We start from the raw sequence: 904,787 nt of genomic DNA on the forward strand, positions 1-904,787 counted from the left end.
ACGTGCGGGGATGCGGAAGAGTCGAGCCGCCGGATCGCTCCGTCTAGATGGGGCTTTAGGTGCCCATACATCTAGTAATTTTGGCGGCCAGTCGACCAAGAGATAGATCTCTTTCGAGATCGAATCTAATTGGAGAGAGATCTGTTGGCTGCTATAAACCACTAGCTGATTCCCGATCGATTTCATAGTGAAATCATTTGGCAATCGCCCTCGTGACGCTGCCTCGTCGCCACCGGCCGCTGTTCATTAAACTTGCAAGAAGTGCGCAAGTAGCATAAAGGCTTGTACAATTTCCCATCAGATGAACTGTTCCAATCGATCATTTCTGGCCTGCCCGATCTGCTCATGATCGATAAAGGGATCAATTTTGTGCAGTAATGAGCTGAAAATCTATTCCTTTATTTATCTGCAGCAGATCAGGCATGTCCAAAATTAATCAAATCAAACCATGGATCTGCCAGGAAGTTGCATTGTTTGTTTCAGGCATAACACGCCTTACCCTAGCAACTCTGGTGTTACCTAGGTAACACAAGTTGCGCTAATTGCGCACCGATTAAAGCTGTTTTAACCACTTCTGTGGTTTGCTACAGTATATCTATGTCGGGCAGGACTTCAGTTCCTGCACAGCAACGTAGATAATCATCAATGGCTGCGGATGGCAGTCAAATCAAATCAAAGATAGCTTTATTGGCATGACCAAGATTCATTACAGGTATTGCCAAAGCAAGGGGAAATAGGGGACATGGGAGGGGGTGGGGTAGGGGCTCGCTTCCAAGCGAGTTCTCGCCACCTACCGTTAGTGGGGAGATAAATGAAGGGGAACGCAGTTCCCCTTCATTAATCTAAATCCCTGTGTCAATGATCGCTGGCATCAATGAAATGCCTGCATTATTGTATCTTCTGGAGTAACACACATTACTTCCTGTTTAGCCACTTATAGTACATTAATAGGAAATAATGCGCAAGGACATCTTGTGGCCAAATAGTAAAATTACACCTACATTCATTTATTTTAATAAAAAGACCCACACTTACATTCAAATTTAACTCCTTCCCTCTCCCATAGTTACCTAAATAAATTATAAGCATATAATAAAAAATGACAAATAAAAAAAGTACATTAATAGTAACCTTAGGGATTGGATTTTTTTAATATGTATGTCAAAAGGGTATATTAATGTTATTCATGAAACTATGGGCTTGTAATTATTGATGGACCCAAAATTGACAAATTGCACCTTTATTTCCAAATAAAATATTGGCACTATACATTATACTAGGGAAATATTTTAACCATTTTAATAACCGAGAAAAATGGCAAATAAAATATGTGGGTTTTAATTATAATAGCATGTATTATTTTAAAAATATAATGCCCGAAAACTGAGAAGTAATGCATTTTTTGAATTTTTTTCTTATTTTTCACGTTAAAATGCATTTAGAATAAAATAATTCTTAGCAAAATGTACCACCCGAAGAAAGCCTATTTGGTGGCGAAAAAAATGAGATATAGATAATTTTGTTGAAGTATTAATAAAGTTATAGGCGAATGGATGGAAGGAAGTGCAGAAGGGGAAAAACCTCTTAGTAGTGAAGTGCTTAAATGGCAAAAATTCTAAAAACAAAACAAAACACTGTCATGTGTTTACTAAACTTACCTCTATAGTCTTATTGCTTGGCATCAGGGTTGTAACAATAGGGGCTGCAAGGGATGCACCCGCGGGGGGCCCCGCCCACGGCCGTTTCTTGGGTGCAGGAGGGGGGAACATTGGCCACACACAGCGGCGGGAGGGGGTCCATTCACCTCCTCGGGCTTCCCCGGCCGTCAGCGCTTCCACCTCCAGCATAAACGGGTCAGCAGCATGAAGCGGGAATGGAATGAGGACATACTTCCGCGTTCCATGCGGCAGTGGTTCTACTCTGTAAGCACCTTACGCTACTTCCCATTTATCAGGAAGAGGCGTCTGGCACTTACAGAGAAGAACCTCCGCCCCATGGAACGCAGAAGAGGTATGTCCATATTCCATGCCTGCTTGATGGTGCCGTCAATGCTGGAGGGGGAAGCAATGACGGGGGAGCCCGAGGTGAGGAAGGGGGGGAGTGGGAACCCCTCCGTTGTGTGTGGCCATTGCTCCCCCTCATGCGCTGCACTCCTGGCTACCTATACTAGGGTCACCTATACCTAGCTATATTGATGGCACCTATATCTGGCTATACTGGGGGCACCTATACCTGTCTATACTGGGAGCACCTATATCTGTCCAAAGTTTTGCAGGGGGGGTCCCAGTGATCTCTAGTTACGACCCTGCTTGGCATGGTACTTGTCTTTAGCTATCGCCTGCTGCTCTCTACCACTACTTGTCATTTACTGCTCTCTGCCACTAGCCATCAACCGAACCTACCTGCCACTTAACACTAGCCATCATCCCCCACTACCTACCTCTAGTTGTCACCTGCTACTTGTCATTAGCCATCACCTGATGCTATTTTCCACTAGCTGTTTCCAACTGCTACCTGCCACAAACTGTCACCTGTACTTGTCACTAGCCATCATCCACCACTACCTGCCTGTAGCTGTCACCTGATACTTGTCATTAGCTATGATCCACCACTATTTACCACTAGCTGTCACCCACTACTTTTCTGCCACCCACTACTTTTCTGTCACCGGCTACTTACATCCAACCCTACCAGCCATTAGCTATCATTGGCTGCTACCTGCCACTAAAGCTGTCACCCTTACCTGCCTGCCATTAGTTGTCACCCACTACCTGTCACTAATTGCTGCCTCACTACCTGTCTCTATTTGTTACCTGCCATTATTTGTCCCTGCTACTTGTAACTGTTCATTGCCTGCCCCCTGGCACTGCCCATCACTCTCTGTCTACCAGTGTCCATCACCCACTATATGCCACTGCTTGCTATCCACTGACTATCACTAGCCATCAACCTCTAACTGACACTTCTTGTCACCCACTATCTTCTACAAATTTCACCCAATATCTGTCACTTGTCATGTTCTATCATTACCAAAATATTGTGGTATTTAGGGGAAACATGCTGTGTAATATTTTCATTAGAGGACACTGGAAAACTAATCCTGTTATTGGGGGGACACCTGCTGCAAAATTGTGCTATTGGGGGGAGACTAAACACCATGGAGGCCTTCCCTAAATAGCATACGCCTGTGTTCATTACCTGGGGATCTTTACAGGGCTAACACATACTCTATGCTCATTAACTGCTAAAAAAATATAAATAAATATGTACAGTACAACTTTGGATGACTTAATGTGATTAGAATGACCTTGGGTTGAAAGTCGAGTTTAGCAGAAATAACCAACAATAATATATTACCATTTGATTCTGCGCTGGAATCACTGCCGGCTCCGTGGCAACTCTTGACATGTTCATGCTGTATATGTTTACTTGTATTAGTTTACTTGACATGCTTCCTCTTTCTCCCTGAAGCTTGCCGTAATGAGCTTGGAAAGCCACAGGTACAAACACATGAAGATGGTCAGCCCAAGTGATAGCGGAGGAATTTATTCTTTTCAGCAGTAAGATAGCCGTATAGACATCTTACAATATGTATGGAAAACTTCAGTTAGGACACAAACAGGAGTATACCTAGGATTCAAGAGATGCCAGAACCAGACTTGATACACAGCGCCACAAGCATAGCCGCTAGTACCTTTGCCTTGTAGCACTTAAAGAGAGCCTGAGGTGGGCACATAAAATAAAAAAAAAAGGGAGGGGTTGGGCGGATCAGGTAGCTGCCATCCCCGCCAATTCTCCAATGCTCCATTGGCCTGCATCAGCTTACTTACTTTCACTTTTGTGACCTCTGGGTTAAGACGCTGGAGGGAGAGATTCTCTCTCAGCGCACACGGACACGGGGTGCGGCCAGGGAGAGACATCTGCCCAACGGCAGCTGTGGAAAGCCTGCAAGAATGCCTATGGTAAGGATTAGATTATGAGCTCTTCTGAAAGGCAATAAATAAAGAACTTGGACAGCCAAAATTTATTAAAAAATACAATTTAAAAGCATAGTAAGCAGGAATCTCTGATAACAATACGGCTTAATTATTGGACACACTAACATTTCACGCAACACGCTTTGAAGGTTTTCTAGATGATTGGCCACACCACAGGACATTTTATGAACTTTCTGACGTTCTCTCTGTTAACTCCCAGTTGCACCCCTTCTAGTTTGGCATCCACCCTTGGCATTCTGGAGAAACAGTCCTTACTAAGGTTGCTAATGACCTCCTAGTTGCAAAATTCAAAGGCAGATTTTTTGTACGAATACTCCTTGAACTTATTCATCCTCTGCTTCTTCAGACTGTCTTGACACTGGAGATCAAGGCCCTAGCACATTCCTGAATCCAGCCCTACCTGTCTGGACATTCCTTCATTAATGTCTCCTAGTCCACTATTAGCTCAAGTACCACGCCTGCTGTCTGTTTGAGTACCACAAGGCTCCATCCTAGGACCTTACCTCTTCTCCATTTACACTCCTGTCCTGGGACAAATAAGGTCTTTTGGTTTTCAATATCACCTCTATGCTGATGGTACCCTACTCTATTTTCAGCCCCCAACCTCTCCACACTATTATCTCAAGTCCCTGATTGTCTGTGTGCTGTATCTTCATGCATGTCATCCCATTTCCTTAAAGTTAACATGAACAAAACAGAGATTGTGATATTTCCACCTTCTCTCTCTGTTCCACCTACCATAGTCACCATCCGTGCAGAAAACACCCGAATAACCTCAACTCCTAAAGCTCACACACACAGGAGACAAACAAAATGTTTGTACATGCTCTAATCATATATCCTGTCTTGACTACTGTAACACCCTACTCTGTGGTCTACCAAAAAGCAAACTTGTACCTCTCCAGTCTCTAATGCACTCTGCTGCCCATCTCATCCACCTCTTCTCCCGCTCCTCTGAGGTGTCCCCTCTCTGCCAATCTCTCCAACTACCCAAAGGATCCAGTTTAAACTCCTCACGCTATAATGCAAAGTTCTACACCAGTTATTACCTCCATAAAGTTCCTCATTAATCTCCAGATACCATGCCGCCCAGAACCTTCACTCCTCCCAGTAGACCCATTGTCCTCTAGCTTGGTCACCTCCTCTCACTCTCACATCCAGGACTTCTCACGAGTGGCCCCTCTCCTTTGGACCTCTCTCCCACAGCCTGTTCGTCATGCTCCGAGCTCGGTAACCTTTAAACGTACTCTCAAAACACACCTTTCCAGACAAGCCTATAATTTGCTGTAGGTCGCAATGGAGTCTCACTGTTTCATCCTGTATCTCCTTCTGTGTCTCCTTCCCTATTGTTTCCATCCTACTACCCTCTAGATTTTAAGCTCGCAAGGGCAGGGACCTCCTCTTATTGTTTCTGATTGCTGTCATTTTTCATAAGAACATATACCAATTTTGGTGATATCTTAAACCACACCCATTGACTTACATTACTTTCACCTGCTGCTGCATCGCCACAGAAGTAATTTGAGCACTACCATACAGTGCCATGTGTATAACATAGCTGAAGCCCAAAGTTACGTAAAGAATGGATGTGTAGTGTTAGGCTAATGGTTCACAAGTGTTAGGAGTACATAGAAGCCTAAGACCTCTTTCAGGTAGAAGCCAAGGCCTGCGCACATGTCGGGCAGTTCAGTGTCCTGTCAGCCGCCCACGAGCGTCATTTGGGCGCAATTAAAATAACAGGGTTTGTAACACCACGCATGTCAGCACTTGACAAGCCGTGGTATTCCTATGCGACAGAGAACAGCGACAGGTTACCTGGCGCCATTTTTACATGTATGCTTTCAATGTATAGTCAGATTAGCCCACATTTGTGCATATAAAGTCTTGGTTATGTGATCACAGACAGCTTATTACTGAATGAAAAGATATAGCAGAGCTCAGTCAGCATGCTAAGTGGGCGGGGCTGTGTACCAACTCATTGGCTCAAAAATTGCTCAACTAAGACATGAGTCTTCCAGCACAGGAAATACATGACTAAAAAACAAATTAACAATGTATCCATTTATTTGGAAACCTTCACAAAACTGATTTAAATCTAAAAATGTGCTTTAGAATTCCTTGAGAGATTTTTTGTTACATTTAAACAATATATATAAAAATATAATATATCTCTTGAATTAAAAGAGAAAAATATTCCAGTGACACAAAGGACTTGATTGAAGCCTGGAACCCACTAGAGCGCTTTTTGTGCGTTTAGGGAGCACTTTAAATTGCTAGCGATGTCCCTAAACGCTCTACCAATCTAACTAAATGTAACAAATTCCAAAGAAGCGATTGCAATTAGCAAAATCGCAATCACAGAACATTCAGCACTTTGGAAGCGTTTGTGCTTCAATGTAGAGTATTGAAGCGCTGGCAAATCGCTCATCAATCGCTACCCATATCGATTCGTGTGCGATTTTTAAATGACTACAAACTAAAAAAAAACTGTAATAATTTGAAAGGACCAACCAGAATTAAAATCGCTAATCGCAAATCGCTATCACAATCGCTGGCAAAAAGCTTACACTTTTTAAAATCGCTCCCAAAATCGCTGGAAACACTCATGAAAATCGCTTACAAAATGCTACTTAAAAACGCAAGTGATTGCGCTAGCGATTTGCGATTTGTAGTGGGTTCCAGGCCTTACTAATGTTATCCTGAGATGGAGATAATTGGAGAACACGTGATCCAATAAACATGGACTAAGGCCTTGTTCACATTATAGGCGTTTTTGTTAAATTTTAAATCAGGGCGATTTTAAAAATCGCCCTGAAAGAGCTTGTGCAATGACTATGAGAGAGTTCATATCAGAGCGGTTCATTGCGATCCGCTTTGAAAAGCGGTGCTTGAGCCATTTTTGAGGCGATTTGCCTCAATGGAAGGTTTAGGAAAAACACAAAACGCTCACAAAATCGCTTTGGCAATCGATTGCGTGAGCGTTTAAAAAAAAAATACATTGTTTTATTGTTTCTCGATTTTTTTCCGGATCAATAGACGGAAGCGCTCTGCCAAAGCGCTTACAAAAACACCTACAAAAACGAGCGATCGCGCAGAAAATCCCCGGAAACGCTATAGAAAAAAAAGACCACCACGGACGGACACGCTAGCCGAATGCAATGTGAACAAGGCCTAAATAATTAGAAATGGTCCGATGTCTCTGACATTATTGTCAGATCAGAGAAGATTAGCTGCATGCTTGTTTCTGGTGTTATTCAGATACTACTGCAGAGAAATAGACCAGCAGGGCTGCCAGGCAACTGGTATTGATTAAAAGGAAATAAATATGGCAGCCTACGTATACCTCTTACTTCAGTTCCCCTTTAAGCCTAGTACACACTTTAAATTATGATTGGCCAATTTTGCAACCTCTATGTCGTATGAGGGTTTATTTACACTTTATGCTCAAAGTATTCGATATCTATTGACCCTTCATACTACATAGAGGTGGTAAAATTGGTCAGTGATAGGCCAATCATAATTGAAAGTGTGCACCAGGCTTTATTCAGACACTGCTGCAGCCAAATAGACCGGCAGACTGCCAGGCAACTGGAATTGTTTAAAAGGAAATAAATAGGGCAGCCTCCATATTCTTCTCAGTTCTGTTGTTCAGCAACCAAACATTCCACTTTGATGTTGTATGAGGACCAATAGATTTTGAATACTTTGGACAGATTGGGAGATTGGGTAGGTAAGCTTTCATACTCCATGGAAGAGGTGAAATCGTTCAATCAAGATTGGATGTGTGTACCAGACTCTAGTGACAGCTTGTTTTAGTGTTCATCAACACTTTCCCAGCATTTTCTATAGCTGCTCCCCTCACTCTACTTACCTGGGGCTTCCTCCAGCCCCTTGCAGCCGCCATGTCCCTTGCAGCATCTCCACTCGCAGCAGCCTGGGGTCCCCGCCAGTGCAGAGGCTGACCTCGAGGTCGTCCGTACTGCTCCTGCGCGAGCGCTGCTGTCAATCAAGTCCACATTGTCCGCAATGCGCCTTCGCAGTACACTGCAAACAACATGGACTTGATTGACAGTGGCACTTGAGTCGCGCAGGAGCAGTAGAGGAGGTCAGCCTCTGCAGTGGTGGGGACCCCGGGCCTGCGGCTGCGAGTGGAGATGCTGCAAGGGACATGTCGACTGCAAGGAGCTGGAAAAAAAAACCCTGGGTAAGTAGAGCGGGGGAGCAGTATTTGGGTAACTCCTTTAAATAATCACAAGTAATAACCTTTAAATCGTACCAGAGCTGATTAAAAATCAAAGTGTTATACTTACCTGGGGCTTCCTCCAGCCCCATCTGCGTGGATTACTCCCAGTATCGGACTGGGAGTTGGAAAAACGGAGGAAATCCACCTGCTGGAAAGCAGCAGTAACCCTGTGTTATTACTTCCAATATAAACCTGTAGCAAGTCTTCACTGTGAGCAGCAACACCTGATTACTGTTGCTCGGCCAGCAAGTGGATTTCCTCAGCTTTTCCAGCTCCCAGTCCTACACTGATTGCTCCCACGTCGCTGTGATCAGCCTTCTCCTGCACCGGTACCGGGTCTGGTAACTTTCTCCAGTCGCGGCCAGTCTGACACAAAGGAAGTGCGCGCTTTACGTATCTCTCCAGCAGCCGCTGGAGAGATACGTAGAGGACGCACTTCTCTTGCGCAGACTGGCTGCGACTGGAGGAAGTTACCAGACCCGGTACAGGAGAAGGCCGGGGACGGCGGCATGGGAGCGATCCATGCGGATAGGGCTGGAGGAAGCCCCAGGTATGTATAACACTTATTTTTAATCAGCCCTGTTTTCCTTTAACAATGCATTCTTACTATGGGTACAAGCATGCACCTACAACCACTCATTACCCTCCAAGCAACCCCCCACTATAGTCCAATAAGACCCAGGAAAGGGTTTACCAACGAATGGCAGACAATGACCTGGTTTGTAGGATCGTTTGTACTGTCCCACGTTTTCCTCTGTTGTCCAGCCCAAGAGAACCATATAAAATAAGAGCGATTGTAACAAGTGTGTCAGAGCATGTTGCTTCCTTAAAGAGAGCCCGAGGTGGGCACATAAAAAAAAAAATGCTACCTGATCCGGGGGGCTGGGCAGATCAGGTAGCTGCCAATACCGTCGCTCTCCGTCGCTCCTGTGGGCTGTACTAGTCCACGTTCACTTTTGTGACCTCTTGGTCACGACGTTGGAAGGAGTAGCTCTAGAAAGCCTGCAGGAACGCCCCTAGTGGGCGTTTTGAGCAGGGAATCCCTCTCCTCTATTTACCCTCCGAGATAGCGACAAATATTGTCGCTAATTTCAGGGGGCTATAGCGCAGCGGTGGGGGTGGCAGAGAGCTGTGGTGGGGGGACACAGAGGCATGTAATGAGGCAGAGAACATGCCTCTGAGTCCCATCTGCCCTCAAGGAACTGCCTCGGGTTCTCTTTAAGGTGACCATTTTGCAGTCCGATTGACCAAACTGATTCAATGATTTTATCGAATCGGATGAAAATCGGTGCAGCAACATGTCCCCCCCGATCGATTATTTGATCGGTTTCAGGGCAAAATCAGTCAAATGCTTCAATAACAGACAACGGATAACAGTCATGCACGATGGACTCCCTGCTGCTGTCCCACCAAATGTAAAATGTCTGCCCCGGGGCCCATGTTGCATAAATTCTCACCTGTCCCACTGGCTCGTTTCCAGGCGTCACACATGCGCCCCATGATACACAAGCCACATGGTACAGAACTTGGGGTAACGAGGGTGACAGTGGAGTACACTGGGAGTTGCGCCAGTGGGACTTGCAGGACATTTTGCATTTGGGTGGTTGGTCAGGCAAGAGGCAGAGACGGTGTCATTAGGCAGACTCCAGATACATTCCATGCTGAAATCTCTTGGGAATGTGTCTGCAGCATCGGCAACAGATCTAACTCTGATCAGATTCCACCAGAGAGAGATCTGTCTCATGATCGACCTTTAGCTCTAGCTTGCCAGATGGCTATCTGCTCCCGATGTCTTCAAGCTCCGAAATGAGGATACTCTCCTCCATATTGCTGTCGTCTGCTCCAGGCTGTGTGCAGCTAAAGTCCTGGAAGCCCGGGCTTTTAAGCTGACGCTTTTTCCTTTGAAACAGGTGCCATCCAAGTACTGAAAAGGCTAATATGATAAAGGTCACTGTGACGGCGACTGGTATGGTAGCGTGACTTGTCCCTGGAAGCAAAGAAACTGTGTTACAACCGAGAAGACAATGGCAACGTTGTACAAATTCGTAGTCTTTTGTGAACGCATCTGCAAGGCTGAGTTAGAGCTGGTCCACACTAGGTCCGGAAACGTATCCGTGGCTGCGTTTTTCAAACCTGATGAAAAACGGAGTCCCGGATACTAATGTTTAAAATAGCAGCCAGCCTCACCCAAGTAAAAAACGGATCCGTCTGCGTTTGCGGGGACCCGTTTTGAAAACCTGAACGGAAGGTCCGGATCTGCTGCATTTTCACGCAACGGATCAGGACCACGGATACACGCAGGGGTAGTGAAAGCAATGAGAAAACGCATCTCCAGCTCCACAGGCAAAAAACGGATGTGAAAACGGATAGCCTGAGCTTTATGATTGGCCCAAAAAATCCTCCCACTCCTTCCTAATGATAGAGACGTTTTCTGTCAGGGAAAAACCTGAACGGAAACTGATACAAAACTGATGCAAAACTGATGCACTTTCATCAGTTTGCAGTACGGTGGGTACTTCCCCTGATCCGGACTGCAGGGTCCGTCCTGCAACCGGGTCTAGTGTGGACCCAGCCTTAGATGGGGAGCAAAAAGTGACCTCGATGTTGTATACACACTCTGGACAAATATCAAATAAATATAAAATGCTAACTGGAGCAAAAAAATAAGTACAAACACAAGATGTTCATATGAACAAACCTCTAACAATAAAAGTTACAGCTTATGTAACAATGAAAGAAAAACAACTTTATCCACCTTGACAACCTTGTAAACGTTTGCAATACATTCATACAATAAAGACTGACTACAAATCTAGTGACATGATCAGAATTCTTCTGTTCTTACAAAGGAACTTTATTGAATGTAACTTAAAGAGATTACAAGAAAAAAGAACAGGAGAACCTTCAACTGAGAGAAACTTGTTTTAAGATCAAAGAATAAAATGGAGCAGGCACTGAGCATTTGTGTTTTGGGAAAAATCTGAACTCATAATGGCAACAGCCACTTCCTTGGTTGTTCTATGCATGTGCAGTAGCAATTGTTACTTACTGGGCAAGTGCAGAATGCACAGGACCACGGGATGGAGAAGGTACGCAGCAAGGGGCAGTGCATGCAGCATTCGGTGGGGGGCACTGGGGAATGGTGCAGAGCGGAATGACGGCACAGAACTAGGAGGACTTAAAGTGCACCCGAGGCAATATATGTGACATGATGAGATAAACATGTATATATGTACAGTACAAAACATTAATAACCAGGCTGTTTTACTTTATATTTTGCTGCCTGAAATAGTTAATTTTTAACATGAAGAATCCATAGCACCACGTCAATGATGTATAGCTCTTTATTTGTTAAAATAACATAACAGCGACAGACGTTGTTTCGGACAAGGTCCTTCCTCAAGCTGTTCAAGGCTCTCTCTGAAGTGTATTACAAACGCCTTTAAATAGACAAGACAAGACAAGACAAATAACATTTATATTGCGCTTTTCTCCTTGCGGACTCAAAGCGCCAGAGCAGAGCAGCAGCCACTAGGGCGCGCTCTATTGGCAGTAGCAGTGTAAGGGAGACTTGCCAAAGGTCTCCTACTGAATTAGTGCTGGCTTACTGAACAGGCAGAGCCGAGATTCGAACCCTGGTCTCCTGTGTCAGAGGCAGAGCCCTTAACCATTACACCACCAGCCAACTGCTAAATAGTGACCACAAGTACAAAATAACCAATCAGGATGCAGAGAGGACACGGAGGACCTGACGGAGAACTACAGAAAGCCACGTATGTTCTGCCTCCTATGACATAAAATCCAACTGACCAATTAGAGTGTCATAAAAATTCAAAATCCCCCTTACCTCTTAACTCCAACTGTCCAGTAAGAGAGGGCCTGATGGGGAATTGAAGTTCCTACCCATATGGGGCACGCGAACAGCTAGTCATGTGACGTACGCGTTGACGTATGTGTAAAAGCGTCTGTGAATGCGTAAAAACCTACACGTTGGCGTATGCGTAAATCTTCCACACATGCATAAAAACGTACGCATAATTCCCGCGATGAAGGCGTCACATGAAAACTACATAGCCATACGCATAAAAGGTGCATGCAAATATAACGCATAAAAGCATAATTGGATGCGTAAAAATACAAATAGGAACACCGATCGATCGACAGATAAAGATCCATACTTAATTTTTAGGCATGGAAGCTTCTGTCTTGTTGGTACCTTGTCAGGAATACGGTAAGACAAGACAAGACACAGATGATTTATATTGTGCTTTTCTCCCCGTGGACTCAAAGTGCCAGAGCTGCTGCCACTAGAACGCGCTCTACAGGCAGTAGCAGTGTTAGGGAGTCTTGCCCAAGGTCTCCTCACTGAATAGGTGCAGGCTCACTGATAAGCTAATTACTGCCAAAAAAAGTTTTCTTGGCAGAATACATCTTCTGAGGACAGGGGAGAGGTAGGACAAGGTCAATAGTTCAAGTATTTTCACTCTGGGACACTTAATAAACTGCTACTGATAAGAGACAGTAAAACATTCAACCTACTTTGTGAATGTTTAAATATAAAATAAATCCATGGAATACTTAAAAAAGTCATTTTTAGGCGTAGGAGGATAAATATAATTGTTTACCTCATCAGTTTATTTTCGATCTAGGTAAGTGGCTACTTTCAATTTCACTTAAAATTTCCTTTAAAGGCACACTATGTGCAATTGCATGGGCAGTCACAACCCAAGGCTGTGTCCCAAGCACTGCGGTTGCCTGGAAGCGCCAACTGCCCCCCAGGGGAAGCACAGCAAACTGCAGCCAGTTTTCTAAAACTGGTGGAGTGAAACCATGGCATCAGTAAGCTATTAATGAATATAGATCGCTCCCTTTGAATAGATCAAAATTCCCATTTTCCTGCCCATGTAATAGGCAGCCCAGATCAGTAAGTAAAGTCTAAACATCAGTTTTGCACCTTTATGCTGGGAATACGAGGGCTCGATTCTGAGCCATTTAGGTGGCTCGATAGATAATTTCACATCCGATCTCCAGCCCGATCGTTTCGCCGCTCGATTCTGCACGGAGGACAATGGGAAAACATAAGAAAAACGAGCGGAAGATAAGAGAATCACCTGCAGAATCGAGCGGGCAAAAACGATCGGGCACGGAATCGAGTGGCAAAATCAAGTTGTGTATGCCCAGCATTAGAGGAATATTTCAACTTACGTGATTCTGTCGCTGTGACGTTGTCTTCTACATTTCTTATATCTGTGGAGGCAGAAATGTATTTCTTAAAGCAGTATAAAACTCTGACATAATATTCAATAAAAACATGTTTTCCTACTTTTTATATGCCATACAGTTATCATATTTGCTTTTGTGCATAAGTATTATTATTCATTTAGAAATTACAAGTTCCTAAAGTACATTTTTTTACTCTGAGGGCTGACTGCATTTTATTCATAACTGTTTTTTTCCATCTTGAAATATAAGCAGAAATGCTTTCTGACTGTCTGTCTGTGTTCAGGAGAGTCTGCAGTATCAGAGAAGTGTTTGTTTACATTCCTTACTTGATACAATTAAATACTTGATAACATTATCTCCAGTTCAGATGCATCTAGCTTTCCCAGCAGGGATCTTTTAAGTCCTGTGTTTAACCCTTTGAATGCTGTTCTAGTAAAAAAAAAAAAAATGGCGGTAGTATATAATATGCTGTAAATAATGTTTTAGAGCAAAGAACAAATGCTCGGTTTCATTCCGCTTTCATTAAGATATTATAAGAAAATACAACATACACAGGCAGACACTTTTTTGTTCCAGAATATGTATCCTTAGTACTGAGGGATGAAGGACTTTTAAGGCTTTTTAAAGGGGCTCTGTGTACTGTTTAAATAAACAAAAACCGCCTCTTACCTGTGGCTTCTATCGGCCCCCTGCAGCTGAAATGTCCCGCGCAATCCTCCTCCGATCCTCCGTTTGCAATGCTAGTGTAAAAGGGGCTTAGGGGATACTTGAGTCATAATGAAAGATCGATCTGCTTGTCATAGCAGGCCATAATTGTCTGATGTATGGCTAGCTTAAAGGATACACGAGATGTAATGATAGTTTCCCCTTTTACTTACCTGGGGCTTCTTCCAGCCCCCTTGTAGTCTTGTAGGTCCCTCACTGTCCTCTCGGTCCCCTTCCTTGATACGCTGTGCAGGCTGGTAAAGTCTGTGACTTAGCTAAGTCGCGCACTTCTGCGCATGTGCTGACCCATCGGCGCCACCTTGATCACACCCCCTTAAAGTGGACCCAAATTAAAAAATACAAGATTTCAGAAATAATTTTTTTTTCTTAATTATAATAATAATAAATAGCAGCCTTTTTTCAGCTGCATGATGACACATATAAAATATTTTAAATTTATTGGAGGAACCCCTCCCTTCCTTTCATATTGCTGGGACAGAATCCGGCAGACCGGTGGAGGAAATAAAAAAACAAAAACTAACACAGGCTGCTACTGATGATGTCACGGGGAGGTGATCTCAGCTTGTGTGAGATTTCACATAGACGACGCCCCTGTGAGGGAGGGTAGCTGATGACAAATACACCCATGATCTAAAACCTTCTACTAAGCTCAGAAGTAATGGCTGCCACCTGTACAACCCTAGTTATGAAAAGAGAAGAGTGAAAAGCATGCACTGAAATGCTCATAGGCTTGAAGGAGTGTTTATTTATCTTTGCACGTGTCACTGTCAGAGTGGTGCAACTAAATATTTTGTATTAAAAAAAATTTGGTTTTGGTCAGTTTTAATTGGGAGTGTTCTTGATGTGAGCAGTTTGTTATCAGTTATAACCGTGCAGGCAAAATGCAATCGAGGAGGCGCACTGCTGGGTCAGCACATGCGCAGAAGTGCGAGACTTAGCTTAGTCGCGGACTTTATCTGCATGCACAGCGGATGAAGGAAGGGGACAAGGAGGACCTACAAGACTACGGGGGCTGGGAAAGGCCCCAGGTAAGTAAAAGGGGACACTTTTATTACAACTCGGGTATCCTTTAAGCTAGCCATGCATAAGCTGATTATGGCTTAATATGTCAAGCAGATTGATCCCTATCTGATTGAAATTCAATCAGATATTCATCGATACCCACGCTCTATGGCAAACTCAATTTTGATAGAGTTCAGCAGAAATCTTTTGAGCAGCAATTGAACTGCAAGTTTGCTGCTCAATTAAATGCAATACTATTGGCCAATGCCCCCACCAGTCCTGCCCCACCCAGCTTGCAAGAACAGTTTCCAACATGTCCGATCAGACTTAAATCAATAAAGTGTCCAAAAACACAATCAATGTATTTAAATAGCATGGAAATCAATCAGAGAAAATTATATGTGTATGGCCAGTCTGCCATAGTTAGGTTTTGAGTCAAGTTGGGATTAGTTTAGGGTTATGAGTATAACTTGTACCCTCTGCTGACCGTATGTGTCAGATGCAAGTTATAGTGGTCAAGGGTAATCTGTCACCCCAAATGATCCACGTCCTTATATCTAGAGCAGACTTAGCAGTGAGTCCTTTCCTGCTGTTCCCTACACTTGTGCTGATTGTCATTCACTAGTTGTTGCAAGCTGCACATGGCGGAGGTTTGTAGGAAACTTTATCAACTCCTTCACGGATGGTGGGAACATCTGTATTACGCATCTGAACTACTGACCACTATTATTCCATCTACTGGTTGTTTTGACTGAAGCTTAGAACACACATTGAATATCTGTCAACCGCAACCTGTCTGTGACCTGTCCCTATCTTGCCAGTGTGTGTGAGTCCTGGCCAGTCACTCCTGCTACCCTCTACTGCCGGCCAGTTAGTCCTGTTACTCTCTCCTGCAAGCCAGTCAGTCCTGCTACCCTCCCCTGCCATTCAGTCAATCCAGTTGCCCTCTACTGCAGTCCAGTTAGTCCTGTTACTCTCTCCTGCTAGCCAGTCAGTCCTGTTACCCTCTCCTGCCGGCCAGTCAGTCCTGTTACCCACTGCTGCTGGTCAGTCAGTCCAGTTGCCCTCTACTGCAGGCCAGTTAGTCCTGTTGCTCTCTCCTGCTAGCCAGTCAGTCCTGTTACCCTCTCCTGCCGGCCAGTCAGTCCTGTTACCCACTGCTGCTGGTCAGTCAGTCCAGTTGCCCTCTACTGCAGGCCAGTTAGTCCTGTTACTCTCTCCTGCTGGCCAATCAGTCCTGTTACCCTCTATTGCCTGCCAGTAAGCACTGTTACCCTCTCCTGCCAGCTAGTCAGCCTTGTTACCCTCTCCTGCCAGCCAGTTAGTCCTGTTACCCTCTCTTGCCTGCCAGTCAGGTGGAGAAAGCTCTGGGGGTTCCAATCTCCTGGCTACACACAGTTAAGCAGCCTACTAGGGTAGTGGTCCAACACCCCTTTCAGGATGCTCTGGTGAAGCCCAGTAGCCACTTAGATTATCTGCCCCCCTTAGATCAACAGTGCCCTGATAGATACACCTTCAGAATGATCTCTCTTAGTTACAGAAGGAAATAAGAGGCAATAAACAATACAGAGAAGCCACTCTACCCTCCTTCCTTTCTCTGTTCCTAGTGAGTAGTGTTGGGCGAACATCTAGATGTTCGGGTTCGGGCCGAACAGGCCGAACATGGCCGCGATGTTCGGGTGTTCGACCCGAACTCCGAACATAATGGAAGTCAATGGGGACCCGAACTTTTGTGGTTTGTAAAGCCTCCTTACATGCTACATACCCCAAATTTACAGGGTATGTGCACCTTGGGAGTGGGTACAAGAGGAAAAAAAAATTAGCAAAAAGAGCTTATAGTTTTTGAGAAAATCGATTTTAAAGTTTCAAAGGGAAAACTGTCTTTTAAATGCGGGAAATGTCTGTTTTCTTTGCACAGGTAACATGTTTTTTGTCGGCATGCAGTCATAAATGTAATACATATAAGAGGTTCCAGGAAAAGGGACCGGTAACGCTAACCCAGCAGCAGCACACGTGATGGAACAGGAGGAGGGTGGCGCAGGAGGAGGAGAAGGCCACGCTTTGTGAGACACAACAACCCAGGCCTTGCATGAGGGCAAGAAGCGTGCGGATAGCATGCTTTGTACCGCCATGCAGTCATAAATGTAATAAAGATAAGTGGTTCAATAAACAGGGACCACGCGGCAACGCTAACCCAGCAGCAGCAGACGTGATGGAACAGGAGCAGGCGCAGGAGGAGAAGGCCACGCTTTGTGAGACACAACAACCCAGGCCTTGCATGAGGGCAAGAAGCGTGCGGATAGCATGCTTTGTACCGCCATGCAGTCATAAATGTAATAAAGATAAGTGGTTCAATAAACAGGGACCACGCGGCAACGCTAACCCAGCAGCAGCAGACGTGATGGAACAGGAGCAGGCGCAGGAGGAGAAGGCCACGCTTTGTGAGACACAACAACCCAGGCCTTGCATGAGGGCAAGAAGCGTGCGGATAGCATGCTTTGTACCGCCATGCAGTCATAAATGTAATAAAGATAAGTGGTTCAATAAACAGGGACCACGCGGCAACGCTAACCCAGCAGCAGCAGACGTGATGGAACAGGAGCAGGCGCAGGAGGAGAAGGCCACGCTTTGTGAGACACAACAACCCAGGCCTTGCATGAGGGCAAGAAGCGTGCGGATAGCATGCTTTGTACCGCCATGCAGTCATAAATGTAATAAAGATAAGTGGTTCAATAAACAGGGACCACGCGGCAACGCTAACCCAGCAGCAGCAGACGTGATGGAACAGGAGCAGGCGCAGGAGGAGAAGGCCACGCTTTGTGAGACACAACAACCCAGGCCTTGCATGAGGGCAAGAAGCGTGCGGATAGCATGCTTTGTACCGCCATGCAGTCATAAATGTAATAAAGATAAGTGGTTCAATAAACAGGGACCACGCGGCAACGCTAACCCAGCAGCAGCAGACGTGATGGAACAGGAGCAGGCGCAGGAGGAGAAGGCCACGCTTTGTGAGACACAACAACCCAGGCCTTGCATGAGGGCAAGAAGCGTGCGGATAGCATGCTTTGTACCGCCATGCAGTCATAAATGTAATAAAGATAAGTGGTTCAATAAACAGGGACCACGCGGCAACGCTAACCCAGCAGCAGCAGACGTGATGGAACAGGAGCAGGCGCAGGAGGAGAAGGCCACGCTTTGTGAGACACAACAACCCAGGCCTTGCATGAGGGCAAGAAGCGTGCGGATAGCATGCTTTGTACCGCCATGCAGTCATAAATGTAATAAAGATAAGTGGTTCAATAAACAGGGACCACGCGGCAACGCTAACCCAGCAGCAGCAGACGTGATGGAACAGGAGCAGGCGCAGGAGGAGAAGGCCACGCTTTGTGAGACACAACAACCCAGGCCTTGCATGAGGGCAAGAAGCGTGCGGATAGCATGCTTTGTACCGCCATGCAGTCATAAATGTAATAAAGATAAGTGGTTCAATAAACAGGGACCACGCGGCAACGCTAACCCAGCAGCAGCAGACGTGATGGAACAGGAGCAGGCGCAGGAGGAGAAGGCCACGCTTTGTGAGACACAACAACCCAGGCCTTGCAAGAGGGCAAGAAGCGTGCGGATAGCATGCTTTGTACCGCCATGCAGTCATAAATGTAATAAAGATAAGTGGTTCAATAAACAGGGACCACGCGGCAACGCTAACCCAGCAGCAGCAGACGTGATGGAACAAGAGCAGGCGCAGGAGGAGAAGGCCACGCTTTGTGAGACACAACAACCCAGGCCTTGCATGAGGGCAAGAAGCGTGCGGATAGCATGCTTTGTACCGCCATGCAGTCATAAATGTAATAAAGATAAGTGGTTCAATAAACAGGGACCACGCGGCAACGCTAACCCAGCAGCAGCAGACGTGATGGAACAGGAGCAGGCGCAGGAGGAGAAGGCCACGCTTTGTGAGACACAACAACCCAGGCCTTGCATGAGGGCAAGAAGCGTGCGGATAGCATGCTTTGTACCGACATGCAGTCATAAATGTAATAAAGATAAGTGGTTCAATAAACAGGGACCACGCGGCAACGCTAACCCAGCAGCAGCAGACGTGATGGAACAGGAGCAGGCGCAGGAGGAGAAGGCCACGCTTTGTGAGACACAACAACCCAGGCCTTGCATGTGGACAAAAAGCGTGCGGATATAGCAGCAATGCTTTTTGCCGCCATGCAGTCATAAATGTAATACAGATGAGAGGTTCAATAAACAGGGACCGGAAACGCTACACCATCCCAGATGTTCATTGGTCATGTTACTTGGTTGGGGTCCTGGAGTGTTGCGTAGTCGTTTCCAATCCAGGATTGATTCATTTTAATTTGAGTCAGACGGTCTGCATTTTCTGTAGAGAGGCGGATACGCCGATCTGTGACGATGCCTCCGGCAGCACTGAAACAGCGTTCCGACATAACGCTGGCTGCCGGGCAAGCCAGCACCTCTATTGCGTACATTGCCAGTTCGTGCCAGGTGTCTAGCTTCGATACCCAATAGTTGAAGGGTGCAGATGGATGGTTCGACACAGCTACGCCATCTGACATGTAGTCCTTGACCATCTTCTCCAGGCGATCGGTGTTGGAGGTGGATCTGCACGCTTGCTGTTCAGTGGGCTGCGGCTGCATGGGTGTCAGAAAATTTTCCCACTCCAAGGACACTGCCGATACCATTCCCTTTTGGGTACTAGCTGCGGCTTGCGTTGTTTGCTGCCCTCCTGGTCGTCCTGGGTTTGCGGAAGTCAGTCTGTCTGCGTACAACTGGCTAGAGGAGGGGGAGGATGTCAATCTCCTCTCTAAAGTCTCCACAAGGGCCTGCTGGTATTCTTCCATTTTGACCTGTCTGACTCTTTCTTCAAGCAGTTTTGGAACATTGTGTTTGTACCGTGGATCCAGAAGGGTATAAACCCAGTAATTGGTGTTGTCCAGAATGCGCACAATGCGTGGGTCACGTTCAATGCAGTCTAGCATGAATTGAGCCATGTGTGCCAGAGTCCTACCAGAATCCTCATCATCCTCTTGTGAGCGTTGTGATAGTTGTTGTGATGCATCATAGTCGTCACCTTCCTCCTGGTCTGCTTCTGCTGACCATTCGCGTTGAATTGTGGAAGTCCAACGTGCACCGCTCTGGCCCTCGTCAGTGGTGGCATGAAATTCCTGCTCCAACTCCAGCTGTTCCTCCTCCTCTTCTTCGTCATAGCTGCTGGGGCCAGCGTTCCCTGAGGCGGATGGCCTGATGTTGGTACCATCACGCTGATCGTTTTCTCCTTCAGATTCCCCCAGTTGCATCATGACAGCTGTTTCCTTGATTTTTAACATCGACCTCTTCAGTAAACACAGCAGTGGTATGGTAATGCTGACTGAAGAGTTGTCACTGCTCACAAGCAACGTGGATTGCTCAAAATTTTGGAGGACTTGGCAGAGGTCCAACATGTTGGCCCAATCGGATCCACAGAAGCTTGGCAGCTGGCCGGATGCGCCTCGGTACTGCGCCGTCATGTACTGGACCACTGCACTCTTCTGCTCGCAAAAGCGGGCTAGCATGTGCAGCGTAGAATTCCAGCGCGTAGGGACATCACACAGCAAGCGATGGTGGGGGAGATTGAAGCGCTCCTGCATCTTGGCGAGTGCCCCCGAAGCAGTACTGGAATTTCTACAATGTTTGGACACTCGACGCACCTTCAACAGCAGATCGGGCACGCCTGGGTATGTCCTCAGGAACCGCTGAACTACTAGGTTCATCACGTGCGCCAGGCAAGGGATGTGTGTCAGCTTAGCCAACCTTAAAGCGCGAATGAGATTACTCCCATTATCACACACAACCATGCCCGGTTTCAGGTCCAGCGGTGCCAGCCACAAATCCGTCTGTTCCTTTATTCCCCTCCAAATTTCCTCCCCTGTGTGCTGCTTATCCCCAAGGCAGATTAGCTTCAGCAACGCTTGCTGACGCATGCCAACAGCTGTGCTGCACTGCTTCCACGATCCTACTGCTGCTGGGTTAGCGTTTCCGGATGAGGTACAGCTTTGAGATGCGTTGGAGGAGAAGGAGTCAGAGAGGTAGGTGCTGCTGTTATCCAGTGGGAGGGACGGCGGTGCAGCTGTTTGTGGCGTGGGCAACACCCGTGCCGTAGCAGGTGAGGAATCGCTGCCAGGCTCCACAAGGTTCACCCAGTGCGCGGTAAGGGAGATGTATCGACCCTGGCCGAACGCACTCGTCCAGGTGTCAGTGGTGAGGTGAACCTTGCAGGCAACGGCATTCTTCAAGCTTCGGGTTATTTTGCTGACCACTTGCTCATGCAACTCAGGCACTGCAGAGCGTGCAAAGTGGTAGCGGCTGGGAACCACGTAACGTGGGATGGCCACTGACATCATGCCCTTGAAGCTGTTTGTCTCCACCAATCGATATGGCAGCATTTCGCAGGCCAGAAGCTTGGCTATGCTGGCTGTTACTGCCACGGCCCGGGGGTCATTTGCTGGCAATTTCCTCTTGCGCTCAAACATCTCCGACACAGACAACTGAACCGTAGCGCTGCACACGGAAGGGCTGTTGGTTGTTGTGTTTGATGAACACTGGGAGACCTCAAGAGCACTACTCCGGAAAGTGACAGTGTCAGCGTCGTCTGATGTTTGTGAATGTTGTGAACCACGCAATGGCTGGGCTACTGCTGCTGCTGAGGCGGGTCTGGTGAACCCAAGGGAGGCAGTGTTGTTTCTGGTACCCTGTCCTGACGCGTTTGCCCAAAGAGTGGGATGTTTGGATAGCATGTGACGGCTCATGCTGGTGGTGGAGAGGTTGTTAATATTTTTCCCCCTGCTCAGGCGGGTCTTGCACACCTTGCAAATCGCCATGGTAACATCCTCAGTGCAGTCTTCAAAGAAAGCCCAGACTTTGGAGCACCTGCCTCCTTGCTGGCGATTTCTGTTTGCTCCTCTTTTGCCTCTCACTTGAACTTCCACGCTTGTGGTGCCTGAAATTGCGCGCCGCCTACCTTGTGGCACAAGGCGAACTCGTGCAGCAGTGTGTTCTTCAACAGACTCATCTGTGCTGCTGCTACGACGGCGATGTTCTCGTTCACAAACAAAATCTGGGTCTCTGTCCACATTGTCCATACCCTCCTCTTCCATCTCCTCAAACTCGTCATATGTCATTGTGGGCCACCGCCGTGGAGTAGAGCTCCCCACAACAACCTCTGCGCAGCACACTCCAACGTCGTCTTCCAGATCTTGTCGGCCGACCTCCTGCAATTGCAACCCCTCCTGCCCAAATTGCTCTGGGATTTGGGTTTCCGAGTCCTCTTCGGACTCGCCTTGTATTTCAGTGCGCGGTGCATTTCCCACAGTTAACGGTTGTGAATCCAGGCACAACATTTCTGGCTGTTCCTCCATTGACCTTTGAAAGGTGGAAGTTTGTTGGGCTGGGAATAGCTCCTGCGAATACCCCATTGTGTCCTGAGGTAATTCATCGGACTGGTTATCTGGCAGTTGTGTGCGTGGTGTCGCTGCCGGTTGTGTCAGCTTTGTGCCCACTGGCTCCTTGTAACTGGCTGAGGACTCGGACCTCGTGCGTGATGTGCTGGTGCTGCTTAACCCACTGCTGGACGCTTGAGAGGTCATCCAAGTAATTATCTGGTCCTGTTCTTTTGGATTTGTGAGGGTTGTTGTCCTGGACAACATGGGCGGTATTGAGTGGGTTTTCTTGGGTGCTCCCCTGTGGCCTGTACGTGAACCGTCAGGGGAAACACCTCTTCCCTTGCCCCTCCCTCTTTCACCGGATTTCTTCCTCATTTCACTTATCCTTACAGTACACGCTGACTGGCAGCAGTACAGTGGCAGTACAGAAATGCTATACAGTACCACTATTCCCAGCAGCGACACAGAGCACAATGCTATACAGTGACGGGTGAGCGGTGTACCACTATTCCCAGCAGCGACACAGAGCACAATGCTATACAGTGACGGGTGAGCGGTGTACCACTATTCCCAGCAGCGACACAGAGCACAATGCTATACAGTGACGGGTGAGCGGTGTACCACTATTCCCAGCAGCGACACAGAGCACAATGCTATACAGTGGCGAACAAGCGGTGTACCACTATTCCCAGCAGACACAGAACAGTACACAGAATGCTATATAGTGTGGCTGAACGAGCGGTGTACCACTATTCCCAGCAGACACAGAACAGTACACAGAATGCTATATAGTGTGGCTGAACGAGCGGTGTACTACTGTTCCCAGCAGACACAGAACAGTACACAGAATGCTATATAGTGTGGCTGAACGAGCGGTGTACCACTATTTCCAGCAGACACAGAACAGTACACAGAATGCTATATAGTGTGGCTGAACGAGCGGTGTACCACTATTCCCAGCAGACACAGAACAGTACACAGAATGCTATATAGTGTGGCTGAACGAGCGGTGTACTACTGTTCCCAGCAGACACAGAACAGTACACAGAATGCTATATAGTGTGGCTGAACGAGCGGTGTACCACTATTCCCAGCAGACACAGAACAGTACACAGAATGCTATATAGTGTGGCTGAACGAGCGGTGTACTACTGTTCCCAGCAGACACAGAACAGTACACAGAATGCTATATAGTGTGGCTGAACGAGCGGTGTACTACTGTTCCCAGCAGACACAGAACAGTACACAGAATGCTATATAGTGTGGCTGAACGAGCGGTGTACCACTGTTCCCAGCAGACACAGAACAGTACACAGAATGCTATATAGTGTGGCTGAACGAGCGGTGTACCACTATTCCCAGCAGACACAGAACAGTACACAGAATGCTATATAGTGTGGCTGAACGAGCGGTGTACCACTTATTCCCAGCAGACACAGAACAGTACACAGAATGCTATATAGTGTGGCTGAACGAGCGGTGTACCACTGTTCCCAGCAGACACAGAACAGTACACAGAATGCTATATAGTGTGGCTGAACGAGCGGTGTACTACTGTTCCCAGCAGACACAGAACAGTACACAGAATGCTATATAGTGTGGCTGAACGAGCGGTGTACTACTGTTCCCAGCAGACACAGAACAGTACACAGAATGCTATATAGTGTGGCTGAACGAGCGGTGTACTACTGTTCCCAGCAGACACAGAACAGTACACAGAATGCTATATAGTGTGGCTGAACGAGCGGTGTACTACTGTTCCCAGCAGACACAGAACAGTACACAGAATGCTATATAGTGTGGCTGAACGAGCGGTGTACTACTGTTCCCAGCAGACACAGAACAGTACACAGAATGCTATATAGTGTGGCTGAACGAGCGGTGTACTACTGTTCCCAGCAGACACAGAACAGTACACAGAATGCTATATAGTGTGGCTGAACGAGCGGTGTACTACTGTTCCCAGCAGTGACACACAATGACTGGGGGGGACCCTGGCTAGCGTGGCTGGAGCGCGAACTACCCTGCCTGCCTACCCAAAGCTAAACCCACAGACAAATGGCGGAGATATGACGTGGTTCGGGTATTTATTTACCCGAACCACGTGACAGTTCGGCCAATCAGAGCGCGTTCGGGTCCGAACCACGTGACCCGTTCGGCCAATCACAGCGCTAGCCGAACGTTCGGGGAACGTTCGGCCATGCGCTCTTAGTTCGGCCATATGGCCGAACGGTTTGGCCGAGCACCGTCAGGTGTTCGGCCGAACTCGAACATCACCCGAACAGGGTGATGTTCTGCAGAACCCGAACAGTGGCGAACACTGTTCGCCCAACACTACTAGTGAGTACCGCAGTAGCTACTATGTCTGTGGCCAAACAAAGTGCATCTGTAACAAACTCTTATTCCCAGCTTGGCTTGACATTTAATATGACCGGTGTGAAGATCCTGAGGAAGGAAAACTCATGATAGACGTGGGAAATGTTTAGGAGTGAAATGGCTTTTTACTCACTTGCTGATCTCTTACATATGACTCCTCTTCTGTCATTGCATGTTGTAGGCAGCCAGGTACTGTCAGTCAACAGCTGCACACACTGTTTACCAATCATAGACTCACGATAGGCTACCTCATCATTCCAGTTAGAATAATGCAGTGGAGTACCATCTGACCACCACGCCTCTGTGCCATCTAGACCAAGAACAGGTTAAACTAACATGTTATACTTAAAGGCAACACATCATATTTTTTTTTTTTTGCTCATGCTGGATGATGTCACATGGGGACTACTGAACGTGAAGCTGGAGAGGTTGTTTGCACATAGGAGAGGATGTTTTCAGTACACTGATTCTCATCCAGGCAAGGCCTGATACTTTTTCTGCCCGTAGGCTCACTTTCTTGTTGCTCCATATCCATGTGCAACTCTCCCCCCCCCTCCTCCTCCTGCTTTCCAGATGGAAGCAGCAGCAGCCCAAGGCCCGGGCCTTTGTAGCCTTACCAAAAATGTTGGCCCTGCACCTTGGACAGCAAGGAATTAGTGCATGCTGCTGTGCTAGGTTTCCTCTAGTCTAGGTGCTCATATTTCCTCCCATATCCCCAAAAACATATGTTAATTCGCTTCCTTGCAAAATTGACCAGAGCATGGGAAAGATTATGAGCAGTTGCTATATGCAGAGAGGGATAAGGACGGATTAATTTTCTCTATAATGCGCTACATATATTGTGAACTGATACATATTGGAGTACAATAAAGGACATAATAAAATACTTCAATCTGTCTCAAAAGACAATCTTGGGTCAAGCCTACTACTTGAATATTGGCACTCCATCTAACCAGGCCTATTTCAAGGCTTATCCTATACTATCCTTGTCCCGCTATTATCTGATGCACTGCTTTCAAAGGAACCCGAGGTGAGAGATATGGAGGCTGACATGCTTATTTCCTTTTAAATAATGCACATTGCCTGGCTGTCTTGCTGATCGTCTGCCTCTAATACTTTAAAGGGAATATCCAGGCTCAATAAAAAGAAAAGATCTCCAGCCCATGGCAGCCGACATGTCGTAGGCCGCAGCTCTGCTCTCAGCCGTTGGCTCCCAGTCCCCACCGATGCAGAGGTCAACCTCGTGAGGTCGTCCTCTACTGCTCCTGCGCGAGTACCGCTGTCAATCAAGTCAGTCATGTCCATGTTGCCCGGTGTCTACTGCACAGTACACTCAATGCGCAGTAGAGGACAACTTCGCAAGGTCGACCTCTGCATCGGTGGGGACCCCGGGCTGAGAGCAGAGCTGTGACATGGGACATGTTGGCTGCTAGGGGCTGGAGGAAGCCCCGGGTAAGTAGATCTTTTTTTTTTTTTAATTGAGCCTGGACATTCCCTTTAAGCCATAGTTTCCCAACCCTGCCCTCAAGGCCCACCAACAGTACATGTTTGCTGGAAACCACAAACATTCACAGGTGAGGTAATTAGTGTCTCAGCAGAGCAACTACAGTACTTTTGTGGATTTCCACAAAACATGCACTGTAGGTGGGCCTTGAGGACAGGATTGGGAAACACTACTTTAAGCCATAGACCCTGAACAAGGATGCAGATCAGATGTTTCTGAGAAATCTGACAAGATAAACTGCATGCTTGTTCCAGGTTCATGATTTAGACCCTACTGACCAGAAAGATCAGCAGCACTGCCAGGCAACTATTATTATTTAAAAGGAAATAAATATGGTAGCTCCCATAGGTCTCACACCTCAGGGTTTTTTTTTAAATGAGGTAGGCATAGAAACACTACACATTAATATCTGCTCCCTCGCCTGGTTGTCAGCCACACATTGGCACCATGTGACCAAGTCAAGATAATTATGACTTCTGCATGAGGAAGGGAAGGTGGGCCTGTAGTTTAAAAATGTGAGGATCCCTGCTATAGACCATCAGGCTGTGCCCTGTCTGTGTGCCTGACTGCCTTCTATGCCCATACCTCACAACTTTTTGCGTTAAGAAAGAGGAACACTTTAAGCTGCCACACCTCTGGCCATGCCCGGCCACACCCCTAATGACGATTATCACAAAGAACTGATAAGCAAAATGTATCATTCAAACCACACTGGCTTTTCTAACAACTTTTATTTTATTTCATAATACCATTTAAAAGTAAGAAATAATTTAAAGAGGCTCTGTAACCAGGGATTGGATTTTATCCCAATCAGTAGCTGATACCCTGTTTGAGAAATCGTTACCTTTTCTCAAATAGATCATCAGAGAGGTCTGTATGGCTGATATTGTGGTGAAACCCCTCCCACAGTGTGATGTCAGCACCTAGGTCCTTGGTGCATTGTGGGAAATAACGCCTGTTTCCAACTGCCAAGCAACTAGTATCTCCCTCTGTCTGCCAGTAGTAAAGATGATTATGTGCATGCTAATTGTGGATCAAAAAATATAAACAAATTACATGACGAATATCAATAATTTCTTAAACTCTCTTCTATTTTTTAACTTCTCACTTTGCAATCTTTTGATTTATTTTTTCCCCTTTTTGTTACATTTTCTCTTTAAAGGATGAGAATAAAGTTAAGAGTCAATGTCAAACATTTTTTTACTAGAAAAATACATATATTTACACAGATCTGTACATCAGTCCTGAAAGAGAGACAAATGAGGAAGAAAGAGGGGCAGAGGGACATGGTTCCCAAAGAGGGACTGTCCCTCCAAAAAAGGGACAATTGCGAGCTATGCCATGGATAAGATTATATTTACTTACCATTACTAAAAGTGATTTTGTTTAACCAGATTCCTTGTTGGTCTACGGACAAAGAACTCAAAAGACTTCTTAGAAATGTATCCTCCTCTTCCTGAAGTATGGTCAGGACTGTGGCACCTACATATCAAACACAGCCATGAAACACAAAGGCTTACGTTTTTACAGCTGGTTATCAATTTCCTGCTTTCCATGTATCTAATCGCACCACAAAATACACTTATCTAGAAGAAATGTTAAGCAGATACAGCTGACTCCTACAGTGTAACATGCTGTATCTACAGAACATAATCCCACCGAGGTTGAGGGACAATGTAAAAATAGTTACATGAGCTCAGGCATGAAATGCTGCCATATAGCCTTCTGAAGTTTGATGGTGGATCGTTGATAAGGGCTGTAGATGGCAGAACAATAACCCCATAATCACATGGCAACAATTAACAAAGGGTCACTAAATATATCTGCAGCTCTGCTTTATGTAAAAGAGGTTTCTCCAGTATCCACGAGTTCAAGAGATGATCATAGTAAAATACACTAGAGTGATGTGCATAAAGTGCTTGAGACTCATACACACATATGAGGCATGTCGTGGCACCTGAACCCTCAGGGGACATTGTAGGGCTGATAAGTATGCGGGAGGAAGGGAGAGTGACTTCACGTGGCTGCTGGGACTAGTAGGCCATTGTCCAATAAAGTTCTGCAGACAAAGAGGAAAAAGAGGTAGAGATCGGCACTGCAGGAGTCCATTTATTCAGTGTGGGGTACAACACATATGAAGCACATCACAGTGAAAATCATTGAACGTACCAGTGCTGGAAGCGGTGTGGGTGGCGGTGGGTGCTCTTAGAGCCTCCACAGAAGTGCACAACCGCGCAAAACGGCCGTAAGGCTATCAGTGCCCAGCCCACCGCCACCCACACCGCTTCCAGCACTGGTACGTTCAATGATTTTCACTGTGATGCGCTTCATATGTGTTGTACTCCACACTGAATAAATGGACTCCTGCAGTGCCGACCTCTTTTTCCTCTTTGTCTGCAGTATAACCTATTGCCAAGATCAGAGCACGCAGTATAACCATAGAGAGCGAAGCCAAGTGGGTCCTGCCAGCTCCTTGCTCACACTCAGTGTAGACGCGCTGTAGTGCAAACCATACCCCTGTTGCACACTTCCAATAAAGTTCTGCCCTGTCATCTGATCTCCTGCATTTGACCTTTGGTCCCATTCCTGCACTTTGATTGGCTCTTGGGTGTTTCATTTATTTCCTCAGCTTCGGATCCTACACCTTACACCAGAGGTGTCAAATTCAAATAGAAAGTGGGCCGAAAGTAAACACTAGAAACAAGATGTGGGCCAACCACAATGTCTAGTGACCGCCTCCCATATAAAGTACCATGATGTGTGTCTAATGCCTCCTCCCTCCTTTCCATATACAGTTCCCCGGTGTTTAGTGGTTCTCTCTCCCCTATACAGTTCCCTGGTGTCGAATGTCTCCTCCCTTCCCTATACAGTTCCCTGGTATTCAGTGGTCTTCTAGTGGGAGGGGATCACTAGACACCAGGGAACTGTGAAGGGGAGGGAGTACCTTTCTGTCTTGGAATTTGCTATATATTTGTTCATCATGTTGCATTTGTCACTGTACTATGTTGTAACGATCGGTGTAACACAGAGAGGGTCTGATTACCGGTGAACTGCAGTATCACCGAGAATACAGAATATACCCGATTATTGGTGATCTGCAGTATCACCGATAATCAGATATATCTACTAACCTCTGGACACCTGATGAACAAGTGAGTGTTTAGATGCAACAGTATACTTTGAGTACTTCTCCAGAAGTATGTTCCTTCCTCTGGCCTAGACTCTCCAGGGGGGAGGAGCTAGGCTGAGGGGAGGAAGGACAGAGCGAGAGTGACACCCGTGGGCAGGGGCGTAACTAGGCCCCACCGGGCCCCCCTGCAAAATTTCAGAGCGGGCCCCCCCCCCCTTCTCTCCCTGGGGCCCGCTCGGGGCCGTGGTGTGGGAGCTGGAGGGGTGGCAGCATGAGGGGAAAGCCTTGGCCACAGTCGGCGGGGAGAGGGGAAGTTCCCCCCTCTCCCTCACCTCGGGGCTCTCCCCTCTGCGCTTCCCTCCAGCTAACGTTATACTGTGGGCAGCGGGCAGCGGCGGGCAGATACATACCTTCCTTGCGTTCCACCGCATAATCTTCGCTCTGGCGTCTGGCGTCACGTCCGGAAGTGACGTCACTTCCGGAAGTGACGTCATAGGCCAGAGCGAAGATTATGCGGTGGAACGCAAGGAAGGTATGTATCTGCCCGCCGCCGCCTGCTGCCCGCTGCCCACAGTATAACGTTAGCTGGAGGGAAGCGCAGAGGGGACAGCCCCGAGGTGAGGGAGAGGGGGGAACTTCCCCTCTCCCCGCCGACTGTGGCCAAGGCTTTCCCCTCATGTTGCCACCCCTCCAGCTCCCACACCACGGCCCGAGCGGGCCCCAGGGGGGGGGGGGGCGGGCCCCCCCCCGCAGGCGCAGGTGCTGCAGGGCCTATCGGTACGCCAGTGCCCGTGGGAGAGGGTGTCACTAACAGGTCTGTGAACTGCCTCTAACAGTAAGGCCAGTTCTCAGGGGTCGGCAAGCCAGGTCGTTAACACACAGACAGATAAGGTACAGATTCAGGAGGCAGATACGGAATCCAATAAACAGACAGGGTTTGGCAACGGAGTATCAGCATAGCACAGTACAGAATCAGGAGGCCAATACAGAGTCCAGGAACGAGCAGAGATTGGCAACTGGGTAACAGAAATAGCGAGGTACAGAATCAGAGTTCAGAGGAATGGTCAGACAGGCAGAAGGTCATAACAAATAATACAGTTCAATTCCTATTGCTAAGGTGTGAGCTCCTTGATGTCAACACCTTTGGAAACTATGCTAGAACACAGATACAGACAAGGTCTGAGTGCTACCACGTAGTGATCGCAACGGCAGACAACCAGAGAATGACCAGCACCCAGTATATATAGCAAAACGCTCTCCGGCGCCTCCCCTAAGTGCTGGACCAATGGCAGGTGGCCGCCTGGTCAGCTGACCCTTTTCTGGCTGTCATATAAGCTCTGCCTCTCAGCGCGCGCGTGCGTCCTTCTGAACCTGTGTGGACTAGCAGTCCCAGCCACACCAGACATGTCTTGCAATGTGACCACTGATTCAGGCGCGGGGACCGCCGCCCGCTCTCTAAGCAAGCGGCGGTTTCCCCGCGTCCAGCCGAAATGCCATCTCCTTTGCCATGCGTAGAATCCGCCGCATCCAACGCGGACTCTACCGCTCTGCCCATGCGGCATGCGGCGGTTTCTTCGCGTTGTGCCGCCATGTTAGACGCGGAAACAGCCGCCTCACTCTGAGCCCTTGCGGCGGCTTTTGCGCGTTTCCTCACATATGTGTACTAATTCTGTATTAAGTACCATTGTCTATAATTTGTGTACACCATTGTCTATATTATTATGTAGCCCATGTTTGTTCTTACTCTGTACAGCACTACGCAGGGCCGCCTTCAGGGCATCACACGGGGGACTGCTGTATGGGGCCTGAGTGAATCTGGGGCCCGGAAACACTGCCACACATGGGCTGCCCATTATGGGATGAGAGGCGCTGGGAGGCTCATCCAGGAGTTACCTTAGTTAGTTAGCGAATAAAGTAAACCTAAATGAGGGGGGCCCAGTAGTTTTTCCCACTATGGGACCCCAAGATTTCTGATGGCTGCTTTGGCGCTACGGAATATGTTAGCACTTTATGAATCAATAATAATAAAAAGAGTGTCCTGTTCAACCAGGGGCTTGTCTGTAGCTGAAGCTCATGGGGAAGATTGGGGAATAGGATACGGAGGGAAGTTGGTGATCACCTGGAATCCTTACACTTAGCAAATAGTAGTAGTATGAAGCTCACCCTGTTGTTGGCAAATTCCTTCAGCAGTGTTGTAATCGGTATTGTTAAAAACAGATTCTAAAGTGTAGCAAACATCCTGGAACTGGAACCAGTCTTCTGGACAGTCATTGATCTTTTCTGTGGTTTTATTTTCTGAAAATCAGATGTAACAATATAAGACATCATAAGCAGCTTATCAAAGCTCTATTTAAGCCTCCAATGCATATACTAGTACATTTGCATTCATTAGCAATACATATTAGTAAGCACATTGCACGTTTGTCCCATCGTTACCCACATGGGATAGTCATGGAGGGGACACAAGTCAATCTCTCCCCGTCAGCACAGATTAACTCTTTGTGGACAGCACTACAGCTAAGCAGAGACTCATATGGATATTATTCTGCAGTGCTGGGTCGGGTGGCTGTGTGCTCCCTAGCTTGGGAAGATCAGCTCCCTAGCTAAGGAACTTGTGTGGTGCATACCCACAAACTGCTAGTGGTGCCCATAAGGATCGGGCTTGATCATTAAAGTACCCCTGAATTGGGAGGGGGGAGGGAATTAAATAAAGCCCATGGTGGGCTAAATTATCTCCTTCATAGACTCCTGACACTACTTGTAATCTTTGGGGTCCGCCCCCCATTCCCCATCGCTGGTACTCTAAGGCCTTAAAGGATACCCGAAGTGACAAGTGACATGATGAGATAGGCATGTCTATGTACAGTGCCTAGCACACAAATAACTATGCTGTGTTCCTTTTTTTTCTGTCTGAAAGAGTTAAATATCAGGTATATCAAGTAATATCAGGTATGTAAGTGGCTGACTCAGTCCTGACAGGAAGTGACTACAGTGTGACCCTCACTGATAAGAAAGTCCTTTTTTTACCTCTTTCTTGCTCTCAGAAGCTATTTTCTGCTAGGAAAGTGTTTTATAGTTGGAATTTCTTATCAGTGAGGGTCACACTGTAGTCACTTCCTGTCTGAGTCAGCCACTTACATACCTGATATTTAACTTTTCCAGGCAGAGAAAGAAAAAATTGAACACAGCATAGTTATTTGTGTGCTAGGCACTGTACATACACATGTCTATCTCATCATGTCACATGTCACTTCGGGTATCCTTTAATTCATTGAATGTGAGGGTGTGATTGTTAAACAGAAGAGCAGCTTCTATGCACGCCTTATATAGGCATGTACTGTTTTTATAGTGTGGGGGTGGGACAATGGAGCAATAAATGATGCAGTGGCTTCTGGGGGCAGCGTTAGGAGGGGAACAATGCACTCATTTGTTGGTGTCGCTTATGCCTAGTACACACGATGAGTTTTTCAGGCAGATTTCCTGCCATATCGATTATTTCCAATATGTCTGATCTCATTTCTGATCAATTTTCCGACTGATTTTCCATAGCAGTGAGCGGAAAATCATTCGGACATTAGATGAGACATGTTGGAAATAATCGATCTGCCAGGAAATCTGCCAAAACATCTCATTGTGTGTAATAGTCATTAGACATCCAGCCTGACTTCCAGAGGCGTAACTAGAGGGGAGCAGTCCCTGTGACTGTAGGGGGGTCCAGAGCTGCAAGGGGGGCCCCAACTACTACTTCACGCCCGCTGATAAATGGGTCCATCATTCAGATCAGGTGTTTTTGTGGCTACACTTGTTATGGGTGTGAAGATCATGATGGCCACACCTGTTCTATGACCCCTATGAGATGGGTTCCCAGGCTGTGAGCGTCACAAGGGGTTGGCAAGTGGAAGGATGTAAACATTGGGAAGCCCATCAAAGTTTTGCTGGGTGGCCCCATGATTCATAGTAACGCCCCTTTTAAGACCCCAACTCACGCACTAGATTCTTAGCACCTGTTAACTGATTTTTTTGAAGAACAATGCAGGTGTATTTTACATGCATTTTAGCCTCCAGACACACACCGTTTACCTAACCATAACCCTACATTGGACACCTAGAATACGGGGTGGAGCCAGAAGCTGCAATAGAAAACAAAAAATAATCTTTAAATGTTCCACTGAACTACAGCAGGTCCTGGAATTCAGTGAAACCACCTAGCATAAGTCCAGTCACACCCCTCCTGTTTCCTTCCACGTATCTGTACTCCTAATCATGTATGTACCCTTTCCACTAGTTTTTATCATATCAATCTACACTACAGGGTGATTTCCCAGTGTGAACCTAAAAAAAAACCTAAAAGAAAACAGTTGAACTTACCCGGGGCTACTACCAGCCCCCTGCAGCCATCCTGTGCCCAGTGGCACGTGCCCCTGATCTATTCTGGGGTGCCCCGGATATCCCCCAGGCAGAGTAAAGGCACCACAGCACCCAGCATGGCACTACACAGTATCCGGCATGCCCCACAGAGGCACCACAGCACCCAGCATGGCACTACACAGTACCCAGCATGCCCCACAGAGGCACCACAGCACCCAGCATGGCACTACACAGTACCCAGCATTCCCCACAGAGGCACCACAGCACCCAGCATGGCACCACAGCACCCAGCATGAAATTACAGCATCCAGCGGGCCCCATACCCCTATTGCTGTGTGCTGTAGTGCCATGCCGGGTGCTATGGTGCCTGTATGTGGGCATATTGAGTGCTGTGATGCCTTTATGGGAGTATGCAGGGAGCTGTTCTACTATGAGGGCATACTGGGAGTTGTGATGCCTCAATGGGAGGTCCGTGGGAGCATGGGAAGGTCTCCACTAGAAGGTCAGGCTATGCTATGGTGAGACTGGCAGCAGGTCAGCTCGCCCAGCAGAAAGCCAGACCAGCCAGCACAGAAACCAGGTAACTCTGCCTAGTTATGTTTAAGTGACACTGCCTATTTATGTGATACAGTATTTTACGTTTCTGTTTTTTGTATTAATGGAGACATCATCCAACATTTTGCTGTGCAGACCTACTCAGGCCGCTGTTAAGTTAATGTAAATTTGACTCCACCCATGACCACACCCACATTCCGGTGCATGGCCACACCCATTTTTTGGTTGGAGTGCCCAAAAGTGCCCCTGATCTCTTAAGATCCTAGCAACGCCCCTGTGAGGTTTCAAGACTTGCGTTGCCACCTAATAGTAGACCATCTTTTTACTGCAGTACACATTTAAAGAACTACATATGATCTCCGGTGTTAGCCAAACAACCCACTGGATACATAAGGCCAGGTATCTACAGCCTTGAAATGCTGCCAGTATAGATTTATCCCCTTGTAGGTGGAGTCAATACAATAGTGGGTGGTAACTAACATAAAACCTGAGACAAACGTCTATACCTGTGCTGAGAAGGCATACGGCCCCCTGTAGCTGTGCATTACATTCCAGAGTTCCCCAGTATCCATTGGTATTAATGTAGGCGCACAGCCCATCTTGTGATGGCGGCCCTTCTGCCCACCATGTAAACCGAGGCATAGAACCATCAGCCCATCTTCCCTGTTGATACAGAGATTTCATATGAAAAGTAATCTACAGTTATATATAGCTTTATGATTGCAAGTGTATAAAATTGTATTGGGGTTGATTCACTATAAAGCCTTATCAGAGTTAACATGCCTTACCAGAGTTAGCACACCTTATCAGAGTAGCATAGCATCAGAGCCGGGACAAGGTCCTCCAGCACCTAAGGCTGAGACACCAAAGTGCGCCCCTCCATTCCTCCCACCTCAGCTGTCACACACTGATTGCTATTAGACTAAGAGGGCAACAGGGCCCACAACCTCCCCAACACATTAATATCTAGTTATCTGGCTTGCAGTCACTGCTATGTATCCACTTTTCTTATTTCTTTCTGCTTCAAACACAATTAGGAATGACAGCTGAATTAATTGTGCGCCCCCTCCTACACTGCGCCCTGAGGCTGGAGCCTCTCCAGTCTATGCCTCGGCCCGGCCCTGCATAGCATTATCCCTGCACTTTGATTGGCCCAATAGGCTGCCTGTCCCATGGCAGGAAACTTGACAGGCAGCCTATTGGGCCAATCAACGTGCGGGGATAATGTCCTTTAAAGTGATTGGACCCGCAGGGGTTCAAGGCAGGACGAGTGGAGCTCTTGTCATTTCCAATTAGCAGGCATAAGTTCGTAGAGTTCGCTGATAAGGCATGTTAACTCTGATAAGGCATGGTAACTCAGATAAGAAACACTATTTGTAATAGTGAATCAATAATAATAATAATAATAATAATAACCCCATTATAGATCAACTTTAAAGTGAATCTGGGGATATAGCACTAGCATATCAACAGGAAATAAAATTAACTACAAATCACTGCCCCCTCCCCCCCCCCCCCCCGCTAAACTTTGGATGGGGCCCCCTCCTCCTCGCTTTCTGAACAGGTAAACTGAGAAAAAAAGTTATTCAATTGGCTAGTGCACACTTGAATGTGTTTTCCTCATGCAGATAAAAACAGACAGCAGTGAAGCACTGCATGCATTTTCTCTATCAATTACATTAGCTTCTGTGATGAAACGTGCATGTTTTCACACATACAAACACACTTGGTGTGCAGAAAACGCATACAGAAAACCGACAAACGAGTGTGCTCCCAGCACTACTTATTACACTCACTCTGTCCATCTCTGATGGAGCAGAACTGGCTCTGCAGACTTCTCCAGCATCACTACAGTACAGAGAACTTGGGGAGGGGTAGAGGGGTTGGGGGCAGGGCGCTGTAGCACACAAGAGCCTACTGCAGCACACTGAATAGGGACTGTCTACAAATCTTTGTCTACACAACTTTGTATGGTTCCTTATCAATGACTGAGCAGATGCAGTCATTAGAACAATTGTGGGAGAGCAGAAAGCTTTTTCTCTCCGTGCCCAGACTCCTCAAGCATCACTACAATACACAGCACTTCGGGAGGTAGAACACTGTTGCACACAAGACCCTGCTGAACACTGAATAGGGAATGTCTACAAATCTTTGTCTGCAAAACTTTGTATGATTTCTTATCAGTGGCTGAGCAGATGCAGTCCTAATTGAGGAAAATGTACCATAAAGAAGCTGGAAAAAGTACTCTCAAAATGATTCCTGCTTGTGGGTGGCTAAAGGAAACCTGTAATGAGTTTAAAAAAAAAGAGAGTTTCTGCCAGCCCCCTGCAGCCATCCTGTGCGTTCACTTTCACTGGCATGCAAGTCGACGTTCACTACACTTGCGCGGCCCTAGCGGCTCACATCTCATTCACTCTCCAGTCGCCAGGAGTGTCTTGTGCCTGTGCAGGATGCTCCCAGCGACAGGAGTGCAAACGAGGACGCGTGCTGCCAGGGCTATGAAGGCGCAGTGGCCAGCGACAGGGTCAATTCCGGGGACCGGAGGATCGTTCCAGGATGGCACGGGTACAGGTCGGTGGCAGGGGGTTGGCAGAAGCTCAAGGTAAGTGAAACTCTTTTTTAACTCGTTACAGGTTTCCTATAAACGGCATTTTATTGAAAAGTTGTGAAAATATCACTTTGGAGAAAAAGTGAATTGAATAAGGGGCTTAGAACTGGAAAGTATCGTTGTTAGAAGAAAATGGTGAGCTTCTGAGAGGGACTGACGGTGAGGTAAGTATGTAATATTAATTTGCGGGTACATCATAATTTTACTTGGTTCAGGTTCCCTTGAAACGGTTATGGGAATTTATGCAGAAGCAGAGGCGTATCTAGAGGGGTGAAGGCATGGCTTGTGCCATGGGTGCCACAGCACCATGGGGCGCCATGCCTGCCCCTGTGCAGTGCCCCCATGCCTCAGATCAGATTAATTGTTATCTAGGGAACATGGCTACTTAATTTATGTATGGAGGGCTCACTTAGCTTAGTGTTAGAAAAGAGGACAGAGAAGAAATAAGAAGAGATATTTCCCAAAAAGTAACTTTAGCAATATCGTAAGCCAAAAACACAGGAAACCATAACACATGTACATGAGAAAGGATGCTTTAGAGGGGAAGGGGGCTCTGACTGGGGAAGGGGGGGGGGGCACAATTTCAGTGTTTGCCATAGGCTCTATATTACCAGATACGCTTCTGCAGCAGAAGAGAAACAGGAACTTGTTACTCATCTGTGACATTACTCATCTGTGATATGAATGTATCCCACACAATATGAATAGTGACTTACAGATTCTGAATGGAATCCGATCCAGTGGGGATAACCGAGGCGATGAACAATGATGGTTAGGAAGGCTTGGTGATACTCATTATGGATTGTGACCAGATCTCCTCCATATTGCTTGCAGGCAACGTAGGACTCCTCCCAGCTCATGTTACCAGATAGAAATTTGTAAGACTTATTCCCATAGGGCACGATGTCTGGTACCGGGAACATGTCAGATGCATTCACAGAACGTGACGTATCTACAATTCAATGATTGAAGAAAAAAATCTGAATAAAACACAATCTCACTTACCAACCTTTATTGAACATAGAAGCTTAGTATAAGCAGGGCCGGTTCTAGACTTTATGCCACCTGAGTTACTTTGACCCCAGTATCTCTGAAGGGGGTAGCAGCCAGGACATGAGAGCAGTGGGCACAGCAGTGGGGAGGGGACCCCCCTCCCTCCCACCGTCTGCGCTTCCCCTCCAGCTATTTGCCCGGGATTACCGTCCAGTGTCAGTAAGAGAAGAGCAAAGGCAATTACTCACCTCCTTTCGGTCCAGGCTGCGTTCCACCACCGCATCACTTCCTGCAATTCTGCCCCCTGATGTACCCAGGTGAGGGAGGCGTGGTCTGACCCCCACCTCCCCCCCCCCCCCCCCGTCGCTGAGCCCGCTAGTCCTACGTCCTGGCTGCTACATCCTCCAGCCCGGCGCGCCCACCCCTCACACATGGCTAGGCAGGTGCCGCCCCCCACTTCCGCCGCCTGAGGAACCTGCCTCACTTAGCCTTAGGGGCGGCCCAGCCCTGAGTATAGGCCTCTTTTACATTGTACACTGAAAAAAACGATGCATTTTTATTTTCCACAGGAGTGCATTGTGCATTGTGAAAAAGCCTACAGTAAAAACACCCATAATGTGAATTGGCACTAAGGCCATGTTCAAAATGGTGCCTTGCAGTGCGGCATAAAGGCTGCTTTGTAATGTGGTTTACAGCGTTGCAATGCACCACCTATGCTTAATTTTACAATAATTATTTTTAAATGATTTAGTCAGTGTTAGCCCATTGTAAAATCTTTCCTCTCCCTGATTTACATTCTGAAATGTATCACATGGCGACATCTATACTGCTGATAGGTGATCTCTGTGGAAGGAGATGCTGCTTTTTTGGCAATTGGAAACAGCTGTTATTTCCCACAATGCAACAAGGCTCTAACTGTGTGAGGAACTAGAACCAAGGATTGAACTTCATCCAATGCCGATACCCCCTTTCCCATGACAAAACTTTATCTTTTATCAAACGGATTATCAGGGGGCTCTGTATGGCTGAAATTGTGGTGAAACCCCTCCCACAGTGTTATGTCAGCTCCTAGGTACTGACATGTGGGAGCCTTGTTGCATTGTGCGAAATAACTGGATAAAGAAAGTGAAAAAGCAAGAAGAAGTAAGTGTAGTAGTAGTAGAAGACAAAAACACTGGAGATCCGGGAGCCCAATTTGGTGCAATACGTTAATATGTACGGAAGAAATTTCATACAAACAGTAGGTATTATACTCACAAGAGTAGGTTGCTGAAAGAGGCAACCACTCATTTTTGCAGGTGGGGAAATACCGTCCCCACTCGGCCTTTTATTCTTTTTTTGGTCGCTGCTCCTAAAAAGGCAGATCCGTCAGAGATTTTCTAACGTTGATCTACCCCTAAAATCAAGGGGTGCTAACTGTTTTTTGTATACGGTAGGAGGCGCCCGGTAAGGAAATTATAAATAGTTCTATTTGGTAGGTACAACATTAGGTAGAAAAAAATGGTGTGATCCTACCTTCTAGATGTCCCTTGCGGGAAAAATACAGATCGAGATGTATACGTATATAGTCAGGTTTTATTTGGGGCACAGACAACGAGTTTCACGGTCAAAACCGTTTCCTCAGGTCAATTGAAGTGCCTATATTCCAGACTTGCCTGGAGTCCGAGCGCAAGGGACATCTAGAAGGTAGGATCACACCATTTTTTTCTACCTAATGTTGTACCTACCAAATAGAACTATTTATAATTTCCTTTCCGGGCGCCTCATACCGTATCCAAAAAAAAGAAGAAGTAAGTAGCATTCAGAAAGTCAAGTACAGGGAAAGATAGGGAATGTTGCCATTTTGATTTAAGAGGTGGGATAACTGGCCTGATGCTGCTTTCTAATCTTATCTTGTGAGTAACAACAGATCTTGGATAAACTGCACACAGACACCATGCTTTGGTTTCCCTCAGGAACACACACTGTTCTGTTCTCTTTCTTTCTTTTTTACGCTGCTTTATAAAAAAAACTTTATTTAACATATCTTGGTTAACAGACAACATTGTCACACGAGTCAGACTGTAGTTCAGTGGATAAGCTGTATGAGGGCATATGGATCCTCTGCCTGCACTGGTTATGGACCAGCTAACAGACAGACTTTCATTCAACACAACTAAGGACAGGTGAATTTATGAAACCTTACCTTGTTTTTTATCACATATAATCCCATAGCCTTGATGATCACAGTTCTCAAGATGCCATCTACCTGCAGGAAAAGACGTACGATCACCGGCTATGGCAGCACATCGGAGGTCCTGGAAGCTTGCTGAGCTCTAGAAAACATAAATCATTATGCTGTGCAACAGTTTGAGCCAAGCTCCAGCAAAATGTTTCCATTTAAATCAAAATTGTGAGATTAAAAAAATTAAAAAGTTAGATACTTAGAAGAAGTAGAAGCAGACCTCTGGATAGTCCAGAGACTTCCCATGTCCTCTTCCAGCCAATCGCTGCTGCTTGTTTGTGACAGTGCTCCCTTCAGGTATGAGAGCGGCCATACTTCGCTTAAAGGACATGTGACATGATGAGATAGGCATGTGTACGTACAGTGCCTAGCACACAAATAACTATGCTGCGTTCCTTTTTTTCTTTCTCTACCTGAACGAGTTAAAAATCAGGTATGTAAGTGACAGTTTCAGTCTGGGTCTTAAACGGGTCGGACTATAACGCAACCCTCATTGATAAGGAATTGCAGCCATACAACACTTGTCTGGCAGTAAATGGCAACTGAGAGTAGGGAAGAGATAAAAAATGATCAATTGTTCACAGATTTTAGCTCTGGCATACATCAATGAATGTGTCATTGAGAAGAGGCCATGAAACAGTACAAACTTAAAAAGTAGATTTAAATATAAAATAAAACTGTGGGATACCTTAAAAAGTCAGTTTTAGAAAAAGGAGGATAGATGCAATTGTTTATTTCATTAGTTAATTTTCACCTCGGATGTCCTTTAAAAAAAATCCCTCTGGGGGATACTTACCTCGGGATGGGGAAGCCTCAGGGTCCCAATGAGACTTCCCCTTCCCCTGTAGCTGCAGGGAACCCAGCGCTGTCTCCCCCCGAATACAAGCCTGACAAGCTGTGATATTTTTACCTCTTCGGAGCATCCAGCGCAGGTGCAGTAGCGACTCTTTGTTCGGGTAAGGCGGAAATAGCCAAACCCAATTGTATCCTCTCTACTGCGCAGGCGCAAAGGACTCGCACCTGCGCAGTAGATCGGATCTAATCGGGTTCGGCTATTTCCGACTTACCCAAACAGAAAGCTGCTTGTGCACCTGCGCAGGATCGTGGTAGGTAAATATTTACCTGACTGCGAATCGGGGGCTGCAGCGCTGGACTGCTGGGACACCGGCGGTCGGGGGATACCTCGTTAGGACCCAGAAGCTTCTCCCTCCCAAGGTAAGTATCCCCCAGAGGTTTTTTTTTAATACAGATTTTCTTTAATGGGCAAACACTGACAAATTAATTTATAAACAAATATTGTAAAAACACAAACAATTTTATTCTTTATGTTATTTTCACTACAGTTCCTCTTGAACCACTTGTGACTTTATCACTACTTACCACACCTAAATGAACAGTACAGCGGGAGTGTTGTGTATGTATTTTTTATTTCACTTTGTGAATGACCACTGGCATCTCACTGGTGCCGGTGATCATTCATCACATGCACTTTGATCAGCTTTGGGAACACATGTTCCCATTGACCGATCAGTTTTCTAACAGTGGTGATGGGGGCACGTATGAGAGTACGCATGTGAAAGCGATTGCGGGGCAGAGAACATATAGATACGACCCCTAGAGCTAAGATGAAGTCTCAAGGGGGGTAGATATACTGTCATAATTGCAGCAACTGGTTAAAAGAAAATCAATATGGCAGCCTCCATATGCCCTCACCTCAGGTTGCCTTTAACCACATAAGAACCGGGCTAATTTTCTGTGATCTGTGCTGGGTGGGCACAGACCACATTGCAGGCAGGGCGATTAGACTTCCTCCCTTTTTCCCCTCTAGGGGGATGTCCTGCTGGGGGGGTCTGATCGCCGCCGCTCTGTTGTGCCTTGCGGGGGGAGGGGGGGGGGGCTCCTCAAAGCCCCCCTCCACAGCTATATTCCACCTCCCTCTCTTTCCCTCCCTCCCCTTCTCCATATCGGCGGTACAGGACAGCGATCCGTCCTGTACCGCCTTAGATAGGCTCCAGCCTATCAGATGCCAGCGATCCCCGGCCAATCAGAGGCCGGGGATCGCCGATCTCCTTTACGGCGCTGCTGCACAGCAGCGCCGTACAATGTAAACACCAGGGATTTCTTCCCCGTGTGTTTACATTTAGCCTGCGAGCCGCGATCGGAGGCTCTCAGGCTGTCACGGAGACACCCTTCGTGAACTGACAGGAAACGGCCGCTCGAACAAGCGGCTTTTCCACAGAAACCCACTTATGACCAGCCGCCACCTATCGGCGTTAGGCGGTCGTTAAGTGGTTAAAGATCTTTAGAGATGTCTTAGCAGACCATGCACAATGTGTTATTACAAAGTTCAAAAAATCATAAAAACTAAGATAGGTTTTATTTTTATTTTTATTTATGACATCTATTTCCAACTTTACAGACACCACTGGGTGAGCTTACATGGTTTGCTGTAACTGGAAACCAGTTTGTGAATCCTTGTGGACTGCCATATTCCCATAGCTCATAACTGTCTCTGTCGTTTCCAATCCAAAAGCTCTTTTGCTGCCCAAACAGCTGCATAAGTATGAATGCTAAGAAGAAGAACAAAACAAGCATCAAACCAGCCTAAGGAATGACTGTTTATATTGTCACACACACCAACCAATAAGATTACAGGTACCAACACATAACAGTGAAATAGGATGAATCAGCAATAAAGACAGTAGATGGACAATAGAGATATTTTAATTTTACAACCTTCAATAAATAAACTAAGTAGCAACTGCTTGGCAACTGCCAATCAGGGGCGTAACTGTTCACACCCTTTCCCTCGCCTATCCCACAGCTAAGAAATAGAACATTATTAGGAAAGAAAAGAGTCTCATATTGATTCCAGTACAGGAGGAGATAAGAAACTTCAGTTGTTATCTACGCAAAAGAGCTTCTCTGAGCTCTCTGACTAATTTAGTCAGAGAGCCATGCTATTTTCTGAAGCACTTATCTCAACCTGTCTCTCACTCTTTTGTTTAAGGTTTTTCTGCCAGGAAGTTCAAAGGATCATTAGATCTGCTCTGTTTCATCATTTAAAATACAGAGTGGAATTTGTGAACTGCAAATATTAGAGAATAATGCAATGTTGTAGAAACACAGCTATATAACTGATAATAAAAATATGAGACTCTTTTCTTTGCTACTAATGTTCTATAAATTATCCGTATTACACATACAATTCATTTTCTCATCAGTTTTTTTTCACTTCAGTGTCACTTTAACTGCTTTGAAATGGAGGACATTAGAGCAAATTCCAGGTATCAGGCCAAATAAATACAGATGTGGAAACGCAAATCATAAATAGGCTAAAATAGCCACAAAACCTTACACTGTATGACATGTTATATAATTCTTGGAAAACTGTACCTGCAGAGACTAATCTAATATGCTGTACAGTATTCACGACTTGCACTCCCAGGTCAATCAACTATCAAGTCCATTGCACCAGTACTATGATTAAAGTGGATCCGAGGTGAATTTTTACTCATTGCATAATTGTGTTCCTTTCCTATTGTTTATAGGGCATTCCTCAAGCCAAATACTTTTTTGTTTTTGTTTTAATACTCTAATTCCCTATAAACTAAATAAACCACGCCCACAGGTTTTCAGAGAACCTTGGCAGTAGCAAGGGCTCATGGGAGCTCAGTCTGGGCAGGAGGAGGAGGAGGAGGTGTTACTAGCCATTAATTTCAGAGGCAGAGGGGAGGAGGGGGATTAGGTTTTTTTCACAGGCTTAGTGATCAAGATACAGATAAGCCTGCCTCTGTGTAATGTTTACAAACCTGTCATTGTATGTCATTTCCTGTGATACAATGACATGTTTGTCGTTTACAAACCTGTCATTGTATCACAGGAAGAAATATTCTTATTCTATTAAAGCTGTTTGCATTGCAGCTAGATTTGCTGTGTAAACTATCAAAACTTTAGATAAGATATTAGACAAGTTACTTGTTATAGTTAGTTTTTCATCTCGGATCCGCTTTAAAACATATACTGTATACGAATGTTTTGTACATTTTTGGTAGTTGACCACATTCCTAAACCTGGGTTCCTTCGTCTAAAAAAAGGGAGGTTATGTGGATTCATAAACTGGGGTCTTGGCACCCTGGGCAGGTATGTCCACTAACACTAGCTCTCAATAAATTTCCCTCAGCTCTTATATTGTAAGATTGATGTTGCACAGTTGCGTCAAACTTTGGTGGTTTTTTTATGTACATCTCAATACCCCACCTCTTGTTTCCTCCCCATTCCTTTATATTACAAGCTCTCAAGGGCAGAGCTCTCCACCCTTTTGTATCTTGGATTATGTTATTAATTTGGATCATCATGTTACATTTGTCACAGTAATTACTATGTCTACCAATTCTGTATTTTGTACCATTGTCTTTGTGCATACCACTGTCTGTATTACGTTGGCGTTTTATAAACAATAAGCTTATATATTAATAATAAGCTTAATAAGAAATCATTTCTACATAAAGTAAATCTGTAGCGAAAATAAACTAATGAGATAATGATTTATATGTGTTGTACAGATAACAAATAGAACATTAGTAGCTAAGAAAAAAGTAGTATATTGTTTTCTAGTACAGGAATAGTTAAAACAATTGAGTTGTTATCTATGAAAAACAGGTTCACTGAGCTATTCAGCCAACTTGGCCGAACTCAGGCCTGTCTTCTGAAGCACTGAAACAGCCAAGAGTGGAAGACAGCTTGAGATAAGGTTTTACTGCAGGAGAGTTCAAAAGACATTAACTCCACTCTATTTTACAGCGTAAAATACAGAGTGTAGTTTCTAAATTGCAAATATGACAGAATGATGCAGTGTTATAAATAAATCTATATAACTATAAATAAAAATGAGACTCCTTTCTCTGCTACTAATGTTCAACTAATTATCCATACTACCATACAATTCATTATCTATCAAGTTTATTTTCGCTTCAGTGTCACTTTCACAGAATTACCCACCTTGCTCTATTTCATTTGAAATGATTGCCAGGCGGCCCCCCTGTCCCTTACAATAGTTATCAGCTGAATGCCAATCCAACTGCTGTCCATCTTCCCCTCTGTAGACATGGAAACACTGTTGACCAAAAAAGATGTTAACATCCTAGCAAGAAGGTAACAATTCAGAGAAGTCTGTCTTGAAGCCCATGTACACAAATTCCCTTTCGTCCCCCTCCACTTTACATTCACACCTAACATATAGAAAGAAGGCATCTACAATTCCCCAAACCCCTCTAACTCACCTACAGTGATCTTCAGTTTGATAGGAAATATATGGTGGTCCAGGTAACAGGAAGTCCCTTCACAATGGGAGTCTAGCTACGTGAAACACATTGGCCTCAATTCACTAAGCTTATCTCCTGTCTTTAATAATGTTTCTAGAGTTATCACCATGGTGATGAGGCATGTCGTATTCAGGAAACATTTTACCTCAGGCAAACCTAAAGTTAACTCTTCAATCCTTAAAATAACTCCATGATTCTAAAGTTAAAGACAGGCTGTTAATTAACTGCGTGTGAAAATAACTACAGAGGAGGTAACTTAACTACAGAGGAGGTAACATAACTACAGAGGAGGTAACATAACTACCGGGCTAGCAAAAAAGGGCGCACAGGGATAGTGGACAAAAAGGGCGCCGCCATAGACTGCAATGCAAAATATCGGCTATTCGGCGCCCGACAGGAAAAAAGGGCGCCCGAGAAATAGCGTTTTACAGGGATCGTGTTAACAAAAGGCTCCGTTTACAGGATAAAGTTTATAACAAATATCATTTACAAGTTCGTTTTGACTTTGTATTATACTTATTTTTTCGTTTGTAAATTTCGCTTATATGAGTTTTAACTAGTTTTTTCGTTTTAAAATTACGCTTACAGACCTATTACAACTAAAATTTCGTTTAAACTTCTTTTTGCATTTAAAATTCGTTTTCATATGTATAATGCTTAAATAACGTTTCTCAACCTGATTGTATTAGAAATACATCACTTTTGGTATTAACTTTGTTTTTACATTTATAATGCGTTGATTATAGTTACTAAAATATCGCTTTAAATATTACTGTTAATTTAAGATTTCTAATGCATAAGTGATTTTAAGGTTATCTATTGTATTGTATGTGTATATATATTATATATACCTTTTTCTACTTCTAATATTATTAATGTATACGTGATTTTAAGGCTACCTATTCCATGACAAATATATAAATTATTTTATTCATGTTATTTGGAGTGAAGTATTTTAAGGATTAAATATATTATTGTTTATATGTGTTTAGCATGTTTGTGCGGTGGGGATGGTTAGGTTTAGGCATTACTAGGGGGTCTAGGGGTTAGGGATAGGTACAGGGAGGGTTAGGTATAGTTACAGTGCAATATACACACCAACAGGGGGGTGGTTAGTTTTAGGCACCACCAGGGGGGTCTTAGATTTAGGCACCACCAGGGGGGTCTTAGGTTTAGGCACCAATAGGGGGGTCTTAGGTTTAGGCACCACCAGGGGGGTCTTAGGTTTAGGCACCAACAGGGGGGTCTTAGGTTTAGGCACCAACAGGGGGGGTCTTAGGTTTAGGCACCACCAGGGGGGTCTTAGGTTTAGGCACCACCAGGGGGGTCTTAGGTTTAGGCACCACCAGGGGGGGTCTTAGGTTTAAGCACCAACAGGGGGGTCTTAGGTTTAGGCACCACCAGGGGGGTCTAGGGGTTAGGGATAGGTACAGGGAGGGTTAGGTATACTTACAGTGCAATATACACCACCAGGGGGGTGGTTAGGCTTAGGCACCACCAGGGTGGTGGTTAGTTTTAGGCACCACCAGGGGAGTTTTAGGTTTAGGCACCACCAGGGGGGTCTAGGGGTTAGGGATAGGTACAGGGAGGGCTCTGTGTGAGAGTAAGGTTAGGTATAGTTATAGTACAATATATGTCATATATACAATTTATTAAATTATGTGTATTTACACAAAAGGGGGGTCTAGGTGAGAGGGATAGGGATAAGGAGATATATCTGTGACCTTAAAGTTAGGTATAATTGTAGTAAAATACCTGTAAAACCTACCATTCTAATACTATGCTTAATACACGTGTAAATAGCGTTTTTTTTCTATAGACGCTATTTGACGTTCTATTTCAGAATTCGTTTACTGTTATAGACGGTATTTTGCCATTTCATTTCCGTTTATTTCACCTATTTAGCACTAAATTATCGTTTATAACATATTAAACGAAAATATGGTTTTGCATTCAAACGTACAATTTCGGCTACACCCCGCGCCCTTTTTTCCACGCGCCCTTTTTTGATAGACACACATAACTACAGAGGAGGTAACTTATGGAATGAAGGGATAAGATAACTCTCTCACTATGCCGTGGTAAGTTTTCTCTTGCCTTATTATCTCTAGCATGATCTTAGTGAATTGAGGCCACTGTCTACAGTATAACAGTTTTTTACAATAAAGACTCCTTTTTCCCATCTATGTGAGTCTTCATTAGAGGTAAGATACCTCTTTTTATATATTGCTATAGAACTAAGTTCCATCCACCCCACTATATACATTGGTCACCTCCCCAACTGCCTTACCCAGTCGATAGGAAATATAAACTTCATCTGAGCAAAGAACCCTGCTCTTCTCTGCACCCTACTGGCTTCCTGCTGTGATAACACCCCAGTTTCTCAGACCAAACCATAGGGAACTCCCATAGGGAACAATGTGAAAAAGCTGGAGTGATAGGCAGGGGCATAGCAATAGGGGGCGCAGAGGCTGCGACCGTATAGGGGCCCTTGGGCCAGAGGGGCCCTCCCTCATTTACAGTATTAGCTTCCTACTGGCCCTGTGCTCATAATAATCACATATGCTTTGAATAGTGGTTAATTTGCATATATTCAGCATCTCGAGCTCACTCCAACCTGAATTATCGCAAATTCTTTCTGTTTTAGGAAAGCAAACTTTTGCTTTGAATAGTGGTAATCATTAACAAACTGCTCCCCATCCCCTTCTTGCACCCCTGACACTGTAATTGCCATTGGCAGGTTTTAGTGTGCTGTACCAATTGTTATGTATAGAGTGCTTGGGGGGCACCAATGTAAAACTTTCAGCTCCTTAGTTACATCACTGGTGATAGGCTATCCCCATTTCCTTCCACATCCCCTGCACTGCTCCTCATAATGTTCTACATCCCAAACACCACCCACCACAGGGCACCACTAAGTCTAGAGTTATACTTTTTCCTCCCCTAGGCCAACTTTCACGTCCAGCTTCTTGTGTGAACTGACTCTTGGGCATGTATGGGGACTAAAGGATACCAGAGCTCAAATCTTTTTGAGAAACGGGGGGGGGGAGCAGGGATATACTGCCCAGCCAGCACCTGCACAGTAAGTCCCTACCTGGCCGACCAGAAAGGATCCGAGGGGCTTTTAGGTGAGTAATGGGGGATAAGAGGAGAACAGGGGGAGCTGTAGGCATCAGCACAGGTAACAGTATATGCCCGCTTCCCCCATTTTTTAAAAAGTTTTGAGCTCTGGTATTCTTTAATGTCTCACCTCGTGCAGTCCCCATACATGCCCAAGAGTCCGTTCACACGAGAAGCTTTTCATGGCGATCAAGTAACAGTAACGTGGTGCATACACAGACTTTCCGAGAGGTTGCTCATTGAAAATACCAGATAGGTATTAAATAGCCTTCCGCAGCCATTAATTTAGCTTTAAAAAAAAGGGAAAAAGTGACCACACCCACAGTTTAGCCTAACCCACAACACACTTTCAAAATGTGCTTCTGACTCTCTCCTCCTCCCATCCATCCAAAAGTTTGGGTGTCCAGGTTTTTTAAGCCTTTTGTCCATGAGAAATTAGAAATTAAACCATTTGAAAGGGGAGATCAAAAGCACTGGCATCAGATGCAGCTGAGGAATGGCACAGGACCTAAACCGGATTTGTAGCTGCAAGCGCGGACTCTCAGAAAGGCAGAACTCGTGTCAAAATGTGAAGGCGAGAGAGGAGGCACTGCTCCTGCTGAGGTTAGCTTCAATCAATGGTTAGCACAGACATGTACATGTAGTGGGGACAACAGCCTGACAGCTGTTTCGCATAAACGACGCTTCTTCAGAGGCTAAGTGTGCTCTTAGCCTCTGAAGAAGCGTTGTTTACGTGAAACAGATGTCACCCTGTCACCCCCACTGCATGTATATGTCTGTGCTAAGCGTTGATTAAAGTGGGATTGTCACTTTAAAAATCACATTTCAATAGCAACTGGCCTGAGTGTATGAAGTTATAAAGATGCTAATCCTGCATTAAAAACTTTTTCTGTTGTTATGGTTTGGAGTTATCACATACTTTAGGAGCACTGGCCCTTTAATAGTCAGTGCCAAACAGTTGCATGCTGGGGGTTCTTTTTATCGATAATATATTCCTCCTCTTCTACTTATTTTCCTGCCTAGCTGCCTATTTGAAACACGATCCTCTGCTCACCTATGTTTACAAGCAAGGCTGAGGTGACTCAGCGATTGGAGGAGAAAAGGAAAAAATGCTAAGGGCAGAAATGACATCAGGTTTTAGCCTCAAACTGTGGGCAAAAAATCAAAACGTGGACAGTACAATACATGTGTTATGTAAGTAGATCAAGTATTTATCTACTTATATATGTGTTTTTTCCCCTGGCATAGTATGGCTAACCCTACTGCTTGAAAGTTAACCTAAGCAGGAGCGGTGCCTCTTCTCTCTGCTTCACATTTTGAAATTAGAAATTAGGTTGGCAACCCTGGTAAGAAAATGGCCCCCTGAAGCACTGCTTTATCTTGGGATGCAGTTTGGTGAAGCCACTTACTGATGGCCTTTGGAAGGTGGCTGAGTCAAGAAGAACCAATTAGGGGCGTAACTAGAAATCACTGGACCCCCCTGCAAAACTTTATATGCCCCCCCCCCCACACACACACACGCACACACACACACACTTTCTGCACAGGTAAACTGAGAACCAATGTTATTCAGTTGGCGAGGGCACACTTGAATGTGTTTTCCCCATGCAGATAGAAACAGATAGCAGTGAAGCACTGCCCACATTTTTAGCAACGCTGTACACAAGACCCTGCTGACCACTGAATAGGAACTGTCTACAAATCTTTGAGTGATTCCTTATCAGGGGCTGAGCAGATGCAGTCATTAGAACAATTGTGCAGAGAGTAAAATGTTTTTTCTCTTCTTGCCCTTAGTTGTTAGTCTCTCAGGACGGGGCCCCCTGTGGCTTCTGGGCCCCCCTGCAGCTGCATCCCTTGCAGGGTCTATTGTTACGCCCCTGCCTCCAATGAGTATGAAAAAGTATTTACCGCTTATATTAACCTTATATCCGTAGAATAGCCAGTCTGCAGGGCAGGTTCCATGCGTCCGCTCGTCATCCTCCTCACGTGATTTAGGTATTTCTATCTTGAGTAACCTACTTGTTTTACAAATACCCCAATTCTTATCCGTACAGTTTGAATAACCCCAGCGCCCTGGAAGAAACAAAACAACACAATGCATTATCTGTAAATCCCAACCACCCTCCTCCTTCTTGATGTATCCAGCGAGTGCTGGAACACTTAATGGCATATTAAATATTTCATGAGCACTTGCTACAGAGAGAGACAGATAATTCCAGTTGTCCGGACAAGCAAGGGTGAAATAATAATTACATTTCTCAATTTTGTGTGTAAGGAAAATGTTGCCCTGGCTGTTTTATGAAAAGCCTTTTAACGGGAAGCGTTTATTCCCGTATTAGCAGAAATATTATTTATAGGAAGTGTTTAGTTTAGACCTCTGCATGAACCAGGATTTGTAGACAGTGGTTCAGGGCCTACATAGTCATGACTTATGAGCAAATCATGTTAGATTTATGGATCCAATGCTTACCACATCTGGTCCATCTCCTTAGTGAAGTAGACATAGGGTGCCCACTCTATAAACTCAATCTCCTAAGGCACTTTATTGACCTGAGGAAGCGGGCAAAGACCTGTGAAACGCATTTTTTTAAAAAACATTGGGCTTGAATAAACCTTACTTGATCTAAACCCTTCTTGCCTGGGTTGGTTCATCTGGAGAGGTAAGATACCTCATATACTTTATTTTATCATATTTCACTCTGAGAAATACATATTTTGGGTGCCTCCATCCCTCTACATTCCTTAATGAAGTGGTTAAGAAGCCATTCACAAACACTAAACAAAGCTAACTCTTACAGCACACTTGAACTGACCCCCAAAGTGCTAAACTAAACATTGGAATGAGTGTATTATGGCATCCTGATTAGGGACATTTTTAGGCATAGACAGACAAGGCACATGCCTGGTGTTTCAGCTACTTGAAGGGGCACTAAGGAGCTACCGTATTCTTAGCAGAATGGGCTTTACGGAATTCTTATAAACAACTGCTAGTCCCATTAAGACAGGGATGAATGGTAATTTCAACACCTAAATGGATACTGCTGATTACATAACAAAAGTTGCCTAAACGGCACAACAATGAATGGCAGGTACTGTTCATGAGCTAATTAAGCTGTAATTGTTTTGATTTAGTCGTTTTTATTGTTTCAACTCTTCTGGATTTTCAGGACAATATCCCAACCTATAATGAACAAGGCTTTGCACAAACAGTGTGGACACATACCTATCTTAACATGTATAGGAAGTATTTGTTATGTGGGTTGAGTGGGTTTAAGCAAGTAAGGTGTATCTGGCCTAGTAATAATGTATATATCTTTTACAGAGTTGTTTTGAGAAACAATATTTTTTATGTAATATATCAATATGTCATTGCTGTCTGCAAAGTCAATTAATGTAGGCTACAGACTTCCTATTCCTGAATTTAGGAAGGGGAGGAAGGGGGATGGGTGGATAGGGGATAACAGATGCCTTGTGCAAACCCCCAGTTTCACCAGGGTTCCCCTGCGTTGCTCTTCCTCCCAGTTCATGGCTTCAGTTTGAGCCAATCAAACATTAGGATGAGCATCAACAAATTGGCTGTGGTGGAAATTTTTGGCTGATTGGTCACTCGGTTTTCCAATCCCCCCCAAACCATAGCACAGTACAATTCAAAACACGAAAAGCAAATGCACACTCCCAACTAGCACATTCCTGCTTTATATCTGATCAGCAGACACCTGTCGGCCAATCAGGTACAATGGTATACACCCTTTGTCTGCTGTATCAAACCTAGCAGGAATTGCATAAATTGCATACATTTAGCAGCATTCAGGTGGGAGGCTTCGGTCGGACGTAATCGTAGATTATGTCACTCAGCAGGGACACCGCGTGTAGGTAACCGCCCACTTGGTCGCCTCCCTAACCACTCACCTATCAACCGCATCCTGGAAGCTGCAAAAAGAGAAACCACAAACACTGGTTCACACGACAGTCAGGGGTCCCGGAATCTGCCACAGACCGGGACCCCTAAACTACCATGCGATATCCAGAGGGAGATACAGGTGAGCCCTGGACCTCTCATCACCAGGGGAATCACCCGTACTGCCTCTGAACTCAATGCTGTTTGCAAAACACGAAAAGCAAATTTTCGTGGTGAGAGGTCCAGGGCTCACCTGCATCTCCCTCTGGGTATCGCATGGTAGTTTAGGGGTCCCGATCTGTGGCAGATTCCGGACCCCTCATAGTACAATTCACTCATGTAAGATCAACATGCATGACTGTCAATGTCCACATGATTAGCAAGAAGTTTTAAATCAGGATGATACCATTTATTGGCTAATTAAAAATGAATAAAAATAAGCAAGCTTTCAGCCTTGCGGACTTCGTCGGGCTTATATCCTGTTAGTTTGCAAGCTGGTGGTACAGACAGCTTTATACATGCAACATCAAAAGGGAAAACAGATTTTTTTTTCAAGCATAAATACATCTCATTAAAGGTGGCCATACACTGGTCGATGTGCCATTAGATCGACCAGCTGACAGATCCTTATCTGATCGAATCTGATCAGATAGGGATCGTATGGCTGCCTTTACTGCAAACAAATTGTGAATCGATTTCAGCCTGAAACCGATCACAATCTGTTCAGCTGCTCCTGCCGCCTGTCCCCCCCCCCCCCCCCCCCCCGTATACATTACCTGAGGCTGGCTCCCGGGCGTCTTCTCCGCACTGCACCGCACCGCTGTTCTTGCTCCATCCCGGCGCTTCCTGTGTTACTCCGTGAACAGGAAGTTCAAATAGAGCGCCCTCTATTTCAACTTCCTGGTCACCGGAGTGACACAGGAAGTATAAGCGTACACTGGGACATGCGGAAATGCGGTGCAGCGAGGAGAAGAGGACCCCGGAGCCAGCTTCAGGTAATGTATACATGCTCGGATCGGGCCCGAATCGTACGCCGCAAGCGACGCGCTCCTACCGCCGGGCGATCGAGGGTAATTTCCCGCACGGCGCGATCGACGGACCGATCCGATTTCGGGAGGAAATCGGATCGGCGGGTGCGTTTAGCGCAAGCGATTGGCAGCAGATCCGATCCCAGGATCGGATCTGCTGTCGAAACGGCCGTGAATCGAGCCAGTGTATGGCCTGCTTTAGGTGCCTTAATTCAAACAGACCATCTAAATGGGGTTAGAGGTTGTTAAGATAAGGATCCTTGTTTACTCCATGCTCCTGGAGTAAACCTGGGATTAGGATTGACCCAGAGGTATCGTAAATTCTTAGTTCATAAATTCAGCTACAATGGCTGAGAAAGTTCAAATATCATCAGCCTCATACCAATATAAAAAGTTGTTGTCCTTATTCAAACCGTTCTGCACAGCTTTGAACCAATTTATAAATTTTCTTTTTGCTATTAATCGATCATTTGACGTTTTGAAGCCACCCTTCAGGGCAGTGACACGAAGATCATCCATACTGTGTCCGTTGGACCGAAAGTGTGTAGCAACTGGGAGTCCAGATTTGGTATCATTAATAGTGTGCCTGTGTCCATTCATACGTTTGTGCAGAGTTTGTCCAGCTTCTCCCACGTACATAACATTGGGGCATTTAGCACACATGATCAGATATACCAGATTGGTGAAACCACAGGAAAATGTACCTTGCACTCTGTACTCCTGTTGTGAACCTGGTACACGATGAGTGTCACCTCTAAGGATCCAGCTTGACTGTTAGGGTGACACTGCAGACAATAATCACTATACCAACATGGTAGTCAGGTGTACCTGGTTGGCAAGTACTGTCTCTATGGAGACGGGGTTGTGAACAATGGAGCAGCTTCTGGTGGGCAGGGTGAGCGCTCACTGGTGCACATCAGAAAGTGGCCTAAAAGTGGGCTTCCAGATTCCACAATTTTCCCCCATATAATCATCCCCACCTCTCCCTGGGCACCAGAAGTGGGAATGAGCCACTTGTGCATAATTTTACACCTGCACTGCTTCTGTAACTATTTCTGTGGAGCAGGAAAGGTCTACAGCAGCATCGTTTGGGACTAGCTCAAGTCATACAAAACAGTGCAATAGTTTGCCTTTTCTGTATGGAACATGCCTGCTTCCAGGTACGTTTTTAGGGTCAGGTGGGGTGGGTGTCCGTCACAAATCAGGAGGGAGGAACAGCAGGCACACACAGCTGCTGTCTCCATCACTGCTCACTTTACTTCCTGATTAGCGGAAGAAGAGTGAGCGGTGTTGGGAGACAGAAAAGAACGACGGCACGCGCAGCTCCATCATCCATAGAAACTAGAAGAGGACTGCTGCGCTAATTTCTGAAGAGGGAAGCGCTGAAGGGGACCCAAGGTGCAGGAGGAAGTCAGACCCCTCCTCTCCGAGGCTGTGTGCCTGCTGCTCCCCCCCTGCACTATAATCCCGGAGACACCTATTCCTGGATACCTATACTGGCGGCACCTATACTGGCGGCACCTATACCTGGCTACCTATATTGGGGGCACCTATAGCAGGCTATCTCTACTTGGGGCACCTACACCTGCCTACCTATACTGGGGGGGGGGGGGCTACATCTGGCTACCTAATACATCTCTGGCTAACACCAATACTGGGGGCTGAAGATGCAGTATTTGCAAATAGTGTACTTGAGTGGGGGAGGGTGTAAATATAGCCTAGACACTGCCCTACCTGCTACTCAGATTTCTGCATTAGTACTTAAACCTGATAGTTTAGAGCCAAGTTCTTTATGGATATTCGATTTCTATGGATTGGGAAGGAGGACTGATGGGGCGGAAGAGTGGGCAGAGTGAGTAGGAGAACAATGCCATCAGCCTGTGCTCGATCAAAACGATCCACCAATCAGATCTCTCGGCAACACATGGGTGGGGATTGGGGACCACTGTACACTCCCTAGCGTGTGCACAAACATTTAGCCAAGGAAACTCAGCGTGTAGTCCAATGACTTAGTAAATTAAGCTCTAAAATATCTGTGGAATCTCCCATTGCTGATTTTTGCTTTCTTACGTTCCATTAAATCAGATCTCCACCTTTGTAAAGGTGCCCATCGACTATGCAACCTTGTGCAAGAAAATGGCTTCTGAGAGCAGGAAAGAGATAAAAAGAGTCAATAGTTCATAGATTTTAGCTGTAGCATACTTCAATAGATGTGTCATTGAGCAGAGACCATAGAACAGTAAAAAGCTAAAAAGTTACTGTGGGATACCTAAAAAGGGTCATTTTTAGGAGAAGGAGTATAGATAAGACTGTTTATCTCATCAGTTTATTTTACACACACACACTGTAGTACTGACCTGTGTCAGACATGATATAGGCGCATTGTAGTTCTTTTACCGATGGGATGCTGAGCTCTTTCTCTTTATCCCATTTACTATATACAACAGGGGATCCATCCCTCCATCTAGAAATAAAAAAAACAGAAACATCTACTATTAATATTGTTAAGCATTTATATGGCACTGACAACCAATTTCTGTACTCAATATTGGATTATACTTTGTGTGGACCATAGACCTAAACCCCCTTAGTGACCAGACCGTTTATTACAATTCGGCACTCTGCAGCTTTAACCGTGTGCTGCGCGGCCATACAACTTAGCACAGAAATGAATCTGCCCTCCTTTAGTCTGTGTTTCTTGCCACCAACAGAGTTTTCTGTTGGTGGCATCTGATTGCTGCTGCGAATGTGTTTTTTATTTTTTTTTTAATTGAAAAAAAAGAGTCTTTTTTAATTCTAGTTCTCCCTCCCTCCTTCCTCCCTTAAATTGGCCCTGGGCAGCAATCGATACTTCCCCATCCTCTTATATTAGGCATCAGCCCATGAGAGGGATCTGATAGTGAGCTGCTCGGAGGGACAGCTAAGTGTCCCTTGTACAGTGCCGGACTAGATCGCAGCGCTGTACAGATGTAAATAAAGGGGATTTTTTTTATGTTAATATCCAGCCAGCTATCGCGGGGTGGCAAGCTGATGACAGAGCTCTGCTCCGTATCTCTGCAGGAAACAATCGCGCATGCGCACGCACGTTCCCTGGTAATCCCCGCCCACCACTTTTGACGCCATTTGGGGCTGCGACCCTCCCGCCACCGATCGGCGTTAGGCGGTCGGGAGGGGGCTAAAGGGTGTTATTCATGGGTACATGTTATGACGGCGCCGCTAAACTCCCAACACATTGGGCTTGATTCACAAAGCCGTGCTAACTGTTAGCACGCTGGTGAAAAGCCCATTATCACGCCTAAACTCAGTTTAGGCGTGATAAAATAAACTTGCATGCACAGGACTTTTTTTTCCCTCAAAGCGGTGCTAACCTACTTAGTGCAATGCTTATCACGTCCAAAAGTCTTTAGGCATGCTAACTAGGTTAGCACCACTTTGTGAATCAAGCCCATTAAATACTATCCCCCCTCCGAGTTGTAGCAACTCGGGGGGAGATGTAATTCTGGGTCTGGCAACCACCGGAGCCCCGGATTACCGTTACGCTTTAATTAACTGCTTTGGTTATTCATGGCTGGCTCCATACTCATTTAACGTATTTAATGTAAACCACTTAACCCCTTAGAATGCTGTTTTCAAATAGCACAGAAATCTCCAGTTACACCATGAAGTTTTCCAATTCAGTTTCCCTGTATGTTAAAGCACAACTGTAGGGAGAGGGATATGGAGGCTGCCACATTTATTTCATTTTAAACAATACAAGTTGCCTGATTATCCTGCTGATCCACTGCCTCTAATTTTAGCCACTGACCCTGAACAAGCATGCAGCAGATCAAGTGTTTCTGACAGTATTGTCAGATTTGACAAGATTAGTTGCATTCTTGTTTCTGGTGTGATTCAGACACTACTGCAGCCAAATAGACCAGCAGGGCTGCCGGGCAGCTAGTATTGTTTAAGAGTAAATAAATATGGCAGCCTCCATATTCTTCTCACTACAGTTGTCCTTTAAAGCAAACCTGCAAGGAAAAAAATAAATAAATACAAGTTTGATATTTACCTCAGTAGAGGAAAGTATCTGGATAGTCCAAAGGCTTCACTTGTCCTCCTCAACCCACTACTCCTGGCTGGGAGCCTCTTCCTCTGTATGCCGCACTCCCACCTGTTTAACCACTTGAGGACCCACCCTTTACCCCCCCCTTAAGGACCAGCGCTGTTTGTTGGGATCTGTGCTGGGTGGGCTCTGCAGCCCCCAGCACAGATCAGCTGGCACACAGAGCGATCAGATCGCCCCCCTTTTGTCCCCCCTATGGGGATGATGTGCAGGGGGGGTCTGATCGCTCCTCCTGTCTGGCATGTTGCGGGGGGGGGCACCTCAAAGCCCCCCTCCGCTGCGAAATTCCCCCCTCCCTCTCCTATCTGCTCATCCCCGGTGATCGGGGCTGCACAGGACGCTATCCGTCCTGTGCAGCCAGTGACAGGCTGTCCCCTGTCACATGGCGGCGATCCCCGGCCGCTGATTGGCCGGGGATCGCCGATCTGCCTTACGGCGCTGCTGCGCAGCAGCGCCGTACAATGTAAACAAAGCGGATTATTTCCGCTTGTGTTTACATTTAGCCTGCGAGCCGCGATCGGCGGCCCGCAGGCTATTCACGGAGCCCCCCGCCGTGAATTGACAGGAAGCAACCGCTCGCGCGAGCGGCTGCTTCCTGATTAATCAGCCTGCAGCTGGCGACGCAGTACTGCGTCGCTGGTCCTGCAGCTGCCACTTTGCCGACGCGCGGTATGAGTGCGCGGTCGGCAAGTGGTTAATGAGAGTGGTCGTACTGCGCATGTGAAAGTATGATCCGCAGCTACACCATAGCTCCCAACTGTCCCTCTTTGGGAACCAAATAACTGCGCATGCACAGACCCTCATTGGGAACCAAATAACTCGGTCAGGACTTGATTTACCATAAGGCATTGTAGGCACGAGTCTACAGGCGCCTGATGATGGAAAGGCAGCTCACTCCCTTCCCTGAGCCTCCCTCCTTCCCTATGCAGAGTCCCAAGCAGAGTGTAAATGAAAGGCTACTCACCCGGCTATTTCACTGACCAGATCTCCCTTCAGTCAATCTAGCTACTTAATCCTGAGGTTCTTCTAGCCACCTAACACTTGGGGGCACCTCTAGCTACTTAATATTGAGGGTACTTCTGGCTACCTAATACTAAGTAACACCTGCAGCTACCTATGATGGGCAAGGGAAGTAAGAGAGAAATGACAGCTTGGTGAGAATTTGTAGGTTCATGGGGGGATGAAGTCTAGGGTGCCAGGACATCTGTGCCTATAGGCTCCAGTGGTGTAAATCCGGGCCTGAACTCTGTCCCTCGTTCTCTCATTTGTCCCTCTTTCAGGACTCATGTACAGATCTATGTAAACATATGTATTTTTCTACAGAAAAAATGTGTTTAATTGACCCTGAACTCTATTCCCATAATATAAATTGACATATTTCTTATTTTCAAATCTTAAAATGAAGGGAAACTAATGCTGATAAAAAGGACCAGTGTTGTTTGAATGATAAAAATACATCTTTCACGTCTGAATTCTTTGTGATATGCATGACGAGGGCTGTGGTTAGAGGTGTCGCAGGGGCGTGTCTTAAAGAGAACCTGAGACGGGGATAATGGCAATATTTATACTTACCTGGGGTTTCCTCCAGGCCCATGAGGTCTGTGAGCTCCCTCGCTGTCCTCTCTGGCGGCTTAATTCAATTGTAACAGTGACAGGGAGCGTTCTGCACCTGTGCAGTAGTACTGTGCAGGCGCAGAACGCTTGCTGGTGTGGAAGACCGGCGGGGGTGCGCGTGCAGCCGGGCATGTGCAGAAGCCAACGGCTAGCCGCGACTGGCCAGAGTACCGGGAGCTATTACAATTGAACAGATAGCAGCAGATCAGAGCCGCCAGAGAGGAGGGCGAGAGACTACATGGACCTCATGGGGCTGGAGGAAGTCCCAGGTAAGTATAAATACAGGCTAATCTTTTATCTCTGGTACAATTTAAAGTGAACCCAAGGCGGTTAAAAAATAAAAGTTACTGTAGATACTTACCTAGGATAATCTAGAGGTTTCCCGCTTGCCCCCACCATTGCTGCGCACGGATCTTCTGAAAATATCAAACAGCCTGTGGCCGCGCTCTTAACTGTGTACGAATGCAGCCGTTCTCGCACAGGCTCAGTACGGCTACACTTGTGCATGAAGAGGACTGTGGTTGTGAGCTGTCAGAGGGTCCTGTGCAGCATTGGTATCTCAAGGGGGACATGGGAGGAAAGCCTCTGGAGGATCCCTCTTCTTAGGTAAGTATCAAAATTTGTATACTTTAAAAACTCCTCGAGTTCACTTTAAATATGAGCAAGTTTGTGATGATGTATTAAAAAATAAATATATTTCCATACCTTTTTAATCCATTAAATGAGTCTTGAAAGACAAGACCGATCCACCATTTAGCCTCCTTTTCTGACAGCTGCAACCACAGAACAACAATTTCAATGAAAGTATGTTCAGAGTACTATATATATAATGTTCAGACAGGAAGAGGCAGGCTTGCCGTGATGTTCCCTCCTATCACCCTCCCATTCCCTCTTCTTCCCCACCTCATTCAATCCCATTAAGGGCGGGTGATAGAAGGGAGCAAGCCTGCCTCTTCCTTTCTGAATATTTGACTTTGGCTAAAAGGCAACATTTTTGGGGAGCGATTATGGAGACCAAGGGGAATAAGGAAAGGAATGGACAATCCAAAGATTGTGGATCCAGCATGAACATACCTCTGTGCTTACCTTAGGTGGCTCTGGGGTCAGGTGTGGATCAGGTGTGCTTTAAAGCAAAAAACCACCCGAGGCCATAAGCAATTCATTTTTCCTCTTGTGTTTTCTCTTGGGTGATATTTTTTCATCTTCTACTTAGAATAACTTTTCAGCACCTTGCAATTGAAAAGTACCAAAAAGTAGGTGGAAAGGTACTTTAAAAACTATTTTAAGTCTTTTTTGCTTGCCGGTAATTTAAAAGGCATTTTATGGACAAGTTTGAAAATATCACTTAGGAGAAAACTGAGGAGAAAAAGTGAATTGTATTTGGGCCCTGGTGGGGTAAATCACTTGCTAGAGAAGCTCTTACGGCTGCTTCAGGGTTTCTCCCGTTTTTTGTTTTGCACAGTTTTCTGGAATTTAGGGGGGGGGGGGGGCACATGGCTGCTGCATTTGGGATTCAGAAGGATCATGGTGACAGTACCTGGGACTCTGGTGTAACGTGATGGTAGCACTTTGGATTCATGGGGGATATGGTGAAAATGCCAGGGACTTGGGTGCCGCATGGTGGTAACACTTTGGATTCATAGGGATATGGTGGCAGTGCCAGTACTTAGGTGTGACATGGTGGTAATGCTTTGGATTCATGGGAATATGGTGGCATTGCCAGGGACTTGGGTGCAACATGGTGGTAACACCCTGGATTCATAGGAATATGGTGGCATTGCCAGGGACTTGGGTGCAACATGGTGGTAACACCCTGGATTCATGGGAATATGGTGGCATTGCTAGGGACTTGGGTGCAACATGGTGGTAACACCCTGGATTCATGGGAATATGGTGGCATTGCCAGGGACTTGGGTGCAACATGGTGCTAACACCTTGGATTCATGATGGGAATATGGTGGCAATGCCAGGGACTTGGGTGGTGGTAACACCTTTTCATTCATGGGGATATGGTGGCAATGCCAGGACCTTGGGTGGGGCATAGTGGTAACATCTTAGATTCATGCAGGATATGGTGGCAGTGCCAGGGACTTGGGTGCAAGATGGGTAACACCTTGGATTCATGGGGATATGGTGGTTGTGCCAGGGACTTAGGTGAGACATGGTGGTAACACCTTAGATTCATGGGGGATATCGTGGCATTTCTGTGGACTTAGCAGATCGGGTGTTTTTTGGCAGTGGGGGTACATGCAGGTAGGGTCAAAACATGGCTGTAAAACTTTTTTTTTTTTTAATTACATTTATTTTCTACTCTCCTTCAACTCATGTGCATTCCCTGTGTTCAGCTTTGTCCATATTACCTATTCAGTTCAAAACTTTTCATATACAACAGGAGATATTGGCAGCTCTTCCAAATGCAGGCTGCACCCGAGTTGACAAGCTGCATAGATGTGAAGAGCCCAAAACACGGGCAGATTACACAACTTGCATTCAAAGAGATTGGGCTTGATTCACAAAAGGGTGCTAGCTTAGTTAGCATGCCTAAAAGCCCCTTAGCTTGCCTAAAGCCCTTTAGGACGTGCAAAGTTTAGCGCGACTAAACCGTTGCACCGGGTGCCCCTAAAACATTGCACAACCCGAAACGGCGCACTGTGTGACGTTTCGGGCGCACCCGGTGCGATGTTTTAGAGGCACCCGGTGCGATGTTTTAGAGGCACCCAATGCGACGTTTCGCGCGCATTGCTAAACTTTGCGTGTGATCAATAAAAGCTTTGGGCGTGCTAACTGCTTAGCAGCATAGTTAACACGCCCAAAGCTTTTAGGCGTGCTAACTGAGTTAGCACCCTTTTGTGAATCGAGCCCATTGAGTGCCCCAATAGTGCAATATGTCGATTCAAAAATATGATAAATCAATATATGAGGAGATATAGTACCACTATGATGGCAGTTGGGGAAATTAGACCCGACCCAACTTGGGTTAAAAGATGTCGCTCTCCATAGAAATGGAAAAATGGTGTAACACACCTCCACCAAGACCATACCCGTCTGGACTATTCTAAAGCTCCCTGTACAGCCTGATGAAGCGGGATATCATCCGTGAAACGCGTTGCATAGCTCTGTAGTTTCCTTGAATACAATTACCTTTTCAGTGAAAATTGACCCTTAGGTTTACTTGTGGGAGGTAAGTCCACTACTACCTCCCATTCTTAAACAGTTTTTAACTATTTTATTCTTACCTGGCGCCTCTGTTTAAACATTTTTTTCAATTCCATGTCAAGGCAATGAATGTCATACAAGAGTTTTTTTGTTCACAGCTTCTTTTAATTCATGGGACAAATATGTGAATAGAAAGTAAATTATGAAATGTTTACATGACACAGTTAAGCTACATACACACACTAGATTAAACTCGTGCAGGGTGGTCGATAAAGACCATCTCAGTCATGGATCTAGCAAGCATCTAGTGTGTGTACACAGCTTCTAGTGTGTGTACAGATGACCGAGCAGCCCCTGATCTCATTGTTTCCCCACTTCACCGTGCACAAATCATTGTTGCTCCACCGCCCTCCATAGCAACAGACACATCGCTAGCCCTCAGGCTATTAATGCATCAGCTTAGCACTGGATTTGTGGATGACAGTCCTTGTATGTGCCTGAGATCAACATAAAGGGTATATTTGTACTTACCTGGGGCTTCCTCCAGGCCCATAAGGTCTGTCCTCTTCTGCGCAAGAGCAGTCTGTGCAGATGCAGGGGGTGCGCATGCACAGAAGAGCGCAGCTGGCCCGATTACCAGGGCCGATTAGAAGATAACGGAATGGCCGAAGAGGACAGCGACGGAGCTCACGGACCTTGTGGGGCTGGAGAAAGGCCAAGGTAAGTATAAATATACCTTTTATGTTGATCTCAGGTTCTCTTTTAATACCAGGAGTGGCCACGGAAGACTGTATTCAAAAAATATTCATACATTTTACCTTTCTGATTCTGCTGTGGATGAATTCTTGCTCAGCCTCAGAGTGTATGGAGGTGAGGCTACCTCTAATCCAAAAAGCACACAGTCCTTCAGTAAAAACATAATCATCTTGTCTTTCAGAGAAATGGTAATTGTAGCCTTGAAAGAAAACAAATGGACTCTCTGCAGCAAAGAATTCAAACAAAAATATAAAAAGAAAAGGAATATATTTCGTTTTTTTATTTCCAAATGTAAAAGAATTACAACAAGTTTCATTGGATCACTACGTAATAGGAATGACATTTGTAAGCTATCCATGTCTATATTCACAGTGAAAGCTGCAATGCGTTCCCTGTAAAAACAGAAACGCACTGGAATGAAAACGTTGCATACAGTGAAGCATACAGAATGAAAACTATGCTTCACTGCCTCTGTTGATGCAACTGTTATGCAGTAGCGCACTGCATGTTGTGTGTTGGGCTACTGTAGTGTAGTACTTTTCAACTCAATTATTCTCTGCACCTAAATCTAGCCATATGTGTATCAATTCTTTCAGCCATACTTGGTTAAAATCTGGTGTCCCCACCATGCCCAGTCATTTAACATTCAACCTGAAGTCGATGTTGCTAAGTCTCTGTCAAACGGGCGAGGGAAGAAGTGACCAAGTACTTGCCTTATGGGCACGGGCATAACCATAGCCTCCGCGACCCCTGCAGGTGGGCCTTGGGGGCCCCTCCTCCTTCCATCCGCAGTAATAAAATAACGGTGGAAAAAAATAATTACCCCTAATGAAGAGCAAGAATTTTTGAATCAGGATGCTACCATTTATTGGCTAACTTACAAGAAAAGGAAAACCTTCTTCAGAGTCGATTCATCTATGCTGACAAGATGTTAGAAGTAGAACAGACAGCGTCCATACGCAGGACCGGATTTAGGCCAAGGCCACCTAGGCCATGGCCTAGGGCACCACAGGAGGAAGGGCACCAAAGCAGCAGGCTAAACTGGTGCAGCATTGGCAAGCTTGCAAATGCTGCAATGCAGGGAGATCAGGCGAACGCCTGAACGCAGTACTCTCCTGCTAGCTGCCTGTGCAGCAGCCACCTTGCTCTCTGTGCACATTTGCATTGTGGCCGGTGGCTATGGACTTGGGCAGCATTGGAGGAAGGGAAGAGGAAGTTTCTGCACTGGAGACGAGCGGAGAAATGAGTGACACTGATGGCTGCTGCGGTTTGAAGGCAAGCTGGCTACCTATACTGAAGGTGGGAAAAGGAGGAATTAAGGGAGTCATCTGGCTACCTACAGTATAGTGGAGGGAAATGGGGGAGGAGTCATCTGGCTAGCTATACTGGGGGGGTCATCAGGTTACCTATACTAAAGGGAAGGGGGGAGGAGTCATCTCGCTACCTATGCTGAAGGGAGGTGGGTGGTGACAGTGGCCTAGGGCGGTAAAGAGTACAAATCCGTCCCTGTATATACGATGGGCATTAAAAGGAGTCATAGCAAGACCCCTGGTATTCTGCACGGGCAGGGATCGCCACATGCCGGATACAAGTGCTTGCAGGTTTTCTTGAAATAGCATTAAAAGCACCCACCTCAATCCCTACCCCCACACCCCCTGAAACAGCAGGAAATACTCACCAATTGCCCAGATGCCATCTTATCTGCATCCTGCGGCTCCCGTGGATTTCCGGCCTCCTCAGTGTACGGCTCCCGGTATTTCACCTGACCCGCATCGGGAGCCACATGTGGATGCTGGAAAGCTGCTGGGAGGTGCAGGATAAGTTGAAGACGGCACCTGAATGTTCGGTGAGTATTTCTTGCTCTCCGACTATCCCCGCCTCCCATCTTCCAAAAGCTCAGCCCCGTCATCCCACTCAGGCATGTCGGTTAGTTGAGACTTCCGGTTGCCTGAGTTCCGGTTAACAAATGCTGTACATTACAGTATTTTGTAAACATAAATAAATGTCATTATATGCCCTAAGGAGGGTATGCCAGCTAATGCCAACTAATTTATGCCAGCTAGGGATGCCAGCTAATTTCTGACAAATACTGTAGATAAAGGTCCGTAATCCACCACGCAATTTTACCAACGATTTTTATGATGACCTGCAATGTTTCTGAGACACAATCGAGTATTTCCGTGATCTTGTGACGTGGGTACAAGCGCACGGTCATGCAAACAACGTTTAGTGACGCATGCCAATAATGACCATCACAGCGGATCAGATCTTTAAGATCCCTGACAACTCCTCACAAAGTACCGCTATCGATTGACTTCCCGTTCATGGCTGTCATGTAACGTCGCGTGACGTCTCGCATGACGTCATGTATGATCCTCCCCATAGGGAAGACCGGAGGCAGCGCCGATCGCTGGAACCAGACTGGGTAATGTATAAGCGGCTGGATTGGGGCGATTGGGGGTGCTGGCCATGTATACTAGCTAGTCTAGTGCTAGCTAAACCCTTTGCAGCCATGCAATTTATTAGATTTTTAAGGGGGATTCTGATGCTGCAAAACCTGTGCTGTAGTTCTAAGTGCTGTAACTCTTGGTAGGTTAAACTCAGTGGCGTAACAATAGGGCCTGCAGCCTCTGCCCCTGCGGGGGGACCGGGCCTCCCTCAGGGCCCGCTTGGGGCCGTTTTGTGGGGCTGGAGGGGACACAGCATGAGAGGAAAGCCATGCTCCACTTCAGCAGGGAGGGGGTACAGTCCCCCCCTCCCTCACCTCGGGCTCTCCCCTCTGCGCTCCCCTCCAGCATTGAATAGTTTGTGTATGCAGGCGGCGGGCAGCAGCAGATACATACCTTCCGTCCGTTCCAGCGTGGACGTTTCTCCCTCTAGTGTCTGACGCAACTTCCTGTATAAACAGAAAGTCGCATCAGAGGCTAAGGAGAGGAACATCCACGCTGGAGTGCACGGAAGGTATGTATCTGCCGCTGCCCGCCGCTGCATACACAAACTATTCAATGCTGAAGGGGAGCGCAGAGGGGAAAGCCCGAGGTGAGGGAGGGGGAACCGTCACCCCTCCCCGCCGAAGTGCAGCATGGCTTTCCCCTCATGCTGCAACCCCATCCAGCCCCCCAAAACGCCCCAAGCGGGCCCCGAGGGGGGGAGGGGCGCTTAGTATTTCTGCAGGGGGGCCCGGTGGGACCTTGTTACGCCCCTGCTCTATTTAATCTGATGGGTGTACTCAGCTGAATAGAATAGACTGTGTAGGTATGGCTCTTATACTACATGGAAGGGGGTAAAGTTGGTCTGTGCGCTTTCATTTTCCAAAGACTTTTATCTCAAGTGTGTACCTAGCTTAGGTTAGCCATTAAATGGTATCATCCGATTCAAAACTTCTTGCTTTTACTAATGTCTAAGGGCACACATTGGCACTTTCTGGGAAACGGATCTGTGAAAACGGATCTGATTTCCATTCGAACGGATCAGTTTCTGTTCCATTTCCATTCCGTTGATTCAGTTTCATTTCCCCATATATCCCCCCAAGATTCCCATCACCACAGTAGATTTTTGCTGCCTAAAATGGTCAGTTTTTTAGCCGATTAAAGGATCAGTTTCACATTGCCTCCGATGCAGTGATTCATCGTCCGTTTCCGTTCTGCTTGGCTCAGCAAACTTGCGGTCCGTTCAACGGAACATGCAGAACGGCTCCGTTCGAAAGGACCAAGGTGAATGGATCCATAGGTTAACGTTGAATCCGTTCGCATCCGTTACCTTACGATCCACATCTGAACTTTTTTTACTGTAAATGTGAGCTGGGCCAAACACGGCACAATACTCTACTGCTTGGCTAATGAAAACCCAGCAGTTAAAACCCTCAAAAGGGCCTGACTACAGATGAGCATTAATCTAAGTAAACTAAAACTTGTTATTGCGGCCTATAGAAAGATAATGTAAACATTTGGGAAATAGTGATCACAACATGATAACGTTTGATCTGGTGACTGATAGGCCACGGGGCAGCGGGACCACTAAAACTATGAATTTTAGAAAAGCAAAGTTCAATCAAATCAGGCAGGCACTAAGTTTGGTGAACTGGGATAATATACTACAAGGGGAGGACACTGAAGGGAAATGGCAAGCTTTTAAACGTATTCTCAATCAATATTGTAATATGTATATCCCATATGGAAACAAAATGTCTAGGAATAAAAAAAGGCCTCTATGGATGAATAGAAAGGTTAAAGATAAAATGAAGAGGAAAAAGAATGCCTATAAGGTCCTAAAACAGGAGGGGACCGAGGCTGCACTAAGCAATTATAAGGAGTGCAATAAAAATTGTAAAAAAGAAATTAGGCTGGCAAAGATCGAAGCTGAAAATCAAATCGCTAGGGATATCAAATCTAACCCAAAAAAGTTTTACAAGTACATCAACTCTAAAAAAAGAAAGGTTGACTGTATAGGACTCCTAAAGGATGAGGGTGGGAACTCAATGGTGGATGACCAAGGTAAGGCAGAGTTATTAAATGCTTTCTTTGCTTCTGTCTTTACAAAGGAAACAGCACTGTTGCAAATTACAGAGGCGGAAGAGTCTCAATCTTCTAACTGTAATATTAAATACTTAACGCAGGAAGAAGTAAAGGCAAGACTAAATAAATTAAAAATAGACAAGGCACCTGGCCCGGATGGCATGCATCCTCGGGTCCTAAGGGAATTAAGTTCAGTTATAGATAAACCCCTTTATCTTATCTTTTGTGACTCTCTTGCAACTGGCAGAGTCCCAGTGGATTGGCGTACAGCCCACGTTTTCCCATTATTTAAGAAGGGCAAAAAATCAGATCCAGGAAATTATAGACCTGTAAGCTTAACATCAGTTGTATGCAAACTATTTGAGGGGTTACTAAGAGATACTATACATGACTTCATAGTAGAAAATAATCTTATTTCTCAGCGTCAACATGGGTTTACTAAAGACAGGTCCTGTTTGACTAACATGCTCAGCTTTTATGAGGTAGTGAATGCTAATATGGATATTGGGAATGCTGTAGATGTGATATACTTAGACTTTGCTAAGGCATTCGACACTGTTCCCCACAAAAGTCTGGTGCAAAAGATGAGGATGCAAGGACTGGGGAAGAGTCTGTGTGCTTGGATAGGGAACTGGCTAATGGACAGAAAACAAAGAGTTGTGGTCAATGGATCATACTCAAAATGGGAGACTGTTAGCAGTGGGGTCCCACAGGGGTCTGTACTGGGTCCAGTGCTCTTCAATTTATTTATTAATGACCTAGTGGATACAGTAGTGAGCAATGTTGCTATTTTTGCAGATGATACAAAATTGTGCAGAATCATCAACTCTAAGGAAGATAGTGTTATATTGCAACAGGATCTGGATAGGATGGCTATATGGGCACATACATGGCAGATGAAATTCAATGTTGACAAATGTAAAGTCATGCATTTTGGTCGTACCAATGGTCTAACACCATACAAAATAAATGGGATACAGTTGGGGACATCAAACTTGGAGAAGGACTTAGGAGTACTCATCGACAACAAGTTAAATAATCGTACTCAATGCCAAGCCGCTGCAGCTAAAGCTAACAAAATTTTGGGATGCATTAAAAGGGAAATAAAAACTCGAGATGCTAGCATAATATTGCCCCTGTTTAACTCTCTAGTAAGGCCACATCTGGAATATGGAATTCAGTTCTGGGCACCACATTACAAAAAAGATATTGCAGTTTTAGAGCAGGTGCAGAGACGAGCAACAAAATTGATACGTGGGATGGAAGGTCTCACTTACCAAGAAAGGTTAGATAAACTGGGTTTATTTAGTCTAGAGAAAAGACGCCTTAGAGGAGATCTAATTAACATGTATAAATACATCAGAGGGCAATATAATAGCTTGGCGGATGAGCTTTTTGTCCCTAGGCCTTCTCAAAGGACTAGAGGACATGATCTGCGCATGGAGGAAAAACGTTTTAGCCATTTATTTAGGAAAGGGTTCTTTACAGTAAGAGTGATTAAGATGTGGAATGCATTGCCACAGGAAGTCGTTATGGCAAACTCTATACCTGCATTTAAAGGGGGCTTAGATGCTTTCCTTGCGTTGAATGACATCCATGGCTACAATTACTAGGTAATGCCAATGATGTTAATCCAGGGATTTTATGATCAACAGGGATATGTGAGGGAGCAGGCTGGAGTTGTACTTTGTACTGGTTGAACTCGATGGACGTATGTCTTTTTTCAACCAAAGTAACTATGTAACTATGTAACATTTGGTGTATTGTTGCGCTTATAAGCCATACCTGTATGCCAGTCCGGGGAGGCCGGTTCGACCCCTGAAGAATATAAAAATAATTATGTTAGAGTACCTGTCCCAACTTTTAAAATCAGAAATAAACAAGGGTAAACTTTTAGCAAATCATCCCTATAAAATGTAAACATTTTAACAAATTGAATGGCACAGACACACCTGCTTGCGTTTAGTAGCTTTGAAAGTTTTATGGTTGCCAACGACCCCTCACACCCAGGCTCCCGTTTCTTCAGTCGCCAGTCGGCTCCCATCAGGTTGGAGGTTTCAGGCTATCTCCACCAGGACCTCAAGGCATGGGAACACTTTTTTCCCATCTACTGTCAAACTCTTGAACTCTCTCCACACCCTCCAGTGTCCATAGCAAGTATTATCAGCTCACTATTTGCAGTTTATTGCACTTTATTGTGCCAGTATCCACAGAAAGTCCAACAATTGTTGGGCATTTGGTTTCACACACCTTGACAAAGGGGGACCCTGTGAGGCCCCCAAAACAATTATACTGCCTATACCACTTTATAAAGTACTAACGAACCCTGACGTTGTGCCCACTCTACTCTTGGACTTTCTCCAGTTTCCATAGCTAAGTACACTGCTCAAAAAAAAATAAAGTGAACACTTAAACAACACAATGTAACTCCAAGTCAATTACACTTCTTTTAAATCAAACTGTCTACTTAGGCAGCAACACTGATTAAAGTCATTGGGAATCGCTGTAAAACAAACAAAAGTCAGATACTTACCTAAGGAGAGGGAAGGCTCTGGGTCCTAATGAGCCGTTCCTCTCCTCTCCCGGTGCCCTCCGTGCAGCTCAGGATCCTCCGTTCAAATCCCCAGCTGCAGGGGACTACTGAAGTCTTCGGGAGCCGAGTCCTTCCGAAGACAGGTGGTTCCATACTGCGCACACGCAATTACGTGATAGAGGGCACTTGCGCGTGCGTAATATGGAGCAGCCCGTCTTCGGCACTTGGGCTCCCGAAGACTTCCGAAGCCTTCCAGCGGAGATAGCAGCATTTGACCAAATTGGTCAAATGCTGCTATGGGGGATCCTGAGCTGGAATGAGAGAGAGAGATTTTTGAGTGTTATCACGGAAAATTCCGCTGAAATAATAAAATTTCCGCGGAATTCCGTTTGAGAGGTTTAACAATTCTGTTCCGACTACCTGGCTACCTATACTGGGGGAAAGCCACTGCTGACAGATTAAGTGTATTTTGGGGAACTGCTGCCAGATTATGTGTATGTTTGGGAAACCACTGCTGGCAGATTACGTGTATTTTGGGGAACCGCTGCCAGATTGTGTATGTTTGGGGAACCACTGCTACCAGATTATGTGTATTTTGGGGATCCGCTGCCAGATTGTGTATGTTGGGGAAACCACTGCTGCCAGATTACGTGTATTTTGGTCGATACATGTATTTTAGGTGATCCGCTGGCAGATTATGCATATTTTGGGGAACTGCTTCCAGATTATGTGTATTTTGGGGGAACTGCTGCTGCCAGATTATGTCTATTTTGGGGGAACCACTGCCATATTATCTGCATTTTGGAGGAACCCCTGCCAGATTACGTGTATTTTTGGTGAAATGCTGTCAGATTACATCTATTTTGGTGGATACACTACAGCAGAGCTCAAACTTCCCCGGCAGACCTTTTACGCCACTGCTAAGGTCATGTATATTTGGCCACACCCATGACCATGCCCACATTCTGCTGCATGACCACGCCCATTTTTCGGCAGGTTTCTGGGGTGAGCCCGCTCACCTCTTTTCCCAGGACTAGACCCCTGTGCGCTCCTCCCTCCAGATATTAGCCAGTGTGTCAGCGGCGGGGGGCTGGGAATGGATGACTCACCTCTTCCTTCCGCGTTCCAGGCGTCGGAACGCTGCGTTCCACAGTTCTTCTCCTTCTTCAGCACTGCCCACTGTACTTGTGTAGGTACAGTGGGAGGTGTTGAAGAAGGAGAAGACATGTAGAATGCTGCGGGAAGGGATTAATTGTATAATTGTTTTTTTTTTTACTATTAAAAATGTGTGGTGTGTGTAATTTATCGTTTCGCCACTAGAACGTGTTAGAAACACTATCCTGGTTTACGAGGTGTAAAATGTATTTTTACTTTCCTTTGCACCTGTTACTACGAATGGACATGGCCCCTGATCAGGGTCATGTCCATTCATTCCAGGCAATTAGATTGGTTCAGGGAACACTTGTTACCCTTCCCCAATCGCCAACACGGTCATGCCCAGTGCCAACAGGAACGAGCGGCAGGTGAGCACGCGTATATGTGTCCAGTTAGACTTGAGCGGTGTCTATTTGGAAGACTATAGTCATCCATATAGACTGAAGTGGTTGAACAATACCAGTTGTTTGGCAGTTCAGCTGATTTTTCTGATCAGTAGGGTCTAAATCGCACACCTGAAACAAACATGCCCCTAATCTTGTCAGATTTATCACAGACATCTGATCTGCATGTTCAGGTTCTACGGCTTATGGCAATGTCTACGCTTTATGGCAATGTGCATTACTTAAAGAGACTCTGAAGCGAGAATAAATCTCGCTTCAGAGCTCATAGTTAGCAGGGGCATGTGTGCCCCTGCTAAACCGCCGCAATAGCGCCGCTAAACGGGGGTCCCTTGACCCCCAAACCCCCCACTGCGACACTTGGTCGCAGACTTGGTCGCTCCTGGAGGCAGGGCTAACGGCTGCAGCCCTGCCTCCAGTCGCGTCTGTCAGCGGCGCATCGCCACCTCTCCCCGCCCCTTTCAGTGAAGGAAGACTGAGAGGGGCGGGGGAGAGGCGGAGATACGCGCTGATAGACGCGTGTGGGGCAGGGCTGCGGCGGTTAGCCCTGCCCCAACCAGGAAGCACTCCCCCGCATTACGGAGGGGATTTGGGGGATCAGGGACCCCCGTTAAGCCGCGGGATAGCGGCGGTTTAGCAGGGGCACACGTGCCCCTGCTATCTATGAGGTCTGAAGCGAGATTTATTCTCGATTCAGACTCTCTTTAAGAGGAAATAAACAAGTCAGCTTCCATATCGCTCTCACCTCTGGTTCCTTATAAAAGGGAGTCTGAAGCCATAATAAAAATAAAAATAATAATAATAATTATAATTAAAAAAGCCAGATACTCGCCTAAGGAGAGGTCCTATAGAGCCTTCCCATTGTTCCTGTGTTGCTCTGCCTCTGCGCGGAGGCTGCTTGAGATTTGTTTTAAATATCTGAGAGTGGGTGACACCAGGCTACTTAATTATCTGGGGCACACTGACTAATTGTTCTTTGGGGGAGGAAGGGACCACTCTAGCATTGTACTAAGGGCATAATAGAATATAATTAATAACATTAACCATGCATAAAACCACAGAAACAGTGTCTGTGTGCTCTTCCTATCTGTCTTCCAAATGTGGAGACTGTAATGTCCTGGCTTGTGACACATGTATATGGAACAGGAAGAGGTATAAAAGTTTCCTAATAAGATTGGATACTGAAACAGTTTTCAAACCCATCCTCTCTATACAGACCCATGAGAGCAACAGGAAGTGAGTGAAATTATCCTGGCTGTGATGCAAAACAACAACAAAAACCTAGCAGGCTGAAAACGCATTACCACACATCGAACGGTATTTTAAGTGTTAATTTACTAAAGAAGTGAGAGTGTTGTCTTATCACTTTAGTCCTTAAAGAGGAACTCCAGTGAAAATAATGTAATAAGAAAGTGCTTCATTTTTACAATAATTAGGTATAAATCATTAGTCAGTGTTTGCCCATTGTAAAATCTTTCCTCTCCCTGATTTACATTCTGACATTTACCACATGGTGACATTTTTACTGCTAGCAGGTGAAGTCACTGGAAGGAGATGCTACTTGCTTTTTTGCCAGTTGGACCCAGCTGTAAACAGCTGTTATTTCCCACAATGCAATGAGGTTCACAGACAGGAAGCTGTCAGGACCATGGTCCTGACATCACACTGAGAGAGGGATTTCACCACAATATCAGCCATACAGCGCCTCCTGATGATTCGTTTGTGAAAAGGAAAAGATTTCTCATGGGAAAGGGGGTATCAGCTACTGATTGGGATGAAGTTCAATTCTTGGTCACGGTTTCTCTTTAAAGTGTACCAGAGCTGTTGTAAATGGAAGATATGATACTCACCTGCTGCTTCCTCCAGCAGCATAAACACGTCCCACGTAATCTTCCCGCGATCTGCTGTTCAGCCACGATCAGCCCCAGCAACATGCTCAGTTGGGTCCAGTCTGGGTCTTCTGCGCATGTGTGGATCGCGCATGCGCAGAAGACCTAGACTGGACCTGACGGAGCATGCTACCAGAGCTGATCGCGGCTGAACAGCAAACCGCAGGAGGACAGCGTGGGACTCAGACGTGTTTATGCTGCTGGAGGAAGAAGCATACACATGCAGTGTATAGGGAGGAGAGGAGCACAAGCAAGCAGGATGTAACTCCACCCCTCCTGCTACCTTCTCCTTCAGGACGATTACAGCTAGCCTGTAGACAGCCAGGGTAAGAGAGAGAGAGAGGCTGTGGCTGCGTATGTGTGGCTGGATCTGCGTGTGTGTGTGTGTCTTTGTGTGTGAATTTCTGTGTGTCTGTGTGTGTATAGAACGCTGATAAAACGCTGATAAAAAACTAGCATTTTTGCCTGGTTAGAGTAGGACTCACCAGATTGGGGACACTTTGGCGCAGTTGGTGAGCTTAAACGCGTTAAAGCGTAACCAAGAGCCCCTGTCACTGCTTTCCTGTTGTGTGCTGCAGCCCCTCTGTATTTATATATTTCTTATGGAGACTGGGGATCTACAGGCTGCGTGCATGCTTTGCATAGTATTGCATATAATTTGGTTTGTGCTGCTCATCCCTTGGTATTTATTTATAATTTTCCCCTGTGTGCGTGCATAACCACGCCCACCTCTAGCACAGTTAAGCATATAAATGAGCGGAGCTCATAGTTCAATCAGTAGCTAGTAGAAGGTGAGGTGTTTTTAATTTCCTTTCTCCCATTTAGTTGACCATTGGGCTTTTGGCATGGTTCCCACTAGAATGCTGATAACAACTATCATTTTTGCCTGGTTAGAGTAGGACTCAACAGATTGGGGACACTTTGCGCAACCAAAGCGCAACCAAGAGCCCCTGTCACTTTCCTGTTGTGTGCTGCAGAACCTCTGTGTATATGTGTATATATATATATATATATATATATATATATATATATATATATATATATATATATATATATATATACATACATACACAGAGAGAGAGAGAGAGAGATGAGCTTAGTGAATTGTGGCCAGTGTCTATTATAGCTAATCACAGAAAGTTTTGTGGTTTAGTTAGGTTTTAAATCAACGTTATAACTTGTGACCACTAGAGGGTGCCTCTGCTTCTCTTCTGCTTCTCCATCGAAAGCAATGGACCAATTACCAAAATGAACAATGAATATGAGTGGAAAAATCGGTACACCTTTCTGAAGTGTCTAGCCACATCCATTTGCCTAGAATGTAATTGCTGGATGTAGAAAGGTGGAAAGACAAAAAACAAACAAACAAAAGCCTTTGGCAGAGTTCTCCTTTCCCTAGTGTATTCTACATGATTGTGTGCTCCTTTCCTATGACAGCCTCTTACTTGTATTACCGGGCCTACCTAACCAGCTCATAACTGCATGATCATGCATTTTGTACCGTTTGCCTTGTATAACTTTATCCTATGTTTATAACCTTGTTACATCTATCATCCTTTTTATCATTGTATGCATTCATTGTCCAGTGCTGCGTAATATGTTGGCCAGGGCCGTTTTTTGGGCAGTGCGTGTAATGCGAACGCCCTGGGCGCAGCCCAGCAAGTAGAAGAAGGGGGGGGGGCGCAGGCAGAAGGACATAACCGCTAGGGAGCTGGTGACTCGCGGTGCAACCAAATGGAATTAGAAAAAAAGATTACCAGCGCGATCACCTTCCTTGGCTCCTGCTGGGCTGCCTGCGTCCGACATCAAGTCATCATCACGTCACCACCAGGTGATGACACCTGATGTCCTGTAGCGGTACTGCAGGCTGTCAGTGCGCGGCATCCATGGAGAAGTCGGCTTTCCAGGCTCTCTTCGTCTTTGTGTTTTCCTGGCCCCTGCTTCCTCCTGGATGAGCGGCTGGTCACTAGTAAGCAGGTAGATCTACTTGTGACCTGTGTGAGTGTCCCTAAAGAGTAAGGGTTCAAATGTACACAGGGATGGGAGGGGGTGCAATTTTTACACCCTCGCCTTGAGTGCAATTTAGCCCAGAAACTGCCCTGATGTTGGCACTTTATAAATACAATAAGTACTGTAATACAATAAATAATAATAATGTGGCTGGTGGGCCCCAAGACCCTGCCTAGGTTGCCTGGTGGATGATCCTGCTCTGCACATAAGAAACCTTATGACGTAAGGTTATTAATAATGAACTCAACATTTCAGTCTAGCTACATATGTTTTCCAGACGTGGGAGATGATTCAGACCATATTTACTTGTGTCTGTGGCAATTTACATGTTGGCGGATGTCACACCCCTTTGCAGAATCTGTGGAGTTCATCTGCAGATTCACACATTTGCCTCTAGAGAAGCCAGGAGCACAATTAACTTACTGACCTGAAAGTAGGGATATTTTTCTTTCTCAAAAGTTTATATTTCCATTAAATCAAGTTCTGTCCCTCATATTGCAGCACAAAAAACAACAACCAACCTTTTGGAAGCTTGCACACCCAGTCTAGCGTTGCATCACAGTGAAATGGAACAAAGGTCTTATTTGCACCAAGCGCAGCACAGTTTTTGGTGACATCACTAGCAAATATTTCTGGCTGAAATGAAGATACAACCTGCAATAGGAGAACAGTAATATTACAATCTACACATGGCTAGGCAAAATTCTGATACAAAAATCAAACATTTCAAGTATTGCAGCTTTGACTTAAAGAGTAACTGTTAGCCCCCAAAATGAAATTTAAATCTCTATTGCAATGTTTTATTTAGTATTTAAGTGAGCCAAAAAGCCAATGCAGAACTTAAAAATCAATCTAATTTTTTTACTATGTAGCCTTTTGCCCAAGCTCCGGACGCAAAGGTGCATATCAGATACTGATGAGCATGCAGAGCATGCCTATGTCTGCCCGACCCCCCTCTCTCCCCCCAGGACCAGGTGCCGATATATTCTCACATCAAACAGCTGACCGCTCTGACACGGAGAGAGAGCGGGAGCACTTCCAGTGCCGCCACCGCAGAGCAGCCGCCGCCGAGTCACATGTGAGAGAATCACATGTGAGAGAGATGCACGGCGGCGGCTGCTCTGCGGTGGGAAGTGCTCCCGCTCTCTCTCCGTGTCCGAGCGGTCAGCTGTTTGATGTGAGAATATATCGGCACCTGGTCCTGGGGGGGAGAGGGGGGTCGGGGAGACATAGGCATGCTCTGCATGCTCATCAGTATCTGATATGCACCTTTGCGTCCGGAGCTTGGGCAAAAGGCTACATAGTAAAAAAATTAGATTGATTTTTAAGTTCTGCATTGGCTTTTTGGCTCACTTAAATACTAAATAAAACATTGCAATAGATATTTAAATTTCATTTTGGGGGCTAACAGTTACTCTTTAAAGCGGAACTGAAAATTCACTAAAAACAAAAAGTTTCACTTACCTGGCTTCTGCCAGCCCCATGCAGCTGTCCTGTGCCCTCGCCGGTCCTCAATGATCCTCCGGTCCCCCGCCGTGGTGCAGTTTCATTACCGGCAACTTGTAAGTCGATGGCAGCTGCACCTGCGCAGCCCTGCCCACGCTTATCCTTCTTTGTGTTCCCGTCCTGCAGGACGCTATTGCGGATGTGAATGTGAAGAAGGATATGCCTTACAAGTCGGTGGCAACTAAACTGCCCCACGGCGGGAGAATGGAGGATCGTTGAGGACCGGCGCAGCATAGGACGACTACAGGGGGCTGGCAGAAGCCCCAGGTAAGTGAAACTCTTTGTTCTTCAGTTCCACTTTAAGTAACACCTGAAGAGGGAGGAATATAGAGACTGCCATATTTATTCTTGTTACATTCAGGGATGGATTTCTGTAAAGGCCACAAAAGCCCAGGCCTTGGGTGGATACAGCTCAAGGGGGCACCTGGACATGAAAGATAACCGGATAGCGGCAAGAGTGACACTACATAGGTAAACACAGCCCTGTTGCGTGTCAACAGCGCAGCTGTGATTTATGGGGGACAGCAGAGCGCAGGGGGAACTTAGGGGGGGATTGAGATAGCAACAGAGGCTGGGCAGTATAGGCAGACCCAGCCTCTGTGTGCAGATATCATTCTTAGAACCCCACCTCGGGTTCTCTTTAAGTGAATTCTATATAGTAAATGAAGAGAATTCTGTTCCTGGTGGGAACCATGTCTTTTGCCCAGAGTTTAGGCTAAATCCTGATATCATTTCTGCCCTTCACTTTTTTTTTCTTTTCTCCTCCAATCGCTGAGTCACCTCAGCCTTGCTTGTAAACACAAGTGAGCAGGGGATCATGTTTCAGATAAGAAGCCAGGCAGGGAAATAAATGGAAGAGGAGGAATATACTGTACTATAGATAAAAAGAACCCCCAGCATGCAACCGTTTGGCACTGACTATTAAAGGGCCAGTGCTCCTTGAGTATGTGATAACGCCAAATCATAACAGCATAAAAAGTTTTGAAAGTTTTGAATGGAGGATTAGCATCTTTATCCCTTAATACACTCAGACCAGTTGCTGTTGAAATTTGATTTTTATGGTGACAATCCCGCTTTAAGGTTTTCCTCCCATTGTTCCTTATGGGACAGAGGCATAGCCTGGGGGAAAATTTAAAGTGGTGCAATGAAGAGCACTGAGGTTTGCTTAGAGCATGTACCATTCATTGAAGAGAGAGGGGTGACGGGGTAGCAAACAAGAAACTGGCATCTGGCAGGACCAGTATAAAGGAGTAGTGTTGTTTGAAGCCTGGTTTTCTTATCCAAAAACCTGGATAATGCCATGTACAGCATTTCAGCACCATAACAATCTGAGAGAGTCATGGAGTTGCATTCCATGCATTCATACGACTCCGATTCCTTCTCCTACTAAGCTAGGAGGAAGAATCGGAATCACCTGAAGCACGAAGTGGAACGCAACTCTCTCCGTTTGTAATGGTGCTGAACTGCTGTGCATGGCATTATCCGGGTTTCTGAATAAGAAAACCAGGATTCAAACAAAAACACTAAATATGAGCAAAATGGACTCATTTGCCACTTCTTTTTTTAGCGATCCGCTGCGTGGGAAAGAGGGGTCACTAAATGATGTACAGGTCAGGTAGTCCCCAATTTACAAACACCCAATTTACCAACAACCCACTGATACAAAAAGCCTGACATTTTTAAATTTGATTCTATGGGAACAAGTCAAAAACATTTTTTAGAGACCTTGTAGTTTTTGAGAACATCAGTTAAAAAAAATTTGAACAGGGGGCCAGAGGTGAGACAGTGGGGGTGGGGTTATGGGAGGTTTCACGGAAGGGGACAACCTACAGTCCCTACCTCATTTGTTAACCAGGAACTACCTGTAATTGGACAGCTGTACACATGCTAGATTCTCTGAGGACAATCTCTTTGGCCATGGTTCCTCTAACATGTACACAAGACTTTAGAGCATGATATGCATTGGTGGAGTTGGTATAGAGAGATAGGTTTTGTTGTGCCTGTAGACCCCACAGATACAATTCTGGCGTTTTTTTCAGGTGTATGCAGCTAAACATGTAATTGTTGATTTCACTTACTGGAGTCCCATCTGACCATGTCCATGCACCTTCAGAGGCTGGATTCCTGTTATTGTATCCAATCCAGAATAGTCTGTGATGTTCTCTGTAACAGAGAAAAAGAGGACTTTCATAAGTATGGGGCCCCACCACCTACCCAGACCAATCAAAATGGGAATCCAGCCCAACAGAAATATTCCACCTGGAGTTCTGCAAACACCTTCTCCATGTCCATCTGAGTACCTCAAACAATGCCTGCCGAGCTGAGCTGGGGAGATTCCCATTACTGCTTGAGATACAGAGTGTTGTCCTTCTGGGCCCACCTACAGAGCAGCAGCCCTGACTCACCCCATTACAAAGCCATGCTGCACAATGAAGGCCAAGAAAAGCCATGTGCACTGAAAGTAGTGGTCAGCTCTGAGAGTCCAAAGAAATCCCGCTACACGAGATGGTGGGATGTATCAAAACGACCTTTATTTGTAATCCAACAATGTTGCAATAAAAGCTCACCAGTGGTCAGCTCTATACTCCCTCCAACCCCCGATCCACAGGTCATAACAAAAATCCAGATAAAAAACACCACAGCCAAGAGCAAAGAGGACTATGTGGAAAAATGGAGGCGTGAAATAAAACAGTCACAAAAGCTAACCATATACCAGTCCCTACAGGGAGAATATAAAATGGACCCATACCTGGAAAAGCTCCAAAACTCTCAAGAGCGGAAAATCCTGAGTGTCTACAGATTGAGTGCTCACAACCTCGAAATAGATGAAAAAAAGTACAGAGGCGCCAGCAGAATAAAAATAGTAGTACAAATTAAAACCAATTAAAATGTGGGTGGCGAGGGTGGACTCGTCTCCCCAACAAATAAAACAACCACTGTGTATGTTGCAATACATTTAATCAAATATAATTATAAATAGTACTCCAAAAAAACAGACTGCAACGCGTTTCGCAGGTTTTAAGCCCGCTTCCTCAGGCAAAAGTACAAAACAGGAGTAACTGAAACATAAACATAAAAAAAAACATAAAAAAATACATATAACAATTTTCCCGAAATCACAAATAAATAAATAGATCCAGAAAAATTCATCAAAAATGTATCAAAAAAATCATCAAAAAACAGCTGCACAGTCTAAAGTATGTCAGTCATAGGTGCTGCAGAATAACTTGAAAAAGCTTAAAAACATCTTCTAAACCAGTAAATACCCAATAATGTAGGGTCAAGATTGCTTATAAAATAAGAGCTCCATAAAAATATTCCACAACATAGATCAACCATAAACCTTTCACAATTGTAGTTTTTAGTACATAATAGCTTCTCACAATATTCATATATAGGTATAAACCTTCCCCATTTCTATAACAAAAAATTATAATAATAAATAAATACATAAACTATGGCAGATGAGTAACAAAACAATAGCTAAATAGATTAATAAATAGATAGATAGCAGCCTGCGGGCAGCAAGCATCATACCAAACCGCAGGCTGCATAAGACTATACGCAGTATAAGAATAGAGCAGGCCAATCAGGTGAGTATAACTTCATCTACTTCCTATACAATGTATCTGTCAATAATAGACTATTGGGGGCTCTCGATTGTCTTTCTTCTTTTTACAACCTCGAAATAGTCTGGGAGATACAGACAGACGTAAAAACCCAGGGAGGAGAGACTATGCCAACACTGTAAGCAGAAGACCCTTGAGAACAAAAGCCACTTCCTGCTGCACTGCCCCAAATATACTGCAACCAGGGACACTTACTTTAAGAAATTGTTGGAAGTATTCCCAGACTTTCTCACATTAGAAGATGAGAGAAAAACATATATCCTACTAGGAGAAGAGGAATCCACAGTGACAATCGCCTCACACTATGTCACAGCATGCCACAGACTGAGGGGAGCATAACGGAACTGTAAACCTAAAAATTTCCAGATACTGCTTAGCCATTGTCCCCCTACCCCACCCCCCGTCCATGTCCCCCTTTTCCCCTTGCTTTGGCAATAACTGTAATGAATCTTGGTCATGCCAATAAAGCTATCTTTGACTTTGAATAATGAATGCAGATTTTAAACTGAGTAACCAAGCAGCTCGGGTGACCCAAACCACTAGGAATGTATAGGGGGCTAAAAAAGACCGAAAAGCCCCTACTAAAAAGCAATGCTTGGTGTGATTTGCCTTCTTAAAGAGAGTCTGAAGCGAGAATAAATCTCGCTTCAGACCTCATAGATAGCAGGGGCATGTGTGCCCCTGCTAAAACGCCGATATCCCGCGGCTTAACGGGAGTCCCTTCACCCCCAAATCCCCTCCGTTCAGCCGGAGCGCTTCCGCATTGGGGCAGGGCAAACTGCCGCACCCCTGCCTCATGCGGGTCTATCAGACGCGTACCTCCGCCTCTCCCCCGCCCCTCTCAGTCTTCCTTCACTGAGAGGGGCGGGGGAGAGGCGGCGATGCGCGTCTGATAGACGCGACTAGAGGCAGGGCTGCAGCCATTAGCCCTGCCTCCAGGAAGAAAAAAATTCACGACTAAGTCTACGACCAAGTTTTGCGGGGGGGGGGGGGGGAGTTTGGGGGTGAAGGGACCCCCGTTTAGCCGCGGGATAGTGGCGTTTTAGCAGGGGCACGCATGCCCCTGCTAACTATGAGCTCTGAAGCGAGATTTATTCTCGCTTCAGAGTCTCTTTAAAACAGAAGGAAACTTGCAATAATTCAGCTTTAAGTGAAAATTTGTGGTTACCCACAATGCACCACTACTGAATATGCAAATTATCTCTTTATGTCCCTGTAAGCCAGGCTAGCATCCAGAACTATTGGTGTATAGCAAACCTATAGCTTTAGGCTATAGGGCAGGCTGACTGAAAGGGTTGCTCCTCCATACAACACCTGCCCTGTTCATCCATACACAGGCTTAAATCATAGCTCCCAATGGACAGTCCCTCTTTGGGAACCCTGTCCCTCTGTCCCTCTTTCCTCCTCATTTGCCCCTCTTTATAGACTTTGTCCCTCTTTCTATGTAAATATATATATTTCTCTACTAAAAAATGTGTTTGCTTGACTCTAAACTTTATTCCCATCCTTTAAATTGATAAATTACTAATTTTAAAATGTTAATATGAAGGAAAATGAACCAGGATAGAAAGGACCAGTGTGGTTCGAATTATAAAACAACATATTTTTCTTTTGAAATCTTTATGGTATGCGCAACTAGGGGTTTGCCGGGGGCGTGTTTCGGGTGTGGCAGGGGCGTTGCTTAAGTGTCCCTCTTTCTCATCTCAAAAAGTTGGGAGGTATGTTAAATGTCTGCACACTTGCAGGTGCCAGTTGTATCAGAGTGAATGGTGAGGTCCACCACAGACTCCCATTCTGATCAGCATACTGACCACAGAGGAGGTGAGTGTGGTTAGGCTGTGCTGGGCAGTGCTTGTCTCTGCTGTGCAAAGGTTTCCAACCTCAACTGCACTAATTCAAAATGTGGCCTCCAAACCTTCCCTCACCATTACACCCAAGGCTGGTGCCTCTCTCTCCCCTGCCTCGGCCCACTCTACTCCTATGTCCTAGCTGTCCCTCTCCAGCCTGGCTGCCCCTACATCTTATCGGAATTCTCCATCCTGGCTTCTCCCAACAGTAGGTGGCCTGCATGTCACTTAGGTACCTGACAGTTACCATTCTGTAATAAGGGACTGAGTATAAATGTTCTTCAGAGGTGGATGCGGTGTGGTTTTTGCATGGTGGGGATGTCAGTCATTGTAGGATTTTTGTAGGTGCGTACCCATTAAATGTGCTTTTTAGCAGGTCCATAACAAATTTCTCTTCATGTAAATGAGAAAAGCTGACAAGGTGGGCACCAAAGTCCTGGCACATGTTCTCCGCCTCCTGCCACGCCCTCTTCTTCTGCATCCACTCCTCATGGAAGATCTGCAGAGAAAAACACACTCTCCAACTTGACATGAAAACCTCCATTTACTCGAAGCACCAAAATCAGCACTCTTAAAAGGACACCCGAGGCGAAAATAAACTAATGAAATAAACAATTGTATCTATCTTTCTTCTCCTAAAAATGACTTTTTAAGATATTTCACAGTTTTATTTTATGTTTAAATTTCACTTTTTTTATTGTTTTTGCTCAATGACACCTTCATTGGAGTATGCCAGAGCTAAAATCTATAAACTATTGACCCTTTTTATCTCTTTCCTGCTCTCAGAAGCCATTTTCTGCTAAGAAAATGTTTTATAATTGGAATTTCTTATCAGTGAGGGTCACACTGTAGTCACTTCCTGTCTGTCAGGACTGAGTCAGCCACTTACATACCTGATATTTAAAGGGAACCTAAATTGAGAAGGATGTGGATTTTTCCTTTTAAAATAATACCAGTTACCTGACTCTCCTGCTGATCCTGTGTATCTCATACTTTTAGCCACAGCCCCTGAACAAGCATGAAGATCAGGTGCTCTGACTGAAGTCAGATTGGATTAGCTGCATGCTTGTTTCAGGTGTGTGATTCAGCTACTATTGAAATCAAAGTAATCAGCTGGACTGACAAGCAACTGGTATTGTTTAAAAAGGAAACATCAATATCCCTCTCAGTTAAGGTTCCCTTTAACTCTTTCAGGCAGAGAAATAAAAAAAGGAACAGTTATAGTTATTAGTGTGCTAGGCACTGTGCATACACATGTCTATCTCATCTTGTCACATGCCACCTTTAAGCTATGTACTCACCTTGCGATGCAGGGAGATGGATCCAGCGACATCTCCCTGAGGACGAGCGCTCCCCATCCATCTTCTGCCTGGTGAGTATGCGTGACGTCACGTAACGTTACACAATGGGCGCAAATTAGACTTCAAGCGATCGGGGTACTTTGTACAGGAGTCGTTGGGGATTTTAAAGATCCGATCTGCCGTGACGGTCGTAATCGCCGCATGATAAGGGACGTTTGTGTGATCGTGCACCTGTGTCCATGTTGCGAGATTGTCGAAATGACCACTCATTGCTTAAAAAGAAAATCCTCAGTCGTCGGGAAAATCATCGAAAAAATCGCGAGGTGGTTATTGTTTTGGCCTTTTTTGTTTTGGCTATTTTATCATTAGTAAAGGGGGTCACGTGATTGCTGATAATCAATTCCTCACGTGATCAGATCAAGGTGAAGACAGTTTCAAAGAAAACTAGACCAAAAGTGGAGTAGTTGCCAAAGCAACCAATCTGGTTTCAGCTGTTGAACACCAAGAAGTAGGCAGCGCTCCTAGGCTGCAAGTGAAATAAGTCCCCCAGGGACTTATACAGCCTCCCAGGGACCTGGAATGCAAATCAGATGCAAACTATGCACTAACCCCTGATTTAAATCAACTGTTGAATGAAAGCAGGGTTGTGATTGGTTGTTCTGGGCATATGCTGTGCTTTTGCTTATGCTGAGTCTGACACACTGATCTGATGCTCTTGTGCATTTATTTGTAGGGATGGTCGGAAATGCCAATTTCTGATTCTGGGGAAATTCCGATTTCCTCTAATGCCGATTTCCTCCAATGCCGATTTCCGAGTAGACTTTTTTTGCATTCTCTGATTGGCCAAATACTTCAGAGATGACTCAGAAGTATTGGACCAATCAGAGAATGCAGAATTGTACCACGGTAATTGGAATAACAAGAACATTTTAGGCCAATCACAAGACGCAGGAATACTTGGTACTTATCAATCATGTACAGCAGCCCCTTTTCTTTCATGAACTGCTCCCTTGAGCATCAGTTTCCCTTTTTCATGTGTTCCTCACCAATTTTCTTGCGATTGGTCTGAAATTACAGTGGTAATCCAATATTTGTGGAAAGATTTTGCATTCTCTGGTTGGCCCAATGCTTTTGAGTTCACTGATGGGGCTAAAATTACAGAGTTGTGGTAAATTTCAGCGGAAATTCGATTGATGATCGGAAATGCTGATTTATGACCATTAGGCCTCTTTCACAGTGCGACGTTGCTGTTTGATGTGACGTTAAATTCGCGCCGCAAACTTACAATGCAACACGCCCAAAAAGTCGCACCGCAGCATTACTAACGCATACAGCACATACAGTACTAAATACAGGCAGAGAAAAGTATGCTTCCAAATCATTACTGAGCATGTGCAAACAGTCCACCGCAGCTAATAACGCATATAACGCACAGCATGCAGCACTTTATAATATTGCTACACGTTACACACAAACGCAACGTATGCACTGTGAATGTCGCATAGACTTCCTATTGCTGTGCGTTAGTCTGCATTGAAACATTTTCTAAGGTGCCTAAATGTGAAAGAGGCCTAAATGTGAAATTTCAAATCCAAATGAGCATCCCTATTCATCTGGAATATAATCTATCACTGTGACCTTAACCTCTTGCTGACCGCACCACGCCCATTGGTGTGAACGCGGCGGCAGCCCCAGGACCGCTCCACGCCCATTGGCGTGAACGGCTTGCTCCACTCCGCCTTCAATCTCCCAGCGGCGATTGCCGCTCGGGAGACTGTTAGACTGTCTAATTACTTTGTACAGCGCTGCGATTTGCAGCAGCGCTGTACTGGGGACAGCCGTGTGACGCGGCTGTCCCCTCCAGAGTGTCGGCGGTAATCCGCTGTTATAGGCTGAAGCCTATGACAGCCGATTACAGTGATCGGCTAGCGGGGGGAGGGAGGTTTTAGTGAAAAAAAAAATATAAAGAAATGTATTTAAAATTAAATAAAATAAATATTTGTAAAAAATAAATAAATAAATAAACACACGTCGGATTGTGAGTGGGATCAGACCACCAACAGGAAGCTCTGGTGGTGGGGAGAAAAGGGGGGGAAATCAGCTTGACCTTAAAGCTGCAGTAGCCCAATTCACAAAAAATGGCCTGGTCACTAGGGAACACCATGGTCCTCAAGTGGTTAGAGAGAACCTGAGATTACTAATAAAATAAAAATCATATATACCTGGGGCTTGCTCCAGCCCCCTTTGGTCTGATCCGTCTCTCACCCCCATCCTCCGCCCTCAACATCCTCCATTATGGCTCTCAGTAACTTCGGGAGTTAGGGCTTATTGCGCATGTACAGCCCGACCATGCGAGCGCCCCTCCAAAGAGGGACAGTAGGGAGCTATGGCCATGTGCTCCGGGCACCCGGCAACTTTACCATTATTTTGTGACTATACCCTAATATGTTTACAAGATCTGATAATTTTTTTTAAATATGCCAGTTATCTTTCTGCGCAATTGTCCAGAATCAATTGAGGGTTTATCCATCAAAATGGTAATTGCATATTCAAATACATTTTTACTCAAGTGGGAAGGAGGAGGTGCTTATGGTGAGATTGAATCGACAAATACATCACTCATTACTACTGATTGGTTTGGGGGGGAACGATACTATGAACCATCCATCTGGATTGGCGCTAAATGATTGTTTTAGATAAAAATATTTGTCATAATTTGGGTAGCTGTGTGCATTTACCTTATAGCAGTATGGAAGATGCAGCTCTAATTCCCAACCTGGAGGACAGTTTAGTTTGGGTTCTTCAGTGGGTGGATTCCATTCATCATCTTCTGCAGCTGTGGTCAGTGGCTTCTTACATAGGGACATTGCGTTGAATCTCTTGCAGTCCTTCACTTCCCAGCGCCCGAGAGACAGTCTGGACACAGCAACACACCCTCCATGCTCACCTAGGCAAGTTTCAAAACATACAAAACTCAAGGAATGTAACCTCCTATTGTTGCCTGACATGATGGTAATACTCACAAGATCTGGCTCCTTTGGCTCTTTCCGTGCATGCCCATGTCACCTGCCACAGTTTAGTTGCATGTTGCGTTACACCCAGTGTGGGCTATTACGCAAGCATGGTGTAAGGGATTAGGTGCCAAAGCTCCATTCAAGCCTCATGAAAGGCCCTCTTCTGCCTTAACAAGTGCTGTTCATCTGACAACTAGTTGGTTGCCTGATTATACCCATGCATTTCACTAGCTCTGTTTTATCTTGTACTTCCATTCTGACCTGGCTTGCTTGACTACTCTTGATCTGTATCCTGGTTCGTCCTCGGCCTATAACTCTGACTACACTTATTGCTGCCTGGCCTGAACGGGACTTTATCTGGAATTCACATATTTACCTTCAGTCCTTGAAATCAGATTGTCCTCGCTCTTGCCTCTCTGCTGCCTGCCGTGACCATCTGCCTGAATACTGACTTTGCTGCCTGCATAGGACTTTGCCTGGATATTGACTCCTGCTCTACAGGATCTTCCTTGCTGGGGTGTCACTGTTCTCTTAACGACTAGTTGGGGTTATCCCAGGTGTGACCTGGTGGGCAATTGGCTGCAAAGTCCATTGTCCCTTGTAGAGCATTCTGGTAAAAACTTGTGGTCACTTAGAACCCACACCTGGGCAACGCTCCGTCCTAATAGTGGAAGGTTCAACAGCCACCACACCGGTGTAACAACCATGTTACAGCTTGCTAGTTCCATGGAAGGGACATCACTACAAATCATGAGGTCCTCCAGAGAAGCTTTGATGAGACCCCACCAGCATTTACACTTCTTGTCCTCTACCCCCTTGATTACTATCCATAATCAAGGGGTCCATCTGCCAGAGGCCATAAAACAAGTATGGCCATCAAGATCTCCTACATGTAGTAAGTGTGGCCGCAACAAAGCTTAATCAAGAGTATGGACACCTGTTTTTGAAGGTGAAGGGGAGTAAGTAGTTAGAATCCCCTACAGTCCTGGGTCAATCTGCAGTTGTAGAGACTACCCCCCCCTCCCCCCCCCATAGTTACACATCTGACCAGGAACTATTCATACCAGCCTGTAGCAATCAGAAGGAGCATCACTGCACTTACTGGGCTGCTCCGTATTCCAGTTTGTGAAGATCAGCATGTGGGGGTCTTTTGCCCAGGTGTATTCTCCCATGCCGTCTAGGTCTTGCAAGGCAATCCAAAAGTGTAAATCTAGTGGAAATATCCTTGTGGCCATCCAGCTGTTAATGAAAGCTTGTTCAAACCTGCGGGAAGAACATTATTTTGATGTCACAAAACACTTAAAGAGGAACTGTAACTGAGGGTTGAACTTCATCCCAATCAGTAGCTGATACCATCTTTCCCATGAGAAATACATAAGGTGCGTACACACGCCGTACTTCTTCAAACTACGGGTCCGTCAGACCCTCCCGCGGTGCAGTCGTTGTGCCGACAGTTGTACATGAGTACAACTTGTTGCATTGTGGGAAATAACAGCTGTTTCCAACTGCCAAAAAAGCAGCATCTCCTTCCACAGAGATCCCCTGCCAGCAGTAAATATGTAGCCATGTGATACATTTCAGAATGTAAATCAGGGAGAGGAAAGAATTTACAATGGGCATTGTCACGGACGATTGCGGGGACGCAGGCGCGTCCTGGAACCGCCCGTGAAGAAAAGAACGATCGCACTCGATTCCTGCATCAGGTGCGCCTCAGATCAATAGAACCAAGATTTGACGTGTAGTATCCCTCTGCTTAAAACAGCTGGGGAATCTGTCTTAGCTGAGTGAAAGCCTGGGGGAGGTGTTAATTAGCTTGGACATATTCCCTGTGGAAGGCCCAATTTCCCTTTTGGCTCTGGGAACCAGGTGACACTTAGCTGATCTCACGGAGATGTTAATTAACCAAAGGATGCCTAGGTGCAGCCAAGCAGGCTACGAATCCACGGGAGGTCTGGACACTCTGCTCTCTGCTAAAGATCAAAGGAAAGTCAGCTGTTAGCAGCTAGAACATCCTGGCATAATCCATAACTTCCCAGATCTGTAATATTTCTGGGGTTCCTGAGATGGCCGCTTCACCAAACATGGGGGAAGTGTAGCATGAGCCCCGGTGCTGGTTCTGAGGAAGTTTCAGAACCTTCGGAGGTAAGGACTGCCAGCTAGGCAGTTTCAAAATGCCCTGATGATACCACAGGGGTCCCACCCCTCATGTCTGGTATCAGGGCGCTGGGTAAATCGAGACAGACCTGAAAATGTTAATAAATCTGCCCTGACCTGTACGGTTCTGTGAGTTAGAGCCCATATATGGGTAGATATGATTTCTAGCCCCAGGATAAGGGGAGGGCTCATCTCATCTTTGAAGGGGGTGTATGGCTCCCCGCCCTCACTCCCTCCTACTGAAGCAGGGGCATAAGAATGGCTGAGGACCCAAACTCAGTGTCCTCCACACTGAACCATCTTGCACTCATCAGATGCCAGCTTGAGGATATGCTGGCATCCACCTGGTCTGAACTCTGAACTCTGGACTTTGAAACCAAGAACTTTATGATTCTTCCCACAATAAGGACATCTTTCCAGGAACTAAGTATTTTTCTCCCTTCTTTTATTTTTCATACTGGCTATTACTGTTTTAACCTCTTGAGGACCATGGTGGTAAACCCCCCTAGTGACCAGCCTAATTTTACATTAATTGGCCACTGCAGCTTTAAGGCCAAGCTGCAGGGCCGTATACCTCTGCACACAAGTGATCTCCCCCCCCTTTTCTCCCCACCAACAGAGCTCTCTGTTGGTGAGGTCTGATCGCCCCCCCCTGTGTTTATTTTTTTTTATATAAATATTTGTTTGTTTTTTTTTTAAATATTTTTGGACATTTTCTTTTTTTTTTTTTTTTTTTCTAAATCCCCTCCCTCCCCCCAGCCGGCCAATCACGGCGATCGGCTGTCATAGGCTTCTGCCTATGAGAGCCGATCGCTCTCTTGTCCCCCATGGGGACAGCCGTGTCACACGGCTGTCCCCAGTGCAGCGCTGCTGCTGATCGCAGCGCTGCACATGTAAATACACGGCGGTTTCGCCGTGTAACAGTCTCCCGAGCGGCAATCGCCGCTCGGAGACTGAAGGCGGAGCTCGGCTCCGCCCACCAAGCGGGAGATGCGCGCGCATCGTGCGCGCGATCTCCCGTAAACTGCTGCCCCAGGACTTTACGCCAATTGGCGTTAGCTGGTCCTGGGGCTGCCGCCGCGGCCACGCCTACTGGCGTGACGCGGGCGGCAAGCGGTTAATAATTGTTGATTTTCATAATTGTCTGTATATATTAATTATTTATATTGCGTGAATAAACGACTTTCCCCAAGTCATTCACTGTTTCGCTACCCTGCTTATCAGCACACACAGAACTGATCCCGGGTCTCTGAAGATACGCTACTGTTTGTTTGTTGTTGGCTAGGCAGAATATCGTGTGTTTAACCGTTTTATTCGCAGGATTAGTCAGTCAGTTAGTGGGCCCCACGGTCCCATAGTAACCGCGGTGGTGGCAGTTTACTCTGAACCAGTAGGTGACGTTGTAATTACCCGTGTCTCACAGGCTCCCTTCTGAGTTGTCTGCGGCTAATTCTTAACGGTTCCTGCGCATTGACTGCGACCAGAGTTCGCACGATCTGTGCGCTGGCACCGTTTAGAAGGCTAAGGGCGGTCAGCCACTGAGGGCTCCTGTGACAGGCATCCACTGACTAAATCATTTATAAATAACGATTGTAAAAATTAAGGATTTTTTCATTACATTATTTTCACAGCATTTCACCTCTTTATGTGACAAACGTACTTAAAAGTGAACCCAAAGTGAAAATAAACTGATGAGATAAATAATTGTATTTATCCTCCTACTCCTAAAAAATACCTTTTTTAGATATCCCATGGTTTTATGTTATACTGTATGCTTTACTTTCACTTTTGTCAATGACCACCTGGGAACACATTGAAGCCGGTGATCATTCATCACAGGCACTTAGATCAGTGATTAGGAACTGTGTTTCCATTCACTGATCTATGTACCAACCGGTGGCAACGAGAACGCACCCGGGAGCGCGCTGTGGGTGATTAAGGCAGGAGACTTATATCTACCCCCTGCTCATTGTACATTATTCTGTATTGGAATGGCTTCCCTTTTGATTGCAGCTGGACAGCAAGATTATTTGTAGAATGTTTACCTGCTTGTTATAGTCATGAGAGGACAGTAGGAACTATTTGCTGCTTCTTCATAAGTTTCCTTTTCTGGATCAATTCCATAACAGTAATTCCCGTACCTCTCAAAGGTCTGCAATACAAGTTACATCAATTAATCTCTCACGGCAAAATACTGGGAGACAAGGACAATCTTTTGAATGGCAAGCTGTGTTTCATCCAGAGAAGAAACAGAGACCAGCTGAGATTATCAGTTGCTCTCCTCTGCCTGTAGGTGGAAAATATGAAATATTCCTAGATAATATTTCATATTAACACAAACTTTGAAACAGGCTGTTAGAACTGAACAATGGAAAAAATACTATGGTTTACCAGCATTCATAAAATTTACATAGCTTTGTCATACAAATCACAGAACACATAGCCTAAGCTATGCTTTGCAATAAGCTGTGTCAATAAAATGTGCAATCACATGATTATTGTTTAACCATTTCACCCCCATGAGGTTGTTATCCTAATGGATCAATTTTCACCCATCAATGCTCCTTCCTTTTATTTGCCAATAACGTTATTACTACTTATTACAACACAATGATCTATACCTTCGGTTTTTCCCACCATTTAGGCTTTCTTTGGGTAGTATATTTTGCTAAGAATTATTTCATTCTAAATGCATTTTAATGGGACTAATAAGAAAAAAATTGAAAAAAATATCATTATTTCTCAGTTTTCAGCCATTATACTTTTAAAATAATACATGCTACCATAATTAAAACCCACATATTTTATTTGCCCATTTGTCCTGGTTATTACACCATTTAACTTATGTCCCTATCACAATGTATGGCTACAATATACGATTTGGAAATATAGGTGTAACTTTTCTAGGTTTATTTTGTGTGCCCCCTATGTAGTAAAATAACAGTGATATACCATCATAAAATACATATTAAAAAAGCTGATGTATTATAAGTGTATGTGTTTAATTTTACTTTGTCACACTGCAAACACTATCCTCACTTTTACAGGAAGTGTTCACTTTTATTTTGTACTACTTCCTTTTGTTATGAATGGACACGACCTCTGATCAGGGTCATGTCCATTCATTTCAGGTACTGCGATTGGTTAGGGGAACGTTTGTTCCCTTTCCCTCCAATGGGTTTTAATGCAATGGCATTAACTGTAAAAATGTAAAAGAAATTACCTATCTAGCGTACCTATCGTGTTATTTTTAGAGTTCACTGTCAGATTTAGGACAATAAAAGCTAAGAATATTTCTGCTGGTTTCCATCTTTACTGTTCCTCTGTGATGCCAAAAGTGACATCACTTCCGCCCTTTTCTTTTTTTCTTGTTGAACCCAGCTCAGTCTAAATTTTCCCTCCCTATTACCACTGCTTACTGACTGCTTAGGGCTGGTGCACACCAAAACCCGCTAGCAGATCCGCAAAATGCTAGCAGATTTTTAAACGCTTTTTTTTATTTTTATGAGGCGTTTTGCTAGCGTTTTGCGGATTGCTGCTGCGGTTTTCAGTATAGTAGATTTCATATATTGTTACAGTAAAGCTGTTACTGAACAGCTTCTGTAACAAAAACGCCTGCAAAACCGCTCTGAAGTGCAGTTTTTCAGAGCGGTTTGCGTTTTTCCTATACTTAACATTGAGGCAGAAACGCATCCGAAATCCAAAAAATGCCTCACCCAGGCATTTTTCGTTTCTGCAAAACGCCTGCCGCTCTGGTGTGCACCACCCCATTGAGATACATTGACCAAGCAGATCCGCAGCCGCAAGCGGATCTGAAAACGCCCAAAAAGCCGCTCGGTGTGCACCAGCCCATACTGTCCCTCCCACAGCAAACATGGGGAAGGATGCGGGTCATAGTGGCATAGTGTCCTTATGTTATCTGAATTAGGAAGCTTTCCGTTACTTGCATGCTTGTTACTGTAGCTATTGAAAAAACTTCCCACAAACCTGTTTGGACTGCACAGTTCCTGCAGTTAGGCACAGGAAACCAGACCAGGTAAAAAGAAAAGAAAATGGGGACATACAGGAACCTATTTTAGAAAAAAGGGTTATACATATATTTACACATATTTTTGGTGCACTGCACTTACCATTTTTGCAATTGTTGGGCGGGATATTACAGTCCCTTTAAATAGGCTCTGCCATCACACAGTCCTAGTGCTTGGTCAAAACCTTTCAAGGAATACCGACCGTGTTGATGTTTTAGGTCAATTATACAAATCTGTATAGAGTAATGTATTTCTCAGAAAAATAAAATAATACATTTGTATTGTGCTAAACTTTTTCTACAGCCTCTTAATTATTGCATGTTATAAAATTATAAAAGGTGAAACTCAAAAAATTTAAATATTTTGCAAAAGTCTATTTATTTCTGTAATTCAACTTAAAAGCTGAAAGTAATATATGCAATAGGGACCCTTTGCTGGTGTTTTGGATTAATTAGCTGATTAGACAAGGGCTCTGGGGGAGAGGGGGGAGGATTGGCCGCTCCTCCAGAGCCCTCCTTTGCACCCTGAGCTATACCAGCCCACATGGTCAAAGCTCCATGCAGCCGGGGCTCCACATTCTGGCTATCCCAGTCTACATGGGGGACAAGGGGTTAAAGAGGCTTGGGAAGGGGGACCCCACATCATTTTTTTTTATTATTTCCCACACTCTAGACAAAAAAATGTTAATGGTCAAAAAATAGGTAATGTTTCCAGGGATCCCTATACAGCTATATTATAGCTGTATAGCCCTGGCCGAAGCGTTGCCAAATTTTCCATGGCCTTCCAGGTGGTCAGTAAGCACTATGCACTGACCACCTGGAAACCCTGTAATGAAATTCATTGCTCTTTCTTTTGATACATGTAAATTTACATTACCGATAGATTGATACATTATCTGTAATTTCACCGCGTTTAGGCCCCGTTCACACTGCACGCGTTTCCAGCCGCGTTTTGGAAACGCGTGCAGGTGGCCGACACGCACGACATCAGACATTGCATAGAGTGCAATGTCTGATGTTCACACTGCATGCGTTCCGGACCTGTGCGGTCCGGGAACGCATGCTGCACGCATTTTTTGTAAAAACGCGTGGCTGTCCCCTTCACTTTTCAGTGATGGGATCAGCCACGCAACGCACACAAACGCGGATGGCGTGCGTTCGTACGCGTTGCGTTCCGCGTGCGTGCCCGTCCGCGTTTGTGATGTGAACGGGGCTAGATATATACTTTTGGTACTTATCCATCCGGCAGGTGGCGCTGTTGTTGCTAATTCCAATCATAATTACTTCACGTAACAAAACTGTGAATGTAAACGGCGCAGGTGGCGCTAATTGCATTCCTAGTTAAGGTAACAATATGTATATTAAAAAAGTGAGATAATTAAATGACAAATAAGCTGGCGGCAATGTAACAGATCAAGCCGCCGGCTTCGTGTCTCGCTCAACTCCCCCCTTGCCCTCTCTCGTATAGAGCCCTGGGGGGGGACTTTTTAAATATACATATTGTTACCTTAACTAGGAATGCAATTAGCGCCACCTGCACCGTTTACATTCACAGTTTTGTTACGTGAAGTAATTATGATTGGAATTAGCAACAACAGCGCCACCTGCCGGATGCGCCCGGCTAACGGATAAGTACCATACTTTTTTCCTATCGTAACTTTAAAATTGATTTTCTCCAAAACTACAGGGTCTTTTTGAAAATGTTTTTTCCTCTTTCTCCCACTGTTCTATTTATACCCTGTAAATCTGGCGTTTCTAGAACATACGGGGCCTTTGCTATTATCCACTATTAACTGCTATTAAGTCAGAAGCCATTGACTTTAATATTAAATGCGAACGCAAACTTTTGCCATAAAAGCTCTCATTTAATGCAAATGGCAAACAGGTTCGGGCCATCACTAGTGGAGGTATGTCAGAAATGGAAGATGTATCATGTGTCCAAAATGTGATGTTTGGAAGCGTCCGCTTCCTTTTCTTAAGGTGCCCATACACTCGTCAGATTGGCAGCAGATAGATAAGAAATGCATCTGATGATCTATCTGATGCGTTTTTAGAACATTTTTTACCAGGATAGAATTCCAATAGATTTCAGTTTGAAATCTATTGAAATTCGATCTGATGGCATTTTTTTGCCATCAGATTTCCATTAAGGCCAATGCAAACTGATAAGCAATCTCATCAGATCGACCTAAATTTTCCACCCTGCTAGTTCGATGGAAATCCATCGAAATCGATCGAAATCGGCCGTCGATCGGTCGATTGGCCAACCGATTTGCAATCGATTGATCGATCGGGATCGATCGGTCGGCCAGAAAATCGGCTGAGTGTATGGGCTGCTTTAGACGGTTGAGAGGTATGCAATGTTAGTGATTGTACAGTACAGACTGGGTGTGTGCTGGTTGAACTGAATAGCAAGGATTTTGGTGAAGGTATACAGTTATCACGTGTGTACTTTACCTATACAATAGGCTATTTGTTACACTTCTGCTTTGCGTTAGGTAGACTTATATTGTACCTAGCCTTCCTTTTATTACCACCCAGAAAAAGTAACAATCTGTGTAATCTCCTATTTCCGTTCTTTCCACATAGGAATTCATAAGGAACAGCAGCGCAGAGGCAACTAAACTGGGAAACAGCCACATGCAAAATTCCATACATTTTTTGGGTCAGAAGCTAAACATAAACAGTCGTCTCCAACCATGTCTTACAGCTTGGGCAGTTGCACTCAGTATACTTTGTGTAATAAATGATGGCTTTAAAGGGAACCTAAACTGAGAAGGATATGGGTTTTTCCTTTTAAGATAATACCAGTTGCCTGACTCTTCTGCTGCTCCTGTGCCTCTAATACTTTTAGCCACAGCCCCTGAACAAGCATGCAGATCAGGAGCTCTGACTGAAGTCAGATGGGATTAGCTGCATGCTTGTTTCAGGTGTGTGATTCAGCCACTACTGCAGCCAAGGTCGGACTGACAATTCATAGGGGGCCCCAGGGCAATAGGAGATTATGGGGCCCTGTACCAGTGTGCCCAACTTTCATGTCATTTTTTTACAGACTAAGATATAATAATTTACTGACAACAGATATTGTATACTGATAAAAACCCCAACGAAAAATAGGTGTGATCACGCAACAGAATGTGGGCGTGGTCATGAGTGGGGCAAAGTATGCATGAACTTACCAGTGGTGTAAAAGGTCTGCCAGGGAAGTTTGAACGCTGCCATAGTGTTTCCCCCCAAAATACATGTGATCTGACAGCATTTAACCAAAAATCCATGCAATTTGGCAGAGGTTCCTCCAAAATACAGATAATATGGCAGTCGTTCCCCCAAAATAGACGTAATCTGGCAGCAGCAGTTCCCCCAAATACATATAATTTGGCAGCGGTTTCCCAAAATATGCGTTATCTGGCAGCGGATCACCCAAAATTAAATACATGTAATCTGGCAGCAGTGGTTCCCCCAAAATACACATAATCTGGAAGCAGCAGTTCCCCCAACAAACACAATCTGGCACCGGTTCCCCAGTAGTGATGGCCCGAACGGTTCAACTGCGAACCGATTTGCGCGAATATCAGTGGTTCACGTTAGTGGTGAACCGCGAACTTTATGCGAGTACGACCCGCCCCCTATACTACATCATTAGGCTCAACTTTGACCCTCTACATTACAGTCAGCAGACACAGGGCAGCCAATCCGGCTACACTCCCTCCTGGAGCCCCCCCACCCCCCTATATAAGGCAGCTGCGTTGGCCATTATTTCACTCGGTCTGGCTGCAGTAGTGAGAGAAGGGAGAGGAACCTGCTGTAGACATAGGGAAAGCTTAGTTAGGCTGTTAGGCTTGTTAGCTTGCTCCTTGTTGATACTTATTGCTAAGAAGCACCCCAAAACAGCTTTTTTGAGAGCTAATGTTCTTTTGATGTGTTTTTTTTGTGTGGCCCACTGACATTGCATATACAGCCGTGTCAGTCGCAGCTGGCCCTTGGTAATTGCTATACTGTGCAAGGCCCAGCACATTTAGTGACTACCTTTTCACTGCACCTGTGTGGGACAGCTGCATATTTGTAATACCAGTCCCTGCATACCTGTTCATGTTTACTGCACCTGAGTGACAGCACACAGCATGCAGTGTTATATATACCAGTCACTGCATACCTGTTCACGGTACCTGTGTGTGACAGCTGCACATTTGTAATACTAGTCACTGCATACCTGTTTAGTGCACCTTGTGACAGCACGCAGTTGTATATTCTATACCAGTCACTGCATACCTGTTCACAGTACCTGTGTGTGTGTGAAAGCTGCACATTTGTAATACCAGTCACTGCATACTTGTTCACGGTACCTGTGTGTGTGACAGCTGCTCATTGTATTGATACCAGTCACTGCATACCTGTTCACTGCACCTGTGGGACTGCACATTGTATTAGTCAAGTCAGTGCATACCTTTCACTTCATCCCCCCCAATATGGGCAAAACAGGCAGAGGCAGAGCCAGAGGCAGGCCACCTTGCAGGTCTGCTCGAGGTCGTGCTGTCATGATTTTGTGCGGCCCTGGACCAAAGTACAGTGTTCAGAAGGCATGTGCCATCAACCCCCAAAATTGTCAGGACATAGTTTAATATTTAACACAGAACACCTCATCTTCCTCAGCTTCCGCATGGAACCGTGACATATCTTCCTCCTCCTGCTCTGATTCTGGCACCCCACTTAACACTCAGTTGGCCACCACCACCAAGTGCCATCATCCCAGGGTCCAGCGGTGTGGACATTTTTTTGTGTGTCTGCCTCAGATGAGAACAATGCCATCTGTACTCTCTGCCGCCAAAAATTTAGCCGTGGAAAGACCAAGACAACTTCCTTACGAAGGCATATAATGACAAACACAAACTGCAATGGGATGACCACCTGAGGAAAAGCAGCACACAAAAGCAAAGCCACACAACGCAGTGGAAGATACCAGGCCGCAATTATTTCTCAAAAAAGGTGATACCCAAACTGTACTGTGATGTTGAAAGGCAAGTGGTGTCATCTCTGGCACACAGTGTTAGGTCAAGGGTCCATCTGACCGCGTGGTCTGCAAAGCACAGTCAGGCCTGCCCAAAGACTAAGTCAGTCCCCACACAGCATCTCTGCCTGCACACCGTGTGACTGTCTGCCCCAAGACTAAGTCGGTCCCCAGTCCCCACACAGCATCTCTGCAGGCCGCTTGACTGCCTTCTCCGCCACCACCAACAGGGTCCAGGACTCCAGGTGGATTCCTGAATTTTTAAGTCAGCTGCTAGCAGCGGCTGCTATAATAATTTTTCTGATGTGTGTACATGCCTGCCTAATTTTTCTGGCTGCACTGCGACTGCAACAACAAAACAAAAGGCATGTACATGTATCAATTCCCCTTTGTGATCGTTACCTTGCCGCGGTGAAGGGGCTTGCGTATCACAATGAAGCAATGACCGCTGGTTATATGAAAGTGTTGGGGAACACACCCAAGATAATAAGGCCATTGCTTCATTGTGGACAGACCAAATTTGATCAGCTGGACAGTCACTGTTCTATCATTGAGCTACCACTGCCCGGCGACCATATGGGCTTGAAAACCGCCATGGCCTGCACTCTCGCCATGGTGCGCACCAGTCCAGCATGGCCATCACTACACAAACAGCTGTGTGCGGTGCGTTACACAGTGAGTTTGGTGTGTCAGTGTGAAGCAGTACTCTAATTACACTACCGGATTGATGTATACACATGCAAGATGTTTTAAAGCACTTTATGCCTCCAATTTAGCATTGCAATGTGATTTATGCCCTTAAAACGCTGCTGTGCGTCAAATCTAGATTTTTCCCGGGGACTTTTGACGTGTATCCCACTCCGCCATGCACCCCTCCAGGTGTTAGACCCCCTTGAAACATCTTTTCCATCACTTTTGTGGCCAGCATAAATGTTTGTAGTTTTCAAAGTTCGCCTCCCCATTGAAGTCTGTTGCGGTTCGAAAAGTTTGCAGGTTCGCCAACTTTTGCGGAAGTTCATGTTCGAGGTTTGCAAACCCGAAATCGGAGGTTCGAGCCATCTCTATTCCCCAGTATATGTAGCCAGGTGTGTCCCAGTATATGTAGCCTGGTCTATAGGTGCCCCCAGTATATGCAGCCAGGTGAATAGATGAACCCCAGTATATGTAGTCAGGTGTATAGGTGTCCCCAGTATATGCAGCCAGGTGTATAGATGTCCTCAGTATATGTAGTCAGGTGTATAGGTTACATAGTTACATAGTTATTTTGGTTGAAAAAAAGACATACGTCCATCGAGTTCAACCAGAGAAAAAAGTACAACACCAGCCTGTTCCCTCACATGTCCCTGTTGATCCAGAGGAAGGCAAAAAAAACCTTACCAGGCATGGTCCAATTAGCCCCAAAAGGGAAAAAAATCCTTCCCGACTCCAGATGGCAATCAGATAACATCCCTGGATCAACATCATTGGGCATTACCTAGTAATTGTAGCCATGGATGTCTTTCAATGCAAGGAAAGCATCTAAGCCCCCTTTAACCTCCCTGGCGGTTTATTTATTTTGCCAGGGAGGCTAAAATGGGGTTTTTTTTAAATTAAAAAAAAAATATTTCATGCAGCCAACTGTAAGTTGGCTGCATGAAAGCCCACTAGAGGGCGCTCCGGAAGCGTACTTTCGATCGCCTCCGGCAATCGAAAGTAACAAGATAGGCCGCAATGAGCGGCCTATCTTGTTTCGCTTTCCTCGTCGCCATGGCGACGAGCGGAGTGACGTCATGGACGTCAGTCGACGTTCTGACGTCAGAGCCGCCCGATCCAGCCCCTAGCGTCGGCCGGAACTGTTTGTTCCGGCTGCGCTGGGCTCGGGCGGCTGGGGGGACCCTCTTTCGCCGCTGCACGCAGCACACGCGGCTGGCAAAGTGCCGGCTGCATGTGCTGCTTTTTTCAGAATGCAAATCGGCCCAGCAGGGCCTGAGCGGCGACCTCCGGCGGCATACCCCGAGCTCAGCTCGGGATTACCGCCAAGGAGGTTAAATGCAGGTATAGAGTTTGCCATAACTACTCCCTGTGGCAATGCATTCCACATCTTAATCACTTTTACTATAAAGAAATAAATAAATAAATAAATGGCTAAAACGTTTTTCCTCCATGCGCAGATCATGTCCTCTAGTCCTCTGAGAAGGCCTAGGGACAAAAAGCTCATCCGCCAAGCTATTATATGGTGTCCCCAGTATATGCCACCAGGTGTATAGGTGTCCCCCAGTATAGCCAGATCTATAGGTGTCCCCAGTATATGTAGCCAGCTGTATAGGTATTGCCAGTATATGTAGTCAGGTGTATAGGTGTCCCCAGTATATGCAGCCAGATGTATAGGTGTCCCCAGTATAGCTAGCCAGGTCTATAGGAGTCCCCAGTATATGCAGCCAGGTCTATAGGTGTCCCCAGCAGTGTTGCCAACTCATCCCTTTAATTACTGACACATCTAATTTATACAGGTTCTGGGGCTATTTGCTCATAACCAGTGCCTTAACTGCATCTACTTAGCCACAAAACCTGTATAATTCATATGTGTCAGTAAGTGTGTCTTGCCTACCACCCCTCACAATTGCTCTAAACCCACAGCCGAACTCTGGTCCCCTACCTCTCGTGTCCCTACCTCTCCCTCTAGATTGTAAGCCTTTGGGCAGGGTCCTCACTCCTTTTGTGTCCTACCTGATCATGCACCTCTATTACTGTGCACCCATGCTATGCATTTGAGTGAACCTAACTTGCCTAACTCCATGCTCCCATCCAGTGACTGACTAAGCATTACCTTGTACTCATACTGTGCTGTGTGATCTGGTTTTCTTGTATTCCTGTATTGTCATATTGCTGTTTGTCACCCCTAAATATTGTCTGTAACCTAAATTAATGTCCAGCGCTGCGTAATATGTTGGCGCTTTATAAATACAACAAATAAATAAATAAATAAATAATTAAAGGGATGAGTTGGCAGCACTGGTCCCCAAGAAGGGAGGCAGCCAGTGAAAAGGAGGGATGGGCACGCGGCGGGGAAGGGAGGATGTCTCCCCTCCCCCCCCCCCTTTCCTCACCTTGGGGCCCCCCTTCCTGGCTCTTACCTTCGGAATGTTTAAGTGTTCGACGCAGCGGCTGACAGCAGGTGGGGACTTACCGCTGTTCTTCCAGCTGCCGGAGGGAGCTCTGCTCTGTGCGCCGCTAGTCTGGTTTTGAGTAGACCAGACTAGCGGCACACAGACCAGAGCTCCCTCCGACGTCTGTAACAGCGGTAAGTCCCCGCCCACTGTCAGTTGCTGTACTGACACTTAAACATCCTGGAGGGGAGTGTTACAGATTGCCCAGCAAGCTCATGGGGTCCCAGAACTCCTAGGGTGAGAAATGGTGGCTGCACATATTATTGGGGAGAGAAACAACATCTGCACTCTGCGAGTGGTGACAATTATATTACTCTAAACCAGTGATGGCTAACCTTGGCACTCCAGCTGTGGTGGAACTACAAGTCCCATGAGTCATTACAATACTCTAAGCATAACTCGGGGAGGCAGTGGCATGATGGGATTTGTAGTTTTGTCATAGCTGGAGTGCCAAGGTTAGCCATCGCTGCTCTAAACCCATCTTGAAATACATATATAAAAGGGTTTTTGGTCATCTTGGCTCCTCAAACGCAATGTCTTCATTGGCTACACCTTTTTATGAAAGTTTTGTACCTGATTTTATATTTCTGCAAAACTATATCATGTGACTTAACATTTGGATGTACAGTAGACTCTCGTTACAGGAAACTCTAATAAAGTAAACCTCAATATCTCGACCTTGATATAGTACTCAGTCCTCAGGTCCCAGCAAATGCTTCTGTATAAATATAAAATGTAAGGCCAATTCTGATATAGTAAACTTCCGATATAGTAAACTACTTTTCCTGGTCTCTTGGAGTTTACTATAAATGGGTTCACTGTATCTACTGTATATTGTATTAAAATATGGTTCCATTTTATTGTATTGTATTTTGCAATAGCTACTTTTTTAACAACGTATGTATGTACTGTATGTACCGTATATGTATAATATTGCACTTTACTACGTATATACTGTACAGTATATACAGTATATGTGTATATATATTACCTGGGGGCTAGACTAGTTAAAGCGCCTCAACAGGAAATAGTTCTCCGACCACAGCACCCTCTACAGCAAGAAGCTATGTGATTGGTTAAATTGTGTGGGCGTAGTTTATTACAACCTATCTGAATCCTGAGTGCTCGAGAGGGTGCTGTCCACTTAAATCACATTAGCGGAATCTCCCTATGAGGTTTCCTGATGGGTCCCCTAGGTTAGACTAGTGCCAAAATTTGCCTAAATATGAATACATTCCGTAGCTTTTGCTTGTGTTTTGCTAAATAAGTACCTTGTCACATGACTCTTCAGCTGTTTCGGATGTCTTGTCCTGTCCAGGCTTCTTACAAATGGAGGACATGTTGGTGCTGCATGGCTCTAATCTCCACTTTCCATCCTAGATAATAAGCAGAGAGTCACATGGGTAAAGGTCAGATTTACAAAAAGACTATTTCACAACACAATACAAGATAGCACAGAATATAGCAGCAGACATTGACAATGAGCAGATGCTTAACATACCCCCACCCTCGTGTACATCAGTTGCAAGAGCAGTGGTGTAGCAATGTGGTGGTATGCAGAGGCAGGGCCGACATCAGAAATTTTCGGGCTCCTCACACATCCTTAAGCCTGGTCCCCCCTCCTCCCTAGGCCCACCCACTGGTTGCTGTGCCCGCCCACTAGCTACCCTGTGTCTGTGCGCGAAGTGCGCTGTGGCGAAAAATGTGCATGGCTCCGACACTGAAGAAAGAGGCATGCACAGTATGATGTGGCAAAAAGTGGGAGTGACCATGGCATGTTGTGGATGGAACCAAATACTAGCAAAAACAGGAAGTCCACGGTTAACAAATGAGATAGGGACTTGTAGGTCCGTTCTTATCCTTTATCCATTCTCTTTTGTCCCCCTCTTTTCTTCCTGGTGCCCCCAGTATAGGTATCCAGGCATAGGTGCCCCCAGTATAGTATAGTAGCGGGCTCACTCATCTGCTCCCCACGTTCAAGTGCTGATGTCACTCTTCTCTCATTGCTGGAACGCGGTGTGCTGGTTAGTGAGCCACAGGCCCGCAGCCAGCACATGCGGCCCTTCCAGTGCTTTTTGGGGGCCCTAAAAAGCCCTGGGCCCCTCATTGCAGTGTCAGTTGTCCCCCCCTGATGGCTGCCCTGAGGTTTAGACATCACGTGGGCCCCTGGAGGATAAGAGGGCTTACCTAGTAGTTGATCATGCAGGGGACTGTACTGTACTTCTGTGTCTATTTGGCTTCTGTTGTGTTGTTTAGTGAAGGTGGAGGGCTTGCTATGGGGGAGGGCAAGGGGGGACATATGTCCCTGTGTGCAGCAATGTGAGGGTGCTCAGCCCAATCTCTGCACCCCCACGTGCATGAGAGGCAGCTCGCTGGCTGCCTGAAGTGTCCCCTCACTCTGCAAAGGAGTACAGAAGCGTTAACAGCAGCAGAAAAAGTGGGGCACATCTGATTACACCTTCATGTGCTTTCAATTTGACCGTAATCGAAATTACAAATCGAATCGCAGTTTTGACTTGGATTCGATTACAAGTTCCGAATTGCGCGTTGTATCCATAATTATGACTTGAAATTAAGCCCCCCTACGTGTTAGAGACACCAAATTTGCAGGGTATGTTAAGGAGGACAGGGGGGAAACAAGGGGAAAAAAATAGCTGAAAGCTTGAGCTGAATAACAGTACATACACAGCGTACAGGAGAGCTACGCTGTGTGTGGGCTTGTAGTAATTGCACTCGGAATGATAGTGTACTAATTACACTATCGTTTCAAGCTCAGTTACTACAAGCCCACACACAGCGTAGCTCTCCTGCGCATTGTGTACTATAAGACCCTGTTCACATGGCACGCGTTCCCATCTGCGTTTTGGGAACGTGTTCGGGAGGCAGACACGCACGACATCAGACAGCGCATAGTCTGCACTGTCTGATGTTCACACTGCATGCGTTCCGGACCAGTGCGGTCCGGGAACGCATGCTGCATGCATTTTTTGCAGAAACGCGCGTCTGACCCATTTACTTCAATGAATGGGATCAGCCACGCAACGCATACAAATACGGATGGCGTGCATTCGTATGCGTTGCGTTCAGGATGGCAACAATTAGAGGACGGCAAGAGGCGGTGCCCCTCCCCAAATGTCCCCCTCCTCAAATGCACCCTCTCCACCTTCCTAGATGCATGGCGCCGCTTCACTCACCGGCTCTCAGCATTCCAGCAATGGTATCTCCATCCACCCCATCCAGCATTCTGTATCCATGGCTACAGCAGTGCCTCATGTGGCCTGTTATCAGAGGCGTAGTTAAGCACCTATGGACCCTGGTGCAAGTTTTACATGGGGCCCCCCAAGCACTCTTTATATGACAATTGATACGGCACACCAAAACCTGCCAAGGACAACCACAGTGTCAGAGGTGCAAGCAGTGGATGGGTAACAGTTTGTTAATGATTACCACTATTTAAAGCATCTATACAAGTGGTTATTACCCGCACAGGATAAATAGAGAGCTAATACTGTGGTCTCTGGCCCAAGGGCCTCGATGCGGTTGCAACCTCTGCACCTCTTATTGCTAAGCCCCTGCCTGTTATGTGCTGCCGGGTCACATGAGACACTGCTATAATCAGAGAGGAGGCAGGACTACACGTGTGGCTGGTGATCCCATCACTAATTTGCTGAGAACAGGTGAGTGATACAATGCCGGTGCAGCAAATACCTGGCCTTCTTTGGGATCTGATGCTGCAGGCCAGTAGGGAGGAGGTGTTGACCTGACAGTAGCAGAGGGAGGTAAGCGCAGTGCCAGTTCCTGCAGTGCACAGCCCTCTGTTTTCAAAGTGTTCCTGAGCCCAAGTACAGTTTAGTTTGCACCAGGTGTATTTCTTGACCTCAACACTACACAATTTTCTGCTACCTGCAAGCTATGACAGACATATTGTACAAAACAGAGTCATGGCCACAGGCTGAAGTGCCAGAGATCTAGTGAGAAGGCTAGACAGATCTGATGGGGCAAAAAAAAAATAAAAAAAAAAATAAAAAAGATTACAGCGTGGACTTAACTGAATTAAAGTTAAACCGAACTCTTGCACAGGACAGAAGGAAAATATAGAAAAATGCACCCTGTATATATTTAGAGAGACGAGCCTGTCTAATAACCCCTCATCTGTGACTAATTACCACTGTAATTTGATCTTTCAGCTGTGTCAGCTGGCTGCCTCGGCAGAGCATCTAATTTATAAACACAGGATGTTAACCCTATTTCTGCTTCCATGAAAGCAGAAAGTAGACACACTGCAGATTTATTGCAGGATTTGTACTAGTTGTAATAAAGAAATGTTTTTCATTAAATGTTATGCTGTTGTCTGTCTTTTAGAGCAGAGAGAAAGTTCTGAGTTCAGGTCTGCTGTAATGAGCTTTATCCATTATGTAATCAGTTCACTAGTCATTTGACCAGGAACGGCTGAAAACACACACACAAGAGAGCTCTTACCGCTGCTTGTGCTGACACACACTGGACACTAAGGCTTAGGTCAATGGTGGGTTCATGTCTCGACCAGCTCGTGAAGGTCACATCTGAGCCATCTGACCACTGGAACATAACTGGACCTTTATCTCTGCTGCTCATTCCAATCCAGGCCTCACTTATGTTCTCTACAGCAGTCCAGGACAGAATAGGGAACAACAATTGTAACTGATATCATTGCAATCTTACTTCAAAAGTTATCAACTACAACCCTTAAGGGGCCCATCAGAGGCGTCCCAGCCACCAGGCAAGGACAAACGGTGGCCTGGAGTGCCGGGTGGGGGAGGGGCGCCGCCACGGGGGGAAGTGCCCACCTTCCCCCGCCAGACTGTGCGACCCCTGTGGTGAACTGGCTGCGGCGTCTAATAGACGCCGCGCCAGTTCATCCCTGCAGCCCGCAACGCACTGCTCCACCCTGCATAGTCTTCCGGCAGGCAGAGCAGGGCTATGGGAAGATGGCGTCCAAAGCCCTGTACTGGAGACTATTTGTGTCTCCAGTACAGGGCTTCGGGCGCCATCTTCCCGTAGCCCTGCTCTGCCTGTCAGCGCGGGACTTTCGGAGGCTGGATGCGCCGCTACAGTAAGATCATTGGGGGAGCTGCACCCAGGGAGAGGAGTCTTCTGCAGGTGAGTAAATGCTTTTCTTTATACAGGTAATTATACATTTTTTAGTGAAACGCTGCCCTCATTAGGATAATTTTCTGGAGAACACTGGCCACATACGATTATTTTCTGGTGAACGCTGGCCACATACGATTATTTTCTGGTGAACGCTGGCCACATACGATTATTTTCTGGTGAACGCTGGCCACATACGATTATTTTCTGGTGAACGCTGGCCACATTAAGATTATTTCCTAGTGAACGCTGGCCACATTATGATTATTTTCTGGTGAACGCTGGCCACATTACGATTATTTCCTAGTGATTGCTGGCCACATTATGATTATTTTCTGGTGAACGCTGGCCACATTACGATTTTTTCCTAGTGAACGCTGGCCACATTATGATTATTTTCTGGTGAACGCTGGCCACATTACAATTATTTTCTGGTGAACGCTGGCCACATTACGATTATTTTCTGGTGACCGCTGGTCACATTACGATTATTTTCTGGTGAATGCTGGCCACATTACGATTATTTACTAGTGAACGCTGGCCACATTACGATTATTTCCTAGTGAACGCTGGCCACATTACGATTATTTTCTGGTGAACGCTGGCCACATTACGATTATTTCCTAGTGAATGCTAGCCACATTACTATTATTTCCTAGTGAACGCTGGCCACATTACGGTTATTTCCTAGTGAACGCTGGCCACATTACGATTATTTTCTGGTGAACGCTGGCCACATTATGATTATTTTCTGGTGAATGCTGGCCACATTACGATTATTTTATGGTGAACGCTGCCCACATTACGATTATTTTATGGCAAATCATTGCTGCATTATGATTATTTTCTGGTGAAAGATTGCCGCATTACTTTTATCTTATGGTGAAACATTGCTGCGTTGCGATTATTTTCATCAGGAGGCATAGGGGGGCGCCACAGGTTTTCTTGCCTGGAGTGGCAAAATGGCTAGAGACTCTCCTAAGGCCCATACACTGGTTGTTTTTAGCCATCGATCGACAGCCGATTCGACCGCCCCGATCGAATCGGCCAGCAATCAATGCAGCAGAAAGCATGATCAACCAGCTGATCGATCGATTTCAATTTGCTCGATCGGTCCGGATGGTAAGTCTAGGTGGAGCTGTTGCTGGCAGCCGATAGATGGCCCATAGAGTTGCATTGGATTGAATGGTGCAATAATGCATTTCGATTTTTGATTTTCAATAGATTTTATTCTGAAATCTATTCAAAATATGTTCCTAGTGTGTGTATGTGTGTGTATGTGTGTATGTCTTTTTTTTTTTCCATAAAAAATTTTATTTGGGTAATATTTTGGTGTGGGAAATAAACAGTTAATTTTTAATGTTATTATATGTGTAAATTGTAATGTAAAAAATATGTAGATGTAGTTTTACTATTTGTCCACAAGATGGCCACCTTCAGGTTTTTTTTCTTCCCCTTGTGCTTCTCGCTACAAGGGGGATGCGGAAATTTTGACGTGCAGAAAGACTGAAGCCTCTTGTAAGCGCGCTTCGGTTTTTCTGCTGGGGACACGGATCGGTGATCGGGAACCATGTTCCCGTTCACTGATCCCAGGGCTACTGGGGGACAACACGGGGGCGCCCGCAATCGCGCACGGGAGTGCGCCGAAACACGGCACTGCAGCAGAGCAGCCGCCCAGACGTGAGCTTCACGTCCAGGCGGCAGAAATGGTTAAAATCGCCGGCGCTAAAAAAAAAAAAAACGCAAAACACTCTAGATGTGAACGAGCCCTGAGGCCCTGTTCACAGTGGTCAGTTGCCTTGCAGAATTATGTCCTTTTCACAGTTCTGCGTTGTACTTCGTTGATCACGCTATTCTAACTTGCTACATGCAGGCTTTGTTTTAAAGGACAACTGTAGCGGGAGGTATGTAGAGGCTGCCATATGTACAGTATTTCCTTTTAAGCAATACCAGTTGACTGGCTGTCCTGCAGATCCTCTGCCTCTAATACTTTTAGCTGTAGAACCTGAACAAGCATGCAGCAGATCAGGTGTTTCTGACGTTATTGTCAAATCTGACAAGATGGACTGCATGCTTGTTTCTGGTGTTATTAAAATATTACTGCAGCCAAATAGATCAGCAGGGCTGCCAGGCAACTGGTATTGTTTAAGAGGAAATTTAATATGGCAGCCTCCATATTCTTCTCACTACAGTTGTCCTTTAAAGTCTATGTCCAGTCTCCATTGCAGTTCACAGTCATTATGACACATTATAACGTGTGTGTTATGCAACTGACCACTGTGAACCTAGCCTGAAAGTTCCCCCCAAAAATTGCTTGGGTCTATAAACCGAGACGTTTATAATATATCCTACACCATTACAGTTTCTGAAAAATTAATCAGAATTTTCCACCACAGCCAATCGAAAATATATATTATTATTATTATTTATATAGCGCCGACATCTTCCGCAGCGCTGTACAGAGTATATTGTCTTGTCACTTTGAGGGGCTCACAATCTAATCCCTACCATAGTCCTATGTCTATGCATGTATAGTGTAGTGTATGTATCGTAGTCTAGGGCCAATTTAGGGGGAAGCCAATTAACTTATCTGTATGTTATTTGGATATGGGGGGAAACCGGAGCACCCGGAGGAAACCCACACAGACACGGGGAGAACATACAAACTCCTTGCAGATGTTGACCTGGCTGGGATTTGAACCGGGGACCAGCATTGGAAGGCAAGAGCGCTAACCACTACGCCACCATGCTGCGTCTGTTATATATAAAAAAAAAAAATAGGAAATTTGATAATATTTCTAGATTGAAAAAATGTAAACAATTAATTATTCTACACAACAATTCTTTTTATCAATAAAATGGTAAAATTGAATGTTTTTTTGTATCATGTGTGGCCACCTTTAGATACATTTATTAGATGTTCTGATTGTAAACACGGTGTATATGAACCCACCTTGGTGCAGAAGATGCAGCAGCACCTCAGTATGTGCCAATGAGTGGACCTGTATTAATTCCCCTCCATTGGCCCTGCAGGCATTGGAAGCTTGAGTCCAGTTCAGCTGCTCTCTGTTGAGTTTATAGCAATGGCGGTTGAATGGATACCAAGTTTCTTCACAGACTATTGGGTAGTATTTCCAGTTTTCTTTCATAACAGTGGGGAAAACATGTTATTAATGTCATGTTAATTCAGGACAAATCTAAGCATAATTATTTTTAAGGTTGCATTCATACCACGCGTAACTCAATGCACATTAGAGCCTATATGCAATTAACTTTTTCTCCTGAGTTTTCTACTAAGAAATTTTTTTCAAACTTGTCAGTAAAAGAGCATTAAAAAGAGGAACTCCAGTGAAAATAATGTAATAAAAAAAGTGCTTCATTTTTACCATAATTATGTATAAATGATTTAGTCAGTGTTTGCTCATTGTAAAATCTTTCCTCTCCCAGATTCACATTCTGACATGTATTACATGGTGACATTGTTACTGTGGGCATGTTATGTAGCTGTTTCTAGCTGTTCTGGCTGTTAGACAGCTCTAAACAGCCATTTCCTGTCTGTGAACATTGTTACATTGTGGCAGTTTGCCAGGAGTACCGTGGTATTCAGAGCCTCTAGTGGGAGTGGTTTCAGCACAAAATCAGTCACACAGCGCCCCCTGATGGTCTGTTTGTGAAAATCATTCTATTTCTCATGTAAAAGGGGGTATCAGCTACTGATTGGGATAAAGTTCAATTCTTGGTTGGAGTTTCTCTTTAAATCACCAGCAAGCAAGAAAATACTTGATGAAATAATGTAAAGCTCTGATACTTACCCGGGGCTTCCTCCCGCCCCATAAACTCGTCTAAGTCCCGCGCCGTCCTCCTGCAGTCTGCCGTTCAGCCGCGGTGAGCCCCGGTAACAGGCTCAGTGACGTCAGTCCGGGACTACTGCGCATCCGCGGGAGGTCTGCATGTGTGCGCAGTAGACCCAGACCCGCATCAACATAGCCTGTTACCGGTACTCAAATCAAATCAAAGATAGCTTTATTGGCATGACCAAGATTCATTACAGATATTGCCAAAGCAAGGGGAAAAGGGGGACATGGAAGGGGGTGGGGTAGGGGGACAAGGGCTAAGCAGTCTGTGGTACTCACCGGCCGCGGCTGAACGGCAGACTGTGGGAGGACGGTGTGGGATTTACATTAGTTCATCTCTGAGTCTCTTTAAAATTTGATAGTACTTTGACACCCATTTTTTGGGGGGGTTATTTTTCAGTTGCAAAGTACTAAAAAGTTATTATAAATAGAAGATGAAAAAATTATCTCCTAGGAGAAAACTCAGGACAAACATTCATTGCATTTGGGTCTAAGGCCCTTATTCCGTTCAGTTTTTCTCTCAGGTGAAATTCTCCCACCTTCTCAATAAAATGCATTTTACCGTAAGTCACAGGCAACCAAGGAAATACCCAGAATAATAAAGGGCCTTATTCAATTCACTTTTCTCCTAAGTTTACGCCTATGAGATCATTTTAATCTTCAGTTTAAAATAACTTACCAAAACGTAGGTGAACAAGTAATATCAACATTATTCGGAGTATTTTCTTGCTTGCCGGCAGCTTAAAAGTGCTGAAAGGTTATTTTAAAAAGTAGATGAAAAATTGATTTCTAGGACAATGTTTCTCAAACCTGTCCTTGTGACTCCTAACAGTGCATGTTTTGCAGGCAACCGCTCTTATGCACAGGTAGGGTATTTAGTCTCATCTAAGTGCATTCCATGTAGCTGTGACACTAATTACCCCACCTGTGCATAGAAGAGGTTGCCAGCAAAACATGCACTGTTGGGGAGTCACGAGGTTTGAGAAAAACTATCCTAGGAGAAAGCTTAGGAGAAAAAGTGCATTGATTTAGGCCCATAATGTGTGTTGTAACATGCGCATGGGCCCTTATGCAATTCACTTTTTCTTTTGCGTTTTTTTCCTAGGTGATGTTTTCACACTTTGTCATAAAATGCCCTCTACGCCACCAGCAAGCAATAAAATACTCGAAATAATGTTAATAGAACTTTCTAATCTACTTTTTGGTGTGGGGAAATCCTTGTCCCCCACCCCGGTGGTATCTTCCTGTGGTCGCACTCTATAGATAATGCGATTATGCGAATACGTGAAATTTCTTCCTCCCAACAGAGATGAGATCACAGAGGGATGTTACATATGTCATAAACATTTCACGGACTTTGAAATCAACTGGTAACAAATAAAAAATGATAATGTTTGTAATATTGTAGATATCATCATGTTTTTATAGATTTTTTTTTTTAAACCTGTTAATACTTGAGTTTGTGACCATTAATGGTAATTAGACACATGAAATGATTGTAGAACGAGATATATTTTAATACAATTATAAGTTGATGACTTGTACCACCAGTCTTAGCTAGGAGAGTCATTGACTTCTGCTTGCCCTACACTTGTATGGGGAGAGCATTGGTACACACTAACAAATCACTTTTACAGCACATCTAATGTGAGTAAAAAGAAAAAAGTTAGATACATAACTCAGTAGTTGGAAGACTTCACAGAAGACTTACAGCCCACTATTCCGAGCTCTCAGCCATTGATGAGCACATCTGGACTGGCCATGCGCAATTAAAGTGAACCAAGCACCATTTTTAGCACCCAGTGCATCTTAATAGCTCATTAAAAATGCATGCTGGACTTCCGGTTCCGGCGCCCGCGAGGTGGATGTAGGAGGCTAGAGCTCCGAGAAGCCGCGCTCCACAGAGGCCGTTTTTGCAGCACAGAGCCCGCTGACACAGCCTGCGACACCAGCGGACACCCAGGTGACCCCCCACATACCCCCAAAATCACGTATGGAGCGATACTTAACGCGCTCCGAGAGGAAGAATCGCGGGGAACAGGGCGCGGAAACATCCAAGATGGCGGGCGGTAAGACTAGCAAAAAGCTTGCTAAAGCTGCAGGGGACACAGACTCTCAGTCCCAATACCAGAGCTCGGAGGCAGACTCAGGAGACGAATCCGTAGGAGACACTGGGCACAGACCACAGCTGCACATTGACTACAGGCGTCTGGCTGAAGAGGTGGGCAGAGCTTTGATGCCGGACATACAGGCCACGATCCAGGATACTATCAAGAAATCTCTGCAGGGCATCAAGCAGGAACTGCAGCAGCACAATAAGAGACTTAGAGAAGCAGAACAACGTGTCAGTAATTGCGAAGATGACCTGGCCAAAGCTAAAGATCGGATTGACTCTCTAGAAAAAGACAACTCTATCTCACATGCCAGAATAGAGGATCTGGAGAATCGATCTCGGCGGAAAAACATTAGGCTCGTAGGCCTCTCAGAAGACATCCCAGCTAGTCAGTTGATGGAGATTTGCTCCAAGGATCTCCCAGCTGTCCTGGGCATTGAATCCCCTTTAAAAGTCGAGAGAGCACACAGAGTGGGCCCGCTGAAAGCCAAAAAGAACCGTACTCTACCTAGAATGGTTATGATACGTTATCTTGATTTCGCGGACAAGGCCAGGTTAATGACAGCCTACAGAGCACAAGACCACACGCTGGAATTGCATAATTCATCTGTACGACTCTTCAACGACTACTCAGCAGAAATATCCAAGAGGAGACAAGCTTATGTTCCCATCTGCAATACTTTGGCAAGCAGAGGATTCAAATTTATGCTGCTGTATCCGGCTACACTTCGCATCACAGATGCAGAGGGCAACCAGACTAACTTTTTCTCACCAAAGGAAGCACAACAATTTATCCAATCAGCTACATGTCCGGCCGGATCTTCGCCAGCCTCGCGCCGAGTGTCTTCCCCTCATGTTGCGGGAGATGACGATACCTGAGTCTGCTATACCAAGCATTTGATATAAGGCTTTTGCTCCCTTTTTTTCTCAAATTTATGGCCTGTGTGGGAGCTGGCTATGTCGGAGTTTTGAAGGAGGAGATGAGCCACCTCAGGGGAAGAAGTGAAGTCCCATCACGGGAAATGTGTTGGTTTGTTTCCCTAATCTGGTTATTGTTATTACTTGCTTTACAATTAGCTTTCCCTGGTTTAAAGGGGAATTTTCTTAAGGGAAAAGGGTCTGTGGGTGGGAACGAGTCACTTTGGGGTAAAGGAAAATTGATATTTGATAATTATATCTCTATTTTTGGTTTTGTGTCTTGCTCATTCTGCCATAGAGGTCCTGTCACAATATGCGAATAGTATCATGGAATGTAAAGGGACTTCAATCTCCAGGAAAGCGCTCTAGAATTTTGAACCATCTTAAGAAATTGAGTCCTGATATTTGCTTTTTACAGGAGACGCACTTGGAACAACATCAGTTCAATTATATGAAGAAAAAATGGGTAGGACAAGTATACGGAGCTTCGGCCTATCACAAAAAGGCGGGAGCTTTAATCCTGATTCACAAACGTTTGCAATCAGAAGTACAAGCATATGAGGCTGACCAATACGGCAGATGGGTATCTATTACACTGACCCTGGCGGGTGATTCATTTGTCCTGTGGAATGTTTATGCTCCCAATGAAAATCAGAGCTTCTTTGACAGTTTACTCTCCAAGCTCTCTAAAGTTGCTTCCTCGAATCTTGTAGTGGGAGGAGATATGAACTCTGTGGTAGACGTGATTGAAGACAGATCCAGTAGGGGGGGCCAGACCAAAGCACATGACAAAAGACTCTCAGTCCTATTAGAAGCCACCAATCTTATAGACTCCTGGAGATTTCTAAATCCATCTCTCCAAGAGTATACCTATTACTCACACAGACACAAAACTCATTCTCGCATAGACCTTTTAATGATTAGAGCAAACCTCTTAACAAGATTGCAAACTGCAACTATTGAGGACATGGTTATATCGGACCACGCGCCCATTACCTTAGACCTACTAGATATGACCCCACGCGGAACTGATATAATCTGGAAGTTTCCAGCCAAATTGTATCAGGATGAAAATTTTACTAGTATGATGAAAAGCTGGTGGCTTGAATTCACGGGGGACAACTCTCAACACATTGATGATCCCCTTTTATTTTGGGAAACATCAAAAGTGGTGATTAGAGGTAAAATTATCTCCTACCTGAAAGCTAAAAGGACTGAAACAAACAAACAATATACAAATGCAGTAAAGATGGTTAGAGACGCATATAAAATTTATAGAGCTGATCCTTCAGAGAACAACCGTAGAGCTTGGATCAAGAGTAAACTCAATGGAGACACATGGTTCAGAGTAAGGGAAGAACTGAATATGCCTTATAATAACCTTTATTTCTATAAACATGGAGACAAAATAGGCAGATTATTAGCTTCTTTAGCTAAAAATAATTTTTACCAACAGGAAACCTACAATAGTTAAAGATAAACAGGGGACCTTGACACACCACCCATCTAAGGTATGTGAACGTTTTGCTGAGTACTACAGGGAGCTATATTCCTCACAGTCTACGTCACGTACAGATCTAAATGCTTTCTTAGACCGTCTTAGTTTTAAAATTTTAAAACAAGAGGAGTGTGAAGCTTTAAATGAGGATGTCACTCTGCCAGAAGTCAATGCAGCCATTACTTCACTAGCTTTAGGTAAAGCCCCAGGCCCTGATGGTCTCTCGTCCGAATACTTTAAAATACTAAAATCTGACATATCCCCGACCCTAGTTCGAGTCTATAATAAAATTCTCCAAACAGGGAAGTACCCATCTACAGGTCATCTAGCCCACATCAAGCTCATACCAAAAGAGGGCAGGGATCCTCACCAGGTTGGTTCTTTTCGTCCCATATCATTAATTGATCTTGATGTTAAACTCCTTTCTAAAATATTGGCAAACAGATTAGCAGTGATCATGCCACGACTGATACACCCAAATCAAGTTGGGTTCACCAAGGGTAGAGCAGCAGTGGCAAATATTCGCAGATTAATTACGGTAATGGAGCAGATCAGGGCCTATCCGACAACACATCGATCAGCTGCTCTCCTGAGTATTGATGCCGAAAAGGCGTTTGATCAGGTGGAGTGGGATTGGCTCTTCGGGGTACTCACACGCCAAGGCTTCCAGGGGCAATTTATCAACGCAATCAAAGCCATGTATGCAAACCCAAGGGCTCAAATCTCTTTGCCAGGATTTCTATCTAGGCCAATAGACTTGAAAAGAGGAACAAGACAGGGGTGCCCCTTGTCGCCCCTTCTTTTTAACTTAGCGTTAGAACCTCTGGCAGTGTTACTTAGAAAACGGCTTGGTGGTATCCACATTGGGGAAGTAAAAGTCCAGCAGGCGCTATTTGCAGACGATATTTTGCTGTTCTTATCTGACCCACTTACTCAGGTCCCTATAGTACTACACACAATTGAAGAAGTGGGTAAATTTTCAGGTTTTACAATAAACAAATTAAAAAGTGAGCTTTTGCCTCTATCGTCAAGGGCGGATAGCGCTTCTTGGGCTTCCCTGGGAGTTAAATTGACGACTACTACTATAAAATACCTGGGAATTACCTTTTCTAGAGACCCCTCCCAACTGTACAATTTGAACTTCACACCTTTAATAAGAAGCATAAAAGCTCAAATAGAGAAATGGCAAAATTTACCTCTGGGCTTTGCTGGTAGAGTTGCATTGATCAAAATGGTATCTATGGGGAGGCTTCTGTATCCTTTACAGACAGTCCCCCTCCTCTTAAAACATAGGGATGTATCGCTGCTTAACTCACTTTGGTCCAAATTCATTTGGCGTGCACGAAAACCTAGAGTATCAAGGTCTAAATTGGCTCTTCCAAAAATATTGGGAGGTCTTAAGCTTCCTTCCATTAGAGAATATAATTTGGCGTCCCTCTTGCGGCATGTCCATGACTGGGTTACAGGAAATGAAGCCTACTCAAATACGAAGCTGGAAAGTGAGCAAGCACTCCCATGGTCACTCAGTGGCCTTTTACATGCACAATATAAAAACTTGCCCCCACGCCTGAACCAAAACGCCGTTTTCAGAGACACGATCGCAACATGGAAGGCAGTTCGGAAAAAATGTTCACTGCCATTTAAAATATCTAAATACCTCCCACTTTGGGGCAACCCCAACTTTCCTGTTAGTACTCAGCAGAAAGATTTTGCGCGTTGGGAGGAAAGGGGCTTAAAAAACTTGGGCAACATGTTCGATATCCAGAATGGGAAATGGCTATCCTTTCGAGACCTAAGGGAGAAATTTGGGTTACCCCCAAGTGACTTTCTGCCCTATGCTCAAGTACGCTCTATGGTTTCACATAACCTTTGCTCACCAAACATTATTATGACTCCCACAAAATTTGACACAATCTTGAAACCTGGGAGCTCTGCTCGCACATTGGCAGAATTTTACCAAGTCCTCAGGGATTTAGATAGTAAAACTATTGCTGACAAAGCCATGAGTAAATGGGAAGATATACTCCAGGAAGACGATGTGGGGGGAAAAATTTTAGAAGGAAACATGGTTGTTAGAAGGGTTATCAAAGATGAAAAACGGAGATCGTCCCACCTCCTATTTATACATAGAGGCAAATTTGCTTTTAACATTAAATATAAAAATCCTCCTACTCACTATAATCCTTGGTGCCCTAAGTGCAAACTAAGAGACGCAGATCTTTTTCATTGCATGTGGGAATATCCTAGCATTCAGAATTTTTAGGACAAAGTCATCAGGTATGCTAACAAGATATGTAAGAAAAGAATATTGAAATCTAATCTTTTGTTATTGTTTAACTACTTAAGTCCTGCCTCTGGTGAACCCTTGGTTGCCCCCTCAGCCTTATACCATATTATTTTAATAGCGGCACGCCGAGCTATACTATGTAAATGGCTTGACTCAACTCCTCCAGATATCAAGTTAATACAACAGGAACTCTCTTATATCTTCTCAATGGAACGATTAAATACCCTTCAGGCAAAAGAACAACGAACAAAGTCATTTTTTAAAACCTGGAAGAACTTTATTCTTCATCAGTTTACACCACAACAGATTGAGGCTCTTATGAGAGACTTTATGTACACTTCTTGGTATTGCTTGGAGGACATTGGAGAAACTCTAGGTGCTTTGAAAGTACCTACTAGACGCTAAATTCCCAACTTAATCGGATATAGAATACGGGAGAATTACCCTAAAAAGTGACTCGTGGAGGGTGGGACGAGGGGGGAGGAATTTCGGGGGGGGGGGGGGGGGTAATAAGGGGTTAAAGGGAGGTTGAAAACAGAAAATTGTATAGTTTGTCTCATCTGTATCTTGCTAATATTGCTAAATGTTGTTTTCTATATTCCACTATGAGCAAACTCAATAAAAAAGTTTTTTAAAAAAAAAATGCATGCTGACAATGTGGTTCATTAATTGTAAAAAAAATAAATTGTACCTTTTCTTTTACATGTAACAGTTTAGCAGAGGCTTTTATTACCCTACTTCCGAGGCCTGCCCAACTGCAGAAAATTCAGGCAGAAAAGAACTGATGTAATTATTTTATTGCACACATTAGCAGAAAGCAAACCAAAGCTTCCTTCAGCAGGGAGGTGGGGAGATTGACACTGTGCTTTAAAGAGTTTAGAGAAGTCACAGTCTTCACACCTGCTATCTTCACACCTGCCTCTGGATAAATAAATGCAGCAAGTAGGGGAGGGGTGACATGGCAGTCCATGTAGTTATTAGAAACCAGAAGAAACTGCAGGAACCAGAAAAAAACTGCAGGAACAAAAAGTGGTGCTTGGTTCTCTTTAACAGCTTGAGGACCACAAGCTTACACCACCCTAGTGATCAGGCCATTTTTTACAATTCAACACACTGCCATGTGCAGCCATACAACTTAGCACAAAAATGTATCTTGCCCCCTTTTCTTGCCACTAACAGAGCTTTCTGTTAGTGGCATCTGATTACTGCTCCAATGTTTTTTTTTTTTAATTATTATTAATTTAAATGTTCTTTTTTTAAAAAATAAAAATGTCATTTTTTTTCTTCCCCCTCCCGAGAGCCAATCAGTGTGATCTGCATCAGCCTATGAGAGCGATCACTTATTGAGCCACTCGAGGGGACAGCTCAGTGACAGAGCTGTCCCCTGAACAGCGCTGCAGGAGATCGCAGGGATGTACTGTACATGCAAATAATGACTCTTTTTTTCTCTTTTACAGCCTGTCAGCCGTGATAGCGGCTGGCAGACTGAACACGGAGCTCTGCTCCGTGTCTCGGCAGGGACCTATTGCGCATGCCCAGTAGATTGAAGCCACTGATGCACAGATTTTTTTTGCACCGTGCATAAGCGCTGTGTTCTGTTGGGCATGTTCAGGCCTTACTTGCACTTGCACATGACCAGTCCAAATGAGCTCATCCATAGCCAACAACCAGAAGAAGTTTGATGACTCACACAAGTCAAACAGATATAGGGGGACCCTGTGCTGGGTGGAGGGATGTAGGAGGATTTGGGAGGCCTCTGGACAATTCAGAAGCTTCCCACTACTGAGGTATCTAACTTTTCTTCCCTCACTTAAGGCACCTAGTTAGGATCTCTTGCAGCACAAACTCACAAAGCATCAGGCCGTCATCCTCACAAAGGCCTCAATTCACTAAAGGGTGCTAAGTGTTAGCACGTCAGTGAAAAGTCACTTAGGACGCGAAAATGGCTGCTTCATGCGCTAATATGTACGCAAGCGTTTGTGCACGCAAAGGTTAGCGCTGCGTGGTGCGCGCAAAACGTTGCACCGTTCGCACGCAAAACAGCCTGAAAAGCTATTTTACACGTGAACGGTGCGACGTTTCGAGCGCACCGGTGCAACATTTTGGGGCGCACCAACTTAACGCACGATCAGTAACAGCTTTGGTCGTGCAAACTACTTAGCATTCTAGTTTGCACGTCCATGCTAGCTGTGTTAGAACCTTTTGTGAATCGAGCCCAAAGAGTTAAGTCTACCCCCCCCCCCCCCACACACACACACACACCTTCTTGCAGTCAGAACAGCATGGTGCCGGCAGCAGCCTTGCCAACAGTGGCCTGTAGCCAGATTTGTACAACTGGATTCTCAGCTGTAAAAGGCTTGTTCAATGTGGTAATTCACATTCTCTGATTACTACTTTGATGAAATACTGAGATCTGTGCTTAGTCTGGGATTTCAAATTAAAATGCTGGCAAACAGCAATATCCAGTTGCAAGGTGTGAACCATTTACCTGCCAGAGAATTTGTAATTCTGTTAATCCAATTCACACCCCTGACATACTGCACACCCAAAACCTGACTTCACCTGATGTTACCTGCATCAGATTACTGTTCAATTCATGCTAGAAAAAAAGAAACTCCTTGACAAAGAATGACAAAATCATTCAATTCCATTTCAAATTTTATAGACTGACAAAATAAATGCCCACCCAAGTTTCATGTTTTGAACGTTCTGATAGGATCAAATCCAGGGCTGGATTTATTGTAAGGCACTGTAGTCACATGTCTACAGGCGCCTGATGATGAAAAGGTGGCTCACTCTCCTCCCTGAGCGCCTCCCTCCCTCCTTCCCTATGCAGAGTCCTGATGAGAGTGTAAATGGGAGGTTACTTACTCTCCCCTTCTCTATGCATTCCACTGGCGAGAGCTCCCGTTAGTCAGGGGCACCTCTAGCTACTTAATCCTGAGGTTCTTCTAGCTACCTAATACCTGGGGGCACCTCTAGCTACTTAATCCTGAGGTTCTTCTAGCTACCTAATACCTGGGGGCACCTCTAGCTACTTAATCCTGAGGTTCTTCTAGCTACCTAATACTTGGGGGCACCTCTAGCTGCTTAATATTGAGGGTACTTCTGGCTATCTAATGCTAAGGGGCACCTGTAGTTACCTATGACGGGCAAGGGAAGTAAGGGAGAAGTGATAGCTGGGACAGCCAGCAGACTTCTGGTGTGGTTTGGTGGGGGTTTGTAGGTCCATGGAGGGTGAAGTCTAAGGTAGCAGGACATCTTTGTCTATAGGCTCCTGTGAGGTAAATCTGGGCCTTATCAAATCCATATGCCTCCAGGTTCCTTTTTCGATCCTTGGTTAACATTTGTGTTTAGTCACTATTGCTAAAACCAACAAATTCTATAGGCCCAGTTTCTTCAATTTTGGCAAATTGTGTTAATATTTCTTCCTGTAAGGTTCTTTTCTGTGTTGCTACTCTCCACATTCAATAAAGAATCATTCAACAAGAGAAAGACAGCAAAGCGTGCTTTATTAACTCACCGAAGCTGTCAAACTGTCGTGGTGTGAGACGTTTTTTACAAGCATATGGCTTGCTGATCTCACATCTACTCGTAGACCAAGTATGATTTGCTCGTATGTTATAGAATCCACACTGCTGCTCCCCAATGGGGTAGAGGTTCCAAACTATAAATTCAGAAAAGAAAAAAGATAGAAAAGTAAAAATCTTTATCGCTACAAAGGCCAATATTTATACACAAATCATTATAGTGCCCTTGAATACAAAAAAGAAAATATAACTGGAGCCTGCTTATATACTTTTTTTTTTTAGTTAGGCCTATTTCTACCATTGACTTTAAAGAGAACCCGGGACTGCTTTAAAAAAAAAAAAAACACAAACAAAAAAAACACATACTACCTGCTCCACGTCGCCTCCCGGATGCCTCTGTGACGCTCCACGTCACGCTGCGTGGCCCCGTTCACCGGCAGACGAGTCTAAGATGGCCACAACCCAGAAGTACTTCCTGGGTCATGACTTAGCTGCCGGTTGGAGGAGGCGGGGAACTGAGGTGAGGAGGCGGGGGAGCGATACGGGGGAGGCAATGCGGGGGAGGCGGGGGAGCTCTTGATTGATGGCTGGCATGTAAATAGGAGCCTAGCAACAAGGAGATTGTTGCTAGCCTGTTGCTATTTTAAAGGGGGCACAGCAGAGCCTGGGGGGATTGGCGGCGGCAGCAGATGGACACAGAGGCATGTCATTGGGCAGAGAACATGTCTCTGTGTCCTATAATCTATAATGTAAAGCCACCTTGGGTACTCTTTAAATCAACCAGAAATTACACTTATCCGGCATCAGCCAATCCCCGTTGGTGCTGGATAATGGGGGTTTATCAGTATTGAGCTTCAGTTTATAGCTGATCTATGCTTTTTGCCTGTCACATACTATTGTATTCCACAGGCACATATGTATACTGCTACTCACTGATATATTACATTACTGACTGTAGGTTGCCAGACAGATCTGCCTCAACATTCTTCCAAATGTTTTAGGCCTCTTGCGCACTGCAAATTGCAAATCCGATTCCCATTTGTGATTCTGATTTTCCTTGGATGCTATCAACAAAAGAAGAAAAATGCAGAACCCCCCCCCCCCCCCCCCCCCCCCCCGCAGAATGCAGTACCGATTAAAAATTGCACATTGGAATTGCATGTAAAATTGCATCAAATCGGAGTTGCATGTAGTGTACAAGAGGCCTAACTTAAGTTGAAGAGAAATCGAGAGCCCAATATGGTGTAGTATGTCAAAATTGATTGGATAAATGAAACAGTGAGATGGTAATACTCACAAACACGGGTTACCACCTAGGTAACCACTCATTAGGCAGGTGAGGAGATTAGACCTCACCTGCCTAATGAAGTGGGCTGTTGCCTGAAGAAGTGGGCTGTGCCCACGAAACGCGTTGCATCTTTGGGGTATTTTCAATAAATGTGTATATCTATATATTTACAGTCCTTGGTGTCTGCTTTAACGGAGGCGAGTCCACCACTTCCTCCCAGCAATTTTTTAAAAATTTTATGTACTTTTATCCTTCTGGCGCCTCTGTTCACCTACCAATATATAAGAGACCTAACGTAGATAAAATAAAAAGAGACAAGTCTGATGCTGGGAATACTCGATACGTTTTTTCAGGCAGATTTCTGATCGATTTTCTGATCTATTTCCATTCACTTCTATGAGAAAATCGATCAGAAAAACGATAGGGGACCTGTCTGAAATTATCTCTCGAGCCATCTGTCTGCCAAAATAACTCATGGTGTGTTCCCAGCATTAGAACAGTGACAGTGGAAGGTAGCAAGATGCAGTCTGTACTGTAGGCAAAGAAACACTTCCTCAAAGCTTTGCCAAAAGTAGTGTTGCTGCTGAAACAGGGACATGCCAAAGGACACGTTTTTGTGGCTCGAGGAGCTCATACAGCCACAGAAGGTATATACCAGGCTTTCTCAACCAGGGTTCCTTTAGTACTCTGCAGGGGTTCCTTGGCATTTCCCCCCTTTGTGGGGAAAGTATAATAGAGCACATAACTTTGGGTAGGAGTAACCACCTGCAACAATTGCAGCTTATGTTGAGTTGGTTGTGGTCTCAGAACCAGAGGTAGAATAAGACAGTGGCAGACCTTTGTTGCCATTACTAGGTCATGAAAGCACCAGTGGTGATGATAACTGAGGGAAGGGAACAGTAAGATGGAAAACAGGGATAGAACCCAAAAAGTGAGGGAGAGTTGTAAGATGGAGAAGGAAGAGGGGGAGGTAAAGGTGGTGATGAGGAAAAGAAGAGAGGACATGGGGGTGGAGAAAGGAAGAGAAGGAGGGAGAGAGAAGAGGAGAAGGGGAAAGAGAGGTGAAGGAAGGGAAGGAGAGAGGGATGAATGAAGGGAGGAGGAGAGGGGTGAAGGAAGGGGGGAGGAAGGGAAGGGGAGAGGGGTGAAGGAAGGGGGGAGGAAGGGAAGGGGAGGGGGGTGAAGGAAGGGAAAGGGAGAGAGGTGAAGGAAAGGAAGGAAAGAGGGTGGAGGAAGGGAATGGGAGAGGGGTGGAGGAAGGGAAGGCGAGAGGGGTGAAGCAAGGTAAGGGGAGAGGGGTGAAGGAAGGGAAAGAGAGAAAGGGGAAGAGAAGGGGATAGAGGGAAGGGTGGAGGGGGATGGGGACGCTGAAGGGAAGGGGAAGGGACAGGAACATGAGGAGAAAGGGGCAGCAGGGGAGAAATGGGAAAGGAAGGGAAAAAGATTGAGAATGAACAGAGAATGAATCATACCTGACTGAATTACATCTCTTGCTTTTGAACGCCAGAGGGGTCCAATCACTGAAAATATAAAAAAAAAAAAAGAAAAAAAACCCAAAAGTTAATTAAATGAAAGTCAGGACAGACCCTTAAATGTATACTGTATATTAGCATATGACCCCACCCTCCCAGTGATGTTTAGTTATGCAGCCTTCTTGTGAGAGAACGCGGAAAAGCCGCTGCGTGTGTTACTGAGGAGGCGGCTGATTCCGCGTCCAATGTGGCAGTTTGCACGCGGAAGCGTGCAGAACGCGGAAAAGCCGCCGCATGCAACAACAGTAAGGCGGCTGGTTCCGCGTCCAGCGCGGCGGTTTGCATGCGGCAGCGTGTGTCTGGTGTGGCTGAGTCTGTTAGTGCACACAGGCTTAGGAATACACGCGAGCGCGCTGAGAGGCAGAATTCTTATGCTGGGCAGGAAGAGTCAGCTGATCACGCCGATCAGCTGACTCCAGAGCAGGATACTATTGGTTGAGCAATTAGGGGTGGTGCTGGAGAGCACTACTCCATATATAGTTACTGCTGGCCAGTTGCAAGTTGTCTGCCGTTGCGAACACTACGTGGAAGCACTCAGACCTTAGTCAGATCCTACAGTGTGTTTGAACCAGGAGGACCTGGGAATTCACACTGAGCCAGATTACTTGAACTGTTATTCTGTTTATACTCCAGACTAGTTCCAGGGTGCTGAGACCACGGACCTCGCACCCAGACTAGGGAATTGTATTATCATTTGTATTGCTCCAGACTAGTTCCAGGGTGCTGAGACCACGGACCTCGCACCCAGACTAGGGAACTGTATTATCATTTGTGTTATACTCCAGACTAGTTCCAGGGTGCTGAGACCACGGACCTCGCGCCCAGACTAGGGAACTGTATTATCATTTGTGTTATACTCCAGACTAGTTCCAGGGTGCTGAGACCACGGACCTCGCACCCAGACTAGGCATTGTTTGATATCTGTTATGACTTATTGCTTTTCTGACCATTCCTCTGTCTTTCGATTCGGTACCTCGCATATCTGATATTCCGTTGCCAGACCCTGCTTGCCTTGGATACCGAATCAGCCTTCTGTCTTTGTACTTTATCTGTCAGTGTGTTACCGACCAGGCGTGCCCGACCTTGAGAGCTATCTCCCCTCTTAAGAGATAGTCTCCAGATCAGAGAGTGACATCCACCTTCAGGTGTCACTCACTCTATGGCCCTTCCTGTCTCCAGCCTGACTCCACCCCTTGGAGAGTCTCAGGCTGCTGGAAGGTTCCTGTGCTCTCAGAGCAGTGTTCCTTTACTGCCTATATCATCTGCCCAGCAGGTGCATTACTCAAAGTACTACTGTTACACCAAACACTTTCATATCCTTAGGTGTCCAGAGGTTAGTAATATATCTGTATTATCGGTGATTCTGCAGATCATCAATAATCAGGTATATATCTGCATTCTTGGTGATACTGCAGATCACCAATAATCAGATTCTCTCTGTGTGCTGACACCAATCGTTACACTTCTCTCCCCAGTGCACTCTGGGAGACAAAGTGTTGTTTCTATCACTTTGGAACACACAACATTCCACAGTGATGCTCTTTCTCCTGGTAAAGATGTTGCCAGCTGTGATACATTTTAAGAATTGAAATCAGGGTAAGGACAGATTTTGTAATAGGCAAATACTGACTAAATAGTTTATAAATTAACAATGTAAAAAAGAATAAGTCATTTTAATAAGTTATATTCAGTAAAGTTTCTCTTTAAATTTTAATAACTTCTTAGACTCCCTTTGTAGTAGGACTCTGTGTACATTCCCCCCACAAATAGACGGGTGTATTCTGTCCAATGCCTGAAACCTCACATTGGTTTCACTTTATGTTGTGATGTTGATATTATTATTATTTTGTTGTTGTTATTAACCACTTCGGGACCGGCCGCCTAACCCCCCTTAAGGACCAGGGCATTTTGCGGTGGAGGGGGGTGCACGCGTTTGGGGGGGGGTCGGGCGGCCGGATCCCGTCTGTGGTGTGCTGGGCTGTGTGTCCCCCATGGAGGCAGGTGTCCCCCCTGTAGCTGGAAGCAATCCCTCACCTTCCAGGCTCCAGCAATGAGCCGCAGAAGCCACCTCTTCTCCAGCCGGCATCTCCGCTCCAAATGACGCTCAGGTCGGGTCGCGGCTTGATGACGTCATCAAGCCGGGACCCGGCGCTGACGTCAGACGGAGCGGAGATGCCGGCCAGAGCAGAGGGGGGGCGAGCCGATCGTCGCTGGAACAGCAGGGAGGTGAGTGGATCCTCTTCTTTTCCCCCCTGCCGCTGCTGCTGTCAAAGTGATCACTACGATCCGACGGCGATCGTAGTGATCACGTGATCAGCAGCCATACGCGATGGCTGCTGATCACTCGGGGGAGATGCCAGCTGTCATATGACAGCTTAAACTCCCCCTTCGGGTGCGCACGATCACGTCGGGAGCGGTTCTTTAGCGCGGACGTTGAATGAACGTCCGGTCAAAAGGGTACCACCACCTGCCGGACGTTGATTCAACCTACGGCGGTCCCCAATAGGTTAAAGACTTTATGTTTAATACATTTTTAGGTTTTAAGCAGAACTTAAAAAAACAAAAAAATTAAGAATTTCACTTACCTGGTGCTTCTCCCAGCCCCCTGCAGCCGACCTTTGCCTACGCAGCCACTCACTGATGCTATCGCCCCCCCCCCCCCCCCCCCTTCGGCTTACTTTCACTTTGCACAGTTCCAGTGCACATGGCTGCGAGTGTCCTCATTTATGCTCCCGTAGTAAAGATTTTCTCAAACTGCACCTGTGCAGGATGCTCCTGGCTACAGGAAAGAATACTAGGATATGTGTGGCCAGGGCGCAGTGGGGGTTCACTTAGAAGTCGGCTTCCACTGCGTGAAGAAAAGTGAGCGTGGCGGGGAAACGGAGGATCAGTCCAGGACATCGGAAGCACAGGTCAGCTGCAGGGGGCTGGCAGAAGCCCCAGGTAAGTGAAACTTTTTTTTTTTTGTTTATTTCAGTTCCGCTTTAACACATTTAACAGAAAACATAATAAAAATAAATTAAAAAGAGAAAAATAAATTCACATTGACAAAGCATAAAACATGTACAGCATGTGCAAGTTATGTACAACATTTACATCAATTATTTTATTTAAAGGGGCACTAGGGTGAAAAATTGTAAAATTTAAAATAGGGCAAACCATAGACAAATAAGAAGTACATTTTTCCAGAGTAAAATGAGCCATAAATTACTTTTCTCCTATGTTGCTGTTACTTACAGTAGGTAGTAGAAATCTGACAGAAGCGACAGGTTTTGGACTAGTCCATCTCTTCATAGGGGATTCTCAGCAAGGCTTTTATTGTTTATAAAGATCTTCCTTAAAAAGGATTATAACAATGATGCTGGTCAGCTTCCCTGCTCGTTAAACAGTTTTTTGGCAGTTGGACAGAGCAACTGCCATTCACTATGTGCTTTTGAAAATAAATAAATCCCTGAGAATCCCCCCATGAAGAGATGGACTAGCCCAAACCTGTCGCTTCTGTCAGATTTCTACTACCTACTGTAAGTGACCGCAACATAGGAGAAAAGTAATTTATGGCTCATTTTACTCTGGAAAAAACGTACTTCTTATTTGTATGTGTTTGCTCATATTTTAAATGTAAAAATTTTTCGCCATAGTGCCCCTTTAAAAGTACATTTAAGTATCATATACAGTGCTTAACAAAGATGCCTGAACAACAACACGGACTATTGAGCATCGAAGCCAATAGTTTCAGAAACAACGGCACTTTTCATCCATCCAACAGAAAGCAAAATATTAAGGGGCAATGTGGTGGTTGTTTTTGGCATGGGTATTTGGGTAAGCAATGTGATAGGGCGAGTGTTCGGGAAGTGCCAGTAACTGTCAGTAGATGACTAGTAGAGCAAGTGTGTGGCAAGTAATCAGTAAGTGGCACTGGGTGGCAATGGGTACTGGGGACGTTCGGTTAAGCAGGGAGACTTTGGCAAGCAGAAAGAGTGATATAGTGAGTGGTGCAAGTGTTTGACAAGCAGTTGCAAGCACTCCATTAGGCGTATTGGTAGGTAGGTTAGTATTATGCGTGTCCGTAAGAAAATTTGTGTTAAGCATAGTGGTAGGTGGTTTGGTGTTTGGGGGGAGGATAGAAGGGTACTGTCAGAAACGAGAAACGGTTGCTACCCATAGCAGAATATAGGTTAGGTTGGGAGTCTTGGGAGAAGCAGATATTACCATATGAGTCTTGCCTCCTGATACTTGGCACCAATTCAATATGTATACAAAAAGTATGAAAACAAAATATACACTGTACCTGACGCTGAGTTGACAAAGGCAAAGGGTTCACCATCAGACCACTGCCAACCAGCCATTGGGTCCAGCTGATTGAGGCCAATCCAGAATGAATATTTACTAGCATTTGGGTTCTCTGCATGTAAACAGAAATGATCAAACATTGAAATATATGCAAATACTAGTCCTGTAATTTCCCTGTAAATAGTCTCAGAATCAAAACTGATAGTTGCCGGCTGGGATGGTTGGCATACTGGCAAGCACTGTTACCATACTATGCCAGCCTGTATATTATGGACAAATACAGCTGTATATTACTAATCAGAACTAGAGTACACAGTGTTCCAAATTATTATGTAATTTGTTTTTAAGTATCATAAAGATTAGATATTTTGTTTTTCAATTAATCTCATTGATGGTATTGTGTCTCAGGGTTCTTTTGATCACCGAAAGAAATGTTTGTTGGACACCTGTGATAATTTGCCTGGTGAGCCCATTTAAAGGAAAAACTACTAAAGAAGGACATTCCACATTATTAAGTAGACCACCACATAGGAAAGAAAAAGGACATCTCTGCTGCCAAAAAGCATGAACTAGTTGAACGCTTTGGACAAGGTATAAAAACCTTAGATATTTTACCAAAACTACACCTGAGATAATTAGGCCACGACTGACGTGACTTAGTGTGGCACTGGCCACACACCATACCATTTTTTAAATATCTGTTCAATTTAAGAATTGCAATCAATTTTTTCTGACTGATTGTAACATTTCAAAAATATGACCAATGTACCACACACCTATGTTCAATTTTTCCTCAATTATGATACAAATGATTGGAAACTCTGAGAAAATTGCTAGGGTGTGTATATTAATATATTGACAATCCAACACACACCATACAATCTTTAGTAGAAATTGAAGAGAAGTACCTGGCATTCCGTATCGATTTAAATAGAAAAAAAAATTGGGAAATCCGATCGGATGAAAAAAAAAGCTTTAAATTTTTTCCAAGAGATACGATCACTTTTATTGAATTACTGTAAAATCGGATCATTTCATTGTATCGTGTGTGGCCACCTTAAGCCTGTTACCGGGGCTGATCACAGCAGAACGGTAGATGCGGGAGGATGGCGAGGGACTCAGATGTGCTTAAGGGGCTGGAGGAAGCCCCGAGTAAGTATTGAGTCATGCTTTTATTGCAGCTCTGGATAACTTTAAGCATGATTATCGTACTAAAAGATGTAGCTGAATCAGAGCACACATGGGGTTCATGCAGATAAATGCAAAATGAGAAAGGTTTATGCAAGACAAATAAGTCAGATTAAGAGAACAGCTGCTAAAATGCCATTGCAAAGCAGCAAACAGGCATTTGAAGCTGCTGGTGCCTCTGGAGTCCTGTGAACATCAAGGTGCAGAATCCTCTGGAGGATTGCAATTATGCATAAAACTTCTATTCAGCCAATGCTCACAAGCAAAAATGGCTGCAGTGGGCCGAGAAATTAATGAACACTAATTTTAACCACTTAAGGACCAGCAAGTTTTCTCATCATCGGTGCTGCGTGGGCTCTACAGCCCGCAGCACCGATCAGGATTCTGGCCAGGCGATCAGACTTCCCCCCCTTTTTTCCCCACTAGGGGGATGTCCTGCTGGGGGGGTCTGATCGTCGCCGGCTATTACGGAGTAGCGGGGGGGCTCCTCAAAGCCCCCCTCTGCAGCCATTTCCGCCCTCCCTCTGCTCACCTCCCTCTTCTTCTTCATCTGTAATGCGCAGGACGGAAGTCCGTCCTGCGCATCCTAGGATAGGCTTTAGCCTATCATATGCCGGCGATCCCCGGCCAAACAGAGGCCGGGGATCGCCGATCTCCTTTACGGCGCTGCGCAGCAGCAGCGCCGTATGATGTAAACAGCGGGGATTTCTTCCCCGCGTGTTTACATTTCGCCCGTGAGCCGCGATCGGCGGCTCTCCGACTGTTCACGGAGACAGCCTCCGTGAACTGGCGTTTCCATGCTATACCACTAACGACCCGCCGACGCCTATCGGCGTTAGGCGGTCGTTAAGTGGTTAAACAGTCTTGTTTACTGATGAACGCCGTGCAACCCTGTATGGTCCAGATGGATAAAGTGGTGGATAGTTCATGGACGGCCAACATGTCCCAACAAGGCTACAAGGTCAGAAAAGAGGTGGCGGAGCAATGTTTTGAGCTGGAATCATGGAGAGAGAGCTAATGGGCTCCTTTAGAGTCCTTGAAGGTGTCAAATATCATCTGAAAAACTCAATAAAATTTGTCTATAAAAAAAAAAGAGAAAGAAAGAAAAAAAAGAAAATGACCTCTGGAAAGTATGTGGAGTTTCTGACTGACCTCTTGCTTCCATAGTACAAAAAGAATAACCATTTTTTTCATAATTTTTGCAAATTACAGAGGCAGAAGAGTCTCAATCTTCTAACTGTAATATTAAATACTTAACGCAGGAAGAAGTAAAGGCAAGACTAAATAAATTAAAAATAGACAAGGCACCTGGCCCGGATGGCATGCATCCTCGGGTCCTAAGAGAATTAAGTTCAGTTATAGCTAAGCCCCTTTATCTTATCTTTTGTGACTCTCTTGCAACTAGCAGAGTCCCAGTGGATTGGCGTACAGCCCACGTTTTCCCATTATTTAACCAGCTGAGCGGTCTGGACGAGCTCAGCTCGTCCAGTACCGCCGGAGCCTGCCGCTCAGGCCCTGCTGGGCCGATTTGGCTCAAGTAAAAAGCAGCACACGCAGCCGGCACTTTGCCAGCCGCGTGTGCTGCCTGATCGCCGCCGTTCTGCGGCGATCCGCCGCGAGCAGCGGCGATCCGCCGCGAGCAGCGGCGAAAGAGGGTCCCCCCAGCCGCCTGAGCCCAGCGTAGCCGGAACAAAAAGTTCCGGCCAGCGCTAAGGGCTGGATCGGAGGCGGCTGACGTCAGGACGTCGGCTGACGTCCATGACGTCACTCCGCTCGTCGCTATGGCGAAGAGGGAAGCAAAACAAGGAAGGCCGCTCATTGCGGCCTTCCTTGTTTATTCTGGGCGCCGGAGGCGATCGGAAGAACGCCTCCGGAGCGCCCTCTAGTGGGCTTTCATGCAGCCAACTTTCAGTTGGCTGCATGAAATAGTTTTTTTTTAATTAAAAAAAACCCTCCCGCAGCCTCCCTGGCGATCTTATCAGAACGCCAGGGTGGTTAAGAAGGGCAAAAAATCTGATCCAGGAAATTATAGACCTGTAAGCTTAACATCAGTTGTATGCAAACTATTTGAGGGGTTATTAAGAGATACTATACATGACTTCATAGTAGAAAATAATCTTATTTCTCAGCATCAACATGGGTTTACTAAAGACAGGTCCTGTTTGACTAACATGCTCAGCTTTTATGAGGTAGTGAATGCTAATATGGATATTGGGAATGCTGTAGATGTGATATACTTGGACTTTGCAAAGGCCTTTCGACACGGTTCCCCACAGAAGTCTGGTGCAAAAGTTGAGGATGCAAGGACTGGGGAAGAGTTTGTGTGCATGGATAGGGAACTGGCTAATGGACAGAAAACAAAGAGTTGTGGTCAATGGATCGTACTCAAAATGGGAGACTGTTAGCAGTGGGGTCCCACAGGGGTCTGTACTGGGTCCAGTGCTCTTCAATTTATTAATTAATGACCTAGTAGATGCAGTAGTGAGCAATGTTGCTATTTTTGCAGATGATACAAAATTGTGCAGAATTATCAACTCTCAGGAAGATAGTGTCATATTGCAACAGGATCTGGATAGGATGGCTATATGGGCACATACATGGCAGATGAAATTCAATGTTGACAAATGTAAAGTCATGCATTTTGGTCGTACCAATGGTCTAGCACCATACAAAATAAATGGGATACAGTTGGGAACATCAAACTTGGAGAAGGACTTAGGAGTACTCATCGACAACAAGTTAAATAATCATACTCAATGCCAAGCCGCTGCAGCTAAAGCGAACAAAATTTTGGGATGCATTAAAAGGGAAATAAAAACTCGAGATGCTAGCATAATATTGCCCCTGTTTAACTCTCTAGTAAGGCCACATCTGGAATATGGAATTCAGTTCTGGGCACCACATTACAAAAAAGATATTGCAGTTTTAGAGCAGGTACAGAGACGAGCTACAAAATTGATACGTGGGATGGAAGGTCTCACTTACCAAGAAAGGTTAGATAAACTGGGTTTATTTAGTCCAGAGAAAAGACGCCTTAGAGGAGATCTAATTAACATGTATAAATACATCAGAGGGCAATATAATAGCTTGGCGGATGAGCTTTTTGTCCCTAGGCCTTCTCAAAGGACTAGAGGACATGAGATGCGCATGGAGGAAAAACGTTTTAGCCATTTATTTAGGAAAGGGTTCTTTACAGTAAGAGTGATTAAGATGTGGAATGCATTGCCACAGGAAGTCGTTATGGCAAACTCTATACCTGCATTTAAAGCAGGGGCGCCTTTACCGGCTGTCACTACAAGCGGGTGCCTGAGGCGGCATGAAGAGAGGGAGGCGCCGGGCACGCTGCTGCGGAGGGTGGTTTGACTGTGTGCGGCTGATTGCCGCTATTAAAATCAGCTGCTTGTCGGCGGCGATCGTGGTTTATTTACACCACGTGGTCGTGGTGCTCTGCCGCTTATATGCACGCCCCCCTCCCCACCCGCCCAGGCCCAGCCAATAGAGTAGCTGGAAAGTCTCGGTGGATAGTCCCGCCCACTCCACCTCCTCCAAATCGCCTTGCCCGCCCACCACCCCTCTCCCTAGCAGCAGCCGCAGTTTGTTTACTGTGTGTGTGTGTGCGATGCCACCTCTAACTCCGCCCCCTGCCTGAAGGCAGCGTGACTCTCCTGGCTGGCGCCGCATGGATGGGAGGACAGGAAGATTGCACGGCTACTGTGTCTGTGCCCCCTGCTGAGCCCCCCCTTGGCCGGCCCGGCCTTGCATGTGTACTGCTCTCTCTCTCCCCCTCCCGGACCCCCCAAACAAGTGGCTGCATTAGGAGTGCTGTGCTGAGGCAGCTTAAGGTAAGCCCATGCCCATAGTAGGCTAAAGTTGTGATCACTTCTTGCTGCTGCATTAATAAAAAAAAAAAAGTGGACCTGAACTCTTGCACAGGACAGAAGGAAAACTTGGAGAGATGCACCCTGTATGTATTTAGATTTAGCCTGTTTCATGCCCCCTCATTTATTACTAATCGCAAGTTGTAATTTGACCCTCCCTGTGTCACCTGACTGCCATGCCATGGCAGATAAGCTCATTAGAAAGCACAGGATGTTAACAATATGTATGCTTCCATGAAAGCAGGAAGTAGAAAAAGTGATGATTTATTTTAAGATTTGTATCAGCTGTAACAAAGAAATGTTTTTTTTAAAGTGTACCAGAGACGAGCAGCGTCTTTGGTACAATACTTACAGTAGGCTTCCTTAAACACGTTAGGGCTGCTCGTCCTTTGCCATTTCCCTGGGTGACTCCAGTCACCCATAATTGTCCCCGAAAGCCTGGCCGAGTTGCGCTCAGTCACACATGTGCGGCCCTTCCAGGTGCGCTCCTGTCCCTGGGCGGGATCGGTGCTTGCGCAGTACAAGTACAGGGACGGGAGCACGCCTGGCCGAGCCACACATGCACGATGGAGTGCAGCCAGGCTTTCGGGGACAACTGCAGGTGACAGGAGTCACCCAGTGAGATGGCGAGGGACGAGCAGCCCTAACAGAGCTTAAAGGAGTTATCCGGCCAAAAAAAAGAAAATAAACGCTACTTACCGGGGGCTTCCTCCAGCCCCAAGCTCCCAGCATTCCCTCGCCGCAGCTCTGTCCCGGTCCCCAGCGATGACGTCAGGCCGGCCTCCAGGTTGGCCTGTACTGCACCTGCGCGAGCGGCGCTGTCAATCACTGCCACGTGGAGCGGACTGCGCAGGCACAGAACTACTGCGCCGTCCGCTCCGGCCCACGTGGCGGTGATTGACAGCGACGTTTGCGCAGGCGAGCGGCTGCGGGCAGAGCTGCGGCGAGGGACATGCTGGGCGCTTGGGGCTGGAGGAAGCCCCCGGTAAGTAGCGTTTATTTTCTTATTTTTGCCCGGATAACTCCTTTAAGGAATCCCCAGGTAAGTATGGAACTTGGGACGCTTCTCATCTCAGGTTCAATGTAAAAATTATTATGCTGTTGCCTATCTTTAAGAGCAGAGAGGACATTCTGAGTTCAGGTCCACTTTAAAGTGTACCAGAGATCACGGTTTATAAAGTTTTTTTTTTTTACTTACCCTGGGTTTCCTCCACCCCCATAAGCACGGTTCTTCCCTCGCCATCCTCCCGCAGTCCTCTGTTTTAGCGATAATCAGCTCCGGCATTTGGCTCAGTGATGTCTGCCGGGGTCTTCTGCGCATACACAGAAGGTCAGCACTGATTACCGCTGAACAGAGGGCAATGGGAGGATGACGAGGGATTCATCCATGCTTATGGGGCTGGAGGAAGCCCCAGGTAAGTAAAAAATGTTGTAATTCGTGATCTCTGGGGTCACTTTAAAGGAGAACTGTAGTGAGAGGTATATAGAGGCTGCCATATTACGGTAATTTCCTTTTAAGCAATACCAGTTGCCTGGTTATCCTGCTGATCATCTACGTCTAATACTTTTTGCCCTAGACCCTGAACAAGCATGCAGCAAATCAGGTGTTTCTGACATTTTTGTCAGATCTGACACGATTAGCTGCATGCTTGTTTCTGGTGTGATTTTGCAGGCAGATAGCTTAGCAGGGCTGCCAGGTAACTGGTGTTGCTTAAACAGAAATCAATATGGCAGCCTCCATATACCTCTCACTACAGTTCTCCTTTAAATGCTATTGTAAACAAACAGTCCCAGGATGTGTGATGCTGGGAATACACAATAAGATTTTTCAGATTTACTGTCCGATCGATTTCCATTCACTTCTATGAGAAATCGATCAAAAAAACGATTGAAAATATAGTATAATATTGTGTGTGTGTGTGTGTGTGTGTGTGTGTGTGTGTGTGGGGGGGGGGGGGGTGTTTCATGTGGCTGAAGACTGGGGGGGGGGGGGGCGCCACAGGTTTTCTCGCCTGGAGTGACAAAATGGCTAGAGGCGCCCCTGATTTAAAGGGGGCTTAGATGCTTTCCTTGCGTTGAAAGACATCCATGGCTACAATTACTAGCTTATGCCTAATGATGTTGATCCAGGGATTTTATCTGATTGCCATCTGGAGTCAGGAAGGAATTTTTCCCTTTTGGGGCTAATTGGACCATGCCTTGTGGGGTTTTTTTCGCCTTCCTCTGGATCAACAGGGGTATGTGGGGGACGGGCTGGAGATGTACTTTGTACTGGTTGAACTCGATGGACGTATGTCTTTTTTCAACCAAAATAACTATGTAACTATGTAACTATGATAAAATCATCTTCATGAATGACAACATACCATCTCATGCTGCAAGGAATACCTACTGTATGCATCATTGGCTGCTATCAGCATAAAAGGAGAGAAACTCATGGCAGAAAAATAATTTATAGCTGATTTTACTCTGGGAAAAATGCACTTCTTGTATGTATTTTAAATGTTCTTTTTTGTGTGGTTCTTTAACATGTTACTTGACCTCTTAAAGAGACACTGAAGCGGAAAAAAATGATGATATTATGATTTGTATGTGTAGCACAGCTAAGAAATAAAACATTAAGATCAGATACATCAGTCTAATTGTTTCCAGTACAGGAAGAGTTGAGAAACTCCAGTTGTTATCTCTATGCAAACAAGTCATTAAGCTCTCCGACTAAGTTAGTCGTGGAGAGGGCTGTTATCTGACTTTTATTATCTCAACTGTAAGTGAACTGTTTACTTTTTCTCTGCTAGAGGAGAGGTCATTACTTCACAGACTGCTCTGAAAGAATCATTTTGAATGCTGAGTGTTGTGTAATCTGCACATATTATAGAATAATGCAATGTTAGAAAAAACACTATATACCTGAACATAAAAGTATGAGAATATTTTCTTTGCTGCTAATCTTCTAGAAATTATTCATAGTACACAACCAATTCATTATATCATTTTTTTTTTTCGCTTCAGTGTCTCTTTAAAATGTTTTTAAATGAAATAGCGTTTGATCTCACAAAAAATGCTGCAAATTCAAAACATTTACCATTTTAGGTTCTTTACGGCCTATAAAATGCTTTGAAACGCTGTTGTTTGTAATAATTTGGAACAGTGCAGTTTATTTTTGAAAAACATACCGTTATCATTGGGAGGTTTGTTCAGTAACATTCAAATTATGCTCTTATGGTTTATGACTCCAAACATTATGCTGACTGCCACATTATGCTGACTGCTACTTGCATCGACTATTTATGAAAATTAGAGAAAAATATCATTTGTATAATCATTTGAAAGGCAGTGTAGAAAAATCAGTACTGTAATCTTCTACCAAAACCCATCTTAGCCACAGGAAGTAAGGAGAAATCTGCGAAGAGGTTTTGCAGCAAAATATCATTGTGGCATGAAGTTCAGCTCTATCTGTGTATAGAAAAACTTACCATTATGTAACAACAGTTAGGGTTGGGTATACATAAAGAGGAAATAGGGTTAGGCAATAGTAATGACAGTTAGAAATTGATAGGTGGTTAAAGTGAACCTAAGCCAAGTAAAATTTTTTAAAATAAACACAATGGACATGCAAATTAATATTACATACATCAGTTACTCTCAGAAGCTGACCGTTTTCTTCTTACGATTCCTTCTATTTCTGACAAGATTTTGTCAGAACTTAAATATATCAGATGCTGTCAGTTATATATCAATTGCTTTCAGTTATAACTGAAAGATCAACTGATGAGCAAGGTAATGTCCATGTGTCCTTATGGCTCAAGTGGGTGATGTTACAGTTTAACAGTGTGCTGACCAGGAAGCTGTTATGGTGTAATGGCCATTTTCAAAATGGAGGATGGAGAATTTAATTGATCAAAGTGAACAAACAGGATGCGGGAGAAGAGAAAGAGATTGAGGAGTAGATTACACGGTAGGTATGTATGATGTGTGTATGTTTATTTTGCCTTTTAATTTTCAGTTCATGTTTGCTTTAAAGAGACTCTTTGGGATCGGTTAAAAAGGGCGCCTGTAAAAAAAGGGCGCCTGGTGGAGCCTATATTTATATAAATTCGGCTAAAGCGAGGGCGCCTAGTGTAGCCCATGTAACATCGGTTATAAAATACATCACGGTATAGCCAATTGATGTGCACACCGGTTATAACGGGATCTGTCACTTTTCTTACACAGGGGATCCCTTTTATATAACCCATATATTTTTACCTATATCTGTTCACTTCGGTTTTGAAAGGGATCCTAATTCCTTGTCTAGCCCATGTTAATCAAAATCATTTATGAAACGGATCCTTCATTTTGGTTATAAAAGGGATCCCAAAAGGGATCCCTTTGTTGTACTCCTTTTTTTTTTTTACTGCGGCTATAAAAGGCCAAATGTTTAGCCCATATTTGTTCTCTTCAATTATGAACGTGATCCTTCTTTTGTTGCCCATGTGAGATAACTTCGGCTAGAAGGAGGACGACAGGTTTAGCCGATATGTTGTACCTTCAGCTATGAAAGTGAACCGATTTCTAGCCAATAAAGGCTACAAAATTTCACTTTTTATAGTGTAAGGTAAGATATATAGGCTACACAAGGAGCCCTATTACACGCCATATCCATACATGGGCAACACTAAAACCCCATTTCTGTAGCCGAAATTAATAGATATGGGCTACAAAAAAGGATCACTTTTATAAGCGAAGGTACTGTATAGGCTAAACCAGCATAGCCGCCTTTATCACATATTGGCTATATAACTGGATCCCTTTTATAACCGAAGATAATATGTATGGGCAAAACCATGTGCCCTGTTTAATAAACGAAGTACAAATATATGGGCTAACAAAACTGATCCCTTTTTTAACTAGTTAAGACAAATGGGCTATCCGGGGGCGTTTCTAGCCCATATTATATGGGCTACATTACATGCCCTCCATATAGCCGATGTTATGATAACTATAAAAACTCGGGCGCCCTTTTCAACACCTATTTGCCGATATTTTCTAATTTAACATTGAGGTCTATGGAGGCGCCCTTTTCATACAGGCATGCCGGGCGCCCTTTTGAAATAGACCCGACTCTTTAACAAAATTGTCAGCCTTATTTCTCCTATAAGTTCATATACCTGTTCTAATGTGCTCTGGCTTACTGCAGCCTTTTCTAGTTGCACTGTCTCTGTAATATATCTTATCTTCTTTTCTTTGTCAAGCTTTGTGGACCCAGAGAGGAAGGAGCTGCCTCTGCTGTGATGGGGACAAATTATGCACGGCCCCTCCAGGTTCACTCCTGTGTGCTTTCTTTATCTCTCACTCACAGACAGGTCCTTGCTCTGAGTCTCAGCGTGTCTGTGAGGCTGTGAGAGGAGGGAGCTTCCTGTCACATGCTGACAATTTGTTACCCAGACACAAGTGCAGAGTCCAGACTCCTGGCTCAGCTCTGTTTATAAGAAACCTCTGTGTTTATAAAGGAGTCTAAGGTTTCTTGTCATGCTTCAGTGGCACAGAGCCGCAGAGGCAGAAAGTAAAACTTTTTCTAAACTTGTACATAACATCTGAAGGCTGCATTCACTGTGTAATAATAAAAACTTGTCATGCAAACATAAGGCAGTATACATCCTGTTTCTTCTGTTTCGGCAGCCATTTTTATTGTTTACAAAACAGTTTATAAAACTGTTATTTTATCGCCAATATTGTGGCAGAGAGCAGTGAAAATGTCACAGAGGGGGCTAGGAGATGTCCCCGAACAGGCTGATATGTTTATTTATATAACATTTCTTCAATACAGATTCTCTTTAAGGGAAGGTTAGTGTTATCAGTAAGACTTTGAAGGTTAGGTGCCAAAACCAAGGGATAAGGATAGGTGATGATAAGACTGGGTATCAAACTGGGAATGGATTAAGGTGGAAAAAAAGGGGGAATATTATGCATTGATAGGACGGTTAGAGTTAGGTGATGGTAATGAGGATAAGAGACTCTGAAATCTCCCTAAAATGAGGTTTTTATTTTAAAAACATCATTTACATTATAGTCCGACTTAAAACGCCGCAGAACCGCGGCTGAAATCTCCATGACTTTCTTGGACGTGGATTTTGCTGCCGCCTCTATGCGTGTCAATCAATGCGTATCTCCGCCTCTCCCCCGCCCCTCTCAGTGAAGGAAGACTGAGAGAGGCGGGGGAGAGGCGGCGATCGGTGCGGATTGACGCGCATAGAGGCAGAGCTGCGCTGCCTCTATGCGGAAGTTGCCTCCGTGTACCCCCGTGAGTTTGGGGTGATCGAGGGGGTTTTCAGCCGCGGTTCTGCTGTGTTTTAGGTCGGACTATAATGTTAATGAGGTTTTTAAACTAAAAACCTCATTATAGAGAGACTTCAGAGTCTCTTTAAGAAATTGCTAAGGGTGGTTGCGATGAATGGTAAGGGAGGTGAGATTCCTCAACAAAAATGTGAAGGTTTAGGTTAGGTGGTAAAAAGGAGATGGAAGGTTAGTCCATGATAAGAGTTAGGTGTCAGAGAGGTGAACGGTTTTGGTTGGGCCAGAATAAGGCGGGTTAGATGATGATAAAGGTTGAATGCCGAAGAGGAGGACAGTTAAGTCTGGGCCACAATAAGGAGGGTTATTGTTAAGCAATCCTACAAAGGGCTAATGGCTAGGGTAGAAGCTGAAAATGACCAACACAGGGAAAGAGAGATAAAGTATATTGAAACCCGCTCCTAAAACCCCATCCACCAAAAGGAGACGTATGTGGGTAAATATCTCTCATAGAAACACAAATAACAACAACACCAATTAAAAACTGTCCAAAACTAATAAAGAAAAAAGATTAGCTGGGATTCCACTTTAAAGAAAAGTAAGAAAAATATGATGTATTCCATCTTAATTCCATATTAATCAAAATGGCAGTTGCTTGGCTTCCATGCTGATCCTTTGGCTTCAATAATACTTTATTGGATTATTTTTTTTTATATATTTTGCCCAATCCAATTCACTTTCTCTCCTAAAGGTGGCATACACGTATAGATTTACAGCAGTTTCGACCATCAGATAGATTTCTGTCAGATGTCTGTCAAGTCTAATCTGACAGCAATCTGTCTGATGTGTGCCACACCCTAGGAACAGATTTCCAATAGATTTCAGAATGAAATCTATTGGAAGTCTATCTAAATGCATTATTGGACCATTAGATCCAATGCAACTCGATCTGCTACCACCAGCAGATCGACCTAGATTTTTCATCCTGTCAGATAGATCAAATCCATTGAAATCGATCGCAAATCGATCGATCGTTAGATTTTAAAGAATTGATTTCTGATTGATCGATTCTATAGAATCGATCGATCGCTGAACTCGACCAGTGTATGGGCCCCTTAAAGAGGAGCTGTTAGGTATAAGGTCTCAGAGAAAATAAACACATATATCAGTAGCTAAATATTGGCTGCACTTACATTACATATGCATTTCACTGTCCACGTTTGGATTTCACAGAATTTGTATATAGTATATGCAGAGAATGATGCTCCTGACAGCCCATGGCAGGTTCCATGTTTGTGAAGCCAAATGTGTCGTCATGTCCTGCCTGCTTCCTGATCACAGAGGAGCTCGTACAGAATAACACAGTGTGCAGTGAATATTAATGAGCCATGTGGCTAGGAACAATAGCGGACTCCTGCAGTGTACTCTGCCCCGAGATTTATCTGTGCTGTGGCTGGACTGAGTTAGAAGCTGCTGAAACTTGATCCCGTCTTCTCCTTAGCAGCCGAGGGGAGGGCCCCAGAATGCTTTGCAGTATGGAATGCGGCTTGCGTCCTCCTTAGGAGCTTAGCTTTGCTGATAAGCACACATCAAATGTAAGAGAGATTTTTATCTTTAGTAATGCCTTTTTGGCTTCTGTCTAAACTGTTTAACACAGGAGAATAGAGGTTTAAATTAGCTTCTGCAGCCTGACAGTTACTCTTTAAGAGGCAAAGGATCTATGCAATGGCCAGCGAAGTAGCATATTTATAAAACAAAGCCAAGATTGGCACCTTGTATATATTCCTCAACTCAGGTGAGGATTCCTGTAACGTTCAATGAGAAGCAGCTCGCTGAAAGGATTTGTCTACTTACGGGCAATGTACTTGTATTCCTCCAAGTTTGTGATGCTCAGCAGATCTCCACCTTGAGCCTGACAAGAGCTCCGGGCTTGACTCCAAGGGAGGAGGGCGTTCCAGTTGAATTGGTAGCAAGCTTTTGTGACCTGGTTCTTTTCCCATAGTGCATTGCAACCAACATCTAATGGCAAAGCAGATCCTTGCTGATTATCACAAAAATCACAAGCATTAGTGAGACAGAAAGTATTTAAAAAGCTAAGTTCAACCAAAAGCAATTTTTTTTAGTTATGGGCAGATATTAAAACATTGATTTACCTAAAGGTTTTTCTTTAAAGATGGGCATTCTTATGAAATTCACATTTGTAATTGTTTAAAGCGGGATTGTCAGCCACACAATCAAATTCCATTTACCCACTGCTCTGTGTTTATTATGCAGCCTACAACCTGACCCTGCATTGCAAGCATTCCAATCTAATCATAAATGTTTCTGCTGTAATAAATCTTATCTCAGTCAGCTTGGCTCTATTTGGTACATTGCTGACGAGAAGGAAGCTTGTCATCTCCCCTCCCACATTCCCACTTCTCACTGATTGGCTGAGGGCAGTTAAATGTCACACGAGGCTGAGAAAGGAAAGGCTGCTGAAATCTGATCTGTGCTGTGCTCACATGTGTTTAAAGCAAGCTAGCTATGACAGTGCAGTTTCCAGGAGAAAAAAAAGAGTAAGGAAGGAAATTACATCAGGATTGGCTTCAGTCAAAAGAAGTAAAAATGGAAAATGCCAGGAACAGGTTTCTCTTTCTTTACAATATAAAATTCACTGAATTCAAAACATGGACAGTACATTACATATGTTATGTAAGTAGAACAAGTATTTATCTACTTATACATGTGTTATTGTTTTTTTCCTGGGATAGTGTGGCTGTCCCTGCTTCTTTAACCATTTCAGCCCGCAGGGATTTTTCACCTTATGCATCAGAGCAATTTTCACCTCCCATTCATTCGCTAATAACTTTATCACTACTTATCACAATTTATTGATCTTCATCTTGTTTTTTCCGCCACTAATTAGGCTTTCTTTGAGTGGTACATTTTGCTAAGAATTATTTTTTTTATAAATGCATTTTAACAGGATTAATAAGAAAAAAATGGAAAAAAATCATTATTTCTCAGTTTTCGTCCATTACAGCTTTAAAATAATCCACGCTACCATAATTAAAACCTATGTATTTTATTTGCCCATTTGTCTCGGTTATGACACCATTCACAATTGTCCCTATCACAATGTATGGCACCAATATTTTATTTGGAAATAAAGGTGCATTTTTTCCATTTTGCGACCATCACTATTTACAAGCTTATAATTTAAAAAACGTTCGTAGTATATCCCCTTCAAATGCATATTTAAAAAGGTCAGACCCTTAGGTAACTATTTATGTCTTTTTTTTTTAATTGTAATTTTTTTTTTCCATTAAAAATTTTACTTGGGTAATATTTTGGTGTGGGAAATAAACAGTTAATTTTTAATGTTATTATATGTGTAAATTGTAATGTAAAAAATATATAGATGTAGTTTTACTATTTGGCCACAAGATGCCCACCTTGAATTTTTTTCCCCCTCCTTGTGCTTCTCACTAACCGGAAGTACAAAGGGGATGCGGAAATTTTTCCGGGCAGAAAGACTGAAGCCTCTAGTTAGAGTGCTTCGGTTTTTCTGCTGGGGAGACGGATCGGTGATCAGGAACTATGTTCCCGTTCACTGATCCCAGGGCTACAGGGGGACACCACGGGGGCGCACCCGCGATCGAGGGCGGCAGAAATAGTTAAAGGAATACCGAGGTGACATGTGACATGATGATATAGACATGTGTATGTACAGTGCCATGCACACAATTAACTATGCTGTGTTCCTTTTCTTCTTTCTCTGTCTGAAAGAGTTAAACATCAGGTATGCAAGTGAAGGTTTCTGTCCAGTTGGTACTTGGTCGGACTATAGCTTTACCCTCACTGATAAGGAATTACAGCCATAAAACACTTTTAAAATTGCAATTTCTTAATAACAATGACTCATGTGTCTATGCCATGAGTTCATTAGTAAATAACAAATATCGAATAAGACAAATTTAATCAGTTCAATCAAAGCAAGAACTCTATCAATCCTGAGTTGAGTGTGTCTCGTAGTGTAGTATAGGTAGCAAATTCTCTCAGTACATTTATACGCATGTTATGTTCAGGATCAGGTCGGACACTAGTCCATTTTCTGAATTATTAAATCTATTAACTGAATATGACCATGTGATTTTGCAAGGACTTTGTAGGAATCAGTGTGAATGAAATTGTGCTTATCCTTCCCATACTTTGTTAGAAGTTTCTGTTGTGGAGTATGCACCATATATGAGTTCCTCCAAGCTGATTTTGTTAACTTTTATGCTGGGCATACACGGGTCGTTCCGGCGGCCGATTAGCTGCCGGATTGACCCACGCTGCATCCCCGCTCGGATCGATTCCCGCTCGTCCCTGCCGGCGCTTCTTATCACCCGCTCGATTCGCCGCTATTGTCCGCCTGCGGGGATCGAGCGCGGAATCCCATCAGGCTCGATTGATAATCCTCCCCTCGACGCCGTGTATGCCCAGCATTAGAGAGCCAACCCTGATTTGTAGGTTATCTTTGTGGGTTATTTGTGGGACTTATCTGAAAAAGGAAACTTTTTATTTGCATGCTGAGATAAGCTTGTTACTGTAGCTAAAAAAACAAAACAAAAAAAAAAAAACCTTCTCACAATACCGCTGGCACTGACTGCAGTTAGGCAAAGTTATCCAAACTAGGTAAAAATAAAATGGGGATGTATAGGGACCTATTTTAGAAAAAAGTGGGGTTTACATATATTTTTAGGGCACTATTTTCTTAGACTTTTTGGATGTTACAGCCCCCTTTAATCAGTGATGTGTAGTTGTAATGAAACAGCAACTTGAAGCCACACATTGCTGATAAGTATTATGGCCCGTCCTCATTTTCTATTTTTTCTTCCTTGAGAAAGAGGTACTTGTGGGACTCTGAAACACTGGATCTTTACAAAAACATCTGAAATGTATATTAAAAGACAATTAGTTAACACATTCTTGCAATGCCTTATATAAGGTCACATCTGGAAAGCAGCTTATTCTGTGCTTACCGTAAGAAGTATGACAAAGAACCCTCCTTAGTTTTATAATCTGCATATCTTTATTTCATATACTATCAAATCTCAAGATCAGGTTTTACGGAACAATCCCAGTTATGTAAATATAAAAGAAAACTCACACCCACACTCTTTGTAGCCCTAGCTTAGGTTTATGTATTTTTAATGTATTGTGTGAAACGTATCATAATCTGCAATGCACAGAGTTTTGCACATGAGCCATGAAGTGTTCATTAGTTTAATCAGGAGCGGCTCTAGCCATTTTGTCACTCCAGGCGAGAAAACCTGTGCGGGGAGGGGGGACAGAAGGTAGGGACAAAGTGGGGCAGGAGTTGGCACAATGGGGTCAGATTGAGGAAAGGGAGACAGAGGAAGGCACAGCGGACAGAGGTGACACATGGGGACTGAAGAGGCACATGGAGACAGAAGGAGACAGAAAGGGAGACAGAAGGAGGCACAGGGAGACAGAAGGAGGCAGAGGGGGACAAAAAGAGCCACAGAGAAACAGAATAAGGCACAAAGGGGCACATAAGGAGGCACAGGGGGACAGAGGAAGGCTCAGGGGACAGAGATGGCACATGGGGACTGAAGAGGCACATGGAGACAGAAGGAGGCACAAAGGGAGACAGAAGGAGGCACAGGAGGAAAGAAGGAGGCAGAGTGAGACTGAAGGAGGAACAGGGGGGCAGAAGTAGCACAAAAGGACAAATAAAGGCAAAAGGGACATAAAGAGGCACAGGGGGATAGAAGGAGGCACAAAGGGGAACAGAAGGAGGCAGAGGTGGCACATGGAGAAAGAAGGAGGCACAAAGGGAGAGAGAAGGACAAACAGTGTCAGACATGGCACAAGGGACTGAAGAAGGCACGAGGAGACAGGAGGCACAAAAGGGACAGAAGGAGGCGCAAAGAGGGAAAGAAGGATTCACAAGGCACAGAGGTGGCAGCTGCCTGCAACTTACGCTAAGTAGATGCAGCAGAAGCAAGTAATAGAACACCCACGGGGGTGGGGCTTAGTCCAGGGGCAGGGCTTGATTTTGGGGCGGGGCTTAATCCAGCAACACGGCGCCCCCCCAAGACCAATGGCATTCCAGGCAATGGCCTGTACTGCCTATGCCTAGAGGTGCCCCTGTGTTTAATCAACTGGCTGCTTGGGTTTGCACTCAGCAGCAGTCTATGTACTGTCTACACTCCTCCACCTGCTAGCATCCTACTCAATAGGCAAGTGTCTATGTGTCTCTCCGTGTGTCAGTGCTTTTTAGCGCGCGCATGTGCAGGGACAAGACGCAGAGACACTGCCGAGAGCCGGAGGAGGACGGAGGAGGACAGGGCCAGAAGGGGCAGTCGTGTGTGCGAGCGGTAGGCGGGTGTGCGCGGGTGGATTACTGGCAGACCTACCCCGTTTTTAGATATAGGAATTGTATGCACATGCAGTTATTGATTGCAATATAAAGCACCGGCACCTTATGGAATCATGACTATATATATATATATATATATATATATATATATATATATATATATATATATATATATATATATATATATATATATAAAAATCACTCATCTTTTACTAGTACCTATGGTCATACACTTATGAGGGCTATTATAGCCTTCTCTTGCGCACTCGCGCATGCGCAGTACGGAGCAGCCTGTCTTCGGGAGAACTCAGGCTCCTGAAGATTGCCGAAGCCTCCCGCGGTGGAAGTGAACAGTCTTCAGGCCATCGGTCAGACAGAGACTACTAACGGGGGAGCCAGCGCAGGAACGACGGGACCAGGAGAGGAGAGTCTATAGGACCCAGAGCCTTCACTCTGCTTAGGTAAGTTTTGTTTTATCACTTCAGACTCACTTTAAAGCACACCTGAACTCAGAACTGCTTCTCTGCTTTAAAAGATAAGCAACAGCATACTAACCTTTAAAGAAAAACATTTCTGTGTTACAGCTGATCCAAATCCTGCAATAAATCTGCAGTGTGTCTACTTCCTGCTTTCATGGAAGCAGACATTTTAACATCCAGTGCTTTCAAGTGAGCAGTCAGATAACACAGCTGAGGGATCAAATAACAACTTGTGATTAGGCACAGATGAGGGAGAATCAGACAGGCTAAACTCTCTAAATACATACAGGGTGCATTTCTCTATGTTTTCCTTCTGTCCTGTGCAAGAGTTCAGCTCCACTTTCAATCTGTGAGATGTATGTGAAAAGATATCATATATACATATTGCTTACCAGCACTGGGGCAATAACCCCATCTTCCGTCCCGGGCATATGACAAGGTGGTGGCACACCAGGGTATTCCATCAGACCTTCCATCTTTAGTACATTTATGGTACAAGGTGTTGTTGAATTTAAATGGAAATACACATGGCCATCCCTTACCATTCCCCCCAATGGTATAGATTTCTGAAAGACAAATAAAACTTATGTTAACAGAGACGATATTTTTTTTTCATACACAGCTTTTCCAATAGGACAAATCATGGAAGTGCAGATAGTTGGTTTGGTCATGTAATCGAGCTCTAAGGGTCTGGTTGGCTGGTTGTGATCACATGATCACTTGTCACTGCAGTTTCCTGTGTTAGCCTATGCAGGAAGACAGAGGCGTATCTACAGAGGTGCAGGAATGGCATGTGCCATGGGGTCACTGCTCCATAGCGTCTTTGACCTATATAGATTATATAGATTTTAGTTTTTATCCGGGGGGAATCCTTCTGCCTGGTCACATTATTTGGTGGGACAAGCTGCTTGTTATTTGGGGTATATAGCATGACTTATTGCCACACTTCATTCTTACAGTGTTAGTTATAGGCACTGCTCTCCCTAGCTATGCCTCTGGAGGCATAAAAGAAAAAGGTCATGGAATGGTACGTGGGAATCAACAACTCATTCCTCTGAATTAATACACTACTCAAACACTGGCATTTAAAGGGAAGGTCCAAGCAAAATAAAAAAAATCAGTTTCACTTACCTGGGGCTTCTACCAGCCCCATGCAGCCATCCTGTGCCCTTGTAGTCACTCACTGCTGCTCCAGTCCCCCGCTGGCAGCTTGCCGAGGTTGGCGGGCCACATTGCGTGCATTCCCGATAGTGCAGGAACATTAACACATACATTTTTACGCGTTACTGGTTTAATACGTAAATTTTTACGCATTGCACCAGTAACGCATAAAAATGTATGTGTTAATGTTCCTGCACTAGCAGGAATGCGTAAAAATTTACGCAATGCGGCCCGCCGACCTCCGAGGTCGGCAAGCTGCCAGAGGGGGACTGGAGAAGCAGTGAGTGACTACGAGGGCACAGGATGGCTGCATGGGGCTGGTAGAAGCAGCCCCAGGTAAGTAAAACTCATTTTTCTATTTTGCTTGGACCTTCCCTTTAACAGGCTGTGGCTTATTATTTAAGGTAACTCATACAGTTTTAAGTACTGTCCTAATTAGTACAAACCAACATAACGGTTAACTATGTAGTTCATTCAGTTTCTGCTGAATAACCATGACCTCAAATAACAACCATGACAACAGTTGCCTTGTTGATGGGCAAGTGCCTCCGTACTGTGGATCCAGCAGCTGAGGTAAACCCCGCTGTATAGCTAAGTACTTACCTTGCAATGCAGGGAGATGGATCCAACGATGTCTCCCTGACGACAAACGGTCTGCCGATTCATCTTCTGGCTGTCAGGTATGTGTGATGTTACCCGACGGGTGAGACGAGACTTCAAGCGATCGCGGTACTTTTCGTGGGAGTCGTTGGGGTTAAAGATCCGATCCACACTGACGGACGCTAAGCGGCATTCGAGTGATCATGTGCCTGTACCCACGTTCTGAGAGTAGGTAAACGATCAAACGGAAAATCGTAGGAAGAATCGCGAGGTGGGTACCCATGACCTCTATGGGCAGCATGGTGGTGTAGTGGTTAGCTCTCTCACCTCTCAGCATTGGGTCCCCGGTTCGAATCCCAGCCAGGGTGAATTCTGCAAGGAGTTTGTATGTTCTCCCCATGTCTGCGTGGGTTTCCTCTGGTTTCCTCCCACATCCCAAAAAACATACAGATAAGTTAATTGCCTTCCCCCTAATTTGGCCCTAGACTACAATCCAGTGGCATAGCTATGGAGCTATGGGCCCCGATGCAAGTTTTACTTTGGGGCCCCCCAAGCACTCTATACATCACAATTGATACGGCGCACCCAAACCGGCCAATGGCAACTACAGTGTCAGAGGTGCAAGAAGAGGATGAGGAACAGTTTGTTAATGATTACCACTATTCAAATCATCTATAGAAGTTATTATTATGAGCACAGGACCAATAGAGAGCTAATACTGTGGTTAAGGGGTGGGCTTCTCGGGGCCCCTCTAGCCCAAGGGACCCAAAGCGGTCGCAACCTCTGCACCCCCTTTTGCTACGCCCCTTCTACAATCCATACACTACACGGTATAGACATATGACTATGGTAGGAATTAAATTGTGAGCTCTGAGGGACAGTTAGTGACAATGGGCTTGATTCACTAACACAAATAGCGCAAGTAACCTGCTGTTACTCGTACTACTTAACCCTGTGCACCTTAAAGAGACTCCGTAACAAAAATTGCATCCAGTTTTTTATCATCCTACAAGTTCCAAAAGCTATTCTAATGTGTTCTGGCTTACTGTAGCACGTTCTACTATCACCATCTCTGTAATAAATCAACTTATCTCTCTCTTGTCAGACTTGTCAGCCTGTGTCTGGAAGGCTGCCAAGTTCTTCAGTGTTGTGGTTCTGTGATGCATCTCCCCCCTCCTGGCCCCTCTCTGCACACTGCCTGTGTGTTATTTAGATTATGGCAGGTTCTCTTTGCTCTATTATCTTTTACAATCTGGATAAATCCTCCTCTGAGCTGGCTGGGCTTTCACATACTGAGGAATTACATACAGGCAGAGCTGTCTGCACTCTGCAGGAAGAAACAGCCTGACACTTCAGTGGAAGATAGCTGCAGGGGGAAAGAAACACACAAATGATCTCTTGAGATTCAAAAGGAAGGGTGTATACAGCCTGCTTGTGTATGGATGTATTTTCTATGTGTGGACATACTGTACATCAACCTACTTCCTGTTTTGGTGGCCATTTTCTTTGTTTATAAACAAACTTTTTAAAACTGTTTTTAACCACTTTTAATGTGGCGAGGAGCGGCGAAATTGTGACAGAGGGTAATAGGAGATGTCCCCTAACGCACTGGTATGTTTACTTTTGTGCGATTTTAACAATACAGATTCTCTTTAATGCACGCTATGCGCGCTATTGGCAGCGCTATTGGCCCGTGGTCAGATGAGCGTCGCTATGCCCAGCATTTGCGAGCGCCTGTAGCTAATGCTGGCTATTACCCACTACTGAGCACACCGAACATCCCGCCCTGGACGCCTTCGGGTCCAGTAACTGTAAAGGAAGTGATCCTGGGCTGGCACTCTGGCGCAATAGACTGCCTGTCAAGTGATGCCCACCACTGACCCCCCCCCCCCCCCCCCCCAAAAAAAAACTGCAAAGTTTTTGGCAGCATAGCAACTCACCTGCTTCATTAGTCCATCTTTATCCTCACAGGGGCACCTCTTCTCAGTGACCCGACACATATTATTATGTAATGACATGCGCCAGGTCACTGAGAAGATGGGGCCAATGAGGGTGAGAATGGGGGAGCATGGACTAATGGAGGAGCGGGCCAACCAGGAAAGGTAAGTTGCTTTGCTACCAAATACTTTGCAGTACAAGTCAGGAGACCTGAAGGACTCAGGGAGGGGCCTTCAGCACTCCGGAGCCCTGAGGCAATTGCCCAGGTTGCTCCTCTGGTAGAGCTTTCCCTGAGTGAATATGCTATTCATGGCCTCTGCTTGCCATTCCTTGCAAGGCTGACCCCATTCAATTACACTACATGCACAGACAGGGCCGGCGCTTCCATAAAGGCAAGGGGGACAATTGCCCCTAGGCCCCCAAACGCGGCCAGGCCTCCTGTGCTGCCGGACCCCGAAACTCCCCCTTAACTCTGACATGCTCCCCCGGCTACTGCACAATAACAGCATTAGTTTCTCACCTGTCTTGATGGCTGGCCTGCTGTTTTGGTGGTTTCAGGCTTCCCATTTTCATATCTCTCTGCCTGCCTCGTGACCGGCGCACGTCATGATGCAACATGCGCCAGATCACAAGAGGCAGACAGCAGGAAGAAGATGGGAGCAGTGCCGCCAGGACAGGTGAGATACCAATGCTGTAGTAGTGCAGGGGCCCTGTGGAGCACATTAGGGTTAAGGTAGGGGATGGGGAGGCGGCAGCTGGCTTGGGGGCCCTGGGGGCTGAGTTTGCCGGGGGGGGGGGGGGGGGAGCAGGTTACTTTTGCCCTGGGGCCCCATCGGGGGTTGAACCGGCCCTGTGCTTGGAGCAGCACTGCACTGCTCTGACAAATGTATACTGCTTAAAAACACACGATTGGTTTGCACGATGACCAGGGGCCCCGGACCTCTCTCACTGGCCGGGGCCCCAAGGCCAACATGCGATACCTGGAGGGGAGTGCAGGTGGGCCTGGACCTCTCACACCCAGGCTCTGGACCTCTCACATCCAGAAAACCCACCAACACTGCCTCCATACTGAATGCTAAATTCAACACACACAAGCAATAGAGCACAGCAGTACATGCATCCAGCTACATTTAAGTGGTCAGCAGGTGCTCCTCAGCCAATCAGGATGCACTGTCATACACCCTTTACCTGCCATGCCACATCTAGCAGCCATTAGCATTCAAGTGGGAGGCTTCAGTTGGACGCCATCGCAAGATTGCGTCGCTAGCAGGACCGCCCCGTGCAGGCATCCCTCCCACAGGGGTCCCTCCCTAACCGCTCACCTGTCCACCATGTCCTAGAGCTGAAAGAAAACGTTTAAAAACACACGATTGGTTAGCACGATGACCAGGGGCCCCGGACCTCTCTCACTGGCCGGGGCCCCAAGGCCAACATGCGATACCTGGAGGGGAGTGCAGGTGGGCCTGGACCTCTCACACCCAGGCTCTGGACCTCTCACATCCAGAAAACCCACCAACACTGCCTCCATACTGAATGCTAAATTCAACACACACAAGCAATAGAACACAGCAGTACATGTATATTGCTATGAGTTAACAAATGGCATAACAGCGCAGTATTTGGTAAGCCCAAGCCAGGCTGAAATCCACATTACCCACTCTATATACAGTATGTTGCAGGCACAACACAGGGGTCCATAGCGAATTCACTATTTCTCCTGAGTTTTCTCCTAGGGGATAATTTTTCAACTTCCTTTAAAAATAACTTTCTAGCACTCTGCAATTGAAAAAGTACCAAAAAGTAGGTGAAAATGTACTAACAAAATTATTTTAAGCTTTTCTTGCTTGCTTGTGTTTTAACCGCTTTCAGATGACGCTAATTGAAATGTACGCCCTGTTTGGAAGCTGTTATCCCTGCCAGGGCGTAGATTTCACTCACTGCCGCCATGTGCTCTCGCCACTACCGCTGATCACACCACTCTGTCCCTCGCCGCAGCACACTTGCCCAGCTGTTGGTATGACGGCAGAGCTCTGTGAGACAGTCAGGAGGCAATTTCATTGGCTCCTGACCATGTGATCACTGTGAGCCAATCTCATTGGCTCACATTTATTCACAGGGTCAGGAATCAACTCAATTGGCTCCTGACCGGCTCTCACAACAACGCCGTCATAACGGAGGCAGATTGAGTGGACTGGGGTGACGCGTGAGCGGCGTGTTCGGCGGTAGCAGCGGTTCCATGCGGCGTGATGTCGGCGAGCCCTGGTTTTTAGTACCAGCGGTCTCTGATCCTTAAGGGGCCAGAACCGCTGGTACTGAAGTGGTTCAAAGGCATTTTATTGACAAAGTGTGAAAACATCACCTAGGAGAAAAGTGGATTGCATATGGACCACATTGTGTGCTTTTCCGTACATAACGTGTGTTGCATAAGCTAAATGTTACATGCACTATCATTGCGTGCAAAGTTTAATGTAGTTTCGTACATCCAGTCCCATGTGTGTTGGGCTTCTTTGGACAGCATTACATAGTGCAAAGTAACCCTAAGACTGGAAAACACGAGAAAATAAACTACTCAATGCATAATTCTGTTAGCTGCACTCACTGTTTGTAGCACAAGTCACAGAAAGGAAGGGAAGTAAGAATCCGACTAGGATCAGAAAGCCAGCCATGCTGATCATCGATTTGTGGTCACCGAACTCCAGATCATGACCCACAGCAATCCCAGCTCTGCCTTCTCATATGTAAGCAGAGGATTCTGTCTCTCACAGGGGGAGGAATGGGGAGGGAACAGCCTATGGGGCTGGTTTAGGATTTCCAAAGTCAAAGTAGGTTTAGGACAGGAGGCTGAACTTCGTTCACAGAATCACGTTGGCTGTAGAACGATAATGTTTTCTTTGCTTCTTAGAATAATATGTCGCAACCCTACTGTACATAATAGCCAGGACTCAATATTCACTTGCATAAAATGGACATATTACACAATGCTCTACAGTGTGCGTATAGCCACTCACATCTCTGAAAAATTCCTCAACGTAATCTGATAAAACTTCGAACATATCAGCAGAAACAAGAAAAAAAGAATGGAGATTTTGCAGTACAATAGGACTAGGGCAACATTCATAGCTTCAAAGCATGTGAATGCCAGCACACAATGCAGTAAAAACACTTTATTAACCATTTAAGCCCGCAGGGATTTTTAACCTTATGCATCAGAGCAATTTTCACCTCCCATTTATTCGCTAATAACTTTATCATTACTTTTCACAATTTATTGATCTATATCTTGTTTTTTCCGCCACTAACAAGGCTTTCTTTGGGTGTTACATTTTGCTAAGAATTATTTTTTTATAAATGCATTTTAACAGGATTAATAAGAAAACAATGGAAAAAATTCATGATTTCTCAGTTTTCGGCCATTATAGCTTTAGGGCTTGTTTCCACTGTTGCGACGCGATTTCGGCCGCATTCCGACGCTTGTAAAAACGCATGCGGATGCGTTTCCACATGCGTTTTTACCCGCGATTTCGCCTGCGATTTCGCATGGCAGGGTGCCATGCGAAATTAACCATGACACTGCCAGGGCTAAATAAAATTGAAAAAGGTGCGAAATCGCACGCGAAATCGCGGGTAAAAACGCATGTAACAAACGCATGCGTTTTTACTATTAAATACATTAGCGGCGATTCGCACGGATTCCCGACGCAGGCGAAATCGTTGGCTCTTTTGTGCGTTTTTTTCACGCTGAAAAAAACGCACCTCAACAACGCTACAGTGGAAACAGGCCCATCCACTTGTATTACATGTGCGGATCTGCATGCGTTGGACGCATGCAGATTCGCGATAGTGGAAACGAGCCCTAAAAATAATCCACGCCACCATAATTAAAACCTATGTATTTTATTTGCAAACTTGTCTCGGTTATGACACCATTTACATTTTGTCCCTATCACAATGTATGGCGCCAATATTTTATTTGGAAATAAAGGTGCATTTTTCCGTTTCGCGTCCATCACTATTTACAAGCTTCTCATTCAAAAAATGTTCGTAGTATACCGCCTTCAAATGCATATTTAAAAAGTTCAGACCCTTAGGTAACTATTCATGTCTTTTTTTTTTTTTTTTTTTGTAATTTTTATTTTTTTTCCATTAAAAATTTTATTTGGGTAACATTTTGGTGTGGGAAATAAACAGTTAATTTTAAGTTGAAAATCTTATGATACATAGGTCAGGCACTTTTTGGTTTACAAAAGATGAGAAAAGAGTTTTATGACATCTTCAGCCTAGAAGTATAGGCTCAGACAAGTTTCCCTACAAGGCTGGAGAATTATAAGTAGGGATGCTCATTCGGATTCCGCGGAAATGCAATTTCCGAAATTCCGATCGGAAATTGCATTTTCGCATCGGAATGCGGAAATCGGTAATGCAAGTGCGTTAGGCGGATTTCCGCCTGAAATCGTGGAAATTTCCGCCGGAAATCGCATAAATTTTGCCCGACTTTAACATCGAATTTTTAAAAAACTATAAAGTCTTTTTGAAAACTTTTTTTTGCATCTTGTTCAGAAGATTCAGTTTAATAAACCCTGAAAATTTGATGTTTCTAGGACTTAAGGGGGTTTTGCTATTAACCGCTAAATTCGGCAGATTTTTACTGTGATGTAATGCAGAAAATCTGCATCTGCCTATTTTCTGCATTTACATTACATTAAAAATCCGCCGACTTTAGCGGTTAATAGCAAATCACCCATAAGTCCTAGAAACATCAAATTTTCAGGGTTTATTAAACTGAATCTTCTGAACAGGATGCAAAAAAAGGTTTTCAAATAGATTTTATAGTTTTTGAGAAAATCGATGTTAAAGTCGGGCCGAATTTCCGCGATTTCCGGCGGAAATTCCGCATTGGAATGCGGAAATTGGTAGTGGAAAGCGGAATCGGTATTTAGCAATGGCGGAATGCGGTATTACCGCGGAATCGGAAATTGGCATTTCCGACCATCCCTAATTATAAGTCCATTCAGGAAGAGCCTATTACCGAACATTTTTTAATCCTGGTTCTCATTGATAATATATAAAAAAAGACAATGATATATGACCTAAGCATGATCGAATGCTGGTTATATAGAGAAAGGGAAGAATGAGAATATTTTAAAGAGCTGAGATAAGGTCCATTAGTATGTCTCTATATAGAGGAAAAATATAGAGAAAAAGATAGGAGTGAAAGAAGAGAATCAGAATGTGGGGGGAAGGGGTCACCATGCTCAGAGTCCTATTTAAAAAGTAGGAAAAATTCACTATTTAGAGAGTGGAATAGGCAAGGAGCCTTGAACATTAGTTTGTTTTGATATAATCAGGGTGTCTCGACAGTTCTAGAATACTGAGACTGCTTTATAGTTGAAAAAGAGGATCAAGGGGGTAGATGGTCTAAGGTGTATTGAGACCAAGGATCCCAGGTTTTTTGGAATTTATGTTCTGTATTTCTCAAGGAAGCTGTCATTTGCTACATGGATTTAGTCTAGTTTATTTTATTGATTATCTCAGAAGTAGAAGTAGTAGGAGGAGCTATTATTTTCCAAGATGAGGCTGGTGGCCGTCAAAATATGTGTAATCAGATGGGATTTAGAAGAATTGATCCCCTTGACTGGCTTGCCTAATAGCATAGTCAATAGGTCTAGAGGAATCGAGACACCTGTTATCAAAGAAATCATTGTCTGAATATCTGTCCACATAGGTAATAAAAGGGGGCAATACCAGAATAAGTGTTCCAGAGATCGTTTGTGACCACAACCACTCCAACAAGTATCTGGAGCATTGGGGTAAATTTTGGAGAGTACCTCTGGTGTTAAATACCATCGGAAGATTATTTTGTAAATGCGTTCCTTAATTTGGGTGCATATAGAGGAATGTTTTGCATTATCCCATATTTTTTCCCAGTCTTCAATACTTATATTCATAGAGAGAGCAGAGTTCCATTTGGTCATATATGGGTGGGATGGTATTAATGTGCATGATTTAGTGTGGAGAAGGGAATAAATCTGAGAGATAAGTCCTTTTTAATGGCCTTTATGAGCACATAGTCTTTCAAATGTGGTACAAGAAGGTAAAGGTGTGGTCTTGTCTATATGCCTGTGTAGGAAGTGAGAAATCTGATATTACTCCATAAGGATTTGCGGAGTAAAATCAATTTTCTCTTCTAAGGTTGATCTGGTGATGAGTTTACCTGTTTTCGGGAATATCTTTATAAAGAGTAAAAGCCTTGCTGAGAATCCCCTATTAACCCTCCTGGCGGTTAATTTTTTTTGCCAAAATGGCAAAAATCCTTTTTTTTTTTTTTTTTAAATTTTGTGTTTCATGTAAAGCTACCAGAGTGGTAGCTACATGAAACACCACTAGAGGGCGCATGTGTCCCTCTAGTGCGATCGTCGCCGGCATCAATAGCAAACAGGGGAACGCGTATATAACGCGCTCCCCTGTTTGGCTTCTCCTGTCGCCATGGCGACGATCGGAATGACGTCATGGACGTCAGCCGACGTCCTGACGTCAGACACCTCCGATCCAGCCCATAGCGCTGCCCGGAACTCATTGGTCCGGGCAGCGCAGGGCTCTGGCCGGGGGGGCCTCTTGCGCCGCTGCGTACGGGCGATTGCCGCAGAGCGGCGGCGATCAAGCTGTACGCGCGGCTAGCAAAGTGCTAGCTGCGCGTACAGCATTTTAAATGGAGCAAATCGCTCCACCAGGGGCTGAGATATCTTCCTGCGCGGCATAGCCCGAGCTCAGCTCGGGCTTACCGCCAGGAAGGTTAAGAGATGGACTAGTCCAAAACATTTCACTTCTGTCAGATTTCTACTGCCTACTGTAAGTGACAGCATTAGGCTGCTTTCACAGTTAGACGTTACAGTCGCACGTTAGTGCAGCCTGTAACGCAGCCCACCGCACAGCAATGAAAAATCAATGGGCTGTTCACAGTGCCCACGTTGCGTTACATTGTAACGCAGAAGGCAAAAACAAAGTGCTGCATGCTGTGCGTTATAAGCGGCTAAGCCCCGTTAGACTGTTCGTGTTCGCACATGCTCCGTGATGTTGAAGGAGGAGGTCTCCCCTCCTCCTCCTTGGCCAGGCACAGGGCTAATTAATATTCACTGCACGGTGTGACGTGCAGTGTTTACTTCCTAGAGCGCCACTCTGTGCGGCGATTGGCTGGCGGGACCACGTGATGCCGCATGCGTCCAAGAGTACTTATCACGGCATCACAGGACGCATGAAGAGTCGCATAACGCGGCTCGATCTGATGTCCAGCTTCAACCCCACTATGCGTTGCGTTAGGTGCACGTTATGCGACCTTAGCGTAGCACCTAACGCAACGTCTTAGTGGGAAAGAAGCCTAATAGGAGAAAAGTAATTTTCAGACAAGCTTATAACATTCTATAGCCCTTATTTACTTATCTGTTCACAATGTAATCAGAGGCAAAGGGTCACCGCCTCATCCATCCTCCACCCCCTTACCTAGTGTGTCCCCCACTACCCTTTAGATTGTAAGCTGTACATTTTTTTTTAGTTATATCTATGTTCCCCTTGTCATCTTATTGTACTTTGTAAAGCGCTGCGGAATATGTTGGCGCTATATAAAGAAACAAAAATTAATCATTTATGGCTCATTTTACTCTGGAAAAAATGTACGTTTGCACATATTGTAAATTGTACTGCTTTTCGCTGTAATGCCCCTTTAATTAAATAAAAAAGAGGGCTTGGGGCAGACAGTGCCATGCTGCCGCCCCCTTTCATACTGAGGCTCAGGTTACAATGGAGTCGGAGAATAGCACCCCCAAGTAGTACAGATACGCTGTACTGCTGTTGCAGTGTCCACAACGCTCAGGGATGGGTGAGTATAATTCTATTGGATGAGTGGAAGCTCATTCGCTATCCAGAAAAATTGTGTAGAAAAATCATTTTTATTTTACGGAACCGCAACAGACAAAGCCTGAACACCGTGAAAATGGACACGTGTGAATGGGCATACAGGATTCATTCTGCATGTCCATTTGTCCACCGCTGTCCACTCTGGGAAACGGCCCAGCCGAGGACCTAATTTGAACAGAACAAAAGTGTTGTTACTGTGGAATTCACAGTCTTTGCAATTATTATTTTGGAAATAAAGATTTTTGTCATAAAAGATTTAATGCTCTATGTGAGCCAACTGTTATTATTTCCCACTTCCTTTCTTTGCTCTTGTTGTTTGCATTGTTATCTGTGTCTGTCTACCTAAGAGGCGCACAATCTAATGTCCCTAGCTAGTACCACATAGGGGTATAACCACAAATCACTGGACTCCTCTTCCCTGGAAGAAAGTATGATGAGGCACCCCTCTGTTCACATGCCTTTCCTCTGTGGGAACCCCCAACTGCCAGGGAGCTTATCTTACAGGGGGAGTACGTATTGCACTGCTTGAGTTATGCGTAGAGTTGCACTTGCCACCTCAACCCTTTAAATACCGGCACATATGAATTATTATTTTTTGTTTTATTTAATTATACAGGTTCTGGGTCTTCTCACACATAATCAGTGCCTAAACTGCATCTAACTAGCCACAAGGCATGTATAATTCATATGTGCCAGTATTTAAAGGGATGAGGTGGAAACCATGGTTGGGCGCAGGGTGGAGCCACTAGTTAAATATATTGGTAATTTACATTACAGATATTTTACTATGCATTCTCACCTGAACTCTCCTAGTGCCTCAAACGTTTGATCATTTACCTCATGGATAAAATATTATTTTTAATTCACTAAGGTGTTATAGATTTTTTGAACCTTTTATCGATAAAACATTCGATAAATATATAACACCTCAGTGAATTCAAAATTAGATTTTACCCATGAGGTAAATTATCAAACGTTTGATAAAGTGTTTGATAAAGCTTAGTGAACTGAGGCCAATGTGTTTTGTAGAATAATTACTGCTTGATCAGGCAAGGCCGCCTTCAGGGCATTACAGGTGGAACTGCAGTATGGGGCCCAAAGGAGTCTGGGGCCCAGCGAACAATGCCATGCACATGGGCCCCAGCTGCAAGCCTGTCACAGAATGTACAGACTGCGAGTTAGTGTGGTTGTGTTCGGCTTGGCATTGGATATTGCATTGCTATTTTCTATGATTTTGCCATGCTTGTGCTTTGCCATTCCCATTTTAGTGAATGAGAAAGTAGCTGTGTGGCTGAAGGCTCATCTGTCTCTGAAAGGCACCTGATTAGTTATTTGAAGATACTTTTTGCTCATACCTCAAACCATTAGTGTACAGATAAACATTTTAAAGTGGACCTGAACTTGTACAGGACAGAAGGAAAACAGAGAAATGCACCCTGTATGTATTTAGAGAGTTTAGCCTAATTCCCCCTCATCTTTCACTAACTCACAACTGTAATTTGATCTATTAGCTGCCTCTACAGAGCAGCTAATCTGTAAACACAGGATGTTAACCCTATGGGCCTGATTCACAAAGTGGTGCAAAGTGTTTGCATGTCTGTGAAAATCCCTTTATTTAGGCGTGATAAAATGAAACTCGCGCAAAATTCCCACGCGAAAAGTTTTTACGCACGGTGCGGTGCGCGCAATGCGCCCATTAAACCCTATGGGTGCTGCACGCGGAATTGTGCGATTGTGCGCGCAAAACTTTGCGCGTGATAAAGAGCACAAAGCGGTGCTAACTCAGCGGTGCAAAGGTTATCACGCCTAAAGTCTTTTAGGCGTGATAACTGAGTTATCACCGCTTTGTGAATCAGGCCCTATGTCTCCTTCCATGAAAGCAGGAAGTAGACACACCGCAGATTTATTTCAGGATTTGCATCAGCAGTAACAACTAAATATTTTTTCTTTAAAGGTTATTATGCTGTTGCTTATCTTTTAAACAACAGAGGAAGTTCAGGTCCACTTTAAAGGAAACACCAGTGTAGACCGTCATTTTTCAATGCTGACCAGATAGACTTTTGGAAAGTACCCGAAAGCTTGGTTTTGCTGCCACCTAGCGGTAAATGTTGTTAATGCCTTTCTTTTTTTTTAAAGGACACCAGAAGTGAAGGGCATACGGAGGCTACATATTTATTTCCATTTAAACAATGCACATTAGAATTATGCTTTGATTGATTTACCTGTAAACTCGGAAAAGTTTTCATTCTTTAAATGGCTTTTTTTTGGTATGAACTAAAATCTTCTTGAAGTGCAGCAAATGTAGGATACTTCTCTGTATCCTTCAGTCTGCATTTTGCTCTTCGCTGACTATCGCAGCACAAGTCATCTTATTGGATTACTCACAGATTTACGCCTATCGCAATTGCGCTGCTTTCAGCATTTTCCTGGCAATTGTATTGAGCCTCTTATTCACTAGAATGAAAATATATCAAAACACAATCGCAGAAAAATAGCAACGCAAAATCGCGAACGTAATTTCTTGGCGACTGTGATTGCAATTTGCGGTTCCAAGTGAGAATGGGGCCTAATACTTTTAGTTATAGATCCTGAACAAGCATGCAGACCAGATGTCTAACTGGATTAGCCTCATGCGTCAGGCTGGTGATTCAGACACTACTGATGCATTGAAGATCAGCAGGATGCCAGGTAACGTGTATTATTTGGCCACTTCAGTACCAGCGGTCTCTGCCCCCTTAAGGACCAGAGACGACTGGTACAAGAAACGGCAGAATAACGAGGAATCGCCGCTCGTACCTGCCGCAATCGCCGTCCACGCCTCAGCCACCCACGCTGCCTTCTCTATGATGATAGAGTTCCTGTGAGCCGGTCAGGAGCTGCTTTTATTGATCGTGTGATCACTGTAAGCCCATGGGAGTTGCTTACATTGATAGACAGGGTCAGGAGCCAATGAAATCGGCTGCTGACCGGCTCACAGGGCTCTGCCGTTACAGAGAGGGCAGAGCAAGTGAGCTGCGGCAGGGAGACAGCGGCGAGATCATCGGGAGAGATGAAAGTGGTGAGAATGTGCGGCATCGGTGTATTGAAATCCACGCCTTGGCAGCCAGATAGCCATCAAAACAGGGTGTAGATTTGAATTAGCGGCGCAGTCCCTAACTAGTTAAAAGGAAATACATCTGGCAGCCTCCATATCCCTCTCACTTTAAAGTGCACCTGAAGTGAGAGGAATATGGAGCATGCCATCTTCATTCTCTAGTAAATAATGCCATGTACAGTCCCCTCTTCCATGTGCAGCCCCCGTTTTCAGAAAGCCCCATCTTCCATGTCAACACAGGAAACACAGTTACTCTCCTCCATCTGCTTCTCTTTGTTTGCGTCCCACTCTTTTCACCTGCAGCGTCCTCTTCCATATGCAACCACCTGGCTTGTAAGATGGATCAGTGAATAATGGCGCACAGCGCCTATGCATAAAAATGGTGCCGCATTAAAAAGATACGCTTATCGCTATTTATCGTTAGTACTGCATAATAATGGCACACAGGGGGAAAAAAAAAGAAAAACGGCACACACTAACGTTATTTATCAATAATGCCGTTCATATGCCAAACAGCAGACGTTATTGTGCACAGTAACGTTATTTATCAATAGTGCCCTACATAAGCCAAACTGCAGAAGTTATTTAACTGCAAAACAGTGAATGGATTTAATATAACACTTTCAAGGTTAGGGTTAGGAACCACTAGGGGGGTGGTTAGGGTTAGGCACCACTGGGGGTGGTTAGGGTTAGGCACCACCAGGGGGGTGGTTAGGGTTAGGCACCACCAGGGGGTGGTTAGGGTTAGGCACTACCAGGGGGGTGGTTAGGGTTAGGCACCACCAGGAGGGTGGTTAGGCACCACCAGGGGGGTGGTTAAGGTTAGGCACCACTAGGGGGGTGGTTATGGTTAGGCACCACCAAGGGAGTGGTTAGGTTTAGGCACCACCAGGAGGGTGGTTAGGGTTAGGCACCACCAGGGAGGTGGTTAGGGTTAGGCACCACCAGGAGGGTGGTTAGGGTTAGGCCCCACCAGGGGGGTGGTTAGGGTTAGGCACCACCAGTGGGCGGTTAGGGTTAGGCACCACCAGGGGGGTGGTTAGGGTTAGGCACCACCAGGGGGGTGGTTAGGGTTAGGCACCACCAGGGGGGTGGTTAGGGTTAGGCACCACCAGGGGGGGGGTTAGGGATAGATACAGAGAGGGTTCTGTGTGCTAACGCTAAATAACAATAAGGCTTTAATGTTAAATAGCGATAAGGCTTTAACGTTAAATAGCGATAAGCATCAAATGGATTAGCGGCAACACCGTGCGCCATTATTCGCAGGTGCCATTTTCAGATGGATCCCTTGTAAGTATCCACATGGAAGATAATGATCACAGGAAAGCTTGCGTTTAGGGCTGCAGCCCAATGCAGCGAAGTGATTCATTGGGCTGCAGCCCTAAACGCAAGCTTACATGGAAGCAGAACATAGCCCTGTCCACTGACATGTTTTGCTTGCCCCTTGTGAGCTTCGTCAGGGGTTGATGCAAAGAGTGTGGGAAACGTGATTGAGTGCATCTTAATAAGATTTTCCCTTATTTTAAGTCCTACTTTGTGAATGACAGGAATATCAGCTACTGTCAATACATTCAAAGCATGAGTAAAAGACAATAGTACTTCAAGTTTATTTTATTGCAGTTCAATTGTTCAAAGTACAGAATACAGAAACATTTCAAAAAATCCACATTTTGACCTCAAATCAGGACCAGCCTGGGGCCAAAACATTTTATACAAAAGCACAAATGTGTATCAAATACTTCAATAACAAAACATTTCATAACAGTTCTCCATTGAGGAAAAATATACAGCGTAACTTACAGTAGTCAGATTGTTTGTACAGTCCTGTCTATGCCACACACCAGTGTCAAGATAGAGAGCTTCAAGAAAACATGGATTGTACAGCATTCACCCACATCACAGAAATCCCGTCTGATCACTCTCATACCATTCAGCACGTACCTTTCTACATTGTGTTAGCAGGGAAAGGACACTGACATAACAGATACCTCTGCGTAACATATTATTACTGAGTACCAGTTCCAGCCAACAATTGTGGTGTATAGAAAAGAGTCACAGCCTTTGTTTTTCTTCTTTTTTGAGGGGGGGGGGGGGGGGGTGGATGGGGTAGAATTTATTTCATTTACGGTCTTAAAGCAGCAGGGACAGCCATGCCATACTATTCCAGGAAAGAAACACATACTGTATATAAGTAGATAAATGCTTGTTCTACATACATAAAATATGTTTTGTACTGTTCACATTTTGATTTCAGTGACTCTTATATAGTAAACAAAGAGAAAACCGTTCCAGACATTTTTCATCTTAGTTTATACTGATAACGGGAGTCCTAAACGTTCAACATGGTTAAGGATTTACTGTGTGACAGTCATCAGTACAAGAATAAAGCAGTGAAGCCAGGCAGTAATATAGACAGCCCCAGTGTGGGTCCTTTCAGCCTGACGCAGAGCTGGAGTGCACAGACCTGTAAAAAGATCATGTAATCCAGGAACAGGCAAATATCTGTTCCAGGAGGGAAAATGACAATGTGACAATAGAGATTCAGATTATTATATTACAAGTGCCTATTTGCAAATAACTATTGTCAAAGATCTCCAATCATTTAATGCCATGATATGGTGAAAGTACACAGGTCTCTTGCTTAACACCGTGCTGGAATTGCACACATTCCTGCCTCAGCTATCATTACAGAGATACTTTTAAGTTTTGTACAGCACGGTAATTGGACATGATGCCCACAAAGTCTATGGAAGACAGTTGGGGCCTACAAAAGTATAAGTGAGACAGCCGGTGCGCACAGAAGTCTACGGGAAACAGTTGATGCTCACAGAACTCTATGGGAGACAGTCGGTGCCCACAGAAGTGTATGGGATACAGTCGGTGTCCACAGAAGTCTATGAAAGACAATTGGTGTCCACAGAAGTCTATGGGAGACAGTTAGTTCCCACAGAAGTCTATGTTAGAATGTTGGTTCCCACAGAGGGCCATGGGAGATAGTTGGTACCCTCAAAAATCTGTAGGAAGTATTAATGCTTGTGGAAGTCTAGGGTAAATAGCTCGTGGGAGGTAGGTAATGTCCATAAAAAGTCTAGGAGAAAACATTTACACCTATAAAAGTCTATGGGACTGGGAGGTAATCTCTGCCCAGAGAACTCTATGGGAGATAGTAGTGTTCAGTAGATGTCTATGGAGCTGTGGAGCTAGTAAAAGACAAAGATAAACACTTTTATAGCGCTTTTCTCCTGGCGGACTCAAAGCGCCAGAGCTGCAGCCACTAGGGCATGCTCTCTAGGCAGTAGCAATGTTAGGGAGACTTGCCTAAGGTCTCCTGCTGAATAGGTGCTAGCTTACTGAACAGGCAGAGCCCAGATTCGAACCCTGGTCTCCTATGTCAGAGGCAGAGCACTTAACCATTACACTATCCAGCCACCTGGATATGTGGAACTGTGTGGAGCTAGGATATACCCATAGAACTCTGTAAAAGATATGGAACTGATAGAAGTCTATGTAAGATATTAGGTGCCCATGAATGTCTATAAGAGATAATTAGTACTCAGAGAAGCCTTTTAGACCTCTGTAGATGTATGGTATTCAAGACCTGCGCTAGCGCACATGAGAATGCAGATACTGCTCCAGTTAGGCCCAGAACCAACAGTTAAAGCAGAAGACAAGCAGTAGCTGCTAAGCTCAGAGATCATAGATTTGTGGGTAGTGAATACAGATGATGAATTTCTTTTACTTGAGCTCTCCTATAGGGGAAAGCATGTAAGATAAAACAGGAAGCGGAAGAGACACATGACAAGCCAGCTCCAATTAAATGACGCTTACATGGGAGGGCCGGAATCGGCTTGTAATGTCCTTGGCTGGAGTGCAGGGCTTACTTTTTATTTTTTTAAGGTTAATAAGGGTTTACAGAACTTTGTATAAATATGTAATAAGTAAAAAAAAAAACCATTGTTTTGGCACAGTGAAGCCAACAGCGTAAAAATAATGTCACAGAGCATAGCCTCTGTTTTTCCAGAAAATCAGTTCTGGTGGTCTCTCTACTGAGTTCCGAGGAGGCTGGGGACCCACAAACTGGCCACATCAGTAAAGATCTTAATGAAATGTCCTTAAACCATCAATTTTAAATTTTCACACGATCAAGTTTTAAAATAATCTATTCAGTGTCACTGGATCTAAATTGTCCCGCTCTCCCAATTTGATAAAACTATATAGTTGATCTTAAAATACTGTGACAAATTGATCGCTCTTAGGTACACCTGAACTGTGAGGGAAATGGAAGCTGCCATATTTACTTCCTGTTAAACAATACCAATTGCCTGGCAGCCCTGCTGATGTATTTGGCCGTAGGAGTGTCTGAACCACAAATCCGAAACACGAATTTGGCTAATCTAGTCAGACTTCATTCCGGAACAGCTGATCTGCATGCTTGTTCTTGGCTAAAAGAATTAGAGGCAGAGGATCAGCAGGATAGCCAGGCAATCTGCATTGTTTAAAAGGAAATAAATATGTCCACCGCCCTATCCTTCCCAGTTCAGGTGTGCTTTAAAGGGGAACTGAAGTAAGAGATATACGGAGGCTGCCATATTTATTTCCTTTTAATCAATACCAGTTGCCTGACCGCCCTGCTGGTCCTCTGCCTCTAATACTATTAGCCTTAGCCCCTGAACAAGCATGCAGCAGATCAGGTGTTTCAGACTTTAAAGTCAGATCTGACAAGACTAGCTGCATGCTTGTTTCTGGTGTTATTCAGATACTACTGCAGAGAAATAGACCAGCATGGCTGCCAGGCAACTGGTATTGATGAAAAGGAAATAAATATGGCAGCCTCCGTATACCTCTTACTTCAGTTTCCCTTTAACCCGTTGTCTTGGTTTTTGCACACATGCAATCCTTTTACTAGATCTATAGCACCGCTGAGCAACTGAAATGTGTGTGGCTAGTATGCTACTTCTGAAAGGGCCCCAATCACGGAAGAACTATGTCTGTATTTAGACATCCAGTTTTCAGCCTTAAATTGAGTCATACAAGATCATAGTGAAAATTGCTAAACAAAAAGTGAAATGGACGTACAATTGCAATACTGAACACACACCTGTAGTGAGAGCTTTTAGGGACAAATAAAAAACCATCTGGATATACAGAAATCTGTAGCTAGATAAACCCCTGGAGGGGGGGGGGGGGGGGGGCAGTTAGCGATCCACAGTCATTTCAGAAAGGACATAGGCATGCTGCCCTCTGTCAAGAAGATACTGCAAAAAAAAGGTCAAACAAGAATGGAGGGAGGGAGGGAGGCGGGACCAGAGGAGCACCCTGTGCATAAAAGCATCAAAAGAGAGAGTCACAAATGTGTCAGATAACTCTCACCACCTTTGGTGGCTGAAGCTGAAATACTACAAGGTCAGCAAATGCGCTGGGTTATTTAAAAGAGTCATATCAGATCATAGTAGTGAGGATAGCTAGAAGGTAGGTGAAATGGATGTACACACACCTGTAGTGAGAACTTTTGGTACAGATCAAGAACTACCTGGATATACAAGACAAGACAGCATTTATATTGCGCTTTTCTTCTGGTGGACTCAAAGCTCTTGAGCTGCCACTAGGAGGCGATCTATAGGCAGTAGCAGTGTTAGAGAGTCACTCTAGCCAAAGATATCCTTACTGTGCTGGCATACTGAACAGGCAGAGCCGGGGTTCCAACATTTCAACATACATTGACAAAAATAGCATACATTTAAAGTGATATTCTCCTTTTTAGTAGAATCAGTGTCCCCTTGTCCGCTCGCTTCGCTAGTTGGGCTGCAGGCTCGGTCCTCGCTTCGCTCGGACAACTTTTTATTCTAACTCTATATCAACTTGGATAGTGGACATTGCACACCAGGACCCAAGCTGCTAACTCGGGTTGCATAGTTAGTGCTGTGATGGGCATTATGGGGTTCATTTAACCACCTGTGCGTTACGGACGAGCTCAGCTCGTCCAGTAACGCCGTGGTGGATTGCTCAGCTGCTAGCTGCGTGTTTTCCCGATCGCCACCGATCCGCCGCTACCCGCCGCGAAAGAGGCCCCCCCCCCAGCAGACCCCTTGCGCAGCCTGGTCAATCACAGTCAGGCTGCGCTATGGGGTGGATCGGGACTCCCCCTGACGTATGACGTCAGTCATACGTCAGGGGGAGTCCCGATCCCCCTGACGTCAGTCCGACCGTCGCTATGGCGACGGGGGAAGCCCTACAGGAAATCCCGTTCAGAACTGGATTTCCTCATGAGTATTAACGTCGGCGGCTATCGGAAGGGTGGGAGGGGGAGTGCAGGGAGGGGGGAATCATCTAGCTAACGCTAGGCAAGCTACATGAAAAAAAAATTAGGTAAAAAAAAACCTCCCCCGCGCCGTGCGTAATCAAAACGCCAGGGAGGTTAAGACCTACATGACTTTGCACATGCTCAGTAGCATTTGTATGCTATGTTGTCGGGTATGCTGAAATGTTGGATCACCTATGTCAGAGGCAGAGCCCTTAACCAGTACACTTATCTAGTATGTAAAAAAAAAAATTGTACTACAGGCACTATGATCTGATCTGACACAAGTGAGCGTAGCAAACTAATGACACACAAGGGTTCTTTTCCGTTAGCCGGGCGCAACCTCTAGGTGGCGATAGAACTCCAGCAGAGTTACATCTTTCCCTACTATCCATGGCGTCCTGGAGGGGGAATAGTAATTATCGCCACCTAGAGGATGCGCCCGGCTTACGGATAAGTACCCACACAAGTTTTAATGGGATCCATTCTCACCAGGTTGCTTTGAGAGTTAATGCCAGTGCTGATCCAAGTCTAATGCTAGGATTAGGAACAAAATAACATCACAATTAAAACATCTAAAAGCATAATACAAAAACTTACATTCCAAATCCATTCAGCAGCATTGATTCTAAAGGCAAGGCTTGCAGCCACTTGGGAGGTACTCTGCGGTCCACACCTCATAATCACCATCAGCTCCAGCCAAAAGTTTTATTTCACAGCAGAGCACCCACGTGAATCCTCTATAAAGTCATTAGATTATGGATGCCCGATGTGTTTGGATTGGACACAGAATGTGAGTATGCACAGTTTTCACCCCTCTTTTTCTGATGGCCAGCAATCAGCTGTATTGTATTTTTTTGGGCTGATTGCTATTGTAATTCTGAGGACTCCTTCAACCCTCTCAGTGCCCAATCCATGAGAATGAATTAGAAACCTCAGACCAGCTGAGCGTGCTTAATTATATATTCAATCCGGGGATACATGTAGCTGTTTTGTCATTTTGTCAGGCTAACTACCACCTAATGCCCTGTATCTGATTGGCAAATAAAAGAATTGTTCAACAGGATCCAGCTGGTGACCCGTTTCAAGTAATGTTCTGAGGGAAGGCATTTAACTAGGGCAGTCCCCAGAGTCCAAGATAGTTATTTTCCACAAGTGGTTGCTATGTGACCTAATGTTATGAGGGGGTACGGTGAGCATAGAGGGACAAACACAAAATGCCCCTCTACCTTATTGCATTAGTTTCTATACAGTCAGTAGGTAAATCCAGAAATAAAAAGAAAAAAGAAGGGAACACCGAGAGCCCAATATAGTGTAGTATGTACAATAATGGGTAATGAGAGGTATATAAATGAATATACTCACAAGTCAGGGTTACAGTATAGGTAACCACTGTGTAGGCAGGTGAGGAGATTAGACCTGTCCTCACTCAGGATTAAGATGTCGCTTTCTGTAGATAGGGAGAAGAAAAGGGGAATTCAACCCCTCCACCAGGGGGGATGCTGATAATGTAAGACATAATACCATCAATTTTTAATACAAACAAGTTTATTTATATACTCCAATAAACAGTGCAAGGCGTTTCGCAGGTAATTCCCGCTTCTTCAGGCAATAACAAATAGGAGTACACACAGTACAGGCTCAAGGTCACGATAACGACCTGCGAAACGCCTTGCACTGTTTATTGGAGTATATAAATAAACTTGTTTGTATTAAAATTGATGGTATTATGTCTACTTCGGGGAGAGGAGTCCACCACAGCCTCCCGAGGAATTTTAAAGCTTTTAATACATTTTATTCTTTTGACGCCTCTGTTCTCCTTACAGATCCAGAAATAGTTCAGGCAGATGGACTAGAGATGGCTAACCTTGGCACTCCAAGTCCCATGAGGCATTGCAATACTCTGACAGCTCTAAGCATAACTCGGGGAGGCAGAGGCATGATGGGATTTGTAGTTTTGTCACAGCTGCAGTGCCAAGGTTAGCCATCACTGAGTCTACACTGTAAAAGCAATGCAGATTGTACAGTACAGTATTGTCAGAAGGTTATGTGCACATTGCTGATTGTGCTGCATCTACACATTGTGCAGTATTGTCACTGCTGGGCATGCCCTGTGTGTGCCATCACATACAAAAGCGCGAGAATATAGTCATAATCCCCTCACTTGAATGAAAATATCTTGATGAAACTAGGTACCTATCAGCATCCTTTCAGCCACAGGAGGGCGCAAGGAAAATAGAATGTCTGTTCATTGTGATGAATGGTGGGAAGGTTTCTCTGTATCCATAACTTTGCCTTCTTAGCACAAAAAATTGTTGCAATAATTCAGCTGTAAACGACACCTGAAGTGAGAGGGATATGGAGGCTTACATATTTAATTCCTTTTAAACAACGTAGATCGCCTGGCTGTCCAGCTGATCCCCTTGTTTTTAGTATCTTTAGCCACAGATCCTGAACAAGCATGCAGATCAGATGTTTCTGACACCAATCTCATTAGCTGCATGCTTGTTTCTGGTGTGATTCAGACACTACTGCAGCCAAAGAGATCAGAAAGACTGCCAGGCAACCAGTATTGTTTAAAAGGAAACACACAGGGGCGTAGCAATAGGGGTTGCAGAGGTTGCGACCGCATAGGGGCCCTTTGGCCAGGGGGGCCTGAGGGGCCCTCCCTCAACTGCAGTATTAGCTCTCTATTGGTCCTGTGCTCATAATAATCACTTCTATAGATACTTTTAATAGTGGTAATCATTAACAAACTGCTCCCCATCCCCTTCTTGCACCTCTGACACTGTAGTTGCCATTGGCAGGTTTTTGTGCACCATATCAATTGTTATTTATAGAGTGCTTGGGGACCCCATTATAAAACTTGGGGCCCACAGCTCCTGAGCTATGCCACAGGAAACACATATGGTAGCCTCCATAGCCCTCTCAGTTCCAGTGTCCTTTAAGTGAGCAACTACGGTTTCCCATGATGCATCAGTCTCAAATATGCCCCTAAAAGTCAGGCACACATCCAAAACTGCTGAATTCTTGCAAATACCATCTCTTTTTGAGCTGCCAGGGTATATCAAGGATCCTCAGCAGCATCGGCCATCACCACAGGTTTATTTCATGAAGAACTGGGTCATCACTGCTGAACCTTCGGCCCCCTCTGTCCCCCCCCCCCCCCCTCATGTCTCCTTAGGGATAGTATATCCAAGACAAGACTAGAGGTGCTTAGAGTTCTTTAAATAAGAGCAGTCTACAGATTGATGATGTCACCACAGATGAGGGGTGCAACATCAAAAAATGATGTGGTAGTGCACATCTCATAAAGCCATGTGTCCGCACATGTACGTCAATGCATATCCAGTAAATCTGGAGGAGGGGTTTATGTTGTGACTACATCACATCTTTCTTAGCTACACAAACATAGGGGGTGTATCCGAGACCAGACTAAAGGTGCTTAGAGTTCTTTAAACAAGAGTAGTCTACAGATTGATGATGTCACCACGGATGAGGGGCTCAAACACAAAACTATGCACTCATTCTAGCCGTAAAGGCTTTCTTTTAACAATGCAGCTGACATTTGGGCTTTTGCAAGGGGTAATAATATTCCTGCCTGGGGTTTTGGTGACCCAAAAATATACCAGAAACGTGATGTAAACACAATCCAAATGCCAGTGCGCATATACTGTACATGATGTCACAGTATGGATAATGAACTTGGAGGGCCCTTTAAGTAATTTGCTATAGGCCCGGATCTATTCAGTAGTGCTTTGTTCGCCAGTATGCCAAGAAGCATGGACAGTGCCTTGGCCTGGAGCTGTGATCAGATGAATGCCAGTGTCATAATGCTTTTAGTACCACTAATGAACTCACAGCTCAGGCCCATGAACCACACAGAGAACGCCAGGAACCTGGAATGCATTCATCCTCTATACTACTGTATAGTGGCCTGGGTTAGGCCATCACGCTGCACCACCTCTTCTTATTCCTTGCTCGTAAGTGACATTCTTAAATGTGCTGATCGTGTCTTTATACAACGGGTTTGTATCCTGGAAAAAAAAACAAGATTCTCGGTAAGTGACAGGTATATGAAGGCTGTCATAGTTATTTCCTTCTAACCATTTCCCCACTAAGGGGGGAACATTTGTAAGAATTTGTGATTTGTAAAGCTCTTGCTAATGCAATGCTATGGGGGATTTTTATAAAATCACATCGCTCAAGTGGGATCCCACCCATAGCATTACATCAGCAAGAGCTTTTCAAATCACAAGTGCTTAGCAAAAGCTTAGTGCTGCTAGTGGGTTCCAGGCCTTATTCCAAGCACCGAAAGATCACAACATATGCTTTTTTTGTAAATTGGGTGCAAATGTTTGCATTTTGCATACTTGAGAATCTTTATGCCCAATTTGGACACAAACTAGTGTGGCACGTGAAAAAATGCAGCGCACTGTCAGTTTTTTCCCCACAGCAAAATGAAAACAAAAATTTGCACATAATGGATTAGCATGCAAATTTTCATTATGGAAAAACGCTGTATAAATAGAAACTAAACCAACTTTTCAACTTCTTTATATTGATTTTCCTTCTTCACTTTTCTAGAAATATAGACCTTTATTTCCTATAGCCAGCCATAATTTCCATCATATCCGTCCGTCACATACCTGTGGCCATTTGGCCTTCAGCCTTTCTGCTTCAAACTTGGCGACTTCTTTGCGATCGTGAAATGACACCAGCAGTTTCCATATACACAGCAGCACAATACCGATTAATACAATGGTGATAGACACGCCTAAGAGGATCATTGGAATATTTGGAGGTTGAGGGCAATCTGCAGATTGAAGTAAAAGAAGAATAAGCTATAATGCCTGGTACACACCAAGCTAATACAGTGGTTGAGAGAGGGCCCCTATTGGGCCATCCCCTATTGCTACGCCACTGATGCATGTCTGCAGACATGCATCAAATATATGCAGTACTGTTGCTGAACTATTTAAAGGGAACCAGAGACGAAGCACCCTTGTGTATTTTACCATATATATCAGTAAGAACATTAGAGAAAACACTTACCATGCTCTATGTTTCATCCTCACTGCTAAAAGTGTCTGTTATCAGCTGTGATAAGAATCCCGTACTGAGCATTCAATCTGGTTTGGCTGGGAATGATTATTGCTGAGTCATTATAGCAGAGCCACAAGGGGGCAGGTTTGGGCTTGAAAAGACACCACAGAAGACAGACTCAGCTATAATCTTTCCGTAGCAAAGCTAGACTGAGCAGCCTGAGTGCTCAGTCGGGGATTCTTATCAGAGGTGATAACAGTCAGATTAAACAGAGAACAATGAAACAAAGAGCAGATTAGGTGTTTACTGTCATGTTCCCACTGATTTATAAGGTAAAATACAAGAGGGTGCTTCATCTCTAGTTCTCTTTAAACTAAGCAGTGGTGTAGCTAAGGAGCTATGGGCCCTGGTGCAAGTTTTACATTGGGCCCACCCCAAGCACTCAATACATAACAATTGATATGGTGGACCAAAACCTGCCAAGGACAATCACAGAGTCAGAGTAACAAGAAAGGAATGGGGAACAGTTTGTTAATGATTACTACTATTCAAAGCATCTATAGAAGTGATCATTACCAACACAAGGCCAATAAAGAGTTAATACTGTGGTTTGAGGAAGGGCCCCTCTGGCCAGAGTGCGGTTGCAATCTGCACCCCCATTGCTACCAGGGGCGTAACCATAGACCCTGCAAGGGATGCAGCTGCAGGGGATGCCAGAAACCCCAGGGGGCCTCGTGGGGGGAGAAGTTTATTTTCCCTGTCCTGAGAGACTGACAACTAAGGGCATGGGGAGAAAAAGCTTTCTGCTCTCTGCACAATTGTTCTAATGAATGCATCTGCTCAGCCACTAATAACGAATCATACAAAGTTTTGTAGACAAAGATTTGTAGACAGTCCCTATTCTGTGTGCAGCATGATCTTGTATAAAGTGCCCAGCCCCCAACCTCTCTACCCCTCCACCAAGTGCTCTGTACTGTAGTGATGCTGGAGAAAGAAAAGCTTCAAAGCGAGGGGGGGAGGGGGCCCCATCCAAAGTTTTGCAGGGAAGGCTAAGTGATTTCTAGTTATGCCCCTGATTGCTACGCCATTAAAGCTAAGTAATTTAACAGGTAGAATTTTTTTTGTTGGAATGGAAAAATATATACTATATAATATTACTAAATATTATTGATGCATAGCACTACTAATGCTTATTTTTTTTCTTTGCAAACATACAACCTACTGCTTGCTATGGAGGGGAAAAGGGGCAGCGTCTTGAATATGAAGGCTTGATTCTAGAATATCTTTTTTCTTATAGATATGTAATCAGAATGTTTATATGCGATGTGAAGTGACTCATTATCAGTCTGGGGGTAACGTGAAGAACACTGGATTTTTGTGAAATCGCTGCTTACAACAGGGTCTTGACTTGAGTGATTTTCTGAACTGAGCTACACCAAGGTGTGTACCCACGACGTGTTTTTTACAAGAATTGAACTTCATCCCAATCAGTAGCCGATACCCCCTTTACCATGAGAAATCTATGCATTTTCACAAACGGATCATCGGGGCTCTGTATGGCTGATATTGTGGTGAAACCCACAGGTAACTGTGACGACCATGGTCCTGGCAATTTCCTGACTGTGAACCTCGTTGTATTGTGGGAAATAACTGTTTACAGCTGTTTCCAACTGCCAAAAAAGCAAGCAGCATCTCCTCCCACTGACATCACCTGCCAGCAGTAAAAATGTCACCATGTGATAAATGTCAGAATGTAAATGGGGAGAGGAAAGATTTTACAATGGGCAAACACTGACTAAACCATTTATAAATAATTTTTATTTGTAAAGTGCTTCTGCATGATTTAATACCACTTATTGAGAATTTTCAGCCATATTGGCTCTGTATGAATTGTATGTAGTGCTTATCTACCTCACTTGTTTTAACATTTATAAATAATTATTGTAAAAATGAAGCACTTTTTCTAATTACATTATTTTCAGTGGAGTTCCTCTGTCCGCTAAATTCAATAGACTTTAGTGGAAATTTACTGCAATAGTTTTTGCGATCGTTCATGTCATTTGCGCAATTGTGAAAGATTGATTAGGGATTGATAGCCAGTTGCTGCAGAATACCAAATTCATCTTCACGTGGGTAGCTAGCTTTATATGTTGAAGAATAAATCACTGATCTGGCAGTTATCGACCACTAGGTGTCGCTTTGAGCTAAGCATTGGTTCTTGCAGCCACAAGCCATATGTAAAATGTTACCCAACTACTCATTTCAGTAAAAAAAACAAAAAACGATTCTGAGAGGTTCTTTTAAAACCACCTACAGTTTTAAAGACTCCCTCTCCCTCGTACTAAATTAAATAATATTAAAATGAATGTGTAACCACTTCCTGCAAAAACTGACATTTTAAAAGGTTTCCGAGCAAAACACGTTTTGATCTGTTTTTCAGGGCAGAGTATTGGAATGCAACCGCAGGTGCCGCAGGGGGCATACACGTGTGCACAACTACATGTGTGTGGCCATCTATGCCTTTCTTTCTATCTTTCTGCCATCTATGGGCGGTTGGGAAGTAGTTAAAATGTAAGAAAAAAAATCCGAAATAACCTAATTTTCTTGGTATCAGCTACTGTTCCCTAGTGCCCCTTTCCATGGGTTCAGCGTAAGGAGTGCTGCATTCTGGGAGGGGAATATGAGGCAGAACAGCCGCTCACCACCCCTGCCAATTAGGATACAGAGCTGTTGTGTTCTGTAAACACTGATGCCAAAACTGGAGCAATTTAAAAGTTTCAGCAGTTCTGTAAACATCAAGCCATGCTTTGCTTTGTATACAGTACACAAAGACTGACAGCAGGGTTGGGCCGAGGCAGAGGCGAGAGAGGCTCCAGCCTCAGGGCGCAGTGTAGGAGGGGGCACACAACTCACTCAGCCAGCTATCATTCCCCTATTGTGTATGAAGCAGAGAGAAATAAAAAAAGGAATACATGGCAGGGACTGCAAGCCAGATAACTAGAGATTAAGGTGGGATGGATGGAGGGGGGCACTTTGGTGTCTCAGCTTTGGGTGCTGGAGGACCTTGTCACAGCTCTGACTGACAGGAACAGGAAACAACACCAGAACAGCAGAAAGATCCCATGCAATCAAGCTGTATCACAGCAGAATCATAGAATATTACAGTGCCATCTACAGGCCAGTAGTATGAGCACCACAAGAGCCATGAATGGCTGAGCTGCCACACAAACTGGCTCCCCAAAGTATGCCAATGGCAGTCTGAGGTTGAGGTCACATTATGGGCTTGATTCACTAAACCGTGATAACTGATATCACGGTCGTGCTAGCGTTTTGCACGCATTATAACGCGCATGATTTTTGCGTGCAAGCGTGAACTGTCACGCGATTGCGCATGAAAATCGTTACGTGCGTTATAACGTGCACAAAACGCTAGCGCAACCGTGATATCAGTTATCACGGTTTAGTGAATCAAGCCCTATGTGCGTTGCTGTGCTGCATGTGAACACACTACACTTGTATGGGCATATTCCCAACCCTGCATTGTAATGGACTATGCTATCCTAATGCACTTTCTATAGTGCGTTTCTGTTTAAATGTGTCCAACTCAGCAGAGTTCGATTGGTCCATTTCAAGCTGCATATATTTGCATAATTCTGTAAGAACTTGAAACAATTTGCATCTCATTGACCATCCCTATTCTCCATCTTTAGCAAATCTGGCCTAATCTAACCCTAACCCTAAGACCCCCTAGGTGGTACCTAACCCTAAGACTCCCCAGGTGGTGCATAACCCTAAGACCCCCCCTAAGGCTTCCCTGGTGGTGCCTAACCCTAAGACCCCCCTAGTTGGTTCCTAACCCTAAGGCTCCCCAGGTGGTGCCTAACCCAGGACTCCCCTGGTGGTGCCTAACCCTGAGACCCCCCAGGTGGTGCCAAACCCTAAGACCCCCCAGGTGGTGCCTAACCCTAAGACTCCCCCCCCCCCCGCTTCTGATGCCTAATCCTAACCATCGAATCAAACATCTCAGCTATAAAAGGGTGCCTTTTTGTAGCAGAATCAAAAACCTTGTAGCCTAAAACCTTGGAGCTGAATAAAAAATATGGGCTACAAAGGGATGCCCTACTGTAGCCGAAAACCTTGTAGCCTAATAAAAATATGGGCTACAAAGGGGTGCCTTTTTGTAACCCGAAAACCTTGTTGCCGAATAAAAAATATGGGCTACAAAGGGGTGGCCAACTGTAGCAGAAAACCTTGTAGCCCCCCCAAAAATATGGGCTACAAAAGGGCGCCTGCTTGTAGCCTATTTCAAAACTCGGGCGCCTTTTTCACCACCTTGTAGCCCATATTTGCAGAAATAACACCGATGTCTATGGAGGCGCCCTTTTCATACAGACAGCTCTGGAGCCCTTTTCAACGGATCCCGGTTAGAGCCATTAGACACCAGGGAAATTTATAAGCGAGGAAGGTGGCCAGTAGAGATTAAGGTTGGCCTGCGACTTGGTCCCAGTGTTCAATTTCGGCCCACTTTATATTTGAGTTTGACACCCCTGGCCTAGTGTGAAAGGGGCCTTAAAGACATTGACAACTAGAACTACCAGATTCTCTGTAGTGTGCCTGCAGGAACCCAAAAAAACATTCCCTGTGAAAAGCTATGCAAAATGCAATTTTGCCTTATTAAAACAGAAAGCATTGTACACTCCACTTCCACAATGAGCAAAAATTGCGACCTATAAATTGCCAAAATGTATCCATGTGTAAGATAAGGAATCCCTGTATCGGTTTCAGCCACACAGAGCTAATATTTCATACAGTTATGACAGTTTGTGCATTTAGCGGACATCCTCAGAATCCATGCGGCATCTGAAATATGGAGAATCCCCAGAGTCCCACAATCATCCTATAACAAGGAATGGCGATTCAGCAAGTTCTCGCCATTGCTGTGTTTGCACAACATTCCTCCGGCTGGGGGGAGATCTCATTGTAGTCCTGGAGAAATGGATGGGCGGCCTGCTATGGGACACCTTAGCTCGGAGACAGCTGGGGAAACGCTGACAGATGAACAGACTGATGATTGCTCATGAGTGTCCACGTCAGACAATACCGGAGGAGGAGGATGGAGGTTTACAAAAATACATCAGAAAATACTTCCCCAGAGACAAGCCGCCATCCTGTCCATGAATGTATTAACTAATCATGTAATGGCGAGCTGCAGGAGACAGGTCCTCCTCACCTCTGATGGTCGAGAGGTGGAAATAAAATTGCCCCAGGCAAATCAACAGAGGGCATCAGAGGACACAATTATAAATCTATGCTGTTCTGTCACTATGGTGGCCTTATTACTGGATGAGCACCACAGCTGCTGAAATATGCTGAACCTGGAGGCATAAAACGCCGCTGTTATGTGGTTACTTATTAAGTTATGTTATATCACAAATACAGTCAGGCTGTAATAGCTGGTTTACAAATGCTTGTGAACAAGTAGAGTAAGAGCCTTTTCACACTTGCTTAAAAAAGTACTCATTCTGGACTTTTGTAAGCTCCGCTTAGGGCAGAATGTGGATGCCAATTTTGAAAATAGGATCCGTCTCCACTTTTGCAAAAAAAAAAACCCAGATCCGCTAAGATCAGCTAAGCATAACGCAGAGTTTGAACTTTGTACATTTTCTCGGACTGGATGGCAAAATGTATGCAATGAAAGCCTATGAGAATGGACAGTGTCTGTTCTCACTAGGCTAGTCGCCAAGTCCGATTCGCCCATTTCGACCACAGCCTGACATAATATTTATGTGTCCTGCTGCCAATCACTACAGCTCGGCCACTGTACACAGCCCGGTAAGCCATCGAAATCTCCACTGGGCTGTAAAAGACCAATCTGAATCCTCAGCAACAGAGAATTCTCATTGGTCCATGGAGGACCAATGAAAATTCTCCCTGTTGCTAGGGAGAATTTGTCTATTGTCTCCTATCTAATCCTTCCGGCCTCCGAGCTGTGTACTGACAGACCGAGCTGCGTTGGGACACGTAGGTGGCGATGCAAAACATGTAATTGAAGTGGATGGGTGGATGCAGAGCGGATGGTGAAATTGCTGCAAGCGGATGCAAAACGGACAGAACCTGTCCACCTAGCAGATGCGCTTACCGTGTCCATTTTGCATCCAATCTAGTGTGAACTGGCTCTTAGTGGTATGGACTAGTGTTGGTGTTCAAATTCAGCATAGCCGATTAGAAGCACCCGAATACTCAGCACAGAACTAGCAGACTGGGTCAGGAGGAGTTCACTGGCTTGTGAGTCATGTTGGGTTTAACTCGACTTTGATACTTCCTCAGCTCTGCCGAATTCAAACACCAACAATAGAAAAGACACACAAGTTGACCAGCCATGTCTGAATTCTACTGGAAGCGAGTTTGTATTGAACTGCGGATGTTCCAAATGCGGCTCTGCTTGAGGACTGTGAACCTGGTAGTGGTAGGAGTGCAATCTGTTTGCATATTTCATTGTGTGCACATTGTGGTCTGTGAACACTAGCCCAATCATGGAGGCCCCGGTGAAATGTTGATGGACTATTGGACTATTGGAGACCCTTCTCCTGTGGTGATCCCTGCCTTTATGCAATTTAGTTAGTGAGTTGTGCAATTTCTGTAACACGCAATGGACATGCACCTCTTGCGTTGCATGTTACTCAAGCAAAGTAAAGTAGTGCATGTACAGGTGAAATTCAAAAAATTAGATTATTGTGCAAAAATTTATTTATTTCAGTGATTCAATTTAAAAGGTGAAACTAATACATGAAATAGACTCATTACATGCAAAGTGAGATATTTCAAGCCTTTGTTATAATTCTGATGATTATGTCTTAGGCCTAGTGCACACCAGAGCGGTTCGGCTGCAGTTTGCGATCCGCTTGCGGGTGCGGATCTGCTAGGGTAATGTATTTCAATGGGCTGGTGCACACCAGAGCGGGAGGCGTTTTGCAGAAACGCATACTCCCGGGCTGCTGCAGAATTTGGATTGCGGATGCGTTTCTGCCTCAATGTTAAGTATAGGAAAAACGCAAACCGCTCTGAAAAACGGCACTTCAGAGCGGTTTGCCAGGCGTTTTTGTTACAGTAGCTGTTCAGTAACAGCTTTACTGTAACAATACATGAAATCTACTATACCAAAACCGCTACACAAAACCGCAAAACGCTAGCTGAAACGCTGCAGAAAAAGAAGAAAAAGCGTTTCAAAATCTGCTAGCATTTTGCGGATCTGCTAGCGGTTTTTAGTGTGCACCGGGCCTTATAGCTTATGAAAACCCCGAAATCAAAATCTCGGGAAATTAGAATATTACAAGAAATCAATAAAACAAATATTTTAAAGTGAAAAATGACAAAGAAAAAAACTAACTGAAAACTGACCTTTGAAAAATATAAACATGCATATGTACTCAGTACTTGGTTTGGGCCCCTTTTGCATCAATTACTACCTCAAAGCATCATGGTATGGATGCTTCAATAGTGGCCTTTAGCTCTTCTGCATTGTTTGGTCTCATGCCTCTCATCGGTCTCTTGGCAATGCCCCATAGATTCTCTATTGGGTTCAGGTCAGGAAAGTTTGCTGGCCAATCAAGCACAGTAATACCATAGTTGTTGAACTAGGTTTTGGTACTTTGGGCAGGTGCCAAGTCCTGCTGGAAAATTTAAGTCAGCATCTCCATAAAGCTTGAATGCGGAAGGAAGCATGAAGTGCTTCAAAATCTCCTGGTAGACGGCTGCTTTGACTCTGGACTTAGTGAAGCGCAGTGGACCAACTCCAGCAGATGACATGGCTCCCCAAATCAATAGACTGCAGAAACTTTGCTCTCAACAGAAAAGAGGACTTTGGACCACTGAACAACAGACCAGTTATTTTTTTCTTTAGACTGGGTAAGATGCTTCTGACACTGTTTGTTTTCCAGGATCGGCTTGACAAGAGCTATACGACATTTGAACCCCATGTCCAGGATTCATCTGTGTGTGGTGGCTCTTGATGCCCCAGCCCCAGTCCACTTCCTGTGAAAGTCCACAACACTTTTCCTGACAATCTTCTCCAGGCTGTGGTCATCCCTGCTGCTTGTGCACCTCTTTCTTCCACACTTTTCCCTCCCACATAACTTTCTATTAATGTGCTTTGATACAGCACTTTGGGAACATCCAACTCCTTTTACAATTACCTTTTGAGGCTTTCCCTCTTCATGGAGGTTGTCAATGCTGGTTTTCTGCACAACTATCAGGTCAGCAGTCTTTCCCATAATTGGGATTCCTACTGAACCAGACTGAGAGCCAAATTAAAGGCTCAGGAACCCTTTGCAGGTGTTTTGGATTAATTAGCTGGTCAGTCTGTGACACTTTGAGTCTAGAATATTGAACATTTTCACAATATTCTAATGGTCTGAGATTTTGATTTGGGTATTTTCATAAGCTGTAAGCCATAATCATCAAAATTATAACAAATAAAGGCTTGAAATATCTTGCTTTACATGTAATGAGTATATATAATTAATACATACATATATATATATATATATATATATATATATATATATATATATATATATATATATATATATATATATATATATATATATATATATATATATATATATATATATATGTATATATATATTAGTTTCACCCTTTAAGTTGTATTACATAAATAAATTAACTTTTGCATGATATTCTAATGTTTTTAATTTCACCGGTACCATCTTTCCCCGAAAATAAGACACTGTCTTATATTCTTTTTTCCCTCAAAACTTGTCCTAGGTCTTATTTTCGGGGAGGTCTTAAATATATTTGCCTCTTGTGCTCCCCGATACCCCCACGTCCACTTTACCTTCTGCTGACCCCCTCCTCCAGAAAGTCGCACTGCCCACCAACATACCTCTACTGCAGATCAGCGATGTAAACTGCTGATTACCCCACCGCCGATTCTGGCCCCATTCTGCCCTGCCTGCCGGCATAACTTTAAAACCGCAGATCATCGGTAAAGTGTGGGGAAAAGAGCTTGTTACACTGTACTAGCGCTTCCGTGTACAGGAAGTAAGCAGAGATGTCACTTCCTGTACATGGAAGCGTTGTTACAGTGTAACTAGCTTTCGTAACCACACTTTACTGCTGATCTGCGGTTTGAAAATAATTCCAGCAGGCAGGGCAGAACGGGGCCAGAAGCGGCGGTGGGGGAATCAGCAGTTTACATCGCTGATCTGCAGTAGAGGTACCCGTATGTTGGCGGGCAGTGCGGCTTTCTGGAGGGGTCGGCAGGAGGTACAGTGGGAGCGGGCCAAACTGGTGGGGGGACTTTCAGACGGACGGGACGTCCTCAGCCACTAGGCTTATTTTAAGAGTAGGTCTTATATTTCGAGCAAGCTCGAAATATGTACTAGGCCTTACTCTAGGAGGATGTCCTACTTTAGAGGAAACACGGTATATAGGGCTTGATTCACTAAACCGTGATATCTTTTTATAAGCTGTGATATTTGAGTTATTACACCTTATCAAAGTTAACCTGCCTTATCAGAGTAGCATAGTGAGCCCTACGAACCCGCAGGGGCTCAGGGCAGGACGAGTGCCATTGCCAATTAGCAGGCATTAGTTTGTAGCACTCGCTGTGCTACTCTGATAAGGCGTGTTAACTTTGATAAGGTGTGATATCTTTGATAAAGTGTGATATCGTTTCATAAGGTGTGATCTTTGATAAGGTGTGATATTTGAGTTATAACGGTTTAATTACGGTTTAGTGAATCAAGCCCATAGCGCGTTACACAATTTGCGTAACTTGCTACGCACATTTTGTACATGCTGGTAATCTTAACGCGCACTATCTGCACACGTTAAGATTAATATTCTTTAGTGAATCCTCCCTAAAGTGAGATTTTCTCTCTTTGTAGAATCAGGTCCAGTATTCAGAATTTCTTTGAACTTTTTTTTTTTTTTTTGTTATACATATACTATCACTATAGTTTGTACTCTTTCTTGTTCTAGTTTTAAAAATAACAAACATACTGTAACAATAAATGATCATGCAGAAATATATTCTACGCTGCATTCTTCAGAACGTAGGAGGAACCAACCTCCATGCCATTAGATTTTTGCTAGATATTCATTCAATGTTTCATTCCCTGCTCCATATTTTGCTGCTTTGCATATGCCTGATAATAGCTATTGCTTATAAAAACACATTTCTGCGCCCAATGTCAGCGGCAAACGAGATAAGATATATGCGCTAAATGGCCGCATTGTGTTCGCCAGCCATTTTGTCAGGCAGGTCCCATTTGTCACATTTTTCCACGGCTCACATTATAATCTCTGACAGACAATATTAAATGCCTACCGTTTTGGTGCAGGTTATAAATGACTTTCTTTCCCCGCTCGTCCGTCGCCATCCAAAACGTAATAGCACATTCATTTTCACCTTGCATGCTACAGAAAATAGATTTATCCTCGGAGAAATCTGAAGGGATGAGAAGAGAAAGAGACAGCTGAAATGAAATGGATGACATCAAAACAACGGCCCTGATGGATTGTCATGTCAGTCCGAGCTCACCAACGGTTAAGATGGAAGCCGGCAGAGAAAATTGCCAGAGAAAGTTCAATATTTCTTTGTTTTTCTCAGCCTGGGTTGCAGGAAGATACCTGCGTCTGGCTTTGATTATTCTTGTCTAAGTACATTCCGTGCTTGTCAGTCAGGGCTGTTCATCTGAAGCACAAAATGGCCGCTCTTCAGCAAACCTTAACAATGGCACTCGGACTGTGCCAGAGGAACCTAATAGGCTTATTTGAGCTAAGAGGAAACAGAATGTTCTCTATTACTTCCAGTTACCTGAAGACTCTGGGGTAGCAGAAGACATTCTTCTATTATGGGATAGTGATACCCCAAGGCGGCGTTTTCCCATGCTTGGCTTCTTATAAGTTGTCACAACAGTTGGAGTCAGTTAAGTAAAGAAAACAAGCCATGTCGACTTGGTGTAATCTATCCCGCTTGTAGATAGAACAGGAGAAGTTATTTATGGTTGAGGGCTTTTTAGTGGTGATTTGCTCTGTGCTTAGTGGCAGCTCTATGGAGGATCCTGTACATCGCTATACATATACCCAATAAATAGATATTAATCTTAAAGTGGACCTGAAACTCTTGCACAACATGACAGAAGAAAAACATAGAGAAATGCACCAGTGACTAATTACCCCTGTAATTTGATCTCTTTAGCTGTGTCCGCTCAGGACTCTCCTCTGCCATGGCAGAGCTGCTAATTTGTAGACACAGGATGTTAACCCTATGTCTGCATCCGTGAAAGCAGGAAGTAAACACACTGCAGATTTATTGCAGGATTTGTATCAGCTATAACAAAGAAATGTTTTTTTTTAACCACTTCACCTTAAAGGGTTTTTCCCCTTAAAAAATCAGAGCAATTTTCACCTGTCAGCACTCCTTACATTCATTCGCCTATAACTTTATTACTACTTATCACAACAAAACAATTTATATCTTGTTTTTTTCACCACCAATTAAGCTTTCTTTGAGGGGTATCGGGGTTTCCAACCCGGACAGATACAGTGGTGTGAAAAACTATTTGCCCCCTTCCTAATTTCTTATTCTTTTGCATGTTTGTCACACATAAATGTTTCTGCTCATCATTAGTCAGAGATAACATAATTGAACACAAAATGCAGTTTTAAATGATGGTTTTTATTATTTAGTGAGGAAAAAAACCTCAAAACCTACATGGCCCTGTGTGAAAAAGTGATTGCCCCCCTTGTTAAAAAATAACTTAACTGTGGTTTATCACACCTGAGTTCAATTTCTGTAGTCACCCCCAGGCCTGATTACTGCCACACCTGTTTCAATCAAGAAATAACTTAAATAGGAGCTATCTGACACAGAGAAGTAGACTAAAAGCACCTCAAAAGCTAGACATCATGCCAAGATCCAAAGAAATTCAGGAACAAATGAGAACAAAAGTACTGTAATTGAGATCTATCAGTCTGGTAAAGGTTATAAAGCCATTTCTAAAGCTTTGGGACTCCAGCGAACCACAGTGAGAGCCATTATCCACAAATGGCAAAAACATGGAACAGTGATGAACCTTCCCAGGAGTAGCTGGCCGACCAAAATTACCCCAAGAGTGCAGAGAAAACTCATCCGAGAGGCCACAAAAGACCCCAGGACAACATCTAAAGAACTGCAGGCCTCACTTGCCTCAATTAAGGTCAGTGTTCACAACTCCACCATAAGAAAGAGACTGGGCAAAAACGGCCTGCATGGCAGATATCCAAGGCGCAAACCACTTTTAAGCAAAAACAACATTAAGGCTTGTCTCAATTTTGCTAAAAAAACATCTCAATGATTGCCAAGACTTGTGGGAAAATACCTTGTGGACCGCCGAGACAAAAGTTGAACTTTTTGGAAGGTGCGTGTCCTGTAAATCTGTCGTAGAAATAACACAGCATTTCAGCAAAAGAACATCATACCAACAGTAAAATATGGTGGTGGTAGTGTGATGGTCTGGGGTTGTTTTGCTGCTTCAGGACCTGGAAGGCTTGCTGTGATAGATGGAACCATGAATTCTACTGTCTACCAAAAAATCCTGAAGGAGAATGTCCGGCCATCTGTTCGTCAACTCAAGCTGAAGCGATCTTGGGTGCTGCAGCAGGACAATTACCCAAAAGACACCAGCAAATCCACCTCTGAATGGCTGAAGAAAAACAAAATGAAGACTTTGGAGTGGCCTAGTCAAAGCCCTGACCTGAATCCTATTGAGATGTTGTGGCATGACCTTAAAAAGGCAGTTCATGCTAGAAAACCCTCAAATAAAGCTGAATTACAACAATTCTGCAAAGATGAGTGGGCCAAAATTCCTCCAGAGCGCTGTAAAAGACTTGTTGCAAGTTATCGCAAACGCTTGATTGCAGTTATTGCTGCTAAGGGTGGCCCAACCAGTTATTAGGTTCAGGGGGCAATTTCTTTTTCACACAGGGCCATGTAGGTTTTGAGTTTTTTTTCTCACTAAATAATTAAAACCATTATTTAAAACTGCATTTTGTGTTCAATTATGTTATCTTTAACTAATGGTTAACGTTTTTTTATGAGCAGAAACATTTAAGTGTGACAAACATGCAAAAGAATAAGAAATCAGGAAAGGGGCAAATAGTTTTTCACACCACTGTATGCAACATCTTCTCCAACTGGCGTGCAGCGGGAGGAGCCGGAGGGATATTTATTTCCAGCCACCACCCGCAAGTAAGCCACGCCCCGATGAAGACCGGAAGTACCGGTTGAAACTAGTTGGCTTGTCTGCGTCCTGCCGCTTACCGGACCTGCCACCAGTCCTTCTCCATGACTCCCAATGATCAGATCGGGGTATGGCTGGGTGTTAAAGGAGAGCAAGCCTGCCCGAACGCATAACCCACAAGCCTTAGGGCTTGATTCACAAAGCCGTGCTAACTGTTTAGCACGGGTGTGCTAAACAGTTAGCACGCAAAGTGCCGTTCGTGGACTTTTGCGCGCGCAAATTGCTGCGATTCGCGCGATCGCGGACTTTTGCGAGCGCAATTTGCATCGCGGCAACTTGCGCGCGCAAAGGTCTGCGGTCGCGCGAATCGCGGCAATTTACGCGCGCAAAAGCCCCGCGAACGGCACTTCACGTGCTAACTGTTTAGCACACCGGTGCTAAACAGTTAGCACTGTTTTGTGAATCAAGTCCTTAGAGAGAAGCTGCAGTGCGGGTGTACGATCTCTACAGATGGTGGGCGTGCAGGGGTGAACAGTGCCTCTGCGCTCGGAAACCTGGAGGTGATCAGAACAGCTAATGCAGCCGGTGGAGTGGGGTTGTCGTGTGGAACGGGGACCGCAAATCCTAGCCATTGGGAGTTTGCAGAGAAGAGTCTAAGTGTGTAGACCACACAGGGGCCCCTGTTGTGAGCATATGTGGGGAGTGAAATCCATCGTCTCCAGGAACTTTGAGGACTATGGAGTCGTGAGTATATTAAAAGCCCTATAACTGTATTATTAGGCAACAGGGACTGCTTTGCATGTGCTTTGCCATATCATCACTCTGTTACCTAAAAGCCCTTTTTGCATGTTGCGGGACTTATTGCAATGTATGATACTGACGACAATCCTTCATCGCTTGACTATCATCATAATCCTGTTTGGGAGAATATGAATTTTTGATGGCCCTCCTTTTTGTGCTCCCTAGGTTGGCTAGTGTGTGTGTGTGACATACAACGTGGTGAGTCTGGTGAGCGCCCTGACGCAGGTGTGTACAACAGCGCTGTTGGTTTTAATGTGCCTTGTACACCATTTTATGCTTTGATAGGTCACAAACAATTAATAAATGTATTACCTTTTTCACGGCAACCGGGTCACAGTTTATTGATTGTTATACAATTGTGGAGGTTGGGTTGAAAATACCTAGTGGAATTTGGGAATTTATATGATTGTCTGTCCCCTCCCCTTTCCCTTAAGCCCTCTATGTAAGGGGTACTTTTTAGTCAGAATTATTTTTTTCTAAAAGTGTTTTAACAGAAAAAATAAGAAAAAAATCATTTCTCAGTTTTTGGCCATTATAGTTTTAAAATAATGCATGCTAACGTAATTAAAACCCACCCATTATATTTGCCCATTTGTCCCGGTTATTGCAACGTTTACCATTTTTCCCTAGTATAATGTATAGCACCAATATTTTATTTGGAAATACAGGTGCACTTCTAATTACAAGCCCATCATTTATAAAGTAATGGTAATATACCCTCTTTACATACATATTAAAAAAGTTCAGTCCCTAAGGTAACTATTTATGTTTTTTTTTTTTATTTATACTTTTTTTCAAAAAAAATTTGGGTAACTGTAGGGGAGTGTGGAAGGTCAGGGTTAATTTAAAACGTAAAAAGGGATCTTTTATTGAAAAAAAAAATGTAGATGTACAATCTGGCCACAAGACGTCCTCAGTGGTGACTTCAGTATGTGTACTATTAGTACGCAAACCGGAAGGACTGCGTGGATGGTCTTTGTGATCTGATAGATGGCAGCGTTCATTCACACGGGGACTTAGATCAATGAATGGGAATTGAGTTACGATTCTTTGATCTAGCAGCTACCGATCGGTGGTAGCGAGCGTGGGGGGCGAGTGGGAACGCACAGCGAGGAAAGACGTAGTAGCTACGTCCCTACACATAGTTATGGCATTTTGCAGAGACAAACTTACTCGTCCTGGGGGAGGGGAAGTGGTTAAAGGTTATATATATTTTTTTTATTACAATTTTCTTTTTTCTGGTTGGACTTGATGGGCAGATGTCTTTTTTTCAACCAAACTAACTATGTAACTGTATATTATGCTGTTGTGTTGAGCACAGATGAAGTTCTAAGTTCAGGTCTGCGTTAAGCAGTCATTGGGAGTCTTTAAAGCAAACCTGAAATAAAGTCAAAATACATACAAACGTCATACTTACCTCTGTGTAGTCTGCTCATCAATCTCCTTCACCTCTCCTGCATCCTGTTTGTCCACCGTGATCATTGGAATTCTCTGTCCCCCATTTTGAAAATGGCCATTATTACAACAGCTTCCTGGTAAGTTAAACTGTAATATCACCCACTTGAGCCATAGGGAAACATGGACTTTACCTTGCTCATCAGTTGTCCTTTCAGTTATAACTTTCAGAAATGGAAGAAATTGCAGGTTAATCGGGTGCTGACCCAAAAGCTGAAATGGAGGACGGAGAATTCACAATCGATCACAGTAAACAAACAGTATGCAAGGGAGGAGAAATAAATTGATAAGCAGACTACGTGGGAGGTAACTACGATGTGTGTATGTTTATTTTGAATTCATTTTTCAGTTTGCTGTAAGTTAAAATGGGACTTTAGGCAGTTAATGTTAGTTTCCTACCTGGCCTTTTAGTAAGGTAAAGTCTGTGTGTGTGTGTGTGTGTGTGTAGGGAGGGGAGGAGGGGCTCCAAGGAATTGGCTGTCAGATGCCTGGACAGCCACCAGGCCCTAGGCACCAGCCTAACTTGCCTGGTAGGTGATGCAGCGCTGCCTTCAGCAGCTTCTATTTCTTATTAGTCTCTCTGTAGACATTATCGTGAAACTGGTAATAGCAGGAATGAAAGAACTCTCACAGAAAACTATCCCAAAAGTTTATTACAGTATCAATGTACAAACCTTGATCTGTGGTGACAGCGACATCCATTAGGTTACAAGTCTCTAAACAAGCTGCCGCTTTCTTTTCCTCCTCCGAAAACAGGTAACATTCAACACACGGCCTGCAAAAAAACAACACAAAAAGCATAAGTCACCCAAAACCAGGGGTGCTACTAGTGTTTTTGTGGCCCAAAGCTGCACGTAATTTGTGCCCCCCCTCATGAGAGGCCCCTTCTCCCATTATAATAGGAAGCCGGATGTGCCCCTCCCTCAAATATAAAGTCATCCAGTATAGGTAGTAAACACAAAAAGTTGAAGGAGCACCCCCTGGACTGGTTGGCGTGCCCAGACTCCTACTCCTGTCCCCCCAGGAGTACACTCCATTGCACCAAAGAATGAGTTAGCATCACCCAAGTAGTTTTATAGCTCTTTTATGGTGTAGACTGCAATAACAGACTGCTGTTTCAAGCACTTGGCCCTTTCTCAAATTTTAGTTTAGTTGAATCAGTTCCCCATCAGGTCCGTCTCTTAGCCCCACCCACTGTGTGTCTGATTGGTTGACACCCAGTGGGGCATGTATTTAAGAAGTGCACGTGTGTTTGTTCTTTGTATCATGGCTATTGCAATTTGAGAAAGGGCCAAGTGCTCGAAACATCAGTCTGTCATTGCAGCCTACACCATAAAAGAGCTATAAAACTACTTGGGTGGTGCCGACTCATTCTTTGATGCAATCCAGTATAGGTAGGTAGCCAAAGGTGCACCACTTCCAAGTATAGGTAGACATTCCCATATAGGGAGCCACAGGCCCAGATTTACACGACAAGAGCCTATAGGCACAGATGTCTTGGCACCCTAGACTTCACCCTCCATGAACTTAACCAGTGCTATCCTTGAGTAGCAAGAGTTGCCGCCAAGTTTTAGGAAGCTAGAGGTGCCCCTGACTGAAGGGAGATCTGGTCAGTGGAATGCAGAGACCCTGGGCAGTAACCTCTCATTTACTCTCTGCTCAGGCCACCGCATAGGGAAGGAGGGAGGGAGGCACTTGGGGAGAGGAGTAAGCCGCCTTTCCATCATGAGGCGCTTGTAGACGCATGCCTACAGTGCCTTAAGGTAAATCCGGCTCCCTGGGTAGCCAAGGTGTTCCCCCAATATGGGTTACCACCCCCTATATAGGTAGTCAAAGGTGGCCCCCCATAGGGCATTGGTGTCAGTGGAGGTATATAGTGTCCTTCTGGCTCCCCATACCCAACACTTACACACCTGCAGATTGTCAGCGACCCAAAAAGAGGAGAGCAGAGTATAGTAACCGTGCGGCACACTTCAAATGCAGGAAAAGAGCAATGATCTCCCTTCTGCATCTGAAGTGCACTCCATGGTCACTGCTCCACTCTCCCCTCTGTTCACAATAGCCTCAATTCACTAAGCAGTTTAGACTAGTCTACTGATGTTTTTTAGTCTACTCATGGTTTGGTGTAATATCTTAGACCTGTTTTTAGACCTGGTCTAAAACATTCGGTAATTAGGTCGGTAAAACAGGGGAAATGATCAAAAGATGCAATTCACAAACGAGTAGCTATGACTGACAGAAATCAGCTGATCTAATCTCTGTCAGGAAAAGTGGGCGTGGCTACTCCTTGTTTGCCTTTGTGAATTGCATCTTTTGATCATTTCCCCTGCTTTACCGACCTAATTAACAAATGTTTTAGACCCAGGGCCGGCACTACCATAGAGGCAAAAGGGGCAATTGCCCCAGGGCACCAAGGTGTCTCCCCCCCAACTTAACTGTTGCTCCCCAGGGACCCTGCAGATTCTTCAGCAGAACCATGGGGTGTCAGCCCATGGCTTAGAAGTCCTGGGAGAAATTTGACTGCAACAAAGGGTCCCTACTGCCGCTTTTTGGTTGGGGGTATCTACTGGGGGGTAGCTTGGTTATTTTGGCCTGGGGCCCCACTGTTACTAGAACCGGCCCTGTTTAGACCAGGTCTAAAAATAGGTCTAAAACATTACACCAAACCATCAGTAGACTAAAAACCATAAGTAGACTAGTCTAAACTGCTTAGTGAATTGAGGCCAATTGTCGCTGATCTGAGGTCTATGTGTGAGTGACGGGTTGGCAGTCCCAGACAGGGCAGTCTGGCTGCATGGGATGCCCCTGCTGTGGGTGAGGCCCCAAGCGACTGCTTGGATTGCCTGGGCCTTGCTGCACCTCTGCCCAAAACAACTACAGGTGATCAAGCAATGCTCATTTCAAAGAGTCCATTCTTCTGCAGCAGACTCTGCAGACCATACGTCACTGTTGTGAAGATCAGCTGTGGAGAGCTTGTGGAGCCTTTACGGTTCCGCATATTTGTGACAGTCCTGCAGGCTGGATTAGTCAGGCAGACGTGTCTGATAAATATGTGGCTCTTTAGTTATCGCACCTGAATGTGATGCATAATCATTTTTCAGCTATCAGGGGGTTTGATGTTCCAGACACCTGACCTTGCCCCTGTGATTGCCCAAGGGCCCAAAATTCATCAGAATTCTATTCAAAGTATTACGCTGAAAAGGGATCTCGTAAATGAGATGAGGCTGGAGAAATAAATGATGTGCTTCATCTCCAGGACTTACTTTTGATAATGCAGTTTTGGCTTCCAAACAAGGGTGTAATTATAATAGATGAAGCCCCTAGCAATATCATTATACGGCCGTCCAATTTCCAGCTTAAAGGTTATCCCACTACCAAGACCAGAAATGTCATTCGGTTATAACTGTAACTATGAAGCAGGTCAAGGGAATTGGAAATTCTGGTGAGCGGATCTCAGTGAGGAGTGTGATTTAATATTGAATGCACAACAGGTTTTGCTTAAGTGATATTACGGAGCGGGTTAGCCGGAGGGTAACAGAGAGGGTGGGTGGGGAGGCTATGGTGTCAGGCACTGGGCAGGAGCAAGTTAAGTGGTGTTAAGCATCAAGAAGGGGTAGGTTAGTGTTAGACATCAGGAAGTTGTAGGTTAGATGTCAGGATTGGGATGCTCAACAATAACCTACTCGCACCTGATGCTTAGCACAACCCCATCATTCTCCTGCTGGTGCCTAATATTAACCTACCCCTTTCTGACACCTTACACTAACTACCTTCTCCTGATTCCTAATACTACCACACCACTTTCTGATAACTAAATACTAACCTACCGGACCTCCTCCTGATTCCCAATACTAACCTATCCCTTACACCAACTACCTCCTCCTTATTCCTAATACTAGCCTACCCTTTTCTAACATCTTTCACTAACTACCTCCTCCTGATTCCTAACACTACCATACCCCTTTCTGTCAACTAATACTAACCTACTAACCTCCTTCTGATTCCTTATACTAACCTACCCCTTTCTAACACCTTACACTAACTTCTTCCTCCTGATACCTAATATACCTACCCCTTTCCGACAACTAATACTAACCTACCGTTCATCCTCCTGATTCCTAATTTTGAACCTGTTCAGCCGGATAGGACAGAGGAGTCGGACTCCTCAGTCGAGAGCATCAGTTCGGCGGTGTCTGTGGAATCAGGGGTTCTCACTAATACCTCTAAAAAATATAATATCAGACCTCGACCCAATGCAGAAAGAGAGAAAGATAAAAAGAAACAGGCTAAGCTCAAGAAAAATCCCAAACCAACCGGGGAACCCATAGGAGCATGTGGGGGTTCCCCCGATTGCGATCCTGTGGGGGAGCGGGATGGGTGGCACCCTCGTCCTGCTCATCCTCGGCGGTTTTAGAGAAGGGGGACTGATCGATGGTGGCGATTCTGCTGTGGCCGTGCCTGCTGCTCATAATGTATCCTGGCAGGTGATTAACTTGACGAAGGATGAAATTTCTCCGTCCATGTTATCTTTACTTGCTAAGGGACTTGGGTTTTGTCCTACCCATGATTTTGACATTTTTGAGCTAATTACCGATTTGCATATTTTTGGACGCAAACTCCTTATGCAGCTGTTCCATCAGGATACTCCTGCGGGGAGCATGAAATCTATACCCCAGATGGTACTATCTGACCAAGATAGACAGGCCCTGAATACTAACCTACCCCTTTCCGACAACTAATACTAACCTACCGTTCATCCTCCTGATTCCTAATACTAACCTACCCCTTTCTGACACCTAACACTAACCTACCTCCTCCTGGAGCCTTTTGACAATTAATACTAACCTACCCCTTCCTGACACCTATTAGTAACCCCCACCTATCCCTTCCTAAAGCCTGATACTAAGATACTCTCACCCAGCACATGAAACTAACCTATCCTTTTCTGACACTTCAGTAACTTACTCCTTTCTGTTGCCTAACACAGCCCCCCCTGGGTCTTTGACACTAACCTACTCCCTCCAAATGCCTCAAGTCAACTACCTACTGATTCCCAATACTAACCTACCCCTTTCTGATGCCTAATATGACGTTACTCTTCCTGACCTCTTAGACAAACTTTCCGTCAGTCAAATATCTAAACCTTAACCGGACCCCACCCTCACACAAACACCACTCATGAATACCAGCAATAGCCCCGATCTAAGATGCACAGTATCTATATCAACCTTCTTTTGTGGCGACCAAAAGACTCGTTTTGTGCTACAACCTGTGCTGGGTTCATTGTGAAGTAGTTTTCACAGAATAGCATGATTCAATAGCTTTATAACACCATCTTACCTCTGAAAGTCGCAGGGATCACCACAGGTGGGACACTTCTCACAGGTATTGCCAGAGACCCCTGGGCCAATGCAGACACACTTGCCGCACTCACATTTTCCTCTTCCGCTACACAGGATTCCGGTTTCCGAGATACAGGGGTCTATGCTTGTTGTACAATTACAGTACTGGCCAGTCCATCCGCTGTGGCAGGCACACTCGCCACATTCACAGTCTCCATGGCCTGCAGACACATCACAACACAAAACATCAGTGTCTATGAACCAGAGATGCTCTAAAGCTATAATAAACCTACCTTTTCCTTCACCAACGTAAAAACGTTCTGGACTGCATATACCTCCTGGGTGCTACTATATAATGGTCTTGATGTACTATGCCAAGTGCAAGAAAATTGGAGCAGTTACCCAATATTATTTTTTATTCAACAACTGAAATCTGGTTGATCTCAGCAACTGCCCCACTCTTGCTCTGATTTCTGTGCTCTAGTGTTCATAAATCAACCCCATTACCCACAGTCTGCGCTGAGAGATTTGTAGATACTCCCAAGTCACCTATTCTGAAGTCCACCCCTTATTCATCCTTCTACTCTCCATGCCACTTCTCCTGACTCCCACCTATACTCCCATCCTCCTCTAGCCTCCTACCCTGCTGAGTCCTCTCTTCTGACTTCCACCTACCCAAACAACATAAAATATCTAAAAACTGTTTAAAAGGTAAGAAAACGTATCTTTTCTCCCTATATACTAACCGATGTACTTCAACCGCACACAGTGAGATTAAGCGAAACTGCAACTGGTGTAAGGACAACATGCTCGTCCTAAATGCTGCAAAGACTGTCAAGTTGGTCATGGACTTCAGAAAGCGCCCTCCTCCACTCAACCCAGTCTTTATCGATGGCACGGAGGTCAGCAGAGTATCAAGTGTTCGGTTCTTGGGCACTACCATCACCAATGACTTGAGATGGAGTTAAAACACCACCAAATGCCAGAAGAAGGCACAGCAACGGCTGTTCTTCCTAAGACAACTAAGGAAGTTTGGCATGCCACAGGAGCTATTGTCAAGCTTCTACACTGCCACCATCGAGTCTATCCTGTGCTCCTCTATCATCGTCTGGTATGGAGGCGCCACCACAAGTGACAAGTACAGACTACAGAGTAATCAATGCCGCAGAAAGAATCTTCGGTTCACCCCTGCCGCCACTGGACCTCCTGCACGCATCCAGGCTGAGGACAAGGGCTAACAGGATCACGCAAGACCCTCACCATCCTGGCAGCCGCTTCTTCAACCGCATGCGCTCAGACCACCGCTACAGAGCTATTTCCACCAAAACCTCCAGACACAGGAACACCTTCTTCCCCCAAGCAGAGCACCTTCTGAACTCGAGCCCTGCACACAGCAGGCTTGCCACCCTGGATTAGATAGCCATATGCACTTACTCTGTGGCTGTTCTTCATTCGATCCTAGGACTAATTAACTTTTGAGCTATTTAGCTGGTTCAGCCGCTACGCACCTACTCTATGTCTGTTCTTCATTGCACGTGCACCTGCACTACTATGTTTCAAAGCCTATGTCAATGTATGTATGTATGTGTAATGCACCACCTTGTTTTATGCTGTACTTGCACTATGCCGATGTGTACCACAAACAATTCCGAACGTGGCAACCGCCGCACTTGGCGAAATAAATTTGATTCTGATCATGAATAAACACGTTTCAAGGATATGAACCTGCTTTCTTGGGCGCACTGAGCCATGCTACTCTGACCTCAAGACACTGTTCATTGCCCTGAAGAAATGGGTTCATACCCGTAAAATGCATTTCCTGGTGTGTTTTTCAATACAATCACTAAGGAATGGTTGATAAGCGACATCTGTACGCTAACAGAAAAAAAGAGGCCTGAGATGATCTCATGGTAGTCAACTTTTTTTACAGCCATCAATACAGTATTTTTATGGTATAAGTTCACATATTATCTAATGTAATATGATATTTTAAAGGTTTACATTTAAAGTGGCACTGAAACGAAAAAAAAAAACGTATGATATAATGAATTAGTGGTGTAATATGGATAATTAATAGAACATTAGTAGCAAAGAAAATAATGTCATATTCTTATCATTCTCTAATAATTGCAGTTTCCGTGCTACATTCAGCATTTTAAATTATTTCACAGAGCAGGCTACTGACCCTTTGAACTTTTCTCTGCAGAAAAAAAACATAAACAAAGAAGAAACAATGAGAGACAGTTGAGATAAGTGCTTCAAAAGACAGTGCTGTCCACAACTTTCTAAAGTCGCAGAGCTCAAAGTAGCTCTTTTGCATAGATAACAACTGAAGTTTCTTAATTCTTCTTGTACTGGAAACAATAGGAGACTCATATCTGTGCTAATAATGTTTTATTTATTAGCAGTACTACACATAGAAATCATTATATCATACGTTTATTTTCACTTCAAATTCCTTTGCCGTTTTTACCTCCACATGTAAGTCCTCTGTGGCGAACGCAAGAAAAATCATCACATTCACAGCGAGGTCCATAGATCCGTCCATATGGGGATGGATGGCAGACACACTGTCCACAGAAGCACTCTCCTCTCCCGCCACAAGTGTCCAGCTCTCTGCAGGAGCTGCTGTTCAGGGAGGCCTCGTCACATTCACAGCGAGCTCCCAGGAATCCTGGCTTACACACACACACCCCACACTCCAGTGCGCCATTTCCCTGGCTACACTCAGGGCTTTCCTCTTCAGCTTCATCCTTGCAAGAGCAAGAGCACTCCGACTGAATCTCAATCTCCAGGCTGTCCTGAAGTCCCACGGGCTTTATTACAATGTGCCGTGTCTGTTTGTGGCAAGACGTGGAGTTTATAGTCACACTAAAGGAAACCTGAAAAACAGACCAGAACTTTACTTGCAGTCCATGCAGACAAAGCGCAGATTAGGAGCAAACCTAGTAAGTTCACAAAAGAAGCAAAAACTGCTTAGCTTGCCTTGCCTGCACATTTTTAGGATGGATAGCAGAATCCCAGATCCAGACCATATCCAGTTCAGAAATACACGGATTCAGACTAAAAGAGTGCAGGCAGCAAACCCTCCCCCCCCCCCCAAACAACTAGTACAACACCTGTACTATCCAGGGACAGATTTCTGAAAAGGCCACAAAGGCCCGGGCTCTGGGCAGCTGTTGACTGAACATGGAAAATGAGCCTACTGATGCAAAAGGGAGGGTGTAAATGGGGAGCAATATATATGGAAAAGGAGAGATGCTACTCAAGGGAGCTGTTCATTAAGGAGACGGTCTGGTGTGTATGTAAATTACACACAGAATGGGGGGGGGGGCACTTGGAATGGGAGGGGCACATGGATAGGGAGCAGAAGAAATTTGGTCTGGCTTGAATAAAGTATGAATCTGGCTATGGTGTCATTTCCTACCCCAGACAAACAAGGAGTGTGTTTCTTAATTCCCCCCTCTAAACATAATGGAGGGTGGCTGCAGCAGAAGAGCCGGGCCGAGGCAGAGGCGAAAGAGGCTCCAGCCTCAGGGCGCAGTGTAGCAGGGGGCACACAACTCACTCAGCTATCATTTCCCTATTGTATTGGAAGCAGAGAGAAATAAGAAAAGGGTATACATGTCAGTGACTGCAAGCCAGATAACTAGAGATGAAGGTGTTGGGGGCCCTGGGGCCCCCCTGGGTGGAAGGGATGGGGGGGGGGCGCACTTTGGTGTCTCAGCCTAGGGTGCTGGAGGACCTTGTCCCAGCTCTGAGCAGAACACAAATACCTTATCTATCGCAAAATTAGATACTTACCTCTTTCTGCTCTGATGTCCCCCGTCGCTGAGCAAGGCCCCCCGGAACATCAGCAACAATGCATTGTTGCTAATCATATCAGGGCCGTGCAGCTCTTCTTCCTGCGGCGTGGCCGCGCAATAGCCGACTGAGCCCGCATGCACAGTAAGCCAGAGCTGCAGGCTTGCACGGCTACTTCCTGGCCACGCTTCAGGAAGAAGAGCTGCACGGCATGTAGGGAGGGGCAGCGCTCAGCAACGGGGGACAACAGAGTACTAGCGAGGGAAGCCTCAATAGGATCCTGAGGTAAGTATCTGATTTTGATCAGCTCGTATCACTTTAACCCCCCTAACCTGCCAAGTTAGCAGCACAACTGTTGTTTTTGCCTAAAAGTCTATGTAATAAATGACTAAAAACAGATCTCTATTAATATAACTTCAGCTGGCAAGTAAACAAGTGATATAAATAGGTGTGTGTATACATGTGCACGTGTAATTATAGGTATACACATGCATCATATCTGTGTACTCACTCTGTCCCCGACTTTGATTTGCTGGCAGCGTTTGCTGTTTGGAATGGCGGTTTTGTTGTTGCAGAACGCGGTGAACAGGAGGTTAAGTCCTTCAGTGTCTCCCGATACCTCCAGCTCAATTTCCGACCTCAGCTCCTGCACACAGAGACGTGATTCAGCAATATCTCTCCAACACTCCAACATTAACATTTTGCCTAGTTTCTGCCAAGAGCTGAGCGATTTCTTACGGCCCCTTGTGAATGCTGCACATGAGTCACCGCTGCCTTAATAATCACTACTCCGGTGGCATAGCTGAGAAAAATGAGATCTTTATGTATTGTCCACATGTGTATGGTGGTAAAAATATGGCCACAGGTAGAGGGACAATACAGTCGTTTTATTTTAAACGTATTTGTTTTATTTATTTATTGTGTTTTAATGATTGCGCTTAAAGGACACCTGAGGTAAAAGGGATATGGAGGTTGTCATATGCATTTCCTTTTAAACAATGCAAATTAGCTGGCTGATCCTCTTCCTCCAATACTTTAAAGGATACCCGAAGTGACATGTGACATGATGAGATAGACATGTGTATGTACAGTGCCTAGCACACAAATAACTATGCTGTGTTCCTTTTTTTCTTTCTCTGCCTGAAAGAGTTAAATATCAGGTATGTAAGTGGCTGACTCAGTCCTGACTCACACAGGAAGTGACTACAGTGTGACCCTCACTGATAAGAAATTCTAACTATAAAACATTTTCCTAGCAGAAAATAGCTTCTGAGAGCAAGAAATAGATAAAAAGGGGAATTTCTTATCAGTGAGGGTCACACTGTAGTCACTTCCTGTCTTAGTCAGGACTGAGTCAGCCACTTACATACCTGATATTTAACTCTTTCAGGCAGAGGGTAAAAAAAATAAACACAGCATAGTTATTTGTGTGCTAGGCACTGTACATACACATGTTTATCTTATCATGTCACATGTCACTTCGGGTATCCTTTAAAGGCCCATACACACGCTCAACCAAACCGCCTGACTGTGGCCTGATTTTGGTCTGTTGGACGACAATCATGTTTGTGTAGGTGTAGCAAATGACAAGACAAGTGACTGATAATGGGCGGTTTTCTGAACTATCTGGCGGATCAACTCGCATAACTGTTGGCTGATATTGTGCAGTTGGCCACGTGTATACAACGTCATTTGAACAATGTACTTGATTTAAATGTGGCTATGTCGTGTAATCCGTAGTTTCACTTGTGCGCACGTTATGTAAATTAGTTGGTCATTCAGTTGGTTGGTCGTGTTTTTCTTTTTCTGCTTGAAAGAGTTAAACATCAGGTATGCAAGTGACAGTTTCTGTCCAGGTCGAACCATGGCATGACCCTTACTGATAAATAATTACAGCCATAAAACACTTTCGTGCCAGTAAATGGCTTCAGAGAGCAGGGGAGAGATAAAAATGGTCAATAGTTCATCGATTTGAACTCTGGCATACTTCAATGAAAGTGTCACTGGAAACTTAAACTAGATTTAAATATAAAATAAAACTGTGGGATATTTAAAAAAGTCATTTTAGGAGAAATAGGATAGACACAGTTGGTTATCATATCAGTTTATTTTTACCTCGGATGTCCTTTAAGCAATAGACCCAGAGCAAGCAAGCAGATCAGATGTTTGACTTAAAGTGAACCCAAAGTGAGAGGGATATGGAGGCAGCCATATTTATTTCTCTTTCAACAATACCAGTTGCCTGGCAGTTCTGCTGATCTTCTGGCATTAGTAGTGTCACAACCCTAAAACAAGCATGTGGCCAATCCAGTCAGTCTTCAGTAGGAGCACCTAATCTGCATGCTTGTTCAGGATCAAGTAGATAGAGAGACGGGCAGCTTGCATAAAAGAAAAATACAAATATGGAAGCCTCCATATCACTTTCACCTCAGGTTCCCTTTAATGCTGACTGGTTTAGCTGCATGCTTATTTCTGGTGGGTGATTCAGACACTTTCGAAGCCAAAGAGATCAGGCAACTGATATTGTTTAAAAGGAAATAAATACTCTACAGGTAGGGACTGTAGGTTCATTCTAAACCTTTATCTGTTCTTAAATCGGAACATTGTGCCATCTCTGTCCCCTGTACCTCCTCTGTGCCCCCCTGTGCCTCCAGTGTCCCCCTCTGTGTCACCTCTGTACAGAAGCGGAAGACTGATTCGGTATCCAGGTGCAGGCAAGGTTGGCAACAGATAGTCAGATGGGCGGAAGTACCAAATCAGAGGACAGGAGAGTAGTCAGGAAGCCAAAGGTCATAACAGATAACAACAATATCTCTCAATCTTAGTCTTAGGTGTGAGGTCCTTGGTCTCAACACCTGGGAACTAGACTAACAGATAAACAGTAGCAAGCAATAGTACTTTAAAGCTATCAATAGAATCTGGCTCCAGCTGGTTCTAACACACTGTGGGATCTGACTCAGGTCTGTGCGCTCACACGTAAATGTTCGCAACAGCAGACAACTTGCAAGTTACAAGCAAGTCCTATTTATACTAACAGCGCTCCACAGCGCCGCCCCAGACACTCAGCCAATCCGGAGCATAGCTGGAGTCAGCTGATCGGCATGATCAGCTGACTCCCCGTCTAGCAGCATAAAGGTCCTGTCGCCTGGCGCGCGCGCGCGTAGTTCTCCATCTGTGTGCACTAGAGCAGCCGCCAGCTGGGACGCGGAGATAGCCACCATGCCGCTTGCCCATGCGGTGGCATCTCCGCTATCCATTACACCACAAGTCCAAATTGAAAAAAAAACATTTTTGACTTGTTTCCATGGAAACACAGAATCCATGCCGTTCGTAAGTCAGGGACTACCTGTATACTGTTGGACAGCGGTGTAGCTACAAATCCATTAACCTCAGTGCACATTTTACGCTGTGCCCCTGCTAACAGTTAGTCTATTAATGGTTGCCACCACCATAGTCTGTTAATGGTTACCACAATTCAAAGTAGATATTGAAGTGATCGTTAGCACTGCAGCTCCAATAAAGAGCTAATGCAGTGACAAGAGGGGGACCTGGAGGCAACCTCAGCATCACCTATTGCAGTGCTCACCATTGTTTTTGAATGGTCTGATGTACCCCCCCCCTTCCCCAGCCTAGCCCTGCACAGAGGAATCTGGATCCCCACACATACCACAGAACTTATAACATACTGTTTGTGGATAAAATATTTGCGGGGAAAGAATCTCAGACAAGCTGCGGCTTGTAAACCCAGAAAATCACTGACAGTACAAGGCCCGAGGACATTCACTGCAGCAGAGAATTTCCTAGTATTTATGGTATCTCACCCAGGCTCGCTGTGCTGGAGAATTATGCGCGCCGAGGAGGAATCATCAGTTCCACTGCTTTATTTTTTCTGCACACATAACTCTCTAAGGAAGCAAATCAAAACAGCAAGCTGCGGAAATAACTTTTCCTAACATCCCCAAACATAGATCAGATTTCTACTCTGGGGCAGATAATGCAATAAAACGTTACTTATTGCATGTACGTTGTCAAGCCTACAGTATGTGGACATCTTATTTGTACAACGGGTATATTTTGGCTCCAGCAATTAATCGGTGTTAACATTAAAGGGGAACACCGGCCCAAATTTGGTAATTCAAACATGGACAGGTTGAAGAAAGTTTAGTACACCTGTCAGATTCGAGGCATGTAATTTGGGCGCATCATGCGCCACCATTGGCCGTAATGTGAATTATGGCTGTAGCAGCGCTAATATATTAATTTGGGAGCTGTCAAGAGACACAGAGCCCAAATTACTGTAAAAACAGCATAATTCGGTCGCCAGCAGTAGCTGGCAGCCGTATTACGTTTTAACTCCCGACTCCACGGTGGTCTGGAGGGGGAATAATAATTACTTCCACAAGGACATCTCTAGGAGCAGGGTGAGACTTTTTCAGCTTAACCCTGCGCCCAAATTTCCCGGCGCGTTAATTAGATACATGCATCAGATTGGTGTCTGGGCTACAGCTAAGATGATTGCACCTCATTTCCTTTCTTAGTGGAAGAGTCATAGATCGACGACAGGAAGTAATGTAAATTCTCTCCTGTATGCAGTACTGAGACCAAAATTCGAACCTCTATTTACTCAAAGCGGTTAATTTGGGCGCCAGAGGCATAAGGGTAGTTCGGGTGGGATGGAGGTTAGATTTTTTTAAGGGGTGGGGGGGGGGGGGGTTAGTTAAGGTTAGGCATAGGTTTGGGGGGGGGGGGTCCTTTAGGGTTAGGCATAGGTTAGATTGTCGTTTAGGGTTAGAGATGGTAGTTCTGGAGGATGGAGGCGATGCACACCATAAAATCGTAGTCCATGTAGTTCCTGGGTGCTCAAAGCAAAAGGTTACTGGATGAACCCGTACAATGAAAAGGAAGAAGATTAGAACTCTAGATATGTATATCAAAATGTGTTTATTGCTGCACATTCAATTTTCCAACATTTCGAGGCAACTAGTGACTCTTTGTCAAAGTAAACAATGCCAAAACGTGCACACTGGAGGGAATCTCCGCGATGTGCACACTCAGGTGGCAGATTCCCTCCAGCATGCACATGTTTTAGGCATTGCTTACCTTTACAACTAATAGCAGAATATCAGTTATTTTACCAATATTCACCTAAAGAGGAACTTTAACCAAGGATTGAGCTTCATCCCAATCAGTAGTATTTCCCATTAGAAATATTTACCTATTTTAGAATAGCTCATCAGAGAGATCTGTATGTCTGATATTGTCACTATCTGCAAGGAGTTTGTATGTTCTCTCCGTGTCTGCGTGGGTTTCCTCCGGGCACTCCGGTTTCCTCCCACATTCCAAAAACATACAGATAAGTTAATTGGCTCCCACTAAAATTGGCCCTAGACTACAGTACTTACACTACATAATATAGACATATGGCAATGGTAGGGATTAGATTGTGAGCTCCTTTGAGGGTGTGATGATCGCTGCTGCAGCAGCTGTTGCTGGAAGTAGTAGTGCTGCAGCTCAGGCAGTTCTGATCTATTTCCATGCAAGCTGCATAGCTTTGTCTGTCTTTCCCTGCTGTCAGCTTGTGACTGATTATCATTCACCTGTGTGGGAATCTGCATGTCTGCTCCCATTGGATGACCTCAGTATAAAGATCTGCTTCCTGCAGGGTTTCCTTGGGTTTTCATAGCTTCAGTTTAAGCATGTCTTGCTGTCGCTTCAGCCCCTGATCGTGTTTCTTGTTCTAAAGATACTTTGCTGGTTTTGCATCATATATTGGTTCATTGCCAATATATATGCATACCAGCACGTTTATTATTTTCCTTGTATTCGTGTTACGTTGATACATCAGTGTCGCTGATATATACGTACACGAACTGTTTATTTCCTGTGTTCAGTTAGTCAGCCTTCCAGCACGTTTTGGTAGTTTGCGCGTACCGTGAGCACCCGTGCTGAGCTAGTTATCCTGTTCCTGGTCCTGTTTGTGGATTGCGTTCATCTCTGTGAAGAGATAACGAATCCTTCTGAATCCTGTTCTGTTACTGTTTGTGGATTGCGTTCATCTCTGCGAAGAGATAACGAATCCTTCTGAATCCTGTTCTGTTACCGTTTGTGGATTGCGTTCATCTCTGCGAAGAGATAGCGAATCCTTCTGAGTCCTGTTCCCTGTATTACTCCAGTCCTAGTCAGCGTTCCTGCTTATGTCATATATCGGTTCATTGCCGATATATACATATGTTAGTCAGACGTTACAAATAGTTTCATTGATAGCTGTAATTGTAATACGCTAGGAAAACATACTTATTGTATATTTGTCTGTGTTACGTTCATCTATCTTGATCCTGCTGTTTCCTGACTGTCCTGTCCTGTCTTTGTGAGGCACGCCATCGCCGCAGCGCATTGGCTGCCTCATTCCAGTCTGTCTGGTTTTGGACGCTTGCTGTCGCTAAGTAGCCGCTAGCTAGCAAGCGTTCATTCTGTCTACCTGTCCTGATCTCCTCAGTTCTGGTTTGTGCGCTCAGCGCTACTTTGCGCTGAGACGTTATAACGAAAGCATTGTTTGTGGCTGTCAGATCTGCACCGGCTCTGTGCGCCACAATCTCCTATTGGAGTCAGTCTTCCCCTCCACTATACTAGGGATAGCCTGTTTCCTGGTGCTAGTGTGTGTACCTCCTCCACGTCAGCTCATGCGTTGCATGCTGACTGTGGAGAATACACCACCAAGCCTCACATTATGAAAACCCCATTACCAATCCCCATTGTGGGGGGGATTCCCAGAAAGTATGACACAGTTAATTATGGTTCCTGTTCCTTTAAGAAATTTGAAGAACTTAACCCTGAAACAGAAAATGAGTTTTTCTCTGAATGTGCCAGGTTCCTGGCCAATCCCGATCTCCAAGCGACTCCTGTTTCAACCTGGGCACTCCAGCTAGTTTATATTTTGTTTAAAGGGCAATTGCTTCAGTGGGCATGTGATGTTCTCAATCATTCCGATTTGAATGAGAGACCGCTGGAATTTCTAGCGTTTGTGATCCATAACTGGTTGCGCATAGATCCATTGCCTTTTCCTCTAAATGAACTCCTGGCAGCAGGCCAATCAGCTGCTCCTTCAATTGTTTGCAAAAATGATCAGCAAGCAGAGAGTGTTCCTGATAATTTTCCTGCAGCCTTGAATAAATCACCAAAAACAGCAGGGAAAACAGCAGGGTCTAAGGCAAAACGCAAACGTTCTAAGAAACGTGTCCGATCTGCAGAGTCGTTATCCTTAGCGACTGAGACCTATAATGAGATTCTGCCATTAACAGATAATGAAATGCAATTGTCTTTCAGGGGAGTTAAATGGACTTATGAAACTATTAATGAACTTTCCTCCCTGGCTAGGGAAAATAAAGATTTTTGTTTAAAAGAATTATCTGAGTATGATTATGAGGAGATATTACAGAGTATTGAACAAATCAACTTATTTGTGAAGCAAGGAAAGTTTGCATACACTACAGTTCAACACTTGCTACAGGTATTAGAGATTCTTAAGAATAAGGAATCTGCCAATCACCTGCTAATTAACCCAATATATGTCCCTGCCACAATCATATCTGCAAACTGTGATCTGCCTGTTAACTATTTCACATTCCTGGACGTGAAACTCACGTCCAGGAAGCCATGTGCGCTCCTGCGCGTCCACGCGGCCGATCGCGCGCGTGCACGCGCGCGATCGGCCGGCGGTTTGTTAGCCAGTGAATCAGTGAATCGGGCAACGGTGCCCGATCACTGATTCCTCTCCCCCGCAGAAAAAGCGACAGCTTCTCTCGGAAGCTACGCTTTTTCTGCTTCCTATGTCGCTCTAAGCGTACGTGGTACGCTTAGAGTGACGTCACTGTAAACAACTCATGGCTGCCATCTTGTGGCCAAAAAGTAAACTACATCTAAATGTTAAATAAAAATAAAAATACACATATATTTACAAAAAAAATACAATTTCAATCCCACCCTCCCAAAAATACCCACATAAAATGTTTAATTAAAAAAAAAAAAAAACATTACAATTAAAAAAAAAAAAAAACACAAATATTTACCTAAGGGTCTAAACTTTTTAAATATCTATGTAAAGATGAAATATTTCTTTTTTTTTTTTATTATAAGCTTGTAAATAGTGATGAATGCAAAACGGAAAAAATGCACTTTTATTTCCAAATAAAATATTGTCGCCATACATTGTGATAGGGACATAATTTAAATGGTGTAATAAACGGGACAAATGGGCATATACAATACGTGGGTTTTAATTATGGAGGCATGTATTATTTTAAAACTATAATTGCCGAAAAGTGAGAAATAATGATTTGTTTCCGTTTTCTTCTTATTCTTCCTTTTAAAATGCATTTACAGTAAAGTGGCTCTTAGTAAAATGTACCCCCCAAAGAAAGCCTAATTGGTGGCGGAAAAAACAAGATATAGATCAGTTCATTGTGATAAGTAGTAATAAAGTTATAGGCTAATGAATGGGAGGTGAACATTGTTCGGATGCATGAAGCGAAAAACGACTGAATGCGAACTGGTTAAGTATGCTTGGAATCCTCCATTTGAAAAAGGAGAGATGGAAGCTCTGGTCAATGAATGGAAGAATGATTCAAGTTCATTTTGTCAATTTTACAGTGCAAAAAGTGAATTAGTATTGAATGCATGCATTAAGTCTGCCTATAACCTAATAAAAACTGGTGTGTGTGGGTATGACTTTGTGGCTCCATTGATCGATGTGTGGAAAATGATTTTGGATGATTTTTATGCGATTCAATCAGTTGATACCAGGGAAGACACACTGTCAATTGGAGACTGTCCCACTTCTCCAGTTACTGAGTCCCTGCCATGTCTTGTGAATGTTCCTGTAACTCCACCCTGTACCATGGATAACTCAGTGTTACTTCCCAGTAAAACAGAAGCCACTGATACTTTAACTTTGCCCTGCACAAATTTCTCAGCAGAGAATCCAGAGGTCCTGCTGACTTCTGAGTCCAGCCTAGCCAGTACTCATGAGTCTTTGTTCAGTGAAACAGACACCAGAAAAATCTTGCCTGTCTCTGCAAACACTTCTGCAGAAATTACCCGTGTTAATAAAGTTCAACTCCTGTCTGATCCAGCAGATGCCAATAGATGCACTACATCAGTTTCCGAGTCCCAGCAATCCTGTCCAGAAACCTCAGAACCCCAGCATCTGAATTTTCCAATTTTACAATTGAATGGTGATTCAGATGCGCAAACATTGTGTCTTGATTTTCCTGTTTCTACACCTCGCTCTAGTTTCGTGAATAGCTCAGAGCATCTGCTCTGTGAACCTGAAATCGCAGAATTATTACCTTGTTCAGAAAATGTTCCAATAAATTTGCCCTGTACCATGAATTGTGCAGTAGATCTCTCCAATGAAACTCAGGTCACAGAATCATTATGCTGTCCAGCAGGTGCTTCCATGGTTTTGCCCTGCAATATGGACTGTTCAGTGATCCTGTCCAGTGATCCTGTCCAGTGAAGCTGTGGTCGCAGAGTCTTATGCTTCACCCAGTACTTTGGATATTTCAAACCCTCTAGCAGAGGAGTCTGAGGCACTGCTTACCTCAGTTGGTGTTGCAGTAATATTCACTTGTCTAGCAGCTGTTTTGGAATTACAGTCTGCTCTAATAAAACTTGGTGAATTTCTGCCCAGCAAAGCAGAAGCCATTGAAATATTGTCCTCGTCAGCAATTGTGTTAGATACCTTGCCCTGTACACAGTCTGATTTAACCAATGTTGTTGAGTCCCTCTCCAGTGTTGTAACAGCCGAGGAACTCCAGCCCTGTCCTCTGAATGTTTCAGAAGTCTTGCCCTGTAACATGGATAATTCTGATTCTCTGGTCAAAATAATAGAAATCTCAGAATTTCAGTCCGGTCTGATGAGTGTTCCTGAAACCCAGCCCTGTATCCTGAAAGATTCTGGTTCTCTGGCCGCTGTGGCAGAGGTTCCAGAGTCCCCTTCCTGTCCAGGGAATTCCTCAGTTTTGCCTAGTCCAGTGGGGGCTGCTGCAATACTGACTTGTTCTGCAGCGCCTCATGAGCTCCAATCCAGTGTATTAAATGAGTCTCTGTCCAGTCCAGAGGTAGTTGTGGAGTCCCTATCTGGTTCAGTGCATACATCAGAAGATTTGTCCTGTCTTGTTAGTGCCCCTGAATCTGATTTGTTACTGACTTTGCTGGAATCAGCGACATCTAAGTCTGATCCAGCATTCTCGTGTAAAAGTCCAGTAGTTGCGAAGTTTAGTCATGATGATTTTTTTTGGCCAGTCCTGGTTTTGGTCCTGTCTTGGCTGACCCTGAGGCTCACAGTTCCTTGACATGCCCAGAGGTTTCTCTTGTGCCGGTGTGCCCAGATGTTCTTTGTGTGCCAGAATGCCCAAGTGTGTCTAAGGTGTTAGCGTGCTCTGATGCTTCCTTAGTGGGAACACGTTCTGATGTTGCCAGTCTGCCTGCATGCCCAGAGATGGTTCTGGTCCCTGAAAGCCCTGATATTGATGTTTGTCCTTGTGGCCCTGACTCGGGAATTGCCCTAGGTTCCATAGGGGTTCTTGATAGTTCTCCATGTGAGCCTAAGGGGCATTCTGACCTATGGGGATCTCTTTGGAGCTTCAAGGTGTTCTGGGAGGTCTCTGAGAAAACTTGTCCTGGTGCCTTGGACTGGTTCAACAGTGGGTTTTGTGTTGGTAAAGACAGTACCGGTGGGCATTGCAAAGGCTTTGGCGTTTCTGAACGGTTCCTGGAAGGCGGTGGGTATCGCTCAGGGAATTTCGGAGGGCTTTCTTCTGGAAATCATGGTTCTGATGGGTGTCACATTGGGGCTTGTAGTACTGATGGGCATGGTTCTGTAGGTTCTGGTTCTGATGGGTCCAGTCTTGTGGGGACTGATTCCGGAATTCGGTCTTGCCGGGCTGTCCCGGTCATCATGAATTATCAGTCAGACTGTTTTGTTGGGAATTTCAGTTTTGAAAAGCGTCTGGAATCCACTTTTAAGGGCGGGGGTACTGTGATGATCGCTGCTGCAGCAGCTGTTGCTGGAAGTAGTAGTGTTGCAGCTCAGGCAGTTCTGATCTATTTCCATGCAAGCTGCATAGCTTTGTCTGTCTTTCCCTGCTGTCAGCTTGTGACTGATTATCATTCACCTGTGTGGGACTCTGCATGTCTGCTCCCATTGGATGACCTCAGTATAAAGATCTGCTTCCTGCAGGGTTTCCTTGGGTTTTCATAGCTTCAGTTTAAGCATGTCTTGCTGTCGCTTCAGCCCCCGATCGTGTTTCTTGTTCTAAAGATACTTTGCTGGTTTTGCATCATATATTGGTTCATTGCCAATATATATGCATACCAGCACGTTTATTATTTTCCTTGTATTCGTGTTACGTTGATACATCAGTGTCGCTGATATATACGTACACGAACTGTTTATTTCCTGTGTTCAGTTAGTCAGCCTTCCAGCACGTTTTGGTAGTTTGCGCGTACCGTGAGCACCCGTGCTGAGCTAGTTATCCTGTTCCTGGTCCTGTTTGTGGATTGCGTTCATCTCTGCGAAGAGATAACGAATCCTTCTGAATCCTGTTCTGTTACTGTTTGTGGATTGCGTTCATCTCTGCGAAGAGATAACGAATCCTTCTGAGTCCTGTTCCCTGTATTACTCCAGTCCTAGTCAGCGTTCCTGCTTATGTCATATATCGGTTCATTGCCGATATATACATATGTTAGTCAGACGTTACAAATAGTTTCATTGATAGCTGTAATTGTAATACGCTAGGAAAACATACTTATTGTATATTTGTCTGTGTTACGTTCATCTATCTTGATCCTGCTGTTTCCTGACTGTCCTGTCTTTGTGAGGCACGCCATCGCCGCAGCGCATTGGCTGCCTCATTCCAGTCTGTCTGGTTTTGGACGCTTGCTGTCGCTAAGTAGCCGCTAGCTAGCAAGCGTTCATTCTGTCTACCTGTCCTGATCTCCTCAGTTCTGGTTTGTGCGCTCAGCGCTACTTTGCGCTGAGACGTTATAACGAAAGCATTGTTTGTGGCTGTCAGATCTGCACCGGCTCTGTGCGCCACAATCTCCTATTGGAGTCAGTCTTCCCCTCCACTATACTAGGGATAGCCTGTTTCCTGGTGCTAGTGTGTGTACCTCCTCCACGTCAGCTCATGCGTTGCATGCTGACTGTGGAGAATACACCACCAAGCCTCACAGAGGGACAGTTAGTGACAAGATATATATATATACACTGTACAGCGCTGCGTAATATGTCAGCGCTATATAAATACTAAATAATAATAATAATAATAATAATTGTGGTGAAACCCCTCCTACAGTGTGATGTCATGACCATGGTCCTGACAGTTTGCTGTTTGCGAACCACGTTGAATTGTGGCAAATAAGGGCTTATTCCAACTGAAAAGCAACCAGTATCTCCCTCTGTGTATAGATCTCTCAGTAATTACGAACATTCTGTACAGATCAACTGGCAGGACTACAGATGTCGCCGCCTGTAATACATTTTAGAATGTAAATCAGGGAGAGGAAATATTTTACAATGGGAAAAAACTGACTAAAGTGCATACACCATTTCAAGCAGAAGAGGAAAAAAAGAATAAGGGAGGAAATAACATCAGGATTGGCTTCAGTCAGAGGTAGTTAAGAGGGAAAATGCCTGGAACAGCTTTCTCTTTATTAACTATATAAACGTCACTGAAATAAAAACAAGGACAGTACAATACATCTGTTATGTAAATAGAACAAGTATTTATCTACTTACATATGTGTTTTTTTGTCCTGGCATAGTATTGCTGTCCCTTCTGCTTTATAACTCAAATCCAATGGCGGTTCATATCGCTCCAAAGAGGAGACCACCTTCAGCTTTATGGTTGTTGGGTGTGGTCTTTCTGTGTCCACAAACTATTGGCTATATAGTTTATGTACTTGTATGTAGGTAAGGTTTCAGGCCTGTTGGTATTGATTCACTCAAATATGAGAATCAGCAGTGTTTTGTTTTTTCCATCACAAAGTGCAATCTAGCAATAAAGCCTTTGTGGTTTTTGGTTGAGTCAAAGCGAAAGAGCCAAGCTGTGACTCGCACCTTGGGAGAATGATTCATCACTGATCACTCCACAAATATTTTGAAACAAGTTTGTTCCATTTTTAATGGACTTGCAATGGTGACACATCGGATTGCTTATTATAGTGTAGAAAACAATGTTCAGCATTAGGGATAAAATCTCTGAAAATCTCTCCAAGCAACAAGATTCTTTTGTTGAAGATGAAGGGATTGGATGAGCACAAGATGAATGCACAGACAGGTGAGGGAGACAGGTGCGCTGGCTGTGCCTCCAGAGTGGAAAAGCTGTGCACAACTCAAACCACAAGGTGTAGAAAGAATCCAGGCACCAACCAGGAAAGTCCAGCAAAAGTCACCTTTAATGCATCCTCATCCAATATGATTGCATAATGTATGGCCTGACAGCGGGGCCATATTTCTGGAAAGACCACCAAGGCCCGGGCTTTGGGCAGCAGCTGGCCAAGGGCCGGCTGGGCATGGAAGAGGGATTGCTGAATATGGAAGAAGAGGCTGCAAATGGAATACAAAGGTTGCAAATAAGGTGCAACACGTGGAAATGCTGCCCAAAGGGATCTGTATAGAACTGAAGGAGGCTGCTGTACATGAATGTTAGACATGGAAGAGGGGGCTGCACAAGAAAAAGAAGGGGGTGCTGCACATGGAAGGGAAGCTGCAAGAACGTAGGCCCAGGGGTGTAAAAAGTATACAGTACATCTGGCCTTGCCTGACAGCCATTTCACAGGTTAATTCCACTTCATCAGTGGCATAAACATCAAGATTCTTTTGTAGTCTTTCCTGCAGATTCAGTGGGGGTCAGTAAAACTGAGGGCAGAATGTAGTACTGGAATTGTTTGTTAGTGGAGCTGCTATCAGTCAAGAGACTCGTTGACCCCAACTGGTCCCCTTTCATCACCATTGCCTAGCATTAACTCATTCCTTGTCCTTGGTAACTTCTACCCTGCTTCCCTCTGTCAGAGGCCCTATCCCAGACCTGGCACTTAATCTTCATCCTTTCACTGATACAACGCAAATAATATATACTGGTTGAACTTGATGGACGTATGTCTTTTTTCAACCAAAATAACTATGTAACTATGTAATATGGCTGATGCAATGCAGAACTCATGGAGAAGCATGTGCTCAGTTTATCAGCTGATACATTCAGAAGGTACTGATTTGCTGGTCACAATTAGGTCACTTCTTTTTCCCATGTTGGTTTAAAGAGGAACTGTAACCAAGGATTGAACTTCATCCCAATCAGTAGCTGATTTCACCTTTCCCATGAGAAATATTTCCCTTTTTTTCTAATAGAGCATGGGGGGAGGTGGGGTGGGGTTGATATTGTGGTGAAACCCCTCCCACAGCATGATGTCAGGACCTAGGTACTGACAGTTTCCTGTTGGGAGCATTGTTGCATTGTGGGAAATATTGGCTCTTTCCAACTGCCAAGCAAGCAGTATCTCCCTCTGTGCATATGTATAGCTATAAAACAAACAAAAACATTTTAGCCCATCGTATTGTTAGGGGATGTGGTTATAGATAATGGCAGTTGGTGCTGTCTGTGTTTTTCTTGTCTGCCAGTCGTAAAAATGATGACATGCAGGCTGATTGTGGATCAAACAATATGAACAAATTACATGGCGAATATCAATCATTTCTTGATCTCTCTTCTATTTTTTAACTTCTCATTTTGCAATGTATTGATTTTTTTCCCCCTATTCGCTAAAGTTCCTATTTAAACTTTCCTGGACCGACGCAGTACGAATCTACATCCAGCAGGTGGTGCTGTGGCCCTGACTGGACGAAGACTCTGCGTCACACATTGACCGGCCGCGCGTCCCCGCCATTACCGCTGATCTCGCTACTCTGTCCCCACCGTAATTTGCTCGCCCTGCCGTCTCTCTGATGGCATAGCTCTGTGAACAGGTCAGGAGCCGTTTTCATTGGCTCCTGGCTCTGTCATCACTGTAAGCCAATCCCATTGGTTGACAGGGTCACAAGCCAATGAAAGCGACTCCTGACCGGCGCACAGCGATCTGACGTCATAGAAACAGCAGAGAGAGGAGCCTGCGTTGGGGACAGAACAGCGTGAGCGGCGGATTTTTGCGGCGATTTCTTCGGGAAGCGGCGTTTTACTGTACCAGCAGCCTCTGGTGGTCCTTAAGGTGGCAAGAGGCTGCTGGTACCGAAGTGGTTAAGCAGGAAGTCATTACATAAAATCAGAGCCTAACAACCCAATCACCCGATCAAATCGGTCACATGCTCCTCTAGGATTTTCTGCTATACACAAGCAACTTCATTCCATAATCACATGGAACAAGCACACAGTCACTGGCGCCAAAGTGAAGTCAAAGCTTCTGATCTCCGCATACGTATTTTAGACTAGTGATCCAAATAGTATTGCAGGGAGGGTGTCAGCAGAACAGCTGGGCAGGTGCAATTTTTCAAAATAGAGTTGGTAATGTGTCCTTCCATTTTCCTCTTAAAGGACCACTATCGCAAAAAAATTAAAAATTCAAAATACATGGAAACGAATACAAAATATTCCAGAGTAAAATGAGTGATAAACTACATTTCTCCTATGTTGCTGTCACTTACAGTAGTTAGAAGAAATCTGATGGAACTGACTGGTTTTTTACTAGTCCATCTCCTCATGGGGGATTCTCAGTATTTCATTTATTCTTTACAAATCACTCCATGTAAAAAAATCTAAACAAGGATGCAGCCCCCCCCAATCTGTTTCCACACTATTCTGGCATTTGAACTGAGCAATCACTAAGTGCTTTTAAAAATAAAGAAAGCTCTGCGAATCCCCCAAGAAGAGATGGGCTAGTTCAAAACCTGACAGTTCTGTCAGATTTCTACTACCTACTGTAAGTGACAGCAACATAGGAGAAAAGTAATTTATAGCACATTTTACTCTGGAAGAAACACACTTCTTATTTGTATACGTTTACATGTATTTGAATGTACTTTTTATTTACGTGTTTTCATGCATTTTCTTTTTTGTGATAGTGGTCCTATCGCGAATCCTGGTCCTCCAAGATTTTCTGCTATACACAAGCAACTTAATTCCATAACACATGGAACAAGCACACAGTCACTGGCATCAAAGTGAAGTCAGAGCATCTTAACTTCATCTATGCGTTTTAGATTAGCGGTCCAAAGCGTATTACAGGGAGGATGTCAGCAAAACAGCTGGGCAGGTATCATTTTTCAAAATAAGAGTTGATAATGTGTCCTTCCATGTTCCTCTTAATTCATTTTTTTTAACCGACTGTTGTGAAAATAAGGATAAATTTGCTGGTAGCATCGCGTTTCATACACGCCCTATCACGCAGGCCTATGGCTGAGCAGTTCTCCTAATTTAATGAACTTTTCACAGCAAACCCCTGTGACTTTGCATACACTGCCACAGAGCACTGAGCCCCCGCTAATATTCCGCCTCGCGCTCTTCCGAGGCATCTTCTCTTCCCTGGCAAAATTGAATTTCGCCTCTCCCCGGCTTCATACTGACTTAACAGCATTATAATAGTCTTAGTCATGGGCAGCTTTATTTTGTAAGTCTGGGCCATTAAGCAGCTGCTGCAGATAAAATAGTGTGTCATATTATACAACCATTAATGTCAAATGTGATTACACAGGCAAGATAGGGAAGAGGATAGGGATGGGGCCTAATGTAGGCCTCCGAAGCAGAGGGCCTGAGTTCATTACCAACGCCACATGATTAAACATATCTATATTGGTTTTGCCACTGTAGCACTTAAATAGAGGAGCGATTTGTATCATCATGATCCCCATGAAACCAAATAGGCCACTAATGGAGTTTTTAACTGTTGGTAGCCATGGCGATGAGCAGAGAGATGCTCAGAAGAGGCGAGAGTGAAGTAGGTTCCGTTCTTGCCTACATAAGGCACAGTTATTGCTTAATGTTGCCTTGTCTGCTTTGAAGAATATGCTGAGATTACATTTATGTTTTGTAAATGCTGCAAGATGGGAAGATGATGAAGATGACAGATTTTCAACAAATTGATATCCCGGGAGAAAAGCATCCAAAATTGCTAAGGCAGGTGAGTCAGTTTAATCTAGATGCTGGAAAGCTGCTATATCCTTATTAACCAATAACCAGTTGTTATGATTGGTGGCTTCAGGGCCGTCTTCAGGGCATGACAGGTGGGATTGCAGAATGGGGCCCAAGTGAGTCTGGGGCCCAGAAAACAATGCCACAAACATGGGCCCCAGCTGCAAGTCTATCACAGAATGTACAGACCATCAGTGAGTGTGCCTGTGTTCATATCGACTGGCCAATTTTGCATTGTGATTTTGCTATGCTTGTGCTTTGCCATTCTCGTTTCAGTGAATGAGAATCACATCGCAATCGCTGAGAAAATGTTGAATGACCAAATTGCAAGCGCTTCTCAAGCACTGCAGTGAGTTTAAACCCATAAGATTACATGTGTCACATCGCTTTGCTGATCGCCAGCGACCACCTTAAATATAAGGGCTTCACCTTAAAGGGAACCAGAGACGAACGCATTTTAAAAATGAAAGAAAAATGTTATACATACCTGGGGCTTCCTCCAGCCCCATAAGCCAGGATAGCTCCCACGCTGCCATCCTCCGATGCCTCTATCGCCCGTACCGGGTCCCGTCACTTCCGCCGGATGCGGCCAGTTGTACGCATGCGCAGGGCCTCCCTCCGGCTCTGTATGCATGTGCCTGCGCAGTACGGAGGGAGCGCACTGCGCTTGCGTCGACTGGCTCGACTGGCCGAAATGACGGGACCTGGTACCGGCGGACAGAGGCAGCGGAGAAAGGCGGCGTGGGAGCGATCCAGGCTGATGGGGCTGGCGGAGGCCCCAAGTATGTATAAATATGTTATTTTATTGTCTCTGGTTCTCTTTAAATACAGGGTGGGAGGGGAGTGAGGTGGGCCCAGTTGGTTTTCCCAGTATGGGCCCCAAAAATTTCTGATGGCAGCCCTGGGTTTGCACACCCTGCAGCCATGCACTGCGCATGTGCACTTCGCTAGGACTGTAACCACGTAGAGGGTGACTGGATTTTATCATGGACTCAACTGTGGGAGGATGGTGCGACCCGGGGAGGATGGCAAGGGAACTCAAGGCCTACAGGGTGATGGAGGAAGCCCCAGGTAAGTATAATTGCTTATACTTCATTTTTCTCATGTTTCTTTCATGGTGCCCACTAGCGATACAATTTTCAGTGAAGGATCGCCCAAGACATCAGATTGGCAGCAAAAAAAACCTCGTAGATGTCCCAAATTGACAGCGCATGATTCTAAAGGTGATCATTTGGTGACAATTTAGTCGAATAGAAAAAGGTTTATATAATCAGTTATGATAGATATGAATAACAGATTGGTAAATTGATGGTGAAATAATTGATGCACTATGACGTCATTTCCAGTCACATTTATTTGATCGCTTGGGGCGATTCTTTTTTTTCCAACAAAAAGGAATATATTGAAGCACATCAGAAAATCTATATGTACATTTCAGAGTAAATGTTTTATAATAGTTAAAGGCATGATATGAAAGGCATGAATTAAAGGCATGATATTAAAGCCATTGTTACCCGATCAAAAAAACAAAAGTCAGATACTCACCTAAGGAGAGGAAGGCTCTGGTCCTAATGAGCCTTCCCTCTCCTCTCCCGGTGCCCTCCGTGCTGCGCTGGAACGGGGAGTTCCAATTCCCCGCCGCAGGGGACTTTGGAAGTCTTCGGGAGTACTCGGGCACACGCGTGAGCACATACTGCGCTCACGCATATGAGCACATACTGCGCACGCGTGAGTGTGTCATAGTGGGCGCTCTGGCATGCGCAGTATGGAGCGGCCCGTCTTCGGGAGCCTGAGTGCTCCTAAAGGCTTGCAAAACCTCCCTTCGGCGGCGGAAGTGGCAGTACTTGACCAAACTGGTCGAATGCTGCTACGGGGGATTCTGAGCGGGATCGGGCACCGGGAAAGGAGAGGGAAGTCTCATTAGGACTCAGAGCCTTCCCTCTCCTTAGGGGAGTATCTGACTTTTGTTTTTTACATTGGGTAACATTGACTTGCAATCCGCCACTCCGGCTCACGTGTCGGTGATTGACAGCGCCGCTCATGCAGGCGCAGTACAGGCCGACCTGGGGGTTGGCCTTTACGTCATTGCCGGGGACCGGGACAGAGCTGCGGGGAACGGCTGAAGGGAGAGCAGCGGCGAGGGACATGCTGGGGGCTTGGGGCTGAAGGAAGCCCCCGGTAAGTAGCACTTCTTTTATGTATATTGACTGATGACTCCTTTAATGGTGGCCATACAACAATCAATATTTTACTCTGATGCAGGGGTGTAACAACAAGTCCTTCCCTCCCGCAAAACTTTGAATGGGCCCCCACTGTTCATACCCTTTTCCTTGCCAACCCCTACTGACCCTCACTGCCTGGGGGCCCATTTCACAAGGGTCATAAACAAGTGTGGTAATCATGATCTTCACATCCATAACAAGTGTAGCCAGAAAATCACCTGATCTGAAGGATGGACCGCTTTATTGGAGAAACGTAAGGTTAATACCAAGGTTTACCAATCAAAAGGCTGCATGACTTTGTGCTGAATCAAGCGGTACAAGATTAGTGGTAATAGTACAATCTATTCTTGTTCATACTTTGCATAAATGTGGTAGTACATTGATCTTTACTACTCGATCAATCAGCAGACCCAAACTTTCGGTCCGTTCGCTGGAACGTGCTGAACAGTGAATGGGGATGGATCCATTGGTTAAAATTGAATCTGTTTACATCCGTTCCCGTCCATTCCGTTATAGTCCTCTAAACCTTCCGTTTTTTTAGGCCAATATAAAATGGGCCTAAGCTGCATATTGTGCAGTATTTCATAAAACCGAAATAGAAATTCACTTTAACTGAACTGACATCTGTTTACATGAATCTGACTGGTTGCTGGGACTGTTTTGCATATGCAATGCATGTTTTTATAACGCTTTATTAGGAAATGCATCTCTGACTGTATGTAGGGAAGCCTTTATAATGTTACTAAGTTTGTATAAAAGAGCACTTGGTACCCCACATAAATATGCATTCTAAATATTGACCTTCCTCTTAGCACCTCCTGTTTTCTCTGCGATTTTATCAGAATGTGAAGGTAAACAAGCAATCCCATAGGGCCCAGGAGTCAGTAACATGAAAGGCTGAGAGTCTGCCTAGTATGAACATTCTGGCACACCCCCCTGTGACAAACACACCACTCTTTCATTTGGGAATGTATTTGGGAACGTGCGCTTCACTTACAACTTCAACTTGAGAACCAGCTCTGGGCAACAACTTGAATAAATAGCTGCCAGTGGAGGCAGAATAATGTCAGGACTCTGGATTCATACATTAGAAGATGGATGGGGCTAAATACAGGGATATTCTTGAGCAAAACCTGTCAGTCCACCAGTGATTTGAGGCTGAGATGGAGGTTCACCTTTCAGCAGGACAATTACCCAAAGCCCACTGCTAAAGCAACACTCGAGTGTTTTAAGGGGAAACATTTATAAGGAAACCTGATGATTAAAATAACAAAAAAAAATTATATATACCTGGGGCTTCCTTCAGCCCCTTCAGGCTGATCGGTCCCTTGCCATCATCCTACGCTGCCTGGATCTTCTGCTAGTAGGCGGCACAGTGCCAGTTGGGGCTTACTGCGCATGCACGGCCAAGCTGTGCACGCACCGTTGTGCTCCTGTTTCCGGAAGAGTCCTGCGCAGTACTACGACGGGGGGGGGGGGGGGGTTTCCAAGTGGCCAGAATGCACCTGCGCCGACTGACAGAATTACCGGGCCACGTAGCAGCAGAAGAACAAGGCAGCAGTGGAAGGCGGGGAGGGAGTGATCAGCCTGAAGGGGGCTGGAGGAAGCCCCAGGTATGTATATGTGCATATATATATATATATATATATATTTAATTATTTAGTATTTATATAGCGCCGACATATTACGCAGCGCTGTACAGAGTATATATATATTGTCTTGTCACTAACTTTCCCTCAAAGGAGCTCACAATCTAATCCCTACCATTGCCATATGTCTATATTATGTAGTGTAAGTACTGTAGTATATATATATATATATATATATATATATTTGTATTTTATTTTTTTTAAGTGTTTAAAAATAAAAAAAACACTTGAGTGTTGCTTTAGCAGTATGGGTAATTGGGCAGGGCTCTCCCCCCCTTTTGTGTTTTGGAATTCATTATACATTTTATTCATCGTGTTACTTTTATTACTGTCATTACCAATTCTGTATTTTGTATTGTTTCTGTAATTTGTCACCAATTCTGTGTTTTGTATCGTTTTGTATTTTGTCACCAATTATTTATTTTGTACATTGGTGTACACCATTGTCTATATTATTATGTACCCCAGGTTCGTTTCTTACTCTGTATAGCACCACGGAATAGGTTTGCGCTTTATAAATCAATAATAATAATTGCCCTGCTGGAAAGTGAACCTCTATCTCAGTCTCAAATCACTGGCAGACTGACACAGGTTAGAACAGTAAATGTAACAAGAGGAAAGGAGTGCCATATTTATAAAAATAAATACAAATGCCTTACATTGTATGCGGTTAGGATCAGCTGCAGTACATTTCTGGAGTCGTCGTGTAGCAGGCCGACCGTGGCTCCTGGTATCAGCTTGGTGTAATCCTGCAATACATAATGAGGAAGATGTGTTAGGGCCCGTTCTCACTTGTAAGCGCAAACGCTAGCGAATCGATTAGCGGAATGGGTTATCAATGATTACCACTGCTGTACTGTATTCAAAGCACATAGAGCAGCCTTTCTCAACCTTTTCACTCTGGAGGAACCCTGCAAATACTTTTTGGATCTCAAGGAACCCCTGCAAGTAATTTTCGGACCCCTGAATTTAATTTGCAGGTGGCATGGTCTTTAAAACACTTAACGACCGCCTAACGCCGATAGGCGTCAGCAGGTCTTAAGTGGTATTACCATGTCAGTTCACGGAGGGTTCCTCCGTGAACAGACTGCGAGCCGCCGATCGCGGCTCGCACGATAAATGTAAACATGCGGGGAACAAATCCCCACTGTTTACATCATACGGCGCTGCTGCACAGCAGCGCCGTAAAGCAGATCGGCCGTAAAGCAGATCGGCGATCCCCGGCCTCTGATTGGCCGGGGATCGCCGGCATCTGATAGGCTGAAGCCTATCCTAGGAGGCGCAGGACAGATATCCGTCCTGCGAGGGAGGTAAGGAGAGGGAGGGCGGAAATCGCTGCAGAGGGGGGCTTTGAGGAGCCCCCCCGCAAAACGCAGATAGCCGGCGGCGATCAGACCCCCCCAGCAGGACATCCCCCTAGTGGGGAAAAAAGGGGGGAAGTCTGGTCGCCCTGCTGCAAAGTGATCTGTGCTGTGGGCTGGAGAGCCCACGCAGCACAGATCACAGCAAAATCCCCTGGTTCTTAAAGAGAGTCTGAAGCGAGAATAAATCCTGCGGCTTAACGGGAGTCCCTGATCCCCCAAATCCCCTCCGTAATGCGGGGGAGCGCTTCCTGGTTGGGGCAGGGCTAACCGCCGCAGCCCTGCCCCACGCGCGTCTGCCAGCGCGTATCTCCGCCTCTCCCCCGCCCCTCTCAGTCTTCCTTCACTGAGAGGGGTGGGGGAGAGGCGGCGATGCACTGCTGATAGACGTGACTGGAGGCAGGGCTGCAGCCGTTAGCCCTGCCTCCAGGAGCGACCAAGTCTGCGACCAAGTGTTGCAGTGGGGGGTTTGGGGGCGTTTTGGGGGCGCTTCAGAGTCTCTTTAAGTGGTTAAAAGCTGGTGTGGCCATTTATGTCCTATTACAGTGTCCTTCATTATAATGTCCCTTTAATTACTATGTTCATTACTATTCTGACCGCCAATTATAGTGTGCCCCCTGCTATAGTGTGCTCTCTATCATACTTCCCTCAACACCCACGGTGGGGAAAAATGCCAAAGTACCCAAGGAACGCTGGAGTTCCAGGGGTTCCAGTGAACGCTGGTTCAGAAACCCTGACATAGAGTGATGGTGATCAATACCACTGCAGCCCCAATAAAGAGCTAATGCAGAGACTGGAGGGGGCCCCATCTAGGTCCCATGTAGGCCTCTCACACCAGAGACCCTGGTACAGTTTCACCCTTTTCATACCGTATTGCTACATCACTTTGCCTTCTTACTGCTATCTGAATATTTACAAGTACATTCTGTTTGGGAAGGTAAAAGTTAACTTGCAATAGCTCTTCCAATAGAGAGACTTTTAAATTCTTTAGGCCCTCTAATAAAAAATCCTAATGGTTTTGTTTCTTCATAACTTAGGATCTGTTCACATCTAAAACCGCAAAACGCCGGCGGTTGCGGGAGTGATTTTCCCACGATTAACGCAGAAAAATCACTGGACACTGCGGCGGTTTTGGAGCAATCGCGATCATGAAATCCTTTCAAAGCTTGGTTTTGCCTCTCCTCAAGCTATCCACTGAGACCCTGCTGGACCCGTTTTCAGTTTGCGTATAGAGCAAACAGGTCTACTGACAACGCCATAAACATCTGCCTGGAGCTCGTAAATGAACACCTAGATCCTTCTACTCGACTTTAGCTCGGCGTTTAACACCATCAGCCACCAAATACTTCAAGAGAATCTTGCTGCCCTTGGGGTCCACCCTAACAGATCCCAAGCCGTCAAGCTGGATACTATCATCTCTCAACCAAGGACCACCAACACAGGGGCCCCTCAAGGATGTGTACTGTTGCCGTTCCTATTATCCCTATACACTAACAATTGCAGGTCCACTGCGAACTCCGTCAAAGTCATCAAGTTTGCTGACGACACCACCATTGTTGGCCTCATCTCTGGGAATGATGAGCAGGAGTATCGCCACCAGGTTGACAGAATTTGCCACTGGTGTAGGGAGAACGGGCTAGTCCTCAACACTGCAAAAACGGTTAAGATGATTGTTGACTTTAGGAAACACGCTACCACTCCACCCCCGATCAGCTTTGATGGCACTGTAGTTGAGAATGTTCCCTGTGCACGCCTCCTCGGCACAACAATCTCTAAGGACCTGACTTGGAAAGCCAACACAACCTCAACCCAATAAAAAGCCCAGCAGAGGCTATTTTTCCTACGCCAACTAAAGAAGTTCGGTATGGCCCGCGAGCTTCTGACGAGCTTCTACACTGCTACAATTGAATCTGTCCTCTGCTCCTCCATCCTGGTCTGGTATGCTGGCTCCTCCACCAGCGACAGACACAAACTGCAGAGGGTCATCAGATCAGCGGAGAGAATCATCGGGAAACTACTCCCCTCTCTAGATCAAATCTTCAACTCTAGACTGCGCTCCAGAGCTCAAAAAAATCGCTAATGATCCATCCCACCCACCAGGCTTTCGCTTCTTCAGTAGACTTCCCTTAGGCTGGAGATTCCGATCCATCTACACCAGGACCACAAGGCACAGGAACAGTTTCTTCCCCTCAGCCGTAAACTATCTGAACTCTTAGAACTCTCTTCATTCTCCCAGTGGTGACTGGTAGCACCTAGTTTGACTGCACGGCTGCACACTACACGTATACGTGTTCAAATGTGTCTAATTGCTGTAAATGTATCCTTTATATTGTCTTGCTGCTTACATGTATTTGCATTGTATGTCCTGTTCTTTTTTTTTCACACTAGCCCTGTACTTGCCATACCCAATTCCGGGCACGGCCCAGTTGTGCTTGGCGAAATAAAATATACTGATTCTGATTAGCGGTGCTATGCATGCTAATCGCTATCACTAATTGCGAATCGCCGGCAAACCGCTGCATGCAACACGTTTGCGGTTAACTTTAACCGCAGACGCAGCAGTGAGAACACTGCCATCTGTTACATGTTGTAGCGTTTTTTTTTTTTAAAAAAACGCTAGCGGTTTGCCTTGAGCTGGGAATTGCGCGATTCCCGCTCAAGTGAGAACGGGCCTTAAAAGTAAAACTAAAATTTCAGTAACTACTCTTAGTGGACAAAGGGATATGGAGGCTGCCGCTGCCATATTTACTGTATTTCCTTTTAAGCAATGCCAGTTGTCTGGCTAGCCCGCCGAACCTCTGCCTCTAAAGGTGCATACACACATCAGACCATAGTCTTTGGAAAATGAAAGATCACAGACCAATTTTACCCCCTTCCATGTAGTATGAAAGCCATACCTACACTGTCTATTCTATGGAGCTGAACTCCCCATCAGATAAAAATCTTTGCAAGATGCTGTACACAAAGATGCTGTACACATTCAAAAGATCAGTATCTGCAAAAGATCAGTATCTGCAAAAGATCTGTTCCTGCAAAATGCATTCATAGTCTATGAGATCTGCAGATCCTCATACACACCTTGTTTAACTGACATTCATCTGCAGATCAGACAATCATCTGCAGATCTGAAGATCCCTCCTGGTGGATCTGATCTGCAGATGAAGGTCTGTTAAACAAGGTGTGTATGAGGATCTGCAGATATAGACTATGAATGCATTTTGGAGGAACAGATCTTTTGTAGATAATGATCTTTTGAATGTGTGCAGCATCTTTGTGTGCAGCATCTTGCAAAGATTTCTATCTGATGGGGAGTTCAGCTCCATAGAATAGACTGTGTAGGTATGGCTCTCATACTACATGGAAGGGGGTAAAATTGGTCTGTGATCTTTCATTTTCCAAAGACTATGGTCTGATGTGTGTATGCACCCTAATACTTTTAGCCATAGACCCTGAACAAGCATGCAGCAGATCAGGTGTTCTGACATTATTGTCAGATCTGACAAGATTAGCTGCATGCTTGTTTCTGGTGTGATTCAGACACTACTGCAGCCAAATAGACCAGCAGGGCTGCCAGGCAACTGGTATTGTTTAAAAGGAAATAAATATGGCAGCCTTCATATTCTCATGTCATTTGTTTTTTAAGTACATAAAAGAACATTCAAAGGCATTCTCAAGAATGAGTGTAAAAATGTTTACTTTCCCCACAGAGAGCGGTACAGACTTGCTTATCTCTATCTAATCCTTCTGCTGAATAGACACATCACCCTGGCAAAAGCTGAGTCACTTCAGCAGAAAAAGAGGGGGGCAGAGTGGAGACACAAGCAGAGAAATTCTTGCCGGCAATGATTACATTTGCCGATTAACTGAATATAAGCAAGCCTGTACTGCTCTCTGCAGTGAAAATAAATGTTTTTACACACAGGGAATGCTTTCAAATGCACTTTTATGTACCTAAGAGTAGTTACTGAAGTGTTATTTTCCAGAGTATATTCCCACTTTATCCGGTTACTTTGTAACATACACCTCTGTGTAACAGGTAAGAGTACTGCTAGTTTTTTATTACCACTAACCTGATTACTGACTTTCTGCCAGCATTCTCGGAATACCATCCCAGACAGAACTATGACCCTTCCCCTGGAACTCTGCCTCAGGCCATTCTACCTGAGTAAGAAAATACTGTACTGACATTTCTGGCTGTTTCAGTGCTTGGCATGTGCTGTGCCTGGCTGTGTTGTGATAGCTGAGGTAACAGAGTTTTGACATTCAAATATCAGATTTTCTGTGTTTTGTGCTGAGGAAACCAATTATTCCACATTCCATTTATTTCCATTGATCAGAATCTCCAAAGGTAAATAACACAATTGAAAACTAGACCTTTTTTTGTATATTCTGGAAGCTCTTTCACCAGTTTTTATAACATATCATTTCAAATATTGCCCTCTGCCTGCTCATTTATTAGTATTAAAACAGCAGGTAGGTTTAAGTGAACCCAGGGTGAAAAAAAACAACCTATGAAACTATGAGGGCTCGTTTCCACTAGTGCGGTGCGGAATCGCCTGCATTCCACCGCGGACGAAATCGCATGCGGGTGCGATTCCGCATGCGTTTTTGCCGCGATTTCGCATGCAATTCCGCATAGGTAAGGTATATGCGAATTTTACCATGCCTGTGTAAATTAACATTAATACCTATGCGAAATCGCATGCGATTTCGCAGCAAAAAACGCATGGTCACCCCGCATGCGATTTCCCTATTAGATACATTAGCGGCGATTCGCACACATTCCTTCTGCACGCGAAATCTGACGGCTCTGCCGTGCAGATTTCTGCGCACCAAAAACCGCTCCCGCGGCCGCACAAGTGGAAACGGCCCCATCCACTTGCATTGCCTATGCGAATCCGCATGCAGTGCCCGCATGCGGATTCGCTATAGTGGAAACGAGCCCTGAGTAGAATGAATGTTTTATTGCCTCAGCTCAATGGCAGTCTTTTAAGCATCCCAGAGTAGAAATACATGAGCTATTGACCTTTTTCTATCTCTCCCCTGCCTTAAGGGGCCCATACACTGGCTGACTTCAGCCTTTTCGATCGATTGGAAATCAATTGCCGATCGATTGATTTGCGGCCGATTTCGATCGATTTGATCTGACAGGATGGAAGATCTAGGTCGATCTGCTGCTGGCAGCAGATCGATGGCCCATAGAGTTGCATTGGATCTAATGGTGCAGTAACACCTTTAGATCAATTTTCAATAGATTTGCAATAGATTTCATCCTGAAATCTATTGGAAATCTGTTCCTAGTATGTGGCACACATCAGATTTGACCTGACAGGCATCTGACAGAAATCTATCTGATGGTCGAATCTGCTGCAAATCTATCAGTGTATGGCCACCTATAAGAAGTTGTACTCTGCTAGAAAAACTTTTATGGCTGTAATTTGCTTATCAGTGATGTTTTACTATATTCCCAACAAGGTACTGACTGACTTGAATGCCTGAAAACCAACTCTTTCAGGCAGAAAAAGAAAAAAAAGAAAAAAAAACAGCCTGGTTACTTATATGTTCTGTACTGTACATACACATGTTTACCTCATCATGTCACATGTCACCTCGGGTACACTTTAATACATCTCAGACTTTAGTTTATGCATAAAAATGTGAAATTATCTTGACAAGAACCTGGATCACTTGATCCTTGGCTGCCTATTTCTGAAGAGAAAGCTGCAGCTCTGGGGCAGGCATCTACACAAACATGGATATAAACCAGGATAAAGCCTTCTACACATAATAGATGGTTATTGGCTGGGTCAATCGGTCTGGGAAACCTTTGTTGAGAATCTAGTGTGTGTACAGCGGCCCCCAAACTCCCTCCATGCACCAGTGACAATCAGCTTGGTGGGGCATGTGCAGGCGAGGCCATTGTTCTCCTACTCACCCTGTGCCACTCTGCTATATGCCACACCAAAGGGCCGTTTTTTCCATAAGGCACTGTAGGCTCATGCATACAGACACCTGATGATGGAAAGGTGGCTCACTCCCCTCCCCTAGCACCTCTCTCCTCCCCTATGAAGAGTCCCGAGCAGAGCGTAAATAAGATTACCCGTCATTCGACTGATGAGATTTCCCTTCAGCCTGCGGCATCTATAACTACCTAATACTTGGGGGCAACTCTAGCTGGTTAACATTGAGGGTACCTCTGGCTACCAAATGTTAAAGGGCACCTGTGGCTACCTACACGGGGCAGGGGAAGTAGGGGAGAGGTGACAGCTGGGCCAGACACATGAGGTGAGGCGGGGTTTATAGGTTCATGAAAGGTGAAGTTTAGGGTGCCAGACCATATGTGCCTATAGGCTCCTGTGATGTAAATCCGTGCCTGCTACACCATCAGCTCTCCACCCTCCTACACAACAACTAATGTAGAGCGTTGGGCCTCGACCTGTTGTCTGAGGGATCAAGTCCAGATCTCAGCAGGCAACAGAATCTGAACGTGAGTTTTCCCACCTTGAGACCCACACCGTGATCAAGTGCTATCAAGTGCAAGGGCAGCACGGTGGCGTAGTGGTTAGCTCTCTCGCCTTGCAGCACTGGGTCCCTGGTTCGAATCCCAGCCAGGGCACTATCTGCAAAGAGTTTGTATGTTCTCTCCGTGTCTGCGTGGGTTTCCTCCGGGCACTCCGGTTTCCTCCCACATTCCAAAAACATACGGATAAGTTAATTGGCTCCCCCTAAAAAAAAAAATTGGCCCTAGACTACAGTACTTACACTACATAATATAGACATATGGCAATGGTAGGGATTAGATTGTGAGCTCCTTTGAGGGACAGTTAGTGACAAGATATATATATACACTGTACAGCGCTGCGTAATATGTCGGCGCTATATAAATACCAAATAATAATAATAATAACGTGAGTTTTCCCACCTTGAGACCCACACCGTGATCAAGTGCTAGGGCATGCGCAGAAGATGCCGACCCATCGGGGGTCGGCGATACTTCAAAGGCTGCCAGAGGAACCTGGAAGAAGACCACATCTGCGGCAAGGGACACAAGTGACCTCTAGGAGCTTGAAGAAGCCCGAGGTAAAGCTAGAATTTATTAATCCCCTCCGATATCCTTTAAAGTAAACCTGAGATGGCAGATAAAAGAAGTTTTATACATACCCGGGGCTTCCTCCAGCCCCCTTTACGCTTATCTTACCCTCGCCGTCCTCCTCTGCTGCCTCGTTACTCCACAATCTGGCCTGGTAACTTTGGGAATCAGGGTTTACTGCTCATGCGCGGCCTGGCTGCATGCCCCCATTCGCACTCCGGTCGCTGGGATAATTCTGGGCCTAGGCAGTACTACTGCTCAGGCGCAGAAGATTCTTGGCCGTGGGAACGCAACGGGGGAGCACACGTAGCCGTACTGCACTGACTGGCTCCAACTGGCTGAATTACCACTGGCCAGATTGGCCATATTGAAGAAGATTCAGGCGGCGGAGGAAGATGGCGAGGGATGGATGATACGAAGGGGGCTAGAGGAAGCCCCTGGAATGTATAAAACGTATTTTATCCGCCATCTCAGGTTTACTTTAAACGTTTATTTTGTTAAAAGACTACTGCCAAAACCAAGATGTTTTACAGACAGTCTTCGGCAAGAACCTCTCAAGTGGCAAATGGGATTCTGAAGGATGCGAAGACAATACAAAATATTTTTTGTGTCTTTTGTCAGGCGTACGACACATCAGGCATTTACCGTATTTTTCCTGATTACGGCTTCATGTGCTTAAAAATAAATTGAACATGACATTTCATGTTTGGATCACATCTGCTTTGTGACTCCCCATCCATAAGTCATTCAATGAACATTAGCAGACAGGCTGCAGGATCTTTGTATTATATTTGTTCTGCACAGAAGAAAGCTTGGTTTTTTATTTTCTAAAGTAGATATGATGGATATATATATAAAAAAAAAGAAAGAGTTTAAAAGGTCAAGATTGAAGAAGCCAGTATTTCATTTGCCACTGTAGCACTTAAAGGCCATATAAACTCAAAACGGAACAAAGCAAATATTCAAAGCACTCACGTTGATTAGTGTATAGAATAAGTATTACCTTTGGAACTGAACTTTTCAATTTGAAAAAACCCATTGTGTAGCTCTGCTTGCCTGCAGCTGGGCACCTTGCCACAAGGACCTCTCCATCCACCTGATGCAAGAGCTTAGAGGTAATATGTCACTATTCCCTCACGTTTATTACAAAAGGAAGTGTTGCGCTGAGTTATAAACTTTTATTAGTATCAAACCTTATTTGGATTATTATATGGAACTTATTCCTCTAAATTACCAGCCATCAGCAGGGTCCTCCTCCTTGTGTCTCCTACCTGTTCACGCACCTCCATTACCGTACACCCATCCTATGGATCTGAGTGAACTCTTGCCTAATCTCCATGCTCCCATCCAGTGACTGAATAAGCATTACCTGGTACTCATACTGTGCTGCGTGATCTGGTCTTTCTTGTATTCCTGTATTGTCTTATTGCTGTATGTCCTCCCTAAATATTGTCTGTAACCTTAACTAATGTACAACGCTGCATAATATGTTGGTGCTTTATAAATACAATAAATAATAAATACATTTGGATGATATCTGCTGGATAACAAGTAGTATTCCCCTTTAAAAAAAACTAACAACAAAATCTAAACAAGCATCTGAATGGTGTGGGAATGGAACAGGCTGAATCCGATGGCGGTCGTGGAAGTGGCACAGACTACATGCTAGCTAGACACTAGGGTAGAATGAGCTGTATTCTTCTATCTCTCTTTGTTGGCTCTGTATCTAGGCACAGGCCATCCAGACAAAGATCTGGGCACCAACAAGCATACAGGGAGCAACACTGCATGCTCTGTATGCACAGTATATTCTTGCCTTTTAGTGTATTTCTGCATTATAGTCTCTACTCTTGTAGAGACTAAATGCGCTAAACCCGACCTGCAACCTGCTTTCTGGTATCTGAATCTGGTACCCGACCCGATGCAGGCCTCTAGCCTGTGCAGTAGAGCGGACCCATTCGGGCTCGGCTATTTCGGCTCTGGATCCCATAGAGCCTTCCTAGTCATCTCTCAGTGCCCTCGGTCCACTGCTGTCCCCTGTGAAAGTTATTCAACCAACTGTTTAATTACAGCTTCGGGAGTCCTTGTGAAGGCTTGAGAATTATTTGCATTGAGTTCTTCAAGACAAGCGGGTCCGTAAGGCCATTGCGCGAAGGCGCTCTCATTTATGTGTAGTACAAATGTACACATCTTCAGAAGCCTTCCGAACACTCATGAAGGCGCGGTCTTTCACTTTTTTTTAGGTTTGCTTTATATTTGCTTTAAAGGATTTGCAAAGGTGAAAAAATAAACGTAGCTTTACTTACATGAGTCTTCTTCCAGCCCCTAGTAGTCTCCCTGTTCCCTCACTGCAGCGAATGTGCCCACGTCATTGGGAGCATACCGCGTCTGCTACAGTGATGTGGACGCGTTTGCAAGGTGCTCGCATGCTCAGAAGTTGCTGACCCTTCAGAGTCTGCCAGCGGTACCCAGGAGAAGACCAGAACTGCGGTGAAGGACCAGGTAGACTTCTAGGGGCTGGAAGGAGCCCCAGGTAAGTAGTTACATTTATTTTTTTCACCTTGCAACCCATTTAAAGGGATGCAGGTACTCTCTCAAGGCCTGTACCCAATATGCAATTTTCTGACAATCTGCAATTTTTTGAGAGATGAGTGATCGTTTCCATGATCTCACGCAGTTGGTGCAGGCACAAACATGAGAACGAGGTGCGGCGACAACGACCATCATGGTGGATCAAATCTTTAAGATCCCTGAAGACTCCCGTGTAAAGTGCCATGATCGCTTGAACTCTCGTTAGTGCCCATCGTGTACCGGCAGGAAAATGGATTGGGAAATGCTCGTAGCCGCGGGGCGTCGCTGGGGTCCATCTTCCTGCCTCGTGAGGTGAATATTCAGGTTCAGTCCTGTGGGACTGGAACAGAGATCCTCTGTCACGCAGACAAGCTACTTCACATATTGAAGGTCTACTTCTACAATTTTCTTTTGTCTTTTGTGGCAAACTACTGTGTGAGTCATGCAAAATGTAAAATACAGTCATGATACAAGGCTTGCCTACACCTAGAAACAGCAGTGGTTGAATAATGTGTCTTCAGCTTTCCTTCTTTTGTCTTGTATGGAGCACAAAGATCACAAAGAGAGGAAATATAGTTCATTATGCACTGATTTCAGTTTAAACCTATTTTCCTTGTCTGAGGAAAAATATCATTAATCAAAGGGTAATTGAATTCCACATATTAAATCACTGTGGAGGCTGGACTCAGCAGAGCAGCACACACACCAATATCTCCAGCTACCTTTGGAAGAAATAACCCAGACAAAAAAAAATTGCTAAGTTATGTTACCGGTAATTTATAAATGTATCCTCTATAGTGACAGCTATGGCTTTGATGAATGGAAGCTATCATCCCCTCAAAGATGAAAATGTTCTGTGTTATCAGACAAGTCTAGTACATTTCTGCAGATTTACAGTAATTCTGCTGTTTGCTCATTTATGCGAAGGCTGAAATGTTTTCATCTGCTGTAGAGTGGAGATGGTTCCACGGTGTACATGAAAAAAAGGCACCTCGAAAAAAGGGCGCGGGGGATTGCTGCTAGTAGAATATCGCTAACATTAGCGATATGCTACTGCTGAATTCCGATAGTAAAGTATCCATAATGTTTACCAATATTTTACTACTTTCACACAGAACCCTCCCTCTACTGATGCCTAACCCTAATACCGCCCTGGTGGTGTCTAATCCTAAGACGTCCCCTGGTTTTGCCTAACCCTAAGACACCTCCTGGTGGTGCCTAACCCGAAGATTCCCGGTGGTGGTTCCTAGCCCTAAGACCCCCCCAATGGTGCCTAACCCTAAGGCTTCCCTGGTGGTGCCAAACCCTAAGAACCTCCCTGGTGGTGCTTAACCCTAACCCCATCCAAAGTGCCACCTAACCCCCTTCTAAACATTAAATCCCCCTCAGCCACAAAGCAAAGAAGGTACATTTCGGCACGTGATTAGTGGCAAAATCGGGCATCCCTGGGTGCTAAAATTTGCCTCCTTTGCTGCATATCGCGGGCAATTATAAAAGCCATAATTTCACCGCCGTGCACTTAAAATTCCATTCTTTGCCGCAGATTGCAGCTCTTATAATAGGCATCTATGGCTGTGCCGTTTTTTCCATAGGGGCTCCTGCGCCATTTTTTCTGGATTCGGGTGTCACAAACTTTTGGTCCCTAAGCAAAGTACACACACAATAGATGACACTCTACCAAGGCAGCCATTAAAGAGTACCCAAATCTTGGTTCCTAAGAAGATTCCTCTGAATCCTATAGAGGCTTCTCACACCATTCTCCAGTCCCCCAATTGCCAAGCCCAGACAAACTGAAGATTAATGACAAGGGCTTGTTGGATTGAAGATCAGGGTCGCGCCCCTCTTCAGGCACAAGTGCGGCCATACTTTTGCCTGTGTGAGTATGGAAGCGCCTGCACAGCCGTATGACCCGGGTGTAAGTATGGAAGTGCCTGCGCAGCCGTAGGACCCGGGTGTGAGTATGGAAGCGCCTGCGCAGCCGTATGACCCGGGTGTGAGTATGGAAGTGCCTGCGCAGCCGTATGACCCGGGTGTGAGTATGGAAGCGCCTGCGCAGCCGTATGACCCGGGCGTGAGTATGGCAGCGCCTGCGCAGCCGTATGACCCGGGCGTGAGTATGGCAGCGCCTGCGCAGCCGTATGACCCGGGCGTGAGTATGGCAGCGCCTGCGCAGCCGTATGAGTGGATCTGTGCTACTGCACAGACATGATCAAGGCTTTACTCCCTATTGCCCAATAGGGCACTGATGTTATTGATGGGTGTTGGGTAGTGATGAACGAACATCCATGGACCATTTGTAAATGTTCAGGAACCAAACATTTGGGGCGGACCCCATTGACTTGTAATAATAAAAGATCATGTCTTACCTGATAGAGAGGAACTTGAAGTTTGGTAACAGCGAAAATCAGAAGAATATTATTCTCCACTAGCTTCTCGATCAGCTGACCCAGTGTTGGATATTCCTAAAAAAAAAAAGACACCACAGCTTATTGTGCATCCTGGTGTCAACTTATAACTCACCTACTGTCTGTAAACACAGGAGCCTAAACTCCGCATATGAGGGGGAGCACAGGAGAGGGGGGACCTGAGGAGACAGAGGAAGGAAAGAATTTGGTTCCCCCCTCCACACGTCCCTTGTGCTGCCAGTTTGGCCAGGCCCCATACGGGAGTAGGGAAGGGGTAGATGATACATTCTCGTGGCTTGTGCCTCTCAACAAGCCTTGGCCCAGTAACTGCTGACCAGCGCAGGGAGTCATGTAAATATTTAGGAAGGGCATAACACCTCTTAGCTGCTTGAGGACCACAGGCTTGCGCCCCCCCCCCACAGCACACTGCAGCTTTAACAATGTGCTGCATGGCCATACAACTTAGCACACAAATGAATCTGCCCTCCTTTTCTTGCCACCAACAGAGCTTTTTGTTGGTGGCATCTGATTTCTGCTGCCATTTTTTTAATAAAAAGGTTCATTTTTTTTATTATTTATCCCTCCCTCCTCCCCAAAACCCAATCCCTACAATCGCCTCTCATAGGCATGAGCCTATGAGATAGATCACTTTGTGAGCCTCTCCTGGGGTCAACTCAGTGACAGAGCTGTCCCCCGTACAGCGCTGCACTAGATTTCAGCACTGTACAAGTTATTCTGGCGTTTGTTTGTTTTTTTATAGCTTGCAGCTTCGATCGTGGCTAGCTCAGTGGGGATGTGTGATCCCTGCTAATGTCTGCCCCCAGGACTTGACGCCAATCGGCGTTAGGCGGCCCTGGAGAGCCACTCTGCGGCCGCCGATCGGCGTTAGGCGGTTGCAGAGTGGTTAAATTGCATCAGAGATGGACTGCAGCGGACCTGAACTCAGAACTTCCTCTCTGCTCTAAAAGATACGCCACAGCATAATAACCTTTAAAGGAAAACATATCTTTGGTACTGCTGATACAAATCTGCAGTGTGTCCACTTCCTGCTTTCATGAAAGCAAACATATTGTTAACATCCTTCGCTTTCAAATGAGCTTATTTGCCTTATCTGCTGTGGCAGTCAGATGACAAAGGGGAGAGATCAAATTACAACATGTGATTAGACACAAATGAGGGGGGATTAGACAGGCTAAACTCTCTAAATACATACAGGGTGCATTCCTCTATGTTTTCCTTCTGTCCTGTGGAAGAGTTCAGGTCCACTTTAAGATGTAATGGAGTCCGTGTGATCCTTTTGGTGAGCTGAAGTGAAGAGAGGTCAAAGGAGGTGGCAGGAGGGTCCCTTGACACCCACTAGGCCCCAAGCACTTGCCTAGGTTGCCTGGTGGATGATCCTGCTCTGAATTGCTTTCACGGCACCCATGTCTGTACAGTCCGGATATATCCGGGGCTAGCATCGTAATAGCACACTAGTGCTTTTCTTCCAAACATTGGATTGTTTTATTCTGGGCACAATGTTTGGTCATTCACCAGGGTTTGTAGCCTACCATTTGGCTTGTAGTTTACAACAGTGCTGGCAGCACATTATCAGGATTCTCAATACAATCTGACTGGCAATTATAGCTGTCTTGGTAATGTATAAAGATGGTAAAGTTATGCCTGTAGAACATCAGTGTGAGAGTTCTCATTACCCTGAGTCGGGATTTATTGTTTACATTATACACAATTTGAATGAAGTTCCTGGAGCTGCACAATCTTGGTGTAGTCATTCTCTTTACTTCTATCTGATCACACTATGAATGATATGAAGGGGATGGCAGGTACCTGGACAGTTGACATGTAGTATTCGTTATTGCTGTCCAGATGGCACAGACTGTCATTGGGTATTACAATCCCGGCCAGCTTGCTGTCCATGCCGTAGTGAGAGTCAGCGTCTGTCACAAACACTAGCAGATGTAGAGACCCGTTCCGCCATCCAATTCTGTCCTGGAATTTTCAAGAACAGACCTTTGCTTAATTCTGTACAATATATCAAGAAGAGGACAACTAGAGATTTTTTTTTTCTTATAGATTTCACCAGTGTCGGGCTGGGAGCTGGAAAAGCTGAGGAAATCCACTTGCTGGCCAAGCAGCAGTAATCAGGTATTGCTGCTCACAGTGAAGACTTGCTGAAGGTTTCTATTGGGAGTGATAACACAGGGTTACTGCTGTTTGGCCAGCAAGTGGCTTTCCTCAGTTTTTCCGCCTACCAGTCCGACACTGGAGTTCACTGCATTTATACATTTATGGTAACCCTCTGTGACATGGGCAGGACACAGCACAAAATAAACCCATTGCGGGCAACATGTCAGCACAAAATAAACGCATTGCGGGCAAACATGACTGCACAAAATAAACACATTGCAGGCAAACATGTCAGTACAAAATAAACGCATTGCGGGCAAACATGTCAGTACAAAATAAACGCATTGCGGGCAACATGTCAGCACACAATAAACGCACTGCGGGCAAACATGTCAGCACAAAATAAACGCAATGGGGGCAAACATGTCAGCACAAAATAAACGCAATGGGGGCAAACATGTCAGCACAAAAACGCAATGGGGGCAAACATGTCAGCACAAAAACGCAATGGTGGCAAACATGTCAGCACAAAAACGCAATGGGGGCAAACATGTCAGCACAAAAACGCAATGGGGGCAAACATGTCAGCACAAAAACGCAATGGGGGCACATTTCACCTGGGAAAAAAAAGCATGTACTCACCTGACAGAAGTCCTCTCACACAGCCGGCCTCTGGTGTGTGTGCAGCTCCTCCGGACGATCCTCCTTCAATCTCCCACTCTCCTCTCACAGGCAGAGCGGGGCTACGGCAAGATGGCGTCCGGAGGCGGAGCCCTGTACTGAAGACACAAATAGTCTCCAGTACAGGGCTCCGCCTCCGGACGCCATCTTCCCGTAGCCCCGCTCTGCCTGTGCCTGCCGGAGCACAATGCAGGCTGCTGGAGCGGGGCTGCGGGGAATGAACTGGCACAGCGTCTATGAGACGCTGCGGCTAGTTCATGTATGGTGACCAGAGTCCCGAGGCCGGGACGTCCCGCTGCTGAAAGCGGGACGTTTCCCGGGACCTCATGCAGCCTGGGACAGCGCCCCCCGAAGGCGGGACGCGTCCCGGGTAAAGCAGGACATATGGTCACCGTAGCAAAATGCAAGCAGATTTTGAAACGCTTTTTCTTATTTTTCTGTAGCGTTTCACCTAGCATTTTGCGGTTTTGTGAAGCGTTTTTGGTGTAGTAGATTTCATATATTTTTACAGTAAAGCTGTTACTGAACAGCTTCTGTAACAAAAACGCCTGCAAAACCGCTCTGAACTGCCGTTTTTCAGAGTGGTTTGCGTTTTTCCTATACTTTACATTGGAGGCAGAAACGCCTCCGCAATCCAAAAATTGCCTCACCCCGGGAGTATGCGTTTCAGCAAAACGCCTCCCGTTCTGGTGTGACCCACCCCATTGAGATACATTGACCAAGCGTATCCGCAGCCGCAAGCGGCTGCAGAAACGCTCAAAAAGCCGCTCGGTGTGAACCACCCCATTGAGATACATTGACCAAGCGTATCCGCGGCTGCAGAAACGCTCAAAAAGCCGCTCAGTGTGCACCAGCCCGAAAAGTGAATAGCACATGGGCACTACTGCGGTCGCACACTCTGCATCTCCTATTGCTATGCAACAGGTTCTCAGCATCTAGAGTCTGCAATGAGATAGCTTTGTAATGTATATATAAAACAGACAACCCCCAAAATAAACATTTGGTATTCTTACTTTGGTATATAGATATAATTATTGAAGATCTGGATATACAAGCCTAATATTCTATAGAGAGGACACACATTCCCCCAGCATGCCTCCTGCACTTTCTGTGGCAGGTGGAACTAATGTACCTGCTTGTTGTTGGGGAACTCTTCTTAGTTGCACTGTCCCTGTTAGAGAGAAAAGCTGTCATTTCATTACAGGTATGATTTCTCTATTTCTGAGTTTTAGCCTGTAAATTGTACTTGTTACTCCTCTCCCTGATATCTCCTATGGTAGAGTGAGAGCAGTGCAGTCACAGAACAGCTCCCATAATACACATGGCAGTGCTGTTAGGAGAATACATGTGCAGACATGATGAGCACATGCATACTATGCTGATTGTTGTTATCTGGGTTAAGGCTGCAATGGATTTGCATAGCTGGTATTTTTGAGTGATATAATGTTTTATGTATGATTTTACTTAGTCCCACTCTCACTGTCATAGTTATAAGCCGCAATCTACATTTCATGATAGATTGTTTGACCCTAAAGGGACTCTGAGCAGTGCCATAAAAATGAAATTTGGACTTACCTGGGGCCTCCTCCATTCCCCCAGCATCCTTTGCTCCCACTGATGTTGCGTGTGTGCCCACCAGGCCCGTCATTATGCCGGTTGCCGTAAGCATCCTGCGCATGCGCGGTTTCGTTTTTAGAGAACCACGCAGGACGCTTACGGTGACCGGCCTGATGGCGCGCATGTGCGACTTCAGCCAAAGTTGCCAAATTAACACGGAAAGGAGCAAGAGGATGCCAGGGGACCTCGCAGGCTACGGGTGGCTAGAAGATGCCTGAGGTAAGTTCAGATTTTATTTTTATGGTACTGTTCACGGTCCCTTTATAGGACAACTGAAGGGAAGAGAATATGGAGGCTGCCATATTTACTTCCTTTTAACCACCCTGGAGTTCTATTAAGATCGCCAGGGCGGCTGCGGGAGGGTTTTTTTTAAATTAAAAAAAAACTATTTCATGCAGCCAACTGAAAGTTGGCTGCATGAAAGCCCACTAGATGGCGCTCCGGAGGCGTTCTTCTGATCGCCTCCGGCGGCCAAAAGTAACACGGAAGGCCGCAATGAGCGGCCTTCCGTGTTTTGCTTACTTCGTCGCCATGGCGACGAGCGGAGTGACGTCATGGACGTCAGCCGACGTCCTGACGTCAGCCGCCTCCGATCCAGCCCTTAGCGCTGGCCGGAACTATTTGTTCCGGCTGCGCAGGGCTCAGGCGGCTGGGGGGACCCTCTTTCGCCGCTGCTCGCGGCGGATCGCCGCAGAGCGGCGGCGATCAGGCAGCACACGCGGCTGGCAAAGTGCCGGCTGCGTGTGCTGCTTTTTATTTCGTAAAAATCGGCCCAGCAGGGCCTGAGCGGCAGCCATCGGCGGGGATGGACGAGCTGAGCTCGTCCATACCGCTAAGATGGTTAAATAATACCAGTTGCTTTGCCATCCTGCTGATCTATTTGACTGCACTAGTGTCTGAATCACACAACTGAAACAAGCAAGCAGTTAATCTTGCTACATTTGACAATAATGTCAGAAACACCTGATATGCTGCATGCTTGTTCAGGGTCTACGGCTAGAAGTATTAGAGGGCAGAGGACCAGGACTGCCAGGCAACTGGCATTGCTTTAAAAGGAAATAAATATGGCTGACTCCGTATTCCTCTCACTTCAGTTGTTTTGTAATAAACACCCGGCCTCTGCCCACCCCTGTCACACTATGGAGGTTATTGTGTCACAGCTTACTTTGCAGACAGCTGCTTGCATGATTGCATCAAATCCTCCTTCTGGAGTGTCGATATTTCCTGATATTCTCTGTTTCTTCACGCTCTCATTAAAATCGGTGGTATTGTGGGTGAGGGGCAAAACGTGCTTGTATCCAAAGGCTGGCAAACAGTTAACAGATATTGAACTGTAAATTAAAAAAAAAAATTAATAGCATTTTAAGTGTACATGTAACACAAATTAAGGAAACTTAGATACTTGTACTCTGTAAACCTGTGTATAATCCAGAGGCTTCCCCTGTCTCCCCTTCAAGCCAGAGATGGATTAAAGAGAACCTGAGGTGGTTCTTAGGAGGGCAGATGAGACACAAAGGCTTGTTCTCTGCCTCCTGACATGATCTGTGTCCCCCACACCGCTGCTCTCTGTCCCTTACCCCCCCCCCCCCCCCCCCCCGACATTATTTGTCACCATCTCGGAGGTAAACACAGGGAGAGGCATTCATTGTTCAAAACGTTCCTACAGGGTTTCCAGAGCTGCCGTTGGGCAGCTCTCTCTCCCTGGCCACGCCCCCTGCTCCCCTACCTCCCTGCACGCTGGAAATAAGTCTCTCTTTCCAGCGTCTTGACCCAGAGGTCCCAAAAGTGAAAGTGGGCCATTGCGGCCCACAGGAGCGGTGGTTTTTCCACTACCTGATCCGCTCAACCCCCCACATCAGGTAGCCTACTTTTTTTTTTTTTTTATGAGCCCACCTCTCTTTAACCACTTTGTCCTCCTTGCACGCGCACTCCCGGCCGCGGATTCGTTAGCCCAGGAATCAATGAATCGGGCTATGGTGCCTGATCACTGATTCCTCTCCCCCGCAGAAAAAGCGACAGCTTCTCTCGGAAGCTTCGCTTTTTCTGACTCCTATGTCCCTCTAAGGCTCAACACACACCATACAATCTTGGTTGTTCAATCTTACCACTTTCATGCTGTATAAGAGTTTATCCAATCAATCATTCAAGGTAGTTTCAATCTGTTGGCCCTTATACTACATAGATTTGGTAAATCTGTACAACCAAGATTGTATGGTGTGTGTTGAGCTTAAGCGTACGCTTAGAGTGACGTCATGCCATCTTGTGGCCAAAAAATAAAACTACATCTAAAAGTAAAAAAAAATTACAATACACAAATATTTCCCCAAATCAAACACTATTTACATCCCACCCTCCCAAAAATACCCACATAAAATCTTTAATAAAAAAAACAAAAAAAATTACAATAAAAAAAAAACCACAAATATTTACCTAAGGGTCTAAACTTTTTAAATATCTATGTAAAGATGAAATATTTCTATCTGTATACAGTGGAGGAAATAATTATTTGACCCCTCACTGATTTTGTAAGTTTGTCCAATGACAAAGAAATGAAAAGTCTCAGAACAGTATCATTTCAATGGTAGGTTTATTTTAACAGTGGCAGATAGCACATCTAAAGGAAAATCGAAAAAATAACCTTAAATAAAAGATAGCAACTGATTTGCATTTCATTGAGTGAAATAAGTTTTTGAACCCCTACCAACCACTAAGGCCCGGTTCACACTTGCGGTTGTTTGCCAAACGGACCGGATGACCTGACCGGATCCGGACCGGATCCGGATCGGAACCGTACGGTTCTGATCCGGATCCGATCCGGATCCGGTCAGGTTGCATCAGGTGTTCATCAGGATGCGATCCGGATCCGTTTGGCAAAAGTAACGTAAAAACAAAAAAAAAGTTGGGGTCTGGGAGGTCAGCAGAAGGGGGACCTGTGGAATCAGGCCCTCTGCTGTTTAGCACTCACCTCCACCTGCGACATGCTGCCAACATCTCCGGATCCGGATCCAGCTGTGCTGCTCCACTCCAAAATGCTTGCCCACGTGTCCCCATCCAATATCGCCGCAACAATCCGCATAGGAAGTGGGGTAGAACATCCGGATTTCTCAGCCAGTGTGTTGTGCGCTCTCCGGTTCCCATTGGTTTGTATTGGCCGGATGGTGCAGTCCGGCTCCGCCCCGGATACGGCTGCCGGAGGAGCCGGATCAAAAAATAGCGCATGTTGGAACGGAGGCCGGAGTCCGGATCCGGCCCGGATCCGGTCCGGCTCCGGTCCGGCAGAACGGACGCATGTGAACGGACGCATAGGCTTTCATTGCTATGCCGTGCGTCCGTTCCGTCCGTTCTGCAAGCGGTGCGGCTCCGGCACGGCGATTCCGGACGGCCACCGCTAATGTGAACCGGGCCTAAGAGTTCTGGCTCCCACAGAGTGGTTAGACACTTCTACTCAATTAGTCACCCTCATGAAGGACACCTGTCTTAACTAGTCACCTGTATAAAAGACACCTGTCCACAGAATCAATCAATCAAGCAGACTCCAAACTCTCCAACATGGGAAAGACCAAAGAGCTGTCCAAGGATGTCAGAGACAAAATTGTAGACCTGCACAAGGCTGGAATGGGCTACAAAACCATTAGCAAGAAGCTGGGAGGGAAGGTGACAACTGTTGGTGTGATTGTTCGAAAATGGAAGGAGCACAAAATGACCATCAATCGACCTCACTCTGGGGCTCCACGCAAGATCTCACCTCGTGGGGTGTCAATGGTTCTGAGAAAGGTGAAAAAGCATCCTAGAACTACACGGGAGGAGTTAGTGAATGACCTCAAATTAGCAGGAACCACAGTCACCAAGAAAACCATTGGAAACACATTACACCGCAATGGATTAAAATCCTGCAGGGCTCGCAAGGTCCCCCTGCTCAAGAAGGCACATGTGCAGGCCTGTCTGAAGTTTGCCAATGAACACCTGAATGATTCTGTGAGTGACTGGGAGAAGGTGCTGTGGTCTGATGAGACCAAAATAGAGCTCTTTGGCATTAACTCAACTCGCTGTGTTTGGAGGAAGAAAAATGCTGCCTATGACCCCCAAAACGCCGTCCCCACCGTCAAGCATGGGGGTGGAAACATTTTGCTTTGGAGGTGTTTTTCTGCTAAGGGCACAGGACAACTTAATCGCATTAACGGGAAAATAGACGGAGCCATGTATCGTTAAATCCTGAACGACAACCTCCTTCCCTCTGCCAGGAAACTGAAAATGGGTCGTGGATGGGTGTTCCAGCATGACAATGACCCAAAACATACAGCAAAGGCAACAAAGGAGTGGCTCAAGAAGAAGCACATTAACCACCCTGGCGTTCTGATTAAATCGCCAGGGTGGCTGCGGGAGGGTTTTTTTTAAATAAAAAAAAAACTATTTCATGCAGCCAACTGAAAGTTGGCTGCATGAAAGCCCACTAGAGGGCGCTCCGGAGGCGATCTTCCGATCGCCTCCGGCGCCCAGAATAAACAAGGAAGGCCGCAATGAGCGGCCTTCCTTGTTTCGCTTATATCGTCGCCATAGCGACGAGCGGAGTGACGTCATCGACGTCAGCCGACGTCCTGACGTCAGCCGCCTCCGATCCAGCCCTTAGCGCTGGCCGGAACTTTTTGTTACGGCTACGCTGGGCTCAGGCGGCTAGGGGGACCCTCTTTCGCCGCTGCTCGCGGCGAATCGCCGCAGAGCGGCGGCGATCAGGCAGCACACGCGGCTGGCAAAGTGCCGGCTGCGTGTGCTGCTTTTTATTTCGTTAAAATCGGCCCAGCAGGGCCTGAGCGGCAGCCGCTGGCGGTGTTGGACGAGCTGAGCTCGTCCAGACCGCTCAGCTGGTTGTCATGGAGTGGCCTAGTCAGTCTCCGGACCTTAATCCAATAGAAAACCTATGGAGGGAGCTCAGGCTCAGAGTTGCACAGAGACCGCCTCGAAACCTTAGGGATTTAGAGATGATCTGCAAAGAGGAGTGGACCAACATTCCTCCTAAAATGTGTGCAAACTTGGTCATCAATTACAAGAAACGTTTGACCTCTGTGCTTGCAAACAAGGGTTTTTCCACTAAGTATTAAGTCTTTTATTGTTAGAGGGTTCAAAAACTTATTTCACTCAATGAAATGCAAATCAGTTGCTATCTTTTATTTAAGGTTATTTTTTTTGATTTTCCTTTTGATGTACTATCTGCCACTGTTAAAATAAACCTACCATTGAAATGATACTGTTCTGAGACTTTTTATTTCTTTGTCATTGGACAAACTTACAAAATCAGTGAGGGGTCAAATAATTATTTCCTCCACTGTATGTTATGGCCGGAACCCGAAGTGTGGCCACTTCGCGTTTCTAACATTGGCCGCTGCGCTGCGGCCACTTCGCACATTGGCCGGCCAGAACGCAAAGTGGCCACACTTCGGGCTCTGGTCGTAAAACACTCTCTCTCGCTCTCGCTCTCTCTCTCTTTTTATAAGCTTGTAAATAGTGATGAATGCAAAACGGAAAAAATGCTCTTTTATTTCCAAATAAAATATTGTCGCCATACATTGTGATAGGGACATAATTTAAATGGTGAAATAACTGTGACGAATGGGCAAATACAATACGTGGGTTTTAATTATGGAGGCATGTATTATTTTAAAACTATAATGGCTGAAAACTGAGAAATAATGAATTTTTTCAGTTTTTTTCTTATTCTTACTGTTAAAATGCATTTACAGTAAGGTAGCTCTTAGCAAAATGTACCCCCCAAAGAAAGCCTAATTGGTGGTGGAAAAAACAAGATATAGATCAGTTAATTGTGATAATTAGTGATAAAGTTATAGGCTAATGAATGGGAGGTGAACATTGCTCGGATGCATAAAGTGAAAACGACTGAGGGATTAAGTGGTTAAAGGACTTACGAGATCAAATTAGGCAAAAAAGTTAATTACCTACTTCGCCTTTTAAGGCATGGAGGACGCCGTCCGCGGCCGCCGTGACGATCCGCCGGGTCCCCCCGCTCATTAGCCCCTCGGGCCGGCTCCCGTTCTCACGGCCCGGGTCGGGCTCTCATGCCTCTCCTAAAATGGCCGCTTGCTCTGGCCGCAGCTGCGCAGTCCGCATAGCCGCGAGTGCGGCTGCGCAGCTCTAGGGCCAACCCCCCCCCCCCGATCCACGCTATGTAGCGTGGATCGGGGGGGTTGGCCCTAGAGCTGCGCAGCCGCGGGGGGACCCGGCAGATCGGCACGGATATAAATATAGCAGCCTCCGTATACCTCTTACTTCAGTCCCCCTTTAAAGAGACTCTGCAGCGAGATTAAATGAATGATTTTACATTGTATTAATGTTAAAGGGGAACTGAAGTAAGAGGTATACGGAGGCTGCCATATTTATTTCCTTTTAATCAATACCAGTTGCCCGGCAGCCCTGCTGGTCTATTTCTCTGCAGTAGTAGCTGAATAACTGCAGAAACAAGCATGCAGCTAGTCTTGTCAGATCTGACTAAGTCTGAAACACCTGATCTGCTGCATGCTTGTTTAGGGGCTATGGCTAATCGTATTAGAGGCAGAGGATCTGCAGGGCTGCCAGGCAACTGGTATTGCTTAAAAGGAAATAAACATGGCAGCCTCCTTATACCTCTTACTTCAGTTCCCTTTTAAGATGTATTGGGTCTCTAGGCAAGGTAGTATATTTGGGACCTCCTTGTGGTCTTTTTGGTAAGCTGAAGTAGTGGAGGTCAGAGAAGGTGGCTGGTGGGCCCCTTGACACCCACTAGGCCCCAGGCACCTCTCTGCCTCAAGCTCACCGTTCCAGTGCTGGGAGTCTCTGAACCTATTTCATAAGGGCTTGTTGAGCAGGTTTGCGGGCCTGCGCTCCCATCCATGTACAAGTGCAGCCACACTGGGTAGAGGTAACGCCTCTTCAGTTTTCCTATTTGTCAGTGGGACCATCCATCACACTTATTACAATCCGCATGCGTTTGTCAAAATTGCGATTTTGCGTTTGTTGCAAGTTTACTGTATTTTTTTCCTGCATTTGTGATTTTTCCTAATATTTCAAATAGCAGGTCTGGTTTTTTTTTTCTCCTCAGTGTGCAAGTCAATGGTAATGCAGAGAAATTGTTAGATGCACTCTCATGGGAATTAGCTTCATTGGCATGCAGTCCAAAAATCTCAATCCCCCAAATAAAACCTGTGCAGAATTTGCCTGGTACTCACTTTCATTTATGATTGGCCAATCACTGTCCAATTTAACTACCTCCATCTGCTCATAGTATTCAATAAACTGTAGCAAGAGGGATATGGAGGCTGCCATATGTATTTCTTTCTAAGCAATACCAGTTGCCTGGCTGTCCTGCTGATCCCCTGCCTCTAATGCTTTTAGTCATAGACCCTGAACAGGCATGCAGCAGATCAGGTGTTTCTGATATTCTGATATTACTTTCAAATCTGACAAATTAGTTGCATGCTTGTTTCTGGTGTAATTCAGACACTACTGCAGCCAAATAAATCAGCAGGGCTGCCTGGCAACTGGTATTGTTTAAAAGGAAATAAATATGGCAGCCTCCATATTCTTCACACTTCAGTTGTCCTTCAACCCCCATACTACAATGAGATGGTACATTTGGTCAGTGATTGGCCAATCAAACTTGAAGGTGTGTACCCAGCTTAAAGGATACCAGAGCTGAAACCTATTATAAAAAAGGGGGGAGCGGGAATGTATAGGAAGCAGTCCTCATGCCCACAGCTCCCCCGTCCTCCTCCATCCTTCTCTGTTCTCACCTAAATGCCCCCTGCAGCCTCAGGTTTGCGAGTTAAGCAGAAGTGCGTAGGCTCTGACCCCGCTGCATGCATCCTTGATCCCACGGCCGGGAGCACGCTTTGCATGCAGTCATGACTACTTTGTGCACTGAAAATCAGAATCGTGGTGCGCTGCAATCTTAATTTACAGTTTGTGCTGAGCATGGACTTCACTGCAATTTAAAGGTGTGATTGGCGTGTGCGATTGTGTTTCCTGTCCTAAAAAAATTGCATTTTAGTAAGGGGGCTTTTAGGACCATTCTGGTTCACCATGAGCTTGCTGGTTAGTCTGTACCGTCCTAAAAAGAAATGCTGTGGCAACGTGTTCAAATGGGAGCTTGCATTGGAAATTGCACAGGACTGCGCTTGCTATGTTATTTGCTTGCGCTCGCATTGATTTAACTTAATCGCAAATGCAGGCAAAATGTTTGCCATGTGATCAAAATTTTGACTTCATCACTCTGTACATCATGGTGCCCTTATCAGCTGCAACCCACATGCACTTTGAAAATCGTATTGAGGCGCATGCAGTGTGGGAGGGCCCTTAGGCAGTGATCACACTCCTCCATGCAAACTCCACATTTTTCCACACATCCAATTCTGTGTTTTGCAATTTTTCCGGTTATGTTCTTTGATTTTTTTTTCCCCTGTACGATTTTGTATTTTCGTGCACATTTTGTATGCAATTTTTTTTGGATTGTGATTTTTTTCCCCCCATGCATATTAAAGATGATTTGCATGAGAGTCTATCTTATTAACTTTTTAAATGGGATGCATTTTTTTGTGTGTAACAAATATGTTTTTTCAGAGTTTCCATTGACCTGCATTACATGCAAATTGCATATCGGACATGGAAAAAAACATCACTGCCGCACGGTTTAAAAAGCTGAAAAATTGTGAAACACATTTAAAACAACCAAAAATGTGATGCAATTGAAATACAGTAGATGTGCAAGTTCCCGCACGATGCATGGAAATACATGTGAACAGCCGCTAAAATCCTCTAAAAGTAATAAACCCACTCCAAATAAAGCAAACAGAATACCCAAGCAGCTTGGGGTGACCAAACAACAACGCTCAGTGTAGTGCACCTTCTTTAAAATGTATTTGCGATAATTGAGCTTACCCACAATGCATCACTACTGAATATGCAAATGATCTCTTTATGCCCCTGAAGCAAAAACAAACGGTGTACAGTAGGCCTATAGCTTGTAACATTGACAGAGCCACATCAACCTAACAGTGCAGATATACTGTTTCAGTGATTTTGTCTTCATAAGCACATAGCAGGGATAGATATGGCTCTATGGCAGGCATGGGCAAACTCGGCCCTCCAGCTGTTACGGAACTTCAAGTCCCACAATGCATTTGCCTTTGAGTCATGACTGTGGCTGTCAGACTCCTGCAATGCATTGTGGGACTTGTAGTTCCTTAACAGCTGGAGGGACAAGTTTGCCCATGCCTGCTCTATGGGATAGAGCTTGGACCAGAACGACAGAGTACCCAAGCAGCTCAGGGTAACCCAAAACTACATTCAAATTTTAATTTATTGTGGTTTTGTAGCGAATGAATCTCTCCGTCACGGTGGGATAAATGAGTTATATCATTCTGGCACTGGACCCAATCTTTGTTGTATGGCTGATGTCACAGTTCTGTAGTCACTGCTGAGTAACGCATTATCCTTTGGACCGATTACAATGAATTCCAGTCAGCACTTAGAGGAAACCTCTGACTAAAGCTGAGTAAGCTATTTACTGGCAAGGGTTCTCTATTTCTTCTGGAACAGTTTTAATAAACGGTGAAACTGGCTTTTCTACGAATGTGCCGAAGCCAAGCCGAAAGTTGCTGGTCAGCCTGGCCATCTCTTTGGATAGAGTGGAGCCCAACATCTGGATGGTCTTCAGGTCATTTTCCATGGAGCCTGAGAGGTCCATCAAGTAATACAGATCTACGGGATAATCCTCACTTTGGCGCACATCTACTTGGAATGTAACCTCGTTTCCTAAAAGAAAAGGTGGAGGGGTCACATGTAAAGATATTTTACAGACAGAAACAAGAAGAACCACCACAAAGGAGGAGAGGCGCCCAAAAGGATAACATTTTTAAAATGTTAAAATAGAAGAAGAATGAAGTTATAGTACAAGGCAAAACGTTTAATAGCACAAGGCAACGCGTTTCATTAGCACAAACGTCTCACTTCATCAGGCCAACAATGTGTGCCAGGTGTATTGCAAAAGCATGTATCGGGCACTCCTTGGCATCACCAGGGGTACTTTGTGAGTACCACAGCCTCTAAATTATCTTTCCCTGTACCGTCCGTAAACTTACTACACTATCCGGGCTCCTGGTGTCGGCTTTTTTGCTTTTCTTTTTTTTTTTTTTTTTCCCCCAGCAAGGTCTGCCTTATCCATTAGCTAGTCACAAGGAAAATAAGTTTCCAGTACTCCTGGTGATGCCATGGGGCAGCTGTATACCCGCTAGATTCCCGGCAGAATAACCGCCTCAACTGAAGATCAGTGTGAGAGTGTGTGAGTGTGAGAGTGTGAGAGTGTGTGAGTGTGAGAGTGTGAGAGTGTGAGAGTGTGAGAGTGTGAGAGTGTGAGAGTGTGAGAGTGTGAGAGTGTGAGAGTGTGAGAGTGTGAGAGTGTGAGAGTGTGAGAGTGTGAGAGTGTGAGAGTGTGAGAGTGTGAGAGTGTGAGAGTGTGAGAGTGTGAGAGTGTGAGAGTGTGAGAGTGTGAGAGTGTGAGAGTGTGAGAGTGTGCACAAGGCTATAGTCAAGTTCTGATCCAAATATGGTGATTTACGGGGCTCAGTAGAGCTGGATCATGTCAACTGGGTGTTGCAATGGACAGGTGTCTAATAGATGCCTGTGCTAATTTTCAGTACTTGGACGCACAGGCATTCATTAGGGGCGCCCGAAGTGGCTAGTAGCGATCGGCTGCTACATAGCATTTAATGCTTGTAGACGATTGTAGATGGCTACAACTATCAGTGTTTGAACATTGGATTTTAGATTAGTTTTAGGCACTTACTGGAGGGGTAAAGAATAGAAGGAAAACCTAGAGAAATGCACCCTGTATGTATTTAGAGCATTTTTAGCCTGTCTATTTCCCCCTCATCTGTGACTAATCCAGGGCTGTGGAGTCGGAGTCGTGGAGTCGGGCAATTTTGGGTGCCTGGAGTCGGGAAAAAATGCACCGACTCCGACTCCTAATGAATTTGTAACTGTAATTAAAATTGAAAATATGATAAAATGTTCTATTTCTCAGATAATAGTCATTAAAAATAATGTATATATACAGTATATATACAGTAATAGCTGTGCTTAGTCCACAAAAATGAAATAAACCAATCAAAATTAGTTACTTGTGCTGCTTCAATAAAGCAGTCGCCGTATTTTTAAGGTCAGATATACACATCTGATTGTGACTGTATATATGATGTGTACACAAGAATCTGTTATATATACTAAATAACATCTATGCTGTAAGAATAAAGCCTGATGTGTAGCCGTGTCACTAATAGAGATGGTCAATGAGATGCAAATAATTCTGCATTGATGCTGATTTATGCAAATGTATGCACCCCCTTTGCTGATGAAATCAAATAATTTGATATGTTGTTAAAATTTGGTTTGGTGACTACAAATTAAAGGGTACCTGAGACGGATGAAAAGTAAAGTTTTATACATACCTGGGGCTTCCTCCAGCCCCCTTCAGGCTAATCAGTCCCTCGCTGTCCTCCACCACCCGGATCTTCTGCTATGAGTCCTGGTAATTCAGCCAGTCAGCGCTGTCCGGCCGCATGCCGCTCCCACAGCCAGGAACATTCTGCACCTGCGCAATAGTGTATGCATGTGCACTACGCCCGACTGGCTCAAGTACCTGGACTCATAGCAGAAGATCCAGGTGGTGGAGGAGGACAACGAGGGACTGATTATCCTGAAGGCGGCTGGAGGAAGCCCCAGGTATGTATAAAACTTTAATTTCATCTGTCTCAGGTTTACTTTGTTACACAGTAGTACTATACTCTACATATGCACTCCCCACAGAGCTGCAGAGAATCCACTGAGAATGCTGTGCACATTGAACATAGAGGTGTTGTCTGTTTACAATCTCCTCATTCCCCTGCAGAGTACCTGCACATCATTCTTACATGTACCCACACTTACATTGCCTAGGGCCTGATAGATGTTCTTTGTTCCGGTTTGTACCTTTTACAAGTACTCTTACCAAGGACTAGTTTTAGTCTAAAGGGAATAAATATAGTAGTCTACATATCCTTCTCACTTCAGTTGTCTTGTAAAATTCCTAAGCGTTGGCAGTTAAGAGACGAATTTCATGTTACATACTTTTAATCAACAAAATTGTAATATGCAAATTAGAGGAGTCGGAGTCGAGGAGTCGGAGTCGGTGGAATCCTAAACTGTCGGAGTCGGTGGATTTTTGGACCGACTCCACAGCCCTGGACTAATCACCACTGTAATTTGATCTCTCAGCGATGTCAGCTCAGGAATCTTCTCTGCCACGGCAGAGCAGCTAATTTGTAAGCACAGGATGTTAACAATATGTCTGCTTCTATGAAAGTAGGAAGTAGACACATTGCAGATTTATTGCAGAATTTGTATCAGCTGTAACAAAGAAATGTTATTCTGTAAAGGTCATTATGCTGTTGTGTATCTTTTAGAGCAGAGAGGAAGTTCTGAGTTCAGGTCTGCTATAAGGTTAGGTATTAGGTGCTGGTGGAGGGAAGTTAAGTTTCGGCACTTAGAGGAAGGGTTAGGGTTAGGCATTAGGTAGGGGGTCATCTATTTAGGCACTGACTGGGGAAGTTAGGGTAAGGCATGGGGGAGGGGGAGGGTTTGGCAATTAGAGAGGAGGGTTAAGGTTAGAATAGGGGGCAGGTAGTGCATAGTAACATATTGGTAATTGAAATTACCAATGTTTTACTATTAGCAGCACCACCCAGCGCCCAACTAATGCGTCGGTGTTGCAATGCGTACTGCAATAGAGGACCATTTGTGACAGTACTGGCTAGATTTATACTTTGTGTGCCCCCAGGCCAAGTATGTTGTGGCTCTCCTTTCTTGTGCAGCAGCACCCCTCCCATTCCATGTGCAGCCCCTCTTCCATGTGTGCGATCCATGTACAGCAGCTCCCTCCCATTCCATGTGCAGCCCCTCTTCCATGTGTGCCATCCATGTACAGCAGCCCCCTCCCATTCCATGTGCAGCCCCTCTTCCATGTGTGCCATCCATGTACAGCAGCCCCTCCCATTCCATGTACAGCCCCCTCTTCCATGTGTGCCATCCATGTACAGCAGCCCCCTCCCATTCCATGTGCAGCCCCTCTTCCATGTGTGCCATCCATGTACAGCAGCCCCCTCCCATTCCATGTGCAGCCCCTCTTCCATGTGTGCCATCCATGTACAGCAGCCCCTCCCATTCCATGTACAGCCCCCTCTTCCATGTGTGCCATCCATGTACAGCAGCCCCCTCCCATTCCATGTGCAGCCCCTCTTCCATGTGTGCCATCCATGTACAGCAGCCCCCTCCCATTCCATGTGCAGCCCCTCTTCCATGTGTGCCATCCATGTACAGCAGCCCCTCCCATTCCATGTACAGCCCCCTCTTCCATGTGTGCCATCCATGTACAGCAGCCCCCTCCCATTCCATGTGCAGCCCCTCTTCCATGTGTAACATCCATGTACAGCAGCCCCCTCCCATTCCATGTGCAGCCCCTCTTTCATGTGTGCCATCCATGTACAGCAGCCCCCTCCCATTCCATGTGCAGCCCCACTTCCATGTGTAACATCCATGTACAGCAACCCCTTTCTTTCATGAAATGCTCCCTTGAGCATCAGTTTCCTTTTTCATGTGTTGCTCTCCATTTTCACCCTCCTTTTTTATATGTAGTAACCCCTCCTTCATGTCCAGCCACCCCTTGGTCTGCAGCCGGCCAAGGCCCATGCCTTTTTGGCCTTTCCAGAAATCTGGTTTTGGACAGTAGCAATATTGTTACTATCCGCATCCCCTGGCACCCAAATGAACAGATTCCTGTTGAATATGTAGCTGTGGAGAAGCATCTGTGTGAACTTGGCCTTAGTTAAAGGGGCACTATGGCTAAATTCTTCATTTTAAGTCCCTGTAACATAAAGATTTGTATGTGTAGCAATGTTAATGATAAGTATTGTGGCTGATGAAAAGTATTTTTTACACTGATAGTACATATATATAGCTAAGGAGTCACGTCGGGAAGATTTCCCTATCTGACGCCAATTCAGCATAAACCATGGTGTGGTAGGAGGCATTGTAACTGCTCTTAATGTTGCCGTTATCTCCCCCCCCCCCCCCCCCCCCCGGGTCCGCTCAGATAGGTTTATCCCAACTTGTAACTGCCGAATTCTGACTCGAGCTCTTTGCAGGCTGCAGCCGCTGTACAGCGCAGGACAGCGCTGTACGGCTCTATAGGTCCACGCTGCTCGCTAAGGACCCCTGATTTAAAGCTGGCACAGCTACGGACACCTATTGTTGTCCGTTGCTGTGGTAACCAGCTTCAAATCAGGGGTCCTTAGCGAGCAGCGTGGACCTATAGAGCCACTGAGAGCATTGAGAGCAGTTACAATGCCTCCTATCACACCATGGTTTATGCTGAATCGGCGTCAGATAGGTAAATCTTCCCGACGTGACTCCTTAGCTATATATATGTACTATCAGTGTAATAAATCCTTTCCATCAGCCACAATACTTATCATTAACATTGCTACACATACAAATCTTTATGTTAAAGGGACTTAAAATGAAGAATTTAGCCATAGTGCCCCTTTAACCAAACTGCACACTCTAAGGGCTCTTTTCCACTATGAAATGCGATCGCGATCGCAATCGCGTTTCAATTTCCACTATGCGATTGCGATTGCGATTGAGCTACTATACTCATTATAGTACAGCTCAATCGCATACAAAACGCGGCAGAACGACGATTGCGCTTTGACCAAAATCGCATTGCAATCGGATCGCACTAATGGAAATTACTGCTGCAGTTTCCATTAGTTTCATGTACCTTGCGATTTGCGATTAGAATCAAATCGCAGGCTAGTGGAAAAAGGCCCTAAGTGCTGGTGCACACCAAGAGCGCTTCTGAGCGCTTTAATAACACCAGCACTTTGAAAAGTGCTTGGCTAATGTATTTGAATGGGATGGAGCACACCAGAGCGATGAGCTTTTTTTTACCAAACGCAAACGTGGGTCCTGCAGCATTTACAGCTGATTTTTGAGGTGATTCAGCCTCAATGTTAGGAAAGTGGAAAGTCGCTCTGAAAATCACTAGATCAGAGCGATTTTGCAAGCGTTTTTGTTACAGAAGCTGTTCAGTTAAAGCTCTACTGTAACAAAAATAAAAAATACTACACCAAAATGCTCCAAAAATCGCTAGGCATGATCAGAAAATCGCTAGGCACATGCGTAGAATCACTCTGAAAAACCACGTCAAAAAGCGCTGAGCGTTTGCGATTACGCTATGTCTTTTTGGTGTGTGCTGTGTCAGAAACCGGCCCCACGGCACGCCTGCAGAAACGGTTCCTGACTGGGGGTTTTGACCAGATCGAGAGGGAAAGCAGCCTTATTCAGCTAACACAAGGCTCTCACCCCTCAAAAACACTTCTCACTGCCACCACTAGCTGCTGCTAGACACGTCAACAATACCCACTCTGCTGTCGAGTGGCCTGCACTCAGTCCAGCATTTTCGTATTTGGGTCAGCTGCACGCTTAGGCCCAAATACGGGAACGCCACACACACAATACAATCACACAGTAGCAAGGCACAATCAGGCACTAAACTTGTAACGCAAATTACAGTGCAGTCTCTCCAAGACTATGAGTTTTTGGTAGTACATCAGAAGTCAAGCTTATTAAATGAATATTTAATATTCCATAAAAAAAGTGGAACAGTGCAGAAAGGTAAATATACAAAAAATGTACAAAAACAAAGTAAAAATTACAAAGACACACAACAAGACAGTTTGCTCAAAAATAAAAACGTGAATAAAACGTTACCAGCATGAAGGTCTGAAAGTTGTTTGCGAGGAGCACGCAGTTTCTGGTTGGACCAGGGCAGTTCTAGCGTCATTGCTATCTCCAGGGAACTACGAGGTTTGAGTGTTCTATGCTGGCTCCTATAGGCCGATTGGTAGCCGGGGGCACTTAATGTTCAGTCCCAAAACTAATGCAATTTCCCCCAAATTGACATCACCGTCTGCAGAGCCCCCTGTCACAGCTGGGTTTGCTGTGACATGCAAATTTCAAAGGTTTCCTGTCCCACTTTTGAACTTTGCAGAATCAGTCAGTCCGATTGTATATTGAGAATAACAGCTGTTTAAATGCATACAAAGTTCAAAGCAATGCAACACCTTTTCAGCAGATTCAGGATAAAAGAGTGGGTCGTTAACTACCGTATTTTTCGGACTATAAGACGCTCCTGACCATAAGACGCACTTAGGTTTACAGGACAAAAACCAGGGGAAAAATATATACTAAACCTGGTGCATCCATGGTAAAGGGGCATCTTGTGGATTATGCTGCCTTTGAACCTCATGCCCCCTTGTACCCTTTGTGTCTCCCTGTTTCCTCCTCTGTCCCACTTGTGTACTCCTGTGTCCCCAGACCACCATGTGTCCACCTTTGTTTTCCTTGTATCCCCTTCTATGTCCCTTTGTGTCCTCCTCAATGCACCTTTGTGCCCCCTTGTGTCCTCCTCAATGCCCCTTTGTGTCCCCCTGTGTCCTCAACTGCATGGGCACAGTACAGGGAGTCCCCAACATTGTGGCGGGTTGAAGGTTCATATTGGCAGGCGTTCACAAGTGAGGAACTCCCTGCATTTGGACTTTAAGATGCAGTGACTTTTCCCCCCACTTTTGGGGGAGAAAAAGTGAGTCTTATAGTCCAAAAAATACAGTAATTACCTGTTACCTTGCTGGAGGCCGCAGTGTCCAGAGGAAACTGAAGGCAAATGTACTTTACACTGCCATACAGACAATCAAATTAGCAGCTTACTTCAGCCAGGTGACCAATTATACCCCAAAGCCAGCTGCCCGACTGGCCTCTTAACATACATACACATCTGAAATAGTACACAGCAGACATAAAAAGGAAAAATATGGCCTCTGTATTATATGCAATATCACAAATGGCTGCTTTATTATGACACGCTGGTCCTACCATATTGCACTGAAGACTGGAACTTACCCGGTCTAAGCTTAAGCACCATCTTCTGCGGGGAGATCTGTGTTATGTCTGAGCTGTGTGACTGGGCACCTTCTGTAAGAGGCTTCCTCATTACCGTCTCTACTTTGGATGCAGGAAATTCAATGTTCTTTAGCGGGCAGCCCTTTGACCTGAGAGCCGTGGGGGTGTCACATCGTGCAGCGATGCCTAGGAAATCTGTGAAGTTCTGAAAATAGACAAAACGCCAATAAACAAATAAGAAAATGTGTGTACTTGGGGATTGAGGTGGTCATGTGATCAGAGATCGCACTGTTTGGTCTCTGGGCACTGAGGCTGTGAGATCCTTTTCCACCATGAAAGGCAATTGCCACACAATCGCATTTATTTGTATTTTCCACTACCACGATTCCGCCACGATTCGTTGGGTATATGGAGTGATTGTGTTTGCGATTTGTGCTGGGAGAATAAAAAAAAAAAAACAAGCTGGAAAAATATTTTTGCCAAATTTCAGAAAAATTGTATAGCGGTGCGATTGCAATATGGTTTTCCTTTGCTGCAATACAAAATATAGGAGCTCAATTGGATGAAAAATGCAGCAGGAAGGCAATTGCAGTCGGGTAGAATTTGTGTCACAAACGGATCGCACTAATGGAATCGTTTGCCGCGATTTCCAATAGTTTTACTGTACCTAGTGTTTTGCAATCTGCAAGTGATCGGATTTGTAAAGCACTGGTAGTGGAAAGGGGACCAAAAGTGATGGGCGGGCCCTGAGGAATGCACAGGCACAGCTCGCTACTTTTGAAAGTTTAATTCTCCCAGCTTGTATGTGTTTAGAAGTTCAAAGCCAAACGATGCCCAAAACTCAACAAGGCAGACTCTCATATAAGCCCTTTTGATTAGTGTAAACTATAAACATCATCAGCGGTGCACCTATCTACATAAGCTTCAGACAAAATGCCTGGCCATTTTCCTGGTGGCAAAATGGGGCCTAAGGCCCTCTTCCACTTGCGGTGATTGCGGTGCTGAATCAAAAATCGCTAGCGATTTTTAAATCGCTGGGGTTTGCTAAATAACATAGGAATCGCAGTAGGTAATTTCCACTACTGCGAATCGATTTTTGCTAAAGCGCGATCGCGGCTCGGATCGATTTTTACCGCAATTTTGCTATGCAATGTATTGCATATCAAAATCACCGAAAAAAATGAGCAACTTGCTGAATCGCAAACGCGACTGCAAGTGGAAAAGGGCCCTAAGGGCCCATTCACACTAGAAGCTATTTTCTGAGCATTTTGCGATTGATTAGAGGTTTTTAAAATCGCTCCCATTCACTTTCATTGAAATCGCTGTAAAATTGCTGAATACATGCTGCGATTTTGTAATCACGTCCGTAAACATTTTTTGCGATTTTAATGAGTGAATGGGAGCGATTTAAAAAAAAATGCTAATCGCAAAACGCTCAGAAAAGGGCTTCTAGTGTGAATGGACCCTGAAGGTCCATACACACATCCAATTTTTATCTGCAAATGACAGGCCAATTTTAGCACCTCCATGTAGTATGAGGATTTACCTACACAATCTGTTCATAGTATTCAAAACATGTTGGCCCTCATAGTACATGAAAGTGGCCTTCCACCTGCAGATTAAAATAGGATGTGTGTATGGAGCCTTACAATTACTCATCACCTACTTTCTTTGAACCGCAAGTCCTGATACTCGGGACACAGAGTTTTTACTGAAGTGCAGGGCTGCTGGGAAATGTCATCTAGCATTTACTGTTTTTCCTACTTTTAGTGTCACATGGTCACATAAGCTGAACGCAGATAAATTGAGCTGTACTGGAACTTGACAAGCATGTTTATATTCAATTATATAAAATAAAAATCTAAAATAAATGTGTTTCAAAGGTTCACAAATAAAGAAATATAATAATTACGTAAAGCTGTGTATGTATACCATTAGCAAGAAAAACAGCCAAAGTTTGCTTTAGGCCTCCTACACAGTAATGCTGCGTACACACTGGCGACTATGGTCGTTTGAAACAGCTCATTAACGATCGTTCCGCCGACAATCGGGGAAAGTACTTTACCCAACGATCATTAACACGAACGACATCGGGAAGATGGAAATATCCAACCTGACGGATCATATCTACCGACAATCGTTACAAAACTATAGTGTGTACAGACATCGGCCGAGAACGATCGTTACAAGGGCCAATGCGCCTGCGTTGAATTCTGCCCAGCTTCAGTACTTCCTTTGTAGCGTGGCCGTAAAGATTGTTTCATTACTCATTTCAATTAAACTTTGTTTTCAAGTTAACAATCATATATTTGTATCTATTGTAACTCCATGTCAGTGTTTTTTTTTTTTTTTATTTTATACAAATATGTACGCAACATTTCCTTCTGATCGTTCTTTTCTGCGAGAACTATCGTTAAAATGTGTATGATGATCGCTGCATCCCATCGTTGCATACCAATCTTTCCAATATCGTTCGTCTGGTAACTATCGTTCTTTGCAAACGATAGTTATTGCAAATGTGTACGAAGCATTAGGCTCAACACACACCATACAATCTAGGTTGTACAATCTTACCACTTTCATGTAGTATAAGAGCTTATCCAATCAATCATTCAAGGTATTTTCAATCTGTTGGCCCTTATACTACATAGATTTGGTAAATCTGTATAACCAAGATTGTATGGTGTGTGTTGAGCTTAAGACGTTGCGTTTGGTGCGACGTTAAGGTAGCATAACGTGCCCCCAATGCAACGCATTGAAAGACTATAACTTGGACGTTATTTAGCCCTGCGTTTGGTGCGCCGTTTTCGTCGCACGGTGATAGAACGAAAATGCCGCATGCGTAAAAAAAAACCCCAAAACATTACCGAGCTTGTGCAAACAGTCCAACGCAGCTAAAAACGTGTATAACGCATAGCATGCAGCACTTTCATTTAACGTGCAGCGTTAGACACCAACGCAACTTCTGCACTGTGAACAGCCCATTGATTTTTCATTGCTGTAAGTTATTGTGCGTTACATGTTGTTGTAACGTGCGACTTTAACGTCGCACTGTGAAAGAGCCCTTAAGCTTTTCATTGAATTTGCCTTTCTAGTTCCTTTGTTAAGTTTAGCAACCCCAGGCACATAAAAATAATGTTATACTTTACTTTCCATCATCTTTGTACACTAAGGCCCCTCACAGTAGGATGTTGCGTTGTGATGCGACGTTAAAGTCGCAATGCAAAGTACAACGCAATGCCCCCAAAAAGTCGCACCGCAATACTAAGTCTGTGCGACATTCACAGTGCACACGTTGCGTTTGTGTGTAACGTGTAGCGTTATTAGAAAGTGCTGCATGCTGTGCGTTATACACGTTGTTAGCTGCGTTGGACTGTTTGCACATGCTCAGTAATGACTTGGAAGCATACTTTTCATTGCCTGTATGCTCTACTGTATGCGACGATAACGGGGCATTAAGTTGCGTTGTCACTTATTTGGGGTGTTGTAATTTGCGTTGCGACTTTAACGTTGCATCAAAATGCACAGTCTTACTGTGAAAGAGGCCTAAAGGTAGCCATACATCAAACGATTCTGATTCAATCAACAGTGATCAACTTTATTGGGGAATCGACTTAGTATGGTTGATCGAATGTCGATCCACTACAAGTTATATTCTGTGCGATTCACCTTCACAAATCGATCTGACCAATGTTGTGTCGCCATGCTCTGAATGCAAAAATTGATTCTCTCATTTCTGTCTGCTGACTGCCTTGGAAGTGCAGCTAATTTGTAAACACAGGATGTTAACCCTGTGTCTGCTTCCATGAAAGCAGGAAGTAGACACACTGCAGAATTAGTGCAGTATTTGTATCAATTGTAAGGCTATGCGAAAATTCGCATTGCATGGAAACAGCCCCATTCACCACCATTAGTTGCAAAATCAATGCGAATTTTCTGAGAGAAAAATCTGACACAAAACGCACAAGTGGAAACCTAGCCCTGTATAGGCAATGCGAATTTTCGCGTTACTTGCCCGAAAATTCGCATTAGATCCATGGTTACAGGAAGTTGTCAGCAGTCATGACTAAGCTGTTACTAGGCAGATTATGCGTATTTAACTAATGCGACTTTGCGAGTACGAAAATTAGTATAAAACGCGTACAAATTTACATGCGAATTTTCCCCAATCAGAAAAATCTTTTACGATTTTTTGCTGGCGAAAATGTCACGCCACAGTGGAAACGTAGCCTAACAAAGAGAGGTTATTATTCTGTTGCTTATCTTTTAGAGCAGAGAGGAAATTCTTAGTTCAGGTCCGCTTTAACCAAATGACCCCTGAGGACAATTCAACCAATAAACGACGTCTGACAGCAACATGGCGTGCTTCAATTCAACAATGGCAAAACAATGGTCAAGTGTTAGAATCGTTAGCAGAAGTCAGAATTGAGGATCTGGGAGTACATAGCTGGCCACACACCAGGGCTTTGTCTGGAGCGATCGTTTATCATCGTCTGATTCCTGTGTTTCATGCAACTTCAATTATTGTCCAAACAAATTTGGCAGGATAGATCGCTCTACATTGGGCTCTCTTCAAAAACTTTCTCACAAATGACTTATTGATCACCTAATTCATAAAAATAACCTTTCAGCACATTTACAAGCAAAATAATCCCTCAAAGTAAAGTTGTTCCTGATTAGCTTCATTTCAATATTACTTTTCTTACCTTAATTAGATCTCTATATATAATAGAGTAAGGCCCCCTTTTACACTTAATCAGTTGCTCTCAGTTATAACTGAAAGAAAAACTGATTTTCAAAGTAATGCCCATGTTTTCCTATGGCACCTTTCACACTTAACGCGTTTAACTGAAATATTTTTCCCAATGCATTGCTATGGAAAAAACGCGTACCAACGCACACTAACGCATACCAACTGATTAAAGTGGTCTAACACCCAGCATTTCAACTTTGCTTTAAAGAGAATCTGTATTGTTAAAATCGCTCAAAAGTAAACATACCAGTGCGTTAGGGGACATCTCCTATTACCCTCTGTCACAATTTCGCCGCTCCTCGCCGCATTAAAAGTGGTTAAAAACAGTTTTAAAAAGTTTGTTTGTAAACAAACAAAATGGCCACCAAAACAGGAAGTAGGTTGATGTACAGTATGTCCACACATAGAAAATACATCCATACATAAGCAGGCTGTATACAGCATTCCTTTTTAATCTCAAGAGATCATTTGTGTGTTTCTTTCCCCCATGCACTGAAGTTTCAGGCTGCTCTTTTCTTCCTGCAAACAGCTTTGCCCTTGTTTGTAATTCCTCAGTATGTGAAAGCCCAGCCAGCTCAGAGGACGATTTATCCAGCTGATTAGAGCAGCTTCTCTCTTCTCTGTTATCTAAATAACACACAGGCAGTGTGCATAGAGGGGCCAGGAAGAGTGAGTTCATAGCAGAACCACAACACTGAAGAACTTGGCAGCCTTCCAGACACAGGCCGACAAGTCTGACAGGGGAAGATACATAAGATACATTGATTTATTACAGAGACTGTGATAGCAGAAAGTGCTGCAGTAAGCCAGAACACATTAGAATAGCTTTTGGAACATGTAGGATGATAAAAAACAGGATGCAATTTTTGTTACGGAGTCTCTTTAAAAGATTGCTTACAGCTTATAAACTATTATGCCAGATTTTTTTTTTAGCAGAAATTCACTGAATGGATTAAACATGACATTTTAGTGCTGCATTTAGCTAGAAATCCTCCTCCGTGCTTGCTTGTTTAGTTACAAATGTATCTATCTACAATGTAACAAACAAACACTGCTCTGAGAGAACAAAGAGGGCTTCCCCGGCAGGCTTTTCAAAGGTCTATTTGTATTCCAAATAAAGATACATTTGTAACTAAAAGATAAGAACGGATGCGGATTCCTAGTTGAATCCAACACTAAAATGTCATGTTTAACCCATTCAGTGAATTTCTGCTTAAAAAAAAATCTGGCATAATAGTTTGTAAGCTGTAAGCAATCTTTTAAAGCAAAGTTGTAATGCTGGGTGTTAAACCGCTTTAAGTGTAAAAGGGCCCGAAGTGCCTTAACTTTCAAGCAAGAAGAAGTAGCGCCCTGCCCCCAGGGCCGGTCCAAGCAAGAAGAAGGAGCCGGTCCAAGCAAGAAGAAGAAGTAGCGCCCTGCCCGTAGGGGCGGTCCTACACTTTCTGCCGAGCTGGAGGGGGTAGCGGGCAGGAAGGGGGTATATTGGGCACAGCGGCGGGGAGGGGGGTCGGACCCCTCCCTCACCTTGGTCCCCCATCTGCGCTCCCCCTCTAGCTGAAGTTCAGCAGCAGCCGCCGCTATTAGTAAGAGGCAGTGGGCGGGGATGACTCACCTCTTCCGCGTTCCAGCGTGCGTTCCACTGTCGTCACTTCCTGCAATGCCGTCCACTTACAATACAGTGGGCGGCATTGCAGGAAGTGACGACAGTGGAACGCGGAAGAGGTGAGTAATAGCGGCGGCTGCTGCTGAACTTAAGCTAGAGGGGGAGCGCAGATGGGGGACCCGGGTGAGGGGGGGGGGGGGTCCGACCCCCTCCCCACCACTGTGCCCAATACCCCCTTCCTGCCCGCTACCCCCTCCAGCTCGGCGTGCGCTACGCGGCGGGTCGGCTAGTTATATTATATTTTTGCTCTTTGAGAACATAACAAAGTAACATAGATAAGGTGAAAACAGGTGAAAAAGCTTTGTGACTCATGCCCATTGGCCATAAAATGAAATGAAGATAAGTTCACACATTGTTAATGTTTCAGTCACACAGGTTGAGGGCCGTTTCACACTTGTGTGGTGCTGTCTCTTATGACGCACTACACACTGGAGTCGATTCATCAAACTTTGTTGTTAAAAACAACTTGCGTGCGCTACGCGCGGTCGTGCGGCGTAGAGTGCGTTTCTTGGTTACGCGCATTGTTTCCTAGGTTACGCCCCCACCTTTCACTGCCGCTTACTGCTAATCCCGTCTTTTATCACAGCACCCTTATTAACCGATTCGAGAATGAAGAACCAGGAAATCACATTGGCATATGGGTCGGCTGTCAGCACCTTCTGCACGCTGCAGAATTATACAAAGCAGATTAATCAGTTACCTCAGGAATGTTTCACTGCAGTGACCCCCCCCCCCCCCCCGTCCTTTCCCGGAGTCTTAACTAATGAAGGAAAATGTGAAAATGCTTTACATGATACAAGAAGGGAGAGGAGTCAGCAGAAATAAGATGCTATTAGTGTATTGCTGTTTATCCCTGTGTATTAAGCACTTTACTATCAGAATTGTTTGCATTTTGGGGCCCTTGTCAGAGCAGTATAGTCCACAAAGCAACCTAGGCAGGTGCCCGGGGCATAGTGGGTGTCAAGGAGCCCAACTGCCATGTTCTTTGTAACCGCTCATATTACCATAAGGGGAGCCATAGCTACTGCCTTGCCTTGGGCCTCATTCCTCGTTAGTCCATCTCTGCACTTGATCTATAATTCCTTTAGAGGAATTCTTTCCCGGAGCAGGTTGTTTCTGCACGCGGCTCTCAGTGCCATGCGCCGAAACCGGTGCAGCTATAGCAATAATGCAACAGTGCGCGGAGCATGTTGGGGTAATTCGAGGTCCGGTGATCGCTGGACTCCAAATGACTCCTCCCTCGGAGTTGCGGTGATTCGGAGGGGGGATAGCGTTTAACGCCGCCATGGATTTGAGCGGCAGCAAGATGTGCCGTCATCTGGCTCAGCCTATGCCCTGCTCAAGGGCGATGTACATATATATACGTATGCTTCCTTCCTCCCATTCTATGGAAAAAAGTAGTCCGCAGCACCAAGTCTTGTATTAAAGCGGATCCGAGATGAAAAACTAACTATAAAAAGTAACTTGTCTATATATCTTATCTAAAGTTTAGATGGTTTACACAGCAAATCTAGCTGCTAACATTTTTAATAGAATATGATTATTTATTCCTGCGATACAATGACAGCGGCCATGTTGTTTGTAAATATTACACAGAGGCAGGCTTATCTGTATCTTGAGCCATCAGCCTAATCCCCCCCTTCCTCCTCCTCCCTCCTCCCCTCTGCCTCTGAAATCAATGGCTAGTAACACCTCCCCCTCCTCCTGCCCAGACTGAGCTCCCATGAGCCCTTGCTACTGCCTTGGCTCTCTGAAAACCTGTGGGCGTGGCTTTTTTAGTTTATAGGGAATTCGAGTATTAAAACAAAAACAAAAAAGTATTTGGCTTGAGGAATGCCTTATAAACAATAGGAAAGGAACACAATTATGCAATGTGTAAAAGTTCACCTCGGATCCACTTTTTAAAGCTCTTTTATTGGTATCAAGGTTAATAAGTAGCCATGTGCAGCGACAGACGCTGTTTCGGACAGATTTGTCCTTTTTCGTTCCCTGTTTGGAGAGAGCCTATACAGCTTGAAAAAGGACAAGTCTGTCCGAAACAGCGCCTGTCGCTGCACATGGCTACTTTTTAACCTTGATACCAATAAAAGAACTTTAATACAAGACTTGGTGCGGCAGGCTACTTCTTTGAATACTGTTGACACCGAGGATCACAGGATCTACTCTGCTTAGCACACGTCTTCTCCCCATTGGGTGCTGGTCCACCTCACTTCTCTATTATATGGAGACACCTAGCTTTAGAAACCAAAACACCCCACAGTTAGGAAGGTGTGCTGTACTAAAAAGATGGATAACCCAGAGGCAAAACGTGTTTTCTTTTTTAAATGTGATGAACAGTAAGCAGTAAAGTCCTTTATCTATAGGTACACAGGGTATTGCAGTTTCCTCGTTATGTGAGAAGGATCCCTGCTCCAGAGACTCATCAAACATGCTTTGGAATATTGAGCAGTGCTTCACTCTGAGGGTAGGAACACACTAGACAGAAACACTAGCGTAGCGGGAAACGTTAGCATTAACACACATAATGGAAGTCAATGGACGCATTAAAAAAAGCACATGTTCGAGTTATGCAATGTGCGTTTTTAAAAATGCTGGACTTGCTGCATATTTTTCAAAAACATATCTGAAACGCTCCTAATGTATGTCAATGGTGATGCAGATGTATAGCATTTTTAGTGCTTCTTATATGTATTTCCGCTTCCTGTTGACTTCCTAGTGATTAGCATAAAATGCATAGAAAAAACGCATACAAGCGCACAAAACGCATATGCAATTTTTATGTACGCTGGAGTTCCCTTCTATCCACTCTGCAGTACCACCGGCGGTACTGCAGAGTGCATAGACGGAAACTCCAGCACGTGGAACCATATGGAGGGGAGTCTGTGCGCACTGCTTTTATACCTCCCCGCTTCGCTGAGTATTAGTGCGGGGAGAAGAGGAGATGCAGGGCGAGGGGGGATGCCGAAGCCTGTGGGACACCAAGATGGCCCCTGCCATGGACAGAATTCTGTCCATTTCACACTATAAAATACACAGCAATCAAAACGTGTACAGGGCAATACATCTCTAAAGCAAGTACAGCAAGTAAGTAACTGCTTAAATATGTGTTTTTTTCTCTGGCATAGTATGGCTAATAGTTGTTATTTTAACCACACTTAATTTTTCTATATCGTATACGAATGCTTTGAAGTAAACTTAACTATTGCCTAATGCACACAAGGCAAAGCAGTTTTCACTAGCACAAGCTGGAACCACAGGGTGGCAGCACATAACCCACATATTGCCCTTAACTTCTAGGGATAGTCTGAGATATGCAAATCATTCTGAGTTGATGCAGGATTATGTAAATATGCGCAGTTTAAAAAAGGACAAATCAAATCCAGTCAAGGTGGAATTTGATTGGTCCATTTTCAAGCTGCATAAATTTGCATAATCCTGCAACTTTTCAAATTATTTGCATCTCATTAACCACCCTTACTAACTCCCCCCAGGAGCCTAATGCTGCATACACACTTGAGATAAAAGTCTTTGGAAAAGGCAAGATCACAGACCAATTTTACCCCATTCCATGTAGTATGAGAGCCATACTCTACACAGTCTATTCTATGGAGCTGCACTCCCCATCAGATAAAATCTTTGCAAGATGCTGCACACAAAGATGCCCGTACACATTCAAAAGATCATTATCTGCAAAAGATCTCTTCCTGCAATAGATCCATTCCTGCAAAATGCATTCATAGTCTATGAGATCTGCAGATCCTCATACACACCTTGTTTAACAGACTTCATCTGCATATCTGGCAATCATCTGCAGATCTGAAAATCCATCCTGGTGGATTTGATCTGCAGATGATCTGCAGATGATTGCCTGTTAAACAAGGTGTGTATGATGATCTGCAGATCTCATAGACTATGAATGCATTTTGCAGGAATGGATCTATTGCAGGAAGAGATCTTTTGCAGATAATGATCTTTTGAATGTGTACGGGCATCTTTGTGTGCAGCATCTTGCAAAGATTTTATCTGATGGGGAGTGCAGCTCCATAGAATAGACTGTGTAGGTATGGCTCTCATACTACATGGAAGGGGGTAAAATTGGTCTGTGATCTTGCCTTTTCCAAAGACTTTTATCTCAAGTGTGTATGCAGCATTAGGGTAGGAACACACTAGGCAGAATCGCATGCATTTTCTACTATTTGCTATGGAAAACGCATATGTGATTCTGCCTGGTGTGTTCCTACCCTCAGCAATACTAAGGAATTATCACTAAGGAAGGGACAGCTGGCTGGATTACCTTTTGGGAACACCAAGCGCAGTGTGGTCCTAATTTCAGGCAGTCTTCACAAGTCATTGTACTTCCCAGAGAACAAGCGCCTGCAAGCAAGAGAGATGATGACATAGAGATCTGGATCAGTAATGTGAAATGTAATGCTAAGTACACGTGATGCAACTTCCTGTCCCATCCACGGGTTATCTGACAGGAAGTTGCATTGTGTGTACATGACCAAACTGCTGCTCCTGATCGATAACTGAATCAATTTTCCAATGATAACCTCCCAAAATCGATCCAGTTATTGACTAGGAGATGATTAGACATATTAGAAATAATCGGTTAGTTCCTGTCAATCGGATGGGAAGTTGCATCGTGTGTACCCAGCGTACAGGGGGCCACTAATGGTCCAATTTCCAAATGATTCCCAGTGACTTTTTGAAAATGATCAGTCGTGTCCACTAACAGGAAGGGAACACAAACCCATCCATGGATCGGAATGGGTACATGTTTCCTTCCTGTTAGTGAACACGATAAATCGCATTTATTGGATCAGCAGGTCGATCCTTTGGGAAATTGGACCATTAGTGGTCACCACAAGGTTACACTGCAAGAAAGATAAAGATTAGAAAAATGATGTTGACCACAACTAAAGCTAGGTGTACACATTGCAATATTTACACGACTGAGCAAAGAATCAATATTTCCTCCATGAGAAATTATACTCTAATACTTTTAGCCATAAACCCTGAACAAGCATGCAGATCAGATGTCTGTGACAAATCTGACAAGATTAGCTGCATGCTGGTTACAGGTTTGTGATTCAGACACACACATTTTGGCAGCCAGAAAGATCAGGACTGCCAGGCAACTGGTATTGTTTAAAAGGAAATCAATATGGCAGCCCCCATGTACCTCTCCCTTCAGGCTCTTTTTAAATACATTGATTTGCTAAAAATTTCCGCAGTTGCACCACACAGCTTTATTTCCCTGTGTAGTTATAGAGGTGACTTTCACCTGCCTTCTTCCCAAACAAGCTGTGCCGGTGCTGCTACCGGGAACAATACATTCACTTTGCAAGCTAAATGATTTTATTTCCTCTTCGAGTTCTAAAGAAAAACCCCAAAGCAAATAGAAAACCTCATGTAGTATGGAGAGTGGTGAGTTTCCCTGTGAACATGACCTGATCCTTGTTTTCCCTGTATGGCACAGTAACACAACACCTCTTCTGTTCTTTTGCCAGCATACTCACCACAAAAATGCTGCCTGCTCATAGGTTTGTGCTAATAAAATTTACAATGTAAACACTCAACCTTTCAACACAAATATATAAGTTCAAACCACTCTGGCGCCCCGTGCCAATTCCATGACCACATGTAATCCTGGGAAAACATGACAGGGTTCACTTGTTGTTCATGTTACACACAGGTTATTCTGGGAAAGAGGAGGAGAGAAGCATTCTGGGTGATTGGGGCTACTGAATATGTAGCAGTTTCAATGATTCTGCACAACTGAAACCAATATTCCCTATGTCGGATGTAAGTTTGTCATCTGCTTTGTTTGCAGATACTCAATAAAAATGCTCCTTCATTTGTTGTCCTAAAGCCCCAGTCCACACATAACTCTGTGTACACTGTGTGTTAGCTTACTTAGCAGTGTGCAGGGCCGAGGCATAGGCTGGAGAGGCTCCAGCCTCAGGGCGCAGTGTAGGAAGGGGGCGCACAATTCATTCAGCTGTCATTCCTAATTGTGTATGAAGCAGAAAGAAATAAGAAAAGGGGATACATAGCAGTGACTGCAAGCCAGATAACTAGATATTAAGGTGTTGGGGAGGTTGTAGGACCTGTGGCCCTCTTAGTCTAATAGCAATCAGTGTGTGACGGCTGGGGTGGAGGGATGGAGGGGCGCACTTTGGTGTCTCAGCCTTGGGTGCTGGAGGACCTTGTCCCTGCTCTGGCAGTGTGCAAATGGGCTGTGTCACATAATGCTTGTGTTACAACAGGGCCTATTTAAAAATCTGTCTATTTGTACCGATACAATTTTGCTTGAGGAGCTGGCAGTAAACTGAGGGTGGAGCTACCACTGCTTGGCTTTGCATCATCCTGGTTAGTGGGTGGAGTAAAGACAGGACAGCAAACTGAGGGTGGAGCTACCACTGCTTGGCTTGCATCATCCTGGTAAGTGGGTGGAGTAAAGACAGACCGGGTAGAGTAGACCGTGTCCAGCAGGTCTGATGGCTGCAGTCTGCATTTATTTTTGACCTGTGCCCAGATCTCTCATCATCACACCACTGGTGCAGAAAGCAGAAGAGAAATATGTGAACAATCTTGTCTCACAACCATGTGAAACAAAGGGAAGGAGCTTGCAGGAAGAAGGAAGAAGCTTTGTTCACATCTAAAATCGAAATCGCTGACGCCAGCGATTTTTGATTTTATTGCACATTTTTTCCCCTTCCCGGCGCTACGATTTTGTACAAACTGCTTTGTAAGCGATTTCGTTTTTTACCCGGAAATGAATAAATACAATGTATTTATTCATAAAAGCTTGAATGCAATCGCCGGATAAAGCATTTTGGGAGCGTTTAGCGGTTTTCCTATACCTTCCATTGTAGCAAAATCGCCCCAAAAATGGTACATGCAGCGCTTCACTGAGCGGATGAAATGCGCTGATATGAACTACCCCATGAGGAGTCATTGCACTAGCGATTTCAGGGCATTTTTAAAAATCGCCGGTGCTCAAAAAAAAAAAGAAAAACCCCCTAGGTGTGAACAAGCGCTTACACAGACCGCTGTGCTGGTGTACTGTGTTGAACAGTGATGTAGGTGTACAGGCTCTTTTTGTTGTTGAAGTTCTAAAGTGAAATCTGCTGAGGGTTTTTATTTATTTATTTATTTTTCGGGGTGGGCTGAAATATATAATGCAATATACTCATAAGGCTGGAGGTGCCCAAGTGTAAAAATATATATAAACTTCTAATAGTTAAAATCAGATTGAGAGGTAATCTCTTACCTCTCCTGACGACAAAAACACCAGTAGTGCTGGAAAAGTATTTATTCAAAACACAACGCGTTTCATGGATACAAGCCCGCTTCCTCAGGACAATACACAGAGCATTGCAGCAAGGTGAATAGGATATGGACACCTCTGATCAGGTCAGAGGCACCCATATCCTATTCACCTTGCTGCGTTGGGCTCCTGTTCTCTGTGTTTACCTAGGATTTCTGGAGTGCAAGGATCACCAAAACCATCCAATAATAGAATATAACTGCATTAGAATGAGGGGATAATTCTGTGTGTTCAGTGATGTGGTATTTGTGGCTATCTACGAGTAAATGCACTAAAAATATGCCTTCAAAATTAAGTTGCAAAAATGTTTTGTTTTTTGAAAAAAAGCAAGAACACCTGCGGCATTGTATCACAGGTGCTCCTCACTGCTGACACCCCACTGCCTCCTTGCACCAATCTTATACATGGCATTCAGAAATCTCCCACCCCCCAATTTGTATATGGTTCCTCAAGTCTCTATAACACAGGGGGCAGGTCTAATTGGCATACCTGCAGCAATGAATTAACTAATAGATTTTAAAATAGAAAATTGATTTTAAAATAGGAAGGTTTTAAGGTTCACTTTAAAGCATACTTGAACTAAAAAAATAAATAAAAATAAATAAGTAAAACTAGGCTGATACTTACTGAAGAGAGCCTTTCGATAGTCCAGAGGCTGTATTGATCTTATACCCCAGGGCTGTCCAAAAATGTTCCTTATACCCCACCAAATTGTCAGAGATATTTCTGGTGGTCACGCTCCCGTCTGTGTACGAGTGTGGCCGTGCTAAGCCTGGCTGAGTGCGTCCCGTAAAATGAGGCCAGTTGCATATAGCTTTCACAAGCGTCTTTTTTTTTTTTTTCTACTGGGCCTGCATAGACTGTACTTACATAGGCACAAGCTTTTACAGGGGCACCCTGTACTTACACATGCACTAGCCGCAAGGCAAAATTAACCTGGACCCCCTAGCCTATTTACTCCTCAGGGCCCCTGAGCTAGCTTGCATCCCCCCACCCTTAAATCTCCCCCCTTTACTGTCGTGCTCAAGGTCCCTGCACCACTTTTGTCAGTAGAGCAACTCACATGTCTCAGTGCGCTGCTCCAGTCCGTGCGCTCTCGTCTTCATCCTCACAGGAGAGCCTTTTCTCTGTGACCCAGTGCATGTTATTACATAATGACATGCGGCAGGTCATGAAGAAGAGGCAAGCAGCACTGATGAATACTATGAGCGCGGACGGAGCAGCATGCCGGGACAGGTAAACTGCTATGCTGACAAAACTTTGCAGGAGCCCCAGGAAGCACAAGTCAGGGGGAGACCTGGAGGGGGGAGGGCAGCAGCACTTGGGGGGGAGGGGGACCCTAAGGTAATTGCCCTCTTTGCCTTTTTGGTGGCGTCGGCCCCGGCAGCAGCGGTGGAGAACAAAAAGACACTGAAGCGGAAAAAAATTAGTTGGTTGTGTAGTATGGATAATTACTAGAATATTAGAAGTAAAGAAAATATTCTTATATTTTTATTTTTAGTTATATGATGTTTTTTATAGCATTGCATCATTCTCGAATACTTGCAGTTTACACACTATTCAGCATTCTAAATGATTTCACAGAGCAGCCCAGTGAACTATTGACCTGTCCTGTGCAGAAGAAAAAACAATGCATTGCCTGACAGTCGAGATAACAAGCTTCAGAAGACAGAACTCTCTGTGACTTTGAAAGTCGTGGAGCTCATTGGCTTTTTTGCATAGATAACAACTGGAGTTTCTTAACGCTTCCTGTACTGGAAACAATATTAAACTGATGTCTCTGCTCCTAATGTTTTATTTCTTAGCTATACTACACATATAAATCATTATATCATCATTATTTTTTTTTTTTTGCTTCATTGTCTCTTTAAGAAGGATTTGGGTTTACTTAGGTAAGTATCTGATCGTTACTGTGAGAAAACGCGGAAAAGCCGCCGCGTGTACTCAGAACAAGGCGGCTGATTCCGCGTCCTACGTGGCGGTCTGCACGCGTAGGCCTACATCCAGTAGTATGGCCGAACGCGGAGAAACCGCCGCATGCCTTGATAGCGGTGCGGCGGATTCCGCGTCCAGCGCGGCGGGTGCTTTGCAACACATGTCTGGTGTGGCTGGGACTGATAGTCCACACAGGTTCAAAAGGACGCGCGCTGAGAGGCAGAGCTTTTATGACAGCCAGAAGGGAGTCAGCTGACCAAGCCGGTCAGCTGACAATTCCACCACTTCCCATTGGTCCAGCACTTAGGGGAGGCGCTGGAGAGCGCCTTGCTATATATACTGGGTGCTGGTCATTCTCTGGTTGTCTGCCGTTGCGATCACTACGTGGTAGCACTCAGACCCGTTTGTCAGAATCTGTGTTATTCTCTAGACTAGTTCCAGGGTGTTGATGATTACGGAGCTCACACCCAAGACTAGGAATACTGTGTATTATCTGTGTTATCATTCAGACTAGTTCCAGGGTGTTGATGATCAAGGAGCTCACACCTATAGACTAGACATTGTTGATTATTTGTTATGACCTTCTGCTTTCCTGACCTCTCCTCTGATTTCTGATTTGGTACTTCGCTATATCTGTTACTCCGTTGCCAAACCTTGCTTGCCTTAGGATTCCGAGTCTGTCTCCTTCCTCTGTACCTAATCTGTCTGTCGCCGACCTGACTTGTCCGACCTCGAGAACTATCTCCCCTGTTTAGAGATAGTTCACAGATCTGTCAGTGACACTCCACCATTGGTGTCACTCACACTCTGGTCCTTCCCACTCTCAGCCTGACTCCTCCCCTTGGGGAGCCTCAGGCTTTTGGAAGGAGCCTGTTCTTTGGGCAGTATCTCTACTGCCTAGCACCCTCTATACGGGTGCTCTCCTCAAAGTATTACTGTTGCACCAAACACTCATATTACTCAGGTGTCCAGAGGTTAGAGATATATCTGATTATCGGTGATACTGCAGATCATCAATAATCAGGTATATATCTGTATTCTCGGTGATACTGCAGATCATCGATAATCAGATCCTCTCTGTGTTACACCGATCGTTACAGTTACAGGTTTGCTTTAAGGAACAAAAAAAGTTTAAAATACAATTTAGCAGTACTCGGAACAATATTGTGTTTGGATATGTATTTGAAAAATGGTTCAGGTGCTTATCGCAACTGTAGATATTTAAGATAATACTCCAGGGAGAGGTATGAAAAGCACACAACTGACTTCCTCTTTATTGAAATCCATTGTAAAGAGCCACTCCTCTGCATGAAATGACTGATTGCCTACATACCCGCAGAAAGCATAACACAGAGATAGTTCAGGCTTTGCACAAGAACGGAAATTCCTACATACAGAGGCCCATATGCAATTCACCTTTTCTCATAAGTTTTCTCCTAAGTGATATTTTCACACCTTATCAAAAAAATGCCCTTTAAGCCGCCAGCAAGCAAGAAAATACTGAGAATTATTTTGACAGTACTTTATAACCTACTTTTTAATACTTTATCAATTGTAGAGTGCTAAACAGTTATTTTAAACATAGGATGAAAAATTGTCTCCTAGGAGAAAACTTAGAAGAAAAAGTGAATTGAATAAGGGCCAGTATCCCATAATAGTGAGTACATCTCTCACATTTCTGTCAGTTTTGCATTCTATCTTTTCATGGGACAACACTGAAAAGATGACTCTTTGATACAATGTAAAGTAGTCGGTGTACAGCTTGTATAACAGCATTGGCGTAACAAAGGAGTTTGGGGCTCCAGTGCGAGTTTCACATGGGGCCCCACCATTGTATTGCTATGGAGCCCCAAAACCTACTAAGCACAGCTGCAGTGCCCGAGAGGTGTAATCAGACTGTTTGTTAAGGATTACTACTATTCAGTACACATACAGTGGCGCTCATTACCAGCAAAGCACCCATGGAAAGCTGGATGAAGAAGGGCCCCTAGTAGGACCTCTGGTCCAGGGGCACCGGTGCGGTTGCAACCTCTGCATCCTGGGGGCATAACTAGAAACCACCGCACCCCCTTGCAAAAATTTGGATGCAACCCCCCCTCCCCGGACCCACTCAGGGCTGTTTTGGGGGCCTGGAAGGGTCACAGCTTGAGAAGAGAGCTTGGCCACACATCAGCGGGGAGGGGGGACAGTCTTCCCCCCCCCCCTCACCTTGGGCTCTCCCCTCAGCACTCTCCTCCAGCATCTATCAGTGGCAGCAGAGTGGGCAGGAACACATGCCTCCATCCACCGCGGAGGTCCGATCTCTAAGTGCCTTATGCTACTTCCTGTGTAAACAGGAAGTAGCGTCAGACACTTAGAGAGAGGAACCTTCGGTGGTGGAACGCATGAAGGTATGTGTTCCTGCCCGCTGCCTGCTGTTGCCGATATGTGTGCCCATGCTCTCTCCTCATGCTGCGACCTCTCCGCCCCCCAAAACGGCCCTGAGGAGGCCCTAGAGGGCCCCCCCCACGAGTGCAGGGGCTGCAGCCCCTTTTGTTACGCAAATAGAAAAGTTCACAACGCTCAACCCCCACAATTCAAACCTGTAGGTGCAGGATCAGGAAAGCCAAAATGTCCACAGGTGTACACAGAAGGATCCGCAAACCAATACTGGTAGAAAAACGCTGATGTTCTTTATTCATTCAAAAAATTTCCACATGGCAATGGTAATAAAATCACAAGGTTCAACTGACGCGTGCCGGGCTTACAATCTGCCCTTAGTCATAGTCTATGACTAAGGGCAGATTGTAAGCCCGACACGCGTCAGTTGAACCTTGTGATTTTAATACCATTGCCATGTGGAAATGTTTTGAATGAATAAAGAACATCAGCGTTTTTCTACCAGTATTGGTTTGCGGATCCTTCTGTGTACACCCTTTTGTTACGCCACTGTCTGCATCCCCTATTGCTACGCCACTGAATAACAATGAACATTTGCTGTCCCGTCAAAATAACTCAGCACACAGCCATGAATGTCTAAACCACTGGCAACAAAAGTACACCCCTAAGTGAAGAATGTGAACATTTTGCTCAATTATCCCGAGGGTCATGTTACTCATTAGTGTTACAAGGTATTGGTTGTGGATGGAGAGGAGGTGTCTTAAATTTGGTTTTATCACTCTCACATTCTTCCATACTGGTCACTGGAACTTCAACATGAGTATGATGGCTGGCAGCATTGATTTGGGGTCAACTTGTCAGTGCTCTGACAATACGCTGCACATGGCATCAAACTGGTCTGCATGGCTGTGGTTCCAAAAGAAAGCTTCTAAAGATGATGCAAAAGAATGTCCAAAAACGGCTTGCTAAAGACAAGCAGACTAAGCACATGGATAACTGGAACCATGTGCTTTGATCTGAGGAGAACCAAATAAACTTATTTGGTTAAGATGGTGTTACGTGTTTGTGGTGGCAACCAGGTAAGGAGTACAAAGTATTGCCTACAGTGAAGCATGGTGGTGGGAGTGTCATGGTTTGGGGCTGCATAAGTGCTGCCAGCACTGGGAAAGTACAGTTCATTGCGGAAACTATGAATGACAACATGTACTGTGACATACTGACGCAGAGCATGATCCCTTCCCTTGGCCTACAGAGCAGTAATACAATATATATATATATATATATATATATATATATATATATATATATATATATATATTATAGCAACATAATAATAATCCCAAACACACCTCCAAGATGACCTCTGCCTTGCTAAAGAAACTGAGGGTTAAGGTGCTGGCCAAGCATGTCTCCAGACCTAAACCCTATTGGGGATCTGTGGGGCATCCTCAAAGGTGGAGGAGTGCAAGGTTTCTTAGATCCTCCAGCTTCATCATGTAGAAGAGGAAGAGGACTCCGGTGGCAACATGTGAAGCTCTAGTGAACTCCATGCCCAAGAGAGTTAAGGCAGTGTTAGAAAATAATGGTGGACACACAAAATATTTTGGACACAATTTTGACGTTCTTCATTAGGGGTGTACTCACTTTTGTTGCCCGTGGTTTAGACATTAATGGCTGTTAGTTGAGTTATTATTTTGATGGGACAGCAAATTTATACAAGCTGTAGGCTGATTACTTGGCATTGTGTCAAAGGGGTGTGTGCAATAAACTGAGTTAAGGCTCTTTCGCACTGACGGATGCGCGCTTAACTGCTTGTCAGCTGCTCCTGCATCTGTGCAGGGAGCTTGCAGCCGGCTGTAGGCATCTAGCACTTACCACAATCACTACATCTGAGCGAGCAGCAGCCGGCTCTGGACATGTGTTTTTTCACCGGGCAGTAACCACACTGCGTGTGAACCGGTGACACCCTTCTCGTTACGAAAGCTCCCATTTGTTTGCGTTATTTTGCAACCGGGAATGACATTTTTAACACACTGTTTAGTCGTTCATCTGAAAGTGCCTTTAAGCAGGAGTAGGTGTGATTACCGGGGTCCAGACTTCATGATGATTAGAGCAAAATGTATTGCACTCTGTTGTACTCATCGCGTGGTAAGACTTTATACACATAATTCTGCTTAAAGCCAATGTAACCCATCAGCTAAAAAAAAGAAACCAGATACTTACCTGAGGAGACAGAAGGCTCTAGGTCCTAATAAACCCTCCCTCTTCTCTCCGGTGCTGCGCTGTCCCTGGGAGCAGTATTTGACAAAATTTTGTCAAATACTGCTCCTTCCGCCGGCGAAGGTGACTACAGAAAGTCTTCGGGAGTATTCGGGCTCCTGAAGACTTTCTGGCTGCTCCACACTGCGCACGCGCGAGTAGTGTGCGCAGTATGGAGCCGCCTGTCTTAGGGAGGATTCGGCTCCCGAAGACTTCCGAAGCCCCCCGCGGCGGGTGATTTGAACGGGGGAACCAGTGCAGCACCGCGAGCAGAGGAGAGGGAGGGCTCATCAGGACCTAGAGCCTTCCCTCTCCTTAGGTAAGTATCTGGTTTCTGTTTTTAGCTGACGGGTTACATTGGCTTTAACTGAGTTTATTACATAAACACCTCTAAGGGGCTGGATAGTCTAATGGTTGAGGGCCCTTTCACACTGGCGCTGCATTTTACTGCAGCCCACCACTAGAACAATGTCATGTTGGTGGGATGTTCATGTCTATGGGGCACAGACTGTGCACATGATCGCTTCGGCCACAGGAAGTGAGCGTCACTTCCTGCTGGGCCAGCTGCCAGACGGGAATTACCACGTACTAACGTGGTAATCCGCGAAGGCTGTTTTTGCCGGTGCGGTGTGGCCCCAAGGCCGCACTGCTATCGACAATCCACAGTGTGAAACCAGCCTAAGAGCTCTGCCTCCGACATGGGAGACCAGGGTTTAAGTCTCTGCTATTCCTATTCAGTAAGGAGTCATTGGGCAAGACACCCTAACACTGCTACTGCCTATAGAACGTGCTTAGTGGCTGCAGCTCAAGCGCTTTGAAGTCCGCCAGGAGAAAAGCGCAATAAAAATGTTATTTGACTTGTGTTATATCGCCAGTGTTGTACCATGAAAAGAGGTGAACTCCCTTTTGTGAGATAGTGTACATACATTTTATGGTGTGTGGGCCACCTTTAAAGAGACTCCGTAACAAAAATTGCATCCTGTTTTTTATCATCCTACAAGTTCAAAAAGCTATTCTAATGTGTTCTGGCTTACTGCAGCACGTTCTACTATCACCATCTCTGTAATAAATCAACTTATCTCTCTCTTGTCAGACTTGTCAGCCTGTGTCTGGAAGGCTGCCAAGTTCTTCAGTGTTGTGGTTCTGCTATGAACTCCCCCTTCCAGGCCCCTGTATGCACACTGCATGTGTGTTATTTAGGATTAGAGCAGCTTCTCTCTTCTCTCTTATCTTTTACAAGCTGGATAAATCGTCCTCTGAGCTGGCTGGGCTTTCACATACTGAAGAATTACAGACAAGGGCAAAGCTGTTTGCAGGAAGAAACAAGCAGCCTGAAACTTCAGTGCATGAGAACAGGGGGAAAGAAACACACAAATAATCTCTTGAGATACAAAAGGAAGGGTGTATACAGCCTGCTTGTGTATGAATGTATTTTCTATGTGTGGACATACTGTACATCAACCTACTTCCTGTTTTGGTGGCCATTTTGTTTGTTTATAAACAAACTTTTTAAAACTGTTTTTAACCAATTTGAATGCGGCGAGGAGCGGCGAAATTGTGTCAGAGGGTAATAGGAGATGTCCCCTAACGCACTGGTATGTTTACTTTTGTGCGATTTTAACAATACAGATTCTCTTTAAGCCAAATATACACGTGGTTTAAAGCCATGGTAAAATCACAAACAAAATGTATGGAGGGGCTGGAAGTTTTTTTTTTTTTTTAACAACTAATAACGGTTTCAGTTTGGGCTCAGCCACAGTATACGCGCTTTTCTGAGCGCTTTGTGTTGATCAGCGCTTTGAGCGCTTTTCAAGCAAGAGTCTAGTATACAGTGCAGGAGTGTATTGATGTGTATGCACGTTTATACTGTTCACAGCATGTTTTGTATGGACGGATATATCTGTCAATACTGTTAGGGAGGGTAAAAATCACCCCCATTCACTTTCATTAAAATCGCGGTACAAATCACCACGATTGCGTACGCGAAAAATCGCAACGATTTTTTTCTGAGATTTTAATGAAAGTGAATGGGAGCGATTGTTAAAAAGCGCTAATCATAAGCGCTCAGAAAAGCGATTGTATTGTAGCTGAGCCCTTACTGAAGACTGCCATATGGGGGTCAGGAAATGTTTCCTCTCTAAAATGCAGGAAAGGAGGATGAATAGACATTTTGAAAATGAAAAAACACAGAGACAACAGGAGCCCCAATAGTGTAACATTTAAAATCGGTCAAGATAGTAGTGTAAGGAAAGGTGAAACTCACAAAGGAGGTTGCAAGAGGGGCACCCAGCCACTAGAAGCAGGTGGAGAATGAGATGTATAATCCGACTCCACTCCAGTGTCCAGGAAAGCTGGATGCAGTCTCAGGCCTAGTGCACACCAGAGCGGTTCGGCAGCGTTTTTCGATCCGCTTGCGGCCGCTAGGGTAATGTATTTCAATGGGCTGGTGCACACCAGAGCGGGAGGCATTTTGCAGAAACGCATACTCCCGGGCTGCTGCAGATTTTGGATTGCGGAGGCGTTTCTGCCTCCAATGTAAAGTATAGGAAAAAACGCAAACCGCTCTGAAAAACGGCAGTTCAGAGCGGGTTGCAGGCGTTTTTGTTACAGAAGCTGTTCAGTAACAGCTTTTACTGTAACAATATCTGAAATCTACTACACCAAAAACACTTCACAGAACCGCAAAATGCTAGGTGAAACGCTACAGAAAAATAAGAAAAAGTGTTTCAAAATCTGCTAGCATTTTGCGGATCTGCTAGCGGTTTTTGGTGTGCACCAGGCCTCATTCCTCATGTAAAAACTACCACAGGTCCTGATGGTGGCAGAGCCCCAAAGGGCCTGGGAACACTCCTCCAAGGGAGGGTGAACAAGCACAAGAGGGAGGAGAAGTGGCGCTCATGGGTTAAAGCCAATTAAATGATAGAATATGAGGTGGCTTACCTAAATACAGACAAAATTCATATAGTAAATAAACTTTATTATGCACTGGCAATGCGTTTTGTGGGTCTGTGCCCACTTCCTCAGGCCAAGTACATACCGAAGGGTTCTTGTAGCCTAGAATAAGACAAGACAAGACTAATAACATTTATATTGCGCTTTTCTCCTGGCGGACTCAAAGCGCCAGAGCAGCAGCCACTAGGGCGCGCTCTATAGGCAGTAGCAGTGTTAGGGAGACTTGCCAAAGGTCTCCTACTGAATAGGTGCTAGAGCACCATAATAAAGTCCATTATTATATGAATGTTGTCTTCCTTCAAGTAAGTCACCTCATATTTTTCTCATTTAATTGGTTTTGAAGGGAATCTGAAGTGAAAATAAACTTATAATATAATGATTTGTATGTGTATTACATCTAAGAAATAAAATATTAGCAGCAGAGATACGAGTCTGATGTTGTTTCCAGTAAAGAAAGAGTTAAGAAACTCCAGTTTTCTATGCAAAAGAGCCACTGAACTCCACGACTTCCAAAGTCACAGAGAGCTCTGTCTTCTGAAGCTTATTATCTCAAGTGTCTGTCACTGTATTTTGTTTTTTTCTGCAGAGGACAGTTCAAAAGTTCACTAGCCTGCTCTGTGAAATCATTTAGAATGCTGAGTAGTGTGTAAACTGCAAATATTAGAGAATGATGCAATGTTATTAAATAAATAATGTAACAAAAAAACCCTATATAACTGAAAATAAAAATATGAGAATAATTTCTTTGCTACTAATGTTCTAGTAATTATCCATACTACACAACCAGATCATTATATCATTTTTTTCCCCTTCAGTGTCACTTTAAGTAAATGTTATTATACCCTTGGGTGCCTCGTCTCCTCCCTCTTGTCCTCTAAATTGTAAAACTGACTACAACATCCCACATCATCCCACAAGGTTTTGTTTTGGCTGCATCTGCATCTAAATAAATAGAGATGAGTAATGAGGATGAACGCGATGGACGTTTAATTTTTTAACCTTTGCAGCTATGTGATCAAGATTAGCTTATGTACCCATGTATGGCTGACATCACTGGGCTCACCTCCTGTCATCCCCTCTAGTGTGTGAAGTGAGAGGGACATGGAGGGTGCCATAGTTATTTTCTTTTAAAGCGGACCTGAACTCCAAACTTCCTCTCTGCTCTAAAAGATACGCAAAAACATACTAACTACTTCCTGTTTTCATGGAAGCAGACATAGGGTTAACATCCTGTGTTTACAAATTAGCTGCTCTGCCAAGGCAGCAAGCTGACAAAGCTGATAGATCAAATTACACTGGTGATTAGTCACAGATGAGGATGAATTAGGCTAAACTCTCTAAATAGATACAGGATGAATTTCTCTATGTGTTCCTTTTGCCCTGTGTAAGAGTTCAGGTCCACTTTAAAAACAATACAGATTGCCTGGATGTCCACTGATTCTCTACCAATAATCTTTTAGCCATACACCCTGAACAAGCATGTAGATCAGGTGTTTCTGACTGAAGTCAGACTGGATTAGCTGCATGCTTGTTTCGGGTTTGTGATTCAGACACTACTGCAGCCAAATACATCAGCAGGACTGCCAGGCAACTGGTAAATAAATATGGCAGCCACCTCCCCCTTACTATAGATAAGGGCCTGTTTCCACTACACGCAGATTGGATGCAGAAAAACTGACTCCAATGAATGCCTATGGGAAAATCTGCATCAGAAAAATTGCGTTTAGTAGAAACAGGCCCATAGGCATTCATTGGTGTCAGTTTTTCTGCATCCATTCTGCGTATAGTGGAAACAGGCCCTTAGGTTAAACGTTTGCAGATAACTGTAAGAATTGTGTGTGTGGGGGGGGGGGGGGGGGGGAGAGGGGGCTTGGGTACGACACTTGAACAGTGCTGCACCCAAATCACCATTATCTGAGCACATGGCAATCAACCACCAAATTTGATCAGTACAGGATTTCAGTTGCGCAGTACATCACTAGCTATCAACCACTGGCCCCAACCACCCATGTGGACTGCCCCATTCAGTTACATATACAGCACCTGAATGCTGAATGACAGTTGGACCGTATGGGATCAGAAAAATTCAACAGCTCCTTTTATACTCAAAATGTGGAGGGGGGTGTAATGAAAGCAGAACTCTTATCAGTTGCTCGGTAAATTCCTATGGAAGCACCAACCCTACCTATATGAACTTAAACTGCATCCTTAACACCCAACGGGTCCAATGATGCCCCCTTGACAACGAGCGTTCAGGGATTCCTTTTCCTGCTCGCAATGTCACACAACGTTACACGACAGCATAGGACGGGCGCAAATGGGAAGTAAAGTGATTGCGGACCTTTGCGCTGAGTTGTCTGGGGTCTTAAAGATCCGATCTGCCATGAGGGTTGTCATTGGCGCGTAGCTAAACATCGTTTGCATGATTGTGTGCCTTTACCCACGTAGTGAGATCATGGAAACGACCGATTGTCTCTCAAAAAATTGACAGTGGTCGTAAATATCGTTGGGAAAATAGTGTGGTGGGTACGGGCCTTTAGCGGTACACTATCAAAATCTGAATGGATCTTAGAATCAGCGGGTCCTAGCGCACAGACAGCACAGATCCAAGAAACAGGGAATGCTGTTTACTAGAGTGGGCACTGTGGTGCTTTATACATGAATCAAATCACCCGTATAACAATGCTCTGACAATGACCACAACGCTTCCACATAATCATTAACCTTACCTTGCACTTGATTTTTCCCATGAAGAAACAAAGCCAAGAGACAGATCAATTCAATCCCCATTCGTTTCTACTTCTGGCTGGAAAATAAGAAAATGGAAAAAACAAAACAAAAAGTGTTCAGTGATCTCGTGCCCTGAATAGATCTGGTGGGATCTCGACGTGTGACCTGGTCACATAGATTTCTAGAATTCCTTGCGTATTGGCAGTAACAGGAAGGAAGAATGTTGTATAGTTCACACTACGTCAGGTTCAATGAGCAGAATGTGAGCTTGTAAGGAATGAGACAGTCAAGCAGGTAGAAACACCTATCCCTGTAACCCCACCCACTTCCTTGTTGCTGCAGGTATCCTTCCCTAAGGAAGCCAAGAGAGGGGAAGGCCCCATGTGACAGTTCTGTGGTGACTGCTATCTACCTGGCTGCTGGCATTCTCTCCGCACAGCTCAAGTTTCAATCACAGCAGGCTGCACTACACATCATCTCATCCCTTCAAATCCCTGTCGGAATGTCATCTTATATTTTTTTTTGACATGGTGTCTGATTCCTCTATTTTAATTCATGCTTGAACAATGACATGGCTGATCGGAGCAGATCATAAAGTGTTTACGCACTTCTACCTCAGTGTGACTAGAATAACACAAGACAGCTCTGTTCAGCACTGTGGTGCACATGCATAACTGGCTTTCTTTCTTTGCATATTACGCCTATTGTTTACATTGCAGCAATGGGTAATCGGCAGCAATCTTTTCATAGCAAAGACAAAATATCCATAGTACCCACACTGCTCCGCAATTCTATACCTGACAGCTAGTGCTAAGAGAGGGTGTGACATTGTAGTGTAACATATCCGTTTAAAGTGAGTGTAAACCCCCCCCCCCCAAAAAAAAGTTAGATACTTACCTATGGACAGGGTAGGCTCTGGATCCTATTCAGTGTTCCCCCAACCCTGTCCTCAAGGCCCACTAACAGAGCATGTTTTGTGGAAATCCACAGAGGTAGGTAATTGGCTCTGCTGAGACACTAATTACCTCACCTGTGCATGTTTGTGGTTTCCTGCAAAACTTACTGTTGGTGGGCCTTGAGGACAGGGTTGGGGAACTCTGCTGCTGTCTGAGCGCTAACACCAAGTATTCGCAACAGCAAAGTTGCGAGTGATACAGCTAGGCTTATGAAGCAGAGGAGACCCTTCTGGCACGCCCCCTCCTATCAACCAATGAGGAGCGGCGAGCGTCTCCTCTGACGTCGACCGGCCGGTCAGCTGACGCGCCTCCTCCCCGCATAAAGGTCCTGTCTGTGCGCGCACGCACGCGACAAGGCAACCCTATGTGCAACTGACAGTTCCGTCCTCGGCGTGCTAGACGCCCGGGGCACGGATAGATTGCTAGGCAGAGAGCTGGAGGCAGCTGCGGTGGTAGCGCTGTTCACCGCGGCTGCCTCTCCAGCGTTTGTTACACAGTTCTGTCAGAATTCTACTACCTCAGGAGGGGCTTGTCAAAAAGGTTAAGCTGAAGCTGCAAGCTCAGGTCTGGTCAATACAAATGCAAGATACAAAGTAAAGACAGAATAGGCTGCGCTTAGGCATCGGGCCCACTAGAGCACTTACTGGAGGTTTTTTTGCTTTCAAGGAATCGCTGGCCTTGCCAATGTAAGCCTATGGCAGTAATTCCACAGGAGCAATTGTGATTTTCCATAATCGCAGTGCCTGCAACAGTTTCTGAGCAATTTCGTTCAGTAAATGCAGGGTTAAAGATTGCATTCCCTGAAATCACTCTGGAAAATGCAAGAATCAAACATGTTTGTTATTGCAATTTTCAGTTTCTAATAGGTCACAACCGTTATGTCATTTCATCAGAGACATGGTAATGAGTATAAGATTACAATGATTGGGACAGTGTAACGATTGGTGTCAGCAAACAGATGTCTGATTATTGGTGATCTGCAGTATCACTAATAATCCAGACACTATACCTGATTATGTAGTGATCTGCAGAATCACCAATAATACAAGTATAGCAACACACAGAAGGTATACAATGTATAGTGCTTGGTGCAACAGTAGTACTTGATAGATTAGCTATACCTCACCAGAGGAGCTGGTGGGTACTATCAGTACAGAGGTCCTCACCAGAGATCAGGGCTCTGTGGTGGGGAGGCGAGGTCAGACAGGCAAGGTTGGCAACAGACAGGTTGTAACGGTACAGAATCAGAAAGCAATAGGAAGGTGGTTATACAGGCTAAGTTGGCAACAGGATCAGATGGGCAGAAGTACAGAGACAGTAAACGAGAGAGAGGTCAGAAGCAAGCCAGAGTCATGCACAGATATCAATAAAGAGTAATGCAAACAGTAATATTCCTATCTAGTGTGAAATCCCCGGTTTCCTCCCAGGTCAAAGCACACCGGATCTATCTAAGGTCTGAGCGCTATCACGTAGTATTCGCAACAGCAGACAGGTTGTGAGTGAATCCGAGAGGCTTAAGAAGTAGAGGAGACCCAATTGGCACGCCCACTCCTTTGAGCCAATGAGGAGCGGCGAACGTCTCCTCTGACGTCAGCCGACCATCTGGTCAGCTGACGCGCCTCCTCCCCGCATAAAGGTTCTATCTGTGCGCGCGCGCACGTGACAATGCAACCCTATGTGCGGCTGACAAACCCGTCCTCGGCGTGCTAGACGCCGGAGGCACGGGTGACATGCTAGGCAGAGGAATGGAGGCAGCTGCGGAGGACGCCAGACTGCCCGCAGCTGCTTTCTCCATGTTTCTTACAGACAGCTTTTACCCTTGGTGCACACATAAATCTGTATATTTCCGGTCCAGTCCTGTCCTGTCACTTTTGCAGATAATGGATTCTCTCTAAATTGGCCTTAAAGAGAAACCATGACCAAGAATTGAACTTCATTCCAATCGGTAGCTGATATCCCCTTTTACATGAGCAATGTTTTCCTTTTCACAAACCGATCATCAGGGGGCTCTGTATGGCTGATATTGTGGTAAAAACCATCCCACAAAAAAATGTGAGGACCATGGACCAGTTTCCTGCCTGTGAACCTCGTTGCATTGTGCGAAAGAACAGCTGTTTTACTGTTTACAGCTTTTTCCAACTGCCAAAAAAGCATGCAGCATCTCCTGTCACTGACATCACCTGCCAGCAGTAAAAATGTCACCATGTGATAAATGTCAGAATGTAAATCAGGGAGAGGAGCGAACTTACAATGGGCAAACACTGACTAATTTATACATAATTATTGTAAAAATTACGCACTTTTTTATTACATTATGTTCACTGGAGTTCCTCTTTAAGTTGGCCACACACCATATGTTTTTTTTTGTTTTTTTTTAAATATCTTTTCAATTCAAGAATTGCAATCAATTTTTCTGAAGGATTGTTTTGCCATTTCAAAAATTTGACCAATGTACCACACACACACACAGGGCCGGGCCGAGGCATAGGCTGGAGGGGCTCCAGCCTCAGGGCGCAGTGTAGGAGGGGGCGCACAATTCATTCAGCTGTCATTCCTAATTGTGTTTGAAGCAGAAAGAAATAAGAAAAGGGGATACATGGCAGTGACTGCAGGCCAGATAACTAGATATTAAGGTGTTGGGGAGGTTGTGGGCCCTGTGGTGCTTCTTAGACTAATAGCAATCAGTGTGTGACGGCTGGGGTGGGAGGGATGGGAGGGCGCACATTGGTGTCTCAGCCTCGGGTGCTGGAGGACCTTGTCCCGGCTCTGCACACACACACGTTTATTATTTCCTCCAATTATGAAAAAAAAATGACTGAAAACTCAGAAAAAAATAGCTTGAGTCTGTGCATTAAAAATTGTCAGTCTTCCCTACTCCATTCTATTTTCATATAAATTGATCAGAGAAATCCAACACTCCCGATCTTCTTTTATTGCATAAAAACTGAAAATTTGATCAGATTTCTCAAACGAATGAAATAAAAGCATTTTTCTGTACAACCGATTGTTTTTATCGAATTGCCGTAAAATGTGATCATTTTATTGTATGGCTCGTGGCCACCATACATACACAATACATGCATAGACATATGACTATGGTAGAGATTAGATTGTTAGCCCCTCTGAGGGACAGTTAAGTGACAAGACTATATACTCTGTACAGCGCTGTGGAAGATGTCGGCATTATATAAATACTATCCAGAATGGTAAAATAAAAATCGTTTTGGCTGGAGCGCTACTTTAATAAGCTGAAATATTCTCATTTGATCCTTGTGAGATGGTGTCGTTTCCAGAACTCCCACATTATATAAGTAGTGCAGCTAATACTTGGCCGTGATCTCAGATACAGTGCCCATTAGCACATATGTCAACTGATAACTCTGAACTAGCTGGAGAATAAAGAGCCTGACAGCGTGGAACACTACAGGCTGATCTTAAAGATACAGAGATGAAAAGCTAATGGGTTTCCTGAATGCAGAGCAAAAGGTTACCTTTCACTGACTGCTTCAATGCAACATTCCTAAAAGGCTCCACAACGAGCTCTACAAACAGGCCGCCTGAGAGGAGAAGATGAATGTAAAACATACATATGCCAAATAAGCCCCAAGATGCCCTGTGGTCAATAATGTCATTATAACCTGCTACCGTCCATAACCATTACGTATTCATAATCTTTTTGGCACTTTAAAGAAAACGAAATGACAGTTACTAAATGACCAACTAGCGGTACTAGACGTTCATGCCACCCTCCGCACATGGATCACGGACCTTATCACAAACAGGTCACAAGTTGTTAAGCTGGGCGTCCTCTCCTCCAGACCAAGAGTTACCAACACTAGAGCCTCACAAGGCTGCATCTTGTCATCGATCCTGTTCTCTCTCTACATAGATAATTGCACATCCACAGAGGGCTTTGTCAAAATCATCAAATTTGCAGATGACACCACCATTGTGGACCTTGTAAGTAAGAACGATGAGCAGGCCTACCGTCAGGAGTTAGACAGAACCTGCCACTGGTGTAGAGAGAACAAGCTGGTCCTGAACACAACCGAAACTGTTGAGATGGTTATTGACTTCAAGAAGCATGTCGCTAACCCACGCCATATCAAATGCACTGAAGTCAAAGAATTTTCCGCGTCTGTCTTCAGGGTAAGGCCATCTCGGATGACCTGAGCTGGAGGGCCAATACCATCTCAACCCAAAAGAAGGCCCAGCAAAGGCTTTTCTTCCTCCACCAACTCAAGAAATTTGGCATGGCACAGGAACTTTTAAAATCCTTCTACTCCACAACCATTGAATCCGTCCCTGTTCATCCATCCTGGTCTGTTATGCTGGCTCCTCCGCTAGCGATGAATACAAAATCCAAAGGGTCATCAGATCAGCGGAAAGGATAATTAGGAAACCCCTTCCCCCATTTGACCTTATTTATGATACCAGATTGAATCATAGTAATGGGGCCAAATGACTCAAAAGGGTCATCAGATCAGTGGAAAGAATAATCGGGAAACCCCTTCCCCACTAGACCTTATTTATGATACCAGACAGCGGGCCAGAGCCAACGACCCCTCGGATCGAGGACATTGTTTCTTTAGGCAGCTCCTATCAGACTAGAGGTTCCAGGCCATCCCTACCAGGACTTCAAGGCACAGGAACACTTTTTTCCCCTCTTTGCAGTAAAACTCTTGAACCTGCTCCATGTGTCCCTCTTGCCCCAGGAATCCATATTCTCCTTACCCCCCTTAGGGCACAGCTACTGCTGTTGCACCTTATGCTGCCTTTATGAATTTTTGTTTTCGCACTATAACACTGTCATCGATTAAACCCTATTGTTACCTGTCTGTCCTCAAATGTGCTGCTGCTGTAACTTTTTGTTTTTGTCTTATGCTCTTTTGTCGCACAATAAGATGCACAAAATGAGGCTCAAGGCAGTGAATTTCCTACTCAATGTTTTACAGCATTGATAAAACAATGGAAAATTGATTGATAGGGCCTTAAAATGGCCAGTAACCTTACAATCCTAATTTTACAGTCTTTCATGTAGTATGAGAGCATCCTTAAAGGGAACCCAAGTCGAGAGTTATACAGAGGCTGGCATATTTATTTCCTTTTAAACAATGTAAGTTGCCTGGCTGTCCCCCTGATCCTGTGTCTCTATTACTTTAGCCATAGACCATGAACAAGCATGCAGCAGATCAGGTACTCTGACTGAGGGCCCGTTCAGACTACAAAATGCGGACCGCAACGCATGCGGACCACAACGCGTACGAACGCACGCATGTCCGCGTTCGTATGCGTTGCGTGGCTGATCCCATCACTGAAAAGTGAATGGGACAGCCGCGCGTTTTTGTAAAATCTGCGTGCAGCATGCGTTCCCGGACCGCATAGGTCCGGAACGCATGCTGTGTGAACATCAGACATTGCACTCTATGCAATGTCTGATGTCGTGCGTTTTGGCCACCTGCACGCGTTTCCAAAACGCGGCTGGAAACGCGTGCAGTGTGAACGGGCCCTAAAGTCTGACTGGATTAGCTACATGTTTGTATGTGTGGGATTCATACACTACTGATACCAGAAGATCAACACCACTGCTAGGCAACAGGTGCAATTTAACAACCTGTTCAGAGTGTTCACAATATGTTTGTCCTTATTCTACATGGATGTGGTGGGATTACAAAATCAAAATTGTATGATTTAAGTAGCTAGATTTTGTTTCTTAATAGATTTTTGCTAGATTCAATTTAGCCCAAGCCCAATTTCACCACCCTGGATTTTATGCACGGTCAGTAAAAATGAATAAAGGACTAGAGGCCATTACTTACTCACACAATTTTTATATTTGATGACCTTAATATATTTGATGACCCAGAGATCTGTGCATAGAGTATAGAGCAGCTAGCAGAGTGGGCGTTTCTTCCTTTGCATAGAGCTATTAACTGACCACACCCACCTCATCCCTCTGCAGCCTCCTGTGGTACACAGGGAGTTGGTGTTTAAAGCATATCCGAGATGAAAAACTAGCTATAACAAGTAACTTGTCTATATATCTTACCTAAAGTTTAGATAGTTTACACAGCAAATCTAGCTGCAAACAGCTTCAATAGAATATGATTATTTCTTCCTGTGATACAGTGACAACAGCCATGTTGTTTGTAAACATTACACAGAGGCAAGCTTATCTGCATCTTCAGCACTCAGCCTGTGGAAAAAACCTAATCTCCTCCCTCCTCCCCTCTGCCTCTGAAATCTCTGGCTAGTAATACCTCCCCCTCCTCCTGCCCAGACTGAGCTCCCATGAGCCCTTGCTACTGTCTGCCACATATCTTGCTTCTTCATTGCTGCTAGCACTTTGCACCTTTTTTCTATACATGGCAGGATTTGTATACTCTGGTGGCCTTCTTTCTTGCAATATTGCACTTTACTACGTATATACTGTACAGTGTGTATATATATATATATATATATATATATGTGTATGTATATATATATATATATATATATATATATATATATATTATTTCACTAATGCGACCACCAGTTCCTATTTATTCTAACTTTATACACATGTTTTTCATCTGCGTTTCTGCTGCTAGCACCAATACACTTTCCTTGTGCTTTTTTGACTTGGTTCACACCATGCTGCACTTTTATTTTTACATTTTCAACTGCAATTAGTGTTTTTATATGTGATTATCGTTTATTGTTTCAATGTTTTCACTGTTGTGCTTACATTTTTTTAATATATGTACAAAATAGTTTTTGGAGGTGCCTTGGATTTTTTGACCTAGTGCATTTCACCTTATCCAAATCACTATCATGTATAATTTTACTGATTATATACATGGATTCTGCCTGTCATCTCTTGGTGACTTTTTAACTGTTTTTAATCTTTATTTTAAATTATTGTCCAGTAAAGATTGAACTATTTATACTGATTATTTTTTTTACCAGTCTGTTGCTGCCTATAGGGTTTTCTTTTGTTTTTTGTTCATGCTCTGGTGGTAATCTATTACCCTTAGCACATTCTGTGCCGGGTATTATAATAGACTAGTAGACCTAAGCCCGTTAACATTAGCTCTAGGCCTCCCTCACAACCCCCCCTCCCGCCGATGTGACCGCCGCTGCATTTCAGTGCGCATGCATGCGCCCACACACGCCCTCGTCCCCCTCCTGCTCTAACGGCCGCCCATGTGCCACGCATGCGCAGTATGAAAAAGCATGGACACGGGTTTTATTAGGTAGGATATTTACTAATTCATTTACATATGTATGACATGGTGCTGGCCCAAATCCATTTGTTGCATATCTGAGATTGGAGATTTAGGAAAATGGAGTTTGGACAGGTAATACACAGTCAAGCAATGTTAATGTTTGATAGTTTATGGGGCGGTCCACTTTAACCTGGTTCTGCTTGGCCTTATGTGCGCACAGCAGCATGCACACTTTCTGTTTGTGTTCCAGTTGCCCTTGGTCATGGTCACTTCCGAGTTCAGCATTGTTTTCGTGATAGATTTCCGCTTCCGGTTTTCGACACTTTGGTACGTTTCCTTGGTTACTGTTATTGTTGAATTCCAAATGTTTGAAGTCAGATATAGGAATATTGCAGTCTGCAGTAAGCCATGGGCCATGCAGAACGGGAGGTCTCTTGTTGCTCACATGGGTTAGAGCCTGATAGGTGGAGGATGTTTTTTTTTTTTTTTTCTTTTAAATACAAGCCACTAATAGATGAGGGTGTGGCCAGTAACGGCCTTTTCCTGTCAGTTCCCTATCAGGTCCTCTGCTTTGCATACTGCGTGGTGATTGGTGGTAAAGCTTTTGTGTGCGCTTCCTAAAGGCTGTTTGCTACATTTAACATTGTACTGCATGGTGTGAACAAGAGCCAAAGAGGCTCGAAACGGCGGGCAATTAACACTCTGCAGCAATTTTAATGTTACATGATTGCTGATGAACTTTGATCAGTAAAGTGGATGTGTAAAAGAGCTGTGCTGGATTACACTGGATTTATTGTTATTTTACTGTATACATATATGTGGGTGCATCAAGCCTTGTATTTATCCCCCCATTCCCAAATGTTTCTCCTTAAAGGACACCTGAAGGGAGGGATATGGAGGCTGCAATATTTATTTCTTTTTTCCTTAAAAACCATTCCAGTTGCCTGGCCTCTTTGGCTGCAGTAGAATCTGGATCACACACCTGACACAACAAACAACATTTGTAAAGCGCTTTTCTCCCGTTGGACTCAAAGCGCATAAGCATGGCTCAGACCAATAATTAGTTGATTGGTAAATGGTGGTACAGAGGAAAAATTCTATAAGTCCGGAAATACCAGGCTAAACAGGTGGCTTTTCAGTCTGGATTTGAATAACTCCAGGGAAGGCGCTGTCTTTACTGGGTATGGTAGGGAGTTCCAAAGGTTAGGGGCAGCATGACAGAAAGCTCTGTCTTCAAGGGATTTGAGGTGCACTCTGGGAGTGACCGAGTTTATGGAACCTGCTGATCTGAGGTTGTGAGAGGTGTGGTGCAGCTTCAGTAAGTCCTTCATGTATCCAGGGCCCAAATTGTGCAGTGACTTGAATGTCAGCAGTCCAATCTTGAAGAGTATTCTCCATTTTACTGGAAGTAAGTGCAGTGAGCGAAGGATTGGTGTAATAGGACAGTGGCAAGGCTGGTTTGTTAGCAATCTGGCAGCAGCATTCTGCACTAATTGCAGGCAGTGCAGGTCCTTGTTTGGGAGGCCTGCATAAAGGCCATTGCAGTAGTCCAGCCGTGATGTGAGGAAGGCGTGAACTAGCGTTGGAAGATCAGATTAATTAATTTTTGCGATGTTCTTTAGATTAAAGTAGGAAGATTTGACTACGCCCGAAATGTGGTTTCTGAAACTCAATTCGCCATCGATTAGCACACCAAGGCTGCACACAAGGTCGGAGCAGTTTGTCTGAATTCCCAATCCTGATTGGCGTTGATTTAGGATAGAGCTGTTTTGATGGCGAGCGCTGGCTTTGGACAACACAACATGCATGGCTTTGGACACAAGCATGCAGCGCTCAACTGAAGTGCGACTAGATTAAAGGGAGTCTGAAGCCTAATTAAAAAATAAAAACAGATTAGGAGAGGGAAGGCTCTGGGTCCTATAGAGCATTTCCATTCCTCTTACGGTCTGCCTGTTCCAGAGCTGGAAATTTTCAAATCCCCCGCCACAGGAGGCTTCGGAAGTTTTCGGGAGCCCGAGGGCTCCCAAAGATAGGGACAGCTCCGTACTGCGAACCTATCAAAATGTGTGCATACGGAGCAGCCCGTCTTCGGGAGAAACCGGCTTCCTAAGCTTTCTGCATTGCGCTGGAATGCGGGGTCTAGGATAGGGAACGGGAAGGCTCTATACACCCTTCCCTGTCCTTAGGCGAGTATCTGTTTTTTTGTTTTGTTTTTTTTTTTGCTTCAGACTCACTTTAAATCAGACTTTAGTCATAAATACCTGATCTGCATGCTTGTTCAAGGTCTATGGCTACAAGTATTAGAGGCTAAAGATCAGCAGGACAGCCATGCAAATGGTATTGTTCAAAACAGGGCTGTCCAACTGTGACCCAGGGGCTGGATGTTGTTCCCGGGCTGCACTCACTTGCCTGGATTATTTTTGGTGTCAGGCCCCCTGCTATGGCAGGCCCACCTTTTATTTGCGCTTGGCACCACCCCTTGAAGCCAGGATAATGATGGTCTGTCCCCGGTGCTAGCCACACACCCTGCCCATGAAGTTGGACAGCACTGATTTAAAAGATAATAAATATGGCAGCCTCATACCTCTCTCAGTTCAGGTGTCCTTTAAGGTTAGGGCTAGGCTGGAGAAATTAAAGTTTGGGTTAAAGTGGATTTAAATGAAAAATACATTTCAGAAATAAAATCTATTCTCTAACGTATAATAATAAATAGCAGCCTTTTTCAGCTGCATGATGACAAAAATATAAAATATTTTACATTGATTGGAGGAACCCCTCCCTTCCATATTGCCGGGACAGAATCCGTCAGAATGGTGGAGGAGATAAAGAAACAAAAACACAACACAGGCTGCTACTGCTGATGTCACAGTGGAGGTGATCTCAGCTTGTGTGAGATTTCACATAGAGGACACCCCTGTGAGGGAGGGTAGCTGATGACAAACACACCCATGATCTAAAACCTACTAAGCTCAGAAGTAATGGCTGCCACCTGTATAACCCTAGTTATGAAAAGAGAAGGGTGAATAGCATGCACTGAAATGCTCATGAAGGAGTGTTTATTTATCTTTGTATGTGTCAGAGTGGTGCAACTAAATATTTTGAATTAAAAAAATGTTTGGTTTGGGTCCCTTCACCCTTAATATGGATATCTGAATAATTGCTCTGCTTTATCTCACTTTCCACCTGTTTCTGTAAAACTTTCTTCAATAGCATTCCCACACTTACATCCAGCCTGTGTGCGCTGTTTGCGGTGTTCTCGCTGTGTCATGTCGGAATACATTATGCACAGATTAGCAAGGCTTTCTGCAGATCTCATACTTTTTGCTGTCTGTCATCATCACATTGTAGTCGATATGTATAGATTGCATATCTCACAGTGGTGGTGGATACAAGCCAAATGAGGAGATCTACACTGTAGATAAAGCATGGGCCTCACAGAGAGGGGATATTGTTTATAACATGGAAGTGATTGACTGATGGGAAAGTTTGCAAGTCGAGTCAATGTTCATAGCATTATTCTAATCCTTTGTCTAATGTGCCATGGTTCACCTAGAAAACTTGTAGCTTACTTCCCCAAGGATACATACCTGTGTGAGTCAGTCTGTGGAACTCTGCAAGGAATTTGATGGACTGGTTACAAATATCTTTTGGAGAATGTTATAATTCACTCTACTAAAACTACAGACAGAGAGCGTTTTGTTTATAAAGCGAGGGGAAAGAAGTATTTGATCCCTGGGTATTTTGTTTGTTTGCCTTCTGACAAAGAAATGACCATTTATGGTAGCTTTGGAAGAATAACAACAAAGAGACCGTCAAAAACCCGGCGTGCCCAAGCCGTAGCTTGATGTTCATTGTAATGAGTGAAATACGTGTTTGATGCCCTATCAAAAGATGTCTTAGTACTTGTTTCTTGTTGTTGGCCACCAGGTTTGCTCACATCTCAGGAGGGATTTTGGCCCACTTCTCTTTGCAAATCCTCTCCACGTCAGTAAAGTTTCAAGGCTGATGTTTGACAAACTTGAACCTTCAGCTTCCTCCACAGATTTTCTGTTGGATCAATGTCTGGAGACTGGCTAGGCCACTCCGGTCTTTGATGAAGGCCACTCCTTTGTTGCCTTGGCCGTATGTTTTGAATCACTGTCATGATAGTATACTTATCCATGACCTATTTTCAATGCGCTGGCTGAGGGAAGGAGGTGCTCACCGAAGACTTGCCGGTACATGGCCCCGTCCATTGTCCCTTTTGATGCGAGGGTAACAAGTGCTATGCAACTAGTGTAACGTGTTACCCTAGCAAAGCTTACATTACTTAGGCAGTGTTCTCCCCGGGCTCTTTTAGCTGGGCGCCTCAACTGGCTAATTTTGCTGAGCACTTGGCTGTCATCAGCTCACCTCCTCATCCTCCTCCTATACTGTAAGCAGAGTTGTGCCAGCCCTGCATTCCTCCATAGCTCCCTATCCGGATACCTTTTCATGGCACCTGGCTGGAAAAGGTTTCTGTGGAGAACACTGTTAGGTAATGTGGGTCACACTAATTACGCAAAGCATGCTATGCTATCAACGTAAAAGTGCCGTGGAATGCCTACACATGGCAATCATATCACAGGCTGGTGAATGAGGGCCCAAGTCCATATCACACGTCCTATCATTTCAGGTGTACGTTACATTTGACATCGTACAGAATACCTTTTAAGCTCATTTTTAACCCTTTTGCAGCCAATTTTATTTAAAGGCTAGCAAGTGCTCCAGGCCAATTTATTTTAGCACATTTTTTATTTCTTGTTACATTTCCCTGCTTCTAATTAGTACTACTGTAATGTGTATTTATGGCCTCTTGTCACTAGGGGGCAGTGTGAGACAATAAGAGGACTTCTGCTTTCAGTTTCTATATTGTCTGCTAGTAGAGAGAGAGATCAAAGCATCCCAAGAATTTACAGCACGGCGAGTTCGGCTCACTGAGGTCAAAAGCAGAGCACTTATCTCAAACAAGATAACTCTATTGAAGTTGCTTATGGGTTAAATTGGTAAATTTTTTTTAGATATTGTCCCTAAAGCTATCTGTACACTATTTAGCAGACTTCTGATCTTGCAAGCAATCAACCCCTTACTGATTTGGATCATAAATCGATTGGACAGTATTGAATTTTTTACTGCCTAGAAACGTTCAAAGCCTATCAAATGTCAGCACAAATGTTGGTTATACGTCTGCCATTGCTATCTTTGTATTGAACAATAATTAAGAATCGTTGAGCTTTGGTTAGTATTTTCAATGAAGTGAATTGACTAAGGTCCTAGTGCACATTTTTGCTCATTTTAATCACGATAGTCTGATCTACTGTCCTACAAGTGATAAATAATTGCTAGGTGATTATTATGTTGGGGAAAATTGGGCTATAAGGGGAAACGGCAGGCGACAGGGCCTCCCTCTATACAAACTGCGGCTAACAAATAGTAGGTAGGAAATTACAACTGCAATTATCATGGCCACCTTCGAGGCGCCCAAACTTGCGGCAGCCAATATTTTATGTATATACTGGCAAAGGCGGCGTCACGGCGTGGATATCAGTGGGTTTACGATGAAGTGGAGGGACAGTTAGGGTTAGACGTCGATGGCAGTCAGGGTTAGGTTTCAGTGGGGGGTCCAATAAGGGTTAGACGTGGCTTAAGGGCAGGAAGTGAACAGCTGAACGTGAAGGAGGAGACGTCCTCTTATTGAGTCTTTTAGTCTGTAGGTGTTTTTATATTGTTGTTAAGCCGTATGACCGTAGCCGGACAGGTGTCTGGACAGTGGGGTGCGCTCTGTCAGTGCTGTGTTAGCTGTCTGTTGACTGCAAGGCAGCCAGTCTGCCAGTTGAGTGCAATTCCTGCAGGTGGTGGATGCACTTGTACTGGGGTGCTATCCCTAACAAGCATGGTGTTTAGACCCCGGGCCCTGGTGGTGGTATTGTCAAGTCGCTAACAGCCTGCACTATCATTTGCCTTTTTCTTTTATCGTGAGGATACAGCTGAATTAAAGGGAACCAGAGAGAAACGGTAATAAAAAATAGAACAAGCTTTTATACATACCTGGGGCTTCTTCCAGCCCCATAAGCCTGGATCGCTCCCACGCCGCCATCCTCCGCTTCCTGTATCGGCGGTACCGGGTCCCGTCACTTCCGGCGAACGCGGCCAATTGTCCGCATCACAGGGGCTCCCTCCATAACCGTACGCATGAGGCTGCGCAGTAGGCAGCCTCATGCGTACGTATACGGAGGGAGCCCCGTGTGATGCGGACAATTGGCTGCGTCTGCCGGCCGAGTGGCCGACTCGCGGCAATGACGGGACCCGGTACCGGCGGATCCAGGCAGCAGAGGACGGCGGCGTGGGAGTGATCAGTGCGTATGGGGCTGGAGGAAGCCCCAGGTATGTATAAAAACTTCCCCCCAACATCTCTGGTTCCCTTTAAGAGCATTTAGATACAGTGAACGAGCAGCTAACGTTTCCAGCAGGATGACACTGGGATCAAAATAGCAGATGCCCATCAGGGCCTGCTAAGTGCGAACATTTAGTTGTTGATATTTAGGAAATGCACTTTTGATTTACTTTTTTACGTTTGTAGTGTTCATATGTGACACCTGTAAGTGCAGCAAGCCTACCTGATTTCTATTGTAGTTAACCAGTTTCTTAGTGGGAGTGTTTTTACAGATAACGTGTTTTAAATTCGGGTTAGGCATCAGTGGGGGAGTTTCGTTAGGGATTGAATTCAGAGGGTCTTCCATTTTAGTTTGGCATCGGTAGAGGGAACAGTGTTAGGTTTACTCATTCATTAGTCCTGTGTCTCCCACTGGAACAAAGTTCCTCAACAAATGTATACCACCGATTTCTGTCCTGGGTGATTTTTTTTTTTCTATCTCAGTCCATGATGTCTCTGCCTTATTTATTTCTTCCTCCACACTTCTTCTCCAAGTTGTCTTTGGTCTTCCTCTTTTTCTGCTGCCTTGAAGATTCCATTTTAAGGCTTCTTTCTCAATTGATTTGTCCTTGTGAAGAGTATGGCCAACTCCACTTTCTGTGGTTGATCTGAAAGTCCACTTGTGCTTGGGTTCTTTCCCACAACTCTTTATTTGAAATTACATTTGGCCACCAGATGTTTAGTATTCTTCGAAGGCAGTGCTTTACAAAGGTTTGGTGGCTTTTTGTTACCACTGCTGTCACTTTCCATGTCTCACGTCCATACAGAAGGACTGTCTTCACGTTACTCTGGAATATTCTCAGTTTGTTTTTGTGGAAATATCATGGGATCTCCAAATTTAATACAGTTGTCCAAAGGCTGCGTTCGCCTTCTTCATTCAGCTTTTAACATCAGCACCTGCACCACCATCCTTTGTCATCAGGCTGCCCAGATACTGAAACTCAGTCACAGTATCTATATGTTTTCTATACACCTGAAATGCATAATGATAATGACTTCTAATAAGTCAGATACGTTTTTTCATCTAAACTTGGGATACGAAGTACATGGTTTTCAGCTGTGAGAACGTATCTGTCTCATTTAAGCTTTTCCAGTAAGTTATTCCTCTGAAGAAAGCCTAAATAATGGACTGTCTTCACGTTACTCTGGAATATTCTCAGTTTGTTTTTGTGGAAATATGGGATCTCCAAATTTGATACAGTTGTACAAAGGCTGCGATCGCCTTCTTCATTCAGCTTTTAACCTGCCTGGCGTCGTTTTTTTTGTGCATATTTTTTTGTTTGATCATGTATCTAGCCTAGCACTCGCTACATGATTCCCCCTCCCTGCGGCATTCCTCCCACCCCTCCGATCGCCGCCGGCGCAAAAACCTGTCCAGAAATCCCGTTCTGAATGGGATTTCCTTCAGGGCTTCCCCCGTCGCCATGGCGATGAACTGAGTGACGTCATCGATGTCGTGACGTCGCAGGGAGTCCCGATCCACCCCTCAGCGCTGCCTGGCACTGATTGGCCAGGCAGTGCATGGGGTCTCGGGGGAGCCCTGTATCGCGGCGGGTAGCGGCGGATCGGTGGCGATCGGGTAGGACACGCAGCAAGCAAAGTGCTTGCTGCGTGGTTTTTTTTTAAATTATTCAAATCAGCCCAGCGGGGCCTGAGCGGTGACCGCCGGCGTCTCTGGGCGAGCTCAGCTCTTCCAGAACGCTAGGGAGGTTAACATCAGCACATACATCACCATCCTTTGTCATCAGCCTGCCCAGATACTGAAACTCAGTCACAGTATCTATATGTTTTCTATACACCTGAAACTTTCATTTAGGATCTACGTTGCTTTGTAAAGTACCCTGAGCACTCATTAGAAATGAAATATTTACTTACCTGGGGCTTCCTCCAGCCAACCGTAGGCCGCAAGGTCCCCTGGTGTCCTCCCGGCTCCTCTCCCGGTCCCAGCTGGCGGCTCTGTTGAACCGCACATGCGCAGGACTCTTACCCATAGCTGGCTGGTGTGAGGATGCAAATTGAGGAAGCGGGAAACAGGCCTGACAACTTAAGGCAGAAGTCGCCCCGTAACTGAGCCGCCAGCCGGGACCAGGAGAGGAGCCAGGAGGACAGTAGGGGACCTTGCAGCCTACGGTGGGCTGGAGGGAGCCCCAGGTAAGTGAATATTTCATTTTTAACGAATGCTCAGGATCCCTTTAATCGCATCTCTTTAGCTAGGGGATTGTGGGCCAATCGCCCACATCCCCGAAAATAAACGATTACAGAAACCCCAACAAAGAAAAGAAACAGGATAGTTAGGTTTAGTGTTAGTAAAATATTGGTGAATTTTGCAAATATTTTACAATCAGAATTACCACAATTGCAATATTGGTAATTTTGCAGATTTTCTACTGTCGGCTGTTTCTGGAATGCATTTTGTATGGACGCCATTAGACTATGGCTGTCGTAGGGACATTACACTGCCAGTTCCTTTAAGGACAGTGAAGGACATTAATTATTCAGTGCTGCAGAAAATGTCAGAGCTATATAAATGCATAATGATAATGACTTATAATAAGTCCGATACGTTTTTTCATCTAAACTTGGGATACGAAGTACATGGTTTTCAGCTGTGAGAACGTATCTGTCTCATTTAAGCTTTTCCAGTAAGTTATTCCTCTGAAGAAAGCCTAAATAAGGGCTTAGCTAACATCTGAAACATCAATTGCTTGCATGTACCAGCCTGTTGGGCCTTTTTCCTTCCTCCTTTTTTCTGTCTCCACACAGCTTGTTATTGAAGTAGAATCTAGGCACACTGCAATCTCCATAAAAATGATTGCCAACAATTTATATAACAGAATTACTACACCTTTGGAATGTACTGCAGCATGAGCCTCAGACACTGAGGACATAGTAGAATGTGGCAGCTGGGCGGTTAGGGGGCACCACTCTTACCAAGCAGTGCAAGAGTCCTAGATTCCAATCTCAGCCAGGCCAGAATCTGCATGGAGTTTGTATGTGTTCCTTGTGTTTTAGAAAAAGGGTAGGAAATTATGCAATTCAATAGTGGTGATCTGGCTGTTATTTACCGAGGCTGGATTTCTGTAAAGACCACGCAGGCCGTGAACTAGAGGAGATGGACATGGAAGATACAAATGTATGAGGATGGCTGCAAATGAAGAGGGGTTCTGGAACATGAAAAGGGTCTGTACACAGGGGAGGGAGTTACTTTAAATCAAAATGGGACTGCTGCTGCTGTACATGCAAATGGGGGTTCAATACACATTAAAGGAAGACATTATATGGGGAAGGGGAGGTGCACATGTAAGAGGGAGGCTGCTCTATAGAGAAAAGGGATATTGAGAGGAGAGAGGCCGCTGTGCACAGAAGAGGGAGGCCGCTGTGCACAGAAGAGGGAGGCCGCTGTGCACAGAAGAGGGAGGCCGCTGTACACAGAAGAGGGAGGCCGCTGTACACAGAAGAGGGAGGCCGCTGTACACAGAAGAGGGAGGCCGCTGTACACAGAAGAGGGAGGCCGCTGTACACAGAAGAGGGAGGCCCACCTATATAGGAGTGGGAGGCTGCTGTACATAAGAGGAAGGTTTCTGCACATATAAGGGGAGGCTACTGTATGCTGTACATAGGAGAGAGGTTGATGTACACAAGGGAGAGGTTGCTGTACATTAGAGTGGTTGCTGTGCAGAAGAGAGAGGTTGCTGTACATAGGAGAGAGGTTGCTGTACACAAGGGAGAGGTTGCTGTACATTAGAGTGGTTGCTGTGCAGAAGAGAGAGGTTGCTGTACATAGGAGAGAGGTTGCTGTACACAAGGGAGAGGTTGCTGTACATTAGAGTGGTTGCTGTACATAGGAGAGATGTTGCTGTACATAGGAGAGAGGTTGCTGTACATTAGAGTGGTTGCTGTGCAGAAGAGAGAGGTTGCTGTACATAGGAGAGAGGTTGCTGTACACAAGGGAGAGGTTGCTGTACACAAGGGAGAGGTTGCTGTACACAAGGGAGAGGTTGCTGTACACAAGGGAGAGGTTGCTGTACATAGGTGAGAGGTTGCTGTACATTAGAGTGGTTGCTGTGCAGAAGAAAGAGGTTGCTGTGCATAGGAGAGATGTGGCTGTACATAGGAGAGAGGTTGCTGTACATTAGAGTGGTTGCTGTGCAGAAGAAAGAGTTTGCTGTGCATAGGAGAGATGTGGCTGTACATAGGAGAGAGGTTGCTGTACATTAGAGTGGTTGCTGTGCAGAAGAGAGAGGTTGCTGTACATAGGAGAGAGGTTGCTGTACACAAGGGAGAGGTTGCTGTACATTAGAGTGGTTGCTGTGCAGAAGAGAGAGGTTGCTGTACACAAGAGAGAGGTTGCTGTACACAAGAGAGGTTGTTGTACACAAGAGAGAGGCTGCTGTGCATAGAAAAGAAGAAGGAAATTGTTGGACATTGAAGAGGTTGCTATTTATAGAAAATGAAGATGCTCTATGCAGAGGAGGAAAGATAGTATATGTAGAGGTGGAGGAATGCAGCACATGGAATGTAGATGCAGTGCAAGACCTGGGGGTAAAAAAGTATAAATCCTACTTTAGTTAAAGAGGAACTTTACTAAAATATACTAGTAGGGGGAAAAAATAAATCAATACATTGCGAAGTGAGACGTTAGAAAATAGAAGAGATCAGGAAATGATTGATGCTCGCCGTGTAATTCGTTCATGTTGTTTGATCCACAATCAGCGGGCATGTCATCATCTTTACTACTGGCAGGCAAGAAAAAAAAAGTAGACAGCACCAACTGCCATTATTTATAACCACGCCCACTAACATTGCAATAGGCTAAAAGGCAGTTTTTGATATAAATGTATGCACAGAGGAAGATTATGGTTGCTTGGAAGTTGGAAACAGCTGTTATTTCCCACAATACAACAAGGTTCACAGAAAGGAAACCGTCATGACCATGTTCATGACATCACACTGTGGGAGGGGTTTCACCACAAGATCAGCCACACACCTTCCCCGATTATCTATTTTAGAAAAAGTGAAGATTTCTCATGGGAAAGGGGGTATCAGCCACTGACTGGGATGAAGGTCAATCCTGGGTTAAAGTTCCTCTTTACGTTATCTGAAAAAAAGAATCAGCTGTGAGTAGGGATGTTCAATGAGTTGCAAATAATCTTGAGTTGAAACAGGATGATGCAAATTTGGTATGCAAATTTATGCAGCTTGAAAATAGACCAACTGGATTTGATTGGTTCATTTTCAAGCTGCATACATTTGCATAATGCCTCATCACCTCAAAACTATTTGCATTCCATTGACCATCCCTATTTCTGCGCACCACTGGATGGAGCGGTTTGGGGGCATAGAGCTGAGCTTTGTGATATGTTGCTCACTGTTCACTGTAAGCAGCACGTCACCTCAATTCCCCATTGTTTGGTCATTATTTGTTAAAGGGAACCTAAACTGAGAGGGATATGGATGTTTCCTTTTAAACAATACCAGTTGCCTGACTCTACTGCTGATCAATTTGCTGCAGTAGTATCTGGATCTCGCACCTGAAACAAGCATGCAGCTAATCCTGTCTGACTTTAGTCAGAGCACCTGATCTGCATGTCTGTTCAGGGGCTGTGGCTAAAAGCATTGGAAACACAGGATCAGCAGGAGAGTCAGGCAACTGGTATTATTTTAATATGAAAAATGCATATCCTTCTCAGTTTAGGTTCCCTTTAAGCAGTTATCTGAGAACTATTGATTTAGGTATCATTTGGGCGCCACCATAGACCTCAATGCAAGTTTGCTGGTTGGCAGTGCCAGGAGCTTGGTTTGGGCATCAGCATTCATCTACAGTGCACATTTACAGTGAATGAGTTGGTTTGTGTGGCTAATAAGTAACCAATAAGTGAAGGCGCTTGGCTGTAGAATAACCGAAGACCCATTTTATCGATTGCAACAGACAGCTGTTAGTCGACTATACATGAACTGAATACTGGCACCCAAACCTTGCACTTGGTAAAGAAAAACGATGGAAGGTGAGTATTGGTTAAGATTAGAGGTTAGGCATACTTTTAGGTTGTAGTGTGAGTAGTTTGCGTCATATAAATTTAGTAGTTTGCATAATGCAAATTACGCTTTGGGTTCAGTAGTTTATTTAAAGAGACTCCGTAACAAAAATTGCATCCTATTTTTTATCATCCTACAAGTTCCAAAAGCTATTCTAATGTGTTCTGGCTGACTGCAGCACTTTCTGCTATCACAGTCTCTGTAATAAATCAATGTATCTTTCCCCTGTCAGACTTGTCAGCCTGTGTCTGGAAGGCTGCCAAGTTCTTCAGTGTTGTGGTTCTGCTATGAACTCCCCCTTCCAGGCCCCTCTATGCACACTGCCTGTGTATTATTTAGATTAGGGCAGCTTCTCTCTTCTCTTTTACAAGCTGGATAAATCGTCCTCTGAGCTGGCTGGGCTTTCACATACTGAAGAATTACAGACAAGGGCAAAGCTGTTTGCAGGAAGAAATGAGCAGCCTGAAACTTCAGTGCATGAGAACAGGGGGAAAGAAACACACAAATGATCTCTTGAGATTCAAAAGGAAGGCTGTATACAGCCTGCTTGTGTATGGATGTATTTTCTATGTGTGGACATACTGTACATCAACCTACTTCCTGTTTTGGTGGCCATTTTGTTTGTTTATAAACAAACTTTTTAAAACTGTTTTTAACCACTTTTAATGTGGCGGGGAGCGGCGAAATTGTGTCAGAGGGTAATAGGAGATGTACCCTAACGCACTGGTATGTTTACTTTTGTGCGATTTTAACAATACAGATTCTCTTTAAAGGGATACTGTAGGGGGGTCGGGGGAAAATGAGCTGAACTTACCCGGGGCTTCTAATGGTCCCCCGCAGACATCCTGTGTTGGCGCAGCCACTCCCCGATGCTCCGGCCCCGCCTCCGGTTCACTTCTGGAATTTCTGACTTTAAAGTCAGAAAACCACTCCGCCTGCGTTGCCGTGTCCTCGATCCCGCTGATGGCACCAGGAGCATACTGCGCAGACACAGACCATACTGGGCTTCTGCTATACACTCCTGGTGACATCGGCGGGAGCGAGGACACGGCAACGCAGGCGCAGTGGTTTTCTGACTTTAAAGTCAGAAATTCAAGAAGTGAACTGGAGGCGGGGCCGGAGCATCGGTGAGTGGCTGCACCAACACAGGATGTCTGTGGGGGACCATTAAAAGCCCCGGGTAAGTTCAGCTCATTTTCCCCCGACCCCCCTACAGTATCCCTTTAAGGCTGCTTTTACATTAAGACGTTACAGGCGCACGTTAGTGCAGCCTGTTACGCAGCCCACCGCACAGTAATGAAAATTCAATGGGCTGTTCACAGTGCCCACGTTGCATTACATTGTAACGCAGCACGTCCGTTGAAAGTGCTGCATGCTGTGCGTTATGCGCGGCTAAGCCGCGTTAGACTGTGCGCACATGCTCAGTAGTGTTGGAGGAGGAGGTCTTCCCTCCTCCTCCTCGGCCAGGCACATGGCTAATTAATATTCACTGCACGGTGTGACGTGCAGTGTTTACTTCCTGGAGCGGCCGCTCTGTGCTGTGATTGGCCGGCGGGACCACGTGATGCCGCATGCGTCCAAGAGTACGCATCACGGCATCACGGACCACAGAGTGAGCTGCACAACGCGGCTCACTCTGACGTCCACATCCAGGAGCACCAGGCGTTGCGTTAGGGGCACGTTATGCGACCATAACATCCCCTAAAACGCAACGTCCTGGTGTGTAAGTAGCCTAAAGGACTACTAAAATTTAAAATATATACGTGTAAAATGTACATTTCTCCCAGAGTAAAGTGCGCTATAAATTACGTTTTTCCTATGTTGCTGTCACTTACAGTAGAGAGTAAAAAGCTGACAGATATGACAGGTTTTGGACTAGTCCGTTTACTAGTGGTAGATATGCCCTTTTTTCTAGGCACCTTTATTCCATGTACATCTTATGCTGGTCCCTGCACAGTATCCTATAAAATCCCAAATTAAAACACAAAGGGCTCGATTCAGTAAACGGTGCTAACCCAGTTAGCACGCCTAAACACTTTGGGCGTGTTAACTAGGGTGCTAACTAGGTTAGCACCGTTTTCCAAATCAGTCCGCGCACAAAGTCCCGCGCGCAAAACTTTGCATGCGCAAAGTTCGGTGCGTGCCAAGCGTCGCATCGCGATGGCCCTATAACGTCGCATTGGATGCGACTTTAGCGTTGCATGCATGTGAATTTAACGTCGCATGGGTGCGACGTTAAGGTTGCATACAATGCAACGTTATAGGGCCATTAGGTGCGACATTTTCGCCGCACCGTGATGCGCCGTTTCACGCGCACCGGACTTTGCGCGTGATGCGTTTCGCATGCGTTTTAATGCGCAAACAGTTGGTTTAGGCGTGCTAAGTAGGCGTGCTAACACTTAGCACCGTTTACTGAATCGAGCCAAAAGTTTTATTGCTATTTACCCTTTACTAAGGCTTTGGGCTAAATCCTGTGCAAAAAGAAGTATGTTGTACTTTATGTTGGTCTACCTGACAAATTTTAAATTTTTTTTTAGAAAATATCAATCGATTCCTTAAAAACTTTGTTTCAGATTTTTGACTGGTATGGATCGATTACATATGATCTTTCCTTTCAATCTGAATGATCTTATCGAAAATATAATAGTTTGCTAAAATTTTTACCATTAATGAGCACCTTTAGGGACCTATGTGAAATAAAGGTGCCAGGCAATTTGTGCATTCTTCTCACCCCCCACCAGGCGCAAGGCTTAAAGAGAAACTGTGACCAAGGATTGAACTTCATCCCAATCAGTAGCTGACACCCCCTTTTACTTGAGAAATCTATTCCTTTTCACGAACGGATCATCAGGGGGCTCTGTATGGCTGATATTGTGGTGAAACCCCTCCCACAAGAAACTCTGAGGACCATGGTACCCCTGGCAGTACCTGTGAACCTTGTTGCATTGTGGGAAATAGCTGTTTACAGCTGTTTCCAACTGCCAAAAAAGCAAGCAGCAGCTGCATCACCTGCCAGCAGTAAAAATGTCACCATGTGATAAATGTCAGAATGTAAATCAGGGATTTAAAAGATTTTACAATGGGCAAACACTGACTAAATCATTTATACATAATTCTTGTAAAAAATGAAGCACTTTTTTATTACATTATTTTCACTGGAGTTCCTCTTTGAAGGACCAAGTACTTAAAGGACCACTATGGTGAAAAAAAGTAGGCAGGTAAACATCTGACATGGGGGATTCTCAGAGTTTTCTTTGACTTCAACAGCATTTCCTGAACAGCAGTTTATCTGCCAAAATAGTAAGATACCAGCCAGCCTCCCTACTCACTTGCACACTATTTTGTCAGTTAGACTTTGCAACTGCTGTTCAGGAAATGCTGTTGAAAACAAAGAAAACCCTGAGAATTTCCCATGAGGAGATTGACTGACCCAAAACCTGTCAGTTCTGTCAGATTTTAACTGCCTACTTTTTCGTGATAGTGGTCATTTGAGGTAATATTACCAGTAACCATAAATTATATTAACAATATTAAAGAGACACTGAAGCGAAAAAAAAAATGATGATATAATGATTTGTATGTGTAGTACAGCTAAGAAATAAAACATTAGGAGCAGAAACATACGTCTAATATTGTTTCCAGTACAGGAGGCATTAAGAAACTCCAGTTGTTATCTATCTGGAAGAGAGCCATTGAGCTCCATGACTTTCAAAGTCACAGAGAGCTCTGTCTTCTGAAGCTTATTATCTCAACTGTCAGTCAGTGTATTTTCTTTTTCTCTCCAGAGGACAGGTCAAAAGTTCACAGGGCTGCTCTGTAAAATCATTTAGCATGCTGAGTAGTGTGTAAACTGCAAATATTAGAGAATGATGCAATGTTATAAAAAACAAAAACAAAAAAACTGAAAATAAAAATGAGTATATTTATTTGCTACTAATGTTCTAGTAATTATCCGTACTACACAACCAATTCATTATATGATAATTTTTTTTTTTTTTGCTTCAGTGTCTCTTTAACAAAACAAAAAAATGATATTAGCAGATGACTTGGGTGACTAGGAAATGCTGTTGAGAACAAAGAAAATCCTGAGAATCCCCCATGAGGAGATGGACTGACCCAAAACCTGTCGGTTCTGTCAGATTTGAACTGCCTACTTTTTTCATGATAGTGGTCATTTGAGGTAATATTACAGTAACCATAAATGGTATTAAATTACCTAAAAAAGGTTGCTATTAATTAACCACTGCAGGACCATAAACTTACACCCCCTAGTGACCAGGCTATTTTTTACAATTTTGTGCTCTGCAGCTTTACAAGCTTGCTGCTGAGCTATACGTCTGAGCACACAAATTAAATCCCCCCCCCCCCCCTTTTTCTGCCCACCGCTGCTGTCATGTTTGTTTATTTATTTTTTTAATGTGTGTATTTTTTTATTTCTTTTTCCTCCCCCAGTCAATGACTGCGATCCGCTGTCATAGGCATTAGCCTATGAGAGCCAATCGCTCCTGAGCCACTTTACAGTGCAGTGCTGTCGTAGATCGCCGTCTAACAGTCTCCTAGTGGAGATCCTAGCGTAGATGCGTACCCGATCTCCTGCAAAACCCCGCCCCAGGACTTGACGCCTTTCGGCATTAGGCGGTCCACCCTCCCGACGCTGATCGGCGTTAGGCGGCCCAAATCGTAGTTTACTGCAGGAGCCCAAATTTCCTATTTCCCCTTCATGCCAAGAGCTGTTGTGTGTAGATAATCAATGGTTGTTAAAAGTTTTGAGGCCAAGTGGAAGGGGGAATCCCCGTTTCCATCAGTAGCATTGCTGAGAAATGAAAAAGTGACATATCTGGGCATTTTTGTATCAATGGCTATAGCGGTATCCAGGGGTGTAGCAATAGCCATAGCAGCCATAGCAACTGCTATCGGGCCCTGGAGCAGAGGGGACCCAGGTACTTTCTTGTGTTCCTTAACCCTCTTACTCTCTCAGGCCTAGTGCACACCGGAGCGTTTCCGCTGCGGTTTGCGATCCGCTTGCGGGTGCGGATCCGCTAGGGTAATGTATTTCAATGGGCTGGTGCACACCAGAGTGGGAGGCGTTTTGCAGAAACGCATACTCCCGGGCTGCTGCAGATTTTGGATTGCGGACACGTTTCTGCCTCAATGTTAAGTATAGGAAAACCGCAAACCGCTCTAAAAAACGGCACTTCAGAGCGGTTTGCCAGGCGTGTTTTGTTACAGTAGCTGTTCAGTAACAGCTTTACTGTAACAATACATGAAATCTACTACACCAAAACCGCTAGACAAAACCGCAAAACGCTAGCTGAAATGCTACAGAAAAATAAGAAAAAGCGTTTCAAAATCTGCTAGCATTTTGCGGATCTGCTAGCGGTTTTTGGTGTGCACCAGGCCTCAGTGCCCATGGACTATATACAGTGTAGATTGCAGTACAATCCCGGCCATGGAAGCGCACCAGGGGAGCCTGCGCAGTACACTCCCGGCCATGGAAGCGCACCAGGGGAGCCTGCGCAATGCAATCCCGGCCATGGAAGCGCACCAGGGGAGCCTGCGCAGTACACTCCCGGCCATGGAAGCGCACCAGGGGAGCCTGCGCAATACAATCCCGGCCATGGAAGCGCACCAGGGGAGCCTGCGCAATACAATCCCGGCCATGGAAGCGCACCAGGGGAGCCTGCGCAATACACTCCCGGCCATGGAAGTGCTCCAGGGGAGCCTGCGCAGTACACTCCCGGCCATGGAAGCGCACCAGGGGAGCCTGCGCAATACAATCCCGGCCATGGAAGCGCACCAGGGGAGCCTGCGCAGTACACTCCCGGCCATGGAAGCGCACCAGGGGAGCCTGCGCAATACAATCCCGGCCATGGAAGCGCACCAGGGGAGCCTGCGCAATACAATCCCGGCCATGGAAGCGCACCAGGGGAGCCTGCGCAATACACTCCCGGCCATGGAAGTGCTCCAGGGGAGCCTGCGCAGTACACTCCCGGCCATGGAAGCGCACCAGGGGAGCCTGCGCAATACAATCCCGGCCATGGAAGCGCACCAGGGGAGCCTGCGCAATACACTCCCGGCCATGGAAGTGCTCCAGGGGAGCCTGCGCAGTACACTCCCGGCCATGGAAGCGCACCAGGGGAGCCTGCGCAGTACACTCCCGGCCATGGAAGCGCACCAGGGGAGCCTGCGCAGTACACTCCTGGCCATGGAAGCGCACCAGGGGAGCCTGCGCAATACAATCCCGGCCATGGAAGCGCACCAGGGGAGCCTGCGCAATACACTCCCGGCCATGGAAGCGCACCAGGGGAGCCTGCGCAATACACTCCCGGCCATGGAAGTGCTCCAGGGGAGCCTGCGCAGACTGGAGGACATTTTCATGAAGTTTCATTGGAAGGGGCATCCAGTATGAATAACACACCAGAGAGAAGCAGCCTGGTGGGTGTGCATTGGAGGCATCACATTACTGCACAGGTTGCTGTAACACAATGTGGTAAATGTTTTGCAGGACTGGGATTGGCTTACAGAAGTGTTGGTGTTCCTGGCAGCCCTCGTGGACAAAGAAGAGACTCAGGACCACAATGTCATTGTAAAGGAGAATTTCATTGCTTTGGAAACCTATCCTGTATGTTTCTCTGTACATAAAACACCAGCCCTCTCATGTTTCTCCTCTAAGCTGTGTATTCTCAGTAACACGCCCACCTGACAAATCTGAAATTGTAACCTTGGACAGAAAGCGGGAAATGCAGAGTGCAATGATGCATTACATCTGGGGAAAATACAGTAGCAGAGCTCATTCATCCTCAAGGCAACCTAGGGAGTTGCCTAGGGCCTGTTCCATGTCAAGAGGTGGGAATGCCATCTCTTTTAAAGTGGACGTGAACTCAGAACTTCCTCTTAGCTCTAAAAGATAAGCACCAGCATAATAACCTCTAAAGAAAAATATTTCTTTGTGAAAAATCCTGTAGTAAGTCTGCAGTGTGTCTACTTCCTACTTTCATGGAAGCAGACTTAGAGTTAACATCCTGTGTTTATAAATTAGCTGCTCTGCTGTGGCAGTCAGCTGGCACAGGGGAGAGATTAACCCCCTTGCCGTTCCAATTCTGTCGGCAAGGGGGCGGCGCAGCACTTTTTATTTATTTATTTTTTTATTCATGTAGCTAGCCTAGCGCTAGCTACATGATAGCCACTGACAAGCGGCATCCTCCTACCTACTTCGATCGCCGCCGGCGATCTTTGCAAGCAGGAAATCACGTTCAGAACGGGATTTCCTGCTCAGCGGGATGATGTCTCCGACGTCAGGACATCAGAGGGAATCCCGATCCACCCCTCAGCGCTGCCTGGCACTGATTGGCCAGGCTGCGCAAGGGGTCTGGAGGGGGTGGGGGGGCGGCGGCGGCGATCGGGATATGCACGAAGCTAGCAAAGTGCAGGTCCACTTTAATGTATATGGCAACATATCTTTTCTTTAGTATTTTGAAAAAGCAATGTAATAATTTAAACCTTGCGTAAAAACGTGTAGCACTATATTAACTCTTTCTGGTAATAATGTGTCCTGAGCCTTTTCTCCCAGTTTGCCGTGTTGGGAGGTATGTAAACACTGCGAGTGAAGTGAACTGATCTCCTGAGCTTCCCTGTTGGTCAGCAAAGCCATCGGTCACATTAAAGAACCAATGGGGAGGCTTACAAAGGGAGACCCTTGCTCTTGACACTGGTAGTAACCAAGGTACTTCTGAGTGGAGATGGCCAATGTGATGCTACTGTAATAACATCAAATATTTGCAGTTCGGAATTAGGCCCATTTTAAATAATCAACTACTGCACTTGATTAATCCAACTGCAAGATGCATACAAATTAATCACTTGGTCCTGCAGATTTTACCGCAGGTACCATGGGACAGTGTAATCTCATCTTATGCTCCCTTACTTTGCTTCAGAGGTGCCTTTAAAGTGTACCCAATGCGGATTAAGATAAAAAAGTGAGATGCGTACCTAAGAAGAGGGAAGCTTATGGATCCTCCAGAGACTTTCCACATTCTCCTGGAGTCCACCGTTGCTGCGCGCGGACCCCAAGAACATATACAAATAGAGCTTGTTGGATATTTTCTCATGGCTGTGCTGCATCTATGTAAAAAGAGCGCCGGGGATATTTGGGTGCCAGGAAAGAGCCGATCATAGACTATAGGTACATTTACTATTTTACAGTGGTCATTTTTGATAGTAAAATATCGGCAAATGTTACCGATATTTTACTACTGTACGGCTAAACCTAACTCTACTCTCCCACAGAGTCCTCCCCCTGATATTCCCCCATCGTTACAAACCCCCTTCCTGTTGCCTAATAATAACTGACACCCCCTCTCCCCCTCTCTCTTCCACGTGCCCTCCTTCCTGACACCTAACTTAAAGCGGAATATAACCCTGCATTTCAACTTTGCTCTAAAACATTATTTACAGCATATTATATGCAACCAGCATTTTTTTTTTACTAGACCAGCATTGGAAGGGTTACACAGGGCTTTAAAGTTCCTGGAGATTTCTGCAGAAGCTGACATAGATACATTTTGTTTACATAAATGTATCTAAGTGTTGAATGTGACTCACTCTCTCTGACTGAGAAGGAGCTTGGAGGACAGCCAAAGAGTGTGTAACATTTCTTAATAGATACATTCAACTAAATAGAATGTATCTATCTGAACTTCTGCATATCTCTCCACGGAACTTTAAACCTCTGTGTTTAACCCTTCCAATGCTGGTCTAGTAAAAAAAAAAAATGCTTTTTGCATACAATATGCTGTAAATAATATTTTAGAGCAAAGTTGAAATGCAGGGTTATATTCCGCTTTAAGCCACCCCCTACCCGCTGCAATAAAAAGTAAATATCGGTACCTGTTGCATACAAATATCGGTGACAGAAGGAATCTTCTGATAAATAGCTGGCAACAGAGCCGCCCGTAGAAACTGCGGCTACAAATAGCGGGCGTAAACTATTGCCTTTGGTGCTCAATGCTAGAGCTCAAACTTCCGTGGCTATCCGGGGCCTAAATTTCAGGTTTGTGGCTATGGTCACCGCCATGTATTATTGTGGCCGTACTGCACTTCATGAGTATGGCTGTCCCTGCACAGTACGCCGATTCTGCTGGTACATTAGCGGCTTCAAGCTACTGTGCAGATGTGGCAGTATGGTCACACTTGTGCATGAAGGGGAGCGTGATCGTTATCATAAAGAGGGTCCCGGGCAGCAGCAGTGGTGTCCAGGAGGATGTGGGAAGCCTCCAGAAGAACCAGAGGCATCCTTTTTCTTAGGCAAGAATCTATTTTTTTTTTTATTTTTTTTTTTAATCTGCCTCTGATTCTCTTTTAACTTGGTAAGAGGTTGGAAATAAAAAAAAGACTCACCCTGTTAATTGCTGCGTCTTCTTCATTGTTGAAGGGACAGAGTCTAGCTCTTTTGAGATCTTCATCCCAGTCACAGAAAAATCCATTTTGGCTGCATTAGGTACCCAGAAGCTTGTGCCAGGCAGACTATCCCAACTATAGTGCCTGCAGGCACAATGACTCAATCATAGTTTTTACTCCACGTCAGGTTTACTTTGGGAAATATGAGCGTTCTCGGGCAAAAAGACACAGGGACGGACATGCAATGACTGCTTTTCAGACAGATCTCGCAGACTTTGCTAGAAATTAGATTTTGGAGCAGACGCGATTGTTTGCATTAGCCTAAAGCTGCAGACATTTCCGCTTCTGCTGGCAGTATATGGCAGACAGACCGTCAGAGAGACTTCTGATATGGCAAATGCAAAGTGCCAGGAGCAGCAGCCCAATACCACCAATCACACATCATTCAGTGTTATTACCACTTCAGCCTTCAATGTTTTTTCACCTTATAAATCTGAGCTTTCTTTAGTTGGTACATTTTGCTAAGAATTATTTTTTTCTAAACTCATTTTAACGGGAATATTAAGAAAAAAATGGAAAAAAAAGAATTATTCCTCAGTTTTGACCATTATAGCTTTAAAATAATACATGCTACCATAATCAAAACCCACGTATTTTATTTATCCATTTGTTCCGGTTATTACACCATTTAAATGACGTCCCTATCACAATGTATGGCGCCAATATTTTATTTGGAAATACAGGTTCATTTTTTCAGTTTTCTGTCCATCACTATTTACAAGCTTATCATTTAAAAAATAATAGTAATATACCCTCTTGACATGCACATTAAAGTTCAGACCCTTAGTTCAGGTGTACTTAAACCATTTAAGCCTTTTGGACATAGCTGCTACATCCAAAAGGCTGCTGCCACTCTGCTGCTGATCTAAGTCCCCGTCAGGAAGACACACACACTCACATATATACACACACACACACACACACACACATACACAGGTATATACAAATAGACACACAATTACATTTAAAATTAACTGTTTACCTCCCACACTCTCCAAACAGTACCCAAATAAAAATTTGAATAAAAAAAATGTACAATAAAAAAAAAAGTTACATAGTTACTATGTAACTTTTTTTTTTATTGTACATTTTTTTTATTCAAATTTTTATTTGGGTAGTGTTTGGAGAGTGTGGGAGGTAAACTGTTAATTTTAAATGTAATTGTGTGTCTATTTGTATATACCTGTGTATGTGTGTGTGTGTGTGTGTGTGTGTATATATGTGTGTGTGTGTGTATATATGTGTGTGTGTGTGTGTGTCTTCCTGACGGGGACTTAGATCAGCAGCAGAGTGGCAGCAGCCTTTTGGATGTAGCAGCTATGTCCAAAAGGCTTAAATGGTTTAAGTACACCTGAACTAAGGGATGTGGAGGCTGCTATACTTATTTCCCTACAAACAATACCAGTTCCTTGGCATCCAGCTGGTATCTTTGGCTGCGGTAACCCCACCGAGTGCCAGGCAGCGCTGATTGGACAGGCAGTTTACAAAGTGCCATAAACCAGATCAATCAAGCACAATTTTCCTTTACCTCTCTGACTACCCTAAACTGATGAAAGAGGAACTCTGAGGTTCCTGTTTTTTAATCTCTAAGCCAAATTTAATTTTTGGCAGACTATAGACACAGAAGTTCTCCAAACTACAGGGTGGGCCATTTATATGGATACACCTTAATAAAATGGGAATGGTTGGTGATATTGACTTCCTGTTTGTGGCACATTAGTGTATGTGAGGGTGGAAACTTTTCAAGATGGTTGGTGACCATGGTGACCATTTTGAAGTCAGCCATTTTAAATCCAACTTTTTGTTTTTTCAATAGGAAGAGGGTCATGTGACACATTAAAATTATTAGGAATTTCTCAAGAAAAACAATGGTGTGCTTGGTTTTAACGTAACTTTATTCTTTCATCAGTTATTTACAAGTTTCTCTTTGTTTACAGCCATTGACATGTGGCCGAGATTAACACGTGAGGAGCCGATAAAAATTGTGTTGATGACTGGTGAATGCAGTAACCGGGTCATTGCAGCAGATTTCAATGCAATGATCAGTATAACAGCACGCACACCTTAATTAGATTAGGTCTAGAGTCCACAGCTGTTTGTTTGGTGGCGGCAGCCGGTACCAGCCTCAAAGATCTACGTGGAACAGCCCTCCAGTGGCCAACACAAACGGGGGAGAGTCCGAACTCATGCTTTTGAAAACGTCAGGAAATTGTAAGTGCAATATGTTTTAGCAATAACGTTTTTACATACAGTATCACGCTATGTTGAGCATCTCCTTATCCACATAACTTTGACTAGCAGAGAATAATCCTAAAGGAGGATCCCAGTGATAAAACCCTGCAGAAGCAGTTAAGATCGTGGTGGTCGGGGGTGGCCAGGGAATAACCCCAAGGCGTGTATAGACCAATCTGTTGGTCCCCCTAGAGGGTGAGTCACATTCCTACTGGGCGGGGTGGAGGTTAAAATCGTTAAATACCTGGAGTTTGTATAAGGAGGATTGTCATCTCAAGGAAAGGACTGTGTTGCGCTTAGGTGTCTTTTTACAGTAACAGATTTCAATGCAAGACACCCTACGAGACCACCCATCTCCCATGCTACAGTTAGCAAACTGCTTGCTAAGTTTCATGAGACTGGTTCAGTGTTGTATTTGCCAAAATGTGGATGCATGAAATCTGTCACTAATGAAGAAACATCAGTGGCTGTCCTAGCTTCATTCAGCAAGAGCCCACAGCGTAGCACTCGCTGCATGTCACTGGAGAGTGGCATTAGTCGAACATCCCTTCGGCGGATATTAGCTACTCACAAATGGCACCCTTACAAACTCCAGCTGCTGCAGTATCTCAACGAGGATGGCCCAGATCGGCGCTCTGAATTTGCAGAATGAGCAAAACAAAAATTGGAACAGGACCCTCAGTTTACGCAGAAGATTTTGTTCAGTGATGAGGCAAACTTTTATGTAAATGGTGAAGTTAACAAACAAAACACCGCTATTGGTCTGACACTAACCCACATAGTATAGATCCCTCCAAGACTGTTGGAACAACAAAAATGATGATATGATGAGGTATATAGGGTACCATTCTTTTAAAAAAACTGATGGTATGGTGTGGTATATGGGGTACCATTCTTCATCAATGGAAACCTCAAGGCCACTGGATATGCGAAATTGATACATGATGATGTGTTTCTCGCTTTATGCACTGAAGCTGGCACTTTCCCTAAGTTTTTCCAGCAAGATGGTGCACCACCACATTATGGGTGTCCGGTCCGAACATTCATAGATGAACAGTTTCCTGGAAAGTGGATTGGTCATCGAGGGACAGTTGAATGGCCCAAAGGTCTCCCGATCTAACCCCCTTAGACTTTTATCGTTGGGGTAATCTGAGGGCAATTTTCTATGCTGTGAAGTTACGAGATGTGCAGCACCTGAAACTACGGATACTGGAAGCCTGTGCTAGCATTTCTCCTGCGGTGTTGCTATCAGTGTGTGAAGAGTGGGAGAAGAGGGTTGCATTGACAAGCCAACACAATGGGCAGCACATTGAACACGTTTTATAAGTGGTCAGAAACTTGTAAATAACTCATGAAAGAATAAAGTTATGTTAAAACCAAGCACACCATTGTTTTTCTTGTGAAATGCCAAAGAAGTTTGATGTGTCACATGACCCTCTTCCTATTGAAAAAACAAAAGTTGAATTCAGAATGGCCGACTTCAAAATGGCCACCATGGTCCCCACCCATCTTGAAAGTTTCCCCCCTCACATATACTAATGTGCCACAAACAGGAAGTTAATATCACCAACCATTCCCATTTTATTAAGGTGTATCTATATAAATGGCCCACTGTAACGATCGGTGTAAAACAGAGAGAATCTGATTATTGGTGATCTGCAGTATCACCAAAAATCCAGATATATACCTGATTATTGATGATCTGCAGTATCACGGATAATCAGATATATTACTAACCTCTGGACACCTGAGAGATATGAGTGTTTGGTGCAACAGTAATACTTTGAGAACAATACCAGGATGACAGGTACAAGGCAGTAAGGAATACTGCTGGAGTAAGTACCTTTCAGCAGCCTAAGACTCTCCCGCAGGGAGGAGTCAGACTGGGAGAGGGAAGGACCAGTACGTGAGTGACACCAATAGAAGGATGCCACTGACTGATCTGTGAACTATCTCTTAACTGGGGAGATAGTTCTCAAGGTCGGACAAGCCAGGTTGGCAACACACGCACATACAAAGTACAAAGAAAGGAGGCTGATTTGGTAATCCTAAAGCAAGCAGGGTTTGGCAACAGAGTATCAGATATAGCGAAGTACCAAATCAGTGAACAGAAGAATGGTCAGGAAAGCAGGAAGTCATAACAGATAATAAACAATGCCTAGTCTTGGGTGTGAGCTCCGTGATCATCAACACCCTGGAACTAGTCTGAAGTATAACAGAATGGTAACACAAGTCCCTAATCTGGGGTGTGAGGTCCTTGATCATTAACACCTTGGAACTAGTCTGAGGTATAACAGAATGATAACACAGATTCCTAATCTTGGGTGTGAGGTCCTTGATCATCAACACCCTGGAACTAGTCTGAAGTATAACAGAATAATAACACAGATTCTGACAATAAGGTCTTAATGCTTTCACGTAGTGATCGCAACGGCAGACAACCAGCGAATGACCAGCACCCAGTATATATAGCCCAGCGCTCTCCAGCGCCTCCCCTAAGTGCTGGACCAATGGGAACTGGTACAATTGTCAGCTGACCGGCTTGGTCAGCTGACTCCCTTCTGGCTGTCATAAAAGTTATGCGCGTCCTTCTGAACCTGTGTGGACTATCAGTCCCAGTCACACCAGACATGTCTTGCGTACCACCCGCCGCGCTGGACGCGGAACCAGCCGCACCGCTATCAGGGCATGCGGCGGTTTCTCCGCGTTCAACCATACTGGCAGATGTAGGCCTACGCGTGCAATCCGCCGCGTTGGACGCGGAATCAGCCGCCTTGCTCTGAGCGCACGCGGCGGCTTTTCCGCATTTTCTCACAGTACCCCAACGAATAGTGGACTCCGGGCAACTCCTACCCGGTTTCTCAGGATATAGGGCATGGAACTCCCTCTTCAATTCATCCGCATGCATGCGGCAATCAGGTACCCATGTTCTTTCCTCAATGCCATAACCCTTCCAGTGAACCAAATACTGTACCGAGTTCTGTACAATACGTGAGTCTAAAATCTTTTCCACTTCATACTCAGGTTGGTCGTCCACCATCACAGGGGGAGGAGGAGTGGAATCTACCTGCACTGCTGGCTTAAGCAGGGATACATGGAATGACCTCACCCCCCGCATACTGGCAGGAAGATCAATGGCATAAGTAACATTGTTGATTTTCCTGGTTACAGGGAAAGGACCCACGAATCTGGGTCCTAGCTTGGGTGAAGGCTGTTTTAGGACCAAATGACGAGTGGACACCCAGACCAAGTCTCCTGGCCGAAACTTCCACTCTATGGAACGTTTCTTGTCAGCTTGTCCTTTCTGACTCTGAAAAGCCTTCTCTAGATTCTTTACTATTCCCCAAATGTTTTTAAATGACTTTTGCCAATCCTCCAGAGCTGGAAATGGAGTAGAAGCCACTGGCAATGGGGAGAACCTAGGCAACCTTCCTGTTACCACCTGAAATGGAGAGAATTCAGAAGAAGAGCTTTTCAAATTATTGTGTGCAAATTCCGCAAACGGCAAGAACTTGACCGAATCAGTCTGTGCATCCGCCACATAACACCTTAAAAACTGTTCCAGAGATTGATTAATTATCTCGGTCTGACCATTGGTCTGTGGGTGGTAGCCCGACGAAAACGAAAGTTCCATGCCCAACTGATGACAGAATGCCCTCCAAAATTTAGAAACAAATTGGACTCCCTGATCTGACACTATATTCTCCGGAATACCGTGTAGCCGGAAGATATGCAGGATGAAAAGATCGGCCAACTCCTGGGCCGAGGGGAGTCCTTTCAGGGGCACGAAATGGGCCATTTTACTGAATCTGTCGACTACCACCCAAATGACCGACATGCCCTCAGACTTCGGGAGTTCGCCCACAAAATCCATGGACAAATAGGTCCAGGGTTCATTCGGGGTGGGTAAAGGCTGCAATGTTCCCACAGGTGCCAGACGGGAGGATTTACTTCTTGCACATACTGCACATTCTCTCACATACTCCTTGCAGTCAGTTGCCAATGAAGGCCACCATGCACACCTAGCAACAAGATCCTGTGTTCTGGTGGCACCAGGATGTCCAGCATTTTTGTGGGAGTGGAACATCTGCAAAATCTGGAGGCGGAATGGCAACGGTACAAACATGACCCCTTCAGGCTTTCCCTCAGGGACATCCTGCTGGAAAGGACTTAAAGTTTCGGTGAATACTTTGGGATGTCTTCTTTCCAAAATGGGGTCATTTGGGGGGTATTTATACTATCCTGTAATTTTAGCCCCTCATGAAACATGACAGGGGGTCAGAAAAGTCAGAGATGCTTGAAAGTGGGAAAGTGGTAAAATTCACTTTTTGCACCATAGTTTGTAAACGCTATAACTTTTACCCAAACCAATAAATATAGGCTGAATGGGGTTTTTTTTAATCAAAAACATGTTTGTCCACATTTTTCGTGCTGCATGTATACAGAAATTTTACTTTATTTGAAAAATGTCAGCACAGAAAGTTAAAAAAATCATTTTTTTGACAAAATTCGTGTCTTTTTTGATGAATATAATAAAAAGTAAAACTCGCAGCAGCAATCAAATAGCACCAAAAGAAAGCTGTATTAGTGACAAGAAAAGGAGCTTAGGAGTTTATTGTTTCCAGGCTACAGCAGCATACGGTGAACAGGATGGGATCTGTAAAAAATTATCCGTGTCAGTTTGACTCTATGTAGGTATTAACCATCCTGGCGTTCTATTAAGATCGCCAGGGCGGCTGCGGGAGGGTTGTTTTTTTATAAAAAAAAATCTAAACTGAAAGTTGGCTGCATGAAAGCCCACTAGAGGGCGCTCCTGCCGCATATTTCTGATCGCCTCCGGCGATCAGAAGTAACAAGAAGGGCCGCGGTGAGCGGCCCTCCTTGTTTTGCTTTTCTTGTCGCCATGGCGACGAGCGGAGTAACGTCATGGACGTCAGCCGACGTCCTGACGTCAGCCGCCTCCGATCCAGCCCTTAGCGCTGGCCGGAACTGATTGGTCTGGCTGCGCAGGGCTCGGGCGGCTGGGGGGACCCTCTTTCGCCGCTGCTCGCGGCAGATCGCCGCAGAGCGGCAGCGATCAGGTAGCACACGCGGCTGGCAAAGTGCCAGCTGCGTGAGCTGCTTTATATTTGGCGAAAATCAGGCCCAGCAGGGCCTGAGCGGCACCCTCCGGTGGTAATGGATGAGCTGAGCTCGTCCATATCGCTCAGGAGGTTAAGTAAACCAAGGGTCTTATCTATTTGCCATAAATACTTCACAATCCTTGTAATATCCCTTGTAATTAATGTGTCTGGATGACACTTATATTTGCAAAAAAAAAAAAATCTGTCTCCTTCTGATTTTATATCATAACATTAACAGTCAACAGGAACAGAGACTGAAGCTGATTACAAGCTGAAAAGCTTATTGTTTTTCTTTTAAATTAGCCAATAAACTAGAGCTTGTATTTTACAAGCTCCAGCAATACTGAGCTACTAAGATAAGGAATCGCACACACCAGGGGCGTAGCAATAGGGGTTGCAGAGGTAGCGACCGCATCGGGGACCTTGGGCCAGAGGGGCTCCGAAGGGCCCTCCCCCAACTACAGTATTAGCTCTCTATTGGTCCTGTGCCCATAATAATGACTTCTATAGATACTTTGAATACTGGTAATCCTTAAGAAACTGTTTCCCATGCTTTTCTTGCACCTCTGACACTGTAGTTGCCATTGGCAGGTTTTGGTGCACCGTATCAATTGTTATGTATAGAGTGCTTGGGGGGGCCCCATTGTCAAACTTGCACCGGGGCCCACAGCTCCTTAGCTACGCCACTGGCACACACCGTGTTTCTCTCCCTCCTACATCTTCCCCCTCCCCTTTCTTGGAGAGTTGTGAGACACAGGCTGGAGGCTGGAATTGTCTGTGATCTGTCCACACAGGAGCAGTTTGCTAGCAAGTAAGGATTAAATCATGCCAGCAAACTAGCTAAGTACATCTGTAGGTAACTTCTCTTCAATAACAGCACCATCATTTGGGTAATCTGCTCTGCTCAAAAGCCTCTGATTTCTGTTTGTGATGTTTACATTTAGTTCCTATCATTGCTGAACTAGTCGACCTTAATTTTATCACCCAAATGGGCCCCACCAGCCAGCCATTGTGCCCCCCCCCCCCCCAAAAAAAAAGAATAATTTGAAGCTGGAGCCACCACTGCATGTGTTATGCGGGAGAAAAGGGGAGGGATCTCAGGTCGGTGTGTCTGGGGTACGAAATAGGTTGGAAGTCGCTGTGGTGGAATCTGTGAATTTTGTTTGCGGACAAAAACAAAATGAGCAAGTTGAAATGTCTGCTTATTCCTCTTGCAATGCATAGAGGTGAACTGAGTGTATTGCATTTTTTTTTAAAGTGTTTTTTTAAAGTGTTGTTTAAAGAGGAACTTTAACCCAGGACTGAACTTCTTCCCAATCAGTAGCTGATACCCCCCTTTCCCACAAGAAATCTTTATCTTCCCTTGAATAGATTATCCGGAGAGTCTGTATGGCTATTGTTTTGAGACCCCTCCCACAGTGTGATGTCATGACCATGGTCCTGACAGTTTGCTGCTGGGGTGTAGCAATAGCCATAGCAACTACTATGGGGCTCTGGGGTATAGGGTCCTAAATAGTAATTGATTTGTTAACTATTAATTTTCCCAAGTTTCTCCACCCTTTGACTTTACCTTGGCGCCCTTAGACTATTTTCAGTGTAAACACATAGAAGTGCACATTGCCCAATCAACTTATATCCCATAGGGCAGGGGCAGGTGGCATTGCTCAAGAGTGCCTACTCCTGATTGCCTCATCAAAATTCTGCTATGGGGTCCCATAATCTCTAGTTATGCCTCTAGTTTGCTATCTATGAACCTTGTTGCATTGTCTTTTTCTAACTGCCAAGCAAGCAATAGAAGTGCATAGAACGCTCAGTAATGAACATTCCGTACAGATCACCTGTCAGAACTAAAGATGTCACCACCAGTGATACATTTCAGAAGGTAAATCAGGGAGAGGAAAGATTTTACAATGGGCAAACAATGACTAAATAATCTATAAATGAATATTGTAAAAAAAAGTAATCATTTTTATGCATAGTTATTTTCACTACAGTTCCCCTTTAAGAGCCTGGATCCTAACACTAGTAGCGAGGCTGAGCTGGGATCTCCCCCCAGGAGCTCGCTGTCATGCTTAGTCAGTGCATCAAACCACAGACCTCTTTCTGGCAAAAATGACCCAGAATGTGACACAGTCGTGTGAATAAACATGGAAATTGTATTTTTAGCTTATTACAAGATTGAATCAGCAGATCCTACTTCAACCAAGATGAGCTATTACTGCACAGTTCCAAAATAAGACGGCTACGTATTCTATTTAATTTCCTGGATCAGCATAAGTCATAAGTAGGGAAACTGTCACTGCTTTGTGGGTGTTCAATAGAAAACTGAATGTGCTGCTCTGACATATACATTGCATGCTTTAAAGGACACCCGAGGTAAAAATAAACTAAACTGATGAAATAAACAATTGTATCTAGCCTCCTTCTCCTAAAAATGACAGATTTATTTTATATTTAAATCTATGTTTTACTGTTTTATTGTTTTTGCTCAATGACACATTCGTTAAAGTATGCCAGAGCTAAAATCTATGAACTATTGACCCTTTTTTATCTTTTTTCCTGCTCTCAGAAGCCATTTTCTGTTAGGAAAGTGTTTTATAGTTGTAATTTCTTATCAGTGAGGGTCACACTGTAGTCTAACTCAGTCCTGACTCAGACAGGAACTGCCACTAACATACCTGATATTTAACTTTAAAAGGAACACGGCATAGTTATGTGTGCTAGGCACTGTACATACACATGTCGCTCTCATCATGTCACATGTCACCTCAGGTATCCTTTAAAGTGACAGTGTATACCTACATATGTCCAAAGTGTAGTGTGTGGAATTGGGAATGTTGACTCGATAACACATGAAACATTGGCTTACCTCTAATGAGAAGGGGGTAGGTCAAATAAAATGAAATTTTAATCGAAACCAGACACTTTAATGATAACGAATTTTACGGATCGCAGTCCACTTCCTCAGATCAAATATGAAAAGTGTCTTGCTACTCACATTTTCCAAGCAGGGAGCGCCTCTATGAGCTTTAAAAATACTAGTATTAAGACACTTTTTATTATTTGATCTGAGGAAGGGGACTGCGATATGCGAAACACGCCATCATTCAAGTGTCTGGTTTCTATTAAAACGTATCGTTTTATTTGGGTTACCGCCTTCTTATCAGAGGTAATCCAATTTTTATGTTTTATCCAGTTGACATTTCCACTTCCACACAATACATCTTGGGGCACCTCCTCCCTCCCACTGATACCCAATACCAGTCCCTTCAGCTCGGGGTCCTGACTGTGTATGTTGGTTCCTTGGAACCCTAACACCGTTTTCCTGGAGTGTGACCTACATTGTCGAAGATTAAAGGACCCGAGTGAGGCTGGGCTTTCCTCACCAGCTGTTACACTGTGTTAGCTGGTCTTTGCATTTTTGAGTGTTTCATACCCTCGATCTACTACATCATCAGGGGCTCCTGGTGTCCCTTTCTTTTTTTGTCTCCTTTGAAGGGTCCTTAGACTTCATTGGTACCACACCCTCTATGCCTAAAGTCGAATTACATTCACAAGATCCCCTACTCCAATAGATTGCCGTACCATAAAAAGTCTATAAATAATTATTTGCTAGATGGGTTACTGAAAAGGTGTGTTGCACTTTGCTCAGTTACATGCTGCAGTACCACACAGCTTCCCCCATTGTCTTTTAAACACTAATTGCAATTTATAAGGATGCAGAAATACAGCAGGAGTTTTTTTTCAGGATTCAGTGTGACTGTAAACAGAAAACAGTTTTCTGAATGAATCTGATATAATACATTCATTGCAATGGCAGTCCCGCCCTGCTGTATTCTATGCTAAGGGAACTGTGATGTTTACACAGCTGACATTACTTTGGCACAAAAATAAGTATGATACCTATATGGACTATAAAGAGTAGGGAAGCAAGCTGATATTGAGTACTTTGATAAAATATAATTCCACTTTGGAAGAATTGAGTCCTGTCCACTAGAAAAATAAAGCATTGTATGTTGTTTTTAAAGTAAAACTGAATAAAAAAAAGTCACATGCTCACCTATGGAGAAGGAAGTCTCTGGATCCTGTAGAGCCACCCCAGTCTTCTGACAAAGTCCTTGTTCCAGCATTGTCAACCCGTTGCATGTATTTGACCAACTGATCAATACGCCTTCGGGAATCCTCGGAAGCCTTCGGAATCACATTCCTGAGTGCTTTCCGTAGACGGGCCGCTCAGTACTGTGCATGCACAAGCACGCACTTGCTTATGCGCAGTATGGAGCTGCCCATCTTCGGAACCACTCGAAGACACGAGTGTTTCTGAAGACTTTTTAAGGGCTCCTAGAGTTGGCAAATTTGAACAGTGGACAGCGCTGGAACATTGAGAGAGGACTGGGAAGGTTCTATGAGATCCAGAGCCTTCCCTCTCCATAGGCAAGTATCTAACTTTGGGTTCAGCATAGGATGATGGTACTTATCGTGGCCTGTTCTGAGTGGAACCTTGTGAGGCCTCTTCTGAGTAATAGGGGGTGCAACCTAATGGAAGGGGTGTCATTGACTACTTGGAGGGGAGATGATGCCTAATAAGTATCACTAGATTCTTGGAGCTGCTTAAGAAAGGTCATAACAGCATTTCTGTAGTTGTTTTAGTCCAGGGGGGCCGTTACCCCCCCAAAAGTTTGAGAACCACTGGTCTAGACCATCTTTCTGTAGAGCAACAATTAATTTTGATCAGTTGCAGACTGACACATGTGAACGGCTCCTATATATTAAATATAAGCCGTCCACTGTCAGTTTTACGACGAGCGGAGAACAGACAAAAAAATGTCCGTTCTCAGCTCAAATGGGAAGTCAGCCTTAAGCCCACAGAGGGCTACAAGATTACCTAATCTGAAAATTCCTCATGCTGACAATAAGCTTGTCCTTAACTCAGTGAAAACCATAGAACGGACCATCTACTTCAGAGCGATGCAAGTATATAGCTATAGGCCTCACCCACTGTAGCTGAAGGAATGTTAAAAGCCTTTCTCTCCACAATGTCTTTTTGATGGCCCATTTCATTCCATGAAAGCATTTAGTCTGTCCCCTCTAATCTCCTTTGTGTACATGCGCTGCGGTCATTGTCATGACCTTTTTTTCCCCTCCTCATTGTTGAACGACTGGAGAGACAATCGATAAATCTGACCACGACACTAGAAGTGTTGAATGTGAGAAATGACTGTAACAAGCCATCAGTCTCCCAAAACACTTCAGGGAATAGACAGCCCAGCTCATGAATAAGTATATGGCTAAGGAGCTAGTCTACCTGTCTGAGCCTCATTTATAACTGTGGCCTCCCAGCATCCTCTGCACCTCTGTGTGTCTCTGTCAGAGGCTCTGATCACGCCAGGATTAGCACCTTTCTGTCTTATTTTTGCAGTTTCTGTTCTTTTGGCTCCGTAATGTGAAGAGATTTAAAGCAGTAGGATCAGCCATACTATGCCGGGGAAAAAAAAACACATATATAAGTAGATAAATACTTGATCTACTTACATAACACATGTATTATACTGTCCACGTTTTGATTTCAGTGAATGTTATATAGTAAATTACGAGAATTCTGTTCCTGGGGGGGCCATGTCTTTTGCCCACAGTTACGGCTAACTCGTGATGTCATTTCTGCCCTTTACTTTTTTTCTTGTCTCCTCCAATCGCTGAGTCGCCTCAGCCTTGCTTGTAAACACAAGTGAGTAGGGGATTACCGTAGGTTTCAGATAAGAAGCTGGCAGGGAAATAAAGGGAAGAGGAGGAATAGATTATAGATAAAAAGAACCCCCAGCATGCAATTCTTTGGCACAACTACTAAAGGGCCAGTGTTCCTTAAGTATGTGATAACTCCAAATCATAACGATAACTCCAAATCATAACAGCAGAAAAACTTTTGAACGTTTTGAATGCAGGATTAGCATCTTTATCACTTAATACACTCAGACCAGTTGCTGTTGAAATTTGATTTTTATGGTGACGATACCGCTTTAAGAAACAGCTGGGCAATTTATACACAACACTGGGGTTAATACACAGAGGATATAAGAGATGTTTAGCATTCTTACTGATGGATTTGGTTTAAAGGATACCTAAGGTGACATGTGGCATGATGAGACAGACATGTGTATGTATAGAGCCAACCCTACAAATAGCTATGCTGTGGTTCTTTTTTTTTTTTTTCTCTCTGCCTGAAAGAGTTAGACATCAGGTATGCAAGTGACAGTTTCTGTCTAAGTCAGAACTGCGTTGGCCTATAGCGTTACCCTCACTGCTAAGATAGATTACAACTATATAACACTTTCCTAGCAGAAAATAGCTTCTGAGAGCAGGAAAGACATAAAAAGGGTCAATCGTTCAAAGATTTTAGCTCTGGAGTACTTTACTGAATGTGTCATTTAGCAGAGACAATGAAACAGCAGAAACCCTAACTATGGGATACTGAAAAAAAAAAGGTCCTTTCTAGGAGACGGAGGCTAGATACAATCGTTCCTCATCAGTTTATCTTCACCTGGTGTTTCCTTTAAAGTGAATGGTTTCCCAATAAGCTTGCACTGTGCATACAGCAGACTCCTGCCCATGCTGCATTGAATGCAAATTTATATGTTTGGATGATATCTTACAGGGCCAGAATTAAGCTGCCCATACACCAGACGATGATGGGCAGATCGACCATGAGACAGATCTCTCTCTGACAAAATCTGATTAGAGAGAGATCTGTTGGCTGCCCGTACACTGCAGGCCGATTCCTGATCGCTTTCAGCATAAAATGGGAATCAGCTGAGTCTGCTGCTGCCCCATAACTGTATAAATGTGCCCCGTGTGTATATTTACACATTAGCTGTGCTATGTCGCCCACTGCATGGTGCCCACCCGGCTTTGGAATCCCGCTGCTCAGTTAGCACTATACACACCACTGGCATTTAGCACGGGGCAGTGTTATAGCACTAATGGAGCAGCGGGATACCAAAAACAGATGGGCGCAGAGTGCTCACGGCGCCGGGAAGCCCCAGGTAAGTTCAGTATTCCACTTTTGAGGTCTGTTTAGGGCTCCTTTGAAGTAAATTCAAATGACCCTAAGGGGAAAAAAACTAGATACTTACCGAAGAAGAGGGAAGCCTTTGTATCCTCCAGATGCTTCCCATGTCCAGATGTTTCCCATGTCTTCCTGGAGAAAACCCCAGCTGCATGAACCCTTCTGATAACTACGATTGCGTTCCACTTCATTCACCGCCATGTCTCTGCAGTAGAACAGAGCTGCTTGTGCGCAAGCAGCTCTGGATTATTGCGCGGCATGGCTGTACTCATGCAGGCATAGTACGGCGACGCTCGTGCATGAAGAGGAGCGTGATTGCCATCGTCGGATTTCTTTTAGGGGTCCGTATGTAGCAATGTTGAGGGGCAGGAGGACGTAGGAAACCTCTGCAGGCTCCAGAGGCATCGCTCTTCTTAGGCAAGTATCTACTTTTTTTTTATTATTATTATTTTTGCCATGGGTATATTTTAAAGGATGAAATCTACCTTTAGGAGCCATTCACACTTCTCACTGAGAATTCTGGATGCATGCATTTGTTTTTGTGATATTTCGGGTTCCTAGAAACTTTCTTGCATGTTTTTGCAACGTTTGTATGCAGGTTTTTGTTTTGTGTGTGTATATGTATAGGTTACGGCCAGAACCCGAGGTTCAAAACTAAAAGTGGCCGTCTATACTGTGGCCAATGTCAGAAATGAATTGAATCCTGGCAGCTCTGTGCTCCTATGCTTTGCTCCTCCCCCTGCCCCCTCCTATTTACCTCTGGCAGCCGGACACGCACGCGCACGCACACGCACACACACACACACACACGTGGTTGCTGCAGGGAAGCACCGCGGGAACGCTGCAGACGCTGCTTCTGCTAGCACCAGCTCTGCACGAATCCCTGCAGTGACGAACTAATGTGTGCATGTGTGTGTGTCCGGCTGCCAGAGGTAAATAGAAGGGGCCAGGGGGAGGAGCCAAGGACAGGAGCACAGAGGCGCCAAGATTCAATTAATTTCTGACATTGACCGCAGTAAGACAGCCCCTTCTAGTTTTCACCGGCCAGAACACGAAGTGACCTGACGCTTCGGGTTGTTGCCATAACACCTCTCTCTCTCTCCTGCCCCCCCCCCTTTTCCAGTGGCTTGCAAAAGTATTCGGCCCCCTTGAAGTTTTCCACATTTTGTCACATTACTGCCACAAACATGAATCAATTTTATTGGAATTCCACGTGAAAGACCAATACAAAGTGGTGTACACGTGAGAGGTGGAACGAAAATCATACATGATTCCAAAAATTTTTTCCAAATAAATAACTGCAAAGTGGGGTGTGCGTAATTATTCAGCCCCCTTTGGTCTGAGTGCAGTCAGTTGCCCATGGACATTGCCTGATGAGTGCTAATGACTAAATGGAGTGCACCTGTGTGTAATCTAATGTCAGTACAAATACAGCTGCTCTGTGATGGCCTCAGAGGTTGTCTAAGAGAATCTTAGGAGCAACAACACCATGAGGTCCAAATAACACTCCAGACAGGTCAGGGATAAAGTTATTGAGAAATTTAAAGCAGGCTAAGGCTACAAAAATATTTCCAAAGCCTTGAACATCCTACGGAGCACTGTTCAAGTGATCATTCAGAAATGGAAGGAGTATGGCACAACTGTAAACCTACCAAGACAAGGCTGGCCACCTAAACTTACAGGCCGAACAAGGAGAGCGCTGATCAAAAAGAGGCCCATGGTGGCTCTGGACGAGCTGCAGAGATCTACAGCTCAGGTGGGGGAATCTGTCCATAGGACAACTATTAGTCGTGCACTGCACAAAGTTGGCCGTTATGGAAGAGTGGCAAGAAGAAAGCCACTGTTAACAAAAAAGCATAAGAAGTCCCGTTTTCAGTTTGCCACAAGTCATGTGGGGGACACAGCAAACATGTGAAAGAAGGTGCTCTGGTCAGATGAGACCAAAATAGAACGTTTTGGCCAAAATGCAAAAAGCTATGTGTGGCGGAAACCTAACACTGCACATCACTCAGAATGCACCATCTCCACTGTCAAATATGGTGGTGGCAGCATCATGCTCTGGGGGTGCTTCTCTTCAGCAGGGACAGGGAAGCTGGTCAGACTTGATGGGAAGATGGATGGCGCCAAATACAGGGCAATCTTGGAAGAAAACCTCTTGGAGTTTGCAAAAGACTTAAGACTGGGGCGGAGGTTCACCTTCCATCAGGACAACAACCCTAAACATAAAGCCAGGGCAACAATGGAATGGTTTAAAACAAAACATATCCATGTGTTAGAATGGCCCAGTCAAAGTCCAGATCTAAATCCAATCGAGAATCGGTGGCAAGATCTGAAAACTGCTGTTCACAAACGCTGTCCATCTAATCTGACTGAGCTGGAACTGTTTTGCAAAGAAGAATGGGCAAGGATTTTAGTCTCTAGATGTGCAAAGCTGGTAGAGACATACCCTAAAAGACTGGCAGCTGTAATTGCAGCAAAAGGTGGTTCTACAAAGTATTGACTCAGGGGGCCGAATAATTACGCACACCCCACTTTGCAGTTATTTTTTTTAAATGTTTGGAATAATGTATGATTTTCATTCCACTTCCAATGTGTACACTACTTTGTATTGGTCTGTCACGTGGAATTCCAATAAAATTGATTCATGTTTGTGGCAGTAATGTGACAAAATGTGGAAAACTTCAAGGGGGCCGAATACTTTTGCAAGCCACTGTATATATATCTATATATATTTCTGGTGCTGGCGATTTGTACGGTGATTGCAAAGAAACTATTTAATGTATAGTCCTAACCTGATACAGAACGTTCCTGGAATCCCATAGTGTAGTCTTGATTTTATTTAAAGATTAAAATCTATGTTTAAAGTTTTGACTATCTCAGATATCTGAGGGTAGCTATTTTAAACATTTAAATGTGTAAGTGTGTAAGATGTACATTCGACCCAGTGTAAAAAGCACTACTGATTATATTTTTCCTGTGTAGAAGTCAGTCTCTTAGTCACTAGTAGATCCGGTAGTACAGTAGAATCCATTTATAGTAAACTCCAAAGGACCAGGTAAAGTAGTTCACTATATCAGAAACTGTCATACTCAACTTAATTCAGTCAGTAATTGAGTCATTTTTTTATGTTCTATGCTGTAGCACAGACAGCATCTAAGCTACATCAGAATGCACAGTGTTCAGTATGCAGGGATTTGCATGCAATAATCATGCAACAGCTTGCACAGGAGGCATATGTCTCACCAGTTATTGCAGGAACAGTAGTTATAGTGTGCTACTATGTCCACATTTCTGTACAGCCTGTAGCATTGCAGCCATGCACAAGCAAGTCACAGATGACAGGCAGTTCCCTCAGTAATGAGGTTATACAGGAAGCATAGGTCTCACTGGCTGGTGCTTTTGAGGTAATCCACGCAGGCCCAGAGTAGTGAGCAGATAGCGAGCCAGCTACAAATAGCTGCCAGTCTGCCCACCACGGCTCATGGGTCTCTGACAAATGCGCCTGCCCACTTCCCACTATAGATCAATACAGATAACTGCAGGGGCCAAAACAAAACAGGTTTACTATAATAGAAGTTCTATTATATCTAGGTTTACTATACCAGGTGTTACTCCCATATACTGCATATATAAGTGCCAGTTATCTGGAGCTCAGGCAACCGGAAGACTCAACTAATCGGCATGCCTGAGGGGATAACGGGGACTGTTTTTGTTGTGCTTTTTTTTTGGGGGGGGGGGGGGTCCGGCCATAACATACTCCAGCGATGTCCTGTAGCTCTTTGTTGGCTACTAGTGGCTTTTGGCGTCTATGCATTGTTCCCAGCATGTCACATGACCCTGGGAGTCATACACGGTGGACGTCACAAAGCCGATAGGAGCTACAGGAAGTCGCCGGAGGCTCGTTGAGTATTCCATCCTGCACAGGGGAGAAGGGGAGGTTTGTGCTTTATCAGCCACTTGTTCCAGTAATTGACAAGCACATGTATCCGGCATCAGGCGATAAGGACTTTACTGGACTTATATTAGTGCTTGGCCAGGACCTGGATATTTAGTTTACTATACCGGAATGTTTACTATATCAGAATTTACTATAACAAGATTATACTGTAAAAAAAACAACATATCTCTATTCTTTTCTTTTAGCATTCTGAAATCTTCAAAAAAAACTTCCCAGAGTTCTCCTTTAAATGAAGCGGAAGCGCGCTTGGAGCCGTGCGTCTGCTGAGGTACGCAAGCAATAATCAATTCAGCTCTGAAACAGCAGGATTAATGTGAATGTTGGACACATGAATCACTGTCTACCTTGGTACGATAGTGAGTGGGTGTGTGCCAGTTGTTCTGCATGTGTTTGTTTTATTCAGACTGCTGCCTCGCAGACGCTTCTTATTTATACAGGATATCTTGGCTCTGCTTGTGCATTCTGTCTATTTCCTCCGAACGAGACGAGACGTCACACTCCATGTTTGTGCCACGGCTCAATCATCCAGTGATAGGATGGATTCCTTTGTGACGTTACTGAGTAAATAAACAGTGCTTGAGAGACGCAGCTAGTCAGGAGTGTTACTCTTCTGAGAATTAAGGTGCCCACACATTGGCTACCAATCGACCCTGATGGAAATCGGGGCTGCCAAGTGCATACCCAATTTAAGATGCAACCAATATCAGTCAGAGCATGTTGATCGGACATGCTGCAAGGTGTTGTGCCGTCGTGGTCAATCGGGTGCTCGGCGGTAATGGCGAGCGATGTCAGGACAAGTGACGAAACCCCCGACACTGCCCCCCCCCCCCCCTAATATCCCAGTGCCGTATACATTACCTGTCCATGTCTACCGCTGGCTCCGTCATCCATCCATACACAAGCGTGGTTGCCAACGTACACGTTGGCGCGTGTGACGTCACACCCGCCCACGTTACTCCGGCAACCAGCCAACAGGTCTCTCTCTAATCAGATTCGATTAGAGTGAGATTTGTCTCTCGGTCTGATCTGCCGATCATTGCTAGATGTATGGCTACCGTTACATCTGGGGCTATATATAATAAACACTCATATGGGGACATGCTAACTGCTGTGACATTCACAGGCATTGGGGCTGATTTATCAAAAATGGGAGAAAGTAGAGCAGTTTTTACGAGCAGCCAATCGGGTATCAGCTGCTAAGTGAAGTGAGGTTTCTTTGGCATCTGTCTTGATAAATCCGCCACTGTCAGATTGTACTGCAGAAAATCCATTGACAGAGAGAGAAGCTTTGCCATCTGATTTTGAAGTGGGTGCTGCGGTAGAATGGAGCTTAAAGGGAATCTGAAGTGAAAATAAACTTATTATATAATGTGTAGTTCAGCTAAGAAATAAAACATTAGCTTTTAGATTTGAGTCTAATATTGTTTCCAGTACAGGAAGAGTTAAGAAACTCCACTTGTTATCTATGCAATAAAGCTTCACTGAACTCTACGACTTTCAAAGTAGCAGAGAGCTCTGTCTTCTGAAGCTTACCATATCAATGGTCTGTCACTGTATTTTGTTTTTTCTGCAGAGGAAAGTTCAAAAGGTCATTAGCCTGCTCTGTGAAATCATTTAGAATGCTGTGTAGTGTGGAAACTGCAAATATTAGAGAATGATGCAATGTTATTACAAAAAAAACTATATAACTAAAAATAAAAATATGAGACTATTTTCTTTGCTACTAATGTTCTATTAGTTATCCGTACTACACAACCAATTCATTATATCATACGTTTTTTTGTGGTTCAGATTCAGAATTCAGTTGTGGATATATTCCTATTGGAGTTCATGAGAGCTGTGAGAATCTAGAGAGACTTTTAGTACAAATCAATCCTATTTGTAAATCAAAGAATAATAATAATAATAATGCACCTCCTTTGCGCTATCAATGCTGCTTCTCTTTTGCGTTCACAAAATGATTCCCTGCCATTGCTATGGAGCCTAATGCCCCAGGTGATGGCTGCAGTGATAAGTAGCAAATACCTGACAATGCAGCTTTTTAGACACTCATTTTGCATTAGAAAATGTGTATAAATGATACCATGGGGTTAGGGTCAAAGAGAAACTTTAACCCAGGATTGAATTTCATCCCTATCAGTAGCTGATACCCCCTTTCCCATGAGGAATCTTTACCTTTTCTCAAATAGATCATCGGGGGGGGGGGGGGGGGGGGGGCTCTGTGTGGCTGGTATTGTGGTGAAACCCCTCCCACCAGTGGCGTAGCTAGGGATCATGGGGCCCCATAGCAAAACTTTCATGGGGCCCTCTAATGTAGGCACTCTTTAGCTATGCCACCTGCCCCTACCCTATGGATATGAGTTCATTGGCAATTTACATTCTCGTGCAATCTATATTGCATATAGTCCATGAGCTCTAAGGGGGTGGAGCAAAAAAGAAAGTTAATGGTGAATACATTAAGTACCACCTGGGCCCCCTATGCTCCAGGGCCCCATAGCAGATGCTATGGCTGCTATGGCTATTGCTACGCCCCTGCCTCCCACAGTGTGATGTCATGACCATGGTCCCGACATTTTGCTGTCTGTAAACCTCATTGCATTGTGGGAAATAGCGACTTTTTCCAACTGCCAAGCAAGCAATATCTCCCTCTGTGCATAGAACTCTCAGTAACGAACATTCCGCACTGATCACCTGACAGAAGATGTCACCACCAGTGATACATTTCAGAATATAAATCAGGGAGAGGAAAGATTTTACAATGGGCAAACCCCGAATAAATAATCTATAAATCAATATTGTAAAAAAAAAGAAGAAGCAATTTTATACATTGTCATTTTTACTACAGTTCATCTTTAAAGGAGTCATCAAGCAATATTACCTTCCCCCCCGATCTACTTACCTGGGGCTTCCTCCAACCCCTTGCAGCTGACGTGTCCCACGCCGCAGCTCCGCCCTCAGCTGCTGGCCCAGGGTCCCTGCACGGTTCAGAGGGCGACCCCGAGGTCGTCCTCTACTGTGCCTGCGCCAGCGCCGCTGTCAATCAAGTCCACGTTGTGCACAGTGTACTGCACAGGCGCAGTAGTTCTGGGTCTGCACAGTACAGTCCGGACAACGTGAACTTGACTGACAGCGGCGCTGGTGCAGTAGAGGACACCTGGCGAGACACCGTGCCGGGCCATCGGCTAAGAGCAGAGCTGCAGCGTGGGACATGTCAGCTGCAAGGGGCTGGAGGAAGCCACAGGTAAGTAGATCGGGTATGTAATATTGCTTGATAACTCCTTTAAGCGTTGGGAAGGAATTGACATTAAAAGAGCAGAATAGGGATAACTATTAGGGAGTAATTACATTACGGAGGACTCAGCAGCAATACTGAAGGGGATCAGGAGGACTCTGAGGGACCAGATAGACTGCAGGGGGCTGGGAGAATACCCAGGAAAGTAATTCGCTAATCTTTTCCCTCACCTCAGGTATCCTTTAAGGCCCTTGACTGCTTACAGAATTATGCTTTAAGAGACACACCCTTACTTTTCTTTAGTCTTTGAATCAGGTCTAATCTGCTTTATTTTATATAAGAGTTCCAGGGTGCAGTGTTTGGGTAGTCCCGGGACAGTCCTATATTAAATAACTAGCACTGTTTGGTGGCACTGGTCAAAGTTCAGCACAGATGATAAACAAGCAGAGGAATATGAGTCTGCGCTGAGTATACAGAACACTGAGACAGGTGAGGACAGGGAATTGTATGAAATCATGAGTCACAGGGAAGAGACGGGAGCGGAGGAGTCATTACATCACAGGCTAGTAGCTGATTATGAGTCTATATTACAGAAGCCAGTTAGGGCCAGGCCAGCAGTGTGGAGGCGGAGATGAGTACAGTTTGCACGCCTTTCCCTGTTACAGTCCAGTGCGGGGGCTGCCACACATACGCTAAAAAGGGGCGCTGGGAAAAAAGGGTGCAGGGTTTTAAACGATAAACATGGATAACGTTTAAAAATATAATGTACTATATTTCGTTTAAAAATAATGTTTTATAAAGTTATAAATCATTAAATAATGTGCATGAAATCGGCGATTGTGAAAACGTTAATGTTCCGTTTTTAAAAAGTGAAATGTATAATAACGTTTAAAAAAAATTTGTAAGTAACCCTCCATGTACCTACCCCTAACCCCTAGACCCCCGTATTGGTGCCTAAACCTAAGACCCCCCTGGTGGTGTCTAAACCTAAGACCCCCCTGGTGGTGCCTAAACCTAAGACCCCCCCTGGTGGTGCCTAAACCTAAGACCCCCCTGGTGGTGCCTAAACCTAAGACCCCCCCTGGTGGTGCCTAAACCTAAGACCCCCCTGGTGGTGCCTAAACCTAAGACCCCCCTGGTGGTGCCTAAACCTAAGACCCCCCTGGTGGTGCCTAAACCTAAGACCTCCCTGGTGGTGCCTAAACCTAAGACCCCCTGGTGGTGCCTAAACCTAAGACCCCCCTGGTGGTGCCTAAACCTAAGACCCTCCTTAGTGATCACTGTATTGTGTGTAGAATAATGTTTTAGAAACTGTAAGGGATAAAATATATTACAATTTACGTTACGTACTGATCGCTTTATTTTGTGAATAATAATGTTTTACAAACAGTAAGGGATAACATTTAAAATAATGTTTTATTAAAATAGGAAACGTAAATCATCACAAGCAACTCTTCGGGCGCCGTTGGAAAACATTATTATTCTCGGGCGCCCTTTTTTCCTGTTCGGCGCCCAGTAAACGATATTTATTATGGGAGTAAATGGCGGCGCCCGATTTGTCCACTAGCCTCCTGCGCCCTTTTTTACTGTTACCGGCTGCCACTGCCTCGCTAATACAGGACATGCCAATAGTGCAGGGTTTACAACGTCTGTCGTTCATGATTACTGACCTGTAAAATGTTATCAGCACAACTCAATGCTATGAACTCTCAGGAAAGACGCACCTTCACTGAGATCAATAGAAAACCGCACAAAACTTGCATCCCTAGAATGCCTGAAGAAATATTATTGAACTAGACCTTAGGCCTATAAAGCTGAATACTCCCCACCCGATGGCTCCAGTGACGTCCCCTTGATGACGAGCGTATGGCGCTTCCTCTTCCTGCACGACGGGCGTGAACGGGATGTCAATCGACCGCGGTACTTTGCACACGGTTGTCGGGGATTTTAAAGATCCGATCTCCTGGGCGGTCGATTGCATGAACGGGAAGCATCAGTGGTGCCAATAGACAACAAACAATCAATGTCTAGATTGTTCCATTTTCTGGAACGATCCTGCTGTTTGAATCAAATTGTATTATATAAGTGACAAGACGATATACACTGTAGAGCGATGTGGAAGATGCCGGTGCTATGTGAATACTAAATAATAATAATATTTTTGGTCCCTGTTTATATGCCTGAACGATTGTTTCCGATTGATCGCCGATCGCATCAGCTGGTTGATCATTCCGGAGATTGTACTATTAACAGGCATCTTTAGTGTCCTCATCCAGAAGCAGATATTCTTTGTGGCCAGTTACTGCCTGCTGCGGGCCCAAACTTATTGGCCACTAATTCTGAATCTACCTGAATAATAAAAAAGATAGCTTATGTCGATGGTTCCTGTGATTGTAACAACCACAGGCTCATCTAAAAGACAAAAGGAGACAAGGAGCCCAATGGTGCAGAATCGTGTAAGATTCAGAAAAGCAAATTGCTAAGGATGCATAAACTCACAAAGGTAGGTTGCAAATCCTTGTAACCACCGTCAGAGCAGCCGGGAAATCAACCATCCCCGCTCGGCTTTTCAGGTCTGTAATAGGAACTAGTCGTTCACACTCCGAATGTTCTTTAGAACAAACTAAAACTCGATCACCTTTAAAGAGGTGTGACACGACACTTAAAACAGGGGTGGAGGTGCCCAGTGCATAAAAGATAGGCCAATAAGCTGTTAATCTTTTAAACAGAGAGTTAATATTACCTCTTTAGAAGAATTTGGACCAGTTTATTGAAAAAAAGCTTTTATTTGAGCACATAAAATTGACAACACGTTTCGAGGGTGCCTGCCCACTTCCTCAGGTCAGTGAAAAAACAAGTGCCTTAAAGAGACACTGAAGCGAAAAAAAAATATATGATATAATGAATTGGTTGTGTACTGTGAATAATTACTAGAAGATTAGCAGCAAAGAAAATATTCTCATATTTTTATTTTCAGGTATATGGTGTTTTTTTCTAACATTGCATCATTCTATAATATGTGCAGATTACACAACACTCAGCATTCAAAATGATTCTTTCAGAACAGTCTGTGAACTAATGACCTCTCCTCTGGCAGAGAAAAAGTAAACAGTTGAGATAATAAAAGTCAGAAGACAGCCCTCTCCACGACTTTTGAAAGTCGTAGAAATTAATGGCTTTTTTGCATAGAAATAACAACTGGAGTTTCTTAACTCTTCCTGTACTGGAAACAATTAGACTGATGTATCTGATCTTAATGTTTTATTTCTTAGCTGTACTACACATATAAATCATAATATCATAATTTTTTTTTTGCTTCAGTGTCTCTTTAACTGCTATGGCTGTGTATCAAGCGTGAGCGCTTCTATCAGATATTGTTTATAGAAATGTAAACTTTCTTTTTTTTCAGTAGCTGTGACTCATTAGCTTAACGCCTCATTTTTCTGTATAAGCAAATTTTTTTCTTTTTCTAACTCAAATGTGGTTTGTGACAGTATTTGTGATGAATTCCTGAACGATGTAAAAGCTAACCTGAGGCACAATAAGCATACATGACTTATCTCAGGTGTGCATCATGTACAGTCTGCGCAGGGTTTGTAAACAGCTTGTAAACCGGCCAGTAGTGACTATTGGAAAAGGCTGCACTTTGCACAGCTGTAAAAGGGGATTATAAACTTCCGGTGGTGGTTCAATATGTGGAAATTGATCTGTCTACCATCGATCTGTCACAAGAAATACCACAGAGAGGAATTGAACATGCATGAAGGAGGGATGGCAAAAACAAACAGCTCAAAAGATCCTAACCTAGAATATATGTACTGTTACGTCCCCAGAGCAGGGTCCAGCAAGGCTCCCACAGACATACAATCACTCCCTGATCCAACCACAGAAGATCAGATATGGCCATATCTAGAGTGAGGGCTGGTTCAAACCTGGTGCGATTGCGTTGCACATGCAGATTGCTGGGAAATGGCAAAGCACTGGTGTAGTGTCACCCTCAGACGGTGTTCCCACAGCAGTGTTGCGATTCAGTTAAAGTCGCAAACATGCTGCATGTAGCAATATTTTGGAGCTTCAGTTAATGTGCAAAAACGCACATCCATTAAAAAAAAGTGTCAGCGCTGCGTAACATGTTGGCGCTTTATAAATACAATAAATAAATAAATAAATAAATAAATAAAAAAGTGCTTTAAAAATTTAAAAATTTAAAAATTACTTTAGAAAATTGCTAACCTAAGAACCATGGTCCTGACAGTCTGCTGTCTATGAACCTTGTTGCATTGTGGGAAATAACAGCTTTTTCCATCTGCCACACAATCAATACCTGCCTCTGTGCATAGAGCTCTCAGCAACTAACATTCCGTACAGATCACCTGGCAGACCTAAAGAAGACCAGTGATACATTTCAGAATGTAAATCGGGGAGAGGATAGATTTTACATTTAAATTCTCACACGCAAAACGCAAGCATTATTGTTCATAAAATTCATTGCACCGGTGTATATTTTTCTGTAAACCTGTCTTGATAAATCAGCCCCACTTTATTTGTTTGGAGGACGTTTATGGCAAAAAAAAAAGAACACAATCCAAGGAGAAATAGGTACAATAGTAAAAAAGGACGGCATTTCTTATTTTAGCATACAGTATCAGCAGGGGGGATATAGTACATTTTGTACTCCAAAAACAGGGGGAAGGCGGGTACATCTGGCTCTCTGAAGGGGGGACATTTGGCTATCTATATAGGGAAGGGTACAATGGTTAATTTGCATATATTCAGCAGTGTTACTCTGGGAGACATTTCAAGCTCACTCCAACCTGAATTATCGCAAATTCTTTCTGTTTTAGGAAAGCAAACTTTTGTTTTTTTTTAAATAGGGAAGGGGGCACATTTTGTTATCTTAATGAGGGATGGAGGTACATTTGGCTATCTATAGTGGGGCACACTGGCTATCTGAATGGGACAATGGGGCACATTTAAACAGCAATTGTGCATTTGGCTTCACGCATGGCCACATTGATGATGCATGGCCACGTACTGCAGCACTATCGGGGGTGGGGGAGGCGAAAACTCTAGCTATGCCTCTGCTCGTCTGTGATGTTTGTTCTTTCTAAACCAACATATGAGCATTTGAAAATGATTGTGTCAGCAACTTTTTCTAACCTTTCTCTGCTAAGTAACCTTACACTAAACATCTCCCCAGCCTTTTTGCCACGTTCTTTCCTAGCGTGGCTTCCAGTATGCAGTGCTTTACTAATCTCCCATCAGCTGTTTTGGCACGTTTAGTATTTACCCACTCAGACAGCATCAGCTGTTCTCAAGTCCTTATTCTTCCACCTAAGAACATACCCCCCAACTTGTTCAGATGAGAAAGGGGGACACTTCATCTGCCACAATTCCAGCCATGCCCATCTGTACACCTCTAGTCACACATAATGTACCACAACATTTCTTAGGTAAAAAATGAATTTTCACAGTTCAAAACACACTGGACATTTCCATCTTCACTAATTTTCCTCTTTGTTAGCATTTGAAATGAAGTAATAATATCAGTATAGTGTAGGGACATAAAGTTTAGCATTATAGAAACACATTTTTAAAAGAAAAATATGCATATCTTACTAATATTATCTTATATTATCTAATATTATCTTACTAATTGTAGCCCCTTACACACTCCAATGAGTTCTGGATTACCATGAGCTTGTTGGTTAGTCTGTACCTCTGTGTTACAAGCCCTACTTTATAGAGCCAAATTAATCCATGCCATGCACTAATGAGGATCAAACAATCCGAAACAGTCTGTATGCATGTTGGATTATTCTGGCTCTGTACAAATTAACAAACTGATACATCATTGCATTCCAGCGGTTCTGGAGGTGTGTTTAGCTTCTAAGGGTAGCAATGGTTAATTTGCATATAATCAGAAGTGATTCACTGGGAGACATCTCAAGCTCACTCCAATCTGAATTATCGCAAATTCTTTCTGTTTTAAGAAAGCAAACTTTTGTTTTTCTTACTAATATTATGAATGTGAAAGTTTGGATGTTTGTTACTCAATCAAGCAACAATGGCTGAACGGATCTGAATGAAATTTGGTACACACATAGAATGTTACCTAGTATAACCTATAGCAGTGATGGCTAACCTTGGCACTCCAGCTGTGACAATACTACAAATCCCATCATGCCTCTGCCTCCCCGAGTTATGCTTAGAGCTGTCAGAGTATTGCAATGCCTCATGGGACTTGTAGTTCCGCCACAGCTGGAGTGCCAAGGTTAGCCATCACTGACCTATAGGATACTTTTTATCCCCATAACCAAAAAGTGGGCGGAGACAAATACAAATTTCACTGGGAATATGTAAACTGCAGCCATTCTTTCACTGTTAATTGGTAGGGTTCTCAAACTTTGCACAGTTGGTCACTGGGTGACTAGGATTATTATTCAGAAACGTGGGTGGAGCCTACAAAAGCCAATCAAAATTCACCTATTGATTTTTAAGAGGAATATTTAATTGCTGCCATTCTTACACTGTTAATGGCACAAGCCTCAAACCTAGTTCAGTTAGTCCCTTGGCGACTGGGGTTCAAATTCAAAAAAGGGGGTGGAGAAAAAGCCAATCCGATTTGTTTCATTCCAATACAAATTATTGATGCCAAAGACTGCAAAGCTCACAAACTAGGTCATTGAGTAATTGTGTGTTAAGGTTAGAAAAAGTGGACAGAGCCAACACCAGCCAAATACATACCCGGGTAACGCCAGAACTGTGCTAGCTTTTGTAGATGTTCTTTAGCAAAGTCCAGTCTAGCCTTTCTATTCTTGAGGCTTATGAGTGGCTTGCAGTGCATTGGATTTACTTTCATGCGGAATTCTTTTTATGGTAGACTTGGATATCAGTAAGCCTTGGTTGGCTGTTGTAAAGGGGTTTCTCTCCACCATGGAAATGATTTTGCAATCATCCACCACTGTTGTCTTTAGTGGACATTCAGGTCTTTTTGCATTGCTGCGCTCACTAGTGGTTGCTTTCTTTCTCAGGCTGTACCAAACTGTAGATTTTGCCACTCGTAATATTGTAGCAATTTCTCAGATGGGTTTTTCTGTTTTCGCAGCTTAAAGGGACACTTAAGTCAAACAAAAAAAAATGAGTTTTACTCACCTAGGGCTTCCAATAGCCCCCTGCAGCTGTCCGGTGCCCTCGCCATCTCCCCCCGATCCTCCTGGCCCCACCAGCAGCCACTTCCTGTTTCGGTGACAGGAGCTGACAGGCTGGGGACGCGAGTGATTCTTCGCGTTCCTGGCCACAATAGCGCCATCTATGCTGCTATAGCATATATCATATACCATATAGCAGCATAGAGGGTGCTAATGTGTCTGGGAACGCGAAGAATCACTCGCGTCCCCAGCCTGTCAGCTCCTGTCACCGAAACAGGAAGTGGCTGCCGGCGGGGCCAGGAGGATCAGAGGGAGACGGCGAGGGCACCGGACAGCTGCAGGGGGCTATTGGAAGCCCTAGGTGAGTAAAACTCATTTTTTTTGTTTGACTTAAGTGTCCCTTTAAGGATGTCTTCTTTCACCTGCATGGATAGGTCCTTTGACCACATGTTGTCTGTTCACAGCAAAATCTTCCACATGCAAGCACCACACCTCACATCAACCCCAGGCCTTTTATCTGCTTAATTGATAATGATATAACAACGGACTTGCCTACAACTGCCCATGAAATAGCCTTTGAGTCAATTGTCCAAGTACTTTTGATCCCCTGAAATTAAGGGATTGTGTTATAAAAATGCTTTAGTTGTCTCAAAAATTTTCTGTAATCGTTTTGTTCCCATTGAATTAAAGTGGACCTGAACTCTTGCACTGGACAGAAGGAAAACAGAGAGAAATACACCCTGTATGTATTTAGAGAGTTTAGCCTGTCTAATTCCCCCTCATCTTTGTCTAATCACAAATTTGTGTCCAAGCACAATTTGTTATTTGATCTCTACCCTGTGTCACCTGCCTGCCACGGCAGAGAACAACATATTGTTAGCTTCCATGAAAACAGGAAGTAGACAAACTGCAGATGTATTGCAGGATTTGTATCAGCTGTAACAAAGTTACAAGTTGCCTTCTGCTCTGTGCTTTTTTCCAGGAACCAGACATTTCTCAGGACCTGTAGCTGTTAACTTAAGCTAGCCACTAACGGTCCAATTTCTAGCGAAAAATCGTTCGAGCGATCAGAAATTCTGATCGGACGAAAAATCGTTCACTACACCATCAACTAACCAATCATTGTTTCCTATCTATCACGACCACCAAGAAAATCCAAATTTTCGTTCGACGAAAAAAATTCATTCGGGCGACATTTTTTTCACTCGTTCATAATCGATTGTGTCCACCAATGGAGATTATTTACAACCAATCCGATCAGAATTTCTGATCGCTCAAATGATTTTTCGCTAGAAATTGGACCGTTAGTGGCCAGCTTTAGGTTAGAGGATGCAGATTGTATGTGTTCTCATCAGCATCCATACTTACTACACTTTGCTGATAATCTGGTGTAAGGGCCCATTCACACTTGCTGATTGCAAAACACTAGCGATTTTGCTAGCGTTTTGCTCTGGCGTTTTTTGAGGATTAACGCCCAAAAAAAAATCACCATTCACACCTGGCGATTTTTTACCAATCGCATTTTGCGCTTCTATAGCACTAAAACGTGATCGCCGGGAAATCGCCTGAAAATGGTGCAGGCCACACGTTTGCGTTTAGCTTTTTTGGGCGATTTGCGGCGATTAGCGCAAATTGGCCAAATGAGAACGGGCCCATAGAGTCTTATTACCCTAGCGCTTTGAGAAGCGCTAGCGTTTTGCCGAAATCGCCGCTCAAGTGTGAATGGGCCCTAATAGCAGTCCGTGGGCCTGATTCACAAAGCGGTGCAAACTTTTTCGCGGACTTTTGCGCGCGCAATTTGCCGCGATTCGCGCGATCGCGGACTTTTGCGCGCGCAATTGAACGTGCAGAAGTCCGCGATCGCGCGAATCGCGGCAAATTGCGCGTGCAAAAGTCAGCAAAAAAGTTTGCACCGCTTTGTGAATCAGGCCCCGAGTAGTATTTCTGAGCATGTTTAAATAGCCGATGGGATAACACAGTGATTACATCATGATCCCACTTTAGATTGAGTTGGGCTAATACTGCTGAAATCAGTTTGGAGAGCTCCTATCTGCAGCTGTTCCATCTGTGTTATTTTAGATAATTCTGTGTCCAATTTGTTCAGGTTCACAAGGTTATTTATTGCTGAAGGCACACCAAGTGCAAATGCATAACAGCATCTGTGATTTTAATTTTAGTTTTTTTTGTGAACCCTTTTTGTTCAAAGCTAATAATAAGCATCAAATAATGATCATTATTACTATTGGGCCCGGGCCACACTAGGAGCGCTACTGCTGTGATATCCAGTGATCGGCAAAGCACTACAGCAGTGGAACTTTAGTGGGGGATTCCACTAAGCTAACCGCCTGGGTTTACAATCGGGGGCATAACAGCATTTATACTTGAAGAAAGTATTTTATTTATTTATTGTATTTATAAAGCGCCAACATATTACACAGCGCTAGACGTTAGTATAGGTTGCAGACAATATTTAGGGGTGACATACAGCAATAAGACAATACAGGAATACACGCAGCACAGTATGAGTACAAGGTAATGCTCAGTCACTGAATGGGAGCATGGAGATTAGGCAAGTCGAGTTCACTCAAATCCACAGAATGGGTGTACGGTAATGGAGGTGTGTAAACATGTAGGAGACATGAGGAGGAGGGCCCTGCCCGAAGGCTTGCAATCTAGAGGGGGAGGTAGGGGACCAGAGTTCAGCTGCAGGTTTAGAGCACTAGTGAGGGGTGGTAGGCTAGAGTGAAAAGGTGAGTTTTTGAGGGCCTTCTTGAAGATGTTGAGCATTGAGGCGCGATGCGTTGCTTCCATCGTATCGCAACACTGAGAACTAGATTCATATGTTTCCGCTAACAGGGTCATATGCATATTGTCGTCCCCCTGCATGCTGCTCTCACGCCCTTCACCGCCCCTCGCCCAGTGACATACTCCCTGCTGGACAGAGAGTACATCACTGGGATATCCGGCTTCCCCATCACATTTGCGTTGCTCCGCGGCCAACTTATATGAAATTTCCGCATCGCCCATTGATTTCCATACATTCTGTTGCCACGGAAGTCCGAAGGTAACGTGCTATTGACTTTGCGGCTGTTTGGCGGAGTTTCAGAAACTTCTGATGCGCCAGGGTTAGTGTGCTGGGCCCCATACAATTTATTTGCTGTTATGTTACCCTGCGTGCAGGAAGGGTAATGCAATGCAAAGAAGGTGGCCAAGTGTAAAGCGGGCATCAATGGATACGTTAGGCAGTCCCTCATATTACTTAGAAGTTTAATCCAGGTTGTGTTTATCAAGGTTATATTTATTGATAGGCACCTTACATACATCACTCCGCTTGGCAGCCGATTGACCAGTTGATTGAATAATTATTATCGAACCGGATGAAAATCGGTGCCACCAAGAGTATGCCCGATCGACGAAGCAACCAGTTTCAGACCAAAAGTGGTTTCATGTATTAACCTCCCTGGCGGTATGGAGGGTTTTTTGAACCTTTTTTTTTTTATTCCTTGCATGTAGCTAGCTACATGCTTCCCCCCCCCCCCCCCCCTCCCTGCGGCGTCCCCCCGTACAGTCTGATCTCCGCCGGCGCGTATGCCCATCCAGAAATCCCGTTCTGAACGGGATTTCCTTGAGGGCTTCCCCCGTCGCCATGGCGACGAACTGAGTGACGTCATCGACGTGACGTCACAGGGAGTCCCGATCCACCCCATAGCGCAGCCTGGCGGTGATTGGCCAGGCTGCGCAAGGGGTAGGCGGGGGCCATGTATCGCGGCGGGTAGCGGCAGATCGGCGGCGATCGAACCCAACACGTGTTTGAAAAAAAAATTATACAAATTGGCCCAGCAGGGCCTGAGAAATCCTCCATGGCGGCACGGGGTTACCGCTAAGGAGGTTAAAGAGAACCCGAGGTGTGTTTAAAGAATGTTATCTGCATACAGAGGCTGGATCTGCCTATACAGCCCAGCCTCTGTTGCTATCCCAAACCCCACTAAGGTCCCCCTGCACTCTGCAATCCCTCATAAGTCACAGCCGTGCTGTGAGGCTGTGTTTACATCTGTAGTGTCAGTCTCAGCTGCTCCCCCGCCTCCTGCATAGCTCCGGTCCCTGCCCCCCTCCCTTCCCTCCAATCAGCAGGAAGGGAAGGGATGCAGGCGGGGACTGGAGTTCTGCAGGAGGCGGGGAGAGCAGCAGACTGACACTATAGAGATAAACACAGCCAGCTCTGACAAGCTGTTTGTCAGCAGCGTGGCTGTGATTTATGAGGGATTGCAGAGTGCAGGGGGACCTTAGGGGGGTTTGGGATAGCAACAGAGACTGGACTGTATAGGCAGATCCAGCCTCTGTATGCAGATAATATTCTTCAAACCCACCTCGGGTTCTCTTTAAGCTGACATGCTGATAAATCTCAGACCGGTGATCAGTTTCAGACATAAAAATATATTTGAACCAGGGGCGTATCTAGACTTAACAGCCCCTCCCCTCTGCAAAAATTGTAGCATGGGGCCCTGGTACCCGAACCCCATATAGGTCATGTGATCGGAAGGCAGCGAATGGCAGCAGAGAGTGTTCTGGTGTTAAGCAGCATTTGGAATCTGGAAAGAATTACACCCCCCCCCCCCCCCTTGCACACGTTTTTTGTAAATAAATGGAGGTGTTTTTTTTTGCTAATTGGCTGCACTAGCGGTTGGGCAGAGGGAGGAGGAGGGGCCCCAACAGCCTCTTGCCCCCCCTGCGATGGCAGAGGTTGCAGGGGTGATTGCTACTCCCATGATTTGGACATTCTGATCACTAAGCTTATTGGTTGATTTTAGGCTGATGCCTGGAGATGGACTCTAAATATATTAATATATATTATATATATTAACATAATAAGAGAAGTGGAATGTATCTGGGAAATCTTCAGAGTTCCTCTTTAACCAGAATCCAACCAATGAACCTAACCTGTCCCAACCTTCCCAATAACCCCTTATGAGGAGAAGATGTGTCTATAAGGTGAACACTACCGTTCTCTGGCCTGTACCAGGATTCTCTAGCTCTGAGAACAACTGCTGCTTCAGTGAGGTGGCTGATCTCATCTTCAGCTTGACAGCTCTACTGAGAACTCCATTCAGAATTTGGATTATGCATTACTGCTGTCTGTACGCCCACCCCTGGTTTCACAGTCTACTCCCATGCCCTGAATTCCTAATAACATTCTCATCCTCTTAAATCTTCTTAATGAGAGTGGGCGAGCGTGAGCAGCAGAGGCACACCATACCACTCCATCCTCTTCTTCAGACTCCATGTACCAGCAAAACAAACTTCTCCTATAATACCTCACACACCAGTGCTTTGATATACAGCCAGTATTACCTATTACTCATAGGCAGGTGCCTGTCTGAGCCTACCAACAGTTTCACTCATAGGCTATACTAAGTTTTGAATTTATTAGATTCTGGATTGGTCAAGAAGGATGTATTTACTGTACTTCCATAATTATACATTTGATAGTTGTGAATAAATGAGCTAGTTGTGGCAAATACACCTTTGTTAATCAATCCAGAGCCTAGCGATAGTATGGAGTAAATCTAGGTACACAGTTTTGGAAAAGGCGGCTGTAAAAGCGGTCCCAAACTCTTGCACAGCACACAATAGAAAGTCTTTATTCCACATAATAGATGCTTAAGAAACCCACTGCTCTGTGTTCTGTGTTTGTTTAGCCAGATCAAAGTGTCTATATAAATAGTGATAGTTCTTATCAGTAGCTGTGAATAGACTGCAGGAGCTCTGCTGAAGCAGGTCTTTCTCTACAGTAAACACTGAAGCTTAACACTTTCAGTGCTCCCTGCGAAGTTAAACCAAGTTAAAACTTAAGAGGTGTTTTTTTTTCAGGATTTCCATAAATTGTAATGAAGAATTGTTTTCAATAAAGTTTATCATGATGTGACTTATTTTTTTAGAATCAAGGGGAAATTCTGAGTTTAGTTTAACTGTAAGGACCCAAGAATCTAGCTTGCGTAACGGAGTGTACCGACGTCTCCTAAATATACGGTACTCAGAATCTTTAGTGTCAAGGGTGTCCAATCGACCCCCACTTCCAACTTGCTCGAAGCCTGTCTATTATGTGTCTCATTTCACCCCTCCTTCTCCCTTCATAGCAACATAATTTAGGCTAATGACACGTCTGTACAGCACTCTGCGCATCTGTACAACACTGTACACAGGGGTACAGCACTTGGCCCTGAACTGTTTTCCGAGTGCTTGAATCCTAGTCCCTGTGAGGAACTAAATGAAAGTGTCTACCAGGGCTACACAAATAAAGAAACAGTGAACAATGGAGCAGAATTATTAAAGCAAATCTCAACCAAACTTGATCATGTCATGTTCGACTTATCTAAATAATACCATTAAACTGAAGAACATTGACTTCTAACTTTGCTGGATGAAGCTGCAGGACGTCTCTGTTTTATGGGGGCTGCCATCTTGCTTTCTGCAATTTCTGAAAGTTATATTTCCTGCATAACTCAGGATTCTAAATAACACTTATTGCTTGCTTCAGACACTGAAGACAGTATTGTCACTACCTCTAAGCTCCCCTGAGATGGAAAGTGTTTACGCTGGCTAGACCATAGATGTCAAACTCTGGCCTGCAGAGCCATCAAACTTGACCCAATATTGGTTTTCCCACTTTGCATTATGTTTGGCCCACTCTAGACCACCAGGCAAGCTATATTGAAGGGCATCCCCTAGATCAGTGGTTCTCAACATTTTATTTGGTATGTACCCCTTTTAAAACCCTGTACTCACCAAGTATTACAGAGCATAGTAAACATCACAAGTACCACTTGACAAATAAATATTTAATCGTTGTACATGATAATTGGATCTAAACAATTTCCAAGCATTACTATTGCATTTAATTAGCTAAAACACTCATTTGGTGTCGTTTAACTTTCCTGGCGGTAACCCCGAACGTAGTTCGAGGTAAGTCGCGCAGGAGGTTTTCTCAGGCCCTGCTCGGCCGATTTTCTTAAAATTTTTTTTTGCTGGACGCAGCTAGCACTTTGCTAGCTGCGCCAGCACACCGATCGCCGCCGCCCTGCGCCCGATCGCCGCTATCCGTCGTGGCGCGCGCCCCCCCCCCCCCCAGACCCCATGCGCTGTCTGGCCAATCATTGCCAGGCAGCGCCGAGGGGTGGATTGGGACTCCCAATGACGTCACAACGTCGGTGACGTCGTCCCGCCCCGTCGCCATGGCGACGGGGGAAGCCCTCCAGGAAATCCCGTTCTTTTAAATCGCTACATGATTTAAAAAAAACAAAACAAGTAAAAACCTGCTGCGCTGCCTCCTGGCGGAATTTTTCATACCGCCAGGAGGGTTAAATAAGATTTATCATTTTCTAAAACTCAAAAATTATATCGAGCCCGAGTACCCCCTGGAACCATCAGAAGTAACCCTTGGGGTACGTGTACCACACATTGAGAACCTAGACCCTAGATCACCATGGAAGCTTTATGGGGTGGGGGGGGGAACCATACACCAGAGGACTGTATAAGGTAAGGAAGACCACTAAACACCAGGGAACTGTATACAGGAGGGATGGGGGGCCAGTAGACACCAGGGAACTGTATAGAGGGGAGGAGGGAGGCCACTAGACACCAGGGAACGCTATAGGGGAGGAGACCACAAGACACCAGGGAACTTTATAAAGGAGGGATTTGGCCAATAGAAATTGAATTTGGCCCATGACTTGGTCCCTGCGTTCAATTTCCTTCCACTTTGTATTTGAGTTTGACACCCCAGGGCTAGACAGTCACAGTACTGTGACACAGCACTGTTGACATCCACATCTCTTTATTATAGACGAGATGACACTGACAAAAGTCATGAGGCTTGATTCACTAAAGCGTGCTAAATGTTAGCACGCCAGTGAAAAGCCACTTAGCATGTGCAAACTGGCTTTGCGCTGATGTGCAAAGAAAAGCTTGGAAAAATGGTCCTTACACTTTAAGGTGGCCAATGCTATCCAATGGCTGTGGCACACTAGGTAAGGCGATAAAGCACATTTGCTTCCTCTTGTAGTGCAATGAAGGTTATGCAAGACCTGTTTAATTGAGATGATGTCCATTATATCCATCTTGGTCACCTCACTCTCGCATCCAGGACTTCTCACTAGTGTCACCTCTCTTGTGGAACTCTCTACCACAATCTGTCATGCTCTGAGCCTGGAAATTTTCAAACCTACCCTCAGGCCTTGTTCACATTAGGTTCCATTTGTGTGTCCGTCCACGTTGAGTTTTTTTGCTTTTTTTTGAGGTGTCTTTTTTTTGGGGGATTTCCGACGCTTGGGTGGGCTATTCGTTTTCTGTGCTTAGCGGTTTTCTAAGCATTTTTTCCGAGCGGTTTTGTAATTCACTCCCTGACGCAAGTCAGGAAGTGAACTCTGACCTGGAAAATAATAAATGCAATGTATTTATTCTTAAAAACGCAATCGCCTTAATGCGCGTTTTTGTACGTGTCCGCCGATTTTCCTATACCTTCCATTTAGGCAGAATCGCCCTGAAAATGGAACACGCACAGTTTCCTTGCCGCTCCACGCACGACCCGCGCTGATATGAACCTTCTCATAGACATTCATGGGCCACGTGGGGGGGGGGGGGCGTTTTGGAAAACCGCAGGCAGACGAAATAAAACCCGAAAACGCCTGCAGTGTGAACAAACCCTCAAGACACACCTTTTCAGACAAGCATATATTTAGCTATAGCTAGAATTTAAAGCTTACTGTCTCATTTGCTTAACCCCTTTGTCTTCTCCCCCAGTATTTCAACCCCATCACCCTCTAGATTGTGAGCTTGCAAGGGCAGGGACCTCCCCGTTTTGTTTCCTGTTTGTGTGCAATTTATCAAATGAACATCTATCAGTATTGGTAATATTCAAACTACACATCAATTGTATGTATCGGTACCTGTGTCACTGCTTCTTCTTATGGTACAGAATGTTGAACGGCTCATGTATCTTTTCTCTGCATTGTTGTATGTTTTACACGTTGTACAGAAATATGGAATATATTGGCGCTCTATAAATAATAATGAGGTACAGAGAAGAGTGCAGTATAATGAGGTGTGAGGCTTAGACAGAATAAGATTGAAGCAGCCAATTTAGGGGTATCTGTGCGCCTGGTAATTTTGGTGTTGCGTAGCCTGCAATGTTAATGGCAGCTATAGTAGCACCCAGAGTACAGTTTGGGTGCCTAAGGCACCGTAACGCAAGGCAGACATTGGCTCAGGGACACTTTATCGGCGAGGATTGCGGCACAGATATCTGGGGTGGTAGTAGGTTTGTGTTTGGTGTAGGTACAGGGTAAGTTAGTGTGACAGTTTGGGTGCCTAAGGCACCGTAACGCAAGGCAGACATTGGCTCAGGGACACTTTATCGGCGAGGATTGCGGCACAGATATCTGGGGTGGTAGTAGGTTTGTGTTTGGTGTAGGTACAGGGTAAGTTAGTGTGAGGGTTAAGTAAAGTGATAGTAGATTATTGGTAAAATTACCAATATCAGTATTAGTCATTGCACAACCGATATTCTACTAGCTTCTTCACCCCATGGCCGAATTAGCCCTCCGCCATTTTTCACCATACGCAAGTAAGATATTGAGGTAGTAAAAGGCATGACGATTGAAAAGGTCTGAAACAGACGAAGTTATTAACAAATACAGTAGAAGGAGCTGAACAGTATTGTAGGCTAGCAGTGAAAGTGTCCCTAGGCCACACAGATAAAAATGTCAGTGGTTTAAGTCTTAAGATGGTCTCCAACATGATCACACGTAAGTCCAGCATTTGGTCCCTGGGACAACTTGCATTGCCAACAAGCAAAGGTACTTTCTCTCCACAGCTTCATAAGTTGTGACTTCACAATCAACCTAGCCTCACGGCTAAGGGTATAAAAAGAGTACCTGTATTATTGTATAATAATCTGGCACATCAAGATAAATTATGTGACCACGAAATTCTGCTTGTTAAGATCCTCGTAAAGTAACATGTCGATTGTGAATGTATCAGTGAGCTATGCAGCGGTTTCTTTAATTACTACTGGATAGCGTTCTGGTAAGGCTGTTACCTTTGATGTGGGATTTAAACCTTTGACAAGGTTTGAATCCTGGTTCAAGCCAGTATGTAAAACAGTAAGGAGTCTTTGGGCAAGGCTGGTCCTGGTTGCCCGTGGAGCCCGCCTTAAGTGGATGCAGCTCTGGCACTTTGAATCCACCTGGAGAAAAGCGCAATATAAATGTCCTGTGTCTTGTCTAAAGGAGGGATCACAATTGCACCTGTGGAAATCGCAGTCCATTCCCTGCAAGCATTTTACCACACAATTGTATGTTTTGGGCCATGTTTGAGTGCATATGTTTGCATATGTTTCTTTACAATAGCCATCGATTTCAAGGAGAAAACGCATGCATTGTGCGAGAGAATCGTGCAGGTTGTATTTTTTTTTAAAGTTTATGCGGAATTGCAGATGTCTCCAGAAATTAGTCTCTGTCATTACATGCGGTTCAGCATGCATTTTTGGTATGCTGAAAAATGCTGCAGTTTTTCTCAAGCGTGACCCCTTCCTTAATGTTTGAGAACCATATTAGCCTTTAGCAACCAATTTATTTAGAATAGGGGTGTCAGACTCAAATACAAAGTGGGCCGACATTGAACACTGGGACCAAGTCGCGGGCCAACTTCAATGTCTAGTGGCCACCTCCCTCCCTTATAAATTTCCCTGGTGTCTAATAGCCCCCTCCCCTTTACAGTTCCCTGGTGTCTAGAGGCTCACCTATACAGTTCCCTGGTGTATAGTGCCCCCCCCCCTTCCCCTGTTCAGATCCCTGGTGTCAAGTGACCCTATTTCACTCCTCTATACACTTCACTGGTTTCTAGTGGCCCTTCTCCCTCCCTATAAAGTTCTTTGATGCCTCCTCCTTCCCCTATTCAGTTCCCTAGAGACTGGTGATCCTCGCTGCCCTATACAGTTCCCTGGTGTCTTGAAGCCCCCCTATACAGTTCCCTGGGGTCTAGTTCTTCCCCCCTCTCTCCACATATGGTTTTACTGGTGATCTAGGGCTTCACCATACAGCTTCCCTGGTAGTCTAGAGTGGGCCAAACATGATGTGAAGTGGATAAACCACTTGGGAGCCAAATTTGATCACTCTGAGGGCCAGATTTGGCCCCCGGGACGGAGTTTGACATGTATGATTTAGAGGCTTGCAAGTGCACCAGGCCAGTTTATTTTGGCACATTTTTTATTTCTTATTTGTTACATTTCCCTGCTTCTAATTAGTACTGCTGTAATGTGTATTTAAGGCCACTTGTCACTAGGGGGCAGTGTGAGACAATAACAAAGGACTTCTGCTTTCAGTTTCTATATTTTCTGCTAGTAAAGAGAGATGAAAGCATTCCAAGAATTTACAGCACAACAAATTCTGCCCACTGAAGTCAAAAGCAGTCAAAAGAGATACCTCTATTGAAGTCTCTAATAGGTTAATGGTTCAGATTTGATCCATCAGGCTTTATTCTTATACAGAGCCTATTTTCCAGGTCACATTATTGTAAACCTTTTATCCTATCTTTTCATGGGGCAACACAGAAGATATGAAACTTTGATAAAATGTAGTAGTCAGTGTACAGCTTGTATAACAGTGTAAATTTGCTGTCCCATCAAAATGACTCGGCCATTAATGTTCAAACCTCTGGCAACAGAATTGAGTACACCCCTAAATGAAGCATGTCAAAATTCTGCTCAATGAGACATTTTCCCTCCCTGGGGTCAAGTTACACATTAGTATTACAAGGTTTCAGGAGTGAATGGGGATCAAGGTTGCTAATTTTGAGGTTATCGCTCTCACACTCTATTATACTGGTCACTGGAATTCACCATGGCACCTTATGGCAGAGAACGCTCTGAGGATCTCAAAATAAATAATTGTTGCTCTACATAAAGATGACCTAGGCCAGGGGTGGCCAAAGTTTTTAGGCTAAGGGCCATATAGCCGTTGTTGAGTGCTAGGAGGCTGAACTAGTGAAATGAAACACAATTTTAGCTTATTGCGGTTAGGTACACTATGCCTGTGACATTTTGGGGGTCTCCGGAAATCGCTTGACGGGCCGGATTTGGCAGCCAGGCCGGACTTTGGACATGCCTGACCTAGGTTATAAGAAGATTGCTAACACCCAGAAACTGAGCAGCAGCAGCTGGTCAAGACCACACAACTGTTTAACAGGACCGATTCCACTCAGAACAGGCTTCACCATGGTGGACCAAAGAAAGCTTGTTTTGGCTAGGCTTGTACAGCTGGATAGCGTACTGATGAATGGTGCTGCCTTTGATGTAGGGTTTGAGCTATTGACCAGAGTTGAAATTCTGTCTCAAGTCAGTACGTACAAAGGAGTCTTTGGGCAAGGCTAAGTCGTGCCTAAGTGGCTGCAGCCCTGAAACGCTTTGAGTCAGCCAGGAGAAAAGCACAATATAAACGTTATGTGTCTAGTCTTGTCTATGTTAGCAGTCTGACTCCTAATACCTTATAGGAAGATTTTATAAAACCCCATAGGAAGTCTAAATAATACACAGGCCCGAATTGACCTCACTGGAGCCTATAGGCACAAATGTCCTAGCACCCTAGACTTCACCCTCCATGAACCTACAAACCCCGCTGAACCACACCACAAGTATGCTGGCTGTCCAGCTGTCCCTTCTTCCTTACTTCCCTTGTCCTTAATAAGTAGCTACAGGTGTCCCTTAGCATTACGTAGCCAGAGGTACCCTCAGTATTAAGTAGTTAGTGTTACTTCCAAATGAAGGGAGATCTCGTCAGTGGAATGCAAAGAGCTAGGTGAGTAACCTCTCATTTATGCTTTTGCATAGGGAAGGAGGGAGGTGCTCAGCGATGGGCGTGATCCGCCTTTCCATCATCAGGCGCCTGTAAGCACAAGCCTAAAGTGCCTTATGGTAAATACATTTAAATCACTAGATTAAGTACCTCTACAGAGTCATTTCCAGTCTTGTGTCCTCGTCTCCCTCTTTCTTTCCGTATCTCCCTTCGTACATCGTCGGTGTGAGCAGCAGACAACGACTGTATGATGCTCTTGTGACGTTAATAAGCACTCCAGTAAATGCTGCTTCACATGTAACAGTGGCTCAGGTTTCTAGGCTCACTGTTGATAAACATATAAATGTCGGAGGATAATTTTTAGCGTAGGTGCTCAGGAAGATGATTAACAACAGGTGCATGTTTCAGCGAATAGCTGACTTTATTCCTGGATGACTTCGCTGAGGCTGACTTGCAGCAGCTGTTTTCCTGCTAACCTCTCTAATCCCTGGATGACATTTTTACACAATTCAAAGATTTATATTTACAGTGAGCTTGCTACTTCATATACTTTATCTGATATTATGTATCGTTCCTTATTGTCTGTTTATATAGCACTGACATCTTCCATAGCTCTTTAGTCTTGTCACTGTTTTAATTACTGATTTAATCTCTGCTCCTAAAAATGAACTTCCTTTCACTAAATGACTGCTAGCAGATACTGTTAGTGTATGTCTCTTCATAAAGTTTTGTTTCAATCAGTTGGTGGTCAACCTCTTGAACTCTCGCCACACACTCCCCCCTACCAGTGCCCCCCCCCCCCCTCCCCTAAGACTGCGTCCCCGGCTGTTCCTTTATGGACAAACCATCTAGAAGGCTAAAACTGATTTATCTATCATGTCACCGTCTCTCACACTGATGCTGCATGCTGCATGATGTATATTGTTTTTTTGTGTGTTTTGCTTGCTTGTAAACTGCATGTTGGGTGCTCTATCTATCTATCTATCTATCTATCTATCTGCCTGTCTATCTATCTATTTCTCTACTGAGCTATATATTGTGCCAACCCCAAATTCCAGGCAGGACACAGTCATGCATGGCAAAATAAACTAGTTCTCATTCTAAACTTACTAATAGCAGGCAGCAGCTTAAAGGACAGATGCAAGCTGAAAATAAAAACAAAAATCTACTTACCTGGGGCTTCCTCCAGTCCCTGGCAGCCGTCCTGTGACCTCGCCACAGCTCCGCTCCCAGGTGGTGGCCAGGGGGTCCCCTCCGGTGCAGATGCCGACCTCGCCTGGAGGTGCGGCATCAGAGCTGGGGCGAGGGCACAGGACGGCTGCCAGTAATTGTTTTTTAATTACCTTGGACCTTCCTTTTAAAGAGGAATTATAATAGAGGATTGCATTTTGTTCCAATCAGTAGCTTATACCCTCTTTCCCATGAGAAAACTTCACCTTTGCATCATCAGGGCAGAATGGCTGATATTGTGGTGAAACCCCTCCCACAGTGTGATGTCATGACCAAGGTCCTGACAGTTTGCTGTCTGTGAATCTCGTTGCATTGTGGGAAATAACACCTTTTACCAACTGCCAAGCAAGCAGTATCTCCCTCTGTGCATAGAAGGAACATTTCGTACAGATCACCTGGCAGAACTAAAGATGTCACCACAAGTGAAGTAGTAGTGGAAGACAAAAAACACAGGGGTCCGGGAGCCCAATCTGGTGTAGCACGTTAATATATACGAAATAAGTTTTGCAAAAGTAGTAGGTATTATACTCACAAGAGTAGGTTGCTGAGAGAGGCAACCACTCGTTTTCACTGGTGGGGAAATACCGTCCCCACTCGGCCTTTAATCCTCTCTTGGTCGCTCTCCAAAAAGGCAGATCCGTCAGAGATTTTCCGACGGTGATCTTCCCCTAAGGTTTAAGGGGTACTAAACGTTTTGAGGTACTGTAGGAGGCACCCAGTAGGAAAAGTGGAATTTATGTGGTTCTAAATGATAGGTACAACATTATAAGAAAAAAATGGTGTGATCCTACCTTCTGGATGTCCCCTGCGGGAAATATATAGATCAAGACGTGTACTTGTATAATCGAATTTTATTTGGGGCACAGACAACGCGTTTCACGGTCAAAACCGCTTCCTCAGGTCAATTCAAGTGCCTTAAAAGTTAAAAATAACATACAGCGCTCAGGCACAGTTGTATATATAAAAAACAGCATATGGAACATATAATGCATAAAATATAATAATAGCATATAAAAACATATAAAAACAGAAAGATAGCATAAAAAATTGTCTTAGAAACATGAATATGGCGTATATTCAGTACGAACTAAGCTAATAGGTACGGACTGAATTATGTGTATATATGTTAGGTATACGTATCTGGCGTATATTCAGTTCGAACTAAGCTAATAGGTACGGGCTGAATTATGTGTATATCTGTTAGGTAATAAGTGAATCTATGTAATTACTATATTAGCATCTAGTCTGTATGTACATGGAACCATTATGTTTCTAGGGAGAGAGGGCTTCTAATATCTTTAACTTAATGATAGATGTATGGACCGTAAAGATGCATCTATAAAAACATATCCTGGGTAAGGGCTGCCATAAGTCATACTAGTAGTTAGTTCTGCTATAGCAGTAGGACTAGGGATACTAGCTTTGTACAAAGTGGTATATATTATATGATATCATATGAGGGAAGGGGGGGGGGGGGGCATTGAGTATCCTCAAGTCTAATAGCAATGTTTTACACATGAAAAATAGTAAATACGGAACATAGAGTATAACATACGGCACTCTGGTACAGTTGATATAGGGAACACATGGGGCACAGCATATATAGCATAACATACATGAAGTTCGTGAGTTATAGTAATTGCATACGATAAAAGGCGCAGGTATAGCCCATAGAGTGGATTAAAAACATAAATATAGCGTATATTAGGTACAACTAAGGTGTATATATGTCTGTGTAGCTATAAATAGATCGCTGTACAGAAACAGAAGTTGTTAAAAGTTCACTATGTGGGAATCTGACAGGTCCGTGTACCTGTGCATAATAACTCTATATCTCCAGGCGAGGGTTCCAATGCTTTTGGGAAAGTGATAAGGATATGAGCCTTGTAAGTATGTCTGGAGAGATACGCCTTGTATTAGGATCAGGAAAAGAGCGTTAGAGCTATGCGGCGTGATATGCTTGGTACTGTAAAATGCCGCGTGGTAAAAGGATAAGGAGTGTAATCGGATAAGTTATGGGCGGTAGGAGGAGTGTGTGTTATAAGAGTAAAAGGGACCTACCTATATTCCCAAGTGGTCTGGAGTCCGGGGGAATCTCTCTTAAATCATCCCTCCAGTCCCTACATCAAATTCACCCTCATCCCCAACCTCATCCCCTTCCCCCCCCCCCCCCCCCCCTCCCACAATATACCCGGCTGACATTACCGTTAGCTAATAAGAAACAATATATGGCTCGTCAAAATATTCTATTCTTAATCCCTATAACACACTACCTAGATAATATGGCTATACCTTGCTGTACCCTATACCAAGCCCCCTCAATTAGACTTGAGGATACTCAATGTCCCCCCCCCCCCCCCTTTCCCTCATATGATATCATATAATATATACCACTTTGTACAAAGCTAGTATCCCTAGTCTTACTGCTATAGCAGAACTAACTACTATTATGACTTATGACAGCCCTTACCCAGGATATGTTTTTATAGATGCATCTTTACGGTCCATACATCTATCATTAAGTTAAAGATATTAGAAGCCCTCTCTCCCTAGAAACATAATGGTTTCATGTACATACAGACTAGATGCTAATATAGTAATTACATAGATTCACTTATTACCTAACATATATACACATAATTCAGTCCGTACCTATTAGCTTAGTTCGTACTGAATATACGCCATAATTATGTTTCTAAGACAATTTTTTATGCTATCTATCTGTTTTCATATGTTTTTATATGCTATTATTATATTTTATGCAATATATGTTCCATATGCTGTTTTTTATATATACAACTGTGCCTGAGCACTGTATGTTATTTTTAACTTTTAAGGCACTTGAATTGACCTGAGGAGGCGGTTTTGACCGTGAAACGCGTTGTCTGTGCCCCAAATAAAATTAGATTATACAAGTACACGTCTTGATCTATATATTTCGCGCAGGGGACATCCAGAAGGTAGGATCACACCATTTTTTTCTTATAATGTTGTACCTACCATTTAGAACCACATAAATTCCACTCACCACAAGTGATACATTTCAGAATGTAAATCAGGGAGAGGAAATATATTACGATGGGCAAACGCTGATTAAACAATCTATACATTAATATTGTAAATAATAAGCAATTTTATTCATTATGTTATTTTCATTACGGTGCCACTTTAAGTTGTTATTCGCTATAAAGGCAATTTTACTCATTTTTATGGCACCTAAAATGATTTAAAAAAAACCTCTAGCTGGACTATTGATCACGTCATTATGTTAAATAGTGCTTACTAGAGGCAAAATAACTGGGGTAACCACAGGGGGCACCAGCCTGTAGAAGGCCCCCAACCTCTTAAAGTGAACCTGAGATGTTAATATAGTGTGTATTTATACTTACCTGGGGCTTCCTCCAGCCCCATGAGGACCATGGCCTCCCTCGCCGTCCTTTTTCGCCCCCCTCCGTTCTTGAGCTATGCCTCCCGGTAATCTGGCCGGCCACGCACTTCTGCGCATGCGTGGCTAGTCTGCACGCGCTCCCCACCCCCCGTCGTGCTCCCGTGCCTGGAAGCATTCTGCGTCTGCACATTAGTACAGTGCAGGCACAGAACGCTCCCGGGGATGGGAGTGCGGCGTGCATGGCCAAGGTGTGCATGAAGACCATGACTGGCGGCGACTGGCCGGATTACCAGGAGTCATAACACCAGAACGGAGGGGCCGAAGAGGACGGCAAGGGAGGCCACGGTCCTCATGGGGCTGGAGGAAGCCCCGGTAAGTATAAATAAGGCCCAGCATGGCATCTCGGGTACACTTTAAGGTGGCCATACACTGGCAGGTCGCCACCAAAATTTCATCTACCGTACATATAGATCCCACTCTGATTTGAAATCTAATCATAGGGGGATCGATTACTGTCACAGCTTGATATCTATTAAAAATCTATTTAGCCGCCACCATGCAGTACCGGCTGCCAGACCACAGGTCTCTGCCCCTCCCCCTCTAAAATGTGCACCCCGGGCAGAGTGAGGGCAGTAGAATGCACTCACCTGTCTGCTAGCGCACCCCTCCTGTGTCCTGTCTCCATCTCTCTTGCATCCCCCCATCTCTCTCTTTAGTGAGGAAGTCAGTACCAGTGGAGGAAACAGGATTCAGAAAATACCTGGCAGAAAATAAGGGAAATCTTTCCCCTTCATTATGCATTATCCAAGTTCCACATGAGTTTACTAAAAAGCACCTGACCACATCAGACAGGACTGCATGGGGCCAGGAACTTTCCCACATGAGTAGTTAGGATGAGTCACTGCACTGCACTCAGTGGGGTCAGCAGGAAACTCCCACTTGTATATCACAGCTTTCACTGACTGGCAGCCTCCCTGATACTGACACAATGACACAGCTGAGAACCTCATCACTACATCACTACACATGGATCGCAGTCATTACCGCATAGCTTCTGCTTCACTGTTCCCAGACCTCTGTACTCCACCTGCACCAAGTTGTGATCAGAGCAATGTCACAGTTCTTTATGTCAATGAGTTAGAAAAAAATATCTCCTTATATGTACAGATGTAACTATAAATATAGCAATGCAAATGGATACGTGGATTCTGCAGCAATGCACGTAAGGGCTTCCTCTGGGCACTCTGGTTTCCTCCCACATACCAAAAACATACAGATAAGCTAATTGGCTTCCTCCTAAATTGGCCGTAGACTGTGATACATGCACTACACGCAGGGGCGGCGCCAGGGGGGTGCAAGGGGGTGCTCGAGCACCCCCTAGAATTGTCCAAGCACCCCCAAAGCACCCCCTGGAGTGAACTGACTTCAGGCGTCTAAAAGACGCCAAGTCAGTTCACACAGCGGCAGCACGGAGCAGCAGGCAGGGCTACGGTAAGATGGCCGCCCGGAGCCCTGTTCTGCAGACTTCGAGTCTGCAGTGCATGGCTTCGGGCGGCCATTTTCCCGTAGCCCTGCTCTCTGCAATGCATGCAGGCAGGAAGTCTCGTCGTGACGTCGGGAAGGAAGAGGATCGCGGGCGCTGCGCGCCACAATGAGGTCGGGACTCGGGACAGGAGGTCGGGAAAGAAGGTCTTCTGGCTGTAGGTGAGTAAATGGGTTTTTCTTTTCTTTTTCAGGTGATGCTGATTGTGCATATTGGGGTCATATCTGCTACGGATTGTGCATATTGGGGTCATATCTGCTACGGATTGTGCATATTGGGGTCATATCTGCTACGGATTGTGCATATTGGGGTCATATCTGCTACGGATTGTGCATATTGGGGTCATATCTGCTACCGATTGTGCATATTGGGGTCATTTCTGCTACCGATTGTGCATATTGGGGTCATTTCTGCTACCGATTGTGCATATTGGGGTCATTTCTGCTACCGATTGTGCATATTGGGGTCATTTCTGCTACGGATTGTGCATATTGGGGTCATATCTGCTACGGATTGTGCATATTGGGGTCATATCTGCTACGGATTGTGCATATTGGGGTCATATCTGCTACGGATTGTGCATATTGGGGTCATATCTGCTACCGATTGTGCATATTGGGGTCATATCTGCTACCGATTGTGCATATTGGGGTCATATCTGCTACCGATTGTGCATATTGGGGTCATATCTGCTACCGATTGTGCATATTGGGGTCATATCTGCTACCGATTGTGCATATTGGGGTCATATCTGCTACCGATTGTGCATATTGGGGTCATATCTGCTACCGATTGTGCATATTGGGGTCATATCTGCTACCGATTGTGCATATTGGGGTCATATCTGCTACCGATTGTGCATATTGGGGTCATATCTGCTACCGATTGTGCATATTGGGGTCATATCTGCTACCGATTGTGCATATTGGGGCCATATCTGATAATGATTGTGCATATTGGGGCCATATCTGCCACCGATTGTGCATATTGGGGTCATATCTGCCACCGATTGTGCATATTGGGGCCATATCTGCCACCGATTGTGCATATTGGGGCCATATCTGCCACCGATTGTGCATATTGGGGCCATATCTGCCACCGATTGTGCATATTGGGACCATATCTGCCACCGATTGTGCATATTGGGACCATATCTGCCACCGATTGTGCATATTGGGACCATATCTGCCACCGATTGTGCATATTGGGACCATATCTGCCACCGATTGTGCATATTGGGACCATATCTGCCACCGATTGTGCATATTGGGACCATATCTGCCACCGATTGTGCATATTGGGACCATATCTGCCACCGATTGTGCATATTGGGACCATATCTGCCACCGATTGTGCATATTGGGACCATATCTGCCACCGATTGTGCATATTGGGACCATATCTGCCACCGATTGTGCATATTGGGACCATATCTGCCACCGATTGTGCATATTGGGACCATATCTGCCACCGATTGTGCATATTGGGACCATATCTGCCACCGATTGTGCATATTGGGACCATATCTGCCACCGATTGTGCATATTGGGACCATATCTGCCACCGATTGTGCATATTGGGACCATATCTGCCACCGATTGTGCATATTGGGACCATATCTGCCACCGATTGTGCATATTGGGACCATATCTGCCACCGATTGTGCATATTGGGACCATATCTGCCACCGATTGTGCATATTGGGACCATATCTGCCACCGATTGTGCATATTGGGACCATATCTGCCACCGATTGTGCATATTGGGACCATATCTGCCACCGATTGTGCATATTGGGACCATATCTGCCACCGATTGTGCATATTGGGACCATATCTGCCACCGATTGTGCATATTGGGACCATATCTGCCACCGATTGTGCATATTGGGACCATATCTGCTACCGATTGTGCATATTGGGGTCATATCTGCTACCGATTGTGCATATTGGGGTCATATCTGATAACGATTGTGCATATTGGGGTCATTGGACGTGTTTTTTGTTAAAATCTGCTCACATTACGTGTATTTTCTTGAGAAAACCTGCACAATTATGTGAATTTTCTGGGAAAAGGGTCACCAAAACTTGGGCCCTCTGTCTTTGCGTTGCACTTTTAAAGGGAACCCGAGGTGAGAATAATATTGAGGCTGCCATATTTATCTCCCTTTAAGCAATACCAGTTACCTGGCTGCCGTGCTGGTCCTCTGCCTCTTATTCTTTCAACCATAGACCCTGAACAAGCATGCAGCAGGTCAGGGGTTTCTGACAATATTGTCAGAACTGACAAGATTAGCTGCATGGCTTGTTTCTGGTGTAATTCAGTTCACTACTACAGCCAAATAGATCAGCAGGGCTGCCAGGCAACTAGTATTGTTTAAAAGGAAATAAATATGGCAGCCACCATATCACTCTCACCCTGGGTTCACTTTAAATTTCAGTTAGCCCCGCCCTCATCCGGTCATGACCACGCCCATTTTTGCGCCGCGGCGCGCTCTGCGCGCCGCAGGTTTTAGCCACACCCATTTTTTGCCGCGGCGCGCAAAGCACGCCGCAGGTCGTCAGCTCCCCTGGGAATTGGTCCAGCACCTGCATAGCACCCCCTAAAAAAATTTCCTGGAGCCGCCACTGACTACACGATACATAGACCTAAGACTACGGTAGGGATTAGATTGTGAGCCCCTCTGAGGGACAGTTAGTGACAAGTGACAATGTACTCTGTACAGCGCTGCATAATATGTCGGCGCTATATAAATACTAAAATAATAAAATAAGATGTGGCAGTGGTGGTATAGGTAGTGTGGTTGTAGTGTGACTTGAGCTGTGGTGGTGACATGATTGGTGTTGAGGCAAGGGTGTGATTTGATATGTGGTGAGCGCTAGACTGGAGGTGTGATGGAGGCATGAGTGGGGGTGTGGTGAAGTAGAGACTGGAGTTGTGATGAAGCTGAGATTGGAGGTGTGATGGAGGCATGTCTGGAGGTATGATGAAGTTGAGACTGGTGTGATGAAGGCATGAGTAGTGGTGTACTGGAGGCATGAGTGGAGGTGTGGTGGGAGCATGAGTGGAGGTTTGGTAAAGTTGAGACTGGAGATGTGACAGAGGCATATGTGGAGGTGTGGTGAATTTGAGACTGGAGGTGCGATAGATGCATGTGTGGAAGGTGTGATGGAGACATGAGTGGAGGTGTGGTGAAGGTGAGACTGGAGGTGTGGTGAAGGTGAGACTGGAGGTGTGGTGGAGGCATGAGTGGAGGTGTGGTGAAGGTGAGACTGGAGGTGTGGTGGAGGCATGAGTGGAGGTGTGGTGAAGGTGAGACTGGAGGTGTGGTGGAGGCATGAGTGGAGGAGCGGTGAAGTTGAGACTTAAGGTATGACAGAGGCATATGTGGAGATGTGGTGAAGTTGAGACTGGAGGTATCAGTAGAGGTGTAGTGAAGGTAAGACGGGAGGTGTGATGGAGGCATGAGTTGTAGATGTGATGGAGGCATGAGTGGGGGTGTGGTGAAGTTAAGGCTGGAGGTGTGATGGAGGCATGAGCGTCAGGTGTGGGGGGTGGGGGGGATAAAGCAGAGACTGGAGATGTGCATATTTGGTTGTGTGGTGGGGGCATGAGTGGAGATGTGGTAAAGTTGAGAGTTGCGATGCATATTAAAGTTATCAATTTTTTCATTTCAGTTAGCTGAAATGTATGGTAGCATTTCAGGCAGGTATAAGAGTTTATCATGCTAGCTGTCATATCCCCATGGTTTTCGTTTCTACTAGGTAGACGGTGATTCTGTATTGTCTTTTTATGTCTCTCAGCTCAGCTGCCCTATGGTTTCCCTGGTCCACAAAGAAAGATATATCTTGTGTTTATCCTTTCTACTACTGGCAGTTACATTTCATAAAGTATGCCTCACTGTGACTACAGCACACATAAATGGGCACATAACCTTCATGTGGTTCTCAATGTAAGAAGCATAACAACGCATAAAGCAGCAGCACTTGCACAGACAAGGGCCAGGAGTAGGAGTTGCCATCAATCAGGAAAGAAACTCTTGAAGTTCTGGTGACTCCGCAGAGATCCTCCACCATGAAAGCACACATGGGAAGAGTGGGCATTATCTCCCGCCACTTGTTACATGATGAGTAACTGAACACCTGCTGTGGCTGGACAGTCGATGATGGGAGAGACCATTACGTATCCACCATGAGTGATTTACAAGCAGCAGTAATGACATGCTTCTCAGGGGTTGTAGTCATACCACAGCCGGGCATAGTACGGCATTGTGTACACCTACGACTCAGCAAACCCTTTGTAGATGATTCCGACAGTAACACAAGATGGCTAAGCATTGCTTACATCTAAACTCAGTGGCCGCATAGTGTAAACCCAATGAAATGTAAAGGAAGAACTCTTTCTGTGAACGAAATGCTTACAGAGCAGCCACAAACATGCATTTGTAATGATTGGACTCTGTGTTTCGAAAGCAGGAAGGTTAGACTTAAAGAGTGAGTCAGCTGCATATACATGTTATGGGTTACAACAGTACTGTGTGGAAGGCTGAGCAATGCACCCGTAGAAGAAAACACAAGACAACAGGAGCCCAAATGGCGCAGTACATCACAAAGTACCGTATAGAAAAATGAAAATTAGGCAAAATGAATACAAAAGGAGGTTGCCTAGGGAGCAACCAACCACTGGAAGCAGGTGGAGATGCACAATCCCGGCTCCACTCGGGTCCCCAGAGAGGGTGGTGATGGTCGCACTCTTGAAAAACAGCAGTAAGATTCTGACATGTGGCATTAGCCACGTGATGACCAGACTTAGCCCTCACAAGGAGGGAAACAAGCAAAAGGGCACTCCTGGCTTTTCAAACCCTTTGGCACTTTATTTGGCCTGAGGAAGTGGGCAGAAACCCACAAAACTCGTTGCCTGTGCATATTAAAAATTCATTATATATAGGAATTTGTCATTATTGAGGTAAACCACCTCCCCCTTTTACCCTTGTATTTGTATTTGTTTTATACACTCCTGGGCTCCTCTTACCCCCTTTGTGTTGGATTACAGCAGTGACACTTATGCTACTGACGTTACCCTGCTTCATGTATAAAATATGAGGTTGCTAAGACTATGGAGTATAGTGATGAAGCAACATTAAAATTGGTGTATGCAGACAGCGCATAGTAGCTTTATTGCTATTTATGCCAGTTAAATAGCATGAGTAGCACAAATAGGGCAACCTCCGTTACCTAGGTAATGTGTTTTGCTAGACTAACGTGCGTTGCACTAGTAGTATATGTGTGCTAGATTAGCAACATGCATCGTACCTAAGTAACACAGGTTGTGCTAATTGCACAAGATCCCTCATACATAGGATTATGATGTTAAAGTACAACTGAAGTGAAATATTAAACATAAATTGGTGATTAATTTAGTTTGTAAGTCTCAAGGGCCGAGGCGTGCGTGTCTCCCTTGGCAGTGCACCGTGATCAGCTATGGCTGTACATATCGGCACAGTGCCAGTCCTCGCAGTGTCGCCCTAATGACCTTTAAAGAGACTCCGTAACAAAAATTGCATCCTGTTTTTTATCATCCTACAAGTTCAAAAAGCTATTCTAATGTGATCTGGCTTACTGCAGCACTTTATACTATCACTGTCTCTGTAATAAATCAATGTATCTTTCCCCTGTCAGGGCTCGTTCCCACTGTTGCGACGCGATTTCGGCCGCATTCCGACGCTTGTAAAAACGCATGCGGATGAGTTTCCGCATGCGTTTTTACCCGCGATTTCGCATGCGATTTCGCATGGCAGGGTGCCATGCGAAATTAACCATGACACTGCCAGGGCTAAATAAAATTTAAAAAGGTGCGAAATCGCACGCGAAATCGCGGGTAAAAACGCATGTAACAAACGCATGCGTTTTTACTATTAAATACATTAGCGGCGATTCGCACGGATTCCCGACGCAGGCGAAATCGTTGGCTCTTTTGTGCGTTTTTTTCACGCTGAAAAAAACGCACCTCAACAACGCTACAGTGGAAACAGGCCCATCCACTTGCATTACATGTGCGGATCTGCATGCGTTGGACGCATGCAGATTCGCGATAGTGGGAACGAGCCCTCAGACTTGTCAGCCTGTGTCTGGAAGGCTGCCAAGTTCTTCAGTGTTGTGGTTCTACTATGAACTCCCCCTTCCAGGCCCCTCTATGCACACTGCCTGTGTGTTATTTAGGATTAGAGCAGCTTCTCTCTTCTCTCTTATCTTTTGCAAGCTGGATAAATCGTCCTCTGAGCTGGCTGGGCTTTCACATACTGAAGAATTACAGACAAGGGCAAAGCTGTTTGCAGGAAGAAACGAGCAGCCTGAAACTTCAGTGCATGAGAACAGGGGGAAAGAAACACACAAATGATCTCTTGAGATTCAAAAGGAAGGGTGTATACAGCCTGCTTGTGTATGGATGTATTTTCTATGTGTGGACATACTGTACATCAACCTACTTCCTGTTTTGGTGGCCATTTTGTTTGTTTATAAACAAACTTTTTAAAACTGTTTTTAACCACTTTTAATGCGGCGAGGAGCGGCGAAATTGTGTCAGAGGGTAATAGGAGATGTCCCCTAACGCACTGGTATGTTTACTTTTGTGCGATTTTAACAATACAGATTCTCTTTAACTACTGAAGTACCAGCGGTATCTGCCCCCTTGAGGATCAGAGACCGATGGTACCAGAAACGGCAGAACACCAACGAATTGCCATAGACGCCCATCACAACCGCCATCCACACCACATGCCGGGAACCTCAGCCACCCACTCTGCCGTCTCTATGACTGCAGAGTTTCTATGAGCCGGTCAGGAGCTGCTTTCATTGGCTCCTGACCGTGTCTATCAATGTAAGCCAATGGGAGTTGCTTACGCTGATAGGCAAGGTCAGGAGCCAATGAAATCGGCTCCTGACCTGCTCACAGGGTCATAGAGACGGCAGAGCGAGTGAGCTGCGGTGGGCAGACAACGGTAGGTCGTTGGTTCTTGACGCAAGCGGCGAGAACACGTGGCGTCGGTGTATTGAAATCTACGCCATGCCAGCCAGATCAGCATCAAAACAGGGCATAGATTTCAATTAGCTTTTTTTTTGTAATACAAATGTCAGACAATGGATTTAGAGGTCCATGCCTGATAAACTACAGTTTGTGTCTTTTGCCTGGTACACACCATGCAATTTCATGTCAGATTTTGCGTCGACAATTTCTGACTAATCCGATCTGATTTCTGATCGATTCTCTATCACTTCTGTACAAAATTGATTAGAAAAACTATTGGAAATCCGATCAGGACCTGTCGGAAATTATTGGTTCAACCCAAAAATGAACAGGAAATAGCTTGGTGTTGTACAGGCATTACACTTAGGCATTGTTCTGCATCATTGTTTGCAGAATAGATAAATAACAATATAAATGTAATACAAGCTACTTTATACTATGAAAAGATAAAGAAAAGCAAGAGTGGAATAAAGCAGAGGAAGAGGTCAGGGGTTGGTAAATGCTTTGGAGCCACCAGTATCAGTGACTGAGCAAGTGTATGAGGTTGTACATCTTGTAGCTTGGCTCTGTGGTGTACTGGAAAGCCTATTACCTGTGGTGAGAGAAGTGTGACACATTACTTTTGTAAAGATTGCAGTGAACTTGAGGTGCCCAGATCAGACGATGTACCAACCAAGAGACAGCTCTCCCTCTGACCAAATCTGATTGGAGAGAGATCTGTCAGCTGCCCATACACCACAGGCCGATTCTCGATCGATTTCTGCATGAAATATCTTGGGAATCGGCCTTGTGACGTCGCATCCGCCGCCCCTGTGCTGTCCATCCCAGTGTAAAATGCCACACACGCCCACGTATACGCCGGCAACCATGTGGGATGTGTGTATGTGGGCAGATCACGTAGCCAGCAGCGTACACTGACAGGTAAAGTATACTGCACGGGTTCCGTTGTGTTCATCGTTCATCCCGATATCACACGCCGTTATCGCCGTGCACGCAATCGAGCATGTCAGCCCTACAACTTGCAATATGTCCGAAATTGGTCGCATCGTCAATCGGCCACGCCCTTGGCGGCACGGATTTTCATTCGATTATAATAATGGAATCAGATGGTCGTTCGGCTGCCGTCTGGTGTATGGCCACACTCTCCTGTTATCTGGGCTGAGGATTGATTTGTTGACAGACTGACAGCTGTGATACTATAACAGAGCTACTTATTTACTCATTCTGTGGAAGGGTTAGCACTGTCATGTTACTGGACGATATGAACTGTATGACTCCTAATAACTTCATATAGAAAGCAGTGACGCTGTAGAGACTTAGGGCAATTTACTACAGGCGATATAATGTGAACCAGAGCGGACTCCAAGCATTCAGTCAATTCAGGGGATATGAGTGACTGTATTTGATTGGATATTCCAAGTAAGTACAGGACCATGGGGCAGATTCACTAAACTTAGTAACATTGCTTTGCCCGATTCCCCCCGCCCCCACCACACACACACACACACACACACACACACACACACACACACACACACACCTAAATCTCCTTGCATTCTGGGAGACCAGAGATCTTTTGTACTGGCTTTAGAACTCTCAGTAAACAAACATTCTGCAGAGATCACCTGCCGGTACTACACATGTTGCCACCTGTGATAAATGTCAAACAGTTACGGTAATCAGGGAGAAGAAAGAAAGGAAAACGCTGACTAAATAATTTATCAATGAATATTGTAAAAAAAAAACTATTTTTTAATTGTTATTTTGACTACAGTTCCTCTTAAAGCATTGGTAATAATAATAATATAATAAAAAAATTATGCAACTAATAACAATTCCTGTACTATTATGACGAAGACTAATAACATACTACTACTAGAGTACTAAATCAGATGTTTACTTTATCAGAATTGGTAATACACTATATAATTATACAGACGCATTGGCTGGGACCTGGGGATAAAGTTTACTATAATGAGATTCTACTGTATTAATAATAATAATGATATTACTACTACTACTGTAATACGAATAATAACAATACTAATATAAATAGCAATGCAATTACAACTACTGTATATTCCTGCGTATAAGACTACTTTTTAACCCTTCAAAATCTTCTGAAAAGTTGGGGGTCGTCTTATACGCCGGGTGTCATTTATGCCGGGCGATACGCTCTATCCTGTTACCACCTCTCAGATCTCCCTGCTAAGGGGACGCAATCTATTCTTCCATACCGCTCTAATAAACAGGTAGACAAGGAGAGCTCAGCTGACCAGTCTACTTAAGGAGAGTTGACCAATGCAACAAGTCAATTGACTATACACTGTTATATACTGGGTAACACATACAGTACAGCACCAGTATCTGTTCATACACAGCACCAGTACAGGATTTTTAAATTTTTATTTTAATTTGGTGTGCATTGGAAGAGGGGTAGTCTTATACGGCGAGTATATCCCAAACTCTATATTTTAACTGGAAAAGTTGGGGGGTCGTCTTATACGCCCAGTCGTCTTATACGCCGGAATATACGGTACTAATTCCACTTGTATTGCTAATACTAGTGCAATGAATAATAATAACAAAAAGCAATTATATTGCTATTCCTTATACTGCTAATAGTAAGCAACACTTTTCTCCTACTAAGTGTAACAGGGATGTTACTGCTGCCATGATTACAGCTACTTCAAATAATAATAACAATAATGCTCCTACTAACAATAATAGTATTGCTCCTACTAATACCAACAATAATAGCAATGGTACCACAACTGCTACTAAAATACTATTACATCTACTTTTCTTCCACTTCTATTATATCTAATGCAAATTATAATAAAAATAATGATTGTTATTGAAGTAGTACTAGCACTAATAATTATGATTACTAACCAAAAATATAACAATAACTACAGCCGATCCCCAACTTACAAACAGCTTACATTTCGGAAGTAAGTTGTGTATGTTTGTAAGTAGAAACGTGTTCTATAACGATGAAACATGGATAAATGTCTTACTTTCGGACAACTCTGCATTTGGACATATAGTTAAAATTATGTTTTTTTCTGTAGTTTTCAACATGCTTTTAACTTGTTTTAAACTACTTACAACAGTTTCTAGAATACTGTCACGTGTAACAACAAAAATATGTAATAACAACAACTTCGTATGTATGATAAATTGTAGTGTGAGTGGTTTGTAAGTGGGGACTGTCTGTACTCTTATTGCAGTACTATTATGGGGCGTCCCCTACTCACAAACAGGTTTTGTTCCGGGAGGCTGTAAGATGAATTTATTCGATAGTTGAGTCCTGTGTTAGGCCTCGTTCTCATCTGCTGCGCTGAAAAACGTGTGAAAGCGCGTGGTAAAAAAACGCATGCGCTTGTGCGTGCTTTAGTTCGCGTTTCTGTGCGTTGCGCTGCGCTTCTTTAAAACACGTTTTTCTTACTGTAGCAGAAGCAGTTGTTTATAAAGCTTTGTTTTTGTATGTAAATGTATTTTTTTCTTCAATTAGGGGTAAAAAAACGCATGCGCTTTTATGCGCTTGTACGCGCTTCTGTGCGCTAAAAAAGCGCACCCATTCACTTGCATTGATGTGCGCTTTACAGCTCAGCGCACAGGAATGCATGCAACACTACGTTTTTGTAACGCTGCTCAGCGCAGCGCATAGATGTGAACCAGCTACAGTTAGTTACAGGGGAAAATCAATACCTTGCTGATCGCACAGGGCAGTGCGCTGTGGAAAGCGCACAGAAACAGCCCTGATGTGAACGAGGCCTTAAACATGGTGAAACGCGGATAAATGTTTTTCTTTTGGACATATACGGTAGTATAAAATGTGTTTTTTTGTTGTTTTCAATCTGCTTTTAATGTGCTTTAAACTACCCATAACAGTGTATACAATACTGTAAGATTTAGAAGAAAAATATGTAATACAAAAAAAAAATATTGAAATGTTGTAACTTGAGTTACAACTTAAGTAGAGAACTGCCAGTATGACTGCTACTGCTACTGCTACTACTACTACTACTACTACTACCCTCTTCAAAATGACATGCTCAGGAAACAAAACAAAAAAAAATATTATTGGGTGTGTTAAATTTTTTAAAAAAGTAATTATTAATACGATTAAAACACGGTTTACTTTTAAGCTAACTTTTCATATCATATCACAAGATTTTGTTCTGAAATAGTAACTGGGTTTCACAAAATAACTTGAGGTAAAAATAAAAATTATTTTAGCCCATAACAGCCAGTTACATTCTGTCTGTCATTTGCTGCGCTCAGTTGCAGAAGTCTCTTCTGCATTCTGATTGGCTGCAGCCTTCCCCTCACAGCTATCCCGCCACCACAACAGGCACACCAGGGAAAGTCACAGCAGCCAGCTTACCTCTCAGCTTCCTCTATCAGAAAAGGCTCCAATTCTGCAGCAAATCCATTCTGAACGTCTCCTTTCGCTGCCTAATCATTTATCCGACCTTGATGCGGGCAGATTAATCACGGTCAGCTACTAAGAGTCGAGATAAAAAGCAGATTAATTTTAATTCACTTGTGAGTGACTCTGTGATAAAGCCCATCATTTTAGTCGTACGGGGATGGATCAAGTACAAGTGAATCAGAGAGTGCCTGCTGCATGGGGCCAAATGCTCAGTTAAAATTAGACTAGAAAATGTGTGCTAACCACAACCTGACAAATGGCAAAGTTATGTCAAAGTATGTCTTATTCTGAGGTTGTGTGTAACAGTCTCCTTTGAGCCCCGCTATCTCCCTCCCCCACTTTTAGGGAGGAGAAGGGCCTGGCTTGACAGTGATGGGTCAGGCACAGCCATAGAGGGTCCATCCATGCAACAATGTGTTAAAGGATCACTATTTTTTAAAACATTGAACAATTTTAAATACATGTGTATGAGAAGTGCACTTCTACCAGAGTTCTACAAGTAACTGATAGCGCATTCTACAATGCGCTATAAGTTACTTTTCTCCTATGTTACTGTCACTTACAGCAGGCAGTAACAATCTGATAGACCTGATAGGTTTTGGAGGAAGCAGGAAATTTGGGCACCTGCAGCAAATAGAGTTTTTGGGCGCCCCATAGGCGATAATGAAAAATATTGGCTATTGGGCGCCAAAAGCAGAAATTTGGATGCCCAAAAAATAGTGGGCGCTGACCCAGTTAAACTGAAATTTTTTGTTTTGAGAATTATTGGATTGAAAATTATTGTTTTAAAATCCATTTTGAGAATTATCATTTTGTAAATTATTGATTTTAATTTTTTTATAGAAATGTATTGTTTTTTGAATTTGTTATTTGTGGCAAAGGAAGGGAGTTAGGGTTAGGGGTCAGGAAGGGGGGTTCTTAGGGTTAGGCGTCAGAAGGGGGGGGGGGGGTTAGGGTTCCGCATCAAGAAGGGGGGGGGGATTGAAGTCAGGCATCAGGAAAGGTGGATTTAGGGTTAGATTCCAGGAAGAAGGGGGTTTTAGGGTTAGGCGTCAGGAAGGGGGTTTTAGGGTTAGGCGTCAGGAAGGGGGTTTTAGGGTTAGGCATCTGAAGGAGGAGGGTTCTGTGTAAGAGTAGGATTAGGTTTAGCTGTAGTAAAATATTGGTAATATTTACCAATGTTTTACTATCGTCATTTCCTTTCTAAATATTTGTCCGTGTTCATTTGGCACGCAGTATACAACGGTATTTATCTTTACGCTTATTTCAGCTATATCCCATGCCCTTCTAATACTGTTATTTTACCATATTTATTAATCTAACGGAGATGCACATGAAATAAAAACATTGTTCTATATATTATTTTGAAAATTTGGCTTTACCCCGCACCTTTTTAACACAGTTATTTTAACATATTTACAGTATTATTCTAATGGAGATAAAGTAAGATATAGAAACAATAGAAAACATTGTTTTCATTGCCCTTTTTTCCTTGCGCCCTTATTTAACCACCCTGGCGTTCTATTAAGATCGCCAGGGCAGCTGCGGGAGGGTTTTTTTTAAATAAAAAAAAAACTATTTCATGCAGCCAACTGAAAGTTGGCTGCATGAAAGCCCACTAGAGGGCGCTCCGGAGGCGTTCTTCTGATCGCCTCCGGCGCCCAGAATAAACAAGGAAGGCCGCAATGAGCGGCCTTCCTTGTTTTGCTTACATCGTCGCGATAGCGATGAGAGGAGTGACGTCATGGACGTCAGCCGACATCCTGACGTCAGCCGCCTCCGATCCAGCCCTTAGCGCTGGCCGGAACTTTTTGTTCCGGCTACGCTGGGCTCAGGCGGCTGGGGGGACCCTCTTTCGCCGCTGCTCGCGGCGGATCGCCGCAGAGCGGCGGCGATCAGGCAGCACACGCGGCTGGCAAAGTGCCGGCTGCGTGTGCTGCTTTTTATTTCACTAAAATCGGCCCAGCAGGGCCTGAGCGGCGACCTCCGGCGGTGATGGACAAGCTGAGCTCGTCCATACCGCCCGGCTGGTTAACGTGCATGGTTTTGGAATAGTCCATCTTCTCATAGGAGATTCTCAGTATCTCCTTTATTACAAAAGCAATCCCTGGAAAGGATCTATACAAAGATGCCAGTCATCCTCCCTACTTGTTTGCACACTACAGCACAGTCCCCAGTATCTGGAGGAATCTGGGGTGTCAGCTGGTACACATCAGGTCATGTGACACTCCGGCTTCCATACACAGATGCCAGAAGCCGCTTAGAGCCCGCGGGGAGATAGAGGGAGGCTGCTACGCATCTCTGAAGCCATTGTATATTCCTGCCTGCCAGCACCCACAGAGAGCTCCCCAAAAGAGGTCCCCGTTAGCTCTCAGGCATGCTGGTTAGTTGAGACTTCCGGTTGCCTGATTTCTGGATAACGAGGGCTGTATTTTGGCAGTTGGACCGAGCAGCTGGCGTTCAGTTAGTGCTTTTGAAAATAAAGAAAACCCTTAAAGAGAACCCGAGGTGGGTTTGAAGAATATTATCTGCATACAGAGGCTGGATCTGCCTATACAGCCCAGCCTCTGTTGCTATCCCAAACCCCCCTAAGGTCCCCCTGCACTCTGCAATCCCTCATAAATCACAGCCATGCTGCTGACAAACAGCTTGTCAGAGCTGGCTGTGTTTATCTCTATAGTGTCAGTCTGCTGCTCTCCCCGCCTCCTGCAGAACTCCAGTCCCCGCCTGCATCCCTTTCCTCCATGCTGATTGGAGGGAAGGGACAGGGGCAGGGACCGGAGCTATGCAGGAGGTGGGGGAGCAGCTGAGACTGACACTACAGATGTAAACACAGCCTCACAGCATGGCTGTGATTTATGAGGGATTGCAGAGTGCAGGGGGACCTTAGTGGGGTTTGGGATAGCAACAGAGGCTGGGCTGTATAGGCAGATCCAGCCTCTGTATGCAGATAACATTCTTTAAACACACCTCGGGTTCTCTTTAAAACACCCCATGAGGAGATGGACTAGTCCAAAACCTGCAAGATCTGTCAGAGTTTTACAGGTTTTTATAAGTGACAGCGACATAGGAAAAAATAAATTACAGCGGGTTTTACTCTACAGTAGAACGAATGTACAATTAACCGGTTCAGCACCGCAGTGTCGAAAACCTCATGCATCCGAGCAACGTTCACCTCCCATTCATTCGCCAATAACTTTATTGCTACTTATCACAATTAATTGATCTATATCTTGTTTTTTTCGCCACTAATTAGGCTTTCTTTGGGTAGTACATTTTGCTAAGAATAATTTTTTTCTAAATCCATTTTAACAGGAAGCTTAAGAAAGAAATGAAAAAAATTCATTATTTCTCAGTTTTTGGCCATTATAGTTTGAAATCAATATATGCTACTGTAATTAAGACTCATGTATTTTATTTGCCCATCTGTCCCGGTTATTACACTGTTTAAATGATGTCCCTATCACAATTTATAGTGCCGATATTTTATTTAGAAATAAAGGTGCATTTTTTCAATTTGCGTCCATCACTATTTATAAGCTTATAATTTTAAATAATATAATAACATACTCTCTTGACATGCATATTTAAAAAGTTCAGAACCTTGGGTTACTATTTATGTTGTGTTTTTTTTTTATTGTATTTTTTTATTTATTTATTTTTTTAATAAAAAATGTATGTGGGTAATTTTTGGTGTGGGAGGGAAACTGCTAATTTTAAATGTAAAATAATAGAATTGTTTAATTAAAAATGTATGTGGGTGCACCATGTGGCGGCAGCAGCAGTGCCTATCTGAACGAGTAAGCTCGTCCAGATAGGCCGAACTGGTTAATAAATGTGCATACACATGCATTTTAAATGTAAACATTTTTCAAGATAGTGGCCCTTTAAAGGGTCAATGACCTTAGACCATCGCTGGGGGCGGGGAATGTGAGGGACTCTGAAGACAGCGAATAGAATCTGGACACTCAGGAGGAGGCAATCTAACCCACCTTGGGCTTCATTCAATTCCTCCACCCGATTTGCGTGTAAAGGGGCCCATACACTGGTCGATTTCAGCCATCCATCAATCAATTCGATAGAATAATAATATAAAATGGATACTTTCAAATCAGCCAATCGATTGATTTGCGATCGATTTCGATCGATTTGATCTATCTGACAGGATGGAAAATCTAGGTCGATCTGCTGCTGGCAGCAGATCGATGGCCCATAGAGTTGCATTGGATCTAAAGGTGGCCATACACTGGCCCGATTCGCCGCCGTTTCGACAGCAGATTCGATCACTGGGATCGAATCTGCTGCCAATCGTTCGCGCTACACGCCGAATTTCGATCCTTTTTGTCCGATCCCGTCGATCGCTCCGTGCGGAAAATTTGCGTCGATCGTCCGCGGGTAGGGAGCGCGTCGCTAGCGGCGTTCGAGTACCCGACGACCGACGCAATAGAGCCGCATACATTACCTGCTCCACCGGCACGTCTACGCCCGGTCACCGCTGCTCCGTGTCCGCGCTGGTCTCCGGCATGCTTCAGTTCCTCCTGCCCGGCAGGAAGTTTAAACAGTAGAGGGCGCTCTACTGTTTAAACTTCCTGCCGGGCAGGAAGCATGCCAGGGCCGGAGACCAGAGCGGAGACGGAGCAGCGGTGACCTGGGGACTGGAGTCGCGCCGGCGGAGCAGGTAATGTATGCGGGCGGGGGGAGCGGCAGCAGCACCACCACCACCACAACAGATTGTGAACGGTTTCAGGCTGAAATCGGTTCACAATCTGTTTGCAGTAAAGGTAGCCATACGATCCCTCTCTGATCAGATTCGATCAGATAGGGGTCTGTCAGTTGGTCAAATCTGATGGCAAATCGACCAGTGTATGGCTACCTTAATGGTGCAATAATGCATTTAGATCCATTCATTCTGAAATCTATTGGAAATCTGTGCCTAGTGTGTGGCACACAGATACATTCCTGTCAGATTCGACTTGACAGGCATCTGACAGAAATCTATCTGTCAAATCTGCTGCAAATCTATAAGTGTATTGCCACTTTAAGATTACATTAGCATCCACTCAAACTTATAATCACCTCACTGATCATCTGCATTTCACACCCAATTACTATTCCCCACTGCTGCCACCTAGTGGAAGAAATCATTATAATTGCATTAATGAACTGTTAGAAGCACAACTGCAGGTTAAACATTTATATTGGTTTGGGATATTGGACAAGGAGGTTGGAACCTCTTTTGGGTTTTTATTGCTGTCAGTATTCCCAGCTGAAAGAATTTTTTTCATGTTTTGTCCTGAAAGGATATGTTTTCAACAGGGATAAAAACAGCAACAGATAAATACTGTCTTTAGTCAGTTGCCATGAGTTGAATTGCATTGTACAGCAACTCACTGTTGTTGTCTTAGGCATGGGACACACTTGACTGTTTTCGTGTGTGTTTTCTGCACAGAAAAACTGAGAATTCATGTTAATCAATGGGCTTGTTCACTTAATGTGTTTTTCGTGCACAGAAAAACAAAAACTGACATTTTGCAGGATAATTCTGCACATTTTGTCAGTTTTCTCTATCAATTACATTAGCTGCCTTGAGAAAACGCACACATTTTCTTGCATAGAAACACACTTGGTGTGCGGAAAATTAATGCAGAAAAATGTGTGCAGAAGTGCTATAATGTTAAAATGAACGTCTATGGACTTTCATGTTACCATATTTACCGCACACTATATGTGGAACATGCAGGCTGGCATTGCTGATCTCCTGATGATGATGCCAGTTGGGCAGATTATGGATCTCCGCCCTGAGCAATGTCCTTGAGATCCCTGCATTCCTACACAGCTTAGCAGGAAAGCACCTATTTCCTAATCCTCATAGCCATAGAGGAACCCAGCCATGGAGCCAAATTCCAGTGTGATTAGGCTGGCCTGAAATCTGCCATTTGTGTGAGGGCAGTCATGCACGAAATAATACAAATGAACAGTTTATCTGGAGGATTTGTTCAATAGATCAAATCAGCACCAATCAAACAGAGAGCATCAAATCACTATACTTCTTACTGATCACTGGAAAGGCTTGTACACACGTTCAACAACCTGCACGGCCAACCCGACAACATGACCGACCACATGATCAAGCGATTACACGACTTGTATATTCCACGCACCAACCAACTGAACCACCAACTCATATCTGTCGAACAGTCGTGTGAGTTGAAACGCTGGTTTGATCGGGTAACTGTTATCAGTCGCATCGTCTAGTTGTTTGCTATGCGTATGCACACCCCACTATAGTCTAACAAAGCAAGTTTGGAAAATAGATGGGCGTTATAGTTGCACGTGTGTACGAGCCTTGAAGTGTACCTGAGGCGACGCGACCCAATGAGATAAACAAGTATGTATAGTACAGAACATTAATAACCAGGCTGTTTTACTTGTTTTATTTTGTTGCCTGAAAGAGTTAATTTCTAGGCATGGAAGTGACAGCTTCTGTCTTGTCAGTAGCTTGTCGGGAATATAGTAAACATCACTGATAAGCTAATTATAGCCATAAAAGTTTTCCTGGCAGAATACAACTTCTGAGAGCAGAGGGAGATACAAAAAGGTGAATAGTTCATGTATTTATTTACGAACACTTAATAGGCTGCCACTGATTAGTGACAGTAAAATATTCAATCTACTTTGTAAATGTTTAAATCTATATAAAAAAATGAGTAGGAGGATAAATATAATTATTTATCTCATCAGTTTTTTTCACCTCGGGTTCACTTTAAATCCTGTTAAAATTTGGCCCGAGGCAACATGTGACATGAGATAAACATGTGTATGTACAGTGCAAAACATTCATAACCAGGCTGTTTTACTTGCTTTATTTTGCTGCCTGAAAGAGTTAATTTTTAGGCAGTAGGAGGATAAATACAATTGTTTATTTTCACCTGGGGTTCACTTTGTCGCATTATTTGATATGTACAGATACCATCTATTTTATACACTGTTTGTATCATTTAGTGCACGGTCGCCCTAATTATCCTAATGTAGGATCAGCTTTGTTTTATGATTTTTTTCTATTCAAGTGCTCAGAGGCAAAGCACTCCATGCATTCTCTATGCTTACAGTTGGCAGTTTTTTGTAAAAGTATCAGTTCTTCAGCAATTGATATTCCACTTTGACCTATGCGACGCAAACAATAAAACATGTTCTTATGTAAGCTTGCAGCCTGCTGTGCCTGTCTGAAAGGGCCCATCAGTGCCAATACCCTTTCCCAATCAGTTCATATAATTTCCCAATCAGTATGTTGGTCAATAAATGCTATGAAAAACCAAAGGTTTGCCTCGTTAAAAATGGTAAGAAGGCAAACTTTTTTTGTTTTCCATAACATTTAGTAACAGGGCTTTTTGGTCCATTGTAGCCCCTTACACACCCCTAAGTGTTCTGGTTCATCCTGACCTTGCTGGGTAGTCTTTGGGCCATATTCTATTCCAGGTAATAAGTAGCTTGCAGATGCGAGTTACTTGTCACCTTGCCATCGCACAAGGATTACCGAAAAATCCTATTGCTGATTTCCTTTGCGCAATGGCCGTTCATTAGGGAGCATTTCTCAGGCGAAAGCCTGAGCGATGCTCCCATGTTATGAGCAATGGGGAGCAAGGTTTTACGCTGTGGTGCTGTCCTTCAGAGATATGCGCACACCCACCGAGCAGCCGCCGCTGCATCTTGGGGCCTCCTTTAAAGAGGAACTCCAGCCTAAACAAACATACTGTCATTAAGTTACATTAGTTATGTTAATTGAAAAACAGATAGGTAATATAATCTCTTACCCGCACTGTTTTAAAAGAACAGGCAACTGTTTGTGATTTCATGAGGGCAGCCATTTTTTTTTTTTGGTTGAAAGGAGGTGACAGGGAGCATGAGACACAGTTCCAACTGTCCTGTGTCCTGAGCACCTCTCCCAGCTGCTAGGCAACGTGAATAACAACATCATGCTCTGCACAGCATCAGGGAAAAAAAGCCCAGGCTTCTTTTCTTTGATGGGTGGAGCTTAGCTAAAAATGCAGCTAAAAATGATGCTTTGGTAAGAAAAACAAAGTTCTGATGCTGTGAAACTGTTAAAGAAACACCAAGCCTTTTCAGTTCTGCTAAGTAGATTTTTAGTCCGGAGGTTCACTTTAATCGGACCACTGCACATCTCTGAAGTCCCCCACGTAGCTGTGCCGCCACCCCAGAGCGATATACATACCGCCGCTATTCACCCGCCGCCTCTTGCTACGATTGCCGTCGGTGTAATTACAGTGTAGGAGTCACTGTAATTACTATGCAATGGAGCACCACAAAGCATCTTGGAAGGTCCCACCGGGGCTCCCCATTGATCCAATGTCTGAGCCAATGAAATGGTTCAGAAATTAAGAATTTCAGCAATAGGGTATGACCCTTCCTCAGTGAACTAAAAGTAGACATTCTTCTGGAATTCCCTCGCTTTCTCTAATATCCATCGAATGTTAGCAATATGGCCTCTTGTGCCGCTCCCTCCTTATAAAACCAGCTTGCACACGTGGCAGTTCTCGCTCCGTATTCTGCTGTAGTCTGTCTGTAGCATTGTAAGCATTACCTTGCTAGAATGCGAGATAAGTGCAGCTGTCCGATAATTTGAGCTCGATATCGCACTGCTCCACGCATTTTCGGCAAAATGCAACGCTGACTTATTTACTGTAATGAATGCGCATGTGTTGTATTCTGATTGCATGGCCATCTGCATTAGCTCAAGTTAACGAGGTCTTGGAGAGTCTTGCCCAAGGACTCATTAGGGCTCAGACACTATAGGTGCTTTTGTGAGCTCTTTTTAGCCATCAGCGTTTTCTGAAAGCTTTTTAAAAAACGCTCCCATTCACTTACATTAGAACCGTGGTGAAATTGCATGAATTTACAGCAATAGTGATTTTCCCCCAATTTTATTGTAAGTCAATGGGAGTGTTTTTTAAAAAGCTCTCAGAGCCCTTACTGAATAGGTGCTGGCTTCAGTACCGGCAGTGCAGTAAAAAACAAAAACGAGAATATTGCAGGATATCAACCTTTAAAGAGACACTGAAGGGAGAATAAATCTCGCTTCTTGTCTCATAGTCAGCAGGGGCATGTGTGCCCCTGCTAAAACGCCGCCATCCCGCGGCTAAACGAGGGTCCCTGACCTGAGATTTATTCTCGCTTCAGACTCTCTTTAAAGATCACTCTGTCTCAACTATCAAAATTCAATAAACAATCCAAAAGCTATAGGGTGCCTGAGTATACCAAAATATCACAAATTTTATTAATGCCTAATATATTATTAAATACATCAATGATTACGAATGAACTCGTAATCATTGATGTATTTAATAATATATTAGGCATTAATACAATTTGTGATATTTTGGTATACTCAGGCTCTCTATAGCTTTTGGACCGGCAGTGTAGTGCCTGACTTGGGCACCCTTATAGCACTAGCAGGGCACACACGGGTAATTTGGGGTTCTGATGATCACCAGATCCTGAATTACTTCTCCTCCGAGTTGCGAAGAATAGTGTTTTACGCCGCTGGGAATTTAAGCGGCAGCAGGGTGAGCTGTCATTCGTCTCACCAGTGCCCAACTCACCAGTGGCATACATATACATATGCGGATTCAAGCCTGGTCTCCTGTGTCAGAGGCGGTGCCCTTAACCTGTACACTATCCAGCCACTACTGTACCAAATTGTACAATCTTTACTTTAGGATTGCTATGGGGCCCAAACCACTGTAAGTAAAAATGTCTTCTGTATTGTCTTTGCTGTGATCTTGTCTCAAACATAGAAATGTAATGTGTACAGCACTCCAAGTGCGTGGGATATAGCTGGGATTATGGCTCACTGTACCCTTCTCCTATACTTCAGCAAGATATGTAGAATACAATATCATATGACAATCATGCAACTCATGTTAGATTAAGCACAGTCCAAGATTCCCTTTTCCACACAATCTACTTTAGAGTCCAGCATATAGTTCCCCCAAATCCCAGATTTGCAGTTAGCACACAGTTCCACAGTTAGTAGTTATACTCTCACCGATGTCCAGTGGCTGATAGCAAGATATCAGCATTCACGCTCAGCACAAATACAGGCATCAGGCATCAGCTCTTCTCATCAGCTTCATTCTATATGGGCTCAAACAACACAAGAAAGACACATAGCGTAATCCAGTTACGGCACTACTACTAAGTGACACCCTCTAACAGTGAGCACCTCTGTGCCAACACACACCGCCACCACAGAACTTCAGAACGCTCACCAGATTCAAAGGCTGACTGTTTCCAGATCAGCAAACTCGTTTGGGTGTCATTCAGATGCCGCCTTCCGGACTTTAACTTTCCTCCTGCTTTCTCCTTCCTTAAAAACTCAAAACAAATGCCTCCATAGCATAACTCCGATTTTATTAAAACATATAAAATGATAAAAGTTGCACTCACAAGTGTAAAAGGATCATGCGCATATCAAAGTATAAAGGTATAAAACTCGGCCGCTCTCTCCCATCTGCGTCTCTGCTACCGCCGTTCCTGAGGCCACGCAGATGGGAGAGAGCGGCCGAGTTTTATACCTTTATACTTTGATATGCGCATGATCCTTTTACACTTGTGAGTGCAACTTTTATCATTTTATATGTTTTAATAAAATCGGAGTTATGCTATGGAGGCATTTGTTTTGAGTTTTTAAGGAAGGAGAAAGCAGGAGGAAAGTTAAAGTCCGGAAGGCGGCATCTGAATGACACCCAAACGTGTTTGCTGATCTGGAAACAGTCAGCCTTTGAATCTGGTGAGCGTTCTGAAGTTCTGTGGTGGCGGTGTGTGTTGGCACAGAGGTGCTCACTGTTAGAGGGTGTCACTTAGTAGTAGTGCCGTAACTGGATTACGCTATGTGTCTTTCTTGTGTTGTTTGAGCCCATATAGAATGAAGCTGATGAGAAGAGCTGATGCCTGATGCCTGTATTTGTGCTGAGCGTGAATGCTGATATCTTGCTATCAGCCACTGGACATCGGTGAGAGTATAACTACTAACTGTGGAACTGTGTGCTAACTGCAAATCTGGGATTTGGGGGAACTATATGCTGGACTCTAAAGTAGATTGTGTGGAAAAGGGAATCTTGGACTGTGCTTAATCTAACATGAGTTGCATGATTGTCATATGATATTGTATTCTACATATCTTGCTGAAGTATAGGAGAAGGGTACAGTGAGCCATAATCCCAGCTATATCCCACGCACTTGGAGCGCTGTACACATTACATTTCTAATTCTTTAGGGAGGTGATACCCCCATTGTGTGCTGCGATCAATTGCGGTGGGCGTAGGTCATATAATTCATTCCTGAATTCTGCCAATTTTTTGTGAGGAGCGCCCGTACCACATAAAATAAATATTGTCTCAAACATAACTGGTTCCCTTTACATTCTTCTCCGATGTACTCTGACAGCAGAACCTGCCACAATGATCCTATTGTGCTTCCACTGACAGCTATAATGTCATATTGTGCTTTGATGTGTGGCCCATCGGAGACCTATACATAAATTCACACCGGGAGATTTCCCCAGTCATGAGAGGTATTCCGCTTACATTTGTTCAGCTGTTCTCGTGATTGTGTTTATTTGAAGTCTTCCGATAGCTGGTATGTCTGATATGAGAGTACATTTTCAGTTAATCTCCGCTTAGAACAGCGCCGCTGAACATGCCGCGTCAGATAAACTGCAGACCGTCTATCCTGCATTCAAATGTTACTGCCAAAAATAAGGAGCTGTTCCTCTGCTTGTTTTCCTTTGTAAAATAAAAGGTAGGGTTGTAACTGCAAATATTGGGTTTTATTCACTAAGAACAATTTCATCAGTAGGCCTTAATTGCGCGCTACGCATGCTAGTGGCTGCATAGCGCGCCTGTGACAGGAGTGCCCGCTAGGCTGCTGTATTGCAGTAGAGCGAGTGCTAGTAACTTTACGCCCGCTCCACTCCTCCCGCCCTGAGACCGTTCGGGTCCAGTCACATCAACCACTTAAGTACCAGCGATCTCTGACCCCCTTAAGGACCAGAGACCGCTGGTACAAGAAACGGTGGAATAACAACGAATCTCCGCACATACCCACCGCAATCGCCGTCCACGCCACACATCGGGAACCTCAGCCACCCACTCTGCCGTCTCTATGACGGCAGAGTTCCTGTGAGCCGGTCATGAAATCGGCTCCTGACCCACTCATACAGCTCGCGGCATCGGTGTATTGAAATCTACACCTTGGTAGCCAGATAGCCATCAAAACAGAGCGTAGATTTCAATTAGCGCGGTCCTTAAGTAGTTAAAGGAAGTGATCCCCACACTTTGATTGGCCCAATAGGCTGCATGTCACTTGTCACAGCAATACAGCAGCATAGCGTGTGCTCATGTCACTGGGGTTGATTACGCGTGCTACGCAGCAACAATTAAGGCACCCTGATAAAATAGCACGAGTAACAGGAGGTTACTCACGCTCTTTCTCTTAGTGAATCAACCTCATTGGGTCTAATCAGTGAAAATTGTTTAATGGGTGTGAAAGGGGGCCCCTGTAATGGAAGGTGAGTAGTAGGTGTAATAATATAGCAGCCATTTGTGATATTGTACATAATCCAGAAGCCATGTTTTTCATTTTTCTGTCTGCTGTGTACTATTTCAGTGTATGTGTATGTATGTTAAGAAGCCAGTCGGGCAGCTGGCTTCGGGGTATAATTGGTCACCTGGCTAAAGGAAGCTGCTAATTTGATTTTCTGTATGGCAGTGTAAAGTACATTTGCATTCACTTTCCTCTGGACGCTGCGGCCTCAAGCAAGGAAACAGTTAAATAGATAATGATCCACTCCTTTGTCCTGCTGTCACTTCTTGAAAGGTGCTGCATTGCTTTGAAGTCTATACATGTAAACAGCTACCTGATGTTCTCAATATACAATCGGACTGACTGAGTCTGCAAAGTTTAAAGGTGAGCAGGAAAGTTTTGCAATTTGCATATCATAGCAAGTAAGGATTGTACAAAGGTCTCTGCGAATGGTGATGTCGCAATCTGGGGATATTGGATTATTTCTGGAATTGCACATTAAAGGGAACCAGAGACGAAGCACCCTTGCGTGTTTTACTATATATATCAGTAAGAACATTAGAGAAAACACTTACCATGCTCTCTGTTCCATCCTCACTGCTAAAAGTGTCTGTTATCAGCTGTGATAAGAATCCCAGACTGAGCATTCAGTCTGGCTTTGCAGGGAATAATTATAGCTGAGTCATTATAGCAGAGCCACAAGGGGGTAGGCTTGGGCTTGAAAAGACACCAGAGAAGACAGTCTCAGCTATAATCTTTCTGTAGCAAAGTTAGACTGAGTGCTCAGTCGGGGATTCTTATCAGAGGTGGTAACAGTCAGATTAAACAGAGAACAATGAAACAAAGAGCAGATTAGGTGTTTACTGTCATGTCCCCACTGATTTATAAGGTAAAATACAAGAGGGTGCTTCATCGCTGGTTCTCTTTAAGTGCCCCGGGCTTCAAATCGGCCTATAAGAGCCAGCATAGAACACTCAAAACTGGTACTTCCCCAGGAGCTAGCAACACGTTAGAAGTGCCCCGGCTACTGGTCGGAACTGCGGGCTCCTCGCAAACAATGCTCAGATCTGTATGCTGGTAACATTTTATTCCTATTTTTATTTTGTTTATGAGCAAACTGTCTTGTTGTGTGTCTTTGTATTTTTACTTTGTTTTTGTAAATCTTTTGTATATATTTCTTTCTGCACTATTCCACTTTTTTTCTGGGATATTAAATATTTATTTAATAAGTTTGACTTCTGATGTACTAACGAAGCACGTGTCCTAGAGAGACACTGCAGTGTAATTTGCGTTACAAGTTCAGTGCCCGATTGTACTGCTTGGATTTTGCCTAGCTACTGTGTGATTGCATTGTGTGTGTGGCGTTCTCGTACTGGCGTAAAGCGCAAAGCTGACCCAAATACGAAAACGCCGGACTGAGTGCAGGCCACTCGACAGCTGAGTGGGAATTGTTGGAGTGTCTAGCAGCAGCTAGTGGTGGCAGTGAGAAGTGTTTTTGAGGGGTGACAGCCCCTTGTGTTAGCTTGAATAAGGCTGCTTCCCCTCACGATCTGGTCAAACCCCCAGTCGGGAACCGTTTCTGCAGGCGTGCCGTGGGGCCGGTTCCTGACAGTAGGGACCCCACATACCCGAACCCTCTCTGTTGGTTGACCCTGTCACATGCTAGGAAACAGGGCTCCTGTAATCGATAGTATTAGGGGCCCCACACACCCTTCCCCATCTCTGCCGTGAAAGGGAGCCCCTATAGTGGAGGGTGAGTAGTTGGGACCCCACAGCCCGGCGTCACCCTACGGCTGCTCCACTAGTAGTTTTGTCTCTGATCATGGCTTTTGGTTCAAGTTACAGTAAAGTTAGAGTAAAAAAAAAATGTTGTCCTTTACAGTTTAAATTGGAATTTTTAAACAGGATCATGTTTGGGTCAAACAGGATCATGTTTGGGTCAAACTTCAAAGATCTCATCCTGTCAGTTTCTGAGGGATGTGGTAGAAAATCAAGTCCACTGAAAACATCCTGCAACTTACAGGACTTAAAAGGAACCCGAGGTGAGAGACACATGGAAGCTGCCATATTGATTTCATTTTAACGTCCTGAGCGGTATGGACGAGCTCAGCTCGTCCATCACCGCCGGAGGGTGCCGCTCAGGCCCTGCTGGGCCGATTGTCACCAAATAAAAAGCAGCACACGCAGCTGGCACTTTGCCAGCCGCGTGTGCTACCTGATCGCCGCCGCTCTGCGGCGATCCGCCACGAGCAGTGGCGAAAGAGGGTCCCCCCAGCCGCCCGAGCTCTGCGCAGCCGGACCAATCAGTTCCGGCCAGCGCTAAGGGCTGGATCGGAGGCGGCTGACGTCAGGACGTCGGCTGACGTCCATGACGTCACTCCGCTCGTCACCATGGCGACGAGAAAAGCAAAACAAGGAGGGCCGCTCATTGCGGCCCTTCTTGTTACTTCTGATCACCGGAGGCGATCAGAAATATGCAGCATGAGCGCCCTCTAGTGGGCTTTCATGCAGCCAACTTTTAGTTGGCTGCATGAAATAGATTTTTTTTTTTTTATAAAAAAAAAAACCCTCCCGCAGCCGCCCTGGCGATCTTAATAGAACGCCGGGGAGGTTAAACAACACCAGTTGCCTGGCTGCCGTTGATCTCAGCTCTTTCTGATCAGTAGTATCTGAATCACACACCTGAAACGAGCATGCAGCCAGTCAGATCTGACCTGCATGCTTGTTCAGTGTCTATTGATAAAAGTATTAGAGGCAAGGGATGAGCAGGCAATCTGCATTGTTTAAAATTAAATAAATGTCAGCCTCCTTATCCCTCCCAGTTCAGGTTTGCTTTAAACAGGGGCGGTTCTTCTATGAAGCAACATGAATTACGTGCTTCAGGTTGGCAACAATTAGAGGGCGGCAAGAGGCGCCCCCCCCCCCCCCCCCCCAAATGTCCCCCTCCTCACACTCCCCATCTCCCCCTCCCCAAATGTGCGGCGCTGCTTCACTCACCTGCTCTCAGTGTTACAGCAACGGGATCTCCATCCACCTGTCCAGCGTTACGTGACTCCTCATGTGACCTGTTACGTGCTGCCGGTCACATGAGGAGCCGCTGTAGTCAGAGAAGAAGAAGGACTTCATGTGTGGCTGGTGATCCCATCGCTAATCTGCTGAGAGCGGATGAGTGACGTGGTGCTGGTGCAGCACATATCTGGGGATTAGAACCAGTATGGAGGAAATGCTGTTGTGAAGGAAGCAGAGAGAGGTAAGCGTAGTGCCAGTGCCTGCAATGCACAGCCCAATGTGTCTCTCCTCCCTGGTCCAGCTTTGCACAGACACGTGTGTGTGTGTGTGTGTGTGTGTGTGTGTGTGGGGGGGGGGGGGTCCTCACAATGTATTGCTTCAGTGCCATAAAAGTCTAGAACTAGCCCTAGTTTTAAAGTATCTGCTACTAAAGTCGGGATGCAGACACAACACCTTCAGAGGTCTTGTGGGGTCCATGCTTCTACAGGTCAGTAATTTGGCTGTTTTGGTAGTACAAGGGGGACCTACACAAAACTAGGCAGATGGTTTCATTGTTTAGGTTGACCACTGTCAGTGTTTAAAGTGAACCTGAGATCAGCTATTTGGGCATATTTATACTTACCTGAGACCTCCTCCAGCCCCATGAGGTGTATTCGCTCCGTCACCGTCCTCACTGTCCGTCGGTTGTGCTGGAATCAGCCCCGGTAATCAGACCGGTCGCGCTTTTCTGCACATTTGCGGCCCGGCCGCATGTCTGCCTCCTACCATGCTCCTGTCTCAGGGTGCATTCTGTGCCTGCGCAAGAATGGGAGCTCGCTGGGGGCGTGTACCGGGGCTGATTCCAGGACAACCGAGCTGGTAGCAAGGACGGTGAAGGAGTGTTAGCACTTCACGGGTCTAGAGGAAGTCTCAGGTAAGTATAAATATGCTAGTGTCCTGATCTCAGGTACACTTTGATAACAAGTAAAAAGTATTGTCCACACAATACGCAGGTTTGGTGAAGGAAACTGTGCAATTTTCCCCAGAACAATTCTTTCTGTACCGGAAGAATGTATTTAGCCCAGAGAACATGTGTACAGGGATCTTGATGCATAAGAAAAACACAGCCAGGGGATACCCCTAATGACATGTACTCTTCTGGTCTGGACAGGCCTGGGCTTCCTAGTAACACTAGTAGGAACACCTGTCATGCCTCTGATTCATGTTTTCTCTACACAAGAGCCTTGTAAAGCCCTGAGTGTCTGAAAACTGCTATTATTGCAGCGTTGGTTCTGAATGCCAAAACATGCTGCCTCTGAGAATTCCTTCACCTCCAGCAGAATAAATCACAGCACAGTCTGTGAGTCCGGTGATTCATTACTCCCAACTCTTTCACAATTGCTGTTGTCCTCCAACTTTCTTCTGCCTATTATCTTCTCCACCTACCCCTCCCAGGCAGTAATTATTCCTCATGTTTCTTTCGCCCCCTTGTGGTAAAAGCAAGAAGTTTTGAATCAGGATGATCACACTTATTGGATAACTTTAGAGAACAAAAAGTAAGCTCTCGGCTAATACGCCTACTTCAGACTTTAATCCTGTACATTAACAAGATGTTTAAACACACAGCTTATATACATTGGACATTTGGGCAAGAACATTCTTTTGCAGATATAAATAAATAAATAAATAAATGTCATTAGATGCCTTAATTGCCACTCCAGGAGGACCTCACAGGGATATTGTTCCGTACTCTCTCCCTCCTCAGATTTGTATTGCAAACCTATTGTATGTATGTAGAGTGGGATTCTGTATCCTTAAGTTGGACATCCATCAGGTGACTTGGCAGCCGATCAACCATCTGATTCAACTATTATAATCGGATGAAAATCGGTGCTGCCAAGTGAGTGCCCGGCCGACAATGCAACCGATTTCGGGCCAAATCTGTTTGCATTAATCAGTCGGAGACGTGCTGCAAGATGTAGGCTCGACTTGCTCGATCGTGTGCGCAGCGGTAACGGCAAGTGATGCCGGGACCAGTGACGAAACCCCCTCCGCTATCCCACCAGTGTGTAATGTGCTCCCACAGTGCACTATACATTACCTGTCGGACTATTGCTTGTCCTAAGTTGGCCCTGGGCGCACTCCTTGCTCCATACACGCACCCCATGTGGTTGCCGGAGTAACGGGGGCGTGTGTGACATCACACACGCACCTGCGTGTACATTGGCAACCACCTGGGGTGCGTATATGGAGCAAGGAGTGCCTCCGGGGCCAACTTAGGACAAGCAACAGTCCGACAGGTAATGTATAGTGCACTGGGGGACCGGTAATGTATATAGTACTAGGGGGACCAGGAGGGGGGGGGTCTTATTACACATTAGGGGGAGCCGGCACACAAGGACATAAGGCACAAGCATAAAATTGATCAGGAATCAGCCTGCAGTGTATGAGCAGCCGACAGCTCTTTCTCTAATTAGATTAGAGAGAGATTTGTCTTTTGGTCTAATCTGTCCATCATTGCTTGATGTATGTATGGGCACCTCTAGCCCTTGTGGTACAAAGTTCTCCTTTTAGCATGTAGTCAAGAAAAAGAAGTTGCTGTCCAGCTGTGCATGTTTCTTCAGGTCTTTTCTCAGTTCCAGGAATGTGCGGTACATTGTGGTATCTTTCAGAATAGTAGAAGCAGTAGAGTGAAAGCTTTTACTGATGCTAACACAGTACAACACTCTACTGCTTCCTCGTGTGGTAAGAAAGACTTCTTCGGGAAAATATCAGGCAAAACCTATAAGCTCTATTTAAACCTCAGCATACATCCCCAACTGTCCCACTTTTGGGGCAATCTGCATATTTTTGTAACCAATTACCTCTGCCTTTCTTTGTACCCAATTGTCCATCTGTAGAGTATTATTTTGGTGACCATTGTGGGTATCTGTAGAGATTAAAAACTGACTTTTGCTTGTGAATTCTTTATGGTCCTTATAAAATGTCATGGAGGGTTTATTTTTTGTGTACATTTTTTTTTTTTTTGCATTTAAAGGTAGTGTTGGTGTTCAAATTCAGTACAATGAATCTGAATACTCCTGCCAATCAAACTGGAAGAGGAAATATCTAAGTAGCGTGAAGCACAACGTGATATGCAGGGCAGTGACCCTTTCCTGATCCTGTCCACTCATTCGGGTGCTGAACCGAGGCAGGCGAGAGTATTCAGGTCTTCACAAATTTGGAATAGTGAATTCAAACACACACTATCGGAAGGGTTTCTCTTTACCATCTCAAAAGCTTTTGAGGTTTATATTGTCCTTTGAAGCATGATTAGCTGCACACCTTTATTTTGACTTTGTGAAGTCCCATTCCACAGATATTGCCACATGGGAAGTGGGAATATTTGAGAAAAGGGGGTTTACACAAAATTAAGGGGCAGTTGGATAGTGTATTGGTAAAGAGTCACATATTCCTCTCAGTTAAGGTTCCCTTTAAAGTACTAGCCCCAATTACATACAGATGCATCTCTCTGCTACAGCTAGGCAATGTGTATGGTTGCTAAGACTTTAGGAGAAGGGACAATGGTGTGACTCGCATTGGAGCAGCTGTACACATGATAGATTACTGAACGAGGCAACCCTGCACAGATGCCTTGGCCAAGTTCAGTCTAGCTTGTGCACAAGGCCTTAAAGGGCAACTGAAGTGAGAAGACTATGGAGGCTGCCATGTTTATTTCCTTTTAAACAATACCAGTTGCCTGGCAACCCTGCTGGTCTGTTTGGCTGCAAAAGTGTCTGGATAACACCAGAAACATGCATGCAGTTAATCTTGTCCGATCTGACAATGTCAGAAATGCCTGATCTGCTCCATGCTTGTTCAGGGTCTATGGCTGAAAGTATTAGAGGCAGAGGATCAGCAGGAGAGCCAGGCAACTGGTATTGCTGAAAAGGAAATAAACATGGCAGCCTCCCTATAGCTCTCTCTTCAGTTGTCCTTTAAAGAGACTCTGTAACAAAATTTTAAGCCTTAGTTCTTCTATCCTATAAGTTCCTATGCCTGTTCTAATGTGCTCTGGCTTACTGCAGCCTTTCCTAATTGCACAGTGGCTGTGTTATCTCTGTTATATGATCTAATCTTCTCTCTTCTGTCGGCAGAGGCTGGAATGTGTGGAATGTGCAGGGCTGCTTGTGATTGGATAGAAGCGATACACACCCTCTGCAGGCCCCCTGCACATTCTGTATGACTCACACACTCTGCTTATGTGAGCCTATCACAAGCTGGTTAGTTTGTTTGTAAACACTGCCTAAAACTGTTAATTACAAGCCAGGATTGCAGCAGAGAGTGGCAGAAACAGCACAGAGGGGCACAGGAGAACATAATGAATAGAATGGTATGCTTTTTTAAACAGAAAGCCTCTGTGGAGGACACTTAGGGAAGGATCACACTTGTATGTGCCAGAATCGCAGATGATACCTCGTAAGCATTTTGCTGAACAATTGTGCGTTTTGCACAGCGTTTCACTTTTTTTTTTTACAGTAGCCATTGCTTTCAATGAAAATCCACATGCGGTGTGTGGGAAAGTAGTGCAGGTTGCGTTTTCTTTTTTAAAACACTGTAAACGCATATGCCCCTGGAAAACGCAGCCCCACCATAGGCTATCATTACATAGGATTCCGCATGTGGTTTTAATATGGGGCAAAACGTGTAGGTTTTGCTCAAGTGTGACTACTGCCTAAATGATTTGAAGCATTTTGCTGCTACGTAACTTTGTAAAACCTATAAAAAAATATAATCATTCTGATCAGTGCTTGTTCTGCTAAGAATTAGTGTAAAAATTTAATCTGTTTTTTTCATCTTTTATTTTAGATGTACTGCATTGTGGCTGTGTGAGTGCTTGTCCAAACCACATGGGTATGCAGAATCTACATGCATGGATCTTCTTTGGAATTAAGGTAAAGGCACCAGTGTACAGCCCACTTGCATGTCTTACTAGAAAGCAGGCATGGGCTTTCCAGTAGAGTGCTACTCAAATTCAAATGAAGTCTATGGACTTCACATGTCAATGTGGGATGCAGGGGTTAACTTACCCAGAAGTCTCTGGGACGTCTACGTTTCATTATGCGTTATAGGCGTAATGAAAGCCATGTTGCAAGACTCACTATCGCGCTTGCTCCTTCCGGCTTGAAAGAGGATGTGTGGTATTGAGTCTTGGAACGCGGCTTTCATTACGCCTATGTGTGTAAGGAAATGCACACATCACAAAGACTTCTGGGTAAGTTAACCCTCCCGCGGTCACATGTGAAGTCATTAAACTTCATTTGAATTAAAAATTTGAGTAGTACTATACTTGAAAGTCCATGTCTGCTGGAAAGGCAAAACATGAGATAAATGCTATACGCACCTGGGGTTTCATTGCTGTGCTCGAGGCCGCCGCTTTTCCCTCTGGGTTGTGGTCTTCTGGGCATGTATGGGTGGGCCACACGCCTCTCATGATCATGGTCCCATGGTAGGGAATTCTTTGCACAGTTTGTCTTTAGAAACTGCATCACGAAGGCAAGCAGCCCACCCATGCATGCATAGAAGACTACAACCTAGCCATGGGTTGCAATCTTTCAGAGGGGACAGCGGTGGCCTTTGACGCTGGAACGGTTAGACTAATAGGGGCGGGAAGATGCCAATGGTAAATAAAGCATTTATCTCCTGTATCCTTTGAATGATGCTCCTTGTTCATCAGCTGCAACATCTACCTATACTCTCCAAGTCTTCGGCTTGGTTCACACTTGTGAGGGGACTGTTCGGTTCAGAGTAAATAGTTCTGTATCAGCTTCCTTTTTCTCATCCCGCTCACGCCCGGAGCAGGTAGGTTTCTGTCATAGACATCTATGGAAACTGCATCCGTAATCTGGAAAAATGCAGCAGGTCGGGACTTTGCGTTTACTACACGTCTGTCACTGTGCTGCAGAAAACATACCAAATGGGTACATTTTTTTGTTTGTTAACCAAGTGGAAACTGAGTCTGAGCTCCCCTTGATATCACATAGTGGAAATAATTTGAATCTAAATAGGCAGGAGTAGAGTGTAACTGGGCATGTTCTAAAACTGTGTTCAACATTCTCTTACCGTTGGGTGATCATTTGTGCTCCATTTTGTTACAGTAAGGGGTGTTGCACTCTCACTTTAACAGTAAATCAATAAGGTATGATATAATGAAGAGCAATATGAAAGACAATAGCTCTTAGCAGATCTGCTGTACATTCAACCAGTTGCTTGCTAGACTTGACCTGTCTGCTTGTTCCTGTCTAGGCTCAGGCCCCGTTCACACTGCACGCGTTCTCATCCGCGTTTCGGGAACGCGTGCAGGAGGCCGACACGCACGGCCTTAGACAGTGCATAGACTGCACTGTCTGATGTTCACACTGCACGCATTTTTTCCAGAAACATGATCAGCAACGCATACAAACGCGGATGGTGTGCGTCCATGTGCGTTGTGATCACACGGCTGTCCGCGTTTGCTAATGTATACAAGGCCTAAAGGTAGAAAGCCATACCCACATGAAAATGACACTTATGATCACCTAGAGAACAGAGGGTGTGGATCACTGATCCTTTTTATGTGAACCTGTTGCATGCTGAATTGTGGTCAGAGAACACAATCTTATTTGATTGGCAAACTATTTCTCACATTTTATAGTGTTTGTTAAAGAGAACCCAAGGTGGGGTTCTAAGAATATTTGCACACAGAGGCTGGGTCTGCCTATACTGCCCAGCCTCTGTTGCTAACCCAATCCCCCCCAAGTTCCCCCTGCGCTCTGCTGTCCCCCATAAATAGCAGCTGCGCTGTCGACACGCAGCGGGCTGTGTTCACCTTTTGTACTGTCACTCTCAGCATAGCTCCGGTCCCCACCCGCGTCCCTTCCCTCCAATCAGCGGGGAGGGAAGGGGCGGGGACCGGAGCAATGCAGGAGGTGCGGCGAGTGTGACAGTACATAGGTAAACACAACACGCTGCGTGTCAACAGCGCGGCTGTGATTTATGGGGGACAGCAGAGCGCAGGAGGAACTCATGGGGGATTGAGATAGCATCAGAGGCTGGGCAGTATAAATAGACCCAGCCTCTGTATGCGGATAGCATATTTAGAACCCCACCTCGGGTCCTCTTTAAAGTGTACCAGAGCTCAAAATATTGAAAAGAGGTATGTGTAAAGAGTGGTAGTATCAGAGTCCTTTTAACCTGCTGGGCGGTCTGGACGAGCTCAACTCGTCCAGTACCGCCGGAGCCTGCCGCTCAGGCCCTGCTGGGCTGATTTGGCTCAAATAAAAAGCAGCACACGCAGCCGGCACTTTGCCAGCTGCGTGTGCTGCCTGATCGCCACCGCTCTGCGGCGAGGGTCCCCCCAGCCGCCTGAGCCCAGCGTAGCCGGAACAAAAAGTTCCGGCCAGCGCTAAGCGCTGGATCGGAGGCGGCTGACGTCAGCTGACGTCGATGACGTCACTCCGCTCGTCGCTATGGCGACGATGTAAGCAAAACAAGGAAGGCTGCTCATTGCGGCCTTCCTGGTTTATTCTGGGCGCCGGAGGCGATCGGAAGAACGCCTCCGGAGCGCCCTCTAGTGGGCTTTCATGCAGCCAACTTTCAGTTGGCTGCATGAAAGTTTTTTTTTTTTATTAAAAAAAAAACCCTCCCGCAGCCTCCCTGGCGATCTTAATAGAACGCCAGGCAGGTTAAGGTGAGACTTCTCTTACTCCAGAAAACATTTGTATACACAATAATCTTCTCAACTAGATTTAATCTTTAAAGGGACACTTAAGTCAAACAAAAAAAATGAGTTTTACTCACCTAGGGCTTCCAATAGCCCCCTGCAGCTGTCCGGTGCCCTCGCCGTCTCCCTCCGATCCTCCTGGCCCCGCCAGCAGCCACTTCCTGTTTCGGTGACGGGAGCCGACGCGAGTGATTCTTCGCGTTCCCAGACACATTGGAACCCTCTATGCTGCTATATGGTATATGATATATGCTATAGCAGCATAGATGGCGCGATTGTGGCCAGGAACGCGAAGAATAAACAATACAAATTGTCTGTCTATCCTGCTGATCCTCTTTCTCTAATTACAGATAAGCAAGAGCATCCTGGAGGTGAGAGTGGGATATGTGGGGTTAACTCACCTGTGCGTTCCACCAGCATACACTTCAGCATCCAGAGTCGGGAGTTCCACCTCTCACCATCTGCAGGATGCCATCGCTCATCCCTACCTCTAATTCATTTAGCCATAGAACCTGAACAAGCATGCAGATCAGATGTTTCTGACAAAACTTAACTGGATTAGCTTGTTTCAGGTGTGTGATCCAGACACTCTGATGCTGATTGATAAGCAGAATTACCAGGCTACTGGCATTGGTTAAAAAAAACATAAACAGGGCAGCCTCCATATACCACTTCAGGTGCCCTTTAATAGCACAACTGCATGAAGTGTAAACTAAAAACCTCCTGAAAGCTATATCTATTATTGTAACTTATCTCCTCCTCCCCCCCCCCCACCCCCACTCAGGGAAGGCCAAATCTCAGCAGCCAGGAAGCCAAGGCTACTTAAAGCCGAGATGGAACACTAACTATAACAAGTGACTTGTCTATACATCTTATCTAAAGTTTCGATAGTTTACGCAGCAAAACTAGCTGAAAATAGCTTTAATAGAATATGATTATTTCTTCCAGTGATACGACAGCAGCCATGTTGTTTGTAAACATTACACAGCACTCAGCCTCTGAAAAAAACCTAATCCTCCTCCTCCTCCTCCTCTGAAATCTCTGGCTAGTAATACCTCCCCCTCCTCTTGCCCAGACTGAGCTCCCATGAGCCCTTGCTACTGCCAAGGCTCTCTGAAAACCTGTGGGCGAGGCTTCTTCAATTTATAGGGAATTAGAGTATTAACCACTTCACCACTGAGGGGTTTTACCCCTTGAGCACCAGAGCAATTTTCACCTTTCAGTGCTCCTTCCATTCATTCGTCTATAACTTTATCATTACTTATCACAATGAAATTAACTAAATCTTGTTTTTTTCACCACCAATTAGGTGGGACATTATGCCAAGAATTTTATTCTAAATGTGTTTGAAATAATTTTTTCCCTATTTTTCCATTAAGTTTTCGGCTTTCATAGTTTTTAAATAATGCATGCTACTGTAATTAAAACCCATGAAATTTATTTGCCCATTTGTCCCAGTTATAAAACCGTTTAAATTCTGTCCTTATCACAATGTTTGGTGCCAATATTTTATTTGGAAATAAAGGTGCATTTTTTTCAGTTTTGCGTCCATCCCTAATTACAAGCCAATAGTTTATAAAGTAACAGTGTTATACCCTCTTGACATAAATATTTAAAAAGTTCAGTCCCTAAGGTAACTATGTATTTTTTTTTTACTTGTATGTTTTGTTTTGTTTTTTAATTACAAAAAAAAAAAAATTGGGGAGTGTGGGAGGTAATTAATTTTTAATGTATAACTAATGTATTTGTATATGAAAAATGCTTTAGGGTGTAGTTTTACTTGCAGGTCACATAAACAGTGAGTTTGTTTTATGTGACCTGCAAGCGTACAGGAAGTTCAGGGAGGCTGGGCAACTTTTTTTCACAATGATCATGCTGCTTTTCGTAGAAGCAGCTGATCATTGCGGGGGGCTTAGATCAGCGCCACACCCAACACACCCTACCACCACACCCAACCCACCCTCCCCCCCCACCACCACCTTCCGAGTGCATCAGATTTGCTTGTGCTCTGATTGGATTCGATCATGCTGTAATTGTATTTGATTGTCCCGTGATTGTTTGATTGCCTCTGAGACCCCACTTCCCACCAACCCTAATACCTCTCAAATACTCCCTTTTGCTAGGTAGGTGCTCTTTTTTTCTGGGTAATCTCGGAGGAAAACCCCATAAATTTAGCAATCCACAATGGCAAGAAGGGGGATTTCCGATGAAGAGGTATACAGATACATGGACCAGTCGGATGAAAGCTTTTGGGAAGACTCATCCGACGAATCATCCGGGTCTGAATTTGAACCTGTGGAAAGCAGTGGTTCTCTGACCGAAAGTGATGACGAGGCTTTGGTCCTCGGCTAGAGCCAGGCGTACCAGACCCCATGTCGTTAGACCGCAGGTGGCGCAGGATCCGCCTCAAGGGCAACAGGGTGGTGCTAGCGCTGATGAGAGTTTTCTTGGTGAGGCAGGCACCAGCAGCGCAGCATCTCCTAGACTTAGTACCAGTACTTCCGTAGACCCTGGTGAAGTGGTGAGCACCAGCATGGAAGTTGAAACTGGTACGGTGGCACGTGCAGTAGTACCCCTGTCGCAGCCACCAAGAAGACGACGGGCCCGTAGTACCCATAGACTCCCAGAGGTGCTGGCACATCCAGATTGGCAATCCCCTGATTAGGCCGCACCCATAGTGCCCCCTTTCACCGCCCAGTCTGGAGTCCAGGTGGCGACAGCTCATCTAGGAACGGCCCTAGACTTTTTGCAGCTGTTAACCACAATTAAGTCCAAGAGAACCTGGGTGATGGAGACCAACCGTAAAGCCACACAATTCATCACCGAGCACCCGGAGAGCAGCTATGCCCAGCCTTTCCGGTGGAAACCAGTCCAAGTTTCCGACATAAAAATCTTTTTGGCCCTTGTCCTTCACTTGGGACTAATGAAACAGGATGTATTGCGGTCGTATTGGTCTACGAACCCAGTACATCATGTTCCCTTGTACCCTGCTGCCATGTCCAGGACACGATTTGAGTCCATCCTGCGCTTCGACGACAAAACCTGTCATAAAAAGGGCCACCCTGCTTATGACCGGCTCCACAAAATTCGACCCCTCAGACCACCTGTCATCAACATTTGCAGATGCTTAGATCCCTGAACAGAACATCTGCGTAGACGAGTCCCTCTTACGCTTTACCGGGCGCCTTGGCATCAAACAGTACATCCCAAGCAAGTGCGCCCGGTATGGGGTGAAACTGTATAAGCTCTGTGAAAGGGCCACAGGCTATACATGTCGTTTTAGGGTCTATGAGGGAAAAGACTCAAAATTGGAGCCGGTCGGATGCCCTGACTACCTGGGGAGCAGTGGAAAGGTTGTGTGGGACTTGGTGTCACCCTTGTTCCAGAAGGGGTACCATCTTTATGTGGACAACTATTACACAAGTGTGGCCCTCTTTCAGCACTTAAAGTTAGAAGGAATCCGATGCTGTGGCACTGCGCGGCCTAGTTGCCAGGGCTTCCCCTAACGGCTCGTTACCACCAGACTTGAACGGGGGCAGAGGGCTGCCTTGCGTACTGAAGACCTGCTCGCGGTGAAATGGAGGGACAAGAGGGACGTTTACTTTCTGTCCACCATTCACACAAACACTACAGTCCAAATTCAACGGGCAACTTAGGTCATTGAAAAGCCCCTTGTCGTCCACGAATATAATGTCAACATGGGAGGGGTGGACTTCAATGACCAGAGGTTAGCGCCCTATTTAGTTTCCCGGAAAACAAGATGCTGGTATAAGAAAGTGTCTTTATCTGATTCAATTGGCAGTTTACAACAGATTTGTTCTCTACAGTAAGGCTGGGAGAACTGGATCTTTCCTCCAATTTCAGGAACAGATCATTCTGGACACCCTGTATCCAGGAGGTGCCAGCCCCCCCCCCCCCCCCCCCCCCCCCAAAAAAAATGCCCACATAAAATGTTTAATTAAAAAAAAAAAAAAAAAAAAAACACAAATATTTATCTAAGGGTCTAAACTTTTTAAATATCTATGTAAAGATGCAATATTTCTCTCTATTTTTTTTATAAGCTTGTAAATAGTGATGAATGCAAAAACGGGAAAAATGCTCTTTTATTTCCAAATAAAATATTGTCGCGATACATTGTGATAGGGACATAATTTAGACGGTGAAATAACCGTGACAAATGGGCAATTACAATACGTGGGTTTTAATTATGGAGGCATGTATTATTTTAAAACTATAATGGCCGAAAACTGACAAATAATGAATTTTTTCTTTTTTTTCTTCTTACTGTTAAAATGCATTTACAGTAAGGTAGCTCTTAGCAAAATATACCCCCCAAAGAAAGCCTAATTGGTGGTGGAAAAAACAAGATATAGATCAGTTCATTGTGATAAGTAGTGATAAAGTTATAGGCTAATGAATGGGAGGTGAACATTGCTCGGATGCATAAAGTGAAAACGACAGAGCTTAAGTGGTTAAAGAGAAGCCGTGACCCAAGAATTGAACTTCATCCCAATCAGTAGCTGCTACTCCCTTTCACATGAGAAATATTTTCCTTTTCACATACGAATCATCATGGCTGATATTGTGGCGAAACCCATCCCACAGTGTGATGTCAGGACCATGGTCATGACAGTTTCCTCTCTGTGAACCTCATTGCATTGTGGGAAATAACAGCTGTTTACAGCTGGGTCCAACTGTCAAACAAGCAAGCAGCATCTCCTTCCACTGACATCACCTGCCAGCAGTAAAAATGTCACCATGTGGTAAATGTCAGAATGTAAATCAGGGAGAGGAAACATTTTAATGGAAAAATACTGACTAAATCATTAATACATACCGTATTTTCCACCGTATAAGATGCTCCAGAATATAAGACGCACCCAGGTTTAGAGGGCAAAAACCAGGGAAAAAAATATATAAAAAACTTAACCTGGTCTGTCCATATTCCAGGAGCGTCGTCTTGTAGAGGTTCTTGCCCAATGATTATGTCCCCTATGTGTCCCTTCTGATCTACGGTAATTGGGTCACCCCCTGTGTCTCTCACTCCCCTGTGTATGCTGTGCTGCCCCACATGTTCTTCTTGCCCCTCCATGTATACTGCTACTGCTTCTTAACCTCCTTAGCGGTAACCCCGTGCTGGGCCGATCTGCATAATTTTTTTTCTTTCTTTATACACGCAATGTTACTCACAATCGCCGCCGCCCCGCGCCGATTCGCCGCATGAGAGGATGCACCCCCCCCAGACCCGTGCGCTGCCTGGCCAATCAGTGCCAGGCAGCGCTGAGGGGTGGATTGGGACTCCCTCTGACGTCACGACGTCGAGCCCTCATGGATATCCCGTTCAGAACGGGATTTCCGGGTGGGCATATGCGCCGGCGGCGATCGGCGCATACGGGGGGACGCCGCAGGGAGGGGGGAAGCATGTAGCTAGCGCTAGGCTAGCTACATGCAAAAAACCCTGCCGCGGGAATCATACCGCCAGGGAGGTTAATATATACTGCACTGCCTAACCCCCGCCCCCCCGTGAATGCTGTGCTGCCCCGTATGCCCACATGTTTCTCTGACGCCCCATAGGGATATAGTATCAGCAGTAGCTCCCTCAATGTATTCAGCGGCGCCCCCCATGCCCGCATGTTTCTCTGCCCCCCCCTGTATAAGGATAAATTATCGGCAGAAGCAGCTCACCTCCTTCAAAGTTCCCGCAGTGACAGCTGACCTCTTGTGTCCTGCGTGGCTCCCCGTAGTAAAAACGTCTGCTGTTCGCGTCATCAGCAGAAACTTTCACTACAAGGAGCCACGCAGGACACAAGAGGTCAGCTGTCACTGCGGGAACTTTGAAGGAGGTGAGCTGCTTCTCCGATACTTTATCCTTATACAGGGGAGGCAGCGCAGCATTCACGCGGGGAGGGGGCAGTGCCGAATACATTGATGGGACTACTGCTGACACTTAATCCTTATGGAAGGGGGCAGAGAAACATGCGGGCATATGGAGCAGCACAGCATTCACGTGGGGAGGGAGCAGCGCAGTATACATAAAGGAACATACAGGCAGGCATCCCGGGGGGGGGGGCGCAGCATACACAGGGTCAATGCAGGGAATCCCAGATGTTCCGGCAGGTCGGCGGTTCCAATCCGCAGGCGTTTGTTAGTCGGGGATTCCCTGTATTCGTAGTATAAGACGCAGGGACTTTTTCTACCCATTTTTTGGGGAGATAAAGTGCGTCTTATACGATGGAAAATACGGTAATTATTGTAAAAATGAAGCACTTTTATTTATTACATTTTCACTGGAGTTCCCCTTTAAAAACTTTGCAGGTGATAACTTTTGAAGGACATAAATGTTTTCAGAAGCTATAAATTATGTTTGTTCTTATTGCATTGAAACTTTCCCATGACTTTTTTTTTTTAAACTAAAAGACATCATCATAAAAAAAAAACAGACACCATTTTTCTTTTGTATCTTTTTTTATTCAAAAGTTTTCAAAAGAAACAAAACAGGAAAAAAAAGCTAACAATCTAATCAAATTTACAGTTCAAAAATTGTATTTTGGCGTTTAACAATAACTACAGAGTTGTCTTGAACCGGACAAATAAGTTACCACTGGCAAGTTTTGTGGCACTAGTAAAACAAAAATAAAAAATTAACTCTCTTGATCATATAGATATCTCTATGAAAATCTTTTTTTTTTCAATCTGTACAAAAGGTCTTTCTTCATAAATTAATTTTATTTTTTATAATTTAATGGCTGTCTACTATGTGATGTTTAATTGATTACTTTTATGTACAGAGGTTATGTTTTTACGCTCCAAATCTTACCTAGACACAAAGTATGGCACATTGTTCAGACAGCGGCAGCTGTTATTTTTTAATCCCCCTGTATGAAACGATATGAATTTACCACTCCAACGTAAATGACTATGGAAATTTCAATAATAGTTCTCAAGTCAAAATAAATTTATTAGACAAGGACTGAGCTGCATGTCTGAACGTTGCTGTCTTTACTGCTGAAGAGTCCGTTTTAACATCTAGAATAATGAAAAACGCACCTCAAGCAGTAAAGATATTCAAAATGGAACTTGCCATGACAGCTATTAAAAAGGAACCTGTCACAAAGCTAAGGGGTTGGGGCATTCAGATCACTGGAGTATGCTAGTTTTGGTGAAGAAAAAAACAACAACTTTCAAACATCAGTCAAGATTAATGAACCTATCCTGAATAGGGATGGTCATGTCTGGGGGGAATTCATGGAGAAGCATGTGATTGATCAGTTTGGTCAGGTGATAGATATGCAAGTCTCTGATTTGCTAGTCATGATCATCACTTAAAAGCAGACCACAGCAAATCAGAGCTTTGCAAATCTATCAGCTGATCAATCGTATCACCTGCTTCTCCATGAATTCTCCTAGACATGACCATCACTAGTCCTGAATCTCACTTTACTTTCAGGAGTCATGCAATGGCTACCACTAGTGGGGCTTTGGAACCTTGGCTGTAACAGGTTATCGCTGTCCTAAAAAGTTCCCTTTACTGAAAGCAATTATACTCCAGGGAGCTTTGAACCAATTTATACCACAACTTTTTTTTTATTTTATTCCTCTGCAAAAAATAAAATCAAGAAAAAAAAAAACAACTTCTTATGAATATGTATTTTCATACTAAAATCTAAACTCAGAGCAGCAATTACTTTTGAAACTATGAAATCTCACCGCTGTCTAAGATCAAATACATGCAAATTATTACTAAATACTTAAACTATAAAAAAAAATATGAAAAAATGAAATAAAAAGTAATTGCTTAGCCCTAGCGCCAGCTAGGAGGGTTTGGTCAGAGGAAACAGGCAATGCCAGCAACCTGTCTTGTTAAAAAAAGGAAATAAACGTTTTTTGAGGTAGATAACTGATCACACTGCTGACCAGGCGGCGAGTACACAGTTTTGGAAGACAACAAAATTCTTTTCTCTTACATATGCAGTTAGAATAAAACAGCCATAATATAAGCAGTGATCAATCTAATGTGTTAATAAAAAATATATATTATATATAAAAGGAAACAAAATGCTGTATTTGACCAATCAGGAATTTCATAGTTTCAAAAAGGTGTTTTTATTTTATTTTTTTTTCTTTACAATTAATACTTGTAGTGATGATGTGAAGTGTGGCACTGCTTGGATCCAAGTCTTCCTTCATGCTTTTTGATATTGTGTCCATACATTTACTAAAACTATTTAAAAAAAATGCAAATGTACAAAAAAAGGCACGTTCTCCTAACCGCAAACTGGTCCGGCAAAAAATAAAGAGTACAGAAAAAAAAAATCACGCTGAGAATAATCTGGAAGATTGGTTACTGGCTCTTTGTTCTTTGGTAAAGTTACCTTTAAAAAGTGCCAAGTCATTTTTTTATTTCTATTATTTTCACCTAATAGAGAGCGAGTACCCAATGTACTGACAATCCACTTATGTCTCAGCTTATTTCTTTAAAGTCCTTTAGCTTTTTGCCATGTTGCTGTAACAGCACTTATTCGTTTGCAAGGTTTGAGCACAATCAACTATCTAAAGCACTATCATTTATTGTAGAAAGAAACAACCAAAAGGAAAAAAACAAACAAAAACCAAAAAAACACATTCATTGACAATTTCCCTATCCCAATTCCTATATTCTACATACACTAAAACATCAATTTAAAAAAAAAACAAAACAAAAAACCAAGAAAAGCAAAAAAGTTTTTACATTGCATCTTACAGCAGATTCCTAAAATCGCTTAGACTACCAGAGCAAATTGTTGGCATAAGGCCTTACAAACAACTGATTCTATTAAAACATCCCACAACCTCCCCCCCACCCCCCTTCCCCTCAGAAAATGTGTTTCAATTCACACAAAACATTTTCCCCGACTCCCCTCCCTCCCAACAATTTTTTCACTACCATACACATTACGTGAGGAAAAAAAAAAGTTCATTAAAACATTTACTACACATTAAAAAGCCAGATTTTCAGCAAATTTTATAACTACCTTTTAAAAGCCCTATGCTGCTGTTTTACAAGGCAAAGTTGACCAAGATGAGTTGGCCAAAGCAATCTACATTTTTTTTTCTAGTAATTGCGTGGAGGAAAAAAAAGCTACAGCATTAAAAGTTTTTTTAAGGCAAATTGGAATTCATTGGAAAAAGATAAGACACTTCACGCTATGAAAAAAAAAAAAAAAAATTACAAGGAGTCAGAAAAACGGACAACAACACTGCACTACAGCAACACTCACACTGCAAGCACAGAGGCATCACAAAAAGATGCCTTCTTGTTGGAACCAATTAGAACATTGAGGGGCCAGCATCATTTATTTTGCATTAAGTTGCTTTGCTGGCCAATAAAATGGTTCAATTTCAGAGAAGAAAAAGCGCAAAAATAAAAATAAAATCCCAAGTCCTTAAAAGGTTAACAACGGAAGTCTCATACAAAACAAAAACAACCCAAAAAAATTAAAGCAGAAAGTAAATAACACAAAAATTGTCATGCACATGTCCTCATACAAATAGCCACCTGTGCATATCCAGAGAAAAACCTGTAGTCTGTCTTTTTTTGTGTTAAATTACTTGATAAAAATTTCCATAATAAAATAAACCTGTTCAGGGGAACAGACACTAGATGAATTGAAGGTTTTTATGCACCTCATAGAACTTATAGCAAAAATAGTTTGAGTTGATTTTGTTATAAATAATGATTTTTTTTTTGTTTTTTTTCCCAAGAACCTGTGCAAAACTGTCAATTCATAAAGCACGATTGTTCAGAAAAATGCATGATTGTTTAAGCATCTGAACCACTTTTCCCCCAATCAAGGTCATCACTCCACCTGTAAAAGAAACAGAAAAATAAGATAAATTATACCTTTTTATACTTTACATATCTCATTACGATAAGAAACATTTTGTAAAATGTTAAAATAAAATAATAAAATCAACCCATATTTTTACCTGTCAAAAAGAGAAACAAGAGTGACTGAGAAATGATTTGTTTCCCTGTTTTCATTAAACATACCCGGAAATTGAAACCTATATAGCTTTTATTTCATAGAACATGACTATTTGAAAACAAAAAAGGTCAAGATTAAAAATTTAGTAATTTAATGTCAGGAGTTTGGTGCATTTGTCATAGTATGTGTTGTAAAATAATTAATGACAGTGGAAAAGAATTTTGTTTTTTTAATTGGATTGTGCAAAATACAAGACAATACATAACATTGATCTCGCCCTTTTTTTCCTGGCGGACTCAAACCAGAGCTGCAGCCACTAAGCCATGCTCTATAGATAATAGCAGTGTTAGGAAGTCTTGCCCAATGTCTCCTTACTGAATAGGTGGCGGCTTTCTTAACCAGTACACTATCCAGCCATATAGAGATATAATATCTGCTACTGAATGTGCTGAATATGCTATACTGTGCTGCTCAGAAAATAAAGTAAAGCAGCAATACCATATCTGAGTGGGACAATATATTTTGGGTACTTGTTCGTGGTCTAGGGTGAGGGGGGCTGCGAAGAATTGCAGCATTGTGCAGCATAGTGAAAATGCATCTAATGATCGTCTATGGTGCCGCCGCATTTTCAGAAGACCTCTGCAATTTCACATTGTTCCAAAAAGTTACAGGTATTTGTGATTATTCAGGCTGGAGCGAGCGTATGGTGTCTCCCACAATGCATCACTGTGGAATATGCGGTCACGTGACTACAAACACTTCCTCCTTCCGGGTTGAAGGAGGAAGGGTTTGTAGTCACGTGACACGGCTTGGAACGCAACGTGTGAGGTGCCGCGGGAAGGATGAAAGAAGACGCCTGCTGGGTACGTTTAACCCCCCCCTTTACACACCCGCTCAGCTGCAGTAACTAGGAGAATGATATCCGCATGAAAGCCATTCGGATTTCATCCGTTTATAATCCGTTGCTTATCCCTGGATTTTACATCAGTGACTGATTACATTATTTTATTGTCCACTATCTGTATAGAAAGGCACACCGCAATGGAAACAGCGCTATCGGGACATCAGAGCGGAGACGACACTGCACTATATGGTGACGGCCTGCAGAGGACCTTGGATGGGGAAGCATTGCTTTCGGCACTTCAGAGAGTTTTCTGTTTTTAATGGGTTTGTATATTCATTCTCAATGGATTAATTTCAACATAAATAATTGCCGATACAAATTTGGTCTAAAAACGTAATGCAACTTTACTGTTTTGAGCTTGGTACATTGTTCTTAATGTTGGATCAAACCACAAAAATAAAAGATCAATACAAAAATACATTTTGGAAGATAAAAAAAAAATTATTGGTACAGAGCATTTGGTCTTTAAAATATCTCAGAATCTTAATTGTCCCATCATTGATTCCTTTTCCTGATCTCCTGTAAGATTTCAAGAAGATGGGTATCTACTTGAAATCCGTAGAAAAAAACGGAGTTAGGAGACTAGCATGTAGACATGCACGTTACAACGACTATGAACAGAATGACGCACTGGTATTCTGAATGTCTATTTCATCTGACATTGTGAATCTATACTATCACTAGGTGGCACTGCAGCTGAAGTTCTCCCATTCACAATAGTCATCAGAAGTGTGTAAGCTCAACGGTGAGGATGAACTAAAGGTGTGCAGTGAAAGAAAACGGACTTAAGGTGACCATACACTGGTCGATGTGCCATTAGATCGACCAGCTGACAGATCCCTATCTGATCGAATCTGATCAGAGAGGGATCGTATGGCCACCTTTACTGCAAACAGATTGTGAATCGATTTCAGCCTGAAACCGATTCACCATCTGCTGAGCTGTTCTGCCGCCTGTCGTCCCCCCCCCCCCCCCCCCGTATACATTACCTGAGGCTGGCTCCCGGGCGTCTTCTCCGCGCTGCACCGCACCGCTGTTCTTGCTCCATCCCGGCGCTTCCTGTGTTACTCCGTGACCAGGAAGTTCAAATAGAGCGCCCTCTATTTCAACTTCCTGGTCACCGGAGTGACACAGGAAGTATAGCGTACACTGGGACATGCGGAAATGCGGTGCAGCGAGGAGAAGAGGACCCCGGAGCCAGCTTCAGGTAATGTATACATGCGTCGCATTGGGCCCGAATCGTACGCCGCAAGCGACGCGCTCCTACCGCCGGGCGATCGAGGGTAATTTCCCGCACGGCGCGATCGACGGACCGATCCGATTTCGGGAGGGAATCGGATCAGCGGGTGCGTTTAGCGCAAGCGATTGGCAGCAGATTCGATCCCAGGATCGAATCTGCTGTCGAAACGGACGGGAATCGGCCCAGTGTATGGGGGCCTTTAAACATACTACAGAATACTGAGCAGAAAAGCGGATGAATTTTAAAATTCCCTGCAAACTAGGGATATGGAATGAAGCCACTGACTTCACTACTCTTTGTCCTAAACAAATCCTATTATCCCCTAAAGAAAACCACAAAAAGTAGCAAAAATAAATTGTGAAAATGCATTATTGCGGACCAAACACAGCCTGTGAAAACTTTTATTTTAAAAAGCTGTATGGTGTAATTGTATATATTTAAAGAGAATCTGTATTGTTAAAATCGCACAAAAGTAAACATACCAGTGCGTTAGGGGACATCTCCTATTCCCCTCTGTCACAATTTCGCCGCTCCCCGCCGCATTAAAAGTGGTTAAAAACAGTTTTAAAAAGTCTGTTTATAAACAAACAAAATGGCCACCAAAACAGGAAGTAGGTTGATGTACAGTATGTCCACACATAGAAAATACATCCATACACAAGCAGGCTGTATACAGCCTTCCTTTTGAATCTCAAGAGATCATTTGTGTGTTTCTTTCCCCCCTGAGGGGGGAGTGCATAGCAGAACCACAACACTGAAGAACTTGGCAGCCTTCCAGACACAGGCTGATAAGTCTGACAAGGGAAAGATACATTGATTTATTACAGAGACTGTGATAGTACAAAGTGCTGCAGTAAGCCAGAACACATTAGAATAGCTTTTGGAACTTGTAGGATGATAAAAAACAGGATGCAATTTTTGTTACGGAGTCTCTTTAAAAAATGTCAATGCTTTCAATGATGCATACGCAAAACGCAAGTCCGATTGAAGTTTTCTGGCCCCAAATTTATTCTGGGCCCTCAGGGAAACAGCATTCCCATCACACAGAAACTGCCTTCAATATGCCACTATTCAAACAAGGTTTGAAAGTAACAGCTGACCTCAGGTTGGATGCTACTGGCAGATTTGTCAAGTACAAGTTCGGAGTGTGTCTTCAAGAATCCTGAAAAATGAATGTTGTAAACTTCAGCAGCGGAGAGACTTTCAAGCTGTTCTTGTTCAGGGGAAGCGGCTGTGTTTAATGAGTGTGTACACAGCATTTCCATTGCAACAAAATCTGCCTGTCCCATGGAATGCACTGATCAGGCCAGAGGCATCCCAGCAATGCTAAATCCCTGTTTGAACTCACCTGTCCTGTCTTCACCTCACTGACAGCTAGCACAAAACAAACATAACTTATGCTGGGCTGGCACACACTACTGCTCGTGTCGGGTAGGGATAAACGTTCCAATTTGGGTTTGAATGAGGCGTTTGGTAGCTCACCCTTGTTACCGGCTTTGGCCGATGGGCTCCATGTTGCATTCCAGCTCGATACTTCCTCCTCCTGACTGTGAAGGGGGAATGCAATGTGGAGAACAGCAGCCAGAGGTGGCAGCAAGGCGGAGTTAAGCCAAATAGAAGAGAAGCAAAGTAGACCTCTACATAGAGTCAGTTACAGAGAAGTGATTTCCACCATAAAATTAACTTCAATGGACAGGAAAAACCTCTACAATGATCTTACAATAGGCCACATAGCAGCAGTCCTAAATCTATCATTCTTTGTTCCCCACTGACTCCTGCTGATACCAAGTGGTATATGTGAATGATTTATATTTAAAAATTCATATTTACCTACTTAGAGAGAAAAAAATGAACACAAAACATCTCCTTACCTTTAGAGTTACTTGTTTTGTTGATAGGTGTATGGAGAATGTTCATTAGACGTCTCTACTGTCACTTGCTGTTGACCACTGGGTTCCTGGAAATGAATACGCAGAGTGCTTTAGGTAAAAGATATATGAATGTCCAGTTTGAGTTAGGATATTTAGTTAAGAATAACTACATGTTGGAGCCACTTTTACATGCTTGACATTCCAGGTGCTTAGGATGGCATTTCATTTAGAGATGCTGAGGCTGAACTGTAGGCGGCTGGAGTTTACCTCTTGCAGGACACCACTTAAGATTAATGTGAACCTGCGTCAAACATGAAGCAGTGTCTATTGTATGCAGCCTTCTCACCCTCTCTACAACATTCATAGGTCCAAATGCAGACTGTGCTTCCCTATAGTGACTGTAGCCACACCCACTGCCTGCCCACCTGACCATACATCAGCCTCTGCATTGGAGCAAATGACCAAATCGGTAGGAGCATGGCTACATGGCCAGCCCATTTCCAGCAGAGACTGCTACACAGTGAAGGGAGTAGCTAAATTCATTACCTGTAATATTATAATGAGACCTAAAGTTAGGGGAAAGGACCAGTAAAAGCTTTCTCCAGACTTGGCAGTAGCCTGCTGATCTTCTGCCTCAAACACTTTTACCTAGACTTTAAACAAACATGCAGATCAGAGGTTTGTTAAATCGTGGAGAAAAAAGCAGAGGGAGAGTATCCAACAATAACTGATGTGGTGTCCTACCTTTTAGGGTTCCTGTTCTAGATCTATAAATCAGGATTCGGATAAAAAGTTCAAAAATATTTATTCGTGCACTCGACAACGTGTTTCACGGTAAAAACCGCTTCCTCTGGTCAGTAACGTGCCTAACACCAGGGTAGCAGCCCTAACACTGCTACTGCCTATAGAGCGCGTCCTAGTGGCTGCAGCTCTGGCGCTTTGAGTCAGCCAGGCGAAAAGCGCAATATAAATCTTTGTGTTTGTTTGTTTTGTGCAACAAGCACCACAGCATGGGTGTTCTGGGTGCAAAAGCTGCAATTTTTTCTTTAGTGGGCTCTGTGACTGACACAGGTTAACTTTAACCAGTTGAGGACCACAGGCTTACACCCTCCCCTAGTGACCAGGCTTTTCTTTTTACAATTCAGTGTTCTGCAGCTGTAAGAGTGTGCTGCACGGCCATACAACTTAGGAGCCAAATGAATCTGCCCCCCTTTTCTGTCCACCAACAGAGATTTCTGTTGGTGGGCTCTGATCGCTGCTGCAGTCTATTTTTTTTTTGATTAATTTATTTGTTTTTATTTTGAATGAAAATGTTTTTTTTTTTAATTTTCCCTCCTGCCCTCCCCCCGGAGAGCCAATCAGGGCGATCCTCTCTTATAGACATCAGCCTATGAGAAGTGATCACGTAGCGAGCCACTCCAGTGGACAGCCAAGTGACAGGGCTGTCCCCAATACAGTGCTGCAGTAGATCGCAGCGCTGTACAAGCAAAACACACGGCCATTTCTGTTCCTTTACAGTCTGCCAGGAAGGTCCGCGTGGGTTGTGCAGGAGATAGCAGAGCTCCGTCACTCAAGCGGGGATGCAGTTTGCGCACGCGATTCCCACTAATCTCCTCTCCCAGGACTTGACCCCAATTGTCATTAGGCGGTCCTAGGGGAGCCACCTTATGGCCGCTTAACTCCAATTGGCGGTCGCAAGGTTAAATGGTCGTAAGGTGGTTAAAGGACACCTGAACTGAGAGGAATGTGGAGGCTGCCATATTTATTTCCTTTTAAACTATACCAGTTGCCTGGCAGTCCTGCCGATAACTTTGGCTGCAGTAGTATCTCTGATCACACACCTGAAGCATGTGGATAATCCAGTCAGACTTCAGCCAGAAACATCTGATCTACAAACGGCACCCGGAAACAGGACTACCCTGGTGTTAGGCACGTTACTTACCTGAGGAAGCGGTTTTTACCGTGAAACGCATTGTCGAGTGCACGAATAAATATTTCTAAACCTTTTATCCGAAATTGATTTATTGATCTAGAACAGGAACCCTAAAAGGTAGGACACCACATCAGTTATTGTTGGATACTGCCTTTTGGAGATTTCTGTACACTTAACATTAGAAACTGGCGCCTCCAGTTCTTACAGTACTTAGCGTTTACCCCTTAGTTTTAGGAGAGGATTGGTTTTAAAGGGTTTTCCCGTGAACCACAGAATCCTTTTTTTGGAGCAGCAACCAGCATCATACCATACATAGCCGAGTGGGGACGGTAATTCCCCACAAGCGCTGACGATTGGTTGCATCACCCAGAAACCCTTGTTTGTGAGTAAACTTCTTGCCTTTTATATACGGTCTTGGTGACCTAACCAAACATCTGATCTGCATGTTTGTTTAAAGTCTAGGTAAAACTATTTGAGGCAGAAGATCAGCAGGGCAGCCAGTAAATGTGCATTTTTTTTTTAAATAAGGAAATAAATACGGCAGCCTCCATATCCCTCTTACTTCAGGTATCCTTTAAATGAAATTCAACCTAAAATTAAAAATTGACACCCACTTTACCCTACGACCACCGATGGGCGTAATCGTGGCGGCAGCCCCAGGACCGCCTAACGCCAATTAGCGCCAAGTCATGAGGCGGGTTTTGCAGGAGATCGCACGAGCATCTCCGCTTGAATGATTGGTGGGCATAAAAGAAGGAGTCGGGTTAAGCCGTGGTCCTTAAGTGGTTAACTCAAGCCGAGATTCAAACCCAGGTCTATCTATGTCAGAGGGAGAGCCTTTAACCAGTACACTAACCAGCAATATAAACAAAACATTATGGTATTCTAATGCTTTCCCCACGGGGCATTCATCTATAGGAGGATGGAGACCACAATATGAAAACCTTCCTCCATTGATAAAACACACACTGAGCCATATATATGTGCTGCTCTTCCTGTCCATGCTGGAGAGACTTACCTACTACAGGAGAGCAAGACTGCACTGTCTGCGGTTTCCATTCATGAGCTGCGACTCACTTTTGAATCGCAGCGCATTGTTGCCCGCATTTAGGGGCGATTGCGAAGCTCCGCCCTGGGTAGTGGCGCACAACGCAAAGCAGAGTGGCTCTGAGTTGCAGTGGAAATGAGCCCTTAATGTCAGGAATTCATCTTTAAACCCCATAGCTGCTTTCTGCAGTGCTTCAGGAAGGAACAATGAGCCTCCTGCTCTAGTATTCACAAGAGGCTGGGTGCACTGCCTTCACTCCAATACGCCGAATTGATTCTGACATGTGTACTGACCTCCACCGAGACGGCCGCTGTTTGGACGTGTGTGTACTGCGGTATATACGCTCCTTGCATAGCTGTTGTGGCAGGCATATACTGGAAGAGAACACAAGAAGGAAAATGTTAACAAAAACTCTGAAGTGGTACCTGTGACACCCACAGAGGGTGCAGGGCAATGGCTGAACATTAAACTATAAAAATTACAACCATACAGTGTCACAGAATGAAGCATTCAACAAGCATAACATCTGTAATCTGGGTTTTAAAATACTTTTTGCTCCTTGGAAGCTGAAAAGCAGAACACATTTTAAACACTGTCTCTATCCAACTGACCAACTCCCCTATAAAACTCACCTGGAGAGGGGCCAATTACTTCAATTATGTCTTTAGGAGCAATAGTATTCTCTTTATTTTATTCAGGGCTGTGGAGTTGGTACAGAAATAATCGACTCCAACTCTGCCTCCTCAATAAATGAAACTACCGACTCCAAGTCAGACTCCAGCCACCCAAAATTGCTCCTGCTCCAACACCTTATGCTGGGCAAAGACGGCGCGATAATGCGCCGGTATTAAACCAGCGGCTCGATGCCGACGCGTCCCCTTCCTTATCTGCGCTTTGTTTTTGCCGATTGTCCGCCCGCGGGGATCGAGCTGGTAATCGATCCACGCGGTGATCGGACACGTCAGAAATGATCAATCGAGCCATCAGTGGCTCGACTGATAAGGAGCAGTCGAGCCATGTATGCCCAGCATTATGCGTCCCTGTTCGTACGCGCGGGCGTGTGGATCCATTCCCACTCGTCCCCACGGGCACTTCTCAGCGCTTCGTTTTTGCCTATTGTCCGCCCGCGGGGATCGAGCCGGGAATCGATCCCCGCGATGATTGGACACGTCGGATATTATCAATCGAGCCATCAGCGGCTCGATCAATAACAAGGAAACTGACCGTGTATGCCCAGCATGACGCTAATACTTACCAGGGCTGTGGATTTGGTACAAAAATCATCAGACTCCTTAGTTTATGAAATCACCAACTCTGACTCCAACTCAGATTCCATGTCCTCTTATGATTTAAAAAAATACCCGCCTCGGGTTCTCCTTAAGCTACTATGGGGCAAGAGTGTCTTAAAGTGTACCCAAAGCGGTTTCTAAATCTAAAAAAGGGACATAGGCATGTTTCCCATCTGCAGGACATGCCTCTGTGTGCCCTGCCCTCCGCAATTTGCAGACATTCAGATGACAGCAAACTAACAGGGAAGGGGAGTCCCTCTGCAGGATAGGAGCTCCTACAGAGGGGGAAGCAACTTTCATAGGCAGGGTGTGGAGGAGAACAATGGAGCTGGCTGCAGAGGATCAGGGAACAAGGAGAGTAACAGACAACGCACAGAGGCATGTGGATCCAGCATGAACCACCTCTATGCTTTGCTTAGGTAGTTTTTCCTCAAGTCAGGTAAGCTTTAAAATCAGAGGGGATTTAGATTATTAAAAAAATAAATAAAAAGCTTGTTTAGACAGGTTCTCTTTCACTGCAGGTTTGTCAGAAGGCTTTTCTGTGACCCTGCCTGACACCAGCATCTATTAGTCAATAAATCTCTGGAATGGATACTGTAGCTGCAGGTTTTTTTTCTGCTGCATTAACAGGTAATTTCACATTTCTATGCAGAAGCATAAATGACAGACAGAGGTTACGCAAGACGACTTATGAATAAAGATCGCATGGTAAAGACATCAGTAAATTCTGTATCACATGATGGAGATATGAAAACTCATCCTCAGGAGCACATGGGGCCCAGTTGTATTGGCTGATAACTTCCTGTACCAACAGTTATGATTTAGTGGCCGACTACAGTAATGGTTCCTCGGTTGTGACCGGGTAACCAGAATGGGTTTGGTGTGAGTTAATTAGATGAGTCATCACCAACAGTGGGGGAAACCCATTATATGTTTAGGTGTGGCATTAATCTAGCACTGTGCCACTCCTTGCTTGTGTCAGGGTGTTAAACCTTTTAGCTACTGACAGGCCATAAATACGGGAAACAGGAAATCGTTTATCACTAAAAGATCATCTCTTTTACTGAAGCAGCCCGAAATACAGAAATTTTAACACTCTCTAAATCATCACGCTTTCAGGTTGAATGGAGGATTGAAAAAAAAAAAAAAAAAAAACTTCTGCCCCATTTAAGGGGTCCTATATGCTCCCCATTCTTGCACTAGCCAAGCTTACAGTGACTAAATATTCACTCCACCCCTAATAATATAGAAGGAAGGGAAAATAAAAAGAGATAAAGGTGTTCTCTCCCTTCCTCCCTTCCTCCCTCCCTGTGTGCCAGCTGTGTATATATATAGGGTCCCCTATTGTATAAAACACAAAAAAATTAAGCCGACAGCTCAGAATCCTCCATTTCAGTCTCTAGTAACGCCCCACTTAAAGCAGATCTGAACTCAAAACATCCTCTCTGCTCTAAAAGATACATAACAGCATAATAACCTTTTAATAAAAAACATTTCTTTGTTACAGCTGATACAAATCCTACAATAAATCTGCAGTGTTTCTACTTCCTGATTCATGGAAGCAAACATATTGTTAACAGCCAGTGCTTTGAAATGTGCTCCTCTACCGTGGCAGTCATGTGACACAGTAAGAGATCAAATTACAATTTGTGATCACCGTATATACTTGAGCATAAGCCGACCTGAGTATAGGCCGACCCCCCAACTTATACCCTAAAAAAAGAGGGAAAAATTATTGACCCGGGTATAAGCCGAGGTATATCTAGTAGCCAGGTGTAGATGTCTGGAGTATAGGTTGCCAGCCATAGGTGCTCTAGTATAGGTGGCCAGGTGTAGATGTCTGCAATATAGGTAGCCAGCCATAGGTGCTCCAGTATAAGTGGCCAGGTGTAGATGTCTGCAGTATAGGTAGCCAGCCATAGGTGCTCCAGTATAGATGGCCAGGAGTAGATGTAGGCAGTATAGGTAGCCAGCCATAGGTGCTCCAGTATAGGTGGCCAGGAGTAGATGTAGGCAGTATAGGTAGCCAGCCATAGGTGCTCCAGTATAGGTGGCCAGGAGTAGATGTAGGCAGTATAGGTAGCCAGCCATAGGTGCTCTAGTATAAGTAGCCAGGTGTAGATGTCTGCAGTAAAGGTAGCCAGCCATAGGTAAGGTGTAGATGTCTGCAGTATAGGTAGCCAGCCATAGGTGATCCAACATAGGTGGCCAGGTGTAGATGTTTCTAATATAGGTAGTCAGCCATAGGTGTGCCCCTTTCCCCATAGGCAGTGTTCCCACCTTACTCCCCTTGCATGCTAAAAGATTAGATAGAAGGAGAGGGGATCAGTGGGACTCAGCCGCAGGCCGACTCTTCCCACTTGTCGGGTCCCCTCTCCACGCCTGAAATAAGAGCAGTGGCGGCGGCAGCTGGGTGTCTCACCTTCCGGGCGGCTCCAGGCAAAGATCAACTGTCTCTGGGCTCCTCCGTGTACATCGTGGCTAACAGGAAGTAGTAATCACACTTGATCTTTGCCTGGAGCCGCCCTGAAGGTGAGACACCCAGCTGCCGCCGCTGCTCTTATTTCTGGCATGGAGAGGGGACCAGACAAGAGGGAAGAGTCGGCCCGCAGCTGAGTCCCTCTGTTCCGATAATCCCCACTCCTATCTAATCTTTCAGCCTGCGGGGAGGGGAGTAGGAGAGAGAGGAGGAGGGGTGCGCATTGCCTGCAGGGGAAATGGGGGCGAACTGCCTGCGGGGGAGGTATGCCTGGCCACCTATACTCTCTCGAGTATAAGCCGAGACCCCCACTTTGGGACCACTTTTTGGGTCCCAAAAACTCGGCTTATACTCGAGTATATACGGTAAACACAAATGAAGAGGAATTGGAAAGCTAATCTCTCTAAATACATACATGGCGCATTTCTCTAGGTTTTCCTCTACAAGAATGTAGATCCATTTTAACCACAGCTCAAGCCACGTGATAATTCCTCACACACTTTACAGTGGTTATCATTTGCATTATTTGTGAATTAACATCCGGTCTTCAAGTTTAGGATTCAGTCATTGGCCTCAATTCACTAAACTTATCTCCTGTCTTTAATAACTCTTCTAGAGTTGTTACCATGGTGATAAGGCATGTAGTATTCAGGAAACATTTTACCTCAGGCAAGCCTAAATTTAACTCTTCTGTCTTTAAATTAACTCTCATATCCTTAAAATAACTCCAGAGTTAAAGACAGGCTGTTAATTAGCTGCATGTGAAATTAACTACAGAGGAGGTAAATTAACTACAGAGGAGGTAAATTAACTACAGGAGAGGTAACTTAAGGAATGAAGAGGTAAAGATAACTCTCTCACGTGTGGAGGTAAGTTTTCTCTTGCCTTATTATCTCTAGCATGATCTTAGTGAATTGAGGCCTATATGATTTATCACCTGGGTGAGAACAGTAAAAATAGCTCAGAATTGTTATTAAAGACAAGAGATACGTTTAGTGAATTGTGGCCAATGACACCTTGGCGGTGGGATACTCTTTGGGGATAGAAGAAATATTTTTATTTATAGGGAGGGAGTCCCTGAGAAGATGGCTGGGCCCAGTATAATTCCTGACCATCTGTTTAAAAGAAAAAAAAAGTGTAAAAAGCCCATAAAACCATAGAGACAGGGCTATTAAGTCGTGGCTGAATAAATTCTGAAGCTCAAATGCTGCTGTAGGGCCGGTCTAATTTTGGAATTTACGAGGAATTCAATCAGCCTCCCATTATCTGACTTCCTCCCCTGAATGTTCATCAGAGACGTGACACATGCAGGCACGGTACGTCCTCTTCTCTCATGCACTGCAGGCCAAGTTATTTCGGAAAGGGTGAACTCAGATCTCATAGTCACATGCATCCCACCTCTCCGAAAATAAGCCGCCAATCCTGCTACAGCCATATCTGTGTTTGTGAAGGCTTTCTAGTGAGGCGGTGATACACTGTGCTGTAATGGAGCTAATTACACAAGATATACAATGTGTTTTTAGGCAATTACCCAACAAACATCACAGCAATTCAGCTACAAACTGTCAGAATGAAGAAGCCACTTACTGTGCCGCTGCTGCTTAATGACAGGTGACTCATCTGCTGGGTCAAAGGGCTGATCATCGATGCAGGCTGTAGTGACATGGTATGGTCCATGGAGGGAGTTAAGACAGCCCCCTAGATAAGACAACAACAAGTGAATGAACTCACTGCCAAGTCCTACGCACTCACCAAAAGTCTATTACTGTGTATTTATATAGGACATATTCTGCAGCACTTCACAGCGTATGTAGTCGTGTTCCTAACTGTCCCTATATATAGTTTTTTTTATCACATTGCATCATAGTTATTTTGGTTGAAAAAAGACATACGTGCATCGAGTTCATTCTCTAATATTTGCAGTTTACACATTACTCAGCAGTCTAAATGTTTTTACAGAGCAGGCAAGTGAACTATTGACCTGTCCTCTGGGAAAAAAAATAGAATACAGTGACTGACAGTTGAGATAAGCTTCAGAAGACAGAGCTCTCTGCGAAGTCGTGGAGCTCAATGGCTTTTCTGCATAGATAACAACTGGAGTTTCTTAACTCTTCCTGTACTGGAAACAATATTAGACTCCTATCTCTGCTGCTAATATTTTATTTCTTAGCTGTACTACACATACAAATCATATAAAAAATGTTTTCGCTTCATTGTCTCTTTAACCTTTTGCCGACCGTGTCACGCCGCTGGGCGTGGCCGCGGCGGCAGCCCCAGGACCGCCTAACGCCAATTGGTGTAAAGTCCTGGGGCTCTGTTTTGCAGGAGATCCTGCTTGGGGGGCGGAGTTCCGCCCCGCCTTCAGTCTCCGAGCGGCTATTGCTGCTCGGGAGACTGTTAGACGGCGTGATCGCCGTCTATTTAGAGTGTGCAGCGCAGCGATCAGTAGCAGCGCTGCACTGCCCCTTGGGGGACAAGAGAGCGATCAGCTGTCATAGGCAGAAGCCTATGACAGCCGATCGCCGTAATTGGCTGGCTGTGGGGAGGGAGGGGGTTTAAAGAAACAGTTTGTTTTTTTAAAAAGCAGGAACAATAATATTTATTATTAAAAAAATAAACATGGGGGAGCGATCAGACCCCACCAACAGAGAGCTCTGTTGGTGGGGAGAAAAGGGGGGGGGGGGGAGATCACTTCTGTGCTGTGTTGTGCGGCCCTGCAGCTTGGCCTTAAAGCTGCAGTGGCCAATTCAATTTTACTCAAAATGGCCTGGTCACTAGGGGGGTTTAGCCCTGCAGTCCTCAAGAGGTTAAGTGTGGCAAAGCACAAGCCTTTTTTGCATTTTAATGTTATTAAATTTTATCTTGCCATTTTCAATTTGCAGCCAGACAATTTGCACATGCGTCAGTGAGCTCAAACTGCCCTTTGCAGTCTTAGCAACAATACTCACCATACCGTACTGCAAAACTAGGGGCAGATGGATAAATTATGGCCAACATACCAGGCCAAACTATGATTCTCTGACAAAATAGATTCCAACATCACACTGCAGGCTCAATCTTAAAGGACAACTAAAGTGAGAGGAATATGGAAGCTGCCATATTTATTTCCTTTTAAACAATACCAGTTGCCTAGCTATCCTGCTGATCCTCTGCCTTTTAGCCATAGACCATGGACATGCAGCAGATCAGGTGTTTCAGACATTGTCAGTTCTGACCAGATTAGCTGCATGCTTGCTTCTGGTGTGATTCAAACACTACCACAGCCAAATAGATCAGCAGGACAGCCAGGCAACTGGTAATGTTTAACAGAAAATAAATATGGCAGCCTCCATATTCTTCTCACTTCAGATGTCCATTAAGATATTTCAGCAGAAATAGGATTGGTCGACCTTCAAACTATGTTCCGCTCGATGCAGAAAAGTCATCGATCCCTAGTGTCTTCTCCTACACCTAATATAGCGAGGACATTTTCCAGCATATCTAATCTCACTTGCAGTCAATACATTGCCCAAACCAATCGGAAGGGAATCGATCAGATATTTTGGCTTCAACAAACGCCCGTCAGATTTAATCAAATAAGCCAGAAAAATTCCTCTTTAAGGGTTGGAGTCCCTTTAAGAACTCACTCAGCAGTGCAGGATTTTCATTAGGAGAGAGCTAAGCCAGTAAATGTATTCAGAAATAGCTTTGCCATGATCTCATCCTATAGGCTGCTGCACATGCTTGTGTAGAGAGTAGTAATGAATATTAAAGCTGTGGCATATTGAGATCAGTTCTCAGAATTGTTGCAGGGGATATTACACAACACATAATGCAAAAGCTCTTTCAACATCCGCTGCTAATTCCTTCATCTAACTACTATGATATCAACTTTATCTTGCCGTGGAAATACTGTGCGGTTACAGCAGCATCCTGTGGTTGGCTCTGAACAAAGCTTAAATAGTGGGGTTTCCATTCAAAACACAGCCCCTCAAAAGCTTTGGGTTCTTGTGTGTTGCAACATCCAAGGCGACCCCTTTCTAAACCTTCAGTATTTAACCCCTGGTCTCCATAGTAAAGTGTAAGGGTTCGTTCGCACTATGAGCGTTTGCGTGTTTTTTTAAGCACTGGCGATTTTAGAAATCGCCCCAAAAGCGATTGTGCAACGATTCCCTATGAGAGTGTTCACATGTAAGTGTTTCAATTTCATTGAAATCGCAAACGCTACATATTCCATTTTCTGACCGTTTTTGCTCAATGGAAGGTATAAGGAAATCGTAAAGCACTTGAAAAAGCTCTTTGTATAGCGATTTCCCAAGCGCTTTTAAAGTGAACCTAAAGCCTAGGGAAAAAAAATGAGATTAACTGACCTGGGGCTTCCCTCAGCCCCCTGCAGCCGATCGGTGCCCTCGCAGCCCCGCTCTGACGCTCCAGGACCCGCCGGCGTACACTTCTGGTTTGGCCGTCACCGGCCGACAGGCATGGGAACGCGAGTGATTGTTCGCATTCTCAGCCTGTATATCGCCCCCTATGCTGCTATTGCGGCCAGGAGGCCGCAATAGGGGGCGATATAAAGGCTGGGAACGCAAACAATCACTCGCGTTCCCATGCCTGTCGGCCGGTGACGGCCAAACCGGAAGTCGTCGCCGGCGGGTCCAGAAGCATCGGACCGGAGCTGCGAGGGCACCGATCGGCTGCAGGGGGCTGAGGGAAGCCCCAGGTGAGTTAATCTCATTTTTTTCCCCAGGCTTTAGGTTCACTTTAAGAATAAATACATTGGCCTTGATTCACTAAGACAAATAGCATGCCTTATCAAACTTAGCACACCTTATCAAAGTTAACACACTTTATCAAAATAGCACAGCAAACTTATGCCTGCTAATTGGCAATGACAAGAGTTCCACTTGTCCTGTCCTAAGCCCCTGCGGGTTCGAGGCGCTCTCTATGCTACTCTGATAAGGCGTGTTAACTTTGATAAGGCATGTTATATGTCTTCGTGAATCAAGACCATTGTATTTATTCTTTTCCGGGTCAAAGAGTTCAGAACCACTCATTTCTGAGGTCAAAGCTCAGGGAAAAGCGCTTTTAAAAAGCTCAATAAATCACTCAGTGCTTGCAATAGTGCTGAGTATTTATAATGTGAACAAAGCCTAACAGGATGCGGTGACACAAAGCACCCAACATGGCAACACTGCGCTGTCCTGATGCAAGAGCTCATTTATAAGAAGTGTAGCGACACCACTCTTCCTGGCAGTGCTCCCACTGAGAACCCATTATTCCTGGGATACCAAAGTCACAATACACAGAGCCCAACGTGGACAGTTCACTTGGGAGTTTAGTAGAAGTAGTAATGCCACACCCCCCGGTTGTGCTCACTGCTAGCACTTGCTTCCCAGGGCCTATGTAGAGTACTAGCACAGCAAAGCGCTCTCAAATTCAAATCTTCAGCCGGTGTGGAGTCCGATTGTGCTGCCTGTAAATGAGTGCTGCTGCACAAGCGCATCTTTACATAGGTCTACATTTTAAACAAACCAAACTGTACAGAGCATGTATATAAAATATGTAAGCAGCAAAAGGAAAAAAAACAGGGATGTATTTCAATGGATACATTTTTTTGGTGTGGCTTCAAATGAGCCATTTATAGGCCTGTTCAGAGCTAAAGATGTGATTGGGAAGACAGCCAGAGGAGCATGGTGTTCTCACAGACTTCCTGCTTGCAGGAAACTGACGAAAGCACATCTTGTGGTCACTGTGTGAAATAAAAAGCTATTGTGAAATATAAGAAATTACTACCGTCAATTTACTGAGGGAAATTCCTTAAAATGGAACTATAGTTAATATAAAATGTCCCCCTCTGCTCTTGGCTATACCATAGGAACTTCTATAAACAACGATACACTAGATATTTATCAGAAAGGTTAATAGACTGTTTCTCACTTTGTTCAGAAAGTTATCAGCTATATATAGTGAAGGCCGAAATTGTTGGTACCCCAAAAATGTTTCCAGCAAATCAAGTATTTCTCACAGAAAACCATGCAGGAACATGTTTTGCTATACACAGGTTTATTCTCTTTGTGTGTACTGGACAAAAACAAACAAAGAAAAGCAAACTGGACATGTCACACAAAACTCCAAGAATGGGATAGACAAAATTATTGGCACCTTTTCAAAATTGTGGATAAATAAGATTGCTTCAAGCATGTGATGCTCCGGAAGGTTGATAAGCAGCTTCCCCCATGGTCTTGTGATCAGGTGCATACGCACATCCAATTTTGATTGGTGATTAATTGGCCAATTTTACCACCTACATGTAGTATGATGGCTGATCTACATGATCTGTTTATTAGTATTCAAACACTGTTTGTCCTTATACCACATGGGAGTGATACATTTCAAGTGTGTGTGCACCCTTATTGCAATTGGTAAGGAAGATCAGAGAGGGTTTTTATGTGCAGGATTCATTGTGAGTTTAAGCAGAGGACAGAACGATTTCCTCAGTGGTAAGTACTCTGAATGATTTTAATATAATAAACACATTGCAATAGGACTTCTCAGCCCTGCTGAATTCTATGCCTGGGGACTTGTGATTTTCACACAGCTGACATTACTTTGGGACAAAAGCAGGTAGGATAACTATATGGGCAATAAAGAATAGGGGAATATGTTTTTACTGAATGTTCTGTCAGAGTGCAATTCCATTTTTAAAGAAAACAAAAATACGTGAGCCCATTCTATAAAAAATCAGACCTCCAACCTTATTTGGATTGATTGAATCAGTTTCTGATCAGGGAGCAATCGAAATGTGAGGAGAAATTGATTAGGTCTTAAAGTGAACCTCCGGACTAAAAATCGACTCAGCAGCACTGAAAAGGCTTTGTGTTTATTTAACAGTTTCACAGCATCAGAACTTTGTTTCTCTTATACAAGTCTGATTTTTAGCTGCACAGAAGAAAACTGCCCGGGCTTTTTTCCCCTGATGCTGTGCAAAGCATGATGGGATTTCTGATTTTGTTGTTCTCGTTCTGCTGTTTTGGTGCAATTTTTCTTTTTGACATTTTGAATTTGACAATTGAAGCCTAGCGTGTGCAGCTGGGAGGGGTGATCAGGACACAGGATAGTAGGAACTGTGTCTCCTGCTCCTTGTCACCTCCTTTCAACCAAAAAGATGGCTGCCCCCATGACTAAGATGGCAGCTCCCATGAATCACAAACATTTGCCTGTTCTTTTAAAACAGGGTGGGTAAGAGATTATATTACCTATCTATTCTAATTAACATAACTAATGTAACTTGATGACAGTATGTTTGTTTAGGCTGAAGTTCCCCTTTAAATAAGAACTGGGACTGGACTAATGGAGAAGACATTATTCTAACTGCCATGAGTTTAGTAGGAGAAGCAGATCTTTTAGCCCTAGGATTTTGCCTGACAAGTGAAATCCGGGAGCAAAGTTGCTCACCTCTAATAGAAAAATGAGGGATATCTGAACGACTTACAAAATGGCTGCCTTAGCTGTGTGTCAATGGAACTGCAATTATAATGTTCTACCCGTGTAGAAAGCGGCTGTCCCAGGCCGTTCAGCCCTAGTGAGCTGGGAGAACAGATGTGAGAGGGAAAGGGGCCCAAGGCTAAATGATTAAATAGGATGGCAGTGTGTGTTTACTCAGGGAAATGTGTTAACAGAGTATTACAAAAGAAAGCACTGGTATAAATAGCACTGCCTGGGCCCGGTAAACAATGGCCTCATTTACAATATGCTTCACAGTCAGTGGAGCGTTCTGCACACTGCTCCAGGTTTCCTTCTGAAAAACGTGAAATCTAAAGAGTGCAATACTTAAAGGGAATATGTAATGGGATTTTTGTATAAATGTTTTGTTTCATTTATTGTAAAATAAATATGGATTCTTTTTAATAGCAATACATGGCATAGTGCAATTAAAGGTTTCACATTTTTCTCAACACCACCTGCTGGCTTATACAATAACATTTGTAATGCGCTTTTCTCTCATAGGACTCAAAGTGCATGGATATGTCTCAGATCAATACAGGGTTACAGACTGGACTGTGTTACAGAGAAAGTCAGGTGTTCATATATTCCAGACTTAGGTGGCTTTTCATTTTGGACTTTCAGGGATAGAGATATCCTGATTGGGTGTGGCAGGGAGTTCCAGAGTGTAGGGGCAGCATGACAGAAGGCTCTCTCTCTAAAAGTTTGAGGTGGACTCTGGGGGTGACTAAGTTATTAGACCCTTCTGATCTAAGATTGTGGGGGGAGAAGAAGAGGGTTATGCAGTTGCAACATGCCCTTCAGGTATCCAGGGCCCAGATTGAGCAAGGATATGAATGTCAAAAATCCAATCTTAAACAAAATGTAGCAGTTTATCAGGAGCAGATTGGCGTTATGTGGCAATGGTGGGGTTGGTTTGTTACCAGCCTTGCAACTGATAAGGTTTTGCCTACAGAAAACAGTCTTTATTATTTATATAGCGCTGATATTTCCCGCAGCACTTTACAGAGTATATATTCTTGCCACTAGCAAAGGGGCTCACAATCTAATCCCTCCCATATTCATATGTCTTTCATAGTCTAGGGTCACTATTAGGGGGGGGGCAATTAACTTATCTCTAAGTTTGTGGGAGGAAACCGGAATGTCTGGAGGAAACCCATACAGACACTGGAAGAACATACAAACTCTGCACAGATAGTGCCCTGGCTGGGATTCCAAATGGACCCCACGCTGCAAGGCGAAAGTGCTATCCACTATGACACAGCACCATCTGCTCTTGCCTTCACTATGTAACTGTGTTTCAAAGCTTATGCGAACTGTCAATTGCAACTCCATCAAGAATCCAACTCCATAAATAGTCAAACTGTGACTGCCCTTTCCTCACTCACTAAGCTGTCCAACTGTCATTAGGCTGCTTCTCAATAATCCTGACACCAATAACACATGACCGAGTGGGGCCTTTAAAGGAAACCTGAGACAAAGGGACTAGAAGTATTGATACTTTCCTGGGGCTTTTTCCAGCCCTCATCAGGCCATGGGTTATCTTGCTAGGCCATGGGGTTATCTTGCTGTCCCACGGGTCGCTCAAATCAACCCCTAGCCATCCCAGTAGCTTGGCTCAGTCACGCATGCATAGCCCGGCCAGCGGACGATTCAAACAGCCTGGGGAGACGGAGAGGCAGCCCGTGGTATGAAGGCACTGGAGGAAGCCCCAGGTATGTATCAATTCTTTTAGTCCCTTCGTATCAGGTACACTTTAAGAATAGTCAGATGGGTATAACCCTGCAAGATGGATTGCTGAAGGAGAGGCCATCAACTTCAGGCCAAACGTACTCATACTAGATTCCCATCCTGCACAAATAGGACAAAACAGAATGTATTTTGATGGAAACAAATCAACACAAATACTTGATTTGTACAAATAGTTATGAGCTGCGTGCCAACTGGCTTCTTTGCAACTGTGTAGTTCATTATTATGGCCAGTAGGTGTCAATGCTGTTTACATGGAAGGTTACTTACAGCGTGCTGCATGATGTAGGGCTGAGGCTGCATCCAGGATGGACTTGGCACCTGTAAGAGTGTAAATGGGTGTATTGTAAGAATCTTTGCAGAATTTTTTATGCCAATACATTGTAACTCTTGAAATCTGCTAAATACAAATCAGCATGATTCAGCCAAAAATGTACTTGTCACACCTGTAAACACAATAGCTGGTTGCACACGCTGCACAGTAACACGCTGCGCCGCTTACAGCCCTGGCTGTAAACTAAAACAGGAGGGCTAAGTCCTAAGCAGTGATGATCTCCGGAATGCTAACGGATGAAATCTGAATGACCGATTCGGATTTCATCCTTCTAATTAATGCACCTGAGTGTGTGCGCAGAGGGGTGGGGCATGGGGGTTAAATTTACCCAGCGGGTGTCTTCTTTCATTTGTCCCACGGCGCCTCCCATGCTGCATTCCAAGCCGTGTCACATGAATATAAACACTTTCTCCTTCAACCCGGAAGGAACAAGTGTTTGTAGTCACGTGACCGCGTGGGAGGCGCCGTGGGACAGATGAAAGAACACACCTGCTGCGTTTCACCAGTGGCGTTTTATTTGGCAACAACTGACGCAGAGTGTTGGCAGAAAAAGCTGGAGGACAAACACTAGAAGTCTGGCATGTATGCTGCAGACCTCTAGTGTTTGAACTCCAGTTTTTGTCATATGACACGGGGAGAGAAGACACAGGTCCCCTGTGTGGCATAGAGAATAGCCACCAGACACTGGAGGAGGTGCCCGGCTGGACAGGTGAGAGCTCTGCTGCCAACAATCAGGGAGAGCACAAATGGGGGAGACACGGGCAGGCAGTGGCACCACAGATTTTTTTAATCGATTTCATCCTGAAATCGACTGAAAATCTGTACAGTGTGTGGGGGCAGCTAATGGATCCCTTTCTGATCACATTTTATCAGAGGGATTTATCTGAGGGTTGATCTGGTGGTTGTACAGAGATCAAACGGGTGGTGCCTGAATCAATCCTTTGTGATCACTTTGGCTGTTGGCTTATTATTTCCACAGAAACCCCTAATCTATGTCCAGCAGCACACAAGCAATGGGCAGTTTGGTTGCTGCAATTTTTGGGCTAATGTAAAATAATTTAAAACCTTGTTTAGGTCTTCCAAAATCGAATGTCTGTACCCAGCTTTACCACCTCCCCCTAAGCACTGTAGCAAGTGTTATGTGCAGAGTCAGTGAATAAAAATTGGGAGCAACAGAAAAAGAAGGCCGAGCCATGGCCCTGATTAACGAGGGAGACAGACGCCTGGCAGGCAGGGGAAGCTGCACACCATTTTCATACGGCTTTGGCAGCCTTGTGTGCTGCGCTCTTCCAGGCAGCATGGAAAATACATTAGTACTTATAAAAATGGAGGAGTTGGAGTATTTAGGTACTGACTGCACAGACCTGGGTTACAGAGTATGGGGGGGGGGGGGGGGGGGGGGGGGGGGGGGGGGGGGGGGGGAAGCTTAAGCTTCATACAGGAAGTGGTTAAAGCTCGACTCCATCCAAAATTCTTACTGCTGTCAGCTTAAACTGGGGATAAATTCACTGACTTTCGATTCAAAAGACAGGAAGTGAGAGGAAATGTACAAAACGGTCAGGAACTACAACAAGCAGTTTCTTTTCCGTCGCCGAAAAGATTTATAAGCTCTGTGGGGGTTTACACGGCTATAGGCACTTCCATTGATAAATTTCACTTTGTTCCTGTCCATCTCATGCATTTATTAAAAAAAAAAAAACAGGAAGTGAAAGACATTTTCCCAGCAGGCTCAAAGACAGCAACAGACAGACTCCTCAGACGCACTGCAGAGCGCTTTTTGCTCAGTCATTGCTCCCATTGACTTGTATTAAAATCAAGGACAAAATTACAGTAATCAAAATTTTTAAAAAAAATTGCAATTGCAGCAATTTTGTGTGGCATATCCGGGCTCTTTGTCTTCCTGGAACGTCTGTACATTATACGCCCCCCCCCCCCCCCCCCCCCCCCCCCCCCCCCCCCCCCCAAGTTCAGGCATTTTAAACAGTGTTTCAGGCTAATTTGGGTTAATTGGGTGGAGGAGCTCCTGTGATCAGCTTCCTCATTCTGCCACAGCAAGCTCCGCCCACAACTGCAGAGATTTTGACTCTATTATACAAGTCAATTGGAGTGTGTGTTTGTTTTTTTAACACAAATGCAAAGGCAGCGATGACAGATCAAAAAGTGCTCTGCAGTTTGTCTCAGTCACACCAAAAGAATCACACACTACAACCACCATAGAGGATGCCCCACACCACAATCGCCGCAGAGCCCCTTCTGCCCAAACGCTGAGTGCGCATCACTGCCTCCCAAAGCCTGCGCACACAAACCACAACCACCAAACTAAGCCACTCCCCACAGTAAGCCACCGCCCACATTCTGTGCATCCTTTCCTATACTGGATAGTGTAATGGCTAAGGGCTCTGCCTCTGACACAGGAGACCAGGGTTCGAAACTCGGCTCTGTCTGTTCAGTAAACCAGCACCTATTCAGCAGGAGACCTTGGGCAATACTCCCTAACACTGCTACTGCCTTTAGAGCGCTCCCTAGTGGCTGCAGCTCTGGCGCTTTGAGTCCACCAGGAGAAAAGCGCGATATAAATGTTCTGTGTTTGTCTGTTCTGTGTTTATGCAGGATTCTCAAAGGTTTCTTGTACATAAAACAAAAGAGTTTTAAGTGAAATTTGACAGCATTGTGCAGTTTGTAAGTGTGCCTCTCCCCTTTCCAAAAAACAGAATGCGCTGCTCGGCAGAGAGGTGGGGCCTTGTCTGTAGTTTCTAAAACTGCAAAAAGTTGCAAATCTTTATAGACCTTCCCAAAAAGTTTTGTATTGGAAAAACAACCAAAATTTCCTTTGCACATGACCTACTAATATAATGCCAGTGATGACATGGTGTATTTAAAATTGAAGGTTTTGTACCGCACAGGTCACCCAGACGTGAGGCAACGTGTTTCTGGCACCTGCAAACTTCTGCATATTTTTTCTTTGACAGAAAGAAATATGCATTTTGTGCAGCACCGTCAGTGTTTAAGAGGAAGTGTCACGGAAATCTTAAAATTTAAAACAGACAAATAAATACATTTCTCCCAGAGTTAAATGAGCCATATATTACTTTTCTCCTACGTTGTCACTTACAGTGGGTAGTAGAAATCTGACAGAAGTGACAGGTTTTGGGCTAGTCCATCTCTTCATGGGGGATTCTCAGCATAGCCTTTATTCTTTATAAAGACATTCCCTAAAAATGATTAATAAAAAGATGCTGACCAGCCTCCATGCTCATCGTACACTATTTTGGCAGTTGGAAGGAGCAACTGCCATTCACTAAGTGCTTTTAAAAATAAAGAAAGCCATGAAAACCCCCTATGAGAAGATGGGCTAGTCCTAAATCAGTCGGTAATGTCAGATTTCTACTACTTACTGTAAGTGAGCAACATAGGCGAAGAGTAATTTATGGCTCATTTTACTCTGGGAGAAATGTACTTCTTGTCCGTATGTGTTTTAAATTTTAAGGTTTTCGTGACAGTTCCTCTTTATGGAACTCACTCCAGGACAGTGCGGAGTAACCCAACCTGAGCCGCAGGCATCAACCAACTCTCGTGCATAAGGCATATCACTAAACTATGGGACGATACTACTGACCACATCAGTGTCCGAAAAATACATACTACTGGTGGTCTGTGGCCACTTTCTGGACCCACTTCAGATTTTCGTTCCAGCATGCCCAAAATACTATGGAAGTTTTTAATTTTAAGCCAAAATTGCCATTTTCCTCAGGCAAGACTTTTAGATGGGGACTGACCACATCATTCCCAGGCCAAACGTCTGTGGTGAGGCGCGGTACCCGGTACCTGCACTACCGCCAAGCTCACATGATGACAAGCTGCCGCCCTTATGAGGGGCTGGTTATATCACTGAGCAGCAGCGTTTAACTATGGCCAATGATGATAAAAGCCTAAAGTGAACCAGAGGTGAGAAACGGATGAGATAAACAATTGTATCTATCCTCCTACTCCTAAAAATTACCCTTTTTTAGCTATGCCATGGTCCAATTTTATGATTAAAACACTTACACACATAAATGTAAAGTTTTATTCTCTCTGCTCAATGGCAATCTATCAAGTGTCCCTGAGCAAAAATACATGAACTATTGACTTTTTTTATCATTCCCCTGCCCTCAGAAGCTATTCTGTGCTGGAGTTTTGTGGCTTTAATTCCTTAACAGTGAGGGTTAGACAAGAGAGAAACAGTCACTTGCATGCCTGAATGTCAGCTCTTTCAGGCAGATAATCAGCAGAAGCGGCCAACTGGGCATCTGATACAAACGCCACTGCTCTGCATCAATCGCTATGGTGTGTGGCATCAACATAATTCTGTATCCCTAAAGACCATAGAATCATTTCATGACGATTTTCTCCACATACTGTTTGGTTTCCTGTAAAATTAGATCGTAAAAATCGAATGGTCGCATTTGTGGAAAATATTGCACCGTCAATGGGCACTTTTAGGAAAAAGTGATCTTTCTAGCTGACTAAATGCGAGTAGAAATATGCCATTGTTTATGCCAAAAACAAGTGGATATGTCTAGAAAACCACCCACTCGCCCCTTTATACATGTTTCTATCTTATCCCTCCATGCCTGGCTTCAATGTACCTTTGCTGTGAAATTGCTGTTTTACATATTCGGTGTGAGATTCCGTACTGACTCTTGACTGATTGCTTTATTTCCCACAATGCAAAGATGTTCACAGACAGCAAACTGTCAGGGCTATGGCCCTGACATCACACTGTGGGAGGGGTTTCACCTCAATATGAGCCCCACAGACACACAGGATCATCTATTTGATAAAAGGTAAAGATTTCTTGTGCAAAAGGGGGTATCAGCTACAGACTGCAATGAACTTCAATCCTGGGTTATAGTTCCTGTTTAAACATGAGATTTATAAAACCTGCAGGACAGACAGCAGGTTTACAGATATGAGTGATAATTACATAGGTGACACATTTATGCTTCAAAAATGAAACCCAGACGCAGGACTGTCCACCATAAATACTAATAAATGGGTACTTCAGTTCAAGTGAAAAATAAAGTTCAACAATCCTCCTTACTGCGAATTAGAGTGCTGTGTACTCACCTGGTACGTTGAGACAGGAGATGCGATATAAGGGGTGATCGATGTCTGGGTGATCATCCGGTTTGTGGCAATGCTATATGGTGGATAGAACCTACAAAACGAAAAAAGAATCCTATCAGAATGCTGGTATACTATGTGGGTATTTCTAACACACAGGTGATGGGGGCCATTATATGGTCTGTATTGGTCCACCAGGCATAGGAAGCCTATTTAGCCTTAGAATGAGAACGCAGGCTGGGTTCACACTCGCTGGGTCATGCCATGGAGAGAGACAGTAGATCCGGTGTGTAATCAGCTGTGACCACCCCATTCATTCTCACCACTCCATTGATGTGTCATAATAGACATCATAGAGAGCATGCTATTTACGACATGTCCAACTTTCATTTGTGGTCCGGAAAGGTCAAGCAGGACTTTGCATTTCCTGACCCCAATCGACACACCAGAACAGTTCCTATACTGTACATGGGATTCTTTGACATGTGAATTGTGGGAAACTAAGTTTCCCTCTAGTGTCAACCTGGCCTAAGTGATTGATGTGTTTGTGTACTTAAGAGTGTTTCTAATGACTTACAATGATGCTCTGATCAATTATGCAATATATGTGTTTTACTGATTTTGGCACTTTTTTTTTTTTTTTTTTTTACAAATTCTCTTGTTAGTATTTTAAAAAAAAGTCAAAGAGCCCCAGGTGGGTACTTACCTCTCAAGAGGGGGGAAGCTCACAGAGTGGCAGTAATATTTACAATAGCTGCTGCGCTGTACTGTGCAGGCGCATATGGCTCGCGCCTGTGCAGTTGAGTGGATCTAAAGGCCTCCCCCTCCTGAGGCAAGTACCCCCCAGGGGCATTTTTTTTGTTACAGATTCACTTTGAGTATATATATAAATGCTTTTCAAAGTTAAGGTTTGCATACACGACTTTTTTTTCAATAGATAAGACATTAACCTCCTTGTGACAGCCTTTTTTTTATTAATTTGCACTCTGTGATCACAGGTTTAGGATTCCTAAACTCAGCTTTCATTACCTGTGGTTCAAGTGAGAGATCAGGCAGGAGCCTGTGTAGTTCAATCTATGCTTAGGCCTACACAGCCCCAAGCATGGAGTACATTTAACAACGCAAGGTCCCAAAGGTTAAGGTTCAATTAAAACACTGACTCAAATGGAAACCCATTATATGCTGCAATTGAGCCTTGACTGAACAATGGTCGGAGAGTGCAGGGTGCCATGGGTGGAGAGATATGTCAGTGAGGCATAATTCTGGGTACACACCATGCAATTTCCTGCCTGATCGACGGGTGACGTACTCGATCGATAAAGCGATCGATTTTCCAAACATAACTGCAAAATCGATCACTTTATTGATCGGGAGTCGATCGGACTGTCGGAAATCGCCTGATTCCCACCCGTTGAGCGGGAAATTGCAAAGTGTGTACCCAGCATAAGACTTGTATAGCCGGCCTACCTATAGTCAACATTGATGTCTCAAATTCAGGGAAAACTCTACAAGATAGTGGCCCCCTGTGTTGGCGAGATCCATGTATTGCTTGCCTATTTGGGTTCAGACAAAGAGTTGTGTCTGAACACTACCATTTGTAGGTGTCGTACAGGTTAACCAACTCCATCACAGCTTCCATGCAGAGGTTCCTCGAGATATCGGTTTTTCCCATGAACCATAGTTCAGATCATAAACAGCTGGCCCCAACGTACGCTTCAGGACAAAACAAACATGGAATGAAAAGATCAGAGTTGGGAAAATCACCTTCTGACATACCCATTTTGAATAGCAGCAGCAGGGTCATAGGTCAACGTCATTCCAGCCTGCAGAAAGGAGAAAACCTAAATCAGATCCATGCTGTAATAAAGAATTTGGTGCTGCATCAGTCTGTCACTGAGAGGAAGAGATACATCCTATATTTTCCCTACGGTTTGCTCCCAATCCCCACCTAAAACAATGAAGGGTTACTCACACCCCCAAAACAATGAAAGGACACTAACACCGTATGACCAGATTCAGTCAGGTTACAGGGAGGAGGTTACTGCAGATTGTAACAAAGTTTGTATCCCATTAAAACTCCAGATTTGTGGAAGAAAAATAAGATTTGGGGGTACGCAGCAAAATATAAAATGGAGATTTAGGACTGTGAATAAATCAATTGCAATCGGATTGTATGGTCTTTGTACAATTTGACCAGCAGTACAGTACTTTGTGGGCCAACATTATGGATAGAATTTGAATAGACTGTTTACAAAGGCATCTGACATTTCCATGCCAAGCAAGTCATGTGCGTTCCCCTGGTTTTGCCATGCCTTGCCTCCCTTAAAGGGGTTCTTTTGCGAAAAAAGTAGGCAGTTAAAAAATTTGACAGATGACAGGTTTTGGGCCAGTCCATCTTTTTAAGGGGGATTCTCAGGGCTTTCTTTGTTTTCAACAGCATTTCCCGAACAGTAGTTTAACTGCCAAAATAGCAAGATACCAGCCGGCCTCCCTAATCACTTGCACACTATTATGTCAGTTAGATTTTGCAACTGTTGTTCGGGAAATGCTGTTGAAAACAAAGAAAGCCCTGAGAATCCCCCTTAAAAAGATGGACTGGCCCAAAACCTTTCATCTGTCACATTTTTTAACTGCCTACTTTTTTTCGCGAAAGAACCCCTTTAAAGTGAACCGAGCATCATTTTTAACACCCAGGGCAGCTCTATAGCAAATTACAAATGCATTCTAAAAATGTGGTTTATTATTAAAAAAAAAAAAAACTCAATTTACCTCATTTTTTACATCTAAGGGTTAAAATAGCCACTTTGTCCGTCCGCAAAGGACCTGAGTTCACTTAGCAGGAGATGGTGGAACACAGATAAGAAATCACCTCATTAGACTTAACTGACCACAAACAAACCCCCATTGTACTTCAAACAGAAAACATCAGTTACAGTTGAAGAATTTCACACCTAGCCTGGACAATGCTAGTTGTAAAACAGCAGGGGTTGAGCTTCTGAACAATGGCAGCCCTTGCAGCTATTTGAAGCCAGGAGCTGCTTAGTTAACTTTAAACCTGTCTAACCTCTCCCTGGTGCTACAAACTAACTACCACTGCAAAAAAACAAAAACAACCTAGCATGACCCAACTATTCTCTTCAGTGTTTGCCTATTGTGAAATCTTTTCTCACCCTGATTTACATTCTGAAATTTATCACAGGTGGCAACTCCTTTTGTCCTGCCAGATGATCCCTGTGGAATGTTAATTTACTGAGAGTTCTAAGCAGGCTTTGCAGTTGGAAACCATCATTATTTCCCACAATGCAACAAGGTGCTACAGCACTAAACTGTCAGGGCCACAGCCTGGACATCATATTGTTGGGGGGGGGGGGGGGGGGGGTTCACCACAATATTAGCCATACTGATGTCCATGATAATCTATTCGAAAGAAGGTAATGAATGGGATGAAGTTCCTCTTTGACTGCCCCACTCCCTTTTTTTGAATGCCTAGAAGAAACCTAACTAGTCTTGTCCAAAAATGCAGCTCTGGGCCAAAATGATACCGTGCCAAGAGGACACAGCAGAGTGTGTACTATCAGTGCAGCCACTCTGCTTTTCCTCACTGTACTGGAACATCCCATTCACTTTAATAGAATGGTCCTGGTGCCAAAAACAGCAGGAAGATCTCAGCGACAAAAGCTGCTTTGTTTATGAAGGTCCTCGTACTAAACCGCTGTAGTAAGATAGCAGAAAACAATGTGTGTGGCGAGCTTTGGCCAAGCAGCATGGCTGGGCAGAGTTCAGTGATTACTAGGTGAGCACTGGCAGGATAGGCTGCACACAGGAGGGCACAGCTCCTCACACACCCAATGCAGTGGCTGCTCCAAGCCAGCTGTGTGACTCATGTTTTTCAAGAGAAACATTCACGCACCCGCCCTGAAATTGTATGGAAAGACTTACAAGTCTCACCTCGCCCTCTCTCGGCCAGGCTCTTCCATTCTGGACGTATTTGTTCTGGGTCTGCCTCTTCTTCTGACCTCCATCGGCAAACTTGCACAGCAGCGCTTCTGTGGGAGCTGCAGAAACAAGCAAATCACTTTCATTCAACAAACGCAGGTTTACTATTCAAGGGGTTAGTGCAATAAACGTCAATGTGCTTCAACTTAAAATGAGGCTCAGGTCAATGCAGGGTCCAGTCACATTTTAAAGGACCTGATCCCACACTCTGTTGGGCCCAATAGGCTGTCCGTCAATTCAGCAGCATAGCGTGCGCTGAGTGCGCCCCCCCCCCCATTGCGCACGCTATGCTGCCAATAGCGCACGTAGCGTGCAAGGACACTGATTTAAGGCGGCGGATTCACTAGCAGGCGCTATGTTTAGTGAATCAAGTCCTTGTTCTTTTTCCAAAAATGCAACAAAATCACATGGGATTTGCATACAGTATGCGGGAAGCGGGAACTTGCTGTGTGATTTTAATATACATAAAATTGCATTTTGTGCGGCCCATAGATTTACATTCTATACAATTTTATGTGTGTTTTCCGCTAAAGCAGCAATGGAATATCAGTAACCATACTTCACTTTTTATTGGACTAACAGGCTGCGTAAATCAATGGGTGCCTCAGAAAAGCGGAGAAGTCTGCAGAGTTGTACCTATAGCATTGATTGTGAATAATAGCAGTCATCACAGTCCCCAGCCTATTCTGTAAGCCGTGAGTCAGCGAGGTGAAGCCCCGCCCATATTGTTACAGCCAGACACCAGAGTGCTTCTCATCTCTGTAATTACTACAATCATAGTACGTATATCTGTCATTCAGCTTACATTTATGCACAATATATCGCAGATTACAGGATCCCTCTTAAATTACAGGTGATTTGTTCAGTTGCACTGCCCAGCTATGACAGAGACCTGAGCAAATTGACAGATAAATGGCTAATAAAATACAGCTACACCGGCGTACTCATCCTAAGCGGTAATAGATCATTCATAATGTGTCGAGGTGTGTCAGCATAACGCCACAGCATTGTCTCCAATACAGCACCTCTCAGAGCCAATGGCCCACAAAGCCTTCCCAGACAGTTAGGGCCCAGTCACACTGGGGCGATTTGCAGGAGATTACCCCCAATTGCCAGTGATCACTAGCGCTTTTAAAAAAAGCTAGTGTAATTAAAAATATATGGCAGTGACTCCACTGCCTCGCTGGCGATTTGCAGCAATATGCAAACACAGTGCATGCATCGTTTTTTCATGATTTTAGAGCAATCGCAATTGAAAGGCTAACAAAATGCAAATCGTGATTATTCAAAAATCGCGAAAATGTCCAATAATAATCGAGTTTTTGCTAGCGATTTGTGATCCCTGCATCTCAATCCCCCCCCATCATATTTAAACTCCCCCACACACCATAACTTCAATACTTTCATAACTAGGGGTAATCTTTCAGAGCCACTCCAAGCTGGCATGGCCCCTGCAGTGCCTTAAAGAGTAACTGTCAGACTGCAGAAGCTAATTTAAACCTCTATTCTCCTGTGTTAAACAGTTTAGACGGAAGCCAAAAAGGCAATAGTGAAGATAAAAATCTCTCTTTCATTTGATGTGTGCTTATCAGCTCTTAAGAGGACGCAAGCCGCAAACCATACTGCAAAGCATTCTGGGGCCCTCCCCTCGGCTGCTAATGAGAAGTTACAGGGTCAAGTAACAATAGCATGTAACTCAGTCCAGCGCACAGCACTGATAAATCTCCCGGCAGAGTACACTGCAGGAGTCCGCTATTGTTCCTAGCCACGTGGCTAATTAATATTCACTGCAAACTAGTGTTATTCAGTACGAGCTTTTCTGTGATCAGGAAGCAGGGAGGACATGACGACACATTTGGCTTCATAGGAGACAGACAAACATGGAGCCTGCCATGAGCTGTCAGGAGCATCATTCTCTGCATATACTATATAAAAATTCTGTGAAATCCAAACGTGGACAGTGAAATGCATATGTAATGTAAGTACAGCCTATATTTAGCTACTGATATATGTGTTTATTTTCTCTGAGACCTTATACCTAACAGCTCCTCTTTAAAGGGAAGGTCCAAGCAAAAAAAAAAAATGAGTTTCACTTACCTGGGGCTTCTACCAGCCCCATGTAGCCATCCTGTGCCCTCGTAGTCACTCACTGCTGCTCCAGTCCCCTGCTGGCAGCTTTCTGACCTCGGAGGTCAGGGCCGCATTGCGTACATTTTTACGCATTCCAGCTAGTGCAGGAACAAAAATGTATGCGTTGCACCACTAACGCGTAAAAATGTATGTGTTAATGTTCCTGCACTAGCGGGAATGTGTAAAAATGTACGCAATGCGGCCCTGACCTCCGAGGTCAGAAAGCTGCCAGCGGGGGACTGGAGCAGCAGTGAGTGACTATGAGGGCACAGGATGGCTACATGGGGCTGGTAGAAGCCCCAGGTAAGTGAAACTCATTTTTTTTTTTTGCTTGGACCTTCCCTTTAAAGAGGAGTGTGGAGCACAAAGCCAATCACTTCCTCTATGGGAATGGGGTGGGGCTATGCACTCCACTTGCCTACCCTACCGTGTAATCCTATGGAAGGGAGTGCGGCCATAGTGCGCGTGATGCCACATAGAGGGAGTTACTGTGGGACATGGCGTGTGGGAAAAGGTGAGGCTGGGCGATCCTTAAGGTAGCCATACACTGGTCGATTTGCCATCAGATTCGACCAACAGACAATCCCTCTCTGATCGAATCTGATCAGAGAGGGATCGTATGGCTACCTTTACTGCAAACAGATTGTGAACCGATTTCAGCCTGAAACCGTTCACAATCTGTAGTGGTGGTGCTGCCGCCGCTCTCCCCCACCCCCGCATTCATTACTTGTTCTGGCCAGCGCGAGTCCCCTGGTCCCGCTGTCTTCTTCTCCGCTCTGGTCTGGTCTCCGGCATGCTTCACTTCTTCCTGCCCGGCAGGAAGTTTAAACAGTAGAGGGCAGTAGAGCGCCCTCTACTGTTTAAACTTCCTGCCGGGCAGGAAGAAGTGAAGCATGCTGGAGACCAGACCAGAGCGGAGAAGACAGAAGTGACAGTGGGGACTCGCGCCAGCCGGAACAGGTAATGTATACCCGCTGCATTGCGCCGGTCGTCGGGCATTCGAAGACCGCTATCGAGGCACTCCTGACCCGCCGGCGACCGAGAAAAATCTTCCGCATGGATGGGTCGACGGGAATCAATGGGAACGATCAATTTCGGACGGAAATCGATCGTCCTGTCAGCGGTGTACGCTGCGATTTCACAGCCGTTTCGATCACTGTGATCAAAACGGCTGTATATCGGCGGGAAAATCGTTAAGTGTATGGGCCCCTTTAAAGTGAACCCAAGGTGAGAGTGATATAGAGGCTGGCATAGACTCTGAACAAGCATGCAGATTCTGACACAAATCGGACTGGATTAGCTGCATGCTTGTTTCGGGTGTGAATCAGACACTACAGCAGCCAAAGAGATCAGCAGGACTGCCAGGCAGCTGGTATTGTTTAAAAGTAAATAAATATGGCAGCCTCCACATACCACATTTCAGGTTCCCTTTAAATTAAACCCCAAGGCCAAGGCCATACAGTGCAGTCGGCTATATTTCTGAGGGTTACAGCAGCAGAACAGAGCGGACCAGGATGAAGCTGAGTGACTGGAAGAAGCCCCCCAAAATCAGAACTTGTTCCCCTGGTTTACATACAGTTGAGGACCCCTGTGGTGGAACCTGACAAATTGTTTTGGGAAACCCTGGTATGTATTCGCATAAAAAAAAAACAAAAAAACAGAATTTGCAATAAGGGGGGAAAAAAAAAAAAAAAACATTCCTACAATCAAATAATATTCCCAGGAATTAAAAAAAAAAAAATAGGTTCACTGTGCCAGCTCCCTCCTGGAAGGTGCTATGGGAAAAGTCGATGCAATGCTGCACTCTGCCTTCTATAGACACCAGCCAGCCAATACGGTAACTGCCATATATGGTGCAGCCCCAAAGTATAGAGCCTTTATATTTCTGACTATTATCAGGATGAGATCTATGGAACACAATATTGCCTGTAATTTCCGTAGTTTAGCTTTAAAGGGAACCTTAACAGAGGGCTATGGATGTTTCCTGTTAAACAATACTAGTTGCCTGGCAGTCCAGCTGATCTCTGTGGCTGCAATAGTGGCTGAATCACACCCTGAAACAAGTATGCAGCTAATCCAGTCTGACTTCAGTCAGAGCACCTGATCTGCATGCTTGTTCAGGGGCTGTGGCTAAAAGTATTAAGGTCCGTACACACGCCGGACTTTAGGCAACGACGGGTCCGTCGTTGCCTCCCGCTGGGTGGGCGTGCCAGCGACAGTCCGGCGTGTGTACGCTCTGTCGTCAGACTGATACGGCTGTTTCTGAGCGATCCGCCGGGCGGATCGCTCAGAAACAGCCGTATCAGTCTGACGACAGAGCGTACACACGCCGGACTGTCGCTGGCACGCCCACCCAGCGGGAGGCAACGACGGACCCGTCGTTGCCTAAAGTCCGGCGTGTGTACGGACCTTTAGAGACACAGGATCAGCAGGCGATTCAGGCAACTGGTATTATTTTAAAAGGAAAAATCCATATCCTTCTCAGTTTAGGTTCCCTTTAAGAGCTTCTGAAAAGGCCTCCTCCATAAAAACGATAGCCATAAAATGAAGTCCGATCCACATGAAACATCGGAGCAGCATCTAATCCCGCGGCCTCACTAGCCACACTGCTGATGAGTTTGTCAAGCAGACGGCCGTCCTCTTTGGAGCTAATTTAAAGCTTGCGGGCCTGTGTTGTGTGGTCCCTGTTTTCCAATCTTTAGCTGACATGCCTGCTATCAGCAGAGCAATCTTGAAGCGCTCCCAGTATACCTGCTGCGTATTGTGCCAGGAAAGCACAGAGCGTCTCGGCAAAACTAATTATTCCATTTTATTCAGTCTCTGCTCCGTCTGTGAGTCCACAGTGGCCTCGAGCAAACTCATCTCGCAACAAAAGCCTCCAGTATGGAAGGCAGCCTCCTGTCTCAGATACGGCAGGGCAATTACATTGTCATCACTTCCTTCATCTATTGCTCGCTTTACCTTATATTCTAGCTTTTAAGTTTGATGGATTATTATTTTTTAGTTTTTTTTGTTTTTGGATTAATAGGTTTAAAGTGGACTTTAACTCTTGCACAGGACAGATGGAAAACCTAGATAATGCATCCTATATGTATTTAGAGAGTTTAGCCTGTCTAAATCCCCCTCCTCTGACTAATCGCAAGTTGTAATTTGAGCTCTCCCTGTCACATGACTGCCATGACAGATAAGCCCATTTGAAAGCACAGGATGCTTAAAGGGATACTGTAGGGGGGTCGGGGGAAAATGAGTTGAACTTACCCAGGGCTTCTAATGGTCCCCCGCAGACATCCTGTGTTGGCGCAGCCACTCACCGATGCTCCGGCCCCGCCTCCAGTTCACTTCTGGAATTTCTGACTTTAACGTCAGAAAACCACTGCGCCTGCGTTGCCGTGTCCTCGATCCCGCTGATGTCACCAGGAGTGTACTGCGCAGACACAGACCATACTGGGCCTGCGCTGTGCACTCTTGGTGACATCAGCAGGATCGAGGACACGGCAACGCAGGCGCAGTGGTTTTCTGACGTTAAAGTCAGAAATTCCAGAAGTGAACTGGAGGCGGGGCCGGAGCATCGGTGAGTGGCTGCGCCAACACAGGATGTCTGCGGGGGACCATTAGAAGCCCCGGGTAAGTTCAACTCATTTTCCCCCTGACCCCCCTACAGTATCCCTTTAAGTGGACCTGAACTCTTGCACAGGACAGAAGGAAAACAGATGTATGCACGCTGTATTTAGAGAGGGTTTAGCCTGGTTAATTCCCCCTCATTTATCACAAGTTGTAATTTGATATCTCCTGTCTCACATGACTGCCATGGCAGAGATGGCAGATAAGCTAATTTGAAAGCACAGGCTGTTAACATGTCTACTTCCATGAATCTGGAAGTAGCAGCAGTGCAGATTTATTGCAGGATTTTTATCAGCTGTAACACAAATGTTTTTTGATTAAAGGTAATTATGCTGTTGCGTATCTTTTAAACCAGAGAGGACGTTCTCAGTACAGGTCTGCTTTTACAATATGTCTGCTTCCATGAATCACGAAGTAGCAACGGTGCAGATTTACTTTAGGATTTGTATCAGCTGTAGCAAAGATGTTTTTAAGGTTATTATGCTGTTGTGTATCTTTTAGAGCAGAGATGACGTTCTGAATTCAGGTCCGCTTTAAAAGTATTCTTTATGTACTGGTGTTATAAACTTTGAAAACATTTTCTTGAAAGGATTTGCTTTAGTCTGTGCTCACTCTGCCATACTAAAAAAACACCCCAATATTGCTCTGATCGATATCTGAAGGTAAAACCAGCTGATGGGTAATACATTATAGCAGATCTAAACTCAGAACATCCTCTCTGCTGTAAAAGATACGCAACAGCATAATAACCTTTAAAGAAAAACATTTCTTTGTTACAGCTGATACAAAGCCTGCAATAAATCTGCAGTGTCTCTTCTTCCTGCTGTCATGGAAGCAGACATAGGGTTAACATTCTGTGTTTACAAATTAGCTGCTCTGTCGTAGCAGTCAGCTGACACAGCTGAAAGATCAAACTAAACTTGTGATTTGTCACAAATGAGGGGGAATTAGACAGGCTAAACTCTCTAAATACATACAGGGTGCATTTCTCTCCGTTTTCCTTCTGTCCTGTGCAAGAGTTCGGGTCCACTGTAAAGGTGTGTACCAGGCTGAAGTGTGAGCTATATAGCTGCAGCATGACACGGTCCTCATCATAGAAAGGCCTAAATAACCTGGACTTCATTAAAAAGCCAATTGTATGCTTGCAATCATTTAAACATGAATATCCTTTATCAGCGTGACTGGTAAAACCAATAGTGATTATATCAGCCCTAGATCAGTAACATAATGCCTGGTATCCTTCCTGGAAAGCCATAAATCACCACGGCACATGCTATAATTACAGGCGGCCCTGCCGCTCTATCTAGGAGAGGGAATTGCATATAATTACACTCATTTCTAAATCGCTCACCCTGTGACTCACACACCTGAGACATACATATTGCTAATATCACATCACCGGCATTATGAGAAGTTACAGGGATTTCACATCTTTATTAAGCGCTCCTGACAGAGTGTTGGGAAACTGCAACTGCAAAGCTACTTATTTATTCTTAGTGGGATTGTCAGCCACAAAATCCAATTCCATTTACACAGTGCTCGGTGTTTCTTATGTAGTCTAAATGCAGTCTGCATTGCAAGCATTGAATTATAATCATAAATGTTTCTGATGTAACGAATCTTAGGTCAGTCAGCCTGGCTCTATTTTGGTACGTTGTAAGGGAGAAGGAAGCGTGTTATCTCCCCTACCACCAGGGATGCTAAAATTCGTGAGATACCCGGATAGTTGCTATCCAGATATCTCCCAGTAAACCTGGGCGGGGGGGGGGGGGGGGGAGGCTTCGATCCGTCCCTCGGCGCCTCCCACGATGCGGTTCACGCAGTAGTCACGTGATGCGCGTGGACCGCGCCGAGGGACAGACCAAAGAAGACGTCAGACAAGTACGCTTGACCACCTCCCCCAGCCCGCACAGGTTTACTGGGAGATATCTGGATAGCAAATATTGGGTATCTCCCGAATCCAAATTTGAGCATCCCTGCCTACCACATATCTGCTCCTCAATGATTGACTGAGGGCAGTTCAGTGTGAAAGGAGGCTGAGAAGAACAAACAAACATCATCCATCTACAGAACCTGATAAAATAGATCTATGATGTGCCCACGTGTTTACAAAGAATGCTAGATATGACAGTGCAGTTTCTAGGAGGGAGGGGAAAAAAAAGTGTAAGGGGGGAAATGACACCAGTATTGGCTTCAGTCATAGGCAGTAAAATGAAAATGCCTGGAACAGTTTTCTATTTATTTACTATATAAAATTCACTGAAATCAAAATCAAAACTTGGGACAATACAATACATATCATACGTAGAACAAGTATTTATCTACTTATATATTTGCATTTTTCCTGGGATAGTATGGCTGTCCCTGCTGCTTTAAAGTAGAAGATAAGAGTGATATGGAGGCTGCCATTTATCTTCTTTTAAACAATACCAGTTACTCGGCTGTCCTGCTGACGTTTACGGCTGCAGTAGAGTCTGAATCACACACTTGAAACAAGCATGTGGCTAATCTTGTCAAATTTTTGTCATAAACAACTGATCTGCATGTTTGTTCATGGTCTATGGCTAAAAGTATCAAAAGCAAATGATAAGCAGGACAGCCAGGCAACTGGTATTGCTTAAAATGGAAAAAAAAAGGCAGCCTCCATATCCCTCTCACTTTAGGATCTCTTTAAAGCACACCTGGCCTAGAAGGGACATGGAGGCTGACATGTTTAAATTTCCTTTTAAAGAGACTAACTAGATTTTCAGCCTTATTTCTCCTATCCTATACCTGTTCTAATGTGGTCTGTCTTACTGCAGCCTTTCCTAGTTGCACAGTGGCTGTGTTATCTCTGTTATATCATTTAATCTTCTTTCCTCTGTTGGCTTTGTCAGGCTCAGGTACTCAGGCAGGAATGTGCTGGTCTGCTTGTGATAGGATAGAAGCTATACACACCCTCTCCACGCCCCCTCCAGGCTCTGTGTGAGTCACAGACTGAGCTCCTCTCAGCCTATCACAATCTGGTTAGCAGCCATGTCTTTTGTTTGTAAACACTGCCTAAAACTGGCAATTTCAAGCCAGGATTGCAGCAGGGAGTGGCAGAAACAGCACAGAGGGGCCCAGGAGAACATAATAAATAGAATGGTATGCTTTTTATTGTAAGAATTGTACAGTACAGATTCTCTTTAAACAATGGAGATCTCCTTGGCTGTCCGGCTGATCCTCTGATACCTTTAGCCATAGACTTGAACAAGCATGCAGATCAGCTATTTCTGACAATTTGACAAGATTAGCTGCATGCTTGTTTCAGGTATGTGATTCAAACCCTACTGATCAGAAGGACTTCCAGGAAACAAATATTTAAAAGAAAATATAGCATTATTATAATTTAGTAATTATATAGCGCCAACATCTTCTGCAGCGCTGTACAGAGTATATTGTCTTGTCACATGACTGTCCATTAGAGGCGCTCACAGTCTAATCCCTACCAGTGTTTTATGTGTATATATGCATCATGTAGTGTATGTATCTAGGGCCAGGGCCAATATAGTGTATGCATCAAGGGCCAGTTCGGGGAAGCCAATTAACTTAACTGTATGTTTTTGTGAGGAGGATACCGGAGTGCCTGGAGGAAACCCATGCAGACACAGGGAATACATACAAAATCTGTGTAGATAGTGCCCTGGCTGGTATTTGAACCAGGGACCCAGCGCTGCAAGGCGAGAGTGCTAACCACTATGCCACAACCCTCTCAGTTCAGGTGTACTGTAAGGTGGACCTGAAGTGAGAGATCTCCCTAATGGTGGCCACTAATGATCCAATCTTTTTCATCCAATCTTACCAAATCTATGTAGTAGAAGAGTAAACTGATGGAATATATTAATTGGATACTTCTGGCAGTTACCTTATATTAGATAGAAATGATAAGATTGGATGAAAAAGATTGGACCATTAGTGGCCACCATAAGAAGAGGGAAGGAAGATCTAATTACTCTAACTCCTAGAGATGCGACAATTATTCCGCCCATGTTTATCCACCCAAAACTGAAATATATGCTCTGAATTGAACACATGTGCCATTTAAAAGGGTCTTCCAACCTCAGGCCGTTTAATGACAATCCACTCCCTCAGTAGGCAATTACAGCACGGAGGGGTTGCTCTGAATACCTCTTACTTTGGGATTCCTTGTCAAATAGATGGGCAGAACACATGGTCCTTCTGCATCTCTGGAGAGCCAGATGGAAGGTCAGCTCACCAAGGGGAGGCGGAGCTAAACCCAGTAATACTGTACAAAGGACAGGACCTCAGTGTGGCCAGTCAGAAGTCACCATTCAGTTTTATGTGGTTAAAGACATAAGAATAGATACAATCCGGGTTCTGTAGCTTTATGCTGGTCACCATCACTTGTGTAACCTGTAACTGAACACACAGGACTTCAAAGCAGAATAACGGGAATGACAGAGTTCCTGCAGATAGTCTGCATTCTAAGAATTCAGACAGGCCTCAGAACATGTCCCTGTTCACCTGCATGACTTCTGACCAGCTAATCATAGCACAAGACGCCTATGTGGGGAGAGAAGGGAGGGATATACTTTGCAAGGTTGTTTGCAGAGTGGTCCTGTTTTAGCAATATAGTGTGTTATTTTTTTTCTTTCCCTTGCCCTCTGTTAAATGCAGGTTAAATAGCATAACAAACTATAGTTTAAATTGGCCTGGCAGCACCTGTCAAGGAATAAATGTTGGTTCATACTGATCAGCTTACAGCAGCTGGAAGAATACCACTAGAGGGTGCTCATGTTAAACATTCTCGTTGCTATTGAATAACAAGCACTGTGTCACTCAAAATGAGCAGCCATCCTGGTGACCTCCAGTGGTAAGTAGAAGTAGATCCTGTTCAGAATACTGTGAGGTCAGCGCTCTGTCAGCAAGTATCAGCACACTGGTTTTCAGGGTCCTGAGACCCCAGAACCATCTTCACCCTTCCCAACACTAACCTTTCAGTTCTGAACCTTTATATCTCCTGGTTTCCCATGTCTGAATTTAATCAAAATACCTTCCTTACCAGATGCCAGCCCTTAACTGTTCTTCCTAACCCATGCTGACCTTTATCATCATCCTATGACTACAACAGTGCCCCACAATAAGTGCAGGAGGTGCTGAAAATGTCCTCTTCACAGCTGCTGCATAGCTTGTTTAAAGGACAATTGCCTTGCTGTCCTGTTTAGCCGCTGCCTCTAAGGCCCGGTTCACATTAGCGTTCGCTATCCGGATTTTCCGGATCTGATCCGGACCGCATACTGTACAAACGGAACGTACGTTCCGCATAGCAATGCAAAGGCTATGCGGACGTTCACATACGTACGTTCCGTACAGTACGGAGCCGGACCGAATCCGGACTCCAGACTCTTTTCCAACATGCGCTATTTTTTGTGTCCGGATCTCCAGCCCACGCATCCTGACCGGAGCCTGACCTGAGCCTGACAGCACCATCAGGAACACAGAAACCAATGGGGAACGGAAGGCACAGAACACACTGCCTACAAAAACCTGACGTTCTACCCCACTTCCTATGCGTATCCAAGCGGCCATTTCGGATGGGGACACATGGGCCAAGCATGTTTGGAGTGGAGCAGCAGTGACAGACGTGCTGGAGCTGTTTGGCAGAATGTCGGAGGTGGAGGTGAGGCCTACAGCGGAGGAACCTGATTCTACAGGTGCACCAGGTGCACCTTCTGCTGACCCCAACATTTTTTTATTTATATTTAACTATTTTTTGCGCACGGATCCGGATGGCAGCCTGATGCATGCCTGATACAAACGGACCGGATCCTGATCGGAACCGTACGGTTCTGATCAGGATCAGGTCAGGATCCGATCAGGATCCGGTCCGTTTACTTGCCAAAACGCAAGTGTGAACGGGGCCTAATACGTTTGCTATAGACCCTGAACAAGCATGCCGATCGGATGTGTGGCTTGATTTGCCACCTGATTGCTTCATGTGAGTGATTCAGACACTACTGATGTATGAAAGATCAGGATGCCACACAATTGGTATTATTTAAAAGGAAATAAATATGGTAGCCTCCATATCCCTCTCAGGTCAGTTGTCCTTTAAAGTGTTTGCCAGAAGAGTTAAATTAGAACCATGTAAAAAGGTAAAAACATGGCAATAAATGCACCTAACCCAAACATTTTTATATGTTTTTATAAAGACTATACAGTAGAATCTCATTATAGAAAACTCTGAGTAAACCTCTGGATATAGTAAATTCAGTCCTCAGGTCCCAGAAAATGTTTCTGTATAAATATACAATGTATGACAAATTCTGATATAGTAAACTACTTTTCCTGGTTCCTTGGAGGTTACTGTAACGGGATTCTACTGTATTGCATATTACTCCCATGTGATTTAATTTAATTTAATCGGCAAGTGCTGTTATAGCATCATCCAATAGAGAAAGCAAACCAGACATAAAATTGGCCATACATCATACAATCTTGTACAACTTCCCTGTAGTACTGTATTAGTAACAATCTTACAACTTCCCTGTAGCGATGTATTAGTAACAATCTTACAACTTCCCTGTAGCGATGTATTAGTAACAATCTTACAACTTCCCTGTAGTACTGTATTAGTAACAATCTTACAACTTCCCTGTAGTGCTGTATTAGGGCCGGTTCACACGGACGGCAGGCGGCGTTGGGGCGGCCAGGAAGTCGTGTCGTCCTGTGACGTCCTGTTCGCTGGCGGCAGTACTGAGATCGTCGCGTTCAGCGTTTCTCCTCCCCGCAGGGGGACATGAAGCCGCGTCGGCTAGCCGTCCCTGGACGTCGCATGCGGCTTCTAGGGACGGCCGAAACGACGCGTTAAATCGGGATTGGAACGCCGCGCTTATGCTATCGACGGTAACCGCGCAATGCTAAGCCATTCACTTGAATGGGAGCGTTTAGCCGATGGGTCCCGAACGCTTGGCGGTAGACGCCGCCTGCCGTCCGTGTGAACCGGCCCTTAGTGACAATCTTACAACTTCCCTGTAGTGCTGTATTAGTGACAATCTTACAACTTCCCTGTAGTGCTGTATTAGTAACAATCTTACAACTTCCCTGTAGTACTGTATTAGTGACAATCTTACAACTTCCCTGTAGTACTGTATTAGTGACAATCTTACAACTTCCCTGTAGTGCTGTATTAGTGACAATCTTACAACTTCCCTGTAGTGCTGTATTAGTAACAATCTTACAACTTCCCTGTAGTACTGTATTAGTAACAATCTTACAACTTCCCTGTAGTGCTGTATTAGTAACAATCTTACAACTTCCCTGTAGTACTGTATTAGTAACAATCTTACAACTTCCCTGTAGTGCTGTATTAGTAACAATCTTACAACTTCCCTGTAGTGCTGTATTAGTAACAATCTTACAACTTCCCTGTAGTGCTGTATTGGTAACAATCTTACAACTTTCCTGTAGTACTGTATTGGTAACAATCTTACAACTTCCCTGTAGCACTAGTTGCAGTCTTGCCTGTAGCATTAGGTCCCAAAAAAAGAACATCAGTCTGTTAAACTTATACTACATGCATAAGGTAAAACAGGACAAGATCAAATAAACAAGTTTCTATGATGTACACAGGCACCTGCAGAAATAGAGCTAACAAAGAAGAACTCTAGCCACCCACATGGGCTTCTCAGTGCCCAATAATAAAACTGTATTTTGGACATCAAAGGATAAATGCAATAGTAAGGGTCTGAAAGCCGCTTCTCAACTTTGTCCAAATAGCAATAAGAGACGGCACACCACTGGCTGCAACAATTTTGCTGCATTAGATGAACAAGTACATTATAGCCTCAATTCACTAAGCTTTACCAAACGCTTTATCAAACGTTTGAGAATTTACCTCATGGGTAAAATCTAATTTTGGGTTCACTAAGATGTTATAGATTTATCGAATGTTTTATTGATAAAACTATTAATAAATCTATAACACCTTAGTGAATTCAAAATTAGATTTTACCCATGAGGTAAATTCTCAAACATTCGATAAAGTGTTTCATAAAGCTTAGTGAATTGAGGCCTATATGTTACGAATATTACATTCTTCTTCAGGTGTTAAAAGGTGTTTTAACACCTGAAGAAGAATGTAATATTCATAACATACAGTGTACTTGTTCATCTAATACAGCAAAATCATTGCAGCCAGTGGTGTGCCGTCTCTTAATGCTATTTGGACATTCATCTGTAGCCGTTGGGGCAATCCGGCCGAGACAAGGCACCGGCAAGCACACAGGTCTTATTAAGACCAGTTACAAGACCAGTTACACTTGTTCCCTGTGCAACAGTTGATGCGACCTCTCAACTTTGTGGCTCCTCCTTCGGTGCCAACCAAAAGGACTTCGAGAACATCCATCAGGCCTGATCAATGTGGCCACGCCTACCTACTGATACATGCCCCATAGCATTTATACAGCATGTAATAAAGCAAACACAGGAACCAGTGCACTGGAATTTCCCTCACTGAGGTGACATCATCATCAGTTTTCTCAGAATTGAATCTGCTGCTAGAATCCTGCAAGGCAATTCCACCATAGAGTTCCCTGGAAATAATTACTAGTTGGACATAAATAAGTGGACCAACCTGAAACTCCAGGAAGTGTCTTTATAAACTTTCCATTAAAGTGATTGATCACTGCTTCACATTTCTCTGTTGATTCCATTCTGTAAGATAAGAAATGGCAATATGAGTAAGATGTCTTAATTGGAAAGCTAAAGTATATCTTAAAGAGAACCTGAGGTGTGTTTAAAGAATGTTATCTGCATACAGAGGCTGGATCTGCCTATACAGCCCAGCCTCTGTTGCTATCCCAAACCCCACTAAGGTCTACCTGCACTCTGCAATCCCTCATAAATCACAGCCGTGCTGTGAGGCTGTGTTTACATCTGTAGTGTCAGTCTCAGCTGCTCCCCCGCCTCCTGCATAGCTCCGGTCCCTGCCCCCATCCCTTCCCTCCAATCAGCAGGGAGGGAAGGGATGCAGGCAGGGACTGGAGTTCTGCAGGAGGCGGGGAGAGCAGCAGACTGACACTATAGAGATAAACACAGCCAGCTCTGACAAGCTGTTTGTCACCAGCGTGGCTGTGATTTATGAGGGATTGCAGAGTGCAGGGGGACCTTAGGGGGGTTTGGGATAGCAACAGAGGCTGGGCTGTATAGGCAGATCCAGCCTCTGTATGCAGATAATATTCTTCAAACCCACCTCGGGTTCTCTTTAAGAAAGTATATACACTGTCTTTATTAGGGACTCTGTCTTTTCCTGTCATGGCAGCGTAGACAGGAGGGGAGGGTCAAAGAGATTGCCTGCTTTTTTTTAACTGAGCACACCGCTAGGTTGGGGGGAGCACCATTACTTACCTACAGGGTGATGCTCCTCTGGTCCCCTGTCTGTTTGGGATGCCCCATCTTCCCTTCAGACAGCTGCAGCGACCAGAGTTTAAATCTCCAGTCAGTGTTTTGAGCATGTGCCGCAATGCATACCAGGCGGTGTAGCCCAAGGATGCGAGTACAGAGAATGTACTCACATCCACGGACTACATTGCTTGGCATGCACTGTGGCACACGTGCACACTCAGAACTGCAAGGAGATATAAACTGCGGTCTGAAAAAGAGATGGTGCATCCTGAACAGACAGGGAACCAGAAGAGCAGCACGTAGGCAAGTAATGGTACTCCCCTCAACCCTTCCCCAATGACACAGTCAGTTTAGACCACCACCTTATGAGGTGGTTCATTAAAAAAATAAAAAGTTACATTGGTGCTTGGTTCCCTTTAAACTAAATGTGGGATCTCTCTTTCTTGTTTAGAACTTATCAGCTGATGGTAATAAGCGCTAGATATGAAGTAATCATATGTAACTATCAGCTGTGGAAAATTAAGCTGAAGGTGTGACAGGTCAATAAGCGCCCGCCTCAATATTTCCCCAGTAACCTACTCTGAGTGTGCATTGGAAGCGTGTACATGCAGCAAAGTACACGCTGGAAGCATTCCAAAACTATAGTTACATCTCCTGACTGCGCCAACAGTACAGATCCTTTCCTGCAGCTTTATGCTCCTCCCGAAAGCTTTGGGGCGTCCCCATGCTCACATGACCGAGAGCCACAAGTCTGTTTGAACCTGCAAGGATCACTGCTGCTAGAGACAGGGGACCACACAAGTCAAATCTTCACTCACAGATAGGCCAGTCCTTTTCTTCACTCACAGATTAGCCAATCCCACAACCTTTAGCACACATTTTTTTGTTCTAGATATCTTGGCTTATCTATCTAGTGTATTGTGCTTGTGTATATTTGCACAGATTTGCGAAAACCTCAGATTGATCTACCTTGCGAATCCGACGCCACGGCTGGTACCGTTGGAATCACGGAGTATCCTGGTAGAGATCACTTGGCCATATGGCTTCAGCATAGTTTCAAGCTCTTGTTCATCCATAGACAGCGGCAAGTTGGATATATACAGGTTTGTTGGGTCTTGCTCTTGTTGCTAAAATGAAAAATAAATCATATTCAGAATACCAGTGCTTGCACTAAACAAATACAACAAGGATAATAGAGAACTAACATCAATTTTACATTAACTGATACAGTACAATCTCAGGTATAGTAAACAACTGGGTATAGTAAACCACCTCTACAGGTCACGGCCAATCTCCATTATAAGTCTATGGTAGCAACCCCTGGTATAGTAAACTCAGATATAATAAAACGTTGAGTATAGTAAACTTGTATTTTGGCCCCTAAGTGACGCTGACTCCAAATATAGTGAAAAGTGGGCAGCGCATATGTCATGTGACAATCTGAAACCAATCATCTCAGCTGCTCTCTTCAGAATCAGAATCGTTTATTTCGCCAAGCATGATTGGTCATGCCCGGAATTATTTTTGGCACATACATATAGCTCGGGAGAAGGACATATAAAGGGGACATATTATAAAGAAATGGATCGATGTCAGCAACAGCAGAAGCAATCAATTGCATTACATTACATTATATAACATTCTAGTCCGTTAATTGACCCCGAGATGACCAGCGGTTAATCTTGTGGGCTGGGTGGTTCGGTCGACTGATCGGCCGTGGCCCGGCTTGTTCCACCGTTCATTAGGGCTTGCCCTGATGGAAGGTGAGCAGATGCCCGAATGGGGTGCAATTACTTATGCAGTCCACCCCGTACTCATCAGGGGTTTCCGAGTTTTTATTTGCTTGTTGGATTGAGCTTCTCCAGGCCCTGGGATATACATCTGCATAGTTTTTACACCATGCAGTTTGTCAGACAATTTGCCACAGAGATAATTCCACACAGTACATGGAAAACCATAGCTGTCTATAACAAGGATGCACATTTGGTGAACCACATTCCTTAGGGCTGCATAGTGAGGCCACAATAATCCCAGACAGGACAAATCGCAGCACACGTCCTGCAACAGGGAAAACTTCCTGCTCACACTTGAGCCAATCATGCACTCTCAGTCCAAAATGCAGCCAATAATCATGCAGTCCAACCCATGCTAAGTCCCGCCCATGGAGGTATCCGAGGCGCTCTGCATTTGTCTATGCAGCCTGTCTGTGATGTGTTAGGGCATGCTGGACCATGTAGTCCCCCAAATGTGAAATATACACCCCAACTCCCCCCCCCCCCCCCCCAAAAAAAAAAACCCTTGAAGGCAGCTTTGCTTAGCAACTACCAGCCAGCTCTGTGCACATAATGGACATAGGGCATGTTTTAGTGAGTGCTCAGTGCTATAGTATACTTTATGTTATTGAAAATCACAATTTCTGATATAGTAAACCTCTGATATAGGTAGTATGCCACTTTTCCTAGTCCCTTGGAATTTACTATAAAGGAAGTCTACTGTATCAGTTTATCAAGAAGCAAACACACCCACAGAACCTGAAATAAACCCCTAGTCCTTTTCAGGCCATTTGGATGCAAGTTTCTTTTTATCTGCAGGAGCCTTATTTAAAAAGTACCCCCATGTATTTTTGTAAGTAATGGCATCCATATAGTTCCTGCATGTAACGCCGGCAAATTAACTAGTGAACACAACTGTTCACTGGTAAATGAGAATTAGCGTTTAACCCCATTGGAAAAAACAGCTGGGGTTTTTTGTTTTGTTTTTGTTTTACCTGAAACTTGGAGCTCTGTGGCCACCTCCACCTGTGTTGCAGTGGCTCACCCCCAGCCTGGCTACCATGGCCTGGTAGGTCGCTACCAAGCTAGGGGTGGGGGTGGCCACAGAGCTTCAGACTTCTTGATGAGGCTTCTGGTTTGCAACAGGGAGTGAGGTTTAACACTAATGGCCAGTTCCCAGTGAATGGGTGAGTTATTCACCAGGTCAATCATCAACGTTGCATTCAGGAACTAAAAGTAAGTAAGGTACGGTAAATACACTGGATGTACTCTCTAATAGGGAGTGTAGCCTATGAGTCCTCCTGTATCACTACCACCTATAAACATACAGGCGGGTGTTGTGCATGTACCGGCTTGCTCACAGCATGCATAGGGAATATGGGTTTGGTTAGATCAATGGTTTGCTGATATTGTTAGTTTGCTTCCTCCCATCAGCCAAAGCACAGTACAGGCTTCTTGGTAAGACGCTAACCAGTGTATCCATATGATGATCATGGAAGATCCTTTTGAGCGACATGCATTTTGCATACATGTGTAGGTACATTATGGTCTGAGATCATGATCAATGAAATCTCCCCACCGTCATTGTTCTCAAGTAACTTCTATGGGTAGCTGTTGTGTAGGAATCTTACACAAGCATGAAACTTTAGTCGGCTCAAACAGCTATTAGCCGGCATCTGCAGGGTGAACAGTTGTTTGTACAGCCTGACATATGACCAATCTTGGACCGTACACTCCACCTGCCAGCATGTATTCTTTCAAGCTAAAGAACGGGAGAGCATCACATAACCATGACAACCCGCTGACAGTGTATGAGAAATTCCATTCACCAATGCATTGGCAGACCGCCAGTTACAGTATATAAGCTGAAACAGGGCCAACTGGCACTCTACCAGCAGGCATTAGTCTGCAGAATCTATGGTCTAGTCTGCAGATGATAGACTGGCCCTCATTCTGACCAACCATCTGCAGACTTGGGGGGGGGGGGGCGTACATGTGCACAATTTGCCAGGATCAAACTCAAGCCTGCAGGTAACACTGTGGTGTCCCAATGCAGTACAGACGTATATCGCTAGCAGGGTGGAGGGACGATGAAGGCAGGAACTAACAGAGCAGCTTCTGCAGGCAGGGTGAGGTTGGGAACAAAATATTCTATTACCAATCATTGCTTAATGATCCAGCAAGATTTTCTAACTTTTTCCTCGTTGCCTTAGTCACCCCAGGAACTTTTAGCTAATCAAATTCAAGCTTTATCAACCCTTTACCAGCCAATTTATTTAGAGGCTTGCAAGTGCTTCAGGCCAATTCATTTTAGTACATTTTTTTAAATTTGTATTTGTTACATTTCCTTGCATCTAATTAGAACTTCTGTAATGTGTATTTATGGTCACTTGTCACTAGGGGGCAGTGTGAGACAACAGTGGACCTCTGCTTTCAGTTTCTATATTTTCTGCTAGCAGAGAGACATCAAAGCATTCCAAAAAATTCCAAAATACACAATGGCCCATATGCAATTCATTTTATCTCTTAAGTTTTCGCCTAGGAAATAATTTGTCATCTTTTTAAAATACCTTTCCAGCACTTTTCAACTGAAAAAGTACAAAAAAGTGGGTGAAAAAGTACGATCACGAATATTATTAGTATTTTCTTGTCTTCTGGTGGCTTCAAACGCATTTTATCGACAAGCAGAAAAATATCACCTTCGGAGAAAACAGGAGATAAAGTTAATTGCATATGGGCCAATGAGTTCTGCCTACTGAGGTGAAAAGCAGTGCACTTTAAGGGCCAGTGCACACCAAAAAGCGCTAGCGTAAAAGCAAACGCTTAGCACTTTTTGAAGTGATTTTTTAAAGGAGATTCTAGGCATGTGCCTAGCGATTTTTTAAGCATGCCTAGAGATTTATTTATTTTTGTAGAGTTTTGGTGTAGCGTTTTTATATTTTATTACAGTAGAGTTGTAACTGAACAGCTTCTGTAACAAAAACGCTTAGAAAATCGCTCTGAGCTAGCGGTTTTCAGAGCAATTTTCCACTTTCCTATTGAGGCTGCTCAGTGGCAGTATATTAAGTGTCCCTAAATGAAAATACATGAACTATTGACCTCTTACTATCTCCTCCTGCTCTCAGAAGTTGTATTCTGCCAGGAAACCGTTAATGGCTGTAATTAGCTTATCAGCGATGTTTACTAAATTCCTGACAAGACAGAAGCTTTCCCTTTCATGCATAAAAATTAACTCTTCCAGGCAGCAAAATACAACAAGTAAGAGTCTGGTTAATAATATGTTTTGCACTGTACATACACATTGTATCTCACGTCGCTTGGGTACCCTTTAAGGGGAGAAAAAAAAAGTAACGTCTTGTTGCCGATTCAGTTTCCACATTCCTCATTCTCCCTCTAAACTACTTTGAAGTTCTAAACTGCCTAAACGTCGCAAGGATGCATTTCAAAGTCCGGGCTTTGAGGCGGTGCCAGTGTGGGAGCCACAGAAACACGGCGGAGCGAGAGCTTCTCACTTCAGAGGAAAACAGGAGAGGATTTAACGCAGCTGTCTCACTACTGGGGACATCATGTACTGTTACACTTCCCCTAACCACACCCTTTTTTCCTATACTAAAAATGCCTGGCTAGAGTGTTAATGAGAAACTGGCAGATTTGAGCGGATTTGGATTTGAAGGTATAAAAGTTAGAGGAACTCTGCAATAAGTACAAAAACAAAACGGATAAAACCATAAAAATGCTGTAGAATGATGGAGGCGCCAAAAATGATAAAAGATTTTAATTGCATCGACTTTCCTCCTTTCAAACGGTTATGAAATCTTTCATTATTTTTGGCACCGCTGACACAGCTCACTTGAGCAGAACCCCAGTCACAATTTTATTGGATCAGGTGGTTTCAGCGACACAACCAGCAGGTTTCTCATAAACGACTGCGTTACATTTCGGGAACTGAGCATCCAGCTGGTCATTTGGGTGCCCGGTGCGGGTAGTAGCCGATAGGCAACTACACAGAATTTAATGGTTGTAGCCCTATTGTTTGCGCGCCTAGGGCCCGTTCACACCTAAAACCGCATAACGCCTAGCGATTACCGCTAGTGTTTTGCGGGTGTGGTTTTTGTGCGCTTAATGCAGAAAAATCACTGGACGCTGTAGCGGTTTGGGAGCGATCGCGATTAGCGGTTCTATAAATGCTAATCGCGATCGCTCCAGAATCGCCGTCAAACCGCTGCATGTAACACGTTTGCGGTTAACGCAAGCAAGAACACTGCCATAGTGTTACATGTGCTAGCAGTTTTTAAAAACCACTAGTGGTTTGCCTTGAGTGGCAATCGCACAATTCCCGCTCAAGTGTGAATGGACCCATAAAGTTAGACACTAAATCAAGAGAGTTAAGCAGTGTTCTCCCCAGGCTCTTTTAGCCGGGTGCTCCACCCAGCTACTTCTGGGGCGCACCCCGCTGTCCTCAGCTCGCCTCTTCATCCTCCTCCTATGCTATAAGCAGAGTTGCACCCGCCCTGCATTCCCCCGCTTGCACACCACCAGGCTACTTTTTCAGGGTACATATTTTGGCGCCGCTCAGTTCTGCGCGGGGAGAGACGAATGATGGCTTTCCCCACTGTCACTAAACTCCGAGGCGGCGTTACAATACTATTCCCCCTCCGAGTTGTCGCAACTCGGAGGGAGATGTAACTCGGGGTCTGGCAGCCGCCAGAGCCCCAGATTACCGCTACACGGGGTGCGCATCATAGCATTGCTGCTATGACGGCGCCCGGCTCTCAGAGCCGTGAGCCGAAATGAACTGATCCGACTTTCTCATGCCACCCAATTGCAAAAAAAAAAAAAAAAATCTGGGGAGAACACTGGTTAAGGTTACAATAGGTGCCAGATAAGGTGGCCACACACCATACAATTTTTTTAAATATCTGTTCAATTTAAGAATTGCAATACATTTTTCTGACTGATTGTAACATTTCAAAAATATGACCAATGTACCACACACCTATGTTCAATCTTTTCCTCAATTATGCTAATAATGATTGGAAACTCAGAGAAAATTGCTAGGTTGTGTATATTAATAAATTAACAATCCAATACACACCATACAGTCTTTAGTAGAGATTGAAGAAAAATATCTGGCATTCCGGATCGATTTAAATCGGAAAAAAAAGGGAAATCCGATCAGATTTTTCAGCCGAATGAAAAAAAAGCTTTCGATTTTTTCGAGAGATCCGATTGTTTTTATCGAATTACTGTAAAATCAGATCATTTTATTGTATCGTGTGTGGCCACCTATAGGCTGATATTTTACAATTATCGGCTTATCCTGGCGCTCAACCGATGTGGTGCTGCTGTAACTAGTACTCTTAATTTTATTGCTTTCATAGTTAGCAAATCTGGGGCCACAGGGGCGTGTGTTAAAGCCATGGTGGTTTCAGGAAAAGGAAATAAAGAGAAAATACCTAAAACGGAGACAGACAGCTATAAAAACCTCTTATTACCTTGTTTCTATACTATCCAAGACTAAAATACTTTTCTTAATATCTAAATATAAGCTACTGTATATGGCTCGACATAAACCCATGAAAGGAGCCCAATGACGGTAGCATACATTGTACATTTGCATCCAGTTAATGCAGATATGGCTGTGACCCTGCCTGAGACACTTTACTGAGGAGTCTAAACATTACAGGTGCTTTATGTATAAATCTCAGCAACGTTGACACATTGGTGACAGAGGCCTTCACTGCACATGACCATCGCTGACAGGGAGCAGCACATTCTAATGAAATACTATCGTGGTCTCCATGACGACAGGAATTCTGTTTGATGACTTCATACAGGCAAGATTGCTGAGGTGAGGACATTTCTCCACTGTCGATCTTGTCAAACATTCCCTGCATCACTCAGGCTGCTGCACGCATGGGAGCTCAAGGGATTTCCCACAGAGTTCGTAAAAATATATTTATGTGAATTGGCTTGAACACTGCCCCCTTCCCCCCTTCATCCTCTAATGGGCATGAGATAAATGGGCCTCAAGCCATAGAACGGGACTTTGGCCCCAGGGTTGCTTTGCGGCTCCAGTCATCACAGAACTGGACTTTTTCTGATTTGTGTGGACATTGTTATTCTTGTGTATTTATAGAGCGCTCATACCTTTCTCAACTCCTTACAGATATCATGGTCAGGCCACTAACAGTTCCTCCGAGGGGCTCACTACATAATCCTTACTATAGTAATAGTCTAGTGCAGAGATCCCCAATCCTGTTCTCAAGACCCACCAACAGTACATGTTTTGCAGAAAACCACAAACATGCACAGGTGGGGTAATTAGTGTCTCAGCAGAGCTGATTAACTACCTCAATCACTGTTGGTGGTACTTGAGGATAGGGTTGGGGAACACTGGTCTAGTGCCTCCTACATTGTCCAAGGCTTTGTGTTTGCCAACTTGCATCCGGAAACGATGCATATTCCATGCAGATATGTATAGTCTCTTGGCCTAGGCTTGAGATTTGAACCAGGGACCCTAGTGCTATAAGATGAGAATGTGATCCACCACAAATATGATGGCACCTCTCCTCTGCACACTATGGTAACTGAGCCCTTCTTAAAGGGGCACAATGGCTAATAATCAGGGCTGTGGAGTCGGTCCAAAAATCCACCGACTCCGACTCCTCAGTTTAGGATTCCACCGACTCCGACTCCACGACTCCTCTAATTTGCATATTACAATTTTGTTGATTAAAAGTATGTAACATGAAATTCGTCTCTTAACTGCCAACGCTTAGGAATTTTACAAGACAACTGAAGTGAGAAGGATATGTAGACTACTATATTTATTCCCTTTAGACTAAAACTAGTCCTTGGTAAGAGTACTTGTAAAAGGTACAAACCGGAACAAAGAACATCTATCAGGCCCTAGGCAGTGTAAGTGTGGGTACATGTAAGAATGATGTGCAGGTACTCTGCAGGGGAATGAGGAGATTGTAAACAGACAACACCTCTGTGTTCAATGTGCACAGCATTCTCAGTGGATTCCCTGCAGCTCTGTGGGGAGTGCATATGTAAAGTATAGTACTACTGTAACAAAGTAAACCTGAGACAGATGAAATTAAAGTTTTATACATACCTGGGGCTTTATACATACCAGAATGTTCCTGGCTGTGGGAGCGGCATGCGGCTGGACAGCGCTGACTGGCTGAATTACCAGGACTCATAGCAGAAGATGCGGGTGGTGGAGGACAGTGAGGGACTGATTAGCCTGAAGGGGGCTGGAGGAAGCCCCAGGTATGTATAAAACTTTACTTTTCATCCGTCTCAGTTACCCTTTAATTTGTAGTCACCAAACCAAATTTTAATAACATATCAAATTATTTGATTTCATCAGCAAAGGGAGTGCATACATTTGCATAAATCAGCATCAATGCAGAATTATTTCCATCTCGTTGACCATCTCTATTAGTGACACAGCTACACATCAGGCTTTATTCTTACAGCATAGATGTTATTTAATATATATAAGAGATTCCTGTGTACACATCATATATACAGTCACAATCAGATATGTATATCTGACCTTAAAAATACGGGGACTGCTTTATTGAAGCAGCACAAGTAACTAATTTTGATTGGTTTATTTCATTTTTGTGGACTAAGCACAGCTATTACTGTATATATACATTATTTTTAATGACTATTATCTGAGAAATAGAACATTTTATCATATTTTCTATTTTAATTACAGTTACAAATTCATTAGGAGTCGGAGTCGGTGCATTTTTTCCCGACTCCGACTCCAGGCACCCAAAATTGCCCGACTCCACGACTCCGACTCCACGACTCCGACTCCACAGCCCTGCTAATAATTGTAAGATGTAAAATATGTGCAAACAAACAAGTACATTTTTTCCCGAGAAAACGTAGCCATAAATTACTTCTCTCGTATGTTGCTGCCACTTACAGTAGGTAGTAGAAATCTGACAGAAGCGACAGGTTTTGGACAAGTCCATCTGTTCATGGGAGGAGGGGGGGGGCACTAAGTGAATGGCAGTTGCTCTGTCCAACTGCCAAAAAACTGTAGTGAGCAGGGAGGCTGGCCAGCATCATTGTTTAAATCCTTTTTAGGGAATATCTTTATAAAGAATAAAGCCTTGCTGAGAACCCCCCATGAAGAGATGGACTTTACCAAAACCTGTCGCTTCTGTCAGATTTCTACTACCTACTGCAGGTGACAGCAACATAGGAGAAAAGTAATTTATGGCTCATTTTACTCTTGAAAAAAAACACTTATTTGTCTATGTTTGCACAGATTTTAAATTTAACAATTTTTCACTATAATGCCCCTTTAAGCCAGGCTGTGTACAGCTTCTGATTGGTCACTGGTAGCAAGGCAAACTATATATAGGGATCCACACAAAAAAATGGTGGGTAAGGGGTTGCTGTACATAAAATGACAGTTGCTACTGCATACGGATAATAAAGTAAACCGGAACTGAAAAATAGTCAAAATAAGCATACAGACGGCATTTTCCACTGTGATTGTTGGAATTTTCCATCCTTTTTAAGAATGGCAGTGACCCCATAACAGCTTCTAGATCAGCACTCCATTAACCAGTAATATTTTAGCCATAGGGAAACATGGACATTACCTTGCACATCAGTTTTCCTTTCAGTTATAACAGACAGCAAACGATATAGTGAAAAATGGCCCTAAAGGTGGCCATTATCTATAGGATTCTTCAGACGATTGATTCTGTAATTCAATCATAATATTGATCTAGTTTTCGATTTATTCCATTAATCTGATCCAGTTAGCTTGGTGTTAATGGGACAGATTGATTGTCTAAAGAATAAGCAGAACTCATTTTTCTGCCAGTTGCTCAGGGCCAATGCACTATTTTCTTCTTCAGTCTAAATTTTACAAGACCGATCTTCTTCTAACATTAAAGTTATAATTACCTGTGGGGTCTTTTTTCTCCAATTCACTCCCCGAGCCCTATGCCCGCTGCCTTTTGGCACATAGCTCCGCCCACTTGTAGAGAAGTGCCACTGTGCCTTCTCTATCCGAGATAGACAAAGTGCCACAGCATTTCTCTGCAAGTGGACGGAGCTGCGTGCCAGAAGCCGGACACTGGGGGCTTGGAGGAAAAAAAAACCTGCAGGTAATGATAACTTAATGTTAGAAGTGGATCTATAGAATGTAAAATTTAGACAGAATTTCCTCTTTAAAGGGAACCAGAGCTGAAAATATAAAGAATTTATACATACCTGGGGCTTCCTCCAGCCCCATACGGGCTGATCGATCCCACGCCGCCAGCCTCCTCTGCCCGCAGCTACGAGAACTGGCTCCACGCTGATCCGTCAGTCGGAGCCAGTCTAAGCGTAGCAGAGGTGCGCTCTTTGCGTATCTCTGCAGGAGTGTATGGAGAGATACGTAGAGGGCGCACTTCTCCTGCGTAGGCCGGCTCCGATGACGTCAGCGACGGGAGCCGGTTCTCGTAGATGCGGGCAGTGGTGGATGGCGGCGTGGGATTGATCAGTGCGTATGGGGCTGGAGGAAGGCCCAGGTATGTATAACTTCTTTTTTATTTTTTCAGCTAGGGTACATCTCTGGTACTCTTTAATCAGTTCCAGTAACTCAAGGAATTTCAGATGTTCTCACAATTACATCTGGAGAAAGAAGAAGAATATTGTAAATGCAGGAAAACTGGGTGGTGCGCCCCCTGCTGGCACAGGTAATGGATGCCAATAAGTTTATAGGCAATAGTTCATAATTTATTTGCTCAATTAAAAGGCAAATAAAAACCTGGCAGACTTGCTAACCTTTCCCCACTCTCCAAAAAAAAAAAAAAAAATTTATCTCCCGTGACATAGTTGGGAAGATTTCCATTCATTTCCTGTACTGAGGTCTGTCACTGGCACAGGAAGTCCAGGGAAATCTTTCCAAGTGCAACATGGACAGCACAGAAAGTGCAATGAAATACAGGCAGAGGCTCTAACCCACCCTCCTTCCAAAGTTTAGGCTAAATTTCCAGTTTGACAATCCCTTTCCTCGTAAATTCCCATGACACGTATGTAACAAGACCTTCAAGGGCCCCGCGCAGAAGACCCAACGAGGATGAGAGTTTAAATAAAAGAGGAAAAAACTCTGTCATCTGAAAGAAATTAGTAAAACCTCCCTGTGCGTGTGGAACGGTTCCTAAAACGCAGAGGAACGAAGGGGAGGGGAGAGGGACTTGGCAGAACTGCACAACATCTGTTTTCTCTTGCTTTGAATAGGGTATCGCCGCTGCTGGTCACGTGACCAGCCCAGCTCCCAGGGCGGATGATCCCCGGGCCGATAGGGGAGAGATTACAGATGAGTCTGCTGATCTCACAGAGGGAAAACAGGCTCTGGGCTTCTCATCTGCGTGCCAGCGGTATTCTGCATGGGAAAAATAACGAGGTCTCCGGGAGCAGAGGAAAAACTTGGCAGCCCACACCGCAGTGACGGTAAATGGCAAATTGCTCAAACAGCAAAGCTCTTTCACACCTGTCACTGGGCTCCAAAGCAAGAGACTTTCCAGCCCTTGCGAACATGATCTACTGAGAGGGAACCTACGGCGTTATTTTATCTATGTTTTAGGGCTGTCACAAAATATTATACAGTAGATATACACACACATTTTTAGCTCCCAGGGCATCTCAATAGCACATTAAAAATACATGCCAACAATATCGCTCACTATTAAAAGGAACTTCAATTTTACCTCTTTTTTTACATTTAAAAGTTTAGCAGAGACCTTTACTTCCGAGACCTGCCCGACCCACAGAACTTTCAGGCAGATAAGGACTGATGTAATTATTTTATTGAACACATTAGCAGAAAGCAAACAGAAGCTTTCATCAGCATCAGAAAGTACACTAAAGGCGAGTACACACACACTACGGCCGCCAACGACGGGTCCGTCAGACCCTCCCGCTGGGCGGACTTTCAGGCGACAGTAGCGCGTGTGTACGCACTGTCGGCGGACTGATAAGGCCTGTTTCTGAACGATCCGCCTGGCGGATCGCTCAGAAACAGCTTTATCAGTCCGCCGACAGATTGTACACACGCTGTACTGTCTGCTGAAAACCCACCCCGCGGGAGGTGCCGACAGACCAGTAGTCTGCTTCAGTATGACAGGTGTACGAGCATTAAGCTTCAAAGAGTTTAGCGAAGCCCCAGATGCAGTTTTCACAGCTTCCTCTGGATAAATAATGGGCAGTTAGTATGAGAGGGAGAGATACAGATTGTGTAGCTATTAGAAACCAAGACAAACCGATAAAAAAAAAAAAAGTGTCGCTTGGTTGTCTTTAAGGGCTCTGCCTCTGACACAGGAGACCAGGGTTCGAATCTTGTCTTTTCCTGTTCCGTAAGCTAGCATCGCTTCAGTAAGGAGACCTCGGGCAAGACACTGCTACTGCCTAAAGAGCATGCCCTAGTGGCTGCAGCTCAAGTGCTTTTAGTCCGGACGGAGAAAAGCGCAATATAAATGTTCTGTGTCTTGTCTATATCTTAAAGCATTTCTTGCTAATATAACTTCTCTTATATGATGGGAAAAGGGTGGAGGCGGAGCTAGGGTGCCCATACATTACATCATTTTCTGCATCGATATCCGCCGTTTTGATCATACTGATCGGATCTGGCAGATATCAATGCTGTTGGAATCAATTTTTGGCTGAAACTGGTCAAAAGGATCGGCTAGGCACGCTGTAAAATCTTGGTCGCAAGGACTTGTTTGGGTATGACTCAAGGACAATTGATAAGGTTAGTGGTAAGACAATGCCAGGGGCTTCAACATGAGTGATTATGAGAGGATTGTTAATTGCCCTGTAAGCCCAACTAAACACAAATTTGAACAAAGCAAACGCTAATAGAGATCAAGAATAAGCTATGGCTCTGTTCCCAGTGCTCAGTTGTGTAGCAGAATCATTCTGCACGTCAATATACTGCCCATACAATTCTATGGGGCTGTTCACAGTACTGATTTGTAACTGATTGCCTCCTAACTCGCTGCATGCCTGCATTGAATTAAAGTCAATGTCCAGTCTCCATTGCAGTTCACACACATCTATTGCGTTATGCGAATCCAGCCACAGTACATTAAAAACACAGTACAGAAGCACGAGTCAAATGTGCTTCACCTGCAATACAGCTAGATCTATACAGGTAGTTGAGACAAAGCGTTGGCACTGCAGATCGAATGAAGGTTGGGTCACGGCAGTGCTGCAGGAGGGAATTTACAAAGCACAGGCACTTGGGGGGGGGGGGGGGGGGGGGGCTGGCAGGGGTTGTCATTGCTAAGCTGATTTCTGATAAATTTCATGCTGAAATCTATCAGAAATTGTTCTGCAGTCTATGGACAACAGATCCCTCTCTGATCAAATTAGATCAGAGAGAGAGAGACCTGTCTCATGGTCGATCTGCCCATATATCACCTGATGTATGGCCACATTTACTGTAATCCCTGCTCCACAATAAAAATTGTGTCCACATGAGGAGTCTAGATATACTCATCTAACAGGAAACAACATGTTCCAGAGGGCCTATGTAAGGACTGTAACTCCAGTCCTGGAGGGCCATAGCCATGCCAGTGTTTAGGATGGACAGAGCACTGGAGAAATGTGTTCTACTTTATAAACCACACCTTTCCCGATTCATTCCCATCAAGTAATTTGCGCTGCGCCAAAAATGTGTAATGACTTCGGCCCTTGAGGACTGGAGTTGGACATCCCGCCTATGGATAGTTGCACAGCTGCAGCAAGCATAGCTACACAAAGGATATTTCAGTTTAAAAAAGTCCTTTTCTAAGGGTAACACCTTTCATTTACATTAAACATGACTGCTTTGTGAATTAGCCTTTTTCAATTTTGGATTTATTTTGGCTTTGAATCCCCCATAAGCCCATTGGGGAAAGGAGGTGGTTCTTTAGAACCATTCTAACTCCATAGTATTTCCAACGGGTGAGGTCACAAATTTCTCACACTGTCCAGACAAATCAGATCTCCAAAAGCCATGAGCCCAAATTATGACCAGAATCAACCATCTTGTGGAACCTTACGGGCCCGCTGAGTGGTAGGTCACTAAAAGTATCTCTACACAGTGGTGGGGCTTGCACAAACAAGTGATCCTGAGAGCTATGCCAGCGGTAGCCTAGCTGCTGTTAGGGTCTTTCTAGCCGGACAGGTGAAAGGTGATGTTCCAAACTAAATAAGATACCAGAGTCCTCAAAGTCTGGGGGTTGGCCAATAGGCTAAGAACCTGTTCCCGTAAAACCTAATTGTTAAGAAACCTTCAGAGAAGCCTTGGGGGGCAGGAAACTGAAGGAAGCCAATGTTTAAAGTCAGACTGTAATGCCATAGGAGGAGATATGCTAGGTCAATGCCACAAATGACAGCAGGAAGAACAGTGACGTCTCTTGTGTACAGATGAATAGGCCATGTGTTGGACTCAAACATGATGTCATTCACTCTGGAGCCAAGACCTGGGCTGACTACTGTCCAGTCCAGATACAGACACACAGCACAGCCCTCTCTCCAGGGTCACAGGAGGAGAAAAGTCTATTGCTGATCACCTTAGGTGGTCTATTCCCTCAGACTTTCCAGAGACAGACATCAGCGAGGGTTCAGCTGAGCTGTGATCTCTTACAAATCACTCTATAATGTGCTCATTTGTTGCTCTGAAATAATAGGGATTTTTCCACTTGAAAGGTGCTGTGCAGAAACAAGTTTTTTCTCCTCTCCTTTTTGGACGCTTTATCAGACAATTACTTTGAAGCTACGTGCTTTGAAGCTACAGACAGATATATAATGAGAAGCAGCTCTGTGCGTGTGCATCTGTTGCCGGAGCTGGGCACCACCGGCACCCATTCTCACACTGGTATCTCAAGCTAAAAAGACCTGTTTTTCCAGATAAGACAACTGGAATTTCTATGCAATTAAAGCCCCTTCTCCAAACAAATGGAAAAAAAAAACACCATTTTCTGTGGTGAGAAGACTACTTGCCAACCCAGACATTCTGGCCCTTTCCCCAGTACCCCTCAGATTTCTGTGGGACCTCACATCTCTCAGTAAGTTGGTAACCACCCTGTCAATCAAACCGGCTCTTGGAATTGGCAGCCATTTTGGATGTGGGTGACAAAATCGTCCCTGATGAACTGGAGTCAAAAGAGTAGAGGGGTCCCTAAGAAATAAAGGGGAGACAGAAGCCTAGTGGACAACTAAAAGTAAAAGGCTCGATTCCCACCTGCTCTCTTCAGTCTAATAGCAATCAGTGTGTTACAGTTGGGGTGGGAGGGATGGAGGAGCACACTTTGGTGTCTCAGCCTTGGGTGCTGGAGGACCTTGTCCCGGGCTCTGGATCCCGCGGATCCGTTGCACATGACAAGCGTGCACGGCTCCTATATGTGAAATAACACTACGTGGCAATAATCTACCACCGCTCCTGTCCTGTCCCCCTTACAATCAGATTTAAGTTTGATAAAATGCACAAAGCCAATTAAAAGCGACTCCATCGGATATGTTGGAACAACATATGTCTGGCAGATTTAGGCACAAATAGATCAGAAAAAATAGATGTGTTCAGCCAGCTTAAGAATTCATACAAGTTAGAAATGCTAACTGTAAAACTCTCTTTCCTTGAATGAACGTGCCAAGCAAGAGTTATTACACCAAAGTGCCATACAGGATCAGTGTTCTCCCCAGGCTCTTTTAGCCGGGTGCTACACCCAGCTAATTTTGATGAGCACCCGGCTGTCATCGGCTCACCTCCTCATCCTCCTACGCTGTAAGCAGAGTTGTGCCAGCCCTGCATTCCCCCACCCAGATACTTTTTCAAGCCACCCGGCTGGAAAAAAATTCTGGGGAGAACACTGAGGATGTTGCAGTTCTGAAGAGTCAAAAGTGTGGCTTCTTCCTGTAACTTTATTTGCAGTACTCCAGCAGTGCACCCCGACTGAGTCAGCCATGCGGCTTCATAATTCTCTGGGGATGAGAGACTGCACAGCTAATTAACTCCTGACTCATTTTCTGAAGAAATAAAATGAAGCAACTTTTTCTTCTTCTAGAAATTCATTAAGGGAATGATGTCACAGGCTGCAGCACATCCACAACAACAGAGATGAACAGTACAAAGGCAGACAGCAGATCCCACAGCGTCAGTTCAGACATTTCATATGAATTCTGCTCCAGTTTGCAATAAAGACCCATTCACACTTGCATTCTAATACACTACACAGGGGCAGATTTACTAAAACCAGCGCAAGGAAAACTTAAGCAGATCCCTGGATCAAGGATTCTGATTGGTTAATCTTAATGTGCCCATTAACAGTACAATATTTTCCTCAAATGCGATCATGCAATCAGATTTGCAGGATTGTAAGTTAGGCCCGCTTCACACAAGCGATTGCAGGTTTTTTTTTTTTCGGTAACAGGAATTTATGTTTGTAACTTAAAACGGGATTGTCACCATGACAATCAAATTTCAACAGCAACTGGTCTGAGTATATTAATAGTCATTGTTATTCAGTTGCATGCTGGGGAGGGGGTTATTTTTATCTATAATATATCCCTCCTCTTCCCTTTATTTCCCTGCCTAGCTGAAACATGATCCTCTGCTCACTTGTGTTTACAAGCAAGGCTGAGGTGACTCAGCGATTGGAGGAGAAAAGAAAAAAAAAAGTTAAGGGAAGAAATGACATCAGGATTTAGCCTCAAACTGTGGGCAAAATACATGGTTCCCATTAGGAACTAAATTCTCTTCATTTACTTTATAAAATTCACTGAAATCAAAAAGGTGGACAGTACAATAGATGTGTTATGCAAGTCGATTAAGTATTTGTCTACTTGTGTGTGTTTTTGTCCTTGGCATAGTATGGCTAATCCTCCTGCTTTAAAGAGAACCTGAAGTGAGAAGGATATGGAGGCTGCTATATGTATTTCCTTGTAAACAATACCAGTTGCCTGGCAGTCCTGCTGATCTTCTCCCTCTAAAAATTTTAGTCATAGACCCTGAACAAGCATGCAGCAGATCAAGCATTTCTGACTGGACTGACTGCATGCTTGTTTCAGGTATGTGATTCAGACATTACTGCAACCAAAGTGATCAGTAGGGCTGACAGGCAACTGGCATTGTTTAAAAGTAAATAAATATGGCAGGCTCTGTATACCTCTCACTTCAGGTTCCCTTTAATCGCTAGGAGAAATTTAGAATGCGTTGCACTTCCTGTTCCCTGCAAGCCAATCACAAAGACAGAAAGCTTGTTTCAGCATAGAGTAACATTTCCAATCAAAATTCTATTAGCATTATGCGGTGGAAGAAGGAAGCAGAGGTAGAGAACACTGGGACACTCCATATATTTTAAACATGGCAGCCCTGCAGCTATGCAGCAGAAAGCACATTTTTCCCCAGACTCTCTCTATATGGCAGCTCCTACTAAATCACATTTGAATATAAAACATCAGAGAAATACACATCGAGCGTCTCCCATATGTTTTTTGGCAGCAGAGAAACACAGAGATGAGCAAAGCAGCGATAGATCACACAGAGCTACACATGGGGGTGACAGAGATCCTTCCTGGCTTGCAGCGTGCTATGCAGATGGACAGCTTGGCACATGTCTTCCTGCCCCCAGCCGACACACACCACAACCTCAGCCTGCTTCCCTAGCGGGGCCTAGGCTGCCGTCCAGCACGCCAGCTCCTGATTTATAATGCCCAGGTGGAGGGTGTAAATCTCTGGGACGGTGTAGGCTTTAATATGCTCAATGCAAAAGCTCACATCTGCCCAGATTCCTGTTTATGTTTATAGATGTCTAAGCCTCAGCTTCCAGTGTTTTACATATGGCTCCTCTCTTTCACGGGCCTGGCCCATCTCCAAGGATGCATCTAATGCGCAGTTAACAGTTTGAGACCCATCCGAGGATTCAGCCGTGCAGGCGGCAAACTCAGATCAAAGCGCTGAGAGATATGAAACCATTGTGCTGATATTTTCCCAGCGAGTGTGAGAAGGAGGTGGATGGAGGACGCTCCTTTCATGGCATTGATTTAGGTGTGTAGTGAAGATGGCTGCGCACGTCGGGGTAAGATAAAGATCAAAGTAAAGGTGGCCATACAGGGGTCAATTCTTTTTCTGAATTTGATCAAAATCAGCCTTAAAAAGGGAACTGTAGTGAAAATAATGCAAAGAATAAAATTGGTCATATTTTTTACAATATTCAGTGATAAATTAGTCAGCCATTGATCACTGTAAAATCTTGAAATTTATCACAGGTGGCAACATGATTTTTAGTTCTGTCAGGTGAAGCTCTGCTGAATGTTTCTTTACTGAGAAATCCAATACCTAGTTTCCCCTAGAATGCTCTAGGAGGAGAATTCTCTATAGCTAAATAGCGTTGGCATACCAATATACAGCAATATATAGGTATAGGAAGTGTTCCTGATACTAAACTAGGAAAAATGCCATAAAAGTGGATATCTTTAATAATTTACTGCATCCGACTATATGTTACTACAGTGCCCCTTTAAGTGAGCAGGATATGGAGGTTGACAGATTTATTTAAATTTTCGACAATGCAAATGAGCTGTCCTGCTGATCCTCTGAATTGAATACTTTTAGCCATAGACACTGAACAAGCATGCAGATCAGGTGCTCTGACAAAAATCTGACAAGATTAGCTTCATGCTCGTTTCAGGTGTGTGATTCAGACACTACTGAAGCCAGAAAGATCAGCAGTGCTGCCAGGCAACTAATATTGTTTAAAAGGAATAAATATCACAGCCTCCATATGCCTCTTACATCAGGTTCTCTTTAAATGTACCGTATTTTTCGGACTATAAGATGCTCCTGACCATAAGACGCACCTAGGTTTAGAGGACAAAAACCAGGGGGAAAAGTATATATACTAAACCTGGTGCATCCATGGTGAAGGGGCACCTTGTGGATTATGCTCCCCTTTGTACCTCTTGTGTCCTCCTCTATGCCCCTCTGTGTCCCCCTGTGTCCTCCGTTTGTCTCCCTGTGTCCTCCTCTGCATGGGCGCAGTACAGGGAGTCCCCGACATTGCATTCGATTGGAGGTTCGTACTGGCAGACGTTCACAAGTCAGGAACTCCCTGCATTTAGACTATAAGATGCAGTGACTTTTCCCCCCCACTTTTGGGGGAGAAAAAGCGAGTCTTATAGTCCAAAAAATACAGTATTTATTGGTAACTGATGAACTTCTGATCAATCCAATGTATGAACTATAACCAGTGGTAACCAGTGGGAAGTTTCCATTTATTGTACAATCAGTCCATTGCTTTGTGCTGCATTGAGCAGACCAATACTAGCAGATTAGCAGTGTAACTGATTTTTGATCAACGCCGATCCATTCTAGATGCTTTGTGACTGTTCCTTCCTCATGCAATATCTACTGCAAAGTACCCTCCTCTTGCTACATGGAGGTCGCCACTATGAGATGCAAATAATTTCAAGTTGATGCAGGATCATACAAATTTTGTATGCAAATTTATGCAGCTTGAAAAAGGGAACAAATTTTACCTCAGGAGGATTTGATTGGTCCATTTTCAAGCTGCATACATTTGCATACAAAATTTCCATAATGCTGAATCAACTTAAAATTATTTGCATATCATTCACCATCCCTAGTCTCTGCTAACCTATTTGAGGCCTGGAACCCACTACAAAGCAATATCGCTAATCGGAATCGCTAGCGGTTTTAATGAGCGTTTTGTAAGCAATTTCATGAGCGTTTTCTGGCGATTTTGATATCGATTTTAAAAGTGTAAGCTTTTTGCCAGCGATTGTGTAGCGATTTGCAATTAGCGTTTTTAATGCCGATTGGTCCTTTCAATTGATTTAATTTTTTTTACAGTGTACAGTAATTTTAAAAAGTTAGCAAATCGCTCTGTAAAGGAATTCATGAGCGATTACGCCAGCGTTTATATACTTTACATTTCAGAAACGCTAATGCAAAACGCTGACGCTCAAACATGCTGCATGTCCTGCGTTTGTGATTTTGGTAATCGCAAACGCTTCAGTGGAATTTGGCCCATCCATTAACATTGGCTGAGCATTTAGGGAAATTTCTAGTGTTTTGAAAACCTCTCAACGCTCATAAAAAAAAAAAAAAAAAAAAAAAAAAAAATTGTGGATTCCAGCCCTGATATAGATCAGGAGCTGCAATTTCAAATTTTAACTTCAGCCCCACCTGCACATCGAACTGGGTACTGCAACTTGAAGCGAATCTGTAAACAAAAATACAGGCTGTTCGTCGCCTATAAACTAGATCAGTGATGGCTAACCTTGGCACTCCAGCTGTGGTAAAACTACAAGTCCCATGAGGCATTGCAATACTGTCAGCTCTAAGCATAACTCGAGGAGGCAGAGGCATGATGGGATTTGTAGTTTTGTCACAGCTGGAGTGCCAAGGTTAGCCATCACTGCACTAGATCATATAATATTCAGAGTAAAGTTTGGAGAAACTGTGCTATGGATTACAAGTTCCATTGATGCTGTTTCTAGATGAATGCAAACCAAACAATTATATTGTGATCAAAAACAAGTTTTCCTTTTAAAACACGCACCAGGAAAATTCCATCTCACCCCACTAGGGATGGTCAATGAGATAAACACGGTCTATATATTTTTTTCAGGGGGGGGGGGGGGGGGGGAAGACTATTCCATGCCATGCGCATGAAGCTTTGTTTTTCTTTCCTGTAGTCATTGATGGAAAATACTGTCCTGTTTACACTTAATGTGGTAACACTTCATCAGCATCAAGACACAATGAAACACATGGGAACAGCGGGAACTGCATCCCCTGACTCCTCCCAGCCAGGAGAGATGTCAGCCGTTATTGACAGGTACCTTTGCCATCTGTGCTTGGACTCCAGTAGCCTTCAGCGCGGAGACGGCTTTCTGAGCAGCTGCCGGGCTGTCAAAGTCTACAAATCCATAACCTGCAGATCATAAACATGACAATTTATACACTTATCAAAAGGAGGCGGCTTCTCTGAACAGACTACAAAAACAATGCCAACAGGTTTGCTCAGTGAACAGGAGAAATCATGAAGGGGGGGAGGGGGGGGGGGGGGAGGATGAGGAGTTCGGTGGGTGGAGGGGTAAGCGATTAGCGGTGAGGAGAGAGCACAATAGGGAGAAATAAGGTACTACATATATAAAATCCATTATCTGAAATAAGACAAGAAACAAAATATAAACAGAGCAAAAGCAAACTGAGGATCTCAAAGGAAGAACTGTGGAGAACAGAGAAGATATTGGGGCTGTGAAGTCAGTACAAAAATCATCTGACTACTTTATGAAACCACTGACTGAATGACTCCAGGTACCCAAAACTGCGCCGACTCCTCGAGGTATAGAGCACAATCACCTGCAAAATAAACCTGGTGGCTACGTAGCTGGCACCCTTGCCTTGTAGCACTAGAGTTATCAGATCACACACTATCTGCATGGTATTTACATATTCTACTGAGGTTTTTGTTAATGGTGTCTTATGAAAGCCCCAAAAAAAAAAAAAACATACTTGCAGGGTAAGGGCCCATTCACCTTATACAACTTTTGCCTTCATGCATCACTCTTGAAGGACAACTGAAGAGAGGGATATACTGTAGAGGCTAACATTTATTTCCATCACATGGACTGCCTTCTGTGCTACTAAAACTGCTGGATTTTCAAAGAAGAAAAAAGGCCCGTTTCCACTTGTGCGGTGGGAAACGCAGTGGAAAAAAATTGCATGCAGATGCTAATTTTGCATGCGGTTGTATGCGAATTTTCATGCGAATTTGCATACGATTTCGCATGGATGACTATGCGAATTTAACCATGGCAGTGCCTGTGTACTTTTCCATTGTTTTTATGCAAAATCGTATACAAATTCGCATGAAAATTCGCATACCAAAAGCGCAAATACATTGTATGCGAATCGCATAGCGGTATGCGAAATCTGATGGCTCTGCCGTGCAGATTTTTTCTGCACAGAAAAACGCTCAGAAATCCTGACAAGTGGAAACAGCACCATCCACTTGTATTGTCTATGCGAATCTGCATGCAGGAAACTCATGCAGATTCGCTCTAGTGGAAACGGGCCCTCAGTAAAAAAAAAAAAAAGTTCTCTATCCTAACTGTGAATCTGCTTTAAAACCATAGCCATATGATGCAAATAATCCAGTGCCAGCCCCTCCTACAGCTGTTGCTACTGACAATGACAGATCACATAAGAAACAGGATGAGGGTGATGAGCCCGATGCACATTATGCACCAGAATTTGAGGAAAGTATTCCTACTCTCCAACCCAACCAGCTTATTCCTGACAATTGGGAAACTAAGCAGGATGAGGAGTGGGCAAGTAGCCCCATACACACGCTCAACAGCGGTCTTTTATGCAGCATAATTGTCAAACAAGTTTTGTTGTGAAACAAGTTGAACCAAAAAAAAAAAAAAAAGTTGCTTTCTATTGTTCACACAACTGATAAGACTGATAAGCCATCAACCCAACTGCTGGATTGACTGCTTACCTGCAAACAGATTTTGAACCAATTTCACTATGCAACCGATTCACAATCTGTGGAGCCCCCCCCCCCCCCCCCCCTGCATAATTACCTGATCCGGCCGGTGCGAGTCCCCCGGTCTCCGCTGTCTTCTTCTCCGCTCTGGGCGCCGGCTTCACTTTACTTTCTGTCCGGGGAAGTTTAAACAGTAGAGGGAGAAGTGAAGCCTGCCGGAGGCCAGCGGAGAAGGAACAGCGGGGACAGCGGGGATACGTCAAGGCCGGATCAGGTAATGTATTGTCGCTAGCGTCGGTCGTCGGACATTTGAATGCCGCTATCGTCGCACTCCCGACCTGCCGGCGATCGAGCGACATCTTCCGCGCGGACACATCGATGGGAACGATCGATTTCGGACGGTTTGCGCAACAATTTCACAGCAGATTCGATCACAGTGATCGAATCTGCTGTAGATCGGCGGGAAATAGTATAAGTGTATGGGCCCCTTAAGGTGGCCACACAACACGCAATCTGACGGTACAATTTTTATACAAGCTTACCAACATCCATGTAGTACACTGTAACAGCAATAGATAACTTTGACTTGGATATATTTTTCAGTTAGTCTCTTATACTACACATGAAAGTGGTAAAATTGGTAATTGATTGTACAGCCAGATTGCATGGTGTGGGGCTACCTTCAACAGTTCTTTGAACAATAGCAAGCAACTTTTCTTGGGTTGTTCAACTTGTTTCACAACAAAAGTTGTTTGATAATTGTGCTGCATAAAAGACCACTGTTGAGTGTGTGTATGGGGCTTACTGATCTACATTTGAGCAGTATCAGTATTGGAATAAGTTATCAAGGTTGGTGCAACCCCAACACGATTGGCTACTACTGCTGGTTTCTGCAACGGGCAACAACTAACAGTCAAAAACACATGTCTATTAAATGAGGATTCAGGTGCACTATGGGTAACTGTGTATATTGTTGCAATATCAGCTGGATAGTGTACTGGTAAGGCCTTTGATGTAGGATTTGAGCCTTTGACCAGGGTTCGAATGCTGGCTTAAGCTGGTTAACAGCTTACAGGTGCCGCTGATTGAAATAGACGCCCTGTTTTGATCCTCTAATACCTGCCAGGGTGTATATTTCACCTCACACCCCCGCCATGCATTCTTGCCACTCTGCCTGCTGCAGCTCACTCACCCTCCCGTCTCTATGACGGCAGAGCCTTGTGAGCTGGTCAGGAGCAGATTTCATTGGCTCCTGGCCCTGTCATCAATGTAAGCAACTCCCATTGGCTTACAGTGATCACACGATCAGGAGCCAATGAAAGCGGCTCCTGACTGCTAGATTCTCAGCTGAGAGTACAGTATGTTCAAGTCTTTATAAATCTAAATCTGTTATTTCAGTTTTGGGACTTCATGAAGGGTAAAACCTTACTGTCCCTATAACCAGTTATTTGAAGGAAAACTACAGGATGTGTTAAATGAAAGGATCTTATAGAATCTACTTGCTGTTGTAGCTTAGGCATGTCCTGCTGTGTATTCAAATGAACTTTCAGAAAGTGTTTCACATCTCTTGCCTAGTCAATAAAAAACAGATTCTTTAGGAGCGAAGGCAGCTACTTTATATTCTTTAAAGTGGGATGAAACTCCATCTTAACAGAAAAAATAAAAATCATGCAATAAGAATTTATTTAGCTTCCCTATCATGTCATTTTTAGTGCTCACTGTCAGATTTAAGAAAAATGTGATGTGATAAAAGAAAATTATGTTTCTGCTGGTTTCCATCTTTACGGTTTTCTCTGTGATGCCAAAGTGATATCACTGCTGCCCTTATGTTAACCTGTATAACAGCCTCACATCATTGTGAAAACTCTTCAAAGGGAAGAGTAGGATTCAATTACCTTCTGGTCTTAAAGGAGTCATTAGCCAAAAATAAATCCCCCCAGCTCTATTTACCCGGGGCTTTCTCCAGCCCCTTGCAGCTGACATGTCCCACACCGACCGCTCCGCACGCAGCCACCGGCCCGGGTTCCCCAGCGGTGCAGAGACCGACCACCTCTAGTGCGCCCACTTGAGCGCCGCTGTCAATCCACGTTGTCTGCAATGTATTGCCCCTGCACAGTACACTGTGGACAACATGAGCTTGATTGACAGCGGCGATCGCGCAGGCACAGTAGAGATGACCTTGAGGTCGCCCTCTGCACTGGCAGGGAATCCGGGCCAAAGGCTGAGAGCGGAGCTCTCATGGATGTCGCCCATTGGGATCGGGACCCCATCCCCTTGGGCAACATCGCTGGGCTGGCATGCACAGACTCATGTCAGCTGTGTAGCTGGTGACGCCTTCTGTTGATATGCAGGGGAGCAGAGGGATGACGGAGTGGCGCTTGCGTGACGTAACATGGCGGGCTGGGTAACAGCGTGGACAATAGGATCGCTCGTCGCTGGGGGCGAGTAGACACGCTGGATGGATTGCTTGCGTGTCGAGAGTCACGAGCCTCAATATACAAGTTTGATTATTGGCTGAAAGTCATTATCGGTCGCCTCAGCCAACTATATTGAAGTGTATGTATGAAGCTCTAGCCTCCTTGGCGGTACCCCAGAGTCAGGCTTAGGCTAAAAGAAAAAAAGTTGCTGGAAATGATAATCCCGGGGAGGAGAGTCTGTGCAGGGTTGCTGCAGATCTCTTTGCAGTATGTGTTTTTCCTGCTTTTAGGGTCTAAAAGCACATACAAAAAAAAAAATTGTACAGCTTTTAGACTCTAAAATCAGGAAAGAATCATACCACCAGGGAGGCTAGTGTCCTTATCTTATCTGAAATGGGAAGTTTGTCATTTGCAGTTTGATATAAGCTTGTTACTGTAGCTGAAAAAAAAATCCTGTTTCTCTTTAAGGAACCTGTGATTGATAATATGCTGTGGAGTACAAATGACCAAATTATCTATTTTGGGTGGACAGGCCTAGAAAATGTCAGGGAATCCTAAATAGCCACCCACTCAAATGGTTAAAACCCCCTCAGAATGGAAGAGTGCCAGTGTACTAATTCGGAGCACTAACAACCATAATGAGGGCCTACGTATGTGACGAAGTGATGCCACCACGGAGGCACTGTCAGGAATAATTGCAGGATCCGTGCTGACATGGTCAATTAAAGTCAGAGAGCCAATTACTTGCCCGCTCCAAGGACAGCAGCCAGCTTTGTATGGCTGGATGGAGCTGCATCCGGCTCTGAGTATACAAGCCTCAGTCATCCATCTCTGGGCTGGAGAGGATTCTAATTACATATAAAATTTATTGTAGAGGGAAGAGGCAGAAGCAGAGGTGGCAGCTGTCCCTCTGCACAGGCCTGGCTACAGCCAGCTGCATATGTGCAAGAGTCCTCAATGCTCCTTATGCACAGAGCTGCAGTCAGTATATCATCTGCTGCATAAATTAACTAAGTTCAACGCTGCAACGTATTTCATTAGGAGAAAACACAGCATAAATCTAATTAGAGGGCAACCCTGGCCAAAGAGGAAGAGTAGGGTGGGGCTCTGCCTCCTGCTGGGTTCTCAATGCTTCTGAGAGGGGGGGGGTGTGTGTGTGTGTGTGTGTGTGTGTGTGTGTGTGTGTGTGTGTGTGTGTGTGTGTGTGTGTGTGTGTGTGTGTGTGTGTGTGTGTGTGTGTGTGTGTGTGTGTGTGTGTGTGTGTGTGTGTGTGTGTGTGTGTGTGTGTGTGTGTGTGTGTGTGTGTTCCAACAGTAGGAAAGCAGGTCACACGACTGCTACAAACACTAGAGGCCGAGTCCAACGTGATGGAAGACATGAAGACCCAGTGCAGTGTGCTAAAGCCCGTACCACCAAACACCTCGGAACATGCTATGGGGGGCACTAGACACTAGCCAACATGCTATGGGAGAGGAAGGGGGGCACTAGACACCAGAAAACGCAGTATGGGGGGCACTACACATCAGAAAACAGTATGGGGGCGCTAGACACCAGAAAACGCAGTATGGGGAGGTAGAAGGGAAGGGGGGCACTAGACACCAGAAAACAGTATGGGGGGGCACTAGACACCAGAAACCAGTATGGGGGGCACTACACATCAGAAAACAGTATGGGGGGCGCTAGACACCAGAAAACGCAGTATGGGGAGGTAGAAGGGAAGGGGGGCACTAGACACCAGAAAACAGTATGGGGGGGCACTAGACACCAGAAAACAGTATGGGGGGCACTACACATCAGAAAACACAGTATGGGGGGCGCTAGACACCAGAAAACACTGTATGGGGGAGGGCACTAGACACTAGAAAACACGGTATATGGGGGGGGGGGGGGGCACTAGACACTAGAAAACACGGTATGGGGGGGGGGCGCACTAGACACCAGAAAACACGGTATGGGGGGCACTAGACACCAGAAAACACGGTATGGGGGGGCACTAGACACCAGAAAACACGGTATGGGGGGGCACTAGACACCAGAAAACCCAGTATGGGAAAAGGAGGGTGGTCAATACACATCAGGTCAGGGTACAGATGGAAACCACTAGACATCAGGTAATGTGCAGATTGTGACCAAGATTTTGCTCTGGGGGGGTATTTTAAGAGTGGGGAAAAACCCTCTGTTTATACTCAAGTATGTATGGTAAACCTTTTAGTCCTGCCAGCATAATAGTGTATTTATTTTACTAGATTTTATATCAGCTGTCTAAAATACACTGAATCCAATCTATCTTCAGCTATTGGACCCTGATCCTGTTTCAAATACCTTTTCTACCAGTAGGTTTTCACATCTCATCTACAAAATACTTTTGCCAGCAATTAATAAGATGCATCAAACCTTGGCAAATTTGAGACAATAGATTGAGTACTTCTTTGTTGGCTGGCAGGGTAAGGTGCGAAAACATGCAGAATAAAAGTGAACTGAATGAAAGCCCTTGTGTGTCTGTGCTCCATGCCATCAAATATAATGTATGCATGGCCTTAGAAATTAGCAGGTTCTAGAAATCGATAGGGTTTGGCGCTCTCCAGCGCTTTACTAATCACCGGCGCTCAGCAAAGCGATGCTGCTAATGTATCCCTATGGGATCATTCTCACTGCAGCATTTGGGACTCGCATAAATCACAAACGTGCTGCATGCAGCGCTTTGGGGGCGATTGCGATGCGATTCTGTTTAACGGGAATCACAATGCAAATTGCGTTAAAATCGCGACCGGCGTTAAAGAGTTAATCAGAGATGGTCAATGAGTAAATAATTCTGGCCAGCATGTAGATTTAAAGTAAACTGTATGCAATTTGGAACTGTGCCCATCAGAATATGCAAGAAGTACATTTGGCCAGGGCTGTGGAGTCTGTACAAAAATATATAAGTTCCTAGAGATGTTGCGCTCCACCCACAGATAATACTTTTCCACCTGAATTTAATACCGGTTCGCCACACCGAAAAAATCAATAGTTAAGTCACAAGAGGTGCAGGCGCTACTGCGGTCTCCCGGGGTGTTGTTGTCACACAGTTCCCTCTCCTCACTTCCTCCGTGAGATATCCAGAAAGTGCACAGCAGCCCTCGGGTCGTTTTTACATAAAGGGAAAAAAGCAAACAACACAGCACATAGGGTAATAACGTCTGGTAATGAGATTTAAAACCTCCACCTGCCCCACATCACACCGGTGTCGCACACTCCAATGCCAATGTATATAGATTGCGCTCACCAGATAATGTGGCTGCTCGGTCACAAACAGCACAAAAGCGCTTGTTGTAAATAGCCACTCGATCATGAGACTCCTTAATCTTGCTTCAAACACCCTGTAGTCCTCCACTCAATGGAACCTCCGGGCATGATGAGAGAAAACACACAATAGTGCAATATCTTTACACTTTCTATGGCACCTCCACCTCACCCTGGTGCAGCACCCTGTGCAGTAACTAAAATGCGCTCACCAGATGCCTTGGCTGCTCAATCACAAACAGCAAAATAAGCCCAGCAGTTTGCAGGTGAAATCCTGTTCCTCCAACTGTAGCTTCCTTAAAAACTAAACAGAACCTTCCATTGCGCAGTACTACTTTAATATACGTAAAAAAATTCCAAGAATTGCACTCACATTTTCCATAAAATTGAAAGGCATATATAGATAAAACTCCAGCGTCCTGGATCAAAACAGCATGCTCTCCTTGGTGTGCCGACCTCTAGCCCCGCCCAACGCGTTTCGTCCGAAGACTCATCAGGAGCTGAACAAAAATAATCCAACTCAAACTCTGACTCCTAAGTTGATGAAACCACCAACTCCAGGTACCCAAAATGATTCATATTCCTCAACTCCACAGCCCTTCCAGGGCCATAAAGTGGGTACAAAAATCATTCAACTAGGACTTCCCTGTTTATGAAACCACCGACTCCGACTCCAGGTACCCAAAAATTGCTCTAACTCTCCGACTCCACAGCCCTGCATTCGACTTTACAAATTCTTAACGTCATACAATCTGCATCTGATTGAACATATCTGGTGTGTATTACTGAATTCCCTTGTGAAAAGACCAGGGCTTAACGAGACTTACTTTTCCAACCACCAGAGAAGACAAGGATCCTAATCAAAAGATTTTATTTTTAGGGGAGAGAAACCAGGTTCCACACTGGAACCAAACACGTGTTTAGCAAATATTTCTAATGCAAAACTTCACTGACCTAGGAAGCTCATGCTTAATAGTGGGGGTTAGAGTGGAAAATTCTTATACTGCGCAAACCTTACCCAGGAAGTGGAAGCTGTGCTAACAAATGAAAGCAACACCGCGTGTGAAGCTGCCAGCCAGCATGCACGGTAACCACTTCCTGAGTCTGTGGAATTTTGCCAGTTTAAAAAACATCAGCGCTTCATGGTCGTGGCATTACATATGAGCCAGAGGATGACAGGTCCACTTCAGGGGATGGCCAATTTGAATTTCCAGACAGGGGTTAGTTGATGACCTCTGTTGCTCTTTTATACTTATGATCCACAAATAAAATTTTAGTCAGCGTTCTGTCGTTATAAGAGGCTAAAGGAACAACAGACAAAAGCCAAAGCTGGCAAGAGCCAAGACAGCAGCAGTTTGCATCCACTCAGCCTAGTGTGGAAATTATCGATTGCAGCGTAATGTAGGAAAAGCTGAGTGCTTTCTGTTTCCTGTAATGAGACCCTCGCCAGGACTTGACATTAAGAAGCTAGAACAGACATTTCAAGTAGTCATTTAAAAGATGGTGAAACCTAAAATAGAGTCCCTTTGCGTAAAGGGGTTAATAACATGATTTACGTACCCACATTTATGAGCAGAATGACTGACAGGCATGGGGTGGGGTGGGGTTATGTTGGCAGCAGGGTCATCAATCCATACCTATACCTTAAAGTAAACCTGAACTGGAAAATAAAACTTTACAGATACACGCGTCATGCTTGCCTCCATCAGTCTAGTCTTCAAAGTCTTTTCCCTCTACATCAGGGGTGTACAAACCTTTTAGGCTAAGGGCCATATTGTTGTTCTTGAGAGTGCTAGGGGGCTGAACTAGCGAAATTAAACACAATTTTTGCTGATTGCAGATAATTAAACTATGCCTCTGACATTTTGACAAATAAAACATTTTCGCGGGAAATGACCTATAAACTGTGCAGTTAGCACAGTGGCAGCTGCTAAACAGTGGCTGTTACAGCTGCTGGCATAGTGGCAGCTGCTAATCAGTGGCTGTTACTGCTGCTGGCATAGTGGCAGCTGCTAATCAGTGGCTGGTACTGCTGCTGGCATAGTGACAGCTGCTAATCAGTGGCTGTTACTGCTGCTGGCACAGTGGCAGCTGCTAATCAGTGGCTGTTAATGCTGCTGGCATAGCGACTGCCAGCAATGGGCTCACAAGTAATTACCTACTCATTCATGATTCAAATGAGGCTTAATTGCCTCAGCTGGGTGCATGGGAGATGTGGGGGTTACTTACCCAAAATTCCGCCGGCTTCTACAAGTCCCAAACGTCCTGCATGCCTATGGAAGGCGTTGCAAGACTCACTACAGCGCACGGTAGTAAGTCTTCAACACGTCCCATAGGCCGCATGCAAAATGTTTGGGACGGCAAAATAATCCCATGCACACAGCTGAGGCAATTAAGCCTCATTTGAATCACTAATTAGAGTAGGTAACTACTCGTGAGCCCTTCACTGGTTATTGCTGCTGTCACAGTGTCGGCTGCTAATCAGTGTCTGTAATTGCTGCTGTCATAGTGGCGGCTGCTGATCAATGGCTGTTGCTGCTGGCATAGTGGTGGCTGCTAATCAGTGGCTGTAATCAGTGGTTGTTACTGCTGATGGTATATTAGCAGCTGCTAATCAGGGACTGTTACTGCTGCTGGCACAGTGGCAGCTGCTAATCAGTGGCTGTTACTGCTGCTGGCACAGTGGCAGCTGCTAATCAGTGGCTGTTACTGCTGCTGGCACAGTGGCAGCTGCTAATCAGTGGCTGTTACTGCTAAAGTGGTGGCTGATAACCTACAAGCAAACAAAGGGAAAGGCTGAGCAGCGACACAAAGTGGCCCCAGCATGCAGCACCGCAGCTACGGCCTATGGAATTAACAACTGTGGAAAGCTTAGGTGGCTACCAGAAAAGGCTCAGTGGGCCACATTTGAGATGGCAAACTTTTGTGTTTGATTTTTCAAATCATAGATAAAAGGGAGATATGAAAATCGAATGCAATAATTGGCATAAGTTGGAGGATACTTTTAATCAGATTCGGATTGAAATTCCCCTGAAGAGATGGAGCTTGCAAAATCCTGTTAGTCATTTCCCTCCCAGCAGAACAGCATTGCTGGGGGAGGCTTGGTGGCTTTGCAGTGACCCTCTGAACAGTCCTTTGCTGCTTACTCATGGGTGAGTGGTGAAATCAGCATCATATGACTGGATTCCTTCCCTGCTCCAGTGATGCCATCTCCCCGTTTAAACTAGCGGGAGAGAATTCTACTGACACAAATAGCAGGAAACCAGACGCCTTAGTATGAAGGACTCCTGCATCCCACCAGTGTCACTCTGGTAACAGCAACTCTAAACACTGGAGCAGATTACGGCGTGGGCTTCAAGTGATGACCGGCCTGGAGGGGGAGGCATTGACTGGGTCAGGAATGACAAAGATTTTTCTGGTAATTAAAGGGACAGAAAATACCCAACAAAAAATAAAAGCCATGAAGAGACCAAAGTATAATTAAGAAGTGCTTAAACTGCCCCCCTTCTAATTAGTCCAGCCAATTTACACAACTTGTAATCCTTTCAGATGATTAATGCTGCTAAACAGCAACAGTGACCGGGGAGAAAATATCGGTCTTAATGGGAGAAGAGCTTACAGTCCGAGATTTGTGGCTGCACAGTACTGATTGGGTAAAATAGTAACACACCTGAACTGTGCTGAAAGCTTAAAATAAGAATAGTGGGGTGAAAGAACACTTTCCCGATACCCTCCTAATGCTGCTTGTTTTTGGGGCCTCTCCGTTCCTAGTTCCAAGACCCCTTCCCCCCACACCCTGCCGGGTGTTCAATAAGTGGTGAACAAGCAATTCTGAACCATGCATGCCCTGTGAAAGAAAGTGCTCATCCACATCTTTGTTCTTTTACTGAGTATGAGTGGTTCCGAACTCACACATGCCCAGGTCAGATATGCTAGTGCATGGCCATGGGCAAATCCTCTGGATTATTTGACTGACAGGTTAGTTGAAAAGGACAGGGGAACAGGAGGACACCACACAACAAGCAGGACAGTGCTAGTTTAAGCTTACAATGCTACCCTGAGGAAAAATAATTCGCCCCCACACACATCAGGCACCCCCCCCCCCAACTCGCCTGTCCTAGCGCGCTGCTCCAGTCTGTGCGCTCTCATCTCCTCGCAGGGGTGCCTCAGTGACCTGGGGCATGTTATTAAGTAAGGACATGCGATGGGTCATGGAGAAGACGCAGCTAGTTGGGATGGAGACAGGGAGCACGAACAGAGAAGCGCACCAAGGCATGTGCGCTGGTATGCTGACAAAACTTTGCAGGGTCCCTGGGGCAATCGCCCCTTTTGCTTTGCCTCTATGGTATCGCCGCCCCTGCAGCAGCAGCAGGTCATCTACCCCCTCATTGGCTTCATTCGCAATGTTTTTTTTTCACTCAGGGGTACTTATCGGCCTGATTTAGCAAAGTTCTCCGGGATATGACAACAGCTGAGAAGAGTTTGCTATGAGCTTGCAAACCTTCTCAACCCTCAGTGTGGCCACAGCATACCATAGTGAGGATTGCCAGAGTATTGGCGAAATAGTGGTTTTATAGCTGCAGCCATCTAAGAACTCTGTGGTAATGTGGTCACTACTCGATTATTTCAACAGATTAAACATAAATCAAGTAATGAAAGTCTATTGAAACTATATTTTAGATAGATATTAAAAATAGCGAGGACAATGGACAGATTCTCTCAAGTTGTTATTGCTCGCTGTCTCCTTGTCCTGACAGAGACGAAAAAACTCAAATAACCAATTAAACTTTTACCTATTTGTTTTCGTGCCAAGAGTTAGAACCCCCTCTAAGTGAAATACAGTATATTGGCCAGCTAACTTTGGGCTTCTTCTAGCCCCCTAAAGTCTTCCTGGTCCCTTGCTGTCATGTTGTGCTACTTATTTTGTGCTACTCCATTCTGTTGCTGCCCCCCTCCGAAAGCCCTATCTTGCGATTTATCTTGTGATATTATCTTGCCTTGAGTGAAAGGGGCTTAAGAAATCTTCCTCGGTTTGCATCTCAATCAGTTAAGGTGCGTACACGCACTACTAAAGAGAACGACGGGTCCGTCAGACCCTCCCGCTGGGCGGTCGTTCTCCCGACAGTAGTGCGTATATACAGTTTATCTGCAGATTGTTCAGAAACAGCCTCATCAGTCTGCAGACTGTACACACGCACTACTGTCGGGAGAACGACCGCCCAGCGGGAGGGTCTGACGGACCCGTCGTGCTCTTTAGTAGTGTGTGTACGCACCTTAACTGATAGAGATGCAAACCGAAGAAGATTTCTTAAGCCCCTCGTTCATTTTCTTGATCAAAATGAGATTCTTATCAGCTTTTATTTGATTTGATCGTTTTGGTCAAATAAACAGGAAAATCAAGCATTTGTATTGTGCCATGTATGAGAACCATTAGAAAGTACTAGAAGCCGGCCTGTGTACATGTATAGCGTGCGGGAGGAAGATTTTGGCCCATGTTAGATAAGGATATTATCCAGCCTCCTAGTCTTGCTGCAGGTACAAGTTTTATTAGCATCAATCTGCAGCTGGCTTGGCGGTTCTCCCGCTATACCTATAAATGCAGCAATTTCTTCTCAGCTCGGCATTTCTGCATCACCTGGTAAAGCCTTTAGACAAACACCTGGTGCCCCATTTATTTTTATTGCGGGGATATGTTGTCTTTACAAGCACTGTTTGTTTTGTTGCTTCTATGATGCAACTCCTAATTTCATTTGCCTTTCCAGAAATTTGTCAATTTTGAAAGAACCTTAAAAGGGAACTGAATGTGGGACATATACAGAGGATGTCTTATTGCCTTAAAGAGAACCCGATCAGCGGGAGGGAAGGGACGCGGGCGGGTAGTGCCGATACAGAGGAGGCGGGGGAGCGGCGTTAACAGACACCGCATAGGTAAACATTGTGCTGGAGACACGCTGCGTGTCGCTAGCACGGCGGAGGGGACAGCAGATCGCAGGGGGGTCCTGGGGGCACACCATAGGGCAACAGAGGCTGGTGATAGTGTGCACAACCAGCCTCTGTGCCCCACTAATATAATTAAATCCCACCTCGGGTTCTCTTTAAGATCAAAACATGCCGTTGTGTGGGTGTGCAATTTAACCCTTTCGGGACCGGCCGCCTAACCCCCCCTTAAAGAGAAACTCCGACCAAGAATTGAACTTTATCCCAATCAGTTGCTGATACCCCCTTTTACATGATAAATCTATTCCTTTTCACTAACAGACCATCAGGGGGCGCTGTATGGCTGATATTGTGGTGAAACCCCTCCCACAAGAAACTGAGGACCGTGGTACTCCTGGCAGTTTCCTGTCTGTGAACTTTGTTGCATTGTGGGAAATAGCTGTTTACAGCTGTTTCCAACTGCCAAAAAAGCATGCAGCAGCTACATCACCTGCCAACAGTAAAAATGTCACCATGTAATAAATGGCAGAATGTAAATCAGGGATTTAAAAGATTTTACAATGGGAAAACACTGACTAAATAATTTATACATAATTATTAAAAAAAAAAAGTGCTTCATTTTTACAATACATTATTTTCACTGGAGTTCCTCTTTAAGGACCAGGCGTTTTTGCTGCAGGGGGGGGGGGGGGGCGTTTGGGGGTCAGGCAGCCAGATCCCCCCTGTGGTGTGCTGGGCTGTGTCTCCCCCCCCCCCCCCCCCTTTAGCCAGATGTCCTCCCTGCACACAGCAGCCATCACTCACCTTCCAGGCTCCAGCGATGAGCCGCAGCGGATCCCTCTGCTCCGGCCGGCACCTCTTCTCCTACTGCCGCTCAGTTCCGGGTTGCGGCATGATGAAGTCATCAAGCCGGGACCCGGCGCTAACGTCAGAAGGAGCAGAGATGCCAGAACGGAGGGGGGCGCCGATCGTCGTGGGAATGGTAGGAAAGAGAGTGGATCCTCTTATTTCCCCCCTGCCGCCGCAGCTGTCAAATTGATCACTACGATCCGCCGGTGATCGTAGTGTTTACATGATCAGCAGCCATACGCGATGGCTGCTGATCACTGAGGGGAGATGTCAGCTGTCATATGATAGCTTTATCTCCCCTCTCCGGTGCACACAATCACGTCGGGACGGTTTGTTAGCGCGGACGTTGAATCAACGTCCAGTCAGGACGGCAGCACCACCTGCTGGATGTAGATTCAACCTACGTCGGTCCCCAAAAGATTACCGTATATACTCGCATACAAGCCGAATTTTTGACCCCCAAAAAGGGGGTCAAAAGTTGGGGGGGGTCGGCTTGTATGCGAGTCTTCCCTGGTGGTCCGTGGCCCCCGCTACCCCCTCCCGCCGCCGCTATTACCTGCAGCGGCTTCCTCTTCCCCGGCGCTTCCTCTTCTCCGCTCTGCGCTCTCATGCCCGTATGAAGAGATCACAGCAGCGCACTCGGCGCTGCTGCTGTGATGATGCAGGGGGCAGGAAAGAGCGCGGCTCCCTGTAGCGCGATCTGTATCGCCGTTACCAGGGGAACCGCTCTTTCCTGCCCCCTGCATCGTCACAGCAGCAGCGCCGAGCGCGCTGCTGTGATCTCTTCAATTCATACGGGCATGAGAGCGCAGAGCGGGGAAGAGGAAACGCCGGGGAAGAAGAAGCCGCTGCAGGTAATAGCAGCGGCGGCGGCGGGAGGGGGGGCGAGCAGGGCACTATACTGGCCACTACCTACTATACTAGCTATACCGGGGCACTACCTACCTAAACTGGGCACTATACTAGCTAAACTGGGCACTTTACTAGCTATACTGGGGCACTACCTACCTATACTGGGGCACTACCTACCTATACTGGGGCACTATACTAGCTAAACTGGGCACTTTACTAGCTAAACTGGGCACTTTACTAGCTATACTGGGGCACTATACTAGCTATACTGGGGCACTATACTAGCTATACTGGGGCACTACCTACCTATACTGGGGCACTATACTAGCTATACTGGGAACTATACTAGCTAAACTGGGCACTATACTAGCTATACTGGGGCACTATACTAGCTATACTGGGGCACTATACTAGCTATACTGGGCACTATACTAGCTATACTGGGGCACTACCTACCTAAACTGGGCACTATACTGGCTAAACTGGGCACTATACTAGCTATACTGGGGCACTATACTAGCTATACTGGGGCACTATACTAGCTATACTGGGGCACTACCTACCTATACTGGGCACTATACTGGCTAAACTGGGCACTATACTAGCTATACTGGGGCACTACCTACCCTTACTGGGCACTATACTAGCTATACTGGGACACACTGGGGGGGATCACGCGGCCAGCATTTCCTACCCCCGGCTTATATGGGGGTCAATCATTTTTCCCTGTTTTTTCATGGAAAAGTTGGGGGGGGTCGGCCTATATGCGAGTATATACGGTAACCAAATCCACTCATATTATTGCTGTGCATTCATATAGTGCTAAAATCTTCCACAGCGCTTTAAAGAATCAATACTCATGCTAATAATTCTCCCTCAGAGGAGATCATAATCTAATCCCTACCACAATAATACTCTAGTGTCCTTATCACAGCCTAATGCTGGGAATACACAGCTCGATTCTCCCGCTTGATTCCGCAGGCGATTCTCTTATCTTTTTCCATTGTGTTCAAGGTGGAATTCAGCGGCGGAACGATCAGCCGGAGATCGGACATGTCGGAAATTATCTATCGAGCAATCTAAATGGCTCAAAAACAAAGCATAAAGCCTGGTATACACCTTACAATTTCCTGTCAGATAGATGGGTCGAATAGATAATTTCCGGCAGGAATCACGGAAGTGTACATCGATTTTACTGCACTAATCGGGGTAGAATCACCCATGCATACTCTACCGCTAAGTGCTAGTGTTTTGCACTTTTTAAGTGTGAAGTCTGAAGCCTCTTAACTGGTCTATAGGCATTTGGGATGTGGGAGGGAACAGATGTGCACAATTTCAACAGAACAATGCAATTATAAGATAACAAGCATAGGACCCCCCCATTAAAAATAAATAAAAATAATAATAATTATAAATGAATAAAAAAAAAATTAAAAAAAAAAAAAAAAAATCGCACCTAATGAGGACCAGTCAGTAGATTAATACAGGCTGTCAAATATAATGGGCTTTTGTGTGCAGAATAATGAAAAAGAAAAGTGGAAACAAGATCTGAGGGTATAGAAGGGTATAGATGAAAATAGATCATGGCTAATGACACTTACCTTTACATTTGTTTGTGGTTTTATCCAAGATAGCTTTTGTGGAAACAATTTTGCCATATCTAGAAAAAGGAAACAAAAAAATAATCCAGGTTAACGTTCGGAATAACTAATTTACAGGGAATATAAAGCAATTTATTATTTTAATTTGTTGCGTTAGGGCCCGTTTCCACTAGCGTAAATTCGCATGCATTGTCTGCATGCAGATTCACATAACCAATGCAAGTCAAAGGACCCGTTTCCACTAGCAAAAAATTCTGTGCGCTGAGCTGTGCAGAAAAAATCCGCACAGTGGAGCCATCAGAATCTGCACACCGCGATCTTAGTGTGCAAATTGCATTTAATGTAATTAATAGAAAAGAAAAAAAAAAAAAAAAAAAAAAAAAAAAAAAAAAAAAAAAAAATCGCATGAGTTTTCGCCATGTGAATTTTGCAAGCGAATTAGTGTACCTTTTCGCGTTAAATTGATGTAAAAGCACACAGGCACTGACATGGTTAAAATTCACACACAAATGCGTACGAATTTGCATCCACATGCAAATTCGTTCATGCGTTTTCTGCAATGGAATCGCACCGCACTAGTAGAAAACTAGCCTTAATTTTATTTATTTATTTATCTGGTCATACTGGAAAGCTTTATGGAACGTACTCATTGGATTTTTGGTAGATCAAGTAAACGCCATTTTCCAGATATTGATCATTCACCTGTTCTAGCACCTTGCACCATTCAGCAGAAATCTTGTCCAGTATCGATCTAACCTTGCAGCTGTAAGCTTTTTGCTACTCTATTCACTACAAGGCTTTGCACGACCTTGCCTGTGTGCTGCCTGCAAGCCCGCAAAGGATATGCCAGGATTGATCAAGGAAAGAGTCATTTCCAGTCTATAGATGATTGATATTTCAAACACTACAATAGTTTTATTAGATTTATCATTAAAGGTTTGTACTGAATCAAACACCTATCACTGATAAAAAGCTATTAGTGTATGGGCAGTGTTCTCCCCAGGCTGTTGTAGCTGGGTGCTCCACCTGGATAATTTTGGGGAACACCCGGCAGTCATCTGCTCCCCTCCTCATCCTTCTCCCATGCAGCAAGTAGAGTTGCACCAGACCTACATTACCCTGCTGTGCACTACCCGGCTACTTTTTCTTCTCCCCATCATTTTTTTCCAGCCGGGGGTGAACACTGATGGGTAACTTCATGTTCCTGCGTATGAGGTTTGAACGGTCATCCAAGGGATGAAGTCCTGATCCATTAGTCCTGTACGCAAGCTACAGTAATCAAGTCCGCTCAGGTGACAATCTAGCATTTGCACAAATGTGCCCCAAGGTCACTTAACCTCCCTGACGGAAGGTTAATTTCCTACACCCAGGCATGTCACCCAGCAGGGTTCAGGGCTCAATTCCTTGAGTGACTTCGCAGGGCCAAGGCTGTACTGCTGCTATGTGGGGAGGAGAGGAAGACCACCAGAGTGGCACATGTTGCGTCTCAGGACGGGTGGGTTGAGTAGGGTTAACAATGCTCTTTGGTCAGTGGTCGTCCGAGTCAGTCCTCCGGGCTGATCACTGGCGGAGGCATCGGGGGGGAGCTTTACACACACCGGACTCTCAGTTATCAACCGCCTCAGCTGAGTTTCATCTATCATGTGTACACAGCATTAAAGAGTTAAAGCGGATCCGAGATGAAAAACTATAACAAGTAACTTGTCTATATATCTTATCAAAAGTTTAGACAGCAAATCTATCTGCAAACAGCTTTAATAGAATATGATGATTCTTTCTTCCTGTGATACAATGACAGCCGCCATGTTGTTTGTAAACATTACACAGAGGCAGGCTTATCTGTATCTTGAGCCATCAACCTAATCCCCTCTCCTCCTCTCTCCTGCCCTCTGCATCTGAAATCAATGGCTAGTAACACCACCTCCTTCTCCTGCCCAGACTGAGCTCCCATGAGCCCTTGCTACTGTCTGACAGTGCCTTTGCTCTCTAAAAACCTGTGGGTGTGGCTTGTTTACTTTATAGGGAATTAGAGTATTAAAACAAAATCAAAAAAGTATTTGGCTTGAGGAATGCCCTATAAACAATAGGAAAGGAACACAATTATGCAATGAGTAAAAGTTCATCTCGGATCCACTTTAAGTGTGGTTTTACTGCACCATAGTAAAGATAGGCTATCTCTATAAGGTTATCTATAATAATAAGTTAACAAGTGTTGAGTTTGCTTTTGGATCGTAACTGCAACAGTAAATTGGGACTTTTTTGACAACAAAATTTTACAAGTTCCACCAGCAGGTGGAGCAAAAACTTTTACTTTTAAAGAGACTCTGTAACAAATTGTTTATCTTTATTTCTTCTATGCTATAAGTTCCTATGCCTTTTCTAATGTGGTCTGGCTTACTGCAGCTTTTCCTAATTGCACAGTAGCTGTGTTATCTCTGTTATATGATCTAATCTTCTCTCTATAGTCGGCACAGTCAGGCTGAGGCAGTCAGACTGGAATGTGCAGGGCTGCTTGTGATTAGCTAGAAGCTGTACACACCCCCTGCAGGCTCTGTGTGACTAACACACTCTGCTTAGCTGAGCCTATTAGAAGCTGGTTAGTTTGTTTGTAAACACTGCCTAAAACTGGCAATTACAAGCCAGGTTTGCAGCAGAGAATGGCAGAAACAGCACAGAGGGGACCAGGAGCACATAATGAATAGAATGGTATGCTTTTTATTGTAAGAATTTCAGAGTACAGATTCTCTTTAAGATTTCATATATTCCCTGGAGGCCCAGCACAGTTTTGGCAGACATTGATTTAAACGTCTGCAGGTCAGTATGCCAAAAGCAATTATTAGAAAACCATCTGCACACTAAATTATCACCTTCACCAGCTTCATTGAGAAAGCAATGTTTATTAGGTGTTGAAAGGAATGACCTGTAACTCCGAGAACACCTCTGCAGGAGGAGTAAAGATGGCCATACAAGTAACAATTTTTTTTCACGGATATCTGGCTGATTAGATCATTCGATCAAATCTGGTAGAAATCATGGTTGCAAACAGTTTGCTCAGGACAAAATATTTCAGTCGTTAAGCAGCTGATCGGAAACACTTCCCTAGCGGCGTTCGGTTTGATGACCAACTAAACTACTCTCATCTGTCTCTCTTTCGGGTCTCTTCTCTCCCCATTGGCTATTGCTCCGGTCTTCACTGTCGCGTCCCCAGGCATCTGTGCGACTTAATTCAGAGGCCAAATACTAGAGGCCTATAATGGTCACAGTGCCCCTAGTGTATGCCCTCTGCATTACATTACACGTGCGCCCCGGGGATCGGCAGTGATAGAGAAGCAGACAGGTGAGTGTCCACTACACCACATGACTTCTGGTTGGGTGGGTGGGATGTGGGGGTTAGGGGGACTGGGTGACCTGACAGGTGCACACATATTTTCAGAGATGTCATTCTGAAAAAGATTGCAAACCTGTGTGTAGTGTGTGGAGGGAATGGAGCAGATAGATCCCCCTCTGATCAGATAATCTATTAGCCTTATCGACCAGTGTATGCCCATCTCAACAACACAGATAAATATTGTGGGGCATTTGATATCAGCAAACCTCCTCCGTGTGTCTTAGTTCTATGAGAGGCAAGGAAAGAAACGTGAACAAAGAAGTAATAATTATACATTACGGCGGCAGCGGCCTTGTCGTTTCGTCACTCGTTTGCAAATCAGCCGCCATACCGCCGTGCACCCGACCAATCAACTTCGGCCCGACATCTTGCAGATTGCGCGATCGACCGTGTGGCCAATTTCCGTCCCAAAATTGGTTGCTTTGTCGGTCGGGCATGCACTTGGCAGCACCAATTTCATCCAATTCAATTATAATAATCGAATTGGATGGTTGATTGTTCGGGTGATGTATGGCCACCTGTAGACTTCTCTGTTCATCTGTAAGATAAACAAGTAAAACAATAGCTCCAGTATATACAGAGACTGCAGAACATCTGTGCGCCAGACAGCAGTGCTAACAATGTGTAGTTTAATCAGTACTTCATTTGTATTCAGAACACGAAGGCCCATATAAAGCCTCACACACTCCAGCAGCCATAGCGATTCTTACTTGAACAGGTGGATTCTGGGTAAACTCTCTGGGAGGCTGAGTGGTCACATGATGGATCAGTCTCTTCCTGTGCATTCAGGAAGTGTGCTTCTGAATCACATGCTGCCAAGACAGGACTCCAGTCATCCAATGGATAAGGATAAGCACCAACCGATGCAGTGTTATGTCACATGGGTGACTGAGCCACTAGGAATCTGGTTGTAGCAAATATTAGCTGCAACTAGTCTTCTAGCACTAGAAACTAGTCACTGGCGCTAGCAACTAGTTACTATGGTTAAAAAGTAGTTTCTAATGACTCCGTTTACACATACAAAGCTGATTTATTAATATAAGTGCAAGGAAAACTGGAGCAAAAGTCAAGCAGACCAACCAACAAGATTTAACGTTTAATGTACTTGTGGAACTTTCAGCAACACAAGCACAAAACTGCACACAGGGACAGATTTATCTCAGCTGATGCAAGAACAAGAAAACAAAAAGGAAAATAGGAGCCAATGTCAAGATCAATTTTGATTGGTCGCTCTATGCAAGTGCTGGATTTCTGCACTTGCACTACATGTTCCAACCAGCACTAGTTTTGTTAAATCGTTCTCATATTTATCACATAGTATTATTTAGTATTTATATAGGCACAAACATCTTCCCCAGGACTCTTAGGGCTCTTTCACATTAGGGCAGATTTTCTGCGTTTCAACGCAAAGGATAAAGTTTGCGTTACCCAAGGTGAAATGAAAGTCCATAGACTTTCATTTTAGCTTTCACATATAACGCAGCCTTTTTGTGCGTTGCGTTCCACTGCACCCAGGCGCAGTTTTTTGGCCAACGCTAGCTTTATGCGTTACAATGTTAGTCAATGTAAAACGCACACTATGCGCGTTTTTAATCCGTTAACGCAGGCAATCAGTCCCAGAATGCAACAGAGGAACAATGTAGAAAGTTGACAACTAAAAGAAAAAAAAATTACCTGCGTTTTTCTATGTGCAGTAACGGATTGAAAACGGATTAAAAACGCACACTCACTGCAGTGCAACGCATATCAAAACGCAGTAAAAGGCATACAACAAAACGTATGCTTTGAGCGTTCTCCAACGCAAGCTCTGATGTAAAAGAGCCCTTACAGAGAATATAGAGTCTTGTCACTAACTGTCCCTCAAAGGAGCTCACAATCTAATAGTCATATCTCTGTTATAGTCTAGGCCCAATTTTAGGAAAGGTAGGGAGCCAATTAACAACTGATCTGTAGGTTTCTGGGAAGTGGGAGGAAACTTGCGCAGACACGGTATGAAAACATCCAGTGGGCAGGAGACACTAGGGTCACGTGACGAAGGGGTTTTTCAGCGCTCTGTCATCTTGTTTAAAATGTTTTTCCATGTGCAATTTTTTAGATTTGGCCTAAATACATTGAAATTAGAAATGCACGACGTGTGAAAAAACAAACAAACAAAAAAAACAAAACAAAAAAACAAAAAACAAAACAGTATGTGCTCTAAAATGCAAAAATAAAAAAAACAGACGAACCAAACGGGACGAATACAAAACATATGCGATGCTTGAGCGTCCCATTAACTTCAATGGGCAATACAGCGGCGCATACTGCAAAATGTGCACAAATCCAGTAAGTATGCTTCCTGCTTTAGGGCTCGTTTCCACTATCGCGAATCTGCATGCGTCCAACGCATGCAGATCCGCACATGTAATACAAGTGGATGGGCCTGTTTCCACTGTAGCGTTGTTGAGGTGCGTTTTTTTCAGCGTGAAAAAAACGCACAAAAGAGCCAACGATTTCGCCTGCGTCGGGAATCCGTGCGAATCGCCGCTAATGTATTTAATAGTAAAAACGCATGCGTTTGTTACATGCGTTTTTACCCGCGATTTCGCGTGCGATTTCGCACCTTTTTCAATTTTATTTAGCCCTGGCAGTGTCATGGTTAATTTCGCATGGCACCCGCCATGCGAAATCGCAGGCGAAATCGCGGGTAAAAACGCATGTGGAAACGCATCCGCATGCGTTTTTACAAGCGTCGGAATGCGGCCGAAATCGCGTCGCAACAGTGGGAACGAGCCCTTAAGGGTTCTCTTGCGTGTTTCAAGGTTTGGAGCACAGCAGACAAGGGTGCCCGTGAACCCCCCCTTTCCCTCGACGATCTATTCAAGAAAAGGTAAAGATTTCTCATGGGAAAAGGGGCAACAGCTACTGATTGGGATGAAATTCAATCCTTGGTTACACTTCCTCTTTATGCCCGGTGCACACATCTAATTTTGCTTGGGCAATCGCTGGCCAATTTTACCACCTCCATGTAGCAGGAGTGCCGATTTTGAATACTATGAACAGATTGTTTGGTAAGCTCTCATACTACATGGAAGTGGTAAAATCGGCCAATCATAATTGTATGTGTGTATGCATCCTTAACCCTGTGCAGAGGTCATCAACAAACAAATTATAGGACTATGCGCTCATCATCGCTGATATTTATCCTGTAAACAGCCGTAAGGCAGCAATTTCTATGTTGGCCTACGCTCACCAGCAGCCAAAATGAGGGGTCTCCCCTTCTCCCTTGGATTTTCCATGTAAGTTATAAGGAATGTAGCGAGAGGCGTGACACTCCCACGCTTGGCTCGGTGACGGCTTTTGGCGGAGCAGAGAGAGGCACAGCAGCGGAAGATCTCATTGCTGGAGTCCCTGAGAGATACAATTTGGATTGGAATGAGTCAACACACTGGCATCCACTCACGACCAAAATATCCCAACTGGGTGGAATAAGCCTTCACACTATGTACCCTATGCCTTCAAGCATATGAAAGGAGCCAAGCAGAGGCCTCAGAAAGCTGTCTTCCAGGTCATGAACTGGTTAAATATCTGAGTGAGGCCTCGGTTTCCATTTCCTCCAAGTACTCCTCCTCGGTGAGATATGAGTGTGTGGGGAGGCCCGGCCCTGCATTCCACGGCACATCGCCCAACCCACGTCCTCTGGCTCTCCCTGTATCCCATCACTGACAGGAACATGGCTTGTACGCTGTTGTGTATGCATGTCCGCACTCATGACAACCCCGAGAAGCCAATCGTGATTAATGCAGCCATGGAGTACAACGGCCCAGAGGGAAGCCGATATTGCTGTTTACAATGTCTTGCAATAAAGGAGAGCGGAGACCGGCCCACGCTACCAGGACACACATGACATTCCTGCCAATTTCACAGGCGTCAGGAGGAGGGGAAAATGAACGTTTTGTTGATGAACTGTAATGACTGTAGATAACGTACGGCTATTTATTTTTACCTTATCTACAATCTTTGTATGTGGGAATACAAGTCTTTCTATAAATAATCCTGTAACCGCCTTTGTCTCGAGGACGCAAAGTTTAAAGGAAGTTCATTAAAAGAAGTGCGCAGGTAGCAGCTGAAACAGGATGCTGCACACATGGCAACACATTACAAGAATTTAAAGAGAAACGGTAGGGAAAATAGCCACATCCAGAAATCTGGATCCAGAAAAACTGATGCAGAACCGATGCAGTGGTTAGCATGCTCGCCTTGCAGCGCTGGGTCCCCGGTTCAAATCCCAGCCAGGGCACTATCTGTAAGGAGTTTGTATGTTCTCCCCGTGTCTGTGTGGGCTTCCTCAAGACACTCCTGTTTCCTCCAACATCCCCAAAACATACAGATAAGTTAATTGGCTTCCCCCTAAATTGGCCCTAGACTACGATACATACACTACATCATACATGCTTACATAGACATGTGACTATGGTAGGGATTAGATTGTGAGCCCCTCTGAGGGACAGTTAAGTGACAAGATAATATACTCTGTACAGCGCTGCGTAATATGTTGGCGATATATAAATACTAAACAATAATAATAATAATATTAATACTAATAATAGTGCAGAACTAGTGGAAACAGGCCCATAATGAACAAAACTGCGTATTTGGTACAATGTTAATTTATATATTATTTACGGTGGTCAGTGTTTGCCAAATTTTTCCTCTCCCTGATTTGAGTTCTGAAATGTATCCCTGGTGGTGACATCAGTAGTTCTGCCAGGTGATCTGTATGAAATGTTCATTACTGAGAATTCTATGCACAGAGGGAGATATTGTTTGCTTGGCAGTTGAAAAAAAGTCGTCATTTAATGCATCGAGGTTCACAGACCACAAACTGCCAGGACCATGGTCACACTGTGAAAGGGGTTTCAGCACAATATAACCCATACATACTTTCCTGATGATCTGTTTGAGAAAAGGTAAACCTTTCTGGTGGGAAAAGGGGTATCAGCCACTGAATGAAGTGCAGTCCAATCCTTGGTTAAAGTTCATCTGTAAAGGAACCAGCAAGTAAACTTGGGCAACCATTTTGGAGCATATGCTGTTACACAGTGCTTGCTTACTTGTCTTTATTGGAAAGTGAGTGTTACCCAAAACATATGAAACTTCAAAAGGTAACAGGAGTGGGGCTTTGGGGATCAGCCCCTATTACCACATGCCACGGCACATAGGCAGATTTTTGGAAGATGGGAAGTGATTTCTAGTGCGTTTGAATGTTAATGCTCTATGCATTGTGTGCATGCGTTTCTGTGTTTCTTCTCAATCACGCACTGAAATAGATTCGGAGTAGGGGAGACACAATATAATATGTTGCTCAGCTGCAACCTGGTGGTCCACCTGGGATGCGCGCCAGCAACGCAGGGTCCTTGGAGCCTGCACAAAATACATGCTGCATTTCACTGAGCTCAGATGTAACCTTACTGTTTATTAACCCTTTAGCAGCCAGTTTATTTAGAGGCTTGCAAGTGCAGCAGGCCAATTTATTTTAGCACTTTTTAAAAAAAAAATTCTTATTCATTACATTTCCCTGCTTCTAATTAGTACTGCTGTAATGTGTATTTATGGCCATGTGTCACTAGGGGGCACTGTGAGAAAATAACAGAGGACTTCTGCTTTCAGTTTCTATATTTTCTGCTAGTAGAGAGATCAAAGTATTCCAAGAATTTACAGCACAACGAGTTCTGCCGATTGAAGTCAAAAGCAATGCACTCATCTCAAATGAGAACGGTATTGAAGTTGATGATGGGTTAAGGCAGCCTTTCTACCCTGGAGGAACCCTGCAAATAAGTTTTTGATCTCAAGGAACCCCTGCAAACAATGTTTTGATCTCGAGGAACCCCTGCATTTACTTTGGAGGGCGCATGGTCTTTAAAAGTATGTGTGGCTGTTTATTTCACTACCCCCATTACACTGCCACTCACTATACTGTCTCCTGACCTCCCAGTTTAGTGCTTCTTGTTACAGTACCACCTATTATAGTGTGCTTTATAAAACTTCCCCCACGATGGGGTAAAATTCCAAGGAACCCCTGCAGAGTACTCAAGGAACCCTGGGGTTCCAGGGAACCCTGGTTGAGAAAGCCTGGGTTAAGGCAATACAGGCTTAATGTGAAGTACAAGATCAAAAGTTATAACATTCCCTATCAGTATAGCATAAGGGTAAGTCTAACTGCCAAAATAGCATGCAAGTGAATAGGGAGGCTGGTATCTTGCTAATTTGGCAAACAAAGAAAACCCTGAGAATCCTCCATGAGGAGATGGACCGGTCCAAAACCTGTTGGTTCTGTCAGATTTGAATTGCTTACTTTTTTCACTGTACAGCCCCCCAAGCACAACATCTAAACAGACCCCTCCAACATCAATAGCTTATAAACCACACTTGCTTACATCTAACTTGATAACCTCTGTTTTATGTCTGCAGAGGGATAGTGCTCCAAAAGTCCCATGTTTGGGCAAGTCTATCTGGACAACCTCTTCTGTAATAAGCTGTTTTGCGGCAAGACAATATCTAGTGGATTGCTCTACTATAAGCAGATTTGAGATCTGGAGGTATCCATTTACAAGCAATTACATTAGTGCGGCAAACAAAAACGTGCCTTGGGAAATTTTTTGTTGAAAATGCTTACTGGCCACATCGTGTGGGGCGCTCAACATAATGTTAGGGGTCATCGTAACACCTAATTGCTAACAGTTGTTTCGCACAGCTAGGAGAACCCGCCAAAAGTTATAAACTTTATCCCAGTGCCAAAACATGTGGTAACATGTCCCTAATCAAGTCCTACATTGGAGCTCAGCTCATTTTACTGTCCGCTCCACTTGCGCCTGCGCCAAACTTAGCCATGTGGTTTCACTGCAGGTAATCTCTGATTAATTAGTCTATTATATGCTCAGCTCATACTGTGTAAGTTTCAAAATCACTCGCTTTAAAGCAGTGTACCTGGGACAAATAGACTTTTTTTTAAACACACACCTGGGGCTTCTTCCAGCCCCCTGTAGTCCATCTACTCCCTTGCCCGTCATCCTGCTTCCCTCAGTCGTGCTGCTGCCAGCCCCATTAAAGAGTACCAGAACTGAAAGCAAGAGGAAAAACCAGGGCTGTGGAGTTGGAGCAATTTTTGGGTACCCGGAGCCGGAGCGTTCATAAACGGAGTTGTCAAATGATTTTTGTACCAGCTCCACAGCCCTGGAAAAAACATTGTGTGCGCATGTGGAGAACATTCCTGACTGCACAATCTAGGAGGTGCACAGCTGGGCCAGCACTTGCACAACTCACCACCTGGAAGCTGCTGCAGGGGGGCATTTAGTTAAAGGAAAAGGACGTTTTTTCCTACTGCTATAGACACTTATCCCTTAAGTCATATTAAATATTGTCTGTAACCTAAACTAATGTCCAGCGCTGCGTAATATGTTGGCGCTTTATAAATACAATAAATAAATAAGTCAGATGAGTCACGGACTATCACGCACATGCAGTCCCAGGCACCACCCAATTGTGCTCCGGTGGCCTGGACCGTTCTGTGCAGTTCATTGAGTCTGTAGCTGAACTTGCGCAGAACGCGATGGAGGAGGCGTGCAGACCATAACAGCACATGCGCAGTGGCCTGCAACCCAACTGGATCACAGAACTTCAAGGCGGCACAACTGAGGGGACCAGATGGACATCCAGGGTGCAGACAGATTACAAGGCACTGGAGAAAGCCCCAAGTAAGTAAAGAACCTTTTCTCCAAATCGTCTCAGTGTAAGCAAACATAACAGTAGTCCCTGCTGAGAGGAGATTCAGGAGATGATCACCTGAGCAACCAATGGAAACCAAAGAGGCTCTCTATTTAGCTGTCTGCATTATCTGGCTGTTCAGACTAAAAAAGGGAGAATACAGCCAAGTAACATCCCAGCCTGAAGCTCTGGATATCTCCGCCCAACACTGGTGTAGGAATTCCTGACCACATACTTTAAATGTGATCAAGGAGATTAAACACAAATATAAACCACTCAGCCTCAGATTGTCTACATAGGACTGAGAGGACAAAGGTGTCTAGAGTAGTACTTTAACTCTACTAAGCTTGCTTTAGACAACTGTAAAAGGATAAGCAGGAATGCAGAGTCCTGACTGCCCAGTGTGTAGCTTGCCAGGCAGAGCAGCTGGCTCTCTGGAATGCCAGGCACACCTGCCTTCTGTTTCCGGGCCAAAAGCACTGATGGCAGATTTAGGGTCTCAGGAAACGGCCACCTCTTCCTTCCTACAGTAACATGACTATCATGAGACAGAAATTCAGAATTGGGAGGCAAAAAATGTGTTGACGTCAAACCAACGAACATGAATTCAGGTAAAGCCAACACTTCGACATTTGATGTCGGCAGATCTGTTTTCACATTCAGGACTTGATCCTGGGCGACAGAGCGGTACCAAAGCTGTACAGACTGTACAGATGTACCCAATATGGCGGATAGCTAAAGAACCCATATGACCAGTGGAGACCTGTACTAAGCTAAGACTTTCACCCAATGGGCCCAAAAACAGCAAATTAAAACAATGTTTGGTAGTGTGGGATGTTGTGTGTGCGACTCACTAAAAACATTTTCTTCACTGACTTGGTTACAGGGCTACTGAATGGGAAATGTGCCTATGGGGGACATGGACAGCAATGCATATCTCACAAGGGATCATTCAGTTCCACAATGCAGCCAATACAAATCACGAACATTCACAACTGAAGTTACATTTCTCTCAATAACTACAAAGGTGATCTGCTTTTTGTTTTATTTATTGCGGTGATCAAAGCTTCAATCATCTACCCTTAATTAGCCTAATACAGGAATCAACCGCTCCATTCACTTCAACGGATGTCAAGATTGTAAGTGCTAATCTAGAGAGATATAATGCTCACCGTTGCTTTATAGGTATAGCAATCATTATTTAAGGACATCCGAGGTGAAAAACTGATGAGAAAAATAATTGTATCCGTCCTCCTAAACATGACTTTTTAAGATCTCCCACAGTTTTATTTTATATTTAAATCTAGTTTTTACATTCTTACTGTTACATGGTCTCTGTTCAATAACCCCTTCATTGAAGTATGCCAGAGCTCAAATCTATGAACTATTGACCCTTTTTATCTCTTTTCTGCTCTCAGAAGCCATTTACTGACAGGAAAGTGTTTTATGGCTGTAATTACTTATCAGGAAGGGTTATGCTATAGTCTGACCCGGTCCCGACAGACTGTCACTTGCATACTTTATGTTTAACTCTTTCAGTCAGAGAAAGAAAAAAAAAGGAACACAGCCTAGTTATGTGTGCTAGGCACTGTACATACACATGACACCTTGGCTGTCCTTTAAAGACTGGATCCACACTTGCCTTCAAGTTTTCCGTGTCAGTTTTTCTTTACGAGTTGTCTGCCAATGCTACATTGCTGTCAATGTTTTTTTGCATGTGAAAACTGAATTCTAGTGTGAATTAGCCCACATTGGTTCTTGTCATTTTTCTGTGCATTTTCTGCACAGGAAAAACCTGAGTGTGGACAAGCCCCTTTTTGCCAATCATCCAAAAATGCTGCCCACGGAAACAGGTGGACCTCAAGCTGTGGAGAACGCCCTGGTCTCCCTTATCCTATGTAGTGCCTCTAATCAATGTAAAGGTTTTCAAGTGACGTCATATAATCAAGCTCTTACTGCCTATTGGATTAATGGACCCTCTGCAGAAAGAAAAATATAAATCAACCAAATTTCAGACCATAGTAGAGCCCTGATTCACAGTCACTGCTGTCTGTTAGGCCTGGTGCACACCAAAAACCGCTAGCAGATCCGTAAAATGCTAGCAGATTTTGAAACTTTTTCTTATTTTTCTGTAGCGTTTCAGCTAGCATTTTGCGGTTTTGTGAAGCGTTTTTTGGTGTAGTAGATTTCATGTATTGTTACAGTAAAGCTTTTACTGAACAGCTACTGTAACAAAAAACGCCTGCAAAACCGCTCTGAACTGCCGTTTTTCAGAGCGGTTTGCGTTTTTCCTATACTTAACATTGAGGCAGAAATGCATTCGCAATCCAAAATCTGCAGCAGCCCGGGAGTATGAGTTTCTGCAAAACGCCTCCCGCTCTGGTGTGCACCAGCCCATTGAAATACATTACCCTAGCGGATCCGCACCCGAAAGCGGATCGCAAACCGCAGCAGAACCGCTCTGGTGTGCACTAGGCCTTAAAGTGTATTATACTTTGACCCCTCCATCCAACCATTAGCATGGCTGCCTCTGCCCACATTGTGTAATTCCTCCCTGTCCACCAGCTACTGGCAGCATGAAGAGAAGTGATGTAATAATATGGGCGGAGTCAGCTACTGATTCTGTGTCAAGTTCATGTGGCCATGCTGCTGGTCTTCACTGCATGGAAACGGACACAAGGTGGCAGACAGAATTCACTAGGAACAATCAGTATTCAAGTTACTTTTCTCCTACCACAAGGTCTTTTTAATGGATTGATTGAAATTTCGTGGCTGTAGAGCCTTCATATTGTCTACCGAGATATATATAGGCCCTCACAAAAGTGGTCATCGCTTAGGTCCACTAAGTTTTATAAATATGGTAATCAGCTCACTGCCACTTTGATAAATAAGTCCCACAGTTTTTTTTACAGAGCCTCATTTTGGTATTTACAGGAAAAGGCACAGGGTGGCCGCCCCACAGGCCGTGTGCAGCACATGTTTTCGCAGCTGCCCTGAGCCAGCAGTGTGAGGTGCCTCTGGCAAAACACAGCCTGTGAGAGTGAAGTGTCACTCCCAATTCCACTTTGGGCAGGAGAGGTAATGTACTTGTTTACTAAACACTTATGTGCAAATGATGCTGTGCTAGAGATCACATGGCAGCTCTGCCTGTTTACAGTGCCTTTATATTCTGGGACAGGGAAGAGAATGCACTAGTGAGAGACATCACACAATGACAAGGGTAACAGAAGGAGACACGACACACTGGAACTGTCTGCATCAGGCCTGGCAAACCAACAGCCTGTCAATCCCTGTAACTACAAATCCCAGCATGCCATGCAATGTCCGATATACAGGATGTTAGCCAACTACCCTATAATCTAAAAGTTGGCCATACATTAGTCTATTTTCTTTGTCGATATCCAGACCAGTTGATCATTTGCTCAAATCTGCTAGAGATCAATGCCGCAAACGACTGCGGATGGGCAAATCGACTACCTGCCTAAGGCCCCATAGAATTTCAGTTCTTTATCCGATCAGAGAGATATCCATCTGTTGCCCCAATGACCAGTGTATGGCCAGCCTTAAAGGGAGGGTTCACGGAAAATAAAAATACTAATCCACTTACCTGGGGCTTCCTCCAGCCCGTGCCCTCGACGCCACTTCGGAGGCTCCCAGTCTTCTCTACCTGCGCAGTAAAGCCTGGAGGACGTCCGATGACGTCAGCGCAACCGCGTGAGACGCACGTTGGAGCGCACAAGACCTCGACCTGGAAGCCAGCCTAGCCAGGTGGGTTGAGCCACCGGAGAAGACTGGGAGCCTCCGGAGCGGCGTCGAGAGCACGTCCTGCCTGCCACGGGCTGGAGGAAGCCCCAGGTAAGTGGATTAGTATTTTTATCTCTCTCCGTTGGATGCTTCCTTTAGGGTGCCCAAACACTGAGCCGATTAGTGGCCGATCGATCGCACATCGATTGACCAATCGATCGATTTGCGGCCGATTTCAATCGATCTGACATGCTGGGAAATCTAGGTCGATCTGTTGAGATTGCTTATTTTGCATTGGACCTAATGGAAATCTGATGGCAAAAAAAATGCCATCAGATCGATTTTCAATAGATTTCATACTGAAATCTATTGGAAATCTGTTCCTAGTTAAAAATGTTCCTAAACACATCAGATAGATCAGAAATCTGATCTATCTGCTGCTAATCTAACGAGTGTATGGCCACCTTTATCAGAACAGAACTGACATGGCCCTCTGCAGCACTGGAGCGGGAAGGGGGGACTATGCACAGGACCCTGTTGCTGTACTTTGCCATAGGGTCATAGGTTAGTCATTTTATGTGATGCGGTGGGATGTAGCAAGGGCATCATATCCTCACTGCAATGCAAAAATTAGATAAACTGGCCTAAAAGGGCTCATTCACACATCAGGTGGTGTAGAGCACAACGCCCTACACTGCCCCTCACCAGGGATGCCCAAAGCTCACACTAATGGCGCAGTGCTGTCATCAAAAATTCATCCAGAAACATTCTATCATGATGGCCCATTTAAAAAAATGGGTCTGACCACACCACAAACTAGTACAGATTGTAAATGCTCCTCAAGCTACACAGCAAAGAAGAAAAAAATATTTGCTGCGAAGGATGATGGAGATACGACCTCCAAGATGCAGCCTCTCAAACAATGACTCACTGTATAGCATCTAGTCACAGACATCTGAGGACAACCAGGCAAGCAGGTATGAAGCATCTTCTCCAAAGCAGAAATTAAACTCGTTCATCCAACCTGTTCTACTCACTCGTTACACATCCAGCACATTAATGTAGAGCTATGAAAGCAAACACCCTTATGACTATCCTAAGGGCAATGATGTTTGGCAACAGCAGCTAATGAATGATCTTTATTCTACTGTCATGTTAGTGGGAACCACCCAATAGATCTCCCACAAGTCATCTGCCTCCCTCGTAAATGCTGACTTATTGGTTAGGCTGGGTGCTTTGCAATTAACGTGAGCCATGAAAACACTGGCTTGAACCGTTCATGTGCTCATATTAGTTATCACTGGCATAACAGCTTAAGCCAGCCACACATGGGACAAATATGGCCCGATGATAAAACGATCAATTCTGGCTGATTGGTGAAGAAATTATCGATTCATCACACTTGCATTGTCAATGTCAACCACATCCCTGTAAAAACCTTTAAGGACATCTAGGGCTTGATTCACAAAGCCGTGCTAACTGTTAGCACGCTGGTGAAAAGCCCATTATCACGCCTAAACTCAGTTTAGGCGTGATAAAATAAAGTCGCGCGCAAAGCCATTAAACCCTATGCGACGTTTCGCACGCACCGGACTTTGCACGCACAAAACTTTGCGCTTTTCCTTCAAAGTGGTGCTAACCTACTTAGTGCAATGCTTATCCCGCCCAAAAGTCTTTAGGCGTGCTAACTAGGTTAGCACCGCTTTGTGAATCAAGCCCCTAGAGTTTAAGGTCCAACTCCAAGCAAAGTATAAAAAATTAACCGTGGGGAGGAGACCATATATTTTGCTGTCACGGAGTGTCCGTCTGGTCGGTGGTTCCCCTCTTCTACCTCAATACTGATGTCAATCCAAGATAGGCGTTCGTGAGTCTCCCGTTTCTGCACCCCTCACAGGGTAGCTGCTCTATCCGTCAAGGTTGTTCTCACTACACTCCCACAGTGCATGTATCAGGATAGGGTAGGATACGACTGCCATCTTGGAGGTGGCAGCCTGCAAATGTTCTCTCAAGAACTAGCACTGCTGAAGCAGAAGAGGGGTCCCACATAAAGAGGATGACCATCAGACTTCTTAAAGCGGAACTTTACCTCTCTTTCCAACGAGAAATCTTTCTCGAATAGATCAGGGACATCTGTATGGCTGATATTGTGGTGAAACCCCTCCCACAGTGTGACATCATGACCAAGGTCCTGACAGTATGCTCTCTGTGAGGTTCGTTTTATTGTGGGAAATCGCTTTTTCCAACTGCCAAGCAAGCCGTATCTCCCTCTGTGCATAGAACTCTCCGTAACTAACATTCCGTACAGATCACCTGGCAGAACTAAAGATGTCACCACCAGTGATACATTTCACAATGTAAATCAGGGTGAGGTAAGATTTTACAATGGGCAGACACTGACTAATCTATAAATGAATATTGTAAAAATAATCAATTTTATTCATTGTCCTATTCACTACAGTTCCTCTTTAAAACCCCGTTTCCAGTAGATGCAGGAAATAAGTCTACCCCTTTCACATTTGGATGTACAGCAATGCTATGCCTATGTTTCATTTCCATTACGGTATATGCAAACAAGTTCTCACTTAACACATGCATATTTCCATATTTAATACATTGGCGCTACTGTGGAAATGGTTTGCATCTTCGTGTGCCAACGCTCAGTGTATCCAGAATGCCGCACACAGACGACACAAATGGAAACGGTCCTTGACTAGGCAAGTATGTATTTTCCCCACCACATTACTTTGTATTGTGAGCCCACATTACTACTATAGTACACACATTACTATACCAGATATAGGGCCCTTTTCCACGGTCTATGCTTCAATCCAATCATCATAACACACATTTTGCCAATCTCAAGGTCACCGCGATTAACAGTTGGCGTCCCCCTTTCCACCGTACGCTTCAGCTTTTGGCCAAGCGTAAACGCTCTGCATGTGGATTTTTTTTTCCTCCATTGCAGTTAGCCTGTTATTTTTTCAATACTCAATGCAAATTACTGCTAAAAACAGATTAGTTTTTAAATGGTGAAAATCACGAGAGCAGCACATTTGGGATGCTGCTGATCACGATTTTCAGTGGAAAATTGGGGTTTTAAAAGGGGGTGGAGCCAGCAGCAGGGTGGCGACTTGTGAAATAGAGAAGTTTGATCTATGTATAAATAGATAGAGAATATATATATCACAGCAAATGAGTTACAGGTAGGACTTGGGCTTTACAGAAAATGTAATTTGAAGAGGCAGCCGTGGAAAAATACAGCCAAGATTCCACATTTGTCCTGATCAGCGCACGAGAATGTTTTTTTAACTCTAGTTTTTCCCAGAACAGGAAACCGGCTGAGGCCTTCGCAGTGGTAAGTGGGATGAGTAATCAGATGGATGTGCGCTCCCTTCCTCGCGCTGGACGGGTGGGGGAGACACACAGGAACACAAATGAGAAGCAGGAGATGGAAATTAGAACCACCAAAGATGACTCAGTACTTTTCACAATCACAGTACAAACATTTTGATAAAATCTACAGATGTGCAGATTCTTAAAGGGGGGCTCCACTTCTAGAATTCTAAACACTTCCCTATGGAGGTTTCCAACATATTAATGACTGATCACATCCAAGGTAGCCAGAGCCACTAAGTTATAGACAAAAGACTACGATAGGGATTGCATTGTGAGCTTCTCAGAGGGAGAGGTAGTGACATGACGATGGACACCATAAAGAACTGCGGCAGATTCAATGCTATATAAATGTACAATGATAATACAATAGAATTCCATTCTACTGGATACACATATACATCTGTACCATTGAGCAAAATAAGAAAAGCAATGTACTACCACTAGGGGCAGTGTGGTTCAATAAAGTTGGGTCACAGACGGTGAACTTGGGCCTCGCTCTCCCACTATACCCGTTGCTGTGTGCAATAAAGCAACATTTACAGTGTGAGATAAGCAAGGACATTAAAAGTGCAAAGATTGTACTGTCTAACGTCCTCACTGTGGCACGGCGTTGCGATAACGCATTGCTCCATACATTTTTGTAAAAACACAAAAAACAAAACCAAGGGAACAGCACTGCAACAGAGGGCAATGCAGATGCCATGTGCAGCATTGTGAACGAAGCCTTAAAGCGGATCGGAGATGAAAAACTAACTATAGCAAGTAACTTGTCTATATATCTTATCTAAAGTTTAGATGTTTACACAGCAAATCTAGCTGCAAACCGGTTCAACAGTTTATGATTACTTCTTCCTGTGATACAATGACAGCAGCCATGTTCTGCTTGTCACATTTACACAGGCAAGCTTGCCTGCATCTCCACCCCTCAGCCTGTGAAAATTTAACTTCCCTCTCCTCCTCCCCTCTGCCTCTAAAATCTCTGGCTAGTAACCTCCTCCTCCTGCCCAGACTGAGCTCCCATAAGCCTTTACTACATGGGTCTGAGAGTGCCAAGGCACTGAAGAAGCTGTAGACAAGGCTGGTTTAGTTTATAGGGAATTGGGAGTATTAAAATAAATTTAAAAAATAAATAAATAAAAAGTATTTGGCTTGAGGAATGCCCTATAAACTATATGAAAGGAACACAATTATGCAATGAGTAAAAGTTTATCTCGGATCGACTTTAAGGCGCCCATACATCTAACAATGTATGGGCAGGTCAACCATGAAACAGAATTTTAGAGAGATTTTTTGCTTGCCCATACACCAGACCGATTTCCGATTGATTTCAGCATGAAATCTATCATGAATCAGCCTAGAGACACCACCTGCCTGTAACAATGTAAAAATGTCCCATTCCAAACCCTTTGGTGCCCATGTTCTAAGGATTGTCACTGTCCCACTGGAGTACCTCTTGATGCCCTCCGCCGTCACCCCCATTACTGCGAGTGATGTACCATGTGGTGCATGCACTGTCTGGTGCAACGTGGTACAAGCACTTTCTTGTAACAGGGGATGCTAGGGAAGGACACTGGGAGTTGCTCCAGCAGGACAGATGAGCCATTTACAGTGCACGGGCATTACGGGGCACATTTTAGGCTTTAAGGGACAGTGGCCAGGAGACTCGCACCCGATCACTACGTGATCGAGATTTACCCAGCATGTCTGATCGATAAATTCAAAACATTTTTTCCTAAAATCGATCGAAAAAAATCAAACAGACATGTTATGGAACAGATTTTCAGCCGACTTAATAAAATGATCAAATAGGATGGTCAATCGGGTCCCAAAATCGCTGGATATACAGTATGGCCACCTTTACAGACATCAAATATCACATACTTTGGAAAGATTCCGAATCACTGAGACAAAGAAAACTGAAGCACAAGTCAAGCAGTGAACAGGCCGCTGTATGTCCAGCCTACTACCAGCACAGCACCGTCAGCACTGCATCTGCATACTGGTGAAGGGACATTTATCTGGTTTACTCCCCCGACTGTTTAACTATCGATCCATAGAAGCCATGCTACCGCCACTAATCAGCTTCCAGATGTCATTTCTACACTCCACATTTCAAAATAAAATCCAGATTCTCACTGCCTGCTAAAGATAACCAGCTGATATTATCCCAGGGCTGTGGAGTCTGAGTCGAGGAGTCGGAGCAATTTTGGTTAGCTGGAGTCGGAGGTTTCATAAACTGAGGAGTGGGAGTTGGGGGTCGGATGATTTTTTGTACCGACTCCACAGCCCTGTATTTTACAAGCAGGCTTCTATTCTTATATTGGGTGCCTTATGTGTCAGAGTCAGCCAGAGAGGCAGGTGAAGAGTTAAAGGAGATAAGCCATTATTAAGGGCTGGGCTGCATCGCTCCAGTGCCGATGAGGGTTTTGTGCACTAATTAATGTATGAAAAGTGCATTCAAATTATTTTAATTGGTCATAATGGTGCCTTTCACACAAATGCCCTTTAAAAATGTTAATGTTTCTCAAAGTATCATTAATGCACTAATGCTCATCAATATTACAATAGGTGCAAAGAAAGCTGCTGTGAAAGAGAAACCCTAGTTTGGTTTTAATGTAATGGGGGGAAAAAAAGGAAAATATCTCAGATATCCATTATGCTTGGAACTGACTGAGGGTTTAGTAAGTCGTCAGAGCAAAAACTATCCCCCAAACCTATAGACCATTTATATCAGGGGTGTCAAAACTCAGATACAAGGTGGGCCAAAATTGAACACTGGGACTTAGTCGCGGGCCAACCTCAATATTTATTGGTTACCTTTATCCCTTATCATAGTTCCTAGGTGTCTAATGCCCTCTTTAACTTCTATACAGTTACCGGTTGTCTAGTGGTCCTTCCTCGCCTAAACATTTCCGTAATTTTTAGTGCTTTCCCCCTACCTCCCCCATATGTCTTCCCTGGCTTTCTAGGGCTGCACCTCCAAAATGGTTTCCCTGTTGGTCTAAAGTGGGCCAAACAATGCAAAGTGGGGAACGCACTTGGGGGGCAAATTTAATGGCTCTAAGGGCCAGATTTGGCCCGCGGGCCAGAGTTTGACATGCACGATTTATACTCACACACAGACCCAGATAAACCCACACCATGACTTTTGGATTAAAGAAATAGCCCAATGCATATACAATGAATGCATATCTACCTCTCCTCGCTCCAGGACCCACGTCACCCCAGCAGCTTATAAACTGGCCACAAGAGCTCCAAGCACCCTGTCATGTTATCGCATGAGTCTGGAGCTCTAGTGGCCAGTTCAGAAGTTGCCTGCAAGTTGGAGCGAGAAGAGGTAGATCTGAATGCTGCCCCATGCTCCGTCAGCTATGCATAAAGAGACATTGCTGTATATCACCCACAGATAAGCTGGTTTATCCAAACTGATATACAGTATTTTTCTTACATACTTTGAGAGGTGAGCAGACATAAGACAGTAGCAATAACACTAGTCTGCCCATGTATTTTCCCCATTCAAAGGGTATATATAAAGTAGCACTTTACTACTTCACAGCCTGGGCATAAGAAAGGCATTAAACCCCTTCTCTCTGTCTGCACAGCCACAAACACGAACCCTTCTCTGCCTGCACAGCCACAAACACGAACCCTTCTCTGCCTGCACAGCCACAAACATGAGCCCTTCTCTGCCTGCACAGCCACAAACATGATCCCTTCTCTGCCTGCACAGCCACAAACATGAACCCTTCTGTCTGCACAGCCACAAACGCGAGCCCTTCTCTTCCTGCACAGCCACAAACATGAACCCTTCTGTCTGCACAGCCACAAACGCGAGCCCTTCTCTGCCTGCACAGCCACAAACACGAACCCCTGTTCTGCCTGCACAGCCACAAACCCGAACCCCTGTTCTGCCTGCACTGCCTCAAACATGAACTTCACTGCCTGTACATCCACAAACATGAACCCTTCTCTGTGATCTGTACAGAATGTTCGTTACTGAGAGTTCTATGCACAGAGTGAGAGGTTACTTGCTTGGCAGTTGTAAAAAGATGTTATTTCCCACAATGCAACAAGGTTCACAGACAGCAAACTCACTGTAGGAGGGTTTTCATCACAATATCAGCAATACAGAGCCCTCCTGGTGATCTATTTGAGAAAAGGTAAAAAAAAAAAAAAAAAAAAAAAAAAAAAAAAAAAAAACTTTATGGGAAAGGGGGCATCAGCTACTGATCTGAATGAAGTTCAATCCTTGTTAAAGTTCCTCCAAGTCCGAGCAATTCGGTAAAAATCTTTATCTTGACAGCATCTCAAAACATTTCAGCTGTAATAAGGCAATCATTCCTTTATGTCCCGGAGAGAAAGCCAAACCCCCATCTAGAGCTGCTGTTTCACATTGGGACCTATGTTCTAATAAAGTTTTCTGGTTCCACGGTCCACCCCAAGGAATGGTGTGGTTTTAAGAGGCTTTTAAGAGACTGACAAATACTGGTCTCTGAAGGAGGTGTTCCGCTCTTACTCATTAGAGACCAACCACCGACTCTCCAGATACTAAGCTCCCATCATGCTTTGCAGTCTAGCAACAGCAATCCTGATGCCAGAAGTCTAGTCATTTGGGCTATGTTAGGACCTGGTCACAGTTTAGACATTGAGAAAACCTTGATGAAATTATTGGAAACTTTATAACTCATTTCCCCTCCACCCCCACACAAAAAATACCCAACGCTAATTATGCTGACAATATCAGATGCACATTTTATCAAGTTTCGTTTCCGCTTAGGCCCGGACTTTAAATCCTGCCAGATTCTTGCAAAATTCACTTTTTCCTCGTGAATAAACCACAGGAGTTTTCTACCACCCCCAGCTACTCTGCAATGCAGGAAGCCAATGGTTTCTGAGCGCTCCGTGAACTCATTGTGCTAAAATTAACAGTGTTGACAATCTAAGGGAGCCTTCAGCCACCACACCCATAAAACTGCACAGCGGTGCCAAGCCAGAGACTGTGCAAGGCTACAGAAGGGTGTCAGAGCTCCCACTGTCAGCGCAACCCTCTACGGACACAAGCGTATTGTTTCCCAACTGAAATGCTTCTTCATGCACAATATCCTCCATTAGGAAACATTGCTGTCATTCTTGCATGTAAGCTCCGCTGGGAGGAGGAAGGGCAGTGCAGCCGCTCTGTCTCTCATGTGCAGACAGTAAACACATTTACTCCCTCGCTCTAGTGGCGTCCAAACAGCAACGGCACATCTGAGAATGTGAGCAGCTCGCTAAACAGAACATGAAATGTGCAATAATGGAAATGCCACCTGCTCTGTGGCAATTAGGGAAGGGGGGGGGGGGGGGGGAGAGAAGAAACTCTTTTAAATACAGAGGTTTCCAATAGGAAAGGTGGTGAGGGAGGATTTAGAAGGACTCAGAAAACCACACAATCACTTTGTAGACACTATTAGCTGTGTAGACTGGAGGAATAGGAAACATCTCCAACCAGCAAGGCCATCAAAGGGCAGCCAGATAGGCTGGCACTCTTGCACAGGACAGAAGGAAAACAGAGAAATGCACCCTGTATGCATTTATAGAGAGTTTAGCCTGTCTAATTCCCCCTCATTTGTGTCTAATCACCAATTGTAATTTGATCTCCCCCCTGTGTCACATGACTGCAACAGCAGATAAGCCCATTTGAAAGAAACAATATGTCTGCTTCCATGAATCAGGAAGTAGAAACTGCAGATTTTTGGATTTAGTATCAGCTGTACCAAAGAAATGTTTTTTGTTTGAGGGCTTGTTTCCACTGTTGCGACGCGATTTCGGCCGCATTCCGACGCTTGTAAAAACGCATGCGGATGCGTTTCCACATGCGTTTTTACCCGCGATTTCGCATGCGATTTCGCATGGCAGGGTGCCATGCGAAATTAACCATGACACTGCCAGGGCTAAATAAAATTGAAAAAGGTGCGAAATCGCACGCGAAATCGCGGGTAAAAACGCATGTAACAAACGCATGCGTTTTTACTATTAAATACATTAGCGGCGATTCGCACGGATTCCCGACGCAGGCGAAATCGTTGGCTCTTTTGTGCGTTTTTTTCACGCTGAAAAAAACGCACCTCAACAACGCTACAGTGGAAACAGGCCCATCCACTTGTATTACATGTGCGGATCTGCATGCGTTGGACGCATGCAGATTCGCGATAGTGGAAACGAGCCCTAAGGGTTATTATGCTGTTGTGTATCTTTTATAGCAGAGAGGAGTTCTGAGTTCAGGTCCACTTGAACGGATCTCACATGCTGGGGGACTCCAGTTTAGGGGTTATTTTACCAACACGTTATGCATAATCTAATCATTCATTTTGCATTATCTTCGAAATACAATTAATAAACTATGTTAAAGTAATATTAAAGCGAACATGAAAAAAAGTTAGATGCCAATTGAGAAGGAAGGCTCTGGATCTCATAGAGCCTTCCCAGTCCTCTCTCCGTACCCTCATTCCAGCGCCGTCTTCCAGTGAAAGGTTACACCTTTTGGAGCCCTCAGAAGGTTTCGGAAGCAAGGGAGCCAATTCTTAATGTTTTGGAGGTGTGGGAGGAAATCCGAGTGCCCGGAGGAAACCCACACAAACATGGAGAGAACATACAAATTCTGAGGAGACAGTGCCCTGGCCTTAATTTAAATAGGGGATCCTAGCAATGGATGGAAGGCCAGAGTGCTAACCTACTAGAGAGTTCGGTCTTTAAATACTAAGTAACAAAAACTCATGTTTCTGGTTATAAAAATGAAATTTAAAATAAAAGTATATACTGGATACCAATAACATGGTGGACAACCTATTATGGAAATTAAAAGCCAATTTGACCCATTTTGAAGCCAAAACATAATTTTTAGCGACTAGTTTATTAGTGACAAACAAGAGAAACAAAAAAAGCCAGCTATAAGCTACATACCCACAGGCAGATGCGGCTATATGGATTTGGGATTTTCACTGACGAACGATCATTTGCTCGATCCATCTGGCCGAATCAGTAAGCCTTGTTTGAAGTATCGGAAATGACTGCTCACGTTAATACTTTCCACAATCGCAGCAAAACCCGCACAAGTCAACGAGGGTCATTCCTCAATGACAATCAGAAATGTTGGACGTTCAAAAACAAACGATCGCTGCAGGTGGCGTGATTTATTAAAAATAGTTTAACAAATGTTATTTAAATGTTGCATGATATTGCAAAAAAAAAATTGTTCTGCAAAATCACCCATGAATGCTCACACTGACGGCCCAAATGTCTGGCCCTGGTTTATGCTGTAAGATTAGCTCGTCTTGGAAAGCATGTCTGTTCCTTCACTTTCAGCATGACTTTGAGAAAGAGCTTGATAACTGCTACCAGCCAGCCAGGGAAAGGCGACATCCCACCACCGTGCTAAAAAATAAGCGAAAAGGACATTCTGCAGCTGGTGACAGCAGATAAATTAGCCATTTAATTTTCTTTAACTGGATCACGGTGAAAGGGCTGCAGCGCATTGCCGGAGCCAGGGTTCTTTGTCAATCAAACACAACACTGCAGAATAGGCCTATTCAAGCCTTGAGTGTGTATTTAGTGAGCCACTGAAGTGTACACATTGAACACACTGAATGGTTTCAATGACACAAATGTGTCAGCCAGGAGGACAATGAGCAACAAAAGAGGCTCAATGCCCCGAAACGCGGACAACAAACTGTACATTGGCCCATCTATACAAGGCTTTGTACGGAGGGGCCTGCGGATTGTACCGCTAAAGCCCCACATTGTACAAGTTGTAATCTACACTGGCACTGCCAGCGCCGAGAGGATCGGGCTTAACACTGAGAGCCAAGATGGTTATCCAGGTACTTATAAGAGGTCTATTGACTCTAGATGATAAGCTGGCCTCAATGTCCGACTCCAAGCACAATCAAACATAACGTTCGACAGCATAGTAGGCACAGCACACCAATGGTTAACTTTCTCCTGTCAAGAAAGGTTTGCTCAGCTAAACACCCAGTTAAAAAAAATCTGAGCCTTTGACCAAAAATAGCTCAGCATTAAAGGGGACCCAAACGCTGAACATTCTCTCTGTTCTAAATGATAAGCAACAGCATAATAAACTTTACAGAAAATTTCTGTTACAGTTGATACAAATCCTGCTATAAATCTGCAGTGTGTCTACTTTCTGCATTCAAAGAAGCAGACACAGGGTTAAAATAGTTTACAAATTGCCACACACTAGGAACAGATTTCCAATAGATTTCTGAACGAAATCTATTGGAAATCGATCTCAATGCATTATTGGACCATTAGATCCAATGCAACTCTTTGGGCCATCGATCTGCTGCCAGCAGATTGACCTAGATTTTCCATCCTGTCAGATCAAATTGATCGAAGTCTGTCGCAAATCGATCGATTTTATAAAATAGATTTCTGATCGATCGATTCCATAGAATCAATCAATCAATCAATGGCTGAAATTGACCAGTGTATGTGCCCCTTAAGGCACACACCTGAAACAAGCACACAGGCAGCTTATCTTGTCAGATTTGTCAGACATTTTATCAGCACTCTTGTTCAGGGTCTATGGCTTAAATTATTGGAGGCAGAGGATCAGGACAGACGGGCAATGTGCATCATTTAAAGGACAACTGACCTGAAAGGTATTTGGAAGCTGCCATATTTATTTCCTTTAAAACACCAGTTGCCTGGTATTCTGCTAAAATTGTTCAAATCGTCGATCGGGCATGCTTTTGACGGTAGATTTCCATAATAATCGAATCAGTTGGTCGATCGACCAGCCAAGTCACCTGACATATGGCCACCTTAACAGCCACTGTCTGCCAGTGTGTGCCTGTGTTTACACGTTACAGTGGATGGATAGTGTACGGTGCTGCAAGAAGATCCAATCAGTCAATCCTTAAAGAAATTAACCCTGACTGTTTACTGGATGGAGCAATGTTGAAGATGAAGCTGAAATACACGTAATGAGAAGGCAGGACTCATTGGATAAGACCCTGATGCTGGGAAAGATGGAGGGCAAACAGAGAAGAGGACGGCAGAAAATGAGATGGCTATATAGTTTAGTGGAAGCAACAAACATGGAAAAGCTTTGAGAGGCAGTAGAGGATAGAGGGGCCTGGCATGCTGTGGGCCATGGGGTCGCAAAAAGTCTGACCTGACTGAATAGCGATTCAGTAAGGAGACCCTGGGCAAGACTCACTATCACTGCAACTGCCTATAGGAGTGCATCCTAGTGGCTGCAGTTCTGGCGCTTAGAACCCACCAGGAAAAAAGTGTAATATAAATGTTCTCTATCTTGTCTATAATGTACTTTAGAAGGCTGAGTGAATTTAAGCTATGAATACACCCTACAATAATGGCCCAATATGGGTGGGCGATCGATCTTCCCCCAGACAGAAATTGATCAGTTAGTGATGGATTCCTTTCACACTGCACACTTTGTAATCTATCGCGCATCGACTGGACCGTTAGCACCATGCTGATCAATGCTGTGCGACCATCAATCCTCCGCTACTCCTCCCCTGAATGCTCACATGGAGATTTTACAACATGTCCGGCCTTCAATCAGTAAACTGAAAGTGAATTGATTGGATACATTCAGGGACAATAGAAGGGGGTACATTTGATCACGGTGAACAGATCAGATGGGATCATCATCAATACATGTATGATTAGCACTAGTTTCTGTACACAAAACGGAAGTTTATGTTCAAACTCCACTGCAAAACTGCATGCGTTTTTACATGCGAGTCAAATAGCCGAGTAGAAGGAATGACGACTTTTTTTGCAGATTCTTTCTTGAAACGACCACTATAACAAAACTATTTTAAACATTTAAAAATACTTGTGTACAAATACTTCTATAAGCATGTTTCTCCCAGAAAAAAAATACACTATAAATTAGGGCTAGTTCACACTAGGGTGATTCTTCAGCGCTTTGCTGATCGCTGGCGACCACCAATGCGCTGCTACTAATTTATCCCTATGGATACATCCAATCACCAAGTATACTAGCACTCCGTTTTTGCCAGAAATCACACGCTTTTATGGAGCCATTATAGCCACAAGGTAGCCGACAATTGTTTTGGGGGCCTCGCAGGGTCCCCCCTTTATCCACACGCCTTGATAGAGGGGGACCCTGCGAGGAACCCCAAACAATTGTTGGCTACCTTGTGGATATAATGGCTCCATAAAAGAGTGTGCTGGTATACTTGATGATTGATTACTTGTGAGGCATGCCTACGCCATAATACCAAGCACCCTACCTTGAAGAAGACGGTGTGCCCACTCACAATCTTCAAAAGTGACTATGGATACATCCACACTGCAGCTGTTGCGATTAATCGCAGACGCGTTGCATGCAGCATTTTGGGGGCGATTGCACAGCGATTCTTATTCTATTGAATAGGAATCACAAGAGCAAATTGCTATGAATTGCGAGATTTTGCTCGCAAATCGCAATCGCGGAGCTGAACATGATCGTGGGCAAAGCACCGAGTGTGAACCGGCCCTTACTCTTCTCCCACGTTGCTGTCACTTACAGTAGTTAGTCCTCCGGTTCAAATCCCAGGCAGGGCACTATCTGCACAGAGTTGGTATGTTCTCTCCGTGTCTGTGTGAGTTTCCTCCGGGTGCTCCGGTTTCCTCCCACATCCCAAAAACAGATGAGTTAATTGGCTTCCCCTAAATTGGCCCTAGACTACGATACATGCACTACACAATACAGTCAGACATAGGACTCTGGTAGGGATTAGATTGTGAGCCCCTCTGAGGGACTAGAAAATATATCCTGTACAGCGCTGTGTAAGAGCTCAGCAATATAAAAATACTAAATAATAATAATAATAATAATAATAATAATAATAATAATAATAATAATAATAATAATAATAAAGGGGCATGCCCACTGCAGCCACTGCCCTCCTACCTGTAAGCTGTGAACAAAGATGACAATTTTCATATGTGACATTTAATATTTTTCTGAACAAAAAAATATAAACTTTTGGACACTAAAACAAAAAAAACAAACAAAAAAAAATCACTATAAAGTCACTTAAAGTAAAAATCTGCTATGGATGAGTTGTTAGAGTCTGATCTCAGCCTTAAAGCGGACCTGAACTCAGAACTTCCCCTCTGCTCTAAAAGAGAAGCAACCGCATAATAACATTTAAAGAAAAAACATCCGTTACAGCTGATACACATCCTGCAATAAATCTGCAGTGTGTCTACTTCCTGCTTTCATGGAAGCAGACATAGGGTTAACATCCTGTGTTAATCACAGATGAGGGGGGAATTAGACTGGCTTAACTCTCTAAATACATACAGGGTGCATTTCCCTAGGTTTTCCTTCTGTCCTGTACAAGAGTTCAGGTCCACTGTAAGCGTATGACCAGCTTAACTCTTTATCTTCACACAAAACAGCCTTTTCTGTTTTTAATATAGACTCCTGTTTCTTTGTTAGATCAGATTAGCCTAATTAGAGATCTTGAGCCCTGGGTTATTTCTGTTCCCCGACTCCCTGGCAGCAGGGTTGCAGCCTGGGCTGTGAATCATCCAGGGGAAAATGTAATTTATTAGAAGCCTGCCATTGCCTTGCAAGATATGTACATAAAGTAATCCAGCTTCCTACAGAGGAGCCTCCTCCAATAACACAGACTCAGGTATGTTGCCTGTGCTGCATTTCAAGGTGAACATCCAACCTGGGTACCAATGAACTGTTTACTCAAGTGCTGGAGCCAAAGGCAAAGCAAGATAGAAAATGAGGATTATTAGACCGTGTTTTGCAACGACAGAGCGGCCTCTGAAACCAGAAAACATTGGTGGGACGGACTTTGACTCTTTGGCGAACTAGCCCAGACACAAACCGACAGATGAAAGCTGACCTCCGCTAGAAAATATTATTTCACCTTTCATATCCAGCTGTGGACTGTATTACAAAAAGAGCAGAAAAGCAGAGCTGGAACTGTTTAAATAGTAGATTCCCATGAGCCTGGAGACTGATTGTTTTTTCAGGGCTGTGGAGTTGGTACAAAAATCCACCGACTCAAACTCCTCAGTTTAGGATTCCATCGACTCCGACTCCTCTAATTTGCATATTACAATCTTGCTGATTGAAAGTATGTAATATAAAATGCATCTCAACTGCCAACACTTTTTAAAAATTTTAAAAGACAACTGAAGTGAGAGGGACATGGAGGCTGCCATATTTATTCCAGTTACCTAGCTATTTGGCTGATCTTCTGCCTCTAATATATTTAGTCATAGACTAAAACTAGTCCTTGGTAAGAGTACTTGTAGAAGATACAGACAGGAACAAAGAACATCTATCAGGCCCTAGGCAATGTAACTGTGGGCACATGTAAGGCCCGGTTCACATTAGCGGTGGCCGTCCGGAATCGCCGTGCCGGAGCCGGACCGCTTGCAGAACGGACGGAACGGACGCACGGCAATAGCAATGAAAGCCTATGCGTCCGTTCACATGCGTCCGTTCTGCCGGACCGGAGCCGGACCGGATCCGGACCGGATCCGGACTCCGGCGTCCGTTCCAACATGCGCTATTTTTTGGTCCGGCTCCTCCGGCAGCCGTATCCGGGGCGGAGCCGGACTGCACCATCCGGCCAATACAAAGTAATGAGAACCGGAGAGCGCACAACACACTGGCTACAAAAACCGGACGTTCTACCCCACTTCCTATGCATTTTGGATGGGGACCACATGGAGTTCACAGAGTGGAGCAGCAGCGATTTCATGCTGGAGCTCTAGGCAGCAACATGTCTGATATAAGTCTGATAACGAGGAGGCGAACAACAGAGAATTCCCAGGTATACGAAAAATGCCTGGATCCATGGTCCCAACTGCAGTCTCTGTATCCACGGATGGTCTCCACACGTCCACCTGTCTCCAACAATGACCCCAGACCCTTCTGCTGACCTCCCAGACCCCAGGTATTTACAGGTTGTTATCTCCTTAAGAAACCGGATCCGGACCGCAACCGTGTTCACACCGCACGGAAACCGGATGCAAACGGACCGGATCCGGACCGGATCCGGATAGGAACCGTACGGATCAGGTCCGGTCCGGATACGGTGCGGTCCGGACATCCGGTGCGGTTTTGACAAAACCGCAAGTGTGAACGGGGCCTAAGAGTGATGTGCAGGTACTCTGCAGGAGAATGAGGGGATTCCAGGTTTATGGGTGATAGAGGACATCTCTATGTTCAATGTGCACAACATTCTCAGTGGATTCCCTGCAGCTCTGGAGAGTGCATATGTAGAGTATAGTACTACTGTGTAACAAAGTAAACCTGAGACAGATGAAATTAAAGTTGTATACATACCTGGGGCTTCCTCCAGCCCCCTTCAGGTTAATCAGTCTCTCGCTGTCCTCCTCTGCCACCTGGATCTTCTGCTACGAGTCCAGGTACTTGAGCCAGTCGGGCGTAGTGCGCATGCACACACTCCGCCGCCGGGAGCGTACTACACCTGCGCAGCACTATAGTGCAGGTGCAGAACGCTCCTGGCTGTGGAAGCGGCACGTGGACGGACTGCACTGACTGGCTGAATTACTGGGACTCATAGCAGAAAATCCAGGTGGTGGACAGCGAGCGACTGATTAGCCTGAAGGGGGCTGGAGGAAGCCCCAGGTATGTATAAAACTTTTCTTTTCATCTGCCTCAGATACCCTTTAATTCGTAGCCACCAAACCAAATTATAAAAACATATCAAATTATTTGATTTCATGAGCAAAGAGAGTGCGTAAATCAGCATCAATGCAGATTTGCATCTCATTGACCATCTCTATTAGTGACGATTACACATCAGGCTTTATTCTTACAGCATAGAGGTTATTAAGTATATACAAAAGATTCCTGTGTACACATCATATATACAGTCACCATCAGATATGTATATCTGACTTTAAAAATACGGGGACTGCAGCACAAGTAACAATTTTTTTATTGGTTTATTTCATTTTTGTATATATAAATAATTTATGATGACTATTATCTGAGAAATAGAACATTTTATCATATTGTCTATTTTAATTACAGTTTAAATTCTTTAGGAGTCGGAGCATTTTTTCCTGACTCGGACTCCAGGTACCAAAAATTGCTTCGACTCCGACTCCACATTCCTGCATTTTTGAAGGGCTGATAAGGACCTACGCTTGGTTCCAGACACGCCCCTTGTAGGCTTGCAAAGCTTAAAGGGAACCAAGCACCACCTTTTTTGTCCTGGTTTCTAAAAGCTATAGGAGCCGCTATGTTCACCCCCCTCCCCTTCTAGCTGCCCATTAAATATCCAGGTGAAGGTGTGAAGATAGCATCTGTGACTTCTGTAAACTCTAAAGTACAGTGTCCAATCTACCCAACCCACTGATGAAAGCTTATTGCTTGCTCTGTGCAAATGTGCATAATAAAATAATGACATCAGTCCTTATCTGCCTGAAACTTCAGTGGTCCAGCAGGCCACAAAAGTAGGAGGAAATAGCATAATAAAGGCCTCTGATAAACTTTTAAATATATATATATTTTTTTATTAATGAGCCACATTGTTGGCATGCAAATTAAATGTGCTATTGAGATGCCCTGGGGGCTTAAAATAGTGCTTTGTTCACTATTAACCCCCGTATACAAGTTTTCAGTGAATGTAATTACAAATATTAGAATGACATTGCAGGGAATGAGTAATGTTGTACACACAGGATGCTTGGCTATAGCCAAGCACTGTGTACTGTGAATGGGATGGGAACAAGAGGTGTGGCGAATGTAAGTGCCTTATGACAGCTGGTTAAGAACAAACACCTTTGTCATTTACAGATTAGTGGTTCAGTGGGGCGGATTGCTAAATGACTTTGGGGGAAAAGCGGTTGAAACACCACTGGATGAATTTAGGTCCTCTTAAAGGTTGACAAAAGAACATATCTAAGGGCCGGTTCACACGGCCGACTATCTGGCGTGGGTCTCGGTCAACTGCTTTTCCAGAAAAGCATTTGATGGCTTTCTACAGCGATCAGCTTTTTTTCTCCCACGTAGGGTGTTAGAGTCACGGTGGTTAAGCGACCTTGGAAGCTGCATGTTGCTTCCGAAATTGGCTGAAACGTCGGGAGAACATCGAGAAAAGAACGCAGCGTTCGCGCAATGATTAAAGTACAGAATAAGCGCTGCCATTCACTTGAATGGGCAGCATTTCATCGACTAGCGACTAAGATGGCGCAAAACAACCCACAATGGCCGTGTGAACTGGCCCTAAAGCTCCAACAGCTTCTCTACGATATATCATGCCAAGAAAATTAGTGGAGAAAATGAACATCATGTCCCCTCCTCCCTTCCCTGGGAACAAATTCATAAATTAGAGGTATATTAATTTCCCAGCACAGTCACCAAAGAGGCACCGTTAGATAATAGATTTTTCTCCCTCTTTCAGGGTTTTAAACAAATGGGTTCTTCTCATAATAAAATCAATATTTTTCACTTTAAATAATGCAACAAAAGCTCTTGATCGTCCACTAAAGACACAGAGTTGTAAATAATAGATGAGGACAAGAAATAACCGGAGACGGGGAGAGATAGTCGGGGTGCTCAGCTTGCCATCAAAGTAGCGGAGCTTGTGGGGGCAGCTTGTGTACAGAGCCGTTCCGGCAGATACAACAGAATTAATTGTCCCCAAAGAAACATCACAAAATGTCACTGAATATCACGCTGGTAATTTAGGATCTCTAATCCCAACAATATTTAGTCATGCCAGCTCCCTCGATGCCAGACAGAAGAGAGGAGGCAGTAAATTAAAGCAAACAATGCCACTGATGGGATGAGCTGGCTGCAGCCAATGACGTTCCAATTACTGGCTTTCTAATTATGTGGCGTTAAAGGGAAAGTCTACATCTTCGAGAAAAAAAAAATAAAAATGATAAAAATCAATTTTCCGGTTTATTCAAACAAAATGATCAAATACAGAAGAAACAGAAACAAATCTTTTTTCAATTTAAAAAAAAACAAAAAAAAAACTAAAGTCTAATCAGATCAAAATCTTATATTAAAAAAAATAAAATACAAAATAAGATATTGATGGCCACCTTAAAGTAGAGCATAACTATGTAAGCATGAACTTCCAGTGGGTGGGGTGAAGGTTCGTAAAGAAGCTCAATTAATTCCCCACTTAAAGTGAACCTAAAGGCCCATACACACGTCGGATTTTTCTGAACGCCGGGTCGTTTGAACGTCCCGTCGTTCAGTCGTCCGCACGCCAAATCGGGCGTGTGTGCAGACTGTCGTTTGGAAAAATCCGACGTGTGTATGGGCCTTTAGAAGAAGAAAGCCTTGAATCGCTGCACGCCCTGGATCTGGAAGATCCAGGCCGTTCAGCGGTTTATGCATGAGCGCGACTCACATGAGCACAGGCACATCTGCGCAGTAGCAGTGCGGCCTGGATATGAAAGCAGTCAATCTCTTGTGGAATTTCTTTCAGGGATCCACGAGCGGCAATGGTGGTCTGGAGGATGGTGTGGGAAGCCTCTGTAGGATTCCTTCTTCGGGTACATTTTAGTTTCAAAAGTTTTTATTGAGTACAAAACAAATGTCAGAGATTTCCAAAGAGTTCCCCCCATGGGGGTTTTTCAGTTATGACTTACAACATGTAAGAGAATATCAGAGTCCTCTCAGTGTGTTCGTATGCACTTACCCAAAGGCAAAGCTTTTTGTGCTTTAACCTCCCTGGCGGTATGATTATTTCCAGATTCTTTTTCCAAAAGCGGTGCAATTTTTTCACAAGCTTTCAGACCCTAAAAATCATACAGCTTGATAGATCTGCAGCAGCCCTGCACATTCCACACCTCTGATGGATCCAACTCGGGATTACTGCTCAGAGCTGCGGATTTCCATCCCGAGCCTGACTCGGGGTTACCAGGAACTCCAGTAAAAATAATGTAATAAAAAAATGTTTTACAACAATTCTGTATAAATTATTTAGTCAGTGTTTGCCCAATGTAAAATCTTTGCTCTCCCTGATTTTCTCTCTGACATTTATCACATGGTGACATTTTTACTGCTGGCAGGTGATGTCAGTAGAAGGGGATGCTGCTTGCTTTTTTTTGACATTGTAAACAGTTATTTCCCACAATCCAAAAAGGCCCCCACAGTGTGATGTCAGAACCATGGTCCCGACATCACACTGTGGGGAGCGGGTTCACCACAATATAAGCCATACAGAGCCCCCTGATGATCAGTTTGCGAAAAGCGTATTCCTCATGGAGGGGGGGGGGTATCAGCTACTGATTGGGATGAAGTTCAATATTTGGTTAGGTTTTCTCTTTAACCCCCTTGCCCTTCCAATTGTGTCGGCAAGGGGGCGGCGCAGCACTTTAAAAAAAAAAAAGAATTAAATTCATGTAGCTAGCCTAGCGACAAGCGGCATCCCCCTACCTAAACTGATCGCCGCCGGCGCTCTCTGAAAGCAGGAAATCCCGTTTTGAATGGGATTTCCTGCTGGGCTTCCGCCATGGCCGTCGGGACGTCAGAGGAAATCCCGATCCACCCCTCAGCGCTGCCTGGCACTGATTGGCCAGGCTGCGCAAGGGGTCTGGAAGGGGGGGGGGGGGGGCGGGTAGCGGCGATCGAAATATGCACGCAGTTAGCAAAGAGCTAGCGGGATAACCAGCAAGGCGGTTAAAGGAAAAACAAGAGAAAACAGGGTGAAAATAAACTTATGAGATAAACAATTGTATCTATTCTCCTCCTAAAAATGACTTAAGACATCTCACTTTGTTTTATTTTGTTTTTAAAGGGACGGTTCAGGGAGAAGATTAAAAAAATAAAAATAAATTTCCACTTACCTGGGGCTTCCTCCAGCCCATGGCAGGCAGGAGGTGCCCTCGCTGCCGCTCCGCAGGCTCCCGGTGGTCTCCGGTGCCCGACCCGACCAGGCCGGCTGCCAGGTCGGGCTCTTCTGCGCTCTATTTCCTGGCACTTCTGCGTCCCACGCCGGCGCGCTGACGTCATCGGACGTCCGCCGGGCTGTACTGCGCATGTGCAGAACTACTGCGCCTGCGCAGTACAGCCCGGCGGACGTCCGATGACGTCAGCGCGCCGGCGTGGGACGCAGAAGTGCCAGGAAATGGAGCGCAGAAGAGCCCGACCTGGCAGCCGGCCTGGCCAGGTCGGGTTGGGCACCGGAGACCACCGGGAGCCTGCGGAGCGGCGGCAAGGGCACCTCCTGCCTGCCACGGGCTGGAGGAAGCCCCAGGTAAGTGGAAATTTATTTTTATTTTTTTAATCCCCTCCCTGAACCTTCCCTTTAAAGCAACTTTTTAAGCTTTGACTGTTTTATTGTCTATGCTCAATGACACACGCATTGAAGGATGCCAGAGCTAAAATCTATGAACTATTAAACCTTTTTATCACTTTCCTGCTCTCAGAAGCAAATTTCTGCCAGGAAAGTGTTTTGTGGCTGTAAGGGACAGTTTCTCCTAGTGTGAAAATTGGGCCAAATCCGCAGTTTCCCTGCAGGCAAATTGTGCGGGGAAACTCTGCCATAGGGGATAATGCAGCAGCCATCCACATCGCTTGCCATAGCAATTCGAACGTAATTGCAGCATTTTTTGCACAAGTGTCAGGGAATCCCATAGTCCGGTCCTGATGCAGATTTTTTTAACTCTTTCAGGCAGAGAAAAAAGGAACATCGCAGAGTTAGTTGTGTGCTTGGAACCGTACATACACATGTCTATCTCATCATGTTACCTTGTGTATCCTTAAACATGTGGTATCTATATTCAATAAGCAATTTCAGTGGTTTTCCACGATTGCGTATAGTTTATGGAAATGTTAACATCTTTTGCCAGGCCCAGATACTACATGCTGGTGACAGCCTAGAACGCACTTGTGCATGCTGGCACACTGACATGAATGGAGAGTTCCCATGAGAGCCTTGCAGTCATTTCACTCTCCTCCCCCTCCACATTTCCAGTCATTACGCTATGTGTCAAGAACCCAAGGCTGACAGAGCAGATCATTTACAGTCAGCACTGTGCTGGTAGAAAGTGTCATCATTCACAAGGTTGTGTGCAACTAAAGTACATCCTCTTCTGGAGAAGGAGAGGATTCACTCCACCCTCATCAAAGTGGCTCCGCCTCATGCCCTCCTCCCACAAAGATCTCATGAGCAAAAACAACTCGGCTCTGCTCAATGGACATGCCGCAGCTTTTCTTTCAGAAATACAACAGAGACATTGGTTGGAAACAACTATGAGTGAGACAGACAACTTTTTAGCTCCTGGAATGGCAACACTATTACATATATATTTTACATTAGATTAATGAATACTTTCTGAAGCAGGATTTTTGCTTTCACCCAGAGTTCTGTTTAACCAGTTCAGCCTATCTGGAGGAGTATTCTCGTCCAGATACGCGCAGCTAAAGTCTATCTGAACACGTATCCGCATCCAGTCTTGAAGCGGCAGGTTAGGGAAGCACGGCTTTCCCGTACCAATCACAGTACGTGTAATGAATGGACATGACCCCATTCAGGGGCCATGTACATTCATAATAAAGCTCATGAATGAAAATTAAAAAGAAAAAAAAAATATAATCAATCCATTCCAAAGACCCCACCCCAGTTACCAAGCAGATGTTTAAAAGAAAATCCATAAACTGTTTCCTTAGGGACTGAAGGTGGCCACTAACGATACGATTTCTAGCGAAAAAATTCTGAAATTCTGATCGGAAGTGAAATTGTTCACTACATCAACGAACCAATCTTTGCTTCCTATCTATCACAACCAACAAGAAAATCCAAATTTTACTTAGACGAAAATTCAATCGGACGATTGTTTATATATCGTTCATAATCGATTGTGCCTATCAACAGAGATTATTTACAACCAATCCGATCAGAATATCTGATCGCTCAAACGATTTTTCGCTAGTAACGAACACGTCGGATTTGCGGTACAATTGCTTCAGTGGAAAAAGAAGCACGATTGCAGTTTCTCAGTGGGAAATATAGCCCAAAGAGACAACCTCCAGAGTCACAAAGACGAGGGGCAGAACATTTATATCATGCTTTTCTCCTAGTGGACTGAAAGAGTCAGAGCTGCAGCCTCTAGGGGAGCGGTAGTAGGCAGTAGCACTTGTTTTAGGAAGTCTTGCCCAAGGACTCCTAATGAATAAGTGCAAGCTTACTGAACAGGAAGAGCCAAGATTCGAACCCTGTGTCAGAGGCAGAGCTATTACACTATCCAGCCAGAGCCCTACTCTCCGATCTGCCAATATGATCAATACCTGCCCATTAGGACGCAAAGCCCCAATTATTACTCCCGGCACAGCTTGTGCCCATATGAAGTAATTGTTCGCTTCCACCCCGCCGCCTTCCCTGTGCAGCGCACTTCCAGGACGCAGATCATAACTCGGACATGAATATTACAGCAACCTCCTCCATATTTCATCTGCCATTGAGCTATAATTCCTGCAACACGTGTACATTATGATGTATACGGCGCAGCTCGCTTAAATCCAATGTATTATTCAGATGTCTCAGTGTGGAGCAGACATGGACTTAGACAGCGAACATTACCGCAGAGAGAGACCTCTGCCTGGAATATAGTGAAATCCAATAACCAGGCAAGACTTTTGTTGCATTATGAAGATTCAATGTTCCATCCTGCAACAAGCCTGATGGTCTGCAGGGGTAATTATATCTCTAATTGTATTACTTTACTTTCAACCAGCAGCTGTCCTATTTTAATCCAATTAAAACGTCTATCTCCTACCCACTGCAGCTATAAGGCAGCATCATGCAAAACATAAGCTAGAGCAAAGTAATGGGCCTGAAACGCTCTCCTGCGACATCTGTACTTCTGCTAGAGATAAGCAGAACAACAACACTGAAAATACAACTCCAAATCTAACAGCACCACCAGCAAAAGCAGAACTAGCAAAATGGTAAAATCATCATCAGCCTTTTCTAAAAATGCCTGAAATGTGAACTGCTTCTTAAGGTGGCCATACACTGGTCGATTTGCCATCAGATTCGACCAACAGATAGATCCCTCTCTGATCAGAGAGGGATTGTACGGCCACCTTTACTGCAAACAGATTGTGAATAGATTTCAGCCTGAAACCGATCACAATCTGTGGAGCTGCCGCCCCGCCCCCCCTGCATACATTACCTGCTCTGGCCGGCGCGAGTCCCCTGGTCCGCTGTCTTCTCCGCTCCGGCTACTGAACTTCCTGTCCAGGGGAGGTTTAAACAGTAGAGGGCGCTCTACTGTTTAAACTTCCTGCTGGGACAGGAAGTTCTGTGTAGCTCTGGAGCCCGAAGCGGAGAAGAAGATCAGGGGACTCGCGCCGGCTGGAGCAGGTAATGTATTACCGCTGTATTGCGTCGGTCGTCGGGCATTCGAACGCCGCCAAGGACGCACTCCCGACCCACCGGCGACGAGAAAAATCTTCCGCATGGATGGGTCGACGGGAACGATCGATTTCGGACGGAATTTAATCAGATCGTGAATAGAATCATAATCAAATCGCACAAAGAATCGTATCGTGTAGATTGGGCTTTAGTATTCAGGAAGCCCAGCCGCCAGACCCTGGATTGTAGGGAAGGAGTGTGGGCCATTTTATGTCACCTCTGGACCATTCCACGGAGTTTCAAATAACTCATTGGCTTGTATGAGTGCCTATGTATGATACAGACAACCTCTGTCACTCTACCCTCTGTGGGCTTCAGGACTGGGCCCTGGACAAACCCTTGGCTGCTTTATTCATTAGTGTGCTACCTCCTTGTTCTATATTAACCATCGCGGTCTGTGAAACTTGTTGCATTGTGGGAAATAATGGCCTCAATTCACTAAGATCATGCTGGAGATAATAAGGCAAGAGAAAACTTACCACCACACAGTGAGAGAGTTATCTTATCTCTTCATTCACTCGCAGTTAATGAACAGCCTGTCTTTAACTCTGGAGTTATTTTAAGGATTGAAGAGTTAAAGACAGAAGTTAACTTTAGGTTTGCCTGAGGTAAAAGGTTTCCTGAATACTACATGCCTTATCACCATGGTAATCACTCTAGAAACGTTATTAAAGACAGGAGATAAGCTTAGTGAATTGAGGCCAATGTCTTTTTCCAACTGCCAAGCTAGCAATAGCTCCCTGTGTATAGAAATCTTAGTAAACTAACATTCCGTACAGATCAGATGGCAGAACTAAAGATGCCACCATCAGTGATAAATTTCAGAACGTAAATCAGGTTCAGGAAAGTTATACAATTGGCAAACACTGACCAAATAATCTATAAATGAAAATTGTAAAAAATAAGCAATGTTATCCATTGTTATTTTCACTACAGTTCCTCTAAGACTTTGATGAATGCTGAAGACTATACCTGAAGAGCGGCCGGTCTATACCAGAGCAGAAGATTGACAAGCGGTTTTAGCCTGAACAAAAGCACAATAAAGTATAGCGGGATTGTGGTGAGGGAGGGTGGGGTGTGCGGGTCAGAGCTGGCTTTTTATTCAGCTGAGCAAACAGGCAATGAATAGGGGAGCTTTGCAATAACACCAGATCAGACAAGTACTAAACGACTCGCGTTCAGTGTCAGGTCACCAACACTGGCCCGACTTTTTAATAAACTCTCCTCCGGCTTCCTCTGCAGAAACCCTGCCTGACTGAGCAAATATGGCAAAAGCATTAAGACGCTCGCCGCATTGTAACCCGCGTAATTATGAAGCCCGGAGAGCGATCTTCCAGGGTAACTTTTGTTTCCCGGCAGAGAAAGCCGATTTCCCGCAGCAAGTGCTATAAAAGCGGAATTCATTATGGATCGGAATCCCTGAATGCCCATTCCCTGGGTGTAGGAGGAAAAGAAAAAGCTAGCAGAATTTTAATTATGTTCAGTAATAAAAAAAAAAAAAAAAAAAAAAAAAAAAGAACTCCAACCAAAACGTAGAGAACTTTCTCATCTTCTAACAACGTTCACGATTTATGCCTTATCAGGGCAAAGCCGGAGTCAGAAGACATTGGCCTCTGCTAAACTCTACTGCTCCCAATGCAGCCGCCAAAACAAAACTGGCTGTGTCGGGAATGAATCCATGTTTCTGGCCTTGGTTGCAGGCTGAGAGACTGATTGGATTAGCTTGCCTGTTAGTATGACGGGCAGAGTAAGCCACTCCCACAAAAACTTCTGAAAAACTTAGATACGGCTGAGCTTATTGCTGACTTTAAAGTGAAACTGAACTCTTCCACAAGACAGAAGGAAAAACAGAGAAATGAATCCTCAAAGTATTTAGAGAGTTAAAGTGGACCCAAACTAAAAACACAAGATTTCAGAAATAAAATCTATTATTCTAAATTATAATAATAAATAGCATCGTTTTTTCAGCTGCATGATGACAAATATAAAATATTTTACATTTATTGGAGAAACCCCTCCCTTACTTTCATATTGCCGGCAAATAACCCAGCAAACTGGTGGAGTAGATGGTGTCCAGCAAAGGAGGAATTGCTAATGGCTGCCACCTGTATAACCCTAGTTATGCAAAGAGGAGGGTGAAAAGCATGCACTGAAATGCACATAGGCTTGAAGGAGTGTTTATTTATCTTTGTATGTGTCAGAGTGGTGCAACTAAATATTTTGAATTAAAAAAAAAAGTTTGGTTTGGGTCCGCTTTAAAGGGGAACTGAAGAGAGAGGTATATGGAGGCTGTCCTGTTTATTTCCTTTTAATCAATACCAGTTGCCTGGCAGCCCTGCTGGTCTATTTCTCTGCAGTAGTATCTGATTAAAACCAGAAACAAGCATGCAGCTAGTCTTGTCAGATCAGACTTATAAGTCTGAACCACTGAAACACCTGATCTGCTGCATGCTTGTTCAGGGGCTATGGCTAATAGTATTAGAGGCAGATGATCAGCAGGGCTGCCAGGCAACTGGTATTGTCTAAAAGGAAACAGCCTCCATATACCTCTCTCTTCAGTTCCCCTTTAAGCCTGTCTAATGCCCCCTCATCTGTGTCTAATCACAACTTGTAATATGATCCCTGCCCTGTCATCAAGGCAGATAAGCTAATATGAAAGCACAGGACGTTAACAATATGTCTGCTTATGAAACCAGGAAGTAGACACACTGCAAACGTATTGCAGGATTTGTATTAGCTGTAACAAAAATGTTTTTCTTTAGAGGTCATTATGCTGTTGCGGATCTTTTAGAGCAGATAGGAAGTTCTGAGTTCAGGTCCGCTTTAACTGAATGCTGTTCTGCTATGATTATTTTTGTGTAAGTAGATTGTATGGTGTAAATCTTTTAGAACAAAGGGTAAATGCTGATGTACATAAAAAACTAAAGGCCTCAACGATTTTCGGTTTTTAAACTGAAATCGTGATCAGCGGCATGACGATCCTGAGATCGTCAAAGCCGCGTTTTTTCCCGTGGCGCCGCCTGTACCTGCTCTGCTCCGGATAGTGCTGCTCCAGTAGTTCCGTCCCCCCCTGCTGTATTGCGCGGAGAGCCGCTGTGAAGCGGCGCTGAGCGTTGCCCAGCAACGATGGCCACCAGGAAGTGACGTGGTGTCACTTCCTGTTACAGGCCCGGCGCAGAGGATCAGCAGGAAATAAGTATGGCAACCTTCATATCTCTCACGCATCATTTAAAATTTAAAGGGAACCTGATGCGTGAGAGATATGAAGGTTGCCATACTTATTTCCTTTTAACGAATACCAGTTGCCTGTCTCTACCCTGCTGATCCTCTGCTGTATGCTTATTCAGGGTCTATGGTTAAAGTATTAGAAGCAGATTAGGCGTTTTGACATTTTTGACAAATCTGACAAGATTAGCTGCATGCTTTCATATCCCTCTTACCTCTGGTTCCCTTTACGGGGACAGAGCAGTGTGTGGTACTAGGGAGGTTAAAGGGAACCTGAGGGGAGAGGGATTGGAGGCTGACCTGTTTCTTTCCTTTTAAATAATGCATATTCCCTGGCTGGCCTGCTGATCCTCTGCCTCTAATACTTTTAGCCTTAGACCCTGAAGAAGCATGCAGATCAAATGTCTATGACAAATATGACAAGATTAGCTGCATGCTTGTGATTTAGACCCTGCTGTCCAGAAAGATCAACAGGACTGCCAGGCAACTGGTATTGTTTAAAAGGAAATAAATATGGCAGCTTCCATAGTTTTATCACCTCAGGGTTCCTTTTAATGGTCAGCTACATCCAGAGGATGATGTCAAATAGGGATGGTAAGTAAGATGCAAATAGTTCTACCGTGCATGCAAATTTAAACTGGGTCCTTTGGGTAATATAAGTTTAAAATAACAAATGCTGGCGTAATACAGTTCTAGGTGAAGAACCATTGGAAGAGGAAAATGGAATTTCCTTTAGGACCAATGCCAAAAAGCTCCTTAAAAACCAGACAATGAATGAAGCCCAGCCTAGGCCAGCACCACCGCCCGGCTATCCGCCATTTCCTAAGTAATCATAGCTCTAGGGACAGGTGAGAAAAACGCACTTTATGAACTTGGGATTTGTAAAATGGGAAGTGAAACAATGAGAAGTCAAATAAAGGAAAGCATCAGTGATTTTCACAGTTTCAGTTCTGTGATCTCCTTTAGCTACAGATCACACAGACAGTCAGGACAAAGCAGCTGTTAGCAGGAAACTGTATTCAACAATGCACACAACAAAGCACCGCTGTCTCTGAACAACACAACGGCCCTCATTGAGAAGCATCAAACATCTCAGATAAAAGGTGCCTGGAGAGATTAGATGCCCCCTGAAGGATAACCAGGATTCTGACAGGTTGAGGCAACAAATGAACAGTTAACCTTGTATGAAGTTATCCACAGACATGAAAGATCGATAGTTATTAGAATGAACAATCGCTCTCGGGTGATAAGCTGACCCGCCAAGATGGATTCTAATGGCCCATACACACCAGCTACAAATGTAGCTGGCGGTCAACAGTTCGGCGACAGCCCGTCGCCAGGTCCCTCCGCATACACACTGCGGAAGAGGGATTAGGCATGCGACGGAAGCTGTCGCTGACGTCCTCCCCCCCCCCCCCCCCCCCCCCCCCCGCCGGAAACACAGTGCACTGAACTGCAGGTTGCTGTCGCTAGTCCGCATACCCACGCGGGCTAGCGACAGTTGCGGTGACAACTGTCGCCAGGCGATTGACCGCTCCAATCGCCTGGCGACAGCAGCAACGAGCGACGGTTCAGGGCGTGCGCACCATACTCACGGGCGACCTGTCGCCGCAACACGCGCGTGCCACGTGGTTGCGGCGACAATTGTAGCCCGTGAGTATGGGCCATAACAGCAGAGCGTCATCTTTACATATCCCGGCAATCCGCCTGCTGGTGAATGGAGGAATTACATATATAGTGTTGTCGGCACACCAGCGGCCATGATTGGCTTAGACAGGATCAGTAGGCCCAGTTCCAGAAAATATGGCTTCACAGTACCTATGGGTTGAGTTGCATACAAAGAACGTCACCCAGCGGGTTGGGGACCCAATACCTCGGTAGATTATGCAAAATTCTGTAGAGATGCATTAGTAGCATGTTGCTATGGAGGAAGGTTGACGGAGTGGCACACAATGCGTCAGGGAGAGAGAAGGAACAATGCCCTCGGCTGAGTTCATATGCCCCAGCGGATCAGCCACTGGTTCATCGAGAGAGGACGGGGGCCCACACTATAATAAATATATATATGCTAGACTCTCACACCCAAGGCGATCCTGAGCGACTTCTGCTGAGAACCACTGCACATGTGTACACAGCTTAAAGAGACACTGAAGTAGAAAAAAAAAATATATCATGAATTGGTTGTGTAGTAGGGGTAATTACTAGAACTTTGGTAGCAAAAAAAATATTCTCATTTTTATTTTCAGTTACACAGCTTTTTTTTTTTTTTTTTTTTTTTTTTATAACATTCCATCATTCTCTAATACTTGCAGTTTACACATTAATCAGCATTCTAAAAGTTTTTGCAGAACAGGCAGTGAACTTTTGACCTGTCCTGAACTGTTTTATGTAAAAGAAAAACACAATATAGCTGAGATAACCTAATCAGAAGTCAGAGCTCTCTAGGACATTCAAAGTTGCAGAGCTCAATGGCTATTTGCATAGATAACAACTGGAGTTTCTTAACTCTTCCTGTACTGGAAACCATATTAGACTTATGCCTCTGCCCCTAATGCTTTATTTCTTAGCTGTACTACACAACCAATTCATCATCATTTTTTTTCACTTCAGTGTCTCTTTAAGTGTGATGGCGGTAGGCCGGCTGTGCTTACCAACACGCCATTGGCAGAATCTATCACATACATGATCACCTTGAAGGCAAATTGAGGATTACAACTCCAGCCACCATCACATGACTGTATAACCATAAATCAGGCTGGCACCTCTCCAGTCTCTACTGAACTATGTTGCCCGCCTGCTCCACCTCTCTGCCCACTCCTATGACGCAGACCCTTTTCTGCCAATCTCTCCATTGGCTATCTATTACCCAGTTAGGACCCAGTTTAAATTCATAACCCTATTATACAAAGCTCTACATAGGTGGTTACCTCCTTACATTTACTCATTAATCTCCACATCCCACCAAAAACCTACACTCCTCACAGGAGACCCTTTTGTCCTCTAGCTTGATAACCTCCTCTCACTCCTGCATCCAGGACTTCTCACAAGCATCATCTCTGCTTTAGAACACTCTCCCCCAGCCTATCCGTCATGCTTCCAGCCTGGATACCTTCACTTTCAGCAACATGCACCAATTTGTAACATTGATGTGTGTAAAAAGCGTAGAGAAGCGGACACTGTGAATGAGGCCTTAAAAACGTGCTCTCAGAACACACTTGTTCATACAAGCCTATTTGCTATAGGCAGTATTGGAAACTCGCTGCCTCATCAGCTACCCCCTAATGTCTCCAAACCACTACCCTCCAGATTGTAAGCTTGCAAGGGACCTCCACCTAGTGTTTCTTATTCTGCTGTAATAGTCATATGAACACTGGTACCAGTATTGGTAATGTCCCAACCCACTCATCAATATTGTTGGAATTTGTATTGCTGGATGACCTGATCGCACAGTTTTGTACTATGTACAGCGCCATGGAAGATGTTGGAGCTAAAATTAATAAAATATATGTAGAAACACCACATTTTAAATTTGGGGTGTCCATTAGGTCCATTTAAATGTTCAACTGAACGGATCCAAAGGACCCCACAAACAAGAAATGAAGTCTGTCATTTCTGAGTGACATGCAGACAGTGAGGCTGTGCTGCTGCAGCAAATAAAACATTGGAGTTTAAAGAGGAGCTGTTAGGTATAAGGTCTCAGAGAAAATAAACACATATATCAGTAGCTAAAGATTGGCTGTACTTACATTACATATGCATTTCACTGTCCACGTTTGTATATAGTATATGCAGAGATTGATGCTCCTGACAGCTCATGGCAGGTTCCATGTTCGTCTGTCTCCTATGAAGCCAAATGTGTCGTCATGTCCTCCCTGCTTCCTGATCACAGAAAAGCTCGTACTGAATAACACTAGTGTGCAGTGAATATTAATTAGCCACGTGGCTAGGAACAATAGCGGACTCCTGCAGTGTACTCTGCCCGGAGATTCATCAGTGCTGTGCGCTGGACTGAGTTACAAGCTGCTGAAACTTGATCATGTAACTTCTCCTTAGCAGCCGAGGGGAGGGCCCCAGAATGCTTTGCAGTATGGTATGCGGCTTGCGTCCTCTTAAGAGCTTGGGTCTAACAGCTTTGCTGATAAGCACACATCAAATGAAAGAGAGATTTTTATCTTCACTATTGCGATTTTTGGCTTCCGTCTAAACTGTTTAACACAGGAGAATAGAGGTTTAAATTAGCTTCTGCAGCCTGACAGTTACTCTTTAAAGGAAACCCAAGGTGAGAGTGATATGGAGGCTGCCATATTTACTTCCTTTTAAACAATAACAGTTGCCTGGCAGTGCTCCTGATCCTGGGTCTAATACTTTTAGCCATAGACCGTGGAACAAGCATACAGCAGATCAGGTACTCTGGTTTTACTGGATTAGCCATATGCTTTTTCCAGGGTTTTGACTCAGACAATACTTATGCCAGAAGATTAACAGGGCTGCCAGGCAACTGGCATTGCTTACAAGGAAATAAATATGGCAGCTTATATATACCTCTCACCTCGAGTTCCCTTCAAAAACTTTCCCAATGAGGGCTGACTGGTCAAGACAGGCAACTTGGGTAAATGTGGAGGAGTTATCCAGAGCCACCAATCAGAATTCTTTATTTCATTTCGCAGCTGACAATGCCTGATTGGTAGCACTGGGCAAGTGCGCTATTTTTGCTCCAAGTCTCCCCTGCAAATGTCATAAGAGGGATAGAAACATGGAGGCGTCACCTAAGCCTTCCCACGATGATCAGGAGATGTGAAATTCAGTGGGTGATGTTGAGGTGAAACCTTGGAAAGTAGCATAACCAAGGCATGAATCAGTAATGTCACTGTACGTCTCTCCTTCCTACCATGCTGACCGAACCAGAAATAGGAAAAAAAAGAGGTGACTCACATCTAATCTTATATAGTGACGTAGGCCAGGAAAATACTGACTGTTATGGAATATGGCCAAATAAAACTCTATATCCAGTTCAGAGAAAATGCACAAAGCCACCTCGCAGAATTCTTCATATGACTCATCAGAACTTCCTGATAACGTCTTACGGACAATCGATGCATATTAGCATAAGAACTGGGCTGCTCTGTGCTTTATCTGTTTCCAATTAGCTGCAGTCATACTGACTGAATCAGTTTCCACTGAGTGTCAGGAATTTATAGAACAGCGACAAATCTTCCGAGATAACAAAAGCAGGCTTAAAGCAAACCTGTCACAAGTCAAATCCAGCAGAAGTGGTAAAACAGAGTAAAAAGAAAGAACAAAACAAAAAAAAAACGCTATTACTGTTATGCAGGTTTTACCTCACAGAGCTGTCAGTATGGTTGCTGGGAGAGGCCCCTTCAGGACACCATTTCACCCCCCACAGCTCAGGACCGCAGAATCGCCAGGGCTTATTCCAGTGGCTGTGCAGCAGCCTGCAGTGCATTATGGGAGGGGATCATGATACCACAAATCCTCCCTCACACTATAGGGCAGCACAGTGGTGTAGTGGTTAGCAATATTGCCTTGCACCGCTGGGGCGAGTACCAGCCAGGGCACTATCTGCACAGTTTGTATGTTCTCCCCGTGTCTGTGTGGGTTTCTTCTGGACAATCCGGTTTCCTCCCACATCCCAAAAATATACAGTTAAGTTAATTACCCTAGACTATGATACATACACTACACAATACATACATAGACTTACGACTAGGGTAGGGATTAGATTGTGAGGCCCTCTGAGGGACAGTTTAAGTTACAATATAGAGCATATTGCTTTGTCATTTAAACTGCAGAAGAGGTCAGCCCTATAAAAATACTTAATAATAATATACTATAAGAAAGGGCCATGGCTGCAACTGCCACCCTTGCTCTTAAAGGGAAGGCCAAAATGGCTGTATGGTAACTGTCGCACTTATAGAGGACCTTGCAATACAGCAAAGAGGATTGTAGTGGGTGGTGAAACTAGCCTGACAATCAGCCAGGCTAAACTCCTGAAAACTGAGAGGTAAGCATGACAGTCTGCTTGAACAGATAGTGGTAAGTATAGGAAATATCTTTATTATTTTTGGAAGTGAATTGGGGGGATCCTATCAAACTATTGGGATTGGTTTGATACAGCATACTGGATGGATAAAAGACAAAATCAGATTACGGTCACCTGATTGAGTCTAAATATAACTTAATTGCTCCTTTCACAAGTGCAACATATCCGAAAAGTTGCATTGCGCGGTACCTTTGTGCTGTGACCACACAGTACAATGAACGTTTGCCTCACTGAAACTGTAAACACATTGGGCTTGATTCAGTAAGCAGTGCTAACTGTTAGCACGCTTCTAAAAAGGCCATTATCACGCCTAAACTCAGTTTGGGCGTGTTAAACTCAGATCGCGAGCAAAGACACGCGCGCAAAACTTTGTGCACGCACAGCGCGGTGTGCGCGAAGTGCCCATTCACATCTACGTGATGTTTCGCGCGCAGCAGACTTAACGCGCGCAAAGATTTGCTGCGCGGGACTTTGCACGCGATCTGATTTTAGAAACGGTGCCAACCTACTTAGCACCCTGGTTAACACATCAAGCCCATTATATGCTTTGCGTTACCCAGACGGAACCCACCGCATCGCAATCAGCGTGAAAGTCCCATAGGAATAGCATTTCATCCTATTATGATGCTATGATATGTTATTGTATTTATAAAGCGCCAACATATTACGCAGCGCTGGTATTACCAGTTGTGACATAATGCAATTAACACACTGTGAAGAAGACTTATTAGTACAGATAAAAAGGATTCAATACTTATACTAGTGATTTAAAGTACATCTATACACCATGAAGAGCATTAGGAAACACATTCTACAGACAGAATTAGCTTAGTTAATCATGGCTGCACATGCTATGTGAATGTTGTACAATAGATTATTATTTAGCATTTTGCACTCTCACACTTGTTTCTTTGCACCCCTGACAAATCCTCCTTTTAAGAGGGAAAAACGTTGTTTTAGGGTGGCTTGTAAATAAGACGTTCTTCAGCTCACCAGTATACGGGAAGTATTTAATAATAAAGAGTTACATTAATGCTGCGTACACACTGGCGACTATGGTCTTTTGAAACAGCTAATTAACGATCGTTCCGCTGACAATCGGGGAAAAAAAAAAAAGCTTTACCCAACGATCCTTAACACGAACGACAAAAGAACGACATCGGGAAGATGGAAATATCCAACCTGACGGATCGTATAAACCGACAATCGTTACAAAACTATAGTGTGTACAGACATCGGCCGAGAACGATCGTCACAAGGGCCAATGCACCTGCGTTGAATTCTGCCCAGCTTCAGTACTTCCTTTGTAGCGCGGCCGTAAAGATTGTTACATTGCTCATTTCAATTAAACTTTGTTTTCAAGTTAACAATCATATATTTATATCTATTGTAACTTCATGTCAGTGGGTTTTTTTCATGTCCAGTGCGGTATATACATGCAAGATCTGATGGTGAAAACCTAACCGTAAACAAAATATCCATATACACGAAGGAATCGAAAGTATTTAAATCCCGATTCACTAACTTGCGTTAAGATTGCCCTAAGCATGTGGCATACAGCATTTCCACAATTACTACCAGTGATGAGCTAAAATGCCCACATTGTTTTTTTGCATTTGTTTTCGCATAAAATGTTCAACTTAATTTTGAGCAAAAAAGTCACCGAAAATAATTTGCGGTTTTTCTTGCTTTTCACAAATTAGCGCCGTAAAAATATTGGTTTTTTGTTGTAAAAAATCTTTTGTCACGCTTTTGCAGTAAAATGTTGATTTTCCATACACATTTTTGCAAAAATTTTCACAAAATCAAAAATGGCATTTTTGATGCGAACATGACTTTGGCAAGAAATCGCAAAAAACACTAGTACTACGCTACTGATGGGGTAGCACACGTTGAGTAGTTATTGTGACCCGTGCTTGCATTACTTAGGCAATGCGGGTCAGGATAATTACTCAATGCACACTAAACGGTCAGCAAATTAACTGCGGGTTATTAAATTGGGGCCATAATGTGTGCAACTGTACAAATTTAGTGTACTTCACCAGAGCGGTCCTTCTAAAGAATTGCACAGGGAAAACGTAACAGCATTTTTCTTTGACTCGGCCAATAGGTAAAGCCACATGGCTTTGTTCCTTGTAGCAGTTTAAGCTTCCTACTGTGCAACATGGTTACAAATATGCCACCGGCAACACTGTAAGAATGTTAATCATTACCGCAAAGCTCCATTAAAAGTCTAAATGGTAAAGCGGTCATACTCACGGTTGGCACAGCTTGACTAGGTCCTGGTCCGTGGTGTTTGGAAGGAGTCCTCGGATATACAGGTTCGTTTTGCTTAACTGATCCCAGCCAGAACTGCTACTGCTGCTACTGCTGTTGTTGTTGGTTGTGCTGGGGCTTGGAGGCGCCATGGGGTGAGCAGGCACGATAGGTTGCTGAAACATCAAAAGAAAGAAATAAACCAATAAATATTAACGTCTTTTACGACTGCTGTATATCATGCACAGCAGCTTGCAACACTCATTCTATTCTGCCTTCCAATAAACTATACATTTTATAAAATGTCATCTGTGATGTAGGAGACCAAGGTTCGATTCCTGGCAGAAGCCAGAGTACCTATTCAGTAAGGAGTCCTTGGGCAAAAGTCGCTAGTGCTCCAGGGTGGCCTAGTGAGCGCCCTTAGTGGCTGCAACTTTCTAGTGCTTTACAAACATTAACATTAAACAATTCAATTTAATCTGCAGTCAGTCTGAAAAGCTGACCTGTCTCAAGAGTTCTTTCGGCGTCACTACTGTATTTAGCGTGACGTAAGGTCCGGTGTTAAGCTGGCCATACACTTATAGATTTCCACCCAATGTTCCAAGATGATCGATGTCTTCCTGAATAGAACTGATTCAGAAGGAATCGATTCCTACCATACACTGCATAACAATTCCCAAAAGATTCCAGCAGGGAATCTATCAAAAGTCAATCGACCTGCAGAGTCAATTAGGTGCAAAGCTATAGGCCATCGATCTGTCCATGCTCCTGCCCCGCCCGCAGATTGTTTTATATTTTACATCCTGTCCGATCCACACCTTAATTTTTTTTTTTTTTGTATTTAAACTTTTTATTTTCCAAATAAGTGTCAATACAAGCAATTCCAACATTGCACAATAAAATCAACATGCATAAAATTACATACCCCTTATAAGGGAAGCATATAACGTTACATGAAATGAGATCTAAGTTGCTACAGTTAAGCCGTTGGAATGGTGTCTCATGGTCTAGCGATTATTTGTATGATAATATGGGGTATGACTAGTATCATGAGGGTTGGATATTGCATCTCACTTGTGGAGGGGGGGATTTCCCCAACCATCCACACCATTGTAGAGTATAAAGAAGGAGTAGAGACAGCAGAAAAGGAAAGAAAAAAAAAAAAAAAAAAAAAAAAAAAAAAGAGGAAAAAGGAGAAAGGAGGTAAACGAGTAGAGAAAAGGTGGTTGCCAGCCCAAGTAACATCTGATTCCATCATTATAGACAAAGCGATTAATTACAGAACAATAGAATTCCATATCTTATCAAATATATGCATCTTATCTTGCAATACTGCTGTTAAATGCTCCATTTTATAGACGTATTTCACTCTGTTGCGGACTTCCAAGATAGAAGGCCCAAGTGGGTCTTTCCAATGTCTTAATTCTTTTTTTTAGTTAAAATTGATTACAAATTGATCAATGTGACATTTTCGGGAATCAATTCCAGGCAGATGAACCAAATCTGCAATGAATCGAAAGAGAAAAGGAATGTGTATAAGCAGAGTTTGTCCTTAAGCAGATATGCCGACAACTAACTAACAAACGATGATTCAGGTAATACCTTTAATGACTAACATGGCTTATTACAATAAACTATGTACAATTCGTCTTTAACAGTATTACCTGAATGAACATTTGTTGGTTAGATGCCGGCGTATCTGCTGTAATCAGAGCAGCCGAACTGTCATGCTAGTAACATGAACTTGAATAACAAATGTAGGTCACAGAATTCTGGCTTCATTAGCTGTATGCCGGTTTTAGGGCTGGTTCACACGGGCGTCTGCTGAGCTTTTGCTTGGCATTGCGTTCAAACGCCAGCGTTTAAAAGCTAGCTTTTGAAAAGCGTTCAAGGCTAGCAGTTCTGGTCTCTGCTATTGTTTCCTCGCGTTTACTGCCTCTGAAAGCAGCATGTTGCTTTTGAGACTAGACGCAACACTGGGATCTACTGCCAGGCTTTCATGAAAGCCTGCAAAAGCCAGCTGTAAACGCTTCCATTCACTTGCATGGGATGGCAGTAGATCCCAAAAAACGCTGCGTCTGAAACACTGCGTTAAACGCCACAAAAACGCCCATCTGAACCAGCCCTTAGTTCATGGCTGTTAACTAAACTGAAGCAACAGGATGAACATACCACAGTCAGAAAACTATCAAAACCAATTAAAGGACACCTGAAGTGAGAGACATATGGAGGCTGCCATATTTATTTCCTTTTAAGCAATACCAGTTGCCTGGCAGTCCTGCTGATCTCTTAGGCTGCAGTAATGTCTAAAGAACACCAGAAACAAGAATGAAGCTAGTCTTGTCAGATCTGACAATGTCAGAAACACCTGATCTGCTGCATGCTTGTTCAGGGGCTATGGCTAATAGCATTAGCAGCAGAGGATCAGCAGGGCAGCCGGTACGTTTTAAAAGGAAATAAATATGGCAGCCTTTATATTCTTCTCACTTCAGCTGTCCTTTAAGATAGTGGGAAGGGTACGACTGGCACCAGCTGGCAGGTGGCCGACGAGGGCAGTCTCCCCATTTCTAGGATACTGCAAGTAGGGCTATGATGGCATTAACATTTAAGCAAGTTTTAAGCCTGGTACACACATCCAATAGAGATTAGCCAATCTGTATTGGATTTGTAAACCAGGCTTTACACTGAAACGAATGAGAGGACCCACGAATGTTTTGGGTTTAAAGAGGAAATTTTACCAAGTAGTGTGCTTCATCCCAATCAGTAGCCAATACCCTCTTTCCCATGAAAAATCTATCCCTTTACTCAAACAGATCAGCGGGCTCTATGTGGCTGATATTGTAGTGAAACCCCTCCCACAGTGCGATTTCAGCACCTAGGTCCTTGCAGTTTACGGTCTGCGGGCCTTGTTGCTATGTGGAAATAACAGCTGTTTCCAACTGCCAAAAAAGCAGCATCTCCTTCCACAGAGATCACCTGCCAGCAGTAAAGATGTCCCCATGTGACACATTTCAGAATGTAAATTAGGGAGAGGAAAGATTATATGGTACTTATTATACCATCTGGAAAGTTTGGCAGCTTTTTGTTAAAGTTCTGTTAGCTTTCCCGGAAGATCTGACCATTTTTGGAAAGCTGAAAGTCCCAGCTTTCTGTTGCACTGGGACCCGAGTTGATATTATGCCCTGTACCCAAGTTTTGTGGGTTTTGAATGAGGGGTGTTCCCTGTACTTGGCTGCAGAAAGTGCAATACAGAAGTATTCAGCTTTTCAAAAATGGTTGGATTTGGCTAGTGAATCAAGCAGAACAAAAAGCTGCCAAACTTTCCAGGTGTGATAACACAAGTACAGATTTTTCAATGGGCAAACACTGACTAAACCATTTATAAATAATTATTGTAAAAAATAAACTCTTTCATTGCATTATTTTCACTGCAGTTCCTCTTTAAGCCCAGACAGAGCTCCTCAAAGGGAAGGTCCGAGCACCTGAATAATAAAAAATCCACTTACCTGGGGCTTCCTCCAGCCCCTTTCAGCCATCCTGTGCCTTCGCCGCAGCTCCAGATTCCCTCTGGTGCAGATGCCAACCTCGCAAGGTTGGTATGTTTGCGCTTCACCATGTGGCTCACTGAGTGGCACTAATGTCATCCGGGCTGTACTGCGCAGGAATATTGCGCCTGCGCAGTACAGTCCGGATGACGTCAGCGTGACTCAGAGGGGCTCTCGCAGACGCAGTGGACATCTTGCACCGGAGGGGACGCTGGGCCACTGGCGGGGAGCGGAGCTGCAGCGAGGGCACAGGACGGCTGGCAGGGGCTGGATGAAGCCCCTGGTAAGTGGAGTTTTTTTTTTTCTGTGCTCAGCTGTGTCCTTTAAGGGCTTATTTCCAAAAGGATATTACGGCACGTCACGTGCATTTTTTCATATGCAAATTTTCACGTGTCTAACGTAATTGACAGTCATTACATGGGAAACAGATGCATGGTGTGAAAGTGCAGCAAGCTGTCATTTATCTTCTTTTGGGGGAGGGAGAGAGATAATCAGAATGGACTATAAAACGTATTCAATGTAAACTATTCCACAGGAATTGCATTCAGAGCTGATGCGAATTTTCACAATGCGAATTGCCTTCAGTGGAGATGGGCCCTTCATCTGTAGAGACCCCTTGCTCCTAACAAATACCCGCTGTGCCCTGGATTGTGCCGGCTGGCTCCCACAATCTGCATTCATTAGCATACCCCAACTTGCACAGTTCCATAATAATGTGGTAACATCACCGGCAGCCACATGTACAGGCAGATTACCCTGAAATCTAGCCGTGTAGCAGTCTGCTGCCTGACACACTCATTAATCACTTCACAATAGAGTCAAATTCACCAAAAATGGTCACGCCAGTTACACATTGACTTACATATCCCAATGACTGAGCACCGTCTTCAGACTATTGCTAATTAGCCTCTATCTATAGATCTATAGCGGCTGCACAATCTTATGGGTCACGTGGCCAGTTTACAGAAAGCGAGCCTCCGTGACTCATCCATCACTTTTAGCATGGTGGGTACAGAAAATGACATGTGATCGGCAATACAACACTGCACACATCGAGTCATTATCGGCCTCTCTATTAAGGCTATGGCCTTTGCACAGCTAAATGCGGCGTGCGGTCATCATCAAGGCTTCCCAATACTGAAGCAACTGTGTAATGGTAATATAGGAAGGATAGAGAGGATCAGAAAGCGCTCGGGTCTGTACCGCTTTATCCCAGCTTCCTGGTTAAGGGCTCACCAGGGCTCAAATCTCGGCTTTTTATGCTCAGTAAGGAGACCTTGGGCAAGACTTAACAATGCTACTGCCTACTGAGCAATTAATACATATTGAGCATGTGGGCCTCTAGGACATGGGTGGGCAAACTAAGGTCCACATGGCCCTTTCATCCAATGCAGATACGGACGGCGTCTCCTTCCCCCCAAGAGGAGAACTGGCTGGCGGCATCTAATAGACGCCGTGCCAGTTCACCGGCCACAGCCAACAGCTCACCTCCAGCTTGCGGGAGTCCGTGGGTTCTGGCAGGCAGAGCAGGGCTATGGGAAAATGGCGTCCAAAGCCCTGCACTGAAGACTGTTTGTGTCTCCTGTGCAGGCCTTCGGGCCACATTTTGTAATAGACAAAAAATAGTAGAACTAAAACTCCAAATATTTACTGGATTTTTATTTTTTTTATGTAGGGGAGGACTATAAATATACTTTTCATAGGTTGCTATATAATTAAATACACCTTCCCCCTAAAAAAAAAAAAAAAAAAAAAAAAAAAAAACACAACTTCCAAAGAATATGCTAACTTACGGAAGACAGACATTTACCGCATGCTTATCACTGAAATACCGCACTTTTTACCACATTTTTTACCGCCTGTTTGGAAATGCCAAAAAATTTCAGAATTGCAAAGAAAGAGGAAAATACCGCATGAGGTATTTTACAGACAAAAAAAAAAAAAAAAATATTTACCACACATAGCAACCAGAATTGGGGCCATTATGTTATTTTCACTACAGTTCCTCTTTAGGAGCAAAATGTTCCTGGGAATGAAAAAGAAACCGCGTGCCGTGTGACCGAGCGTTCTGCGTAAGTCGCATCTTTGGCCGCAAGTATTTTTCTCCTTGTTAAGAACGAGGCCTTTAGGAAGCTGCTCCCCCCGGTCACATGGAATTCATTGGAGAGGATTCATTCAATACACTCAATTGTCACACTCTATAAGCAGAACACGCAGAAACAAGAGGCTCTTCAGAGCCAGGGGCCATCCAGACCAGCTGACAATTAAGATGATCCAAACACATTATGCTTTACTGGAGGCTCTCAATGGCAAGGCTCTTCAAGCCGAAATCAATTTCCTTTTACAGTTTCCCCCCATGCCAGAACTCAAGCAGCAGGAGAACCGCCGGAGAGAAAGAGAATGGATCATACTTCGCAAACAAGGTTAGAAAAGTCATCAAATTCAAAACGGTTACATCTGACATATAGCCAATAACGGCCTGTCGCTTCTTTCCGAGACGCCGCAGAACAGGAAGATACAATTACACGCCAGATATAAAGAGTTCTTATCAATTACCTAAATGGTGTACGGAGGAAGGGAGATTTATTGGGACGGCATGGAGGGCATTGAACCCTTCCAATCTAAGATGGAAAACATATTTTTCAGATCCATTTACTACAGGCCAAACGTACTAAAATGAAGGAGCCGCACACATGGGAGTGGTGGGGAGGGGAATGTGCAGGGTGCGAATACTGGAGCATCCCTGCTGTGAGGTGCATGAACCCCCACTACCAGCAACTCCACTCTCACCAGCCATTCCTCTCCTAAAACGAAGGTCACATTCAGGTAGCTTACTTTCCAGTATAAAATAAGAGAGTCTGTCATGTCTTGAGGCCGTACACACGACAAATTGGGACCTGATCCCCTGAGCAACATCGCTAGACCGATGCTATACCGACACCACATTCTGTTGCCATGTGGGGAGGTGGTGGGACGATGGAGGAGAGCATACGTGACATCAGGCAGTGAGCACAAAGGTATTGGCCTGGCAAATCGCTTGCCGAGCTGCGGTCGGGGGCCTCCATAAATACATCATTACCAGTAACTATTCTCAGTTACATTAAAGAACATCTGAAAGCATTCCCACACAATCTCTGTGCACAAAGAGTTTAGAAGCTTTCTCATCTCTTGTCATCAGCAAAGGCAAATGTAATCATCAGTGTCTTCAATCTCCACCCTCCCTCTGCTGAATGGACACATTGCTCTGGCAACAGCTGAGTCATTTCAGCAGAGGGAGGGCGCAGAGAGAATATAAATGCCTCAGAGAGCTTCAGATGGCATTGCCAATGACCAGAGATAAGAAAGATTTTCCTGCTTTCTGCAGTAAAAATAAAAGGTTATACACACAGGGAATGTGTGGGAATGCTTCCAAATGTTATTTTAAGTAACTAAGAGTACTTACTGAAGTTTTAGTTTTGGATGTATATTCCAACTTTAAAGGCACCTCATGAATTTCTGTCCTAAGAATTGCATTCACATACCTTCAGAATACTAATCACTTTACTAAGCTAGCATAAATGAAATAAGAGCATTAGAATAACGCCCCAGCGTGTGTGCGCCTCTGTCGGCCAGGCAAGCAGGAGGGGAGTGATTGTGTTCAGCTATCAGCTCGTGGTGCCAGTCACAATTAATGGGAAGCACAGCGCCACAGAATTCTACAGTCAGCCTCTTGTCAGGCCTCTCCAGTAAGGAGCGCAAGCTGAGAGAAGTCTCCTCGGCAAAGACTGGAGGGGATTACCAACAGAACAAGATGAGCCCCACAGGGTGACAGCGCTGCCTGTGGCACTTCCATTTTTAGGAGAAGCTCTTCACGGGTAATGTAGCTCAGTCAAGCTATTACTGGAAGCTTTGCTAAGGAACTTGCTGAGCCGCGATCTGCCAACATCCACGCCATCATATCTTGTGAAGTACTTTTATGCTGTTTCCCTCTAATCCGCTGCAGAGAGAATACAAAAAAAATTATACAAAAGGCCTGAGCATTGTTCTGTCTATGCTACAAAGCTGAAATCTAATCTGGGGGGGCATATACGTTAAAGGACACCTAAACTGAGAGGGAAATGGAGGCTGCCATATTTATTACTTTATTTAGTCCTTTTAAACAATATCAGTTGCGTCTGAATCACACACCTGAAACAAGCAAGCGTCTAATCCAGTCAGAAAAACGTAATCTGCATGCTAGTTCAGGGTGTATGGCTAAAAGTATTGCAGGCAGATGATCAGCAGAATAGCCAGGCAATGTGCACTGTTTAAAAGTAAATAAAATAGCAGCCTCCATATCCCTCTCACTTCAGGTGTCCTTTAAGGTAGTCATCCACAGGCTGATCCTGATACGACCAGGGATATATCTGGGTAAACTGGTCATACCCATTTGATTTTTAATCGATATTATACGACCAACGTTGTGGATCAAACTTTAGAGTAATTTTATACTTTAATTTTTAATGTTTAAATTAATTTCAATTTACAATCAGATATTTTGTCTGATCAAATGTCCTTGTGCAAATAAAAAGTTGTACAGTGTATGAACAGCTTTAGTAGTTATCGTTTCTACCACCTAGTTAACTCAATCTGAATTGTATTGCAGCAAAAAAATCTCAGAATGGGGAGTTGATCTCACACATCAGATTCTGATCTAACTGGTCAGCGGGATTTCGGCAGTCAGTGGGCACGACCGATCAATTCTGATTATACCGCTGATAAGAGACTATCAATCATACAGCGGTTGTATCAATAATGAACACCATGGCCAGGGATTAAACTTCATCCGAATCATGATACCCCCTTTGCCATGAGAAATCTTTTCCTTTTCTCAAACAGATCATCAGGGGGCTCTGTATGGCTGATATTGTGTTGAAACTCCTCCCACAGTGTGATGTCAGGACCATGGTGCTGACCTCACACTGGAAGCCTTGTTGTATTGTGGGAAATAACAGCAGTTTCCAACTGCCAAAAAAGCAAGCAGCAGCTACTTCCACAGAGATCACCTGCCAGCAGTAAAAATGTCACCATATGATAAATGTCAGAATGTAAATCAGAGAGAGGAATGATTTTACAATGGTAAAAACACTGACTAAATATTTTATACATAATTATTGTAAAAATTAAGCACTTTTGTTCATTACGCTATTTTCACTGGAGTTCCTCTTTAAGGCCACCTTATTATGGGCAACAGAGCATGCATTTGACACTTCTGGGCAGGTGGGTCAGAAGCTACCAATCAACATTTTTGGACTCAAAACAGGCGATTTCTTTAACCACTTAAGTACCAGCGGTCTCTGCCCCCTAAAAGACCAGAGACCGCTGGTACAATGATGGAATACCGAGGAATCGCCGCATATACCCGCCGCAACTACCATACGCCGGGATCCTCAGGACATCCACTCTGTCGAGTCATGTGATCTGTCTATCAATGTAAGCCTATGGGAGTTGCTTACATTGATTGACACGGCTAGGAGCCAATGAAATCGGCTCCTGACCCGCTCACAGGGCTCTGCCGTCATAAAGACAGGCAGAGCAAGTGAGCTGCAACGGGACACGGTGGGGATTAAGCGTTGAGATCGGCGGCAGCGGCGAATACGGCGGATGCACGCTGCAGCGGTGATTGCAATCTACGCTCTGCCAGCCAGGTAACCACCTAAACAGGGCGTAGATTTCAATCACCGTGGTACTTAAGTAGTTAATGAAGGTTAGGAGTTCCTTAAAAAGGAACCAGAGGTGTGAGACCTGTATAAGCTGCCATATTTAGTTCCTATTAAACAATACCAGTCGCCTGGCAGGGATTAGGCCTAAGGAGACGGAGCAATTTTGGGTACCTGGAGTCGAAGTCGGTTTCATAAACTGAGGAGTTGGAGTCGGATGATTTTTGTATCGACTCCACAGCCATGAGCAGTGACGCTGACCTTTCTTTCTGGTCAGTGGGATCTAAATCACACATCTGAAACAAGCAGGCAGCTAATCTTGTCAGATTTGTCAGACATTTGACCTGCATGCATGTTCAGGGTCTGTGGCTTAAAGTATTAGAGGCCGAGGATCAACAGGACAGCCGGGCAATGTGTATTATTTAAAAGTACACAAACAGGTCAGTGCCACATCTAATTCCCAAGAAACAAGATAGTATAGATAGGTAAAGGACGCGAGTATCATGTCAGTTTGTACTTCGATAGCTATAGGTACTGCTTAATGAAGGACAGGATCAAGTAAGTGTATGCGTAAACCTCACAGACAGCAAGCAGTAGAATAACTGCTAACCATGCTTACTGATGTCACGATTTAGGCCATAACACCACAACAGCAGTACAGCTCCGACTTGCTCATGCCCATATAAAGTTAACTGCAGCAAATGACTTCTAAATAATCACTGTTTTCATAGTGCAACGTGTTCTAGTATGTGGTGGGTGTACACAAGACTGCCAAGTTTAAAGTACAGCGATCGAGCAACGGTAACATAAAAACAGGCTGATTACAGAATATAGGTATTACTGCAATACTGTACGGGCTGGCTCACTCTGAGCCCAAATTGTGAGGCCATCGCAAACGCGATTTTGCGGCACAAAATGTGTTTTGACGCGATTTGAGAATCCCATTCAATAGAACAAGAAACAATGCGATCACCCTCAAAATGCTGCATGCAGCACGTTTGCAATTTACTCTAATCACAAATGCAGCAGTGAGAATGATCCCATAGGGATACATTTGTCACAGCGCTTTGCTAATTGCTGGTGAACAGCACCAGACTTCCATGTGATTACATGCAACTAAAATGTTTGATTTTCCATGTGCCAAGTGTCCATCTAGAGCCTATCAGGAGGTAAGGGGTATACACTTTAAAAACCTGGGCTGTGGAGTTGGAATCTGAGTAATTCTTGAGTACCCGGAGTCAGAGGTTTCATAAACTGTGGAGTCAGATGATTTTTGTACCCACTCCATAGCCTTGCAAGAGCTGTGAAGTTGGGAGTCGCAGCAATCTTTGGGTACCTGGAGTCAGTGGTTCCATAAACTTAGGAGTCGGAAGAAGATTTTTGTACCGACTCCACAGCCCTGGTAAAAACTCTGCTGCACAGTGACAAAGTACTGCCACAATGAAGGAAGCAAAAAAAAGTTCTAAAGGTAGTCATACATCTAGTGATTTTGATTCCATCGACAAACAGATTGACTTTATTGGCTGATTTACTTCAGTGTGGTTAAACAAAAGTCGACTAGTGGCGAACACACTACAAGCCAGATCATAGGAGATTCTCCTTCACAGTCAATCTTTACCTCCATGCTCTGAAACCAACAAAAATGATTTGTAGATTGAAATCCTGTGAATGCTAGCCGATTCCTGTATGATTGACTGGTATCTTCCATCCTACTCGATCGATGTTTATCCTCGATTGATTCTCTCTCGATTCGATAAAATGATCAAAGTGAATGGTCGACCGTACAGCAAAATTGATGGATGTATGGCCACCCTAAAGAATAACTGAAGTGAGAGGGATATAGAGGCTGCCATATTTATTTTCTTTTAAGCAAAACCAGTTGCCTGACTGTCCTGCTGATCCGCTGCCTCTAATACTTTGAACCATAGACAATGAACAAGTATGCAGCAGATCAGGCCTTTCTGATATTATTGTCAAATCTGACAATATAAGCTGCATGCTTGTTCAGCTGCTATTCAGACATTATTGCAGCCAAAGAGATCAGCAGGCCTGCCAGGCAACTGGCAAGGTTTAAAAGGAAATATGGCAGCCTCCATATTCTTCTCACTTCAGTTGTCCTTTAAAGAGACTCTGTAACATTCAAAAGATCCCCTGGGGGGTACTCACCTCGGGTGGGGGAAGCCTCCGGATCCTAATGAGGCTTCCCACGCCGTCCTCTGTCCCACGGGGGTCTCTCCGCAGCCCTCCGAACAGCCGGCGACTGTGCCGACTGTCATTTCAATATTTACCTTTCCTGGCTCCAGCGGGGGCGCTGTGGCGGCTTTCCATTCCGAACTACACGGAAATACCCGATCTCATTCGGGTCCGCTCTACTGCGCAGGCGCAGGAAACTTGCGCCTGCGCAGTAGAGCGGACCCGACGGCGATCGGGTATTTCCGTGTAGTTCGGAGCCTGCGCAGGAGCCAGGAAGGTAAATATTGACGTTACCGGTGCCCGGACTCCACGGAGGGCTGCAGCGAGACCCCTGACGGATGGAGGACGGCGTGGGAAGCCTCATTAGGATCCGGAGGCTTCCCCCACCCGAGGTGAGTACCCCCCAGGGGATCTTTTTATGTTACAGTTCCTCTTTAAGTATGAACTTATCTGTGTCTGATCAGCCAATAAGGGCCCGTTCACACTGCACGCGTTTCCAGCCGCGTTTTGGAAACGCGTGCAGGTGGCCGATACGCACGACATCAGACATAGAGTGCAATGTCTGATGTTCACACTGCATGCGTTCCGGACCTGTGCGGTCCGGGAACGCATGCTGCACGCAGATTTTGCTAAAACGCGTGGCTGTCCCATTCACTTTTCAGTGATGGGATCAGCCACGCAACGCACACAAACGCGGATGGCCATGCGTTCGTACGCGTTGCGGTCCGCACGCATGGCCATCCGCATTTGTGATCTGAACGGGCCCTAAAGGGATGCGTTCAATTTGTGCGGCCTATTTTGGTGCCAGCACAGGGTTTGGCTACATTGTTTATATCTTGACTTTGCTGCGTTTTTATTCACCCTGAACTCATGTCCAATGATAAAGAGCTCTTTCAGGAAGTCTTGGGAGGTTTGATCCAGGTAACAGTTAAAACATTAACTGTGTATACTGAGATACTGTGAAGAAGTTCAAAAACCAAAAAAAGTCATTTAATTTGGGCAAACTTAAAATTTAAAGAGGAACGGTGGTGAAAACAACAATGAATAAAATTACTTTTATATTAATTTATATATGGATTTTTTATTTACTGTGTGCCCATTGCAAAATCTTTCCTCACCCCAATTCACAGGGTGACATCTTCAGTCCTTAAAGGTAATCTCTCTGCATAGAACTCTCAGCTAACGAATATTCCACACACAGGGAAATGCTGCTTGGTTGGTGGTTGGAAAGAGCAGTTATTTCCCATAATGCAACAAGGTTCACAGACAGCAAACAGTGAGGACCATGGTCATGACATCACCCTGTGGGAGGGGTTCAACCACAATATCAGCCATACAGATCCCCCTGATGATCCATTACAGGAAAGGTAAAGATTTCTCGTGGGAAAGGGGGTATCAGCTGCTGATTGGGATGAAGTTCAATCGTGGGTTAAAGTTCTTCTGTAAGAATCTGTTGTGGTTTTACTGAGTGGGCAGAAGGCATAACAGTAGAGAAGCAGGATTGGCAACACAGTTGCGGAACACATGAAACCCTTAATAACTGAAACGTATAAAAGAAATCCACCCCAGTGTTGCCTATATGACAAGTGAATTGCATACAAGACTGATTATCCCATCATCTCATCCTGCATAATGCAAGGGCTTGCTCCAATGTATATGGTATCCATTCTTCAGAAACGCCCATTCCCCAGAGTCCTGGGGACAGGAATGAGACAGGTTGATGCAGAAGAGATAGCGGATGACAGATGACATGTTACTCGACAAAGAGCGCAGCTCCGAATGAAGGAATAGGGGGAAAACATCTTGATCGACATTCGTTATAAACACTAGAGATCTCCGGTATCTGGAGGTGACAGCTAGATTAATCAGCCTGTGTCACAGCGTTCTTCTATGGAATGCTATCATGGCAACCTTTCATACATTTTCCCAATACAATGCAGTAACTGAGATACAGAACTGGGCACAAACACAAAGCACCCTGGGATCAATGTATTAATGGGTGAATTGTCTAAAGGTGAGCATTTATATCTAGCAGCAGATTGACTAAGAGACAGACGCTCTCTGACAGAGATGCCCATATATGCTGCCCATACACCACAGATTCACAATAGACTTTAGCATGAGCACTCTTGGGAATTGGCCTTGTGATGCCGCACCTGCCAACTGGCTGCCTCTGCCACCACCCCCCCCCCCCCCCCATATTGTAATCTCACCTTCTCAAGCTGCAGTGACTCCCAGTCTTGTCCGCTGTTCCCCAGGTGCCACTGTCAAACACGCACCACCAATGCAAAAACACGTACCTGGTGGCACTCAGGCAAAGCAGCAGATGAAACCGGGGAGTACCACAGCTGGAGCAGGTGCAATTTACAATGCACAGGTACCGGAGGGGTGAGGCACATTTAAATTTGGGGGAACAGCGACCAATATTGCATAATATTACTCCACACACTCAATCGACCACAGCAGGCCAAGATTTTCCAGCATGCTCGATTGATTCATTCGAACACAGAACACCTATAGACGTCGGCAGCAGTTGAAGGGTTACTCCTAATATTGATGACAATTCTAAAATTAATAGATTAAACAGGAATAGGGTTAAACTCCTAACATCAACCATTATGAAACCATTCATTCCATTATAGTGTGCTGTAAGACTAGCAGAACGTATAAACGTGATCAAATGCACTTTTTTTCTGCCAAAAAAAAATGTTCTAAAGAAAATTCTTTTTAAGTACTAAAGCAAATTCTTCAGCACATAGTTTTTATGTAAGGTAAAACAAACATCTACTGTTCTAAGCGAAAACAATCATTGGTAAATCACTGGGAAAAAGGAGGCCCCCAAAAAATGTAGGCGAGGGGAATGTGGAATAAGTATATAAAAATGGCTGCCCTCTATAAAGAAGTGGGTAACCCAGATGAACAAATTATTAGTAACCAGATACTTGATCGATAACACATTTCGCGGATCGCAGTCCGCTTCCTCAGATCAGTATAAAAAAAGTGTCTTAAAACCAGTGTTTTTCAAGCAGGGCGTGCTACATAGGCACATTACTTTAATTGACAACAACCAAAGCAATTTTCAAGGCAATGTCCGGTCTTCCACTTTACCATGTTCCCAAATCTGTAGAAATCTGCAAAACTTCCACCTTCCAGAAACCATCTTAGAAAATGTCCCACTTAGTAATAGCAGGTTCCTTCTGTACCCTGCAGTGCCTCCTCATTCATGGCTAGACTACAGCTTGTAAGGAAATGAAGGGGAATTAGTGCACAGTGACTCACTTCACTCAAGAATTGCATGAGTCATTCTTTTGTTAATAACGGCTTGATTTTGTGTATAAAAAGTGGCTTTTATCAACATTTACCCATTGGTGATTAGTGATCTGGCCTTGCAGTCCTAAGCTGCCCAGTCATATACTTCTAGAGGAGGGCCTATAATTAAGCTGCTCGGAAATTTGGGTGCGGGGTAAAGCCGATAAATGGCTCACCCTGCTCCTGCAAAAGTGCCAGTGGCATTAATCATTATTCCCTCTCCAGGTCGCTGTGGATAGTAGGGAAAGATGTAATTCCACTGCCAGCCATTGCTGGCGGCCGAATAACACTGGTTTTATAGTAATTGGTGCTCCGTCTTTTGACAATGGTCCAATTACTGCCGGAGCGCAGCTTTAGCCATAAATCCCATTATGGCCTATAGCGGTGCCAAAATCTCCGGCGCTGTTTTTGCATGATTCGTTCCGGAGGGTCTGGATGTTTTCCCCCTGCTTGGGGGCTCCCTCTGGGTGGTCCTGCTGGGGATGGCCAAAGTGATGCTAATAAAGGTGGCCATCCAACTACCGATTCTGCGGGCCGATCACCCAGAAGACCATCAGCAAAGCTCTGCTAATAAATCCCTATGGGATCATTCTCACTACAGCGTTTGCAATTTTGTATAAATCAAAAAACGTACTGCGTGCAGCGCTATGGTGGGGGGGCATTGTGTTGTGATTCTCGTTCTGTTAAACGGGAATCAAAATGCAAATCAGAGGAAAATCATGAAGAAAAATCGCGCTTCACAATTTGCGTTCCGAGCGTGAACCGACCGTACCATATTTTTTGGCACAGGTCAAATCAACTGATGGGAGTGAATCAGGAAAGGTGTGGCTCATCAAACAGAACATTTCTCCATTTCCCTGTCCAGGGTAAACACTGGCATGGCTATGGCTATGGCCCCCTGAGGATTTGGACACCTGTGTAATAAACCTGTAGTAAACCTGTGTAATAAATGAAGGCAAGCTCACGCCATCGAAATTACATTTTTGCTTAATTTATTCAGTAATCCTATAATAATGCTAACATTTTTATAGCGCTTTTCTCCTGTTAGACTCAAAGCGGTCAAGAGCTGCAGCCACTAAGGGCACTCAAGGGGCCATGCTGCAGTGTTAGGGAGTCTTGTCCAAGGACCTCTTATTGAATAGGAACTGACCCCAGCCAGGATTCGCAGCCTGGTCTCCCTCATCAAAGGCAAAGCCCTTTTGCTGGGTACACACACGTTACTTTTTCTCGTGCGATTTTGCAACTCGATTGTTTTTTCGGCACGATTCCACACTCGATTCTGCGCTCGATTCTCTTATCTTCATTTGTTTTTCTTATCTTTTTACATTCAGCGCTATGAGAAATCGGGAGTGGAAACGATCAGGAGCAATATCGGACATGACAGATTTTATCTATCTGATCCATCTATTGCACGGAAAATCGTACTGTGTGCACCCAGCATTAATCAGTACACTTTCTAGCCAATCTGTAGTGAGTGGCTTATCCAACCAGTGGGGGGCCTGCAAACCATGCAGTTTAGGACTTCGGCAGCAGAGATGTTCAGTTACACGCCAAGAATTCCAGCCTGCACCCAGATTTCATGCAAATTGTACACACAGCATGGAATTGGGCAAATAAAAAAGGAAAAGGAAGTGCATCTGATTGGCTCAATTCCAAGCCGAATACAATTTGCATGCAAGCCTATTTAGCAGTCTGTCACTGACGGATATGGATTTTTCCTTTTAAAATAATACCCGTTCCCTGATTCTCCTGCTGATCATGTGTCTCTAATCTTTTTAGCCACAGCCCCTCAACAAGCCTGCAGATCAGGTGCTCTGACTGAAGTCAGACTGGATTAGCTGCATGCTTGTTTCAGGGTGTGATTCAGCCAAAGAGATCAGCAGAATGCCAGGCAACTGGTATTGTTTAGGAAACATCCACATCCCTCTCAGTTTTGGATCCTTTTAAAGGGTACCTGAAACAAAAGGGCTATGGAGGCTGCCATATTTATTCCCTTTTAAGCAATATCAATTGCCTGGCTATCCTGCTAATCCTCTACCTCTAAGGGCTCGTTCCCACTATCGCGAATCTACATGCGTCCAACGCATGCAGATCCGCACATGTAATGCAAGTGGATGGGCCTGTTTCCACTGTAGCGTTGTTGAGGTGCGTTTTTTTCAGCGTGAAAAAAACGCACAAAAGAGCCAACGATTTCGCCTGCGTCGGGAATCCGTGCGAATCGCCGCTAATGTATTTAATAGTAAAAACGCATGCGTTTGTTACATGCGTTTTTACCCGCGATTTCGCGTGCGATTTCGCACCTTTTTCAATTTTATTTAGCCCTGGCAGTGTCATGGTTAATTTCGCATGGCACCCTGCCATGCGAAATCGCATGCGAAATCGCGGGTAAAAACGCATGCGGAAACTCATCCGCATGCGTTTTTACAAGCGTCGGAATGCGGCCGAAATCGCGTCGCAACAGTGGGAACGAGCCCTAATACATTTAGCCATAAACACTAAATCAGCATGCAGCAGATCAGGTGTTTCTGACATTGTCAGATCTGAAAGATTAGCTTCATGCTTGGTTCTGGCATTATTCAGACAGTACTACATCCTAATAGACCAGAAGGACTGCCAGGCAACTGGTAAAAGGAAACAAATATGGCAGCCTCCATATATTTCTTAGTTCAGTTCTTTAAATAGGAAAATAACGTAATGAAATGAAAATTACTTTAGTTTTTTTACAATATTTATTTATAAATTACGGTATTTAGTCAGCATTTGTCCGCTATACATACTTCTTTAGTCCTGTCAGGTGCAGCTCTGAGGAAAGTTTTTTTACAATATTTATTTATAAATTACGGTATTTAGTCAGCATTTGTCCGATATACATACTTTTTTAGTCCTGTCAGGTGCAGATCTGAGGAATGTTTATTAAGGCCTGGGACCCACTACAAAGCATTATCACAATCACTAGCAATTTGTGGTAGCACGTTGGGAGCGATTTTCCTGCTCCTATACGATACATTACAATGGAAATGCTCCCAAAATGCTGAATGTTCTGCGATTGTGATTTGCCTAACATTCTAGTGGGTTCAAGCCTTAACTGAGAGTTCAAAAGCCAGTACAAAATATACCTGGTCTCCCAGAATGCACTGGTAGGATAATTCCACACAGCTAAACAGCATAGGCATCAATGGGAGGGCGGGGTTACACACATCAATATGCAGTAATATCGATCTATAGGCAGGAAAATTACCATAAATGTGGGTATCCTGAATAATTTAATGCATTCTACTATATGTTACTAAAGTGCCTCTTAAAGTAAATGGGCTGCTATACTGTCCATTCTCAGTCCAGCCGTTTAGCCCACACAAATGCTTGATGCGGCCTTCGAAGGCTCTTGATTAATTCCCTCTTCAGAAAAGCTGTGGGGTGAGCAGGATTACGATCCCATTGATGTGTGGCCCAGCCTTCCTGGACGCTGTTTAGCTTTCACATTTACAATGGACAAAGGACAAATGACAACTTGTTTAAAAAGGTCCGCAAAGATCAATGGGGAGATCAAACGTTAAGCTGGCAAAGAATCAATTAGGACTGACGACAAAAAACGGAAAAAATGCATTTCAACGACATGTTATCGTCCTGTCTCTGCTGCCAGGCAAAAGGCTGACAGAGAGAGCTATTAAACACTGCTTGTTTATTTACAGAGGTAAAAAAAAATAAACCTTCAATAGAATCTAACAATGAAGCAAAAATACAGGTACTGCTTGCCAGTCTTTTTGTTTGTTTGTGTCTTTTGGGATCAGGTTTGTGGTAAATAATATTTACAGAGATTTGACACATTTTCTCCTCAGAGTTGCTTTTAATGGATATGTTTAAAGAAAACTTAACAAGTGAAGATTTATTGCAGTAAATACTTCCTAAACTTTTCACAAGCTAAAGATAAGCAATTACTCTCAGGAGAAATCTATTCTTCCTCGATCACTATCTGTCTGTATAGCAGTTTTACTCGTTTTGTTTGCTATATATTTGCGGGTATTATGCTGGGTACACAATGCAATTTCCCACCCGATCGACGGGAAGCAATCGATTTCCGACACGTCCGATCGGCTCTCGATTGATAAAGTGCTCGATTTTGCACACTTGAAAATCAATCGCTTTACTGATCAGGTGCACTTTGGACATGTACACACAATGCAACTTCCCATTCGATCACCCATCGATCAGGCGGGAAATAGTAACGTGTGTAACTCAGCATTGGTCTGAAAACTTTTCTGCTGATAAAAGGTTAAACTAATAATAATAATAATAATAATAATAATAATAATAATAATAATAATAATAATAATAATAATAGGCATAGGTTACAAAATGTTGTTCCTGTGCAATTCCCAATATTCTTCTGCATGGCTTTTTATCCAGTACTTCCTTATATGCATCTCCAAGACTTATCAAGAGCTGCTTCCATTCGCTAGAACTTCCTTGCTTGTCCCATTAGGCTTGCCCTTACCCAAGTTAAACTGTAGTTCAAATGATTAGCCATACCATAAAAACTTCTATAAGGGCTTGTTCACACTAAGGGCGTTTGCAGATTTATTTTTTTTGCTTGCTTTTGTTTTTTTTTAGATGTCAGGGATTTTGAAAATCACTCTAAAAGCGCTTGTGCAAGGATTCCCTGTGAGTGTTCCCATCTGAGCAGTTTGATTACAATCCGCTCACCAAAGCGCTGCCTGTACCATTTTCTGGGCGATTTGCCTTAATGGAAGCTATAGGGAAATCACAAAACGATTAAGAGTGCTTTGTATAGCGATTTCCCCAGCGCTTTCATGAATAAATACATTGGCCTCAATTCACTAAACTTAACTCCTGTCTTTAATAACTCTTCTGAGCTGTTTTACAGTTATCACAATTATATCACCATGGTGATAACTGTAAAACAGCTCAGAAGAGTTATTAAAGACAGGAGTTAAGCTTAGTGAATTGAGGCCATTGTATTGACATTAGGAAATGAAAAAAAACAGATTCGCTTAGAAAAGCGCTTTATACAAAAAAATAAATAAATAAATTTGTAATGCGAAAGGTAAGCGTCGGGAGGCGCTAAAAAAAAAAAAAAAAAACGCAAAACGCTGGCATTAGCAATTGCGATTTATGATGTGAACAAGGCCTAAGGGCTGATTCACACTACAAGAGCTTTTTAAGCACGAGAGCTGTTACAAGCTCTTGCTAAGGCAATGCTATGGGGGATTTTTGCTAAATCACATTGCTCCAGTGTGAACACACACAGGACAACATTAGCAAGAACTTTTAAAATGGGCGGACCGGTCGATAGTGCGTCGTTCAGATGCAAATCTAATACTTCTTTTTAACTGAGATCTTCCACCAGAAGAGAGTGAGAGTCGATCGATTTTGGATGGAGACTGCAAGCGATAGTGTCGATCGATTTTGGATGGAGACTATCATCGAGCAATCATGCTGGGGAGAAGCACTGAAAGACATAAAAATAATTCAAAAGACAAGCCTAATCAGTCAACGCTGGCGTTCATTAAAAAAAAAAAAAAAAAAAAACAGCGAGATGCTGAGCAGAAGCCTGTGTGAAGCAGCCCTTCCAGTTCCATTTCTGCTATTTTCTGTATTTTTGCACCTTGTAAATTGTAAGCTTGATTGGACTAAGACCAGCACTGCGCAATATGAAGTAATAAATAGAATAGGATCAGTATGTTCAGGAGTAGCATTAGGCACTGAAGTGGTCTTGAGCCGAGTCTGGCTGAAAGTATTGGAGGTGGAGGATCAGCAGGACTGCCAAGAAATTAGCATGGATTACATAAATATATAGTAGTGAGTAAATGAGTCACCGTACCCGTAACTACGCACCTTTATTTTCAGCTGGGCAAATAGTACAGTGGTTAGCGTTAGAAGTGTAGTGGAATGTCCTGATAGCTGTTACCACTTCATCAGAGCGCCAGTTACTAATATGAAATAAATATGGCAAGATCCATATCCCTCTCACTACTGGGTCACTTTAATATAGCAGCAAATACCACATAGACACTGAAGCTCAGAAACATACAAGGTTTGTAAAGAGTGGCACAGTGGATAGCACTCTTGCCTTGCAGCGCAGGGTCCCAGGTTCAAATCCCAGCCAGGGCACTATCTGCACATTTTGTATGTTCTCCCAGTTTCTGCATGGCTTACCTCCCACATCCCAAAACATACAGATATAGTAAGTTAATTGGCTTCCCCTAATTGGCCATAGACTGCAATGGGCATATGACTATGGTATGGATTAGATTGTAAGCACCTCTGAGGGACAGGTAAGGTGCGTACACAGCCACTACTAAATGCAACGACGGGTCCGCCGGACCCTTCCGCTGGGCGGTCTTTAGCCGACAGTATGCGTGTGTGTGTACGTGCTGTCGGCGGACTGATTAAGATCTGCTGTAATCACAACTCGCGCTAATTCTGTATTCTATAGAATAAAATTTTATTAAAATATAATGTATAAAATTCCAAAATTCCACTATCCACACTCCACAGTCATACACACCACAACCACTCAATATTGTTATAGGGCCCTTTAAATCAGCAGTGCTCTAATTGCCAACTAACTATAATAAGTTCGATAGGAATCACTTATCAATGCACAGAAGGGATCCAATTTGTGCTTAAACTTGTGAATAGATAGTTCTTATGTTTATAGATAACACATTTATTATGCAGAAGCGCTCATATCTGTGCATGAAGGGGATCCAATTTAACATACAAGGAATCGTTGTACTGGATACTGAGTGATTACTAACAGAGCTCCTATATAAGAGACCTGAACCCTGTCACTCGGAGACAACATAAGTAGGATCTATTTGTAATTTTCTTCAATGAAAACGGGACAATTTAAATTGGATACACAACAATATTGAGTGGTTGTGGTGTGTATGAGCGTGGAGTGTGGATTGTGGAATTTTGGAATTTTATGCATTATATTTTAATAAAATGTATTCTATAGAATACAGAATTAGCGCGAGTTGTGATTACATTATATTTTGTAGTATTATATTGAGAGAGGGTTGAAGGTATCCCTCTGCAACACGCAGCTTGTGTAGGGTTACTTACCAGCGCCATATAAATTGTATGATTAAGGTCTGAGTCGATGGTTTCATCAACTGAGGAGTTGGATGATTTTTGTACCGACTCCACAGCCCTGCGGAAGATGTCAGCGCTATACAAATACTAAATAATAATTTAAAAAATAATAATGTTACCCTCAGTTTTGAAGGATATACTACAGCAGAATCTCGATCTAGTTAACCTTTGGATATTATAAACTCAGTCCTCAGGTCCCAGCAAATACTAAATATACAACGTATGACCAATTCTGATAAAGTAAACTACTTTTCCTGGTCCCTTGCAGTTTACTATAAAGGGATTCTACTGTATTTGTAGCTTGGCTGAAGGATAAGAGATAGGCCAGGAGACGTATGCGGGGCGGAGGACACTGTCACACAATACACAGCACTGTACACAACGAGGAAACGCTCAGCTCTACAACAAACACCAGTTGTTGCCCACAATACAGGGAGACATTATACAGCTTGCCGCCCACACAATCTCTTCTCTCAGTCTTCCTCTCCCATGCAGGATGGAGGAGCCACAATCCACCCAGACATGTCCTTCCTGCTGCATATACAGAAATGACGGCCTTCAGCCCCACCCGCTTCTGCCTTATCTGCCTTTGCCAACATCTGATAGGATCTCTGAACCACATTAATGTCCACTGAGAATTCAGGCCATTAGGGCTCTTTCACATTAGAGCTTATTTGCCTCGTTTTTAACAGAGATGGGCTCACGAGTAGGTAGCTACTCGAATGCGTGATTAAAATGCGGCTTAATTGCCTCAGGTGGGTGCATGGGAGACAGGGGGTTAATTACCCAAAAGTCTGCCGGCTTCTATGTATCACACGTCTCGAACGCGTCCAATGGGGTGCGTTCCACGACTCACTACCGCACACTTTCGTTCTTCCGGGTTGAAGGAGGAAGCACATGGTAGTGAGTCGTGGAACGCATCCCATTGGCGGTTTCTCGTCGGCAGAATTATAACTACCGCTGCTAATCAGCGTTGCACCGCAACATCCCGACGACACGCCGCAGGCCATTAAACGTGTGCAGGAGATCGGATCCTGCAAGTGTTTCCTGATGTGAAAGAAGCCTTATTGTTCTCTGTACTCTAGACATGATCCGATTTATGGCAAATACTGCTAGGTATACACCATACAATTTTCTGTTATATTTACCCGCCAGATCGATTTTTTCCAACATGTCTGATCTTAATTTTTGATCGATTTCCATAGAAGCCTGTCAAGAGTCCGTTTGAACCAGCCCTAAGCGTCAGTGACGTGCAAATATGCTTTAAAAAAAATAAGAGACATCAGAGCAGTCATAGTGTTTTATATTCATTTTTTACTGTGTTTAAAGTGGACCTGAACTCAGAACTTCCTCTCAGCTCTAGAAGATAAGCAACAGCATAAAAACCTTTAAAGAAAAACATTTCTTTGTTACAGCTTACAGAACTCCTGCAATAAATCTACAGTTTGTCTACTACCTAGTTTTATATAAGTAGAGAAAGGGTTAACATCCTATGTTTACATATTCGCTGCATCTGCCGAGGACTGACAAATTTCTGTGCTGACAGCTGAAAGATCAAATTACACTTGTGATGACTTACAGATGAGGGAGAATTAGGACAGGCTCTTCTCTCTAAAAACACACAGGGTGCAAGTTATCTCTTTTCCTTGTGTCATGTGCAAGAGTCCAGGGCCACTTTAACCACTTAAGGACCACAGGGTTTTTTTAATCATCGGTGCTGCGCGGGCTCTCCAGCCCACAGCACTGATCAGGTAAAAGGCAGGGCAATCAGACATCCCCCCCCCTTTTTTTCCCCACTAGGGGGGATGTCCTGCAGGGGGGGGGGTCTGATCGCCGCCGGCTGCCTGTGATTAGCGGGGGGGGGGGGGGCTCCTCAAAACCCCCCTCCGCAGCGATATTGTGCACTCCCTCCCCTTACCTCTCTCTCCCTTCCCCTATGTGAGGCGCAGGACGGATATCCGTCCTGCGCTGGATAGGCTTCAACCTATCAAATGACGGCGATCCCCGGCCAATCAGAGGCCGGGGATCGCCGATCTCCCTTACGGCGCTGCTGCGCAGCAGCGCCGTATTGATGTAAACAGCGGGTATTTCTTCCCCGTGTGTTTACATTATGCGTGCGAGCTGCAATCGGCGGCTTGCACACTGTTCACGGAGACACCCTCCGTGAACTGGCATGGAAAGGCCGCTCGAACGAGTAGCCGTTTCCATGCAAAACGATCTATCGGCGTTAGCTGGTCATTAAGTGGTTTTTAATGTTATAGAGGAAAAACAAAATTGATGACTACTGTAGGGGAGTAGGGAGGAAAAAAAGCGCTGAACTTACCCGGGGCTTCCAATGGTCCCCCGCAGATGTCCTGTGCCCGAATAGCCATTCACCGATGCTCCGGTCCCCACCTCTGGTTCATTTCTGGAATTTACGACTTTAAAGTCGAAAAACAACAACTACTCCAGTGCCGCCGTATCCTCGCTCCCACTGACGTCTCCAGGAGCGCACTGCGCCGAACACAGTGAATCCAGCGCAGGAGACTTGGTCACACACGGAGTAACTTTGGCGCCGTCAGAAGACAGAGCTGAATTCACTTTTAAAACAGTATAATTCGGCCTCCAGCAATTGCTGAAAGCCAAATTATTTCATTCCCCACCATCTATGGCGGGCCTGGAGGGGGAATAGTATTCAACACGGCCAGGACTTGTGCAGCAGCAGGATCAGCCATACTGGACCTGCGCAATACACTCCTGGTAACGTCAAGGGGAGCGTGGCCAGGCAGGCGCAATGGTTATAAGACTTTAAAAACGCACATTCTGGAAGTGAACCGGAGGCGGGGCCGGAGCATCGGTGAGTGGCTGCGGAGCACAGGATGTCTGCAGGGGACCATTAGAAGCCCCAGATAAGTTCAACTCTCTTTTTTCTCCCTACAGTAGTCCTTTAAATAGTTTATATTCTTTAATTTTTTGATTTGGGTGTCCCCTGTTTACAGTGTTATTCTTGTTGCTGAAGTTTGGCTTTATACGGGTCTGTGTACTCGCCATCAGATCTGGCTTCCTCCTCTAACAAATTTCGGGGTGGGAGAAGATTTCCCAAACATGAAGCTCTATGCTTTCATTCCCTCTAATCTCGCCATGCACTCGTCATTTTCCATGTTTGTCGTCAATCAACACTCCTAATCTGCTCTCTGTGCTCTGGTACCGGCTCTGGACTCAGACGACAGCCATATTTTACAATAACAAAAAAAATAAAGAACGCGACCGGAGGTCTGCCGCCAGTTTCCCAGAGTGGTGCACGCTGGCAGAGATTAGGACGAGCTACAAAACACGATTACGAAGGAACATTTGCGTTTGGAGTCTAGATGAGACAGCTTAAAGGTTTGCAGAACATATCTGACAAATTCAGGCCCGTTATTTTACCTGCATCCCGCTTATCACACTCGCGGCATCAACCAGGATGAGGGACATTCTGTTCAGACGCATTAAAGTATTTATGCTTTTATAAATCAGAGCTGAACAAATTACTACAGAATTGAAGAATCCGCTTCTCCAGTACAGAAGCCAGCAGGAACTTTAAGGGTCCAATTCCACTGACAACAATGAAATAATGCAGTGATATTCCGGTAGATATATTCTTATCTCTTTAAAGGAAACCTGAGACAAGAAGCGTCTCAGCTTCCATACTTACCTGGGACTTCCTTAAAGAGAACCCGAGGTGTGTTTGAAGAATGTTATCTGCACACAGAGGCTGGATCTGCCTATACAGCCCAGCCTCTGTTGCTATCCCAAACCCCACTAAGGTCCCCCTGCACTCTGCAATCCCTCATAAATCACAGCCATGCTGTGAGGCTGTGTTTACATCTGTAGTGTCAGTCTCAGCTGCTCCCCCGCCTCCTGCATAGCTCCGGTCCCTGCCCCCGTCCCTTCCCTCCAATCAGCAGGGAGGGAAGGGATGCAGGCGAGGACTGGAGTTCTACAGGAGGCGGGGAGAGCAGCAGACTGACACTATAGAGATAAACACAGCCAGCTCTGACAAGCTGTTTGTCAGCAGCGTGACTGTGATTTATGAGGGATTGCAGAGTGCAGGGGGACCTTAGGGGGGTTTGGGATAGCAACAGAGGCTGGGCTGTATAGGCAGATCCAGCCTCTGTATGCAGATAACATTCTTCAAACCCACCTCGGGTTCTCTTTAAGCCCCTTTAAGGGGCTTCTCGTCACACTTTAAGGAGCTATGAAGTAGTGCCGGTTTCTCTACTCTTTGCCTACCTCATCTACACTTTAAAGAGAAACTCCGACCAAGAATTGAACTTTATCCTAATCAGTAGCCGATACCCACTTTTACATGAGAAATCTATTCCTTTTCACAAACAGACCATCAGGGGGCGCTGTATGGCTGATATTGTGGTGAAACCCCTCCCACAAGAAACTCGTACGTACTCCTGGCAGTTTCCTGTCTGTGAACCTTGTTGCATTGTGGGAAATAGCTGTTTACAGCGGTTTCCAACTGCCAAAAAAAGCATGCAGCAGCTACATCACCTGCCAACAGTAAAAATGTCACCATGTAATAAATGTCAGAATGTAAATCAGGGATTTAAAAGATTTTACAATGGGCAAACACTGACTAAATCATTTATACATAATTATTGTAAAAATGAAGCATTTTTTTATTACATTATTTTCACTGGAGTTCCTCTTTACGGAGCCATTGATTCATTTTAAAGGGAACTCGAGGTGAGAGGGAGTTGAGGCTGACATGTTTATTTCATATTAAATAATGCACATTACCTGGCTGTCCTGCTGATTCTCTGCCTTTAATACTTCGGCTTTAATACTGTTGGTTCTTCCTACATTGTTCAACTACCTGTAAAACTTTCCCCAAAAAACGAAAACCCCTTTCCAGTGGCCAAATCTTAACCTCTCCCACTATCATTAACCCTTTCCTGGCACCCAAGCTTAGCTTCCCTATTTTGGGTCGACCCCTTTCTGCTGCCTAACCAAAAACTTCCACTCTAAGGGCCCTTGTACACTGTGTATTGCAGAGCGCATGCATTATAATGTGTGTAAACTGCAATGGAGACTTTAATACTGCATGCAGCGAGTTAGAATAACGGGATCCGTTACATAGCAGTAATGTGTACAGCCCCATAGAACTGTATGGGCAGTGAGTTGACATGCAGAATTATTCTACAATGGATGTAGTGTGCAAGGGCTGCTATAGAATTATGGCTATCGGGGCTGTGTAGTCAGAGTTGGTGCAATTTTGGGTACCAGGAGTTGGGAAATTTAATAAACTGAGGAGTCTGAGTCAGATTATTTTTGTACCAAATACACAACACTAGTAAGAATTAGGAGTCGGAGTCGAGGAGTCGGAGTCATTTTGGGAACCTGGAGTCAGTGGTTTCATAAACTGAGGAGTCGGAGTTGGATTTTGTACCGACTCCACAGCCCTGACGGCTATAGCGGCGCTCAGTGACTATACTGGGTGCTGGAGCTCAAACTAGTGCACAAATTACGTCCCCTGACAACTCAGAAGGTTGCAACAACTCTGAGGGGGAATAGTATTTAACAAGGCCCAGAGTATCAGCGGGAGCAGGGCGAGCAGTTTTTCGGCTTCACTCTGCACCCGAATTTGCCCGCAGCCATTTAAAATGTACGCCAGGAAGGATGCTTTGCTTACCTGGAACCAAACTAAAGCTATGCACTGGGGAGGGAGGACAAGTGACAGGTGGTACCCCTAAAGGTGGCCATACACTGGTCAATTTGCCATGAGATCGACCAGCAGATAGATCCCTCCCTGATCGAATCTGATCAGAGAGGGATCGTATGGCTGCCTTTACTGCAAACAGATGGTGAATCTATTTCATGCTGAAATCGATTCACAATCTGTGAAGCTGCTGCCGCCGCCACCCCCCACCCGTACAATACCTGCTCCGCTGGCGCATGTCCCCGCTGCTCCTTCTCCGCTGGGTTCCCGGCAGGCTTCACTACTTCCTGTCTGGGGAAGTTTAAACAGTAGAGGGCGCTCTACTTTTTAAACTTCCTGTCGGGACAGGAAGAAGTGAAGCCTGCCGGAACCCAGCGGAGAAGGAGCAGCAGTGACACGCGCCGGTGAAGCAGGTAATGTATTGCCGCTAGCGTTGGTCGGACATTCAAACGCCGATGTCGATGTACTCCCGATTCGCGGGCGACCAAGCGACATCTTCCGCATAGACGGATCGACAGGAACTATCGATTTCGGACGGAAATTGATCGTTCGGTCAGCATTTGCACAACGATTTCACAGCAGATTCGATCGCAGTGATCGAATCTGCTGCATATCGGCAGAAAAATTGTTAAGTGTATGGGCCCCTTTACACAACCTCCTTCGATTCTGACGCTCGATTCTGCACCAGATTCTCTTATCGTCCTCTGGTTTTTCATATCTTTTTTCCAATTCACTTCTATGATGAATTAAGCGGCAAAACGATCGACCGGGATCGGACATGTTGGATATTATCTACTCATCTTATCAGCTCAGAATCAAGCCGTGAATTCTCAGCCATGGAGGGACACCTGTACACAAGCTAGATTCTCAGCCAAAAAGGCCCCCGAATTGCCACCATGGCAGAGTTCAGTCTGACATGTGTAGCGAGTTATTAGTAGGTACAGACACACCCTCTGGAGAGGTCTGTGTAATCAACTAGATGCAACCGGGAGATGAAATAATCGCAAACCTGACTATCCTGCAAGAGATTAAAACTGTATGCAGTATGCACACAAAACGGTCCCCTTGCGGACCATGTCCCCATCCCTACGGGTGATAATCTATGGACTTTTTTGTACGCAACTTTGTGTGAGGTGACGTTTGATTAACTGGGCTGCCTGTTTAATTTATATACTTTCCCATAATCCTGTGTAGAGCCCACAGTTCTTTCCTAAATGCTAACATATATTCCAATACGCCACACTGTCAAAGATCAGCATCCTGCATATTCGTAAGCACAGCGAGCATAAAATGGCTGCCGCTCACGCAACCCTCCTCATGGCACATAAATCAGAGGCAGAACAAGGCCCAGGATGAACGAGATCTCCCTCAGACGCAGCATCTGCTCCCCTGGTAGGCTCCTGTGTGTTGGTGTCGCTGTAATTGTTGCTGGCTGTTTGTCATTGGGTGAGGACACAGATGGCTTTTCTGGCTGACAGAATATCCGGGATATTAATTCCCGGCTATTTCATCATTTTCCAGGGAAATAAAAATGTCACATTTCAAAGAGAGCAATAAAATATCTCTTTCAATACTCTCCAACTACCCTTTCCTGATGTTAGGAAACCCGTTTGATGTACGGTGCCAAACGTTACGTGACTAAGCAAATAGAGGAATCCACGGAGGCCTGTCTGTAAAGAAGGCTGTCTGCAGTATCTTAGATGTCCCTAAAGCGACAGGTCTGTATGCACTGAAGCACTGGCCTTGCATTCTTTCATTTTGCCCCACTCGGCTATTTTTTTATGCCATTAGGCTGAAAAAAATCTCTGGGGAGAACACTATCTATGGTCAGCTCTTCTGCCGGATCCATACAGGTGAAAGTAAAACCCAAATCTGTACGCTTTTAATTTTTTTAATCTGGCTTAAAATTATATTCTACTTAACCGCCACCCCGCTTAAACCCTCTAATGGTACATACGATTGTGCAACTTAATGCACGACCAACAGCATAAATTGACGAACCGTACAACTTGTTTGCACAACCGATACATACACACGCACTTACCAACTAAACAACTAACTCAAATACTATGCACACACCATATCTGCACTTAAAAAACAACAAGTCATTCACACGACATCTACACACGTGGCCAACTGGCAGGAGAGTTGGTCACTTGATCTGCCGGTTATATCGGCCAAACCGCCACTTATCAATTGCTCATCTAGTCGTTTGCCACGAGTACACACCCAACCTATCGTCCAGACTAGTTTGGATGATAGTTGGGTAGAAAAGTTGCGCGTATGTAGATCCCCAACATCCCAGGTCCTTCACTGTGGTATCCTACGTGCTCATCCTGTGCTACGTCCATAGCTGATGAGCTCCGGATCCAATTCGGATAAAAGCCGAATGAGTTTCATTTGGATTTCATCCTGTAATTAGTGCAGCTGATCATGTGTGTGCGCAGGAAAGGGAGGGGTTAAACTTACCCAGCAGCCTTCTTTAACCTGTCCCACGCTGCGTTCCAAGCCGTGGTCATGTGACTGCAAACACCTTCCTGGTCGAAAGACGATGTGTAGAAGTCACGTGGCGCAGCTTGAAACGCGGCATGGGACGGATTAAAGAAAAAGGCTGCTGGGTAAGTTTAACCCCCCCCACACACACACATCCGCTCAGCTGCACTAATTAGAGGATGAAATCCAAATAAAACTCATTCAGATCTCATCCGAATTTGATCCGGAGCTCATCACTGGCTACGTCATTCATCATCCGTCCGCCAGGCTTCACATTCAGCAGTACTCAATGGCTGCCTAGTCTTGATTATATTTATGTCAGCCAGGTAAGTGTGGAAGTGCCACTGTGAAGGACAACAGTGGGGAGGGCCCAGACATGATAAAAAGGGGGTGGGTTTGAGGCGTCTTGTTACATTTTCCTTTTAAAAAAAAAGGGGGATCAGAAACAGCAGCCTCCGTAATTCACTAATGTGCGCAGTCAATGAATTAAATATTAAAGGGCATGCGTTCTCCATTTCAAAAATCTCTCCAAAAGTGGCTTTTGCTGCCAGAGTAAAGAGCATATGTAAATAGAGTGGGAAGACAGTCGACAACATCGTCTGTTTCCAGCCCACATCACACTACTAAGAGCTGAACTGTGAGACTCATTAGAGAGACGGGGAGGCGGGAGAGCGCCGATGGGCGGATTCACAGCAGCATATCGCTATTCTGCCACTTAAAAGGACTGATCTGAGGAGCTGAAACTTTACTCCACAAATGTCTTTTCACAGTTCAACTCGGCTTTCGTGTTGTTATGTGGGCGTTTCAAGAATGTCCTGCTAGCATGGTGATGAAGTGGGTAGCATTACAGCCTTTCAGGGATACAGTCCCAGGTCTGGGTATCACACTATCTACATGAAATTCTTATCTCAGTTCTGTATTTGTATGCTGTGACTGCTTTCCTGAACTCCAGCTTTCTTCTAAATCCAAAAGACACACAAGTAGAAGTTACCTGGCTCCTCCGAAAACTGGCATTAAAATAACAGTATGGACAGGTGTCTATATTCAGGACTGGATATAGAGGAACTCTAACCCAGAATTCAACATCCCAATCAGTAGCAGATACCCCCTTTCCCATGAGAAATCTTTATATTTTCCCAAATAAATCAGGGGGCTCTGTATGGCTGATATTGAGGTGAAACCCCTCCTACAGTGTGATGTCATGACCATGGGTCCTGACAGTTTACTTTCTGTGAACCTCATTGCATTGTGGGAAGTAATTACTGTTTCCAACTGCAAAGAAACCAGTATCTCTCTCTGTGCCTATGTAGATCGATTAAAACCTTCTTGCCTTGTTAGTGGCCGTTGCTATAGATAATGGCAGTTAGCGCTGTCTAGTTTATTTCATGTCTGCCAGTAGTAAAGATGATCACATGCAGGCACATTGTTGATCAGACATCATGAACAAATTACACTGCGCATATCATTTCTTGATCTCTCTTCTATTTTTTAACTTCTCACTTTGCAAATTAACGACTATTTTTTTCGGTAAAGTACCTCTTTAAAGTAGACATTAACCGTACAATCTCCCATACAATCGACTCTGATCAATCGGACTGGTGCCATTAGTGAGGACAATTGACGAATGATTCTGTCAATCCAAAATTGAGAACGATTCTTTTATTTTGATTGGATTGCTCATCACATTCCCCTACATTGGTTGGCCCAAACAATCGCTTATGATCAAAGGCGGTTAATCGTTCTGGAACCTGGATCGTTAATGGGCACCTTTAGGAAACGGATAACGTCATGACTACTTATATACACTGTAGAGTGGTGGGGAACAATTCACCCTTATATAAATACAGAACTTCACAGAATCCCTCCTATAAAAGGCGATACAATTTACCAAATGATCATTTACAAACAATTATTCATATAAGCGATTAGAAATAATTGTTTGGGAACACTAATGGACAAAACTCTCCTAACCAATCGATCAGATTGACAGGATCGATCCAAAAAGCAAATAGATTTCATGAATCTGATCAGATTGAATGTATATTTTTTCTCCATTACTGGTCCTAAACAATCATTTCCAATCATACATACTAAGGATTGTTCATAAACGATGGTTCGGCAAATAGTATCATTAGTAACCACTAAGGATCCTCCCATTTCCTAGGATCATCATTGTGTCGGTAACTGTCAGCAATAAGTGACAATTGCCATATTTATAAAATGCGATCACTATTATCGCCACCTTTTAAATCCTTTTAATGGTGGAGATCGTGATTGGCTTCAGCAGAACAAATTTAATTGGCTTTTGCTGTTGGCATGTTAAAGATTAGGCTTTTGGCGGTGCATTGGTTAAAATGAAACAGTGAATGGAAGGAGGTGATTGCCAAAGTTCCAAAAAGAAAAAAAAAAAAAAAAAAAGTTTCATCTTGCCAAGTTAGGAAACAATAGTCAACCTTTTAGCCAAAACCCTGCACTGGATTCATATGTCCTAGTAGGAACAGGGCAACACTGTGGTGTAGTGGTTAGCATTGCAGCGCTGGGTCCCCGGTTCAAATCCAAGCCAGGGCACTATCTGCATGGCGTTTTGTATGTTCCCCGTGTCTGTGTGGTATTCCTCTGGATGCTCCGGTTTCCTCCCACATCCCCAAAACATGCAGATAAGTTAATTGGCTTCAGCCTAAATTGGCCCTAGACTATGATGCATACACTACATGATACATAAACAGGGACAACAAAGGATAATTTGCATATTCAGCAGTGATGCATTGTGGGAGACGTCATATGCTCACTCCAACCTGAATAATTGCAAATACCTTCTGTTTTAAGAAGGCGACCTTTTGTTTTGGATAGCATTGTAGTAAGAGGGCTTTTTGGTCCATTGTAGCCCCTTACACACTCCTACAAGTTCTGGTTCACCATGAGCTTGCTGGGTAGTCTGTAACTATGACTAAGGTAGGGATTAGATTGTGAGCCCCTCTGAGGGACAGTTAAGTGACAAGACAACATAAATACTACTACTAATACAAATAATAATAAGAATAACAGCCCATCTGCTTTTCAGTAGAGACAGAATCAGATTGGACGCTATAGGATCCTACTTTAGACGGTTTAATGTATATAAGTAGCCATAGCGGGAGAGATCTTTGCAGACCAGCGTCTCTGCGCAGCACACAGTAGTGATCTGAGGCAGGCATCAGCAATTTATTTCCATTCAGAGTACAGAAGTTCAGGAAGTTCATCCTATAATTCTGCACACAGTGGGCGGCGGGACACCGAGGAAGAGTGTGCAGTACAAGCACTGGATGGTCAGCAGAACACAGCACAGCATGAGGCTCTTTATCCCTCTGCTCAGCAAAGCTGCCAATGGACAAGCCAGGATGCCTTTCCCCTTGTAAGATTTCACAATCCGGAGCCCAAAGACTCCCCCAACAGAGTGTTGGAATCAATTTCCTACTAATGATCTATTGCTGCACCATGGAATTTCAGCAATGGAGAGTGGAGATAAGAGGCCCTGTAGGGCTCTCCTACTCCAGACAGGATGAAGCACTGCCAGTTGGTTATAGATTAATGATTTTATGGCATTTGAAAGCGGACATGAACTCAGAACTTCCGATCTGCTCTAAAAGATAAGCAACAACAGAATAGACTTTAAACAAAAAAAAAATTTCTTTGTTACAGCTATAACAAATCTTGCAATAAATCTGCAGTTTGTCTACTTCCTGCTTTCATGGAAGCAGACATAGGGTTAATATCACGTGTTTACAAATTAGCTCTCTGCCGAGGCAGCCAGCTGGCACAGCTGAGTGATCAAACAACAACTAGTGCTTAGTCACAGATGAGGGAGACAGACAGGCTAAACTAAGTACATACAGGGTGCATTTCTCTGCGTTTTTCCTTCTGTCTTGCGCAAGCGTTCAGGTCCACTATAAAGTGGACCTGAACTGGGTCTGCTGACTGCTACGGCAGATAAGCTCATTTGAAAGCATAGGATGTTAACAATATGTCTGCCTCCATGAAATCAGAAAAACTGGAGATTTATTGCAGGATTTGTATCAGCTGTAACAAAGAAATGGGTTTTGTTTAAAGGTTAATATGCTGTTGTGTATCTTTTAGAGCAGAGAGGATGTTCCGAGTTCAGGTCCACTTTAAAGAGAACACACACTTAATAGACCTATTGTTGCTTAATGTATATCTTGTTTCCAAACTTCAATAAAGTTATCTAAAAATAAGTTTTGTAAAATACTACAGGATTTGTTCAAAATAAAAGTTAAAAAAAAAACACCATCTTTCCTATACAGTGTTCTCCCAAGGCTCTTTTAGCCGGGTGCTCCTCCCGGCTAGTTTTGGTGAGCACCCAGCTGTCATCAGCTCACCTCCTCCTCTGCTGTAAGCAGAATTATGCAGAGAAGCACCAGCCCTGCATTCTCTCATCTCGCCCCACTTGGCTACTTTTTCATATCACCCGGCTGAAAAACAATTCTGGGGAGAACACTTCTATATAAGCTGCAATTTCTTAAAATGACTAACTGCTCAGCTTCTGCTTTCTGGATGAAAAGGAACTTAAGGTGAGGGAAACATGTCATGCTTCCTTTTTAGGATTTCACACACTTCCAGGTATTCTCCCAGATAGGGGCAAAGAACCACAAAAAAAGGTTTATAATCCCCTTTCTACACCATTTAAAAAAATAATAAGAAAAAGCACTCTTACTTGAAGTTAATAAAGAGAGTGCCTCCAGGCATGAAGGAGGTTCTGGATGCTAGTATGGTTGAGGTGACCCAGTTGGGAAACCTCACAGGGAATAGTTCTCCATTCCAAACACCCGCTGCAACTTGAAGCGTTCTAAATGGCCGAATAGCGTGGTCAGTTAATTACTACCTATTGGAAACCTAAAAGATATCGAGGGTGTAGTCATTGGAGAACTGCTAAAACAGCAACCAATCAGATTAGCGGAATTTCCTCAAGAGGTTTCATCTCAACCATACCAGTGCCTAGTTCTGAACTTTCAATGAGAAAATCCAACATGCTTTTTAGACTAGTTACTCAGCTGCACCCTGCACTAAATATCTGTAAAAAAAAGAAAAAAATTACATAACACAAAGAAAAAAGTAGGGTTTTACATGATTTAACTTAACCCTAAAATAAACCTGAGCATTAACACAGTGTGTAATGACTGTGTAAGCAGATTACCTTCAATGAAACCAGCATGATATATACTGTATTAGGCTAGGTTCCCAGTGCGACATTGCAGACATTAAAGTCACAACGCAGCATTACAACAGCGCAAAAATAAGGTGGTAATGCACATGAATGCTGTGTTACCGTCGCATACAGGAAATGAAAAGTATGCTTTCCTGTACCTGGTAATGTGTGCGATAAGAGGTAGCGCACAACAGCAGTGTGTTACCATGACACTACACGTTACAATGCGATGCTAACGTGTCATTGTCAACGTCTCATAGGTTTATCACTGCAGTGCGGTAAGCTGCGTTATAAGACTTTATAATGCAGCTCTGCAACGTCCTACTGTGAACGCAGCCTCACTGGTGTTTCCCGACATATACAGTACCCAGAAGAAGCGCTACTACTGCTGCAAGGAATGTCGGGAGGAAGTCTCCCAAGGTCCGGAGGAAGTTCCTCCCTTGTGACCTCTCAAGCCCGATGAATGGCTTCACTGACTAACAATGAAGCTCAGCTCAGTTTAAGTAGACTTTAATATGTAGCCAGTAGCTATAAGAGATTGCCAGTGAGATGCAGTACGGCCGAGTTGTTACACGGCGGGAAGCGCGGCCAAAATAACACATCTGGGGGTAGGAGCGGAAAAGTAAGGCATGGGAATCTCAAGGATATCCAGCTGTTTCTCTCTTCGTAATCGTCAGTTTTTTAGGTCACAATCTGCCTCGGGTACACTTTCAGCTACTTTCACACATACCGCATTGCATAGCTGCGCAGCATGCTCCCCTCTCGCTTTGGCCAGCAGTCTCAATGAGACATGGCACACTACCTGTGGTGCAACACGATGGATGTGCTAATGATGGCGCTCGGCCGATGCAAGCAAAGTATTGCTGCATGGTACGAGCATGGGCGTCTATGGCACTGCCACAATTGTTGCAGAAGCAGTGTGACACATGCGTCAAACGGGGGAAACCAGTGACGGACTTTCTGTCAAGCAGGGAGGCCGTCACTGTTTGGGGGTGGCGTCATTCATATCACCCTGGCGGTGCACTCTGCCACAAGGTAATATGAAAGGGGCACTAGCGTGGTGTAATCATCCTGCCCCGGTCTGATTCCAGACCGCACTAATTGAAATCTACAACCTGTTTGGGAACGCTTATGCCTAGTACACACCATACAATTTTCTGTTAGACATTAGAACGAGTATGGGCAGATTCGACCAAGAGAAATTTGTCTCGAATCAAATCTCCCCATACACTACAGGCAGATTCCCGTCCGATTTCAGCATAAAATCATCAGGGAATTGGCTGAGCCGCCGCTGTCCCCAAAATGTAGAAATGTATGTAATGTAGTGCATTTATAATTACCTGTCCTGTACCAGCTTCCGCACAGTGTCCATCCATCTCGCCGGGTAACAGCCGCATACACGCTAGTGGCGCATAGCGTCGACGCCTTTGTGACGTCAGAGCGCCGCTGGCGTGTATGCGGTACCCGAAGATGGACGGAAACCGTGTGGAGGCTGACACCGGACAGGTAATGTATAAATGCACTACACACTGTATACATTTATACGTTGCAGCGGCGGAGGTTTCATTGCAAATCGGCCGGCGTACCGCCGCGCACCCGACCAACCAACCTCAGCCCGAAATTTTCCAACATGGGCAATCGACTGTGCGGCCAATTTCTGTCCCGAAATTAGTCGCTTTGACGGTCGGGCATGCACTTAGCAGCACCAATTTTCATCCAATTAAATTATAATAATTGAATTGGATGGTCACCTAGTGTATGGCCCCTTTTAGGTTTTCTGTTATGCTGGGAATACACGGTATGTTTTTGAGCCATTAAGATGGCTTGATTGATAATTTCCGACATGTCCGATATCCCGCCCGATCGATTCTGCGCTCAATTTCCCATAGGGAACAATGGGGAAAGATAAGGAAAACGAATGGCAGATAAGAGAATCAGGCGGGGAATCGATCCCTGTGTAACGCACTGTGTAATCCCAGCATTAAGGTAGCCATACAGTGGTCGATTTGCAATCAGATTCGACCAACAGATAGATCCCTCTCTGATCAAATCTGATCAGAGAGGGATCGTATGGCTACCTTTACTGCAAACAGATTGTGAACCGATTTCAGCCTGAAATCGTTCACAATCTGTTGTGGTGGTGGTGCTGCCGCCTCCCCCCCCCCCCGCCCGCATACATGCATACATGCATACATACATACATACATACATACATACATACATACATACATACATACATACATACATACATACATACATACATACATACCCTGCTCCGCCGGCAGGACTGCTCCCAGTCACCGCTGCTTCGTCTCCACTCTGGTCTCCAGGTCCGGCATGCTTTACTTCTTCCTGCCCGGCAGGAAGTTTAAACAGTAGAGTGCCCTCTACTGTTTAAACTTCCTGCCGGGCAGGAGGAACTGAAGCATGCCGGAGACCAGAGCGGAGACGGAGCAGCGGAGACCGGGAGCAGTCGCTCCGGCGGAGCATGTAATGTATTGCCGCTCTAAGGCGGTCGTCGGGCACTCGAACACCGCTAGCGACGCTCTTCCTACCCGCAGGCGATTGACGGTAATTTTCCGCACGGAGCGATCGACTGGATCGGACGAAATGGATCAAAATTCGGCGTGTAGCGCGAATGACTGGCAGCAGATTCGATTCCAGTGATTGAATCTGCTGTCGAAACAGCGGCAAATCGGGCCAGTGTATGGCCAGCTTTAGATTATTTTCTGTAGAGAATGGTCATTATCTTTGGTGCATTGTCTTCTGGTTATCTCCTGCTGAGTAGAACAATGCTTAATTGCTGGGCAGATAGATGGTTAGATAGATAATTTCCAACATGTTGGAAATTAGCTTTGTGGCAGGTAAATCTAATGCTGGGCATACACGTTGAGTTTTATATTATCAATCGAGTCGTTGATGGCTCGATTGATAATATTCAACCTTTCCGATACTGCGCTCGATACCGATGGGGAGAACAATGGGAAGAAACGAGCGGCTGATTAACAGCGCTCGCGGGAATCGATCCACGCGCACGAGCGGTGACGCGCTGGCTCGATACCGGCGCAAAAACTCACTGTGTATGCCCAGCATAACAGAAAATCTAATGCTGGGAATACACGGGTCGATCCAGCGGCCGATTAGTCGCCGGATCGACCCCAGCAGCGTCCGCGCGGATCGATTGCCGCTTGTCCCCGCCGCCACTTCCTTATCAGCGCTCGATTCCCTGCCATTGTGTGCCGGCGGGGATCAAGCGTGCGGGAGTCGAGCGGCTTGATCGGGCCAGCTGAATATTATCAGCTGGCCAGATCAGCTGGTCGATACACGGTACAGAAACGTACCGTGTATCCCCAGCATAATGCTGGGAATACACCATACAATTTTCTGTTAGATTCTTCTGTTAAGGTAGCCATACACTGGTCGATTTGCCATCAGATTCGACCAGACAGACAGATCCCTATCTGATCGAATCTGATCAGAGAGGGATCGTATGGCTACCTTTACTGCAAACAGATTGTGAACCGATTTCAGCCTGAAACCGATCACAATCTGTTGTGGTGGTGCTGCCGCCGCTCCCCCCGCCCGCATACATTACCTGCTCCGCTGGTGCGACTGCCCCCGGTCACCGCTCTTCTTCTCCGTCTCCGCTCTGGTCTGCTCTGGTCTCCTCCGGCATGCTTCCCTTCTTCCTGTCTGGGGGAAGTTTAAACAGTAGAGCGCCCTCTACTGTTTAAACTTCCTGCCGGGACAGGAAGAAGGGAAGCATGCCGGAGGAGACCAGACCAGAGCCGAAACGGAGAAGAGCGGAGACCCGGGAGTCGCGCCGGCGGAGCAGGTAATGTATGTGGCTCTATTGCGTCGGTCGTCGGGCACTCGAACGCCGCTAGCGATGCGCTCTTTACCCGCGGGCGGACGGTTATTTTCCGCACGGCGCGATCGACGGGATCGGATGGAATGGATCGAAATTCGGCGTGTAGCGTGAACGATTGGCAGCAGATTCGATCCCAGTGATCGAATCTGCTGTCGAAATGGGCGCAAATCGGGCCAGTGTATGGCTACCTTTAGAATGCATAATTAGATTATTTTCCGTAGAGAATGGTCATTATCTCTGGTGCATTGTCTTCTGTTTATTTCCTGCTGAGTAGAACACTGCCTAATTGCTCGGCAGATAGATGGTAAGATAGATAAATTTCCAACGTGTTGAACTTTATCTATCTGGCAGGTAAATCTAAGAAAATTGTATGTTGTATTCCCAGCATAATAGAAAATTGTATGGTGTGTACCTAGCATTATCCTTGCCAGGCCATAGATTTCAATTAGCTCCCGCGCCACTAAAAGCCCGCTTGCCCTGCTGTCGATATGACCGCAGAGCTATGTGAGCCGGTCAGGAACCGATTTCATTGGCTCCTGACTCCATAAATCACAGTGAGCCAATCTCATTGGCACAGATTGATCACAGGGTCAGGAGCAAATGAAATAGTCTTCTGACCAGCTCACAGAGCTCTGCTGTCATATCGACTGCATCAAAAAAACATTGTGTTCCTCCTTACCCAGTCCATCAGAAGCTGCTCCATTGCATGTCATGCCAACGTCCCTCTGTCCCCCTGCATAGACAAAGTACACTTTGCTCGCCCACAGCTGCTTCTGTTTGAGCCCAAAACTCTTACCCTGACAATAGGATCCTGATCACTGCAGACATTGTACATGTATATACATCTAAAGGGGCCCATACACCTAACGATTTTCCTTCCGATATACGGCCGATTCGATCACAGTGATCGAATCGGCTGTGAAATCGCCACGCACACCGCTGACAGAACGATCGATTTCCGTCCGAAATCGTTCCCGTCGATCCGTCCGTGCGGAAGATTTTTCTCGATAGCCGGCGGGTCGGGAGTGCGTCGATAGCGGTGTTCGAATGCCCGACGACCGACGCAATACAGTGGGTATACATTACCTGTTCCGGCCGGCGCGAGTCCCCAGGTCCTTACTGTCTTCTTCTCCACTCTGGTCTGGTCTCTGGCATGCTTCACTTCTTCCTGCCCGGCAGGAAGTTTAAACAGTAGAGGGCGCTCTATCGTTTAAACTTCCTGCTGGGCAGGAAGAAGTGAAGCATGCCGGAGACCAGACCAGAGCGGAGAAGACGACAGCAGAGACCAGGGGACTTGCGCCGGCGGAGCAGGTAATGTATGCGGGCGCGGGGGGTGGGGAGCGGCGGCAGCACCACCACCACCACAGATTGTGAACGGTTTCAGGCTGAAATCGGTTCACAATCTGTTTGCAGTAAGGCAGCCATACGATCCCTCTCTGATCAGATTCGATCAGAGAGGGATCTACCTGTTGGTCGAATCTGATGGCAAATCGACCAGTGTATGGCTACCTTTAGCAGGAGCTGAGAGTAAACATGCAGACTTCACTGTGGGTAACCTTCTGTGCAAGCATCACCATATGCTTTGTTTATATTGCCCATGTTTACTACAGGATCAAGGGCCTGACTAAGTAATTCAGAGGGGAGTTGTACTGTGCTTTTTCCTGCTGCTGTGCTGAACCTCTCTTCTGAATAAGATCCACCCAACATATTCACAGCAGGGCAGCGGATTACGCAAGCAGTGTCAGAAATAGTCTGGGTGACGAGCAAAGCCCTGGAAAGGAATGTGGCTGTCACCTGTGATGTACACAGACACATACACGCGTTGTTAGGCATTGTAAGCACGCTGTGATGTCAGCTGGCCCTGTACAATAAAAGGTGAACGGCTATGAACCCGGCACAGGGATTATCTGTAATGACTAACGAATGGTGATCGTTAAACGACAGATTAAAGCAAGAAACAATGAGCGCTGATTAGCTGTAATCGCAGCTGGACAGGTTTACACTGACAATACACTCTGAGTGTAACAGCAACAATTAAACCAGTTTTGCTTATTGATAAGGCAGTGCAGATCTTGCTTTTTAAAACTTGATAACCCAACAGTGCTTCCTATTGTTCACATGAAGGGGGACTACACAGAAGCTCCATTTTTGCACACCGGCTGCTCTATGCTCTGCTGCTGCCTTTCTCAGCACACTTAGGGGCCTATTCATTAAGGATGCCATCCGACTGATTGTGTGATGATGCCATTATTTCTGCAGCTAAAAGTACTTTTTAATAGAAAACAAAAGCAAAACATTTTAATGTCTAAAAAGTGCAGAGTATAGAGAGCACCAGGCTCTGTGTTTTGAGCTACTATTTGGATTCAGTCATTCTGCAATTTAGGGGGCAGGCACAGGCTAGAACTCTCTGAGAAGAATGCAGCCTATAAGAGTGACATCTCTTTAAAATAACTTTTCAGAATTTTACAATTGAAGAAGAAGTACCCAAAAGTTGGTCCAAATGTACTTTATATACTCGAGCAACAGTCTAGAAATGTAGGTAGAAATGTTGGTCTGACTAACTAAGAAGGAATGGGCGGAGAAAAACATGGGAGCGATCCCTGCAGATGGGGCTGGAAGAAGCCCCAGGTATGTATAAAATTTTAACATCTATTTGTCTCAGAGTCACTTTAAGGGATAGAAGGGGTTAATGGCATAAACTGTGCTGGGTAGACTTACTTATACTTGAGTCAATAAAAAATTCCAGCTTAAAGTGGATCCGAGATTAAAAACTAGCTATAACAAGTAACTTGTCTATATATCTTATCTAAAGTTTAGATGCAAACAGCTTCAACAGTATATGATTATTTATTTATGTGATACAATGAGAGCGGCCATGTTCTGTTTGTCACATGACATATAGGCAAGCTGATCTGTATTTCCAGCCCTCAGCCTGTGAAAACTTCACTCCCCTCTCCTCTGCCTCTGAAATCTCTGACTAATAACCTCCTCCTCCTGCCCAGACTGAGCTCCCATAACCCCTTGCTTAATGGGTAAGAGTGCCAAGGCACTCTGAAGAAGCCGTGGGCAAGGCTTGTTTAGTTTATAGGTATTTAGAGTACTGTATTAACAAAAAAACAAAAAATAAAAAAAATAAAAAAAAAAAATAAAACAGTATTTGGCTTGAGGAATGCCCTATAAACTATATGAAAGGAACACAATTATGCAAGGAGTAAAAGTTTATCTCGAATGCACTTTGAGAGTCGAATATTGGCGTCATCCTATACACAAGGTCGACTTGTATTAGAGAATATGCAGTACTACCAAAATTATTTTGAGTATTTTCTTGCTTGCTGGTGGTTTAAAAATCATTTTATGACAAGGTGTGAAAATATCACCAGGGAGAAAACTCAGGAGAAAGTGAATTGCATAAGGTCCAATGTATGCCATCTAACAGCAGAATATTTTTTATAAAGTTCAAGCTTGTAGGATCCCATATTGTTCAACGCTCTCCAGTAAAATAACCCCCATGTAAAATACCAGGGTTGTGGAGTCGGAGCAATTTTTGGAGCGGATGATTTTGTACCAACTCTACAGCACTAGTAAGTATTAGAATGCATACTAGAGAAGAGCGAAAGGTGTGTGCTTCTGACCAGTTTCACCTGACTTATATACTGGCTGCCTCAAGTCTAATGACTAATTTATACTGACTCTCTAATTTAAATGGCAAAGCGTTTGCATACTGCATTCGCCTACCAGATTATGCAGGATCTAAGGCTACCTCCCTGCCATTCCTGCAGGAGTTGGCCCACGCAAATACTTGCATCTCAACAGGGGTGCCGCGTGTAGGCATCCTTGTGCCCCCAAGAAATGAGGGGAAGCGCAAACACACCCACAAAGCAACCATTCACTCTTCTGAAGTATGCATTCTAGTAAGTAAGGAGTTGGAGTCGAGGGCCATTTTGGGTACCTAGAGTTTGAGGTTTCATAAACTGAGGAGTTTGAGTCAGATGATTTTTGTACAGACTCCACAGCCCTGTACATCACAGGCCAGCGCTCTCAATCTTCCTATTGGTTTTCCCAAATGGCTGGCCATCAGGCCTGTTAAAACGCCATCTTGGCCCGATGGGTAACAGGGTTGGTATTATTTCAGGTCTGCTTTTCGGGGCTTGCCTTCATCTCGTTTCTACCTGTTGTACAGTCATTCAGGATGCCATTCCTGAGCTCAGAAACACTCTGCTGGCAAATCCCAAAAAGGTCACCCAGAGGACTTGGCAACCGGACAATGCAGATTCCACAGAAGAGCAGACCACATCCTGCTCTGCAAATGAAAAAGCAAGCTGTATTCCGAGATAAAGCCAGAGAGGGGCGGGACTGTCCCTTTAAACAAGGGTGCAATATAAAAACTAGTGAGCCCAGTGTGAATCATTCCAATTCATACGATTACCATCACATGCCTGCCAATCTCGTTTCTCTATCAGAACCAGACACTCTCCAGAAAGAGCCAGATATCCTCAAAAGATAAAAGACCTAGCTGTATAAAGACGCCACAGAAACTGAAGACCAGTCAAATAAAGAAGGCAGCTCTGCATAGGTTAAATGCTGGGGATACACTTTTTTTCCGTTTTTTGAGGCAGATAGATGGTTAAATAATTTCCGACATGTCCGATGTTCCTTTCGATCGTTTGGCTGATTGATTCCTGATAGAAGTGAACAGAAAAAGATAAGAAAAACGAGCAGAAGATGAGAGAACCGAGCGGCAAAAATGATTGAGCGGAGAATCGAGCGGCAGAAACGAACAGTGTATGCCCAGCACAAGTCCCCGAAGCAACTCGGTGAACACTGATTAGGCCATTATTTAGGTATATAGTGCAGAAAAACTTTGGTAATGATGCCTAGGGCAAGTTTAGAGGATAGATACGAAGAGACAAAAAAAAATAAAAACTACTTACCCGGAGCTTCCTCCAGCCCCTGGCAACCAATATGTCCCTCGCCGCAGCTCTGCTTCCCGATGGCGGCCTGGAGTCCCCTCCGTTGCAGATGCCGACCAGCGTCTATTGCGCATGCGCGAGTGGCTACTGCACCGGCACAGAACACTCCCGAGCATGTGAGTGCGATCATGAGCGTTGCTGGAGCAGAAGATGCTGACCTGGTGAGGTTGGCATCTGCAACAGAGGGGACCCCAGGCCAGCGGCTGTAAGCGGAGCTGCGGCAAGGGACATCATGGTAGACTCCGACCGCACACATTTACCAGTCTGTATATACAGTTGTGCATAGGTAGATCATTTTGACTTGTTAATTTTCAAAGTAGCTCAGAAGCCGAAAAAGTGTGGGCACCTCCGATGTAGAGCAAGCATGATGGTCAGGCCAGAGACAGAAAAGAAAAAAAAAAAAAAGGGGGGGGGGGCTAGATGAGATCTGCGGTCCCCAGCAAATAAAAAACACTATATGATGTTACTGGCAAAACAAAAAAGAAAATAGTAACCATAGTCATACAAAAGAAAATCAAAGCTTAAGCACAAGCGTGTGGGGATAAAAGGAACCGATGACATCACCACACAAAGCACTACGCAGAGCCATTAATTACATCACTGGACTCGCCACGAATCACCCAAATACGCAATTAGCATCGATGGCTGAGTCGTTGCAGACCTGTTTTATTTTCGCACCTTGGCTGTGACATATTTACCGCTACAGTCTAGGAGGGCGTGGGTGGGAAGTCAGTCTCTCTGAAAAAAAAACGTCTGCGTGTTTTGCCAACTTGTTCATAGTGTAACAATTATCTAATCAGCATGGGGGGGGGGGGGGGTGTTGCTTCTCCCGAACCATTTCTCTTTCTGCAGGAACCTGTTTGCACAAAAGCTGAGCAGGAAGGAAGCTGGGAATTTCCAGGGCTCTTCAAGACTTCTGACAATTTAGAATGAAACCCTGTGAAGTACAGAACTTGCCTGCTGAAGCAGGACTGAGGAGGTACTCAAGGACAGAACCTTCTGCCATCAGCTGAAGAGATTTCCTACTGCAGCAGATACCATAACATACCCTGTTCTGTACACCTGAAGAACACCGCATGTCACAGACTTTCACAACATGCTCTATCAGTTTTTGACAACAAAATTTATAAAGGAAAAACACCTTTTGAAGATGCTAATAATTCTGAATTCAGGCAAGTTCTATGCTAATTTTAAGCAGCTTGCAAGGGAACCAAACACACAGGAGCAGCTTCATTTCATCTGGCTGTTTACAATCATAGCTTTAGCATAAAACTTGCATCAACTGGACAGTTGCAAATACCTACTATCTTATATTACGGATAAACTCCAGTCTTAACTGAGGTGGGCTAATAAAAAGATTTGATACTTGCCCGGGGCTTCCTCCAGCCCCATGAGTAGCCATGCGCCCCTCACCGTCCTCCCGAGTGCTTCCGCTCTCCTGGCATCTGTCCCAGTAATCAGGCTCATTCGCGCCAGTCAGCTTTTTTACACATATGAAGAAGAGTCGACTGGCACAACTGCGCCTGGTTACCAGGAACGATACCAGGAGAACGGAAGGCACTCAGGAGGACAGCGAGGAATGCATCACTGCTCATGGTGCTGAAGGAAAGCCCCGGGTAAGGCCCCGTTCAGACTGCAGAACACGGACCGCAACGCATGCGGACCGCAGCGCGTACGAACGCACGCCATCCGCGTTCGTATGCGTTGCGTGGCTGATCCCATCACTGTAAAGTGAATGGGACAGCCACGCGTTTTTACAAAAAATGCGTGCAGCATGCGTTCCCGGACCGCACGGGTCCGGAACGCATGCAGTGTGAACATCAGACATTGCACTGCATGCAATGTCTGATGTCGTGCGTGTCGGCCACCTGCACGCGTTTCCAGAACGCGGCTGGAAACGCGTGCAGTGTGAACGGGGCCTTAGTATCAAATCTTTTTTATTAGCCCCCCTAAGGTTTACTTTAAAGTTCATACACACACACGGTAACTGTCTACTCTGCAGACTGAGACCCAATTCCTAAGGCGAGAGTTTTGGCCAAGTGTTGACATGTCGCTGGGCAACCACCGAACTTGAAGTGCTGCTTCTATGAAGAGGGGAGGAGAGACAGGGTGGCTTCCGATGCACGGAGAAAGGAGGGAACAACGCACTTATTCTGTTTAAAGATACAGTGTGGAGATTTAAATAGCGTCCAGGGGCAGCTGTACAAACGTTAGATTTTCAGCTGTAAGCATGTAGCAATGGAAAACCGTTCTGTGCACGGTTATAGTAGGACTCACCAAATGGGGGCCACTTTGACGTAATCGGTTGGCTTAAGCGCATTTACTAATGCTGTAAAACGCAACCAAGAGCCTCTGTTCCATTTTTCAGTTGTGTGCTGCAGCCCTTTGTTACATATTTATATACCTTTATTTTATAATTTTTTTGTAAAATGTATGGTTGGAGATACTGGTGACTATACCAGGCTGTGCTGCGATCCCATAACACTTTATATGCTGGTCTGTAGTAGGGTCACCGGGGAAGTCCAGCGAGTGCATTGCAGTTCAGCACTGATGGATTCCACGTGTGTATGTGAACCATGTGATGGTCAACATCAATATATAAAGTACTGCACCATGTTATGTTCCTTTCAGAGGTTCTGAGGATTTGAATAACGGAACGTGTGTGTGTGTGTGTGTGTGTGTGTGTGTGTGTGTGTGTGTGTGTGTGTGTGTGTGTGTGTGTGTGTGTGTGTGTGTGTGTGTGTGTGTGTGTGTGTGTGTGTGTGTGTGTGTGTGTGTGTGTGTGTGTGTGTGTGTACACACACACACACACACACACGTGTGTGCGTGTGTATATATCTATATATACACGCGTGTGTGCGTGTACGTGTACGTGTGTGTACGTGCGTGTACGTGCGTGTACGTGTGTACGTGTGTACGTGCGTGTACGTGTGTGTGTACGTGCGTGTGTGCGTACGTGCGCGTACGTGTGTGTGTACGTGTGTGTGTGTGTACGTGTGTGTGTGTACGTGTGTGTGTGTACGTGTGTGTGTGTACGTGTGTGTGTGTACGTGTGTGTGTGTACGTGTGTGTGTGTGTGTACGTGTGTGTGTGTACGTGTGTGTGTGTACGTGTGTGTGTGTACGTGTGTGTGTGCGTGTACGTGTGTGTGTTTACGTGTGTGTGTGCGTGTGCGTGTGTACGTGTGTGTGTACGTGTGTGTGTACGTGTGTGTGTACGTGTGTGTGTACGTGTGTGTACGTGTGTACGTGTGTGTACGTGTGTGTACGTGTGTGTACGTGTGTGTACGTGTGTGTACGTGTGTGTGTACGTGTGTGTGTACGTGTGTGTGTACGTGTGTGTGTGTACGTGTGTGTGTGTACGTGTGTGTGTGTACGTGTGTGTGTGTACGTGTGTGTGTGTACGTGTGTGTGTGTACGTGTGTGTGTGTACGTGTGTGTGTGTACGTGTGTGTGTGTACGTGTGTGTGTGTACGTGTGTGTGTGTACGTGTGTGTGTGTACGTGTGTGTGTGTACGTGTGTACACGTGTGTGTACGTGTGTGTACGTGTGTGTACACGTGTGTACGTGTACACGTGTGTACGTGTGTACGTGTGTGTACGTGTATGTACGTGTACACGTGTGTACGTGTGTACGTGTGTACATTTTTTTACATATATATACACACATGCACACAATTCCATACATATGCATGCAGCCATAAATCTGCCTTCTAAAGCAGGCTGGATGCATTTTTGTATCATGAAGGACAAAGAGGCCCTTTTACCTCAGAGAGGAAGCAGGAGGCCCCGCCTCAGTGCAATGCGAGGTATGTCGCATGCTATCTGCCCCTCCGCCTCATGAATCATTGTCATCTAAACTTTGTTTGAAATATTTACTGGGAACGGTTCTGCGATTCCAGCGTGCATCTGAAAATCTGGAGAAAGATGAGATTCTAAGAAAATGATTATCTTGCAAGGCGTATTAGAGGAGAGAGAGAGTGGGGGTGAAAAAAAGAGAAACAGAAAGAGACTTGTTTTCCGGGAAGGCCAGCATATGAGAACATTTTGCTGCGCTCCTGTGGGAATTCTCCCAGCAATTCTCTGTACACTGCAGGTCTTCTTGACCGGAACGACTTCCATGAGCTGAACTAGGTGGGAAGGCCAGCTGCTTTGAAGAAAGATCTCAAACATCTGTTCAGCAATTACACAACTCAAGATGGAGCAGGGCTGTGCAGCAAGAGGAGACTTTGGCTAGATTTTTAGGCTCTTCAGACAGAGTGAGGCCCAATTTACAAAAACAGGGAGAACGATTGAGCTGTTGCCTACAATCAATCAGGCTTCATCTTTCTGTTCCTAAAACCAAAATGAAAAATCCACTGGCAGAAGCTCGTTTTGTTTTTTATAGTTTTCTGAACGGTCACACTCATAGGTTTATAAGAACAATATGGAAAAGTTTATCTCCAGACACTGAAAACAGAGAGAATTTATCTTGGTCAGCATGAAATTTGATAACCTATTATTGTTATTATTACGAATAGTTTTCACTGTAGCCTAAAGGTGCCCATACATTACCTGACTTTCCTGTATGATCGACCATTCCATTACATTTATTGGATTGGGGACAATAGATTATGTTCCATTCTGCTCGAATTAATGGAAATTGGCCGATATCTGGTCGAATTGACAATTTTACTCTGACAGGATTGAACTGGCTAACAATTAACTAGAGAATTCAGTTCAAACTGGAGTGGTCCTTTAAATGGCGAGCACAGTTGTGGTGTGTAGTGATGCTCCTGTGCTGGCTGCTTCTCCTATTGGCCAGTCCCTGTGACAGTACAATGGAAAAATCATGACCAGTAGCAGGGCTGTGGAGTTGGAGCCGAGGAGTCAGAGCAATTTTGAGTACCTGGAGTCGGTGATTTCATAAACTTAAGAGTCGGAGTCTGAGTAACTATTTTATACCAAATCCACAGCCCTGGTTAGTTTTAGAATAAGGAGCCGGAGTCGAGAAGTCTGAGCCATTTTGGGTACCTGGAGTCGGAGTTGGAGTCGGTGGTTTCATAAATTGAGTAGTCTGAGTCGGATGATTTTTGTACCGACTCAACAGCCCTGACCAGTAGACCAACAATATGGTAAGCGAATATTCTGCCTTCTCTGTAAACCTCTGTACACAGGTCTGACTGCTGCCACCCGAAACTAACCACAAATGGGTCGGCCAAGAATATTTATAAAAAAAAAAAAAGACCCAACAACAGTAAAAGATATACTGATTTTTGTCAATATAGACCAATCTGTCCGTGGATCAGCTCAGACGATAACCAGTGTTAGACATTCAGACTATGTAATGACAAATGATTGTTCCAATCGAAGTATTCACAAATAGCAAATTTCACAGTTTTGGGTCTTAATTTTCCCGCTTTTGCTAACGATCCGAACAGCAGACTAACGTCATGCCAGCATTTGCTCACCGCTAACCATCGTGGATCATTCATTTTATAGTGACTGAGTTTGAGCGCGCCAAAAATGGGCACCCATTGTAAGTTGTTGGAGAGGAGACCGGTTATTAGGTGCAGAGGGAGGGGGAGGGTTAGGTCACAGTGAAATATCAGCAAATATTGCCGATATTATTACACTATATCAGGTTGTAGAATATTACTACCTTATTAATACTACCGCAGTTACATTGTAAATTATTGTTTTTTGTTTTTTTTCCCCCCTATTTAGATGTATGCCCTCTGCAGCCTCCACATGCTTAGCAGTTGCCCCCTGAAAGGGTACTAGAACTATTTTTTGTGAGAAGATCCAATGCAGCTCGAGTGACGTGCCTCAATCACACCATTCAAATTAGGATAGACGCATTGAATTATTATTATTGATTTATAAAGCGCCAACATATTCCGTGGCGCTGTACAAAGTAAGAAACAAACATGGGGTACATAATACAGACAATGGTGTACACCAATACACAAGATACATAATTAATGACAAAATACAAAGAATGATACAAAATACAAATTATAGAATTGGTAATGACAGTGATAAAATTAACATGATGAATAAAATGTATAAATGATTACCAAGACACAAAAGGGGGAGAGGGCCCTGCCCTTGCGAGCTTACAATCTAAAGGGAATGGGGGGGGGGGGGAGAAATAGGAGGAGGGGTAGTATGCAGCAAATATATAGAGGCTTGTTTAGGATACCAAGTAGGAGTGCAGTTTGGTCTTAGTACAAAGGGAAGTGGCCTTAGGTAGAGCATATGCTTGTCGGAACAAGTGTGTTTGTAGAGAGCGTTTAAAGGTAACAAAGGTTGGCGAGTGACGGATGTGTTGTGGGAGGGCATTCCAGAGGAGGGGTGAAGCACGTGCGAAGTCTTGTAAACGTGAATGTGAGGAGTTGATTCTAGAGGAGGACAACAGAAGATCATGTGCCGATCTGAGATTGCGATTGGGTTTGTATCTGGAGATTAGTGAGGATATGTACCGGGGAGAGAGATTGTGGAGAGCTTTGTAGGTTAGGGTTAGGAGTTTGAACTGAATCCTCTGGTTAATTTGTAGCCAGTGAAGAGCTTGACAAAGAGGATCGGCAAAGGTAGATCGAGAAGAAAGATGAGACGAGCAGCTGAGTTCAGTACTGACTGGAGCGGGGCCAGATTGTTAGACGGTAGTCCACAAAGTAGTACGTTCAGACAAGAAATTATGAGAGCATGTATTAACATTTTAGTTGTGTCTTGAGTGAGAAAGGGACGGATGCTAGATAGGTTTTTGAGTTGGAGATGGCAGGAGCTGGTTATGGAGCGAACATGAGGAATAAAAGAGAGAGATGAGTCGAATATCACCCCCAAGCACCGAGCTTTGGGAACTGAAGTTATGGTAGTGTTATTAACATTTATTGTTACTTCAGGCAGGGAGGTGGACAGAGACGGTGGAAAAATTATTAGTTCTGTTTTACTCATATTAAGTTTTAGGAAGCGAGAGGACATGGAGGATATAGCAGACAAGCAGTCAGGAACATGTTTAAGGAGGGAGTTAAGGTCTGGGCAGAGAGGTACAGTTGTGTATCGTCTGCATAGAGGTGGTATTGAAACCCGAATGAGTTGATTAAATCACCAAGACCATGCATGTAGATGGAAAAGAGGAGGGGACCAAGGACAGAGCCTTGGGAAACCCCGACAGACAAAGCATGAGGATAAGAGATCTGATCTGAGTAGGAGACTGAAGGACCTTCCAGAGAGGTAGGAAGATAACCATGTGAGAGCAAGGCTCTTTATTCCGACATTTGAAAGTATTTGTAGGAGTAAGGTGTGGTCGACAGTATCAAATGCTGACAGGTCAAGAAGGATGAGTATGGAAAATTGACCTTTGGATTTAGCTGTAAGAAGGTCATTGGCCACTTTGGTTAGGGCTGTTTCCGTGGAGTGGTTAGAGCGAAAGCCAGACTGGAACTGATCAAGTAGGGATTTAGCAGATTAATAATGGCTTAATTCTGCATGTATATGGCATTCAAGTAGTTTGGATGCAAATGGGAGAAGTGACACTGGGCGGTAGTTGGCAAGTGTGGTAGGATCTAGAGAAGGTTTTTAAGTAGTGGTGTCACAACAGCTTTTTTGAGTGGGGACGGAAAGATGCCAGTAGAGAGGGACAGGTTAAACAGCGTTGTTAGTGCAGGCAAGAGAGATGAGGATAGCTGCGGAATGAAAAGGGAGGGAATAGGATCCAAAGAACAGGTGGTTAGATTAGCTTTGGCAATTATAGAGGAAAGAGAGTGTTCAGAGAGTGGAGAGAAGGCAGTTAGAAAACAGTCAATGAGAGGTGTGGAGGTGGGATTTGAGGGCTGCATGGAGAATTCACTTCTGATTTTGTCAATTTTATCAGTGAAGTATGTTGCAAATTCTTCAGCTGATAAGCAAGATGAAGGAGGAGGAGGAAGGGGATGGAGAACGGAGTTGAAGGTGCTGAACAAGCGTTTTTGATTGTGCAAATGGGCGGATATTAGGGAAGAAAAATAGGACTTTTTTGCCACAGAGAGTGCGTTTCTGAAGTTGTTCAAGGCAATTTTATATAAGATGAAGTCCTCACTTGAGTTGCTTTTCCTCCAGCGCCGTTCAGCTGCTCTTTTTCAAGAGGAACTCCAGTGAAAATAATGTAATAAAAAAGTGCTTCATTTTTACAATAATTATGTATAAATGATTTAGTCAGTGTTTGGCCATTGTAAAATCTTTCCTCTCCCCGATTTACATTCTGACATTTATTACATGGTGACATTTTTACTGTGGGCAGGTTATGTAGCTGCTGCTAGCTGTCTGTGAACCTTGTTACATTGTAACAAACTGCCAAAAATACCGGTACTCAGAGCTTCTTGTGGGAGGGGTTTCAGCACAAAAATCAGTCACACAGCACCCCCTGATGGTCTGTTTGTGAAAAGCATTATATTTCTCATGTAAAAGGGAGTATCAGCTACTGATTGGGATAAAGTTCAATTCTTGGTTGGAGTTTCTCTTTAACTGTTTAGTGGTTTTGGTCATCCAGGGTTGGCGACAGACACGGTGAGGGCGGGCATTGACGAGGGGGGTTAAGTCATCCATGACTTTTGTAATGGAGCTTTTGTAGTGTATAGCAGCCGAGTCTGGGTCAGTGAAGGATTGTGTGAGGAGAGGTGCCAGGGCATCAGGACCGTTTGAATGTCTAGATTGCGATACTTTCTTCGAGTATGTGGGCGTGCTTGTGCCAGGGTGGTAGGAAAAGAGGAGGAGAGAGAGAAGCTAAGTAGGTTATGGTCAGAGAGTGGTAGTGGATCATTAGTAAAGTCAGTGACAGAGCAGAGACGAGTGAATACAAGGTCAAGCGTATGGCCATCAGTGTGGGTTGAGGTAGAGGACCACTGAGACAAGCCATAGGAGGAAGTGAGTGATAGAAGTTTTTTGGAGACAGTGTTATTGGTGTCAATAGGAATGTTAAAATCACCCATGATGATGGTAGGGATGTCAGAGGATAGGAACTGGAGTAGCCAGGCAGAGAAATGATCCAAGAAAACAGAAGCAGGGCCTGGAGGGCGGTAAATAACTGCAACTTGGAGGTTCAAGGGAGAGTATAGTCAGACTGCATAGACTTCAAAGGATGGCAGGGAGAGAGAGGGAATAGGAGTGAGAGGCTTGAAGGAGCATTTATCTGAGGAGGAGAATGCCCACACCACCACCATGCTTATTCACACCTTTAGGAGTGTGGCTGAAGTGGAAACCTCCATAGGATTGGGCGGCAGGTGAGACTGTGTCAGAAGGGGTCAGCCAGGTTTCAGTGATCCCAAAGAATGTGAAAGCATTGGAAATGTATAAGTTAAAACACTTTAAAAAAGGATCTCCCCCAAGCAAAAAGGGAATCCTTGTCACGTCAGCTGTCGTTCTCACAGAAAAGGAGCAGTCATGTATAAAAGACACTTCTGAGGATTCTGCTCCACTGCAATTACATGAAGGATTATAGAGGAAGCACAAATGTCACTGTAGTGGTCCTTTAATAATATGATACATACAGTGTTCTTTCATTCTCACGCAGACAAGTATAATGTAAGAATAAAGAATCCCCTCTGTGCAGCCCAATCACTCAGGCAGCTCCTCTGCTTTTACCTCACCGAGAAACAATCACTTTACCGCTGGGAAAACTAGCACCACAGTGTAATCTATGGGACTCGAGTACAGCAAATACATTGGTAATGGTTTCAGTGTTAGAGCTACCAAGCAGATGAAACCTGTTGCCAGCAGCGGTTTAGAGACAGATAATGCCTCCTAAATAGGCTTTTTAATTTGATGCGTTCATGACTTCCTAAAGGTAGCCATACACTGGTCGATTTGCCATTAGATCGACCAGCTGACAGATCCCTATCTGATCGAATCTGATCAGAGAGGGATCGTATGGCTGCCTTTACTGCAAACAGATTGTGAATCGATTTCAGCCTGAAACCAATCACAATCTGTGGAGCCGCCGCTGCTGCCTGTCCCCCCCCCCCTCCCCCGCGCATACATTACCTGACGCTGGCTCCCGGGCATCTTCTCCGCATCTTCTCCACGCTGCACCCGCTCCATACCGGCGCTTCCTGTGTCACTCCGTGACCAGGAAGTTCAAATAGAGCGCCCTCTATTTGAACTTCCTGGTCACTGCAGTGACAGGAAGCGCCGGTATGGAGCGGGTGCAGCGTGGAGAAGATGCGGAGAAGATGCGGAGAAGACGCCCGGGAGCCAGCGTCAGCTAATGTATACCTGATCGGATCGGCCGCCGCTAGCGACACGCTCCCTACCCGCGGGCGATTGAGGGTAATTTCCCGCACGGCACGATCGACGGGCCAATCCGATTTCGGGAGGAAATCGGATCGGCGGGTGCGTTTAGCGCGAACGATTGGCAGCAGATTCGATCCCAGGATCGAATCTGCTGTCGAAACGGCCGCGAATCGGGCCAGTGTATGGCCACCTTAACACTGCTACTGCCTAGTGGCTGCCTTGCAAGTGCTCAGAGTCTGACAAGAGAAAAGTGCTATACAAATAAAGGAATTATTATTCAGTGGTTTTTAGCATTTCACACTGAATCTCTGCCCAGCCAGATGCATTATGAGTTTTGAACATTGGATGAGCGGTGGTACAAAACATGAGCTGGGACTGGCGGTGAGTCAGGCCAGCCACTCATGTAAAAGAGCCCTAACTTTCCTGAGGTCTCTGTGAGCTGCACTGCGCGTTACTGGCTGCTCCCATCAGCAAGTCTAAAGCCCAATCTACACGATACGATTCTTTGTACGATCCGATTACGATTCTATTTGCGATCCGATTTAATCAGACATGTCCGATTGGGATTCGATTTGATTCGATTCAGTTCGATTTGCCATTGTTTTACAATCGAAATTAAATCGAATTCTGATCAGACGTGCCGGATTTAATCAGATCGCAAATAGAATCGTAATCGGATCGTACAAAGAATCGTATCGTGTAGATTGGGCTTTAGGTTCCAATCTCAGCTCGGGCACTATCTGCGTGGAGTTTGTATGTTATTTGCCATGCTTGGGCAGCACGGTGGCGTAGTGGTTACCTCTCTTGCCTTCCAGTGCTGGAGCCCAGGTTCGAGCCTCAGCCAGGGCACGATCTGTACGGAGTTTTTAAGTTCTTCCTGTGTCTGCATGGGTTTCCTTCAGGCACTCTGGTTTCCTCCCACATCCCAAAAACAGACAGATAAGTTAATTGGCTTTTACCTAAAATAGCCTACAAATGTTTTCTTGCAAAATTAACGTAGGCCGAAGAGGTTGCAGTAGGTTGGCACTACAGTGTGAACACATGCATATGGAGAACATGCACTAGTGGATTTAAACGTGCCTTTTCCTAAGCAAACTCCATCAGCGTTCTCTAGTCAACAGACAATGGATGCAGACGAGTAGCGAAGAGAAAGGCTGGCACTGTTGCAGATGCTCAAATTATTGTTGCAAAAATATTCACAGGTGCAAACTTCAAATGGTACGTAAAAAAAAAAAAAAAAAAAATTGGTGCACATACCAGAAGTGAGAGGAGGCGTGGTGGGTGCTGGGTACAGGATGCATCCTGTACCCAGCACCCACCACCATCGCGGAGCAGTGCTTTTCAGCGCTGCTAGACTTGGGCGCCTTCATAGACTTCAATAGGAATCACTGCTATTGAAGCGCTCAGTGAGTAACGCCGGCTCAGACGGAGCCGATGTTGCCTAAAAATATAATAATTCGGCCTCCAGCAATCGCTGGAAGCCGAATTATTTCATTGCCCCACTATCCAAGTCGGCCTGGAGGGGGAATAGTAATTAAATCGGCCCGGACTTGTGCAGAAGCAGAATCAGCTATATACTGCTGTATCCTGCGCCCAAGTCTACCGGCGCCGATTTCAAATGTACTCCCATCACCGTGCAATTTTTTTTTTTATACATAGCATTTGAAGTTTGCACCTGTGAATATTTTTGCAACAATAAATTGTGCAAATTCTGCAATAAAGTCTGCAAATTTTAATTAACTTCAACTGTAAAAAAAAAAAAAAAAATACACACACTACAATTCAAAGACTAAGCCAGCGGTTCTCAAACTTATTTGGTTGAGTAGACGAAGTAGCTCAGGAGGAGCACCACCCAAAGTGAAATCGGTGTGCCCCGGTCTGCGTCCCAGTGTCCCTTGGGACGTTCAAACACCAGACTTCTCCACAGATACCGGCACCACTCAAGTGAATCAGTATTCAAGCTCTTTTATTGCATATAGCAAAGTGGCAACACAATATTGTGTTGCCACTTTGCTATATGCAATAAAAGAGCTTGAATACTGATTCACTTGAGTGGTGCCGGTCTCTGTGGAGAAGACTTATTTGGTTGAGGGCACCTTTGATGGCTTTGAATTTTTTTCAAAGCACCCCTTGGCGAAAACAACCACTCTACAAGTAGCTAGTGAAGCTTATTAGGCAGCACCATTATTATTATTATTATTATTATTATTATTAATTGTATTTATAAGGCGCCAACATATTATGCAGCGCTGCACAATAGATAAATGGGTTAACATACAGGTAGAACATACGGAAACTAACAAAACAAGATCATGCAAATGATTTGATAACAATACAGTGTCATAGGTCAAGATAGAGACTGATCGAGTCTACAAGAAGGGTGGTTGCGAGTAAGATTGCATAATCAAGCTGGAAACATTAGGGAGGAGGGCCCGGCCAGAGGCTTACAATCTAAAGGGTGGGGTGGAGACAATAGGTGCGTCTTTTGAGAGGGGGTCTAACAGAACATATTATGATGCTGGTGTAGGGGGGTATGCGAGCGTGAAGAGGTGAGTCTTGAGAGCTTGTTTGAAGGTATTAAAGGTGGGGGCGAGTCTGACGGCTGGTGAGAGAGAGAGTTCCAGAGAGTAGGGGCAGCCCTGGTGAAGTCACCATCTAAGAAGTCAATGACTGGCAACCCCCTCCAAAGAGTCAGTGACCCCCACATTAAGCATCGTTACTCCCATCACACAGCACTCCTCTCCAAATAATCAGTGACCGCGCCCCCTCCCCCCCATTAGTCAGCATCCCCCACATTGGTTAGTCAGTGAGGCAGCATTCCCCCCTGAATGAAAATGACAAAGATAAAGGGTCAGTCTTGTACAGCACACAGAAATTCACCCACATGGGCACTGCAGTTAGCCACATCCCCTTTAACTATGCAGCATCCATTGCAGATTGTTAGTGACCCCGTTAGCTGGACAAACATTTCCTTACTAAGCCGCATTGATTTGTCACTCCACCCAGATTCCTCTGATGTCCAAATTCAACCATGGCTGCCTGGAGTAAAAGTTAACTGGCCACATTTTATATCAATGTGTGGTTGCATTACAGGATGGCATTGCAAAAAGGATGGGGATGAATGCTTCGGCACCCCTGGGAGGTGCTTGAGGCGCACTAGGGTGCTTCGGCACCCAGTTTGAAAACCCCTGGACTAAACGATAAATACATAGACATATGACTGTGGTAGGGATTAGTTTGTGAGCTACTCTGAGTGTGACAAGATAACATACTCAGCAAATCGCTGCGGAAGACATCGGCACTATAATAATAATAATAATAATAATAATAATAATATCATTAATAGGAACATTAGACTAGGACTACCGTAAGCATTAGATTGTGAGCTCTGATGATTTATAAGGCACTTTGGAAAATGCCAGCGCTATACATGTGAAAAAACAGTGCAAAAGGGACAGAGGGAATAGAAAGACACAGGGAAAGACCAGGGACAATAAAGAGATCAGAAAGAGGTATAGAAAGACAAGGTTACAAAAGGTGAAAGTACAAGTGTTCGAGTTGTAAGTACTGCGAGTCTTGAGACATTCAGCTTGCAGGAAGAAGCTCTTCTTTTCCAGTACAGATCCCTGCAGCACCACAACCATCCCCCTAAAAGCTCTTATCGGTTTAACACATGTCGTGCTCCTACCCCTGGAGTATTTCCTGCACCCTGCCTTTTAAATGTTATGGTTTCAGTGTTACAAATCATTTTTACTCTCTGCTGCCCCCCGGTTACCATAGAAACAGAACACTGGATAGGGCACTGGGGAGGCATCAGTTTAACTTTGCGAGAATTTAATATTTCAAACGCACAAAGATTAACAAATTATGGCTGGACAGGACTCGTGCTATGTTCTGCTCATTCACAATCTGGGAGGGGGGACACTTAAAGGGAACCTGATGCGAGAAGTATATGGAGGCTGCCATGTTTATTTCCTCTTAAACAACACCAGTTGGCTGGCAGTTCTGTTGATCTGTGCATGCGCAGTTCCTTTCTTGGAGAATCGCACATGCGCAGAACACTCACAGCGACAGGTGCGCGGATGGGCTGCACATGCGCTTTGGGGGAGCACTGGGCAGGCGGGAGCTCTAGATAAGTTCATCTGGCATTTTTTGTCCTCTGCTCAGGACCACTATGGCAAAAAAAGTAAGCACTTAAAATCTGACTGAACCCACAGGTTTTGGAATAGTCCATCTCCTGGTGGGGGATGCTATTTGTTTTTAAACACATTTCCTGAACGGCAGTAGCTAAATTGAACTGTCAAATTAGTGTGCAAGCGAGTAGGGAGGATGGCTGGTATCTTACTATTTTGGCAGTTAAACTGTCGTTCACACATGCTTTTGAAAAGAAAGAACACCATGAGAATCCACCAAAAGGAGATAAACCAGTCCGAAACCAGTCAGTTTTGTCATATTTTAACTGCTTACTTTTTTCACCACAGAGGTCATTTACCCAGGACTTGGGATTTTAACGTTTCACATCTTTCGAACCACCAAAATTGGCAGCCTAGAGAGCCAGTGTCGTTTCACACTACCAGAGATCCAGCCAGAGCGGGCAGCCTATCTGATGTGCTGTACCCACTTAGTTCACTGAGGTCTGTGGGGCAGAAGCGTGCGATTTAGGGGATAAATGGCAATGCATTCACAAGTCGTGCAGGTCAGGAATGTTCGATCCGGTACTGCAACAAACGTGGATATGGTGAAAAGTGGCTTTGTAAACGGGCGCATAGGAAAGCAGGGGTCCATTCTAAAGGTTTGATGGTTAGCGACGGTACAATCCAGTCTCATAGAGGGCCAATACCAATGAACCATCGTTAGGCTCATTTAATTCTGATTGGATTTATTCTTTATCAGATCACTGGCCAGAATCAAAACTGCAGCATGGTGGATCTAAGGCCGCTTCCCACTTGGTGCGAGAAGTCACACTGCTCTTTATAGCAGCGGTGTGACCAAATCAGTGAGACATACCTTATATTGAAAATATGCCTCACTTCAGGGGTATACGCGCAAGTTCACTTACCTGGGGCTTCTACCAGCCCCATGCAGCCATCCTGTGCCCTCGTAATCACTGCTGCTCTGGTCCCCCTCCATCAGCTAGTTTCGTTTTTTGCCGACCGCATTGCGTACATTTTTATGCATTCCCGCTGGTGCAGGAACATTAACACACATTTTTACACGTTAGTGGTTTAACCCGTAAAAATGTACGCATTGAACCACTAACGCTTAAACCGTATGTGTTAATATTCCTGCACCAGCGGAAATGCGTTGAATTATATAAAGATTAAGATATAAAGATAGTTCCCATCCCCAGTGTTTTCCCCAGGCTCTTTTAGCCGGGTGCTCCACCCGGCTAGTTTTTGTGACCACCCGGCTGTCACGGCTCACCTCCTCCTATGCAGTAAGCAGAGTTACTCACAGAAGCACCGGCCCTGCATTCTCTTTCGCCCCACCCGGCTACTTTTTCATGCCACCAGGCTGGAAAAAAAAAATTCTGGGGAGAACACTGCATCCCCATTGACTTTCACAGTAATTTGCTGCTATTGTATAAACCATCTTTGATTTCCAATGGGGCTTGTCAATTCGGCCAGATGGATAGAGTAACGATCATTTGTCGGCAGAGATCCCTGATCCTTCTGGCCGTGGGTACATAGCTTTAATTCTCCAATCAGTATCTCCATTAACAGTATTAATGGCTCAGTGGGTGGCCAAATATAAAGTCCAAATCCGGAATACACAAACCAGAAAAATAGAGCAACAGATTGTCCCAGGTGTGCACACTACAGTAAGCACTCCATCAGAAGGAAGCAGCGCAATGGGCCCCATGTGCAGTGCAGGGGGTGACAACCGCCTGGATTTGGCTTTGAATTGCGGCGTGTAAATAACTAATACAACAGTTTTATGCACACGTTTCTAGACAAAAACCTGCTAAAATTCCTCACGTGGGGAACGCCCGGATAATCTTCCCCAGAGCCAGTTTATCAGTCTATAAAGAGATAATCCCACACACAAACCAGGAAAAGGCACAATATTAGCATGTGTAAAAAAAAAAAAAAAAAAACACTGTACTGTCAGGTAAACCCAGCCCCATGGGCGCAGGAACACTGTCATGCCGGGTACACACTACGTAACTATCCCTCAGATTGATGGTTGAATGGATAATCTCCAAAAGGTCAGATCTGATTTCCGATCGATTTTCAAGCACTTTAAACAATCAAAAAAAGTGATAAGAAATCAGATTGGGCCTGTCGGAAATTATCAATTCAACTGTCAATCTGACGGGAAATATTGTGTGTACCAGGCATAAATCACCAGATGAGGACTCCGGTGGCAGAACCAAAATTAAATCTTAAATCCAGAGTGAGCTGAATACCACTAGATGACCAGTGTACTGAAGATTCAATGCAGAGACTGGACCAAAAAGAAAAAAAAAAAAAAATAAAAAAAATAAAAATAAAAAATCTCTGGTAGTTCTAGGAGTGCCTAAGAAAAAAAGAAAGAAAAAAAAATCTGCTACACCTTCTTCCTTCCTTTGCATCCATGGTAGGAAGTCCAGCATGGAAGCCAACGAAAAATAGCTCCTCCCATTTTCAACCATACAGCTATGCTGTTCCCCACCCACCTCTTAAAGAACTTAAGTGAGAAGAATATGGAGGCTGCCTTATCTATTTCCTTATAATACAAGTTGCCTAGCAGTACTGCTGATCTACTTGGCTGCAGTAGTGTCTGAATCACACCAGAAACAAGCATGCCACTAATCTTGTCCGATTTGACAAAAATGTCAGAAACACCTGATCTGCCGCATGCTTGTTCAGGGCCTATGGCTAAAAGTATTAGAGGCAGAGGATCAGCAGGATAGCCAGACAACCGGCAGCCTCCATATTCCACTTGTTACAGTTGTCCAGCGGACCAGAACTTCCACTCTAAAATATAAGCATCAGCATAATAACCTTTAAAAGAAAAAAAAACATTTGTTACAATATTTCTTTGTTACAAATCCAGCAATATAACTGCATATGTGTCTACTTCCCGCTTTTATGGAAGCAGGCATAGGGTTAACATCCTAGGTTTACAAATTAGCTGCTCTGGCAAGGCAGCCAGCTGACACAGCTGAGAGATCAAATTACACTGGTGATTAGTGTCAGATGAGGGAGAATTAGACGGGCTAAACTCAATACACAGGGTGCATTTCTCTATATTTTAATTCTGTACTGAACAAGAGTTCTGGTCCACTTTAAAGGACCCCAGAAGCTGGTCTGAAAGCCCTCACTGTGTTAGCCCCACCCTACAGGAGCAGCACCTAAACAAAACACACCACAGATCAAGAAAACACACAAGCCACTAGAGGCTGTTAGCAGAGTGACAACATTTGAAAAACATGAGAGAAGAACGTGCTGGCCCCACATTTTAAAAGTATGGTGTCTTTTCCCTCGGTTTCTAAAGGCTTCAGAGACCACTAATTGGATTTGGTGTAAATCGCAGAGCTATGCATTATTTAAGTGCTACATTCCAGAGATGGACACAGCTGCATTCTATGTAGGGGAGAGGAAGTCAATGTTTACTGGCAGAAAAGAGCTTTCACAGGCCCTCCCTGCTGAGACAGGATTAGAGACTGAATATTTTATCTATTAACGAATGTCATCCTAGCTACAGTGCTTGCCTCATTTACAGCTGGGACTGTGAATAGGGGGCGTGGTGGGAGAACACTACTTTCTGTCTCACCCTACATGCAACTGGCTGATACACAACCACACCTATCCGGGCAGCTCACAGGATGGGTCGTATAAGGGCCAGGGACTCCATGCACAAGTGTCATCAGCAATTAACCTGCTTCAGAAAAATAAGACCAAGGACTACGTATACACAGACACACAAAATCATTACTCAATGTCTGGTGTAGAAATGCATCAGCATGATATTAACATCTTACTGACAATCCCTAAAGCTACAAACTCACAGGAGGATTGATTGTGGAATCCGCGGCAACGAAAGAGCGTTTCCGGATGCATCTTCCGCAGTTGCATACCGTGGGAAGAAAGAAAAAAACGGACGCAAAGGAGACTTTGAACGGTTGCGGTAATTAGCGCAGGAGTCTATGGGGATCTGTGCTATAGTCCGTGATGGGATCTCTCATGATGGTCACAATCACTGCACATCGCTAAACAAAGTTATAGGATTTCACAAAAACAATCATCGCAAAAATCGTGTTGCGGGTACTTTGAGATTTGTAAAATGTAAACAATGGGAACAAAGAGAGGTTTCTGGATTACTGGACAGAACTGCTAAGAGGGGAATCAGTACAGTCAGGCATCAGCAATGCCTTCTTCCAAAATATCTCATTGACACCCAACAGGGAATGGGGCCGATCCCTTGTGTGGCATTGCAGGGCCGAGGCTGTGTGCAGTTGGGGGGGGGGGATGGGGGGGCGTTAGCTGAGCAGTAGAAAGGAGCAGGTAGCTGCTTTACACATGCTGGATTCTCGGCCGAGGCGGTTGTTATTGGCTGCATCTGCAGAGTGTCATCTAGTGTGTGTACGGAACAGTGAAAATAATGTAATTAAAAAAAGTGCTTAATTTTTACAATAATTCTGTATAAATGATTTAGTCAGTGTTTTGCATTGTAAAATCTTTCTTCTCTATGATTTACATTCTGACATTTATCACATGGTGACATTTTTACTGCCGACAGGTGATGACAGTGGAAGGAGATGCCGCTTGCTTTTTTGGCAGATGGAACGAGCTGTAAACAGCTGTTATTTACCACAATGCAATGAGGTTCACAGACACATGCGACAACGATCGTTCGTTAACGATGAACAAACTTAATTGACGAAAGAACGACCTAAGTAAAGTTAGTTTTAAAAGGTGTGTAACGATCACATCGTTCGAGCGAACGTTACATCACGTAAAAGCAACTATTGTGCCTGCGCATGAAAATGAAAAGTTCCATGGAGAAATAGTGAAATGCGCATGTCAAGCCTAGTACGAACGACCGTTTCCAACGATGTACTACTTTTGCAAACGATCGTAGTTGGGAAAAATCCGCCAAGCTAGATCGTTCATTTTATAACGATCTAGCTCGTCCGCCGTTAGACTTAATGGTCGTTGGCTGCTTTTTTTTTTTTAACGATCGTCGTTAGAAACGATCGGGGAACGATCGTTTCAAACGACTATAGTTGCATGTGTGTACGCACCTTTAGGACCATGGTCCTGACATCACACTGTGGGAGGGGTTTCACCACAATATCAGCCACACAGACCTCCCGATGATCCGTTTGTGAAAAGGAATAGATTTCTCATGTAAAAGGGGGTATCAGCTACTGATTGGGATGAAGTTCAATTCTTGGTTGGAGTTTCTCTTTAAAGCACACCTGAAATAAGAAGGTTATAAAGGCGGACATATTTATTTCATTTTAAACAATAGAAATTGCCTAGCTGTCCTACTGATCCTCTGCCTCCAATGCTAGGTACACACGATACAATTTTCTGGCAGATTTACCTGCGAGATCGACTATTTACAACAGGTCCAGCCTGATTTCCGATCGATTTACCCTAGAATTGAACAGAAACTCGATCAGAAATCATATCGGACCTGTTGGAAATAGTCGATCTGGCAGGTAAATCTGCCAGAAAATTGTATCGTGTGTACCTAGCATAATGCTTTTAGCCATAGCCCCTGAACAAGCATGCAAATCAGTCGCTCTGACTGAAGTCTGACTGGATTAGGTGCTTGCTTGTTTCAGGTGTGTGATTCAGACACTACTGCAGACAAAGATAGCAGGGCTGCCAGGTAACTAGTATGGTTTACATGTTTATATTCCAATCAGGCTGATGAGTCAGTCACAGGAGATCTCTAAAAAAAGGATGGAAAAAGTGAACTCCTTTAACTTTGAAAAACATTTTTTTTTTAACCAAAACTATTTTATGCATAATGAACTAAAAAAATAACAATGTTCCATGAAATGAACAGAAAACTCCACTTTGCCTGCATGGAGACAATAATAATGAAAGGAAGCTTTTAATTTACTGTGAAGAAACATTTGCACAGAAGCTGAACTTTGCTTTGCTTTTTTGGAGTAAAAAAAAGAGCGCTATCAGTAAAGAAGGCAGGAAATCCTGAAGAATGGATCGGACTTGAGGGCTCGGAAACTCCTCGATAATGAAGAGCATTCCAGGAAAGGATTAAGGCCGTTCCCATCGCAATCTGCTCTGAAGCTGAAGGGCCAAAATCCCGGACACACAGGGAAAGACACACAAAGCCGGTGCCCCGATAAAAGGGACGCTCCATCCCAGAATGAAGAATACGGAAAACCTTTACAAGATAAAAGAAATGTGCCCTGGACATGTAACTATCAGACCCATTTATTAACGAGAATCGATGGTCTTTTTCCTTTTCCCCCCCTTCTGGTTTTCTTAAAATATATGTAATTGGGCAAGCTTAAATGTAAATAATCAGATCAATGTGCGTTAATCTTTTTAAGAACTGGTTTCTATTTATAGTGATGCAAGCAGATAGGAGCGTGAGGGCAGCCATATTTTTTTCCTGAAAGCACGACGATTATCTTTATAGTTCTGCTAGTGTACATTTAAGTCTATTTTATGAAAGCAGACAACTAGTTAAACTGCAGGACAAATGCCATGTTATGACAGCGTGAGACTGATAGGAATAGCAGTGAGAAAGGCGTAATATCCCATACATTACAGTGCAGAGCAGCGGCGCGTGTAAAAATGGAAGCTACACCACCTAAAGATCCGTTTGCGAGGAGGTTCCTGTAGGTAATGAGAAAAATTCTCCTAATAGGATCATTTCCACTGACCCAGGGAGAGGAAGACATTTAGTCAAAGTCTTTAGTGCCCGTTTAATTAATCAATCTGTCAGGTGTGACTCGGAATACTGGATCCGCATGATAGTTCTGGGTCAGTGACAAAAAGCATTAAAGAGAATCTGTATTGTTAAAATCGCACAAAAGTAAACATACCAGTGCGTTAGGGGACATCTCCTATTACCCTCTGTCACAATTTCACCGCTCCCCGCCGCATTAAAAGTGGTTAAAAACAGTTTTAAAAAGTTTGTTTATAAACAAACAAAATGGCCACCAAAACAGGAAGTAGGTTGATGTACAGCATGTCCACACATAGAAAATACATCCATACACAAGCAGGCTGTATACAGCCTTACTTCTGAATCTCAAGAGATCACTTGTGTGTGTTTACCTTCTGTCCCCAGCTTCTCTCATGCACTGAACATTACAGGCTTCCTGCAGACAGCTCTGCCTATGTTGTTAATTCCTCAGTATGTGACAGACCAGCTCCTTTCACAGCCTCCAGAGAAGGATTTTTATCCAGCTCTCTTCTATCACTGATAAGATAGCAGAGAAGCTGCTGGCTTATGTAAATAAAACACACACTGGAGTGTGCATAGAGGAACAGACCAGCACGGAAGAACTTGGCAGCCTTCCAGACACAGGCCGACAAGTCTGACAGGGGAAAGATACATTGATTTATTACAGAGATGGTTATAGTAGAAAGAGCTGCAGCAAGCCAGATCACATTAGAATAGGTTTAGGAACTTGTAGGATGGTAGAAAAAACGTTGTAATTTTTGTTACAGAGTCACTTTAAGGCTCGTACACACGATAACGACCGCCTCAGCCGATCAAGGGTTTGTACTGCAGCCCACAACCGCCGATCTGCAATCAATCCGCCCAGCAGATCAACTCGATCCCACCACTCTCCCACATGACCCCTGCGATGTCACCCAAGGGGATCGGGTACCGATAGTCGACATCCATCACAGGTGTGCATGCACCTTTAGTATAACATGATCACCACAATAATACTGCTAGTATTTCTGCCCATTTCCACACTCAAACGTACAATTGGGCAAAAATTGTGGTTCCCCACCTTACCCGCAGGCGACATCCCAGGGTCGGGATAGGCCTTTTTTTCCATGATTGACCCATGATATTGGTTGTAACATCAATCGTGGGTAGAATGCGGGACGATCAGTGCAGCTTGAGGTTCTGCACATGAGAGGCTGTCACTTCCAATGATTAGCTTTATAGTCAGTCACATGACTAGAGAGAGGGGGGAGGTCAAATGAACAACAAGGGAGAATGGATATGGGCTTTATTTTCTTTTCACTACAGTTTCTCCGAAATGTTAGATTCCTGCTAGCAGTCTACACGTTTAACAATTCTGCTGCAGTATATAATGGCTTTACATGGTTAAATAAAACAACAATGTTCTGTAGCCATGTCCCTCAATGATCTGTACATGAAGTAGTCACAAGAGACGCAGTTACCCAGAGCCCTCTCTGCTATTCCCAGGCCACTGCGGAGGGCAATCCTGTCACTTAACTCCCAGAATGATGAAACGCATTCACTAGGCCTTAAATTAGACAGCTCTAATTACTATAGCTCTGCCATACTTTAAGTAAGCTAAACTATAATTAAGCGGTCACTGTGCTTTTTTGTGTGTTTAAATAAAGCTTCAGCACCATAAAAAAAATGTACAGTTTTTACATGTACTTTAAAAAGGTGCAATTTTAGACCCGGGTGATTTGCAGATTTGTGGGTACTACAAGTTCCAGCATGACGTGCTCGTCTATCCATAGATCTACAGTGCTGCCCATAATTATTCATACCCCCTGCCAAAGTTACTTTTATTCAACCAGCAAGTAATTTTTTGACGGGAAATGACATGTGTCTCCCAAAAGATAATAAGACGATGTACATGAGGCATTGTGGGGGAAAAACAAAAACATTTTATTTACATTTGATCAAAAAGTGTCCAGTCAATCATTATTCATTCCCTTCACAAACTGTCACAGTCTGGGGGAAAATCCAAAGTTCTATACCATTCCAAATAGTCCAAGCTGTTCTAAAGCATCCTAATTACTCTAATTGGGCACAGCTGTTTTAATTAACTCAACAGGCTTATGTTCCTCTCTTATTTTTTATTGCCAAGGTAAACAAACAAGTGCTTTATGTGCAGTCAGACTGCAGCTGCTGTAAACCAACTAGGAGCGGTTATTCTTGTTTATTTTTTTATGTATATAGTGCCAACATTTGTAGTGCTGTAGATAGAACACACAAAACAATAGTGGGGAGAATCGATACATAAACTGTTCAACACACTGTATAAGCAGGACAATCAGGGACACAACTACCGATACATACAATTGATGTGTAGTTCAAAAACATCACCAAAACTGATAGATGTTCATTTGATAAAATACATAGAATCAGGGAACACTAGAGGGAGGTCCTTGCCCAGGGTTCTGTAGTCAGAGTCAAGCAGTCGCAGTAATTTCTTGCCACCTGGAGTCAGGGCTGTAGAGTCGGTACAAAAATCCACCGACTCAGTCTCCTCAGTTTAGGTTTCCACTGACTCCGACTCCTCTAATTTGCATATTACAATCTTGTTGATTGAAAGTATGTAACATGAAATTCGTCTCTTAACTGCCAATGCTTAGGAATTTTAAAAAGACAACTGAAGTGAGAAGGATAAGGAGACTGCCATATTTATTCCCTTTAGTCATAGACTAAAACTAGTCCTTGGTAAGAGTACTTGTAAAAGGTACAGACCGGAACAAAAAACATCTATCAGGCCCTAGGCAATGTAACTGTGGGTACATGTAAGAGTGATGTGCAGGTACTCTGCAGGGGAATGAGGCTATTCTTCCTCTATTACACATTCTTCATGCACAATCTAAACCAAGTTTATGGGAGATAGACAACACCTCTGTGTTCAATGTGCACAACATTCTCAGTGGATTCCCTGCAGCTCTGTAGAGAGTGCATATGTAGAGTATAGTACTACTGTGTAACAAAGTAAACCTGAGACAGATGAAATTAAAGATTTATACATACATGGGGCTTCCTCCAGCCCCCCTTCAGGCTAATCAGTCCCTCGCTGTCCTCCTCCACCACCTGGATCTTCTGCTATGAGTCCAGGTACTTGAGCCAGTCTTGCTTAGTTTGCATGCACACACTCCGCCGCCGGGAGCGTACTACACCTGCGCAGTACTATTGCGTAGGTGCAGAATGCTCCTGGCTGTAGGAGCGGCACGCGGCCGGACTGTGCTGACTGACTGAATTACCGGGACTCATAGCAGAAGATCCGGGTGGTGGAGGACAGCGAGGGACTGATTGGCCTGAAGGAGGCTGGAGGAAGCCCAAGGTATATATAAAAAAAAAATTCTCTTTTCATCCTACTCAGGCACCCTTTAATTCATAGTCACCAAACCAAATTTTAACAACATATTAAATGATTTGATTTCATGAGCAAAGAGTGCATACATTTGCATAAATCAGCATCAATGCAGAATTATTTCCATCTCATTGACCATCTCTATTAGTGACACGGCTACACATCAGTCTTTATTCTTACAGCATAGATGTTATTTAGCATATATGTTACGGCCAGAACCCGTAGTGTGGCCACTTCGGGTTCTGGCCGGCCAATGTGCGAAGTGGCCGCAGCGCAGCGGCCAATGTTAGAAATGTTATGTTTAAGCCGTCTCGCTGCGGCCTAATTTATGACAACCTTGCTTAATTTAATGAAGTATAGCCGGCGGCAATGTAATAGATGAAGCCGCCGACTTTCGCACTACCTCTCTCCTCCCCCCCCCCCCCCCCCTCTCCTCTCCCCGCCTCCCATACAATAAGTAGCAGCCGGCGGGGACATGCAGCCGGAGAGTCGTTCGTCGCAGCAGGGCAGCAGAGCGGGGAGGCTGCAGACATTGCTTCTGCCAGCACCCGCTCTGCAGGAACGGCAGGATTCTCTGCCGCGACGAACGACTCTCGGGACAGGCGTGTCCCCGCCGGCTGATACGTATTGTATGGGAGGCGGGGAGAGGAGGGAGGTGGGGGGGGGGAAATCGGGGAGAGGCAGTGCTAAAGCCGGCGGCTTTTTCTATTACATTGCCGCCGGCTATATTTAATTAAATTAAGCAAGTTGTAATAAATTTGGCCGCAGCGAGACGACGTAAACATTACATTTCTAACATTGGCCGCTGCGCTGCGGCCACTTCGCACATTGGCCGGCCAGAACCCGAAGTGGCCACACTTCGGGTTCTGGCCGTAACATATATAAGAGATTCCTGTGTACACATCATATATACTGTATAGTCACAATCAGATATGTATATCTGACTTTAAAAATACGGGGACTGCTTTATTGAAGCAGCACAGAGGTGCCGAGTGTTGTTTGTTTTGCTAGATGCTGTAACTCCTTTTTCCTATTGCCTGAGGAAGCGGGCACTGACCCGTGAAACGGGTTGCTTTGTTTTATCTAGAGTTCGTTAATAAATACACTGAATGTACAGTCGTGTCGTGTCTGCTTGGAGGTGGTAAGTCCACCACTGCCTCCTCTAATTACCAAATTTTTGGCTTTTAAGCTCATTTAAAACCCCTTTTATCCTTTTGGCGCCTCTGTTCTCTCCTATATAAAGTAACTTATTTTGATTGGTTTAATTCATTTTTGTGGACTAAGTGCTATTACTGTATATATACACATTTTTTTATGATGACTTATCTGAGAAATAGAACATTTTATCATATTTTCTATTTTAATTACAGTTTAAATTCATTAGGAGTCGGAGTCTGCTTTTTTTCCCCGACTCTAGTCACCCAAATTTGCTCCGACTCCACAGCCCTGCCTGGAGTTAGTGGTTTCATAAACTGAGGAGTCGGAGTCTGATGATTTTTGTACCGACTCCACAGAAGTGTCCCTGCAAACTTTCAATCTAGAGGGCCATAAAATATCTCTGTATGGACTGCATTTAAAATACCAGGACAGTTTTTCCAGCCGGGTGGGGTGAGAGGAGAGAATGCAGGGCCGGTGTACAGGGCGCTGTCTGCTTACAGCATAGAAGAAGGTGAGCTGATAACAGCCGGGTGCTCACCAAAACCAGCCGGGTGGAGCACCCGGCTAAAAGAGCCTGGGGAGAAGATCTAGGTTTTTAACCCTGAAAATGAAATTACCGTATATTCCGGCATATGAGACGACTGGGTGTATAAGACGAGCCCAAACTTTTCCTGTTAAAATCTCAATTTTGTGATATACTCGCTGTATAAAAGACTACCCCTCTTGACCGTTGGACATTTGTATACTGTACTGTATGTACTGGTGCTATACTGTATAAACAGTTACAGATACTGATGCTGTACTATGTGTGGTACCCAGTATACATCAACCAGTCAAACACGGCAAGCGATGTACCTTACCGGTGATTGGCTGGTTGTTGTATACAAAGCCTGCTTGGATCAGTCAGCTATCCCTGTCTCCAAGACTACTTGTACAGCACCGCCCTTGCTGCTTTCATGCGGTCGTTGCATATGGCGGGGATGCAGCCGTGGAAGTTTTTGTGCTCTCCTCACCATATGCCATTTTATTATCTCAACTGAAATTGAACTGTTTACTTTTCCTCTGCTAGAGGAGAGGTCATTACTTCACAGACTGCTCTTAAAGACTCATTTTGAATGCTGAGTGCTGTGTAATCTGCACATATTATAGAATGATGCAATGTTAGAAAAAACACTATATACCTGAAAATAAAAGTATGAGAATATTTTCTTTGCTGCTAATCTTCTAGTAATTATTCATAGTACACAACCAATTCATTATATCATATTTTTTTTCGCTTCAGTGTCTCTTTAAGGTGACCATACACTCGTTAGATTAGCAGCAGATAGATTTCTGATCATCTGATGTGTTTAGGAACATTTTTTACTAGGAACAGATTTCCAATAGATTTCAGTATGAAATCTATTGAAAATTGATCTGATGGCATTTTTTTGCCATCAGATTTCCATTAGGTCCAATGCAAAACGATAAGTAATCTCAACAGATCGACCTAGATTTTCCAGCATGTCAGATCGATTGAAATCGGCCGCATATCGATTGAAATCGGCTCAGTGTATGGGCACCTTTAGCTTAAATGAACTGACAGAAGACACTTCCATACTTCCTGCTGTATTAAAAAGATAAGCAGGTCCTACCAGGCAGAGTTTGTTGTTCCTTGAGATTGCTTTTGGATTGGTCAGTCAAGTTATTGACTTCCACAGTCATTTCTTCAACTACTTTGTAGGCATTAGTCAGATTGTTGACTACCACCAGATAGTGGGTATAAATTAAATGTAATTTACCTTTTTAAGGGCTCGTTTCCACCATTGTGGTGCGGAATCGCCTAGATTCCACCGCTGATCAAATCCCATGCGGATGCGATTCCCCATGCGTTTCTGCAGCGAATTTGCATAGGTGAGGGTATATGCGATTTTAACCATGTCACTGCCTGTGTGAATTTACATTGGTACCTATGCAAATTCGCGGCAAAAACCGCATGGGGAAACCGCATGTGATTTCCCTATTAAATACATTGCATGCGCTTCGCATGCATTCCACTCGCAGGCGAATTCTGCGGCTCTTTTGTGCGTTTTTTCAGCGCTGAAAAAAAACGCACCTCAACAACGCTACAGTGGAAACAGGCCCATCCACTTGCATTACATGTGCGAATCCGCATGCGTTGGACGCATGCGGATTCGCGATAGTGGAAACGAGCCCTAAAACCAGAAGGTATTTACAATAATTCAGCTTTAAGCGACCAACTGTGGTTCCCCACGATGCCTCACTCCTGAATATGCAAATCATCTCTTTATGCACCTGAAGCCAGGCTTAAGGCCCATACACACGCCTGACTGCAGGCAACGACTGGTCCGTCGCCACCTCCCGCCGGACTGTCGCTGGAACGCCCACCCAGCGGGAGGTGACGACTGACCTGGCGTTGCCTGCAGTCAGGCGTGTGTACGGTCCTTTATGCTGGGAATACACGGTTCGTTTTTGAGCCATTTAGATGGCTCAATAGATCATTTCCGACATGTTCAATCTCCGGCCCGATCGTTTTGCCGCTCGATTCCGCATTGAACACAATGGAGAAAGATAAGAAAAACGAGCGGAAGATAAGAGAATGGCCTACGGAATCGATCGAGCAGCAAAATCGAGCCGTGTATTCCCAGCATTACACCCAGAACCGCTGGTGTATAGTAGTGGGCCTGTAGCTTATACATTTTACAGAGCCACATCAACCCAACATGCAGACAGCCTGTTTTGGACTTTCTGGTCCTCCCAGTCCTACAACACTGAAATCTCCTTTAAAGCTGGCCATAAACTTAGAATGCCACCAGATATGCCACTGCCAAAATAATTTGCTTCCTCTCTGATCAATCAATTCCTATTATACAAAGCACATCAATTTTCAATAGATTCTAGCAGGAAATCCACTGAGAATTGATTAAACCACTATGGGTCTATAGACCGCTGCTATAAAAACTTTGCATGCAAGACTGACTCTCTTGCATCTCACCGACTATCTGTACCGGTGGCCCGGAACAAAAGAAGCAGCCATCATGTGATCACCATTTCATGAAAAAAAAAAAAAAAAAAAAAAAAAAAAAAAAGGGAGGGATACTTAACCACTTCAGGGCCACAGGCTTAACCCAGCCCCCCACCCCCCTCCCCCCTCAACACCAGGCCACTTTTCACAAAAATGGACACTGCAGCTTTAAGGGCTCGCTGCAGGACCACACAACTCAGCACACAAGTTATACCCTCCCTTTTCTCCCCACCAAGAGCGCTCTCTGTTGGTGGGGTCTGTTCGTCTCCAGATGTTTATTTTTGTATAAATATTTTTAAATAAATTCTTATTCTTTTGAAATTCTTTTTTAACCTCTCCCTCCCAGTCAGCCTATCAGCACGATCGGGTTTAATTATGAGTTATCCACTACGGTACAGACACCACGATTCCAGTCAAAGTTCCCCTTTCAAACAATATCCCTATTTTCACTCAGGACATTGCTCTGTACCAGGCGGGATACACAGAGGCAATCTAATGCTAGGATAACGTTTTTGAGGCTTGATTATTCCGCCCGATCGATTTCCCGCTCAATTTTGTGCCCGATTCTCTTATCTTTTCCAATTGTTCCCCATACAAAATCGAGTGCAGAAACGATCGGGCGCGAGATCGGACATGTTGGAAATTATCTATCGAGCCATCTAAATGGCTCAAAATCCAACCGTGTATTCCCAGCATAAGAAGCCAGCGACGCAGTGGTGCACTAGAGAGGAGAGAGAGCCAAGATTGGCCACTCTGCACAGACAGAACATGGATCCAAACAGAAGGCAACTGGATACAGATGTCTGGTTGACTGTCCGCCTCTAGTACAGCTAAGTGCTGCCTGAGCCAGCTGACAAAAGAGAGCTTTCAGATCAATTCCGCTGGTGCCATGTCAGGAGGAGGCCCTGGCATGTATTTCAGCCTCTGCACTCTGAATGAATGAAGGAGGGAAGGAAAAAAAATGTGTGCTGCCTATTCACAATGTAGTCTACTTCCCTGTATGTAAAGGAGAGGACAAAATCTTATCTGCATACAACAGACAAGCACGAAAACTCACATCCGCACATTGCAACTCAAGAGCTATCTCTCAGTCAGTGAGAGGCCTCACCCTCAGTTAATTTTTTTTTGCATTTGAATGCCTAGCTCCCTGCGGTGCGCTGACAACAAACAACAAATGAACACACAGACACGAAAAGGTGAACCTCTTAATTAGGAGTTACAGGTGGAGTAAAATATTGCAGTACACCCTCGCTAACAATTTGGCCTTTACAGTGCAGAGAGGCAGGGTGTGTTTCATACAATGCAGTTTTATGGGTTTCCTTTGTTGAGCTGAATAAAACAAGCAAAATATCCTACAACGCAGCAGGAATATAAGATAGATAGATAGATAGATAGTGCAGTTTACTTCACCTTAACCAACAAGAACTACAACAATTTCATTTTGGTGACAGAGACGGCAAAAAATGGGATGTTTTATAACCCCCACCCCCCTTTTTTTTTTTCTTTTTTGTACAATTAATAAATCCAAAACAAGATTGATGGCAATAATAAACAAACGTGTTTTTTTTTTTTTTTATTACTTCTGCAAGCTTGCTAAACCTATTATGACGTTAGCAGCAATATTCTTGCTTTGTCAAGTAAGCATCTTAGCAATTCCCTAAGCAAGCAGTAAATGCTTGCCTCCCGTCTATAGGAGAGTATGGAGATGGTTAATGGCATTCTGTCCAAGAATGACTGACTATCGAACATGGAAAAAAAATGCAATAAAATCGCAACTGGATAAACCGATCGTGTAAAATAAATAAATGTTTTGGTCAGAATTTTATTGCGGCTTATGGAAATCAATACAGTTCTTGGACACAAATAAGATGGATAAATTAATTGATTTTGTATTCCAGCTGCGTGACAAGGTCTAGAGAGCTAGTAAGTGTCACCCATGTCATAACATAAATTACATAAGCCAGCGACCGGACCCCCAATGCCTGTAGTGAGCCACAAGGTCACAGCACCAGTTGCCCTGCATGTATAACCATATAGCCAGGACTTCATGTGCAATACATCATCCCTGCTCTCCTACATACAGGATATCAGATCACGTGCACACGCCAGCCTTTATCTATACAGCATGGATATTCACTTCCTATTGATCCAGACTAATTCCATACAGTCAGGTCATCGGATTACAAGGGGCTCCCAGCAGCTGCATTCATCCAGGAGACACCAACATACAGACGGAATAGACCATTACAGATCTCCAGCCTTAAAACAGAACAAACGCAGTTGAAGTATGCGGCGATACATTCCTGGCTTCTCGTATAATTCTCATATATCAACACCTATACATTGCCGCTGCGCCCCCTAAGGCCCCCCCTCGCCACACATCTTTTCTTCTTACGAGCTCTCAGATGTTCCTGGACTCTAAAAGCATCTATCGGTCTCTGTGATCATACTAGCTGTGAGATCACATCCGTACAACCAAAGCATAAGATCTCAGTGTTCTGTGGCTCAAAGCATGTCCATTATCACAGTGAAAGCAAAAGGCACCCTATCAGCTGTGTGCAAACGGTGCAATACACCCAAAATGCATCCAGAAGGCACGGGATCCAAGATATGCAGCTCGAACAGTAGATTCACCAGTACCCGCACAATCACTGTATCCTGCAGCCTGGACAGGAGATCAATCACCACAGAGGCATCTGTGTTCACCCAATGCCTACCTATGACGCCACAGCGCAAGATCCAAGACACAAAAACATCATCTATACTCACACGATACACTGAATGATACATCCATTTAGTCACACGATTTGTACAGGGCTACTCCTGTGCTACTGGGACAGTGAGCCTTATGTTCAATTACATGAGAGATAGACACATTTACAAATGAAATGAGCTGATACTGCTATGTCATGGCAGCACAGACATTAGACAGAGGTTTGGGCAAACCCAATTAATCCACTGCACTAAATTGAAAAAAAAAAAAAAAAAACTTTTGTAAATGCTAAAGCAAGATGTCTACCAAGAACTTGGACAGACTTTTTCTTCACATGAATGAAATAAATCTACAGAATGCCAGCCAATGACAAATGACTACTCCCCATTGCACAAACACCACAGTGATACTTAGGTAGCTACAAAGATGACATGGACTATATAGATGGTGAATAAATCTGCTCAACTGAAAAAAAAAAAAAAACCCATGTCGAAGGCACGTGATTTTCATGTCTGAATGACCCTTTAATGCCTGGTACACATCATGCAATATCCCATAAGTTCAACAGATCGAATTGAAAATGTATGACAGGTCTGGTCAGAATTCCGATCACTTCTGTACAAAATCGATCTGAACTTTTGGAAAATTATTGCTTCCACCCGTCAATCTGATGGGAAATTGCATGGTGGGTACTAGGCAAGACCTCTGCCCACAGGTTATTAGGTCATATCTGTGCAAACAGAAAAGCTGAAGCAATCATAACACTGTTCTCACTTCACATCTGGGTATTCTGGACACCAGATCCTAAAGAGAGTCCAATATACACAGTATGCATATAAGACCCATAAAATCCATCCATGCCTGGAGAGGGTATCCCAGACTAGATATGTGGACTACTTGCCACCTATTCAGAACTCTCAAGATCACATCCATCCAGCCCAGACTGATCCTGTAAGAATCCTCTGATCCTATGGAGGACTATTGAAGTCTGGTCTGCATAGACTCCTGTGCTCAGACATGAATATCAAAATGGCATCTAAGCAGCCTAGACAGTGGATCCCATCAAATCCCACCATCTCTTTGAAGGGCTTCCATTTCATAATGTACTCTGCAAATCACATCTGTATAGCCTGGACAGTAGGTCCCATCAGAAATATCCATTTCTCTTATAGGTCAAATACATCTGGGCCACTAAAGAACTCACAAAATAACTACTGCGCAACCTATGGAGCACCCAACAGATCACACCACTGCGTGCTATAAAAAGGACCCTCAGAAGACATCTGTACAGCCCAGACAGTAGATCCCTGTGCTGGAAAAACTACACTTTCCTAAAGGACGCTCAAAACGATGACTAGGATATCAAACCAGAAACCATACCTGATCTCTACACCACTATAGGGCTCTCATCAAAAACTACCTCTGGGCAGTCCAAAAAGTAAACCCCATCAGAACAACTGAAGGGCACTCTCTATAGGACTTTTAAAAAAAACTGTGCAGACAGAAAATCTCAAACAGATCCCTCTATAGGATGCATGCCTCTGTGTCTCTCAAAATGGCATTTATGCAACCTAGACAGATCGAAATTCCTTATGTCCTTCCAGATATCCCATCACTCAGCACACATACAGAACTCCCAAGAGAACATCTGTGCTACCCAGACTGCAGATCCCACCAGATCTGTGGCTCTAGATCACTCCACATAAAGATGACATTTGCAGCAGCTCAAACAGAAGACCCCAGCAGAAACCTCAGTGCTTCCATAGGGCACAACCCATACAGCACTATACAGCCCCACTAGCAGACCGCAGTAGATTCCTGCAATCCCCCACAGAACACATCTCAGTGTCCCCCCATATATCTCAAGGCGGCCACTAACGACAATTACGACACGACACTAATGATACAATTCAGCAATCGTTTATTTCCAACCAATAGTATGATTGATAATGATCCTTCACATCCACTAATGGACAAAAATCCCCTAATATGATCAGATTGAAAGGATCGATACAAAAATTGGATAAACTCCATTAATCAGATTGGTTATCATCCATGATGGCTGGTACACACCATGCAATTTCCTGTCAGATCATCAGGTCCATTCTATTATTTCTGACAGGAATCAATCAAGTTAACAATAGATCATCACTTCTGCACAAAATCAATCGGAAACCTGATCAGACCTGTCAGAAATTATCGATTTGATCAATCAGTCTTATGTGAAATTGCATAGTATGAGTGGTCTCGAACAATCAATCAATCATACAAATCATCGGAGACAAATCATCATTTGGAGAATTGTATTGTTAGTGGCCACCTTTAGATCACAGATCTGTCCCTGGTATAGGACTTTCAGCGTAACTACAGAGCAGCCCAGTCTGTAGATCCCCCCCCCCCCCCCCCCCGCACCGATCACATCCCCCCATTGCCCCCCTCCGGGTCCCTCGGCCGACCTCTCACCTGCTTCCTGTACGGGGTTCTCACAGGGTTGCTGCTACTCGGAAAAATCATTCCTGTTCCCGTCCGTGTGCGCCCGTCTCCCGCGTCCCCCAGCTCCGCCAATACAGGCAACTTTCTGCGTAAGTTTCCCCGAGTCCGGCCGGCGCCGCTCCTCTCCCCCTCCTCAGGCTTCGGCTGCAGCGCTAGTTCTCCGGCTGTGTAACCTCCTCCCGTCCCCCGCCTGGCGCTCCGATCAGTCAGCCGCCACTGCCATCCCAGTCAGCGCTCACCGCTCTGCCGGAGCCTTCCCCGCACAGCCCAGCCCACCTACCACCGACCGCACCACTGCACGCCGGCGGGGGGAGCCAGAGCGTCCGGACACTTCAACCTACGCGTAACGCCGCTTACGCCGACCAGATAACGGGATGGCGGAGGTGACAGGACGCCCGTCTGTGTCAGGGGGTACGGAGACACTCCCAGGCCCAGTCGCGCACAGTGGGAATGGCGCTGTCCGCCGCGCACACCCCTGCGACAGGAATGGTACGCTCCGGCAGGCATACCATACATTCCACAGTGCAGCCATCACCTCCTTCCTGCACTCAGGCGGCTGCTGTACAGGGTGGCATGAGCCGGGTACTGGCTGCACTCCCCAGGCTCCTCACATGAGTCTGGAGACAGAGCACTGCTGCTGCTGGGTTAACTGCTCAGTTGCTTTCAACTAAAAATACTTTTTTCAGTTTTGTTTTTTTTTTCATTTTAAAACATACAAAATTGGAATTCAGTACTAGGCATTTGAATGGAAAGAGTAGAAAGAATGTAATGTGTATGCACAGACATTAGCATTTGCCAATGGAACCGGCTGTACGGTTCCGTGGTCCGTTCCGCTGAGCGGACGAAAAAATGCTGCAGGACCCAATTTTACGGACCGTTTCACTCAGCGTAACAAACTGTTTTGAAGCACATAGGAACCAATGAAAACGGATGTTTTACAGCACACTGGCTGTAAACGGGCCGTTTTCACCGGATTCAGCTGGCCTGATCCGTATGTCCGGTTCCGTAAAAAAAAACTATTGTGAACCGGGCCTAATACACATAGTTGTGAGGCAGAATTTAATAGGACAAAGTTGACCCAAAAAAGTTCTCTACTTCAATCTATAGTAATGAGCAACTTCCAAAAAGTTTCCTTGGGCCACATCTTACAAAACTTTACGCTCCCTCCATTGTGTTGCACCGCGGTTCACTTACCTGCTGCAAGGGCCATGCAAGCCTATAGAGACTTGCAGAGTCAGCGCATGATCCTTGTCTACCACACAGATTATGCAGTAATGCAAGTCAATGGGCGATGCAGTAAGTGCACAACTGGAGTTCAACACAGTGTGCATGTGCAGACTGACGGAAATCCCAGGGATGTACTTCCTGCCCAGCAGGGAGTACTTCACTAGCTGGGGGGGCGGGCCTATTGCCATTATCTATAAACACACCCACTATAAATGTGATAGGCTAAAAGGTTATATATATATATATATATATATATATATATATATATATATATATATATATATTTAAACCCAGCACCCTTTCTCCGCATTGCTGAGTAGCGCAGCAGAACAGGGTGATATCTACCTTCTCAAGCGTTGCATCGGATTTCTTCTGTTCTTCTTGCCAGCTGCATACCTCCAGCAGCCAATCACATGACATGAATTCAGAATCGGAGGTATGCAGCATAGAGCATGTGACTGTCAGGAAGATCAGAGAAGCAGCACTGGAGCAGGTAAATATTAAACTGCACCACTGCACTACTCTGCAGGAAGGGGAGGTGCAGACTTCCATATCCCCCAGGTGCAGCCCCTCCCCCCCCCCCCCCCCCACACACACACACAGTTCCTATAGTTGTGCCACGTAGTTTGAGACTGATACATTTTACATCTTAAAGCAGTAGGATTAGCCATACTATGCCAGGGAAAAAAACATATACAAGTAGATACTGTACTTGATCTACTTACATAACACATGTATTGTACTGTCCACGTTTTGACTTCAGTGAATGTTATATAGTAAATTAAGAGAATTCTGTTCCTGTTTCGGAACCATGTCTTTTGCCCACAGTTTGAGGCTAAATCCTGATGTCATTTCTGCCCTTAACTTTTTTAGTTTTCTCCTCCAATCAGTGAGTCACCTCAGCCTTGCTTGTAAACACAAGTGAGCAGAGGATCATGCTTCATATAGGCAGCTAGGCAGGGAAACAAAGGGAAGAGGAGGAATATATTATAAATAAAAAGAACCCCCAGCGTGCAACTGTTTGGCACTGACTACTAACGTGCCAGTGCTCCTTAACCACTTTACCCCCAGCGGTACGGATATCTCCGGCCCTTTTTCCATCCTTTCACCCCCAGGGACGGAGATATCCGTACCTCCCGCGCTCCTGCCGCTGCCCGCGCTCCCGCTCGCTTGTGCACGCGCTCCCACTCTCGTGCACGTCGCCGCCCGCTTGCCCGGAGATCAATAAACGGGAAAAACCATTCCCGTTCATTGATCTAAGCCCCCGCAATGATCAGCTGCTTCTATGAGAAGCAGCGATCATTGTGAAAAAGAAAACAGTTTCCCAGCCTCATAATACTTCCTGCAAGCGTACTACCTGTACGCTTGCAGGTCGCATAAACAAAAAGTTAATGTGGCCATCTTGTGGCCAAATAGTAAAACTACACCCTAAAGCATTTTTCATACACAAATACAATAGTTTAAGGCCTCTTGCACACTGCAAGCAATTCAGATTCAGATTCCGCTTCTGTTTTTACTTCCGATTCAGATTTGCAGTTTGCTCCCTGCACACTGCAAATCTGAATCTGAATCGGAGGTAAAAACTGATTAAAAAGCGGAATCTGAATCGGAATTTCTTGCAGTGTGCAAGAGGCCTTAGGCTGGTTTCACAGTGGGACATTGCGTTTTAGGGGACGTTATGGTCGCATAACGTGCCCCTAACGCAACGCCTGGTGGTGTTGGAGCAGGACGCTACCAAGAGCCGCGTTACAAGCAGCTCTTGGTGCGCTTGCTCTGTCGGAGGCACTGCGGAGACCATGTGAGCGGAGCTCTCCGCATCACGTGGTCCCGCCAGCCAATTCGCGGCCGCTCCAGGATGTAAGCACTGCAAGTGCAGTGAATAATAAGTAGCCATGTGCCTGGCTATGTAGCGGCCTCTCCCCGCCTCCACTCCGCCCATAAATTGAAAAAGAAAAACCCTACTGAGCAATGTGCAAACCGTCTAACGCGGCTTAGCCGCGTGTAAAGTACTGCATGCAGTACGTTATACAATAATAATACAATACAATAACATTTCTATAGCGTTTTTCTCCCATAGGACTCAAAGCGATTAGGCTCTCTCAGATTCAGTAATTGGTAGTAGGATGAAGTATTCACACAACAAAAGTTATAATTCTGCAAATGACAAACTGAACAGGTGGGTTTTCAGTCTGGATTTAAACACGGCCAGGGATGGAGCTGTCCTGATCTGTTGAGGTAGGGAGTTCCAAAACGTAGGGGCAGCATGACAGAAGGCTCTGGGACCAAAAGTTTCCAAGTGGACTCTGGGTATGACTAGATTATTAGAACCTGTGGATCTGAGAATGCGGGGATTACTACGCAGCTGCAATTTATCTTTCATGTATCCAGGGCCCAGATTATTCAGGGATTTAAATGTCAGTAGGCCGATCTTGAATAGGACCCTCCATTCTATAGGTAGCCAGTGAAGGGAGTGCAGGACTGGCGTTATGTGGCAGTGACGGGGTTGGTTGGTTAGCAGTCTGGCAGCAGTATTCTGTATCAGCTGTAGGCGGTACAAGACCTTTTTTGGAAGGCCAGTGTAGAGAGCATTACAGTAGTCCAGTCGGAATGTGATGAAGGCATGGACAAAGGTTGGCAGATCTTCTGGGGGGATGAGGTGCTTGATTTTTGCAATGTTCTTCAGGTGAAAATAGGATGATTTCACCACAGCAGAGATTTGAGTTCTGAAGTTTAATTTCCCATCAATTAGAACTCCCAGGCTACGCACATGATCAGAGCTGCGTAGATCCGTGCCTCCTATTCCCAGTGATGAAGACTGCAAGTTAAGTTGTTTTGTTATCATGCTCTGCCCTCCAATCAGAAGGACTTCAGTTTTGTCTGCATTTAGTTTCAGCCAGTTGTCATTCATCCATTGCTGTAGTTCGCGTAAACAAGCGTTTATAGTTAGAGTTGGGTCTGGCACACCAGGCTTGAAAGAAAGATATAGTTGGGTGTCGTCTGCATAGCAGTGGTATGTCAGGCCATGTTTTTGGATTAGTTTTCCAAGCGGTAACATGTAAATAGTGAAAAGCAGGGGAGAGAGGATTGAGCCCTGGGGCACCCCATACTTAAGTGATACAGGGGTGGACAGGAAAGGCCCCATAGACACGTTATGTAGACGTGCTGCGTTACAATGTAACGCAACGTGGGCACTGTGAACAGCCCATTGATTTTTCATTGCTGTGCGTTGGGGTGCGTTACAGGCTGCTCTAACGTGCGCCTGTAACGTCTCACTGTGAAACCAGCCTCAAACTAAAAATTAACTCATTACCTCCCACACTCCCCAATTTATTTTTTTTGTAATACAAAAAAATAAAAAACTTTTACAATAAAAAAAAAATACATAAATAGTTACTTTAGGGACTGAACTTTTTAAATATTTATGTCAAGAGGGTATAACACTGTTACTTTATAAACTATGGGCTTGTAATTAGGGATATAGTAAAACAAGGCAAGCTTGGGCTCCACGTGTCAACAAGGAATACAAAACTTTATTAATTACAAAACTGACAGATTCTCCTCAGGAACAATACATAGCCACTGCTCATAACCAACAATACATAAAGTTTAAAAACATGTAATGTAAAAACATTGTAATTAGGGATAGACGCAAAACTGAAAAACATGCACCTTTATTTCCAAATAAAATATTGTCGCCAAACATTGTGATAGGGACATAATTTAAACGGTTTTATAACCGGGACAAATGGGCAAATACATTTCATGGGTTTTAATTACAGTAGCATGCATTATTTAAAAACTATAATGGCCGAAAACTGAAAAATAATGATATTTTTTCCCCACATTTTTTCCTATTTTCCCATTAAAACACATTTAGAATAAAATAATTCTTGGCATAATGTCCCACCTAAAGAAAGCCTAATTGGTGGCGAAAAAAAACAAGATATAGTTCATTTCATTGCAATAGGTAATGATAAAGTTATAGATGAAAGAATGGAAGGAGCGCTGAAAGGTGAAAATTGCTCTGGTGCTCAAGGGGTAAAACCCCTCAGTGGTGAAGTGGTTAAAGGGAACCTAAACTGAGAAGGATATGGATTTTTCCTTTTAAAATAATACCAGTTGCCTGACTCTCCTGCTGATCCTGTGTCTTTAATACTTTTAACCACAGCCCCTCAAAAAGCCTGCAGATCAGGTGCTCTGACTGAAGTAAGGGCTGGTGCACACCGAGCGGGTTTTCTCGCGTTTTTACAGCCGCTTGTGGTTGCGGATTCGCTAGGGTAATGTATTTCAATGGGGTGGTTCACACCAAAGCAGGAGGCATTTTGCTGAAACGCATACTCCCGGGCTGAGGCATTTTTTGGATTGCGGAGGCGTTTCTGCCTCCAATGTTAAGTATAGGAAAAACGCAAACCGCTCTGAAAAACACCAGTTCATAGCGGTTTTGCAGGCGTTTTTGTTACAGAAGCTGTTCAGTAACAGCTTTACTGTAACAATATATGAAATCTACTACACCAAAAACGCTAACCAAAACCGCAAAGCGCTAGCTAAAACGCTTCATAAAAATAAGAAAAAGCGTTTCAAAAACCGCTTGCGTTTTGCAGATTTGCTAGCGGTTTTTGGTGTGCACCGGGCCTCAGACTGGATTAGCTGCATGCTTGTTTCAGGTGTGTGGTTCAGCCACTACTGCAGCCATAGAGATCAGCAAAATGCCAGGCAACTGTTTAAAAGGAAACATCCATATCCCTCTCAGTTTAGGTTCCCTTTAAGTATGTGATAACCCCAAACCATAACAGCAGAAAAAGTTTTGAATGCAGGATTAGCATATTTATTACGTAATACACTCAGACCAGTTGCTCTTGAAATTGGATTTTTATGGTGACAATTTCGCTTTAATAAAAAATGTGCCCGCAACTTAGGCTAGGTTTTAGATTTTGATTGTTTGAAGGACAACTGTAACATGAGGAATATGGATGTAAAGAGAGGGAAACCGAGAGCCCGATATGGTGTAGTATGTTAATGTAATGGTATCTGGTGATAAAGAAGGTGATTATACTCACAAAGGTAGGTCGCCACCAAGGCAACCACTGGGCGAGCAGGTGGGGAGAATTATAACCTGACCCCGCTCAGGTCAAAGAAGTCGCTCTCTGTACATACGAAAAAGTGGGGATACACCCCTCCACCAAGCGGGGATTAAATTATTTTGTAGCAGGATAACAGAGGCGCCAGGTAGAGTAAAATTAATTAAAGTCGTTAAAAAGGGCGAAGTGGGTGGACTCACCTCCCTTCTGGAAGAAATGGCCGGACAACGGGCAAGTTACTTGCAGTTTAAAGTAACATTTAATTATAACTCCAAAAGTGCAACGCGTTTCACGGGTAACAGTCCCGCTTCTTCAGGCAAACGATTTTTGGAGGGTACACTGTCTGGTCAAGAGCTGGGTATAAATCGTTTGCCTGAAGAAGCGGGACTGTTACCCGTGAAACGCGTTGCACTTTTGGAGTTATTATTAAATGTTACTTTAAACTGCAAGTAACTTGCAAGTCCGGCCATTTCTTCCAGAAGGGAGGCGAGTCCAGCCACTTCGCCCTTTTTAACAATTTTAATTAATTTTACTCTACCTTGCGCCTCTGTTCTCCTGCTACAAAATGAGGAATATGGAGGCTGCCATATTTATCTCCTCTTCCTCTAATACTTTTAGCCACAGACCCTGAACAGGCATGAAGCAGATCAGGTGTTTCTGACATTTTTGTCAAATCTGACAAGATTAGCTGCATGCTTGCTTCTGGTGTTATTCAGACACTACTGCAGCCAAAAAGACCAGTAGGGCTGCCATGCAACTGGTAGTGTTTAAAAGGAAAAAAATATGGCAGCCACTATGTCCATCTCATTACAGTTGTCTTTTAAGTGATTGAGTTTGACACAACTGGTGTAAGTAAACTTTCATAACACATGAAGGTGGGGAAATTGGTTAGTGATTGCCAACTAAAGGGGCCCATACACTTACCGATTTTCCTGCCGATACACAGCTGATTCGATCACTGTGAAATCGTCGCGCAAACGCCGACCGAACGATCGATTTCCTTCCGAAATCGATCGTTCCCGTCGATTCCCGTCATTCCTGTCCTTGCGGAAGATTTTGCTCGAACGCCGGCGGGTCGGGAGTGCGTCGATAGCGACGCAATACAGTGGAAATACATTACCTGCTCCGCCGACGCGAATCCCCTGGTCACTGCTGCTCCGTCTCCGCGCTGGGCTCCGAGTCCAGCAGGCTTCACTTCTTCCTGTCCAGGCAGGAAGTTTAAACAGTAGAGCACCCTGTACTGTTTAAACTTCCCCCAGCAGGAAGTAAAGTGAAGCTGGAGGAGACCAGAGCGGAGAAGAGACAGCGGAGACCAGGGGACTCGCGCCGGCCGGAGCAGGTAATGTATAGCTGGCGAGGAGGATGGGGGGGGGGGGGGGGGGCGACGGCAGCAGCGGCAGCTCCAAAAATGGTGAATCTATTTCATGCTGAAATCGATTCACAATCTGTTTGCAATAAAGGCAGCGATACGATCCCTCTCTGATCAGATTCGATCAGAGAGGGATCCATCTGCTGGTCGATCTGATGGCAAATTGACCAGTGTATGGGCACCTTAAGATTGGAGGTTTGTACCAGGCTTTGGAGGATCCATAAAAACTATAACAGCTGTCAAAATTGTAAAGCTAGGCATATGGTGAATTATGCCTTACATAAGTTGTGATGATACTTACAATTATCCCATCTGGAAAGTTTGGTAGCTTTTTGCTCTGTTCTGTTTTCTCTCCCGGGAAGATCTGACCATTTTTGGAAAGCTGAAAGTCACGGCTTTCTGTTGCACTAGGTCCCGAGTTGATATGATGCTTAGTTCCCAAGTTATGGGGTTATTTTATTAAATGGGAGACATGTCCCCTGAACTTGGCTGCAGAAAGTACAATTACAGAAGTACGGGATGAACCCAACATGATGATAAGCAGCACACCGGTAGGTCTTCTTCTTCCTTCGCAGCAGAAATCTGTGTCTTCAAAACTTATACCAATGCCCTGGGCCTCTCTGTCTTACTGGCATGGGCACGAGACTCAATTCCACTGTGCTCTCTGCAGCAAAGTGCAGGGGACACCCGTCCCCCAAACCCCCTTAACTTGGGAATGAGGTATCGCATTGACTCGGGACCCAGTGCAAAGGGAAGCCGGGACTTTCAGCTTTCCAAAAATGGTTAGATCTGGCTAGGGGATCAAACAGAATTTTAACAAAAAGCTGCCAAACTTTCCAGACGGGATAATACGTGAGTACCGTTGTAAATTATATTTTAGTGATTGAAACTTGATCAGGAAATACTGATCACCTTACACCTATAAATATCAATCATATAACAGAAATCTGATTTAACGTCATGATTACGTCATGCACAGTGCCCTCCTGGCCGTGGTCACACGCTGAGGGACGCACACAGCTGAGTTAATGCCTGCGAACTGATGCCTGACTCTAGCAACCCAGAAGAGGCTGCCGGGGGGCCTTTAGGTATGTAAGAAGGGTAACAGAGGAGAACGGTGGGAGCTCTGGCCATCAGGACAGCTCTCCATACATTCCTGCTCCCCCTGTTTCTCCAAACCTTTTCGGCTCTAGTTTTCCTTATATTGGGTGCTGTAATTTTACAGCTAAACTCCATCTATAATGTGGTGGTGGTGGTGGAGGGGGCGGGGGGTTGACAATTGGCGCTGGGGTTCAGCTATTATATAAAATGAACTCTGAATCAACTGCAGGGGTGACAGGGTGATAGTTGGCACTAGCCATCCATTGGCCTGTGCACCCGCACACTGGCATCCTTTGCGGCTGCACAGTGCCACACATCATGTACATGGATAAGAGCCGGCCGGGCAAACATATTCGACAAGCTCTTGCTTAATATGTTCAGAGGGCTGCTAGGGTAAATGCGGCAGGATTTATTTCGGACCCATTTGATATCACAAATGGGACTAGGCAAGGTTGCCCACTAGAGAGAAAGCAAAATGGTGAGGAGAGCAAGACAGGGCTAAGTGTAATAACGAGAGCACACAAATATGGCAGGGAGAGAGCACATGAATATGGCAGAGAGAGAGAGCACACAAAGATGGCAGGGAGAGAGAGCATATGAAGATGGCAGGGAGAGAGCACATAAAGATGGCAGGGAGAGAGCAGAGCACATAAAGATGGCAGGGAGACAGCACACAAATATGGCAGAGAAAGAGAAAGCACACAAAGATGGCAAGGAGAGAAAGCACACAAATATGGGAGAGAGAGAGAGAGAGAGAGATAGCACACAAGGATAGCAGGGAGAGAGAGAGCACACAAATATGGCAGAGAGAGAGCACACAAAGACGGGAGAGAGAGAGCACACAAAGATGGCAGGGAGAGAGAGAGAGAGCACACAAAGATGGCAGGGATAGAGCGCACACAAAGATGACGGGGAGAGAGAGCACACAAATATGGCAGAGAGAGAGCATACAAAGATGAGAGAGAGAGAGAGCACACAAAGATGGGAGAGAGAGAGCACAGAAAGATGGCAGGGAGAGAGAGCACACAAAGATGGCAGGGAGAGAGAGAGAGAACACAAAGATGGCAGGGAGAGAGCGCACACAAAGATGACAGGGAGAGAGAGAGCACACAAATATGGCAGAGAGAGAGCATACAAAGATGACAGGGAGAGAGAGTACACAAAGATGGGGGAGAGAGAGCATACAAAGATGACAGGGAGAGAGCACACAAAGATGGGGGAGAGAGAGAGCATACAAAGATGGCAGGGAGAGAGATCGTACACAAAGATGGCAGAGAGAGAGAGAGCATACAAAGATGACAGGGGGAGAGAGAGCACACAAAGATGGGAGAGAGAGAAAGAGAGAGAGCACATAAAGATGGCAGGGAGAGAGAGCATACAAAAATGAGAGAGAGAGAGCACACAAAAATGGGAGAGAGAAAAAGAGAGAGAACACACAAAGATGGCACGGAGAGAGAGCACACAAAGATGGCAGGGAGAGAGAGAGCACACAGATGGCAGGGGGAGAGAGAGCACACAAAGATGGCAGGGAGAGAGAGCACACAAAAACGGGAGAGAGAGAGAGCACACACAGTTGGCAGGGAGAGAGAGAACACACAAAGATGGCAGGGAGAGAGAGACAGAACACACACAGGTGGCAGGGAGAGAGAGAGAGAGCACACACAGTTGGCAGGGAGAGATAGAGCACACAAAGATGGCAGGGAGAGAGAGACTGAGCACACACAGATGACAGGGAGAGAGAGAGAGCACACAAAGTTGGCAGGGAGAGAGAGAGCACACACAGTTGGCAGGGAGAGATAGAGCACACAAAGATGGCAGGGAGAGAGAGCATACAAAAATGAGAGAGAGAGGGAGCACACAAAAATGGGAGAGAGAAAAAGAGAGAGAGCACACAAAGATGGCAGGGAGAGAGAGCACACAAAGATGGCAGGGAGAGAGAGAGCACACAGAGATGGCAGGGGGAGAGAGAGCACACAAAGATGGCAGGGAGAGAAAGCACACAAAAATGGCAGGGGGAGAGAGAGAGAGAGCACACACAGTTGGCAGGGAGAGAGAGAGCACACAAAGATGGCAGGGAGAGAGAGACAGAACACACACAGGTGGCAGAGAGAGAGAGAGAGCACACAAAGATGGCAGGGAGAGAGAGAGAGAGAGCACACACAGATGGCAGGGAGAGAGAGAGCACACCAAGATGGGTGAGAGAGAAAGAAAGAGAGCACACAAAGATGGCAGGGAGAGAGAGTACACAAAGTTGGCAGGAAGAGAGAGAGCACACACAGTTGGCAGGGAGAGAGAGAGAGCATACACAGTTGGCAGGGAGAGATAGAGCACACACAGTTGGCAGGGATAGAGAGAGAGCACACACAGTTGGCAGGGAGAGAGAGAGAGAGCACACACAGTTGGCAGGGAGAGAGAGAGCACACACAGTTGGCAGGGAGAGAGAGAGAAAGCACATACAGTTGGCAGGGAGAGAGAGATAGAGCACACACAGATGGCAGGGGGAGAGAGAGAGCGCACACAGTTGGCAGGGAGATAGAGAGAGCACACACATATGGCAGGGGGAGAGAGAGAGCACACACAAAGATGGCAGGGAAAGAGAGAGCACACAAAGATGACAGGGAGAGAAAGAGCACACACAGTTGGCAGGGAGAGAGCACACAAAGATGGCAGGGAGCGAGAACGCTCCACACAAAGATGGCAGGGGGAGAGAGAGATCACAAGGATGTTGATTTACAAAATGCATCTTACTGATTTCTCGACTTCGATGCAATATGCATTTTCAGCACTTTTCAAACTAAAAATATCTTCACCCAAAATAATTTGTTCCTGAATAATCTGACTTAGAAAATACTTTTCCAGCTTTATTTTAGTACTTTTTGTGTTTGTTGATGCTTAAAAGGTTTTATGTAGATCAAGTAAAAAGGAGAGTGAGCATTCTTAAAGGACACCTGAACTGAGAGGGATATGGAGGTTTCCATTTATATTTCCTGCAGTGCACATTGCATGGCTGTCCTGCTGACCCTCCGCCTCTAATACTTAGTCCTAGACCCTGAACAAGCATGCAGATCAGATGTTTCTGAATAAAGTCTGACTGGATTAGCTGCATGCTTGTTTCAGGTGTGGAATTCAGAAACTATTGCAGCCAAATAGACCAGCAGAATGCCAGTCAACTGGTATTGTTTAACAGGAAATACATTTCAGCCACCTCATAGTTCAGGTGTCCTTTAAGATACATTTTGTGAATTAATCCCAAAGTGTTGTAGATTGTTAGTGCATAGTGTCACAGGGAGAGAGACCAAGAGACACAGAAAGAGAGAGAATGTGACACATAGTGAGTGTCAGAGACTGCACAGTGACAAAGTGACAGCATCATATTTCACAGAGAGCTCAGGCTTACAGAGGGGCAGAGCCTAAGTCAGAGACTGCACAGTGACAAAGTGACAGCATCATATTTCACAGAGAGCTTAGGCTTACAGAGGGGCAGAGCCTATTATGCAGTGACCAAGCAGGGAAGAGGAAACACAAAAATAGAGGCACTATTGACAGAGAGATAGTGCATGCTGACATATAGTGCTTGCTGCACTGCTGCTATCCTCTGTCCTACACGTCTCCCAGACAGTATCCTGTAACACAGTCCACTATCATTCTAGAGCAATGCTGCTGCTTGTGGTGTCCTAGCTGCCAATCCCATGGCACACAGATCCGCCTCCTTCTCTCTGGCTTTGCATCCTTAGCTGACAGTTGTTGGACTCACTGATATCAGCACTACCTCCCCCTACAAGTCTCCATGAAGCTACAGAACAACCCATTTTCTAATTGCAAGCCAATATGCATGTGTAGCATCCATGGAACATGTAACACAGGCATGCACACAGAGGTGTAGCTAAGGATGAGATTTACATTGCCCTCCTCCCCCAAGCACTCTGTACACAACAATTGATATGAAGTGCCAAAACCTGCCAAGGACAGCTGCAGTGTCACACAGGTGTAAGCAGGGAAGGGGAACAATTAATTAATGAGTACTGTCATTCCAAACACATACTGTATTGAGGAGATCATTATTAGCACAGAAGAAATGAGGATCTAAAGCTTCATACACATTTGTGAGGTATGTCGCCTGGCGGGGATCGGGACTGGATGTTTCAAAATGACATTGCAGGGCCAAGGTTGCACAAACGCACTGCTAGCCTATAGGCTACTGACATGTTCTGTTTTGCAGGAGGGGACATAGGAGGGAATGTTAGTTGCATCACTTGATGGGTGGGGTGAGTATAAAGGACAAAACTCTCGGTCGAGTAGATTTTGGCAGAGGTAGTTGTTGTTTAAATGGAATCTGTAACAAAAAAAGAGCCCCTGGGGGGTACTTACCTTGGGAGGTGGAAGCCTCTGGATCCCTAAAGAGGCCTCCTCCATCCTTCACAGCAGAGGGGATCAAACGCTGGGCCCCCTCGAGGATGTCCTTGTTGGGCTGCATAAGCGCCTGCGCAGTAAAGCAAACCCAATCAGGCTCAGCTATTTTCCCTGGAGCCCAAGCAGAGAGCCGCTACTGCGCATGTGCACAGCCGCAATTGTAAATATTACTGCCACTCTGTGTTCGAGGGAGCCAGTGCTGGATCCAGATGGCTGAGCAGGACGGGGAAAGCCTCTTTAGGATCCAGAGCCTTAAAGTGTACCTAAGTTGAATTAAAAGGAAAAATTCATACATACCCGGGGCTTCCTCCATCCCCCTTCAGCCTGATGGCTCCATCGCCGCCATCCTTCGCCTCCTGGATCCTCCGCAGTCCTCCCGATAGCTTTGGCCAGTCGGCAGTAGTGTGCAAGAGCAGAACGCTGTGCAAGAGCAGAGCGCATGCGCGCGGCTGAGCTGTGCATGTGCAGTAAGCCCCGACTCTCGAAGTTACCAGGAGCCATAGTGGAGGTTCCAAGAGGAGGAGGACGGTGGTGATGGAGCCATCAGACCTAAGGGGGCTGGAGGAAGCCTCAAGTATGTATGAATTCTTCCTTTTAATTAATCTCAGGTTTACTTTAACCTCTTGAGGACCGCAGTGTTAAATCCCCCTAAAGACCAGGCCAATTTTCTCCTAGTTGGCCACTGCAGCTTTAAGGCCAAGCTGCAGAGCCGCATAACACAGCACACTAGTGATCCCCTCCCCCCCGCTTTTCTCCCCACCAACAGAGCTTCCTGTTGGTGGGGTCTGAGCCCCCCTCCAGTGTTTATTTATTTTAAATAAATATTTATGTTATTTTTTTTTATTAAATATTGCTATTTTTTTATATATATTTTTTTTTAAATCCCTCCTTCCCCCAGCCGGCCAATCCTGGTGGTCGGCTGACATAGGCTTCTGCCTATGAGAGCCGATCGCTCTGTAGTGCCCCCGTGTCACACAGCTGTCCCTAGTACAGCGCTGCTGCTGATCGCAGCGCTTTACATGTAAATAAACGGTGGTTACTCCCGAGCGGCTCGGAGACTGAAGGCGGGGCGGAGCTCCGCCCCCCGAGCAGGGGATGCTGCGCGTGATCTCCTGCATTAGCCGGCTCCAGGACCTGACGCCAATTGACGTTAGGCAGTCCTGGGGCTGCCGCTGCGGCCACGCCCATTGGCGTGGAGCGGTCTTCTAGTAGTTAAGTATCCCCAGGGGCTCCCTTCTTTTTAAACTGTCTATAACTTATTTTGGAAGCAGGAAAAAAGGGCGTCGGTGGCTAGTGGACGAAAACGGTGCAGCCCAAAGACTCAATTCATGAGTTTAATTAATAATGCAATTATCGTTAATACGGCAAAAAAAAAGCAGAAAAGGGGCGCCCGATAAATATCATTAACAACATTCGAACATTAAAGTTTTTGTAGTATGTTATCATTTTAGAAACTTGCAATGTTATAGTTTTTGTCATATTATTTTGTTTGTATGTACAGATTTCACTTTATCAAAGATATTATCGTTTCTATGTGTAAAAGGGTAATTCTGAAGGGGGAGTGGGTTAGGCAATATGGGGGGGGGGGGATAGGGTTAGGCACCACCGGGGGGGTTAAGCATCACCAGAGGGGGGGGGGGGGCAGGGTTAGGCACCACCGATTTTTAACGTTAATATATTTTCGTTATCAACTCCCGTCTTTTTTAAAGCCGTATTTATCGTTAACCAATTTCGTTAACGAGGTTTATCACTATTGAGATTTCGTTATCCACCAGCGCCATTTCGTTATCCAGCCAGGCCCTTTATTCCTGGCACCCTTTTTTCATGCACGCCTTATTTTACTCTAATTTGGTGCCTCTGTTCAAAATAATCAAATAGTCCTATTCCACCCGTGGTGGAGGGGTGTTACCCACAATCCTATTTCTACCAAGTGGGGTCGGGTCTAATCTTCCCACCTGCCGTTACAGTGGTTGCCTTAGCGGTAACCCTCCTTTTCATTTAATATAAGACTAAATCCACTATACTAATATGCTACACTATCTTGGGCTCTTGATTGCCTTTTGTATATTCGTGCTTGTGACTGTTATAAGTAGACCTTTTACATAGCCACGTATTTTTATTTTAGGTTTACTGTTGCTGCAGTCTGGTGAGATGGATACTGCTGCCTCTCTGCAAAGCCTGGGCAGCAGCTGCAGGTTTTACTGTGCTGCTGAACTTCAGGGTGGCCTCAGTGATGGCAATCACAGAAGCTTAGGGAGGTGGCGGCAATTATCATCAAGGACACTCTGCTCTTAGTCTCTGCTTAGCTGAAGCCACACTTAACATAGAGGTCATCATATCGTTCCTGTTGATGCTCCTTGCCATATGCTCACACTGTACCTAGGCCCTGATATATGTAAAATAAATGAACTCTCTCTCATCTCACAATGGCATTGTGGGTAAAATGCGCGTTCAGCCCAACAGTTCTAAATATCTGCACAACACAAAAAACTGCTACATAAGGGTTTACGGGAACAACTGCCAAGGGCTCGCTATCCCTCCCTGAGGGTTAGGTAGAATTACACAGAATAAAATTATATCGCAGGGAGAGTGATTCTCCCTATTTCGGTGTTAGTACTAAAAATTTTGGAAAATATAGTTCAGAACCTGGCTTTAGGTCTAAAATAGATTTCACAGATTGGTACAAGTAAATAAACTACTGGAACTGATACAATACTCTGCGTTCCAAATTATTATGCATATTGTATTTAAGTGTCATCAAGATCAAAGAGGAACGTTAACCAAGGACTGAACTTCATCCCAATCAGTATTTGATACCCCATTTCCGATGAAAGATCTTTACCTTTTCTCAAACAGATAATCAGGGAGGTTTGTGTGGCTGATCTTGTGGTGAAAAACCTCTCCCACAGTGTGATGTCATGACCATGGTCCTGACAGTTTCCTTTCTGTGAACTTTGTTATATTGTGGGAAATAACAGCTTTTTCCAACTGCCAAGCAACCAGTATCTCCATCTGCACCTAGAACTCTCAGTAACAACCATTCCACACAGATCACCTTGCAGAATTGAAGATGTCACCACCAGTGATACATTTCAGAATGTAAATCATAGAGAGGAAAGACTTTTACAATGGGCAAACACTGACTAAATAATATATAAATAATTATTGTAAAATAATACTGCAGTTGAGGGAGGGCTCCTCGAGGCCATTTTGGCCCAAGGACCCCGATGCGGTCGCCACCTCTGCACCCCCTATTGCTACGCCCCTGCTCTGTGCATATGTATATCTATAGAAAAACCAACCTTTTAGCCTTGTTAGGGGGTGTGGTTATAGATAATGGCAGTTGGTGCTGTCTATTTCTTTTCATGTCTGCCAGTAGTAAAGATGATGACTTACAGGCTCCTGGTGGCTCAAACAACATGAATTAATTACATGGTGAACATCAATCATTTCTGGATCTCTCTTCTATTTTTTAACTTCTCACTTCGCAATGTATTGGTTTATTTTTCCCCCATACTACTATTTTCACTAAAGTTCCTCTTTAAATATTTTCTCTTTCAATTAAACTCATAGATGGTATTTTGTATTCGGGATCTTTTGATCATTGAAATCAATCTTGGACACCTCTGATAACTAGTTTGCCAGGTAAGCCCAATTAAAGGAAAAACTACTAAGAAAGGTATTTCACATTATTAAGCAGGCCACCATTTTCGAGCAATATGGGAAAGGAAAAGGATCCCTCTGCTGCCGAAAAGCATGAAATAGTTAATTGCCCTAGACAAGGTATGAAAACCTTAGATATTTCACAAAATTGTAAGTGTGATCATCCTACTGTTAAGAGATCAGTGGCTCAGAGCACACATGGGGTTGTGCAGATAAAGGCAAAATAAGGGAGGTTTCTGCCAAACAAATACATCAGTGTAAGAGAACAGCTGCTAAAATGCCATTACAAAGCAGCAAACAGGTATTGGAAGCTGCTGGTGCCTCTGGAGTCCTGTGAACACCAAGGTGCAGGATGCTCCTGAGGATTGCAGTTATGCATAAACCTTCTATTCGACCACCCCTAACAAAAAAGCTCAAAAGCTGAAAAGGCTGCAGTGGGCCCAGAACTATATGAAGACTGGTTTTCAAACCGTCATAACGTAGTATGGATAAAGAGGTGCCAGAAGTGACAGAGGCGCTTGGCATAGTACCAGACCTGATTTAGTATATGCTCCATCTTATTGCCTGAGGAAGCAGGTCACTCCCTGCGAAATGCATTGTATTTTACTGGCATAAGTAAATAAATTGTTTTGCTGAAAACTGATTGGCATTTTTTGTGTCCACCACTACCTTCTAATTTTTTTAAACGTTTTAGATCTTTTTATCCTTCTGGCGTCTCTGTATCCATACAACGTTATACATATCCACCCTTAGTGGAAGCGTGTTACAATCTTTTTTCCTTGATCTACAGAGTGACTTCTTAATCTTGAGTGGGGACAGGTCTAATCTCCCCACCTGCCTTTACAGTTGTTGCCTTTGCGGTAACAATAAAAACTTCTTATCTTGTCCTGGGTGCGGTCTAACATTTCCTTCACATAACCCTGACTTGTGAGTACACTGCACATACTCTTTCCACACACTTTCATTTACCAGTGCATGCTACACTATATTGGGCTCTCGGTGTCCCTCTTTTTGTTTCTTTTTCAAACAGTCTTGTACTGATGAGTGCCGTGTAACCCTGGATGTTCAAAATGGATGGATGGTTCGAGAACGGGCAACATGGCCCAACAAGGCTGCAATGTCAGTAAGGAGGAGGCGGAGTCATGTTTTTAAACGGGAATCATTTGGAGAGGGCTGGTTGGCCTCTTTAGGGTCCCTGAAGGTGTGAAAATAAAAAGTATTTGGAGTTTCTGACTGACCACTTCTTCCATGGTACAAAAAGAAGAACCGTACTTACCGTGACAAAATCATCTTCACGCATGACAATGCACCATCTAATGCTGCAAGAAATACCTTTGCATCATTGGTTGTCCTTGAAGAACCATGACCAGAGATCCTCATCATTTTTATTTTATTATACAAAGAGGACTCCCCCCCCCCCTCACCCCCATACACACACTTTTAACTGGGGGTGTAGGCTGGGTTCACACTTGGACAGATGCATCTCCAGCGTATCCTCTACAGCTGGGACCATCGCATTTCTGTCACAGCCGGTCACACTAGCACCATTGCACTCGCATTTTTTCATTGCCCCTCAGGTTTCCACTTCTGCTGCTACCAGGTACCACAATACCGATGAAAGCCCTGCAGAAGCATACTCTCTCCATATCACTTCCTGTTCCTCTGTGTGACTGGTAACTTGGAGTGACCTTCACTGGAGCAGGAAGGACAATGCAGTGCGATGATCAGACCTGATCTATAAAGGCTCGTACACATGCTTGACTAAAGTCAGCAGGCGATAACGATGCCTCAGTGGATAATCAGGCATGTAAACAGTGGTTGAGAAACTGTACAGCCTGGCCCAGCGATTACGCCCAAAGGAATTGGGTCCTGATCCCTGACAGGCGACATCCATCAAAGGTGTGTACGCACCTTAAATCAGGTGAGTCAAGCCTTCACACAAAGATTAAAGCTTGTGTACAATGCTCACAGTACACTGTATAGGATGACGTGGAGGGGAAGTGTATGTAAGCAGCATTACTCCTCTCTCATATGTCTTTGAGGGAGGAGTACGTTTTCTTTCACCCTAGCATGAAAATCATTCTGCTTAGCAGAGCACAACGGATCGGAACAGATGTAAACGGATCCTATAAAGCAATAGGATCCATTCACATCAGTCTGGTCCTAAAGGATCTGATCGGCACAATCCAGCAAGTGGAACAGAAGGACGATTTTTTCTGGATCGACCAGACATGACGGAGGGTGATGGAATCAATGCTAGACTCACTAGGCTGCTGTTAGGGTGCGTTTCTCAAGACACCTTCCCCCGACCATTCAGGTTGTACATAACAAATGCAGGTATACCAGTCCCAAGGCCCCAGCAGAAGCATCTCAGGCTCCCAATGATTGCAAAAGACCAATGGGAATCATCCCTCCCTAGGGAAAATTCTTATTGGTTAACTGAGCAGTGGACCAATAAAAAACCTCCCTGGGGAGGCAAGATTCCCATAGGTCTAATGCAAACCAATGGGGACCTGTGATGCTTCTGCTGGGGCCTTGAGATCGGCATATCGACATTTCCAATGTGCATGGCCCTAAATTGACAATGGTAGAGGTGGCCGAGGACGCAAATAGATGTTGACAGCTGCAGGGGGTGGGGGCAGACGCAGTGAGCAGGTAGCGAACAGAATATATCGGAAAACTGAATAAAAAAAACTGATGCACTATGAAATAAACTGATCAGTTTAAATGGAAAATGGATCAGTTTTTCATCGTGTATAGTGTGAACCCAGCCTAATGCATAACAATTTCTGCATTGATTAGGGTATGAGGAAGATAAATAGTAGATATCACTGATCAGCACTGTATAAAAACGAAATAATAATATTCCTTCTGATATTAAAAAAAAACTGCTCTGAAGTCGATCATGATGCCGGAGGGTTAATAGCAGACCTCATAAGTAAAAATGTAAAAAAAAAACTACAACAACACGCTCATTCCAGGCATAAATAATAATATGGAAAAAGTGCGCTCAGACACAATGAGCAGCCTGGTAAGCAGGACTATTGGAGCTTATAAGGTCAGTGAAGCTGGAAATTAGATTAGTTACAATGCAGCGTGATATGAATGGGACAGTATGGGCACACACAGTCAGATATTAATAATATGGTAATAAAAATACCTGCGGTTTCCAATGCTGAAAGGAAATCATTTTACAACTATTAATCTTCCAGCTCAACAGCTGCCTAAACTGAAATGCTGAAACACTTGAACGAGGCAGACAGCAAAATGAAGCAGCAATATAAAGAAAATAATAATCTCCACTTTGTATATACAGATTTCTCACTTTTCCCCCCCAAAGAACATAAAATATCCTTATACATGTCTTGTTGTATAACAATTATTGTTTCACATGTGAAGACGGAGTATGAAGTACAGACATTGATCTTGAAGTACCATTGTTATTTTGATTAAAGTGGATCTGAATTCTTGCACAGAACAGAAGAAAAACAGAGAGAAATGCACCCTGTATGTATTTAGAGAGTTTAGCCTGTCTAATTCCCCCTCATCTGTGAATAGCCACAACTGTAATTTGATCTCTCAGCTGTATCAGCTGGCTGCCTTGGCAGAGCAGCTAATTTGTAAACACAGAATGTTAACCCTATGTCTGCTTCCATGAAAGCAGGAAGTAGCACTGCAGATTTATTTGTATCAGCTGTAACAAAGAAATGCTTTTCTTAAAAGGATTATGCTGTTGCTTATTTTTTAGAGCAGAGAGGAAGTTCTGAGTTCAGGTCTGCTTTAAATTTCAATATCCAATCACAGTTCTCAATGTGCCAAATAATGTCTTGGCAATCAGAGCACATTAAAATGACCTTAAAGGGACACTTAAGTAAAAAAAAAAAGAGTTTTACTCACCTGGGGCTTCCAATAGCCCCCTGCAGCTGTCCGGTGCCCTCGCCATCTCCCTCTGATCCTCCTGGCCCCGCCGGCAGCCACTTCCTGTTTCGGGGACAGGAGCTGACAGGCTGGGAACGGAAGTGATTCTTCGTGTTCCTGGCCACAATAGCGCCATCTATGCTGCTATAGCATATATCATATACCATATAGCAGCATAGAGGGTGCCAATGTGTCTGGGAACGCGAAGAATCACTCACGTCCCCAGCCTGTCAGCTCCTGTCACCGAAACAGGAAGTGGCTGCCGGTGGGGCCAGGAGGATCGGAGGGAGACGGCGAGGGCACCGGACAGCTGCAGGGGGCTATTGGAAGCCCTACGTGAGTAAAACTTATTTTTTTTGTTTGACTTAAGTGTCCCTTTAATGTGTTAAATAAGGCTTACGTTGATAAAAGTCTGATTTTGAAAATATAGTTGTGTGACCTGAAATTTAGTAGAGTTAACAGATATACTTACCTCTGTGATGTATAAGCTCTCCTGACACCTCCAGGATCCTTATACTATATATGGCATCCCCTCACTCTTGTCTCTGTAGCCCCCATTTATAGCTCTGACTGAGATCAATGAGAGCCAAGCGCATGCCCAGTCCACTCCACACGCCCCTCTGTGTGCGTCCAAACAGAGGCTACAGGGGCAAGAGGGAGCGAAGGCCAGACCCAGTAAGGAGCCTGGAGGTGTCATTATACATTGTCGAGGTAAGTATATCTGTTAACCCCCCCCCCGAATTTATTTTAACGTGAATCTGAAGTGATTATTAGAAAGAAAAAAAATACTTATCTGAGAGGAAATGCTCTGGGTCCTAGAGCCTTCCTGTTCCTCCGACGGTCCCCACATTCCAGCGCTGGATCCCCCATTAACAGTCTCCGACCGATGGTTTGGAGACTGCTTACTTCTGATGCTGCAAGAGGCTTTCAGCAATCTTCCGAAGCTCGAGTGCTCCTGAAGACGGCCGCTCCGTACTGCACATGCGAGAGTGCGTAGTCAGGCATGTGCAGTACGGAGCGGCCGTCTTCAGGAGCACTCAGGCTCCCCAAGATTGCCGAAGCCTCTCGCAGTGTCGGAAGTGAGCAGTCTCCAACCCATCGGTCAGAGACTGCTAATGGGGGATCCAGCGCTTGAACTCAGGGACCGTCGGAGGAACTAGAAGGCACTATAGGACCCAGAGCATTCCCTCTCCTTAGGTGAGCATCTGGTTTTTTTTGTTGTTTTTTTTTTTTTAGTATATAAAATCACTTCAGACTCTCTTTAAGGGCTGGTGTACACTGGTGCTCTGCTAGCATCACATAACAGCCATGGCACTCCTCGCTCACGCCGCCTTTCAGATGAATGGACAGTTCCAGTACCGTTGTTTACCATTTGCGGAGATGCTACGTTTGATCCCGTCACTTTCGGTCATCTCGTTTCATTCTGTTGGCCTAAGTGCCACACTTCTGTGTCCCTCTTCAGGGGGTCAAAAATGATGAACGGCCAGAAGAACTGGCAATTTTCTGGCAGAATGTTGAATAAAATACCACTCCATTGGAGGCTACGCCGTTCTCCACATCAAAGTATGAATGCTGTTTAGTGATGCTGTGTTTGCAGATTTTTGTTGGAGATTTCTTTTAGGGCCCTTTCACACTAGAGGGCTTTTTCGGCGTTTTAGCGCCACGGCAATAGTTGGCGTTTTCCAAGGTAAAATGAAAGTCCATAGACTTTCATTTTACCTTTCACACTTGACGCTGCGTTTTGGAGAGTTGCGTTTTCCTAGGAGCTTTTTTAGGGCTGACCGCGGCGTTTCTCATTACAATTTAGCCTTTTACCGCTGCCTGTAGTGTGAAAGAGCCCTTAGTGATCTATTAAGTGGCATTTTCAGATTTTTGTTGCAGTTTTTTTGCTGAAATTGGCTATCACTTAAAAGCGGTGAATGGTCCCAAATGTATCAGTCTTTTCCAGCTAATCACCACTCTATTAAACTGAACCCAAGCGAATATAAACTGATGAGATAAACAATTGGACTTATCCTCCTCTCCTAAAAATGACTTTTCTGCATATCTCATGGTTTTATTTTATGTTTAACCATTTCACAACTGAGGGGTTTTACCCCTGAAACACCAGCGCGATTTTTCCCTTTCAGCGCTGCTTCCATTACTGTACTGATGTACTATGATTGGTTATTGGGGACTGGAGAGTCCCCATAACCAATCATTGTACTGCAGAGCCGGGGTGTGTGCACGCGCGCGGGTCGCGGGGGCGCGCGATCGCGGGCTGCAAGTTTGTTTACCTTGCATTGTTTTGAATGAAGACGGCATTTGTTTGAAGCCGTCTTCATTTTACTCGCAATCGGCGAGGCTAATTGGATTTAGGAACGCTTGTTCCTAACATCCAATTAGTAACCTGCTGTGCGGGCTGGCTGGAGTGTGCGTGAGAGTTCCCCGCCCACTCCCAGCCAGTAAACAAACAAGTGCGCCTTTCTCCGTCCCTGGGGGTGAAGCGGTGCGCAGAGGGACGGAGAAATTTAGCACTGGGGTGGTGAAGTGGTTAAACATTTACAAAGTGGATTTAATATTTTATTGCCTCTGCTCAATGCTAGTCTATTAAGTGTCCCAGAGCTAAAATCTATCAACTATTGACCTTTTTTATCTTTACTCTGTTCTCAGAAGCTCTTCTCTGCAGGAAGAAGTTTTAAACTGTGTTACCACTTGAGAGTTAAACAGAATTTTTTTGCAATTAGTATCACAAAACTGACAGTGAATGAGTCTTATTTTAAATATAGGAGCTGTTCGCACTTGTCAGTCTGCAACAGAGCCATGAGATCCATTGCCGTTAGTGGGCGGCACTTCTATGCAGTCAGTGATAATCCTGAACAGGTGGGTGCATTCCCCATATAGCCTCTGGTGGAAATGCAACTGCCCCGGGCTCCAGCCGGACCACAGCGGACCATCGGAGCGCATACTACACTGTCCCCTCCCGCAGGCCGCACCTGATCCAGCTGCAGATGAACTGAGCCTTATGGCTGTAATTCCTTATTTGGGTGTTACCTATGATCTGACACGTAAGAAAATGTCACTTGCATACCTGAAGGTTGACTCTTTCAGGCAGTAAAAAAAAAAAAAAAAAAAGAAACACAGCATATTGATTAATGTGTTTTTCCCTGTACATACATCTTTATCTCATCATGTCACCTCAGGTCCACTTTAAATCAGGAAATCTGAAAATCATGGTTACTTCTGCAAGATTAAAGTGAACCTGAGGTAAAAATAAATTGATGAGATAAACAATTGGATTTATCCTCCTACTTCTAAAAATGACTTTTTTGTAGATATCCCATAGTTTTTTTTTATATTCAAACATTTACAACGTAAATTGAATGTTTTTTTTGTCTTTGCTCAATGGCAACCTATTAAGTGTCCTAGAGTTAAGATACATGAACTAATTACCCTTTTCTCTCCCCTGCCCTCAGAGGTTATACAGTATTCTGCCAGGAAAACTTCTATGACGGTAACTTACTTATCAGTGAGGTTTACTATATTCCGGACAAAGTACCGACAAGGCAGAAGCTGTCACTTGCATGCCTGAAAAGTAACACTTTCAGGGAGCAAAAAAACCAAAATAAAACAAAAAATGTCCGATGGGTCCTGCGATGTCCCCTTGACGAAGATCGTCAAGCAAAGCTTCTTCCTGCCAGCAGGTAGGCATGACGTCACATGGCGCTACATGTCGGTATCGAATGAGACTTCAAGTGGTCGCGGTACTTTGTGCAGGAGTCGTTAGGGATCTTAGCGATCTGATCCGCCATGTCACATTTGTTAATGCTAAGTGACGTTCACCTGGTGGTGTGCTTGTACCCATGTTGCGATATCGACAAAACGACCGCTCAGCGCCCAAAAATCGTCGGCCATCTGGAGAATCGCGACGTAGGTACATAGCTTTAGTATAGCTGAAGGCAGCACACCGTAAGAGTAGCAAAAGGAGGATGTGCCAAGGCTATCCGATGAACCAGTCGGATACTACACGTGAAGATATGGAGCCGGCACCATCCAATTGTATCATGCTCTTTAATGAAGGATCATAGCAATCACAGAAAACGAAGTTTCGGGGCGCAGCCCCTTTCTCAAGTTGGTGACAGGCTGTCACCAACTTGAGAAAGGGGCTGCGCCCCGAAACGTCGTTTTCTGTGATTGCTATGATCCTTCATTAAAGAGCATGATACAATTGGATGGTGCCGGCTCCATATCTTCACGTGTAGGTACATAGCTTAAGAGCAAATTTCTACCGAACAGCAGCCTGTTTGCCTTCTGTAAAACGGCTCCAAAAAAACTGTCTAGCTGAATCCTATTTTTCTTTGGATCTACAAGAGCTGGATTAATGGGAACCTTCACATCCCTACAAGCCTCAGCAAAATATACAAAGTACATGCAGATGCCTTTAGGTGCTTGCTGTATAGCGGTTTACTGATTCTGAGGCGGCTCAGGCTTCCTATAAATACATATTTTATATCTTAGCGAGATGCAGAACAATACACATAAGCTGTGAGGTTAGCAGGAATTTGACTGGGAGATGTGTGGAGTCTGGAGTGGGTGGCAGTTCATGCATAAACAAACATTCTATATGCTATTTCAAATATTCTGCTACAGCCAAAACAAATCAAACCACAAAGCAGCCTTGGATTCTGCTCAGAAGCTAACAGGAGATGTGTGGAGTCACAGGTCACGCATAAATATAGGTATTTCATACGCTGCCATCAAAATCCAACACAAGATATGCCACTACAGTGCACACTAGGATTTTTTTTTTCTGGAACACCTACAGGATATATAATGCTGGCCTGGGTACATACGGTACCGTGCGATAGATGCATCTGATTGATAAAATCTCTCATGTCCGATATTACTCCCGATTGATTCTGCGCTCAATTTCTTATAGAAGTGAATGGAAAAAGATAAGAAAAACGAGCAAAGATAAAAGAATCGAGCGCAGAATCGAGTGCAGATTCGAGCGGAAAAAACGATTAGGTCAGAAAATCGCACGGAAAATTGTACCGTGTGTACCAGTATAAGGGCTAATTTACTAATGCCTAGTACACACCATTCAATTTTCTGTAAAATTTTTCTGTTAAGGGGCCCATATACTGGTCGATTTAAGCCATCGGTCGATTGATCGATTCTATAGAATTCTGATCGATCGATCAGAACGCGATTCTATCAAATTCCCCATTCAATCGATTTGCGGCCGTTTTTGATTCATTTCCTGAATGTTCTCTCGACGTCCTCTTCTGCCTCTCCGTTCGCCTGCAACTGGCCCTGGAAAATCCTCCAGTTGGGGCCAGTCGTGCTCCTGTCTCACTCCCGTTACCGGGAGCATTCTGCGCCTGCACAGTAGTACTGCACAGATGCAGACTGCTCCCGGTGAAGTGAGCGCGGCGGGAGCGCGCATGGCTGGGTTGAACATGCGCAGTTGGCATTGGGACCAGAGGACTTTCCGAGGCCAATTGGGGCAAATGGAGAGGCAGAAGAGGACGGCGTGAGAGCAATCAGGCCGGAGGGGGCTGGAGGAAGCCCCAGGTATGTATATTTTCTTTATAATCCCCCATCTCAGGTACATTTTAAAGGTTATTATGCTGTTGCTGCATGCTTTAAAGAAAAACATTTCCATGAAAGCAGGAAGTAGACACACTGCAGATTTATTGCAGGATTTCTATCAACTGCAACAAATATTTTTTTTTTCTGTAAAGGTTATTTTGCTGTTGCTTATCTTTAAGAGCAGAGAGGAAATTCAGGAGTTCAGGTCCGCTTTAAATGAAATTTGAATGCAAGTGGAACTTATTTGCATCTCATGTCTACTATCTATCTATCTATCTATCTATCTATCTATCTATCTATCTATCTATCTCTCTATCTGAAGTAATGAACAAGGCTGTATATCTTTCACAAAGGTACTAAACCATGATATGCAATAATTGTCACTTGTGGATTTGTCCCGGAGTAACCACTGTGGGTTTAGGCTGATGTAACAGTGAGGTTGGGAACGGCTGCTCTAACTCACCTAACAATTAGCGGCCACTAAGTTTAGCTGCGATCCCGGCGGAGACAATGGTGTAACCTGCTCCCTCCTCAGAGACAGCCTCATGAGTAAGCTGTATTCCAGTGATCAATGTGCTGCCAGAGCAGAGAATGGAAAGGAGGCTGCTGCAGTGTGTGCCTTAAATCTCCTCCAGTCTCTTTTCACTGGCACAAAATAATGGCAGCTATATATAGATGGATTGTTTCTTTATTAGTGGAGATTGCACCGATCCTGTGTCAGGGCCACCAGCAAGAGACTAGTGGAAGGACACAAAAACAAATGAAAATTGTAGGATTAAAGGAACACTATTGCGAAAATCGTAAAAATTTAAATACATGTAAACACATACAAATAAGAAGTATGTTTCTTCCAGAGTAAAATGAGCCATAAATTACATTTATTCTATGCTGCTGTCACTTACAAAAGGTATTAGAAATCTGACAGAAGTGACAGGTTTTGAACTAACCCATCCCCTCATACTCTGGGAGAAACATACTTCTTATTTGTATATGTTTACATGTACTTTACATTTTACAATTTTTCGCGATTCTGGTCCTTTAAGGCAGGAAAAACAAAACAAAACAAAAAAAAAATCTCAAGATTCACAGACATGTCCATCTGGGCTGTGTTCCCACTTGTGCCAGATCAGGTATGGCCAGTGTAGTGTCCACTCCGATGGCCCACCTGTAGCCTGGAGCAGATGCATTACCCCCATAAGCTATATGGGGGAACACATCCACCTACCTGAGACAATCGCAGACTGCACAGAAGGGCGGTCCACTTACTGCAACGGATCCCACAGATCCACTGAATAGGTGCTGGCTGACTGAACAGGAAGAGCTGAGATTTAAACCCAGGTCTCTTGTGTCAGAAGCAGAGCCCTTAAGGTGAACCTCCAGACTAAAAATCTACTCCACAGAACTGAAAAGGCTTGGTGTTTCTTTAACAGTTTCACAGCATCAGAACTTTGTTTTTCTTACCCAAGGCTCATTTTAGCTGCACAGAAGAAAACTGCCCTGGCATTTTTCCCCTGATGCTGTGCAAAGCATGATGGGGTTTCTGATATTGTTGTTCTTGTTCTGCTGTTTTGGTGCACATTTTTTTTACATTTTGAATTTGAGATTTGAAGCCTAGCGCGCAGCTGGGAGGGGTGGTAAGGACACTTGAAACTGTGTCTCATGCTCCCCGTCACCTCCTTTCAACCAAAAAGATGGCTGCCCCCATGAAAAAGATGGCTGCCCCATGAAATCACAAACATTTGCCTGTTCTTTTAAAACAGGATGGGTAAGAGATTATATTACCCATCTATTTTAATTAACATGACTAATGTAACTTAATGACAGTATGTTTGTTTAGGCTAAAGTTCCCTTTAACCACTATCAGAGCTGGGACAAGGTCCTTCAGCACCCAAGGCTGAGACAACAAAGTGCGCCCCTCCATCCCTCCCACCCCAGCCGTCACACACTGATTGCTACTAGATTATGAGGCGCCCCAGGGCCCCCAACCTCCCCAATACCTTAATCTCTAGTTATCTGACTTGCAGTCACTGCCATGTATCCCCTTTTTCCTATTTCTTTCTGCTTCAAACACAATTGGGAATGACAACTGAATGAATTGTGCGCCCCCCTCCTACACTGCGCCCTGAGGCTGGAGCCTCTCCAGCCTCTGCCTCGGCCCGGCCCTGACCACTATCCAGCCACAAAACATGAGCACAAATTAAACATGTTTTGTTTTTCTGCTTTTTTTGACATCCAGCCCCGTCCCTCTTTCATCTGATTTCCAAGACCTCAAGGGGAAGGATACCCCTTTGTTAAATTCTGGACAAATCGATTATCTGAGCAGATATCCAGAGCTGGACTTAGTGCCAATCTCCTCCACCTCTGCCCACGGTGTGAGATACATTTTTGCCCAATTTACCTTTGTGGCACTGGTGAGGGAAAGACTAGTGAAAATTCCATCACTCCTGTGGGCAGAGAGGCAGTGGTAGAACTGCTTCAGGGTTAAACTGGCAACTGCTTTGGCAGTGGTGTTTGCTCAGAACTTGGCTGAGGGCATTTCTCCACTACACTAACGAGAAGAGAAAAGAGGGATAATGCTTATTGTGAGCACAGTCAACCTTCTGCATGGGGCCATCTTCAATTCATCAAGTTTATACAGTAGAATCTTTTTATAGCAAACTCCAAGGGACTGGCCAAGTAGTTTACTATATCAGAAGTTTACTATATCAGAAATTGTCATACTCACGCCCATTAGGTATACTATAGTTTTTTTTCTTTTTAATGCTTTAGTAAGCGAGCACAGACAGCCTCAAAAGCTAGGTCAAAATGCACAGTCCTCAATGTGCATTGATGTGCATGCAATAATAATAGCCCTTGCACTGGCTGGACTGGAGCATTTAAGGTAATCCACGTGTGCCCAGAGTAGTGAGCAGGCTAACAAGTGGCTGCCGGCCCACCCACTGACCACAGCCCAAGGGTCTCCAACTGAAGTATGACGCCTGTGCCTGCCCACTTTTCACCTCCTTCTGTCCCCTTTGTGCCTTCTTGTGGAAGGGCCAGGTTGGACAGCAGGAGCTGGGCAGGCAAATTACTTGTGTGTGTGAAAATATGGCTTAACTCACAGCGCTGAAAAAAACTGTGGTGTATTCTGTCTTTATTTTCTTTCAGTTCCATTAAATCTGGCTCTCGGCATTGAGAATGCGCTGATGAAGCCAAGCTGTTATAGCTGGGAAATAGCAATATTTGCTGATGTTTGCAAAAAATACAAAAAATGGCATCTGTGTAGCCTGCTGCATGTAAACATGGGAACATGCTGTAGCATCGTATCCAGACTCAGGGCCGGTTCACATGGACGGCAGGCGGCGTTGGGGCGGCCAGGAAGTCGCGTCGTCCTGTGACGTCCCGTTCGGTGGCGGCGGTACAGAGATCGTCGCGATCGACGTTTCTCGTCCCCGCAGGGGGACATGAAGCCGCGCCGGCTAGCCGTCCCTGGACGTTGCATGCGGCTTCTAGGGACGGCCGAAACGATGCGTTAAATCGGGATCAGAACGCCGCGTTTATGCAATCGACGGTAATCGACGGTAACCGCGCAATGCTAAACGCTCCTATTCACTTGAATGGGAGAGTTTAGCCGATGGGTCCCGAACGCTTGACGGTAGACGCCGCCAAGCGTCCGTGTGAACCGGCCCTCAGGGACAAAAATGATAATTCAGTAATTGCATCAATCATGAGACGATTTTTAACACTTTCAAAATGTGTATCCTAGCATTACACTGCACTGGGCGCTAGTCTAGTTTAGGGGACCCGCCAGCAGGAAACCTCATAGTGAAGCTCTGCTAACATGATTGGCTGGACAGCACCCTCTCGAGCTGCTAGGTTTCAGATAGGTTGTAGTAAACCACGCCCACACTATTAAGCCAATCGCAATGTTTTGTGGTGTGGACATAGCTCCCAACTGTCCCTCTTTTGAAGGGACAGTCCCTCTTTGGGAACCCAGTCCCTCTGTCCCTCTTCGTCCTTCATTTGTGCCTCTTTCTGGACTAATGTACAGATCTATGTGAATATTTGTATTTTTCTACTGAAAAATGTGTTTAATTGACTCTAAACTTTATTACCATTTAAATTGATATACAGTATTTCTTATTTTCAAATTTTAAAGCGTACCACAGACGAACTAACTTTTATTATGATTTATACATACTTGGGGCTTCCTCCAGCCCCATCCGCACTAACTTCTGCCATTTGCGGCCAGTCTGAGCATGTGCAGTGCGCTCTTTCCGGTGGAGAATAGTACTGCGCAGGCGACTGGTCGTGACTGGCCGAAGTTATAGGACACGGTACCAGAGCTGGAGAAGGCTGAAGACGGGGACGTGGGAGTGAGCCATGCGGATGGGGCTGGAGGAAGCCCCAGGTATGTATAAATCTTTTAAGTTAGTTTGGGGGGGGGGGGCTGCTGATGGGGACGTGGCTTAAGTGTCCCTCTTTCTTATCTCAAAAAGTTGGGGGGTACTGTGATAGGAGAACTGTTCCCTATGATAAAATATAGAGAAACCGAGAGCCCAATATAGTGTAGTATGTCAAAACATAAGTGAAGTAAGGCAAATCAGTGAGAAGAATATACTCACAAACGTGGGTTACCACACAGGCAACCACTGTATAAGCAGGTGAGGAGATTAGACCTGTCCTCACTCAGGATTAAGAAGTCGCTCTCTGTAGATGAGAAAAAGGGGTAGATCACCCCTCCACCAGGGGTGGACACGGTATAGCAGTAGGAGAACAGAGGCGCCAGCAGGATAAAAGTGGATAAAAACTTTAAAATTTGCTTGGAGGAAGTGGTGGACTTACCTCCATAAAGCAGACACGAAAGACTGTCTTTATAATAGTAATCACATTTATTATATGGTACCCCAAAAGTGCAACGCGTTTCGCAGGCCGAGCCCGCTTCATCAGGCAATAAAGTGGGGACAAAACAGAATTCCAGCAGTAGCAGGTGTAGCGCCTCAGCGGCTCGGCCTGCGAAACGCGTTGCACTTTTGGGGTACCATATAATAAATGTGATTACTATTATAAAGACAGTCTTTCGTGTCTGCTTTATGGAGGTAAGTCCACCACTTCCTCCAAGCAAATTTTAAAGTTTTTATCCACTTTTATCCTGCTGGCGCCTCTGTTCTCCTACTGCTATGCTGTTCCCTATGAGTTTTCCTGCTGGGTATCCTTAAACTAGACTAGTGCCAGGCACTGTAGCAAAATATAGTGGAATGCAGTAAATTATTCAGGATACCCACTTTTATAGTAATTCTCCTGGTTTCAGTATCAGACATACTTCCTATATCCATGTATTGCTGTATATTGAATATACTGCCCTTCCAGTGATGTTTAGCCTAGTCTGATTAGCTATGCGAAATTCTCCTCCCATTCTGGGAGACAAGGTATATTTTGTACTAGCTTCAAAACTCTCAGTAAATGAACATTCCGTGGAGATCACCTAACAGGACTAACATGCGTTACCTGTGATAAATTTGACAATGTAAATTAGGGAGAGGAAACCCTGACTAAATAATGTATCTATTAATATTAAAAAGAAAAGGGGTGGGGGGCATCAGCCTCACTACTTACCTACAGGGTGCTGCTCCTCTGGAACTTGGCCCATATGACATTGTCCATCTTCTCCTTGGTCCGTATGCATGTGCTGCAGTGTCACTTGTGTGCACCACAATAAATGCAGCCTCATATCCACAGACTACATCTCCCAGCATGCATTGCAGCGTGTGCAAGAGACACTCATGGGAACTACAAATTGCAGCAGATGGATGCGGTCTGTCTGAGGAGAAGTGGTGCATCCTGTATGGGACAGGGACCAGAGGAGAAGCATACTGCGATTCTGCATAGCTTTTCAAAAAAGATACAACCTGCACAGCTTTTCCACATAATGTACTGTACAAATAATGCATTCATGAAAACGTAATGAAAATGCACATACCTGTGGCAAAATGCATGCAAGAAATTGTCTGCGGTTCCCACAGGCACAAGTGTGATCCCTCGCGAAGGCAGTGCTCCCACACACATGTATGAACAGATGGCGCACACATGTTTTTGCACGCGTTTTTTTCCATGCGGAAAAACAATTCACATTTTTTTCACAGTTGTATCATATAAAAGGTAACGTAAACATACGCAGTGTCTGAATATATGTAAGAGGATGTAATATTTTCGCTTGTACAGCACAAACAAAAAATGTCATCTAATAGGAACTGCCATGAACCACACATTGATGAACACTGGGTATGCGGCAGTTCACATTTCAGTGTGAACCTTGCCTCAGACCAATTCTGCGTGGGTAGCTGGAGGCAGTGCATCCACCGCCTGTTAGCTGCTGCCCTGCACTAGGAAGCGCTTGGTACCAGCCAGGGCCGTTTCTAGGCTAAATTGCACCCAGGGTGAGGGTGTAAAAATTGTGCCCCTTCCCCCCCACCCTCGTGGACTCGCAAACCTTTACTCTTAATGGCCCATACTCACGGGATACTTTTCTTGCCTGTCGCTAGCACACAGGAGCGTGTGCGCGACAGTTCGGCAACAGCTCGTCGCCAAGTCCCTCCGCATACACACGCGGAAGTGGGACTAGGGATGCGACGGAAGCTGTCGCCGACGTTCCTTCCCCCTGCCGGAAACTCAATGCTCCGGCTATAGGTTGCTGTCGCTAGTCCGCATACACACGCGGACTAGCGACAGCTGCGGCGAGGTTGCGGCGGCAACTGTCGCCATGCGATTGACCGCCGCCAATCGCCTGGTGACAGCAGCGACGAGTGATGATTCGGGGTGCGCGCACCATACTCACGGGCTACCTGTCGCTGCAACACGCGCGCCACGTGGTTGCGGTGACAATTGTAGCCCGTGAGTATGGGCCATTAGGGACAGTCACACAGCCACAGGTCACAAGTAGATCTCCCTACTTACTAGTTACCAGCCGCTCATCCAGGAGGAAGCAGGGACCAGGAAAACGCACAGATGAAGAGAGCCCAGAAAGCCGACTCCTCCATGGATGCTGCGCACTGACAGCCTGCAATACCGCTACAGGACATCAGGTGTCATCACGCGGTGGTGACTTGATGATGACCAGAAGTCAGACGCAGGCAGCCCAGGAGGAGTCAAGAAAGGTGAAAGCGCTGGTAATCTTATTTCTTCTTCCATTTGGCTCTACCGCGCATTAACAGCTCCCTATCGCTTATGTCCTTCTGCCTGCGCCTCCCTTCTCCTACTTGCCCTCACTGCCCAAGAAATGGCCCTAGTACCAGCAGCGGAGAGGCATCTGTCTCATGTGGGTACATGACATGAATAATTTTGTGATGTACCCTACCTACAATGCCTGTCAAGCCCTGCAACAGGTGTGGTTATATACGCTGCCACTTGGCTTCACTAAATTGCACTCAGTGGCCACCAGATTGGGGCCTGAACTGTACACAGTTTAAAACAGTTTCAAAATGGGGGGAGGGGTAGTGGTGGAAGTACCTCCCCACAAACGGCATGAGAATCAAATATCAAATAAGAACAGTCGTTGATTTCTTACTCCAAAATAGTGCTATAACGCGTTTCGCAGGTCTGCAGCCCGCTTCCTCAGACAAATACAAATTTGAACAACTTTAAATCTGTGCAGGAAAGCAGGGCACCTCTGTGACTTCTTAGTCTGGGTGGGGACAGGAAAAATTCCCCACCTGCCTATACAGTGGATGCCTTGGTGGTAACCCATCTTTGTGAGTACTGTATTTCACATATCATTACACCTTCCCTTTCACTAATCATAGTACACTATGGCCTCGATTCATAAAGCATTCCCGCATTCGGAAATGCTGAAAACTGCTCACTTTACCGACCACACAGCAAAATCTGTATTCATAAAGGCTTTTTCCGCATGAAAAGCCGACATTCGCGAGCAGAGTGATCAATCACTGCCTTGCGCGGTGATTATCATAGCAAAAGTAACAAGTAGTCAATTCATAAAGATTAGAGGTAGCGGTATGCGGACGGGTATTACCGCTACCTCTGATGTGGCGAGAAGCGTGCGGAATACATTGCAGTGAATGGGACAGACCTCCCAAGCAGCTGCAGAGAGAACACCGCACGGAGGGACTCCGCCTGCTTCCCCTGTTTCCGCATGTCTCCCGACAGCCTAACGCCTGCCTACAGCGGAATATCTCCGCACGCCTGTCACAACTAGCAACATTTTTATGAATTACCACCCTGAAGGCGGAAATACCGACAGCGGTGTTTCCCCGCTCGACGTTACCTTCCCGACAGCACTTTTATGAATCGAGGCCTATATTGGGCTCTTGATTGACTCTCCTTTTGTTTCTACAGTGTCCAACCATTTACAAGATGAAGAGCCAAATCCTAGGTGCAATATGCCCCCCCCCCCCCCCCCCCCCAGTGGTCAGCTTGAAGTGAGAAGACAATGGAGGTTGCCATGTTTACTTTCTTTTAAACAATACAAGTTGCCTGGCATCCCTGCTGGTCTGTTTGGCTACAGAAGTGTCTGAATAACACCAGAAACAAGCATGCAGCTAATTTGTCAGATCTGACAATAATGTCAGAAACACATGCTTGTTCAGGGTCTATGACTGAAAATATTAGAGGCAGAGGGTAAGCAGGGCTGCCAGGCAACTGGTATTGCTTAAAAGGAAATAAGCATGGCAGCCTCCACATACCTCTCACTACAGTTCTCCTTTAATGTGTCATGATTAGTGATGAGTGCAACATTCTGCCAACAAAGACATTTCCACTGACCAAGGAAGGGAAACAAAGTGAGACAATGAGAGTGGGTGGCAGCTAGATATTTTGCAGCTGATAGGCTCAATTGTAAGCAAACCTGAACTGAATATAAAGATTTGAGATAATTATTAATTGTATGTGTAGAACGGTAAATAGAAGATTAGTGGCATAGAACTAAGTCAAATGTTTTTATTTTCAGTTTAAGATATGCATTTGTAAGACTGAATTCTAAACAGCAGCCATGGCAGTCTGATGTAAAATTTGCTTCATTCAGCTACAAAATGACCTTTTGAACTTTTCAACTTTAAAACGTTATCAGCAGTGTTTCCTCAGCCAGATAAATGTGTTTTGCCCTCTATTTTCTTTTCATGACATCAAGCTGAATTCACTTTCAAACTAACCTTTAAAGAAAAACATCTCTTTGTTACAGCTGATGCAAATCCTGCAATAAATCTGCAGTGTTTCTACTTTCTGCTATCATGGAAGCAGACATATTGTTAACATCCTGTGTTTGCAAATTAGTTGCTCTGCCGTGGCAGAGGAGATTCCTGAGCTGTACAGACATGTCGCTAGCCTCCAGGCTCGTGTTGCGTTCTATTGCTATGGCATACAACAGGGCTGCTCTGAGTAGGTTAGGTAAGCAGGAGAACTATACTATAGGCAGAACGCTGGCCCGGGTACCAGGGGGATCGGGGGCTTCTGTACACGTTAGATTCTTGGCAGAGTCAAACCTGATTGGCCACTTCGGCTAAGAACAGTCTAGAATGTGTACAAGACTTTAGCGTTCATTGGGCTCACTAGTATACAGTGTAATATCTACAGCAGACTAGGGTATGGATTTTTTAAACCTTCATTAATATATCTCACTCTCCGCTCGATTCCCTGCCATTGTCCCCTCGCGGGGAACGAGCAGGGAATCGGCGGTACGGAGATCCGTCCTGTCGGATCTTATCAATCGAGCCGCATCAGCGGCTCGATTGATAAGCAACATCGCGGCCGCATATCGTACTCTACACGCGTAGATGCGGCTCTGATCCGGCGGCTCGTTTAGCCGCCGGATCGCCTCTTCCGTGTCCCCACGCGTGCCCGCCTGTCCCCGCTCGCCGCGCGTGCGCCGGCTTTGATTCCCCGCTCGTCCCAGCCGGCACCGCTTATCTTCCGCTCGATTCCCTCCCATTGTCCCCTCGCGGGGAGCGAGCAGGGAATCGGCGGAAGCAAGATCCGTCCTGTCGGATCTTATAAATCGATCCGCATCAGCGGCTCGATTTATAAGGTGGATCGGAGCCGCATCTATGCGTGTAGATGCGGCTTAACACTATAACACACATTGCATGTATACTCTCATTCAGTGAACATTGCACCAGGATGGATGAACAGGGTATGTGATGTGATCTGTAGATAAGAAGCTATTTTTAGTCAGTCTGGTTTCTGTACAATAGAGTGGATTTGGCAGTCTGAGAACAGCAATTATTACAAAGCAAAGAACTTATTTTTTTTATAATGAGCCAATAAAAACGGGACATCCTTTAGATGCTTTGTTATGTAAATGAGACAATATATTTTATCTGACGGCCTTTTTCAATATGTCTCTAATAAGGTCTGAGCTTTTTAAATCTACACTAGAGGGTTGAAAGGAAGGAAAAAAACCCGAAGAATTTATCGCCAAAAGAGAAGACGGGAAGATTTGCATATTCTGTAATTATGCTTAAAAACTACTGGGACATCATTACGGAAGAAGCCAGTCAAATCAGGAGAACCGAACGCGCTTGTCTGTGCAGAAAACCATCAGTTTTCTTCCATGCGCATTTCTAGGTTTTTGATGCTTTTGTGTGTTTTGTAGTTGTGTTTTTTTGTATGCATTTGCGGTTGTGTTTTCATGCATTTACGTTTTGCATTTTTTTTTAATAATCTGCCTTTTCAACAGTGCTGCTTGCGAATTTTCACCAAAGTCATTTTCGCATCCAAAATACTATTTTCTATTTCAAGAAAATGTTTGCAAAATTAACTTGTGAAACATGAAAAATCATTATTTTACCGTGACAAATGTGTGAAAAATACAATATTTTTACAATGAGAATTCACGTAAAGCGCAAAACACATGAAAAATAACAAAAATTATTTTTGCTGCCATTTTCGTTTGAAAATGGAATTGAACATTATTTTCGCGAAAATGAATGCGAAAAGACTATTGGCATTTTTGTTCATCACTGCTTTTCAACAAGTGAAAAAATTCACTATCATAGCTAGATTATACTAAAATGCGTGCGGAAGGCATTCATGTTTGCAGCGCCATAGGAAAGTATTATATGCAATTTGCATACAGTAACGAAACATACACATGGAAAAGGCAACATGCTACAATTTTAAAATGCACATTGCAAATGATTTTTGTTCCCTCTCCCCCATTGTTTTTGAGCACAGTCCTGTCACACTGCATTCTGGGTGAGGAGGCATAGCAGACACTTCCCAATGAAGACACTGAAACAGAACTTGGCTTGCATTGCAACTCCACCCCTCTCAGGTAGCGGTCAACGTGGGAGTTGCAAGGGCGGGCAGTGTTTCTGGAGTTTGGATAGTAGACTCTCAAATATATATATATATATATATATATATATATATATATATATATATATATATATATATATATACCGGTATATACGAGAATGTCCATTCCACTCACTTGTTCACTTGTTATATGTTTACATCTATCTTTTTCACACAAAAGAAAAGAATAAAACAAAAACCTATTCCCTATTCCCCCTCCTCCTCCCATATCCACAGACAGATTCCTTAACATATCAGTATCTCATTATCAACAATTCCATCATATCAATTCCATTCCCTCCCATAATCCCCTCCTTACACCCCTCAGAAAGCTCCTCCTCCTACATCTCCATCATATCCCCGTATTCCTTTGTGCCTTGAAATTCACTCCATTTCTCCCACTTAAAAGGTATTACTTTTACAAGACTTTGTTTTTTTCTTCCCACTTATCATTAAACCCTTCTAACTTATCTTGCTGTAATGCAATTTGATTCTCCCAGCCCTTCCCTAACTCTTCCCACCCATTCTTTAACCACTTCACCACTGAGGGGTTTTACCCCTTGAACACCAGAGCAATTTTCACCTTTCAGCGCTCCATCCATTCATTCGTCTATAACTTTATTATTACTTATCGCAATGAAATGAACTATATCTTTTTTTTTTGCCACCAATTAGGCTTTCTTTAGGTGGGACATTATGCCAAGAATTATTTTATTCTTAATGTGTTTTAATGGGAAAATAGGAAAAAATGTGGGAAAAAATATTATTTTTCAGTTTTCGGCCATTATAGTTTTTAAATAATGCATGCTACTGTAATTAAAACCCATGAAATGTATTTGCCCATTTGTCCCGGTTATAAAACCGTTTAAATTATGTCCCTATCACAATGTTTGGCGCCAATATTTTATTTGGAAATAAAGGTGCATTTTTTTCAGTTTTGCGTCCATCCCTAATTACAAGCCCGTAGTTTATAAAGTAACAGTGTTATACCCTCTTGACATAAATATTTAAAAAGTTCAGTCCCTAAGGTAACTATTTTGTTTATTTTTTTATTGTATTTATTATTATTTTTTTAAATAACAAAAAAAAAAATTGGGGGAGTGTGGGAGGTAATGAGTTAATTTATTGTGTAATACAATGTATTTGTATGTGTAAAATACTTTAGGGTGTAGTTTACTATTTGGCCACAAGCTGGCCACAGTGAGTCTGTTTACATGCGACCTGTAAGTGTCCGGAAGGACGCTTACAGGAAGCAGTAGGAGGCTGGGAGAATCACAATGATCGCGCTGTTTCTAATAGAAGCAGCGGATCATTGCGGGGGCTTAGATCAACGAACGGGAATGGATTTACCCGTTCATTGATCTCCGGGCAAGCGGGCGGCGGCGTGCACGAGCAGCGGGTGCGCGCGCACAAGAGGTGGGAGCGCGTACAGCGACGGTAGCATGGAAGGTACGGATTTCTCTGTCCCTGGGGGTTAAAGGATGGAAAAAGGGACGGAGAAATTCGTACCGCCGGGGGTAAAGTGGTTAAGGAAGGAGGACCCTGGCATCTCCATTTAACCAGAATCAAACAGTCACACTACAAATGCTATTTACCTAAAGATATTTCAATATTCTTTTGAGACTTAATTTATGGGCGTTGAAGGCGTCGTATAAGTGTAACTTTGAGGCTGCTTTTATACTTGTGCGTTGTCTCAATCCCATGGCAGGGGAGTCTGCATAGCCTGCCGCCTCCAATCAGTGACGTATTCCCTGCTGGAGAGGAAGTACGTCACCAGGATTCCCGTCGATCCGCACACCGGGTCTAACCCCACTCCCTTGTATACACTTACTGTGTCGCCATAGACGTGCATTACTGCATAATCCGAGCGGTAGCCACAGATCATGTGGTAATTTTCCTGATTTCAGCAATAGAAAAACGTCCTAGATGTATATTTTGCTGTATATTGAATTAAGCTCCGCCCTCCCAGTGATGATAAGCCTAGGCTGTTTAGTTATGCAGAGTTCTCTCCCTCAAATTTTAGAATGTAAATCAGAGAGGAAAGTTTTTACAATGGGAAACTTACTAAATAATTTATAAATTAATATTGTAAAAAAGAAAAAAAGCAAGTTCATACGTTACATTATATTCCCTGCATGCAATTTTATGTGCAAAGTGCAATTTTCTGCATTCCAATTGACTTGCATTGAAATATGAATGACACACGAAAAAAGACAAAGCTACAGTCTCAATTTAAATACAATCTGTAAGGAAAAAAATTGTCCCTATGGGACACTTACCTGTGGAGGGGAAGCCTCTGGATCCTAATGAGACTTCCCCGTCCTCCTGTGTAGCCCCAATCCAGCGCTGGCTCCCCCCAAAAATCTTCCGACAAGCTTGTCAATCGATGTGCACAGCACAGGTGCGGTAGCGCAGTAGAGCGCATCGGATAGGGCTTAGTTATTTCTGGCAGAGCCTGGGGGGGATGATGATACTGTGCCTGCTCTGCATCACAAACATAAATATTGCTGTCTGCTGCTGTCCAGGACTCCCAGCACTGAATATATGCTGCACAGGAGTAAGTAGTATACAGAGGCTCACCTCCTGAGGTAAGTACCCCCAGGTGCTCTTTTTTTTCTTACAGGTTCTCTTCCAAATGCAGATTTGGAAACGATCACAAATACAATTTGTTGCCAATGAAATACATTAACCACTTAACGACCAGCTAACGCCAATAGGCGGCGGCTGGTCGTTTGTGGTTTTACATGGAAACAGCCGCTCTTTCGAGCGGCCGTTCCATGTCAGTTCACAGAGGGTGTTTCTGTGAACTGCCTGTGAGCATCCGATCGCGGTTCGTAGGCGAAATGTAAACACGCGGGGAAGAAATCCCCGCTGTTTACATCAATACGGCGCTGCTGCGCAGCAGCGCCGTAAAGGATATTGGCAATCCCCGGCCTCTGATTGGCCGGGGATCGCCGGCATTTGATAAGCTGAAGCCTATCTAGGACGGATTTCTGTCCTGCGCAGCCCATAGGGAAAGGGAGAGGGAAGAAGAGGAAGGGAGGGCGGAAATCGCTGCGGAGGGGGGCCCCCCGCTCGGCCACATGGAGCGGCGGCGATCAGACCCCCCAGCAGGTCATCCCCCTAGTGGGGAAAAAAGGGGGGAAGTCTGGTTGCCCTGTGTGGTTCCCGATCTGTGCTGTGGGCTGGAGAGCCCCCCGCAGCACAGAATCAGCCACAATAGCCCGGTCCTTAATGCGTGGCAATCGTGTTCCTGGAAAATCGCAATGCGGACGCAATTTTTAATAATGGTTGAGCAATGCCTTAGAAAATGACCTACATTAGTACATGGCATCCCTGTGCAGCAGCAGTAGCCGCTACTGAAATATGTAGTTCTGGAAGTAGAGGAAATCCAGGCTTTGTTTACAGCAAGACCTGCAGGTCTTACCTATCTCCAGGAGACAAAGAGCATGTAATTCTCTCCTGTGTGATAAATGACATGGTAAAGCTGTCATCTCCAGATATGGGCTGCAATCTTCTTTTATTGATAACACAGAAAGAGGCCGACTTAAGGTTCCTTCAACTACCGCTCTCAGTAACCATCAATTATGGTTCACTGGCTCCAGTCCTGAGCCGTACTGCAGCTCAGCAGTCATCTCCGTTTGATTAAATTACAATCAAGTCATCCGGCGGCTCCATGTTTTGGAACCGAGCGCGGCTGTGGTGTCAAGATGTCAGGGGAAATATATGTGGGCTGAATGGAAGAGGCAAGGCAGGAGGCAGATATGGTGTGATCGGTGCACAGACCCCGAGCCTGCTGCCAGAAATCATCCAGCACTGATAGGGAAGATGAAACCCACCTGGTTACTATAGATTACTGCACTTACACACGACAAATAACATGTATATTGCGCTTTTCTCCTGGCGCACGCAAAGCGCCTGAACTGCAGCCACTATTGTGCGCTCTATAGGCAGTAGCAGTGTTAGTCAGTCTAGCCCAAGGACTCCTTACAGAATAGGTGCTGGCTTACTAAACATGAAGAGATGAGATTTGAACCCAGTTTGTCTGTGTCAGAGGTAGAGCCCTTAACCCCTTGCTGACCACTCCACACCAATTGGCGTGAACGCAGCGGCAGCCCCAAGACCACTCCACGATTAGCGTGAATGGCTGCGGGTGGGGATTACTGATGCGCGCGCATATCCGCATGAATGACAGAGCTCCGCTCCGCCTTCAGTCTCCCAGCGGCAATCTCCACTTGGATACTGTTAGACGGCGAAACCGCCGTCTATTAACATTGTACAGCTCTGCGATCTACGGCAGCGCTGTACTGGGGACAGCCGTGTGACACAAAAGTGATCCGCTGTCATAGCTGAAGCCTATGACCCCGTTTCTCGTAGCTGCGGGCAGTGATCACAACAGATGGGGGAGTGATCACAACAGATGGGGCTGGAGAAAGCCCCGGGTATATATCATTTTTTTTTTTATTGCTGGTACACATTAAGCAGTAGACTACCCAGCCACTTAAAGTGGAATAAAGCTCTGAAATAACATGCAATTATTATTATTTTTTATTTTTTTTTATTTATCTAGTGCCAACATATTCCGCAGTGCTTTGTGTTTTTCTACTTTTTATTACCCATACAGTTATCATATTTGCTTATATTTTATCTGCTTTGAAAGCTGTCATTGCATTTTATTCATAGATTTTAATATATAAATACAGCAGCTATCTAGTGATAATTTCCCATCTGTCTCTGCTTGTGAGCTCAGTACAGTTCCATTTTAGCGCCTGGCTGGCTGTAACTGATTGTAACAACTGAAGAAGGTAAACAAAAGATAATTTTATCACCTCTTCGGATGCGGATCATAAGCTGAAGGAGCTTTCCAGCGCAGAACAAAGTGCTGTGTTTAACTGTTTGAATGCTGTTCTGCTACCATTTTTTTCTGGTAGTAGGTTCAAGGCTGTAAATAATCTTTTAGAGCAAAGAAGAAATGCTGAGTTTCAGACCACTTTAAGTCAGTTGCATTGCTTAAAGTGAACCTCCACTTTAATGAATGGGAAATTCTACTTTTGTTTTTAAATTGCCATGAAAATAGCTCAGTGCTGCATACATCTGTTTGTAATTTAATGTCACTTAAGCTATGTACATATGCTAGATTAAATTCAGCTGGGGAGGCCAATGTAGACTGCCACAGGCAAGAATGTAGTGTGAGCGCTCTCCCCAACATCTCTTTTGCTATCAACAACACGTCCATCCATCCACCCTGCCCCTCAAACCTGCTGCCCGGGTGTCACAGACTCAGCATTCTCCTTCACCCCCTATATTCAGAACGTTTCCAAGTCCTGCCCCTTCCATCTCCGCAACATTGCCAAAATTGGCACCTACATAACCGCTGACACCGCCAAAATCCTGGTCCATCATCCATCTGGACTGCTGCAAGGCCATCCTTTCTGGACTTCCTGAGACCAGGCTTTGACCCCTGTAGTCTGTTATGAACACAGCTACCAGGCTCATTCACTCCTCTTACTGCTCTTCTTCAGCTGCTCCTCTTTGCCCTTCACTGGCTGCATGTCCTCCTCAGAATTAGATATAACTGCTCTGCCTGGCATGCAAATCCATCCCCCATACATCCCCTTCATATATCTCAGATTTCATCCAGAGATACCCCCCAACCTGCTCTTCCACTCCTTCAGCGTTCTACAAATGTTTACCCCTTGTATTACTTGCTCACTCGTGATGCTCCAGGACTTCTTTAGAGCAGTGGCTACTCTATGTAACTCCCTGTCCCCATCAGGCTGGCCCCTCACACCCTTAAAGTGACCCTGAGATGGGGCCACAGCAATAAAATATACATACCTGGGCCTTCCTCCAGCCCACTTTGGCCTGATCACTCCTACGGTGTCCTCTTCTCCCTCTCCGTTTCTCCGCAGTTGGCCCCAGAAAGTTTTCCGGTCCGGGGCCAACTGCACATGCGCGGCCCGGCCGCACACACCCCACATTCACATCACTCTGAGCATTCTGCGCCTGCACAGTAGTACTGCAGAGGCGCAGATCGACGGGGAGCGCACTTGGTTGTACTGTGCATATGCCGACTGGCCCTAACTTCACTGCGGGTGAAGGAGCAGGTGACTGAGGACAACGAGGGAGCGATCAGCCCAGAGCTGGCAGGAGGAAGCCTTAGTTATGTATACATTTTTTAAAGGGCTCCATCTCAGGTACACTTTAAAGATCCATCTGTTTACCATTACTTATCTGCCATCTTCATAGCTCCATCCCCTCCCTTGGACTTACACCACACCCCACTTATGTGTCCCTCTCCCCTACCCTTAGATTGTAAACCTATTTGGCCTTCTCATGTGCTCTTCTCCGCCACCATATGGACTCAGTGACTCACCTGCTATACTTATCCATTGTACCCCCAACTTTTCCCCTCTACTGCAATCCTCTTTTTACAGCCAGGATATGCAACACAGTGGAACAGGTTAAAGCTACCCTTTCTCTCATCATTGTGAGTGCAGGGTAGAGGGGCATGACCGCACTAACATAGGGCAGTGCCACCACAGTGACAGAGCTCAGAAGCCAAGTCAGTGCCCAAATCAAGCACCCAGCACTGCAGAGCCGTAATTTAGGATTGGACGCTACGGCAGCACGCAAAATGATGACCGTCAGGCTTGTCTGGTCACCTGCTGTGAGTCAGACTGTATGCCCATATGAGTGACATATAACCCAGCCCTAACACCTGCGAAAGCTCCTGCCTAATACAAACTACTTTACACTGCAGGTAGATGTAGCATACAACCTGGCAGACAGCAATCACCAAACACAGCAAAGTAATATACACAGTATACTGAATAGTCCCCTGAGGCCTATAGGCTGAGGCAATCCAGACGAGGACGAGGTGGCAGAGAATGGCTGAAGTATAATTACTAGACAGATACGAGGTCAGTCAGGCCAGGGTCAATGCAGGCAGCGTTCATGCGAATCCGTAAACAAGCCGGGTCGGTAACAGGGTATCCAATACAGAAGCGTGGTCAGGTTCAATCCGGATCAGTAACAGGTAATCCAATCTAGAAGAAGCTTAGTCAAAAGACAGGCACAAGTCCTTAGCAAGACAAGCACTTGGTGTGAGCGCAATTTCAGTAACAAGCCCAGCATAGGCTATCACGGGCACAGACTGGAGCACTCACCAGATTCAAATACAGCTGACATGCAGGGAGACACGTGGCTACTGTTTACGTAGGCGGAGCGCGCACTGAGATGCGTCTTCCGTCTGCTGCCCTGCACGCATGTGAGTCAGCGGCAAGGACGACAGCAACTGTGAGTAAGCGGCAGGGCCGGCGGTGGCGGCCTGCCGACTCCTTCCTGTGACGAAGTTTATTTCAATCTGAAGTACAGTGACTAAAAATTGTTTTGTCATCATTACTGTAAATTAAAAGTCTCAGGGCACAACTTATACCTAAATAGACACTGAAGCTGAAAATCTCCCAAAAAAATCTTTACCTTTTATCAAATAGATCACCGGGGGGGGGGGGGGGGGGGGGGGTCTGTGTGGCTGATATTGGGGTGAAACCCCTCCCACAGTGTGATGTCATGACCAAGGTCCTAACAGTTTGAGGTCTGCAAACCTCGTTGCATTGTGGTCAATAACGGCTTTTTCCAACTGCCAAGCAAGCAGGATCTCCCTCTGTGCATAGAACTCTCAGTAATGAACATTCCGCACAAATCACCTGTCAAAACTAAAGATGTCCCCACCAGTGATACATTTCAGAATATAAATCAGGGAAAAGGAAAATTTTACAACCGGCAAACACTGACTAAATAATCTATAAATAAATATTGTAAACAATAAGCAAGTTTCTTCATTATGTTATTTTTCACTACAGTCCCTCTTTAACTAAACTGTTTGGGCTTCAGGGTCATTCTAAGGTCAGCAGAGGGCAATTCCGATATAGCAGAATCAGGAGATTGATTTCCCTTCTTGCCTGGAGCTATTCTTTAAACCAAACCTGTCACCAGTGAGGCAAATTTCCCTTCAAAGTGATACTATAATATGCAGACTGCAGAAGCAGAGTCGCGATCAATTAACCAGTTGATAAATTTACACAGCTGCCATTTCATTGAGCGGCAGTTCCCAGTCCTGATTCTGGTTTAATGGAAATTTGTATACAGAACGCTCATAAATATCAACAGGAACTCAGAATGTGATGAACAAATGAATTACTTCAGGAAAATAAAATTGCAGTAAGTCACACTGCTTTCCAGGAAGTTCAGCCTCCCATCTACCGGTCCCTGAGTGCTGTGCGCAATTTAAAGAGGAACTGTAACCACGGATTGAAAATCATCCCACTCATTCAACTGCCAGGCAACCGGTATCTCCCTCAGTGCATATGTATATCTATAGAAAAAAAAATAGCAACCTTTTAGCCTATCGCATTGTTAAGGCCCATACACACGTCGGATTTTTGCGAACGACAAGTCGTTTGAACGTTCCGTCGTTCGCACGTCAAATCCGGCGTGTGTACAGACTATCGTTCAGGTGATAAGACTGGGCGGATCGCTGAAAACCAGTCTTATCCGATAGTCTGTACACACGCTGGATTTGACGTGCGAACGACGGAACGTTCAAACGACGGGTCGTTCGCAAAAATCCGACGTGTGTATGGGCCTTTAGGGGTGGTTTTTAGATAATGGCAGTTGGTGCTGTCTGTGTTTTTTTTCTTTTTTCTTCATGTCTGCCAGTAGTAAAGATGCTGCTGACCTGCAGGCTCATAGTGGATTAAAAAACCTGAACAAATTACACAGTGAGAACTATTATTTATTCTATCTTTTCTTATAACTTCTGACTCTGCAATGTCTTGATTTATTTTTTCCCCTTTACGCTTTTTAATGTGCCTAGCTGCAAATAAATACACCATGTCTGAGCACGGCCACATGCAGCACCCTTTCACGCCGAGTCCATTGCCTCGCAACAGACAATATCGATATTCCTATGGGGCTTTTACATGGGCTTTTACACTGAGTACAGTGCAGTGTGCTGTGCGTTAACTACGTAACATGTGTATTTACAGTGGCAGTGAGGCATACTTTCATTGTACTGTATGCCTCACGGTATGGTCACACCGCAGCGTTATTGAGCAATGCAATTTTTTGGCTACGTTGTCATGTTACCGCAATGCTATGGACTCACTCTGCAAGTGGAAGTTTCTGGGCAATACTGTACGTGCTCCGGATGGCCATTGCTTTTAGGTTGTAAGTTTGCTTTGACCTCACTGCAAGTACATACTTTACTTGCAAGACTTCCAGCCCCTCCATCTTTTTTAAAAGCTTTCAGATTCGATGATCAGTATATTTAACTAGTTACTGCACAGCATGCAGTATATCTACGCCCTGCAGACTTTATCTGAAATCCCAGGGACAGTGGCGTAGCAATAGGGGGTGCAGAGGTAGAGACCGCATCGGGGCCCTTGGACCAGAGGGGCCCTGTGGGGCCATCCCTCAACCACAGAATTAGCTCTCTATTGGTCCTATGCTGGTAATAATCACTTCTATAGGTGTTTTTATGAGTAATAATCATTAACGAGCTGTTCCCCATCCTCTCCTTGCACCTCTGACACTGTGGTTGTCCTTGGCAGGTTTGGGTGCCCCGTATCAATTGTTATGTATATAGTGCTTGGGGGGCCCCAATGTAAACCTTGCACCAGGGCCCATAGCTCTTTAGCTATGCCACTGCCCAGGGATGTAGATATTCGCCTACCACCACTACCGCTGCTCTATGCACTCCCAAGCGTGTTCTCATTGCTGCCCGTTAGTGCACAGATCAGTGGATAAGAACACAGTTACCATTCCCAGATCAAAGTGCCTGTGATCAATGATCACTGGCATCAATGAGATGCCGGTGTTCATTGACTAAGGTGATAGTAGAGCATACATGCATTACTTCCTTTCAATACCCCATTAAATGACACCTTACCTCCCCTCCCATAGTTATCAAAATTGAACACTTTAATAAAAAAAAGTTACATTTAAAAAAAAAAAAAATAGTTACCTTAGGGACTAAACGTTTTAAATATGTATGTCATGAAGGTATATTACTGTTAGTTTTGCAAATAAGGGCTTGTAATTCGTGACCGACTCAAAACGGAAACAAATTCACATTAATTTCCAAATAAAATATTGGTACCATGCATTGTGATAGGGACAACATTTAAATAGGGTAATAACCAGGACAAATGAGCAAATAAAATACGTGGGGTTTTACTTACGGTAGTATGTATTATTTTATAACTATAATGGCTGAAACCTGAGAAATAATGTTTTTTTTTTCAATTTTTATTTGTATTATTTCCATTAAAATGCATTTAGAATAAAATAATTCTTAACAAAATGTACCATCTGCAGAAAGACTAATTAATGGCAAAAAAAAAACAAGTACAAGATATAAATAATTTTGTTGTAACAAGTAGTGATTAAGTTATTGGCAAATGAAAGGGAGAAGCGCTGAAAGGTGAAAATTCCTCTAGTCCAGTAAACCAGAGCTGAAGATATAAGAAAAATTGATACTTACCGGCTGCTTCCTCCAGCAGAATAAATCCATGTGAGTCCCTCGCCATCCTCCCGCGGTCTGCCGTCCAGCTGCGATCAGCCCCGGTAACTGACACAGTTGCGTCCAGTCTTGGACCCAAACAGAACGCGACTGAGACGGTATGCTGCTTGGAGGAAACAGTGGGTAAGTATCCATTTTTCTTATATCTTCAGCTCTGGTATACATAGTTACATAGTTACATAGTTACATAGTTATTTTGGTTGAAAAAAGACACGTCCATCGAGTTCAACCAGTATAAAGTACAACACCAGCCTGCTCCCTCACATATCCCTGTTGATCCAGAGGAAGGCGAAAAAACCCTTACAAGGCATGGTCCAATTAGCCCCTAAAGGGAAAAATTCCTTCCCGACTCCAGATGGCAATCAGATAAAATCCCTGGATCAACATCATTAGGCATTACCTAGCAATTGTAGCCATGGATGTCTTTCAACGCAAGGAAAGCATCTAAGCCCCCTTTAAATGCAGGTATAGAGTTTGCCATAACGACTTCCTGTGGCAATGCATTCCACATCTTAATCACTCTAACTGTAAAGAACCCTTTCCTAAATAAATGGCTAAAAGGTTTTTCCTCCATGTGCAGATCATGTCCTCTAGTCCTTTGAGAAGGCCTAGGGACAAAAAGCTCATCCGCCAAGCTATTATATTGCCCTCTAATGTATTTATACATGTTAATTAGATCCCCTCTAAGGCAGGGGTCCCCAACCACCGGGCCGCGGCCCACTGCCGGTCCGTGGGCAGTTGTCAGCTGGGCCGCGGCGGGTCTGGCCTCTCGCCCCCCTCTCCCCGCGGCCGCCGCTCCTGTCACCTTATGAGCTGGCGGCCGCTTCCTGTCACAAAGTCCCCGTAGCCGCTATGAGGAATGCAGCATCTCCTATTACAGCAGCGCTTCCTGCGCAGCTGCTGTAAGGAGGGAAGAAAGCGAGACAGCGCCGGTTTCCATGGTAACGGCGATCGCCGCTACAGGAAGCCGCTGTCTCGCTTTCTTCCCTCCTTACAGCAGCTGCGCAGGAAGCGCTGCTGTAATAGGAGATGCTGCATTCCTCATAGCGGCTACGGGGACTTTGTGACAGGAAGCGGCCGCCAGCTCATAACAGGTAACAGAAGCGGCGGCCGCGGGGGGAGGGGGGCTACACTGGGGCACTATACTAGCTGCACATGGGGCACTATACTAGCTACCCTGGGGCACACTGGGCACTGTACTAGCTACCCTGGGGCACTATACTGGGGCACACTGGGCACTATATTAGCTATCCTGGGGCACACTGGGCACTATACTAGCTATCCTGGGGCACACTGGGCACTATACTAGCTATCCTGGGGCACACTGGGCACTATACTAGCTGCGCATGGAGCACTATACTAGCTATACTGGGGCACACTGGGCACTATACTAGCTATCCTGGGGCACATGGGGCACTATACTAGCTATCCTGGGGCACTATACTAGCTGTACATGGGGCACTATACTAGCTATACTGGGGCACACTGGGCACTATACTAGCTATCCTGGGGCACACTGGGCACTATACTAGCTATCCTGGGGCACACTGGGCACTATACTAGCTATCATGGGGCACTATACTAGCTATACTGGGGCACACTGGGCACTATACTAGCTATCCTGGGGCACACTAGGCACTATACTAGCTATCCTGGGGCACACCGGGCACTATACTAGCTATACTGGGGCACATGGGGCACTATATTAGCTATCTTGGGGCACATGGGGCACCATACTAGCTATACTGGGGCACTATACTAGCTATACTGGGGCACACTGGGCACTATACTAGCTATACTGGGGCACTATACTAGCTGCGCCGGGGTACCTAGACTCCCTATACTGGGGCAACTGTGCTTGCTGTGCCGCCACGAATACCCCCCCCCCCCCCCCCCCCCCCGGGCCCCAGAGAAAATTTTGGACGGTTACCGGTCCTCAGGCCGAAAAAGGTTGGGGACCCCTGCTCTAAGGCGTCTTTTCTCTAGACTAAATAAACCCAGTTTATCTAACCTTTCTCGATAAGTGAGACCTTCCATCCCACGCATCAATTTTGTTGCTCGTCTCTGCACCTGGTCTAAAACTGCAATATCTTTTTTGTAATGTGGTGCCCAGAACTGAATTCCATATTCCAGATGTGGCCTTACTAGAGAGTTAAACAGGGGCAATATTATGCTAGCATCTCGAGTTTTTATTTCCCTTTTAATGCATCCCAAAATTTTGTTAGCTTTAGCTGCAGCTGCTTGGCATTGAGTACGATTATTTAACTTGTTGTCAATGAGTACTCCTAAGTCCTTCTCCAAGTTTGATGTCCCCAACTGTATCCCATTTATTTTGTATGGTGCTAGACCATTAGTACGTCCAAAATGCATGACCTTACATTTGTCAACATTGAATTTCATCTGCCATGTATGTGCCCATATAGCCATCCTATCCAGATCCTGTTGCAATATGACACTATCTTCCTGAGAGTTGATGATTCTGCACAATTGTGTATCATCTGCAAAAATAGCAACATTGCTCACTACTGCATCCACTAGGTCATTAATAAATAAATTGAAATTTAATACTTTAAAGGGAAAAACCCTTAGTGGTTAATTAGTTAATATGTTGCATATGGGCAGACGCTGTGGGTCAGGACATTTGTTTGTTTGTTTTTTATTTGATTTATTGTTCAGTCCTTTATGTCACCATATACAGTACATACTGTAAATACAGTATTTAATATGGTTTATATATGGCTTGCAGGGTATTTCTGACATCACATTCATTAGTCTGTAATTTATTTAATTCAGCCAAGATTGCCCAGAGAATGGAATGTCTGGAGTGTTCGATACTGAGAATTGTATGCACAAAGGAAGATATTACTTGGCAGTTGGAAAAAGCAGTTATTTCCCACAATGCAACGCAACAAGATTCACAGACAGCAAACTGTCAGGACCTTGCTCATGACATCACACTGTGGGAGGGGTTTCACCACAATATCAGTCACACAGACCCCCCTGATGATCTATTTCAGAAAATTCTGAGATTTATGGTGTCCATGCTTGTGACCATATTTTAAAGGTGCTTGTATTGACCTGAAGAAGCAGGCTGAGACAAGAGAAACGCGTTGTTCTTTTAATTGTGCTGGATAAATCATTTAATCTTTTTACATTCGTGGTTTGGGTTCTTACATCTGGAGTGGGTAAGACAACTCCCTCCCCCTTATTAATTTTTGTTTCATTGCATTACCTAAATTTCGGCACCTCCATCCCCCAGTTCTATTTGAGAAAAGGTAAAGATTTCTTGTGAGAAAGGGGCAGGGCCAGTTTTAGCAACAATGAGGCCCCAGGGTAAAATAAACCTGGGGGGGGGGGACAACAGATACCCCGGAACAAAAATCGGCATTAAGGGACCTTTTATGCAGCTGGTATAGTCAGGGTGTGAAGCCCCAATCGGTCGGAGCTCCACATTCTGGCTATCCCAGCCTGCATGGGGGACAAGGGGTTAAAAAAAGTTTCAGGAGGGGGGACCCCACATCATTTTTTGTTAATTTCCCACACTCTAAACATAAAAAAAAATTGGGAAAATAGGAAGAAATGCCAGGGATCTTCATACAACCATTTTGCGGCTGAATAGCGATCCCTGGCCAAAGAGCTGCGGCTGCGATGGGTTTCCAGGAGGTCCATACGTACTGCATATGGACCCCCCTGGAAACCCTGTCAGGAAATTAATTGCTCTTCTTTTGATACATGTAATATTACACTACCGTTAGGTTTGCTACTAAAAGTGACATTTACCGCATTTAAAAGTATACTTTTTTCCTTCGAAATTTAAAAATCGACTTTCTCAAAAACTATAAGGTCTTTTTGGAAAAAAAAAATTGGTCTTATTCCCAATGATCTCATTAACATATCCTGCAAATGTAGGGTTTCTAGCATTTAAGGTGGATTTCCTATTAACCGTTAAAGTCGGCGGGTTCTTAAATGTGTATTTTTTTTCCTTTGAAACTTTAAAATCGATTTTCTCAAAAAGTATAAGGTATTTTTGAATTTTTTTTCCTCTTGTAGCCACTGGGGGCCCCTACAGGCTCTGGGACCCTGGGGCAATTGCCTCCTTTGCCTCTATGGTAGCGCCGGCCCTGGAAAGGGGGTATCAGCTACTGATTGGGATGAAGATCAATCCCGGTTTTACATATTATACAGCCACAGTAATGATGACATAACAATTTTAGTCACTGGACTTCAGCTCAGATGAATATGTACTGTGAGACATAAAGCTTTTATATGTGACAACAATGGCAGCATTTCTCCCAAGCCAGCAATTCTTTTGATATGAAGTAACAATGCAGTCCTAGAGGCTTCCTTAATATTCCCCTCATAGTGAATGCAGCTGCTTGTTCCCTGATGTGGGAAATGACCAGTGTGACGTGAGTGTTGTTATGTGCTGTACTGGGACAGGCGCTCTACAGAGAGACTGCATTCTATCCGTGGGAACTCACCCAACCAAGTGCCACTATATGTCTAATCATAATGCTAACAGTATATTTCTAATCATAATGCAATGAAAGGGTTCAATGGCAAAACTAGTTAACTACAATTTATGGTGCCCCCCAGTGAAACTTTGATGGGCCCACTAATGTCCACACCCCTTCCCTTGCCCACCCTTGGTGTCCGTCATGTCCTTGGGGCCCATCTCTCAAGGGTCATAGAACAGGTGTGGTCATCATGATCTTCACACCCATAACAAGTGTAGCCACATAAACACCTGATCTGAAGTACAGTCCCCTGTATCGGAGGAAGGGAAGGTTAGTAGATTGGCCCCCACAGTTCTGGGCCCCACTGTGATCGCGGGGCTGCTTCTCTCTAGTTACACAATGTTAGAGTAAAGGTAAGTAAGCCACTGCTCTCCCCCTTATACCCAGACATGCAGGAAAACTATGTATAGCATTTATTCCTACCTGTGTTGTGCCAATAACTTACAATGTTGCAGAGCAGAACCCACACACTTACATCTCATGTGGCCATGATGGTGAATGTCTAGAAAGGCCATCCAAAGTACAAAACCATCCTAGAAGCTAGTGAGCAAGCAAGTTATGAGAATGAGTTTAAGTGAATTCAATCAAAGTCATTGCTTTCAGAACCATTTAAAGGCCACTGAAGTGAGAAGAATATGGAGACTGCCATATGTATTTCTTTTTAAACAAGACCAGTTGCCTGGCAGCCCTGCTGCTCTGTTTGGCTGCAACAGTGTCTGAATCACACCTGAAACAAGCATGTGACTTATCTTGTCAGACCTGAAAAAAATAATGTCAGACACCCCGGATCTGCTGCATGCTTGTTCAGGGTCTATGGCTAATAGTATTACAGGCAGAGGATCAGCAGGATAGCCAGGCAACTGGTATTACTCAAAAGGTAATAAATATGGCTACCTCCAAATCCCTCTCACTTCAGGTCTCCTTTAAAGTGAACCAGAAGTGAGAGAACATAACCACATATCTTTTTTACCTCCCTGGCATTCTCATTCCCGCGGCCGGAAGGTTTTTTTTGCATTTTTTTTCTATGATGTAGCTAGCCTAGTGCAAGCTACATGATGCCCCCTCCCTTCGGCGTCCCTTCCACCCCTCCGATCGCCACCCCCATGCCCGTCAGGAAATCATGTTCTGAATGGGATTTCCTTCAGGCCTTCCCCTGTCGCCACGGCGACGATCGCGGTGACGCAATGATCATCACATGGCGTCCCGATCCACCCCTCAACACTGCCTGGCACTGATTGGCCAGGCTACGCAGGGGTTCCTGGGGGGGCTGTTACGCGTCGAGTAGCGGCGGATCGGCGGCGAGCGGCGGCGATCGCGGAATTCACGCAGCTAGCAAAGTGCTAGCTGCATGTTTTAAAAAAATTATTCAAATCGGCGCACCAGGGCCTGAGCGGTGCCCTCCGGTGTAACTGGACAAGCTCAGCTCGTCCAGAACGCCAGGGAGGTTAATGTACTCTTTTTTTTTTTTTTTTTTACAAAAAATGATGAATCTATCATTTATTTCAATTACCATTCTCTGAAATGTATTCATAAATCCTGGTTCTGAATTGGTGCCTTAAAGCAGCACCAGTGTTTTCTTACTAAGAGGGGCCAGCACTTCACATATTTAACCCTTTAGCAGCCAATTTATTTAGAGGCTTGCAAGTACTCCAGGCCACTTTATTTTAGCACATTTGTTTTTATCTCTCTATTTGTTACATTTTCTTGCTTCTATTTAGTGCTGCTGTAATGTGTATTTATGGCCACGTGTCACTGGTGGGGGGGGGGGGGGGCAGTGTGAGACAATAACAGAGGACTTCTGCTTTCAGTTTCTATAATTTCTGCAAACAGAGAGAGAGATCAAAACATTCCAAGAATTTATAGCACGAGTTTTGCCTACTGAGGTCCAAAGCAGTGCAACTCTATTGAAGCTGCTAATGGGTTAATGGACACCGGAAGTGTGCCACAATATTTATTTCCTTTTAAATAGTAGCAATACACAATAAAATACAAAACAATAGTTGCCTGTCTGCCCTGCCGATCCTCTGCCTCTAATATCGTTAGCCATAGACCCTGAACAAGGATGCTGCTGATCAGGTGTTTCTGACTGAAGTCTGACTGGATTAGCCAAATGGTGTTTTCAGGTGTGTGATCCAGACACTGCTGCAGCCATATAGATCAGCAGAGCTGCCAAGCAACTGGTATTGGTTAAAATGAAATAAATATGGCAGCCTCCATATGCCTCTCACTGCAGGTGCCCTTAAATGAAAAAATGAAACATCAAAAAGAAAACCTTAAATATCGTCTGTCCAATCAAATGTTTCCTTTCACCACATGGACCATGGAAGGTTATATGACTGGGGAGCCATACTGATCCCATCACTGCTTCCCATCATGCTTCGGGTGTCAGGGATTCGATATGCAGAACTGCTTTAAGGATAGTGTCGGCAGGAAAGCGTACAGACAGCATGGGGTATATGCCACAAGAATGCTTATTCACAGAGGGAGAAGTGGGAAGGGTCGGTGCTTCCATAGGGTCAAACTGGGCAATCAACAGGGTACCAAGCTCTTAGGCCTTGTTCACATCTAAAAATGAAAACGCGAATGCAAGCGTTTTGCGTTTTCGTGCATTTTTTAGCGCCTCCTGGTGCTCCACTGCATGCTGCGTTTTTGTTAAAAGAGCTTTTCTTAGCTCTTATCCAGAGCAGTTTTTAAATTCACTCCTTGATGCAATTCAGGAAGTAAACTGTTTGACCAGGAAAAAAATAAATACAATGTATTTAATCTTAAAAAAACACACACGCAATCGCTGCACAAAGCGATTTTATGAGCATTTTGCGTTTTTCCTAAACCTTCAATTGAGGCAAAATCGCCTCAAAAATGGTCCAGGCACCGCTTTGCTGAGCGGATCGGAAACCAACCGCTCAGATGTGAACTCTCTCATAGGGAATTATTGCACAAGCGTTTTTAGGGCGATTTTGAAAATCACCTGCGCTTGAAAAAATGCCGAAAATGCCCTAAGTCACGTGAACGAGCCCTAAGTCAGGGGTACTTTAACCACTTTACCCCCGCCCGTACGCATTTCTCCGTCCCTTTTTCCATCCTTTCACCCCCAGGGACGGAGAAATGCGTACATTCCGCGCTCCCGCTCGCTGTAGCGCGCACTCCCGCTAGTAAACACGCTGCCCGCCGTTCGCCCGTAGAAAATCCATTCCCGTTCGTTGATCTAAGCCCCGCAATGATCCGCTGCTTATCCGATCATTGTGGGAAAAAAAAAACGTTCTCAGCCTCCTAGTACTTCCTGCAAGCGTCCGGAAGGACGCTTGCAGGTCGCATTAAACAAAAAGTTACTGTTGCCATCTTGTGGCCAAATAGTAAAACTACACCCTAAATCATTTTTCACATACAAATAAATGAGTTTTACACTAAAAATGAACTCCTTACCTCCCACACTCCCCAATTTTATTTTATTTTTGTAATTAAAAAAAAAAAAAATTACAATAAAAAAAATAAATAAATATATAGTTACCTTAGGGACTGAACTTTTTAAATATGTATGTCAAGAGGGTATAACACTGTTACTTTATAAACTATGGGCTTGTAATTAGGAATGGACGCAAAACTGAAAAAAATGCACCTTTATTTCCAATTAAAATATTGGCGCCAAACATTGTGATAGGGACATAATTTAAACGGTTTTATAACCGGGACAAAAGGGCAAATAAATTTCATGGGTTTTAATTACAGTAGCATGCATTATTTAAAAACTATAAAGGCCAAAAACTGAAAAATAATAAATTTTTTCCCACATTTTTTCCTATTTTCCCATTAAAACACATTTAGAATAAAATAATTCTTGGCATAATGTCCCACCTAAAGAAAGCCTAATTTGTGGCGGAAAAAACAAGATATAGTTCATTTCATTGTGATAAGTAATAATAAAGTTATAGACGAATAAATGGAAGGAGCGCTGAAAGGTGAAAATTGCTCTGGTGGTCAAGGGGTAAAACCCCTCAGTGGTGAAGTGGTTAATGACTCCTACTGTAAATAAACAAAGACTTGACAACATTGTGATTGGATACTCAACTAAAAGGGCAGTTTTGCAGTGAAGTGGATGCTGCGTGAAATGTCAGCGCATCTCTTGTATATGTACATATGGAGACTGTATGACATGAGTCTTCCTAGAAAGAGACTCCCCCTAGTCACAGATATTATTATAACCGCACTGTGACTGCCTCATCTGGAAATACAGTTAAACAGAAAATCACTCAGAGCCCTGCCATCCCTTCCATAACGCATAGCTTGACCTTCCATGCAGGAGGTCACCAATTGGAAGCGACCTCTGGTCCCCCCGGTCCCCCCTAAGCCGGCCCCGGGTCACCATACAAGCGACCTCATTACTTTCCTGAATTAAATTCAAATCCTGAAAATAGATGGCAGGGTGACATTTATTCCCATCCACAGATAAGGAACTTTGTTTTCCTACTTTTGTTTTATTGACTGATGCATCAAATCCGTCAGGCCGACGAACACGGGATTATGAGGTTTTATGAGAAAAATTGGCCAGCATTCCTTTATCTCTGACAGAAACTCATATTAAAGGGAACCTGAGGTAAGAGTGATATGGAGGCTGCCATATTTATTTCCTTGCAAACAATGCCAGTTGCCTGTCAGTCCTGCTGCTCTTCTGGCATAAGTAGTTTCTGAGTAAAATTCCTGGAACAAGCATATGGCTAATCCCGTAAAACCTGAGTCAGCTAAACCAGAGTACCTGATGTGCTGCATGCTTGTTCAGGGTCTATGGCTAAAAAAATTTGAGACGCAGGATGACTGCCAGGCAGCTGGTATTGTTTAACCACTTGAGGACCGCAGTGTTAAACCGCCCTAAAGACCAGCCTGCTTTTTCCTAATTGGCCACTGTAGCTTTAAGGCCAAGCTGCAGGACCGCACAACGCAGCACACGAGTGATCCCTCCCACCTTTTCCCCCCACCAACAGAGCTCTCTGTTGGTGGGGTCTGATCGCTCCACATTTGTTTTTTGTTTTTTTTATATAAATATTTATTTCCTTTTTAAAAAAAAAATAAAAATAGCCTTTTTTTTATTCTTTTCCCCTGCTCCCAGCCAATCAGGGTGATCAGCTGTCATAGGCTTCAGCCTATGATAGCCGATCACTGTCCAGCCTATGGAGGGGACAGCCGTGTCACACGGCTGACCCCAGTACAGCGCTGCTGGCAAACGCAACGCTGTACATGTAAATAGACGCCGATTACGCCATCTAACAGTCTCCCGAGCGGCGATTGCCACTCGGAAACTGAAGGTGGGGCGGAGCTCCTCCCCCTGAGAAGGAGATGCGCGCGCAGCCTGCGCACAATCTCCTTCAATAGCTGGCTCCAGGACCTGCTGCCTGTCCTGGGGCTGCCGCCGTGTCCATGCCCATTGACGTGGGGCGGTCTTTAGGTAGTTAAAAAGAAATAAATATGGCAGCCTCCATATCCCTCTCACCTCAGGTTCCCTTTAGGACATACATGTCAAACTCTGGCCCGCAGGCCAAGTATGGACTTCAGAGCCATTAAATTTGGCCTTCAAGTTGTTTCCCCACTTTGCATTATGTTTGGCCCACTCTACACAACCAGGGAAGCTATATTGGAGATGAAGCCCTCTAGAACACCAGGGAAGCCACATGGGGAGGTAGCGCAAAGCACTAAACACTAGGAAACTGTAAAGGGAGGGTGGGGGTCTCTAGACACCAGGGAACTGTATAGGGGAAGGAGGACTACTAGACACCAGTGAACTTTATAAGAGAGTAAGATGTCAAGTAGACGTTGAGGTTGGCCCACTACTAGGTCCCAGTGTACAATTTTGGCCCACTTTGTATTTGAGTTTGACACCCCTGCTTTTGGGTGATGTGGAGGCGGCCATCTTCATTCCCTGGCTGTTGTGCTGATCTTTGGCTTCAGTAAATTTGCAGTCATATGCCTAAAACAAGCATGGGGTAAACGTTCCGATCACCTGATCTGCACACTGGTTCTGAGTCAGTGACACAGAGGCCCATATGCAATTGACTTTTTCTCCTGAGTTTTCTCCGAGGTGATATTTTCACACTCTTTCAATAAAATGACTTTTAAACCGGCAGCAAGCAGAAAAATACTCAAAATAATTGATATAGTACTTTTTTATTGTAAAATGCTGAAAAGTTATTTTAAAGAAAGGATGAAAATTACTGTATATACTCGTGTATAAGCCTAATTTTTCAGATTAAAAAATGTGCTAAAAAGTTACCCCCTCGGCTTATATGTGAGTCAGTGGAGCAAAACAGATGGTGGAGCAGGTTTTGTTAATGACAGAGGAGTGTTAGGGAGCCTTGCCTTGAACTCCTTACTGAATAGGTACTGACCCTAGCCAGGATTCGAACCCTGGTCTCCCATGTCAAACACGGTGCCCTTAACCAGTACACTATCCAGCTACATGGTGTGTAGAATGTGCTGCTTATGACTACCTGTGTAGAGATTGAGGAGTAGACTACATGGGAGGTAAGTATGACGTGTGTATGGTTATTTTGACTTTTAATTTTCAGTTCAGTTTTGCTTTAAACTAATTATGTATACAAAACAGTTTGGTAGCAAAAAAAAAAAAAAAAAATAGCAGTTATTGAGAAATATTAGATCAGGACATCTGATGCACCAATTCAGAAATCCTTATCTCTTTCAGCAACTTTCAGCTGCCTGCTCACCACCTACCCTCACCCCCAATATTTATGATGAATACAGAGACAACAGTAAAAGTCTGATGGAAATGTTATCTATTCCCCAACATTATTCAAAACAAAATAGAGTATGTAATAAATGACTGGAATAAAAGTGTAAGGCAGGGCCCACACTTGTCCCTACAATACCTCAGAATTTTTTTCCTGTTGCTTAGCAATTGTTTTTTCATTTGCGTCTTTTGTGGCTGATTTTTGCTTACATTTAAAATTTTTGTTAATAGAATTAACAACGTGCACAGAAAAAGCAGCAGGTTATCCGATTTTTAATTATTTTTTTTTTACTGTGGAGACAAATGGAACTTGGGCGAACACAAAAAAAGGGGTCCTTTGACTTTAAAGAGGAACCGTAATCAAGGATTGAACTTCATTTCAATCAGTAGCTGATACCCCCTTTCCCATGAGAAACCCTTTCTCAAATAGATCATCAGGGGATCTGTATGGTTGATATTGTGGTGAAACCCCTCCTAGAGTGTGATGTCAGGACCTAGGTTCTGACAGTTTCCTGTCTGAGGACCTTGTTGCATTGTGGGAAATAATGGCCGTTTCCAACTGCCAAGCAACTATAATCTTCCTCTGTGCATATGTACATCTATAAAAAAAAACCAAAGCCTTTTAAGCTATCGCATTGTTAGGGGGTGTGGTTATAGATAATGGCAGCTTGTGCTGTCTGTTTGTTTTTATGTATGCCAGCAGTAAAGATGATAACCTGCAGGCTGATTGTGGATCAAACAATATGAACAAATTACATGGTGCATATCAATCATTTCTTGATCCCTCTTCTACTGTATTTTTTAAATGACCTTGCAATGTATTGATTTCATTTTTCCCCTTTTTCGCTAAAGTTCCTCTCTAATTACAGGTATGGCGGTGTAAGTGCTGCAAAATGCCCACAATTCAAATAAGTGTGCACCTAAGTGCAGTTATCCTGTCTGTGCGCCCTGAGGGGGTTACATCACTCCTCTACTAGCCAAGTGTAAGCAGTAAAACCATATTGCCTAACTTCAAATAGATCAAAGGATTGATAATCTGGAGAGAATAGGCTATAAATTAGACAGTGCTACTGCATGTAAGGAAAGGGGAACTCCATTTTTACTGGAAAACTTGCTGAAGCTGACATTGCCACTTCTTACCACTTGGGAGTATGTACTCTCAGCATGGAGTATGGGCTGTATGGAGTATGGAGTAAGCGTTTACCCAGTGGCATAACTAAGGAGCTTGGGTCCCCAATGCGAGGTTTACAAGGGGTCCCAAACAATCTATTGATATGGAGCCCCAAACACCTCCAAGGAAAACTGCAGTGTCAGAGAGGTGTATTTAGAGTAAAGTAACAGTTTGTTAAGGATTACCACTATGTAGTGCACATACATGACAAATAAGACAAGACAAATAACATTTATATTGCGCTTTTCTCCTTGCGGACTCAAAGCGCCAGAGCAGAGCAGAGCAGCAGCCACTAGGGCGCGCTCTATTGGCAGTAGCAGTGTAAGGGAGACTTGCCAAAGGTCTTCTACTGAATTAGTGCTGGCTTACTGAACAGGCAGAGCCGAGATTCGAAATCTGGTCTCCTGTGTCAGAGGCAGAGCCCTTAACCGTTACACCATCAGCCAGCTGCGATACTTAGCTGCCAACTGCCTCTATTTGGGAGCCCGGTCCCTCTTTCCTCCTCATTTGTCCATCCTTCAGGACTTTGTCCCTCTTTCTATGTAAATATATATATTTCTCTACTAAAATGTGTTTGATTGACTCTAAACTTTATTCCCATCCTTTAAATTGATATATTACTAGTTTTAATATGTTAAAATGAAGGAAAAGGAGCCAGGATAGAAAGGACCACGTGTGGTTTGAATTTATAAAATAACATATTTTTCTTATGAATATTCCACGAAGGACCGGCACCACACAAAGTAAGTATAGCTCTTTAAGGCTTTATTGATGCAGGCAAGACAACAACAACAAACAGTTGTTTCGGCCTCCTCAGGCCTTTCTCAAGTTGTAAAATGGTCTTATATTTTTCTTATGAAATCTTTATGGTATGCGTGACTAGGGGTGTGATAGGGGCGTGATCAGGGGTGTGGCAGGGGTGTGGCTTAAGTGTCCCTCTGTCTCATCTCAAAAAGTTGGGAGGTATGCACATATAGAGGTGTTCATTACTGCCAGCACAGTACCAATGAAAAGCTAATAAGATAGATGAAGGCGGGTCCCTAGTGGTCCCCTCTGGTCCAAGGGCCTTGATGCGGTCGCAACCTCTGCACCCCTCATTGCTACGCCACTCCTTTTGCCTCAGGGGGAATTAGATGCACAGAATAGGAGCTTGCTACCAAATTTCTCTTTGGGAATAATCTACTGACTGTCAGCAATCCTGGACATTCCCACATCACAGCCGTGTTAGAAACCCTGTGGAATAACTGCATTTTACACATACAATTCTCCATGTAACCAAGATGTATGTTATGTGAGAGAGGGTGAGGGGGGCCCAGAGCTGTAGAGGCCCCCAACTACTTACTTTACCTTCCTCCAATACAGTGAACTATACTTCAGATCAGGTGTTTTTGATGGCCACACTTGTTTTATGACCCTTGTAAGATGGGCCCCCAGGGCCGTGAATGGCACCAAGGGAAAGCAAAGAAGGGGTGTGAACATTGGTGGGGCCTCATCAAAGTTTCGCTTGGGGGCCCCATTAATTGTAGTTAGGGTGTAGCAGAGGGACAGACCGGCCAAGTGTCACGGTTTTGCTGTGGCACTAACGATTTGCAGCCTCTATCACGGGATCACGGGGCACAGGTCAAATGTCCCGACCTCTTCAGAGCAGGAGAGTTTGCATTTAACTGTTTCACTGCCAAGAGTCTTTTCAGAGAACACTAAAGTACATGCATCACATCACACTCTGCAGCTTTGCCTCACGCTGAACTTCGTCAGCAGCACAACAACATAAAACTCCAGGCTCAGCAGGAATGTCTTTGAAGTTGAGAGAGAGTGAGACAGGGATCTCTACCCTGGCTATCTAGTTACAGAGCATCTGAATAGTGAGGTGGATATCTTATCTTTCAATATGCTTGTGCTAGAAATTCTGTATGTATCAACCCATATTGGTGGCATTCCTCTGTGCTATTGCTCTTATTAATAACCCATATTGTGATACAAGATCCTTAATTAGGCATAGTTGTGTGATTTTATGCATTTACAGTCCTGGGACTAGAGTTATGCACTTGTAGGCACTGTTAACATTTCTGATATGTGAAGTTTTTTTGCCAGAAATAAAGAATTTAATATTTTGCACATTTCAGTCTTATTTTCTTATTTAATATATTCATAACTCTTCATGTAGAGCTGTTTACTCTAATTGATATCCTTTATCACATATGTGTGCTGTGATTATTCTTCAAATAACTTGCCTACAATCGCTCCATGTGCCAATCTCTGCATAGGATGGAGGGGGAAACTGTATAAGGGAGGGGCGTGGTTTTGAGAAATTTGGGTGTGGTTAAAGGTGTGGCAGGGGCGTGTCTTAGTGTCCCTTTTTCCAGGCTCCAAAAGTTGGGAAGTATGGAGGGAGGAAAACCGTTTTGTCAATAATTTCCACTATTCACATATGGTAATGATCAGTGATTCTATAAGACCAATTTCGAGTTAACATAGCGGCTGAAGGAAGTCCTTAGGTCTCGTGCTACCATGTATGCACATTTCCAACAATCAGCACATGCACACTATTGGAATTTGAGATTTGGAGGGAGGGTTAGTGTGAAGGGGCAGAGAGGGGGAAGTTAGATTTAGGCATCAAATAGGGCTGGAGATTAGTGTTAGGCATCCGAGAAGGGCAGAGATTAGTGTTCGGCTCGGAGTGGGGGAGATTAGTGTTAGGTGATGGACAGGAGACATTAGCATTATGCTTCAAAAAGGGTAGGTTAGTGCCAAGGCAGCCAGCTGACAAAGCTGAAAGATCAAATTACAACTGTGCCACAGATGAGGGGAATTAGACAGGCCAAACTCTCGAAATACATACAGGGAGCATTCCTCTTTTTTTTTCTTCTGTCCTGTGCAAGAGTTCAAGTCTATTTTAAGTATAAAAAAAAGAGTAAACTTTCAGCTTATAAACTGACAGTTCAGTAAAATTGGATCTTTAGTGGCCACCATTAGTCAAATGCAAAACAGAAATGTGCCCCCCTTAAAACAAGTTATTCAGGTTGGAGTGAGCATATAAGGTCTCCCACAATGCATTACTGCTGAATATGCAAATTGCCCCTTTTCTGCCACTGAAAGCCAAACACACCTCCAGAACTGCTCTAATGCAATGATGTGTCAGTTTGTTAATTGAGTCACACTAACCCAACATACATACAAAAAGAGGGACACTGATAGCCCAATATAGTGCAGTAAGAGCTGGCAAAGAGTGGATATTGAAAAGCAAGTAGAATAAAGGCTGGATCAGACGGACATTAGAGATGGGAAGTTCGGATCTTTTCAATGATCCGGATGATTCGAATCGGATCATTGAAAAGATCCGGATCTTTGATCCGAATCTCGGATCATTTTACTACGGAAGCATTTCGGGGGTGAAATGACTAGCAGGACAGGAGAAGGGGAGGGGGGTGGACACACAGAGAAGGGGAGAAGATGGACAGAGGGCAGGGAGTGGACAGAGAAGGGAGGAGGGACGAGCAGAGAGCAGAAATGTTTGCACACAATACCCACATGCTGCAATCATATGCTTTACATGCATTTCATTTTCACCTATATGTTTATCTGTGTAATTTGAATGTAAACGTTGCACGAATGTAAACTTGAAAGAAAGCATTCCCCAAAGCAGGATTCCCAGAAGATAAGTGCAGCTGTTGAGAGCGAGTGCAGGAGGATCACTGCAATCACAGTGCCTGCAAAGTTACTGAGCTGTGCTGAGCTGAGCCAAAAGCTTCCCATGTGATCACTGTGCAGCACTACGGAACAGACAGCCTATAATGAGCAGCACATTTCAGCCAGTATGTGTGCTCTACACATATCTGGCAGCAGTGGCACCCATGTCCTCTCTACCTGTCACTGCAAGGCTGGCTCCCCTGAGTCCCCTCCAACAGAGCGATCCATCTCTGCTCTGCTTCCAGGACCCCGCTGCCCGCTGAGAGGGGGCGTGTCGCTCCTGGCCCCGCCCCTTTTGCGATCCGAATCACTCATTTTGATGATTCGGATGATTCGACTCACAAAATAGATTCGGATCAAAGATCCGAATCGTTCATGATCCGGACAACACTAACGGACATCTGCCCGGCTTCCGGCGGCATCTCGTTCGGCGGCATCTCCAAGGCAGCGGGTTCGGGCTTTCAGTGGCTTTCCATCTGCGTGAACCTAACTTGCCTAATCTCTGTGCTCTATCCAGTGACTGACTAAGCATTACCTGGTACTCATACTGTGCTGCATGATCTGGTCTTTCTTGTATTCATGTATTGTCATTTTCCTGTATGTCACCCCTAAATATTGTCTGTTACCTAAACTAACGTCCAGCGCTGCGTAATATGTTAGCGCTTTATAAATACAATAAATAAATAAATAAATAAAAAGCACCAAAAAATCCTCTTTCTAAAACTACTTTGCAAAACATAAAATTGCCTTCTTAAAACAGAAGGTATTTGCGATTATTCAGTTTGGAATGAGCATAATCGTCCCTTTGTTGTCCCTGATAGCTAAACACGCCTTCAGAACCGCTGGAATGCAATTATGTGTCAGTGTGTTAAATATACAGAGCCACGCTAATCCAACATTTAGTTAGAGGGTTTTTTGGTCCTTTTTAGCTCCTTACACGCTCCTAGGAATTCCGGTTCACAATGAGCTTGCTGGCCAATCTGTAACTCTTGTCAAATGCCCAATCCATGGACAGTTTGTGGCATTGTCACGGTGTGATGCCATTCCATGCAGCAGGACATCTGTATTCCGGAATCTCCTGTACAGATAAGTGTAGCAGGGCTGGAATTCTTGCAGTGCTGCTGGCAGTTAGATTGATGAAGGAAAGTGTCCCCCTCCCTGTTCCAGGGTCTCTTCCCAGCCAACATCCTGTTCAGGGGAGATTCCCGCGGGACGGCTGCAGCTGCGTTATGAAATCCAACACAAGAGCGGCCACATCCTTTACACATATGGTACAGGGCTCCTGGGAGCTGAGAGTTCATCCTCTCCATTCTACACAAAGTTCACTCCAACCTGAATAATCGCAAATACCTTCTGTTTTATGAAGGCAAACTTCTGTTTTGCATAGCTTTTTAGTAAGAGGGCTTTTTGGTCCATTGTAGCCCCTTACACACTTAGGTGTTCTGGTTCACCATGAGCTTGCTGGGTAGTCTGTAACTCTGGGTGTTTCAAGTCCTACCCTATACAGTCATATCAATGGCGTAGCTAAGGAGCTATGGGCCCGATGCAAGTTTTACTTTGGGGCCCCCCAAGCACTCTATACATAACAATTGATACGGCGCACCAAAACCTGCCAATGGCAACTACAGTGTCAGAGGTGCAAGAATGGGATGGGGGACAGTTTGTTAATGATTACGACTATTCAAAGTATCAATAGAAGTGAGTATTATCAGCACAGGACCAATAGAGAGCTAATACTGAAGTTGAGGGAGGGCCCCTCTGGCCCAATGGCCCCAATGCGCCCGCAACCTCTGCACCCCCTATTTTTACGCCCCTGAGTCATATTAATCCATGCCAGGCACTGATGAGGATCAACCAGTCCGAAACAGTCTGTATGCATGTTGGATTAGTTTGGCTCTGTAATATTAACAAGCTGAAACATTATTGCAGTCCAGCGGTTCTGGGAGTGTGTTTAGTGATCAGGGATAACAAAGAGATGATTTGCATATTCAGCAGTGATGCATTACTTCCTCCAGCCCCTTGAAGCCGACATGCCCCACGCAGCATCTCCGCTCGCAGCCACCGGCACAGGGTACAGAGGCCGACCTCGAGGTCGTCCTTACTGCGCCTGTGTGAACCGCCGCCGTCAATCAAGTCCACGTTGTCCGCAGCGTACTGCGCATGTACACTACGGACAACGTGGACTTAACTGACAGTGGCACTCGCGCAGGCGCAGTAGAGGAGGTCGGCTTCTGCACATGGCGCGGACCCTGGGCTGGCGGCTGTGAGCGGAGAGCCGGTGTGCGACATGTGGGCTCCAAGGGGCTGGAGGAAGCCCCCTGGTAAGTATATTATGGGGCAGGAAAATTTGTTTGATGCTTCCTTTAAAGAGAAACCGTAACTAAGAATTGAACTTCATCCCAATCAGTAGCTGATACCCCCATTTACATGAGAAATCTATTCCTTTTCTCAAACGGATCATCAGGGGGCTCTGTATAGAGATGTGGCGAACGGTTCGCCGGGCGAACATCTCTGGGGGGTTTACTACTTCCGGGTCGCTCTGACCTGGAGTAGTATGCCTGCACTGCCCGGCGGAGCGCGTCAACTGCCAAAAAAGCAAGCACCATCTCCTTCCAGTGACGTCACCTGCCAGCAGTAAAAATGTCACCATGTGATAAATGTCAGAATGTAAATCAGGGAGAGGAAAGATTTTACAATGAGCAAACACTGATTAAATAATGTATACATAATTATTGTAAAAATTAAGTACTTTTTTATGACATTATTTTCACTGGAGTTCCTCTTTAAAGCTCACTCCAACCTGAATAATCACAAATACCTTCTGTTTTAGGAAGGCACATTTCTGTTTTGCATAGCAGTTTAGTAAGGAGGCTTTTTGGATCTCTTTCAGCCCCTTACACACTCTAAGGAGTTCTGGTTCACCATGAGCTGGCTGGGCAATCTGTCATTCTACACTGAGCATTATACCTTTGGTCATGTTCCACAGGGAAGCTCTTCAGAATCAGAGGGCGCAACTATTCAAAGCTTTTTAAGGTGCAAGTGGCCATTAAATAGCAGCGCTGGCTCTGAAGTTATTGTTTGATAAAAGAGACAAAACATTTGGGGATGACAGTTATCAGCTGCAGAAATTATTATTATTAGTGATTTATATAGCGCCAGCCTCTTCCAAACAAAGCAATATATGTATAACAATGCAAATAATGTATAACAATGTAATATAACCTATACAACAATACAAGACAATAGTAGATTCCACACAGAGATGACCCCTCCTGCAGTCAAAATGTTGTTTAAAGGGGTATTATGCCAAATAAACATGTAAAATTAAAAATACATGTGTACACATAGGTATAAAATGTACATTTGCTCTAGAGTAAAATGCACTGTAATATATTTTCCTTCTATGTAAGGGCTCATTCACACTCGCATGCTTTGCATCCGCGATTTGCCAGCTTTAAAGGGGAACTTCAGCCTAAACAAACATACTGTCATTAAGTTACATTAGTTATGTTAATTAAAATAGATAGGTGATATAATCTCTTACCCACTGTGAGAAAACGCGGAAAAGCCGCTGCGTGTGCTCAGAACAAGGCGGCTGATTCCGCATCCAACGCGGCAGTTTGCACGCGTAGGCCTACATCTGCCAGTATGGCTGAACGCGGAGAAACCCCCGCATGCCCTGATGGCGGTGCGGCTGGTTCCGCGTCCAGCGCGGCGGGTGGTACGCAAGGCATGTCTGGTGTGGCTGGGATTGATAGTCCACACAGGTTCAGAAGGACGCGCGCGCGCCCTGAGAGGCAGAACTTTTATGACAGCCAGAAGGGAGTCAGCTGACCAAGCCGGTCAGCTGACGATTCAACCAGTTCCCATTGGTCCAGCACTTAGGGGAGGCGCTGGAGAGCGCTGGGTTATATATACTGGGTGCTGGTCATTCGCTGGTTGTCTGCCATTGCGATCACTACGTGGAAGCACTCAGACCTTATTGTCAGAATCTGTGTTATCATTCTGTTATACTTCAGACTAGTTCCAGGGTATTGATGATCAAGGACCTCACACCCAAGATTAGGGACTTGTGTTACCATTCTGTTATACTTCAGACTAGTTCCAGGGTGTTGATGATCAAGGACCTCACACCCAAGATTAGGAATTTGTGTTACCATTCTGTTATACTTCAGACTAGTTCCAGGGTGTTGATGATCAAGGACCTCACACCCAAGATTAGGGACTTGTGTTACCATTCTGTTATACTTCAGACTAGTTCCAGGGTGTTGATGATCACGGACCTCACACCCAAGACTAGGGACTTGTATTATCATTCTGTTATATGTCAGACTAGTTCCAGGGTGTTGATGATCACGGAGCTCACACCCAAAGACTAGGCATTGTTTATTATCTGTTATGACTTTCTGCTTTCCTGACCACTCTTCTGTTCACTGATTCGGTACTTCGCTATATCTGATACTCTGTTGCCAAACCCTGCTTGCCTTAGGATTACCGAATCAGCCTCCTGTCTTAGTACTTTGTATGTCCGTGTGTTGCCGACCTGGCTTGTCCGACCTTGAGAACTATCTCCTCAGTTAGAGATAGTTCACAGATCAGTCAGTGACATCCTCCTATTGGTGTCACTCACGCTCTGGTCCTTTCCTCTCCCAGTCTGACTCCTCCCTGCGGGAGATTCTCAGGCTGCTAAAGGTACTCATACTCTAGGCAGTATTCCTTACTGCCTTTGTACCTGTCCTCCTGATATTGTTCTCAAAGTATTACTGTTACACCAAACTCTCATATCTCTCAGGTGTCCAGAGGTTAGTAATATATCTGATTATCGGTGATACTGCAGATCATCAATAATCAGGTATATATCTGTATTTTTGGTGATACTGCAGATCACCAATAATCAGATCCTCTCTGTTACACACCAATCGTTACACCCACCCTGTTTTAAAAGAACAGGCAAATGTTTGTGATTTCATGGGAGCAGCCATCTTTCTCATGGGGGCATCCATCTTTTTGGTTGAAAGGAGGCGACATGGAGCATGAGATACAGTTCCAACTGCCCTGTGTCCTGATCACCCCTCCCAGCTGCGCGCGCTAGGCTTCAAATCTCAAATTAAAAAAAATTGCACCAAAACAGCAGAAGGAGAACAACAACATCAGAAATCGTATCATGCTTTGCACAGAATCAGGGGAAAAATGCCGGGGCAGTTTTCTTCTGTGCAGCTAAAAATGAGGCTTGGGTAAGAAAAACAAAGTTCTGATGATGTGAAACTGTTAAAGAAACACCAAGCCTTTTCAGTGCTGCTGAGTAGATTTTTAGTCTGGAGGTTCACTTTAAGTTTGAATTGAACTTGCAATGAAAAAAGAGCTCCTGGGTGGTACTTACCTCAGGAGGGGAAAGCCTAATGAGGCTTACCCCATCCTCTCCTTCAGCCCCAATCCAGAGCTGGCAGCCTCCGCAAATCCACTGACAAGATTGTCAGCAGCGCAGGTTTGAGGACCAAAATATACTGTGAGAGCCTCTTACAGGCATACTTGCGGCCTTTGTTCGGGCTCAGGTAGAAATAGCCGAGCAGGTGCGAACCCTCAGTGCCTATGCAGTAGAGCAGATCTGATCGGGCTCAGCTATTTCCACCTGAGCCTGAACAAAAGCTGCAAGTGCCCTGGGCAAGGCTCTCACAGGATTGTTATGATCCTGGACGGTTCTGGGGTCCTGATGCAGGATCGAAAAGACAGAGGAGGATGGGGAAAACCTCATTAGGATTCAGAGCTGGGGGTTAACTGCACGGGAGCAATACCTGCGACCAGGGCCGGGCCGAGGCAGAGGCGAGATAGGCTCCAGCCTTAGGGCGCAGTGTAGGAGGGCGCACAACTCACTCAGTTATCATTCCCCTATTGTGTTTGAAGCACAGAGATATAAGAAAAGGGGATACATGGCAGTGACTGCAAGCCAGATAACTAGAGACTAAGGTGTTGGTGGGATTGGGAGCCCTGGCACACCTCTTAGTCTAATAGCAATCAGTGTGTGAAGGCTGAGGTGGGAGGGGCGCTTTGATGTCTCAGCCTTGGGTGCTGGAGGACCTCGTCCCGGCTCTGCCTGCGACTGCAGGGGGGCACAGAGCTATAAGGGGGCACCAACTAATACTTCCCTCCCTCTGATAAAGAGGTCTTCAGATCAGGTGTTTTTGTGGCTACACTTGTTATGGGTGTGAAGAATATGATGTCCACACTTGTTGTATGACCCTTGTAAGATTGGCCCCCAGGCTGTGAGGGTCATCACCAGGGGTAGACCCCATCAAAGTTTAGCTGGGGGGCCCCTTGATCCAGAGGCTTTCCCTTCCTGAGTTAAAGGGACTCCAAGTACCTCCCATGGGCATGCCTTTAAGACAGACGGCTTCCAACAAAGTCGTGCTATGACCCCTCTGGAGGGGCCTCTTGCAATGGCCATGCTGTCACTTCCTCTTCCTGCTTCATTCAGTGATGTACTTCTCTAACAGAGAAAACAAGGGTGACCCGGAAGTTATAACATAGCCAAGAGGGCACCCACGATTTTTAAATTGAAATCGAACGAAAACTATTTGGTGTAGAATGGCGATTCAGACATCAGATGAAAGAGGAGAGCACAAGCTACAGAAAGGTATGCATCTTTAAGTACTTTGCAGTACTGGTCGGAGTCTTAAAGGTATGCCCATGAGAGGTGCTCGGAGTCCCTTTAAGTATCCCCCAGGGGCTCTTTTTCTACCTACAGGTTTACTTTAATGCAAGTTTTGCAAACTAGGTAACGTTCACTGTCTGCCCACATACATTTTACATATCTATCGTAAATAAACCCCAAGGTATATTTCAATACATACCGTATATAGTTAACTGAACTGTACTTGCTGTACATGTAATGTACCTCAAATAACTTAAGAAGCCCAACGTTGTACAGTTCTTTTGTGAAATACAAACAGGGCTACAGAAACCGGCTGGAGAAGGTTAATCAGCACAAACTTAAAACCCCCCAGCTGTTAACCCTTTCTCGAAAAAAATAAATAAAACAATCAGTCTATCTAAAAGCTCAAGAACGGAAAAAAAAAAAAGGGTCTAATTGCTACCAAAACCCCAGCCTGTAATTTGATGCGTATGAGAATTGCGCGCATGATGTCAGTGGGAAAATATGCTCGTGTCAAATGCTTTCGTTGAGTGCCTCTCCAATCTAGCCGGACATGAGCTGATGTGAAGCAGGCCTCCGTAGGAACCCCGGCAGATCACAAGAGATCAGGTCCAGTTGGATGGCGTTATACCTTAATGATGGGCCTTCCTGACTGTAGGCATGGCTGCCCCCTCCAGCACCCCAAATCGAGCTTTGGTGCTGATTATCTCTAAACGCTTCCATTCCAGCTGGATTCCGCACAGCAGCATTCTCAGTGTTCTCCAGTTTTGGTGGAGTTCTTTAATGTATAACTCTGGGAGGATGATCATCTAGCTGGATAGCCTGCAGTTATTTTCACAAGTGAGACCGGAACAGCTGGAAAATGTTGCTGCAATTTGATGTTAATTTTAATGGGAAACTAGTCAGGAGACTGTGGAAGGAGCCATTGTTAAAGAGGAACTTTAACCAAAGATTGAACTTCATCACAACCAGTAGCTGATCCCCCCTTTCCCATGAGAAATCCTTACCTTTTCTCCAATAGATCATCAGGGGGGTCTGTGTGGCTGATATTATGGTGAAACCCCTCCCATAGTGTGATGTCATAACCAAGGTCCGGACAGTTTGCTGTCTGTGAACCTAGTTGCATTGTGGGAAATAACGGCTTCTTCCAACTGCCAAGCAAGCAGTTAGAACATTCCGTACAATTCACCCGGCAGGACTAAAGATGTCCCCGCCAGTGATACATTTCAGAATGTAAATCCAGGAGAGCAAAGATTTTACAATGGGCAAACTCTGACTACATAATTTACAAAGGAATATTGTAAATAATAAGCAATTCTATTCATTATGTTATTTTCACTACAGTTCCTCTTCAAATTCCTACTGAATCATACCTTGCATGCGGTAGCGTAGCTAAGAAGTTATGTGTTTTGCATTGGGCCCTCCATCACTCTGTACGTGACACTTGGTTTGGAGCACTAAAACCTGCCCATGGCAGCTGCAGTATCAGAGAGGAGTAAGTGAGGAAGGGGAATAATTACCAAAATTCTAAGCACGATAGACAGGTGATGATCATTACCAGAAGAACACTAATGAGCTAATACAGCAGTTGAAGGTGTGCTGCTGATAGGCCCCCATAGTCTAGGGTGTAGTTGCAGCATCCCCTGTTGCTACGCCACTGCTTCCACTGCTTGCTTGGCTGTCATGCTAATCCTCTCTCTTAGGGCCTGTTCACACGGACGCTTGGTGGCGTTTACCGCCAAGTGTCCGGGACTCGTCGGATAAACATTCCCATTGAAGTGAATGGGAGCGTTTAACATCGCACGGTTACCGTCCGTTGCACAAACGTGGCGCTCCAATCCCGATTTACCGCGTTGTTTTAGGTGACCCTAGAAGCCTCATGCGGCTTCTAGGGTTGATTCACCGCCACATCTTCATGTCCCCTTGCGGGGATGAAAAACACTGATTGCGACAGGACACGACGATCGCCTGCAGAAAGCCTGGCACCGCCCCGAATGTGACGATGCAGAACGGAAGGCTGGAGGACACCGCCAGGCGTCCGTGTGAACCGGCCCTAAAGGCCCATACCCATTATGCGATTTTTACGGCAACTTTTCCCACGACTGTCAGCATTTTTTGCGACAAATGATCACTTTTTGCTATATTGTGTAACAATTTAGTTAAACAATGCTTAGCAATGTACGGTGATCGCGACTGTCAAAAGTGATCCCATCACAGACTCCCGCACAAAGTACCGCTATCGTTGTGTGCCGTCATGTGGTCCCGCAGCAGAAGATGAATCAGGGAAAGATCGCTGTTGGAACGTGGGTCGCCGTAGGTTCCCCAATCCATCTTCTGATTTCTTGTGGTGGGTACTTAGCCTCATAGTTTGGATCGCTGGCCCAAAAGGAGTATGCAGATCTTGTTGGTGTCCTGACTCCCCTGGCTGTATGCTTGTTGCAGGCTATCAGCATTTCCATAAGAATCCATTAAAATGTTCTGGGCCACTGCAAGGTTCACATCAGAGCCTCCTACCCACATTCCAGTTGCACCAAGTTTATATGTACTTTGCAAATTAAAATTACTCACAAGTGCTGGTAGCAAAACCAGCATGTGAAAAAAACTTGATCTCACTCAGGTCTTTTATTGTCTGCAAATGGATGAGTCCCTCTCTACTGTTTTTTTGGTGGGAGTTCAAAAGAACTCTAAATATAACCCCCCTCCCCCCAAGAAAACTTGGGGTGTGAGGGGTATATACTAGGATGGGAGAGGCCAACCAAAAGAAACTCAATTGTTTTTGACAATAAAGGAGATAAGAAAAAATAAGTAAACCCCTAGCATTAGATAAAAATGATAATGAAACATTAAATAAAACTCTTTTTGTGGGTCAAAGGCAAAACCCTTTTTTTTAATCTCCTTTATTGTCAAAGACTATTCTCCTTCTTCCTTTTGGGGCACCTCTTCCATCCCATTATATGCCCTGTAAATGGCAATAAGTGACAACAATGACATAGTGCCAGTTCCCTGGGACAGGACATCTTAGCCATCTTGGAGATGACAGCCTGAAAATGTACCCTAATGCAGTGAGGTCAGGAGAAAAGACGCTTGTGAATAAGAGAAGAAAGGTTCTAGGAATTCTAGAGAGGGTTCTTGGGGAGGCAAGTGTAACGCTTATCCTAGATAGTCATAGTTTTATCTATGTTCGGAAGTTCCGCTTCTTTTACATTTTATCTGAACCCACAAAATTTCCCTTAACATTGTTCTTTATTCAGCAACTCCCCCTATTTTTTTTTTTTTATATAGGTTATCTTATATGGCATTAATGGGGATAGGGTGGGTGTGGTGGATAAACAGAGCAAGCAATGGGTGTGGAAAGTTTGTAAGTAGAGAGGGGCTGAAAGAGAGAGATAAATAGTCAAACAGGAGATTCTCAGTGAACATCCTGGTTGAGTTTCAAGGGGGGCTAATGTAAATCAAATTTTCCACAAGCTAAATAATTGATTCCGACTGAAGATCTTGTTAATGTGTTCCATATGCCTGTTTTGAGTCCTTTGTAATATCTTCCATCTGCCTGTTTTGAGTCCTTTGTCATTCTATAAGGTTGAGTGAAAGATCAAATTGTGGGATCTGAAAACATTCCTGAGGAAGTGTACTAGTTCCTTGAAACTCTGCATTAGAAAACTTTCAGTTAGCCATTGAAAATCATTTTACAATGTCTTGTTTTTTTATGAGATAATTTACACTATGTGAAGTCTGGGTGATAAATAGAACATTGTGGTAATGAAGGAAAGAAATGCGTGCACCGTGACACGAAACGGCCGTCGCTCTCCGCCATCCACACCCGCCGCCCACCTCCTCCACCTCTATCGCTCCACATTATGGTATGTTAACTATTTTGACTACTACATAGAGTCCTATGTGATGTTATCTTCACTGCTGCAATAAAAACACAGATAATTCAAGACGTAAGGTGCACGCATTTCTTTCCTTCATTACCATGATTTGACTTTCTGTCCCTACATCACAGCGGAGCACACGTCCTACAAGTGGTCAGCAGCAAGGACCAAGTTGGAGACGGTGAGAGTGATTTTGCTTACTTTTCCCTTCCACTGGACACATGAATAGGAGTGCCGCACTACATTTTCCTTCTATCATAGTAACCTGATAAATAGAACATTAGTAACATTGGGATGAGTATCATATTATTATTTTATTTTATTTTGTATGTAACCCCTAAATATTTTCTGTATCCTTAACTAATGTCCAGCGCTGCGTAATATGTTGGCGCTTTATAAATACAATAAATAAATACATCAAATAATTACATTTTCAGTTGAATGGCTTAAATTCAATTTAACCACTTCAGGACCAAACGAATTATTTCATTAATTCGCCAATATCTTTAATACTACTAAGCACACCTAAATGCTCTATATATTGCTTTTTCAGGACAAATTAGGCTTTTAGTTTGTGATAATTTTGTTTAGTAATTACCTTATTTTCAATGCATTTTAAAGGGAAAAGAATGGGAAAAAATGAAAAACACACTATTCATCCATTATAGCTTTACAATAAACAGTGCTAACTAAATTAAACCCACACATTTTATTTGCTTATTAATCTGAATTATAACAACGCTTAGATTATGTTCCTAGCATAATGTATGGTGACAAAATTGTATTTGGAATTAAAGGTGTATTTTTTTCTGTTTTTCGTCTTTTGCTTTCTCATTGTACACTATTGATGATTATAAGACCTTTATTGCAAAAACAATAGTAATATACACTTCATGGTATACATATCTAAAAAGCCAAGTTCCTAAGGTAACAATACATGTTGATTCTTTCATATTCTGTCACTTTGTTTTCATATTACAAGTCTATTATTTTGGTACAGAATATGCAAAAATTTAATTGCCTTTTATTCAGTTTGTGACTAAAAAGAATACACAAGACATGGGCCTTAACCCTAAAACTTTCTAAACTCTTTTCTAATACTTATCATGGTTAAAATATTACTCACTGAGGGCCACTATTGCCATAATTCACATTACAGCCTATGACGGCGTCCAAATGTCCTCGGCCACACTGCACCCTTTTTACCTAACTCAGGCTTGGATTCCATTGTGAGATGATATCTACTGCCGTCCTTTTCTCAATAAAGATATAATAAAAGGCAAACACACCTCTAATGCAAGGTGTGGCTGCCCAGGAGATTTTACAAGCAAGGAATTGTATTAAAGTTTTGCTTTAATTAAATTCCATAAATCATTTTGGTGAATACTTGGCTGCTGTGTTACCAGGAGTTAAAAGTTCATTGCACAGTTCTGTACTCGGGTGGCTGTCACATGACAGTAATGATTTAAAGCTCATGTCCAGACACAAATCTAAAAACATCATCTAGTAGATAGTGATCAAAGGGTTCCTCCTTACGCCAAACACGTTTTCTGTAGCTAAAAATCAATTTGCTGCCATGACTAGATGTGTGTTTGTTGCTGATGCATGTTGGTGTAGCTGTTTGGATTGCATCATTCTGATGTTCAGGTTACAAAGCAGGAAGGCACAGACTAAATTTCTCTGAGAAAATTTCATCTTATATCAATGGCAGAACACCCAACAACAAGGCGATCTGTCATTGCAGACTAGAATCCACCATGGGAGCGCGGTGGGTGGCAAGTGCATGGCTGGGCCGCGCATGTCCTCCCCACCACATCCATTGCTGGGAGTGTTCTGCACCTGCGCAGGTGCAGAATGCTCCCAGCCACAGCAGTGTGGCAGGGTAGCGCGCACGGGTGGACTGCGTCTGCATAGATAAAAACTGAAGCTTTCTAAAGGTGGCCATACACTGGTCGATTTGCCATCAGATCGACCAACAGATAGATCCCTCTCTGATCGAATCTGATCAGAGAGGGATCGTATGGCTGCCTTTACTGCAAACAGATTGAATCGATTTCAGCATGAAACCGATCGCAATCTGTGGAGCTGCCGCCGCCTGCCCCCCAGCTATACATTACCTGCTCCGCCTGCGCGAGTCCCCCGGTCTCCGCTGTTGTCATCTCCGCGCTGGGCTCCGAGTCCGGCTGGCTTCACTGAACTTCCTGTCCGGGGAACAGTAGAGGGCGCTCTACTGTTTAAACTTCCTGCCGGGACAGGAAGTTCAGTGAAGCCAGCCGGACTCAGAGCCCAGCACGGAGAAGAAGACAGCGGAGATAGCCGTACGGCCTGCACAGGCCTATGTCCGCCTCTGCCCCCTTCATCCATTCATCCATCCTTTTTGCTTTTCATTGGTGCTATGAGGGCAATGAACACATCTGTATGTGTATTGCATAGTGGTAATCCTTATCTAACTGTTTCCTTACTGTAAATACACCTCTCTGACACTGCAGCTGTCTTGATAGATTTTGCGGCTCCATATCGATACAGTTCTTGGGGTTCCATGAAAACCCTGCATCGGAGTCGCAAGCTCCTTAGTTACGCCACTATGAATATGCAAATCATTTCTTTCTGTTCCTGAAAGGCCAAACGTACATCCAGAGCTGCTGGAGTGTCTAGCTTGCCTAGCTTACAGGGGGCGAAAAGAGATAATTTGCATGTTCAGTAGTGGTGCATTGTGGGTAACCACAAATGTTCACTTATAGCTGAAAATATTGCAAATTTCCTTCTGTTTTAAGAAGGCAAACTTCACCAAGCTTTTCAGTCTCTTTTATCCGCCTATACATTCCTAGGGCTTGATTCACAAAGCGGTGCAAAGTGTTTGCACGCCTGTAAAAAGCCCCTTATCACGCCTAAACTCACTTTAGGCATGATAAGAAGAAACTCGCGCGAATTTTCCGCGCGTAAAGTTTTGCGCGTGCGCCCGCGCGATTGCGCATGAAGCGCCCCGCGCTTCGCGTGCAGCGCCCATTGAACCCTATGGGACTTTGCGCGCGCGCCTGTGCGTTTGCGCGCAAAACTTTGCGCGCGGGAGCTTCGCGCGAAGAGCAGCAAAAATTGGTTGATAACTTAGCTTTGCACGGCTTATCACGCCTAAAGTCTTTTAGGCGTGATAACTGAGTTATCACCGCTTTGTGAATCAAGCCCCTTGTGGTTTGGGTCACCCCGAGCTGCTTGGTTACTCTATTGTACTGGTCCAAGCCTTATCCTAAACAGCCTTACAGTGGCGTAGCTAGAACTTATGGGGCCCCATAGCAACATTTTCACGGGACCCTTAGATATAGGCACTCTTGCGCATTGCCACCTGCTCCTACCCTATAGATATGAGTTACTTGGGCAGATTACATTACCATGCAATGTACACTGTGTATAGACGATGGGCTAAGAGACACAGTCAGAGGGTGGAGAAACAAAGGAGAGTTAGTAGTGAACACATCAAGTGCAACCTGGGTCCCCTCTGCTCCAGGGCCTCATAGCAGTTGCTATGATTGCTATGGCTATTGCTACGCCTCTGCAGCCTTATCAATTTCTGCCATGCACTGATGAGGACCAAAAGCCTGAAACAGGCTGTCTACATGTGGGGATGGTGTGGCTGTGTAATATTTAAAGCTATAGGCTTGCTATACACCAGCGGTTCTGGATGCTAGCCTGGCTTACAGGGGCGAAAAGAGATAATTTTCATATTCAGTAGTGGTGCATTGTGGATAACCACAAATGTTCACTTATAGCTGAATTATTGCAAATTTCCTTCTGTTTTAAGAAGGCAAATTTCTAGTGGTTTGGGTCACACTGAGTTGCTTGGTTACTCTGCTCTAAAATTTATTGAAGAGCCGCTTAAAAGCCAATGGATTTTGGTCATTGCAGCTTCTTTTTCAGTCCGCAGAGTAATGGCCCATACTCACGGGCTACTTTTCTAGCATGTCGCTAGCACACGGCAGCGTGTGTGCGACAGTTCGGCGACAGCTCGTTGCCAGGTCCCTCCGCATACACACGTGGAAGTGGGACTAGGGATGCGACGGAAGCTGTCGCCGACGTTCCTCCCCCTTGCCGGAAACTCAATGCTCCGGCAATTAGGTTGCTGTCACTAGTCTGCATACACACACGGACTAGCGACTGTTGCGGCGAAGTTGCGGCGGCAACTGTTGCCATGCGATTGACCGCCGCCGATCGCCTGGTGACAGCAGCGGCGAGCGACGGTTCGGGGTGCGCGCCTCATACTCACGGGCGACCTGTCGCCGCAACACGCGCGCGCCACGTGGTTGCGGCGACAATTGTAGCCCGTGAGTATGGGCCATTAGGCCACTCTAGGACAGAAGAAACACATTCCCGCAGGCTTTGGTCTTTCCTGTGGAAGTGCACATTTTTGCCATTCCTTGATTAAACTGTTAAAGGACAGCTTTCATTACACCTCTGTGCATTCCTTCTCCTCTCCTGCCCTCCCCCACCATGAGGTTTCACTGGCCCTCTCCATCTGCGAGACACTAATTAAAGGGATGACTTTGTGACCTCTGTCTGCTGAGCAGTCATGGGGATGGACAAGGAGGAGAAGAGTCTGAGAGAGGACATTCAGATCACCTGGAGCGTGTCCTCCTGGTGTCTTCATCCTGTGAAATACTTGTGTGGCTCACTATTTGTCTCTTGTTAGTAGAAAAAAAATGAGCTGCCTGGGGGAGTAGTCTGCCTGCATTTTTGTGAAACAAGTGTTCCTGGAAATGTACAGTTCTTCTCTCCTTCAGTCACCTCTTTGTATGTACCTGCTGCTGCTGTGTCAATGCAATCGCTGTCTCAGATCTAGAATTCTTCTACTGAAAACTCTCTCGTTGAAACTTCTATAAAAAAATATTTTGCTTGAGGCTTGGCCCACCCTTGAGTTAAAGTCCATGTTCCGGTGTAATGAAAAATATTGCAACTGGAGCCGGGACAAGGCCCTCCAGCACCCAAGCCTGAGACACCAAAGTGCGCCCCTCCATCCCTCCCACCCCAGCTGTCACACACTGATTGCTATTAGACTAAGAGGTGCCCCAGGGCCCCCAACACCTTAATCTCTAGTTATCTGGCTTGCAGTCACTGCCATGTATCCTCTTTTCTTATTTCTCTCTGCTTCAAGCACAATATGAATGATAGCTGAGTGAGTTGTGTGCCCCCTCCTACACTGCGCCCTGAGGCTGAAGCCTCTCTTGCCTCGGCCCGGCCCTCATTGCAACCTGTGATATTTTGCAACTTGAATGGACTGTTCTTAACTGCACACGTGCACCTTCTTTCACATTTCCTGGCTGTCATTATTTGCAACTGCCGGTGTTTAATTCCCTCGGAGGGGGGGAGGGGTAATCAGGTATTAGTTGCCCACAAGCAGGGGGGGGGGGAGTGATTACTTCCCTCCAGGGGGGGGGTCATTACTTGCCTATAAGGGGGGTTCTTTATTCTCTCTGGGGGGGGGGGGGGGTTATTAGATACCCACTAGGGGAGGGTTCTGTGTGATAATGGGGTTAGGTTGGGTTGCATTTTCTGATACAAATACATTGAAATCAATGGTTAGGTTGCACTTTCTGATAGCTATGAGTATAAATGATTGCAACCAATCGCAAAATATTATAAAGTTGCAAACATTTTCACCACGCCGGGTTTCTTTTTGATTAATTTAGTCACCCTCCCTAACACAAAAAAGACACCCAACCCCAGAGATGGACTAAGGTAAAATGAGGCCCTAGACATGGTGGCAGTGTTGTCCTCCCCCCCCCCCCCAGCTGTTTGGTAAGATGAAGTAGGGGAGACACTGAGAGAAGGTAGCAGCCAGGACCCAAAGGCATAACTACAGGAAAGCAGCCCATGCAACAGGGGGGGGGGGGTTGGGGGGGGGGGAGAGATGTGAGGCGGCCCAATTACTACCCTTCCCTTCCTCCAATAAAGGGGTCTATCTATCAGATCAAGTGTTTTTGTGGCCTCACTTGTAATGGGTTATGATGGCCACACTTATGACCATTGCAAGATACGCCCCAGGGATGTGAGGGTCACCAAAGGTAGGCAAATGAAAGAGTGTGATTGCTTGGTGGAAGCCCATCAAAGTTTTGTTGGGGAGACCCATGAATTGTAGTTACACCCCTGCCTAGACCTTAGGGTGACCATACACTTATTTATTTATTGTATTTATAAAGCACCAACATATTACGCAGCGTTGTACATTGGTTAACCTATTTTGGTTCCTGGACGTAGAAACTACGTCCAGGAACCATGCGCGCTCCCGCACGCTCCCGCGGCCAATCGTGCGTGTGCACGCGCGCTCCCGGCCCGCGGTTCGTTAGCCAGGCAATCAGTGAATCGGGCTATGGTGCCCGATCACTGATTCCTCTCCCCCGCTGAAAAAGCGACAGCTTCTCTCGGAAGCTGCACCTTTTCTGGTTGTTACCTCCCCCATGCGTCGCTCTAAGCGTATGTTACGCTTAGAGTGACGTCATGTAAACAAACTCATGGCCGCCATCTTGTGGCCAAAAAGTAAAACTACAACTAAAAGTAAAAAAGAATTAAAATGTACCCCCCAAAGAAAGCCTAATTGGTGGCGGAAAAAACAAGATATAGATCAGTTCATTGTGATAAGTAGTGTTAAAGTTATAGGCTAATGAATGGGAGGTGAACATTTCTCTGGTGAATATCAATCATTTCTTAATCTACCTTCTATTTTTTTTTACTTTTCGCTTTGCAATGTATTGATTATTATTTTTTTTCCTTTTTGCTAAAGTTTGTCACACATCTCACAGCCTGTTGTGTGCTAGGAGTGTTGTTAAAGGAATCCAGGGTCTAATCTGTCGGGAACAGTAAAAAAGGGCGCAGGAGGCTAGTGGACAAATCGGGCGCCGCCATTCACTCCCATAATAAATATCGTTTAATGGGCGCCCGATAGGAAAAAAGGGCGCCGGAGAAAAATAGCGTTTTAAAAGCGGCGCCCGGAGACTTAATGTTTTATTACTGCTTCTCATGATTACACATTATTTAATGATTTATACATTTTTTAATATTATTTTTAAACGAAAAACAGTACAATATTTTTTTCAAACATTATTTTTAAACGAAAAACAGTACAATTTTTTTTTTTACATTATTTTTAAACGAAAAAACCGCACAATATGTTTTTGAAACGTTATTAATGCTTATCACAGGGGGGTCTTAGGTTTAGGCACCAACAGGGGGGTCTTAGGTTTAGGCACCAACAGGGGGGTCTTAGGTTTAGGCACCAACAGGGGGGTCTTAGGTTTAGGCACCAACAGGGGGGTCTTAGGTTTAGGCACCACCAGGGGGGTCTTAGGTTTAGGCACCAACAGGGGGTCTTAGGTTTAGGCACCAACAGGGGGGGTCTTAGGTTTAGGCACCAACAGGGGGTCTTAGGTTTAGGCACCAACAGGGGGGTCTTAGGTTTAGGCATCAACAGGGGGGTCTTAGGTTTAGGCACTAACAGGGGGGTCTAGGGGTTAGGGGTAGGTACAGGGAGGGTTACTTAGGCACCAACAGGGGGGGTCTTAGGTTTAGGCATCAACAGGGGGGGGTCTAGGGGTTAGGGGTAGGTACAGAGAGGGTTACTTAGTAATTTTTTTTTTAAACGTTATTATACGTTTCACTATTTAAACCAAAGATTAACGTTTTTACAATTGCCGATTTAATGCACATTATTTAATGATTTATAACTTTATAAAACATTAATTTTAAACGAAATACAGTACAATACATTTTTAAACGTTATCCATGCTTATCGTTTAAAACCCCGCGCCCTTTTTTCCCAGCGCCCCTTTTTAACGTACGCCTAATCTGTCAGTTTGGTTATTTCAGGTACACATTCTATGACCTTAGTTACTCTTCCGCCTATTATAGGCCTGTTGACGTGCTGTATATGAAATAAGTGGCTTCTTAATGCTCATTAATATCAGTTGTGTGTGCGACATGTAAATATTGCCTCAACTGAATTCTCTGTGACAAGGTAAATAGTAACTTGCTGTAAAACGCTAAGTTGTGTTTTTGTATCCAGGAAATGGTTGAAATTGAATGCTGTGTGCATTACACAACTTCCCTCAAAGGACGCTTCAGATAAGAGAACCAGGAATTAGTAAGGTTTGTGCTGTGCGTTCTGGCTCAGAAAACACATGAGGCCTAGTGTGGGGCCTACTTGGCCAGAGAGTGCAGAAAGCTACGAGACGCTAAGCACTGTTTATTTCTATCCTGATGAAATTACATATGGCTGATCATACAAAGCCTGATCCTGCCAAGGGCTTGGTGAGGCTATTGCCACACATGACAGATATAGAATGATGAGCTCTAGGGTTGTGCAACTTTTTAGCACACTCTCCACCCCACAGTATTTTAGTGTCCTTTTCCCCATAGTCGGTTTCAGTCTTTTAAGCTGGCCAGACACCGGGCCGATTCCCCGCCGATCGACAGCATTCGATCACTGGGATCGAATCTGCTGTCACATCGTTTACGCTACACGCTAAACGAAATAGATCGATCCCGTTGATCGCTCCGTGCGGGAAATTACCGTCGATCGCCCGCGGGTAGGGAGCGTGTCGCTAGCGGCGTTCGAGTGCCCGACGACCGACGCAATACAGCTGCAATACATTACCTGCTCCGCCAGCGCGACTCCCCAGGTCTCCGCTGTCTTCTCCGCTCTGGTCTGGTCTCCGGGTCCGGCATGCTTCACGTCTTCCTGTCCCGGCAGGAAGTTTAAACAGTAGAGGGCGCTCTACTGTTTAAACTTCCCCCAGACAGGGGGAAGTGAAGCATGCCGGACCCGGAGACCAGACCAGAGCGGAGAAGACAGCGGAGACCCGGGGAGTCGCGCCGGTGGAGCAGGTAATGTATGTGGGGGGGGGGGGGGGGAGCGGCGGCAGCAGCAGAACCACCACCACAGATTGTGAACGGTTTCAGGCTGAAATCGGTTCACAATCTGTTTGCAGTAAAGGCAGCCATACGATCCCTCTCTGATCAGATTCGATCAGAGAGGGATCTATCTGTTGGTCGAATATGATGGCAAATCTACCAGTGTATGGCTACCTTTAGTGTTCTTATTCTCCCAAAAGAGAATTCTCCCATAGGACTCAAAAATTATATTTCTGCAAATGCCAAACTGAACAGATGTGTTTTCAGTCTGGATTTAAACACGTCCAAAGATGGAGCTGTCCTGATCTGCTGAGGTAAGGAATTCCATAATGTGGGAGCAGCATGACAGAAGGCTCTGGGACCAAAAGTTTCCAGGTGGACTCTGGGTATAACCAGTGATGTAACTAAGGAGCTGTGGGCCCTGATGAAAGTTTTACAATGGGGCTCCCCAAGCACTCTATACATAACAATTGATACATTGTACTAAAACCTGCCAATGGCAACCACAGTGTCAGAGGTGCAGTAAAGGAATGGGGTTGAAGTTTGTTAATGATTACTACTATTCAAAGTATCTATAGAAGTGATTATTATCAGCACAGGACCAATAAAGACCTAATACTGTAGCTGAGGGAGGGCCCTTTGGGGCCCCTCTGGCCCAAGGGCCCCGATGCAGTCGCTACCTCTGAACCCCCTATTGCTACGCCCCTGGGTATAACTAGATCATCCTTTCTCAACCTTTCTACCCTGGAGGAACCCCTGAAAACAATTTTTAGATCTTTTGATCTCGAGGAACCCCTACATTTATTTTGGAGGAGGCATGGTCTTTAACCTCTAGCCGATCGCGTCACGCCGATAGGCGTGACGGCAGCCCCAAGACTGCCTAACGCCCATCTGTGTAAGGTACTGTGGGCCTTTTTTGCAGGAGATCGCGCGCGCTGATGCGCGTGCATCCTCGCTTGAATGACGGAGATCTGCTCTGCCATCAGCCTTCCAGCGGCAATAGCCGCTAGGAGATTATTAGATGGCGAAACCACCATCTAATTAGTCTGTACAGCGATGCGATCCACGGCAGTGCTGTACTGGGGACAGCCGTGTGACATGGCGGTCCCCCTGGGGGAGACAGAAGTGATCGGCTTTCATAGGCTGAAGCCTATGACAGCTGATCACAAGGATTGGCTGGCGGGGGGGAGGGAGGGCGGGCCTAGGGAAAAAATAAACAAAAAGTGTTAAAATACATTAGAAAAATGCTAACAAATATTTTGTCTAAAAATAAACATTGGGGGAGCGATCAGATCCCACCAACAGCAAGCTCTGTTGATTGGGAGAAAAGGGAGGGGGTGGGATCACTTGTGTGCTGACATGTACGGCCCTGCAGTGATGTCTTAATGCTGCAGTGGCCTATTAAGTGAAAAATGGCCCGGTCTTTAGGGGGGTTTAACACTGCGGTCGTCAAGTGTTTAAAAGTATGTGTGGCTATTTATTTCACTAATCACTATTACACTGCCACTTTTTATACTGTCTCCTGACCCTCCAATTTAGTGTTTCTTGTTAAAGTACCACCTGTTATAATGCTAATGCTAAGGAACCCCGGCAGAGTACTTAAGGAACCCTGGGGTTCCTGAACTAGATTATTATAACATGTGGACAGGGCTGCTCAAATCCAATCCGGGAGACATTTGGATAGTTCTATCCGGATATCTTCCAGTTACCTGTGCGGGGTGGGCAGGGGGGTCAATCATATCTGTCTGACGTCTTCTTTTGGTCCATCCCTCGGCGCCTCCCACGATGCGGTCCAAGCGGCGGTCACGTGATTACAAACACTTCCTCCTTCCGGGTTGAAGGAGGAAGTGTTTGTAATTACGTGACGCGCGTGGAGCGCATCGTGGGAGGCGACGAAGGACGGACGAAGAAGACGTCAGACAGGTAAGATTGATCCCCCTGCCCACCCCGCACAGGTTTACTGGGAGATATCTGGACAGCAACTATCCGGGTATCTCTCGGATCTGGATTTGAGCAGCCCTGCATGTGGATATGAGATTGTAGGGATTGCTACGCAGCTGCAGCATTTCTTTCATGTATCCAGGACCCAGATTATGTTGTGATTTAAATATCGGTAGGCTGATCTTGAATAGGATCCTCCACTTTATAGATAGCCAGTGAAGGGAGTGCAGGACTGGTGTTATGTGGCAGTAACAGGGTTGGTTGGTTGGTTAACAGTCTGGCAGCAGTATTCTGTGTCAGCTGTAGGCGGTACAAGTCCTTTTTTTGGAAGGCCAGTGTAGAGAGCATTGCAGTAGTCCAGTCAGGATGTTATGAAGGCATGAACTAAGGTTGTCAGAGCTTCTGGGGGATGAGGTGCTTGATTTTTGCGATGTTCTTCAGGTGAAAATAGGATGGTTTCCCCACAGCAGAGATGTGAGTTCTGAAGTTTAAATTTGCATCAATTAGAACTCCCAGGCTACGCACATGATCAGAGACTGCAACTGAAGTTATTTTGCTGTCATGCACTGCCCTCCGATCAGAAGGACTTCAGTTTTAGCATTTAGTCTCAGCCAGTTGTCACTCATCCATTGCTGTAGTTTGGCTAAGCAAGCGTTTATAGTTGGAGCTGGATCTGTCACACCAGGCTTGAAGGAACGATATAGTTGGGTATCATCAGCATAGCAGTGGTATGTCAGACCGTGATTTTGGATTCGTTTTCCGAACGTTAACTTATAAAACAGGAAAAACAGGGGTGAAAGGATTGAGCCCTGGGGCATAGGTGGACAGGAAGGGCCCCATAGACATATTTTGGGTTCTGCCACTCAGTAAGGATTGGAACCACTGGAGAACTATGCTATCAATGCCACAGTATTCTTGTAGCCTGCTAAACAGGACCTGAAATGCTATGCAAAACAGAAATGTGCCTTCAAACAGAAGGTATTTGCAATTATTCAAGTTGGAGTGAGCATATGAGGTGTCCCATAATGCATCACTGCTGAATATGCAAATTGTCCCTTTGTTGTCCCTGTAAGCTAACCACACCTCCAGAGCCCATTGAAACCATAGAATGCAATGATATGTCAGCTTGTTTATTCTACAGAGCCACACAAATCAAACATTTAGTAAGAGGGATTTTTGGTCCCTTTTTAGCCCCTTACACACTCCTAGGAGTTCTGGTTCACTATGAGCTTGCTGTGCAATCAGTATTCTATTTTCAGTCAAGGAAATGTGTAAGAGGAAGTTAGGAGGAAATGAAGTTTACACAGCCTGTCATAAACGTGAGTTTGTGGTATTCTCAGAGGAATCTGTACGCTGCTGAGCGCACATTGGTTTGCATAGGTTCCTGTCCATGTTTGCACTTGTGACATAATGTGCCATTGTTTTGTGTGTCATTCTCACTAGGCAGACAGATAAAGCAACCTACACTGAAAGCTGAGTGAATGTGATTACTTTCTATTTCATGCCTTGCTGCTCAGAGCTGGTTCAGAGTAGAATCATTCCATTTATGCAGCTCACCTGCTTATCAAGAAGTACAAAATCACATGATACATCTTTACGCCATTTGTATATTGTTACATATTGTGCATTTGGACTTGCACAGTTGCAAATATTTCATAATTATTTTTAGGTGTACATCGAGAAAAGACACATGGAAATGTGGGTATTCAGCAATCCCGATAGTAAAATATTGGTATTTAATACTGATATTTTACTATGGCTAAACCTAAACTTACTCTCACACAGAAACCTCCCCCCCCCACGCCTAACCCTAGCCACCCCCTTCTGCACAAACTTCCTACCTGACGCCTAACCCTATTCCCTCCCTCCCCGCACAATCTACCCCCGTGACACCTAACCCTAAACCCCGTCGCGCATAACCTTCCTACCTGACTCCTAACCCCAACCCCCCTGCATAACCTTCCTACCTGACGCCTAACCTCCCCGCACAATCTACCCCCATGACACCTAACCCTAAACCCCCTCGCCCACAACCTTCCTACTTGACGCCTAACCATAACCCCCGCACAAACCTCCTACCTGAAGCTTAACTCTAGCCCCCACCGCCACACAAACTTTCTACCTGACGCCTAGCCCTAACACCCCCCCCCCCCACAAAATTCTTACCTGACGCCTAACCCTAATTCTGCTCCCCCGCACAAACTTCCTACGTGACGCCTAATCCTAACCTCCCCCTCACAAACTTCCTACCTGATGCCTAACTCTAACCCCCCCCACACACACACACACACCTGACCTAAACCTTGCCATTGCTTAAGGGAACTGATGGAGAAGCATGTGATTAGGGTTGGCAATGCTTAGGAGGACTCATGGAGAAGCACGTGATCTATTTGATCAGCTGATAGATTTGTAAGGTTCTGATTTGTTGTGATGACTTCCTGGTTTAACGCATGATCATGACCAGGAAATTGGAACCTTATAAATGTATCAGGTCTATCAATCTTTAATTGGTGGCCGTTGATTTAGGTGGCGTCACAAACTATAATTCAGAGGAGGACAGCCATGAGAGTGGTGCACTTCGGAAATGCACAGAGCAGGCAGGGTGAATACGGAGAGCAATGCCTCTTGCCCAGCATTCAGCCAAGTGGTGTCAGGAGCTGCTGTACACATTAGATTCTAGTCCGACAAAACCATCTGTGTTTGTGAAAGGCTTAACACATAGAGCTAAATAAATGCACACCTTGCACTGATGAAACACCAATGGCCTGAAACAATTTTCTATCAGGAGTTGGATAAATCATTATGGGTAATTAAAGGTGGCCAAAGACAGTTCAATAAAATGATTGATTTCTTGCAGCCTCGCTCACTTTGATCAGACGTGCCTTTAATCATTTGCTACACTAAAGATGAATATACAACTTCCGATCGATTTTCAGTTTCAAACTGATTAAAAATGCACATCTAGAAACTGGTGTAGGGTAGTAGATTTGTTTGATTTTGATCAGATCAATGGAAACAAATTAGTACATTAGTACTGATAAAATTACCACGCACTAACTGCACACTTAAAATTTACCAGACTTTCCACCATCAGGCCCAAGGAGGGATAAGTCATGAGTTACACACATAAGCATCTCACCTTAAGTTATAGATTTCCCAGGAAGCACATAGTGACCCAGAACTCCTAAGAGTAGGGAACGGGCTAAAAGGGACCAAGCAGCCTCCTTATTAAAATGTTATTCAAAACAGAAGTTTGTCTTCTTAAAACAGAAGGTATTTGCAATTACTAATGTTGGAGTGAGAATATGATGTATCCCACAATGCATCACTGATGAATATGCAAATCATCTCTTTGTTGTCCCTGATAGCCAAATACACCCCTAGAACCGCTGCAATGCAATGATGTGTCAGTTTGGTAAATGGTTGAAACTCGTCAGCATTTCCTCTTTGTTCTAAAAGAATTTTTACAGCATAAAATCTACTACCACTAAAAAAATTTGTACCAGAACAGCATTCAGTTAAACACTGCACTTTGTTCTTCAGTGGAGAGCTCCTTGCTTCGATGGAAAGCTTCTGGCTGCCTCCAAAGAGGTGATACTGTTTTCTTTTGTTTACATTCCTTTGTCAGATACATTGAGTAAACATTAGCAAACTGCCAAAACTGAGAATCAGAAAAAGCGGAGAAGTGATCACTAGATAGATTTTAATATATAAATACAGCAGCTATGCAATAAATGCAATGGCAGCAAAAGGCAAATTGCAATGACCTGCCCACTGTCCTGGTGTGATGCATTGTGGGTCTTACTTTTACAGCAGAGCTATCTTCATCACAGACAAATTCTCACCCCAGTTTTATGACTACACGTTGCCAAAGAGGTATCCCTACAAGTCTACACTGAGCGGGCTAATGAAACATTGACATTCAAATGGCCTTTTTATAGTGTTTACCTAAATACTCTAAGCAGGTCAAATAATTAATGGTGCTAATTCAGACTTGTCAACATGGCATTTCCCAGGGGAGAGATGTTAGAGCACAAAGGAAGCTTTGAAAGCGGTAACAAGCTCCAGACCTGTTAATGTAGCCAGTGTGCAAGCTAGGATCTCATAAAAGGTATCCAGTAATGGACAGGGCTCCTTTGGCCTTGTCTTTAGTGTCTGCAGCCAGAGGAGCCATAACAATAAGCAGGCCAGGGTGAAAACTCCATAAAAGTAATGTAGCTCCTGTTTTCTACAGCAAAAAAAGTCATACAGAACAGATGCTGAGGTCAGGGTGAAGTGCGCAAAAAGGAAGCGCAAGGCCATCCAATATAAATAAATTATAACACTTACTTTAAAAGAGGGGGATCCATATATTTCTGTCACCTAATGGCACTGAGTCACAAGTCCAGTTACTCATGGATGCTGAAAAGTTTGTCTGTCTACCTATCTATCTACCTATTTATCTAGTTGTATCTATCTTTTGTTTTACATTCCTTTGCCATTTGGTAAACATAAGCAAATTGCAAAAACTGAGCTGTACTGAGCTGAGAAGCAGAACGAGCTGAGAAGTGATCACTAGATAGATTTTAATATACAATTTCAGCAGCTATGCAATAAAATACAATGGCAGCTTTCAGAGCAGATAAACTGTACTTTGCGAAGGTGTGCAAATTCTGTAGGGCCAACAGAGGCAATTTGAACGGTCGTACATTTTTTTCCTATAGTTCTTCCGAGAATACTGAAAATATTGGAGCTGTTGTGCTGGTGGAAGTGCCTCCTCATCTAAGCGTACCTTGGAAAACCTGCTCCGTTCCGTGATTCTCAGATCCTAAATGGATCTTCCCATTTTGGGGACAAACGTTCTTCAGACATAATAGATATGAAATGACTGTCCTAATTAAAATTCTATAATGGGCTGTAATTACAGAAGGGTAACGAGTAATGCAGTCACGTAAATGTCTGTCGCCTGTCGATTCAGATTCGCAGCGAGAGCCACTCTGTATTCACAGTATGACAAAAGGCCCCGCATCCAATTAACAAAAAAACGCAGCAATAGCAGTTTACACATTCCAAACCGGCTGTTTTATTTGAACACATGTGTGCAGGCTGGTGCATTAAAGTCACAAACTCAGAAAATAGTTCAGGAAATTAATTATGGACTATTAGAGAGAAATTAACGCAGCGGGAGAAGTGTTAGTAATCAGGCAGCCTAATTACTCCATGGCTGAATTAACAGTTTTCTCATTAACCCCTCCCATGTTCCTCATAAAAATACATGAAAATCCAACTTTGTGAAGTGTTTTGACATTTCCTTTAAGTTTATTTAGATTGACGGCAAACGAGCTCAGCGATAAAGCTGTTAGAAGCTATTGTCAGAGTGTTTGTGGTTTGCAGGGTTCTGAATAGGCGGTGCTGGCCGTCCAGACAGAAGGAGCGCGCTGACCTGAGATCACGTTGTCTCTTTTTTGTGTATGTCAAAGTGCTAATTTGGAGATGTGGAGTTTAAAGACAACCCAAAAATACAATACAGTTAATGTAATCCCCATTGTACCCTAACACAGGATAGGCGATTGAACGAGTAAATATCTCACCTGTTCAACAGCAAATAGACATTGGGGTTGATTCATTAAGCTGCGCACACTATGCGCAGTAGTGTAGCCTATGTCGGAGGCAGAGCCCTTAAAGTGTACCTGAGATGTGGCCCCTGCAAAAAATGTACCGTATAAGATGACTGGGCGTCTAAGACGTCCCCCAACCTTTCCAGCTAAAATATACATTTTGGGATTTACTCGCCGTATCTTGACTGTTGGACATTTGTATACGGTCCGGCATGTACTGGTGCTATACTATATAAACAGGTACAGATACTGGTGATGTACTGTAGGTGGTACCTGGTATACAACAACCAGCCAATCACGGCAAGCGATGTACCTTACCAGCCATTGGCTGGTTGTTGTATACAAAGCCTGCTTGGATTGGTTAGCTATCCCTGTCTCCAAGACTATCAGAGCAGTAGCACAAACACGCCGTTTTCACCCATCTGGAGTGCCCTTGTATACTATTACCTCCTTTTCTGCCTCACAGATCTCGCACATGCGCGCCTGCACCGCTTCCCTACGGTCCTCAGCAGCGAGATCTGAGAGGCAAAGAAGGAGGTATGGTAATATGGTACAAGAGCGGGCCAGACAGGTGAAAGAGGTGTGTTTTTCTGGGCACAGTGCCGCTCTCTTTTCTCCATACCCTGGCCTCAATTCACTAAGCTTTAACAAACACTTTATCAAACGTTTGATAATTTACCTCATGGGTAAAATCTAATTATGAATTCACTAAGGTGTTATAGATTTATTGAACGTTTTATCGATAAAACATTTGATGAATATATAACACTGTAGTGAATGCAAAATTAGATTTTATCCATGAGGTAAATTATCAAACATTTGATAAAGTGTTTGATAAAGCTTAGTGAATTGAGGCCATATGCGTCCCGGAACGCCTGCAGCTTGCTCCACCCTTCACTTACACCTTCCCAGTGAGGTGCCTCCTCACCTCGTCATCAGGACCGCATTAAAGCGGACCCAAACCAAACATTTTTTTTAATTAAAAATATTTAGTTGCACCACTCTGACACATACAAAAATAAATAAACACTCCTTCAAACCTATGATCATTTCAGTGCATGCTTTTCACCCTTCTCTTTTCATAGCTAGGGTTATACTGGTGGCAGCCATTAGCAATTCCTCCATTGCCGGACACCATCTACTCCACCAGTTTGCCGGAAAAATACCAGCAATTTGAAAGGAAGGGAGGGGTTCCTCCAATAAATGTGAAATATTTTAGATTTGTCATCATGCAGCTGAAAAAAGGCTGCTATTTATTATTATAATTTAAAATATAGATTTTATTTCTGAAATCTTGTATTTTTAATTTGGGTCCACTTTAAGGGCTGGTTCAGACGGACGTTTGGAGGCGTCGCGTTCATTGGTGTCGCGGTGGCAATGCGTTCGGGCTTTCAGCAGTGTTCGAGTTGCGTTCAGATGCGGTCGCGTTCTTTCTTCCCCTAGGGGGACATTACCCGTCGCGGTTAACCGCCCCTGGAAGCAACATGTAGCTTCCAGGGGCTCCTTGAACGCCAGTGAAAATCGGGACCCGAACGCCGCGTCCATGTAAACACGCGTAAAAGCTTGGTACAAACGCTCCCATTCACTTGAATGGGAGCGTTTAACGCCAAGCCCTGAACGCTGGCGGTAAACGCTGCACAAGCGTCCGTCTGAACCAGCCCTAAGTCACTTCTTTCCACAAATCCTGGTGAGTTGATTTTCTTCTACCATACTTGAACAGCAATGCCCTTGCTGCTTTCATATGGTCGCCACATACGGCGGGGAGGAGGCCGCAGGCATTTTTGAGCTCCCTCACCATATGCGGCAACCACAGATTGGAAGTTTCAGCACCCGTCCTATAAGATGACGCCTGCCGTATAAGACGACCTCCAACTTTTGATAAGATTTTCCTGGGTTAAATATTACTTATATGCCAGAAAATACAGGTACATACCCGGGGCTTCCACCAGCCCCCTCCAGACTGATCGCTCCAATGGAGTCCTCTTCTCCCTCTCCGTTCGACAGCAACTGGCCCCGGAAAATCCTCCAGTTGGGGCCAGTCAGCGCATGTGCAATACGGCCAGGCAGGCTCCTCTGTCTTGCTCCGGTTGCCAGGAGCACAGAATGCTCCAGGTGATGTGAGCGTGGCAGGAGTGCGCGAGCGGCCGGGCCACGCATTCGCAGTTGGCCCCAGACTAAAGGATATTGCGGAGCCAAACGTAGAGGCAAGAACAGGAAGCCGTGGGAGCAATCAGGCCAGAGGGGGCTAAAGGAAGCCCCAGGTATATATATTTTATTGCTAATCCTCATCTCAGGTTCCCTTTAACCAGTACACTATCCTGCCAGTTAAACAGACTAATCAGCAGATGCATGCAATCTCTATGATCATACAAATTTTTTGCATGCTCCCTGGTTATGTAACATCAAGTCATACACCGCACACATATAGGTGACAAAGTGCTTGTGCATATTAATGAGCCCTACAGACCGAAACAATTCCATGCTTTAGTTAAGCAGAGACCTAATTAGTTGTAGTTGACAAAAAATGGCTAACTGTAACTTAAGAAGAAGAGGAAATACTATATATTCAACAAAACTGACACCACAGCTAGTCATTAGCAATGAAACTGTTGCTATCCGGCTCTACATTATGTCCCAATGGGGTCAGAGAAGCAAGCTTAAAAATCCACTTAGTTTCAAACTGAGAAACCATCCTCACCTTATGACAGCCCCTCCAACTTGGTATAAGTTTCTTTCTCCACAGCCATATGCAGTAGAATCTCGGTTATCCACCACTGACGGGGATCGGCTGATGCCGTATAAGTGTGCTTGAGACTTAATTTTAAAATAGGCCTAGATAGTATAGTACTACGCCCAACTCTATCTACATACCATGAACTCTGTATTAAATGGTAAAATACAGTAATTTGAAAGTACATTAACCTTGGGGGAGCTGTGGAAGCCAGTGTTTAAACACAGGAGAGCCCACAAACACCCTAAAAGTTGTCCTTCTCCACTGCGAGAACTGCCATCAATTTGTGCTGGTTGGTTGAGACTTCTGGTTAGTTGAGTTGCAGATAACCAGGACTCTACTGTATTTAAATATTTAAAGAGACTCTGAAGTGAACACAAATTGCTATTTTTACCTCGTAGTTCGCTTCAGTAGTCTCAGTAGAGGTAAACCGCCACATCCCCGAGCCAAAACGAGGGCATTAGACCCCCCAAATCCCAAGGCAAAATCCCACGACTTTCTTGGTCGTGGATTTTGCTGCCCGGGGAGGCAGAGCTTTGAGGTGTAGCTCTTCCTCTACTGACGTCAATCGCCATGTGGATCTCCGACTCTCCCCGCCCCTCTCTGTGAAAGAAGACTGAGAGGGGCGGGGAGAGACGGAGATCCGCAGCGATTGGCATCAGTAGAGGCAGAGCTACAGCAGAAAGCTCTGCCTCTTTCAGGAAGCGCTGCCCGTATTGTCTCACAAGGATTGGAGGGGGGTCTAAAGCCCTCATTTTGGCTCGGGGATGGGGCGGTTTACTTCTACTGAGAGTACTGAAGCGAACTAAAAGGTAAAATAGCAATTTTTGTTCGCTTCAGTCTCTCTTTAAGTACAGAGGTGTGTGTGTGTGTATGTGTGTAACACGTGTGTGTGTGTGTGTGTGTGTGTGTGTGTGTGTGTGTGTGCGTGCGTGCGTGCGTGCGTGTGTGCGTGCGTGCGTGTGTGTGTGTACGCGCCCGCACTAGTTCAATGATGCAAACGTTTTCAGCCTGATATTGATGCACTCAATGAATCAGCACCAATAAGGTGACAGACTAAATGACACTGCTTTACACCTACTGGGAAAGTGATGATTGCCTACTAAATGAAGCACTACAGGCTGGGAACACACACAATAAATAAGGTAACTGGGATATGTGCGGCCTCAGGACAGTGTTTTTTTTTTTTTCCCCTTCTTGTTGAACTTGATGGACGGATGTCTTTTTGGGGTCAGAGAAAAATGCCGCACAGCACCAATGTTAAAAAATGGCCCAGCATTGAAAACATAGTCTTAACGTTATTTAGCAATATCAATGTTTAATTATGGCACACAGATGAAAAACTAATTGAAAGGGGAAATTGTTAAAGCAGCATATCGCTAATTATCATTTGATCGTCTTTAACGTTAATTAGCCCACCGTGAGGAGGGTTGCTCCGCTGCTGGCTCATTCATTGGCACAATTTCCTCATATGTGGCGGCTTCTCAAGTTTCAACACAAGCAGCAGGAGGGAAGAGAGAGGAGTGGATGGGTGGAGAGCAGACACGTTAGCCCTGCCACCTCTCTGCCGTCTAGGAAGAGCAGATCCGGGGGTGAGGATGGTTGGCAAAGAGCGGGGATGATGCTGGCAGGAGGAGAGTGCAGCAGCAGGAGCCGGAATGCCGCGCAGGCAGCAGTGTGCTGGGTCACCCACACGGGATCGGCTGCCTGACCACTTCCAGCACAACTAGACTGCAGGCACTGCCAGCCAGCCACCAGCCGGGAGCATCGTGCACAGGGTAAGAAAGTACTTTCAGTGGCAGTGGCAGAACCCTGGCATTTATATTTGTAGGCAGCCTCCGTCATCTGGCTGATATTTGACATGGCAGCTTTGAGGTTCTCTTTTAATGAGATTAACAGCAGGCGACACAGAGAATAACTTACAACGTTTTATAGCTAAACATTAAAGAATGTTTAATAACGTTTATAGATTATTGTTCAATAACAATTTTATAGCTTATTGTTAAATAACAATAAGCGACAAAAAAAGAAAAAACAGCGGCATCACCGTGCGCCACTTTTCATATGCACCATTTTTGACCGGACCCATCTTTTTTTAACCAAACTATGTTACTATAGAAGGTTACAGTTGGTGAATGCAAGTTTTTGGTCCAACCTCCCTGGGTTAGAGTGGGTGTGAGTGCCACTTACTTACACACACACCACAACAGTATCTTAGGAATAGGAAAACAATAAAAAAAAATTCAGTTGCATACTCACTGTAAAATACCCTCTCTGTTGAAAGGATACCCGAAGTGACATTTGACATGATGAGATAGACATGTGTATGTACAGTACCTAGCTCACAAATAACTATGCTGTGTTCCTTTTTTTCTTTCTTTGTCTGAAAGAGTTAAATATCAGGTATGTAAGTGGCTGACTCAGTCCTGACAGACAGGAAGTGACTACAGTGTGCCCCTTACTGATGAGAAATTTCAACTATAAAACACTTTCCTAGCAGAAAATGGCTTCTGAGGGCGAGAAAGAGATAAAAAGGGGAATTTCTTATCAGTGAGGGTCACACCGTAGTCACTTCCTGTCTGAGTCAGGACTGAGTTAGCCACTTACATACCTGATATTTAACTCTTTCAGGCGGAATAAAGAAAAAAAAGGAACACAGCATAGTTATTGTGTGCTAGGCACTGTACCTACACGTCTATCTCATCATGTCACATCGGGTATCCTTTAACCACTTGCCGACCGCCCACAGCCGATGGGCGGCGGCAAAGTGGACTGCAGAATGACCGCAATACGCACATCGGCGGTGGGTCATTCTGCGCTGTCCTGCTGGGGATCGCGTGCTCGTTGCGCACGCATCCTATGGCAACTGGCTCTGCCCACCCGCAACGTCAACCCGCCGGCCGTACGGAAGCGCCGGCGGGTTGTTAACCCCCGATCTGCCCTGTGTATTGTATACATCTATTCTTCTCTGTAATCACTCACTGATCACCTGTCAATCACCTGTCAATCACCCATCAATCACCCCCTGTCACTAACACCCATCAGATAAGACCCTAAACTGCCCCTTGCGGGCACCTGATCACCCCCCCCCCCCACACACCCTCAGATCGCTTTCACACCTGTCCTCAGATCGCCTCTGAAGTGCATTGTTTACATCTGTTCTTTCCTCTAATCACCCACTGAACACCCATCAATCACCCCGTCACTACCTGTCACTGCTACCCATCAGATCAGGCCCTAATCTGCCCCTTGCGGGCACCCAATCACCCGCCCACACCCTCAGAACGCCCTCAGACCCCAGCCCTGATCACCTCGCCAGTGCATTTCTTGCATCTATTCTCCCCTCTATTCACACCCTGATCACCTATCAATCACCCCATCACCCCCTGTCACCACCTGTCACTGCTACCCATCAGATTAGACCCTAAACTGCCCCTTGCGGGCACCCAAACACCCGCCCGCACCCTCAGATCACCCTCAGACCCCGCCTGAACACCTCTCCAGTGCATTATTTACATCTATTCTCCCCTCTCACCCATCAATCACCCATCAATAACCCCCTGTCACTGCTACCCATCATACCCATCAGATCAGACCCTCATCTGCCCCTTTGCGGGCACCCAATCACCCGCCCACACCCTCGGATCGCCCTCAAACCCCACCCCCACACCCCCGATCACGTCCCCAGTGCATTGCTTGCATCTATTCCCTTCTCTAATCACACCTTGAGACACCCATCAATCACCTCCTGTCACCACCTGTCACCCCCCTAGCACACCTACCCATCAGATCAGGCCCTAATTTGCCCCGTGTGGGCTCCTGATCACTCGGCCAAACCCTCAGATCCCCCTCAGACCCCCTTCCGATCACCTCCCCAGTGCATTGATTGCATCTATTCTCCCCTCTAATCACCCACTGAGACACCCATTAATCACCTCCTGTCACCACCTGTCACCCCCTAGCACTCCTATCCATCAGATCAGGCCATAATCTGGCCCCTGCGGGCTTCTGATCACCCGGCCAAACCCTCACACGCCAGACCACAGTGACAGAATTTTTTTTTCTGATCACTGCTGGTCTCTACGACTTAATTGTCGCTGAAACCAACCGTTATGCCACACAATACGCAACCGCCAATCCAAGAAGCTACCATGTCCAGCCTTTTCGGTGGAAACCACTCCAAGTTTCCAAACGTAACATTTTTTGGGGCCTTCTCCTTAACATGGGTCTAGTCAAAAAGAATGTATTGCGGTCTTATTGGTCTACGCACTCAATACATCACATGCCCATGTTCTCTGCTGCCATGCCCAGGTCACGATTTGAGAGCATCCTGCGCTTCCTGCACTTCAGTGCCAATACAACCTGTCATCTAAGAGGCCACCCTGCTTATGACCATTTCCACAAAATACGGCCCCTCATAGACTACCTGTCATCAAAATTTGCAGATGCTTATACTCCTGAACAGGCATTTTGAGGCATTTGGTTTCCAGACTACTCCTCACGGTTTTGGGCCCCTAAAATGCCAGGGCAGTACAGAAACCCCACCAAGTGACCCCATTTTAGAAAGAAGACACCCCAAGGTATTTCGTTAGGTGTATGATGAGTTCATAGAAGATTTTATTTTTTGTCACAAGTTAGTGGAAAATGACACTTTGTGAAAGAAAAAAAAAAAACAATAAAAATAAATTTCCGCTAACTTGTGACAAAAAATAAAATGTTCTATGAACTCACCATACTCCTAACAGAATACCTTGGGGTATCTTCTTTCTAAAATGGGGTCACTTGTGGGGTTCCTATACTGCCCTAGCGTTTTAGGGGCCCTAAACCGTTAGTAGTCTAGAAACCAAATGCCTCAAAATGACCTGTGAATAGGACGTTGGGCCCCTTAGCGCACCTAAGCTGCAAAAAAGTGTCACACATGTGGTATCGCCGTACTCAGGAGAAGTAGTATAATGTGTTTTGGGGTGTATTTTTACACATACCCATGCTGGGTGGGAGAAATATCTCTGTAAATTACAATTTTTTGATTTTTGTTACACACAATTGTCCATTTACAGAGATATTTCTCCCACCCAGCATGGGTATGTGTAAAAATACACCCCAAAACACATTATACTACTTCTCCTGAGTATGGCGATACCACATGTGTGACACTTTTTTGCAGCCTAGCTGCGCTAAGGGGCCCAACGTCCTATGAGTACCTTTAGGATTTCACAGGTCATTTTGAGGCATTTGGTTTCTGGACGACTCCTCACGGTTCAGGGCCCCTAAAATGCCAGGGCAGTATAGGAACCCCACAAATGACCCCATTTTAGAAAGAAGACACCCCAAGGTATTCTGTTAGGAGTATGGTGAGCTCATAGAAGATTTTATGTTTTGTCACAAGTTAGCGGAAAATGACACTTTGTGAAAAACACAGTAAAAATCTATTTCCACTAACTTGTGACAAAAAATAAAATCTTCTATGAACTCACAATACTCCTAACAGAATACCTTGGGGTGTCTTCTTTCTAAAATGGGGTGATTTGTGGGGCTCCTATACAACCCTGGCATTTTAGGGCCCTAAAGTAGTCTAGAAACCAAATGCTTCAAAATGACCTGTGAAATCCTAAAGGTACTCATAGGACGTTGGGCCCCTTAGTGCACCTAGGCTACAAAAAAGTGTTACACATGTGGTATCGCCGTACTCAGGAGAAGTAGTATAACGTGTTTTGGGGAGTATTTTTACACATGCCCATGCTGGGTGGGAGATATCTCTCTGTAAATAGACAATTGTGTGTAAAAAAAAAATCTCATTTACAGAGATATTTCTCCCACCCAGCATGGGTATGTGTAAAAATACACCCCAAAACACATTATACTATTTCTCTAGAGAACGGCGATACCACATGTGTGACCCCTTTTTGCAGCCTAACTGCGCTAAGGGGTCCAAAGTCCAATGAGCACCTTTAGGCTTTACAGGGGTGCTTACAATTTAGCACCCCCCAAAATGCCAGGACAGTAAACACACCCCACAAATGACCCCATTTTGGAAAGTAGACACCCCAAGGTATTCAGAGAGGGGCATGGTGAGTCCGTGGCAGATTTCTTTTTTTTTTGTCACAAGTAAGCAGAAATGGAAACTTTTTTTTTTGTTTTATTTTTGTTTCAAAGTGTCATTTTCCACTAACTTGTGACAAAAAATAAAATCTTCTATGAACTCACCATGCCTCTCACTGAATACTTTGGGATGTCTTCTTTCCAGAATGGGGTCATTTGGGGGGTATTTATAATATCCTGGAATTTTAGCACCCCATGAAACCTGACAGGTGTTCAGAAAAGTCAGAGATGCTTCAAAATGGAAAAATTCCCTTTTGGCACCATAGTTTGTAAACGCTATAACTTTTACCCAAACCAATAAATATACACTTATTGAATTTTTTTTTATCAAAGACATGCAGCAGAATAAATTTGGACAAAAATGTATATAGACATTTTACTTTATTTGAAAAATGTCAGCACAGAAAGTAAAAAAAAATCATTTTTTTGACAAAATTCATGTCTTTTTTGATGAATATAATAAAAATTAAAAATCACAGCAGCAATCAAATAGCACCAAAAGAAACTTGTATTAGTGACAAGAAAAGGAGGGAAAATTCATTTAGGTGGTAGGTTGTATGACCGAGCAATAAACCGTGAAAGCTGCAGTGGTCTGAATGGAATAAAAGGCTCTGGTCCTTAAGGGGTAGAAAGACTGTGGTCCTCAAGTGGTTAAACAAAACTGAATAACGTCTCCCTAGTAAATGTCAAGTTTCCCCCAAAAGTAGACAGTTCCAAGGCAGCTTTTCCGAACATATGTTCAAAATATTTCCTACTCAAAATACACCAAACATGTTTCACAATTGAAAGAATCAGATTTCAGTCTGAAAAAAAAAACATTTTGGATTTTACTTAGCCAGATCCTACACAGCTATGCAGAAACAAATTCATCCCTAAGAAAATAACTGAGTCACAGAACGCCTGCTCAGCTTACCATGCTGGAGTCAACCCTTCCTATCAACTGTTTATGTAGAAATGGATAAATACTTCAGGGTATGGCAAGAAGGAATGTTAAATACTTTAGGGTATGGTAGTGTCTTGATACCACTTCCTCCTCAGCTTTGGGTTTTGAATCCCAAGCAGGAACAACAACCACCACCTATGTTACTACCCCGGTTAGAAGAAGCAGTAACTGGGAAAGTCAGCAAATGACCAGAACAATCTTGGACCTGAACTCAGTATGCACTTTTTTTTTATCAATAAAATGTTTCCTGCTGATTTTAATTCAGATTTATTTTCTGTCATGTAAACATTGAGGGAGCCATACTGAATTCCACAAATCCCACAACTCTGAATATTTGCTGATTTTTGAAACCTGAGCGTGTTTTACACAACTGGTTACATCTCTGGATTCTCTCCATTTCTCTCCCCTAAGCTAGAATGCTAATTCAAGAAGGCGTAGGATTATTATTCTATCGGGAGACTAGTCAAGTGGCACCATTTAAAAACATACGTAGCGGCGAAGCTAGGAATAAAAAAAATATATTGAAGGAGGAAGAACAGTTGGTTAACAGTAGTGTTGGGCGAACAGTGTTCGCCACTGTTTGGGTTCTGCAGAACTGTTCGGGTGATGTTCGAGTTCGGCCGAACACCTGATGGTGTTTGGCCAAACTGTTCGGCCATATGGCCGAACTAAGAGCGCATGGCCGAACGTTCCCCGAACGTTCGGCTAGCGCTGTGATTGGCCGAACGTGTCACGTGGTTCAGACCCGAACGCGCTCTGATTGGCCGAACGGGTCACGTGGTACGGATAAATAAATACCCGATCCACGTCATTTCTCCGCCATTTGTCTGTGGGTTTAGCTTTGGGTAGGCAGGCAGGGTAGTTCTCTCTCCAGCCAGGCTAGCCAGGGTCCCCCGGTCATTGTGTCGCTGCTGGGAATAGTAGTACACCGCTCACCCACACTATAAAGCATTGAGTTTACTGCCACTCTGTGTGTCTGCTGGGAACAGTGGTACACCGCTCAGCCACACTATATAGCATTGTGTTTACTGCCACTCTGTGTGTCATCTGGGAACAGTAGTACACCGCTCACCCTATATAGCATTGTGCTCTGTGTCGCTGCTGGGAATAGTAGTACACCGCTCACCCACACTATATAGCATTGAGTTTACTGCCACTCTGTGTGTCTGCTGGGAACAGTGGTACACCGCTCAGCCACACTATATAGCATTGTGTTTACTGCCACTCTGTGTGTCTGCTGGGAACAGTAGTACACCGCTCACCCTGTATAGCATTGTGCTCTGTGTCGCTGCTGGGAATAGTAGTACACTGCTCACCCACACTATATAGCATTGAGTTTACTGCCACTCTGTGTGTCTGCTGGGAACAGTAGAACACCGCTCAGCCACACTATATAGCATTGTGTTTAATGCCACTCTGTGTGTCTGCTGGGAACAGTAGTACACCGCTCACCCTGTATAGCATTGTGCTCTGTGTCGCTGCTGGGAATAGTAGTACACCGCTCACCCACACCTCTTATCTTTATTACATTTATGACTGCATGGCGGCAAAAAGCATGCTATCCGCACGCTTCTTGTCCTCATGCAAGGCCTGGGTTGTTGTGTCTGAAAGCGTGGCCTTCTCCTCCTGCGCCTCCTCCTGTTCCATCACGTGTGCTGCTGCTGGGTTAGCGTTGCCGGTCCCTGTTTATGGAACCTCTTATCTTTATTACATTTATGACTGCATGGCGGCAAAAAGCATGCTATCCGCACGCTTCTTCTTGTCCTCATGCAAGGCCTGGGTTGTTGTGTCTTAAAGCGTGGCCTTCTCCTCCTGCGCCTCCTCCTGTTCCATCACGTGTGCTGCTGCTGGGTTAGCGTTGCCGGTCCCTGTTTATGGAACCTCTTATCTTTATTACATTTATGACTGCATGGCGGCAAAATGCATGCTATCCGCACGCTTCTTGTCCTCATGCAAGGCCTGGGTTGTTGTGTCTCAAAGCGTGGCCTTCTCCTCCTGCGCCTCCTCCTGTTCCATCACGTGTGCTGCTGCTGGGTTAGCGTTGCCGGTCCCTGTTTATGGAACCTCTTATCTTTATTACATTTATGACTGCATGGCGGCAAAAAGCATGCTATCCGCACGCTTCTTCTTGTCCTCATGCAAGGCCTGGGTTGTTGTGTCTCAAAGCGTGGCCTTCTCCTCCTGCGCCTCCTCCTGTTCCATCACGTGTGCTGCTGCTGGGTTAGCGTTGCCGGTCCCTGTTTATTGAACCTCTTATCTTTATTACATTTATGACTGCATGGCGGCAAAAAGCATGCTATCCGCACGCTTCTTGTCCTCATGCAAGGCCTGGGTTGTTGTGTCTGAAAGCGTGGCCTTCTCCTCCTGCGCCTCCTCCTGTTCCATCACGTGTGCTGCTGCTGGGTTAGCGTTGCCGGTCCCTGTTTATGGAACCTCTTATCTTTATTACATTTATGACTGCATGGCGGCAAAAAGCATGCTATCCGCACGCTTCTTCTTGTCCTCATGCAAGGCCTGGGTTGTTGTGTCGCAAAGCGTGGCCTTCTCCTCCTGCGCCTCCTCCTTTTCCATCACGTGTGCTGCTGCTGGTGTAGCGTTGCCGGTCCCTGTTTATGGAACCTCTTATCTTTATTACATTTATGACTGCATGGCGGCAAAATGCATGCTATCTGCACGCTTCTTGTCCTCATGCAAGGCCTGGGTTGTTGTGTCTCAAAGCGTGGCCTTCTCCTCCTGTGCCTCCTCCTGTTCCATCATGTGTGCTGCTGCTGGGTTAGCGTTGCCGGTCCCTGTTTATTGAACCTCTTATCTTTATTACATTTATGACTGCATGGCGGCAAAAAGCATGCTATCCGCACACTTCTTGTCCTCATGCAAGGCCTGGGTTGTTGTGTCTGAAAGCGTGGCCTTCTCCTCCTGCGCCTCCTCCTGTTCCATCACGTGTGCTGCTGCTGGGTTAGCGTTGCCGGTCCCTGTTTATGGAACCTTTTATCTTTATTACATTTATGACTGCATGGCGGCAAAAAGCATGCTATCCGCACGCTTCTTCTTGTCCTCATGCAAGGCCTGGGTTGTTGTGTCTCAAAGCGTGGCCTTCTCCTCCTGCGCCTCCTCCTGTTCCATCACGTGTGCTGCTGCTGGGTTAGCGTTGCCGGTCCCTGTTTATGGAACCTCTTATCTTTATTACATTTATGACTGCATGGCGGCAAAATGCATGCTACCTGTGCAAAGAAAACAGACATTTCCCGCATTTAAATGACAGTTTTCCCTTTGAAACTTTAAAATCGATTTTCTCAAAAAGTATAAGCTCTTTTTGCTAAAAAAAATTTCCTCTTGTACCCACTCCCAAGGTGCACATACCCTGTAAATTTGGGGTATGTAGCATGTAAGGAGGCTTTACAAAGCACGAAAGTTCGGGTCCCCATTGACTTCCATTATGTTCAGAGTTCGGCGCGAACACCCGAACATCGCGGCCATGTTCGGCGAACGTTCGCGAACCCGAACATCCAGGTGTTCGCCCAACACTAGTTAACAGCTCCTTATGTCAAAAAGAAATGTCTGTTGCAGGAGACATAAATGCAGGGGTACTGGAATACATGTCTGTATCTAATAGGGAGAGGGGAGGATCTTATTAACCTCTTGAGGACCACAGTGTTAAACCCCCCTAAAGACCAGGCCATTTTTTGTAAAATAGGCCACTGCAGCATTAAGACCAAGCTGCAGGGCGGCACAACACAGCACACAATTGATTCCCCCCCCCCCCCCCCCCCCTTTCTCCCCACCAACCTCTGTTGGTGGGGTCAGATCGCCCCCCGGATGTTTATTTATTTATTAATATTTATTTGTTTATTTTTTAATACATTTCCATTTTTTTTAATTCATATATTCCCTCCTCCCTCCCCCCGCCAGCCGATCAGCGTGATTGGCTGTCATAGGCTTCAGCCTATGACAGCCGATCACATCCCTGCCTACAGAGGGGACAGGCGTGTCACACGGCTGTCCCTAGTACAGCGCTGCTGTAGATTGCAGGGCTGTACATGCTAATTAGACAGCGGTTTCGCCGTCTAACAGTCTCCGAGCTCCACCTACCAAGCAGGAGATGCGCATGCAGCGTGCGCACGATCTCCTGAAAAACGAAGCCCCAGGATTTGGGGCTGCTGCCGCGGCCACGCCCATCGGCGTGATGCAGCCAGCAAGCAGTTAAAGTGACACTGAAGCGAAAAAACCCTTATGATATAATGAATTGTATGTGTAGTACGGATAAGGAATAAAACATTAGTAGCAAAGAAAAGAGTCTCATGTTTTATTTTCAGTTATATGGCTTTTTATAGCATTGCATCATATTGTCATATTCGCAGTTTTCTCTGTTTTATAGTTTAAAATACAGAGTGTGGTTAGCAGAGCTAATTCTCATTTGAACTTGTCTGAAGTAAAAACCTTATCTAAATCGGTCTGTCACTGTTTCTTTGATGTAAAGTGCTCCAGAAAACAACGACCCAATGGGGAGCTCAGAGAGGCTCTTTTGCATTCATAACAACTGAAGTTTCTTAACTCGTCCTATGCTGGAAACAATATATGACTTGTTTATTTGCTATTAATGTTCTATTTTATAGCTGTACTACACATAGAATTCATTATCTTATAAGTTTATTTCCACTTTAGATTCCCTTTAAACGTCAAAAAGCACAGGAGATGCTGAGGTTGGGGCTCCTAATGCTAACGATTAGGAAAAAAAAAAAAGACAAAGAATCCATATTTTGAGTTCAGATTCATTTCTCTTGCTCTGAGAAAGGGGAAGGCCCTCAAAACACATCAGCACGATATCAGCAGGGGAAGTGGTGTCCACACTTGGGTTTTACACTACACACGGGAATATCCATCACATTGTCATTAGCATCGGAAGTGGAGTCCACTGATAGCCCAACGCACTGCACGGTGAAGTTCCACTGGCAGGGTAAGCTGAGTCTATGCCCAGTCTTTATACTACATCCTGGAGTTTCAATCACACTGCCACTGGCAGGGGAGGCAGAGTCCATGACAGTCTTTACACTACATGCTAAACTTTCCATCACACTGCCACTGGCAGGGGAGGCAGAGTCCATGCCAGTCTTTACACTACATGCTAAACTTTCCATCACACTGCCACTGGCAGGGGAGGCGGAGTCCATGCCAGTCTTTACACTACATGCTAAACTTTCCATCACACTGGCACTGGCCATGGACAGGTGTGCTTGGGTGTTTCATGTTGCTCCCTTTAAAACTTTGCAAGTACAAGTACTTTGATTTATGTTGTTTATTAAAGGTTTCACACGTGGCAATGTGCCAATTCTCCTTGCTCTATTGTATTAGAAATCCTCTCTTGTATTTTCTCTGAATAATTTAAAGTTAGCCTATAAATGGTCTCATCATAATTGAAAATGTTCTGCTTTGACTAATGGCTAACGAGGTACAACACTTCTATTCTTCTGTTAAAGCACAAGGGCCAGCTATACTATGTCACAGGAAAAAAGCCCATAATTTTTCATACCACTGGCAAATTTTGACTTAAAGTTACTTTTATTCAACCAGCAAGTAATTTTTGATGGGAAATGACATAGGCGTAAATGGCGCTTCCTATAATTGCAGACCAGCTTTTTCCATGTCTCCACGGGTATTTTTTCCCATTCATCTTTAGCAATGAGCTCTAAATCTTTCAGGTTGGAGGATCTTCTTGCCATCACCCTGATGTTTAGCTCCCTTAGAATCCACCGATTCTCAATTGGAATTAAGTCAGGACTCTGGCTGGGCCACTCCAAAATGATAATGTTGTTGTATGCTTACCATTTCTTCACCACTTTTGCTGCGTGTTTTGGGTCATAGTCATGCTGAAATGTCCATTGGTGGCCAAGGTCAAGTTTCTCTACAGACTACCTGATGATGTCGTTGAGAATCCTCATGTATTAATCTTTTTTCATGGTGCCGTTTACTGTGATTAGGTTCCCTGGTCCGTTAGCTGTTCATGTTTGACAGTGGGGATGGTGTTCTTTGGGTTGAAGGCTTCTCCTTTTTTACGCCAAATGAAGAAAACATCATTGTGACCAAACAATTCAATTTTTGTTTCACAGAAGACCAGAAATCTTCTTCTTTGTCCAGATGAGCGTTTGTAAAGGCCAAGTGAGCTTATGTTTGCCTTGTGTGGAGAAGTGGTGTCCTCCTTGTTCTGCATCCGTGGAACCCAGCAGTGTGCAGTGTCCGTTGGATTGTCTGCCTTGAGACATTGTCATCAGCAGAGCCCAGATTCACCAGGAAGGTCTTAACAGTGATCCTTAGATTCTTTTTCACCTCTCTCACTATCCTCCTGGCTAGCACAGGTGTCACTTTTGGCTTCCGACCAGGTCCTCTGAGATTTTCCACAGTGCAGAACATCTTGTATTTTTTTAATAATACTTTGCACTGTAGCCACTGGAACTGAAAAACATTTAGAAATGGCCTTATAGTCCTTTCTTGACTTGTGAGCAACCACAATGCACAGCCGCAGGTCCTCACTGAGCTTTTTTGTCTTAGCCAAGACTGTCCACAAACCAACTGCAGAGAGCTGCTGTTTTTCACCTGTTGAATTGATTAAAACAGCTGTTCCCAATTGATCGGGGTAATTAGGATGCTTTAGAACAGCTTGGACTATTTGGAATGTTATAGAATTTTGGATTTTCCCACAGACTGTGACAGTTTGTGAAGGGTATGAATAATTTTGGACAGGACATTTTTTGCTCAAATTTAAATAAAAACGGAGAAATGTTTTTTTTCCACAATAATACACCGTCTTATTATCTTTTGGGAGACACCTATGTAATTTCCCATCAAAAATTACTTGCTGGTTGAATAAAAGTAATTTTAAGTCAAAATTTGCCAAGGGTATGAATAATTATGGGCAGTAAGTAGATAACTACTTGATCTACTTACATAACAGATGTATTGTACTGTCCATGTTTTGATTTCAGTGAATTTTATAAAGTAAATAAAGAGAATTATGTTCCTGGCATTTGCCATCTTAATTCCCTCTGACTGAAGCCAATTCTGATGTCATTTCCACCCTTACTTTTTTTCTCCTAGACTATGCACTGTCATAGCTAGCTTGCTTTGTTAACATGCAAGCTCAGCAAGATCGGATTCCAGCAGTTTCACACTGAACTGCCAATCAGTGAGGAGCAGGAATGTGTTTGGGGAAATGTACCAAATAAATCTAGTCTGACTGGGATAAGATTTATTACAGCAGAAACATATCTGATTGGATTGGAGTGCTTGCAATGCAGGGTGAGGTTCCAGGTTGCATAATGAACACAGAGCAGTGTGTAAATGGAATTTGATTTTGTGGCTGACAACCCCTCTTTAAGGCTGCAAGCTATTTCACAATGCATTTTACTGTGTTTTGGGATTGTGTTTGGACTTATATGGAATAATATGGTGCATTAACCCCACTAATACAGGTCTAAATTGAACATCTCTTCACTGGAAGCTAAGCACAAAACTTTGTTGATCTTGGACACTGCTGTAGAGGTTTATTTCTTGCATTCTGAGCCAATCACACACGAAGAGAAATGAGAATCTGGGTCTGTTCTATCTGCCAAATAGTGTAATGGTGAATCATAATTTGAAACATTTCACGGTTCAGAAACTCAAAGCTGGCCATAGACTTAAAATGGAAAATATTTATTTTTACTAATATTTTATTCCAAAATGACTTGCAAAGCATTCAAATGTTACTGTACAACATTTTTTTCTACAAAGGTTAATTTTCGCTTTAAATCCGAAATCCAAGATGGCAGCTTGCATGATTGTGGTAGACAGCAACCACAAGTTGGAGCTAGATTCATTTAATTTTACAGCCTCCATTAACTTTAAATAATTCTGTAAAATCGCACTCCCATTATGCATCACTTCTGCAAGAAGTGCCCCTCTCAGGCCGGAGGTTTTCGGGCCATCAAGGCACAAGAGCATTTTTTCCCCTCGGCTGTCAACCGCTTGAACTCTCTCAACGCCACCCCCACTCTCCCCAGGTTTTCACTTTTACCGACAGATTGTATTTTTACATCCTCTATAATAAAACACTAACTGTCGCTGCGTCCAGCAGCTGTCCCTGTGTCCCAGTTGTTTTGTTACTGCGCATTTGTGCAGTAACAGACAGCTGGACGGGACCAGGGAGTGAGGCAGGCGAGTGAGGTGGGCGGCGAGTAAGGTGGGCAGGTACGGGCGGGCGAGCGAGGTGGGCGAGTAGGGGCGCACGCATGTGTACTGGCGGCGCCGGCCGGAAAAAGACCTAGAGCCCATTTTTAAACAGGCTTGGGTCTACTAGTAACTGTAGTTGATGTATACTCTACTACTCTGATTTACTGTATGAATACTGTGTGTATACTATCCCATACTTCCTTTCAGTCATGTATGCCAAACCCAAGAGTAAGCCCTAAATGACAAGTGTTACTGCCTTTTTGAAGAGACAGGATAACCTCCGCAGGAGGCTGGACTGCTCGACATTGGAAGCAGAGAGAAAATGAATGCTGTATATAATTTTTAGCCTGTGTAAGGAATACCGTTCATATGAGAGGTATGAAAGTTGTCTCATTCTGCTGGTCCGGATCTGGTGAATATTTTAATATTAAATTGAGGCCACTGACATACCCAGAACCCGAGGTATTCCGCAAACTTTGTAACCGGGCATTCGAAAGCACCCAAGTTTGATGTCATATGAACTGTCATATTCTGAGGAATATGAATCTGTGACTGTTAGGTGTGTGCAGGAAGTGTAAGCCGAGATATGTAAAACGTCATATTTGGTGGGCAGCAGAAACCCACCCAGGTGGTGAACCGCACCCTGTCCAGCCACTGGGCTGACCCTGAGACCCTACCCAAAACTGTGTATTATTCAAAAGTGCTTGCCAGGGACTCCTCCATTATTCCTCCGAATTCCATCTTCACGGGAGCCTGCTGCTGCTTTGAGGAAGAGCAGCGGCCATCTTATCTGAACTTTGCTCCTTAACTGAAACAAAGAACTTCATGTGTTTTCCCAGAAAGGACATATTTTCACCTGGCTTAAGTATCCGTTTATTTCATCCCTTATTTTTATTTTCATACTGCGCTACGATCGTCTCTATAATTGTTGATTTTAATGATTTTCTGTATATATTAATTATTTATATTGCAATTATAATAAAGACTTCTAAAAAGTCAGCTACCCCTGCTATTCAGCCACACAACTTTCTGAAGAGTCGCCCTATTGTTGATAGCTAGATAAAATAGAGTGTGTTTAATAGAGTTGGGCCGAACCTCCGATTTTCGGTTCGCGAACCGGGTTCGCGAACTTTCGCGAAAGGTTCGGTTCGCGTTAAAGTTCGCGAACCGCAATAGACTTCAATGGGGATGCGAACTTTGAAAAAAAAAATAATTATGCTGGCCACAAAAGTGATGGAAAAGATGTTTCAAGGGGTCTAACACCTGGAGGGGGGGATGGCGGAGTGGGATACATGCCAAAAGTCCCCGGGAAAAATCTGGATTTGACGCAAAGCAGCGTTTTAAGGGCAGAAATCACATTGAATGCTAAATGACAGGCCTAAAGTGCTTTCAAACATCTTGCATGTGTATACATCAATCAGGTAGTGTAATTAAGGTACTGCTTCACACTGACACACCAAACTCATCGTGTAACGCACCGCAAACAGCTGTTTGTGTAGTGACGGCCGTGCTTTACTGGTGCGCACCATGGCGAGAGTGCAGGGACGGATCAAGACCAAGTTGCGCCTGGGGCAAGGTCAGGTTTTGGCGCCTAAAGGTCAGGTTTTGGCGCCTAAACTGCCTTTTATTTTGCTGCCTTTTTAAGAATTCAACAAACTGCGCCAGGGGCAAGATACCCGCTTGCCCCCCCCTAGATCCGTCCCTGCGAGAGCGCAGGTTTTGGTGGCTTTACAGCCCATATGGTCACCTGGCTGATGTAGCTGAATGACAGAACAGTGACTGTCCAGCTGATCAAATTTGGTCTGACCACAATGAGGCAACGACCTTATTATCGTGGGTGTGCCCCCCGAGACACTCATCTAGGCGCCGGTCATTGCTCCATTGTGATACGCAAGCCCCTTCACCACGGCAAGGTAATGATCACGAAGGGGAATGGGCGCATGTACATGCCTTTTCTTTTGTTGTTGCAGCTGCCCGCAGTGCAGCCAGAAATATTAGGCAGTCATGTACACGCACCCGAAAAATTATTACAGCGGCCGCTGCTAGCAGCGGCCTAAAAAATTCAGCAATCCGCCTGGAGTCCCGGACCCTGTTGGTGGTGGCGGAGAAGGTAGTCAAGCGGCCTGCAGGCAGACATGCTGTGTGGAGGGACTGGGAGCGACTTAGTCTTCTTGGGGCAGGCCAGGCAGCCAGTCACACGGCGTGCAGGCAGAGATGCTGTATGTGCGGGGACTGACTTAGTCTTGGGGCGGGCAGCAGCCCTCCGGGATCCATGCCTCATTCATTTTGATAAAGGTGAGGTACTTAACACTTTTGTGACTTAGGCGACTTCTCTTCTCTGTGACAATGCCTCCAGCTGCGCTGAAGGTCCTTTCTGAGAGGACGCTTGCGGCAGGGCAGGAGAGAAGTTGGATGGCAAATTGGGACAGCTCTGGCCACAGGTCAAGCCTGCGCACCCAGTAGTTCAAGGGTTCCTCATCGCTGTTCACAGCAGTGTCTACATCCACACTTAAGGCCAGGTAGTCGGCTACCTGCCGTTCCAGGCGTTGGTGGAGGGTGGATCCGGAAGGGCTACGGCGAGGCGTTGGACTAAAGAACGTCCGCATGTCCGACATCACCATGAGATCGCTGGAGCGTCCTGTCTTTGACTGCGTGGACACGGGAGGAGGATTAGTGGCAGTGGTACCTTGCTGGCGTTGTGCCGTCACATCACCCTTAAAGGCATTGTAAAGCATAGTTGACAGCTGGTTCTGCATGTGCTGCATCCTTTCCACCTTCCGGTGAGTTGGTAACAGGTCCGCCACTTTGTGCCTGTACCGAGGGTCTAGTAGTGTGGCCACCCAGTACAGCTCATTCCCCTTGAGGTTTTTTATACGGGGGTCCCTCAACAGGCAGGACAGCATAAAAGACGACATCTGCACAAAGTCGGATCCAGTACCCTCCATCTCCTCTTGCTCTTCCTCAGTGACGTCAGGTAAGTCAACCTCCTCCCCCCAGCCGCGAACAATACCACGGGAAGGTTGAGCAGCACAAGCCCCTTGCGATGCCTGCTGAGGTTGTTCTCCTGCCGCTGTCCCCTCCTCCTCCTCCTCCTCCTCCCCCAAAGAAACACCTTGCTCATCATCCTCTGAGTCTGATTCGTCTTCTGCACACGACTTCTCTTCTTCCTCCTCCTCCCCCCTCTGTGCTGCCGCAGGTGTTGAGGAAACAGCTGGGTCTGATGAAAATTGGTCCCATGCCTGTTCCTGCCGTAACGGTTCCTGGTCACGCTCATTCACAGCTTCATCCGCCACTCTACGCACAGCACGCTCCAAGAAGTAAGCGTAGGGAATTAAGTCGCTGATGGTGCCCTCACTGCGGCTCACCAGGTTGGTCACCTCCTCAAACGGCCGCATGAGCCTGCATGCATTCTCCATCAGTGTCCAGTTGTCGGGCCAGAACATCCCCATCTTCCCAGACTGTTTCATTCTACTGTAGTTGTAGAGGTAGTGGGTCACGGCTTTCTTCTGTTCTAGCAGGCGGGAGAACATGAGCAGGGTCGAGTTCCAGCGAGTCGGGCTATCGCAAATGAGGCGTCTCACCGGCATGTTGTTTTTGCGCTGAATTTCCGCAAAGCGTGCCATGGCTGTGTAAGACCGCCTCAAATGCCCACAGAACTTCCTGGCCTGCTTCAGGACATTCGCTAAGCCAGGGTACTTTGCCACAAATCTTTGAACCACTAGATTCATGACATGTGCCATGCAGGGTATGTGTGTCAGCTTCCCCATATGCAAAGCGGCAAGCAGATTGCTGCCATTGTCGCACACCACGTTGCCTATCTCCAGGTGGTGCGGGGTCAGCCACTCATCCACCTGTTTCTTAAGAGCAGCCAGGAGAGCTGCTCCAGTGTGACTCTCCGCTTTGAGACAAGCCATGTCTAAGATGGCGTGACACCGTCGTACCTGGCATGCAGCATAGGCCCTGCGGAGCTGGGGCTGTGTAGCTGGAGAGGAGAACTGCCACTCAGCCAAGGAGGAGGAGGACAGCGAAGAGCATGTAGCAGGAGGAGAGGAGGTGGCAGGAGGCCTGCCTGCAAGCCGTGGAGGTGTCACAATTTGGTCCGCTGCGCCCTGCTTGCCATCGTTCACCACCAGGTTCACCCAATGGGCTGTGTAGGTAATGTAGCGGCCCTGCCCGTGCTTGGCAGACCAGGCATCCGTGGTCAGGTGTACCCTTGACCCAACGCTCTTCGCAAGAGATGACACCACTTGCCTCTCAACTTCACGGTGCAGTTGGGGTATGGCCTTTCTCGAAAAATAAGTGCGGCCTGGCATCTTCCACTGCGGTGTTCCGATGGCCACAAATTTACGGAAGGCCTCAGAGTCCACCAGCCGGTATGGTAACAGCTGCCGAGCTAACAGTTCCGCCACGCCAGCTGTCAGACGCCGGGCAAGGGGGTGACTGGCCGAAATTGGCTTCTTCCGCTCAAACATTTCCTTCACGGACACCTGACTGCTGCTGTGGGCAGAGGAGCAGGAACCGCTCAAGGGCAGAGGCGGAGTGGAGGAGGGCGCCTGTGAAGTTGGAAGGGAGAAAGCGGCAGAAGCAGATAATGCACCTGATGGAGGAGGAAGAGGAGAAGGAGGGTGGCTTTGCTTTTGTGTGCTGCTGCTGCTTTTGCTCAGGTGGCCATCCCATTGCTGTTTGTGCCTTTTCTCCAGGTGCCTTCGTAAGGCACTTGTCCCTACGTGAGTGTTGGCCTTTCCACGGCTCAATTTTTGTTGGCAGAGCGAACAGATGGCTTTGGTCCGATCTGAGGCACACACATTAAAAAATGTCCACACCGCTGAGCCACCCTGGGATGTGGGCACTATGGGGACCTCAGCAGCTGATGCTGAAGGGCAAGTTGGCTGGCTGTACATAGGTGGCAATACATGGTGCCGGACACTGCCACCAGCTGTTTCTGACGAAGAGCTGCCCCAGCTTCTTTCAGCAACTTCTCTCCTCCTCCTACTCTCTGACTCCCCCTCTGAACTGTCCCCCTCTTCATCTCCTCTATTGGGTACATACAGAGGATCCCTATCATCGTCATCATCGTAATCATCCTGCCCAGCTTCGCTTGCCTCAGACAAATCCAAACATGCACGAACATCAGTAGGTCCTTCATCCTCCTTACACGTTACATCCATAATGTTGCCGCGTAACTCAGACATATGAGCTGGTGAAAATTCATCTGGCTGTAACAACAATGGCTGTGCATCAGTGATTTCACCACTAAATAATTCTTGCGAAGTGTCAAATGCAGCGGAAGTGGTGCTAGTAGTAGCACTGGTGGCTGAGCAAGATGAGGTGTTCTGTGTCGCTAAATACTCAACCACGTCCTGACAATCTTGGGAGGTGATGGGACGTGCCTTCTTCCGAGCACTGTACTGTGGGCCAGGTCCACACGAAATTACATTTTCACGACCTCGCGCAGACCTGCCGGGTGGCCTTCCTCTGGCTCTGCCACTACCTCTTCCTCTACCTGTTTTGTCCATATCGGGTATGCACGGAGTGGTATATCACACTGCGTGCACTCACGTAGGTAAGTGGGTTCACTTAACTGCACAGGTATGCGCACTGATGCGGTGGGTTCACTGAACAGAACAGGTATGCAGTGGCGGGTTCACTAAACAGAACAGGTATACAGTGGCAGTTCACTAAACAGAACAGGTATGCAGTGGCGGGTCCACTGAACAGAACAGGTATGCAGTGGCGGGTTCACTAAACAGAACAGGTATGCAGTGGCGGGTCCACTGAACAGAACAGGTATGCAGTGGCGGGTCCACTGAACAGAACAGGTATGCAGTGGCGGGTTCACTAAACAGAACAGGTATGCAGTGGCGGGTCCACTGAACAGAACAGGTATGCAGTGGCGGGTTCACTAAACAGAACAGGTATGCAGTGGCGGGTTCACTTAACTGCACAGGTATGCGCACTGATGCGGTGGGTTCACTGAACAGAACAGGTATACAGTGGCGGGTTCACAGCACAGGTATGCAGTGGCGGGTCCACTGAACAGAACAGGTATGCAGTGGCGGGTCCACTGAACAGAACAGGTATGCAGTGGCGGGTTCACTTAACTGCACAGGTATGCGCACTGATGCGGTGGGTTCACTGAACAGAACAGGTATGCAGTGGCGGGTTCACTAAACAGAACAGGTATACAGTGGCAGTTCACTAAACAGAACAGGTATGCAGTGGCGGGTCCACTGAACAGAACAGGTATGCAGTGGCGGGTTCACTTAACTGCACAGGTATGCGCACTGATGCGGTGGGTTCACTGAACAGAACAGGTATGCAGTGGCGGGTTCACTAAACAGAACAGGTATACAGTGGCAGTTCACTAAACAGAACAGGTATGCAGTGGCGGGTCCACTGAACAGAACAGGTATGCAGTGGCGGGTTCACTTAACTGCACAGGTATGCGCACTGATGCGGTGGGTTCACTGAACAGAACAGGTATACAGTGGCGGGTTCACAGAACAGGTATGCAGTGGCGGGTCCACTGAACAGAACAGGTATGCAGTGGCGGGTTCACTAAACAGAACAGGTATGCAGTGGCGGGTCCACTGAACAGAACAGGTATGCAGTGGCGGGTCCACTGAACAGAACAGGTATGCAGTGGCGGGTTCACTAAACAGAACAGGTATGCAGTGGCGGGTCCACTGAACAGAACAGGTATGCAGTGGCGGGTTCACTAAACAGAACAGGTATACAGTGGCGGTTCACTAAACAGAACAGGTATGCAGTGGCGGGTCCACTGAACAGAACAGGTATGCAGTGGCGGGTTCACTAAACAGAACAGGTATGCAGTGGCGGGTCCACTGAACAGAACAGGTATGCAGTGGCGGGTTCACTTAACTGCACAGGTATGCGCACTGATGCGGTGGGTTCACTGAACAGAACAGGTATACAGTGGCGGGTTCACAGCACAGGTATGCAGTGGCGGGTCCACTGAACAGAACAGGTATGCAGTGGCGGGTTCACTAAACAGAACAGGTATACAGTGGCGGTTCACTAAACAGAACAGGTATGCAGTGGCGGGTCCACTGAACAGAACAGGTATGCAGTGGCGGGTTCACTAAACAGAACAGGTATGCAGTGGCGGGTCCACTGAACAGAACAGGTATGCAGTGGCGGGTTCACTAAACAGAACAGGTATACAGTGGCGGTTCACTAAACAGAACAGGTATGCAGTGGCGGGTCCACTGAACAGAACAGGTATGCAGTGGCGGGTTCACTAAACAGAACAGGTATGCAGTGGCGGGTCCACTTAACAGAACAGGTATGCAGTGGCGGGTTCACTAAACAGAACAGGTATACAGTGGCGGTTCACTAAACAGAACAGGTATGCAGTGGCGGGTCCACTGAACAGAACAGGTATGCAGTGGCGGGTTCACTTAACTGCACAGGTATGCGCACTGATGCGGTGGGTTCACTGAACAGAACAGGTATGCAGTGGCGGGTTCACTAAACAGAACAGGTATACAGTGGCAGTTCACTAAACAGAACAGGTATGCAGTGGCGGGTCCACTGAACAGAACAGGTATGCAGTGGCGGGTTCACTTAACTGCACAGGTATGCGCACTGATGCGGTGGGTTCACTGAACAGAACAGGTATACAGTGGCGGGTTCACAGAACAGGTATGCAGTGGCGGGTCCACTGAACAGAACAGGTATGCAGTGGCGGGTTCACTAAACAGAACAGGTATACAGTGGCGGTTCACTAAACAGAATAGGTATGCAGTGGCGGGTCCACTGAACAGAACAGGTATACAGTGGCGGTTCACTAAACAGAACAGGTATGCAGTGGCGGGTCCACTGAACAGAACAGGTATGCAGTGGCGGGTTCACTTAACTGCACAGGTATGCGCACTGATGCGGTGGGTTCACTGAACAGAACAGGTATACAGTGGCGGTTCACTAAACAGAACAGGTATGCAGTGGCGGGTCCACTGAACAGAACAGGTATGCAGTGGCGGGTTCACTTAACTGCACAGGTATGCGCACTGATGCGGTGGGTTCACTGAACAGAACAGGTATACAGTGGTGGGTTCACAGAACAGGTATGCAGTGGCGGGTCCACTGAACAGAACAGGTATGCAGTGGCGGGTTCACTAAACAGAACAGGTATACAGTGGCGGTTCACTAAACAGAACAGGTATGCAGTGGCGGGTCCACTGAACAGAACAGGTATGCAGTGGCGGGTTCACTAAACAGAACAGGTATGCAGTGGCGGGTCCACTGAACAGAACAGGTATGCAGTGGCGGGTTCACTAAACAGAACAGGTATACAGTGGCGGTTCACTAAACAGAACAGGTATGCAGTGGCGGGTCCACTGAACAGAACAGGTATGCAGTGGCGGGTTCACTAAACAGAACAGGTATGCAGTGGCGGGTCCACTTAACAGAACAGGTATGCAGTGGCGGGTTCACTAAACAGAACAGGTATACAGTGGCGGTTCACTAAACAGAACAGGTATGCAGTGGCGGGTCCACTGAACAGAACAGGTATGCAGTGGCGGGTTCACTTAACTGCACAGGTATGCGCACTGATGCGGTGGGTTCACTGAACAGAACAGGTATGCAGTGGCGGGTTCACTAAACAGAACAGGTATACAGTGGCAGTTCACTAAACAGAACAGGTATGCAGTGGCGGGTCCACTGAACAGAACAGGTATGCAGTGGCGGGTTCACTTAACTGCACAGGTATGCGCACTGATGCGGTGGGTTCACTGAACAGAACAGGTATACAGTGGCGGGTTCACAGAACAGGTATGCAGTGGCGGGTCCACTGAACAGAACAGGTATGCAGTGGCGGGTTCACTAAACAGAACAGGTATACAGTGGCGGTTCACTAAACAGAATAGGTATGCAGTGGCGGGTCCACTGAACAGAACAGGTATACAGTGGCGGTTCACTAAACAGAACAGGTATGCAGTGGCGGGTCCACTGAACAGAACAGGTATGCAGTGGCGGGTTCACTTAACTGCACAGGTATGCGCACTGATGCGGTGGGTTCACTGAACAGAACAGGTATACAGTGGCGGTTCACTAAACAGAACAGGTATGCAGTGGCGGGTCCACTGAACAGAACAGGTATGCAGTGGCGGGTTCACTTAACTGCACAGGTATGCGCACTGATGCGGTGGGTTCACTGAACAGAACAGGTATACAGTGGTGGGTTCACAGAACAGGTATGCAGTGGCGGGTCCACTGAACAGAACAGGTATGCAGTGGCGGGTTCACTAAACAGAACAGGTATACAGTGGCGGTTCACTAAACAGAACAGGTATGCAGTGGCGGGTCCACTGAACAGAACAGGTATGCAGTGGCGGGTTCACTAAACAGAACAGGTATGCAGTGGCGGGTCCACTGAACAGAACAGGTATGCAGTGGCGGGTTCACTAAACAGAACAGGTATACAGTGGCGGTTCACTAAACAGAACAAGTATGCAGTGGCGGGTCCACTGAACAGAACAGGTATGCAGTGGTGGGTTCACAGCACAGGTATGCAGTGGTGGGTTCACAGCACAGGTATGCAGTGGTGGGTTCACAGAACAGGTATGCAGCCAGACAGGAACAAGCTAAGCCTAACTAATCTTTCCCTGAGAGACAGTCTGCAGCAGCTCGCCCTACTCTGACTAATGCAGGCACACGAGTGGCCGTAATGGCCGCCGCTGCCTGCCTTATATAAGGGGGGGTGGGGCTCCAGGGGCTAGTGTAGCCTAATTGGCTACACTGGGCCTGCTGACTGTGATGTAGAGGGTCAAAGTTGACCCTCCATGTGCATTATGGGGCGAACCGAACTTCCGCAAAGGTTCGCCTGCGGGACGCGAACGCGAACCACTGAAGTTCGCATGGAACCGTTCGCAGGCGAACCGTTCGGCCCAACTCTAGTGTTTAACCGTTTTATTAGCAGGTCTAGAGTCGGCCAGTCAGTGGGATTCTCTGTCCCATGGTAACAGAGATGGTGGCAGCCAAGTATTTTGTGTTTAATAGATCGCACGCCTCCCTCTGGTCTGTCTGCTGCCAAAATTCCAGCAGTTTCTTTGCACCGGATGCGACCACAGATTGCATGGTCTGTGTGCTGAAACCGATTGGAAGGCATTGTGCGGTCCGGCCATTACGGGTCGTGTGACAATGATGCATCATGAAAGAAAAACACTAGAATTGTGTTTTTTGAGTAACATAAACTGATTTGCATATGGAAGTTCACTCCTGCTCACATAAAGCTGAATAATTGCAAATACTTTATGTTTCGGGAAGGCAAATTTATATTTAGCTTAGCAGTGGTGTGGGTGTGCATGTGTGTGTGTGTGTGTGTGTGTGTGTGTGTGTGTGTGTGTGTGTGTGTGTGTGTGTGTGTGTGTGTGTGTGTGTGTGTGTGTGTGTGTGTGTGTGTGTGTGTGTGTGTGTGTGTGTGTGTGTGTGTAGAGAGAGGGGGGTGGGGGTCAGTTGAGGCTATTAGGTTTCATTTGCATATCCACAACTGCTGGTGGTTAGTAGAGTTGGGCCGAACCTCCGATTTTAGGTTCGCGAACCGGGTTCGCGAACTTTCGCGGAAGGTTCGGTTCGCGTTAAAGTTCGCGAACCGCAATAGACTTCAATGGGGATGCGAACTTTGAAAAAAAAAAAAAATTATGCTGGCCACAAAAGTGATGGAAAAGATGTTTCAAGGGGTCTAACACCTGGAGGGGGGCATGGCGGAGTGGGATACACGCCAAAAGTCACCGGGAAAAATCTGGATTTGACGCAAAGCAGCGTTTTAAGGGCAGAAATCACATTGAATGCTAAATGACAGGCCTAAAGTGCTTTAAAACATCTTGCATGTGTATACATCAATCAGGGAGTGTAATTAAGGTACTGCTTCACACTGACACACCAAACTCCACTGAACAGAACAGGTATGCAGTGGCGGGTTCACTGAACAGAACAGGTATGCAGTGGCGGGTCCACTGAACAGGTATACAGTGGCGGGTCCACTGAACAGAACAGGTATGCAGTGGCGGGTTCACTAAACAGGTATACAGTGGCGGGTCCACTGAACAGAACAGGTATGCAGTGGTGGGTTCACAGAACAGGTATGCAGTGGCAGGATCAATGAACAGGTATGCAGTGGCAGGATCACTGAACAGGTATGCAGTGGCAGGATCAATGAACAGGTATGCAGTGGCAGGATCAATGAACAGGTATGCAGTGGCAGGATCAATGAACAGGTATGCAGTGGCAGGATCAATGAACAGGTATGCAGTGGCAGGATCAATGAACAGGTATGCAGTGGCAGGATCAATGAACAGGTATGCAGTGGCAGGATCACTGAACAGGTATGCAGTGGCAGGATCACTGAACAGGTATGCAGTGGCAGGATCAATGAACAGGTATGCAGTGGCAGGATCAATGAACAGGTATGCAGTGGCAGGATCAATGAACAGGTATGCAGCCAGGGACAAGCTAAGGCTAACTAATCTTTCCCTATGAGAGACTGCAGTAGCTCGCCCTACTCTAACTAATGCAGGCACACGAGTGGCCACGGCCGCCGCTGCCTGCCTATATAAGGGGGGGTGGGGCTCCAGGGGCTAGTGTAGCCTAATTGGCTACACTGGGCCTGCTGACTGTGATGTAGAGGGTCAAAGTTGACCCTCAGTGCATTATGGGGCGAACCGCAATGGGGCGAACTTTTCCGCAATAAAGTTCGCGTGCGGTACCCGCACGCGAACCACCTAGGTTCGCGCGAACCAGGTTCGCCGGCGAACCGTTCGGCCCAACTCTAGTGGTTAGTGAGCCTGCAGCTAATACAGAGCCACATCAATCCAATATACATACAGTACAGCCTGTTTCTGACTTTTTGGGCCTCATCAGTGCATGGCATGGATTGATATGGCTCTATGGGATAGAGCTTGGACTAAGGAAAACCCAGCCAGCTCAAGTTGAGCCAGAACCACCTGGATGGTATAAAGGGTTAAAAGAGACCAAAAAAGCCCTGCATCAAAAAGTAAAGCTAAGTGTAGTTTTGCCTTCTTAAAACAGAAGGTATTTGCAATCATTCAGACAGAGATGATATTCAGGAGTGATGCACCATGGGAAAGCACAGTTGCTCACTTAAAGCTGAATTATTGCAAATACCTTCTGTTTTAAAGTGGACTTGAACTGTTGCACGGGACATAAGGAAAATAGAGAGAACTGCACCCTGTGTGTTTTTAGTCTAATTCCACCTCATCTGTAAGTAATCACAAGTGAAATTTGTTATGTGTGTTAGCACATAACATTTGGCAGTCCTCAGCAGACACAGCTGATATGTAAACACAGGATGTTAAGCCTTTTTCTGCTTCCATGAAAGCAGGAAGTAGACACAGCGCATATTTATTGCAAGAGTTCTGTAAATTGTAACAAAGGTTATTATGGTTTAAAGGTTATTATGCCGTTGCTTATCTTGTAGAGCAGAGAGGAAGTTCTGGTTTTAGGTCCGCTTTAAGAAGGCAATATTACATTTAGCACCGAGCTAAAAGAAATAAATCTCTTCCTCTCTGCACTTTGCTAAGCAAAACTGGCAATAAGATTGTTCTTTTGCTAATGTCGAAAATGGACAAATTTGTTAGGCAAAGTAATGTTTGTGAATTTTAGCTTTGATGTAACTCTATGCAGTTACCAGTATTACATCAACAGAATGCGCTCAATGAATAAGAAGGAAATAGCATTAGTTAGTGCAATGCCCAAGCAGAACTTTTAAATCTTGACAAATTCCTCTCCAATTCATCTCTCAATAATGCTTCTGTTATCTAAGGCTTTCCACTTAGCACTTTACATATTTTGGCGGAGAGGCTCCGCATCTGCAGATACAATTTCACAATGGGCGTGTTGAAAGTTAGATTTTCATAATCTGAAGGCTCTCTTCTCCTGTCACTTGCCATGAAATATATTGAGATGAAATATGTCAAAGTGACACATACCAGAGGAATAAGAAAATAAGGCTCAAGTTTCAGGGTACAAATCTGTTTCACAGTCAAACATAATATTAAGTGACTCAAAAAGCGACTGCTGTGTCGCTGTGTTACGTTAAATTAAATCATTGAATTTATTATTAAAGGAAAATTACAATTTTGCTAAGAAAAAAAAACCTCAGGGGTTTAAATTTAGATGTATAGGCTGGAAGGATTCATGGAATCTTACCTTGTAAGATTACAAAGTACTGTCCTAAGGTTTGCAAAGATGTGCAAACTTTTGGGATGCTGCATGGATTGAGTCATGGATGAACTGTGAAAAACGCAATCACAATTGGTTTTCTGCACTGATTGTGATTCACGTTACAATTCAGATTGTATGTGTAGAGGTAGCAGAGATCAGAGCCTGGGGTCTGCTCTATTCAAGTTGGATACAAGCTCCTATTCTGGGATGACAGTGTTTTTCTTTAATTACTGGGAACAAAAGAGTCTTACCCAGTCAGCCAGTTAACATGAGTGTCACTAAGCCATTTGGTGGAGCACACTGCAGAAAGCAAGCTTTCAGCACATCAGGAGGTAGACACCCAGGAGATAAGAGTCCGAGCCATATTAAACAGATGTATTGTATTACTTTTGCTTTTAAAGAGATACCGTACTTGTGATCTTTATGAAAAGTATATAATTTGACTGCTAACGTCCTGCCGAACATTTGCATATCTCTTTCAGGGAGCTGACATAACCAGCAACCCCGTTATTAAAGTTCTTAGGATTCTTAGGATTAGTTCTTAAGAGAATGTCACACACTATCCATGTCTGGTATTATTGTAATCCATATTCTTTTGGGGATTGTGAATTTGCTATTACTATTTGTGTGCAATGAATGTGGCTTGATATTTAGAAATATCCTATATTTAGGATTTAACTTTTCCCCAAAAGTCAGGGAACGCCTAACCTCTAGCAGCAGGGGCAGAGCCGGAGTCCCCCTCCCAGAGCAGATCTGTATAAAAGAAACACAGCATTTTCAGCAAAAACAGTCTCCATGTTCCAACATCTAAGGGTTGCAAGCTAGCAAAAGAACCCAGGGTAGCTTCCATTTTTGATTGAATTCCGAACAAAGGAACTTTCCATTTTGCTTGAACTTCCACAAAGGACAGATTTCTTCCAAAACCCCTAAGTATTCCTTTTCTTAGAGTTTTTCCCCTTTTATTTTATAGTGTGGCTACTGTTTTCACAATTATTACTTATAATACTTTTCTGTATATATGAATTATTTATATTGCATTTTCAATAAAAAGATTTAAGGTCATTTTTGCGGCTACTTACTGGATTTGAGCAGAAAAAAAAAAGAACCCTAGCCTTTACGAAGATTCGCTACCTGTATTGCTTCAGTTAGACTAGGGTGTGTTAACAATTTTATCTGCAGGCTGAGAATAGTCAGAGCAGGTTCCTCTGTCCTTATAGAGAGGGCAGATACTTGAAATATTTTGTCGCTTGCACATTCTCCCCTGGCCTGTCTGTTTGCCCAGTTCCAGCGGTTTCAGCGCATCGATTGCATCCACGAGACTGGGAGCCATTGAACAGCCCGGCCAGTAGGAGGCTTGTGACAGATTGCATCATCTTTCTATTCAGAGTACAAGAGGAAGGCACAGACAGAATCTCTCTGAGAAGATTGCAGTCTACAGCTATAAAAATTGGACTTCTAATCTATTTCAAAAGTGATTTAGTTTACATCAGGCTGTAGAGGCAAAAAACAAGCTCAGCGACTGAACGCCTACCCAGATCTAGGAAAACATTTGTGATTGGAATGGAGAGTCCTATGGAGAATACAATATTTATTTCTCTTTAAGGGATCTTTTACACTACATATAATTATTTCTATTTTTGATGTGATTTTATATGCGATTATGATTTTTGATGCAATTAAAAAAAAGTCCTGCCTGCTGCGTTTTTCTTTTTGTGTTGCTAGCATCCAGTAAAAATCACAAATCGGAATCAGAAATCCATTAGCAATTTGCAATGTAAAATAAGCATAAATCATCACCAGGACACGTGGCTGGTAAGGCTAGATTGCCTACTGAAGCATCAGTTATCAGTATCACAGGAATAGGGAGAGGTCAGGGACATAGCAATAGCCATAGCAGCCATAGCACCTGCTTTGGGGCCTTAGAGAAGAGGGGGCCCAGATGGTATTTGATGACTTTCAACTTTTAACTTTTATATATAAAAAGAGAGAACCGAGAGCCAAATATAGTGTAGTAGGTACTAATAAATGGGTAAAATAGAAAAGAGTACAAAGTTATACTCACAAACCAGGGTTACCTCCAGGCAACCACTGTAATAGGCAGGTGAGGAGATTGTCCTGTCCTCACTCAGGGTTAAGAAGTCGCTCTCTGTAGATAGGAAGAACAAGGAGTATCCCCCTCCACCAGGGGTGGATATTATGTCTAGTGTAATGGATAACAGAGGCGCCAAAAGGATAAAATCAATTGTTAAAAAGTTTAAAAATGCTTTGGAGGCAGTTGGTGAACTCACCTCCTGTAAGCAGACACAACAAGCTGTGTATTCAAAAAACAAAGTAGATTTATTGGTACACTCCAGGGTATATTCGCAATGCGTTTCACGGGTATATTCCCGCTTCCTCAGGCAATAATTAACAGGAGTACACACAGTGCAGTCTTAAAGGGAAGGTTCAGGGTGGCTCTTAAAAAAAATAAAAATGCCCATCCACTTACCTGGGGCTTCCTCCAGCCGTGGGCAGCCAGGACGTGCCCTCGGCGCCGCTCCGCAGGCTCCCGGTCCCCTCCGGTGGCCGACCCGACCTGGCCAGGCCGGCTGCCAGGTCGGGCTCTTCTGCGTTTCAAAATGCGCCTCACGGGGGCGCGCTGACGTCATCGGACGTCCTCCGGGCTGTACTGCGCAGGCTCAGTAGTTCTGCGCCTGCGCAGTACAGCCCGGAGGACGTCCGATGACGTCAGCGCGCCCCCGTGAGGCGCATTTTGAAACGCAGAAGAGCCCGACCTGGCAGCCGGCCTGGCCAGGTCGGGTCGGCCACCGGAGGGGACCGGGAGCCTGCGGAGCGGCGCCGAGGGCACGTCCTGGCTGCCCACGGCTGGAGGAAGCCCCAGGTAAGTGGATGGGCATTTTTATTTTTTTAAGAGCCACCCTGAACCTCCCCTTTAAGGTCACAATACGCGCCTCTAACAATTGATTTTATCCTTTTGGCGCCTCTGTTATCCATTACACTTTAACTTTTATATGTTGCTCCACCCTCTGACTTTGTCTCAGTGCTCATGGACTGTACACACTGTGCATTGCATGAGAATGTAAATTGGCCAATCAACTCCTATCCATAAGGAAGGGACAGGTAGCATTGCTCAAGAGTGCCTAGATATGATGGCCCCATGAAAATTTAGCTATGAGGCCCCATAGCGTCTATCTACGCCACTGGGAGAGGTGAGTATAATAGTTACATGGAATTGCTTTTAGCTGTCAATCTCTGCATGACATGAACGTGGGTGTGTGTGTGACTTCAGATAAGGCTTTCCTGATTAGTTTACTATTGATCCCTGGGTGTAATGAGAACATGTAAATGCATCATGTACTAGCATACCCCTTGTGCGCACTGGCTGCTACAGATTTATATTATGTGCCTTTGTCATATATGCAGGGCACAGAGGACGTACCGTAAATATACTTTACTGCTGTCATCAACGGGTCAATAGCAAAAAAGGGAGTTAAGGACATTTGTTGTCATCCGTTTTAAACGTTATTGCCAGCAGATTGGTTTCAATAAATTTCAGATAAAGTCAGATTTTTACATGAGTTAGGTTTCTCAACAAAATGCGACTTTTCGTTTTGGTTAATTTTTTGTTAGAAACACATGTCATCATGTTTCACAACTGGCAGAGGATGTGAACGAGGGCGCGATTATATGTGGGAAGGGTGGGGGAAGGGGGCAGGAGTGAAGGGAGCCCGCCTCTTTCTCTAGCTCCACCTGAATAGCAAGGGGGGCACAGCGGAAAACATATAGCTAACTCCAGCGCCGGGTCCTCTCCCCTTTTCTACACTGCAGCCGGTCAGTGTGTAGAACCATTCCTCCATAGGCTCCCGTGTCACGTGACATGCACCAGGAGCCTATGGAGAGACACTTGCACCCTGACTTGCTGCATTGAAGAGGAAGCAAGAGGACCTGGCCGCAGTGGGCGGCAGTGGAGTAAGTATATGTGCTCCACTTTGCCCCTGTGCTATACAGAGAGGAAGGGCAGCAGAGAATTTTGTTATACAGTATATATGCAACACTTATTGGGGGATTGGGGAGGGTGAAAGATTATACATGAAGCACACTCCTTAGGTGTGTGCGATGGGGGGGGGGGGGGGGTAGTGTTGCTTGCAAATGTTTGCCAAAGTAATTTTTGCATCGAAAATGCCCTTCTAATTTTCACGTTTTTCCCACGAAAATATGCCAATTCTTTTTTACATTTTCACCATAGTGCCCCTTTAACTTTAAACCTCCCACACCTCCCACATCTCACAAATAGTGAGTTTAAAAAAAACATATTTTCAACCAAATAGCAATTTTCGAAAAAAATAACTGCCATATTCGAAATGTGCATTGCTCGAAAACGCGAAGAGTTATAGGAAGTATTTTTTCTGTCCCCATATTAGGCCCCTATTTGGCCTTACAGAAAGCGTAAAATAAAATAAAAAAAGTTACTAAATTTCCGCGTTTAAAGCGAAAATTAAAGCAAAAAAAAACGCAAAATTATTCAAGCATATTTTTACTTGTCAAAAAGAAAATTTTACTTATGTTTGCAAAAATAATGTGAAAAGAATATTGGCATTTTCTCTCATCACTAGGGGTGGGGGGCTGAATTGGGAGGAGTGGGAGGTTTAACCACCCTGGCGTTCTGATTAAATCGCCAGGGTGGCTGCGGGAGGGTTTTTTTTAAATAAAAAAAAAACTATTTCATGCAGCCAACTGAAAGTTGGCTGCATGAAAGCCCACTAGAGGGCGCTCCGGAGGCGATCTTCCGATCGCCTCCGGCGCCCAGAATAAACAAGGAAGGCCGCAATGAGCGGCCTTCCTTGTTTTGCTTATATCGTCGCCATAGCGACGAGCGGAGTGACGTCATCGACGTCAGCCGACGTCGTGACGTCAGCCGCCTCCGATCCAGCCCTTAGCGCTGGCCGGAACTTTTTGTTCCGGCTACGCTGGGCTCAGGCGGCTGGGGGGACCCTCTTTCGCCGCTGCTCGCGGCGAATCGCCGCAGAGCGGCGGCGATCAGGCAGCACACGCGGCTGGCAAAGTGCCGGCTGCGTGTGCTGCTTTTTATTTCATTAAAATCGGCCCAGCAGGGCCTGAGCGGCAGCCGCTGGCGGTGTTGGACGAGCTGAGCTCGTCCAGACCGCTCAGCTGGTTAAAGTTAAAGGGGCACTATGGCTAAAAATTGTAAAATTCAAAATATGTGCAAACATATACAACTAAGAAGTATGTTTTTTCCAGAGTAAAGTGAGCCATAAATTACTTTTCTCCTATGTTGTCACTTACAGTAGGTAGTAGAAATCTGACAGAAGCGACAGGTTTTGCACTAGTCCATCTCTTCATGGGGAATTCTCAAGGATTTATTTATTGTCAAAAGCACTTCATGAATAGCAGTTGCTCTGTCAAACTGCCAAAAAACTGTGTAGGGAGCAGGGAAGCTGGCCAGTATCATTGTTTAAATCCTTTTTAGGGAATATCTTTATAAAGAATTAATGAGAAACCGTGACCAAGAATTTAACTTCCTCCCAATCAGTAGCTGATACCCCCTTTCCCATGAGAAATCTATTCCTTTTCTCAAATCCATCGTGGGGCTCTGTATGGCTGATTTTGTGGTGAAACCCCTCCCACAAATTATGTCAGCGCCTCACAGCTTTGAGGTCCTGACACCACACTGTGGGAGCCTTGTTGCATTGTGGGAAATAACAGCTGTTTGCAACTGAAAAAAAAGAAAGCAGCATCTCCTTCCAGTGACATCACCTGCCAGCAGTAAAAATGTCACCATGTGATAAATGTAAATCAGGGAGAGGAAAGATTTTACAATGAGCAAAACACTGACTAAATCATATATACATAATTATTGTAAAAATTAAGCACTTTTTTATTACATTATTTTCACTGTAGCTCCTCTTTAAAACTTTGCTGAGAATTCCCTATGAAGAGATGGACTAGTCCAAAACCTGTCGCTTCTGTCATATTTCTACTACCTACTGTAAGTGACAGCAACAGAGGAGAAAAGTAATTTATGGTTTATTTTACTCTGGAAAAAACGTACTTCTTATTTGTATGTGTTTGCACATATTTAAAATTTTACAATTTTTTTGCTATATTGCCCTTTTAAGCATCAGTAGTAGGAAATCTTAGGGTTAGGCATTGGTAAAGGAAGGTTTTAGGGTTAGGCATCAGTAGAGGGAGGTTTTAGGGTTACGCATCGGTAGAGGGAGGGTTCTGTGTGAGAGTAGGGTTAGGTTAGGACCTAGTGAAACATCTGTAAAGATTACTGATAATTTACTATTGGAATTCAGTTGTAGAATATACTGTAGGGATTTTTACAGATATTCTACTAGTGGCAATCTCCCGATTCCTTTTTTCCAGGTGCCTTTTTTACATGTACGCATATAGGTGTATATACCTAAAAAATGCTTGTATGTACCTCTCTCCACTGCAATCCTCTCTCCACCTCTAACTCCTCTCCCTCCAGCAGAGGCACCCAGGCTTCTATAGAGTGTGGAGATGATTTGTATCTAGGAATTGAGAGATGTTTTCTGCATCGAGCATGTGTCATTCTGATACATGTCTGTTCAATAAACTTCATGGGAAGTGACAACAATACTGAAGGGAATCTTCAATTGTAAAAATCTCATTTCAGCATGCACATTGTGAAATGCAGGCAGGGAGTGCACTGTTCTTCGTAAACAGATGTAGAACATCTAAATTTGAAAGTATCAGTGTGAAAATCTTATTATTCCAGGCTGTCACTGCTTGCTTAAGGATTCCCATATACCATAAACTGTATATGAGACTAAGGCAATTTTCAGGATGGGCCCACTCCTTGAAGGTCAAAAAATCACTCAAACACCACCCCCCCACCCCCCGTGGACTGAATCCGGCTAACGTACTGGTAATTGATTAAAGTGCACCCGAGGCGACACGTGCTATGATGGGTTAAACATGTGGATGTTCAGTGCAAAACATATTAACCAGGTTATTTTACTTGTTTTATTTTGCTGCCTGAAAGAGTTAATTTCTAGGCATGGAAGTGACAGCTTCTGTCTTGTCTGGAATATAGTAAACATCACTGATATGCAAATTACAGCCATAAAAGTTTTCCTAACACAATACAACTTCTGAGAGCAGGGGGGAGATAGAAATAGTCCATATATTTTCATTTAGGGACACTTAACAGGCTGCCACTGAGCACAGACAACAAAACATTAAATCTACTTTGTAAAAGTTTAAATAAAATAAAACCATGGGGTATCTAAAAAAAAAAATCATTTTGGGAGTAGGAGGATAAATACAGTTGTTTATCTCATCAGTTTATTTTCACTTCAGGTTCACGTTAAAGGGAACCAGAGACGAAGCACCCTCATGTATTTTAGCATATATATCAGTGGGAACATTAGAGAAAACACCTACCCTGCTCTCTGTTTCATTCTTAACTGTTCAGCTTGCTTGTTACCACCCCTGATAAAATTCCGACTGAGCATTCAGTCTGGCTTTGCTATAATGACTCAGCTATAATGATTTCTGAGCAGAGCCAAAAGGGGGCAGGCTTGGGCTTGAAAAGACATCACAGAGGACAGACTTGGCTATAATGGTTCCTGAGCAAAGCCAGACTGAATGCTCATTCTGGGATTTTATAAGGGCTGTTAAGAAGCAAGCTGAACGGTGAAGAATGAAACAGAGCAGGGTAGGTGTTTTCCCTAATGTTCCCACTGATACATATGGTAAAATACATGAGGGTGCTTCATCTCTGGTTCACTTTAAATACATATAGTTATGAGCTCAAGGATGCCAAGCAATCATTAATAAATATTTTTTGGTTGCAGTTAATTATTATTTGTATTTATATAGTGGCAACATCGTATATAGCACTGTACATAGTACAAAACAAATAGTGGGAAATATAGATATATATAATGAGACATTCAGCAATACAAGTACTAATACATAGTTGATGTGTGGTTTGAGACATCACCAGTACTGGTGCATGTTCATATAATAAATTACAGCAGAATAAGAAACACTAGGAGGAGGTTCATGCCCTTTCAAGCTTACAATCTAAAGGGTAGTGGCTTGGAGACATTAGGGAGGGAGACACAGAGGTTAGCGTATGAGGCAGTGAACCTCTAATATTAACTATAGCAAATGATCGGCTTGTCTGAACAGGTTGTGGGAGAGCGCACCAAAGGAGAGGTGATGTTCATGAGAAGTCCTGGATGTGGAGTAAGAGGAGGTGACCAAACTAGAGGACAAAAGGGTTTCCTGGGAGGAGCAAATGTTCCAGGTGGGATGGTATCTGGAGATATCATCCCTGTGATATACATGGTATATGATATGTTGCTGGTAAACAAGTATTGTCAGTGTTTGTAATGAACTCTGAAATGAGTCTAAATTCCCTTTTTTAACTTGTAGTTATGTTCATCACTATAACCCCTGCTAAAACGTCGCTATCCCGCAGCAAAACGAGGGGTTAATACCCCCCAAATCCCCTCTCCAGTGTCCGGGGAGTGCTTCCTGCTTGAGGCAGAGCTAATGGCTGTAGCTCTGCCTCTTAGCGCGTCAATCCCGGCTGATCGCCGCCTCTTCCCGTCCCTCTCAATCTGCCTTCACAGAGAGGGGCGGGGGAGAGGCGGAGATCCGCCGACAGATTGACGCACACGAAGGCAGAGCTGTGGCTCATAGCTTTGCCTCCATGAGCAGCAAAATGCACGACCAAGAAAGTCGTGGATTTTGCAGGGGGGTTTTGGGGGTATTAACCCCCCGTTTTGCTGCGGGATAGCTGCGTTTTAGCAGGGGTTATAGTGATGAACATAACTGCAAGTTAAAAAAGGGAGTTTAGACCCACTTCAGTGTTTCTTTAAAGCCTTTCTCTCACAATGTGTGGATTCGCTAGTTGGAGTATAGGGCAATCTCCCATGTGGGCCTGATATACACAGCACTGCATAGATATGAGCATATCTGACATCTTAATGAGCAGCTTGGAGGATGATCCATATTCATATTAATGAAACATTATCATTTTTCAGATCATTAACAAAGAAGTTACTTTCTTCTAATTAATTCCAGCTCACTGCTGAGGCTTCCGATTTATTCATTTGGATGTGGATTTTGCCCATGAGCACCTTTTTGATATTGTTGATGGTAGTGGTCACCCTTGGATGTCCATAGTGGTCGTTCTACAAGAGACTGTGGCCAATATGTAATTCACCTTTTCTCCTGAGTTTTCTCCTAGGTAATATGTTCAAACTTATCAATACAATGCCCTTTAAAACACCAGCAAGCAAGGAAATACTCCCATATTATTTTCATTACAGGTTATACTTTAAAGGGAATCCAAGGTGGGCAACTTTTTTAAGAAAAAAAAATGCTACCTGATCCGGTGGGCAAGCTGGGTCAGGTAGCCTCAATCCCTGTCTCTCTCTGCTGCTCCTGTGGCCACTGGCTTGCAATCCCTTACTTAAATTTTTGTGACCCCTGGGGTCATGACGCTGAAAGCTCTGCTCTTTGTGTGTAAAAAGAAAACAGTGCAGGGAGGCGGGGAAAGGCAGAGCTGCCCTATTAGAGCTGGATAGAGTTAGGAATGCCCCCAGTGGGCGTTTTGCAGGCGTGCCACTCCTGCAAGGGACGCACCTTTCCCATGTAGATGCCGACAAGCTACATGTCGGCAAATTTAGGGGGTGATAGCGTGGCGCAGGGTGGGCAGAGAGCGGTGCAAAGGGGACACAGAGGCATGTCATGGACTAGGGAACATGCCTCTGTGTTTGATCTGCCTCCCTTGCGCCATCTCAGGTACACTTTAAAGGACTCACGAGGCCAAATCAGCCAACACAGTTAATTACCTGCATCAACTTTTAAGGCACGGAGGACGCCGTCCGCGCCCTCCGTGCCGATCCGCTGGGTCCCCTCCGCTCATTAGTCCCCCGGGCCAGCTCCCGACCCCACGGCCCGGGTCAGGCTCTCCTGCCTCTCCTAAAATGGCCACTTGATCTGGCCACGGCTGCGCAGTCCGCATAGCCACGAGTGCGGCTGCACAGCTCTAGGGCCAACCCCCGATCCACGCATTCGCTGCTATGCGGACTGCGCAGCCGCGGCCAGATCAAGCGGCCATTTTAGGAGAGGCAGGAGAGTCTGACCCGGGTCGTGGGGTCGGGAGCCGGCCCGGGGGGCTGATGAGCGGGGGGACCCGGCGGATCAGCACGGAGGGCGCGGACGGCGTCCTTTGTGCCTTAAAAGATGATGCAGGTAATTAACTTTTTTTGCTCATTTGGCCTCGTAAGTCCTATATAGGAAAAAAAATCTTCATTTTCATCTTTTTTTTTTTCTACTTAAATTTTTATTGTGTTCTCAGGAGGACCATATTCTGCTGCTTTTGAAATTATATTATTACTGTAGTTACATACGTTTTAAAGGGATAAGGTTGGATTTTTAATTTGGCAAAAAAAGAAAAACAGGAAAGGAGGAAGAAAGTCTTAATGACCTACATAGAGAATTAGAGTGAGCTGTAATGAGGATTCTAGGTTAATATTACATTACAGTAATAGGAAGTTTCATGCTGGGTGCTATTAGAATGCAGTCGTCACTCCGTGTTACAGTTCGTGTCTTATCAGGAAGTCATTCCAGGTAAAGATCATAGAATACGGACTGATACTTTACACCGTGATTCCACTTTTGTTGACAAAAGCTCACAGCTTTCAGGTCAGCTCTCTATATTGCAATGGTGACAGTTAAAGAGAAACTCCGACCAAGAATTGAACTTTATCCCAATCAGTAGCTGATACCCCCTTTTACATGAGAAATCTATTCCTTTTCACAAACAGACCATCAGGGGGCGCTGTATGACTTATATTGTGGTGAAACCCTCCCACAAGAAACTCTGAGGACCATGGTACTCCTGGCAGTTTCCTGTCTGTGAACCTTGTTGAATTGTGGGAAATAGCTGTTTACAGCTGTTTCGAACTGCAAAAAAAGCATGCAGCAGCTACATTACCTGCCAACAGTAAAAATGTCACCATGTAATAAATGTCTGTATGAAGACAAAATGGTCCGCAACTTGTCCACTTTATTGTTGACTTTATTAAGGACGTATCCAGCAACACAAAGCCGACATGTTTCGGACCCAAAGGTCCTTACTCATGGCTAAAAGGTACAACACATAACACACTTTTTATACATATGCACACATATCCCGCCCAAAGGAGGGGATGGGATGAAAGGGAGGGTCCCTGCACAATCCGCCCACAGAGAAGGCAGGGAGATGCCTCTCATATGTGAACAGTGTACATTCATCTAAAATCAAAGATAGACAATATGACAATAAATGTATAAGTCTAAAAACATAGCCAATAAGTGGTAAAAACCTAAAAGATAAATGGCACACCTCAAAGACAATGGGCAGTAAGACCATTGTCACCATGTATAGTACTGGAAAGAGCACGGATAAGCTGGATAAACCAGGAAAGAGGACAACACCAGCTAGTGAGTGACAAGGGCCAAATCCCATCTTGAGTTTAAACCCAAAGGGGTCCTAGTACCCAATTTAAAAATCCAGAGGGCTTCCAAGGCCAGCAAGCGCTTATAGTGGTGTCCCCCTCTCTGTGAAAACCGTATACGTTCCAGAGCATGGAAAGAGAACGAAGACATATTGCCCTGGTGTACGTGGCGAAAATGCAATCGCCACATTAGAAATGTTGTGGCTGAGCCAGGAGGGACCCCTATAATGCTCACTGATCCTGGACCTAAGTGGTCTTGTAGTGCACCCCACATATTGGAGCGCACACTCCCTACATGTGATCAAATAGACCACATACGTGGAATACAATGTCAGAATGTAAATCAGGGAGAAGAAAGATTTTACAATGGGCAAACACTGACTAAATCATTTATACATAATTATTGTAAAAATGAAGCACTTTTTTATTACATTATTTTCACTGGAGTTCCTCTTTAAGCATTATTACAGCTGATTACTTAGTTATTTGTCCAATTAAAGCAATACTAAAGCCACTAAAAAAATGTAAAAAAAAATGTTAAAAAAAATTACATACCTAAGAAGAGGAAAGGCTCTGGATCCCTTAGAGCCTTCACGGTCCTTCCCGCCATCCATAAACATTAAAACCCCAACTGAACCTCACCGCAAGTGTGCTGGCTGTCCCAGCTGTCACTTCCCTTGTCCATCATAGGTAGCTACAGGTGTCCCTTAGCATTAGGTAGCCAGAGGTATTATGTAGCTAGAGGCGTCAGCGGAATGCCGAGTCCCGGGTGAGTAGCCTCTCATTTACGCTCTGCTCAGGACTCTGCATAGGGAAGGAGGAAGGCACTAGGGAAGGGGAGTGAGCTGCCTTTCCATCATCAGGTGCCTGTAGGCAGTGGCACGTGCCTTTCGGTGCCTTATGATAAATCTGCCTCCCATGTGCAAAGTAAAGAGCTGCCAGTCTTTGGAAGCATTGGATGACTTGTATACAAGACAAGACAAGACAAATAACATTTATATCACGCTTTTCTCCTGGTGGACTCAAAGCACCAGAGCTGCAGCCACAAGGACGCGCTTTATAGGCAGTAGCAGTGTTAGGGAGACTTGCCTAAGGTCTCCTACTGAATAGGTGCTGGCTTACTGAACAGGCAGAGCTGAGATTCGAACCCTGGTCTCCTGTGTCAGAGGCAGAGCCCTTAACCATTACACCATCCAGCCACTGGATATGAGCTGTAGTGATTATTTTTCACTAAAGCGGACTAACCCTATAAAGTATAAAGCAAGTCATGCATGTATCGTTTTTACCCGATTCTCATCAGACGACTTTCATTAGATTTCATGCTGAGACCTATTGAAAATCTATGTGCAGTGTGTGGATTGATTCAAGCTCTCCACATTCTCTCTCCCCTGTTCATCTCCTCACTAGTTTCCAGATAGCAACCCAACCGCAATGTCAGATCAGCACATGAACTCCTTTTGTCCTCCTCTAGAATCACCTCCTTGCATTAACATTTACAAGATTTCTTACGTGCTTAACCCCTCCTCTGGAATCCCCTTCCACAACATATCAGTCATTCTCCAACCTTTGAAATCTTTAAAGCTCCTTCAAAACTCACTTATTCTGACAAGCATATTCTCTAGGCCCTTCCCCTTCTTCCTCTGGCCAAGTCGTACACCTTACTGGATAGCCTAAAAACACACTGGCTCTAGGTATGTATATTGTATACTACCCCACCTCTGGTGTGTCCCCCCCTTTTCCTTCAGATTGTAAACTCGCAAGGGCAGGGCCCTCTCACCCTTTTGTGTCTTGGAATTTATTATTCATTTTGTGTCTTGCAATTGTTTATACATTTTATTTAGTATGTTACATTTGTCACAGTAATAGCCAATTCTGTATTTTGTTTTTTTACCAGTGTCTATATATGGTGTACACCATTGTCTGTATATTATGTACCCCATGTTTGTTTCTTACCTTGTACAGCACCACTGAATATGCTGGCACTTATACATCAAGAATAATAATCCCTCTCAGATCAGAGAGGGATTGATCGGTTTACTACATTGGGTGGCAATCTATGCATGTATGGGCACCTTTAGTGTACTTGATATTTTCAAAGTAAATATCTGCTGGTCAGTAGTGATTACTGTGGCTGTCTTACAGTATGTCTAGCTGAGAAACTGTGAAGTAATGAACTTCGCCTAACCGCCCCCCCGCATCACCCAGTCCCATGCACGCCTCCAGGACTTCTTGAGAGCTGCTCCAACACTATGGAACTCCCTACCTCCACCTATTAGGGCAGCCCCCTCCTTCAACATCTTCAAGAAGGCCTTTAAAACTCACCTTTTTCACTCTGGCCTACCTCCCCTCACAAGTGCTCTAAACCCACAGCTGGACTCTGGTCCCCTACCTTTCATGTCCTTACCTCTCCCTCTAGATTGTAAGCCTTTGGGCAGGGTCCTCCTCCTTTTGTGTCCTACCTGATCATGCACCTCCATTACTGTGAACCCATGCTATGCATCTGAGTGAATCTAACTTGCCTAATCTCCATGCTCCATCCAGTGACTGACTAAACATTACCTTGTACTCATACTGTGCTGCATGATCTGGTCTTTCTTGTATTCCTGTATTGTCATATTGCTGTATGTCACCCCTAAATATTGTCTGTAACCTAAACTAATGTCCATCGCTGCGTAATATGTTGGCGCTTTATAAATACAATAAATAATAATAATAATAATAATAAGTAATGATGATAAAGGCATTTTACCCTAGGGAAGGAGACTTTCCTGTAGACGTAGCATATTTACATATGTCGAGATTATTATATGCAGTACATGCCTTTGTACATTCCACTTTCTCCATAAAATGGTCTTTCTATTTGAAAGCTGAAGGAGAGTATTGTAAGTAAATAATAAAACAATCAATAAAGGAATGTAAAGGAGTTCAATGGCTGTGCAGCGAGGAAAGGAATGAGGAAGAAGGATGGTTGAGCAACCAGTAGAAGGAGAGGAGGTGGCAAATAGGAGAAGAAGAAGTAAATGTCAGTGGCTACCTCAAGAAGAGAAAGAGGTAGACGAAGGTCATGGGCAAGGAAACATAGGAGGAGGAGGAAGAATCACTGGGCCTGATCCAATTCACGTTTTCTCCTAAGTAAGTCCTAGGAGATACATTTTCATCTTCTGTTTAAAATAACTTTTTAGCACTTTATAATGAAAAAGTACCAAAAAGAAGGTCAAAAAGTACTGAAAAAAATGGAATATTTTTTTGCCTGCAAGTGGCTTAAGGGTGGTACGCACACTTGACTAAAGTTGGCTGAGGCGGCCAATAATGACCGCCTTAGTTGATAATCAAGCATGTGTAAAGCAGCTCTCTGCAAGCGATCTGTCCAGGTGAGTCAACTTGGCCTGAGCGACGGCCAACTCCTTTGTGCACGCTGCTTCCCCCCGCTGTGTGAGGTCACATACGCGCTGCGCCGTCATCCCTTCGTTGTCCCTCCGCCCCCTGCATTGCAACAGGATGCGCTCACAGCTGACACGTGTCTATACAGGCCGGCCCAGCGGTGCTGCCCAAGGGGATCGGGTCCTGATACCTGACAGGTGACATAAGTCAAAGGTGTGTACGCACCTTTAAAATTGAATTGAACTCAGTGAGTGTTCAACAAAAGAGGAGGAGAGTATTAATGGTCAGAAAAGAAAGCAGTATGCTATTCAACGGAAAAATAAAGGAGGAGGTAGAGAGTATAGAATGCTATGTAAATAGAGAAGCAAGAAAATAAAATAGTTGGCTACTTCAAGGAAGGGTGAAGAACAAGAGCTCATGGAAGCAGAGGAGGAAGAGAAAAGGGTGACGGTTCAACAGAAGCAGAGGAAAAGAGGAGGATAAGGGCTATGCAATGACCAGGGCTAGTGAAAGAGTATGTGGAGTATAAAACATAGAGAAGGAAGAAAACATTTTAAGGGACATGGTCATGACTTCATGTGGGCGGTACTAACTGTAATGTACTGGTACCGTGTAACAGTGAGGCGCCAATGCAAGAACTATTACTTCCGACACATGAAATGCCAGAACCATTACCCTCAACACATAAAATGCAACAACCGCTATCTCCGACACATGAAATGCAAGAATTATTACCTCAAAAACATGAAATTTAAGAATCATTACTTCTGACACATGAAATGAAAGCAGTGCAGCAGTGTTTCACTATAAAATAATCGTAACGCAGCAATGTTTCACCAGAAAATATTCGTAACACAGCAATGATTCACCATAAAATAATTGTAATGTGGTAGTCTTGCACCACAAAATAATCACAACGCAGCAATGATGCACCATAAAATAAACATAATGTGGCAATCTTGAACAAGAAAATAATCACAACGCAGCAATGATTCACCATAAAATAATCATAATGCGGCAATTTTGCACCAGAAATTAATCGTAATGTAGCAGCGTTTCACCAGAAAATAATCGTAATGCGGCAATATTTCACTAGAAAATAATAATAATGTGGGCAGCGTTTCACCACAAAATAAACATAATGCGGCAATGTTACACTAAAAATAATTGTAATGTGGGCAGCGTTTCATCATAAAATAATTGTAACGTGGCGAGCGTTTCACAATAAAATAATTGTAATGTGGCCAGCGTTTCACCACAAAATAAGCGTACTGCAGCAATGTTTCACTAGAAAATACTCATAATGTGGGCAGCGTTTCACCAAAAACTAATGATCACCTGTAAAAAAAAAAAGCATTTACTCACCTGCAGAATACTCCTCTCTCTGGGCGCAGCTTTCCCCGACAATCTTACTGTAGCGGCGCATCCAGCCTGCAAAAGTCGCGCACTGACAGGCAGAGAGCACAGCTACGGGAAGATGGCGCCCAAAGCCCTGTACTGGAGACACAAATAGTCTCCAGTGCAGGGCTTCGGGAGACATCTTCCTGTAGCCCTGCTCTGCCTGCTGGAAGACTATGCAGGCTGGAGTGGTGAGCTGCGGGCTGCGGGGATGAACTGGCGTGGTATCTACTAGACGCCGCAGCCAGTTCACCACGGGGGTCCCACAGTCTGGCGGGGGAAGGTGCCCGTTCCCTGCCCACTGTTATGCTGTCCCCCGCCGCCCCTCCCTCCCGCCCTGCCCGTTTGAGGGAGCAAGACATTTATTTTAGGGGGCCCTGCCCCCTCTCGCCCCACACTAGAGCCGGCTCCGGTTATAGGTCAAACAATACAAAATCTGTAGACCATTATTTATCATCTTTTAATTAACTGTACACACTCCCCTTGATGAACAATTGGCATAGAAAAAAATCCAACAGGATGGATCACGACCGACTCCTGATATCGGTCATTTGCTGGTGTCGTTGAGGGTCGGTCCGTCACGAGCTCTGCGATGATCAGTTGAAATATCGTTAATTGTTGTTTTGCTAGAGTTCTAAGTGATTATCATCTAATGTGTATACGTAGCTTTAGTCTAGCTTTAGATGTTGTGGGTGGGGGGATGGTGCACATTTGATATTAGGGGGACAGTGTCGGCACAGCGTGGCGATGGCTGCGGCATCACAAGGCTGGTTCTTGATCGATTTCAGCATGGAATTGATCGGGAATCAGCCTGCAGTGTACGGACAGCAGACAGATCTGTCTCTAATCAGGTTCGATCAGAGAGAGATTTGTCTCTTGGTTGAATCTGCCCATCATCGCTAGATGTATGGCTACCTTAATGGATCAAAAAGCGTAAAACTGGCCTTGCTTATGCTTTTGGCAGGGCTGCTAGATTATGGGAACCTTCAGTCATAGGGACAGATGTGAGCGGTTACATGTTCTTTCACTGAGTGAAGGACTTTGAAATATGTCTAATGTCAGTGCTATATAAATAAGGGAAGCAAATATTTTGAGCTGTACTGAGTGGTGACATCATCGCTGATTTGTAAATGTTATTTTCTGGTTTGTTTTCCTGTAAGAGAACATATGGTATGCCACTGTGACATTCATTAATGATCCTCACAGCTGAGTCATTACAAGGAGCTGATATCGACTGGGCCCTCTGGTTACTTTATTACACATCAAAGCCATGGCAGGGACATGTGGAGCTTTCAGTGCTCCTGCTCTTTCTTTCTGTAAACAGTGCAGTGTGTCCCCGAGCCCCCTAGACATAAAGCAATTAATGCTGATTCACAAAGCATTTACACCAGGCCATTATCATTAACACTTAATAACATCTTCTCCCTGCATTGGTCAGTGCTGGCTCTATCATTCTATCTTCTGTCTCAAGGCTACATTGTAGATTTCAATTAAACAAACACTCCGCAAGGGTCTATAGAAGGAGTCTGATCAAAGTGAGGACACAACAGTATTCACTGAATGAGAGAGGAGGACAAGCCAAACTCACACACACACAAACAAAGACTCACATACAGACACAGATCCACACGCAGACTCAGACACAGACCCACACACACACACACACACACACACAACTCACACACACACAGACTCACACAGACACACACGCAGACTCTCACACAGACACACACACACACACACACACACACACACACACACACACACACACACTCTAAGAGATACCATACTTATGATCTATATGAAAATTATATCATTTGATTGCTAAGGTCCGGCCGAGTATACTCATATTTCCTTTACAGCATGAAGATGACATTACCAACCACCCAGTTATTAAACTTCTCAGTATTGGAATGTCCTACACCATTCATGTCTGGTATCAATGTGATTCATATTCTTTGGGGACTGTGACTTTGTTATTACCGTATTATCGGTGTGCAATGAATGTGGCCTGAGATATGGAAATGTCACATATTTTGGATTTAAGATTCCTTCACAATATAGGATGATGCCCCAACCTCCAACCTGGCGCTGAGTTCCGCTGCAACAGCAGGGAGGGAGGGGAGAGCAGGCTGGCTACCTATTGGGGGCACCTACCTGGCTAATTTATACTGGGGGCAACTATACTGGCTACCTATACTGGGGCAACTATACTAGCTACCTATACTGGGGGCAACTATACTTCCTACCTATACTGTCAATGGATAGTGTAATGGTTAAGGGGTCTGCCTCTGACATAGGAGACCTGGGTTCAAATCTTGGCTCTTCCCATTTCAGTAAGCCAGCAGCTATTCAGCTAACACTGCTACTGCCTACTGAGTCTGCTCTAGAGGCTGCTTTGTATCCAACAAGAGAAAAGCGCTATACAAATACTGGAATTATTATACTGGGGCAACTATACTGGATAAATATACTGGGGAAATTAGAACCAGCCCTGGCTGTAATCCACCATTGTCTTGTATTGTTAACTGAGAAGAAGAAGGAGAAGAAGAAGAAGATATTTTGCCTACAATTTGCTCCAAATGAAACAGAAGAAGAGAAGAAGGAAAGATTAAAAAAACCCTCTCAGAGCAACATAATAATCAGAAAACAACACCCAATTAGGTCAGTAAGATGACAAAGTAATGCAGGATTTCATGTTAATTAATGCAAATTTAGGCAGCTTGGAATTTGGGCCAATCAAATGCGGTATCTGTATCTTGGTCGGAATTCAGGCTGCCATATTTACATAAAATATGCATAAACTCAAACTCATTAGCATCTCAATGGCAATATGCAATTCACTTTTTTTTTCTCCTAGGTTTTCTCCTAGGTGATATTTTCACACCTTATTAAAACTAATTCCCACAATTGTATAGCGCTGTTCTCCTGTCAGACTAAAAAGCACTTGAGAGCTGCAGCTACTAGGGGCGCAAGCAGTAGGCAGTAGCAGTGTTAGGTAGTCTTGCCCAAGGACTTCTTACTGAAGGGATACTACATTATTGAATAGGAAGAGCCAGGATTCAAACCCTGATCTTCACTTGTCAGAAGCAGAGCCCTTCACCAGTACATTATCCAGCCATTTCAGCCACCAGCAAGCAAGAAAATAGTCTGAATCATTTTGACTGCAGTTTTTCACCTGCTTTTTCGAATTCTTTTAGTTGCAGAGTGCTGAAAAAGTTATTTTAAACAGAAGGAAAGAGGAAAGAAGGAAAAATTATCTCCCAGGAGAAAACTTAAGAGAAAAAATGGATAGAATAAGGGCCAAGGACTGCAAAAAGTATAAAATACAAGAGAAAATTTCAGGGCACCTTAATAAACTACAATATAAGTAAATAAAAAGCAAAAACAAAATATAAAAAATAGACTACTATAAAGCATAAGAATATATAATTATGACTTCCTTTAATAAGTAAAATTTAAAACCCAACTCAAGATTCACGTCTTCCTTGTACTGTAAACACATACAAGGGCCAGAGATATATATATATTTAATTAATGTTTACCCCTTTTTATCTGATAAACCAATTCACTTTTAATAAATCTTACTTTAGGAGCCCCTTCACCAGTCAGTGATGTTATAAAAAAGGGCAAGGATCCCCCTCTTTACTCATGAATCAATACCTAACTGTCAGGTCACCAACTGTGAGCAAGTGAAGTGCCGATATCAAACTAACAAACATTGATTCCGGTAATAGCTTTAATGACTAACAGTACATTGTTTATTGCAAGTTTTCGAGATGTTAAGTTTCTTCTGCAGGCATTAGCATTATACAGAACTGGGTCAGAATGGTATAAAAGTGAGTGTAACATACAGAGACTTAAATAAGTCTCTGCATGTAAGGCTCGGTTCACATTGGATTTTATAGCTAAACGGATCCGGTAATGCGGATCCGGTTTCCGCTTCACAGAATCCTTAAGGCTTCATTCATACTGGCTAAAGGATCTGTGAAAGTGGATCTAATCACCGGTCGATCAGATCCGTTTTCACTTCGATCTGTGCACCTTAACGGGCGGGTGAGGGCCGAGCGGTGTACTACTATTCCCAGCAGCGACACAGAGCACAATGCTATACAGGGTGAGCAATGTACTACTGTTCCCAGCAGAGACAAAGAGTGGCAGTAAACACAATGCTATATAGTGTGGCTGAGCGGTGTACTACTATTCCCAGCACCGACACAGAGCACAATGCTATACAGGGTGAGCGGTGTACTACTGTTCCCAGCAGACACACAGAGTGCCAGTAAACACAATGCTATATAGTGTGGCTGAGCGGTGTACTACTATTCCCAGCAGCGACACAGAGCACAATGCTATACAGGGTGAGCAATGTACTACTGTTCCCAGCAGAGACAAAGAGTGGCAGTAAACACAATGCTATATAGTGTGGCTGAGCGGTGTACTACTATTCCCAGCAGCGACACAGAGCACAATGCTATACAGGGTGAGCGGTGTACTACTGTTCCCAGCAGAGAGACACAGAGTGGCAGTAAACACAATGCTATATAGTGTGGCTGAGCGGTGTACTACTATTCCCAGCAGCAAAACAGAGCACAATGCTATACAGCGTGAGCGGTGTACTACTGTTCCCAGCAGACACACAGAGTGGCAGTAAACACAATGCTATATAGTGTAGCTGAGCGGTGTACTACTATTCCCAGCAGCGACACAGAGCACAATGCTATACAGGGTGAGCGGTGTACTACTGTTCCCAGCAGAGAGACACAGAGTGGCAGTAAACACAATGCTATATAGTGTGGCTGAGCGGTGTACTACTATTCCCAGCAGCAAAACAGAGCACAATGCTATACAGGGTGAGCGATGTACTACTGTTCCCAGCAGAGACACAGAGTGGCAGTAAACACAATGCTATATAGTGTGGCTGAGCGGTGTACTACTATTCCCAGCAGCGACACAGAGCACAATGCTATACAGGGTGAGCGGTGTACTACTGTTCCCAGCAGACACAGAGTGGCAGTAAACACAATGCTATATAGTGTGGCTGAGCGGGGTACTACTATTCCCAGCAGCGACACAGAGCACAATGCTATACAGGGTGAGCGGTGTACTACTGTTCCCAGCAGAGAGACACAGAGTGGCAGTAAACACAATGCTATATAGTGTGGCTGAGCGGTGTACTACTATTCCCAGCAGCGACACAATGACCGGGGGACCCTGGCTAGCCTGGCTGGAGAGAGAACTACCCTGCCTGCCTACCCAAAGCTAAACCCACAGACAAATGGCGGAGAAATGACGTGGATCGGGTATTTATTTAACTTACCAGGCTCCTGTTTTCCTCCTTGCGTCTCACGTGGCATCACATGACTTCCACACTTCCTCCTTAATCCTGGAAGGAGGAAGTTTGGTAGCCACTTGACCCAACATGGAACAAAAGGGTAAGAAGATGAAAGCCTGGTAAGAAACCCTCCAACACCCGCCCGCTCTCACACTTGCGTCCCTGCAGACCCCACCCTCAGTGGAGCATCCCCACATCCCCCCAGACCCCACTCCCAGTGGAGTGTCCCCACATGCCCCCTAGACCCCACTCCCAGTGGAGCATCCCGACATCCCCTCCAGACCCCCAACCCCAGTGGATTAGCCCTCTGAATGGTCCGTTTCTTCAATAGTGTGAAGAAACAGTCCGTTCTCCCATTGCCTCTAATGCAGGGCTTCATCTTCCGTTTCATGTCCGCTGGGCTCAGCGGTCTTGAAAAATTGGTGCTACAGCAGAGTTACGCTCCGTTCAGTGGAACGTATGCAACGGATCTTTACCAAGGGACGGATGTGAACGTTCCATAGGTGAACACTGTATCCGTTCGCATCTGTTCCGTTTGTACAATATCCATTCCATTCCGCTTACGGTCTGCTTTTTAACGCTAATGTGAACCGGGCCTTCCTCACTGTTGTACAGTTGTAAAAGTGTTTTGACCTACTTCTGAGGGTTTATACAATACTGTAACAGTTAACAACAAAAATATGTAATAAAAAAGTATTGTATATTTTGTACATGAAGACAACTTTGTTTGTCTATCCGAAACCTTGCAACTGAAGTTGTTTGTAATTAGGGGACTATCTGTATATCAAAACAAATTCTATAAAATCTGGTGAGGAGGAAAGGGGGGGAGAAGGAAGGGGTATAGAAATACAGAAAAGTACACTCACATTTACTGTATATAAATACACAACAATCAGTAAATAACAGCATTTTCTAGAGCGTGAAAGTTCATTGCTGGTGCTTGTAATGTCCCAAAGAGTGCAGATAAATATCCTGGATTTTCATAATCCACAGCTTGTTTTATTATAATTGGTATTAACGACTGCTAACAAGAACCTTGGACGATAAACAAGGCAGTAAAATAACAGATAATTAATTTAAAAAAAAATAATTACAGAGAGGAACAAAAGCAAGGTTAGTAAATAACCTTAACCTACTGTAAGCAGACCATGAATTAGCAGGAGGAGTTCCTTTCATAGAGCTGTGTGGATTTAGCTGGGCTAAAATAGCACAGTAGGCACATAAAAATGAAAGAAAGAGATGGGAACATGTGTGTATTTTCTAGTGAGGATACAAAAAAAACCCTCCTTTTTGGAGAAGTGTGATTGTAGTGTCATTTTCCCTTACTGGAATTTTGTAAAAAAATATTTTATTAATGGATATCAAAGAGGAAGAGTAAAATTGCCCTTAATGGTTATGTCAAATAATGCAGTAGTAAATGGCACATATAAAGAAGTACACATCCAACTGTTCCTTATTTCATGTATAACAATAGACAGAATTATTTTAGATAATGAATAAAACATGGTATTAAAGGTTTATGCAGATAAAAAAATAAATAAGAAAATAATAAACCCATCTTAGCAATTATGATAATAGCAATAATCATCATGATAATAAAAGTGTTGATAATTGTGAAGGGGCATACAACAGTGAAGAAACAATATGATTTAATGCTTAGAAATCCGGCATAGCTGGTAATCATAAAAATAGTGTAAATGGTTAATTCTTGAATTTGTTTAACCTATTTTAGTTCCTGGACGTAGAAACTACGTCCAAGAACCATACACGTTGCCGCCCGCTCCCGGCCCGCGGTTCGTTAGCCAGGCAATCAGCGAATCGGGCTATGGTGCCGATCACTGATTCCTCTACCCCGCTGAAAAAGCGACAGCTTCTCTCGGAAGCTGCTCTTTTTCTGGCTGTTACCTCCCCCCATGCGTGTCTCTAAGCGTATGTTACGCTTAGAGTGACGTCATGTAAACAAACTCATGGCCGCCATCTTGTGGCCAAAAAGTAAAACTACAACTAAAAGTAAAAAAAATAAAATTCAACACACATTTACATTATAAAAACTACGGCTTCCATCCCACGCTCCCAAAAATACCCAAATAAAAAAAAAAACATTTAATACCCAAATAAAAACAAAAAACAACATGTAAAGGGTCTAAACTTTTTAAATATCAATGTAAAGATGAAATATTTCTATCTTTTTTTTATTTTAAACTTGTAAATAGTGATAGATGCAAAACGGAAAAAATGCACCTTTATTTCCAAATAAAATATTGTCGCCATACATTGTGATAGGGATATTGTAACGATCGGTGGGCACAGAGAGTGTCTGATTACCGGTGATCTGCAGTATCACCGGAAATACAGATATATACCAGATTATAAGTGATCTGCAGTCTCACCGATAATCCGATATACTAACTAACCTCTGTTCACCTGAGTAGAGTGTAGTGTTTGGTGTAACAGTAACACTTTGAGGACTAGGCCTCAGTGTAGCAAGGAGTACTGCACAGATTCCCTCCGCAGACCTGAGCTCTCCAAGGCGGGAGGTGTCAGACTGACAGTGGGAAGGATGTCTGAAAGTGACCCTCAGGAGGAAGGGTCGCTAACAGAGCGAGGAACCGCCTCTAACGGTAAGGTCGGTTCTCGAGGTCGGACAAGCTAGGTCGTAAACACACGGACAGATAAAGTACAAGATCAGGAGACAAAGGCGGAGTCTAAGTACAGACAGGGTTCGGCAACAGGGTATCAGAAACATTGAGGTACAGAATCAGGAGGCTAAGGCGGAGTCTAGGAACGAGCCGGGGGTCGGCAACAGAGTATCAGAAATATCGAGGTACAAGATCAGAGTTCAGAAGAGTAGTCAAAGCAGGCAAAATTCATAACAGATAATCACAATCAAACTAGTACTTTAGCTATCAACAGAATCTAGCTAAGTGTAGGATTACAGCTCCAGCTGGTCCCGGCACACTTGCGGATCTGACTACGGATCTGGGTGCTCCCACATATGTGATCGCACGCCAGACAAAGAGCAAGTGAACAACCAGCAGTATATATACTCTAGGACCTTTCCAGGACCTCCCTAATTGCTGGTCCAATGAGAGCAGTGGAATTTGTCAGCTGACCCAGCTGGTCAGCCGACTCCCTTCTAACTGCTATTTAAACTCTGCCTCTGTGCTCGCGCGCGTGTAAGTCTGAATCTTGGTGGACTATCAGTCCCAGCCACACCAGTACTGTCATGCAATGTATCTAGAGCGGGGGCCGCCTCTGATGCGGATTCTGCCGTTACCAATGCGGACTCCGTCGTTACCAATGCGGATTCCGCCGCACTGCCTATGCGGCATGCGGGGTTTTTTTCGCGTTGTGATGCCATGCTGGACGCGGAAACAGCCGCCTCACCTCGAGAGACGGCGGCCTTTCCGCCTTTCCTTACAGTACCTCCCCCCCCCCCCCGAGGAGTGGACTCCGGACAACTCCTACCAGGTTTCTCGGGATGTAAGGTATGAAACTCCCTCCTTAACTCGTCTGCATGCATGCGTGAACCCGGTACCCATTGTCTCTCCTCAATGCCGTACCCTTTCCAATGTACGAGGTACTGAACCGAGTTTTGTACCGTGTGGGAATCTAAAATCTTTTCCACTTCATATTCAGGTTGGGCATCTACTAACACAGGAGGAGGAGGAGGAGTGGGACCCACCTGGACTGCGGGTTTAAGAAGTGATACGTGGAAGGACCTCACTCCCCGCATGCTGGTGGGAAGATCAACGGTATATGTGACCTTGTTGATCTTCCTAGCAACCGGGAATGGACCCACGAACCTGGGACCAAGTTTGTCAGAAGGTTGTCTCAGGGTCAAGTGACGTGTGGACACCCAGACCAAGTCCCCTGGTCGGAACCTCCACTCTACTGAGCGTTTTTTGTCAGCTTGACCCTTCTGACTCAGAAATGCCTTTTCTAGGTTACTTTTTACCGTCCCCCAAAGGTCCCTAATAGACTTTTGCCAGACCTCCAGGGCTGGGAACGGAGTGGAGGCCACAGGAAGTGGGGAGAACTTAGGTGATCTCCCCGTTACTACCTGGAAGGGAGAAAATCCAGAGGATGAGTTTTTTAAATTGTTCTGAGCAAACTCTGCGAAGGGCAAGAACCTGACCCAATCGTCTTGCGCCTCTGCAACATAGCACCTCAAGAACTGCTCTAAGGACTGGTTTATCCTCTCGGTCTGGCCATTAGTCTGAGGATGATATCCTGATGAAAATGATAGCTTTATTCCCATAAGCTGACAAAAAGCCTTCCAAAATCGGGAGACAAATTGGACTCCCCTATCAGAGACTATGTCTTCAGGAATGCCGTGCAACCGAAAGACATGCGTAATGAATAACTCGGCCAATTCCTGAGCCGAGGGGAGTCCTTTCAATGGCACAAAGTGGGCCATTTTGCTAAAGCGGTCAACTATGACCCAAATGACCGCCATGCTTTCGGATCTGGGAAGTTCACCCACAAAATCCATAGACAGGTGGGTCCATGGCTCACTCGAGGTGGGCAAAGGCTGCAGAGTGCCGACAGGTGCCAGCCGGGAGGGTTTGCTCCTGGCACATATCGCACACTCCCTCACATACTCCTTACAATCTGCTGCCAGAGAGGGCCACCAGGCACATCTGGCCACCAGATCCTGTGTTCTGGATGCCCCTGGATGCCCAGCGTTCTTATGCATATGAAACATCTCCAGTACCTGGAGACGAAAAGGCAGAGGGATAAATAGAACCCCTGCGGGCTTCCCTTCCGGGATGTCCTGCTGAAAGGGGATCAAAGTCTCCTTCCAATCCTCCCAAGTTCCAGTTGCTGCCAATATGAACCTCTGGGGAACAATGGTCTCGGGAACGGAGGGCTGTGCTGTCTCTGCCTCAAAACACCTGGATAACGCATCCGCCTTAACGTTCTTGCTACCTGGAGTGTACGTAATAATGAAACTAAACCTAGAGAAAAATAGCGACCATCGAGCCTGACGAGGGCTCAACCTCTTAGCCCCCTCGATGTACTCTAAGTTTTTGTGATCGGTGTAAACCGTGATGGTATGCTCAGCTCCCTCTAACCAATGTCGCCATTCCTCGAAAGCCAATTTAATAGCCAAAAGCTCCCTGTTGCCAATATCATAGTTCCTTTCTGCAGGGGAGAACCTCCGAGAAAAGTAAGCACACGGATGCATTCTACCCTGCAAACCTGACCGCTGAGACAGCACAGCCCCCACCCCAACCTCCGAAGCATCCACCTCAACAATAAACGGAAAGGACGTATCCACATGTCTGAGGATGGGTGCTGAACAGAATAGGCTCTTCAGGGTGGCAAACGCCCGTACAGCCTCAGGAGACCAGTGAGTGGTATCTGCTCCTTTTTTAGTAAGACTGGTAAGGGGAGAGATGACCGTGGAGTACCCCTTAATAAATCTTCTATAATAATTGGCAAAACCGAGGAAACGTTGGAGGGACTTTAACCCAACCGGCTGAGGCCACTCTAGAACTGCGGAGACCTTGGCGGGATCCATAGCCAGGCCCGTGGTGGAAATTATGTACCCCAGGAAGGAGACAGAAGTTACCTCAAAAATACATTTTTCAAGTTTGGCATACAAAGAGTTCTGCCTAAGCTGATTTAACACAAACCTCACATGGGTTCTATGTTCGGAGAGGTTGTTGGAGAAGATAAGGATGTCGTCAAGGTAGACTAGAACGAATCTCCCCAACACCTCTCTGAAGACCTCATTGATGAGTTCCTGGAAAACGGCCGGGGCATTACAAAGCCCGAAGGGCATTACCAGGTACTCATAATGCCCATCTGGAGTATTAAAGGCCGTTTTCCACTCATCGCCCTTTCTTATGCGTATGAGGTTGTACGCGCCCCGCAAATCCAGTTTGGAAAAGATCTTGGCACCAGTGATTTGAGTGAACAAATCGTCTATCAGAGGCAGCGGATAGCGATTTTTCACTGTAATTTTGTTAAGGTCGCGATAATCAATGCAGGGTCGCAGGCCTCCATCTTTCTTTTTAACAAAAAAGAACCCGGCTCCAGCAGGAGACCGGGACGGGCGAATGAAACCTTTGGCCAAATTCTCACGGATATAATCCTGCATGGCCAATTTCTCGGGTCCCGACAAATTATACAAATGGCCCCGAGGGGGTACACAACCTGAACGGAGATCGATGGGACAGTCGAAAGGGCGATGTGGGGGCAGTTTGTCAGCTGCCTTGGGACAAAATACATCAGAAAATTCTGAGTACTGGTCTGGCACACCTCCCACCTGTATTCTAGTTTGCCCCAATGTTACCTTTCCCAAACACCATCGAGAACAATGAGGTGACCAGGAAGTTAGCTGACCCGTGGCCCAGTCTATTTGAGGTGAATGAGTTTGCAACCACGGCATACCTAGGATAATAGTGGAGGTGGACATCTGTAACACAAAAAAACGTAACTGTTCCCCATGTAATACCCCTATGGCGACTTTCACCTCCGGGGTCTGTGACAGTGGCCGCTCTCGTTGCAAAGGAGAATCGTCCACCGCTGTGACCAGAATGGGGGGACTTACTGGAGTGAGGGGAATACCCAACTCCTGAGCAAATTCAAGATTCATAAAGTTAGCCGCTGAGCCAGAATCAATAAATGCTTCAGTGGCTACTGACTTATTCTCCCATGTAATGGTACAGGGGAGAAGCAATTTCTTCTCTTTGAGGGGCGAAAATTGTGTGCCTAGGGTGTCACCCCCTACTACTCCTAGGCAAAGTCGTTTCCCGACTTGTTAGGACAATTACGCACCCTATGCCCTGCCTCTGCACAGTATAGGCACAGTCGTTCCGTCATCCTCCGCCTTCGCTCCACCTGGGTCAGTCTTGATCGACCAATTTGCATTGGCTCAGGTGGAGGCAAGGCCGGAGAGGGTGAGACAGGCGGAGATGCTGTTACTGAGGATGCAGCGGATGTTGCTGCGTACGAAGTCACTCTGACACGGTGACTGCCCCTAGCCTGCCTCTGATGGCGTAGCCTGCGATCAACTCGAATGGCCGATGATATGGCCTCATCAACTGTCTTGGGCTCGGGTATGGTTAACATTAGATCGGAGACCTCCTCCGACAACCCAGACAAGAAGTAATCCATCAGGGCAAAGTTGTCAAATCTAGCGGTGACTGACCACCTACGGAACTCTGCCGCATAATCCTCGACCGAACCTCTGCCTTGCCGCAAAAGTTTGAGCTTCCGCTCCGAGGACGCAGCAAGGTCAGGGTCGTCATAAATTACGGCCATGGCCCTAAAGAATTCCTCTACCGAGGTCAGAGCAGTATCGGTAGGAGGCAGGTTATATGCCCATGACTGGGAGTCATAGGCAGCAAAGTTTTGATAAAGGTGACCCGTTGGGTCTCAGTCTCCGAGGATCGGGGTCTCAACTCGAAGTACGATAACACTCTACTCCTAAAATTCCGGAAGTCAGACTTGTGGCCGGAAAATTTATCAGGTACAGGCATGCGAATGTCGTCACTAGGAGGGGATCGCACTGAATTAACTGACGTCTGGAGGGTACGCACTGAGCCTGATAGAGCATCGATTAAGGCTTTGTGCTGGCCCAGTGCTTGATGGATACTGTCCACCGAAGTGGCAAGCGCAGTCAGAGGATCAGCGCGTTCCATCTGTCTTTTGGTCTGGCGTTCTGTAACGATCGGTGGGCACAGAGAGTGTCTGATTACCGGTGATCTGCAGTATCACCGGAAATACAGATATATACCAGATTATAAGTGATCTGCAGTCTCACCGATAATCCGATATACTAACTAACCTCTGTTCACCTGAGTAGAGTGTAGTGTTTGGTGTAACAGTAACACTTTGAGGACTAGGCCTCAGTGCAGCAAGGAGTACTGCACAGATTCCCTCTGCAGACCTGAGCTCTCCAAGGCGGGAGGAGTCAGACTGACAGTGGGAAGGATGTCTGAAAGTGACCCTCAGGAGGAAGGGTCGCTAACAGAGCGAGGAACCGCCTCTAACGGTAAGGTCGGTTCTCGAGGTCGGACAAGCCAGGTCGTAAACACACGGACAGATAAAGTACAAGATCAGGAGACAAAGGCGGAGTCTAAGTACAGGCAGGGTTCGGCAACAGGGTATCAGAAATATCGAGGTACAGAATCAGGAGGCTAAGGCGGAGTCTAGGAACGAGCCGGGGGTCAGCAACAGAGTATCAGAAATATCGAGGTACAAGATCAGAGTTCAGAAGAGTAGTCAAAGCAGGCAAAAGTCATAACAGATAATCACAATCAAACTAGTACTTTAGCTATCAACAGAATCTAGCTAAGTGTAGGATTACAGCTCCAGCTGGTCCCGGCACACTTGCGGATCTGACTACGGATCTGGGTGCTCCCACATATGTGATCGCACGCCAGACAAAGAGCAAGTGAACAACCAGCAGTATATATACTCTAGGACCTTTCCAGGACCTCCCTAATTGCTGGTCCAATGAGAGCAGTGGAATTTGTCAGCTGACCCAGCTGGTCAGCCGACTCCCTTCTAACTGCTATTTAAACTTTGCCTCTGTGCTCGCGCGCGTGTAAGTCTGAATCTTGGTGGACTATCAGTCCCAGCCACACCAGTACTGTCATGCAATGTATCTAGAGCGGAGGCCGCCTCTGATGCGGATTCCGCCGTTACCAATGCGAACTCTGCCGTTACCAATGCGGATTCCGCCGCACTGCCTATGCGGCATGCGGCGTTTTTTCCGCGTTGTGACGCCATGCTGGACGCGGAAACAGCCGCCTCACCTCGAGAGACGGTGGCCTTTCCGCGTTTCCTTACAGATATGTATTATTTTAAGACTATAATGGCTGAAAACTGAGAAATAATGAATTTTTTCCATTTTTTTCTTATTCTTCCTGTTAAAATGCATTTACAGTAAAGTGGCTCTTAGCAAAATTTACCCCCAAAAGAAAGCCTAATTGGTGGCGGAAAAAACAAGATATAGATCAGTTCATTGTGATAAGTAGTGATAAAGTTATAGGCTAATGAATGGGAGGTGAACATTTCTCAAGTGAAAACGACGGAACGTGAATGGGTTAAGGCTGCTTTCACAGTTGGACGTTGTGTTCTGACGTTACAGCAGCCTGTAACGCAGACCAACTCACAGCAATGACAAATCAATGGGTTGTTCATAGTGCCCGCGTTGCGTTAGAGTATAACGCTGCACGCTAAATGAAAGTGCAGCGTGCTGTGCGTTATACTCGTATGTGGCTGCGTTCGGATGTTTGCACATGCTCAGTACTGTTTTGGGTTTTTTTGCCGTATGCGTCGTTTTCGTCTGATAGTAAGCGTCAAAAAGTATGCATCACGGACGCATTAAGAGACGCATAACACGGCTCTATATAACGTTCAACTTCAAAGCTCACATGCGTTGCATTAGGGGCACGTTATGCGACCTTAATGTCGCATCTAAAGCAACGTCTTAGGCTAGGGCCACACTAGCTCCGGGTGCGGGACGCATCCGCGGTCCGGGCTCCGATTTTCAAAACCCGGAACGCAAACGGATCCGTGCTGCCTTTTTTGCAGCACACGTTTTGGATCCGCTTGCGTTTTTTGTTTTTTTTTTGCTAGAGGGGGTAGCAGTTAGGACGGGGGCTGCGGGCAAAGCGGCGGCCAGGGGGGTCACATCCCCCCCCCCTTGCTCACCTGGGTGCCCCCCGTCCCCGCTTCCCCTCCAGCTCGCATATAATGTAATAATTTGTACCTAATGAAGTTCGGCGAGCCGGGCACTTCCGCCCACACCGCTCGCCGTCACTTCCTGCAATGTCGCCCTCTGTATTTCAGTGGGCGGCATCGCAGGAAGTGACGGCGAGCGGTGTGGGCGGAAGTGCCCGGCTCGCCGAACTTCATTAGGTACAAATTATTACATTATATGCGAGCTGGAGGGGGAGCGGGGAGGGGGGCACCCAGGTGAGCAAGGGGGGGGGGGGTGATGTGACCCCCCCTGGCCGCCGCTTTGCCCGCAGCCCCCCGTCCTGGCTGCTACCCCCTTCAGCATGGCGGCCCCCTCCTTCACCATGGGACACTGGAAACTGATCCGTTTCCAGTGTCCCAAAATGTCAGTGAAGAGGGAGGCCCGTTTCCCCATTGATTTTCACTACCCGTACGTGTATACGGGTCCGTGAAAAATGCTGCAAGTCCGGACTCAGCGTTCCGGGTTTAAAAACGTATTCCGCGGATCGCACGCGGATACGTTTTTAACTTGAGTGTGTGCTGTTCCTATTTTTAACATTGGTATCCGTGGCTACGTTTTTCGTCCGGGACAAAAAACGTAGCTACGGATACGTTTTTAAATTAAGTGTGAACTAGCCCTTAGTGGGAAGGAGCCCTTAAATGTGATATGTGAATACTAATATGTATTCATTTCTAACAACCAAGTAGGGCCCCAAACTTATGTACAAAATATTCATAAGTATATTATATAGTAGATATTGATAAATGGATATACAATGAATTATTATTTATCTGCAATTTGCTGTTTTGTGTCTTCCTACTTTGAGGCAGGGGTCACATTTGTCTTTCAGTTTCTACACTTTTCAGAAAACTGAAAGACAAGTGTGACCTCTACCTTACAACAGCTAATGTAATTTATAGAGAAAACTGACAAATTGCGCAAGATGTCAGTTTTTTTTCTGCGTGCGAAATCTGCATTCAAGTGTGACCTAGCTCATTGATTAACATGAGTTCTCAGTTGAAAACAGTTTTTCTGTGCAGAAAACGCGCACGAAAGCTGACAAGTGTGACCCCTGCCTGACTCTTTTATTAGCTGTTTTGTGTCTCCCTACTTTTATGTGCCAAAAGCAATTCCAAGTATGATCCTGTCGTACCTGGTAAATAAAACTGATTCTGAGGTTTCAGTTATTTCATGACACAAGAAATCTTATTGGTTGGTCCTGCCAACTGCTTCCCATTTCCTAAAATATTTTTTTGCATCTTCCTTGATAAAGACCTTCTTGTGTCTTCTGCATTTGTGTTTCATCCTATGTACTTCTTGTACAACTTCTTGTTCAACTATTACACTGTCTACTGCTTCCCACTGTCAACAAATCGAACATAACTTGGGTGTGCCTTTGAATGTTATTACATGTTTACACTTTTATAGGGTTTTCAGGATTGAGCAGCCAACAAAACCATCAGTGTTGATTAATGTTTGCACTTTGTTTGAACTTTTTTGGGGAAGTTACAGTGCCAAGAGTGTCTTTGGAGTCGTCCATATTGCTCAACTAAAATCTACATAAAAACTACATTTAGTTGAGCAATATGGACGACTCCAAGCTGTAAAAGTTGTAAAATTGTATGCACAGAACGAACACTTTCATTCCAGCGCAGGAGACATGGGCACAGCAGTGAGTAACTTCTGCGCTGTCAGCTGAAGTTACTTACAAAACACTATAATTGTTTCATTCCATACCATCTATGGTGGGTTGGAGGGGGAATAGTATTTAACGGCGATGGGAATTTGTGCAGGAGCAGGATAAGCCATACTGGCTGTATCCTGTGCCGATTCCTCTTGTACTCGCGCAGAATATTTAATTACCTTGTCCACTGAAAATCATCATTGGAACATTTTTGAAAAGACAGCGGGGGCCAGAAAATCCAAGGACTGCAGGATTAGAAGACATACGATCTCAGATCAATTGATACCATTTCAAGGATGTTTCTACTATATTTAACCTGTTAATTGGACATGGTAGCATTCAAACAGTTCTATCTTCTATGCTTATGCAAATAATAATTACATATGCTGTGAAGGAGGGCTGGTCAGGTGAAAAATGTACTGTATTTTCTGTTCCACATCCATTACAGTAGGGCTTCAAGCTGCCCCACCCCCTCCAGCTAATAGGGATCCCTGTGACAACTGCAGAGTATAGCGGAGCCGCTTGCCTATCCGGCCGGCACACTCCTTCCTGTCTTCCATTTCTATCCAGCTAGTTGGTTTTTAATCAACTAACTAATTTGATAATTTATTGAATGAGTATCGAGTGTGTTCCAGTATGTGTGATTGGTAATAACTGGACGATATTTGGGTGAAACTGCATCGATTTGTCGATCGAGCAAGATAAAATAAAAAATAAATAAATAAAAAAACAATTTTTGTATTCAAAGCATGGAGGCACAACATCATTCAGATCGATTGGTGAGAGGCATATGTAGTGTGTGGGCCACTAGTCGATCAACTTCCGATCAACCCCACTGTAGTTGATTGTCAAATAAGGTTGATCGTTTAGTCTCTCAATGCAAAATCGCTAGATGTATGACCAAGGCTGGATTTATGCTTTTTCAGCTCCTAGGCCAAATATGTTGCAACTCCCCTTTCTTGTGCAGCAGCGCCCCTCTTATTCCATGTGCAGCCCCCTCTCTCATGTGTATCTTCCATGTACAGCAGCCCCCCCCATTTAAATGTGCAGCCCCCTCTTCCATGTGTATCATCCATGTACTGTATCCCCTTTATTTCATGAACAGCTCCCTTGAGCATCAGTTTCCCTTTTTCTGTTGCACCCCATTCTCAACCTCCTATTTCATATGTAGTAACCCCTCTTTCATATCCAGATGCGCTCTTTGGCTACAGACGCCCAAGGCCCGACCCTTTGTGCCCCTTCCAGAAATCTGGCCCTGTGTATGGCTACCTTTAGTCTGTGATACGCAAGCAACATTCTGATTTCTTTTTGTCTAATGTCTAAGGCAGCAAGGTGATAAATTAGGACAATGATTGATACCAGGCAGATATCGTTCGTATATCTGATCCCCTGAGGATAACACAGTCTACCTCCTGTAGCCACATGTAGTGACACAATGTCCAGGGAAGGCAGGAAATGACGCTGTATTGATTGTACAGAAATCTCTGTGATTACTGAATCACTTTAAACACTGTGCAGCAGTGAGAGACTCTCTGATTACATTTCACTGCACAAGCCAATACATAATGCAATCAGAAAATACAAGTGCTTAACACAGCTGCTGAGCAATTGCTGCAATTATAATGCAAGATACTCAGTAATAACAACAGTATACAAAATGAGAAGCGTTTACACATGCCGCAAGCTCCGCCAACAACATGTGTCATTTCATCAGCTAAAAGGCTGTGTAAATGTTTTATTATTATTTTCTATGCGCTGATAGTGCTCATTTTAATATACGTACGTTTTCTAAATGCTTTTTTTACATCACACAAATATGAATTATGACATGTAAATATTCCATAGTAACCACTTGCAGGCAGCAGGTGGCAGTGTATATGCTCACCTCTATATTGCTTGATTTGAAACAGCAAGGTCAGCTCTATGGTGACTGGCTGCCCTCAGAAATCTATATGTAACTTCAAGGGAATTTCAACCTTCATTTTTTTTTCCAGGAAGTGACAGCCATTTGCTTGCGGTTTGCTAATGCCAGAAGCATTAACATGAAGCACCGCACCTAATTTCTTCAACCCATGGAGGAGTGTGATGCTACTACAACAAAGGATGGAAAACCTTATACAAATATATAATAAAAGCTTAATGTATAAATGAGCTGAACGCTGCATATAAAGCTTTACTTACCTGGGGCTTCTTCCAGCCCCTAGAATTCTGCGTGTCTATCGCCGCAGTTCCGCTGTCACCCAGTCTTCTGCTGTCCCCTCCATAATGATCAGTGAAGCCTGTCACAATCACAATCAAATCCTGCTAAGTAAAATTTGATTGGTCCATTTTCAAGCTGCATAAATTTGCATACAAAATTTGCTTAATCCCGCATCAACTGAAAATTATTTGCATTAGGTGGGCACTGAGCTCAAGAAAATGGGTCTGTTCATTTAAACTGGCTCCTACGGTGGCGCCACAACCATTGCTCAGCTTAATCACGTCTCAGCATGGCTGGTTTAAAGTGACTCTGTAACAAAAATTACAACGTTTTTTCTACCATCCTACAAGTTCCTAAACCTATTCTAATCTGTTCTGGCTCACTGCAGCACTTTGTACTATCACGGTCTCTGTAATAAATCAATGTATCTTTCCCCTGTCAGACTTGTCGGCCTGTGTCTGGAAGGCTGCCAACTCTTCCGTGCTGGTCTGTTCCTCTATGCACACTTCAGTGTGTGTTTTATTTACATAAGCCAGCAGCTTCTCTGCTATCTTATCAGTGATAGAAGAGAGCTGGATAAAAATCCTCCTCTGTTAGGCTGTGAAAGTAGCTGGCTGACACATACTGAGGAATTACAAACACAGGCACAGGCAGAGCTGTCTGCAGGGAGCCTGTCACTTCAGTGCATGAGAGAAGAAGGGGACAGAAGGTAAACACACAAATGATCTTTTGAGATTCAAAAGGAAAGCTGTATACAGCCTGCTTGTGTATGGATGTATTTTCTATGTGTGGACATATTGTACAACAATCTACTTCCTGTTTTGGTGGCCATTTTGTTTGTTTATAAACAAACTTTTTAAAACTGTTTTTGACTACTTTTAATACAGCGGGGAGGGGCGAAATTGTGACAGAGGGTAATAGGAGATGTCCCCTAACGCACTGGTATGTTTACTTTTGTGAGATTTTAACAATACAGATTCTCTTTAAGCTCTGATGGGTCACTGGGGCATAAGGTAACAAATTCAGCTCCCAAGGCCCTGGAGCTTTGCTCCTCAGGGCCCTGCAGCATCAGTGGTGTTGCAGTGGGGATGCAAAGGTTTGCAAGTGCACTGAGGTCCTTGCGTTGGAGGGGCCCACCAGGCACCCTCCTTTAATGGCATTGTTAGCTCTTTATTGATTAAATGCTGGTAATGATCACTTCTATAGATGCTATGTATAGTGGTAATCATTAACAAACTGTTCCCCGTCCCCTACTTGCACCTATGATACTGTGGCTGTGCTCAGCAGGTTTTGGTACGCCATATCAATTATGTATAGAGTGCTTTTGGGCCCCCATATTAAACTTGCACTGAGGCCCAAATCTTGTCAGCTATGCCACTGGGCAGCATTGTAACTCACCTGTCCCGCTGCTCTGTCCGCGTTCCCTGTCTTCATCCCTGCTGCCTGCCTCCTGTCAGTGAGCCAGCACACACTATGTGTCATGACATTCAACTGGTCATGGAGAAGAGGCAGCCAGCGGAGGTAATGACAGGCATGGACAGAACAGCCGCCGGGACAGGTAAGTTGCAATCCTGACTAAAACCGGTGCAGAGGCCCGGGGGCGCACAAGCTGGGAGCAGACCTGAGGTGACCGGCAGTTCCTGAGGGCCCTGTGGCAGTTACCCCCTTTGCATTAATGGTAGTGCCATTCCCGGCATATTCGGCGGTATCGGTACAATGCTGAAAGGGGCAGCAGTACTATCAGTCCTTCATCAAATTTCTACTGAATCTGCTGATCAGAACTGGGCGGGGCAAGGTGGTACAACATCACCACTATTCATTCCATCTTCAATCATCTAGTGATCGATTTCTTGTCAAATCAAGCCCATTATTAATCCGGGCGTGTCTAACTCAAGAGCCAGCTATGTAAATATTGAAAAGTAGTATCCATTTCCTTCTGCTCCCCCCGCCCACACGCACCGGCGGTCTGCAGACATAGATGGCTGGTTCACTGCAGGACTGACTGAAGCAACAATTTGCCTGGAGCTGGGTTTTATTAATAAATGGCTTATAAACATTCACATGGAGCTGCTCTTGATTTTTATGCTCTTTCTTGTCCCTGCAAGTCTATCCATACTCATTACTGGAATAATATGTTCTCTTAGAAGCGTTTCATCTACATTCTGCCTTTCTAATGAGTATAGATTTCCTGCTGCTAATAAAACAGTTCCTACTGCGTTTTCTAATGATAATCAGATTTTAGACCAATTTCCGGCCCTCCACAGATATCAATGCTGGTGGTTAAACAAGTCTGCCTGGTTTATCGTTTATGGAAATACTTTTGATGCCGAACGTTTGAGATGTTTACAAATTTTATGACACAAGCTATATTTTTCATACACAGGGGCTTCGCATCGTTGGCTTTGCTTATTGAATACACGCACAGCTGGAATGCACGCTTTGGAAAAGATGTGAAATCTTTTGTCTTGTAAAATAATTTTATGTTTGACCAGTCTAGATTTTTATACGGTAGCTCAGCAACACAGACCACCAGCATATCCTATTCTGTGACTCTGCTCAGGAGCCAAAAAAGCATGGCACGAACAAAGATCCTCCCACTCACTAACCAAAGAACCTTCCCCAAAGAACCTTGCCGGACGGCCTCCCAGCAAAATCCTCCCTTCCCAAAAAGATTGCAGTACATTAGGAAGCCTGTGTGTGCATAATTCCTCCTTATGCAGAATAATGGAAGATGAGCATGATATTTTACCTGCTTCCAGCCTATCTGCTTGTGGCTCCTGTCTCTGCATGTCATGTGACAGGCATCAGGAAATCACTGAAAAGAGGAGTGAGGACCTGTCTTGACACTGGAAGCAGGTAAAATATTACGCTCTGCTGCTGTTTCTGCTACTCTGGCCCTCACCACAGGTGCAGGTCTCTTAACGACCAGCATGTGATAGAGGCTAAGGGGGCCATTGTTATGCCCTTACTTCTCTTCTAGCCTACTGATGCCACAATATTAGCCACACAGACTCCTGTGATGATCCATTCAAGAAAAAGTAAAGATTTCCTGTGGGAAAGAGGGTATCGGCTACTGATTGAGATGAAGCTCAAGCCTGGGTTGGAGCTCCTCGTTAAACTCCAAGATTGGACTTTTGGTGTATTTAACAAGCTCTTCTGCATAGATAACAATTCAAGTTTTATAACTCTTGCTGCCCTGGAAAACAGAACGTGACGTCTGATAATTTCTTAGTAGGGATAGTGTGTATATATATATATATATATATATACAGTACAGACCAAAAGTTTGGACACACCTTCTCATTCAAAGAGTTTTCTTTATTTTCATGACTATGAACATTGTAGATTCACACCGAAGGCATCCAAACTATGAATTAACGCATGTGGAATTATAGTACATAACCAAAAGGTGTTAAACAACTGAAAATATGTCATATTCTAGGTTCTTCAAAGTAGCCACCTTTTGCTTTGATTACTGCTTGGTACACTCTTGGCATTCTCTTGATGAGCTTTAAGAGGTAGTCACCTGAAATGGTCTTCCAACAGTCTTAAAGGAGTGTCGAGAGATGCTTAGCACTTGTTGGCCCTTTTGCCTTCACACTGCGGTCCAGCTCATCCCAAACCATCTCGATTGGGTTCAGGTCTGGTGACTGTGGAGGCCAAGTCATCTGGCACAGCACCCATCACTCTCCTTCCTGGTCAAATAGCCCTTACACAGCGTGGAGGTGTGTTTGAGGTCATTGTCGTGTTGAAAAATAAATAAACCCAACTAAACACAAACTGGATGGATTAGCATGCCGCTGCAAGATGCTGTGGTAGCCATGCTGGTTTAGTATGCCTTCAATTTTGAATAAATCCCCAACAATGTCACCAGCAAAGCACCCTCACATCATTACAGCTCCTCCTCCATGCTTCACGGTGGGAACCAGGCATGTAGAGACCATCCGTTTACCTTTTCTGCATCGCACAAAGACACGGGGGTTGCAACCATAAATCTCAAATTTGGACTCATCAGACCAAAGAACAGATTTCCACTGGTCTAATGTCCATTCCTTGTGTTCTTTAGTTCAAACAAGTCTCTTCTGCTTGTTGCATGTCCTTAGCAGTGGTTTCCTAGCAGATATTCTACCATGAAGCCCTGATTCACACAGTCTCCTCTTAACAGTTGTTTTAGAGATGTGTCTGCTGCTAGAACTCTGAGTGCATTGACCTGGTCTCTAATCTGAGCTGCTGTTAACCTGCGATTTCTGATGCTGGTGACTCGCATGAACCTATCCTCCACAGCAGAGGTGACTCTTTGTCTTCCTTTCCTGGGGCCGCCCGTATGTCAGCCAGTTTCTTTGTAGCGTTTGATGGTTTTTGAGACTGCACTTGGGGACGCTTTAAAAGTTTTCCCAATTTTTCGGACTTACTGACCTTCATTTCTTAAAGTAATGATGGCCACTTGTTTTTCTTTACTTAGCTGTTTTTTTCTTGCCATAATACAAATTCTAACAGTCTATTCAGTAGGACTATCAGCTGTGTATCCACCTGACTTCTCCACAATATAACCTATGGTCCCAACTCCATTTATAAGGCAAGAAATCCCACTTATTAAACCTGACAGGGCACACCTGTAAAGTGAAAACCATTTCAGGTAACTACCTCTTGAAGTTCATCAAGAGAATGCCAAGAGTGTGCAAAGCAGTAATCAAAGCAAAAGGTGGCTACTTTGAAGAACCAGTGTGACAGGGTGATCCATTGCCTGGCTCATGTCACAGCAGATGGCAGATACCCGCATGTTGGTTTCAGGCAAAGAGCAGGTTAATTTGTTAAAAGGCTCCAGACAGGTTTGAAAATGCAAGCTTTGACTGACCAGAAAAACACATGGTTTAAATGGAAGTCTGGAGCCATCCAAATGTGTGAGGATGGGACACTTGACCACACCATCCAGGCCAGGACTTTGCTGACACTCTTGGGAGAGCAGCTGCAGCATAAATAGCATTGGAATTGGCCACTCCCAACTCTAAGGGCCCGTTCACACTGCACGCGTTTCCAGCCGCGTTTTGGAAACGCGTGCAGGTGGCCAAAACGCACGACATCAGACATTGCATAGAGTGCAATGTCTGATGTTCACACTGCATGCGTTCCGGACCTGTGCGGTCCGGGAACGCATGCTGCACGCAGATTTTTCAGTGATGGGATCAGCCACGCAACGCACACAAACGCGGATGGCCATGCGTTCGTACGCGTTGCGTTCCGCACGCATGGCCTGGCCATCCGCATTTCTGATCTGAACGGGCCCTAAGTCAGACTGTGGTTGCTAAGCCAGAGAGTGGACACACAGAGAGAGTGCTCCTGGGACTACTGAACTGTGAGTGGGCCTGAAGACCAAAATGACTGTTTCACTTGTTTGCTTTGACTAGCATAGTCAGGTTTCCAGATAGTAAGGAAGACTAGGAAGCCTGACAGGCTTAGGATTTCTGTTACCTTTTGTTTTACTTCGTGATTTTGCTGCTATAGTTTGCCAGCCACTCTGTAAATAAAAGAGCTGGAGCCTGCACATTCAGGAGTGTGACGCCTGTATCCTACCTGCAAATATAACACAGCGTTACAATATATATATATATATATATATATATATATATATATATATATATATATATATATATATATTTTATATATATATATATATATATATATATATATATATATATATATATATATATATATATATATATACTTATCTCATCACATCACGTGTCACTTCAGGTACGCAGGGACAGCCATGCTATTCCTGGAAAAAACACATATATAAGAAAATAAATACTTTTACTACTTACATAGCAGGTGTATTGTACTTTCAATGTTTTGATATCAGTGAATTTTATATAGTAAATAAAGAGAAAACTGTTCCAGGCATTTTCCATCTTTACTGCTTCTGACTGAAGCGAATCATGATGTCATTTCCTCCCTTAGTCTTTATTTCTCCTAGAAACTGCACTGTCAGATCTAGCGTGCTTTGTAAACACATCTGAGCATAGCATACATCAGATTTTAGCAGTTTCTGCAGAAGGGTGAGGTGTATTTCCCTTCTCAGCTTCATGTCACACTGAACTGTCCTCAGCTAATCAGTGAGGAGCAGGAATGTGGGATGGGAGATAACAAACTTTCCTCTCCCTAGCAATGTACCAGAATAGAGCCAGGCTGACTGAGACAAGATTGATCACAGCAGAAACATTTATGATTATATTGGAATGCTTGCAATGCAGACTGCATGTAGACTACATAATACACACAGAGCAGTGGGTAAATGGAATTTGATTTTGTGGCCAACAATCCCTCTGTAAAATATAATAACTGTTATCACATGCTATGATTTTTATTTAAAAACATCTGAATTATGAATTATACCTGAAGATGCTCTTTGACCACCAATACTGCACACCTCCCTCAAGCGAAAATAAAATAAAAGGCAGGTAGGCACTTCTCCAGGAAGAGATACACAGGACAGCGATAAATGATAATATATACTGACTTGTAAGAGAAGTGCTGCCTCAGCGTTTGCCACCTGCGAGCCGCCACATTGCTCTCCCTAGCATCAGCCTTCTCTGCTGTTTATGCCGTGAGCAAAATAAATTCTATGATAATGAAATTGCTTTCCTGCAGTTGTCTGATTTTTTTCCCTTCAGATTGTGTATGTGAACAGGTACAGGGAGGTACGCAAAGGCAGACACAGCTGAAAACTGCATAGCTTTGATTTATTCATTGATAAGGAATCAGTGGATATATCTTTACAGGGAAAAAACAAAATGCCTGGCCTGGTTTACTAAGAATCTCCAGGATTCTGAGGAGTGCGCGATCCTCACAAAGCTCCCGAGACCCAAGGCTGGATTTACACTTTTTGTGCCCGTAGGCCATGTTGTGGCTCCCCTTTCTTGTACCGCATCGCCCATTTCATGTGCAGCCCCCTCAGTGGCGTAGCAATAGGGGGTGCAGAGATTGCGACTGCATTGGGGCCCATGGGCTAGAGGGGCCCACTAGAACCCTCCTTCAACCACAGTATTAGCTCTTTATTGGTCCTGTGCTGAGAATATTCACTTCTATAGATGCTTTGAATGGTAGTAATCATTAACAAAGTGTTCCCCATCCCCTCATTGCACCTCTGACACAGTGGTTGTCCTTGATTGGTTTTGGTGCGCCATATCAATTGTTCTGTATAGAATGCTTTGGGGGGCCCAATGTAAAACTTGCAATCGGGGCCCACAGCTCCTTAGCTACGCCACTGCTTCTATCTGCAGCCCCTCTCTTTCATGAACAGCTCCTTTAGGGACACAACAAGAGTGAAAAGGCGCCAAGGTTTGATACAATTTAGTTCAAAACAAAATAAAATAACACTAAAGAGATTTGTAAGGATGGTTTTATTTGCTTAGGCAATGCATTTCGTGAGTACAAGCTCACTTCCTCAGGCCAAGTAAAGTGCCATCTGCTGTATCGCCAAAAACTCAGCTCTCTCAGATATCATTTTCCCTTTTTCGTGGGTTGCTCCCCATTATCATGCCCCTCTTTCATATGTAGGAAGAACGAACCCTTTTTCATGTTCAGGTGCTCCCTTGGGCAGCAGCCACCCAAGGTTCGGGCCTTTGTGGCTTCTCCAGAAATCCGGCACCGACGAGACCTCACCTTAGGCCTCTTGCACACTGCAAGTGATTCCGATTCAGATTCCGCTTTTTAATCAGTTTTTACATCCAATTCAGATTCCGATTTGCAGTTTGCTCCCTGCACACTGCAAATCGGAATCTGAATCTGATGTAAAAACTGATTAAAAAGCGGAATCTGAATCACTTGCAGTGTGCAAGAGGCCTTATGTTATTATTCATTTTATACTGTTCCTTATGATAAGGCAATAGTTAATTCCTTAATAACATACAGTATGCTTTTGTACATGGCTATGGCTGCATACCTGCCAATAACAATTTCCCAGCAGGTATCTGTGTAGGAAATGCAGCATAATCACATGATCAGGAGCCAGGCCAGAGGTATTTGGCTCTTTTTAAAGAGGACTGTAACCAAGGACTGAACTTCTTCCCAATCAGTAGCTGATTCCCCCTTACCCACAAAAAATCTTTACTTTTTTTTTTTTTTTTAATAGATGATCGGGGGGTCTATATGGCTGATAAAGTGGTGAAACCCCTCCCACAGTGTGATGTCATGACCAGGGTCCTGACAGTTTGCTGTCTGTGAACCTAGTTGCATTGTGGGAAATAACAACTTTTTCCAATCCAAGCAACCAGTATCTCCCTCAGTGCATAGAACTCTCAGTAACGAACTCTCAGCAACTCAGTAGCCAATCTTAAACAGAATTCTCCATTTTATCCATAGATAGGGAAGTGAGCGAAGAATCGGTGTTATGTGGCAATTGCGAGGTTGGCTTGTTAGCAGCCTTGCAGCTGCATTTTGTACTAAGGTGTGCACAAGGATTAAGGTGTACCCAAGGTGGCGCGGGGGGGGGGCTTTGCAGATGGGACACAGAGGCATATTCCCTGCTCTATGCCATGCCTCTGTGTCCCCTATGCTCCACTCTCTGCCCCCTGGGCTGTGCTGTCCCCCCTCAAAATTGCTGACATGCAGCTTGTCGGCAATCTTTAGGGGAAGGGGCGTACCTTGCAGGGCCTCCCCTTCCCCAGCCCTCATTGTGCAGCTCTGCCTCTCCCCCATCGCTCCCCTGCCTCCCTGCACTCAGCTCTGTGATGAGACACACAGAGCAGAGTATGCAGTCACTGAAAGTGAATCTAAAGGATTCCTGGCCACAGGAGAGGCGGAGTGTGACGGTAATTGAGGCTACCTGATCCGGCCAGCCCCCGAACGAGATCAGGTAGCATGTTTGTGTTTTTTTAACAAAAAATGCCCACCTCGGGTTCTAATCACATGACGGTGCAGTGCTGTCACCCTTTACCTCTGGCCCCTCCCATTACCATGATACAATCAGTTTTTCAGCTAGAAACGAGTCTGACATTGCTGCCACTCAGGGCCGGCGCTACCATAGCAGAGGCAAAAGGGGCAATCGCCCCAGGGCCACCGAACCTGTAGGGGCTCCCAAGGTCCCCCCCCCATCTTAACTGTTGGTTCCCGGGGCCTCTGCAGAGTCTTTGGCAGAGTAGCGTGTAACCTGTGCTGGCGGGCAGGTGAGACACTACACTACCAAAGACTCTGCAGGAGCCCCAGGAAGCACAGGTATGCAGCCGGCCCAGGAGGGAAATTTGGCTGCAACAAAGGGCCCCTAATGCTGCTTTTTAGTTGGAGGGTGTCTGCTGGGGGCCCAGGATAATTTTGCCCTGGGGCCCCATTGTTACTAGAACTGGCCAGGCCAGAACGTATAGAATGCGGTATGACTATGTAACATACAGAATATATATCAAATGTTTCATTATGTGACTTGTATGGGGCAAGAAACAATAGTTCTTCATCAGGCAGTCTACCGCTCACACTGTTCAGTATATATCCCTTTTCATCTTACTCCAGGGACCCAGGCGGCAGTGACAGGTGTATCTGGTACAGCTCACAGATATGCAGACTAGCAGGAATAATGAAAGTCTGCAGCAGATCATTTTGCAGAGGTGATGCAATGACACACAGCACCACCTCCCTGCAGCATGTATGGCACAGGAGCTTATTGTAATGTATCTAGCCACAAGCCCCATTCTTTGCAGATCTGTGGCGGCAGTTACAGATATGCATATTGCTCATACGCTGGAAGCACGCTGTACGGTGTAGCAGCAAGGAAACGGAACAAGACAGCTATTGAATGAAACTCTAGACAGAACACACAGGATTTCACTGATGGTGCAATATCAAGTTGTTACCAAGTTTGAATTAAGGAGGACATAAGGTCATTGTGTTTACCCTTGTACAGACTAATAAGATTGCTAATACTTGCTTCAGTGTTACAGGACGTTGCAAGGGGGACACTCTACATTACCATGCAAGCACATTTAAAGGGGAACTGTAGTGAAAATAACATAATGAATGAATTTGCTTATTTTTACACTATTCATTTTTAGATTATTTAGTCAGTGTTAAATTAACATTGTGAAATGTATCCCTGATGTTGACATCCTTGATCTGCCAGGTGATCTGTACGGAATGTTCGTTACTGAGAATTCTATGCACAGAGGGAGATATTGCTTGCTTGGCAGTTGGAAAAATCTGTCAATTCCCACAATGCAACAAGGTTCACAGACAGCATACTGTCAGGACCATGGTCATGACATCACACCATGGGAGGGGTTTCACCACAATATCAGCAATACAGAGCCCCCTGATGATCTTTTTTCCAGAAAAGGTAAAGAGTTCTTGTGGGAAAGGGGGTATCAGCTACTGATTGGAATAAGGTTCATTCCTTGATTAAAGTTCTTCTTTAAGGTTTTATTTCTCTCTTTCTACCTATTGGTGATCTGTACATTCCGTACAGATCATCTGTCAGAACTAAAGATATCACCACCAGTGATACATTTCAGAATGTAAATCAGGGAGAGCAAAGATTTTACAATCTGCAAATACTGACTAAATAATAAATGAATATTGTAAATAATAAGCAATTGTATTCATTATGTTATTTTCATCACGGTTCCTCTTTAATTGGAGTTGCCAGCCTTCTCCACTCACGAGTATTGAATCATTTACTTCCATCCGTTTCTGGCAAAGGAGCTCACAATATACAGCCTTCATCTTCACAAAGAACCAAATCTTAGTGAATCTCTCCAGAGTACCAAATCTTCATGAATCTTTGTATGGCAGCAAACATCAGTCAATCTCTATAGGGTACTAAATCTCTGTAGAGTACCTTATTTCAATGAATCTTTATAGAGAACTAAATCTCAGTAAATCTCGGAAGAATACCAAATGTAAGTGAATCTCTGAAGAATACCAGATCTCAGTCAATCTCATTAGGAGTCAAGTCTCAGTAAATCACTACAGGGTACCAGATAACAGTGAAAAAAGTATTAAATATAAGTAACTGTCTGCAGAGAACAAAATCTCATTGAATCTCTGTAGAGAACCAAATCTTAATGAATCTCTTTAGGGTACCATTTCTCACTGAATTACCACAGAGTACCAAATACCAGCAAATCTCTGCAGAGTATTTAAGTGAATCTCTACAGAGAATCAAATCTCATTGCATTTCTGTAGAGTATCAAATCTCAGTGAATTTTTGCATAGTACCAAATCCCAGTGCATCTTTGTAAACTCAAGCACTGTAAGCTCATGAAATAAAATATGACTTAAAGAGACTCTGTAACAACATTTTCAGCCTTATTTCTTCTATCCTATAAGTTTCTATAACTGTTCTAATGTGGTCTGTCTTACTACAGCCTTTTCTAGGTGCACAGTGGCTGTATTATCTCTGTTATATAATCTAATCTTCTTTCCTTTGTCAGCTTTGTTGGCTCAGGCAGGAATGTGCTGCTCTGCTTGTGATAGGCAGAAGCTATACACACCCTCTCCAGGCCCCCTCCAAGCTCTGTATGACTCACACACTGAGCTTCTCTCAGCCTATCACATGCTGGTTAGCAGCCATGTTTTTTGTTTGTAAACACTGCCTAAAACTGGCAATTACAAGCCAGGATTGCAACAGGGAGTGGCAGAAACAGCACAGAGGGGCCCAGGAGAACATAATGAATAGAATGGTATGCTTTTTTATTGTAAGAATTTTAGAGTAGAGTAAAACGAACCCGACCCGGCGTAATTTAGTAATAAAAACAAAAAACATCTGATCGGGGGATTTGGGGTGGGTGGTTAAAGCCGGATCAGGTTGCGTCCACCCACTGAATCCTACTTTCATCTTCAGGGGTCACGACGCTGCACACAGAGCTCTGTGCTCTCATCCCAGAAGCACGAAGCATAGAAAGGCAGGAAATGGGCGGGGTATAGGCAGCGAAGGGTCATTGAGAAGAGGGAGGGGGCGTTCCTGATGCCCAGAGTGTGCGTTTTGCAGGAGTGCCTCGCCTGCAAGGTATGCTCCTTTCCCTCGAGATTGCAGACAAGCTGCATGCTGGCAATATCAGGAGGGGTCACAGCATGGTCGGGGGGGGGGGGGGGGGGGGGTAGGCTGAGAGCAGCTCTTCGGGGACACAGAGGCATGGCACAGAGCAGGGAATATTCCTCTGTGTCCCATATGTCCTCGTGAATCTGCCTTGGGTACACTTTTACTTTATTGTTATAGTGTAATTTATACCACTTTTGTAATTCAAACAACACAGCTGATCGCCTTATGTTAACTTTGTGTACATTGATAGAACCCTCTGTAGGTTAATGCAGCAGGGACAGTCATACCATTTTGATTTCAGTTAATTGTATATAGTAAATAAAAATAATTCTGTATCAGGCATTTGTCATCTTATTTCCCTCTGACTGATGCCAATCCTGATGCCTTACTCCCCCCCCCCCCCCCCCTAGAAACTGTCATAATTAACTTGCTTTGTAAACACATGTGAGCACAGCATAGATCATATTTCAGCTGCTTACTAAACTGCCCTCAGCCAATCAGTGAAGAGCAGGAATGTAGGAGGGGAGATGACAAGCTTCCTTCTTGTCGGCAACGTACCATATAGAGCCAGTTTGACTGAGATAATATTTATGACAGCAGAAACATTTCTGATTAGATTGGAGTGCTTGCACTGCAGGTTAAGGCTTCAGGCTGCCTAATAAACCCAGAGCAGTGGGTAAATGGAATTTGAATGTGTGGCTGACAATCCCTCTTTAACAACGTTTCAGCTTTTCAGTGGCTTCAGAATTCTAGACCAGTCTCCCAGTTGTGGGTGCAGAAAGATGGAGACAGACAATATACTGACATTGTCCTCCATGCAATTTTCAATGCAGAACAACAACAAAAATCTACCAAGTCGGCCTCAGTAATTATTCATAAGATGTATGCAACTCTAATCAAATAATGCTGTTTATTTTAATTGTTTGTTTTGCTTATGGCTTGTAAAGTTGATTTATTTTAGGGTTCATGGTTAATTTGTGTAAATATTTAGCTTGCTCCTGCTTGTACTGACAGTCAGGTTAATGTTTAAATGAGGTTTAACGTGAAGACGCACACTGTGTGTTCAGATCATTAAGAACAACGGCGACTTCCGACGAGGGAAAAGAATTTAACCGCCAACCAGAGCTGAAAATGTTTCTGCCGTACTGTAGCCCCTAGGGGGGGTGGAGCGATGGTCGGAAATGCTGATTTCTGATTCTGTCCAAAATCCGATTACTGCATTGCAATTCCGATTCTGATCGAAATCCGATACCATTACCACTTCCGATTGAAATCGATTCTGATCTCATTTCTGCAGTATAATGATTGAACTTAATATCTATTTGGTATGCTGCAGTGCAGAATTCTGATTGGAATTGGAAACGGTCCATTTCCACTAGCGGGATGATGCGATGATCGCATCAAATTGAGCTGCTGGTACTTCCAGTTTTCTTCCAGAAGTCTGGATGCGGCTTCCTATTAGCGCTAAAGGGAATCGGATGCGTGCTGCGGGAATCCGGGTCGCATTGCAAAATTAGCAAACAATGGAAACTAATACATAATAGCAAATATATCGGCGCCAAGGAACAATGGAACCGCCGCTGAGAAGAACAATGTCCAAAAGTTCAGAAGTCAGGCATACATCAAAGGTCAGCGCAGGTTTAGAAAGTCATTGTATGTAGGGAATGATAAATTCTTCACCACAATATATCAAATGCTCAGAGGTAGGTATCCACCAAACATCAAAACTAGAAAAGGCTTACCAGCTCCCAACAACCCACATTATAAGGTTGTAAGATGGCTCAGGTCACAGATAACGTCCAGTGAACATCAGACGTCGTGAAGATCCAGTGGACATCCGTATGGAGGTAAAGTTTCAGAAATTTACATAGGAAAACAAAAATGGCAATATCTAAGCGTAACCCGTTTATTTAGATTACATTTCTTTAAAAGGCAGTAGATATAAAAACAATAACTCACTTACGGGGCCCATAAACTGGGAACCCCGGAAGATTAGCGCGCATGTAATGGTCAATCGTAGATCAATAGACAATGGTGCCGCCTGTTACCTTCCCGGTTTCGCAGTCTTGCATCATCAGGGGAGAAAAACTTTTTTGTTTTCCTATGTAAATTCCTGAAACTTTACCTCCATACGGCTGTCTACTGGACCTTCATGACGTCTGATGTTCCCTGGACGTTATCTGTGACCTGAATCATTTTACAACCTTATAATGTGGGTTGTTGGGAGCTGGTAAGCCTTTTCTAGTTTTGATGTTTGGCGGATACCTACCTCTGAGCATTTGATATATTGTGGTGAAGAATTTATCATTCCCTACATACAATGACTTTCTAAACCTGCGCTGACCTTTGATGTAAACAATGGAAACTGCTCCAGTGACTTGCATTGGTTTCAGTTTGGAAGCGATGTTATGCTATCATTGCATTGGATCGTGCTACTGGAAACCGGCCCACATAGGGCCCTTTTTCACTATATCAGCTGCTTACTAAACTGCCCTCAGCCAATCAGTGAAGAGCAGGAATGTGGGAGGGGAGATGACAAGCTTCCTTCTTGTCGGCAACGTACCATATAGAGCCAGTTTGACTGAGATAATATTTATGACAGCAGAAACATTTCTGATTAGATTGGAGTGCTTGCACTGCAGGTTAAGGCTTCAGTTAAACTGAAATGACAACTGATGTGCAAGGTAATGTCTATGTTTCTCTAGGGCTCAAGCGATATTACTGGACTGGTTAACTGAGTGCTGACCCAGAAACTGTTACAAGGTCATCGCCCTTTTCTGAAATGGAGGATGGAGAAATCCATTGACCACAGTGGACAAAAAGGGTGCAGGAGAGAAGAAATAGATTGATGAGTAGACTATGAGGGAGGTATGTATCACCTGAGTATGTTTATTTTGACTTTTATTTTTCAGTTCAGATTTGCTTTATGACAGTGTCTACAGTAAGCACAGTTATGTATGTTTTTTGTTTTTGTGTGTGACTCTGATTCTCGTCTGTCTGGTTTTCTATGAAAAAGCAGGCAAAGGCGGCTCAACTCCCTATAGAACATATGGAACATTTTTACAGTCCTGCCAGCCAGAGAGTGTTTGTTTCGTCTAAAGTAAAATAAATGAATGTGGAATGCGGAGGACTCTGCTGAGCCTTTCTCCTTCCTCTGGAGATGCGACGCTACCTGCTCTATATTCTTTATACCGCAAGGCAAGCTGTATTATAATCACTCGCAAAACAGAGTCTCACCTATATTAATTGGTCATTCCTAATATCAGCAGAGGCTCCGGGTCCCTGAAGAGAAGACCGAAAAGCAATTAGTGCAAATTATATTCAGTGAACTCCTTAGCCTAACCACAAATGGAATGAGAATTCAGCTGAGGCCTCAGAAGGCCCTATTACCAAAGAGAACATCTAAACTGGAGCAATAAAACTGCATAACGTAAAATGCTGGTGCGGGACAGGCTTTTTAATGATAAGAATTTATCATGTTTATTACTAGGCGACACTGTTTCTTTAAAGTGAACCAGAGACGAAGCACCCTTATGTATTTTACCATATATATCAGTGGGAACATTAAAGAAAACACCTACCCTGCTCTCTGTTTCATTCTTCACTGTTCAGCTTGCTTCTTATCAGCCCTTATAAAATCCCCGACTGAACATTCAGGCTGGCTTTGTTCAGGAATCATTATAGCCAAGTCTGTCTTCTGTGATGTCTTTTCAAGCCCAAGCCTGCTCTCTTGTGGCTCTGCTTAGGAAGCATTATAGCTGAGTCATTATAGCAAAGCCAGACTGAATGCCCAGTCGGGATTTTATCAGGGGTGAAAACAAGAAAGCTGAACAGTTAAGAATGAAGCAGAGAGCAGGGTAGGTGTTCTCTCTAATGTTCCCACTGATATATATGCTAAAATACATGAGGGTGCTACGTCTCTGGTTCCCTTTAACTGTTAAAGGAGTATTGTTAGTACTGCGGCACCTTATTTTTCATTGCAATAAGAACCCTTTTGGGTACATCAGTTTTGGCACAACAAATTCATCACACTCCAATGATGTGTCATAAAGTGATGCTCACTCGGAAACTTCCGCATTTCCGATCGTAATTCGCAAATCGGATTCCTGTGGAAATAACGCATTACCGCAACTTGGTAATTTTAGACCAATCACAGAACTCGGAAGTACAACAACAAAAAGTAGTGGGACTCGGAGACAAGGGGCTCACTAAAGCGTGATAACACTTTAGTGTTATCTTTTTTTATCATACTAGGGGATATCAACAGTGCTAATCTTTGCAAAGAACTCCCCAAATACAGGCAACACGTCACAAGCGCAACTAGAGAAGGTAAGACACTTGATCACTGTTACACTACGACTAAGGACTCGTATCACTCTGTCAGCAGGGCAGCTTTGGGGAACTCTGATCATGCTGTTATACAGCTTATCCCAACATACATCCAAAGACTAAAAACTGCCAAACCTGTAGTGACCACAGTTAAGAAATGGACTAGTGAAGCTGTAGAAAAACTACAGAGCTGCTTTGATTTAACAAACTGGAATATATTTAAAGAATCCACCAGTGACTTAAATGAATACACTGACGCTGTGACATCATATATTACCTTTTGTGAAGAGTCCTGCATCCCCACAAAAAAAGTGCACCAGGTACAATAACGATAAACCCTGGTTTACATCACATCTTAAGAAGCTGCACCTCGATAAAGAAAGGTCATATCGTACAGGCGATAAAGTCCTCTACAAAGCTGCGAAATACAAACTGCAGAGAGCCATTACTGACGCAAAAAAGGATTATTCTAAAAAACTTGAGAAACAATGTTCAAACGCCGACTCACTCACAATATGGAAATCTCTGCATGAAATTACCAGCTACAGGAAGAAATCTCCACCCTCACTACACAATCTGCAGCTTGCAAATGAACTAAATACATTTTATTGCAGGTTTGACACTAGCAACAAAAGCCAAACACACCAAGTCAATTCGCATAATTTCCATCTCTGCAGCAGGCAAACTGAACACTCTTCCTGCCAGCCAAAGTCTCCACCCCCTGCGGTGCCTCAGCAACTACACAACACAGGAGGCCAGACACAATCTATTGACCTGTCCCCAGATGCGCATGCTCTAACAATATGCCAATCAGATGTAAGCAGACTCTTCAAAAGACAAAACACTAGGAAAGCAATGGGGCCAGACTCTATCTCTGCAAAATGCCTGAAACTCTGTGCCGATCAATTAGCTCCTGTATTCACAGACATATTCAAAGCATCTCTCGAACTCTCAATTGTTCCGGCCTGTTTTAAAAGCTCAACTATTGTACCAATCCCCAAAAATTCAAAACCTACATGTTTAAATGAATACAGGCCTGTTGCCCTGACATCATTGGTCATGAAAGCATTCGAAAAACTGTTAATAGCTTATCTGAAATCTATCACAGATCCCCTGCTGGACTCTCTGCAATTTGCCTACAGGCCTAATAGATCCGCAGACGATGCCGTGAACATGTGTATGCATTATGTACTACAGCATCTAGACACCCCAGGAACCTACACCAGGATTTTATTTATAGATTACAGCTCTGCATTTAATACCATAATGCCATCTCTGCTACACAGCAAGCTCTCCCAGCTACACATACCTGAATCCATCTGCAAATGGATAACCGATTTCCTAATCGATAGGAGACAGCGTGTTAGACTTGGTAAACACACATCAAGCTCTCTGACCGTCAGTACTGGTGCACCCCAGGGCTGTGTGCTTTCCCCACTGCTCTACTTACTGTACACCAATGACTGCATCTCCACAGATCCATCTGTTAAGGTTCTGAAGTTTGCAGATGACACAACAGTAGTTGGTCTCATACAAAAGGGGGATGAATCTGCATACAGGCATGTGGTGGGACAGCTTTCCTCCTGGTGCAGCAGCAACAACTTAAAACTAAACGCTTTCAAAACCATGGAGATGATAATAGACTTTAGGAGATCTCCCCCCCAGCACCTCCCCTTAACCATAAATGGATCCTCAATAACCCAGGTAGAGTCATTCAAGTTTCTTAGGTCCACGATCTCACACAACCTAAAATGGGATAACAATACGGCCACTATTGTCAAAAAAGCGCAACAGAGGATGTACCATCTACGGCAGCTGAAAAAGTTTGGCCTACATCAAAATTTAATGGTGCAGTTCTACACTGCAATTATTGAATCCACCATAACATCATCTATGACTGTATGGTTCAGCTCCTGCTCAGCATTAGAAAAGGGGAGGCTGCAGCGCATCATCCGAACAGCGGAAAGGATAATTGGCTGTAGCTTACCTTCCCTGCAGGATCTTTATGCTAGCAGGTGCGGAAAAAGAGCAACCAAAATTGCCTCTGACCCCTCTCACCCAGCTCACTCCATCTTCTAGCGCATGCCTTCAGGAGTAAGATTCTGGTCAATAGCTACCAAAACCTCCAGGCACAGGAACAGCTTTTTTCCTCAAGCGGTAGCCATACTTAATGCTGAACCACGTTAGAGCTGCTAGGACTTGATAGTAATCAGCACAGAACTGTAAATGAACAATTCTCACATTGCTTACTGCCACTATACTTATAATGTCCTTGACTTGTAATATACACACTGTCTGCCCTTGTATTGTTTTTGTTTGTGTTTTTGTTTGTTAAGCAACTGCCAAGACAAATTCCTTGTAGGTGCAAACTTGGCGAAATAAAATTGATTCTGATTCTGATGGCTGTAATAAGCGCTTTTGCGCATGATTTCAGGCACGATAACGAATGACTTTGCGCGCAAAGATCAGCGTAGAACTTTGCCCGCGATAAATGCAATGATGCATGTGTTTATAATAATGATTGCTCCTTAACATTTATCGGCTGTTTTTTGCCTTTAAAAGCTGGGTGTGCTTTGGTGTGCTTTAAGCTGCATTCCAATGTTCTACATACAGCACAATCTGCAGTTGTAAGTATACACTCAATAAAATGTTTATGTGTAGTGTACCACCAAAAAAGAAAATAATGTTTGAAAACAGCAGGAAACTAAATTACACACTGCGCGTAAAGAATATCGCACGCAACGAATTACGCTGTATTCAACTAACTTACATGTTTCACAGCACCATTGCTGATTTCAGTACCAAACTCTATCTGCTTAACGCCCGAAGCGCCGTACTTATCACGTGAAAAGCATACTTATTGTGAAGCACAACGCCGTACGCGCGATAAAAATTATCACGCGAGCAGTGGCATAGCTAAGGAGCTGTGGGCCCCGATGCAAGTTTTACATGGGGCCCCCCCGAGCACTCTATACGTAACAATTGATACAGCGCACCACAACCTGCCAATGGCAACTACAGTGTCAGAGGTGCAAGAAGGGGATGGGGAACAGCTATTATTATTATTATTACTATTATTAATAATAATTATTATTATTACCACAATTCAAAGTATCTATAGAAGTGATTATCATGAGCATAGGACCAATAGAGAGCCAATACTGCAGTTGAGGGAGGGCCCCAATGTGGTCGCAACCTCTGCACCCCCTATTGCTACGCCACTGCACGCAAGCGCTAAACTTTTCACGCGCAAGACGCGAGCACAATGGTTTACGCACGCGTTTGCACGTGAAAAGCTTTAACATTACTGAATCGAGCCCAAGGTGTGGAGAGGATGATTTGGGTGGTAATGTGCAGTCTGTCAGTGTCCTCAGAGGCAAAACAGTATATTGCAGCAACAAGGAAACACGATAAAAAAGCTTGGCAGTGCTGACGGTGATTTATTACTCATGCGCTTGATTCAAATTCGCAATAGCAAGTTCATCTTTTTCAAATGTTATGCACAAGATGAAATTTGACCTGCGCGGTGGAGCGCACAAGGTAACGACCCGGAAAGCTGACCTGGCGAGGTCGGCATCTGCAGCGGAGGAGACCGGGAGCCACCGGAGCTGCGGCCAGAGCACAGGATGGCTGCCAGGGGCTGGAGGAAGCCCCAGGTAAGTGGACATATCCTTTAAGGTGGCCAGACTCCATGCAATTTTTTAAATATCTGTTTAGTTCAAGAATAGCCATCAATTTTTCTGACTGATTGTAACAATTCAAAAATCCGACCAATGCAGCACACACCTATGTAAAATTTTTCCCCAATCATGCATAAAATAAATGAAAGCTCAGAAAAAATTGATTGGAACTGTACATCAAGTAATTGACAATCCATCACACACCATACAATTCTTGATAAAGTTGGTGTGAAATTTCCAACATGTCCAATCTCTAAAAATGGAAAAAAAAAACCAGGAAATTTGATATTTATCGATTGAAAACAAAGAAAAGCTCTCGATTTTTTGGGACAACCGGTTCAAAATGATCGAATTGGTGAAAAAATTGGATCCTTAATTGTATGGTGTGTGGCCACCTTTAGAAGGGAAATAGAAGATAAATCACCTCACCCCTCTACAGGAGCTGCTGAAATCCGATGTATGCGCTGTTCACGTGTTTATAAAACAAACTAGATATGACATTACAGTTCCTTAGTACAGAGCTCAGTGAGGAGGAGAGCGGGCAATGCAACACACAATTTCAGGCAGAGGAGAAAAAAAAGAATAAGGGAGGAAATGACATCAAGATTGGCTTCATCGGAGGCAGTAAAGATGGAAAATGTCTGGTATAGTTTTCTCTTTATTTACTAAATAAGCTTCACTGAAATCAAAACATGAACAGTACAATACATCTGTTATGTAAGTAGAAAAAGTATTTATCACACTATCCAGCAACCTCCTCTCTTCTGTACATACTTGCTGCTCCTGATGCACATCACATGACATGCAGGAAGTCTCAAGGAGATACTCCAAGTGGTTCGGATAAAGAGAGGAGTGAGGAAGGGGTATGGATCCACTGACTGAAAACAAGTAATGTATGACGCTTCTGTTGCTGCACTCGCATCTCCCCACAGGAGTGTGCCCCCTTATCCTCCCACACTCCATGGTAGGGGTCACAGGGGCTCTTGTTATGCCCCTACTGATAACGCTGCCACATTTCAAAGATAAAATAATATTTTTGCCTGAAGATCTGCTATAAGACCGCTCCAGAAATACAAGCTCAGTTGTTACTTCGGAGGTAAAGGAATAGTAACAAAAAAAAATCTCCACTCGGAATATATTAGGTTCGACTCTGCAAATATTGCCGTCCCGTCACACAAACCGCAACATGTTACAGTAAATGTATTTGCAATGCCCATTTACTCAGTGTGCTGACAACAGATTTCACTGGCACTTACCAATAGAAGAAGAAAAAAAGACTAAAGATGTCAACTAATACAAACAAGCTTGTAATTGGTCTGCCTAATTTGTAGATGTTTTCAAGCAGAATGAGTTGATTTCCCATCAGTTGCGGTGTGAGCCTTGGCCCTGTCTGCAGAGTCAGACAGAACAGTATACAGTTACTAATGTATGAGCCCTGAGTTTGTTTATACTCAGCGTTTCAAGGCGGACTGGTGGAGGGGTACAATGGGGGTCTTTTAGCATCAAGCTGACTTGAAAGAGCAGTTGAGCCCTGCAGTTTAATTGTGTGTATAGCAGCTCCAGGCAACTGTCCAAGCCTTATTGTAAACATTGTGTGCGCTGTCAAGTGCAGAGGCCGTACAGCCGTGTGCATGGAAACCCCTGTTTTTCTTTGTCAGCAAATCAAAGGAGGTGGTTGGCGGGGTCCTTTTTTTCCTTTACATTTAAACACATGATCTTTCCTGAAAAGCAGCAGTACAGCAGGGGCCAGGGCTGCATTGAATATGTTAACTTGCATTTAGATTTCTTTTTTTTCTTTGATCTTACCTCCAGCCAGCAAGATCTGTAATTGATTTGTCCGTATTTGTTCTTGAAAACTAACTTGATTAAAAAGGAGGGCCCCCAAAAGAACAAAAAAAAACCCTCTCACTAAATTTGGCAATCATACATTTGCATACCTCCCAACTTTTTGAGATAAGAGAGACACTTAAGCCACGCCCATGCCACTCCCCTAACCACGTCTGCAACACACCCCTACTCACGCATACCAAAAAGATTTCATAACAAATTCATTAGAGAGCACTCATTTCTGTGATATACTGCTTTAAAGTCACTTTTCTATTGACCTGAGGAAGTGGGACAGCACCCATGATATGCGTTGTCTTATGTACATGAATAAAACGTTTACTTACCTTTGTGGTTTTTCCTTAAGGAGGTAAGATCTATATACTCCTAGACATACTGTACATACTCCTTATTAGATATTTAGGGTGCCTCAAACTACACTTTGTGAAAATAATAAATATATCAATTCAAATGATGGGAATAAAGTTTAGAGTCAATTAAACACATTTTTCAGTAGAAAATATATTTACACAGATCGGTACATCACTCCTGAAAGAGGGACAAATGAGGAAGAAAAAGGGACAGAGGGACTGTCCCTCCAAAAGAGGGAAAACAGTTGGGAGCTATGCGTTTGTACCTATTTGCAGATTTATTTTTTTCTGTGCAGGTAGGAGAGGGTAAGGCCTAGTCTTCACCTCGACTGTTGCTAGGATACTGAAAGTTCCAGTGCATCTCTGGTCACCAAAAAAGGTTGAGATGTGTGGTGCTCACAGTGACAAGTGGGCATGGTCATGGCAGACTGTTGGAGGGGCAAAATAACAGACATAACCTAAAAGTATGTGGACCTAGGTGATATGCTGCAGGCCACACTTCATTATCCATGTAATAGGCTTCATAGATTACTAGGCCACAAGTAAGCATCGCTGCTCCTCATGCCACATGCTCCTGAGGAAAAAGCTGCATGCTTCAAAAAATTTTAATTGAAAAATAAAACATTTTCTATTTAAACATTCACAAAGTAGGTTGAGTATTTTACTGTCTCTAATCAGTGGAAGCCTACTAAGTGTCCCAGAGTTAGAAGAAGGTCAATAGTTTGTGTATTTTATCTCTCCCTTCCCTCTGAAGATGTATTCTGTCAGGAAAACTTTTATGTCTGTAATCTGCTTATCAGTGAGGTTTACTATGTTCCAAACAAGCTACCAACAAGACAGAAGCTGTCACTTCCATGCATAGAAATTAACTCTTTCAGTTAGCAAAATACAATAAGTAAAACAGCCTGGCTATTAATGTTTTGCACTGTACATACACATGTTTATCATCATGTCACATATCGCCTATTGGGTACACTTTAAGGTCTGTACGCACATATTGTTTTGCTGTGAGGGGAGGCAGAGGGCGGTGGAGCAGTGCAGACATGACGTCATGTGGCGGGCGGGGCGAGCATCTTGCACAAAGCAATTGGCAGAAGCTCGGATGAGTTGACCAGCTAGCTGAGTAGCGGTTGCTCATCGGGGGCTGTGGTACACACTCTGGATTATTGGTGGAGGCGGTCGCTATTGGCCGTTATCCGCCGACTTTAACCATGCCTGTGTACGGGCCTTTAGGAGAGGCCTCATACTTTAACCCAAAGATTTTTGTAGGGTTCCTGTGTGAGCAGAAGTGCCTCTAGGTACCTTTCTAAATAAAATAATTTATAAATATTATAATATTCCCTTAGACTTGAGGGGAACCTTTTTTTGTACATCGCTTTTCAAATGTGGCTGGAGTATTCTTGCAATGTAACTGACTGCTGGAGACTTGCATGTTACGAGGATTCTGTAGGGCTCTTTAGCGTGATATAGAAGTTTCATCAAAGAAATGGTCCTTCACAGGCAAAGTGGAATGTTTTAAAGACGCCTTTCAAAGCCAAGTGCTGATTGCTGGGCCTCTTATCAGTGGAATTCAGAGTAGCACTGGTTGAACTCCATCACTGTGAATTCTATACCACAGTAACAGGGTGAAGAGTTGAGACTCTCGCATATTTGGCGGGTTGCCTGCCTATTGGGAAAGTGAACTGGACAGCAACGCACATTGTGCTGGCACTGCACCAAGCTGGGGAAAGGCTTAAACTCCAGACAAAAAATAAATAAAAATAATCCCATTAAATGTTCCTAAAAAAAACAAACAACTTGGAATGTATTTTATAATCCTCTAATATAAATACCCAAAAATGACTTTCTATTAGACTCTTAAGAATGGTGTTATCTATTTAAAAAATGTATTTCTAGGGTTGCAATTCCAAGTGTCCCAAAAGCAACACCCTTAAAGCGTCATATCAGGATAATAGGATAAGCGTCCATGCACACATCCAATTTTCATTGGCCAATTTTAACACTTTCATGTAGTACCAGTATACCTGTGATTCTCAAAAGAATCGCATACTATACTATATACTAAATGACGGACCTCTGCATGCATACCACGATTGCCACCTACTATGCGAATACCACCCTGCCGCCAACAGTGCAAACGCCACCTCTGCCCACAGCCTACCACCACCCAAAGCCTGCATGCTTGCTCACACCATAGCCTGTGTATGCAAACCACAACCACTGACTACAATTCGAATGCCACCGCCGCCCAAAGCCTACACATGCTCACACTGAAGCCTGAGCAAAACCACCACCTACCACATGAATGCCACCGCCGCCCAAAGCCTGCATGTGCTCACACTGAAGCCTGAGCAAAACCACCACCTACCACATGAATGCCACCGCCGCCCAAAGCCTGCACGTGCTCACACTGAAGCTTAACCACTTAAGGACCAGGGTATTTCTGGCTGATCTGTGCTGCGTGGGCTCTCCAGCCCACAACACAGATCAGGAATCAGCCAGAGCGATCAGATGTCCCCCCTTTTTTCCCCACTAGGGGGATATCCTGCTGGGGGTCTGATCTCCGCTGGCTACTTGTGCCTTGCGGGGGGGGGGCTCTTCAAAGCCCCCCTCCGCAGCGATTCCCAGCCTACCCCTCCTTCCCTCCCTCTCCCGCAGGCTATGGGCGGCACAGGACGGAAATTCGTCCTGCGCCCCTCTAATAGGCTTCAGCCTATCAGACTGCGGCGATCCCCGGCCAATCAGAGGCCGGGGATCACCGATCACCTTTACGGCGCTGCTGCGCAGCAGCGCCGTATGATGTAAACAGCGGGTGATCTCAGTAACTGTAACAGCATAGTGACTGATACAATGTTTACACACATTCTGCATGAATCAGCACTGTCATTGGCTTTGTGAACACATGTTCACATCAGCCAATCACGGACCAGCGGGTGCCCGACGCGTATGCACATCCGCGTGAACGCGAACACGATCGCGCACGCGATCGCGCACAGCAGGAAAATAAACAGGAGTTGCCTATCTACGCCCCTGTGACTCAGGTGAATTTTAAAGGGGCGTAGATAAGCGTGGCAGAGGTTGTTAAGTGGTTAATTTACAAATTATTCACTCACTGTTTGCCCATTGTAACAACTTCCCTCATCATGATTTACCAACATCCCGTATATAGTCGAATACAAGTCGACATCGTGTATAAGTCGACTGCAATATTTAACCCTCTTAAGCTGGAATTTTTTATTGACTCAAGTGTAAGTCTACCCAGCAAAGTTAAAGGCTGCAATTTCAGACCTGTGTTTTCTTGGCATTTCCTTTCCTCAAAGTGTCACTTACCACTGGGTAAATTTCTGCAAATGGGAATGTCACTATTAGTACACACATAACTCAGTGTGCTCAGTGTTGCCCATGACTCGTGTATAAGCCGACCTCTATACTTTTATGAAGTGAATCAGATCTAACTTTCTAGACTTATACTTATACAGTAAATGTATCACAGGCGGCAACATCTTTATTACTGCCAAGAGATCTCTGCTGAATGTTCGTTTACTGACATTTTCATGCACAGAGGGAGATACTGCGTTATTGGCAATTAGAAACAGTCATTATTTCCCTCAATGCAATGAGATTCACAACTGTCAAGACCTTGGTTGTGACATCACACTGGGAGTGGTTTCACCACAATTTCAGCCATACAGATGTTTGAGAAAAGGGAAAGATTTATCGTGGGAAAACGGGTATCGGCTACAGAGGGAGGGAGGAAGCTAAATCCTGGATTAAAATTCCTCTTTAAACGACGAATATGGTATTTTATCAACCCTTTTATTTTTTACGAAACGTGTCTTTGTGAATTGAAGCCGAAATTTGCTAGTCTGCTGGGTACAGCAGGGCTGGAGGAGAACATCAACTTAATGAAATATTATCTGGACAGAGACTTTAAAGCAAATTGGCTACGCGGCCCCTGGGAATTGTCCGGCCCTACATTAGCATTTTCTGATACAGCTCGCTGTTTGAATTTGCTCTTTCAGACTCTTTTCTGTGGTTACCTCCTCGGAGTTCAGCCAGATCTGAACACTAATTTCCAGGTCTGCACATCAGTATATAGAGCCCAGCGTGAATTTTCTCAGCATTTAGTCCCTGTAGTGTTTAGAAATATTGATGTACAAAATGCTTCTCCCTCCCATTACAAAGTAGCCAGCGCTTCTAGTAAAATCAATATCGGGTTATGCTACTGAAATGATAAAATGGCATATTCCCGTGTCTGAGCGCAACCTCATTGTCAATATCCCCTGACTTGTGCCGGATTCAGCTGATGTGCGCCGCAGGAGCCCATTGTGTTGTACATTCCTGTAATTGAACATTAGTGAAAGGAAGCCATCAGGTTTATTCGATATGATGTTATACCCCACTGTGTGGGATGATGCGGGATCTTTCAGACTGAAGAAATAGGATGTCACAACCAGATGTCTTTCCAGACCAGATTAACAGCAAAGCCAAGCTATCACTATGGACGATGCAACGTAAATAAGGGAATAAATAAAGTGCAAGGGACTGAGGTCTGTAGAAAAGTATTGCCTATAACTGGCCTCTGCCCAGCGACACATAGAGTCTAGATTTTCATCACCTAAGATGATTGTTCCTGTTTGTTTTAGGTGACAATCTACCATGAGTTAGGCCTGGTTTCTATGGCGAGATTTCAGCTATGTTTTCAGCAATGTGCAGTGATTAGATCTGCAGGGACATCAGAACTGCATAGGCTGCACAGTCTCATGTCCCCATCCATTTGTTTTGCAATTCACTGTGGAATCCCATTCCTGCGTGTTCGAACTTGGAAACAACGCCTTAACCAGTTCATCACTGAGGGCTTTTTCCCTTTATTGACCAGAGCAATTTTCATATTTCAGCGCGCCTCCCTTTCATTCGCCAATAACTTTATCACTACTTATCACAACAAAATGATCTATATCTTATTTTTTGGCCACCAATTAGGCTTTCTTTGGGTGGTACATTTTGCTAAGAATTATTTTATTCTAAATGCATTTTAACAGGAATAATAGGAAAAAAAAGTTTTCAGCCATTTTAGTTTTAAAATAATACATGCTACTGTAATTAAAACCCACATATTTTAATTTGCCCATTTGTCCCAGTTATTACAATGTTCAAATTACGTCCCTAGTACAATGTATGGCAACAATATTTTATTTGGAAATAAAGGTGTATTTTTTTCAGTTTTGCATCTGTCACTAATTTCAAGTCCAAAAAATAACAGTAATATACCCTCATGACAAACAAATTAAAAAAGTTGAGTCCCTAAGGTAACTATTTATGTCTTTTTTTGTCTTTTTTTAATATACAAATGTTTTATTTTGGTACCTATGGGAGAGTGGGGTAGATAATATTAATGAGGATTGTATATCGTATATATATTTTAATTGGATTGAATGTGTTAGGGTGTAATTTATTATTGGCCACTAGATGCCTCCTCCCAGTTTTCTTCCGTGTGTAGTGTTTACTGCATACACGCGTGTATGTTTTACTTTCATTTTAGTCAATGACCATGGCATCTCATTGATACTGGTAATCATTGATCAAAGGCACTTAGATCGGTGAATGGGAACCATTCACTGATCTGTCTACTAATGGGCAGCAAAGAGAACATGTGCAGGAGGGTGTACGGCAGCATGCAAAATAGCGACACGGCGAGGTACGTAGATCTATGCCCGTGGAACGAGAACAGTCTGCACACGGGGCATAGATATACCGTCATTTTTTTTTTTTTTGCTAAAGTGACCCTGAAGTGACTTACAAAAGAATAGATACCTATGGAGAGGGAGGGCTCTGGATCCCATAGGGCCTTCCCAGTCCGCTCTCCATATCCTCATTCCTCAGCTGCCCCCCATTCAATTTCGCCGCCTTCAGGAATCCTCAGAAGTCTGTGTAAGCACTCGCGTCCCCAATTGCTTTCAAAGTCCTCCGTACTGCACATGGGCAAGCCCAAACTCACGTGTGCACAGTATAGATCCGCTCATCTTTGGAAGTATTTGGGCCCAAGAAGGGCCTAAGATGTATTCGCTGTGAAGGTCAAATAATTTTCCCGGGGTGAACAGCACTGGATAAAGGTCATAGAAAGAGGACTGGGGTCACAAGAACTTCTGAAGCCTTCACAAGGACTCCCGGAGGTGTATTTGACCAGTTGGTCAAATAACTTCAACGGGGGTATTGCGGTGGGCAGGGGCGGGCATGGAGAGTGGACCGGGAAGGCTCTATGGGATCCAGAGCCTTCCCTCTCCATAGGTGATGTTGAGTATCTAACTTTTTTTATTTAGCTTGTTTCAGGGTTCCTTCGAGGTGTGCTGCCACCTCTTTATCAATTTGTTAAGTCAGATAATATTTGTTTGACTTTCAGGGACATACCTAACAGACATGGGATCCCCTTGCACATTTTTGAAGCCCTTCCATACACACATATTCAAACACCCTCCCACCATGGCATCCTTCATGGCCAGGGATCTTATCAGCAGGTGGCGTATAGCAAGTATGGTCACCATGACTCCACCCATCCATAAAAAGTCCATAATAAGTGTGGGTATATCGACACCTGCTCTGCAGGGAGGCCTGTATTAGATGGAGGGCAATAGGTTGGGGACCCACACTGCTCTAAGCCCCTCTGTGGCTGCTAGGGTTGCTCCTAAATAGTTGCGTGGCTGCTAGTATTGTTCTTGCTGGGATTTGCAGCGGGTCTCCACCAATCTCTGTCACCTCAACTTCGTGCTACTGCGCAGCTGGAGCCATACTTGTGCATGTGCAGTATGGTGGCATTCAGACACGGACGGGGACCTGACAACGAGAACATATCTGGCAAGCTCTTTTTGGACGCATTCAGAGGTTTTTTTCGATACAGTTTCTCGTTAATAAACCATAAAGTAGAGACTTTTTTTTAATGTCTAGCCAAACAGGAAGCTGCATGATGCTTGATGATGTTTCAAAGGAACGCAGGCGGGGGGTGGAAAGGGAATCCCTTTTATGTAATTTACAATGAGACCAGACCCTGCATTTTTTTCCTTAAAGCACACAGAGAAGGAGCAGCAGCATGAGGTCTTGTTTGGAGTCTTGGAGGACTGCAGTATGAATAATTACTGGAGCCATGTAATTGTCTCATTCCAAGGAAAATATTCAGAGCTGAAGACAAGGGTAATTAAGTTCTTGAGATGGCATTTGTAATTCAAGAATCTGTTGAATAATGCCCCACCAAGGAGGAGAAAGATGGTTAGAAAAGGCATTAAAAAAAAAAATTAAACATAGCCAGGATAAAAAAATAAAGCGAACTTGGAATGCTATACAGCTGGAAAACTAAACAAAAATGTATATTTACAGAACTGCAATGCAATGTCGTAAAAAAAACCCGCATGCATACAAAGGAAACAATTTGTGCCATTAAAACACCAAACAAAAGAAATAACAAAATATACGCTCACAGAGCCCGTTTATTGGGAACACCTGCACTCCTTATTACTCATGCAGTTATCTAATGAACGAATCACGTGACAGCAGTGCCATGCATAACAACATGCAAATACAGGACAGGAACTTAATTTAACTAAAACACTACAGTGAGAAAATATGTGATCTCTGTGATTCTGACTGCGGCATGAATGTAGGTGCCAGATGGTTTCATTTGAGTCTTTCTACCTGCTGATCACCTGGAATTCTCTTGCGTATCAGTCAGTAGGGTTGTGACAGAACGGTACAAGAAATGAAAAACGGCCATTGGGTAGCAGTGCAGTAGATGGCTCCTGTGATAGGTCCTGTAAAGTCCACGCTACTTGGCAAAGATTGATCTATGAATCAGCTAAGGATAGTGGCAGATGCGTAACTATAAATCATGGGGCAACTTTGATGCCCCCCCCCTCCCAATGTTCACACATTTTCCATTGCCTATTCTTTGTGACGCTCACTGCCTGGGTGCCTATCTTGCAAGGGTCATAAAACAAGTCATCTTCACACCCATAACAACTCCTAATCTGAAGGATGGACCGCTTTTATTAGAGGGGTGAAGTAGTAGTTGGGGCCCCCTTACAGCTCTGGCCCCCCCTGCAGTCACAGGGGCTGCTCCTCTATAGTAACTCCCGTGCCTCTGAGAAAACCTGTGGTTAAAGCGGATCTGAGATGAAAAACTAACTATAAAAAGTAACTTGTCTATATATCTTATCGAAAGTTTAGCAAATCTAGCTGCAAACAGCTTCAACAGTATATGATTATTTCTTCCTGCTTGTCTTCATTACACACAGGTAAGCTGATCTGTATCTCCAGCCCTCAGCCTGTGAAAACTTCACTCCCCTCTCCTCCTCCCTCCTCCCCTCTGACTCTGAAATATCTGGCTAGTAACACCTCCTCCTCCTCCTGCCCAGACTGAGCTCCCATAAGCCCTTGCTACATAGGTCTCAAAGTGCCAAGGTACTGGATAAGCTATGGGCGAGGCTTGTATAGTGTATAGGGCGTTAGATTATTAAAAAAACAAAAATAAAAAAAAGTATTTGGCTTCAGGAATGCCCTATAAACTATAGAAAAGGAACACCATTATGCAATGAGTAAATGTTTATCTCGGATCCACTTTAAGTGCCTTGCAAGTGTTTGACTTAAAAAAATGGAATCTAAAACACGTTGTGCAGCAACATACTGTCAATGTGTGGGCAAAGTTGCTAGTATCCAAGATGGAACCTGTAAGAGTGGTCAGGTTCAATACAAAGTTTCAAGGGCATTCACAATGAGCTAGAGTAGAAACAAACATGAGGAACATGTTTTTAGACCATTGGGTTATAACAATACCTTCACAAAAGGAAATGCAGGAAAAAGAGAAAAGAAGTAAATAAAGAAGAAAAAAAAAAGAGAAAACAATAAAAAGAAAACCAATAAAACAAAGAAAAAAGGGACAGAAATTTGATTGCAGTGAATTTCACAAAAGAAGACATCAATCTATAGCAGCAATGTCCTGAGAGGGCAGCCCCGGGGTCTCCAAAAGCCAATAAACACCATGATAAAAATAGAATAAGGTATAGGTATTAAGTTGCATATGTGCTATCTAAAAGAACAGCAAGTAACGTAGCCCCCTATTATCTGCATAATCAATCCAGGGAGACCAAGTTTTAATAAATTGTGGCATCCTATCCTCTGTTATAGCGATCACTCGTTCATGAATCATAACATTATGTACCCTCGTTATTATATGACCTACACCTAAATAGGCCACTTTCCAACTAGAATCAGAATCAAGTTTATTCGCCAAGTACGGCAGTTGTCGTACCTGGAATTGGTTGTGGTACACATGACATCTTTACATGACAGACAGAACAACAGGCATTACAATGAGACAGGTATAGCAACATTCAGATACTGGTGAACATTCATGGGAGCTCTGGCAGATACTAGGGAACACTCATGGGAGCACTAGCAGCTAGAGTGTGGGCCAGTACTGCCCAGCGTGGAGAGAGTTCAGAGATCGGGGTGCTGGCTAGGTGATAGAGTTCAGGTGGAGAACAGCTTGAGGGAAGAATGTGTTCCTGCGTCTTCTGGTTCTGGCGTAGATGGTCCTGTAACGTCGGCCTGTTGGCATGAGTTTGAAGTGGCGATTCCCCGGGTGGGAGGGGTCACCAGAGATCTTGGAAGCCCTCGACCCAAGTCTCGCCATGTGGAGGAGGTCTAGTGGAGGCAAGGGTGATCCTATGATTCTCTCCGCAGTGTCGATCGCCCTTTGAAGTTTGTGCTTGTCCTTGGCATATGCTCCTGTGTACCATACTATGACAGAGGAACAGAGTATGGATTCCGTGGTAGCAGTATAGAAGCTGGTCAACAGTTCGCGCGGCATGCCGAATCTCTTTAGTTGACGCAAGAAGAATAGCCTCTGCTGGGCCTTCTTCTGTATCTTGGAAGTGTTTTGCTCCCACCTAAGGTTCTTGGTTATGGTTGTGCCAAGGAATCGTACATCGGACACGCTGGAGACCACAGTATCATTGATGAGGACAGGGGAGAGCACAGGGGGTTGCTTCCTGAAGTCTACAGTGAGCTCAACAGTTTTTGTTGCATTGAGAACGAGCTTGTTCTCCTTGCACCAACTGCTAATCCTCTCGATCTCACTTCGGTAGGTGTGCTCCCCTTTGTTGTCAATAAGGCCGATGATAGTTGTGTCGTCTGCAAATTTAATGACCTTCACAGAGTCCGCAGATGTGGTGCAGTTGTTCGTATACAGAGAAAAGAGTAGAGGAGACAGCACGCACCCTTGCAGAGCGCCTACGTTGGTGGTTCTTTCGTGGGAGAAGCAGTTGCCAAGCTTAACTCTCTGTGTTCTGTTGGAGAGGAAGTCCCTGACCCATGCGCGCAGAGTGGGATCTACTCCTAGCTGCCTGAGATTGTCAAGCAGGATGACTGGGCAGATGGTATTGAAAGCGGAGCTAAAATCCAGGAACAGGATCCTGGCGTAAGAGTCTGGTTTGTCGAGGTGCTCTGTGATGTAAGCCAAACTGACATTTATGGCATCCTCCACAGATCTGTTTGCCCTATACGCGAATTGGTGTGGGTCAAGGAGGGTGTCAGTGGAGCGCTTCAGGAGGGTAAGAACGACGCGTTCGAGGATCTTCGCAATGACAGGAGTAAGGGCTACAGGCCTGAAGTTGTTGAGATCTGTATTCCCTGGCTTTTTGGGAACTGGGATAATCAGAGATCTTTTTGAGGCAGGATGGTACCCTTCCTTCTGCTAGGGACCTGTTGAAGATGGGTGTCAGGGCGGGGGCTAGTTGGTCTGCACAGGATCTCAGACAGGCTGATGACACACCATCTGGACCAGAGGCCTTCCTGGGATTAATCCTTCGAAGCAGACTCAGTACGTCCGCTTCCTGAATGACGACTGGCGCAGGGTGATCGTGACCCAGCGGTAGGATTGGGACGGAAGGAGCCTCCCTTGGTACAGGAGTGGGGGAGCTGTGCTGCCCGGGTTGGTGCTCGAATCTGCAGTAGAACTCGTTGAGCTCCGCTGCCAGTTGGGTGCTGGCGGTCGCGTGATGTGCAGGTGCTTTGAAGTTCGTCACTGCCCTGAAGCCTTTCCACACCTCCCGTGGGTTGTTGGACTGGAGACTAAGACCCAGTTTGTCGGAGCAGGCCCTTTTTGAAGCCCTTAGTTCTCGGTTTAGGGAGTTCCTAGCTGCCCTGAACTCTTCTGGGGTGCCGGACTTGTGCGCCTCCTCTTTGAGTTTCTGCAGGTGACGTAGCTTGCTTGGAACCTTGTTGTTTGGGAAGACCTTGAAGGATTTGGTTGGGATACATGATTCCTCGCAGAAGCTGATATAGGAGGTGACATTATCTGTCCACTCCTCCAGGGTTGGTGCCTCCAGGGCCGACCAGTCGGTACAGTCGAAACATGCCTGTAGCTCAAGCTTTGCCTCCTCCGACCATTTTCTGACAGTCCTGGTGGTAGGCTTCGAGGACTCGAGGAGCCTTCTGTAGGAAGGGATCAGGTGGATAAGGTTGTGGTCAGAGTTCCCTAGGGCAGCGCCCTGAGCAGCTTTGTACACGTTCTTTAGGACAGTGTAGCAGTGGTCTAGCGTGTTGTGATTCCTGGTGGGACACGTGATGTGCTGCTTATACCGGGGCAGCTCCTGTCGCAGATTTGCATTATTAAAGTCTCCCAGGACAATGAAGAGGGCTTCTGGGAGTGCAGTTTCCCACCGGGAGATGGCGTCGCTGAGTGTTTGAAGGGCACTGGTGGTGTTTGCATCCGGGGGGATGTAGACTCCGAAGAGGGCAAATGAGGAGAATTCTCTGGGTGCATACTGTGGCCTGCAGTTTATGGCTAGGAGCTCCACGTCTGGTGTGCAGATCTTGCTCAGAGTTACTGTGCTAGTGCACCAAGCAGTGTTTATGTAGAAGCATATGCCGCCTCCCCTCTTTTTCCCTGAAAGGGACTGATCGCGGTCCGCGCGGAAGAGGTCATAGCCTGGCACGTGGAGTGAGTAGTCCAGGTAAACCTTAGCACAATTCTATGGGAGGGGTGCTTTCCAAGCAGGAATATTGCCGGATCTTTGGCAATCGAGATTTGAAGAACTAAGGAGGATATGATGCCACAAATTTGAATCCAAAAACTGGACACAATTGGGCACGTCCACCGCATATGGTAAAGAGAGCCTCTTGAGCACAGCCCCTGTAGCATAGGTCAGATGAGACAGGGTAAATAGAGGCAAGGCGAGCAGGGGTGAGATAGGCCTGTAAAGCAACTTTATGTTAGTTTCTAGAATAAAAAAATATAAACTGGCCTTCATCAGAGTCTCATAGCAATGTACCCATTTCACATGCCGTTCAATTCTTAATGGAAATCCACCCCCCCTCCCACCTAATTGCAAAACCCAGATGAAACCCAGGATTGGGTGAAACACGTCGGTGGGAGGAGCCTGTGCAGGTATTGAGGCCGGCCTCTTAGCATGCTGAACCCTGTTCCCCACAGAGTGGCTACAAGCTTAACTCCCCTCACATCCTTCACTCCTACTACCATTGAGGAAGTCAACCACCTACTGCAGACTTCCCATACCACTACCTCCCCCCTTGACCCCATCCCTTCTGATTTACTCCAGCCTCACTTTATGGATTTGACCCCAGTCCTCACTACCCTGTTTAACGTCTCCCTATCCACAGACACCTTCCCCTCAGACAGGGGCGTCTCTAGCCATTTTGTCACTCCAGGCGAGAAAACCTGTGGCGCCCCCCTCCCCCCATGTGGTGCCCCCCTGATGAAAATAATCATAACGCAGCAATGATTCACTTAAAATAATCATAATGCGGCAATCTTTCACCAGAAAATAACCCTAACGCAGCAATGATTCACCATAAAATAATTATAACGCAGCAATGATTCACCATAAAATAATCGTAATGTGGGCAGCATTCATCAGAAAATAATAGTAATGCGGCAGCGTTCACCAGAAAATAATCGTAATGTGTCCAGCGTTCACCAGGAAATAACCGTAATGTGGCCAGCGTTCACCAGGAAATAATCATAATGTGGCAGCGTTCACCCCAGAAAATAATCGTAATGTGGCCAGCGTTCCCCAGAAAATAATTGTAATGTGGCCAGCGTTCACCAGAAAATAATCATAATGTGGCCATCGTTCCCCAGGAAATAATCATAATGTGGCCAGCATTCACCAGGAAATAATCATAATGCGGCAGCGTTCACCAGAAAATAATCGTAATGTGGCCAGCGTTCCACAGGAAATAATCGTAATGTGGCCAGCATTCCCCAGGAAATAATCGTAATGTGACCAGCGTTCACCAGAAAATAATCGTAATGTGGCCAGCGTTCACCAGAAAATAATCGTAATGTGGCCAGCGTTCCCCAGGAAATAATTGAAATGTGGCCAGCGTTCACCAGAAAATAATCGTAATGTGGCCAGCGTTCACCAGGAAATAATCTTATGTGGCCAGCGTTCACCAGAAAATAATCATAATGTGGCCAGCGTTCACCAGGAAATAATCATAATGTGGCCAGCGTTCACCAGGAAATACAACCACTAAACAGCAACAGTCTTGTCTGTCCCAGCTGTCATTTTTTTTTTTAGGCGTTGCCTGTCATATTTATTTATAGGAGCCACTGCCTGTAAAGGGATATATAGGGGCGAGCGTGGGAGGGAGGGGGGGATGGTAATCAGGGCCAGCCAGGGGGGCATATAAAAAAATTATCAAGAGCTGAGCCTGCGAGCAGCAGAGGCAGAGGGCACTCACTGTGAGCCGGTGTCGCCTTTGCATTTGTGTAGCCAAGCCAGCCGCCCTGGTGCGTCACTTCAACCACGTGTGACAGGCGGGGGGCGGAGTTAGGGGCGGCGCCGGTGTGTAAATCAGCGTGCGGCGATCGCACGCTCAGCACCAGTCAGCACAGAGAGGTGCTGCTGCTCGGAGGCTCTGAACAGAGAAGAGGAAGGGGGCGGAACAGTAGGCGGCGCCGGGCACAGGCTGAGCTGCCTGTCACAGCCGGCGCCGACCTGGCTGGCTGAAAGAAAAAAAATAAATAAACACACGCACAGAGCGCCCACTGCCACCAACTGCGCCATAGGCAAAAATTTAGAGTTGCCTAATGACACAGACACCCCTGCCCTCAGACTTCAAGAAGGCCACTGTACTGCCCCTGCTCCAGAAACCCTCCCTCGACCCCTCGCTACCCTCCAACTACCGCCCTATCTCCCTCCTCCCCTTTGCCTCAAAACTCCTTGAGCGTCTGGTTCACAAATGCCAACTTACTGCAAGACCCACTGCAATCTAGATTTCGGCCTGCCCACTCAACAGCTCTCACCAAAGTGGTCAATGACCTTGCCTTAGCTAAAGTTGAAGGCAAATACTCCATTCTCCTCCTCCTTGACCTTTCAGCAGCTTTTGACACAGTAGATCATCCCCTACTCCTCCAGTTCATGGGCATTCACGACCTCGCCCTGACCTGGCTTTCATCCTACCTCTCCAACCGCTCCTTCACGAACTCCTTCAATCAGTCCTCATCCACCCCCAACCACCTCTAGGTGGGAGTCCCCCAAGGCTCGGTCCTTGGCCCCCTACTGTTCTCCCTATACACATCCTCCATTGGCAAGGTTATCTCCTCAGTGGGTTTTAACTATCACCTGTATGCAGATGACACCCAGATCTACCTTCACACCCCTTACATATCCACCACTACCATGGACAAGGTCTCCTCCTGCCTATCAGCCATCTCCTCCTGGATGTCCGCTAGGTTCGTGAAACTAAATCTAGACAAAACGGAATTTATGATCTTCCCACCCCGGCCATCACTGAACCTCCCAGATGTGCATGTCACCGTTAACCTACCACTACCAGTCGCCCTACCTCTCAAGCCCGCTGTCTGGGTGTCACCCTGGACTCCGCACTCTCAGTTTTAGCCATTATAGTTTTAAAATAATACATGCTACTATAATTAAAACCCACATATTTTATTTGCCCATTTGTCCCAGTTATTACACACAATTAAATGATGTCCCAATCACAATGTATGGTGACAATATTGTATTTGAAAATAAAGGTGTCTTTTTTTCAGTTTTGCGTCCGTCACTAATAACAAGCCCTTATTTGCAAAGATGATGGTAATATACCCTCATGATATACAAAAAATAAAATATTACATCAAAAAAATATTTATCAATACATGCTTAACTACTTTGGCCTCCTGGACGTACTAGCTACGCCCAGGAGGCCATGTGCACGTCCGTGCGCTCCCGCGGCCGATCGCGCGCTCCCAGCCGTGGTTCGTTAGCCTGGCAATCAGTGAATCGGGCTATGGTGCCCGATTACTGATTCCTCTCACCCGCTGAAAAAGCGACAGCTTCTCTCGGAAGCTTCGCTTTTTCTGGCTGTAACGTACCCCATGCGTCGCTCTAAGCGTGTGTTACGCTTAGAGTGACGTCATGTAAACAAACTCATGGCCGCCATCTTGTGGCCAAAAAGTAAAACTACAACTAAAAGTGAAAAAAGTAAAACTCAAGACACATTTACATTATAAAACGATGGTTTACATCCCATCCTCCCAAAAATACCCAAATAAAATATTTAATACAAAAAAAAAACAAAAAAAACATTAAAATAAAAAAAAAACATGTAAATATTTACCTAAGGGTCTAAACTTTTTAAATATCAATGTAAAGATGATATATTTCTTTTTTTTTTTATTTTAAACTTGTAAATAGTGATAGATGCAAAACGGAAAAAAATGCACCTTTATTTCCAAATAAAATATTGTCGCCATACATTGTGATAGGGACATAATTTTAACAGTGTAATAACTGGGACATATGGGCAAATACAATACGTGAGTTTTAATTATGGAGGCATGTATTATTTTAAAACTATAATGGCTGAACACTGAGAAATAATGAATTTTTTCCGTTTTTTTATTATTCTTCCTGTTAAAATGCATTTACAGTAAAGTGGCTCTTAGCAAAATGTACCCCCCAAAGAAAGCCTAATTAGTGGCGGAAAAAACAAGATATAGATCAGTTCATTGAGATAAGTAGTGATAAAGTTATAGGCTAATGAATGGGAGGTGAAAATTGCTCAGATGCATAAAGTGAAAACGACTGAAGGCTGAAGTGGTTAAAGTGTACCTGAGATGGGACCACAGCATAAAAACATACATACCTGGTTCTTCCTCCAGCCCCCTCCGGCGTGTATGTTTTTATGCTGTGGCACCCATCTCAGGTACACTTTAAGCATTTATTGATAAATATTTTTTTGAACTGGATGATGTAATAATTTCTTTTTTCTTTCTCTTGAGTTACATCACTTGTTTTGTGACATCACACACGCGCCCCATGTGCTATGACACCAGCAGCTACATGGGGCGCCAATGCAGAAATACAGTGCGGAAACTCAGAGACAGCATGACAGGTAAAGTATGAATGCGAGGGCACATAAAACATTTGGGGGATGCGGTCAGGGACGGCGAGGCAGCAACACAAGGTTGATTCCTGAAAGATGTCATGCTGAAATCAATCAGGAATTGCCCTGCAGTGTACGGGCAGCCAACAGTTCTCTCTCTCTGATCAAAATCGATCAGGGAGAGATCTATCTCTTGGTTGAATCTGCTTATCAAACCTTAGTTAGACGGGCACCAAGGCTCATGTCCAGGTGCCCCCTTAGCCTGCAACTGCCAAAGGCCCTGGCCCTCGTAGCCTTTCCGGCCCTGATGGGCACAGGATCAGTAGGGCAGCCAGGGAATTTGTATTGCCTAAAATTAAATGAAAATGTCAGCCTCCATATCCCTTTCACTTCAGGTTCCCTTTAAATTCTGCCAAGAGAGAGAAACGGTAGAGCCTGGATTCTGTTCCTCGTGGCACCGAGATGAACATTATGAACAATCTTATTCTCTTGTTTCCATTAATACAGATAATCCTCGATGACTGTGCAGAAAGAGCATATGTGATCCGTGCCAAGTCCATCAATAATAGCATGCCTGCAAGACACCTTGAAATGTATACAGTTGTACGCACGGACTAGCTGGTATTTAAACATTAATAATAGTGCATTTAGCTTTCTGTGCTCTTACATAAGCAATGTATATATTTTTGAATTTTCAAGCCAGTGTTTAATGTCCTTGTCATAACCTGCGCAAGCTCTTTACAGGAAGGGGCCTGCCTAGATCAAGTGGAAATTTTTCTCCTATATCGTTTGAGAAATGCGCAAAAGTTTGCCACTATTTCATGTTCTACTTCGCATTGTGTTAATGCTGACTGTATATGTTATATATCCTATTTATCACTTTTAACTGTTCCGCTTCCTTCCCTTAACTTTGTGCTAATGCTACATAGATTACATACATTTCCTTATTAATCTCCAGATACCATCTCACCTGGAACCTTCGCTCCTCCCATGAGACCATTTTGTCCTCTAGCTTAGTCTCCTCTTCTCATTCCCGCATCCAGGACTTCTCACAAGCATCACCTCTCCTTTGCAATGTTCTCCCCCTACCTGACTGTCATGCTCCGAGCCTGGGAAACTTCAAGCATACTATCAAAACACATCTGTTCAGACAAGCCTATAAATTGCTACAGGTAGCATTGGAGGCTCACTGCCTCAACCGATAACCACTGTGTATCCTTCCCTAAAGTCTTCAACCCACTACCCTCCAGATTGTAAGCTTGCGAGAAAGGCAGGTTCTAGACTTTCTGCTGCCTGAAGCAAACTTGTTACGATGCACCCACTCCCCCTCCACCATCCCCAGGAAAAACACTCCCTTTTTCAATGTGTGTGTGTGTGTGTGTGTGTGTGTGTGTGTGTAGGTGGGTGGCTGGGTGCTGATTGGTGAGTGAATGGGTGCTGTAGGCGTATGGCTAAGTGTGGATGTGTAGATGGGTGGCTTGAGCTGATTGCTAAGTGAGTAGGTGCTGATAGGCGTATGGCTGAGTGCCCGTGTGAATGTGGGTTGCTGGGTGCTGATAGGCGAGTGAATGGGTGTTAATAGGTGTATGGCTTAGTGCAGGTGTGTGTGTAGGTGGGTGGCTGGATTCAGACGGCTAAACAAGTGCTAACTGGGTGCTGATTGGTTGCTGGGACAGCATGCATATGCACTTTACACACCCAGACACAAACAGTGCCCGCACACACACACTACACACACACACACACACAGAGAAATATATAAATGCATACATATAGTGCCGGTGATGTGCACAGGAGCAATGCCTAACCATGCACAGCTATGCTTCAGCTTCAAGACGTATATCTACATCCTCGTGGCTTAGATGAAGTCACAGAGGACGTAGATATACTGCAGTAGTGGAAAAAGTGGTTAAGGGTCGGGCCAGCAGACACAGACTCACAGCAGGCAAGCTTTGTGAGTCTGGCAGAAGCGCGGAGTGCGAGACCGACAAGAATCATCTATGTGTAGAGCAGCTGCTGCCCCCTACAGACTGCCATCCTGATTTACGTCATTCAGTTTGCTTTATGATAGCATCGGCCCTGCTTGCAAGGGCTGGGACCTCCTCCTAGTGTTTATTATTCTGGTACTTCATATAACCATGTACCAGTATTAGTGATGGCTCAAACCACACATCAACACATGTTAGTATTTGTAATGCTGGATGTTCTGATACTACAGAATTTTGAACGCCTCTTGTATCACCACTATTTGTCTTGTACTATATACAGCAATGTGAAAGATTTTGGCGGTATATACAGGTGAAACCGGAAACATTAGAATACTGTGCAAAAGTCCATTTAATTCAGCAATACAACTTAAAAGGTGAAACTAATACAATGGAACTAGACCTAAAGGCCCGTTAACAGAACAGCCTGTGCCCGCACCCGAGCGCGGGCCCAGTCCTCCTCCTGTCCCAATGCCCACCTGTGTGCTGCGCATGCGTGGTTCGGCAAACGCAAGGACACAGGGACACAGGAGTAGGACGCAGGGACACAGGGGTTTTATTAGGTAGGATAGGAAGCCTTTGCATTAAACCCTTTGTTTTGGATTAATTAGCTGACACATTGAGCCTAAAATATAGAACATTTTCACAATGAATATTCTAATAGTTTGAGATTTTGGGGGTTGTATCAGCTGTAAGTCATGATCACCAACATTATAACACAGAAAGGCTTGAAATATCCCACTTTTAATGTAATGAGTCTATTTCATATATGAGTTTCCACTTTTACGTTGAATTACTGACATAAATGGACTTTTGCACCATATTCTAATTTTTCGAGTTTCACCTATAAATAAAAAACAATAATATTGAAATGTAAGTTGAATTTCTGCCCAATTTCCTCGTTAATGGTTGAATTAGGCAGTTGTTAAATATCATACAGGAACTTTGCCAGATGGCTAGTGCTAAACCTTCTCTGGAAATAAATAATATGCCAGATTGGATTGTTCTATCGGATTGGAGCTGTTTTCACGGCAAACCTTGTATTCTTTTACCCTCCCCCTCCTCTGCAGACATGAATGGTGAGAAAACAGCTTTACAGGTAACAACATCCATCCATGTTTATGGCAGTGAAAGGGTTTGTTTTTTCATTTATCTGACTAATGTAACAAACTAGCCTGTGACTCCGGAACACTGGCACACTAACTTCCTATTGGTGTAGTAAATGATAATGGATTGTGCGCTGGCCGTGTTAATTGGTCTTCTCTTCACCTTCAAAAGTCACTGACCATTATTCTCCACCACACTCTATTCAGAAGAGGTGGGAGGTGAGGGTTTGACCTGTCTATCTATCTATCTATCTATCTATGTCTGTATACCTATCAATTGTGTAAGTAAGAAAACAGCATAAGAGGATTAGTGGTGAGTGAATATGCTTTGCCAAAATTTTCGTAATAACTAGTATAGTTTCATGAAGATTAGACTTTTTGTAAAAATGCATTGACATCAGTAGGAACACTGGTTGATTTGCTGAGTCAAAGTGTACCTGAGCTGACACGATGAGATAGAAATGTGAATATACAGTGCCAAGCATACAATTAATTAAGCTGTGATCCTTTTTTTTTCTTCTGCCTCAAAGAGTTAAAAGAAATCTCAAACCAAAATAAAAAAATCAGTTTAACTTACCTAGGGCTTCTTGAAGCTCCCTGGAGTCATCCTGTGTCCGCGTTGTCCTTCTGAGACCCTCCGGCCAGCAGCGGGGACCCCCACAAAGAAGGCCGGCCACGCGCCTCCTCACCGGGCATGCACAGAGTGCTCTCAGCAGCGGTGCCGCGCATATGCAGTAGCCTCTGACCGGCCAGGCCAGCTTTGAGGGTGTCGCTCCATGCTGCCCGATGGAGGGACTGGGAAGGATGTCACGGGCACAGGATTTGTGTCTCTTTCTGTCCCCAGTGTGACCCGTTCTGTCCCCAGTGTTACCTGTTCTCTCCCATGTGTGTTCCCTTCTGTCCTCAGTGTGACCCGTTCTGTCCTCATGTGTCCTCCTGTGTCCTCTTCTGTCCCTATGTGTCCCCTTCTCGCTGGCCAACAGTGTATCCAGAGACATGGGGGGTGGGTGGAATGGAAACACAGGGTAGGCAGAGACACAAGGGGGGACAATGCAGGAAGTCCTGACGTTGGGTCGGCAGTTCGTATCAGTGGGAGTTCATAAGTTAGGGATTCCTTGCATTTGCCATATAAGGGAGTATTTTTTTCCATTTTTTGGGGAGAAAAAGCGTGTCTTATATGGCGGAAAAGACAGTATTTATAAAGGAATATTATAAAATAAGCAGTTTTTACTCATTAAGTTGTATACAGTTAAGTTTCCTTTAATGCAGTGAGGAAAAAACTGCCCCGATGTGGGCAGAGATGGAGCAGTTTGGAGACAAAGATAGCCTCATTTAGAGAGCACAACGGAAACATTTTCTAGTGACTAATCATCAGGAAGAATATATACACAGGAGCAGGAAGATGTGCAGAGTCATATATCACAGGTAATATTTCCTGTCATGTTGCTTAGCAGCCTTTTCTGCTGTGCTCTGCAGCACTGAAGCATGTCAAAGCGAGGCCGCTGAACAACACGTACTTTCCTGTTTTATCTCTAACAGAGTCATTGTAAGGAACTCCTTCACCCAGGCAAGGGGAATGCTGCAGTATGGTCTACAGGAAGCAGACAATTTGGGCGCCACCCACTAGTGGACAAAATGGACACCGCCATTGATACCAATACAATGGCCTCAATTCACTAAAGGCAGTTCGGTAAAATCATTTAGTTCAGTACTTTTGGTATTTTACACTTTTTTTCCAAATTCACTAAAGATTTTCTGCATGTGGCAGAAGTTTGGTAATTTACCGAACAAAACATGCCTCAATTCACTTAGGCCTCCTCGGTAAGTGTCACTTACCAGTTGTGGATCAGGTCAGTGCTGAGGCAGGAAGCTGAGTGTATGAGTCGGGGTTTTCTGTCCAGTGCATCTCTGGCTTCCCATTAGATGTGCTGCAGCCACCAGGAGGAGTTCTTCTGTATAAGCGTATACAGATTTTCACATGTAAAGGGATGCAGAAAAGCCTCATAAAATGTCACCTTCCCCTGTGAAGAAACGGGAGCAGGGCGAGTGTGGCTCCCTATTTGCTGCTTGGCTGTCCCTTTTGGCTGTCTATCAATGTTACCACACACAGAGAGCATGGAGAGGGTGAGTTATTGGCTGGTAAAAATATTGTACACTTTTACCCAATTTACCGAATGCATAAATCTTTGTGAATTGCAATTTCTTGACATCTCTTAAGATATTTACCAAAGGCAGTTCGGCTATTTACAAGTCTGTAATTTACCTCACTAGTCGGTAATTCAAATTTTCTGTGTGGTAATAACTTTATTTAGTGAATTGGAATTTCAGAAGGTGATCAGTAAAATCAGCTGTTTTCAGCTTTACCGAATGCGGCAATGCTTAGTGAATTGAGGCCAAAGTAGCAGCAAGCGAGTCAAGCCAAAACTCAGGACAGAGAAGCCGAAACTCACACCAGGGAGGATAGATCTTAGCCAGACCAGAACTCAGCTCAGCTAGACAGGCCAGACCTCAGTCCAACCAGACAGGTCAGAATTTACCCTAGCCAGATAGGCCAGATCTCAGTCAAGGCAGGCTGCAACTCAACCAGACCAGAACTGGACTTGCCAGCCAGGCCAAAACTCAGTCCACTTAGGCTAGAACTCAACCAGAGCAGAACTCAGCACGGACCGACCAGAACTCAGTTGAGGCGGGCTACAGCTCAACCAGACCAAAACTTGGCTCAGCAAGACAGGCCAGTTCTCAGGCCAGATCTCAGTCCAACCAGATAGGCCAGAGCTCAGTTGAGGCAGGCTGGAACTCAACCAGACCAGCAGTCAGCCCAGCCAGACAGGCCAGAACTCACCTTGGTCAAGCCAAAGCTCAGCTCAGCCAGTTAGGGTATAATGAAAAAGAATTTGTATTAATGTTGGAAACTTCTCTTTGGCTTTAAGACTTTACCTTTTTGGTAGATATCAATGAAAAGCTTAACTACTTGAATCTGAATCTTGAAGTCAGAGATAAACATATGCTTTGAGTGACTGCAAAGGTAAATTATTTTTCAGATAAACGTGTCCTTTGGGAGAATAAATTCTAAATGGATGTTTAAAGCACTTTCCAAATAAAACAAAAACAGTGTATAGAAGAATGTGCAGTACCTTATAAAGAGTACACATTTCTCAATATAATTTCTGTGTTGAAGGATGAATATGGAAATATTTCCCTGATTTCAGAAGAACTGAACCTGCCTGCCAGTTTGTATTATTACCAATTTTAAATATACATTTGGAAGACTTATCTGTTTCAATAGTAAAGGAATTTAATGAAGATCAACTTTTCATAACCTTATTTCTCTGAAAAATTACTTGGCTGAGAAAAGTGTTGCTGATTTAAGAAAGGTCTGGCCTGCAATTTCAAAGGATAGCCATCTGGACCCCTGTATCAGACTTGGTCCGACGAGTTACTCTCAGACATGAATAAAAGTAGGATAAATTTGTATTTTTTCAGTGACATTTGTATTATTGTATTGCAGTCTACCTGCCAACCACTAGAATGTGCCTGTTCCTTAAAGGATACCCGAGGTGAAAATAAACTAATGAAATAAACAATTGTATCTATCCTCCTTCTCCTAAAAATGACTTTTTAAGATATTCCACAGTTTTATTTTATATTTAAATCTACTTTTTAAGTTTTTACTGTTTTATTGTTTTTGCTCAATGTGCATTCATTGAAGTATGCCAGAGCTACAATCTATGACATATTCACCCATTCACCCTTTTTATCTCTTTCTTGCTCTCAGAATCAATCTTCTGCTAGGAAAGTGTTTTATAGTTGTAATTTAAAAGGTTAAAGTGAACCCAAGATGATTTATATGGAGGCTGCCATATTTATTACATTTTAAGCAATTCCAGTTGCCCAGCAGTCCTGCTGATCCTCAGGCTCTAATACTTTCAGCCATAGACCCTGAACAAGCATATGTAGATCAGGTGTTTCTGACAATATTGTCAGAACTGACAAGATTAGCTGCATGCTTCTTTCTGGTGTACTTAAGACACTACTGCAGCCAAATAGATCAGCAGGGCTGCCAGGCAATTGATATTGTTTAAAAGGAAACAAATATGGCACCCTCCATATCACTATCACCTCAGGTTCACTTTAAACAAGCTTGGAGAGGCAGAAGAGGCTAGAGAGGCCTGGCGTGCTGTGGTCAATGGAGTCGCAAAGAGTCCGACAAGACTGAATAGGCATGGTGTGGATTAATGTGGTTCTATAGGGTAGGACTAGAAACACCCAGAACTCCTAGGATTTTGTATGGGGTTAAAAAGGACCAAAAAGCCCTCTTACTAAAATGCTATGCAAATCTTAAATAGAAGGAATTTGCAGTTATTCAGCTTGGAGTGAGCAGCATATGAGGTGTTCCACAATGCACCACTGCTAAATATTCAAATCACTCCTTTGTTGTCCATGAAAGCTAAACACACCTCCAGAACCGCTGGAATGCAATGATGGGTTAGCCTCTTAATTGTACAGAGCCACATTAATCCAACATGCATACAGACTCTTTCAACCTGGTTGGTCCTCATCAGTGCATTGTATTGATTAATATGGCTATGGGGTAGGATTTGAAACACCCAGATTTATAGATTGCCCAGCAAGCTCCAGAACTCCTAGGAGTGTGTAAGAGGCAAATAGAAATATAGATCCAACACACTTGCAGAATGTGGTATAGTTGACTTACCTCTCCTGTGAGATTCAAAGTAGCCAATGCAGCAAATATAACTCGATTGAGATTCAAAAGTTTATTGCACAACGTCGGGTCAGACAATACTACTACTCAACAAACTACTTTGTGCAATAAACTCATGAATCTCAGTCGAGTTATACTGGCTTTTATCTGTTGTTAATTATTTTATACTTTTTGGGCACCTCCATATCCCAATGGTGCGTTTGAAGCAGTGCACTTTGGAGAAACAGTAGTGTTTGTACACGGAAATTACATCATTGCGACGGGATTGGGCCATTCGTATTGGCGGGTCGTTTGTAAGTCGGGTGTCTGTAAACCGGGGACTACCTGTATATACATGTGCAATAAGTGCTGAGGTTTTTTGTTTTTTTTTTACAAAATTGCTAATACCTAATAAAGCTAGGGTATAAAGAGAAACTTATGCCTGTCCATCTTTACTCCTCTACTTCAATCCAAGCTGACTTTAATCAGGTCGAAACTGACCAATCTCACCTCCTAACCCTAAATCTCCTTGATCCTCCTAACCACTGGCGTAACAATATGGCCTGCAGCCCCTGCTCCCGTGGGGCCCGCTCAGGGCCGTTTTGTGGGGGCTGGAGGGGTGGCAGCATGAGGGGAAAGCCTTGGCCATGGTTGGCGGGGAGAGGGGAAGTTCCCCCCCTCTCCCTCACCTCAGGGCTCTCCCCTCTGCGCTACCCTCCAGCTTAAGTTACAGTGTGGGCAGCGGGCAGCGGCGGGCAGATACATACCTTTCGTGCGTTCCACCGCATACTCCTCGTGACGTCAGACGCTAGAGCGAGGAGTATGCGGTGGAACGCACGGAAGGTATGTATCTGCCCGCCGCTGCCCGCTGCCCACACGGTAACTTAAGCTGGAGGGGAGCGCAGAGGGGAGAGCCCCGAGGTGAGGGAGAGGGGGGAACTTCCCCTCTCCCCGCCTACTGTGGCCAAGGCTTTCCCCTCATGCTGCCACCCCTCCAACCCCGACAAAACGTCCCCGAGTAGGGCAATTAGGTGAAGGTCATGGGAGGACCGGAGGGGGCAGCCTAGTATATACCTGTGAACAAGCTCTGAGATGTAGGTAGGGCAGGTTTTGTGTGCAGATTTATAGGCCAGGCATAGAATCCTGAAATTTATCCTGAACTGGATAGAAAGCTGAAGGGAAACATAAATTAGTGTAATGTACAAGACTGTAAAAAAAATCTTAATAATTGTTCGTTTGTGGCTTTAGGCCTAGATTAACAGGGACAGAATGTACCACTTCCCTAATAATCCTTATTCGCACCTCTGAATTCAGTCGGCGGTTTGGGAGCCCCTTCGGCACACACAGCGTTAAAGATTACAGATATGTCATCTTCATGAAAGAGCAATGGACCCGAGAGGATGCTAAAGCAACATCGCGGTCACGGGGGCTGAAATCACATTTCCAGCGAGGAAATTCTCTCCTGTTTATACTGAAGTTATTCAAATAGACAAGGGTAATTTGCTTTGCCTTTCATTTAAAAAAAGGATGTTTAAGGAGGTAGAGGAGTGTAAAATTGAGGATAATGTTACTTGCACTTGTTAAACATTTCGGACATAATCTCGTTTGGCAGCATGAAAAGGGGCGCGCGTCTTCATTTATAAGAACGCATCATTTAATGCCGGGTGAAGTTAAAGGGTGATTGTGTTGCAGCAGATTAACCCTCGCACCTCCGGATGACTGTCGGCAGAAAGAGCTATTTTTAGGAGGTGGAATGAGCTTTCACTAATTGTAAAAATGTAATTTAGGTATCAGATTCTTTCATTAAAAGATGAATTAAGTCAGGTTGAAAAGACAAGAATTGCTTTGGATTGACAGGTTATTGCAAAGTAAACACTTGTTAGTAGAGTTTACCAATTGAAGGGTTAATTCACAAAACTTATGTCATGAATTGTCTCTTCTTATCTGCCTCAACTCTTAAGTGGCCCATACACCTAACGATTTTCCCACCGATATACAGCGGATTCGATCACTGTGATTGAATCTGCTGTGAAATCATTGCGCAAACGCTGACAAAACGATCGATTTCCGTCCTAAATCAATCGTTCCCGTCAATTCCCGTCGAGCCGTCCGTACGGAAGATTTCGCTCGATCGCCGGTGGGTCGGGAGTGCATCGATAGCGACGTTCGAATGCCAGACGACTGACGCTAGCGGCAATACATTACCTGCTCCGCCGGAGCGGGTCCCCTGGTCTCAGCTGTCTTCTTCTACGCTGGGCTCCAGCAGGCTTCAGCTTTACTTCATGTCGGGGGAAGTTTAAACAGTAGAGGGCACTCTACTGTTTAAACTTCCTGTCGGGACAGGAAGAAGTGAAGCCTGCCGGAACCCAGCCGAGAAGGAGCAGCGGTGACAGCAGGGATACGAGCCGGCCGGATCATGTAATGTATTGCCGCTAGCGTCGGTCGTTGGACATTCGAACGCCACTATCAACGCACTCCCAACCCGCCGGCGATCGAGCAAAATCTTTCACATGGACGGATTGACAGAACGATCGATTTCGGACGGAAATTGATCATTCGGTCAGTGTTTGCGCAACGATTTCACAGCAGATTCGATCACAGTGATCGAATCTGCTGTATATCGGCGGGAAAATCGTTAGGTGTATGGGCCCCTCTAATTTATGAGATTATGAGATCATATGAGATTATCTCTTCTTCAGGTGCAGTTATATAGTTATTTGGGTTGAAAATAGACATACATCCATTGAGTTCAACCAGAAAACAAGGTGCAACACTAACTTGCACTTTTTATCCCTGTTGATCCAGAGGAAGGTGAAAACCCCTTACAAGGCATGGTCCAATTGGCCCCAAAAGGGAAAAAAAATCATTGCTTACTCCAGATGGCAACCCCAGAATCAACACTAGCGGGAATGACCTACCGTATTAGCCGCCATAAAGATGCTCCGAAATATAAGACACACCTAGATTTAGAGGGCAAAAAACAGGGAAATACTAAGGCATACTAAACCTGATACATCCATGTTCCAGGAGCATCTTGTAGATGTTATTTCCCATTTGGTGTCCTCCTGTGTCCCCCATATGTCCTCCTGTGTCCCATTCTGTCCCCCATGTGTCCCCTTCTGTCCCCAGTGTGTCCTCTTCTGTCCCCAGTGTGTACCCCATGTGTGTTCTTGGCTGACCTTGTGTGTCCACTCCTCCGGTGTGTGTCCGCTACCCCCCCTTGTCTCCTCCCCGTCTATAATTAGCAGTGTAGCGGGAGCATCTCTCATCTAATCTGTGGCTCTCACGGGGATCGCAGACCTCTTCTCTCCTGCTAATACAATACAGAAGCGCCAACTGTATCAAGTGAAAAAGGGATAAAATAAGGGGCAAGGGTGAACTTACCTCCCCGACAAAAACACAACTATTGTATAAGATCAAGAAAAACTGTATTTCGTCTTACGCCAAAAACAGTTTGCAACGCGCTTCACGGGTCTCAAGCCCGCTTCCTCAGGCAAAAATACACAAGGAGCAACTTTCAAGTTGTGCACGCTAGTGAAGCGCCTCTAGCGTGCACAACTTGAAAGTTGCTCCTTGTGTATTTTTGCCTGAGGAAGCGGGCTTGAGTCCCATGAAACGCGTTGCAAACTAATTTTGGAGTAAGAATAAATACCGTTTTTCTTGATCTTATACAATAGTTGTGTTTTTGTTGGGGAGGTCTACCCTTGCCCCCCCTTTTACTCTGTTGGCGCCTCTGTGCATTGTATTGTCTAAGTGATAATTATCCACCTGGTAGTTGGGTGTGACCACCCTTCTTTATTGTTCTACGGAGAGCAACTTCTTAGCCTGAGTGGGGGACAGGCCTAATCTCCCCTCTTGTCTTTTGAGTGGTTGCCTGGTCTTGGCAACCCATACTTAGCCGCCTGCTTTGGGAGCTGGATCGGTGTCGTGTCGCAGCTGGGTGCCTCCGGCGCCTCCTACCCCATCTTATCTACTCCTTACCCCCATTTTAGGGGTCACCACCCCGGAAGGTGGACCCTTTTTAAGGAGCAGCAACCATAAATACCTGGACACAAGGCTGAATGGGGACAGTACTTCCCCACATGCAAAGCTGAGTGGTTGCCTTCTGCAACCCACCATTGTGAGTATATCTGACACCTCTACAGTTGTCACCAATCACTGCCTTACGATACTGCACCAGATTGGGCTCCCGGTCTCCTCCCTTCCTTTTTTCTACCCTCTCTACCACTTCTCTCCTGCACTGCTCCTCAAGTGTTGGTTTCTGGTGATCGCATCATCAACAGAAGCCGTAACTATTTGGGGGGCCATGCAGGATAGGAGAGGTGTGCAATCCCTGCTGGAGCCATGGATTAGGTGAGAGACGCTCCTGCAAAATTGCTAATTATGCATGTGGGAGCAGGAGACAAGAGGGGAGCAGACACACAGGGGGAGCTGGGGACACACACAAGGTAGACAGAGACAAATGGGGGGACAATGCAAGGAGTCTGCGACGTCACAGCGGGTCAGCAGTTCATATTTGTGGGTGTTTGTAAGTTAGGGATTCCCTGCATTTGCCGGATGAGACGCAGTGACTTATTTTTTCCCCCATTTTTGGGGGAGAAAAAGTGCCTCTTATACGGTGGCAAATACGGTAGTAAGTCTGTACAAAAATCAACTAACCTTAACTCAGAGTCATTTTATGTTTCCACAGACTATGACTCCTAGACTCCTCTAATTTACATGTAACAATGTTGTTGATTGAAAGTATGTAACATAAAAGCCATTTTTATTACTGCCAAAGGTTTTTTTTTTTTTTTTTTTTTTTTAATAAGAGATTTTATTATTGAAAGCTTTCCAACAAACAAACAAACTCCGAAAGGAGTGAACATAAACATAACAGGGATGAGCAGAAACTACGCCAGTGCGAATTTATGCATCATAGTTCGTAGGTGAAGTTTCAAAACTATGCTTACGAATTTACGCGTAGCGTATGCCCTCTATGCGTAGTTAACATGTGTATTGCGTAGTGAACTACGAATGCTAATTTTCCACGTGCGATTGTATGCTTACAAATGTACGCGTTGGAAAGGGGAATGTATGCATAGAAGAGTTCCCGGTATAAGCATTTAAAGAGGAAATAATGCGTAAAATTTTCGGCATGATGAGCATCCTCATACACTACGATTCGCACTACGCGTAATTGCGTATTTTAACGCATAGTCTACGAAATGCATACGAAGCGAATATTTAATTTCGAAGCTGTAGTTTGGTGAAGCGTAATTGCGTAAAACTACGCGTAGTTCCAGCGTAGCGAAGTTGACTGACTACGACCATCCCTGAAACATAACACCAAAAACGAACAATAACCTAGGTGCCAAAGGTTAGGAATTTTTAAAGCTATATTAAGATGGTATCTGTTTTTGGGAACAAAACAAAGCTCCTGGCCAGGAAGCTGACACTCTACCCTTTTGGCCATCCCGTCACGGCCTGTCACTGCCAACGTCAATGCGCTGGAACTTCGTCTGTATAATAAGATTCAACAGAGCTGCATATTACCTGGGTTATGGCATGCAGCCCTGCCCCCTTGCAGAAAAAGGCCTCTATCTTTTTCTCTATCTGGTAAAAAAAAAGGCCAGGGCCATTTTCTGCAAGGGGGCAGATCTATGCACTGGAACCCAGCTAATTAAACAGACTGGCCTCAATTCACTAAGATCATGCTGGAGATAATAAGGCAAGAGAAAACTTCCCTCCACACAGTAAGAGAGTTATCTTATCTCTTCATTCCTTATAGAGGAACTCCAGTGACAATAATGTAGTAAAAAAAGTGCTTCATTTTTCACCATAATTATGTATAAATGATTTAGTCAGTGTTTGCTCATTGTAAAATCTTTCCTCTCCCCGATTTACATTCTGACATTTATTACATGGTGACATTTTTACTGTGGGCAGGTTATGAAGCTGCTCCTAGCTGTTTTGGCTGTTAGAGACAGCTGCAAACAGCTAATTCCTGTCTGTGAACATTGTTACATTGTGGCAGTTTGCCCAGAGTACCGCGGTACTCAGAGCTTCTTGTGGGAGGGGTTTCAGCACAAAATCAGTCAAACAGCGCCCCCTGATGGTCTGTTTGTGAAAATCATTATATTTCTCATGTAAAAGGGGGTAGTTCAATTCTAGGTTGGAGTTTCTCTTTAAGTTACCTCCTCTGTAGTTAATTTACCTACTCTGTAGTTAATTTACCTCCTCTGTAGTTATTTTCACACACAGTTAATAAACAGCCTGTCTTTAACTGTGGAGTTATTTTAAGGATTGAAGAGGTAACTTAAAGACAGAAGAGTTAACTTTAGGTTTGTCTGAGGTAAAATGTTCCCTGAATACGACATGCCTCATCACCATGGTGATAACTATAGAAACATTATTAAAGACAGAAGATAAGCTTAGTGAATTGAGGCCAATGTGTTGGGACATCATAACTTTTAAAAGGAACCCGAGGTGAGAGGTATATGGAGGCTGCCATATTTATTTCTATTTAAACAATACCAGTTGCCTGGCAGTCGTGCTGATCTCTACTGCTGATCCGCAGTAGTGTCTGAATCACATACCTGAATCAAGCAAGCATGAAGCTAATCCAGTCAGACTTATGTATGAACCAAGCCTAATAATAATACCAACATTTGTATAGCACTCTTCTCCTATTCAACTCAAAGCGCTCGAGAGCTGCTTGTGTTAGAGAGTCTTGCTCAAGGAGTTGTTATTAGTGATGATGGTAATCAAAATACAATTACGCTAAATTTTGCATACATTTTCACAATTCCAGCTATATGTAATTGCGATTTGGACATTCAATTGATTTCTGTAAGCCATTCGTAATTTCAAGTAATTGCTAAGTAAAAATTTTTTTTTTTTTTCAAAAAGACTGAAGTTTTTGAGAAAATCGATTTTACAAATGCAAAGAAAAAATGTCTTTTAAATTGTAATTTTTCTGAGTTTAAAAAAAAATTTTCCTTTGCATTTTTAACATCAATTTTCTCAAAAACGACAAGGTCTTTTTGAAAAATGTATTTTGTTTTACTTGTTCCCACTCTTCTCCTTAAAGCAGCATTGTCAGCCATAAAATCAAACTCCATTTATCCACTGCTCTGTGTTTATTATGCAGCCTGCAACCTTACCCTGCATTGCAAGCACTCCAATCTAAACAGAAATGTTTCTGCTAAACCTTACCTAAGTCAGAATGGCTCTATTTGGTACATTGCCAATGAGAAGGAAGCTTGTCATCGTTCCCTCCCACATTCCTGCTCCTCACTGATTGGCTGAGGGCAGTTCAGTGTGACAGGTGGCTGACAAGGGAAACGCTGCTGAAATATGATCTGTGCTATGCTCACATGTGTTTACAAAGCAAGCTAGATATGAAAGTGCAGTTTCTAGGTGAAAAAAAAGAGTAAGGGAGGAAATTACATCAGGATTGGCTTCAATCTGAAGAAGCAAAAATGAAAATCAATACGTGGACAGTACAATACATATGTTATTTAACCACTTCAGCCTACAGCTTCGAAAATCTTATGCATCCGAGCAGTGTTCACCTCCCATTCATTCGCTAATAACTTTATCGCTACTTATCAAAATTAATTGATCTATATCTCGTTTTTTCCGCCACTAATTAGGCTTTCTTTAGGTAGTACATTTTGCTAAGAGCCACTTTACTGTAAATACATTTTAACAGGAAGATTAAGATAGAAATGGAAAAAAATCATTATTTCTCAGTTTTTGGCCATTATAGTTTAAAATTAATACATGCTACAGTAATTAAAATCCATGCATTTTATGTGCCCATTTGTCCCGCTTATTACACCATTTAAATTACATCCCTATCACAATTTATGGCGCCGATATTTTATTTAGAAATAAAGGTGCATTTTTTCAATTTGCGTCCATCACTATTTACAAGCTTATAATTTTAAAAAATTTAATAAGATACTCTCTTGGCATGTATATTTAAAAAGTTCAGACCCTTAGGTAACTATTTATGTAGTTTTTTTTTACAAATACAAAAATGTATTTGGATAATTTTAGTTTGGGAGGTAAATAGCCAATTTTAGATGTAATATAATGTATTTTTTATTCAATACAGGTATGTGGGTGCAGTTTACTATTTGGCCACAAGATGGCCACATTCAAAAAATTCCTAGATGCGAACAATGTCGCATCTAGGAACTAAAATGAAGAGAAGAAGTTTCCTGGGGGCAGAAATACCACGCTCTCTGATGAGAAAGCGTCGGTATTTCTGCCGGGGACCTAGATCGGGGAATGGGGATTATATTCCCATTCACTGATCGGGGGGGCAGCGGGAGGCAGCGGGAGCGCGCGCGGGCGCGCGCCCGATCGCGCGCACCACACGGCTGCAGCACCACTGCCTATCTGGACGGATATATGCGTCCAGATATGGCGAAGTGGTTAAGTAGAACAAGTTTTTTTCCTGGGATAGTATGGCTGACCCCAGGGATGCTCGGATGTGCCTCATCCACGAATTCGGAAATCCGCGTGGTTGCAAAAAAAAATCCGCATTCGGCCCCGCCGCATGCGGATTTTCGTCCGCATCCACGCAACCACGCGGATTTTTTCCCGTGAATGGCGTAATCACGCGCGGATTCACGCCCGGAGGCGGATTTTCTTTTAACGTTAATAACAAAGCCCCCATACATGCTACAGTCCCCCAAATAGCATGGATTATCGAGGTGATAAGGGGCAACATAAGTTCAACATAAAAAATTCCCCCCAAAAATTTTTTTCTAGAGAAAATGGATTTTAAAGTGAAATCAACACTTTAAATGGGGCTATTAATTGGTAATAAGTGGTTTTAAAAAGGGATATACGCGTTAAGCAGTCAAAGAGGTGAAGGCGAGTTCCAATGGCACTTGGCGGCGAAGGTACCGCTGGAGGAGGATGAGTGGCTGACGGCAAAAAGGCTCCAGAGAGGTTTTTGTAATTTTTTTTTTTTTTTTTTTTTTTTTTTTTTGCAGCAATTAGCAATGACATCGCAGCAGAGTTGTCAGTGGACACGGGCAGTGTGAACGCAGAGTGCAGTGGTGGTAGCGACTGAGTCAGGAGAAGGACTATGCGGGCGGTCAGTTCAGCAGCACAGAAGGACCACGGCAACATACTGGTGGTAGTAGTAGCAGCACAGCGTCATAGTGCTGGCCAAAAAATTAAATGCACCCGGTGACCCGGGCAGTGTGAACGCAGAGTGTAGTAGCGACTGAGTCAGGAGGACAAAGCGGGCGGTCAGTTCAGCAGCAGCAGCAGCAGCACAGTAGTAGTAGCACAGCGTCATAGTGCTGGCCAAAAAATTAAATGCACCCGGTGACCCGGGCAGTGTGAACGCAGAGTGTAGTAGCGACTGAGTCAGGAGGACAAAGCGGGCGGTCAGTTCAGCAGCAGCAGCAGCACAGTAGCAGTAGCACAGCGTCATAGTGCTGGCCAAAAAATTAAATGCACCCGGCGACCCGGGCAGTGTGAACGCAGAGTGTAGTAGCGACTGAGTCAGGAGGACAAAGCGGGCGGTCAGTTCAGCAGCAGCAGCAGCACAGTAGTAGTAGCACAGCGTCATAGTGCTGGCCAAAAAATTAAATGCACCCGGCGACCCGGGCAGTGTGAACGCAGAGTGTAGTAGCGACTAAGTCAGGAGGACAAAGCGGGCGGTCAGTTCAGCAGCAGCAGCAGCACAGTAGTAGTAGCACAGCGTCATAGTGCTGGCCAAAAAATTAAATGCACCCGGCGACCCGGGCATTGTGAACGCAGAGTGTAGTAGCGACTGAGTCAGGAGGACAAAGCGGGCGGTCAGTTCAGCAGCAGCAGCAGCACAGTAGTAGTAGCACAGCGTCATAGTGCTGGCCAAAAAATTAAATGCACCCGGCGACCCGGGCAGTGTGAACGCAGAGTGTAGTAGCGACTGAGTCAGGAGGACAAAGCGGGCGGTCAGTTCAGCAGCAGCAGCAGCACAGTAGTAGTAGCACAGCGTCATAGTGCTGGCCAAAAAATTAAATGCACCCGGCGACCCGGGCAGTGTGAACGCAGAGTGTAGTAGCGACTAAGTCAGGAGGACAAAGCGGGCGGTCAGTTCAGCAGCAGCAGCAGCACAGTAGTAGTAGCACAGCGTCATAGTGCTGGCCAAAAAATTAAATGCACCCGGCGACCCGGGCATTGTGAACGCAGAGTGTAGTAGCGACTGAGTCAGGAGGACAAAGCGGGCGGTCAGTTCAGCAGCAGCAGCAGCACAGTAGTAGTAGCACAGCGTCATAGTGCTGGCCAAAAAATTAAATGCACCCGGCGACCCGGGCAGTGTGAACGCAGAGTGTAGTAGCGACTGAGTCAGGAGGACAAAGTGGGCGGTCAGTTCAGCAGCAGCAGCAGCAGCAGCACAGTAGTAGTAGCACAGCGTCATAGTGCTGGCCAAAAAATTAAATGCACCCGGCGACCCGGGCAGTGTGAACGCAGAGTGTAGTAGCGACTGAGTCAGGAGGACAAAGCGGGCGGTCAGTTCAGCAGCAGCAGCACAGTAGTAGTAGCACAGCGTCATAGTGCTGGCCAAAAAATTAAATGCACCCGGTGACCCGGGCAGTGTGAACGCAGAGTGTAGTAGCGACTGAGTCAGGAGGACAAAGCGGGCGGTCAGTTCAGCAGCAGCACAGTAGTAGTAGCACAGCGTCATAGTGCTGGCCAAAAAATTAAATGCACCCGGCGACCCGGGCAGTGTGAACGCAGAGTGTAGTAGCGACTGAGTCAGGAGGACAAAGCGGGCGGTCAGTTCAGCAGCAGCAGCAGCAGCACAGTAGTAGTAGCACAGCGTCATAGTGCTGGCCAAAAAATTAAATGCACCCGGCGACCCGGGCAGTGTGAACGCAGAGTGTAGTAGCGACTGAGTCAGGAGGACAAAGCGGGCGGTCAGTTCAGCAGCAGCAGCAGCACAGTAGTAGTAGCACAGCGTCATAGTGCTGGCCAAAAAAAATTAATGCACCCGGCGACCCGGGCAGTGTGAACGCAGAGTGTAGTAGCGACTGAGTCAGGAGGACAAAGCGGGCGGTCAGTTCAGCAGCAGCAGCAGCACAGTAGTAGTAGCACAGCGTCATAGTGCTGGCCAAAAAATTAAATGCACCCGGCGACCCGGGCAGTGTGAACGCAGAGTGTAGTAGCGACTGAGTCAGGAGGACAAAGCGGGCGGTCAGTTCAGCAGCAGCAGCACAGTAGTAGTAGCACAGCGTCATAGTGCTGGCCAAAAAATTAAATGCACCCGGTGACCCGGGCAGTGTGAACGCAGAGTGTAGTAGCGACTGAGTCAGGAGGACAAAGCGGGCGGTCAGTTCAGCAGCAGCAGCAGCACAGTAGTAGTAGCACAGCGTCATAGTGCTGGCCAAAAAATTAAATGCACCCGGCGACCCGGGCAGTGTGAACGCAGAGTGTAGTAGCGACTGAGTCAGGAGGACAAAGCGGGCGGTCAGTTCAGCAGCAGCAGCACAGTAGTAGTAGCACAGCGTCATAGTGCTGGCCAAAAAATTAAATGCACCCGGTGACCCGGGCAGTGTGAACGCAGAGTGTAGTAGCGACTGAGTCAGGAGGACAAAGCGGGCGGTCATTTCAGCAGCTCAGAAGGAGGACCATGGCAACTTACTGGTAGTAGTACCATAACACCAAAAAATTAACCAAGGTAGGCACTAGGCAGGTAGTAAATGTCTTTATAAAGGCAGGCATAGTTAACAACAGCACATGCAGCAGCCACTTCATGTCCCCCTGTGTCCGACAATAGGGGCCAGAAACTCACCTTCCACCCAAGCCTGGTTGATTTTCAGGAAGGTGAGTTTGTCCACAGAGGCGTGGGAGAGCCGAGAGCGCTTCTCTGTGACCACGCCACCGGCCGCACTAAAGCATCTCTCTGAGAGGACACTGGAAGGAGGGCAGGATAGGAGTTCCAGGGCGTACTGGGAAAGCTCGCTCCAGATGTCCAATCTCTTGACCCAGTACTCCAAGGGGTCCACGGGGCTGTCGGTGTCATTGAGCCCGCTGGATGACCCCATATAGTCAGACACCATGGTGGTCAGTCGTTGCTTGTGCTGGTTGGTGGTGGATGCTGTGGCGGGCACCTCTGTTCTGGGCTGCTGCACTGCATACAGGCTCTTGCTTAGGCTCTTCAGGTCTCCGGGGCGCCAGTTGCTGCTGCTGCTGCTGGTGGTTGTTGTTGTGCTGCTAGTGGCAATGGCAGGCACCTCTTGCTGGCTTGGCAGAGCAGTTACAGTGGGGGTGGAAGGCTGGGGGAATGCTTCCAGTAGTCTGCGCACAAGGGCCTCCTTCAACTCCCTTGTGCGTTGCTCGGTGGTGGATGGCGTCATTAAGTCTCCCAGCTTCCCCTTCAGACGGGGATCAAGCATCAAGGTAATCCAGATGTCCTCCCTTGAACGCATCTGGATCACCCGGGGGTCCCTGCGAAGGCAGCGCAACATGTGCACAGCCATGGGAAACAAGTGGGCCCTGCCAGCAAGATCTCCCTCGTCCTCACCATTGTCCCATAACGCATGCCTGTCCTCTTCCTGTGCCATGTCGTTGTCCTCCTCAAACCGCCATCCACGTACAACGCCTGCTGCACTCTGCTCCTCCTCCTCCTCCTCATTCAGGTTAGGGACCTCCAACTCTTCCACTACCTGCTGTGAGCCCTCCTCTGAGCTGGACTGTGCTGCCATCTGCTCCTGTTCTTCCAACTGCCTCAGGGCTTCATCCCCACGCTCAATTAAATTGTCCATTGCCTGCTCCAGTAGACAAACCAAGGGCACCCACTGGCACACAGAGGCCCGCTCCTCACTGACCATCTTGGTTGCCTCCAGGAAGGGACTCAGCACCAGGCATACTTGCTGCATCAGTGTCCACTGAGTGGCAGTAATCATGGGGACTTGCTGGTTGCTGGGGACACTTGGGTCTAGCATGTAGGCCCTAAGAGCCAGCCTGTGCTGACACAGCCGCTCCAACATGGCCAGAGTCGAATTCCAGCGAACTGGCATGTCGATGATCATCCGGTGTTGTGGCCTTCCATACTGCTGCTGTAAGGTGGACAAGAGTGCAGAGGCAGTGGCTGACAGGCGGAAAAAGCGTACCACCGCCCGGGCATCCTGCAGCAGCTCGCTCATCCCCTGGTAGGTGCGCAAGAAGCGCTGCACCACAAGATTGAGCACGTGGGCCAAGCAGGGGATGTGCTGGAGGTTTCCCTGCTGCACTGCTGCCACCAGGTTGGCCCCGTTATCGGCTGCCACATACCCCACTTCCAGGCCTCTGGGGGTCAGCCACCTCCGCTCCTGCTTCCTGAGGGCGGCCAGGACGTTGGTGGCCGTAAGCCTCTCCTTTCCCAGGGTCACCAATTTTAAAAGGGCTTGGCAGTGCCGAGGCTTGGCGCTGCTGCTGCCGAGGCGGGCTTGCTTTCCGGGTGCTGAGGGAGTGTCGTGACAGGACCCTTCTGCATCCCCCCTGATCCCGCGTGGTGGCACCACTAGCTGGGCTGATGCGCTCTTGTCCTCCCTCCCTTCCATCAGTGTCACCCAGTGGGCCGTAAAGGACAGGTAGCGACCTGTCCCAAATCTGCTACTCCACGAGTCCATGGTCACGTGGACCCGCTTGCCCACAGAGTAGTCCAGGGAACGGGCCACGTTTTCCACCGCAAACTTGTGGAGTGCTGGGATCGCGCTCCTGCTGAAATAGTGGCGACTGGGGACTTGCCACTCGGGGATGCCAAATTGGAGCAGCGTCCGCATGGCGCTCCCCTCCTGCACCAGGGAGTAGGGAAGCAGCTGTGATGCCATGGCCCGGGCCAGCAAGCCATTTAGTTTGCGGATCCGCCTGTGGCTTGGAGGCAGAGGCTTGGTCAGACCCTGAAAGGTGTCGCTCAGCAGGGTCTGACGACGCTGGGATGCAGGGGAGACAGAGGAGAGAGACGAACACTGGCTGCCAGCCTCAATGTCTGTGTCCTGAGCAGCCGAGGTGGAAGAGCGCTTGCGTGCTACTACTGCTGCTGCTGCTGTGGGGGATTCACGACCCTGAGGGAGGGAGGATGCTGCTGCGCTGGTGGGCCTTCTGCTCTCAGAACCCCTGCCAGCAGTGCCTGCTTCCTCTTAAAGTCTGCATACTCGCGGCAGTGGCGGCTTCTCAGGTGGCCCTGGAGGGATGAGGTACCCATCTTGCTCAGACTTTTCCCACGGCTCAATCTTTTGCTGCATAACCTGCACACCGCATACCTTTTGTCATCAGTACATTCCTCAAAGCAATCCCACACTGGTGACTTTAATTTACTGCGGCCCCCACTAGCAGAGGGTGCAGCGGAGCAATGTGTGGTAGTAGTTGCCGGGGGTTGCATGGTGGTGGTGCCGGCTGAAGCAGTGTCCTGTCTACTTCCTCCACGCCCACTGCTGCCGATGCCCCTGCCCCTGCCTGACATATGGCGATATCCTTGCCTAGGCCGATGTGACTCGTCATCCTGCTCTGACCATTCTTCCACGGACTCAGCAGGCTGCACATAGTTAGGGTCCACAACGTCATCATCAGCAGCATCATCATAATCCAGCTCTTCCTCTGACTCCCCCGCCTCCTCTTCTGTCCCTACATCCCCAGACACAGACCCCTCTTCTTCATCACCAGAACTCAACAACGCTTGTGATTGTGGCCCGATCTCAATCTCTGCCACATCAGTCCCCAGTAAGTCCTGTGCTTCTTGCATCAGCAGGTTCCCAGATGCCGGACTGAGGGACAGAACGCTGTCATCCTGGGAGGGCTGCTGACCAGTGGGTGCTGGGGTGGATGTCACAACAAGCGTGGGATGTTGGCTGCTGCTGCTACTGCTTGGAGTGGTGCTCACAGTAGAGGTCTGGGAGGAAGTCATGATGTCCATGAGTACGTCAGGTTCCATTTGCTCAACCACCACACGGGGACCAGAAACTTTAAAATATTTGGACAATGGCGTCCGCTGACTCGGCCCAGGCTTTGCTGCCCCCTTTTCTGCTGCATCACGACCACGTACAGCTGGGCGTCCTCTCCCTGGACGTGGAGCAGTCCCAGAAGTGGCTGAGGCAATTGAACTCCCTTTCCTCTCACCCCGCGAAACCCTGCCAGACATGTTGCTAGTAATGAATCACTGGATGCAGTGGGCACAGTACAAGGTCACTGAAGGATGCAGTGGGCACAGCACAAGGTCACTGAAGGATGCAGTGGCCACAGTACAAGGTCACTGAAGGATGCAGTGGGCACAGCAGTGGGCACTGGATATACAACTAGGTCACTGAAGGATGCAGTGGCCACAGTACAAGGTCACTGAAGGATGCAGTGGGCACAGCAGTGGGCACTGGATATACAACTAGGTCACTGAAGGATGCAGTGGGCACAGTACAAGGTCACTGAAGGATGCAGTGGGCACAGCACAAGGTCACTGAAGGATGCAGCGGCCACAGTACAAGGTCACTGAAGGATGCAGTGGGCACAGCAGTGGGCACTGGATATACAACTAGGTCACTGAAGGATGCAGTGGCCACAGTACAAGGTCACTGAAGGATGCAGTGGGCACAGCAGTGGGCACTGGATATACAACTAGGTCACTGAAGGATGCAGTGGGCACAGTACAAGGTCACTGAAGGATGCAGTGGGCACAGTACAAGGTCACTGAAGGATGCAGTGGCCACAGTACAAGGTCACTGAAGAATGCAGTGGGCACAGCAGTGGGCACTGGATATACAACTAGGTCACTGAAGGATGCAGTGGGCACAGTACAAGGTCACTGAAGGATGCAGTGGGCACAGTACAAGGTCACTGAAGGATGCAGTGGGCACAGTACAAGGTCACTGAAGGATGCAGTGGCCACAGTACAAGGTCACTGAAGAATGCAGTGGGCACAGCAGTGGGCACTGGATATACAACTAGGTCACTGAAGGATGCAGTGGGCACACAAGGATGTCACACTGTGTAATGAGATGCTCATATGCCAGCGAGCGAGCGAGCAGTGGGCACTGGGCATGGCACAAGGTCACTGACAGAATGAATGAACAGCGCTGGCAGAGAGTGGCGGCGCTGGCGGTGTGACTGGCTGCCTGCAAATAGTACAAGTGTATAACTGTCACTGGAATATACAAGTGAACACTGCAGCTGCACTAACCTGCCTGCCTGCACTCTACACACAGATAATCCCCACTCCCACTACACTGCAGCACTGAACCTGCCTGCACAGCACTACACACAGTTAAATAATCACTAGACTCCCACTACACTACACTGACTACAACTAACTACAGCAATCACTCACTGACTAGCTAACTGTGTACAGTATAAGAGCAGTGTTAGCAAAAAAAACGCTTTGTTTTTAACACAATAAATGCACTTGCTCAAACAACAATGGCCTGGAGATAATCCTCTCAGCACCACAGTCTAGTAGCAAGGACAGAGTTTTTCCATCATGGCCGCCGCTTTATATTCAGGAGGGGAGGGCATAGCTCCCCTCCTGTGATTGGTTGCTAGGGCCTGGCTGGGGCACTCTGATTGGCCGGCAATGTGTCACTTCCGCATAGTTTGACGCATTTCCGCAAACCACGACTTCAGCCCCGGGTTTCACGAGCGTGAATGCGGATTTCTGTCCGCATTCACGCGAAGCCGAAGTAGATTTTCGTGGTTGAAAATCTATTCACGGCTTAGCGTGTCCGAGGCGGAATGCGTCAAAATGGTCGTGAATCCACGCGTAAGCGTGATCACGACCTATCGGTGAGCACCACTGGCTGACCCTGCTGCTTTAACAAATGAAGCAATTTTGGTGACAATGGCATGTATGGGGGCTATGATATTAACTGCTAAAGTCAGAACAAAATTATACAAATGTGCGGTTCCTGATTACGTTTATAAATTAAATTAATTAAAAAAAATTCCCCGAAATTGCGAATTACTATGCAAAATTATGATTATGCGAAATTTGTGCTCATCACTAGTTGTTATTCCCTTATTATTATTATTTATTGTATTTATAAAGCGCCAACATTACGCAGCGCTGGACATTAATTCCCTTGAGTAGAGTTGACTGTTGGAATGGAGAATGCTTGTACAGAATCATTTCAGACAACAGTTATCTAATGCCTGTACAACACTGTATGGACGACAGCTCTGCATGTACGAGGTCACACGCCCGTCTGTGGCAATGAGTTCTCGGAGACTGTTTACAGCTTTGAGGTTACACGAGTGCCTTTTGACAATGTTCATCATTTTGATCCAATTTGGCCTTCTTGAAAGATACGGCCCCTCCAGTATTTAATCTTGTCCACCGCCACATGGATACGGACTAATGCAATTTAAGACATCCTAATTGTGTAGCCAAAAGTGCAAGATATGTTTTCAAAATGTCATTGACTGTAACAGAGATCAATAGTAAATACTTTACACAGGAAGAAGACTTTCATAAATGGGCCTGAAACCTCTCTATAAATCCTACCGTCATTATCAGTCTGCGCAATTACAGCCAATCTCCCATTTAAATTATTAACAGAACGCAAGAGCCAAATGCCATTGCATTAGATGGATGTCGCTTTCAGTGTTGGAGTCTATCTTTGTATAGTCTCAGGAAAACTGAAGAAATAGTTATTATACATTAAAGAGTACTTCCAGTGTAAAATATGCACTGTAAGGCTCTCTATTATTTCTGCTCACCCGTAAGTCATTAATGACAGTGAGCCCCCACACCAGTCCCGCCCAGCGCTGCCTCCACAGTGGTCCCACCCAGCATGGACTTCACACAAATCCAATCAAGCACTACCTCCACACCGGTCCCACCGAACACTGCCACCACATCAATCCAACCAAGCACTATCACATGTCCCTCACACTCAGCACTGCCTCCACATCACTCCCTCTAGCACTGCCCCCACAAAAAATACAACTGAGCACTGACCCCACACCACTCCCACCCGCATTGTCTCCAGTTCACTCTCTTTAAAGAACAAACGACACCCATGCTAACCTAGAAATAAAAAACACATATATAAGTAGATAAATAGTTCTACTTACATAAAAGATGTATTGTGTTATCCAAGTAATGATTCCTGTGAATTTCATAAAGGAAAAGCAGAAAATCCTATTCTAGGCAGTGGCCATTTTGCCAAGCTAATGCTGACATCATATCCTCCCTGACTCCTGTTTCCCCCCCTCCCTTCTCTTGCTCATTGTGTATTCATTAGCTGCCCTCCTCCCAGAGTCTTCAGACACTCCCACTGAGGTGTATACTAACAACTGCACTGTCTTTATTTTATTTACACATCCAATCACTGAGTCACCTCAGCCTTGCTTGTAAACACAAGTAATCAGAGGGTGTTTCTGATAAGCAGCTAGATAGGGAAATAAATGGAAGAGGAGGAATATATTATAGATAAAAATAACTCTCAACATTCAACTCTATGGCACTGTTTGGCACTAGGGACAGTGCTCCTAAAGTATGTGATAACTACAAACCATAACAGCAGAAAAAGTTTTGCAAATTTTGAATGCAGGATTAGCATCTTTATCACTTAATACACTCAGACCAGTTGCTCTTGAAATTTGATTTTTAAGGTATAACAATACTGCTTTAACACTATACTCACACCACACACTGGCTCCATTTCACTACGTCCAGTACCGCCCCACCACCAAACACTCCCACCCAACACTGACACACCACTCCCCCGAGAAATGTTTCCACACCATTCCCACCTAGCACTGCCTCCAGTACTGCCCCCACAACACTCTTATCCAGCACTGAACCCCGTGCACTCTCCTACACCACCAGCTGGGGACCCCATGACCCTTGGGCCACCAGTAGCTACGCCTCTACATACTTGTTTCAGGTGTGCACCTCAGACATTACCGAGACTAAAACAAATTGCAGGAAAGCCAGGAAACTGACATGGTTTAAAAGTAAATAAATATGTCCCTGTTGCCATGGTGTCACTTTAAGTATAAGTACATTAAAATTTTCAAAGATCAAAAATTCAGGAAGCCTGCATGTGGCAAGTATCCGTGAGCGAGGGATCAAGGGCCGGATACGTGTGAAGTGTTACAATGACCTGTCCTTATAAAAGTGCATGTTGCAATGCCTGGCATTTTCATACAAGGCGGTCTGTGGCCTTTCAATCAATGTAATAAAACCAAGCAAAACTTTAAACAGGATACATCTTTTCTGCAAAAATAACACAAAGGACAAGATGAAAGCTGGCCCCATCGTCTCAGAAGCACAGAGTCATGGTTGCCATAAAGGTATTTTCAGTCATATTACGGGAAAGCCAAGTAATATTATTCCGAGAGCTTCCAAGAAAGGTGTTAACATAAAGACTTTTCTTGAAGTGAGACATTGATCGAGATGCTTTCCTAGTCAAATAAACGGTATAAGCCTCACCCAGCCAGGCCCAGACCAAGAAAGGGTGGCTGCGGTCCAAGATCTCCTCTGCTGTTCACTGAAGTCTGAAAGCACCAGAATTAAGGTCAAAGTTTATAAGCGTATTGGCTACCTACTTCTTTTTGTGTCTGAGTTATCTCAAGATCTCTGGAAATGACTCCGGGTTTAGCTGCATTAATGAAAGCAATAAAAGAAAATCATTTCCATATTTCCCTGATTAAATATGCTGGAAAAAAAACATAGACCCGATGTAACGATTGGTGTCAGCATGCAGAGAGAATCTGATTATTGGTGATCTGCAGTATCACCTAGAATGCAGATATATACCTGATTATTGATGATCTGCAGAATCACCGATAATACAGATATATTACTAACCTCTGGACACCTAAGGGTATGTAAGTGTTTGGTGTAACAGTAGTACTTTGAGTAATGCACCTGCTGGGCAGGTGATTTTAGGCAGTAAAGGAACACTGCTCAGAGAGCACAGGAACCTTCCAGCAGCCTGAAACTCTCCAAGGGGCGGAGTCAGGCTGGAGACAGGAAGGGCCAGAGAGTGAGTGACACCTGAAGGTGGATGTCACTCTCTGATCTGGAGACTATCTCTTAAGGGGAGAGATAGCTCTCGAGGTCGGACACGCCTGGTCGGTAACACACGGACAGATAAAGTACAAAGACAGAAGGCTGATTCGGTATCCAAGGCAAGCAGGGTCTGGCAACGGAGTATAAGATATGCGAGGTACCGAATCAGAGGACAGAGGAGTAGTCAGGAAAGCAATAAGTCATAACAGATATCAAACAATGCCTAGTCTGGGTGTGAGGTCCGTGGTCTCTCCACCCTGGAACTAGTCTGATGTATAACAAAATGATTGCACAAGTTCCCTAGTCTTGGGTGCGAGGTCCGTGGTCTCAGCACCCTGGAACTAGTCTGATGTATAACACAAAGGATAATACAGTTCCCTAGTTTGAGTGCGAGGTCCGTGGTCTCAGCACCCTGGAACTAGTCTGGAGTATAACACAAATGATAATACAGTTCCCTAATCTGGGTGTGAGGTCCTTGGTCTCTACACCCTGGAACTAGCTTAAGCATAAACAGAATAACAGTTCAAGTAATCTGGCTCAGTGTGAATTCCCAGGTCCACCTGGTTCAAACACACTGTTGGATCTGACTAAGATCTGAGTGCTTCCACGTAGTGTTCGCAACGGCAAACAACTTGCAACTGGCCAGCAGTAACTATATATGGAGTAGTGCTCTCCAGCACCACCCCTAATTGATCAACCAATAGTATCCTGCTCTGGAGTCAGCTGATCGGCGTGATCAGCTGACTCTCTCTGCCCAGTATAAGAATTCTGCCTCTCAGCGCGCGCATTCCTAAGCCTGTGTGCACTAACAGACTCAGCCACACCAGACACACGCTGCCGCGTGCAAACCGCCGCGCTGGACGCGGAACCAGCCGCCTTACTGTTGTTGCATGCGGAGGCTTTTCCGCGTTCTGCCCTGCTACCAGACACATGCTTCCGCGTGCAAACCACCGTATTGGACGCGGAATCAGCCGCCTCCTCAGCAGCACACGCGGCGGCTTTTCCGCGTTCTCTCACAGTACCCCCCGCCGAGGAGTGGACTCCGGACATCTCCTGCCCAACTTCTCAGGATGCAAGTTATGGAACTCCCTTTTCAACTCCTCTGCGTGCATGCGACATTCTGGTACCCAAGTTCTCTCCTCAATGCCATACCCCTTCCAGTGTACCAAATACTGCACGGAGTTCTGCACAAGCCAGGAGTCTAGGATCTTCTCGATTTCATACTCTGGTTGGTCATCAATTAACACAGGGGGGGGGGGGGGAGCGGAATCCACGTGTACTGCCGGCTTGAGCAAGAACACATGAAACGATCTCACACCTCGCATGCTGGTGGGGAGATCAATGGCATAAGTGACATCATTGATTTTCCTGGTCACTGGAAACGGACCCACAAATCTGGGACCCAACTTGGGAGATAGTTGCTTCAGAGCCAAATGTCGTGTGGACACCCAGACCAAGTCACCTGGAAGGAATTCCCACTCTATGGAACGCCTTTTATCAGCCTGTTTTTTCTGACTCTGAAAGGCCCTCCTCAAATTTTTTTCTACCATTCCCCAAGTCTGCTTCAAGGACCTCTGCCAATCCTCCAGGGCTGGAAATGGAGTGGCAGCCACTGGTAATGGGGTGAACTTAGGTGACCTTCCTGTCACCACCTGAAATGGGGAAAAACCCGAGGAGGAGCTCTTCAAGTTGTTGTGTGCAAATTCTGCAAATGGCAGGAATTTGACCCAGTCGGTCTGAACATCTGCCACATAACACCTCAGAAACTGTTCCAGAGACTGATTGGTTCTCTCGGTCTGGCCATTGGTCTGTGGGTGGTAGCCTGATGAAAAAGATAGTTCCATGTCCAACTGATGACAGAATGCCCTCCAAAACTTAGAAACAAATTGGACTCCCCGATCTGACACTATATTTTCTGGAGTACCATGCAGCCGGAAAATATGTTGGATGAAGAGATCGGCCAACTCCCGGGCTGAGAGGAGTCCTTTCAGGGGGACAAAATGGGCACACCTTGCTGAAACGATCGACTACCACCCAAATGACCGTCATGCCCTCAGACCTGGGGAGTTCGCCCACAAAATCCATGGACAGATGGGTCCATGGCTCACTCGGGACTGGCAATGATTGCAATGTCCCAACAGGTGCCTGACGGGAGGGTTTGCTTCTAGCACACACTGCACATTCTCTTACATACTCTTTGCAGTCAGTTGCCAATGACGGCCACCAAGCACACCTCGCCACGAGGTCCTGAGTTCTGGTGGCCCCAGGATGCCCAGCATTCTTGTGGGAATGGAACAACTGCAGAATTTGAAGACGGAAAGGCAATGGTATGAACATGATCCCTTCAGGCTTCCCCTCCGGTACATCCTGTTGGAACGGACTCAACGTTTTTGTCCAGTCCCTCCAGGTCTCAGTGGCGGCCAGAACCACTTTCTGAGGAAGAATGGTTTCTGGGTCTGAGGTCTGTGCTGTCTCGGGCTCAAAACATCTGGACAAAACGTCAGCTTTGATGTTCTTACTACCAGGGGTATACGTGATTACAAATCTGAATCTCGAGAAGAATAATGACCACCGAGCCTGTCGGGGGCTAAGTCTCTTAGCGCCCTCAATGTACTCCAAATTCTTGTGGTCAGTATAGACAGTAATGGTATGTTCTGCACCCTCTAGCCAATGTTGCCATTCCTCAAAGGCCAACTTAATGGCTAGAAGTTCCCTATTGCATATATCATAGTTCTTTTCTGCGGGTGAAAACCTACGTGAAAAATAGGCACAGGGGTGTAACTTTCCTTGCAACCCAGAATGCTGAGACAGCACAGCCCCTACCCCTACCTCTAAGGCATCTACCTCCACGATAAAGGGGAAGGTGGTGTCGACATGTCTCAAAATGGGTGCAGTACAAAACAATTTCTTTAGAGTGGAAAAAGCAGCATGGGCCTCAGGGGACCAGTGGTGAGTATCTGCCCCTTTCTTTGTGAGACTGGTGAGAGGTGAGATCACCGTAGAGTACCCCTTTATGAACCTCCTATAGTAGTTGGCGGACCCCAGAGACCTCTGGAGAGCCTTCAGTCCCACAGGTTGGGGCCACTCCAAAACAGCTGAAACTTTTCCAGGGTCCATAGAGAGGCCAGAGGTTGAAATTATGTACCCTAGAAAGGCGACAGAGGTCACTTCGAAAATGCATTTCTCCAGCTTAGCGTACAGCATGTTTTGTTTCAACACAAACTTAACATGATCTCTGTGCTCTGAGAGGTTGGACGAGAAAATTAGTATGTCGTCTAAGTGTACTAAGACGAATTTGCCCAACACCTCTCTAAAGACTTCATTAATCAGCTCTTGAAAGACGGCCGGGGCGTTACACAACCCGAAGGGCATCACCAGGTACTCGTAGTGCGCGTCGGGTGTGTTAAAGGCCGTCTTCCATTCATCACCGTCCCTGATCCGCACAAGGTTGTAAGCACCGCTCAAATCCAGTTTTGAGAAAATCTTAGCATTGGTGACTTGAGTAAATAAATCGTCTATTAAAGGCAAAGGATAGCGATTTTTTTACTGTAATTTTATTTAAGCCTCGATAATCAATGCAGGGCCGGAGGTCTCCATCTTTCTCTTTCATAAAAAAGAACCCTGCCCCTGCCGGGGATCGAGAAGGGCGAATAAAACCTTTAGCTAAGTTCTCTCGGATGTATTCCTTCATGGGCAACGTCTCTGGCCCAGATACATTATAGAGATGACCTCTAGGGGGCATACAACCAGACCTGAGATCAATGGGGCAATCAAAGGGACGGTGTGGAGGAAGTTTATCTGCTGACTTGGGACAGAACACGTCTGCAAATTTTAAATACTGATCTGGCAATCCCTCCATGTGAATCTTGGTTTTACCAAAGGTTACTTTCGCTAGACAATGATGATAGCAATGGGCAGACCAGCTAGTTAGCTGACCCGTAGCCCAATTAATCTGAGGTGAGTGAATTTGTAACCATAGCATGCCAAGAATGATCGTGGAGGTTGCTATTTATAACACAAAAAACGATAAACTTTCTTTATGCAACACCCCTATTGTGACCCCCAAGTCTGGGGTCTGGGAAAGAGGGTGATTACTCTGCAGAGGGGAATCATCCACTGCAGTGACCCGAATCTGTTGTTTTAATGGGGAGATCGGAATCCCCAATTTCTTAGCAAACTCATAATCCATAAAATTAGCTGCTGAGCAAGAGTCTATGAAGGCCTCAGTAGTCTCTGTCTTATCCTGCCAGGATATAGTGCAAGGGAGAAGAAAACGTTTGTCATCGAGAGGTAAAGACTGCGCGCCTAGGGTATTACCTCCGACTACACCTAGGCGGCAGCGTTTCCCGACTTCTTGGGACAATTCTGCACTTTATGACCCCCCTCTGCACAGTATAGACAGAGCTGCTCTGTTTCCCTACGTCTCCGTTCCACCTGAGACAATCTCGACCGACCAAACTGCATTGGTTCCGGTGGGGGTGAAGGAGGTGGAGGTGGAACAGAAGGACACGCTGCGTAGGACAAGTACCTTACATTGTTCCTACCCCGGGTCTGTCTTTGGTATCGTAAACGACGATCAATTCTGATGGCCGATGAAATGGCCTCATCAATGGATTTGGGCTCAGGATGACCCAACATTAGATCAGAAACTGCGTCTGACAACCCCGATAATAAACAGTCTAAAAGAGCGAATGAGTCCCATCGAGCTGATACTGCCCACTTTCTAAACTCCGCAGCATAGTTTTCTACCGGACCTTTGCCCTGCCGCAACAACTTGAGCTTCCGCTCAGCGGTAGAGGCAATATCCGGTTCATCGTAAATTATAGCCATAGCTTTAAAAAATTCCTCTACCGAGGTCAGGGCCTTATCCCCGTGGGAAGGCTATATGCCCAAGTCTGGGAATCCCCTGACAATAGAGTCTTAATGAAGGTTACTCTCTGTGCCATGGTCCCTGATGAATTAGGTCTTAACTCAAAGTATGATAACACTCTGTTTCTAAAATTTCGGAAGTCAGATCTGTGACCAGAAAACCTTTCAGGTACAGACATGCGTATGTCTGTGCTAGGAGGAGATCGCACGGTATCCACAGCCGTCTGATAAACTTGTACAGTCCCAGATAAAGCGTTGATTTGAGTCTGGTGACTGTCCAGTACTCGGGTGTAATTCTCCACCGTAGTGGTGAGTACATCGAGACGGCTGCAGAGTGCGTCCATTTGGGTTTGGTCTGCCGTTCTGTAACGATTGGTGTCAGCACGCAGAGAGAATCTGATTATTGGTGATCTGCAGTATCACCTAGAATGCAGATATATACCTGATTATTGATGATCTGCAGAATCACCGATAATACAGATATATTACTAACCTCTGGACACCTAAGGGTATGTAAGTGTTTGGTGTAACAGTAGTACTTTGAGTAATGCACCTGCTGGGCAGGTGATTTTAGGCAGTAAAGGAACACTGCTCGGAGAGCACAGGAACCTTCCAGCAGCTTGAAACTCTCCAAGGGGTGAAGTCAGGCTGGAGACAGGAAGGGCCAGAGAGTGAGTGACACCTGAAGGTGGATGTCACTCTCTGATCTGGAGACTATCTCTTAATATAAAGATTTTTCCAGCAAGTCTGATTGGATTTTTATTGAAAACCGGGCTAATCGTTCATTTTTCTTGATTGAAAAAAAAGATTCTTTTTGACTTTTATTCGATTCTATCGTTTTGGTTGAAAAAATGGCAAAATTGAACCTTTTAATTGCACCGTGTGTGGGCACCATTATACTACATAGACTTGGTAAAATTGGATGAAAAAGATGATCATTAGTGGCCACCTTTAGTAAGAAAGTGGAGAATATAAGTATTCTAAAAGACTGGGCAAGGATCTCATCTGTGGAAAAGCGAAGTAAAGCAGAGATATTAAATGCTTAGCATTTGTCTTCACAAAGTAGAAATCTGTGTCTTAAACAGTTGTGGGTTCTTCCTAGTCTACCACATGTGACATAGACAAGGCTCCTAGCACAGATGGCATCCAACCCTGGTTATTAAAGGTACTGAGGTTATTTGTTGATAGGTCTCTTTATCTTATTTCCAGCAATGCTCCTTCAAGTAGGTCAGTTCCATACGACTGATGTACAGCTGATTTACGAGATGGGGAAAAAATTAGAACCAGGAAACTACAAACCTGTCATTTTACTAACTCTAAAAAACAATTCGTTCTTTGTAGTATTCAAGATCCATTTACTCAAAAACATGGGTTATTTGGGGGATTTTTTTTACTTGTTCCTGCTATTCTATGCTATTAAGATACCTGGCAAATTTGGTGAAGAATATTATGGGGCCTTTGCAATTTTGTCAGAATTCCGCAGGATACCATTCCGAAAAGAAAATTACCAGGTGGAATTTGGAATTCTGTCAGATTCAGAATTTGGCATTTCCAACCATTCCTAGTGTGAACTGTTTAAAGTGGATCCGAGATAAACTTTTACTCAATGCATAATTGTGTTCCTGCAACGATCGGTGTCAGCACACAGAGAGAATCTGATTATTGGTGATCTGCAGTATCACCAAGAATACACACGAGCAGATAAGGTACAGAGACAGAAGGCTGATTCGGTAACCAGGGACAGGCAGGGTTGGCAACAGGTAATCAGATATGCGTAGGTACCTAATCAGAAAGCAGAAAGAGAGTCAAGAAAGCAATAGGTCATAACAGATATCAAACAAGGCCTAGTCTTGGGTGTGAGGTCCGTGGTCTCAACACCCTGGAACTAGTCTGAAGTATAACACAATAGTAACACAGTATCCCTAGTCTTGGGTGTGAGGTCCGTGGTCTCAACACCCTGGAACTAGTCTGAAGTATAACACAATAGTAATCTGGCTCAGTGTGAATTCCCAGGTCCTCTTGGTTCTAACACACTGTGGGATCTGACTATGGTCTGAGTGCTTTCACGTAAGTGTTCGCAACGGCAGACAACTTGAGACTGACCAGCAATAACTATATATAGAGTGGCGCTCCCCGGCGCCACCCATCGCTGATCAACCAATAGCCGCCCGCTCTGAGATCAGCTGACCAACCTGGTCAGTTGATCCCTCCTCGTTTGTCATAAAGGTTCTGCCTCTCAGCGCGCGCACGTATTCCTCAATCTGTGTGCACTAGAAGGCCCAGCCACAACAGACGCACGCCGCCGCGTGCAAACCGCCGTACTGGACGTGGAAGCAGCCGCCTCGCTGCCAGTCCACGCGGCGGCTTTTCCACAATCTATTACAGTTCCTTTCATATAGTTTATAGGGCATTCCTCAAGCCAAATACTTTTTTGTTTCATTTTAATACTCTAATTCCCTATAAACTAAACAAGCCTCGCCCACAGCTTTTCACAGTGCCTTGGCACTACAGCAAGGGCTTACGGGAGCTCAGTCTGGGCAGGAGGAGGAAGAGGTTACTAGCTAGAGATTTCAGAGGCAGAGGGGAGGAGGGAGGAGGAGAGGGGGCTGAATTTACACACAGACAAGCTGATAGCATCTCCAGCCCTCAGCCTGTGACAATGTGACAAACAGAACAATTTACACACAGACAAGCTGATAGCATCTCCAGCCCTCAGCCTGTGACAATGTGACAAACAGAACATGGCTGCCCTTATTGTATCACAGGAATAAATAATCATAAACTGTTGAAGCTGTTGGCAGCTAGATATGCTGTGAAACTAAATAAGATATATAGACAAGTTACTTGTTATAGTTAGTTTTTCATCTCGGATCCACTTTAAGGTTATCCTAGGGACGTTATCCAAAATCATATAGTACGGAATAAACTAATTTCACATCAATAAGCATTTAATACAAATTTAGATATTGGCAAAGCAATAGGCAATGTACTCGGACACCGCAAATTTTTTTGGCACCGTTCCCAACAACAGCCTGTTTGAGAAGCTATGGATGCATGAACTAAGGGAAAATGTCTGTACATGGCTAGAGAGCGTAAGGGACAAAGACTAGTAGTAAATTGATCATACTCAAAACAGGAAAATGTTAGAGATTGTGTGCCACAGAGATCAATACTTAGTCTATTTTTTTTCAGTTTATTTATTAACCAGCTCAGGACCGCCGATATTTTAACCACTTAATGACATGCTGATTTATAAAAACGTCCTGCTAGAGCCTCTTAATGGCTCCAGGACATTTTTATAAGTCAGACAGAGCTGCTGCCACTGTGCGTGTGCATGCTCCCGTGGGTGCACGTGCGTGCTCCCGCACGTGCATTCCCGTGCACGTAAAAATAGTGGGACAAAAAACACCAAAGAAAAAATACACCTTTATTTCCAAATAATATATTGTCACCATACTTTGTTCTAGGGACAAAATTAAAATCTTGTGATAACCAGGACAAATAGGCATACAAAATGTGTGGTTTTTATCTACAGTAGCTGTGTTTATATTAAAACTATAGGGGATGAAATTGGAGAAATAGTGTATTTTTTCATTTTTTCCTTGTATTTCCCTTTAAAATGCATAGAAAAAAAAGTAATTACTGAAAACAAATATCAACCCCAAAAAGCCTAATTGGTGGTGAAAAAAACAAGATCTAGATCATTTCATTGTGATTAGTAGTGATTAAGCTATTGGCAAATGAAAGGGATGAGCACTGAAAGGTGAAAATTGCTCTTGTCCGTTAGGGAAAAAACTTGGGGTGAAGTGGTTAAACTACGTGGCGGCGTAGTTTTAATGCTGGTGCCTCCCAAGCTCGGGACGCAATATCCCTGCCGGCACAGATCTCTACTGTCTACAGACAGCGGAGTTCCACACAGTGGTCAGAAGCCATTTCTATTGGCTCCTGCCCTCCCTATCAGAGAGGGAACACACTTTCAGGGATTTTTCCCCCTGTGATTCCCGTTCCCGGGAACGTTTTGTTGCGACTGTTCTGCAATTTTTCTTTTGTGGCGGCATATCCGGTAATTGTGAAGGCACATGTCGTGCAGGAAAAAGCCGAAAACAAACATATTGAAAATCGTGAACGTAAAACGCGAATGAATGGTTATGATAAGCATTTTCGAAGCGAGGCTATTGACTTCAATATGGAATGTGAAATCCTGCGCATTTTGCCATCCGCAGCAAAACGTGCACGATCACAGCTAGTGTGTTCCCTGATCAGGAACTAAATAGGAAAAAAAAAGGCTGAAATTAGTTTAAAACAAAGTGGATGGAATGCAAAGTAGTATTAACATTTTGGTGTAGCAATAGTGGATGCAGAGGTTACGACCCCTGTACCAGAGGTGCTCCTCCTTCATCTATCTCTTTAGCTTTTCATTGGTGCTATGCTGGTAATGATCACTTCTATATGTGCACTGCATAGTGGCAGGCCCGGATTTACCTAACAGGAGCCTATAGACACAGATCTCCTGGTACCCTAGACTTCTCCCTTCATGAACCTACAAACCCCAGCCGAACCATACCGGCTAGTTCCCTCGTGTTGATGCTACGGATTTCACACCAAGACTAGGAGATTGTTATCTGTTTATGGTTATTTGTTTAGACTAGTTCCCTGGTGTTGATGCTACGGATTTCACACCAAGACTAGGATATTGCTTACTGTTTGAACTCCTGTGTATGACTCTTAGCTATCTCCTCTGACTCTGATCCTGCCTTCTGATCCTGTACTTTCGCCTATCTGCCTACCTGTTGCTGAACCTCTGCCTGATTACCGTTTACTCTCTTGTCTCACGATTCTGTACCGATACGTACCTTCCTGTTGCTGAACCTCTGCCTGATTACCGTTTACTCTCTTGTCTCACAATTCTGTACCGATACTTACCTCTCTGTTGCCGAATCTTGCCTGTCTGACCCTTCTACTCGCCAGTGGGCCCTCGCCACTGGTGAGGGGTTATCTGCTGTATAGTCTGTATCGCCCGCCCCTCGGAAGATTCAGCCTCTTCAGTATTGTCTCTCCAGCTTGCCTGAGGTGATACGTTAGTACACACTCTGTGTACTGGTTATTCCTCACCAGCCCCTCTGGTGAGGCCTCATTAAAGTTTTGAAGTACGGTTGCACCCAAACACTTACACTTTATTAGGTGTCCAGAGGTTAGCCATACTTGTATTATTGGTGATTCTGCAGATCACTAATAATCGGGTACATATCTGTATTCTTGGTGATACTGCAGATCATCAATAATCAGATAATTTCTGTGTGCTGACACCGACCGTTACACCTGCATAGTGGTAATCCTGAACTGTTTCCTTACTATAAATACACCTCTCTGACACGGCAGCTATCCTTGATAAGTTTTGGGGCTCCATATTAATTGAGTGATTGGGGCCCCATGTAAAACTTGCACTGGGACCCCAAGCTCCTTAGTTACTCAACTGATTTTCACCAATGATTCAAAGCTATGTAGAATCATCAACACAAAGTAGAATAGTGATATACTACAGAGGCATCTTGACGGTATGGCTATATGGGTAAATACAGTATATATGGCAGATAAAATTGAATGTTGACAAATGTAAAGTCATGCATCCTGGATGTGCCAATGGCATAACACTATATAAAGTAAACGTGGTACTGCTGAGAACATCAGACAGAGAGAAGGACATGGGAATACTGGCTGATAATAAGTTAAGCAACTGTATTCTGTGCCAAGCAGCAGCTACTAAAGCTGTCATAAATAATCAGTTGCTTCGTTGTAAATTGCCTATAAAACCAGCAAGTGGAAACTGAGATTGAGAGAATACTGTCTGAAGAGGTCAGTCGCTGGAGCATGATTTATCTGCTTTGGAATCTAGTGGCCATTACAGTAAAATAACTTTGGACTAAAACAAATGCTTAGAATAATACAAGTTTACAGAGGCACAAGGGTGGCTTTCTATAGTTATTGTAGTGCTTCTTTGCTTGTTCCAACATATGGCTATGGTTTATGACGAGATGAAACCACAGTTGCGTAATTACTGGAGGCGTTGAACTGGATATTTATATTTATCTTATGTCATGTTTACAGCATTCATAAGAATGTAGGAGAAAAACATGAACTCCAGAAGAAGAAGCAGTGGTGTAACTAAGGAGCTTGGGGCCACAGTCCGATTTTTACATGGAGCCCCAAAAACTCTATTATTATGGACAGAGCAGTTTCTAGGCTAAATTGCACCCAGGGCAGGGTGCAAAAATTACGCCTCCTTCCCCCCAGCTCCTGGACTCGCGAACCCTTACTCTTTAGGGACAGTCACACAGCCACAGGTCACAAGTAGAACTGCCTACTTACTAGTGACCATCCGCTCACCCAGCAGGAACCAGGAAAACACACAGGCGAAGAGAGTCTGGAAAGCCGACTCCTCCATGGGTGCCGCGCACTGACAGCCTGCAGTACCGCTACAGGACATCAGGTGTACCGCTACAGGACATCAGGTGTACCGCTACAGGACATCAGGTGTACCGCTACAGGACATCAGGTGTACCGCTACAGGACATCAGGTGTACCGCTACAGGACATCAGGTGTCATCACGTGGTGGTGATGTGGTGATGACTTGATGTCTGATGCAGGCAGCCCAGGAGGAGTCAAGGAAGGTGATTGAGCTGGTAATGTTCTTTCTTCTTCCTTTTGGCTGCACTGCGTGTCACCAGCTCCCTAGCGGATATTTCCTTCTGCCTGCACCCCTTCTTCTACGCCCCCCTTCTGCCATGCCCGTACTGCCCAAGAAACGGCCCTGATTATGGAGACTCAAAACTTACCAAGTTTTGCTGTAGTGTTAGAGAGGTGTAATCAGAGTAAGATAGATAAAGGAGGGCCCCAAGTGGGCCCTTCTGGTCGAGGGGCCCTGATGTGGTCACAACCATTGCATCCCCTATTGCTATGCCACTAAGAAGACGGTGATACAGGTGGCTTGATTACAGTTCCTGGAATTCTGGAAGGCCCTAATATTTCTAAAAAAGGTAAATTACTTTAAAATGACTATGTATTTTTCATTATATACTCCTCAATACTGGATCTTGGCAGTGTATTCAGTATGAGGTGTACTCACATTGAAGGATTACATCTCCCAGCATGCATTGCGGCTGCCAAGGGGTTGTGCTATAGCTGCAGGGACATGAAATGGCTGCACCTGCGGTTGTGGATGGAGAAGATGTCAGAGGGCCTACAGATGGGGGCTTGGGAGCAGATCCCCAAAGGTAAGCAATGCTTGTCACCTCCTAACAGCTTACAATATTTACAAACCTCCTTTATGGGGAGGTTCGTTTTATACATTTTGTAAGGACAGTGCTGAGATCCCTTTAAGAGAAAGTACAGTATAAGGGCCAGTTCCCTTTTGCGATGGTCCATCTAAGTTTATAATGTCACATTTATTTGAAGCATGCCTTAAAGGAAAACCGAAATGAGAGGTATATGGAGTCTGCCATATTTATTTCCTTTTAAACAATACTAGTTGCCTGGCAACACTGCTATCTATTTGGCTGCAGTAGTGCCTGAATCACACCAGAAACAAGCATGCAGCTAATCTTGTCAGATCTGACAATAATGTCAGAAACATCCGATCTGCTGCATGCTTGTTCAGGGTCTATGGCTAAAAGTATTAGAGGCAGAGGATCAGCAAGACAGCCAGGCAACTGGTATTGCTTAAAGAACCACTCCAGCAAAAAAAAGTAAGCGGTTAAAATCTGACAGAAGCGACAGGTTTTGGACTAGTCCATCTCCCCAGGAGTGATTTTCATGGTTTTCTCTGTTTTTAAAAGCAGTTCCTGAATGTCAGTTTATCTGCCAAAATAGTAAGATACTAGCCATTATCCCTACTCACTTGCACACTATTTTGGCAGTTAGACATAGAAACTGACGTTGAGGAAATGCTTTTGAAAACAAAGGAAAACCTGAGAATCCCCCATGAGGTGATGGACTAGTCCAAAACCCGTCGGTTCTGTCAGATTTTAACTGCTTACTTTTTTTACTGGCGTGGTCTTTTAAAAGGAAATAGCAGCCTCCATATCTCTCTCACTTCAGTCATCCTTTAACCTATTTTGGTTCCTGGACGTAGAAACTACGTCCAGGAACCATGCTCCCGCGGCCGATAGCGCGCGTGCACGCGCACTTCCGGCCGCGGATTCGGTAGCCAGGGAATCAATGTATCGGGCTATGGTTCCCGATCACTGATTCCTCTCCCCCGCTGAAAAAGCGACAGCTTCTCTCGGAAGCTGCGCCTTTTCTGGCCGTTCCCTCCCCGATGCGTCACTCTAAGCGTGTGTTACGCTTAGAGTGACGTCATGTAAACAAACTCATGGCCGCCATCTTGTGGCCAAAAAGTAATACTACAACTGAAATTAAAAATAAATTAAAATGAACACACATTTACATTATTATTATTATTATTATTATTGATTTATAAAGCGCCAACATATTCCGTGGCGCTGTACAAAGTAAGAAACAAACATGGGGTACATAATAATACAGACAATGGTGTACACCAATATACAAGATACATAATTAGTGACAAAATACAAAGAATGATACAAAATACAAATTATAGAATTGGTAATGACAGTGATAAAATTAACATGATAAATAAAATGTATAATGGTTACCAAGACACAAAAGGGGGAGAGAGCCCTGCCCTTGCGAGCTTACAATCTAAAGGGAATGGGGGGAAACAAGAGGAGGGGTAGTATGCAGCAACTATATAGAGGCTTTGTGTTTTAGGATACCTAGTAGGAGTGCAATTTGGTCTTAGTACAAAGGGAAGTGGCCTAAGGTAGAGCATATGCTTGTCGGAACAAGTGTGTTTTTAGAGAGCGTTTAAAGGTAGCAAAGGTTGGCGAGTGACGGATGTGTTGTGGGAGGGCATTCCAGAGGAGGGGTGAAGCGCGTGCGAAGTCTTGTAAACGTGAATGTGAGGAGTTGATTCTAGAGGAGGACAACAGAAGATCATGTGCCGATCTGAGATTGCGATTGGGTTTGTATCTGGAGATTAATGAGGATATGTACTGGGGGGAGAGATCGTGGAGAGCTTTGTAGGTTAGGGTTAGGAGTTTGAACTGAATCCTCTGGTTTATTGGCAGCCAGTGAAGAGCTTGACAAAGAGGGTCGGCAGAGGAAGATCGAGAAGAGAGATGAATGAGACGAGCAGCTGAGTTCAGTACTGACTGGAGCGGGGCCAGTTTGTTAGACGGTAGTCCACAAAGTAGTACGTTGCAGTAGTCCAGACGAGAAATTATGAGAGTATGTATTAACATTTTAGTTGTGTCTTGAGTGAGAAAGGGACGGATGCGAGATATGTTTTTGAGTTGGAGATGGCAGGAGCTGGTTATGGAGTGAACATGAGGAATAAAAGAGAGAGATGAATTATAAATCTATTGTTTACCTCCCACCCTACCAAAACTACCCAAATAAAATGTTTACTATAAAAAAAAAAAACATTACAATAAAATAAAAAAAAAAAAACATGTAAATATTTACCTAAGGGTCTAAACTTTTTAAATATCAATGTAAAGATTAAATATTTCTATATTTTTTTATTTTAAACTTGTTAATAGTGATAGATGCAAAATGGAAAAAATGCAACTTTATTTCCAAATAAAATATTGTCGCCATACATTGTGATAGGGACATAATTTTAACGGTGTAATAACCGGGGCATATGGGCAAATACAATACGTGAGTTTTAATTATGGAGGCATGTATTATTTTAAAACTATAATGGCTGAAAACTGACAAATAATGAATTTTTCCATTTTTTCTTATTCTTCCTGTTAAAATGCGTTTGCAGTAAAGTGGCTCTTAGCAAAATGTACCCCCCAAAGAAAGCCTAATTGGTGGCGGAAAAAACAAGATATAGATCAGTTCATTGTGATAAGTAGTGATAAAGTTATAGGCTAATGAATGGGAGGTGAGGTGAGAGATTTCTCACGTGAAAACAACGGAAAATGAAGGGGTTAAATAATGGTTTGCAGTGGCGGCTCCAGGAAATTTTTTTAGGGGGTGCTATGCAGGTGCTGGACCAATTTCCGGGGGAGCTGACGACCTGCGGCGCGCGAAGCGCGCCGCGCCAAAAATGGGTGTGGCCACAACCTGCGGCGCGCGAAGCGCGCCGCGGCGAAAAAATGGGCGTGGTCATGACCGGATGAGGGCGGGGCTAACTGTAATTTAAAGTGAACCCAGGGTGAGAGTGATATGGTGGCTGCCATATTTATTTCCTTTTAAACAATACTAGTTGCCTGGCAGCCCTGCTGATCTATTTGGCTGTAGTAGTGAACTGAATTACACCAGAAACAAGCCATGCAGCTAATCTTGTCAGTTCTGACAATATTGTCAGAAACCCCTGACCTGCTGCATGCTTGTTCAGGGTCTATGGTTGAAAGAATAAGAGGCAGAGGACCAGCACGGCAGCCAGGCAACTGGTATTGCTTAAAGGGAGATAAATATGGCAGCCTCAATATTATTCTCACCTCGGGTTCCCTTTAAAAGTGCAACGCAAAGACAGAGGGCCCAAGTTTTGGTGACCCTTTTCCCAGAAAATTCACATAATTGTGCAGGTTTTCTCAAGAAAATACACGTAATGTGAGCAGATTTTAACAAAAAACACGTCCAATGACCCCAATATGCACAATCGTTATCAGATATGGCCCCAATATGCACAATCGTTATCAGATATGGCCCCAATATGCACAATCGTTATCAGATATGGCCCCAATATGCACAATCGTTATCAGATATAGCCCCAATATGCACAATCGGTAGCAGATATGACCCCAATATGCACAATCGTTAGCAGATATGACCCCAATATGCACAATCGTTATCAGATATGGCCCCAATATGCACAATCGTTATCAGATATGGCCCCAATATGCACAATCGGTAGCAGATATGACCCCAATATGCACAATCGGTAGCAGATATGACCCCAATATGCACAATCGGTAGCAGATATGACCCCAATATGCACAATCGGTAGCAGATATGACCCCAATATGCACAATCGGTAGCAGATATGACCCCAATATGCACAATCGGTAGCAGATATGACCCCAATATGCACAATCGGTAGCAGAAATGACCCCAATATGCACAATCGGTAGCAGAAATGACCCCAATATGCACAATCGGTAGCAGAAATGACCCCAATATGCACAATCGGTAGCAGAAATGACCCCAACATGCACAATCGGTAGCAGATATCGCCCCAATATGCACAATCCGTAGCAGATATGACCCCAATATGCACAATCCGTAGCAGATATGACCCCAATATGCACAATCCGTGGCAGATATGACCCCAATATGCACAATCCGTGGCAGATATGACCCCAATATGCACAATCCGTGGCAGATATGACCCCAATATGCACAATCCGTGGCAGATATGACCCCAATATGCACAATCCGTAGCAGATATGACCCCAATATGCACAATCCGCATCACCTGAAAAAGAAAAGAAAAACCCATTTACTCACCTACAGCCAGAAGACCTTCTTTCCCGACCTCCCGTCCCGAGTCCCGACCTCATTGTGGCGCGCAGCGCCCGCGCGCCCACGATCCTCTTCCTTCCCGACGTCACGACGAGACTTCCTGCCTGCATGCAGAGAGCAGGGCTACGGGAAAATGGCCGCCCGAAGTCTGCAGAACAGGGCTCCGGGCGGCCATCTTACCGTAGCCCTGCCTGCTGCTCCGTGCTGCCGGTGTGTGAACTGACTTGGCGTCTTTTAGACGCCTGAAGTCAGTTCACTCCAGGGGGTGCTTTGGGGGTGCTTGGACAATTCTAGGGGGTGCTCGAGCACCCCCAAGCACCCCCCTGGCGCCGCCACTGATGGTTTGTATTAGGAGATAAATGAATTACACCTGTCTAATTCTCACCTATTTACATTGTCTCAAAACAACACGGTGTGAATTGGATTTCCTTCTTAATCTCGTATGTAAATTTGCGCTCCTTTATGGCCTGCCAGCGCTGCATGGCTAGACCGGCGCTCTATTTCAAGGGCATGGATTCAGCAAAGCAGAACCTAGCAGGCAGCTCCCATTTCCTGTGCTGCTCCTCTGTATACAACTAATTATGGAAAACGCCAGGGGCAACATTCTATCATCTTGCCTCCTTTATTAACTGTGATATGATTAAGATCTGAGGATCAAGGAACGGGAGACATATGCCGGCCAACAGCGCGCAGCGCCGCTGAATTGTAAATTTCTCGCCTACGACAAGGTGTGCTGCAAATTCCCCATGCATGTCGGTGAAATATTAAAACACGCCGAGATCAGATACACGGCCCTCATTACACGCTAACAAAGACTATTCTGCCTTTCTCAGCAAAACCCCACATATCTCGCCGGCAGCACACGTGAATGCGAATCTGCTGATACCAGGAGCATGCACAGGCATAACCAGTGCCAGGGAGATACCGGAGCTCAGAGTGAGGGGCTGGCTCCGGACCACTCTAATAGAGGCTTACCGTGGGGGCCGTTTTACGTCCCATAATGACTTCAAAAAAGTAATCCCGGATTTTTTATTTTCTGTACTTCCGACATTTCTTATAAACATGAGTAACTGACAATCTCAGCACTTTCACTAGATTGTCAATCCTGCTGGGGGCTGTAAGATTCAGCCTATGTCTATGAAAATTGCACATTTCATCAGAATATGGATCTTCACAGCTCTTTCTATAGGTTTTAAAGAATGGATTGGAGTGTTAACATTGTAAAAAAAAAAGGTTCTTAGCCAAAGAGGAAGTGAAAAGCAGAAAGTAATTTATTTGTTCAGGTTAAAAAATGGTTAAAGTGTTAGGTTGCTAAAGATGGCCATTAATGGCGCGATTCTTTGGAAGATCGATCAGATCAGAACAGAAACAACAACGAGCAGCATTTGTAAATCGCTTTTCTCCCAAAGGACTCAAAGCACATATGCATGGCTCAGAATAGTAATTGGTTTATAGGTAAACTGTGGTACAGAGAAGAATTCTACAAGTGCGCAAATGCCAGGCTAAACAGGTGGCTTTTCAGTCTGGATTTTAATAACTCCAGGGATGTGGTTGTCTTTACTGAGTGGGGTAGGGAATTCCAAAGGCTAGGGGCAGCATGACAGAAAGCTCTGGCTTCAAAGGATTTGAGGAGCGATTTGGGAGTGGTCAAGTTTATGGATCCTGCTGATCTGAGGTTGTGAGAGATGTGGTACAGTTTCAGAAAATGTTTTATGTATCCAGGGCCTAAATTGTGTAGGGATTTGAATGTCAACAGTCCAATCTTGAACAGTATTAGAAAAATTCTAGAGAAACGATCGTTTAGGCTCACTGAAGGAAAGATAGCTGTTATCCAATCTGAAAAATTGATCGATGCGATGGATATTACGATCAAAACGGACAATTGATCGTCCGAAGTATCATATCGTTAATGGCCACCTTTGTACTGAGGTGAGTTTAAATGGTACACACCATGCAATTTTTACTTCAGAACCTACTTGAAGTGGTCGGATCAATATTCAAATCTGACATCGATCGGATTTAGAAGAAAGGTAGCATACACACATATACGAATTATTTCAGATTCCACTCAGACTTTTTAATCCCAAAAGGAATCGAAAGGATGTACATGCAGAACAATAGCCAGTATTTTGGCAAATATTTTACAGTATATTCGATCTTCTTCTGATCAAGAAAGAGATTCATTCTGGTCGATTGCAATCAGTAGGCTGTATAATTTTTTTTCCTCGATCTGATCATTTTCTGGATTGGCAGGATGATCTGAAGTGAAAATTGCATGGTTAGTGCCAGGCTTTGAAATAAGGATAGATCAAAAGTACTACTATATTGTTTATTTTAGCCCACTCTTATAATACTGTGTATATTACTTGCTGGTACTCTGTGTTTATACTAATATTGAGGTTACCTCCACACTAGAAGTTGTGTTGTGTTGAAAGGGGAAATAAAGAGCTTGTAGGTTGGGGGGAGGGGGGGGGTGTTAAAGCTTAACTATTGTCGCTGGTCACAAATCATTGCACATGGCCCAAAACATGTGTACTTAAAGGGAACCTTAACTGAGAGGGATATGGATGTTCCCTTTCAAGCAATACCAGTTGCTTGGCAGTCCTGCTGATCTCTTTAGCTGCAGTAGTGGCTGAATCACCCACCTGAAACAAGCATGCAGCTAATCCAGTCTGACTTCGGTCAGAGCACCTGATCTGCATGCTTGTTGAGGGGCTGTGGCTAAAAGTATTAGAAACACAGGATTAGCAGAAGAGTCAGGCAACTGGTATTCTTTTAAAAGGAAAAATCCATATCCTTCTCAGTTTAGAGCTAGAGCTTTTGAAACCTCTAGCGCCCAAACACTAGAGGTTTCAAAGGCTCTTCCCAATGTAATGATATGTTTTTTTTTTTTTACAAAACCTCATTGCTCCAGTGTGCACAGACACATAGGATAACATTAGCAGCAGATTTAAAAACTCAAAACGCTCAGAAAAACTCCTCTGGTGTGCACCAGGCCTGAATGCATTTTGTAGGAACGGATCTTTTGCAGGAACTGATCTTTTGCAGATACTGATCTGTTGCATGTGTGCAGCATCTGTGTGCAGCATCTTGCAAAGATTTTTAGCTGATGGGGAGTTCAACTCCATAGAATAGACTGTGTAGGTATGGCTCTAATACTACATGGAAGGGGGTAACATTGATCTGTGATCTTTCATTTTCCAAAGACTTTTATCTGATGTGTGTACCCACCTTTAGAGGCGCCCCAGGGCCACACAATAGGGAAATAGGGGAATGGAGCATCTCTCGCCTCTGTCTCGGCGCAGCCCTGCATACCCAGTCCTCCCTGATGATCTGTTTGAGAAAAGGCAAAGATTTCTCAAAGGAAAGGGGGTATCAGCTACTGAATAGGATGAAGTTCAATCCTAGGTTACAGATCCTCTTTAGGATGAGTATCCAGTGAGACCACCAATATTTTGACATACCAGCTTTTTTGGCCAACACCACACTTGCCAGCATGGGCCAAATTAATTTCCCTTTTCCCATTACATTTAGCATAACCAATCGCAGAACTGCGATAAATAAGTAATAGTTTCCTGTTTTAAATATTAAAGCTGCCCATTTAATCTGCACCTATATAAGATGCTCATAAAACTTTCATCCTTGCAGGTCTGACAGGAAGTGCAGTGAGCAGGCAGCTCGCCCCAGTGCCTAATTGCTTGGCCAATTTACTGCGGATGGCTCAGCTGTAAATCCCACGTTTCCCAAGCAGTAAGGATCATATTTCATAAGAGGATATTAGAATAAAACTAATATTAGTAACATATGTCCTTGTGCTATAAATGACGGTTCCTGTTCATATGGAACAAAATGCAATGTGGCATACTGTATTATTCATTTTTATGTGCCATCATCTTTTGTTGTGCTGTGCAAAGTAAGCAACAGGAAGGTCCGCACCAAACCAGGATTCCGAACAATAGCTTTATTTAGGACGTATCCAATATAAAAACATGCACATGCACATGCATCAAGACGCTGACATGTTTCGAGCTATCTCAGCTCTTAATCATAGCTATGATTAAGAGCTGAGATAGCTCGAAACATGTCAGCGTCTTGATGCATGTGCATGTGCATGTTTTTATATTGGATACGTCCTAAATAAAGCTATTGTTCGGAATCCTGGTTTGGTGCGGACCTTCCTGTTGCATATTGTGGGCTTTGCTGACCTGATCGAGCACACTCCAGTGATTGGTGGGTAGAGCGGTGTTGACACGAACATTACCAATCGCTGTGCAAAGTAAGATGCAGCTATTGCTGCACAATACATAAGTGGTAGACAACATAAAGGTGACAATAACTAACACAGACAGTGTGTAGCACATCCATCAATCACAAGACGCAGCGAGAGAGAACCTTGACATTGTGAGCTTACTATCTAAAGGGGTTATCTAAAAGGGATAGGGAGGAAACAAGAGGTAAAGGCCTGACGAGATCGGCATTGATGGGCAGAGGCTCTACAGATGCATAGTTGTTTATTGCATACTACCCCACCTCTTGTTTACCTCTATTCTTTTACATTGTAAGCTCACAAGGGCAGGGCTCTCTCCCTTTTTGTGTCTTGGAATTCATCATACATTTTATTCATCATGTTACTTTCAACATTGTCATTACTAATTCTGTATTTTGCATCGATTTTGTATTTTGTCATCAACTATGTATTGTATACATTGGTGTACAACAATGTCTGTAATATTATGTACCCCATGTTCGTTTCTTACTTTGATCAGCACCACGGAATATGTTGGCACTTTATGAATCAATAATAATAATAATAGTTTGCCTGCAGGTTAAGAACATGTTCTGTTGCAATGTGTGTGTGTGTGGGGGGGGAGGCGGAAGGTCGGCCGAGCAATGTAGATGTGACATCACGTGGTGGGCGGGGTGAGCAGGGAGGACAAAGCTACCGTGTTTCCCCTAAAGTAAGACATCCCCTGAGAATAAGACCTAGCAGGAATTCCTAGCATGCTTGAAATAAAAGCCCTCCCCCGAATGTTAGCCCTAGGAGCAGCCCGCATGACACCAGCAAGTCACGCTCCATACAAAGCCTGGATACAGGAGAGCAGCAGTATAATGTGAGTTCTACAGTCCTGTATATGTGTGTCAGGCAATTTGTGTTTTTGTTGGAGCCATCGCTCCTGATCTGTGGTGATAAGCATCAGCAGCGCTTCACCTCTTCACATTTTCCCAGGACACAGCTTATCCTATCATAGCTCTGGGGAGCCTGACAGAGTTCTCTGTCTGCAAGAAATAAACTCTTACCCAAATGATCAGCAGAATCAATTTCTTGTAAGTGAGAGTCAATATCTGCAAACCACAAGCTCTGTGCATGCTGCTTGTGTTTCAGCATGGCATGCAGTATATACATTTTTTGTATTGGAAAACTGCCAGTGTTTCCCCCAAAAATAAGACATCCTCTAAAAATAAGCCCTAGCACATTTTTTGGAGCAAAAATTAATATAAGACAGTGTCTTATTTTCGGGGAAACATGGTATCAGCTGTTGCTCAGCTGAATTGATCACTGGCCAAGCCACAGTTAGGGGCTGCTGTACACACGCCGCATTATTGTCGGTAAAGCGCCTCGAAACATCTCAGTACCCAGGAACCTATGAATAGCATACAGTCTGTATCCTAAATAACATATCTTATATAGAACTATACAAATAAACCAAAATTAACATACAGTGTAAAATCAAGGAAGTGGGGTAGGGATGAAAGAGAAAAGAAATGGGGAAGGATGGGGGGGGGGGGGGGGGCACTGTAGGGAAGGAGGGAGAAGGTGGGGGAATGGCTACAGCAGGGTGGGGATAAGGACAAGATATGAGGGATTAGTGGATCACCCTTGAGTACGTAACAACAACTGCTAAGCTGGAATACTGAGCTAATAAGTTCAATAGTACGAACAGTGTACTGTACAGGCATAAAGTACAAATTACATAAGCTTAAAAACAATATACATATATAACTCCAGCTTAAAAAATATATGTGACACATAATAAAGAAATGAGGTAAAAGCATATACTGTTTTTTTTGGATTATAAGACTTACTTTTTCTCCCCCAAAAGTGGGAGGAAAAAAGTCACTGCGTCTTATAGTCCAAATGCAGGGAGTTCCTGACTTGGGAACCAATACGAACCTCCAACCCACCGCAATGTAGGGGACTTCCTGTCCTGTTCCCATGCAGAGGAGGACACAGGGTGACAAAGAATGACACATGGGGGATACAAAGGGGCATAAAGGAGGACACAAAGGAGCATAGAGGAGGACACAAGAGGGACACAAAGGACCATAGAGGAGGACACAAGGGGAACACAAAGGGGAAGAGAGGAGGACACAATGAGGGCAGAGAGGACACAGGGAGATACAAGAGGTACAAAGGGGGCATAATCCACAAGATGTCCCTTCACCATGGATGCACCAGGTTTAGAATATAAAAACCTAGGTGCGTCTTATGATCAGGAGCATCTTATAGTCTGAAAAATATGGTAATTAAACCTTTAAAGGGAACCTAAAATGAGAAGGATATGGATTTTTCCTTTTAAAATAATACCAGTTGCCTGACTCTCCTGCTGATCCTGTGTCTCTTAATACTTTTAGCCACAGCCCCTGAACAAGCATGCAGATCAGGTGCTCTGACTGAAGTCAGATTGGATTAGCTGAATGCTTGTTTCAGGTGTGTCATTCAGCCACCACTGCACCCAAAGAGATTAGCAGGACTGCCAGGCAAGTGGTATTGTTTAAAAGGAAACATCCATATCCCTTTCAGTTTAGGTTCCCTTTAAAAACCACAAGGTGATGGTAAGTCAGTCCAGCACCCAATCTATAATGAGAGTTCCACATAAAAGGCAATCAATCTGATAGTCCATAAAAAAGCTTAAATCTACAGGGTACTGAGCTCCGTGTTTTATGTTTCAAGGCACTTTTTATTGACCCGATGAAGCGGCTGCTAGCCATGAAACGCGTTGTCATTTGTTGTGCAGAATAAAAGTTTGAAGGTTTGTCTGTATGGAAGCTGAAAGCTGAAAAAAAAAAAACTACTGTCATGTACCTAAGACAGTCAAAATATTCTATATTATGCAATATACTTAGATTTTAATCTCAATATATGGAATAAAACTATGGATTCCAGGAAATTCTCATTTATGATTAGGACTATCGATACAATTATTTATCTCATGAGTTCATTTTTACTTCAGTTTTGCTTTAAACACACCCAAGCATCTGTGACCATGACCATAAATAATTGCTTGTATTCTGATTTAGCTGATTGCACACAGCAGGTCTTGGCAGGCTCTGCATGGTCCACAACAGAAGCGGATCAGACAGACAAGACTCTGTAGGTTGCGCTGGACAAGTATCTTATGAAGCACAAGCTCCCCGCAACCTCACGGAACAGCTGAAACATAGTACATTAAAACCGATTTTCCTCTATAACTGTGCTTTTCATCCACACAGGTGATCAGCGCATTGTGCACAGTTACAGCCAGCTGAGGTCATCCCTGCTACTCAGAGCAACACTGAGCAGCTTCATCCATCAGGAATCATGCGGCTTAGCTGAAGGTCAGGAGAGCTTGAATCATCATTCTCTAAATAATGTCATCCAGGGATGCTGCCCAGTTGGGCCTCTAATAAACCCAGCCATAAAAAAAAACACAAAAAGAATAGATGAAAATATAAGTAAAAAAAAGGCTCATATACAAAAAAAAGTGAAATAAGAAAAAGCAAGAGAAATATTAAGTAGAAGATAGATATAAAGCCAACACACACGTGCATTCCGCATACAACATGTACTGTATATACAAATCACGTACAGTACATGCACAAAAGTATACACACATACAGTCAAGTTTGAAGAAAAGAAAAAGTCCATCAAGTTCAACCAGAAAACTTGGTACAACCCTGTCCTGCACACTCACATAGCCTAACTGATCCAAAGTAAAAACCCCTATAAGGTTTGGCCCAATTAACCTGCAGGCTGCTTTCACAGTTGGACGTTGTGGTCTGACATTACAGCAGCCTGTAACGCTGACCAATTCACAGCAATGACAAATCAATGGGCTGTTCACAGTGCCCACGTTGCGTTCGAGTATAACGCTGCACGCTAAATGAAAGTGCAGTATGCTGTGCGTTATACTCTTATTTTGCCGCTTTAGACTGTTTGCACATGGGCAGTAATGTTTGTTTGTTTTTTTGACGCATGCGCTGTTTTCGTTCTATCAGTATAGAACAAAAACGGCGCACCAAGAGACGCATAACGCGGCTCTATGTAGCGTCCACCGACATCACCCCCATACGTTGTGTTAGGGGCACGTTTTGCCACCTTAACGTCCCCTGCAACGCAACGTCCCACTGTGTAAGAGCCCTAAAGGGGAAAAAATTCTTCCCGAATCCAACAAAATAATTTTCCCGAATCTAACCTGGACCAACACCACTAGGAATTGCCTAGTAGTAGTAATTATAGCAGTAGATGTCCTTTCTAAAAGCCTAAGGACATAATGCTCATCCACAAAGCTTTTGCATTGCCCTCTACAGGGCCGGATTTACCATAAGGCACCGTAGGCATGTGCCTATAGGCGCCTGATGATGGAAGGGTGGCTCACTACTCTCCCCGAGCGCCTCCCTCCCTACTTCCTTATGCAGAGTCCTGATGAGAGTTTAATTGAGGGGTTACCCACCCTGTTCTCGGCATTCCACTGCTAAGAGCACCTTTCAGTTAGGGGCACCTTTAGCTACTTACTTAATACTGAGGTTCCACTAGCTACCTAATACTTGGGGCGCCTCCAGCTATTAATATAGAGGATTCCTCTGGCTACCTAATACTAAGGGGCAACTGTAGCTACCTGTGATGGAAAGGGAAGAACACATTTGCGGTGTAGTTAGGCGGGGTTTGTAGGTTCATAGAGGGCAAAGTCTAGGGTGCCAGGACATCTGTGCCTATAGGCTTCTGTGAGGTAAATCCGGGCCTGGCCCACTATTTATACCGTACATGTTAAACCACATCTAAAGTGTCTTTTTTTCCAGGCTAAATAAGCCCACAGGTAATCTAACCTTTCCCGGTAAGGCCCTTTATCCCTTTGACCAATTTGTAGTTCATCTCTGCTTTTGTCCTAAAACTGGACCTTGGTAGGTGTAGTTTGTACAGACTCATCCATAAACACAAGATCATCACCTGATCCAGAAGAAAAACGTTGGCTCAGGTGGCCGTCATCTTCTCGTCCCTATGGTCACATAAGTGACTCAGGACTGTCACAGCCTGTATTCGTTGATATCACTCCTATACAGGAGCTCTGTTGGATGACGTTGACAACTGTCCTGTCAGCCATCTGTGTTGGTTCATTCTCTACAGCTGAAATATCTGCCAGCCTGGTGTCTTTCTCATAAGGCCAATGACAATAGCGCTATGACTCACAGCTACAGGGATGAAAGTAATCTCATGTCTGCAAGAAGCATCCCAAGAAGCCAAAGCATTTTTATTCCTGCCTGTTGACTCCTGAAAGCAACGTTCAGTCCCTCAGTTCAGCTATAGTTAGTTAGTATGTGCTTTTATTTTAAGGTAAGGGGTATCCAGATTGCTGGTGACCCAGAACCACCTGGATGGTATGAAGGGCTTATGGTGGCCATACACGGTACAATAAAAATGTTCGATTTTCCCGTTTATTCGATCTAAATGATCGAATTGAATGAAAGTTGAAAATATTTTTTTTTTCGATCAAGAAATTCAAACGATTATCCCGTTTTTTCGGAAAAAATGATCGGACATGCTGGAAAAATCTTTATATTCGATCTAATGGAATAATCAAACTAAATTATCTAATCGAAAAAAATTGAAAAATTGTACCTTGTATGGCCACCCTTACAGAGACCAAAAAGCAATGCTAAATGTAATTTTGCCTTCTTAAAACAGAAGGTATTTGCAATAATTCAGCTGTAACTGAGCAACTGTGGTTCCCCATAATGCATCACTCCTGAATATGCAAATCATCTCTTTATGCCCCTGAAAGCAGGGCTGCACACCCAGAACCGCTGGTGTAGGCTACAGCTAATACATTTTACAGAACCATATCAATCCAACGGATTCAATCATAAAATAGAAATCGGATTTCTGCAGAAATACTGCATTACCGCAACTCGGTAATTTCAGCCCAATCACAGAACTCGGAAGCATTGGACCAATCAGCGAATGCAGAGTCAACTTGGAAGTATTTGGACAATCAGAGAATGCAAAAAATGCCGCCGCCCCCCCAAAAATTCCTCGGTTAATGGAAATTGGAAAGCCGTGGAATCGGTAATCAGCATCGGCGGAAATTGGAATGTCCACGGAATTGGAAATTGTCATTTCCAACCATCCCTATTGCCTTCAGCTTCCCATGAGAAAGGCGTCCAAGTCTGACTGCCACCTGGCTGATGGAGCAGACTGCAGAGAACCAACAAACATGCAGAACAAGTACAGTAACACTTTGGATTGAGAGTAACTTGATTTGAGAGCACTTTGAAATACAAACATTTTTTTCTGTAAAATGTTGACTTGATATACAAGCAATGTCTTGATATACAAGTAAAAAAAAGTACACATGCGTCACGTCATCACAACTGAGCTGATTGTTCTTCTCCCTTTTGCGTTGCAGGATTGTACTAAATTGTACTTGATCTGAGTGTAGAGACTGAAAAGTCACATTTCCATGAAATACTCAAAAGTAACTGTCATTGGATAAGTTGCTTGTTAAAGCTACACAACAAAAAAAAAGGTTGCGGCGAGCCAATAGATGCAATGATTCTGTTAGTTATAGTGAATGTCTTGTTTACATTTTTATTCTATTTCACTATAACTGTTTATGGATTGTGATACAAATCACCTGGGTATTCATTCATTCTTATGGTGAAATTCGCTTTGATATAAGAGTGGTTTGGATTACAAGAATGTTTACGGAACAAATTATGCTCGCAAACCCAGCTTCCAGTACGATACATACACTACACAATACATATAGACAAAGACTATAGTAGGGATTAGCTTGTGAGCCCCTGTGAGGGACAGTTAGGACTCGTTTCCACTAGAGCGAATCTGCATGCGTTTCCTGCATGCAGATTCACATAGACAATACAAGTGGATGGGACTGTTTTCACTTGTGCGGGATTCTGTGTGCTTTGTCGTGCAGAAAAAAATCTGCACGGCAGACCCATCAGTATTCGCATGCCGCACTCTCGCACGCAATTCGTCCGTAATGCAACTAAATAGGCAAACCGCAAGCATTTTAGTCTTGCGGTTTTCCCGGCGTTTCCGCGTGTGTTTTCGCTTAAAAATCCATGTCAATGCATGCCGGCATTGACATGGTTAAAATCGCGTTGTGCAAACCGCGAGCAATTCCGTGTGAAAATCCGCCTAGAAACGCCAACGAAACCGCAACCGCATGCGGATTCGTTCCGTGATTTTCCTGTCAAAATCGCGCCGCAGTAGTGGAAACGGGCCCTTAGTGACAAAACAGTATACTCTGTACAGCGCTGCAGAAGATGTCGGTGCTATATAAATACTAGATAATAATAAATGCTTTTTTATGGACTCATTCACACATGGCTGTTTTTACCGCTTCTGTTCCAACCACCATGTTTTAAACAACAGATAATCCCAACAGGTATGATTTTTTTTCTTGGACATCTGATGTGTTGCCACTGTATAACAGTACACTGTGCAATGGAACCCAGAGATACAGTCTATCTGTACAATATGTATACGGTACTGTTCCAGGTGAGCCTTTTTTAGTGTAAACCAAACCTTAAGGGCCCATTCACACTTTCACACATTCACACAACGCCAAAAAAAAATCACCATTCACACCTGGCGATTTTTTTGCAATCACGTTATGCGCTTCTATAGCACTGAAACGCGATCGCCGGGAAATCGTCTGAAAATGGTGCAGGCTACACGTTTGCGTTTAGCGTTTTTGGGCAATTTGCGGCGATTTGCGCAAATCGCCCAAATGAGAACGGGCCCATAGACATTTATTACCCTAGTGCTGTGAAAAGCGCTAGCATTTGAGCATTTTGCCAAAATCGCCGGCAAAACGCTCAAGTATGAATGGGCCCTTACAATGTATTTCTGGTCAATTTATTTGTTGAATTAAAGTACTTGCAGCTTTATACTCATTTACGTATTCAGATTGGCACTAGTCCTTAATCAGCCTCTTCAGAAATCTAAAGCTGTCTCGTTTGTTTTCTCCCTTTTGTGTCTTGTAAGTTGTTCTACAATGTTGTTAGTCAGAATGTATTAGTCACTGTATCATTGACGTCGTCTACCAACTCTCTATTATGTACCAGCGTCTGGATTTCTTTTAGTGCCCACGTTTGTTTCTCACTGTGTACAGCACCAAGGAAGATGATGCTATATAAATCAATAATGATATTAATATTACACTTCGTTCCAAATTATTATGCTAATTGTATTTAAAGCGGAACTGAAAGGTCTTAAAAAAATACGAGTTTCGCTTACCTGGCGCTTCTGCCAGCCCCCTGCAGCTGACTTGTGCCCGTGACGTGACATACCGATCTTCCGCTCGCACGCCGCAGCTCACTATTACTTCGTACAGTGGGTGTCCACTGCACATCCTCGCTCACGCTCCAAAGCGTACGGCCCAGGCGCAGTAGAGATTTTCTCGCACTGCGCCTGCTCAGGATGCTCCTGGCCACAGGAACGCGTACAAGTATAAGCGTGGCCAGGGCGCAGTGGTGGTCGACTTAGAAGTCGGCTTCCACTACGAGAAGAGAAGTGAGCCATGGCAGGGGAACGGAAGATCGGCATGTCACATTGTAGGCACAGGTCGGCTGCAGGGGGCTGACAAACTCCCCAGGTAAGTAAAACTCTTTTTTTTTTTAAGACCTTTCAGTTCCGCTTTAAGTGTCATAAAGATTAAATATTTTGTTTAACAATCAAATGCATGGAAGATATTGTGTCTCAGGGTTCTTCTGATCACTGAAATCAATCTCGATCACCTCCAGCTCCCTCCACATTGATTGCTCCCACGCAGCCTTTTCCTGGTCTTGGTAGAAGCCCCGTAAGTCTGGTGGTGAGTCGGGATGCACTGTGCATGTGTGGCCCGGGTTCGTGCCCCGCTGCGCTTTCGTGGCTAGGAGCTCTCAGCCACAGGAGTGAGACGGGGGGGGGGGGGATGGGCACTGTGCATGCAACGACTGAGGAAATTTTACGGGGCTTCTACCAGTACTAGGAGAAGGCAGAGGAAGAGACCTTGTGGGATCGATTGATGTGGAGGGGGCTGGAGGAAGGTATGTATAAATCTTTTGTATTTGTTAGTCTCTGGTACACTTCAAGCAGACCACCATTACCAAGCAATATGAAAAAGAAAAATGATCTCTCTCTCTCTCTCTGCTGCCAAAAAGTGTAAAATAATTGAATGCCTTGGACAAGGAATCAAAACCTCAGATATTTTATAAAAACGTAAGCGTGGTCATCATACTGTTAAAAGATTTGTTTTAACAAATCAAACAGGTTTTTGAAGCTGCTGATGCCTCAGGACTCACACAAGCATCAGGGTGCAGGATCCTCCAGAGGATTTCAGCTATGCATACACATTCTATTTGGCCACACTAGCCAATGCTCACAAGCATAAATGGCTGCAGTGTGCCCAGAACTGCATGACAACACATTTTGAAACAGTCTTATTTACTGCTGAGTGCCATGCAACCCTGGATGGTCCAAATGGATGGAATGGTGGGTGGTCACCATGTCCCAACAAGGCCGTGACATCAGCAAGGAGGTTAAGGAGTAGTGTTTTGGGCTGGAATCATAGGAAGAGAGCTTTTCGGCCCCTTTAGGGTCCCAGGAGGTGTGAAAATGACCTCTGAAAAGTATGTGGACTTTCTTCCATGACACAAAAAGAAGAACTGTGCTTACCGTGACAAAATCATCTTCACGCATGACAATACACCATCTCATGCTGCAAGGGGTACCTCTGCATCATTGACTTAAAAGCTGAGAAACTGATGGTGTGGCCCCTATCCTCCCCTGCCCTCAGTCCTACTGAGAACCTTTGGAGCATCCTCAATCAAAAGATCTATGAGGGTTACATCCAAACAGCATCTCTGGGAGGCTATTGTGATATCTTTTAAAGAAATTCAAGCAGAAACTAACCAAAAATCTCAATGGATGCAAGAATTATGAAACTGCTGTCAAATAAGGGTCCCATGTTAATACATAACTTGACCTGTTAAGATGTTTTTTGAATGAAATAGCTTTTGATTTCTGTAAATATTTTTTTCACAACCTATAAAATGTTTAGAAACGGTGTTGTAATAATTTGTAATAATTCAGAGCAGTGCATTTTAAGTTTTTTTATTTTTGAAAAATATACGGTTATCATTAGGAGGTTTGTTCAGTAAAATTTAAATTATACTCTAAAAGTTGATGACTCAAACATTATGCTGACTGTTGCATCCACTATTTAGGAAAATTAGAAAGATTTAGAAAAATATAATATGCATAATCATTTTGAACGTATTTGAGCTGCTGTATGCACAACTGGGAGTTACACTGCAAAGACTTTCTCTACAGTGTGGCAACACCTCAGTCCACTTCCAGTCAACGGAATTGTGGGAAAGGTAAAAGAAATCAAAGCCTTCTTCACACAACTTTAGTCACAGGAAGAGGAGGGAGGCGGAAGCCATCTTGGAAACAGAGTTTGCTTGCTTATTCCCATTCTGATGGCGTCAGTCCTTTGAAGGTGCCGATCAAACACAAGTCAAAGTGTGAAGGTCGAAGTGTCTATAAAGCTTTCTCCCTAGAAGTATTTTATATTTTACTCAAAATAACATTAAACGAATTAAAATAAATGATATGACTAGAAATATACAGTATATACAATATGTTATATAACACATCCTTGAGTTTTTTTTTAAGGAAAGATTCTGATTGATACTGCAGATATTTGTATGACTATGGTGACCAATTTTATTTATTTATTGTATATATAAAGCGCCGACATATTACGCAAAGCTGAACATTAGTTTAGGTTACAGACAATATTTAGGGGTGACAAACAGCAAAATGACAATACAGGAATACAAGAAAGACCAGATCATGCAGCACAGTATGAGTACAAGGTAATGCTTAGTCAGTCACTGGATGGGAGAATGGAGAAAAGGCAAGTTAGGTTCACTGAGATGACCAATGACAGATGATAATCCAGAGCTGTACAATTCCCAGGGGCCAGCTAGACAAGGCTACTTAAAAAATTACAATTGAATCGGATGCCTAATTTTTGGAGTTCTTCTGTAATTGTTGTCAATGGATCTGGCTCCTAAAAAATATTTCTGTCTCCTGGATTGGATAGACAAAATAGCTCCTAAAATGGATAATCTATGGATAATAGATGGCTGGATGGTGGTGACTGACAAATGATTATGACTGAAGGACGATGATAGTGGATGATAATGCTAAGTGATGATTCTAAATGATAAATGATGATGATCAACAGTGATTTATAATGAATGTTGGATAGATGATGATGATTACAACAACAACATCAACAAATCATTTGTGAAATTCTGTTCTCCTGTAGGACCCAAAGTGCATAAACTTGTCTCAGATCAGTACATGGTGATGTGTACAGGGGAAAAAGTTATGTGATCATAAATGCCAGACTTAACAGGTGGCTTATCAGTTTTGATTTAAACACCTCCAGGGTTGGAGCTGTCTTGATTGGGTGTGGCAGGGCATTCCAAAGGGTAGGGACAGCATGACAAAAGTCTCTGTCTCCAAAGGTTTTTACCACCATCCCTCCTTTATAAAGCATCAGTATACTATGCAGGTTATTACAACACTGTTAGAGTGCATAGAGAACAAAGGTGAGGCAAACAATCCCTGAAACGTGATGCAGAAGGTGACAAGGACGCTGCCAATAGGAATACCATTGTACAAGTGACCACACACACCGATATACCTTCCAGGTGATCAACTGAGCGAGCAATTAGTTACATCCTATTATACACATCACTGAGCCAGCCAGCAACCAAAGATCACTTGTTCTTCAGCCTGTCTTTAAATCATCCCCAATATTTTGACTCCCTCCCCCTCCTGTTTTTTACCTTAGACCTCCTCTGTGGCATGCAGTGTACTTCATGTGTACGAATACGTTTGTGACATTTCAGTTTTAAGTGCAATATCACACATAAAAAGAAGAACTGACAATTCTTAAAAGATTGGATCCAAAACGATAATTTTCATTCCTTTTCCTGCTATCGATGGCTACCCTATACAACATCCTATCATATTACGTAATTGCTTAGGTGACTGATCAATTTTTCATACAGGTAATGAAGGATGCAGTCAGAAACAATCATAGATTTTCTTCTTGCGACCTAGTTTCTCCTGCAGACACCATCTGCCGCTGTTATCGTATTGCGCCAGATTTCATGCTGATAACCTGCACCGTTTGTCAAATCAGTCTATAGCTCAAATGATCATATTGTCAAATGCGTAGAAGCTTTAAAAGCGGGATGCATTAGATAGAACAGGAAATTGAACACTGGTGCAATCTGTCTATGTGACGTTGATGACATTCACAGTCAGATTATTGCTTTTACAGTTAACCATTATGTAAAAGTTTACAGTTTCTCCAACTTTTACCCACATTCTTTTACCTTGTCCTACAGCCCTCTTGATTGTCTTCCCGGCTAAAGTGTGATCATTCTCACCATATGCTACCTTGGGGGTGGGGTGTACCGTTATGTTTATATGACATCACAGGAGGGGGTGTGACATGTTGCATGGCATGGTCTCCACAGTTAGGATGTAAATAAAACAGAAACCTAGTAAAAGAGCAACATCTAATTGTTAAATGCGAACGCTAACTAAAACAGCCAGCGTACATGTTTCCTTGCGTTTGTCCTAGTCAAACCAACAACATTTTTTGAGGTCACTGTGCCTTAAAATCCCCACCCCCACTATTGATTTCTAGCTTCTACAGTTCTCATCAGTAACGCTAACCTTGCAAACAGAACAGCTTCATCCGTATAGGATCCGTGCTTTTCTGATCTCTGCAAGAGACCCCATTAGAGTGTGTCCTACCTTAGCCTGGAGATACTGGGGGTAGTAGTAGGTGGCGTATTGGGGGTACATCTGCTGCTTCCACACTTTGCCCATGAAGATGCAAATGCCAAGATGCAGGTACAATCACAAAATTTCAAGTTGTGTCTCCTCTGTGGATGTCCTGGTGCAGCAGCTGCCTAGTCTCTCCTCCTCTGCCAGCTGCACCAACCTCACCCAAGGAGAAAAGGCTTGTCTCGTGGCCCCCCTCTCCCCGCCTGGCAGCCAGAGCGAGCAGTACAGCTCTCGCAGGAGTTTCTCCAGAGGGCAGGTAATGCTGTTTGATTTCATGCAGCCAGCAAAAGCCCAGGAAACAATCAATAAAGTCTGCAGCTTTCTGTTCAGTGACAGGCAGTAAGGGAGAGAGAGAGAGAGAATGGCAAACAGGGAACATCGTGGGGGCAGGGAAGGAGGAGGTGTCCTGGATAATTGTAAGCCCACAAAAAGGCTGAGGTGTGCATTCAGTAATTTTAACGGGTATGTCGCTAACCCCAAACATTGACATGGAGCTAGCAAAAGTGTGCTCCTTTGCTGAATAGTAGTATGCATAATAGAGTGAGTATGTGTGAGTTAAAGAGAACCTGAGGTGTTCAAAAGCTCAAAAGGTAAATACTTACCTGAGGAGAGGGAAGGCTCTGATCCTTCATACACTGTCCTCCAGTCCTCTGCCACTGCCCGGGACCCTCTGGAACTTCAAACCCACACTCCTCTTCTGGCACAAACTGCTTGTGCTAGAGCTTCAGGGGCAAACCCAGGGCTTTCAAGAGGGGAGGGGGGGGGGGGGGGGAGTCCTGAAAGGTCTCCCTCAGCCATGCACAATTCAGTATAATAATATGGTAGGGCATAATGCAAGTTCCCATCCGACTGGCAGGATCTGGTGATTATTTCCTAAATGTCCAATCTGCTCCCGATCGACAGTGGGATTGATCAGGAGCAGTTTGGATACAGATAATAATGAGGACAGCTGACATTGGTAATGAAGGGGAAAGTGAAGCATTCACACAGCAGGGCACAGGGCTGTGCTCATACCTGGCTCTATTAAGTCCCCCAGAGCTGCTCCATGCTCTGTACAGACCCTGCTGCTCCATGCTCTGTACACACGCTGCTGCTCCATGCTTTGTACACGCTGCTTCTCCATGCTCTGTACACATGCTGCTGCTCCATGCTCTACTACACACACTGCTGCTCCATGCTCTGTACACACGCTGCTGCTCCATGCTTTGTACATGCTGCTTCTCCATGCTCTGTACACATGCTGCTGCTCCATGCTCTGTACACATGCTGCTGCTCCATGCTCTGTACAGACCCTGCTGCTCCATGCTTTGTACATGCTGCTTCTCCATGCTCTGTACACATGCTGCTGCTCCATGCTCTGTACACACGCTGCTGCTCCATGCTCTTTACTCACGCTGCTGCTCCATGCTTTGTACACGCACTGCTGCTCCATGCTCTGCACACACGCTGCTGCTCCATGCTCTGTACACACACTGCTGCTCCATGCTCTGTACACACACTGCTGCTCCATGCTCTGTACACACACTGCTGCTCCATGCTCTGTACACACACTGCTGCCCCATGCTCTGTACACATGCTGCTGGCTCCATCCAAAATCAACTGTAGCAGAGAAAGAAAGGGGCCGGTGCTGTGAGCTGCAGTACAACTGCAGATATTCTGGAGTCTCAACTTGTGCCTGCCCCAGACACTGCACCGGCCCTGGTCTGAAGAGGGATTCTGGGCAGCTGTAACCCCTCCCTCGTTTGCCTATGGGCTTATTGCACAAGTGTGGCCGTACTTATGCAGGCCAAGGGTGGAGCCTATGGGCTTAATGCACAGGTGTCACAGGTGTGGCTATACTCATGCAGGCCAAGGGTGGAGCTAGGCCCAGCGGCTTCCCATACTGCCAAGCTGCCCTGTCTGTAGTGATGATCATAATCAGCTAATTACAATTACGCTACATTTCACATAAATATTTAGCAATTACACCCATCCGTAATTATGATTTGTAAATTCAATTGACTTTGTGTAATCATTCGTAATTTGGCGTAATTTTTGCGTAATTTCGTGATGACTTTAGCGTTGAATAGCAAAGCCCCGATACATGCTACTGTCACCAAAATTGCCACATATGTTAAGGAGAATATTGCTGCAGATCTTAGGTCTGTGTGTGAGTGACGGGGAGGCAGGACGGCCATACAAGTCACAGCCAGGTAGTGATGAGAACACATTTCGCATTGACAAAATTGGCAAAATCATTTTTTTAAAAAGACCTTGTAGTTTTTGAGAAAATCCATTTTAGATATGCAAAGGAACTGTCATTTTTCTGAGTTTAAAAACCATTTTTCTTTGCATTTTTAAAATCGATTTTCTTAAAAACTGCTCGGTCTTTGTGAAAAATTATTTATGACTTGTACCCACTTTTCTCGTTAACATATGTAGCAATTTTTGGCAATAGCACGTATGTATTGCTTTGCTATTAACCATTTCGGCCCGCAGGGATTTTTCACCTTATGCATCAGAGCAATTTTCACCTCCCATTCATTTGCTAATAACTTTATCACTACTTATCACAATTTATTGATCTATATCTTGTTTTTTCCGCCACTAATTAGGCTTTCTATGGGTGGTACATTTTGCTAAGAATTATTTTTTATAAATGCATTTTAACAGGATTAATAAGAAAAAAAATGGAAAAAATTCATTATTTCTCAGTTTTCGGCCATTATAGCTTTAAAATAATCCACGCTACCATAATTAAAACCTATGTATTTTATTGGCCCGTTTGTCTCGGTTATGACACCATTTCAATTTTTTCTCTATCACAATTAGAGATGTCGCGAACGGTTCGCCTGCGAACGGTTCCAGGCGAACTTTGGTGGTTCGCTTTCGCCTGCACCAGGCGAACTTTTGCGGAAGTTCGATTCGCCCCATAATGCACTATGAGGGTCAACTTTGACCCTCTGTATCACAGTCAGCAGGCACATTGTAGCCATTCAGGCTACACTAAGCCCTGGAGCCCCACACCCCCCCCCCCCCCTTATATAAGGCAGGCTCGCTGGCCATGACACTCACTCGTGTGCCTGCTGCAAATAGACAGACTAGGGAGAGCTGCTGCAGATTTTTTCTCCTAGGGAAAGATTAGTTAGGCTCTTGGCTTGCTCCTGGCTGATTGTTATTGCTTTTATAGCACCCCTCAACAGCTCTTTTGAGAGCTAATGTACTCCTGATGTGGTTTTTTTTGTGTGTGTTGCTTACTGACATTATACAGCCCTATCTGTTGCAGCTGGACCTTGGTAATTGCTATTACTGTGCCAGCCAGGCCCTGCCTCACTATCTATACTGGGACACCTACCTATGCCTACCTACCTATACTGGGTCTCCTACCTATGCCTAGCTAACTACTGAGGCACCTACCTATGCCTACCTACCTATACTGGGTTTCCTACCTATGCCTAGCTAACTACTGAGGCGCCTACCTACCTATACTGGGACTCCTACCTATGCCTACCTACCTATACTGGGTCTCCTACCTATGCCTAGCTAACTACTGAGGCACCTACCTATGCCTACCTACCTATACTGGGTTTCCTACCTATGCCTAGCTAACTACTGAGGCGCCTACCTACCTATACTGGGACTCCTACCTATGCCTACCTACCTATACTGGGTCTCCTACCTATGCCTAGCTAACTACTGAGGCACCTACCTATGCCTACCTACCTATACTGGGACTCCTACCTATGCCTACCTACCTATACTGGGACTCCTACCTATGCCTAGCTAACTACTGAGGCACCTACCTATGCCTACCTACCTATACTGGAACTCCTACCTATGCCTATCTACCTATACTGGGACTCCTACCTATGCCTACCTACATACAAGAAGATAATAAGGTTGTTGCTTCATTGTGGTCAGACCAAATTTGATCAGCTGGACAGTCACTGTTGCTCTATCATTGAGCTACCACAGCCCGGCGACCATATGGGCTTGAAAACCGCCACGGCCTACACTCTCACCGTGGTGCGCACCAGTCCAGCACGGCCGTCACTACGCAAACAGCTGTTTGCGGTGCGTTACACAGTGAGTTTGGTGTGTCAGGGTGAAGCAGAACTCTAATTACACTCCCTGATTGATGTATACACATGCAAGATGTTTTAAAGCACTTTAGGCCTGCAATTTAGCATTCAATGTGATTTCTGCCCTTAAAACGCTGCTTTGCGTCACATCCAGATTTTTCCCTGGGACTTTGGGCATGTATCCCACTCCGCCATGCCCCCCTCCAGGTGTTAGACCCCTTGAAACATCTTTTCCATCACTTTTGTGGCCAGCATAATTTTTTCTATTTTTCAAAGTTCGCATCCCCATTGAAGTCTATTGCGGTTCGCGAACTTTTCCGCAAACCGAACCTTCCGCAAAGGTTCGCGAACCTCTAATCACAATGTATGGCGCCAATATTTTATTTGGAAATAAAGGCGCATTTTTTCCGTTTTGCGTCCATCACTATTTACAAGCTTATAATTTAAAAATGTTCGTAGTATACCCCCTTCAAATGCATATTTAAAAAGTTCAGACCCTTAGGTAACTATTTATGTCTTTTTTTTTATTGTAATTTTTTTTCCCATTAAAAATGTTATTTGGGTAATATTTTGGTGTGGGAAATAAACAGTTATTTTTTAATGTTATTATATGTGTAAATTGTAATGTAAAAAATATGTAGATGTAGTTTTACTATTTGGCCACAAGATGGCCACCTTTTCCCTCCTTGTGCTTCTCTCTAAGCGGAAGCACATGGGGGACGCGGAAGATTTTATGTGCAGAAAGACTGAAGCCTCTAGTAAGAGCGCTTCGGTTTTTCTGCTGAGGAACCATGTTCCCGTTCACTGATCCCAGGGCTACTGGGGGACACCACGGGGTGTGCCCGCAATCGCGCGCGGGAGCACGCCGAAGTGCGGCACCGCAGCAGAGCAGCCGCCCGGACGTGAGCTTTACGTCCGGGCGGCAGAAATGGTTTTAACCTTGCTAAAGGCGGTACAAATTTATGTGAAAATTACACAAAATTATGAATGATGAAAATTACAGGCAAAATTAATTAAGATTTTTCCTGAAATTTCGCATTACGATTCAGAAGGAAAGGTCAGTTTTTCCTACCTCCAAAGATGCTGCAATGGATACAAAAGAGTACTAGAAAAACATGTCTGTAGTAGTTAAAGAGACTCTGTAACATTAAAAACATCCCCTGGGGGGTACTCACCTCGGGTGGGGGAAGCCTCGGGATCCTAATGAGGCTTCCCACGCCATCCTCTGTCCCACGGGGGTCTCGCTGCAGCCATCCGAACAGCCGGCGACAGACCCGACTGTCAATTCAATATTTACCTTTGCTGGCTCCAGCGGGGGCGCTGTGGCTCCTTTCGGCTCCAAAGTAGACGGAAATACCCGATCTCAGTCGGGTCCGCTCTACTGCGCAGGCGCCAGAAACTTGCGCCTGCGCAGTAGAGCAGACCCGATGGCGATCGGGTATTTCCGCCTACTTCGGAGCCGACAGCCGTCAGAGCGCCTGCGCAGGAGCCAGGAAGGTAAATAATGACGTCATCTTGTACGGAGGGCCGCAGCGAGACCCCTGAGGGACGGAGGCTGGCGTGGGATGCCTCATTAGGATCCAGAGGCTTCCCCCACCCGAGGTGAGTACCCGCCAGGGGACGTTTTGACGTTACAGATTCTCTTTAAAGATCTAAGTCATCTTCACTTTTTAATAGATATGATACATTTCCATTGATTAGTGATTGACAAAGTTGTTTTTATTGCACATCCGTACCTTTTTTACTTTTAATATATTATGTGAACCACGAACAGCCATGTGAACCACGAACAATTCCGAGTATAGCTCTCACTGTATTTGGCAAAATAAAAATGATTCTGATTAAAAAATACTTGCTTGCTGGCTTCTGTAATCGCTTCTTTCCAGCAGAGTTGGAGTTCCCTCCATAGCATTGAGCAGATCACCTGACCTCACCCACTGCCCTGTGCTAAAAGAAATCAACCCCTTATGGCCAGCACTGCAAAAGCATTCTTGCTTGATCACTTAACCTTTTGGGTGGGAAGGGAAGGAGAGGTCATATGATCTGGCGAACAGGCAAGAACTGACTGCTGCCCACTCCCAGCTCTTCCCTGAACGTTTCATGGGGGTGATGATGTGATAGGGGAGGCAACATTAGATAAAAATGAATCTCCCTAGGACAAAAATACTACACCTGAGCAGTCTTGCTACCTGTCATTCTCTCCATTGTCTTTCTGATTCCTACAATGCCCCTGGATTCCTGCAGTACAGTGGCATAGTGGTTAGCACTCTTGCCTTGCAGCCCTGGTCCCCCATTTTAAATCCTAGCCAGTGCGAATCCCATGTCAATATCTGTAAGGAGTTTGTATGTTCTCCCCATGTCTTTGTGGGTTTCCTCCGGTTTCCTCCCACATCCCAAAAACATATAGATAAGTTAATTGGCTTCCCCTAAAAATTTGCCCTAGGGGTACCAGGGGTCTCAAACTCAATTTACCTGGGGGCCGCAGGAGGCAAAGTCAGGATGAGGCTGGGCCGCATAAGGGATTTCACGTGTCCTCCGCCGCAAAACGAGGGCTGCAGAGCCCCCAAATTGCCCGGGGGGAATCCGCCGGCATTTCCTGGAAGGGGCAGAGCTTTCAGCTTCAGCTCTGCCCCTCCTGACGTCAATCGTGGCGGATCGCCGCCTCTGCCCGCCCCTCTCACTCTTTCTTCACAGAGAGGGGCGGGGAGAGGCGGCGATCCGTGCGGCGATTGACGTCAGGAGGAGCAGAGCTACATCTGGAAGCTCTGCCTCTCAGCGCAGTCGTGGATGTTTGCCTGGGGGATTTGGGGGCTCTGCAGCCCTCGTTCAGTGGCGGGGATGCGGCGGATTATTTGTGAGCGCTGAAGCGAACTATAAGGTAAACTAGGCAAAAATAGTTTGCTTCCGTGTCTCTTTTGCTTTTGCCAGCGGGGGCCACAAAATATTGTATCGAGGGCCGCAAATGGCCCGCCAGTTTGAGACCCCTGCCCTAGACTATAATACATATACTACATGATACATGCATAGACATAAGACTATGGTAGGGATTAGATTGTGAGCTCCTCTGAGGGACAGTTAGTGACAAGACTATATATATATTATGTCAAGTGCTGCGGAAGATGCCAGCGCTATATTAATACTAAATAATAATAATGCCCATATAATGGCCACGAGTGGCATGCTTGTGAAGCTGCCAACCTGTGGACCTTCCTGTCTCCCCCTCTGCACCATTCCAGAGCCTGGCTGTAGCCTCATATGGGTACAGGGCAGGCTAGGAGTGTGGTCCTATGGTGAGGGGGGGGGGGGGGGGGGTAGTACACATATGTAATGCAAAAAGCATTGTATTAATTAATGCAACTTTACTGTTACGAGTAGGGTTGATCGGAACAGCCAAATTCCAATTTCATCGAAATTTGGTGTTCTGCAGGCAAATACTAAAGTTTGCTTTGTGGTTTTCATGTTCCCCACCACTTTGCTGCCTTTCCCCCACTTTCTCTCTGCCTGTGCCCTTTACCTCTCTCTTGCTCACCCCTTGCCATTTTGCTGTCTCTTAGTTGCCTATCTCTCCCTTTGCCTGCCCTGCACCTTCATATGTCATAAACCTACTGCATAGATTCTTCCTCAGGCCTCAGCTAAGAGTGTTCAGTGTAAACTCAGGTAGTAGGGATGGTCAATGAGATGTAAATAATGCAACGTTTTTGCACATTTTGAATGCAAATTTACACGGTTTTAAAGCTCATTCTCATTGACCAGCCCAAATGGGCAACACTGGTATTTGATTACAGCAGATTTTTTTTTTCTTTTTACAAAAGTAGAATTTCATTCTTGTTGAGGGAAAAATCATAACTCTCTAATCATGCTTTATATGTTCATACAAATGTTTACGCACAATATTATTTTAGATGTCTTACCTCAGTTTCACCTGAAGAGATACGTTCAGTATTGCCAACAGAAACTTGTATTCTGATTCCCATTCCCTGCCTTGTGTAGCTGATTACTCATGTAGGAAGAGGAGAGTTTCTGGGGGGGTCTGTAAAGTACACCAAAAAAGTACTGATTTCAAGATGGGGAAAAATGTTATTTCATTTTTAGGCAATGTTAGACATTCATGGCTTGGTGCACGTTGAAATGTAAACATTATTTATAGTAATATTTAACTGCATATTGACTTACATTAAAATTAATAATGATAATATAGTACTGATATAGGTCATAACCTTTTCTTGAAACAAGGAGTAATTCACGTCAAAGCTTACCAGTTTTTGTTGATGTGTGCACTGTTGTAATACAAACCTCTTAGAGACACTAAAGAGAAAAAAAATTATGATATAATGATTTGTATGTGTAGTACAGCTAAGAAATAAAGCATTAGGAGTAGAGACATAAGCCTAATATTGTTTCCAGTACAGGAAGAGTTAAGAAACTCCAGTTGTTATCTATGCAAATTGCCATTGAGCTCCACCACTTTCAAAGTCACAGGGCCCGATTTATCAAGAGTGTCTGAGACAAAATATTAGTAGGGTTTTAGAAATCCATGCAGAACTGCCTCAGACATCTTAAGAAATCATTAGATTCCTTCTAAAACTATAGTGCAGATTCCTTCTAAAACTACTGTATAATAGGAGGAGCTAGGAAGGTCTCTCAGACAGTGCAGTGTGTGAGGGGAATTGCTGTTGCTGAGGTAACCAATACACTTGCTGTATTGATAGCAGCAGGCTCTGAGAAGGAATTCAGCAGGGGGGAGGAGCATATCACAAATCATATATAGCCTGCACTCTGCAATCATGTCTAGCCTGCAGTTCTACATCTGTAGAACTGCTATCAAGCACTTAATCTGCGCCAGTTTAGGGATGGATTTATACTTTTCTTAACTGTAGTGCAGCTGAGCTCTAGAAGTACATGCTAAATTTCCACTAATGCCTAGGATTTAAGAAGGTTCTTATTATCTTATTATCATGCAGAACTGTTCTCCCTGCTGGTTAGAACAGGTTAAGAAGAAAAAACTGTCAGCGGTAATGGGTTGCTAAATCTCCCCCACAGAGAGCTCTGTGTTCTGAAGGTTGTTATCTTAACTGTATTATTTTTTCTTTTGCAGAGAGCAGTTCAGGATAGGTCAAAAGTTCACTGCCTGTTCTGTAAAAAACATTTAAAATGCTGAGTAGTGTGTAAACTGCAAATATTACAGAATGATACAATGTTATTAAAAAAACAACAAAAAAAAACTGTATAACTGAAAATAAAAATATGAGAAATTTTTTTTTGCTACTAATATTATAGTAATTATCCGTACTACACAACCAATTAATTACATCATAATTTTTTATTTTGCTTCAGTGTCTCTAACCTTTTCTGCCGCCCGGATGCGAAGCTTACGTCCAGGCGGCTGCTCTGCTGCGGTGACGCGCTTCGGTGCGCTCACGTGCGCGATCGCGGGCGCGCCCCCGTGCTGTCCCCGGTAGCCCTGGGATCAGTGAACGGGAACATGGTTCCCGATCACCGATCCGTGTCCCCAGCAGAAAAACCGAAGCGCTCTTACAAGAGGCTTCAGTCTTTCTGCACGTAAAATTTGCCGTATCCCCCTTGTGCTTCCGGCTAGCGAGAAGCACAAGGAGGAACAAAAAAACTCAAGGTGGCCATCTTGTGGCCAAGTAGTAAAACTACATCTACATATTTTTTACATTACAATTTACACATATAGTAACATTAAAAATTAACTGTTTATTTCCCACACCAAAATATTACCCAAATAACATTTTTAATGAAAAAAAAATTACTATAAAAAAAAAAAAGACATAAATAGTTACCTAAGGGTCTGAACTTTTTAAATATGCATTTGAAGGGGGTATACTACGAACATTTTTTTTAAATTATAAGCTTGTAAATAGTGATGGATGCAAAATGGAAAAAACGCACCTTTATTTCCAAATAAAATATTGGCGCCATACATTGTGATAGGGACAAAATTTAAATGGTGTCATAACCGAGACAAATGGGCAAATACAATACATAGGTTTTAATTATGATAGTGTGGATTATTTTAAAGCTATAATGGCTGAACACTGAGAAATAATCAATTTTCTTATTAATCCTGTTAAAATGCATTTATACAAAAATAATTCTTAGCAAAATGTATCACCCAAAGAAAGCCTAATTAGTGGCAGGAAAAAACAAGATATAGATCAATAAATTGTGATAAGTAGTGATAAAGTTATTAGCGAATGAATGGGAGGTGAAAATTGCTCTGATGCATAAGGTGAAAAATCCCCACGGGCTGAAATGGTTAAAGTGTACATTAAGCAGTTCTTACCATTAAAATGGAGCATGCCGACATGTTTACTTTACAACTTTACAATACTCACACTTCCCGCCCACCACTTTTTTATACTCCACAAGTGGTTTGCCAAACACTGGAAAGAGGAAGGGGAGGAAGTAGCTGCAATCGGATGCCCAAAACACGCCCACTGCAGCATAACACATCCTAGATCCAGTAGCCATGCTTTCCCAAGATTACTGCTACTTACTAGTGCACAATAGGAAAAACTGAGCTCCGAACATGCCGTCCGATGAATGTCCATAAAATGCGGTGTAGCAGCACAGCGGCTTGTAAAAGGGCATGTAACCCGAAACATGCATTTTATGGATCTTCAATCAAGCTGATTTATACTTGGATGTGGTGCGGACCATTATCTTCAAACAAGACAGATCTTCACCCTGTTGGTACAAGGGGTGGGTTCTCGCACACCCACAAAGTATTGCTGAGATGCTGTTGTGCCATCTCTCAAGTCCGATTAATGTCCACGCTTTATTTGCATGGAGCTATGACCCAAAAGGAGTTCTGGGTTTTGGCCATCTTTAAAGAAAATAAGAAATTTCACATTTAAAAAAGGATGAAAGGAGCAGCGCATAGTGTCGGAAATGGCCCGAACAGAGGAAGGGGTGCTGCTATGTCTTATTTAAACTTCCTTTGAACCCTGGTTTGCTTTTTTAAGTCTAGTTGAGTAAAATACATCTAAGTTGTACTTCTCAGATGATTTTACAAATTTGTGAAAAATGCCAGAATTGCGGTGATATAATTTAGCACATACAGTACAGTAACGAGTTGAAGTATTGTAGCATCTGTTCTTGTCATGTTCCTTATTATTTAAGTGCAACACCTTGGGCAATATTAAATAATGGATTGTAAAGGTATATTTAACATGAATTATTTATCAGAATCCTAGGAATAGCTGGCCTTAGCTAACCACGACCTGCATAATTACATGGGGTTCCTCTCAGCGGGAGCTCACACTTACAACTGGAGAATCTGTATCCCGGCCTATTGCCCCTCTCTGCATCTCAAGTACTCTGGAGGGGAAGCTGGGTGAGAGAAACAAGTAAATACACAAATATGAAGCATAAAGTTCTTTAACCTGCTTAAAGGTGTGAAATTTCCTTCAGTGAGTTATTCACATGGCTGTAAAGTGTTCAACCTAAAATATATGGCTTTTCAGTTTTCGTTTAAACGTGTCCGGAGTTGGAGCTGTCTTGATTGGGTGTGGCAAAGCATTCCAAATGGTAGGGGCAGCATGACAGAAAGCTTTGGCTCCAAAGGTTACCTGGACTCTGAGGTTGGTCAAGTTATTGGATCCTTTTGATATGAGTTTGTGGGGGGTGTGACGCAACAAATCCTTTCGATATCCAGGGTCTAGGTCGTGTAGGGATCTGAATGTTAGCATGCCAATTTTGAACAGGATTCTCTATTTTATGGGTAGAAAATGTAGTGAACAAAGGATTGCTGTTATGTGACAATGGCGGGGTTGGCCTGTTAACAGCCTTGTGGCAGCAATCTGTACTAGCTGCAGGCGGTGTAGGTCTTTATTTGGAAGGCCTGCATAGAGGGCATTGCAATAGCCCAGCCATGATGTGATGAAGGCGTGAACTAGGGTTGGAAGACTCTCTGAAGGAATGAGGTGCTTAATTTTTGCAATTTTACTTAGGTAAAAAAATAAATGTTTTACAACAGCTGAAATTTGATTCCTGAATATTTATTCCCCATCAGTCAGTAAACCCAAGCTGCGCACAGTGTAGAAGCTATTAAAGGACACCCAAGGTGAAAATAAATGAAATAAACAATTGTATCTATCCTCCTTCTCCTAAAAAAAGACTTTTTAAAATATTCCACAGTTTTATTTTATATTTAAATATCCTTTTTAAGTTTGTACTGTTTTATTGTTTTTGCTCAATGACACATTCATTAAAGTATGCCAGAGCTAAAATCTATGAACTATTGACCCTTTTTATCTCTTTCCTGCTCTCAGAAGCCATCTTTTGCTAGGAAAGTGTTTTATAGTTTTAATCCTGATGTTTAACTCTTTCAGGCAGAGAAAGAAAAAAGGAACACAGCATAGTTGTGTGCTAGGCACTGTAAATACACATGTCTATCTTATCATGTCACTTGTCACATCGGGTATCCTTTAAGGTTTGAGTTCCCTACCCTCAGTGGGGTTGACTGAGTCTGAAGCTGCTTTGCTGCTAGCTACTGACCTCCGATAACAAGAACCTTGGTTTCAGCATTTAGTTTAAGCCAGTTGTCATTCATCCATTCCTGAAGCTCAGCTAAGCATGTGTATATTTTTGGAATGAGGTCTGTCATGTTAAGCTAGAATGAAAAACATAGCTGAGTGTCATCAGCATAGCAGTGGTATGTCACACCGCGTTTTGGGATGATTTTTCCGAGTGGCAGCATGTAAATGGTGAACAACAAAGGAGATAGTATCGAGCCTTGGGGCACACCATATGTTAGTGGTACAGGGCTGGACCAGAAAGGTCCCAAGGCTACCCTTTGTGTTCCATCAGCCATAACCCTGGCCTTCACACCAGTGCTATTGCTTCGTTCCCACCCCAGAGTGAATGTGAGCAGACAGCAATCACCCCCTCCTGGAAGAGACCCAGGAATGGCATTGGAGGACATCCTGGCAGTAGAGCTCACATGTAGATCACCGAGAGGGTAAGTGTATCACTGGTGGTCTTCTATGAGTCAATTTCCCTTAAAGAAACAATATCCCTTTGTGATCTAAAGTGCCTTCATGGAGAGGATATGATGTGGATTACTACTTCCACTTCCACCAGGCAAGTCTCAATAGTGTATAGCAAGCCTATAGCTTATAAATTTAGCAGAGCTACAACATCGCAACAAGTAGACAGCCTGTTTTAGACTTTTAGTCCTCATCGGTGCATGGCATGGATTGATATGGCTCTTTAGCATAGGGCTTGGGCCAGTACAACAGAATACCCAAGCAGCTTGGGCTGACCCAGAACCACTAGAAAAGTACAGGGGACTAAAAGAGCCTGATAAGTCCTCTTACTAAAAAGCAACGCTAAGTGTACTTTTGCATATTCAGCAGTGATGCATTGTGGGAAACCACAGCTGCTCACTTAAAGCTGAATTATCGCAAATACCTCCTGTTTTAAGAAGGCAAATTACATTGAGCCAGGGGTGCCTCTAGCCATTTTGTCACTCCAGGCGAGAAAACCTGTGGCGCCCTCCTTTCCCCATGAAAATAATCGTAATGCGGCAGCGTTTTACCAGGAAATAGCTGTAATGCAGCAATGTTTCACCAGAAAATAATCGTAATGCAGCAATGTTTCACCAGGAAAAAACTGTAATGCAGCAATGTTTCACCAGAAAATAATCGTAATGCAGCAATGCTTCACCAGGAAATGATTGTAATGCAGCAATGTTTCACCAGAAAGTAATTGTAATGTGGCAGAATTTTACCAGAAATGACACTTATTGCGGCAGCGTTTCGCCAGAGAATACCGAGGGACATAGGGAGGCACAAGGGTCAGAAGAAGTCACAAAGGAGGACAGAAGGAGGCACAAGGGGACAGAGGGAGGCACACAGGGCGGCAGAATGAGCCACAAAGGAGGACAGACTGAGGCACAGGAGGACAGAAAGAGGTACACAGAGGGGCAGCGGGAGGTATAGAAGAAGGGCCAGAAAGAGGCACAAGAGAGGACTGAAGGAGGCACAGGGGGACAGAAGGAGGCACAAAGTGGTGCAGAATGAGGCACAAAGCGGGGCAGGAGGGGGCACATTGGGGACAGATTGAGGCACAAAGGGGGACAAAAGGTGGCACAGGAGGAAAGAAGGAGGCACAGGCGGACTGAAGAAGGCACACAGGGGACAGAAGGAGGCAAAAAGGGGACAGAAGAAGGCACAATCTGTAATGGGGGACAGAAAAAAGCACAAAAGGGGCAGAAGAAAGCACAGGGAGACAATACGAGGCACAAAGAGAGACAGAAGTATGGACAAAGGGGGACAGAAGGAGTCACAAAGGGGGGAAAGAAGATGGCAGAGGTAGATGTAAGGAGTCACAGACAGAAGGAGGCAGAGGGGGAAAGAAAGAGCCACAGGGAGACAGAAGAAGGCACAAAGGGGCACAGAAGAAGTCACAAGGGGAAAGAGGAAGGCGCAGGTGTCAGAGGTGGATAATGGGGACTGAAGAGGCACATGGAAACAGAAGGAGGCACAAAGTGGGACTGAAGGAGGAACAGGGGCAGATGTAGCACAAGGGAACAAATAAAGGCAAAGTGGACATAAGGAGGCACAGGGGGACAGAAAGAGGCACAAAGGGACACAGAAGGAGGCAGAAGTGGCACAGGGGGACTGAAGGAGGAACATGGAGACAGAAGGAGGCACAAAAGGGAGAGAAGGAGGCACAAAGGGGGAAAGAAAGATGCACAAGGCACAGAGATGGCAGCTGCCTGCAACTTACGCTAAGTAGATGCAGCAGAAGCAAGTAATAGAACACCCATGGGGTGGGGCTTAGTCCAGGATGGGGCTTAATTTGGAGGCGGGGCTTAATCCAGCAACATGGCGCCCCCCAGGACCAATGGCACTCCAGGCAATGGCCTGTACTGCCTATGCCTAGAGGCGCCCCTGCATTGAGCATTGCTTTTTAGTGGGAGGGCTTTGCGGTCTCTTTTAGTCACCTATACTTCCCTAGTTGTTCTGGGTCACCCCGAACTCCTAGGGTATTCTGTTGCACCAGGCAAGTCAGTGATAGGGGGCATAAACCGCCTCCCATCGGGCCATCGAGTGCAAGAGAAAAGCTGATTCTCCTGTTGAGGAGAGCTTAGCTTGAGGTTGCTGAGGAGAGCTTACCCCTTGGTCATGTGACTATGGGCTTGACTTAAAACTCTTCTTTCTAGTGTGCCTTCGACGAAGAGAGACAAGAGTTTTAGATAATATAGGTTGACTATAAAGAGGAAATGTAGTGAAAGTAACAATGAATAAAACTGCTCGTTTGTTTTTGTTTTTTTTACAATATTAACTTATAAATTATTTTGTCATTGTTTGCCCATTGTAAAATCTTTCTTCTCCCTGATTTACATTCTGAAATGTATCACTGGTGGTGACATCTTTAGTTCTGCCAGGTGATCTGTATGGAATGTTCATTACTGAGAGTCCTACGCACAGAGGGAGATACTGCTTGCTTGGCAGCTGGAAAAAAGCCATTATTTCCCACAATGCAACAAGGTTCAGAGACAGTAAACTGTCACACCGTGGGAGGGGTTTCACCACAATATCAGCCATACAGACCCTCGATGATCTATTCGAAAAAAGTAAAAGATTTCTCATGGGAAAGGGGGTATTGGATACTGATTGGTATGAAGTTCAATCCTTGGTTAAAGAGAGTCTGAAGCGAGAATAAATCTCGCTTCAGACCTCATAGATAGCAGGGGCATGTGTGCCCCTGCTAAAACGCCGCTATCCCGCGGCTTAACGGGGGTCCCTGATCCCCCAAATCCCCTCGGTGCAGCGGGGGAGCACTTCCTGGTTGGGGCAGGGATAACCGCTGCAGCCCTGCCCCACGCGCGTCTGCGTATCTCCGCCTCTCCCCCGCCCCTCTCAGTCTTCCTTCACTGAGAGGGGCGGGGGAGAGGCGGCGATGTGCCGCTGATAGACGCGACTGGAGGCAGGGCTGCAGCCGTTAGCACTGCCTCCAGGAGCGACCAAGTCTGCGACCAAGTGTTGCAGTGGGGAGTTTGGGGGTGAAGGGACCCCCGTTTAGCGGCGCGATAGCGGCGTTTTAGCAGGGGCACACATGCCCCTGCTAACTATGAGCTCTGAAGCGAGATTTAGTCTCGCTTCAGAGTCTCTTTAAAGCTCCTCTTTCTGCCAGTCAGATTTTCTGACCTAATATTTCAAATATCATGAAACACAAATAAGCGACTTTATTTTGTTACAACATTTAGAGCATAGCAAATGTAATTTTTAGTTATTTGCTTCACAGATCTGTAGAACAGAAAGGCAAAATTAAATAGAAATGGGAATATTCCCTGCAGGCTCACAATATCCGCAACATCAACAACAACAAAAAAGACATTACAACTACGAAAAACCTTCGGAAAAGTGTGCCACGGAGCAATTACTTATTTATGTGGCAATAATGCACTTCTACGATACTGGGAGTCTTGCCATCTTCACCATATCTTACTATTCCTCAGCCTGTCTGTGTCTCTAATGTTTCCTAATGGAGTTATTGTAATGGGCATTTACTGTATTACATTTTTTTTCATCTTCTGAAACGTACAGGGGATCCAATTAGCTGCTAACTTCTGTAACTGCTCTTCATGCAATAGTGGTAAAATGGTCAAATTACAGCCACATTACAAGAACTTACTTCAAACGACTGTCAACTGTCTTCATTTCAAAGAACACACCTGGAATTAGAGGACCTTACCAGATAACAGAAGCTGAAAACTACCAAATTATATCGCTGATGATAGCATACCGTATACCCCACCTTTCTGGATGAGAAAGAGGGAAAGATTCTAGCATGACTGAGGAGAGGAAATGCTACATCCTACTGGGGAAGAGGAAATAACCGTGCAAATAGCGTCCCGATATGTCTCTGCCTGCCACCAACTGAGAGGAACATGATACCCAACAGACTGTATGGACTGAATACTACTTATACTGCCCCCCATATCCTCCTCACATAGCCCCTATACCAGTGATGGCTAACCTTGGCATTCCAGCTGTTACAACACTACAAATCCAATCATGCCTCTGCCTCCCGGAGTTATGCTTAGAGCTGTCAGAGTATTGCAATGCCTCATGGGACTTTTAGTTCCACCACAGCTGGAATGCCAAAGTTAGCCATCACTGCCCTATACTGTCCCTCATATCCTCCACAGCCCTATGGACTGTATACCCCAACACCATAAACCCTTCCATTATTCCCACATCCACCCCTTCCCATGCTAATGCTAATGTTTTGCGTTGGCAATGCTAAATGTATTTGGTCCTGCCAATAAACCTTGGATGATAACTGAGAAAATGGCTCACTTGCTCATGGCATCTCCAGGCTAATCCCACAACATTTCCAGTCATTGGCCCAACATACATTCAACTTTGCCCCCACCACACCAAAGTCTACTTTCATTAAGGGTGTCGTGTCACCTAAGGTCAGTCCCGCTCACCACACTTCCACTCACCCGCTCGCCGGGAAATGGACATTTTTCTTAAACTTCCCCCCGGTGAAACCAGCAGTGGCTTTTGCCCAAAGCTTTGCTGAAAAAGTCCGAAGCTCTTTGGCCACTTCTACAGAATCAGAATCATTATATTTAGCCAAGTACAATGGGGGTTGTACCGGGAATTATTTTTAGCACCTACAGGGTCAGCGATGGTACAGTAACAACATACAGTAAAGGTCCGTACACACGCCGGACTTTAGGCAACGACGGGTCCGTCGTTGCCTCCCGCTGGGTGGGCGTGCCAGCGACAGTCCGGCGTGTGTACGCTCTGTCGTCAGACTGATACGGCTGTTTCTGAGCGATCCGCCCGGCGGATCGCTCAGAAACAGCCGTATCAGTCTGACGACAGAGCGTACACACGCCGGACTGTCGCTGGCACGCCCACCCAGCGGGAGGCAACGACGGACCCGTCGTTGCCTAAAGTCCGGCGTGTGTACGGACCTTTAAGATACACAAAGAAATTGACATCATTATCAAATACATTACACGTTATATATGATACAGTGGAGAAGGACCCAAGAGGTCCATCTGAGTGCTATGTTGAGCAGAGCAGCCACGATTCACGTGGCGCTCAATTGCTCTGAAGCATTTTACAGATGTCCCACTGTCATCTTCATGTTTACCATTTATCTGCATCAGTATTTTACTTCAGCTAACATCTGGAAATATGCCTGAAGAAGGGGACTACATCCCAGAAAGCTTGCATCATTTAACTCTATTAATTAGCCATTAAAAGGTATTATTTTTTACAAAATGTTGTTTTTTTCTACTTATATATACAGATGCCCCACATAAGTCCTGGAAAGTTCAGGTGAAGAGAGATAGAGACAGAGATTCCTGGTGGTCCCAATGGGTGGAAAACAGTCCTGGCTGAGGCTATGCTTGCAAAAATTTGCCCCTGGCTTATGGCCTAGTCCAGATTAGATCGGATGGTCAGGAGCCGAATGTTGAGGGTTGCTGGCACCAAGGCATCTCTTCACCTCAGTTTAGTCCCAGCTGAGGCCTAGTCAGGGACCTGGCTTTATGGGGACAGAGACACATTTGAGCCTGCTTGAGTGGGCCAGTGGCTTACCTATAACTTTAGATATTAAAGGTTTTTACACTCAAACTCTGTAAGATTGGTGGAGATCGTGGATATTAGGTATACCGCAGAAGCGCGCAGCAGACACCTATACACCAAGTTCCAGCGAACTCTGAGTGGTGACGTCACCCAATACAACCAGTACGAGCGAGAGTCAGCTGGAAGGAAGTGCGGCGAGCGGATCACGGTGTCCAACATACGGAAGTGACGTATGCTGCGCTCAGAGACCAGCGTAAGTGCAGTACGTGAACAGTTTGAGAGCAGACGGTCCGAGTCCTGCGGTGGTGAGCGGGATCACTGAAGGTGTTATGAAACACTTGAGGATACATGCGGATTGAACTGTAAGTGCGGAACTTTTTCTTATATCGGACATATTCCAAGATCAATGCCTTCTATTGATTGAGGAAGCAGGATAGAGTTGAAGGACACTCTTGGGATATAAACTCTAGGAGTGAGGGACACTTTGTGTAGAAATTATTGAAGGATACCATTGAGCAACCTTTTCCCTCAAGAGAGAGATTATCATTTTTTCCCCACTTTTAATCCTGCTTTTTATTGATTTATTAAATTTTTTTAAATTCATTTTTTACACATTTTGCTTAGAAGGGTCCTTCTAAGTGTGTGTATGTAAGAGTGGTGTAAGATGGATGAGTGAATACAGGGATATCTGATTTTATATATCTGCTTGATTGGATGATATACTTAGAATTTAAATAAAGAGGATACCTATTGATTTTACTCTTAGCGCGTTAGACCTTTTTATACAACTTTAGATATTATACTGCTGAGATGATGCCTGGTATCAGCAGCGGCAGGGAGATCCAGCAATGCCGGCAGGCAGCAAGCGTTCCATTCGACATGTGCTGTTCAGTGGTGGCTGCAATTGCAGAGTGAGCAGTGAGCCAATGTGCGGGCAAAGGCAGCAGACAACCAATGGAGCAGGGGCCAGGGAACAGCTTGGACAAGCTCTGATCACAGTGGAGGGGAGCCCACCTTATCTGGGTTAAAGCAGTGTGTTGCCCAGGCAGCCTGATCCGTATTTCAGCTCAGTGTGCAGTGTGGTCAGTTCTGCGGTGGTGCAGAGTGCCAGCATATCTACCTCGGTGGCGTGGAGAGGTGCTGATGGTTTAGTCCGGGTCCTTGAAAGTGGAGCCTGCCAATCGGCAGATGGAGTCCGGATCTACTGCGGGCCAGCGCCACATGGAGGATTCAGCTGGGGTCTCTCATGTGGCGGACCGGTCCTCAGTGTGAGCACTGGGGATCCAAAGTGCAAGGAGCAATTGCACCACAGCCTGCGCCGATGGAATGGGGATTGAACTGTTGAGCTGGAAAAGCCCCTGCAGCATGTCATGGCGGGGGGGGGGGGCATGTTACTTTCAGTGGCATGGCTTGCTAGGTCATGCAACCAGGACATTTATGAAAGGTGTGCCATTCTCATCCACTTAATTTCTAATACTGCAATCTGCGGGGGTTGAGGCCTCCCAATACTGCCATCTGGGGAATAAGGGGCATAAAGGTCACTTAATACTAATGTCTGGTGGATGGGGGGGGGGGGGGGGGGCACACACAAATACTGTCAGCATGTATCATGTAGGGGCTGCATGTTCATTTTTGCCCTGATCTATCCGGGTATTACGCTGAAACACTTCATCACCTGGGCCTTTTACCAGCATCATCACCTGAGCCGTTTACCAGCATCATCACCTGAGCCTTTTACCAGCATCATCACCTGAACCTTTTACCAGCATCATCACCTGGGCCTTTTACCAGCATCATCACCTGAGCCTTTTACCAGCATCATCACCTGAGCCTTTTACCAGCATCATCACCTGAGCCTTTTACCAGCATCATCACCTGAGCCTTTTACCAGCATCATCACCTGAGCCTTTTACCAGCATCATCGCCTGAGCCTTTTTACCAGCATCATCACCTGAGCCTTTTACAAGCATCATCATCTGACCTTTTTACCGGCATCATCACCTGAGCCTTTTAGCAGCATCATCACCTGAGCCTTTTACAAGCATCATCATCCGACCTTTTTACCAGCATCATCACCTGAGCCTTTTACCAGCATCATCGCCGGAGCCTTTTACAAGCATCATCATCCTACCTTTTTACCAGCATCATCACCTGAGCCATTTATCAGCATCACCCCCTGAGCCTTTTACCAGCATCATCACCTGAGCCTTTTACTGACATCATCATCCGCCCCTCTTTCCCCCATTATCACCTGAGCCTTTTACCAGCATCATCACCTGAGCCTTTTACCAGCATCATCACCTGAGCCTTTTACCATCATCGCCCCCTAAGCCTTTTACCAGCATCATCACCTGAGCCTTTTACCAGCATCATCACCTGAGACTTTTACCAGCATCCTCACCTGAGCCTTTTACCAGCAACATCACCTGAGCCTTTTACCAGCATCATCAACTGAGCCTTTTACCAGCATCATCACCTGAGCCTTTTACCAGCATCATCACCTGAGCCTTTTACCAGCATCATCACCTGAGCCTTTTACCAGCATCATCACCTGAGCCTTTTACCAGCATCATCACCTGAGCCTTTTACTAGCATCATCACCTGAGTCTTTTACCAGCATCATCACCTGAGTACACAAGTGTTAACAACAGCCTCTGAAGTTACTGGAATTAATTTGATGTAGATTCGCAGAGTAGTCAATACAGCAGCATTGCTTTCCTTAGAAATAGAGTTATTACTTACATCTAAACGACTCCCATCTCTGTGCTCCATCTGTGTTATTTCTGCATTATCTACATAAATGTGAGACACAAATCAGAATAATATTCTGGCATTCTTTTTCATAAAACGTAATAAACATACCAGAATTTACCAGGGAAACGGGGCTGCTTAGCTCAGTAGCTGCACAGAAGGAACATTTCTCATTTACTTTTATTGAGATTCTGTATCTCATACAGGAAATAAAAGGACATATTCAGCAAATGCAGGTAAAATTACTGTTTGCAGGTAGCGCACTGCAATTTTATTGGTACTTCTGCCAGTTGTGTTGTACAAATAGCGCTACTCGCGTTATCTAGTGTAACGCTACTTACCAGTCCTTGGATTTCTGTGGTAGCTGGGGGTGGACCGAGTGGACTTCCGGGATCAGTGTCCTTGGGTGGCGCAGCTGCGTCTCACTAGACGCGCATGCCCTCACTCCAATTACCCCAGAGGCAGGGGGCGTCACCACAGCACTGGCGCGAGAGTCAGAGTATTTAACCACTTGCTGACCTCCAGCGGCAGATTGGCGCTTATAGATAATTTAGCCGCCGGCAATATGGTTAAGAAATGGGTGAGGGTGCGAACATGTAAAAAGGGTGACAGAAATAGCCACTAGTAGAATACTGGTATGCTTAATCTGACCCCATTCTCACTTGAACCATCCAATGCCTTACCCTAACCAACCTCCCCAACCGAAAAGTAACCCTAACCAGCCCACCCAACCCATGCTTAACCGTAACCAACCCTCCAAAAAAATGTCTAAACCTAACTAATCCCCCCATGCCCAACCCTAACCAACCCCCCAACCTTTACCCAACCTTAACCAACCCCCCCCCCCCCCCAAACTATGCCTAACCCTAACCAACCCTACCAACCTATGACTAACCCTAAGCAACCCTCCCAGCTGATGCCCAAATGAGCAGTTATAACTAATCAGGTCGTTATCATAGGTGCCTATGGTGTGCCCAAATTACCATTGTGCCTCTAGCACCCAAATTAACTGCTTTGGGTAAGGGCAGGGTAAAAAAAAGTGTGTACATTGGCTCTGTATAATGAATTATAGCGACTGTCATAAGTATTTCAAAGCTTCTTACATGCATCATGTATGCCTTATTCTAGCTTAGTTATTTCAAGTTTGCTTTCCAATAAATACATCCAGCCATTTATTCAAGCCTGAAAAACCTAGCATCTGTTTAATCTGGCACTTGGCGGGATATTTTGCTCCAGTTGTTGTTGCGTTCTCTGTTATGCGCCGCTTAAGTTAATAATGTAGTTGTAAAAGTCTCATGGAAGAACTCCAATATCAAAATATTTCTGAGCAATTTTGCGATGACTCAGACACACGCATTCTGAAATATCAAACGCAACTGGCAGTGAGGAACAGCAAGATGACTATATTGAGCTTTTTTATTTCTTTAATTTCCTGAGCCTTGCTTCCAGTAAACGTGTGACTCCCATTATAAGCAACAAAGCACATTCCAACAATAGTACACGCTATGTAACAAAAAAGCAGACAAAACTCAAAATCAGATCATAAATATGTTCTGAAGCTGCAATTTAGACGTTACACATAATGAAGAAAAATAACTAGCTCTTGTTAAAATGTAAGTCTAACTCCAGCTATGGTACAGTTTTCAGTGTCCCCAAGGTGAAATACAATAACCTCTTAAAGGGAACCCAAGGTGAGAGGGATATGGAGGCTGCCATATTTATTTCCTTGTAAACAAGTAAACAATGCCTGTTGTCTGGCAGCCCTGTTATAGTGTCCTGGTTAAAGAACAAGCGACACCCATGCTAACCTAAAAATAAAAACACATATATAAGTAGATAAATACTAGTTCTACTTACATAACAGATGTATTGTGCTATCCACGTAATGATTCCTGTGAATTTTATAAAGGAAAAGCAGAAAATCCTATTCTAGGCAGTAGCCATCTTGCTAAGCTAACACTGACATCATATCCTCTCTGACTCTTGTCCCCCCCCCCCCCCTCTCTTGCTCATTGTGTATTCATTAGCTGCCCTCCTCCCAGAGTCTTCAGACACTCCCACTGAGGTGTATACTAGCAACTGCACTGTCTTTTTTCTTTTCTCCTCCAATCGCTGAGTCACCTCAGCCTTGCTTGTAAACACAAGTGAGCAGAGGATCATGTTTCAGACAGGCTAGGCAGGGAAATAAATGGAAGAGGAGGAATAAATCTAGATAAAAAGAACCCCCAGCATTCAACTGTTTCGCACTGACTACTAAAGGGCCAGTGCTCCTAAAGTATGTGATAACTCCAAATCATAACAGCAGAAAAAGTTTTGCAAGTTTTGAATACAGGATTAGCATCTTTATTACTTAATACACTCAGACTGTTGCTGTTAAAATTTGATTTTATGGTGACAATACCGCTTTGAGAGCACTGCCTTTGACATAGGAGACCAGGGTTGGAATCCTGGCTAGGGTCAGTACCTATTCAGTAAGGAGTCCAAGGCAAGACTCCCTAACACTGCAGGGTGGCCTCTGGAGCGCGTACCAGTGGCTGAAGCTTTTGAGAGCTTTGAGTCCGAAAGGAAAAAAAGGGCTATACAAATGTTCGGATTCCGATTATTAGTGTCTGAATCAAAACCCTGAAACAAGCATATGGCTAATCCAGTACAATCTAAGTCAGCTGAGTCAGAGTACCTGATCGTCTGCATGCTTGTTCAGGGTCTATGGCTAAAAGTATTAGAGACACAGGACCAGGAGGACTGCCAGGAAACCAGTATTGTTTAAAAGGAAATACATTTGGCAGCCTCCATATACCTCTCACCTCAAGTTCCAAACGAAACAAGAGGAAGAGACTGCTACACTCACTCACTCCATCATGAGTTGCCAGAATCCAATTGCAGTAGAGTCTTAGACGTAGTATCTGCACACTCCAATAAGTGACATCCAAAGTTTTAGTACCGTAGGCTTCAACAAGATGAAGTAAAATGGCTGACAGGCTTCAGACAAAAATGCCTCCTTACTCAGAGGGGTTATGAGTAAGGACCATAGGCGTAGCAATCATCCTTGCAACCCCTGCCATCACAGGGGGGCCCAGAGGCTTTGGGGGCCCCTACTCCTCCCTCTCCCTAACCACTAGTGCAACCAATTAGCAAAGAAACCTCCCAATTCACTCACAAAAACCGTGTGCAGGAGCATGTGTAATTTGTTCAGGCTTCCAGAGGCTGCTTCATAGCAGAACACTCTCTGCTGCCATTCGCCACCTCCAGATCACATGACCCACATGATTTCTTTACATCTCCGCTGCACACTCTGCACATGTGCCCGCCCATTTCTCTGGGTGTGGCTCTGGATAACCACTTTTGGTACTGACAATCAACCTTGGTATTACTGCCGGGGAGGTTAACCACTTGAGGCCCACGAGCTTAAACCCCCCTAAAGACCAGGACATTTTTTGCAAAATAGGCCACTGCAGCTTTAGGGCCTCGCTGCAGGGCCGTACAACTCACCACACAAGTGATTCCCCCCCTTTTCTGCCCACCAACAGAGCTCTCTGTTGGTGGGCTCTGATCCCTCCTGGGATGTTTATTTTTTTATATTTATAGTTTTTTTTTATAATAAATAGACCTATTTTTTAAATTATTCTCCTAATCTCCCCTCCCTCCCTCCCACAGCCAGTTGGTTTTGCCGTCTAAAAGTCTCCTAGCGGCTGCAGGATCTCTTGCAAAACAGGCAGTTTTGCTGATCAGTGTTAGGCGGTCCTGGGGCTGCTGTCGCGGCCACGCCCATCGGCGCGACACGGTCGGCTAGAGGTTAAACAATGTATCGAGGAAGATGTACACACTCAGGAGTTTCTAAGCAAAATAGCTCCCAGGGCGAGAGTGTAAAAGTTGGTTAGTAAATAGGCTGCCCAGGCAGTGGCATAACTTGGGGGAGGAGTCCTTGCAACTGCACAGGGGCCAGATACTCTAATACTCCAGATCAAGTGTTTTTGTGGCTACACTTGTTATGGGTGTGAAGATCCTGATGGTGCACTTGTTTTATGACCCTTGTATTATGAGCCCCCATGTTGTGAGGGTCACCAAGGGGAGGCAAGGGAAGGGTTGTGAACATTAACAAGGCTCCATCAAAGTTTTGCTGGGGGGCCCCAAGACTTGTAGTTATACCCCTGAGGCTGCTCTGGCTTTTACACCAATGCAGCAGCCAGATGACACATGGTCATGGTCACATGATGGAGGTGGATGGATGAAGGATCCTGAAACCTTGAACTCCCTTTGTAATGAAGAAACTGCTGGGACTCAACGGAGGCCAAACGCCATTTCATAATACTTTTTCCTTCACTGATATAAAAGTGTCACATCCAAATAATGATGTCATTTCTGATCTTCATCTTCCTATTTCATAAAATGAACTCTGGATGTAATAACAGTCTGTCCTAGTAAACACTGTTGATCCAAGGGAAGGCGTGTTTTATGTATACACTTTATCTGGATCAGCGAGTATTATTTTATTACTTTTAAAGGTCACGTTGTGTTGGAGATATATGTCGCTGTTTGAGAAAAGGCCAGGCCGAGTTTACGTTTCTTGGATAGAGCTGTGCGCCGCGGCGATACCATCCCAGCCCGAAAACCATTGTAAACCGATAGAGAATAATTTACAAGCCTATGAATATTCTGCTGCATCAAGTTCATCCCGTTCCTTGCTAATTACACATGTAATTTACAGAGGAGGGTGCTGCTAATTTCATTTCTCCAGCTTGTAACACATTGTTGCTGCGGAGTGCTGGGGGCAGCACAAGACGAGCACCGAAGGGGGAAGGGGGGGCACAAGACTCTATGTTAATGAGCTTCTGTTGTCTGAGAGAAGAAAGGTCTACAGAAGACCATTATTCACTTATATGGCAGCATCTCTCTTATTCAAGTAAGGTAAACATTGTGCATGCAATATCAGCAGGCAGATCAAAGGAATGGCAACTGGAATATAAACAGCTTATAAACATGCACAAGCAGTACTATGCAAATGTTACAGGCACATGTGACAAATGCTGAAGATTGAGCAATAATGTTTAAAAACCTCAATGAGTTCATAAACCCAACCCAGGAAGCAGAAGTTGAGACTGGCAAATCTCAGAAGCAGAAGTTGAGACTGGCAAATCTCAGCTTTGAGTACCTGATCCAGTTAGCCAGCAGTGTTAAGAGGTACCTGAACTCACTTTATTAAAAGGGATATGGCCACACAGGTATGTGCCTTAACATCAGATATACCTCTGTGTTGTCACTCCCAGTCCCCAAATTCACTAAAATATTCATTGCTCAATATTCAGCAACATGAAGAGGATTCACTCAGTCGTTCCTCACTCTTGTTGTCCATTACTGCCATCCCCACCCCCTGATGGCTTCTTCAGCGAATGCCCAGTGAACAGTTTTTTTTAGGAAAAGCTCATCTGCAGGTAGCAGTGGGCCACACTAGAAGCAAACCTTTTATTTCTAATTTTCAAGATGGAGGACCATGGAATTCTGGAACATCTACTGGCCAAACGAGACACTGGAGGGGATAACAAAAATGCGATTGGCCCAATAGGCTGCTGTCAAGTTTTCTGTCAAGTGACAGGCAGCCTATTGGACAAATCATAGTGCGGGGATAATGTCCTTTAAAGTTATTGGACCTGCAGGGGCTCAGGGCAGGATGAGTGGAGCTCTTGTCATTGCCAATTAGCAGGCATAAGTTCGTAGCGCTCGCTATGCTACTCTAATAAGGCACGCTAACTCTGATAAGACATGCTATTTGTTATAGTGAATCAACTCCAAAGTGACTACTATATCTGTAAGTGGTCACTCTAGCTAATCACAACACCACTGAGCCCCCTTACGAGTGTAAGTCACTAGTAGGTGTGTAAAACCTTCATAGAAGGTAAATGATGGTGGGAATCAGGTCTATGACAATAGGGGTGCATCACATGCGCGCACATCGGCAGCAGCACTGTCTGACTTATAAAAACTTCTTAAAGCCAATAGGCAAGACATTTTTATAAGTCAGCTTGTCATTAAGTGGTTAAAGTACTCCTCACTCCTCACCCTCTTTTCTCCTCTCCTTAAAGAGAACCTGTACTGAGTAAAAATATTTAAAATAAATACATGAGGTAACTTCAAATGAGCATGACATAGTTACCTTGCCATCAGTTACTCTCAGAAGCTCACCATTTTCTTCTGACAATGATCCCTTCCAGTTCTGACAATATTTTGTCAGATCTGAAATATATCAGTTGCTGTCAGTTACAGCTGAGAGAAGAACTGATGTGTCTATGTTTCTCTATGGCACAAGTGGGCGATGTTACAGTTTAACTGTGTGCTGACCAGAAAGCTGTTATGGGTAACGGCCATTTTCAAAATGGAGGACGGAAAATTCCCTTGATCACCGTGAAAAAACAGGACGCGGGACAGGAGAAAGACACTGAGGAGTAGACTACATGGAAGGTAAGTATGACTTGTGTATGTTTATTTTGACTTTTAATTTTCAATTCAGGTTTTCTTTAAACTTTTAATATTGTTTGATTGCTGGTGCTGCAAATAGCACACAGCACCAAATTCCCCCCTCCTGTGCCCCCTCCCACCCCCGTTCTGCTCAGTCAAAGTCTTCAACTGAGGCAGAACGACGGATATTATCGGGGAGGAAGTGACAGTTCTTCCTCCCCGCTGTGCGTACATAATTCCGCCCCCTCCACCTGCCGCTTTAGCTCCATATGTGTCTCACTGTACACAGTGTGCAGGGGAGCTGCGCTGTTTGCGGACTTGTGATAATTGAGGTTGGATATTCTTCTGACCTCAATTAACATGAGCCCACACACACCGCAGCTCCCCTGCGGGCCGTGTGCAGTGAAACACATTGGGAACTAAAGCGGCAGGTGGAGGGGGCAGGGTTATGTACGCACAGCGGGGTGGAAGAACTGTTACTTCCTCCCTGATAATATATGCTGTTAGAACGGGCCACAGGGGGGCGCTGGAGGGGGAAGGATGGTGCTGTGAAAGTCACACAGCACCAGTAATAAAATAATTTAAAAGTAAATCCCACCAGGTCAGCAGTAAGCCGCCAGCAAGCAAGAAAAAACTCTGAATAATTTTAACAGTACTTTTTCACTTACATTATCTTCTCGAAGAAAACTTAGGAGAAACAGTGAATTGGATCGGAACCCAATAATTCTTACTGAACTTTTTTTTCCTAAAGACATTTCTTCAGGTCTTTAGATATATGTTTAATGTCTTGCATAATGAATAAATACCTCTCCTGGCTTTTGGCAAACAAAGTGCCTTTTTGACATAGTCAAATATTTCAAATTTAGACTTACCAGTCTAGAGGAATTTTTGCCATTTTTTACACGCCATTTCTTGTGTCTTTAGGTATGGGTGGGTAGTTGACCTTTGTTTCCCCACCAGCAATATGGCCTTTTAGCCAGAAGTCTCTCATGAAGAATACATCTGACCAATAATCTCAAGATGTTAGATGGAAGTACCAGGATCTCACTTGTGTCTTTCTAAAAGTCAAGAACATCAGGTAGCTCAATTGAATACCGATATAAAGGCTTTGTTGTATCAGCAAATTGATTGTCAGAAATACATCTTTTTCTATTGGTCTGGTATAATTTTCTCTTGATTCAAGTACTATTTCTAAAGGTGGGAGGAGTTCTTTATCATCAGACATGCAATTTATTTTAATTTTTTTAAATGTGTTTCACATTTCTTTTTTAACCTCACTGGAATTATAATTAATTCAAGATTTAGGGTCTAAATGCCATACATTTTTTTTCACAAGCTTTTAGACCTTAAAAACAAGTAAAAAACATACAACAGTGAGATCTGCAGCAGCTCCTGCATATAACTCACTCAAGCACGGGATTACCGCTCTGAACTGCGGTTTATCCCTGACTCGGGATTACCGCTAAGGAGGTTAATAGGAATAAAAAAAGAAGCCTTCTCAACTCCTTAATCCCCCATTCAGGCTTGTATTGTCCAGGTGGGCTAAGCAAGGGCATTTGGCCTTTGAATAATACCAGCCCACGTGGTTTATGAGATTGGGGGCTACATTACAAGAGGGGGTGTGAGTCAAATGTCATAGACTAGAGGCTCTAGAGGAGTAGTAGGTGGGGGTAATGGTATGGTGGAATCAGTAATCTTAAAGTGATCCTTAAGTAAAAAAAAAAAAAGACTTTTACTCACCTGGGGATTCCAATAGCCCTCTGCAGCTGTCCGGTGCCCTTGCCGTGTCCCTCTGATCCTCGTGTCCTTGCCGGCAGCCACTTCCGGTTTTGCCGTCAGGAGCCGACAGGCTGGGAACGCGAGTGATTCTTCGCGTTCCCAGCCACAATTGCGCCCTCTATGCTGCTATAGCATATAGCATGAAGCATATAGCAGCATAGAGGGCGCAATTGTGGCTGGGAACGCGAAGAATCACTCGCGTTTCCAGCCTGTCAGCTCCTGACGGCGAAACCGGAAGTGGCTGCCGGCGGGGACATGAGGATTGGAGGGACACGACGAGGGCAACGGACAGCTGCTGGGGCTATTGGAAGCCCCAGGTGAGTAGAAGTCATTTTTTTTTTACGTAAGGATCACTTTAAAGTCCCATTGAATAAAGGGGCCCCTATGTCACGATTGTGGAACTTTCCCCGTGATCAGCGCACAACGCGTGCGCTGACACGGCGGAGATCCTCCACAAGCGTATAATTTGCAGGAACCCAGCAAAAGGTGCTACGCACCTGTAGAGGGAAATTCCTGTCGGCAGATGGCGCTGGGGAGTGCAGAGGAACCAATCCTCTGTACCTCCACAAGTGCCAGACAGGAATTGTACGAAGCGCAGAACGCAATCGCAAGAGAGGCGATTGCGAATGAGATTGAGCAAAAGGGATAGGTTGTATGTGTGTGCGCCAATCCAGTCGCCACTCCGCGACCGCGCACACACAACAGCAGAAACGAAATAGGAACGCGATCGCGAGAGGTGCGATCGCGAGACGTGACACAAGGCAGAACAGAAGAGAATACGAGGGTAGCAAAGGCACAGCAAATACAATAAGGAGATACGGAAAATAACAACCGCTAGCTAACCGCGAACACCGCACTCATTCGCAACAGTGCACGCGGTTATGCGCGATCTCCACGTGATAAGCACAATAGAGACAAGCACGCCTAACTAACCATAAACAGACAAACATGAAACAGGGGACGCGAGCGCTTGCTTAACGGTTACCTCACCGAGCCTGTAGGAAGCGCAGCAGACAAGACAGACACACGAAAAACAAGAACTAGGCAGGAAGGATCCACCGCTCTTCCGCCAGAGCAAGTGTGATCCAAGCAGGAACACAGATCAGAAAGATCCACAGCCGCTAACGCTAGCGGCTAGTGCGATCTCAACAAGACAGAGCGATTCGCTATCAACCGCCGCTGGTGACAGCGCAATCGCGACCGACAAGACAGAACAGAAGGATCCCCAGCGCTCGCACAAAGTAGCTAGCGCGATCCCAGAAGACAGAACAGAAGAGATAGCTGGTAGCAACCGCTGCACCAGCTATACTCCAAGAACAGAGATCAGAACCATTTCCTGTCAACCACCATAGGGACAGGACAATGGCAAACAGGCAAGACAAGACAGAACAGGCAATACAGATAATACAACCTGACTGGGCTAGAAGGGGAGCCTAAAGCAACCCCCAGGAATTAACTATACTAGATAGCAATGGCTGACACTCCAGCAGTGTCCATCAGGAACTGAGCATGGAAGGGAAATGACCAGCAAAGCATTCTGGGAAACATAAAGCTCTTATAGTGCCAGTCATCAAAGAAGGCAGGTAGGGGATTTGCATAACGAATGTATGCAAATTCCCCAGCAAGAGAACAGAACAGAAACTTGCAATGAAAACACAGGTCTCTGTTCCAGAGACCTGCAGCCCACAGACTAGAGGAATGGACAAACAGCTGTCTGCCTGTGCAGCCAGCTGAGCGGATCATCACACCCTAGATGTCTGTTTCTTACCGGGGGAGTGAGAACAATGCAGGATTCTCAATGGCCCACATCACTGGACCAATGGAAAACCGAAAGATGCTTTTACAATACACAGCAGTGTGTACGGGATGGGGGGGTGGTGTCTTCAATCAAGATTTAATGAAGATTCCAGATAATTACTAAACTAAGGACAGCTTACATGACTTAAGGTGCCCATTAAGGGTACGAGCTCCCAAACGATTGCCCGTCCAATCTGATCATTATGGATGCTCAATCGGATTTCGTGGAATAGAAATTTCTGATTGGAAATCAGAAATCGAATTCCATGGAAGTCCATTTTTTCACAAAAAGCTCAGTCACAGAACTTGGAAGCATTGGACCAATCAGAGAATGCAGATTTTTTTTTTTGCAAAAATCGGATTACCGCGGTAATTTTAGACCAATCACAAGATTGTGATGTCAGTTTTGCATTTTCTAATGCAAAATAATGGCTAATAAAATACTCCTCGGAAATTGGAAAATCGAGAAACAGAAAATCGAAATCAGTAAACAGACATCAGAAAAACGAAAAATTGGAAATGGAAAATCGGAAATTGGCATTGGTGGAAATCGGAATTTCCGCAGAATCGGAAAAGGGCATTTCCACCATTCCCTACCGATAGATCGAAAATGATCGTTCTGGCCCATCAACGGAGGAAAATGATAAGCAATCAGATCAGACTACTAGAATTATGCAGGAGAACAGAGGCTCCAAAAGGATAAAAGGAAGCCAAATGAGCTTAAAAACCACATTCTTGGTAAATAGAGGAGGTAGTGGTGGACTTACCTCCTCCAAGTAGACACACAACGACTGTAGTAAAGACAGTCAATATATTTTATTTATGAACTCCTAATATGCAACGCGTTTCGCAGGTTTGATCCCTCTTCATCAGGCAATAACAACAGAGCAATAGCATAGTAGAAGAGCCCGGCACCTCTGTTAGAATTGATCTGAAATTCAAATTGATGGATCAATTAAATAATCATTCATCATCGATCAGCACCATTAACAGTATGCAATCTGATCGATCGTACAGTTGATCACTTGGGAGATTGTACCGTTAATTGGCACCTTTAGAGTTGATTGAGATGGATTGAGACAAAATGACAAGATGACAAATCACTCACTGCCACTCGGCTGGTTTCTGATCAGGCAGCGATCAATTTCTTTCCAGATTACGCCATTATTGCATGGCTAGTTTAACTCTGATCCTGACCTGCATTCTCAATGTAATCCTCCTGTTACCACAGACATTCTGCGCACAATATCTTCTCCACAGAGTCTGGATGACTCATCCTCGGATGAATGAATGAGTCATGTGGATTGAGACCCTCATAACCTTTTCTTCAACTGAGGAAGAAATTGTGGCGGTCAGTCGACACATCCATTTTATTTTGCCACTCAGCAAATGGTGGCCAAATATCCTCCATTAATAAATCACAAAACGCTATTTAATACCATTAATTAACCTCCATACATAGAATTTTAATTAAAATGTGCTCGTAAATAACTTGTCGCTGTAATGAGATAGGAATTTATTACTGTCATCTCATCTAGCTGCACACCCCGCTTGACGTATTATTTTATTTAGGATTGTGGAATTAGTATTCTTTCAGCTGTAAACTAATTTGCTGTGTGTTATGCTGTCGGAGCTCAGGAACACTGACAGGTTTATTCAGTGTGACACAGAAAAAGATGCACAAAAATGCAGCAATTTGCACCAACCAATTACAATTCACCTTTTAGAAATGTGAATTTAGCAAACTGACACTAGATTGGTCACTAAGAGGTTCTTGCAATTCATAAGTTTTCAGTTCTATTTTTTAAGTTCTATTTTTCTACAGTGTAAAAAGCATGAAAGGGTGTGTGCAATCCACGCAGCACCCCTTCCTCCATTTTAATGGCAAGTTGCTTGGGTCCCTTCCGACAGGATGACCTCATCACGGTGAAAGGGTCTAGTACAAAATCCATTGCCTGCAAATTATTTTGCAAGCAAACATCCTCCATTAGGTGTTTAGCACCTGTCTCGGCTGTAATAAGTGCAGTTGTGTCTTTAAAGGGAAGGTCCAAGCAAAAAAAAAAAAAATGAGTTTCACTTACCTGGGGCTTCTACCAGCCCCATGTAGCCATCCTGTGCCCTCGTAGTCACTCACTGCTGCTCCAGTCCCCCGCTGGCAGCTTTCTGACCTCGGAGGTCAGGGCCGCATTGCATACATTTTTACGCATTCCAGCTAGTGCAGGAACAAAAATGTATGCGTTGCACCACTAACGCGTAAAAATGTATATGTTAATGTTCCTGCACTAGCGGGAATGCGTAAA

General features: G+C 44.7%; 3 protein-coding genes and 1 long non-coding RNA gene across 17 annotated transcripts; 1 reads left to right on the forward strand and 3 right to left on the reverse strand.

Moving 5' to 3' along the window:
* Nucleotides 1-8,698: 8,698 nt before the first annotated feature.
* Nucleotides 8,699-152,583, reverse strand: PLA2R1 (phospholipase A2 receptor 1). Of its 3 annotated transcripts, none has more exons than XM_068245646.1 (30): nt 152,454-152,583; nt 146,548-146,721; nt 141,158-141,322; nt 127,966-128,079; nt 123,618-123,665; nt 120,851-120,994; nt 109,611-109,799; nt 106,007-106,167; nt 102,799-102,903; nt 91,395-91,501; nt 88,298-88,458; nt 86,920-87,128; nt 83,234-83,379; nt 79,483-79,567; nt 76,420-76,552; nt 69,696-69,728; nt 63,459-63,595; nt 60,190-60,257; nt 56,123-56,229; nt 50,761-50,912; nt 45,397-45,511; nt 42,835-42,965; nt 40,357-40,486; nt 37,895-38,130; nt 35,077-35,233; nt 31,811-31,942; nt 27,883-27,999; nt 25,147-25,323; nt 13,447-13,488; nt 8,699-10,228 (listed from the first exon to the last, which is right to left on the reverse strand). In XM_068245646.1, exons 1-30 carry the CDS (start codon nt 152,527-152,529, stop codon nt 10,017-10,019), a joined length of 3,963 nt encoding a protein of 1,320 aa, XP_068101747.1. In that variant the 5' UTR covers nt 152,530-152,583; the 3' UTR covers nt 8,699-10,016. The 3 variants fall into 3 exon arrangements, 2 of the variants coding, with proteins under 2 accessions (XP_068101747.1, XP_068101746.1); XM_068245645.1 differs by having other exon boundaries at nt 63,459-63,619; XR_011022833.1 differs by lacking the exons at nt 8,699-10,228; nt 13,447-13,488; nt 25,147-25,323; nt 35,077-35,233 and having other exon boundaries at nt 27,912-27,999; nt 63,459-63,619.
* A 14,497-nt stretch (nt 152,584-167,080) lies between these two features.
* On the reverse strand, nt 167,081-368,186 carry ITGB6 (integrin subunit beta 6). 5 transcript variants are annotated; one of them, XM_068245647.1, is made up of 16 exons: nt 368,082-368,186; nt 278,796-278,872; nt 263,500-263,579; nt 252,790-252,994; nt 245,304-245,550; nt 236,918-237,083; nt 233,155-233,316; nt 231,289-231,384; nt 218,560-218,649; nt 197,361-197,495; nt 195,519-195,927; nt 193,044-193,266; nt 188,378-188,478; nt 182,552-182,671; nt 171,804-171,970; nt 167,081-171,191 (listed from the first exon to the last, which is right to left on the reverse strand). In XM_068245647.1, exons 2-16 carry the CDS (start codon nt 278,854-278,856, stop codon nt 171,105-171,107), a joined length of 2,349 nt encoding a protein of 782 aa, XP_068101748.1. In that variant the 5' UTR covers nt 278,857-278,872; nt 368,082-368,186; the 3' UTR covers nt 167,081-171,104. The 5 variants fall into 5 exon arrangements, with proteins under 5 accessions (XP_068101748.1, XP_068101751.1, XP_068101749.1 ...); XM_068245650.1 differs by lacking the exon at nt 368,082-368,186 and adding an exon at nt 355,770-355,822; XM_068245648.1 differs by lacking the exon at nt 368,082-368,186 and adding an exon at nt 350,655-350,767.
* Nucleotides 213,866-403,110, forward strand: LOC137525017 (uncharacterized). 3 transcript variants are annotated; one of them, XR_011022841.1, is made up of 5 exons: nt 235,270-235,339; nt 327,462-327,544; nt 388,566-388,651; nt 402,451-402,590; nt 403,012-403,110. It is a non-coding gene; the product is annotated as an uncharacterized lncRNA (long non-coding RNA). The 3 variants fall into 3 exon arrangements; XR_011022842.1 differs by lacking the exons at nt 235,270-235,339; nt 403,012-403,110 and adding an exon at nt 213,866-214,018 and having other exon boundaries at nt 402,451-402,745; XR_011022840.1 differs by lacking the exon at nt 403,012-403,110 and having other exon boundaries at nt 402,451-402,745.
* Nucleotides 400,360-871,331, reverse strand: RBMS1 (RNA binding motif single stranded interacting protein 1). Of its 6 annotated transcripts, none has more exons than XM_068245657.1 (14): nt 871,032-871,331; nt 535,474-535,646; nt 484,239-484,297; nt 467,646-467,737; nt 446,962-447,119; nt 445,223-445,302; nt 430,807-430,913; nt 428,623-428,681; nt 426,862-426,952; nt 421,689-421,739; nt 413,775-413,885; nt 408,713-408,793; nt 405,439-405,524; nt 400,360-401,303 (listed from the first exon to the last, which is right to left on the reverse strand). In XM_068245657.1, the coding sequence occupies exons 1-13, from the start codon at nt 871,104-871,106 to the stop codon at nt 405,447-405,449; spliced, it is 1,215 nt and encodes a 404-aa protein (XP_068101758.1). In that variant the 5' UTR covers nt 871,107-871,331; the 3' UTR covers nt 400,360-401,303; nt 405,439-405,446. The 6 variants fall into 6 exon arrangements, with proteins under 6 accessions (XP_068101758.1, XP_068101760.1, XP_068101759.1 ...); XM_068245659.1 differs by having other exon boundaries at nt 428,635-428,681; nt 871,032-871,330; XM_068245658.1 differs by having other exon boundaries at nt 428,635-428,681; nt 430,798-430,913; nt 871,032-871,330.
* Between the last annotated feature and the right edge of the window lie 33,456 nt (nt 871,332-904,787).

This window comes from Hyperolius riggenbachi, chromosome 7 (assembly GCF_040937935.1).
Source record: "Hyperolius riggenbachi isolate aHypRig1 chromosome 7, aHypRig1.pri, whole genome shotgun sequence".
In the NCBI taxonomy this organism is placed as follows: domain Eukaryota; kingdom Metazoa; phylum Chordata; class Amphibia; order Anura; family Hyperoliidae; genus Hyperolius; species Hyperolius riggenbachi.

Excerpts from the sequence above, each read along its gene's own strand:
- PLA2R1 (XM_068245645.1), bottom strand. The coding sequence starts at position 152,529 with ATGATCAGCATGGCTGGCTTTCTGATCCTAGTCGGATTCTTACTTCCC. Across the intron at positions 146,722-152,453 it reads TGTGACTTGTGCTACAAACA|AAATCTATACCATTGGGGGG; the intron begins GTGAGTGCAGCT and ends TTTGTCTTTCAG. Across the intron at positions 45,512-50,760 it reads GGCTATTCTACGGATATAAG|TGTTTCCATGTCTACAGAGG; the intron begins GTTAATATAAGC and ends TTTGGTCAACAG.
- ITGB6 (XM_068245647.1), bottom strand. The coding sequence starts at position 278,856 with ATGGGGATTGAATTGATCTGTCTCTTGGCTTTGTTTCTTCATGGGAAA. Across the intron at positions 263,580-278,795 it reads TGGGAAAAATCAAGTGCAAG|GCGCTTGTTCTCTGGGAAGT; the intron begins GTAAGGTTAATG and ends TCTTGCTTGCAG. Across the intron at positions 188,479-193,043 it reads GATCCCTGCGACTTTCAGAG|GCCGTGTGTTGAATGTTACC; the intron begins GTAAGATGGTGT and ends GTTTTTTTGCAG.
- RBMS1 (XM_068245656.1), bottom strand. The coding sequence starts at position 871,106 with ATGGGCAAAGTGTGGAAGCAGCAGATGTACCCCCAATACGCCACCTAC. Across the intron at positions 467,738-484,238 it reads AACCACAAACAAATGTAAAG|GTTATGGATTTGTAGACTTT; the intron begins GTAAGTGTCATT and ends TATGATCTGCAG. Across the intron at positions 428,682-430,797 it reads GAGAGGGCGAGGTGAGACTT|GCTGGAATGACGTTGACCTA; the intron begins GTAAGTCTTTCC and ends TCCTTTCTGCAG.